Source organism: Lissotriton helveticus, chromosome 3_1 (assembly GCF_964261635.1).
Source record: "Lissotriton helveticus chromosome 3_1, aLisHel1.1, whole genome shotgun sequence".
In the NCBI taxonomy this organism is placed as follows: domain Eukaryota; kingdom Metazoa; phylum Chordata; class Amphibia; order Caudata; family Salamandridae; genus Lissotriton; species Lissotriton helveticus.
The window spans coordinates 635,461,456-636,614,888 of record NC_136061.1 but is presented as its reverse complement, the minus strand read 5'-3'; the positions used below and the strand labels follow the sequence as shown (position 1 = coordinate 636,614,888).

General features: G+C 45.7%; 1 protein-coding gene across 5 annotated transcripts; it reads left to right on the top strand.

The window, feature by feature from the left end:
- The first annotated feature begins 188,055 nt into the window (after nucleotides 1-188,055).
- COL16A1 (collagen type XVI alpha 1 chain) lies at nucleotides 188,056-1,138,887 on the top strand. 5 transcript variants are annotated; one of them, XM_078680643.1, is made up of 71 exons: nucleotides 188,056-188,375; nucleotides 243,522-243,639; nucleotides 361,943-362,008; nucleotides 399,272-399,389; nucleotides 491,609-491,732; nucleotides 493,936-494,211; nucleotides 495,425-495,505; nucleotides 507,399-507,497; nucleotides 607,513-607,557; nucleotides 671,511-671,546; nucleotides 675,514-675,540; nucleotides 696,489-696,551; nucleotides 709,077-709,118; nucleotides 711,679-711,723; nucleotides 712,085-712,129; nucleotides 728,247-728,309; nucleotides 729,198-729,242; nucleotides 730,721-730,816; nucleotides 731,150-731,188; nucleotides 732,765-732,809; nucleotides 732,931-732,966; nucleotides 745,635-745,757; nucleotides 749,900-749,935; nucleotides 751,025-751,060; nucleotides 751,902-752,009; nucleotides 753,231-753,275; nucleotides 754,483-754,518; nucleotides 765,377-765,430; nucleotides 766,186-766,308; nucleotides 770,039-770,074; nucleotides 772,235-772,342; nucleotides 802,709-802,831; nucleotides 803,683-803,736; nucleotides 803,828-803,869; nucleotides 831,655-831,690; nucleotides 833,007-833,060; nucleotides 833,667-833,744; nucleotides 841,117-841,170; nucleotides 841,585-841,611; nucleotides 841,932-841,985; nucleotides 842,146-842,193; nucleotides 845,944-845,997; nucleotides 883,792-883,845; nucleotides 884,170-884,208; nucleotides 887,802-887,903; nucleotides 888,557-888,598; nucleotides 936,802-936,888; nucleotides 943,163-943,207; nucleotides 943,435-943,479; nucleotides 949,924-949,968; nucleotides 950,955-951,008; nucleotides 953,382-953,435; nucleotides 954,483-954,527; nucleotides 956,093-956,146; nucleotides 958,079-958,114; nucleotides 961,755-961,817; nucleotides 986,072-986,143; nucleotides 988,276-988,329; nucleotides 988,441-988,485; nucleotides 988,787-988,831; nucleotides 998,783-998,836; nucleotides 998,928-998,981; nucleotides 1,000,122-1,000,172; nucleotides 1,016,332-1,016,421; nucleotides 1,049,421-1,049,456; nucleotides 1,050,099-1,050,143; nucleotides 1,050,817-1,051,005; nucleotides 1,087,250-1,087,316; nucleotides 1,087,455-1,087,628; nucleotides 1,091,565-1,091,642; nucleotides 1,135,143-1,138,887. In XM_078680643.1, exons 2-71 carry the CDS (start codon nucleotides 243,534-243,536, stop codon nucleotides 1,135,337-1,135,339), a joined length of 4,842 nt encoding a protein of 1,613 aa, XP_078536769.1. In that variant the 5' UTR covers nucleotides 188,056-188,375; nucleotides 243,522-243,533; the 3' UTR covers nucleotides 1,135,340-1,138,887. The 5 variants fall into 5 exon arrangements, with proteins under 5 accessions (XP_078536769.1, XP_078536771.1, XP_078536773.1 ...); XM_078680645.1 differs by lacking the exon at nucleotides 831,655-831,690; XM_078680647.1 differs by lacking the exon at nucleotides 883,792-883,845.
- Nucleotides 1,138,888-1,153,433: the final 14,546 nt, after the last annotated feature.

The following is a 1,153,433-nucleotide window of genomic DNA, read 5'->3' as shown; positions in this document are numbered from 1 at the left end:
TGTATGCTTGAAGAAGTGGGCCAGCATAGGAAGATGGGAATATTAAAAGACAATAGAGCGATCGGGAGCCGACTTTCCAAATTCTAGAATGGATTCAGTTATATGAGACAGCTGTGGAATCTGGAGCAGTCTGCTTTGAACTGTGAAATCATAAATAAGTTAAGGCCTCTCCTCCCCTGTTAGGGCTTTTGAAGTTAAACAGCAGATGCCTGTGGCTAGCAAGGAAAGGACAATGTAAAAGCCTGGATTAAAGTGATGAACTCAACTCTGCCCACATTGAAGACTTGTAAATTGGTTGAGCTCCTGGGATGGTGCCTGACAAGACAAAAAGCACAAGAAAGTGACCAGGGACACTAGGCTCCACCTTGAACATCTGGCTCATATCTGGTGTATTTTGTGGTAAGTGCCATTGCAGCAGTGAATGCAGAAAATTCTGCCATAGGATATTTTTTTTTAAAGAAAAGTAACAATAGCTGAATAGTGGGACTGGGTTAATAAACCATTCCCTACAGTCGTGTTTTTGCAAAGTTGATGTAATGATTCGCCCTTAGTGATGGTTGATTGCATGTTTGGGACCTATTTGGCTATCCACAGGTTTGCATGTGCTTCAGTCTCCTCATGGTACTGTATTGGGACTTCTGCTGTTTAGCTTCTGCCGGCAGTTCCAACATGGAAAGGTGGGAGTTTTGGGATTATGGCTGTTACTGCAATGGTGGCAATCAGGCAGCTCCAATTCATTCATTCTCAGACGATGTGTGCCCTTGCCTAATCCAAGAAGGCATGGGAAAATAATGGTGATTCTCCAGTTAATATGAAGAGAGAATATAGACTTCATTAGGCTTGAATAATTCATCAAGCCTTTTAATGCAACTCTTTGCAGCAATTTCAAAATGTCTCCAAAACTTCTCAAGGCATGCAAACCTGTTGCCAGTTCACAACTGTTTGTGTGTTGTTTCTTCTTCAATCCTAATCAACAACCCTGTATCACCTGAGGGCCCATGCGTGCAAGACAGCCATGCAGCCTGACATCTGTTTCCAAAACAAAATGTGGTGCACATCCAAGTATTTCTCAGCTGTTCCATGCCTCCAAATTCTCTAGTCACCAACTTAACTCTTCTATGACCTCCATTGACAAAACAATCTTTCACCATAACCCCTTTCACAAACCTGTCCTTTTCACTCTCTATAACACAGAATATTACAATGGACCTATAAAAATGGCTTGAATTGATTAAAACAAAATACCAAAATTCCTTGCCAAATCACTTAAAGATAAATTATCCTTCCCTAATAAGTGACATAGGACTATATGTATCAATTTTAGAAATAGTGATTTCTAATTGCGATTCTCTGTGAATCACAATTTGGAAATCGCTAGTCCTAATGTATGAAACTCAAAGGGATTCATTTAGCGATTCTTAGTGAGTAGCAAATTGACCTACCTCATGAATATTAATGAGGTAGGTAGCAATTTGCAACCCATTAGGAATTGCTAAAATCACAGGGATGTTGGCCTGCTGAGGTCAGCTGACCATCATGTCTGTGCTTGCGTTTAAATTAAGCAATCTTATTTTTTTTAATGCAGGTTTTTTTCCTTAAAGGAAAACCGGATGCATTTAAAAAGGAAAAATTAAATGTTTTTTTTTGTTTTTTAAGGATAAGCGAAGGGCTGTGGGACCTCTGCCTGTGCTTGAATTTTTTTTTGCAACCATTCACAAAGGAGAAAGGGTTTGGAGACCCGTTCCCATTTGCGAATGGGTTACCACCTACATGAAATAGGCGATAAAATGTGAATGTTTAGCAACCTCGTTTTGGTCTCTAAGCATTCTTACATACCACTCTGATTCCGTATTAGGAAGGGATGCCATAAACACTCCCTTTCCTAATACCGAATCGGTATGCATTCGTAATTTCACAATGCGATTCGGTAACATGTTACCGAATCACAATTTGGGAATGATACTTATCAAAATGCATTTTTCCAGTCGCAAATGGCCCGGTTCTGCAAATCAGACCATTTGCGACCGTAAAAATGCATGATACATCTAGCCCTTATTTCTTTCCTTGTTACCTTCACCTGTTTGTGCTAATAACAATTTCGCCTGCACTGGGTTTACTTGAAACCCCAAACATTTCACCTTCTTTGAAGTAGAAAAAAGAGATTTCTCTTTGTTAAAGATGAAACCCAAAAGCTCCAAAATATTCTTTATGATAATCAACTGATCCTTCAATTCTTTTTCACATCAAAGAATAGCACCTGAATTAATTAATAATCAAATTCCCCTTTCTCCTAAATATGCTACCACTAGTCTCAACACATAGAGTATTATATGGAGATTGAAGCACTAGTCTCAACACCTTAGTAAAACACCAACAGGCAGAGGAGAGGTCAAAAGATATACACAGAGACTCATATTGATGTTGCCACCACCTGAACAGGAGAAAGGACTGACTGTGAAACGAGTGCTCTTAAATCTAATTTTACCATCCAATTGTTCTCCAGTAGTGTGTCTCTTATCAGATTGCTTCATCCTGAGATGTTTGTGAAACACAAATGTGGTCAACTCTGTTCAGTTTATCACTGGTCTCCATCATTTGTCCTTTGTTTGGACCAGAAAACGGTTGCTTACAAATCCTTTGCTTTCACAATTGCACCTTTCACTAGCATTTGCATGATCTAACAATCCACTATTTCCATTTGCTCCTGATACCAAACAAACTGTCTTGGTTCGTGTGCCTATATCAGAGATTCCAATAGTTCCAGTTTGTATCCAAGAACACTCTCTATTACGCTTGAGGCCTGGATGCAGGCAAGATTCGAGGAGCTGGCCCCTTTGAGGGCTGCTAGAACAGCCCCTGACCTTAACTCTGCGCCTTGGTTCTCCTCCGCTCTACGCATAATGCGACAAGACTGCAAGAAGTTGGAAAGGCGCTGGCGGCGCAAGTATGATCTTGTGGAGAAAATGAAATACCGCGACGCGATAAAGGCATACTACAAACAGATTGTCGCAGCCAAAAAGAGTTATCTCGAACAGAGAATCGACAAAGCCGATAATACCAGCCGGGAACTCTTTAGAATTGTGAAGGAGTTTGTCAATCCAGTTGCAGGTACCCCTGTCCATTCACACACGGAGGAATGGATTAACCAGCTGGCCGACTTTTTCGTGGCAAAAATTCTAAAGATTCAGGACACCTTTCCATCTGTGGATTCCCGCTTGGCTGACGCCGCTTTAGGGGGTAAGCCGACCTATTTAGATCCCCCTCAGGCTAACTCAGGGCCCACACTATCTGTCTTCCCCCAGCTGTCCTGCGAAACTTCGCTGGAGCTGCTATCTCGGATGAAATCTGGCTCGCCACTGGATGCCTGTCCGGCGAAATGCCTGGGCAGGGTGGCTTCAGCGTTGAACAGCTTGCTGAACCCCCTGCTGAACCTATCATTGAGCTCGGGGGTGGTTCCACGACAGTGGAAACACGCACTCATTCTGCCGCTGATTAAGAAGCCTCTGCTTGACCCGCTGCAATGGGCTAACTACCGTCCGATCTCCCTCCTCCCTGCTCTGGCGAAGGTGTTGGAGAAACATGTTCAGCATACTCTATCCACCTTTATTGAGAACAACAATCTGCTGCATGACTCCCAGTCCGGCTTTCGTGCAAACTACAGCACGGAGACCGCTCTGGTTGAGGTTACCGACGCCATCAGGGAGACACTCGATCATGGGGGAAGGGCGATGTTGGTCTTGTTGGACCTATCGGCGGCGTTCGACACCGTCCCACACGCTGGCCTTCTCTCAAGACTTAGGGAGATTGGTCTGCGAGGGACGGTGCTGGACTGGTTTCAATCCTTTCTGGCCGACCGCCGACAGGTGATCTGGGCTCCGCCGTTCTCGGCCGAAATGCCTTCGCTGGAGGTGGGGGTGCCTCAAGGATCTATCTTGAGCCCCACCATTTTCAACATATATATGGCCCCTCTAGCGGAGGTAGCAGAGGCGTTTGGGGCCCGGGTCATCTCATACGCTGATGACACCCAGCTCTTGTTCACCTGCAGGAAGGGAGAGGTCTTCAACGGCGGCAGAATCAAGGACTGTCTAAGCGCAGTCTTTGCGTGGTTTCAGCGGCACAGCCTAAAGTGCAACTCAGACAAGTCTGAGCTGCTCTTCTTCGGCTGTGCCCCAGATCCGGGCTGGAAGACATGGTGGCCCCAGGACATGTTCCCCCCAGAGACACCCTCCGCTCAAGTAAAAAATCTCGGAGTGGTGTTTGATGATGACCTCTCTTTTCGTCCTCACATCCTGGGATTAGCAGGGAAATGTTTCAGCATCCTCAAGATGCTTAGGAAATTTCTGCCCCTGCTTTCACTGCAGTACCGTAGGAATGTAGTCCAGGCGTTGGTGGGATCACGCCTCGACTATGCAAATGCGCTCTTTGCGGGCCTACCAAAATATTTGTTATCTAGGCTGCAGATTGTACAGAATTCGGCAGCCAGAGCCATTTATGGCCTGCCCAGGAGAGCCAGTGCCTCAGCGCTCTTAGCCAGGCTGCACTGGCTGCCTATCGCCGGGAGAATTAGATTTAAACTCCTCACTTTGGCGTTTAAAGCTCTCCATGCGATTGGCCCTCAATATCTGAGGAAGCGCACTGCTTTCTATGTGCCACGGAGGTCTTTGCGGTCGGCGGAACTGGCCAAAATGGAGGTGCCTGTGGTCAAACGTGTTCGGATGGGAGGTCGCTCCTTCCAACACGTGACAGCTTGCCTGTGGAACGAACTCCCACTTTCCCTTCGGAAAGCAAGCAGCCTCTTGGCCTTCAGGAAGGAGCTGAAGACTTTGCTCTTCTCCAAGTAACCTGCGATAACTGTAGTGTGTCTGCCTTGGTTTTCTCTGTTTCTAGGGGCCTCTTTGCTAAAGCGCCGGGACACCTCTTGGGGTAGCCGTGCGCTCTAAAAGTTTGGCTTACATTAATCATATGCAAAATATATCACAGGACTTACATCGTTTTTGTGGACACATACTAAACAAATCTCTGTACTAACCTTGCAATGCTCCACTGTTTTATCCTCTTCCATTAATATTTTTGCTCTTTCCTGATCTTCCTCTCTGAGGAAGGAAAGAAGCTTTTGCTTTATAAAGCCTCTGCCTAATCCTCTTTTTTGATAATTATGTAGGAACCATGGCCAAACATGTCCTGCATGCAGTACCCTCCTGCTGGCCCTTCCGAAAACACGGCTTCTAAAAACTTTTTCATGTTGCTCTGGGCCTAATCCAGAGCCATGAACGTTGAGACATATTTCCTTAGAAAGTTGATAAGACCTTCTCCAAATTGTAATCATTCAGTGACCTCACTACCACATCCTTTAATTTTAGCATAACAGTTCTTGTGAGCACACTATAAAAAAAGTAACAGAAATCCAAAAGTGTCATTCAGTTTGAGGTTCTTCAATTACTTTTTTCTAATACCCTCCTCTGCCCAACACGTGGTTCATCATACCTCATAGCCTTGACTTCTTTAGGACTTAATATGTCCAAAATTATTTTGTATGTTGCAGTCTTGTAAATTCTTGTAATTGATGCCCCATAATTGAGTCTCTAGTTTCATAAAATAAGCTGAGAGAGTGCACTGTTAGCGATGGTTGTTCCGATCATTGGTCTCAGCTCAATTCCTAACACCAAATCACAATGTCTGTTTATCAAGGTTTGTATATGTATTCTTGACTGAGTACAAACATAGGTCAAAACTATCTATTTGGCTAGGGTGTAAACTGGTGAAAATGTTCCTACGAGTATATTCCAAGCAAAAAATGTCTGCATTACCGCAGCTACATGGTATGTTAATGCAGGGCCGGCTTTAGCTCTGGTGGTGCCCGGTGTGACAACACTTTTGGCGCCAGCCCATCACATGGCCGCCTCCTCTATTCTTTTCCTACCACGTGCAAAAGTGCTCCTCATCTCTCCTATAGTAAGATATTGCTAAACACAGCACCCCCCAGAGGTCACAGCGTCCCTGTCAACAGTTCAGCACCCAGTGCGGCCGCACCAGTCGCACTTCCCTAAAGCCGGTCCTGTGTTAATGTGGACACTTTTTCACTGGAAGAGGAGATTCACAGGAGAAATTAAAGAGTTTCAAACCTAACAAACTTTTTTTCATTTCTTTTACATTTTCACAGTGTGCTCAAGAGATCGGTATTGTTTTGATTTGGGGCTTTCCTCAGCTGAGGGAGCTAACTTTCTGTTTTTTGCTCAAGGGCTCCGTCTCTAAATATTTGACATTTCCTTGACCACACCTATGCTGGATTTTCTTTTCATTCCTGCAATGTTTTCCACACCTGCTTGCCTTGTTTTCCTTACCGCCCTTTGTGCTATGTCCTAACAAACTTTGCATTAATCATTCTCCTTGCTTCAAAACACTCGCTCATATAACAAAATAAAGAAAAATTCCTTCCTCACTGAACTATGTCTACTAGAAGTGGTTCAAAGTTAAACTATCAACACCTGGTCGTATATATATCTATTTGCTAAGTTGCAATAAATATCCAGTGCTTAATAAAAGGACATTTCATTTTTTTTTACACCTGATCCTTGGTCTTACGACTTAATGGTTATTCAGTGTCTGTTTTGATTCATTTATTGACTTCTACACACACCTTGCCTTATGCTGTCTCTATGTCTACTAACTCTATTGCCTCCAGTATTGGTATAATGCAATTCGATCCACCACAGGAATTTTTACAAAAAACGTAGTTTCCAGTACCACAGAAAGTGCTGGAAAGAAGAATTTCAAACATACTTAGGGACCATTGATGCCCATTAAATGTTTGGAGAAAGAAGAAAAGACATCCTCCTACATTATTTGATGTTGAAAATTGAGGATTGTTTGGTTGAGAGGGCTGGAAACCTCTCTCAAGCAACAACTAACACAATCTTAGTCACTAAATTAACTTGTGTTTAACCATCAGGGGCTATATTACACATTGTCACTGTTTGCGCCTGGCGCACCTTTCAAAAGGTGCGCCTGGCGCAAACAGTGATAATGCGCCCCATTATGGTATATGCGCTGCCCCCAGGGCAGCCGCAAACTCGTGCTGCCTCCAGGGCAGCGCATTTATGTGAAAACATGGTGCAGCTGCTCCATGTTTTTGCAGTGCAGGCCTTTTAAAGGAATTTAGAGATCCCCTTGCAGGCAGCAGGTCAGCTAGGCATATGCATGGAGGCCTCTGAAGCTTGCTATGTCCCTGTAGCTCCTAACAGGAGGTCAGTCAGCTGAGCCTTGGAGTCACATCAGCCGGGATGAAGAGTGCAGGTCCAGTTTTCCTTCCTAGCAAGTAGGGCAGCAGGGCAACAGAGTAACGGGGCAGCAGGGTAACAGAGTAACGGGGCAGCAGGGTAGCAGTCTTTCTGGCAGCAGAGCAGTATCCTTATTCTGTGGAATCCATAGGAACAGAGCTGTACTGAAGAGTTGGGTCTGAGGGTCCAATATTCATGCCTGGTACCCATTTTGATGAAGGAGAAGGTTTTGGAGGTTCCAGCCCTAGAGGTGTTTGGAATTTCCTGCCTACCTGCCCTAGCCACAACAGACTAGTGTAACACCCTTTGTGAGTGTGCTCAGGAAGAGACTTTGTGATTTGTAGTGTGGTAGGTAACAGTTCCACCCTCCTATCAAGTCAAAGATGGCCCATCCTGCTAACACCTATTTCCCCTTTGTTTTACTGGCTGGAAGCAATACAAACATAAAGACCAACTGCCTGCTACACCTAATCATGTGACCAAGTATATAGGCTACAACCGCCAAATGGTTAGTGAAAATCACATTTAGTAGTTTTTCACCACCAATACATGTAAAACTTAAATGTACATCTCTTATTTTCAAAATACACTTCACCCTACCCTTTGGGCTGTTTAGGGCCTACCCTAGGTGTGGGTATGTTTATTAAAATGGGAGGTTTACGCCCGGCAAAACGTTTATTTTGCCCGGTAAAAATGGCAGTTGAAAACTGCACAAACAGGCCGCAATGACAGGCCAGCGACATGTTTAAAAGGCCACTTAAGTGTGTGACAAAACGAGTGTTGTAGGCCCACTAGTACATTTAATTTATAGGCCCTGTGTACATGTAGTACCACTTCACTAGGGACTAATAAATAAATGAAATGTGCCATTTGGTGTAAGCCAGCGTTTCCATGTTTTAGGAAGTAAGTACGTCTACTTTAGCACAGGTTAGCAGTGGTAAAGTGCACAGAGTCTGAAGACCAAGAAAAGCAAAATCAGCAAAAATGGAGGAGTAAGGCAAAAGGTTTGAGGGGGAGATCACCTTATGACTGACATGTATAACACCCCTGAACAAAATTGAATTGATAACGGATCCATTGTTGGCATAGCGAAGATATCATCTAGGTTAAGAACTCTTTCATGAAGGATTCTTCAAGAATATTTTACTGTGTTTTTGAATGGAAAGGAAGTGTTACATTTTATGCACTTTTCCTTTTGCTTTTATGCGTCTTACACCCTGTTTCCGCTTTTATTCCCCTCTTCCTTCCCCATCACGCTGTCGCCAGTTATGGTGCCTTCCATTGAACATTGACGGTTCTGACTGTTGTTGTTTGTATTCGAGACACGCCCTCATCAGTTTTGGTTACAAATACAGATTCTGTTTCCTCACTGTTACCTGCGTCATTTCAACTCCTAGATATCGCATGCTAAGGCCGCGCCTTTCCACTAGGGTCCTGCTAGTGGTAAGTGTTCCTTCACGATGCTCCTCCTTTCCTGTTTGATTATCTCCTTCCTTTCCCTCTTATTTCTCCGCTTATGTCTTTAGCACAGGGTTCATTCGATGTTCTCTGTCTTAGTAAGACATAGAGAGACATTGGGGCTGGCTCATTTCGTATCACTTACTCCAAATATGATGACAGTGGAAGGGATGGGAGCTGGTTTGTGGTTAAATTGTGAACGCCATCAATAATACAACGAGAAGCTTGGAGTTGTATCTGAGGGTGTCAACGACTAGTTAATGGAAAAACCATGAAAAGAGAAGAGGGGCTTCCCCGAGCAGCCCAGATACAACTCATGTGTTTGATTGAATTATTGCATATTCATAAAGTGTTTCGCTCCTCCGATGGTGTCCTGGTGCTAAAATCAACTGCAGCGACCTCCAGGTTAAAGGAAAAGATTGGATTAGACCTCAACGAGATGGGGCTTAGGGAAAAAAAATAGTCTCTGTGGTGCTCCAAAGGCCACCGGCTTTAAAGGAAAACAAGCACTTACTCACCAGCACTGGTATGGCGGAAGCCAGGCGCATTTAGAAGGGTCAAAGGGGGAAGATCTTCGGGAACCCGGATAAGCCTATGCTAGCCAGTGACACAAGGTGAGGCATCAACAACTACAACTGGATTATGGACAACATTAACAGTGGAGGGTGGAAATCCCAATTTAATTTAAACGTTTTGGCAGCAATGTACGTCGCTAATGAAGGATTGCAGCTGTGAAAGTTAGCATCTGCGTTATTACCGATAAAACAGATCAGATGCGTTCGGTTTTGTACGCTCCCAACGCTAACGTGAAACATTAACAAGTACAAAGTTGAAAGACTGCCTCGGCCAGCGGAAGTGTAGCATAGGGATGTTGGCACCTTAGCACCGAGGATGGCTTTTAGAAACGACCAAGGAGCCAGGCAGGCGAAGGGAAAGTAGTGGCTTTTATTTGCTGAACAGCCAGACTTCATCTGCTACCCAGAAGGCTGTGTGGAGCATGTAATGTCCTGCGGGACACGTTCTAGTGTTCTGCAGGAAGCTGGACTTCCAGCCACTCCCTTGAGGGCTGGACACACTACACCCACACACCCATCCATCACAGGTGTCACGAGTGACGTTACCCCGCTAATAAAAGGGCCCGGGTGCACATGCTGGTGGCCAGTTACCGATCAACCTATACTGGGTGTCCGTGTCTGTTCATTCTGCAATGTGGGCCTGAGGCCCAACACTACGCTGGCGACGAGCGGGTCTGTCACCCCGTGTACACCGTTTGGCTCTCCATTGTGCCCTAAAGGAGAAATGTAGCCTGGGGCACCCCTGCACCAACACGCCTGTACGGTTTGCCACTGCGGCAGTCGATCTGCACACGCCTAGCCTGGGAAACACGTTGAAGGATCATGGAGTGACTCCCCGCAGCCACTGCGTGCACATCCATACGCCACAGAATCACCGATGCTGGGTGCGACCAAAGAGGACAGCAGTAGACGGGGCATGCATGACGAGCCCAACTTGCGACTACCGAAGCAAGGTAAACATCGTTTACAACGATGTTTTCACAACGCGGTACCTTTACACCGCGGCTGTGACAACGCAAGTCGTTACCACGACTTGCGCTGGAGGGCGCTCAAGGTCTAAAAATAGTTAATTTACTATCCTAACACCTTCCCTAGGGTCCACGGGGACTGGTGTTAGAATAGTAAATTAAACTATTCGAAATCCGCGCCCCCCCAACGCAAGTCGTGGTAACGACTTGCGTTGTCACGGCCGCGTTGTAAAGGTATGCGTTGTGACGGTACGCGTTGTACCGTCATATATCCCCGAAGCAAGCACTAGCTCAGTCCCACACCAGGTAGCGGTCTCAACCCTGGTAGGGGGGGAGAAGGAAAAGCATTGCTGCAGCAGCCAGCCCCTCCGGCGAACAGTCTGCTCCCACCCACCATCGCGGTTCAGCAAGTGCTGCGGCACCGGACTGGGAGCCAACGCTGACCGCATAGTGAGGTGGCAGGTACACAGCCGGAGAGGACGCTAAGGCGAAACGATAGTGCGTGCTCTGGTCTACGGCCCTTACCTGGTAACGTGTCAAGAGCCTGTTCTACCCACCGCAGCTCCCCCAGCACGGAGGTGCCCTAACGGAAGTACGACCCTCCAGGTCTTCAAGCCCGGCTCCAGCCTGAAAGTCTGCAAAAGTTCTACCACCCAGCGGGAGGCGCCCTTGGGAGTGCTCCCGATTTGTGCACCCGAATGCGGCCCATCAGTGAAGAGGCCTGCTGACATATTCGCCACCCGAAAGAAGACTACGGTGGCCAGAGCAGAGGGTGCAGTGCCACCTAGAGGTCACCAGAGAGCACAGCATTGTCCTCCGCAACCACACAGTCAGGGCATTGTAAAGCAGAGCCGCACCGCTGCCCAGAGAGAAAGTGGTTGGCCTTCATGAGAGAAAACAGCCCTGAGCTCACAGGAACACCCACCATCTAGGCAGAAGCGGGCAGTATGTTATGCGGTAGAGTGTAGTGATAGAAAGCCAACTCTTACCGGAGCCCCTCCATGCGGCTGCCCCAACCGGGGCTAAGGAAATGAGCTCCCCAGCACGTTGTCCCTCACCAGCATGGACAACCTACACGGAAGTACAGCCTCAGAGAAGAGAGCGCCAGCGCCACATGGCTGCCAGTGGCGGAAACGCAACTGCCACTAGACGCACGGAAGAGCTCCTCCTGAGACTGCTGTGGCCTTAGAAGAGCAGACTCAGGTACAGCGCCACGCAGCAGTCGCATGCAAGGCACATGCTGCACCTTCATCTCTGCTCAGCGAGAGTGCTGTTTGAAGCGACCCTGGTCCAGAACCCAGAAGTTCGACTGCCCCCAGCCCTTCCGGTGGCCATTCAGGGAAAACACTCAGCGCCACTGTGAAGAGAACGACCTAGTCCACCTGCTCTGCACTGCACAGAAGAGCGAGACGATGGAAGGCGACCCCACCCGCTCATGCCCTCACCTCCTCTAGGCCAAAGTTCCCCACAAGAGGGGTTGATGCCTGCGCTTGCAGGACGAACCCAGCACAGGAACGTATTCAGAAGCAAAGAACAGCGACTCCAAGCAAGACGGCAAGCCCCAAGGAAACACACGAAGGCGGGGTGAGTTGCACGCCACACCAGTAAGTTACTCTGACTTCCTAAGAAAAGACTGTTGCATAGCACGGAGAACCCCAGAAAAGCATGGTGATGGATCAAGCCCTGATCTGTTGACTGGGTAGGAGTGTTCTGATTAACTCAGATACTCTGTCCATCACCACCCCCTTTTGAAAATGTTTTGGCCACCATGAGTGTGGAAGGGTATGCTCAGACATGAGTCCCTTGCTCACTACACCATCAGGATTCAAGCAAGCCGGGCCGAAGACGGCTGTAATGCCAGAAACCGGTCCCCGGAAGCTTGTTTCCTTTCCAGTGAAGAATTGGCTTGGTAGTTTGGTCTGCCCTGTTCCCATGATGCACTGGGCCAGGGACAGACTAATTTGCATATAGCCAGGTTCTGAACTGGGATGGTGCAGTGAGCTAAAAAACGGTGATGGATCAAGCCCTGATCTGTTGACTGGGTAGGAGTGTTCTGATTAACTCAGATACTCTGTCCATCACCACCCCCTTTTGAAAATGTTTTGGCCACCATGAGTGTGGAAGGGTATGCTCAGACATGAGTCCCTTGCTCACTGCACCATCAGGATTCAAGCAAGCCGGGCCGAAGACGGCTGTAATGCCAGAAACCGGTCCCCGGAAGCTTGTTTCCTTTCCAGTGAAGAATTGGCTTGGTAGTTTGGTCTGCCCTGTTCCCATGATGCACTGGGCCAGGGACAGACTATTTGCATATAGCCAGGTTCTGAACTGGGATGGTGCAGTGAGCTAAAAAACGGTGATGGATCAAGCCCTGATCTGTTGACTGGGTAGGAGTGTTCTGATTAACTCAGATACTCTGTCCATCACCACCCCTTTTGAAAATGTTTTGGCCACCATGAGTGTGGAAGGGTATGCTCAGACATGAGTCCCTTGCTCACTGCACCATCAGGATTAAAGCAAGCCGGGCCGAAGACGGCTGTAATGCCAGAAACCGGTCCCCGGAAGCTTGTTTCCTTTCCAGTGAAGAATTGGCTTGGTAGTTTGGTCTGCCCTGTTCCCATGATGCACTGGGCCAGGGACAGACTAATTTGCATATAGCCAGGTTCTGAACTGGGATGGTGCAGTGAGCTAAAAAACGGTGATGGATCAAGCCCTGATCTGTTGACTGGGTAGGAGTGTTCTGATTAACTCAGATACTCTGTCCATCACCACCCCCTTTTGAAAATGTTTTGGCCACCATGAGTGTGGAAGGGTATGCTCAGACACGAGTCCCTTGCTCACTGCACCATCAGGATTCAAGCAAGCCGGGCCGAAGACGGCTGTAATGCCAGAAACCGGTCCCCGGAAGCTTGTTTCCTTTCCAGTGAAGAATTGGCTTGGTAGTTTGGTCTGCCCTGTTCCCATGATGCACTGGGCCAGGGACAGACTAATTTGCATATAGCCAGGTTCTGAACTGGGATGGTGCAGTGAGCTAAAAAACGGTGATGGATCAAGCCCTGATCTGTTGACTGGGTAGGAGTGTTCTGATTAACTCAGATACTCTGTCCATCACCACCCCCTTTTGAAAATGTTTTGGCCACCATGAGTGTGGAAGGGTATGCTCAGACATGAGTCCCTTGCTCACTACACCATCAGGATTCAAGCAAGCCGGGCCGAAGACGGCTGTAATGCCAGAAACCGGTCCCCGGAAGCTTGTTTCCTTTCCAGTGAAGAATTGGCTTGGTAGTTTGGTCTGCCCTGTTCCCATGATGCACTGGGCCAGGGACAGACTAATTTGCATATAGCCAGGTTCTGAACTGGGATGGTGCAGTGAGCTAAAAAACGGTGATGGATCAAGCCCTGATCTGTTGACTGGGTAGGAGTGTTCTGATTAACTCAGATACTCTGTCCATCACCACCCCCTTTTGAAAATGTTTTGGCCACCATGAGTGTGGAAGGGTATGCTCAGACACGAGTCCCTTGCTCACTGCACCATCAGGATTCAAGCAAGCCGGGCCGAAGACGGCTGTAATGCCAGAAACCGGTCCCCGGAAGCTTGTTTCCTTTCCAGTGAAGAATTGGCTTGGTAGTTTGGTCTGCCCTGTTCCCATGATGCACTGGGCCAGGGACAGACTAATTTGCATATAGCCAGGTTCTGAACTGGGATGGTGCAGTGAGCTAAAAAACGGTGATGGATCAAGCCCTGATCTGTTGACTGGGTAGGAGTGTTCTGATTAACTCAGATACTCTGTCCATCACCACCCCCTTTTGAAAATGTTTTGGCCACCATGAGTGTGGAAGGGTATGCTCAGACACGAGTCCCTTGCTCACTGCACCATCAGGATTCAAGCAAGCCGGGCCGAAGACGGCTGTAATGCCAGAAACCGGTCCCCGGAAGCTTGTTTCCTTTCCAGTGAAGAATTGGCTTGGTAGTTTGGTCTGCCCTGTTCCCATGATGCACTGGGCCAGGGACAGACTAATTTGCATATAGCCAGGTTCTGAACTGGGATGGTGCAGTGAGCTAAAAAACGGTGATGGATCAAGCCCTGATCTGTTGACTGGGTAGGAATGTTCTGATTAACTCAGATACTCTGTCCATCACCACCCCCTTTTGAAAATGTTTTGGCCACCATGAGTGTGGAAGGGTATGCTCAGACATGAGTCCCTTGCTCACTGCACCATCAGGATTCAAGCAAGCCGGGCCGAAGACGGCTGTAATGCCAGAAACCGGTCCCCGGAAGCTTGTTTCCTTTCCAGTGAAGAATTGGCTTGGTAGTTTGGTCTGCCCTGTTCCCATCATGCACTGGGCCAGGGACAGACTAATTTGCATATAGCCAGGTTCTGGACTGGGATGGTGCAGTGAGCTAAAAAACGGTGATGGATCAAGCCCTGATCTGTTGACTGGGTAGGAGTGTTCTGATTAACTCAGATACTCTGTCCATCACCACCCCCTTTTGAAAATGTTTTGGCCACCATGAGTGTGGAAGGGTATGCTCAGACATGAGTCCCTTGCTCACTGCACCATCAGGATTCAAGCAAGCCGGGCCGAAGACGGCTGTAATGCCAGAAACCGGTCCCCGGAAGCTTGTTTCCTTTCCAGTGAAGAATTGGCTTGGTAGTTTGGTCTGCCCTGTTCCCATGATGCACTGGGCCAGGGACAGACTAATTTGCATATAGCCAGGTTCTGAACTGGGATGGTGCAGTGAGCTAAAAAACGGTGATGGATCAAGCCCTGATCTGTTGACTGGGTAGGAGTGTTCTGATTAACTCAGATACTCTGTCCATCACCACCCCCTTTTGAAAATGTTTTGGCCACCATGAGTGTGGAAGGGTATGCTCAGACATGAGTCCCTTGCTCACTGCACCATCAGGATTCAAGCAAGCCGGGCCGAAGACGGCTGTAATGCCAGAAACCGGTCCCCGGAAGCTTGTTTCCTTTCCAGTGAAGAATTGGCTTGGTAGTTTGGTCTGCCCTGTTCCCATGATGCACTGGGCCAGGGACAGACTAATTTGCATATAGCCAGGTTCTGAACTGGGATGGTGCAGTGAGCTAAAAAACGGTGATGGATCAAGCCCTGATCTGTTGACTGGGTAGGAGTGTTCTGATTAACTCAGATACTCTGTCCATCACCACCCCCTTTTGAAAATGTTTTGGCCACCATGAGTGTGGAAGGGTATGCTCAGACATGAGTCCCTTGCTCACTGCACCATCAGGATTCAAGCAAGCCGGGCCGAAGACGGCTGTAATGCCAGAAACCGGTCCCCGGAAGCTTGTTTCCTTTCCAGTGAAGAATTGGCTTGGTAGTTTGGTCTGCCCTGTTCCCATGATGCACTGGGCCAGGGACAGACTAATTTGCATATAGCCAGGTTCTGAACTGGGATGGTGCAGTGAGCTAAAAAACAGTGATGGATCAAGCCCTGATCTGTTGACTGGGTAGGAGTGTTCTGATTAACTCAGATACTCTGTCCATCACCACCCCCTTTTGAAAATGTTTTGGCCACCATGAGTGTGGAAGGGTATGCTCAGACATGAGTCCCTTGCTCACTGCACCATCAGGATTCAAGCAAGCCGGGCCGAAGACGGCTGTAATGCCAGAAACCGGTCCCCGGAAGCTTGTTTCCTTTCCAGTGAAGAATTGGCTTGGTAGTTTGGTCTGCCCTGTTCCCATGATGCACTGGGCCAGGGACAGACTAATTTGCATATAGCCAGGTTCTGAACTGGGATGGTGCAGTGAGCTAAAAAACTGTGATGGATCAAGCCCTGATCTGTTGACTGGGTAGGAGTGTTCTGATTAACTCAGATACTCTGTCCATCACCACCCCCTTTTGAAAATGTTTTGGCCACCATGAGTGTGGAAGGGTATGCTCAGACATGAGTCCCTTGCTCACTGCACCATCAGGATTCAAGCAAGCCGGGCCGAAGACGGCTGTAATGCCAGAAACCGGTCCCCGGAAGCTTGTTTCCTTGCCAGTGAAGAATTGGCTTGGTAGTTTGGTCTGCCCTGTTCCCATGATGCACTGGGCCAGGGACAGACTAATTTGCATATAGCCAGGTTCTGAACTGGGATGGTGCAGTGAGCTAAAAAACGGTGATGGATCAAGCCCTGATCTGTTGACTGGGTAGGAGTGTTCTGATTAACTCAGATACTCTGTCCATCACCACCCCCTTTTGAAAATGTTTTGGCCACCATGAGTGTGGAAGGGTATGCTCAGACATGAGTCCCTTGCTCACTGCACCATCAGGATTCAAGCAAGCCGGGCCGAAGACGGCTGTAATGCCAGAAACCGGTCCCCGGAAGCTTGTTTCCTTTCCAGTGAAGAATTGGCTTGGTAGTTTGGTCTGCCCTGTTCCCATGATGCACTGGGCCAGGGACAGACTAATTTGCATATAGCCAGGTTCTGAACTGGGATGGTGCAGTGAGCTAAAAAACGGTGATGGATCAAGCCCTGATCTGTTGACTGGGTAGGAGTGTTCTGATTAACTCAGATACTCTGTCCATCACCACCCCCTTTTGAAAATGTTTTGGCCACCATGAGTGTGGAAGGGTATGCTCAGACATGAGTCCCTTGCTCACTGCACCATCAGGATTCAAGCAAGCCGGGCCGAAGACGGCTGTAATGCCAGAAACCGGTCCCCGGAAGCTTGTTTCCTTTCCAGTGAAGAATTGGCTTGGTAGTTTGGTCTGCCCTGTTCCCATGATGCACTGGGCCAGGGACAGACTAATTTGCATATAGCCAGGTTCTGAACTGGGATGGTGCAGTGAGCTAAAAAACGGTGATGGATCAAGCCCTGATCTGTTGACTGGGTAGGAGTGTTCTGATTAACTCAGATACTCTGTCCATCACCACCCCCTTTTGAAAATGTTTTGGCCACCATGAGTGTGGAAGGGTATGCTCAGACATGAGTCCCTTGCTCACTGCACCATCAGGATTCAAGCAAGCCGGGCCGAAGACGGCTGTAATGCCAGAAACCGGTCCCCGGAAGCTTGTTTCCTTTCCAGTGAAGAATTGGCTTGGTAGTTTGGTCTGCCCTGTTCCCATGATGCACTGGGCCAGGGACAGACTAATTTGCATATAGCCAGGTTCTGAACTGGGATGGTGCAGTGAGCTAAAAAACGGTGATGGATCAAGCCCTGATCTGTTGACTGGGTAGGAGTGTTCTGATTAACTCAGATACTCTGTCCATCACCACCCCCTTTTGAAAATGTTTTGGCCACCATGAGTGTGGAAGGGTATGCTCAGACACGAGTCCCTTGCTCACTGCACCATCAGGATTCAAGCAAGCCGGGCCGAAGACGGCTGTAATGCCAGAAACCGGTCCCCGGAAGCTTGTTTCCTTTCCAGTGAAGAATTGGCTTGGTAGTTTGGTCTGCCCTGTTCCCATGATGCACTGGGCCAGGGACAGACTAATTTGCATATAGCCAGGTTCTGAACTGGGATGGTGCAGTGAGCTAAAAAACGGTGATGGATCAAGCCCTGATCTGTTGACTGGGTAGGAATGTTCTGATTAACTCAGATACTCTGTCCATCACCACCCCCTTTTGAAAATGTTTTGGCCACCATGAGTGTGGAAGGGTATGCTCAGACATGAGTCCCTTGCTCACTGCACCATCAGGATTCAAGCAAGCCGGGCCGAAGACGGCTGTAATGCCAGAAACCGGTCCCCGGAAGCTTGTTTCCTTTCCAGTGAAGAATTGGCTTGGTAGTTTGGTCTGCCCTGTTCCCATCATGCACTGGGCCAGGGACAGACTAATTTGCATATAGCCAGGTTCTGGACTGGGATGGTGCAGTGAGCTAAAAAACGGTGATGGATCAAGCCCTGATCTGTTGACTGGGTAGGAGTGTTCTGATTAACTCAGATACTCTGTCCATCACCACCCCCTTTTGAAAATGTTTTGGCCACCATGAGTGTGGAAGGGTATGCTCAGACATGAGTCCCTTGCTCACTGCACCATCAGGATTCAAGCAAGCCGGGCCGAAGACGGCTGTAATGCCAGAAACCGGTCCCCGGAAGCTTGTTTCCTTTCCAGTGAAGAATTGGCTTGGTAGTTTGGTCTGCCCTGTTCCCATGATGCACTGGGCCAGGGACAGACTAATTTGCATATAGCCAGGTTCTGAACTGGGATGGTGCAGTGAGCTAAAAAACGGTGATGGATCAAGCCCTGATCTGTTGACTGGGTAGGAGTGTTCTGATTAACTCAGATACTCTGTCCATCACCACCCCCTTTTGAAAATGTTTTGGCCACCATGAGTGTGGAAGGGTATGCTCAGACATGAGTCCCTTGCTCACTGCACCATCAGGATTCAAGCAAGCCGGGCCGAAGACGGCTGTAATGCCAGAAACCGGTCCCCGGAAGCTTGTTTCCTTTCCAGTGAAGAATTGGCTTGGTAGTTTGGTCTGCCCTGTTCCCATGATGCACTGGGCCAGGGACAGACTAATTTGCATATAGCCAGGTTCTGAACTGGGATGGTGCAGTGAGCTAAAAAACAGTGATGGATCAAGCCCTGATCTGTTGACTGGGTAGGAGTGTTCTGATTAACTCAGATACTCTGTCCATCACCACCCCCTTTTGAAAATGTTTTGGCCACCATGAGTGTGGAAGGGTATGCTCAGACATGAGTCCCTTGCTCACTGCACCATCAGGATTCAAGCAAGCCGGGCCGAAGACGGCTGTAATGCCAGAAACCGGTCCCCGGAAGCTTGTTTCCTTTCCAGTGAAGAATTGGCTTGGTAGTTTGGTCTGCCCTGTTCCCATGATGCACTGGGCCAGGGACAGACTAATTTGCATATAGCCAGGTTCTGAACTGGGATGGTGCAGTGAGCTAAAAAACTGTGATGGATCAAGCCCTGATCTGTTGACTGGGTAGGAGTGTTCTGATTAACTCATATACTCTGTCCATCACCACCCCCTTTTGAAAATGTTTTGGCCACCATGAGTGTGGAAGGGTATGCTCAGACATGAGTCCCTTGCTCACTGCACCATCAGGATTCAAGCAAGCCGGGCCGAAGACGGCTGTAATGCCAGAAACCGGTCCCCGGAAGCTTGTTTCCTTTCCAGTGAAGAATTGGCTTGGTAGTTTGGTCTGCCCTGTTCCCATGATGCACTGGGCCAGGGACAGACTAATTTGCATATAGCCAGGTTCTGAACTGGGATGGTGCAGTGAGCTAAAAAACGGTGATGGATCAAGCCCTGATCTGTTGACTGGGTAGGAGTGTTCTGATTAACTCAGATACTCTGTCCATCACCACCCCCTTTTGAAAATGTTTTGGCCACCATGAGTGTGGAAGGGTATGCTCAGACATGAGTCCCTTGCTCACTGCACCATCAGGATTCAAGCAAGCCGGGCCGAAGACGGCTGTAATGCCAGAAACCGGTCCCCGGAAGCTTGTTTCCTTTCCAGTGAAGAATTGGCTTGGTAGTTTGGTCTGCCCTGTTCCCATGATGCACTGGGCCAGGGACAGACTAATTTGCATATAGCCAGGTTCTGAACTGGGATGGTGCAGTGAGCTAAAAAACGGTGATGGATCAAGCCCTGATCTGTTGACTGGGTAGGAGTGTTCTGATTAACTCAGATACTCTGTCCATCACCACCCCCTTTTGAAAATGTTTTGGCCACCATGAGTGTGGAAGGGTATGCTCAGACATGAGTCCCTTGCTCACTGCACCATCAGGATTCAAGCAAGCCGGGCCGAAGACGGCTGTAATGCCAGAAACCGGTCCCCGGAAGCTTGTTTCCTTTCCAGTGAAGAATTGGCTTGGTAGTTTGGTCTGCCCTGTTCCCATGATGCACTGGGCCAGGGACAGACTAATTTGCATATAGCCAGGTTCTGAACTGGGATGGTGCAGTGAGCTAAAAAACGGTGATGGATCAAGCCCTGATCTGTTGACTGGGTAGGAGTGTTCTGATTAACTCAGATACTCTGTCCATCACCACCCCCTTTTGAAAATGTTTTGGCCACCATGAGTGTGGAAGGGTATGCTCAGACATGAGTCCCTTGCTCACTGCACCATCAGGATTCAAGCAAGCCGGGCCGAAGACGGCTGTAATGCCAGAAACCGGTCCCCGGAAGCTTGTTTCCTTTCCAGTGAAGAATTGGCTTGGTAGTTTGGTCTGCCCTGTTCCCATGATGCACTGGGCCAGGGACAGACTAATTTGCATATAGCCAGGTTCTGAACTGGGATGGTGCAGTGAGCTAAAAAACGGTGATGGATCAAGCCCTGATCTGTTGACTGGGTAGGAGTGTTCTGATTAACTCAGATACTCTGTCCATCACCACCCCCTTTTGAAAATGTTTTGGCCACCATGAGTGTGGAAGGGTATGCTCAGACATGAGTCCCTTGCTCACTGCCCCATCAGGATTCAAGCAAGCCTGGCCGAAGACGGCTGTAATGCCAGAAACCGGTCCCCGGAAGCTTGTTTCCTTTCCAGTGAAGAATTGGCTTGGTAGTTTGGTCTGCCCTGTTCCCATCATGCACTGGGCCAGGGACAGACTAATTTGCATATAGCCAGGTTCTGAACTGGGATGGTGCAGTGAGCTAAAAAACGGTGATGGATCAAGCCCTGATCTGTTTACTGGGTAGGAGTGTTCTGATTAACTCAGATACTCTGTCCATCACCACCCCCTTTTGAAAATGTTTTGGCCACCATGAGTGTGGAAGGGTATGCTCAGACATGAGTCCCTTGCTCACTGCACCATCAGGATTCAAGCAAGCCGGGCCGAAGACGGCTGTAATGCCAGAAACCGGTCCCCGGAAGCTTGTTTCCTTTCCAGTGAAGAATTGGCTTGGTAGTTTGGTCTGCCCTGTTCCCATGATGCACTGGGCCAGGGACAGACTAATTTGCATATAGCCAGGTTCTGAACTGGGATGGTGCAGTGAGCTAAAAAACGGTGATGGATCAAGCCCTGATCTGTTGACTGGGTAGGAGTGTTCTGATTAACTCAGATACTCTGTCCATCACCACCCCCTTTTTAAAAATTCTCCAGCCCAAGCCACACCGACCAAGCTCAAGCACCAACACCAAGGGGGCTGCAACACAAGCCCTATCATCACAAGTAGAAGGCCAGCCATAAACGGCATCCCCTCAAAGGAACTGTCGCCATCGACAGCGCAAGAAAGACTGATGCAGAGCACGCACCACACACATGGCTGCCCAAAGCCACCGCCAGTGAAAAGGTCGCATCGCCCGCCCCTACTGGTGAACAGGCACAACCGCCAACCACATCACAGGCCCCCCAAGTGCCAGAAGAAAGCGTCCAACAACGAGACCGGGCACTCAAAGTCAGAAGCACGCAGAAAGCCGCGCCAGTGAACCTGACTGCACAGACAGCACCCAGGAGACCTCTCCACAAAGAAGCACTGCTGAAGGCAAGTAGGAGAGCACCCACATCTCCACCACCCCAGTGAAGCCTGCAGTAGGCTGAAGACCACACACGGTGTCCTCCCTCACACTGCCTAGAGACGGAGTCGCCCGTGACTCAAGATTGGCAAGAGAGGAGTCGCACACCCCACATGGCAGGCTACCACAGCACCATGTGCTCCAACAAACAGCGACACGAGACCAGACGTTAAATCGCCCAGCAAGCAAGGAGCACATCACAAAGTGACCAGTCCAGACAAGCACGCCAAAGCGAAGGCATAAGCCGGCGCCATGACAGCACCGCCTCAAGGTCCAAACACAACGCCCTCAAAGAAAGAAGAGAGTGACAGCCTGTTACCCCGAAAATCGGAGGAACACAGGTGGGCTAAATAGACCAACAAAGGGAGAAGACTGAGGACTCACAGCAAGCCAAGAGCACACTCTGACACACCACACAGCCATCAAGGCTGACCGATGTCCCTGGATACAGCTTCATGGGTGAACCAAACGTAAGACGCAGCAAGCGCCAACCGCGTTTCATCCTAACGCTTCCCCAGGTGACCGTCCGTCCCTGCGCATCAGCAGTCTAAGTCAAGCGGCATCCCTGCTCCTGTCCGCAAAAGCCACGGGTGAAGATCAGCACAGAGTGTCCGTCCTCACACTGCCTCAAGATGGAGTCAACAGTGGCCCCAAGCCAGGCAAGGGAGGATCCCCACAATCTAAGTTTCAAGTCGCCACAGACACTCCACCTCAGCAAGGCGGAGGCACGTGGCTGCCAAGTCCCTCCTGACATTCAACACTCCCAGCAAGTCACCACCACCTGCAATCCCGAGTCACCACATGGCTGGCAACCGCCATCACGCCATCACGCCAGCCATCAGCACCTGCGTCAAACAACAACACTCCCAGAGTATCAGCGGACTGGAGTCCTGCACCGTCGCCACACCAGCCGACAAAAGAAACCAGAGGCTACCTATTAACCTGTTAAACCAGAGCCGTGGCAGCAAGCACAAGTCTCGGTCAAGACTCATCTACCCGGGAGGGTTGTGCGACTAAGTAACGGCTCCTCAGTGGTCCTGCAGCTGGCCCCAGAAGGCACACAAGCGGCCCCCAGCGCAGCCCTCCTACATCGTGCAGCAACACCGACAACGGGCCTCTCCAGGCGGGAGAGCGAGAAGAGACTTTGCCCCACCAACAAGTTTCCGGTCACAGCCAAGCTGTTCAATCAGGACAGTCGGTCCATCTACACCTTTGTGAATTCTCACTTGGGAATCCATCCATGTTCATGACGCAAGGAACTGTTAGAACCCACCACAGACCATCACCGACGTCAGCAAGGTGGAAGCCAGGCAAGACCGCAAGACATGTCATCGTCAGCGAACTCACGGTCTGCAGCGGATGCCTCCAAGCCAGCAGTCGTGTCCTGATCCCCTCAGGTTAACCTACGGGTGCCCGCCGAGAAGGTTCTGCTGCAAGGAAATTCACCAGCCCAGGTCTAATGTCGTCCTGCCATCTGGCTCTAGAGACTTATGGACCCTGTGGTATTTAGTTAACTGTTTGTTTGGTCCCCACAGGTTGGACTAACACTTTGTTTGTTCCTCAATAAAGTTGGGGAGGAAGTTAATGTCCTGCGGGACACGTTCTAGTGTTCCTTAGGAAGCTGGACTTCCAGCCACTCCCTTGAGGGCTGGACACACTACACCCACACACCCATCCATCACGGGTGTCACGAGTGACGTGACCCCGCTTATAAAAGGGCCCGGGTGCACGTGCTCGTGGCCAGTTACCGATCAACCTGCACTGGGTGTCCGCGTCTGTTCATTTCGCCATGTGGGCCTGAGGCCCAACATTACAGAGCAGGAAGAGGAAATAGCTGAGCATGGCACCCATAAGAACTGTGGCCTGTACTGAAAAGGTCCATCCTCCATATCAAGGGGGTTATTTGCACATAATGGCGAAAGTGAGGCAAGGCAACACAAAGGTTTGAGACTTTTATTAAGTGATTACAGTTTTGACAACTTTAGTGAGTGACTCCACACAAAATGTTTCTTGTAAGTAGTGGTGATCAGAGGGCAGCCAGCGTTGCTAAGCCCTAAATAGCACAAAATGGCGCAGCCCCACACAAGCGCTCACTCAACCCTTGTAAACAAGCCCGCCACATTGCTTTGTTTAAATGCAGTTTTAGAAGTTGTTATGAGGTTCCACCGAATCAGTACTGTGAAAGTTAGATTAAAAAGACTTCTCCCCCTGGGATGACTTGCAGCATGTCTGAACAGAGCTGTCATATCTGTCACGGACAGTGCCAGCGTGTCACAGCAATGTTGCTATATTTCTATTGTTCACGGCCAGCAGCATTCGGTGTGCCTGCTCTGCATGGAGTGGACAGAACAGGCACAGGCCTGCTACACTTTTGATATTCCATGGACAAATCACACACTTTTCAGCATGACTATTTTATACATGATGTACAGTTCCTGTTGCGGTATAATCTTTATATTATTCAGTACCATCATGCGTCAGGAGGGCTGCTCAATGTTTAGTGATAAAGTACAAGCACTTCTCATCAGCAACAAAGGGGCAGATTTACAAGAAAGTGCCGCAGCGCCGCACCGCAAGCCTTTTGGCTCTGCCACGCGGCGGCACTTTCAGAGCACAGAAATGCGACATATTTACAATGATATGTCGTATTCCTGTGCTTTCCACTGCACTAGCACAAAAACAGCTGCAATGCACCGGCGCAGGCACCCTTGCACCATGGTGCATGGATGCCTACGTCATGGGGAGATTGTTTTTGTGCAGGAAGGGGCACCTTCCTGCACGAAAACAATTACTACAGGCATTCTCCTCTTTCAATGCCTGCTGTAAAATATAGCACACATTGAAAGAGGAAAAAACAGAGGAGAAATAAAAACATTTTTCCTCATTGCGCATCGCAACACCACCCAAAGGGTGGCGTAGCTTACTAACGCATTTACAGGTTTAAGATTCCTCGTAAATCCGGAAATGTGTCTGGTTCCATGGGTGTTGCGTGGGAACACCCATAGCAACATGCAAAGTGCTGCATATAAAGGGGCCATATTTACAAGGACAGGAAAAGACACACACGGTGGGTTTTCCTGTCCTTGTAAATATGGGGCAGAGAAATGTGCTGCCAGTGTGTCATAAAAAGTGACGTAATGGCAGTGCAAGGGGCTTGTAAATCTGGCAAAAAGTGTTTTGATTTCGACTATTGCAGCACTCATTCTTAGAGGATTGTTGTAGTTTGATGCAACATTATCAGAAACTACTTATGCAGGACTACCATGCATTTAATAAGACAGTTACAATCCTTCTCCACAGGACCACCATACTTTAAACAGGACAATACAAGCACTATTCTGCTTGACTAATGAATTTAGTGACTAGATAATTGCAATTTTCTGCCATTTTAAGATCTTGCCCACCAGGCAAATTTTAACTGTCGTTCTGAGAACGCCTCAAGAAGACCGTACCATAAACTTAAAGCAGGCTCAGAGCTCCCCCATTGCTTTCCATTGGTTGGCCTTATTGTCACTCTCAATTTCTTGCTTCTTATTCAATGGCTTGCCTTCATCTTCTTGCGTTTGTCCCTCCTCTGGAATATAGGGCCATATGTATGAAGGCCGAAATTTGCAAAATCGCTAAGTGGTATGTATGTAAGCAAAACAGCCTTGCAAAATAAGGAATCACAAATTTACGATTCCCTATTTTCAATTGTATTTAAGGAATCGCAAATTGCGATTCCTTAAATGCAATGTATGAGGCCCAGAAAAAGTGCAATTTGGCCATAAGGAATCGCAAATTACCTTTGCTTTTTCAAAGCGCCATGTGGCGCACATACATGCCCTTTGGGCATGTTTATGTGCCACATGGGCACACATGTACATTTCAGGGGTGCAACAGGGTGTCCTTTTGACACCCTGGCATGCTTGAAATTGCATTCTCAATTTGCGATTCTCTAATTGAGAATCGCAAATTGAGAATGTCTTCCCATTCATTCCTATGGGCCTCTAGGCCCATAGGAATGAATGGGGATGTATTCCTTAATTGCGAATTGCAATTTGCGATTCACAATTAAGGAATATGTAGGATTCCCAAAATTATTTGCAAATCCTACATACATACCATTTTGCTATTCTCAAATAGCGATTCTCTAAAAATCGCTATTTGAGAATCGCAAAATGTAAGTTTCATACCTATGGCCCATATCCTCTTAACCTTCTTTTTGATTGGTTGACTTGTATTCTTCCACTGCTCATATTTAGGGAACTACTTTTTCTTTTTCATTACGCACTGACCAAGAGTGCATGTATTTTGTTGTGTACTCCCTTGTGCACTGCTTACACCCTCCGAATAGCACCACCCTTCCTGTTTACCAGCCCTCCACATGCTCCTCCAATGCACCCTCCTCCTCTTGCGGTCATTTGAAATTGTTTTGCTTTTATTTTTAACTTTCAGGGAGGGCCTGGCAGTGGCTATTTGCCAATGGGCCACTCTGCATTAACAGTGCTTTTGGACACTACCATTTCCCCCTCATCCCCTGACCATTCTTCCCTCTTACCCTCAACCCACCCCCACACACCCCTCCTTTGGTCTCCCACCCCTTGTGGTCATTGTAATACTTTATTTTACTCATTCATTTTATTGGAGAGCCTGGCAGCAGCCATTTGCTGTTGGGCAGTTCTGCTTCCTCAAAAAATGTTTTTTTCTATTTACTAATCTAAGTGACATCTGCCATGCAAGACTGGAAAAAACAAGCATTGGCATAGCCAATGGGTCTCGCTTTTGGGACCTTATAAGTAATTAATTATGCAGCACAATATCCTTGGTGCACCAACATTAACTGTTGCATTGTTAAACACTTATAAGGTCCCAAAGGCAAAACCTATTGGGTATGCCAATGCTTGTTAAATATACTGCACTCTGCCCTCTGAGCTGCCCAGGGTCTACCCTAGGGGTGACTTACATGTATTAAAAAGGAAGATTTGAACATACCAACAGATGTATTTTGCCAAGTCGAAACAGCAGTTTAAAACTGCACAAACAAGCTGCAATGGCAGAACGGAGACATGTTTCAAGTGCTATTTAAGTGGGTGGCACAATCAGTGTTGCAGTCCCACTAGTCGCATTTCATTTACAGGCCCTGGGCACAGATAGTGCCACTTTACTAAGGACTTATAAGTAAATTAAATATGCCAATTGTTTATAAGCCAAATTCTAGCATGTTTTAAGACGAAAGCACAATCACTTTGGCACTGGTTAGCAGTGGATAAGTGTGCAGAGTGCTATAGCCAGCAAAAACTTATCCAGTAAACCATGAGGGTTGAAGACAAAATTTGATGGGGAAAACCGCACCAAAGATGCCAGGTCTAACACTCCTCATGCCATTTTATGACTTTGGTAGGGTTACAATAAAAATTAAGAACTTTTATTGAAGCAGAATATATTTTGATGCAGACGGTATTGAATGAAATTTGTTTAAGAAAACTGGCCTATTCTACAAAGTCAATTTTTCTGTCCAATTGAGAACATTACATCCATCGTACTGGTGAAATTGATTAACATGAAATATCGAACATACCTCTGAGTGATTAACTTATCGAATTAACAGGCGAATATGGGGAAACGCTACTGTCAGACCTGGCCTTAGCTAAAATAGACCCCTGGGCGGAGTAAAATGTTTCACCTGATTGTAGTGAATTAGATGAGGCAGCAGGGGTCCTTTTTGTGTTCACTGGTCAGTACCTGCATGAGAAGGGACTGGCCCCTGAACACAAAGATCACGGAACCTCCCCCATCTCACCTAAATCATCAAAAGTTTAGCTGCCTCACGCAGCTGATGGTTTTGTTGTTGTGTGCCAGCAGGGGTCAGAGGAAGAGTTCTGAAGGGCTGTTAAAAGCCGTATGATAATGAAGGATTAAAACCACTTCAAACTGGCAAATCAGAAAGACACAAACAAGCAGGGACAAGGACAAGGCTAGAGCAAGATAAGAAGGGTGCTGCTGCTGGCAAAACCTTAATGCCCACAGCCAGGGGCGGTGGGTGAGATTTTAAAGTGGAGGGGCGCAAACTAATTAGCATACAGCAACATAGCGAGCGAGCGCAGCGAGCGAGCCCGAACCCCAAAAGGGGAGTTTGGGGGGGGTTACCCCCCCCCAAGAAAATTTGGACAAAAAGAAGAAAAATCGTGCATTTTCAAGCAAATTTGAGAAAGTAGGAAGGTTAATAAAGCAATTGTGAAAGTGCAGTTATTACATTAATAGATGGCATAACATAGGTGGCTGCTTATTCAGTATTACCACAGAGCTTCATACATTCTGTCCTATTATGCTCAGGTGCTGAATTCAGACTATAAGACTTTCATGGAAATCTCAGCTCTAAGAGTAGAAGAAGTTACACAGCAGTGTAATGGTTGCCAGGTTCGTTCCGCAGGAGCGTCAGGAACTTGAAGAAAAGTCCACAGTCTTCCCCTACGGCCTTCCGACTCTATTAGACTCTAGAGTAACGAATGGCACGCAAGGGGAAAACAGGGAAACAAAACAAGGAAAGGCGGGGGAAGAAAACCAGTCTTACAATATACTGAATATTAGACTCTAGAGTAACGAATGGCAAGCAAGGGGAAAACAGGGAAACAAAACAAGGAAAGGCGGGGGAAGAAAAACAGTCTTACAATATACTGAATATAAAAGAGGCAGCAGAATGCGCTGTTACCGTGATTCTGGTTGAGCTGAGCTTTGTACACACTTCACATAGGTCCACGCAAGTACCCCAAACATAAATGGTATAAAGGTTTTCGCAATTTGCCAAGGGGAAAGGTTGGATAGGCAACACAAGCAACGAATCGTTCACCCTGCGGGAGACATGTCCGGCCAGTGAACAAAGGTGAGCAAATCTGTGTAGTCTCCAAATAGAACAAACACTACAAAACTTTTAAAAACAGAGATAACAATGCATTTCTTACCTCAATCAGAATTTTTTGTATTCAACCAACAAGTAGCAGCATTCACTTTTTGTAAAGGAAATCCGCACATCTGTCTTTCAGTGTAGCAAACTTGTCAATTACTTGCATATTGAAGTCCGGTATCTTTTGGACTAGCTTGCTCTCTACAGGCAGCATCGCCAAAGCATTTAGTCTTTCCTCTAGCATGGTGTTTCTGAGGAATGTCTTTATACGCTTTAAGGCTGAAAAATATCGTTCAGCTTCTTCTGTTGTCATTGGAGTCGTAATCACAATTTTGAGTAAAGTCACTGTCTCTGTAAGTGAGTTTTCCATATGCAGTTTATGAATTAACCTCAGCAAACTCAAGGCGCTTGTGGCCTTCCGGTACACAGGCATTCCATAGAGTACAGTTAACTCAGTTCTCAACTGCTCTTTTTTGAGCATAGGATATGCTTCCGCAGCCTGATTCAGAGCACGCTCAGGGAAGGATTCATCATATCGTGCAAACTCTTTACTTTGCAATAAAGTGGCAGTCACCAAATGTTTTGTGAATGAAAAAAGTTCTTTTGCCTGCACAATTACAATGTCACATATCTCCTTTCCAATTCGAACCAGAGAGGTGATGTTTTGTCTGCGGTTTGCAAAAATAGAATGCTCCGGCAGTTTGCTCTCCAAATCGTCAACCCCATCTCTCACTTCCATTATCTTTTGTACAAATGCAGATGTAACGGCTTTCACAGAGACAGTATCTATGTCTTTTCGTTGTAACTGATCGTATAACCCTTCAACATGAGACATGATGTCATGGAATAAAAACAGTAAGAACTGAAACTCTTTGTCTTGTAGTGTTCTAAGAAAGCCATGGGCTTCATTCTGACTTGTGCGATCAAAGTCTTCTCTGGATGATATGGCGACAAAACATTTCTCAAGGCCCTCCCTCTCTTCAAAGATTAAGTTGACTGTACGAATGTGAAAGTTCCAACGAGTTGAGGATCCCCTTTGTACGCTTTTGTCCACAATCTCATGAAGGGCTTCTGTTCTTTTGGGGGAACGTGTGAAGAATGCTGCTATGCCTCCGATATCCTAAAAGAAAACTTGTGTCTCTCTGATCTTTGATACCGCCTGTTGCATAATAAGATTGAGTTGGTGGGCGTAACAGTGCACAAAATGAGCATTAGGGTACACATCTCGAATTCGTTTCTGTACTCCACCAAGGTTTCCACTCATTACGGACGCACCATCATAGCTTTGTGCGATAAGTTGTTGTTTTTGAGGCAGGTCCGGGAAAAGTAAGTCCAGTTGACACAGTATAGCTTCAGTGATGGTTGCTGCACTAGAGTCTTTTAAATGTGTGAACCCATAAAACCTCTCCACAATGTTTCTGTCACTGTCAAGGTACCGAAACACTAACACGGACTGTGTTTTAGTGGCCATATCAGTGGTGTCATCAGCCTGAATAGCCACAAAGTCTGTGTTTCGCAACTCTTGCACAATATGGCTTTTTATAATTTCGATGAAGATGAGTTGGGGGGTGGGATGCACACCAAATTTCACAGTCATTACTCTTAATTAAACTCTCTGTTAACCGATATGCGTGCAAACTGGCTGTGTGTCATGCCTAAATGACACGATTCAGACTACAACAACAATTCAAGGAGGTAAGTATCCCTCCCAACCAGTGCAACAGCAAAGTTTTGCCATTTGGCGTATTCTCCTTTTTACTCATTGTTTATTTTTGTCTATTTATTCCATTTTCGTTTCACATAGTTTTAACTCCTTCTCTGTTTTATAAGTCCACACATGGGAATATCGCGCTAATTTTCCAAGTTTCTCTTGTCCCAAAAGTGCCCATCCGGACCTCAATGAAGAACACGACTGTTGCGCTATTCATTAAAAGCAGCGTTTATTCAGATAAAACCCAATGCATTTCAGGCATAACATTGCCCTTCGTCAGGGGCCACTGAAATATAAACAAAATTTGAACCACAATCAGTGCATGATGATATTAAAATGCTACATATACCACTTAAGTTTATCCACGTATTGTCAGCTCACACTTTTTACCAAATTGCATTGTCTATTAAAACTTGCACGTTCTTTGCTTACATGCCGATCGCTTATCTAGACAAAATCATGTATGCACGCCCTTAATTGTTACTATTATGGTCTCAACTTTCAATTTAACAAAACACAACCCGCCATTGTGTCACAGTTCAAAACCCAACTTTCAAAGTTTACTCGCTTATTTACGGCTTGTAATCCTTATGTGTTTCCTGCCCTGAACTGTTTCACGTGCCCTCATTCAGTATTATTTCGTACCTGGAACAAACGCTGCAAGTTTTCCTCCCTCCTCGGTGTTTGAAAAATGATTAACGGGCCCTCTCTCATGCATATATATGACCGGACTTCCTTTCTATTGCTCCTTCCCGATTAACCCGTGCTTGCTTAGTATCCCACGGCTTGCGTGCTATCTTTCAGAAAATAAGACTCACATACCCATAATCCACTTGAGCACAACTAAATTGTTAATCTGTGGTTCAGCTCTGTAATGTATCGCCGTGCTTTTCTGAAAGATAGCACGCAAGCCGTGGGATACTAAGCAAGCACGGGTTAATCGGGGAGGAGCAATAGAAAGGAAGTCCGGTCATATATATGCATGAGAGAGGGCCCGTTAATCATTTTTCAAACACCGAGGAGGGAGGAAAACTTGCAGCGTTTGTTCCAGGTACGAAATAATACTGAATGAGGGCACGTGAAACAGTTCAGGGCAGGAAACACATAAGGATTACAAGCCGTAAATAAGCGAGTAAACTTTGAAAGTTGGGTTTTGAACTGTGACACAATGGCGGGTTGTGTTTTGTTAAATTGAAAGTTGAGACCATAATAGTAACAATTAAGGGCGTGCATACATGATTTTGTCTAGATAAGCGATCGGCATGTAAGCAAAGCACGTGCAAGTTTTAATAGACAATGCAATTTGGTAAAAAGTGTGAGCTGACAATACGTGGATAAACTTAAGTGGTATATGTAGCATTTTAATATCATCATGCACTGATTGTGGTTCAAATTTTGTTTATATTTCAGTGGCCCCTGACGAAGGGCAATGTTATGCCTGAAATGCATTGGGTTTTATCTGAATAAACGCTGCTTTTAATGAATAGCGCAACAGTCGTGTTCTTCATTGAGGTCCGGATGGGCACTTTTGGGACAAGAGAAACTTGGAAAATTAGCGCGATATTCCCATGTGTGGACTTATAAAACAGAGAAGGAGTTAAAACTATGTGAAACGAAAATGGAATAAATAGACAAAAATAAACAATGAGTAAAAAGGAGAATACGCCAAATGGCAAAACTTTGCTGTTGCACTGGTTGGGAGGGATACTTACCTCCTTGAATTGTTTTTATAATTTTGAGCATACAGTCAAGGAGTTCATTTTGTATTGTATTAGAGGTGCCCTTAAAGACTGTAGCACGTGCTAAATGTGTTTCCAAATCCTTGTCTATGGTTGACATTAAATCCGATTCGTCATGGCCTCGCAATGCCAGTTCGAAAGCACCACAGAAACGAATGCAATCAATGATCCTGGATAGATTTTGTCTGTTCCTATCAACAGCTTCATTGTGTTTTTGAATGGATTTGCGATATGCATCATTTATCTGCTGCTCAATTGGTGCGTGTTCCCCCAACATTCTCAGTCTTGTCAGGTTTTCCAGATGATTTCTTGTGAGCGCATGCTTCTTTATTTTTTCAGCGATGTGCTTCAGGTCTACCATTTCTTGCCGTGTCCAGGAAAAGTCACCACCAAACAGCAAGCAGGGGAAGCAGAACAGAGAATTTTTTATAGGGCACCCTGTAAGCCAATCAGCTTTTTTGTACCCGGCATTTGAGAATGTACGTTTTGACATTTTTCCTCTGTCCTGGGTAGTTTGCTGTAGGTTTATTTCAGGCTGATGAGGTCCTAATTGCTTTATCTGTAGTTTTTGTTCAAGTGGCCGTGACTGGAATGACCTTGCAATCAGCTCTTGTACTGTATTCATGATGGTGTGTTGCTGGCCTTACCAATATATATATTAAAGAAACCTGTCAATGATCAAAATACAACGTATAAGGTGCAGTGCAATAATATGAAATTTCAGTACAAATACAAATACATCTCCAACAGCTCCCCTTCCCACAAAATGACTGCTAAAATACAGCCGTACTGCCTCCTGCCTCTCTGTGCCATAGTGGTTGCTGGAGGCACTGAAAGAGACACTGGAGAGTGACCACATACTACATAGCCCTTACTCCCATGTAAAAAAATATATAGCATCAGTTTGCTTACCTTTAACACTGGTCACTGGTGTTTGCTGGGTTGTAGCCGGGGTCGGGTGAGAGAGCAGCAAAGGAGGTTGGGGTCCTCTTGTTGTTTGCTGATAAACCTGTCAATAATCAAAATACAACGTATAAGGTGGAGTGCAATAATATGAAATTTCAGTACAAATACAAATACATCTCCAACAGCTCCCCTTCCCACAAAATGACTGCTAAAATGCAGCCGTACTGCCTCCTGCCTATCTGTGCCATAGTGGTTGCTGGAGGCACTGAAAGAGACAATGGAGAGTGACCACATACTACATAGCCCTAACTCCCATGTAAAAAAATATATAGCATCAGTTTGCTTACCTTTAACACTGGTCACTGGTGTTTGCTGGGTTGTAGCCGGGGTCGGATGAGAGAGCAGCAAAGGAGGTTGGGGTCCTCTTGTTGTTTGCTGATAAACCTGTCAATAATCAAAATACAACGTATAAGGTGGAGTGCAATAATATGAAATTTCAGTACAAATACAAATACATCTCCAACAGCTCCCCTTCCCACAAAATGATTGCTAAAATACAGCCGTACTGCCTCCTGCCTCTCTGTGCCATAGTGGTTGCTGGAGGCACTGAAAGGGACACTGGAGAGTGACCACATACTACATAGCCCTAACTCCCATGTAAAAAAATATATAGCATCAGTTTGCTTACCTTTAACACTGGTCACTGGTGTTTGCTGGGTTGTAGCCGGGGTCGGGTGAGAGAGCAGCAAAGGAGGTTGGGGTCCTCTTGTTTGCGAAAAATTGGCCCAAAATGCGCTAATGTCTCAGGTTGTCAGGCTTGACCAGGCGCTGGAAATGAAAAGATAACAATTTATTTTTCAAACACTAGGGTAACACTAACTTTAACGAGTACACATGCACTTTTACGGCCGAGGTAACTTAGAAATGGGTACATGTATTGCCATCCTCTGTGGCTCTGTGCATTAAGACAGTTGTGCCCATCACTACACCACCAGACAAAATCAATCACCCTGTGCGTAGCAAAATGAATGTGTTCTTGTGTAATGTACCTGGTGCTCATGAAAAGCGCTGCAATGCTTGCGGGTCGTGTTCGCGCTAAGTAAAACTGCTGAAAAACAGACACACACACACGGGTGTGAACCTGACATAGTGGGTTGCGAGCGAATCTATCATAAACCGTAGCTGTCAATTTGATAAGCGGGCGCTGTCTCACACTTAGCTTCGTCTATCCCTCCCACATGCACCCGTGTACCTCACATGAATCTATAGCGCTGCTTAATTTGTAAAATGAATTAGCATCTGTGCCTAAGGAAGCATGCCATCAACGCTTTTAGATGTTCCCCAAGACCAAGGACGGCTAAACTTAATTCAATCTTTTGCTGAGTTCATCCCCCGCCATACACACTTGCCCCTTTATCTCACCCCTGCAGGTTCTTTTTCACCCCTCCTTTCTCCCTCTTCTGTCACGCTCCCTCCCCCTTTCCTGCCTTTCTTTCTCTTGACGTGGGTCAATGATTGATGATAAAAAATAAGTCCCGGGAGTCTAAAAATGAGTGCTGGTGGGCCCCCACCTGCAAGCACCGGCTCACATTAAGCACTGATCTCCAGTAAACAGTGGGCTAAATATCTGTTACCTTGGACCGTGCATGTCACAAACTTACGAATGGATATATCAGTCGCACAGGGAGTGAAGTGTCAAACGCACCGACACTATGGGCTGCTTTTCAGCGAGCTGAACATTTGTCACATGGAGACCGTGTAACCCACTGACACACTTGTTAATTCATCACAAAACTGCGCTGTGTACCTGTCACACAACGGGCGGCTTAGCTCTCACAGTACACAATGTATACATCTTTAATATCGTGGGCACCCTGTTTCTCACAAGCTCGGCTGTGTATTAGTCATTAGTCACACATTATACTGCACCTCCCTGCTATATTTTAGTGGCTTAGAGTAAAATGACACCCCACACCAGTCATGGTGTGGACAGAAACACCTGCATCCCCGCCATTTGTGCACAACCGCCAATATACCTTCCACGTAGCACCTCGCGCCCCATAGTGCTATGCATCTGCTACACCTTATGTAATGTTGTTGTGTAACTGTAATGTGCTTGGTATCTTACACACTAGGTCATGTAACCATCTAGTTCTCAGGCACACACACGCACATACAATTTCTCCGACACTTAGAGGCGACTTCCAAGTGTGCCACTGCCAAGGTTTCATCATTGGGTCTGCAAACAGCAAAGCAACCAGGCCTTTAGTGGGCAGGGTCCTGCCGGTTCTCACACCGACAGTTCTAAAATAGTAGATGCTGAGTCCGGCCACTATACGGCTCTCCATTTTTGCTCTCACCCTCCAGGTATAAAGAAAAAACTCTGCAGCACCACCCTTTCCTGCCTTTGATGTAACTTCGAAGCACCTCGCCTTTCATAGTCTCATCATTTCAGAAGTGAAGTATTTTCAATATTATATACAACAAAACCATAGTTGTTGCTTATTTAGCTCATGCAACTAACAATTATTGACAAAGCCAATGGTCCTGGCTTTTTGTAGGTATAGTGTTACATGCTGAATTATATATCTGGATGCAATGACAGAATCAGCTTAATACCAGTCTATTACACTATTCTAAGCACAGGTTTTTAGCTTAGGTGTCTATAAGTCCACCATTAATTACACAGACCACGCCCCTTTGAAAGACCCCCTGTTTTTTCATTCCACTTAAAGCCATGGAAGCAACAATAACGCGCTAGAAACTGGGGTTCGTGTGCCTCATAAAAACACCATATTAATATAACATTTCAAACAAAGCTCTTCTGCATCTCTAGACCCAATACGATCCTTCCTGATGTTCTCACCTTATTCCCCATCATGACAGTGAAACAAGGAGTAGATCCATGAGAATATTGCCAAGTTATCCTGGGGAAAGAACACAAGGCACAGAAGATAGGAAACTAATTGGGCAGAAGAACTGATACAGACAGGGTGAAGATTAAATATGCCCTACAGATGGGATAAACACACAGGAGCAGACAATACTTTGAAATGCGTTGGGATAGAGACAACAAACCAAATTGACCCATACTCTCTCAAGCTTACTGACAAATCTTTTGGAGAAGGGATCACATTAGAACCATGCAGATTCAAGGAGTGACTTGTACAGAAGTTTTGAAGAAGAAAATTCCACCTTACACAACCTATTTCATAAACATTTGCTTAGGACTACTCACTTGACCATGCTCACGTGTTGAGTAAAGTGAGGCAGAACATCACAAGAAACAACCTCCTTTACAAAGCACTCTCCATTCCAAATGACAAACCCTCAAAATACAGCCAAATGCCTGCACCTCTGTAACGGGGTCAAGTATGTTGCACAACTTCCGATGCAAAAAAATGCTTGACATTACAACATACCTTACCAACAACATAATTGTATCACTATATTATCAATATACTTAGAAAAACAGGTATCTTCTAGAAGAGACAGATAGGGCTGCAATCACGTGAGCCATTACTGGAGCAAAACAAGATTACAGGAACTCTAATTGAAAGTGGCATCTAAAGCCAATAGAGACAATCTGCAAGTCCTGCAATATTCTGTAGTAAGAACAGTGCTTAACCTTTCAAGCCGGGCACATGTTTTTCTGGAGTTGGAGATGTACACTGGTTACAGAAAAACGAATAGCACACACATTGGACAGGCCATATTCACAAGCTGATACATAGACGTCTTTAACTTGCACAACTTTTGACCAATAACATTGGGTTTACCTCTAAGTAATGGTACATGCCCAGGTTCCTCATGACTAGGATGAGTGTCTCATTTCCTTGAATGCATATCTAGTACTGATCCCCTTCCAGCATCACCGATTCAATCCTTTACCCAGACCAACTATCAGTGTTCCGTCATCGTTATCATTATCATCATAATCACCATCATCAGCAACGAAATAATCAAATTGTATTTCTAAAACAATATATACCAAGAGCATTCATGGATCAAAGACATGGGGCATTAGTACAAGGGCATTATAGACTTTGGCATTTGTAATGCCACATATGCCCTGCTGCAAAGACATACCGGCTCCACGAGGGTGGCGGCCCTGTAACCCTGACTCTCCAAGTCCAGATCGCCTCACCGGGTTACTGCACAAACACGCGAACTAGCTCACCGACCACCTGGGTTTCCTACAAAGTCTGCTTCCCCGCCACACCCAAACCGCGCCACAGCACCCGCCTCCCCCCGCAACGACAAAGTGGCAAGATCAACTCTGAAGTGAGCCCCCTGCAATTCCAGACGCCCATCGAACGGCTACGCGTTCCCTCCTCCGTTAGGTGGGTGTCACTCCTTCGTCAGGATCACCCAGCATACATACAGTGGGCACAACACCGCGTACCACTCCTTCAGTCGCCGCAGCAATGGGGAAACCGAGAGAATCGCAGCACGCCGCGGTCCCCGAGACCGCCACAGAAAACATGCCAAAGACCCCGACATGGACCTTAACTACAGCACCTCCACCCGACCTGTCCATTTCGGACAAATTGGTCAAGGTCTTAAAGACCATGCATCCGGTCCTAAACATCGACCGCTACGTCACAGGAAGCCAATATAGCTGCTTCGTATGAATCGCCATGCGCCGGTAACTGTTTATAACCATGTAACTTTTACCAATCTACCTACCCCCTAACCCTCCCCGCTCTACTCCTCTCCACTTTCCTGCTACTGACCTCTGCCCTCACCTGTCCTGGCCCTAGTCCCCACCCTGTTTCCTGTGAATTTTCCCTCGTCATTTGAGATCTAGCTATTTTGTCTGATGCCCGAAGGAGCTACCTGGTTTAGCTATAGGGGAGACAGGTCGGGGATTCCCTCCTTGGATGTCACCTACCCAGTCGGTCTTTAGCCAGACTTCCTTTCATCTCTCCTGTTGTCTCTTCCCGCATCCTCACCCTATTTATGGCTCTCCTTCTCTCCTCTCTCAATGTATTGAGACTGAACTATTTTGTCTGATGCCCGATGGAGCTAACTGGTTTAGCTATAGGGGAGATCGGCCGTGGACTCCCTCCTTGGTCGTCACCTACCCAGTCGGCCTTTAGACAGACTTCATTTTGTCTCTCCTTGTTTGCTCTTCCCCTATCCTCCCTCTCACACCTTCCCTGTCCCTTCTACGCTCCATTTGCCTTGCCCTCCCTGTTCTTTAATTGTTTCCCATTGAGACCTAGCTACTTGGTCCAAACCCGATGGAGCTACCTGATAGCTATAGAGGAGATGGGTTTTTGGACTTCCCCCTTGACCGTCACCTACCCAGCCGGACTTTGGGCACACTTTCCTTAGTCTTTCTGACGTATCTCACTCCCACCCCTTTACCCTTCCCCCCCTTGCCCCTCTACTCTTCACTTCTCTCGTTTTCTGTGTTCTTGTAATTGTTTGTCTCGCAACTGATGTAAATTGGAACTGATGTAATCTTGTAATTTTGTGGAATCTCATGTAAAGCGCTCTGATACCTCCGGGTCTAGCCAGCGCTATATAAAACTCTTATAAATAAATAAATAAAATAAATAAATATGTATCCCGGCCGTCAAACTTTAAATGAGGCCTATAATGTTTTTGTAATCCTGCTACATTGGAGTAACTGATCATTGAGTTTTAGATGGTCTGGTAATAACTTCGACAAAGTGAAAGGCTAGGCAGGAAATTCTCACTCACTTGCAGAGGCCTTCTTTATACTGGGTGGAGCTAAGAAATCTGTACTGCTAAATCTTAGGAGCTCGAAGGATGATAAATGTATAAACTATTTTTCAGATAGTCAGCAGTTGCACTGTATATTATTTGATGGGCCAGGATTTTATTCTGTTTTTCAGATTTATATAGCACAAAATCAGACCAAAGACATTGGGGTGCTTTACATGAGCACCATATTACTTTACACAAGATCAGATTTTTTTTTTGAAAGGCACAGGGAGAGTAAGTGATTTGCCCAGAATCACAGGATGTTGAGCCGACCCTGGGACTCGAACCTGGTGACCCAGTTTCAAAGTTGGCCACTCTGGCACCTAGGCCACATCTCCTATCACAGTCTTGGTCGACCACAATATAGCAAACATAAATGCTGCGAAATCACTAGATTCTTACTGCAAAGAAAACTCAAACTCGTATAAGTGTGCTATCTAATAGGGCCTAATAACATTTGAAATGAGATTTTAAGCACCTCACTCAGGGCTGACCTCACTTCTACTAAAGACCTCAAACAGTGTCCAGACTCGTCACGTGTATAGATCATCTCAAACCTCCACTTCTGCACCACACACTAAAATGAATGCATATTGAAGCTGAAACTGAGTCATTTCACACTGCACTGCATCATACCAGAGCTCTCCATGGCGGCTCTCCAAACTACTTTTCCTTTAAACTAACCCGCTCTGCCGGTCAGCAGTGTTGGAGAAATTCCGACAGCCTCTTTCTATAAGTCCCAACACCCAAGAAATTAAAAACTCAACTATGGAGCGCAATCGTTTTTCAGGAAATGCGAAATGCATACAGGACCTGGAGCACCACCCTCCCAACGATCAAAACAATGATCTCCTACAAAACTTTAAAGAAGGAACTGACTGTCCGGAAAGGCTGCGCTAAACATTAGACGAAAGCAGGAGGCACAAGCAAAATAAAGAGGATCTGAAAATATGCGCCGGGCCCCAAAGTGCCACAGGTGCCCGAGAGGGGTCGGGCAGAGACAGAGAGCAGGGAGGAATTGAGAAAGGAAGCAGAAACGTCGAATGAGCGAAGGAAAAACAAGCATTGGCTGGTGGGAGAACCTGTGGCACTTTGGGGCCCGGCGCATATTTTCACATACTCGTCTGATCGTTCTCCCTAATTACAGACTGAGTTAAAAAAAAAAATGTTGTTTTTGCTTGTATTTTACCTGCGCGCAGCTGGTCTGAGGTGATTCGCTTTCTGCGCAGTTAGAGTAAATCCGTGGGGGTTGGGATCAGGGTGCCTGCCTTCTACATGGCCCGTGGTTTGGGTGAGGGGAATTCCACCTGTTGGCACAATACCCAGAGGTGGCAGAGCTCCAGATCCATTGGAGTGGAATGGTACTGTTTAATCCTCCAGCATGAATTGACGTGTTCCTGGCATCCCCAAATGACACCAATACCTTCTATAAATGAGTATGTAACATTTTAACTAGTACAAGTAAACTAAACCACTGCAGTGGAACTTGAGGGTTTATCATTCAGTAAATGTCGACAGAAACTTCCATTAATTAGTAGCTTTGAAGTTCTCTTATTGAATATATGCCATGTCAAACACTGCAGTGGACTGAAACATTCAAGTGCTAATGCGAGCGCGAGCACCTTAAACGCAAATTCCTAAAACTACGTACTGTGTTGCTGTGCTCTTCAATAATCCCAGTTTGCAATACATTTATACATTTATGTAAGCGAAGGAGACAACATTTCTAAGGCTAAGAGAATTTTGAGGATGAGGCGAAATATAATACAATTATTTTGACAAATCTTTAGAGACATTTTTTTCTTCGTTTTCTTACAAAGCATTTTTAACATTTTAACATTGAAAAAACAGCACTGTTGTTCAGTGTTCGCTCTAAAGACCACATTTTACCAAGAGCATTGCTAAAAGGCTTAGCCACTTCAGAAATGCCCTACACCCACCCTCCCCCACTCCCTTCATCTCGTCATGCTTGCGCCAGCTGGACATCTTTGTCCCTTGGCGCTGTTGTTTGACGTGAACTCATGGAATTCAGTTCCCTAAGGTAGAAGGTAAAACGTGCTGACCGGTCGAGTATTTATCCCAGAAACTACTGCTAACTTTGTAAAAATATATAAATAAATAATACTAAGTCCAGGGGTCCCAACGTTTTCTTAGGAGCAAGTCCCTGGCCTGCTGGTGCTGAACTCCAAGGTTGCCGAATACCGAACTGCCTAGTCGATTCCACGTCACACCCTTCTTCCTTAGGCTTTACCCTACACATAATGTCACTTTCCTGATTTCCCCCTGTGCCACCATTTGCCTATATTTCTCTTGAGCATCCTATTCGATTCTCCCTTTTCCGCCTTTCTCTCTGTTGGGCTTTGAAATCAGAGCCGGTGCCCACCACCTGCTGCCAAGGGGTCTAAGCAACAATGGGCAGAAGGTTCTTTATCCCTGGGGAGAACGGTGTGGTGGACCCAATGATGGTTCTCTTTTACTAACAAACATGGTACGGTGAATTGGGGGGGGGGGATTTCCATGCTGGCATTGGCGCCCATGGTACGCCACTTCTGCAACCACCTGCCCAAATTAAGCAGTGCCTGAAAGTGAGGTACGTGACAGACAGTTTTGCCCTACTGTGGCGCTCGCATCACTGAGGCGCTGGCGTCTCTGCATGCAATAAAGTCAACTTCATGAAAACAATTAGTGTCACTCACCATAGATCCTTGGTACGACGTACGATGGCAGCGCGAACAGAGGGAACTCTTCTTCCTTCAGAATCAGACGGCGAGGCGAGTGCGACTGGTCTCGTGTCTCACAGCAGAGGGATGATTCCAGAACAAGTGAACTTAAGTCTTACACTAACGGCGGCGCGCATGGCCAATCACTGAATGGCTTCATATGCTGAAGTCACAGTGATTGGCCAGCAGGATACAGTGCTGAGCGGCCTGCCTGAGCCACCCACGTGGCATCCAATGATGGATTGCCTGTCCTTGGCGCGGTTGACCAGCCAATCCTGGCGCTGCATAAGCGCCAGGATTGGCTAGGGGGGCACACACAGCACTCGCCCTCTCGCCTTCCAAACGACGGGGCCGGCTAAACGCGCCCCCCCCCGCGTCTGTCTCAGGCCAGCGTCTACATGATGCTGACGTGCATGCTCGGGTAAGTTTCTGCCCATAATGCGCAACTCGCCAACTCCGACTCTCAAACTCGTTACTTTATTTAAGTTTAAATGCTGCAGCCAGCAAGCCAGCCAACCCGGCCCCACCCCCTGCGCACTCCCTATTTCAGCGGGTGTGTCTCGGCCGGAACCCCCGCTGAAAGCGTTTTTATTATTGATATGGAGCTCGTCGTTGTGCCCGCAGCAGGTGCGTCCACCAGGCTTAGTGGGGCTACGCCCCTACGCCCCAATGGACACACCGCTGCTGCCCACAGCTCCGTATGAACCTCAGAAACTTGGCGCCCTGGGCCTGGGCCTGGGCCCAGCTGGAGACCGGCTCTGGCTGCTGTAATAGGATAGTGTACAACAAACTCTTGAAACTGAAACATAGTTTCAGCAAATTGGGGTAAACTAATTACAAACGGAATTCTAAAGTAAATTTCACGCCAGAGCATATCATTTCTAACTCCCGCGGTGGGTGTAACCAGAATAAAGATTTTTTTTTTAAAGAATATAAATGCTAGAACTAGAGAGAATGTGAAACACAAATGTAAAACTCGAAATAAGATATTTGATGCCCTGAAAAGACATTTATATTTTGCAATATTTGTTATATTCTAACATTTCTTACTTTAAACTTTGTTTTCCCATTCTATACAAGGCATCTCATTCCAGCTAGTGTTCACACGTGTTTCATCGTCCTTGTGTCCGTGTTAGTAGTCAGCTGGGACCGATTCTGACTACGTTTTTGTTTGCAACAGGAAGCCAGTGTCGATGTTGGGCGTTTACTCTGGCTCTATAAAATCTCAAGACCTATTTACTCGGAGTGAATTATTTCCTGGTACAGTTTTGATAATAGTGCTGCATGTGTATGAAGCAAGCACTTCGGCATTTGTTCGCTGGAGCTATGCAACATAAATGTTAAAACAAACATGCGGAATTTCCAATATCCACTGGGCACAACGACACGCCTTGTATACAGAGGTTAACAAACATTCCCTTCATGGTGGAAATTAAATTCCAAGCATTATGGTGACAGTTTTACTGATTGATTCATTGACCTCTGCTGGCAAGTAGCTCCTTAGTGAAACACAAGTTGCATTTTGGGACTTGTAGTTTAACTTTTAAAATTGTAAATGTGAGTTTAAGAATCACAAGATACAAACTGTTGTTGGCTAGCAAGACAGGACTGTCTGTCACACATGATATGTATGTTGAAGATACCTTACTTTATATGCCCTAACACTTCTATTGAGAATGCAAAGAAATGACATATATCAGCTGTGCCAAGGTCCCCAGCTCAGTGAGTGATGTGCTGCTCTGCTCTAGTCCCGTAGTTTTCTTTCATTTCTGGGGTTTGTAGTCTTGTTTATTCCACTCTAAAATGGGACTACAAATCCAGGAATTCAAAGGAAAAACTTGGCAACTATGCATATTATAAGTGCACCAGCATACTCATAACTGTATTTTGACTCCAGCTGCTTGCTGAGACTGCCACAAGACGCCTGACCAAAAATATTCGTAGACTGTACTCAGAATAGTGTGTGAATATTTTTGGGTGCCTGTGCATGCTTCTCTGACACCAAAAGCACAACTACTAAAGGTGGTATGGACTCGCGTGGCTCTGCAATGGTTAGGACACTGGGCTTGTGCTTTCAGAGTTCACGAGTCTGTACTAATCAATTTGACCTCGCCCTGAGATATGCTTTTAAAAACCATTATCTGCACTGTGTAAATCCAAATTGGCTCAGTTGAAATGAACCAGGACCGCAACTCCCAGAATGCATTAGATTGTCTGAATGAAATCACTGTCCATTGAGAGTCAAACGATTTCTGTTCTGGGAACCGTTTCCCATGGTTCAGCTGTGCTCAGCACAAGGTGCCCCAGCAATCCATGCCTACTGCATAGGCGCCACGACCTCCAATAAGAAGATACCTAAGGAACTCTTCCTTTCTTTATTCAGCTTTAATTGATCTTTTTACAGACGCTATGCTTTCAGCAGGTCAGTGGAATGACCATGTAACCTCGGTGAGCAAATACAAGCGGGAATGAATTAAAATGCCCCTTTCGTTCTGCTGGCCTTGCATTGTGTTGCCAAGCTGCAGGAGGTAAACAGAAGAGAACTCAATGTATTAAAGGGAAAAAAACGTAGGAGCCGGGCCTTAATGAAAAACAATCCCGGGAGTTGTGTGTGCGCACGTGCGCGAAACCAAAATTAAATAGGCAATGGCCAATGACTGGAAACTGCGTGAACTATTCTCCTGCAAAGGCAACCTTGCATAGCACCACCACTACCTTGGGGGAAATTAGCATTTAGTGCGGAGAGGCATTTCAGTTTGTGGCAAGCTCTGCATACACATGTTAATCGGAGAATGTTGCCTTGAGAAGACAGGACACAGGGATTCAGACAGCAACGTAGGACACAAAATGTTGCTAGTGGGATCTAGAGTTCCGGAAGTGTTTGATATTTTCCAGCACAGACCTCACCGCGGGTTGAGTAAAGCTCCGGAATGACAGGTAAAGCTGAGGAGAGTCAGGGCTGGGAGGAGAACAGCATCAAAAGGCAGAGGTGTCTGAACTGTAGGATTGGAAAGTCTGTTTGGAAAAGCACAAAAAAAAACAATGGCCGTATGAAGAGCTGATGAGGAGGGGGTGGGAGCGGGTAGGGGAGGGGGGCACAAAAGTGAAAGGAAAATGAAGAGCTGACGAGGAGGGAGTGGGAGGGGTTAGGGGATGGGAATCACGCGTGCGCTGTAAGGCTTATTGAGCCATTACAGAAAGCCACATGACAGCTGTGCAGGTCGCGTGCGCTTGTGTGCGTAACAGCTAGCTGGTGGCCGGCAATAGCCTGTGGGTAGCACTTTTAAACCCAGCTTCTAAATGTCTCACCAGAGCAACCCATGCGCTGGCTCAGGCGAGACCTAAAAATGAAAGAAAATGGAGCCTGTCTCACTCCATAGGCACATGAATGCGTTGTGATGCATGTACTTACTAAAATACATCATCACTCATGCAAGAGCCTACAAAATGGTGTTGCAGGCGTAGCCACATGCTGCTTTGCACTGTTTTTTGCTCTTTCTTTATGATGCTGCCCAGTAGGTCAACAAGGGAAGACCTTTTGTCTCTGCCATCACTTGTTTAGAACTTGCAATGATCAGATGTACAAAAGCACTACATTTAGCTGTTTAACAAATACTGCAATTCAAAGAATGAGAGTGGGTGGATGACATAACCTGCAGGTGGCCCTTTTTTGTAAATGTATAAATCATTTGTTCATACTTGGCATTGCTTGCATTGAACAGCAGAAACAAAAACTATTCCTCGAGACCCTCTTGCAAATTGACTGTAGATGCTTTGGTAAAATTAGCCTTAAAGAAGAAAATCCCTGTCAATGCTGTTCCACGACATCAGTCAACTCTGCAGTACTGGTAGCAACCACCATAGTGCAGACTCAGAAAAGGTTGCATTGCACACATGAGGGTGGAGGATTTTAAGTACACCATTAAGATAAGGAGAACTCCAGATCAGATGTGGGTAACTCAGGGTGGTGTAGATTTTGTGGTCTGCCTTGGCAGCATTACTGTCTGCAAGATTCACTCTTAGCATGTCTTTGAAATAAACATAGATGTGGGCTTTGTCATTGTCCAGAAGAGCACATCTGTCTAACCTCGTGCTATGTTTTATGTGCCTTGCCTTACAGCTCAAAGTGCACTTAATCACCATACAATACATTATTTATCTCATATGTGCAATGTACACAGAAAGCAATCTTTATGTTTTGATTATTCAGTGCTGCATGCATTGTAATTTTTTTTATCAGGTATTGCATGCAAGCTATGCATACATGTACACATATATGTTTAAACGAACATACACACATGCACTATCATAAGGGCACGCAGTCCAGTTGCGTATAACAAAACAAGCATTGCAAAGACCTTAGGTTTGGCTTTGATGTGGGGAAGCATGGAGACACAGGCGTTCACAAATACGTTTTGCTTGCATTAGCTCATTAAAACCAGACGTATTCCTTTTACCAATGCTGGTTACATTTCATTCTGCCACATGTGCTCCTCCGTTTGTCATGAAAAAAAAAACATATAAGGGAGAGAATGCCAAGAAAAAAGAGCATTATATAAACCCCTCATAGCTGACCTAGCACGAACTGGAGGTTTGCCAGGTACTCTGACATGAATCTTGAGTACAAGCAATGTACAAGATCCTGCATTTTTCATTGTGATAATAGGACTAGGGCAGCTGGTTGTGATGGAAAAAAAGGAGGCTAAACGAGTTGGAGAAGTAAAAAAGCATATTTCATTTAGGAGAGAGTGGTGAATGCTCGGAGATGCTCTCAAGGGGCAGTCCTGCAGCCAGGACTAAAATAGCACTGGAAGCGAGGAGGGGCTGTGTGTAAAGTGGAGACCATGGACCCTTCTTAGAGGTAAGTGGTAAAAAAACTCCCCTACTGACGTGCCATAGTCAGTGGTCACTTCCACCACAGTAGGGTTAACATGGTAGAGAAAATGCAGCCAATTGGATAGTATGTAGGTTCAGCTTTGCTAATTGTACCCCCGACTTGTGACCAGCTTGGTGCACTCTACACCGGCGGGGCCTCAGTCATTTTGCTTGCGGTCTTTATTAACTTGCATGCATGAGTGGTATTTATTCGATGTGTGTCAGGCTATGGGATATCAGCACTATGGTGCCACCAAGATGAAAGCCTTACCGAAGACGTCATCCAAATGTACGAACACACCAATAATTAAGAAATCAGAAACATCCTTATAACAGGAAACAACTCGCCAGAGTGTTTAAAACTGGAACCTCTTGAAGACTGTGCACCATGGTGCGAGGTGCCGTGAAAAGCCCGTAGACAGGGGCTCCTCGTGCACGCTTGCAGCTGCGAAGCACCGCGGGAAGCCTGTGGACGGACTCCTCTAGCCGCTTCCAGAGGAAAGACACGAGCGTGGTAAAAAAAATTGAACGCAGAGCCTCGAGATTATGACTGTCTCTTTCCATAGCGGCTGGAAAATCAATACCATGTGGTGCGGAGAGGGGGTGGGGGGTCTGTGTTTGTTTTAAGCACAATCCTAGAGATTTTGATAGATGGGCCGCTTTAAGCCCAGTCAGCACATCTGAAGAGGAAGGGTTTAGCAGCAGCGTCTGTCCCACATTCTTCTCAAGGCTCAAAGTGTGTTTTTCCGTCCCTCTCTGAGGACGTCTGAAACTTGGAGCAGTTTATCTCTAGGATGCTCGTGAAGTGCAACCTTTGTCGCGGTCCCGTATAGGATAGGGAAGCAGACTGCTGCCACTGCCCAGCAGAACTCTGTGCTCACGTATCAAGCACAGTCATCCCCGAGTGTCCAATGTGCGTCCAGCAGGGTAAGTTCCATACCATGGGGCAGATTTATGTCAGACTTGCACCACGTTTACGCCGCTGTTGCGTCACGCAACGGCGGCGTAAACGTGGCGCATCCCTGCGACCCATTTACAACGTGACGCATCTAGGCAGATGCATCACGTTGTAAAACCCTGCGCCACATGTGGGCGTTCCGGCGCAGGGTGGGCGTTCCGAGGCAGGTGCACCTCGCAAAAGTGCCTGCGTGAAATCTACAAGATTTCACGTAGGCACTTTTAGGCCAATGCTGCGTCAAAACCCTGCGCCTGCTTGTAGCAGGCGTAAGGCTTGACGCAGCATTGGACAGATAGGGCCCCCAAGAGCATTGCTGGAGCTGCGTCGCTCTTGCGACGCAACCCCAGCAATGTGCCGCCTTTACGGCACAGATGCGTCACGCATCTGTGCCGTTTTGCCCCATGGTGCGCCGCATTGTAAATGCGGCGCACCATGGGTGGCGGAGCTGCGGCGCACAATAACTGGCGCATCCCTGGGGATGCGCCAGTTATTGCAAATCTGCCCCCTAATGTTCAAGTTATCAACTTAGCTTAAATTTGCATACGATGAATCCAAATGTAACTTAGTGGCTAGCCTGAAGTCATGACATGAATTTGGGGTTAGGATACAACGGCATATCTCTAATGACCAAAAAAGAACAAAAAACAAAAAAACACTGAGAGAGAGAGATACCCCAAGTAAAGCACTGCCATAAACGAGAAAGAGAATGGATTATTTACATAAACCTTAAACAACACTGTACCGGTACCTAGTAAGAGTAACATTACCCAAAAGGGGCAGTGTTTTTACTCAAGTAAGAGAGACGATGAGCAAAACACTAACTTCAAGCAACACAAGCACAGAGTGTCACACATCAAGTGACATACTGCCATTACCAAGAAAGAGATAAAGCTATTATTTTATTGCTGACCAGATTTTCAAGGGGGAAATTGTGACAGGACACAGACACAGAAGTATATTGTCTTACTTGGTTAGTCCCCACACTTCTTTTCATAGGACTTGTTCCCTCTCACCTAGCATGAATGCTACAGCATGAGTACTCACAAAAATCTTCTCACCAGCCAAAAGTTCCATCCTGGGTTATGACCCGGCCGTATTTATTGGAAGTAAGAGGGGAGGTAAAACATTGTACACTGAAGCTGAGAGTCATGGGGCACATTTTTTGTCTGTCATTCCCTACCCTACTTCTTTTAATATTGCCACTAATCGCTTTAATTAATTTATATCAGTCCATAAATTGGGTCTTACGAGTGTTATTACTATTGTGAAGGCTCTTTTCCAGCTTCTGGGGTTACCCTTGGCTACTCACTTCTGTGAACTTTGCAGAGTCAAGTGTACCTTGATTATCCAAATGGAATAAATTAGTATTGGGTCATTAATGGTAAACAACAGTATCTACCACGGATATTGCCAAGTAACCATCTAGTGCAATGGGATCCATAGAAAATACCTCACAATATCCTACATGTATTTCCTTGTCTGCATTCAAGTTGAAGTCACTTTATTTGATTCATCATAATAAATCATAAAAGCACATACAATAAATAGTCATTAAAAAGAACACAGATCAAATGCATTCCAATCACCAGGAGGAGTGGAAGACTCCCACTAAAAACCATGAGTTATAAAAACAAACTATGTGACTTTTGACAAATTGCAGATAGAGTAGGACTGGCATTGTATGTGTAAAACCTAGTGATCGCAGTAAAGGACGATTATATTTAGAGCGGAGATTTTTAAAAATAGGGCAAATAAAAACGTGATTTAAAGTGTCAAATAAAGAAACATTATCACAAATACAAGTAACAGGTTCTGAGGGTCTGTGACATCTGATCAGCAGCTGGGGATAGAAATTTAGGTGAAAATACAATAAAAGGTGCCTGTGGAAAACCAGCATATTAAGTGTAAGATACTATTCACACTCTTGAAAGTTTGACTGTTCCATAGTTCCAACAGACTGTCTTATGCAGGGACCTTGATACCCGTCTTTCAAGCTGATATTGCTGATGTGTTTCTTTAACCAGCTCACATCCGATTTCAGAATTGTCTGCGAGCAAGAGAACAGTTCTAGCCTGCCTAGGACACTTAAAATATCTTTGACTTGCTGAATCCATGGAATTAAATGGCTGTGTTCCAACCCTAAACAGTCTTTCAAGATAGTTCTAATAATTTTCTGATTTTTTTAACCAAACAGACATCCATAATAGTGTTAAATATTAGATTACGGAGTGAACATTACCAGCGCCATCTTGTCCCATTTCGGGCCTTTGCGAAGCGCGTAAACGGCAGGCATTTTAGAACTACGATAAATAAACAAGAAGAATCCTACTTCCAGTGTGCACCACAAGGATGGGGAACACTCAGTGTTGTGTAAAATACCCCTCACACACCAACAGGCCCCTTGGTGTCATGCTTCATCATCGGGGTCTTCGCACCCCGCTAAAGGGATGTGGCACGCTACGACCTGCGACTACGCGGGAGCGTTGACAAGAATTGACTATGTGTGGTGTGTGTTGAGTGCATGTGAGGGGATTAATGTGAGTGAAGGGTGTAGTGAAAAATTAAAAAGTACCTGGCTAGTGGGTGGTGCGAAAAAACTTTATTCCGTACCCCTAGCTGGTGCTATTAAAAAGATGTGCAAAAAAAGCGAGGTTAGTTGTCTTAATTAGGGACAAAACCTCTGGTGTGCGTCGACATGTTTCGGAACTGGTGTTCCTTCTTCAGGACGGGGCACAACTTCCCAACCCTACTCACGTATTCCTATAAAAAAGTGTTATCTTAATTATCTTTTTACTAAAAAGTGATAACAATCTCACGAAGGCTAACAATTTGCCTACAGCGGTGTCTTTGGTTCATGCAATTGCATGCCCTGAAAAAAAGAAAAACTCACTTTAGTTTGGTTACCATATAGGACTGGCTCAGACAGGTGCAGTCACCTGGAGCCCCAAACAGTTAAATTAACCTGTAAAAAAGAGAGGGACATACATGACACACAACATACAAGAGACACTTAAGGTTTTTTATATTAGTTCTTTTTGGACATACTCATGGTCACTGTTGTATATTGCGTCATGAGCATATCCAGAACATCAAGGTAGGTAGGTGGATCCACAATCTGTGAGGGTAAAGAAGTGGTTTCAGTGTTGTTACTCCTTTTACTCACTGTTTGACTCCACGCTAGATCTGGATATCTGAGAGTTGCTTTTGTGTGTAATATACTCACGAAATCCGCCTAAATTGGCCTCCTTCTACCACCCTGTGCTGCTCCGCTGTAAATGCGTTAGCGAGCGACATTGCGGTATATATTGGGGATTTAGGTGTTGTCTCATTCGTTAATTGGCGGAAGTCGGAAGATGGCCATATAAGGGACATCCGTATCCCCGCCTATCGTATACATGTTCACGGTTTCAATGTAACATATATCCTTTTCTCATTCGTTAATTACCGGGTTTTTTGGCAGACCAAATAAGGAGTATCCGCTTCCCTGCCTATCGCGAGCCCGGACATGAGTTCCTGTTGACACGGGTCCTTCTGGGCATGCCTGGTTATTGAGCTTTTCGAAGAGCACGCGCATGCGCATATCGTATTCGCTGCGCCTTGGTTTACTAGTTACCGGCGCATGCGCGGACGTATGAATCGTCTCTCTGTGTGGCACTGATCTCGTGCGATGTATACCATCTTGGGCCATCGGAAGTACTGTTGCTTTTCCCGAATTTTGAATATTGCTTATTTCATTTCAGGGGCATCCCATAGGGCGATCCATAATTCTGTTTGTCAGCATGGGCAAAGGCATGAACAGAAAACGTTATTAACACTCTCCTAGTCCATTTATGTGCATGCTTTTTAAGGGCGTTCCGTAATTTCTTATATCATTCTCTGTGGGAAAAACACATCAGGTTGATTTTGGTCTTATAGGCCCTTCTTTTTCTGAAACCAAAAAATGAAAAAATGAATTTAATGATGTTGTAGTGTTTCAATTATAGTCCAGTAATTTGGCTCCATGGAATGTCGTCATTAAGACCTGTAATGTGGGTTCCCAAGCGAAATACCCATCGTTGTTCTTTCTGGAACAGGCCTGTTCCAGATGTTAGACGTTCGATAACCGTCCAACGTAAATCATTAATGCAATGCTGAAGTTCCAAAAAATGTGATGCCATCTTGGTGGTCGTTTTTTTACAACGTATGTTGCTTTTGTGTTCCCCTATCCTCACTTTGACAGGTCGGGTGGTCATGCCTATATATTCTAGACCACATGGGCACGTTATCATGTAGACCACGTTCTTCGTGTTACAATTGGAGAACTGGCGTTGTTCCCATGATGTGCCATTTCTAAAGGTTAGGGTTTTGCTTTTTTGGGTTTGATGACAGCAGCTGCAATCGCCACAGGGGAAGTGTCCTTGGACCCCAGTCACATTCTGTCTTCCAGTGGGGTTTTGTCGTGGTCTAGTATGTACCAGTATGTCTTTAATGTTTCTGCCCCTCCGGTGTGCATGCATTGGTTTCTCAAAATCCAGGTCTCCACAGTTCAGTATTCCCCAATGTTTGTTTATGACTTTCGATACCTGGTTCGATATGGATGTATATGTCGTAACACAAATTGGTCTTTTGTTTGCTCCTTTGTCTTGTGGATTGTTTTCTAGAAGTGCCTCCCTGTGGTTGTTCCTTGCGCGTTTCATCGCCTTATCAATGGTTTTGACAGGGTATTGTCTCTGTATTAGTTTGGTTTTTAGAACTACGGCCACTCTCGCAACATTGCCGATCGCTTGCACGTCTCCCCGGCCTTGCGATCATCCCCCGCGCACTCGCAACCCCCAAGCACCTGTTGGAGTCATAAACACAGCCTCAGCGCGACCCAGCCCCAGAGCCACTTCCCGTGCGGAACCCACATACCCTTTCATCTCTTTCACGCAGACGGACCCTTTGATAACCCCCTTCCCCTATGCCTGATTGTCCGAGCTGATCCCAGGCCATCACCTAGCCCTGCGGATGCAGTTTATTGCCCCCTACAGTAGAAACTCTCCTCTCTTCAAAGGAGCTGAGATTAATCAATGTCTTCGCACCACAAGACCCGACTGATCACACATACTCCTGTTCCCAGCGGAATGTCCAGCTGCGCAATAGCCATCATGCTGAGATAGGGGTGGGGACTTCTACTGTAGATATGTGTGGGAATGGGCCTGGAGCGGGGATTCCAGGGATGTCTTTCCGTACATCAAAGCATTGCCAAGAATGTGTTGTATGTAATAAAGCAATAACCCTGTGTATAAGAGGCCAGGCCTCAGAGATGTCGTTAGAGCACCTCAAGACGATACTCTGACTGTCCGATCTGACGTGTTCTGCTCCGGAGAGAATTAAACTCTGTTTCCCGCTTTCCAATTTCCAGCGCCTGCCTCTTTATTTGATAATTGTCGAAGTGGTTTAGAGGCGACTAACGCCAAAGCAGTGATCAGAAAGGTTACCCGGAGTAGCTGCTTTTCCACAAACGTGGGGCCCATCAGCGACACGTGGATCCGGTGGGAGAGGTCCTGGCGACAGTGTGAACAACTGCAACGATCGGGAAGAGCTCCCGCCCGATAGACCCTCGTCTGGCGGCCGATCATCCGAACTTCACTGGTTCCGAACAGACCTCTCTCGAGTGATCTACGGTCCTGACTGGGGACCCTCAGGAGTGCCACGGCAATAACGGAGAATAGAGGACGACCGGGCGCTGGAAGTGGAAGACGAGAAACTGTCCATACGGTCCGGGTAAGGTCGTGCAGCACAACTCTTTTTGTTTGATTGATTGTTTAAAAATACTAGTTAATATTTATTTGATTGAATCACTTAACTTCGTTTGTTAAGCGACATTGGTTCTTCTTGAGACATTCTCTGTCTACAAACGGTGAAGAATAGGAATATTCTTTCTCCCTTTGTGGATAGTGAAGGATAGGTAGCGCGGACTTTTTGTCCATCTCAGTAAGGGCTGGTAATACGCCGTGCCTATCTTCTCCCCACTGATTGTTTGGTTCTATTGGTTCTCTTGAGATATTCCCTGTTTGCAAATAACGGAGAATAGAAATATTCTGTCTAGTCTTTTCAAGTAGTGAAGGATAGGTAGTGCGGACCTTTGTCCACCATTGTTTGAAATACTTTTTATTCGTTATACGTCATGCCTATCTTCTCCCCACTGATTGGTAGTTGGTTCAGCCCGGACCGTTTATTAGAGGTAGATCATCCAGCTCCACTGGAGGGAACCCCTAATAAGGACATGTTCACGAAGTATGGATTAGTCGCCGTAGCCTACAGCAAGCTATGGCATAAAAATACCAAGAAAGATCGAGAAAGTCAGTGGCCACTGATGGGATCTTTTGATATAAATAAAATAGAAGCACTAGAAATAGCCCTTCTTAAACAGAAAACCACGCCAACCATGCTCGATAGCCTCGGCATGTGGCGAAAGGAAGCAATGCAACGTAAAAAGAGAGACGAAGCAAAGATAGAAAAAGAAATACGAAAAGCAGCCCACCTGGCTGGTCAAAAACTAGAAGAAGAGATTAAGGAGAGAGAGAGAATAAAGAAAGAGCGAGAATCCGAAACATCGGGCTAATGCCCTGTTAGAACACCCTCTGTACTCTACCCTGAACTACCATCGAAGCAAAAGGCGAACGATGATTTACTCCTAGGTCCCCCAATCATCTATATGCCCCCTCCATATGCCCCCTCCCATCCCATAGCTCAGCACCAACAGCCCCCAACCCATATTGAAGGTAGTGCCAGGGCCTCGGTACCCACGGCCTCCGCGCCGACCGAGCCTCTCGTACTACACACCGCATCAACTGAAGCTTTAAACCAGCATGAAGCTGTAGGAAAGGAGATTACGAGAGTAAGCCGTTTGAACTGCCATGAACGAGCAGGTATTGACAAAATTGTGAGAACATTAATAGAACGAAAAGAAACAGAGCAATATATTTCAGATATATGTGACACGTACGCTAGCAGCATAGGCGACACTTTATTGTTCGTTTTTGCTACCATACCCTTACAGCCTATGAGGAGAGATACCAGGATAAAAGGCCTGAACGCCTTGCGAACCTGTACCGAAAGGTGGACGTAGGAGATGAGAGCGAGTGTGATGTGACGGAACTCTTCTCGCGTACGCTGGAAGTCTTCCGCCACCTCACTGAAAAAGGACCAATAGCTAAAAACACGACTCCTGTAGCGTCCGAACCCCCAATAGAAAAGATCGATGCCATGATGCCGATAAAGGAGGCCGCTCCCTACTGGGTCCCCGCACGAGGTCAAGGAACTCATGACGACATTAACCATCAGGACGCAAAAGGAAGGGTAGTTTATAACTGGGTATACCAACCCTGGGATCGACAGGACATTCTGACATTCCGAAAAACCTTACCGGACTTACGAAAGAACCCCACAGCCTTTTATACAGAACTAGGTACGACCCTAGGTTCCACAATCATGACTTTAGCAGAGATCGACTTGTTTTTCGGGTTATGTCTACCAGCTGATGTGTGGAAGCAAATCCGGAAAGTCGACCACCTTGAGCTGTTTGGACATACCTAGAAACAACTCGATGACATAGACAAACAACGAGATCCCGGACAGAAACCCTTAAAAGCTATTTTAGAACTCCCAGACAAAATTGTTCAAAAGCTAAAGACACTGATCCCTGAGAAAAAGGTAGACTGGTCGATCGTAACGGCTTGCCGTCAGAAACCTCAAGAAGATGTCGCCGAATACTTTTCTCGATTCGAGACGGTGTTTTCTGACTATAGTGGACAGGACATGACCACTGCGACCGGACAACACCTGTTTGTCCAAAATTACGTTAAAGGTCTGTTACAGGAAGTCTCACAGAAACTGTAGACTAGCGAGAGTAGTTGGGCGGCCTCCAAGCCCGCGGCTATCCTTCAGATGGCCCAGTATTATGAGCATCAAAAGAATGAAAATGATAGAGCGTCAGAAAAGAAGAAGAGAGACCTAAAGTGAAGAGTTATGATTGCACAGTTGCAGGGAGTGACGATAGGAAGGGAACCCTACAAAGGCAACTACCAACCGAATGCCTCTAGAAACCCGCCTCCTAGAGATAACGCACCCACATCCTACGCTGGACGTAGAGATTTGACCGAGAACCAGTGTGCGTTTTGTAAAGGGCTCGGACATTGGAAATTCCAGTGCCCGATTCTGTTGGAAATGATCAGGAATAAGGAGACGAGGGACTCCACGAACGAACCGAGAAATAGAGGACGTGGGCGAGGGTACATGAATGACACTAGCAACGAAAGGCCTGGTAAAACGAACACCTTTGACCGTCCCCGTCAGAACCAGTGCCAACAGACTGATTACGACAACACGTACGACCTTGCATAGGACTGCCAAAGGCAAGGGAGGGATCCAGTCGAGCTCTATGTTGACCAGCAAGGCCCTTATATCACCGCTAAGGTCCTAGGCACGAAATCTCCATTTTTTGTAGACACAGGAGCAACACGTAGTGCTTTATCTAAACGACTGATTCCAAGGGCACCCATGTCTGGCTCACATGTAACATCGATAGGTTTCAATGGAACGCCCTCCACTAACCCCTTGTCTACACCAATCCCTTTCGCCTTGGAAAACAACACCACTGACACAACGTTTCTACTTTCCTCCTACACCCCTGATGCCATTATGGGTCTTGACCTGTTGAAACATTTCTGAGCCACCATCAGATGCTCCCCGGACGGAGTCCGAGTCATTTTAACCCCTTCCATGCTGATGACGTGCTCAGCTCGTCATCAGCATTACCAGCCGTGTGCTGATGACGAGCTGAGCTCGTCATGAATAGCGGTAATTTTAAAAATGCCGCACACAGCGGGAAAAACGGCCGCACGCATGCGGTTAAACGACAACCCCAATCTGCTCAGACTTTGTCCCACACGACATATGCTCTCTGTGACTGATGCCGACATATCATTGCTCGACACCTTACCCCCGTACTTATGGGCAAAAACCGACTCAGATGTAGGACGAATGATGATTGACCCAGTGCACATAACTGTACGACAAGACGCAACACTCCCAAAACTCCCACAATATAGGATATCACCCGAAGGTGAGAAGGCATTGGTAGAGATCATTCAATCCTTAGTAGATGCAGGAGTGGTAGAAGAGGTGGTCAGCAACGTTTGTAACAGCCCTATCTTACCGATCATCAAGAAGTAAGGAGAGGGAGATGAGAAAGCGTACCGCTTCATCATCGACCTATGAGAGGTTAATAAAGTAGTCGTGCCACAATATCCCGTGGTCTCCGACATCACCACCATTCTGACCCTGATCCCGTCCACTGCCACCACTTTCACTGTCATTGATCTCAAGAACGCCTTCTTCTCTATCTCTATCCACCCAGACAGCCGCTACGTTTTCGGATTTACCCTAAAATCTCGCTCGTGCAGATTTTGTCGAGCACCCCAAGGCTACACCGAAAGTCCCAGCATCTACAGCCAGGCCCTCAAGAGACAGCTAGACGCAGTCCAGTTGCCGGATGGAGTGGTGTTGATTCAGTATGTAGATGACAACCCCCTAGCAGCCGACACCACTCCACTTGCAGTCGCTGCCACCATCCAGCTCCTACATTTCCTTGCAGAGAATGGTCACAAGGTCTCCAAGAAGAAATTACAGTTCTGCTAGCCCCAAGTCACATACCTAGGCCACCTCCAAAGAAGGGAGGAAACTTACGCCCGATAGAATTCAGACCATTTTGGAAACTCCCGTCCCCAAAACTCAGAAGCAAGTCCGCTCTCTGGTAGGCCTCACCTCATTCTGTCGACAGTGGTTGCCAAACTTCAGCCTCATTGTTAAACTGTTACTTTCCCTCCTGGCCAAAGATACCCCCTTCCCGCTCCCTTGGACCCCCGAATGCCAATCTTCCTTCAAAGAATTACGAGATGCCCTTTGTTCAGCTCCCGTCCTAGGAACCCCAGATTATTCCAAGCCTTTTTCCCTTTTTACACACGAAAGAGAGGGATGCGCTTTATCTGTCCTATCGCAATCCATTGGCTCCAAGCAGGGCCCCTGTGCCTACTTCTCTGCCACTCTTGACCCTGTAGCCAGAGTTTCGCCTGCCTGCCTTCGAGCCGTAGCTGCCGCTGCGGTCTCCATATGGCAGAGTGAAGGAATTGTACTTTCTAACTCCCTCACCGTGCTAGTACCCCATTCTGTTGACACCCTTCTGAACCAAACCAGAACTCAACATCTGACTAGTGCACGACTGACTGGGTACGAACTGACTTTACTGGCACCCCACATAACATTGAAAAGGTGCACTACTCTGAATCCAGCGACCTTGCTACCCCTGCCCGAGAATTACCCCAACGACGCTCCCCTCCATGACTGTGTGACCCTCACTGACGAACAGACTAGGAGCAGAGTAGACCTCCGAGTTACTGCTTCCCCAGAACCTGACGGTGAACTTTGGGCAGATGCTTCGTGCATTAAACTCCCCGACGGCACCACTTCCGCCGCATACGCCGTTACCACGGCCCAAACTGTTGTTGAGACAGCTTGCATCACACAGCGGTCCGCACAAGCAGCAGAACTGATTGCCCTCACACGAGCATGCATCCTAGCAGCAGGGACGACCGCCAACATATACACGGTCAGCCAGTATGCCTTTGGGGTGGTTCATCACTTTGGGCTCCTTTGGAAGGAGAGGGGATTCCTGACCTCTCATGGCACATCGATCCAACATGGAGACCTAGTCTCTGCCCTGACCAAAGCAGTTCTCCTCCCCAAGCAACTAGTTGTAATCAAGTGCCAGGCACATAAGACAGTCACAGACATTGTAGGACAAGGAAACGCAGTAGCTGACATCACTGCCCGAACCACAGCTGAAAATAGGACGACAACTCGCATGTACGTAACCAGGTCCCAAGCAGAAAAATGGAAAGACGCTAGAGAGACTATAAAGGACATTCAAATGACTAGCACACCACAGGAACTGACTGAATGGGCACGGGTGGGACTGAAAGACGATGAAGGCTGCTGGCGGACAAAAGACACAAACAAATGGCTGTTACCCAATTCCTACCTGATCCCTGTACTGACCATGGCACATTCCCCTGCACACATGGGATCTGCCCCCATGACTGAGCTCGTTTCTAGAGTTTGGCACAATGACAAAATAGCCAATGCAGCAAAATGCCTGGTCCAACAATGCCAGATATGCCTGCAACACAACCCGGGGAAAGGGACTGTAGTACCCCGGGGAGGGTTTGGGGTCCCTGACCATCCCTTCGAAGTCCTCCAAATGGACTACATTCAGCTAGAAAGATGCCATGGTCTGAAATACGTGCTTGTCATTGTGTGTGCGTTCAGCAAATGGGTGGAAGCCTACCCCACTCGAGACAATACCGCCATCACTACTGCTAAGGTGTTGTTGAAAGAATTCTTCCCACGCTACGGCCTTTGTCGAATTTTGTGGAGCGACAACGGCCCCCACTTCGTAGCCGAAGTTATCCAACTCATATTGAAAGGGTTGGGTGTAAAACAAAAGTTCCACGCGGTCTTCCACCCCCAATCTGCAGGCCTAGTGGAACGACATAACGCCACACTGAAACTCAAACTAGCAAAAATAGTTGCAACCACAGGACTGAAATGGCCAGACGCCCTCCCACTGGCATTACTATCGATGCGCTCCACTCCTACCAAGCACCACCTAACCCCTTATGAAGTCGTTTTTGGCCGACCCATGAATATCTGGGCCGCGCCGAAGCCAGCATTCATCCATGATATCCCAGACATCCTAATGTCTGATTACCTGCATAACTTAACGAAAACACTAACTGTTATTCACCAACAGGTGCAGCAAGCCATTCCAGACGCATCCAGGGGCCCCGGACACAACATCCAACCCGGCGACTTCATCCTGACGAAAAATTTTCAAAGAACGAAGAGTCTGGAACCCAGGTGGACGGGCCCCTGGCAAGTCTTGATCACCACCCGAACCGCACTCCGAGTGGTAGGGAAGCGGAATTGGCTTCACGCACATCATTGTCGAAAAATCTCACCGACACTGACAACGAATGAAAACGTGGACACCCAAGAAGAACTCCTGAAGAAAGACAGACCAGGCCTGAGTTGCTACCCTGACCCAGAGACACTTGAATTGACAGAGTTTCCCGATCCCACGGTGCCATCCAGGGAAGGGTACAACTTACGACGAAAGGAGAGGGCTCCGGCAACTGAGTCAACAGTCTCAGAGCGCTAGCTAACACTACAAAGGCTACCAGGAGAGACACCAGACAAAGTGTGTGGTTCTGCCCGCTACCGGGCTCTCTTGAAGGTGCTGGAAGCTCCCGACATGAAGATGATGGAAGCAACCGGACGTCCGAAGATCCACTATCAAAATGCAGAGACTGAAAAGCTGCACAAAACAAAGACAATTGCCCTCTTCATTTCTTTTCTCTTCTGCCTCCTTCTCATGGCCACCTTCTGGATCGTGGAAGAAAGTGTGCCGGTCCATGAGACTTTGATACCCACTGTGCAACCCACCACCAAAAGAGAACACTATCTCATTTCACTTCCACCCCAGCTCCGAGAAAGACGCAAAGAGTTCTGGAACAATTCCTTTGTACAACTACTACACCAGCACAACCTCGCTGCCAACGCCACCAACTGCTGGATCTGTGGGCTGCTGCCACATGCAACTGAGCATTCAATCCCCTTCATCCCTTCGCCTTTCTCCGTTCATGGGTCCTGCCTTGCCTGGCTGATACCCTTGCAAGAGAGTTACAAGGACAATGCAACTTCTGGCGAAACCATTTCACACTTCTACGATGGGTTCTGGCTGGGCAAGACCGAAAGAACTTCCATTCCCTTTTGCCCTCAGGCCTCAAACGCAACACTTCAAATGAACATTCCGGAGAAAGAACGACTCGAGATGCAGGTTTTCAACAATCCAGCCAGACCCACCTTCTCATACCTGCGCAAACGGACTGCTGCAACTCTGACTGTGGCCCTATCTGTGGTGAATGTCTCCGGCCTTGTTTGCAACGAGGGCCATGGGACAAAAATCGTGGGCCACAGCTCCTGCTCCATAAAGAGAACTTTGAACACTGGTGACCCCCCTTCATTTGTAGCATCTCCCAACATGTACTTCGTCTGTGGCACCAAAGCCTACACCTGGGTCCCCAAAGGTTGGGGAGGCACTTGCTACATCCCCTTTGTCCTCCCTCCCACCTATGTGGCACCGGCAGCATACCACAGGCAGAGGCGTTCATTGGACACAGCACAAGCGGATTCCACCTCTTCGCAGTTCCTCGATGCTGCGAAGGGACTCATTCCTTTCTGGGGCCCGATGTCAAACAGTCGAGCCATCCGCCATCTGACCCAAGCAGTTGAAACAGCATTGAACATCACAGCCGGCATCCTTGCTAACAATACAGCTGAGCTGCAGGCGGTCCGCCTCGTGGCATTGCAGAACCACCTTGTGCTCAACGTAGTACTGGTGGACCGCGGAGGAGCATGCAGCATCATCGGTGCCAGCTAATGCACCTTTGTCCCGGACTACTCACCTTCTGTCTACAATGCAATAGAACTCCTCCACAGACTCTCGTTGGAAATCCACCAGGAACAAGACGGCTGGACACTCGGAAGCTGGTTTTGGACCACTTTGAAAGATTGGGGCTGGAAATTATTGATAATTGTGTTGGTGCCAGTTCTTGTTTTATGTGGGTGTTGTCTGGGGATACAATGCATACCACCCTTGTGTTCTCTATTTGCAAATTCGTTGTGCCCTAAGACTTTGGACAATAAATTTGAGTACATGAAAGTTTTGTACGAAACAGAGATCCACCACATTGACATAAATTAGCAAGATGTCGGGGTATGTTCAAAGGGTACACTGTTAAATATTAGATTACGGAGTGAACATTACCAGCGCCATCATGTCCCATTTCGGGCCTTTGCGAGCGCGTAAACGGCAGCCGTTTTAGAACTACGGCCACTCTCGCAACATTGCTGATAGCTTGCACATCTCCCCAGCCTTGCGATCATCCCCCGCGTACTGGCAACCCCCAAGCACCTGTTGGAGTCATAAACACAGCCTCAGCGCGACCCTGCCCCGGAGCCACTTCCCGTGCAGTACCCACATACCCTTTCATCTCTTTCACGCAGACGGACCCTTTGATAACCCCCTTCCCCTGTGCCCGATTGTCCGAGCTGATTTCAGGCCATCTCCTAGCCCTGCGGATACAGTTTATTGCCCCCTACAGTAGAAACTCTCCTCTCTTCAAAGGAGCTGAGATTAATCAATGTCTTCGCACCACAAGACCCGACTGATCACACATACTCCTGTTCCCAGCGGAATGTCCAGCTGCGCGATAGCCATCATGCTGAGAACGGGGTGGGGACTTCTACTGTAGCTATGTGTGGTAATGGGCCTGGAGCGGGGATTCCGGGGATGTCTTTCCATACATTAAAGCATTGCCAAGAATGTGTTGTATGTAATAAAGCAATAAACCTGTGTATAAGAGGCCAGGCCTCAGAGATGTCGTTAGAGCACCTCGAGACGATACCCTGACTGTCCGATCTGACGTGTTCTGATCCGGAGAGAATTAAACTCTGGTTCCCGCTTTCCAATTTCCAGCGCCTGCCTCTTTATTTGATAATCGTCGAAGTGGTTTAGAGGCGACTAACGCCAAAGCAGTGATCAGAAAGGTTACCCGGAGTAGCTGCTTTTCCACAATAGAGCAGGGCAGATTTGAATACAATCTAAAATAAAGCCCACACCCAGTTCTTCATGGATGACCTCTGTGGTAACCTCAGCAACCTCCTGAGAAATGTGTTCTCTGCCACCTGCACGGGGTGGCAAGGTTCATAGATCCAGATCTCTGCCAAAGGAAACTGTGGGAATGCTCTTGGCTCTATACAGAGCCAATATAGATTTGATATGTGAACGTCTCAGCCTTCTTGCAAAAGTGTGAATGCCATGTGCCACTCAATAGATTGCATCCGAGCCCTAATTAACATGTCCCATTTTAATTTTGCGTCTATCTGGATACCTAAGTAGCAAATAACATCCGTCCTACTAAACTTCTGGCCTCTGATCAAGTGGGTTCTGGATCTGACATTCTTTGGCCCTACCACTATGGTGTAAGATTTAGAAGAATTTATTTTCATCCTTAGGCGTTCCATAAAATCATAAACGCGCTCAATCAAAATCTGTAAACCCATTTGCTTTACGAGCTATAAGTACAGTGTCATCTGCATATAACGGGGCTGGCACGCTCCTGTTTCCCACCATAGGGACATCCTTGGATTGTGATACTAGATACTAGTTCAACTGAATAATATGTAAGATAAAAAGCATGGGCGCTAGGATGCAGCCCTGGCATACCACTCTCCCTAGCCAAAAGTGCTGAGTGCATTCACCTGTGGGCCCAAATTTTCCAGAAGCTTCCAACCCCTCAATCAAGTCGATCAGGAAATTAATGAGACCCTTCTCTACGCCCATTGACCCCAGCACGCCCACAACTTGGTTCTATCAGCTGTATTAAAGGCTGTTCTGAGGTCCATAAATGCCAGGTGTATTGGCAAGGGCAGCTAGGATAGAGTTGCCAGAAGAGGCAGTCAAATGGAAATCCAAAGATTTTGGAGTAGGCACATCATCCACTTAATAGTGGTATGCCTCTTCAGTGCCTATCCACACCCTGGTATGATAGTACAACCAGGGCAGACTCAACCAAAAGAAGATGGGCATTCTCATATAAATCTTAATTGGATGTGTGGCGGAATTCAAGAGGTAAGAGCTAAAAATGTATTAGGGTAAACCACGGGAAATGTCCTTTAATGAGTTAGTACTCTAGACATAATTAAAAACATAATTTGGGTCTCGTGGTTGAGTGGCAATGTCTCAAAAAACACCCTAATTAAGGCAACGTGTTTTGAACCACTTTAAAACTCCACATGGGTTTAGAGCCTTCGGTAGGGCTGAGTGTAAGGCAACACAGCACAAGTCACTGGGTTGCCTCACACTGCGTCAGGGAGGTATGCCATGGGTATTGCGGTGGGTGTTCCCACGCAACGGCCATGGATTTTGCCACATTCCCAGATTTGCAACATAGCGTAAATCTTTGGATGCGACAAAACCATGTGCCTCCCCAGGGATGGTGTAATGAGGAGAAATAACTTTATTTCTCCTCATATTTTCCTCTATGTGTGCTGTATTCTCCATGGTGCAAGGGTGCCTGAGTTGGTGCATGGCAGTCATTTGTGCAACAGTGCAGTGAAAGGGGACAGGAATGTGCCGTATCTCATAGATAGGGCGCATTCCAGCACTTTTCTTTTGACGCAGGACAGCGCTGCAAGAAGTCCTGCGGCGTTGCACTGCGCCAAAATGTTGTAAATGAGGCCCTACACATGGTCAAAATCTTGAAGGCTCTTGCTGTTTTTACCAGTAGCCCCAGGACTGGCATTTAACACAGTTTGACAAATGCAAAGGATTTCGAGCAGCACCAGGCTACCTCAGGGCAGGTTTACTGTAAGCATTTGCATTATTAATAATGTGTCTAAAGATGAATGTGTCCCTGAAGCTGCATTACAATTTCTTCATCCTATTTCCGATGTCACCTCTGCACAGCTCTTGTTGCTTTGTGCAGGGCTGTGGATGAGGCCACACAACCTGCATCTGTTTGTCTGTGACCTGGTCAGTTGTTTACGAGGGCCACGTGAAAAGGTCAGACGACGCAAGCGGCCTGGGGGCCCTACAATGAAAACCCTCGGACACATTTTATAGAAGAAAACTGCAAGGGAGAGTATTCTGGTAAGAGTGTCAAATCATGTGTGGGGCACTAGCACTACCATGCAAAGCTGACGACTATTCGTGCACCAAACCCACGCAAGGCTTAAAGCGTGTCCTGGGACAGGACGCCATATTGCAGGGGAGCAGAGCGCAGCCATTGCAGGGCAGGAGAGAGAACTCTGCTCACGGAACACTTTAATGGGAATCCTGGACAGACATAAATACTATCAGTCAGCACAGCAATCACCAAGAAAAGGCAAGGAGTGTGCTTCAAGACCACGCCCAAATACCAATATAAAAGGGCCTTGAAGCTGTGTGTGGGTCATACCTAGGCCGCCATTAAACAAACACTGAGGAGCCTGTGTGAGTTTGTAAAGAAGAAATAGACAGTGCCACAAAACAATAACTGAGGAGGTCATACTTGTATGTCAGGGCTTAGCAGACCACACAGATACACAATAACCTCTGAGATCATGTGATCACGCAAAGATTGAGGAGACCACAGAAGTGTGTGAGGACCATATAGGCCATGCCACTGTGCAAGGACTGAGGAGGCTTTACTTGTTTCCAAGGGCCAATGATACCACTCTCTTGCGTATCCTTGGGGACTTTACCTTTGGATACCACTTATTAGACTTATACCATAGCAGTGCAGTTTAATGAGAAGTTTTAATGCAGCTGTAGAGTGTCACATATCTGTGATGCCAAATTACTGATAAAAGAACAGACAGCAGGCTTTTAGCAGTGAATGGGAGAGGATTCAGCTGGCTAAATTCTATTTTGCCTGGAGCCCTGAAAATCCTCTAACAGTTCTTGCAGAATCCCACACATATAACAGCACTTGATAAGTACTAAGCACGGATTCATATGGAGGGTTTAGGAAACAATTTCCTTGAGTTCAATTTTTCTCATATCACTTTACAAAGCCCTGCATACAATTAACCCCAAATACCTTAAGCTAAACTATCGAGAGCAGGTAGAAGTCGGGGTCGGAGAACCACAAATTAACTTTTACTTACACCTCCAAAACTGAAGAAGAAATCATCTTAGGAAATGCTCCTAGGATTTGGAACTCACTACCCAAGGATCTCTGCAGAAACCCCTCCTTCTCTTGCTTCAAACGAGAACTCAAATCTCTACTACTTTAGGTCTACATCAACACATCATCAAACTGAATTATGTCTACCCCCAACGACAGGACACTCAATGCAGTTGTCTGCCTCGCTCAGCCTATAATCAGTCACTAACCCTGTTGCCTTAGTGCGGGACTGTTATATACCTCTGTGATTTGAATGCCTTAGTGCTGTATTGCTCTATAATCTTTGTTGACTGTTCCTCACTTGACGTGTAAAGGGCTCTGATTGCGCTATATACAATTCAAATATAAATACATAAATACATATCTCGATGGGTACCAGACAATCCATTTATAGCTGTAGCACCCATGATTCATCTTAGCATTTTGTAGACTGTTTTTTAATGCATTGTGTTGGAAACTTGGGAAGTACAGATATGAATATATTACATAAATTGGAATAAATTACAATATTTAATTGTGCATGCATGTTACCATTTTGGAGGATGAACTGCTTGATCAGTGTACACCCAGCACTCATTGCTTTGAAATCATGTACTCGATAGTAGTGCTTAATTTTTGAAAGTGCCAGGCTAGGACCACCTCAGCTTGCACTACCATTTGCCCCCTCTGCGGCTGCCAAATACAAGTGCCAATGATACCTAACAGCCATCGTACTCCAACGAATGTGACAATTTGGACAAGTCCATGTCACCCAAAGTTGTGTGAATGGCCTGGGTGAGCTTCTATTAATATTGTTTAATTTGCATTGAATTGTTACACACTGTTGGCGATGTGCTTTGTTAAAAAATGGATGGGCAGTGCCAATGTGTGGTGGACTGTCAGAACTAAATGCTGGTGTTAAGAAATAGGTGCAGGTGCTGAGCATCAGCAAACACCAACACAAATTAAGCACTGCTCTACAGATCACAGAGAGAGGCACATGCCCTAGAGTTCCTGGGTGTGTCAGAAAACAGTGCTACGCACTGACCTACGAGTGGTCCTGCGACATCAGAAACAGAGTCTGTAATGTGCAACTTTTCTCAATTCGTCACGTTGCGCCACGACATCTTAAGATCTGGGTTCACAGCCCTCCACTTCATTCACTAGTTTCTCATAAATATCATTTAACATATCTCAAGAAGCTCAAAAAAGATGATCTCATTCTAAAACTCTCACGGTCTGTGAGTAAAACCTGGAGGCATATTAGCAAGGAACCTCGTTAAAATTATCGCCGTTTTATCGGCAGGAATCTACCGATAAAACGACGATAATGGGCTTGCTAAAATGCGTTATAGAATTCCTATAGAATCCCAGGTTAGATGTCCTGCACATCTAACCTGGGATTCTATAGGAATTCTAGAGCGCATATTAGCAAGCCCATTATTGCAGTTTTAGCGGCACTTTCCTGCCGATAAAACAGCGATAATTTTAACGAGGTTCCTTGCTAATATGCCCCCAGTTTTTTAACTCCTGTAGCTGGGCTTCCCCAGGCCTCAGTTGTGCTAGCTTGGCTGAGGTTCATGAATGGGTCCATCAAAGCACTGCTAAGTCCTCCTCTCGGTGGATCATTCACAGACTCCCAGAGACCCATCCTTTCCTGACCTGCCTTGTGAACGTCTCCTCTACGTGGCTGAGGGCACCCTTTCCATGCAACGCTGTGGTGCGAAAAACTAGTTTCACCTACAAGGTTGTGGTGTCAAGGGGGCATATTACCAAGCAATAGCGATAATTATCGCTATTGCTTGGTTAGAGACAAAATTTTACCGCTGAGCTGCGGCGATTTTTATCGCAGGTAAACCTTGGTATTACCAAGGTTTATCGCAAATGCGATAAAAAACGGCCGCAATGCATGAATATCGCTGAAAAGTCAGCGATATTCATGCATTACCGAGCTAATGCTCTTAGCCATGTTATCAACCTCCCATTGGATAACATGGCTAAGAACTGCTCAGTTGTTGTAAATAATTGGGTTAAACCCATTTAGTCAGTGGGACCTGGGTAAGTAGGCGATATATGCATAAGGGTCCCAGACCAGACACAGAATTATTTATGAATAATTTTTACAATATTAATAGAAAATTGATCCAAAATGTGAACATGTACAGTGTTTTTATTTTCACTGCACACTCGTTAACAATCAATGATTAGTAGATATGTATCAAAGCAATTGTATATACAAAATTCAATACGCCCACATAGGGAAGGGAAAGGGGGGTGCAAGAAAGAATTTAAGATAGTTGTACATCACTAGTCATAAATGTACTCATATACACACAGATTCACGAATACAGTTGATAAGTACTGATTGGTCCCCACACGAGAGGCCAAACAAAGAATGAGCATAAATCAGAACAATTTCATAGCAAACAGACTCCTAATCAGCTGTATAAATCATGCTATTGTGAGGAGTTGATGGTGTAGATAGCAGTCTACGTTTCGACCCTGAAGGTGTAGGATAGTAGATCCTTACTGCACGGGTCTTCCTCAGGACGTGAAGAGGGGGGTGGGGCAGGGGCTGATTCCTAGATTTAATGAAACGAAAAAACTAGTTACTCAAAAAACGGTCTCACTAGAGTCCCGTAAAAACATAGCGGAAAACCGCCCGTTATATTAAATTAAATTTACTAAAAAATGACTAAAAAGGACTAAAAAGGACAGGAAGATTATACTGGTGGTGAGCCACATGGTGCTCGCAAAACATTACTGAGGTTTACCTGTTGAATAGGCGGGGCGAGTATTGTCGAGTGCGGCCAGAAAAAACGTGGTCCGTGGACAATCTGTATAGGTAAGGGAATATGATGTAATTCATAAACATATATATATATATATATATATATATGCAGGACCAGCACAGTTGTGGTTCAGTACGTGACCATAAAAAGATTACCTGTAGTATTGAATGGTTGGTTACAAGGTAGGTAATCACTCCGCTATCCGTATCTAAAGGACCGGGAAGAGACAATAATGAAGTGGCCCCGTCAGTTATTGGACTTGGAATTATAAAGAAAAGAAAAGTCGCTTTTATCGTATAGCATTTGCCGAGGCTTACCTCGTCATTCAGGATAGCGGGATTGAAAGGAGGGAACGTAACGATTGTCCTCCATTCCTCCGTCATGTGGGAATAGGTGTAAGTATTCAAGGCTCAACACTGGAGCGATCCGTAGTCATTATCTATATTTTAGGAAAGTGAAAATCGGTCAATTATGGAGAAACATGTACGGCGATATAAAGCACGCCCGCACATAGCCTGTAGGGAAACTTACCTGAGGGGATCAAGATTGCTTTTTTTCGAAGGGTTCAGGACGGCGTCTCTGCGCGTCTCCTGTAACCAGGAAGTGCTGCCACGAGTAACACGAGGAGTTTACAAACCTCGGTGGCTGTAAGCGAAGAAAGACTTCAGTTGCTGTGGTTGCTAAGTAACCCAATAACTCGCCGGGTAAAGATCAACCCGCAGGAAGAACTACAGGTGGTAGGAGGTAATACCTCCCCTGTGATAAACATCTCCAAATACACCTTGAAGGATGATGAAATCAAAATACTAAGCCGTGGTTTATCTTTTGTTCCCACATCCACACCCAATGCCTTCAACACTGTAGCCGAACTCCATTAGTTTTTCAGGAAAATACGACTCAGGTACTTCTTTAAGGATAAACCTTTCCAACAGCCTTCGTCAACCACAAATTTGAGGGTACCATCTACCTTTGTACCACCGACCTATGCCATGACTCAGCGCATCCTGGCTTATGAAAGTTTAGTCCTACGTGATGTGAAGAAAATCTTGGATGACAAGAAATTTGTCAAGTATAATACCAGTAGAGCTGAAAAACTTGCCCTAACATCAATAAGAAACCACACGGAAGTGGTAGTGAAACCCGCAGATAAGGGCGGTGCTATCGTCGTCCAGGACCTGGACAACTACACGAAGGAAATCATGAGGCCGTTGGATGATGGGATCAGCTACAGAAAACTGGGCGGTGACCCATCCAAAGACCTAGCAGCTGAGATCCTTAGAGTCACCAAGGAGGGCACGGAACAAGGCTTTCTATCTGAACAAGAGTTCCAGTACTTAAATCAAAAGAACCCACGGCTCCCTACTATTTACACTTTACCGAAAGTGCACAAGGATCTTCACAAGCCCCCAGGACGACCTATAGTATCTGGGTGTGGTTCACTTTTGGAGCCACTATGTAGATACATAGATTTTTTCCTGAAACCCTTGGCGGAAGAGACCTCGACATACCTACGGGATACTACACACACCATCAATATGATAGACGGACGTCCGTATGACTCACAACAAGAATTTCTGGCAACATGTGACATTGTGTCACTTTACACAAGCATACCTCAAGAGGAAGCATTGGTGGCAATGACAATTGCGCTGGATAAGCGTGAGGCACCTTCTCGGGTGCCCACTTCATTCATCATCTTACTACTTAAAATTGCCATGATGCGGAATTTTTTCATTTTCCAGAACTGTTTTTACCTCCAGACCAAGGGGGTCACGATGGGGGCGGCATTTGCCCCAGACCTGGCCATAATCTTTATGTCCATGTATGAAGAGATGTTTGTACTCAATGATGTCAACCCTTTCAGATCAAAGATAAACATGTGGATGAGGTATATTGATGACATCATTTTAATCTGGGCAGGAACTGAAGATGAAATTACCAATTTTTTCACTTGGCTTAATGGTAGGTCACCAGATATCCAATTCACCATCCAATTTGATAGAAAATCTATTGATTTTTTGGACCTTACTATTTTTGTAGAGGATGAGATCCTTCACACAACCCTCTTCAGGAAGCCGGCGGAGAGGAACTCCCTACTCTTGTATTCAAGTCATCACCCTAGAGGCCTTCGGGACAACTTGCCGTTCGGCCAATTTCTACGTATTCGCCGCAATTGTAGCAAAAAAGAGGACTATATGGAGCAATCAACAATACTCATGGATCGACTACTGGAACGTGGCTACCCGAGACGTCTGACCAAGAGAGCTAGAAAGAGAGCGTGGTTCAATCCCCGAGAAGTACTATTGCAACCAAGTGAACGACTCAATAGCAACGAACAACGCCTTATCCGCGTAACTACTTTTTCAACTAAAAGTAATGTGATAAAAAAAAACATTAACAAATATTGGAATTTGATCTCAGAGGACCTTGATACAAATTGCCTACCCCTTCACTCCTTCAAGAAGGCAAAGAATATCCGGGATCATGTGGTGTGTTCATTCCTTAACACCAAAAATGAACCATCTATCACTTCTATGTGGAATTTACCTCCCATCGTGGGTCACTACCGATGTGGTTCCTGCAAGGCCTGTCCAGCGACGATTCAAACCAAAGAATTTGCTTACAAGCAAAAACGTGTTCCGCTCAAATCACACACAAACTGCAATTCCACTAATGTGGTATACTGTGTAATATGTCCCTGTGATTTAATATATGTCGGACAAACACAGCAACGTGCGAAGGTGCGTTTTCTGCAACACTGTAGCCGTGTAAGGTGTAAGGTCCAAGGAGCTCCCCTTGTTGATCATTGTAATGAACAAAATCACTCTCCCGAAAGCCTTAAGTGGATTATAGTGGAACAGGTTAAACTAGGTCCCAGGGGTGGTATTATAGAATCCATCCTCAATATCAGGGAGACTAAATGGATCCAATTTTTTGATTCTGTGCGCATGGGTTTGAATGAATCTGAGAGCACTTTCGCCCAACTGGCAACCATTTGAATGTTTAATAGTCCGTGGCTATTGTGCGTCTAACCACCATGTCGTAGGTTCACGCAAACCTAGCCGGCATGATTATTTAAGGCAACGGTTATGCTCTCAAATCTGTGTGGTGTTTTTCCATGTAACCAATGAACCTTTACATTTTATGTTGTCATGCGCCTTGACCGCCCTGTCCGGCAGGTTCGCGCTTTGAAAACAACTACAGATGTGTGCCTCTGGCGAATGTATTCATTATATAATGCCAATCGATGTATCACGTCATGCGCCTTGACCGCCCTGTCCGGCAGGTTCGCGCTTTGAAAACAACCACTGACATGGGACTCTGGCGAATGTAATTATTTATTTATATATTGCCAACAGATGTATCACGTATTTTACAACATGCAGTTTGTACATGCCCCCCTTTTTAGAATTTTAGCAAAAATTCTACTACAAATTTACCCGGCAAGTTATTGGGTTACTTAGCAACCACAGCAACTGAAGTCTTTCTTCGCTTACAGCCACCGAGGTTTGTAAACTCCTCGTGTTACTCGTGGCAGCACTTCCTGGTTACAGGAGACGCGCAGAGACGCCGTCCTGAACCCTTCGAAAAATAGCAATCTTGATCCCCTCAGGTAAGTTTCCCTACAGGCTATGTGCGGGCGTGCTTTATATCGCCGTACATGTTTCTCCATAATTGACCGATTTTCACTTTCCTAAAATATAGATAATGACTACGGATCGCTCCAGTGTTGAGCCTTGAATACTTACACCTTTTCCCACATGACGGAGGAATGGAGGACGATCGTTACGTTCCCTCCTTTCAATCCCGCTATCCTGAATGACGAGGTAAGCCTCGGCAAATGCTATACGATAAAAGCGACTTTTCTTTTCTTTAAAATTCCAAGTCCAATAACTGACGGGGCCACTTCATTATTGTCTCTTCCCGGTCCTTTAGATACGGATAGCGGAGTGATTACCTACCTTGTAACCAACCATTCAATACTACAGGTAATCTTTTTATGGTCACGTACTGAACCACAACTGTGCTGGTCCTGCATATATATATATATATATATATATATATATATATATATGTTTATGAATTACATCATATTCCCTTACCTATACAGATTGTCCACGGACCACGTTTTTTCTGGCCGCACTCGACAATACTCGCCCCGCCTATTCAACAGGTAAACCTCAGTAATGTTTTGCAAGCACCATGTGGCTCACCACCAGTATAATCTTCCTGTCCTTTTTTAGTCCTTTTTAGTCATTTTTTAGTAAATTTAATTTAATATAACGGGCGGTTTTTCGCTATGTTTTTACGGGACTCTAGTGAGACCGTTTTTTGAGTAACTAGTTTTTTCGTTTCATTAAATCTAGGAATCAGCCCCTGCCCCACCCCCCTCTTCACGTCCTGACGAAGACCCGTGCAGTAAGGATCTACTATCCTACACCTTCAGGGTCGAAACGTAGACTGCTATCTACACCATCAACTCCTAACAATAGCATGATTTATACAGCTGATTAGGAGTCTGTTTGCTATGAAATTGTTCTGATTTATGCTCATTCTTTGTTTGGCCTCTCGTGTGGGGACCAATCAGTACTTATCAACTGTATTCGTGAATCTGTGTGTATATGAGTAAATTTATGACTAGTGATGTACAACTATCTTAAATTCTTTCTTGCACCCCCCTTTCCCTTCCCTATGTGGGCGTATTGAATTTTGTATATACAATTGCTTTGATACATATCTACTAATCATTGATTGTTAACGAGTGTGCAGTGAAAATAAAAACACTGTACATGTTCACATTTTGGATCAATTTTCTATTAATATTGTAAAAATTCTTCATAAATAATTCTGTGTCTGGTCTGGGACCCTTATGCATATATCGCCTACTTACCCAGGTCCCACTGACTAAATGGGTTTAACCCAATTATTTACAACAACTGAGCAGTTCTTAGCCATGTTATCCAATGGGAGGTGGATAACATGGCTAAGAGCATTAGCTCGGTAATGCATGAATATCGCTGACTTTTCAGCGATATTCATGCATTGCGGCCGTTTTTTATCGCATTTGCGATAAACCTTGGTAATACCAAGGTTTACCTGCGATAAAAATCGCCGCAGCTCAGCGGTAAAATTTTGTCTCTAACCAAGCAATAGCGATAATTATCGCTATTGCTTGGTAATATGCCCCCTTGACACCACAACCTTGTAGGTGAAACTAGTTTTTCGCACCACAGCGTTGCATGGAAAGGGTGCCCTCAGCCACGTAGAGGAGACGTTCACAAGGCAGGTCAGGAAAGGATGGGTCTCTGGGAGTCTGTGAATGATCCACCGAGAGGAGGACTTAGCAGTGCTTTGATGGACCCATTCATGAACCTCAGCCAAGCTAGCACAACTGAGGCCTGGGGAAGCCCAGCTACAGGAGTTAAAAAACTGGGGGCATATTAGCAAGGAACCTCGTTAAAATTATCGCTGTTTTATCGGCAGGAAAGTGCCGCTAAAACTGCAATAATGGGCTTGCTAATATGCGCTCTAGAATTCCTATAGAATCCCAGGTTAGATGTGCAGGACATCTAACCTGGGATTCTATAGGAATTCTATAACGCATTTTAGCAAGCCCATTATCGTCGTTTTATCGGTAGATTCCTGCCGATAAAACGGCGATAATTTTAACGAGGTTCCTTGCTAATATGCCTCCAGGTTTTACTCTTATGCATATATCGATTAAGAACTGCTCAGGGCAGGTGTTAGCTTTTGGAGATATTCGCGCTTAGCGCAAATATCTCCAAAAGTTGGTAATAGGAGATAGCGATGTTAGCGGCTGGAAACAGTCGCTAACATCTTGGCACGCCCACTTTGCATGTCATTAGTGATAAATATCACTGACATGCAAAGTGGGGCCCAACATGGTCGCTATCTCCTACTAGCTGTCGCTAACTGGTGTTAGCGACAGCTAGGTAATAGGGAGATAATTTTATCTCTGCTTTCTTGACTTTTAAAGCCAAAAAAGCGGAGATACACCCCCTTGATAATATGCCCCAAGGTTTTTCATTATTTCCTCTGCCTAGGTTTTTTCCGAATCCACTGTAATGTGAGATAAATGAGGAATGGTTCCCGTTACTGGCACATTTCCTTCATCATTCCATGCTGTCATGCTGGAAAATGTATGCACAGTTTTTGTCACAATTGTACCTGTTGCACAAATATTACTTGTACAATAGAATTAGGCAGACAAGAACCACGAGGCCCTCATTATGAGTGAATCCGAGTACTTCCGACCCCAGGCATTGTACTGGGAGGGGAGAGAGTGTAGATTTCAGGGAGGAGAAACAGCGGGGAGCACACATTTTTAGGAACAAAAAAACATGTACCAATAGAGACGTTTTATGACATCGTCAAAGTGGGTAACTGGCCAGGGCCCCTACCCTACAAGGAGGCCCCATGGAAAGGGGGTCTTTCTGTATCTTACGCTTGTAAATTGATCGCTCTCAACATCTCTTAATTTATCACCTGCCTCTACCTTTCACACTGTATTTCTCTCTTCCCAGCATCAGTGTTAGGAATTTTGGGGCTCCTTGAAAACTTTTGGGGGCTGTTTTTGTGTGACCCCCAACTCAAGCACTTAAAGTAGCAGAAATGGGTAATACAATTCAACCTTGCGCCTAACATTGACCCCCAAAATATGCCTAAAAAAAATCCTAAAAATGACGCTGTGCAGGAATCTGTATTTCTGCACCGACTCCCAAATGCAAGTCCCCCAGTGTTTCACACATATTTTTTTTCCATGTGAAACACCACCATATATAATATTGACTTGCCCTGCGACCGTGGCAACCAGGCCCGTTGGATTATCCACCACAGGTAATGAGTTCGTAAAACTCAGATTACAGGGGCATATTACCAATGATGTGCGACATTTATCGCTAACGATGCTTAGCAACTAATTTTTTAACGCTAAGCATCGCCGGAAATTATCGCAGAGATAACTTGCTATTAGCAAGGTTTATCTCAGAAGTGATAAAAATCCTTGCGCTAACTGCCAAATGAGAGATTATCGCTGGAAAACCAACCATAATCTCTCGAAGTTTGGAGTTAGCTTGATGATAGGGGCTCACAAACTTAGCCATGATATCAACCTTCCATGGGATATCATGGCTAAGTCAGGAAAATACCAGGTGTAAAAAAAGCAGTGCTAACCGCGGTTAGCGCTGCTTTTTTTTATCACTAACAGGGTTAGCGAAATCCTTGATAATAGGAGAAATGTCGCTTAACAACATTTCTCCTATTATTTTTCTCTGGAACGCCCCCTTTGCATCTCATTAGAGATGCAAGGGGAAGCGTAGAGAAAAAGGGTGCTAACATGCGAATTTACATGTTAGCACCCTGTTGCTGATAGAGAGATAATTTTATCTCCGCTTTCTTGGCTTTTAAAGCCAAAAAAGCGGAGATAAATCCCTTGATAATATGCCCCACAATTCCTACACAAACTTTGCGTGTAAATTGCCGACCACTAATTACTGCTAGTGTGAGGTGCGGTACTTAGCTTCTTGCTCAGTTTGCACCCGATTCAGCGTTGCACACCCTACAATGGGGAATTATGTGCAACTTGCGGATTTTGGCCCAATATTAGAGACCGCTCGCGCAAACTCACGCAATGGGCGAATGTAATCGCATTATTGGAACAGATTGAAAATTTTGCACCCGAGGAGGGATCATAGTCCGGGCTTGATGCCTGAAAAGTACATGTACTGTAGAACTGTTTTTTTATAGTGTAAAATAATATAGGTGATATAAACTGTCGCAACAATTCATGATTGTAACAGGAATATCGTGAAGTGGAAAACTTTGCAAACAATATTGAGTTGAAAGTTTACTTTAGACTTTTGCAGAAACAGCAACAAAAAGAAAATACCTTGCCTCTTCGTACCACCTCTTGGCACATGTACACACTCCTAAACAGCGGCCACGCCACCCCCGATGCCGCCTACACACAAATTATCTCCGCGCAGCTCCGGCTCTAATTTATTCATCAAACACTGAATGACCTTTAGTTGGATTCATTATCCGGAAGTCCCTTGTCTTCCCTGATTTATTTCTGTGCCATTTTATTCCCCGTTTCTGTATTTGCTTTATTGTGGTGGTGGCGTGTGTATAATATAGATGAGATTAATCTCAAGACATTTCATTTGGGGCCTGTGATTTCCTGCAGAGAAGGGCCGGCGCTGCCTCAGACGCTGCTTTGACCTTTGGTCTGGAGGTACTGAAGTGGGAGCGTGTCCTCCCTTAGTATTTGCATGCCCGGAGCGGCTGCGCTGCGCGTGCCTTTCCCTGGGGTGCAAATAATGGATAAAGGGCAGCCGGGCATGTTTGGAGAATGCTAAACTATCTTTTTCACTTCACTGAGGCAGGGTGGGACTGGCAGTGCCAGAGGGGCTGTTCTTACATGTGGAATGTTTCTTGGCTGTTTGTGAGACTTATTTATGGTCCGGGGGTCGGTGTTTACTGCTGATTTCCCTGATATTCCCAGATGTGGTCTGCAATAAGTACAGATGCGTGTAGTCTCCCATACCATTCAAACACGTGTACAGCATGTCTTTACAACTTTGAAACTGCCCCGATTTGCACATCTGGGCCACTTTCTTGAGGTGTCTTATTCACCCGGGGTGCGGGCACTTTTATTTTGGTGTCCATGCCTGTCCCAGGGTGACCCTGCACAGTACTGCTAGGAAATTGGAGGGTTTGCTGATAGAATGGTACTGATTACGCTAAATGTAGTCCTTGCCTTCCCTACAAAATTCAGCACTAATGGTCTTTTATTTGCCTGCTGAAAGTGGTTGAGGGGAGTAAACAATTACAATCTTTACATACAATTTAAACATGCTAAAGGACCACATTCTCTGAATTCCAGTTTATGGAGTTTATTATAAGGCCAAAAATAATTGAATATAAACACACCTTAATATTAGAGAACATAGGTACATGAAAATCAATACAGAGCCAAACCTACGAATATAATTAATTCGGCAGAAAAGGCGTAATGTGATGAATTCCAAAATCAAAATGCAACCCAGAGTTGAAGCTGAGTCTAAATCCTTTTTCATGAGGAAGAAAATCAAGGGTTATCTTTCCCTACACTGCTCTCTCTGAGGGTCCTGCCTATTTTCCCTATATCATACCACAAAGGTGTCAGCACGTGTTGACTTCCTAAGTAGTACTCACGTCAAATGGGTCAGATAGCTTAAGGCTATGGAGCTCGTTCTAAGATGCTCCTTCTCCTCTGAAAAATGCAGGTCTCTACCCTTCTGTTCCTGCGCATCATAAAAAAAGACAAAGTTCAGCCCCCCTCAAATGTATCATGTGATGAACTGTTCATTTGTAATACTCTGTAGTAGATTTCCATGGACGCTTTAATTAAGTTCTTGTCTTCTAGTGGCCTTGAGTTTCGGATAGACCAGGCACGGAAGGCATCCTTCCTTCTTGCCTTTCAAGCTTCTTTAACCCCTTCGACGCTCATGACGAGCTGGGCTCGTCATGAGGTAGCCTCCTCGCACGCTCATGACGAGCCCAGCTCGTCATGTAAAGTGCACTTTACAAATTCTCAGCGTGCGGGCGGAATTCCGCCCGCACGCATGCGGTTAAAGACATTCTGGGCATCTCCTTAAACTAAGAACAAAGAGGTCGAATTCGTGCACCTGCAGAATGATGAGAACATACTGTCCTGGCACACAAAAAGGATTCATTTAATTATTTCTTGAGCAACCAAGGATTCTAACCAGACAACAACCCTTAGTTCTGGGCCTTCAATGCATGCAACTTAAATGACACACAGTTACATTATATGATTATAATGTCATCCTGCACATTATGCATACAGGAATTATGATAGTCTCTTATACATGTAAAATCCTACTTGAATTTGTACACTACGTTTCAATACTTATATAGTCTGAATAAATGCATCTTAATAAGCATAACACACTACAAACGAAAAAAAATATGTGAGTGCTTTTAAAGCATGAATATAATGCACCTCTACAATTTAGAGTGCAGTAAATGCTCTATCAGCTCTCCCTCTTATCAATAGTGTCATAACACCAACAACTTACTCTCTTACAGTTTTCTCCTTGTTGAAGAGATCGACCTAAACAGAAGTTGTAGCCTGTTTGAGGTTCCGTGATTTCGAACCAGACTCCATTTTGTTTGAGTTGTTCAAGAGGCCATTTTTGTGTTGCCCTCACTTAGGCCGTGGAGGTAACCGAACGAACAAAGTTGCATGGGCCTCATTGTTCATGTATGCATTAACAGGCCCTTTTCTGACTTGTGAATGAATTGTAGAGAAACTGACCTCTTCACCTGAAACTGACCCTTCGCGAGGCCAATTTCCCTTGGTTTGATTCTTGTCTAAAATTGCCAATCAATGTTCAGGATATCGTTAACTTTTAGTTTCTTGCACATATCTTATCCTACTCAACATCTGAATTGTTTCTTTCCTTACGACTTTTCATTACATGGGTAGTGCTTTCAATTATGGGTTTGTCCGGCCTGTGGAAATTGAATTTGGGACAGTCCTAATAATTAACTTTTGGGTTGGGTTACTGTAAATTGGGGTTTTGTTGATGTGATACTCAGTTAGAAAATGTGCCCTATTGGTTAGAATTTTGCGCAGTGTGTATGCATTTGTAATGAGAATATTGTGTATAAAAAGAGACGTCTTGCTCTATGAAAATTGAGCAGTTTCCTGAGTTGTACACCGTGTTGTATTGCTTGGTTTACTGTTACTAGCTGCAGCTAATAAATTTGATCTCTGACGCCATCCAGAAGTATTCCGTGTCTCTGTATTCCAAGACAGGAGAATCCGAAGACTTCGGGTGTGTCCCTGGCACCGCTGGGTTCTAAGAAAACCCGGTTCTTCAGTTGGCGCCCAACGGTGGGGCGACTTCAGCGGTACCGGTCCAAGCCTGAGGATCGTGAGGAGCCACGTGAGGAAATTCTGGAGGAAGGCCGCCACTTCATTGACCCCTGCATGTCGACATGGACCAAAGGTCTTTTCTGCGAGGCGTCCCGCTTTCCGACGGCTACGAAGGACTGCTGCCCTGACTGTGGCCCTGTCTTGGACCCTTGATTGATCCTTTGTAAAGCGAGACGATAGACGGTCTTCTGGTGGCGTGACAGATGTTTTGGTTAAGTATAAGTGGGTCGCTCCACGACTTTGTTTTGGTTCTTGGTTTTGATTCGGTTGTTGCAATAATCAAAGCCGAGGGGCTTGTATATTTACGAGTGTATCGATAGTTGATAACCCCTTGAAGTTTGAAGCTAGATTAGTGAGCTATAAGATGCCTGGTCTTAGCAAAATCAGGAAATGGTTTAGTTGTGGTTGCAACAGGGATTCCCGATTGGAGGATTCGTGTCCGATACCTCCGGTTGGAACTCCGACTTATGAGCTCTATTCAAAACACGGAGTGGTTCCTATTACTTATAATGAAGTTTGGGTCCGTTATACAAAAAAAGATGGTGTTTTACGATGGCCCCAACATGGTAGTTTTGAATTAAATATTTTAGATAATCTGGAAGTTGCGCTATTTAAGAAGAAAGAATTATAGGATTTGGGCCTTCTTGATTGACTTGGTGGTCCTACCATCTATTGATAGTGACCACAACCCCCTAGCTCTGACCTTGTCTACCTCCTGGATGGGTGTGATTCCGGTTTCATCCCCACATATTTGAAAAGCATCACACGAAGTCCGCCCGTCCAATTGTGGCAGGCGCTTGAAATGGGATAAATTTACAGCCAATGAGGGAAAGATCCTGGAAGCCAATTCCATAATGTCTAACACTATGTTGCGCCTAGATTTTCCTGGTCTCAACCAGTCTGATGTTCCAATTTTGTTTTCCGAGACCACTAAAATGCTATGTGAATTGTTCGTGGTCCGATCTGTGGGTGCAAGGGGCAATGCAAGAGGGGGACCGATGGGTAACACCGGCTGGTTCTCCCCTGCCTGCCGTGCTGCCAAAAGGGAATTAATCCAAGCCGTGAAAACCAAGGAGGGCACTTTGATTAGTCTTGCCAGGAGGAACTACAGGAAGGTTCTATCTAAAGCAAGGGTCGAACATGAGAATCAGTTCTGGAACGACCTAAAGGTGGCTAGTTCCAGGAAGGATTCGAAGGCATTCTGGGACCTCTTAAGAGCTAGGGATAAACCCGTAGATTCTCTGATCACATGTAATATAGCTGGGGGAGTGTGGTTTGACCACTTCTCCAAGCTTTATACACTGTCTGTGGAGCCTGCCGCTACCCCATTGGAACAGCCCCCCATAGCATGCACAGAGCCCAATGTGGTAATACCTTTTTCATCTAAGGAAGTAGCGGGGATGGTCAAGTGCCTTGTTTTAAACAAGGCAGCGGGTCCTGACGGCCTTCCAGGGGACCTGCTTCGGGCTAACCCAGATGAATGGGGGTAATTGATTGCTTCCCTACTGAACTCGGGCATGGCTGGGGGGACTTTCCCGGACTCATGGAAGGGCGCAGAGGTCGTCCCGATTTTTAAGAAGGGAAGTCGGGATGACCCTGCTAATTACCGCCCTATAAGCCTCCTCGATTCCACGCAGAAGGTGGCAGGCAAAGTGATCCTAGGAAGAATCTTACAGTGGGTAGAGGAGAAGCAAATCCTCTCAGATTTCCAGGCCGGCTTTAGAACTGGTATGGGGACTATCGAACAATCTTTCCGACTTATGATGCTATTCTGGAAAGTGGTTGTACTGGGCAAAGGCAGTCTGTACCTTGCTTTTATAGATCTCCGGACTGCCTTTGACCTGGTCCCACGTAACCAACTCTGGAGTGTACTTGATGCACTGGGTATTCCCCCTTACCTCCTTAACTTGCTGATAAAACTGCACGAAGACAACTTTGCGCAGATCAGGTAGGGTAACCAGGGACAGAAAACCCAGCGTATCCCTGTAAATAGAGGTGTCTGCCAGGGTTGTGTATTAGCCCCCACTCTGTTCTCATTGTATGTTAACGGAGTGGTGGAGCATTTGCTACAACATCCAGCAGATGCACCTTCCCTGGCGGGCAGAAAAATTCCCACCCTCCTATTTGCAGATGATACCCTCCTGATCTCCAAAACCCCAGTAGGCCTGCAGAGTCTCCTAACGAGTTTTAAGACCTTTTGCGATTTAAGGGGGCTAGTCATTAATGCAGGGAAAACTAAGTTCCTGGTTCTAAATCCTCCAAAGAAGACTGTCCACCCCCCTATCCTGGAATCAGTTCCACTTGAAAGGGTTAGGGAATTTGATTACCTAGGTATTCGCCTTTGTGACTCTATGAGTTGGCAATGCCATCTACAGAAGATGCTGCTGACCCATAAGAGAGTGGTGGGGGCTCTTCTCAAGGAACAACGTGCTTCACCCCTCAAACCCATCGCACCAGTACTCGACATCTACAGGGCAAGAGGGGTTAGCGCAGCTTTGTATGGGGCTGAACTATGGGGTGTGCAGAATGTGGACCATTTGTCTCGCGCAGAAAATAAGTTCCACAAAGATCTTATGGGCCTCACTTATAGTACTCCAACTCTCCCACTTCTTCTGGATATGGGCATTTGGCCCATCAGTGACCAGGCAAGGCTGCGCCCTCTTCTCTTGTGGTCACGCATTTGGAGAGTGCCAGAACTGTCTGGTTTTGCAGAGGGCCTAAAGGAAGTTCTCTCACTACCTGGTTGGTCTAAGATCCGTTGGCTGAGGGAAGTTAAGCGCCTCCTCACTGACTTGGGCCTTGAAGATGCTTGGATCAGCAGATCTGCTCCGCCCAAGATTGCCTTGAAGAGGTTATATTGGGGTTGGGTCTCTGATGGCAGAAATAGCAGGGCCAACTTGTGTAAGTCCACAGTTGAATTCCTTATGGTGAAGGAAGTGCATTTTTGTGAGCCTTACTTGGATACTATCCTAAATTCCTGGGACAGGGCCCTTTACTTTAAGTTCAGGGTAGGCCTACTTCTAGTGGGTCAATTAACTGCTAACTGGAAGGTTCCGGCGCAGTCAACACCATTCTGCCCCTTTTGTACTAACAGAACAGAGTCAGTCTCCCATCTACTGTTTGAATGCTCGGCGTATGCAGCCCCTCGTCGCAGATGGCTGAAGCCACTTTGCAGAGAGCTCGGCACCAGATCACATAAGGAGGCCCTACGAATCTTAAAATCAGATTCTCGGCCCCTGTTTGCTTGTGGCCTGGCAAAGTATCTGGAATGGGCATGGCGCATTAGATCTAGGAGGTTTTTGTACATTGCTTAAAATCCATTTTTAAAGACTGTTTTTATGTATATGACATTATATCATGAACTGTATATTTATCTTCATGTACTATCTTTTTTAAATGTCTATGTGTTTGTATGCTTTTTAAGATATCAACTATATCGAAATAAAGCTTGTTACAACAACAAGAAGAAAGCCCGGCCGGCAATGTTTGACTCTTTCCGCCTCTGGTGTAAGGAAGCCAAACAGCGAGAAATTAAGCAAGCAAAGAGAGATAGGAAAGATAAGAATATGTCAGTACTACAAGCTGCTAGGCAGTTTAAGGAAGATGGAGGAGAGCGTGCAAGTGAAGTCTTAGATAGACAGCGTTGCATGGCTATCGATAAATGTTATCCGGCCGTGCCGCATTCCCTTCCAAAAGTGATTGAAGATCCTGAAAAAGATCCTTTGATCTCTCATTTACTGAGATTGCCACCCCCTTATGTGCAGGGTGCTACTGCGCTTCCATTACCCCCAGTTGTTCCACCCTTTGCTGTTCAACCTCCTGCTGTTGTTCAGCCACCCGGTGCTCCACAGATGGTTTTGCCTCCTACTGCGCAACCCACTCTAGGGTCGCCAGCTTTGCCTCAAACTCCTTTGCCTTCTACTTCTGTATCTTTGACTCCTACTGTTCTTGTTCCTACACCTCTTTTGCCTTCAAATACTTATTCTCCTGTTCTTATGTCTGCTTCTTCTCCTTCTGCTCGAAAACGAATGACTGAGACTGTTGTTAATCTGTTTTCTCCATTGTTTGGGTCACTGAATATGACCCCTGTTTCGGAACGTAAGCAGAGTCGTAGTCAGCTTCCTAGTTCCGAGGAACGGACAGTGTTGGATTTGTTGGCTCGTAGATGGATTTTAAATGCTTCCAGGTATAACTTGCCAGCGGTTATGGATGTTTTCTTTCAGTGGGAGCCGCCTAAGCAAAGGTAAGTTTTTGATCTAATGTGTACTTTTCTCCGTCAGGAATGGGAAGATAATGAGTTGGGTCCAATTCCGCAGGAAGTGCTTGATGTTCAGTCGAACTTGCTAAAGGGACGATAGTGGAATCTGATGTTACAGATGCCGTGGAGACGATACTTGTTTTTAGGTCTAGATTACCGCCTCAGACATTGTACGAACCTGATTCTTCTGTTAGGAGGAAAGTGAAGCAGTATCCTATGAGAGAGGTTCCCCCTGTATGGAGAGAGGAAGTTGTTGCTAATGTTAATCAGGGTATTCAGGGTGTACCGGCTCATTTTCAGCGAGTATGGGTACATGTCCCTTGGAAAAGAGCAGAGGTCTTTGCTCTTAAGCAGACCTTACCTGACCCCTATAAGAATCCTGCCGGTTATTACAAGGAGTTGTCTCAGACAGTTGAAGCGTGTATTATGAATTTAGCTGACATAGATATGTTAATGGGTAATGTAGTTCCTCAACCTTTGTGGGCGAAGATTCGTCATGAGAATCATGTGCAAGAATTAGGAGATACGTGGGCTAATATTGTTGCTGCAGATGGTCGGCAAGTAGGAGGTGCCAAACCTGAGCCCTTAGTTGCAGAATTACCAGGTAGGATTATTAATTTGATGAAAACTATGATGCCTCCTTTGCGAGTGAATTGGGACAAGTTAGCAGCATGCAAACAAAAGAAAGACGAGAGTGTGTCTGATTTCTTCACGAGGTTTGAAGAAACATTTATCGATCATAGTGGTCAGGACATGAGCACTGAAGGTGGTCAAAGGTTGTTTGTGGACAAATTTGTCTTTCATTTGCTTCCCGAACTTTCTAATAAGTTAAAGGACTCTGAGAGTTCATGGGCTGTTTCTTCGTCGGCCCAGATATTGGCTACTGCACAATATTATGAGAATAGGGATAAAGATGAGAAGGATAAAGCAGAGAAGAAAACTAAAGATCTAAAGACGAAGGTTCTTTTGCAGCAAGCTTATCCGCCTCAACAGAATCAGCCTCAGTTTCAGCAACCTCCACAGTTTCAGAGATTGTTACAGAAGCCTGAGCCTTATGCTCAGCGATTCTTTCCTGGTCCTAATCAGTGTGCTTATTGCAGAGAGGAAGGTAATTTCAAGAATAGTTGCCCGGCTTTGTTACAACGTGCGAATGGCGTATCTGGTCAGAGAGGTCGTGGTGGTTTCCAGCAAGCTCCTAGGGGTAGGGGACGTGGTGTGTTACCCCAGAATGAGCGTTCCTCTTCCCTTCAGAATTCTGCGAATTATTTTGACAGACAGAATGTTCCGAGTGTTCAGTCTGCACAGTACTATGTTGATGATTATTATGTCGAGAGTGAGAGTGCTGGTTATAATGATAGTTAGGACAGCCATGGGCAAAGAGAGGGAGTAGTGTCAGTTCCAGTAGACCAGAGTGGATCTTATGTTGAAGTCATTACATCAGGTGTGGCAGAACCTTTTCTTTTGGATACTGGTGCGACGAAGAGTTCTATTACGCACTCTAAACTTCCTGGCGCACCTTTGTCTGGCTTGACTAATGTTTCCGTAGGATTTTCAGGCGCCCCAGTTCGTAATCCGGTTTCTAGTCCTTTGTCCCTTTCTATTGGTCCTTGTGAATTGGAAGCTCCACTTATTCTAACGACTGGTTGTGGTGAGAATCTGTTGGGTTTGGACTTGCTGAAAAGATTGCATGCAACATTACATTGCTCGCCTGCGGGAGTACATCTTACCTTGGGTAAGAAAGTGATTTCCCCGATGTATTTGTCTAAAGATTGTCTTCCACTGGAATTGCGTTCTCTTCCTGATACACTTTGGGCTACAGGTCCGAATGATGTTGGTCTCTTGCAGATTCCACCCTATGTTGTTACCCTTAAGTCGAATGCTAGGCTACCTCGTATTCCCCAATATAAAATATCGAGCGATGGCGAGAGAGCTCTTTTGGCGATCATTTATGATTTGGTTGAGAAGGGTGTAATTGAGGAATTAGAGGTAATGTGTGTAACAGTCCTGTTCTGCCTGTCCTTAAGCGTACTGATGCTTCTCAGCCACCTGTGTACCGGTTTGTGATCGATCTTCGAGAAGTGAATAAGATTGTGGTGCCACAGTTTCCTGTTGTCCCTGATATCACTGCTTTGTTGACTCTGATTCCTGCTTCGGCAGCCTGGTTTTCTGTTATCGACTTGAAGAATGCTTTCTTCAGTATTCCGATTGCCGAGGAGAGTAGAGATATTTTCGGCTTCTCTTTAGGAGGCCGCAGCTTCCGGTTTAAGAGAGCTCCCCAAGGTTATTGTGAAAGTCCCTCCATCTATAGTCAGGCATTGAAAACTCAGCTCGATAGTTTTGTGTTGCCTACTGCTGCTACTCTTATCCAGTATGTTGATGATTTGCTGGTCACTGCTGATAACGAAGAGATTTGTAAAGAGGCTACTCTTTCTTTGTTACGACATTTGTCTGACCTTCATCATAAAGTGTCACCTTCCAAGTTACAGTATTGCCGACAAGAAGTAACCTACTTAGGTCATCTCTTGTCGAAGGAGGGAAGAAGGTTGTCCCCAGAACAAATTCAAGCGATTGAGCAAATGACTGTACCATCCACACAGAGAGAAGTACGTGCCTTTTTAGGTATCACCTCGTATTGTAGGCAATGGATCCCCAACTTTTCCCTGCTAGCGAAACCTTTGTTGGCGCTGACTCTTAAAGATCCTCCGTACCCTCTCCCTTGGTCTGATGATTGTCAGAAAAGTTTTTCTGAATTACGTGATGCATTGTGTTCTGCTCTGGTGTTGGGTACCCCGGAATACAGTAAACCTTTCACGTTGTATGTTCACGAGAGAGAAGGTTGTGCATTGTCAGTATTGACTCAACAGTTTGGAGACAAGCAACGCCCATGTGCGTATTTTTCAGCGACGTTAGATCCGGTAGCTAAAGTGTTGCCGAGCTGTTTGAGAGCTACAGCGGCAGCGGCTGTTTCTATCCGACAGTCTGCTGGTTTGGTATTGGATAATACGTTGATTGTGATGGTCCCACATGCAGTGGATACTTTATTGAACAGGACCAAGACTCAGCACCTTACTAGTGCACGTCTGTCAGGATATAAGTTGACTCTTTTGGCTAGCCATGTTCACATTTAGAGATGTAATGTGTTGAATCCAGCTACGTTGTTGCCGATTTCTGTAGAGACAGATGCTCAAGAACAGCATGATTGCTTTCTTCGGACTGAAACGAAGGCTAGAGTTGATTTGAAAGATACTCCTCTTACGAATGTTGATGGTACCCTATGGGTAGATGGTTTGTGTTTCAAGCTTCCGAATGGTGAGACGACTGCGGCATATGCTGTCACAACTTTACATACAGTTGTTGAGACAGCACGCATAGCACAGAATTCTGCGCAAGCAGCAGAGTTGATTGCATTGACTAGAGCGTGTGTGTTGTCAGAGGGAAAACGAGTGAATGTCTATACTGATAGCCAGTATGCGTTTGGTGTTGCCCATAGTTTTGGACGTTTGTGGAGAGAAAGAGGATTCCTTACTTCTCATGGTGCGAAAATTCAGCATGGGCAGTTAGTGAATAAACTTTTGGAATCACTTACTCTCCCAAAGTAGATTGCAATTGTGAAGTGTAGTGCGCATAAGAAGGTTGTGGATGATGTAGGTCGAGGAAATGCGTTTGCGGATGAAGTTGCGAAGGAAACGGCGAAAGATATGATGAGCCGTATGTATGTTGTAGGCCCTGCTAATTGGGTTATGGCTGGTGGAATGTGCGAAGACACAATAGAAAGTGTGAAGATGATTCAGGCTGAAGCTATAGAAAAGGAAGTGAGTACGTGGAGAGAAAGTACGGGTATGTTGGATTCGACAGGTTGTTGGGTTGAGTTGTCAGAACACCAGAGATGGTTGTTGCCTGATGCGTATGTGCTCCCAGTGGTTACTATGGCTCATGGAATGGCTCACATTAGCTCGAAAGGAATATGCAAGTTGTTGGCTCCAGTATGGCAGAATGCTGGAATTCCTAAATGTGCTGAGAATTTGGTGAAGCATTGTATGATTTGCTTGATGCATAATCCTGGCAAGGGAACCCCAACTCCAGCTGGTCATTTTGCTCCCCCAACTTATCCGTTTGAAGTGATACAGTTAGATTACATACACATGGAGAGATATAACAATCTGAAGTATGTCCTTGTAGTTGTTTGCACCTTTTCCAGATGGATAGAGGCCTACCCCCTAAAGGATAATACTGCCTTGTCTACAGCTAAGGTTTTGCTTAAAGAGTACTTCACTAGCTATGGTTTGCCGAGAATTGTATGGGGCGACAATGGGAGTGAATTTGTGGATCAAGTGATGAAGAAAGTGTGTACTGGTTTGGGAATAAAACAGAAATTCCATGCTGCGAATCACCCCCAGTCTGCTGGACTTGTCAAGTGCTATAATGGCACGTTGAAGCTGAAGCTGGCTAAGATACAAGCGAGCACTGGTCTTACATGGCCAGATGCCTTACCGTTGGCTCTTTTGTCAAGAAGGACGACAGTGCATTCTCATGTGGGACTTAGCCCATACGAAATAGCTGTTGGTCGTCCAGTGAATGTTTGGGGTGTGCCTCGTCCTAAGAAGTACAGCGAGATTGAGTACCCTATGTTGGTGGATTACTTACATGACTTGACTGCTAAATTATGTGTTCTCCACCAACAGGTCTATGACAGTTTGCCGACAGCTACTGCAGATCCAGGCCATACGATTCAACCTGGAGAATATATCCTAATCAAGAATTTTCAACGATCCAAGAATTTGGAGCCGAGATGAACTGGACCGCATTTGGTGTTATTGGTCACTAGAACTGCTGTTAGAGTAGCTGGTAAAAAAATTGGGTGCATGCCACCCATACTAAAAAAGTTTCTTTATCTTTACCGTATGATAAGTGGGTGAAGGATGGAATAGCTGATTCCGAATGTGAAAGGATTCCTAGATTTGTACCTTTTAGTGATGCACATTTGACATGGACTCAGTCAGAACGCGAGGATTATGATGTTCTGCAAGCTGCCGTGCCTTCACATTTGAAACTTGACACCACGAATCCAGAAATACTTTTTAAGGACCAAACTGTGCCTGGCAAAGAGCGCTACAATCTGAGATCGAAAAAGGACACGTAAATGGACAAATAAAGATTGAATTTTTTTTATGTAGTGAATTACACCTTGTCAGATCAAGAGACTTTTTTACTTTTTTCTTTTTCGAGTCACCATCCGGACTCAGCTGCAGGGTCGCGGTACAGCCTTAAGGGGTGAGCCGCGTATTGACATAAGGTCTGTGGTTCAGGGTCGTTAGTGCGATCTTGGCGCACACTTAAGTGAAGAAGGTAATAGCCGTGAGCAGCACGTTAGAGGATGGAGTGTTTTGAGTCTGGTAAGAGTGATAAGAGAGTTGATTTCAGAGCAAAAATGTGTACATTAATTCCTAACAAATGCTTTTTAATATTGTGTTTTCTAATGCTTTTGAATATTACGTTGGTTTGTGTGGGTCAGATCATCTATGTTTCGCAACAGACGCCTGCATCTACCTCCCAACCTACTCTTTCTTTTCCTACTGTCTCCCCACATGAGTTTCATACGTTGCCTGAACATGAACAGACACGAAGATCAGAATTTATGAACAATTCATTTATACAGATGTTGCATCAGCATCAGTTAGTTGTAAATACTACGAATTGCTGGGTTTGTGGTCTTATGCCACATACGACAGATAAGGGAATGCCATATTTGGTTTTGCCTTTTTCGTGTAATGGGTCAGTATGGGCACTCCAAGCAATGTTTATCTATGCGAATGAAGCATCTCCTGTACGTTCCGTCAAAGATAATGCGAGTAATAATGCCTTGATACAGGGAATAGTAGATATGATCAGAGATATTGATGCATATAATGCTATCCCTAAAGATGAGGTACGAGCATATGTTGGTTGGAACAAGACGAGATATAGTATTAGTCTGACAGAAAAGGAGAGACAGAAAAGGTCTCCTCCTATTTGGATTGTACCCCACCGAGGTCATTTTTGTCTGCAAGGTAGTGGTCAGAATCCGAGAGCTCAGCTTGGTAAGAGTGTGTGTGCTCACACCTATGTCTATACATCCCAGAAATCTCCACCGTTCGTGCCAGCTAAAGGCACGTATTTTGTTTGTCACGACAGAGCATATACATGGTTGCCTCCTCATTTTTCAGGCACATGTTATGTGGCATTTTTGCTTCCCCCATGTATACAGCTGCTTTCAATTACCATAAGATAAGATATGGTAGAGGTGTTATCGTTGCGAAAGATACTGTTGCACAAGAAGTTGGAGACTTCTTTAAGGGCTCACTGCCCTTTTGGGGTTCTATGGCTAATAGTAGAAATATTCGTCAGCTTACGAGAGTGGTCGAGGCCACTATAAATGAGACTGCAGGTGCCCTTAGCAATATTACAGCTGAGCTTCAAGCGGATCGCCTTATGACATTACAGAACCGCTTTGTTTTAGATATTATACTTGCAGATAGAGGTGGGGTATGTAAATTGATCGGGTCTTGTTGCTGTGTTTTCATACCAGATAACGCCCCGACAGTGCACCAAGCCATCTTGAGGTTACATAGGTCCGCTGAGTCTATACATCTAGACGAAGGGAACTGGTCATTGATAGAATGGTTTTGGGAACTGCTGTCCAAATGGGGATGGAAGATTCTGTTTCTTGGTATGGCTGTAGCAATCCTTTTCTCGTGTTGCTTATGCATCCAGTGTGGTCCCGCCATTTGTAGTCTTTGTGCTACGATCTGTATGAGAAGACCAGTCCAGAGAGAAGTGAAGGATAATAAGATGATGTTACAGCAACACCTTGACGACCTGATGAGAATAGATATAGACCTAGATTCAGATTGACGTGAGTTTAGGTCATTGCCTACGTAATGGCAAAAGGAAGGTCTGAGGTTCCGTGATTTCGATCCAGACTCCATTTTGTTTGAGTTGTTCAAGACGCCATTTTTGTATTGCCCTCACGTAGGCCGTGGAGGTAACCGAACAAACAAAGTTGCATGGGCCTCATTGTTCATGTATGCATTAACAGGCCCTTTTCTGACTTGTGAGTGAATTGCAGAGAAACTGACCTCTTCACCTGAAACTGACCCTTCACGAGGCCAATTTACCTTGGTTTGATTCTTGTCTAAAATTGCCAATCAATGTTCAGGATATCGTTAACTTTTAGTTTCTTGCACATATCTTATCCTACTCAACATCTGAATTGTTTCTTTCCTTACGACTTTTCATTACATGGGTAGTGCTTTCAATTATGGGTTTGTCCGGCCTGTGGAAATTGAATTTGGGACAGTCCGAATAATTAACTTTTGGGTTGGGTTACTGTAAATTGGGTTTTTGTTAATGTGATACTCAGTAAGAAAATGTGCCCTATTGGTTAGAATTTTGCGCAGTGGGTGTGCATTTGTAATGAGAATATTGTGTATAAAAAGAGATGTCTTGCTCTATGAAAATTGAGCAGTTTCCTGAGTTGTACACCGTGTTGTATTGCTTGGTTTACTGTTACTAGCTGCAGCTAATAAATTTGATCTCTGATGCCATCCAGAAGTATTCCGTGTCTCTGTATTCCAAGACAGGAGAATCCGAAGACTTCGTGTGTGTCCCTGGCACCGCTGGGTTCTAAGAAAACCCGGTTCTTCATGTTGTCCCTGTCTAAATCTTTCTAAAACATTAAGGTGCAGATAATGACGGTCCTGCAGTCGTTCTAATTGCTGTTCTCGTTTTTTCAAACCATTTTTGTTATGACGTGCCTTTTGCCATTTGTAAACTTTGAAGGCTCCCAATAACACACTGATACAAATGACTGTTATTATGATAGGTATCAAGATGTACCCCATTATTTCTTGTCCCAGACTTCCAAACCAGCTTTCAATCTCCCCAAATCCCTTACCAATTTGTTCCCAAATGCTATCTGCAGCCAAATCCAGCAAATCTTGATGTATCTCTGAAATATTACTGATATATTTTCTTATATCGTGACTATTGTCAGGAATATGCGTGCAACACTGTTGAACTTTAAATAATTTACAGGCTCCTCCGGATTTTGCTAATAGAACGTCTAAAGCAAGACGGTTTTGAAGAACCATTCCCCTTATTCAGATCATCTCCCCATCAACGAGTAATAAAATTTGAGCTGTATTTACGCAGTTTATCCACTATTGTTGCCAGCTTTCTAATTTTCACATCATACAAGATCACACCCACACTTGGTATAATGGCTCAAAATACATCTCCAACAATCTCTCCAGCACTTGCACCACGTTTTCCTCTGTGAATGCTTTTTCCTCCCAAGGGCCAAAAATTATCTACATGACAGATTTTGGGAAATACCACCTCTAAATAACAGGTACCATACCAATTCCCGGGCAATTTCACATAAGCACTTTTTCCACACACAAAATACACATTTGGAACTGTGGTTAATTTGTCCAATAACTCCTTTCTGATTGCCTCTTCAATCAAGAAAATGTGTTCGCAATCACTCTCACCTACATTTTTTGTCATAATAGGTTGATGGGTGTTTTTACTGATGCTGGCAATTGCATACACACATAACAATCTTTCGCTTCCATTGTATCAACATACTCATACAACAAACGAGCATATGCATTTAGTATGAAATCAACTTTTGACAAATCATAAGTGTAGCATCCGACTAGTTTCCCTAATCATATCTTTATCTTTGGCAGATGCACCCTCTCGTACGTCTGCAGTAGATGGGGTAGGTATCACTTCCTTCTTTTCAGCGTCGTAAGACCCAACCAAAGACGTAACAATCACCACAGTTATGACCATAAGCACTATGTGAGAATTTGGCCTGGCATATGCTGTCCACTAGTCATAGTGGGTACCTTGCACCAGTCCAAACAACCCCTTAGAGGTGATAGGTTAAAAACAACCTTCTTTGAAAGCTATTCTAGTGGTAGCTATGGAGAGAAGCCTTCAGGCTAAGTCTTGAAGGAATGTAAAGCAGCTTGTTTTACCAGTCTATAATCTCGTTGTAGTGTAGTTCCTATATTCCCAATAGGCTCTGTGCATTGAATAATATACCCTGCAGCTTAGACATAGGACTTATGTCGACTAGGTCTCTGTCGAATATATTAGACTTAATTGTGAGTGCCAGCTAGCTCAGAGGTCACTAGAAACTTTCTCGAGTAAACAAGAAGGGATTAGATTCTGACAACCATATAACATGACAACTTTGTTTCCCCAGAATAAAACGTATCTCTAGAGTCGCGGAAACAATAGACGGCTATTTCACTCAGTCAGATGTGCATGCTTCGTTTCACCAGAGTTGCTTAGAAATAGAGAGACGGGCGTTTTCAATAAAAGTATTTATTGAACAGTCTTATTTCTTAAGCATAAGAAATGCACTGCTACAATTGAAATGCTAGTTAAGAAGTACAATGCATATAATACGAATAGAATTATAAAATAGTACTGTAAGAGCATGATATGGTTTCTAAGCCATAAACATAGAATACATAAAATGCATAAAATACACACAATAATAAAAGACTGGCTAAAAGTACTCAACTGGTGCTTCTAAAATACGCCTACCCCGGTGTACCTAACCTAAGCCTAGTACAAGGGAAGAAGTAAGTGAGGAGTGGTTTAAGTTTTAGTATTTCTCTGCCAAGAATCTGTTGAAGAATTCTCTAGGTATCTAATCAGTTCCGTACCTTGGTTTTAGGATGATAGAGGACTGGTATCTCTCTCTCGGGACTCGATCTCCCAGCAACCCGCAAGGGCAGCTTAGAAACACCGGAGCTGGATTTCTCGGCAGGAGAAATGACAGAGTCTCTCAGTGCATCAGTTGGAGGGTCGGCTTCCTTCAGCACTTGCAGAAGCAGGGCGTTGGGCAAGTAGTTAGTTGATCTGCTCCTGAACCACCGTGTGTTTGACTGAGCAAATGTAGGCATATTTATACCCCTGAAGGTGCCGAGTTTGACGTAAGATTGGACATAATATCGTCACTAGTGCCTCAGTTCCTTGACAACTCCTGAATTTCTTGGATAAATTAGTATTCAAGCAGGGGGAAGTTCGTGACTGCTGAAGGCTGGTTTTACCACGAAATCAATGTGGATTCTCGGAGTTTAGTGAAAGTAGCCATGCCATCTTAGGGCTGCACAGGCTATAACTAAATAAGGCAATGATTCTTTATGCCTATATAAGGACTGGGTGAATTATACCTATATATGGCCAGGAATCGGGAAAAATTACACTAGGGTCCTAGATTCCCATATAACATCGTGAATGACCAAATGATAGGAGAGCCACATCAGGTATATATAAAATATATAAATATTCTAAACACACCATACTAGTCTCTTTATGAGGCTAGAGGTCAAAGCACATACGTTACACTTATTATATCACAGTGAATGAGCACAATATACGTTAGGCCCTAAGGGCAAACTAAACCATATATCAATAAAGTGGTATAAGAACCATGACTTGACTAGACACAAGGCCTAGAGCCTGTAGAATAGCTGGGACTACAAGGAATCACCCAAGGTAGTGACACAGGGGACCTACGGGGGACGCGTGCAGTGTGAGAACACAGCCGCAAATCGCCGTTAGCTTCTATGGGGAAAGTCGCGGTTGGAAATTTAAAGATAAAGGACACTTAGGAGAGGACTTTGAGCGAATCCCTTTAGACTTAAGGGGTTCTAGGGCCAACACCCACGGGAGCTCCGGAGTACTCGAGTTACCTCACCCAGGGAAGCCGGGTTCATAGGTGTCTTTTGGTGTCTGGAATCGTTGTTGATTTCAATGGCGATCTGCTGCAAAGTGCTGCTGCTGTCGAAGTGAAAAGTGTCCGGTGTGATCCAAGCCTGGATCAAAGATGAGAAGAACCTGAAAGCAGAGGGGACAGAGTCTGGGTCACTAGCCAGTAACCAGGGGCACGATAGATGAATGCCCACCGATGTCGGGTGTGTCAGGACCCTAGCATCAGCTGCTACCAGTAGCGTTGTTTTTTCACCTCCAGTCGTTCCTGATGTAAAAAGAACTAAGACCTGGTCAGCCTGGGTAGGTCTATGGAGAAGCAAGTTGGCCGCTGGTTCGCCCCAAGTAGCTGAGTAAGTGGGCGTTCTAGTTTGCCGGCTCATTGGAACGAAACTCAGGTGAAGCGCGCGCCCTCTCTCAACTGCGCACTTCACCACATTCGTTGGCCGAGTCAGTTAGAGAAAACTAAGTCGGAACAATTTAAGTTGTAATTCCGTTCAAGATTTAGAAAACGTTGATATAAATCCTAGTTTGTTTAAATACACAGCGCATATTTCCTGCGCGTGTATTTTCCTGACATTAGGGAGGTTACAAAGAAAAAATAAACAAGCGCTTATTGCGCTCGAGTTTATTTAGTCAGCGCTGGCCAGAGGAGGATAATTAAGCTGTCAGAATTCTTCGTGAGCTGAAGAAATATCTACACGAAAACAGTGGGAGAAGGCAATTCGACGAAGAGCAGAGTTCAAGACGTCAGAGGAACAAGAGAGGACTTGTCGAGCTAAGTGTGGCGTTTTAGTTTGCATTTTGAATTCCAGGAACAGTAAACGTTTTAAAACGCATGGTTAAGAAAATAATTACTGAACTGCCTATGACATAGTTAAAAGGTTTAGTGTTAAGGAGCAGAGTGAAGGACAATATTTCATTTGCTTAATAAGAGAATCCTTAAGAATAAATGTGCATACTTACCAGAAGCTGGAATAGTGGAAGCTGAAATTTCACCTGTAAATAAAAAGAAGAAATGTAAATAAGGAGTTTGGCAATCCACTAGAGAAGTATTTTTCAAGCAAGCTACAGAATCCAATTAAAGCAACACTCAACCAGTTAGTGATGTGAGTACACTTCCTAAAATTAAAACTTAAGGTTAGAAGTAGAGTAGAGTTAGTTATTAACTACTGTTGTTTTTCAAATGATAGTTACAACTAGCAGGAAGAGAAGATATCTTAAAAAACAACCATACAGAAGAGCAGCACAAGTCCAGTAAAGCGTAGGTGGGTGAGATATAAGTTCCTAGCAAATATAGAAACAGGGGTAAAGAATTTTATGAAATGTTATAGCTATATGAATATGTTAATTTCCAGGTTCCTGTAAGAAAGGGGCAGAGCACGTGTCCAAGAAGCAGACAGAAGGAACCAGAACTGGACCAGTCTCTTCTTTGTTTGTTATTTTATCCAATCCCCCGTCCCTTGAGGTAATGTTCTGAGGTTCTGTTTCAAAAGACCTTGGGTCATTGTCAAAAGGTATTAGGGAACTAGCATCTTGGTTCTGAGCATCTCTGTTCCCGTGCAAGATCTGGTAAGACTACTATAGATATAGATATTGTAAACCTGACAGAGTGAAGTGCCCAAGTTGCATTTGCACCTGAACAGAGATGGCGGAAGGAATAGATGTACAATCATTAGGAACAATCTTAGATGCTATACAAAAAGAGTTGGGAGCAGTCAGGGAAGAAAATCGAAATCTTAGACAAGAGGTAGTTTGCGCTAGGAAAGAAACTGCAGAGTTAGCGCAGAGACTAAGACAACCAAGTAGCTTAGAAAGAGAGGCAATGAATCCAACACTAGAAACCACCAATAGAACAACTACACAAGTGATACATTCCCTATCTCCTGTGATTCCATTAGCAGCCCCAGAAAGATTTAATGGAGATCCACAAAAGGCGCAGATATTTCTGTCCCAATGCTCCCTACACTTCATGTGCCGCCCTTCCATATTCCCTGACGCGCAGTCTAGAGTGGCATTCATACTCTCTTATCTAAGCGGTGATGCAGCTTCGTGGTCCATGCCTTTAGTCACCAGCGACGATCCAATATTGAGAAATTTTGAGGGATTCAAACAAGAATTTCTTCGGATTTTTGACAGACGCAAAATATCTCAAGTGGTTGATAACGAGCTACTGGATCTACGGCAAGGGAACCAAGACTTAATCGGCTATTTGGCTCAATTTAATAAGTTGGTAGTGGAAACGGACTGGCCAGAAAGTAAAAGGGCAGCAGTATTTTATCGTGGTCTCAGAGACGAATTAAAAGATGCTTTGGCTCAAATTCCAAATCGTCCCACGGAGATCTCAGCTCTGATAGACTTAGTCTTGGAAATAGATTTTCGTCAAGGAGAAAGAAGAGGAGAAAAGAAAAAAGATTATCGGACAGTAGCGCCCAGATTTGATAGAGCAAGGTTTGAGAGCACAAGAAATTCAGATGCTCAATCCGGAATAGAGCCTATGCAAATTGGAACGATAAGAGGGCCATTGTCTAAGGAGGAAAAAGACAAGAGAAGAGCCAGTAATTTATGTCTGTACTGTGGTTCAAGTGGGCATTTTGTCCGAAACTGTACCAAGAAACCGAAGAACACCTTCAAGCCGAAGGAAAACTAGCAGCACCACTTGTTGGAGGAGTTGAACAGGTGGATGCAATCACGAAAGAAACTCCAAAAGAACACCAAGTTGCGAACACTTTACAATCGGCTGCTCCGCATTTGAACTTGTCCATGGAAGTGAGATTCAAAGAAAAAACATTAACAGAAGTGTCGGTCATGATTGACTCTGGGGCTACGGGCAACTTCTGCGACTTAAGATTTGCAGCCAGAGTTGGTATTCAAGCTATTAAGAAAATAAAGAGCGAACCTGTTCGTGCGGTTGATGGAACAAATCTCTCATCAGGACCGATTGTGAGTCATACCGAAGTAATCCAACTGATCTCCAGAGATGGTCATAAGGAGAAGATTCAGTTCAACTTGATTGATGCTCCACAGTTTCAATTAATTCTTGGCCTGCCATGGCTTACAGAACATAACCCAACGATTGATTGGAGTTCAAGAACAATTGTGATGGACTCAAACTATTGTCATGAAAATTGTTTCGGAGCCAGAGAGAAAGAATTAGAGGGTAATCCAGCTCTCTCCTTGTGCACTACAGGGCATACCTTATGTGTGATAGATAACCAAGAAGTACCAGAAATATATCAAGAATTCAAGGAGGTGTTTAATGAAGTAGAAGCCGAACAGCTACCCCCACATCGAGCCTACGATTGTAAAATTGAGTTAGAGCCAGGATCAAATCTACCATGTAGCCGGGTCTATGCATTGACGGAAAAGGAGAATAGTCACTTGAAGGAGTATTTGGATAAATATCTTGCTAACGGCTTCATCCGGCCATCCCAGTCTCCCGTCTCGTCTCCGTTATTTTTCGTACCAAAGAAGGAAGGAGATCTGCGAACATGTATGGACTACAGAGCAATTAACAAAATTACCAAGAAAAACCGGTACCCCCTACCCTTGATTTCTGTGCTCCTAGATCAAGTAAAAGGAACCCAGGTTTATACCAAGTTGGATTTAAGGGGGGCCTATCATTTAGTTCGAATGCGCGAAGGCGATGAGTGGAAGACTGCCTTTCGGACTAGATTTGGCCTTTTCGAGTACCAGGTAATGCCCTATGGATTGTGTAATGCACCAGCTGCTTTCCAGCATTTCATAAATGACATCTTGAAAGATTTCATCGATCAGTGCGCGATAGTGTACATTGATGATATTTTAATTTACTCACCCGATGTCTCGAAACATCACCAGCAAGTGAAAGGAGTCTTGAAGAAACTACAAGAAAATAAGCTGTTTGTAAAACTGGAGAAATGCGCCTTTGATGTTTCACAGGTTGAATTCTTGGGGTTTGTCATTTCGCCTACGGGAATATTAATGGATCAATGAAAGGTAGAAGCTGTTACAACTTGGGAATCTCCAAAGAGTGTAAAGGAAGTTCAGAGTTTCATTGGATTTGCTAATTTTTATCGGAGGTTTATCCATGAGTTCTCAAGAAAAATTCTACCTCTCACCAAACTATTAAAAAAAGGAACCAAGTTTGAGTGGTTAAAACAGTCCGAGGAAGCATTTCAGTCCCTAAAAAAGGATTTTACAACAGCTCCAGTCTTGTTGCACGCTGATCCTACTGAACCCTTTTATGTCGAAACGGGTGCTTCAGACCAAGCGGTGGGAGGAGTGTTGTCTCAGCGACACAAGAGCACAGGACAATTACATCCAGTAGCTTATCGCTCCAGGAAGCTGACTCCAGCAGAAATTAACTACACCATCACAGAAAAGGAGTTACTGGCTATTAAGGATGCCTTTAAGGAATGGAGACATTATTTAATGGGAGCGCAGCATCAAGTAACGGTGTTCACTGATCACCGTAACCTCAAGTTTTTAAAGACTGCTAGAACGCTTACTCCAAGACAATTAAGATGGTCCTTATACTTTGCAGATTATGATTTTGTAATCACGTATCGTCCAGGAGCTCAAAATGGGAAGGCGGATGCCTTATCACGAATTGGCACAGAAGCTCAGAAAACCCTCATCGAAAATCAATCAATTATTCCTAGTTCTAAGATCATTGGGGCCACGACCTCTATAGGTTTGGAACGAAACATTTCTGAAGTTATGAGTTTGGAAGAAATGCACGCTTGGGTACAAGAGGATGCGGAACGGAGGATAATTGAACAGCTACCCTATTATCGAGAGGCCCTGTATGTTCCAACCCCAGAGTTACAGCTGCAAGTAATGCGTGAATGTCATGATGACAAACTAGCTGGACATAAAGGAGAAACCAAGACCGAAGATTTGATTAAGAGACATTACTGGTGGCCCGGAATGTCCTCAGATATAGAGAGGTATGTCAAGTCCTGTGAGATTTGCGCTCAGGGAAAGTCGGAACGGCAGGCCCCAAAGGGTCTATTACAGCCCTTACCTACCCCTCCTTATCCCTGGCACACCGTGACCCTTGATCTCATAACTGATTTACCCAACAGTCAGGGATTTGATACTGTCCTTGTAGTTGTAGATTCCTTTACTAAAATGGCTCATTTTAGAGCTTTAAAGGGATCCCTACAGCAAAACAGTTAGCCGCCCATTTCAGTTCTCAGATTGTTAAAATACATGGCATACCCAAGATTGTAATCTCAGACAGAGGGGTACAATTTGTGTCACACTTCTGGAAGGCCTTCATGAAAGGTTTAGGTACTGAGGTTAGATATTCCACTAGTTATCACCCAGAAACAGATGGGCAAACTGAGAGGGTCAACCAAGAATTAGAACAATATTTAAGGTTACTTTTGTTAAAGGAGGAGGGCGATTGGTCAGATTACTTGTGGTCAGCTGAATTCGCTCACAATAATGCCAAAAGTAGTTCTACAGGTTATTCTCCCTTCTATCTAAACTATGGCAGGCATCCGAATGCAACCATTCGTCAAACTGAGATATCTGTCCCAGCAGTTAAGGAGGTAGTTTCACATTTGCGTCAAATACAACTAAGAGCAGGTGAAAACCTTAAAACAGCTAAAGAAAAGTACAAGAATTATGCAGACCGTAAAAGGAGAGAAGGGCCATCCATAGCAATAGGAGATCGAGTTTGGTTAAGTACAAAAAACATAAGGCTAAAAGGAAACCGAAAATTTCAACCTCGGTTTATTGGTCCATATTTAGTGGAAGAAAAAATTAACCCAGTCAGCTATCGCTTAAAGTTACCCACTAAATTACAGATTCATCCCATCTTCCATGTCTCCTTATTAAAGAAGGCCTCTACAGAACTGAGAGTTCAAGCACCTCCAAAACCAATTCAGCTAAAGACAGGGCCTGAGTTTGAGGTAAAAGAAATTTTGGATTCCAAGAGATCTAGAGGCAAATTATACTACCTGGTAGAATGGAAGGGTTATGGTCCAGAGGAACGGTCTTGGGAGTTGAGTGAGGATGTCCATGCTCCTAGATTAGTTAAGTCATTCCACCAGAGATTTCCCACTAAGCCCAGAGAGGAGGAATCTGCCTTGTTGGGGGGTACAGTCAGGACCCTAGCATCAGCTGCTACCAGTAGCGTTGTTTTTTCACCTCCAGTCGTTCCTGATGTAAAAAGAACTAAGACCTGGTCAGCCTGGGTAGGTCTATGGAGAAGCAAGTTGGCCGCTGGTTCGCCCCAAGTAGCTGAGTAAGTGGGCGTTCTAGTTTGCCGGCTCATTGGAACGAAACTCAGGTGAAGCGCGCGCCCTCTCTCAACTGCGCACTTCACCAAGTTCGTTGGCCGAGTCAGTTAGAGAAAACTAAGTCGGAACAATTTAAGTTGTAATTCCGTTCAAGATTTAGAAAACCTTGATATAAATCCTAGTTTGTTTAAATACACGGCGCATATTTCCTGCGCGTGCATTTTCCTGACATTAGGGAGGTTACAAAGAAAAAATAAACAAGCGCTTATTGCGCTCGAGTTTATTTAGTCAGCGCTGGCCAGAGGAGGATAATTAAGCTGTCAGAATTCTTCGTGAGCTGAAGAAATATCTACACGAAAACAGTGGGAGAAGGCAATTCGAAGAAGAGCAGAGTTCAAGACGTCAGAGGAACAAGAGAGGACTTGTCGAGCTAAGTGTGGCGTTTTAGTTTGCATTTTGAATTCCAGGAACAGTAAACGTTTTAAAACGCATGGTTAAGAAAATAATTACTGAACTGCCTATGACATAGTTAAAAGGTTTAGTTTTAAGGAGCAGAGTGAAGGACAATATTTCATTTACTTAATAAGAGAATCCTTAAGAAAAATGTGCATACTTACCAGAAGCTGGAATAGTGGAAGCTGAAATTTCACCTGTAAATAAAAAGAAGAAATGTAAATAAGGAGTTTGGCAATCCACTAGAGAAGTATTTTTCAAGCAATCTACAGAATCCAATTAAAGCAACACTCAACCAGTTAGTGATGTGAGTACACTTCCTAAAATTAAAACTTAAGGTTAGAAGTAGAGTAGAGTTAGTTATTAACTACTGTTGTTTTTCAAATGATAGTTACAACTAGCAGGAAGAAAAGATATCTTAAAAAACAACCATACAGAAGAGCAGCACAAGTCCAGTAAAGCGTAGGTGGGTGAGATATAAGTTCCTAGCAAATATAGAAACAGGGGTAAAGAATTTTATGAAATGTTATAGCTATATGAATATGTTAATTTCCAGGTTCCTGTAAGAAAAGGGCAGAGCACGTGTCCAAGAAGCAGACAGAAGGAACCAGAACTGGACCAGTCTCTTCTTTGTTTGTTATTTTATCCAATCCCCCGTCCCTTGAGGTAATGTTCTGAGGTTCTGTTTCAAAAGACCTTGGGTCATTGTCAAAAGGGATTAGGGAACTAGCATCTTGGTTCTGAGCATCTCTGTTCCCGTGCAAGATCTGGTAAGACTACTATAGATATAGATATTGTAAACCTGACAGGGTGATTTCAGGTTGAAGAGGTGAAGCTTGACTCTGCAGCCACAAAGACCGGGAGGTGTTGACGACAACCAGGAGCTGCATTTGAGCTGTCCCTCGAAGGATGTCGAGTGCTGCAGCATTGGTGACTGGATTGGACCCAACAAGTCTTGACAACAGCAACCCATGCAGAAAGTGAAGAAATGCTTCGGTGCGGACCAGCAAGGTCCGAAGGACTCACCAAGTGGTGGAGAGTCAGTGCACGTCTGGAGCAACCAGAGAAACCAAATGGAAGTGAAAGTTGCCTTCTCAGGGACCTATCAGCCAACGGACCATGGATAGCGATGGTACCTTGAGCAAAAATACAAAGGGCCGCTAACAAAACACTAGTGGAGTGTAGGCCAGCAATCTTTGGTGGAAAAGGTGCTCAAGGTCTGGGCTACAAGTAACCCAATGCACAGCCTCAAGGAACGTCGAGAAGCTGATGCACTTGCAAGTATGCATGGTGTCCAGGAGTTCCAGTTCCACGTTACTCACGAGGGCTTGTAGTGAAAGAGCCACTTTTGTAGTCTGGCACCCTATGATGACCTCCAACTACCACCGTTTTAATTGATTTTAGTGTGTTTTTTTACCCTAGCCTTAATGCAGGATGGTCCTGCATTTGCCTGCTTCTCTTCTGTTCTGTAATCTTGCTGTCTTTCAGTGGGAGCTGTTACGGAGTGGAACAGTCTTGCCAAGAGCAGAGCGTGTGGGATGTGTATTTGAAGGTGTGCAGTTGTGCAGGAATGTCCATTGTATTGTGTATTGGTGAGAATTATGAGTTTTTACTATTGGTTTTGACCATTCTGTTTCTGACTTTACCTTGCTTTATGGCAGTGCTGACTATTGCCTTTGACGTGCTCTCATATCATCTTGCTTTTCAATTCCATCTTGCTTTAGGCCTTTCTGTCCTGCACGAAGCTGCAGAGCTTAAGAGGGCATGTTTTGATTTCCTCCTGCGTTTCTCACTAGAGAAAACCATTTCTTATCAGAGGAATGTACATGGTCCGTCTCGAAGCCATATCAAAGGCCTGATCAACTGATGCAGTGGCCTTGGAGAAGACTGGTACGGGCTCTCATGAGAACGAAAGGGTGAGGCTTGCTAGAAGCTTCGCTATGTTTGGATTTGTATTAAAAGGGGGAGCCTCCACTGGTCTGGTGGAAGTTTGGGAGTTTGGATTCCGAGTGAGGGCAGACATGTCTATCTCGGATTGAACCCTGATTGCTGAGCTCTGATCACCGGCTGTGTGAAGACTTCCCCCGGCCAGAAGTGGGTAGTGTATGCATCAGTTGATGTATTGGGTTTTGTGATTATTGCCATTGTGATGTGAGCCAGTGGCTGTGATCAATTGAGGTGTTTTCTTTGTGGTGTGGGAGGTGCACATCCAGAGTGATCCTCTACTCTGTATATATATCTTTCTGCTCTCTTGCAGGACATCCTGTGTATCTTACCTTATATCAGTTATTGCATGTTTATTAATAGGTATAATTATTGATTTGTGCCATTTAGATTATAAGTTTGCTCAGTTATTGATTCATGCCTTTAGATTATAGGTTTGCTACATATATTTGAATCTAATGCAATTGGTATCTGAGACAGCCTTTGTTTAGAGAGTATTATGTAATAAACCCCAAGCCTTATTCTAAAAGTGATAGTCTTTGCATTTTGTTCAATAAAACTCCATTTCAAAAGGTGCTGTTTGTTTTGTGTTGAAGTCTTGCTGTGCCATTGGTGGTACGACATGCTCAAAAGTGTATATTATTCAAAGGTACAGCAGTATATTTGCCTCCCAGGTGGGAGTGCAGTGATTGGGTGTGGCTTATTGGTGAGTAGCCACATTCAAAACAGGGCTGCGGCTCTCAGCTTTGCTGGGGACTCGGGTCGGCCTCTGAAAAGTTTGGAAATCGACCTCCTGGGCTGTAAATACTTCAAAGTCCGGTGGGAGCTTCTGAGATGTACACTGGCAAATGCTTTGTTGGTACCTGCCAAACAGGGGAGTAACTCCTGTACTCCAAGGGAGATTCTTCAGTAATCTAGTCATGTAGATCATCAAAGTTCCGGTATTTCTGTAGCTGAGTTTTGTCCAGGTATATAATCTAAAATCCTGTAGTCAGGGGTTCCTTTCTTATACCCAAGGAAGGTGTTGGACATACTCTGGGGACCCACCTATGGGATGGTCTGGAAAGAGGGGTGGCTACACCCATTTCCGTAGTCCAGTTTTGTGCCAGAGCTGGGGCTGATAGCCTCTGCAACCGGTTTGAACTGGGCTATGCACCGGGACACCAAATGTGCCCCCAGTGCAGACTTCAAAACACCCTCAGAGTACACCCACCCAGCCTCAATACACTAAAGCCTGTCTAGGAAGGGGTTACACCTCCCTGTGACAGGAAACCTATTGTCCAGGTCTCTCCTGCTGGAGTTTCATCCAGCAGAAGGAGGCCAGGCTCGTGTCCTGGCTGCAGCATCCATTTTGTGATGCAAGGGCTCTTTTAAACTGGTACCGGGTATACCGGTTTGTACATGTCTCTCCCTCTAGAAGGATGGAATTCTACCACCAGAACTGTCGTGGGATGGGGGGTAGAATTCCAAAGTGTTTGACACCAAACACGACATGTTTCTGTGCAGCCATTCCAAAGTTAGCATTTACCCCGAGGTTATAATGCACTTAAGATTATATGGTCGGGCTGCATCACAGAACAGCCCCAGAGAATAGGTTCCAAAGGCTGCAGAGGGCCCCTACTCATTCATGGGTACCCTCTGACACAAAACCCAGCACCCTGCCTTCAGGATTGATAAGACCTACCATAAGGGTGACAGATAGGTTTAGGTATGTAGTGATTTAATGTAGATATAGGTAACCTATATCTAAGTAAGGGGTGCATGCCCCACCTTACCCAGGCTGCAGTAGCAGTCCTGTGGTATCATTTTGGAAGTCTTCCCAGGGGTGGCATAATACATGTTGCAGCCTCTGGTAGGCCTCTGGGATACCTATGCCCTAGGTACCTAAGATACCATATACTAGGGACTCATAAGGGGACCCCAGTAACCAAACTGGAGTGTACCTAAAGTACTTGGTATCAATTTAGAGAGGAAAGCAGATAGGCTGGGCCCTGAATAGCAGGACCCCAGCCAAACTAAGTCAAAAACCATCAAAACAGCAGAAAAAAGGGGGGGCAACCATGTAGTCTGATTCCACCTTCCTACACACTACAACAATAAGGGTACCAATTATGCATTTCTACTTGCGTCCTAATTTTCCGGACTCCATTTTGAATCACTGTATAGTTTGAGACGTAAAAGAACCCCACAAAGTCTCTGTTCTTCTTTTCTTTGCTCAATTTGGTTATTTACAATGTCTTTTTATTGTTCTCTTCCATTCGATTAATTGCAAATTACAGGCTAATCATACTAAACCTATTGAAAGATGTAGGCATCCCTAATCCTCAATTCGTCTTCTATGGAACGCCCCTGATTTTAAATCTTCCCCCTCTCGCGGCTACGTTATATCTTCTTTCTAAGGCTAATAAGATTTTCTTTCACAGTTCAAGCTTCATCAGTTAAGATATTAGATCCAAGCATAGCAAGAACAAGCTGTAGTATTTCAGCACAAATCTCTCCCATTTCCTGTGCGGTTGGCTGTCGACCAAAAGTGGGGAAAGCAACCTGGTTGAGGATCAAAAAAAGCAACCCACTCAGCCTCAGTGGATCGGGAACTGTCAGAGACAGAATTCCGAAGGCATCAACTCCAGGTACTATTAACTGAATGTCAATTGTCAGAGTGCTCTCTCCGTGACTCAATGTGCCGGTCCCCAACCTCCTGGATTTCTCCGGTCTCTGCATTTGCAACCAGATATGTCCACTCGGTTGATGCGTACTTTTGAGATGGTATTCTCTCCCTTCTGGATCGTCTTAGACCATTCCGTCTTTCTTCAGCTTCGCTTTGATCGGATTCAGATGTTTCAGGAATCGGAGCGAGATTTCTCTCAGATGCAAGCCTTATGTTCAGCCTTTCTTTCTTTGTTGGCCACTTTGCTGTTGCAGCATCTTCTCTCCTCTTTTCCTCTTGATCTGATCCTTCTGCACCAGGCTGTTCACTCTGCTCTGGTTCAAAGTTCACCTCTACAATGTTGCCTATCTCTGAGTCTGAAATCATTTCGGGAGCTGTTTGGTTTATTCTTTCTTGCTCGGTTGATTGTTCCGCCTCATCAAGTGTTCCAGCGAACTGACCTGTTCTTTCTGTTTCTGTGCACTCTCGATTGCACTTCTCGGAACAAGGGGTGTTGTGTCCTCAACAGGTTCTGGGACTCTGCGAGTATGTGAAGCGTGGATCCAGTTTGGCAATCTAGGGACTCATAAGGGTACCCTCTGACACAAAACCCAGCACCCTGCCTTCAGGATTGATAAGACCTACCATACTTCACCGCTGTACTTGTGACCAAAAGTACTTGATACGGTCCTCGCCAGCGAGCATCAAGACAGCTCTTCCTCACGTGCTTTTGGACAAGTACCCAGTCACCAGGGTTAAGATCATGCAGCAGGTCTCTTGAGTTGGATGCAGTCGCAGCCTCGACACATCAGCCAGTCCCTTACAATAATCCATAACCAAATCATCTGTGATGTTTATCAATGCTGTAGCTTGCACCATAGGCAATCGCATACCTCTTACCATCAATATTTTGTGGGAAGAGAGCCCTGTCTTCCTATAAGGAGTACTACGGACACTCATTAATACCAATGGTAATTTATCAGGCCATTTCAATGAAGTTGATGAACACACCTTGGACTCCCTCAACTTGATTGGACCATTTATTTGTTCTACAAGATCAGAAGCCTCTGGCCTGTAGCTACAGTGCAATCGTTGATCAATTTTTAAGGCAGTACACAACAATTTCATGATTTCATTATGGAAGTGTGTTCCTCTATCTGTCTCCACCGAGGTCGGAAATCCAAACCGTGGTATCAGTTCCCTTAAGAGCAGTTTAGCCACTGTGAGACTGTCACGTCGTCTATTTGAATACACCTCAATCCAACGTGAAAAAATACACATCACCACCAAAACACATGTCAGCCTATTGTATCTTGGCATCTCGATAAAAATCCAACTGTATCCTATTAAAAGGACCTCCTGATCTTCCAATGTGGCTCATTGCAACCACAGTTCTTTTTCCCACATTCATTTGTTGACATGTAACGCTCCTGTGACAGACTGCTTCAGCATGCATGCAAAATCGGGGGTTAAACCACGTTTGCCTAAACACTCGCCCCATGGCATCTCTCCCAAAATGAACTGCTCCGTGAATCTGCCTTGCCATTGGGCTCAATAAACAGTTAGTTAGGACTGCCCTTTCATCTGTTGACACTCAAATGCCATCTTCTCTCCTTTCACAGCCTACTCGAACCCATGATGCATCTTCCTCCTCTGAGACCTCATCCTGCAGCCGCTTCACCTCATCCCATGTATCGACCACAGCTAATATCATGCTGAGCTCGGTCTCTTTTGTGCTCTCTCCAAAATATTCGCTATTGAAAACTCAAGCATATATACCACAAAAACGAGTTACTTCATCTGCATATTTATTACCCTTGGTAACAAAATCTTCTCCCTTCCAATGGGCTCCACATTTTACTACAGCTATTTCCTTAGGTGTCTGTAAAGCTTCCAATAATTGACGTACCCATTCTCCATTACAGTTAGGGGAACCTGAAAACATTACAAATCCCCTCTGAGACCATAACAGTCCAAAATCATGAACCACTCCAAACCCATATTGGCTGTCCATATAGATAGTCACTCGGACTCCATTCGCGATGGTACAGGCACGTATCAGGACAATAATTGCGGTCACCTGAGCAGAATATACTCTTTTCAAACAGGCAGCTTCAACCACCCCCAAGATGGTACACACAGCAAAAGCTGCTCTCAAACACCCTTCCTTGTCTCTTCAGCATGAACCTTCAACAAAAGGGATCAAATCAGATTCAGGCAAAGGTTCATCGACAATGTCAGGTCTGGGTTTGGTAGATAGTTCAGTAACAGCTAGACAGTCATGCTCTTCACAATCTTCTCCTTCTTCTTGCGGAAGAGGTAACAATGTTGCGGGATTCAAAGTAGTACATCATTTTAGAGTGACATGCAGAAGCCAATATAACTTGCTCGTACTTCCTAAGCCTGTTATTCGTTAAATGCTATGTCTTTGTTCTTGTCATTAACAGTTCTACTGAATGCGGCATGTAAACAGTTAGCAGATGACCTATCACTATGCTTTCACATCTCTCAATGCTGACACCTGTTTCAGCAACGGATTTGAGACATCCGGGCAAGGCAGAAGCTACAGGATATAACGTAGCAGAAAAATAAACCACTGGTCTATGGGCGCCTTCATCTGCTTGTACAGGGACCGCTAACACACATCCTTCTCTCTCATAGCAGAAGAGCGAAAATGCTTTATTGTAATCTGGCATTCCCAAAGCTGGAGCACAACAATGACTCTCTCTCAGCTCATGGAAGGCTCTCAAGCAGTCATCATCCCATGATACCGAATCACTAATGTCTTCTTTCGAGTCAATCTCAAAAGTGGCTTTGCTTGCAAGGAAAAATTTGGGATCCACTGTCGACAATACCCGACCATTCCCAAAAACATGCAGACTTCTTTCTGTGTTTTCGGAGTTCCCATTTGCAGAATCGTCTCTATGCCCTCTGGTGACAGCCTTTGTTTTCCATTTTCAATTTGGCGACCCAGATACTGCACTTCTGTTTGACAATACTGAAGCTTGTTTGGGGACACCTTGTGTCCATTCTCTGCCAAATGATTCAGCAAAGCCACTGTAACAATCCTGCAAGCATCCTCAGTCTCTGAAGCGACCAAAAGGTTGTCGATATACTGTACCAGGACTAAGCACTGGAGCATCACTAGCCCTTCAAGATTCTTTTTCAAACACTGGCTACAGATAGAGGGGCTTTCTGTATACTCTTGAGGGGTCGTACACCATGTTAACACACGGTCGTCCATGATATATGCAAAAATATACTGGCTATCCTCGTGGAGTGGTAAAGAGAAAAACGCCTGACACAAATTGATGACTGTAAACCATTGTGCCTCACATGGTATCTGAAATAATATAACAGCTGGATTCGGTATCACAGGACAACATGGGATCACGATTTCATTGACCCTGCACAAATCCTGCACTATTCTGTACTTGCTGCTAGGCTTCTGTAGTCCCATTATAGGCGAGTTACATGGACGTCCTCTTATCTCCTTCAGAATGCCTTGTACAATCAATGACTCTATTACAGGTCCTATTCCAGCCACAGTTTCTGGAGTTTAATTTATACTGCGGAGTTCGTGGAAATTCAGCATTTGGTTTGACCTGTATCTTAACAGGTTCGTCCCAAAAGGGTCCTATACTCACAGGTAACTCATTTGTTAACTGGTTCGTCTTTTTCAAATTAGTAACTCCCACCACTTGAATCAATTTTCCTGATAGGGATAAATGTAGGACCACTTCTGTTCTTACTGTGGAGCGCGCAGCTCCAGTGTCTAATAAAAAGGTAAAAGGATGTCCATTCACCTCTGCTTCTATCAATGGTCCACTTTGGTCCACTTCCAGGGCAGCACCCAAAGTGCACTCTTTCTGCACCCCCCTTTGACACTCATAAGGATCTTGTATTTGATCTAATCTGTCTTGTATCTCAAAGTAAGGCATCTGATGATATACCTGATTATTCATGGGTATTCTTGGAGGCTGAGGTACCTGCATTTGGGACTCACAACCTCCCACATAAATGGATCTGGATCCTGTCACAGTATGCACACCTTCTGACATCTGTCCCTCTCCCTCATATTGCATTTGATTTGCTGGATTCAATCGACACTCGCGCCTCCAATGCCCGATTTTATGATAATAGTGGCACGCTGTGACCTTTTTCTGACTTGCTATCCAATCACTTCCCATACCGACAGCTGTACTCCTTCCTCTTCCCCGACCTGGTTGTGATACCGTCTGTTGGTTCATTCCTCTACCACTTGCTCTTCCTCGACCCATCACTCCTTCAACCCCTTGCATCCAATCAGGCCTCTCGGCGTTCCTCAACTGTACTAACATTAATTTCTCCTTTGCTTTCTTTTGGGCAGCCTTCACTTGTTCACTGCAGTATTTTGTATAACGCAAAATCTCATCGACAGATTCATTCTACCAACATATCAAGTGGTGCTGTATCATCAAATTGATATCAGACCTCAGTCCTAACACAAACTTCGAAGCAAACTGTCCCATATATTTTGGCTCAACGGTGTCCAACTCACTATGTTGTTTAAATGCCACCAAAAGGCTCTCATAATAGTCATGTACCGATTCTATAGGCTGTAGAGTAGTACGATCAATTTTAAGCCAATCAACAGTCTGTGGTGCAACTTTAGACTGCAACCACATAATTACTTGTTCATATTTCTTCATTACCTCAGCTGAAGGACCATTAGTCACCGCATTTCTAGCTGGTTCCACAGCAGGCATATCAACGGCAACCTTACATGCCGTCCATAGATCACCCGGGACCACTATTTCAAACAAGGTGTTCAAATCAATCCATACCACCTTCGAAATCTTGACAAACCGATCAATTTGTTTAAACCAGTCAGCAGGTTTCTCCTTCAGCTGAGGAAAATGCTTAGTGAAAGCTGCTAAATCACCCCTGCTCCATGGCACATTTACATACCCCCCATTTTGTACTACTCTCAAAGAGTAATTTCCTGCTGCTCCCATCTCTCCACCCGGAGGCAGAGTATCTCCTATCACTTTCTTGGCATTTTTCTTTTTAGGACTATCTTCCTTCCCACTTGTCTAATTCTCTCCATGGTTGCATGACTATGATCAAATATCTACTTTGTGCCTTTTATTCCTGTTGTACGCTTTTCTTCCAAGTCTTGATCAGTATAATTTAATCTGCAACTTCCCTGCATCAATTTTGTCTTGGTCAAATCCACCTCATACCTTTGTGCTAACTGTACCAATGCTTCATGAGATCACTTTGCCTTTTTAGTTACATCCTTAGCTACAAATAGCAACTCGATTGGGACATATGTTTCAATCCTGTCCAATGGCAGATTCCCTTCTATCACTTCATGTATTTCAACCTTCAATCGTACCACATCTAACAATGGTGCTTTGATTGCCACTTGTATGATTCTCTGACCCCTCTCACTTCCTGTTTCGTCCCAGCCACAACTTTCTGCCCTTCTTAGACCTGTACTTTCTTCCATTCTCAACACTGGACAACTTTCCCTCCCGCAACTTCGACTTCTCCAATGGTTACCTTCACACAAACCCTGTGGTTCAAATAGTACTCTAGATGCTTCTTGCCTCATCTCGAGTTCCCCCCTTGGTATCATTGACTCCCTCACTGGCGGAACCCACATTCTATTGTCTGACCGAGAATTTGCCAGAGCTCCTGTTCATTTTCCTTCCGACCCACCGTCCATTCTGGATGGATCAGCTGTGGCTGGCAGTGGAGTACTAGCTTCCACTGGCATCAGAGCCATTCCTGTCCCACTCATTGTAAGACTTCCTCCAGACATAGTCTCTTCCCCACCTCTTGTCTGTTATTGACTTTTATTTGCTCTCTCATTTGGATTATAAATTGAAACTACAGGTCCAATTGTAACTGGTACCATAAGAGAGTCTGATAACTGCATGGTACATGCACCTCCGTCGCGCTCAGGGTCCTCATATCCTGGCCCTCCAGATCCCACTGGAATTCTGATTTCCACTGCCATTCACCCTCTTACTTCTGTTGTTTGCTCCTCTGAACCCGTTCAACCCACTCCTAAAACTTCCCCAGGTTGCTGCGTTTTGTCCATCTCCAACCTGGAGTCATAAGGTGGAGTACTTTAGCTAGTAGCCTTTCTAAAATGCTATCATCTGTATTACTGTCCTCCTCTGTCTTACTCTGTCCTTTGATCCTCCTTTTAGCAACCTGAATGGATATAAGCATTCTTCCTCTATGGGGTCTACGTTCCACCTCTTCAATTGTGCATTCTACCTAGCATCCTAATTTGCCTTCATTGCTTTCTTCATTCTTCCCTGTGAAGCAACTCTTCTTGTTGCCATTGCTGCTCTCATCCATGCATCTAATGCCTCAAATTGCGTTGGTCTAGGCAGAGGTATGAAAGAAGGCATCACTCCTCTCAGCTGATATAACACCTCCATCCAAAATGACCCATAATGAGGAAAAGCCTATTCTCCCTCTTTCTCTGAGATTTTACGCCAATTTTACATTGGTTGCCATGAAATGTGCTGGGGTATGCTCCGGGGGAGCTTCTTCTCCCACCTGAGTTACCACCCCTGTGTCCCCTCTACACAAATCATGCAACACCTTAAAACATATCATTGTGAAAATGAATTATTTGCAATCCAAAACCCAATATTCAACTTCGGACAAATTTCGACCAATCCCAGCACGGCGTTACACCAACCGACCAATCCCCGCATGGCTTGCACTGACGTCACTACTCCCTCCTTGCAGCAGCTCACCCTCCTTTAGAATTTCACTTTGTACACTCGCTCACACATTCGTGCACAAGTAACTGTATATTCAAAAGTTATTAAACCAAGTAACTGCTTCCTAACACAGCCAATATAACTTACAGTTAAATAAACACATAATTGTCCGTCCGCTAAAACAGAAAGAACACTCTTATAAGAACATCCGCTGTGACCACGACCTGCGTTGGTCACCCAATTGCTGTAGTCTACCCCAATACCTGAGGTTTTCCACAGCGACGTTATTCCTACATTCACACAAAGTTCTCTATCACAAGTGGATCGCCGAAAGCGCTTAACGACACCCAAAATTTTTGATCGGACAATCACATATACAAAACTATCCCCGTGTCTTGGATTTCTCTTGAGTCCGCTAACCAAACTTCCTGACCCGCACGTGTCCGGACCAGTAAACCGATTAACCCACAATCACTCGACTTGCATTCCAACTTCGCTAAACATCACATAATTAATTCATCACCGCAATCTAGCACACTACACAGTTTCATACTCACGCTACCACTGTTTCTGCCGCACCATCAGCATCTGCCAACCTCATCATTCTTCGTTTTCCGCTGTCGTCTACTCAAAGTCCAGAGCCCACTTTTCCTCAGTTTTTACTCTAAATCCCTCATTCTCCCCTCACTGTAGAGGCAAACCATCCTCTGCTACCATTTGATTATGCTAAATTTTGCCTTCCCTACTAAATTCAGCACTGATGGTCTTTTATTTGCCTGCTGAAAGTGGTTATGGGGAGTAAACAATTCAAATCTTTACTTACAATTTAATCATGATAAAGGACCACAGACTCCGAATTCCAGTTTATGGAGTTTATTATGAGGCCAAAAATAATTGAATATAAACACACCTTAATATCAGAGAATATAGCTACATACAAATCAATACAGAGCCAAACCTACGAATATAATATTTCGACATAAAAGGCATAATGTGATGAACTCCAAATTAAAATGCAACCCAGAATTGAAGCGGAGTCTATATCCTTTTTCATGATGAAGAAAAACAAGGGTTATCTTTCCCTACACTGCTCTCTCTGAGGGTCTTGCCTATTTCCCCTATATTTTACCCCAAAGGTGTCGTGGTGACTTCCTAAGAAGTACTCACGTCAAATGGGTCAGATAGCTTAAGGCTATGGAGCTCGTTCTAAGATGCTCCTTCTCCTCTGAAAAATGCAGAAGTCTCTACCTTTCTGTCCCTGTGCATCATAAAAAAAGACAAAGTTCAGCCCCCCTCAAATATATCACGTGATGAACTGTTCATTTGTAATACTCTAGTAGATTTCCATGGGCGCTTTAATTAAGTTCTTCTTGTCTTCTAGTGACCTTTAGGTTCAGATAGGCCCGGCACGGAAGGCATCCTCACTTCTCGCCTTTCAGGCGACCTTCAAAGACATTCCGGGTATCTCCTTAAACTAATAATAATGAGGTCGAATTCCTTCACCGGCAGAAGGATGAGAACATACTGTCCTGGCACACAAAAATTATTCATTTAATTATTTCTTGAGCAACCAAGGATTCTAACCCGACAACAACCCGTAGTTCTGGGCCTTCAATGTATGCAACTTAAATGACACAGTTACATTATATGGTTATAATGTCATCCTGCACATTATGCGTACAGGAATTATAATGGTCTCTAATACATGTAAAATCCTACTTGAATGCGTGCACTACATTTCAATACTTATATAGCATGAATAATTGCATCTTAATAAGCATAAAACACTACAAATGAAAAAAATATATGTGAGTGCATTTAAACCATGAATATAATGCATTTCTACAATTTAGAGTACAGTAAGAGCTCTATCAGTACCCATGGTAGGCTAGGAGGGCTGTCGCAGATTCAGTCGGATGTCAGTCGGATGTCAGGCGGATGTCTGGCAGATGTCAAGGCTCTGCTGTGCCTAAAAGGATACGTGCACGCTTGTATGCTGGTGGCTCAGAGTGACCCCAATCACACCCTGCCGACCTGTGACTCAACCGACCATCAACCGCACACACTGGTGCATATTAGCACGAAAGGCCCATATGTACTCGCAGATTTCCCCATGGACACAGAATGGGAAAATCTGACTCCAGACTCTGAATCCAAAGCTTTATATCCGTCAGAGAGGAGGAAATATTGGCCTTCAATGGTGATGAAAGTGTTATCAGAATAGAACCCTCCTGGAACTGACAAAAGTGCTTCTGAATCAGACCTGGGGCTGTTGGATGTAGAGACAGGCCCTGAGGTGGTACAGCCTGAAGACTGAAAGTGACTATACACCAAAGCAGTGTCCGGGGTCCCAGGGGCCGTGCTCCAACAGAGCTGGCGTTTCATCCTTCCATTAAAATAAAGTTATCTTGGCTGAAAACCAACATGTCGAAAGGGTTGTATGACAGAACCATGCATGCCTGACTCATGTGCGCCTCAATGGCTGCATTTTTACCACCCGTTCCTTTAGCATGCAAGTCATTACAACAATTTGCCTTGGGAAGCGCTGGACTTTGGAATTGCATAATTTACTATTCCATCCCCAGTCTGTGTATCAGTAGGGAAGGTGTTGGGCTTAAAATCCAGCAACGGTCCAATACCGCTTTCCTTAAAGCAAGTCTTTGTAACGACGTGCCAGCTAAAGAAACGTGTGGTAACATCGCAGTCTTTGTAGAGCCCGCATTGTAAATGCACTGCATGGTTCAGACTGGGTGGTAAATGATGTTTCCCTGTAGAAAGCCACTCTCTCACAGAGCTCCTACCTCTTACAACTGTGCCAATTGAATTCCACAGCTCTCCTAACACGAGGGTTTAGACTGTATTTCCAGACACAGACCACAAATAGAGATAGAATTTCTTTTTTTTACCAACTTCAAGTGTATTGAACTTTGCACGGTGATGGCTTCCACTGAAATACAGTTGTTAGCATGTTATCAAAATATGGAAACATAAAAGGACCACCTTGGGATGTTTTGACACACTGCGATCATACAGGCATGTATGTTGCATATATTGGCTTTGCTAAAAGATCCAATATGTTTGAATTCACAGAAGTCAGGGACTTGTAAACTGCTGTGCTTTGTTAATCCTTTAATCATGTTGCTAGGAAAAAGTGGACCCACGATGATGTGATATCAGATTATCATTGACTTTGGTCTGACATAAATATTGTGTTCTCAATGTCAGCTACAAAAATGTGTCCCCATTGGATTTATTAGTAGAAAATCTAAGCCCATTAGCCCTAAAAATATTTAGGGCACAGTATTTGTGCCTTGCAATATTTCTCTGTACAATATTCTGACATACAAAAATAATTTCTCAGATTGGCAGGTAGAAATTAATTTTAAAAAAATGCGTATCCTTTCACATAATTTCTGACTCTGTACTGTACACACAGCAGAATTTCTAATGGTCCATTGTATTTAGAGGAGAAAGAGATGAAGGAACTGATGCCGCCTCTCCATCGGAAGACCTGTCACAGACCAGAGCTGGAGGTGCCTTCCCGCTCCTGTTTTATTTTCGTCTTGTCATTCAACGAGTTCTGCCTAACTGTGGGTCACTGTGAGCAGAGTGTGTGCTTCACCCTTCTAAAATGAAGGTGCCTCTTGAATTTAGTCAAAAGATAGGTCCTTACGGTAGGACTGTCTTTACCTCCTTCAAGCTAATTCAAGATATCGGTGTCTGTAGCCCACAGTACCTCAAGGGCATATTTTCAGTGAGGTTTGGCTTCTGATGATGGTGGCTTGTGTTGGAAGCTGGCTCCCTGGACTGAAGCAAGTGAGCAGCTTCAGCTGAGTCAAAAATCAAATCAAATAAAACTTTATTCGGATAAGGGAACTTATCCATAAAAGTACAAACGAATCAAAGCAATTGTACAGAATAAAAAAACATTTTTAAAAGACAACAAATTCCTAAGATTAGTGTAGATAAAACAAAGTATAATAGGGACTAAATTAATACATTAAAAAAGAAATCTATCCTTGAAACACAACAGAGAAAGGATACTAAACACGATATGATTTCTGAAACTTAATACACAGTAATGTAAACAATACTTTAAATATAGAATTAATCATAATCTTTTCGGAATTTAATGCATGATTTTAAAAAACAGAGTATAGGGACAATTGAAAATTCTGTGTCCAAACATTGTAAGGCTTGGAGCGCCAGACGGCATTGGCGCAATCCCATGTATTTTACTAATGGTAAAATCCAAGTTCTCCGTGGGTGGTCATAGAGACTGCAGAAGAACATTACATGGAGAAGCGTTTGCTCTGACTGCCCATCACAAGGACAGGTGGAGAGATTAGCGGACCAATCGTTGGTCTTGGGGAAAGTCACTAAGCGGTAGAAAATACTGAAGCGAAACCGGGTCAGCAAGAATTTGTCGTAATATGTGATGGATGTTAGCAGTAAATAAGGCTGAGTCCCCCAAGAGCTTTGTACGGCTAAGAGATGAACATTAGTCGGCTTAGAAATCTCTCTTGCCAGTCGGAGCTCACGCAGGTGGGATAAACATAAGTTTTTCAGAGTGGCTCGTGATATGCCCACGATGGTTTCGGGATGGGTAAAATGGGACTCTAAATTTAGATCAGTGAAAAACTTTGAAACATAATCCAGCCATGTTATGCTCTACCATCTTTCTAGGGCAAGGCAGTCGATAATCAAAGAGCGAGTAAGCTTACATTCATCTGTGTGCCATATACGCTGCCACAGTAGGATCGGTTGGATGGCAATGATGTCAGATATATAGTCCATACCTAGTTCCACGTGGCAGCCATAGATCGGGGAGCTTTTGGGGACCGCTAAAAGATACCTTAGGAAACAGTTTTCCACCTTTTGAATACATGCGGTGGCAGTAATACCCCATATTCCTGCTCCATATAGAGCTACTGAGGAGCATTTAGCGTGATAAATCTGGAGCAGTTCACGTGCCGGACGCTGGCCTAGATTCCGGGCAAACGTTGACAGGGCCGTTGTTGTTCTAAGGAATGCCAATTTCCTGCTTTGAATAGCTGGTCGCCAGTCTTGTTTATTATCGATCAGAATTCCCAGATAGGGGTATGTTTTTGTGCAGTCTAACTTGGTGTTGTTTATATATATACCCTTTGTGTGACTAGTGGCTTTCCCAACATGCATGATAAAGGTTTTCTTGTTATTGACCTTTAGAGCTAGGCTTTCTATGAATTGGCAGTATCTGTTGACCAGCAATTGTAGTTGGCAGGGAGTCCGCGCCATTTTGACCGCGTCGTCTGCATAGAGCAGAGCTGGAATAGGACGACGGCCAATCATGGGGAGATCCTGACTAACCTCTAGCATTGCCACCTCCAGACCATTAGTGTACAGGTTAAAAAGGAAGGGAGCCAGCACGCAGCCCTGTCTGACTCCCTTCACCACGTCAAAAGACCTGTTTAACTCCCCCCCGTGCCATAGCGGACTTTGGCTGATGCCCCTGAGTAGAGGTCTTGCATGAAGCGGATTAAAGGGGGGTCTACGCCTATTTTAATGAGGATATTCCACAACTTGCAATGAGACACACAGTCGAACGCTGCCGACAGGTCGACGTATGCCAGATGGAGTTTACCCCTCTTCGCCCCCACATATTTACCCGCTAGTAGGGACAAATTTAGTGCTTGTTCTACCGTCCCCATACCCTCACGAAATCCGTACTGTAGGTCTGACAGTATTTGGTTTTCGGCTGCCCAGCTACGAAGTTTTTGGAGGACTAGCCGCCCTGCGACCTTACCCGTTGCGTCTAATAAAGAAATGCGTCGATAACCAGCTGGGTCATTTCGATCCCCTTTCTTGAAAATTGGGAGGAGGATTGAGGATTTCCATGAGGTGATTGGGCCTGTTTCGTTAACTGCATCAAAGACCCTAGTGAGGATAGGGGACCACAAGTCCATATTATGTCTAAATATGTCAAGAGGAACCCCATCAGGGCCAGGGGCTTTCCCACATTTCGATGACTTTCGCGCAGTAACTACCTCCTCGTGGGAGAAGCTAAGGTTGCTTCCATCTCGAGGTACAGCAGGTACCTGTGTGGGTGCAGCTGTTCTCCCAAAAATAGCTGAAAAGTGAGTGACCCAGGCGCACTCATCCACTGCCACCTCGATTCTCGGGTTCAAATTGGAAATTGTTAAGAAGGGAGTTTTAACTGTACGCCAAAATGTGGTTGAGTCCCTTGCAAGGCAGCTTTTGTGCAGTGTCTCCCATAAGGTTTTTTTGATCTCTAGCTTACACCGCTTTAGGGACTGATTATACTCCCTACTAAGACGGACTATTTCTGATTTGTTTCTAATGCTGCATCGGAGTGCCTTCTTCAGACACGAGTAGGCTCTCCTAGTGGCAGCGTTGAACCAGCCCTTTTTTGGTTTCTTAGTTCCCTTTGATTTACTTAATAGTTCGTCATTAATTGCTTTAGTAATGGTCTGGAAACTATCCATAATTTTGTCAGGGGAGAGTCAGCATTGAGGCATGTTTCTATTTGTGGTAGAGTGCGGCTAAGAACTCTACCTGTAAGTGCAACAGGATCCACGGTTTCCCACTTTATGGTGAAACCATTTAATTTGCCCATACTCAGTGCATCTTGGGTTAGTAGGGAGGGTGAGTTAGCCAGTTTACAGGAGTCAGGCACTATAATAGTCATAGAGTTTGGGAAATGATCACTGTTTGGGTTAGTGCCCTTCAAAAAACAACCAATTTGGTCTTTCAAAACTTGAGAAACTAGGATAAAGTCAATCAAGGAGGAATGGCCTCTTCCACTAAACGTTGGAGAAAATGCTACTGGGGGAACAACAAGCTCATTTGCAAAGCCGAGTTCTAAAGTGACTAGGATTTCCATTAAGCGGTGGCCTAAACTGGAATGCGGGAAATGAGTTAAATTTAGACCCCCCTCATCCACCCAACCACATTTTTTGGAGCCACTGTCCTTACAGAGACTAACATTAAAGTCCCCTCCCCAGATAAGATTAAATTGTTTATTCCTTATTTTTTTCCGTTCTACCAGTAGGAGTCGGAGAATTTCCTCCAGGACAGGGAGTATGTCTACGGTCCGTAGGTTGTTATAAAAATTGACTACATAGTAAACCGATTTATATTTAGTGTTAGTTTCAATATTTGGAAGTTTTGCGCACTCACTACAACCTGTATGCTACTGATAGAAAGATTGTTAGCGATATAAGTTGCTAAACCACCTTTTGATCTACCAGAAGTAGAGGGTTGGGCAGGACAAATAAAAGTTTTATACCCTTGAAGATGGAATTGGGTAGTGGACCAGGTTTCCTGAAAACACAGGATGTTGTGTTTCAGGATTTCAGAGAGCCAAGAGGGTGAATCTACCTTAGGTCTAAGGCCTGCCACATTCCAAAATATCATGGAGAAATGCGTGGAATTCTGCTTTACGGGACCCACGGCCTCACCAGTGCTAGCGAAACCCGCTGCTTCGACGGCTAGAACAATACCTGGGGATTTGTCCATCGTCTCACGCTGCAGGGGCACTAGAGAAGCCTCTAAAGTAGGCATGAGGACTAGATTAGGACTGACATTTTCATTTGGTGGTGATTTAAGGCAGGCCATTGCCCTAGAAGCGGACGTGGATTTTACGGGGACCAATTTTGCGCTTAAAGACTTGTTTTTAATAGGCCCCTCAGATGGGCGGGCGATGATTAGATCAGATGGAGCCAGTCATTCATTTTCATCGAGACCGGACAAGCAGTCAAAAGAATTGTACGTAGGAATGGTCCAGCCACCATATGAGCTGTGTTGATGGAGCCAGCCTAGAGGCGGTACATGCAACCAGCTAGGACGTTGGGGGTGGATAGAAAAGGGGGAGTTTACCAGACCGGGTCTTGATACAGGGAAATGCGGTTGAAGATTTGAGATTAAGGAAGAGTTGGGTCTATGCGCGGATAAACGGGGATTAGGAGCAGACATCAGAGACCTAGGGTAGAAATAACTCAAGTTTCGTGAAGAAATACTTCCCTCGCCATTCCCTGGAAACCAATCACTAATGTGAGTGATAACTCAATAGTCCCTAAAATTAATTACCACCAGTGGAAGAGGTGTGGCGCCGCGGCCAGGGCGACTGACGCTGGAATCTGGGGACCACGGTTCGATCCCCGGCTCCGGCGGCAGGTCAGCCCAGCACCATGTGACTCTGGGCAATAGCTCGCTTAATCTTCCCGACGGCCCCCCAGCGCCTAGAGACCCTTACGGGTGATTGTGCGCTTTACAAATGTGGACTTTACTGGACTTTACTTTATCCCCAGCTATATCTTTAGGTTGGGACCCACCCACTTACAACGTCTGACTGATATAATGTCGCCATTTAGATGTGGTGGGAGGGGTCTATTGATACGCAACCAGTGGATGACCTTGTTTCTAAGGCTAGCTTGAGATTCTATGGTTCCTTCTGTCAGAACTGGGACCCCTGTCAAGCTGATAACATAATTTGATGCCTCTGGGGGTAAGTCTATGGGATGTTGACTACTAAATTTTGGCGCCTGACAGGTAGGGGACTTTGGGAGGATGGTACTTGCTTTAGGGTTCTTAGGAGGCATTGAGTTAGTTTTAGCACTAAGTTTATGTTGAGTTGGCTTGGCACTAGATGATGGGAGCAGAGAAAACCCAGTAATAAGCGCAGAGCCCACCCCAAGGGACGTGGTTGACTTCTGGATAGGGGACTTTACTGGAGGGGGAATTTGAAGTGCCGCAGGTTGCTTTGGGACCGTCTCATTTGACTCAGAGATCTCCAGCAATCTAGTCATCTGAGCCCCCAATCTCTTTACTCCCTCTAGGAGTGGTAGCAAAAGGGTTTTAAGGAGATGCTCCAAGGTCTCCGTAAAACCTGCTGGAAGTAAGGATTCTGTCAATAGATTAACTACCTGCGCGGACGTTTCATTGGCCACTACAACTGTTTGAGATATGGGTATGATTGGGCTTTGTCCTGATTTGGTAGCCCCTCCTTTCTTCCTTCTTTTTTTTGGGGGAGCCCTTCGAGGTTCTCTTTGCCTTTTGGTGCCTTGGCTTTCTATGTGTGCCGTGACTGGTAACCGAGATGGAGCGGATGGAGCTGATGCTACTAACGGTTGAGAGACCAATACAAGAGCTTGAACCCTCTGGGTGGAGTCAGTATTAGTACACTCAATATGAGGCGAGAGAGGTCCATCTTGTAGAATTAATGGTATACCAATATTGCCATCTGGTTCACGATCCACACTTACCAAATGTGAGCTGGGATCCAGGGAAATTGTATGTACTTTTGATGCTAGGGGAGTGGACTTACACTTGAGGAGTTCGATAGATAACCGTCGTTCAGCACGATGCTCGGCCAGAGACAGTTCTCTATCAATCTCAGCAGTTGTCCTAGTAAAAAAGTTATCTAGGGGTCCAGTGATAGCCCCGCCTGATGTAGAGGGTTTAGCTTTCGGTGTGCATGTAGACATGGTGTAGATATGTAATATAGTGCCCAACCTTTGCTAATGTGAATGTTATATGCACTTAAGGGAGGACGTTTGTAAGTACAGTCGGGCAACAAGTACTCGACAGAGTTCGTAATGGATGTAAGAAACTAATCGAAAAGTCAAAGAGAGTGTCTTACCTGTGTCAAAATGTCCAAGGAAGTCCTGGTTGGAGATCAACAGAGGGTGAGCCCGGCCCGGCCTCCTACGGCCTCTGAGGGCCTAGAGGGCCCGCCCTTTGCCCGGGCTTAGCCCCGGCTGGTCCCGCAGCGCGTCCCGCGACGCGGAACTAGTGCGTTCGTTATAAGCGCCTCCAGGCGCGGAAAATGCAAGAGGCGGCTTCCTGCCGCAAAGCAGGCTAGAGGTCGTAGTCTCCCCCGCTCTGCGGTCGCTCCGAGATAGGTGCGGGGGGGGACTGATGGCAAACACCGGTAATAGCAAAGCTGTCCAGGCCAGGTCGCACAGGGGGCCCCAAATGGAGTTCACGCTGCTGTGAGGGTCCGTTCAAATGCACAAAAGTGCCCGCTCCTCCCAACTAGTGCGTCCGTTATAAGCGCCTCCAGGCGCGGAAAATGCAAAAGGCGGCTTCCTGCCGCAAAGCAGGCTGGAGGTCGTAGTCTCCCCCGCTCGGCGGTCGCTCCGAGATAGGTGCGGTGTCGGGGGGAGACTGATGGCAATCACCGGTAATAGCAAAGCTGAGTCTCCAAACAACTCATTTTAGAGACTGGAAATCTTTCTCTACACCCGGAGTCTTCAAACTAGAGGGCTCACCCCCATAGTGGGGCCTTAAGTGATCCCAGAGGGGAGCCAGGTTCTGGCCAAAAGAAGCATTATGCTGATCATTGTGTTTTTTTTTTTAAGTTTAAGTTTATTTAGAACAGCAATAAAACAGCAATTTAATAATTAACATAAGTTGTGATAACAAAAATAGAGCAGGAGTAGCAGGAGACGATGTAGCCTCACGGCTAGAGAAGTCGACCTCGAAGCTGGGGAGCCAGGTTCGAGTCTTGGCACCGACGCTCAACATCCTGTGATTCTGGGCAAATTACTTAATCTCTCCATGCCTGTCAAAAATGAATGTGTCCTTCTCTAACGAAACCGGTGCTCATGTAAAGCGCTCTGATACCCAATGTCTCACGTCTAGTTCACGCTATATAAAGCTCTAAGAAAAAAAGCGTGCAATACATGGAGGTAAAATTGTTAAAATAAATATAAGAAAATAAATATACATTCTACAGTGTAATAAACTGTGTAAATACATAAGGAATAAGGGGGAGCAGGGGAAAGGTACCCAATATGTAACAGTACAGTAAAAGTTAGAAACAATAATAATGAGAAAAAAGCTATAGACATTATGAAGAGGAGAAAAAAGTAATCATTACATATACATGTTTATGACCTTGTATAAATACTCTATTAATATAAAGAGGCAGTTGGGGGAATTTTAAGGTGGCTTTCTTACTTCATCAGATACAGAAAAAATGTTATTAACAAGTGAGGTGGAATGGGATAAGTATGTAGTTAGTAGAATCCCTTTTTTGTGGCTAAAGATTTAGGAGACACATAGTTGGTGTCTTGTCTATTGTGGAAGCAACTGTCATTCCACTAGGACAGAGGTCTTCAAACTTTTTGATACCGAGACCCCCTTGTCAAACCTTTTTAGGTGTAAGGACCCCCTTCTGACAAACGTTTCTAGAAACTAGTACTCCTCATCATCAATAACTATCGACAACCATAAATGCACCTGTTAGACCTGGCATCTTTTGGCACGTTTCCCATGTTTTTTTCCTTTCTGACATCCTAGTTTGACTCATTTTTTTTTCTGGTTTGGTGTCTCTGTGTACTTTCTCACTGCTGTTCAGTGTTAAAGTGCAAGTGCTCCTATTGTAAATTGTAATATGGAAGGGTGTTTCCACGATTGGCATGTTTGACTTACTAGTAAGTCCCTAGTAAAGTGCACTGAGGGTGCCGGGACCTGTAAATCAAATGCTGCTGGTGGGCCTGTAGCACTGATTGTGCCATTCACCAAAGCCACCCTGAAATGGGTTTTCAGACCTGCCACTGCAGTGTGTGTGCAGTTTGTAACTGCCATGTTGATCTGGCAAGTGCACCCACTTGCCAGGCCCTATTCTTCACTTTTCTTACATGTAAGTCACCCCTAAGTTAGGCCCAAGGTACCCCTGTGGGCACGATGCCATGTATATTAAAGATAGAACATGTACTGGTGTGTGTGACATGTCCTGGTAATGAATTACAGTGTGTTTCATTTTTCACACAGTCTGGACCGAACAACACCAGCTCCCCGCAACTGGCACTATCACCTGCACCGTGATCTGTCAGCACAGCAAAGAGCACCGTCTTCACTACGCACCTCAGCCCTCGTCTCACCGATGCAGCTGGATGACCGTCACCGAGCCGAACAAATCTTTGTCATCACAAAGAGCCAGACTGTTCCCAAGCAACCAAAACACTTACAGATTAACTAATAAGGCACGTTTGCCTTTCATTCAGGCAAGCAAAGCAGCTGATAATGATCTAAAATAGCCTTCCCAGGCCACGAGGGCTGTCCTTTTGCAGGGACAAGTGAAGGTGGGAAATCTGCGACCCCCTTCCCAGGACTCCATGACCCCCCTGGGGGTCGCACCATCCACTCTTTCATCCTTCAATCCATACATCCATCCTTCATCCATCCACCCTTTCATTCATACATCCATCCTTCATCCATCCACCCTTTCATCCATCCTTACACTCATCATTCATCCACCCACCTTTTCACACATCCATCCATCCATCATTCATCCATGCAACATTTTATCAATTCATACATCCATCCTTCATCCACCCTTTCATGCTTCCATCCATACATGATCCTTCATCCATCCACCCTTTCATCCATCCATCCATCATTAATCCACCCACCTTTTCACACATCCATCCATCCATCATTCATCTATGCAACATTGTATCCATCATACATACATCCTTCATCCATCCACCCTTTTATCCTTCCATCCATACATCCATCCTTCATCCATCCACCCTTTCATCCTCCCATCCATACATCCATCCTTCATCCATCCACCCATCATTCATCCACCCACCTTTTCACACATCCATCCATCCATCATTCATCCATGCAACATTTTATCAATCCATACATCCATCCTTCATCCACCCTTTCATGCTTCCATCCATACATGATCCTTCATCCATCCACCCTTTCATCCATCCATCCATCATTAATCCACCCACCTTTTCACACATCCATCCATCCATCATTCATCTATGCAACATTGTATCCATCATACATCCATCCTTCATCCATCCACCCTTTTATCCTTCCATCCATACATCCATCCTTCATCCATCCACCCTTTCATCCATCCATTCATCCATCATTCATCCACCCACCTTTTCAAACATCCATCCATCATTCATCCACCCACCTTTTCACACATCCATCCATCCATCATTCATCCATGCAACATTTTTCCATCCATACATTCATCCTTCATTCACCCTTTCATCCTTCCATCCATACATCATCCTTCACCCATCCACCCTTTCATCCATCCATTCATCCATCATTAATCCACCCACCTTTTCACACATCCATCCATCCATCATTCATCCATGCAACATGCTATCCATCCATCTTTCATCCACCCTTTCATCCTTCCATCCATACATCCATCCACCCTTTCATCCATCCATCCATCCATCCATCCATCATTAATCCACCCACCATTTCACACATCCACCCATCATCCATCCACACTTTCATCCTTCAATCCATCCTTCATCCATCCACCCTTTCATCCATATATCCATCCTTCATCCATCCACCCTTTCATCCATCCTTCCACCCATCATTCATCCACCCACCTTTTCACACATCCATCCATCCATCTTTCATCCATGCGACCTTTTATCCATCCATACATCCATCCTTCATCCATCCACCCTTTTATCCTCCCATCCATACATCCATCCATCATCCATCCACCCATCATTCATCCACCCACCTTTTCACACATCCATCCATCCATCATTCATTCATGCAACATGTTATCCATCCATACATCCATCCTTCATCCACCCTTTCATCCTTCCATCCATACATCATCCTTCATCCATCCACCCTTTCATCCATCCATCCATCATTAATCCACCCACCTTTTCAAACATCCATCCATCCACCATTCATCTATGCAACATTGTATCCATCCATACATCCATCCTTCATCCATCCATCCTTTTATCCTTCCATCCATACATCCATCCTTCATCCATCCACCCTTTCATCCATCCATCCACCCATCATTCATCCACCCACCTTTTCAAACATCCATTCATCATTCATCCACCCACCTTTTCACACATCCATCCATCCATCATTCATCCGTGCAACATTTTTCCATCCATACATCCATCCTTCATCCACCCTTTCATTCTTCCATCCATACATCATCCTTCATCCATCCACCCTTTCATCCATCCATCCATCATTAATCTCACCTTTTCACACATCCATCCATCCACCATTCATCCATGCAACATTTTATCCATCCATCCTTCATCCACCCTTTCATCCTTCATCCACCCTTTCATCCTTCCATCCATACATCATCCTTCATCCATCCAGCCTTTCATCCATCCATCCATAATTAATCCACCCACCTTTTCACACATCTATCCATCCATCATTCATCCATGCAACATTTTATCCATCCATCCTTTATCCACCCTTTCATCCTTCCATCCATACATACATCCTTCACCCATGCACCCTTCCATCCATCCACCCATCATTGATCATTCATTCACACATCCATCCATCCATCATTCATCCATGCAACCTTTTATCCATCCATACATACATACATCCACCATTTCATCCATACATCCATCCTTCATTTGCCCTTTCATCCATCCATCCATCCACCCATCATTCATCCACCCACCTTTTTACACATCCATCCATCCATCAGTCATACATGCAACCTTGTATCCATCCATACATCCATCCACCCGTTCATCCTTCCATCCATTCATCCTAAATCCGTTCACCCTTTCATCCTTCCATCCATACATCCATCCTTCGTCCATCCACCCTTTCCTCCATCCGTCCACCCATCATTCATCCACCCTCCTTTTCACACATCCTTCTATCCATCATTCATCCATGCAACCTTTTATCCATCCATACATCCATCCTTCATCTATCCACCCTTTCATCCTTCCATCCATACATCCATCCTTCTTCCATCGCCCTTTCATCCATCCATCCACCCATCATTCACCCACCTACCTTTTCTGTGCCTCTCTCATGGGGGGAGGGGTCAGTAACTCTCTGCGTCTTTTTCCTTCTTCTTCCTCTCTCATGGGAGGGCATCTCTGTGCCTCCCTGCTGGGGCGGGGGGGAGGCAGACAGGCTGTAACAACATCTCACAGTGAAGAACAAACTCTCAGGCACATTACCCCCACCCACCCGCACAGGTGCCAGGTATGAGGGCTCGTGGGACTTGACCCAATGATTTATGAGACGTGTCGGAGGGTGGGGGGGCAGAGGACCTTTCACGTGCTTTACTGGCGGGACCCACAGCTCCAGGCGCGCAACGCCCATTGAACTCGAAGGGCTACAGCCTCCTCCCCCAGCCAATACCTCCCACCCCCACTCACCCCTCCTTTGTATGTGAGCCCAGCTGAAACAGCTTCAAGGACACACATAAAGCAACACCTGAGTACTTCACAGGTATTTAAAAGACCTTTTGCTTGCTAATTAGGCTTTGATTTTTTCACCCCTCGGTGTGAATTAGGCCTCCGCCATGAGCACCCTCAAACCAGCCTGACACTAACTGCATGCACTGACAGAATCGGCCCTCTTCCCAGGACACCACGACCCCCTGGGGGTCGCGCCCCACAGATTGAAGACCTCTGCCCTAGGACCTTAAAATAACAATATGACCTTGTTTCCAATTGGACGTTATTAGGTGAAAAGCAACAGCCATCAATAAATCTATCCGCTTATAACTTGGGGTTATGTGGGGCCACTGAGGAGCCAAACTACCTAAGAAAACATTTGCTAAGGAGAAAGAAAGAGCAACTTTAAAAATCGTGTTGATTTGAAGCCATGCCAGTTTCCAAAACTGGAGAATAGAAGGACATTCGAATAACATATGTTTTATATCAGCAGTTGAGCATGAACATGACCAACAAGACGACGCTGCAGTTGGAGAAAAGGATTTTTGGGTCACGGGGTAAATAACAAATGGTGATATACAAAGTAAAGGGTTTGTGTAGTATTCACAAACCACATAGTTTTATGAAGCTTAAGCCACATCTTATCCCATAAGGCAGTAGGTCAACACTCCATTAAATCCTTCTCCCAATCTAACTCAGTCTTTGACTTGGTTCTATCTGAATTCACATGTAATGATATATAAATAGCAGATGCTGATGGATTGGTGCCTAATAATAGGAAAAGTGTAGCGGATATGGAGGGAGGGGAGAATGTAGATGGTAATGTGGAAATGTACTGATTGAGAGAGGTACGCAAAAGTTCATATTGTGAGCTGGTTGTAGATGGCAGGAAGAATTTAGGGGCATATTACCAAGCAATAGCGATAATTATCGCTATTGCTTGGTTAGAGAGAAAATTGTACCGCTAAGCTGCGGCGATTTTTACCGCAGATAAACCTTGGTATTACCTACACTATCCATTCTCTTCCTGGCCCCTCACTTGCACTTCACCCACAGGCCGTTGGAAAAAAGATCTCCGATAAAGAGCCCCTCCTAGAGGTGAGCCCGTAGGGCATTGCACCGCCTGCCCTACGAGGAGCAACCGCCAATGATGAAGCATGACACTCGCAAGAGTGTGTGAGGCCATTAATTCCAACAAATTGGATACCCAGGGTATCCCTCCACTGAGCACTCCCTCATTTTTTTCCCCCCTTTCTTGACCGTACCTTCCTTTCTCTCCAGGAACAGCCAAGTCCGTTTTTGTTAGTCACTGTTCCTTGGGGCTCTGACTCTGGCTGGACCTTCCATTCCTCTCTTTTTTTGGAGTGGTAATCTGAGCCCTAGGATCAACATCTGATCCGTCTCCACCCCTCCTTTGCTATATAAGTCTACATCTTTAACATATATAGTAGACCAAGCGCATCTAGTAGGGACTCGGAAGTCATTGGACACCTAGACCAAATTTTGGTGAACAACACTTACAACGCAACTTTTACATCGCAGAGCCTTTACAACGCAACCATTACAACGCAAACTATTACAACGCATTGCTCTGGGGGGCGCTCTAGGATAGGGAATAGGTTAATTTACTATCCAATAACCTTCCCTAGTGTCCACGGGGACTGGAGTTGGAATAGTAAATTAAACTATTCACTATCCAGCGCCCCAAAGCACTATGCGTTGTAATGGACTGCATTGTAATAATTGTGTTGTAAAGGCATGCGATGTAAATGCATGCGTTGTAATGTCATACATCCCCAAATTTTAACGACAGTCAACCAAATGCTTTGATAATCATGGGAGGAGTTATTTTATCGCAAATTTGAGCTTGTGGTCGGATTTGAAAATGTTTTTTCAGAGGAGGATACAGCCAACAATATTCCATTGCCGGATAGTAGACCAGAAGTACCGTGCACATGTGCTGTTGCACAGCTATTAAGGCTGGTTTCAGACCCTGGTCTACGTGCCTGTAATGGACGATTTCCTTCTGATAGCCCAAATTTACCGACATTTACCAGGGGTGGTTATAAAAGTTATATAGATTATATATTGGTATCTACTTCTTTGTGGCCCCTGGTGTGTGACTTAGTAATTGAGGATAGAACAGAGAGTGATCACTACCCCTATGTCTGACACTTGCAGCCTCCCTCTTTCAGCTAAGTTCCCTAAGGAAAAGTGATTCTAGTTGTAGCCCAATTGAGGCATTACTAACGAATAACCGTAGAGCACATAGATGGCCCTCGATTATGGGAAATGAAGTGACTATCAAGATTTATGATATGTATGTAAAAATTGTTTCCCCGTATATCAACCTACCTGTGTCTGAGATCCCAATCATGGAAATGCATGATAAAATGGTAGAGGAATTAGGACCAATGTTAAGTAAGGTTCCTCCAAAACAAAAAAAGGGGACATCAGAGGTAGCCACACAAGAGGATCCATGGTACAACAAAGAATGCCGTGATGCAAAAAAAGTCTTGATCCAGGCGACAAAAGTTAAAGATATAGTAACTCTAAGGGAAAAAAGGACCCACTATAAAAAGGTATTAACTAAGGCCAGAAAAAACTGGGAAGACAATATTTGGACTGAGTTAATTATTGCAGGTAAAACAAATGACCAAGCAACCTTTTGGCGTTTGATATCCAAGGGCAATAAAACGGGGAAATGTAACAAGAATCTTTTCCTAGATGTAAATACTTGGGTAACCCATTTTTTAACCAACTCTATTCATCTTCTACTAACGACATTGATTACATTTCAGAAGAGTACGTAATCCCTTTAAATAGTGCCCCATTAAGTTTCAGCATGGAAGAAACAATAGTAGCAATCAATGCAGTAGAGGTTGGGAAGGCGCCTGGACCGGATAAGATACAAGGTGACTTATGGAAACATGAAAAGAAGGTTTGGGCCCCCTACATTCATCTTTTATGTTATTCCGTTGCAACAGGTGCACCGATTCCAGAAACGTGGAAGGGCGCAGAGATGGCAACCATTTTTAAAAAGGGCAACAGCCATGACCAGTCGCATTATCGATCGATTATTTTAATTGATGTTTTACAAAAGATATATGCACATCAGATTTTAAATAAATTGAGTGGTTGGATTGGGGAGTACAGTATTCTATCTAAGTATCAGGCAGGTTTTAGAGCCAAAACTAGCACAATAGACCAGGTTTTTAGATTTCTTTGTATAATTTGGAAGTATATTACAGTTAAGAAAGCTCATTTGCATGTTGCCTTTGTGGACCTTAAGGCAGCCTTTGACCTCATCCCCAGAAATCTCTTGTGGAAGTCTTTAAAAGACCAGGGTGTTCCAAGAGAAATCCTCTCACAGATTATAAAACTACACGAGGATAACTTTGCAAGGGTAAGATGGGGTCCAAATAGAGAACTTACTGATCATATACAAGTAAAAAGGGGGTAAGGCAGGGATGCGTGCTAGCCCCTACCTTATTTTTGTTGTATGTCAATGACATCCCTGAATACCTCTTGGGCTGCGAACATGATTCTCCCAAGTTAGGGGAATGCCAGTACCGGCACTTTTATTTGCCGATTATACAATTTTAATATCACAAACCCCCAAGGGTCTGCAAAGTTTATTAAATACTTTCAAGATTTATTGTGAAAAGAATGGCCTGGAAGGAAATAAATTCTACCAAAACGAAATATATGGCAGTTAACCCGCACAAATCTTTTTTTAAAAACCTAACTGTCAAAAATTAGAAGATAGAACATGTGCTAAATTTTAATTATTTAGGTATTACATTGGATTCTAAAATTAATTAGAGACCACAGTTGAAAAAAGTAGGACTATATCACTCCAAAACTCAGTGCCAATAATAAGAAAGCATGAGAGTAGCTTGTCTAACGCTGTATCTCCTGCACTTGAGTTATATAAATTTAGGGTGCAGTCGGTATGCCTATAAGGGGCAGAATTGTGGGGTCACGTAATAAAGAATACTTTTATTGTGGTCGAGAATAAACTTTTTAGAAAGTTATTAAGTATACCTATGCGTACACCATTAATACCACTAGTGATGGATTTAAATATCCATCGCACTGACCAGCAGGCAAATCTGCGGCCATTATTGTTTTGGGTCCGCCTGTGGTCAACAGATGAACTTATTCGTTATAGAGAAGGCCTAGAGGAAATTCTTAGAATTAAAAATGATACCAGGCTGCCATGGTTAAACCATGTTCATGATTGGTTCTATAAATTAGGACTTAACCAGTTTTGGGACTATCCCCATTAATTGTCCACGGGTTAAAAAAAAGTGCTGAAACTAACATATTGTTGAAAAACATGATACTTCTGGGACCATAAATTCTTGAGTTATTCATTGCCGTGGGTCTAACTTTAAGAAGCAAGTTTTACTTTTTTTACATTTAAGGTAGGGATGCAACAACACAATTACTTTATCTTAAGCATTAATGAATAATACAACTCGACCATTTCTCTTCAAGAATTCTATATTTCATTTTACTTTGTTCAAAAAGAGATTATCCTTCAATTTCAAAACAACACAGTTTGATTGCTTTCTATAATCTATTTATACATACAGTCATCATGCATACATTTTCTGTAGTTGTTGTTTGAAACATATAAACAATATTCAAAATCAACACATATCAATATGTACAAAAAGTTTCCCATATAACATATTTAGTCGTAATCCTACTTTCTACCAGGATACATCCGACTAGTATTCCTCGATAAAATCTACTAAGTGGTCCTTCAAAAAACTAGGCTCAGAGAATCATTCTGGTAGTATTCAAAGTTTAGACCATCCGATTTACTAAACTTATTGAGTCCTTATTACTAATCCAATTTGATGCTGTTACTTCTGAGTCCTGTGAGAGTTAAAGGTAAGTTGTGTGAATGCCGACGCGTTTCGACCTTCGTGCTGGGGACCAAGAGGATTTCTAAGAAGGTCTTTCTCAGGGCTGGGACTGTGAGTGTAGGATTATTGTGATCTAATGTTCTTGAGATGTATGGGTTCAAGTTCCTCCGTCCGATCACTGCAGATTCTGGAGTCTGACATCTTCATACAGAGTCTTATATTCTTTTATTATTATTCTCGCCGTTTCAATGAGGGGAGAGCGGTTTTGGAATCCAGCTTCTCGGCTCCGTTGCTTCTTTCCGCGTCTCTCCTATTTTGTCAGTAACCATTAATGCTTAAGAAAAAGTAATTGTGTTGTTGCATGCCTACCTTAAATGTCAAAAAAGTAAAACTTGCTTCTTTCATTTATTGAAACTGCCGGGATAAATAGTTAGACCCACGGCATTCAATAACTCAGGAATTTATGGTCCCAGAGGTATCATGTTTTTCAAGGATATGGTTTTAGATTCCAACCTCTAGGGTCCTTAATTGAATCTATCCCCTGATTATAAGAAACTAACATATTGGGCATTCAAGCAAGACTCCATGTCCTATTGCTCAAAACTAGGCACTTTGTCTTCATGGCAGGGCTATAATGGCTATTAAAGTCCCGCTCCCTTGTTAAGGTCCCCCGCCTTTGGCTCGGGCCTTTAACGCAGGAGCGGGAATTTAATAGCCGGTATCGCCTGCTACGACGGGCTATAAGGATATAATAAAGCTCTGAGTGTGGAATTCCTTATTCTCTATTTGCATTAAGCTCCTAGCTCTCCAATCACCTGACTCATGAAACCTCACAATATAATATAGGACAGTGCTCCAAGGTGACAGCGTGAGTGCTACATAAGCTAAGTTCCTTCAGCTACACTTCAGGCAAGTCACAGTAATGTGTGCCTAGCTACTATCCTCCAGCTCCAAATAAGCTTCTCCACTCTCCAGCAAATCCAGCAACATCTACAAGAAACCCAGGGCCTTATTTATGAGGTTGTGCGTCACTTTTATGCCGCCGGTGCGGCACTTTTTGTGACGCACCAGTGGCGTAAAAAATTTGCCTTGTTGCACCATATCTACAAAGTGATGCATCTAGGTAGATGCGTACCTTTGTAAACACCTGCGCCACATTATACCTGTGCCAGGTATAATGTATGTAGGGGTGGCGTTCTGATGCAAGAAATGGTCATAGAAGTGACGCCATGAAATCTATAAGATTTCACTGCATCACTTCTAGGACGGAAATGCGTCAATATCTTACGCCTGCTTCACAGCAGGCGTAAGACTGATGCAGGCCCTTTCACATGGGGCTTGCCCCATGTGAAAGGACACATTGCTGGAGTTGCGTCACTTTTGTGACACACTCCAGCAATGCGTCACTTTTGCACCATACAAATACGTCAGAAATACTGACGTATCTGTGACACCTTGCTACATGATGAGCCATACAGTAAATATGACGCAGCAATCATGTCGCCAGGAGGGCACACCAAGAAGTGACACATCGCTGCTTTCACGCAGGGATGCGTCACTTCTCATAAATGAGGCCCCCAGTATTTCCAATGTCCTTGGCTCAATCCTCGCAGCTTCCAAGTCCTAGTCCGGGTCAAGTGTCTCTCCCAGTTGTTGAACAGATGCCTGCAAAGTCTCGACCAGTGTAGAATTCTGACTAAAGTCTAAAGGACCAGTATTTAATGTGAATGGGGTACACTAGTGAAAATGTGGGGTCAGTCTTGATGTGGGCCAGGTTCAAAATCTATATTTCCAGCCAAGTCATCCTCTGCAAAGCACTGGAGGAAGTGGCAGAACCAGATCTTCAAAGGGAATGTCCTTGAGAGTTTCATAGCGCAGGCTTCCTGGACGTAGTTTTAAAATATTCCAGACAACTCAATACATAGATCAAACGAGTAGGACAAACAAGAAGATTATCAGATGTATATCGTAGGGAGGACACGATGCAGTCATCTTTATCAGGTTTAAGCTACTGCTGGGCAGACCAGACAGCCACATCTTTGGTATTTGTTGGCACACAGAGCTCTGGCCTGGCATGGTGTGAACTTGGATTCCCCCAACTCTCCCAGAAGTGCTATAGGGCTTGCAGGAGGGGACGCTGCTAATAGGATGCCACATGTAAAAGGACAACCTCCATCTTCTGCTACAGTCTCTGTGTCCTCACACAACACTTTCCATACAACATAGGGACACTCAAACATGTAACACAAACTCAACACGCAGACTGCATGCCATTTTCCACACGTGCACCCAGAGGGCACATGTAAGAGTTGACTATGTGGATCTGAAACTAATTCCCACAGGGGTGTTGGTAGACCGTCTAGCAGAGGTGACACTAAAACTGCCAGAGCAGTAAATTAAGCCTCACCCACTTCCAGCCGCCAGTCTCCCCAATGGCTCGATGAGTACACAGCGGTAATCTTCCACCATGGATGGAGATACACTTAGGGTGTAAAGGGAGTGGCGATTTGATCACTGAATGAGCAGGACTGAAGAGGCCCAATGATAGGCGAGAGAATGTGAAAACAGAAGTTGTGTGACAGGAGTGGGAGTGTTTAGAAGAGGCAGCAAAATAACGGAGGCCTCCTGATAGGAGAGGAAGCATATCAAAAAGGTAGTGACTAGGTGAAGTAGTGATAGGAGAAGGAATGGTAAGAGTAGGGGTGTGAGAAATTCATGCAATTTGCTTTCACACAAGTATGCTAAATTCTAGCAAAATTTCGAATAATTATGCAAAATGAAAATCTGTCATTTAGTGCTATATTTTAGCTTGAAATGCATTCTCATGTCAATTGTTAATGCAAAGATGTATTTAAGACAAGCATAGGGCAAAAGTTGGCTTTTGCAGTAAATTTTTACCATCATTGGTGCATAATTGTGAAAAGATTCGTAATTACGTAATTTCAGGAATTTCATGCAACAAGCGCAATGTGAAATTTCGGAAATTACCCAAGTTATGATGGCTTAGTTTAAATTTGACCAAAGTGAAAGAGGCTATGTAATGGAAGGGACACAGTTATAGGAGGGTCTGTGTGATAGAAGAGGTGGTGTAATAGGAAAGGAAAAGACAGGGTGATAGGAGTGCTAGCAGGAGGATGCATAAGCAGTAGTAAAGGGAGGCGGGGTTATATGGTGGTGTGATAGAAAGCTATAGGTATAGGAGAGGCAGTAAGAGAGGAAGGCAGTGCAACAGAAGGGGGAGTGCACAGAAGAAGAAATGAGGTATAAAAGGTAGTGCAATAGGAGAGGTAGAGAGGCAGTGTGATAGTGGGTGTATAGTAGAGACCCTGAGATAAGAAAGGCAGTGTAATAAAAGAGGCACTGTGATAGAAGTCCCAGCCTGCTATGAGAAGGGGTATTTAAGAGGCAGGGAAATAGGATACTGTCTGTGGTGGGAGAAGGGGTAGAACCAAGAGGCAGTGAGATAGAAGGTGAACTCTATATGTGAACCTGGGAGATCGGAGAGGCAGTGTAATGAGCAATTGAGAATGGCAGCGGGAGCGCATACAGGGCTGGACTGACTACCGGACAGTTTCGAATGCTGCTGAGCTGGGGGCCGATTTCACTGGGGTGGGGGCTGATTTCGTTCCTGGAGACCTGCGTGTGCTTCGAAATAATTAATGCAAAACAAATTTCGTTTAGCACACGCAGGTCTCCATGAACGAAATCACCCCCCAGCTCAGCAGCATTCCAAACTGCCCGGTAGCCAGTCCGGCCCTGAGCGCATAGAAAAGGCAGTGAGATAGAAGAGTGAGTTTGTAGTAGACATATTAGAGGCAGTGTGATATAAGTGTGAGTTTATAGTAGATATACTAGATGGAGGTTGATTGAAGAGTGAGTTTGGAGTATAGTAGAGGCAATGAGATAGAAGAGAGTCCACCGCTACATCCATTTCACCTTCAAGAAACCAACCACACACCACCGCACCTAACAGCTGCCCCGTCGCTGCTGGAGCAAATTCACCAAAGATCAGCTGACCACCACCCTCGCCCAGAACCCACCAACCAACCCCACCTACCCAGACACCACCGCCCGCAACCTCCGACAGTGAATCACCGACTGCACCAACACCCTCGCACCGCTCAAGAAACGCTCCATCAACCATGCCAGCAAGTAAGCCACATGGTTCACTGACGAGCTCCAGACCTCCAAACACGCTTGCTGGAAACTAGAGAAGAAATGGCTCCACGAACGCACACCAGACAGCCACGCAGCCCACAAGGATGCCACCCGCAGACATCACCACCTCATCAGACTAGCCAAGAGATCTTCCTTCAAAGACCACCTGGATAACAACACACACGACAGCAAAGAGCTCTTCAGCATCGTGAAGGAACTCTCCAACCCCAGCGCCAACGACATCCCGCCCTCACAAGAACTGTGCGACTCTCTGGCCACCTTCTTCCACCAAAAGATCACTGACATCCATGACAGCTTCAGCCCCATGACCACCCCGACCACGCCAGACTCCACCCCTGCGAACACCACCCGCACCAACCGTTTGAAATCTTGGACCAATGTTTACGACGACGAGACACGCAAGGTCATGAACTCCATCCACTCAGGATCACCCTCAGACCCATGCCCACACCACGTGTTCAATAAAGCCGACGCAACCATTGCACCCCAACTACAGAAGGTCATCAACATCTCCTTCCAAACAGCGATATTCCCGGAAAGCTGGAAACATGCCGAAATGAACGCCCTCTAAAGAAGCCCAAGGCGGACCCCAAGGACCCATCTCCATGCTCCCGTTCCCGGCGAAGGTCATCGAGAAAACCATCAACACGCAACTAAACCCATTACCTCGAAGACAACAACATCCTGGACACAATTCAGACGAAACCACAGCACCGAGACAGCCCTCATCGCCGCCACAGACGACATCAGGTGCCAACTAGACAATGGCGAAACATCAGCCCTCATCCTACTGGACCTGTCAGCCGCCTTCGACACGGTCTGCCACCGCAATCTAAATACACGCCTCCAAGAAGCCGGAATCCAAGAGAAGGCCATCGACTGGACCACGTTCTTCCTCTCCGGCAGAACCCAAAGAGTCCGCCTCCCACCCTTCCGATCCAAAGCCACCAACATCATCTGCGGCGTCCCCCAAGACTCATCCCTCAGCCCGACGCTGTTCAACGTCTACATGGCCCCCCTCGCACAAGTGGCCCGCCAGCACGACCTCAACATCATATGATATATCCTACACCGACGACACCCAGCTCATCGTCTCCCTCACCAAGGACCCGCACACAGAAAAAAAACAACCTCCAAGAGGGAATGAAGGCCGTCGCCGACTGGATGAGGAGCAGCCATATGAAACTGAACTTGGACAAGACGGAGGTCCTCATCCTCGGACCCACCCCCTCTGCCTGGGACAACTCGTGGTGGCCGACCACGCTGGGAACAGCACCGACACCGACCAACCATGCACGCAACCTAGGATTCGTCCTCGACTCCTCCCTCTCCATGTCGAAGCAGGTCAACGCCGTCTCCTCCTCCTGCTACAACACCCTCCTCATGCTCCACAGGATCTGCAAGTGGATCCCGGACAAAACAAGAAGAACGGTGACACAGGCCCTCGTCAGCAGCAAACTAATCTACGGCAACGCACTCTACGCAGGATCCCCAGCCAAACACCTGCGTAGGCTGCAACGCATCCAGAACGCCTCCTCCCGACTGATCCTCGACGTCCCCCGCCACAGCCACATCACCCCCCACCTGAGAGACCTGCACTGGCTCTCCATCGACAAGAGGATCACCTTCAAGCTCCTCACCCACGCACACAAAGCACTCCACAAAGCCGGACCAGCCTACCTGAACAGCAGACTCAGCTTCCACACCCCCACCCACCAGCTCCGCTCCACAAACCTCGCCCTCACCGATGTCCCCCGCATCCATTGAAAGACCTCCGGGGTCAGATCCTTCGCCTACTTCGCCGCCAAGACCTGGAACACCCTCCCGCCCCACCTACGGCAGACCCAAGACCTACTCACATTCAGAAGACTCCTCAAGACCTGGCTCTTCGAGCAGTAGTGGCACCCCCCTCCCTCAGCGCCTTGATACCCTCATGGGTAAGTAGCACGCTCTACAAGTGCTCTGATTGACTGATTGAGTTTATAGTAGATATAGTAGAAGCAGGTTGATAGAAGAGTGAATTTGTAGTATAGTAGAGGCAATGAGATAGAAGCGTGAGTTGACAGTGTAGTAGAAGCAGTGAGATAGAAGAGTGAGTTTATAGTAGATATAGTAGAGTCAGTGTGATAGAAGAGTGAGTTTATAGTAGATAGAGTCGAAGCAGGTTGATACAAGAGTGAGTTTGTAGTATAGGAGAGGCAATGAGATAGAAGAGTGAGTTTATAGTAGATATAGTAGAAGCAAGTTGATAGAAGAGTGAGTTTGTAGTATAGTAGAGGCAATGAGATGGAAGCGTGAGTTTATAGTAGATATAGTAGAAGCAGTGAGATAGAATAGTGAGTTTATAGTAGATAAAATAGAGTCAGTTTGATAGAAGAGTGCGTTTATAGTAGATAGAGAAGAGGCAGTGTGATAGAAGAGTGAGTTTGTAGTATAGTAGAGGCAATGAGGTAGAAGAGTGAGTTTATAGTAGATAAAGTAGACACAGTGAGCTAAAGGAGCGAGTTTATAGTAGATATAGTAGAAGCAGTGAGATAGATAGAGTAGAGTCAGTGTGATAGAAGAGTGAGTTTATAGTAGATAGAGTAGAGGCAGCGTGATAGAAGAGTGAGTTTGTAGTATAGTAGAGGCAATGAGATAGAAGAGTGAGTTTATAGTAGATAAAGTAGACACAGTGAGCTAAAAGAGCGTGTTTATAGTAGATATAGTAGAAGCAGTGAGATAGATGAGTGAGTTTATAGTAGATATAGAAGAGGCAGTGTGATAGATAGAGAGGAGACAGTGAGACAGAAGAGTGAGTTTATAATAGATATAGTAGAGTCAGTGTGATAGAAGAGTGAGTTTATAGTAGAGTTTATAGTAGATATAGTAGAGGCAGCATGATAGAAGAGTGCTTTTATAGTAGATATAGTAGAGTCAGTGTGATAGAAGAGTAGGTTTATAGTAGATATAGAAGAGGCAGTGTGATAGATAGAGTAGAGGCAGTGAGACAGAAGAGTGAGTTTATAGTAGATATAGTAGAGGCAGCGTGATAGAAGAGTGTATTTGTAGTATAGTAGAGAGAATGAGATAGAGGAGTGAGTTTATAGTAGATATAGTAGAGTCAGTGTGATAGAAGAGTGACTTTATAGAAGATATAGTAGAGGCAGCGTAATAGAAGAGTGAGTTTGTAGTATAGTAGAGGCAAGGAAATAGAAGGGTGAGATTATAGTAGATATAGTAGAAGCAGTGAGATAGAGGAGTGAGTTTATAGTAGATATAGTAGAGTCAATGTGATAGAAGAGTGACTTTATAGAAGATATAGTAGAGGCAGCGTAATAGAAGAGTGAGTTTGTAGTATAGTAGAGGCAAGGAGATAGAAGAGTGAGATTATAGTAGATATAGTAGAAGCAGTGAGATAGAGGAGTGAGTTTATAGTAGATATAGTAGAGTCAGTGTGATAGAAGAGTGAGTTTATAGTGGATATATTAGAGTCAGTGGGATAGAAGAGTGAGTTTGTAGTATAGTAGAAGCAGTGAGATAGAGGAGTGAGTTTATAGTAGATATAGTAGAGGCAGCGTGATAGAAGAGAGAGTTTGTAGTATAGTAGAGGCAATGAGATAGAAGAGTGAGTTTATAGTAGATATAGTAGAGTCAGTGAGATAGAAGAGTGACTTTGTAGTATGATAGAGGCAATGAGATAGAAGAGTAAGATTATAGTAGATATAGTAGAAGCAGTGAGATAGAGGAGTGAGTTTATAGTAGACATAGTAGAGTCAGTGTGATAGAAGAGTGAGTTTATAGTAGATATAGTAGAGGCAGCGTGATAGAAGAGTGAGTTTATAGTAGATATAGTAGAGTCAGTGTGATAGAAGAGTGACTTTATAGAAGATATAGTAGAGGCAGCGTAATAGAAGAGTGAGTTTGTAGTATAGTAGAGGCAAGGAAATAGAAGAGTGAGATTATAGTAGATATAGTAGAAGCAGTGAGATAGAGGAGTGAGTTTATAGTAGATATAGTAGAGTCAGTGTGATAGAAGAGTGACTTTATAGAAGATATAGTAGAGGCAGCGTAATAGAAGAGTGAGTTTGTAGTATAGTAGAGGCAAGGAGATAGAAGAGTGAGATTATAGTAGATATAGTAGAAGCAGTGAGATAGAGGAGTGAGTTTATAGTAGATATAGTAGAGTCAGTGTGATAGAAGAGTGAGTTTGTAGTATAGTAGAGGCAATGAGATAGAAGAGTGAGATTATAGTAGATATAGTAGAAGCAGTGAGATTGAGGAGTGAGTTTATAGTAGATATGTAGAGTCAGTGTGATAGAAGAGTGAGTTTATAGTGGATATATTAGAGTCAGTGGGATAGAAGAGTGAGTTTGTAGTATAGTAGAAGCAGTGAGATAGAGGAGTGAGTTTATAGTAGATACAGTAGAGGCAGCGTGATAGAAGAGAGAGTGTGTAGTATAGTAGAGGCAATGAGATAGATGAGTGAGTTTATAGTAGACATAGTAGAGTCAGTGTGATAGAAGAGTGAGTTTATAGTAGATATAGTAGAGGCAGCGTGATAGAAGAGTGAGTTTATAGTAGATATAGTAGAGTCAGTATGATAGAAGAGTAGGTTTATAGTAGATATAGAAGAGGCAGTGTGATAGATAGAGTATAGGAAGTGAGACAGAAAAGTGAGTATATAGTACATATAGTAGAGTCAGTAAGATAGAAGAGTGAGTTTGTAGTATATTAGAGGCAATGAGATAGAAGAGTGAGATTATAGTAGATATAGTAGAAGCAGTGAGATAGAGGAGTGAGTTTATAGTAGACATAGTAGAGGCAGTGAGATAGAAGAGTGAGTTCATAGTAGAGGCAGTGTGATAGGTATGGTAGATACAGTGTGACAGGTATAGTAAAGGCAGTGTGATAGAAGCAGCCCCAGGAGAAACGCCATTTGATAGTAGAGGTGGTGTGTCGAGAGGGAGAGTTGTATAGAAGGGGGAGTGTGATAGGGGAGGCTCCTTGCAGAGAGAGCTAGTCTGATAGAAGAGGTTTTCTGATACCTGAGAGGAGTATGGGGGAAACAGTGCGATGCGACAAAGGGCGCAGTCTGATGGGGCCATGGGGCGGGTCTGCGTGAATCGGTGTTTCCGGTGGCTGACAGAGCCTTGAAAGTTGTGGTTTCAGTACATTCCAAAAGCTGCAACTCTGAATGAGTGACAGCCGAGCACGTCAGCTTGTGCTTGGTGATTACTAATTTCTTGCCTGGAGTGGATGTGGCTAGGCAGTGTTTGCTCAGTTTTGTCAGTTTATTTGTGTCTGTAAGGTAAATGCGTTAATGCGTTGCAGCGCAAAGGGACTTTTTGTGCGTTTTGTGAGGGTATTTAAATAATGAACCTTGGACTATAACTCTTCGCCCCTGCCTGGAGGAGAAGCAGCAAATGCCACGGATTGTTTACACATTTTTTATGCTTTGCTGCTGGCGAAATCCATTCCTCTCTTCTCTACTGGAGGAATGAGCAGTGTTAAGCGAGTATAGATACATAAAAAAGTTTAAAAAAAGAACTCGATATTTTCTGGAAAGTTTCATCTCTGTCTCTGTCTCTCTCTCTCTCTGACACACACACACGCACACACACACACCACATGTTTTCTCTCTCTCTGTCACACTTTCTTTATCTGTTTCTCTCCCTCGCGTAATCTTTACCCCACTGTTTCTCTTTCTTCCTGTCGCCCTCACTGCCTCTTTTTCTAATTTTTCTCTTTCTCTCGCAGTCCAACTTTCCCTCAAGGCCCCTGTCGCTGGCTCTACTCTTTTCCACTTCTTTAATGTCCCTTTCTTTCTTAGTCTTGCGCTGGCTTTACCTGCATGACTATCTTGCTCTCTCCCTGTTTGCCACCTTCTCTTTCTCTCTATTCCTCTCCCCACGGGAGACTCGTATTAACCATAATCACAATACGTCCCTTATACCTCAGACCCCCTGCTGTAATTAAGTGTGGCTTCCAGTTCTTGGCAATCTGTCCAGCACCGCTTGCTTCACAGAAAAGTTCCCAGAGTCTTGAGTTCCAGCAAACATTCAAAAACTGTAGCTGTCTTTAATTTTCCATAATATATCAATCTTCCCCATCCTCCAAGGTTTGGGTTTTTACCAGCTCCCCAATCAACAGACAGTCTGCCTTCAGGAGGGAATTCGAAGCTACACATTCCTACCAGGGGCGTGGTGCTCTTTCTGTTACTCAGTGTGATGCCTTTATTTGTATTGTTCCTAATATTAAACATGTCCTGGGAGAAAGCAGGATGGAGCATGGCAGATTTACGCAACAATTGCATCAAACTTGGATACAATAGTTACAGCATATTCCTTTAACAAATCGGCTATGGACAGTCTCCTGGCAGGCAATGCCTTCCTGAGTTCAGGTATGCTTTAGGGAGACTGCCCTTGGACCTTGGCATGCGGAGATGACGCAAGGAATGCGTCACTGGCTCCATGTGGACTGCAATGAGTTCTTGAGTGACTAACTCCATGTGGCCCATGCGTCACTGGCTCCATGTGGACTGCAATGAGTTCTTGAGTGACTAACTCCATGTGGCCCATACCGCTGAGGACTAGGCCCAGGTGGAGTTTGCAAAGATTTGTTAGCATTCCATTAAAAACACACGGAATTCAGGCAAAATCTCTGTTCCAAAGCAGAGCCAGCTACTAAACTGCACCCACAATGCTTTGATAAAGCAACTTCACATGCTAAAAGGCATATAACCAATTCACAAGAGTGAACTTTGGAAATGAAAAATATCAGGCAATAAAGAGGTGATTATTTTGGGGTTCCTCCTAACCTAGGGGGAGGACCAAGCAGATGCCTTGAACACAAAGAGCATATCATGCTGAACGATTCAGTGGAGGTCCCATCCTCTTAGGACTACCCCAAGCACAGTTATGGGCAAAAATGCAATCCCAGCCAAAGGCCCTGCAAAGCATTATGGGACAAGATTAGCAGTGGGCAGTGAATATTATAGTATCCAATATCAAAATAATTCTACAAAGAGCTGCAGTTCAACCAGTCGTCACTAGGTGTCCCTCACGAGTCAAATGCAAAAACAATGAAATTATTACATCAAGCTGCAGTTCAACTAGTTATTGCTAGGTGTCCCTCAAGTCAAATGCTTTTGACTCATGAGGGACAACTAGTGGAACTGCAGCTTCATGAAAGGGTTTCAATGCTTTTGCATTTGACTCATGAGGGCAACCTAGTAACGACTAGTGGAACTGCCGCTTGATGTAATAATTTCAATGCTTTTTGCAGTTGACTCAAGAGGGGCACCTAGTAACGACTAGTTGAACTGCAGCTCTTTGTAGAATTATTTTTATATTGGATTCTATATTAATATTCACTGCCCACTGCTAATCTCATCCCATAATACTTTTCCGGGCGCATCAAATGGCTCAAACAATTGAGGGATTGGGTCACCAAGCTTAGTATGAATTATCTATGGGATGATCCAGGGTGTATCCAGAAGACGACCATTCCGTTTTTTAAAAAAGGTTCTGGGCTTTTATGGACCATGAATTCTTAATAAACAATTCTAATGGCTCGCTTACAATACATTTTCTTAATTTTAAATGCGAACTTACCTTTGAACAGTTTTTAGATGACATTGAGCCCCTTCAGGCCAGAGCTATATATTTGCAGTTCAGATATGGGATTTTACCATTGCACACTAGAAGAAGTAACTGGGCCAATGCACTTGTTTCATCCATATGCCCTGTGTGTTTGGATAAACCAGAGACCATAGAACATTTTCTCTTTTTCTGTACTTCATATAATGATTATCGGAAAAAATGGATCAACCCTGTGTGTCGCATTTTATCTTGCATTCGCCCCTCTGATGCCATTAGGATATTTACGTCTGTTAATACCAGGTGGCTTGTATTTGCACCAACTAGGTATCTTCTGTATGCGTGGCGGAAACGTTTGACGTTTTTATCAATTTCATTTTAGTACATGTAAAACAGTATTCATTGAAATGAACTGTCATTACTTCTTAACTGTAATTGTTCCTATTGGAACATGATGTTCTTATCAAATTTTATTCAATTGTTTTTGATACTGTATTGTGATGGTTTTTATTCTTGTAAATTATCAATTTTTCTTTTGATCGAATAAATTACTTACTTACGTTTCAGGGCCTTTCGTTGGGATTGTGTTTTTCCCCATAACTGTGCTTGAGGTGGTCCTAGGAGGATGGGACCACCACCAAATCGTTTAGCAAGATGTGCTCTATGATTTCAAGGCATCTGCTTGCTTCTCTCTTACTCTTGTCCTCCCCACTTTTCTGCTGGGGACCCTTTCCCACCTTTGGCTGAGTCTCCCCCAAATGCTTTCTTGTGGACCCTGGTACTCACTCAGCCATCTGCCTCCATAGCAAGCTTCCTGGGGTCAGTCAGCTTACTATCGACTAGGTGCTGGCGCAGATCTGCAAAACATAGAATAGACAAGTGCTCCCATGCAGTCAAATTGTAATGCCCCTGAAACTCTGTCACATTACTGCCCTTCACCCAGCCATCCAGTGACACCTGCAAAACACATCTACACATTCCAACAAAGTGTTGGCATCAGACTTCTTACTGGACCTGAAGTGATCCCTGTACTTTCAGGAGTGAGACCATACTTAGTGAGAAGGGCCTCCTTCATGTCAACATAGGTGAAGTTATACCCCTTACCCAAAGCTAATAAAGTTTCCCTTGCTTCTTCTGGAAACAGAAGTTACTATCCTGCTCCCCAATTGTTCTCAGGGACTCCATTCATGTGTTTCGCTGCATCGTAACCCTGAAGCCACCTTTGTATGTCATCCCCCTTCTTGAATTCCTTGCCCACATTTTTAGGAATGTGCACAATCCTGTCTGTCTGTCCTGACGGATAGCTGCCACCATCTGACCGGGCTCTACTCCTCGGATCCAGCTCCTTTATCCAGATCTCATGATCTTACATCATCATTTTCTCCTCCATTGCTAACTTAGTTAGCTTCTCCAGTTCTACTGCAACTCTCATTGCTTCCTGTCTGTCCTCCAGCAAATCTGGGATCAGGCCACTGGGTTCCCCCCTCCCAAAAGCACATCCAACCTAGGAGCAGGCTCCTCTGCATCTCCACTGAGATCACCAGACTGCTCACTGGCATGTCTGTCTGCTACCTATGCCCTCAGCACCCTTTGTAGCTCCTCCTTTCTAGTGAGGCCTCTGATGTGGACTTTTAGGTTTTTGCAAATCGTTTTCAATTCCCTAGCACTGTAGGATTCCAACCTATCCTCCTCAAAGGCAACTTCCAGGGATGCAACAGATGATGCTCATGATTCCGGCATGATGAAGTAGCAAGTTCTAACAGGCAAGATCAAAAATAGGCCAAAAAGAAAAAGAACCAGTAAGTGGCACGTAATGGTGTGCGATACGGTAGTAGTGCACACCAATCACTGTAAGTCAAGTGAAAATGCAATTCCTGTCCTCACCGCTGACAACCAATGTTAGGAATGGGGATCTATAGTTGGCAAGGGCATGCACCTTTGTCCAAATAGGTACCCTTCTCCCTAGTCAGGATAAGGGAGTTACACTCCTAACATTACTCCTGCTCACCCCCTTAGTGGCTTGGCACAAGCAGTCAGGCTTATCTTAGAGTCGGTGTGTAAAGCATTTGCACATAACCAACAGTAATACAGTGTAAGCACTACAAAAGGACACCACACCAGTTTAGAAAAATATCCAATATTTTTATATACTTAAGACAAGACCAAAACGATAAAAATCCACAATATTGTACTTAGAAATCTTCAGTTATCAAAATATGCTTGAAAACAGTTCCTTGATGTCGATAGCTCCGTCCGGGGCTATCACGACGTCGTGAACAAACAAATCCAGACAGTTCTGGTTGACCATGGCGTCGGGGTCAGCTCCGGTGTCAGGAAGACCTACAAACAGTACCTTTAGAGATGCAGGGCATGGGCGACCTTTCGTGAGCTTCCGAAAGCACGACATTCACAGCTGTCGGTTCTGGTAGTCGGTGCAGGAGTCGTCGGGCCCTCGAAGTCACACACGTTGCAGATCGAAATCCTCTCTGTTGAAGTCAGGAGCACTGACGTCGGCATGTGTTGGGTGCTGCTGTGCGAAGTGCAGCGGTGTCCACAGGTCATGGTGCGAGCAGCGGCTTGGTGGCAGAATCAGATGGCATCATCAGTGAGACCAGGGTGACGGTGCGAGGTGAATTCGGTGCTCATCACGGTACTGGTAGGTCTCAGTGCAAGCAGCGGCATTGTCGGCGGCTGACAAACTGGAGTCGATGGGGCCGGCGTTAGTAGGCTAATGCTGCAGTGCGGGATGAGGGCGGTGGGTCGTGTAACTTTACAAGCAGTGCCCTCAAACCACAGTGCAAGCAGAGGCGTAGAATTCAGTGTGGAGCGGTATCGTTGGGGATACAAAGGCGTCGTATTGAAGCAAGGCGGTGAGAAGTGCAGTGCGCACAGATCACGGTGCAAGCAGCTGCTTGGTGGCAGCGTCAGCAGGTGTTATCAGTGAGATCAGGGTCGCATTGCGGTGGTGCCCTCTGCGTCTGCGGTGCCATTAGGACACAAAGTCGGCAGCGGCATCGTCAACGTCGTCGGGTTGCTATTTCTTCTGTTGCAGCACAAAACACATAGTTCCCAGCACTGAGGGCAGAAAAGCTTCAGGTTTTTGCAGTTCCTGAGACTTCTTGAAAAGGGGGGCAAGCTCTACCTCAAGCCCTTGGAGAATCTCACAAAAGTAGATTGCAGAAAGTTCAGTCCAGTCCTTTTACTGCCCAAGACAGAAGCAGCCACTGCAGGCCAACACGGCAAAGCACATAGCAAAGTGGCAGTTCCTCCTCACAGCTTCACCAGCTCTTCTTCTTGGCAGTCTTCTTGGTCCAAAAGAGTTCTAAACTTCAGGGATCTGGGCCCTAATATTTATATCCTAAAATCCCTTGATCTCTTAGGCAGAGAGTGTCTGTGCCCAGCCAAAACCAGTCCTGCCTTCTCTGGTGTGGTTTCCTGGCAGGAGATGGAGACAGCATTGTCCGAGGTAGACCTGGCCCATTTAGGTGCAAGGAAATCTCCTCCCCCTACTCTAAATGCAGCTCAGGTCTAGTCAGCCCTTTCCTGACACACTTAGACTATCCGGAGCCACTCCTGCTCCCAAGCCCTATCATCCAAAACCCAGACTGTCAATCCACAAATCCAGCAGAGGCACACTGGATGGTTAGGCAAGAAAATACCGACTTTCTAAAAGTGGTATTTTCAAACATAGAAAGTAAAAATCACCTTCACTAAAAGATGCATCTTTAGATTCTGAGTTCAGGCATACTAACCTTCATTTTCTTACGTCGTTCCTAGGGACAGTTATGTTTATAAGATGTTATAAACAAACTCCCCATTCTGTCCTATCGGGAACAGGTAACCTTGCAATAGTGAAAAACGAAATTGGCAGTAATTCACTATGAGGACATGCCACACACACCAGGGCATGTCCTACCTTTCACATACACTGCACCCTGCCCACAGGGGTACCTTGGGCCTACCTTAGGAGTGACTGACATGTAAGAAATGGGAAGGTTAGGGCCTGGTAAGTGAGTGCATTTGGCAAGTCGACATGGCAGTACCATACTGCACACAGGCTCTGGACACATGGAACAGTTGCCACACGGATGGTGGCCAGTCACTGCCGCCAGGTCCCATAGAGTACCTAAGGCCCGCCTCGGTGTTTCTTGAGGACGGGTATGGATCAGCCGATCACGAAGGTTGCTCGACCATTTGAAGGCAAACAAGGGTGGTTCTATTTTGTCATTAGTGCAATTGAGCACACGCCAATGATGTCTCACAATCCGTTGCACCTGATTAGATTTAGTGTTGAACGTGCTAACAAAATTGAGACGTTCCAGGGGAGCCTTTGGAGGAGCCACCTCCAGTAGGGCATCCCGATGATTATTGGCCGCCCTTTTCAATGAACGTTTAATCAGTTGTTGTGGATAATGCCTGGCTCTTAGTTGGTGAGAAAGAACCTTGGCATGTTTATTGAAACCTTCAAACGGTCGAGCAACCTTCGTGATCGGCTGATCCATACCCGTCCTCAAGAAACACCGAGGCGGGCCGTAGGTACTCTATGGGACCTGGCGGCAGTGACTGGCCACCATCCGTGTGGCAACTGTTCCATGTGTCCACAGACGTCTAAATCTACGCAGATAGACATTGGGACGAACCGGCCATGGATCCAAAAGAACTTTTCTAATTGTAACAGCTCAGTAGTTATTTACCTACTAACATGCCCGTGTGCTGAGATATATATAGGTATGACTACTAGAAAAGTCCGCACCAGAATGCTAGAGCACAAGAGTTCCTTTCGGTGCAAAAAGAGTGTTTCTAAACTAACCAAACACTTTTTAGAACAGAATCACAGTGAAACTGATTTCACCTGGACGGTACTAGAGAAACCCTTTGTACCCTCACATATCGGAGATGTCACAAGATATCTCTTCACTAAAGAGCAGAAATGGATTTATAAACTATCTACGGATAGTAGTGGTCTGAATGATAATATTCCATGGACTACGTTGTGAGAGTATATTTTACCTCCTTATAGGTCTCTAGTCCTCGATCAGACCAGCAACACCTTATGATACAGAATAGGTCGGTTGAGGGTCCAGAGCCCTAACCTTCGGCCAATAAAAATGAACATACACTTTCATGTTTACGGTGATACATCCGATGAGCACCTCCGTATATTATTGAGGCCAATGCGGGTGGCTGAGCTTTGGAGGCATGGTTTATTGTTACAGCTTAATAACCCCAAAAACCTGTACTAGCTTTTATGGGTTCATGTATTTCCACTTTACATACAACCACAGGCTAGATATACATATATATTTAGATATTTTCATGTATATATGTATATCATACAAGCATTGATAGCTGTTTACGGTATTTCATTAATTCAAAGTTGTCCAGTGACTATAGCCTCAGTATTGTTTGCTTGTTTGGCAGATATCCGAAGATTATACTTACACCATCTCGAGTTTAGAATTAAGATACTCATCACCAGTTTATATTTGCAACACTATGATAACCCCAACCAGGAGTAGTAAGACACACGTCTTGGTGCTGCATTTATTATTAGTATTAGCTCATGTGTTTACTGACTTTCTTCTGAATGTCACAAACGACCAAATATCTTTATTTGAGTAACAATGTCCTTCTTCGCTGGCGTGCTTTTATTGACGAAAACTTGTTCATCTGACTCGCAGTGTTTAGATTAGTTGGACGGGTGAAATAGTGAAAAAACTACTGCGCAGTCACGCATGACGTCACTTTGTAGTTTAATGAGAAGCCCCGTCGAAGTCCCGGTTTGTGCCGCGAGATCTCGCGATTACAGAGCACTTCAGCAGAATGAATGGGAGAATGTCTCCGGTGGACACACACATTCCCCGAGTAAGTTTTATGGCCAGATTTATTTACTTCTGATTCTGATTCGAAACTACTAAAATGGCGTTTTACACCAGGGCTACACCTTTACCAAATAAAGGGGTTTGTCCTTTTTTAAGCATAAATATCGGCCCTTCCCCTCCTCGTTGCCTCCCCCAGACTCGGGATCAGTCTGAGGCAACGACGGAGAGGTAGGGATCTCTATGCTTGTCTCCACCATTAGGCATGAAAGTAATGCATGGAGGAGCATAACTTACATTTTAATGACTGCCTGGCTTTGAGGGTTGTTTGAGTTTGGTGATAGTGAGCTTATAGGAGTTTTTAAGTAGTTCTAGTAAAGGTTTAGGTGGCCAGATCGGTGGCGAACTATGGAAGTCATTTTTCCAACTGCTAGATCAAGAACCATCTTATTTCCTTGCCTTGTAGCGCGTGGCCTCCTTTACCCTGAGCCTGGTCCAGGGGAGGTGAGGTCCTATCCCCTCTCATTATAGATGAGTTAAACAACATTTCATGCTTTCTTAGTTATTGCTAAACCCAATGCACTGATGTCACCATTTGCTTTTGTAGGTGAACTTCACACCAAGTGACATGGAGGAATAGTCACGCATATCCTTTATGGTTTTTCATTATTATTCTTTGGTGATGGATTTAATTGTACTATACATTTGCAGTCGCAAAGTTTATTTAGAACAGAGGCCCTGAAGAAAGCCTTAGGAGTTTGTTCCCGTTAGGCTGAAACATGTCGGCCCCTCAGCAGCTATTTGTGTGAACTGCTATATTTGCGCTGTTCTTGGTTTTAATGTGGAAGAGACTGATAGCTATTAAAGTTTTTTCGCTATCTTTTTCTATTCATTTTAAGCACACTAGTTCCTTTTTTGCACTGCACAGTTTCCCACCTTATGATCAAACGCGTGGTCTACAAGTAACTCAGGAGGTATATTCCTGTCTTTTTATGGAGGGCTTGGATTTTGTCTCAATGATCTAGAGACCCACCATCCCTACCGTTGGATGACCAAATTATAGAATTGATCAGTAACAAGACTTTGATGGGAATCCATCTTTGGACGTTGGGATGCACCTAGAGCTGCTGGTGGCTATGTGCGTTGATATATGCATTTCCTGTTAATCAATTGTAAGGATTTCTCCTCTGCACCTAAGCGCAGGGCATTGGTTTTTTCACTTAATAGGACACAACTTTGTTCCCTATAGACTCCCAGGTTTCTTTAGTATTTCAAGTCATCCAGAGACCCTGGTCTCCGACCTATGATTCAGCGCGGACAAGGGCACAGTCATTAATGACCTCATCTTCTACTCTAGGAAAACATACCTATGGCGCAAAGCCTTCTTGAACCTTCTTAAGGTACACAAAGTCAGGAACATTCCATATGGCTATAAACTCAGAACCGCACCCTCCACAAATCTGTGTGCCGACCTCACCATCACCCTGTACAAAAATGCCATCATCCTGATCCAAGCTCCACCCAAAGACCTCAATACATTTGTGGACCTCTTCAAAAACATATGTACATGACCCGCCTCTGTCCACGCTCCTCGCGCACCATCCCTCGCCCAATCCGCTAAGGGTGCCTAACCCATCACAAACCATCCTTCCTAGGGCTCATGACACTGGTCGACCTATGCCACCAACACATGCCAACCGATGCGTGCCTAAACCTCTGACCTCCTGCCTGCAGGCTCTCCCCCCTCTCATGATTTCTGAAACTCCACCTAGGACTCTTGACTCTAGCCGACCAAGCCCCTCTACCATTCTACCAGCTCTTGCCAACAGATGCGTTCCCAAACCTCTAACCTCCTGCCCGCAAAATCTTCCCTCTCATAAGGATATTGAAACTCCGGCAAGGGTTCATGACACTGGCCGACTCAGCCTCACTACTAGGCTACCAGCACATCCCATCAGAATCACTCCCACTCCTCTAACCCCCTGCCAACAAGGGCATCCCTCCTTTGGGATATGGATACTTTCCACCGCAGAGCTACCAAACTAACCCATAGCATCCATAACTCCATTCCGGATATAAAGAACCTCCTGCACCTCACAGAACTCTCTTTCTCAAACTTCAAGCTCTCGCAGAACTCTACTCCCCCCTTCCTCTAAGCCCCCAGTTCACCTTCCACCGCTATCTCTGAGACACCTGCGCCCTCACAAGCAGCCTTACCACCTCTCAGAGGAGGAAACTCTGCCCTTCCTCCATTCCTACAAACCACACCGTAACATCTAGCCCTCTAGATCTCACGGAGGAATAAGTTGTAGATCTCTTCATTAGCTACAATTTGGCCCCGATTAGCCCAGACCCCCAGACCTAAATAACAAACCATATCTGTATGGTTGCAACCAACCCCAATGATCAGCTACCCTCTGCGACAGAGGAGTAATCAACTGCAACCTAGCGCTGGTACCCATCTCTGCCCCTACTCACAACACACACTCCGACCCCCCACTATCCGGCCTCTTAATTAACTGCCGCTCAGCAGTACAGCATGCCTCTGCTGTCGCCGATCTTATCCTGAGCCAAAAATCAGACTTAACTGTCTTGACTGAATCTTGGCTCAATGAATCCTCATCGCCCTGCCTAGACCTCTTAGTTCTGCCCAATTACAACATTGTTAGGCTGGACAGGCAATCCCACAAAAAAGGGGGAGGTATTGCTTGCATCTACCGCTCTAACCTCCATGTTACTAAACTTCTGGCTGATCCTACAGACTCCTGTGAATACCTTACACTTTCCATATGCAACACCACCACCCAACTGTGCAGACTGCACATCTTTTACCAACCCCAGGCACGAATGACACGTTCACTGACATCCTCATGGAAATCATCACAGCCAAGGCCTCCCCTAACTCTAATGACATTGTCCTTGGTGACTTCAACTTGCACTAGAACAACCCCAAGGGCGCTCAGGTCAATGCCATCAGAGACTTCTTGGCCGACCCAGCCCTTACCCAAGCCTGCTCACTGCCAACTCACTCGAAAGGCGCCTCTCTGGACTGGATCATCGCCAATGATTCAGCGGTCGCACTTATCTCTATAGACCCATGTGATTGGTCTGACCACCACGCTACCTTCCTTCTGCCTGGCAGCCACAAGATTTGGAGACCACAACCCGTGATTTCCAAACGTTGGGTTAGAGACACCAAGAACCTTGACCACGGGAAATTAGCTGCCCGCTGTGAGTCTGACCTCCCCCCACCATCTCACTACGGTCAACAACCTTACTGATCATTATTCCATAGCTATATCCAACATTCTCGATGACCTTGCTCCTCTAAAATTAAAAAGAACCCAGATCAAAGACAGGAACCCCTGGTTCAACGGTTCCCACAACATGGAGAGGAGATCCCTCCGGCAGTCAGAACGTAACTGGAAACAGCACCCGTCAGCAGTTCATCTAAAACTTCTCCGTTAGTCCAGAAATGCCTACAATAGGAACATTTTCAACCCAAAAAAAGAATTCTTCAGAACAGAACCAGAGAACTCCAAGACCAGACCTCGTAAGCTCTTCGACCTGGTCAAACATCAATCTAACAAACTGGTTAAAACCTCCAAAGAAACCCCCAAATCTCTAATATCATGCAAGGAATTTTCCACCTTCTTCTGTGAAAAAATCACTGCCATAGGAAACAAACTTAATTCCGCAACTCCCTCCCAAACTATGCCTGCTTTACCTCTTCTCTCCGCACTGCCCTCCCACACTTCACCAAAAACCTAGCGCACTGGTCTACCTTTAAAGTCTATTACGAACACTCTCTCTCAAAAATTCTATCTTCCTTAAACCTGAACAATCATTACAATGATCCTCTCCCTTATGACTGCCTAGCCGCCTCTCAGGCGATCATCCCTTCTTGAACTGCAATAATCAATGCATCCCTACTACAAGTCGTCCCCATCTTGAAAAAACCTACGCTAGATCCTGCTTCCCCTGACAACTATAGACGTATATCGAACACCCCACTCCTAGCGAACATTCGGGAGAAACATGTGCAACAGCAGTTGAGCCAACACATTACCAACTTCCACCTACTTGATGACTTCCAATCCGGGTACAGACCTGGACACAGCACAGCAACCACCTTCCTCCACATCGTGGATGATGCCCTCCAAGCCCTTGACCAAGGAAAACCTGTCTCCTAATCCACCTAGACCTATCCTCTGCGTTCGATACGGTCAACCACGAAACTCTCCTGGAACGCCTCAAACTCTGGATGGGATTGGATGGCACCATTCTTGTATGGTTTAGGTCCTTCCTCCAGAATCGCTCTCAGAGAATCCTAATCAACGGTAACTTATCCGCTCCCTCTCTGATCACGGTTGGAGTCCCCCAAGGATCAACCTTGTCCCCTACCCTCTTCAATATTTACCTTGAACTGCTCACAGAGGTGCTTCGCACCGCCAACATCGCCTACTACATGTATGCCGACGACACACAGATCTACATTAAAATCTCTTCTCCTGAGGACATTCACTCCCTGAATGAGGCCTTGAAGCTGACAGTGCATTGGCTCACCTCTAACCAGCTCAAACTTAACGCAATTTTTTTTTTAATTTCTCCTTACCTCCCCACCCAAAACCAATTCAGACATTAGGAATGGATTAAGGCTATCACAGCGTTAAACTGCCCTCCTACCATTGTGGACTCTGCTAAATCTCTGGGAATAACCCTACACTGCAACTTGAATATGCCATATCAACTCAATAGCCAAAACAGCCAGATTTTAGCTGAGCTATCTAAGACACCTGAAACCTTTCCTTGACACCCCTACCTAAAAATGGCAACCAAGGCTCTAGTCATCTCCAGACTAGAATATGGATGCTCTACCCTCTTTGGTCCCATTGAAAGCCTGCCTCAACGCCACCGCCAGACTCCTAACAGGTTCAAAGAAATTCAACCATATCTCTCCCCACCTTAAAGCTCTAAATTGGCTTCCTCTTGAGGTCAGAATCCAAATTAAGCTGTCTTGCATTACTCACAAGACTCTATACTCCAATTCCCCAGCTTTTCTCACCAAGAAACTTGTGGTATCCGGAGGAGCCAGAAACCCACAATCCGCCAGAGAACTTTTGCTCCAACCAGCACGCTTGCTTAAAAAAAAAACATACAATCAGGCCTTCTCTGGGGCTGCCCCAAGAATATGGAACTCACTCCCGCCCACCATCAGAAGATTTCCAGCTTTGGCACATTTAAAAAAGGGTGATGGTGGGCCTCAGCAAGGCCTATCAGGGCTAGGGGATCGCCCTTCTCTGCACAAGTCCTCAGACCAATAGGATATAAGTTGGCACAGAAACTGGAATAGAAAATTCAAAGTTTATTAACCTCATGAGGTGGAACTACATTCACACAACACCCTTTGGCAATGTGTGAAGTAGCACACTGAATGGAAGGAGCTTGGTCCTTTTATACCCACACAGGGGCTCAAAAGAAGGCGGTACAAGTACAAGAAGTAGGTTTTAGGCACATATAAGGTCATACAGAAAATGCACAGTCAACAAGTGGGAGTAGCTAACTGTAGCTAATTCTGGTGAACACATACTGACATTTACAGACTAACAGCAGCTGCATGGACAACTGCAAGTTCAACAGTGCAAAGTGGAAGAGGCTAAATATAACCTGTCTCTAGGCAGATTTCAAGAGCAGACAAGAGCAAGGTAGGACAGAGCACATGGCACGCACGTGGTAGCACATGGCAAACAAAATGGCTGCCAGAAATACAAAATGGATTCCACAAAACGGACAAGATAGCCTCTAAATACAGGATGGCTTCTGCTAATGCTAACCCAATCGCTGCCAAATTACAACAAAAGGAGTCCAAAACTTTCCTTATGGGCAAATTCCTCTCCTAATGCTTGCATTACAATCACCTCAGCGATGTGTTTCTCCTTCTATTACAGCATTACCCATGGTTCTTCTGGATGATACCTACCCAGCACTTCTGGACATCCCACCCGGGAATTGAGACAGCTGTTTTCTCACATAATATATCTACCTGTTTTCATCCCAACTGTATCCGTAATATGTTACCGCCTATCATTTCTTTAATTGTATAATGCATCTACCTGTTCCTAAGACTGTTTTTCCCACCTGTCAATCCTGTAAAGCGCTCTGATACCCTCATGGGTCTGGTTCGCGCTCTATAAACCTAAGAAAATAAAATACAAATAAAAAAATAATCCAACTTGTAACACACTTGAATAGTTGCCAAGCTCACAGCAAATAATGTTATTGCACACAAAAGAGGACAATGTAGGAAACTGCTGCGTTGCTACATGTGCCGAACTGGCATATAACAGCCTACACTACAGTATTTTTTATCTGCCACTACAGCGGTCCAGCTGTAAACAGTCAAGATCATAATCAGGCCCTAATTGTAAAATACTCCACTAAATATTCCACTAACAGCCAATTCGCTTTCGTAATAAGAAGAAATTACAACACTTGTCCCTGTCACAGAGGTAGTCAACTTCTAACTTTGGGGCCCATTAGGATGGCAGGTGGAGGCACCACCGCGGTGCTGGAGGAAAATGCAATTTTCCGCACGCCAGCAGCGGTCCTCACACCTGCCGTATTAGTATGGTCAAACATAGCATATTTCCCATACGCTGCGGTGCGACACGAACCGCCATCAAAATGCGCCCGCCACGGTGGTGGGAGCCAACGGAGACTCACCGCCGTGTGGAATGATGTCCCGTCCACTGTACAAATCAGGATGCCCCAAACAGCCAGTTGCACCAGAGACAGCAGAAGCACGACTGCGGAGCGCAAAACCAGATTCCCGGTACCGTCCGCCCGGTCCCGCCCACAATGGATCCAGCTTGACACGTCTTCCAGGTGCTGTACCTCCCAACAACCAGCAACTTATGCACCATCGCAGACGCCGCCGCAGGTACCCAATAACACAACTCCGCACACAACAACACCACACAATTCCTGGGCAGATATAGGGTTCCTGTCCACACCAGACACCCAGGTGGGGACAGGAACACATCCACAAGTATACCCACCTGTTAGAAATGGAATTTATGCACCACCCATGTCCTACCTGTCAAAAAAATCCCCCCTATGCATCCAGGTCACCCACCAACCGCGATATTGATGCAATGTCCCGGTCACGTCACCGCAGCGGTGAAGACGCAGGAAAACATGCGCACAATGCAGAAGGCAGGGTCAGTGTCAGGCATGGGAAGTGCACAAAGATCATAGAGCCACACCTCTACCCTCCACACACTAGTCCCCCAACATGAAGGGGCATGCCATGTACCTCTCCTGTGCTCCCCCATGCACAATAACCAGCCAGGTGAACCCACACCCTGCACCACACACCAAACAAATAGGGAGACAGCCTCAGCAGGTAGGGCTGCAGAGAAACACACAGCACAGAAGCAAAGGGCCAGGACAACCCTCACACCACACCCACACTACACTTATGGCAAGAAAAATGAGTCCAAGCACAAAATGAACACCCATACAGATTCAGAACAATCACTCAACTGGACACACATCCTGCCAAGTCACACAGAGATAACCCACACTGACACATAGCCACATACTCAGACCAGATGTCAGCAGTAATGGAGGACAACAAATAGGAAAGCTAAAGTGAGGTGCGCACAAATGGAAGGCCAAGGAGCTAACCACCAATCAAGTGTACATCACATGCAAGAGAATGAACATATAACAACACCTGCAGCCCATCAAATCACACATGACTGGCACAGTGAGTGCAATTAAACCACAGTTACCTATGTGCAGCACCTCAGGGAGACAGCAAGGCAAACCATGTATAGGCACAGGGATGAAAGGAAGTTTCCGAAGTCAAACAGTGAACAGCCACACATCTGTATTCCACTACTTGACAGGTGTATGTCAACAGAATAGCACACAGGGCCCATTGTTACACTCCATGACTGTCAAACACAACTTGGATCCTTCACACATTCCCCCCCTACAACCTCATACCCGCAGCACACAACACCAGTGTCAAACCCACAGTAGGGTGCCAATAATGTACAGTCAATGCACTGACAAACAATCACACTCCCTGGGGGTATCCACAAACATCACAAACTTAGGGATGCCTGAACAGCCACGCCCCTGTGTAGGGCGTGCCACCGGGCGGGGACATGGGGCGGGGGAAGGGTAGGGTGAGGGGGTATAAAATGCAGGAAACAAAAGATTTCAGGTAAGTAACGAAATAAATAAATAAAATGAATTTTGTTGCGTGCGCTGCATCACATTTGGCGATGTAGTGTGCGCAACGAAATTAGTTTTTTTTCTTTTCATTATTTACCTGAAATTGTCTGTTTCCGCATATTACAACCCCCACCTTGCCCCTCCCCGCCCCACGTCACCGCCCGGTGGCACGCCCTACACGGCCGTGGCTATGCCTGAACCAATGCTGGCACAAAAACAACAGCCAAACACAAAACTCAATAACAACATACACAGAAGTACAACAAGAACAGACATGTGCAGCAAAACTGTGGAAAGGCAATGGAAGCCCAGACAGAACATGAGTACACAACCTTATCAGTCAAGAGCAATGCACAGACAACATACCCCAACACAGACAAGAAGTGTATCATCTCAAAACAATCATGGACACAAGCTGGGAGCAATGGGCCTACAATGAAACACAGATAAACATACCATACCACCCATCAAGTCAACATGGTGTCATTGTGTACCATATGCTTGCACATGGACAATCCTGACAAGTGACAGGTCACATATGAGAGGAGAAAACCCCAAACATGCACCCACAACAAGCCCAGGAACAAGAATAGCCCTAAGTGCATGTGACAGACACATAAGTAATGCACACTACACTGGCAACACACATCTGAATGAATCACAATACACTAACAAAACACACACATTGGCATGCAAATAGAACATCACACACAGCATCTGTCAGCTGCAATAGACCACACAGGCCAAACACTGCACACATCCACATCTAACACACAACAGATGCCGATGCCAATACATCACATTTCAAACACAGCAGGACATCAGGGGGTGCACACCAGGCAAGGTCAAGCCAGCATATACTCACAGCACTGCATGCACAACGAGCAGTGTGTGCACACCAAACATACCAGTTCCACACAGATGTGAGTGACACACCATAAACCCCAACAACACTAATCAGCACAGCACACAGACAACATCACACTCAGTAAGAGAAGAAGTATCTCAGCAAACATACAGCTAACCCAACACCCCCACAGATGCACAAGTCTGGGATCCCCAGGTGAAAACAACATGACCAGAGGACTGTGCATCACAAACAGTTGTGAGGCATATGAGCAACCATGGCTGCAACACAGTACAAGACAATCACAAATAACCAATTGGGAAACTGTCCTGTGCACAGATCAGCACCACAAAGCATATTGTAACAAATGAAGTGATGGGGAGGCACACACACTGGAAACCCAAGGGGACAGCTGACGTGAGACTGAAGTGGTGTGTACGTCAGTAGTAGACAGGTGAGGAGTGCCCCATACATAAATAAATGGAGTGCACACACAATGGGTAGGCATCAGAAGCATAGATAGGGGATGGTATGACTCCACACCCCACATGCCATTATGCACCCAAAAAGCCCCAAGTGATAGCAATGCATGAAAAAAACACCCACAATGTCAGTGTGGCAGAGCAGGTCTGCACAGTAAGTACAAACAGTATCAAGACACATGGCTGATCAACAAAACACAACACTGACTTGCCAGTCGCACACTCTCTATACTCACAATTGCCACCAACAACAAGTAGGTGTCCCCCAGAAGTACAAGGACACCCCAACAAACTGCATAGTATACAACCTACAACTCCCATATGTGCACACAATCACAAGCACAGGGCTGACCAAACCAACTAACAGGCACTCAAATCCTGTGTGACACATTTGTGTAGTTGACATTGCAGGGGCACACACACATCAACAGTACTGACACCCCCTTCACACTGCACACTTCTTGAACACCCAAGTTCACATATTGCAATTTATCCATGTGACTAGGATGCCTAGCCATCACAAGATGAGCATACACCAACACTGCTGTGCACGCATCAAGAAAGATCACACAGACATGATGACCCTGGCCACCCAGCCTGCAATGCTGTGGATAGAATCCCACGTTGAGCTGGCAGTGCATACAAACATGACGTGTACAATGTAGCTAACCTGACCAAAGAATGAGTATGATAACAGTAGTTCATCACAAACCACCATCATTGTACCCCCAAGCCTCAGAGTCAAGAAGAACTGAAGTGTTGTCACCTCTGTAACACCATGAACAAATGAAATAAGCATTTGGCAATGTTGAAGTGGCATACAGAGCATGTGTCACAGTAAACTTTATACCTACACAGAAAACCCTCTATTTAGCAAGAACAATGACAAAGCAGACAACAATAGTAACTGTCTTTATTCACATTTTACACAGATAGGCACCAAAAGTAGACATCAGCATGGCCAGTGGCCAGTACAAAGTGCAGATGAGGTACATGAGATCCTGCACAGGGAAGGGGCAAACAGCAGTTAACATCAAGGCCAGTGGCCAGTCCAAGGTGCAGAGTAAGTACATGAGATCCTGCACATGGAAGGGGCAAACAGCACTGAACATCAAGGCCAGTGACCAGTCCAAGGTACAGAGTAAGTACATGAGATCCTGCACAGGGAAGGGGCAAACATCAGTGAACATCAAGGCCAGTGGCCAGTCCAAGGTGCAGAGTAAGTACATGATATCCTGCACATGGAAGGGGCCAAACAGCACTGAACGTCAAGGCCAGTGACCAGTCCAAGGTGCAGAGTAAGTACATGAGATCCTGCACAGGGAAAGGGCAAACAGCAGGGAACATCAAGGCCAGTGTGCCAGTACAAATTGCAGATGCGGTACATAAGATCCTGCACAGGGAAGGGGCAAGCAGCAGTGAACATCAAGGCCAGTGGACAGTACAAAGTGCAGATGAGCTACATGAGATCCTGCATAGGGAAGGGGCAAACTGCAGTGAACATCAAGGCCAGTGGCCAGTCCAAGGTGCAGAGTAAGTACATGAGATCCTGCACAGGGAAGGGGCAACCAACAGTGTACATCAAAGCCAGTGGTCAGTGCAAAGTGCAGATGAGGCACATGAGATTCTGCACAGGGAAGGGACAAACAGCAGTGAACATCAAGGCCAGTGGCCAGTACAAAGTGCAGATGAGGTACATGAGATCCTGCACAGGGAATGGGTGACACTGTACCCTGCCATGGTCAGCAACACAGTCAGGGGTTTAACAATGGGCAGTCCAGGCAATGCTGTGGACTGCCCATGACAGGTGAGTGAGGGGGACGTCCACTCAGACTTGGCTGTCAGTCGGACTGGGATGTGGCTGAGTGTTGGGGACAGTTGGAGGACTGGACTGGGGAGAGAGAGGCCCAGCTGAGGTAGAGGCATCAGTGGCTTTAGAAGCTGGAGGACTGCTTGGACCAGGTGGTGTGGTGGCACGTGGAGGTGGAGTCATGCTGCTGTGAGACACAGTATTGGTGGGAGATTGTGGAGGGGTGCCTTTCCACTTTTTGGGGATTCTAAATGGCCTCACTGTCTTGGGAGTAGTGGTACGTGGGTCAGGCACAACAGGTACACTCTCCACCAAAGCAGCATCAGGTGCAGCCGGTGGCCCTCTCTCTGGGGACATGCTGGATCCAGCAGTACACTGGGCCTGACCTTTGCCTTTGCCCCTCCATCCCCTGTTTACCAGGTGTACTCGCTACAGTGCCATGCTTCACAGGGCTCTGGATGGGAGTTGAGGTTGTGTGTGAATCACCCTTGGAGCTCTTTTTATGTGTACTCTTAGCAGGCACCAGCTTCTCAGCGGGCACGGCAACTGTCTGCTTGTCTTTAAGAGACGCTTTTGGGACAGGAGAGTCTTTGGCTGGGGATGCCTCTGAGGCATGTGAGTCTGAGGCCTGCTTCTTGGCTTTATGGCCCTGGGTGTCGCCTGAAGGGCTTTTGCGCTCCGGGATGGCTTTAGTTTTCTGTGGGGATGGTGTCTGCTTCCTGGACCGCTTGGGCTGCTGTTGTGTGCTGCTTGTGCTGTATCTTGCCTTTGAGGTCTGTGGTGTGTGGTCACTATCATCAGATGTAGTCACTGGCAGGGGGATTTCCAAAGGGACATGAGCTGGACTCTGAGATTGTGCCAGTTGAATGGCTGCTGTCACTGCGGAGGACAAAGACTGGATAGTCCGGTGTGCCCACCCTCCTCTGAATGAATGCCCTCCATGAAAGCAACGACCTGTGCCAACTTTTTGTCATGGTATAGGAAGGCATAGATGAGAGTTGTCTGGCCCACACACAGCTGGCGCAAAAGGTCCACAGACCCAGCACTGATGGCAGCAGGGGGGACAGGGGCAGGGGCAGTGGTGCCTGGGGTGAAGGACACTCTTCCCTCCTTAATCGTGCGAACATGGGCAGTGGGCACTGGAAGCTGTGTGGTGGAAGAGGAGGCAGAGTTCCTGCTACCTGTACCCGCCAACATAGGTGCGTCACCGCTGGTGTCAGATGACGTTGAGGTTGGTGTCTCTGGTTGTTATTCCTCAAGCAGACTCCTGTCCCCCTCCTAGGCACTGGTCACATCAGTGTCACTGTGCTGTAGCCATCATGCTTGATGCCTCACCACTGTTGTCCGTCCCCTGTCCTTCCATGTCCACGGGAGATGCTGCAAGAAATAGAGACATAGGGTCCGTTCAGTGGCATCAACACAACCATCATATGCAAGCAAAGCACTAAACAAGATGATGATATCCTCATGTTGCACACCACTCTGTGCAGTAACATTGTGCAACCTCAATTCAAAACTCAAATTTTGCGTGTCATCATTCAAACGTGGCATAAGTGAGCCATGTGATGACCATACAGCCAAATAGCCTGCCGGTGGCTGCGTTTAACCAGACACACAAATCCCTCTGAGCACACCCAGGGCCCTGTGGGGGCAAAGATGTACCTCCAAACATGTTGCCGCTGTCACATCTGGAGGGAGCAGAAGGGGACAACATAGATACAGACTCCAACATAACAGTCCACAATGGCCATGAGCTCATGCTATCCACCATGTCGTTCTTTGGGACACAACTACAGTTGCACATTGGTGTCAGATGTCTAGTCCTCACAATTCTGACATCAGGCAATGCACACTTTGAGGAAATCACACTCAGATGATGCACACTGCCGTTCCCTTCCATGGAATATCCCTGACTATCCCAATGCAGATGATGTCAGAAGGCCACGACTCAGAATGCAAGTCAAGGGCCATTATTCCAATGACATGAGAAAGTACCGGTAGGGTAAATGCATGACAGCTGCACACAACACAGAGGCCACTTATAAGCCACTGCAGCACACTACCAACATCACAGAGCCCAGCGCTGGCCCAGGCTGTGAACACATGTAGCCACTCACAATCAAAGTCACCCTTCCTAGAATACTCACCCCCAGCTTGCTGCTGATGCTACTTCAAACGTGCATCCAGCTCAGGCTGTGTCACAGCTAAGATGCGGGCCATTAGTGGTGTCTTGCTCCTGCGCACTAACCTGCCAGTTCTAGGGAACAGCCCCAGCCTCATCTCTGCCACGTTTTTGCTCAGCAGGCAGATATCATCCCACCTCTTGTGACAGTGTGTGTGCCGTGGGTTGGAGACACCCAGAGCCCACACCTTGCGTGCAATGGCCCTCCACACAGCCTTACGCTGGTGGACTTTGAGCTGCAGGCATGGGAGACAAGAGGTGGAAAAAATCAGTGACACAGTGTTATGTACCACTATCTCTCAGTACAGGAGCATGATACTAACTCAGCCCAACTTCACAGATATGTCTAGTAGAGACATTACTGCATCTCACATGGCACATTAGCATAGGACAATCATACGAAAATGCATGCAAGGATGAGGGCAGACACAGTACCTGCCCATCTCATACACATGTAGGATGCCAGCACAGAAAGCTATGTGTAGGCTGCCCACATCTACTATCCAGTTTAAGGGTGAGCAAAACATACATTATATTTAAATATATGTTTAGGGGCAGACTCACTGTGTCCAACACTGCGCAGACAACAATATCCTTGCCCTGTGAATGGTTCACTGTGTCATAGAGGTCACATCGAGGGACATAATCTTACAATCCCACACCCTTCTCACAAGACCTGTCGTGTGCAATCCACAGGGCTGAGATGGCTCTTTGATGGAGAGTCCAGCAAACCACACACATGTTACACTCTGTACATTCAGTGATGTGTCCTTGTCAGATTGGGCAGTGACTGTGCAGGCCAGGTGGGATCAAATTGAGGTCCAACGTGGGCCATCAGAAATGTCACATGAAGGGACAATTTGAGAGCTAAAATACTGCCTACACATGCCAGTCAGTACACATGCTGGTGGAAATGGAAGGGGCTGTGCACAAACGTGCGACAATCTGCTGTGTCATAGATGAATGACCACCAAGAGTGTCACCCTCTGATATTAAAGTCCTGAGCATAGTGCTGAGCCATGGATGATGCAAATTTTGAGTCAGACACAATTCCATCACTGCGCTCTGGACGTAAACCCTTGCTAAGGCCACAGATGAGCCTGTGAAGGACGTCAGGGAACCACACATCCATTCATACAAGCAATTACTGTCCTGACTCCTGCATTACCAACTTGCTGCATCACTGTATGGCTGACAAGACAATACATGTCCCTCCAATCTTGATGTGTAGGCAGGGAAACATGTGAAATAGGCTACGCACCCATTTCTCCTGGAGACAGTATGCTAGGCATTGCATGACACAACCCCACACTCTCAGGCACATACTGCAGCAGATCAATGTCATGTGTGCACCCCCTGCACTCTCACTTCCACTCTGAAACATTTACAATGTCATCTGGAGCACCATATAACCTCCCATACTGTGTTAGCACCTCGTTCACTAGAACGTCCAGCTCCTCGGTGGTGAAGGGACTGGCCTGGATCTTCTCAGTCCTCGCCATCACTGGGTCCAAGAGACAGGCGCAGCAGCAGTTGTTGGGGAGGGGTGTCAGGCAGCAGACTCTAGAGACAGGAGCAGCAGCAGTTGTTGGTGAGGAGTGTCAGGCAACAGACTCTGGAGACAGCAGCAGCAGCAGTCAGTAGTGAGCGGTGTCAGGCAGAAGACTCTAGAGACAGCAGCAGCAGCAGTTGGTGGTGAGGGGTGTCAGGCAGCAGACTCTGGAGACAGCAGCAATTGTTGGTGAGGGGTGTCAGGCAGCTGACTCCGGAGACTGCAGCAGCAGCAGTTGGTGGGAGGGGTGTCAGGCAGCAGGCTGTGGGAGCTGAGGAAATGTGAGGCTTTCTACCACACATATATAGCACCCAGGGGTAGTTTCAGTGGTTCTAAGCTGCTGCAATTGGTGTTCCAGGTCAGCCTTTTTCAAATCATACAAAGACGGATCCGCAGTGGTGGAGCACGTCTACCGCGATTTTCAAAATTGCATTAGTCTACCGTGATTGCGGTTCCCTTTGGCTGTAAGGGCATGGGCCATGGCGGTGACACACCTCAGGAGCCAGGCAGTCGCTACCGCACTCGTGAATCTTTCAATTGCATCCAATGACCGGCCCCGCGCTGACGGAGCTCACCTACCATGATTTTCAAAATTGCATTAGTCTACCGCGATTGCTGTTTCCATTGGCTGTCAGGGCATGGGTGATGGTGGTAACACACCGCAGGGGCAAAGCGGTCGCTACCGCAATATGTGTGCCATACATTGCTAAGGATGACAGTGATTTGAGTGGCGGTGCATGCCAACGGCCATTTGACCATGTGTATATGCCTATCACTACTTCAAGTGTGGCTTTGGCATTGGCGGTGACACACCACAGAGGCCAGGCGGTAGCTACCACGATATGGCTGCCATGCATTGCTAAGGATGACCGTGATTTGGGTGGCGGAACATGCCAACCGCCATTTGACCATGTGGATATGCCTATCACTACCGCAAGTGTGACTTTGGCATTGGCGTTGACATACCGCAGGGGCCAGGTGGTAGCTATCGCGAAATGGCTGCCATACATTGCTAAGGATGACCATGATTTGGGTGGCAGAGTATGCCAACCACCATTTGACCATGTGTATATGCATATCACTACCGCAAGTGTGGCTTTGGCATTGAAGGTGACACACCGCAGGGGCCAGGTAGTAGCTACCGCAATATGGCTGCCATACATTGCTAAGGATGACCATGATTTGGGTGGTGGAGCATGCCAACTGCCATTTGACCATGTGTATATGCCTATCACTACCACGAGTGTGGCTATGGCATTGGCAGTGACACATCGCAGAGGACAGGCGGTAGCTAGCGCGATATGGCTGCCCTGCAATTGAGCCAGTGACCGTGACTTGGATCACCTTGACAGCACCTATGGACACGTCATGCTGTGTGAATGGCCAATGGCCATGTCTCAACAGTGTACAGTACACACATGAATCATGGCACAAGATTGTGCACTCAATGCCAATGTAACCTTTACCCCACAGCTGACTACACATGCCGTGTTGTTGTATATGATTAGAAACATTGGCATGTACTCCCTCACATGTCATCTGTGATTTTGCTGGGCATGTACACAGAACAGTGTTGTGATGGACTCTCCAATAGGTACACAAGTCAATGTGTGAAAGGGCTGAGCAACTCACAGTGATGAATGTCTGACTTCACAATGTGCAGATTTGACTGTCTACTTTTCTTGGCTCATGCACATACTTGTCAATAAACGCACAGTCTTGGGTCAGTGTGTGGTTGATGTGTGCCCTGTGTGACTTATGCAAGAATATGTGGCAGGTACAGCAGCTAGGTAGGAGACAGTAGTGTGGCAGTTTCACACATATGCTGTTGGTACTACTCTCAGGGCTGCCCATGCAAAATGTGGCCATAACCCTTTGTGCATTCACATATTCGAATAATGTTTGTGAGGTGCTAGCTGTGTGAAAAGTGGACAGATGTAGCTAGGGGTGTCCCTACATGTAAGTTGTGCCGTAAGCTGAACTGTGATGCTAGTCATTGTTTGCATTGTGTCTGTCAAAACGTAAGATGTTGGACACATATCCTGGTGGATTGCTTTGACATGTGTCTGCTTTCATCTCACCTAGGAGTAGACCAAATGTGCATCGTCCCGCAGTGCTGCCAGACATGGAGGATGAGGAGGTCAGACGTAAATTCCGTCTGAATCGAGACACCCTCTAAGACATATGTGCTATGTTGGAGCCTCACCTGAGCCTCGCAGGACATATCCGGGTGCTTTCACACCTACGTCTAAGGTGATGGCAGCCCTGCATTTTTTTTGCTTCTGGATCTTTCCAGTACACGGTGTCCAGCGCAGGTGGGATGTCACAACCTATGTTCAGCATGGTGCTACGTGATGTCCTGTCTGCTATGATGATCTACAAGGACAGATATATCCATATACCCAGGAGGCATGAGTTGGCTGCTGTGAAGGGAGATTTTTATGCACTTGGGCACATCCCCATTGTTGTTGGGGTCATTAACTGCACACATGTTGGCCTGATTTCACCACTGGCATGTGAGCACATCTACAGGAATAGGAAGCATTTCCATTCCATCAATGTGCAAGTGGTGTGCCATGCGGATATGATCATCTCACACGTCTGTGCCAAATTCCCAGGCTCGGCCCATGACTCGTACATCATGCATAACAGCATTGTGCCACAACTGATGGATAATCTGCTTCCGGAGCATGCATGGATTGTGGGTGAGTACGAAGAGTCCGGTATCATGCTGTGTGTGTGTGACATGCTGCCCTCTGCCACAGTTACATTACAGAGTTGCTCTGTGCATTTCACACCTAGGTGATTCAGCATATCCCAACCATCTTTGGTTGCTGAGCCCACTGGGGAATCCCAGGACACCAGCTGTGCAGATTGGACAACCTTGATGACAAGTGTTGTGTGATGGTTGTGATGCCAACACCTGACTAGTGGATATTGTTCTGTTGTATTTTCCTAGGTCCCTTAAGCCTCTCCTTGCCTACATATATTCCATACTCCAGGTACATTGTTATCATGGTGTAGACTGCACATCCTGGAATAAACATGAAGCAGACACAACGACATGTCTGTGTAAGGAGTGTTTATTTAAAATGCGGACATGTAACAGGGGGGTGAATATTTACAATAAGGTGATTAGTGAAGCAGTGAGTTGTTAGTGATGGTACATGAGACAATCGAGTAGTCACCACATTGATGTGACCCAGTTCAACAGTTGGATGCCATTCACAAGGCAGTGTGGGGAAGGACAGTCCAAAAATGCAATGCAGTAGTGAAGAGTGTTGCCATCATGGCTGGCTCAGTGAATGGCATTTGGCAGGTGCTTTGCCACGGGATCCACCCTGGGATTTCTTGGGATGGCCCCTTGATTGTTAGGCAGTGTGGGCCTCTGCTGTGGGGCAAGTGGGGTCTGAGGACTCCTCCCTCTCTGTGGCCACAGGGGAAGTTGGTGTACTGTCATCCTGCAGGCCAACAGAGGGAGGTAGAGGTTTGGTTGTTGCGCAGGCCTGTCCCTCAGTACCGCCACTAGCTAGCCCAAGAGGTCCACTATTTGGCCCATGCGGGTGTCCATGGACCTCAGCAGCAGACGGAGCTCACGTGAATCTTCCTCAGCACGTTCTGTTTGTCCCTGGGCCCGTGCATAGACCCCAAGGACCCTGGTGATGTTGTCCAGGGCTTCGGTCCAAGTGTCCGGTTGTCTTTGACTGACCCTTGCCCTCCCACCTGCCCTGCTGCCACGGACCTGTTGCCTCACCACTGTAGGCACCCGCCTCCTCTCCCTGCCCTCCACAGTTGGTGGTGTGTGGTGGTAATCTTCTGGGGAAGGGAAAGTGTTGCAGACACCACTAGTGGTGGTGGTGGAGGCTGCACAGGCTGTTACAGCAGGGGTCTGCGTAGATGTTGATGTTGCTGCAGATGTGGTGGGGGGACAGTGGGGTCCTGGGACCAGTTGCGCCCTGGCACACCAGATGGGCTGGCTTCGAGCTCCACGTCCGCAGAATCCCGGGAGTCCTCATCTGAGAGTACATGTTCCAGGGAGGAGAGACTTGCTTTGCAGGTTGCTGATGTCGTCCTCTGCATTCAGTTCTTGGTCACCTGAGGGACAGGGGGGAAATGGTCATTCAAGGGTACCCCCTCAAGCTTGGTGTTAGATGTATCTTATTCACAGGTTATACACCACAGTTTACTAGTTATCACATTGTTTGTCTGCACACTACTGTGCATCCTGACATGATGTTGCAGTACATGCATTACTTGTCCATGGTGTGACATGGCAATACATACCATGCGCCACGTGCATAATTTGTGATTACCAGGACATGTTGTCATCTAACGACTAGCCTCAAAGGTATAGGAGGTTCCCGTGTTCTATCTATCAGGGAAGGGGATCTTACATCAGAGAAAGATTTTTAGTCCCTGTCAGAGACGTAGCAGGCTAGGATCGCTGGAGAAACGATTATTGGGGAGGTCTTAGTACGATGATGGAATTATTACATAAACCCATCGTAGATTTAAGTACAAAAAAGAGCAGGCAACTAAAGTAAAACAACTAGTAGATACAAGGAAAAAATATCAGTAGAAAAATTTATTATTTTCCTCCCTATAGGGTTACAATCTAAAACACGATAAAAAAACAAATTTAAAAACCACCAACAGTGGTAATACAGTGAATATAGGTACAGTCAAAAAAACAGTCGACGCGGCGTTTCGGTGCTATTCAATCTTGACACCTTCTTCAGGACATTAAAAACATTCGTATCTACAAATTAAATACCAGTATTTTAGTATTTATTTTTGTACTTTGTTAGTGCTTATTTACACAAACCTTGCTCTTTTCTATGCTACCTAAACATTATCAATAGTATTTCGCCTCTTGAGTTAAACAAATTCTAAAGACATACTTTATTTGCGAACTCATTACGAAAACATTATTTTATTACAAACAACATTGTCAAGGATTACTCATTCCATCAAATCCCAGTTCTAAAATTTATCTGTAATCAATTAATTCTACCCAACATCTTTTCGGGTCAACTCACATTTTTATATGTGCTCTAGCTAAATGTACCTGTATTTTGCGTAGGAGAGCGTTTCAATTGCTTTCCAGATAGCTGTACACTTCTTTGGTCAGTACAGTATTTTTTGAGCTATATAAAAAACACAACGGAACATTTTTATTTAAGTCTTATGTTCTTATTGGCTCCCAGGTAGTGCTTATCATAGATAAAATCATTGTTTACCTTATGGATCGAATATATGATCCTCTAAGTGCACGGAGGGGCCACCGTTTGATAATGGAAGAGGCTTCTTTAAATAATATGACCTATATGTATAAAAATCACATACATCCGATCGTTAATCCGTGCTGTTTTGTTGAAACTCACGGTTTTGTAAGAGTTGCAGTCTTTACATAGTACTCACCCTATTTTTCGGGTTGGTCTCTAAATATGGTACATTGATGATGGGTAGTCATCCAGTTCTTTTCATGCTTAAGAACAGGATATTTATGGGTACAAATGAAAAAGCGGGGAGCTAAAATCACAGTATATCTTAGATGTAAATTAAAAAACACTAGTATACTCTCCTCTACATTCTCTATCTACAATGTTGTCACATAGATAAATATAAATTATATTTCTATCAGTTTCAACAATCGTTGAATTCAGATGATGGTTCCCTTATATATGTATCTATAACTGGCTAAGTGCCTTTAACAGTGTAATCAACTGCAATTTATAACAACGCCTAAGCCCACGGGATATCATGTTGCTATTCTCCCTGGGTAGTAGTCACTAGTTATTAAACATATTCCTACATGTTAGTTTCTTTCAGGGTAATCTGGGTTGAGGTGTCTTCCATCAACTCGATATATATAAAAGACCTTTTTATATTTTATATATAACGACTAGCGCCACAATTAATTTATGTGAAGCATCTTTGTTGATTACTCGGCCTGGCAGACGTTACATCTAAGCATGAACTAGCCATTGTTATCTCATGCATACCTTTGTCATGTCATGTGCAAATCTCAATTTGTACTACAGACCATGCTTGCTTTGTTTTCATATGGTTCTTGATTCTCTGCCCCCATGGCATTTACACATGGCATTCAGTTATTTGCACATACTATATTCAACATGTGAATTAGTGAGCCACACTTTGGTTGCTGTGACAGTTACATTCACTTAGCTGTCTGCACACTGTACGTGGCAATTGGATCTGTGTGCTTTTTGTGGAATGTGAGGGCTGGTATTGTCATGTGGCACCATGCTTTTTGGGAGGAATGGCTGGGTGCATGCACTATCTACTTACCTGTTCTGTTTTCACATTTGGGTGGGATTTGTGACACATCTCTCTCTGTGTTGTGGAGGGATATATCCTGCTCAGGGGTGGGACAAGAGAGCATAATATGGCTACCTACCAGTTAGTTTGAAGTGAACAATGCAATGGCTGACACATGCATCTGGGTGGGAGGGAATACTCCATTTTGATGAGCTGGGGAACGAACAAGGGGGCATGGTGGGAGTGGTAGTGCAGGCCTCCAACTCACAAACAGAACAACCTTGGTAAATGCTATCTACCTGTTAGTTTGAAGTAAACAATGCAATGGCTGGCACATGCATCTGGGTGGCGGGCGCTCTATCTTGCTGAGCTGAGCTGTGGAACAGGGGGCCTGGTGGGAGTTGTAGTGCAGGCCTCCCACCCCCAAACAGCCCTCCCTGGGAAGATGGCTACCTACCTTTAAGTTTGATTGTTGTAATACAGTGGCTGCCACAAATGCTTCAGCGGGGAGTGCTCCATCCTGCTCAGGGGTGGGACTGGAATACCTGTTGGGAGTTGTAGTGCAGGGCTCCCACTCCCAAACAGCCCTCCCTGGGAAGATGGCTACCTACTGGTACGTTTGATTGTTGTAATACAGTGGCTGCCAAATGCTTCTGGGGGTTGTGCTCCATCCTGTCAGGGGTGGGACTGTGGTGCCTGTTGGGAGTTGTACTGCAGGGCTCCCACCCCAAACAGCCCTCCCTGGAAAGATGGCTACCTACCTGTTAGGTGAGGTTGAACATTGCAATGGCTGCCACATGTTGCTGGGTGGGGGGGAATGCTACATCCTCCTCAGGGGTGGGACAGGGCTGCCTGGTTGTAGTTGTAGTGCTTGTTGCCTGTACACATTCAACCCTGGGAATGTTGCAGGCTACCTTTAGGGTGATTTAGATGGAGTGGATGTTACATCTGTGAGACCTGTGTTGGGTATTGTGGTGCAGATGACTGGACTTGGGCCTAGGAGGTGTAACTTTGGGGTTGTACAAGACCGTACATAGCAGTGTAATGGTATACATTTGTTTGTCCATACCAGTCTACACTCCCCCGGCTATTCCTGTGAGATTCTCTGGATGCAGTATGGCAAGCACCTTCTCCTCCCATGCAGTGAATTTTCTTGGTGGAATAGGAGGGCCACCGCCAGTCCTCTGAGCCAGCACATGGTTCTTGTTCCTCTTCTTCTTCACAACACCCTTCAGGTCATGCCACCGCTTCATGATTTCCTGTTTGTTGCGCTTGTTGGTCCCTACTGCATTGACCTTGTCAACTATCCTTACCCACACTTGATTTCTGGTGGCTAACGGTGTCTGTTGGACCAGGTTACCAAACACTTGTGGTTCTACTCTGATTATATCATCTACCATGACTGACAACTCACTCTCTGGGAATTTGGGCATTTTCTGTGATGCCATGGTGTGTGATGTGCTAATGTTTTGGGGTGCAGTTGTGAGGGTGGTGGAGGTGGTGGAGGTGGTGTGTGTGTGTGTGTGTGTGTGTGTCTGTTGTTGTGCTGGTGTGATGTGTGCAGGTTTGCCTCTCGTTGGGGCTCTGGTGTTGGGCCCTTCAGTTGTGGAGTTTTGCAAAGGATTCTGGTCAGGGATGTGGCTGGTTTTATGCTTAGCTATGTGGTTGTGTCAAGATGGAGTATTGCTGTCAGGTGTGTTGTGTGGGTTGTGCTGGGATTTGTATTTTTGAATTTGCCATGGGGGTGTGTCATTGGGATGTGTTAGGTGTTTTGGGGGGCAGGGCTAGTTTGCTGTTTGTACTTGGTGGCCTTGTTGTGGTTTTTTTTAGTCATTTTTTTTCACGGAGTGTCCGCAGCGATGGCTTTGCTACAGCCCTTCAGACGGATCTCCCAATTATCATTGTTTGCGACCGCGGCGGTCGGAAGCAGTGGAACGTACCGCAGTCACATCATGGACATCCTAATTTTCCGTGCGGTCTCTCTACTGTACTGGCAGTGGTTTGGTGTGTTTCCGCCATGAATCCAACCACCGCGGATCAATTTTCACCAGCTCTGCACGCTATGGGCGATCTTTTGTGGCTTCGTTCCCCCGCGGTCGGATTTTTGGGGCGGTTGATCCTAAACAGACCACCCATTTTGCAGCGGTACCGGCAGACGGTTGATTTCCACTACCATGGCGGTTGGGGTGGTTTACCGACTGTCATCCTAATAGACCCCTAAGTAATAGCTCTTTCTGCAAACAAAATGAAGAAAAAAGTAGTCCCCTAATGGACTATTTTGAAGATACATGGGTTGGCAGACTGCATCGGTCAGGATCTGGGTACAACAAACCAAAACAAACAATGCAGTGGACGGATGGCACAATGCTTTCCAATCCACACTAGGCGGAAGTCAACCTACACTATAAAAACTTATCAAAGTATTACAAAATAGCAAAGTTACCAAGAACAAAGAATAGAGCAATGTGTTACCCAAACTGACCGTAATATAAGCAAACAAACTAAAAGAATGTAAGACATGCTACATTTTAAAGTCACACTATTCGTGTATAAAAAAAGGACTACATTAGTTAGACCTGATAGCCAAAGAACATTATAAATTATATATTATTATAAACTACAACAAACTGTAATCCAAAATAACAAATCGGTTTTCTTTTTTAAATATTAACATAAATATGTTATTACATTAGTGAAACAATGATATAAAATCACCAAGTTATTAAACACTGATATAATAAAATATCTATAATAAATATTTTTTTTTTAAAACATATAACAATAACTCACCAACCAACCAATGTAAACAAGTTCAGTACATAACACCAAATAAATACAACACATTCAAAATAATTGCACATAATAATAACATATGCATAGCATAAACAATATAATATCACATTTCCCACTCATACAAAAAAGTAAGAAGCAACAGATTTTCTCCATCCCCATATAATGAAAAACAGGAATCCACAAAAAAGTTTTTTTTTTTTTAAAAAGAACCGCTCCAGGAAGCCCCTCACCCAAAAGGAAATCTAAGTAAAAACCATTGGTTTATAATAAACCAACACAGATTTCCTTTAAAAAAATTTAAACTTCAAAATTGCATGGACATTACTTGATTACAAAAACCTAGAAAACAAATACTAAAGAATCACCCACATAATAGATTTCAGTCCCAAATATACAAACACACAACACTTAGGACCCGATTATGACCCTGGTAGTCTTTGAAATGCCCAGTAGGGCCACCCTCTACCCTGGCAGTCCAACTGCTGAATCACCAGCAGGGTGGGCAGACCGCAATAAGACTGCTGCCACCGCCAAAATGTCGGCTACCACAGCGGCAGTGCCAGCGACAGCCCATAGAGGCGGTCCAGGCATTTCCACCGACGGCTGATCACGACCTGCCTTTCGGCTGAACTTTTCATGGCGTGACACCACCAATAAAAGGTCTGAAGAATGGCAGATTTTGGGGTGCCAGCATGTCTCTAGGGCGAGTGTGCCCTTGAGACTTGTTACTGGCCCAGCTGTCTTTGCTCCCATGCCATCGCCACTGTTGCACACACTGTTTGTCCTGCAGACCATGCTGCAGAGAAACAATGCACTGACCACCCGGGGGCATTGCATCAAGGCCAGCATTGGCTGTAGGATCTTTCCTAAAGCCACAGCATGAAGCCACCATGACGGTGCCAACAACACACCGCCAGCCCCGCTGTTATGTTATAATGCAGCGGTCTGGATCCTGCCAGTTTGGTGGAGTGTTCCCGAACGCACCTATGGCGTGCTTGTGGTGTTTCTACCAGGGTTGTAGATGGGCCCTCAGTCATTAAAATGTAAATAACATCACATAATTTATCATAAAATATTCATACATTTACGTCACATTTTAAACAGCACACAACATGACAAAACAGTGCAAAACACGATCAAAAACATATCTAAATATATTTTTTTTAAAACACTAAAACAACTCTATACTCAACGTTTAAACATAGATCTGAAATCCCCCCTACTTTCAAAATCCTTAAAAGAAAATCCTTAAAGAAGGATTTACCTGTTCGGACCAACAGCACCACCTAACTGCAACGTGGTTCTAAATATATTACGCAAAATACAACAAATAAACTGCAAAATAGAAGGTAGCAGTAAAATAAAATGGCTGTTAACTTAAACTAAAAAATAGACTATCTCCCCTTAAAAGCAATGGAAAATATAGTAAACATGTTTCATACATGTTAAATGTTAAAAGAAAATGTAATACATTTTTTAAAAAGTTAAACTTGTCAATCAATGTCGTAACAAATATTTTAGAAATTGCAAAATACAAATACAATAATTGTATCAAATATATACAGTTTTAATATATACTAATACAAATTGTGAAAATATATAATTAAAAAAAGTTAATCTATAAAAATGTAATGCATTTTTTTAAATATTACATTTGTCAAACAATATTATAAAAAATGTTTAAATAATTGTAAAGTATAAATTAAATGATAGTATAAAATAAATTCAATTATTTCATATATACTTTTTTTAAATATAGTGAAAAATGTAACCAAAAAAGTTCATAATTGTAAAAATATTACAAGCAATGACAAATAGCTATTTTAAATTAACATTATTCATATATTCATGCTTTTTACAGATAAAAATTAACAAAAAGTACTTTTACTTCACTTTGGCCCTGATTATGAGTTTGGTGGTCCAACCGTCGGACCGCCGCTGTGGTGGTTGGAAGAACACCGCCAAGTTGGGGACATCGCGATCACTGTATTAGGACACTACCACCGGGCTGGCGGTGTGTCCATGGCTTACAATAGCCGCGGCATGCTTCGCCTAATACTGAAAACCTGAAGCACATGCCGCAACAGTGCAGCGCCACTTGCAAGTCGGGCAAACTGTTGCCATGCACCATGTTGTGCATGGCACACAGTTTGTGCATGACAGCGCAGGCACAGCATGTGCCCCCAGCCACAATTCCAATGGCTAAAATGCTCTAGGGCCCTATTTGGGGCCCTTTCCCTGCCTTTCTGCCAACCTTTTCATGGCAAGGTCCCCACTGTGAAAAAGTTTGACAGAAAGGCAGGTTGTGATCAGCACTGGAATGCTGGCATCACCACCGTCTCCATGGCCCGCCACTTTCCCCACCACCATGGGATCCAAGAAGCTGGCGATGTCAGCGGTCTTGTGGCAGCCCAACCACCATGCTCGTAATTGGGTGGTTCGACTGCCAAGTATGGTACTTATAATCAGCCACTTTTTAATTACTTTTATTTTATTTTTTACTTGAAATATAAAATGTAAAACTGTATAATAAATTGAAGATTATTTTTTTATATATTTTATGTGTGACATCTTTATATATATACTACATTTAAAAAAATCTTATACACTAAAGAGATCAAATTTACTTTTCTAACTCCAATCTAATCCAACTTCGGAAAAGTGTTGCACACTAAAGGAGTGACATTTACTGTTCCTACTCAAATATAAACCAATTTGGTGAAAGTGGTGGACACCAAAAAATAATGTTTACTATTCCCTCCCCATTTTAAACCAACTTGAGAAAAGTGTTAGACACAAAGGGGTCAAATATATTATTCCTACTCCAATCTAAATCAACTTGAAGAAGGTGTTGGACACTAAAGGAGCAACATTTACTATTCCCTCTCCAATCTAAACCAACTTAAGAAAAGCATGGACTCTAAAGGTATGACATTTACTATTCCCACTCCAATTAAACCAACTTGAGGAAAGCATTGAAGAATAATGAAGTGATATTTACTATTCCCACACCAATCTAAACCAACCTGCAGAAAGTGTTGGACACTAAAGGGGTGATGTTTACTATTCCCACTCAATCTAAACCAACTTGAGGAAAGCGTTGAACACTATTGGCAATCAAATCAAAACCAACTCAAGGAAAGTGTTGAACACTAAAGGAATGATATTTACTATTCCCACTCCAATTTAAACCAACTTGCTAAAAGCTTTGGAGAATAATGGGGTGACATTTACTATTCCCACACCAATCTAAACCAACTTGTGATAAGCGTTGGACACTAAACAGTTGAAATTTACTATTCCCACTCCATCTAACCAACTCATGGAAAGTGTTTGACACTGAAGGGGTGACATTTACTATTGCCAATGCAATATAAACATACTCAAGGAAAGTATTGGACACTAAAGGGGTGATATTTAGTATTCCCACGACAATCTAAACCAATTTGAGAAAGGTGTTGCAGAAATAAGTGGGGACATTTACTATTCCCACTCCAAACTAAACCAACTTGGGAAAGGTGTAAAAGTAACATATACTATTCCCACTCCATCCATACTAATTTGAGAAAAGACATTGGACACTAAAATCTTAAAATATTGTAAATCTAATTCATATTAAAAATTATGTACCTAGAATTTTAAAAAATAAAAAATGTAAATACAAAATTACTACTAGACATTTTAACAGTTCAATAAATAACAAAGAAACATATTTAATCACAGTAAAGTACTAAACTTTATATAAAAAGTTTTAAAATAAAAATGTAAGCTGTATATTATAAATAAGGCTCCCTGTTATCAGATTTTACTGATTTTTAGAGATAAGCACAGACAAAAAAACATTTATTTTCCTGTCTGTATTTATTTTTATATGTGGATGAAAACGGAAATTGAGTTGTTTTTGAGTGATTATAAATGCTGTCAATAATGTCTGCCAGGCCAGTAGCTGTGCAGATTGACAGTAAAGGGGATTAAAGAATTGAAGGAATTTTAGTAAAGAGCCTTAAACAGTTGTAGGTTTGCAAACCTTCATTCTTAAATGGACATGTTTTATTATTAGTGTGTATTTTATCATCTGAGTGTTTATATGTTATTGAAACCTGCCAAATGTTCAAGCATGAGTGTACATTAATCGGTTAAATAAATGTAGAAATATACACATTTCACCTTCATTTTTTCACAAAACCTAAAATAAATATAGATAAATACAGGTAAAATGAGCAAAAAATAAATATGGATAAACACAGACGGAAATTACAAAAATATAAATACCATAAAACCGTGAGCCGTAATTATATGTCATAATTTGTTTAATTTCATACCATTCATACACTTTAAAAAATGCAATTACATGAATTAAAAAAAATTATCAATACAATTTTTTTAAATATATCTTTACATTTTAGAATTTATAAATATCTTTTTTACATATCAAAATATTTTCTACTTTTTTTTACAATTATTAAAATTTAACACATTTACTTTTCTATTTTTAATTTACAAATGCAAAAAAAGCAAATATACTATTTAATACAATTGTTTCTGATTCTATATTCAAAAAATGTAACTGAAAAGAAAATTCAATAATTCCACTTAAATATATATTATATAACATAATTTTTGTAAAGAAAAATATTACAAAATTAAATTAAATGCATTTTTACATTCTAAAAAAATAATTCACATATATTTAAAATAGTTAAAATTTAAAATTGAAATACATATTTTTTTAACTTCCTCACCTTTTTTCCCTAATAGCCCAACATCCCATTACTAAAAATATATTTCAATAATTATTTTAAAACATTAATGCATTTTTAAAAAGAGTACTTTTAAAATGTTTTAATCTAATCAAAATAAAAACAAATTAACAAAATCATAAACACATGATAAAGATAAATACAATATATTATATATTAATGTACACTAAAACATGATATTATAGATAACGATATTTCCTGCATCGATATTTTCAGCAACAATACTAAAAACAGTACTAAAAACTATGGGGCCGATTACGATGGCGGGTGGACTTGAGTCTGTCCGCCATCATTGGGGTGACTGGGACCGCCTGGTCTGTAAGGCGGCGGTCCTGCACTATGGATTACGATGCGACTGCCACCATAGCGGTCGCATCAAGGCTGTTTAAGGCTAAATAGCCATGTCGTGCATTTCCCTGCACTACGTGGCAGGCACCACACTGTGCCTGCCACATTGTGCAGGGAAATTTCCAGCGCACCACCATGCCCCCAACACAAGGGGGGCCCACAACAGGCCCCTGAAGGCAATCCCCGCCAGCCTTTCCACGGCAGTGTTACAGCCATGGAAAGGCTGGCTTGAGCCAGCATTGTAATTTGGCAGACGGTGACTGATAGACACCGCCACCATTTTCCACATGCAGACTGGTCCGCCAGGCAATAGGAATGATTGCCTGTGGTAGAACCGTGGCGGGCGGTCTGTGCGACCACCACGCTACCTGAAGGATTCCCACAGCATTGTAATTTGGTGGGGAAAATTGCTGTCCGATAGCTGAGGGCCTGCCACTGCACAGCTTGCGGTGGAGAACCCACCACCATCATAATCGGCCACTATGGGGGTCATTACAATGGTGGGCGGACTTGAGTCTGCCACCATCATTGCGGTGGTTGGGACCACCCGCCAGTCATGCAACTGTCCCGCCAATCAAACTACGATGCGTCCGCCAGGGCTTTAACATTGCGGACGGTGCTGCTGGCTGCAGCACCGTTTGCAAAGTTAAAATTGCATGCAGTGCATTTCTCTGCACTACATGTCAGGCACCACGCGTTGCCTGCCACTTCTTGCAGGGAAATGTTGGGAGGGGTACCCTGGGTACCCTTCCATTGCACCACCCCGCTAACACAGAGAGGGTCCACGAATCCAATCTCCGCCAGCCTTTCAAAGGCAGGCTGGCTGAATCCAGCATTGTAATCTAGTGGACGATGCCTGCTAGGCATCGCCAACATTTTACACTTCCTGTCTGCTCCAACAGGCAATCGTAACAATTGCCTGTGGCGGAAGAGTGGCTTGAAGTCTTTGTTCCTGCGACGCTTGCGGAACGATTCCCCCGCCATTGTAATGTGGCGGGGGAAATTGGCAGTCAGAGGGCCCGCCACCGCATTTTAATCGGGCCCTATGTTTCTACCTTAAATGTTCCTGTCCACAGTATATTTGAAGTACCGATATTCTTAACACAATATTTCTGTATGTCAATATTTTTCATCTGATATTTTGCCTAAACAAATTTCACATCACTACCTGTGTTACCACATACTTTGATACACATTTGGAACAATGGCATCTGAGAAATAGAATTCACACAAAAACATCTCTAAATGTTTAACTTATCTCCTATGAGGCATCAATACATTTCTTCTTGATAATAAAAAAATATTTCTGTAATCACACATTACATTAGAACACAGACAGGTTAATGTCTGAAGCTATTTGGGAGGAGAATATCAGTGACCACAACTGGGAATGGAGGTTCAGTTCCTGCTTCTTCAAAAGGGAGTACTTGAAAGGGCAGCCAAAGTTTTAAATCCATTTTTGGTGATTTTACAGAGTCGCAAGGAATTGTTGTGCAATAAGTTTTCATGAGATATATGAGGATGAGCCAGGCAGGTCCGGGTCCCAGTGTTTGGATTCAGTAAGCATGAGTCTTCATTCTGTAGGATAAGTAGACTTAGCTTTCGTAGAGAAGTGTAAGCTTCTGCTTTTTTCACTCCACTGAATTGGCACATTAGTCTAAAAAATGGCATCTAAAAGAAAGATGATTTTGAGAATGTTTGTGTCCTCTAAGGACTGCATGAGTTATAAAGATAGACTATCACAGTGGGGTTCTTATAATATTGTAAACCTTGATATCATTGGCCACTGGATTATTTTTTTCATGGCTTGAATGCAACCTAAACCATGGCCCCAAAACTCTGTCCAACCACAGTGGAAAGAGATTCTCCTTTCCAGTGTTGAAGGTCACCTTCGAGGCGTGAATACACACCTCTCCTCAACCATAGCTGAGGGCAGGCTCTCTCCGGCAGTGCTAAAGGTCACGTATAAAGCATGAACCTAAACACACTTGCCCAACCAGCAGAGACATACCCTACCTTTCAGTGTTGATTGTGATTTCTAAGTTACAGACATAAACCATTCTTCCGCCACAGGTGAAGATAGATCCCTTAAGTGTTGAAGGTCACCTCCAGGTCATGGATACAAACCTTTCTTTCACCACAGGTGAGAACAGAGTCACACTTTAAGAGTTGAAGGTCAATTCCAAGACATTAGCACAAACTTCTCCGCCAAAGCTGAAGGCAGACTCTCCCTTTAGGTCCTGAGAATCCCCCCCGAGGGACTGATACAAACCACTTTTCCACCGCAGTTGAGGATAAGCTCCCCTTTTCAGTCAGGTCCAAGTGGCTGACACCAACTATTCCCCCACGAGTGAGGACATATCCCCTTTCAGAGTTGACAATCAACTCCAGGGCATGAATACAACAGTCTGTTTCCCACATCTTAGGATGCGTCACTCCTTGCATTGTCGATGCTCACCATCAAGGCACAGACACAATATTCAACTCTCTTATGGCTTGGAAAATATGTATTTTTATTGCCTCACCTGCCTTGACTGAAGTTAGACTCTCCCGTTTTAGGGCACGTCTCATTCCGAGCCTTGATTCTCAGTCTCTGCCCCAACACGACCGGGGACATCTCTGTCAGGCCCCCTACGAGGTGCGCAGCGCGGTAGACGCTGCGCGTGATAAAGGGACCTGGGACACCAATCTTTTGTTCCGCGTGGTCCGGACTAAAACTCCGGGGCCACGCCTCCTTTATTTTATATCCAGCGCGGGGTGACGCATCACACCCACGCTAGCGCACGGCTACGTGCGCATCAACTAGACTGCGCTCCCGCAGTACTACAACATTACATTCCTTTTAACCTTTATTAAAACAAAACATAACAGTTATCAGAAAAGTCACTTTGCGCCATCTGGCAGGGTGAAAAATGAGAATGGCCAAAAGGCCGGTTACCAGTCCGATGATCAGTTGCTTCGATCTCAGCCTACTGCAAAGTCCGCCAGCTGCGAGGATGGGGCTGGGTTTCTTCTCAGTCCATAGCCCGCGGCCTCTCCATGAAACAGAACTCTCCGTGGAGCTTCCTATCGGATCAAGGTTGGTGACCGCCCGTCCCCGGACAGCGGGGGACTGGCAGCACTGGGCCCCTCAGGAGTCGGTGAGCTCACTGCAGACCTGTCCACTGGTGTTTCATGATCACCTTCCGATGGGCTGTTGCTGTGCTCCGCTGGGCTCGCCGGTGCTCGGCCTGTTTCCTGGCTGGAGTGGCTCTCGGATGGAACAGAGGCTCGCTTGAAGAATGATACATTGCGTGTTACGGTTTCTCCTTCGCGTTGGGCTGTCACCATGGTGCCGGATCGGCGTGTGACTGTCCATGGTCTGGGTTCGAATGGAAGTCGGAATTTGCTCCCTGGGTAGCGGTCTCTCACGTAGACTTGATCCCTTTCCCAGATGGGCGACTCTTTGGCTCGGCGCCTGAAACTGGCGTAGTCGTTTGAGCGCTTCCGATTGAGCAGGGTTTGCCGGGAGCATGCATCGTTTGGGGTCCAGGTGTGATGATGAGGTATTGTGTCTCTGACTATTCTTCCCATAGTCGACGGCCCCGGGGCAGCTGTGGTCGTGCGATGGGGCGTGAGCCGGTACTCCCTCAGGAACGTGTATATGGCTCTCTCTAATGGTGCCTCCTCAGCGTGGGCAATCCGGATAACTTTGTTAAGGGTCCTCATGAATCTCTCTACCTCTCCATTGGCTTGAGGCCACCTTGGGGTCACTTTCCGGTGCTGGATTCCCCACTCTTGGAGATAGTCAGCGAACTCCTGCCCTTGGAAGGGTGGTCCGTTGTCGGTCTTCACTTGCTCGAAGATTCCATGGGTGGCAATGACCTTTTCGAACTTTGCTACTACTTCTTTGGCAGCCAATGACGTGATTATTTCTACTTCCGGATATTTGGTAAAGTCGTCGATGATGACGAGCATGTAGCGGCCATCCGGAAGGTGTCCGAAATCTGCGCTCACCCGTTCCCACGGCTTCCTTGGGTTGTCCTCCGTGATGACCGGAGGTGGAGACTCAGGGGTTCCAGCCGCTTGACACCATCGGCATTCTTTGACCGTCTGTTCAACTCTGGCGTCCATGTCCGGGAACCACACCTTTGCCCTGAGTCTACTCTTCGTCTTCACTATGCCCTGGTGACCGCGGTGGGCTAAGTCGATTGCTTGTTGGGTCAGGCTCGTCGGCATTACGATTCGCGGGCCTCTTAGAAGGCATCCTTGACTGTCAACTGACAGTTCCTCCTTGACCTTGAGGATGGTTTCCAGAGCGCGCTTGGCTTCGGGTGTTCTCTTATTTAAGGATGCTTGAAGTGTCTTCCAGTCATTACTTCGCAGAGCATTTACTGCTAGTTGGGGAACCTCGTCGCTGCGAGTCGCCTCCACGATCATGTCAATTCCCATGGGCAGTGGTCGCGATCTCCCTAGGACGATTCTCACGTACTCCTCTGTTTCCTCGGCATCTTCTTTCTCTTGGTTGGTAGCTGCCCTGGGATGCCTGGAGAGGTAATCCGCTGGGTTTGTTGCGCCAGGTTTGAACTCCAGTTTGTAGTCGTATTCCTGAAGCTGGAGGATCCATTTCTCTATCCTTGGCGGAGGCTTGGACACGGACCCTCTGAAGAGTGGAATTAGAGGCTTATGATCGGTGTATACAGTAAAGGGATGTCCATACACGAACACGTGAAAGTGCCTGCAGGCCCAATGGATGGCGATTGCCTCCCTCTCAATCTGAGAGTACCTTTGCTCGGTTTCGGTCTGAGACCGGCTGGCATAGGCAATGGGGGCCCAGTCGTCACCGCCATGGCTCTGTGTCAGCACCGCTCCCAGTCCATACGGGCTGGCGTCCACTGCAATGTTGGTCGCTTTGGCAGGGTCGAAGTACGACAGAGTCTTGTCAGCCGACAGCGCGGCTTTGGTGTCTTGAAATGCTCGCTCCTGCTCTTGTCCCCACTGCCAGGGGGAGGCGGACTTGGTGAGCTCCCGTAGTGGTCTGGTGAGGTTGGAAAGGTCTGGGATGAATCGCCCACAGAAGTTTACCATCCCATGGAAGCTCCGCACTTCCGATATGTTGGTCGGCGCTGGGGCCGCTTGTACATCTCTCTCCTTGTCTGGGTCTGGAGCCACTCCTTTGTCGGAGAAGGTGTATCCGAAAAAACTTATTTTGTTCTGCAGGAACTGACACTTTTCACGATGTAATGTGAGACCTGATTCTTTGATCCTTTGCAAGACGCCTCTGAGCCTCTGGTGATGTTCCTCCACCGTGTTGGCGTAGATCAGCAGGTCGTCGCTGACGTTCAGGACTCCTGTGAGACCGTTCAGGACTCCTGTGAGACCGCTCAGGACTTCTCGAATTGTGTTTTGGAATACTTCAGCGGCGCTCGAGATCCCGAAGTTGAGTCGTGGGTAGCGCCGGAGGCCCACGTGGGTGGAGAAAGTGGTTATGTATCTGGAGTCCGGGTGTAAGGGTAGTTGATGGTACCCTGACCTCAGGTCCATTTTGGAGAACCATCTCGCTCCATTCAGCTCCCCCAGGTTATCATCTATAGTGGGGGTCAAGTGTCGTTCCCTCTTCACTGCTGCGTTGGGTAGGTGCATGTTGACGCAGATGCGGACCTGCCCTGGCTGTTTGGGCTTTAGCGCCACGACGATTGGTGATACCCACGGAGTAGGCCCACTGACTTTCTCGATTATGCCTTGTCTCTCGAGAGTCTCCAGTTCTTGCTCCACCTTCTTCCTTAGGTGGAATGCTATACGTCGATGTCGGAGTGCTACTGGCTGGATGGATGGGTCGATGTGAAGAGATACTTCTATTCCTCTTAGACATCCAATGCCCTGAAAGGTGTCTTCAAACTCTTCGAGGATCTTGTCCATTTCTTCTTCCAACACGGCCATCGCGAAGGATATCAGGCGGAGGTCTTCGGCTGCCTGGCCACTGAGTAGCATCCCACTGCCTTCCTTGGTGACGTAAATGGTTGACGGGGTCTTCTGGTCTTGGTGCTGTATCTCTGTCTGGAAACACCCAATCAACGGGATCAGTGTCTTTTGTCCATAGGCGAATACTCGGATTTTGGCCACCTTCAGCGCGGGTTTTTCCGCAACTGGTTGTAGAGATTTGCCGCCATGAGTTCGATCGAGGCTCCTGTGTCGATCGTTGCCCTCACTTCTTGGTGTTGTATTCTAATTCTGCACTTCGAGAGTCGCCGTTTCTTCTTCAGTGTGTGGTCTATGGCGAACACAAAGTGGACCGGATAGTTATTGGAATCGTCGTCCATGTCTTCACTGTCCGGGTCTTCTCTGACGGCATGGGCTGCTTCGGGCTTTGGCTTGGAGGATCTGCACACTGATGCAAAATGGTTCATCCTCCCACATGACCCACATTTTCTCCCGCGTGCTCGGCAGTCTTGTGCCCGATGTGGCGCGCCCCCACAGTATCCGCATTCCTTTCGACGTTCTGGAGGCCTTCCTCTCCCAAATGGGCGTTGCTTTGGGTGGACGACATTGACTTGCTCAGCCACGTTAACTTGCTCCGTCTTGATGGGTCTGTGGAGCGCCGCTTCCAGGTGTGACGCTCGCGCCTGTGACAGCTCTTTGGACCGGCCTAGCTTCAAGATGTCCGCCAATGGTTTACCATCCTCTTGAAGGATTTTCACCCTCAGATTGGAAGAGTAGCAGCCTTGGATGATTTGGCCACGAATTTCTTCTTGTTCGTCGCGGAAACCGCATGTGCTCGCCAGTTCCTTCAGCCGTCCGTGGAATGCGTCGAGGGATTCTTCAGCTTCCTGTCGCGCCTGCCTAAAGATGAAACGCTCGTAGTCTTTGCTTACCATTGGCTCGAAATGTGCATTGAGCGCATTGAGGAGCGTGACATAAGTGTGCGGGGTGGCTTCCACCAGGGTCTTATAAATGCGGTGAATGTCTTTCCCACCGAGGTGAAGAAGAAGCGCCCTGCGCCTTTCTCTCGCCGTACCGGCTCCCTCAAAGTAGAACTGGAGCCTCTCCGTCCAGTCTTTCCACCGCGGAGCTAGGGATGCTGGGGCTCCGTCGACCACAAATGGTTCAATGGGTGGGATGGTCGCCATGGTGGTATGTGGTGTCTAAACGCTGCACTGTGGGTGGGCAGGGGCTGGCGTCGCACTTCTGAGGCTCCTCCCCACCAGAATCGCCACACGGGCTGCTGATAGCTGCTGGGTTATGCTGCTGCTAATGGACACTCTGCTGTTGACCCCTGGGGTGTGCTCCACTATGCTGCGAGGGAGGTGCTGGGTAGGACTGTGCCGCTTGCGGGTTGGGCTGCGCAGGTACCTGGTGTGAGGTGGATGGGCATCGTCTCTCCCTTCTAAGCAGTGTTCTTGCCGCCGATGCGAGGGCCTTCCCGCGGAAGCGTCACTGGGCGCGCCACCACTCCCACTTGGGGCAGACAGCCTCGGTCCGGGCTGCCACGTGTGAGGCCTGCCGAGGTCAGGGTCGGGGCACGAGGGCACACAGCAATAGACCAGGCTATGTTCAACGTAGGGGCACAGTATGGGCTCGTCAGGCCCTCGTCGCCATTGTCAGGCCCCCTACGAGGTGCGCAGCGCGGTAGACGCTGCGCGTGATAAAGGGACCCGGGACACCAATCTTTTGTTCCGCGTGGTCCGGACTAAAACTCCGGTGCCACGCCTCCTTTATTTTATATCCAGCGCGGGTGACGCATCACGCCCACGCTAGCGCACGGCTACGTGCGCATCAACTAGACTGCGCTCCCGCAGTACAACATTACAATCTCCACTTCCCCAGAATGTGAGGTTTGAGTGCGGTGAAAGTTACCGCAGATTCTCCTGCTACAGTTGTCGATGGCTTCACCTCTTTCAGATCAATTTGACCCCGGGGCCTCCCTTGCCACAGCGGGGGATGGGCTCCCCTCTTCTGCAGCGGTGAGAGTATCACTGCTGCTTCCCCTGCCATGGCTACGGCAGCCTCGCCACCTTCAGTGTAGCGTGCCATGTGGGCCATGCTGTGCTCTTATGCCACAACTGAGTGCACTCTTCTTATCCGTCATTTGTAAGATCTGACTCCGCTTGAAGCGCTCTTGTCAACTCCAGCCTCGGCTGCTGTGACCTCACTGGCTTTATTTTGTGTGGTTCTGACCTTGATATTCAAGTGTGGACATCACCTTTTCCGCACCATGGCTTGAGGAAGAAATGCCTTTCCTATGGCTTAAGTCCCTTTCTGAAGCTTCTGGGTCCAAGCCAGTGCTGCCGCTCTTCACTGTACCATGGCCACGCTTTGGGGTTCGTCTCTAGTTCTGGCTGAAGTTCCGCTCTCCCTTCAGGATAAAGATGCACATTTTGTTTTCATTTTTTTTATGCTGAGCCAGGGCAAGTCCACTTGTAGTTTGTTTCTTTTTTTCGCTCCCACGGAAAAGCTGACCTCACTGTCCTCACAGCTGAGGTTTTCTGGCCTTTGTAGAAACTGGGAGATTCCGGAGGTCTCCGCGTCTCTAAAAAGCTCTTCTGGCTGATGCTGGGTCAGTCGCCTGCAAGGCAACCCTAACCGGTGACTGACTCCGCCCAGCCAGACCAACTTTTCAGGTGCAGCAGCCCCTCGGCGTTCTCCTAATTCCATTTTAGACCCTCCACTTGCACCGCATCCTGCGAACCCCACCCGCCCTGTCTCACTGCCCTTAGAGTTGTGAAATATGATGTCACCCCCCTCTCTCTGTAAAGCTGGCAGACAGACTGCAGCCTAGAAGAAGTTTGCAAACTTCAGGAATTATAAAGGCTGTTGTTCTTCAACTCTCTTCTCCAGGGACTCCGCTGCCTCCTTGTGGTCTGTTGCTACACTCCACGGCCTGCCTACCTGTGAGCTACAGAACAGGTTTCTCTCTTTCTCTTTTTTTGGAAATTGCAGAATATGGAACATTTTAACCAATCAACCTGGAGCATTGTCCCGTCAAGAAATACAAGCAATGCGTGACGTCAGCACATGGTCCTAGGCAGCACGGAGGGCCAGTCCGGCACATTAGGGACACGTGTCCAGCACTTTTGTGCTCTGAGTTCTAAGGGAGCCCCCAGTGCTGAGGAGGCAGACGCCGCATTCCCTGTTTGCAGCCCCAGGCGCTGCTTCCTGCCCCAGCTGAGTTTGATTAAATCTCTTGGCATTCCAGCAAGTTTAATGGGCTGCTGTCTCCCAGCCTGGGAGCCCTGGCAGACCGACAAGCCATCCTCCGAGCCTTGCATCCTGGCCTCTGCTCCAGCTCAGACAGGCCAGCACCGGCGGAGGGAGAGAGGGAAGGCGTGAAAACTTTGGGATTGTTCTGCCTGTGAGTGGAAAGTCGACCTCACTCCTGGATTTTCCAGCCACTTCAGCTTCGCGGCGTAGAAACCCTGTAATCACGAAAGGGGGACAGGGGGCCGCGGCTTGAAGAGCGGTGAACGGTGAGGGCTGAGTGGTGGAGAAGGGATCTCAGCACCACACATCGACACCTCTTGGAGGAGGCGCACCCCACTGACAGGGCCTCTGCCCATCCAGCATGATCCGGGCACCGCTGTGAGCCCACCGGTCCCGCGCAAAGGTAAGGCTCACTTCTACCACCCGCCAAAGCTCGCTGCAAGGGAAAGGTGCGGGTCAGGGCTCTCACGCTGGCCCAGGAAGACTGCAGGCTTTAGGCATGAGCGAGCTGGGCCCAGGGCGCCAAACTTCAGAGGGGCGCACGGAGCTGTATGCAGTTAATATGATGGGAAAAAAACAGCGACACTCTCATCTTGATCCAGCCATACGTGTGTCCCTGCGCTCTTCTTTCTCTGTCAGATTTTCCCATTTAAATCGGTTTAATTCCTTCATTGTCGTATCGGAGAAGATGCTTTAACACCCTATTAGCCCCTTCCATCTCCCTCCTTCTCACTCCTGCTGACACATATCAACAAACCCCTCATCTGCGTGACACAGGTGAGCTGTGGATGATTTAGGTGAGCTGTGGAGGTCTGGAGATGTTTGTGTTCATAGGCCACGGACTGCTCATGCGAGGATTGATGGTCAACACAAGAGGACCCCCCACCTCACACCCCACACCCCACCTCATTTTTTTGACTACCATCAGTATGGGTGCCACATTTCTGTCTGGCCAGAGCGCTATCCTAGCTAAGGCCAGCTCTGCCTAGAAATGAGCAGCTTTTAGGTTCTTGTGTTTTACTATGCATGCTGGTACCTGTAGTCCTAGATCTATGGCGATGAAAAAAGACCCGCATCAGTATAGTCCAAACATAACTACATATAGCTCAATACAAAGGAAAGCACAGTGCCGGCAACTTGAGGTCTTTTCAGGCGCCTTGTGTGCACATCTGGCACCGTTTTAGGTAACCTTCGCACACATCTGGCCCGGTTCACAGATAGCAGTTACTGCTATGCACATCTTGCAGAGATTCGGGTAACTACTGCGTAATGTGGCAGATTTCTCGAATTACAGATAATTCTGCAAAGGTTCCAGCCAAAATGTTTGAATGCAGGTAGAACGTGCGTACATGTGGCCTTTCAGCACTTATGCGCACATCTCTCTGAGGGATTGAGATACAGGGTGATTTCCGTGGCCATTTTTTGGAGATTCTGAGATATAAGTACCTTATGCAGAGTTTATAGGCCACACAAAACTCTGGCACACATCTCGGAGACGTGGGTTTACACGGAGCTTCTGTGCCCCCTCCTCCACTGCCCACCCCCCAGCCTCAGGAGTTCTTGGGGTGCCGGTTACTCCTTCCCGCACCTGGCAGTGGTCTTAGTCTGAAGGTAATTCCTCCCCACATTTGACACAGGCACACTCTGCACATAACGTCTGTGGACAGATGACAGCGACAGGTATCTTCCCCGCGTCTGTCAAGGGTTTTTAGCTGACAGGTCACTCTTCTTGTGACATGTTCCATAAGCTCTAGGTAGGTATTGCCCACATATATCAGAGTTTTTAAGCCAAGGGCTTCTCCTGTCCCTTTCTGTGACGGGTACCGTCTGCTGAGCCGCATACAACAGAGCTCGTAAGTTACAGGTCACTTCTGCACACATATAGTAGACACCACTAGTAGAGTAGGTTGGTTGACTCCTGTGCACAGCTCTAGCAGTGAGTGGCAAGACTGCAGGCATCGCCGGCACAGATCAGAGAGTCCTACGGGTACCAGCACCCCGTCTGCACCCTCGTACCAGGGGAGAGGTGCAGATAGCCCGTGCCCAGACCTGGCTGAGCTCTTTGCTGGCAGGTATCAGCCAATCGCTCTTAGCCGAGGTGGGAAATGTTGTAATCATGGCCCGAGTTATCGACTGAATGTCTGATACACACTGTCAGTTTAAAGTCACCAACAGGAGGAGTGAGATAATCATAGGTCAGCAGTGTCTTGTACCGCAGCACTGGACTGAACAAGACGGGCCCTGTGGGCTCGTGGCCCCTAGTCATACCTGTGGCCCCCACTGCTGGCGGAGGCATGTGATCTTGTCCCCTTGTATCCAGAAGGGGCAATAACCACATCTGATAGAAAGGCACATCTGTACTCTGGAAGTGTAGGGAAGTCTGCAGACTGACAGCAGGGGGTGGGGGGCTGTAATCTCAAACAACAGGGGTGTCTACTCTGTACGCTGGTGAGGACAGCGAAGCCAGGGGTGTGCACGCTGGTGAGGACAGCGAAGCCTGGGGTGTCTGCACGCTGGTGAGGACAGCGAAGTCTGCACCCTGAGACTGTGTGTAAACTTCCACTCTGGCACTTCAGAGAAGCCTGCACCCTGACACTGTGTAAACTTCCACTCTGGCACTTCAGAGAAGCCTGCACCCTGAGACTGTGTGTAAACTTCCACTCTGACACTTCAGAGAAGCCTGCAGCCTGAGACTGTGTGTAAACTTCCACACTGGCACTTCAGAGAAGCCTGCACCCTGACACTGTGTAAACTTCCACTCTGGCACTTCAGAGAAGCCTGCACCCTGAGACTGTGTGTAAACTTCCACACTGGCACTTCAGAGAAGCCTGCACCCTGACACTGTGTAAACTTCCACGCTGGCACTTCAGAGAAGCCTGCACCCTGAGACTGTGTGTAAAGTTGCACTCTGGCACCACAGAGAATCCTGCACCCTGAGGCTGTGTGTAAACTTCCACTCTGGCACCTCAGAGAAGCCTGCACCCTGAGACTGTGTGTAAAGTTGCACTCTGGCACCACAGAGAAGCCTGCACCCCGAGACTGTGTGTAAACTTCCACTCTGGCACTACAGAGAAGCCTGCACTCTGAGACTGTGTGTAAACTTCCACTCTGGCACCACAGAGACGCCTGCACCCTGAGACTGTGTGTAAACTTCCACTCTGGCACCACAGAGACGCATGCACCCTGAGACTGTGTGTAAACTTCCACTCTGGCACCACAGAGAAGCCTGCACCCTGAGACTGTGTGTAAACTTCCACTCTGGCACCACAGAGACGCCTGCACCCTGAGACTGTGTGTAAACTTCCACTCTGGCACCACAGAGACGCCTGCACCCTGAGACTGTGTGTAAACTTCCACGTTGGCACCACAGAGAAGTCTGCACCCTGAGACTCCAAGGGCTCACTCAGGGAAGCCGTTGCACTCACAGTGCAGTGAGGACACGTTTGCACTCCGCTGTGCGATGGAGCCGGCCCTCAGTACACGTGAGCCTGCTCTCTGGCACTCTGGGGAGCCCGCTCTCGGTCAGTTTGTCGAAGTCTTGGCGAACACAGTATAAGAACCTCCAATGAACCCTGGTATCTTCCGGCATAGGGAAAGACGCCCTCTGCCAGAAGGGATTCCTACACACGGATATTAAAAGGGACTCTGTCTGCATGTTTTGCTAGCACAGCACAGGGAAGTGTGTACGCTTTGCACAGAGTATTCATAGCTAACGCAATAGAGGTACGTCTGTACTTGAGTAGTACTGGATAGCAGCCTCTGTATTGACAGTGCTGGTGAGTCTGCAGAGTCCGTGTGCTGTTACTGTTCGGGCCTATGCACAGTGGCAGCATAAGAGAATTGTGGAAGGCTTACATTGCCATTCGAGGAGAGTCCACTCTCAGTACAGGGAAGCCTGTGCTCTGACAGTACAGATAAATCTGCAGTCTGGCAGCATAGAGAAGTCTGCATGCTGACGATATATGGAAGTCTACATACTGACAGTATATGGAAGTCTGCATACTGACAGTATATGTTAGTCTGAATACTGGCAGTACATGGAAGTCTGAATACTGACAGTATATGGAAGTCTGCATACAGTATATGGAAGTCTGCATATTGACAGTATATGGAAGTCTGCATACTGACAGTATATGTTAGTCTGAATACTGACAGTATATGGAAGACTGCATACTGACAGTATATGGAAGTCTGCATACTGACAGTATATGTTAGTCTGAATACTGGCAGTACATGGAAATCTGAATACTGACAGTATATGGACGTCTGCATACTGGCAGTACATGGAAGTCTGAATGCTGGCAGTACGTGGAAGTATGTCTACTGACAGGACACATAAGTCTGCATACTGACAGTATGTGGAAGTCTGAATACTGGCAGTACGTGGAAGTCTTCATACTGACAGGACACAGAAGTCTGCATACTGACAGTATATGGAAGTCTACATACTGACAGTACACAGAAGTCTGCATACTGACAGTATGTGGAAGTCTGAATACTGGCAGTACACAGAAGTCTGCATGCTGACAGTATATGGAAGTCTGCATGGTGACAGCACACAGAAGTATGGAAATCTATACACTGACAGCAAATGAAATGGAAGTTCACATACTGACAGTACATGGAAATCTGAATGCTGGCAGTGTCCGGAAGTCTGCATACTAACAATACATGGAAGTCTTCACATTGAATTTACATGGAAGTTTGCATGCTGATACTATATGGAAGTCTGCATGCTGACAGTACATGGATGCATGCATACTGACAGCGTATGGAAGTTTGCATGCCGACATGATAGGGAAGTTTGCATGCTGAGTAGTACGGAAGTTTGCCTACTGACATTACATGGAAGACTATATACTGACAGTATAAGGATTTCTGCATACCAACCAACAGTACATGGAAGCCTGCACACTAACAGTACATGAAAGTCTTCACACAGACGGTACATGAAAGAATGCATACCAACAGTATGTGGAATTCTGCAACCTGAAAGTAAATGAAAGTGTGAATACTGACAGTTAATCGAAATCTGCATAATGACAGTTTATGGAAATTTCCATACTGTCAGTATATCAAAATATTCAGATTGACAATATATGGAAGTCTCTATATAGATAGTCTATGGAAGTCTGCAAACTGAAAGTACAAGAGGAATGCGTCCGGACAGTATATGGAAGTCTGCGTACTGACAGTATATGAAGTCTGTATGCTGACAGTACATGGAAGTCTGTAAACTGATCAAAAGGACGTCTGTGTGCTAACAGTATAATGTAGTATAGGGGAGCCTACAGCCCGGTAGGACAGGGAAGCCTGAACTCTGCTCGTGGAGAAATACGTGCTGTTACAGTGTACAGAAGTCTCACCCTTAGTGACAGTAAAAGGAAGCCTGTGCTCGGTCTGCGTATCGATATCCCTGAGAGGATTGGTGCTGCGCTCTATTGTATTGTATTGTAATTGCATTTATATAGCGCTTACTACCCCTGATGAGGCGTTGAGGCACTTTTTCGGCGAGTAGCACGCTACTCCGGGACCCATAGAGGATTAGTGTTGAATTAGTATAGTGAAACATGCAAGTACATTTTAAGTGGTGGATAGGTTAGTCAGTTATTTGGATTTGGAATGATAGCAGAAGGATAAAGGAGGAAAACATTTTTGTATTTATATAGCACTTGTTACCCCTGATGGGTTGTTGACGCACGCTATTCAGGAAGCCCGAACGGATTAGTGGTGAATTAATATAGTGAAATATGAAAGAAATTTCAGTGGTGGATATTAGTCAGTTATTTGGAGTGAGAAGGATAGTGGAGGGATAAAAGGGGAAGAAAGGTTTGCATTCATATAGCACTTGTTACCCCTGATGGATGTTAAAGCGCTTTTCTGGCGAGTAGCACACCACTCCGGAACCCATAAAGGATTAGTGTTGAAAATGAGTACAGTAAAATATGAAGTAATTTGAGTAGTGGATATGTTATTCAGTCATTTAGGTAGAGAAGGGTAGGTGGTGGGATAGTGAAGGGAAAGAGGTTTGTATTTATATAGCGCTTGCTACCCCTGATGGGTTTTGAAGCGCAAGCAGCACGCTACTCTGGAACCCATGAGGATTAGTGTTGAATTAGTATGGTGAAACATGACAGTAATTTTAGTGGTGGATATGTTAGTCAATTATTTGGATTGAGAAGTGTTGGGGAGGGGTAGAAAAGAGGGAAGAGTTTAGAAAATTTTGTTTTGGGGATCGGTATAGTAAAAGAGGTGTCAGATGATGCACGGAGGGGTAGAGTAGGAGAGAGTCTAGAAAGGGTTATTTTGGGGATCATAATAGTGGTATGGGGTTTGGGATAAGTAAGAGTGGATGTAGAGGATATATTGATAGATGAGAGATAGGGTAGTGCATTTGAAAGAGTAGTAGAAAGAAGTTTGAGATGAGTCAGAAGGTTGGGCTAGAAGATATATTGAGCAAAGTATAGGCTGAGAAATAGGGAAGTGCATTGGAAATGCTAAATTAGAAGAAAGTGACATATATATAGATCCATAAGTACACTGAAAGTACATAGATGCATAAAGGAGGTATGTGTATTGAGCAGCATTCTCTGGCCCTGGCCCTGGTCAGTCTCGAACAGGTTCAAATAGGCAACTGCCCTTGTCCTCTTCGCCCTTAGCCTCGACGCCCGGGTTGAGATGCCCTAACCCTGACCTTTTATAGCCCTAGTAATCAGGTGACCCCTTCAGCCAATGGGAACCCTAGCCCTAACACTATCCAATCACAATACTAGCCCTAAAAATCTAGAACCAATAGGAGACCAGTCGCTTACAGCCAAATTTTAGCCCTAGTCCAAGCACCCAATCACTTCAAAAACCCTGATCTCTACGTCCAATAGAGGCCCTAGCCCTACCAGTAGTCCCAAACCAAGCCCAAACAACCATTGGCACAGGAAGCCCTAGTCCCTACTTCCAATAGAAAGCCTAACCCTACTCTTAGTCCCACAACTAGTCCAGCAACCAATCACACCGGAAGCCCTAATCACTACTTCCAACTAAAGGTCTAACCCTAGCCCTATTGGAGGAGTGTGGCTCACTGATTAGAGCGGCAGACTCTGATGCAGAGGTCTGGCCCGGGACCAGGGTTCAATTCCCGACGCGGCAGGGACCTGAGCCCAAAATGTCCACGGACTCGATAATTCTCGCCTCGGTGCCTATTTTAATCATGGGGTCCTACGCTGCAACTCTGGGCAATAGTTGCTTAATCTCCACTACGGCGGCCCACCCGCTGCGGGATGCCTGGCTTTCACCCTGGGGATACCCAGTAGGGGTTATCTCACAGGGAAAAGCCAGGACGGGTTCCCAAAGCAAGCGCCTTGATGCCTTCGGGTGATACGTGCGCTATATAAATCGCAATACATTTACATTTACATTTAGTCCCAACAACCAATAACACAGGAAACCCTAGTCCCTACTTCCAATAGAAAGCCTAACCCTAGCCCCAACCCTACGTTGATTGAATCACAGACCCAGCAACCAATCAGAACACTCAAATACCCAACCAATGAGGACACTTACCCTAATCCAATAGAAACACCAGATACAACCACCAATCAGTGTATACATGTACGAACCACTAGCAGACCACGTAAGGTCCGGGCGACCTCAGACAAGGTGTGCTGGCCAGGGAGTTGGAAGCTGCTTCTCCTGTTCAGAATCTCCTAGGAGACAGACAGGCTCAAACCACACTTTGGACTTCTGCAGGTAAAGACCTCACTAACTTGAAATCTAACAATACTGTTTGAATAAAACTTTACTCCCTCTCCTGGCCAAAAACGAAGTGCACAGTCCCTAGTAAACACAGTTTAAACAGCTCACAGAAGCACCCTCTGATGTAGAATGTCCCTGTTGCTGGGGGGAGGCAGGGGGCCTGGTTTTACTGGCTTGTGAACAGAAAATGGTGGCTGGGGGTGCACTGTTTTAACATACAGGTTTTAGCACAGAGCAAAGGAGAAATTTGGAGGGAAAACTGAACAGTCACCAGGAATGAGATGGAAAAACTACAGAGTTTGGACTGCAAATCCCACAATTCAACACGTTAAATGGAAGTAATCATGGGCAGGAAAACCACTAGTTTAAAACACAAAACAGGTGATAAAATATGCAATCACAGGCAGGTTAAAACTACAATTTTAATCTGTAACAACCACAGGCAAAGACAGTAATCACAGAAAGGGAAAATCTTTTTTTTTTTAAAGCGCCACATAGTGTAATTAAGAGCCCAGGCATAAGAAAGACAGTTTATTTAGTTAATGTCCCAAAGAACCAACTCAAATAGAGGACGAGTGCTCTCTAATTAACAAATGCATCCATTGGATAGGGAGAGTGAGAGGATGTCGGGTATCAATAATTTAAAGAAATATTACCAATATGGGACAGTGTGCATATTGTCAGTGAAGAGAATGCTGTGCTCTTATAGGTTAAATACTTCTTTAGAATGACAGTATAGAGCTGCCGTCCACACTTCTCAGGTAGGGGGAACGCCCCCACACTTCTCTGAGAGTATAGAAGGGCATGCACTGTGACAGTACAGGGAATCTGTCACCCAGTCTCAATGCAGAGAGTACAGGGTGTCTGCACTCTGATGGTATGTCAGTGCACTCTGATGGTATGTCAGTGCACTCTGAGAGTATGTCAATGCACTCTGAGGGTATGTCAGTGCACTCTGATGGTATGTCAGTGCAGGCAGATGGTATGTCAGTGCACGGTGATAGTATGTTAGTGCACTATGAGGGTATGTCACTGCACTATGAGGGTATGTCAGTGCATGCTGATAGTATGTCAGTGCACTCTGATAGTCAGTGCACTATGAGGGTATGTCAGTGCACTCAGATGGTATGTCAGTGCACTCAGATGGTATGTCAGTGCACTCTGAGGGTATGTCAGTGCACTCTGAGGGTATGTCAGTGCACTCTGAGGGTAGGTCAGTGCACTCAGATGGTATGTCAATGCACTCTGATAGTATGTCCGTGCACAATGATGGTATGTCAGTGCACGCTGATAGTATGTCAGTGCCCTATGAGGGTATGTCAGTGTACTATGAGAGTATGTCAGTGCACGCTGATAGTATGTCAGTGCACTCTGAGAGTATATGTCAGTGCACGCTGATAGTATGTCAGTGCACTCTGAGAGTATATGACAATGCACTCTGAGTGTATGTCAGTGCACTCTGAGTGTATGTCAGTGCACTCTGAGTGTATGTCAGTGCACACTGATAGTATGTCAGTGCACTATGAGGGTATGTCACTGCACTAGGAGGGTATGTCAGTGCACACTGATAGTATGTCCGTGCACTCTCAGAGTATATGTCAGTGCACTCTGATAGTATGTCAGTGCACTCTGAGGGTATGTCAGTGCACTCTGATAGTTTGTCAGTGTACTCTGAAGGTAGGTCAGTGCACTCAGATGGTATGTCAGTGCACTCTGATAGTATGTCAGTGCACTCTGATAGTCAGTGCACTATGAGGGTATGTCACTGCACTATGAGGGTATGTCAGTGCACTCAGAGAGTATGTGTCAGTGCACTCTGATAGTATGTCAGTGCACTCTGATAGTATGTCAGTGCACTCTGAGGGTATGTCAGTAAATAAATAAATGTAAATGTCGGAATTTGTAAAGCGCACAGCTACCTCCACCGGAGGTGTCCCGGCGCTGTCTGTATACCGCTTAGGAACCCTTCCTGGCTTTCCTAGGAAATGTCCACTCCTGGGCACCCCCCAGGTACAGCCAGGCATCCCAGCGCTTTTGGGGCCGTTGTGGAGACTAAGCAAGCTATTGCCCAGAGTTGCAGCGTGGGATCCATGATCAGAACAGGCACTGAGGCGAGAATATCCAGTCAGGAGAATTAATGAGCCAGAGACCCGCCGAGGCAGGAATCGAACCCTGGTCCCTGGCCAGAGCTCTGCATCAAGGTCTGCCTGCTCTAGCCATTGAGCCACACTTCTCCACTCAGTGCACTCTGATAGTATGATAGTATGTCAGTGCACTCTGAGGGTATGCCAGTGCACTCAGATGGCATGTCAATGCACTCTGATAGTATGTCAGTGCACTCTGAGAATATATGTCAGTGTACTCTGAGGGTATGTCAGTGCACTCTGAGAATATATGTCAGTGCACTCTGATAGTATGTCAGTGCACTATCATAGTTTGTCAGTGCACTCTCAGGATAGGTCAGTGCACTCAGATGGTATGTCAATGCACTCTGAGAGTATATGTCAGTGCACTCTAATAGTATGTCAGTGCACTCTGATAGTATGTCAGTGCACTCTGAGGGAAAACAGGACTCAACCAACATTATAGGAAAGCTTGCACTTGTGCAGTATAGAGAAGACATCACTCAACTGACAGAATTGGGAAGCTTATACTCTTGCAGTATAGATATGATGTCACTCAACTGACAGAATAGGGAAGCTTGCACTCACACTGTAGAAAATACAGAACTCAACTGACATTATAGGGAAGCTTGCATTCTTGCAGCAAGCACAAACCCCCAGTCAACTGATTTGAGTTTAATCCATCATCATTCTTTAGCTCACTCCGCCACCCCAGTTCAGACATGGCCATATGCAAATCAGTTTGACCCTGTGCCTCATGGGAACAGTCCAGCCCAACCTGCCAAGCCATGTCTTCCCAGGTCTGGAAACAAGCATCTTGGAACCGGTTTCTGGCTAATCAGCCATCATCAGCCAGGCTAGCTTGAATCCAGTGGCAAAGTGAGCAAGGGACCCACGTCTGGGCATGCCCTGCCAACTTAGGGCAAACAAAGCAAAACCAAAGGGGATGATGGACGGAGTGTTGAACATTGCAAGCACTCACCCCCAGTCAACCGATCTGGGTTTAATCCACCATCATTCTTTAGCTCACTCCGCCACCCCAGTTCAGACATGCCCATATGCAAATCATTCTGACCCTGTGCCTCATGGGAACAGTCCAGTCCGAACTGCCAAGCCATGTCTTCCCTGGACCGGAACTGGGATGGCGGAGTGAGCTAAAGAATGATGATGGATTAAACCCAGATCAGTTGACTGGGGGCGAGTGCTTGCAATGTTCAACACTCGTCCATCATCCCCTTTGGTTTTGCTTATATGGGAGACAGCACAGAGAAGCATTTACTCTGACAATATAGAGAAGCATGCACTCTGGCTATAAATGGAGTTTTGTATATAGGAGGTGAATCCAGGCACAGAATTTGGTACCAAAACCAAAATGTTGTAGCACGGCAAATAGAAAGGGCCCTTCCACTCGAACGAAGGCCATACTGGCATTCAACAAGAGGATGACTGCCTCCTCTTGGATAGTAGGTATGCAAGCCATCACGCTATGAAGCCTCCTCAGGTTCATCGCTGTGTTCCGGCCAGGCATAAAACCGGATTGGTCGGGGTGCACTAGGGTCGTATGGTAAGGCTGGAGCGTAGCTGCCAGCGGCTTCACTAGTATTTTTGCTTCTGCATTGAGGAGCGAAATTGGGCGGTAGGAGGCGAACTCCTGTGGGGGTTTACCTGGTTTCGGGATCGCTATAAGCGTCGCTACACGCTGGTCTCTAGGGAGTGTTCCCATCTCCAGACTGGCCTCATACATCCTCAGCAGATGTGCGCACTTCTTTTTTGTATTGCTCAACCAGAATACCATTGGGACCTAGGGATAGATGTAGGTAAATCTAATTTACCGATTCATAAATACCGAATTTTACCGATTCGGTATTTATGAATCGGTAAATTAGATGTAGATAAAAAATCGGTATCTTTTACCGATTCGGTAAGATTCGGTATTTACCGATTCGGTAAATACCGAATCAGTATTTGCCATTGATTCCTATGGGCCTTGAAGCCCATAGGAATCAATAGCAAATACCGATCCGGTAATTACCGAATTGACAGGGGGAAAAGGGTGTCACTTTGACACCCTGTTGCACCCCTGTTGCAGGCTTGTGTGCCATGTGGCACACAGACATGCCCTTAGGGCATGTCTGTGTGCCACATGGCACAGGTGTACATGCACAGATGTGCATGTACACAGGGATTCGTTATTTACCATGTAATAGTATTACACAGTAAATACCAAATCCTGAAAGCCCTGTAGCACTTGAAAATACATATTCGGTAATTTTACAGATTCGGTAAAATTACCGATTCTGTATGTTTTCAACACCCCTACATAACAATGCCCAAATACCGATCGGAAACGGCCGAAAATCGGTATTTTCGGCCGTTTTCGACCGGTATTTGGGCACCGACATCTGGCCCTTAGTGCCTTACCCGGTAGAAGCCATCTTGTGACGAGGAGGACCCGGACTCGGGCCCTCCTGGCCTACCTGTTAACGTCTCCCCTCTTTTCGCACAGCATACAGATGCCTGGAAGATGCCAGCATACGCGACCTATGACCCAGGGATGCAGACAACAGACCTATGTTTCTTTAATTGGGCGGAGCTGGAGACAGACACCGCCCACCCCCTGCCGGTAAAACACAGCCCGAACTCTGCACAGGTGTGTGATACACCCGGAGGTGGAGAAGGAGAGTGTTGGCGAGAAGACGGAGCGGAAGCAGCGGACTGGAGACCGAGGAGAGTGGAAGACTGTTGGACTGCGGAGGAGAGTCAGGAAGAGCAAAGATCAGAGGAGGCGCGTGGAGAGTCGAGAACGGAGGAGGGGCGAGGAGAGCCGAGGACGGAGTGGAGGACGGAGACATCCAGGGAAGGAGAGCGGAGCCCGGAAGGAGGAGGAGGCGGAGACCGAGACTCCAACGACAAGCCAGGAGGTCAACGGGACGGCGCAGCGCCCAGCCACACTTCCCGAGAAGTGTGGCTAGAACAGGTACGGGCTCGCTTCACGGGCTGGGCGGGACGGAGGTGGAGTAAACCACCCTAAGGAGCCTTCGGCACACCTAGAGTAAACAAACCCCCCCCTCACGCACCGGCACTGAGATAGGGTTGTTTAGTAAATAGCACGTGTGTGTCCCCACTACCCCTTCCCTTTACTACCCGCACGAGGGTACCGCCCTAACGCTGGTGTCTTTTTCTTCTTGGCGTCTGCTGTACCGGCGTTGACCACGACGGAAGTTCGGCCTACGACTCCCAGGAGACATCGGGAGCGGAGACTGGGAACAGCGAGAAGCACGTCAGAAGAGATCGACGACCCCCTCCCCTTTTACCGCCTACCAATACAGAAGAGGCGTCTGTATAAAATAATAAAACCCTCTTTGCCAAGCACCCCGGTGTCCGTGAGCCTATTTGAAATCCCAGGCGAAGTGCCACACCTCTAATGGCTGAAGTTAGTTCATCAACCGTGAGAGCTGCCTCCAGTGCGTGTACCTCATGTGGCGCAAGCCTGGACAGTCATGTATCCTTAAGGAAGGTTAAATTCTCCTCTACGGTTGTCGTTGCCTTGGGAGTGTATATTTTCTTGTTGTGTTGTGCGAATGCTGTGACTATGGCGTGTGGGTCAGTTATTCTCTCCCCAGTGGTCAAGTGCAGTTGTGCTACCCAGCTACTGGCCTGTTCCTTTTTGTCAAGCCAGGTGAGGAGTTTGCTGGCCTTGTCCCCCACTTCATAGATGGTGTGTTGTGTTTTTTTGACTCTTGCCTTGGCTTCCTCACCCGAGTGGTCTCTCTATGCTTGTTTTGCCTAATGTGGGGGCCGTTTGGACATTGGGCTCTGCGGCGTGTGCACTCTCTGCCCAACTCACCGCCAGTCCAAGCACCCGGTGCCTTGTCCCGCTTATGCAACGTGATCAAGGAGATAGCTTGTCTGTGCAGGCCCGTCTTGTATGCTTCCCATAGGGTGGCGGGAGAGGTCATGACTGTACATTTTCTTTGAAATTATGCCCTGAAGTTTTGTGCAGGCCCTTCCACATGGTAGGGTCCTTAAGGTACCCAGGATATATGGGATATGTACGTCTCCTCCCATGAAGTGGGATGTGTATGTCACTAAAACAGGGGAATGGTCTGATATGCCTCTTGGGAGTTGTGTGATCTCCAGTACTCTCTCCAGAACGGTTGATGAGATGAGGATGTAGTCTATCCTAGAAAGGCTGTTGTGTGCACCAGAGCGGTAAGTGTACTGACGTTCCTTGGGGTAGCGCATGTGCCAAATGTCAAGCAGACCAAGTGCATCCAGAAATTCCCAGAGGTGTGATAAAGTTGTCCCCTGGTCTCTCGGTGGGTGACTGTCCCATGTGGCATCTAGTGTGGCATTAAAGTCGCCACCTATTTACCAAGTGCCGGGAGTACTAGACTGTGAAGCGCAGGTGGAATACACATTGAGAGTAAGTTGCATACCCACCCTTCCCACTGACAGGAGAGTGCTGCGAAGTGCCCTTGATCATCCATCCATGTCCCGCTTATCACCAGTGGGGAAGGCTGTTGTGTGCACCAGAGCGGTAAGTGTACTGACATTCCTTGGGGTAGCGCATGTGCCAAATGTCAAGCAGACCAAGTGCATCCAGAAATTCCCAGAGGTGTGATAAAGTTGTCCCCTGGTCTCTCGGTGGGTGACTGTCCCATGTGGCATCTAGTGTGGCATTAAAGTCGCCACCTATTTACCAAGTGCCGGGAGTACTAGACTGTGAAGCGCAGGTGGAATAAACATGGAGAGTACGTTGCATACCCACCCTTCCCACTGACAGGAGAGTGCTGCGAAGCGCCCTTGATCATCCGTCCATGTCCCGTTTATCACCAGTGGGAAACTCTTCCGGATCAAAATCCCCACTCCCCTGGATCCAGATGTTAAGACTGTGCCGCCATTTTAAAGCCCCATCTATCCAATGCTTTAGTGGCCGCCCCCCCCCCAGATGCGATTCTTGTATAAGGGCCTCTGATGGAGCGTGTCTCTTAAGATGTTGTAGTACAGGTGCCCTCTTTATTTTGTCACAAAGGCCATTTACATTCCAGGATATTACAGTAAGGGGGAAACTCAGCGTGTGTGTACTCTCTGGCTGCGAGTGTGTAAGGTCAGGTGTTATGTCCCCTTGGGCATAAGAGCGATTGTTGGACATTGGAACACTAGCGGTATACCACTTCCATCATGCACTAACCCAATATCAAACGGTATCAGCTTTAGATGCTCTTGCATGAACGACTTGGACTTAACAAACTTAAACATGAACTGAACCCCTCCCTGCTCCCCCTGTTAGACGGACTTCCAACTACCTGCCACCCCAACTGTGCAGAGTGCTTTATTCCCATAAAGTGTACTTGCGTGCGGAGGGAGTGACGTCCGGGAAACACATCGATCATCCCCCTGCTCAAAGACATTTCTGTGGAGTTTAGTTTGTTGCAGTTTGTATGGCATTGGGTTCTAATTGTAGTGTCCCCATCTGTGACCCAGACGGGGCCAACATGGCCCGACTCCGCTTCCTGGCGCAGTCCATGCTCGGATGCCGAGTCTTGGTGTAGGCTTTATGTAGGCGCCCTTCCGTCCTCGAGTTTCTGCGGCTGGGTGCTGCCGGTCCTCATTTTCCTGTCACTGCCTGCGGTTGGTCGTCTTCAATACCTGCGTTTCTCGAGTCCTGCGGACAGCGTTGTTGTTGTCTGTCTGCTCGTCGTGGCCCCGCGGCCTGATGACAGCCCTCAAGCCAGTCATGGGCCTCCTCAGGTGGGTCGAAAAAACAGGTTTTCACATCTGCCACCACTCGTAGCTTTGCTGGAAACAGCATTGAGTAGGTGAATTCCCTGTGTCAGAGTTCCTTTTTTTACTTTGTGGAAGCTTCTTCTTTGCTTAGTGACCACCTCTGTATAGTCTGGGAAAATGAGACCACTGAGTTCTCTATACGCAGTGGCAGAGCCACTCTTGCTGTCTGTAGAATGGCGTCCTGATCGCGAAAGTTAAAAATACGAGCCAAAATTGATCTGGGGGGAGCCCCGGGCTTGGGCCTGCCTCCTGGCAGTCTGTGAGCTCTCTCCACCGAGAAAATACTGGAGAGTCACCTCGGCTGGAGCTGTGTCTTGATGAGCTCTTCTATGTAAAGATCCATTGCCGGCCCCACTTTGCTCTCTGGAACGCCCATGATTCTAAAATTGTTGCATCTAGATCTGCCTTCTTGGTCGTAGAGCTTCGCCACCATTAACTTGTTTTCCCCTTCAAACGGGCTGACTTTCCGTTGCAGGGTGGCAGTGTCTTTTGTGAGGGTCCCGTAACATTTTCGACCTCTGTTACTCTCATGGCCATTTTTTGAAAGTCTGCGCGGAGGAACGAGACGTCTGTTGAGATCGACCCTACTGTCGTTGGACGTTGGTGAGGGCAGACATAATATCCTGTAGCGTGACCTCAGACTGGTCTTCTGGCGTGAGTTTGGTTCTTTTAAAGCATTTTGTATAGCCATGTCCGACAGGTCCTAAGTGTACGCATATTTGTCGAGTTTGAGCTGCTGGCCTGTGCGCTGCCCCCGGCCCCCATCGTTATCTGACCACTAGGGCAGCGCAGTACCTAGTCCAGGTGCGGGCCGTACCCGCCGCTGCCTGCCTTGTGACTATGCATCACACACAGCCTCTCAGGTTTCCTGACGCGCGTTGAGAGTGGTAATGGGGGTCAGCGACCACGCAGGTCCCTGGCCCATTCCGGGAGCCTCCTCAGCGACAGTCACGTCAGGCAGTATAAAGGGTCCCAGCAACCCCACCAGAGCCCCAAATGGTTGCCGTAGTATATGGTAAGGAGGTGTTGCAATGTTCCGAGTAGGACCCTATCTCGGAGTGCCACTGGTTCTTAGCATCTTTGAATTGCTGCTTCAGATCTGTGACCGATACCGGTGTTTCGCCTGAGGCTCCTTGGCCGCCCCTCGCCCATGTGTGTGCCGGATCTGCTCACCAGGTTCTATGTGCGTCACTGTATCTCGCTGTTGAAGGTCCAGACGCTCGGAGCTGGGATGCTGCACCCCCCGCCCTGTCCCCCGTACCTCTGTGTTTGGATGATGTTGGTCGCCGAGTGGCAGGGGCGCGCCAATGCGGCTCCGCCTGTTCAGCAGCTCTAACTTTGATAATCATCGCCCCGTGTCTTCAAGCGGGCCCCACACGATCCTCTCAACTCAGTGCCGTTCAGAGCTGTTGAGCTGCTCCCTGACTTGTCAGCTTGTCGCAGTTCGCCGGCCGCCTCTGTCTATGAGGCTGCACCGACCCAGGCGCTCCCCAGCTGGGTTGTGGTGTTGCGCAAAGCCCCTGCTCATCCACGGGCTTAGGCCGCTCCTCATCTGCGCATCGTGGTGCCCTCAAGATCTGTGTCACGGGACCCCGATCCACAAATCTGGAGAGGCTCTCTGCGGACACGAGATGGCGCTGATGTGAGCTTTTTCCTTCCCGGCCGCCACACTGCCAGCCACTCGAAGGTGAACGGAGCGACCTGACTGCTCCGTCTCCACAATCAGCTAGCTGGCCTAGAAGATCGCAAAGGCATTTTCCCGGTTATGCTTGCAGCGGCCACGCTGTTAGTCGTTCCCGGTCTACGGACGCCCAGAATCTCGGCGTTTGGCCGGAACGGAGAAAGAGGAGCAAAATCACGGGATTGGATCCTGGTGGAGCTGTTCTTACAATGCAGTAGGGATTCCGCCGCCGGTAAAGGACGATTGGCTGCCGCTGCTCTGTTGGAGGGGGTTGGAGGTCACGTGGACCGGTCCGGCTGTGGTAGCAGCCTTTGCCTGAGTTGGAGACTGTCGAGGAGGAGCAGCAGAGAAATGACGACTCGTGGCCAGAAGACCCTTAAGTTAAAGGCCATACCTACCCCCGATGTAGCAGGGGACAAAGAAAAGGATGAAGCAGGAAAAAGAGACAGAACGGACCCTCCACCCAAAGGTAAAAGGGATGCTCGGGTGAACAAAAAAAACACAGGGAGGCTTGGAGGCGCAATGTGTTCTAAAGAAAGTACAATGGGAAGAACTGGGAGCTCACTGTCTATTGCCAGACATTTCACCACCCTGAAAAGCACACCCACTCCCACCTTAGTAGAAATAAGCAGTCCAGCTACTGCCCTCTCAGATCAAGGGTCAATACAGTCTCCCCCTACAATGCGCAATGAAGAAACCTGATGGAGAGGTTGCTAGGAGTGAGACATGCCTCGCTTCAGAACTCGATATATGCGGGCAAAACTCGCCCACTACCTCTGCTGGCGCTACCTCTTCCGATATCTTTGCTCCTGCTCCTTCTCCTTCCCCCACCACTACTCTTCCCACTGCCACTGCTAAGATCACTGATGCTTCTGACATTACTGCCCCTGATGGCAAGGCCGGGACTATGATTCATCCGACAAATAAAACAACTGAGGAGAATGGCCCCGAAAACTTGAACCCCAGGTCTATAGAACCTCAGACCCCGGACCTGACAAATGAAAATTTCTTCGCGGTTTCAGATGGATCCCCGTCTGGGACTGACAATGACCCTTTGAGCTCTACCAGTAAATCGGAAGGGGAGACAGACGACTCTGCCCCTGCAACCGTCAAGCAAAAGAAGCGCTGAAGCAAAAAGCACAGACATCTTCCACAGAGCACACCTCCGCAGCTAACAAGTGTAAATCTGCCTGAACCCTCTCTTGCATCTATTTTGGCATCCATTCAGCAGTTTCAGGAACAGGTTAGAGCAGACAGCCTAGCTGCGAAGGGCGCCTCCAGAAAGCTCCATGGGGGTATGAGGAAATTAAATAAAATCTGCACCGATATTGGCGATCGTGTTGCAATGGTTGAAGCGCGAACAGAGACCCTGGAAACCAAAGTCTCGCAAGTTAAATAACAAGGTGCAACCCACGAGGCCTGTCTCACTGACATGATGACGAAGCTGGAGGAGCAGGAAAACAGGCTTTGGGGAAATAACCCGAGACTTCTAGGGATACCTGAAGGCGTGGAGGGAGATGACCCCAGAAGGTACATTGTAAAATTGCTTCGGTCAGCCTTTCCATCACAAACAACCTGTAATTGGGGGTTCAGGAGATCCAAAGGGCGCACCGCTTTCCGTTCAACCTGAAGCAACAGCGAGACAGCAGCAACTTTGTAAACGATAAACCTAGAGCTTTTTTGGTTTATTTTGGGAATTTTCTCTTAAGACAATTAATGTATGACCAGGCCAGGCCTAATTCCCAAAAGGAGGCAGATGGAATCAAGTTTTTTGCCAAACCAGACTTTAGCCACGCAACAGTCGAACAACGATGGCGACTACGACAAATGATTACCCCCTTACAACGACAAGGTGCTCAAGCTTTCCTGATGAACCCTGCAAGACTGAAAGTGATTTTTGAAGGATCAACTCGGGTTTTCTTATCTGAGATCAAAGCAGGAGAGTACTTGAAAGAAATTGTGGAGAGTAAAAGAAAATGAAGCGGTAAGTTTACGACGCCGGGATGAACTCCCCCCCCCCCCCCCCCCCCCACCCAAAAAAAAATAACTTCTGTTTCAACTTGCTATGGGGGGTTTGACTGGTGCTCTTTATTATTTTAAAGGGGAAGAATCTAATTTTTCCGTTTACTTTTCTATTTCCCACACACGCAACTAATTGTATTTTTCTCCTATTTCATGGGGGTAGCTACGCTAGTTAGATGTCGTTGCTCTAAAGGGCTAACTAAGGAGCAGGATGGTGGCCGGGAGCCTCACATTAGGTTTTCATCATTCATGGTTTCCCTGACAGTCCGTTTTGGGGGCGGGGTGGGGGGTGGGGGGAGGGGAATTGGGTCCATGTTGAATTTTGTGGAATTAGAGATTGAGAGGCTGGCGCCTTCCTTCTTAAGTATTCCTTATGTTATATCTTAGGAAATATTTACATTTGCAATATAGGAGAGCGGGATGTGAGATCTTGTGGGGGGGGGATTGGGGAGAGGGCTGGGGTGGTTTGGGATGTGGGGCTGGTGGGGTACTGGGGAGATGCGTTTATCGAATGTGGAGGGGGGACCTGGTTATTTCGGTTTGCACATAGGCTACTATAAATAAAATGAATACACAACATAAACTTAGGATTGTTTCACTAAACATCTGTGGGCTAAACACTAAACATCTGTGGGCTGAATGACTCATTGAAGAGACAGAAGCTTGCGCAGACACTTTGAATGATGGAGGCAGATATAGTATGTCTACAGCAGACTCACATCGAAGGTGGTCAGAGATCTCTGCTAAATTTGTTGGGTTTCAAACTTATTGGGGCAACCTCGCAGGGTGCCCGGGTAAAGGGGATGGGGGATCCTGGTGCAGAAATCATTACCATTAGTAGTGAACCAGGTCAAATCAGATACACTGGGGAGGTGGGTTATGGCAAGGTGGTCCTTATCCTCTAATCTTATATTCACGATCTGTTCGATCTACGCTAGCAACATAGACGACCCATGGGTAAAAAATCATGTGAATGATAAATTAGCACACTGGCCACTACCAGTAATTCTATGTGGCGACCTAAACCTGCCTAGCACGTGGGACTTGGGTAATTCTTGGCGTTACAAAGGAAGAAAGCCTAAAGTTTATTGGGCCCTTCTTAATTTAATTATCACTCATGGCCTAAAAGACGTGTGGGCCTACTTCAAACCTGAGCAGAACGGCTTTTCTTTCCTCTCCGCTGCCCACTTATCTCTAGCTAGATTGGATTATTTTTTTGTCTCATCTGCTTTAATACATGATTGTTCTATTGATATCTCCCCCCGACTGCTATCGGACCACAGCCCTCTTACTCTTAACTTAGAAGGCTGGGCCAACCAGGGACAAAGGTTGAATTGGACATTTGAAAAGGCTTTGTTGTAAGATAGTAACTATCGAGAGCATATGGCTGGCTGGATACAGGAATTTTTGAATATTAATACTGGGACGGCATCTGTAATGGTGGTTTGGGACACCCTCAAAGCAGGCATAAGGGAGGAGACATTACGCTTCTCAATCAGAAAGAACAGGATGGATAAAGCACAAACTGACATGCTACAAAGACAGATGATAGAAGCGGAAAAAAAGCTAGTTCAAGCAGTTCAGGCAGGTACAGGAATAGAAGAGGCATGGTTAAAGGTGGCCGTTTCCAAATCTGAGATGGGGACTGTCTTAGCAGAGAAGATAGCTACTAAATGGGCATCATCAAGAGAGAAGTGCTATGAGTGGAGCGAATGTATTGGCCATCAGCTTGCCATTTCCACCAGACAACAACTAACTGCAAACACCATCACCTCAATTAACACAGACACGGAAGGGATAACAACTGACCCTAAAAAAATAGCACAATAGTTTAGGAAATGTTATGAGAAGCTTTACCTAGAAGAAGTCAGAGGCTCACCCGAAGATTTAGGCGTTAAGATCAGAGACTACTTAGTGGGGATACCAACACCCAAACTGAACAGGGACACGCACGACGATCTGGAAAAAAAAACAGATTGGGAAGAAATCGCGGCTGCATTGGCTAGCCTTCCTGATGGTAAAGGCCTTGGGCTCGACAGTATTCCTGTCGAACTCTATAAAAAAATTTCAGCTCAGATAAAAGATATTTTCTTGAATGTAGTAAGTTCCATCTTTGAAGGGACCTCTCCACCAAACTCTTGGTCATTGGCCAAATGTGTGGTTTTTCCCAAAAAAGACAAATCACCCATTGAGATGTCCTCATACAGACCTATAATACTAATTAATTCTGATTCTAAAAATGTTTCTAAAGTTATCGCTACTAGAATGTCTTCCAACATTGAGCCATTAGTGTCTAGGTGGCAGCACAGATTCATACCGAAAAAAGGCACCACCGAGCATGTCCGCCGATCCATTACACTTTTTGACGCCGCAGAAGTGACAGGAGACCCTATCTCACTGATTCTGTTAGACGCAGAAAAAGCACTTTCTCTGAGTTGTCATACGGCAGGCCGGTTTTGGTCCAAGAATGATCCAGGCCCTTCAAGCTTTGTATCAGAATCCAACAGCCAGAATAGTTATAAATGGTCAGATCTCTGAACAAATAAAGTTAGCAAGAGGTACGAGGCAGGGGTGTCCCTGCTCGCCCCTACTCTTCGCCCTTTATATCGATGCCCTGATTAGGAGAATTGAAGCTAATTCCTCAATTTTGCCAGCAAGTAGGTTTGGCGTAGATACAAATATCATGGCTTATGCCGATGACCGTGCTATAATAACCCCAGGACCCGAGTCAGCCATAAGCGCACTCGAGCAGGAAGCCCATAAATTCGGCCTGATTTCGGGATACGCCCTGAATAGTACAAAAACACAGATTGTTGTAAACTGGATAGATAACAGAATAACTAATAAAGCAAACTACTTAGGAGTCAATATTGTTTCGGACTTAGATATTTTGGTCACGGGAAATCTGTCCCCCCCTAGCCAATGACATGAAGAAATCACTTAGGAAAATTGACAACTTGCATTTAACCATTGTAGGAAGGTGTAATGTTTTTAAAATGACATACTTCCCCAAACTCCTCTACTTTTTTTGTGCAATTCCTCTTGTTTTTAACAGTCGTGTGCTCTTAGTGTTTGAACAAATCTTCTCTCAGTTCATCTGGGCTTTTGCACATCCAAGAAGGGCCTTTAATCTCCTCTCTCTACCTAGGGAGAGGGGAGGATGGGTACTCCCTAATCTAAAACTATATTATTGGGCTGCTGCCCTACAGCACTGTTGCAAACTAATGTTTGAGGACCATACTCTATGCCCGTTAGGCTTGCCCTCTCCCTATTTTTTACTTCTAGGAGTCAGACTCAAGACGTTGATTAGTGCACATCAGGTCTTCTGCAATATTCATAAAGTTTTTGGAATCGCCAAGCTGAACCATTATACCCCCATCAGGAATAATAATAACCTCCCAGAAATATTCAAAAATATATATCTTCGACAATGGTACCTTGCTGGCATTAGCAAGTTAGGAGACTTGTATAGTCCTGGCCGTAATCGGTCTTTTGAAGAGCTGAAAACTTGTTTTAATTTGAATAACAGCCAAATATTCCAGTATAATGCTATTACAAGCTTTTTGGCAAATAAAACTGGGGGACCCGCCGGGTTTGCCATGGTAGGTTTGATAGACAATCTACTTGGCACTAGGCTACCAAGGATTGGAGACATCTATTGTGCACTTAATGAACAGCGACCAGAAGATCTAAGTAAAGTAGACTCTAAATGGCAGTTGAAAATAAATATTCCACCTAATTCCTTTTGCTCTGCCTTGGGTCTAGCACAAACATATTTGTTATCCCCTAAATTGCAAACGCAATTTTATAAGACGGGGTATTTTATGTATAAAACCCCCAGTAGGATCACCAAATGGGCAACCGGCTCTGGAACTACCTGTCCGCACTGCACAGAATATAGTGCGGATGCTGTGCACGTTTGCTACCTGCCCTAACCTTGAGTCACTATTGAAAAAGGTACACGCGTGTTTAAGCAGAATACTCTCTTTAGATATACAACTCATGCCAGTCACTATCATGCTAGGGCTTTATGACGAAGTTGGATCCTAAGGCAGGAGGTGCACTGATGTTTGTAGCGATGACCATATTGCAGATTTGTATTGCTATGAATTGGAAAGATCTGAATCCCCGTCTTTTGGCCAAGCTAGACTGCTCGCCACTTATAGGATGGAGAGAGCTATTTATGCCAAAAAGGGAAGAAGGGCAAGGAAAAAGGGCCTGGAGGTCTGGAATCCTTTGACTAGATGGCTCGACAGTTTGAACACTTAAATTGTATAACGTACTGTTTATGTATTTTTGTTTCTTTCTGCCTTCCCCCGCCCCCTTCTTCTCCCCCCTGGCCCCCCTCTTTTCTCTTTTTTTTTCACGCTCACCCCCTTCTCTTCACACTCGCTGTTTACTTCCGCTCTTCTCTTATTTGCTTCTTCTATCTTCTTAGTTTGAATGATAACTACATTTTTTTATCTTTGCTAATTGTACATATATTACTGAAACTTGAATATATATTGAAGGACTTGTGCCTTAATTGCTTGTTAATATAATATGTTTTTTTCCCTACTTTTTGGACCCGGGGTGGGGGGAGGGATACAGCTACTAAAAGATGTATGAATTGATTTGTAATGTGATGGCAAAGCAAAAAATAAATTAAAAAACTAAAAAAAAGAGAAATAACCAAAAAACAAGAAAATAAATAAAAAAGGATCTGTGTCATGGGCCTCAAGTGGGGTCAGATGATGCCCCACCTGCTCCGATGCCGGATTTATGAATTTGGTTTCCGATTATTGCACAGAATATGTGGCGGATTAATGAGGATTTCTCGGTGTCGTAAGAGCTCCTCTAGGCTGCGGCCATCACGCTCGGCAGCTAGACACGCCCCCCTCGAGATACAAGTCTTAAGGATCTAGAAGAATGTTCTACAGCACGAAGGAAGCGAAGGCTTTAATACCATTATGTTCATTACGAGTGGGTTGAAGGAGACCGAATCTAGGTATTCTGTCATAGAACGGGGCTATCAAAAAACGTAAGAAGTTTCTGTGTGGCATAAGATTTGGGATTATTACTAATCACAAGCCTCTTTGTGAGACCTTCATGAAGAATGGCATTGATTTTCTGTCTGGTAGAAAATCTAAGTGAATGGTAGCATTACAAGAGTATGATTTCTGCATGAAGTACACACCTGGAGTTGACAATTGTGTTGCTGATACTCTTCCCTGGTTGGTGTCGGATGAGAATGGTCAACATGAGGAGGATGACAAATCTGATGATGAGTTTGAGTTTGTATGTGTTGTGGGGAACCAGTTGATCTCGGTTGAGCATTGGAGCGAAGAACTAGATCAGGCTGTTTTGTTGAGTGAGGTGATGTCTCTTATGAAGGATGGGAGGCATGCCAAGAGACAAGGGTCTGATAAGTGTGGTGAATTTTTGGGTGTGAAAGATGAGGTAAACACGTGTGGTGATTTGCTGTTCAGAGGAACTCGCTTAGTTCCCCCTTCCAAATTACGTGAGAAGTTGATTGATCTTGCACATGTCTCACATTAGGGGATGACTAAAACTAAGGAAAGATTGAGGTTGTCCTATTGGGGACCAGGGATGGATATTCAGGTGGAACGGCTGGTGCAAGGTTGTTTGCTGTGTTCTCTGAGTGATAAGAATAAATTGATGAGAGTCCAACCCATTGGGTCCGTGGAAAGAGATTGCTCTTGATTTGGGTCCTATTCACTGAGAAGGACAACAAGTCTAAGTGATGGTAGTGGTTGATATGTTTTCACGTTGGCCTTAAGTGTGCTGGTCTATGGGTATTGAAACCAAACATGTTATTATATTCTTGAAGTCTATGTTTGCAAGAGAGGGCATTCTTGAGTCAATATTGATTGATAATGGTGTCCAATTGGTTTCATGAGAAATGGAAGAGTTTCTGAGAAAGTGTGGTGTCAAACACAAGAAGTGCTCTCTTTACCATCCGGAGATGAATTGCTTGGTAGAAAAATTTAACAAGGTTCTGAAAGAAACCATTGTCATGATGAAATCTAGTGGACTGAATTGGAGGGAAGAGCTCAATCAAAAAGTGGAAATGAACAGGTTGACCCCACACAGTGTTACTGGTAAGACTCCTTTTGAGTTGTTCAGGGCAAGGCCTCATGTTACGTTGGTGGAGCGTGCTTAGGTGAGAAATGTAGTAGGTGCTGGGGTCGTTAAGCAAACTAATGAGTTGAGTTGGAGTGATAAGGAAGAAGAAAAGTACAGGCCAGAAAGTTACATTATGATTGTAGAAAAGCTGCTAAGAAAACGATTGTGGCGGTTGGTGATTTTGTGATGATCAAACACCCTGGTTTTGTGGGAAACCTTAAAAGTTTTCAAAACCCATCGGGGTTGTCAACGTTTTTGACAATGCTGTTAAAACTCAGGACCATTGAATATGGAACTGTGGCAGAGCCATGGTTTACAATGGTACTTCTGTGAACTATGATGAGGGGAGGATGGTTGGTGGAAAAGAGAAAACGTGGGATGATTGCAATACAAAAAGTTCTGTTGGTCCTACCAGTGATGGTGCAAGGGAAGCTGTGCCAAGGAAATCTCTGAGAGTTGGGAGCAAACTGTTGTATTTAAGGGCCTATGTTTAGTGATTGTGCTCTTTTGACTCTCATCTCTTGTTCTTAGGTACACCCTTGGACATTACTTTGTTCTACATGTCTATAGGTTAGTGTGTAATATTATAGGAACGAGGTGTGTGGCATCTTGGTTCCATGGGTTTGTTAGCTCCTGGGTAACAACAGAATGTGAGTTCTGACATGACAACCCCGTCATGACAGGGTTTAGAATGTAGAAGTTTGAAGGAAACTTCAGTTACCCAGGATTGTTGTTGGGTCTGGATGGGATCGTCCTTGTAGAAGAATAAACTACATTCCTTCCCTTGAAGAGTTTGCTGTAATACTTGTCTCCTGGCCTTGCGAGTACCCACCCCTCTACACTTACTATCTCAAGCTGATACTGTTTTATCGCTGGGCAGTCCCAAAGCAAGTAAAAAAAAGGATCCCTTGTCCGCAACCTCTCTGACATAATCTGTTCTCCTCTCAGCCCATTTGGTGCATCACTATCCTAGGTTAGTATGCCCGATACAGGAGTTTTATTTGGATCAATTGAAACCTGGAATGTATCGCTAACTCCCTCGGGCCCTGCATGGATTCAGTCCATTCCTCGTCTTCTAGGTGGCCTAGGTCGCCTTCCCATGATGCATAAGGGCACCCAGAGTATCAGCGGAGTGATTTAGTATTTTCTTGTATATTAATTAAATTGCCATTTCAGACTGGGGGGGTCCATCAACAGCCGGGCCTCTGGGGGGACGCATCCTCTAGGGTCACACCTTCCCGAATATAGTTTTAAAGGGCGTGTCCCAGTTGAAGATATTTCAACCAGTTCCTTTGACCCATTTCATACTCTGGTTGTAGGGTAGCAAATGTGATGTATGCCTGTCCTCTCACTACCTCTCCCAAACAATATAGGCCAAGCATTTTCCATTTATCGAAGTTGGCCAACAGTCCCACCTGTCGTAGCTGATCACTGTGTCATGGTGGGGTCATCCAGGTTAATTTCCCATCCCAGGAACTTCGTCGCAGCTCTCCAAGCTTTTACCACGGTTTCTGATGTGTGCCAGCAAGTCTCGGATCTTTCCTTTGTCATATAGTATAGGGAGATGCCCTCTTCATCCCATAGCCTTTCTGTCTGACTGTGCTCTGTTGCTGAAGACCCATTCATTCACATGGACTAAGTGGGCCGCCCAGTTGTAAGCTTTGATGTCAGCGTTTGCCAACCCACCTTCATATACTCCCTTTTTGAGGTTTACGCAGAGCTATTTGTGGGGCACTTCCTCCCCAGAGCAGTGATCTTAGTTTGGCTTCAACTTTTTGAAATAAGGCTTTGGGGATCCCATACGGTGTATTTTGTAGTGTGTATAGTAGGCTTGGGAGCGACATCATCTTGAATAAGGCTGCGTGTCCCATTAATGTGAGGGGAAGAGACCACCAGCGATTGGCGCCCCATATAAATCTGTTCAGCTGCGCGTCTGTACTCTGTATTCAGCTTCTTTGTAACGGTCTCTGTACTCACATTTTTAAAGTATTGTTATGTAGCCCATTTGGAAGCACTCACTATTTCCTGTTGCAATTGGTGAGCTGGAAGCAGATAACAAGACATCTGGCACTGCTGTCAGCAGCCCTTCCGCCATACCTTAACCTCTCACCATGTGAGGATGACCATGTGGAAAATAAATTATGTCTTCAGAAACTGTGCAGATTCCTGCAAAATGTGCCTCTTCCCCACACTCCCGAACGTCGGTGGAAAAGAACAGCAAACAGAATATATTCTGGAAACTCGTTCGGAATTGTTTGCAATAACTGTGGAAAGTGAGAGATGTCAGCCTTATATCCCCACTTCAAGTGTAACATGATGACGCGCTCTGGTCAATTTGCCGAGTCTGGCGCCTGTGATTCGTCAAGATTCTGCTGCGCCTCACCCCACATGGGTTTCATATAAGTCTGCGGATGTCTGTGTTATCCATTGCCAGTGATTGCAGGAAGGGGAATTCCGAGGGGTGGTGAGATGGCCCCTTGGAAAAGAAAAGGGGCGTAAAATGAAAGCAACTCTTAAGATTTATCAGGGGCACCATGTGGGAAAACATATGGGCTGAGTGAACGGTGCGCCACGTTGTTTCTTCGTCAGTCTTTTTCTTGACGGTCTAAGGCCCCCCTTGTCCTTTGTTTCTCTGTATAGATTCCCAGCTTTCACTTTTGTTTTACTCAAAAATCATGCAATACATTTTAAGCTCCCTTACTTTGGAGGCTGCTATGTTTACATACTTGGAATAAACACGCCTTCCCAGGACACAGATGAGAAAACTCGGGGCAGAGAAATCATTAATCAGTTTGTACATATTTATTTTCCAGAACGTTTTTCTAGGCGTGTAAAATCTAGATTGTTAACATAAAGGAGTTTCAAAATATATTTTTACGACCCTATTTACAGTGGTCTTCATTTCATCTACTTCAGAAGTGTATAAAGAGCTGAGTCAGCAAAATGCTTTGGTTAGAACATTCAACAATCGGGTTACACAGATGAGTAATGTGGTCTCTGCGAAATGAACTTTCGGGTAAGTATTAGTAAGGGGCAGGACAGTGAATCTAGGAGGATTGATTCAAGTCTCCTAGCTCTAAAGCAGATGACCTCTTCCCGTCCTCACATTCTGACATCTGTTTTCCTTTCATCTTTTTTCATGTAAACTCGTTTTTCCTCCTCATGTCCTCGAGCCTCTTACCACTATTCATTGGCATGGTGACCTCGCTTAATCTTTTTGTCTGGGATTTTATGCCAGCGACAGACATTTTGAGACCTTGCTTTTTAGTTACCAGAGAAGGGCTCTGTAAACTCCCATTTCAGAAGCTAAACCAAACCACACGATTGAACTAAAAAATAAAGCTGAAGGCACTGGGTGGATGCGTTCTTCAAGCTGAAAAGCCACCGTGCCTGCGTGGTAATGCCAGGGCATTGTTATGATGCCATCTCATTCTCAGCTTTGCTCTGTGGAAAGATTGTGGCACCATGCCCCCACTGTGAAGACACTTCTCTACATCCTTTGCCAAAAGGTGCTTATGTAGCAAATGACATATTGCTTCTCCAGAGTTGGGGGGTGCACCAGCCAGGTCTGCATGCGGTTCACTGGTAGATGTTACCCAGATTGCTATTCTACAGTTCAGGGAGCGGTATTGAGATATTTTAGTTAGTTTAAGAGTGTTGAGTCCAAGTGTCCAATAAAATGCACTGAGCACAGTGCTTTTTGAGAGGCAATCATTTTTGTAGCCTACAGTTGTGAGCATTACTCTCTGTAAGTGATTCTTGGCAGTTCTGAGAGGGTGGAGGTTCTCAGATTGCCAGAGAATAATATCTCTATTGCTTGAGGCCAAGAGCTCCTGCGGTGTCTTGTTTATGGAAGGTGGAGCACGCTAGACAACAGATGGCTACAGAAATGGGAATTCTAAGCTTTCAATCACATAATAATACAGTCATGCCAAGCTCGGGATCACATAGGGATACGCTTGGGCCAAGTATGAATCCAGCAGAGATAGTGTGATACCAACCAGCAACCACACAGGGAAGCAGTCAAGCACTCAATGGCCACTTAGAAATATAGTTGTTCCTCTCAGGAATCATTTAGGCATAAGTCATGCCAGCAAAGAATTATGTATCAGTACAGTGATGTGAAGCAGGAACCATCTCATGATATGGGTTTGAAAAATGAGGCTCACTTTAAGAATCAATGATGCCAGTCAGAGGGGTCAATTAAGGGTAGAATTGCATCAAGAGAGCATACGCTAGGGCTCAGGCACCACACGCATACGTAGAGCTGCATTCACACTAAGCAAAACGCTATGTGAATCAGAATTTGCCTAGGGGGTTATCACAGCAAGCAACAATTGACTAGAGATACATGCACAACAACGTGTCAGATACTGTCTTGGGCACATCAAGATTAACACCACTTAGGTATGCAGGAGTGCTAGTCAGGAATGATATAGGAAATAATGCCATTCTAAGAGGGAAAACAATCAGGGGAAACACTTACTGACTGAAGGTACAGCCTTGTCATGCAAGGATACATTATGGCTAAAGATAAGCCAGGTGTGGGGATTTAACTACAAACACAGCATACAAGGTGGGAATCAATTACCAGTTAACACAACTGAGGCATAACTTCACGTACAAATGACTAACAGGTAGGAACTCATATAAGCATATAAAGCAAGGATTCATTAAGGATACCGGTATGCCAGACAGTCATCCTCTCAGGGAGTTGTGCCAGGCGCCATTACCTATTTTCAGGAACAAAGGTCCCTACAGCCAATGAATAGATAACAATGCTCTGGAGACAAGAATAATGTCCAGGAGTAATCAATAATGGATATATAGTACACTGTTAATCAAACATATATATGTGTGGAAGATTAAACCCACTGGGGTAATCCTCAACGGATGTTAAAAATATGAAAACAAACAGGGATGAGTCATTAAATGACCATCAGTTGTATCCACAATGGTGGTTACCTATTTACATTAAGGAGAACACTGCTACAGCCAGAAGTGATATACGCATATTTGAAGGTATTATTACCTAGCAAAACTGATGTGTCCGTTATGGATCACCAGGAGCTATAGATAGGTCATGAATACATTAACTGGGTTGGAGGATTGATTACCTAGGGGTAAAGATGCACCAAATCACGACCGGCTAGAGTCCTGCTAGGACCAGCAGACCAGCTGCAGATTCCTGCAGAACCGTACAGGAATCTGTGCGAGAGAATATTTGTGGGAATGCAGCCTGGCTTGGTAGAACAGGTTTGGCTTGCTATCATCGCCAATAAGCATATTGCCTCAGAAAATTCTCGCACAATCTCACAGGCACACTGAACTAAGCTGTTTTATTTCTTGTTTTGATCAGTTTTAGATATGCTGTACACATGTTTAAATGATGTAGAACACAATAATTATATGTAATGTAAAGCAATTAGCAAGATTGAAGAGTGGGTGTAACTTAGGTTATTCAGTGTAGCATAATTACCTAAAAATTACGCAAGATTACGCGGAATTACGCGAGAAGACTTTTACATTTAGTACTATTTTCTTAATTAAAAAATGCTGGACGCGAGGATGCAATTAAATAATACAGTCTATTTCATAAATTATTTTTACTGAGCATTTTGCATGAGAACATACAAGCAACAATAAATAGGCATGTTCCAATTTACATTAGAAATCAACTGAAAGGAGATACATCATATTTTTCACCTTCCCACCTATTTTTTTCCTTCTACCTTTCAGGGCGAGGGACGAACAACCTGGTCATGCCTCACAGCAATTTCCTACATACTCTTAAGCATTCTCTTACACATCAATTCTTTCCTTAATATTATTTTCTAGATAGCTAGCTGGAAGGTCAGCTCTTCCATCATTCGCAAACCTTCGAGGTTGTCTGTCATTACTTCCCCTAGACATATGGTTCAAGATAACATGCCATTCACAATCCTTGGTCAAGAGTCTCAATGTAGTGTTAACCACTACCCATCTGCGCAGCTCCTGTTCCCATGCCATTAAAACGCTGTATTCTTACATCACATTGCTATGTGCCGCTTAACCAAGAGAATTGCTAGATCTGCTAAATGATATGCCAACTGCTGTGATCCTAGTCTAGTCTATTAATACCAATAGAGAGACCCAAGGACTTTGCCCAAGCGTAGGCCCGACATTCATTCTATGTATTCAAAAATCCCAGCCCAATAGGAAACCAGCGACGGGCAGCCCCAGAACATGTGCAGTAGGCCACCTTCTTCTGTTTTACATTTCGGACAACTATCAGTCACATTCAGAAACATTCTATGAAGCCTGCTAGGTGGCAGGTACGTTTGATGCAGAATATTAATCTGTAGCAAGTTAAAACTAGGTTTTTATGCCACCGTTCTTGGATATGCCACTACATTTTCCCAGTCCCTATCCAAGAAGACCCCCTATGTCATCTGCCTACATTTTACTAAGCCCCATCAGTGGCTTTCTTGTCATAGTCCCAAGTACCTGATCTATCTGTATAACTGCACTTCGGGAAGCACCCAGAGCCATTATCATCATTACCTTGTGATCGGCGGGGGGGGGGAGGGCGGTATACCAATGAGCCTCACTCAGCCTGTATTATGTGAGGAACCTTATCATAAGCCAGGAATTGCCCGGCACCTATAATGTGTGTATGTTGAACCCTCTGGAATGCGCATTACTCTTTTCCCTCAATCAAGTCCACAACAGTAAATACTTCCACTACATCTCATGCTCCAGTCTGTGGCTCACGTGTCGGCTTGGAAAATATGGTGGAGTCCATATCAACATGTTCAGCACAAAAGGTGTCTTAATCTTCGGGCCCCAACATTCTAATGGTGTAGTGTCTTCAGCCAGCATCAATTTGGTGTACTTGCTGTGCTTATCACAGAGTTCCATCAAACAACAAAGTGTCCTGTCCCTCCCACCCGACCATTACATACTCTAAGTCTGCTCTCATTGTATCCAACAATCCTCTGGCTACCCATTGTAGCGGGCCTCCAAGTAATAAGAGTTCCATCTCCAGAGCTCCCAGTCCTCCCTCCCTTATTGAGTGCTGCAGCTTTTTCGGTACTTATATATATTTCCCACTGCCTTACACAATATCTGCTAGCAGGCTGTTGATTCTCCCAAAAAGACTCACAGGTATTCTGATAGAATGTCTGATAAAATATCGAAAGACAAAAATATCGGAGCAAAAATATTGTTTTAAAAAATATATATATTTTTTAAAATTAAAAAAATATGTAAAATAAATTAAAGAATACTTAAAAATATAAAAAACAAAGTTAAAATATGTTATCATATATAAAATTAATTAGTAATATACATAATTGAATAAAAAATGTATTAAACATATACATATAATATATAATATATATACTCAATAATCCGTTTGCTTTAATAATATTTTAATAACTTATAAGTAAAAATATTATAAATTACAAACTCATCTGTACACATAAAATAATAACATAAAAAATTAAATAATTATGCAAAACAAATTAAAAAAGTTAAATTTACTTTTAATATTTTTACAATTAATTATATACTACATTAACTAAAACAATACAAAAAATATTAAGTAACAGAGGGAATAAAATACTATTCCAACTCCCCAAAAAACAACAGTAAGGAAAATGTTGGTTAACTTAGGGTTAAAAATTACTATTCCCATTCCAAAGAGTGCAACAGTAAGGAAAGTGTTGTATAGGGTAGGGATAAACATTACTATTCCCACTCCAGAGAGTGCAATAGTAGGGAAAGTGTTGGATAGCTTAGGGGTAAAAATTATTATTCCAACTCCAGAAAGTGCAACAGTAGGGAAAGTGTTGGATAGCGTAGGGGTAAAATTACTATTCCAAATCTAGAGAGTGCAACAGTAGGGAAAGTGTTGGATAGCGTAGGGGTAAAAATTACTATTCCAACTCCAGAGAGTACAACAGTAGGGAAAGTGTTGGATAGCGTAGGGGTAAAAGTTACTATTCCAACTCCAGAGAGTGCGACAATAGGGAAAGTGTTGGATAGCGTAGGGGTAAAAATTACTATTCCAACTCCAGAGAATGTAACAGTAGGGAAAGTGTTGGATAGCGAAGGAGTAAAAATTACTATTCCAACTCCAGAGAGTGCAACAGTAGGGAAAGTGTTGGAAAGCGTAGGGGTAAAAATTACTAATCGAACTCCAGAGATTGCACCAGTAGGGAACGTGTTGGATAGCGTATGGGTAAACATTACTATTCCCACTCCAGAGAGTACAACAGTAGGGAAAGTGTTGAATAAGGTAGGGGCAAAAATTACTATTCCAACTCCAGAGAGTGCAACAGTAGGGAAAGTGTTGGATAGCGTAGGGGTAGAAATTACTATTCCAACTCCAGAGAGTGCAACAGTAGGGAAAGTGTTGAATAGCGTAGGGGTGAAAATTACTATTCCCACTCCAGAGAGTGCAACAGTAGGGAAAGTGTTGGATAGCATAGAAGTTAAAAATAACAAACTTATAAATAAATTAATATTTTAAAATATTAAACAAATTAATTATTAAATAAATCTAAACTATTTACAAATACCAATAAATAGTTATTAAAAACAAAATTATCACTGAATAGTTAAGTAAAATAAATATCAATTAATAATAATTAATAAATATTAATTACCAATTAATAAACATTGAACAATAAAATATTCCTTATAACAAAAGCATATTAATTATTAAAAAGTAATTACCAATTAACTAATATTGAACAGCTAAATAATTTGTTAAACCAAAAATATTAATTACCAAACAGTAATTGTCAATTAATAATTACTTATTAATATATTAATTACAAATATCAATAAATATTATTAAGTAATATTTAATTACCAATTAATGATTAAACAACAATAAATTAATGTTCCTAACTAAAAAAATATACTTTTAAATAATTATCAATTCATAATTAATATCCAATACATTAATTATCAATACCCAACTATAAATTTAATAATACCCTCCCTTGTATGGACTATGGCAGATTCTTCCAAAATTTAACTGGACCCCTTATTTTCTCAAATGGCACCCCTAAGTATTTAAACCTGTGTTCTTCCTATATGAGACAGGTGGTCCCATCCTCACTCCAGTGAGGTTATTTTAAGGTCTAAATGGGTATGCACAGGACTTACTAACATTGACCTTCAAACCTGCCACTTTTTCAAATTTCTTCAGTTCTTTCAGAGCCAGGACTACAGTTTTTGTGCATTCTCTAACTAATTATCATCTGTGTTTAGTGAGATGACATGCACCTCCCATCCCACGTGTGTGTGTAATTTCCACACCAATCTCCAGGTCTTTCATATTTCATAGGGCTCCAGCCAGGCCCTCAGATCCTCTGATGCTCTCACCATCTCCCTAGCTGGCATGGGTGAGACAGTCCTGTCTAGTACCCTGCCAGGCACACAAATTCTCCCCATTCTGGTGGTGCATAGTGTTGCACCATCCTATTTGCAACGAGCGCAGGATGGCTCCTTGCTTTGAATTAGGTGCATGAAGGCAGATCAAATTCAGAGAGCTTCCGTCCAACTGCCTATTGACAAAAACATATCTGCCATCTGGGTCCACCTCCAGCTCATGCGTATTGTGCGGAATACCCTCTCTGACCCAAATCAGCACCTCTCATGTGAAAGAGGAGTACTTGGCTCAATACAGTTGTTCTTTCCATTGTCTGGACAATGGTACACTGTCCTGTTGTGCCAAGTGGGTTTCTTGGGGATACACCACATCCACGCCCTGCTAGCTCAGGGAGTAATGTATTGTGTTCCATTTATCTGGATGCTCCATTCTTGCACATTTCATCTCATAAATTAATATGTGCTTAGCATCACCATTTGAGATTATGCAAATAAAGCAGAGGCAACTGCAAGTGCTTCATCACCAGGGGTGTACAATAGCATCCCGACAACCCTTTGTCCCAAAATCTCAGCGGTTGGGAGTGGCGGTGAATCTCCTACTCTAAACTTCAGAGTCGTATCCAACAAGCTAATAACATTACTATCAAACAACACATTCAAGACCACTCTGAGGTCCGTGGATGCATTTGGAACATATGCAGGGTGAAGGACAGTGTGCTCCCTCTCAACAACAAAATAAAGATAGAGTGTTGGAGGTCTCCTGCACCTGTAGCCTCTCATATAGGCCTATGAGTCTAAAACATTCTAAACCCTCCCACTTAAGCCTTTTCGTCTGAAATTTGTAACCATCTTGGTTTTACCTCACTATCATTCCAAGCATGGCACAAATCACATCGCAGTTGCAGGGTAATGGCAGCTGCATGTACTGCAGCAGCTCAGTCATCATCCCAGGAATCACTCTGTGCATTCCCTCTACATCTGAGCCCACCGCCACATTGCCAGCCTTCGAGCCCCCTCCCACACTGTCTGAGTCCGTCAGAGTGTCTAGTGTTCCTAGTCTCTGGTCCCTCCATTTTGCCACCCCCATGATCACTTTGTGTTTTTCCGTCCTTGCTGGCTTTGTGTCAGGTTTATGTTCCAATGCAGGTTTTACGCTCAGCACCTCTTTCCCGGCAGTTCCAGGGTGATATTCCTGCCAGTTTATTAATCCATGCTGCTCCCCAGTTTATCAATCCTTGTTTTCTTGTAAAGCTTTATTTCGATCACCAGGATAATAAAAGCAAAGTACAATTAAAAAAGCACATATAGAAACATTAAAGTGTGCTTTACTTTTAAAACAAAAAACAAAAATACTTTTTTCCTCTTCATGCCTAAGATAAAAACAAACATACATAGCACTTTTGTTTCAAGTTGATTCAATCTACTATTGTAAAGTGCAAGTTCAAGCCTGGTCTTTGTCATGCTGTATGGGTCAGAAAGATACAGGTTTAAAAGTATAGACAAATGAAGACGTAACATACATATATCTGTTAAAAATACATTGAAAAAGCTAATTCAGTCCACTTTTGTAAAGTGCAAAGTACGAGCCCAGTCTTTATCATGCTTCAAAAATAGAGGTTTAAGAATACATAAAAGGAGGCGGGACATAAATATATCTATTAAATAGTTTTTTTAAAAAGCAGAGAGCCAGGCAAGTGCAAGTACATAATATACAAATATCCTATGTGTAGTAAATGGGACAGATTCCAGCAAAAAAATGTCATCTCTGATAGAAGACGAATGCACTACAACTCTTAACATGAAAATATAATCATTTAGCCAATAGCTTGGAAACACTCGGTGCACCATATCCATGCAGACATAAGTAATTTAGCAATGACAAACCCTGTTGCTCTATTCGTGTCTGTGCTAAGAATTCTGAAAGTTTCCAGGTGCTTTCTAGTTCCGGAAGACCAACAAATGGGAGCTATCCATTTGGCTCTTTGTGAGACATATGATGGACAAAAAAATAATATATGAGTGAGCGTCTCCTGTGTCCCACGCAGACTGGGCATAGGCCATCTTTAACTGCTACTTTCGTCCACTTGCTACAGAAAACCTTTGTAGGTAGCAACTTGTATCTAAACTTCATGTACAGTTTACATGCCAGAGACTGCACTATTTCATGAAATGAGGGATCATAACAAGGCAGGAGTATATAATCCCAAAATTCCCCAGTTAGAGTACTCGTCTGTCCAGTGACCCTTTAGACTGACATGACATCCCAATAGGTACTTTTCAGACCGGCTTTGGAGACTGAGCTTAGATCACCTGGAGATAGCCCAAATCTCTCCAAGAGATTTTTCACAAATTTCAGCCATGGTTTTTAGGTCTCGCCTGTCGATGCGCATGCGCATCGAGCAAGGCGAGAGTATTGGGACTTATCCGCTCTTTATCCACACTGCAAGGAATCGTGGCGATTCCTTGCAGTGCCCGTGACTTTTAAGCTCAATGCGCATGTGCATTGAGCTTAAAAGCGCGTGCACGTCCGTCTTTGTTTACCCGCTCCGCCCCCTCCCCGCCGTCTCGCATTTCCCCTGTCGCACTTCTCCTCCCCCCTCCCCTCTCTTCCCTCCGTCTTGTTTATCTTGTTTTCCTCTCCCCGCCTGTCTCTGCAGTCGCATGTATTCTTGTTTTCCTCTCCCCGCCGCCTCACTTTCTCCTCGCTCTCAACTCCGACACACACTCCCAGGATGATGCTGAATTTGAAAGTCCGGTTTTTATCTTGTTTTCCTCTCCCCGCCTGTCTCTGCAGTCGCATGTATTCTTGTTTTCCTCTCCCCGCCGCCTCACTTTCTCCTCGCTCTCAACTCCGACACACACTCCCAGGATGATGCTGAATTTGAAAGTCCGGTTTTTATCTTGTTTTCCTCTCCCCGCCTGTCTCTGCAGTCGCATGTATTCTTGTTTTCCTCTCCCCGCCGCCTCACTTTCTCCTCGCTCTCAACTCCGACACACACTCCCAGGATGATGCTGAATTTGAAAGACCGGTTTCTAGATGACACCCAGAAGATTGTTGCCTGCCTCGTTTAACCCATCACAATTTATTTGTGTTTAATACGTTTCTTCGGAACTTGGTTAGCTCATGCTTTATCAAAATGAATAGCGCTATCAGATTGTCTTTTTTTAACATGCTCCATTACATAGCGCTTTACAGTGATTCATATAGAGCTTCCTATTACTGGCGAGGCGCCGAAGCGCGTTCGGAGGGCGAAGCGCGAAGCGCGTTTGGAGGGCGAATAGCTTGATCAGATTGCCTTATTTGATCATCTTCAGTTACATAGCGCTTCGTAGTGCTTCATACAACTCTTCGCATCGAGGCACTGTAGCGTCTTCCATGGGCTGCTCCTCTTTTGAAATACACTATTGACTTTGCACATGCGAGGGATTACGTTGGGCGGCGGAAACATATTTAAGTGTGCCTTCATCACTCTTGCCCTAATGCACTGCAGATGATTATGAAACAGAAGTACTCCTTACAGCGAAGCCATTCTTAATGCTTCTTCACAACATCGAGCCTCGAGCCCTCACTTTTGTGTCTAAATGCGAAATATTCCAGAGCGCAGAGAGCCTAGAAGAGCTCAGATGCTCTTTTTAATTGAGAGTTACAACAAGGAGGTCCTCACCTCACTCTGCATTTGCTGCACTTTCTCGTAGTGCATTTACGGGATTGTAGCATGTTTAGACATATTTGATTGTGTGTGGTGAAAACACTGCTTTTCACCCATTAAAAGTTGCATGGAATGGCCCACGCATTCTTTTTGCAGCTATATAAGTTGGTCAAACACACTGTCCCGGCATTAGTGCTCTCTCCTCCCCCCCCCCCCTCTCTGTTGGTGTCTCCTTGAATCTGTGTGCCACACCATTTGTTGTCTGAGCCTCGGCATCAAAGGGTCCGCTCCCCCGCCCCATCAGGACCCACCCCCCTCCCTCGGTGTCACCTCTCATTTGCAATGCAATCGCGGGCCGCGGCACTCGTGCTTTAGCTGTAAACATCTCAAGTTACAGCTCGGTGCCGCGATTGCATTCAAATGCTTGTTTCATGTACTTCCTTTCATGTTCCTATTCTTTTTCCCCTTCAGGCAACTTTTCCCTTTCTTCTTTCTTCACCTCTCGTCATCATCTTCCTTCCCTCGTAGTTCATTCCTTTTCTCCCCTTTCCTTCCCTTCTGAGTTGTCGCTTCTTCTCCCATCCTTTCCCTCTGCTTATGAATATCTAAGCTCTTCTTTCCCTCTCTCTCATTTTCCTGTTCCCCTGTGACCTTTCTCTTCGTCCTTCTTCTTCAAGATCATTTCTCCTTTCTTTTCCCCTTAATTCTGCTGTCCTTCTGAACCCCTTCGTCTTTCCACTCGCTCTCTTCCTATTGTCTTTCCTTTAGCTCTTTTCTCTTTCCTGTCTCTCTCTCGCTCCTTTCATCGCTCTTTCTTTTCTATACTCAGCAGCATTCCACCGGGGGCTGCTGCATCCCCCACATCTCTGCTGAGAATGCCAAGCAGACAAAGCTCGCCGTGTCTCTAAATATTAAACCACAAAATGTTTACCACACATTTTGGACCAGAAACAAAATACCTCTTTCTAAATATCTCTAGTTTTTTTTTTCAGACCGGGCTCCCATCCCTGTAATGCCAGTCACGGATTGGCTCTGGGTTACCCCGACCCTACATGCCTTCGGCGCTGCCCTCTTTTAAGCCTTGTTTTTTTCATGGCGTGTGATTTATTTTACAACTTGGCAGGGAATGTTTGCATCTGTACACTGCTTAAATCACATGTAATACATTTTTGCTAACACGAGCAATTGAAATTCGCATGCGGTTATAGAGTGTTATTTTTGTTGCTAACATGAACAATTAAAATTTCCATGCGGTTATACAGTGTAATTTTTGTTTGAAAAGTAGGGTACATATTTTTGTTTAGTTGATTGTGTGTGGTGAAAACGCAGCTTTTCACCCATTAAAAGTTGCGTGGAATGGCCCACGCGTTCTTCTCGCAGCTATATAAGTCGGTCAAACACAAACCCTGAGCACACCAACAAGAAAACAATGTACTTTAACACTAGAATGTTTGTTGAGCGGATGATTTTCCTTCATAAATTGTCATATGCAAAACCATGAGTTAACACAACTGTATAACTTAATAGGAAAACTATAACTCGGATTTCAAACTCATTTGCTCCTTTTGCCAGGGGTGTAGCTTGGTCTGTAAAAATTGGGGAGAGTGGGAGGGGATCAGCTTCACATTTCCCAACAATCACATTGGCATGCCTTTCTCCTTATTGCCGTTGCGCGTCGTTATTTTCCTTGCACCTTGCTTCTTTCAATTTTTATGTTTTTTTTTTAAACAAGCACGGCACAATTTCATTTTAGCAGCCGCGCACCTTCAGTTTCTTTTTTTCCAGCATTGCAGCTTGCTCCTCATTGTGTCCCGTGTCATTCCGCTCCAGCATCCATGCTTGTGGTTCCCTGATCTTTTGTGTGTCTCACTGTTTCTTGGGTCACTTTATATCACTGTCACAGCATTAGTGCTCTCTCTTCCCCCCCCCCTCTCTCTGTTGGTGTCTACTTGAATCTGTGTGTCTGAGTCTTAGTGTATGTGTCTTCCTGTGCCAATGGCTCCCTGTCTCACTGTTGGTGTCTCAGTATTAATGTGTCCTACTCCATGTTGATATCGCCTACTCTGTGTCTCCCTATCTTCATATCAGTGTCTCCCTCTCCTATTACAGTTGGTGTCTTCCTATCTTAGTGTGTCCCTGTCTTCTTGTCTCAGTGTCCATATGTCCTTGTCTAGGTCTCCCTGCTCCAATGTCTGCTCTCGGTATCTCATCGTCTCAGAGTCTGTACCTTCCCTCTCTTTGCCAGTGTCTCCTTATCTCAATTTTTCCCTGTCTCAGCGTTGTTTTCTCCGTCTCAATGTTTTCTCCCTATCTCCATGTTGGTGTCTCCCTCTCTGTGCCGTTTTTCCCTGCCTCAGTGTCCGTGTCTCCCTGTCTTAATGTTGGTGTCTCCTTCTCTGTGTATTAGCGTCTCTCTGTCTCAATGTCAATGTCACCCTCAGTGTCTGTCTCCTTCGCTCTGTCAGTGTGTCTCTCTCTCTGTTTTCCCTTTGTGTTATTTTCTCCCTCTCTTTCTCAATGTCTCCCTGTTTCAGTGTTTGTGTCTCAGTGTCCGTGTCTCCCTGGCTCACTCAGCGCAACCACAGCATCACTCAGCGCAACCACAGCATCACTCAGCGCAACCACAGCATCACTCAGCGCAAGCACAGCATCACTCAGCGCAACCACTGCATCACTCAACGCAACCACAGCATCACTCAGCGCAACCACAGTATCACTCCGCACCACCACAGCATCACTGGTTCAAATATGTTCTTTCAATCTTTCAAGCTGTTTTCAAGCTTTCAAGCTTTATTACAAATCACAAAAAGATGTTAATATTTCACTTCTGTTCTTGGATTTTCGTCACAATAAAAAACACTGAACATAATCTTCACAAAAGTTATTTACAAAAGTTTAAGCTATTGACATTACAAATTAAATAAATTATTTAAGTATTAATTATGTAAAAAATTAAAAGCCATTGTATTTGTAATATCAATACATCTAAGTCACGTAAATACAAAACATGTAGCATTACAAATGCTATAGGTGTCACATTTGCGAAAGTTATAACTATTGGCATTGTAAATGATAAAGCTATTAATTTAGCTATTTTAAAAAACAACATAAAATAAAAAAAATTTTAATTTATAAGACCAATAGCTCAAACTTTCCTAATGCGAGACCTATTGCATTTCCAATGCTTGTTTGAAAGCCCACCCGGCACCAAAAGCTCTGTTAGACTCACCTGATAGGGTCAAGGCCTGGCGAACACCATAGCATGTACCAATAAATCAAGATTCTGCATTCAACCTTTTCTCTTATTCTCCTTTGGGCTAGATCAAGAAAATCTGGGACAAATGTGGTACTCATTGGAAGACCCAATAGCGTTCTTAAACATTTGTGTTTGGCTATTTCTAGTAATCGTGTGTTCACACAACCCCAAAATTCGGAGCCATACATAATAGCTCCCAATAACATCACATTATAAATTTCTATGGCCGGAGTGACCTTCTTTGTTAAGCTGTTCTTCTTTGGGATTTTTACAATATTAGCAATTTGTTAATACATGTGCTTTTTTGGAGTTGTAAATCCCAGTTAAAGTAAGGCGTTAGTCTTATACACAAGTAATCGAAACTAGACACCTGCTCTATCCGACTATTACCAACGTACACTTGTACTCTCCCCGAGTTGTTTTGGTGTGTTGGGCTACAAACCATACATTTCATGTTTAATCTATTTAACTCAAGCCTCCGCTACCCACAAAAGGCGGTAAAGTTATTCAACAACTTCAGTAGTCCATGGGGGATTTCCATATCAGAAGTGTATCTTCCGTTAATAATAAGGCAGGCACCCAGCGTCCACCCACTTTTGGTAAGTCGCACCCTGCCTAGATAATGGACTACCCTGTTAATGAACAGGGAAAACAAGGTCGGTGCAAGGACACAGCCTTGTCTAAATCCATGATCTATCTTAAAGGAGTCCCTCAGCTGGTCTTGTTCCACCTATCTAACTCTGGCACCGTTAGCCGAGTGCAAACGTATTAAAATATCCAATAAGCTAGCTGGTATGCCCATTCTTTCCAGCTCCCTCCACAGCTTACTTCTTGGTACTAAATCAAAGGCAGCACCCATGTCAACAAAGGCAACATAAACCTTGCCTCTTTCGATCACTGAAGTATTCCCAAAAATACAATTAAATCGAACCACCTGGTCTATTGTACTGATATTGCTTTGAAAACCAGCCTAGAAATCTGATAATACATTATTAGTTCGGATCCAAAATTGCAAATGGACCAATACCTATTTGCAAAAGATTTTTTGCAATACATCAATCAGACTAATTGGTCTGAAATTCATTTGTTTGTTACGTAACCCCTTTTTTTAAATATTGGGATAATCTCAGCCAACTTCCAGGAGGGAGAGATCTCCATTCCCTGCATGATAGCATTGAAAATTAGATTTATGTATGGGCCCCATACTTCTAGGTCAGCCCGATAAAGGTTGTAAGGTATCTTATCTGGGCCTGGGGCTTTGGAAGCATTGCAGAATTTTATGGCTGCCACTGTTTCGCTAAGATCAAATTTCAGACAACTAGATTTGTCTAATTCTGGTAACATGAGGGGAATTCTCACCTTCCCTTACTGGCTCATCTGTGCAAGAATATATGCTACCGAAATGTGTAACCCATTCCTGTGGTTGGATGTAAAATCCAATATCACTTTTGGAACCGGTAGCACAATCTGAGGAAGGTTTCCAAAAGGATCTTGTATCCTTAGTTGATATTGCCGAGTACATATTTTCACACGTACTGCTTTCCCACTCTCTCTTTGCTTTAGCGAGTTCACGTTTATATACAGCTCTATATCTCTCCAATCGGACTCACAATTCGATTTAACTGCCTGCAACAGATCCCCGTTAGCTACCCTACAGGCTCTGTTATACCAGGCCACCTCTCTAACAGTAGAGGTGCTAGCTGTTTTATCTTGAGCTAGGAGAAGTTTGAAATTGTCATAGAAACTTTCATGATTCTTTTGGAAATCTATTAACCTCTGCTCTGAAGGGAGGTCATAAAGTGTTTCTACTTCCATTGTAAAGGCTTTTTCTAAGACCTCAGCATGCTTGGCCACCCACTCTCACCAAATTGTTTTTCCATTATTTCATTGTAGGACATCCCCTACACACCTGCTACCATTGCTCAGTTGCTTCTCAGACATACCACCCTCTATGGATAGGGCATTAAGATCACTGTCTATTCTATCCAAAACAGCCATGTCCTTCAGGAATGGCCACAGACGTATCCCCCACTATGAAACAGTCAATGTGGCTAGTGTGATCTATTAAAAGTTGCTCTGCCAGTGGCGGCTCGCAAAGGTAACACTGTAGGGCGGTGAGGCGGGCGGGCTAGATGGGGGGGTAGTGGAGTCTGACATCCAACGGCAGATATTTATTTATTTACGTTTACCTTTGCCGTTGTATGTCAAACTCCCCAACACCTCTACCCAGCCCCTCCCCGCCTCACAGTGTTACCTCTGCGAGCCGCCACTGTGCTCTGCCCTCCCTGTTAGAGGGTGTCCTTCCATTCACTGCTCTTAGGCAGTAATTACAAGTTAGAGCTAATAGTTGTACTGCTCTTAGCGACCAACTCACATCAGGAAGGTCTAGTTGTGGGATCCTCCACTGGTTATCTTGTTCTGAGATCAGATCATGTGGAGATACTAAAAATGGTTCAAAGGTTGTATTAAAATCACCCCCTCCCTCCAGGAAGAGGAAACCATCACCAGGTAAACCCCTAAGTGCATCATCTACTACTTTTAGCACCAAGGTCTCAGCATTTCGGTCTCCCTCCCGATTGTAGACATTAATCCATGCAACCGCCTCATCTGCTTCCTTAAAAAAGCGTGTTTCTCCTTTGTGTACCACTCATAGTTTTGCCGCATACAATAGCTTGTACTTGATGCCCAGTGTTTTCAAGCTGCATTTGACGTACATAAATGTATTCCTCTGGCGCTACACTGCAACAGTTAGTCGAGGTACTCCCCCTTCTACTTCATACGGGTGATTCTTTCTTGCCAACTGTAAGTTGTCTCTGCAGTTTAACAGCTCAGCCACCACCAGTATGGGGGCAGCCCCAGTGTGAAAGAGCCATCAGCACCATGTGTGTCCTTTCCACTTTGAAAAAGTTGGACAGACCATTTGGAGCCACACATTATGAGAACCTTTGTTCCAAATGCAGTTCATAAAGGGGCCCTTAATCTGTTCTGCCAGACCTACGACTATACCATTATTTCTCTTGGTGCGCCACTCAGCGTCCACTCTCACCTCCGATAATTCCATTCTGGCCATAAGCTCCCTACCTTGAAGGTGCAGTTTCTTTACTGTTAGCCGTGTCACTGCTGTGCCACTCTATTGGATAGTTTGACTGATCCACTCTTAGCAAAATTAAGTCTATGGCTAAGCCATATATTTTGCTTTCTAGCACCTCCAAGGATGCCACGATTGCCTTTAGCTCCATGTCAAATATGTCTGCTTTGTCTTCTATCAACTCCAGGAGTTTCTTTTCCTGTGAGCACTCATCGAACCCCCGGCACCTTTGCTTCCATGTCTGTTTTCAGGCCCTCCTTGTTTTTGCGGTAGCTGCATTAATCCCCGCAGCTGCCCATGTTCATGTTGGCTCGCCTGATCCATGGTGACTCAATGTGTTGAGGATCCATTCACTTTTATCATCCTGACTGGGGGGGAAGGGGAGGGGGAGGTGGGAAGGGGGAGGTGAGGATTATGACCTGATTACGAGTATGGTGATCTTACGTCCGCCAAATTTGTGGTGGCGGTCCACCGTTTTGCCAATTATTACTTTGTAAATCGTATCGGCGGTGACATGCCAGCTGTGATATGGAACAATTCCCTGGCGGTGGCACAGAGGCGCCACAACACATTATGCTGAGTAGGGACTGGTTCAGTACTACTCAGCATATGGTGAGTTCCTGGACCGCCAGCTTTTCATGGCGGAGCCCGACCATGAAATGGCTGGTGGTGCAGGAACATAGCGGGCCCTACAGGCCTCCTTCCGCAATGGGGATACATTCAGGGGGGCACAACATGTGCCCCCTATCTGTATTCCCCCCCCCCCCCCCCAGTTCCAGCACGGCATGGACATTACCGTTCAGGCCATTCTGGAACTTTTTGGCCGTTCCCATTATGGTGCCAGTTTTCAATGGAAAGATGAAAGGACCGCCAACCGTATTGCGAGTTGTACTTTTACAACTGTAAAATGGCCATCGGTCCATGCATGGGTTTGGCTTCCCAGTGTAATGCCTCCAGATCTTTTAATGCCACTGTTGTAATGTTTCAGTCACACAGATGTGGAGGGTTCCTTTTAATTTCTCTCTCATCTTCTGCTTATGTCAGCCCCCAGGGGAAGTTAAGGCCCCAGACCAGTCTTTCCCCTGGGCACTTCCAGCAGGCTGGAAGGACAAGGTGGGGAGGGGGTCATGGGGGTGGGTTAGGGGGCGGGAGCAGGGTGGCCTATAAAAGTGTCAGGAGGGGAGGATCCGGCCTCTTCCTGACACTTAACACCACTGGGTAATGTAGGTTTAAGTTAGTCCACCCACCCACCCTACAGGTTATAGGAGAAGGGTGTGGGTGATGATTTAGCATGCCAGTTTAGGATAGGTTGCGGGGCACTATGCACAGAGGTACGTTGAAGGGGTGGTGAGTCACATACGGTCAGATGTACCCCTCGGGGTGGGGAAAGGGTATACAGGTGACTAATGGCTGGGTGCGGGATGCAATGAGCAACAGAAGAAATTTAAGAGAGGATGTTTGGGGCAAGTGAAGGTGAGAATGGGGATATGGAGGAGGTCACAGAGTAAAAGGGGAAGAGTGAAACAGGTGAGATGGTTTGAGGATGGCGGGGGAGAATATGCTGAATGGTTATGATAAAAGTTATATAATTGAATTTATGTTTGCTAATAAAGTTAACTGTTGCAACCATGTCCTAATAAAATGGCCTTTTAAGCTTCAAGTAACAGCGTGGAGTGTAGGTATTGTGCGATGCTGAGAGTGCATAATTATCCCCTTTTAATCCACCATTAGCACCGATCACTGTGCAGTGCGGGATAGTTGCCAGTATCACGAAGGTGCAAGCACAACTTCCTGCTCTCCTCTCATTCACTTGACTCCACTGTCGTCTTCATCAGGGCAGGTTTCATACTTTGCTCTATCACTAGACTCTGTCCCTCCTGTCGCCATCCGGGGCCAGCATCGCCTCTCCCCAGTCCTGACAGCCGCCGGCTGCAACTGCCAGGTTCCACTCACTCTGGCCGCTGAGAAACAGCAGCGGCTCCCCCCTCTTGCTTGTGCCTTCTTCAGGGAGGATCAGCACAGTCCCAGAAGGCCCGCGCTCCTAACAGTGGTCCTCATGATCACTAGAATGAATACCTCATAGTCGGTCAGCTGCCGCCTGCCGCACTCCGCCTCTCCTTAGCGTGTCATGGTCAGCAGTGAAAACCGTTCCCCAGAGCTGGTGAACATCACATTTTGTGTCAGATCAGTGCGGGATCCATGTTGCTCTGGCCACGCCCCAAAGGGATCCAGTCTAGTGCTCAAGTAGGGTTTGTTGGGACTGGTAAATGTGAGTTTTTACACTGGCTCCCCCATATGATTAACATTTGATATTTTTTGTCAAATACTTTTATCATTTTATACGTCAAATCACTTTTGTTCTGAAGTTGTGTATAACATACACGTTGTAGACCATCAGAAAACTGAACATAACACAGAAATATCTCTACACCATAAAATGATACATAACACACATGCAACCCTAAATTAGAGAATGATGAATAACACACATTCCTCCATTAGAGAGCTATGTAAAATACATATGTCTATAACACACACACACACATGCATAACAAAGGCACACGTCCTTCCAACACATGATCATCAGCAATACTTAAAGAAAGAAATCACAAGACAATCCTTTGAAATATCTTCTACTTTGGGAATACATTCCATTCCTCCTCAGCTCCGAGCAGTCCTGTCTACACAAGGGCACCTCTATTGGAAGAAGACATATGGAAATGCTCCTCGTTCTAGCAGCTTTATCTCTCGCTGTTTGCGTTATCTCGCTTTTAATGAATTTTCAGCAGGTCAAAGCACACATCATAGATTTAATTTCTTCTTTAGAAATAAGCCTGTCCCCTTCTGAGTTCTGCTGCTGTATAGATACAATTAAAGCAATACCAAATGCGCACATATCCAGCATAGAATACAATGCTTGCCAGTCTGAGGTATAATTAGATTAAATTTGGTTTTTTTTTCACAAGGTTCCCAGCACACAGCCTCACCTTCATTTTGTGTTTTTCTGGGTTCCCGAGGCACTGCTGCACCCACCTTCTGCATTCCGGGCCGCCCTCCATCTGGCAGCTCGTGCCATGGTGCTGATGTAATCAGATGAGAGGCATCAAAGAGAACCAACTCTTTCAGAAACTCCCATCAGAATCTAGCCCGACACCTGAGTGATGTTCAGAAATATAGAGCAAGGAAAGGCGTCGAGATGCTCTAAACTAAAGAGACGGGGAACTGCGAGCTGTGATTACAACTTTGGACTAGGGAGAGGGTGAAAACAGGGTGGGACAAGAGATGTCTTGGTTGTTGAAAAGATGAGCACTTATATGTTGTCTGCAGAGGGAGAGCCTTGGGTGACCTAATGGGGAGATTGGTGGACCTCGAAGCTGGGGAACCGGGTTCGAGTCTGGGCAGGACGCTTAAATCACTTAATCACAAATTCCCGTGCCTACCAAAATGGATGTGACGATTTGAAACACCTGGTGCTCATGTAAAGCCTCCAATACCTTCCGGTCGAGTTTGCCCTAAATTAGGGTATTCCCATGACAAATGCCTTAGCGTGAATAGATATAGAATATGTGTTGCGTGGGGAGCTGGCTCACAGTTAAATATTTGGCAATCCAAGTCACTCGAGACAGCTGAGAATTTGTGAGATGTAGTTTCGGTGTCACTTTGACCTTGTTGAGTGTTGGCTGCTCTTAACGCTGGACCAGATCTCACTTATTAAGATGATTATCCTACTTAAATATCTGTATCTGTTTGCAAACATTCAGTATGCTTCACCACATAATTTTTCTAACAGATATGACAACTGTTATTAAGACCTATCTGGGGCAATGAACAACAGCGCATACGGTGGTCTGTCCTTGTAAGACTGATATCGGAAGGTGGACTGGCAGTACCAGATCCGTATGTATATTACCTGATGGGGAAGGCTTACCACATCAAATATTGGTGGACAACATCACCGCCACCCAGGGCCGGCTTTAGCACTGGTGGCGCACTGTGCGACAATGTTTGTTGGCGACCCCCACAGACTTCCTTACTACTTCCCTTTAACAGTGCCCCCTCAAGTCTCCATAACCACTCTCTCTCTCTCGGATGTATTTAATTATTTATATAGCACCGCCTATACCAGTGTAGGGTGCCAAAGCACTTTATATCACACACACACATTACACAGAGCCAATCAATCATATGTGTCACGGTTTGCCAGGTTGCGCCTACAAACTACATCTCCCAGGATGCCGGGAAGTAGGAGGAGTCATGGGTATAAAGGCCTTTGGGAGACAGGCTTTGGTTGTGTGTGTGTGTGTATGTGTATGAAACTTATATAGCGCCGGACTTACCCTGGGGCATCTCCGCGCTTGCTTAGGGAACCCGTCCTGGTATTCCCCTGTGAGAAACCCCGGCAGGGTGTCCACAAGGTGAAAGCCAGGCATCCCGCTGCGAGGGGCCGTAGTGGAGATTAAGCAAGCTATTGCCCAGAGTTGCAGAGTGTGACCCCGTGATTCGAGTAGGCACCGGAGCGAGAATTGTCAAGTCTGTGGAATTTTGAGCCCGAGACCCGCCGAGGCGGGGAATCGAACCCTGGTCCACGGTCGATCTCAGATTCCGGGTCTGCCGCCTCTAACCACTGAGCCACACTTCTCCACGTGATTCTCCTTGTACGTGATTCCCATCTTGTTTTGGTTCCAGTGTATCAAGTTGTGACTTTGTCTCCTGGTTTGGCGTTCTCGGCTGAGGCGCTGGACATTTGATCACAGAGGGCGGCTGCTCTCTGTCGGGCCTGAGACTGATCCGGAGTTCTCTCCGTCTGCGGCTGCGGCGGATCTGGCCTGCGAGCGTTCTCGGCTGAGACGCTCGGTATTGGAGCTCGGAGGAGGGACGGCTGTCTCTCTTCATTTTGGCACAATCCTGTGTGCTAAGTCCGTCTGCGGCTGCGACGGTTCTGGCTTGCGAGCGTTCTCGGCTGAGACGCTCGGTATCGGAGCTCGGAGGAGGGACGGCTGTCTCTCTTCATTTCAGCACATTCCTGTGTTGCTGAGTCCGTCTGCGGCTGCGGCGGAGCCCATCGGAGAGCGTTCTCGGCTGAGACGCTCAGTACTCTTCCTTGATAGAAGGGCGGCTGCCTTTCTTCCAGTATTCTTTAAGACATCTCGTCTACGGATTTGGCGGCCTTGGCCGCATGAGGTGGCGGTTGAGTTGCTTGCTTCAGCCCTTCAGAAGTGGGTGGCTTTTGCTGTCATCAAAACCCCGTGGGGGAGATAAGTACCCTTGCTGCTTTGTTTTGCTACTCTAAACTTACATGCATTTGGAACTTGTGCTTGGAACATTGCTGTTCTGTTGCTGGAATACTAATTTCCTGCTGCGTTTTCCTTTGGAACTTCCTGTGTTGTTTCATATCCTTGGTTACTAATGACATTGGGTTTGCCTTTCACTGCTTCCTTCGATAACCGGTTACTGGAGAAGGAATTGTTTTCTGTTGTGCACAAAGAGAAGGGGATGGTTTCAAGATAGAGAAGTATCTATCGGTAACGGTCCAGAGAAGGGGTGGCATCCAGTGGAGTAACTGGGTGGTCCCTTCCGTTCCAGCCCCTTCCCTTACCTTTCCCTCGCCTGATTTCCTAGAGGCTCTGTGTACTTACTGTCAGAGTTTCGGGCAGTCAGGAGGTGGACCCCCTAGAGCATCGCCCTGATCCTGTGGAGACTGATCGTGACAATATGTGTGTAAATCAGTGTATAGGAAATGTTACATAAGCCATGAGACTACAAGGTGAGTCACATGTCATCCATACTGGTAGACATTACAGTTTTAGTGTGCTTGGTCTGGAGAAGCACAGACTCAAAATTTAAAATATAACCCCATAGTTGGGGGCTACATTTAAAAATAAGGATTTTTTTTAGCCAAAGTGAACCCTTTTTGAAACAGAATAACGAAAGATGGAGGAAAACATCTGAATGCTCTAATCTATACCTTACAGTTTGCATGCAGCTCTTTGATGACAGTTATTAGCTTGCTGATCCATGTTAGGATTTTAACATATACACTACTAGAACCGAAAGGATCTCTCTGACAAACGCACTGACCTATGTAAACTATATGTACTTTGTGATCTGCATGGCACACGTTCTTTGCAGCAGACACATTAACTCTCTGTGCTACCATAAAATGAGTTAAAACTTCCACTTGACAAAACTCCTTCTCTCTCCAGGAAGAACATTAATCACTGTGTTATCTTGACATTTTTATTTTTGTAGGAAAATTGCTGAGGCCAGCAAGGCAGCATCAGGTGCTTTTAAAGACATAAAATACTTCCAAACACGACACCCCCTCGAAGATTCAGCACCCAGTGCGGTGGCACCGGTCGCACAGCCCTGGAGCTGGCCCTGCCTCCACCTATGAGGGCATGAATAGAGTGCACTCAGACGCTTTTTGTCCTGCTTCTTGCTCCTTTATGCCAGAAACCGCAACTCTGCCAGATGACATGGATGTGATAGGCTGAACATGTAGCCAGGTGGGAATTAATACATCTCACTCACACAACACAACCCCCCATTGTTGCAGGCACACTGTAATGCACTGCTCCCCAACTCAGGTTCATGCCGCGAACACACTTCAGAAACTGGTCATAGTTGTATTGGATAGCTTTTTTTCCTGATGGCTCATTTATAACCCCCACAGGATATAAAAGAAAAGGGGTTGAAACCCCGTTAGATATTCTTTATTGTCATCCGCTGTGTAAGAAATTGGGGTCTCTAGTTGGAGGAGGTAGGTACCTTTGTCCAAATACGGAAGCTTGCTTCTAGTCAGGGTAAGAGGGTTACACTTCTAAAATTACCCCTGCTCACCCCCTTGGTAGCTTGGCACGAGCAGACAAGCTTATCTAAGAGGCAGTGTGTAAAGTATTTGTGAACACATACAGTAATACAGTGAAAACACTACAAAAGGACACCAAACAGGTTTAGAAAAATAAATAATCTTTATCTAAACCAAAACAAGACCAAACGACAAAAATCCACAATACAGTAATAAAAATATGACTTTCAGATGGTAGAAATAGTTCAGTTCAAAGCAAATTGCAGATGCAACACTTTTCTCACAAAGTACCTGAGATGTGTCACACAAACAAACAAAACGGGGCGCAGGGAAGGTGATGCGTCGGTTCCTTACACTCAGGGACGGTGATGCATTGGTTCCTTGCTCGGGGGGAGGTGATGCCTTGGATCCTTACTGCATCCCCCAATGATGCGACAAACTTGGCGCCTCAATGCAATGTGACGATCCGGAGAGGTGCGTGCATTCTTGCAGCCGCACAGCAGGCCTTTAGTCAAAGTCAGTGCGATGATCTCGGACTTCGGAGATCGGTGCACTCGATGAAGTGTGCAGGGATTTCTCGAGCCTCGGCAGGCGCTGCGACAATTTCTACGGCGATGCATCAGAAACAGGTGCGGATGCATCTCGCTTCTTCGAAGGTGCGTTACTTTTCCAGCTCCACCGGAAAACTTTCTCTAGAGGTCCAAAACAACAGCAGGCACATCTCTTTGCAGGTTAGAAATCCCAGCAAGAAAATTGAGGGGAGCTTTTTGTCTCCCTGAGACTTCAAAACAGCAGGCAAGCTCAGTTTCAAGCCCTTGGAGATATTTTCCTCAAGCAAGTGACAAAGCAAACAACAAAGTCCTTTTCTCCTTTCCTTGGCAGCAAGTAGCCTCTGTAGGCCAACCCAGACAGCAAACAGCACAGGGGCAGTATTCCTCCTCAGCTTCTCCAGCTCTTCTCCATGGCAAAGGTTCCTCTTGATTTCCCAGAAGTGATCTAAAAGTCTGGGGTCAGGGCCTCTCTTTTTATACACAAAAAGTCTTTGTTCTGAAGGCAGAGAGTGTCTGTACCCAGCCAAAACCAGTACTGTCCTCACTGGTGCAGCTTCCTGGCAGGAGGTGGAGACGGCATTGTGGAAGGCAGACCAGGCCCATTCAGTGAAAGAAAATCTCCTCCCCCACTCTAAATGCAGCCCAGGTCCATTCAGCCCAGCTCTGACTCATCAGGCTCTCCAGAGCCACTGCTCCTCCCCAGCCCAAGTCATTCAAAAGCCAGACATGCAATACACAAACCTAGCAGAGGCATACTTGATGGCTCAGCAAGAAAATACCTACTTTCTAAGAGTTGTATTTTCAAACACAGAATGTAAAAATCGCCCTCACTAAAAGATGCATTTTAACATTCTGAGTTCAGGCATACTAAACTTTATTTTCCTACCTTGTTCCCTGGGGTAGTTATGTTTATACGATGTTATAAACAAACTCCCATTCCTGTCCTATGGGAACAGGTAGCCTTGCTATAGTGAAAAATTAAATTGGAGTTAATTCACTATCAAGAAATGCTACACACACCTGGGCATGTTCTACCTTTAATATACTCTGCACCCTGCCCACAGGGGCACCTTGGACCTACCTTAAGGGTGTCTGGCTTGTAAGAAAAGGGAAGGTTAGGGCCTGGCAAGTTGGTGCATTTGTCGACATGGCAGCACCAGACAGCACACAGGTTTTGCAATGGCAGGCCAGAGTTACATTTATAAGCTGCTTATGTGGGTGGCAAAATCAGTGCTGCAAGCCCACTAGCAGTATTTGATTTACAGGCCCTGAGCACACCAGGTCGTCTGTACTAGGGACTGATTAGTAAATGAAATCAGCCAATCAATGAAACACCAATCCATAACAACAGTTTACTAAGGGAGCACTTGCCCTTTGGCTCTGAACAGAAGTGGCAAAGTGCCCACAGCATCTAGACCAGCAAAACAGAGTCCAACACCCAACAAAAACACAGGAGGAAAAGGCAAAAAATGCAGGGGAGACCCACGCCAATGTTGCTAGGTCTAACAGGTTGGGTTCTGCGGACAAAGTAGGCTTTCCACATTTCCCTATGGATAGGGATCTCCTGGTTGAGCAAAGCTGCACCCAAAGCAAGTTGTTGGTTATGAGACATAGGGCCAGATGTAGGAGCCATTTACCGACCGGTAAATGGGTTTTCGTTATGTAGGGGGCTTCATTTACCGAATCTGTAAATTTACCGAATCGGTAATATACCGAATCGGTAATTTTACCGATTCGGTAACTTCGGCATGTAGGTGGGACTCTTCAGAGTCCTTATGGCCTTACAGATTCGGTATTTTACCACCCAATCCAATTGGGTGGTAAAATACCGAATCCAGGTGTGCATGCACATGTGTGCATGCACACCTGTGCCATGTGACAGACAGACGTGCCCTTAGGGCATGTCTGTCTGCCACATGGCAAACATGCCCGTCAAAGTGACACCCCCTGCACCCTTGCTAAAATCGGTATTTACAGATTCTGTAATTACAGAATCGGTATTGCCCATTGATTCCTATGGGCTTCAAGGCCCATAGGAATCAATGGGCAATACCGATCCGGTATTTACAGAATCGGTAAATACCGAATCTTAAAGATTCGGTATTTACAGATTCTATAATACCTACATCTCCCCCCTTCATATTTACCGACTCTTAAATACCGAATCGGTAAAATTCGGTATTTAAGAGTCGGTAAATATGAATTACCTACATCTGGCCCATAACATTTTCTAATGTGCTATGGGAGTTACATAATGAAACCATATATCCTGCATTTCACCATTAAGTTTGTAGGGGCCCACTACCATCTTATATGTATCGCAAGAGACCCAGGGTTGAGTGATTGGCACTGCAGTGATTTCCAACGATCAGGAGAGGTCCGGACATTACTATGGAATGCATTTTAACTGATATGTACTAAAGTGGTACTGATGAAATTAATCTGCTTGTCTCAGTGGATACCATGTGCTTAGACCTCGGATGTCAATCTAATGTCGGTAATGTTGCATTTTTCGTTGTCAACAAAATGAACAAAAAAGAGGGGATCCTGTCAGATGGTTGGAAGATAGGATAAGAGATTGCTGGGTGGCTGAAGAATGGATTGAAGGATTATTGTACAATTAGAGAGAGGTGAGAGATTGCTGGATAGTGAAATAAGGCTGTTAATTGGTTGGAGACTGTTGTGCTGGATTGTTGAATGGGTGGTGTGCGGTGTAATTGATTGTTGAAGAGTAGGATTAGGGATTGTAATGGGTGTAGAGAGTATGGTGAAGGATTTATGTACGAGTGTAGAGTGTGGTAATGGGTTGCTTTCTCGTTAGAGAGATTGTCGATTTAGCAACAGAGGCAGTGAAATTAGAGAAGGAGCCACTACTGAGTGATAGGGATTATTTGGCTTTTGGTGAGAGAGAAAGACATGTTTTATGGAACATAGAATGGTGAAATGGGTGGTTGATAAGGCTGAAAATATAGAGGAGATTGGTGAGTAGAATTAGACTAGATGCATGTAGAAGGAAGATGGTGGTACAGGATGGTTAAATGCGTGGAAACTGGTTGGATGGCTATATGGATGTCTTGGTCCATCAAATTGTCACTTTGCTTATGAATGAGTTTGATTGTTTTTTACAATATTGGAGTTGACAAGTGAATTGTTTTTATCAACTATGACAACTAGGCTCAGTTTCATGGCATACAGATGCATGTACTTATTGCTGGCTGATGGTGTCCAAATATAAGTTATTGTGGATCTCTTTCACTAAGAGCCATGTTTGTGCTCATTGTGTATGTTGCCTTTACAAGTTTTGCTGCACTTCCTTTTCAGTTGGAGTGGCAGATGTTAGGGGCCGAGACCTCTCCAAACGCCATGTGGCTCTTTTGGTCTTTGCTGGTGTGTGTGCTTGGATCCAGTCATGGTGGCACGCTTCAGACACTGCGAACAGGTAGGACTCTTGTCAATCTCTGCTTTATTCTTTTTTCTTCACAACCTACAGCAGTGGTAGGAAATTCAATTCACATTCATGTTACCCCTGAGATATTGCAGACTAAAAATGTTTTAAGAGAATGCCACATCAGCACATGAAAAAAGTTACACATGGAAAAGCTCGGTGGAAATATTTAACTACATCTGACGGAGATTGAATTATCTCTGTTTAGTCTGTAATAACGATTATCCTAACCCCAGGTCTCTAGAGAGCAACTGGAAACTTTGTGGAGGCCAAACCTCCACAAGTCTTGCCTTCTCAAAGTCTGATTTTCATGACACACATTACTTTTGAGGAATACAGAAATATTGCACATCTAAAAGTAACACATTTTCTGTCGAGTGTAGAACTTTATAACTATGTACTCAAGAACTGCATTACCTGTTTGTGCCTGCCCGTGGTAGCTTCAGGGACTTACTCATTCTGGAATACTGGGATGGAGCATACCTACTACCGGCACATGTAAATTATGTCCAGACATATATGTTCTCTACATTGGGTAGTTTGATTTTTTCTTTATACTTCTTATTGCTGGAAAGAGAACTGGTTTTTCCCTCCACCGTAAGTTCCCATTAACCCTGAAGTATTTATCAGTTAGTCACATATAAAACGCTATGTAAATCGTGGACCATACTTCCCAGTTCACAAAATAATGATAGTAGTCCTCAGTGTACAAGCAGAGAATTTATATTACTTGATACACCAGTTTACATAACTATTCCAGCAACATAAACGCACTGCTACAGTGTTGAGGTTGGCATTCAGGGTTTGACAGAGCGGGAGTCCTGCCTGACTCAGTGGGCTGCCACACCAACAAACAGGAAGTTGCCCACATCATTTACAGGTCTGGGAACTTTTAGGTTTCCGAATGCTGAGCCTCAGCTGGTGCCCCCACTCCAAACTCTACGTTCAGACGCCACTGGCCTGGTGGCCTATATGGCGTAAGACCATTGAGTCACAGTAGTGGAAGCTATGACCTATCCTGGGTGGGGATTCTGCCACTGTTTTCTTTGTTCATGGGAACACCATGTGATAGATGGCACGTGACGTGATGCAGACCTCAGTTCGTCAAGTTAGTGGTCCTGTATTTCCATTGATTTCCAAGGTGTTTGGTTATCTTTATTTCTTTTAAATATAAGCAGAGTGGATTTTGGTCCTGATGAATGCATCGGTACTTCTATTGAGGGTCTTGTTCAGGCAGAAACATGTTCACCACATGATTTGGGTCCAAGTACAGCCAATTTCTAAACTCTACCTGCTGGGGACAAGAATAAAATACTACAGGTTCACCAGGAGGTAATTTTAACAGTCTTTTCCCTGTGTACTCATACTCCTTTTTGTTGACACGCTCACACATACCGCTATGGAGGACTCAACTCCTGTCTGACTAACACCTCAAGATCTCCCCTCAGTGGAGGCCTGTTTCCCACACCACCACCTCACTCAGTTGAGATGAAGCATGTCACCATAGAGGGAGAGGACCACCGTCCTTTTAACTGACAAGACTAACTCATAATACTCCTCAGAACGGATTCTGGTGTCCAATGAAAGCTGTTACTTTTTTGGCCTCCTAGTGCTGGCCCGTTTTTATCGACTCAAAGCTTTAAAACATACTATTATCTATATGTTTCATTTATAAGCAAGATCAGAAACATATGGAGTGACCCTGCTTGCTGTTTCATCAGCACTAGCAACTTGGGGTTAATCAGTGATGAAGCTGGCAGCTTTTGCTCCTGTCCAAGACCTTCCTTTGGAGAAATTAAAACCTTTAGTCTGGAAACACTGATGTCAGAGTTAATACACTTACAGTCATACCAGATATCTTTAATCCACTTTTCCACAAAACGGACTTTAGATGTTTGCTATACAGTGTAGGAAGCTCTGCAATCAGTCCTGGCATCACTAGCTTTGTTATTCCAATTATACCGCTTAGAGTTATGATTTAAAAAAAGGATGAACAAAGTATCTGGATACTTCTCAGATAAGTAAAGTACAGTAGGAAAGGTTTTTACACCCGAGGCACTGCTTCCTTTATCACTCTTTTTGGGTCAAATTCTGATAGCCCCAGACAAACATGAAGGCCTCAAAGGAATGCGTGTGAACTTTCTTGAATACAGTAAACATGGTAGACAGGTCAATGAGCTAGTCTTCAGAATGCATATGTGGATGTGCTCCACTGGGTTCTCAAGATGTATGCAGGCTTGGGGAGGCCTATCTTACAATAGGGCAGCACCAGCCGGGCTCGTGTTACTGTATATACTGAAGCAGATCAGTACAGCAGTCACTGTAATGCATTTTCTCTCCCTTTTTCTCTCATAGCCTCTCCCTTTCTCTCTTTCTCTCTCTTTGTCTCAATACTCTCGGCCCCTTTTAGGTTGGCCAAGCCTTCTAGCATGCTGTAATATGCACCACATGGCATACATTTTTCACAGAGCGAAACACCCAGGATCCACAATAAAAAGTCTTCAATCGCAGGTTTTGATTATGGCAACTTATCATTTTCATCCATGGCCAATTTGTTTCTCGGTTTAACCCTACTGATATGCACGCCCACTGTGATACGCATGCTTACATGATGAACATGGGTTTCCATGGTGGGTCTTTATTTGGTAAAAACAATGCTGAGGGGCTGTTAGAGGAATATGATCAAAGTATAGCTGCAAGGGTTTTACGACTGAAATCTTCTGCTAGTTCTACCTAAAATGGTGGAGTTTGTGCAGCTACTGTCAAGTTACCTACTACCGACCCTGCCAGTTTTCTCACCTTTCCCTGCAACACAGTTATTTCAGCCAAATAGATGTAGATGCTCAGCCAGAGGACACCATCAAGAGGTCACCATCTTCCTGTTCCACAATGACTGCATCAAAACTGCTAAAGCCCTACTTAAAAAGCACAATGGCGGCCAGTGAGACAGATATCAGAGTTTCTACCAAAGTGGAGTGAGATTACCCCAGACCAGTGACTATTGTGAATCATCTAATAGAGCTATTCCTGCCAGTTTGTCAAGAACCCTTTGCTTGCACAAACATACTTTTGGGAAAGAAACGTATGCCATATTATACAGGTGAACCTGAGAAACAGTCCATGCCTAAGAGAGGGGAGCAGATTTTATTGAAGATGTGCATCCTCACAGAAAACGTCTGTAGTAATCAGTATTTATACCCATGAGATCGGCTATTCTTTCTAAGAATCGTTGCTGCGGACACAATGGAAACATAAGATATGGATGCTCCAATCAGCTATAGATAATATAATTATTTACAATAATGACATGTGGACATATTTCTCATATCTAGGGTATTTATTAACCACCATTTCATAATTTTGGAAAACGCAATTGATATTGCCACAAAGAGTTTTGTCAAAGGTTTGATAAACACTTATTAAAACATGAGATTTGAACACTTGTGACTTTTAGGCCATCACTGTGCGATAGGGCTCCAAGAAGAAAATGAACATATTTAAAGAAATTGAATCTTAAATGTGGTCACTATATGTGGGACAAAAATCTATAATTCATTTCATACTGACTGTCTTAATCATGAGGATCAGATATGTTGACCCTTGTTTTTAAAAAGACCCAGAAATTATTAGGAGGAATTATTTTAATGAGGTCTTCATTAGGACTGGATCAAACCACATCAATTAACTTGATACACGCAATAAAAACACGAGGCAAAAACTCATGGTTTAAAAACAGCCTTTAAACAATAGTCTTGTATGCAGAAAAAAAATGTTTTAAATATTTTTTCATTTAGTCAATATACTCAAAAAAAGGAAGATAAAGCCAATCAACTTCTTAGTCATCTAAAAACTAATTAACAATGAGTATACAAATTATGCTTATTATATCTCACAAGTTGGGACAGTAGGGTTGGTTTGGTTCTCAAGGGAGGCACATATCTTTGCCCTACCTATCCACATAGCCATCAAAAATTGAATGAGCGCGTGAATCAGTGGCTAGCTCGAATCTGTTTTTAACATCCTAGGTGCAACATTATACTCTCTGATGCCCACGGTCTTACACAGTGGAAGTATCCAGTAGCGCCTGCCGATCTTGTAGGCCGGGAAAAAAACAATACATGTTCTAGGGTCGCTTCAGGGGCACAACAAGCCGGGCTCCACGACCGTCCTCTCTCTCGTTTTTAACCCACTTTGCTGTAAAAGAGGGAAGGGGTAGAGCCCTGTAGCGAAATAGCAAGTATAAATGTAAATGTACAGGAATTTATATAGCGCAAATCACCAAGCGGTTTCTAAGCGCTTGTTTAGGGAACCCGTCCTGGTATTCCCCTGTGAGATAACCCCGGCAGGGTATCCGCAAGGTGAAAGCCAAGCATCCCGCCGCGAGGGGCTGTTGTGGAGATTAAGCAAGCTATTGCCCAGAGTCGCAGAGTGTAAACCCGTGAATCGAGTAGGCACCGGAGCGAGAATTGTCGAGTCCATGGACATTTTTTTAGGACTCAAGACCCCGCCGAGCCGGGAATTGAACCCTGGTCCCGGGCTGACCTTTGCTTGCAGGTCTGCCTCCTCTAACCAGTGAGCCACACTTCTCCATAAACCCCTAGCTAAGGGGGGCTCTATGTCATCCAGAACATTTTCTCCAACATAGGAGTGTTTAATTATAAGAAAAGCATCAGTCAATGTACCTCCTCTTGCCGGGAGTATATTAGGGAATCTCAGGAACTGCAAATAGGCTGATTTAATGTTGGACTTGGGTATCGACTTTGCCAACCTGATCTGTCCCAGGGTGGCTTTCATATACTTGATCCAGGGTATGTTACAGGAGCCAACAAGACTAAGTATTTCTTGTAGGCTTTCACATTATGGTTGGAACTCTAGGGTAGTCCAGATCCTCCTACAGTAGAAAATTGGAATTAGACCTGTTTTAGTTGATAGAGCTCTCACTCCAAGATCAAGTCTAAGGGGGAGTATTGGAGTACTAAACTGGACTAACCAATGGATGCATGAATCAATTCTCCACTGATTCTAAGGTAGAAGCATCTATATGAGTCCACAGCTCTGCTCCATAGGTAGCTGACTCCAGGTCTTGGTGTTGGTTTGCCTGCAGGGAGAGCTGTGCAGGTCGAAACGGAGAGTTGTGTGTCAGCTTGATCATGCCTCCTAGAACTTGTTCAAATGTTAACCTGCTTTGCGTAATGTGTGCCTGCCACCCCAGATGTTTGGTTAATGTAATGCCCTGATAGGAAAAAGTATGGACTCTCTCAAGAGGAGTACATGCTAATGTCTGATTAGCCCTGGTTGAATGCCCCGAATTGAATATCATATACTTTTCCAAACCTCATTAACTTCTAGGCCCAATCTATACAGAATTTATTGGAGCAATCCAGGAGCTTTTGCAGGCTCATGGGAGACTTAGAGAGGAAAAGGGTGTCATTGGCAAACATGAGAGCCGGGATCCTCTTGTTCGCCAACGTTGGAGTGTCGTTATCACTCTGTTAGAAGAAATGAAATAGACCATTGATGTAGAGTGAGAATAAGATGTAGGCAAGTACGCACCCCTTCCTTTTCCCTTCCTTACAGGGACAGCTCTGTCAACTCACTAGCCTGACCGCACCTGGCCTGCGCATAGGTTTTATTATGTATTCTCACAATAATATCTCATAGGTAACTAGGAAACTCCATCACTTGAAAGACCCGCCAAAGGGTCGGCCTGGGTACTAAATTAAAAGCGGAATGGAGATCCACAAATCCAACATACAGGCGACTGCCCCCCCTAGAGTGAGCACTTGTCAGTATAATATCAGGAGCCAAAATACCTGTCCAATCGTGCTTGTGGTGTGCTGAAAGCCTGCTTGCGAAGGGGACATAGTATTATTTTCTGCCAGCCATTTATGTAGTCTATCAAGTATAACTCTACTAAATAGCTTGTGTGAGCTATCAAGCAGACGTATGGGTCTGTAGTTGGCTGGCATTTCACTGGAACGCTTTTTATATAAGGGAATCATTTCAGCCCTAGCCCATGTCGAAGACAATGGTGCCCCGTTCAATTAGGCGGTAAACAGAGTTGAAAAGTAGGCACTCCATATGTCAGTCTTACTCTTAAATAGATTCCCATGGATTGTATCCAATCCCTGTACTTTATAGGATATGATGGCCTTAATGGCTATAGATATTTCCTGGACTAAACGTTTGAGATCATTGTAGTCGGGACCAGGGGCAAGGATGTCAGTCGGGATCTCCTTAATACCTTCTTCTGCCTCTCGTGTACTCATTGATTGTCCTAGAGCCCCCTGTCTTGTAAGGTCACTAGAAGCAGCAGTCAGTACCTCTGGCTGCACATACAGTCTGGAAAAGTGGGATGCCCAGTCATTGGCTGAGATGTTGGTTTCGATGAACTGAACCCTTCCCTGCTGCCAGAGGACAATAGATTCCAAAAGACATGGTGATCTTTGTGCTTGGCACCTGCTCAGAGGCTCTCCAACCTTCCCATCTCCCAATCCCTTTTAGCAGTGTAGAGAGCCTTTTGTGAGCGCTCCTTGCTGCTTGGATCAGGTTCTATCTTGTGTTTTTATGACTGCAAACAGATTGCTATTGGCATCTCTGCAAAATGGATTTTACCCAGTCAATGGACGCTTCTTCTAGACCTTTGACCCGGCCTCAACACAGAAAGGGTTTATCAATTTATCATACATCCCTTTGGGTATCTTGGAAATTAGACTCAGCTGTCCTCCAGGAACCCCTGTCAAGGGCAGAGACACCATCCCCTCCATGCTATCAGCCACCAAGCCATAGATCTGGCTAATGGTCTTATGTGTGTTCTCCATGCTGCTCCATTTTACCCTGCGTCTATTGCTGGTAACTCTCAGTCTTCTTTATAGTGGCTCTCCTGTGTTATCAAAATGTCCTTTAATATTTAAGATAAGCTTAAGAGCCAAGGCATAATGGTCACTATCCTGGTGTGACATAACTATCATGTCCTCCAGGTGTGGCCATAACTTAAGGTCCAGCAAAATATAGTAATTTAGGCTAGTAACGTTAATACTGGTGAAATGGTGGGACCCTGCCCTTTCAGAGCTGGTTCTACCATTACAAGTTCATAGCCCTTAGTTTAGAATAAGTGCATCATTTTAATTGCAGTTGATGTCGATTTCTTGATGGGCAATCACCAGGGTTGGAACTAGCCATAAATCATCCATATCAGTCGAGAGAGAAAGAAGCTCTACACTCAATGGTTCAAATTGGCAAATAAAGTCACCCTGCATGGCTTTCCTCACATTAATTGGCATTGAGGCTTAAGGTTCATTGAGATGCTTTAAAACAGCTGGTTCCTTGTTGCTTCCAGCAGACCTGCAGTAAACATTGTAGAGATAGTAAGTTTCACCCTACAGACCTGTTAGGCAAACACAACATATGTCTGGGGGGTTGTATGATGGAACAACGACTCCTTAAACTACGCATGCCTTAACAACAAGATCTTAACAATGACCGCGTCTTTATCATGCATGCCTTTACCACGCATGCCTTCACAATAAATTGTGTTTTAAAGACATATTGGGAAAGGCATATGTGTATCACACCCCAGAAGCCCTAACACCTGGTGCACAGCCCAGCGATCTACCCACCCCAGCCCTAAAACTACCCCGACCATTCAACCTGAGCCCTAAAACCCGGTCCTGAGCCCAAAAACCTACCCCGACCCCAGCCCCCACTCTATGAATCCTAAAACTGGCCCCAGCCCCGGAAACTGGCCCTTTCTCCCAGCCTTAAATTTACACGGCCCCAGCCCCTCATCCTGAGCACTTAAAACCAGCCCCCAGCACTAAAAACAACCCCAACCCCATTCCACACCCGACAGCCCTACTTACCAAGCCGTGTCCCAGTCCTTCTTGTCCCGATCCTGTTCCTCTCCCAGCCTTTCCGCTCTGCATCTAGAGCGCTGACTGCCTTAACCACACATATGCGAGGGTAAGGTATATGCGTGCTTTTTTTTTTTACCAAAGTTTTATTTCGCTCGGACTTGACCCGAAAGTATTGGGTATCAGAGCGCTTTACACGAGCACCACGTACGTTACATGAGGACACATACATTTTTGTTAGGCATAAAGAGATTAAGTGATTTGCCCAGAATCGCAGAATGTTGATTGTCCTTGCTAAGACTCGAACCCGATTTCCCAGATTTTAGTTCGACCGCCCTAGCCGTTAGGCCAACTCCTCTCCAAGTTGGTGATTAAGGCAAGCGTTGCTCCTCTTGAGTTGAAATGGCACACATGGTTAAGCCAGCGTTGTAAATGCTATTTCCCTGTCTGCAAAATCCACTTGGCTCTCTCTCAACCCACCTAACATTGTTGTCCCAGATGGTTAGTCCCCCGAGGGCCTTCCCTTACCAGCTGGTACGACTTCCTTTGAGAAGTTAATGTAGCCTACATAGTGGTGGGGTTGCAGGGACCATGTCTCTTGAAATAAACAAAAGTAAAACTGGTCGATTGACTCTCACCACTCTGAGCAACCTTGTTTGGAAGCCAGACCTGCTAAATTCCATGCAATTAGCTTAGTCTTGAGCCCCAGAGCAGCACCGGTATCCCCACCCTCTGCGTTAACTCTTTAATTTTGTATGGACGGGAGCAACACCCACTCAATACCTGCATTATAAGTTGTGGTATCAATCACGATGGAGCCCTCCTTAGTTTTCGTACCATCTTGACTTACACTACAACCCACACTGGGTATATTGTGGCCCACATTTTTGTCAGGCTGCTGCTCTACCAATGTGAAATATGCTATTAGGTAATTATTTCCTCTGTTTTGGCACTGATCTTGGTTCGTGAGCTTTCCCATATCAAGGAAGGACCCACTCTCACCCTACCATTGTTGAACTTGGTCACCCCTATTATTAGTATGGTGAACAGTGACCCTACTGGATCCTCAGTCATCTTTAGAAAAGATGCAGCCACGCACTTCAGATCCCAAGCCGTTGGAGCCTGGGAGGCTCCACTGCCTGTCATCTGACAGTCAATCTACCCCTTCCAGACTGTCAAAACGGTTATATGTTGGTATTAAAAAGGTGTCATTATACCTCCTCTGGTAAGGGCGAAGCATAGGTGGTGTAGGTGCTGTGTACTCACCTTGTATGTGACAATGAGTTTTAGGGTGTTGGCCGCCGAGGAAGTGATAAAAATAGCCCAAGGGATGGGTCTCTATGCGGGTCCCTTCTGGTTTATTACTGGTGTCACCAAGTAAAACACGGTAAACCAAAGGTGGTGATCTGAAATTTATGATGACTCATTCACCATCTCGGTCCACCCTCTCTGGCCCAATCCACGCCACTCTTCTGGTATGCAAAAAGTAATTGGATTGGGCAAGGAAGAAACCTCTGAACCACACTAACCATCCCCAGGGCTTTGTTGTAAAGCACATGATATGTTTCACTTAGACCTCAGGCGGGGTGCTTTGGTTAGTACTACTATATATAGACTTGATGCCGGAGGGAAAATTATAGCTGGCTACTTAGGGGTCCCCCTGGGGTTGGTAGGATGGGGCCCTTTATCAGCAGCATGTTCTTCCTTGTTGCAACCTAGGCTGCTTGGATATACAGGGTGATTGGAATTATGGGCCTCTGGACCATGCCTCCCCTGTCATCAAGTAGGGGATTCGACAAGTACTCTTTTCTCAGAGCACAATGAATTGTGGGTGGGGGGGAGGGTGGGGGCAGGCCCTGGGCACACATTATGGGAAGCTCCTTAACCGTGGATCCCTGCATGATTCTAGGCTCCCTGGTTGCAACGTGGATGATTGAAGCTGGCTGTCCCATCGCCTTTCTACTATCAGCCAATTCCTTGTCACTGGCTAATAGATGGACGCAGAATAGAGTTAGGTGCTCTGCTATAAGCCCCTTAACCTTGCATAAGAAGTCTTCCATGAATTCCCTATAGCATTCGGACCCTTCCCCCCCTTTGCTGAACATTGTGGGTGATGTGTCAAGCAACTTTCTTCTTTGGTGTGCCTGGGTAAAGTCAGGGAAGAAAGAGCAACTTTGTTTCTGTAGCCTACGGGCTGTCTATTTTTCTTGGCTCTCCCTTTATGTTCGTCTGCATTAATCGGGCATGACTCACTGGTGTACATAGGTTCAGTTTCACTTGCTCCTGGGGGAGTATGTAATGGCATAGGTGCGGGATCAGATGTGGGCGGGGGAAATGTGTCTTGGTAGGACCTTAGCTCTGCTACAGTCTCTGACTGTAATGACAGTCGCCGTTCAGTGAGTGCAATCTCTGTACTGATGACCCCGATGGCTCTGTGCAACATTCTGTCAATGGAAGGGGCCTTGGCCGGGAGTGTACAAGCTGGGTGGCTATCCATTGCCTTCCTCTTTCCCATCTTAGCTTTTGGTTGCTTATTGTGAGGAGTACAGTTTGACTAATCAGTCCCCGCGACCCCAAGACATATAGAATAAACAAATATATGGAAGGGAATGGCAGTCCCCCGGTAGGCAACAAAGCCCGCTCTTAAATGTACTATAGGGGCTATACCTAATCCAATGTCCGAGTTTATAGTCCTAGAAGAAGAGGCCGCCTTTTGGTGGGAATCATGCCATGAGTGTTCCAAAAGTCCCTTCCAATAGCAGGATACAGAGACCCCAATGTGGTCACCCCGGTTATCACCTGCTGCATAAAGTGTAATAGTGTAACAGATACAGCAAGGGCAAAGGACGATTGCTCCTGGCCGGGGTCTGTACTTTAAAAAATAAAACAGTACCTTTGCACAGTGAGAGTCCTGTTACAGTTCAGCCGCAGGGCCAAGGGGAGTGGTCATGCCTCTTTCTGTCGCTGACTTGTGCACTCTTGGCCCAGGCATGACCCTTGCGCGTCCCGCCCTGTGGGAGTGCCAATCGCTTCTTAGCGTATGGAAGGAGGACCCGCCCCCTATCTTAGAGATCTGCACCTGCGCCACCTGGTGCTCTGAACGTTGGGGAATGAGTCCCCTAACATCTTTGGGGCTGGAAAGGTGCTTGAGGCCCAAAAGTGCTGCCTGAATGTCCTGTGCTATGGGAGTGCAGAGCGGTTCTTAGCCCAATGGAAGGAGGCCCGCCCCCATTGACAGAGGTCTGCATCTGCACCTCCAAGTGCCCTGAACATTGGGTGAATGAGTCCCTTTAAATCCTTGCAGGGCTGTAATGGTGCTGGAGCCCTAAAAGTGCTGGCTGACTGTCGCGTGTTACAATAGCATTTTATGTAGCTCAAGAACCCTTGATTGAATGAACCATCAACAAGATTAGGGATGGTGGGCGAGAGGGATTTCATCCTTGGAGAAGGACAGTGGCCTGGATATATACATTAGTGTGGAAGTGTGCCGCAGAAACAAATGAGGAGGACACATTTGTATACGGATATATATCCTAAGGTCGTGTCACAATCATGACTGAGGACTCTGATCCTTATTCAAACGCTTAGCGTCTTTATGAATGGACATGCCTATGGCAATGACCTAAATCTTCTGATCTAGACTTGTACCCCTGTCTTTAGAAGGAGCTCAGCCTGCTCAGCACCAGCAACCCCATCTGAGAATAATCACATGTCATTGAGCACAGTATCCCTCCATTAATGAGTAATGTTGTGACAAATGCAGGAGACTTGTGCCTTGGTGCCATACATTCTCCTCTGACTATACCCTGAACCCCAGAAGATACTCACTTTGAGGAACTTTCTCTGTATGACTGAGTCACAACGTGTTTTGAAGATTTATTCACTCCTACAGGATGATGTCCTTGTTTGTTTGAAAGGGGTGGGAGTATCTCCAATCGTAGATTCCGTTTACCAAGAAAGGTTATGTGACTTTGGATAATGACATAGGAAACTTTGGGTTTAGTGCTGGTGGGTCCTGGCAAATATGTTTTTTGTGGGGACCAGAGAAGGAGGTGTTTAGTGTTGTTCACCTGATTTCAAAACGGATCCTTCATCAATGTGCAATGTACCTCTGCATTGGAGATGGTCTCCCTCTCTCATCTGCTATCTGGGTGTGGTACCAGAAAATCACTGTTATAAAGTCATCTGCAATCAATTCTGAGCCCTAAACATCGTTTACAAAAATATTACCCCGTGGGAGTTAATAATTGAACTATTACACCTAGTGAGATAATATTTTTGTAAACAGTATTCAGGACACAATATTAAGTCTGAAGTTATTTGTGTATAAGCTATTCTGACATACAACCATCGATCTATCATCTCTTCTTTGGAAGGGTTCCCTTACTCCTGGTCATTTCTACCACAGTCATAGTGGGAAATATCCTTTTATGAGCTGGGTATTTTTGCACATGTTCTTCGTTGGGTTTTAGAATAAGGTTTTTTTTTTTTTAATAGCAGATACCAGAGAAGGTCATGTCACTTGACTAGTGTTGGTGTTTCAGGTTATGAAAAAACAGAGTTTATGTGTACCACTATGAATATGTCCTCTTTCTAGAGCCCTTACTTATCCTATCTGCTAACAGATTTGTATTCGACTCCGTGGCAATTCTAGGACAGTTTTGCGTGTGTGAATGCCTTCTTCAGGGATCAGTAGACTTGAATGAACAGCCTCTGCATATTATTTTGGTAGATTTTGGTACTGTTTGTCAAGGTAGGCAAGCATTTTAGACACACAATGAGGGCGAGCATGTCCCGACTGCTAAGGGCGCTTGCTAGAGTAGAATGTACAACTTGATCTCATTGCATGAACATCTTTAGTGACTGCAAAGAAGACCAATGCAGCATAATTACCAACTCTGGGTACAGAAGAAAGTGACATCCTCCATCCTGCAAATTAACACAGGAAGAACAGTTCTAACTGGTGAACTCAAGAATTGCCACCACATTTCCTCAGCGCTGACGTAAGTGCTTTTGCTGCCAACCAACCTATTGTAGCACTATCAACTTACGTTGCATCACCTATGTAGTTGTATGAATCTGTGCAACATTCGACCAGTTGAAAACTAACCATCTGAGGACTAACTATCTAATCTAAGGACTACCCATCAAATTCAAGGACCCCAGCCTTAAAATCAAGAAGTGCAACAAGGAAAAGAAGTCAAGAATTCTTCCTGTATACACAAATTTGAAACTACGTTTCCACAAATCAGAATGGGACCATCAATTCTGCAATTCCGACACCAATTCAAAATCAGCCTCTTCAAGGAGCAGCTCATTGACACTTTCTAAGGTACCCTAGATTGCTCAGGTATGGTCTAGTAGCTGGATTTCCTGGCCTTACCTTCCTCCGTTCACCCTTTCCTTTCTTTGAACATGGATCTGTATGGCACCCTTCTACAGGCACTCCTCTTACCCTTTGTGTGCTCAGCATCTCTGATTTATTTACGAATGAAAAATGTTCTAGTGGGAGATGTCATCACCAGTGTTAACATGGGTAAAGTGTATAAAGTTGGATTGTGAAACGTCGCTGTCTTAGAGATGTAGAGGATCACTGTTGATACAAATCCAAATCTTGCAAATGCTAGAGATCTAAAGCATCCCTGAAGTTAAAAGTCTAAAGCACCTGTGGTGTTGAAGGTGTAAAGCATATCTGGTTTCACATTTGTGACGTATAATTGGTGTTAGTTTTATTAAACATCTTTTATGTCAGAGTTGGAGAGAAGCCTTGGTGCTAGAGACGTAAAGTGCACCTGCTATCTGGTGTGTAAGGTACCAATGGTGGAAGCAGCTGAAGGCATCACTGTTAGGGGTTTGAATTATCACTGATTTGTAATTGTGTTCCTAGTAGTAAAGCGTACGCGATGTTCTACAGTATTACAGTTGTTCGATCATGTACAGCTTTGATTGTGTTAATTATTTAACAGCACCTCCGCTTGGAAACATAGAAGTGTGTGTACTCACTATCACAGAAAACCTGTTTCACAGAAGTGCCTGTACTCTACCATTAAAATGTTTTGCAACGTTGCTGCGAATGCACATCCTCTCCTGTATAAATTGCAGGTACTCCGTAACTGACAGGACCTGCCCATTTAAAGTACTGCTGATGTTAAGTCTAAAGCAGGATGGGGTGGAGATAGCTACGTAAAGCATTGCAAGTTTAGGCTGAGTTACATTAGCAAAACTTCCTTTGAGTTTGAGATGTGAAACCCACCAATGATAGTGGTGTGGAGCATCACAGGTATAAGGGATATAGAACATCAGGGCACGGCTTGGTAGAGCATCACAGCGGATGCGCTTGCCTAGAGCTCTTTGACTAAATCCCTATTAATCCTAAGAAACCGATGGCCCAAACCCGCAGACCAGCTAGAAATGAAGAGGATCACTCCAGGTCTTCTACTGTGCGCTGAAAGTGTGGGGTATTTTCAAAAGCTGCAGGTGGTGGTGAATTGGCTGTGGTGCTCCTCCTCCTTATGGAGCTTGGGGTTTGGATTGGAAGCCTGGGGACTTGTAAACACCATTGTTGGGGGTAAATAGTTGGCAAGAAAGTGGCAGCCAGCTCCTTTGCCATTGCCCGGCCTGAGTTGGGTTCAGACGTAGGCATTTGGGGGATGATGAGCACAGGCCTGGGCTTGTCCTGGAGCAGAGGACTGCGGCGGGGCCTGACGCTGTTCTTACCATAGAATGGAAAGATTGTGTGCATCTGGACGCAGTGGAAAGGCCCCTGGAAGAACAGAGGTGAGACCCGCTAAGGATCCTCCTGGAAGAGGTGAGAGGACAGCACCCTATGGGGAAGATTACTTGGGCCTGACCAGAGGGCCCTGGCAAGTGGGACACCAACTGCGTAAATTATTGGTATATCCACATGAATCATCACGTAACACATGGTTTAACACATTGGGTGCTCATGACGGCTCCCGGCCGTCATGAGTCACAGAAGGCGTGTGCTCATGACGGCTGGGAGCGGTCCGAACGTTCTGGTCTGCCCACGCGATATTAATTCCCCACCTGTTAAAGGGAATTAATCAGTGGGCGGTGTTCTGACGGCTCCCGGTTGTCATGAGCACACGCCCACCGTGATTTATGATGGCCAGGAGCCCTCCTCAGTACGGGAGTGCCACGCCCAGCCCTGCCCACCCCCCCATACACAATTTCAGCAGAATTTGCCCCCTACTGGGCTAAGGTTAATGAGATATTGACTCGCATGAACAGTCGCTCCTTGGACAACTCCATGGAATCTGTCTTGCTGGGTTTGTTTCCTCTACCCAAACTAGACAAATCCTCCACAAAGTACATTGAGCTTGGCTTGCTTATAGCTAAACGAAACATCACAATAAATTGGAAAAGAACGTCTCCCCTTCTGGTGGCACACCGTGGGTGGTTCTTCCCCTTAGGCTCCAGTCTGAAAGTTTACTCCTGAAGAGAAACTTGTGGGTTTGATTACATTTTCTATGGTGTAAATCTGGAATCTCCTGGTGAAAGAGTTTAACACTCTCCTGAATATTTCTATGGTGGTTGATTCTTAAGTTACTACTATGTTTACTTTTTACTGATTATGTATCATTTGCGCGGATATTCTCTGTTCTGTAGTGATTGTGGTCCTTTCTGCTGGGTTAATGTTGTCACAGATTCTACTGGACTGCGTGGACATTGATTTGGTGTTTGTTAGCTGCTGGGTGGGGTGTGAGAGAGTGAGAGTTGTGGGTTTATTGTTGTTCAAGCTGTAAAAATGGAGCACAAAGTTATACCCTGTATATACCACATTGTTGATATCCCTTGATGTACTATGTGGATCATAACTTCTACATGAGCTGTCAAATTTGGTCTTTCTATAGGAGTTCCAATAAAAAACATTTTTTTAAAGTTTAATAATTGAGGAGCACAACATTGAGAAAAGGACAGTGGCTGCCCATTGAGAAAATTGAGCGCTAAGATGGCTCCCCCGCGTAGGAAGTGATGAGGTGGGCGGGAACCGCTGACAAGGGCTGCCCAGCCTAAAGCGGAAGAAAGACACGCGGCCTGGAGTTGTAGGAGCCTGGCTGACAGCCCCAGCCTTGACAGTGATGGATTGAGACACTCACCAGGATTAATAGACTGTGTAGGTCAACAGCAGTGGGAGACAACAGGAGGGGTGGTCTCACTGACACCTGGCCAAGCTCCATCGACTTACCTACTTAGCAGTAATAGCGTGCTTACTGTCAAGGAAACACCAGCAACATTCATCAAAATGCTGGCCCTTGAAAAAATGAGGCATTGTGATCAGGAAGGGAAGCCAGATCTCTACACATGTAGCTGATCACTGCGAATCCACAGATGCGAGTGTAGGTCTTGTGCAATTGGTGGCCTCATCGAGGATTAAAAGTCTCCATTTGCAGAGTGTTGAAAGGTGGTGCAAATACCGATTGGGACACATCAGTCACCAGAACCACTGCACATCTCCAGTCTTGCTGGCCCCCACAGTTGTACTCTCTGAAAAAGCACACGCTACCTCACATTTGTTGCAGCTCTGTAGTACGCTTTAGTGGTCACATAAGATGAGACAAAAAGGCAATATCAATACAGCAAAATAAGATGGTACTATTTACAATGGTCAAAGGATCTGCAGCTATTGTGGCTAATCAACCACCTGAAAAGCACGCTAAAGCATTGAAGAACAGGGTCTTTATACTGAGGCTACGAATACCATGAGATGGTATCTGAGAATGATGTATGTCACTACAACGTGGGCTATTACCACACGTGCCATTACAATGCTGTTTTTACAACGCAAGTCGTTACAACGACTTGCGCTGTAAAGGCTGGATAGTGGAATAGTTACATTTTCTATTCCAACTCCAGCCCAAGTTGACAGTAGGGAAGGTGTTGGAATAGAAAATTAAACTATTCCTTTGCCAACAGCGCCCTCCAGCGCAAGTCGTTGAAACGACTTGCGTTGTAAAAGCAGCCTAGTAATGGCAGCGCGTGGTCATGCCCGCGTTGTAAAGGCTGTTCCCCATCTGAGAATGTGCATTAAACAGCTTGAGGGTGATCCGATATTACACTAGTCGGTATAGATTGCTGGACATAGAGAATGAGAATCAGTCATGATCATAGCAACTAGAAGATAGGGTAGAGGAGTGACAACTAAAAAAGCCAGTGCTTTGGTTAGGTTTATCAGAGCTAAGGCAATCTACTTTGGAATACATCAGTTTCTTTTGAGATAATAATATATGCTAGGTAGGCACAGCTGGACGGGTGTTAACTTGGGGTGCTGTGGCCTAACCCCACTCTACCCAAGTGGGTGTGGTGCATGGGAGATGCCCCTTAGGAATTGAGTAACTAATAGTTGAAATTCGAACATAGTACAGTCTTACTTGTTTGAAATGTTAAAAGTAAATAGAGTGGGATGTAGTGAGCACACTATGGGGCTTAGGCAACATGTTAGTGTTAGAAGGTGAATGGCAGGGTGGGTAGTAGTCAGAGGGAATTTTCAAAATGGATGTCATACATGCACAAGAAAATGGGTGAACCAGAAAAGACCAAGAGGAATGGAAACACACCTAACCACAACACCAGAGCATCAAGTGAGCCATGGACCTGGTTGAGCAATTAGAGGCCTCAGACTATGGCAGGCGCATCACACAATGGGAACAATTAAGTTCCTAATTTAAATGTAAAAGGTCTGATAGATTAGACAACGCTATACAGGGTCGTCTTGTACCTAAAAAGATACAGGATTCGTCTGGCCTTTCTCTAGAACGTACACTTTATATAAGCTGAGGGTATGAAAACCTGGAGGAGATTCATTTCTTCAGTCATTTACATGTATATCAGGGGAGTGACCAAATGGATAGCTCCATAAATTCTATTTAAAATGGATGACATAAAAGTTAATATGGAGGGGCAATCATATTTACTGCCCAGGGCATTACACAGAAGAGAAATTAGCATTGTAAATAGTTACACCACAAATATAGACGACAAACACTTCTTTGAGGAAGTCTTGGGAATGTGTAAGCCTTACATGGGGGCATCAGTAATATGGGCAGGAAATATGAATTGTGTCTTATGGGGTACATTGGATAGGCACCCCAACTTGAAAAGCAATTCAGGTATGTTGGTCACCCTGAAGGAGATCATGGAGAATGTGCACTACTAGACATTTGGAGAGAGTTTAATCTTGACAAGAAATAGTATTCATGCTATCCAATCATGCACAACATATAGAGTAGAGATATGATTTGATAAACACTTCTAAAATGCACCTTTTCCTGAAGTCGTCTTGGTACTGAGATAGCCAGTCCAAATGAAAAGGACACACTCATATATTTAGGGAAAAGAGCCAGGTTTTATTGATTTTCCTAAATTGAGAATGGTTTTCCATGGCTTTAATCTCACTGGGTAGTGAGTTCCACAATTCAGCTGCGAGGAAGGAAAACACTTTACCTCCTCATCTGTTCTGTCTAATTCTGGGAACTCCCACATCCCTCCTATTGAAGGATCTGAGAGGCCTTCTTGGTACTTACAGCCAGATCCGGCCTTGATGGAACGCTCTGTGGATCATACACTGGACCATATGCATACAGTTTTCGGATTGCCATCCAATGCAACCAACCTTTCATAAAGCCCTGTTTGAGGAGGGCCGCGTGATCTTCAGAAACTCTTCTCTTGGTATGTTCCTCGGCGGGATCTACGATCAACAAATGCATGGCTGGTTTGGGTTCCTAGGAACTAAAAGGTTAGGTGTGGTGGGAGAAGTCTTTCGTATCGGGCAGCGAAATTATGGAATACACTGCCAGTGGAACTAAGACAACAATCAAATAGATCCTCTTTTAGGAAGATGCTTAAGACCTGGCTCTTTCCTCCCATATAAGCTGCAATGCTTTCCCTTACCTTTTCAGATGATGCACATGCTATATCTAGCGCCAAGACGCCTCAGCATTCATTGCACTTTATAAATATTTCCTTACTTACTTATAGCCTCAGAAATGGAGAGGACCAAGCAGGCAGTTATATATTGAGCTATCTGAGGCACAACATCTAATTAATTCCCAAATGCAGGGAATTACAATAATCAAGACGCAATGCTGCAAGCAGCAGGATAACTGTTCTCCATGATGCAACTGGGATGAAATAGTTTCTTAATGAACATAAAATATAAAAACACATTGCCGACACCTGCTTAATATGGGCAGTGAAAGAGTTTAATCAAAAATGACTCCCAAATTGTTAGCAGAATCCTCAGCCATGAGGTGAGCTCTAAGTTCAGCTGACCACCACAGGCTAGACCACAGGTTAGCAGTATTACCACATATCAAAACCTCTGCGTTCCTTTCGTTTAATTTCAAGCAATTTGTTTTCACCTAGGTCTCTGCCTCTCTAACAACCTTCTGAACGTGCAGTATAGATTTGAAGTGCCTTAATATCTCTCTGGTGTTTCCCAATTGATAATAGCATTCAAAGGAGGTTTACACATTCCTGAATTGCTGCCTCGAGGCTGAGGCCCAAGGTGCTGCAGGATGCGGGATTTCATGAGAGCTAAAAAAGGTGATTATGTTTATGTTTGTTTATGTTTTCGTGATTTGTATAGCACGCAAATACCCTGGGGTGTCTCGGTGCTTATGGACTACGAATCAAGACAGGAGAGGCGCTAGAGGACAGGTTATTGGTTAAAAAGCCAGGTTTTTAATTGTTTCCTAAAAGCAATGAGAGTGGGGCTGGTTTTAATGGGGAGAGGAAGGGAGTTCCAGAGTCTGGCAGTGGCGACTAGGAAGCGCCTGTCTCCCCAGGAGGATTTTTAGGTCTCGTGACCTACAATGCGCGCAAGCGCATTGAGGGATCGAGAATTCAAGTGCTCAAAATCCTCATGAAACCACCAGCTTTTTGCTGGCGTTTTCATGAAGTTCACGTGGCCACAGGCACGCGCTTTTGGGCCATAAACTTGCATAGCCAGCTTCCCCCAGGCCGTAGCAGCACTCCTCCCACACAGCACCTCCCCTTGCAAACACAGCCTTTACTTCTCCTCCCCTAACTTTGCCGTCAGAACTCTGCTCTCCCCTCAGGCGCCGTGACATACTTCAAAGGCTTATCACTTCACACCGCCGCAGGCCGTGCAACCAGAGCACTTCAGTTGGTGTGCAGCCCCCCTCCCAGCACTGCCTTGTTTTCCCTTTCTTTTCTTTTTCTTTACATTTCCTTTTAACCGTTTTACTTGGTCGTTAGTCGTTTATTAGAAGATTCTTAAACTATCAACAACAATTACAATACAGCAGCTGAAACAACAGCACTTTGAAATCGAGCGTTTTGTGTTTTTTACAATATATTTAGTATTGTTAAGTTGTACTGTTTTCTTCTCCTTCCTGCTACCCAGGCTCCGCATTTCACCCATTGAAATAACTTTAGAGCAGCATAAAAGGGTATACAAACAAAGTAATGTAACTAAACAGAACATATATTCTTAACTAAATGTGGCATATACATGGATAATATATGGAACGTATGTAAGCATAACATACCATATGTAGAGTGCAGAGTGCAGATTCAGAGTGCAGTGTGCAGAGTGCAGATTGTGGGTGCAGATTGTGGGTGCAGATTGTGGGTGCAGATTGTGGGTGCAGATTGTGGGTGCTGATTCAGAGTGCAGATTGTGGGTGCAGATTGTGGGTGCAGATTGTGGGTGCAGATTGTGGGTGCAGATTCAGAGTGCAGATTCAGAGTGCAGATTCAGAGTGCAGATTCAGGGTGCAGATTCAGGGTGCAGATTCAGGGTGCAGATTCAGGGTGCAGATTGTGGGTGCAGATTGTGGGTGCAGATTGTGGGTGCAGATTGTGGGTGCAGATTGTGGGTGCAGATTGTGGGTGCAGATTCAGAGTGCAGATTGTGGGTGCAGATTGTGGGTGCAGATTCAGAGTGCAGATTGTGGGTGCAGATTGTGGGTGCAGATTGTGGGTGCAGATTGTGGGTGCAGATTGTGGGTGCAGATTCAGAGTGCAGATTGTGGGTGCAGATTGTTGGTGCAGATTGTGGGTGCAGATTGTGGGTGCAGATTCAGAGTGCAGATTCAGAGTGCAGATTCAGAGTGCAGATTCAGAGTGCAGATTCAGAGTGCAGATTGTGGGTGCAGATTGTGGGTGCAGATTGTGGGTGCAGATTGTGGGTGCAGATTGTGGGTGCAGATTCATTCAGGGTGCAGATTGTGGGTGCAGATTCAGGGTGCAGATTCAGAGAAAACTCAGCAGCACCACCACCACAGCATCTATCTGTGCAACCATTCAACAACAACTGGTTCAATTATGTTCTCTCAATGTTTCAAGCTTTATTACAAATGTCACAAAAAGATGTTATTTCACTTCTGTTCTTGGATTTTCATCACAATAAAATACACTGAACATAATCTTCACAAACGTTATTTACAAAAGTTTAAGCTATTGCCAATATAAATTACAATCACTTTTATTTAAGTATTAATTATTTAAAAAAATTAAAAGCCGTTGCTATTTGTAATATCAATACATCTAAGTCACGTAAAAACAAAACATGTTGCATTACAAATGCTATAGTCGTCACATGTGCGAAAGTTATAACTATTGGCATTGAAAATGACAACGCTATTAATTTAGCTATTTTCAAAATCAACACATAAATAAAAAAATTGTCATTTACAAGACCAATAGCTCAAACTTTCATAATGCGAGACCTATTGCATTGCAAATGCTTGTTTAGCCGTGTAATCAACACATGGGGGTCTGTAAACACTCGGGCACTCAAGTGGGAGGGAGTCCTCAGGGGGAAGTGTAGGGGTAAAATGTATGGTCTGAAGGTCGCTCTCGAGATGGACCCCTAGAAATTAGAACAGAAAACCTCAAGCTTGGAAAAAGCTGCAGTAGACATCACAGCAAGACAAATAGGATGAACAGAAACAGAGAGGGCAATAGGGTAGAAATAGGATACACCATGCAAGTTTACAGGTAAAACCAGCAGACAACGATTGTATAGGGAAGGGGATACATCTGGGAGACTGCTGACATGGTCACTGAAGAGGGACAACCCACAATCAGCGGTAACAAAGCTACAAAAGGAGGATGGGAGCTCAGCAGTCAACCAAACAGGCATCAATGGCATATCTAGAGAACACTTGAACAAGTTTATAATAAGTGAAGGTGGGATAGGAACAACTGCAGACATAGTTGGCTGAAGCCTCTCTACCATGATTGGCAGAAGAACAAAAGGAAGAACGGCAGGCCTCTATTATTTAAGGAGCTTAGATGAACGCTATGAAAGAAAAGCCTCGAGGGGATGTTACCTGGAAGTGATGGCATCCGGTGAGAGCTGTACCAGCGTCGCCCAGGCAGCATGCAGAGGTGTATGAGGAGGCCTGCGAGGGTGGGGCTCTGCCAGGCACAACAAGAGAGGCCTCGTCACCATGATTCTCACACCAGACAAGAATCCAAAGGAGTCTGGCTCACACAGACCCCTCGTCATGATGAACACAGACACCAAGCTGCTTAGTAAAATGCTGAGTTGTGTGTCATGCACCATGGCACATGCTTATCTGACAGAGCATTCCCAAAATCTAAGGAGAGTAGCACATGCATTACACTCAGTACAGCCGGAGAAGCAAATATATGCACTATGGACCCCAGACAAAGAAAATACATTGTATAACCTTGAGTGGCACTACAGGACCTAGGAACTGAAGGACAGGGGGTTTGTGCGGAACTTCCTCAGCTATGTCCATCTATGGGACATACGGCCCACTACTAGTGTCTGCACTGGGACACTGGTTTCTGAGGTAGGAACTGAAGAGGGGATATAAAGGAGGGATGACTGCTCTTGCCTTTGCTGTTTGCTCTTGCAGTTGAGCCTCTGGACGTAGGAGAGCGTTATACCCAGAAGTAAGACTCAACTAGAGCTAAATAAAGTCAGGAAAGCAGCATATAACCCTGAGAAACTGCTGACAGGGTGATGAGAGAATTGGAGGTGAGACTCTAGAATGCAATCCGACTCTCACTGGTGTCACAGACAGGCCTGTCAAGGATTGTTTCCTCCCCATGTGTCTGTATGTTAGAAAAATTCAATGCCCTTAATGCCACAGATGGTATTTGAAAAGCTAGATACATATGGGATAAAGTACCCCTGGCGCACATTATAAGGGTATTGCAAGTCACAAACCACTTAAAGCCTTGGTACATAGCTCTTTCAAATGAAAGAGTGGGCGCATATGCAAACACAAAGAATAAAAATAAAACCTCTAGTACAAAATGATCACATCAAAAACGTGTTCGTTATTTGTTGAAAACAGATATTAGAAACAGTTGAATGGACGCCAGGCTTTAAAATTAAATACAAATAAAGCTGCACTATCCCTTAGTGTTCAGAAATATACAGAAAGACTCTAGCTTATCTCTAACTAAGGAGTGCAAAAAATGAAGCTTTTCTGTCTGCTTGTCATTGTAAGCTAAACAAGCATTTGCAATGCAGTTGGTCTCGCATTTGTGAAAGTTAGAGCTATAGGCATGTTAAATGATATAGCCTTTTCCTAGTGGAGTCCAGAGGAATAAGAAAGAGGAATTATCCCTTAGGAAGAGAAACACAGCTGCTGCACTGCCTGGAAGGATTACAGTGAGGAATCATAACTAAGGCTACAGAACCACCTCCAGCTCTGTCTAGAGGACTTAGAACGAGGAATTACTGACAGGACCAAAGCAGCTGCTGTAGTACTGCCTAGAGTTCTTAAAATGTGGGAATTACTGACCGGATCAAAGAAGCAGCTTCAGAACTATCTAGGGTACTTAGAATGAGGAATTACCAATGAGACCAGAGAAGCAGCTGGCAGCACTGTCTAGAGTACTTAGAATGAGGAAATACCGATGGGACCAGAGAAGCAGCTAGCAGAACTGCCTAGAGCACTAAGAATGAGGAATTGTCGGCTGTGACAGGTCATAAGAAGGAGAAGAATAAACAGCAAAAGGATACAGAGAGGGAAGTGATGCATCTGAAAGCGTAGATAGTCGTCTCCGTGTCCTCGGAAGCCTCCTACACTTTGGCCGTAAAGCAGAAGGAATACCAGGATATCACAGAAGATGCCGCAAGGACTCATTACCGAGCCACTCAGCATCGCGTTTACGACATCGGAGATAAAGCTAGTAAATTGTTGGCTTGGCTGAATAGGAGGGAGTTGGCCAGGAGATGGGTGGCAGAGATTTTAGTTTTGCCGGGAACGCACCACCATGATAAGCTCGGCATTGCGAGGCCTTCGCTAGTCATTTCCAGGAGGTATACACCCCCTCGCCCACGTACACCTGTGATGCGGCAGCAGAGCTGCTCTCTACACTCCATTTGCCACAACTAGATCCACAGGAGACATTGGATCTGGACGCCGATCTGACTTCGGAGGAAGTTTCAAGGCCATTGGGGCGCTGCAGTCAGGGAAGGCCATGGGTCCAAGTGGCCTCCCGATTGAACTATACAAACTTACTGCATCCGTCATCGTGGCCTTTCTGGTGTGTATGTATGATGAGGGGGTATCCCTTGGAGTTTTACAAACGACGCAACAGTTGGCCAACATTGTAGTCATTCATAAACTGGGAAAACCCCCAGACCGATGCTCCTCATACAGACCTATTTTTCTCCTGGACCCTGAGGTTAAGATCTTGGCCAAACTCTTGGCCCTTCGCCTCTCGCCCTGTCTGCACAGGTTGATTTATCCGGAGCAGTCCGGCTTCATGCAGGCCAGAAATACTGCGCTTAATCTGTGCCGGTTGTTTGGGGTTTTGAGACGCTCCTCTACAGTTCAAGAGGACTCAGTGATAGTGTAACTGGACGCTAAGATGGCCTATGATATGATTGAGTGGCCCTTTCAGGTTTGGTGTGCTGGAGAGGTACGGGTTCGGCGCCCGATTTATATCTTGAGTGTGCCTGCTTTACGCCCTCCCTTTGGCCCAGGTCACGGTAAATGGTGGCCATTCTGCTGCATTTGAGCTGGGTAAGGGCACGAGACAGGGTTGCCCCTTGTCACTACCTTTCTTCGCCCTGGCCTTGGAACCCCTGCCCATATGGATTAGAGGGGACCCTCTAATTCGCGGTCTGAACCGGACTCCAGATTGGTCGGATAGAATTTCCCTCCATGCCGACGACATCCTTCTGTATCTAACCCGACCCCGGTCTTCAATTCATAGTGAGCTACACATTTTCGCCCTCTTCCAACAATACTCCGGTTACACAACCAACTGGGACAAATCTCTGGTCTATGTATTTGAGCGGGGCGACGCCGACTCTTCCGATGGGCTGCCAGGCTCAAATAGTCACCAAGGGGTTTCGGTATTTGGGGATATATATTACCAAAGGATGAAGGGGTGTTCCGCCATCAGAATTTGATCCCTCCGCTCCAAGGGTTTTGCACAGACATGCAGCACTGGAAAGCTTTACCTCTCATACTCGTTAGAGCATCTCTCTATAAAATGATGGCACTTCCTCGCTTCCTTTACGTATTGCAGAATACGCCTTTTCTGATCTCTTCCCATTACTTTCGTTCTATTGACTCCAAGGTTCGCTAATTGTTATGGAACAATGGGACACCCAGAATAGCCCTTGTCAAGCTTACTAAAAGCTGGTATGATGTGTGGACAACCGAATTGAAAAGCCCCCTCTAGTCCTGGATGGAGTCAAAATCTAAGTGACAGAGAGGAATCCTGAATTATCTCTCCGATATTGGGTAAGTCATCAAATTACAATAGTGGGCCAAACTTCCCAAATGAAAGGTCTAGGCTTTAATCAGCGCAAAACACTAGCTTACGCAATCATGATGAGTAAAATAAGGACAAAATTCCTCGTTTCGAGTTATAAGGTAATTAATCCCTGGTTTGCGAGTTAAAAGTCAAATCCACCATCCGGTTGGAATCTTCGCAACAGTCTGGCACTGAATGCCCAGTTCATCGGCGAGGCGGATACATTGTGGCATTCAGTGCTAGACTGTTGCAGAGGGGCCAGAGTAGCAGCTAGCAGCATTGTCTAGAGGACTTAGAATGAGGATTTACTACTGGGACCAGAGAAGCAACTAGTAGCACTTCCTAGAGGACTTAGAATGAAGAACTGCGAATGGTACCAAAGAAGTAGCTAGCAGCACTGTCTAGAGGAGTAAGAATGCGGAATTACCACTGGGGCGAAAAAAACAGCTAGCAGCACTGTCTAGTGGACAATGTCTGAGGAATTAGAACAAGGAACAGAGATGCAGCTGCAGCACTGCCTAAAAGATTAAGAATGGAGAATTATCACTGGGAATAGAGAAGCAGCTAGCAACACTGCTTAGAGGATTTAGAATGAGGAATTACCAACTGGACCAGGGAAACAGCTAGCAGCACTGTTTAGAGGACTTCGAATGTCCCGATCCATGTAGGGGACCATTCCCTACCCCAATAGGTGCAAATACAAGAGTTTTGTGACATTATTATACAGAAGCAATATAGAATGGAGCTAATTCTGGGTCCTAAGCAAAATTCGTCAAGCCTGCACATAAATAAGAGTGCACAAGCAGAAAGCAAAAAATATAAATTCACCCCCCTCCTAATTAATCTAAGTACAATGTTGAATCCCCAAACATAAAGGAAGATTACGAAAACAAAAATGGAGTCTGCAATGAAAATAAACATGGCAAAGACAACAATCACATTTACAAAATATGAATAGTTAACAAATAACATTTGTCATCGGCTAGTAGGCTTTGAAATAGCTCTTGAAAGTTTTTAAATAAAACAGATAAAAAGGACTTTTATCTACTAAAAGTGCACGCTTTACTATATGCTATTCTAAACGGTGGCATTAGCATACAATACATCGTGCATAGGGTTATGTAACTAAAGAGACCAAAAAAGAACATGCTTTATAAAATGCTGCAGCCTGCACAAACTTATAATAGTGTGCAAACACAAAGGTACAATTCTTTTAAAGAAGGGATACATGTAATAGGCCAATACTCCAGAGGAGGAGCGAGCCCTGAAAATGTGGGACAAATAAAGGCCATACACCAAACAACAGCAAGCTTTTACTAACAACACACTTTTGAACGAATCGCCAGTGAGGGGTGGATTTAACCCCACATACCAAAAACAGCATGCCTCGCAGAGCAGCGCATGCGCTGCCTAGGCTTGACCTAAAAATAGAGCAGAAGGAAGGAAAGAAACTTCAGTTTTCTTTGCTTTAAACAGCTGCTTCAATTATGCTCAGTGAATTGACATGCCTTTCACCTCAGTTGCTGGCTCTGACAGCAGGCATTGCAACCTCAGACCTCGACTGCAATAATTTATAATAGATACTGGTGTTCCTACAGGGATTATAGAAGCCCGTGTATTATATCATTATTATCTTTGTTCGTAGGATTGAAAATGGGAGTAGGTTTAAACTGGACACATTCAAATGCACCTGGGGTTCAGGAAGAATTGAACTTCCATACCTGCAATTAATATTCCAATTTCAATCTTTATTTCGATCTAGTTAGATCATAAAAGATATGTATACAATTTAAAATCAACATACAATCCATAACAAGTAAAACAAGATTACAGTAGATGTTTTTTAAAAGAAATAGCAATGCAGTCTAATAAAAATCATCTGTACATTTCATTTTTCATAAATCAATAGCTGACTTAATAAGACGAGTGCGGATGTGCCACATCGCTGTTAGGAATTTTGCCACCGCAAACACAACGGGGGGTGATAAATTCGTCTTTAAGATTCTGTACGCTGAAAGATGGTCACCAAATCCTAGGTTTTTTAAAAGTGGGATAAGCCAATACCTCCTAGCTCTGTGGTAGGTTTTACAGAAAAATATGACATGCAAGTCATTTTCCTGAGGATGTGTGCATGCCGGGCACTGTTCTGTGGGCGAAGGCTGCCCCCAATGTTTAGTAAAAGCCCTGAGGGGAAGTGTACCATAGCGCCACTGCAGAAACAGTTTCCTGGTCAGGACAGAACTAATGCCATCAAGGAAAAGCTCTAGGTAATATGAGTCTTTAAATTTAATGAATAAGTCAGTGAGGGACCCCTCCCGTATGCTTTCTACTGTTACATATAAATTTCGCTCATAGAAATACCTTGACAGGAGTTTACATGGGATCCTAGAGCATGCGTTTCCCGGGTCTTACCATAGTTCTGGTCTTCCTAGGCTCTCACAAGTTTGTCTAATGTATCTCAACCAGGGAATATGTAAGGCGTTTGGTAAGGATAGAATCTCTTGGAGGTCAGTCCTGTAGTTCGTAAGTTCAGGCGTGCTCCAAATTCGACGCCAAAAAGTGATTGGTTTCAGTCCCAGCTCCTCTGAAATTGGTCTTAAACCCAGATCTAATCTCAACGGGAGAAGCGGGGTACTAGAGGGTAAAGCTACCAGCTGTCTAATGAATTTATTTTCAGAGGACAGCAGGTTTTGGGCTGATGTATGACCCCACAGTTCCCCCCGTGGATAACTGCCCCCCTTGCCTGCATTTTATAGATTTGGAGCACAGGACCAAGGGGTTTATAGGTTGACCTATTTACCATCCTGCAAATGCCTCCAGTTAACTGTGCAAGTTTCATGATTGCCTAAGTCCGGTGCATATCCCAGGTCATGTTTTGATTGATAATCACCCCGAGATATTCGATACTGGATACCCTCTCGAGTCTCAGGGTACCTATGGTGGGATTGGGGCGTGTTGAGGAGGGGGGTTGAGAATCATGTATTTAGTTTTAAGGGCGTTGATCTCAAGCCCCCGCTCCACGCAGAAAGTCGTGAACCCATCCAAGACTCGTTGAATTCCCATAGGGGATTTGGACAGCAGCAGGGTATCGTCCGCAAACATAAAGGCGGGCACCCTGCTGCCGTTGAGCTTTGGGGCATCGATGTCACCTATCCTAATCAGATGGGCGATTACCCCATTGACAAAGAGGCAGAACAGGGTCGGTGCAAGCACACAACCCTGTCTCACCCCCCTGTCAAAGGGGAATCTTCCAGAAAGTGCCCCATTCCTACCACACCTGACGCGTGCAAAATTCCCCTGATGCAATCTTGTCAAGATCGAGAGGATATCAGCCGGGATACCCAGCTCTGCCAACACAGTCCATAATCTAGCTCTGGGCACTAAATCGAAGGCGGCATGTAAGTCCACAATTACTGTGTACAAACTGCCACCCTCGATTACCGCTGTCTTCCAAAACAGCAGATTTATACGAAAAATCTGATCCATGGTTGAGAACCCCTTTCTAAATCCTGCCTGGTAGGGACTCAAAATTGCAAAATCCTCTATCCAACTTTGGATACGGTCGAGTAGCAGCCTACCAAATATTTTCTGGGGTACGTCTATGAGGCTAATAGGCCTGTAGTTGGCTGGGAGCAGAGGTGACCCCTTCTTAAATATCGGCACAATCTCTGCGCCCAGCCAAGTACTCGGAACCTCCATACCCCTCAAGACGGCATTGAATAAGAGTACCAAATAAGGGGCCCACATGTCGGGTTCCTGCTTGAATAAGTCACCAGGTAGACCGTCTAATCCCGGCGCCTTACCTGGTGTCAACCCTGCAATGGCGGAAATTAATATTACCTAGCGACCCAACTACAACATCTGGTGAAATGGCTTGAAGAAGGTGAGAAGTGGGGAAAAAAATGCAGGAAGATGTACACGACGCTGAGCCGCTTAGAGAATTGTTATGATCAGGAGCAGATCTCCCCCTGACTACCTCGCCTCATTAGATAAGTGAACGTGTAAGAAAGTGCTATTAAAAAAGTAATGGGGACTCCACCAAATGCTACAGAGATAGACATATGAACCCTGAACCATTTAAATATCTCACCAGACACATCTCCATGCACTGGTGGAAGGGTGGGACTTCAGAGTGCTCAGAGGTCTTCACCTGGGTAACAGCATTATCACACAAGAAGACGCAAAATGAAGATTAAGGTTAGGAGCATGGCAATTTTTACAAAACGATAAACTGGCGAGAGTGTAGAGAGAAGTCTGGACAATTTCCTGGAAGCACCTGAGGAGATGAAACAATGGTGGCAGCGCCTGGGCAGGGAACACATGTAGTGTCCATCCTCTACAAAGCACTAAAGATACGAGGGGCCTTAAAAATAAGGCAGCTTTGGGACACCCACATCCACAGACCCCTGACTGATACAGAATGTGAAAAGACTTTTCATCACGTTAAAAAGTTTTGAGCAGTGATAGATTAAAATAAAAATACAATATATTAATTAGAACCTACGTGAAATCTACCATACCAAAACATGTAACTACCCTGGGTACTACCAGGCGAGCTCTGTTTTTTTTTTTTACATAAAATGTGGTCCTGTGGGACTATAGACAAATATTGGGAACAGATTAAGCTGCAGTACATAACGGGAAACACTCCACAATTAGTGATTAAGTTGTATCTGCTAGGATTAGTTCACATACCTAAAGCAGTAACATGAAATGTAGGTTTGTAACCCTCAGTACCAGGAGCGTATTTTCAAGGAGTTGTTTGGTTTGTTACATCCCCCATAATAAATGTATTTTCATATGAATAGTTGGGCATGGGTGCTGTTGGATCTCACTCTTGATTTTTGCATACACACAATGACAAATATACACACTCTCTTTGGGGCCCACCAGGAGGGGAGGGGGGGGAGCAACGACCAAAGACACAGACTTAAGGTGTGACAAAGGCCGCTTTATTGGAAGCAGGTGCATCTTACAAATTACCCAAACCTTGGCATGTGCCGCACAAAACTAAACCTCACTAAATACAACATACCTAACAACCCCCCACCCCCACCCCTAAATGGTTCCCCAAAAATAGCAACATAAACATAACATCCCCCTGCAACCTGCCTCACTACCTAACTAACCATAACTTGACATCTATATTCCCCACCTCCTGCCAAACAACCCAGGACTCCTACAGTTACCCCCTTTTACCTAGGAGAAGCGCCACTCGAAAGCCGCCTACCGACTTTCGACCCCCCATAGGAATACTGCCCCCTGGGATACCTGCGGACCCCCAGCACTACATCCAGTGCTTCCTTCAATTGGACAATGTACAGCTCCATCCCATACCGAGACAGGTGGACCAGGTCCTCCCTGAAAAAATACACTGCCCCGTACCGCAGCTCAGGATGCACCATCCTACCTACCCCTTCCCTGGTACAGAACTCCTTCATTTCCCTCCACCCCCGCCAGATCCTCCTGGGAATGAACTCAGACCAAATGACCTGACATCCCGCCCAGCTCCTCCTAATCTCCAACAAGTCCCTCTTCATTTGCTTAACCAGGGCCAACCCTTTGCACTGCACTAGATCATTCTCACCTAAATGTATGATCACCACATCCGGACAAACCCCCCCCCGTACCACATTATTCAAAACCGGCATCAACTCGTGCCAACGCATTCCCACCCTTTCCCCGCCAATGACATCTAAACAATCGTTCTTCCAGTTCCATATTAAGCTTCAGATGCTTGTCCCACCCAGCCCTTTCCTCTCGCTTGACAAAGGAGTGCCCCACAATGTAAATGTCCAACACCACCGAAGTCGGCCCGGCCACAGCACCTGCAAAGACACACATGTAAGAGGGCGAAAAAACTGCCATGTCAATGCGCCCCTTCTACCCCCCGCATCCTGACGTAAGTCCTGTAGCAATCCGCCGTCCACCTCCCCAACCGCTTGATCTTCTCCTACCCCCATCCCCTCCGTGCAGCCTCCATCGCCGCCCCGATTCAAAATGAATGCGTCCCGAATGCCTTCGGGTCCTCACCAATATACCGCAGGGCATGCCGCAGGACCCACAACACTTGCGCCGCCGTCACCCTACCTTCGTCCACCCGACCAAAAACTTCACCCACCAATGCACTCCGCCCTGCCGCCAACCGTCGCCCCCACTCCGCGGGACACACCTCTTCCGAGCTCCCCGGCCCCAGCACTACCCACGTCCCCTCCCCTCGCTGATCCGTCTTAGAACATCGCAAGCGCACAGCCACCTCCCGTGCCTGCACCTCCATGTCCCCCCACAGACCCCCGGTCCCCCTTTCAGGCCCACCAACTCCGAAACCCGGAAAGCTCCAAAATACAACCATGACATGAGAGTGGAAAACAAAACCGTCTCCCCTCCATTGCAACAAACTGACAGCAACGTCGTCAACAGGCACCCCAGCATGTCCTCTGAGATGGGCCTCCGCTGCCTCACCTTCGCCCCCTCTCTCTCGCCCAACCTTCTAACAGCCGCACCCCCAACTCCCCAGCCAACGGCGGATACCCCCACCACAGTTTCCCCATGAATGCCACCGCCGACAACTTCCCCGCGATCGTCACCCGCGACAATCCCTTGTCCATCAAGGCCAACATGAAATCACCACCTGATGCTCCTGCTGCCACCGGTCCCCCTGCCTTACCGCACCAGACCGTTAAAAGTCCTCGCACGCCTGCACGTACGCCTTCCAAGTGGACGCCGCCACCGACGCCCTCACCAGTTGAAAGACCCGGCACCTCCCACCGTCCAAAGCTCCCTCGGAACCGGCGTCTTGTTCTCCTCCGCCACCGTGGCTAGCCCATGGAACCTCTGCCACTGTGAATGAGACAAAGCATCTGCAATGTCATTGTCCACCCCAGGGATGTGCCGGGCATGAAACAAGATGTCATGCTCCAAGCAGCGCAGCACGAACACTCTCATCAGTTTCAACACCTGCGGGTCCCTGGCCGACTGTCTGTTGACCACCTGCAATATGGACATATTGTCCACCCTGAACAATACCCGCTTGTGAGCCAGCTCCCGCGCCCACGCCGACACCACCACCACCAAGGGAAACAATTCCAGGAATGCAATACTGCGGCCCCCCACCTGCCACTGCGGCGGCCACTTCTCTGCACACCACCGGCCCGCCCAATACAGCCCGAAACCACCGACTCCCGCCTCATCCGAGTACATCGTGACGTCCCATGCCCAGTCCTCCAGGGGCGCCATGGGCACTCCATTGAAACGGCCCAAAAAAGCCCGCCACATCCACAAGTCCTCCTTCGTGCCCGCCGACAAGCGCAGGTGATGATGAGGCAAAGTCAAACCCGACAGAGCTAAACCCAGTCGACGGCAGAACGTACGCCCCGCCCGCACCACTCTGCATGCAAAATTCAGGTGACCCAACAGTATCTGCACCTCCGGCACCATCACCTTCCACTTGTCTAGCATCTGGCTCACCAACGCCAACATCGCCGACCTCTTGTCCTCCGGTAGGCATGCTTCCATGGCTGCTGAGTCGAGCTCTATACCGAGAAAGGACAGCACCATACAGGGACCGTGCGTCTTCTCTGGTGCCAGGGGAACACGGAAGTAGCCCATTAGGTCCGTAAAACCGTCCAGCTGCCACTGGCAATCCGTCGAACCGGGCCGCCCTACCAGAAAGAAGTCATCCAGATAGTGAGTCACCGTCTCAGAGCCTGTGCGCCAGGAAAAAGCCCACTGCAGAAAGGAACTAAACCGCTCAAACAACGCACAGGAGATAGAGCACCCCATGGGTAGCGCTTTGTCAACAAAAATGCCCCCATCAAACTGGATCCCCAATAACTGGTGATCCTCCAGGTGTACCAGAAGCAGCCGGAACGCCGACTTAATGTCACACTTCGCCATCATGGCGCCCGTCCCGACCGTCGCCACGATCCTCCGCGCCACGTCCACCGACGAGTATAACACCGATGCCAGCTCCTCCGAAATGAAGTTGTTCACCGACGACCCCTCTGGCCACGACAAGTGCTGTATCAACCGAAACTGCCCCGGCTCCTTCTTGGGCACCACCCCAATCGGGGAGATAATCCGATTCGACAAAGGCGGCTTCGCGAAGGGGCCCACCATACGGCCCCTCTTTACCTCCTTGAACAATTTCTCTCGCACAATCCCCTTGTGAGCAAAACGGCCGCATCGTCCGCCCGCGGATAAGCCGCCAACAAGGGTTCCATCCGATCAAGCCTAACCGGTGTACGAGCCTTTTCCCTTTGCGCCTAATCCGCTTTTCCCTGCTCCCCGCCCCCTCTGAGATTCCCTGCCGTGACAGACTGTTGTCCTGGGGGTCCTCCGACTCCCCAGAATCGCACCACTGGGTGCCTGCTCCCGCACTTGGAGCACTCCAAGTGTGGGAGGAGGCACACCTGCCTGCCGCACGCGTCCTTATTGAAATCCCACCAGGCCCCCACCTGTGTCTGACCAGCACTGTCCCCTTGCCCGACCCCCCGGCGGGTGGGGCGGGAAGAAAAGGGGGCTGGCACGATCGGCAAACCGCTGGCCTTGTAGATGGTGCAGCTGAACTTTGCCCCGCCCATCGTCTGTTAATACAAATCGGAGTCCAGCTCGCCCCACTTCGTGTCCAGGTCCGACGCCATCCTTGCCTGGAACTCCTCGTCGTAGTGTGACCAGGCGAAAGCGCCATACGTCACCTGCGCCCTCCGGACCATGTCCATGTATTTGAACAAGGCAATGGCCCTGTCCGGATATTTCTCGCAGTATACGTTAGCGTATATTAGAAATGCCGTGGACCAATTATCAATCGTCAGCGGCACCTTGGGGCGCCTTGCTAGCTCCTGCACCTCCTCCTTGGACCCCTCCTTAGAAGTCAGCTCCCTATGAAGGAGCTTCAGAATCTCCACATACTCCCCCTTTCATATTTTTTCCTTCGTGGCAAACGACAAGTGCGCCCCTAACGGCTTAGTGACCCCCATGTAGGGTAGCTTACGCACTGGGACTACGCAACTCTCATTCGCCCCGGAGGCCATCTCGACCGTCTTCTCCTTTTCTGCCGCCGCATCTCCGCCTGCGTCCGCCCCATAGCTCCCCACCCCTACCCCCCTCCAGCGCTCCCGCCCCGTCAGGGCCCATCCCCGTGTCCTTCATGTAGCGTCCTATCACCAGCCGCACCAAGTCTCCCCCCCTGCATCCGTACCCACTGACACCTGCACGCAGCGCGGTTTGCCCGAACCACACCCCGCTCCATCACAAACCTTACCTGGCGTCAAGGTCAGCGTCCGGACTGGATCCCGCCGCCTAACCAGTGGAGCTGAGGGGCCGTCACTCTGGGCACGTCCTGCCGTGGGTGTACCTGCAATACACTTCCAACAACATTACTCCTTCCCCCCTCCCCCTCCCGAATCTGCCCCTCCTCCTCCGACTCCACTTTACTGCCCATTCGCACGTCTTGCATCCTGCCACCGCACTTCAGGGACTCCAGCCTGCTCAACCCCGCCCTCTCTTGACACACTCTCATCAATGCATTCAGATCCACACTTTCTCTCCGCCCTTCACCAGCAAATGACCCCGAAAACTGATCACCAGCGTCGAATCTCACTCCCCGACCCCCGGCGGCCGTCTCGACCCTTCGGGGTAGGGCTGGCGGTGACCCTGCGTCCTGCTGTCCAGCACACTCCCATGACTAGTCCCTCGGTGGAGCACGACCGCCCGTACCAGGCTGAGCCGACCCATCCCCTCGGTGGAGTGGAGCCGCATGCTGCTCACCCGAGCTCCTTGCCAACAGCTCCTGCCAATGAAAAAGTGTGGAGTACAGCATGCCAGGGAAAAAACGGCCCCCATCGCCCCCAAACTCGCCCCTCGCCCCCCATCCCCTCAGCGTGCCCCTCCCCCAGCCCGCAGAGTGTCCCCCCCCCTCCGAACCAGATGCTCATGCCACCCCCCCACCCCCAACCCCACCCCTCCCCTACTCCGACAGCCACTTCCCCCTCCCCCCACTTCTGCCCCACCGCGCTCCCCCACCACACGCCCCCACCCCCCAACCCTGCCCCATCCGCCCCCCACTCACTCCCCCACCAGGCCCCACCCATCCCCGTCCAACTCATCCCCCCGTCCCCCCATGCGCACACCCCCCTGCTCCCCCACCCCCTCTCCCCCCGCACCCCTCTCAGCGACGGGGACCTGCTCGGCCCCACCATACTCTCCCCCCCCGGACGACGATCCCCAGTCCAGTTCACTCTCCCCACCCCACCTGCCCCCTTCCCTCTGTCCCTCAATGTCTAACTCTTCAATCAACAATGGGGACCCCATCTCCCCTCCCACCTTGCTGTCCACCATCTGCCCCCCCTCCCCTATCTCTGGGCCGCCTCGCACCTCCTCCAACTGCTCCCCCTCCGGTGTTACCAGTCCATCCCCTTCACCATGCCAGGCCTCCCCCCACCTCCCCCTCGCACCCCTGCCCCACCCACAAACTCCAATATAGGCCGGCCCCCTACTCCATTCCTCCCCTGAGCCCTCCTCGCCCTCCTCGACATCCGCCTCTCCTGCTGTGCCTGGCCCCGCCGCCCGCCCTCCGCCGCCCTCCTGCCCCTCCCCCTTGCACCATGAGCCTTCCGCGGTCGAGACCGCGGGGGCTCACACGCCAGAAGAGCCGCCACGGCGCCTCTCGCAGTGCGCTGCGGCGGCTTTAATTGAACGTCGGGCCGCAATAGATCCATGCGGCCTGCCTCGCCCAGCAACCTCACGCTATCCAGCACCCTAGGATCGGACACTGCCGCCATGCCTCACGTAACCGCCGACCAGCACCGCCAATGCCACAGACATGCAAAAGATGCGCCGCAGCCCACAGGTATGCGCAAAGGCCAATAAGCGCCGTAGACGCCACCAAAGAACCCCGCAGGCCACAACAAAAGACTCCAAAAACTTGTGTCCACAACCTCCCGGCTGCTGTGTCACTGCCACCTAAATGGTGGACAGTGACACAAAATGGCCAGTCTTAAAGGCCCCCCAGCCCAACCAGCCCAACCCCAGCCCAAGGACAGCCTAAAAAAGGCTGCTGCCAGCCCAAAAGCCCAAAACCCCTATTGCTTGCAGTCCAGTTCTCCCCCCCCCCAACCCCTCCTTCCAGGCCCCAAAAACCCGCGGTGGAGGCAGGCCTCCCGCTGGTCGGCAGCCCCCTCGGCTCAAAGCCCCATTCATCTCTGTTTTGAAAGCCCTAAAAAATGTTTATTTTACAAAATATTGTGTTTCTCTGTCATTGAGTACTCCTTTTAATCCGTTTTCCTCTCCCTTTTTACTGCCTCGTAAGCCTCCCTCGTGTTCCCTTCTTCTCATACAATGTATGTAAAATTATATGCCAGCGTGATGGTCGGGAAATCTGATACTACCCTCACCACCCTTCCCAATCTTACTGACCAATCTATGCCCCTGCTCAGTACACTTCTTGCTAAGAGTCGCACTGGCTACACCACCAAGGCCAGAAGATGGAGGATTGGGAGGAGGACTTGTAGAGTGGGCACTGGTTAAGGAAACCCAGAATAGAGGCTCTGGAACCAATGAAAAGGCCGAAGAAGACTTAGAGAAGTGGATGGATATCATGAGAACACTGTAAGAGGTAGTAGACACCATGAGTGAAGGATAAAATGCTTAAAAACAATTGAACAGTAATCGGAGAAAAACAGGCAAGTACTAAAAAGGAAATCCGTGCTTGGTTTAGTCTAGAATGGTAACAGAAAATGAAAGTTAAGACTTAAGAAGGAGAGGAAGTAACATGGCACGACCAGAGAAATACACTGCAGACAAAAAGTGATGAATAACAAGCATTGAAAATGCAATAGGTCTCGCAATAGAAAAGTTTAAGATTTTGGTGTGGTAAATGTAAATATTTTTTAATTTTTGTTTATGTTTTACAAATTATAAAAGTATTAATTTTGTTATTTGAAATGCCAATAGCTATACATTTAGCAAATGTTACATCTATGGCATTAGTAAAGGTACATGTTTAGTTTTCCCCTGTCTTACATGTATTGATCTGACAAATCACAATCTTTTAAAAATGTTATAAATAATACGTTTGCAATGCAATAGGGCTCGCATTAGTAAAGTTAGGGGTATTAGTATTGTAAATGACAAATTTTTTATTTATGTTTTTGTTTTGAAAATAACGAAATTAATAACTTTGTCATTTACAATGCCAATAGTGTTAACTTTTGCAAACGTGACACCTATAGCATTTGTAATGCAATATGTGTTGTATTTACATGACTTAGATGTATTAATATTAAAAATAACAATGGGTTGTATTTTTTCCAATATTTAATACTTAAATAAAAGTTATTGTCATTTCTAATTGCAATAGCTTAAACTTTTGCAAATAACTTTTTGGAAGATTATGTTTAGTGTATTTTATTGTGATGAAAATACAAGAACAGAAGTGAAATATTAACATTTTTTTGTGACATTTGTAATAAAGTTTGAAACATTGAGAGAACATATTTGAATCAGTTGTTGTTGAATGGTTGCACAGATTGATGCTGTGGTGGCTCTGAATGATGTTGTGGCGGCGACGAGTGATGCTGTGGCGTTCAGTGATGCTGTGGTAGCGCATAGTGGGTGAGGGATGGAGTGTGGGCGAGGGATGCAGTGTGGGGCGGGGGAGGGAAGGAGTGTGGGGCAGGGGAGGGATGGAGTGTGGGGCGGGGGAGGGATGGAGTGTGGGGCGGGGGAGGGATGGAGTGTGGGGCGGAGGAGGGATGGGGTGTGGGGCGGGGGAGGGATGGAGTGTGGGGCGGGGGAGGGATGGAGTGTGGGGCGGGGAGGGATGGATGGAGTCGGGGGATGGATGGATGGAGTGGGGGGATGGATGGATGGAGTGGGGGTATGGATGGATGGAGTGGGGGGATGGATGGATGGATGGATGGAGTGGGGGGATGGATGGATGGATGGAGTGAGATGGATGGATGGAGTGGGGGGGATGGATGGATGGAGTGGGATGGATGGATGGATGGAGTGGGGTGGATGGATGGATGGGGTGGGATGGATGGATGGATGGATGGAGTGGGGGGATGGATGGATGGAGTGAGATGGATGGATGGAGTGGGGGGATGGATGGATGGAGTGGGGGGATGGATGGATGGATGGATTGGGGGGATGGATGGATGGATGGAGTGGGGTGGATAGATGGATGGATAGAGTGGGATGGATGGATGGGTGGAGTGGGATGGATGGATGGAGTGGGATGGATGGATGGATGGATGGATGGAGTGGGATGGATGATGGATGGTTGGAGTGGGGGGATGGATGGATGGATGGAGTGGGGGGGTGGATGGATGGATGGAGTGGGGGGGGTGGATGGATGGATGGAGTGGGGGATGGATGGATGGAGTGGGATGGATAGATGGAGTGGGGGGATGGATGGATGGAGTGGGGGGATGGATGGATGGATGGATGGATAGAGTGGGGGGATGGATGGATAGAGTGGATTGGGGGGATGGATGGATGGAGTGGGGGGATGGATGGATGGATGGATGGATAGAGTGGGGGGATGGATGGATAGAGTGGGGGGATGGATGGATGGATGGAGTGGGGGGATGGATGGATGATGGATGGAGTGGGGGGTGGATGGATGGAGTGGGATGGATGGGTGGAGTGGGATGGATGGAGTGGGGGGGTGGATGAAATGGGGGGGATGGATGGATGGAGTGGGGGGGATGGATGGATGGATGGATGGAGTGGGGGAGCCGAAGGCAAGAAAAAAACGAGTGCAATCAGGGGAGCAGAAGGCAAGAAAATGAGTGCCTTCAGAGGAGCAGAAGGCACGAAAAACGAGTACAATCAGAGGAGAAGAAGGCACAAAAAATAGAAGAAATGGAGAAGCATGGGGAGTGGGCAGGAAAGAGATGGGGGTGAGAGGATAAAGAGTTGGATAGAAGGACCAGGAGAAAAGGATGGAAGGTGGTGAAAGGAGGGTGGATGAGATAAGGGCGAGGATGTAGGTGGAAGAGACAGACTCAAAAGAGATGGGAGTGGAAAGAGACTATAGAGGAAAAGGAGGCTGGAGAGGAGAGGAGCAAGAAAGAGATCAGGGGGGAGGGGGCAGGGAGGCCAGAGGAGCTGTGAAGCATCCAGACTGTCCTGAAGAAAATAAGGTGCGAGGTCGAGGTGAGGCCAGAAAGAGATGAGAAGGGCGGATGGAGAGGGGAGAGAGGAGGTGAACATATGGCGGTGGGAACGGAAACATGCTAGAAATGACGAGCAGGGAGAGAATAAAACAGATGTGGGGAAGAGAAGGGGTTTACGCAGGAAGAGGGGAAGTAGGACGCTGCAAGGCGAGGAAAGAACATCGTAAGATGAGAAAGAGGGGTGGGGAGAACAGAAGGAGATGAGGACGGATAAGCATAGGGAGAGAAAATAAAGAAAATGAGGCAAGAGTGGAGAAGATAACGAGATACAGAAGAGACGATGGCGGAGGGGACGAAAACAATGAGATAAGGATGAGAGGATGGGAAGGAGGCTGGAGAAGTGAAGGGCATGGAGGGCGGGAGAAGGGTGAGGGAGCGAGCATAGGAAGGAGGAGGGAAAAAGATTCTGAGGGAATAGTGGAGGGGAGAAGAGAAAGGAGAAGCAGAGGGAAGAGAGACAAGAATGAAATGTGGATGCGTAAGAAGGGTAGGAAAGAAAGAGTGACGGGTGAGGACTCTAGGGTGGAATATTGTAAGAAATGGGAGGCAAAGAGAAGTGATGTGAAGAAAATGGATGAGAGAACATTATAAAAGAGAGTGCTGCTCTAGAGGGTACACGAGGAGAGTGAGGACAGGGCATGCAAAGAATGCACCTGAAGATGCTTACAGATGGTGAGAGGGAGCAAAGGGAGGGCTGGGGAAATAATGATGTGGAAGAAGTGAGGCGTAGCCAGAGATTGGGGGCGGGGGGGGGGGGGGTAGAGGAGTAGGTGCAATGGAATGGTGAGGGGAAGTGGCATAGCGGAAGGAGTGAAGGAGCACGAGAGACTGCGCAGAGAGGTCAAGAGAGTGACGTGTGTGGTGGTGTGCATCAGGAGGCACTGGGACAAAGGCAGTCAGAGAACAAGTGAAAAGAGACAGGCCACGTGGAGTAAGAGACAGCAAAGTGGAGAGGGTGGTCACAGGATTAGAAGCAGCCCAGGTAGAAATGTGGGGAAAGAAGTGAGCCGCGGAAGGACTGCACGGTGCACGCGGGAAGGAGGGGAGGAACAAGGGAGGGGAAGGACACCTTCGGGTAATGTTTGCGCTATATAAAAGCGCATTAAATAAATAAGTAAATGAAGTCCGCTTTAGGAATTGTAAAATTCCTGGAGTCCAGTTTGTTTTGCTCTCTGCCGTCAAGTATTTTCAGTAGAGCAAGGAGTACGATTACAAACATGAACATTACGAACCTCCTGGAAAGTAAAGATACTTGCTTTGGCTGCAATAAATGTGCTGGTTTGTAGAGAGGATTCCTGTAAACAACAAGCTCTTGGCATTGCTGTGATTAGGGGGGGGGCGGAGAAATGCGGCTCGGGAGCAAATGGGGGGAGGGGGCAGGGAGGCCAGAGGAGCTGTGAAGCATCCAGACTGTCCTGAAGAAAATAAGGTGCGAGGTGAGGCCAGAAAGAGATGAGAAGGGCGGATGGAGAGGGGGGAGAGGAGGTGAACATATGGCGGTGGGGACGGAAACATGCTAGAAATGACGAGCAGGGAGAGAATACAAGCCTTTCACCGTAACACGGCTGGCAGGGGAGGGGGCGGAGAGGGGAGAGGTGCGACACGGCAGTAGGAGGAGGAGGGGGGAGGAGAGTAGGGGAGGCACGGCCTAGCGGCAGGCGAGGAGAGGAGGAGGGGGGGAGGAGTAGGTGCAATGGAATGGTGAGGGGAAGTGGCATAGCGGAAGGAGTGAAGGAGCACGAGAGACTGCGCAGAGAGGTCAAGAGAGTGACGTGTGTGGTGGTGTGCATCAGGAGGCACTGGGACAAAGGCAGTCAGAGAACAAGTGAAAAGAGACAGGCCACGTGGAGTAAGAGACAGCAAAGTGGAGAGGGTGGTCACAGGATTAGAAGCAGCCCAGGTAGAAATGTGGGGAAAGAAGTGAGCCGCGGAAGGACTGCATGGTGCACGCGGGAAGGAGGGGAGGAACAAGGGAGGGGAAGGACACCTTCGGGTAATGTTTGCGCTATATAAAAGCGCATTAAATAAATAAGTAAATGAAGTCCGCTTTAGGAATTGTAAAATTCCTGGAGTCCAGTTTGTTTTGCTCTCTGCCGTCAAGTATTTTCAGTAGAGCAAGGAGTACGATTACAAACATGAACATTACGAACCTCCTGGAAAGTAAAGATACTTGCTTTGGCTGCAATAAATGTGCTGGTTTGTAGAGAGGATTCCTGTAAACAACAAGCTCTTGGCATTGCTGTGATTAGGGGGGGGCGGAGAAATGCGGCTCGGGAGCAAATGGGGGGAGGGGGCAGGGAGGCCAGAGGAGCTGTGAAGCATCCAGACTGTCCTGAAGAAAATAAGGTGCGAGGTGAGGCCAGAAAGAGATGAGAAGGGCGGATGGAGAGGGGGGAGAGGAGGTGAACATATGGCGGTGGGGACGGAAACATGCTAGAAATGACGAGCAGGGAGAGAATACAAGCCTTTCACCGTAACACGGCTGGCAGGGGAGGGGGCGGAGAGGGGAGAGGTGCGACACGGCAGTAGGAGGAGGAGGGGGGAGGAGAGTAGGGGAGGCACGGCCTAGCGGCAGGCAGGCAGGGGAGGAGAGGAGGAGGGGGGAGGAGAGTAGGGGAGGCACGGCCTAGCGGCCGTGCAATCAAGTAGTGAGGGGGCGGAGCTGGGGGAGGCTGTGAGAGAGAGTAGGCAAGGCAGGCGGCTGGGGGCATGTGCACGCGCTTTTAAGCTCAATGCACATGCGCATTGAGCTTAAAAGTCACAGGCACTGCAAGGAATCGCCACGATTCCTTGCAAGTTAGATAAAGTCTGGATGAGCCCCTATAGTCTCGCTTTCTCGATGCGCATGCGCATCGACAGGCGAGACCTAATAAAAACGAGGAAGGTAAACGTAGGAACAAGCCGACCTTTGTAAGAGATGGTGACCTCTAAACTTAGTGATTACCCATGTCTGATGGAAAATGTTAGCATTGATATGTGGACTTAGAGAATATATTTTTTTGTTCTGGTAACTATTTTGCATTGATTTGCCGGTGAGAAAATGACAAATAAGGAGTTTAAAAAATAAAGCGATAGTACAGTGACGATAAAGCATGTAAAGCATGCGTGATTTTAGAGGTGGAAGGCGTGGATAGTGCCAGAGGTGGGAAGCAGCACTGACTTTAACAGTGTTAGTTTGTTTGAGGTGTAAAGTGTCACGGGAGTGAGAGGCGTGGATGTTTTCGATACAAATGGTAGGCCTCTGCAGTGAAGGAGTTTTGAAGTGTTGTTGGCATTGGACAGCTAATGTTTGTTCTCCTGGCTGTAAATGATCTGCGGTTTGAGAAGCACAGTACGTTAGAGGTCATCGAGAGGCTGGAGTTGTGAAGATTTTGTTGTTGGAGGTGAAGATCAGTGCTGGTGGAGGTGCAAAGCGTCACGCTGTCTGTCAGTCAGCTAAAACATCCCTCCTGCTGAACGTCCAGGGCTGGAGGCGTGAAGCACGACAGGCTTTACCTCTGTAAAGAATTCTTGTTTTGGAAGTGTGACAAGAGATGATTGCAGGTGCTGGAAGTGTACATTTAGCAGGTGCTGTGCGGCTTACGTTTTTTTGTTTGAAAATATGTAATTTCTGGGTGATATAATTCTACAGAAATATCCTCTATGCTATGGTATTCCGTCGAGACAATTACATTTTTTTTAAAATTTTAATTATTTGATAGAATTATATACATTTTGGATCAATAATAGGGCCCATTTCTGAACATTCCATTACAAAATCATGGAAACATGCCCTACGTTCGGGTTAGGCTGCCAGCTTACACTAAGGAAGCTAGACCATGCCTATAAGGTGGGGTGTGAAGAGAGCCGCTCTGGAGATGTTTTGTCAGGGAAAAAGACCCTAGAATAGCGGTAGCATGATGAGGTTAATGCACTTGTAGGCAAGGTGGGTAGAAGATTATGGGATAGGTATCCAAATGGATGCTGTTCAAGGGGCATTGGAGAAGCACTGCCCAAGGTTGGCCCACCAGATTTTCAGTCCAGCCACATTATAATAATTTACATGATGATGCAGGTGATGTAAATAATAATCATTTACATAGTTATTATAATCCTGAAAATCTGTTATGGGTTAAATCATTGTGGCGTCTGAAACAGAGGCTGCTGCCTAGCCAGTGGGGAGAAAACCCAGGCTGAATTTCACGTAAAGGTGTCTTACATATAACTTCCAATCATCCCTTTCCAGAGCACCTTTATAATTTGTGTAGAATTACAGCGTAGCGCCTGTATTCATTATTTGATCTCATTACGCTTGATTCGCAAACGTTATTCAGTGGGAAGGTGTGGCTTACTCCTGACATATCCTGAATTTCCATAAGTAGATCAAATCTACTCACAAAGATTACTTAGATGGGCCTTTGCAAATTAATCCAAGACTATTATGGCACAATCGCAACTGTTATATTTGAGTATTTGAAAGACCTGAGCACCCCTGGAGCAAGCACCGACCAATTCAGGGAATACAAATTAATGGAACAGCAGGTTTGAAAGTATTGGGCAAGGGAGTGTGGATCCCACTGCACCGACGCTTACTACCGAACCGGTTAAGATAACTCATTTGCCTTGCATTTTACTTCACTGGAACCATTTTAGTTATAGATTTAACACATGTCGGGGTAGTAAAGTTATATCTCAAAATAAAGTACCCCTTTTGGAAGATAGTTTTCCTGGCCTATATGTAAAATTAATAACATACACACAGTTTTACCTTTTAAAAACATTAGCTTATCTTACTGGAACTTGGAAAATGACCATTATTAAATATCACTAATAAAATTAATGTATTTCCTGTGATCTTTTTAAACCACACCACAATAATCTCCAACCACATACTGTGAGATGCATCTAATCTTAGCAAATCTTTCTAACAATATCTCCAGCGTCTGACACAACAAATACTTGCGTCCCTAAGGAGGAGCATCCTTCTAAAGAGGAGTGAAACAGGGCGGAGCTAGTTTAAAAACTCTTCTTGGAGATATTCTCAGAATTGTTTAACTCTGAGAGGTTCTTTAAGTGCCCTTCTATTTCCGAGATGGTAGTTAATGGCCGCCACTAGGGCTTCAGCCTTCCACATCTGTATTGCGGCAAGTGTTTTGTACGCTCCAAAAATCACGCTAAATCTGCTGAAGATAAGTGCTTTCTGCATGTGAGTCAACAAACCTATGTTAGTGTGGGAGCTCCCAGGAATTATCGCACAATCATCATTTGCCCAGGTAGCCAAGACGGACCTCTGGACATTTTCAGGAAAAATGAGCCAACTGTTGTGTTTCAAAACTCTGATGTTTACAGTTTTTAAAAAAAATATATTGTATGCCCTTTTCGACCACCTTGTGCCTAGGGCTCTGCCAGGTACTTGGCAGGGCTGATTGTTGTGAGTGAGTCAAAAATCCTATGTCAAACCTCGCTCAAGATGCCACAGGGCCACTGGGCCACTGCCGTGGAGACTTAGTAATTTGCCTGTCATGTCCCAGGGTTCATCCTACCATCGCTCTGCACACTGGGCCAAGTACAAGCCCAGACTATTTTTTCTAAATGGATATACATGTGAGGGAAACTGATACACACAATGTCAAACAGTTTTTGGAACAGTTAATTCACATTGAAGGAGCACCCAATTTCATTGTAACAGACAATGGTAACCATTTTGTATCATCTGGTATGTTGCAGCTTTTAGTAAACATTGTATACAACATTATAAGGTGCCATTATACAGCCCTTCATCAAATGGCTTGGTGGAACAGGTTAATTATTTTTTGAAAGAAGGTGTTCAAACGGCAATTGCCAATAATTTTCATGTAACAATGCATTTAAAGGATAAGGTGTGGGGTTATATGACCATTCCACAAAGCACTACAGGAGTTTCACCATTTAATTTTTTTAGATGTAGGAGATCTGGTTCAGGTTTTAATCCTTATTGGTAGAAAGAATGGACTGGTAATGAGTATGACAAGTTAGATTTGTTGAAAATTCATAGAAATGTAGAAAGTAAACAAAGGTGTTACAAGGTCTTTGGTCACACTCACAATGTCAAAGAAATTGATATTATGATCAAAAACCCACCAGAATTGACAAACGAAATTCGAGATTTACTAAACCTTTTGGAGTTGTGAAAAGACATGTTATTAAATAATAAAGGGCAGTGGAATAAATGATCTGTGGTGTAGTTGAGTAGAGAACAAGTTCACATTATGACTGAGAAGAGAAATGGTATAGAAGATTTGGATGGTTATGTTTGGTTGTCAGTTGCCTTCTAGTGTTTCAAGAAAAGATGGAAGATGTGCAGAGACAACGAGGAGGAAAAATGCATGATTTATTTAATTTTCCCTCGTCGTCGTCTTCTGTCAAAATCCCCTCAACCTCCCACCCCCTCTGGGCCCCCGCTCTTACCTGCATGGGCCGTGATTGGGGTGTAGTCTTATTTATGTAATTTATTCATTGGTTGGGTTGCTCGGAATCTTGGGAATGTCACCAGCTGTGAATGTCTGAGAATGCACCAATCACAATCAACTGAGAGCAGTGGTGGGTTTTTCTTTGGAAATAAATTTGAGGATTACATTGTACATTGTTTCCTTCCTTATTAAAACGTTGTCAGTGCTCCCTGCACACCACAGGCACACTCAGTCAAGTCCGTAGCAGCAACCATAAGGTTGCCAGGTAGATCTACTCGGGCACATTTCAGCAGGACCATGAATCCTCCACTTCAGTGGTAGAGCATGGATCCAAGCTAGGAGCTCGCCTATCACACTCTTCATGAGTCTCTATTGGACAGATCCACAGTATTTGGGCGAACTGTTCTTGTCCACACAAGTATTCTGCTCTGCCTGCAGAAATGGCTCACTCCTTCCCCCTTCTTCCAGGCAGGGCTCTCCAGGTATTTCAAGACAGGGAAACCTCCAGCTCAGACCCCATGTGATGTCACCTCACCTCTGGGAAGCCGGCTGCCAGGCAGACACCGGTTCAGGTTGCACAGTAGTCATCTGTATACATTTTTAGATCCCACTCCTTATTCAAAGAGAATTGGAACTGGAACAACAATTGGGTCAAAAGCACCCCCTTTTATACAGGGATGTCAAACAGGCAATGTAAATACTGTCTGTACTTTCAGAACTGACTTGGGTCGGTTCTCCTTTCATATGCCCTTCTCAGACTGTCATCCTAACTCACCCTTTGTCTGGAGCAGTATTTCTCAAACTGTGGGTCCCGACCCACTTGTAATTTGTGGTGGGTCGCTAAAGTTCAAACAATAAATGAAGATGCATTAAAATTCTGTGTTTATCTTTTCACATTTCCTGCACTTCAAAGACAGATGTCAAATGTCAGGCAAAGTCTTGTGACAAATTGCTGCTTTTATTAACATGGGGAATGGTGTTTGCAAAGTCCTCTCACTTTTCACCCAGAGAAAGAAAACAAAGGTGAATTATGTGGCAATCTTGCTGGAGTACAGGTTTGTGAAGGGTAAGGTTGTAGGATGTCATTTTTTCGTAACACACAACACAATGTAAATACATGCAAATAAACGGTATACATTCAGCAGTTACGAAAGTGGTGCACAAATGATGAATATTTAATGAAACCTGATTTCCAGACATTATCATTTGAGTGCAATAAAGTTTTATGAGTAAGACTATATCCGTGTAAATTTAGTGGCCATTTCAATGGAAAATGTGCTGTCTGAAATTGACAGTGCTCTGCCACAGAATGCTTTCGTTATATTAAAAAAATCCCTTGCCTGATGACCATTAATTCTAGGCGGGTCACAAAAGCTTGTCGTTCTAAAAAGTGGGTCGTGGTTCTAAAAAGTTTGGGATCCATTGGTCTAGAGTGATTCTCCTCACAGCAGGGTTATGTCCAGGCTGGAGCACCCACAACACATGCACAAAGAAGTTTGAGCATTCTGCATCTGGCTGCCAACAGCCAAACTGACATTGATCAGTAAAGGAGGAAAAAGGCTGACCCCTTCTAGAGTACACTTCACATTCTAACAACAGGATCTGCAGTACCACCCATCACCCAGGCAATCCACCAAATGCACTTTCAGGAACACTGATCAGTAGTCCTCTGAGTCCTTGGATGAATTTAATTTGTAATGGGAATCCTGCCTCCTTTTTCACCGTTTCAGCATTTAGATTCCCTTGTTCCAGTCTGAGGAATGTCAGCAGTACACTTCCAACGCCTGGGAAAGAAATTTCGCTAGTATCTTGTGTACATGAATAGGCAAGGGCTTCCAAATTGGATCCTGCAGGCCTGTGTCACTCTGACTCACTCAGACACTGACATATGCGTTTAATACACAAACCAAACACAATATGCAGACCCTCATGCTCTTGGGATCTTAGCTCAAGGATCCAGGCTCATATCTAGCAGGAAGTTTATACAAGTGAACTAGAAGTCCCCCACTCCCATGACACATGTAAAAGGTGTGGTGACCCTAGTATTTCCTAAAACATGATATGCTGCCACCAGATTGCTGCACGCATGAACCCATCACAAGAACAGTAAATATTGGCAGCATGTAGTGCACAACTTGTCTGCCCCACCAGGTCCAGGACAGGCCCAGGACCAAAGGGCGGGTTTCATCCTTTATGCACACAAAAGATCAGTGTGAGACTGCAGCCACAGTCCCAAAAACAGAACACCAAATGCACACTGTTGGGCATTGAGGGAAGGGACAGGACTGTACACCTTGTAGGTGTACAGTCCTGTACAGTCTGTACACCACTGTATTTTTGCAAAAAGTTAAACTGACAATTTTGTGGCGTTAACCTCAAAGAGACTTGCCTGAATGCTCTGTAGAGAGAGGTCAGATTCACGAATGCACTTATTAAAGAGAGGAGATGCAAGCATGGACATGTGCTCTGCCCTGCCCCTGGTTTCCAGATTTCTGTCACATTACCTAAATAGGTTCCCCTGATGACAGAGACAAAATTGTGGTATACTGTGTGATCGGATGTTCTTTCACTATGAAAAGATGTCCAGATGTGGAAAAGGCCAAACTCTAGAAATGATTTATTCATGGCTACATATTTCATATTGACCCCAGGGAAACGTAAACAGTTCTCAGAGTTGCATATTACTTGGTGAAGGCCAGTCTGGCAGGGACAGGGAGTGTCAATCGATTCCAGCCAGTCCTGGATTTTGGAAAGCAATCATGTGGAATCTATCTTTTATTTGAGTATGTGCTTGTGTGTGTGTGTGTGTTTGTTTTCTGTTAAATTGTTTACTTGTGAATTATAATTCGTTACATGTGGGTGAATTGGTGTACTGTGCGTCTGCGTGAATTATTGAGATGGCCTGCAGATTGTATATCTGTCTTTCTCATTATTTCGGACGGTTGCTTCTGTTTCAACAGCAGGAAATGCTATTTCTCAACAGTGTTTTTCTCTCTCTCTCTGTCTCTCTCTCCCTTTCCTTCTAGTGTGAGTGGTGGGCTGGAACCCAAATCTATTTTTTTGGGTGGAGTTCACTCATACTGCGTTAGGGAGAAATCAGGAAGCATTCAGTACGACTATGCAGAGGGTGACCTCTGTAACCTCTTGGCCCTACCACACATAGTGGCTGGTGATGCACTGCATTCCTCTTTAATCCACACCAAGAACTACCTGCTCCTTTCATCTCACGTTTGCAGTGTTAGACTTGGCCCTTTCTACAGAGCCATCCTCAAACATTTTGCCTTCAGCTCACTGTTTTCTAAACCCATTTTTGTTGGCTTTTAAGACTCTACACACTTTACTAAATCTAACCAGTGCTAAAGTGCTTGTGCGCTCTCCTTAAAACATGGTAGAATTGGCTTACAACCAATTGGCCTATTTAATTTACTTGTAAGTCCTTAGTAAAGTGGTGCTAAATGAACCCAGGGCTTGTAAATTAAATGTTACTAATGTGCCTGCAGCACTGATTATTACCTCTAAAGTAGCCCTTTAAACATTTGTCAGGTATGCCATTGCAGCCTAATAGTGCACTTTTAAACTGCAATTTCGACCTGGCAATATAAACCTTTTGCAAGGCCGTAGCCTTCCTTTTTAACCCCTTCGGTGCTGATGACAAAGCCAGCTCGTCATCAACGTTACCTGCGGTGCGCGGATGACGAGCTGGCTTTGTCATGATCAAGCCATTTTTTAAATTCCCGCGTACAGCGGGGAAAACGCGGTAGCGCGGTAGCGGTTAATATATATAAGTCGCCCACAGTGTAGGCCCTAAAGAGCCCACAGGGCAGAGTGTAGTGTATTTAAAAAGTAGGACATTCACGTTTAGGTTTTTCATGCCCTGGTATTGAAAAACTCCAAAATTCTTTTTGTTCAGTACTGCAAAGGACTACCGCTCCGATAGGATAACATTGGAGTAACTTTATTACATTTAGTAAGTTGTAACTTACAATTGGAAGCAGGTAGGCAGGTTGTGTTTGGTGTCTAAAGAACTGTATGAAATAACCCTCTTTGATGACATCGGATTTTTAATCACAATTCTGAAAATGGTACTTTTATAAAGTTGGCATTTTCTTGTCCTAACCACAGGGTGCCTGCAGCCTAATCCTTGATCACATGACTAATAGCTGGCAGTTGATCGTTGTGTATTGCTACCAGACAAAAAGACAAAGGGAAGATAGGTGTTGTCAGGATGGGCCACTCTGATTTAATGAAGGAAAGAAGCTGTCACCTACTACATTGCACATCACAAAGACTCGGCCTGAGCACTCTTACAAAGGGATTGACACTGGTCTTTTGTGGCCCTAGACAAGCTGGGTTCAGGACAGGGAGGAAAGTGGCTTGAAAACCTCTAGAAGCTTATTCCACTTCAAAGTGGGCACCAGTTATAAATATTGGACCCTTAGACCCAAGTCTTCAGTACACTTTTGGACCTGTGCATGACTCTGCCAGGAATAAGGACTGCTGTGCTATTGAAAGGACTGCTACTCTACTGCACTGCTGTCCAGAAGGACATCTACTCTGCTGCTCTATTGCCTGAGTGAGAAAGACTGGACCTGTAACCTGTACCTAGGGACTCCAGAGTGACTCCAAGGAATAATCTCTTGTAACCAGCACCTGGACACTGCAACGGTGAGTCCTACTATGCCAAGTGGTGCCTCCCCAGTCCTGGACACTTGGAGTTGGGCCTGAAGGTGCTCTGCCAGCCCATCTGTGGACCCAGCAGAGCAGACGCATCTCCCCTGCGGCGTGGTGCAAACCCGAGCATAACCAACACATCAACTCTGAAGCTTGGACTTTCCCATCGCAAGGACTTTGCATCGCCACCATAGCCCACAGCTTCATCAGAACAGCCACTATGTAACGCATCCTGAGTGCAGGCCCTCACATCACAAGCCCCTCATCAACAGCATTTTCGATGACGCAGTACTCTGCATTTCAAACTCCGCCGCTTCTTGTATCCTCGCTGCAGAATTTTGCATTGCTAGCCCCCTTGTTGATGGCCGTTTCGGCAATGATGCTGCGCCTCAAATCGAAGCCTCACAGCTCCCCAGAACCAATGTTGAACAAATCATCTCCGACCCAGAGCTTGTATCGCTTTGGGAGGGTGACTCATCCTCAATGAGGGACCTTGCAACATTCTGCAACCAGGATTTAAGGGACTCTTGTTCAGCTTGCCTAAGTGGGTCCCTGTTGCCGGCCCACACTCTATCTAGGTCGGCCTCAACTTGTGACTTTTTCCCAATCTGGTGCAACCAGACATCCACAGTTGCCGCTTTGTCATTTTTTACACTATTTTCACTGAAATCTTTGAATTTGCATATTGCCGGTTCCTTCTGATTGGATTTTTGTCACTTTGCCTCTTATTTGATTTATTAAAGTGTGCTCTAATGTTCTAAATTGGTGTCAGATTTTTCTTGAGTTTTCACTTTGGTACTATTTGAAGTACTGGATAAATACTTTAAAACATCACAAAATAAAATGATGGACGGAGTGTTGAAACTTTATAAAACACTCACCACCAGTCACAGATCTGGGTTTAATCCATAGTTATTTTGCTCACCACACCACCCCAGTTTGGACCTAGCCATTTGCAAATCAGTCTTGACCCTGCTCCCCATGTGAACACACCAGCCCGAACTGCCAAGCCAGGTCCTCTGTGTACCGGACCGGTTTCGGGGTATCATCCCTTACCAGCCAGGTTAGCTTGAATGCAGCGGGGCAGCGAGTAACGAACCCACGTCTGGGCATACTCTTAGCCGCTTAGGGCATACATAGCAACATCACAAAATAAAAGGACCTGACCTGGCAGTTCAAGTTTGGACTGTTCCCAAGGGGAGCAGGGTCAAGGCTGATTTTCATATGGCTAAGTCCAAACTGGAATGGCGTGGTGAGCAAAATAATGATGGATTCAACCCAGATCTGTGACTGGGGGTGAATGTTTGACAATTTTCAGCGTTTTGTCCATCATGTTTTTGTGTTGCTTAAATACTTTAGACACTCCCTCTAAGTTAAGCCTAACTGCTCTGTGCTAAGCTACCAGGGGGTGAGTACAGGTTAGTTTCGGGTTTACTTGTGCCCTCACCCTGACAAGGATCATGGTTCCTGCTTGAGATGGGTTTCACTCTCCTCAACTAGTAACCTAATTTCTTACATGCAAATTCCTGCTTTCTCCCTTTGTCATATTTTTCCTATATTTCTCTTCCTTCTTGTCTCCACTAGCTTTTTCACTCTCTTGCCATGGGTGAAAGTCTAATTAAGAAAAATAAGTGCTAGTTCCCAAACATAAGTGTTGGTGAGCCCCACCAGCAACTATCAGCTCAAATTAAGCACCGCAAGCAGTGGCATAACGAAACTTGAGGGGGGGCCCTGCAAAGTACATGGAGTGGCCCTCCCCCGGACCTATTCAGGAGTGTGCAGGCCAGGATGCTGTGCTGAGGGTCCCCTTGGTGCTGGGGGTTCCCCCAAACTGTGGGAGTTGCAGGGGCCTTTGTTACGCCACTGACTGCAAATAGCACAAGTTTCCCATGGCTAGAGCTGCACAGAAAATGTGCTCTGTGGGCGAGCAGGTCAAGAGGTAATTTGTTTTTGGCTTCCTTCGCGCTCTCTTCTCTAAGACTCAGCTGGACCATTGCTCCACATGTCAGACTCACACAAAAGAACTATACAAGTACAGACTGGACTACAAACAGAAGACGAAAACAGAATGTTTGTAAACTCTGCCAAATATGCCTGTCTTTCTGGAATTCATATGCTTAGAATGTTAAAAGCTTCCCCTTTGTTATGAAGTGCAGGAAATTGAGAAATACAATCTCAAAGCATATGGCCACCATCTTGAGAGTCTTTGTCACATCAAAGAATGATGTCCATCTGAGTGGCAGGGGGAGAGCTAGAGTGAGGACAGAGAGATCACAGCATATTGACACCATATTAGTGGGAGGGACCTGTCCAGTTGTTCAATAGCATCCATCTGTACACAGTGTTCATCTGAACTCGGTGGTCATCAGTAATGCAAGGTACCAGAGTAAGGCTGGACTATGTGATCATCATACAGGGAAGCAGTTTCATTGGTTATGTGGCAGTCATCAGAGATGACGGATGTTATAGTAAAGCCAGAGACCACAGATCACATGACCAGACTGGGCATCTTTGACCGACAGTGCTTGTAATGACAGAAGTCTATGTGCTCCATGTCGTAGCTGTAGCACCCAGCAACTTCTTGACATTTCCCCTTCAAAATGACCTTGCATGTGCTCTTTTTTTACATCTATGGTCAGTCTCTAGACCAGATACCAAAAGTGGAAAATGTCACTGAACCAAAGACCACGCATGTACCACTTCTAAGGTGCCCCCAAGGCAACACACTCTCCATGGCATTACACGTGTTTCTACCTGGTTGATGTTAATACTGAGAGCAATTAATTGTGGTAGACATTCTTTTCTGCTATTCTACAAAGTAACATTCAATCCCATCTTGAGCAAATCCAATGTAGTCACCCCTCCATTGGGTGTGTGTGACTGAGGAAAAGGCCTTTTGCACATGTGCTGTTCCTCCACATCATACCTCTGCGGTTAGTATATGTGACTTAGTGCCTGGATCAACACACAGCTCTCCATAACATCAGTTAATTGGGATTAAACCAGTTCTTGTGAGTCAGCCTGCAAATGTAGCTTGTCATGCTGATGTTCTGCTGACAGATTTTCTAAACCTATCAGCGTCACTTTTTGAAGCTTGGATCCTACCCACCTAGGCCCAGCATCTCATCTTGCCATACTGAGGATATGTGTGGGTGCTTCTCTGGACAAAGAATAAACTCTATGGCATGTCTTCCAGTGGACTAAACTGGGGGCAAAGTTAGAGGAACAGACAGCCATAAATACAGCGTGCCGATGGTCGGGGCCCTACAGGGCGTTAACCTTTTGGGATGCATATGTCATTAAACTTGACATTCGACTAGATGACAGGCCACCTGGATCGCTTACTGCAGTGGACGGGAGGAGGGCATGGCAAGAGGCGACACACAGCATAATGCAAGGCAGTATCGCATGTCGTTATGGTGTCAATGGGTTTTGTTTGGTTACTCTTGGTTTACTGTTGTATACTTAAGTTATCAGGAGTCTACTCGGAGATTCCCTTTTTGCACCCCTTCCCCACCCTCCCCACAGGAGGCTGATGTGAACACAGAAAGAACACAATGACTCACCCTTACTTCATTTAGTGATTACCCACTCCATTATGTGGCATGGGGGCGGAGCTACTATGAACATTGTCCAACTGTCACTCGGTTGTGTGTTCTTTACCAATTGTACGTCTGATGTACGTTATTGTGAAACAAAAGTGCAAAAGCAAACAAAGATCAATTTACAGAAATAAAAGCCGGGGCAAAGTAGTGGTTTCTATGATTTCTCATGGATTGAGCAAGTGCACATGTCCCTAGTATCATTAAGTTGCATCCTGTCCTCAGCAAGAGGCTGTTGTGCAATACGTTGGGATCAGGGTTAGAGTCAACAACCTTACCAGCTGTGGCTGAAACGTAGTCTGGCATAGTAGTCTAGACAAGGCATGCAACATCCGGCTTTCTGCTCTTGTATGATGATGACAGATTTTTTCTTGAACCCGCCCTCAAGGTATGGTGAATTTGGGCTCCTGACACTGCACTGAGTATGTTCCGGACCTCTGGGTGCATACCCATTCTTCCTTCTGCACCTGAGTGCCGACGCGCTTCAGAACGTGGCATCAGCCAGTGGCATACCTCCCTTCTAGCTATTCTGGCAAAGCTCTGCATAAAGGAATTGCTGTTTGCCTGCAGAAAAGCTGCCTGGAAAGATGGACGAACACCCCAGCATGAGGAGCCAGCACAATCGAGAGACTATTTACTTTTCTAGCCCAAATCTTGGATGCTACTTAAGAAAGAGATAAACAACAGTTGAGGAACATATAAAGGAGCCTACGGAACACCAAAGACAACTACAACAAAAAGTGGGTGAACATCTTCAGAGCAGTCAGTCTGAACTCCCACTTGACTTTTTTATGTGATGGATACTCATTTGCATGTATGTTCTTTCATATATTCCGGCATGTGATTAGCAGCAATTCACAGTTTTTCTTCCCCATATTTGGTTTCTCAGTACTTTTTCTTAATGTTTCTTCCAACAGCTATCATTATGATATTACTCTTTTTCTCTCTAGCCTGCGTCATGACTCATTTGACACTTCTGATGCTCCTCCCCTTACTTGCCAAATCCTGCTTAGTCTTCAATATAGCTTCATTCCTAAACCTCACCAGTCCCCATCAAGCTCCCTACTTAAACCAGCTCTCACTTCCCTGCTCAATAAGTAACATCTACTTGCTCATAGATCACCACTTCTCCCTTCACCTTTTAGCAACTATAAGATCTGAATTGGCAAAAAAGACACTGCCACGCCCACTAGATATACCCCTCTCGTCCACGCCCCACATGCAGTTTCCTTCTTTGTACATTACTGTCAATGCTGTTGACGCATTCAAATCACATATTACACTACTTTATCCCCCATCCGTCAACACAGCTCCATAGGTTACTTCTTTGAGGAACTATATACAACCTTACTCTTTATTTGTCACTTTCTACATTATTGTGTTAACCTTGACTTCAAAACCACCACAAACAGATACTTTTCAAATAAATATTTGGTTGCTGTCTCAGGAACCTCATTGTCACCCCCAATTGACACCCATAGCATACCTCTTCACATCATTCTCACTTAAATACACCCCCCCCCCCGCCCAAACTGAACCTTTCTGCATTGGTCTACGTCCGTTTCCTGACAATCTAAATTCCCTATCCAAATGAAAAATATGTCCAGAGACTATTCACTTGCGTATATATCTATATGTGTTGAGATACTTGTATGTGACTAGTAGTGAAGCAGGCAGAATAACGTGACTTTGATTCTTTAGAAGAGGCTGGTAACTGGTAGTAACTGATAGGCAGTACTGGGTTTGTGATAGTGCACGTTTAAGAAACCGGTCTTCCATTTCTTCTGACTTGCAGCTGGGACCATCTTTGATGAGGGAAGCAATGTTGTTCCATATTCCTGGGGTTGTACCCCTTAAAGACCTGCTTTATGGTCTTCCCCTTCTTGCCTGAGTTAGTCCCCAGCCTTTCAATATCCTGGCTCAGGCAGTGGTGTTACTGACTGAGATGGTTACTTTCTTGACCAGCTCGGTAGGCGGGTCTTTTGTGACTACCTGGTCTTTAACCCCTTCAGTGCTAATGACAAGGGTAACTCGTCATGGAGTTTCCATTGATTTCAATGGAAAGTCAATGGACCTACATGCACACCCCTTAGCAGCCAAGTGGTTAAATTACCAGGCCAGAAGGGGTAGTGATTGTAGCTTCTTAAGCAGAGCGGTGATATGGTTAAACTTTTTCAAGTTCTTGATGTGGTGAACCATGTTATGTAAAACACCTTTTATTAGCCTGGGAGGTCACTGAGCAGAGAATGGCTACCATTGAGGTGGAAGAGGACTAGGGCATCAACTGTTGTTCTTAAATCAGTGTCGGAAGAAAGGGTTTCATTTTCTCTAGTATGGCGAGCTGGTAATATACAATTAAGCTTTTTCTTGCAGTTTGTTCTTTACAGTTGAGTCAGTGCCAAGGGTGAATCAGAGTGGGTTAGCACACTTTGTGAACTGAACCTTGAGAGAACTGGACGGTGAGACTGTTTGAGTTCATATTGGAGTACATGGCTTCAACCAGCTATTGGCTGGAAGTGCTGGCACACAAGAGAAATATGATATCTGTTGGGCAGAGGTCTAGTAATGAACTTGACATCCATGTCTGAATTAGCTTGATGCAGGATTTGATTTGCTGAATGTTGTTTGAAAAGAATATCTTGAAGGAGTGTTGAATGTTATCAGCCCATTGATAGATGTTATGTTATGTTGATTTGTATAGAGTACTAATCACCCGATAAGGTATCCATGAGCTTGAGCAGGTGTGTAGGTGTCAGATCCCCAAGGTGCTTATACAAAGAACCAGGTCTCTATTTTTCTGTGGAATTAAAGAACTGAGGAAGAGGCTCTGAATGCTTTCATCAGTGAGTTTTGCTCTGAAGCTTTCTGTGTAGAGGTTGAACATGATGGGAGAGAGGATGGAACACTGGAGTATTTCGTAGAAAAAAGGGATTTTCTGGGACCTTTTTGTTCCTTTCTTTACAAGTTCAGGTCAGTTAGCAAGGTAGAATATGAACCACTGCAGGACTGTGTGAGAAAAACATATGTGTTTTTATGTTACAAATCATATTAACTGGAATAAGAAATATGATGTGTTTTCATTAGTAAGAATACAGTTGTGTTCAGTAATATGGTGCATGCATCACTTTGCCACCTCACTGTCTTGGCCTGACACCTCAGGTGGGGCCAGCACTTACTGCACCTCGGACCACAAGAACTGCTTTGATAAGACGGAAGGGGGTGGATATGACAAAACCAAAGGTCGACCACACGGACTTTGGAAAAAATTCCAAGCGAACAATCAGGACTGACCTGGCCCCAGTGGCAATTGATGTCGACTCTCCTAAACCGGTTACTCCAAAATCTGGGGAGCAAGTACAACAACCAATTAGTGCAAATGGCACAAATGACATTCCTCCCGATCCCCCTCAAATCTCTGACCTAAAGCCTGCCTCTTTGGACAGCATGGAACATCTTATCAGGTCATTTATTCTACCGATTATAGAGAGGTTGAGGAGGGTTGAGAAAAAGCTTGAGGTGCTTGAAGCCCGGACCACAGGGGGTCTGTCAGGAGGTGCTCCTACACCATCACGTGGGGCAACCTCTTGTGAGCCGAGTACTTCTAAGGGCGCCCCCCAAGTTATACAAACTAAGAACCCTATACAACATAAAGTACCCACTACCAACGAGGCTCCTACTCCAGCTCCAAAGGTATCCAGCTCAACTCAGGCTGCTCTCACTAAAGCCCCCGTTGGGAATCCCCATCAGAATACAAGGGTTCCCTTCAGATCTACAAGACCGCCCCAGAGAGCCCAACAAACAGAACTGCCTCCGGAAGCGGCCCCATACGTGGTTGTCCTGACGGGAGTGCCCACCCTACCCAACAACAAGAGGGAGGGGTACTTCCAGCTCAAAAATAAAATCATGCACTGGCTAGCCCAGCACCGACCACTCACACACAACACCAATGGGGAGATTGTGTACGTAAGACGTCTGTCATGGTTGGGTAGCAGGGTTAAGGACATCGATGGTGATCTTGTTGTCATTAACTTTAGGGACCCCTGTGCAGTTAATTACATTCTAAACTGGTCTCAGGGTGGGGGTAGTAATACTGTCACTCCTCGTCCCCTGACCTACTTTTATCCAAGATCTCCGCTGTTCCCTCAAACATACACTGGTGGACAGTTACCTATTCACAGTGTACTCCAACCGCCCTATAACCCTGCTTACCTGCCTCAAATTCCACAACTTTACCATGTTACTGACCCATTGGGGTGGAACACAATACCGGCTCGGCCAAGGAGTGACCCCAATAGTAGAATGGACTATTTGAGACCATTTACACCTCTAGAGATTACCAACAGGTTTGACGTCTTTTCGGGATTGGACACCTGTGATTGAAGCTTACAGCATGATCAGTACACAGGTGCCCAAATAAAACCACTGTCTACTGATGTCCAAGGTGGGAGAATTAATCCCAAGGATCCACCCAATGATCTGTCACCCTCTACTGTGCCCCCTCCTTCTATTCTCCCTCCGGTTTTGACTAGGAGTATCCCAAGTCTGTCTATTCTCTCCTGGAACGTAGCTGGACTTCAAAACAAGCTAGATAACCAGGATTGGGTGTCCTTTATTGACAGCCAAGAGGTTTGCATGTTCCAGGAGACATGGGCTCGGGAGGATAAAAGGCGTCTGGGTTACGCGAGCTTTACCATTCCAGCTAAATGGGAGGGGAGAGGACGACCGTCTGGGGGGCTCTGTATTTGGGTGGCATCGCATCTGGGCTGCATGGCTAGAGCCCTCAATACCAAGTCATTGGATGTTCAGTGTGTATTATTAGAATGGCCAAACCACTCAAAACTTGCACTCATTAATGTCTATTCTAGACCGGTAGGACCTACAAAAACATCTCCCACATTTGAGGAGCTTTCTGCATTCCTCCCACACCTCCCAAAGGGTGTTATGTTCGTGGTAGGGGGTGACTTCAACTGCCAGTTTGAGCCGCTTACTCTGACAATGGAGGGAGCCCTTGGGGAAGAGGATGATCAGTGGGGTATTCCCCAACTGGTGGGCCCCCCAGCCAAATCATGGTCGCCGTTAGCGACTCAAATTTTGGCTTTTACCCTTAGCAATTCCTTGAGGGCCTGTAATGGTAGGAGTGGGAATGATATTCCCTCTAAACCGACCTTTAATAAGGTTGGTCATGAGTCACATCTGGATTACGTCTTAGTCCAGACCATGGACTGGAGCAGGGTCTTGACCTTTGACGTAGTGCCTAGAAGCGAGAGTGACCATAATGTTCTGATTCTATCTCTGGCTTTGCCATCCGAACTAAAGATTGATCAGTCGGATCAATCGATATTAAAGGATAATTTAATCCTAACAAATGATAGGCGCAGAGTCCGATGGTCTAAACTCTTAGACAATCCTGACCATATTCCGGAGCTCTACGAGAGACTACTCCCCACGCTAGAATCCGTGGAGACAATTATAAATCTTTCCCACTCCGAAGACCTTTTCAGGAAGCTGGGCAAACTCCATAAGGATTTGGTGGGAACCCTTGCGGATCTCCTGAATCCAGTGGTGAGGAAAGGGCCCAATAGGGTGCAAAGCCAGTCTTGGTACAATCCAGCTTGTAGGGAGGCAAAGGGCAAACTGATTGAGGCGCTGAAGCACCCAAGGGATCCTGGGATAATTAGGTCAAGGAGGGCCGGCCTAAAGCAAGCCATTCATAATGCAAAGGTGGCTTGGGACCACACAAATTGGGAATGTATGCTGTCCTCTCTTAAGACAAAAGACACCCGTAAATTTTGGCAAACTGTGAAAACAGGCTCATCAGTGCCGACCCAAGCAGTTGAGGCCAACATTGCGGCTGTGTTCTGGGAGGATCACTTTCGTTGCCTCTATGAAGAGGCGGTCCCGGGTCCGCCGGAGCACCATTTGTGCGTTTCGATGGAACATTCTATGCTGTTGGGTTTCCCAAATGTTTGTCACCCAAGTGTGGAAGAAGTTGACCCCTTGCAGTTCTCCTTGGGTGAGATTATTGCGGCAATAGCAAAACAACCATCCGGGAAAGCCCCGGGATTAGATAAAATTCCAGGTGACTTATTCAAACATCAACCCTCGATCTGGGCTCCATACTTGCTAATTATTTTTAATGCAATTCTTGCAGGCATGGCGGTCCCTAGTACTTGGCTGGGAGCAGAGATTGTCCCAATCTTCAAGAAGGGCTCTCCTCTGCTCCCAGCCAACTATAGGCCAATCAGCCTGATTGATGTCTCGCAAAAGCTTTTTGCGAGGCTGATTCTTGACCGCCTTCAGGACTGGATGACTGATCATTCAGTGTTGAGTACATTCCAGGCGGGTTTTAGGAGTAAGGTCTCGACCACGGATCAACTTTTTAGGCTGGCCCTTATTTTTTGGAAGACGGTGAGGCTGGAGGGGGGCACGCTATATACCGTCTTTGTCGACCTTAGAGCGGCATTCGATCTTGTTCCACGGCGCAAATTGTGGACGGTATTGGCCAAACTTGGGCTCCCCCAACCTCTTTTAGATATTATTATCCGTCTACATACTGAAAACTTTGCACAGGTAAGGTGTGGGAGAGCCGGCCGTCTCTCTAACAGATTCCCCGTTGACAGAGGGGTAAGGCAGGGCTGCGTCCTAGCGCCGACTCTGTTTTGCCTCTTTGTCAATGGGGTAATCAATTTTTTAAATAACATTAACAACACAGATGCTCCGCGGCTGGGTGGTACTAGGGTGCCCGCGATTATGTTCGCGGATGACACCTTATTGCTCTCAAAATCCCCTATGGGGATTCAACGAGTTTTGGTAGGGTTTGAGGCATTTTGTCAAGAACATGGACTTGAAATAAATGCCTCAAAAACTAAGTATATGATTTTTAACCCACCCAAAAAGACACGCCCTAATCCACTCATAGGTGCCAACCAACTAGAAAGAGTCTACACTTTTGAATATTTGGGTGTGACTATTAATGATAAATTCGATTGGGGTGACCATCAGGCCAAGTCACATCTTAGACTGGCTCAATTATCCGGGGGTATCATTAGGCTGGCAAATTCCAACTTATCAACCATTAGGCCGTTAGCCCCTCCACTGGAGATCTATAGACTCCAGGCTAGAGGAGCGATTCTCCATGGTAGCGAAATATGGGGATATGCTTGCAAAAAAGATCTAGTCACCCTAGAAAATAAATTTCTTAGGCAGCTATTAAAACTACCGACAAGCACTCCACTCCTGCCACTTAGGCTGGATCTGGGCCTAAAACCCCTGGACCAAGTGGTGGGTGTGAAACCTCTAACATTCTGGAGAAGGCTATGGACAACCCCGGAGCTAGCCAACTATAGGCAGGAACTCCAGGGAATTCTTGCACTACCGGACGCAGAAAACATCCCGTGGTTCAAATACATTAAAACTGAATTTGATCGGTTGGGCCTTTCGTCCCTGTGGAACGATCCTTTAATTGCCTGCCAGAGCATGCCCCGCAAACATCTTGTGGCTACGTTCTATGCATGCAACCTGGCATCCCACATCCAGGGTACTCGACCAGACTCACTGTCAGATAAATTTCTTGTGGTAAAGGATTCTTACAAGTTCGAGCCAGTTTTGGATGATATTTTCCCAAATCTGGCCCGGAAGCTGTTCCTCCAATGGCGTTATAGTACTCTGCCGTTAAGAGCATTTACCAGTAAATGGAAACAATCGAACCCGGAGAATTGCCCGGGCTGCAATTGTAGGCTCGAAGACGAACTCCATCTAGTCTTCTTTTGTCCCGCCTACTCTGCTGCTAGAAGATTCTGGGTAGTCCCCCTATGTAAGAATCTAGGGTTTCGAAGATGCTCCGAGGCTTTTCGAATCCTTAAAACCGATTTGTCTAAGGTAACTGTGTTTGTAATGGCGAAGTTTTTAGAGGCAGCCTGGCATACGAGACTACGCCTAATCGCTAGGACACCCTGATTCCTTGCCTGCTTGTGTCCCATTTGTTCTGTAAATCATGCAATTGTATGCAAGAGCTATTTTTACCATGTTGCCAACATTTTTTAGCTTAATTTCGCATTGACTGGTTGTATATTGTTAACATTTATTATGAGTATGATTATGTACTGCTTCTTTTATGTATTGGATCTTGTATTTTATCGTTCCCAGGGGGCTGGAGGTATGATGGGTTTTTGTATCAATTTTATTGTATCTTTTATGGCAGAATTGCCGAAATAAAGATTATTGAAACGGAAACGGCTTTGATAAAGATAAGACCATGCACAGTTCAAAGAAGAGTTAAACTACGTCAGGGTCAAGATCCCTGCTGGGGAGGAGACTGCACATGATCTCTTGCCCAACAACTCCGGGAAACCTATCTTGGTTGGACAAGTTGTCTTCCAGTATGCACAGCAGGATGGACCTGCATATCTCCAATGACCTTCTGTTGTGTCCGAGGCCCCTCCTGGACGTCATGACTCCTGAGAACACACCCCTGCGACAAGCATAAAATACGATGTCAGTGAACTTTCGGGGTAGCTCAGGATTTCGCACGTATTATTTTCCTGAGTGAATGTGTGCCTCCGCAGTATGGTGTCTGTATTCCTATACTATACACTGTTGTGGTTACCTGGCTCCAGTGTCATGTCCCTGCCTCCCAGAGTAGCTAATTAGCAGTTTCGACCACTTGGCCGTTGTGGCTTGCTCAGCCCACCTTGCCTTGCAGTGGAGGATGTAGTCTGAGTTAGGCTGCCCAGTAGGAACAGAGACTGTGTTCTTCAGAATAGTTTCAGGGGATGTGGATCAGTGTTTTCTAGTCGTCTGAAGAGATGTAGCATCTGCTCAAAAGGCAGGAGATGTTTTTGTTAATAAGAAGGATGTCATCAGCTAATTGAAGAAAGGCTAGTTCTGTGCAGAAGTTTGTTCTGAACCCAGCTGATAGTCCTATAGAAAGTTGTTCTTGCTAATCTGCGCCTGCAGTTAGGTCAAGATTGCTTTTTCGATTATTATTCCTATGACGAAAGAGTAAAGGGGAGCTGGTGTGGCATTTTGTGAGGTCTTATTAGGCCAGCTTTGATTTCCTTAACAGTAATATGAAATGTCCATTCTTGAGGGGAGAGGGTGCGGCATTACGGCTAAAGCTGCCGACTTTGGAAATGGGGACCAGGTTCAGGTCTTGGCTTCGGCTCAACACCCTGTGATTCTGGGCACACCACTTAATCTCCCCATGCCTAAAAAAATTAATATGAATCCTTATGTAATGCAACTGCTGATCATGTAAGGCTCTGGAATGCATCCCGGCCGAATTTGCGGTACATAAAAATACAATAAAACAGAGTGTTGTGTAGTTCCTATAAACGTATATAGGATCCGCGCGTTTAAACAACATATACTGTAGGATTGGAGTCAGACTGATTCTGATCACTCCTACAGGATATGTCAGCCTGTATACCAGCTAGCTCACAGTGCCACTACAAACTCCTCTTACCAAGGAGAGAATAGTTCTTGGCAACCATCGAACATGACAACCCTGATCCCTCAGAACCGTCAAAACAGTGTACTACTTTTCGCTTAATCACTCGTGCTCACTTCGTCTAAGAGAAATACACAGAATAAACAGTAGGGACATTTCTCAATAAGCATTTATTGAACCAGCATCATTTTAGTGTAAAATAGGTGTGCTGAAACAACCATTAATGACAGGTAAAGATGCCTACAAGGTACTTTGTTTTAGAAAAAGTTATGTAGTTATTTATATTGGAACTACTCTGAGGGTGAGTCTAATCAGAACAGACACCTAATTGTCATTCAACAAAATCAGTAAATGAATTTGTTCACAACACAACACACGGGGATATCTTTTGAAAATACAAAAATATTTATATGTATGTAGATTACGTTAAAATGGAGTACACATGAAAAATGAATTCAGCAATAAATCATGAAAAGGGTGAAATCGAAATTATTCTACAGTTCATGAAAAAAAATCTATTCCAATCAAAATATCAATAACATATCTCCTAATGAGAATAATAATCACTAGGATACAATCAATATTTTGGAAGTAGGTGATGGAGTCGACATTTCGGTCTTGGGTGGTGTCAGTCCGTCAGACCATCTTCAGGACAATGGTTATTGCATATGAGGAAAGACCCTATTCATAGTTGGACTCAACACAAATCCTTGTCGTGGAGTTATATTCAACCCAGCTCTTGTCACTATCAGAGCTTTGACTGATCCTTAAATCAAAGTCAATCCAAATGTAAGGTGGCAATATAAAGCTCAGTCCAGATGTATAGCGGTGGTTATAGAAAGGAATTCTGACTCCTCCAGTCTCAATTTAACAACTCTATCAGGAGAAGAGTAAACGCTGGTGTCAATCCAGAAAACCGCCTCGTGGTTTTCTCGACTGACTACAGCGTTTACTCGCCTGTCCATTTTAAGACAGACTGTTTTCTTTTTACAGATGATTGAATTAATTGGATACTTATACATATAATAATGGTGTTAAAGATGAATTTGTTTTTAAGCTAATATATTCTTAGGTCCAAAGTCGAACTAAGTATTTTCTTCTCATCTAACAAGTTCCTTTCTGTTTACTAAAAGATCACAATGGGTGAACTGTGACTATCATATCTTGTGTTCTTCTTGTTTTCTGACTGGATCTTGGATTAAGGTTTAATCAATGTAATAATGAAACAATTTGTGTAGAACTTTTTTATGTTATTTATTTTGGGTTGGAGCCCTGAGGAAGTATTGATGCATTAGGAATTGCATGACGAAACACGTGTTGGCTGCACTTCTACAGTTTACAGTATCACCGTGGATTTTTATTGTAACTCATATAAAGAAGATTTGTGTTGAAATTGGAGAAATTTTGGACTTGTGATTAAGAAATGAATTTATGACTAATGGATATGAATACGACTTGCAATTTGAATTGATAATTAAATACCTTGATATCTACTTTGGGACATTGAACCAATTATATTTCGATGACCTGCACATTGATCACTATTGTATTGTTAAACGTGTACACTTTTGATGTTTGACCTATTTTATTTTAGTGCTCAGGGAGGAATTGTCATATATAACATACATGACAGTGAAAATGTGTACTCCTACGATGCGTCCCTAACTAGATGCACCTGAATTTACCTAGCATGTAAGTAGGGTGTAAAAGCCATGAATTCCTCTAGGACAAAGTCAACCCCATTTCCTGAAGTGATAGACTGTGGGACCCCATCTTGGTCTCGAGATGGACTTCCCGTAAGGGATGCCAGACCACTGTGAGCTGGATTGCCTGCATGCAGGAGCCTCAGCGTCTCGCACCAGTGTCTCAGCATGGAAGTCCTTTCCTTCGCTTACTATCTCAGTAAGAGATGGTGTACATATACCCAAAGTGGTACACCCTGGGGATATACCTTTTTTTTTTCTTTTTTGTCCTCATTTAACAAAGAAAGCTCATAGGATTGGAGGATATAGCCGGCTTAATCAAAAAACTGCAAACCACTATTCAGGATGGAAACGAAGAAAAAATACCCAGTCACTTCTCAGAGAAGAGTCGGTTAGTTAGTTAGTCTAGCCCCTGGGTATTTCTCCACGAAAGCAGTTTTTAATAGAAAACGACCAGGCTCCCCCTATATGTAGGCAACTCCCGTCTAGCCTTGGCTAGTTTTAATATCCTTTCAGCCGACATGAGCCAATTTGTAATCATTGAACCATAGGGGAAAAGAAAGAAAAGGACACCTATTCTAAAACATGCACAGTATAAAGAAGGAGACATAGTCGGCCTAAAACAGTGTAGGGAAAAATGGAATAAAACAACTTAGAGAGAGGCAAATGAAATAAACCACTGATCCAAAATATCCCAAAAACGTGTTTATTTACTTCTTTTACTGGCTCGATCAAGAGTTGCAATATGTTGGACTGAGTTAATCCATTCTGACCTAGTGGGTGGGATTGATGTAACCCATTTAATACATAATTCCTGTCGTGCCAAGGCCCTGGGGATATACCTTGCTGTGTAATGTCGTACTGGGATGACGGAAAGAATGACCCTTATACATAGTTATTATGCAGGAGATGGTAGGCCTGTTGTCCTGCTGTGATACCAAGAATCCTCATGCATAATGAATGAGGCTTAACCCATTCTGTGCTCGAGTCGGCCAATGGCCGACGCGAGCACTACCTTCTGGGTGCTGCGCACGTCCGTTGGCCGACGCAGCCCCGCCCACTCCGTAGAGCGCCCGCACTGCGGCGGAATGCTTTTCAGAGGAAACCCCTTGTAATCTCTGAACATTACTGTAACTAGGTAAAAGGTCAGTACTAAGAACTGTTATGTAGTGTAATGGTAGGGAGAATATAGGTGAAGGGTTAGGTGACTACCTGAGCCTGTATTAGGGTACCAATATGGAACATAACAAGGGCATCGAGGAAGGTTCCCTGGCTTAGGTAGACATTGAGGAGGGTGCGTGAGGGCATCTTCTTGAAAGGATGTAATGATGACAGAAAGTAGAATATCATCATCATGGGAAGTGGTTGTGAGTTGAGGATGTTGGTGTGTTAGTCGTGGAACAGGAGGTTGAAGGCAGTCTACTTGACAGTCAAGCAATGAGGCATGTGAGGTGGAGGGAATATTTGTTTTTGTTGTGAATGATGAATCTGATGTTGTTGATCTTTGTGAAGAAGTTAGTGTTGGCATTGCGTTTTTCGATTGATGCTTGAAAAAAATCAAGAAGCGAGGCAGGTGTTTTTTGTAAAGCAGATTGTACTGTTGTTGTACAGTGGTCACATCCTAATGAGGCTGCATTGGCCAATGCCTATATTCAATGCAATGTAATCCAGAGGCTGAAGATATGGATTATATGTACATAGTTTGTTTGGAATTTGGGTAAAGTAGGTAAGGGCATATAAAATATATTAACCAGATGGTCCTCAAAGCATAGGCTGTTATGTGTTTTGTATTTCCAAAATCGTATGCAATCAATTAGATGAATTTCACAATAAGAGAAGGTGCTCTTTCGTGTGGAAGCCATTCCATACATTCACATTGCGGTGGTCTAATTATAGCATCAAACAAGGACTGTCCATTGCAGTTCATTTTCTGGGTGGGTTTTCTTGCAGGAAGTGCTTGATTAAAACAGCTATTAACATTTTGTAGCGGGTCGTTAAATGGTGTTGTTCAATTCTTTCTTATTTCTAAATTCATTTTTCCAATATAGAATTTATTGCAAGGGCAAAGAATTCCATAGATCAAATTCTTGGTCCTTCTTTTGGAGAAAGTTCGATGCACAGTACACTACTTTTTAGGTCTCGCGCTTAGCGTTGCTGCGCGCAGTGCTGCTCGCGCAGCAAGAGATTTATTGGGGTAGAGGGATTTTAGGAGAAGGACTTTTGCTCCCGCCCATGCCTGGTTTTGGGCAGCGTTGGCCTGAGGAGGGAGTTGCGGTGGGGCAGGCAGGTGGGGCGGGGGAGGGGCAGGGTGGGAGTCGATAAACACCGGAATATGAATGATAACAGGTACGTAAACAAATAAATTAATAAAACAAATTTAGTTACGTGTCCTGCATCGCAAAATGCAATGCAGGGCATGCTACGAAATTTGTTTTATTAATTAAATTGTTTACGTACCTGTTATCATCCATATTCCGGTGTTTATCGACTCCCACCCGCCTGCCTGCCCCACCGCAACTCCCTCCACGGGCCGCGGCTGGTTTTGGGCAATATCAAAAACCATGGCTTCTGATTGCTCTTCAGGGTTTTTGGCTACCACCCTGTGGCTTTTTTGTGCACGACCTTGAGACACCGAGTTTACGGCATCTCTCGGTTTATGCCTTTTTCTCTTGTCTAAGGGGGCGTGTCAAGGGAAGGTTCAGGGAAAATTCAGCAAGCTTTAGTTTTTGCATGAAGCACACGAGCCAGTCTCATTGGCCGTGTATTTCTGATCACGCTGCCTTCACGCCACATTCTGCCTCTTCTCCCTCGCCATTGGTATGCACAGCGCCCTCTCTCCTCCAGCCCCTCCCCGGCTGCCTCTTTGCCTCCCTCCCATGACGCGGAGGCGTCCCTCCCATGACACGGAGGAGCTCTCCAGCCTGCCGTAATAACCGCTGGGAGTCGCGGCTAGGAGACTGCAGGCTCTCGATGAAGAAGGTATTATATCTGTGATATACTCAGTGTCAGCCTGGTTGTTTATAGGGAAAACAGTTAACATAACCGGAGCTCGCGGCAAAATATACGGAAGTCCGGCTGCCTGTTTCATTGCAAATAAAAAGTTGGGCTGATGCCTTTTCAGGGTATATTTGTTAACAGTAAGGATTCGCCCCTCTTCAGATCACCCTGTAAGTAGCTGTTAAGGATGAAGTTTGATATGTGGATGTCATGGCTCCGAGAAGCATTGTAGCGCTGCACAGAAAACGTGAGTCATGTAGCAAAAGCATCTAACGCATGAGACCTGCAAACATAATTTCTTGGTGGAGCGACGAGGCAAAACCGCATGACAAGTTGGCGCAGTGGTTGAATTACATGACCTGTCCAGAATCATCATGGGTCAGTTGTCGAAGCGTTGGGGAAGAGGATGTGGCCTTAAGGCAAGAGCTGCCGACTTTGAAGCTGGGGAACCGGGTTCGAGCCTCGGTGTCAGCTCAGCATTCTGTTATTACCTAATCTCCCTGTGCCTACCAAGAAATAAATGTGTCCTTGGGTAACATAACAGGTGCTCGTTTAAAGCGCTCCGGGTTCACGCTATATACAACTGCAAAAAAAAAAGTGGGATTAGAACCCACGCTTTTAAATGACAAAGGTGCGTTGTCTTTATTAAAAAACGTAAACAGGAGACGCAACATCGCTCTTCAGTCTGTATGGATACGTATATTCTTTATTTTAATACACCCACGATGCAATGACAAAAAAAAACAACATGCAAACGGCTTGTACCTTCACACCGGGAGTCGAGGGGTGTTTACGAGGGAGGTGGATGCAGAAATCTAGAAAGCTGCCTGGCAGAAGCGGTAAGTTTGAAACACAAATGTGTGAATGAAAGGCATTGCCAAGATCTGGTGACAAGAGTGAGGGTGTGCGAGGTGCCGAGATAATAAATCGTTTACATCCCCCCTCCACCCAGGCCTCCTTTGGCCCTGGAAATTTTTCCCGGAGAAGTCCTCGCACAGGCTGCAGGGGCCAAAGCCCACCGTGCAATGAGTACGCCCTGCGCGGTGCCACGGATTCCTCTATAAAGAGGGAGGTGTGTGTCTGGAACAAAGATTCAATTCATGATTGTTTCAAACCCCGCCCCCAGGCCCGGACTGGCCATAGCGGGCATCGGGCAATAGCTGCAAAATCGGCCCTGTACCAAAATCGGCCGAAAACTGGTCCCAATAACCCCCACACCCCCACCCCAGTGAGGAGGGGGGGGGGGCGGCTGAGCACTTTGCCAGGGCCGGTTGTGGTTCCCAGTCCGGCCCTGCCTGCCCCTGCCCCCTCCATACATGCAGATTTCAGCTCCTTGGATTTTTTAGGGCTGCGCTGCCTTCAGGTTTTTTGCTCATTCAGGATGCTGCTGACAGCCTAGTTCCCCACTGCCCCTTCCAAAAGAAAAATATATGTGCCCGAAGACAGAGAGCGAGAATAGACAGCCCCCTGGGGTTTGTCTGTGCTATATAATACAGCACTTTATTTATTTATATCGTGCCCTCCCCCCCCACCCTAATAGCCTCATGGCACTTGACGAAGAATGTTACTATAAGACCTCGATAGATCTACAAGACTTGACAATCATTATTAATATTTGCATCCTGTACTGTTTCTAAGCGCTACAAATAGCACATGTCAGTGTAAACTAAGGCTTTGATTGCCGTCTGTGGAGTTCACCATGTATACGCCATCCAGGAGTTCGGGGTCACCTGCCCAAGGGCTCTTACAGATCTCCAAACCAATTAAAACCGGGAGGAGTTCGAAGGTTCAAGGAGTTCCTGGCACTCACTTCCGTTGAGGCTCAAAGGACACCATGTCTAACGCTCCAGCCCTAGAAGCCACTTGGCGCTTCATGGAGGACGGCTGGCTTCTCTTCCTCCCAGTAAAAGCCTCTAACAATGTCCTCTAGATTATCGGCTCCTATGTGATAATGTGCCTTGACGCCAACGAGATGACTTAGGGGCATATTATCAAGACAGGAGATAAAATTATCGCCGCTTTATCGGCAGAAAACTGCAGATAAAGCGGCGATAATGGGCTTGCTAATATGCTCTATGGAATTCCAATCGAAGCCCATGTTAGATGTGAAGACATCTAACATGGGCTTTGATAGGAATTCCATAGAGCATATTATCAAGCCCATTATCGCCGCTTTATTGGCAGTTTTCTGCCAATAAAGCGGCGATAATTGTATCTCCTGCCTTGATAATATGCCCTTTAGTTTGCTGTGTGATCGTTGTATGATACTAACCTGGAGCGCAACACCCATTGGGCTCACCGTGTCTATCAAAAGTCAGGACGCGCTGCAAAATTCTAAGCAAAAACACCTTATAATTTAGCAATTTATAATCACTGTCACTTTAACATAATTTGTTAGTCAAACACAGACTCTTCTCAAATAAATGCAACAATCACAAATGCATATAATCCAGTTTTTAGGGCTCGGGCCTACGCCACCACGAAGTGGGGGGCGGAGCTTCCGAGCTCTTATGCGTTAAAAAAAAAAAGAATTCAGAAAGGGGTCCGGCTGGCACATTCCTTAGTTTTTTATGGCATCTGCCTAGTGATTCGTCTTCGCTGTGCTGTCTATTTAGTAGCGTTGACGTGATAGGCTATATGTAATTTACGCGTGCCCGATTTGGCATATTTTCGGCGGTTTCGCGCACGGCATACTTATTAATCTTAATTAGGAGCTGTCAGAGTGCCCGTGTAATGCAATCCAGATGGTGCGTGCGTTTAACATTTACCTTTCGCGCACGGCAGTCCATTCATTTTAATTAGGAGCTGTCAGAGTGCCACGTTCACGGCGGAGATAATGGAAAGAAGTTTCCTGTAGCTTCAAGGGCAGTCACAGTATTTTTTAAGATACCTCGCATACAAGCACCCATTTGCCTCTTCTCTGCGAGGAGTGATTTCCGTAGCTGTTTTATCCTCCCTTCAATATTTTAGAGTTTAACAGAGATTTTCGCAATAAACAAAAACACCTATGTAGATTGCGGCGTGTTTTATTTGCCATCAGCACTGTCTGGATTAAGTGAGACCCTCGAGGCCCCGGTGTCACTGCACCTGCTGCACCCCTGGACATTTCTGTTAAACTCTAACATATTGAAGGGAGGAGAAAACAGCTACGGAAATCACTCCTCGCAGAGAAGAGGCAAATGTTCGTGCAACAACAGAAATATCTTTTCAGAAATCTTGAAAGACTGCGCACTTTTATTTTAGAAGACACGCGGATTGGCGAGGCAAGGGTGCTTGTATGCGAGGTATCTTAAAAAGTGAGTGCAGAGTAGTGAGTAGTGCAGAGTGGTAGTGCGTAGTGCAGAGTGCAGAGTGGTAGTGCGTAGTGCAGAGTGCAGAGTGGTAGTGCGTAGTGCAGAGTGCAGAGTGGTAGTGCGTAGTGCAGAGTGGTAGTTGGTAGTGCATAGTGCAGAGTGCAGAGTGCAGAGTGCAGAGTGGTAGTGCGTAGTGCAGAGTGGTAGTGCGTAGTGCAGAGTGCAGAGACACAGAGGAATTACTGCATCTGCGGTACCCTGTGCAGGGGCGGCTCCTCAATTTGACTGGAGGAGTGGCGCCCCACAGGCCCTGGAGCTGAAAAATAAAACAGTAATAAAAGTAATTTATTACCGCTTTATTTTTCAGCAACCCGTCCTGATCTAAGTGTTAGGACAGGGCGGGGACGGGGTGAGCGCTGCCGAGTGGCAGCAGCAGAGATCTATGTTCTTAAAAAATGCGCATGTCTCTTTGGCCGCTCTTAAGAGCGCTGGGAGAGCCCGCTCTATCCAATCCTGGCGCTGCTTTCATGATGTGAAAGCGCACCAGGATTGGTAGGTGCAGTTTCATGTGTCGAAGCGTCCTGTGAAGACCCCCAAGAGAGGAGGACATCACGCTGCAAATCAACAAGGCAAATCTATTTTAATGATTCATTTTTGTGCCTCCCCTTGCATCAACACCCTTGGTACAAGCCAGCAGCCAATAATTGGCTGAGGATTCCAAATCTGTCTAAAGCCTTTTTGATTTGCAGATTCTGGTTCTGTGTATACCATTACCAGTAGGTTTTTAAGACTGCAATTCTTTTCCAAAGAAATTAATGGCTTTTTCAAACTACACTTGATGTTTATGATTCTCTTGAACTTATTTTTGATTGGACAATCGGTACTGCGGATTAACGGTTGTTTCTTCTCCCTTCATCTTTCGTCCACAAGAGCTTCTTGCAGAGTAAGCCATACTGTTTTGCAAGAGTTTTTAGTGCACTTAGAGCTCTTCCTAATGTTCAAATTACTCTTAATTAGTGCCATGGTTACAGAAAATTCTCATGGAGACTTCTTGGGTATTTTTCGATAAGAGACCAAATGGTCTAACCAGATATTTGAATTCATCTGTCTTGAAATTATGTTAATTTTTTTTCTCTCATATGTCTTGATTGAAAAGAGACATCAAACAAGCATTTGCAATGCAATAGGTCTCGCAGTTGTGAGAGTTTGAGCTATTGGCATTGTAAATGGCAATGCCTTTTATTTACGTGTTGGGTTTCAAAACATAAATAAAAGGCATTGTCATTTACAATGTGTTAGAAACGGGGTAGCGTGGTGGGGAGCGGGTAGGCTAAACTCCAGGGCATTGTGTAAAGCATCTGCGCAGCACACGCTCACAGGCGACACACTGGGCACACTACCAAAGAGACTCCACAGCAGGTTGGCTGAAAAACAACATATGTATTATGTAGAACGTTATTAGGCAATCACAATTGGAAAAACACTGTGCCAACTGACACCAGGTAGCAATATACAAGGGGAATTATTTACAGGGCAGTGCCAATCTGGCCGCTGCCAGAACCATCACCAATGTAAAAAGAATAAATGAGAGTCCATTAGTAATAATAAACGTAATCAGTCCGTACCTGTTGGGTAAAAGAAATGACCGTAGCGTCATCACCTTATGTAGAACAGTAATTGTAAACTAACCAGTGCCTACTGGTGAATAAAGGACCTCAGCACCATCCCCTTAGCAAAAGAAAATCACGTTAGGGTTAGGCATAAATCACCTTTGCATGAGGCATAAACATAGGAACATAGCGGTGTCATTTTTAGCATAAATCAGAGTAGGCCTAACAGGTGCATGTGGCATCTCACATTAGGCAGGACACCAACCCTGTCCGCATTAGGGGGAAAGAAGCCATTAGGTATAACACATCAGCCTAAATGCATGAGCCCAGACATAGAATGAACGCATCCTTGGGATAACAAGAAAACATTATGCCTAACTATAGTAGCATCTTCTGGGCATCACCACCTCTTATGCATAACATTAGGCATGAAAACAGTAGGCATGTAACATATTACGCATTGTATCAGCATGCGTCACATTGAGCATAAACACATTTGCATAGCATTAGCCTGCAGCCACCTTATGCAGTAAAACAGATGAAGCATAAATGCAATATCATTAGTGTAAATACACGTTAGGCATACATCATGGCATTAGGTATCATCAAATACAATAGGCACCAATTCTTAGGCATGAATCTTTGCAGGTACATTAGGCATCATTAGGGCATTTCTCATTAGCATAAAAGCATGAACATCATGGCAGGATTACCCTGTGCATAGAAATGCTTTAGGCCTCAAGTAAGAAGGGTGAACCTCATACATAACCACCTGTTGCAAAGATTGCCACCACTCCCTGGGAGTAGCTGCCTTTCCGGTGGGCAGTATGGGGGCGCACAAAAACAGTTTTCAATGGTGCAAGGTTAGGCTCTGCAGGCAGAACAGTTCTTTACACACAGAATAAGCCATGGCAACATTAGGGGAAAGCTGTGTGCATTGTGAACGCCACCAACATTGCAGACGAGCCTTTGGCGCCACTGCACCGGGGGAGCACCACTCCTGGGACTCTCAAATCAACAATGCCCTCAGAACAGTGCAGCTGCTGCTGCCTCTGGAGCCCCACTCCGGGGCTACTACAGTCAAAACTGCCCCCAAAAAGAGTACTCTCCCCACTCCACACGTGGGGAGGCCCTGATCCCCAGATGAAGGCTCTCTATGCAATTGGGGCCCGGGGGAAATAGCGCTGGCACTTGGGCTCTCTAATTACACATTTGTCCCCAACGTTGGAGCGCTAAGTCTAGGAATGCAGGACTAAGAGTCCTGGGGGCTGGAAAACAGTTGCAGCACTTCACAAGGCGCTAGACAGCAAGCAGAGCACAGTCAATGCGAATATAGCACTCTGGCAGCACAGCGCTGCAGGACCCACGCACCTTCTTCTCCTGGGCAGGGGCTGGAGGCAGCGCTCATGAGGCGCTAGATGGCTCACAGTCACAGGGTCCCACCCGAGGGAGTAGCGCCCATGCTCCTCACCTCCTTGGTGTGCAGGCAACCAGAAGATAGCGCTCACGAGGCGCTAGGCGGCAGGAAAGTTCTTAGGGACTTGGACTTGGATAGCTCTGCAGCCCTCACAAGTCGCTAGGCAGCAGGAAGAGCCCAGTCCCTCTAAATATAGCGCCCACAAGGTGCTGGGGGAACATGCAGGGGGACTCCCTCACCAGACGTCAGCTGCAGGATCCACGCTCCTCCTCTCTTTGGGGATGGAGATGTAGCACTATGACAGCACCGCGCTGCAGGCGTCATCTCCACCTCTGGCAATCAGGAAAGTAGTGCCTCCCAGGTGCTAGGGAGCTGGCAAGGATCCAGAGTCCCACACAAGGAAGTAGTGCCCACCCTCCTCACCTCCTGGGAATACAGGCAGTCAAAGTATAGCGCTTACGAGGCGCTAGGACAGCAGAGCAGGCATGACAGGCTGGGCAAGATCAGCAGACAGAGGGCACTCAGTACAGGACAGCAGCTCCTAGAAGCAGTCATCTCCCATAAAGTGGCACTCCTCCTGACATAGCATGCTTCACTTCAGCAAAGGCTCTCACTCGCCCTGTGGACAGGAGAGGGGTACAGATGGGCTCAGGGGCCAGCACACACCTCCTGGCAGAGTGTCCCCTCTCAATCAAGTCGACGTTCAGTCTGAGCATATGGAGGCCTTCATATACACCCCTCACCCCACCTACCAGAAAGAGCCAGAAGCTTCTAGAAGGTCCCTGGCAGTTCCAGTCTCAACTGTCACTGTGGGGGAGGTGTAAAGCACCTTGTCACTTCAAACACTAGACCGCCAACCCAACATTTCCTTCACTGGTGAAAATAAACCTCTGCACACCATTGCACAGCATTCAATCATGCACATACAGCAAAAAGGCTAGTGGGAAAGGCGAAACAGTTCGGGATGACCCTGCAAGCAGGGCCAAGTCCAACACAATGGCAATAGCTTAAACTCTCGCCAATGCAAGACCTATTGCATTGCAAATGCTTGTTTGTTTTGGGAATCTGGTCACCCTACAATAGCGTGAAAAAGCTGTGCCAGAACGAACTCTGGGATCTCTTCCACTCTCTCAAAGGCTGCTATCTATGTCGTCCCGCCCAGTGTCATATGTTAAACAGTAGTGAACTGTCAAATTGATTGCTCAGCTTGAGAGGCATGAAGGTCTTCGTCATGTGCGCCCTCTTGAAGTAGAAAACTGCTCCGCAGAAGTATCCTCACTGACAAAGAGGGAGTTTCTTCACAAAGACAGCGAGCGCTAATGAGGAGAGGTAGTCGCGAAGCTCCGCAGACAGGAATTAGGATGTGTGGCACGCGCTTGGAAAGGAGGTGACGAAGGAAGAAAGACACAGAGGATTCCAGAATGCTTCTGATAAATACTTCAGGGACGAGAGGCGTGTTAAAGTAAACACGAACGGTACAGAAATCATTACTCAGTATAACGTTTAAAAAACCCAATGGGCCTATAGCTATCAGCGATGCATGCATGTGACGCGGGAATGAAAAGAAAGGATTTCACTAAAAGAGAAGCTATGGTTTTAGTTTCGCGTGCATACGGCTGTTCATCTGTTTAGCGCACCTGCTGCTACCAAAGCTGAACAGCTGTGCTGTGAAACGTAAGGATTAGGATTCAGTATACATTAGACGGCGAGGGGTCAATACGGCGCCCACACTTTCCACGTCCACTACTTGATACGGGAAAAACATAATGTTTACAAATCGGCAGAGTAGGTTTCCTGTGCTAAACCAGGATTAATGCGGTTTATGTTGTGCTATCATTTGGCTAATGGCAGCTTTAAGTGGCAAGGTTCCAAACAGGTGGATTTGCTTCATGGAAAACAACTTCTCAAAACAGAATGAATAGCCGGGGATATCCTCTTGGGCTGCCGCCTTTTAAGCCACTGTGCTGGGCTAATGCCTCCTGAGAAGAAAAAGTGAAAGTGTGCCGAAGCGCCGTGCCCGCACAGAAAATGCAAGGATACGGCAAAGAGGAGTCCAGGCGCGTGCACATGCCCTGCCCGGGCACGTATAGGCAAGGCAAAGAGGAGACGTCAAAGAGGAGTCCAGGCGCATGCACATGCGTGGCCGTACGTGTGTAGGCACGGCAAAAAGGAGTCACGCAAGAACAACACTCCACGCTGTTACTTGAAGTGTAAAAGGCCATTTTATTAGGACAAGGTTGCAATCCTTTAAACTTTATTACATAGTACATAAATGCAATAAATATACTTGCCCCATCTCATACCGACTCATTCTCCATTCCTCCTTCTCGAAACCATCTCACCTGTTTGACTCTTCCCCATTCACTCGGTGACCACCTTCCTCTCCCCATTCTCACCTTCACTTGCCCCCAAGCATCCTCTGTTGAATTTCCTTCATTGCCTCCCGCACCCCGCTATCAGTCACCTCCGAGGGGTGGATCCGCCCGTATGTGACTCACCACCCCTCCAAAGTACCGCAATGCCTCTGCTCTGCAACCTGCCCTAAACTGGCACGCTCAGACCAGAAAAACCCCAGGTCCATCGCTTACGACCTGTAGGGTGGGTGGGTGTACAAAGTTTTAGGTCCCCCCGGTGGTGCTCAGGAGTTGTGAAGAGGCAGTTTTTTCCTCTTTCAACTCCTTATGAATTCCCCCAAATCCCGCCCCTTCCTCTTGCCCCTCTAATCCCACCCCCCACCTTGTCCGTCTGGGAAGACTGGTCTGCGACCTTTACTTCCCCTGGGGGCCGCAAAGAGGAGTCCAGGCACGTGCACATGCCCTGTCCAGGCAGGCACGCCGTACGAAGATGGGGCGGAAGCGCTGCTCCAGGGCATCGGCGGCTGCCCTGTTGCACTGCCGGAGTACTTGGCTGCACACGCTGGACACAGTGGTGAGTGTGCGGCGGCCTGGGCAGGCTGCGGCGTGAGGGCAGACCGTGTTAGGAGACTGCCTGAAGGTCCTGTGTTGCACTGATGCCGTGCGCAAGCAGAATCACCAGTCGACACCAGCGTACAATTACTATATGTTTAACATCCATATGTTTCATATTTTAAAAAAAGACAGCTGCAGGCTAAGCTGTAAGCCTTGTCAAAACAGTAGTTTGAATATTTGGCATTTCTGAGAAACGAGACAACTTGTCACAACTGGCACCAGGCCACCTCCATTTCATGGTTAGATTACAGTGGTTCAGTTATGACTACATAATGCTTTTGTGTTTGTCTTGTCAGAAGTAAGCTAGCAGGCCACAAAATTTAGCAAGAAGCGCTCAGATCAGAAGCCACCAAAGTAATCTGTGGCGTTCCTCAAGGCTCCTCGCTCAGTCCAACCCTCTTCAACGTCTGCATGAGCCCCCTCGCAGACATCGCACGCCAGCACAACCTCAACATCATCTCCTACGCCGACGACACCCAGCTGATCCTCTCCCTCACCAACGACCCCGCCACCGCCAGAGCCAACCTACACGAAGGGATGAAAGAGGTAGCCGAATGGATGAAGAACAGCCGCCTGAAACTGAACTCGGACAAGACGGAATTTCTCATCCTGGGATCATCACCCTCCGCCTGGGACGACTCCTGGTGGCCCCCGCCCTAGGCAACGCACCCAAACCAACAGACCACGCACGCAACCTGGGCTTCATCCTGGACTCCTCCCTCTCCATGACCAGACAAATCAACGCCGTCTCCTCGTCGTGCTTCAACATCCTGCGCATGCTACGTAAGATCTTCCGTTGGATCCCCACCGAGACCAGGAAGACGGTCACCCAGGCCCTCGTCACCAGCCGTCTGGACTACGGCAACTCCCTCTACGCCGGAACCACCGCCAAACTCCAGAAGAGACTCCAGCGGATCCAGAACGCCTCAGCACGACTCATCCTGGACATCCCCCGCCGCAGCCACATCTCCGGACACCTGAGAGACCTGCACTGGCTCCCGGTCAACAAGAGAATCACCTTCCGTCTCCTCACCCACGCACACAAAGGCCTACACAACCATGGCCCAGGATACCTCAACAGCCGCCTCAACTTCTACGCTCCCACACGCCAGCTTCGATCAACCGGCCACGCCCTCGCCGCCGTCCCCCGCATCCGAAGAGCCACCATAGGGGGACGGTCCTTCTCCTACCTCGCCGCCAAGACTTGGAACTCCCTCCCGACCCACCTCCGCCTGACCCAGGACCATCTCGCCTTCAGGAAGCAACTCAAGACCTGGCTGTTCGAGCAGTAGCGGACCCCCCCCTGCCCTAGCGCCTTGAGACCCACTGGGTGAGTAGTGCGCTATATAAATGCTTTGATTGATTGATTGATTGATTGATTGATTGATTGACTGAAAGGAGTACTTTTTTTTTTAAACAGCTTTACTCTGAGGCTTGTCTGCAACTCTAAAAGCACCAGAGGTGTTCTAATACAACAGAGGCAATGCTAATATTCAAAGTTCCCTGAACCCACTGATGCCAATGCAAAGGATATTTATGTGGGTCAGCAGTAAATCTGGGAAGAGGAAATGGGATTGGAGAGAGAAAAACAGGGGACTCTGGATATCTTCACTCTGACCGTTCTTACTGCTTAGTTCAACCTGCAATTCATGAAGAGTTTATAGCTACAAGCAGTGGCGGCTCCGCCGCTAATGCGGAGGAGCATCGCCTCACTGCTCTCAGAACAGTGTAAAATACAAATAAAATTATAATAATAGAAGTTATCATTTTATTTTTTTTATCAGCCAGGTTAGGGCGGGGATGGGTTCTCATGACATTGAGGGAGGAGGAGTGATTTCTGCACTTTAAGTGCGCATGATGGTTTGGCTGGCCGTCTTGGACCAGCCAAACAGTCATGCACACCTGGCATGTTCTCCACCAGGCTGTAATGCACAGCCTGGGTGGAGAACATGCACAGGCTGTCAGTTCCAGTCTGAGTGCCAAACCACGGCGCTATGGCCTATTACGAGACTGCTGTCATGGTGACAACAGCACCGTCATGATTGGTATAGGGCAGCCTGGGTGCTTCTTGGATGAAGAGCGGAGGAGAGAGGATGTGGGAGAGACGGCGTGCTGAGGTAAGTGAATTTTTCTTTTTTTTTTGCCCCTCCGTTCTCGCCTCGCCACCCCCATTCTGTATCGGCCAACATTGGCTACAAGAAATCATTCTTTTAGCACTTTGTCATTTGTATTAGAATTCACAACAGGACATATAGTATACCGTGTCACAATCTATGTAAAACCGACTCTCGGTGAAAATTCTTTGACTTCCTTATGATGATCAAGATAATTTACACCCCTATACCAGATGCACAACATTTCTTGAACTATAATTGTTGAGGTGATGCACCCCCACCCGGCTAAGAACAGATGCAGCCTGGGATGGGTTTGAGTTGGTCACAGAAGTCAAGATCCCCATCAGTCGAAAGGTAGGTTATGCTTCCGCACTTATGTAGTTACAGCGCATGTCCAGGCTTATGGCCAACACATAATTGCAGCCCTTGTCTGGGCCTGAGCTTATGTCAATCATGCAGTTACAGCTCCTGTCAGGGCCTACAGCAGAGTACATAGTTACATCCCTTCTCTGGGCCAACATACAGCTGCACCCATCAGGGGGCCCACAGGCCATATAGGCCCTCCCTTGTTCACTCTTGTGCAATCAATTTCTAACTGAACAACTGTAACTGCCAGAGCCACGGTGGACCTATCTCTCCCCCTGGACAGTGTCTCCTCTTACAGGGCCAACCAGACTCCTTCCCTTTCTAAACAGGCAGACAGGCTTTTAGGTCCATCAGGGCAAATCCACAGCTGCTTCAGTAGAAAGTACACACTTCAAATGATGTCCCTTCACCACTGGGACACTGACTGATTCCAGCATTGGACGCACAACAGTTTTGGTTGCACAACAGTTTTGTAATAGTCTTAAGAGCACTCCTTTCCATGGTCATAAAGGACTCAGAACTGGAACAAAGTGGGATGGTTTGGATCCCAATTTTATACACAACTTCAAGACATGGAATGGGGATTTATTGCCTTAAACTTTCAAATAAGTTTGGTGGTATCCATTCAAGTGTCCTCCTGAGGCTACTCATCAGACACAGCTTTACTGTATGTAGAGTGATGCTTCTCAAAGTAGGTAGCACTGGGACTGTCTCCAACCCACAGCACCTGCAACAGTGGCACAAAGTGGTGTGAGGTTTCTGCACCTAGCTGTCATCAGCCTAACTGGAGGAGTAATCAGGGACAGACAAAGGGCAGGCCTCAACTAGAAACTTCCCCACCCTTCAGAATGTAGTCAGCAGTCCTATCCCTTACACCTACCATCCACCAAATGGCAGTCGCTTTGCTCATGAAGACTAATTAGCTGCTTTTTGCCAACAAATGGCTTCATTGAATTTCTGAAGTTAGCCTCCTTATTTCTGTTTTTGGGTCGCCTCTATCTAGGTACAGCAATGCAGGCAATACACTTACGATTTCTGGAAGCACAGTCCTCACCCTCCATCTTGTGCAACACTAGGCTGAACGCATCGAACATGGATCCCACTGGCCTCAATTACTCAGGCTTACTCATACACATATTACTTATGCATGTTTTACACACACTAAACATGTATATGCACTTGACACATATGGTGTGGAAGCTCAAGGAGATGGCATACATATGATAAGGGAACTTTCCCCAGGTAAGTCAGTAAGCATGTACCCCAAGTCACACCAGTAGAAAAGCATGGTCACACTTGATTTCCTCTAAAAACAATGTGCATAGCCACTGGAGCTTTATGTGCTATATTGAGGACAAGGGATAGCAATTCACTGCCCTAAATGAGGGCATGCTGGGAGCAATTCTGTGGTTCATAGGACAAGACCAGGAACTCACACAGTTTGGGGCAGGCCTAGGTCTCTACATACGCTTACATTAGAGTAATGCCAGGAATAAAATAAGTCAGGATACCAGATGTACATGCAAATGAGTACTCAGGGCAGGGAAACATGGCAGGGGAACATGGCTGTATGCCGTGCAGGGGCTATTCTTGTCTCAACAACTGGAAACAAAGTCTGTACAAGTTGAGGATTCCTCTTGCTCTTCTTTTTTAAAATAACAAGTACCAAACAATTTGTAATTCTTGGTAGACTGACCCCAGCACATATGTGCAAATACATTTTTAAATCTTTGAGCTTTAGTTTTATCCAGAATACTTGTTTGCATCCAGTAAGTCTATGTGTTGTAATTAAACAAATACAGAGCTTCATATAAATCTTCACGTTGTAGTTTAATAGTTAGAGAAAACCCCAAATGATCCCTGCCAGACGCAGCTGGGCAAACTGTGAAAGATCCCTACGAGATGACATCAATCATGGAACACTCCATACATCACAAAGAGGCGTCATCCCAGCCTGGCTGGAATAGCCATAATACAATATAACACATCTCCCCATCTTACATTTCACAAATCAAAATAGACACTGGTGGAACAAAACAGGGAAGAATAAGAAATGAGTCAAAAGATTAAAAAAAACAAAAGAAAAGTGAATGAAAAACAGATTGAAACAGAAATTACTCAAAAAGGTCTAATTGCAGACTAAAGCAACATAGTCGTTCAAATAAGCCGGAGCTCTTCTTTCCCCCGCCTCCCTCAAGACACGAGATGAGCCTGTCAACCCATCTCCTTCCCTTCCATCATTGACTTCCCCATCAAATGCTGAACTACCATCCATATGCAAATTACAATCAGATTCTCCCTTTGAAAATTCTGCATCAGTCATCAACATCCAGGGTGAAGATGCAGAGCAGTCAGCAACCTGTTCTGAAATCACTCTCGATTTTTCATTTTGCCTTTGATACAAAGCAACACGTCTCAAATTCCATGTTTGCCCATTCATCAACTTACCCCAATTTCCACCAACTGCCTTCATTTTGAACGGGCCTCTGAATTTATTCAAAAAATTAGTGTGAAAACCAGGCTTGACTTTGACCCAATCACCCACATTAATGAAACGTTTTTTAGCTTTTACCTTATTATCACATTCTCTTACAACATCTGAAATTGACTTTTCACGCATCCATGATGGGAGTAATTTTGTACCAGCTTCCCTTCCACGCATCATCGCAAATGGACTTTCCCCCAAACTAGTGTTTGAAGTTGTCCTATATGCCCACATCATCTCACTTACAGATCCAACTACTGACAACCCTGCACTATGTGCTAATTGGATAGTTCCCTTTACCATTCTATTTATGCGCTCAACCAATCCATTTCCCTGAGGATTGTACAATGAACAACAGGAGTGTTTAACCCCTACAGAATCCAAAAATTCTTTCATTTCACAAGACGTCAATTGCGTTCCATTATCAGTAAGAAGCACTGATGGAAATCCTTCCCTCTTGACACCTCACGCAAAACACCAATGGTGGCACTCGTGGTAATGGAACTCATAAAGGCCACTTCAATCCACTTAGACTTTGCATCAACCAAAACCAACGCATATTTCTCATTTTCAGGTAAACGTGTAAAAGGGCCTATAAAATCCAAACACACCTTCTTCCACACTCTTCCCGCCTGAGAAATATGCTGTGGCTCTTTAGAAACTCCTAAACCTACCCTAAATCTTTTTTCTGATTCTTTGCAAGCTTGGCACCTCACCACCCAATCTTTTACCTCTCTGTCCATATTTGGCCACCAATAATTCTCCCTCCACCTCTTTAAAGTCATAGTTTGCCCTAAATGTCCCTCATGTGCTAAACTAATTAGTCTAGAGTGCAAACCATAGGATGGAACAAATTTGTCACTACGCATGATGATTCCATCCTCAGTCAAAGACAATTCATCCACAATCTTAAGAAATGGTCTGACCCCCTCCGGTAAGTTACTCTCTCTCCGAATACTGCCTTTCATCTTACGCACCACACCATTCAAAACTCCATCCTCTTTCATATGCTTGTACCAAGTATTCCTTTGGACAGCATTAGTAAACACTTCCAAGGCATCATCCACATTCGCCACCACTTCTTCAGTAGGTAAGTCCACAACTAATCCTTGTTTGTCAGGCAAACGTGACAAACAGTCTGCTACCTTGTTTCTCCACCCTGGTACATATTTAAGTTTGCAGTCAAATTCCTGTAATCCCACAGCCAGCCTAGCTAGTCTACCAGAGCAATTCTTACTTCCCCCTGGATCCAGAACCTTTAATAAAGGTTTATGGTCCGTTCGCAATATGAATGGACTACCCCACAAAAATACTCTGAAATAGTTAGTAGCTTAAGCTCCCGCCAATGCCTCCCTCTCAATCACTGCGTAATTCCGTTCTATCTCAGTTAAAGATCGTGATGCAAAAGCGACAGTTTTCTCTTCCTTGCCATGCTTTTGTGCAAATACTGCTCCAATTCCCACAGCACTCGCATTTACGGTAACAACACTCTCAATTCCACTTTTAAATGGAGTTAACACCCCAGCATGTGTAATGTCATTTCTGATCATGTCAAAAGATTTTTGTTGTTGTTCTTCCCAAACAAACATCCTTCCACGTCTTAGTAATTCTCTCAATGGTTCTGTCTTTTGAGCAAAATCAAACACAAACTTAGAATAATATTCTACAAGACCCATATAGGATCTCAACGTGTCTCTGTCATGTGAAGTTTGAGCATTAACTATTGCGCTGTCTAGATTCTCTTTTGGTCTAACCCCCTCACTTGCAACCAAATGGCCTAAGTACTCTACCTCCTTTGTGAAAAATTTAAATTTCTCTCTGCGTAAAGTCAAACCTGCCTTGGCAATACATTTTAACACTTTTGCTAAAGACTGGTTGTGCTCCTCTTCATCCCCTCCAAACACCAGGACGTCGTCTTGGAACACAACCGCTTTCTCCACACCTGCAAGAACAGAGGACATCAAACGTTGAAACACACTTGCAGCTGAACATAATCCGAAAGGAAGCTGCAAAACTGAAAGGTGCCTTCACCAGTTATAATCCCATCCTCGTCGCCAAAAATGTTGTAATTAAACAAAGACAGAGCTTCATATAAATCTTCAAGTTGTAGTTTAATAGGGCATGCTGGAGCAATTCTGTGGTTCACAGGACAAGACCAGGAACTCACACAGTTTGGGGCAGGCCTAGGTCTCTACATACGCTTACATTAGAGTAATGCCAGGAATAAAATAAGTCAGGATACCAGATGTACATGCAAATGAGTACTCAGGGCAGGGGAACATGGCTGTATGCCGTGCAAGGGCTATTCTTGTCTCAACAACTGGAAACAAAGTCTGTGCAAGTTGAGAAATCCTCTTGCCCTTCTTTTAAAATAACAAGTACCAAACAATTTGTAATACTTGGTAGACTGACCCCAGCACATATGTGCAAATTCATTTTTAAATCTTTGATCTTTAGTTTTATCCAGAATACTTGTCTGCATCCAGTAAGTCTATGTGTTGTAATTAAACAAGACGCAGCTGGGCCAACTGTAAAAGATCCCTACAAGATGACATCAATCATGGAACACTCCATACATCACAAAGAGGCGTCATCCCAGCCTGGCTGAAAAAGCCCTAATACATTATAACACTATGTTAAGTTGTGATGAAAGTGTGATTAGTTCCAGTCGCCTGGTAAAAATGTTTTGGCGCAGCACCTAAGTATTACAACTGCCTAATAAGGAACAATCTTAAACATTACGAACTTACACTATGTGGATCTAAGTTGACTGTCACCATTACAAGACTAGTGAGAGGCCCCTGTTGGATCATGGGACATATAGTTCATCTTAACTCCACATGTGTGTTTCGCTTACTGTAAACATTGGAGCCTAAAAGCCTCACCAACTGCTACCCACACTCTGCGTGTATTACTGATCTCCTCTGTAGCAAAAGACTCAAGTGACTATGAAGTTTATCTCCATGCCTGCCTGTCATACTTGGGTGAGCGCTGACCATGGATCAGGATAGTTTCCTCAAACTCACTTAACCAGTAGACTAGTAAGATTGCAGTCAGCCTTCCGCTAATTAGCCCTATACTCTGGATTACTCTTCGCAAGCTGTGGCTATCTAATCCTGACATCAATTCTGCCTTTTATAATTTGTGCAGATGTATATATGCTAGGATCTTTTCATGTGAAGGCTTTTTGCCCAAATATGTAGCTATAGTTACATCCTTCCTTGTATCATCAGCAATGCTCTCTCCAATGTCCACCAATGCTTCCTAAGTGTAATGCAGTTATATACTGAAATGATTGTATGTTAATGGTTTCTGTAGACATGCTGTTTCTTTGGAACAACCTCCTCAGATAAGTATATAAAGCATGTGATTGCTGTGGTAGACAGTTGTTAAACATTGTGTGGTATCTGTAGAGTTAGAGAGCTCTAGCTGGAGAACAGAGGACACATGGCATGCAGCCACCAACCTGGGAGTCCTTTTTTTAGATATTCAGTAACTTTCACAAAGTTGGATAGAAGTGCACTATAGTAAGCACAGAGGGCATAGTATACACTGTCTTCATGCTCCTCGCCACTGCCAATGGTTCTGCAGTACCATTGAATTGTACAGTGCAAGAGTAAGTACCTTTGATCTCCTGCTGGATCTGTTGTTGGCCTGGTTAATGAATTGAACCTCTAGAAGATGGACAAAGAACAATGAGCATGTGCTCATCATTTTTTATGTGAATGTGTTAATCCCTAAGGCCAACTGTGTGGCTTTTGGGGAAAGCTTGTTATGTTTCCTAGGTCCATGTGTGATGTTCTGCTCCTGTTCCATTTTTTCTTTGGATTCTGGGACTTGTAGTCTTGTGCATGCCATTATAAAACAGGACTACAGTTCCCAGGACTCAGAGGGAAAAAACGTGGACTAGAGCAGCACATCACACATAGACTTGAGAAACTTGGCAGCTATGATCATTGTGAGCAGAGCTCAGGCGGTTTGTTGCCAGCAGGGATTGATAGTTACATTGTGATGTAAAGCATGACTTCGTGATTGGCTGCTAATGTAAGCAGGATTTAATTGCTCTAGTTTCTTTGTACGAACGTAATGCTTATTAAAGTCATTATATTGAAAGGTCTTGAATTGAGGTGGGTGAAGAATTTCACTCCGCCAGCGGAGTTCGCTGAGTTTTGCCCACTCCGCGCAGAGGTTTGAAAAACTCAGCGAAGTGAGCAGGAGCGGAGTTTTTTCTCTTGAACTGCTCGCCAATGTTAAGTTGGTGAGTGCCTGCGAGAAAAAAATCACACATTAGGCATCCTCCCGGCGAGATTTCCCAATGCTGGTGGTCGCGGCAGGTCACAATGGCTCGCGATGAGAAATCTGCTGCTCGCGTTGAGGAAGCTGCTGCTCAGGTAGAATGTCTACTCGAGCAGCAACCTCTGACGTGGTGCATAGTGCAGTTCGCGCTGATTTTACAGGTCGGGACAAACCTTCGGCACTAAAAATCAGGGAGAGCAGCGCGTCTTAACAGGCTTTGCCACTGGCGAAACTTTGCAGAGCACAGCTGAGTTTTTCCAGCACTTCACGGAGTTCTGCAGAGTAAAACTCTGCAAACTCCGCCCAGGCCTAGTCTTCAAATTAATGTCTTCCACAGCTGAATTAGTTGCAAAAGACCCTATGACCCTGCATCAAAACTATGAGTTACTTTGGTCCATATACAGACTTTTAGTCTATTTAGAGCAGGACACTCTATTCTGCTTACCCATCATTACACCACTTTTGTGGACATTTGGTTGGAGAAGAACACATCTGCCCTCTGTTATGTTTTAAAAATGTATGCCTTTCTTTATTAGGGGTATGCAAAGTGATTTGCTTTACCTCCATATGAATCAGAGAGCTGCACACTTTGTGAAGATGTGTGAAGTTCCCTGAGTATGCCATTCGGCAGTGTAGTTTCACTTTACACATCAGTATCTCAATGGCCATATGCCATGAACATGGATGGCACATCAGCCTACCTGGAACTGCCTCCCTCTGAAGTGATGAAGCTGTGCCACTTTGGTGTGCGAATGCGTTTACTCAAGATGGTACATCATTCAATGAGGTCCCAATATCTTATCTGCAACAAATGAGCAAATTAGACTGTTCCAAGACACCACTGTGGCACAACTGCCAACATTCTAAATATAACAGAAGACAGACTGTAGACATGGCCGGCTTTAGCGCTGGTGGTGCCCGGTGTAACAATGGTTGTTTGCACCCCCCAATGACTACGTCCGACACAGATTCCCTCACTACCACCCTTTAACAGTGCTCCTTAAGTCTCCATAACCACTCTCTCTCAGATGCATTTAATTAGTTTTGTAGCGCCATTCATACCAGTGTAGTGTGTCAGAGTACTTTACATCACACACACCTTGCACAGAGATAATCAATCATATGTGTGTAAATCAATGTATAGGAAATGTTACATAAGACAGAGGACTACCAGGTGTAGGAGTTACATGTCCAACTTAGTGATTAACATCTCCGACACCCATGTTTCTGAACACCAAATGAACCTCCTTGAGAAAGGCACTTCTTTTGTCCCAGTCACTCATACAAACTTACTCGAATTGGAAGTTAGTACCTTCAAGCTCACCAGGAAACTAAGGTTACGACACTTTTTCGAGAATATTGTACCTCCTACTATCGACATCAGAAGTGATCAACTTAGGGGCCTACGCCCATCTAGCAACTACTTAGCCCCTCAAAGTCACAAAAGCATTGATTTGTTTGAGAAGCTTGTCAAAAATGACCTCACTAAAATTAATTTTAACAAATTCAGGAAACGTCGGAACACCTCACAGAAAGACTTGGACACCTTAAAGATTTTAGCCAATAATCCTAACATCCGATGTGCAAAAGCCGACAAGGGCGGAGCACTCGTGATAATGAACTCAACCTTGTACGAACAACGCCTAAGCGAACATATCCAAGATCCAGACACCTACATGGAACTGCAGAATAATCCAACCAAAGAGTTCCAAGACTCATTATCAAACATCATCAACGTGGCACACCAATCAGGGATAATCGAAGATCGTACCAAGAAATATCTTATCACTGAATTCCCGTGATGTCCTAAAATCTTCATGAGTCCAAAAATTCACAAAAACCTCCATGACCCACCTTTCCGGCCAATCGTTTCTACCAAAGGATCCATTCATGAAACAACAGGAAAATACCTTGACAGATATTTGCAACCTCTAGTTATCAAAGCCCAAAGTTACATAAAGGACACAACAGAATTTTTGAATAAGCTTTCTCAAGTTGAAATCATGGACGATGAATCACTGATCTTATGTACTGCAGACGTCAGATCATTATACACCTCCATACCCCATCAGGGAGGTATTGAAGCTGTGGAACAAGCCTTGCTCAAAAGCGACATTAACCCTCAAATGCAAACTTTCTTAATGGAGCTGATGATCTACACACTCTACCACAGTTATTTTCAAGACAAAGACAAATGGTTCCTTCAACTCACAGGAATGGCCATGGGAAACTGCGCGGCTCCAACGTACGCGAACATCTATATGGAGAACTTTGAAAAAAACTACATATATGATAATCCTAAATTTCAAGGTAAACTGAGAATGTATGTAAGATACATAGACGACCTCTTTTTCATATGGTCAAGCTCTGAAGAAGAACTTACTGTAGCTCTTACGGATCTCAACACCAAGGATCCACGAATCTCCCTTTCATGAGCAACTAGTAGCACAGAAATTCCTTTCCTGGACGTTCAGGTTATAATCCTTAACCAATCTATCATCACTGACTTGCATCGTAAAATTACCGATCGCAACAATACACTCCATTTTCAAAGTTTCCACCAAGGGTCTCTTAAAAAACACCTGCCCTACTCACAAATGTTGCGTATCAAACGCATAGTCTCAGAACAAGACACCTACACCCATCGGATCAAGGAAATGCATCAACGTTTTCTTGAAAGAGGATATCCCCAAACAATTATCAATGAAGCTGAAACACGAGTTACCAACGTCACTAGACCGCAAAGTCTAGTAAAAAGCATCAAACCTCCTACTCAACGCATGGTTCTAGTTTCCAAATGTTCAACAGCTACCAACAGTTTCAAAAAAATCATTTTAAATCATTGGCCCATTCTTCAACTGGAACCGGATTTCCAGAATATTTTTGATAGCCTTCCACTGTTCGCCTACACACGAGGTAAGAATATCAAAGAAATCCTCTCCTCACCACCTACAGCTCCACAAAAATTCAAAGGAACTCAACCATGCCACAACTGTAACAATTGTAATTGTGTAATGAGAGGGAACCAAATAAAACATCCGATGAAAGGGACCTCTATCAGATTAAGAGTAAACGCAACTTGTGACTCCACAAATCTCATCTATGCCCTAAAATGCCCATGCGGTAAACTTTATGTTGGTAAAACTGAAAGAAAAGTCAAGGTTCGTATCAACGAACATAAGTCCAATATACGCACCAAACAGGGAAAATCTAATGTTGCTACACACTTTCAAGAATTCCACCATACCATCGCACAATTACAGTTTATTGTTCTTGAATGTGTCCCACGAAAAGAAGGTGTTGACAATCGTAAACTACTTTTGCAGAAAGAACTCGAATGGACTTTCCGTCTTCAGACTCTTAAGCTTCATGGTCTTAACGATCATGTAGAATACAGTTGTTACCTGTAATCCACTATCACTCACTGTTATGCCTTGCTCTCTATTCCATTGTGTAATTTTGTGTTATTATACCTCTTATGTTTTCCCACTTTTCATTACATCAACCCGTTTTTTAGTCTCTTTTTAATTTCTTCCGTTCTTTCCCCTCTCCAAGATGGCCACCACCTTTTTAATTTTTTAGTCCGTTTTTGTTGTTCACTCTTATGTATTCAGCCCGTGATGCATCTCACTGCATCTTCAGACCGTCGCGTTATCTGTATTGACCGCCACGGCGTCCACCACCAAGTAAGTAGTTAATTCACTTTGAAACTGTTAGGGGAGTTCACATCTCCATCACGACCTTGTTTTGATAGTTAATCTTCACACGCGCTCGTCGCGTATGCACAGGAAAATAATGCACATTTGGTATACACGTCTTTGGTCATTTTTTTCACGTTATTTTCGATCATCACGTCATTTCACCTTTTGATCGGCACTGATTAAATTGTAAACCAGCCCATGATGACTTTTTCGTTACATTCCCTCATCCTGATTCGGGCTTATTTTTTCCTTCTTTTTAGCCTCTCCTTGACAAAGGGCGTGCAGCCCGAAATGCATTGGAGAATTATGGTTGTTCATCGTACTGATATGATATGAATATCTGCTAACTAAGGCAATGGAGAAAATTCACTCCAGAGTATTTAAAATAAGTTTTGGAATAAACTTAAGTTTTTGAAAAACAACAGAGTCATTTCTATGGACATTTCGGAGTGCCTCCACGAGGGGATGTAAATGCAATCCTTTTGCTTACACTATCCTACTGGAGTTACATGTCAACCATACTGGTAGGCAGTATAGTTTAAGAGTTCTTGGTGTGGGGAAGCACAAACTCAGAATTTAAAAAGTAACACTATGGTTGGGGGTTCGCCTTAATAATAAAGATTGATTTCTACCCAAATGAACCTTTTTTGCAACATTAGGATAATAAAAAGACTGGGGAAAAAATCATAATCCAATCCATATGGATTTGTAGAGCACTGCTTATCACCAGTAAGCGTATCCAGGCACTGATAGATGCTATTGCCAGGACTCAACCGAATAACCAGGTATTGAGTCCTCTTCTGAATTCGAGCAGGGAGGATGAGCTCCATAGGTGAAGTGGGAGGTTGTTCCAAGATTTCGTGGACAGGTGGTGAAGGAGCGTCCTCCACTGTTACTGTGACGTCTGCGGGGTGTTTGGATGAGGAAGAAGGAGACGGAGCACAGGTGTCTGGATGGGAGGTGGAAACTATGTCAGTGGTTGATGTACTCTGACGATGTTGAAGAGTTCCTGTCTGTGGTTGGAGCTTGCTTCAATGCGTTCGGTCAGGGTATTTCTTTTCGTCCTTCTCAGGAGTTGTTGGTATTGGTTCAGGGTGGTTTTTAAAGTGGTTCGGTCTGCAGGTACTCTCTTGGTGCTTCGTCTCATTTCAACTTGTTTGTAGGTGCACTTTGAGGTTCTTAGCTCGGTTGTGTACCAGCTGGCTTGCTTGGAGGATCTTTTGATCTTGGTGGGCTTGTTGGGGCGACTATGTTGGTGCAGTCTGACGATACAGGCGGAGACGTTTGTCACTGCCTGCTCCAGGTTGGTTGCGGTGAGTGGATACGAGGTGCAAATGGCGTCAGGACATTTGATCTCTGAGAACTTGTTTCAGCTGCAATGTGACATGCTAGGTTTGGGGGTAGTGCCGGGTAGTCCTGCAATGGTGAAATGGACAATGGTGTGGTCTGTCTAGGTAAGCTTGGTGACATGGCTGTAACTGATTCTGTCACTGGCTAAGAAGATCGGGTTGAGTGTGTGTCCTGCGGTGTTCATGCTTTCGACGAGGTTGGTGGTGTTGGTATCGTTGGGGTCGTCGAGGTGAAAGTTGAGGTTACCAAGGAAGATGTTGTTTTGAGACTTTAAGGCAGTGGGGTGGTGAAGTTGGGAATCACGTCGCAGAAGTTAGGCCGAGGACCTATGGACCTGTAGGCTGTTCTCCTTGTTGTTGCTGTCTCAGTGAGCGATCTTGTATCCAGCAGGTGTGGCAGCAGCTATGTCGGGTGCAAAGGTGGGGTTGAGCCAGATCTCTAATCTATATCTTTCAATTTGCATGCAGCTCTTTAATGACAGTTAATAGCTCCCTGTTCTATATTAGGATGTTAACATATTGACTGCAAGTAATATAAGGATCTCTCTGACAAAATCAGTTAGCAACTGACTTATTTACATTATATGCACTTTGTGATTTGAATGGTACATATTCTTTGCAGCAGGCATATTAACCAACCCTCTGCACTACCTTGTGATGAGTCAAAACTTCCACCATAAAACTCCAGATATCTCTCCAGGAATAACATTAATCACAGAGTTGTCTTGACATTTTTATTGTTGTCTGAAAATTGCTGAAGGCCAGGAAAGCGGCACCAGGTGCTTTTAAAAGGATAGTACATTTGCAAACAGGGTGCTCCCACCTGTAGTCGGCGCCTGGTGCGGCGGCCCGGGGGGACACCGTCTGAGAGACGGCCTTGATTGTAGTGCTGCAGTTGAACATAATACTACATATCTCCTTTCCTAATGCAAGCAGTAAAAAACAAAACAACAAACTCAATAAACACTAGGCCACCCTAAATAGAGTGCCATACAATTATGTGGACTAAAGAGCTATAGACATGAATGGAAACATTGCTGGGGAAAAGATGACACCAGAAGGATGATGGTATAGGTTAATGCTAAACTCAGTCCTCCATTGTGTTCAGAACGTGACTCAACCTGGTCATCATTTATTGTCCTTGAAAGGCACCACCATCAACCACATTTACATACCCAGCATCCCTCTAACTGTATAAACCAGATTTAGAGGAAGGTGGCAATGCAGAATCTGTCAAACATGGTAAATTACCTGCTGCAAGTCCAGTAGTGTGGCGTCCCCATTTAACCTACCCATGGCAGAGGATGTGACACTGGCGGGGCTTACGCTACAGCTCCTAGAAGGTCTGAAGGCACCTCCATCAAATAAGGTGCTGAATCAGCTGCCAAATCTGGGATGATTTATCCATCATCATATCTAGAGAATTGGAATCTTTGAGGAATTGCTCTGGAAATGGCGGCGAACTTCAAGGGAATGGTGCAGTGTCCCACAACTGCTGCAAAACACCCCCAGCATGTTTGAGAGATTAGTGTGTGGACGGTGAAAGCATGATCTTACTTTGAAGCTACATTTCCAGTGCCCACATTCAAAAACTCAACCAGCTGTGAAAGTGAAATATTTTCCCCCAAAGTGATATTTCTCATAGTGAACACAGCCCATGCAGGAAAACAATCAAGATGTTATGTATTTTTCTCTGCCCCAGTGGCACAGGGCGAAGATCCACCATCATCACAGATGGATAATCCACCGCCCACACACTAATTTTTTAGGCAAGCCTATTTACAAATTTCAAAGCTTTATTCGACAGCAAGTCATAAAAGCAGTTTTTACATCCTACACTACACAATAAATACTACAACAATGTTAAAAACGTTATTTTTGAAAAACTCATTAAACATGGTGCTGTCATATTACAGTTTTAGAAACAAATTATACATACTGATTAAAATGGTGCAATAAAACCTATGTGATTAAAACTAATCTATGATAAACGGTGTCAGTTAATTCATTGATCGGTATCTAGCTGTTTTTTTTGCGGGTGCGTATGGTCCATGACCAACCTAGAAATTTTGCGACAGCAGTCGCCAAGCAAGGTGTACAGTCCGATTCCAGCAGTCTTAGCGCATCTATACATCTGCGTGTACCTAGATTTAAGCACACTGGTTTTAGCCATTTTTGTCGTGGACTAACATATAGGGGGCAAACAAACAGTATATGAGCAATATTCTCTATCAAATCTTTACAAAGGGGGCATTTATCATCCTGGATTACTGACCATTTACGGGTAAACGCCTTTGTAGGAAGCGTCCCGATTCTGAATTGGAAATACAATTTCCTATCAAATGGCCTTTCAATAATGTCCCAATATGGCTCACAAAATGGTACAGGTTTAATATCCAGAAAACGTCCTGTTAGATTTATGTTAGAACCAACGCTATAAGCGGACGACCATACCATTTCCCAATACATGCTTTTTAGTATAGCTTTTGGAGGAAAACTTTCAACATTGGTAGAATTCCACAGATGGTCTAATTCCAGCTTAGTGAGCAACCCTCTTATTTCCTTTAGCCACGGGATCGAATGAAAGCGATCTGCCCTAATGATATCCTTTAGGGCAGTGGCATAGAGCCCAAGTTCAGGAGTAGTCATGATGCGTCTCCAGTATAATAGGGGTCGCATCCGTGCCAAGTCCTCAATGTTTTTCCTGCCTAGGTCATAAGCCAGTGCTACGGTTGGAGTACTTTGGGGGACCCCAATCAGACGGCGAAAAAACCTATTTTCCGCCACTGTTAGTTTTTTCCGGTTGGAGAAACCCCAAAGTTCTGAACCGTATAAAGAGGCACTGATCACCTTCATATTATAAATTTCTAGGGCAGGGGAGATAGGCTTAGTCAATGAGGCTTTATGTTTAAGGGCCACTACTCCTGACAGCTGGTGGAATTTTAAGACAGCCATGTCAATGTGATTTTTCCAGCTCATATTGCACTGAAGGGTTATGCCTAAATACGTGAAAGCCTCAACCTGTTCTAAGGGAATACCGTTAAAATTAATTGAACCCTTGAAAGTATTCCGCTGGTCCAGACACATGAACTTGGTTTTGGATGTATTTATCTCAAGACCACGTGTTTGGCAGAACTCACCGACAGCGTTAACTGCCTTCTGGAGCCCACTCGGTGTGCGAGAAACTATGAGCGTATCGTCCGCAAACATGAGAACAGGCACGCGTGCACCCGCTAGGTGCGTCGGTGGGAGAACGGCTTAGATGGTCTACAATGCCATTGATGTAAATAGAAAACAGTGTCGGTGCCAAAACACACCCCTGCCGAACCCCACGTTCGACAGGGAACGTGTCAGTCACCTCACCTTGAGCCCCCCACCTGATTCTAGCGTAGTTGTTCTCATGCAAGCGTACGAGTAGCGTCAGTAGTTCCGGAGCCATCCCTGCTTCAGCAAGCACCCTCCAAAGCTTAGAACGAGGAACTAAATCAAAAGCTGATTTTAAATCTACAAAAACAGCGTAGAGAGTCCCATTGGTTAGCATCACGTTCCTCCAGTAGAGAGCTATGAAAAAGAAAACCTGGTCGACTGAACTTATGCAAGGATGAAACCCAGCTTGATGACGGGATAAAATATCTTTTTCTTCAGTCCAGGTTTGCAATTTATTTTGCACTAATCGACCAATTAGCTTTTGAGCAGAGTCTATAAGACTAATAGGTCTGTAATTGCTAGGTAATGATTTGTTTCCCTTTTTGAAAACTGGAATTATTTCTGCACCCTTCCATGAGGTCGGTATTGGTGCACCCCTGGCCACTGAGTTAGCTAGCCACTCAAAGTACTGACACCAAGATGGACGATTGCTTAAGAACACATTAGCAGGTATGGCATCCATTCCTGGGGCACGGCCCCCTATCACGCAATCTAGCGCTATACTGACATCTTTTAAGGTGAATAACTGGCATTGATAAAAAACTGTAAGAGGTAAGATATACTCTCCTTCAGCTAGATCACGGGCGTATTGTGGCTTAAAGAACTCGACCCATTGATTTTTTGCTACATTATTTTGCGGGGGTTGTGCCACCCCTCCTCGATCCCACTTGACCAAGGCCCAGAATTGACTTTGGTTCTTGGTATCACAGGCGGATTTGAGATCACGCCAGTGGGCCTCGTCTCACTTTTTCCTAGCCTCTTTTTGTACCTTCCTATATATATCCCTCGCTTTTCTCACACCTAAAATGTTCTTATTTCTAAGTTCAGTGCTGAGATTCTGGCGGGCCACTCTGCAGGACTTATCATACCATCCCATTTTGGGCGGTTGTTTATGGACGTTTTCTGGTTTCGTCGGCTTCCTGAAAAATGATGGTGAAGAAGTTCATATGTGCATCAAGCATGATTTCAGGGAAATTTTGGTTTGTAACATATGGGATTATCTTACCCACTTCTTCGACCACCACTTTTTTAAGCTCCTCCAACCTCTCTGTGTTCTCAGTTAATCTACCCCATTTTATATGGCGCTGATTGTTCGAGGCTACGATATCTAAGGTGATTTTACCACCCCCCTGATTTAGTTCTCTTAACCCCATATTTGCTTTAAAAACCATACATAGAGGGTTGTGATCACTCTCCATACGGTTTTCAACAGCCATATCAATCAGCCTATGCCATTCTCTAATATCCACTAGGAAGTAGTCTATTCGACTGGAGGACCTTCCATTGTCAAATGTTTTGTTCCCCTGTCGATCTGAAGGGGTACGTCCATTAGCTGCTCTGAGTCCTCTTGCTAAACATAAAGCCTTCAGTTGGATGGCCGCCGCTGTCCACCTTCTAACTACGGGTAGTTCCAGCTGGGTGACACCCCACTTGCTGTCCTCCTCTTCTGTTAAGGATTGGTCTTCGTAGCCAAGCGGTTCAAATGTGGTGTTAACATCACCCCCAACAAAAGAAGACAGCTGTGTTGGGAGAGCTTCAAGCTCAAGATCAAGAGCGGTGATTACTTCTGATGTTTGACCACCCGCTACTCCCCTGGCATAGATGTTAAATATGACCACCCCCTGTCCATTAGCCCATGTAAGGTTAACTGACAAGATGTCATCTAGTGGAGAACTCCTTTGCTGAATTCTACAGCATAATGTTTGGCGGACCCAAATTATCAGGCCCCCTGATGGACTACCCTTAGGATTTTTTTTTGCTGAGATTTGGAAATTAAGGTACCCAAGATGGTATATTGGGATCACTGACCATGTTTCCTGGAACAGTAGAATATCGAATTGGTCTATAAATTTGCACCATTCTGGTGACGACAGCTTATTAGTGATTCCAGCTATATACCAGGAAAGGAAAGACAACTCTGTCTCAACTGCTTCATCTTCTACTAAACCTAGCGGAGCCTGGGATCTAAATATACCTTGGGTTACATCCACCAACCCTGTTTCTGATTCTATATTAGTATGATGGTAGCCTAAGAGTTCGGGTGGAGATGCAACCAGACCGGGAGCAAGGCGTGGTACTAAGATAGAGGAGACAGACTGTGGCTCGGAGTGTTTATTCTCATTTCTATTACTTAGAATAGATACATCATCTACCCTTTTCCCTGAGATCGAGGAAATAACATTTGTGAGACCAATCCCCTTCTCTGTGAGGATGACTATATTCTTTGGCTCAACTGGATCATTAAACACTACGCTGTCTGCCATCTCGAGTCAATCACATTCATTCAAGTCTGACAGTGCCCCAAATCTGTTTTCAAGACTAATTCCCCATTCACTAGATTGGGGACCCCTGCCCCACTTGTTTGACACCGGGTTCCACTTTGTCTTTAATATACTCGAATTCCCTGTTTTACCTCTAGTGTAGAAAAAATCCAAAGTTAACGGGATGATGTCAGTGCTCCTGCGTTGTGGAGGAAATAAGTTTCTCAAAACATCAGGGAGTACTTCTGGGCTTTGGAAATGCAAAACTACACAATCACCTTTACATTTTTTTACACCATTCCCTATCCAGTCCACCCTTCTTGCCATAGTAATTTCCTCAGCTAGCTGCTGTTTACCCCATGGGGATATCATCATGTTATTGGATAGCCAGTGAAATGCTTTACTGATCAGAGAAGATGTAGATTCTACTTGGCCCGGCTTTATGGAAGGCACATTAGCCAAGACCAAAACTAGGGGGGAGGCCTCTACAATAAGTTGAACCGGGCCTTTCTCAATACCCATCCCAGTTGATTTTAGTGGGGGGGCATCGTTGGCTATTGCCTGAACATCGTTGGGTACTAGGTGCTGGGTCGACTGGGGATTTGATATCGCTTGATCCCTACACTCTGTCCCGGCCCCTGGGATGTTCACTATGGGTTCAGCTCTATTTGGAACTGGAATTGGTGTATTACCCCCCTCCTCCATGGACTTATTTATGAGTCCCCCTAACCTCTGTACCTCTGCTGTTAACTGGTCAATTTTGGCTACCAACAGTTTAACAATGCATTTGATCTTTGAATCTATCATACTCACTAGTTTTTTAATTTGATCATCCTCCAATGTCATCTTCCCATCGTGCTCCCCAATTGACTCTTTTGTGGCCATAATTTTAGGTGGAGAGGCAGGCCTTTTCCTACTAGAGCGTAACCCGCTACGTTTGCTCTGGCCCTTTCTACATGCTCTAGCTGCTCTCGTTACTGGCATGGACACAGGGGAGGGGGAATTATCTACAATCATGTTGGACTGATCTAAAGGGTCATTGTCTAAATTAACGCCAGAAGCAATGGTTTGGTCGAAGTTGTCATCAGGGGGAAACACAATATCTGGAGAATCACTACAATGAACCTGTATCGGGGCTTCTACCAAGTTAGATTCTGGCGAAGAGCTTTGTGTTGGGATATTGGGTGTAGAACTTAAGCCCAATGATATTCTTCTTGTGCTGTTGATTTTACTCACTACCTGCACTAGGTAGTTGTCCATAGTGTTAGAAACAGAAGAAGACTTTTGTTTGGACATATTGCACACAGTGGGATAGTTGCACACTTACACTAGTAACTCAAGGGCAAACAGGAAATAGCAATTGACGATTGCGGGCAGCACAAACAATCCTCAAAAATGTTGACAACAGTAGATCTTACGTTGAGGATACCACAGTAGGACCACGACGACGACGGGTATGGATCCTAACCCAGTCCAGTCACGGTCAGTCTCGGACTGTCTCAGACTGTCCGCCCTTGTCCCGGGCTTCTCCCGGGACACTCCCGCGTGCTCCCGCGCCGCGGAGAAGTGCGCACAATAAATATCGTCAGCAATGGGGGTAGTGCTTGAGCCTCGGTGCAGGTGTGGGCGTCAGGGTGGATCCTGGTAAGTTGAGTCCTGGAGATTAATTGCGCGACTCTCACTCGCGTCTGGCCCCACTCTCCTCCTTGATTTTAAACAAGTTCAGCTCCACTGCACGAAATGGCACCAGGAAAACAAAAAAGAACCTTAGCTACTAGCAGGCAACAAACACCTGGCACTGCGGCACCCGCGAAGCGGGTGCGGCGAGGTGGTTTAATGCGTCAGCAGCAGGGGGGCGGTGCTCGAGCCCCGGTGCAGGTGTGGGCGTCAGGGTGGATCCTGGTAAATTGAGTCCTGGAGATTAATTGCGCGACTCTCACTCGCGTCTGGCCCCACTCTCCACCTTGATTTTAAACAAGTTCAGCTCCGCTGCACGAAATGGCACCAGGAAAACAAAAAAGAACCTTAGCTACTAGCAGGCAACAAACACCTGGCGCTGCGGCAAGCCTATTTACAAGAATATGAGAAACACTACAAGTGTATTTTATTTTAATCACTATGGAACTGGTAAGTGGCGACTCTATCTCTCTCTCTCACGTTGTCTAGCTCTCTCTCTCTCTCTCACACTTTGTCTATCTCCTATGCCCTGGACTTACAGAGCTCCATTACATTTTTTTTTTGCACAGATTATATTTGATCATATTTGAGTCCCAAAGAAGCTTACCTTAGTTGTTAATGTTTCTGCTGCTGCTTGAAGATCACAGATAACTGATCACTCAATCTCCATTCTATCCTAGTTATTGTAAACGTTAATGTCACATTTGCAGGCGTGATAACCATTGCAGCCTCCTCTTTTCGTGTTGTCCTTTAGCTCCCCTTTCTCATTGTCTCATCTAGTTGTTTGCCTTGTTCTTCTCCTTTCATGCTGTCGCTTTACACTTATTTCACAATTTTGAATTCTCCTCTTTGCTAAATGTCAGTCTTTTTTCTCTGCTCTTCTTTTCCACATTTTCTATACTATCCACTCTGTCTCTCCTCTACTTTTTTTCTGTGTTCACAAACCGTTTGCCCCTTCTTTAAATTATTCTCCTTCATCTTCTGCTCTCACTCTCTATACGCTTCTCGTTATTCCTCTATTCTCTGCAATTCCGTCTCCTTATTTGCACTGCTTTCTCCCTCCCCCTTTTACTTTGCATATTGTTGTCACCAAAACTCTTCTAACTAGAACATCATTCCCAAGAAAGGGTTCGTACTCTTTGCACAAAGGTCATAAATTCATGGTGGGTTCCTTTCATGAAAGTTTGTTTTGAGACCTTTTCAAAGCTGCATGTGGCTGTTTCTTCATCTTGAAGTGGGAGTATGAAAGAACTGATTCCTGTTTGTGTTGGGACCTGAAGGTGGGTGGCAGGTGGTGGGCATATTGGTAGACAGTGCCTGCATCTATCTTGCAGGTAAGTTGGATTATGGGTAACTGCTTTTACTTGATTTTGTAGCCACTTAGGAGTGGCAATGAAAGCAAGATTGTCAGGCTACAACAGTAGCCTTCTGCCAATGTGTGCGGGAAAAACTTTGATGTCAACAGACGTAATTGGCTTCACATCCCTACTGAATGGTAGATTGTGCTGGAAGCCCTAAAGTGAGATTTCTGCAGCCTTATTAACAAACGAATAACCGAATATACGAAAAAATTATAGTTTCTGCTGGAGCAAATAGGAATCTTTCTCAAACACAGACCCATCTGCCATATATCTGCCTTACAGACAGACAGTGCATAACCAAATATATAGAATTACTACCTTGTCGAAAGGACTTCAGAAAAACATTCAACCCAATCTGGCCTCCAGGACTAAACATTAAATTGGTATGTGCCTCAAATACGGGATGGGTACAGTGCTTAATTTGAGCCGGTGGTTTCCGGTGCTAGGCAACACCGTCACTTATGACAGTCCACCACATGGTCGCACTCTCTGTCGCATTTTGAGATGATCAGAGCAACAGTTTGTTAATAATTCTATATAGATTAATATGAATAATACCTGCTCCTCACGCCATTTCCATAGCTTTGGGTGACCTGGAATAGTCTGAATTGTTACACTTGTAGGTGCGTGATGGTTATTAGTTGTGTTGGTATTGTAATTGGCAGCGCTGATAGGGGTTACGGGCGGTGCAAGCTACAGTGGTCTTCGAGAAGGGTCCCGGCACGTACTTTTTTTTTTTACTATGCACTGGCGCTATGTGGCCTAATGCATGCAAGGAGAACGGGTCTTTGTGGTCTCTACCTGGGTACAAAAAACAGCCATAAAATCAATGCTGTATGGTGATAGTGCACCTGTTGCACCATTGACAACCTCGCCATTTACTAGCGCCAAAAAGCTGGTGGCACCGAACTGAAGTCCACAAAAGACTTGAATTCCACTCAGGGCCGGCTATAGCGCTGGTGGCACCCGGTGTGACAATCATTTTTGCCGCCCCCACACCTCATGACCACCTCCTCGGATTCTCTCACTACCACTGGGAAAAAGTGTCCCTCATCTTTCCAATCAGAAGTTATTGCTAGACACAGTTCCTCCCGCCCCAGCCCCCCCCCCCCCCCCCCCTGCACAGGTCAGCACCCAGTGCAGCCGCACCAGTCGCACTGCTCTAAAACCGGCCTGGATTCCACTCCACTAATGCAAAGCAAGAAATGATAGAACCGTCCCTCTCTGCATCCTTCCGACAAAACATTTGGCCTTGGTCGGAATAGCCCATGCCCAGACAGTAGTGACATCCTTCACTGCATCTATTCTCTCTCACTCAGTCTTACTCTCTCTCTCTCTCTCTTGTGTCTGTCACCTATCTCTCTCTCTCTCTCTCTCTCTCTCTCTCTCACTTATTGTCGGTCTCCTCATTCTCTCTCTGTCCCTTCTTCTCGTTGTCCGTCCTTCTTCTCACTCGGTTGCTGGCTGTCATCTTCTCTTTCTACCTCGCTACTAGTCTCTGTCACAGCCTATATTCTCAGGATCGTGATCGTCCTCTCTTACGCAGTGATCTATGTTATCCTCTTCAGTTTAAGTACATCTTTTTATCTTCTGTCCCCTTCTTGCCCTCATCAGCTCTGTGTTCCAAAACTTTCCTTCTCGCTCCTTCTCAGTTTTCTGCACCCCCTCTTTCTCTTCCACTTCGCCTTACTCCACAGCCCGCTTACGTCATATGAGTTGCAACACATGATTCACGATCCCATCTGTTGTTGACAAGAGTTCTGTAGCGTTCCCGTGATTCTTCAAAGAACCGATGGCAGACATTACGGTAGCATTCCTGCGCCTCCAACGAGTCCCTGCTGGGCCCTTCGCTTGCAACTGCGTAGACATCAGCTACGCGGGGCAGCGGCAAGCTGTCGTAAGACCTGGCAGAGTGCAGACATTCAGCCTCTCTAAAAACAGCTTCATGACCCCACGCTCTTCTGTTTATCCTATAAGACGTGCCACCCTTTCCATCATAAAACTACGTAATGCTGGCCCTAAATCTCACACAAGTATTATCAGCCTTGACTTGTGTTGCCATGCATTATTTGAACACGGCATTGCCAAGACCACCCGGATCCTTCAGGACCTGACCCCAAGGTACCCAAAGCAAGTCCTTCTCCTGGTTTATCAAACCACATCCATGGGCCAGGCACCTCCTCCTCAAGGCTGCCCCAGGCCTGCTGCGTCACACACAAGACCCTCTTCAGGAGGCTACAAGAACCAACTCAAGTGGATGAGTGAGGCAGGCATCCCTCTGGATTAAATCCACCCTTCTTCACTCTACTAAGGCAAAACATACAGGGAGGATGAGTCTAGTGCTCCAGGGAGATGGGAGCCAGCAGGATCCCCCAGGCTTTCCTGGTCCAGTGCTCCAGGGAGATAGGAGCCAGCAGGATCCCCCAGATATTCCTGGTTCAGTGCTCCAGGGAGAAGGGAGCCAGCAGGATCCCCCAGGCTTTCCTGGTCCAGTGCTCCAGGGAGATAGGAGCCAGCAGGATCCCCCAGGGTTTCCTGGTCCAGTGCTTGTGGTAGATGGCAGCCAGCAGGATCCCCCTGTGTTTCCTGGTCCAGTGCTCCAGGGAGATGGGAGCCAGCAGGATCCCAAGGGTGTCCTGGTCCAGTGCTCCAGGGAGATTGGAGCCAGCAGGATCCTCCAGGGTTTCCTGGTCCAGTGCTCCAGGGAGATGGGAGCCAGCAGGATCCCCCAGGGTTTCCTGGTCCAGTGCTTGTGGTAGATGGCAGCCAGCAGGACCCCCCTGTGTTTCCTGGTTCAGTGCTCCAGGGAGAAGGGAGCCAGCAGGATCCCCCTGTGTTTCCTGGTCCAGTGCTCCAGGGAGATGGGAGCCAGCAGGATCCCAAGGGTGTCCTGGTCCAGTGCTCCAGGGAGATTGGAGCCAGCAGGATCCCCCAGGGTTTCCTGGTCCAGTGCTCCAGGGAGATGGGAGCCAGCAGGACCCCCCAGGGTTTCCTGGTCCAGTGCTTGTGGTAGATGGCAGCCAGCAGGACCCCCCTGTGTTTCATGGTCCAGTGCTCCAGGGAGATGGCAGCCAGCAGGATCCCCCAGGGTTTCCTGGTCCAGTGCTCCAGGGAGATGGGAGCCAGCAGGATTCCCCAGGGTTTCCTGGTCCAGTGCCCCAGGGAGATGACAGCCAGCAGGTTCCCCCAAGGTTTCCTGGTGCAGCGCTCCAGGGAGCTGGCAGCCAGCAGGATTCTAAGGGTTTCCTGGTCCAGTGCTCCAGGGAGATGGGAGCCAGCAGGATCGCCCAGGTGTTCCTGGTCCAGCGCTCCAGTGAGATGGCACCCAGAAAGATCCCCCAAGGTTCCCTGGTCCAGCGCTCCAGGGAGAGGGGAGCCAGCAGGATCCCCCAGGGTTTCCTGGTCCAACGCTCTAGGGAGATGGCAGCCAGCAGGATCCCCAGGTATTCCTGGTCCAGCCCCCAGGGAGATGGCACCCAGAAGGATCCCTCAAGGTTTCCAGGTCCAGCGCTCCAGGGAGAAGGGAGCCAGCAGGATCCCCCAGGGTTTCCTGGTCCAACGCTCTAGGGAGATGGGAGCCAGCAGGATCCCCCAGGGTTTCCTGGTCCAGTGCTTGTGGTAGATGGCAGCCAGCAGGATCCCCCTGTGTTTCCTCGTCTAGCGCTCCAGGGAGTTGAGAGTCAGCAGGATCCCCCTGTGTTTCCTGGTCCAGTGCTCCAGGGAGATGGGAGCCAGCAGGATCCCCCAGGGTTTCTTGGTCCAGTGCTTGTGGTAGATGGCAGCCAGCAGGATCCCCCAGGGTTTCCAGGTCCAATGCTCCAGGGAGCTGGCAGCCAACATGATCCCAGGGTCCTGGTTCAGTGCTCCAGGGAGATGGCAGCAAGTAGGATCCCCCTGGGTTTCCTGGTCCAGCGCTCCAAGGAGATGGCAGCCAGTGGGATCCACCAGGGTTTCCTGGTCCAGCACTCCAGGGAGATGGGAGCCAGCAGGATCCCCCAGGGATTCCTGTTCCAATGCTCCAGGGAGATGGCAGCCAGTGGGATCCCCTAGGGTTTACTGGTCCAGTCCTCCAGGGAGATGGCAGCCAGCAGGATCCCCAGCGTTTCGTGGTCCAGTGCTCCAGAGAGATGGCAGCCAGCAGGATCCCCCAGGGATTCCTGGTCAAGTGCTCCAGGGAGTTGGCAGCCAACATGATCCCCCAGGGGGTTCTGGTCCAGTGCTCCAGGGAGAAGGGAGCCAGCAGGATCCCCCATGGTTTCATGATCCAGTGCTCCAGGGAGATGGGAGTCAGCAGGATCCCACAGGGTTTCCTGGTCCAGTGCTCCAGGGAGATGGGAGGCAACGGGATCTCCCAGGGATTCCTGTTCCAGTGCTCCAGGGAGATGGCAGCCAGCAGGTTCCCCCAGGGTTTCCTGGTCCAGGGCTCCAGGGAGATAGGAGCCAGCAGGATCCCCCCAGGGTTTCCTGGTCCAGCAATCCAGGGAGATGGCAGCCAGCAGGATCCCCAGGGTTTCCTGGTCCAGTGCTCCAGGGAGAAGAGAGGCAGCAGGATTCCCCAGGGTTTCCTAGTCCAGTGCTCCAGGGAGATCGGAGCCAGCAGGATCCCCCAGGGATTCCTCATCCAGTTCTCCAGGGAGCTGGAAGCCAACAAGATCCCCAGGGGGTCCTGGTCCAGTGCTCCGGGGAGAAGGGTGCCAGCAGGATCCCCTAGGGTTTCCTGGTCAAGTGCTCCAGGGTGATGGGAGCCAGCAGGATCCCCCAGGGTTTCCTGAACCAGTGCTCCAGGGAGATGGGAGCCAGCAGGATCCCGCAGGGATTCCTGGTTCAGTGCTCCAGGGAGATGGCAGCCAGCGGGATTCCCCAGGGGTTCCTGGTCCAGTGCTCCAGGGAGATGGCAGCCAGCAGGATCCCCTTAGTTTCATGGTCCAGTGCTCCAGGGAGATGGCAGCCAGCAGGATCCCCCAAGGTTTCCTGAACCAGTGCTCCAGGGAAATGGGAGCCAGCAGGATCCCCCAGAGATTCCTGGTTCAGTGCTCCAGGGAGATGGGAGCCAGCAGGATCCCCCAGGGTTTCCTGGTCCAGTGCTCCAGAGAGATGGAAGCCAGCAGGTTCTCCCAGGGTATCCTGGTCCAGCGCTTCAGGGAGCTGGCAGCCAGCAGGATCCCCAGGGTTTCCTTGTCCAGTGATCCAGGGAGATGGCAGCCAGCAGAATCCCCCAGGGTTTCCTGGTCCAGTGCTTGTGGGAGATGGCACCCAGAAGGATCCCCCAAGGTTTCCGGTTCCAACGCTCCAGGGAGAAGGGACCCATATGGATCCCCCAGGGTTTCTTGGTCCAGTGCTTGTGGTACATGGCAGCCAGCAGGATCCCTCAGGGTTTCCTGGTCCAGCGCTCCAGGGAGATGGCAGCCAGCAAGATCCCCCAGGGTTTCTTGGTCCAGCGGTCCAGGGACCTGGCAGCCAGCAGGATCCCCCATGGTTTCCTAGTCCAGTGCTCCAGGGAGATGGCAGTCAACAGGATCCCCCAGGGTTTCCTGGTCCAGTGCTCCAGGGAGATGGGAGCCAGTAGGATCCCCAAGGTTCCCTGGTCCAGCGCTCCAGGGAGATGGCAGCCAACATGATTCCCCAGGGGGTCCTGGTTCAGCGCTCCAGGGAGATGGGAGCCAGCAGGATCCCTCAGGGTTTCCAGGTCCAGTGCTATTGGGAGATGGCAGCCAGCAGGATCCCCAGAGTTTCCTGATCCAGTTTTCCAGGGAGATGGCATCCAGTAGGATCCCCCAGGGTTTCATGGTCCAGCGCTCCTGGGAGATGAGAGCGAGCAGGATCCCCCAGGGTTTCCTGGTCCAGCGCTCCAGGGAGATGGTAGCCAGCAGGAACCCTCAGGGTTTCCTGGCCCTGCTCCAGGCAGATGGCATCCAACAGGATTATCCCAGGGTTTCACCCTATCACATCTACTACTCCTAAGTGTTTGCAAACCCTGGCTCAGATTATTGAAAGGTCCTGCATGTTACTTCAAATGTACACAACACTTAAAGCCATGATTAACTAATAGTCGGTCATGTTTTCCAAGGCATCGCTGGAAACATCCCAGAGTGCTACAACACATGTGGCCCACTGAGGTAAACTACTTATGCCTAAATAGATCGAAGGCGTAGGTGCCGGAGGCATAGGCGGTGAGCAGAAACAACATATCATTCACACAAACATGTACTCATGGTATCGCGCCTAACCTTGTGCAAAATGTTGTAAATTGTGGTACATATTCGAAATTAATTTATCACTGTGACACTGTTCAGGTAAAACATTTTTGATATACGTCTATAAAAAAGTTATCAGAATAAGCAGATCAAAATGATGAAATCCTGAAACACCCAGCACTTACAATTGCTGACATGACCCTAAACACAGACCTATTTTATCACGTGGGACAACATTTATGTTTCACATAGCCGCAGCTCCGGGTGCCATTTCCAATTGTAGAGGGTGCTGTTTGATAACGTGTGCCAGTGTGACTAGCAAAACAAGATGTCTAATGAGTGCCACCTGACATTCGATAGAAACGTTTGCAAACCCTATTCTGATCTGTTGGCTGTGGGTTTGGAGGAATCCACTCCAGAGACGTGTGTGGCATCCACATCGCCTCTCTCAGATGTCACAGTGCCAAAGGCTACAGAGACCTAGTCAGAAGACAGGCTGGGGAGTATTGATGACCACAGATGACCTTAGCACAGAGCAATGAGAGGACGCTCTCTGGTGTATGCTGGTGCAAATCTTTCCCTTCACACAGATCTGCACCCCGGTTGACAGGCGTGGAGAAGGCTGAGATGCTGAATTCTAAATATTTCCCTCATAGCCAGTTAATCATTTTCATTCGAACACTGTTCGTATAAATTTAAACAAACATCTAAGCACAACAGTGACACATAAGATCATATCATTGTTATTTTTATTTTATCAAAACGTCTCTTTTTTTATTTTCTGTCTCAAAATATATATATATATTCTTTATAAGAACATGTTATAAATAGTTCATAACAATTTTACATGATTATAAATACATTCCTATTGATCAATAATCATTCAGATAAAAAATTACATAAAAGAGCATAGTAAAAAACACACACTGCCCCTTGTGGGGCTAAATACCAACATCCAACAGGTGGCCTACGCCCCTACACTGTGAAACTTGCCATGTGGGTGGTAGCAGCATTTAGGGAGTGTTGGACTTGGCCCTTCTGGCAGGTTCACCCCTAATCTTTTTGCTTTTTATGGTGACCTGGTGATGGTGATTTTTGGGTTCTGCGCACTTTCACTGTGTCCCAGTGGAAAGTGCGTGCGCACTCTGAGTGCATGTGATGAGATAGGCCTGCCCTCCCATAGGAATGCATGGGGAATGTATGTGTCCCTGGTAGTTCCTGATGCGTGGGGTGTACAGGTTCGAGTCTGGTATGTGCGGACTCGTGTGATTGAATGCTTCGCAATGATGTATGTGACATGATTGTGTCGTGTGTGGAAGTGACACTTCTAGGAGTTGGCATATTAGTGTAAAATGTGTCTGGCGTGTGATTGGCTGGAGCTGGCTGGGATGCCAGGCTCCATGAGACATGATGGGTTTGCCCGGTGGTGAGTGTGTAGATTAGCATGCTGATGGCTGGGGAGGAGTGCACCTGTGTCTTGAATGGGGCTGGGCTTTCCCCCACACAATGCTGGCTCCACCCCCTGTGGTGCGTCTAACGACCCTAGCCTCCCCAGTGAATGAAAGGGGTGGTTGGGCCATCAAGGGTGCTCCAAAACCAGCTGCGACTGGTTTCTCCCCCACCCTACACCTACAGACAAAGGAATGTGGTGTATAAAAATGGGGCTGTGCCCCCACACAAACTGTTCTGCTTTTAGATCCTAACTGAGGGGGCTGCTGCTGTTGCTGGGGCCAGGAGGACCGCCACTTGGATTGTCTCCCTGCCTGGAGACCCAGTGAGCTGGCTCTGGGCCCAGCCTTGCCTCCCCTGCCTGCCTCCAGACCTTGCTGGAGCTTTTGCTTTTGCCTCTAACCGCTTGAAAGCGCTTCATTTTGTATTCCTAGCGCTGGGAGCGCTTGACTTTCCCCTCTAGCGCTGGGAGCTCTTGACGTGACCTTTGGAGCGCTTGGGAGCACTCTGGTTGCCCAGCCGGTGCCCACCCGGCATTTGCCGAATTTGCTGCACTCGTTATTTAATTTACGAGTGCCCACCTCGATTTATTGAGTGATTTAAACCAGCCGGTGCCCACCCGGCGTTGCCCCTCGAAAATCACCGCCGCAGCCCAGGGACATTGAAACCGTGGCCGGGCCACTGCCTAGTGCGACCCGGAAGTCCCGCCTCCATACCCCCAGGGCCGCGCTGCCATTGGCGGCCCCAGAGGAAGTCAGGTGGATTGCAGCGTGACGGGGCCAGGCCGGAGAAGCAGGAAGCAGCCTGCACGTCCTGCCGAGGCTCCCGAGTGAGAGGAGAGCCCCGGACCACTGCCAGCAGCCGGTGAAGAGGCCCGTCGAAGGGAGCCCGTAGCCAGAGCCGCCCGGGAAGCAGAGAGCCGGTGAGTGCGGGCGCCCTCGGGGTCACTTCTCTACCCCAGCGAGGCTCAAGGACCAGTTTGATATTTCCGAGTGCCCGGAGGGGGGACTCCAGCATCTGGGGCCACATTCTTGAGAGCCCACGAGGCTCTAGCATCACGGGGGCAATTTTCGTTATATAGAGCCCAGAGAGGCTCAAGGCAGGCACCAAATTTGTTTTTAGAGCCCCGAGAGGCTCAAGGCATGCACCGCATTCGTTTTCAGAGCCCGAGAGGCTCGTGGCGCCATTTCCTTGAATTAAGAGCCTAGGAGAGGCTCTGGGGGCCATCTCAGCGATCTCGAGCCCTAGAGGGGGGCTCCAGAGACTGCCGCATTTTGTGTTTGAGCCTGAAAGGCTCAAGGGGGCATTTTGATTTACTGAGAGCCCACTAGGGGCTCAGGCGCCACAAGTATCTTTGAGAGCCCAGAGAGGCTCAGGGGCCATTTATTTACTCAGAGCCCAGCGAGGCTCCAAAAAGGGGACAGTCATTTCTACAGAGCCTGTGAGGCTCCCACATCGTGTTTGCCCCACCATTGTTCTTGAGCCCACAAGGCTCCAACGTTGGCCCCCTCAGTATTTACAACTGCCCAGCACTTTGTGGGCAGTTGCCACGTTTAGGCCCCTGGACTGGGACACAGGGCATCCTAGCCCTAGAGAGGCCAGTTGGCCTAGGAACAGTCACAGGTGGTGACTAATGTGATCTTGGCGCAATTGTTCTTTTGCTGCACCTCTGAATGTGTTTTTATGCGTCATGTGCCTTGTTCTTACATCTCTGAATGTGTTGTTGATGCATCATGTGTTTTCCTTCCTTACACCGCTGAATGTATGTTTATGCATCATGTGTTATGTCCCTATGCTTATACTTCTACAGGTATTGTGATACTTAGGTGGTTGGTTTTCTCCTAGTGCAGGTGGTGCTAGGGAGGTCCTGGTTACCAGTGATTACTGGTTGTGTACTTTATGTTCTATTTTGTGCTACAGTGATTTTACATTCTATATTTTATATTCTAAGTGCTATTTCTAAAAGTGTTACGTCTAAAAGTGCTGATTTCTGACAGTGGTCCAGGTGGCCCTGTCTTGTACATATCCCCTGTAAATTCTGCCCGTGCCTGTTGGCACATTGTAAAGTGTGTGTTTTTATCTAATGTGTTTTGGTGTAATACAAAGGCTATTTTTTTATATAACCTTGTGTGGAGTTTCCTTTGTGGTGGGCCCTGGGTGTTGTTGCTGGGGGTGCATGCGCAAACACTTAACTCACATCGCCTCCGAGTTTAGCCTTGCTGCTCGCGCCACGTTACCTAGAGGGGGAGCAGGGGTTATCTTGGCGTGTAACTCCCTTGCCCTGATTTAGGAGTGGTGATCTCTGACTGACTTTGGCGCAAGCCCTGGCCAGCCAGGGATCCCATTTCTAACAGGGAGACTGTGACAATGTTCGATAGTCAACTGTGGACTCAAGCTGGTATTGCACAAGTGGGAGACATGAACGATCAGGGTTAGCTGTGCACGTTCCCCGCCATGACAGAGAGATTTGGCATAGGCCTGGGCCAGTTCATGGCACGCAGTGCAGTGACAGATGGGCTGCGATCCCTGTGGGGCCAGTTTGATCTGCCCACAAAAGCGGTGCTGCAGTGCCTACTGACCAATGGAAGTGGGCGAAAAGATATAATGATCTTTTACGCCACAGTACAATTGCAGCTGTCAAGGATGAAGTTGGGGATAAATGGACAAAATGCCTTAACTGTGAGATTTGGGACTAACAATGGGTTGCAAATAAGACAAACACCAAGCAGCTCTCCCGCAACTCCAGGTTCAAATCCCTACAGTTCAACTATCTGCACCAAACATACTTTCCCCAAAGCGCATCCGTCGAATGGAGACTTGCGTGATCTCCCAGTGCCCAAGCAAGGTATGGCGCCCCCGAGGCACATTGAGTCACATGGTGTGAATGCCCGGACTTGGCAAAGGCTTGGCGAACAGTGCTAGTGAAACTGGTGGGAAAGCAACTGTCCCTTGATCCTGGACTGTGCCTTTTGGGGTGGATGGCCGGGTCCATAAAGAAGCTAGAATGCAGCATGGTTGACCTGGTGCTGACGCTATGCGAACATCGCAGTGCGATGTCCTGGAAGGTGCCAAAGCCCCCCTCCTTAATGTCGCAATGGCTAAAGGACCTTCAAAAGTGGACGGTGGCGGAGCAGGCCGCCATCTATAATGTATGTCGCAAAAGCAGGCGTGCACCTGGGATAGAGGTCTGGGACGCATATATCCTCAAGTTAGAGGTGGGATCTGATGACCGACCACCTTCAAACGAGTGTGCAGGCAGTGCTGGGCCGTCCAGGCCTGCCCTCCACAGACAGATTAATAGAGTTAATACATGGAGGGGGCCAGTGGGGACGGACAGTCTAATAGCTAGTACCGAAAGGCCCACAGTTCCACCGCCACGGTGGGATCCCCAGAGGGGCCACCGACAGAGAACAGAAGGGGCCCACTGGGCTGGGAGTGGGGGCGAGCTGTCACTTTGCAGCGTGAACCCTTTCCGGTCGGGCTTAGCCGGGGATAGTCAACCAGAAGGGCAGAGGAGTCAGGGTTACATGTTACTATATTACATCGATTTCTATTTTAATGTAACTGTTTCTCTAAAGCAACAGTAATCTGCAGGTGTTGGCCCTTCCAATGAATTTGTAGCGTTTTTACCCGCACCTCGGGCCATGTTGATGTTATTTTTTGATGCAATTGGCGTTTGTGGTTGTAACCTGTAAAACCAATAACTAGCCTTAAAAAAATCGTATTAAGAAAAACATCGTAATACCTGACACGGTTTGCTGGCTGAAGCATATGGACAAGTTTTGCTGCTTTGTTAGCATCCATGCAATTAACGGTTGTTTAGCCTGGTTTCAGTTAAAAAATATATATATTTAGCTACGGCAAATGAGAGTTCGTCTATGTCGTGCTCTTCAGTTTGCACGAAGGGTGTTACCACCGTACCTAGATTGCTCAGATCATGTAAGATGCTCAATATTTCACCTAAATTAAAACTATTACTGTGCTTTTTCCTCCACATGACTGCCTTACAGTGGTTCATTTTGTGTTCTTTGCACTGAGTTTTGTTTATGCTGTAGTTCGAAGGGAGATAAAACATAAAAAGTTCCCCTGAGGGTATCACTCAAATATTTTAAAGTGTGCAGACATAATTGGCTTCTAAACTAATTTATATCAACTCAATCGCTTCTAAACTAATTTATAGCAAATCATAAATTAATACAGAATCCCTGTATTTGAATACCTAAAAAAGTGTATAAAAATTCAACAGAAAATATTATCGGCATAACAGGCTAATAATAACTAATTCCTTATTCAAGACAAAAATATTTTTATTCTGCATTTTTTACAAAAAACTGTAAGAAAAAGTTACAACAAACAACACCACACACATTTTATATATCTCACGTAGAAAGGTAACAACATCATGGATCCACCACAAAAGATGCCAAGTACATACATTCATTCATATGCTTTAGTCTGAGAGGTGGTGAAATGCCGATGTTTCAGTCCACACCTTCAATCGTCATGGACCAACATCAGGGCTGTAGTGCCAAAATGATTTATCTCATTGCCAAACAGGTCAGTCATTCATTTTCCATGACCAATTGTGAAACTGGCCAGCAGCAACTCTAATGTAACATATGGGCGTAACAAAGCGCTTTCCTCAATGGTTCAGCAAACACAATGTTAGTTGCTACTTCAATTGCTGGTCACCATAGGATATATTTTTATTTTCCTGAGATCGAAAGGGAATCACACAGAATTAAGCAAAAACTATTTTGGATTGCACCAGCAGGAGCTTCAAGGACAAATTCAGCAGGTCATTGGAACTCTAAATTTGTGACGGTCGATTTCATACTGAGAGGCTCTCAATTGTACAATTTAATCCTAGCTTCGATCTCTAGATAGGTATTTTGTTTTTTAATGTGGGTAACTCTGTCCAGGGTTTTGGTTACATTAGGGCGTAGGACTTCTAAAGATCATCATATCTTGTGGTTTATGTTGTAAGTGATCCGACATGTCTTGTATCATAGTCCATTCCACCTGGTGTACATTGATCCGTTGCTCAAAGGATCAGAACCCTAGCTCTAGTTTAAGAGCCCATTGGTTAACAGTACCACAAAGAGTTACAAGGGGTCTTAGGTGTACCGCAGTGCTTTGCTCTCAGGGCACAATGTAGTGATCTTGATCCAGGTATAAAACCCTAACTCCCCCTTTCAGTACGAAAGTTCTTCAGAATGGCTGACATCTAATTGGAAGGATTCTGCAAAGGCAGAACTCCACTCCAGATACAGCTGAGCAGCCCTCCAGTAATATACATTCCTTCCTCATGACCTGCAAGAAAGGGAATTTCTTTTAATGGGGTATTTTTTCATACTTTCTTGAATGTGTGCCCAGGCTGGAACAAACAGTAGATTCTTTTCTTGGACCTTTCATATTTTAGTATTTCACACTTTTTCTCAGAACTGTGTGACTGGAACGTCAATTGTAAACTGGATTGTTGACAAAATATTCACGATGTACTTTACTTATTAGCAACAAGAATAAACAATAAATAAGGGCCAGATGTATCAGTATTGGATTTTGCAATTCCATAATAGTGAATTTTACCGATCCGCTATTATGGAATCGCAAAATGCAATGTATGTAGGTTTCGCAATAATAATTGCAATTCCTATATATTCCTTATTTGCAACTCTTAAATTGCGAGTCGCAAATAAGGAATGGCTTCCCATTCATTCCTATAGGCCTAGAGGCCCACAGGAATGAATGGGAATTGCATGCGCAATTTACGAGTACCCAATAGGTACTTGCAAATTGCGCATGCAATTTCAAGGGCGCAAGCGTGCCAAATGGACACCCTGTTGCACCCCTGGAATATGCATGTGTGCACATGTACCGCACATACATATGCCCTAAGGCAGAGTTCTTCAATCTGTGGGGCACGCCCCCCAGGGGGGCGCAACACCATCTCAGGGGGGGCGCGCACTCCACACTAAGATCTTCCCTTTCAGCCTTTTATTGTCCTGAGGCATGCAGGTCTTCACCCCTTTCAAATGGGAATCTGTTTATTGAGCTCCGGTAACTGAGGGCTGGAGGAGGGTGGGGCGGGGAGTGGGGAATAGATAAGGCACCACTTGCGCTTTTGTCTTGTAAAGAGCTAAGTGTTAACCTTCCCAGGAGGGGGTTAATTGGTAGAGCTGAAACTTCAGCTGCAGTGGGAGGCAGGGTCTCCCTCTGCTAAAAAAATGAAAGCAAATGAACAGACAGTCCTGTTCCTTTGTGTTCAGTTTCATAGCAGAGGAGATTCCTTGCCATGAAATCACAGTCTGCTCCTTGGTTTCCATTTTAGCAAAGGAGACATCCTGCCTCCTAAAGCAACTGAAGCATTTCAGCTCTACCAGTTTAACCCCATCCTGGGAGGAAGCTCTTAGAAAGGAGACAAAGTTTCTGTTACATTTACACAGGCAGGCGCCACAACACTTTGAGTTATCAAAAGAAAAATGCCAGACAGCCATGTGTTTTTTTAAACAGCCTGCAAATTGCTTGTCTTGACACCAAATATGCTTATAAATAAATATAAATACATTTGTAATGTGACTTTTCTGTCTTTGTTCCATTTTATATTTTATTATCAGTCATGGACTATTCAGGCTGCCCTAAAACACAATTAAAAGTGCTACTATTTATATTTGCTGTTCAAAGTATGTGTAGACAAGTGCTGACAATACAGCTTTAGGTGACTGGTTATGTTTGTACCAACTGGGCCATCAAAATAATGAGCTGGCAACCCTAACCATAAAACTGGAAGTTTGTTGCAAGATCAGCACATTTATTTCCTGCACCTTGATCACTCGTTAATGCCATAACAGCAATAGTTTAACATATCTGAAACCCTACGCTGCCGTCAATAACTTGCTGAATTAGTTCAAGTGTCTGGGAATGCACCATGCATTCAGACAACTCACTCCTCATTCTCGCCCTTCACTTTCACGCTCACCCTGCACTCACACTGATCACCATGCACTCACACTGATCACCATGCACTCACACTGATCACCATGCACTCACACTGATCACCGTGCACTCACACCTATCACCCTCTCACCCTGCACTCAAAGTGATCACAATACACTCACACTGATCATATGCACTCTCACCATTCACCCGCTCACCCTGCACTCACAGTGATCACCATGCACTCACCTCGATCACCCTCTCAACCTGCACTCAAAGCAATCACAATACACTCACACTGATCACCATGCACTCTCACCATTCACCCACTCACCCTGCACTCACAGTGATCACCATGCGCTGACTCTGATCACCATGAGCTGACTCTGATCACCATGCACTGACTCTGATCACCATGCACTGACTCTGATCACCATGCACTGACTCTGATCACCATGCACTGACTCTGATCACCATGCACTGACTCTGATCACCATGCACTCATTCCGATCACCCGCTCACCCTGCACTCACAGTAATCACTCTGCACTCACAATGCACTTGTGCTGTTCACCCTGTACCTCACCCTGCAGTCACGCAAGCACACTACTCACCCTGCACTCATGAAACACGTCACTCACATGTCCCCCTTACTGCTCAATGTGCATACTCACTCAAATAAGACCATCACTAACCATACATTAATTTGTCCCACTCTGCACTTACATCCGCGCACAAATTCATATGGTCACCTCACTCACCCTGCAGTCACTCCTCTTACCCTACTCCCACACTCTCGCATCGCTCAACGTGCACTCACATGGGTATTCCTGACACCCACACAGCGCAGAGGTTTAACGTGCCTGCTACAAAGAACGTGTACCATGCAGATCAGAGTGTGGGTAAACTATGAGTAGCGCAACAAAAAATGGGCATTGTTGATGAGCGGTAGTGAGGAAATTCATGGAGAAGGAGGAAATGGGGGGGGCAAAACAGACTGTTGCACTATGTGCGACCAGTGCTAGGGCCAGCCCTGGATGGGAGTGTTAGCCCCCCCCTCGAAGTTCGGGTCTAGTTGCGCCCCTGTACACAAGTATGGGCATGTCGTGTCCCATCAAGGTTTTCGTCCTAAATTACAAAAGGGCATATTTACATGCACTGCAATCCAGCCTTTCAGGGGTTCCCTTGATAGAGGCAGCTCTGTTTTTGCCCTGATGGCCGGGAATAAATCCTAAACAGATTCTTGTAAATACTGTTTTGTTTCATTTCTTTTTAATGTGATTGATATGAGAGAGTCTATTACTATTTGCAGAGAAATGTTTTTGTTTCATGCAATTTTAGATAAAAACGGGTCCACACATTTACGTTGGTGGTGTTGTTATTAATCTAGGGCGTGTGTTAAACAAAGCATTCTAGTAAAAACAATTTGCGCACATTTTATCGTGGAAAATTGGGTTTTGAGATTTGTAATAAGCCTCTGTCATTTCATCACACCCATTCACAAACCTGCAGTTTACTAAACACTCTAATTATGTAAAACATTATTTGCCGAATATGTCCCGTTATATGCATGTGGCAGTTCTTTATGTAGTGTACCAGATTCCAGAAATGTCTGTCAGGTGGTGGGGGGGGGAGGGAGGGCAAACATTTAAAAAAATTCACCTGGGGGGCTCTACCTACAAATGTTTGAAGACCTCTGCCCTAAGGGCATGTATGTACGCCACATGGCACCTAGTAAAAATGCAAAAAAGTGCATTTTTCATGAAATTCGCATATTACCACCAACTTGAAGTTGGTGGTAATTTGCGATTCCTTAAAGGCAGGTCGCACATTTTTTTGGCTTCTTGCATTTAATTTAAGGAATCGTAATTTGCTATTCCTTAAATGCATTTGCAAAATAGGGAATCACAATTTTTACGATTCCCTATTTTGCGACCTAATAAAAAGGAGAAATACATAACACTCCAGGAACCGACGTTGGACGGATTTCTTTTCGATTTTGTTTACTGTCACATTGTTGTTTTTACTTTCTTTGAGTGCGCAGGACTTTGTGTTCGCCTTTTAGGATTATAAATCGCCAAACACTTTTTCCCGTTTGCAAACGGCCCGATTCTGCGAATCGCCCTGTTTGCGGACGGGAAAAACGCTTGATACATTGGCCCTAAATCTTTAGATGGTGCAAGCATTGATATTGTTAAGAACCTGCAAGCACCACTTGCCAGCTAACCTTTTCCCCATATCTCACAGATGGGCAAGTAGATTGGTGCAATAAGGCAGCAGGTGCAGCATCTTTCAGAAAGCACTATGTGGGATACACTTTTTTTCATAGATGGACTTCAGAGAGCTAGGATGAGGGTGCAACATATGTCCTCCCACCCCTCAGCGGGCTCCCACTTGGCTCAAGGCTGTTGTTTATTTATGTCGGGATGGACTCAGGTGACAAGTGAGTGGGGCGGGGCAAACTACCACAGTTTTGCTTTAAGCCACAGGGTATCCATACTATTGGTCAGTGCTTTGAATGGTGCCTGATATGGAGCAATTCCATGCATTTCATCAAAGTTTCCTATTCTCTGTAGACTCTTATCAAAGCTCTTTCCACCAAGAGCCGTATTATAAGCGATGATTAAAGAGACGTCTTGTGCCCATCTACTTTTTTAATGCTAGCTTCACCCTGCTGTGGAGCCCCAAGAACTGCTTCCTGTACTGAGGGAGTGAAAGAAATTAAGCATGGTGTTTGAGCAGAAGCTAATGATGCTTTCTCTTCTAGGGCCCCAATGTCCAAGTTTGCAGCAAGAAGGACTGAAGGTGGAAGATGGCATGGGCAATATATCAGGTAATTACATTTATTCCAGAACCATATCACATTTCACTAACTACTTGGAATTCCCACATTTGACACCAAAGAATGAAATAGAAATAAAAATGCCTAATATTAGAATAAATATTATGAGACAACACACAATGACATTCACACCGCCCTCCAGGAACACAGGTACATACAGATCATAACTGCTTCCATCAGAAGTACTTCATTCGGAATCTCTGTCCCAAATCTCACATGCACTTCATATCACTTTCATATTATTACCAGAGCTGCACCAGCTATATCAGTCCACGTCTTAGACACATGCCTCTGGGAACGTCCGCGACGTCATATGCATTGTGCTGGAAACCCCTGCTCAGGCATCACATGCACAGTATTGAGAATGCCTGTTATACCTGTGTAGGTATAAATAAAGAAATGTATCTTGAATACAGAAGTATATAATTCTCTCTTCTTTGTTGGTGTGTTGTATCTTTGTTTAGCGGTGTTGGTGGAACTGCTGCATTATTTATGCATTCCACATAGTAGTAGTTTAGACGTAGACTATAGTGACATGTTTGCTACATGCTCCATCTTCTAGAACTTCTTTGATGAAACGTTTTAGGATTTTCAATCATTTTATGTAAAAACAAACAATATCACATGCAGAATATTAAACTTGAATGGTGAAGATTGTGGGACATCAACAAAGGACCTCTTTACATCGCCCAGAAATGGAAGGAATCTTCTCCCATCTTTTCTCAGTGGAGAAATATGTTCCAGGATTGCTTGTAAATGAAAAAAAAAAAATTCTTCCGACTGTAAAACTGATATATTTCCCCCTAACTGGACAAAGGCCACAAAGCTCTCTGATTTGCAACAGGTTCCTTGGTGCTCTTTTGGAATGCATGTTTGATACAGGGTTGGATGTAGTTTGGCTTATTTGGAAAGTGTTGGTTGAGGTGCGAGGATTTCAAAGACATGTTTTGAACATGGTGAGTGTGATGACATTGCTAGTTGAGTTGAGACTACATGTGCCTGTGTATGGGTTAGTGGAGTCCAGGCAGGTGTATGCTCTTTGCAGTCTACTCTGAAGCAACAGGGGCTCAACACCTTTAATGGCACTGTAAAGCAACCAATGCATATATCACGTAGAGTCCACCCAGAAGTGACAGAGACCCAATTCCTCTGGGGACACTGTTAAGCCAACAAAGTATATGAATATAGTACAGTAGCTAGTGGAGCTAATTTTCCAGGAATCATCTCAACAGAAAGCCACGTCTGGATTTCCCAACATCCATCTCTAAATGAAGCAACACTGCTGCATTCCCTATGACCTATTTCAGCAGGAAGTGACCTCACTGAGTTTCCCAGCATCTATCTCTGTAAGAAGTGGAATTACTGGTGTGCCACCAAGCTCATCTTTAAAAGAAGAAGCCATGCAAGCAAACCTAATTTCCAGCATTCATCTTATCAGGAAGCCATCTCAAGATTTTGCAGCATCCATATCTACAGGAAGTGACCTCACAGCATTTTGCAGTATCCATCTATGCAGAAAAGGACATCACTGGTTTCCAACTGTCATTTTCATTCTCCTCTCCTTATTAAGTCAATACTTCAGGGCTGCCCACTGCCCAGTCATCCCCAACTAAGGGCGTACATGTTTTTCCTCACATGTTTTGGACCTGGCAGAAATTAGCGTCTGAATCCCTCTTTCAAGTAAACTAGCTTCACCATGTGCCTTACAAACATCACATTTCACACTTTTCTACACACACACACCCAGATGGCACAATCACATTCACCTATTCATACATGTAAAACCTCTAACCTCATCCACATTCAACTCACTAGAACCCCACCCTACAACACACTAATCGGATGTTCATCAATAAACACTTTTCAGTCATACGCATTTGAGATATCAAGCACATCAATACTCAAGACAACCTATATGCAGTCTACATCACTGCAATCTGTTTAACACCCTCCTCCAAACACATCCTGGACTTGGTCATCATCAAATGGTTATAGCCTCCAAAACGTAGACCACCCACTTAGAATCAAGAATAATCTTCACAGGCCAACTAATCTTCCTTCAGACCATGCTGCAGCACTCTAACAACCATAGTCCCAAGTCGTCAACGACATCCTCCAGAACAACAGGAATGTCTCTTGCCTTCTTGTTCAGTCATACCTCTCTGGAGTGTTCGACACAGTCAACCATCAGACTCTGAATGACACCCTAAAACATGCATGGGATTTTTAGGCACTCTCTTGAAATGGTTCACATCCTACTTCACCAACTGGTGCCAGCTCATGCAGATAGGTTCCTGTAGGAAAATGGAGTATTGTGTAGTGAGGCTGGTTATGCTTCACTTTGCAATCTACTCACAATACCCCAAAATATGTCCTTTGGTTTCACACTAATACAGCCATAGCGCAAGCATGGTAGTGTGGCACTGAGCAGCCAAACCTTACTAGAGGAACATGTGTTACACATTTCAGAGTACCAACATGGGCACTAGATAATTGACACTGATTTAAGACAAAGACAATCATATGAGTATATACGGAGAAATGTTTTTTAGAAGGAAAAGTGAATCAGTGCAAATCACTACTACTAAACGTTTATGTTGCAGTCAATGGAGGAACATACTAGTGACAATTGGTCATTTTCAGGTTGAGTCCAGTGGAAACCAATGGGAGATAAGGTGATGCAGGTCCCAGGACCAGGACGCATAAGTCAGTTGAATCATACCTGGCTCTTAGAGCCCAGGTGCAGAGTTGTCCTGTTGAGGGACGTTAGGGGTGTGGGTGCAAGTAGCCTAAGGTCTACTAGCACCAGTAGCTAATCTGCTCCTGAGGTGACCGCATTTGGGGGGTGGCTACCTTTTCTCCCTACAACCCTCTATTCTGCCACTTTTAAAAATGGCAGAAACCGTCCTTGGCTGTACAGACTAGGTAGCCCACCCTAGGTGTGTTTATAGCTTTCTGGGGTGTACACCTCCTGACTACCTAATTTTCCCGCCTGCCTAGGAGCAAATTTGCCTGTGGACAGTGGGTTGTCTGTTTCCTCCTCTGGGAGACAGCCTGGTTGCTATCAGATGCGTTGTAAGCTTTGAAACTCACCGCCTTGCTGTGCCACATCACTAGCCATCCTATTAAGTAGGTAGGGGTCACCTCCATCCCAGGCATGCCTTTGTTTCTAATTCCTGGGAGTGTTCACACCTCTTGATGGGGTATAAGAATACTGCCTTGGTGGCAGCAACTGCAGGCTGTCAGCCAGGGAACAGGAACAAACTGGGGCAACATCTAAGGTAGCCACCTGGGTGCATGTCACATTAAATTCCACTTTAAAACAAGCATTGAAAATGCAATAGGTCTCGCAATAGAAGAGTTTGACCTTTTTCGTTTTGCAAATGGATGAGTGGCGTTGCGTGGATGAGTGGCGTTGCGTGGATGAGTGGCCTTGCGTGGATGAGTGGCGTTGCGTGGATGAGTGGCGTTGCGTGGATGAGTGGCGTGTGTGAGTGGCGTTGCGTGGATGAGTGGCATTGCGTGGATGAGTGGCGTTGCGTGGATGAGTGGCGTTGCGTGGATGAGTGGCGTGTGTGAGTGGCGTTGCGTGTGTGAGTGGCGTTGCGTGTGTGAGTGCCGTTACGTGTGTGAGTGGCGTTGCGTGTGTGAGTGGCGTTGCGTGTGTGAGTGGTGCGTGTGTGAGTGGCGTTGCGTGTGTGAGTGGTGTTGCGTGTGTGAGTGGCGTTGCGTGTGTGAGTGGCGTTGCGTGTGTGAGTGGCGTTGCGTGTGTGAGTGGCGTTGCGTGTGTGAGTGGCGTTGCGTGTGTGAGTGGCGTTGCGTGTGTGAGTGGCGTTGCGTGGATGAGTGGCGTTGCGTGGATGAGTGAGGTTGCGTGGATGAGTGAGGTTGCGTGGATGAGTGGGGTTGGAATGCAATATGTCTCGCATTAGAAAAGTTGTAGTTATTGGTCTAGTAAATGACATATATTATTTATTTGTTGGTTGTTAAAATTGCTAAATTGATGGCTTTGTCATTTACAATGCCAATAGTTATAACTTTCGCGAATGTGACACCTATAGCATTTGGAATCCAACATGTTTTGTATTTACGTGACTTATATGGCAGCTCTGGTCGTTATGCCACATCTCTAGAGAGCAGGAGAGTGCAGCAGGGGAGAGAAGCACAGCAATGCAATAGGTCTCGCATTATGAAAGTTTGAGCTATTGGTATTGTAAAGGACACATTTTTTATGTATGTGCTTGTTTTGAAAATAGCGTAATTACTAGCTTTGTTTTTAACAATGCCAATAGTTTTATCTTCCGCAAATGTGACACCTATTGTAACACAATATGTGTTGTGAGGGTGAGTGAGGGTGAGGGTGAGGTGTTGAGGGTGAGTGAGGGTAAGGTGTTGAGGGTGAGTGAGGGTGAGGAGTTGAGGGTGAGTGTGAGGGTGAGTGAGGGTGAGGTGTTGAGTGTGAGGCGTTGAGGGTGAGTGAGGGTGAGGGTGAGTGAGGGTGAGGGGTTGAGGGTGAGTGAGGGTGAGTGAGAGTGAGTGAGAGTGAGGGTGAGTGAGGGTGAGGGTGAGGGGTTGAGGGTGAGTGAGGGTGAGGGGTTGAGGGTGAGTGAGGGTGAGGGTGAGGGTAAATGAGGGTGAGGGGTTGAGGGTGAGTGAGGGTGAGGGTGAGTTAGGGTGAGGGGTTGAGGGTGGGTGAGGGTGAGTGAGGGTGAGGGTGAGGGGTTGAGGGTGAGTGAGAGTGAGGATGAGTGAGAGTGAGGGTGAGTGAGGGGTTGAGGGTGAGGGGTTGAGGGTGAGGGGTTGAGGGTGAGTGAGGGTGAGGGTGAGGGGTTGAGGGTGAGTGAGGGTGAGGGGTTGAGGGTGAGTGAGGGTGAGTGAGGGTGAGGGTGAGTGAGGGTGAGTGAGGGTGAGTGAGGGTGAGGGGTTGAGGGTGAGTGAGGGTGAGGGTGAGTGAGGGTGAGGGTGAGTGAGGGTGAGTGAGGGTGAGTGAGGGTGAGGGTGAGGGGTTGAGGGTGAGTGAGGGTGAGGGTGAGTGAGGGTGAGTGAGGGTGAGTGAGGGTGAGTGAGGGGTTGAGGGTGAGTGAGGGTGAGGGGTTGAGGGTGAGTGAGGGTGAGGGTGAGGGTGAGTGAGGGTGAGGGGTTGAGGGTGAGGGGTTGAGGGTGAGTGAGGGTGAGGGTGAGGGTGAGGGGTTGAGGGTGAGTGAGGGTGAGGGGTTGAGGGTGAGTGAGGGTGAGGGGTTGAGGGTGAGTGAGGGTGAGGGTGAGTGAGGGTGAGGGGTTGAGGGTGAGTGAGGGTGAGGGTGGGTGAGGGTGAGTGAGGGTGAGTGAGGGTGAGGGGTTGAGGGTGAGTGAGGGTGAGTGAGAGTGTGGGTGAGTGAGGGGTTGAGGGTGAGTGAGGGTGAGGGTGAGGGGTTGAGGGTGAGTGAGGGTGAGGGGTTGAGGGTGAGTGAGGGTGAGGGTGGGTAAGGGTGAGTGAGGGGTTGAGGGTGAGTGAGGGTGAGTGAGGGTGAGGGGTTGAGGGTGAGTGAGGGTGAGGGTGAGTGAGGGTGAGTGAGGGTGAGTGAGGGTGAGGGAGGGTGAGGGTGAGTGAGGGTGAGTGAGGGTGAGTGAGGGTGAGGGGTTGAGGGTGAGTGAGGGTGAGGGGTTGAGGGTGAGTGAGGGTGAGGGGTTGAGGGTGAGTGAGGGTGAGGGGTTGAGGGTGAGTGAGGGTGATTGAGGGTGAGGGGTTGAGGGAGGGTGAGGGTGAGTGAGGGTGAGGGTGAGGGGTTGAGGGTGAGTGAGAGTGAGGGTGAGTGAGGGGTTGAGGGTGAGGGGTAGAGGGTGAGTGAGGGTGAGGGGTTGAGGGTGAGTGAGGGTGAGGGGTTGAGGGTGAGTGAGGGTGAGGGTGAGGGGTTGAGGGTGAGTGAGGGTGAGTGAGGGTGAGGGGTTGAGGCTGAGTGAGGGTGAGGGTGAGTGAGGGTGAGGGTGAGTGAGGGTGAGGGTGAGTGAGGGCGAGGGTGAGTGAGGGTGAGTGAGGGTGAGGGTGAGTGAGGGTGAGGGTGAGGGGTTGAGGGTGAGTGAGGGTGAGGGGTTGAGGGTGGGTGAGGGTGAGGGGTTGAGGGTGAGTGAGGGTGAGGGTGAGTGAGAGTGAGGGTGAGGGGTTGAGGGTGAGTGAGGGTGAGGGTGAGTGAGGGTGAGGGTGAGTGAGGGTGAGGGGTTGAGGGTGAGTGAGGGTGAGTGAGGGGTTGAGGGTGAGGGGTTGAGGGTGAGTGAGGGTGAGGGTGAGGGGTTGAGGGTGAGTGAGGGTGAGGGGTTGAGGGTGAGTGAGGGTGAGGGGTTGAGGGTGAGTGAGGGTGAGGGTGAGTGAGGGTGAGGGTGAGTAAGGGTGAGGGGTTGGGGTTGAGTGAGGGTGAGTGAGGGTGAGTGAGGGTGAGGGTGAGTGAGGGTGAGGGTGAATGAGGGTGAGGGTGAGTGAGGGTTGAGGGTGAGTGAGGGTGAGTGAGGGTTGAGGGTGAGTGAGGGTGAGGGTGAGGGGTTGAGGGTGAGTGAGGGTGAGGGGTTGAGGGTGAGTGAGGGTGAGGGTGAGTGAGTACGATGATGAATGAGTTCATGATCAAAAGTATGCTGATTGAGGGTGCGGGGCAGAGCAGGTGCTGCTCTCGAGTGCAAGAACTCCGTTGGATTAAATGCCATGTTCCATTGTGGGTAATGTTGTTACATGTTGTATGAAATACTTTGAATTTTTTCGTGACTGTTAACCAATTCATCTAGAGGGCAATACATGCGCACTCTAGTCTGTAACAATACCATGTAGCCGAACAAGAACATGATTCTTTCTACAAGGGAACGTGTTGACAAACCTCAGCTGGAGGGCGGCAGCTGCCACGCTGCTTTTGATGGGAAGAGGCGCCACTTACTTACTGACGTGCGACTCAGTAAAAGGTTTTGCTTTTTCACGAAATGTAAATTCCCGGTGTAGTTTCTCTTTCCAGGATGCATCCTGTGTTTCCGGTTAGTCTTCCTTGCATCAGTGCGCGTGGCCGGCCCTCTGTGACGCACTAATTGTGAAAGTACGTGACGTGCTAGGCTTTTCCTGGTGGTGACCAGTAGTGTACCACGTCCGTTATAAATAGAATGGTTAGTAATATTTCTCATAAGTCCGTATTGTCCTAGTGTAGTAGTCGTGGCGTGATGGCGGGGGGGGGGCGGTATTGGAAAGTATGATACGTGTGGATTACGCAATTAGGTCCACATGTGGAAGTGGATTTCCTTTATCCTGGAAAGATCTTTTGTTTTGTTTTAGGGGGAATTTCCAAGTAGTCTGTGTATGGGGAGTGAATAAATTCATCCGAGACAAGTGATAATCAGATTTGTAGTTTATTACAGGAAAATACAGGAGCCCACGGTGCTGCGTCCTCGTCCCAAGCACAAGAACACACGGCGAGTCAGCATCCGGCCACATGTCGAAGCTCATGTTTATAACGTGCATTGTAAATGCATTTAAACCGTAACACACGTAAATATGCACGTTAAATGAAAGCAGGGACACCAAGACAAATGTGCAAGTCATTATAGCTTATTTCCTCTTATAAAAACGAACCTTATCCTGAAAACACTAACAAAATAACACTCTTCAAATCTGAGGTACAACAACATTTCATGACTGTTTGCTTCGTGCATTTTACCATGCAAAACACCTGTGATCATTGCCGCATGCAATACTCGTCCTGTCTTGAAGTCCTCGATATACCTTCTTGAGCAGCTAACATACTAGTAGGAGACCAAAAGAGACAAGACGGAGGGAAGGCAGGGGAGGGGGGAGGAGAAATGCGACACGGCGGGCAGGGGAGGGGGCGGAGCGGGGAGAGGGTGTGAAAGCAGAAGCTCAATGCGCATGCGCATTGAGCTTGAATTTCACGGGCACTGCAAGGAATCGCCACGATTCCTTGCAAGTTGGTTAAAGACTGTTTAAGCCCCCATAGTCTTGCAAGCTCGATGCGCATGCGCATCGACAGGCGAGACCTAAAAAGGTCGGGTTTAATGAGACAAGTTGTTCGATACCAACCATTACATATTTCAGTGGGACCCTAATGGATCTGGTAATATTGGGGTGACCAGGTGCTAGTCCATGTTAGCCTATGGCTTCTTGAGCACTTAAGAGAAGCCCCTAATGGAAGGAAGCTACTATACGGATATATATAAGCTTGCACTTATATGTCCATACCTTTAATATAATGCACCTTGCCTCCTGGGCTCTGGAGGCCTACCCTTGAGGTGTCTGACATGATATTAACAAGCATTTGCAATGCAATAGGTCTCGCATTTGTGAAAGTTGGAGCTATTGGCTTTGTAAATGACAGGATACGTCTTCAGTTGTAAACACTGGAAAAGGACACTAAGATTAAGTTGAACAAGCCGCGCAGAAGACAGGCGTGGCCGTAATTGATGAAGTTGAAGCGCTGTGCTGCTGAAGTTAAAACATAAGATTATGCGCGGCTGAAACAAATACAATAAAGTGTGCTGCTTTTAAAAAAGGTGCAGCATCCCACGTTGCTTTAAGAAATATGTATTATGTTGTGTACAGTCTTAACATCAAGTTATGTGAGCCGCAAATACAGAAAGAGTGACATGCTTGGGTTTCCGTCAGATGCAGTCAACTGAAGTAGGCAATGTGAGCACTGCAGCTGGAAGCAGAAACGGAAGCCAAAGGCTCAAATAGCAGGGACGCTAATCACCCCAGCTGCAGTTAGAGGACACGTCCCCAGCTGTAAGCACTGAAAAAGGATACTTACATTAAGTTGGTCGAGCTATACAGAAGAAAGGTGTGGCCAGTATTGTTGAAGTTGAAGCACGGCACGCTACGCCGCTAAGAATAAAACATAAGATTATGCGCGGCTGGAGAAAAAAAATGGCACTGATTTAAAAAAAAAAAAACAAGGCGAGCCACGCTGCTTAAAAAAAAGTGTGGCATGTCCCGAGGCTTTAGAAAAAAATATTATGTCGTGTGCAGTTTCAACCTGAAGTTCTGCCAGTCGCACATAAGAAAAGAAAGGTTTTGTCGCCATTATTGCAGCTAAAACCCAAAGGTATAAGAGAAAGCGAGGCATGTATCACGCCTGAATAAAGAAAAAGCAGCTGCTGGAGAGCGTGTCCTGCCTACAACAGCAGGCAGGAGAAAATCATCTCAGAAAATAGTGCCCACAGATTGTTATTAAAACATACAAAGTAACAACAAAGGTAATGGGACAGTCCTCATGGGAGGTTACAAGAGGAGAAAAGGAGGTACTAAGGAGGGACTATTAAGCACATTAACAATCAAAAACCGCCATTTCCAAAGGACAGAAACAGAAGCCAATTGCAAAGATGGGTGGTAAAGGGGGCAGGGCTTAAAGTCCATACCTGCTCTCAGAGACAGTGCAAGCCCTGCCCAGGCAGACTTACAATTAGCCAATGGCTACCTTCCGTCAGCGGCAGACTTGAAGTTAGTTGGTCAGTGTTAGAAGAGCATCCAGACGCTGCTAATCCCACAGAGCGTTTGTTAACTGACCAAGTGATTTATGCCGTAATGCGACTGACACTCTAGTCTGTCCACCCGCAGGACCCGGACCGCCATCAGAGTGGTGGAGCCTACAGTCCGGCAGCACTGAGCTCAGCAGTCAGGATTCAGAATGGGAGATGCACCGAGGAGCAATCGTAGACATGACTCCTGGAGGTCCGTGCCTGCAGTCAGACCGGCACTGCAACTGTGCTCGCTAACAGTAAGTGTCACTACCGGTCCTTCAATTCTCAAATAACGTGTCTGCCCTGCTTCAGAAGAGGTCTGGAGTTGAAGTGACCAGGTATTGCTCACTTCCACATGATGGCGGCAAAGCACTATAATTCAAGCTAAAGGCAAGAAGTGTGTACTGTGGCATTGAAGATCCGAAGAAACCCCAGTTTTCCTGAAAACAACTCTCTTAGAATTTATAATATTCTTTTTTAAGCAAAGGTAACATGATTCTGGAGAAAAGTAAACCATATTTATTCAGGCTGTAACTCTCACGCTGCCCAAATCACTTGAAAATTTCTTGGCTGTGCTGTGTCTGGTATATTGATATATTTGACTCGAGAATCTTGTGACTGGATTCTAAATATTATGATGAAAGAGGAGGCTTGGTTTCTTTTTGAGTGTGTTTATTAGGTTCTGTTTTCGTTATGCTCTTGTTTCAACTGAACTGCCAGTGTATTTTGATTGTCAGGCACATTAAACTTAGTGATTAGAGCTCCCAACATTGAAACTGAAACACTCTCTGATTCCATCTGACAAGTCCAGTTCAGGTGGGCAGGGCCTAAGGGAGACAGGGTGGTCACCAACCCCACTTCCAAATGAAAACCGATGAAAATGGATCTCGCAAGCGAGCAGCGCATGTGCTGCGTCGCTAGGCGTGACCTAATAATAGTACTGTGACCTTACCACTAATGATGAGGGCATAGTGAATTGGTGCAATTTGCACTGTTCATGTAGTCTGCAATGGCAGACCTGCTGTCATCGGTATTTTGGGTCACTCAGGGTGGCACAATCCGTGCTTCGGGCCCTGGTGACCCCTTTAACTCCCATGCCCCCGGCCCCACTAGTACCAATTACCAGGGACTTAAAAGGGGGTTAAAGTTCTTGCTGACTGGGGTTAATAATTCACATACAGCAGTTTTGGAACAAGAGCCCTGACACTGGGGCCTGGTTAGCAGGGTCTAGTGCACTTTTCTAGTTATGTATGTATGTATGTATGTATAGGCATTCTTATATAGCGCATTTGCTGTCACCCGCCGGGCATCCTGGCGCTTAGACTGTTATGACACATACATGATGTTACCAGCATCCGATCCGTTTACAGTATCCTAGGGAACAGGTAAGTTTTCAATGCTTTCTTAAAAGAAGGGAGGTCTTCCAAGCCCCTCAGGCCCAGCGGAAGGGAGTTCCACAGTCTCGCTGCAGTGAACCTGAAGGACCGACCACCCATCCGGGACCTCAAAATCTTGGGTACTACTGCCAAATAGGCTGAGGCTGACCGGAGTGTTCTACACGGAGTATACCAAGAGAAAAGGTCCTGCAGAGGGGACGGACCTTGTCCGTGAAGAGCCCTGAATACCAAGCACAGAGCTTTAAAATCAATTCGTTGAGTAGTTGGCAACCAGTGAAGGTCCCTAAGTGCCTTAGCAGAAGAGTCCAGGCGTCGACGCGACAGTGCCAATTTGGCGGCGAAATTCTGTACTCGTTGCAATTTCCCCAGCAAAGTGGCAGGTGCCCCTAGAAGCAGTGCGTTGCAATAGTCAAGTCGACTTAAAATTATGCTCCGCACTACCTCTGGTCTAGCGTGTACAGGGAGCAAGGGTAAGATCTTTCGCAGCGAGCAGAGCAGTGCCATGCAAGTGGCTACCGTTCTGTTCACTGATACATCTAGTTGCAAACTGGAACTGAACATCACCCCCAGATTCCGAACAGATTCAGCAGGCAAACTAGTCCCTTGGAAATCAGGAGGCCAAAAATCCTGTGGGAGAGGCCTAGGGGTATGATCCATCGAGCAGTGCAGCACCTCGGTTTTCGAGCTGTTGAATTGCAGGGAGTTATTGCCCAGCCATTCTGCTGTGGTGCTCATGCAACAATGGAAGACCTCCTGTGACACCGCCTCCTTACCCTCAAATGAGAAGATAAGTTGGGTGTCGTCGGCGTAGTTGGTGACTGCTATGCCAAAAGATTTTATCAACAAGATCAGGCGGCGGAGGTAGAGATTGAATAGAATGGGGCTGATGGCCGACCCCTGTGGTACGCCCTGTCCAACCCTCCTGATGTCGGATTTAAAGGGAGGCAGGGCCACCACCTGGTGCCTATGATCGAGGTACGACACCAGCCACTCAAGGGCCAGGCCAGACACCCCAACCTCCGCCAGTCTCCTGATCAGGATTGCGTGGCTGACCGTATCGAACGCGGCCGACATATCGAGCAGCACTAAAAAGGCTGCTCGACCCTGGTCGGCACGCGTCCGAAGGTCGTTAAGAACAGTCACCAATGCCGACTCAGTCCCATGTGCTGGCCTAAACCCAAACTGGGCCACATCCAACTAATCGGTGGTCTCAAGAAAATTGGAAATATGTTTTGTGGCCAGTTTCTCAAGGATTTTGATTGGAAATGGCAGCAGGGAAATCGGCCTGTAGTTAGCTGGACAAGTAGGATCCAGATTTTCTTTCTTCAGCAATGGCGAGACCACAGCCAATTTCCAACAGACTGGGACCCGTGCTGATCCAAGGGACTGGCAGCAAATCGAAAAAAGTGGGGGAAAAAGCTCTTCCCGAAACAGTTTCCAAAATTTAGGTGGAAGAGGATCAGATGGAGAGCCGGAGGACACACCATAAGCCAAAGCGCAAAAGTCCTCAAAGGATGGTAGAGGAACATTTTCCAGTCCGGCTGGCTTGGCGCCCTCCTTCATGGTCTCAATCGAAGTAGAATTGTGCACCACATGGCCAGAAGACGAGGCGAGGTTATTTAAGATGGTAGCAATCTTGTCCTCGAAAGCTTGTGCTAGCAAGTCGCAAAGGGCTTGAGAGGCCGGGATGTCATTTATAGTACAAGCTGGATGGGCTAGGTCTTTAACGATCTTAAATAGAGCCTGGGACTTGTTCGCAGCTGCCTTCAATGATTCTTCTAGAAATCTGGCTTTAGCAAGCTTGATCTGGGCTTTATAGGTCGCTATGCCTGTTTAAAGAGGATTCTATGTGATTTCAGATACTGTTTCCTCCAGGCACGCTCAGCCTGTTTGCACTGAAGCTTAAGCTGCCGAAGTTCTTCTGAGTACCATGGCATTGCACGATTAGTCCTAGCTCTAATTGTACGCATCGGAGCCAAGGAGTCTAGAGAAGCCAAGATTCGCTGGCAGAGAGTCTCGTAGCTCACGTCCACACTAACTCCCAATGTAAAGCCGTCCGGAAGCAAAGTAGGCAGGGTAGATCGTTTAAGGAGTCCAGACCATTTTCTACCCATCCTAGTACCACCCACACTGCCTTTCTTTGCTATAGCGGCTCTACATGAGAGAGAGAAAAGGACGAGAGCGTGGTCCGTCCAACACTGAGGTAAGATGTCCCGCAGAGACGTTTGGTATACGTCGGCGAAAAGCAGATCCAGAATGTGGCCATTTGAGTGAGTTTGTGTGAGTACGAGCTGTTGTAACTCAATATTACGGCAGGCTTGGACTAGCTCTACAAAAGCTGAATTCGTCGGTCCCTCTGGCCAAAGGTTGAAATCCCCTAGCACCATCAGCTTTGTATGGGAGTGAGAGAGGTCATAGATTAAGTCTACGAGCTCTGACACAGCCGATAACGAGCTAGCCGGGGGTCTGTAGCATAACAGCCCAGTGTGTAGCACACCTCCCTGACCCTTAATAGAGAAGCCCAGCAGTTCACATCCAGGAATGGCCTTGATGTAAAGTTGAGAGAAATCTAGTGTCTCCCTAAAAATAAGGCCAACTCCACCCCCTCTGGCCCCCACCCTGGGATTATGTATGATTTTAAAACCAGGGGGCAGGCTATCCCCAGTTCCACCGAACTGGTTGCTGTGGTCCAGGTCTCTGTCATGAAGAGTACGTCTAGATCGTGAGACTCTATAAGTAGCGCAATTTCTTCACAGTGCTTGATAAGAGATCTTACGTTCAGCAAGCCACAGGACAAAGAGTCTGGGTGCCTACAGATGGAATTCTGCTTACAGCTAGGGAGTGTGCCAGAGTTCAGGCTTACAAGTTCGTCACAGGAGTAAGAAAGTATACCATAACCATACGCATTGAAGAACAAGCATTGGCATAGCCAATAGGTCTCGCCTTTGGGACCTTATAAGTGTTTAGACATGCAAAAGTTGATGTTGTTGCACCAAGGATATTGTACTGCATAACTAAATACTTATAAGGTTCCAAAGGCGAGACCTATTGGCAATGCCAATGCTTTTATTATTAAGAGTGTAGGGAAGCCAGAAAACCTAAGTTTAAGTCCAAGAGCACTCCATGCATACTTCGTGAATTGCGAAAAGCCGCACACCTGCAGGAAATTGTAGCAGTAATCCAACTGCAGATTTTTCTCAACGTTCTTCCTTTGAGCTTTTATTTGTGATTTGGCCCAGTTTGTGTATGTATGTGGGTATGTATATATGTGGTCCTACAGACCTCCTTGAACCTAGCTACAAAGGAATGGGTGCTGTGCAACTCCAAGTGATTCAAAATACGTCAGCAAGAATGGTTTTAAACCAACCCCCTGGAACCCCTTCTCTTCCCCTTCTTAGAGAACTGTACTGGCTTCCAGTGAAAAAGAGATCACTGTTCAAAATCTGCTGCCTCTCTTTTAAAGGTCTTAAAGGGGAAGGCCCCCGCTATTTGCAAAACAAACTATCCAAGCACCAGTCTGAATGCAATTTAAGATCCTATTCACGGGCTTTCCTGAAGGTCCCGCGCATCCGCTTAAGTCGCACAGGTGGTAGAGCTTTCTCCTATGTGGCTCCCAAATATTGGAACTCACTTCCTGAGACTTTGCGTAAATCTACATCTCTTATGGCCTTCAGGAAACAACTACAAACCTTTTTGTTGTAATTAGGTCCTTTTTCTCGAGCAAACACCATCTTGATCCGCCTTACGTTATCCCTTAGGTCAAGCGCTGAGATGGCCCTGGGTGAGTCACGCGCTATACAAAAAAAAAACTAACGTAACATAACAGTGGAGGGTGAGATGCAAGAGCATGTGTGAAGAACGGGTAGGTGTGAGGGAAGCAGTCGGATTTATAACTGTGAATTGAGCAAACATCTTCTCCAGGCTACAACCCTTCTTTGCCGGTCTAGTTTTTCACCTTGTTTTTCTCTTGCTTTTGTCTCCATGACCTTTTAACCCTGTGTGTGGTTGGCAGCCTTAGCCGCGTAGGCCAATGCTCTTGCCGTCACCTGATGCCACCGCAAGCCTGTCCAAACTTTCTCCAACATGCTTCTCTCCCAGAGCCAAGCCCGGCGGAGGGGCTGCCCCCGCATGCTGGTCTGGTGTTGGTACTAAGGTCACACATGGAAAGCTTTCTGTTCGCTCTGTTTGCATTACAGTTTTATGTTGCAAGTGCAACAGTACATTTTACTTAGTAGAGATGTACTTGTTGCTCAGGCAGCCTGTTATTATGTGTTTCGGTGTCCGTTTGCACCATGCCTTGTAGTATGCCAGGCAGCTGTTGTCACCTGCAGGTACCACACCGTAGAGATGTGGTACCGCACTATCACCGGACCGCAAGATATCTGCATGAGCAGGACTGTCAAAGGCATCGCGGGAGTTAGAATAGAGAGCGAGCTCTCCCCATGGTTGTGTACCGCGCTGAGATTGGGCAAACTTTGCGGACGATATTTTTATGTTTGATATTTCTGCATAGTTCTCAAGAGTGCCTAGACAGTCGCCTTCACAGCACTCCGTATTCACATTGTTTCACCCCTACTACGGCTGTGCTTTTAAGATTCTGCACCCCACCCCCCACTCCACCTTCTGTCCTATCACATCAGCCTACCTTTTAAACAAAAAACTAAAATCTCCTGTGTTCCAGTGCCGACTAAAGTATTGAAATCAATCCAGTTCATATTCTAAGGTATACATCAGATATTTTTTCTCCTCAACCTAGAATTCATTTTTTGCCTCATTGACCGTAAGTGTTTTTCTCTTCATCATGTTTCTCCGTCTTTTGCTTATGCACTGATTGTCTTTTCTGCTGCTTTTGTTCTGCATGTACTAAAGAGTAAGTAATGGCACCTTGTTTATTTTTGATACCATGTATTATGCTATTCTAGTTCTTTGTAAAGCGTTTCGACACCTGGTTTGACCATCATTTTTTTATTTAATAATTCAAGATAGTGAATGCCACTTGGACATGTAAATTGAAAAAATATATAATATTCAGAGCGAAAACGCCAATTAACAGAAACATTGGATTCTAGCGTTGAGGATAGTTGGCGGTAACAGAGGGGCGAATAGGGTCGAGGAAGAGGAAAATCAGAGCACAGAGGGTTGGGAGAAGCACAAAAGAGAAGTAGATACCACCACAGAAGAACACGAGCGAAAGCAACACAGAGTGCAGCAGCGAGAGAGAGAGCAGCTTGGGGGCGAGAGAAGCACATGGATTAGAACAACACGGAGGGAGTGGGTCTAGGGAAGCACACAAGGAAGTCAGCTCGAATAAATATGCACTTTGTAGTGTTTAAGCAAGAAGAAACGAGAGAGCAGTGCGAGGGGAGAAAAGCAGTCAGACAAGAGACCGACACGGAGCAGAAGAGCGGAAAGAAGCACATGAGGGAGATAACCGGAAAACACCGGCACTCATGGGGAGTTCTTAACCAAAATGAAACAAGATAACCAGCGCGACCAGCGCGAGCAGTGCGGCCAGCGCGACAAACGCGACCAGCGCTGGCTGCCGTTCATTTCCAATTAGATAATTGGACACAGATGGCGCTGCTGCTCGCTCCCGTGGATCCTAGGCCAGGGGACAGAGAAGGCGGGACATGCACTTGCCTTGGACCAATTGCTTGCTGTCTTTCTTAGAAAGACTCACGCAAAGGCCAATTGCGGGTGATAAAAAAAAAACACGCACGAGCCCGTGTTCAGGGTTTAAAAGCCCTTACTAAATGCCTTGCAGAGCAGCACTTGCGCGCTGGCTCACGCGAGACCTAAAAAAGTGTGGGAGTGACCATACAAAAAAGGCACTTTCCTACAGTTCCTCAAGTTCCCAAACACTCCTCTCTCCTTCAGAGTACCCTAGGGCTCCATTATCTTTAACACCTACACAAAACCCCTCAGATCCATTCGTGCAGAGAGCAGCATCAAGATTCATCAATACGCAGATGAAACCCAAACCTTTCTATAAACAGCCTAACCCGTAATATAAAAAAAGTTTCAAATCCTGCCTCAAATTCACACAGTTTTGGTTCTCAAAAGGCTGATTTCCTCTGTTCGCCAACAGCACCAAACAACCCCAGAATCGAGCCTGACTCTCCAACTTAAACCTAACAGGCTTCACTCACCCAACTGAACAAACCATGCAAAAGCTCTAGATCTCTAGATGCAGTCCTCTCACTCAAGGAAGACATCTTCGGGAAGACCAAGAAATTTTGTTCCAGCTGTCCTTTCAGAAGCAAATCAAGCCGTAAGACCACCTTAGATGGAGCATTAATCCTTTCCCTTTTAGACAGAGGCAGCACAATACTCAGCGGTCTCCCTGATACCACCCTTGCACTCATGAAAATTATCCTACAGAAAGTGACACAGCTCCTCAATAGAGAAAGAAGAAACTGGGCCTCATCAAGCCCTTCCAACTCCGATTACCTTGAAGGCCAGCTGCATTACTTAGAAATCCCTCAACAAGACTCCACCCTAGCTTACCTGGCACACAATGTCATATCTGGAGGACAATGCCAGACCAGGAGCTTGGATATGGCCAGACTAGAAATAAAATATTGCAAGAAGGAAAATAAACAGAATGCAAGCCTTCTATGTTCATTCTCCCAGGATATGGAACAGCATTCCTATTGACATTAGATCAGAGACAACTGTCCTACAATTTATAAAAAAAGACTATCACACAAACACTCTTCAAAGAGCACTGCCCCGACGTCAACGTCTATCCTTGAACTTCACCCAATGATTGTATTGTCGGGGGAGCTATGCGTTCTGTTCAGCTAGGCCTGGGCTGTACAAATACCAGCACGTACATACATATATGCTCTCCAAATGTCAACTTTTGCATTCATATACGCATGCATACATGTGTGCATATGAAAGTACATGTCTATGTAGGTACGTACATACATATACATACATATTTACATACATTGGTCAATGCGTCTACTGAGTTTACTAATAGCATAGCCCTAGGTAATCAACAGACACTACAGTATATGGGTCCATGGGCCCACCGTATGGTGGTGGCAATGCGACTCATAGCAGCTGATGTTGCTGGAGGAGGTGTGCCAATTGTCGAAGTGATCCAAGAATATTATTTTATTCCTTTTTAGGATCTGTGGAACAAGGATAATCATGCGCTATTCTGAATATTATGTGGTTAACATTTGGTATTTACCTACTGATTCTCCAATTGCCCACTCTTAACATATGTATTATTTTGAGTGTAGTAGATATGCTCTTTGGCACATAATAAAAAGGGGATTATAAACGGTGTTAATCGGTAACCAATTTTTAATCTTCTTGATTTATACGATTATCTAAAAAAAACTTGGTTGTTGTCATGGGCAAAAATATTTTGACATTTAGATCACTTTGGCAATTGTTCAGCCACAGGTGGAAGTCACTTTGTCGTGTTTTAATACCTCTGCACATTAGGAAAACCTTATATAAGAATATCTTCCATAGCTCGAAAGGCTCTGAAAGGGCTTTTAATTCTTTTAAATCCATGTACCTTCAAAATTCGTCAGGTACACGTCCGGCAGTCCCATTCTGTGGGCATCTTAAATTGCCCTGCTTTTTATTTGCAAATAAAAGTCCGTTTTGCAAAATAAATACTTTTTTTCAAAGTGGGATGTGAGGAATCTGCGATGTGTGGACTTCACGAGCTTTACAGTTTACAGTTTATTTTATTATGATTTGGAATTCCGAGGAATTCCACATAAAAATAAAAAAATAAAACAACATTTCATACAAGTCATTGTGCAAACGATCTAGAATTACAACATTAATATTGTTAAAATACATCCATTTAAAAATAGGAAATCTCTTTTCTTCAATAGTCTTGTCACTACAATAGTCGGCATAATTCAAGTGTGGTACACTTACGGTCAATAATCATCCATTTACAGTAAGAACACCGTATTGGCTATCACCCTGGGTTAACACATTAACTAAGGTTTCGAAGGCACACAGATGGAATAATATACGATTGTCATCCAATATACACATATCAATAAAACCAAAACAATTAAAAACTATCTTTTAGGGAGATGATCATGGAATAGTATTAGCAGCAAATATTTTTATAAAGTGCTTAATAAAAGTGCTAATGCAATCAGTAAAGTGCATAATGCATTAAATACCATCTTCCAGGACATCTATTGTCAATAACTGAATAGCAGCAATGTAACTAAAGAGATGCTCGAGGTAAATAGTATGTCATACAAAATTGCTAGTACTCAATAAAATTTTATCAAAGAGTAAAACTGCGGCGGATGATTTTTATAAAGTGCTTGAGAAAGTGCTAGTGCATGAGGTATTCTCCATAAATACCGAGCAGCGGTGGAACTCAAGAGCTGCATGTGGTCATTCATTTATCAAGAAAGAGGAAGAAGGTGCCAATGCTCTGTACAATTTTTAAAGGATGTTTTCCAACCACCCCTAACAGCAGTATGGATTGACAAACAAGAAAATATTAACTACTTAAGGCAACTATCATGTCATACACAGGTAAAGAGTACTCTTTAAAATTATTTTGCTGCTATACATGTAGGTTCTCATAATACTATTAACACCGAAGGGACGACTTAACCCATTATTTTTAAAAGACATTTAAAAATTCTTTAAAGAAACAATTTTTTTTAAAACATATCAATTCGGATGGAGGGAACAGAAGAAAATTTCGGGCCTGTTCTGCTGTTGAGATGTTATACTGTAAAAACCCATGCCTTAAGTATTTGCGTCGTATTGAGTAGAGTGCTGGGCACACAATCAAAACATGATTCAGGTCTTGTATACCACTAGCACATAGGTGACAATGTCTTTCATGTTTGGGAATGCCCTCCCAAGATCCTGTTCACAAAGGGAGTAAATTCATTCTTATTAACAAAATCACTCTACGTACACCATGATTCATGTTCCATAGAACGTACGGCTGAGGATTTTTAACAATTGAGCTCCCCGAAATACAATCCATCCTTCCATTCGAGTGGCATAATTTCAGATCTCTTTCACGTGAAATCACATATATAGTTTTTTTAATTATATGCTTTAATGCTGTTTTATTTAAAACTGCTGCCCCTTCGAACTCTAAACCGAAGATACTTAAAGCCTTTAAATAATTCCTAAAAATTGCACTTTTCCACATCATGTTTACAAAAATTTCAATTAGCAACGCTAACCTTAATAAGTTGTCATGACCATTTATCAGAGCATTACACCACCTCAAGCAAGCAGCCATTGATAACACATATGTTGACAGAAGGCCAAATTTGAGCCTAAGTGCTGCGATTGGCGCAGCATGACTCAAATTGCATATTTGGCGCCAGATCTTTCCTTCCACTTTCTCGAACTTTGCCCACTCACTCTCAACTATTGTTTTGCTTGCATAATTCAGAGTTGGTGGAATCTTTATTTTATAAACTGCAATAGCATGCGAAAAATTTCTTTTCCCGCATTGCAAGTACAAGCGATTAATTGCAGAGGCTTGTGAGATAGCTTTGCTTTTGCAGTGATCCAAATGTCTCTTAGCTGAGCACCTGTTTGTGAAGAATTTTCCTAAGTAAGGGTAAAATTATACTACTTCCATTTTTTCATCTCCCAAGAACCATTTCAAATTTGTTCTAACCTTGCAGTCATTGTAACGTAAAATCATCACTTTACTCTTTGAAATATTTATTTTAAAAAAATATTCCTCAGTGTACCTAACTAATTCCGTTAGTCTTCTGTGTAACCCAATTGGGGTTAAGTCCATTATTATTGCGTCGTCTGCATACAGCAAACAACTTATTTTTAAGTTACCCACTTGAGGAGGATCCCCTTTACTCTCCCCTATCCAACTTGGTAGGTCATTTATGTAGATTGAGAAGAGCAACGGGGCCAGAAGGCACCCCTGCTTCAGCCCATTGTGAGTGGATATTTTCTTTGAGAGGCCTTGTGTACCCCCTAACTAGACTTGGGTCCATGTCGAAGAGTGGAGAGCAATTATTAATCTCAAAAGGTTCCCTGGGATCCCCATAGTAACCAATTTCCTCCACAGCGTCCCCCGATCTACCCTGTCGAATGCTGTGGAGAAATCAATAAATGCTGTACACAACGGTATCCTCCGACCCACAGGATATTTATCAATTAGAGTTCGCAGAACAGAGATGTTATCTAAAGTACCACTGTTCTTACGGAACCCTGATTGTTTTAGGGGGATTAAATTATTTCCGAATACCCACTCTTGCAAGTGGCCAAGGATACTTTTTGCAAACAGTTTCCCCGTAGCGTCTAGAAGGGAGATTTGCCTGAAACTTGCCGGGGAGTTTTTTGGGCCCTTCTTATATAACGGGACTATTATACTTCCCTTCCAAGAGTAAGGGATGTCCCCGATGTTATAACAATGGACAAACAAAGGATGTAATAATTTTTCCCAATCACCACAGTCCTGTTTTATTACGGCTACAGGGACATCATCCGGCCCCATTGCCCCTGAGTATCTTGCCCCCTTCATGTATCCTTCAATTTCCCCCCCTGATGGAGCTTCCACATCACCCGCCAATGCTGAGGTATTAATAACTAAGCATGGGCGGCAAATCCGTTACGTCCGCGGATTTTTCGGATTTTTGGTGAATACGCAATCCGTGTATTTTACGTATTTTCCACAAAATCCGAAAAAATCCGCGGATGTAACCGGTTCAAAAGTTGAACCCCCACCCACTCATATAATGGCGCCAGCAAGCTGCCAGCGCCGTTGTAAAATAGTTACAAAGTTAGCTTGCACAGGAACCACTAGATAAAACGAAGCAGGTGCTGCTTTATTTTATCTAAGTGCTTCCTGTGCAAGCTAACTTTGTAACTATTTTACAACGGCGCTGGCAGCTTGCTGGCGTCATTGTAAACACACACATGGTCGCTGGAACTAGTTGAAGCTCAAATGCAGTGACTCATTCATCAGCCCAGAAACAATCGAGAGCGTCGTCGAGGCTGGGCAATGTGCCTTCTTTACCTCATCTACCGTCGAAAGTCAGCTGTGATGCTGGATAGAGGCCTTTGCATCCTTGACTTTCACGAGCACAATCCCTGTGCTGTTCCTGTGACCTGGAGTCTCTGTATCTTCATCTGCTGCTCTGATCGGCCTCTGACCTTTTATACACACAAGAGGCATGTGCAGCACAATCCCTGTGCTGTTCCTGTGACCAGGAGTCTCTGTATCTTCATCTGCTGCTCTGATCGGCCTCTGACCTTTTATACACACAAGAGGCATGTGCACTCGCATGGAAGCCCCGTCCGTTTGGCCATGAGTAGGCACATTGTGTTCGCACGGGTTTCTGCACGTTCGCGAGCGTTTTGTACAATAAAACCCTCGCGAACTTGCAGAAACCCGTGCGAACACGCAAAAAAAAATACGCTAGGATCCGCGGATTTTGCGTATTGTCGCAATCCGCAAATACGCAAATCCGCAGATCCGCGGATTGCCAATACGCAAAATCCGCTCATGCTTATTAATAACCCCCTCAAACTCTTCACCTAGTTGATTGGGGGCATACAATTGGGGTATGTACATAAACCATTCGGTTTCAGGGATCAGCATGGGTTGTGATTTTTCTCTACCGTCACAATATTTAGCTATCAAAGCCGAATACTTTCTCGTATCCCCCGATAGAGCCACTTCCCGAAGGATAATCCATTTTTCATCTTCGGCGACCCTACGATCAGCTCCTATTTTCCTTTTCGGAACCTGTTTTAATCTATAAATCTCTTTTTGCCTTAGTGAACTAAAATCTCTAAATTGGGATCTAATCAGCCAATTTATCTCCTTATTAAGTTTTTTTATTTCGCAGGAGATTGTTACTATGGGAGCGCCTCTTATACTTTGCTTCTTTTGTCCCAATTTTCTGATAGCAGTCAAAACTCTTTCATATCTCTCAACCGGGCTCTCTCGATTTACACTAAAAGTGATATTCTTAAATACCCACTGCAAGTTCGGAAGTGACTTATGTGACCAACATGTACGACCATTGTTTCGAGAATAAGTTACATTTTCATTCCTTTGGTTCCAGAGTTCAGGTTTCTTGATATTTTTAACTAAATTTACCACCAGAATATTATGATCACTCATCTTTGTGGGGAGCACTTTAAACTGTGAACACGCCCCAAACAATTGAAAAGATACTGCCATATAATCAAGTAGGGAGTGGCCATATGTCCAATGAAAGGTGAGGGCTGCAGGAGAGTCCTCTTGGAATCTGCCGTTTAATAATACAAGGTCAAGATTCCTAAGATTTTGCAAAAGGGAAAAGCCACGTTTGTCCGATTTCAAATTGGCCGGGAGTACTGCCTCTGGCATAGACCAAACCTCCTCCAAGTCCAGATTGGTGAAGGACAAGGCAGTGCTGTTACTTATCTTTGCGTTAAAATCCCCTACCATCAGTATGCATGCTCTTTCTTCATCATTACATATGCTTTGTACAAAAGTGCAAATGGAGTCAACCAGTGGGTTAGACGCCTTTCCTGGGGGTATGTACACATTTACCAAGAACATAGACGTTGCGTGTTCCAAATTATCTTTTCTTACTTTTAACGTTGCGCACATACAGCAATTTGAAGGGTGTATATATATGACGGGGTCCCATGCTATCTCGCAGCTTAGCAAGATGGTTAAACCTCCACTTGCATGTCCCTTTACAGATTTTTTTGCTACACAACAGTACACATAATATTTCTCTAACTGAAACTCTTCCTTTGCCCACGTCTCCTGAAGACAAATTATCTTGGGGGCTAGGTCTATTAAGGAATTAAGCTTGTGATTCGCTTTACCTAGCCCCGCCATATTCCACGACACAATATTTCCCAATTGGCTACCCCCGCTCTATAGGTTTAGTATTAGTTGTTTTTGCCCCATTCAAAGCACTTGCAATCCAGCTCCATTTTAACACCTCATCTCCTCTGTCTATTCTAAGGGCCTCCTGAGCCTCGGGAACTACAAGCTTAATTTCTCTTATGCCCGATTTCATTGCTATTGTTATTTCCATATCCTCAAATTTTGTATTTGTATATTCACCTTCATACCCAGTGGACCCCTTCCCTTGCCAATGATAAGGTGTTTCTAGACTTTTGGACAGCGCACCATGAGCAACTTCACTAATAAAAACATCTATACCTCTTTTCCTAAAGCCATCAACATTTGCCAAAATGAGAGATGACACTACCCCCGAAGTAAAAGTGGCTTTAGTTACATGTGGATTATTCCTCCAATCTACGTGTACCAGTTCAATGTCTGTGCTGGTGATTAACTTTAGATCATCTATTTCGGATATGATTCTAAGGAGGGCACTTCTATTCAATGTCAATGACTCTGCATGGAAGAGAGGAGTAAAAAGTAAAGACTTATTCACTTCCCCAACACATATACCAGAATACCTAGTTATATTAATATCTTGCAGGCTTCGAGAAGGATCATCATTTAGAATCCCCCCTTTATTATTATTAACAGTCATAGTCATTCTCCGACTATCTCCCCCACTGCTACTTAGATCAGGTTTCAATGATGACAACACAGGACCAGTTGATTCATGTGCAGCATCTCGTGGTTCTACATTGGGGGAAATTAGGGAGGTTTTTATTTTGGCCACTTTGACTCCTGTGCTACAATGCCTGTTTTGGTCCCTAATTATCCTGGCTTCTTCCTCCCCGGCTTTACGCCTTCTATCCATAGACATTAATAGTACCTCAACTGGTTATGTCCCGAAATGTTATAATGCAATGATTCCACATCCATAGGTACTAGGATGTGTCCTAAACGTTTGCAACATTACAAACAATTTTCTGAGAATATTACAGACAGACAGGTACACCCGCACTCTATGACATCTTTCTCGCTGTGAATACATGTGACATTAGGCACTACACAGGGAATGTCTGTGACAACACAATGTGCAGGGAAAACTTGTAACACTGAACTCACACACTATGGGGAAAATGCCAGGCTGTGACATGAAAATACACACATGTACAGCCCCTGTCTCACTCTCCCCCACCACATCTCTCTTTAGGTCGAGCTAGAATACACAAGCAAAGCTTGTGTCTAGCTCGACAACTATAGTTATCCGTCTCCTGGGAATCTGAGACAGGGGCCGGGCACAAGCGTCGGCTTCACCTCGTGGGCGCGCATGCCCAGCCGGCGCCGTGCCCGTCCCCTGCCTCAGATTCCCCGCAAACACACACGCAGGCACGCACACAGACACACACACGCAGGCAGGCATACACACACACAGGCAAGCCCGCACACGCGCACACACACACACACAAACGCACACGCACCCCCTCCCCCACCACCAGCACCACCACCACTCACAGGCTCACGCGCACACACACACGCGCACACACAGACACACATATCCCCCCTTCACTCACGTGCTCTTTTGTCGCGTCGCCTCGCTGCGCTCCTTTTCTCCGGCGCATCTCCACACGCGGGGCACTTCTCTGGATTTTCACGCTACCGCGGGGCTCTCCCTCCATAATAGGAGCCCTGCATCCACGAGCAACACCGGCCTCTGCACTTCACACCACCCTGGGTTAGACACTGGCTAAATGCAAATCAGCTCTGACCCTGTGCCTCATGGGAACAGTCCAGTCCGAACTACCAAGCCATGTCTTTCCCAGACCGGAATCAAGCATCCAAGGACCGGTTTCTGGCTATCAGCCTTCATCAGCCTGGATAGCTTGACTCCAGTGGTGTGGAGAGCCTGGGACTCACGTCTGAGCATCCCCTGCACACTCGGGGTGAAAATTGCAAAAAACACAGTTGATGGACAGAATGTAGAACAATGTCATACATTCACCCCAGTACAAGGATCTGGCCCTAAATCCATTGTTTTTTTGCACTCCACACCACCCTGGGTTAGACACTGGCTATATGTAAATCAGCTCTGACCCTGTGCCTCATGGGAACAGTTCAGTCCGAACTACCAAGCCATGTCTTTCCCAGACCGGAATCAAGCATCCAAGGACCGGTTTCTGGCTATCAGCCTTCATCAGCCTGGATAGCTTGACTCCAGTGGTGTGGAGAGCCTGGGACTCACGTCTGAGCATCCCCAGCACACTCGGGGTGAAAATTGCAAAAAACACAGTTGATGGACAGAATGTAGAACAATGTCATACATTCGCCCCAGTACAAGGATCTGGGCCTAAATCCATCGTTTTTTTGCACTCCATACCACCCTGGGTTAGACACTGGCTATATGCAAATCAGCTCTGACCCTGTGCCTCATGGGAACAGTCCAGTCCGAACTACCAAGCCATGTCTTTCCCAGACCGGAATCAAGCATCCAAGGACCGGTTTCTGGCTATCAGCCTGGATAGCTTGACTCCAGTGGTGTGGAGAGCCTGGGACTCACGTCTGAGCATCCCCAGCACACTCGGGGTGAAAATTGCAAAAAACACAGTTGATGGACAGAATGTAGAACAATGTCATACATTCACCCCAGTACAAGGATCTGGGCCTAAATCCATCGTTTTTTTGCACTCCACACCACCCTGGGTTAGACACTGGCTATATGCAAATCAGCTCTGACCCTGTGCCTCATGGGAACAGTCCAGTCCGAACTACCAAGCCATGTCTTTCCCAGACCGGAATCAAGCATCCAAGGACCGGTTTCTGGCTATCAGCCTTCATCAGCCTGGATAGCTTGACTCCAGTGGTGTTGAGAGCCTGGGACTCACGTCTGAGCATCCCCAGCACACTCGGGGTGAAAATTGCAAAAAACACAGTTGATGGACAGAATGTAGAACAATGTCATACATTCGCCCCAGTACAAGGATCTGGGCCTAAATCCTTCGTTTTTTGCACTCCACACCACCCTGGGTTAGACACTGGCTATATGCAAATCAGCTCTGACCCTGTGCCTCATGGGAACAGTCCAGTCCGAACTACCACGCCATGTCTTTCCCAGACCGGAATCAAGCATCCAAGGACCGGTTTCTGGCTATCAGCCTTCATCAGCCTGGATAGCTTGACTCCAGTGGTGTGGAGAGCCTGGGACTCACGTCTGAGCATCCCCAGCACACTCGGGGTGAAAATTGCAAAAAACACTGTTGATGGACAGAATGTAAAACAATGTCATACATTCACCCCAGTACAAGGATCTGGGCCTAAATCCGTTTATTTGCACTCCACAACACCCTGGGTTAGACACTGGCTATATGCAAATCAGCTCTGACCCTGTGCCTCATGGGAACAGTCCAGTCCGAACTACCAAGCCATGTCTTTCCCAGACCGGAATCAAGCATCCAAGGACCGGTTTCTGGCTATCAGCCTTCATCAGCCTGGATAGCTTGACTCCAGTGGTGTGGAGAGCCTGGGACTCACGTCTGAGCATCCCCAGCACACTCGGGGTGAAAATTGCAAAAAACACAGTTGATGGACAGAATGTAGAACAATGTCATACATTCACCCCAGTACAAGGATCTGGGCCTAAATCCATCGTTTTTTTGCACTCCACACCACCCTGGGTTAGACACTGGCTATATGCAAATCAGCTCTGACCCTGTGCCTCATGGGAACAGTCCAGTCCGAACTACCAAGCCATGTCTTTCCCAGACCGGAATCAAGCATCCAAGGACCGGTTTCTGGCTATCAGCCTTCATCAGCCTGGATAGCTTGACTCCAGTGGTGTGGAGAGCCTGGGACTCACGTCTGAGCATCCCCAGCACACTCGGGGTGAAAATTGCAAAAAACACAGTTGATGGACAGAATGTAGAACAATGTCATACATTCACCCCAGTACAAGGATCTGGGCCTAAATCCATCGTTTTTTTGCACTCCACACCACCCTGGGTTAGACACTGGCTATATGTAAATCAGCTCTGACCCTGTGCCTCATGGGAACAGTTCAGTCCGAACTACCAAGCCATGTCTTTCCCAGACCGGAATCAAGCATCCAAGGACCGGTTTCTGGCTATCAGCCTTCATCAGCCTGGATAGCTTGACTCCAGTGGTGTGGAGAGCCTGGGACTCACGTCTGAGCATCCCCAGCACACTCGGGGTGAAAATTGCAAAAAACACAGTTGATGGACAGAATGTAGAACAATGTCATACATTCGCCCCAGTACAAGGATCTGGGCCTAAATCCATCGTTTTTTTGCACTCCATACCACCCTGGGTTAGACACTGGCTATATGCAAATCAGCTCTGACCCTGTGCCTCATGGGAACAGTCCAGTCCGAACTACCAAGCCATGTCTTTCCCAGACCGGAATCAAGCATCCAAGGACCGGTTTCTGGCTATCAGCCTGGATAGCTTGACTCCAGTGGTGTGGAGAGCCTGGGACTCACGTCTGAGCATCCCCAGCACACTCGGGGTGAAAATTGCAAAAAACACAGTTGATGGACAGAATGTAGAACAATGTCATACATTCACCCCAGTACAAGGATCTGGGCCTAAATCCATCGTTTTTTTGCACTCCACACCACCCTGGGTTAGACACTGGCTATATGCAAATCAGCTCTGACCCTGTGCCTCATGGGAACAGTCCAGTCCGAACTACCAAGCCATGTCTTTCCCAGACCGGAATCAAGCATCCAAGGACCGGTTTCTGGCTATCAGCCTTCATCAGCCTGGATAGCTTGACTCCAGTGGTGTTGAGAGCCTGGGACTCACGTCTGAGCATCCCCAGCACACTCGGGGTGAAAATTGCAAAAAACACAGTTGATGGACAGAATGTAGAACAATGTCATACATTCGCCCCAGTACAAGGATCTGGGCCTAAATCCTTCGTTTTTTGCACTCCACACCACCCTGGGTTAGACACTGGCTATATGCAAATCAGCTCTGACCCTGTGCCTCATGGGAACAGTCCAGTCCGAACTACCACGCCATGTCTTTCCCAGACCGGAATCAAGCATCCAAGGACCGGTTTCTGGCTATCAGCCTTCATCAGCCTGGATAGCTTGACTCCAGTGGTGTGGAGAGCCTGGGACTCACGTCTGAGCATCCCCAGCACACTCGGGGTGAAAATTGCAAAAAACACTGTTGATGGACAGAATGTAGAACAATGTCATACATTCACCCCAGTACAAGGATCTGGGCCTAAATCCGTTTATTTGCACTCCACAACACCCTGGGTTAGACACTGGCTATATGCAAATCAGCTCTGACCCTGTGCCTCATGGGAACAGTCCAGTCCGAACTACCAAGCCATGTCTTTCCCAGACCGGAATCAAGCATCCAAGGACCGGTTTCTGGCTATCAGCCTTCATCAGCCTGGATAGCTTGACTCCAGTGGTGTGGAGAGCCTGGGACTCACGTCTGAGCATCCCCAGCACACTCGGGGTGAAAATTGCAAAAAACACAGTTGATGGACAGAATGTAGAACAATGTCATACATTCACCCCAGTACAAGGATCTGGGCCTAAATCCATCGTTTTTTTGCACTCCACACCACCCTGGGTTAGACACTGGCTATATGCAAATCAGCTCTGACCCTGTGCCTCATGGGAACAGTCCAGTCCGAACTACCAAGCCATGTCTTTCCCAGACCGGAATCAAGCATCCAAGGACCGGTTTCTGGCTATCAGCCTTCATCAGCCTGGATAGCTTGACTCCAGTGGTGTGGAGAGCCTGGGACTCACGTCTGAGCATCCCCAGCACACTCGGGGTGAAAATTGCAAAAAACACAGTTGATGGACAGAATGTAGAACAATGTCATACATTCACCCCAGTACAAGGATCTGGGCGTAAATCCATCGTTTTTTTGCACTCCACACCACCCTGGGTTAGACACTGGCTATACGCAAATCAGCTCTGACCCTGTGCCTCATGGGAACAGTCCAGTCCGAACTACCAAGCCATGTCTTTCCCAGACCGGAATCAAGCATCCAAGGACCGGTTTCTGGCTATCAGCCTTCATCAGCCTGGATAGCTTGACTTGAGTGGTGTGGAGAGCCTGGAACTCACGTCTGAGCATCCCCAGCACACTCGGGGTGAAAATTGCAAAAAACACAGTTGATGGACAGAATGTAGAACAATGTCATACATTCACCCCAGTACAAGGATCTGGGCCTAAATACAAGCCTGCAGAAATAACTTTCCAAAGGGTGAGAACCCTACTGCATGAACCAATGAGGGCTTTTTGTCATATAACTAATTTTTATTCTTATCGACAACATGGGTCTCTCATTCAATGAGGCAATTTTTGTTACTTTACATGTACCACAGGATGTATGACATTACAACGCATACTTTTACCACGCATGCCTTTACAACGCGGTATTTACAACGCATGCCTTTACAACGCATAGCGCTTTGGGGTGCTGGATAACGAATAGTTTAATTTACTATTCCAACTCCAGTCCCCGTGGATAGTAGGGAAGGTGTTGGATAGTAAATTAAATCTATTCCCTATCCTAGAGCGCCCCCCAGCGCAATGCGTTGTAATGGTTTGCGTTGTAAAAGTTGCGTCGTAAAGGCACTGCGTGGTAAAAGTTGCGTTGTAAAGGATGTTTCCCGTACCACATGTTTGGTTTGCTCTTTTTGTAACTGTGTTAGTTAACTTACTATATGTTTATTATGTACGGTTTTACCTACCAATCTTATCCGCTTCTTTGTACAGCGCTCTAATACCAGTACGGGCCATGTTCACGCTATATAAAACCTCTCAAATAAATAAGTATATATGTTCTCTGTGCCTGTCTTACCAGGAACTTCACTGTCAAGACAGCAAATACAAACCCACAATTTATAGACAAATAATGACAACCACACACACCATCGACTCAGAAAGCTCCATGTATGGAACTGTTAGCTGCTTAATCAAAATGCGACTAGAACCAATCTTTCCAAATGCCCCTTTCTGACTCCAACAGCAGTAATTCAAGGACTTCATTCGCTCGTCTCTGTTCAAGGCTCTACTAAAAGTAGCATTCGTCATTATCCTCTACATCTCCATTTTCAGACTGTCTCTACAATAGTAATTTACAACTTCCTCCATAGACCCCTGCTGAAGTGAGACAGACAGCCAGCTCAAATATCCCATTCCCTGCCAAACTGAGGGAACATTGCGTCCTCAGCCACTCCAGGATGTAGTCCAATAGAACGATCTATTCCACCAAGTCCAGGCCACATTCAGACATTTTAAAGGTTCTAATTCCATCCTAATCGCTGTGTGGTGCAACCTCAATAGATAGCTAGGTGAATAGTAAAGGTGTGACTACAGTCTTCCTCCTGGATCTTTCTGCAGATTTCAACATCATCAACTAGGCTGAACTCACCGGATTCCATAAACAAGTCAGGTTCCAAAGCACCAGTGTGGATTGATTTACTGTCCATCTTTTCGAAGTGTAAAAATGCTTATGCACCTACACGGGCATTGGCTGCTCTAGGAAACCTAAATGCAACAAAAATGAATAAACCTGCTTCTTCTAACGGATGTACGTTGTTACAGCCCATGATTTTACTACGCATGCCTTTACAACGCAGATTTTTCAACGCAAGCCGTTACAACGACTTGCGTTGGGGGGTGCTGGATAGTGAATAGTTTAATTTACTATTCCAACTCCAGTCCCCGTGGATAGTAAGGAAGGTGTTGGATAGTAAATTAAACTATTACCTATCCTAGAGCGCCCCCCAGCCCAATTCGTTTTAATGACTTGTGTTGAAAAACCTGCGTTGTAAAGGCACTGCGTGGTAAAAGTTGCGTCGTAAAGGATGTTTCCCCTTCTAATGGATACTCGTTCCAGCAGCATCCCAGAGGCTAGACTGGTTACGGAAATGTATCCATAGCTACATACGCCACTGATACTCAATGATGCCTCATGACAGCAGAGACGGAACCGCACAGTGAGGTACCACACATGTTGCTTAGTGACTCAGTTAATTTTTTCCATGATTTCATTGATTCTGGATCCAGACCTTCTGCGGTTTCTTTTCAAAGTGGCTCAATTTTTTTTACTGTTGTTTTTGAATCAGTGCCCCCTTCTCAATCTTCAAGCTTTAACCCTTTAGCAAGTGTGCTTACCCATTGTCGGTCATTGATCCATAGTCTGATTGGTTGTGTTGCTGTGTCTTCTTCTGTGTGTGCTAATGCAACTGAGAGCAGGAGAGAGAGGCCCAGCCTAGGATGGCCTCTATGACGAGCTGGATTTGTTATGTGAGGATCAGTGACTGTTCTTGATCTAGGAGCTGTTCTTCATCTAGAAAGCATGACAACACAGAGAGGCCACCATAGAATGTCTTCGAAGAGGAAGAGGTCTAAGGAAGAGACATCATTTTCCTCTGAAACTACTTTTGTGCTATAACCTTTCTTAAATCTAGCTTTCCCTCAAGATGATTCAATTGCAAAGCAGACTTCCACCTTCAAGTGAGCCTCGATGGAGGTTTGTGTCGAGGCCTCCTCCTACTCATCTGTTTCAAATGTTATTCTTGAAAGGAATCTGAGCTTACTGTGACACCAGTAGCTTTGCATATGGAAATGTTTCCATATCTAGTCTGGAGCCTCTGGAGGGGGGTTCAATCCAGGGAGTTGCGGGAACGGGAATCTTAGAAGAAGGAAATTTCAAATATGGTCTTGTATTCATCATAAAGAAAGTTACCAATGACCAGTAACTTGGCAAACATTTCTATTCCAGACTTCCCCTTAAATAATTCGAAAAATAATAGCCATTGACTTGTGCCAACTTCACTACAGTAACAGATCCAACCTCAACCTCAGGCCCTTCCTGCTGTCTGCACTTCAGCATATGCATGCCATGCTGCAAACAGTTTAACGGGATCTCAGCAACAGGCTATGCCTCCACAGCAGGCGGGAACTAAGTAGAGGCTGAATACAATCCTACCTCCATAGTGTTCACTGTAGAGTCAACAAAAACATACACATTTCTAATAGATTTGAATGGAAGATTGCAAGACCGCTTTGCCACCTCATGGAACTCAACTGTAGGGAGAACCCAACACCGACCTCAGACTCACTCTTCTGGCCCAGAGCTGTCTAAGACCATCCCAAATGGGCAAACCCACAATCCCAGAAATGCTCGGCGTCACAAAGTGCTAAGAAGCCAAGTAATTGGCAACTGCACATTGTATAAAAAATGTGTAACAGAACATACAAAAGTCAGAGGCTAGAGTCATGCGTTAAATTGACAAAAGGTAGCTTTACCGCTGCACTCCACAATAGCATCCCACTGGCTGCTGCTTTGTCTCTCAGGCACTCTGCATACGATACGACACAGTCCTAAAGCTCCCAAAATCCCCATGTCCATCATGAGTAGCTCATCCAGTCTAGGATTTTTGCTTTGCATTCGGGAACTTGTAACCCTGTTATATGATGATTTTATAATTGGAAATATAGGTTTACAAGTACAAGAATGCTAAACAAACACCAATACTACTTGCACATGGGAAACCTGACAGCTCTGCAATCCATAAACTGCAGTTTGAATTCCACCAATCAAATCTAGTCAAATACCACCAAGGGTGCCCTTTGCAATCATCATCTATTTATTTGTTCACCGACCCAACTTCTGCAAAAGGTATGCAGAAAAAAATATGACCTTGGCCCATGACGCGAGGCTTTACAATAGCTCTCATGTTCCCCAGATCCATGCGTGATGTGTTGCTCCTGTTCATTTTTTTTCATTGAATTCTGGGTCTTGTTTTTACAATGGAATAAACAAAACTACAAAGTCAAGTATACAAAGAGAAAAAACTGTACTAGAGCAGCACATCACGCATGGACCCGGGCATCTTGGTAGGGCTGTTTCCCTGGACACCTATCCTTCTGGAAGATGCACCAAACAGGCCCATTTCAGCAGCCTCTGTCGCAATCATTGTGTAGTAGCTCCAGATTATTCTATCCCAAAACACATATCTCATTTCTTAGTCAACCGAAAAATACCTGAAGCAGGCCTTTCTATGCCCCACTCAAACTGCCAGGGTGCAACTGGCAGAAGTGGCCAGCTGCTCTTACAGAATAGAACAACTACACTACTGCAGTATGACAGGGGATGATAGCAAGCTGCTCGAATGGAACCTGTCTCCAGCCTTTCACCAAGCCAAGCTCTAGGGTCATGGCACCGGGTGCTGACTTCAGGGGAAGCCAGTTTGCAAGTTTACTTTGGTTTTAAAATAATCTGCTGCCACTTTCCTTGCCTCCAGCAATTTCCAGACAACAATAAAAACGTCAAGAACACTCCGGTGATTAATTATTCTTCCTGGAGAGAGATGGAGTGTTGTCTAGTTGAGGTTTTGGCTGATCATAAAATAGCACAGAGGAATAATAGGCCTGCTGCAATGAACCCTGTGCCATGCATATCACAAAGTGCATATAAATAGGTCAGTGAGTTACTGCTTTTCTTAGAGACATCCTTTTGTTACTTGCATTTTATAAATTAAAATCTTAATACAGAACAGTGAATTATTAACTGTCATCAAAGAACTGCATGCACACTGCAATGTTTAGATTAGACCATAGATTAAAGTTGCAAAAAGGGTTAATTTGGGTAGAAATTGATTCTTATCATTAAAGAGAACCCCCAACTATTGTGTTCCATTTTCAATTCGGAGTTTGTGCTTCTCCAGACCAAGCACTCTTAAAATTATACTGCTTACCAGTATGGATGACTTGCCACTCCTACACCTTGTAGTCTCATGGCTTATGTAAAATTTCCTATACTCTGATTTACACACGTATGATTGATTGTCTCTGTATACTGTGTGTGTGATGCAAAGCGCTCTGACATCCTACTCTGGTATGAGTGATGCTATATAACTGTTAAAAGATGTTGGTGAGGGAATTAGTGGTGGTGGTGGTCACCACTTCTACCACGGATGGGGGGTTGGCAACAACCATTGTCACACCGGGCGCCAACAACGCTAAAGCCGGCCCTGCCTTTCATTAAAGCTCTAAAATAAATGAATATATGCAGTGTGCACCAGCCACTTAGCAAGCTGAAAATATACTTCCCACAGACTCTGCTGTAACATGTCTTTGTGGAATTATGGGCCCGATGTACGACAGTTTTTTGCGGTCGCAAAGGGGTTTTAGGCCAGTTTGCGACTGCAAAAAACATGTGGCCAGTGTGCCAACCCTATTTTGTGAGTCACTAATCATTTAGTGATTTGCAAAATAGGGTTAGCAACTCGCTATTAGATAGAGAGGTGCCAAGCGAGTCCAGAACCCATGTATGAATGTTTTGTGCCCGCAATTGCAGTCACAAACCACTCGCTGTTTACCAGCCTTCTCAGAAGAGTGGTAAGTCACTCGCAAATGGGAAAGAGTCCTTTGGGAATGCATGCACAAATATTTTTACGGGCAGGCAGTGGTCTTAGGGACCACTGCCTGCCCTTAAAAAATTCAACTGATAGTTTAATTTTCATTTTTTAAATGCATCCTGTTTTCCTTTAACACCTTAGGTGCTGCGCACGATCAACGGCCGACGGCACCACTACCTCCGTAGTGCTGCCGTCGGCCGTTGAACGTTCGAACTGCACCTGCGCAATGGAACGTCCAGCACTGGAGCTGGACGTTCCATAGCAGCTAAGGTGTTAGGGATAACGGGCTGCAATCAAAAAAATGCTTTATTGACAAAGCAGTCCCAAACATGGTAGTGTGCTGACCCTAGCCGGCCACCATCCTTGTGAGTGCTAGCCATTCCCAATAGGGTCGAAATTGCGACAGCCTCATGAATATTCATGAGGCCATGCAGTTTGCGACCCCATTGTGAATCGCAAACAGTGTCTCAGACCCTGTTGCACATAGCATTTTGCGAATCGCAAATTGTGACACTCAATTTGTTGCAATTTGCGAGTCGCAAAATGCTTTGGTCGTACATCTGGCACCACGACTCTTGGGAAACCTTCAACACATTCAACACTACACAAAACGGCTATCAAGTCACGCAGGCGGCTCTTAGTGCAAAACATCGATGTACACCGCCTCACCCAAATCTAAAAAATGAAACTATTCAACCTTAACGTACATCACAACACCACACTGAAAGGATATTTGAAACATTTTGAGGCTACATATCTGTGCACACAAGAATAGCTAAATAGTTTTTGCCCCTCAGAACAGCAAATTTCATACCTACACGAACAAACAAAAGAGAGCCCTCCAGATGTCACCCAACCTTATGATACAGTTCAATATTACCGACATAAGACTAACCCCCAATTTCAATCCCAAAGAAAAGTTAGGGGCCAGATGTATCAAAGGATTTTACCCATTCTGTATCTATGAGAAAATGTGTCCGTACAAATGGGCCTAGATATACTAACAGCACAATTTAACGCAACCAGTCAAACCAGCACCACAGGTCGTACTGATGGCAATATGTTGCTCCTCAGTAGCAGTAAAAGAAATAAAACACCTCTTCCACAATGAAACACCATCAAATACAAGTAACACAGCTTTAGACATATCAGCGGGCTTCTCAGTAGCAGGATCAAATCACTAACAGAATGTATAACCCGAGGTTTCGTCCTCACTAATTATGAAACTAAAGTGATCAGATGTCATAGTTGGTCATGCCATATCTAGCTCAATTAACATACCGCCTCAACCGAATGCCATACACTAATAAAAAATGCCCAATACCATTCTCTCTCCTATGATCAATGCTGTGCCAAAGACCACGGGGGAAAAGCATTTCATCCCCAAAGTAGTAATCCACAACCCACACATATCACCACTCTGATGGCAGAGTGCATATCAAATACTATAATTCCACAGAACATATAAAGCACAACATTACATATACACAGCATGATGGTTGCCTTGTCCGGCATATATCAAACACCACACAAAGGCCACATCCATCAAGCAATGTGTACCAGTGAACATGATACGAAAGTGATGCTCCAGCCGCCCCGTCTCACGCACACATGTTGGCTAGAACTTCACAAGGCAGCCAGCACATAATGGTACCTCTGCTTCCATCTCCAATAAACTACTAGCATAGTCAATCACACCACTAACCTACCAGAACGGAGAACTACACTCCGCTGTACTAGCTTTGCTCATTAAACAATTGCTCACAACACTTAAGCCAACTACAACCTCAAGAAGCCTGACTGCTGCCTGCATGGAAACACAAAGCCTTGTGGAAGCGCCTGTTTCAGGCATCCCACAGATGCATAACATATCCCATGATTCATTGTGCAGGGAACAACTTTGCCATCACATAGGTAGTGCCTTACCTTCACAAAAGCTCAAATGACTTCTTCGCTATAATGATCACATGTACCTGAAAGAGACTTTTTATCCTTTCAGGTCACACGGGACTGTGCACAGCTCATTACAGTCTTTTCCTTGCCTAGAAGAAAGATTCTATAATTCTGCTTTAAACTCAGTGCTGCTCTTTTTCTCATGCACAGGGTTTAACCTTATCCGGAGGTTTTCACTTTTGAAACTTCCCTCCATAAAGAAGATACGAAATCCAAAGGGACCCGTGATTTTACGATTAGGAGCTACCCCGCTGACAAAGCCCACAGGGTGAGTACATAACAGGGCATACTTTATTATTTTCTTTTTGAAAGAAAAAGGGATTGTTTCATAAAAGCATACTTGAATATGGTTCAGCAATTTTTATATCATAAAATGAGCGACTTTTGATAACTGAAGAATGTGGGATACACTAGAGTGTAATAAAATGTGGCAGTTGTAACCAAGATACGCAACACAGAGCACAGTATTGTAAGGCTGTGTCACACACTTTAGTGAAGTCACTGGTGAAGTAGAAAGGAAACAGAATTCAGAGTTGGGTGGTAACAGAAAATTCAGAAGAGAATCTTTCAACAGAATTCCCGGACTATAAATAAAAATTGGCCTCTGAATATAGCACTTTCCCAGAAAACAGGAAATTCTATTCACAGCATCTAAAATAGACCTGGTACTTGAGCCCTAATAATGTCCCAGGACGACATGGGACTTCTTGAGATGTGCACTGCTTTATTTTGGAGCACCTTGAAGTCTTAACCTCACCTAGGTGCTGGTCTGTGCAAGGAACACCATTCAAGATGCAATAAAGTGAAAATATAAAAATGCAGAAGTGGGCATCCTTATGTAGGTTTTGGTTAGGAATGAGGTCATTGATCTTGTTGCAAATCAACTTGGTCTTCCTGGAGAGAGTATTGACCCATTCTTTAATCCTTGGAGCTCAGCTGAGTCAAGAGGCATCAATTCTCTGCCTATCCAATGCCCCCTTTTGTACCACTTTATAGTTTTGGAGGCAGATAGTAAAGAAGCTAATTTGAAGTGATAGAAAATCTTCAGGAGGTGGAAGAGAGTACTCAAAGACAAAGCAGAATGCTCCTTTGATAGACTTAACTGTAAGTTCGGTGGGCTGTTATTCTTTAGATTAAACTATGGAGCAACGATTACTCAGAGGCGTTGCAAATAAATAATTCCTTAACCTTATATCGACTTTGACTGCTATTTTTCTTGAAAGACTAGAGCATTGGCGCTTTGAAGCTACTCCCATATCATTGTTTGTACATCAGAGAAAGTAAAGAACAAACAAACTTTATTTCATTAATTATTTATACATTTCATAGAGTTCTACATATCACCAAGGCTAGAGAATGCTGGAGCAGAAAAGAAAAACTTAATAATAAAAGTTCTATAAACAACACATTCTTCAATCGTGCCCATGATAGTATTAGACTTTTTTGATCGTCTGTTTGAAAAGTTATGTTTTTAGTTGTCAAATTTTGAAGAAACTATTCCAAGTTTGAAAAGGGGCTGCTGGAGTCAGAAAGATGGAACAAGGCTCTGGAATGATGCATTGGCCCACTGTAGGAAGTGCCCCTTTACATGGTTACCCCCCACCTTTTGCCTGATTTCTGATGCACTTTGACTGAATGTACACTAGGCCCCGGCGTTCATTCCCAAAACTGTACCTTTGTTTCCACAATTGGCACACCTCTGGCACACATATAAGTCTCTTGTAAAAGGTACCGCTGGCACAAAGGGCCTTGTGACCAGAGAGGGTCTCTAAGGGCTGCGGCATATATTGACACCCTCAGAGACCCCTCACCAAACACATACCCACTGCCATTGCAGACTGTGTGTTTTGTTGCAGCTAAAACTAAAGAGTCAACATGACCCAAATCCATGTATGCCATGCCTAAAAACGATTGTCTGTGGCATAGGTAAGTCACCCATCTAGTAGGCCTCACAGCCTCAAGGCAGGGTACACCATACCACAGGCTAGGGCATAGCTGCATGACCAATATGCCCCTAAAGCATCTAAGTCCATTTTTAGACATTGTAAGTGCAGTGAAGCCATAATGAGTACATGGGCTGGGAGTTTGTTATTAAGAACTTCACAGCTCCATGATGGCTTTACTGAATGTTAGGAAGTTTGATATCAAACTTCTCAGCATAATAAACTCACACTGATGCCAGTATATTGTAAAATGCACTCAGAGGGCATCTTAGAGATGCCCCCTGAAAAACGACCAACTCTCTGGTGTGCAGCTGACTGGTCTTCACCAGCATGCCGCTTTCAGAAATGTTTCTGACCCCCTGAGGTGGGAGCCTGGTGCTTTTGTGGGTCAAAAACAAACCCTGCTTGTGGTGGAGGTGTTTCTCACCTACCCCCAAGCAGGAACAGCATTCAGGGCAGTGAGTTTCAAATGCTTCCTGTCCTTTGTTATGCCAACTAGGGTCTCTCCAGCTAGTAGATATGCTCGCTGCCCTGACAAGGCCCAACTTTTGGTGGCAAGGTCGGCAGTAAAATTTATCAGCAGGAGAGGTGTGTACCCTCTCAGCCAGGACCACCCCTAAGGTTTCCCAAGCTCAAGTGATCCCCTCCTTAGAAAATCATCCATGTTGGATGCAAATAGTCAAGCCAATAGGATTAGGGGATGCCCCCTCCCCAAAGGGAGGAGATATAGAAAGGCTGTAGTCACCATAAAGGTAAGTAGCCAATTGGCTACTACCTGCCAGTATCTGCGATGGCCTAAATTGAGTACTCAGCGGCACCCCTGATCCTTGATCCCTAGATTCCAGGCGACCTAAAGAAGAATAAGGACTGATGAGTCATGCAGCAGTGAACCTTCAGACGACAACTGACTTGGCCCCAGCCCTACCAGCCTGTTTGCAGCCCACTAAAATATCTGCTTGAAGAAGCAAGTCATCCTGCAGGCCCAGTGACCTCCACATCCCTTGGAGAAGTGCCTGCCTTTCCTAAAGATCAATAACTCTTGACGACAGCGGCCCTGTCCACAAAGAAACCAACACCAAGGACTCCCTTGCCTTCTGGATCAGCGAGTCCTGCCCACTCTGCACCCAACGCCCATGCCCCAAGTCTCAGTGCCCCACTGGTCCAGCAAAGTCTACCCAGCGATCCTGAACTCAAAGCTATCTTTACCTGACCTCTTGTGGACACCATGAAGATGCCTGCAGCCTCTGCACGAGGGGTCCCCCTGACCACGACCAACTCCGGTAAAATTTTCGTCCCATCTTACCTGCCCAGTCATTGGCCACCTTCATTCAGCCTCCTGGTCTAAGCGTGCAGCCTCTTTGTGAACACAAATTCGTCCATCCGCTAGCATTGGAGGCCCAATGCTGTCTTTGCACTCTGCACCCGGCTGCCCCTAGGCCGCTGGTGGTGTATGATTGGTGCTGCCTTGTGGCTCGCCCCCTTGAGCTTGCTTAAACATTCAAGGTCTGTGCCCTGAAATTACGGGTACTTACCTGCAAACCGTGCATTTACAATCACCCCAGTCTCTATAGACTAACAATGGGCTCCGAGCATCACCTTTGACCTCTGTACCCGGTCACCCCTGCGCCGCTAGTGGTGCAAATTTGGTGCCGACTTGAACCTTGCGCTGTGTTGGTCCAAACCCTCGAAGACTGGGATTGTAAGTAATGTTCTTACCTGTTAATCTGCAAAACTGTTTTTCTCTCATAGGATTATATTGTATTTCTTGCTATTTGCACTAAGTGTCTATTTTCTTCATTGCCAAGTATTGTTACTGTTGATTGACATCACAAAGAATTTCTCATACTACTGTAAAGTATTCCAATTGCTATTTGCAACACATTCCTACTGTCCCTGAAAATATTGCTATTTCTAAACTGGTACTGACCTGCAACTGAGTTCTTCTTGGTTCTAAAATAAAAGTAACAAAGTAATATTTTTATACAAACATTGGATTTGTAGTTAGTCATTGAGTGAGTGAGTCATTTTAGGATTGGGGGTACAACAAATGCTTAACACAACCCTTTGATAAGCCTAACTGCTCAACCACACTACCACAAAAGAGAGTGAGGTATTATCTACTTTAGCCTCTGTAAAGGCTCCGGGGATCCACTGGACTCTGTGCACACCATACCCTACTTTGGTATATTATATACAGAGCCAGCTTCCTACACTGGCCCTGATCTGTTCTTTGCTGGGTGTCAAGACAGTCTTAGTTTGTAAATGTAGGATGTACACGACATCCATCAATCAATAGAAGAGGGGGGAGACTAGGAGCTAGATAAAGGTCCAGAACCCATGCTCCCATCGAGGTAATATAGCAATACAAAGAAGGGGGCTTCTGTTCTTATGGAGAAGAAACAAAGTCTAATGTGGAGTGTAGGTGGAATTTCTTCAGTTAGGGGGAAGGTCTTCCTAAATGGAAGATAGAGCCCTCAAACACCCATTTGTGTGTCATGCTTCATCTTAGGGCCAATCTCCTCGTGGGGCCAGCGTTGCCATGCCCCACAGGCCCAGCTAGAAGGCTCTTTGTCGGAGATTGTCTCTTTAAGTCATATGGGTGCGCAAGGGTCTGTGAATCTAGGGTAGAGTGTATGTGAAAAGAACTGTAGTTAAAACTACCTAAGGAGTCTCAAAAAAGGGTTTAATATATGATTTCCCAGGCAGGTTTAAAAATGAAAGAGTGAAAAGGCTGTCACTGGTATGTAATGGGCCGTGACAGTTTCTACACGTGAAGTGTTGTTAAAAGGCCAACACGTTTTTTCGCCATGTGATAGCATCCATCTCAATAGTTGCCTGCTGCCATGAAGTGCGCATGTTCGGTTTGCTGTTAGCTTCAATGCGGCTAACCTGACATGCGAACATCTGTCCTCTTTAAATCTATGCTGAATGGGAGCACTATGGGGACAGAGATCCAGTCCCCCTGTACTCGAAGGGAGCACCTTGGTTGACCCGCCCAGCCAGTCCCGATGCTGCTTTCAAGATATGTGTTGAAATACAGAGCATGAAAGCAGCATTGTGATTGGCTATGTTTCTGACGTGTCACACTTTGCTGGCACAACACAGTAGGAGACCAACACCCGGTAGAGCTGGCGTAGTGAGACTATGCGGAGGTCCACGGGGTTGGGGAAAAACTCTGCTCCGCTCGCCACCCGCCTCCACCCCCTCTAATAAAAAACAGTTAAACAACATTAATTTAAAATTAAATGAAAACACACTTACCTATACTGCGGCATCCCTGGGCTGCCCTCCTCCTCCTCGCCGTCTCTCTCCTACGTAGGGCACATCTTGAGATAACGGAGCACGTGCACCCCACATAGGAGAGAGATGGCGAGGAGGAGGAGGGCAGCCCAGGGACGTCGCAGTACAGGTAAGGGTGTTTTTTAAATTTAAATTTTCAATAGTTTCTAACTATTTTTCAGGGGGGGCGGGCTGGCTAACTCCGGAGTCAGAGTTTTGCCCTATATTTCACGTTCCACGCAGAGCGTAGAGTGGGCAAATCTCCGCACACTCCACTGGCGAAGCGGAGTTTATTCCCAGGGTTATAGGAGACACTAACTGCACTACCCACAAGCAGCACCAGTTGCAACTCCGGCTGCATCTCCCTCCTTACGCACCCCACGTGGACTTACCTCCCACAGTTCGAGGTAATTAGATCATTTTTAATTTTCTCTAAAGTTTTTTATTTCAGACTTTCTTGTTCATGTTGACACATGTTGAAACTTTGACTGGTGGGGTCGAGGTAGGAGGAGAAAAGGGATTTTAGTCAATGAAAAAACATAATGAGAATCACATCTGTTTAAGTGGCAGTTTTCTACTGCGGTGGCCGGTTAAATAGACACAGTTAAATATTTAAGCCTAATTGAAGGCGGAGAGATTTAATTAGAAGAGTCACTCTCAGACCCCCAGTCTAAGATATTTTTTGTCTACTGAATCTAGAGATAGGATAGCAGGGGAGGTGTGGTTTTGTGGTTAAATAATTGTCTTCTGAACTCAGCGACCAAGCTATAATTCCGGCGCCAGCCCTCGAACCTTAGCCATGTGTGATTCTGGTTAAGAAATTTGATCTTCCTGAGTACGCAGAGAAAAGGGAGATCGGTGTTTGCAAACTCCATCTAGTTACAGTGGTTAAGCTGCAGGAAAAGTACATTCATTTTGTAGGCTTATTGTTTCACCAATGTTTACGCCTCATCACTTTCATATTTTACCAGCCGCAAGTAGTCCTGTTACCATTTCAAATCTCCCGTGATATAAGTGTAGAGTGCACTCTGAAGACCAATGAAAATATAACTGCTAACTACGAGGTGTCACTTATTCCAATGAGTACACAGGAACAAAAAGTGGCCAATTGTGAAGTATGCCACCTTTGAATTTCTCTTGCCTCCCTAACAACTGAAAGGGCATCTTCCCAGCCTCTCTTCCACTGGAAACAAGTCACGACAAGAACACATTAATCAATCGATCTATGACGTGTACTCTACCTTCACAGCCCAGGCACATATTGTCTCATCTCTTATTCGCAGGCAGAACTTTCTGCCTCTGAATAAGGAGTCCAGTAAGTCCTGCTCTTTGAGTGATATGTATTGGGAGTCAAAAATCACATGAATTAATGAATGAACAAATGAAACAATGAATGAACGAACGAATGGACGAATTAATTAACACATTAATTAATTAATTAATTAATCAATTAATTAATTAATTATACAGTTGAAGAGCATACTGCTAACCAATCCCGGTAATAAGTTATCTCAGGATGCAGTAAGAAATGAAACAAGCATTGGAATAGCCAATAGGCCACGTCTTTGGGACCTATTATCCTGGGTTCTGTGCCGCCAAACATTAACGAGCTATACAAATCTCATGTTGCAAGGTAGAATAGAAATAATACCCCACTGAACGACTGTGCATACATTAAATTTGTATATTCCATTACTTCAGCAACTCTCCCTTCTAGTAAAGACAACAGACCTGGGCTATATGTTTCTATATGTTGTGCTGTCCGCACATGCTGCAGGACCAGAGCATAGCAGACTGTCACTAGAAGAAGAGCAAACCAATCCAAAAAAAGGTTGTGGTTCAGTCAGGTGGATTCACTACTGATCTTGTATCTCGTGAGATGTAGGTTTTAATCCAAATTGCGACCTTCCTATGGATCAATATGTGTTTCATTGTATAATGATTAAATAGGTGACTAGGTGGATAGAAACACCTCACACTCCTGGTTTTATCTTTACATTTCACATCTGGCCTTCCGTGCATTGAGTCTGTAACTAATTTACCTGTGACCCCAACTTACCTCTTTGTTTGCTCTTAAATTAGGAATGCTAGACTGTTGCCATGATTATTTATATGCAGGCAGTTAGACACCACACCTTTTCTGCTGTACGTCATTCATACACTTGTCAATTCTGGAATCACTATATAAACACAAATATCTGGATATCCTTGTCCACCATGTCATCAATGACGCAGGTCACTTTGGACCGGTCTGGAACACCTTCTCGGACAATAACAATTGACCTGTGCGACGTCATCATGGGAGGGTGATAAATGGACTACCACCAATTTAAATAAAGTAACATTTGTTATTTATAACAATGAAAACAGAACAGAATCTTAGTAAGCTACACAAAAATACATGCCAAGCCTAACATACAAACCTTAATGGCACATCTAGAAAGTTATTGATTGAAGTTAAAGTTTTCGATTTTGTGGATGAAATGGAGCCTAAGGTGGGGGCTGGTTAATTGGGATTTGGATTTAGGGTTCAACCAGCACATAAAACTATATAAATTGTGCAACTGTAAGGAGTAGCGAGTTGATTTAATCAGTCGAGCAGTGCTACCAGCCATAAGCAGTGGTTGAGTGAGAAACCCTCGGGTCACCCTGGTGCCGGAAAGGGGAAGGGCTCTTTCAAAGTCTGGGATGGGACTTGTGGGTCTGGATAATGCAGGCTTACCACACTTAACATCTTTGGATTATTCTCTCAACCTCCAGCTCCTCCTGGTACCACAAATGTTCTTGAATTGCTCCTAATCGCTATGTGGGTCTTACAAGGCTCAATAGGGTAAAGCAACCTCCATGCTGGTGTTAGTCAGGTGGGTGGAAAGCTCTTTATCCTGAATGGGCTGCGTCTCTTCACGCACCAAGAAGCAAAACTCCCCTTTATTCCAGTACAGTTTGCCTTCTCCAGAGTCCTTTGCTTCATCTGGAGTGAAATAACATTAGGCAGAGTCCAATACTTTACTAATGGCGTAATAAAGTACCCTAGTAGCTTGGCGTTCATACCCAAATTAGGGACAAACTCTGGTTAACATGTTTCGCGCACCTGGTGGTCAAAAGGATCCATGGCGCTTGGTCTGGACAAAATATTGGGTGAATCTTCCTACCTCCACATTTGTCTCAGTGTTGGCTGTCCACCTTAAGACTGTAAATTAAGGTGCCCCCTGGATGGAGGCCGAGGTGCTGCGCTCCGGCGTGCTCAAGGTCCCCGAGTGCAAGACACTCATCGACCACCAGGGGCGAAAATTATTTTGACCCAAATTTGGGTATGAACGACAAGCTACAAGTGTACTTCATTAGCCCATTAATAGCACTAATCTAGAGAGATTTTTTAATCTGATGGGGAATCAAGATATTAAAAGTTTCCGTGATATCCCTAATCAATTTTAATTCACATCACATCACAGCACACCCAACACCACCCCACACAGACTTTTCCTGCAATCATTATACAGCAATAAAAACAAAAGATCTCCACCAAAGTGACCCTTTGGGGGACCCGTAGGGCATGGCAGTGCCGGCCAGACGAGGAGCAACCGCCCTATGAGGAAGTATGATATGCCTTAGGACGTGTGAGGGCAACATGAAACAGTCTTGTTGACTGCTACTCTTAAATGTGTCTATCCTTGATACCTCTTTCGTTCTCCTTTCCTAACTAGGAACGGTGAGCTCATGTAGTTTCATTTATCTTAACCCCAGGAGCACGGGCACTGGACAGCCTTCCAGCTCCTAGTCCCCCCCCCCTCTTATCTTTTGACAGAGATAGCAGAACATGCTGACCTCAATGATACCTCCAGCATGTCAGTTTAGGATATACTGCCACACCTCAGCCCTCGGTCGCCATGGGTTTAATGTATATGAGATTGCCAGGACATTATCCACACACCTGGACCCCCTGCCATTACCAGTGATGTACATGTGCTTGCATAGGCACATGCCATTAGATAGCACAACTGAGCCACAGGTTTAAGGCATACGAGGTGGGCATGAAGATACGTATTAAATTCCTCATGTATTGCAGCACGCTCTCTAGTCCCTTCACCAGCCAGTGTCTGTTAAGGGGCAAGCCCGTGGTGCTCACTCACTCTAACATTGCCATTTGTGCGCTGTTTGTTTTTGACCCCCCGTCTTGGGTACCCCTCAAGGATTTGGAGTACAGGAAAATCCGCAACTTCTTCTGCTCATGCAATCAGTGCTCAATCAAAGAGACTCCTCTCTGGTGTGACGTTTCAGGAATGCTGCCGAAATACCAGTGAAACAGACACAGCTAATCGCCGGCCAAGAAACACGGGACATAGAAAGAGGACTTGACAGACCAGCGATCTCCAAAGGCTTGCTATACTTTGAGCTATATTTTCAGTCTACCTCACATACAGGTAGGCTGTGGGGTTTTAGGTTTAAAACTATATTAACGGATAAAACCCCAATGAAAGAGAAATAGCCCTCACCAGTGAAAACAAATAAACACTGAAAAAACACCTGCACAACCACAAACTAAATGCCATTCAAAGAAAGGAAAAAGAGAGTGAATGAGTCATTTTTTTTCTTCCTGAAGGGGCCAATACAATGTAACTTTGTTATACAAGCTAGCAGTAAGAAAGACTGGGCTAACGTTATTCTGCCTGAGTTTTGAGGTTTAGGGATGCCACTAAATTATTGTTTCTTGTTACTTTTGCTTGTTTCAGTTTTTGTGGTCTTTGGTCTAAAGATAAAGGGTTTAGAAGCATGTTTTACGTCTCGTTTAATTATTTTATAAACTGTTGAGCATCTGGAAATATCAAAATCATATTTCATATTTAGGCTGCATTTGATTCTTTCACTGATAGGTAAAATGGCTGGTTTCATAAGAATCTTTCCCAATATGTGTCATCACATTTACCCACAGAGAATGGGTAAAAACCCTTAATGCATCAGCCCACAGTTTCTAGTGGGTCAGTATTGATAGTAGGTGAATTGCCAACACCTCAGGCTTTAAACATTCAATGCAAGGTATAGTGACAAGTATATGTGAAAAGAGTGCTATCTCCAAGCATCTGGGATAGTGGTGAAAACATGACACTAGACTTTTGGAAAACATGGAACACCGTGTCAGTTGGAATGCTCTGCAAAAAAAGGTTCTTTCCAAGTTCAGCAAAGATTGGAGTGACATTGTTTGTATTTGCAGTGATTCGGCTACGTATATGGAAAGGCAAGAAATGGGAGGATCTCTGGTCGCATATTGATAGTGATGTAATAAAAATACACTCTACTGCATTATTAGATTTTTACAGGAAAACATAACTGCTGTAGTGTACATGATAAAAAGCTAAAGTCTATAAAAACCCTTGTCTGCCAAGTGTTCAGCATAATTGGTGTAGATGTGAAACATCTCCTAGAGAGTAGGCTGTGCGACACCTTTAGTGACTTTGACACTGCAACATGTTCCATGTTAGAGTGCTTGCCACTTGGTAAGCAAAGCAATGTTGAAGAGCAATTCAGGAAAGTTTATTTTACAATGTATGAGAAATGGCTTCCAATGATGCACAGAAATGTCCCTTCACACAAATGGCATTTGAAATCTCACTGTGGTAATCTGACAAGTTCTAGATCCCTTCAGTAAAGGTGAATTTCCTCCGTAGTTTCAAAAGTACTGCTTCATTTTTGACCGCTTCAATAACTCTGATGGCATAAGCGCCAGCTCAATGCAAATGTTGCAGAACCTGCCATGAGAATCGCAATGTTCAAGTGCACCAGTATTGGCATGGAAAGCTATGTCAGTGGCCAGAGTTGACAAATTGTGTACTGGCAGTTTTGGGGTTGCCCATCTCAATTGCCAATGTTGAGAGGGCTTTTTCACAGAAGTTTACATGGGAAGGAAAGAGCGAGCACCCATGACCAAAGACTCACTGAAGAAGTATTGTATGGTGTACTACAATAAGTTTAATTTGCACAAATCTATTTGGACCTCATAAACACTATACGTACATTGTCTATATACCATGTTCTATCAGTGCAGAAAGCAAGCAATAATAAAACCAAAATGTTGCATAAACACCGGAAAAACACTTTTTTGTTGTTTTTAGTGGCGCGCAAATGTGTAACCACTGATAACAACTGTTTTTTAAGGTACTGAATTCACTGAAAAAACCCCACCAGAATTGAACAAAAATAGAAACTGAAAACAGGAAAGCCTACATACAGGTGAACACTGATTTAAAGTTGCTGTTCTTCATATTTGGTAAGGGGATGCATGTCTGGTGTTTATGGAGCATTTAGTCTCTCATTAACATGACTTGAAGTAAAGGGCATTTTTCCTCCGTAAGACACATCTCCACATCATTATGGGGTGACTGCATTTTCAAAAACAAGAATCAAAGCCTTGTTTTGAAGTCAGAGTAACGCCTTTCGTTTATCAACAAGGCACACCTTCATGAGAAACATGAAGCACAGTGGCCGTGATGTGGGCTTCGTGCAGATAAAAGGTGCACGGCCACACACGCACACACAGAAGGGTCCATTGTAAATAAAAATGAAAAATAGTTCCAAAGACACATAATAAAATGGCACAAGTGAAAGTGGACCAGTCCTCCGACAATACTCCATGGGAGTTAACAAATGTGAAAAAGGTGTGCCATTAGTCAATCAGAAGCAAGGAATTTTGAATGATACTGACAAAAGCAAATCAAAAGCAGGGGGCAGGCTGTGAGCCCACAAACTGAATACAGCATGTCTAAAAGAAAGTGCATTTGTGCTGCCCAGGTTCAACCTAAAAAGAGATATAAATGGGACTGCTGTGTACTAAATCTGTTATAACCTCACTTTGTTTCTCTGTACATCCCCTCATGGAATGGCACTGTATTACTACCTTACTTTGTGGCTCTGTAAAGTTAATTCACTTGATGGAATTGAATAATGTCTCACTTCGTAGCTTTGTCATATCACTCATATTTAGTATTGTTGCTCACTTGATGGTTCTGCAATCCCACCTCTCATAGTGGCAGTGTCTTACCACACACTTTTTGACTCTATAATATTGCCTGTCTTTGTGGCTCTGCATTATAACCATACTTGGCCTCTATAGCAACGATTCTTGGCCACTTTGTAAAATTACCACACTTTTTTGGCTTCGTGCTCTATTGCATCTGGTGTATGGATGGGGAGAGGGAGGTTGCATGCATTTTTCCAGTCTGTTTTAATCAAGGCAGAAAGCATACTGAATTCTCTCATGAAATTGAGGTTTTTCCTGCTGGCTTGAGGACCACAGGCACTAGAAAGAATACCAAATGTTCTCCTTTATGTGTTTCTCTTATAAGTTTTCAGTGGCCTAACTACTCATTCCCATCAGCTTTGGTGGGTGGAACTTTTTTCTTTCGGTTAAGGCTGCATACTGGTTACTGTTTAAATGTTCTTATCTTTCCCTGGCTGCATGCATTTAGATTCAAATAAACAAAAGGGGAAGTGTAGAGGTAAAGGTGATAGAATCACCCTCCTTGACTATATATATAAACAATGGGATTCTATCAATGGGTAAAATAAAGAGATTTTTTATTTTCATTTTCAAAAATAGGGAGTGTGAAGGGCTGCTCTTTGCAGATGGCAAAGGCAAGCACTATGTGTTTTTAAAATACCCCTCACACACCATGAATCCCATAGTGTCATGCTTCATCATTGGGGTCTTCCCGTCCCTCTACGGGGCGGGGCGTGCTACGACCTACGAACTACGCGGGAGCACTTTCGTGCTCCCGTGTAGTTCGTAGGTCGTAGCACGCCTTAATTGTTTCCTGGTTTTCTGTGCCATCCATTCCAATTCTATGCCCCCCCTTCAATTCTGAGCTCTGCGGCACTGTTCTAAAGCCCACAAGACTCATAGTACTCAGCATCTGCTCTCAGGCGCCATTCCTTTCCCCCTTATTTTTGTAGCTGTTTTATATCAGAATTCCACCTGAATGTAGGAGGTAACATCCCTCGCTGGCAGTCAGCGAGGACTGCCCTAAAAGAGCTTCATTAGCTCCCAGTGGCTGCCAGAACACAATTCAAGGCCATGTGCATTCTGCACAAATCTTTTCATCGAACTGGCCTGGCAGTGCTGTACCCTTTAGTGGTGCCTTATGCACCATCTAGAACCCTTCGTTCGGCTTCACTGCATTTGGCAACTAAGTCAAAAATTAAGAAAGCCCAGTGGGGTGGCCGCTCTTTCACTCACACAGCGGCAAAGTTATGGAACTCCCTGCCTTTAACCCTCAGACAAAACAACAACCTAATGTCATTTAGGAGAGATTTAAAAACTTACCTGTTTTCAAAGGCGTACTAATCTACCCTGCAGCCGGACACAGTAATCAGTCTATAGCGCTGCGAGGCCTCCGGGTGGTTATGCGCTATATAAATGCAATTTTTCATTTCATTTCATTTCATTTCATGTATTATTGGAGCGTTTTCACTTGCTACAGAGACACGTTAATTACTGAAGTGCTTTCATTTACTTTACAGAACAGCACATTCATTTTTGTAGGCACAGGGTGATTACGTGATTTGTCTAGAATCACAGTATGTTGTACTGTGGTTACTGAGGCTTCCAGACTGGTGAGTACGTACTTAAAATACATAAAGCTTGGGCACTGTAAAAATGTGCTTGTGAGCTTTTATACAATGCCGTCCTTTAAGTGCTATCAGTTGTTGAAGCACAGTGTTAAAAAGTGACTGGTCGAATATGGCAGCACATCTGACGTAGACAAGCTGCATTTAGGTTTTCCTGGGCCCACCATACTTTGAGTTACACCTTATTACCACAATAAGCTAGTTTTTGGCCAGTGGCTAAGATCCTCTCAATGTGGTGCTATGGAATTCACAACTTCACCTTGCCATCCATTCCCCTTTACATTCCAGACTGTGGATAAATATTGCTTTCACAACATCACTCGAAGGTACAGGACCGCTTTATATAACCACCAGAAACAGCACAATGTACGGAGTTTCTTTAAGTTATATTTCACAAATATTCACCAACTTAAAACTTGCCCTCCCCGCCCAAAAAATACATTATTCATCACATAGGCGAAGCCTAATGCATTTACCAATGCTTTTTTTCAGTAATGAGTGCTGTAGGAAGGTGGATTATTATGTGGTGATGCTGGTTAGGCTTCACCATGCAAAATTACAATATCCCAAGGATGGTCCTTGGATTCACAATAATAAATCCTTAGTTCAGTCCTGCTTTTGTTTTCAAAGAGCTGTCAGGCTTTACTAGAGGAACATGTGGTAAGCATTTCAGAGTACCAACATGGACGATAAGGAATTGACATGACTCGAAAGAAATCAACATCAATTTTAAAAGTAAAGCATATTTTTATATAATTTTAGACACCAAAACTAAGAAAATTAGATAAGTATAACCAGAGTTATGGATTATAGAAGCACTATTAAATCAGTGCAAAACAGTACTGCAAACATTATCATTGCTGTCAATGGCAAAAAGCACTAGTGACAATCGGCCACTTGCAGGTCATGTTACATGGAACCCAAGGAGGGTAAAGGTGGTGCAGGTCCCAGGTCCAAGCAACTACAGTCAGTTCGATTTTACCTGGCTCGCGAAGCCCATGTGCAGAGTTGTCCTGGCTGTCCTTGGCACTGATGCGGGATCCGCGGAGGAGCTGGTTTTACCACTTACACTTGCTGGTGGTGCTCGTGAATAAACGTGGTGGTTCACAGACTGGTGACCAACAAGCCTTGGCAACAGTAAGAACAGAAGAAAGTTATTTTGATGTCCGGAGGTCCAGGGGAATACGGTAGTCACCTGAAACTTCGTGGAGGTCAATACTACGTTTTCCACAATGCACTGGACTATCTACTTCTGGGCAATCCCTCGCCGGGCCAGATGGCAAATGATTAATTGGTTCCGGTACATTGTTTTTACCTGCGGTGAGCGGAGGACTAGTGCCACTAGGCCAGGGGCATCTATTGATGTCTTTGGCTCTCAAAAGGGTCCCTTTGTCTGGGGGAAATGAGCTTTGGCCCAGGACCAGTTCCAGTCATTCAGTTCCAGGAAGGTTGCCACAGGTGCAGATTATCTTACCTTTGGTTTGTGCAACTCATGTTGTCTCTTCTTGTGTCCTTTGTTGCAAGTCAACTCAGAAATGAGGTTCTGGTGTCATGGGTAGTCCTTAATCCTAAATTTAGGAATGTTAGGGGTGCAGTTGCAAGTGGCCAATAGGCTACTAGCCCAAGTGGTTAATCTGCTCGTGAGATGACCACATATGGGGGCGTAGGTCACCTTTTCCATCTAGAACACTCTATTCTACGACTTCTAAAAATGGTAGAAGTCTTACATAGATGTACAGACCAGGTAGCACACATTAGAGGTGGGCTAGTCTTCTGGAGGTGTACACCTCCAGAATACCTAATTTTCCCACCTGCCTGGGTACAAATGTGACATGGGGAAGGGGGAGGGCTGTTTCCTCCTTTGGGAGGCAGCCTGGTTGCAGATCACAAGCAGTGCAGCCTTTATGTGCCACTTCACTAGCCATACTGTCAGAGAGGGAGGTGCGACCTCCTTCACGTCCAGCCTGTTTTTTCTGACTCCTGGTAGAGTGCACACCTCCTTACAGGGGGTCTGATTCCTGTCTTGGCTGCAGCAACCGTAGGCTGGCAGTCAGAGCACACGAATGGCTGGGGCAAACAGGTAGGCAACCTCTAAGGTAGCCACCTGGGTGCATGCATACCCCATAGTCCTTGACACTAGAATTGTGTCAGGTGTGATGGGGCAAGTTGTTTAATACAAAACATCACATATTTAGGTGGGACCAGAATGCAGCTGCCAACCTCAGGTTTGCCCGTGTGCCAGCAATATTATCCTATGGACCGTCTATCACTTATCGTAGCCTTTCATAGTAAAGGCCCCTATACAGACCTATAAGATTGCAATTACATGCCCATGCCTTTAATATAATGCACCCTGCCTCCTGGGCTCAGGAGGCAGTCCTTAGGGGTGACTGGCATATAATAAAAAGAGTGCATTGACTTTCTCACACATAGTAGCCGCAGAGTCGAGTTCGAACAGATTGCACAGATCCTGCAGTCTGCAATGTCAGTAGTTTACTTGGGTCACTCAGGGTGGCACAAACAGTGCTACATGCCTTGGTGAGTCCTTTAAAATCCATGGCCTGGGTACCACTGGTACCATATACTAAAGACTTATAAGGGGGTTAAAGTCCTTGCCAATTGGGTTATACATAAAAGTTGAAGAGAGTTTGAGAGCACTGGCACTGGGTTCTGGGCAGCAGGCTCCAGTGCACTTTTAGAGTCATAACTATCAGCATTGGAGCAAAAGGGGTGAGGGGTGACCATACAAAAAGGGCACTTCCTTACAAGTGCTGTATTAGATTTTCGGTGGGATAACAAGTAGTAACTGTGCTTAAATATTTAGCTAAGGAAATAACTCAATGTCATTTTCACTCCTGTTGTGTACACAGTTTATCTTGGAGTTTAGTTTTGCAGTTTGGGATTGGGAGTTGAGACTTGATCCAACCAGGATTAAAGTAAGTGTTTGGTGTCCATGGGTGCAGAATTTCATAACCTTGTGAAATCATGGACACCCTCCAAAACATGCAGAGGCTTAGGAGAGACTTTATTACAGAAGCCCACACATTGGTTCATGTGAGCCAACAGCACAGAACAACAGCTGTAGAACATGGAACAATATTCAAGTAGGACAGGACAAGGTCAGAATTCAGAATCCAAGTAAAACAAGCTTCCATAAGAAACAAGATGAATTACAATATTCTGCCACACACCTTCCCCCTTACAAGAAAGAAGTGTACAACCCAGACAAAACTTAAGTGCACTAAGACAAATTAGGGTAAAAACACAGTAACGTGTTTAAACTTTGCAGGAATCACCGTTTATTGAGTAGGACAACTAGAGATCAGCTCATCTTTTTTTTTTCTTTTTTCACATGATTTTATTAGAAGGTTAGTTTATATACATACAGTACAGTACCGGAACGTGAGGGTGATACAGGTAAGTTACATATGCCGTTGTGGTTACAGTTGGCGTGTCGGCAAGGGATTTCTGGTCGGGTGCGCTACTATACTGCGCTCAGACGTTTGGCGTGTCCCATTTCGGCTGTCCGATATGTCACCCTCTTGAAGAGAAGAGGTGAAAGTATGAAGCAGGAAGAAGAGTGGATGAGAAGAAAATAGAAGAGGGTGGGGGGGTAGTGCATATGTGGCGGTTGTTCTATGCCAGGCCTCCAGTGCCTGCGGTGGAATTGGACTCGGAGTTGGTAATCTATCTGTGAGGGCTAGCGTGCATCAGGTGACCATCAAGGGACTCCCACATCTCTCTCCTCGCCGTATGGTTAGGTGAGGCCCCCGCTGTGATGTTATCCGCCCCCCTGAGGAAGGTGACCCAGTTGACCCAGCTCTTGAAGGACGCCTTCCCCGTGTCCTTCCAGTTCGCTAGTACTGTTTTGACTGCTGCTGTAAGTAGGAGGTCAATCAGGTCGCCGTCCCCTCTGGGGTCGAGTTTAGGGTCCATGAATGGGGTGACCAACCCCACAAAGCCTGGCTGTATGTTTTGTCCCGCTATCTTATTAGTGAAGTCCCTCACTTTCCCCCAGAATGATCTGACCTTGGAACAATCAAAGATCAGATGTGCTAGGTCACCTCTTTCCTTGTGGCAGTTCCAGCAAAGACTTCATCAGCCCGCTCGCCCTCGCCTCCCCCGACTACATCCTCCTAGGAGACCTCAACTTCCACCTGGAGAACGACCAGGACAACAACACCACCGCCCTACTAGACAACCTCGACAACCTTGGATTCAAGCAACTGGTCAACACCCCCACCCATTACGCCGGCCACACGCTCGCCCCTGTCTTCTCCTCCAGCAACCACATCTCCTTCAGCCACACCACCGAGCTCCAGGAAAACAACGACCCACCACCGCCCTCAACAAACCCCCCGAAGATGCTGGAGCAAAATCACCACAGACCGACTCACCACCTCCTTGAGCCTAAACCCTCCCACCAACACCACGGACCCCAACAAAGGAGCCCGCAACCTCACGCAGTGGATCACCGACTGCGCCGACACCCTTGCTCCACTGAAAAACCCTCCCAGCAACCTCAACAGCAAGAAAGCCGGGTGGTTCACCAACAATCTCAAAGACTCCAAGAAATCCTGCCGTGACCTCGAGAAAGCCTGGCGCCACAACCAGTCAATTGATAACATGACAGCCCTCAAGAACGCCACCCGCAAACACCACCAGCTGATCCGCACCACCAAAAGGTCATCCTTCAGAGAACGACTGGACAACAACACCCACAACAGCAAGGAACTCTTCAACGTCGTGAAAGAGCTCTCCAACCCCAACGCCAGCAACAACGACATCACACCTTCTCAAGACCTCTGCAACTCTCTGGCCACCTTTTTTCACCGTAAGATCATCGACATACACAACAGCTTGGGTGCTCAGAACTCATACCACACCACCGAACCTACACCCCCCACCAACACCCTGTGCGCCTGGACTCAGGTCAGCACGGAAGATACCACCCACATGATGAACACCATCCACTCGGGCTCCCCAGCCGATCCCTGCCCACACCACATCTTCAACAAAGCCGACGCCATCATCGCACCCAAACTTCGGTACATCATCAACAACTCCTTCATATCCGCCACCTTCCTGGAGAGCTGGAAGCATGCAGAGATCAGCGCCCTCCTGAAGAAACCCACCGCAGACCCCTCAGACCTCAAGAACTTCCGCCCCATCTTGCTCCTCCCCTTCCCTGCAAAAGTCATCGAGAAAACCGTCAACAAACAGCTGACAGCCTTCCTGGAGACGAACGGCTCCCTCCACCCAACGCAGTCCGGATTCCGAGCGAACCACAGCACCGAGACCGCCCTCATCGTGGCCACCGACGACATCCGGACCCTACTGGACAACGGAGAAACCGCCGCCCTCATCCTGCTCGACCTTTCGGCTGCGTTCGACACGGTCTGCCACCGCACCCTGACAACCTGCCTCCGCCACGCCGGGATCCAAGGAAAGGCTCTGGAATGGATCACCTCCTTCCTCTCCGACAGAGCCCAAAGAGTCCGTCTCCCGCCCTTCCTCGCAGAAGCCACCAAGATCATCTGCGGCGTACCTCAAGGCTCCTCGCTCAGCCCCACTCTCTTCAACGTCTACATGAGCCCCCTCGCAGCCATCGCACGCAAGCACAACCTCAACATCATCTCCTATGCCGACGATACCCAACTGATCCTCTCCCTCACCAACGACCCCACCTCCGCCAGAGCCAGCTTCCAGGACGGAATGAAAGACATCGCAGACTGGATGAAGCTCAGCCGCTTGAAACTGAACTCAGACAAGTTGGAAGTCCTCATCCGCAGCCCATCCATCTCCGCCTGGGACGACTCGTGGTGGCCCCCTGCTCTGGGCCCCCCACCCAAGCCCACGGACCACGCACGCAAACTGGGCTTCATCCTTGACTCCTCCCTCACGATGGCCAGGCAAGTTAACGCCGTTACCTCCTCCTGCTTCAACACACTCCGCATGCTCCATAAGATCTTCTGCTGGATCCCCACTGGAACCAGAAAAACGGTCACCCAGGCCCTTGTCACCAGCCGTCTGGACTACGGGAACGCCCTCTACGCTGGGACCACCGCCAAACTACAGAAAAGACTCCAGCGCTTCCAGAACGCCTCAGCACGACTCGTCTTGGACATCCCCCGACACAGCCACATCTCCGGCCACCTGAGGGACCTGCACTGGCTCCCCGTCAGCAAGAGGATCACGTTCAGACTCCTCACCCACGCACACAAGGCTCTCCACGACTTGGGCCCCGAATACCTCAACAACCGCCTCACGTTCTACACGCCAACCTGCCAGCTCCGCTCCACCAGCCTCGCCCTCGCCACCGTGCCACGGATCCGCAGAACCACCACCGGAGGAAGATCCTTCACCTACCTGGCAGCCAAGATCTGGAACACCCTCCCCACCCACCTACGACTCACCCAGGACCATCTCTCCATCAGGAAGCAACTCAAGACCTGGCTTTTCGAGCAGTAGCAGCCCCCCCCTCAGCCTTGAGACCCTAGCGGGTGAGTAGCGCGCTTTACAAATACTCTTGATTGATTGATTGATTGATCAAGGTCCCTGATCTGACTCTCTAAATCCGTTATCTTTTTGTTCCTTTCTCTGTTCATCCTTGCTTTTACGCTTAGGAATTTACCTCTTATTGTGGCTTCCATGGCATCCCAGAGAATACCTTTGTCCATGTCCTCGCTGTCATTGAAGGTTAGATACTCTTTGATGGCCTCCTCTATTTCGGCTATATTGGTGGGGTGCTTCAGGATGGTGCTGTTTAGTCTCCATCTGAGGGAAGGGCGCTCGTTATGGCGCCCGCTAAATGAGAGGCTAATGTGTGCGTGGTCAGATATCATTATTGGGGCAATTTCGGTTTGGTCAATGAGGTGTGTGTGCGAGGCTGACATTAAAATGTAATCAATTCTACTGTACGAGTTATGTGGGTGTGAGTAGAAGGAGTACTCTCTTGCGTCTGGGTGTTGGAGTCTCCATGGGTCTTTGAGGTGGAGTTTGGTACATAGGTTTTTTAACATGTTATGCTCCTGAGAACCATGGCTTGCCCTGATTGGGTGTCTGTCTATTGCCTGGTCTAGCACCTGGTTCAGATCCCCGGCCACGAGCAGTAGGTCTTCCTGTCTAGTCTGGACTCCGCCCCTTCCCAAAACTCCTTGTCCTCTGAGTTGGGTCTTTGACGATCCCAACGACCTAAGAAAATACCTACAGGGACCAGACCCAGAGGACATGAAAGCACAAAGCCCGGGAACTGCGAAAAGGAGAGCTCCACCAGACAACGCAGAAGCATGCGCGGCACCGTAAGATGGAAGAGCCAGGGTCCTTGCCACACTTAGGATGTTACAAAAGACAATGACATTGCACATGCAACCGACCTACCTCAGTGTTCTCTATTCGCTCACGAGCAGGACAGAATGAGAGCGCAGAGCACATCAAACAACTCTACCTCAGGGCATGCTAGGGTCCCCCCGGACCCAAGAACTACCAAGACCCAACAAGGGGAACAAACATATCCTTTAAGTACAACTTAAACTTGCAACTTGCATGTATACACAGGGAGGGGAACTCAACCCTCCGGGAGGAATGTGGGGACCAAGCCCAGCCTTATATTCGGGGGGAGGGGAGGGTCCTTTCTGTCGCACGCCTACGGTGGAAAACACAGGGGGAGGAGAGAAGGGGGGGAGAGGAGGGGGCTCTTCTGGTACAGCCGCCTATGTCTCTTTTTCACTGTGTCTTTCTAATTTCCTCTCTATACTCTTCACACTTTCTCTACCTTGGGGACAGGGTCAAATTACCTTCACGCCATTTAAGGCCTCCTGGCCAATTCACAAGCGCGACAAGACCAATTGCTGACACAAAGGGGACTGCAGTGCTAGGACACCCTACTGTGACCACCACACTAATGGGCGAAGTTTACGACATGAGATGACACCCCCTAGACACAGCCAGCTAATCTCCGACTTAAAGGTGGTGTCCCTCAATGTAAAAGGGCTTAACCACCCAGTCAAAAGGAGGAAGATTCTAAGCTACTTAGCGAAGCTTAAGAGCGATGTATATGTTCTCCAAGAGACGAAACTCTCACTGGAGGACGCGAAGCGTCTCAAGGCAAACTGGATAGCTGACTCATTCTGCTCGCCAGCCATACATAAAAAGAGAGGGGTCATAACGTTGATAAATAAGAAAGCCAAAGTTACCTTACACGAGAACTATGCCGACCACGATGGGAGGCTACTAGTAACGAGTCTCAAGAGAGCCGGCGAGTCGATACACATTGCCGAGATCAGCTCATCTTTAACAAGAGCTCAACACATTGACTGAGAATGTGGACAAGTGTGCGAAAATAGCTCATGATCAATAGTTTCGTTAGAAACATTTTTTGCAGTTTGGGGGTGCTAGAGGGTGCACGGCAAGATGGCCACACCCTAGTGTCGCTCTGCCCGGCTGAGCCACTATCCACCTATAATCCGCCTCCAACTGCAGCATCAGAACCCTGAAGCCGCAAGATCAGCTTTGCAACATTCCCCTACACACATCGGGGTGCTGCGGAGCGCTGGGGGGGCGCCGCAGCGATCGGAATCCTGCCGTGCTTGGTTCGAGGGGCGAAATCATAAAATGGCAGCCACCGCAGAACCTTGTTGATGGAGCATACCCGCTGCCGATCCTACCAGCGGGTGAGAACTGAGTGACAAGCTTCGGGCGGCTGCGAGGGGACATCGGGCGCTAGTTGTGCAAACACGGAAGTCCTGGCCGAGCGAGGCAAGGTGCAGTGACCTGACCGGCTGCCCCTGGGCCCGCGCTGGATTTAGGAGTGCACGATGGAGACAGCTTCGCATCCCAGTGCTGGCTGCGGTATGTGGGGCGCGGACTTGCAGGGGCCTGTAGCTGCGGCGGTGAATGTGGGCCTTGGTGGGGGTCGCGGCCTGCGAGCTGTGACGAGCGCCTAGGGGCACTTTAGCTACTAGTGCAACATCCTTGAGATATTGGACAGCCGGGACATCGCCACAGCTAGTGTGACTGCCGGTGTGTAGCAGAGGCGTTTAACTGCTGCATATCCATAAATGGGCCGCTTCGTTCATAACATAACATAACATGTGTAATTGTAAATCGCATGCTCACCATTACGGGTATCTTGGTGCTGAATAACAGATGTTTGTTGTTACCCAACTCAATGGTACTCATTTTATCGACCTCAGATGGATGAAAGGCTGAGTGGACCCACCACGATTTGAACCTGTGACCATGAGGTTGAACACAGGCCCTTGCAGTAGACACATTAGTCCACTGAGCCCCCAGAACCGGCTTATCATAGGCTACATAGCTTTGAAATACCTGCATGAATTCTACAAGCGGCCTGCTCCTTTCTAGTGGCTGCGTGCTAAGTGCTTTCCACTAGATATCCTGAGGTGATAGTGTTGTAGCCCTAGCGTGAGAGACAGCATGAGGGTGCATTGGTGGCGCTGCTGCAGAGAACATTGGTGCCTTGGATCGCGTTGGCTCAATGGTGAACGGGCCGACATCTTAAGGCTGTCCTTGGTGAACTGTATGGTATGGGGCCCGCCTGGCGGCTGGATACCTTCATTCTGCACGATAGTGCGCGCTGCGGGTGGGGTGCCCTGTAGGGCCCCAGCGGTGCCTGTCCTGTGTTCCTGCGGGCCACTACATACCCCTGAGACTGAGAGGTGGCCTTGCCCCACCTGGTGATATTGGTGAGGTGTGGGGTGAGAGAAAGACCCTATGTTTACGCACTAGGGGGGCACATTGTGAGGATTGTTTCTCTCAGTCTAAGCAGGCCCACCCCCAGGTGCCGTGAGTGACTGGAGACGGCTATATTATATGTTTTGCCTGGGGATTAGGCCTGGCCTTACTTGCGGCAACCATGGGGAGGACTGATAAGTCCCAACCTCGCCTCACGTTCGAGGTGAGTAAATCCATTAAAACTCTGCAGAAGGCTGCCTCGGACTCAGAAGCTGATGCCCAAAGCGATGCTCCCCGACAATTGAGTCACCACTGTTGTTGATGCTGTGGAGCCTCCAGTCTATCGAGGGAACAATGGTGGCAGTGAATCACAGATTAAATCACATGTCAGCCCAGCTGGAAAAGCAAAATAATCGCATGGGGGAGGTCGAGCAGTGGCTGTCTGCGACAGAGGATGGTCAGAGTGAGGTCACTGGGAAGACACTCAACATGGAAAAAGTCCTGTCTCTCATCCAAGCTAAGAATTAAGACTTAGAGGCCCAGTCCCGGCGAAATAACATTAGAATTACGGGGCTACTAGAGTCAGCAAACGTGGGTAAAATGGAGACTTTCATTGAAAATCTCATTGAGCTGAGCCGCTGTCTTCCATGTTCATCATTGAGTGTGCCCATCGCTCTCTCACTGCAAGACTTGCCCCTGGCACACCTCCTGCCCATCATTGCGAAACTGTTAAATTACAGGAACCGCAACACCATGTTGTGGATGGCCAGGGATAAGGGCAATATTGTGCATCAAGGCAATTCACTTGCGTTCTTCCCTGACTTTACGTTCACTGTGCAGGCTGCAAAAAGGGAGTGTGGGGCGTTGGAAAGGTTCCTGCAGACAGAGCGGTTCCCCTATGCGATTTTATGTCCCGCTCAGTTGCGGATTGGTCCGGATTGGAACTCCAGGGTCTTCACCAACCCCAAGGCAGCCCTGGAACATGCCAAACAATTGAAGCAGAGTTGGTGTGAGTCCTATAATACGGCAGGACGAGGAGGAGTAGTGGGGGGTGGAGTGGACTTTTAAATGCATGCATCCTTGTTACTGCATACCGTTATGTTTTATATCTGCTCTTTTACAGGTTGGGCTTGTTGAGCTTCCCCCGCAGTTGTGTGCATACTTTGCATTATATGCATGTGTGGTTGTGATTTTGTATTTTGGGACAGGGGAGGTGGAGCGAACCATTGGTGTCAGGCCATCTCACACGTTTAAGTGCATGTATCACTGCATAATATTATGCTATATATGTGCTTTCTTACAGGTCGGATTTATTGAGCTTCCCCCACTGTTGGGAGCTTATTTGGTAATACATGCTAGTGCTGTTGTATGTTCATCTCTAGGCACAGGTAATAGACCTGCTCATCCACCTCCTACTTGTTAGGAGGCTAGTAGTACTCTGAGACCCCCATATGGGAGAACCCCATATGTATACTTCTGTTTATTTTCTTTGTTGGGTTAGGGTTAGACAGCGAGGGGATGTCTTTTGCAATTTGGGGTTGCTGAAGAGGCTGGGGGGTTGGGGGTAGGGATTGGGTAGGGACGAACAGCACTATTCTGCTTCAGTGTAACTGAATCTAACTTGTCTTACTGTACTATGGGCACAAATCTTTGGCTCCCTTTTATCTTTAATCACACTGTTAAACAGACCAAATAAGTGGCTCCTGACTTGGAATGTACAGGGTTTGAACACCCCCAAGAAAATTCGATCTGTTCTGACATATTTGGCTAGGATGGACGTTCAAATGGCATTTCTACAAGAGACGCACCACATTAAAGTCTCGAAAAAAGGAGGGTGCGCGTTGGGCGGGTGTCAGAATAGCATCCTCATACTCCACTTACTTACGGGGAGTGATGATCATTTTTTGGAGGGGGGTCCCATTTACTGTAGCACGTGCTGAAACAGATGAGCAAGGTCAAGTGGCACTGGCCAGGGCATGTTGGGTGGAGCGAATGTTCTAGTGGTTAATGTATAAGGACCAAATATCCATGAACTGTCCTTTTTTGTGGATGTATGGTGCCGCATCTCGGGGATTCCCTCCTGTAGAGATACTCTGGGGTGGCGACTTTAATGTGTGCTTGGATGCCACCATGGATCGTCTGGGAAGTGGGGCAGAGTGGCCCAAGCAGGCTTCAGAGGTCCTACTTGGATTAATAAATGCAGGAAACTTATGTGATTCCTTTGTATCCGCAGTGCATGGGACGTGGTCACGCCTGGATTACTGGCTTGTCACTGAGGCAGTTTGCGCATGGGCAGTTAGGGTTGGCCATGAGGTTTGAAAGCTCTCTGATCACTCCCTGGTGGTTCTTGAACTACAGGTACCCACATGTGAGAGGTCGCCTTTTGCATGGCGTCTGCAACAGACTTCCTTGACTGACCCAGTTTTTAAAAACACCATAGGGGAGGCAATCCGAAATTACTACAGGGAGTACGAGGGCACAGTTGAGAGCGCCGGGGTCTTGTGGGAAGCTTTTAATGTTACTATCAGGGAGGCCTGCATAGGGGCACAAGCCGGGGTATTAAGGGACCTCCGGCATAGAATCCGGAAATTAACCACGGAAATATCTACTCTAGAGTGGGAATATGAGAAGAACCCTTCCCCAGAGACGCTATCTGTGATGAGGGATCTTGTGACTGAGCACAATAATACAGTTGACCAAGAGCTAGTGCACAGATCCAGACGGAGCACGGCTCAATATTACGGGGAGGGGGGCAGACCAAGCCGCTCGTTAGTGTAAAAGTTAGCGGCTCCCAAAAGTCAGGATTATACCACGGAGATGTTTGATGACGGGGGCGGCACATTACACCACGTCTGAAATTAGTGAGGCGTGCTAAGCTTTTATAGTGAACTTTATGAAAACAGACCTACGGTGCAGATGGCGGAAATACACTCCTATCTCGACGATATTGCACTTGGGTGGTTGTCTTTGGGACAAAGGGAATACCATGACGAAGCCTTTTGATGTAGAGGACGTAAAACTTGCTGTAATGTCACTCCCCACGTGTAAGGCTGCAGGTCTGGACGGGCTCCCTAGTGAGTTTTGGAGGTATACGTGGAGGCGTATGACACATGGCGCCTTCCACCCTTTCTAAAGGAGGCCGTTTTGGTGATGCTTTTGAAACCTGAGAAGGCCGCTAATAGGTGCGGCTCCTACAGGCCTCTGTCGATTATAAACATCAATGCCAAGATCTTGGCAGAGATGATTGCTAATAGGCTCCAGCCGCTTGTTCACCTACTGGTCCTTCCAGACCAGTCAGGTTTTGTGCCTACCAGGTTAACCACGCACAACCTGCGCACGGTCTTTGCCACCCTACATTACTTCGACCCAGACTTCCAAGCTGTGGCGGTGCTGCTCAAAACAGCTAAGGCATTCGATTCCCTTCAATGGGATTATATGTTTACTGTGTTAACAAGAATGGTCTCTCCCCAGTTTTTCCTTCAGGGGATCAGGGTGCTTTATACTGAACCCGTGGCAAGAGTGCACGTCAACGGTCTTCGGAGTTTCTCATCAGAAGGGGCACGCGGCATTGGTGCCCCCTGTCGCCGATGCTCTTTGCACCGGCACTCGAGCCATTTGCATGTAAGTTGCGCCAGAGGCATGCATCGGCTGCATTGCGTTTCCGGGAGAGGCCACTCCTGGTCTCATTGTATACCCATGATATGCTGGTGTATGTTCGTGAACCTGCTACTTGTCTACCTGAATTGCTTCATGAGTATGTTAAATTTGAGGGATATTCCAGCCTGGGGATTAATTGGGCAAAGTTGATGGTGTTCCTGCTGATAGCCGGCACTCAGGAAGTAGAGCTGGACTTCCTGCTGACTTGGACTCAAGAACTGGTGAACTGGTGAGATACTTGGGAATATGGTTGCATAGGGATCCTGAGCAGGTCATCTCTATGAACTATGGCAGAGTTATTGCACAGATCACTGCCAGGCGTAGCAGCAGACCCAGTTGCCTCTATCGCTTGCTGATCGGGTTGTGGTGATGAAAATATCTATTTTGCCCAAACTCCTCTCTTTGTTTGTTAATATCCCCATTAGACTGAATACCTCACTGTTTAGGATGCTCCAGTCGGCCTTGTTGACATTTGGGGAGGTAAAAAGCCCAGATGTAGTTGGGATGTTCTTTTACAACCATGTGACCGAAGGGGTCTTAAGGCTCCTGACATGAGGCTATATTACCCGTGCGTGCAGTTGCAGTTTGCGCATTATTGGTTTTATCCGCAACGGTTTTTGCCCCACATAGTGATTGAGTCAGATGCGGGGCTCCCGATGCCGCTAGTTGCAGCAGCACTCTCGGGTGGTGGAGGAGGCCCCAGGACGGAAATTAATCCTGTCCAATGCACTGCATGGTCCTGGAAGGCACTCGCAAAAAGGGCACAGCTGGACTACTAATATGCCCCGTCGCTACCAATAGTTGCGCACCCAGACATTTCCACGGCACGTGGGCAACCTGCTCTGCGGGTGCTGAAAGCTATTGGATCACGCAGATGGGTGACCTGTACGCACAGGGTCAATTTCGCTCGCTGCAGGGGATTCGGAACCAAGACCTGTTGTTGGGATTTACATATGTGAGAGTGCGGCAAGCAGTTAGAGCCATCTACCCTGACTATCCAACTGAACCAACAACGTTGCTGGCACTGCAGGCGGTGCAGGCAGAGGAAGAGCGAAGTGGCTTGATTACTAAGCTATCTAACGCATCACTACGTGAGAAAGAGCCAGGGGAGCAACCCTCATATCTCAATTGGAATACTGCACTGGGGTTCACACTACCGCTTGAGCAATGGAAGTTTTGCTGAGAGTTAACGGGTCGCCTGATGGTGAATCGTAATCTCCACATAATCTTAGCAAAAAGAAGGGGGACTATAGTGGGGGGCTTATTAAAGAGGTCCAGGCTCCGTGCACGCCTGAGTCATGCTCTACCAAAAGAAGTTGGAGCTGATCCTCTGTGATCGATGCCTCCTACCATCTGGTTAGTGGTGGTGAGATAGGAGAGGGGTAAAGGATGGGGGGATCTGGGCTGGGCAGAACTAGGGTCCTCACACACCCAGCAAGCTACGTGTCATGCTTCATCATATGGACCTGCTCCTCATTGAGCCGGCGCTGCAATGCTCAACGGGCACCCGCGAAGGGGCTCTTTGTCGGAGATCTTTTGTTCCTTTGCCGTATGATGAAGTGTGGGTGTGTGGCCCATGTGTGTGTAGATCATTAGTGGTGCAGTGAGTGCGTATTATTTTAAAAAGGTTGGATATTCCAAGTAGATGCGTTTTTTCTGGTTGGTAATCCACCTTACTAAAAATATATATATATACTAGAGTGGCAACAGCCCTAATGAGGGATATTTATTCGATCTTGTGCTCTACTCTATGGGTCGACATGTTTCTTGCCCTGTTGGTCAATAAGTACCGTGGCAATTCTTCAGGACCTAAATACGTGGAATATGTGAAAAAAAGCGTGGTGTTGAGTATCTACACTAAATGGTGCTGCTATATAGTTGCTACCATTCAGGGTGGACTACATCTCCATGTTTGTGTAGTCAATAATGAAGGACCTCCCTCATTGGTGTGAGGTGCTTCAACGTGGGCGGGCTGATCGTCGGGGCCCCTCGATAGTAGGAGCCTTCTCTCCGGTGGAGTCCAGGAAAGTGACCTACCCTCGCCGCCATGTCCCACTGTCTCTGGTGAGGACCCTAGTTCCGCACAAGCGGGATCCCCCATCCCACTACCTCCTTCACCCCTCTCCTATCTCACCACCACTAACCAGCTGGTATGTGGCATCGATCACAGAGGAACAGCCCCAACTTCTTTTGGTAGAGCAATCTCCACATAATCCATTTTAAGTTCCTGCACCAGTTATATTATACGCTGATTTCCTGCACCTGGCGTGGCTCTGTGCAGGGATATGTGCATTTTGGTCCAGTGTGGTACGCGTGCTTACCAATGTAGTGTTGGAACCTGTGAGATGTGTGCCGGAGGTTTGCCTACTAGGTAGTGTGAAGAACCTTAAGCTATGCAATCGGCAAATCGTCGCAGTCTTGACTCTGTTGGCAAAAAGGGCTGTGGCTCAATGTTGTTGGGCAAAAACAGCTCCCACTGTTAAGAAATGGATACGCGATTTGGTCTATTGCAAAGAACAGCTGGGTACCTATGTGGTCCGGAGGTTGCAGCATAGGTGATTGTGCCACGATATCCTGAGATCCAAATTGGAAAGGATACGAGCAACACTCCGCATTCCATGGGACTAAGTTAGGTCCCGATAAATGTACTACGTGATCATTATTTTTACGTTTGTACTAATGCATGCCTTATCATTGCAGCATTTAATTTAAACTGTTCTTTATTAGTACCTCACTTGAGCACGTTTTAGGAGTGGTGAACACAGGGCTGGTCCCTGTGTAGTCCTGAAGTAGAGCTTGGGGAAGCTTGAAACATGTTGACAGAAGTGAATAGGCACACCTGACTCATTGACAGTAGGATCCCTAGTTCTCTACCCCGTTTTTAATGTACCCCCCGGGAGCAAGAATAAACCATTTGTAGCTCACTAGGAAGGTAGTTTTAACCGCTCCACTTCACAATACCACTGCATCACATAGTCCATCACTTAAAGTGCTCCTATGTAGTTCGCAAATCGCAGCACGCCTCAGTCCGTAGAGGGCTGGGATGGCCCCAATGATGGAGCATGTCACCGTGGGGAAAACCTGGTGAGTGAGGGGACACAAGAAAGAAAAATCTTTTTTCTTTCTTCAAATAAACAAAGTGATTCCAACTCCAGTGAGTGTTGTGAATACTAGTCACTGACAAGCCAGGCTCTTGACCTTTTGTCGCAAGGGTTTTATGTTTACTACCTATGCGGAGAAGCTTCCCGAGGCCTCGCGGCCCAATGACTTCTGGGCCCCATTTATGTACTTAGTAAACCATTCTGATTTGCAGCAACTTTGTTGTACTGCTATGTGCCTTACTGGGGATGTCGGAATTTGGGCACCCTTTCAGGGATATCACTAATGTGTGTCTAAGATGTTTATAAATAAACAACTGAGTGATGTAATTACGTCCAATGTGCCTTGAGGGGTCGGGGTGGGAGTGGGAGTTACTTCTGTAAGGGTTTGTTCTTGTTCTGTGTTTGTTGCAGGTTGCAATGATAGAAACAAAATTGCTTGTATCATTTTATGCTATGTTGATATCGCTGGTCCCGGATCTGGGGCTAAATGTAATGTGGTTGCAAGCTATTCAATAAAAACAAAAAAAAAACATTTTTTGCGGTAACCAAGATGCCTCATCTAGACTATATATCTCACATCCACCCTTAGTATTGGTCCTTTTCTTTAGCAAGGTGACCCACACTCCAGGTCCCATTATTTAACCACTTGCATGCTAATGACAAGGTGAACTCGTCATGAGGCACACTGAATCTGTGCTCATGACAAGGTCAACTCGTCATGTATAATGGGAAACATAAATCTGCAGCACGGGAGGGGAAACCCCCTTAGCAGCCAAGTGGTTAAAAGTGATGCAGACTTCCCTATCCCTACAATCAGAAATATCTTGAAAAATGTGGATTCACCCTTCCTGACCAATTCAGGCAAAACATTTTCACATAATTCCCTTACCATAATCTATGAGGCCGCTAATTTATCCTTGCTTTGTTGTGACTGAACTTTCCCTTTAGCTACACTGTACATTTAATCCAACACAATTGGCTATGGGGCTGTAAACCATTCAAGATTAAGAGTGGTGTGTGGCTTCCTCCCCTTGAGAAGTTCAAACAGGGTAAAACCAGTGGCACTGTGTGGAGTACAAAAACATAGAGCAGAGGGAAACACATGTGGAATTACCTCCCTGGAAGCCTTCTTCAGATAGTTATCTGACATGGAGCAAGATTTACATGCCGTCATAAATGTGATCATTTGTACATTCATATAGAGCCACCAGGAGATCAATCTTACCCTTTTCTTGTGCCTGTCTCTCCAACATGTCCACTATGGGTAAATAGAATTATCTGAGCATGGATGGTCATTGAATGAATAAAACAATCCCCTTTTTTAACAAAATCACCTCCCACAAAAATGTCTTGCCTAGCCTTTCACAAATTTAGAATACAGTTGTTTTTCTCTTGGCCATTGAGTAATAGCAAACTCTTGTAAATTCCTTAAGGTGGCATTTCCCTATGCCTTTTTTAACCAAATGTTTTCAGTATTGCTCATTTAACCACAAAAACAGCATCTTGGAGGGAATGAACTACACGCTTCTTCAATCATCTACTGTATTCTCGCATGTCTTTTCCAATAATCTTGTACATTACTAACTTTTAGGAGCAAAAGCCACTGAAACATTACACTAATACAATGTGGACAATACCCTAATCAGCCTACCTGCACACAGCTATGCAGAAGTCAAGAGGTAAATATCTTGCCAAATATATACGTGGAAAAATGCCAACTCCCATGGCACAAGCTATCATCTCCCTCTCGATTGTACACTATTTAGTTTCAGCTTGTGACAGCGCTCTAGAAGCAAAAGATTTTGTGATCCTTGAAGCTGCTTTAATACGAGTACGGACTGCCCCCAGCCCAAATACACTGACATTGTGCGTTTATGATTTTGGACAATTAAAAAAATGGACACAACTGAATGCATTCACGATTGCATTTTTGATACCTTGAAGAACTTGATTATGAATGTCCAACCACACACATATTACCCCTTTTTTAACAAAGACCTCAATGAGTAAACCAGAGTTGAAGTATGTTCTACAAACCATGAGTAAAACTCACAAAGGACGTATCTAAATTGTTTCTTGTCAATTTGTTTGACCACTTCCTTAATGATCCAAGGCAAATTATCTTTGGGTCCTCTCTCCTTTTGCAGAATTTTTATGATCTAGATATTTGAAACTCTTAGACAAGAGCTTGCTTTTGCACATTTGCAGTATTATAGCCCTCTCGTGCATCAGTGGAGACAAACTCATAAGGCACCCTAGTTTACCTAAATACCTCATCTGGGGTAATAAAGATAGTGATGTGTTGCAATATCTTTGATAACTCAATCTGCTAGGCAGAACTATTCCTCACACAGTGAAAACTTTAGCCCCGTCTATTTTTACCAACAGGTCTTGAAAAGGAAGGAAAGGTTGATAGTCGCCACAATCATGTTTACCGACTTGAAGCTGACAAGGAAACCCAATACATGAGGTTTTTTTTACTAAAATGGTCACAGATACCCATTCTGAAGCATCCCCCGGTTGATCCCACCTGAGACACATCTTGCTCAACATTTTGTAATACTCTTCTGCGAACTCATGGGCCCTCTCCGGAATTTGTGTTTCAAGGGCTCAGCACCTTCTTTAAGGACAGTCTTATGTGTAAAACCAACTACTCGTATCAATTTGTTTACAACCATTTTTGTACACCCATACACCCTTATATTATTTGGTTAACATTTTTTATCCTTCCAACATTAAACAAATTGCCAAATAAATGGTTAATGGAGACCCTGAAACTGCCATGACCACTACTTTAATATTATCAATTGCAACTATACAATTTGGCAGCTTAAAAAATCAATGTACAAGCACCTGTAACTCCACATTGACGTGTAATTTTAGGTTGAATGCCATAGCTATGTTTTGATCCTACATAGTAAAGAGTAACTTGTGGCATAGTAGTAAAGGTCTTAGACTCCCAATGTGAAGATTAAGAAAGAGTCAATTGTGGCCCAGCAGTATATTTAGACTTCCAATGTGACGGTTAAGTGTTTGAATCTTGGTGTCTCAATGGTCTGCTCTAAGGTCTTGTACATTACAAAGATTTCCAATATTCTATTAATAACTTAAAAAGTAATTTTCATTTGTATTCTTGGCCCTCTGAATATTTTTCTTAACATGTATATCATGCCTCAAAGCTGAAAAAAACTGTTTCCATCTCCAGCAATTACCAGAACTTTAATATCTGTATTTGGCTCTTCTCCGGTTGTGTTACACACCTCACTTTTTACTTTATTACTTGAGTATTCTTCATCAGCTACACACTGACCATTCTGAGAAGATTCCTTACTCTCTTTTTTGGTTACCTTAGCCTTCAACTGGCTCTAGAGATCTAGCCTTAAACCAAAAAACAAAACAGTCTTTGCTCACCACTGAGTCCATACTATGCTGCACCAAATACATTTTCTCTCTGTTATTTCTTGTCATCATATACTAGAAAAGTGTCCTTTTTTACCTAAACACTCCCGTAGCCAGGAAAATCGTGAGATATGTAACCTGTATATCAGGTATAAAACGTGCATTCGACCTTATTGTGTGAATGAGACCCAACATTGGACCTTCCAAAACCTTTCCACTTGCTTGTTTATATTTCTTTTAAATCCCCTTCCATCACTTTCACATGAATGATTCTAAGCTGTGAATGAAGAAATAAAATGTTCAACAGCTTTGGTTGTGTCAATAGTTTCTTTCAGAGTTGTATTCGAATGTCTGCGCAATGCTCTCTCATGTTCTTATTGGAACACCTAGTAATTATTTGGTTTCTAATATAAGATCCACATGGTCCCAAAAAGCATTGTTAGCTGCTAACTTTGATATGAGTCAACAGGTACATTGACAAGCTGGAAACTCTCCATCACAATATGGGTTTTTTCCAGAAAGCGAGATTTCAACCTATCCAACCTTCCCTAAACAGTCATAATCAACAAAATTCACAGGCACTAACCTTAATACGCTTGCTTTTGTTATTAGTGGCGTACCTGTCACCAACTTTCTAATGGAAAAGGTGAATTCCAAATGCCAGAAAAATGACAAGGTGTGCCTGTCACAACATTGTGAACCTTCGTGATGATGTGCAATGGTGTTAAAAATACAACCATTAACTAGTGAGGTGATAAGCATTACTCACCCATTCATGATGACAAGCAGTAGTCATCGCTGCAAAGTAAGATGAAACTCCAGTATGGCGTACATGTTGATGTGAAAACATGTTGTCTGATTTCTGAAGGAAGGTGGGCTAGTATGAAGACACTGGACCCAGTGCAAGAGGAAATAGGGCTTGCGCACCAATGCTGTGAGTGGATGCGGTGCCATGAAAACTGGACCTCGTCTCTAGAGAGATGAGTATTCTACATGTTACGGAAGCATCATCATGGGGATTAGAAGCACACTTGACCACTATGTGTTCCACATGAATGGCCATTAATCTGGATACTCCACCTAACTGACTGCTCCAAAATACCTTGGATTGACCTCAGTACATCACTTTTGGAAAGGTAATCAACAGCATCAACCCCCACAGGAGAACAGCTCCTGTAACTAGAAATTCTGGCCTTGTGTACTGATTCAGATAGTCGGCAGTGGGCTCCAAATAGCGGGCCTCACTGTGGCACAGCTGGGTCCTTCGGTACTCAGCGCCACATATGTGAAGCCATGGACACTATCCAAGAAAGACATAGGCTTAGAAGAGATTTTATTACAGGAACCCACACACACAAATGCATGCGGCTCAATATCACATTACAACGTCTGTAGATCTTATTCAAGTAAAGACATGGTAGGAACTGAATAGAGAAAGCAAGTAGAACAAGGTTCCATAGATCTTTATTGCTACACTTTCCCTAGGCCATGATTTCACCCCAGGACAGGAGTCATGCCTGACTGACCTTATCATATTTGTGACTCTCAGGATCTCGGAGCCAGGGACTATTTCCTCCGGGCATTTGCCTTTCTTATAATCTAAATAGTGATGTCAGAATGAAATTTGTCAGAATGATGTTGTTAAGAACTCTATTTGTGCTGTCATGTTCAAAACAAGTAATGGAGTTTTTAGAAGGTGTAGATGAACATTTTGGATAGATGAGTTGGCCCACTCCACCCTCCCCTTGAACATGGATTTATAGATTACACAAACACCCGGAGGCTTAGAGCTGACAGAGAAAGATGATTCATTATGGAAGAGCCATGTCCTAGTCTGCTTCCTGAACAGAGAATGATTGGTGGTGAGTTTGACATGCAGAGGGAGTGAGTTCCAGTCATTGGCAGCAAGAAAGGAAAAAAGACCTTCCTCCATGTTTGTAGAAAAGGATAGGCAATTAGATTAAAGAATGGGTGAGGGAAAGGGGGGGATAGGGAGATGCCAAGCAAATGTTGGCCTTAGCTAAGAGCTGCCAAGATTTTAAAGAGAACTTTGCATGATAAATAGAGTTTTACATTTAGAGCGTTTTGTGTAGGATACCAATGCAAGGAACGTGGGTATCCTTTGATAGAGAATTGTACGGATATTTTAAGAAGTAGCACAGCAGTGGCTTTGTGAATGATCTGCTGGCCTTTGAAAAGTTATTGGGAAAGCCCCCAAATAGAGGACAATAGCATAATCCAGGCGTGACAAAGTCTAAGCTTGGATAACAGTTTTCTGAAGGATTGTAGTGAACAGAGGAGGAATATTTTAAAGCACGTGTGACACTAAGAAGCACGAGCGACAACAAGAAGCACACTGCTGCTACTTTAGATATATGTACAGAAAGGTAAGTTTGTCATCAAACAGGGTGCTTAAGTTCCTGGATGTTCTAAGTGGTTCAGAAGGAGACCCTAGCTCATTGGGCCAGTAGTTAAGGGCCCATGTGGGAGAGGGTTTACCTAAGAAAAGAACCTTGCTCTTCTTTTTTTTTTTAAATATATTTTATTCACAATTTTAAAGTTAACAGTAAACAGTGTTGAGAAATCCATCATTGTGCAATAAGATTGTCCAATATGACCATGCCCACAGTAGTATCATAATCAAATGTGTAGGCAGTCGATGCCCCACTCAGGTACTCAGTGCGCCTTGAGGATCTTGTAGGCATTCTCCCTGTGTGATGTGCAAATGGGTTTATGGTTTACCTTGTTATAAAAAATGCTTCTAGGGGTGTTATTCTCGACCTACTTATATTTTGACTGTCCTGGTACCCGCCCAGCATAAAACCAGAATGAGTCTATAGGTATCAGATCTATGTAGCTGCAACTGAGCATTTATGGTCTTGGGTATTTGTTGGGGGGCATTGGTATAAAGCTTGCCTACAGTTGGGGGTTTACCGCCATTCCAATGTTTGAACCAAGAGTACTGAATGCCAGGAGGGAAATTTGGGTTGTTGACAATAGGGGACATTGGTAAGGATACGAGCTGGACCCAGCTTTGTGTGTTATTTGCTGGCAAGTGTCTAAAAGAATTTGCTTAGTCAAAAGCAGAGTTTTGCCCCCTGTATGGACTTTGTGAGAGAGCCAGAGGAGGTAAGGTAGGGCAACCATTGAGAAGTGTTGTTCTACATGGACCCATTCTTTCTTGCTTGGGTAATGGTTCTAGTCTAGGGCCGGTCTGATCTGTTCTGCTTGTAGGTAAGTGTGCATGTTGGGGAATCCCAGCCCACCCTCCGATGCACACTCTAGGAGGGTGGTTTTGCCAAACTAATTGGAGCAGTTTTATCTGGTGCTGGTCTATTCTAGTTTTCGGAAATCGGTGTGGGAGAGTTTAAGTATGAATGATAATCTGGGCAAGAAATTAATCTCTAACGCCATTAGACTACCGAAGCAGGTACATTCGAGTCTGCTCCAGCAAAACAAATCTTTGTAGAGGGCATTAAACACCGGTATACGTTGGTCGCAGAGGCGGGTAGTTGAATGTCAGTGAACTTAATGGGCGGCTTTAAACTAGTAAAGCCATTAATATTGAGAAGTGTATTTGCCTCGTCAAAGGATGAAGGGACCCGCATGCCTACGGATTTGGAGTAATTGACCTGGAAGCCCAAATCGCTAAGAGGGTTAGCTTCTGTTTTAGTGCAGGTAGAGGGGTCTCTGGGATTTTGAGGAAGTAAAGGACTTCAAATTCATGTAGGTCCAATGTATGCTCCTGTTCACCTTCCATGAGTCCCTTTCATAGTTGGATATCGTTGAACACGTCGGACAAAAGGTTGTGGATTTTTGATAGAAGGCTCAGAGCATTCATTTAATTCTAGGTACTAATGGGGTCTTATCTAATATCTTTGAGATGTAAGGCCAGCTGACTCTATCGAAGACCTTAAGCAAGAGAATGACTAACGATGTGCAAGTCTTTTCTGCCGTTCCATGAATGTGAATGCAAGCCCGTTATTGTATCTTGTGTGGCACTCCCGGACAAATTCAGCTTGCTGTGGAGCTATAAGAGGGGTCCATATTGTGTGTAGGCGTGCAACCAAAATCAAAGTGAGTACTTTGGACTTTTGTATTAGGCAAGGCGATCGGGGATATGATGAACATTGAGCCGGGTCCTTGCCAGGTTTTAGCAGAAGTGTGATTTGTGACTCTAACGCCATGGGTCAGCATATCATTGAAAACCCAGGTGAGTGGTTTTGCTAATAACTCATCAAACATTTTGTACTATGAGGTCTTGAATCCATTTGGCCCGGTGCCTTTCTGCTGAGTGAGCAACTAAGGCCTGGTCTGACCTCTCCCCTTGATATTACTCTCCATATGGAGGGCATCCTCCTCATCAAATGTCAGGCGATAGTTGTGGACATAGTCTTAGTGGGCCTCGGGGGGAGAGAACTTTGTTGGTTAGGAGAGTGGTATAATGGGAGGTGAAGTATGTCAGGATATCAGGGGTTGTGGTGCAGAGATTGTCATTAGCAACAATTATCTTGTGTATGTGATTAAGAGTATGGGTCTGGCGAAGCTTGTAAGCTAGTATAGGGTCTACCTCGTTCCATTTTTTGTAAAAAGTTTGCTGAATGTATAATTCCTTCATTGAGAGCTGCTGTCATTTCCCTTGAGATTTTTGAAGGCACACTGTATGACAAGCGAAGTATTTTGTTTGTGTTGGCTTTCTAATTTATGCCTCTCGTCCACTAAGTCCTGCTTTATTTGTCAATTTATTTGTCAATTTATTGTTCAAATGAGACTGTACAGGCGATACATCCCCCTTGCATCACCACTTTGGCAGCCTCCCAGAGTAGAGAGTCAGTCACCTCCACTGTGTCATTCTCCGCAAAATAGTGATCTAGGGCATCACGGATGTGTTCCCTCACCACAGTGTCTCTGAGCACTATCTTGCTCATGTACCAGAGTGGGCAGGTTGAACAGTATGGTACTACAATGTCGAGATGCAGCCATACTGATGCGTGATTGGATGATGTCTGTTTGAATTATTCATGAGTGTACGGTCCTTGATGTAATAAAGGTAATAAATAAATCTATATGGGTGTATGAACAAGGCACATTCGGATACTAGGTGTAGTCTTTGTACCCTGGATGTTGGACTCCTCACATACTCAAGATTAAGGTCCTTGAGGGCCTGGAGTAGTAAGGGGGTGCTCTTGGGCAAGCCTGGCAGATCAGGTCATCACCCAATATCATGTGGCATTTAGAGTGATGGGCTAGTCCCAGCAGAAGAATGGCAAAAACGGTTTCCCTGCCATCGTTGGTAGTGTAGATTAAATAAATTGCTATTGAGATCCCCCCGCTTGCCCTGGATGCCAGTCTAGGGCCACCACTTGTCAGCATATTTTGCAGCCAACTCGGACAACTACTACCATATTAGCATGGTTGTGCCCTTTGTCTTTGAAGTATTTGTGGCATGGAAAAACTGGGAGGCGTATAAATAAGAAAGTACTCTGGGGGTGTCTTGTGCAAGGAGATGACTCTGCTGCAAGGGTGCTATACCTATATTTTTGTGTTTTAGCCACCATAGGAGCGCCTTTCATTGTATCGGGGGGTTGAGGCCATAAACATTCAAGGTGGGAAATGGGAGTGAGAACTGGATTGTAGGAGGTGGTGAAGCAGGGGGGCTGTCATCACCTTGAGCTCTCTCTCATTCTTGAGACATATTGCGGGTCTGTGTTGATCATTGATGTCACATGGGAAACGAGAAAGTATGATGTGACAGCCTTTTTGTGAGAACTGTGGAAGTGTACAAAACAAAAAAGAGATACAGAATAAAATAAACCCAGCAGAACACAACACTATAAGAAATAAGACAGAAAAAAGTGAACCACCTCACTGTCCATGGTTGCCATCTGCTGTGGCACCATAGTCAGTGAGACTGAGATTGGCGAACTCCGATAGGATTCTTCAGAGCTACCACCCGCAGCTTGTGGATGCTCTGTACAGTCTTGGCGTCCATGTTATGATGCTGCACCCAATTGGTGAAGAGCTGGTCATGCTGCAATGATGATGGCTTCATGTGCCCAAGAGGAGGAAATGCAACCCAGCATCCCTTGGACAAGTGCAATGGGGCTAAAGCGGATGAGCACTGCCACACTGCAGTTGCTCGGGAGTGCTGCAAGGTTGTGAGTTAATTATCATCTGATGTGTCCAGGCGCTCAAGTTTATCTTTCAGTTTTTAAGGTGTTTTAAGGCATTGTTGATCCCTATGGGATTTGCTAGCACAAGGGGTGCACCAGTAATCCGTGTCATCTCTCTCCTGGGGGTGGAGGGGTGGCACCAGATCCTACACCATCATCTCGTGGCATAGAAGTATATCTGGCTCCTCCACTGTTTGTACGGCATGATCCCTTGTAAAGGAGCCCCCACTTGAATGGAACTTTTGCCTGCCAACGTTGTTGCATAATAGGAGCAAACTCCCTGCCTTGAGATATGGTGGCTGGGGAGATATCTTGGAAGAGTGACTGCTCCAATTTGCGATAACTGATGGGGTCTAGGTGATGTGTCACCAAGAATGTTGCCTTTTATCCTTTAAGAAGTGTACTCTGGTGAGAATATTGGAATGTGAGGTTCCGGCGCTGTTGAAATGCTAAAAACACCCTGTGGGTGTGGCTGAGGAATGTGTTGAAACGGGACTTGAACACAGTCCTCTATCTCCTTTTGAGGGATGTGTTTCGTTATGCCCCTATTTCGAATATTGTTGCGACGGGAAAGGTTTTCAAGCTCCTACAGTTTATCCATAAGGTCTTGATTGTGAGTTTCCATTGCAACAACATGCTGGGGCAGGTTCGACTGGTCGTGAGCCATGGTTGCCATGTCCGCTTCTATGTTGTCATTGTGGGCATTTATCTTGTGTAGTGACCGTTCGAAGTCGAAGATCACCCTGTTGATGTCTTGCGCCACTCTATCAAGTTTTTTTTCTAATTACTGGGGTAGCACTTGAATGTCAGCTCTCGTTGCCAGCACTTGCATGTGGTAGTCTTGTGAGGAGGCCAAAGTGGCTGAGAGGGGCATGTTGGTGGAATCGGGATTGGAAGTCCTATCAGTCCGTTGCCACTGGAGTAGGTCCTTGATCATGGACCCTCCATCTGTTTCAGACTTTGTGGCGGCCATTTCTGCATTGGAATGCTGTCTTTGAAAGATGTGCAGGGGACCTGTCGCAATATGCGTGGTGCTGATGTTACTGCTGCTAGCCGAGGTGATGTTCCCCCAGGGGCTGAGACCAAAGAAGGGACCCTGGAAATCCGTGAGTCCTAGGGCTCACTCGAGGGGCCGGCAGTTCGCCCCAAAGATGCAGTCATGGACAATATCCGCGAACCTGTTGAAAGAGTTTCTGACGCTGGCGATCAACCCCCACTGATATGGGGTGCTCAAGCTGCAGGGTGTACAGTCCAACAGGGATCCTCTGAGTCTGGAGTGCTCTGCCTTTAAAGGAAGTCATGGTTTGTGCAACTGATAACACTCCTCTAAGTCATGCATAGCAAGAGTGGGTCTAGGGAATGCAGGCTTATGGCTCTTGTCTGGGATATGGAGTACTTCCATCAACTGAGATGCACGACTCTCCGGGTAGTGGGTGATTCTCACCTCTAACAACCCTCGCAGTCACCTTCGTCTTTGGCGTTTGCTGTGACTCCCCAGGGGGGACCACCTACATGTTTATGATGGCTCCTTACCATTATCACCAAGCCCCGGTTCTTCCCCAGGGATTGAGGCCCAACAGGAGGTCCCATATAGCCCTACCCAGGGGGTGGGGAAGTGGGGAGGACAGCCGATGTTCGCCACGCCCTCTCTCCTCCCATGTCGTTGCGTCCGACTGCTAGGGCGAGGCTCTGCAGAATCTGGTGGCCAGGATACTCTGTGGCGCATGCAGGGAAGCTCCTTACTATCTCCATTGCATCAGGTCCCCCTCCATCATCAAGCGGGAGTCGTGGGCCCTAGGAATGCCTCAAACCGACCGGTGCTGAGACTAGACGAAAGCGCAGCTGCCATTTTGTCTGCTGCACTGCTTCTCTTCTCCATAGTAAAAGCATGGAGGTGGTCCCCTATCAATGCATTTGTGGTGGCTAAGGAATCAGTCTACAGCTAGCCACATGGGAACTACAGTACAGAGCTCAGGCAGGACACATCTTGTTGCGTCCGACACTTGGCCACACCCCACCCTGCTCTCCTTTCCAATTAGTTTTAAGTAGTACTGACGCATCCATTTTGCCACACTTGAGATGGCAGAAGTTGACTTGTGTGAGGGAGGAAAATTTTGAAGTTGAGATAATGATCTGGATATCGTCGTAATAAAACATGACAGTAAACCTTAATGATTTAACTAGCTCTGGAGGGGAAATATAGACATTGAAAAATGTGGGGATAAGTGAAGTTCCCTGAAGTACTCCACACTGTATTGTAAACTCTTACACTAGATAACGGGGCAAGTGACTCTTTGACTTCTGTTGGTTAAAAAGGATCCAATTTGTTTCAACACAATTTTTCCAACTCCAAAGTCAGTGAGTCATGAAAGAAGCATGGTATGACACACTGTGTCAAACGCAGAGGTGAGATCTAGAAGGACTAGCCTTCTTGGTCCAAGATACATCTGAATTTGAGTCACAGCCACAAGTGCAGTTAGTGTTGTCTGACGGCCTAAAACTGGGAGTCCATTTAGAAGATTACTTTCTTCGAGGTAGACTGAAAGTTATAGGCTAACTGGTTTCTCCATGATTTTTGTGCAAAGAGGAAGGAAAGAGATAGATGTAAAGCTGGTAAGCAGTGAAGGATTTCCAATGTGTGTGTTTTAAAGAGCAGAGTGATAATAGCTTTCTCACACTGGTCAGGCATGGTGACAGAAGTCAGAAAGTTGTCCATCGGAAGATCTTGCGGAGCGTGCAGAGGGTAAGGAAGCAGGAGAAGGAGACTGCGAGAATCTGTTGCTTCATTGTCAGTTGGGAGTCCAAGATGATTCCAAAGTTGAATACTTGGTGGGGGTGGCTGAGGGGACGAGTGCGGCGGGCCACCAAGTGTCGTCCCATTTGGAGGGCTTCTATCTGATTTGAGCTTGAGGTAGTTGGTCTTCATCCAGGTGGCAATGTTTGCCATGATGTGTTGGAACTTGGCCCTTATGGGGCCGGCGTCTTCTGTGAGGGATAGTACGAGCCAGCGTGGATGATGTTGAGTCCATGGGTGCGGGCGATGTCTGCCCGAGTTGTCAAGGTGTTGAAGAGGGTGGGGCTGAGGGAAGATCCTTAGGGCACACTGCATAGAAGGCCTTTGGTTGCGGAGAAGATGGGTGGTAAGTAGATCCTCTGGGTTCGGCCCGAGAGGAAGGAAGAGATCAGCTGAGTGCGTTGCCCTGGATGCAGATGTGGTAGAGTCTGGTGATCAGAGTGTGGTGAGAGAGGGTGTTGAAGGCTGCTGAAAGGTAGAGGACGATGAGGGCTGCTGTTCTGTCTTGGTTGAGAAGATGTTTGATGTCATCAGTTGCTACTGTAAGGGCGGTCTCTGCGCAGAGGTTTGGGCGGAAGCCGGATTGGGAAGGGTCGAGCAGGTTGTTCGTCTCAAGGTAGTCTGTGAGCTGGCGGTTGATGACTTTTTCCAAGACTTTGGAGGGGAAGGGGAAGAGCGAGAATAGGTGGTAGTCCTTGAGTTTATTGGGGTTGGCAGAGGGTTTCTTCAGGAGGGGCTTGACCTCAGAGTGCTTCCAGACATTTGGTACAAGGGCTGTGGTGATGGAGTTGTTGAGGAGTTCGGTGAAGGGGTATGCAATGACTTCTCTTCCTTATCTGTAGATGTGGTGCGGGCACGGGTTGGTGGGAGATCAGGTTTGTTACTGGTATGGTATAGTATGCTAATGCAGAACAAGCATAATATTGATAAATACATGTACTGTACCAGTGATGTGCATGTTTTCTGTAGAAAATATTAATGATAGTAAACCTAGAAAAGTTCAATGGCTCCACAGGTTTAGAAGTATGTATCCCATGTCATGGAAAGGAAGTTTGTTGACACAACTTGACCTGCATTAAATAGCACTGCTATCTACGTTCCAAGACTGACATTTAATTACATGGTGCTCTTAGTTTCTAAAACAAATGATAAAGTGAACTTGAACATTATAGGCCTATCAACCTTCCTCTTTTACAAGTTATTTGATTTTGATAATGATTGATTACCTTGAATAGCGTATTTTCCATTGTTGTACACTATTTGATAGGTTCTTTATCACTGCTACATCATCTTAATTGAATATCTGAACATCCTACATGAAACAATATATGTAGCTGCTTTTTCAATAGGATCCAAAGTATGTCTGTTTATAGGGTACTTCTTTTATATCTGTAGAGATTTTACAGCCTCTGTGTGTGATGTAACCAAAAGTTAGATGCATCACTTCCTGTGATAGCACCAAGCCAATGGTCATGCAATGTCGCTTCCTTTGAGTTCATGGGGTCCAAAGGTCAAGTGATGTCACCACCTGTGATGTCATCTGGTGAAATTCCTTGCGCTCAGTTCCTGTGACATCATCGTGGTGGGCCAAAGGGCAAGTGATGTGACTTCCTGTGATTTCAGCAGGTCAACGTTTCTGTGATGTCACTTTCTGTGACATCAGGCGGGGGGTTGTCACATGGCATGTGATGTTACTTTCACTACCCCTGGCATTTTGATGAAACAACTTATATGGAATGGGTTACCACCAGTTTCAAACTAGTGGTAAAGTATTACTGTTTTGCTCCCGGAATTTGGTTACAAAACCTTAATACATATCATTGTGATTCAGTATTTGGAAGGGAAGCCCTTCCCAAATACCAAATAGGTATTTGGAAGCAAACACAAATTGTGATTCGGTAGCAAGTTACCAAATCACAATTTGCATTCTGTATATTGTAAAAAGCTTTTTTGCTGTCACAAGCGGACTAATTCTGTGAATTGGGCTGCCTGCGACTGCAAAAAAGCTTTTGTGTATCTAGCCCTATGTCACATCCCCCTAATATTACCGATTAGGCTAAGTCTCTTTGAGCGTGGATGCCCTGAGATTGTAATGCTGCATAGAATGTTGGTGTCTGTGTGAAGTCTGGAAGTTGATTATAGATGGAGAGAAAATGGTGCCCTGCCCTGATAGGACCTATCAAACTGTGGCTTTAACCTAAGGGCCTAACATGAAATAAAGGATTTAACTCTTACTTAAGTGACCCCAGACTCTTGTGTGAAGAAGACGCTGCCCTCCCAACTACAACACAATGCAAATTACATTTCAATGTAAGAACAAAACACAAGCGGTCAAATATGTAATATGAGGTGAATTAAATGCCTCTCCTTCCTTTCCTCCACGCAGGAATCCTTTTCACGTAATTGGCTAAAGAAACAAAGCCATCCGTGACCTCCCGGGCGAGCGGGGAAGCGCAGGCCTGGACACAAGTGTTGCCTGTTCGTCTTCTCCTCCTCCAGTACTCTCTTAATCCCGAAGAGACGTGCAGTAATGCATCCCCTAGGAGCCCTGCAAGGGCGAGCGGACCTCGCTTGTTCCTCCTTCTTTAAACACTGGCGCCCGGCCGAGCCTGGAGAAATTAGAGCCCTAATTTATCACTTCTCGAAGTTTGGCTACATTTCGGTTTAGCAGACGAGTTTCAGTAATTCATGTCTGCGGCTCCCATTGTGCAGATGAGTCACAGAGAGCCCGGCGCGGACCCCCTCCCCCCCAGCAGCTGGCTGTCCACGATCATTGATAACATGCGAACGCTTTATCATAATACTACGTCTGCTGGAGCAGAAAGCTCTGGCATTGCACTCGGCCTCGCTATGGCCAAGATCTGTCCTTTCCGTGACCGCGGAAGTCCGAGGCGAGCTTTGAAAAGGCTTCTGGAGCTCCACCCGATCCCAGCCCTCCCAGAGCCCATGAGCACGCCCAGTTCTTGGGAGTCCACCCTCCGCTCTCGCCCCTCCCAGAGCTCGCGATCTCTTCAGCACTTCTGGCGTCTCTAGCAGGTCCAAGTTTTAGGCCTCAGGGGCGTGGCTTGGTTAGTAAGATTGGAGGTGTGCGTGCATAGCTGCCATGGTTTCAGATTGCTTATGTGTGACATTTTCATAATTTCAGTGTAATTATGAGTGACATTCAAGGACTATGAGTGACACTTTCTTGCGAGCATGCAATGAAGATGAGGGAAACATATAAATATCAGAATTTATACCAATTTGAGCAACGAGAAACCCTAAGAACATCTTAAAACTGCTGCAAAGCACCAGAAATGAGGTGCACTAGAATGTGAGAGAGGACCTAGCGTTGACCTGAGCCAGCCTGACTGATGCTGAATTCAACATTGTGCAGACTACAGACAGTGACTGCAATGCTGCATAGCTGCCAAGGTTTCAGATTGCCATGTGTGACATTTTAATATTTTAAGTGTCATTGTGAGTGACATTTCAATGAGCATGAGTGACACTTTCTAGAGAGCAAAATGAGGTAATGAAGACAAGAGAAACATATATATATATATCACAAATTACAACCATTTGTGAATTGAGAATCTCTACTACAACTCAATGCAGACAAACGGTAGAAAGGCACCGGGAACCCACACTAAAATGTAGAGACACCGAAATGGGGCATAAAGGTGAATTGGCACTTACAATTATAAACACAGAGCAGAAAGACAGAAACTGAAACTTAAAGAAACTAGAGACCGAAATATGGGTAGAATGCTTAAAAAGTTAATTTGACCTTGTGTAATGTAACTTGTGCTCATGTCAAGCACACAAAGGCTCAATTCAAATGCACTTGAGCTCTCACTCTTTTGCACACTCCACGCTCGGCCTGCAAGACACCGTTCAGTGCAGTGTTCACACGACACATTTCCTTCTAGTTTGTCACGTGTTCAGCCGACACATACCACATCAAGGCGCAAAAACAAAGAGCGCAAAAGTGAAGGCTTTCAGAGATACTTAGGATATTTATGCAACGAACATAGCGCATCAGGTGCTCTGCATTACTAAGACGTTTTAAGGGTGTGTAGAGTGCGTTCTATCTATGTAGGCAATACATTACTCCAAAATCGGTGTGTAACCATTCATAAAAATATTGAAACACGCCTGTCTCGGCCGAGCTCTATCTGTTGTGCATTTTTTTTTTTAATGCAGCTGTGGACGTTATCTTTTGCCCACGCTGAATAATTATTGCAATGACCTTTGACTTTCCTTGCAATCTGCCGGTGTGTGTGTGTTAGTCTGAAGTGAAGTCTGTGTGTTACTGGGAGGTAGTAGGGATGACGGGGGCCGTAATGTGTGCGTGGAATTTGAAGGAAGCCAGGCAAGCCAAAGCACATTTTGAACGTTATTCGCGATTTTAATTTATGCCCGTGACTTCAGAGCAAGGCTCACACTTACTTGAATTGAGTTGCAGAGATGGCCCGCCTGCGGCCAGCAAGAACAGCTCCTGATTTCCTTATACGTGCCGGATACCTGGTTTGCTTCTCTCTGTGCCAGCTGCCCACACCATGCGTGCTCGCGGGTGGCGGGGCCGGCTCTGCTGCAGTCAGGGGTCATGGTTCTCCCTCTGAGGCCTCAAATTAACTACCAGGCCGCCGTAGTGAGAGTCCGATGGCCGCACTGTTCATTGAGTCTGTCAGCCGCGAATCGGCGATGGGTCCGTCTAGGTTGTTGGTTCGGTGTAGATCACGACGCGGGCCGTGTGGGATGCGCAAGCTCATCAGCGGCAACCTGCCAACAGATAATTCTGAATCCTCTAACTTCTGTTCTTCCTCTGTCCCCATGCTTACTGGGCTGGCCCGGCGTGACTCTCTATACTGGTGAGGACCAGCCCTCTCACCGGACCTCGGTATTCGGACTGCAGGCATTGTAGGAGGGCCCTGTCCCTCACCCAGTGCCTTCGAGTTCGCAAGCCCCGCTTGCTCTGAAATAAAATTGTCGGCGGGTGGCATGATTGCCATTATTAGTTCCTGTCCTGTAGTCCCAGCGTGGGGGCCTGACTGCAGGAGGGCAGGGCAGAGGTGCGAACAGCACTGTGTGGTGTGAGCCAGCGCGGCCAGGACCGCAAAACAGTCAGGCTGTGCAAGATGACGACGAGCAAGTTAGCAGCAGAGGCCTCATCAAACAGAACTTCGCGCGACGTGTGACGTCACATCCTTGCGGCGCTACGGCCAGTCTGAGACTAATGCTCAGCCCCGTGGCGCCTGCGGAAATCAAATAGATACATTTGTAGCTGCACTGACTGACTGCCGCTGTGAGGCTAAGATAGCCTGCCAGGCTGCTGGAACTGCCCGAGGACTGTGGGAGCAGCCAGCGCAGGCACTGGGCGTGCAGCTACTACTGTTTGTAATGTGCGTTCTGTGAAGGCTGTGACTACGGCATTATGCGTGACAAAGCATTTCAGTGCGGTGATGCGGAGCACCACACTGAAATGCGTTAGCGTCACACCAGATGCGTGATACTTGGCAGTACTGATGCTGAGCTCAGCTCTGGTGCTGTAACTTTACTTACAGGGCAGGCTTCTGCCCCAGGAAGTTCGATAAAATATCTCTAGGACACACACTCACTCCCCCCACTATTACCTGCTGTCTCACCACAGACTCCATCAAAGGCAGCTTGTTCTACTCTGTCGCCAGCACCTCCCCTCAGATAGCAGAACTGTGGAGAAATACCCAGTGGTATAAAAGGCATGACCCGCCCTTACTACTACAAGATATATTTTGTATGTTCCCATTATCATCCTGTCCGGTGGGATACTGTCCTGTGGGGTGTACTGTTTCAACAATATACCCTACAAAATTTAAACATTACCAAAAAACACAAATACAAAAAGGCTTCTCAAGTAGCAACACAAAATCAGTAATTACAATACCAGTGAAACTAAAAGGGCGCCACAGCTATATAAGGGTGTTAATGGTAGCAGTGAGGCCCAATATTATATACAATCATGACTCCTGACTCTAAATGAGCAGCCATGTACGCTCTGTGCCCAGGTGAGCATTCTACACGTGTGTCTTTCACCAACTTTCAAAAACCAAAACAAACTGCCTGACGTGGCCTTCATTACTTTTCTAAATTAGTCCCTCAAGTATGAAACAAGCTAAGAGTGACAGAAACAGGGCTGTGGATTACCGTGTCTGGCTGCTTTTACTTCCTCATTACGAGCCATTACTTCCCGAAATATGCAGTGGAACAAACCTTGCTGTTACAGTAATCGCAATCACTTTAAGGAATTACATGTTTTTTGAAGCTTATATGTATATTTATGTTGCTTTACAGTAGCCTCTAAATAAAAGCAATAAAGTGAAGACTCAAAGTGATTCCCAAACTCACCTGGCATTGTGTTCAGAGGTACAGCGCTTTCTGTTGACCTGCCTTGAGACTGTCAGGGCTGGCAGAACACGAGGGCCCTTCTCCGTCATGTCAGTAGTGGTGAAGTGTGAACTGTCTTTGGTGAATTGGGCTCAGCTCGACCTGTGGCAGACAGAACAGGCGGGCTGGGACTGGAACGGTCTGCTGGAAACGTGATGTCCAGGGGTTTAGGCAGCAGCTTGTGGGCCGACAGAGTGTCAACGTGATTTATAGTGACTGTACCGGCAAATTATGCCCACTCTGACCACCAAGGGCGCGAGAAGAGCCACGTGTAAGGACGAGAAAATGTTGAATGCAAACTGGAGCGGGCATTTAGACCATTTAGCTGTGGAGTGCACCGTTTGCCTGGAATAATATTCCAAAATAACAGAGGGCGCAGCCGACTCCTCTTACGCTGGGCCTGGTGCGTACTTCTTGCTGTTGAAAGTTGCAGAGACACAGTCTGTCTCCGCCTCCAGATCCACGTGACCAGAGAGAGTCTGAGTCCGGTCCTAGCCATAGTAGAGGCTAATGCCCAACCCTGCATGTGTTCCTTGTTCTCAATAAATATGTTTGATATTTGTGATTCTTACCAATTGATTGATGTTTGGAGTAATTGTATATTCATTGAGCAGTGTGCTGTCATAGACCTATTTATAAGAAGGTAGCACAGTAGTTTGCTCTTCAGAGTAGCTTATAAACTGGAGGCCTACTCTGCAATTTATTCTTCAGAGATCAATAAAAAAGCACTATTACTACAACTGTAATTCCTTCTATGAGAATGGGTAGCAGGTGTGTGTGTGCGTTTTGGAGCTGGGGAGGAGTGGAGGAGAAGGAAAGTGACAAGTCCTTGCAATAGCTGTGAAACAGCCTCTGTCAGTCCACGTGCTGAGGTAATGGCAGAAACCTCTCTGAAAAGGCATGTTAAGCGAGGCTATCTCCTATCTCAGCCTCACTCTCCTGATGCCAATTAATGGATAAATGTAACATTTAGCGGCAATCTGGGATGTGTTGTTGATTCACACACAGCAGGCAGCAAGTGGGTTCAGTAAATACGGGAGACCAAGTGAGATGCTTGTCTAATATGCTTTTGTTTATTGTCAGCAAGCTATTCTTATCTGTATTGCATTTTATATTTTGAAACACAACACTGTTGTTTGTTTTGAAAATAGGCTGGGGCCTCCAGCAGGTCATAGCGCCATGCAAATGGGTACACTTTTGCTTTGTGCACTGGCAAAAGTAAGGCAAGATCCTCAAAGGAAATGGCTGCAATCCGGTGCACCGCCCTGATCAGACTGTGATGTGTCAGAGTGCGCTTGAAACAAACCGGGACTATGTGCCTGGCATAATTACTGGTGTGGTGTCACCACTGTTGAAGTTAAGATCATGCACCTGATGCACTTGAGGAATCTCACAAAAGAGGTTGTGCCAGGCATTTCATTGTGGCAGCAAAGAAAGTCTTTAGATGTGTTTCTGCATCTGTGAAAAGGTGTATGTTATCCGTGCTTGGGCCTCTCGCATCATGTTTGGTACAGTGGGTCCCACAGTGCCCTTCCATTTCTGGTGCTTCACAGCTGTTTTAAGATCTTCTTAGAGCTTCTTGTTGCTCAAATGGGTGTCATTTCTGATATCTATGTTTCCCTCTTCATTGTTTTATTTTGCTGTCGAGAAAGTGTCACTCATAGTCGTTGAATGTGACTGATAATTACAGTTAAATTATAAAAATGTCACACATAAACAATCTGAAACCTTGGCAGCTATACTAAAGTCCTGCAGAGCATCTCTTCCTCACACAGCTCGACTGGCTGCTTGACAGCTGACAATTTTTAGGGAGTCTGAAGCTCCCCTTTTTATAGTCCATTTCCAGGTTATGAGTCTGTGAAGTTTATGCGGGGCGTCTGCTTCCTTTTTTGAAATGCCCACTCCTCTGCCCTCTCTTCCTCCAGAAAGACAGACTGTCACAGCAGGAGCATCTCCAAAGCTTAGCCCAGGGCTTCAACTGTACTCTTTATGATTCTCTTAGCAGCCACATCTCTTTCCTGAGATGTGCCCAAGCCCCTTCCTTGTGATCTCTCTATGAATCAAAGAGCACCCTTTGAAGTGTTCTGGGGAAGCCTGGATCTCCCTTCTACAGTACATCCCGCCCAGCTTACAGGAATGACGCAATTCACACATCTGTCTAGGGGCATCCTGTACAATCTATGCATTATGCTTCCCTGATGTTACACTTCTAGAATATTAAGAGTGGCAGTTGGTGACAGACTTCAGATGCTGGTTAAGCAGCTATCTGCTTCTGTTCTGTACCAAATATACTTGCTTCTGATTGCTCTACTTCCTCATGTTTCATCAGGCAGCCTTGGGCCTCCGTAAATAGAAACCAGAGTCAGCCATGTACAGTACCATTCGCAGGCACACAATCACAAAGCACATGTATCCACATTGTTAGACGGGGACCCGGAGGGTCGGCCGAGTACAGGGGGGAGAGGCCTCCGGTGAGGGTCCTCCCCGGTAATCGTACAGACAGGTAACTCCCCCCCCCACAGATAGACACCACACAGGGACGCGTTCTTCACACTTTTATATTTCTTAAGAGCAAGGTAATTGACGGTACAGCAGGACCAGGATACGAGGACCCTGTCAATTCTAGTCTCTTTGGGGGGAAGGGTAGCGGGACAGTCTCAGTACCGGACCGGTACCGGGGTAGCAGGTGTGGAGCTCACAATCCTCGAGCTGATGGTTCGCAAGCAGGGGCCGCGGCAGTGCCAGCAGGCCTTCGGGATGGTTCACGAAAGGATGGGCCGCGGCAGCGCCAGCAGGCCCTCAAGATGGTTCACGAAAGGATGGGCCGCGGCAGCGCCAGCAGGCCTTCAAGATGGTTCGCGAAAGGATGAGCCGCGGCAGCGCCAGCAGGCCTTCAAGATGGTTCACGAAAGGATGGGCCGCGGCAGCGCCAGCAAGCCTTCAAGATGGTTCACGAAAGGATGGGCCGCGGCAGCGCCAGCAGGCCTTCAAGATGGTTCACGAAAGGATGGGCCGCGGCAGCGCCAGCAGGCCTTCAAGATGAGTTCGTCTCGGTGTCTCTCGACTCCAGGATCCAACTGCCTTCCTGCTCTCGAGCTGCCCCAGTTATAGGCCTGGCGCCCTTTGATGTCCGGACCCTCGCACTTGGAGGTCGGGGGGTCCGGGATGAGGGAGTCCAGACACCCAGCAGGGGGGTGGAGCCAGCGCCCAGGGAGGCTGGGGCGATCGACACCTGGCGGAGGGGAGCCGTTGACACTCCTTCTCCCATTGACCTGCCAAGTGGTCTCTTTACCCCCTGGGTGGATGGTGGTGCCTCGATGTCGGGGCCTGGCTGGGCCCGAGGCCGAGGTCGACCCGAGGCCACGAGGCCTGGTCGAGTAGTGTCCAAAATGGCGGCTGGGCCGGGGACAGGGGTTCTGGAAAGGACCCGGGCCAGCCGATACGGTGGTGTTCAGGAGCCAGGGTTCCGTCGGGGAAGGGCCGGAGGTTGCCCCGGCGGGCTGCGGGGGTGGTTCCTGTCCGGGGAGCAGGAGGAGCAGGGGTCCCCGACCCGCCATGCGGGGAGGGGACAGCCTGGCCACGAGGCCTGTCCAACATGCGTCCCCCCCAGCTGAAGGCAGGGAGAGTCAGCCATCCGCTTGGGTACTCTCCTCGCCGAGGCGGAAGAAGCGGGACAGACCGTCTGCGTTGGCGTGATCTTGGCCTGGGCGGTGCTCCACAGTGAAGTCCATTCCCTGCAGGGAGATGGACCAACGCAACAGTTTCGGGTTTTCTCCCCGCATCTGCATCAGCCATTGCAGGGGTCGGTGATCTGTTTGTACCCGGAAGTGAGTACCGAAGAGATAGGGCCGGAGCTTCTTGAGGGCCCATACTACGGCGAAGGCCTCCCGCTCGATGGTGCTCCAGCGCTGTTCTCGGGCCAGCAGGCGTCGGCTGATGAAGACCACTGGCTGATCGACCCCCTCGGTGTTGAGTTGGGAGAGGACGGCCCCTATGCCATGATCTGAGGCGTCCGTCTGCACTATGAATTCCCGGCTGTAGTCGGGGGCTTGGAGTACGGGGGCGGTGCACATGGCGGACTTCAGGTTCTCAAAGGCCGTCTGACATTCCGGCGTCCAGTTGACTTTCTGGGGGTTCTTTTTGGATGTGAGTTCTGTGAGGGGCCCTACAATGCTGCCATAGTCTTTTACGAAGCGCCGGTAGTACCCGGTGAGCCCCAGGAAGGCTCGGACCTCTGCTGGGTGACCGGGGGCTCCCAGGCTTGGATGGCGGCAATCTTGAGCTGGAGGGGGGCCACCCAGGCCACTTCCCACCTGGTGTCCCAGGTAGGTCACGGACCCTTGGCCGATCTGGCACTTGCTGGCCTTGATGGTTAGCCCGGCCTGCCGGAGGGCGTTCAGGACCTCCCGGAGGTGGTGGAGGTGTTCTGCCCAGTGGCGGCTGTTTACAGCAATATCGTCCAAATAGGCGGCGCTGAATTCCTCCAGACCCGCCAAGACTTTGTTCACGAGTCTCTGGAAGGTGGCGGGTGAGTTCTTCATTCCGAATGGCATCACCTTGAAGTGGTAGTGGCCGTCCGGGGTGGAGAAGGCGGATCGCTCCTGGGCACCTGGAGTGAGGCCGATCTGCCAATAGCCCGCTGTTAAATCGAAGATGCTCAGGTAGCGGGCGGCCCCCATGCGGTCGATCAGCTCATCTGCCCGGGGAAGGGGGTGAGCGTCGGTCCTGGTGACGGCGTTCAGACCCCGATAGTCTACACAGAACCTGAGCTCGGGGGCGACGGCCTTGGGGACCAACACGACGGGGCTGGCCCAGGGGCTGTCGGACGGCTCGATCGCTCCCAGAGCTAGCATCTTGGAGACTTCCGACTGGATGCAGGCGCGTACTCGATCAGGCACCCTGTACGCCCTGTGTCGGATAGGGCGGCTATCCCCGGTGTCAACGTCGTGGAGGCACCAGGGGGTGACCCCAGGGATGAGGGAGAACAGGTCGGCAAACTGTAGAAGCAGTTCTCTGCAGTCTTGGCGTTGTGCTGGGGACAGGGCCTCGGAGAGGTGGACTCCCTCCACGGAGCCGTCTTTCTCGAGCGTTTTCAGGAGGTCTGGGAGGGGCTCGGAGTCTTCTTCAGCCCCACTGTCGGTAGCCATCAGGAGGCTAAGTTCAGAGCGTACAAAGTGGGGCTTGAGTCTGTTGGCGTGGAGGACCCGCAGGGGGTTTCGGGGGGACTCCAGGTCCACCAGGTAGGTGACGGGGCCCTTGCGCTCCACCACTTTGAAGGGTCCTGTCCATTTGTCCTGGAGGGCGCAAGGTTCAACCGGGGACATCACCCAGACCTGTTGTCCCGGCTCGAACTCGATGGATGAGGCATTCTGATCATACCAGCGCTTCATGTCCTCTTGGCTGGCTTCGAGGTTGGCTTTGGCGAGTTCCCTGAACCGCCGGGTCTGGTTACGGAGAGTCAAGAGGTACTTGTATACATCAGGGGGAGTCTTCTGAGGGGCCACCTCCCATCCTTCTTTGACTAGACTGAGGGGGCCCCGGACGGGGTGCCCATACAAGAGTTCGAACGGGCTGAAGCCCAGGGATTTCTGGGGGAACTCCCGGTAAGCGAACAGGAGGCACGGGAGCAGCACGTCCCATTGGCGACGTAAGGGTTCTTCCAGGCCCATGATCATCCCTTTGAGGGTGCGGTTGAATCGTTCTACTAGTCCGTTCCCTTGCGGGTGATAGGGGGTCGTGAATTTGTAGGTGACCCCGCACTGTTGCCATAGGGACTTCATGTACTTGGAGATAAAGTTCGTGCCCCTGTCACTGACGACTTCTCGGGGGAAGCCCACCCGCGAGAAGATCCCCATCAGGGCTCGGCCCACCACGGGCGCCGTCACGGTCCGGAGAGGTATGGCCTCGGGATAGCGGGTGGCATGGTCCACCAGGACAAGGATGAACCGGTGTCCCTGTGCTGTCCGGGGCTCCAGGGGCCCCACAATGTCTATTCCCACCCGCTCAAAGGGGGTGGTGACGATGGGAAAGGGTTGCAGGGGGACCTTCAGTTTTCGACCGCTTTTCCCGCTGGCCTGGCAGGTGGGGCAGGCCCGGCAGTGGTTCGCTACATCGTTCCGCATCTTCGGCCAGTAGAAGTGGGTCACCAGGCGGCTGTACGTCTTGTCCTGCCCCAGGTGCCCGGCAAGAGGCACATCGTGTGCCAAGTTCAATAGGACGTCTCTGAATCGGAGGGGGACCACCAGCACCCGGCTGGCTCCAAGTTCGGCGATCTTTTGCTCACTGTAGAGCAGCTCGTTGTCCCAGTAGATCCAGTGGGCCCCCGATGTATCCCCTGCGCTCTGGGCTATGGCTTGTTGTCGGAGGCCCTCGAGGGAGGGACACGCTCTTTGTTCCTGGCGGAACTGTTCCTGAGTGGGGCCACCTTCTTGGCGCCACTGGGCCAGCTCCGGGAGGTCTGGGGGCTGATCCCGTTCTTCGTTGTCGGACCCCGGAGGACCAGGCTCAGGGGTGGTTTCTTCGGTGACAATCGGTGGGGGAGGCTCGGGCCACTCTGGTTCCTCTTGGCGGGGAATGGCGCGGGCGGCCATGGATCGGGTCGTTACGCAGACCCATTCAGGGAGACCAAGCATCCCCAGGTGCTCCCTCCGTTCAACGGCTGACCAGGGGGAGCTTTCGAGGTCGTTCCCCAGAAGGCAGTCCACCGGTGCATCGTCGCGGACAGTTACTTTTAGCATGCCGGACACCCCCCCCACTCGAAAGGGATGCGGGCCATCTGGCACAGGCTTTCGGAGTTGTCTGCCGACCGCACTGGACAAAGTACATTTGGTAGGATCTGGTCAGGGGTCACCAGGTGGCAGCGGACTGTGGTCACACTGGCCCCTGTGTCACGGAGGGCTTCCGCCCGGCGTCCATTGATTGTGACCCACTGGCTGTATTTCTGCGTGTTGGCGGGGATGGGCGCCCGCGGGACCATGTCCCTCTCTCCTAGACAGACCAGGGACATGGCAGCTGGTTCCCACTCGGGCTGGTACGGCTCGTACTCTTCGGCGTCTTCCTGGCCTAGCTCTTCTCCCAGAGCGGCGGCGGTGATCTGGCGGTTCATGGGATTTTTCGGGCAGTTGGGATCATTGGCGTAGTGGCCGGGTCGCTGGCACTTGTGGCAGGTAACGTTGGCGCGGAAACCTGGTCGCGTTGGAGGGCTACCTCTTCCGGCCGGGGGCGGGGGGTTGCTAGTGGAGGGCACGGTGACGGTGTCCCGGCCCCGACCCTGGCCTCCTCCTCCTCCCCGTGGCCGGTGGGGCCCTTGGGAGGTTCTGTTTTGCTCGCTGGGCCAGTTTCGAGGGACTCGGGTGCTTTCCCATCGGTCTGCTTCGATGGCGAGTTTCCGAGGTTCGGTCAGTTTACTATCAAGGAGGTGCTGTCTTAGTTCGACAAAGCAATTATTGGAGAGGTGCTCCCATACAATCAGGTTGAATAATTGCTCGTAGGTGGTGACCTGGCTGCCCTTGATCCATCCCTCAAAGGCTCGGCTAAAAAAGTTCACATACTCCACCCAAGTTGTACCAGGGATCCGTTTGCAGTCCCGAAATCTCTGCCGGTACATCTCAGGCGTGAGCCCATAGCGAGTGAGGAGGGCGGCCTTCATGTGGTCATAGGATGTCATCTGGTGGTCGGGGAGTTGCAGCAGGGCGTCTCTTCCTTCGTTAACGAATTTACCCCATAGCCCGGCTCCCCAGTCGCTCCGTGGAATTCGGTGGGAGGTCATTGCTACCTCGTAGGCTTTAAACCATTGCTGGATATCATCGTTCCGGTAGTATTCCCGGACGACGTCCTTGGGGATGTGGACCTTGGGGTCTGTCGGAGCAGTGGGGCTTGGGTGCCCGGAGACGCCGAGGTCTTTGTTCTGCCGTCGAATTTCTAGCTCCTTCAAGTTGCGCTCATGCTCGTATGCTAGTCTTTTTTCTTCCAGCTCCCTCTGGCTCTTTTTCTCTTCTCGTTCTTCCCTGAGCCGTAAGTGTTCGAGTGTTATTTTTTTCTCTGCCAATTTGAGTTCTCCATCTAAGCGGAGTCGAGCCAGCTCCAATTCGTGGAGCTGGCTTTTCTCCCGTTCTCGGGCCTCTCCGGACGAGAGGCCCTATCTTCTTTCGTCTGCAGGGGTGGTACTTGTTTCGGTGGTCTCGAGGCTTTGATTTTGGGGTGGGGATGTTTCCGTCTCCACCCAAGCTTCTAGGGCGTGCTTGAGGTCATCTTTCGTGCTCAGTCCCGTGGTAGCAATGCCCAGCTCTATGCAAAATTGCTTTAGTTCTTTGTGGCTGTATTCTTCCAGCTTTTCCATCTGAAATGTTTCTGTTGTTCCACTCTCCTTTGTCGTCATGGTTGCTGTGTGTCGTGGGGTGAGTTACTCTCTGTACGATTATGCGTCGGCTCGGATCCCGCCTCCGCCACCAATGTTAGAGGGGAATGTCCGCGACCCGCCATGCGGGGAGGGGACAGCCTGGCCACGAGGCCTGTCCAACACACATGTATACAGCATACATACACTTCACTTCATCCTTCATGTATTGTACCACTCACATGCGCACATATGCCCATCACATGCAGGCATCTCCAACATTTTCTGTAATAAGCACTACTTTTGATAAATAAAAAACATCCTGTACTCCTAATATCATTAGTGTTGTAATAGTGACCACATCAGACAAGATTACATTAGTGGTCACCCTGTGTAAAATGTACTTGCAGCGATCAACTCAATCATCAGGCAGGATTGCCAGAAGTAATGTAAAAAAGAAAAAAAGGCACTTTCAATTTGTAATGCCTTTACATAGGTAATACACCCATAACTTAAATGCTCCTGGCACCAAGGTAATAATATTAGTAATAAAGCCCCTGGCATCCTCAGTCAAGCAAACACTTCTAATTTAGTAGGCTGAACTTGACAAAGTAAAGCTACTTACAAGTAGCTGGATAACTACCAGTAGCTCACAAGCTACTCATCAGAGAGGCCTATCATACACAAACTGTACAGCAGTATATCCTTCATGTATTGTACGACTCACAGGCACACATACACCCAGCACATGCAGATAACCTACTCTCACTGCAAGTTATTGCCTTATTTCTGCATTGTACCACTAACAGGTACACATAATTCCAGCACATGTACATCACACATGCACTGCACAGCACTACACACCACAACAATGTAGACCAAGGGTGGGTTAAGCATAAAGCAGCAGATCAAACCAAGGACAATGGGAACCCCTGCGAGATGACTCTCATTGACCTCTGTTTGATCCATTCCTGTTGCGAGCACTAGGCCCAGCCACACAAGTGGTGCAGCGTTTTTATCGGCAGAAGTGGGATAACACTGGCTGGTGGGAATTTTGTAGATTCCTGTGGAATCTAGAAGTTTCCATCACAGAAATGTAAGGAAAAGGCGTGGTTTGAGGCAAAGTTTGAGGTTTGCATGGCATTGTTGGTAAGATATCCTCATAGGATCCATGCAAGTCACAACACCCTTGGAATTCCCTGGCTGTCGAGTCTTCAAAACTGTCTGTGGGTTGTAGGTTTGCATGGGTGGTGTCACAGCATGGCCCCAACTACTAGTACTTCAGGGCCTCTTGTCTTGTGGTCTCATGGCCCACCCACACAAGTGGGTTACCATTCTTATCAGGGGACATGTGGGAACTCAAGACTGGTAGGAAATTTGTAGCCCTGCGCAGATTCCAGAACTTTTCATCACAGAAATGTGAGGAAATTGTGTGCTTTTTTAACCAAAGTTTTATGTTAGCGAGAGCCATGCAAGTCATTCACCCCTGGACTCCCCTAGTTGTCTAGTTTTTAAAAATGTGCAGGTTTGCTAGGTTCCCTAGGTACAGCTGGGCTCAAGTCTAACCCATAGCTACCCATTTAAAAAAAAAAAAGAGTCAATTTTGAGTAGAAAAATGTGATGTATTCATGTTGCGTTTTAGGCCGTTTCCTGTCGTGGGCACTAGGCCTATCTACACAAGTCAGGTACCATTTTTATCAGGAGACTTTAAGAAATGCTGGTGAAAAGAAGTATGTGGCTCGCCACAGATTCCAGAACTTTCCATCACAGATATGTGAGGAAAATGTTTTTCTTTAGTCAAAGTTTGAGGGTTGCAAGGGATTCTGGGTAAAAACACCTGGTGAGGGCCACAAAAGCCACCCCGCCTGGATTCCCCCAGATGTTTAGTTTTCCAAAATGTGCAGGTTTGCTAGGGTTCTCTAGGTACCGGCTGAGCTGGGGCCCACAATCCACAACTACCCATTTTGCAAAATAAGGACTAATTTTTTGTGGAAAATATGTTGTATCCATGTTGTTTTTTGGGCACTAGGCCTACCCACACAACTGATGTACCATTTGTATTGGGAAACTTGGTGGAATGTTGGTGGGAAGGAACTTTGTGGCACCCCACAGATTCCAGAACATTCCATCACAGAAATGTAAGAAGAAAAAGTTGTGTTTTTTGCCAAACTTTGACATTTGCAAGGACTTCTGGGAAATATTACCTAGTGAGAATCATTTCAAGTCCTGCGCCCCTGGAATCCTCCTTGTGTCTAGTGTTAAAAAATGTGCATGTTTGCCAGGTTTCCTTAGGTACTGGCTGAGCTTGAGCCCAAAATACACAGCTATCTACTCTGCAGAAAAAGGGTCATATTTAAGTGGAAAAATATGATGTGGCCATGTTGCTTTTTGGTCAGTTTCCTGTTGCGGGCACTAGACCTATCCACACAAGTGTGGTACGATTTTTTTCAAGAGACTTGGGGGAATGGTTGGTAGAAAGAAGTTTGTGACTCTCCACAGATTCCTGAACTTTCTATCAGAGAAATATGAGGAAATGTGTTTTTTAGTAAAAGTTTGAGGTTTGCAAGGGATTCTGGGTAAAAAAGAATCCTAGGGAGAGCCACGCAAGTCATGAAATGAAATGAAAGGGCATTTGAATCTACTTTGCAGAAAAAGTGTAATTTTTAAGTGGAAAAATATGATGTAGCTATGTTTCGTTTTGGTCCATTTCCTATTGCGGGCACTAGGCCTTTCCACACAAGTGAAGGACCATTTTTATCAAGAGACTTGGGGGAATGGTAGGTAGAAAGAAGTTTGTGACTCCCCGCAGATTCCTGAACTTTCTATCAGCGAAATGTGAGGAACTGTGTTTTTTTAGTTAAAGTTTGAGGTTTGCAAGGGATTCTGGGTAAAAAAGAAACCTGGGGAGAGCCACACAAGTCATGAAATTAAATGAAAGGGCCTTTGTATATTGCACTGTCACTTTGGAGAGTGTCCTGGCACTCTGCACTTCTATAAATGCTACCCCGGGGAAAAAAGCAGATTTAAGCTATATTAAAAAGCCATGTCTTTAATTTCTTTCTGAACACGAAGGTAGCTGAGATGGCTCAAATTTCAGAAGGTAAATTATTCCAGGTAGATGGACCTAAAAAAGAGAAAGATTTTCCTCTGGCCCTAGATCTTCAGATTCTGGGAATTTTCGCCAGAGAAGCATTGGCGGAGCGAAGACATCTGGAAGGAACATGGAAGCTAATCTTTGCCCTAAAATAGCCAGCGCCGGCCTGGTTAAGGACCCTATGGACCAGAACAAGGGTCTTAAATAGAAGTCTCTTCCTTACAGGAAGCAAGTGCATAGCCCACAAGTGAACAGATACTGAGGATCTTAAAGGCAGTCCCAAAAGAGCACGCTGCATTCTAGACCACCTGTAGATTGTTAATTAGATAATCCAAAAGGCCCACATATAATGCATTGCAATAAGCAAGCATAGAAGTTAGAAGTGCCTGTATCAACTGTTTCCTGACAGTGAAAGAAATTGCAAAATCTTACTTAGAACGTGCTTGAGGTACAAAAGAGAGATGATCATCAAACTTGATGCCTAAATTCTTCACAGAGTTCACATGGCTCTCAGGAAGAGGAGCATCTGCAGGCCCGAAAGACTGCCAAGTTTCTAGGGTCTTTAATCCAAAAAACAGAAACTCAGTTTTTCCTTCATTGCATTTAAGCTGATGGTAGATAGCCATTGGATGACAGCTGATAGACAGGTTTCTATTTTTTCACAAGGAAAATTGACATCCTGCTCCCAGGAAAACAGAAGCTGGATGTCAGCAGCATAAGGGATTATTATAGCTTCCAGAGTCTCAGCAAGTAAGACAAGAGGAGTAAGGTATATATTAAATAAAGTCGGGTTTGAGGGAGAGCCAAGAGTTACTCTCACACGCAGTTCGTAAGACCCAGAAAAGAAAGGAGGAGTCCATACCTCTTGACCTCGAGCTACAAAAAAATAGAATAGCTAGTCGAGAGCTTTACTGCCAATTCCAATAGGTTGGAGAAGGGCTAGGAGATTGGCATGGGATATCGTATTGAAGGCAGCTGAAAGATCTAACTTTATCAGCAATGCCTTCCTACCAGCATTTATTGTACTCTTGATGTAATCAGCCACTTCCACTAGCTCCGTCTCGATGCTGAAACAGGGACGGAAGCCTGACTGGCTAGGATGTAAAAGGTTATTGCCTTCCAGTTACTGAGAGAGTTGAAAATTAACATGTTTCTCCAATACCTTAGAAAAGGCTGGAAGCAAAGAAATGAGTCTGTAGTTAGAGTGCTCTAATGTGTCTGCCTGATGCTTTTTCATCAAGGGTGCGATTTTGGCTTGATTCCATGCCAGTGGCACAATTGCTAAAGTCAAGGTCTCATTCAAGAGTATGTTGACTACGGGACTGATGGCACGTGCCCCAGGTGCCAACACATTAGTGGGAAATGTGTCTGCCGGGGAGCCGGACTTAAGGAACCAAATAGCAGTGAAAAAGTCATCCAGGGAGATGGACTCAAATCTGGCGAGGGTCACTGCAGAATTCTGCCCAAGGCCAAAAGATATATTGTCCAACACAGTGCCCTCAGTGCCGGAAGCGAAACTGCAGGATCTTATCATGAAAATAGAACCACTCAGTGGAGGTAGCTTGGCATCTGGAGATAGCCTCAGGGGACATACAATTATGCATAATGTTGAAAATCTCTCTCAATTTATTCCCAGCCTTTCCAGTTCTACCTCCAGGTAGTTTTTTTTGCTTCTTCAACCTATCTTTAATATTCTTTTAGGGCTACCCTGTAAAGATAATTAGAATTTGGATTGTAAGATTTCCTCCACTGTCTTTCAAGGACCTTGCACTGTTTCTTGCCCTCTTTGAGAGCATCTATATACCAGTGATAAACTGGCTTTGCTCTGTGCGAAATCTCAGGTACCAGTTCCTGGACGACGTCAGTAATCCAACTATCCAAGAGATCAGCATCAGTGGTTACATCACCCATAAAAGACGGCATTCTCTACTCAAGTGCTCTGAGGAGGTCTGCTGTTTGAATTTTATGAAAAGCTCTCCAAACACAAGAGGTTGCTAAAGCCCAAGGTTGATCTTGCTCTTCCAATGCCTAGTCAAATTTAATCAGGAAATGGTCGGACCAGACTTGTGGAAAGGGTGTGTTAACTTTCAGAGTTTTATTAGAAAAAATCTGGTTCAGCATATGTCCTGCTTCGATGCGTGGGGCTAAACACACATTGATCTAGTTTCGTAGACAAACAAATGTCATACAAGGAGATCACTTCATTATCTTCCTGTTGATTCATATGGAGATTAAAGGCTCCTAGTAATATGAAATGAGCGTAACACGAGTCCAAATGGGCCACAGAATTAAATAAAGAGACATCCCGCCATGGATTCCCCTACATGTCTAGTTTTCAAAAATGCACACGTTTGCTAGGTTTCTATAGTTGCTGGATAAACTAGGGCCCAAAACCCACAGCTACCCACCTTTGGAAAAAACAAAAGGGTAATTTTTCTGTGGAAAAATGTGATGTGTCCATTTTGTGTTTTAGGCCCTTTCCTCTCACAGGCACTAGGCCTACCCACAGAAGTGAGATATCATTATAATTGGGAGACATGGGGGAATGCTGGGTAGAAGGAAATTTGAGGATCCTTACAGATCATAGAACTTTCCATCACAGAAATGTGAGGAAAATGGGTTTGTATTTTTTAGTCTAAGTTTTAGGTTTCAATGGATTCTCGGAAAACAAATGCTGGTGAGAGCCACGCAAGTCACCCTATCCTCAGGTCCCCATGGAGGTTAGTTTTCGAAAATGTACAGGATTGCTAGGTTTCCTTAGGTGCCGGCTGACCTGGAGCCCAACATTCACAGCCACTCACATTGAGAAAGTGGGTCCGTTTTCAGTAGAAAAAATTTGATGCGTCCATGTAGTGTTTTGTTCCATTTCCTGTCACCTACACTATGTCTGCCCACACAAGTGAGGTACCATTTTTATTGGAAGATATATGGGAGCATATAATAGTATAACATTTGTTATTACCAAATGGATTTCACTGCATTTGTGCCTTCCAAATGTAAGCAAGTGTGTAAGAAAGAAGACATTGGGAAAAATACCCTCTACATCATATGCCAGTACAGGTGCCCACAAATTCAGAGATGTACAAATAACCACTGCTTCTAAACATCATACCTTATGCCCATTTCAAAATTAAATGGGTTTCCTCAATACCCATTTTTCACTTGCCGTATATGATCTTATGAATTGGTCTATACTTGCTACACAAAGAAAAACCATTGTACGATGCAGTTCAGTTGTTGGCTCTCAGTACCTTGGGCTCTTAGAGAACCTACAAACCGAATATATGTCCCGGCAACCAGAAGGGCCAAGTGGACATAATGGATTATCGCTTTTGTAAAATGGCCATCATGACAAAAAGTTACAGATGAAAACGTCACAAATATCCTGTTTTCCCTGCACACTTTCAATGTTTCATCATATTTACAGTTAGTTTCTTTGGGAAAACCTTGAGGGATCTACTCATTGGACCGTTATCTGAATTCAGAATTTTGTCTACTTTTCAGAAAAGCTTTCCTGGTTCACCCATGGGTTTCACAGTGGTTTCCCTCACAAACAGGCAGTAGGTTGAGAGCATAAAAAATAGGAAAATGGGCTCCCTCTTTGAAAATGCCAAAACTGTGGTAGATGTTTTTTTTTTATACAGCAGTACATGTTCCTGAAAGCTGGGAAGATGGTGACTTTAGCACAGCAAACCATTTATTGATGCCGTTTTTAGAACAAAAATCAGACACTTTTATACAGAGCACTTTTCTTCTACTTTTTCCCCCCAAAACTCAAAATGTAGCTATATTATGCCTATTTTCTCTGTCCCTTCCTGGGGAATCCACAAAGTCTAGGCACCATTAGAATTCCGAGGATGTTTAAAAAAAACGGACATAAATTTGGTGTGAGTGGCTTCTGTAGGAAAAAAAGTTATGGAGCCTTAAGCCCGAAGTACTCCACATAGTTAAAAAAGGGTTTAACACTGGGATGGTGGGATGGGGAAGGCCCAGCAGTTAAGAGGTTGAAGAAATACACTCTCTTGAATTTTGAAGAGATTGTATTATATGTTTACATTATGTTTGTTGCACAATATACAGGTGAAGCGTTTTTATGACTCAGCATATCCACAGACGTTTAGTGCCAATCCAAACCTGTGGCTCAGCATGGCCTAATAATTTGCTTGCATGGCCAACTACATTTGTGACTTGGGCTAAGTACATCAAGCTGTCAGTCACTTGATAAAATAATTTGTAAAAGGCTAGGACTAGAAACATGGAGCCCTACCCACATGCACCAATTTGACATTGCTACCATCAAAGCTTCTTGTAGCAATGAGGAAGAAGAGTAGGTGCAGTGAAAATACATTTAAAATAAGTAATCCCATGGCAGGGACTCCAAGCTTTTGTGTTGTACTTGAACATTGTTATGAGGTCTTGGCGAGAACTACCAGTCCCAAAAGGCATAGATTCAGCAGGAGTGTTTGATGTGTGACACCACTCAGAATGTATTCTTGCATTAGTAGTTGGGCCTGTATTTTTCTCGTCATTCTCATTTCACTAAGAGGTTTTAACTTGTTAATTTTTTGTATCAGGATCATTTATGTTAATAATGACCGGTTACCAAAAAGTTATTAAGTTGCACCCGTTGAAGTACTCCTTGAATGGGTGAAAATGTACTACTTTTTGGAATTCACAAACATTGTTAGAGAAAGTCTTAGAAAGCTGTACCAGTCTCAAGTTTCCAGACATACTACTGGCAATCAAATACCCAAAAGGTGAAGTGACTTTGGAGTGGGAATTGTACATTTTACCCCTCCAGTCTGTGCGCCAGTAGGGAAAGCATTGTATTTCGAAAGGGTGAAATTTACTATTCTCACTCTAAACAGTGCAAAAGAAAGGAAAGCATTGGATTTCGGAGGGGTAAGATTTAGTATTCCCCCTCCAAGCAGCACAGCAGTCGGGAAAGTGTTGGACTTTGGAGGGGTAAAATTTACTATTTCCACTACCGTCTATGCAACAATAGGGAAAGTGTTGGATCTCAAAGAGGTGAAATTTACTATTCTATCTCCAAGCAGGGCAACAGTAGGAAAATCATTGGGGTTTGGAGGGATAAAATGTACTATTCCCGCTCAAAACAGCACACAGTAGAGAAAGTGTTGAACTGACCAGAGGTTTATTTTACTATTCCTGCTGCAGTCCAATCAAGAGTAGGGAAAGTGCTTCACTTCAAAGATATTATATATATGAGTAACCTCATGAATGTAGAAAAAATATTAAACTCTTAATATAAAAATAACTGTTAGTCAATTATTAATTAACTAGCTTCCCACCCTTGACCCTTACAAATCTAGCAGACCACATCTAAAATATAACAAAGCGAATAACTGTTCCATAACTTACATATTTAAAATTAATTAAATAATTAATAAATAATTAATTGTTAACTAATTATTACTTAACTTCCCACCCTAGACCCCTACCACTGTAGCTTCCTGCGACTAAAATAAAATTTAAAAAATTCACAATTTACATATTTCACATTCAATTAAATAATTAATTCATAGTTAATAATATATAGTTTTTTAAAAATTATTACTAATTAACTTTCCACTCTACACCTCTGCAAACACAGCAGCCTGCAACTAAAATACCAGTAAAATAAATAAGTATTCCAAATATTACTTAGTTAAATATTAATTAAATAATTAATAAACAATTATTGAGTAATTGTTTATTATAACTTAATTAACTTCCCACTCTTTACCCCTACAAGCTTAAGAGCCCACACATAAAAAAGTAATGAAAATAAATCATAATTTACATAAATTACATAATAAATATCAATCATATAATTAAATAAAATGCATAAATAATTCTTAATTATTTACCTATTTAACTTCACACCCTATCCCCCTGCAAACCCAACAGTTCACTACACTATACATTACTGTTAAAATTAAAAATTAAATAAAGATTTCTAATTCAGATAAAATTGTAAGCTATATTTTAAAACATTTATTGACATTTACATAGACAATAGTAACACATTGAATGAATATGTCATCTAAAACGTTTTCAAATAATTAAAAATCACCATTTTTAACAACGATATTAGTGAAAAGAATATTAAAAACGTCATAATTATTTACAACGATATTACTTACATCAAAAAACGATATTCATGTTAATGATATTTGTGCATCACGATATTTGTCACAATATTTAATTTTAAATATTTCTGTCTCCCGATATTTTCAACTCAATGTTTTGCCCAAACACATTCAGTGCACATTGCAGCAGTACCCTGGGAGTCCCTTTCTCTATGGCAGAAGTTTCCAGATTTCAGACCCAAAGTAAACCTAATCTGGTCGCGAGTACTATCTTTATGTACGCACTCGAGCCAGATCTCTGCCTTGAGTGCCGACCTAAATATAGTACTCGTAAATTCCCTTTGTGAATTCCCAAAGTCATAAACTTCGAGGTTTGCTCTAAGTTTAGACCAAATGTCTCTGTTTACCATTGTGAATCGGCCCCTTGGTGTGCAATTCTAAAGCTAGAGGTGATTTATCTTTTACCACCATGAATCTCAGTTTTTGGTGCAGCAATCCAGATGCCATGCTTTCCCAGTCTAGAAACAGCAGTTTGTGATGCTATGGTTAATATCTAGTAATGCCAGCTGTGTCCTTTTAATTTGATACAAGAGTGTCCATGTGTCTCCTAATAGGCCTACTCTTGAGTTCTTAGAATCCACGGTAGTGTTAGCAGTGTTTAGTAAGCTCTCTGCACTCCCTGTGACTATCACTGCTAGTTCCCGAACTCTGTCTCCCACCAGTTATCAGCCTGTCATTCTCTTGTCTTTGGCCTTTCTATGTAGCGGAAGTTCGTTTCCTCCATCTCGTTTCCTCCATCTCGTCGTTACTGTTTCTTGTCATGTGGTGTCACATTCATCTTGATATGTTTGATATTTTTATTTCAACTCGTGAACCTGAAATAGTTGTCTCTATCAGTTACTGTTCCCGTTCTGTGCTGAGCTGAAAATGCTGAGGTTTTGGTCCCACGTCTCAGTAAGCATTTCCTATGTAGTAAAGTTTGTCTACAGCACACTGCTGCATTCTGTACTCTCTCCAGTACAGGGTCCGACTGGAGAACCAAAAGCAGCCCTGGAAAAATGCACTAACCAGCCCGCTCCCTTCATCTCCTAGGCAACATCTCTCTTTCCATCTTCCCATTCTCTCTCTCCTTCTCTCCTCTGCTTCTTCCCCCTCTCTGATCACTTTCTCGCTACTTTCCCCATCACTCCCTTTCTCTTCAAGCCTCTCCATGCGTGCTTCAATTCTCTGAAAGATGGAGAAAGTGATAGAGGCACCAGGAATGGCGGACGCTTTCAAAACTTGACTTCAAGAACTACATCCCTCTGGGGAAATGCCCGGTGGAATGAAAGGCCTATCCAGCCCAGGTTTCCTAGAACAAGTGTTGTTTGCCCTCTCCCCCCCCCCCCCGCCTCTGTATTATACCTCCCATAGAACAACCCCCGTTTATCCTTCTCTGCTGTAATTGGCTCTTGCTGGAGGTGCTTGGATAACACCAGTGTGAGCGTAGCTGACCCAGAGTGGCCTCTCGACTCGACTCACTAACAGTCAGGTTTGATTGAAATCAATGACGTGTGAGGCAGTGCTGAATGGTGTGGGGGTGGCAGATTGGTTATCCGGGGGTTTACTGTGTGGATGGTGTTTGTGCTGGAGGTTGTTGGAGTATTTCGCTCTCTTATGCCTCCCATTACTCTGGCTTCTGGGGATCTCCCAGACTGTGAAGACTGTCCCAGTCATACATACGGTCTTGATCGGTTCTCTGGGCTCGCCTGCGATCCTGCTACAGTTATTGACTGGGAGTTATTAAATATTTGGTCTCTGGAAGACAAGCATCTTCATTTTGGTATGTCTACCAGGTATTCTGGTGTCTATGGGAATATTGGGAGCAAAACTACCCAAATGGGAAGCGTAATTCCAGGATGCTGGACATGCTGCTACTCCCAGAACGGCACTCAGGGACTGGATTATCATAGGGGGACAGATTGCTAATCTTCCCTCTCATACAAGGCACGCTACAACAAACCACACTGGGACTTTCAGGACAGAAATGGCAGACATCTGCAAGACACCAATGTCTCAGAGTGACCCTCAGACCAATGGTGGTGCACAAAGGAGCCCACCATAGGTAACAGCCCAGTCAACTAGCCTCCAGGGGTCAGCGTCAATGGTTGGGTGAAATGGGTTAAACCCATATAGATAGGCTGACAGCATGAGAGATGCTCCGCCCTCCAACAGGGTAGCTTTTCCTACCAAAAGACTTCTGAAAAATGACAAAGATTGATGGAGCCGAGGAGCGTGATTTCACTTTAAAAAACTGTTGATTGCTGTTCACTGATGAGTCTGCCATGCTTTTCCCCAGAATACTCCCAACGCTCTCTCCTGCCTCCTTAACATCTCACATCTGCCTTCCGTGCTGGGCTTCTCCGCTGTGGTGGATCTCCTCTCGCGCAGATCACTCCGAGTGCCTGCATCCCTCAGCTCTCCCAGGCCTGGCTGCCTGCTGCCGCTGCTGCTGTTCTGGTCACAAAGCAGATGCCAGGCCACCTCCTCGGGTCACAGACACCAGGTGGGACCTTCCCAGGCATGCCACTGCACATATAAATTGCACATCCATTACTGCATCGTTGCTCTACCCCAGAGGATAGAAGCTGGCTCCACGCCTGCTTTCTGACATCACGCATGAATTCTGGACTCTCGAGTGCCCAGATTTATTCCTGGCACATTTTATCGAAGAAAAGCAACATCTGTGGTCTTGCATTTTTAGGAGATGAGTGTTTGGGAATGACATCTTTCAGATTAGAATACCTTAACCTCTGACTGGGGGGGAATGCCCATTAGAGAAGTGCAGTGGTCACCTCTTGCCCCCATTCGAGGGTGGCTGGAGGGGTACAGAGCACACCTGGGGCTTTGACAGAGCTGGGCTGCAATGCGCCTTGAGCTCCTTCTTCCTGCTGGTGGAACTCACAGGCTTTACCTAGGAGTACCCATGAGCAGCCAAGGGTGCTTCCCCTGACTTGGCCTTTACTACTCCCCCGTTCCATTTGCTGCCAGTGGACTCATGGGCCATGAAGACAGCAACAGACACAAAATGGAAACAGGAACTTAGAAGAATCCTCTCCATTCTCTGTCATTTTCTCTTTTTCCTCCTCCTCGTCAGCAGCAAATAGGTGGCACAGAGGGGTGTACAAGACATCAATGCAGTGGTGTTTTTGGGGTTGAAACGGTGCATGATGTCTCTTTCGCTGCAGTGGCATTTTTGGTAAAACGGCAAGCAAAGTAGTAGTCGTAGTAGTACTTGGTTTCTCCTGTGCGCTGCATGCCAAGGCTGCAGAGCTATTTTTGTGTACATGTTGTGCTGTGTAAGTTCAAATAACGAAAATGTGACGAGTGGAATGCTTGAATTAAACTCAGCCACTAATAAGCTTCAGCTCTCTGTCGTGGAAGACCTATTGTCTACAATATAATGAATACTTTGGGCTTAGAACAAGCCCATTGCTTATGACTGAATGTGTAAAAGGAAAACACAGCCCTCGGGATAACCTTTATAGTCTAACGCTTTTAGTGCAAAATAGCCAAAAAGAAAGCAAGATAACGTGATGCAATTGAAGTTTCAGCAGATCAGAGATTCCGCCCTAAATCAGTTGGAGCATTGCATGCTAAAATCCATACATTGGTTGCTCATTTTTATACAATTTCATCCCAATGCAAGTGAATGGGAGAGTGAGCACGTGACATAGACTGCAACTAATTGATGCTAGTTAATGAGCAGGTGCCAAGATCCTCTCGTGAAAATATGTGAAAAGACCTTACAGAAAAGATATTGAAGGCACAGACAGCCATTGACTCCACTATTTTCTAAAATTCTCGCTTCATAATGCTAATCCTCAGAACAAGGCTATTCTTAATACACAGTGCAGAAAATGTGCAATTGTATAACACAAAATAAAATGGCTGCTGCGCATTAGAAAACATTAGCAGTCATTCTAGAATGTTAGTGGTCTGCAGGTTGACAAAAAAAAAACTCAGCAACTCAGTAATAAAAAGTAAAAGTTGATTGTTATGACAAAAATTAGACTTAGCATTTTTGCAATACAGGTAAAGGTATTAAGACACAGATCTGTCTATCTCAAATATCTGCTTCTTACTTTATGGCTTTTCTCTCTATTCGTATGTTTGTCCCATAACTGGCAGATTACTGCTTTAGTTTGCTCTCATTGGACGAATTGTATCCTTAGAATCAGAATTTATGTTTCTCTTTTTAATCATTGCCTTTTTGCACATATTTTTGGCAGCTACTTGTTGTTTTGCACACTTAGAGGCCTATTACGATGGCGGGCAGACTTTGTCCACCCGCCACCACAACAGAGCATGGGACCGACCGCCAAAGTTGCGGCGGTCCCACCGGGCAAATTAGAATGCGCCCGCCACACTGGCAGGCGCATCCTCGACTTTAACATTGCGGCGGGAGGTGCTGTAAGCAGCACCCGCCGCAATGTTAAAGCCCATTTTGTGCATTGTCGTGAACAACGTGACAGGTACCGCGCAGTGTCTGCCACCTTGTGCATGGCAATGATGGGGGGTACCATGGGTACCCCTCAGTGCAGCCACCCACAGCCCTCACCCCCTGGGGGCCTACAATGGGCCCCCACGAAGATATCCTGCATGCCTTTCCATGACGGAGTCTCAGTCATGGAAATGCATGCATCCTAACATGGATGGCGGTGCCTGCAAGGCCCTGTGCCATTACCTGTGCCTTTTCCGCCCAGCTGGCAATCCGACCAGCGGAAAAGCAGCAGACGGTCTTTTAATGCAGGCGTGAAAATGGGTCATTTGGCGGGCGGATTACCACCACTGTCCCGGTGGCGGCGATCCTCCCGTGATCATAATGGGCCTTTTAATACTTTGAGGGAGGAACGCTTTTTAAATGCTTTTTTAGAGATAAATCTGATAAGGGGGTCTTTCTGTTTTTGCACTTGATTAGTGCTACTGGGCTTTTTCACCTGGGCGTGTTCAGTGCCAGTTATAATCCCTACAGCACACAAACAGACACCATCTTGGTTGGCAGTCTAGTTTTTCATCTTGCCCGGCCTCCCTATTTAAGGAAGCCCAGTGCACAGACACTCCACCGGCACGCTGGAGGTGCACCAAAGGCAGGCCCATCTGCACCCATCTGTGCCAGATGGGCCCAGGGGCCAGGGACTCTGCTTTTTTAGTTCCAAACCAGATTTCGTTCTCTGCAGAGCTATTAAGAGAACTCCAGCCCCTTTGTGCTGTGGGTTCTCGAGGTTCGCTTGACTTGGATGAGGAATTAAACTCATGCACGAACTGCATGTTTACTCCTAACCTGCATGGGAGTATGGAGCTGCCTTTGGGTGGCTTCACTGCTGCTGATTCGTGGTTTGATGAGGTTTTTTCCCCATTTACCAAGCAAGAGAATACGTTTCTTTTTTTTAACCTTAATATTCGCTCACTTCTACGTCATCAGCAACATCTCTTAAACTTTTTAGAGGGCCATCCTCTGGATGCCCTGTTTATCATGGAAACCTGACTTCATGAGGCTTCGGTGCCGGACGTGATTGAAGCTCTTCCTCAAAGTTACTCCATGGTGAGGAGAGATAAATTACATAGACTGGGAGGTGGGATAGCAATTGTATAGAAAAATAAATACCAATGTAAAATTCAAGTGTTGCGTGGGTTCTGCACCAACACAGAACTATGTACAGGAAAACAGGAACTCGATGTATAGGGGTTGTACATTCCTACCACCTTACTACCCAAAATCCCAAAACCGACTAGCTATAGTGTCACATTCATTTTCCGACAAAATAACGAAGCTCCAAATGATTAGACAACCCAGAACACAACACTCTCGACTCTCTCAGGAATCACGGTAGCAAGACATACCCTTTCGCTCACTCACTCGTACCTGTTCACAATAAGGATTGTCAGAGTTACAGTGTACTATTGTGCTCTATACTGCAGTATACAAGCCAATACCAGGAGCAAAATGCATAAACCTGGCACAGTTACCATTGTTACAATACCATAGAATATGAATAGGGATGTTATTATATAGACAGTGGAAAAAGGACTATAAGGCCTAACCACCCTCCCCTTGGTAAATTAAGGTGTATTATATAAAGGAAGAACTCTGGGCTTTGTCAGCAGACCCCATACGTTAGAGCCTAGATAGTAGATTTCCATCATAGAAACAGCAAAGCTCTTCTCCGAGAAAAGGTTTCCCTCCAAGTGTGTGTGAACAACTTGCAACTCCGTAATATCAAAGCACGAGCTCTCTAGCAGTGCAGCTGTGCATAGCATGTTTTGTCTAGGTAATAGGGACTGACCAGAACAGAATAACAAGGGGCATGTTTTTGACCTTGCACATCTTGTTCAGACTAAACTCAAAGAACAGCAGAGAATGCAGAAAGCAGACCGTTCTCATGTTAAAGACACAAACAGAGTCTTGCAAAATAAAGTCATGTACTAACGTGTGCAAAAGCAGCATCATGGCAGCAAAGTTCATGCTAACTTAGCAATGTCGAGAATGACCCTCAGGGCCATATAACACAAGAGTTGCCTATCCTACCCTGTGAAGCAGAATCTTTTGCTTTGGAACTGACACCTAAATTCACTCTTTCTGGCTCTTTCATCTATCGCCCGCCGAGTGAAAACTTGCACACCCTTCCTCTGATACTGCTTTTTTGGGTGGATCCCTTAGCTGTCCTATGTATTGTGCCTTACCATTGAGAGGCTGCTAGTGAGGGGAACAGACCTCCGGTCAAGACGAGGGCTTGGGCAAAATTAGACTTAGGGGCTTTCAATTGCCATGTGAGAAACTCGACTACTAATCCCCTGGATGAGGTCAGGTTAGATCAGCCTCATATTGATGTTTGGCTCCGCGCTTCGCTAGACCATATCCTGCCCTTAAAAATTAATCACTCCACTAGATTCCATTCCCCAGCCCTATGGTTTACTGAGGAACTACATGTAGCAAAAATGGGCTGTAAAAGTTTGGAGAGGGCTTGGAGGATCAACTACCATGACTCCACTGAGCTTGATTATAAAATAGCTTTCAAACAGTATCACCGCCTCTGCAGTCCAGCCAGCGCAACATTTTACTCAGATCAGATCACCTCGGCTCAGCATTGTCCTGAAATGCTCTTTAGAATAATAAATGAGCTGTCTGACCCCAGCAGGACTGCCCCCATGTCTGCTTTTTTCCCAAAGCCAACGTGAGGAATTAGCACTGCACTTTTTGAGCAAAGTAAAGAACATTCAACATTCCTACGAGGGAGACATCTGGGGAACCTTCTAAACTCTCCAATTACTCGCCACCTTCTGCCTACCATTAATAATGCTCACTAAGCATTAGACACTTGGGATGCTCAAGATATGCCTTCATTTGTAACCCTGGCTCAAGACATAAGATTGTGATCTCCTAAAGATCCCATTTCTCCAGACAAGTTCTGCCTCTTAGACTCTGACATCATGCTTCCTATGGTAAGGCTGCTCAACTGCTCATTGCAGGAGGGAGTCATTCCTCAGTCTTGAAAGCATGCTATGGTTCTCCCTCTTATGAAGAAACCTAATTTGGATCCTTCCATCGGGTCCAATTATAGACCTATCTCGCCTCTCCGCACTCTATCAAAAGTAATAGAAAAGCATGTTTGTAAACCACTCCACTTTGTGGAGGCACAAAGTTTTCTTCATAACTCCCACTCAGGTTCATGAGCTGGGCACAGTACCGAGTCCGCCCTCCTGAGGGTCACTGAATATCTTAGGCGACTCCTAGATGAGGGCGACATGACAGTGCTTTGATCTCAGCACTGCCTTCAACACTGCGTCCCTTGACATGCTCATTCGGAGACTGGCACAACTGGGGCTCCAGCGAACAATACTTGCCTGACTATCCTCTTTTCTAAAGGGCCGAATCTCTCATATTTCTCTAGTGGTTCTTCCAAGTGTCATGAATTGACTTCTGGGGTCCCACAGGAATCAGCCCTAAGCCCAGCACTTTTCAACATTTGTGCTTGCCCATTGACAGACCTGGTGGGAAGTTGTGGTCTAATGCTATTCTCCTATGCAGATGATACTCAAATCATCTTTTCTTTATCATCCGATCAGGACATAACCCTGTGTCACTAAATTCCTGTCTCATTCGAGTAGCATCTTGGATGCATATCAACTCTCTGAAATTGAACTGAGAAAAAACTGAGGTGCTGGTGCTTGGTATGAACCCATTACTTGGGGGACCATAGCACTGGCAAGATGTCTTAGGCGATATTCCTGTCCCTGCTGCTAAAGTTTAGAATCTTGGGCCCGATGTAGGTCGCCAAATACCGGTCGGTAACGGCCGATTTCGGCCGTTACCAACCGGTATTTGGTATTTGACATGTAGGGGGCTTCAATTCTACAGAATCGGTAAATTTACCGAATCGGTCAATTTATCGATTCGGTAAAATACCGATTCGGTAAATTTACCGTATCGGTAAATCAATATTTAGGTGGCACTGAAAACAGTGCCACAGGCCCCTAAGAATTCGTTATTTACCATGTTATACTATTGCATGGTAAATAACGAATTCCTGTGTACATGCACATCACCTGTGCCATGTGACACACATACATGCCCTTAGGGCATGTATGTGGCACACATACATGCCCTAAGGGCATGTATGTGTGTCACATGGCACACAAGCCAGAATCAAGGTTGCAACAGGGTGTCAAAGTGACACCCTGTCACCCTTGAAAATTCGGTAATTTTACCGAATCGGTATTTACCGATTCAGTAATTGCCATTGGTTCCTATGGACCTCAAGGCCCATAGGAATCAATGGCAATTACCGAATCGGTAAATACCGATTCGGTAATTACCGAATTTTGCCGATTCGTTAACGTATTCGGTAAATATACCTACACAGCATTTACCGATTTGTAAATACCGAATCGGTAAAATTCGGTATTTACCAATCGGTAAATTCTAATTACCTACATCTAGCCCCTTGTGTTCTTAGTGGACTCTAAGTTCTCTATGAAGCCTCAGGTGGCAATGGTGTCAGTGGCTTGATTCACCAATTAAAATGGCTTCGGAAATTCATCAGGATTCTTCTTATATCTGCTCAAAGAACGGTCTTCCAGGCACTCATTCTGTCCGGCCTTGATTATGGTAACATTCTGTATTTGGAGGTTGACCAGGCCTCCATAAGATGCATACAGGTGGTGCAGAATGCGGCAGCCAGACTGATTTATAGGCTGCCAAACCATGCTTCAGCCACTCCTCTTCTCTGTGAGCTTCACTGTCTAAAGGTGGAGAAACGCATTATCTTCTTTGTTATGTCTTTAAAGCAAGGGCTGAGGTTACCCCAGCCACATCATCGGCTTGATGAAATTGTGTCAACCTGCGTGTTTTCTGCGTTCTAGCAACCTCTCTCTGTACACAGTTCCAAGGATTAAACGATCCCATATGGTAAATTGCTCCTTTGCATATCTCGGCTGAAAACTCTGAAACGCCCTACCGGAACATATGAGATTCCACCCTTCATTGACTATCTTACTCAGATAATTAAAGACGCGGCTTTCTGAGCCAGAATCACCCTTGCCTGTTGTTGAAGCGCCATTAAACCCTGAGTGGGTAGCTTTCACACTATATAAGCTTCTTAATCTAATCTGATCTAATGTTTGACTGCTGCCTTGAGTGGACCTTTTGTTAGGTTTCGCCAGCAGACAGTTTTAGCTGTCTGGTGTATATATTTCTATTGCATACAATACCCTTATATTGAGTGGGATTTGGTTTAGCCCATTGCTTATCATTGGTTGGCTTTCTTGTCAATCTCGTTTCCTTGCTTCTTAATTGATGGCTTTCCTTCTTGTGTATGTGCTTAGCTGTTTTCAAGTCTTTCTCATTGGATTCATTGTATCTAGGGCTCCTGGCTTTATTTTTTTAACATTTCCATCTATATTTATTTTTGGACTTTCTTGTTTGTATTTATCCATATTTATTTTGGGTTTTGAGAATAAATGGAGTCGTAACATTTACCACATTTATTTAACTCTTAGACGTGCACTCGTACATGGATGCCCTGTCGCGCCTAAGCAAATCAAGCAGCCACATATAACAAAAAGCTACACTCATAAGTTCATATTAGTGTTATACTACAAATGCATGTTAACATAGGACTGTATTTAAGGAAATTCGATCCTGTTTTGTAAGTCTCCATTCGGTCTGTCTGCTCAGCTTTTGCCTGATATTCATGAAAGACAGCATGGTGAGTCACTCATAAGAAGCACAATTTTCAGTATTTTTCTGTTTAAAAAAAAAATACAGACAGGAAACACATTGTTTTCTGTCCGTAATTATCTTTAAAACTCGGTAAAAACTGAAAACTGGGTGCCTTAATTGCATCCTTCAAGTTCTTACAATCAGGGAACCATTTATTTTTCTTTTAGCACTCCATGAAAATGCATATGTTTCTCTCTCTCGCTCGCTCTCTCTCTCATATGCTTGTTTTGCTTACATATTTGCCTCTTTCCGTTGTGTTTTTTCACCTACTTACTTTCTCCATTGTCCTCCCATTCCTTCCTGCTCTTCCACTGTGTTTTGCCCCACCTTAGTATTTCTGTTGCTATGCTGCCCTTTGTCACGTTCACCCCTCGCAATAACGACACTGGAGTCGGAGGTACAGGTTACACGTCTTCCTTTATTCCCTGCCAGCTTCTCACTGACTTACAAACTACTTCCCTTTCCTGTTCCTGTTGCTGTCCCCGCCTTTTCCTGTTTGCCTGCCCTGTCCCAGGTAGGGTTAGGCGAGACGACACAACATCTCCCCCTTTTGTACAAAGTCTCATCTTCCTTTATATTTCCTCGACTAGTCGCCGCGGTTTTCTGATCAGGCGCTGTGGGCGTCTCTCTCGCTCTGATGTTTGGACGGGATGATTGCCGGCACCGGTGATCCGTGTGGGACTGTGGCAGTTGCGGTCACTGCTGTCACTTTGGCTCGCCGAGTCACTTGAGCCTTGACTCGAGGACATCTCGTGGTTGCTGCGTAGATCGCATCTCTTGAAGTGCGATATATTACTTGTTATCTGCTTGTGGTCAGCCTTTGCCGTGATCATAGTTCCTTTCCTTTTAGTGACTTGTAGGGGAATATCAAGATACCGACTGTTTGCCTTGGCTCGCCGGTCGCCTCGAACTATCACCCAATCCCCTTCCTGAATGTCAGCTTCTTTAGCGCGTCTGCGCCGGTCGGCATATGTTTTCATTTTGAGTTTCTTCTCGTGGTCCATATCGACCAATGAGTTGTGATCGACTGTGATGGTTCGAGGTTGGGGTGTAGTGTTTACCATGGGTAGGCGAGTGCGGGGCGCTTTTCCCAACATTACGGTGGCCGGGCACTGATTTGTAGTGCTGTGCGGCGTGGTCCGGTATGCCCTTAGTACTTCATTCAGTGATTGTTGGATGTCTCTGTGTGTTAACTCAGCCTGCTGAATTGCTTTTTTAAGTGTCCCCATAAATCGTTCCACCATGCCAATGGCCTGAGGCCATAGTGGAGTGATTTTCTGATGCTTGAAATTGAGATGGGTCGCAAATTCTGTGAACTCATGGCCGTTGAATGGGGGCCCATTGTCAGATTTCACCCGTAGGGGAATGCCCCATGCTGCGAAGATTTCATCTAGTACTGGGATGACCGTCGTTGCTCTGGTGGATGTTATTAGCTGTGCAAATGGGAATCGGGAGTATTCGTCCATGACGACTATGATGTATTGTCCTGACTGCAGTGGTCCGAAGAAGTCGACTGCAACTTGTTGCCATACCCCTTCTGGTAGCTCCGACATTTGGAGCGGTGCAGGTGGTTCCTCTCGGCTGACTAGCTGGCATGTCATGCAGTCTTTCAGGGTCGTTTCAACCATTTGATCTAATGTGGGGAACCATACGCGTTCTCTCAGGGACTTCTTTGTTGCGTTTATGCCTCTGTGGCCTTCGTGTGCCAAATTGATAACTCCTTGGCGTAGCTTGTGTGGAAATACGATCCTCCCCCCTCTCAAGAGGAGCCCATTGTCACTGATGGAAAGTTCATCATGTACATGCTGGAAAGGCATGAGGTCGTGAAGGAGCTGGTCCGAGTCCTGAGGCAAACATTTCACAGCCCTCCAGGAGTTTGTGCGAACGCGGGCCATGACCGCCTGCACAAGCGGGTCACTCGTTGAGGCGTCTCGAATTGCTTCCAGGGGGACCGTGGGTGGACATGCTGTGTCGACAACAAAGTGAACGTAGTCGTCAGCTGCAGATGGATCAGCTCGAGCACCGACTAGGGGGTGTCGTGACATAAAGTCAGCTGGATTTTCAGCTTTCCCTGGCTTATGGATGATGGTGAAAACGTAATCTTGTAGGCGTAGGCCCCACCGTTCAATGCGCGGCGGCATTTTGGCGTTGGGATTGCCAAAGATTGTGATGAGGGCTTGATGATCTGTGATGATCGTGAAATGTTTGCCGTAGACAAACAGGTGGAAATGTTCGCACGCCCATACCACGGCCAGGCTTTCTTTTTCTGGTTGGGAGTACGCTTTTTCAGTGTTTGTGAGACTGCGGCTTGCGTACGCGATGATGTGACGCTGGTCAGAGTTCTCATCTTATTGAGCCAGTATGGCTCCCAGACCTACCGGGCTGGCATCAACTGTGATTTCGGTTTTCTTTTTTGTGTCAAAATAGGCAAGATTTATGGCAGATCCGACGGCTCGTTTGATCACTGTGAATGCTTGTTTACATGCGTCGGTCCATTCGAAAGGTTGACCCTGTCGTGTGAGTTCTCGCAGGGGGTAGCTGATCGTGGCGTAGTCGCGGATGTAGCGCGTGCAATAGTTCGCCATTCCGAGGAAAGAGCGAAGATCACTCACGTGTCGGGGTGTCAGCGAGGGCAGCTACTTTTTCAGGGTCGGGCTTCATCCCCTCTTTGGAAAAGATGTGTCCGTAAAACTTCAGGGTGTCCTTGTGAAACTCGCATTTGCTGGCATTGAGAGTCAGGTTTGCAGTCAGCAGAGCGTGGCATACTCTGTCCAGAGCGGTGTCGTGCTCAGTTTGATCTTTGCCAAAGACGAGCAGGTCATCACTATAGTTGAAGGCGTTGGGGATGCCTTGAATGACTCGTCGGATGGTTTCCTGGAAGATCTCGGCGGCCGATGAAATACCAAAGTTCAACCGTCTGTACCGGAAGAGGCCCTGATGCGTGGTAAACGTCGTGATGTATCTCGATTTTTCATGAAGCTCCAGCTGATGGTAACCTTTGTTGAGGTCGAGCTTGGAGAACACGGTGGCGCCATTAAGTTTCGTGATCATATCACTGATGTGGGGTCCGTGTAGAAAAGTCAGCCCATAACGCACCGGATGCCCAGGCTGCTGGCGCAAGGCGCCTCTTAGTTCCCATCGTAAATAATTACCAAATAAAGAGACGGGCGCTGGAAGCAGGAAGACAAGGAAAAAGGTTTATTTCTCATGAGGAGAGCCTGTCATTTGGGACACTCGCATAGTGTCTTCGGGAGGTGCTCTAACAAGTTTCTCTGAGGCTTCGTCTTTTATACACAGGTTTATGGCACACAGACATCCTTCATTACAATCAAGACATTGTGAAGTACGAAGATATTCCAACACGTGGCTACAGTAGGGGCCCTTATCCTCCATACAATAGGAGGGGGCTGTCATGCAGCTGAGTGTTCTGCTGATTCCTTTGGAATGTGTGCTCCTGATCGAATCTCAGGGGGTGGGGAGGTCATGATCAATAGTGGCTCCTTTTAGGAGAGGCGAGTGCATACAGTAGTGGGCAATAGACTGTATCCTCAGGCTAAGGGGGTGACCAGCGGTCCATGTAGACAATTAGGTTCAGAGGAAGAGGTCATCAAAGGAGGGGTATTCATGGAGGGAAAGGAGGTGTTGGTCAGGCGCAGGGTGTGAATCTCAGAGACAGAGTCATGCGGGAGGGGAGGGCTCATGACTTGTGCATGTGAGAGCGGGGGCAGTCAGGGTGCATGGGGGAGGCTTGCAGGGTCAGGGAAGGGGCGCTGGTGATCGATCGCAAACTGAGAGACCATGGTACCTAAAATGGCTGTCGTGTACGTGTGTGCATGGGTCTATGCTAGCGGGATAACACAGTCAGTGTTTTAGCGATATCTGTTCTGCTTACAACAAGGGGTACTGTGAGCACAAATGAACGCCGCTTATGTACATACACATTGCTATTTTCAACAGTCGCCGTTTTTTTTACATAAGCAAGTTCAATTTCTACATAGACGATGTGATAGGCAGAATGCAATACATGTCAATTTACATTTGTTGGGTTCTTCATACAAGCCTAGAGATCGGCATAATATTTAGTCGGTGTAGAATCAAGGAAAAATGTTCCGACACATTATAAAATCAAGTTCACATTTTCTCTCTGGTGACATCAACATACAGGAAAAATGCTCTGATAACTTCGGGTCTTGTAAGTACTATAAGAGACTTTTGAAAAACTAACTACATGAGTGACCGATGAAACATTCTAAAAGGCAATACAAAAAATGGTTTGAGGGAGGGATTCAATTCGATACAAGCAATTAGTCAAGGGGTGAGTAGAAAGTTCTGGAAGGGGGGAGGGTCTTTGTCGCAATGTCTTTTAACAGAGTCCGTCTTCTTTTGTTGGCGCTGCTGAGCACCGGCGGTGGAGCTATAGGTCCAGCTCGGATTCATCCTTACACGTTGCAGGGTGCGATCAGTCCTCTGCTGTTAGATCACAGTCCTGTTTTCCAACTTATTTTCTTAGGGGTGCCTCAAGCTGGGCACCTGCGTGTCTTTTCTTTTTCCGTGGTAAAACCTCATTCTATAGTCAAAAGTTTATGCGAAAAGGGTGAGTTTGTTGGATAATCGAGGGAAGAGAGGGCGGAGTGGGGCCAGATCTTTGAACACACCAAGGGACCAAGGGAGCAAAGGACAACGAGCAGGCAAGCCCAACAGTCGGACTCAAAAGGGGACGGGGGACTTCAGGCACGAGTGGGTCAGCGAGTCGAGGGCTTCAAGGCAGCCCTTCATTCCTCCATCTGCTGAGTTTGAAAGTTATGCCTCGTCCCGCGTCTCGTTGCTCTGCAGTTCCACCTTTGGTCGTCACACGTGCTCCATGATCTGTGGCCAGGCTGTGCGTTACGTCCAGCTCCTCTCCTCCGGTGATTGTATCTTTGAATGGGTAGAAAACAAATTTTAGAAAAACTGGCAGGAGAAGACATTTATACATCTCAATTCCGTCCCCAATCCTATGTAGGTGGGGAATAAGTTCATCGGTCACAGTCAGAAGTCGTCACTTATGGAGTCTGTAGAAGGGCATTGCTTATTGAATTCATAGACCTGCTTAGCGTTCATTCGCGACATATGATGAGAGAAGTTGGACTTTTATACACAGTGTATTACGTCAAATTCAAAATCGAGTCCTTATGTAGAGACTCGTCCTTCCCTTTAACCCAAGTATCGACAATCTTACATCTCCCTTCGGGGTCGGCTAATTCTTACAAGCAGGGGCGTTATCGTCATGAAGAAGGGGGAAGGGGGCAGATGTTAAACATGGCTTTCCTGGGAAATGACCGTTAATCAAGGTCATCAATTACGTTTCGTGGGTAGCTGACATGAGGCTAGGGTTAATCGGGGGTGCGTGGGTGCTTTGGACAGGGAGCTGGGGTCGATCGGGAGAAGTGGGGTACTCTGGATATCCGCACTTAGGCGCAGGGGGGTGGGGCAATCGGGGCATTGGGGATCGCATTTCTAACGAACTGAGAAACAGAAGACCATTGACGTTATAGTTCCCTTATAAAAGGCCAGATTAGGGGACGTCCGTCGTGTTACCTGTCCTTTCCTTCATTACCAACTCGGGTTCTATCGTTTTGCAGAAAGGAGAGGTAGTACTATGGCAAGCCACAATCGTTTTTGATTTTTGGTCAATTTTGCTGAACACCTTTGCGTTCGAGGAAACCCAATTATGTTTTGTGCCGGAGGGGCACAACGTCACCATACAAGAAAAGAGGAAACAGGGGGCTTTTTGGAGAGAGAAAGAGAGAGAGAGAGAGAGAGAGGAAGAGAGAGAGAGAGAGGGAGAGAGAGAGAGAGAGAGAGAGAGAGAGAGAGAGAGAGATAGAGAGAGAGAGAGAGAGAGAGAGACCGCACCTTAAATGGTCCATTCGGTACACGTATGACATGGAGAGAGAAAGAGAGAGAGAGAGAGATGTGTACAATAATGGGCCATTCAGTGCGCGCACAACACAGAACAACAGGGGTTAAGTAACACGGAAACACAGGCAGAGGGATGACGTAGATTCATGCATCACGTACACACAAACTCAGACGGGGGAGACAGTACATGTATTATATACAGAAATCCAAGACAAAACATAGAACAGTTATTGGCCAAAAATGATCTCCTCCTGTACGCTGCGCATTCTCAGTATCTTAAGCTCTCTTTACTGTTTCTTCTCTTTTTATTGTCGGCTGCCTTTACTGGAGGTTGTGGTTGCGCACACTTACGTCTCTGCCACTTGGTCATGAACTAACCTGGTCGGGCTAATGCCCACGGTGGTATTTTCGAGTCATTTTAGCAACGGTGTTTCCAGGCTGAGACAATAGTCGGTGTCAGTTGGAGAACAATGGGGCAGCTTTGAGTTACATGTCTATGAGGATGCGAAAAAGGAGGTAGTAGGTTTTTAAATATTGGCAATATCCCTAGTCCTCTCGGCGGAGGATGCTTGGGTAAACCTTACCTCGAAATACCCTAAACTTTTCCCTACTTAGTTAACCGTAGGAATGTATTTATTATTGTACGTCATTTTTGGTTGCATTATTCGGGGTTTGTCGTGGTTAGGTACCATAATCAAACGCCTTTTTCCCGTCTCTTCGTTCGTTAGATCACCATTTTCCTTTTCGTATCTTTAATCGATGTTCCAAAGTGACCTGCAGAAAGAGGGAAAAAGAAGGGGGCGGGGGCAACATTTAAAAACACATCAGCGCGCATAAACCCGAAAAAGGCTTTTACTTACTACATACTCGGTCTATCTCCACGGAGCGCAGTTCTTGCCAACTCGGCATTTAAGCCCAGATGAACCTTTTAGTGTGTGAGAGATGATTATCGGAAGCCAGTGTGTGGTATTATGGACCATATGTAGGGAGGCCAGGTAGCACTCCTTCGGGGCGACTTAGGGACATTTTAGCACAATTTTCCTGATACAGGTAGCATATAAAATATAGGCTAAGTTCCAGGGTTTTTTTTAGCGGTTGCTTTGGGCTGTACAAAAATGTGCAAAATACATACAACAAAAACCTGGACCATTCATATTTGCCGTATTTCTGCATTATACCCTTATCTAATCGAGTTGAGTCATTTCACCTATATTTTAGTTATATCGAAAATAGTGATCATTCATTTGAAACTTATCAACTTACGCGTGACAACTACGTTTGCCTTTTCCAAAAATCTTTAATAAGAATGTCAGTGTACAAATACGGGCCTACAACCCCGTGGGCCGGCCACGGAGCAGGCTGGAACTGTAGATGTGGGGATACTTTATTAGGGGGAAACTTAATGGAGTCGGTGGTTGTTAATTTCATAAAAAGTGCGCCAAGTGCAATAAAAATCATATTGAATCTTTAGTGTGAGCGAGTATCATAAGCATCGAAATTTCGAACTTTCAATAATCATGATGCGCCAAACTCAACGACAATTCATTGTCCGAATGCTCAATCGGTACCCATCTCATGTCAATTCATTGTCCTTCTTTGTCCGAACACACAATCAGTACCCATCTCATATCAACTCATTGTCCGAGCTGACAGTATACATCTATATCAATCCATTGTCTGAACTCATAATCAGTACACATCCTATATCAATCTATATGTTTTTTCTTTTTAAAAAAAACTTCATACATATCCTATGACACCAAGGCTGAGCAATCGGGGTACAATAAGGAGTTGAGAGTTTCATTTGCATCGGCGCCATTTTGGGTGCCGTCAGGCAGAACCAGGCATAGTCTAAATCTCTACTAACTCGTGGTTGGCCCAGAGCTTCCTTTGGCAGTCCAAAAGTTCAGTTAAAGGGCAAAAGAAAGGATTGGTGGTCTGAACCATCAGTCAAAAAGGGGAGGGAGGCAACAATTTTCCTACCGGGTCATACTGTGTTTTCACCGGAACTGATCCGAACTGTAGTCTGCAGGATTCTAGTCATTCAAACTGAGGCTGGCGACAGCATGGGAGCGCCGACGTCCTGCGGCTACATTTCCATCGTTCCGTGGGCAATCATGGCAGTCATTCCCCATCGGGGGTATCTGCGGGAGTCGGGGACTCCCGCGGCTCCTCTAGAATCTTCATGGACGAGGAGAACTTTTATGATGGTGGCATCCACAAGCAACCGGGCCATTCCTTCATGTTGGGCCCGCTCTTGCAAGGTCGACCACCATTTTGAGAGTTCGGCAGCTACCGGTGATCGCGGGGTCAAATGAGCAGACGGGCTCCAACCTGCCGGGCGAGGTGTTGCAGCATCGCCACAGTGGATGAACCCTTTTCCGGGTGCGTGGAGCGTTGCTGCACCGCAAGAGTGGACGAACCCTTTGCCAGGTGCGAGGAGCGTTGAGGGCGCAGCTGGGGAGCCTCCACCTGAGGAGGTGGGAGAGGCTCGTTCGCGCCGCCTCTCCCTCCCGGTGCACCCTACGGCGTCTCGCTTGACATTTGTTATGGCCGGACCAGGCGATGAGGACGGGGGGGGTCGGAGGCATGTGCAAGACATCCCCCCCAGGGTTGTTGCAGCCATTATAAAAGAAAGAAGTGGCGCCTGGCATGTTTTTCGGGCCGGGCCTCCGGTGGATGGCGGCCGGACGCTCTTTGCCCTGGCCCCAGGAACGGGTTCCTTGGTTCATCCGGTGGGGTAAGCCTTGGCGTGTGGTGCCTCTCCTGGGCCTTTCGTGCAGTGGCCTCTCCACTCCCAGGCCCTCCATGGATGCTGGTCCAGACTGGGAGAGAGAGGGGGGGGGGTCGAGGACACGGACATTCCCCCCCTGCAACTCTCCAGGGTTGTCGTAGCAGTCCCCTTGGCCGGGTCCCGTCGGCCTCGGCCTCTCCTCCGGCTACACCCTATGTGATGATCTCCGGCCGACGGTTGGCAGCAGGACCCGCCCTATATGTGTTGCTTCCGGCTGGGCGTAGCCGCAAACCTGTTGCACTTTGGGAGTTTCCAGAAAGGGGGCGGATGTCTGCTGACTTGTATCTTTCCCAGGTTGCCGTTATTTGGGCGTGGCAGGCGGTGGGACAGACATGTTTGGAACAATGAGGGGCGATGAAGCCTCGTTGCCTCGTGGCCGTCGCAATGTCAAGCTTGGCTTCTCTTATTATTTTCAGGTTTTTTATTAAGGACTTATTTCTAACGTTTCTTGTTTCTAGGACAATAATAGGTTTTATCATTAAGTATTGTTATCGTTTCCTTGTTCGTTATTTAATAAAAAGTTCATCAGTGGCCTACTGATTTCGTTTTCCTATTCCTTTCTTTCCAGGTTGTTTCATGCTAAAGTTTCTGTTAACAGGATACAGTGATCACTTCGTTGTTATTGCATATGTCCTTTTTACTAGGGGTGCTCTCCGGTCGGGCCAGATGACCTACCTCTAGTGAATGGTCCGGGTGAGACTGGTGCTTCAATCAGTGGGGAGTAGATAGGCATGACAGATTACAACGGGGGACAAAGGTCCGCATTACCTACCCTTCCTTACTTGCAAAGACTAGACAGAACGTTTCTATTCCACGTTATTTGCAAACAGAGAATACCTCCAAAAAGAACAATTCCAAACAGTCAATGTTCGGACAATCAATCAATCAATGAGGAACGGAATAGGCACGACTGGTTAAAAGTTTGCGTTACCTACCCTTCACTATCTGCAAAGGGAGAGAGAATATTCCTATTCTTCCCCGTTTGCAGGCAGAGAAGATCCTTAAGAGAACCAACTTCGAACAATTCAATGCTCGATTCAAACAATCAATCAATGGGGAGAAAAATAGGTATGACGGATTACAATGGGGACAAAAGTCTGCATTACCTATCCTTCACTATCTGCAAAGACTAAACAGAGTATGGCGACTCTGTGCTTGTTTGCAAATAGAGAATCTCTCAGAGACAATAAAGTGAGTAATACTAATATTTTCAAACAATCAATCAATCAATTTCACAATTTGTCGTGTGTCACGACCTTACCCGGACCGGACCATGTGGGCAGTTCTTCGCCTTCCTTTTTCCAGCGCCCGATCGTTCTCTTTCTCCATGTTTTTACCGCAGCATTCCTGTGGGATTCCAGTCAGGACAATAGGTCACTTGAGAGAGGTCCGTTCGGAATCGGTGAAGTTCATTCAATCGGCAGCCGGACGAGGGCCCTCTCAAGGCAGGTATACTCCAATCATTTAGATGTTCACCTCATCGTCTGGACCTCTCTTACCGGACCTTATGTCGCTGATGGGCCCCGCGTTGGGACGCCAATTGTAGAAAAGTCAGCCCATAACGCACCGGATGCCCAGGCTGCTGGCGCAAGGCGCCTCTTAGTTCCCATCGTAAATAATTACCAAATAAAGAGACGGGCGCTGGAAGCAGGAAGACAAGGAAAAAGGTTTATTTCTCATGAGGAGAGCCTGTCATTTGGGACACTCGCATAGTGTCTTCGGGAGGTGCTCTAACAAGTTTCTCTGAGGCTTCGTCTTTTATACACAGGTTTATGGCACACAGACATCCTTCATTACAATCAAGACATTGTGAAGTACGAAGATATTCTAACACGTATTTACAGTAGGGGCCCTTATCCTCCATACAATAGGAGGGGGCTGTCATGCAGCTGAGTGTTCTGCTGATTCCTTTGGAATGTGTGCTCCTGATCGAATCTCAAGGGGTGGGGAGGTCATGATCAATAGTGGCTCCTTTTAGGAGAGGCGAGTGCATACAGTAGTGGGCAATAGACTGTATCCTCAGGCTAAGGGGGTGACCAGCGGTCCATGTAGACAATTAGGTTCAGAGGAAGAGGTCATCAAAGGAGGGGTATTCATGGAGGGAAAGGAGGTGTTGGTCAGGCGCGGGGTGTGATTCTCAGAGACAGAGTCATGCGGGAGGGGAGGGCTCATGACTTGTGCATGTGAGAGCGGGGGCAGTCAGGGTGCATGGGGGAGGCTTGCAGGGTCAGGGAAGGGGCGCTGGTGATCGATCGCAAACTGAGAGACCATGGTACCTAAAATGGCTGTCGTGTACGTGTGTGCATGGGTCTATGCTAGCGGGATAACACAGTCAGTGTTTTAGCGATATCTGTTCTGCTTACAACAAGGGGTACTGTGAGCACAAATGAACGCCGCTTATGTACATACACATTGCTATTTTCAACATCCGGGGTGGCGCTCTCGCTCAATAGCAGTGTTGGGTGCCCGCATATCCACGCACAGCCTGACCTTGTTATCCTGGCCATTCTTAGGGACCACCACGACCAGTGACACCCACGGGGTAGGTCCTGATGTGCGCTCAATAATGTCTGTTTGTAGAAGATCCTGGAGCTCTTCGTCTACGGCTTGTTGTAGGTGGAAAGGCACCTTCCTATGGTGTTGAGCGATGGGTGTCACGCTTTCATCAATGTGCAGCTTCACCTTGAAATGGTTCAGTTTCCCCAGGCCTTTGAAGAGGTTCGGGAATTTCGCCACGATGTCGGGGGCGTCTTCGGTCATGTAGAGGAGCTCTACCAGTTTCAGCCTTTCTGCTGTGGGTAAGCTGAGCAAACAGTCCGCCACATCTGGTCCTTCTACCACGTGGATGTAGGCTGAGATTTTCCGGTCTTTGAATGTGAGGGTAGTGTGGAAACGGCCTAAGCACGGTAGAGGTTTGCGTGACATCCATGTGAATATGCGAACAGCTGCTGGCTCCAATTTAGGTCGTTGTTTCATGTTGTGATATTCTAGAGCGCAGATGTAATTTAGCGACGCTCCCGAGTCCAGGACAAACTTCGCTGGGTGGTCTCCTATCATGATGTCCAGTTTTGGGTATCGTTTCAGACGGTCTGGGTCTGCTATCATGCAGATATATTCATCACTGACCTGTGATGTGGACGTGTGTGACGAGGAATCACTGGACGAAGTTCTGCGTGTCCGGTAGGACTCTGTCATGTGATGCCTGGATCGGTGAGAGCTTGTGGATCGACCTCGTGATCTGTAGGAGTGAGCTGATTGGAGGCTGGAGTTGGAGGAGCTGGAAGAGCGTCCTTCCCTCCCTTTTATGGCACGTGCGTGATGTCGCGTGTTGCGACCTTTGTCGGACGACCTGTGGGTTGACTGCTTGGCCTGACACACTATTTCGAAATGATTATCTCTCCCGCAGCGATGGCATCGCTGACCAATTGCGGGACATTGCCCTGAGTGTGGGTAGTCTTGTCCACACCGGTAGCAAGTAGGCGCTGATTTGTTATGCGTGGTGTGTCGCGAGTTTCGTCTGGATGATGATCTCCGAGGAGTGTAGGATTGCTTGCTTGACTTGTGGGAATGTGTCGTGGGCCTGGTAGTTCTGTGTGACTGGACCCGGAGAGCGTGATCTTTCCGGTCCGGCTTGTGGGTTTCCATTCGTTTGGCATGGCTTTCTGCCTGGTCATTAATTCTTGTTAGTTCTTCAATCTGTTCCAGGGTGTATTGCTTCTTTAGAAGTCTCCGGCGGAGAGATTCCGATTGGCATCCATCGATAATGCGAAGTCGCAAAGCGTCCTCCGTTTTGAAATTGTCAAAATCACAGTATCGTGCCATCCGTTTGATGCGCATGATGAAGTCGCTCATGCATTCTTCTTTTTCTTGAGTGGCTAAACTGAACGTGTATCGCTCGTAATCTACATTGCGCTTGTGAAGGAATCGTCCGTCGAGGGCACCTTTTACCTCCTCGTACGTGGCAGTCGTTGCGTTTGGCAATTCTTTGATAATTTGCGCTATGTCTTGGCCTATCAAGTTTCTTAAGGCTACTAGCTTTTGTTTAGGGTCTTGTACCAAGGACCCAGTCATGTAGTCCTCAAAGTCTTCACTCCAGCTCTTCCACGCCGGCCCCATGCTGTTGCCTGTTGTCAACACTAGAGGCTGCGGTTGACGCATGAAGGGGGCTCCCATGGGTGCGTGAGGCACCATGGCTGCGTTAGCCTGTGGGGCTGGACCTGCTGTGGTGTTCCCTCCAGATGTACTATCAGGTCCAGTATTGGACATTTTGGAGATTGTTCCTGCCTTTTTGTAATTATTGGCTGTATTTCATGAGTCTGTGAGGCGCTTATTGATGTAGGGTATCTATTTGCATCTAACTGAGAGCCTTCCCGCTCTTTGCATAGAGTTTGAATCCTGCAGTAAATGGCGCCTGACCTTAAGATGGCCGCCGTTATTGGATCGTGGGTTGCTTAATGGCTGGCGCCTGACCTAAAGATGGCCGCCGTATGGGACGCTGTGTCTTTTGAGCCTTGCCGGTATACTACCCACGTGCATGCTCACATTCTCGACGGCGCGTCGATGGCGCTGCACTCACGCTCACTTGCTACGATTTGTGACACTCGACTCACCCCTGCCTCTCGCTGAGAACCGCGTTTCATCGCGGGCGGATGGGATGTTCGTGTCCTCGAGGGCACAGCTCTCGGTCCGAGATGTTTCGTGTGGCCGCCTGCGCGGCAAGATGAGCTCTCCATCTCCACACCACCGTTTCTGGGTGAGCGCGACGTCCCCTGGTGAGCTGACACTGGTCTTGGCAGTTTCGGCGTCCATTCTTGGTTTTCGCGTTTTTTTTTTTCTTTATCGGTTTTGCCGATGTGTTAGACTGCAAACTCGCCTGTCGGGCCACTTAAGTGGCTGGGTTGTGACTTCACTCGTGGGGTTTGTACTCATCCCACCCTCGTCGCCATTGTCACGTTCACCCCTCGCAATAACGACACTGGAGTCGGAGGTACAGGTTACACGTCTTCCTTTATTCCCTGCCAGCTTCTCACTGACTTACAAACTACTTCCCTTTCCTGTTCCTGTTGCTGTCCCCGCCTTTTCCTGTTTGCCTGCCCTGTCCCAGGTAGGGTCAGGCGAGACGACACAACACCCTTCCCGCCTCTTCGATTGCTTTTCACCACATCACCAGTTCTGCTATGCCTTTCTGCTCCTGTTCTCAGGCTTCTCGCCAGTCCTCCCTATCCATTCCCTTCTTGCTTATTATTGTTTGTCTTGTAAAAAAACACAGCTGCACACAGTGACCTGAGTATGTGCTCCTTGATTTTCATGCTCCTATGCTTACTTTTTTGCCTGCCATCATGGAATAGTACATACAACTTACAAAAGAGCCAAATTGGCTATTTGTGCATTACAACATGTTCAAATGTGTAGTGACATCACAATGCCTCTGCCAATGTCGCTCTTGGAATGATTTTCTTCCACAAAATCTATTTCAAAATGGCCAGCCAGGCATGCACAGGTGTCCTGACACACCAGTGGCCATCTTGGAATGGGACTTTTTCCAAGATGCTTGCCAGTGCATCTGTATGCGATTCAGATGCTAGCCACTTGAAGTTTTTTTATGTATACGTTTTTCACTGTGCTTTACCGATAAGCATTGACAGATCCATTTGCTTAACTCGCTCTTTTTAAAGGTTACATCTATTGGCTTTTCCAGTGCCTGGCCATGGGAGCACCTCTTCTTTCCTTTCTCTCCCTCATCCGTTTGTTCTCTTTTACATTTCTCACAATTGAAGTGTACGCCTTGTGTTCCCCTGTCCCGCTTCCGTTTTTAAAAATCATTAAAAAAAAAATACTTTTTCGGACTCACTTATCTGACCTCCCCACAATATAACTATTGATTGTCATTTTCTTCCAGTAGGTCTCCTGTCGCTCCCTGTCCCTTCGCTGTTTTAAATTTTTCCAATGTTTCTGTTATTTCTCAAGGACCCTGCTGCTTCAAAGTTCTACTGGGCTGCTTCCTTCTCTTTCTGCGCCCTGGCATACTTTATTTTTATTTTTACATATCTAAAATGGCCGTCATACACTATTATTTCATCTGGAATGCACTTAGGCCTTTTGCTTTTGCTCATTATGTCACTATGGCCTGCTACCAACTTTATGCAAATAACCATTGGTCATGACATTTTATGTGCACCTGATATTTATTTAGCCCTTGAGCATAAAAAATGGTCTCATGTTTCTAGAGGTGAGGCCTTAAAACATACTCAGTAATAGCAAGAGTTTGAGCACAGGCAGGTCTACAAAGGATTTTGAAGAGCAACATTAGAAGGAATAGTACAGATGCTAAGAAGAAAATTAAAAAGAGAGGGAAGTATCACTGGGTCCAGAGACACTGTCTTTTCTCCATCCATAAATGTTAAGCAGTAATGATATAAACTTGGACGAATGGCTGATCACAATACTGAACAGATGGTCGAAAGGTGGGGGAACCGTGGGTGGTGTGGTAGAGGGGGGTGGTCGAACAGACCTGTCTATTGGGATGATGTAACTACACCCAACACTGTGCTGTCCCAGGGTTACTACATTTTGTTGACTCAATCCCTGATAAGTGTTTTGTGAAGCTTTCTCCAAATCAAATCAAGCTATGTGGGGCAGGTATTCACTTATGTTATGTTATCTGATTCTTAGAATAGCTCATGGCTCATCCCCGAAGGGACATCTCAGCACTGTTGGGTAGGTAGGTGAGGGAAATAACTTATCCTCAAATATAGATTTATTCAGCTGAATATGCATAGGGATTTTCATGGTGTTCGCAGTCACTTAAAGATATCAGCCCAATTCAGAATAATTTGGGTCAACGCCAGACAGATGCCCCACCCCCTTCAAGTATTCAAATGCTAAAGTAGGTGGTCATTTTTCTACAAGGTTCTGCTAGTCACACTCTCTTTCTGTCTTTTCAGACAAGTTTTCCCTCAGGGTTTGCCAGAGGAGTTTACAATGGTGTTTACGCTACTACTGAAGAAACAGACAAGCAAAGAAAACTGGTACATCTTCCAGATCAGTGACCAGGAGGGCTACCCGCAGGTAAGGCTGATCCAGGGCAGGTCAACTGAACGTGTCATGTTGCCTGCTGCTCCTATACAAGATGGCACTGCCTGCAAGGCCGTAATTTGTAGATGTACGGGCCTATATCTTCACCTTTTTGGGCTGTGTCACCAGTCATTCCACTCAGTGATCCTATTCAGGACCAATGGAAAGAATATTTGGCAATTTTATGACTTTGCTTCTTTATTCATATGCTGTCCTTCTTTTGACTTTGTAGGTGTATATTTCTGTAAGAGTGGAGGTGGTATGAGGCTGTCTGGCTGCAACTCAATCTGTTTAATACCACATATGCAGGTCACGCCAGTAAAAGTTTATTATACTGCTAATGTATTAAGGCTGTACAAGCTATTACTAATTTTGCACTTGTGAAATTGGTGTATTGTGTGGAGTGTTAACGCCCTGCTTGGAAGAGGTGCTCTCCCACTGGAATTTTCAAAGAGCAGGCCCTCTCCCATACGATGATACATCATATTTCCATATGAAATGCATTATTCTAAGAAAAATACCTTCAACATATATTAGAATATCCTTCTCCTCACTCTTGAAGAAGTCTGTAGCTTTTTGGCCTTCCTTTTGTCTCAGAAAATAGTCAAAGACGATGATTTCCTGTCTTTCCTGTGAATGTCCTATAAATTCTTCACTTTTTTACGTCTCTCAGAAAATACTGTTGGGATTATTTAAATCCTGGGAATGGATTGCTGTAGAGGCCATGGCCTCTGGTTCTCTGGTAGATCACTGCAGTCTCAATTTACAGTTCCTTGCCTGGTAGGAGGGGATAGCCACAGCTTCAATTTAGCCAGCAGGTGAATGCACTGAACTTTTGTCCGGTGAATGCAGTTGAACTTTGTATTTTTGCAATGTTTGGTGCACCTGCTCAGACTAGCTTTCTAGAATCAAATTCCGAAGTTGAGAGTTTGTTTCTTGAAAACCAAAAAGTAGTGAAATTACCTGCAGGGGCTTTATCTCTGTGCACAGTGAGCCATTGTGCATGTTCCTTACCCAGGGCCGCCATGCCTTGCATGATGCTCCCGAGTAGGTATGATTACAGATGTTCGTACAGCAGAACAACCATCCCTTTAATCTGACGGCCCTTTGGCAGATGGTTCATCAGGCCAAAGGTTTATGCCAGTTGATGGAGCCATGCTTTTGCCAGTGTAGACTAAGCACATCCCCTGATTCTACGAACCGTAAAGTTGGTAGTGTATCAGCACTACAGACTTTCGGCAGTGCTACTTGTTTGCCAAACTCTAAATTACACATTTTCACTTTTTGATTTTACGTAATCTTCACCAATCAAAATTGTTACGTCGTTCTTCATGTAGAGGGCAGCGAAGAAGAACGAAGAAGAGCATGGTGCTGAGATCCCTCCCAGGTCATTATACAAATATCTACATGATGCTCTCTCAAGATGCCAGACCCTCTACCATTTATTGTCCATAACTTAAGATAATCAAATATCACTAGTAAGATGTAGTGCCATTTTGTTTATGTATAGTACTGTTACCAAGTATCTTTCAGTCACCATTGCTTTACTGCAATGAAAGTGTTTGAGAGACTTAATTTGCTTCCAACCTCTCCTGCTGTTCTAAATAATCTAGTCTTTTAGGAATTCATAACCACCAGCCTTGGACTTTACAGCCCTCCTCTCCAAGATTTGAGGAGGAAAATTGTAACACTTCCTCTACAGTAGGCGGTGTAGTAATGAACGATTACCTGCAAGCCACACAGATCCACACTGATTTGAGGATGCATATTGATTTTAAGGTTTCTAGTAGAGTGTCACATCTAACTGATTTTATATGTATATTTTAATGAACGTAAAATTACGAAACTCCTGCTTTTGTCTTGAGGCCAGGAGGGGCATTGTCAATAGTTGCCAAGTATATTATATTCTGGAAGGAGATATTGAATCCCTGGGTTTGGTTGACCTTAATCAAGTTTCCAAAGCAGTGTCATGGGACACAATCTGAGTCAGATCAAATGCAAATCTGTTGCAATTCAATATACACTCCATCATAAAGTTTCAGAGGTTATAAACCTAACCTATAAACTTATTTTGTGTATGTGTGCTTTATCTGTTCATGGAGTGGGACAGCAGGCTATACTTAAAATGTTGATTTAAATTTCTTGTGCATTCATATTGTTTGTTTACATCTAATCAAGAGTTGTTGTCTGTACTCAGATGTCTCTGGGACTCAACGGAGAAGACAGGAGCTTGGAATTCCAAGCCAAAGGACAGGACCAAGAAGTCGTAGGATGCATCTTCAGTGGGGAAGGTGTCTCCTCTTTATTTGACTTGAAATGGCATAAGATTGTTCTCAGTGTGCAGAACCGGGCGATATCCATCCATATTGACTGCAGTTACATCTCCACCAAGCCCATTGAGAGCAAACAGCGTGCTGTAGCAGAGGGACACACCATAATCGGTCTGGATTCTACACAGGGCACACCAATTCATGTAAGTGATGCCTTGGATATTGGCTCCTTTTATTACCAGGTTCACATGCTTGCTTAGAGGCAATTCTGATAGAAGGGCAGTAAGAGTTGCCATCTTAGAGAGCTGTAAACTGATCAGATCTCACCAAGCACTAGGCTTGCCATATCTACCTTTAATCAAACTGGTGAAGATTCAATGCCCATCTCTCATCCAGGAGCAGACAGGTTCTGCTCATCTTCAACAGTAAAAGGCAAATTCTGTCAACCTCTATCTAGCAGTAGGGGAAATCTGTCTACCTCTCTCCAGGAGGGGTCTACCTGTAAATGCATATTAAGTATTTAATACTCTTCTATTGCCAGGAATAGGCACATTCAGTTGACTTCCCTACTAGGAGTAGACATGGCCACCTCTACCCACCGTGTCTTCAAAAGTAAAGAAGGCCTTCCCACCTCTCATTGGGACCAGGCAGGTGGCGCCCACCACTTGCTAAGAGTTAACTAACTGTACCCACCTATTACAAGGAGTGAGTTGGGTCTGTCTACCTATAACCAGTACTTAATAGGTGTTGCCCCCTGCTCAAAGGTATAAGGTAAGTTATGTTAATATGAGCAAGTATAGGCAGAATGTGACCATCTTTCAAATTGCATATTATCACATAGGAAGTGTTGAGGTTCCATCCCCCACTGAAACTGTAGAAGTCAGTTTCTGTTCATCTGTCACCAGCAGTAAGCATATTCTATAACTATTTACCAAGCAGTACTGGACCTTTGTAAATTTCTCACCAGGAATAAGCTGATTCTGTAATTTGTCACCAAACAGTTTGTAGTTTTTGTTAAGCAGGGGGAAATGGACATTGACCTCAACTCATCCTTGTGTCGGAGCGGTGAGGTTCTACCCACCTCTTACCTAAAGTAATTACATTCTGTGCACCTCTCACCAGGGTTAGGAAGATTCATCCATCTCTTGATAGGAACAACAGATGTGCCCATATCTCACTGGTACAAGATAGTTTTGTCTATCTTTCACCAGAAGTAGATGGATACTGTATCGTTGTCATCAACAATTGGACAGGCCATTTTTCCGTTTTCTTAATGAAACGGAGCAGCTCATGACCATTTCTCACTAGTATGTGACAGATCCTGACCAGTACTTACAAAATAGCAAGTATGTGTTTATGTCATTCCAACTCTTTTAACAGTGTATTCTTACTACCTTCTCTGTCCTTCCTCCCCAGTTTGATGTTCAGCAAATTCACATCTATTGTGACCCAATGGTGGCCATGCAAGAAGCCTGCTGTGAAATTTCTATTGGTGGGGTGAGTATGTTGACACTGAAACAACATGTGCTCATTCTTTGTAATTGCTAGATTCCTTATAGGGGTCAGGCTGGGTTTTGGTTTGTTGAAAAGGTTGTCTGGTTTTGGTGGAAAGTTCTAACATGTTTTAGGTAAATGATTGTGCACAGTATGGCGTCTAGCTAGTCTGCTGTTTATGAGTCATAGGGTTTAGTAAATTGGATTCCAATTTCTAATGGAAAGTTATTTCTGGACATTTCCCTTCATCTGAAGCCCTCGTTTTTTCCTCACTCTTTGTGACCGCTGTCGCTGTCTGACCTACTGTCAAAACAATGGGAAAGATGAGCAAAGACACAATGTGGCCATTTAACATCCACTCAGGTTTTATCCCTGCCATCCTATACCTACGGGTTAAAAGGGGCGATGATACTGGGATGCCGGAGCCAACCATTGTGAGTCTCCTTTGTGGATAATGTTTCTTTTCCAACATACCAGTTGTGCTGAAGGTTCTTTGAATACACTTGGAGAGTGGAAATGGTTTCCACCTTTTATCTATTGATGCACATGACTTTCAGAATGAACAACGACAACACAAATACTTCTTGGATAAATCGAAATAGACCTATCAAATATCCAGTTTTATTATTTTTTTGTTTTACTACATTTAAAGTCTTTTTCAGTTGTTCCACGCTATAAATGAATGTATTGAATGTACAATATATTGAAGCTCCCAGCGATCTTTATCGTACTTTGAAAAAATAAAATTAAAAATATTTAATGTGAAAAAAACAAATCCGCAGAAATCCAGGACATATTTATCATACTTATGAGCTGCAGTTGCTATCAGAGTGAGTCTAATCAAAATGATTAACAATCCTTACTCAATCAATCAATCAATTAGGATTTGTAAAGTGTGGCAAATCACCAGTGGGGGTCTCTAGGCACTGGAGTTGCTAGCTGCTTCAAGGTTTTCTGTTCATTCGAACAGCCAGGTCTTGAGTCCTTAATAGAATTCCCAGAGCGATGAGGCGGTCCTAAGGTGGAAGGGAAGGTCATTCAGACTTTGCCCGGTAGGTGAGAGAAGGAGCGTTCTCCGCTGTTGGCTCAGTGGATCCGGGGGATGTCTGCGAGGAAGAAGAAAAGGGAGGCGGTTGGTTGGTGGAAGGTCATTCGTTTGTTGATGTATGCTGGTCCTTCGTTGTGTAGGACTTTGTTTGGTGGATCATCATCTTGAACTGGCATCTCTTCTGGATCGGGAGCCAGTGTAGTTTCTTGAGGTGCAGGGTGATTTGAGTCCACCTGGGGAGGTCGAGGATGAGTCTTGCCACTGTGTTCTGTATTGTTTGTAGTCTCTTCAGGAGGCATGCAATGTGATGTGACAACAAGGCTCAATGAAGGCAGTGCCTTTTAGCAACATTTCAGAAACACTAAGAACAAGGCCTTCTCCCATTTAAGTGGTCTTATTTTCCATTTCCTTTAAATGTTTGCCTCTTTTTACTAGAGGCATATTGCTGCCTATTCTGACTCTGCAGTGGATGAAATGCATCAACTGGGTGACAAGGATCAATCTCCATGATATATGTAAGGGATGTCAACGCTCACTCAGAAGGTCTGTTCTGTTCTAAATGCCACCATATGATTTTAAGAAAATACAAAACTGTTGGCCACAAAGTTCTAGAATCTTGGTTTCTAGTCTTGATCAAAATTGAAGTGCAGCTGAATTATGATTTTTCCTCCTATGTGTATAGACACAAGAAGAATAAAAAAAATCCTAACTTTTCTTATTCTTCCTCTGCCTTGAAAGAAGAAGAGGAACTGTCACTGGGACGGGTACCTGGTGCAGCATATTCTTTCTTCAGAGAAAATACCACGATTAATGCAGAAACCTTTTCCCACAAAGATGGATATTTAATGTAGGTATTGTTAGTGTTCTCTGAATCAGTCCAGGAGGTCTGTGACATTATTAAAAAGGCAGAAAGAACACAAAATCACAAAAAGCTTCCAAGTCTAGCAGCGAATTCTACTAAGCTCTCCAGGGAAGAGTGCTAAGATCTCTATTGATGTCTAGGAGAGTGCACAGAAGGGATGATGTACATTCTGAAAGTCAACACCTTTTACCCTCTGCAATTCCAATTCTTTCTTTTTGGCAAATCTAGTACATGTCAGCAAGCTGAATATGTTCTGAGTGGAAAATTGCACCTCTCTTATTTGGCCATATTTTAGAATTCTTCCCTTTTTTCAGTGGTTGAGGCTAAGGAAGAAGAAGCATTGGGCATTTGTCCTGATATAGCAGAGTTAAGAACACAAGTCATTACCTAATCTTCGGTCAACTATCTAAAAATCAGAGCCTTTCTCCCTTTCAGTGATGCTCTGGGAGAGCTGATATTGTGAATGTGGTAGAAACCTTTCACATCCCTGGCCATCGACAAATGGGCTTCCAAAAACACCAAGTGGCTGTAGATGGACACAGCTGTCTTTAGTTCTAACCTTTCAATGGAGAGCATGGTAGTTCAGATCTGTTCTCACGTTGCTTCGTTGGTCTCTCCCAATACATCTCCTCAAGAGATTGATGATTGAGGAGGAAATATGTTCTATCAGAGTTTGGCCCTGCACATGAGAAACTCTGCTTTGCTGTTGAACAGAATCTCACGTTATAGGGAATAGCGGAAATGGCCACCCCTCCAACCCTTGCTTGCCTTAACATATGCAAAGGTCTGTTGAACAACTTTAATCTAATTATAAGGAGGTTTATAAACATGCACGCATAAGACACGCACACCACACACACACACACACACACACACACATTTTGACTGAAAAAAACCCAAAGGTTAAAACAGAGTTATACGTAGGTCTTCTAATAAAAAAAGCTTCTGTTTTAAAACTAAGCAAAACACTGAATTTGACCAATTACACATAATTGCCCTATGTATAACTTGCACTGCCTTAGATTTCATATGTCATTATTGATGTAATATCTGAGTTCACAAACAGAGCATCATAATGGTGCAAGTTATAATTAGGTCAGTTACATATAACTGGTGAATTTCAGTGTTTTTGGTTTTAAGCTGTATTCATTTTATTATTAGAAGATCCATGTATAACTCCACTTTAATCTTTGGTTTTTCAGTGAAGTTCTAAGTTTTATTTTAATCAAGTTAAAATCTTACTACCTTACCTATGTATAACTCCAGTTTAACCTTTGGTTTTCTCAGTGAATTTCTATATTGTTTTAATGGAAACGAATATCTTAGTACGATATGTCTGCAGCCAATCCCCCACCGTGCTTTGGCCATGCATGACAGGGGGTTGGATGCAGGCCTGAATCCAATCCCTGACAGCTGGCCAATCCTCACCACTCATGGCTTTGTGTGTGTGTCGCATGGAGTTGGCCTGCGGCCAGGCCCTGCACCCAAACCTTTATGGGCAGCCAATCTCCCCTCACTGCCCACGGACCTCCACCTCACATTATCCTTTAAAAAAAAAAGAGTTCTTCATGCCTCTTCTTGAAGCCAAAGGGGCTGTGCTGGCCCCCATGAAAGTCCAACAGGATCTCGCTGAGAAAAAAAACATTTGTGTTTTAATTTTTGCTCATTAGGTAGTCCCTGTGGCACACAAGGATTAGGGTTCAGGATACCCCTTCCCTGCCTCCTACTATGTGTTTTTTATTTATTTCTCAAAACTCAGGGACTGAACATTTCTCCTCATGTTGTTGCCAGCCAGTCTCATCACTTGGTCCCATGGCAGTAAACCGAGAGCAACAAATCATAGCATTTAGTTTTCCTGTAGGCTTCCCACTGTACTAGATATCGCTATTTTTTAACCTTAATTTCCCAAAAAACGGCTAAACAAATTTACACTAAATCACAAAAAGTTCACTTCCTGAGTAAGGATCTAACTTTCTGCCAAATTTGGTGTAATTCTGCTCACCCGTTTTCTGTTCAGGTTATATCTTCACAGAGCATTGCTGTATCACAGATGCATGTGCTGTCCTGAAGCTGTGATCACTATGCCGTCACTCAGGGCACGACTGATGTCACAGGTTTCTGTACCCTGTCTGATGCCTGGAGACATTTCAGAGGTTAGCAAATTTGTAGGAAGATAGGGTACTGAAACCAGGCTTTATGTGGGGCGTTTCCCTCCGGGTCACAGACTTGATGTGAAGTAAGTCACGTCAAGGTGTTGTATAATGGGCAATGACTGAGATTCCTGAGCTGAGGCTGAAGGCAGCGTCAGTTTTACCACTGCCAAGGTTTTCAAAAAACCTGCTTATCCGATTCTTGACTCCACTGCAGATAGGCCAGGAGTGCTGACTGTAATTGTGATTCTATGTGACAGTGTGTGAAGGAGGCACACACCTGTCGAAATATTGACTAGGTGAAAGTAAAAGAAAATGCAGTCTTTACAGGTGAGTCGGTCCGTTGCGTGCATGTGAGATGGTGAACTGAACGAGGTGCAAGAGAGTACATGCAGGACTAAGAAAAGAGGGTGCTGAAAATGAAAAAAATGAGTTGTAAGATATGCAAATGGAGCTTTTTAAAAAGATGTAGGTAGAAAAAATACATAAGTGTCTAAGAAAGTTAGAGACTTCAGAGGAAAGTGTTGTGAAGGAAAGAACATGAGTGACTGAAACACTCTAAAGACAATTACCCCTTCCACAGACCTTAGTAATGTTTAATTCACAGTCTCATGTTTTCAGAATTGTAACATTTTCAATTCTAATTACTCACAAGAAGTCATTGTTACTTATTTATCTAATACTGTTGACAAGCATTGGCAAAGCAAATAGATTTGGTCAGAGACGTTTAAGGAATGGGCAAAGTGGGCTCTGGCCCAGGGCCCCACTCCCCACTTTTTTCATCTAGCTTAAAACTCTGTACTGAAGGTAGGTAAGTCGTTCCTTTGTTGCTGAGTGAAGCAGTGACGTTCACAGCCCCTGACTGCCTGGGCTGTTCGCCCGGGTGAGGTTAATAGTTTCCCCTCACACCCCAATCTTACTCTTGCCTGGTACCCCAGCAGGATCAGGCCGCTTCCAGCCGGCTCCAGCTGCTCGCACTCCTCCATACACATTCAATCATGTTTCCTCACAAGATTCTTATTGTCAGCATCCAGTGCATCCTCGGGAAAGCCTTGTGCGCGGAGATGAATCCGCAGATCTTAATTGGCCGCTATGGGAGCTGCATAACACTTACCCTTTGATCACTGTATGAAAACCTCCGATGTCACAGCGGGTGACGTTGTTTCTCCAGTGATAAAAGTGTTTTGGAGGAAGTTTTTGTCCTTTGGCTACAGAAACAGAAGCATCACACCTTTGCGGTGAAGAAAGGACTCGTTATTTCAAAATCCCAAAATACTGTTCTATGTTTTGTCTTTTTATCCTTGGCTCTTTACATAGAAAAGTGTTAGATGGAACTAATATTAACCAATCTAATATGCTACTTATTTCACTATTCTAATAAGGATGACTTCACCAGTTTGGGAGCTAAATCTGTGATGTAACAGATAAATCCATCTCTGCACTAAATGCTCAAATCAGTTCGCTTTATTCAAGTATACAGGCTCGGATTTAAGGATCCCTAGTTGAGCACAGAATATTTAACTATCATAGACTGGATAACACACGTATTGGTTTTAAAATCTGAGGTATACCAGGGTTGTAATGTCACTTCCAATGTTTTCATTTCCTGTGGCAGTAGAGGGCATTATGTATGCAGAGTATTCAGCTCTGTGTACCCTGGTCATAAAGTGACTGCTTGTGGGGAAGAGGGGGCGGGTGGGTTGTGTGACACAGATTGGCACTGTGTGGCCAATTCGATGTCTGCCTTTGGGGGTCGTATGGCTGGTGGTGGTGGGGGATAGGGAGGAGCCTTAGTACTAGGCTCCCAAACGTCCATTTTGCTTTATCCAGATAGTGGTTCTCATTCTGAAGACAAGGCACGTGTTGGCACTGGTCGTGTGAGAACAAACCTTCAATAAGTCTCAATAAACCATGAAAAAAACCTTGGAGTTTTCCTAACATCCACGTGCAGGGAAAAAAATACAGAAACCTTTCCTAGAAGGAAATCACCTTAGTGGCATGTGAGATACAGATATTTAAAAACCACAAGTACACAAGAACAAAGTTCGCAAACCTCGCACTCTTCATTTTTAAAGTTTCCTTATTACAATCCACTAACATGAGAGTCATTTAATCAAGGAACTTCACTGGAATGATAAAACAGTACCAGCAACACATCAAGATAATTACAACCCAAGTACTTAACAACTTAATAACTTAGGGGCTGAAGGCGATGTTGGGCGATCTCGGTCATGGGACAACAGACACCAAGTGGGCAGTCCCGACCGGCCCATTAGTATGCGACCGAACACTGTACTGTCGCATTCTTACATTTTACAATCGGAGCATGCATTTACAATATACAATAAATGACAAGGTCACATCGGTAAATAAATAAAATGGTTCATGTTACAGTCATTACGCTGTTTTAGTTTGATTTGGGTTCCTTTGTGTTGATGGAACAATATCGGGCCAGTGATAATATTGTGGCAGTGTATACAGTTGAAGCAGGGAGAAGTTCCATGTTTTTGCTCAATTTCAGCTTCTTTTTTTTTGTTGGGACCATTTTTTAAGGTTTTTTGTTGGTTCATATGCAAATATTGGTGGCCTTACGCACAAAATATGGCACCTGATCAGCAAAACTACAGTACCTTCAGGGGCCTTGCCTAGGTGAGAGCTTCCTTCATAGTGGAGAGATCCTTGCCATGGAGTTATGTAGGGGAGAGGAGTTGGCCTAACAGCGGTCGACCTCGAATCTGGGGAACTGGGTTCAAGTCTAGGCAATCCTGTGATTCTGGGCAAATCACTTAATCTCCTCTTGCGTAACAAAAATTAATGTGTCCACATGTACTGCAACTAGTGCTAGGTAATGCGCTCTTGATACCTGATTTGGGTCAAGTTCACGATATATAAAACTCTGTAAAAAAAAAAAAAGCAGAGTGGGCGGTCGTCGCCTCCCACCCAGGAGGACTGGGAGCCCTCCACCAGGGTCTATATGGCAAACTGAGTTATGATTCAGATTCATGATTTAGTCACATTTCTAACTTCACTCCCAGCACTAGAAAAGAAACTCACCTTAGTGGGCTTCCGAAAATTTGCCTTTCTGGTACAATTATATTTCATGTTTCTTCAGAATCAATAATAAAAAACCTTATATAAAGCACCTGAAATACAAAAATCGCAGAGGTTATGTTATGTGTTTTGTTGAGCGCGACAGCTGCCCCAGCAACGGGGCGTCCCGGCGCTAAGAACCACAACACAACCTACTGAGGAGGGGGGGAGGGAAAAGAGACTACAGAAGTGGAAAGAGGTGCGTTTTTAGTGCTTTACGGAAAGCAGACAGATTGTTGAGGCAGCGAATGTGGAGGGGCAGGGAGTTCCATAATTTCGCCCCCATTAGTCTGAAGGAGCGACCTCTGATACGGCAAAGCTTCGTGCGAGGGACCACAACTAAGTGTTGACCCACGGAGCGAAGATTTCGTTGGGGGGTGTACGGTGTTAGCAATGATCGAAGAAGTTCGGGGCCATCAGTTTTAAGAATTTTAAAAGCGATGGTGAGAGCCTTAAACTGGATGCGAGCTTCCATAGGCAGCCAGTGGAGCCTCTGTATGGTGTCTCTAGCCGAGCATCTTCTGGGTAGGCCTACAATTGCCCTGGCCGCCGAGTTCTGAATACGCTGGAATCTGGTTATCTCGGCTTTGTTAGCGCCTAATAAAAGAACGTTCGCATAGTCCAGCCGGGCAAGGATGGTGGATTGGACAATGAGCTGCCGTGTTTTGGGGTCGAAGAAGCCCAAGATGGAATTAAGGCTTCTCAGCAACCCAATACACGTGGCTGCAACTTTTTTGGTATGCGATTGGTAATTCAGTGCGGAGTCCAACCATACTCCTAAGTTTTTTACCAGGGATTTGGGAGGGGGGTGGGGCCCAGCAAGGGGGGCCACCAATGGTCATTCCAACCACTGGTGTTCTTGCCCAGGAGTAACACCTCGGTTTTTCCTGCATTTAGTTGTAGACAGTTTGCAGTCATCCAGTTGGCGACTGCGGCTACCCCCATTCCTAAATCTTGTGGCAGTGGCAGAGGGCACTTCCGTGAGAGTGATTACCAGCTGGGTGTCGTCAGCGTACGACACCAGCGTGAGGTCCCATTCTTTAGCCACTGCCGCAAGAGGTTGCATATACACATTAAAAAGGGATGGGCTAAGGGCAGAGCCCTGCGGGACTCCTTGGCCGATCGCGTGAGATTGGGAGATAAAAGGGGGGGCTGACACGCGAAAGGATCTGCTTGTGAGGAATGACCGAAACCATTCCAGTGCCAGTTCACTGATCCCAATGCTTTCCAGGCGGTTCAGTAGGATATCATGAGAGACCGTGTCGAATGCTGTGCTGAGGTCAAGCAATATCAGCGCAGCACTCTGACCGGTGTCCATAATCCTCCGGAGGTGTTCCGTAGTGGAAAGAAGGGCGGACTCCGTACTATGTCCAGGCCTAAACCCATGTTGGGAAGGGTCCAGGATGTTATTTTTGGCCAGATGGTCAGTGAGTATGGTGTTCGCATGGGCTTCAGCTAATTTAGACACCAAAGGGAGCAGTGAAACGGGCCTGTAGTTTTCCGGCTTTGCAGGGTCTAGAGTAGGTTTTTTAATTATGGGAGTAACCCATGCCTGTTTCCAACATATGGGTACTGTGGCTGATGAGAAGGAAAGATTAAGGAGTGTGGCCAGAGAAGGAAGGAAGAAGTCCAGCGCCTTTAAAAAGTTGGCTGGTCTCATGGGGTCTGAGGGGGATCCAGATTTCACCTTTCTGCAGATAATAGCTAGGTCTCCAAGAGAGATCGCTTGGAGCCTTTAAGAGGGAGATTCGAAGAACCGGTGCAGTCAGAAGGGGTATGTGAGAAGGTATTGTAAATCTTTCTCACCTTTTCTGTGAAGAAGGTGGCAAGATCCTAACACTGTTGAGTGGAAGAAATGCACGAGGCAGAGTTGCCCCCATTTTGTCATTTTTGCACCAATTTAAAAATAGTTTTCGTGGGGTTGGGGCTGGAATCAATTTCTTTGGCATAAAAGGAAGCACAAGCCATGCGTATAGATTTATGGTATAACTTGAGTGTGGCCAAATAACATGCTTTATCCTTGTCCGTATAATCTTTCCTCCAATGGCGTTCCGCTCTTTTGCATTTCTTTCTAAGAGTTTTCAAGCTTTCGTCATACAATGGGTTAGAGGGGGTACTCCTTCCTCTAGTCCACTTGGCTGGTATGATAGTGTCGAGTCCTTTGATGATCCACTCCTGAAAAGCGGCATAAGACATATTAATGTCACTTGTGATTTCCAAATTGGGTTCACCTAAACTGGCGGGGAAGTCCATATTATGAAGTTTATGCCAGGGCCGTTTAAGACGGGAGGCGGGCAACACCTTTTTGGATTGGATGGCGGCCGTGATCACAAATGTGACAAGAAAGTGGTCAGTCCATCCCATAGGTTTAGGAGGGTCTGCTTTGACATCCAGAATATTAGTAAAAACCGGGTCGAGTAGGTGGCCAGCGGAGTGAGTAGGGGATAGTATAAGAGGGGTCAGCTGCAAGGCTGTGAGATCTGCTAGGAGATTACTAATAGTCGGATCCGAGAGGGAGTCAAAATGGAGGTTTAAGTCCCCCAAGATCGTGAAGTTGGGGGAACTAGCAACTAGGGCATGGGCAGTCTCTAGGAATTCCTCTATAAATTTGGAGGTGGGCCCCGGAGGTCTATAAATGAAAAGGCCAGATAAGCAGAAGTGAGGGCTAGTGGTGATTTTAAAGCGAGCACACTCACATCCCGTAATGTCTTCCTTAACAAAGGTACAATTATATGATGTTCTATAGATGGCTGCAATACCGCCTCCTCTAGCGTCTCTATTGATAGACGTCATAGAGAAACCAGCCGGTAGCGTAAGATTAGGGATGCTGGTTAGTTCGTCTTTGAGCCATGTTTCACTCAGGAACAGTATGTCTGGGTTGTCATCTGTCAAGAGCGTATGAACCTCAGGATGGTGTTTAACCAGGGACCTGACATTAAGGTGAGAGATTGTGAGCGAGGAAAGATTCCTACTGGTGGCCCTGTGTCTGGGTAGATTTGGTTCAGGTATACATAAATTACAGGACTTACAATGGAGAGCAGTCAGTCCCAAGCAGCCCTCTAGCTTATCGCATCGTGGGCCGGGGTTAAGTGCCAAGAGATGATTTTTACCATAACAGTGTGCCGTCTGCGTTTTTTGAGCAGGGGGACTGGCGAGAGGCGATGACTTGGCGAGGACGGGCGAAGACGGGCTTGCCTTCGGCGCGCCCGCTGCGCCCGTCCGCTGCGCGTACGGTAAAGACACATACTTTTATGTGGAGGGAGGGAGAGGCGTGGCCTCCAAGGGGGCGTGGCCTATTCGTACGCCGACAATGGCGCAGTGGTTGTTAGTGCTCCTGCTGACAGCGCTGGGGCAGCTGTGCGGTGAGTTTCCAGGACCGAGTCCTGTGGAGCCAGGTGAGTAAAGTGCTCTAAAATCAGCAGAGTTTATTCCAAGTGACACACAAATATTTAAAACAATTAGCATCTATCTCCCGGCTTTTCGCCTCAGGAGGTTCAAGGGTTCTGGCAGGCGACGCTCTCATTCAGCGTTTAAATACCTGCTCGGAGGGGGCGTGGCCTCCAAGGGGGCGTGGCCTATTCGCACGCCGACAATGGCGCTGTGGTTGTTAGTGCTCCCGCTGACAGCGCTGGGGCAGCTGTGCGGTGAGTTTCCAGGACCGAGTCCTGTGGAGCCAGGTGAGTAAAGTGCTCTAAAATCAGCAGAGTTTATGTCCCTTTGTAGTTATTCTGACTTCCTCACTTGGCCAATGTTTGTGATCCTATGCACATAACCTTATAATTTTACCTCAGTTCCCATATGTGGCACGTCATAAGGGTGGCTAGACGCAATTTCGGTTTCAGTGTTCATTACACAAATTATATTAGTAATTCACTGCATAATGTGCTTATAGGCACCTCCGGACATGCCCTGTTTACAAGGATGTCTATCTAGCTTCCTCACAATGACCCCCTTAGCTTTCAGATTACAGACCTGCGACCAAGACCTCCGACCCAAACCAGAAAAACACTAATATCTCCAGTCGTCAGGACCCACTGTATATGCAGCTTTTAATGACAACAGTTTTTGTCATTTTATCTGCTGCACCCGCACTTTTTCAGGTTCGCTATTTACAAATTATCTGCACTAGCTATGTGAACTAGCAATGCTTTGGGTCAGGAGGAGTTCACCAAGAAATCTGGCACCACTGCTTAATGTTTGCACCCCATCCCCGGGTGAGACCAATGGTATTAACAACCTTGGGGCAGTTTCACCTTAACGACAGGGTAGAAGGTGATTCTCTTTCTGGGGTTCTGTATTTTAAAAGCCAACTGCAATTGGACCATGTGTCTGTTTTGCATTTTTGTGTGTTTGTAATTTTTTAATATATGTTTATGTATTTACTGTACATTGTATTGCAATGGTTTTAACAATCAAGCAATAAAGATTTCACTATTCAACAAGAAAAACACGACATTGCAGTGGCCAGGCTCCCTCACTGCGCACAATGTAAGCGCTCATATGACGTAATGTGCGAGGGCTGCTTTGGTTTCCAGTCAGGGCGCAGGAGTTTGAGCTGATGAGGATTGACTTCAGCTGCAACTTTCCTGCGGCCACTTGGGGTGACATGGCGCCGCAATTTAGCCAGCTGTTTTTTGGCAGGATTGTACTGCGGATTAAATTTCATATTATATCTTTAATTATGTGTGTCATCCCCTTATTGTAGATATGCTGACGTCTCATTTTATTTCTTTCCAATCTTTTCAGTGTCAACCGGATGCCTCCAAAACAAGACGAGAAGCAGAGGATAGCGACCCAGTTCCAAGCAGCAACTTGATAGAGTTCAACCTACAAACGGATGGAAAGGTAATCCTTTATGGCTTTGGCCTAGAGGGGAGGGTAGTGGCTATGGGTCGTCCAGATAGTGGATGGGTGACATGGCTGGAGAAGGATGCACAGCTGAAGCCGAACCCACAAATGTGACACAGACCACCTGGTGGGGAACACAACAAGCAGCAGTCAAAAACAAGTGGCAGTTTCTTTACATTTAGGCAGCCCCAGGTAAATTGATGTTTGCTGTTTGGGTTCTGTCTTTCCTCTAGCAAGAAGGTCCTTTTTCAAGTTATTTGTGGTAATCTGGCTCCCTAATGTGGCTCTTTGTGGTACAGCACAAAGGCAGCTACCTACCATGGCCCTAATGTAGTACTAACCCTGCTGAGATCAGTCAATCGCAGCAGACATCTTGAATAACAAGCATTTGCAATGCAATAGGTCTCGCATTATTAACGTTTGAGCTATTGGAATTGCTAAATAATACATCACCAATCAAACTTTAATAAAGCGAGACCTATTGCATTGCAAATTCTTGTTGATAGGTGTAGGGGAGCAAGACGTGGCCCTTACCTCTTTGGACCACGGGCTAACGGATCAGTCACACAAATCACTGAGACCACACATATGCACTGCTGGTACGGACCGGAAGCCACGAGCGACCACCGTCCCTTTATTTAAAGCCTTCTGGCCACGCCTGGCCAGAAGGTGCTACAATGTTTGTGTGTGTTTCCGGGTCTCGGCCGAGACCCGTGAAACACTAGACCGCTACATCCCTTTCCAACTTGGTATTTTGTTTTCTTCTGAAACAATTATAACAGAGTCAACATGCAAAATCAGCCAGCCTTGAGTTTGGCCGAGGGTTGGGTCTTAGATGGTGGCCCCCACTTCCTCTGGTTGCTCGTAGCTCAGGTTCTGGCCTCCTCGGGGATTCAGGTGTGTCGACAGTGTCTTCTGTACGGATGCTGGTCTCTAAATGTTCCTCCGCGTCGAAGTTCTGTCTTTCGCCAATTGGATGGTTTTCTGGCCTTGCTGGAATACGCTTAAACCATGACACATTTCTGGTTACTTCTTCTTCATCCTTCTGTGCCGTTACTGCTGTGCCTTTGGTTGTTTTGATGATCCACGGCTCGGCCTCATATGGCGTTCGGAACTTCCCTCCTGGTCTTCGTGTTCTCAGCAGGACCGTGTCTCCTGGGCTTAGTTCTTTGTCTTGAGCCCTCCTTTTCTGGCTCGCACGTTCATTATTCTTCCTCCTTCTTTCTTGAGTGTCTGCGGGCACATACGGCGCCGGCTTCCAGTTCTCTGCCATGGGCAATCGATCTCTCCTAGGTCCGGCAAACATAAGTGACCACGGAGACCTCTGGGTGGTGCTATGGGGGGTACTTCGATACTCTCTCAAGAACAGTTGAAGTGCGGTTTCTGGGTCTTTTCCTTCCACCATCGCAATCCTCAGAGTTTTATTAACGGTTCTCATGAAACGTTCTGCTTCGCCATTGGCTTGGGGCCACTGAGGAGTGACTCGATGATGTTTCACTCCCAGATCCCTTGGAAATTCCTTAAATTCGCTACCTTGAAACGGCGGTCCATTGTCAGTTTTAATCCGCTGGGGGATGCCAAACATTGCAAATGTCTTACTGAGTAATGGTTGTATATTTGCAAAACTGGTTGACGCAGCTATCTCTACCACCGGATACTTGGTGTAGCTATCCACCATTACCACTGTCACTCGCCCGTCGGGAAAACTACCAAAGTCCAAACTAATCCAGCTCCATGGTGCTGGGGAAGGTTCCTCTGTGATTACCGGTGCTGGGGTGTCTGGGGCACTGGTCAATTGGCACGCCCGGCAGTTCCTCACTACGTCATCTACTTTGTCGTCCATGTGGGGAAACCATACCTTTTCCCGCATTCTCGCCTTCATCCTTCTTGTTCCTTGGTGTCCTTCGTGGGCTAATATGGTAGCTTGGTCTTGAAGAGACACCGGGATGACTACCCGTGATCCTCTCAGTATGAGCCCATTACTTGCCTTACTTAACTCATTGTGCACCCTCCAGACCTGAGACAGCCGATTGCGGTCTGTTTCGCTCCAGTCACTCACATTACGTAGAAAGCTCTCCCAGGATCAATCCTCGAGGGCTGCTTTAACTCTGATCATCACAGCATCATGTTCATATTGACGCGCAATGTCCTCCGCTGATAGTGCCCGTGGACACGCCAGCTATGATACCATGTCCACAAATTCCTCCGTCTGCAATTCTTGATCACGCGTAGCTTCTACCTCCTCCGTGGGATGTCGTGACAGGAAGTCAGCTGGGTTCTTTGCTCCAGGCCTGTATACTAGCTCCATTTGGTAGTGTTGAATTTGAATGGCCCATCTCTCGATCCGGGGTGGGGGGTGCGGAGCTGTCCCTCTGAATAATGGTAAGAGTGGCTGGTGGTCTGTGACCATCCTGAAGGGCTGTCCTGCGATATATAGGTGGAAATGATTGCAAGCCCACTTCACTGCCAACGCCTCTCTCTCTATCTGAGAGTATCTTGCCTCAGTTGCCGTGAGAGCCTTGCTTGCAAAGGCCAGGGGAACCCACACACCGGGCTCCGATTCTTGAGTGAGAAGCGCACCCAGCCCTACTGGGCTAGCATCTACGAGTATTTCCGTTGACCTTGCCGTGTCAAAATATGCCATTGTTGTGCTGTCCAGCAATGCCGCTTTTATTTTGTCAAACGCCTCAGCTTTGGACCATCTCCACCCGTTTTCTTTCTTCGTCAGGTTTCTTAAGGGCTCAGCGATCGTCGCTAGTTGTGGAATAAACCGGGCACAGTACTGCGCCATTCCCATGAAGCTCCGCACCTCGGACGCAGTCGTCGGAGCTGGGGCACTTTTTATCGCCGATGACTTCCGGGGATCTACCTTGACACCCAACGAGTCAAAGACATACCCAAAAAATTCAATCGATTGTTTGAAGAATTGACATTTCTCCTTGTGTTGTGTGATCCCGAACTCAGCTAGCCTCCGGAGTGTTGCTTTCAATCTTCTGTGGTGCTCCTCACTTGTTTTTGCATGGATGAGAATGTCATCACTGACATTTAGTACTCCGCTCAGTCCAGACAGGATCTCTTTGATCGTATTTTGAAAGATCTCAGCTGCCGAGGTGATGCCGAAATTAAGTCTTTTGTACCGTCTCAGCCCTAAGTGTGTCGAAAACGTCGTAATGTAACGACTCTCTTCTGCTAGTCTGAGCTGATGATATCCCGCGTTGAGGTCTAGCTTGGAGAACCACTGTGCTCCATTTAAGTCTGTCAAAATGTCATCAACAGTGGGCGTAAGATGTCTCTCCCTCTTGATCGCCCTATTTGGCATCCGCATATCAATGCAAATTCGGATTTTTCCGGGTTGTCGGGGCTTCTCCGCAATCACCATTGGGGACACCCACGGAGTTGGCCCGGTCACCTTCTCGATTACCCCTTGTTCCTCTAGGTTCTTCAACTCCTGTTCCACTGCCGACCGGAGATGAAACGGGATTCTCCGGTGTCATAAGGCCACTGGTTGTATTGCCTTGTCGATATGTAGTCTAACTGGTGGTCTTTTGATGGTGCCTAGCCCTTGGAATAGTGACGGGAACATTTGCAGAATTTCTTCTGTGTGTAGCGCCTTCACCACATTTGCAAACGCTATTAGCTTGAGGTCCTCTGCCGTGTGACTCCCTATCAGCAGATCCGCCTCTCGATCAATTACATGAAAGGTTGTCGTTAGTTCTTGCCCTTCCGCTTTCACTTGCACAGTCATTTTTCCTTTCAGGGGTAGTGGCTTGGTGCTGCCATACATTAAGATGCGTGTTTTTGACGGCACTAATTGTGGTCTCGGCCTTAATGCTTTATAGTGTTGACAGCCCATTACGTTAATTGTGGCTCCCGTATCTATTACTCCTGTTACTGTCGACCCGTCGAATTGGATTTGACATTTCGGCTGGGGCCTTCGTCTCCTCTTCAGTTCACTCACAAATGATACGTAATAGCATTCTTCCTCCTCATCTGTTGACGAGTCGTCAAGTCTCTGTGGATATTGGGGCTGCGATCTGTTTCCTCTCACGGACGCCGTTTCTCGGGTGTCGTCCAGCGTGAGTTGTCTGACTGCTTTGTGCGGTGCCCTTTTTCCTGCCGTCTCTTGACTTCTGAAATTCCCTCTAGCACCGCTCTTGCAGACACTGGCGAAATGGTTCAGCCCGCCGCATTTGGCGCACGCCTTGCCATGTGCAGGGCAGCCACTTTGGCTGTGTTCTTCATAGCCGCAGGCACCGCATGGTGTGCGGCGTTGTGTCCGGGTCGGCCATCTTCCTCTGCCACCGCGGTTACTGCTACGCAGGGCGTCCACTCTTTCCGTCTTCACGGTCACTTCCGCGCTGGTAGCTGGGTTCATCGCTGCTTCCATCGCCGTGGCACGTGCATCTGACAACTCATGTGACCGAGCAAGCATTAATATTTCATCCAGGGTGATGCGAGGTTGTCGTAGGATCAGTGTTCTCAGATGCTTGTTTTTGCACCCTTGAATCAGTTGGGCTGTTACCTCCTTTGTCTGATCGTCGTCCGGACACGTGCTTATCAGTTCTCTTAGCCTTGCGTGGAACGCGTCCATGGTTTCCCCTTCTCTTTGCTTGGACTGTCTAAATTTGAATCTTTCATAGTGGGGGTTCAATTGGGGATCAAAGTGTGCATTTAGTGCTTGCACCGCCGCATCATAGTCCGTTGCCACTCCAGTGTTTGGTAAGTGCGCAAACAGTTTATGGAGTTCCTCTCCTCCAAAATGCAATAGTAGAGACCTTTTTACCTCATTGTCTTTCTCACGTGTCGCAGTGAAATAATTATTCAGCCGGCTCAGCCATGTCATCCATCTTGGCGCTGCTGTGCTGGGGTCAATCAGCGCACGAAATGGTGGAATTGGGTTGATCTGTGAATGCGGCGATGGTTGAATTACCGTTCTTACTGCCTGCTGTCCTGCTGGCCCTGCCACTTGCGCTGGGGGTGCGACCTGTTGGGCCCCTCCTGCATCTGCCGCATCCTGTCCTGACATCTTTGCAATGATTCTTTGCCAATTCTAGCGCTCGTGTCCTTGTCTGCTTGGCTATTCACTTTTCTTCCCTTGTTGTGAGTGTGCACACCACTCCCATGCAGGTTGCTTTAATAATTGCCCAGACTCTGCCTTCCCCCGTGTGTCAGTGTCTTTACAATCTGGTTTGTCTTTGCCAAGCCTTTATCACTTCTCCACACGCCCAGTCATGCACTTCGGGCACTTCCCGCTCACTCCGGCACTTTGGCTGCCTTTTCGGGGGCTCACACCGCTCCCACTGTAAGCGGGGACTTTTCGCGCGTTGTAGGCGCTTGTGGAAGACGCCGTCTCACCTCCTGCGCATGCGCGCGCACCACGAGGATTCCGTCGGGCCTCCTCCACCACACAGCCAGCCGCTGGTTCCGCACACCGCTCCTGCCTGGCACTCGACTCGCCGGTCCCTGACGCAGCTCCACTCACGCTGCTTACCGGCACTTCTCTTCGCGGCGGTTCAACTGCACCGGCACAGCGGCGCCTCCGACGTCGCACTTCACGCGAACGCCGCCAGCAACCAGGTATGAACAGCTTGCTCCGTCGCTGGGTTCTTCAGACCTGCCTCCGCCCTCGTCGCCAGTGTAGGGGAGCAAGACGTGGCCCTTACCTCTTTGGACCACGGGCTAACGGATCAGTCACACAAATCACTGAGACCACACACATGCACTGCTGGTACGGACCAGAAGCCACGAGCGACCACCGTCCCTTTATTTAAAGCCTTCTGGCCACGCCTGGCCAGAAGGTGCTACAATGTTTGTGTGTGTTTCCGGGTCTCGGCCGAGACCCGTGAAACACTAGACCGCTACAATAGGTTCCCGTGCTGTCTCACCGCCTTCCATGCTGCAGTTAAGCAAAGTGACAGCTCTGAATGTTTAAAATAAACCAGATGATGAAGCCCTCGTATGAAGCTTGGCGCTGCAGTCATTCCAAGCACGTCGCACTCAGTGTTTACTCTTCCATCCAATTACACACCCCGTCTGTTTTCGTGCATGAAATGGGAACATATAAGTGAAAGTATTCACTATACCCGAGTACCTGTTTCCCAATGAGAAGTGCCGGTAGTTTCCCATGCGAAGTATAGAGCCTACTACTGAGACGTGCAGGAACTCTCACAGTTAAAATGAAGTTGCGCAGGTACTTAGTACTAGTTAGTACCTAACCCACCCAAAGCACTGCTCCCTTTACGTCGGTGTAAATGAAGGTGGATTGTAAGAGATTTTGTTCAACATAAAACACGGACTCTTGATTTTACCTGCTTGTCCTTCTGTCGGGGACTGGGTGGATCAGTGGTTTATAGGATCACGATCCCTAAACTCTTTAATCTCATGACCAAGTTCTCTCTGTGTTTGTGGCTTAATGACGACCAGGGCCAGTATACAAACGCCTGCATTGTTGCGAATAGCATCGCTTCCAGTGTTGTGTATACAGCAACTTTCGCACGACTACCAGCATTTGCGGAGCTTGGAGACATTTGGCTTGAAGTGCAAAAGAAGTGCAAGAAACCTAACTAAACATGCATACAATCTAACCTAACAAGCAACCAACCACGATCATGCATTTTTGGAAAACTTCCCGTTGCGGCTAATTTTTATAGACACAAACCTAAGTGGAAAAACGCCTACAAAATAAGAAAAAGGAAGTTATAAGTAAGGTCGTTAATGTTTAAAACATGTAATTAAACTCAAATCTTTGTGTAAAACAACTGGGAACAGTGAGCGCGACACAGACAACCCTGCTTGCATTAGCAAAGATTGTAATACACTGAAGGACACCGCGAATGCAATGCCCATTACACCATCACTCATTCAGAAAAGGGGGTGGTGATGAACAGAGTGTCTGAATTAAGCAGACCACTCTTACCCAGTCCAAAGATCAGGGCTTGATCCATCACTGTTATTTAGCTCACTGCCCCATCCCAGCTCAGAACCTGGCTATATGCAAATTAGTCTGTGCCTGGCCCAGTGCATCATGGGAACAGGGCAGACCAAACTACCAAGCCAATTCTTCACCAGAAAGGAGACAAGCTTCCGGGGACCGGTTTCTGGCATTTCAGCCGTCGTCGGCCCGGCTTGCTTGAATCCTGATGGAGCAGTGAGCAAGGGACTCATGTCTGAGTATACCCTGCCACACCTATAGTGGCCAAAAACGATTCAGAAAAGGGGGTGGTGATGAACAGAGTGTCTGAATTAAGTGGACCACTCTTACCCAGTCCAAAGATCAGGGCTTGATCCATCACCGTTATTTAGCTCACTGCCCCATCCCAGCTCAGAACCTGGCTATATGCAAATTAGTCTGTCCCTGGCCCAGTGCATCATGGGAACAGGGCAGACCAAACTACCAAGCCAATTCTTCACCAGAAAGGAGACAAGCTTCCGGGGACCGGTTTCTGGCCTTTCAGCCGTCGTCGGCCCGGCTTGCTTGAATCCTGATGGAGCAGTGAGCAAGGGACTCATGTCTGAGTATACCCTGCCACACCTATAGTGGCCAAAAACGATTCAGAAAAGGGGGTGGTGATGAACAGAGTGTCTGAATTAAGCAGACCACTCTTACCCAGTCCAAAGATCAGGGCTTGATCCATCACCGTTATTTAGCTCACTGCCCCATCCCAGATCAGAACCTGGCTATATGCAAATTAGTCTGTCCCTGGCCCAGTGCATCATGGGAACAGGGCAGACCAAACTACCAAGCCAATTCTTCACCAGAAAGGAGACAAGCTTCCGGGGACCGGTTTCTGGCATTTCAGCCGTCGTCGGCCCGGCTTGCTTGAATCCTGATGGAGCAGTGAGCAAGGGACTCATGTCTGAGTATACCCTGCCACACCTATAGTGGCCAAAAACGATTCAGAAAAGGGGGTGGTGATGAACAGAGTGTCTGAATTAAGCAGACCACTCTAACCCAGTCCAAAGATCAGGGCTTGATCCATCACCGTTATTTAGCTCACTGCCCAATCCCAGCTCAGAACCTGGCTATATGCAAATTAGTCTGTCCCTGGCCCAGTGCATCATGGGAACAGGGCAGACCAAACTACCAAGCCAATTCTTCACCAGAAAGGAGACAAGCTTCCGGGGACCGGTTTCTGGCATTTCAGCCGTCGTCGGCCCGGCTTGCTTGAATCCTGATGGAGCAGTGAGCAAGGGACTCATGTCTGAGTATACCCTGCCACACCTATAGTGGCCAAAAACGATTCAGAAAAGGGGGTGGTGATGAACAGAGTGTCTGAATTAAGCAGACCACTCTTACCCAGTCCAAAGATCAGGGCTTGATCCATCACCGTTATTTAGCTCATTGCCCCATCCCAGCTCAGAACCTGGCTATATGCAAATTAGTCTGTCCCTGGCCCAGTGCATCATGGGAACAGGGCAGACCAAACTACCAAGCCAATTCTTCACCAGAAAGGAGACAAGCTTCCGGGGACCGGTTTCTGGCCTTTCAGCCGTCGTCAGCCCGGCTTGCTTGAATCCTGATGGAGCAGTGAGCAAGGGACTCATGTCTGAGTATACCCTGCCACACCTATAGTGGCCAAAAACGATTCAGAAAAGGGGATGGTGATGAACAGAGTGTCTGAATTAAGCAGACCACTCTTACCCAGTCCAAAGATCAGGGCTTGATCCATCACCGTTATTTAGCTCACTGCCCCATCCCAGCTCAGAACCTGGCTATATGCAAATTAGTCTGTCCCTGGCCCAGTGCATCATGGGAACAGGGCAGACCAAACTACCAAGCCAATTCTTCACCAGAAAGGAGACAAGCTTCCGGGGACCGGTTTCTGGCATTTCAGCCGTCGTCGGCCCGGCTTGCTTGAATCCTGATGGAGCAGTGAGCAAGGGACTCATGTCTGAGTATACCCTGCCACACCTATAGTGGCCAAAAACGATTCATTAAAGGGGGTGGTGATGAACAGAGTGTCTGAATTAAGCAGACCACTCTTACCCAGTCCAAAGATCAGGGCTTGATCCATCACCGTTATTTAGCTCACTGCCCCATCCCAGCTCAGAACCTGGCTATATGCAAATTAGTCTGTCCCTGGCCCAGTGCATCATGGGAACAGGGCAGACCAAACTACCAAGCCAATTCTTCACCAGAAAGGAGACAAGCTTCCGGGGACCGGTTTCTGGCATTTCAGCCGTCGTCGGCCCGGCTTGCTTGAATCCTGATGGAGCAGTGAGCAAGGGACTCATGTCTGAGTATACCCTGCCACACCTATAGTGGCCAAAAACGATTCAGAAAAGGGGGTGGTGATGAACAGAGTGTCTGAATTAAGCAGACCACTCTTACCCAGTCCAAATATCAGGGCTTGATCCATCACCGTTATTTAGCTCACTGCCCCATCCCAGCTCAGAACCTGGCTATATGCAAATTAGCCTGTCCCTGGCCCAGTGCATCATGGGAACAGGGCAGACCAAACTACCAAGCCAATTCTTCACCAGAAAGGAGACAAGCTTCCGGGGAACCGGTTTCTGGCATTTCAGCCGTCGTCGGCCCGGCTTGCTTGAATCCTGATGGAGCAGTGAGCAAGGGACTCATGTCCGAGTATACCCTGCCACACCTATAGTGGCCAAAAACGATTCAGAAAAGGGGGTGGTGATGAACAGAGTGTCTGAATTAAGCAGACCACTCTTACCCAGTCCAAAGATCAGGGCTTGATCCATCACCGTTATTTAGCTCACTGCCCCATCCCAGCTCAGAACCTGGCTATATGCAAATTAGTCTGTCCCTGGCCCAGTGCATCATGGGAACAGGGCAGACCAATCTACCAAGCCAATTCTTCACCAGAAAGGAGACAAGCTTCCGGGGACCGGTTTCTGGCATTTCAGCCGTCGTCAGCCCGGCTTGCTTGAATCCTGATGGAGCAGTGAGCAAGGGACTCATGTCTGAGTATACCCTGCCACACCTATAGTGGCCAAAAACGATTCAGAAAAGGGGGTGGTGATGAACAGAGTGTCTGAATTAAGCAGACCACTCTTACCCAGTCCAAAGATCAGGGCTTGATCCATCACCGTTATTTAGCTCACTGCCCCATCCCAGCTCAGAACCTGGCTATATGCAAATTAGTCTGTCCCTGGCCCAGTGCATCATGGGAACAGGGCAGACCAAACTACCAAGCCAATTCTTCACCAGAAAGGAGACAAGCTTCCGGGGACCGGTTTCTGGCATTTCAGCCGTCGTCGGTCCGGCTTGCTTGAATCCTGATGGAGCAGTGAGCAAGGGACTCATGTCTGAGTATACCCTGCCACACCTATAGTGGCCAAAAACGATTCAGAAAAGGGGGTGGTGATGAACAGAGTGTCTGAATTAAGCAGACCACTCTTACCCAGTCCAAAGATCAGGGCTTGATCCATCACCGTTATTTAGCTCACTGCCCCATCCCAGCTCAGAACCTGGCTATATGCAAATTAGTCTGTCCCTGGCCCAGTGCATCATGGGAATAGGGCAGACCAAACTACCAAGCCAATTCTTCACCAGAAAGGAGACAAGCTTCCGGGGACCGGTTTCTGGCATTTCAGCCGTTGTCGGCCCGGATTGCTTAAATCCTGATGGAGCAGTGAGCAAGGGACTCATGTCTGAGTATACCCTGCCACACCTATAGTGGCCAAAAACGATTCAGAAAAGGGGGTGGTGATGAACAGAGTGTCTGAATTAAGCAGACCACTCTTACCCAGTCCAAAGATCAGGGCTTGATCCATCACCGTTATTTAGCTCACTGCCCCATCCCAGCTCAGAACCTTGCTATATGCAAATTAGTCTGTCCCTGGCCCAGTGCATCATGGGAACAGGGCAGACCAAACTACCAAGCCAATTCTTCACCAGAAAGGAGACAATCTTCCGGGGACCGGTTTCTAGCATTTCAGCCGTCGTCGGCCCGGCTTGCTTGAATCCTGATGCAGCAGTGAGCAAGGGACTCATGTCTGAGTATACCCTGCCACACCTATAGTGGCCAAAAACGATTCAGAAAAGGGGGTGGTGATGAACAGAGTGTCTGAATTAAGCAGACCACTCTTACCCAGTCCAAAGATCAGGGCTTGATCCATCACCGTTATTTAGCTCACTGCCCCATCCCAGCTCAGAACCTGGCTATATGCAAATTAGTCTGTCCCTGGCCCAGTGCATCATGGGAACAGGGCAGACCAAACTACCAAGCCAATTCTTCACCAGAAAGGAGACAAGCTTCCGGGGACCGGTTTCTGGCATTTCAGCCGTCGTCGGCCGAGCTTGCTTGAATCCTGATGGAGCTGTGAGCAAGGGACTCATGTCTGAGTATACCCTGCCACACCTATAGTGGCCAAAAACGATTCAGAAAAGGGGGTGGTGATGAACAGAGTGTCTGAATTAAGCAGACCACTCTTACCCAGTCCAAAGATCAGGGCTTGATCCATCACCGTTATTTAGCTCACTGCCCCATCCCAGCTCAGAACCTGGCTATATGCAAATTAGTCTGTCCCTGGCCCAGTGCATCATGGGAACAGGGCAGACCAAACTACTAAGCCAATTCTTCACCAGAAAGGAGACAAGCTTCCGGGGACCGGTTTCTGGCATTTCAGCCGTCGTCGGCCCGGCTTGCTTGAATCCTGATGGAGCAGTGAGCAAGGGACTCATGTCTGAGTATACCCTGCCACACCTATAGTGGCCAAAAACGATTCAGAAAAGGGAGTGGTGATGAACAGAGTGTCTGAATTAAGCAGACCACTCTTACCCAGTCCAAAGATCAGGGCTTGATCCATCACCGTTATTTAGCTCACTGCCCCATCCCAGCTCAGAACCTGGCTATATGCAAATTAGTCTGTCCCTGGCCCAGTGCATCATGGGAACAGGGCAGACCAAACTACCAAGCCAATTCTTCACCAGAAAGGAGACAAGCTTCCGGGGACCGGTTTCTGGCATTTCAGCCGTCGTCGGCCCGGCTTGCTTGAATCCTGATGGAGCAGTGAGCAAGGGACTCATGTCTGAGTATACCCTGCCACACCTATAGTGGCCAAAAACGATTCATTGCACCATCAGGATTCAAGCAAGCCGGGCCGACGAAGGCTGAAATGCCAGAAACCGGTCTCCGGAAGCTTGTTTCCTTCCCAGTGTAAGAATTGGCTTGGTAGTTTGGTTTGCCCTGTTCCCATCATGCACTGGGACAGGAACAGACTAATTTGCATATAGCCGGGTTCTGAACTGGGATGGTGCAGTGAGCTAAAAAATGGTGTTGGATCTAGCCCTGATCTCTTGACTGGGTGAGAGTATTCTGCTTAATTCAGAAACTCTGTCCATCACCACCCCTTGTTGTTAAATATTTTGTCCACCCTAAGCGTGGAAGGGTATACTCAGATGTGAGTCCCTTGCTCATTGCACCATCAGGATTCAAGCAAGCCGGGCCGACGAAGGCTGAAATGCCAGAAACCGGTCCCCGGAAGCTTGTTTCCTTCCCAGTGTAAGAATTGGCTTGGTAGTTTGGTTTGCCCTGTTCCCATCATGCACTGGGACAGTAACAGACTAATTTGCATATAGCCGGGTTCTGAACTGGGATGGTGCAGTGAGCTAAAAAACGGTGTTGGATCTAGCCCTGATCTCTTGACTGGGTGAGAGTATTCTGCTTAATTCAGAAACTCTGTCCATCACCACCCCTTGTTGTTAAATATTTTGTCCACCCTAAGCGTGGAAGGGTATACTCAGATGTGAGTCCCTTGCTCATTGCACCATCAGGATTCAAGCAAGACGGGCCGACGAAGGCTGAAATGCCAGAAACCGGTCCCCGTAAGCTTGTTTCCTTCCCAGTGTAAGAATTGGCTTGGTAGTTTGGTTTGCCCTGTTCCCATCATGCACTGGGACAGGAACAGACTAATTTGCATATAGCCAGGTTCTGAACTGGGATGGTGCAGTGAGCTAAAAAACGGTGTTGGATCTAGCCCTGATCTCTTGACTGGGTGAGAGTATTCTGCTTAATTCAGAAACTCTGTCCATCACCACCCCTTGTTGTTAAATATTTTGTCCACCCTAAGCGTGGAAGGGTATACTCAGATGTGAGTCCCTTGCTCATTGCACCATCAGGATTTAAGCAAGCCGGGCCGACGAAGGCTGAAATGCCAGAAACCGGTCCCCGGAAGCTTGTTTCCTTCCCAGTGTAAGAATTGGCTTGGTAGTTTGGTTTGCCCTGTTCCCATCATGTACTGGGACAGGAACAGACTAATTTGCATATAGCCAGGTTCTGAACTGGGATGGTGCAGTGAGCTAAAAAACGGTGTTGGATCTAGCCCTGATCTCTTGACTGGGTGAGAGTATTCTGCTTAATTCAGAAACTCTGTCCATCACCACCCCTTGTTGTTAAATATTTTGTCCACCCTAAGCTTGGAAGGGTATACTCAGATGTGAGTCCCTTGCTCATTGCACTATCAGGATTTAAGCAAGCCGGGCCGACGAAGGCTGAAATGCCAGAAACTGGTCCCCGGAAGCTTGTTTCCTTCCCAGTGTAAGAATTGGCTTGGTAGTTTGGTTTGCCCTGTTCCCATCATGCATTGGGACAGGAACAGACTAATTTGCATATAGCCAGGTTCTGAACTGGGATGGTGCAGTGAGCTAAAAAACGGTGTTGGATCTAGCCCTGATCTCTTGACTGGGTGAGAGTATTCTGCTTAATTCAGAAACTCTGTCCATCACCACCCCTTGTTGTTAAATATTTTGTCCACCCTAAGCGTGGAAGGGTATACTCAGATGTGAGTCCCTTGCTCATTGCACCATCAGGATTCAAGCAAGCCGGGCCGACGAAGGCTGAAATGCCAGAAACCGGTCCCCGGAAGCTTGTTTCCTTCCCAGTGTAAGAATTGGCTTGGTAGTTTGGTTTGCCCTGTTCCCATCATGCACTGGGACAGGAACAGACTAATTTGCATATAGCCAGGTTTTGAACTGGGATGGTGCAGTGAGCTAAAAAACGGTGATGGATCTAGCCCTGATCTCTTGACTGGGTGAGAGTATTCTGCTTAATTCAGAAACTCTGTCCATCACCACCCCTTGTTGTTAAATATTTTGTCCACCCTAAGCGTGGAAGGGTATACTCAGATGTGAGTCCCTTGCTCATTGCACCATCAGGATTCAAGCAAGCCGGGCCGACGAAGGCTGAAATGCCAGAAACCGGTCCCCGGAAGCTTGTTTCCTTCCCAGTGTAAGAATTGGCTTGGTAGTTTGGTTTGCCCTGTTCCCATCATGCACTGGGACAGGAACAGACTAATTTGCATATAGCCAGGTGGATTGGTGTCACTACAACGCGGTTTTTTACAACGCATTCCGTTACATCGGAATTTTTACAACGCAGGATCCATTACATCGGATGCCATTACAACGCATGGCATTACATAGCAGATGCTATTACAACGCATGGCATTACATCGTAAGTATAGGTAAGTATACCTTTTTAAAAAAAATGTAATTAAGTTAATTTAATTAATTTAATTTAATTAATTTAATTAAAATACATTTTAAAATAGTAATTAATTTAATTTAATAAATTTAAATCTATTTATTTAATTTAATTTTAATAAAAATTGTAATTAATTTTAATTAATTAATATAATGAAATTAATTTAATTTAAATATTTTTAAAATTGTAATTAAATTAAATTAATTAAAATAATTTATTTAATTTAATTAATTTAATTAAAAAATGTAATTAATATAATATAATTAATTTAATGTAATAAATATATTTTAATTAATTTATAAATGGTAAATATAATTTAATTAGCCCTAAGCACAAACCCAACCCTGAACCCTAAAAATACCCCTGTACCCCAAAACCCAAACCCAACCCTAAAACCTAAAAATACCCCTGTACCCCAAAACCCAAACCCTGCCCTGAAACCTAAAAACACCCCTGTACCCCAAAACCCAAACCCTGCCCTAAAACCTAAAAACACCCATGTACCCCAAAACCCAAACCCTGCCCTGAAACCTAAAAACACTCCTGTACCCCAAAACCCAAACCCTGCCCTAAAACCTAAAAACACCCCTGTACCCCAAAACCCAAACCCTGCCCTGAAACCTAAAAACACCCCTGTACCCCAAAACCCAAACCCTGCCCTGAAACCTAAAAACACCCCTGTACCCCAAAACCCAAACCCTGCCTTGAAACCTAAAAACACCCCTGTACCCCAAAACCCAAACCCTGCCCTGAAACCTAAAAACACCCCTGTACCCCAAAACCCAAACCCTGCCCTAAAACCTAAAAACACCCCTGTACCCCAAAACACAAACCCTGCCCTAAAACCTAAAAACACCCCTGTACCCCAAAACCCAAACCCTGCCCTGAAACCTAAAAACACCCCTGTACCCCAAAACCCAAACCCTTTAATTATAATTAATATTAATTAAATTTATTAAATAAAAATTAAATACTTACCTATACTTACGATGTAATGCCATGCGTTGTAATAGCATCTGCTATGTAATGCCATGCGTTGTAATGGCATCCGATGTAATGGATCCTGCGTTGTAAAAGTTCCGTTGTAATAGACTCCCGTTGTAAAAGTTGCGATGTAACGGTGCATCACCAGCCAGGTTCTGAACTGGGATGGTGCAGTGAGCTAAAAAACGGTGTTGGATCTAGCCCTGATCTCTTGACTGGGTGAGAGTATTCTGCTTAATTCAGAAACTCTGTCCATGACCACCCCTTGTTGTTAAATATTTTGTCCACCCTAAGCGTGGAAGGGTATACTCAGATGTGAGTCCCTTGCTCATTGCACCATCAGGATTCAAGCAAGCCGGGCCGACGAAGGCTGAAATGCCAGAAACCGGTCCCCGGAAGCTTGTTTCCTTCCCAGTGTAAGAATTGGCTTGGTAGTTTGGTTTGCCCTGTTCCCATCATGCACTGGGACAGGAACAGACTAATTTGCATATAGCCAGGTTCTGAACTGGGATGGTGCAGTGAGCTAAAAAACGGTGTTGGATCTAGCCCTGATCTCTTGACTGGGTGAGAGTATTCTGCTTAATTCAGAAACTCTGTCCATCACCACCCCTTGTTGTTAAATATTTTGTCCACCCTAAGCGTGGAAGGGTATACTCAGATGTGAGTCCCTTGCTCATTGCACCATCAGGATTCAAGCAAGCCGGGCCGACGAAGGCTGAAATGCCAGAAACCGGTCCCCGGAAGCTTGTTTCCTTCCCAGTGTAAGAATTGGCTTGGTAGTTTGGTTTGCCCTGTTCCCATCATGCACTGGGACAGGAACAGACTAATTTGCATATAGCCAGGTTCTGAACTGGGATGGTGCAGTGAGCTAAAAAATGGTGTTGGATCTAGCCCTGATCTCTTGACTGGGTGAGAGTATTCTGCTTAATTCAGAAACTCTGTCCATCACCACCCCTTGTTGTTAAACATTACACCATCACTAGCAGCAATAGACTTCATGTTTCTGTGAAATGGCGTGTGTGCATACACTGGGCTAGGCAGATAGAAGCACATGGTGTCTGTGTCAGCCCCCACCCACCCTTTAATCTGATAACATCTTCAGTTTCTATATTTAAACAAGCTTCGTACATGTAGAGACGTCTTTGTCTGAAAAGCGGGACTGAAAGCGATCACGAAAGTGATCACTATTGAAAAAGAATCAGTGGTGCGCGCGCACCATAGAGGAGCAGGGGCCGGGGAGCCTGTCGTTTGTGACGCGCGCTGATGCGAGTGCTGGCCATAGACGGGAATGGGCAGAGCAAAGGCGGGGCATGCGCCCGCCTTTGCCCAATTGCGTGCTGTTTTTTTTAAAAATAGGCACGCGCAAGCCAATGTCGGAGGGGGAAAGCAAAACCACACACACGAGCGTGGGGGTAGCTTTCTAAACCCCTTTCAAGAAGTCTTGCGTTGCACAAGCAGTACTACGCACTGCAATGCTGGACGCGAGACCCTAAAAAGTGTGCCATGTCGGGTGATCATCCTGAGAAAAGTAGAACCATTAGGAGGCTTGTAAATGTTAATTCCGCCCGAAAACTCTTTATGACTTTAAAAAATCAATAGGTTATTTACAGAAACGTGGGAGAGAACAAAAGAGATCGGGAAAGAAGGAAAGTGAAAGGGGGTGGACAAGGAGGAGAAGGGAGAGACATGAATCGAAATAAAAAAGTTTATCAGACTCATTGTTTCCAGAAGTACCTCTCACTTGTTTAAGTCCTTTGAATACAATTGTAAATGATTAATTTTACATTTTTCAAAACATTTGTTGCTTAGTCATGTGGCCCTTTCTTCACCAGGCAAGCATTTATTTAAAGCTGATGTTAGCCTCATCCTCATTGTAATGTCTCCAGTCAGTTAATGATTGTTCATCTCTTGTCATCTGTACACCTATGGGCAGATCCAAACATTTTGTCTATAGTGCACATGAGTTTATGCCTCTCGCTTGAATCACCGCTGGTTATGCTGGACCTATTCGCAGCATTTGGCCCTCGCCCGCCTCCATGAACCAGATTACAACTCAGAACCAATGACGGGAGCATGGGTTTATTTCTATCGTCATTACTTGTATCGACCATAGGTTTTCCCATCACCTGCATTAGTGACCATCTGCTTGAGCCCTTTATTTAACACCCCCAAAGCCCACGTGGTAGATTGTCGGTCATATGCTGGCATCACACATCCTATGTAAGAGTGGATGGGTCAGGCCAGGACTCTTGGGAAGATTTTATTGCATCCCTCGCTATTAGCCACCTGGGTCTATAAACTATAAATCTGCTAGTAACCTGGTCATCCCAACTTCAGTGTACATGGTAAATGGTCCACCTACTTCATTTATAAAGTAAAGCACCACCCTCAGAAGAGTCCTGGAGTAAAATCTGTTTCCATCTACTCCATGGTAAACTCATTCCTTCGCTATTACAGACAAACTTTTTCACCTGCACTCTCTTTACTGGACCCTGAATAAACCACTAAAATAAAACTGAAGGATACTGACACTTGCTGGTCATGCAAAACAGCACCAGGTGACCCGGAACACATGTTCTTTTTGTGACCGCTACTTACCTCTTACTAGAACGAAATAGCAGTTCAATTAGGTAAAATCTTTCTTACAACTATTTCATTGGACTTTCCGACTATTGTTCTTGGCCCTCATGCGACTATGACACCCAGTGCTTAATTTGTAAATAAATACATGCCAAGGCCCTCATTAGCAGGCCAATGCAGCTTGCACCACCCATTGCCCTGCCGGCGCTGCCATTGAAGGTACCAACATAACTACTATCACAGCCCTACAAATTTGACTAATCAGAATATTCTAGGCCCCCATAGGTAAAACAATGGCTTGGGCAGCAGGTATTAGTCATTTTTATGTATATTAAATAAATAAACAAAAGTTGTTGCACTTATTTGTAAATTAGACAAGCAGTGCCACCACGTGGTTGACTGTTATTAAGTGCCAGTGTTGACAATTAACTTCCAGTGCTTAGCACCGGACACCACCCACTCAAATTAGACACTGATGACACCACTCCCGCTTGCAGACCGAGATCTTATTCTCTTTGACCTACTCGCCACCATTGCACTCAGCATCATCATTTAACTTTATTCCTATCTTTTTTCGATTCATAAAAGTACAAACAATTAAGATCTTATTTTCGATATTATATATTACATGATATTACATTTAAAACTTCATAATATTACATTTAAATCTTCATCTGTACGCATCATCTTGTTGTCCCAATTAATAATATTACTTTTTGGCCAGGGGTCATCCTTTATTCAGTTTCATAAACGAATTGATCTAAAAGTCTACGGGATTTTCTTCTCTGAATGGCCCAGCTTATAAAACCAACAAAACACAACATTATCAAGAAGGGTACAGATGAATTTCATAGCTTCTTTAAAAAAAAAAAATTCTGTTCAATAAAATGTGACCCTAAAAACTTTTTCTAATAGCTTGATATAACCTACAAAACAACATAAAATGCATCGTGGTCTAGTTAGCTTTCCCATCACATGAGCATTTATGTGCATTTTTCTGCCATTTTTCAAGTTTTGGGAAAGCCACCAGTTCATGAGCTGTACTCACATGCAGTCTTGTCAGATAAAATCTATCTTGGGTATTCGTAACTTTTACTAGGTAATGTGGTAGACCAGTCAACTCAGAACTAGCCATATATCTTAATACATTGCACTCAAAGTTATCCTACGAGGTTGGACAGACTCTAAGCTAGTCTCCGATCGCACTTGGTTTGCATGGGCCACATACTTTAGAAGCACACACGTTGCCCAGTCTCACTCCCTAGGCACCCCCTTTCCATCTAAGCGAATTTGGGAAACTTTGGACTGCATTATACACAAAATGCAATAAGGGTCCATTAGCCTCTCCCTGGCCCTTAGGTGGGCTCTTTAGAGCAGACGCAGACCTAGACCACGGTCCCATTGATCATCCACTTGGCTCCCTTGCCTGCTCACTCATGCTTCCTACCTGCTCTCCCTTTAAAAATTCTCTCCCTCTCTTTCCTCTTTCCTCTTCATACCTAACCCCCGGGGCCATTTCCCCGTCCTCGAGCCCTGTTGGTCCTTTTGTTTTATTTCCAAATCGGGATGGGGTCTTAAGAAAATTAACAAGGTCCTTCAGCCTCAATAGTCTGAAATAAGATTCATCTCCCCCCTCCCCACCCACCCCCTCCACCCCCCAACCCGCATGTCAACATAACCTGTCAGTCAGGTTGTATTTTATTCAATTTAACGCATAGTCTTCATAAGCATTAATCACGCTCTCCTAATATATGCAATATGTGAGACCTATCTGTACGCATTCTCAAGCACCACTCAATAGCTTGTCTTGTCAGTAGTCGATTGATTTGGAATGCACCTCCTTTTTATATTATTTTAAAATTCAATAAAACTTTTGTGACAAAAAGAAAACAAAAGTAAAACTAAATTGGCCACATCTTTGACTCTAATGACTACAGAAGCAAAAGTCATTCAGTAATTCATGCCTTTTCCTGCTTTATGTGCTAAAATATACTCCCTTTTCTTTCTCACCCCCAAAACACATTAGTGGTAGGGGCAGAGGTAAACTCCCAGCTTGATTATGTCGAGAAAGGAGCACCTACATGCCTATTCACATCTCCAGGGTACCCAAGATGGTGCAGTCCAGTGGCCTTCACAAATATGTCTCTAAAGCCAGGAAGTCCCTACACTAAATTTTATAGAGGACGACACTTCTGAAATAATACGCTATTTGATTTGGTCCCAATTTAATTTATAAAATAGACACTACACTATCCCTCAGGCCCTCCGAAGCGCTAATGGTCATTACATTTACACCCCTGCTTGTAAACTAACAACAAAAGGCAAACCCAGAATTTCTGTGCAAACCTCTTGTACCTGCAATATCCTTCAGGCTCCAATTGGCTCTTGTTCTTGTCAAGCTCTAAGTGCCTGCTCAAGGCACACATATTCTTATGGCAGCGATCAGCCTATAGCACCTTGAGGCCCTCCCAGGTATGAATACCCTCTCTTGGTGTGTACTGGACTAAAGATAAATCAACTGTGCCAGTGTGTTTTTTCTCGGCACTCCCTCATTGGCCATTTGTTATGATCCGTATACATCAGAACATTGACACATGGCCAGTAGGATCCCTTAACACTTGTAAAAAAATAATACCTGTAACAACAATATGTTTTAAAAGTTAAAAACAAAATAATGACGCTCTTTTCTTCCTCTATGTTTAAAGCAAAACACACATGCAGAGTGCGCACATGAGGTTTGATCCTTCTTTTTACTGCTGCGAGCCCTTGACCCCATAAAGTCTGCACTAGCCCAGTTTTTCTATTACATTTTCCAGGAATGAAGTAGCTCAGAACTAAACCCTTAGTGCGCCGTTTCTTTGCTGTAAATTGCTTCTTTTATGCTCTGGCTTACTTTTGTGTAGTTATCACCATCTTCTTTTCAAAGGAGCTTATTTCATTTTTTTCAGGAGGAATGTCCCCCTGTTCTAAAATTGTATGAAATATAATAGATATGCCGGCCTTGATGATGTATACTCGGGGTGCGGTTTCTATTTTTCGCAAAACCTTAACGTGATCAATTGTATATGCACCGCAGGGGAAAAGATTTAAAATCTTACAGGAAAGAAAAGACATGCTCCTTCAGGCAAAACTCGGCCTTCTCTTTCAAGGCACATCTGCTTTTTCAGATAGTGCTTTAGATGAGCCCTTGTGGGCGCTTTCAGAAGGAGGAGAGAAGAGTCAAGAACCGAGACTACTGCCAAGACCCTGATAAACACCTCATGCCTACCCTTGACGCCTGCTGGGACACCATCACGCCCCATAATGAGTCCATCTGAGCTGGCTTTTAAGTGTCCCTCTCTTCCTTAAGTGACAGCCCTTCATCCCTGAGACCACCTCTGGTGGTGAGACCTCCTATGGAGTTGAGACCATTAGCAACATCTCCTTTGATTCTGAGCTGCTACTTGCCACCAGGATCATCTTCTGCTTAGAAATCTTCATCGCCAAATGATCCTATGTCGATTCATTCTGTAATGTATAGGAGCCGATCAACATCGAGAGAACACTTGATGAGTAGAAAAGTTCCACGACCTGCCATTTCAACGCTGGCTGCTATTCCCCCTCAAAAAATTCGAAGGCTACAGAATGAAGAACCATACAACCAGACAGGAGGGCCTCTGAATTCAAGCCACCTGTAGGAGCTCTAGGACAGCACTCTTTCTTCCTCTATCAGAGCCCCCTTGGCACCATCCATTTACAGGGCTTCCATTTGAGTCTAGTTCTGGTTGGGTTGAGTGAACTCTTGCCTGCTCCGGATCGGTAGCAGCTCAGATCACGAAAGCTTCCGTTCCACCTCTTTATGAAGGCCATTCATTTGTTGCCTTTACTAGGAAGATGCAGGATATTTATCTTGCTTCTACACTTCTGTAATCTCTGTTCTATGGCTTTTCATCAGTTGAAAATCATAGTGCAATGCGAACAGCACTGTGCAAACATTTATAACCTATTGTCCAGCTTTGTGTCCAGCCCATAGTACCTTCACAGCATTAAAGAAAAATCTGTGGCATATCTGCCGATCTAGATCAGAACACGGGTTCCAAATATAATGACTACGCATGCTAGGATTCTTTCAGCACTCCATGTAAGTATTCCTGACACAATCTTGTGTGAAAACTCTTTTAACCTAGATATCCTTCTGCTATGCCTGGGCCAACAAACAGTGTGGGATCCAGCAACTCAGGTTCATGGTTCTCTCTCCTCTGCTGCAAAAGCCTGCTCCCAGAAGCTGTGCATTTGGCGATGAAGGCTTCAGTGTAAATCACATAAGACATTGATGGTTGAGAGCTGGCACTGTCATTGGCCAACTCTGTTAAATGCACACACTCATCTACGGGTGTGGAGCCTATCTCGTTCCCATGTGCAATCCAGTTTGGAAATCATGAACCAACACAATATGTGGACACAATATGGGGAAAGATTGGATGTTGCTGTGCATGTAATTCACCAATCAGAATGGGAGAATTATTCTGTTCCAGCTACCTTTTTGAATGGACAGAGGCCGTGTGGGGGGGCGGGGGGGAGAGTCATTGTCGTGGAGTCAGAAGTACATGTATAGTTGTATCCTGAGCATTTAAGGCACTACAGTCATGGATGCTACATTTCTTGGGGGTGGTGGGGTGCGGTCAGCAAACTATGCTGGCTTGCACCCACTCTCGTATTTCAAAAGGGCTGTGTTTCCCATGGTACACTTAAGGACAATCTTTGAAAGGTGTATCACTAAAAGTGTGCACATTTTCAAAGTACTGTGACTCACCGTTTCAAATCACCAGATACACACATTGTGAAGCCCGTGAGGTTTCAAAAAAGTCAAGGAAAGTTTCAATGGCCCCTTTCAACAATGCAAAGCTATTTCTGCTGCTGCAAAGGTCTGTGCTGGTTAGTCAGTGGAAAGGTGCTGGTTGGCAGCCATCTTCTGTACCCTGCATTGAGCATTCTGCCACACCTAGCGCAAAGGCATGAGTCCCAGCTCTCCCCAGCGAGTATTTTCAGACGCACAGGTGACCTTAACTATCCCACCTTGCTGGTGCACCCCACATGCCGATTCAGCCACAATGTCACCCATCCACAATGCAATACTCTCCTCTGCAGCCCACCACAGCACCTCTTACCTCGCTACCTTGGGGGCTTCAAACTTTGCTGACCTTCAGCAGTCTCATGCTTAAGGATGTCCCACCCAAGGAACATCCAGAAGCAGGAAATCATCAGGGGCAATCAAGGCAGTAGCTCTTTACTACGGGGTTATAATTAGAGTTGACATATATCATAAATAAACGTCAAAGCACAGTACAGGTAGAGCTGACTGTGTTTAGCTACTAGCTGAACATTTTTAAGAAAGACTTCATGGACCTGAGAACCAAGGATAGACACTAAGTAAAGTATAAGGACAATAATAGAGAATATCTTGAAGGCCCTGCGTACACTTTGCACACTGGATCAGGGCACAAGCCTGTTCCTCGACTGGTCACTCATAGTTTGCATGGAGCTCCTATCCTCACATTAGATATCTTCCTTTCAAATTCACAAAGGTTCTTGCAGAGTGATTGCCTCATTGTATTATTAGCAAAAAGACGTCCGGCCTTTCTAACATCTAGACACAGATGGCCACAATCTCCATCAGCACTGCAAACCCTAACCTTTACTGAAATCTGGCTCAGTGGCTTTTAATGCTACCTTGGCCTTGGACCAAATTACTGGCACTCTATATCAATTAGCAGCTATGTTTGAAAACAAAAATTAATAGAATCTAAAATGGACTATTGCAAAGTCTCCTTGTAAGTTCACCCCCTACTTACCAGATAGACTCTGTTGTCCAGGCATGTTATCTAATCCTTTTTAGGTCTCGCAGACCTGCGTTGCAGCGCGCATGCGCTGCTCGCTCTGCGAGGCTTCTTGTAATCAAGCAGATTTCAGAAGTGGAGTGTAGGCTCCGCCCCTTCTTTCTATTGGCCTGTGTCATTGTGCATGCTGAACGCTGGCTTTCCATTGTAAGGGATGCTTTTAGTCACTCCTTATTACAGCCCTGTCTCCTTTTGGCCACGCCCACCCTGACTGGATCGTTTGCTTGCGGCGTTAGACTGCCTCCTTTATTAGCCCGTAAGCACTATTTTGTTGTTTATTCGGCTTTTGCAATGGCGGCCAGCAGACATGAATCCACATGCACAGACAGGCAGGAAACTGAGCACAAGAGCAGTAGCATTGCGTCAGTGTACAAATGTGGATTCAAACCAATACTAGTTTCAGTTTATCTTGAAGTGTCATTCCCCACATAGCTGGATCGCACATCCTGACACCAGCGAGGCGCTAGATCAGCCTTTGAAATTTGCCCGAGTGAAGATGGGAGTATGTGAGAGCTCCCCTTAAGCTATTTGGCTGCTGGAAACCAACGGTCCTCAACTCACACCAGCACGTCCACTTCCACCACGGCCCTTAGTGTGCATTGTGTGCCGCAGAACGAGGCAGGCTTTCATAGCCTGGCTTAGCTTGTTTATTTTTAGTCAGACCCCCCAGGATATAGCTGCATGGATTAGCAAATTTAGCGGCACAAATATGGAAATTTAGCGGCATTTTTGCGGCACTTTGTTTTACTCCTAATCATTCATTTTCAGCCTTTTATCAATGGAAACTGTTTTAGCAGAGTATTCCGCTTTGAAATAGGTAACTTGGGATATGGAACAGAGGAAACAGCCCACAGGCGGAGGCTGTTATCCCTTGGAAGTGCAATCCTCCATTTGCTTTAGTATAGGTTCTGAGAAGCCCATCAAAGATGGCCTGGAAGCATCCCATAGAAAATGGCATTGTGTTGCAGAGTTTAAATGTAAGCAAGATAATGGTATAATGCATCACCAACTCATTTTCCATATATGAAACCTGCCACTAGTTCACAACATTATTCACCATATTTGCAAAATAATCTTTCATCTTTAAAATATACCTGATATGTGCCATTCTTTTGTGCATGTTGTATAACAAATTAAAACATATATTCTCTTAAAGTGAAAATGGAGTCCCTTCGTGCAATTTCATTAATAATTCTAACCTCTGTGTGGTAAAGATGCTTAAATATTTATAGTACATGGGTTCACAATTTTTGGTGGAGACAATGATAAAAGTACTAATATAATATATTAAAATTAAAAGGAAATGTTTCTTATGTATGAGTATTATTTAAGAGACTATGCTCAGCCAGTCTACCCATATGCACTTATATTCCCTCAAGGCAATGAGTGCCATTTCTTGCTGCTGCAAACGGCTGCTAAAATTGCCTTTCCTTTTTCTAACTCTGCTAACTTTGAACTTCGTGCAACTCACAAACTTTAAAAATGTTGATGAAGTTGCAAGTCGGCCAACATTGCACATCCCTAATATTAAAGAGTACTGCACTTTGGGTAAAAGAGTTGGGTTTTGGGGGGTTTCCAATTTCATATTTGGTTTAATAAAGTGAATGAGAAGAAATCTGTTTACTCTGGACTTCCTTATCCTTACAAACGAACAGCCAACGTGTGTAAGTGTGCACACAGTATTAAGGAACTATGTGTTCATAATGGATTGGGTGAAAGTTCTTTTGGTATGGGTGCTTATATTCTGATGGAAATATGACAATTACCACGGCAAGGTTTTTGTACTCAGGTTTTCAGCAGAACCTTGCATATTTCAAAATATTTCAACAATCATGACTATTAGCTGTAAAAGCTTTAGGAAACATTGACCCTGATCTTTCGGCAAAATTGTCACCAATATTGAATTTCAACAAAATATTGTAGCATTTTCTACATCCTCATTCATCTCCACTTCAGCGCATTACTACCTATTTTCAACAATCACTGACCTCAACTTCAGCAGCTTTCTGAAAACATTTACTTTCAGCAACTATCAGAAATATACTCAGCAATAACAGCCCTCAGCAACCACCAGCACTTTTGTAAAAATCGCAGACTTTTTACAAAAGTGCCGATTTCGTGGGCACTTTTGTAAAAATCGCGGCATTTTTACAAAAGTGCCAATTTCGCGGTTTGGCACGAAATCGCGAAATCCTGGAGGGTCTGTTTAGTATTCAGCTTGCACTGAGAGACTGCATACCTCTGCAGTGCCTCATCATATCACCCCATCCCCTCCTGCTCTGCTTTGGAACACCCGTCCTCGCACACTTTGTCAGTGACTTGTTATATATACCACAACGGAAAGATAAGAAGCATAAATGGCAACCACCTAAACTACCCTGCCCGTCTTGTCCCGTATCAGAGTCGGATCTCAACATCCTGTGATTATGGGCAAATCACTTGAGGTAAAAAGAAAAAAATGAAGGCCGTACCTGGTGTTTATGTAAAGCGCGCCGAACACCTTCGGGGTGATTTCGCGCTATATACAACGTAAAAAAAAAATAGTGGACATCTGTAAATTATGTAAACCACTTCTTCACAAAAACTCCAGTTTAAGGCAGTAGACCGCCTATCTAATTGTTTGATATTTTTTAGAGACATTGCACGCGAAGAAATCATTAGCCTCACAACTAAATGCGTCACATGGCAGAGTATATATTTTTATGTCCGTGCAGCAGGAGCAAAGATGAGCTTCTGCAGTAACAATGTGATCTATATGAACCCTAGTGGTGGGAAGTCGTTTCAACAAATAAATGCTCTCCCTGCTCGGCACAGATTACCTGCTTTCATCTCCGGGGAATACAACAGAAAAACACTGTCTGCACAGAGGGATGGGTCAGCGGTACAAAAGGGGGTGGTGATGGACGGAGCATCCGAACCAATCAAACACTCACACCCAGTCAAAAGATCCGGGTTTGATCCATCACCGTTCTTTAGCCCACTCTGCCACCCCAGTTCAGACATGGCTATATGCAATCAGTCTGACCTTGTGCCTCATGGGAACAGTCCAGCCCGGGTCTGGGGTGGCAGAGTGGGCTAAAGAACGGTGATGGATCAAACCCAGATCTCTTGACTGGGTGGGAGTGTTTGATTGGTTCAGATGCTCCGTCCATCATCACCCCCTTTAGCACCGAGGGATGGGTCTGCGCCATTGCCTCACAAGTAACCGGTATTCCCGACTGCATGAAAGCGGCCTTTAATACCTCATAGAGGTCCCGTCTTTCCGAAGTTACACACTCCTTAACCACGAGAGTCAATCAAACCTTGTACCTCAGTTTGGCCCCCCGGGCTCACCTTTCCCTCCTCCACACTTTCAGAGCACACATGTTTTTCTTAGAAAGGCACATCTAATCTGAAGCGGTCTACGTGTCCCCTCTTTATCACCCAGCATACCCAATGTCAGACAACTAACTACCCCAGAAACAATGCCAGCTAAAATATTAATTTGGGGGCAGGACACACTCTCTCCTATCGCTTTTTTTTAATAACAATTTATAGGAAAGGGGTTTGAGCGCATTTGCGAGAGTTTAAGCTATTGGCATTGTAAATGACAATGCCTTTTATTAATCTGTTTTAAAACAACACATAAATAAAAGGCATTGTCATTTACAATGCCAATAGCTTCATCTTTTATAAACGCGAGACCTATTGCGTTGCAAATGCTTTTTTGTATTCAGATGTAAAGCCCTCACTCAACCACATCAACCTACACTCTCTTCTCCCAATACTACCCTGTTTCTTAGTATGCAACGCTTTCAAGAAACTAGTGTTACCACATAGAGCCGGCTTTGGGGCAGTGCGACTGGTGCGGCCACACTGGGTGCTGACTTGCTGAGGGGGCGCTGACCTCGGGGGGGCGGAGTGGAGGAGCTGTATTTAGTAATAACTTATGATTGGAGAGATGAGGGCCACTTTTGCCCTGTGTGAGTGAGAGAATCAGAGAAGGGAGTCATGGGGGGTGGGGCTCCAAAAATTGTTGTCACACCGGGCGCCACCAGCGCTAAAGCCGGCCCTGGGACCACACCAAACGCCTCACCATCTGGAAAATGAGTTGCATAATCTGCAGCCCAGATCACGTTCAACAGGAACTAGTAACATTTGGGAGAAAATAGTCTTGTTGAGATGGAAGTATTCTCAACCAATGCCATAGAACTCTTAAACTGGGTGCCAGCATTATTTGCTGTGCACTAACCAAGCTGCTCCACGTAGGAAGTCACATGGGCATTATCTTAGTCAGTCTGGAGGTTAACAAAATACAGGCTTGAATGTTTTCTAATCCTCAGTGTAGATGCAAACGTGGTTACAGATCATTCTAATGTGTGTGTGTTTTTGGTATAAATTCCCACCAGATAGCATTGCTCATATTACTCATTCTGGATCTGTTTATTGAGCTCCAGTCCCCATCACAGCGTATGTACAAAATACACCAAGAAAGATGCATATCCTGCTGGCTAGGTGCCATACTTAGGTCTTTATTACCATATACAGCGGTTCCCTAATACAGATGGGTTTATAAGCAATCTTGCTGGCTTCAGGGTGAATTAATGCAAACTAAAAGAGACACACCATACTACTTGGAAAGCCATAACAAACAGAAACAAGCATTCGCAATGCAATAGGTCTTGCATTTGCGAGAGTTTGAGCTATTGGCATTGTAAATGACAATGCCTTTTATTTAACTGTTGGTATTTAAAACATAAATAAAAGGCATTGTCATTTACAATGCCAATAGCTTAAACTCTCGCAAATGCGAGACCTGCTGCATTGCAAATGCTTGTTCTTATAGCCCCTTCTAACTCCTGCAGCCTCTGAATAATGGAAGTGCCTGCATTTAGTGCCGATGTACTCAACATTCTTCCCATCTCTCCCTGTTTTAAACCAGCCACGTAACGTGTTTGAAAGTTCTTGCAGTGTTTGTTTTATAAGGCATCTGACACACACGTAACTAATAAGGAATGAACATAGGCACCTAGACCCCAAATCAAAACTACAAACAGCAGGAGGATACAATACTGGTGCGCCTGCAATGAAAGTAAGTCTGGGACATTTCACTCCTCAGTTATTAACAGCACAAGAAGGTCAAGGTGTCAAGGTCAAGGTGTCATTTTCACAAATGAACAGAAAGGGTTTAAAAACAATGCACGTCATGTACTTGTGTTTTAAGCTGACCTCCTCCAGGGTTGCAGCTTTCACGTGATCATTGCAGAAGGGGCAACATGGGCAGCTCCTTCACCTCACATCAGAGCAGCGCCTGAGCAGGATGGACAGAGGGGGACAGATAAAAAGTAAACAAGCCGGGCCCAGACAGAGATGAGTGGTATCTTTGGAAAGCAGGTACCTCTCCCCACCCTGGTCTGTTGCTCACACTGCCGCCTGGGAGCACAGCAGAGAAGAAGTCTCTCTGGCTGTGCAACTAAGAGCAAGCTGAAGTGCCCGGAGCAATTCCGTCAGAGGGGAGCTTCAAGAAGCGTGACTTTACATTTTAATACAGTTATGCGAGAACCAACACTAAAATGAGCTACCCTAACGCGTGATGCGTGGCACTTGGCAGGGCTGGGCAGCATATGGATTGCCTTACACCAAACACTATTTAGAAGAGGGTGGGGCATTTGCTTATCATGACAGGAAATCGATAGATCACTGGAAGCCTCGCGCACAGGAAGAGGTGTTGTGCTGCATAACACGGCAAAGTCTTGCTGGGTGGATGAGGCGGCGGGGTAGGTCAAACTTTACATGGCCTCTGTTAATTAAACCCCATTTCGAGCCCATCAGCCGCATCTATGAAATCAAATGTATGCAGGACAACGCAAACCAACTAATTGTTATCTTTTTTGTAAATCGCAGGCAGCAGCAGCACTCATGGATTCCTAACGCTCGGCCCTGGTGGGGGAAAGCATACTGCCTTTTTGTCATACAGGCAGTTTTAGAAAGAAAGCAGAACTGCTTGCAGGTCGGCCGCGGTGACATCAGGCATGTTTATGGACTCTTTAACTGTCACACCAGCAGAAGGCAGGATTGGCCAGCCGGCACGAATAGCGTGTTACAGTAAACCAGTGCAGCCCTACATTCCTTCGTAGGGCAAGGGGTGCGGTACACCAGTAAGCCAGACATGGTATAGTTGGAATTAAAGGAAATCCCAAACCGACCGCATTTGCAGCCCGTTACAGCTTCCTTGACGAATGTGCAGGTATAGCATGATTTAAACACAACTGCCACACCGCCGCCTCTAGTCTCCCTGTTGAGGGTGATAATGTTATAGCCCGGGGGCAGTGCCAACCCTGGTTCTGCCACCGTGTCAGTAGACAACCTTGTCTCTGTCAGGAAAAGAGCATCGGAGATTCATCACGCAGCAGGTCATACACATCTAGATAGTGTTTGACTAATGACCGGCAGTTGAGACTAAGCAGTTTAATGTCCAGGCCATGGTCAGATGGATAAGTGGGAGGAGATGATGTGAGTGCCCATGAGTTGAAGCCACAACTCCTACACAAAAATGGACCAACGGGGAGACTTCAGCGGGGAGAACAGCAGGTGTTACTAGCTGGCTTGATGGACATAAGTTCATCCCGAGAATAGGAAAGCATTTTTTCCCTGAAACTGGCAGCATAACTGGCGTCTGGCGACGTCCAGGGATGGACGGGCTTGCCTTTGGCGCGCCACCGGCGCTCCCGCTGCGCACTTTTGCTGCATGTCCATGGTCTGCTCATGCCTAAATGCCGGCAAAGTGAGCAGTTCCGCCCCCTCTACCCCCAGAAATGCATCACCAGGCAGGTGACAGTGCTCAATCAAGTGACTGCCCTCCACAACAATCGGCAAAATGCTACGGTGGACCGGAGTGGGGAAAGTGAAGGACAGTCAGGTAGGGAAAGCGGAAAGAATTAAGGGTAAAAACCAAATCTAAAATGATGCCCCACGTATACAATGCAGTTTAAAATAGCGAAATTTAAAATAGCGCTGCAGCTCACCCTTGTATGATGGGAGAGGGAAGGGGAACAATGGTGGCACGTGGAGGAAGCACCCATGACGGTGCCCACTTCAGGAACATGAAGCGCGGCATCCGTGCACCTGAGGGTGGTGGTGGGGGGTGGGGTTAGGTGGGGAGCATATTTAAAAGTTATAGCATGACACTCATAAAGTGGGTGCTGAGCTGAGCTACTAAAAAGCATTGTGGGAAACCACAAAGCGGTTTAAGAAAATAGTGCTGACAGGTTAAAAATAAAACCTATGGGGTAACAACACAAGTAAGAGGGCCAGTCCTCATGGGGGTTACAAAAGCAGACAAAGCGGTACTAAGGAGGGACTAAGAAGCCTATTCACGAATCAGAAGTCAGCACTTACGAAGGACAATGACACAGGTCAGTGACATATATGGGCGGAAAGTGGGTGGGATTTCATGTCCATGCTCTAATACAGCAAGCCTCGCAGAGCAGCACATGGCTTCCCAGGTTCGACCTATAAAGTTCTCATTCATCAGGAGGAAATATGTCATACGAAATAGGACACTGCGCTCAAAGTTAGCATATTACAATAGGAAATCGAAAGGAGGCTCCACTTTCTCAGACTCACTGCCAAATTCTGGATCTCCTTGCTAGCGAAGATTCGTAAGATATGAAGTTCAAAAAACGAAATGAAAACATGGCTGTTCCCAAGATAATTGCTTCAACAGCTGAGCCTGGGCTAGAATCTAGAACTGAAAACCCTTCTACAAGAATTAGCACGGTCCAGAGCTATGAAACAGTCCTCAATACAGGTGAACTATAATACATATACCCAACCATAAGATATACCTCTTCACTCAATATGAGAAGAACTCGCTGCCACTCTGCACCCGAAGACCCGCATCCTGCCTAAAGACAAATAGAAATCTGGCCATAGCCCCACCCCCACACTTCACAGATAAAGTAAATTATGTCTTCCACACTGTTGCCTCCAACTACAAGATGGAGGATAATTGCTCATGTCTTAATGGCATTCTTCCAGGTACAATATTGATATGTTCCAGGTCATCATATATTATCAAATGCAAATGTATTACCTGATATCTCATCAGCAACAAGGCAGGCATATAATGTATGAAATGACCCATGAACCTTGATAGCAGTAGTATGGCACCAATAAAGGGTTTACCAGCCCATTTTCAGAACAACTCAGTACTACCCAGACAGGCCTGCCAAAACCAAAGAGAGCTACCACAAATTGCTGGTGACTGGAGGACTCTAACTTAGTCCACTCTGCAGTTCCTAAATAGTTTCATCCTCTTAAAACTGGCATCTCATAATGGCAAAAAGGACGACGCTATCACAGTCCAACTGTTCAAATGTCTTAAATCTTCCACACTTCATGCAAATTCACTCATACAGGAAGTGGTCTGTTGTAAATGTTTTTCATCATGTTTGCTTTAGCGTTTCCTTTGTGTCCTTTACCTGTAATATTCTAGAGTTTATTTATGTTCTTAGCGTGTTGCTTTAGAGAGTGGGATTCCTTGTGAATAAACGAATCTCTATACTTGAGAAGACACCACTGTTTTTCCGATTTGTTTTACATCATGGTCCCAATAGAATTTCCTGATATGGAAGCATGTCTGTATTTGTGTTAGTGTCTAAATGACTGTGCGAATGTCTGTACCTCTTTAGGAGTTTGTACACTTTAGTGAGAGCATCTGGACTTGCGCAGGGGTAAGTTTGAGACAATGGCTGTACATCTGCTACCCGCATACGGGGTGCACATGAACAGGTCTGTGCGAAACAGTACAACTGTCACTCCACTACCTTTTCTGTGCACATAATCATGACCTAACACGCAGCTAGGAGAAGAATCCAACTATGACTTTTGCAGTGTAGACAGGTGTGCAGAAGTGACAAGGCCTGTGACTGGTTGAAATGAGATCCTGTGCGGAGGGGTCAGGGGCAGAGAAGGAGGCACTACAATGGGGCCCAGTAATCATTGCTACAGCCTCGGGGGCTCAATACTGACCATGGGCCCTGAAAAGGCAAAGCCCAAATGTGCAGTTTTTTGTAGTATTTTGTGCACAGAATTGGTCAACAGTTGCAAAATTAAGGACAAATGTAAATGTAAATGTTTTTGAGCTTGTAAAGCGCACTGCTACCCATCCATAGGTTTCCTGGCGCTGTATAACTCTGGGGAACCCGTCCTGGCTTTCCCTGTGGGATGGTCCCTTGCTGGGAGTCCCAAAGGTGGAGCCAGGCATCCCTGGAATTGGTGGGGCCGTTGTGGAGATTAGGCAAGCTAATGCCCAGAGTTGCCGAGTGGAACCCCTGATTAGAATAAGCACCGAAGCGAGAATTATCGAGTCCGCTGACCAAAGTCCACGACCCTGCCGCGTCGGGAATTGAACCCTGGTCCCGGGCCGACTTCTGCTCTCAGGCCTGCCGCCTCTCACCAGTGAGCCACACTACCCCACTATGACTTTTGCAGTGTAGACAGGTGTGCAGAAGTGACAAGGCCTGTGACTGGTTGAAATGAGATCCTGTGCGGAGGGGTCAGGGGCAGAGAAGGAGGCACTACAATGGGGCCCAGTAATCATTGCTACAGCCTCGGGGGCTCAATACTGACCATGGGCCCTGAAAAGGCAAAGCCCAAATGTGCAGTTTTTTGTAGTATTTTGTGCACAGAATTGGTCAACAGTTGCAAAATTAAGGACAAAGGGAGTGGTTATACGATACGCATTAAACATATGAAATGCAGTGACAGCCTCTTGAACGAGATAGATTGAGAGAGAAAGGAGAGGCATAGTTGAACACCTCACCACACAGAGAAATAATATTCACATGCTATCCTTTTAACCCAGCTACTCCTTAGCCGCAATGTCTCTTCACTTATTCTGAACTACCTCTGCTCAGCATCGCATGAAGGGAAACTTTGCTAGAAATCAGGAGAAAAGCGGGATGGGATAGATCTGTCTCCTCAACCCCAAGTATAGCTGTGCATGACAAATTCATTGTAGGTTTCTTGACTCTTTGAGGAGAAGCTCCTCTTCACCTGCTGAGATGAGGTGTCTTACCAGGACAAAGTAGTTGCTCCCCCAAGACTGGGGCCAAGCCAAGAACTTTGGGAAGATACAAAGCTCCCACAACTTACCAAGAAGATGAGGAGTTGGACTGCATGGTGAGGAGAGAAGATGCCCTAGAGTGAGGTTCACAAATCACAGGTTAGCTGAAACATAAGCAGTGCGAAGCACTAACTGAAGAAGAGAAACAACCTACAAGCCATGAAGTCCGATAGCTCAGAATTAAGACCAGCAGTGACTTTGCTTTGCACGCATGCTCAGCTATGTTCTCTTTCTGTTCTACTTGAGGCTGGTAGAGAGTGCTTGGTTGATATCACAAAGTATGCTGGACATTGTGCGCCCATGGCATCAAGTGAGCCCTTTTAGAATTCTTTGGTTATCCATGTCTATATCTCTGTTAACACTTTAACTGTTCGAGAGTCATTGCACTTTGAAGATTTTGGTGCGACTCTAACCCTAAACCGCATACCTCTGGTCCTGGTGGGTGATATCTTATCCCTGGATCCCTTTATAGCACCATATCTCCTAAAGTATCTAAGGAAGTAAGAAACCTTGGAATTACTATGGACTCCAAGTTATCAATGAATGCCCTAGTGGATAAATAAGAAAGATGAAGCTTCATTACTATGAAAACTCTGTGATGCATCTTCCCTCACCTGGGATTTCCCCAAAAGGTCCAGGCTATTGTCTCTCTTGTACTGTCTAAACTTGATTACACCAATGGCCTATACCACGGATCATCTTTGTCAACTATGAAAAGGCGACAACAGTTTCAGATCCACCTTCAGGTGCTTTGTATCACCCACAAAGCATTACATGGAGCAGGACCGCTCTTCATCAGGAGTAAAATCACCAAATACATTCAATAAAGGAATCTCCACTCTAGATTGGCACCTTGCCTCAAAATGCCACTATACATGAAAAACAATATAGGTGGCACATCCTTATTTGTTCAAGCAGCCACACTATGGAACTCATTACCTCCAAACTTAAGATCCACGGATAACTATCTTATCTTCAGAAGAATACTCAAGAATTGGCTCTTCCCTACATAACCCCCATACTCATACATAAATGTATTTACATAAGCATTTCATGTGATTATATGTATCTATCTAGATATGTGCATTACGTTGTATAAATGGGTATCATTATTATGTTTATAATATATAAATACTCTTTAGGTCTACTTAACAAATGTACATATTACTTAGGATTATATTATTTTATTCACAATATGTACATTTTATCATAACTGTTTCTCCATAATTGCTTTACTATTGAAATATTGAAAGAAAAGAAGAAGACAATGAACACAAACATAAATTAGAATAAAATACAGCAACACTTGAATGTTTGATTTTATTAAATATAACTTAAATCTTGATATATCACCTTCTTTATATATATATATAAACTCGCAACTTGCCTCGTCGCAGGGGGAGCACTCACCGGCTGGTGCCACCAACGGGACCAACGATACAGAAAAGGGGGTGGTGATGAACAGAGTGTCTGAATTAAGCAGACCACTCTTACCCAGTCCAAAGATCAGGGCTTGATCCATCACCGTTATTTATCTCACTGCCCCATCCCAGCTCAGAACCTGGCTATATGCAAATTAGTCTGTCCCTGGCCCAGTGCATCATGGGAACAGGGCAGACCAAACTACCAAGCCAATACTTCACCAGAAAGGAGACAAGCTACCGGGGACCGGTTTCTGGCGTTTCAGCCTCTTCGGCCCGGCTTGCTTGAATCCTGATGGAGCAGTGAGAAAGGGACTCATGTCTGAGTATACCCTGCCACACCTATAGTGGCCAAAAACGATACAGAAAAAGGGGGTGGTGATGAACAGAGTGTCTGAATTAAGCAGACCACTCTTACCCAGTCCAAAGATCAGGGCTTGATCCATCACCGTTATTTATCTCACTGCCCCATCCCAGCTCAGAACCTGGCTATATGCAAATTAGTCTGTCCCTGGCCCAGTGCATCATGGGAACAGGGCAGACCAAACTACCAAGCCAATACTTCACCAGAAAGGAGACAAGCTACCGGGGACCGGTTTCTGGCGTTTCAGCCTCTTCGGCCCGGCTTGCTTGAATCCTGATGGAGCAGTGAGAAAGGGACTCATGTTTATTCAGGCACTCTGTTCATCACCACCCCCTTTTCTGAATCATTTTGTCCACCATAAGCGTGGAAGGGTATACTCAGATGTGAGTCCCTTGCTCATTGCACCATCAGGATTCAAGCAAGCCGGGCCGACGACGCCTGAAATGGCAGAAACCGGTCCCCGGAAGCTTGTTTCCTTCCCAGTACAAGAATTGGCTTGGTAGTTTGGTTTGCCCTGTTCCCATCATGCACTGGGACAGGAACAGACTAATTTGCATATAGCCAAGTTCTGAGCTGGGATGGTGCAGTGAGCTAAAAAACGGTGATGGATCAAGCCCTGATCTTTGGACTGGGTAAGAGTGGTCTGCTTTATTCAGGCACTCTGTTCATCACCACCCCCTTTTCTGAATCATTTTGTCCACCATAAGCGTGGAAGGGTATACTCAGATGTGAGTCCCTTGCTCATTGCACCATCAGGATTCAAGCAAGCCGGGCCGACGACGCCTGAAATGGCAGAAACCGGTCCCCGGAAGCTTGTTTCCTTCCCAGTACAAGAATTGGCTTGGTAGTTTGGTTTGCCCTGTTCCCATCATGCACTGGGACAGGAACAGACTAATTTGCATATAGCCAAGTTCTGAGCTGGGATGGTGCAGTGAGCTAAAAAACGGTGATGGATCAAGCCCTGATCTTTGGACTGGGTAAGAGTGGTCTGCTTTATTCAGGCACTCTGTTCATCACCACCCCCTTTTCTGAATCACCAACGGGACCAAGGCAGTGTCCCGTTTTCTATCCACACAAAGTTCAGAAATGATGGCACTCCACTCGGGGGACTTTTCAACAGCATTTATTCAACTAGCTGTGATGACCTACGCGTTTCGAACTTTCCGTTCTTGATCACGGTAGCCTTACATCATTTAACTCGTGTACAATTCTCAAAAAAAAGTTGTGAATTGCACACGAGTTAAATGATGTTAATTTAACTACAAGACCCACAATGCATTGTTTGTGAAATGTGTATATAATGCAAAAGTGAAAAGGGACTCTGTTTGTAATGCTACCGTGATCAAGAACGAAAAGTTCGAAACGCGTAGGTCATCACAGCTAGTTGAATAAACGCTGTTGAAAAGTCCCCGGAGTGGAGTGCCATCATTTCTGAACTTTGTGTGGATATATATATATATATATATATATATATATATATATGCGGTATGTAGCGCCAACAGCCAATATCTGTAAAAGACGAGACGAGACCCAATGGTTGGTGTTTCCTCAGAGATTTATTTTGCCCAACACCAGTTTGCCACGACGCGTTTCGGCTCTCGTGGAGCCTTGATCACATGACGCGGTACACAGGCCAAATCACCATTTTTAAAGTGCACGAGTGCATAATGAACATAGAAGACATACTATATGCGTGAATGCACAACTGATATTAACACAATTCAAAGCATTTAGCAGCACTGTAACAAGAAAATAAATAACATTCAATTCAGTACTCTTGTTGTTAAAATGTAGTGAACTTTGTGATTACTGTATAAATACATAACGTAAACCTCATTTCTTGCTATAGAGGGACCATTAGCGAGGGTGCAGGACACAAAAACGACTAGTCTGCATGTAGGGGGTCACCATATACACAACCATGCTACTACCCCAGTTTTTGTTCATGCAATTGTATCAATGACCAACTTAGACTCATTTTGCATAGAAGGGTATAACTTTTGCCCACTGTGGGCACACCTCACATTATTATCAACCGTTTGTTTAATATAAAATAACAATAAGATAAGATTTTAAAACACGTATAAAAATATATATATATATTAAATATACTGTATATAAATAAGTTGGTTCAATGATTAAAAGCAATATATAAATATATGGTTTTGGTTTATAATGCCCATGTGGGCAAGACCGTCCTCTGTGCAAAGTAGCTAATGGTTTCAGTGCAAATTGGTTGATTGTGCATCTACACGCATTAAAGTGCAAATAACATGGATTAGCAAAAACAATTGTGCCAAAGAAAAAAAAGTGATTAAAAATGTGATCATAATGATCTGCCTGATGGAAAATGTGGAGGATAAGGGAATTAAGTTAATCTAATGGTAAAATAGATGGTAAGTATTTGTTCAGTATAGGACTAAGAGACAAGAACCCCATAAAGTGACACAGTTAGAGGTACGTATGGCAGTCTTCACTCTTGTTGAGCCCATTAGGCATCTTACTGTCCAGTAAGATGATGTAGCGGGTCTCAAGTTTACGAAGCAGGCCTTCCCTATCGCCTCCCCTGCGTTGTGGTGGCACCCAATCAATAACAAAATAAGTAAGGCCCTGTGGGTTCTTATCGTGGACCAATTCGAAATGTCTGGCCACAGGATATGTGGGGTCAGCATTGGTAATGGCCCTCAGATGTTGCAATATTCTTTTGTGAACCTGGGGCCTAGTGCTGCCCACATACCTGAGCCCACATGGACATTGCAAGACATAGACAGCAAATTCTGTTTTGCAGTTGAGCTTCTCTCTGATCTTAAGTGGGACTGGAGAGAAAGGTATTGTGTACTCAGTTCTGCTGCTGCCATTTTTACAGGCCTTGCAAGTTGCACATTTTAAAAACCCTTTGCTTCCTGCAAGCCATGTGCCAGTGGGTACCTCGGGGCTGCTGGAGACCAAACTCGTCTCCATGGACCTAGCTTTTCTATAGGTAATGTTAGGCCTGATTGTCACCAAATTACCAATCACAGGGTCACTTCTAATGAGAAACCAATTGTTTTTTACTATATTGCGAATGGTTTTGTGTTGGTTACTGAAAGTCATTATCAGTCTTGTTTCATTGTTAGCCTCAGTATGACTGATTTTGCCTTTGGCTTCCGTTGTAGGCAGCAAAAGCTCTCTCTCAACAGAGTTGGCCCTCTTTTGAGCAGAGTTGATGGTAAGCAGATCATAGCCTCTGGCCAGAAATCTAGATCTGCAATCCTCTTGTGCTTTGAGACAGTCAAATTCATTGCTACATATCCGTCTGATGCGGAGCATCTCCCCATAGGGGATGCTCTTTATCAGGTGGAGAGGGTGGTGGCTGTGGGCATGTAGTAAGGTATTACCTGCTGTAGGCTTCCTATGTAATCTGGTGTGCATTATGTCATGATCAATATAGACCTCCACATCCAGAAATACAATCAATTTAGAACTTATTGTGCTAGTGAAATGCAAATTCAAGTTGTTTACATTCAACTGATCAATAAATGCCTCAGCATCTGCCTCAGAACCATCCCAGATCATAAACAGATCATCAATGTAACGCCACCAACCTTTAACCTTGAGTTCCATGGTGGCTGAAAAATCCGCCATGAGGACCTGCTCCTCCCAATAGCCCATATGCAAGCAGGCATAGCTCGGAGAGAAGCAGGCCCCCATTGCCACACCTCTAGTTTGCAAAAAATGTTGGTTGGAAAACAAGAACACATTATTTTCTAAACAAGATGAAATCATTTCTATCAACATATTGGAGTGTTCTGTACAATTACTCATTCTCTTAGCAAGGTAGTGTTTGACTGCTCTAATCCCATCCCTATGATGAATACTGGTATAGAGGGATGTGACGTCTAATGAAATCAGGAGGTAATTAGGTTGCCATACAAAGTTGGAAAGTTTGTTTATCAGGTCCCCTGTATCAAGAATGAAAGATGGAAGTGACTTAACATACTCTTGTAAAAAGAAGTCAATATATTTGCTGGTATTCTCCAGGAGGCTATTCTTAGCCGAAATAATCGGCCTCCCTGGGGGTTGCTGTTGATTCTTGTGAATCTTGGGAATGAAATAGATCACAGGTGTGACAGGATGTTCATTTTAAGGAATTTAAATTCATCCCAAGAGAGGAGACCCTTGCTCCTCCAGGCCATCAATTTAGTATAGTAGTCATTCCTTGCTGCCTGTATTTCCTGTGCATTAGTTCTCCTGTAGCACTCCCTATCATTCAGTTGTTTTAAAGCCTCTTCCATGTACATTGTTCTGGGCCAGAGGACAACGTTTCCGCCTTTGTCGGATTGTCTGATAATAAGTTGTTTTTGTCCTCGCAGTTTCTTAATCAGTCTGTGATATTGAATGTCACGATTATTGTACTTTTTCTTTTTTGTTGCTTTTGTATTTTTTATTCGTAATTCTTTCAATTCACTGGAGACTCTGTCGTGAAAAATATCTAGATTGTCTTTCAGTAATAAAGGGCAAAATTTGGATTTCGGTTTAAATGCAGTCAGGAAGGAGGAATGCGCCACTTCGGGTTCACCTCCCAGAGATTGCTGAGAGATATCATCTTCCTCTTGTTGGATATCGAGGAACTCCTGAGTTAGAGAAACCCCAAATTGCGGTTGACTGGCAGACGGAGTTTGCTGAATGGTTAGAGAGGTGACTGCGTTTGTTCTGCGGGCGCTGTATATATATATATACCTTTGATGTACTTATGTATTTATATATGTATGACTTTACTCCTACTGTAAAAATAAAATTGACCCTCTACAATGCACCTCCCTGTATCTCACCCTATACCTCTCTCAATATATTCTATACCTCCACTCTCTGACTCATCCCAAACCTCATTCTACTACTATGGTCTCCAAAATAACCCTTTCTAGACTCTTCCCTCCTCTATCCCTCCTTGCATCACCTCAAACCTCATTTTACTATTCAGATCTCACAAACAATCCTTTCTAAGCCTTTCTATCATACATCCCTACTTAGACTCATCCAAGACCTAATTTTTCTCCCTAATCCACTAGTAGAGACTCTTCCCCCTCTATCTCTCCTTTACTCATCCCAAACTGCGCCTTGAACAATGGTGCATCCACAAGACACTTCCTCAGGGAGGAGTACACACTGGAATCTTGTTCATTCCGACCTCTCAGCTATTCCGCGCATCCTAATCTCTTCTCCATCATGCCCTCCCTCGCTCAATGCAGAATGGACTACAGACTAGAAAAGTGTGGCTCTAATAGCTACGCAATTACCTATCTGACCAACCTCTCCAAAAACGCGATTAAATCTTTGAAACATACACTACTCAAAGCTAAACCAGAAACCCTTATCTCTGACCCCTACTTCTGTCCAAAAAAAGGTGCTATTACTAGTTACCTGATTTTCTATACTAAAAGAAGAGCTCAGTGGAGATCGGAGTTGCACTCTTTACTTAGAATCGCCTCTACTAAAAAGTTTCCTCATGGTCTTAGACTCTTGGCTACGATGTCTCCCACATTTAGAGCAAATGCTACTATATTCATCTACAACAATGAGACTATACTAATTCAGGCCACCTATCACAACCTGGGCATATTTGATGGCAGATTTCCCTTCTTTAAAAGAGCGTTGGACATTAGCGACACCCCTATTCACTGTAGAAAAGTGTCTCCCTTAACCCTGTCCCAGGACAACCCTGATCCCTCTCCACTGGGCCACAAACACCTGAGAATTGCCCCACACACCTCTATCAACACACACAGGACCCCAGCTCCACCAAACCAAGGCCCCTCTAACTCACCCACCGTGCCCCAACCTATCCAACCACATGCCCCTAACTCTGGAGCAGTTTTCATCCCTTGACCCGATCACCTCTCCGGCACCTCCCCCATTCTTTCTCCCACTATCCCTATCCTACTTAATTCCCTCACTCGTCAGCTGGCTCGCCCACTCTCCACCAGGCAGTCAGCTAACCTCCCTTCCCCTAACCTGCCCCCCAGCGCCCACTCTCCTTGCTCTCCTGTACATCAGAGAGGGAACTCTCCCTCAGCGAATGTCCCTTCTCCCCTTCGTCCCCCTGCCCTATGACGCCCCCTATTCATCGACCTCCCTCCTCCACTCCACAAGAACCATAATACATAAACGGATCCTGCTGCTAAGCTCAAGGAAATAAACCAGGAACTTATAATTCTCAAAACTGTTATTCAAAATCTCATTAACTTCACCGAGGAGCTGGCCCTTGATCTCTCTTCCAACAAGACCTTGCAGGAGATCCTACATATGATCCAGCTGAAACCCCCAGTCCTGAATTGGAATACCACTTCCTACCCTAACGCCCCATCTAGACCCGCCAGATCCAAAAATCGATTATCAGACCCAGATATTCTCTCCCTCCTCAGAGCTTACAACGCCCCACATTCGTCCATCTCAGTCCCTGGTAGAACCTCACATACAGCCCCTTTAAATGCCCCTAGCTCGACCTCTCCCAATCAAGGCAACACAGAAGCCATACAAAGCATCACATCCTACCCTCATAGAGCGCTCAGACGCAACACCAATGCCTTAAACACTAATAACCTCATGCAAATCCCAACTACATAGCCCTCACTCACTGCCCACAAATCACACCTGAAATGCATGTTACTTTACTGTAGATCAGCGGTGAAACATGCCACGGACCTTGCAGATCTCATCCTTGCCCAGGATCTTGACCTCCTTACCCTCACCGAAACTTGTTTCACTGACTCCTCACGCCCCATCCTTGACATTCTTGTCCATCCTAGCCACTACATTACCAGACTCGACCAAGTTAAGAAAATGGGAGGTGGCATATCCTGTATATACCGCAACTCTCTCTAAGCAAAACAGTCCCATTCAGCTAATCTCTCAGCCTGTGAATTCTTATGTATAGACATCACTAGCACACACAGACCCCGATGCAGCCTGCACATCTTATACCACCCCCCAGCAGATAACCACCCTCTAATTGAACAAACTATGGAAACCATCTCCTCCAACATGGGCCGACACTGCCCCCAGATATTCCTTTGTGACTTCAATCTCCATTGGAATGACCCACATGATCAGGCGGTTAAAGCTCTCAAAAACTTCCTAACTGACCTCTCCCTGACCCATTTCTGTGACAGTCCCACACATAACTTAGGCTCGACCCTAGATCTCATCATCTCCATCCCCAACTCCATTCATCTATAATCCATTCTCCCCTGTGACTGGTCAGACCATCACTATATCAACTTCCTTATCCTTGAAAGCTGGAATTATAAAAGTTCACAACCACTAAAACTAAAACAATGGAAAAGGTCGCTGCATAATACAAACGTACATGAGCTCTTATCTCACTGCAATGTCTCCCTACCGCCGCCTGCAAACAGACCGATGTTCACGACCTCACTGAGCACTATAACAACGCCATGTTGTCTGTCCTGAATGCAACAGCCTCCCTTCAACTAAAAAGAATACCCATCAAAGAATCCAAACCATGGTTCAAAGACCGCCTAAATGCTGACAGACGCAACCTAAGACTAGCTGAGCGCACTTTGAGAGCCACTCCATCCACTGACCTGCTAAAAACTCTAAGACTAAAAAGAAGTATATACAACAAACTCCTTAGAACGGCTAAAGTTACCTTCTTCAAAGCCAAAAATTGCCCGAAACGGCTATTTGAGCTGATTAAAACACAATCCAACAACACCTCGATCCAATCTCAGCTCATCTCTCGCTCTCAGCCAAACTGTGATGCTGTCGCTGACTTCTTTCTCGAAAAGGCGAATAAGATTGATTCAGATCTAAAGTTTGCTTTACTCGAACTCCCACCCTCTCCTGATGCCTCTTTTTCCACGCCTCTTCCCACGCCTCCCTGTCTCTCCCCCAAAAACAATGCCTCTCGTAGTCAATTCACACCTCTCAATGACACTGACATCCTCAACATACTCTCGACCTTGAAAACTTCAAATCACTTCAATGACCCACTTCCCCCCAACTTCTTTAAAGAAATGAAAGGATCACTAGTACCGCTCTGGTCCAAGATCATCAACGCCTCTCTTCTTCAATGTGAGATCCCGGACTACCTGAAGGCTGGCCTAGTGCTCCCTATTCTCAAGAATCCGTCAGCGGACCTGGAAGACTTGAATAACTACCGACCAATCACAGGCATCCCTACCCTTGTAAAACTACTGGAGAAATGTGTACACGAACAACTGCGCAAACACATTGAGAAATTACAACTTCTTGCCCAATTCTAATCGGGCTTCCGCACTGGGCACAGCACCGAAATGGCCATTACTCATTTAGTGGACGATGCTCTCACTTTGCTTGACCAGAATGAAGCTTGCCTATTAATTCTACTCGATCTCTCATCTGCTTTCGGCACTCTCAATCATGACAATCTACTCAACCTCTTGGAATGCAGGATGGGGCTCTCAGGCACGGTGCTTAAATGTTTTACCTCTTTCCTCAACAACAGAACGCAAAGCGTCAAATCCAATCAGGCTCTATCTAACCCTAGTCCCTGCACGCTGAGTGTCTCCTAAGGGTTCTCACTCTCCCCACGCTCTTTAACCTTTTCATTGAACCACTGACTGTAATACTCAAAACATCCAACATCCAATATCACATGTATGCGGACGACACCCAACAGTACGTAAATATTTCCACCCCTGAAGACATCAAGTCACTTAACGCAACCCTGCTCAAAACCCTAAACTGGCTAACGTCCAACCATCCCAAACTAAAGACCCCTAAAATGTAATTCCTCCTCATCTCACCCACTAAGCTAATCCCCACTGTTGTGAAATATCTATGTAACCTCGCCACTCTCAACTGCAAACCACACATCATTGATTCCACAAAATCATTGGTAATTGTGCTAGATAAGAACCTAAACATACAAGATCACATCAGAGCATCTAACAAAGGAGCGAACTTCCAACTGAACATCCTAAGAAAACTCAAACCCTACCTCCCCAAGAAGATTTCAAATCAGTGGTCCGAGCACTAGTCATCTCTAGAGTAGAATACGACAGTGCTACTCTATGTGGACTGCTAAAACTTTTTTAGCCCCCATCAGAGCATCTCTAAATGCTGCGACTAGACCCATCACAGGCTCCAGGAAGTCCAACCACATCTCGCCGGACCTGAAATCGCTCAACTGGCTTCCTTTTGAGGCAAGCATCCAGCTAAAAATTGTGTGTATGACCCACAGAGCACTACACTTCAATACCCCGCTCTACCTGTCAAATAAGCTGGAACTCTCTAGTGGCTCCCGTCCCTCAAGGAGCACCAGCACTGTGCTGCTTAAGCCAAAGAAATTTTAAAAACTTAAAACCTACAATCGTACATTCTCTGGTATTGTCCCGAGAATCTGGAACTACTTACCCGTGGAAACAAGACTGATTCCCTCAACACTTGCCTTCAAAAGGGAAGATAAAGCTCTACTAATGAACACTGCGCGGAACTAGAAGCTTTCTCCTCTTGCCTCGATCCTATTTAGCTATTTTACCTAAATCTCATTTGTTGCGGCCCATTGTCGCTCGCCATAATGTCCTTATCTGTTCCTGTTGTTTTTTGCCTAACATGTTTACTTTTCTCCCTCAGCTATCTTACTATGTCTTCCACAACCGTATGTTAACCGCTCTGATACCCGCTTGGGTCATGTTGTGCTATACAAACCTTTAAATAAATATATAAACCTCCTACTACTGCTATTTTTTCCAAATAAACACATTCTATGCCCTTCCCTTTTCTCTTCTCCTTTTCAATCCAACTAACAGACTCACATGCCCACCGCTCAATTAATTCATATGTCTCAATACTAATTCACCACTAATACTTTTTGCATTCCGGAGTAGCGTACTACTCGCCGAAAAGCTCTTCAACATCTCGTATGGGGTAGTAGGTGCTATATAAATACATTTACAATACCTTGACCAAAACAAGTTGTTTTCTAGCAGCACACCGTGGCATTTCTAGACAACCTTGTTTGGTCTCTATTTCATGCTTCGGTGGTAGGTGTTTGGTTACTAATGCTAAACAAAGCAGTGACACTACCTGCTGACCTTTGCACTGCAATTCCCTTTAAGCTCAGCGTTGACCTTATAATTACTGCGACAACCTTTATCTGAATTCCAAACATCAACTGCATCCTTCATTAAGCCTTGACTGCTACCTAAGGAGAGCACATAATACAGAGAGGGCCTTGGCTACCTATTTGCATCAGTACCCAAGGCCCTCCAACACCAGTGTTAAACAACAGAGCACACCCTTGTATTCTAGTGTACTCACTGACTACCTGAGCCCCTCACCTCCTCACCATTTCCTCTCTATTTACCTCTCAACTTGAACAAGTTCCTGTTTCACCATACAATGCTTTTTCTATGTCTTTCCTTCTTTATCTGCCTGCCTCTTGCACTCTGCCGTTCACCCATAGTTGTCTCTATTTCTGAATCCTCCTGTTTTGTCTTCTCCTCCCCATCTTTTTAATCCCTTCTCTTTCATTCATTCTCTATTTCTCTTTTTCCTTTGTTCCTCCTTTATCCAATAATCCTCTTTATTTCTATTGTATTAATCACTACGCCATTCTTACTTATCCTGTTCTTTTTTTGCCTCTACTTCTCATTTTTTTCCTTCTATTTTTAATTCATCTGCCTTTCCTCTTTGTCCTCCTCCCCCCCACCCCTGCACCTAGTGGAATTTTAACATCATGCAAGTTATTTATGGTCGTTATGACAGTATGCCTGCTGGGTTGAGGTCAAACGGAGCCGCTGAGGTGGTTTGTTCCAGGGCCCCTGGCTCTCGACGCTCATGTCCGCACATGCCAGCTATTATTCTTTCCCTCATACGTACCTGACACAGCCTGTCGGTGCTGGTATTGTGTTCTGAGCTCTGTTTTACCCGTTGCATCGCGCGTTTTTCGATTAAAAAAAACGAGAGCAGCCTGCATGTGGTATTTTTCGTTTTGCTTTCCGCTTTTATATGTGAATGTCTAATTTTAAACGTTTCACACCACTCCGTAGTTAAGTTTTTAGCCGTGTTATTTCAGTGAATTTCATTGTTTTTTTAATAAAATGTACTTAATCTCCAACCCCTGCTGCATACAGCCAGTGAGGTTGGCTGCAGGGTCTGCTGGCCTTCTGTTTTTGTTTTGGGATTACAGCAATTCAGCGGCTATGGTATCTGCTCCTTGCACGTGGAAGAATCATACTTTGGGGTTGTCTCCTGTTCTAAATACACAATTTAACATTTTCATTCTAAGCAAATGGCCACCGCATTTTGAAGGCACCATGTTTACTTTTCTTCATTTTAGTTTTTGGACCTATATTTGTAATACATTTTTTCCCCTTAAATTAAGCATCACATCAGCTTGCAAAGGCTAAATATACTGGATTTGTCATTGCTTGTTTGGTTTAGGTGTGAGTGAGAAGTTTATTTCCTGTGTAAGTCTGATTAGGCCATGCCTGCATATAGCTCGTAGCTGTCTGTTTTTGAGGATCTATTGTGGTTGAGGTTTTTTGCCTCTGATGTCCCAGGGTTCATCTTACTATGGCTCTACAAAGTGGGCCAAGTACAGCCCTTCATTCTTACAATGGTGAGCTGTCACAGGCTTCTCAGGGAGGTATTGTGAGGGCACTCAAGCTCAGAGCTCAACAGTTACACAATACATGCACACTTCAGGGTCTTGTCTAGCCAGGGCTATATAAAACTCTTTAAATAAATAAATACTACTAAACACTACAGTGACAAGATTCACTTCAATGTCCTTAGTGCTATCAGGCAGTGTTGCCCCTCTATCTGCAATCCACTCAACCATCTCTAGGTGTCCCACCACGTTGTAAGAGTTATAAGATAGTGGCGTGATTGGGGCTTAGGTGCAATAATATCACTCCTGAAATTAGTGTACTTAGTTGACAGTTCTGTATTGTATTCTATTGTATTGTATTAACATTTGTATAGCGCATGGCTACCCGGAGGCATTGCAGCGATGTGATAAGTTGCTGTGGGCGCATATCTTTAAGGGAAAAGCCAGGTCTTAAGTTGTTTCCGGAATTTTAAATGGATCGGTTCACTCCGTAGGTGTAACGGGAGGTCATTCCAGAGTTTGGCGGTATTTAGCGAGAAAAGCCTTCCGCCACTTCTCGCCTGCTTGATCTTAGGAACCAATGCAAGATGGAGCTCATTAGAGCGGAGTTTCCTATTAGCCCTATAAGGGCGGATCATGGTGTTTGTAATTATAAGCTTTTCTTCATCCAGTGCCTTATGAGCTATACAAAGAGCTTTAAAATGTATTCTCTCCTTTACTGGAAGCCAGTGGAGAGCATGTAAAGTTGGTCTGGCTAAACATCGATTAGGGGTGTCATTAAGCATCCTCGCCCCGCAATTCTGCACTACTTGCAGTTTTGAGATCACCTGCTTTGGGGCAGCTAGATACAGAGCATTTCCTTAATCAAGTCTGGAGAAAATTAGAGCCTGGATCACTACTCTTTTAGCAATCGGAGGTAGAAGTGGAAGAATTTTGTAGACGATATGCAGTAGACCGTAGCAAAGGGCGGCCGTTTTCCTTGCCTGTGCTTTCAAGATAAGATTCTGGTCCAGCCAGATTTCAAGACTTTTGATCTCAGTTTTGGGAATTAGGACTGGGCCCATGGTGGATGGCCAGAGATTTTTTGAGAGTGTGTTTACAGAGCTACCAAGAATCATAAGCTCTGTTTTCTCTCCATTACGTTTCAGATGCGATAGACTCATCCATTTTACCACTTATTGCAGACAGAAAGGAAGATTGGTTTGTTGGCTAGACTGGTTAAAAGACAGAACCAACTGGGTATCATCGGCGTAGGTCACCATATGGATCCCAAAAGGGGCCACCACCTCAGCCAGCGGAGCCATATAGGCATTAAAAAGAGTTGGGCTCAACGAAGAGCCCTGTGGGACTCCGCACTGTAAAGGCATGGGTTTTGAATTGGTACTGCCCTCAAAAACCTGAAAGGATCTCCCTTCAAGAAAAGACTGCAGCCATAACAGTGCTGTTCCCGTCACTCCAGCTTTCCTGAGGCGGTGAATCAAGACAGGGTGATTAACCGTGTCGAAGGCCGCACTCAGGTCGAGGAGGATTATTGCTGTCACTCCACTCCTCCTGCGTCCAATATTTTCCAGGTTTCTTCCACAACAGAGAGTATTGCGGTCTCCGTTCCCTGACCGGGGAAGAAACCAGTCTGAGAAGGGTGGAGAACACCATTGGACACCAGAAAGGCAGAGAGAGAGTGATTTACATGTTTCTCTGCAATCTTGCTAATTCCTGGCAGGAGCGAGATAGGATGATAGTTGCCCAGCTCCGCAGGGTCCAGGTTGTTTTTTTTAACAATGCCCGCACCATTGCCCTTTTCCAATCTGCAGGGAGCACACCCTTATCCAACGAGGAATTAATCAGGCCAGTAGCAGTGTAGGCAACGGTGGGTCCAACCAAGGACAGAATATTAGGAGGGGCTGGGTCTAAAGGTATCCACTTTTTACCAATGCTAAGATTGCTAGGAAGCGTTCCTGGGTTAGCGTAGGGAAGAGTGTTCATTCCTGGCTTTCTGACTGCCCCCGGCCCTTCGTTTCCAGGCCAGTCATATGGGAGATCTTTCATTCCTGAGGTCTTATATGCTCACTATCGCTAGTGTCTGTGCTAGAAGCAGTCCTAGCCGCTTGTGGAAGGTGCTAGGCGGTTTCATTAGCTTCGAGGCGATATTAAAGATTTCTCTCACGGATTTGCGTGCTTTTAGAATCTTTTCCTCATAATAAGAGGATTGGGATGTTTTTATTTCCATTTTGTACCTACGAATGACTGACCTATATTCCCTTTTTTTATCAGCAGAAAAGTCTTTACTCCACTCTCTTTCTGCTTTTTTACTCTGCTGGCGAAAAATACGTAGTTCGGGAGTGTACCACTGGGCCTTGTTTAGGTCGATTTTCTTCTGAGTTATAACTTTAGGGAGCACCAGGCCAAGGGAACCCACAAACCAATTATCAACATTTTTATTAGCTATTCTTGGATCATTGTCAGGGATTGGTATAGTTTTTCCAGCTCTGATCTCCAAGGGGAGTTTAGACCATGGGCGAGTTAGGGTACGTGGCGGAGCAACGCCTGGACTTGCATTGAGATGTACCCACTGAAAGGGAATCACGGAATGGTCTGACCATGGGAGAGTGAATGGTTTTTTACCTTCTAAATTCTCCAAATTTGAGACGATAGGATCCAGATGGTGGCCTTTTTCATGTGTTTCTGATGGGACCTTCTGGACCAACTGATAGGTCAAAAGGTCCAGGGTCAATTTAGTAGCTGATGAAACTGACGGGTCATCAAAGTGTAAATTAAAATCTCCGAGGAGTGTGAAATTAGAGGCACAACTCGCAAGGTTGCCAACTATTTCTAGCAGAGTTTTGCTGAATTGGACTAGAGCCCCAGGACGTCGGTAAATAAGAATGCCCGGAGGGAGTGAGGGTAGGTGTAAATCCCAGCATACAATGGATGTTTTCGCAATCTGACAAAGTGCTGCCTAGTATACGGCAAGTCCTGTACTCCTTGTATACAATTGCAATCCCTCCGCCTTTACCTTTTCCTCTATCCATTCTTTGTATCAGATAACCTAGCTTGAACCATATCTGGCTCTGAACTGGGGTTAAGCCATGTTTGTGTAAGGAATAAAGCCTCAGGGGCTTCTTCCTTTAGAAGAATTGATATTTCACCGGTGTGCTTTGGCAGGGATCTGCAGTTGAGTAGGAGAAGATTGTATGTTTGCCCTTGAAATGGGGGAGAGTTTGTATGGAGAGTCCAGATGGAATGTGCACATTTTGGGACTAAGGTGGAATTCAATACTTTTAGCTGGGCTCTGGAGTAATGAAGCTGACTGGTAGAAAGTGAACCAGGGGTTCTGGCCCCTGGTCCCGTTCGGGCTCGGACGGGCGCAGACGGGCTTGCCTTTGGCGCGCCCGCTGCGCGCGTCCGCTGCACGTCAGCGCCATCTGCTCTATTAGTAGTGTTCTCCATGTGATCCTGTGAGGAGACTCGACCGTCTCCATCACAAGATGGAGCCCGTCAGTGACACCCCGGACGTGGATGGAAATGTGGCATCAATACTCCCTCCACACAATCAGCCCTTAGCTGTGGTGGACCGGGGAGCGGACGCTAACAAAGAATCAAGGTAACTACAAAATTAATTCCTCCCCGCCTTCCCTGCCCCTCTGGATGCTCTTAGCCGTTAGTGAAGTACAACAAGTTCACACAGCAGTGTTAGGATTAATTAAAAACTCGGCGCAGTTCTCTGCAATACAAGTGACAGTCTAAAACAAATTAACAGTTTAAAACCGGCAAAGCATTTACCAGCAGCTTTATCAAATGCGCGTCAGCGCCATCTGCTCTATGAGTAGTGTTCACCGGGTGATCCTGTGAGGAGACTAGACCGTCTCCCTCACAAGATGGAGCCCGTCAGTGACACATTGGAAGTGGGTGAAAATGTGGCATCAATAGTCCCTCCACACAATCAGCCCTGAGCTGTGGTGGACCGCGGAGCGGACATTAACAGTCCCTGTTAAGATCAGTGTATTCATAGCTGTGCAGCATGCACACACTCTCTCTTCTGAGAGGTTGCGCACCAGTCTGCAATGTTGTCTAATTCCCGCTCCATCCATTGGGCCCGCACAAGTGTAGGGCGCCAGTGAGGTGATAGTCCTTGATCAATGAGATCCCGATCCGACCTCCGGCGAGTGTCACATCATTTGGAATCTTGGGTGATGTCCTCCGGTGCAGCTTCTTCTGGCTGATTACAATGTTGGCAGATGTAGCACTGTGCAGGGTGATCACTCTAGGCAGCTTCTATCCTAAACAAAGAAATCACTGTGAACATTTGCAGCCCCATGAAGGTCCATCACTCTGGGCAGTTGTGTCATGCGAAGGCTGATCACACTGGGCATTTGCAGGCATGCACTTGTCAATTGCTCTAAAACGCAAATACAGCCACCACTGAACTTCAGCAATTATGGTTGTGATATTCACAGTTCCTGCCAGGAACCTGCTTAACGAGACTGCAGGCTCACGTATTTTGGGTCCTCCCATCACTCTCCTTAGTCTCTCTCTTCTAGGCACTCTACGGATACTGGGTGCATACTGCAGCTCTCCCCTCTTGGACAGAGAGTTCACCTGCAGGGTTAGTAGGCTTCTTCCCACTCTCAGCAGGCAGACAGGCTTTTAGGCACTTCAGGACAGATACTCTGCACTTCCAGAAAGATAACCAGACTTGGGTGATGCCCATCCCCCTGGGAAGCTACCTGTCAGACATACACCATCTCTGGGTGTGCAGCAGTCTTATGAGTCCTCTGTGGAACATTCTGTTCCTTGGCCATAGAAGATTTGGAACTCAAAGAAAAGTGGGTAGGGTGTTCTAGATTTATATACCAAACTCAGACAGAAGATGTGTCTCACTGTCTGCACAGGTTTGACGTGGTTGTCATTTCAAATATACTTTCCAAGCTGCTCACCAGACACAACCTTATGTAGCGTGATGCTTTCCACTGCATAGTAGCCTTCAGTCTGGAGCATCCACAACAGAGTCACAAGGAACTGTGAGATTTTTGCACCTAGCTGTAAGCCACCAGCTGATGGAGTACCCATGAAAAGACATAAGAGCAATCCTCACCAAAGATTTTCTCACCTCTGCACAGCATAGTCTGGAGTTTCACCCCTCTTTCCTACTATCTCCAAAATGGCGGCGTTCAGGAAGACTAATTATCAGCCTTTTTTAGTGCTCCAATCAATTATTGTCTAAATCTCCTCCCTCCAGAATTAGGAATGTCAATAATACACTTCCATTGTCTGGGAAATCAACCTCACCTCCATCTTGTGCAAAGGCCAGACCTGGATTACTCAAAGTGGACCCTCCAAGCCTCCATTACTGTGTCTCTCTGACACACACCAGGGAGGTAGCACATAGGCTACATACACAAATATGCAGAATATACACGTAAGCGATCAGTGCTAGGTATTTGGAAATTGTATAGAAACTTTACTTTACATGAGTGAGCCTATAGGCCCCCACTTAAGTGACACAGACAAAAAGGTCTGGTCACAACTATGGATTCGCAAAACACTTTACACTGCCACCACTTCTTTATGTGCTAAGCACAAGAGTGACAATAGTCTTCTGTCAGTCAATGAAGGCACACTTGGTGTGTTCCTCCAAGTCACAGGACACACCCAAGACCAATTCAGATCACAGGTCTAGGCTTCTGCGCACTCTCTGGATCGGCATGATTCCAGGGCCAAAAGTCTAAAACGAGGATACCAGATACATGCATTCAGGAACTCAGGGCAAGGGAACCCATTATACATCACGCAAAGGACATACGGGTATTGTCCCGAAATGGACAATACACAGTAATTACAGTAGACTTTGGGTAAGGCCACTGCTTACCATTGGTTGGCTTTCTCGTTGACCTCATTTGCTTGCATCTTTTGATGGCACTTCTTCCGCATCTTGTATTTGAACCTCCACTGGAGCACAACTTTGTTTATCTTCCGTTTGATTGGTAGATGCATTTCTTTCCACTGCTTACATTCTCAGTATTTTCTTTTGTTTTTCATAAGCACTCCATTTGATTGCATATGTTTTCCTGCTCTCGCCTTACCTGCGCCCCCACTCTCTCTCTATTTCTTCCCCCTCACGCTTTCAGCTCGTCTGTTGCTTCCCCGCAATTCCAGCTTTGCCTTTTTGTAAAAAAGTGTTTATACCCTCTGCATCTGGCTCCTCAGTTTCCCAACCCCTCGTCCCTGCTGATTATGAGCGCTTACAAACAACCACCCCGTCCCCAGCTCCGCTGTAGCTCACCCTTTTACCGGTCTAGTTCTTTTAATGAATGCATGAGGTTTCTAGCCATAGCCCTCCACACACCAGCCCACGCCACTGTAGCTCCTCCCTTGTTCTGTCTCTTTCTCTTTTTGTGAAGGCACATGGTTTCTTACTCTCTCCCTCATCCTCCATCCTGCACTCTCTATGTTGCTCATCCTCGGGTCTCCAGCTCGCCTATTGATTCGCCACCACTTCAGAGTGGTCTTTTTTTATTTGATTGTTTACATACTCCCCAACAAGATCCTTTGCTGCTCCCCCCATTTGCATTACATGCCGTCACTTATAAATGATCCAGCCACTCCATCATTGTCCCTCTTCTCCTATCTCATGTTTTAAAAGTAAATGTGGAGGGCCTGGCAGCTGGAATGGAATGGAAAGAAAATTTATATAGCGCGATGGCTACCCAGAGGCGTCCCAGCGCTGCAGAGGAAGAGGTTTTAGCTGGTAGGTGTTTTATTGAAGAGCCAAGTTTTAAGAAGCTTTCGGAAGGTAAGTAGGTTGGATTCTGATCTGATTGAGGGAGGGAGGGAGTTCCAGTTCTTGGCTAGATTATAGGAGAGCGACCGACCTCCACATCTGGCTCTTCTGATACGTGGCACTGAGGTGAGGTGAGAGGTTGCAGATCTGAGAGGGCGATTGGGAAGATAGGCCTTTACCAAAGGGCGGTTGATGGTGGGACCGGTTCCCCAATAGGAGCGGTGAGCGATACACATGCTCTTGAATTCGATTCTTGCTCTCACAGGGAGCCAGTGGAGATCCTTCAATCGGGCTTTGACTGAGACGCGGCAAGGGATGTCAAGAAGGATTCTTGCCGCACAGTTTTGGATGATTTGAAGTCTGTTGAGTGTGGACTGAGGGGCCCCAAGATATAGGGCGTTTCCGCAGTCGAGGCGGGATAGAATAAGTCCTTGGACCATGATCCGTCTTGAGTGAAACGGCAGGAGAGGGAGGATTTTGCGAAGTAGTCTCATGAGCCCGAAACATGTGGCGGAAAGCTTGGTTGCTTGGTGGTTGAAAGTAAGAGTTCGGTCTAGCCAGATGCCTAGACTCTTGATTTGTTCTTTAGGTTGCGGGGGGCTGCCTAAACAGAGGGGCCAGATGGAATCAATGGGTTTAGTGATGTTGTTTCCCAGGAGCATTACCTCTGTTTTATCTCTGTAGGAAACCGGCTATTTCGGGTAGGCTAAGGCTGACGCCAAAGCCAGGCCGAAACCACCATTCCAGTCAGGGCAAGGAAGTCACACGCCAAGATAACCCCTGCTCACCCTCTAGGTAGCTTGGCACGAGCAGTCTAGGCTAAACTCGGAGGCGATGTGTAAAACATTTGCGTCAGCGCACAACAGCAACAACATCCTAGGTACACCACAAAAGAGACTCCACACAAGGTTATATTAAAATAACTTTTGTATTGTCAAAACATATCAGATAGAAATTACACATGTACATTGTGCCAACTGGCACGGCAATATTCACAAGGGATTATTTACAAGACAGGGCCACATGGGCCACTGTCTGAATCAACACTTTGCAGATATAGAAATACTTGTCAGTAATTAGAATAAAAGTATATAAACTTCACTGTAACACAAAGTAACAGTTATAGATCACACCCAGTAACTACTGGGAACAGGTAAGTACCACCTATGCAACCCTAAACCCCTTAGGAGACTGTCACGCAGGGGACCAGGACCTCACTAGGACCACCTGTACTAAAAAGAACAACCCCCTAAGTATCACACAGCATTTAGGGGTCTAAGAAAGAACACATTACCCATGATGTATGAAACACATTCAGAGGAGTAGTAAAGGAAAACCACCTAAGTAGCACACAGCGTTTTAGGGGTCTAAGAAAGGACACATTACCCATGATGCATAAATATACATTCAGAGGAGTAGTAAAGAGAAACACATAATGCATAAACCTACACATTCAGCGGTGTTAAGAATAAAGCACATGATGCAATAAAATACATTCAGAGGTACCAGAATAATACAGTAGCACAATAGTCACATGATGTCTAAAAACATTCAGAGGTGCAGGAATAAGACATGATGCAAGAAATCACATTCAGAGGTACAAGAACCATACAATTGCGCAAAACCTACACAAGCCACCACCTGTGGCAGTCCCTAGGCCAACTGGCCTTGTTGGGGCTAGAACGCCCTGAGTCTCAATGTCAGGGGCCTAAACGATGCAGGGGCCCACTACTTGCTGGGCCCCTGGGAACACTCACAAGGGCCTAAACGTTGCAGCTGGCACTAAGTGCTGCGCAGCTGAGACTGGCCGGGCACCTCTGTGCCATCTCTATCCCTCTCAGGGACTCCCTCTCCATCTTACGCCTAAACGGTGCAGCTGCCCACTAATTGCTGGGCAGCTGGAGATTCAAAACTGCGCCGGGGCCCTCATGGCCCTAGAACAACACTGAGCAAAAGGTTGGAGCCACACAGGCTCTGAACAAATATGCCCCCTGAGCCTAGCAGGCTCTTAGGACAACTGTGGGGGTCGTTGGAGCCAAACAGGCTCCTAACCAGAACATGGCCCCTCTGAGCTTCTCAGGGCTCACGCACGTTGGGGCGACCCACTGCCAACTGGGGCCGCCCTAGATGCACCAAAGTCCATTATGCCCCTACGAGCCTCGGGGCTCGCCCAACAAGATGAGGCCCCTTGAGCCTCTCTGGGCTCGCAAAACGCTGGGGCGACCCACTGCCAACTGGGTCCGCCCTTGAAGCCCTCGTGGCTTCACACTGGCAACAGGCGCGAGCTTGCGCCACTGGGGGGGGCGGACACCGTCACTGTGCCCCGGCGCCCCTCCCCTCTTCTGCCCCACTCGGCCCAGACTTACCGGCAGCCCATCGCGGGCGGGGCGACAGCCGGTCTCTGCTCCCTCGAGGCTCTCCCTCCATGCGGGGAGCCTCGCGCCGGCCTTCTCTCTTCCTCGCCGGGGCTCCCTCCGCACCCGGGAGCCCCGAGCAGCCGACCACGAGTCTTCTCCCCTCTGCAGGGCTCCCTTGGCACACGGGAGCCCTGCCAACCGGCCGCCTCGTCTCCCTGGGGCTCCCTCAGCCGAGAGGAGCCCCGTCCACCGCGCGCCATCTCCCGCGCCTTCCTTTCTCCTCCTCGCCGACTGCGGGGGGCGGGACTTCCGGCCGGCCGCGACAGGATTGGCCGGCCGGTCAATCACTTCCGGGTCGCCGCGGGCAGCGTGGCAGCCCGATCCAGACAGGCAGGCGGGCGGCGATCAAAGTAAATGATAAAGCGAGGTGGGCTCTCGTACCTCAGCGCGTCCAGCGCTATAAGCGGACATCAAGCGCTCCGAAGCGCTAGGAAAAGTCCAGATAAAGCGCTCTCAAGCGCTTGGGGAAAATGAAGCGCTCCCAAGCGCTAGACAACAGGCAGAGCGCTCCCAGGCGCTCAGGGGGAAGCACAGCGCCTCCAGGCGCTAGGAATACAGCTCCAGCGCTCTTCCCCAGGGAAATGCAGCTTCTCCATGCTGCCAAGGCCCCAGAGTTTCCCAGGGGGCAAAGCCAAGTCCCCCCATCCGCCCAGGCAGGGCAGAGGGGTCCCCCAGGAATCCAGGCAAGTCCATCAGGAGTCCAGGGGCTGGGCAGGACTCAGGGAGTCCCCTGAGCCCAAGCAGCAGCACGCCCCTGGCAGATTCAAGTCAGAAAAACAAGAACAACTTGGAAGGGAACACAGCCCCTTCTTATACACAGAAAAGGCTTTGAAGTCTTTTGAAGTCTTTGTGTAAGCGAGCCGCTAAACCCTGGGTGTATCTGGTTTCCTTCTCCTGTCAGCCTCAGGTCAGAGGTGACAGTGGGCCATCAGAAGGGAGAGCCAGCAGGGTGGGCCGACAGGCACAGCCTGGTTCCACCAGACGCTCTTTCCTCCCATCCCTGACAGCAGATGGGGGCCTTTCATCTACGGCTGACTCAGACCCCCTCCTCCAGGGCCCCGCAGACCCCGTCCTACTCACCAGACAGTCCATCTACCAGCAGGCCCAGGCACATCAGCCAATCACGTGCCAGCAGACTCACTACACAATTATGCCAACTTCTAAAACTGGCGCTTCTAGACTAGACACAGCCATGCCGCATATACCATTCTGCAGCATTCCTTACCACGAGTTCACACATATCAAACTCGACCCTGCACTCCCCATGCATCAGGAATCTACCATGGGCATACATATTCCCCATTCATTCCTATGGGAGGGCAGGTCACTCACCATCCATACACAGAGAGCACACGCACTTTACACTGTACCACAGTGAAAAAGTGCGCAGAGGCCTAAAATCACCAATCCAGGTTCCAAAAACAGGCTAGGAAAAAGCAAAAAGTCACGGGGTGAACCTGCCCAAAGGACCGGGTCCAACACATCCCCCTTCCAGCCAAAACGCAGGGTAGACCAATCACTACACTGATGGTCTTCCATGCTTTGGGCGACAAAACCACGGAGACGGGCCTGCAGGGCAGGGCCACCTTACAGTTTTTCGCCACTCTGAACCCACAGGGATTTCCCTCAACAAAAGCTCTCTGACACAACTAGGATACCCCACTGGTACACACTAGTCATCCACAGCCAGGACCAGGCCCTAGGCCATCCAAAGATCACAGGTCCTAACCAATCCACAGAGTGGGGGCAGAAGCCCCTGGCACACAACAGCCAATCTCCACTCTCTATCTCAGTGTAGCTACACTACCACTGATCCTACAACCTAGGGACCACACCCTCAGGCTGACTAGAGGTCACGGGCAAGCATGCCCCACCCTACCTCTACTCCATCACTGTTAGAACTGGGGGTCTCTAGTTGGCAGAGGTAAGTACCTTAGACCAAGTAGGGACCCTTGCTTCTAGTCACGATGAAGGAATAACCCTCACAGGGAAGCACTCACCAGAACACAACTCTCCTACCAGATCAGGACCTACCTGGAAACTATTTCACTTCTGAGGTACAAAGCACACAGCACAGTCCCTATTCAAGCAGGTGGGGGGGACACAGCACACAGCAAAGCCCCCTTTCCTCTACCTTAGTGGAAACAACAAACTGCAGGTGGGCCCCAGAACACACAGCAAGGGCAGCCCCCTCAGTCTCTTCAGCTGATCTACTTGGGTAGAGATTCCTCTTGACCTGGAAGCTTCCTAATCTCCCAACCTAGGATTTAAACCCTCAAGTTGCACCGGGGTCAGAAGTACACCGTCCTTCTGCACCCCCTTCCAGTTCTGTGATCACCGGCACAGTATGTCTCAGGCTAGACAGAGCACACGCCAGCGGCGTATCAGCGACACCCTTTCCTCCCACCGGGGTCAGAAGTAAGGACACCGTCCCTCTGTACCCCCTTCCAGAGTTCTGCACCCTCCCACCTGGGAGCGGTACCCCTGGGAGCCAACAACCGGTCAGGACACTGACTACAGATGCCCTTTCCTCCAGGTCAGGCTGAACCTGAACCTGGCCTCCCCCCTCCTCGGGGAACGACCTCCAGAGGCCCCACAAATGGTCAAGCACTCTAGACGGACAAATGCCCAGCGAACCAGGACTTCTGCACCCTCCACTTAGAAGCGGTACTGCCCAACACCAGGACCGCCGGAGTTCTGATTACCGACACTCCCCGTCCTCTAATCACAGGAAGATTTCCCTCAAATGACTTATAAGTACAGCCTAGGCCTCAGACCTGGCGCTCCCTTAGGGAACCCTCCAGGCCCTGAGACAGGGTTTCGGGCCAACGTGGGACACACCGTCCCACACTCACTCCACCTCCACTGAGACAGGACGCGAGCCCCTACACCCCTACCATACTAATGGGACCTAGCTGGGCTACACATGAACCTCTTCACCTACACAGGATCATCAGATACACAAGCCACTACTATTAGAATAACTCCCTAATGTCTCTGTAAGACATCTAGCACACCGCCAGACATCCACCTTCTTGTCCAATGCCTCTGCAAGACGTCCTGCACACCACCAGAGGTACACCTCACGTGCAAGCTCCTAAAAAAAACCTCACACGAACTCCTCCAGTTCAAGACACCACTCATCCACACACTCCCCCTCCAGACTGGTGAGACAGTTCCTCACTGCCTCTGACTCTCAACCTGTCACCCTCTTACTGAGCACCAGGCACCATACTCTGGGGACTGGGAATGGGACTACACGCACTGGACACATTTAAGCTGCCACCACTGGATCCTACCATACTGGGGAATCCAGACACACACACTACACTCAGGGAATAACCACCCTCCTGAGCAAGCAATTTCTCCTCCACCCTCCCTCTCTTCCATCTACCCACACAGGGACAGGAATAGGAGTTGGACACTGGACCCAGCAAGCGATTCCTAATCTATGGGAACCTCCCCTCTCTACTGGCGTCCCGCCCTGTCATTTTCTCTCACCTGCCACTAAACATAAAGCGCAGGAACACCATCTGAAAATGACACTCTTGAGGACAAACAAAATCAAAAACAATAATCCCAAATATGTGTCTATCTGAAAAACGCAGAGTTTTTGTAATGTAGCCAGTTGTTGCTATGGCACTGTGCAAATACAAGTCCAAATCCGCACCGCTGACCAACAATGTAGGAAACCGGCTATTTCGGGTAGGCTAAGGCTGACGCCAAAGCCAGGCCGAAAACACCATTCCAGTCAGGGCAAGGAAGTCACACGCCAAGATAACCCCTGCTCACCCTCTAGGTAGCTTGGCACGAGCAGTCTAGGCTAAACTCGGAGGCGATGTGTAAAGCATTTGCGTCAGCGCACAACAGCAACAACATCCTAGGTACACCACAAAAGAGACTCCACACAAGGTTATATTAAAATAACTTTTGTATTGTCAAAACATATCAGATAGAAATTACACATGTACATTGTGCCAACTGGCACGGCAATATTCACAAGGGATTATATACAAGACAGGGCCACATGGGCCACTGTCTGAATCAACACTTTGCAGATATAGAAATACTTGTCAGTAATTAGAATAAAAGTATATAAACTTCACTGTAACACAAAGTAACAGTTATAGATCACACCCAGTAACTACTGGGAACAGGTAAGTACCACCTACGCAACCCTAAACCCCTTAGGAGACTGTCACGCAGGGGACCAGGACCTCACTAGGACCACCTGTACTAAAAAGAACAACCCCCTAAGTATCACACAGCATTTAGGGGTCTAAGAAAGAACACATTACCCATGATGTATGAAACACATTCAGAGGAGTAGTAAAGGAAAACCACCTAAGTAGCACACAGCGTTTTAGGGGTCTAAGAAAGGACACATTACCCATGATGCATAAATATACATTCAGAGGAGTAGTAAAGAGAAACACATAATGCATAAACCTACACATTCAGCGGTGTTAAGAATAAAGCACATGATGCAATAAAATACATTCAGAGGTACCAGAATAATACAGTAGCACAATAGTCACATGATGTCTAAAAACATTCAGAGGTGCAGGAATAAGACATGATGCAAGAAATCACATTCAGAGGTACAAGAACCATACAATTGCGCAAAACCTACACAAGCCACCACCTGTGGCAGTCCCTAGGCCAACTGGCCTTGTTGGGGCTAGAACGCCCTGAGTCTCAATGTCAGGGGCCTAAACGATGCAGGGGCCCACTACTTGCTGGGCCCCTGGGAACACTCACAAGGGCCTAAACGTTGCAGCTGGCACTAAGTGCTGCGCAGCTGAGACTGGCCGGGCACCTCTGTGCCATCTCTAGCCCTCTCAGGGACTCCCTCTCCATATAGGTGCCTAAACGGTGCAGCTGCCCACTAATTGCTGGGCAGCTGGAGATTCAAAACTGCGCCGGGGCCCTCATGGCCCTAGAACAACACTGAGCAAAAGGTTGGAGCCACACAGGCTCTGAACAAATATGCCCCCTGAGCCTAGCAGGCTCTTAGGACAACTGTGGGGGTCGTTGGAGCCAAACAGGCTCTTAACCAGAACATGGCCCCTCTGAGCTTCTCAGGGCTCACGCACGTTGGGGCGACCCACTGCCAACTGGGGCCGCCCTAGATGCACCAAAGTCCATTATGCCCCTACGAGCCTCGGGGCTCGCCCAACAAGATGAGGCCCCTTGAGCCTCTCTGGGCTCGCAAAACGCTGGGGCGACCCACTGCCAACTGGGGCCGCCCTTGAAGCCCTCGTGGCTTCACTCTTGCAACAGGCGCGAGCTCGCGCCACTGGGGGGGGCGGACACCGTCACCGTGCCCCGGCGCCCCTCCCCTCTTCTGCCCCACTCGGCCCAGACTTACCGGCAGCCCATCGCGGGCGGGGCGACAGCCGGTCTCTGCTCCCTCGATGCTCTCCCTCCATGCGGGGAGCCTCGCGCCGGCCTTCTCTCTTCCTCGCCGGGGCTCCCTCCGCACCCGGGAGCCCCGAGCAGCCGACCACGAGTCTTCTCCCCTCTGCAGGGCTCCCTTGGCACACGGGAGCCCTGCCAACCGGCCGCCTCGTCTCCCTGGGGCTCCCTCAGCCGAGAGGAGCCCCATCCACCGTGCGCCATCTCCCGCGCCTTCCTTTCTCCTCCTCGCCGACTGCGGGGGGCGGGACTTCCGGCCGGCCGCGACAGGATTGGCCGGCCGGTCAATCACTTCCGGGTCGCCGCGGGCAGCGCGGCGGCCCGATCCAGACAGGCAGGCGGGCGGCGATCAAAGTAAATGATAAAGCGAGGTGGGCTCTCGTACCTCAGCGCGTCCAGCGCTATAAGCGGACATCAAGCGCTAGGAAAAGTCCAGATAAAGCGCTCTCAAGCGCTTGGGGAAAATGAAGCGCTCCCAAGCGCTAGACAACAGGCAGAGCGCTCCCAGGCGCTCAGGGGGAAGCACAGCGCCTCCAGGCGCTAGGAATACAGCTCCAGCGCTCTTCCCCAGGGAAATACAGCTTCGCCATGCTGCCAAGGCCCCAGAGTTTCCCAGGGGGCAAAGCCAAGTCCCCCCATCCACCCAGGCAGGGCAGAGGGGTCCCCCAGGAATCCAGGCAAGTCCATCAGGAGTCCAGGGGCTGGGCAGGACTCAGGGAGTCCCCTGAGCCCAAGCAGCAGCACGCCCCTGGCAGATTCAAGTCAGAAAAACAAGAACAACTTGGAAGGGAACACAGCCCCTTCTTATACACAGAAAAGGCTTTGAAGTCTTTTGAAGTCTTTGTGTAAGCGAGCCCCTAAACCCTGGGTGTATCTGGTTTCCTTCTCCTGTCAGCCTCAGGTCAGAGGTGACAGTGGGCCATCAGAAGGGAGAGCCAGCAGGGTGGGCCGACAGGCACAGCCTGGTTCCACCAGACGCTCTTTCCTCCCATCCCTGACAGCAGATGGGGGCCTTTCATCTACGGCTGACTCAGACCCCCTCCTCCAGGGCCCTGCAGACCCCGTCCTACTCACCAGACAGTCCATCTACCAGCAGGCCCAGGCACATCAGCCAATCACGTGCCAGCAGACTCACTACACAATTATGCCAACTTCTAAAAGTGGCGCTTCTAGACTAGACACAGCCATGCCGCATATACCATTCTGCAGCATTCCTTACCACGAGTTCACACATATCAAACTCGACCCTGCACTCCCCATGCATCAGGAATCTACCATGGGCATACATATTCCCCATTCATTCCTTTGGGAGGGCAGGTCACTCACCATCCATACACAGAGAGCACACGCACTTTACACTGTACCACAGTGAAAAAGTGTGCAGAGGCCTAAAATCACCAATCCAGGTTCCAAAAACAGGCTAGGAAAAAGCAAAAAGTCACGGGGTGAACCTGCCCAAAGGACCGGGTCCAACAATCTCCGTTTAGTTTTAGACAGGAGCTCGACATCCAAGCAGCAACTGCTTCCAAGCAATTATGTAAGCTGTGGTGGAAATTGAGCGGCGGTCCAGCGCTACCACCAGCTGTGTGTCGTCCGAATTGGTAACAATTTTCACACCAAAGGGGCGGACGACATCAGCCAGAGGGCTGAGATAAACATTAAAAAGGGTGGGGCTCAGGGAGGAGCCCTGAGGCACTCCGCAATTAAGAGGTTTACTGGAGGAGGTGAAATCCTTCTCAAATACCTGGAAAGATCTGTCTGTAAGAAAGGATCTCATCCAGGTGAGTGCTGTTCCTGAGATTCCTATCTGGCCAAGGCGGTGGAGTAGAATCTCGTGATTTACAGTGTCGAAGGCGGCACTAAGGTCGAGTAGGACGATGGCCGCTGACCCGCCACCGTCCAGGATCCTTCTTGCCTCCTCCGTCACTGCTATCAGAGCAGTCTCCGTTCCGTGACGAGACCTAAAACCCGTCTGGGTGGGGTCCAGTATATTGTTAGATTCCAGGAAATGAGTCAAAACAGAATGGACATGCTTCTCAAGAAGTTTGCTGAGCCAGGGTAGAAGGGATATAGGTCGGTAGTTAGAGGGATTAGCTGCAAAAGTGCTCCCTTCTTTTAACTGTTTAATTTGCTGCTTCAAAAGGGCATCTACAACCTTGGAACAGTAAAGGAAATCAAAAGCAAAATATCCGTCCACGTCATAACACATGCATGCGTGGTGATGCATTTGCATGGATTCGGGGTGATGCTGTGGTAGTCTTGGTGGTGGTACAATTATGGTGTTGATGGGTTTCATATTGGTAGTATTGGTGATGTAGCTTTGGTGCTGGTGATAATGGTCATGGTATTGATGGTGTTGGTTTTGGTGGTGGTATATTTGATGGCATTGGTGGTGATGCTGGTCTTGGTGGTACTGCTGGCTATATTGACAATAGTGGTATTTGTGGTAATATTTTTGGAGGTGGTATGACTGGTGGCGGTATTGGCCTTATTGTTGGTGGCATTAACAGTGGTATGTTTTGATAATAGCTTTGGTGGTTGTGGTGTTATTTGTAGTTGTGGTGTTATTGGTTGTTGTGATATTGGTAATATTGATACAGGTGTAGGTGATATTGGTGGAGGTGTTGTTGGTGTGGTATAGGTGGCAGAGACATTGGTGGTAGTATTAGTGGTATTTATAGAGACAGTACTGGTGGTGGTGTTATTAGTGATGGCATTGGTAGTTGTGGTGTGGTATTGGTGGTGGTGGTGTTATTGGTGTTGTGGTGCTTGTATTGGTAGTGCATGCTGCAATAAAGAAAATATTGTTTTCTATTTACAATACATGTTCAATATAGAAAACACTTAATGTGACAAAAGTGTGATGGTTAGTACACTTTTTAGAACTAAAAAAAACATCTCATGCACTACAGTGCAAGCACGCCATAGGAGGTGGAATGATTAATCTAACATCCAATGGCATTAAATCAGAGCGAAATACTCCTCTAAGTTGATATTGGTGGCAGTGTTGATTTATTTGAAGTTTTGTAGAGTTTGCCATTACCCCCAAAAAGATATCCTGGTGTTAAGTGGAATGAGTGAAGGGGAAACTGGAAAAGATACCCTAAGTAAACATGTTTATTTAATTTTTTCCCAACAAGTTTAAAAACAATATTACTTTGCCGAGGTTAGGGGGGAGCCCATTCTAAAGCTTAGGTCGTGTGTGGGAGAACCTCATCCTCCTACTTTCAGTAGCGTCCGGTTTCAGGGAAATGTGATGGGGCAGCTGGGGTGTGCAGCGTAGGGGGGGCAGCACGGGGAAGCCTGTAACAAACAAAACATTTGTTTAAAAACATACCTGCTGGTCTTCTGATTGATGCTCTGCTCGCCGGTATTCTGCTCCTCTAGGAACAGGCTGAAGCCCCCAGCCTCCCCTGCGGCCAATCCAGACACTGCTCTCATGCCTATGAGAGCGGTGGCAAGATTGGACGGAGCAGGCTTGTTTTGCGATCCATTGGGAGCTGGGAGCTTGTGCCTGCCGGTCTCTCCACCCAGTAACACTGCTTAGTTGGGGAGATGTCAGAGCGCATGACGCAATGCCCAACACTCCTTCTTCCCCTGGTGTAGTACTGTGTCCCCGCCCCCCAAGACTCAGCAGGATGAAAAAATAAAATAATCTTGATTTTATTTTTCGTTTGCCCCTGTGGGCAGTGAGACGACACACCTCCACCATAGCGGAGGAGGCACCGCTTCCTACTTTCAACTTGGAGATCTTAGGGACCACAAGATGCAGTATGGAAGAACTCTAACAGTATGCCAGTGTGTAGCTCCTCAGTTTGTATTAAAATAAGGGAGGCAAGTGCCTGTAAAAAGCTGATGGCATTGTGCTGATGTTAATGATAGTATTGGTGGTAGTGGTGGTGGTATTGCTAGTTATGTACTAGCGATGGTAATATTGGTGCTGAAATTGGTATTTCTGGTGTTATTGTTGGCGGTATTAATAATGGTATTGGTTGTGTTGGTCGGGGTATGTTTAATGATTGTAGTGCCAGTGGTGGTATTGGTGGTAATTTGAGGTGGTATTGGTGGTGATATTAGTGGTGTTATTAGTGGTGGTATTCGTGGTGGGGGTGTGGTGGGAGTAATGCTGATGAAATTACTGTTGGGTTTGTGTGGGTTGTATTGGTGGGATTAGTAGTCCCTGCTGCAGTCACAAATGGATTGCTTTCAAAACGATATGCATGTATGGGATACAAAAATTACATATAAAAAAGTTTAATACTTTGGTGAACTGAAAACAGCCTGGCAAAAATGCAAAAACACCCCCTCTCCCTTTGTCTCATCAGGGAATTTTGCTTTTTCCATCCATCCATTCTCTATCTCTCCCATGATCATATTTTCCCTAAACCTTCCATCTCTCTCCCCCTTTGTCTCTCTCTGGAACTCACCCCCTTGTGTCTGCTGCAGTTAACCTAAGGGAACAGGGGAATATGTTCCAAACCAGCCTCCACAGTCTCCAGCCTACGGGGGAAATCCCTGGTGGAATAAAACACCAGTCTGGCCCTGGAAATAGTCCTTTGTGCATTGCATTGCAAATGCACCATTGGAGGTGGAATGATACATCAAATAGCCAATAGCATGAGGTGAGAAAGATTTTCTGCTATGGGTTGATCTAAGATATGATCCACCCTGCCTCAAGCCAGTGGCTAAAAGAAGCTGATATAAATAAGTCAATGATGAAAACTGGCTGACCAAAAGCACACTCTATCTATATTGTAAGCAATAGATCTGCAGATGTGGTGCTGTCAATCCAGATTTAAAAAGAGACAAAAGGAGGACTGGCTGAAAGCCACCCTCAGACATGGGGCAAGTTAATTGCTATGTGTTGGTTTCGGTTGGCTGTTCTGTGAATTTCCACTTCCCTCACACGCCGAGTGTCCGGGTGGTGTGTACACTTGTAAAGCACCAGTGTGAACCCCATTGCCTCCAGCAGGTCACTTCTCCTCCATAGAAGCTGAAAGAGCATGCCTGAGTGAAAATGTGCTTCCTGTTTCTTTCATATTAAACGAGGCTGATGGCTCTTCCCTCTAGCACCATGGAACCAGGCTACCCTAATGCCAAGGTCTTCATTATCTTACACCTGTGGGCAGAATTGCTAAAGAATGTCCTAGTTCTAATTTGCACTTCTACTAGAGCATCAATGATAGTACAATTATCCCCTCTGCTTTTTTAAATAAATTAGATAGAACTGTTTCTAGGTTCTTATGGGGCTTCCGAAGAGTTAGAAGATCTTTAAGATGGTGTGTAATGCCAAAAACTAGAGGAGGGTTAGGGTTTCCGAATTTTCGCTTATATTACTGGGCAATTTTTCTAAAAACTATGGGTATCTTAATTTTTCCGGATTTTAAGTTGGATGAAGCTTTGGCACCCTCAATTTACGAAATGCTACTTGGAGCTGAAGCTTGATTATGTTTGCACAGGTTTATAGAACCGAGTTACTATAAAAAAACAAAGTTCAAAGTATTGATCTCGGCGTGGGAAATTTGGAAACAATTTAATAAAAGGTTTTGTTTTTGTATAAAATGGAATTATTACACGCCTTTTTTAGGGAACCCCCGACTTCCTGAAATCTTTAGGGACTCTGGTATGCAGAGGTGGAACGATTTTAAAATGTGTTCATTCGGTGATTTATATCTGAATGGGCAATTGGTATCATATTCTTATTTACAAGATAGATGTAGTCTCACAAGAGGAGACTTCTTTAAATACCTTCAAATCCGTAGCTTCCTAGAGTAAAATAATCTGCAAAATTCCAGTTTTATGAGCAAATTGGAGGTGTTGGAAAGCTGCAGGAGAAAAAGCAGAATTGGCACGATATATCAACTGATGCTAAACAGAATTAAAGACGATTTAGAGGTCTATACAGATAAATGGCGAAGATATCTTGGAATAGAGAAAGTGGATATACCCAGATCTCTAAAAATGGCTAGTACTGTATTGTTTAATGGGTCATTTAAAAGCCAGCACTTTATGTCTGTTTTTGATTTGTATTATACACCATCTAAACTGGCGAAATGGAAAGCATTAAAAGGTACTAATTGTAGTCGTTGTGGATATAAGGCTGCCAATTTAGCCCACATGCTTTTTCACTGTCCGAAATTAGCTCAGTTTATATTAGAAGTGCAAGGTTTTTTAAATAACATCATGGAGTCATCACCTGTATTATCATCAGAATTAGTGATATTAGGAGTTCAATCTGAGCACACGGATATTATAACGATGGAAGAGGAAGGCTTTTTATTTATAGCCATGTCCGTATACAGATATTGTATAACATCTCGCTGGTTAGAAGCTGATCCTCCGGCTTTCTCTCACTGGCAGTCTAAATTATTAAATGTTTACCAGCCCGAAATTGCGGTGTATAGACTTAAGTGTCGGAGAAAGAAGATTTTTGGACAAAAATGATGGGCACCTATAAGTAACTGGATATAATTGTTTAGCTTGGATTTAAATTTTATCTTAAAATAATGTATACCTGTTTGTTTTTGTTGTACTACTTTGCACATACTGTAACGGTGATAATGCTGATTATCTCTTTTTCTGTGATGAATCATTCAATGGTGTTTTATTTGTGATTCTTTTTCTTTTATGTGTACCCAGTAATCATCCACTGCCATAAAATTCAATACATTTTTGTTTTTTAAATGATAGTAAAATTGTCTCTTTATGGGTGATATGTAAAAATTCACAAAATGTAGCTATGCCTGAATTGTGTACTTCAAACTATCAGGACTCGGGCCGGGCTGCATTTCGCTCCTCTTATGCAAATACAGCCTGTGCCGATATCATACTAAGCAGGTGTATTTCTTTTCCCTAGATTTCGAATGTGCACACATCGCACCCATTTCTAGATGATGGCAGCATTGTGAGAGTTTTTTATTACAACAGTACAATTTCCTGTGCAATGTTCTCAGGAGACACCAATATTGGTATAAAGGAAAAGAAGGGGATCTTTGTAAACATCATGGGTGTCTGCTTCTGATGTGCAAGGCTAAACGTAAAGGAGGTTTTCCATCTACCATGGGCAGAGAATACTCAAAATCGAAAAGTGGTATACTGTAGGGATGAATTCATGTAAGAAACATTCAAGCCACAATTAAATAATTGATTTCCATCAGGAATATGACTTAATCAACCATGATTACTTTATCATAGATTTTATGAGCCTATCTGTGCATCTATATACATTCCAGATATTTAGTAAAAGGGTAGAAATCGCCACAAATTAAATTACACAAGACTTGAACATTCAACTCTTTCCAAGTGTCTGCAAAGAACGGGAAAGCCCAAATTCCATTGTCATCCTTGCTTCCTTGTTATTCGAGACAAAAATGTGGTTGAATAATAAGTCCAATTCCCAATCTATCCGGAGGTAGTCACCAAGGCAAGGGAGTCCTGGGGCCCGGGCCCCTTACTTTCCCCTTATGACTGCATAAATTAACTATCAATATATTTTGTTTGAGTCTTCCTACTGAAATGTTGACACGTGTTGGCTCGTATTCATTAAGGGCCTCCTCAGGACAAGAGAACCCGAGCCTAAAAATGAAACCACCAATATTCCATATTTCATAAGGTTGTGGAAACATGTATAAATACTTGACAACTGACCAGTTTGTGCTGATTTTGATATCATCTCTTATGCCGGAGACAGAATTGTCATAAAAGATAGTCATAAAACTTGCACCCAGACTAAAGAAAATATTGATTGCTTGGAAAACTGTGTGTCATGTGCCAAGGCCACACTATTCATGCTAATGGCACATGCTTGGGAAGATCACCATGCAGGCATAGACTACCAATCAGCATTTGAATATCTTTTGCGAATCAGCGAATTAGGAAAATAATATATGGCCAAGACTGAACAAAACATCAAATTGCATGGAAGACTCTGTTGCATGTCAGGACCACACTATTCATGCCGGGACATACATGCTTGTAGAAATCGCCTTGCCAATGAGGACTCATGAACATAGAAAACTTTAGCCAAACTGGCGAAATAGGTAAACCGTATTTGAGGAGATTGTGAAACAACATAAATTGGTGAACACTACTGTGCAGATTGCACTCAGTGTTCAACACATACCATACGTGTATTGTCATGCATGTAGACTCAGCACACGTAGACTCAGAACAAATTTTAATGTAAAGTTTTGCACCTTTATAGGGACATTTTATCTTAACAGGACCTAGTTAATTCATTTTTGGACAATTTCAGTCACCTGAGTTCCTTGAAAAATATGAATAGTAAAACTTTCGTAGATTGTTCAAACTGTTAGTTAACATCTTATGTGCACCACTAATGTTGTTCGGATTTTAAATATAGTAAATCTCGTTGCTATTAAGTGGCATTTAGTTGGAGATTTATGTCTAATATATATTAAATTGTAACGATTTTAAGTAATCTTATACATTAAACTATTTGACTTGACTTGACTCAGCACATGAGCAAAAGGGCTATTATTACCTGTGAGATGGTCGCTTATACAATTAATGTCCCGCAGACCACCACTTATACAAGCTTCCACTCCGAGGATGGAAATAAACAACTTATTTGCTAAAATCAGTGCCAACAACTGTGCCCTTGAAATGGAGAATAATTACCAGATAGAGGACTGAGTCCTAGTCGCGTATGTCGACTACCCTAGACAAAACCCTTGTGAAAGACGTCCTTCTAAAGCCTGCCCTCCAATGTATAAGCCTTTCAGTCTGAGTTATACAATCTTTTGTTAATGCTTGGGGACGGTTGCAGGAAAGTGATGACTATGGGCTTGATTTAGAACTCGGCGGATGGGTTTACTCCATCACAACGGTGACAGACATCCCTTCCGCCGAACTCTAAAGCCATAGGATATAATGGAATTTAGATTTTCGCAGACGGGATATCTGACACCGTTGTGATGGAATGACTCGTCCTCCGAGTTCTAAATCAGGCCCTGTACTTAACTTGAGCCGGTGGTTTCTGGTGCTCTGCACCGGCACTTAATTGTCAACACCAGTACTTATCAAAGTCTGCCACATGGTGGTGCTGTTTTTTTAATTCAGAGATAAGCACAACAGCTGCTGTGTATTAATTCAATATGCATTAAGAATTACTAATACCTGCTGCCAAAGCCATTCTTTTACCTTTGAGGTCCTGAAATTGTCAGTATTGTCACACTTGTAGTTGTGTGACATTAGTTACACTACTACTGTATTTGACAGCGGCAATGAGCAGTTATGTTATGTTATGTTATCGGGAGTTTTATTGAGCGCTCAGCTACTCAAGCAGAGTGTCCCGGCGCTAACAGACCTAACACAGCATAACCCCAGCGGCGTAGGAGAAATTAGAGACAGAACAGCCACGTTTTACGCTCTTTCCTGAAAGATGCTAAATTCTCGCTCTTTCTCAGAGCGAGAGGCAGAGCATTCCAGGCCCGCGGCACCAGATATTTAAAGGACCGGCCCCCAGTCCGCGCATGCCTGATTGCCGGGACCGTGGCCAGTGACAAGGCAGCTGATCGTAAGGCTCTGGATGGATGGTGAAAGACAACTCTCTTCCGCAAATAGAAAGCCCCAGTGCCATGAAGGGCTTTAAACGCAGTGGTAAGGGCATTTAACTTAATGCGTTTCCGAATTGGCAGCCAGTGAAGGGACTTCAAAAGAGCGGTGGCTTGAGAACTGCGGCCAAGGCCGAAAATTGCCTGTGCCGCCCAGTTCTGCACTACCTGTAGGCGAAACAAAAGATGTTCCGGCAGGCCGAGGTAGAATACATTTGCGTAATCCAACTTCGATCCGACCAGGGCTTGCACCGTTGTTTTCCTATGGGCAGTGGAAAGGAGAGGGAGGAATTTCCTTACCATTTTTAGTATCCCAAAACACTGCCCGACCAGACCAAGAATCTGTGGTTTCAGTGAGAGACAGTTGTCCATCTTGATTCCAAGATTCTTAGCTACCGTGGAGTCTGTGGAAGGAGGATACATCCCTACGGGCCACCAGGCCTTCCATCCGGGGTCAGGGGGGCACCCAAAGAAAAGGAGCTCAGACTTGTCGGAGTTGCATTTCAGCTGATTAAGTTGAAACCAGGTAAATACCGCACCGATGCAGTTCTTAATGCACTCGCCATCAAAGTCCGTGTTCCTACCGCAAGTGAAGAGAAGCTGGGTGTCATCGGCGTACGAGACAATCTGGGTGCCGAAAGACTCTGCCCGTGCCGTGAGAGGGGACATGTAGATATTAAAGAGAGTGGAGCTCAAAATCGACCCCTGAGGGACTCCCACCTCCAAAGGCGGCACTGCAGCAGAGAACGGGGGGCCCAGACTGTCTGTTGTCGGTTGGATAAAAACGACTCAAACCATCTGAACACCGTTCCCCGAACACCAATCTCCAAGAGTCTTGTCAGGAGGCGGTCATGGGGAACGGTGTCAAACGCCGCCGAGAGATCTAATAACATTAACAGTGCTTTCACTCCATTATCTAGGACTTCCTTGATGGCCTCTGACACCTCCAACAGTGCCGATTCAGTGCTCAAGTTTGGCCTGAAACCGGACTGGGTGTAGTGCAAGATCTCATGTGACTCTACAAAGTCGACCAGGACAGAATGCACGTGTTTTTCAGCCACCTTGGCCAGGACCTGAAGCAACGATATCGGCCGATAATTGGCATGGATACTGGGGTCCAGGGACGGCTTTTTTAAGAGGGGGAGAACCATCGCCTGTTTCCATGCTAGCGGCACGTTTCCCGTTTTCAACGACCGATTTAAAATCGGATTGACAATCGGGTTAACGACATGTGCCATTTTGGCTAAAAACTTAGCGGGCATGGATCAAGTGGGGAGCCGGATCTCATTTTAGACAGAACTTCCAGAGAGGATTGAAGCTCAATGGGGGGAAAAGTCAACAGAATGGGCTGTCCATCGGCCACACTGGAATACAAGGTCCTGGGTTAAGCATACCCCCTACCGCAGCAGCTGGGAAAGTTTCCTGGATGCTTGTGATCTTATTCGCAAAGAAGCTTGCCAGTTGAGACACCCAAGGTTCCGAAAAGGAGCACTTAGGCGTATTGGCGGCCGGAGAAGTAAATTCCTTCACCACCAAGAAGATTCCTTTGCTGGTGTTAATGGCCTCCTCAATTCTTCTGGCAAAGTAGGCTTTTTTCCCCAGATAGATTTACCTATGGTAGGCCTTGATACTGTGCTTATACGCCTCCTTCAGAGGTTCCAGATAACTTACTCTCCATGCTCTTTCGGCTTTCTTACATAGCATACGGCTGGAATTAAGCGCTGGGGTAAACCATGGAGCAGATGAGCGGGACGAGATCTTGAAGGACCGCTCGGGCGGCGCCAGCTCCTTCAAACAGCGCGCAAGCCACATTTGAAAGAGATTAATATCTGCCTCTATGTCACCCGACAACAGGCAGGGGTGATTCATCAGATACTGTTCAATCATGTCCGGTGACACTCTATGGAAAGCACAAGCTATCTGTGATGAGCGCCCTTTATCCCTAATGGTGGAGCCAGATTTGTGCAGAAAATCAAAGGTCACCAGCATATGGTCAAGTAGAAGCAGTGCAATTAGAAGTGGCGTTCTGACGAGAGCCCTGGCACTTATGTTTTTTTAACAAATTAAGTACTGTCAGGCCCAATGCATTTGAAATAATTTGAGGATGGCATATATGGCGCGGTGCCCTCAATGACATTCTCATGGCGGGAAGGACCAATCACAATGCCCACACCCTATTTTCTATTGATGTACTTGTTGCAGTGTTTCTTATACTAGCAACGGTAAGAAGGGACTACATCTTTGGCAGTGTATTTACTGCATTGACCATGTGCTACCGATTATTCGGCCAGACTGCACTTGAGGTGTGCTGTGTGCCAGCAGTTCACTCATCCCACCAGCAAGCTGTATGAGCATTGGTTGATTCCTTGCCAGGCCCACTCACTGGGGAAGCCACAGAAGGAACCAGGGAGTGCCAGGTTCACCTCAGAAGATGCTGCCCATCAACCTGTTCATGCACTTCTGTCCTGGTGGAAACAAAACAGAATTCCCTTTGTCCACTGCCCCTCTGTGCAAGAGAGACGTATCCACAGTATAATGAATGCCACAACCCACACTCCATATTTAGCTAACTGCGGGATGTTGGGGGACTGAAAATAAATACTTATATCCAGCAGCTTCAGTCATGTGTACATGAGCACCAGTAGTTTCATGCTGAGGGCAGCCATCAGCCCAGTGTTTTGCACACAGGTCTGTTGAATGAAGCCCACGGTTTTGTTCTTGTTGACGTTGACAGACTGCCAATTAGATGCCATATAGGGGTTTAGCTGAGTGAAATTCCACGCTGGAAATGCGCATTATGCAGCTAAGGCGATTGGTCCCCATTGGATAATACTTCTTAAGAGGATTTGAGAAGAGCCTGAATGTGAAACAATTACTTTCCTGTGAAAATGCAGAGTTTTAAATTAAAAATATGTGGATTTCACATTCTAACTTGTAGTGGGGCGTTCATCAGTGCACAGTCGGTCTGCCAAACGTCTGAAGTAAAGGTTGCGGGCTAACCATTGTTAATGATTTCCAGGGGTGTTTCTTAGGGTTTACAGGCTTTCCTTTATTCCTGGTGCCAAATGGCACTGTAGACCAGGTGCCCTATTATGTATAGGGTGCACTATCCGTGTTTGAACCTTGGTGCACCTTCGAACACAAAAGGTGCACCCTATTAGGTTGAGTGCGGGTTAGCACTCAAGTGAAATACGGAAAGTCTGCTTCAAACCTGCTCTGTGTTTCACTGTGCAGGCGGCACCTATCTGCAGGCACTTTAAAGAGGGGCGAGAGATCCCCTTGTAGGCGGGTCCAGTGACTGACTGCACCTGCCTACAAGGGCATGTCTGGGGGTCCATAGGCCGCCCTTGACCCGCTCCACAGGGCTGCCATCAGGGGGCAGACTGACAGTGCACCACCTTCTGTGATAGCACTGGCGCCAAATATGTGCCTGTGCTATCTGTATTACAGAAGGGGGCGCACAAGTACCTGTGGCCGATTCTGTAATACCAAATGCCCCAGGGGCACAAAAAGTGGGTGAAAATGCTTTCCAGTTCATCTGCTATACCATAATTACATCCAGCCTCTGCCTTGATAGCTCAGACTGCCCAATGTTTTGATAACTGCATTGTTTCATTTGGTAACACAATTCCTCAAATTTTGCCAAGATGCAAATCCTGACACGTTTCACTTGATTTTAAGCTCATCCGTGAAGCGTAGCTTTGCCAATTCAAAAGCAGTTAGCCAGGTATTTTGTGCATGTTCACACGTCTTACCTCCCCATCAGTTCATTTATGTCAATAGCAAGTGGTGAAGGGCGATGAATAAACAAAGCCAACCGCATCGAGCTGATTGGGAGGAAAATTGTTAAACTGACAGCTACAGGTAAGCAGTCACTTCCTGTAATGAAGGCCAGCCTCGTACATTTGTAAAACAGTAAGTGCTGGTGCTCAAAGTTTGTCTCAGGAGCCCGCAGTCAGCAATGATTAATTTCAGGACTGACCAATACCCAGGCAGCTCAGCCTTGTTCCACTTCCAGCCTCTGTAATCCACCACCCGAAACTGCCTACTCCTTTACCTCACTCTTGCAGGGCCTTTTTCATCCCTTCTTTCTTTCTTTGTTACTGCTTTTGCTTCTTTCTCTTCCTTCTTTCCCCTTCTGTATTATTCTCTCTTTTTCCGTGTCAAAGACTGATGAGGAAAAATTTGTTCTGGGACCCAAAATCAGGGCCAGTGGACCCCATCTGCAACCACTGGCCCAAATTAAGCACTACCCATTGGTTCTGTACGGACCCATGACACACTAGGTAGACATTATGACTGAAACAGTGACCCTTCATGTGGTGATCACTGTTTTTCCATAGATGCCTGGCCATCAATCCACATACTTCCATTCATGACGTGTGAAGATTGATCTAAAATCAATAATCAATCATTGCCAGCTATTCTGAAATCACATGAGCTGCTCTACGTAGTATACTTATCAGAGATTTGAGAAAAGTCATGCTTCACACAGCAACAACTCCTCGTAACTGCTCCCCTCAGCAGTGAGTTCACGTCTCCTCTGCACCAACCACTTCAGTAAGACGTCTGCTTGCAAATGGAAACTTAATATGGTTTTAACTGATTTTAGACAGGCTCTAACTGAAACAACAAACATTGGCAAAGTCAATAGATCTGGCTTTTTGTTTTGAGCAATAGTTGGGTAGCGTTGTGTGTGTTGACCTCCCAGTTATCCTAGAAACAATTCCTATATCAAGACAGCAGCTCAGGCTACAATAATATGGAGATTCTGGGTATGGCCCTTTTGCTGAAATGACTAAATTTTGAGTGTTAAGCTGTTCACTCAAAGAAGAGTAGCATGAAAAAAGTTAAAGATGGAATTTGCTTTGTAAGCAGTGAACATAAAAGGCATACACAGCAAAATATTGCAATCAATATGCATTCCACAAAGAGACAGTAATGTTGCTGGATATTTTAGGAAGCTTATGTGCACTCACAACTTTGTGAACCAAAAAGCAGCAAATTCAATAACATGTTGTAACAGCAAAATAAAACAAATTGACACTCCGAGATGATTCGTGAATAATACTCTGTCTTTATGAAATGAAAGGGCATCCAAGTAGCAATCTCTTACTAAACGAAAAATGAATTAGCAATTAAAATGCCATTACCTCTGCAAAGTAAATACATCAATACACACACAGACAATGGCTTTTAATTACACACTACACATCATGTTGTATTTGAAGTCTAATGGGACAACATGATGCTCCATCACCAAAATCTAATGAGAACACAATTGGGACAATGTAGCCCTCCTTGAAGTGCCATGACATTGCTGGACATACCATCCTAGCAATAGTAAACCATTAAAAACACATGAAATGCCAATAGCTGAGGGGGGGCGTGGGTGACACAGTGCCCACTCTCTATCTTCTTGTACTTTTTTTATGAACTGATGACATGAAGAATTCCAGACAGATGAAACTGCCCATAGCCAGATTTAACAATTGGTTTGCAGTGGGCAAAAGGGCCTAAAGACTTTTGACTCACAATTTAAGCTGGAATATCATACTTAACACTTGTATCATTTGGGCTAATTAAGCAATTTCATTACCACTACTAACACCCAACTCGGCATAAAAATTAATTACGTTTTGAAAATACTGACAATGATAAGAGGATCTGTGGGCAGGCAGTCTTTCGGTGTGTCCCTAGGTTTTTGTGGTTTGTGGACCTGCGAGGAATTATGCGTGTGTGTGTGTGTATTTATTTCTCTATATTTTTATATATATATAGAGATATATATACACAATTCTATCCATTATATTTATGCTAACCCATTGCATAAAACGCCATATTTTGAAAAGTAATTTCATGAGCATTACTTTTTAAACAAACAGTGCACTAAAAATGATTAGATTGCAATTTTTGCTAGAAGTTTTTACACAAGTTCATAAATTTTACAAATCGAGCGCTCAAACAATTATTAGTGACTTGCATTGCAGCCACTACTGTATGTCGGCATGACCGAAGCCTCAACTGAATTGACCAAGGTTTTAGCTCGACACATCTCGCTGCTGCCACTGTGAGACAGATACACAAGATGTGCTCTACATATTCCTTGGGGTAGCCGAAGAGTCTACAACGTTGCAAGGTGGTGAATTTGCACCACTAGGAGATCAAGTCCAACGTTGGCAATTCTCCCAAGTGATATTGCAAATATTTTTCTTTGTGACCTTTCTAACAAGGGTTCCTCAATAAGATTGACACAACAGGGCTTGGTAACTATTAATCACAGACAAGGGACGTGAAGATTCACATTCTGCTGTAGCAGAAGATCCAGCAACTGACTTGGTGCCAACCCTACCGACCTGCCTGCTGCCTTCACCAATTGCACCAAAAGTCGACTGTCCTGCAGCTGATGAGTCCCCAAAGACCGGGAGATCTGCCAGCTCTTCACCCAGGAACCAAGACTTCCTGAAAAGTAGCAAACCTGCTTTCTTGCATTCTGCATTCAAAGACCCCTTAACGGACTCTGTGACTGCAGAAAACCTTCGCCTAAAGACACCAATGCACCCGTCTCTCCAAGCCCAAGTTAAAGTAGGCCAGCAGTGTCAGTGTGGTCCCCCAGCCCTCCAGAGACCAAGTCCAGTGTGGTGACACTCTTGTGCACTCCCCAACATTACCTGCAGCCTCTGCACAAAGGCCCCCTGTACTGCAACTGCTCCCGACTGGCAACCCACTCTGAGCCTGCAGTCTCTTTACACAAAGATCTAACCCCATAGAGTAACATTGGCCACCCAACGCTGTTTTGAACCTCTGAACCCAGCCACCCTAGTGTGCTGCTGGTGCTGCCTTGGACCTTGCTCACCAGTCACCTTACCTCCTGAGATTGGTCCTGTAAGTCGCTGTACTCTACCTGAATTCCGCATTGACTTTTCCTCCCATAGGATAACATTGCAGCTTCCAGAAATTACACTGTATTGACTTGTTGAACTCTAAAATATTTCTACCAAAAAATGTACTACATGAAATACTTGATTCTGATGCCAAAGCATATTTAAAGATACTGGTTATTTATGGTTGTGTTCAGTTTCTTGTCCTTGAAGTTAAAAATTGGAAAGATTTTTTTCATTGACGGCTTACATTTGAAAAGATACTGTCTGACAGATCCTTTTTCTGGCTTTCCTCTGCCTTTTTCTTTCACTTTTTGAAAGGAGTTTTGGACTGCTGGGGCAGGTGATCCATGGTGTTGGGGGATTCCAAGGCCACTAGTCCAAGACTTGGTGAATTCAGATTGTATGCCACCAGAACGTTCAAAAGATCCACCCGAACATCAAGTTTCTTTGAGTGGCAATTGACTGCATTTCGAGTGCTGAAGAGGATATCCAAGAGATCACCCATCAACAACTGAATGGACAAAATCTTAGTTGTCATACAAGCCAAAAATGAGGACTTGGAGACGGGATCGCTGTGCAATAATCTATGAATAATTAGTATCTCAGAGTCTACAATACAGGCCGCCTAGAAAAACACATGGAATAAATGCTGAAAGACATATTTGGTAGGGAGGAGTTGTCAGCGGTACCAATAATGGGTGGAACGGGCTTGCAGATCCCTGCAGCTTGCCCGCCTCCCGGGGCCCCTCCCAGACCCATTATTACCAAACTCCTGAATTACAGGGATCGGGATGCGGTGCTATGCCTTTCACATGAAAAAGGAGTCATGCAATATCAGGGAAATGAAGTGTCCTACCCTGATTTCACTGTCGCAGTGCAGGCAGAGAGAAGGGAGTTTGCCCCGTGAAGAAGAAATTACAAACCCTGGGCCTCAAATATGCAATGTTGTAGCCAGCTCGCTTGAGACTATAACAGGATGGTCACCACACTATACTGTCCTCCTGCAAGGCAGCTATGGACTTCATCAAGAACAAGGGGGCCCCGCCATACACACCAAGATGGTGGCCCGGATGCAGCTGGTGTGGATATTAATGTCTGGAAAAGCCCGCACAGATAAGCCTCTCACTCGGAGCTGGGGGGCTCTAATATCAAACGTTAGCTGGGCAAGCGAAGAGAAATAGCTGCAAACTGTAATCACTTAGTGCGGCTAAATGTTGGGTCGGTGGATGGGCACATATTAGGATCCACTGTATGAAGTTGGCTCACACAGCTCCATAGTAACAGTGGGCAGGAGATGATAACTAGGCCCCCTCCAATCTATCATTTCTACTGGCCTGGTACCAATTACTGTTTTCCTGGCCCCCTCTGTTTGTTACGGAGGGCAGATGGCTTTTCGCGCCCCTGCAAGGGAACAAATGAATTATGTATTATGTTATGGTCCTCCTGGACTCAGATGTTTTGTATGTTTGAAGCATATATGGGTTTCACACCGAGCATGGCTTCGGCAAGTTCACAACGCTGAAGTGGGTGGAGGAGGGAATGTTATTGTTTTGTTGTTGAGATTTCGGCCACATGCCGCCTAACACACAAGCATATCGGATTGGCCGTGCGCCACACTGCCTTGCGCAAAGCGACACAGTACAGCTATGTTAGGGTAATGAATGCAGTAATGGCTAACCTTAATCTACTCACGTGGAACTTGCATGGGCTGAATAACCCTAGAAAGGTCAAACAGGTATTTGCATACATGGACCGTCACCAGGTGCACATTGCCCACATACAGAAAACGCACCTCACTGCACAGGTGGCAATTAGTATTGGGGCTCGTTGGGCACACACGAAGGTACCCTCCTCCTACTCCTCCTATTCCAGAGGGGTCCGCATCTTGATACAAAGAGGTACCCCTTTTACCACTTTGCATTCCGAAACAGATGACCAGGGGAGGTATGAGGCACCACCCTGAACAATGTATGCGGCCCTAACACTGACGACTCCGAATTTTACAGCACTCTTTATGCCTGTATAAATAAGCTTCAGCCCTCTACTATTATCTGAGGGGGGTGATTTTAACACTACATTAGATCCAAACATTGATAGATCTTCAGGCCCGTCTGGACTGATCAAACAGGCAAGAAGGGTACTCCAGGAGGGTCTGGAAGACTTTGAACAACTCACAGACATGTGGCGGATTCAGCATCCAGAGAACCGATTGGGCATGTTTGTCTTGACTGCACATATTATGTAGGCACACATCGATTACTGGCTGGTGACCAGGGAAGCCACCGCATGGTTGCAGGATGTGCGTCACCTGCCCAGGATGCAGTCGGTTCACTTACGAGTGTTGCTGTCTCTGGCACTGCCGACAGGGACCCCCGACGCTTCCAATGGAGACTTCAGGCTTCTGCTCTACTGCACACAGTTGTTAGGGACAGCATTAGGACAGCCATTGTACAATATTTCATTGAAAATAAGGGCTCGGTCGACAAAGCTGGGATGCTATGGGAGGCGTTTAACGTCGCAATCCATGGGACATGTATGGGGATCCGGGCGGGAGAGCTACAATGCCTGCGTTCCCATTTGAAACACCTTGAAACCACACTCCAGATATCCCACAAATACTGAGCGTCACGACTCAGGACGAGACACGCCATTTTGATTCCAGAGCAATCCTGAATTTTTCGTGGACTTCTACGTTGAACTCTATGGTGAGCGCCAGTCAGCGTCTCCGGGTGAGACAGACACATATCTAAATGACATTGCACTGGTGTGGTTATCACTAGTCCAGAGGGATTATCTAGTCCAGCCGATAACGGAAGAGGAGGTGTGCGAGGCCATTCGTTTGTTCTCAAATGGGCAGTCTGGGGGTGATGGCCTCCCGAGCGAGTTCTATAAGACGTTTACAGACCTGCTAGCACCTCACCTCCTTGAAATGTAAATGTAAATTGATACTTGTATAGCGCACTACTCACCCACAAGGGTCTCAAGGCGCTTGTACGAATACCGCTGTGGAACCCATCCTGGATTTCCCTGTGAGGTGTCCACTCCTGGGCACCCCCAAGGTGGAGGCCAGGCATCCTTAGCGTTGTGGGGGCCGTTAAGCAAGCTATTGCCCAGAGTTGCAGAGTGGGACTCCATGATTGGAATAGGCACCGAGGCGAGAATTATCAGGTCCATGGAATTTTGAGGCCAAGACCCGCCGAGGCGGGGAATTGAACCCTGGTCCCGGGCTAGACCTCTGCATCAGGGTCTGCCGCTCTAACCATTGAGCCACACTTCTCCACTTCTCCAATGTATCAAAACGCATATGATAGTCCGTTGCTACCCCCACGTTATGCGAATCATTGCTAATCATATTACTGAAAACAGGGAAAACGCCCGATAAGACTCATACCATCCGCTGTCCCTAATTAACACTGATGTAAAATTACTCCGTGCTGCCCGCTCTCCCTGATTTTAGTCGCCTTGGCGTTGAACCCCCTTGCATGCATTATTAGACAAAATCACTCATCTGTGGCTTTGCGCTTCTGCCAGCGCCCTTTGGCCATATCATTTTATACCCAAGGATATGGTGGTGTATGTGAGAAAACCTGGCGTAAACCTAGACCCAATGGTGCGGGAGTATGTTAAGTTTTATTGGTTTTCGGGTTTAAGTATCAACTGGGGAAAATCAGTTGTTTTTCCGCTGACCCCGGCCACGATTCCACATGTGCTGGAATACTGCATCGAATGGTGTATGGAACCTCTAAAATACCTGGGGGTCTGGGTACCAGTTGTAAAACGCCCAAATCTACGGAATAGCTGTAACGCAGCTGCGTGATCAAATGAATTGCTGGATTTGTCTACCCCTCTCACTAGCGGACAGGCTAGCAATCATAAAGATGCTTGTGCTGCCTACATTTTTATACCGGTTTATCAACATCACAATCCCAATAACACAGGCCTTTTTTAAAACACTACAACTCTACTTGACAGCACTCATTTGGTCTGAGAAACAGCCTGGGATTGGATGGCAGATGCTCACACGTCCCTATCTCCAAGGGGGATTCGCTGTTCCAGATTGCTATCTATACTACTTGTGCACTCAGACTCATTTTGCTCACTACTGGTTTCATCCCTGATGATACATGGCACACACTGCTGTGGAATATGAGGAGGCCCACCGATCCCCCTTCGCCAGGCGCGGTGCGTCCATTGGGGCGTATGGGCGTAGCCCCCCCGCCCGCAGCTCCCTCGGCATCTGACTGAACCTCAGTAAACTGAATCAGTTTACTTATGTTCAAAGACGCCGAGGGAGAACTGACGATCATGTCATTCAGCATGACGTCAGGCCGCCCACCCCCTTCAGAGTCTGAAGGGGGTGGGCGTTCTGGCGTCATGTTGACTGACATGATTGTCAGACCGGGACAACAGGCAGCAGCACAAGTGCGCATGAGTGGGGACGGAGGGCGAATTTTTAGCCTGTGCCCAGGCATGCACACTTGTGTTTGAACTGGCTTGCGCATGCCCATCAGGGGCCCCTTGGTCTCCTAATGGGCGTGCAGCGGGCAAAGTGTAGCCATGCCCTAAGCCAATCCTGGCACTGCTGGCAGCGCCAGGATTGGATGAGATGGGCTGCCAGTCCACTCCAGGCCGTTCGTGAAGGGGCCAAGGGGAGCAGAGGTGGCGCGGACCAGCTGTAAGCTAAGTTGTTTCATATTTACCCCCACCCGCGTGACCCCCCCATGACTACCCCCCTCGCGAGCCGCAACTGACAGTGTATCCCTGTTCATATTGCTTTTTCGCGCATTATTAAACCTTTCACATAAAAAAAGAGCTCAGTACTGAAATTGGGGGTCGGAGGTCTGCAGGTCAGATCTGAAGTAATAGCAAAGTCGCTGCTAATGCCCATTGGCGGATCTGTGTATTTTTGCCAGCTTCCAGTGGAAAGTGCTACAGCTCCGGAAAGATGTGCGTGGGTTCAATTCCTGGAATGGGAGCGAGACTCCATTAGGCGGAATGAGGCGCGTCGTTAGAGTTGAGTAGATTGAAGTACTGAAATGGTTGACCTGCCACACTTCAGGATTGAGGTGCACTGACATCTGAGAGTGCGTCCCAGAACTGTAACAGAGGGGTGTGTGTGTCTTAAACCTGGGACAGGCTGCTGGTTCCGCACTCTCAATGCTCTCATTGCTCGCCCAAGCCGGAGAGGGCCAGCCGGCCCCTAGGCTCCTCCGGTTCTGGGACATATGGGCTTGAGGGGCTTGTGCCTAGGGACCCTGCCCCTGAGTCCTGGCCGTGACCCTGGTCCAGCAGCGGCGGCCTCAGTGGTGGCAGTCTCACTCTCTCGCACTCATTTGAGTATAATAACAATCTTGAGGAGTGCTGCAATCACAAGAGTGTGATTCTGGTTGTGCTTAGATGTATATGACTGCATGTGCCCGTGTATGTATGCGTATCCTGACGTGTGGTTGTGTATATGTGAGTCTGAGGCTTTGTGTGTGTGTGTTTGGCTCTATAAGTCTGGGTGTTTGTGGGTGGATGCGGCTCCCTATATATGTGTGCATGTGTGTGTGTGTGTGGGCATGTTTGTGTTTCCCTGCCTTTCTGTGTGAATGTGTCTACATTTAAGCTGTTGTGTGGAACACACATTTAAAAGGTAAATTTCAGATAGTGTCTCTGCCCGTGGTTCACTTGATCGACTGACGTCATTGGCGTTTTCCCAGTTCTCGTCATATGATCTACTACTCAGAGAGCCCCACAAATGTTAGGAGTTATTTGATTGGCCTGCATAACATTGTTCTTAACGGATACCAATGCAGTGGGAATATAAGATTATAAATAGCACTTACAAGGAAGCAGTCCCTGTCCTTTGCACTGTGCTTTCGAACAGTCTTGTGGCCCAGGTAATTTTCAATTCCTCTCTCGGCTTCCTCAATAGCAAACACCGACCTGGCCTCTTGAAATGAAGTAAGCTTTGCACCAAGCTATTCTGAGTGGTTTGGGAAATAGGCCTGTTGCTGGAGAACGCCAGCCCCATTCACATCAAAGAAAAGAACCCTTCAAGGCTACTTCAAGTGTGGGAGCAGGTGCAGCTAACTGAAGTCCTGGATCAGGGAGCTGGGAGCGAATAGATGGAACCAGAACAACAGAAAACCTTGCTGTGTAGTGGGATCGTTTTATATGGCCCACACCTCACATCACCTTGGTGTTTGGCAAGTAAGGCTGTATATCGATACAACGCATTCCGTTGCAATGCGTGCCGAATACCATTACAGCACGAATGCCATTACCACGCAAAACCTTTACCACACACTTTTACAACGAATATGCCTTTACAACACATTTTGTTGTAAAAGCATGAATGTTAAAGACATATGCGTGGTAAAGGTTGTTCTGGACCCCTGCCCTAAACCTTCAAACTGGTCCCCGTTGTACCCCTCAGCCCTTTTTAAAAATACCCAACCCCTGCCCTGAGCCCTAAAAGCAGACCACAGCGTGACCCCCACAGCCCCCAGCCCTTGTAAATAAAACCCGTCCCCTGAGCCCTGAAAGCAGACCCCTGCGCAAATACACCAGCCCTGACCCATGTAAAAAATACCCCTACCCTGAACCCTATAAGCGGACCCCAGTGGGACCCCATTCCCCTTCCCCCCACCGCCCCTGACCATTAGCCTTTTTATAAAATACCCGGCCCCTGCCCCAACCTCGCTGTGGCCCTCAGTCCTTAAAAAGAAAAAACACCTCAAGCCAAAAGCCCTAAAACCATAGCCCCCCGCCCCAGGCCCAATCCTCCTTTCCTCTCCACGACGACAAGGCAGCTCTTCTGAGGCACGCAGCCGGTCGTAAAGAAGCGGAAGGGTCTCTCTGTTTCCTCTAACGATGCTGATAGCCTTCATCACTGTTACCACACATACTCCCTTACCACTATTACCACATATATACCTTTACCATATTTACCTTTGTGGCATGCGAGGTAAAGGCATATGCGTTGTAAAAATGTGTGGTAAAGGCTATGCGAGGTATCGGTGCATGATTTGTAACACATGCATAGTAAAGGCTATGTGTGGTAACAGCAGCATTGTAATGGCTTTCTCCCGGTACGTAAAGATTTATTTACACAGAAGGCTTAGCCCATCATTATGAGTTCAGCAGATTTTTGTGCAGGGATACTGGATGGCCAGTGTTCCACCAACAAGACCTCTTGATTTCAAGTTTTCTCCCTATAATGGGGAATAGCCACACAGACCCAGATAACTGGGTCCTTTTCCATGTGGTTTTCTTCAGTTCCAGGAAGAAATATCACATATATTTTTCTTCCTGCTCAAAGCTTTTGGGGATATGCGTGACAGAAAGCAGATGTCCAGGGGTAGCTTGGTCCTTCCTAGGGTGGGGCGTTTTGTGCTCCCTCATACTGCTGCAGTGATTGGGCGAGCCTGACTATTCTGCTGCCTGCAGCATTTGCAGCTCCTGCATCTTGGAAGATGGTCTTGTGCCTCCAAACCTGGAATTTTTCAGATTCAATACACCCAGGCACAGAGACACTTGGAATTATAGGTGGCTGAGTTATCCCTCTAGTTGACGTTCTACTACTGATAATGAATGCCTTAGTTGGCACCACGACCTATGAAAAATGAGAATGAATTACATGCTTGCCGACCTCTTCAGGAGATCTATTTGCTCGAAAGTGAAATGAGCTATTTAGATGCTGAAGTCAAGAATAGGATATATGGTAAAGAATCCTGGAGGAATTATCTCTCTGGAAAAGATATCCCTTGGAGGAAGCCTATGGAGGAGGTGCATATAAGAAACATTAGTCACTCCACCTAGCTCCTGAGAGTGGAGGGACTGAACAGAGGATTGTGTCAGGGTTTCCTAGAGAACATGGAATTGCAAACGACAGTTGGTAGTGAGGGACGATATAAAAGACTTGAATACTGAGCCATACTCAAAATGCCAGAAGGGGTGGACGTCGTCCACGTACTCTCAGAAGCCTGTAACCGGGCCGATATTTCCGGTAACAAATTATACACAAATCTGTTCACAAAAAGCCGCACCCCGCCATCCTGCGACAAATCCTGACCACTGAAATCCAGGAATGCCTCCTCAAAACGAGTAAAGAAATCAGACACACCCTCCTCTTTCTTCTGGTGACATGCAGTCAACTTGTCCCAATCCACTTTCTTCGGTGGGAGAAGGGAATGCATTTACTTAATGATACGTCCAGGCAGGGCTACAATCCCCTGTCTCGGTTTATCCCCCGGCTTCCTTTCTTTATCCCAATCCTTAAACTCCTGCCATGTGCCTCCCAGCTCGGCTGCATGATCAGTACCACTCACTTGCCTCCATACATCCACTGGAACCAATAACCCAAAGAATAATTCTATATCTGCAAATGTCATGTAGCCGCCTCAGTCAATTCCTTATAATAGGCAGTCGGATTCTTTCTGGAATCAGGTAACTGTCCCTTCAGTGCCAACACCTCACTCCCTTTCCAGGGGACATAAACCCATTGCTCTTGGAAGCGAGCCTCTACCCGCGCCCTTGTCACTGCATTTGTCACTGGATCCACCAATTCAGGTATTTCAGGGTGAAAGACAGGGTGAACCTCACGCATGGGGTGTGCCCCAGACGTAGAGGGACCTGTAGACTGTAATTTATCTCTGTAGCCAACCAATGTATGCATATTTCCATAACCCTCTTCCAAACTAGTATTGGCCCTGTAAGCTCTGTCTCTAATATCATAGATAATCTGGGGCGCCAGGTCCCCGTGGCACTGCTCCCACAACACTATCAACGTCGCTGACATATGCCACAAAGCATGCTGCTGCATCAAAGGTTCATAATCTTTGATCGTAGACCAAATATCCTCCATTGTATAAACGGCATTCCGAGCCCACTGACATGCTTGATTGGCCACAACCTGTTTCTTTTCCATACCCACATTAGAACGCGTAAGTAATTTACGTACATGGTCAAATATCATACGCCCATCCGACCCCTCTCGACCCCGAGTCTGAGTCTGAGGTATAGTCTGAGGGGTAGCACTCGCCAAAGCCGTAGGTAACGCAGATGCATATGTCAGTGTAACCACAAGGGGGGCAGACGGGGCTGAAGTTCCCACCGGCAATAGAGAAACAAGGGGCGAGGTCACAGAAGTCATTGCAGCTTGAACACCTTTCAAAACACTAGTAGTAGAGGCTAATATAGAGGAAGGGTCAGAGGAAGAGGTTGCCTGTGAAGGGTCAGAAACAGACGGAACAGTCGGAGAGGTAGATAGCGCGGGATATATCGGTTGCAGTGCATAAGAGGGCGGGGGTCGGGCATCCAAAAGGTCCTCTATCTCATCCTTCTCCTCCATTCTTACCACATAACTCCTATCTGTTTGCAATCTATGAAGCCTATCTGCGCGCTCAATCCCAGCCTCCGTCTCCGCTTTATTATAGGCTCTCCCTTTCTGTACCATCCACTGGGTAGCTTTCTTCTGAGCCATCTTCTCCTCTCTCATCTGTCTCTGCAGAACCTCTTTTTGCCACATCCTTAGAGAATCGAACATGCTCTGGCGACTACGCCTAGCAAACAATCTATCCTGCAGGTAATCTAACTTAGCTGTATCGAATGAGCCGGTCAACGGCCATTACAAATCCACATTACCCTTGGTGTACCGATGCCACAAAGTATTAAACAAAATCGGGGTAAGTCCATATTTCACATACATCTCAAAGTTGAGGGAGCCTTCTAAAGGAGCAGGCTGACTCTCGGCCAACCTGGCATCAGTCGAACGAAAACAAAACCCAAAACATCGCAGCTTACTAAAACGCGGCATCTTGCTCACACAATCAGACACCGCCACAGAACTCACATGCCCCCAAACACAAAAGAGCAAAACAGCTATCCTCACAAACAACCACCCATGTCCTTACACACACATATTCCCTATGGGCATACAGCAAGTCAACATACCAAATACGTGTTACCACAATGGGACAAGGCCCGTCGACCGAGTCCTGGGGTACCGGACCCTACCGCAGACTTAATAAACACTGGACAGCGCAGTAGCTGTTCCGGAGGCCAGAGGACAGATCAGTCACACGGGCGGTACTACGGACCACTGCACGGATTCACCCCGGGAGTCCTGGGACCCTTCCAGCAAACCCCCCTTCCGGGTTAGGCTTAGGTCCTTTCCCAGCGTTCCACTAAGAGCAACTGCAACTCCGTCCGAGTACCGTCCGGTCAGACGCTCCACAACATAGGAGCATCAGGCGTTCCCCCGAACCTCCACCAAACCACAAACAGTCTGTCAGAGCACCTCATGCACTCTGAGTTCCCCGCGGCACCCTAGCCCCTCGGAGCACCCTAGCTCCTTCAATCATCAGTCGGACCACTCACCTCCTGTTCGCGGAACCCGACATCCACTGTTCCTCACCGCCGCCTGCTTAGACCAACACGGTTAGCTCCCAAAGGTCCGCCTTCTGGACCCCGGCGCAGGATCATAAGCCGGGAACTCTCCCGATCAGCAGGGTGGGGCAGCACTGCGAGAACCAAGCCCGGCATCAAATGGGTACCCAGACCCACCGTGTCGACCAGACGGTCCCCGGCCTTCTACAATCCAACTACCGGCGATCCTTATCGCGGGGCCCTATGGCGACGCCATCTGATAAGCGTGGCTCAAAACCACCTGAGCAAACTTACCTCACTCAGATATCATTCCCATAAAATAAGCCAGCCGGACAGTGGAGAAGAATTAGCAAATATTTATTAGGCCATTAGTTTCTCTATAGAGAGGACTGCACTCCAAGAAGTGCACCGAGAGGACTGACGATTCTCCAAACGACAATACATTATAACACGTTACAGCAACATTAGTCACGCCCCTAATGGAAAAGTACAGGACTGGAGAAATGGTGAACAATGAACGCACACATGAAGCCGCTGCACCTGCGGGAGGATGGCTCGGTTATCATTCCCAAGGCCACGGAGGCAAGACTCCGCTCCTCCCGGGCATGGGAACATTACTGACAGCAAAGAAACACATTTTCGTTGTTAGTTTTCTGCAAATGCTAGCTCAAGACGAGAAATGCTGAGACCAGTGAATTTCCGCTCATAAGGGAGGGGGAATTGCAGTCGGGTCGCAAAGGCATGTTTCCAAAATGGCGGCACAGCAGCTAAGCTAAGAAATTACTAACTGGAACACGAGAATACCCAATTAGTCCTAAATACACGTGCAACACATCTTTCAGTTAGATACACTATGCTAACTTATACATCATCATGTTTTGTGAACTGACGGGCGGGAAATACAAAACCTATCAAGACTCCTAGAAGAAGAGCGATTCTATACTTGTATTACCGTGGACGATGGCTCGCTGGGAGAGTTTGCCGAAGGATGCAGAGGTGCTGAGGAACTTCCACAGCAAGTGCATATTTGGGTTTTGAGAAAAATTCCACATAAGTAACATTCCCAGAAAAAGGGAGGTGTGTTCCTGTTGCTTTACTATGTAATCATTGTTCAGAGAGACTTCCAGAAAGAGAAGAGAGTTGTATTATTGTGTTCTTGTGCATGAGCACTGTCCGGGATAGACAATGAAGAGAATGAGGTATTTACCTTGTTCTTCAGTGTGAGTGAAGACCCCATGCTTGCGTACATTGGATGGATGAGTGAGGTGCCTTTTGTCGAACAAAAATTCATATCCCTCTCTAGCAATCCAGACTAGAAGGGCTATTGTAATGTGATCAGTATCCTTACCCAGGTTGCATTCATTGTTCTACCCCTTAACTTGTTCTTCTGCATGAGACAGCCTGTGAGAGGCTCCAAGATCATGCTTGGAGTTCACTGCAAAAGGAGTGCCCTGGCAGCTTTCTTGGGGAGCACCTGGGTCGAGTACATTATAAGGTTCTTCTGGAAGACTGGATCAATGGATTCTTAGAGGAGAGTGAAGTCAACTCTTTGGATATTTCGTAGAATGCCTGAGTGACAGCAGGCATTGCACTCCAATTGTAGGGCAAACAATACTGATCATGTTAAGTAGCCCAGAAGCATCATGTCTTAAGGTGAAGGCCCGGGGCAGGAGCTCATTCTGTGCTACTGAGCCACATTCCCTAACTACCATCATTATCACAGACTGTTAGACTATAAGCATGTTTTACCCATGACATACCTAACGTATGTAGTGCTTAGTTAGCACCTATTGTCTTCATGCCCTATGGTGTACTCATTCTGGTGCTCCCATTGTGATGTTTCTGTATTGCTACCTCACCTGCTGGTGTAGTCCTGTTAAAATCTGCAGCAGATAGGTGGGGGGGGTTCATATCTACTGCTTGTATCCAGTGACTGATACTTCCATTTTATGGCCAAATAAGTCAGTAAAAGTGCATACATTGCACCAAACATATAGCATTCCTGTGAATAGCTGCACCATATTCCTTCTAGCTAAGTAGAGAAACATGTCATTAAACCTCCCAGGAATATCACATCTGTAGAGTCCAGGGTCACTGAAAAATCGAAATGGGAGGAATTAACTTAAAGACTTGTATTTCTAGACACCGCATCGAGAATTTTTGTAATTCTTATAAATTTCAGTGGATAAGAAAACACCAGAAACAGAAAATAATGTGATTTGCCCAAGATCACTCAACTTGGTCAAGTGGTAAAGCCAGGTTCACTTTCTTGTTTCCCAAGTCATCCACTTAGTAACCAGCCAACATCTGTCCTGTTCTATTTTTATCAAAGTTCAGGTTTTGTTGTGAAATCAACAGGACATCATGTGGCATATGTGAGGGCTGGCCTTCCTGTTGAAAGTCAGTGTAATGTTGTACAAATAATTCTGAATAAGAATAGAGAGTTCACCCTAGTGCAGTCGAATGTTGTTGTCTGTATGAAGGACTTAGCCTTATGGATGTAAAAGAACTGCTTGAAGCTCAACTCTGAAACAACAGAGATTCTTGTTCTAGGAGGTTCCCATACCTTCTAGACCTAATCATGATGGCCTTCTGAGTTGGGGAACCACTCTACTCCAATTGGCTCAGTTCACAATTTAGGATTCATATTTGACAGCAAACTCAAATGTTCAACTCCGATTGGAAAGCGTATATCGTCTTACTCTTTACATCTGCATGGTTTAAGAAAGATATTGCCTCTTCTGCTGCGCTGGAAGAGTAAGAATTTACAGAAATTCAAGCAATTATAAGATCATGCCTAGATTACTTTCAATTAAACAACTCCAGACTATGCAAAACATGGCAGTCAGGGTTATATTAAATGTACCTAATGTATTTTGGTGTCTCACTCATTGGCGGCTGCTGCCAAATAAAGTGGGGGGTGTTTAATAAAAATTAAAAAGACTTACCTGACTCTGCCGGCTGCCTCAGTGCTCCTCTGCCGGCTGTGGTGCTCCCCTGTTAGCCGCCTCGGTACTCCTCTGCGACGCAGCATACAGAACAGGCTCCAAGTCTCCCCCACCCAATCACAACACTGTTCTCATGCTATACCAAGCATGAGAGAAGTGCTGGGATTGGTCTGAGCAGGCTGGTCTGATACTCGCTCAGGTCGTTTCTCCACCGGGCTGTAGAATACAGCTGGGATGAAGAAACGTAAGTGCTCATATCTGTTTGGCCAATATATCAAAAACAATGGTTCATGTGGCACATTAGTTGTATAATTAATCAATATAACAACCGTTAATCAATAACATATAAGGAGGGTTTTAAAAGGATGTCCAAAAGTGAAAGAGAACTCTAAACAATAAGATGTTCAATCATCATTTATATTTCATTTTTCATTTTTTTCTTTTTTTCTTTTTTTCAAACCATCATTTGAAATTTTTCGATCAAATTTACATTTATACACATATAGCGTTTTAAATACAAAAGTGCATAAGTGACCCAAAGTGTATTAGAAGAACCAAAAAAACAACATAAAATAACATTTACAAAGTGAATTATATAAGGTTTCTAAAGTGATAATTATACAAGGAAAAATAGAAAACGACCAGTTATTTGATGAAAATGACAAGAATATATGTCTCAGTGACTATCATGAATCATAGCCGCTGTTTGTAGGGTTCGTTTTCTAGGGGCGTCGACGGCGTTTCGACCCAATTAGTATAGTGGGTCTCGTCAGGACTGGAGAAGTGTAGGGGACTTCTGATTTTATCAAGACACGTTGGCAAAACTGATATTAGTGTAGGGGTAAAACACCATATGTGATGAAAAAATAATTACACTCACAGTTAACCCAGCCGGGTACACTGTAGTGGTGTAATTACACAGTCTCTAGTTGGATGAAGACTGGATAGGTCATTGTGGCAATCAAGGTGGCACCCGATAATACAGGTATGCTCTTCTCTATATTTTTAGTCCACTGCCAAGTTGAATAAAGGATCATTTCAAATGAAGGAAAGTTTCGTGGTTGCACAATGGCACCAACCAGGCGGGATGATACCCGATAGCGTGAAGCACAATCGCCTGTTCGCTCTTCCTAGGGTGGGAATCGATTTTTTCCTTGTATAATAATCCCTTTAGAAACCTTATATAATTCACTTTGTAAATGTTATTTTATGTTGTTTTTTTGGTTCTTCTAATACACTTTGGGTCACTTCTGCACTTTTGTATTTAAAACGCTATATGTGTATAAATGTAAATTTGATCGAAAAATTTCAAATGATGGTTTGAAAAAAAGAAAAAAATGAAAAATGAAATATAAATGATGATTGAACATCTTATTGTGTAGAGTTCTCTTTCACTTTTGGACATCCTTTTAAAACCCTCCTTATATGTTATTGATTAACGGTTGTTATATTGATTAATTATACAACTAATGTGCCACATGAACCATTGTTTTTGATATATTGTGTATACCCTGGTTCACTTGTGAGTAGGGTCTCCTTGTCTCTGTTGTGACATATCTGTTTGGCCGGCATAACACTGACAGCCAAACCAACATGTGCACTTATAAGTGCCCACCACTCCTCCTCCCTAACATGCCCGGGCCTGTCCCACCCTAGACTGGCATCGGCTCAGTCAGCAAAACAAAATGATAATAAAATATTATCATTTTATGTCTAGCAGTGGGGCGAAGCTCCTCCGCCATTACGGAGGAGCTGCCGCTGGTCTCACTACCTAAGTGACTTACATGGCTCCCAGTTGAAAAAAGGATCATGTTTAATGTGCTCAGTATTTGTCACAAAGCTATTTATGGAATGGCACCTTAATTTATCAAGGACCCAGAAACTTTTAATGTGCCCTCACAGAAATATGCACTCAGCTACAACCTATTTGTAGATTCCCCCTCCCCCCACGAACCAAGGATTTGTAATTAAGATTTGGAGGATGATGCTTTTCATATGCAGACTCTTTGATGTGAAACCCTTCGCCTCTTATTTATACTTCACTGGCAATCACATAGGGCCTGATTATGAGTTTGGCGATCCATCGGACCACCAAACCTGTGGTAAAGGTGTGGTGGCGGACAGGTACCACCGCACCAGTGGCCGGGTACCTCCGCACCAATGGCCCGACCACTGTATTCAGAGTACAGCAGTTGGACTGTTTTGGGACCGCCATTACCACCAGGGGTCCACAATCCCTGGTGGTGGTGCAGCAATGTAAGGCTGCAATATGATTGGTGGTGCTGCTGCGACACCACCAGGCATATTACGAGTTTCCTCATTGCAACACTATCCACAGCAGTGAGCCCGCCATGGAAAGGATGGTGGTGCGGTAACTCTGGGAGCCCTTGCAGGGCCACCATGTGCCTCTGTGCAGGGGGGTGCATGTTGTGCCCCCCTGTATGTGTGCACCCCTAGTTCATACATGGAACAAAATGCTTAACATTGTGCATTTCGGACCATGCTGGAACGAGCTTTGGTGCGCCTATTGCGGTGCCTTTTTAAAAGGCACCATTGTGGGAACACCAAAGGACCTCCCACCAGACCACGGCGGAGCTCATAATCTGGGGGCGGCCAATGTCCCTCTTTGGCAGTGTGGAAGCAGAGCGGTGACTTGGTGGCCCGCTCTCACACCTCCATACTCATAATGGGGCCCTCAATCGTAGAGAAAATACTCAAAACCTACCTGTTTACATGCCAATTCACATAAACAAATACTAAATCTCTGGATTGGTAGTCTTAGCACTGGGATGCCTAGGTGGTAATTGCGCAATAGGTAACATAACATAACAAAACTAAACAAAACAGCTAGTAGTTTCACTGTTTAATAAGGCTGTAGCTTGACAGTGCAGTCGGTCATGGTTAGGCTTTTCAAGTCCTGGTTGTGGCATTGCAATCTGCTTACGGCACCAACCGGAATCTAAGCATGATGTAAACTATGGCACGTTCAAACTGACTAGAAGCCATCAACTTAAACATAGACTTAGAAAACGATTCTTTCTACAGAGGCTGCAGTCCTGTGTCTTTCCCATAGGGTCACAAGAGGTCATCTCGGAAGCAAAGGGTTGGTAGAAAGGTAAGATGGAGTAACCTAGAGACTTGCTCACCTTTGGCAACATTTCACTCTGAGTGTGCCTGGCTGTTTGGCAACAAGGGTTTAACCCTAAACTTTGCTGGCTAAAGTTTAAAAACAGCTTTAATGGCCGAGATTTTACTTCATGCTTTCTTGTCTAATCTCGAGCTGTGGTGTCTAAAATGTATCCATAAATATATGTGACCGGATTTAACCTCAAGCTTCTTCTGCAAGAGTGTAATTTCGAGAATTGGTTGCAAGTATATAACTTTGAACAGTATCAAAAATAAGTTAACCTCAATTTTTGATGCCATAAATATACCTTCAAGTGTTGGTAGCAGGATTTTAACTTTGAATTTTTAGCATGGATTTGATTTCAAGCTTTGGTAGCAGGAGTCTAACCTTGACCTTTGGTAGCCAGAGTCTTACCTTGAATCTTGATGCTATGAGTCTGAATTAAGGCTCTAGTTTCTTATGGTAAACTTTGAGATTTTGTATTAGGCAACTAAATTGAAAGTTTGATAACAGGAATGCACTCTCAAGCGTTAGTGGCAGGAGTCTAACCTCAAGCATTGATCAGAGTAGTCATACATCAGGCTTTTATGGTACGAAGAGCGCTTAACTTGAGCTGGTGGTTGCCGGTGCGGCCCACTGGTACTCATTTATTGGTGCCAGCATTTGTTTTTCCACCCGAGTGCAAGAGAGAGAAAACACACAAACAGGAAAGATGGAAGAATAAAAAGACGGAAAACCTGAGACAAAGGCAGAAAGCAGGAAACAGCAGAAGTGAGATAAAGGGGAGGGACTGTCTGGCAGTGCATTAAAGATGCCTGGGGTGGATTCAGGACTGCACAGCCTTGGGATTCTGCACGTTGGCATTCAATGGTGCTGATCGGGTTTCTGACCAGCAATTTGAGCACCGGCACTCATTATCTTACAAATTAAGAAAAGGGTAAGAGTGCAACCAGAGGATTTATTAGCACGTGTTTATTCTTATGCTTTACTGTTAGGAGTCAAAGTATGATATTTGATGGCAGGATTTTTACCGATTTTGTCTCTAGTGGACTAATAATGGTATTGTTTGGGTAAGGTTAAACCTGGTGCTTTAGTGGCATTAGTTTGTCCTTGAGATTTGGAGGCAAGAGCTTCAATGGTAGGTGTGAGTATTTGGGTGTATTATATGATATGGCTATGTGGTCTTACCGTGTAATACACTCGCAAAAACTGTCTGAGGTCCAGTCAGGCTTGTTTGTATAACCTTAAGCTCAACCCTGGATAGCAATGGCTTTGAGTAGCAAAGCTTAAACATAGGAACTAGTGTAAAGCATTTAACAGTAACAAGCAACAAAATAAGGAAGCCACAAAACATGAAAGAAATCTGACACTAATTTATAAAAATAGATGATATTTATATGAATTTTTAGAGTCCAAGATGAGTAAAATCACCAGAGGGTTCCAGAGATACAGAATTTTAAAGAAAACTTAAATCGTAGGTTAGCTGCAAATAAGCATTGGTAACCGTAATATTTGTAAATATTTGTAAAATTTGTAAGAGTTGAGTTTTATTACTTCAGTCTGGTCTAGGTGATCAAATCCAACAGGGAGAAGGTCTGGGGGGCCAATAATGGGGTATATGGATGGATACCTACTCACCAAAGCATTTTCTAATACAGTTCCGAACTTTACTGCATGGCTGCAATAGACTTCAATGGAGTGGTCCTCATGCTGCAGATGCAGGAAATAGAAGATGCTCAAAGATGCTCCGGGTGTTGCAGGGTCAGTTGGGTTGGCTTTGCTGTCCAGGGGTCAGGTGGGGCAACTGTGTCCACAGATTATTTCAGGGTCCCTCGAAGTCCTGTTTGAGACCATAGAAGGCCAGGTGTAACTGGGCTACCGCTCTCCGTCCACAGTGGTCCCAGCGATATCCCTTGGTGGAGGCTGGTGTCACTCTTGGGCAACCAATCTAGACTCACATGGCACTCCCAGGTCCGGTTGACTCTACTTTAACTTTTGACTCTCAAGGATCGGTCTCTGAGGGCACCCAACAGCAGTCAGCAGAGGTTCTTCTGGAGTGGTTACTGACTTGTTGAGTTGGGCTACTTCAGACTTTTGGGCCCTTGTGCTGATTACAGGGGGTCATCTGACTGACTCTTGGAGTCACTTATTTGGTCTGGAGAGCCACATTTTGTCAAGCTTGGAGAACGAAGGACATTCTTCTCTTCACCAACCCAAGCTGCGGCAGGTGCAGTCCAGCAGACGGTGCAGCCTCTCTTTGCCAAGTCTAGGGGTCAACAGGGCAGTCCTTCTTCGGTTCTCTTTCCAGTTCCAAGGTGATTTGAGGGTCAGGGTGCCAGGGGTGCCATATGTATCCCTAGAAAGTGCCTTAGGGGCATGATGTGGTCACTAGCCAATGGGCTACTAGGTCTCCTCCCTCTGGGTGCCAACGTTCCGGCTGTGTATAGCATCTAGAAATCGCAGAGTGCATTCGTATGCCCACACTCAAGATGTCTGAACCCTTCCTCAGATGTTAGCAGAATTGCAGCCGACCTTAGAGGTGTGGCTACCTGTGGGCTACAAGCCCATGGATAAACCAGTTTGGGCACTGGTGTGCCCTCTCTGTTCCCGCCACCAGCCTGTCTACTTGAACAAAGAGCAGACTCTCAAGAGTGTGATCAGCATTTGCCCACCAAAGGCAGCTTCGCCTTTGAAGTTCGCCTTTTGGGCCAACATCCCGAGTGGCTTCCTGCAAAATGGAGATGCTCTGTAGCTTGCTGCTATTGTTCCTTAGCCCAGGAGTCATTCACATGACTCCCTAGGAGGGCAGAAAGCTGTCTGGTGGCCAGTGACCATGTGAGGCCACTGCACAAACTCAATCACAAAGTGGCAACTTTCAAAAAGTTACATTTCTTTAATAGTGACATTAAATTTGACTTGGGCACCGTGTCAAGTTTAATGCCACAATTGATTTAATACCTTACAGTACCCATCTAAATAGTCCTATTCAGAGGTTAGCCAGGCTGCGTGGTCAGCCGGTAACCTTTTGTTAGCCAAAGGGACTACTACCTCTCCCACAGCAAAATAACACTTTTGAATTGTTGCTGTCAGGGCTTATATATATAAAATACATGTCCTACTTAATAATATTCAGCTCTTTGCCTTAGGGCTCAATAGGCCTTCCTTAGGAGAGACTTACATATATTGTTAAGGGAAATGGGGGGTTTCCATTGGTTTGAATGGCAAAGTCGAACTAGCAGTGTTACCACTGGCCTTCCAGTCTGCAGTGGCAGGCTGGGAGCCATTTTGTACTTTGTCACACACGGGGTGGCATAATCAGTGCTGCTGCCCTGGGTGGAAACTCTGCCTTAAATGCCTTGACTACCATATACTAGGGACTTATATGTAAGTCAGTCTCTGCCAAGTGGGGGTAGACAATTCGACAGACAGTTTGTAAGGGATTAGAACCCTGGCAATGAGGCCTGGTTAGCAGGCCTTAGTGTAATCTCAGAGTTAAAAAACAAGCAGCATCACTCCATAAATGTGGGAATGAACATACAAAAAGAGGCATTTCCTTACAGTGGGTCTTTAACAACCTTCTTTGTGAGTGGATGTTCAGTTTTCAGCTTTGGCAGCAGAAGCATAATCTCAAAATGTGTTCACAGGAGTCTAATAACACATTTTTAGCAGTAAGACCTCACGCATTCGTGGCAGGAATCTATCCTTGGGCTTTTTGCCATCCTTCTATGCTCAAGCTATGGTGGTAATGAATTATCTCCAGATGTTATTTAGGAGAGTCTAACTTGAAGTTTAGCCTCCAGTATTGGTAGCAGGGCTTAAACCTAAAGCATTGGTGAAAGAGTTACCTTCGTGCTTTGAAGGTAAGACCCTTAACATCTAGCTTTATTATCAGGATTTGAATTTTGGTTTGGTGGCAGAAGTTTCACATTGAAAAGGAATGGCTGTGTTTAACCTGTGACTTTGTAGCAGAAGTTGCTTTGCTTGCAGGCATTTAACTTTGATCTTTGGTGACAGGTGTTCGGCCTTGAAGTTTGACAGCCGAAGTCTAGCCTGAAACTTTATTGGCAGACATTTAACTTTTCACTTTGGTCAAAGGAACTAACTTCCAGGTTTGGTCACAACAATATAAACTCTAGCTTTGATAACGACTATATGTTGATCTTTGGTTTAAGGAGTGTACCCTCGATCTGTGGAGGTAGGAGGTTAACTTCCAGCTTTGGGGGCTTTTGCTCAAGCTTTGCTACAAGGAGTTTAACCTCAAACCTTGATAGGAGACGTTTAAACTCAAGATTGGGTGACTTGCGTTTATGCTCAATGTTTCCATTCCAGCTTTGGCGGGAGTCTTTTAATTTCTAAATCAACAGTAGTTCAACCGCAAACTTTGATCGCAAAAGTTTGACTGTGGGCTTTTGCAGGTTGTTTCTGCTTCTCGTTAATTTGCTTTGTATGGTTTTGTTGCTGTGGTGTAAATATTGCAGTAGCAGTGGCATCTTTGGAAGTGAAATTTAGTGGACGCACGTATTAAGCCACAGATAAAACTGATGGGGCTTATGCACTCACTTTTTACGATTTACCTCTATAGGCGGCCCCATCGGTTTTATCTGTGGCTTAATACGTGCCTCCACTAAATTTCACTTCTAAATGTGCTACTGCATCTATATATATATATATATATATATATATATATATATATGAAAAAATATGTATATATATATATATATACATGTTAGAACGTATTATGATATCTTATGATGTTAAATATACGTTTGCTTAATCTTTAAATGTGACTTTGTATGTATGTGTGTATATTTCTATATAGTTAGATACAAAGTCAGTTTTAAACATTTTAAGCAAAACAACTCCGCTTTGCAGAGAAATGTATTTGGACACATGCATGGGTGTGGCAAGGTGCTGTGTCTATTTTATTTTCTGTGTTGCCTCCTGGCACAATCAACAGCTGTGGTGGTGGAGTAGCCAGGGTGGGGGCCAGGACAAACAGAGTTGGGGTATGGGCCCAGATTGCACCACCCTCTTGAGACGTCAGTATGTAGCAGTTAATTAGCTTCACCTCTCCATCCCTAACCACTGAACATTCTCTCTATTTTCTTACAGAGGTCCGCTATATCCACTGAACAACAGGGCTCATCTGTTAATGAGGTAAGTTTGACATTCGATGACCTTTAACTGTTTCAGTCAGAGGGGTGCAGCCATGGTGCATGGGAAACGGATTCAGCACATATCTGACTTGCACAATCACATGTGAGGCACTCCTATAGCTACATCAGCCACACATAGGGCATTCCACAGATGAGTATATCTCTCCTAAAGACAGAATCTTTCTTTCCCAAACGTTCGCAAAGGCGTCTCACTTAAACAATAACTCCCCTAGCCCTGATGGGTGATGCATACAAGCACGGGCACGCAAACCCCCAAGCCCACAGACTCAGAGACGCACAGGTTATAGAGAGACATACACACAGAATCAAACACGGGCATGCGCACCTGTGAACCTGTGAACATTAAAAACATGCCGACCTGGACGGGCATACATGAATGCTTTTACATACTCATACTCACATACAGAAAAACACACACAAAGGTACACACTTGCTTACAGACATACACATACATACAAATGCACACAAAAGTAAAGGCACTCAGACACAAATGCATGTATACGTGCAAGTGTTGATAGATACACACACGTGTACACACACACACTTTGACATACACACATTTGCATGCACGCTCGCGCAGCATGTGCCTGGATATGTAGTGCTGGAGAATACCCTTAACCGGGACGGTATATGTATATATATATATACATATATAGTAGAGCAAATTGCGCAAGCGCTTCGGGAGGGCTCACCGCTTCATCCGACCCTCCGGTCTGTATTTGGCTCCTCTGCAATGTTCACAGGTTCCCTTGAGTTAAAATTGGGTCCGACGCGTTTCGGGGCACAAACGCCCCTTCCTCATGGACTATGCGCAGTTCAACACCATGTTCTCTTCACGCTGTTCAAACGCGTTTTAGTTTGAACAGCTGGCGTCGTCCTCCCTGAGTGGGTGGAGTCTGGCAACACCGGGACTCTTGGTCAACGTAGTCCTGTGAAGTGAAATAAAATACAAACCTTAAGTAGGCTGGCGTGTCTGCACTTGTTATTACTGTCATTATATATATATATATATATGTTTGCTCCACAGCACCAGTAACATGGTGCACTCGCAGGTGGGTGCTCCTAAATGCGGGGGTGCTCCCGCATAACAATTACTGCTCAACTCTCCTTCCAACAAAGACCTCTGTCTGGAAAAGAAAGCACTCACAGGGGCTGGTCACTGTTATTTTATTCACAGCGAGCTTTGCACAAACGAAAACAGACGCATTATATATATATCTTTAAACAGCTCACCTTCTGTCTCTGGTGTGAAGCGAGGTCGGAGGAAGGAGCCTGCACCACTCTGTGATTAATATGCGCTCTCATCCGACTCTCTCTCCAATACCAGAACATGTCTTTGCCGGGATAGTCCTTGAAAAAACGGTACTGTCCGGGCAAATCCGGGATGTCTGGTCATCCTACTGTTAATGTGTTGCATCTCCAAGTACCAGCGCTGTAGGCAGGGCCAGCCTTTGGGCATGGACGAGCTGGGCCCAGGCCCAGGGCGCCAGCCTTCAAAGGGGTAAAAAGAAATGTCTGCATGAAGGCCCTGCAAACAGCAATGCCTCTCTACTATGGCTCCGGTGATTCCGGTTAAAGTGTATGTAATTGTTTTTAACATGCTTCAGTTGATGCATTTAGCACTCTATCAGCCCATTACCTTGGCCTCCCATCTATCTCCCACCCCTGCTACCAAATATCAACAGCCCCTCCCCTCTCAGCAAAGAGCTTGGAGCCTTTCTGAGGCAGCTAATTTGTGAGTCATTCAGATGAGCAAGGGGAGGTGTGCAAGTGTGTGTTCAAAGGCATATTTGTGCCTTTATGTAGCCAGGCAGGGAGTGACCTGTGAAAAGTGGCTGCTGGCTCATTTTATTCACCAGCACTAGCAAGGGTGGCACATTGTTTTCCTTCTAGGGCGCCAATGGAGCAAGGGCCTGCTCTGGCTATGAGAGAGCTCATCAGATTCTCCCAAATAACTTCTGGGCGCACTGAACTTCCCCGTGGCACAAGCCATCATGATTATTGTTTGAAATGGTCACTTGTGATGACAAACATGACCATGACTCTAAATGTTTAATTTTTTGTCACCAGGCTTTACATTCTGGAATGTTATTCAGATGGCACGTTAATCAGCGGGGGGAGGGGGGTTGGAAAAAGCCTCTGCCCCACCCCGATCGAACTCTCAAGTCCTGACCTACAATTGTATTAGTAAAACGACTTACCTTGTACTCATATTTTCAACATGCTGTAGTGAGTTGCATCGTTAATATTACTGTCAAAATAAAAAAAATATGTGAATAATTTTTCTTGTTTACCTAGTTCTATATCACGTGACAAAGGTGTGCTTTATATTCAAGTGCAGAACTCGTGTATGCCCTCCGCTAGCAAAGAATTACAGGTCTTGTTTCACTGTGAAAGGTGATAGCAAAACAAAACGACATCCCACTGCAAGCATGGGCTTCATTAGTTATTGATGTACACACTCTGACAACATTCCCCAGAAACATGCCAGGCCACATCCTACCCAGCCTGAGGACATACATAAAACCTTCTATGGTGCACCATTAAGGAACAAACACATATGTGCACATTAGCAACACTTAGAAAGGCGACACTTCTCCTTTCTTATACACCAATGAAACACTACAAACATGCAGGAAAGGCGCAAAATCACAGTGCTAAAAAGCTCTGCCTAACAATAAGTTGAAAAGAAACAATCTGCGGAACACTAGAACCTAAAGTTACATATATGCACACAGAAGTACCTCTTCCTTTCATTTCATTTGGAATTGACCCGACCATCCTACAGTCCATCCATAACACACCTACCTCTGACCAAGCCATGATAACAGGCCTCTCTCCTAATGCCCTCACTGCACTTCCGAGGCACACCATCACTTTTCAGTTGCAACCATTTTTTAACTTCACCAGGCAGTTTGATAAATGTCCAGCAGCTAACCTCTTACATGAACATTTTTAGCGCTCAAGTGTTCATAGCACCTCTTTTGTTTTGCTCAGATCTGGGCAGCTGCAAATTTGTTTCTTATAATCCATTGAAACCACTTCTGTACCTCCTCACTTCTTTGGGCAAAATCACAAATTAAGTTTGTATCTCCTGGAAACCTCAAAAAGTACTGTCACAGTCATTAAACCATAGTTGTTTACAATACCCTTCATCAAGTCTATTAAATAATTTCACACATTTCTGACTAGGTCCTTATGTTCTATTATGGCTCTCGTATACCGTTCCACCATGCCATTCATCTCAGGGTGATACAAATAAGGAAGTTGTTGCTTCAGTCCACTAACCTAAAGGAATGGCCACTGGAATTTTGTTTCCGGGGAGCACCAAATTATTCAGGAGGGTTGACTAAATTATGCAGCAAGAAATGGCAAATTATTTGGTGCAATACAGCACATTTTGTCATTATATTACTTCATAATTTTGTCATTTTTATACATGTTAACTGTAGGCAAAAGAATCACCTCACTAGTACCATTAGAAGATACAAAATACAACAAAAGCAACTGAGAGGTGACCAGTCAAGCTTTGCGAAGGGCCTTCCAAAGTGTGGCAACACATTGCTATGTATTAGTAACTTTTTGGTCCAGTTGACCTTTGGAACATTTAAAATCTGCAATTTGTACAGTAGATAGTGAATAATGTAGCAAATCCATAGTTAGGAGGAAAGTGCTGGTGCTGCATAAGGGCATAATTCCAGTGGCCCTCCACAAAGGTGGTGAAAGAAGGTGGCTCATTGTTAAATTTGAATCTGTGATTGCAGGTGGGGAACACTTTTTTTTTTAAACCGACACTTATTTTCCCTCATCCGACTTGAACCAGAGCAAGAGGGAGAAAAACAGAAAAGATGCAAAGAAAGACTGAAAACAGAGACAAATAAAAAAATGAGGGATGACAATGAACATGAAAAGTGGGATAAGGGGGAAGGGATCGTTCGTAGTTGATAAAAGAGGCATTGAGTGGAATTAAGACTATGAAGCCCGGGTATTAGGCAGCTCAACTTCCAATATCACTGTCAGTGGGCTTCAGCACCTCCACATTCCATAGCCCTGTCCGTGGGCTTCTGAGCAAAACTTTGATCTTGGGATCTTGGGACTTATACTAATATAATAAAGAGAGAGCCCAAACCTTTGAGGCGGGTAATCTCAGGAACCACAGCACCAATCACAACACCCAATACAGCGTTGGAAAGGGCAGTTGCAGCAGAAGGACATAGGCTATGCAGATGCCCACCATATACATTTAAAAGGTAAAATAACCGTGCCAGCAAAGTAGTCCCTTGTGGGCGTGTCTGCGTTGTGCTGTGGGCGTGTGCTGGGGGCGTGACAAACGCTGGGGGCATGTGGTACGTTCCACCCTTCATGCCATGTCTCATATCGTGTGCTAATCCCACCCTGCTCCCTTTAAATACCCCTGCACCCCATAATCATAACCCACCCTTACTCCTTAAAATACCCCAACACCCTCAAACACTAACCCATCTTAACCCTATAAATATACCCTGTACCTCAAAACCCAAACTTACCCCATGAACCCTAAAAAAAACCCTATACCTCAAAAGCCAAACCTAGCCCTGAACCCTAAAAATACCACTGTATCCCAAAACCACCCCTGAACCCTAAAATACCCCTGTACCCCAAAACCCAAACCTAGCCCTGAACCCTTAAAATACCCCTGTACCCCAAAACCCAAACCTACCCCTGAACCCTAAAAATACCCCTCTACTGCAAAACCCAAACCTAGCCCTGAACCCTAAAAATAATCCTGTACCCCAAAACCCAAACCTACCCCTGAACCCTAAAAATACCCCTGTACCCCAAAACCCAAACCTAGCCCCAAACCCTTAAAATACCCCTGTACCCCAAATCCCAAACCTACCCCTGAACCCTAAAAATACCCCTATACCCCAAAACCCAAACCTAGCCCTGAACCCTAAAAATACACCTGTACCCCAAAACCCATACCTATCACTAAACCGTAAAACTACCCCTGTACCCCATAACCCAAAACTATATCTGAACCCTTAAAATACCCAAACACCCCAAAACATATATTTCAGTACCCCAAAACATATAGCCCTATACCCATACTTACCTTATCCAAACATTAAAAAAAACATGCTTTTACCATTCATGCATTTACAACGAATTACGTTGTAAATGTATGCGTGGTAAAAGCATTTAAAATGTAATGCCATGCGTTATAATGGCATTGCGGAGTCATGGTACTTTAGTAATGAAAGTATGCGGAGTGATGGTATGCGGAAAGAAAGTTGCAGAATAATGGGTGTTTACCCTCCCCGGTAAGTACATTGGTGGCATGGTGGCCCACATCTCCAGCAATATACTCATATTTTTTCACCACCCTTTTGAAAAATGCACAGGTCTCTCTCATTGATGGCCAGCACCGACATACACTTTTAGAAACACCTCCCGCCACAAGTTCTAGAATTGCGAACTTTAGAGCTGGGGAGCTACGTTTGAATCTCGGCATCAGCTCAACATCCTGTGATTCCAGGCAAATCGCTTTGTCTTCCCGTGCCTACCACAAATGAATGTGTTCTTCTGTAATGTAAATTGTGCTCATGCCATGTTGTCGAGTTTGCGCTATATAATATTGCAAGGAAAAATAAAGTAGGGAAACTCGAGTTCACACACTACTGAACGCGCACTCTTAAGCGCATCAGCAGTGCACTGTGAATCAGAGCGTTTCACAGCACTGTCACAGATAAGAAATGCTATCAAAACTAAATCCTACAAAACAATATACTACTGGCCAGCAGCAATTCATACCCGGACAACGTCGGGACGGGCTGCTAGTTCTTAATAAAAATGAAGAACTGGCTGGACTTCAACATCAGTCAACAGTCCTTTAGTGAGTAGAAGACTCTCTCTGCTAAATCTCATGCATGAATTTGGATACAGCTTGCAATAAATATGAATTTTTCTCAGGAAGGCATGTTTAGGAGATCTATAGGAAAATCTCTCAAAACTATCATTGCAGTTCTACAGAGTTATGTCTAATAATCATGAGTGATTATCTTATAAAAGAGTCCTATATTACCATGGACGTTCGCTTTTGATTTAACATCAGTGTAGACCGGTGGCTGTTTGAAGGCGTAGTAAACATGCTCCCTTACTTTTTCCATCCTCGCTTAGCATTGGCTGTAACTCTGAGGGTGTACCTGAGTTGGGCTTGTCTGTAACAGCAAGCATGCTCACACTTTTTTCTGTGTTCATTGAGACATTCTCTCTGGAAGTTCAAACATTCACATTGTGTGTGTATTCCGGAAGCAGGGCCGGCTTTAGCGCAGGTGGTCCTCGGTGTGACAATCTTTTTTAGCCCCCTTCTTAAATCAGGGTTGGATTGGGATTAAAAATCGGCCCGGGCACGATAAAAAAAAAAGTGGCCCACATTTGCATAGTGCCTTTGCAAAACACTGCTTTGGTGAAGTTTAAAATAAAAAAAGGGGGGGGTGTAAAAAAATGCACGGATTAGCTTGCACTGGTGAAACGCACCTGAATACAAGTGAGGCCACTTTTGCTCCAGCACCCTGCGCTCTGCCCCTGCTCAATAAGCATATGTTAATGGGCCGGCCCCAGCGAGAGAAAAGGAGTGACACCTCTGCCCTTTGATAAAAGGGAAGTAATTGAGGCCCATCTACCTCCAGAAAGGCCACTCAGGCACCCACTGGGCCGCTGGCAGCATCCGAATAACGTAGAAACTGCCAAATCGCCCCTCAGACTGCTCAAAAAAGCAGCCCAGAGCTGGAACTGGACACAGGCCCCTCGGGCATTGCCCGAGTGCCCGTGTTACCAATCCGACACTGCCTCTTATGACCTCCTCCTTAGATTCCCTCACTACCACTCAGAAAAAGGGCTCCTCATCTCTACATAGCCCCTCTCGCGCATACATTTCATTTGTTTTAAAGTGCTGGTAAAGGCTGACTTTTTTAATGAACTCAGCTATCCACTTTAAATACACAGATGTTTTTTGCAGCAGGCATATTAACCCACTGCACTACTTCATGGCGAGTCAAAACTTCCACCAGACAAAACTCTAATCTCTCCGTCTAGCAGGAACATTAACCAGAAGAGTTATCTTGACATTTGTATTCCTGCCTGAAAGCTAAACGCACAAGGCACTCTGCAGAAGGTGCTTTTAAATCACAAGTTATTGCTAAATACAACGCCCCCATCTGAGGACTGCACCCCCATTCCAGGTCAGTACCCAGTGCAGCTGCACCTGTCGCACTGCCGCTGTCCGGAAGCATTCATAACTGGTTTCTATCTCTTCCGGGTCCTTTATTGGGCAAGGAATACAACTTCTCTAGGGGAACAAGCTTTGAAAAGGGCCACTGCCGGACAGCTTCAATAGCCCACGGTCAGTGGCTTAGCTGGCTATCTGCCTGGAAGTAATGTCACTGTTGTGAAGGTGGTTGCGGGGGCACGACCGTAGTGGAAATGCATGTGTGTCTGGCGCGTGTGCACAGAAAGATTTCCAGTGGTCCGACAGGGTCGCTCTTTCTCAGTTCCGTTCCGCCGGGCTCCGCTCCTGTTGGCACACCTGCGATCTGCTGCGGTTGGACCGTTCTGAGGCGAAGTGCAAGTCCAGGAGCTGTTTTTCCAGTCCCTTATGTACCCGGACGTCCAGCGAAAGAATCCATCTGCGCAACGCGGCCAGCTCTTTACCTCACCGCTTCTCGGAGGTCCTCCCGCGCTTTTACCAGTCTTTGCGTAATTATCGTGCGGCATTGTGCCAGCTGCTGCATGGACAGAGTGTGATGCGTGGGCCTGGGAAGGAAGGAAGGAAGGAAGGAAGGAAGGAAGGAACAAAATAGAGAGAGGCAGGAGGACGGGGGCTGGGGGACCGAGAGTGGGGGGAACGAAGGGAACAAACAGGCGGATGCTGACAGCGGGAAACTGGAAGATGTGAGCAAAGGGGAAAAGGAGAGAAACAGGCAGCAGAATGCAGGGAGAGCAGGGAAAGCAAGAGAAATACGACAATAAGGAGAGAGGCAGCCAGGTAGGGAAATGCCTTGGGGGCAGTCAGGACAATAAGAACGGAGTGACCGAGGACAGAGACATTGAGAGGAAATGAGGGACAGAAACAGGAAGACATAGAGGGGGAGAAGTGTTGAAATAATACAGACAAAACAAAAGGACAGGTGGGGGCCCCGGAAGAGAGGCTCCGGGCGGGGCGGAGAGCGGAAGCTAGTGAAGAGGGGGGTCAGGGTGTTTGGAAGTGGAACAGAGCCGGAGGCCGCCAACTCCCTGCCAGGGGCCGCCATGCAAATATGTATCCATCCTCAGAGGATTAATATATAAGGATATATATTGGCGTGGCGGTCCCTGGGGTTTGGCGGCCCTGTGCAGGTGCACAGCTTGCACATGCCTAAGGCCGGCCCTGCTCTGACTCAGCTCAATGTCCTCTTGGACACTCGAGTCCAAAATGAGCCAAGCTTTAATGTGGCTTCTACCTGCCACACACACTCCCTTCATGTACCTAGATTTAACAATAAAGCATAAACCTGTGGTGTTAAAAAGGAGAGAACGTGGTAGCCATCTAGTCAGGGAATTGAATAATTTAAAAACAGAAAACATGGGATGAATCCTGGCTTCCCTGCTTGACCAAAAGGTGGGATCTAGGCATATATTTTATTTTACAGAGCCCCCTTTTTCCTCATTATCACATATGAAAGCACCTTCCAATAAGTGAGTTCAGGATGCGCGCTGTACAAAAATCAGATGTATTAAGATGAAACACCTTTTTAGGGCTCGGACTCCTCCCCACTGTAAGTGGGGGAGGAGTTTCGAGATCCTAATGTTATTAGAAAAAAAAGAAGAAGTATCCTTAGGGCCTTGGCGAGAGGAATTCCACACATTCCTTAGCGTGTTCTGTCATCTGGCCAGTGATTCGTCTTTGTTGTGTTGTCGTTTTAATAGGCTTGAAGTGATAGGGTAAATGTAGTTTTGTTCCGCCATTTTGGGCATATTTCGTTCGTGCTCGCGCAAAGAAGTACATTAATTATAATTAGGAGCTGTCAGGGTGCCTCCGTAAGTGAATCCAGATGGCCGGGCGCGTTCACCATTCAGCAGCGCTCAGCGCGCAGCTGCTCCATGCCAGGCCGTGAAAGGGCTTCATTAGTTCAAGAACAAGAGTCTGACGTTCTGTCATGGGCTGTTCTTTTAATCTCAGTTTCATCCACAGATTTATTCGCGTGTGTTTTAAAGAGGCTGAAGGGAAATCCGCCCAGCAGACCGGGAATTCGGCTCCAGTGTTTTACTTCTCTGCAGTGGCTGCTGCAGCCCCTCTGCCTGGTTTATAGCACTGCATTCCGAATATGCAAATGCGCTATTCAGCAGAAAGTTTTTATGGCTGAATTTCTGTAGCAACACAGGGGATGCGCGTTTACTGGGCCAGGTTAGCAGTGCATTCCGCAGATAAAATCCGGGTTTCCAACAGCCTGAAGGATCTGCCTTGCAATACTTTTCGTCAAGCGGGCTTAGTTTTTGCACGGGAAGTGACTTGTTCCATCATCCCAATGCTTCCATCAATGCAGAGACCCTTGCACTGTGGTTCAAGGCTATCTGAGGAGGCGCATGGCAGCCAAACGGTACAACGCCACATCTTAGTAGCTATGGTGCTGTTCCGCTCTTACCCGTTCAAGCACAGCAGCTGCAACTTGATGTCCGGTGTTGCGTAACTTCTTTGTAAATCTAGGCTACACTGTATAAAGATTAAAGAACTGTTCTATGTGCGGCGTGCGGCCGACGGATGACGTAAGACTGAGACCGCTGTTTGCTGATCATAGGTTAGCGTGCATGGTGAAGACGACTTCGGATTTCAACGGTCGGAGTTGTAAGAGCTGGGGCCAAACATGGCTCGGAGATGGGAGAGTGCACAGCTTGTTTGCAGAGCGCTTTTGGACCCGTGACAAGAATGTGCCGAGCTCTGCGACTGCAGCATTGCAGCGATGTGTGTATATCTCCACAGTCGGCGTTGCCGCCTCCTCCAGCTGTTCTGCATCTCCACAGCTGGGAGTGTTCGGAGTTTCTCTGAATACTTTCTGCAGTGCGTCTTGGCTCAGGGAACCAGAAATAGAAGGGCACACGGCAGCTCAGTTCCGGAATGCATAACAGTGCTCACGGTACGGGTATGCCCTGTCCTTTCTTCAACCCTGCCAAAGATGTGCCTGGAGGGCAGGCATCGGGTAACAATGAACTGTGTGGAACGCTTCGGCACGTGGGCGGTGAAAACGGGCAGGACCGCTTCGGCCACACAGTCTCGATATTATAGCAGATCATTAGCTGAGCTCGTGCTTTCAGAGGAGATTAGAAGTCGGAAAAACTGACATTTATCACACTGTGCTCCTATTATTCATGAATATTCGATAACATTCTGACATTCATGACACGTGCCAACACACTCACCACCACACTCACTCCCCAGGCTCACCCCCACAGACTCACCACCACACACTCACCAGCACACAGAAAACAACACACACAACAACACACCCCCAGCCGTCAATGAATGCTTTCACCATGCACAAACACCAACAACCATCATCCATCTGTGCACGCTTTTACCAAGCACACACCCACCAGCCGTCAGTGCACCCTTCCACCAGGCACACACACCTCCAGCCGGCAGTGCACTTTTCCACCAAGCAATCGCAGTATGGTACACTTTACTTTTAAACATATTCATATAAAGCACAGCATGCCACCATTGGTAAAATTACAATTCAACCAAGATACTTCCACTACACACCACATGCACACACTCCATAACACATGGCAAAAAGACATTGGCATTTACAATGCCATTAGCTCAAACTCAAATAAATCCGAGCCCGATTGCATTTCTAATGCTTGTTTTAAATGTTTTCAGCTCTTGGCTCATGCACTGGCTCTTAGAGCCCAGCCAGACTCTTGCATCGGCTCTGGTTTGGCTCTCCCTCCCAATTTGTTGCCCTTTGGAACCCAGTTACACCCGACTGAAGAGCCTCAATCAGGGCAAACCCGGTCTTGGGTTACTTGTGTTCTTGTTCAGTTAGGACCTGGGTTGGCAGTTTGGGTTGAGCTGTCTATATTAGTGCAAGGTCAATACTGGTTTGCATATGGCTGTGTCTAACCTGAGGTGGCTTGGTGGGCAAAAGAACTATGGGTTGGAATGCTATCCTGAACGATTGCCAGCGGCTCGGCTTACTGCAAGCATTCCTTCCATCACCTTTTGGTTGTTTGACTGTCCTTACTATGTCATAAAGGCACCAGCTGGGACAAGTATTGGCAAACTCAATAGGTCTGGCTTTTTGTTAGGGGAAGTGCCTGCTAATTGTTGGGCCGCTTTTTGTATGTTGCCCCAGCTACTATGAAGCAAAAAAAACATAACGAAGCAATATCTTGGGCTACAGCGGTATGGACCATGGGAGAAGACCACCTTTGCTGAACAGACCACAGTAGCTGAGTTAAACTGGACCCCAGAAAAGACTGTTATGAAAAGGAGACAGAAGCTAAAGTTTGTGTTGCGTGGTAGACATTTTTGTTGAAGGAGCAAATTTAGATGCATTTTTAAGGAGGCTTTTGTGTGCACCCATCTTTACTTTGTGAAAAAATAAAGCTGTAAACCCAAGAACATGGTTTCTTAGTCAAGTAAAACAAATGAATGCCCCAGGGCAATTATTGAGTAGTGCTGTTTCTATATGACTAGGGAAAGAATACAAAGAAAAGGCACTTCCTAAACAAAAAGCCCTAAAACTTCAATTGCAATGTTGACGTTTAAACAAGGTGCATACATTAAATAATTCACTTTTGTTCTCAATTATAAGATGTATATCTTGTGGCATCTACATTGTTACAATAGGACTTTTTGATGCCCATCACTGAGACTAATGGGAACACGGATGGGACGAAGTTGCCATCAACGATATGTTCTAGCCTTGGTGGAAAGCAGTGGTTAATTCGTTAAAAAAAAGAAAAAAAAGTGCCAGGGCTCTCGTCAGAAGCAGCGTGTACCAGCCCATTTCCCTGTTAGCGAAGCCTAAAAGAGAACCAACTCCTTACCATGAAAGTAGGGGGGGGGTTGGGGGAGGAGTGGCGTAATGGCCAGCACACTCTACTTCGGAGCTGGAGAACCAGGTTCGAGTCTCAGCTTAACAACCTTTGATTCTGGGGGCGTGGCTTGGCGCGCGGCAAGATGGCAGCGCTGTAGTGCTGCTCTGCCGGCCACCGTGAATAATCCTTCAGTATCCTGCCCAACCCGAGATGCCTGCCTAAATTCTTGGTAGGGAGCGACTGCTGACACTATCCCCCTCGAGCCGCGGTGTGTCTTTGAGCGGAGCTGGGTCCGTCTGCTGCGGGGGGGCCGCCTGACTGATCCGGCCCTGGACGGGTCGGGCTCCGGTGTGGAGACGACGAGTGCTGCTGGCTTCAGAGGGGCCCCCTCGGATCCTGTGCTGCCTGAGGTGAGCTGCTTGTCTGCATGGTGCGAGGGAGAGGCTCCTCGGCTGGTGCGGAGCGCTGAGATCTGCAGAGCGGAGGCTTATCGGCAACGGGGGTCAAGTCTCGCGCTGCGGGACGGAGGCTGCTGGTGCTGGGCAGCTGAAACACGCGAACGGCCGGCTCCGACGTCTGCGCTGGGCCCCAAGCAGGCCGCGACTGTGGCCTAGGCTGCGGCGATCGCCGGAGACATACTAGCGGGGGAGGAAGCTCGCTACTGTGCCTCGTAGTTCTCCAGGGCCCACGAGGAGGCGGACGCCACGACGAAGCACACTGCCTGACTGATAGTGGCTGAGGTGGTGCGTGTGGCCAATGATTTCGGGGGATTGGGGTTCTGCGCCGCGACGGCTGGACTGTGTATAGAAGGTGAGGAGCTGCTGTGTGCCCCCCCGGCTATCGTATTGCTGGGAATAATCATCGTGGTGCTAATTTGGATCATAGAGACCGCACATGGACATGCTTGCTGGGGCCACTGGGTAGGACAACCACCGTGGTAGGAAAGCGGCAGGGCCTGGGATCACACTGCTGGGCCCAGTGGCTAGTGTACTAGGGCCGCGCTGGTCGTGCTGTGCGGAATCGTGCGCAGAGCTTGTGAATTAGAGGGCGCACTGCCTAACTCTGCATTGGGGATTGGAGAGTGGTTCCCCGGACTCCACCAAGATCAGTGCCGACGACTAGCTTGATTGCACCATCGGGGCCGTCACCCCTGCTGTGGCAACATGGGCAAGCCAGACAAATCCCAACCGAAATTGACATTCGAGCTACGGAAGGGAAACAAGCCGGCCCAGGGGGAGATCTCTGACTCTGAAACGGACGCTGCGTCTCAGGGCCCCACTAACTTGGAGAAAGCGCTGGCTGCTATTCAATCTAGCCTCCATGCGATAGATGGGAATATCGAAGCACTAAATGGCCGCATGGACCAGTTCTCTGCCAAGCTGGACAGACAAGCGGCACGTATAGGGAAGGCTGAGCAGAGGATTACTGACAATGAGGATGGACTCCGGCAAGTGGCAGAAAAAACGTCGGACATTACTAGACTACTGGCGGTCATTCAAGCCAAAAACGAGGATATTGAAGCACGCTCGAGGCGTAATAATATTCACATACTAGGACTGCCGGAGTCAACAAATGTTGGTAGACTGGAGGATTACGTCGAGACCATGCTCTGAGACATCTGTGGCAAGGACGAGCTTTCCCCCATGTTCGCGGTGGAAAATGTGCACCGGTCGCTGGCCGCTCGCCCACCTCCTGGCACTCCACCACGACCTATCATCATCAGACTGCTCAATTACAGGGATAGGGACACTGTGCTCCGCATCACTAGACAAAAGGGTAAAATCCCCTACCAGAATAATCCACTTGCGCTTTACCCGGACTTTACGGCGCAGGTACAGACCGCGAGGAAAGAATTCCAAAACGTGAAGCGGCTGCTCCAGCAGGAAAAGATCCCATAGGCCATGTTGTACCCGGTGCCACTGCGCATCGGGGAGTTCGAGGTAGGAAAAATATTTGCTACACTGAAACAGGCGATGGCTTATGCTAAGACTCTGCAGAAACGACGCAAATCACCTGGATCCACATCAGACGTCGAAGACTGAGTATTTTAATGTACTAACTGTCTGGCTTTCTGTTATGATTATCTGCATGAGGGGGGTGTTCCTGACTCCTGGGGTCTCCTACGGTGGTGGGATAGTGGGGAGGCCCCCATGTGTTTGCTTTATTATGCTCAGCTTATGTTGCCGGGTCTGACTCCAACTTGCTGGATGGATTTCTGACTTGGCGTGGGGGCTCCCTAGGAGACATCTGCATTACTCCTTCTTTACTAAAAGTGTTTCGGGAGGGTTACCATGTGTTAGCTGCGTTGGCCCGCTCCCGCCTTATGCCGGGAGTGACTGCTGCCGTCACGATCCCCAGTGGGTATGACCCAAAAGGTGTTATGGTTGCTAGAGTTGTTGATGTAGGGGGAGGAGGGGGGGGGTTGATACATGTCTTTGGCGGGTTGGGGTTGCCAAAGTGGGAGGGGGTAGGGGACCGGGGCTCACTCTCTGCATGCAAACTTGGATCTGTAGAGCTGCCATCTTTGTGGCGGATGGAGTACATGTGCTGTTGTTCTTGTTGTTACAGGACGATGCTGGCTCTAACCTTCCGGATGACGTATTGAATGGTGGGGGAGCAGTATAAATGTATCACCTGGAGTGTACGCGGGTTAAACACTCCCAGAAAAACTAGGCAGGTGCTTGCACATCTAGATAGGCATGGTGTACATGTGACCTTGCTGCAGGAGACCCACCTGACCAGACAGATCGAGGTCTCGATAGCACGGCATTGGGCTACCTTTCGTTTGGCCTCATCGTACTCTAACTATGCACGGGGGTATTGATCTTGATCAAGAGGGGGGTTCCATTTCAACCACTTGACACCTGTGTGGATGGCTAGAGCCAATGGGCGATGGTTCGTGGCAATCTGGGAAGGGCAACGGTAAGTATTGTCAATGTCTATGGGCCGGTGGTTGACGAGCCAGCATCCTTCCTGACTTTATTTCAGATTTTGCGAAAATGGCCGGAGACGGCACTGCTACTTGGAGGGGATTTGAACACTCATATCGATCCGCAGCTGGATAGGTCCACCTCCACTGGCACTAGAATGGTTAAATTTGCTCAATGCATACGTGACCATATGGTGGAAATGGGACTGGTAGATGCGTGGCGTCTACGTCACGCCGGGGTCCGGGAGGGCACACATATTACACCGGCTTACAATACGTGGTCACGGCTTAATTACTGGCTGTTAGATGGGGTAGCTAATGGATGGACGACAGAGGTTAGCATATTGCCGAGAACTCTCTCTGATCACAACCCAGTCCTGCTTCAGATACTGGTGCCACAGAATGTGCGGCGTCCTTTCACTTGGCGATTCAGGGCAGACTCGCTCCTAGATCGTGTATATGAGGACACAATCCGGAAGGCTATAGTGCAATATTTTGAGATTAATGAGGGTACGGTTGACACTGAAGCTACCCTCTGGGAAGCATTTAAAGTCACAATAAGGGGGGTATGCATAGGGACGTCGGCAGGCATACTACGTGATCTGCGGGGACAACTGAAGCGGACAGAGGATAAACTGCGTGAGTTGGAAGCTTCCTATGATGCGTCGCCCACATCCGATACACTAGCACAAATTAGAGAATACGTGGAAGAATATAACTCGTTAGCAACTTCTGAGATAAAATACCTTTCGAAGAGACATGTAGCTAGGGCATATGGGGAAGGGGGTAGGCCCGGCAGGGTGCTGGCCAATCGACTGCTGGAGCGCACAGAGGCTCCATTGATAGATCATGTTGTGGATGATTTGGGTGTCGACCACTTTACCTCTGAAGATATTCTAGACCAATTTCGCTTATTCTATGAGACTCTGTATGCCTCCCGGGGTGACATGTCTGAATCTGATCTCGGAGAGTACCTGTCTGACACAGCATGCGCCTGGCTGTCGGATGCGCAAAGACAATTTCTTGACCTCCCTATAACTGAAGAAGATGTAAAGGCGGCCATTCTATCATTGCCTAACAAGAAAGCTCCGGGGCTTGATGGGCTGACGGCAGAATTTTACAAACGGTACGCTGATCTGCTTACGCCCCATATTTTGGCAATGTACGTGGAGGCGCACGAGGTGGGACAGCTCCCCCCATCGCTGCGACAAGCGTTGATCATCACGCTACTGAAGAAAGACAAAGCCCCTACTAGATGTGAGTCCTATCGCCCCTTGTCGTTGATCAATATCGACGCTAGGATCCTCGCCAAGGTGTTAGCTTCCAGACTGCATCCCCTAATGCCTTTACTGGTCTTGCCGGATCAATCTGGGTTTATCCCAGACCGCTCCACGTCCTGGAACCTCCGTACGATCTTCGCTATGTTTAATGTCATAGATCCTGAATTGCCTGCCGTGGCTGTGTTATTAGATGCAGCCAAGGCGTTTGACTCGATAGAATGGAAGTACATGTTCTCTATCCTGTATAGAATGGGTTTCACCCCCCGTGTTTGTCCGATGGATTCAAATCCTGTACACGGAGGCTTCGGCAAGAGTGCGAGTGGGGGGACTCACCTCGACTCCTCTGGCCATCCAGCGTGGCACTAGACAGGGGTGCCCACTGTCCCCCTTTCTTTTTGCCATCGTTTTGGATCCCCTAATGTGTAGAATTCGCCAACAACACAAGGTTACTGCCCTGTCTTTTGCTCACAGACCAGTAGGGATATCTGCCTACGCAGATGATATAGTGTTATACATTCGGGAGCCACAGATATATCTATCTCGTGTCATTCGGGAATACATCAGATTTGATCTGTTTTTAGGGACTGCACATTAACTGGGAAAAGTCTGTCGTTGTTCCTCTCACACCAGCCACCAAGTCCCCACAGATGGATTACCCTCTGTTGTGGACGGAGGATCCAGTGAAATATCTGGGCATATGGATCCACCGTGATCCGACGATTGTGGTGCGGGAAAATTACGGGAGGGCCTACACTGAGCTGGTACAACAGATTGATCGCCGGGTGGGGTTACCCCTGTCACTAGCAGATCACATTGCGGTAATCAAGATGGTGGTGCTGCCCAAGTTCCTGTACTTGTTTTGTAATATCCCCATCAAGTTGAACAGACAGTTCTTTAAAACCGTGCAGACTCAGCTGCTACGTATGGTATGGGGAGCGAAACCCCCAAGGATTAGTTGGGCCCTACTGACATTACCATTTGACAAGGGGCGATTCTGTGCACCGGATTTCTTTCAATACTACCTGTGTGGATTGGCTCAATTTGCGTTTTTCTGGTTTCGTCCGCATGGCTTTATTCCGCACGTGGCGGTGGAGGGTGGGGATGCAGGGGGTGTTCCTTTACACGGCACACACCCAAAACCGAGATTAATACCATTGATGCCACGGTTTCGGCCTGGCAGGACATTGGGAGGAGGACAGGGAGGCTTCCTTTGTATGCGCCGGAGTTGCCTATTGAGGGGCATAGTGCTATCTCGGTTGCGAGTGAGCAGGGCTCGGTCCGGGCGCTTCGGGAGGCGGGCATTTCTGTTTTGGGTGACCTATTCCGGAATGGCACATATCTCACAGGGGATGATTGGAGCTATGTCTCTAACCCGACACCACTCTTTACATACACATGCTATAGATTGCGTGGCGCTATTAGGGCTCACTACCCCAGCTTCCCAGAGGAACCACAGGTATCTAAGGCCTTGCAGTTGACCATCACATCGGCTACTAAAAGACACTTACTGACTAGACTATATAGGGCAGTGCAGGAGGAGACGGTGCTCCCAGAGGATAATAGTCTGGGGCGGTGGAACATGAGTATAGATACACAGATCACGACAAATATGTGGGAACAGATATGTATGGTGACATGGAAACTATCAGCTAATAGTAACTTACGGATCATACACCTGAAGTTCTTGCACCAGGCATACCACACCCCTAAAAAACTTCATAGAGTAGGACTTAGGGACACAGATTGTTGTAGACGGTGTGGGTTGGAGGGGGCGGACTTCGTGCATCTGTCATGGGGCTGCCGGAGGGTACATGAATACTGGTTGAAGGTGGTGGAGATGTTACATGCTATGACTGGGCATTTGTTGGAATGCACACCACTAGAATGCTTGCTAGGATATGTGCCTGCAATAAGGGGGGCTCTGGGTCGCTTTGTGAAGGTGGCCCTGTTGCTGGCAAAGAAGAGAGTATTATTCACATGGGACGGGAAACAGAGCCCGAAATCTGCCAAGTGGCTTAACAACATGGTGTACTGTCAGGAGCAACTGGCCCTGTATGGGGAGGAGTTACCGACGATGTCTCGGCCTAAAGACATATGGGCCCCACTGAGGGAATACTTGTTGGTTCGAAGTGAACAAGATGGGGACGATGAGGACACTGGAATTGGTTGACCCGGACACTGTCTTATGTTGCGATCACCGCAAGCCCCGTGGGCTTTATATGTGATGTTCTACTCACCTGTTCAGGAATTAGCACTGCTCGGATGGACATTAGACTATACTGTCAATGTATGTTAGGGAGAGGGCTCGGGCGGGGGGTATGGTGTGGGATGTTGTTTTGAGCTGTACGAGATATTATGATATGTCGTTTGTGTATTTCTTTGAAACTAATAAAAAAAAAACATCCTTTGATTCTGGACAAATTACTTAATCTCCGCATGCCTACCATACATGAATGTGCCCTTAACTGGTGCTCAGGAAAGTGCTGGTGTTGATGATTATGTGCCGGTTCTGAATACTGGAAACCACTTGCTCAAATTAAGCACTGGGGTATTCCTACAGACATTCGTTTTCCCCTATTGTGTACTGCCTTAAAGAAGGGGGCATTTTGGGTATTTGTGTTCCACAGGGTGGAACAACCAGGGCTTTAAGTGGGCCGGGTCTGAGCACGGACGTTTTTTAAAGGGGGCCCTCGAAACAGATCTCTACCGGCTCTGTTTTGTGCCCTGGCACAGGTGGTCTGTTTTTTTCCCGACTGCAGGGACAGCTGGCACATCGATGTGCTTTGCTGGAAGTTTGACGAGGGGCGTTGAAGAGTTGGACCTACAGGCTAGGCTGCCTGTTTGCACCAGCCCTTAACTAACAAATTGGTCCACCTCGTGGCCTTGTTGTGTCGTCGGGGGCGTCTGCTTGGAGTTAGGCCCGTATATTCCGAAGGCGGTGGTTGTCTTGAGGTATGTGTTCAGACCAGTTGCCTTCAATTCACTCACTGACAGATAAAATATATATCTGGAAGAGCGTAGCTATGGCAACAATTAACACAACAGAGAGGAGCCGAAGAAGCGAGAGAGGGGTCAAAACAATTAGCTCTACGCAGCCTTATCAAACTGATGCCTTTTATCCGACTAACACAGAGATGGATTTCTTTCTTACTTCCCTGTTTCTGAGAGTGTGCACGACGGAGAAGGCTCTGGTACACGAATGCGTCCAAGGCTTGTGTACTTCGGTCACTTCGTGTCGAGTGAAGGAAGACCCCGGGATCGAGTAATTCAATGGCAGAGATGAGGCGGACTTGTGTGTGTGTGGGCACTGATTGCTAAATTTCAGTAGCAGATGTGGCCTACAATGGCATGATCTGATCTCTGTCATGTTAACAGTTATACAACTGCTACGTTGTCAATGTTAACATTACACTCAACCAGATTGCGCCCCTTTGACATTATGTTTACATGCGTCAGACACGTGAGACTTGTATACCCCTTCTTCCCCGTTCGAAGTTTCTTTCCCTCGTCCCCGTCTCTTTTCTCCGGCTCTATTTTAGGTCTATCTCAGGCCGTCTCCGCGCTATTCATTGCAGCCCCGGATTCAAGGCAGAGAGGATGGCGCGCTCCTCCCGACGCCCACGTGCGAGCTAAAGTGACAGTTATCTTATCCTAAAATCATATCATTGTGAGCGCCTCAGACAGCACAACATGGAGGCATCCAAGGTGATTCTACGTGTTACAAAGGACTGAGCGTCCCACTTCCATCTGGCTAGTGTTTATCTCGAAAACCCGGCATCGATTTTACCTTTCCTACTCCAGGCCTGATACAGTTCTCCCTGATATTAAATTCAATATTAAACACATTTGGCCCAGATTGAAGCCAGGGATAATAATATGAAGCAAGAAGCGGTCAGTGTGGGAAAGGAGGAGGGGATACCATGCACCATGGGTCAGCACGTGACCACAGGCTGCATATTCTGCTGGTTAATGACACAACCACGCATGCCCAAATTACGCATGCCTTAACCATGCCGTCTTTTCAACAACTGTGTCTTAACCACGAATGCCTTTACCACATTGCTGTAGCAAGATGGGGTGGGAGGGAAGTCCGCCCAGGTGGGCACGGGTTTTGAGGGCAGCAGCCTCCCCCTGTTCTTACTTGCTGTTCTTGAGGTGGCATTCGTGCCCCCCACCCGTTCCTCAATCGGCCGCAAATTGGCAAATAGAGAAAATACCGCCAGCACCCCGCTCTTTTATGCGGCTGCAGTGGGGCGGCAAACTCAGGGACCGCCATGGGCGGCCAAAGTGCTTGCTACACAACTGCTTTACCATGCATGCCTTTACAACAAATTCCGTTGTAAAGGCATGATTGGTAAAGGCTATATGTGTTATAAAGATCTCACCCCAGTCTCCCACCTCCCAGTGCCCTAAATCGGCCCTCCAGCATTGTAATCTGCACGCCCCAGCCCTATAAACTACTGCGACCCCCTGCCCTGAGCCCTAAAATTCGTCCGCCTGCCCTAAAAATTTCCCCAGCCCCCGCCCTGATCCCTAAAACTAGCCCCCACCCCTAAAACCTATCCCCGCCTCCCCGCGGCCCAAGCCCATCTTATTAAGCCACGTCCCGGTCCTTCCTGCCACGATCCTTCCGGTTCCTCTCCCTGCATATCCGCTCAGACAGCTAGAACACCGAATGCCTTAACCACGAATATGCCTGGTTAAGGCATATGCCTGGTTGAGACAAGCGTTGTTGAGCTTGCGACGAAACAGCACATATGCTTAGCCCACATTGTAAAGGCTGTTTCTCTGTTCTGCTGGGTAGCAGAGAACCCCTGGAAGGCCACACATCTGGCACTACACTGATCCTTTGTTTTCCCTGAAGGAAGAATTAAACAGGATTGAAAATAAATGCTTTCACAAAGGCAAGATCTTTGATTTACTGTGGGCTGTGCCAAAAACAAATGCAGGCCCTGCCACCCTTTCCAGTGCTAGAGGAGGTACAGCAGAGCCAGAGAGAGTCAGTGAGAAGAGCAAAGCAGTGTAGGTGCCCATGACCTCCGGGCAACACCTTACAACTCAGGTCTGCTAATATTGTGGCCTGGAGCTCATGCAGCGTGAGGTACTGGCACCAATGAGCTCTACTAGCCTCTGAGCCATGTTGGCCACTGATAGTGCACAGCGGCATCTGTCTCTGACCTTATTCAACAGACTAAAGAATACTTACCTTGCTCACGATCTTATGTCTTGAAGGGTGATAATGGTGGTCGTGGACCTTTTGCAATGCTCCACAGCTGGCGCGCTTCCTTACCCCACTGGTGTCTATGGTTGACTGTTGCTGGATCTTCTTTATATGGATGTTTCCTTTTGCGTTCTTTTTTTTCTAGAACTGTCACCTCCATGAAGATTATTTAAAATTATTCGGAGCCCTCAGATCAGCTTTATCTAAAAAGTCACCTCACAGCTGCACAAAGTGGCAAGTTCCATAAATGGTTATCTTTTCTTGTGTCCTGGTTCCTTCTTAGACGCATTGAAAAGCAAAACAAAGTAAAGACCTGAGGTTTGTTTTTGCCCCCTTCTGAACCATAGGGCATGGAACTGATTACGCTCTTGATTGTTAGAGCATTGGTACTCTGTGTTTGTGTATGGTATTTCTTTTGTGCGAACCTAGCCAAAAGGCAGTGGAGTGCTGGATATTGACAAGCATGAAGTCAACAGTAAATAGGAGAGCGCTGGGTTGTGGATGATTAACGTATTATGGCATAGTTTTTAAAAAAAAAAGGTTTCTGACCACAAAAAGGAGAACAGATGGAAAGGCCTGCTGTCTTGTGTGTTTTTTATACTGCTTAGCCTGGAATCTGATGGTGTCCTGGCTGTGTGTGTGTGTTGGAAACCACCTGAGGTGGTGAGCATGTCTGCAAGATAAGTGAGAGGCACTGGTCATGATGGCTATGTAACTGATGCATCTGGAATTTAGGGTGGTGCAGGCTGGCAAGGGACATGAACGGAGTTCCATCAGGATGGGGGTGATGTGATCATATTCCTTCAGGCCCTGATTGAGACTGCTGTGGTGTGTAGGATGCCCCCACACGTGTCAGTGCGGAGTCTGGAAGGCCATGGAGTACGGCATTATCAGCATCCAGATGTGGCAACAGGAGTGCTTGAACAGCAGTTTCAAAGCCGCTGTCTGGAAAAACACCTTGACTTTTTTTAGAAGAGAGAGCCAGTACATGGCTGTCTTTGTGTTTTTGGGCAATGTGTTCTTTGAGGATGAGGTCTGTGCACAAACCTGCCTTTAAGCTCATTAAAAACAGGCCTGCAGTCATTGAGAACTCGGGCGTCTGTTCTCAGAAACCCGGAAACGAACTGACGGCGATACACGCTAAAGAAATATACTACACCAAGACCACGAATGATCTTCCTATCCATCAGAACCCGTACTAGGCCTGAATTACCCTGATTTCACCATGAAAGGAATCTCAAATAAAAAAAAAAAACAGGCCCCCCGAAGAAGGGACACCGGTCCCGAAATGCATCGGGCCAATTATTTCAACAATCGCCGTAATAATGTTAATCACACTTGTATGAAGTACAATACAAATGTATGATCAAATGTATTGAATGTAAAGATTTATGACTTGAAGAGTAATCGAAAAATAAGATGGAATTACTTGAATAAATATGAAAAATTCATGAAATTTTTTTCAATAAGAGCAGAGTAAAATCCTTTTAAACTTGAAGATGAGTTAAAATAATAGCACTGCTGTGCGATCGGTAGGGTTGTGATATTCTATCACTATCTAATGATGATTGGATAGATGCACAGCTCTAGGGTTAATCAAATATTTAAGCAGATTATTGGAGTTTCTGGTGCACCGGAAGGTGACGTCGAGGGTCCCACGACGTCTATACAATGGTAAGATAGTGAGACTAGACAAAGTCTGGAATCATCCCTAACGGGCACACAATTCGTGGTCTTCAGAATGAAGAAGACTTCCATTAAGGTCTTTACTAAATGTTCATATTTATTTCATGTTGTCAATAAATTTGAAAACTTTGCATTAGAACCAGTTGTCTTGGTAATTTTTTCACATTCAGTTATATATCATCAGGCAATGTCCATTTCGAAATTACCAATGCATTTCGGGCATTTGATTCATGCCCTTCATCAGGGAGACGACACTGGTCAACTGGTGTCCGGGTATCGGTGATAAGATGTAGCGTTTTAGTGTTTGCGGCACGAAAACAGTCCAAACACTAAAACGCTACATCTTATCACCGATACCCGGACACCAGTTGACCAGTGTCGTCTCCCTGATGAAGGGCATGAATCAAATGCCCGAAATGCATTGGTAATTTCGAAATGGACATTGCCTGATGATATATAACTGAATGTGAAAAAATTACCAAGACAACTGGTTCTAATGCAAAGTTTTCAAATTTATTGACAACATGAAATAAATATGAACATTTAGTAAAGACCTTAATGGAAGTCTTCTTCATTCTGAAGACCACGAATTGTGTGCCCGTTAGGGATGATTCCAGACTTTGTCTAGTCTCACTATCTTACCAATATTCTATCACTAACCATTTGCTTTCATAACTGCAGTCATTTGCTGCCTGTGGTCGGCATGAGGTGGCAGAACCTCATGTTGATGAGAGCTGGTGACCGCTACAGTGTCCATGCGTGACCCTAGATGCACAGATTGGCTGGTGATAGGGATGGTCTTCTGAAGCTGGTGTGACCTCTGAGAGCTTATGGATCAGTATATTTGGGCGTATAATACCGTATGCCACACTGAGGCCTTAAAATATCACAACACCTTGCTTTCCTGGATCCCTTGCAAAGACCGATGCTCCCAGATTTTAACAAGAAATATTTCCGTGCCCAGCTTCGTGTAGAAATCGGACAGTTGAGAAATCATTGGGCGAGGTTGGCTTTGGGAAACATTTTTAGGTCTCGCCTGTCGATGCGCATGCGCATCGAGCAAGGCGAGAGTATTGCGAGTTATCCACTCTTTATCCACACTGCAAGGAATCGTGGCGATTCCTTGCAGTGCCCGTGACTTTTAAGGTCAATGCGCATGCGCATTAAGCTTATGCGCATGCGCATTGACCTTAAAAGTCACGGGCGCGTGCATGTCCGTCTTTGTTTACCCGCTCCGCCCCCTCCCGCCGTGTCGCCTTGCCTACTCTCTTCCACAGCCTCCCCCAGCTCCGCCCCCTCACTACTTGATTGCACGGCCGCTAGGCCGTGCCTCCCCTACTCTCCTCCCCCCTCCTCCCCTGCCTGCCTGCCGCTAGCTGAGTCCTAGCGTTGGCTGAACATCCCGTGATTTTGGACAAATCCCTTAATCTTGCTGTGACCTTGTTTCTACTTTCAGCGCGGAGGCTTATTTCTAAACATGTTCACACTCTCGACGTCTGAAACGGGTGAAACAGGACTATGAGATTGCAAGATTTCTGCGAAAATTGGTAGTCTTAAAGAGCTCTGCCGCCCACTTTAAAACACATTCAAGACCTCACTAAGTGAGAGGAGACCCCACTGTTCCTCTACCACGAGGCATCAGACCTTTAAGACCGCAGCGTTCTTTCTGTTCGAGTGAACGCAGACCCTGTACAATACCACTCGTACGAGTCACAACCCAGCCTACTATAATCGCGCATCTTTGTGTGACACGTTCCGTGAATTCCATTCCCCGAATCTGTTGCGAAATACTACAGCCCACACTTTACCCGTGTTGTGACTGACTAGTTTTAATTTATTGCGGTGCCCATTTCATTTACACTATTTTTGTTCTGAAGTGTCTGCCATTTATTGCAGTATTGTACCTCTACCTGCACTTTGTACGCTTCTGAAACCTGCACACATATCACTTTTCCTCCTATAATGTACCGATTGCTACTTCATGTATTTTTGCTGCTCACCATTGTCACTATTCATTCACGCAACTCAACGTTGCCTTCCTTCACCTATAATTTTCTCCTCACGCATCCTTAATGCTCCCATCGAGACGCGCCCCGCCAACCCACTGCAAAGTCCGCGCTACCAAAACCAACAAACAAACTATCACCCCCGCATCGCTCTCCGTACTCTGGCCTCAGCAACCCCCTTCTCCACCCCCACCAGTCCCCTCGGCTAACTTGGTAGAGATGCGGCCCCGCCCGGGCTCCCCCCTCCCAGGACTTCCTCCTCGCATCCCTGCCCCCTCGCGCTGCTTCAACCCCTCCCCTGGCCACGGCACTTTATTAGGGGCCTAACCCGACCATTTGACTGTCATTGTAAGTCTCTTGCTGGAGCTACAGTCCCAACAAAAAATAAGCCTTTCGGCAGTCCGATGTCCCAGCTGCGTCTAGCTTGCTTTCTGTGACCAGACACACGTTTTTTGGCTTTTATTGAGTTATCCCCTCTGCTCTTGAACATTGTAAATCGCACCCTCTCTTCTATGGGTGCTAAGTGCTATATCCTGTATTTTTCTTCTTCATATATGACTTTGTTTCTATCACTGTGCTGCTCTCTGCAAATTTATAAAGCGCTCTGATACCCGTCAAGTTTGCGCTATAAAAAACGATCAAATAAATAAATACTTGCATGAAGTCCGTGTTTTAAATCTAGCGACTGAGATGTATTTTCTATTTTGTTTAGTTCATTTCGTGACAAAAACGTTACGAGTCATTGCCTGTGCGACTTCTTTTATTCTTGCAGAAGCAAGGCTGCACCACGCCACATCTTGTTCCTCTTTTACCCACTCTGACACTGTCCCGGGACCGTCAAAACCAGTTTGCCCAGTTTGGAAAGCTTCACTTCAGTGCTTCTCTCCTCTACCTGCATATCAACACGGTGGTGTGAGGGGGTGTGGTGTCGGGAGAGGTAGGCTGGGGGGAGGAGAGGTGTGTTTGTGACAACTCCCAGGGCTGTGCACAAACGCCTTTCATTTGCTCGGTTACCAACAATCTCATAGCCAGCTACTTAAGTGTCCAGGGAAGGCAACACGCAGGGCCGAAAGCTGCCGTTATTATCCGTAACGACCTCAGAGGGGACCTCTCAACATTACTCACAGAAAACAACTCAGAAGGTGGAGTCATTATACTAAAAGGAAACCGCACAGGCTTTCTGTATACTGTGACTGTGGGAGAATTAGTTAATGTTCCTGCGTTTGAGTTAGAGCTTTTAGATTTGTTTATGGCTTTTTTTCTTTGTAATTCTTTAGCATTGCCTACAGGAAACAAAAATGCTAAAGATTTACAAAAAAAAACCCATAAACAATTCTAAAAGCACTAACTCTAATGCTGCGAGACCTATTGCATTTCCAATGCTTGTTTTTAGAGAATCTTTTAGGTCTTACGTAGAAAAGCCATGACCCTTCACATCGCTGACATTCCGATAGTTGCTATGGGGATTCTCTACATTTCAGTGCCCACATATGGGTTGTCATTTCTCCAATGCCTGCATTACTACTGTCAGGGATTTCTTCGGCTTCTGGAAACAGGAGACTTGATCTACACTTAACGTTAACAAGCAGTAGGCAGACCTCTGCCAAATCCGCCTGAAAAGATTGCTTCACAAACAGGGAATATTTGGCCCAAAAGGGCCCTTACTCTCCTTGAAGTAGCTCGCAGGCATAGTGCTTCTTCTGGAAAATGTGTGGGCGGCACAATTGGACACAGTAAAGGGCAATAAAAGATATCCCAGCTTGCCTAAGATGAAAAACAAATTAAAGTTTCAATGTACAAATATTTCTAAAGAGAAAAAACATACACTGAATTATTTAAAGCTTACTATCCCTAGAATGAACCTCTCTCTCTTTTGAATTTTAAAGATGTAAGCACTTTAATTCATACACATCACTTGTACAAAGGCTTACACCTGCATTTGTCGCCACAAGCAGATACACTGAAAGCATACGCAAAACCAGAAACATGGTACATGCACATACATCCTACACGAACACATTAAAGTACCTCACACCTTAATACATTTCAATAAATTCCTGCAAAGTACACTTATATACAAACCCCCACACAATACACTCATAACACATTCCTATACAAATGTACCAAATGTGTATACGCTCCAAGAAAAACCACAGACTTCACACACCACATGACCCCAGTATGCACACACATATACATACACCCAGAGAATGAGCACATTGCACATCTGCAAACACATAAGTGCTTGTGCAACACATAGTTACTTGCTCATCCACACATTGCAAACACTTGCAGAAACACAAACGCCCAAACACATTGTGAACCCATTGTAGGAAGCTGGCTCTTTATATGATCACGAAAATGAGGTATATAGGGCCCTTATGAGTGGACTGGGGCTTGCTTTAGCTATACCAAAGTGCTTTTCCAGGGAGTAATGTGGTCGAGCAGACTTAGGCTTATCAGAGAGGAGAGTTAGACATCTGCAAATACACACATTAGTCAATAAATGATGCACACAACTCAATAAGGAGATTCACACCAATTTCGAAAAATAACATGCATCTTTATATATGTTTATGGACCAGATTGGTATACGATCAGGTAAGTAAATTTTACAAGATAAATACTTTGCGTTTTAAAAAGTCGACACAATGCATCTTTCAGATGCTGCAATGTTATCCTATGGGACGAAAAGCAAGTAAGGCATTCCGGTACAGTACAGCAACTTACAGGACCAATCTCTGGCACTTAAGGTGAGTATCAAGCAAGGTCCAAGGCGGTACCGCAGGTTACCTCCAGCAAGACTGGGGCCGCCTGGTGCAGGGGTGCAAAACAGCATTGGGTGCCCAAGGTTGGTCACTGGGAATCGGTCTTCATGTAAAGAGGCTGCTGGTTTTGATTGTGAGAACAGTCGGGTTGAGCCAACAAGAGGGTTCAAGTCTTGCGTTGCTAGAAGACGTGAAGACACTAGTGGTCCTTTTCTCCTTGGGCCGGGTGCAGAGGGTCTTTGGGGTGTTTGATTACTTCGTCCGGGAACACTTGTGGTTTAGAGGGGCCTTCAAACAGAGGCTGCAGGCGATGTCGGGAAGTTCACAAGGAATGACCCCAAAGTGGATTTGGTCTCTTGAGGTCTTGGGGACCACGTTGACTCAGTTGGCCCACTTCAGCATGGGCTTAGAGGGTCAGTGCAGAGATGCTTGGAGGTGTCAGGTTTAGGCGGTTCCGGAGTCCTCACGGTTCTTCTTGGGGTGTCTGCAGGATACAGGCGAGCAGCTCCGCTACTATACGGGAGTTCTTGAGTCTTTATTCAAGTCACACCGTCCTCCCAGGCTTTGGAGGCATGATAGCTGCAGGGTGAGACATCTTTGGGACTGGTTTGACGGGGAGCAGCAGACAGGCCGGCAGGCCCGATGCCAAGTCAGTTGGTCTACTTCAATCTTCTGCTTTCATGGCTCTTCAGTGCCTTTCTTTTTCGTAGGTCATCAGGATCTGATTTTCTTGTGCCAGGGGTTACCCTAAATACTGAATTTAGGAGGGTGTAGGGTAGTAGTCAGTGGGTTACCTTTCACTGGGATCACTACGCCCCCTATGCAACCACTTCCTGGGGGAACTGGGTATAAAACTGTCCCAGGGAACCTAAATGTGCCATCACCATGATGGCTAACTCTGAAAAGTCCCCTCTACTTCAGGTAGCCCACCTTAGGGGTGGTACTGGCTTGAGGGTGGACACACCTATCTGACTAGCTAATGTTCCCACCTGTCCAGGTGCCAAAGGTCCCTGGACAAAGAGGGTCAGCTTCTTCTCTTATGAGAGAAGCCAGATTTGCATAACAGCGGTGGTGGACTCTGAAGCTTCCCTGCCTTGGAATGCTAATGTTATGTTATTTTAATTTATTACACGCTCGGATCTGTACCGAAAGGCTATCTCGGCACGAGACAAGGGCAGAGGACAGGATAGCATTGAACAAAAATAGGTGTGTCTAAAGTGCCGTCCTAAAAAGAAAATGGTTTTCACAGGGACAAAGTAGTGTGGGCAGATTATTGCAAAGATGGGGGGGCAAGGAACGAGATAGATCTGCAGCCTACCCTGGCCTTCTTAAACCTGGGTACTTTAAGCAGAGCTTTAACACAGGATCTGACGAGTCTCACTGGAGTGTAGGGCAGAATCTTAGCAACTAGAAAAGAAGGCACTTGGCCGTGAAAGGCACGGTGGGTTTGGCAGTATAATCTGCAGGTCATCCTGCGGGTGGGGGTATATGCGCCCTCTGCCCATGCAGGCTTGATTTCAGGCCTCCTGAGAGCAAACGGCCTCCCCATTGGGGGTCAGAACATTGTCTCTGGTGGCACGGTGGTGAAAATCAGTCAGTCATCCAGCACACCAGCAGCTAGTAGGTGTTCAGGGGGCACCTCTAAGACGCCCTCTGTGTGCATGTATCAATAATGCTTACACAGGCATCAGTATGGGTTTATTAATATGAGATGTTTAATACCAACTATTCCTATTTTCTTTTTTCTTTATTGTATTTATTTATTAGCAAAAAAGAAGCATATTATGAATTAATTCAAGCAGTACATTTCATTAGAACTAAAAACATCAAATCAAATTCACCCCTGACGGGCTGCCTTATACCCATGTATCCAGACATTACAGAACTATTTGGGCTAGAATGCTGGGAGTACACCATCCATCCATGCCCTCAAGAGGAACCAGATCTTTTTTCCCTGCATTCTCGCACCCCTCCAATCATACAGAGCGCTCTCTAGATTACACATACTGAACAGTCGATAAAACCACTGTTGTACTGTGGGTGGTTCTCTATCTTTTCACACCGTCTTTATCAAAAGGCAGGCTACTGACGTGGATAAGAACATAAAATAAAGCTGACTTACAGTCCCTGAGAGGGAAGGATCCATCCCAAAGATCATTAATATTGGACTAATTTGCAAACTTACTCCCATGAACGTATCCCACAGATCTTCAATACCATTCTTGATAGCCTGGAACTTTGGGCAACTGTAAAGCAAATCAGCAGAGATACCCCCGCATCGGAGGCATTTATCATCTAACCTTTTCCCCCTGCACAAAAGTACAGAGTGAAATGCAAGTTGAGTATAGTTTTAAAATGTGGCAGTTAGTAGTACTTTTTTCCCACCTCGATTGGTGTCCGGATGTCCACATCCGATGTCGCCAGTCATGCCCCCCCAACTTCACTTCCAGCGAGTCAACACCATCCACTGCCATATCACTAAGCTCTGCATATAGCTGCCCAATCCAACCACCCTGATACATAATTAAATCCAAGAGGGGTATTTGCTCACCTGAGGAAGTCCTCTAGTTTACCCAAGCTATCTCTTATCTGTAAATATTTTAAATAAGATGTTCCAGGTAATTTAAAGTCCTGCTGTAATTCCAAAAATGAACACAGTTTGTCTTGGCTATATAAATTCTTTAAATGGGTTATCCATGCACTTTTCCACTGCTTCCAAATCCCATCATGAAATACCAACAGGAACAGAAGGAGTGCCATAGCGGAACTAGCAAGAATGCTTCTTAATTCCCATAACTTTTTTAACCCTACTCCAGCTCTTCCAGGCTGCCTCCAGAATTTTAAATCTAACTCTTTTATTACAGAGCTGGGTTCGATATGTCTCAGAGAGCGCCCCCTAACTATGCTACTCATCGCTAACTCATAAATTCCAAGGGGTCTGCTATCAGGGAACTTGAAATCTGACTTCATCCCCTAGCTTAAAAGAGATCACCCATATACTGAAGCAATCCAGCCCAGTAAGACAATTCCAATAGGAAAGAGGCACATACATATTGTGGGCCAGTAGGCAGATTTTTGGCATTACGTACATGTCATCAAGAGATCGAGAGGGGGGTCGAAGCAGTCTTGGGGTCCGATGGGAGAGTGGCAACTACACCGAAGGTCATAGTCAAAGTGTTTGAGGATTACAATAGGAGACTATAACTTAAAGACAGATGTCCATCCCCAGAACAGCTATTGGAGTATGTAGAGACAGTTCATAATAGCAGATTAGGCCCTAGCAATATGGAAAAATCGGATTCAGATATAACTCGCGAAGAGGTAAACAAGGCTTAAAAATCCCTGGCCTCAGGCAAAGAGGCAGAACCGTATCAAATTCCTCTGAAGTTTTATCAAATATTTTCTCAGGAATTAGCTACGTATTTGTTAGAAGTGTTTCTTGGGGTTCAGAAGGATGGGATTGCACCAACGTCCTGGGGGGCACAAATATTTTTAAAAAAGTGAAAACCTCCAAATAAACCCTGGTTATATTGACCGATATCCTTGATAAATTTGTATGCCAAATTATATTAGAAGATTTTGGCCTTGCGTGTGAACATAATCATAGACAAGGTAGTATCACCTTGGCAGCACAGGTTTATCCCTGGACGTGGAACTTCAGATCATATATGAAGAACTATTACACGATTTGATTTTACTAAAACTATCTGTGGCACTTTGTCTATGATCCTTCTCGATGCCTAGAAGGCTTTCGATCGAATGTCTTGGGTATCTCTGGGAGGTACTCAGGTCCAAGGGGTTTGGCCCAGGTTTATTGAAGGCTATCAATGCATGTATTTCTGCCCCATGCCCAATTGCAAATTATGGGCATGGAATTAGACAGAATTCAGATTATGTCTGGTACGAAACAGAGCTGTCCTTAATCCCTATCTTGTTTGCTCTCTATATTGATCCCTTTTTACATCAGCTGTTAAATAACTCTTCGATCACACCAATGACAGTCAATGGTTTTGATACCAAGGTTTTAACATATGCAAATGATGTAGCATTGCTCACACCTAATCCTCAGATGGCTTTGAAGGAAGTGGAAAGAATGGCTGAATGATTTGGCTTAGTCTCAGGGTATCACTCAAATAAAGAGAAAACTTGGGTGGTTTGTACTAATAAATTTGCTCTGATAGAAACTTGCAGGGTGGATAATGCTACTTACTTAGGGGTCAGGATTTCATCGAAAGTAGGCTCTATCTGTAGTCTAAATCTTGACCCAATTTTAGGGAAAGCTAGTCAGAACTGAGGTGGATCAATTGTCTACACCTTAGTTTGGCTGGTCGCTGCAATGTACTAAAGACATTTTTATCAAAATGTTATATCTGTTTAGAACTATACCTTCAGAGCTTGAGATGCAATGGTTTCAAAAATTGGATGCATTGAGCTCCAATTTCATTTGGCAATATGCAAGGACGTGGCAGGCTTTAAAATATATGTGTCTCCCAAGATCATGAGGTGGGTGGGCAGTGCTTAACTTCAGATTGCATTACTGGGCAGCATTGCTTCAGCATAACGGTAAACATCCCTATTTTTAGTGAAGCCATCATGTAGCTGGGGAACTTGTTTTCACCAGTGTCCAGCACATGTACTTAAAATGGCACCCCTGTTCACTTGTACTGGCAGAAAAAGAGCTGACCAGCACAAGGGCATATCCGCTCATGCGATATGTCCCCACATGTAGTAGAATGCGCCCTGTCTTAGGGCCGTAAGGTCTGCTGTAGTGGTGACTTACCTATACTGCATGCAGTGTTTGTGGAAGTGGCGCATAGGGATACTTTTGTCTGCATCAAGACGCACAGCCTGCAGTGGCAGTCTGAATGTGTTTGATGAGGGATCCTTTAGGGTGGCACAATATGTGCTGCAGCCCTTAAGCACCCTCTTTATCCTCCCTTCCCTAGGTACTAGAGATACCAATTACTAGGAACTTAAAGGAAATGCTAAAGATAATTGCCAATTGGGGTACAATCGCACAGTTTTTGGTAAAGAGATCTGGCACAAGGGACCTGGTTTGCTGGAACCCAGTGGACTTCACATCAAATACCAGGCAAAAAGTGGGGGGTGGCCATGTCGAATAGAGCACTTTCCTACACACAAATTCACATTACCCATCTGCACCCACACAAATGTGCTTCTTTCAAAAGTAAGATCCCTTTGGGCTCTTTCTAAGCATCCACAGACACAATACTATCCTTCATGCACATCACTATCAAGCATAAACTATTCAGCTAGCCAACACCAAAAAGAGACCAAGAAACAATATAAAAAAATATGATATACAATATATTTTATTATTCATGACCCTAATAGGATTCAATTACTAAAAACATTTTCTTAAAAAAACATGTAAAAAACATACAATTCAATTATATCAATTCAAATGTTCACGTAAATTGAAAATATTCCATAAAATTAATCTGGGAGCAAATATCATACCAATAGAGACATTAGAAACTTGTTCAATCAAAACCGGCGACCCAGGTACATATCCTTGACAGTTGATAGCCAAGGTTGATCATTCAGTCATGTTACTGTTCTTGAGCAAAACCCGGCGAAACTTGGGTACTCAATCAACACAAAGCGACGCGTTTCGTTGGTCTAGTATGGTTCACCACCTTCTTCAGGCTTTAATTTTATGGTTCAGTGTCTCCCAACACAATCCGAGATAATGGCGCGATGATATAGGTAAGAGGGAAACTTTCTTCTCCTCTGCTAGCTGTGGCAGCGTATTCTCTCAAAACCACGCAATTGAAGGGGAGTGGACGCCAATACTGCTCCCCACTATGTCTTTGGAAGTTCTTTTCTAGATAACGACTGTGGTAGAAAAGGCGATAACAAATGGGTCAAACGTAACTCGTACCCTTCGTTAAAATCCAAATGTCTATGGCCACTGGAGCTACGGCCCACAACACTGGTTGTTCCTAATTTCAATAAATCTTCTCCGTAATTATAACACAAATAATTATGCACAAAATGCCAGGGCTAAACGAGTCTCCTGACATGCTCCTGCTTCCTTCAATTTAGTAAAATGGCCACACAAATGTGCACATACTTCTCTCTCAGACACACTTGCAGACACGTGTGCGAGCACAATGGGCAGCTCACGAAGGCTGAAGGCACAGTTTGCTTTTGGAACCAGGTGCTGAAAGGAAAGAAATACCGCAGAGCGCAGGCATGGCTGACTGCAAACACCTGGACACGTGCAGGGAGTGCCTTAGACAGCAGGATTTCACAGTATTTCAAACAAGAGGCATTCACAAATCTGACAAGTGGGCACAGACCCTCCGGCGAGAGCAGGGCTTGAGAAATGAGACAACATAGAGAAAATGATGGGAGAAGTCATGTACAGACGTATGCTCACAAACTCAAAGAAACATACAAAAACTCTAAGAGAAGACCTTAAGGACTCATGCACTGAAGCATCCTTACAAACACACATACACTTAACATGCATACAGACACATGCATGCACATTGAAACATACCTACACACTTCATATAGACCTAAACACACACTTTCAACGTAGATACAAACTTCCATTCACTGAAACACATGCACATCGAAACAGACACACACTAAACACACATACAAGCACCTTCACCCATAGACAAACACACATATGCATTTGCAGTAAACATCCCGACAGGCTAAACATACATGCGTGCATGCGCACACACGTTACTGACACAAATGTACAGGCATTTTCACATCCACCAATGGAAACATACAGAGACAAACTGAAACATAGAAAGACACTCGTGCACACTGACAGATAAATATACATGCTTATTGAAAAATGGACACTTAATAATACATACATATACATACCCTGAGTATACAAATGCATCGTAATTTTAAGGATTTTGGGGGCCCTGGGTCACAAACATTTTGGTGCCCCGCATTTCGAACAACTTTGAATTTGACTACCCATTTTCTGCGTATTCATGCCCGATGTTTCCTAACAATATCGAATTACACCCTGAAGTTTGAAATCCAGAAATAGGCAGAAGTGTGCTGGACAAAAAATGCACATCACCAGGGGAGGCCCTTAGAAGATAAAGGGCCCTAGCAATTTCTCGCTTTGCATATCCCTTAAAATGTCTCTGTGTAAACGTGCACACTGGTGTGCACACACCAAAACGTACAAACGTATGGAAACACATGCATTGAAACGTGTATATACAGCCAAATATATTCAACATACTCACTCGCACATAGGGACACGGACATATAGCCCCACATATACTAGCTAAACAATTTCCCGGCATATTCGGGACCCATCACCCTGCATACATTCCAAAAGGCAGCTGATGGATTTGCACTATCTCTTGCTTCGCACACATAGGTATACTCTTTGGTATCAGTTAAGAGGCGTTAGGGGTGACCATGTATCTGCTGGCTCTGGAACCTGAAACAGTTTCATAAACGCTAAATGGGGAAATAAACGACCAGGTACCCAACGACCTCTTCTGACCTTGAACTACTACAGCACAAACAGAACTCCCCCAATATGTGAGGCATCCTATGAAAGAAACAACTAGCCTCACCCTCCAGGTGCGGGTCTCCCAGTGACCCCCTGGTCCCTTCACACAGGTCTGGATAGGATACCTTCCTTCAAGGTGTCCTAGAAAATAGATTTGATTATTAGTGGCACAAAATGTTACTGCCACCCCTAGTGTCTAAGTAATGCACTTCACCAGCTTCCCACGCACACATCCCTGTAGACAAAGTCTCACACAGTAAGGTAGACATGCAAAGAATGCACGCAAGAACACTAGGGGCCTCATTTATGGGTAATGAGCATAGGGCAGTGCTGCACGTCTAGCCCCCTAAATCTAGCCCCCTAGGGGCTTCTTAATGAGAGCGTTCCGCTGCCGGTGCATCCATTTTTATAATGCTCCGGCAGTGTAAATCTCTCAAGCGCTATGAGGCCACATAAAGCCCCTTTGCATAGCTTTGCATGAGCTCGTAGATATGGACCAAGGCAGCACGGGCTGCTGCGTTGCCTTAGTCTGCATCAGTACGGCGTTCCATGGGCATTGCGGTGGGTTTTCCCAACCAGCACCCATGGATTTTGATGCTGCCCCACATTTATATAATCCCGTACACCTGGGGCAGCACCAAAATCTTACGCTTCCCCAGAGCAGGCGTAACCAGCAGAACTATATATATTTTTCTCATATTTTTATTTCTCCTCGTTTTGTTCCTCTTTGCACGTGAGCCTCATTCTGCAGCACACTTTAGAAAGAGGAAAACACATCTCTGGATTGATTTTATGCAGGAAGGTGCTCTTTCCTGCACAAAAACAGTTCTGCGTGCAACGAAGATGCCCTTGTGCCTTGGTACAGGGGTTCCTGCGTTGATGCTAGGCAGCAAACCGTGCCGCAGCGCAGTGGGACAGGACGTTCATAAATACGGTGCACTCCTGCCGTTTCACATTGGCGCAGGGCAGGACTGCAAGACGACATGCGGCGCTGCCCCACTCCAATTCCCCATAAATTAGGCCCTAACAGTGCAGTGCTTCGTGTGCTCAGTACGTGTAGCGACAATCTTGCCAGTGAGGCAATTTAAACTCCACACATGCTCATAGGCACGCTAGCATTGTAAACATGATCAGAACAATGAGCACACGCAGACCAGCAATCACCTAACCTGTAAAGGGATTTCCAGAGGCACGCAAGCAGTTATTTGAGGACGAGTAGGAAAACGCAAGCACATCACCGAAGCGTATACTTCAAGCACCCAACAGGAGCAGCAGGGCACGACCACACAAACACAATGGCACACTGTTGCAGAGATGCTCAAACGTGCCCCCTCCACGGAGGTTCAGGCTCACGGGTAAACACACGGAGGAGCCCTCACGCGCACACACGTAGTGCTGACGCATGTTGACATGCCCCCAGCGTGACGAGCTGTTTCTTGCTGGTATCAGCGGGCGCTGCCTCCGGGCTGTGTCTCCGAGACTCCCATAGACGGGGCTGGCGGGAGACGCAGTGTAATAGTGCCAATATCGGCCCAAACCCAGACATTTCTTCATACAACACACCCCTCCACCAATAAAAGACACAACACAATTTGATGGAGAAAGTTGTTGCAGTTTTATTAGCATAAACATTATGCCAACATGTTGGGTTATCTTACGGGAGATCCAGAGCAGGCCGCCTCTCGCGACCCGCCCACCTGATGAGCCATAACCCCCGCGGTGTTAACCGTCGGGGCGTTGTCAGTTTTGGGGGGAAGGTCTAACCCCTCCCCCGGCGAACCTCTTGTCCGCCCATTACTCATGCCCCTCCCCCCTTGGGGGGGCGGAGCGTTGGCAACCCCCGGTTGCTCAGGTACACAACCGCCCGAAGGACTAACGGGGCGCCGTCGGTCCTCCAGGATCCATCGTGGATCTCCCTGGGGGATAATTCGCTCACGCACCCTTCCGGTGCTCATGTAGAGGGTACCCTTCTGTACCTTCCTGTATTGGATCGCCCTGTAACTCCGCCTGCAACACAAAGACAAGTCATTAGTAGCAACAAACAACCCCCCGATCTGCCCAAGAGCAGGGTAAGCGGATGGGAGGGAAAACGCAGGGCAGTCTCTAGTCCAGCGAAGCCGGATCAGCCTGGGGGAGGGGGCGAGGGTCAACCCGCCGCTGCATCAGGAACAAAGAGGGCGCTTGACCCTCGCCCCCTAGGCTATATAGCCCTTCATCCCCTCCCCCAGGAACAGGAAGTGACCTCACGGGGGGACCACTGGTCCCCCAAACCACTAGACCGCTCAGGGTCTGTGCCATCCTATGGCACTAAGGGTGGCCGCCCTCGTAGGTGGCCACCTTTGGTGTCCCGGGGCAGCCTATCATAGTGCCAATATCGGCCCAAACCCAGACATTTCTTCATACAACACACCCCTCCACCAATAACAGACACAACACAATTTGATGGAGAAAGTTGTTGCAGTTTTATTAGCATAAACATTATGCCAACATGTTGGGTTATCTTACGGGAGATCCAGAGCAGGCCGCCTCTCGCGACCCGCCCACCTGATGAGCCATAACTCCCGCGGTGTTAACCGTCGGGGCGTTGTCAGTTTTGGGGGGAAGGTCTAACCCCTCCCCCGGCGAACCTCTCGTCTGCCCATTACTCACGCCCCTCCCCCCTCGGGGGGGCGGAGCGTTGGCAACCCCCGGTTGCTCAGGTACACAACCGCCCGAAGGACTAACGGGGCGCCGTCGGTCCTCCAGGATCCATCGTGGATCTCCCTGGGGGATAATTCGCTCACGCACCCTTCCGGTGCTCATGTAGAGGGTACCCTTCTGTACCTTCCTGTATTGGATCGCCCTGTAACTCCGCCAAGACTCTGGGTGCGGCAGCCGCCGTCCCAGAGTCCCCCCACGTACTAGCTTCCTATTCGTACTACCTGCTGCTCCTAGTGCTTTCCGCTATATCAACCAAAGATCGCCTATCACTTCGGGTAAAAGAACCCCGTCTACAACAAAGCACCCAGTACATTTGGCGAGTAGCAACCCAAGCCTGATGAAACAAGATTTCCTATGCTTCATGCTACTTCCTGTTTGTCGGGCGACCCTATCCACCTCTCGTTGGCGCCATGTTCCTATTGCACTACAATTGCAATCGCCGGCCTCCCTCGGCTCAGGCAAGGACAAGTCTGCCGTCTTCCTCAGCACCGCCAAGCTGGCACGCAACCAAACTTCCTTCTCACTTCTGCCGCCCTCCGGACAGGGAACGTGACAGTGATGTCCATAGACTTCACAACTAACTGCCAACTGTGCTTTGCAGGTGTCCCTCTGGTGTGCCATCTCTAGTCTATTCCTATTCTGTACAGCCGGCTGACCAGCAACCAACAAGCCCCTATCAGCTAAACAACAACACTGCCATTGGCATGGTGTCCCCTGTCTAGCATTGGCCTCACACCCTTACTAGACCTACTGGGGGAATATTCACCCTCAAGGTCACGCCAGGTGGCTCACACCCATGAAGCCGACCCTACTGTAGGCTAACAAACTCCTCGCATGTTTAGCCTCACTGGAAAGACACGTAACTTTCAAACCCCTGGGAATCTAATTGTAAGTCCATCACCTCTCAACTATGCCTGCCAACTGCGCTCTGGTGCTGTTTGGAAAGGAACGCTATCCCCTCTATTTCTGCACTTAAGTCAAATTGCCCACTCCTGGAGATAACTTACACACACCCACTTGATCCAAAGGCAGATATTATGGAAACACATAACTGCGTAACACCTCACCTAATCCGTGTTCTGCAGAAAATATAGCATGCTAGACTGCTGAGTGTGCATAGAACCTACACGGTTCTGACATTCCTCCACACCGTGTCCGGCCGCCAGTTGCTGACCAAACCCTGGGCAAACTAAATGGAACCACACCGTTACCCAAGTGCCCATCCGCCACTACTAATGAAGATCCCTACCGAAACAGGGAAATAACTGCTGTACTAAGCCGTTACACATGGTGCAGCGCCCCATATGCCAATATATAACTTGACAAGCTCTGGAATAAGCCTGTTCTGGTTAACCCAGGTCCCTGCTGCGCCCGCCTTGACCCTAAATAGCTCTCTAATACGTCTCAAACAAACAGAAATGACCCAGCCCAGAGAGACGCCGTGAGACAAAAGAAGCAACTCTCTAATGTGAAAATGTTGCCCTGGGCAGAGGGCCGATGTCCGCCATCCTCTGGACCTTGTGCGACCCTGGTTGTGCCTACCCAAAGACCCATGGCCCCTGAAGATACTAATCTAGTCTTTACCAAGCCAGTCTACAGCACACTGCCCCTGAGGATCCCTACGCGCTGAGGCCAGTATCTGCATAGAATTGAGCACAACAGGGGCTGAGGTATAAGGGTTGTCCTGGAATTTGCGCAACCGCTGTATTTAACACTGCTTCTACTCTCCCCTACCAGAAGTCAGAAACTCATTGTCGCCTTGCCCCCCAGAGCACTTAACCAGGAACAGCATTCAAGTTCCGAGCCCGGGGCACGCCATGGACCTCCTGCTCCATTCCCACCTGTCCTACTCAGAGTGGTGCCTGTGTATTTGACCAGTCCTGTCCAGAAATCCGAGAATTGTTACACTCCCCTCCTGGACATTTTGACTCAGGCTCCCAGACACCGGCCCCAGTGCGTTCTTCCCTATACCAGCTCAAAAGGCCTAACAAGCTAAACAGCTAGGCGCAATTTGACCATAAAGGCGCAAAACTGTGCATTACTGAAAGAAAACAATTCCATGGAACAGTCCCCAACCAACGATGACAAGTAAGTGATTGCTCATTCAATCGCCAGGATCAGCGCCCTTCGTTGTGCCCCCGTTGTTGAACTAACAAACATGTTTCCTATAGCGCACGGGATGCAAGATATGCCAAAATTGAGTAATAAGATGAGAACACTTCCAATTCCCTATCGGATGAAATGCATGAGTAGCCCCAGTTCTGCCACTGCATCCAGCTTGAACACCCCAATTATTGCACTGTAAAACACATTGTCCAGACTCAACAGCAGAGAGAACAAATACCAACTACTGCACAGGGCTACCCAATATGTCCCGGCTCCCAGTTGATTATCAATGTATAACCTTCATGAATGAAACCTGCATGCGTCCCACACCACGGATAGTAATGACAATGCGGGGGAACATGTGAATCCCAGAACCTAACACACTGCCCACAGTGTGCTAAGACCCTATACCTGTTGATAATTCATGTGTTCTCCCGTGAGGGAAGGGCCGTTCTCCTGCGCGGTCCCTGCATTCGAGACAGAAAAGAGTCATAAAGCTGTCCCCCTGATCCGACACTCTGCTTTGAGACAAGGCCCTCAATGCCCCAAACGCTACCCCGGCCAGTGGGATTTGCGAGCACTAATTAGTCCCCATTACCTGCGCACTTCCAAATGAAAGTTGTCCACTCTATTACTTAATGGAAGACCTTTCCTAAAGAACTACTCCTCTCCCTGACTCCGGAGGTGACTTCTCAGGACCGGTGCCTAGTGAGTCTGCCCATAAATGCCGTAATGGCCCTCTAATTGAGTCTGGTCCTCTTTAGTCGGATGCACCCTGCACGAATCTCTGTTAACACACAGCTTGCTACCTCTTACAGTCTGTTATGTACCGTTGTTTGCACAAATGCACCAAAGCCTTCATAACGTATGTTCTTACATGAGACTGTCTCCCAAGAAGTACTAATGACCTCATTAGTACTATATAGGCTAAAGTAATAGCAGACATAACCCATTCTCCTCCTGTAATACCCAGTAGGAACTTCTTCCACTGTCTGCTCATGAGTCACTTTGGATCGCGTAACTTCACGTTTGCTTAATTACTGAAGTCACCATTGAAGTATCTGCTCTGCCCCCCCATAGAAGCGTCCTGACCCCCTGGGCAGAGTTCCAGCTATCCAACGCCCCGAGCATTGAGCTGCAGAGACTTGCAAACCAAGTTCCTATCACCTCTGCATAATAAACTAAGGAGTCTAGTCATTGGCGGGCCACTATGCTTGCCGAATAGTTCAGTCATTCATCTCTTAACTGATTTAGAAATCTATGCTCGCTCCCCAGAATTCGCCCTTAATGTAAGAGTTTGTGGGCTAATATCCTTATGCAAAGCCAAATACATCCTAGTGAGCCCGTCCTGTTCCGGATCAAATTATGATGCCATGCTAGCATGGTTACCCCCGCCCCAATACATCGGCCGTAATGATGAATGAGGGCACTGATAACAACAACACCACTAATGCGCTCTTAACTGATCATAGATGATAATAACCATCAGTTAATAACAGATCTAAATAATGGGTTATGCTATATATACACACCATCTACATCTGTGTGTAGCCTACACGTCATAGGGAACCTCGAAGATAAATGAATTGTAATAACAAGGCACGCACCATTTTCATTTACTATTTTGCTCACATGCCTGACCACAGCCCCGGTTACTTCGGTGGCCTGTCATGAAGTGAACGACGACGTCTTCAACTTAGACGGATACCAGCATGTACATGGAATGACATCGAAGCCCAGACCCCTCCCCCTCAACACAGCAGGCCCTGGGGAGGCTGGGCGGGCTCGAGAACATGCCTAGGAATAATGTCGTATGGTGTTGGGAAGCCCTAGGCATGTAAGCGTATAGTTGACACGACATCTTCCCATCTGTATTGCTTCCTAAGACATGTCTAGTGCCTATTCATGTAAGTACACCAACTAGAAAAGATTAAGCAATTCATGTTATACTCAAGAGTGCAATACTAATCACAATGAGCAACAATAACCACTGGAATACAGTAACAATGGGTACAGCAGCAGTGTGTAGCCGGGTGTAAAGAGCTCAACCTAGTGGCAGTAAACGCTATGTCCATTTAATACACCACACTAGAGGCTCCGACGTCCTACAAGTGTTGTGGTATACACATGGAGAAAGAAACGATAGCCCTCTCTCCTTCATAGCCAATAAAGAATGATTATATATTGTACATTGTCTGTACACAACGTTGTTTCCCATGTATAATTTGGCCAGACATATCGCAGATTAAATTCCATCCGTAGAAGCTGGGGGGGGAGGGATGATGGCTTAACCCTGGTCGTTAATGTAGTATAACTGCCACTAAATGTTATTTTTCCCACATACAAAAGCTGGAAGAAAGCTTCCTGTAAAAGTGTTGACTTTGGTTTGAAAATGAACTAAACCTGCGTAACTATGGAAAAACATTACAAATACGACAGTAGCATGTATGTTACATCAACTCAACCTTTAGTTATGGTCCCTAATTCACTCCAGTCCTACAACACGACTCTCTTACCTCCCTCTGGAAAGCTAGAAAAGAGCTCCTTGGGAAATTGATGACCCTGGGTTGAAAATTAGCTCAACATGCGTAACTATGGAAGTAAGTTACAAACTCAACAGGAGCGTGGATGTATACATCAACTCAACCATTAGTTATGCTCCCTAATTACTCCAGACCTAAAACCCAACTCTCTCACCTCCATCTAGCCACGTCGCAGTGGATGAATAGAGTGAGATCAATTCAACCATCAGTACCTCATCCTTGGGTAGCCACCTAGGCTCCCTGATCTAAGCCGTGGGTGTACCGCCTTAGCTATCCATAAGACCGCCACTACATATGCACTACTTATTGAGGTAGTCCCAAAGATATTCCAGATTTCGATATTGTTAAATTTTAATTAGAGTCCTTTCGTCGAACACGAATATCTTAAAGTGTCAGGGCACTGCACTATCTAACCAGATACGTTACCCGAGATAACTGTTACAGGAAAAGAACAAGCAAAATTATCAGGCCATAGAGGTGAAGCAACACAGGCAGAAGGCACACAATCTCAAGCGCAGCATGTACAGACTGTACAAGCCAAAGTAAGAATCAACATTACAACATTTTAATGACAAAGAACTTCCTGGCGAGCAATCCTGCCACTTGTATCCATAAAAGCCGGCCCACTGGCCAGTGGGATTAACCAAATACCCTGCGCTTTCCGTCGTGATGTGTGATCCTACAGACTCATCTTGATGAAGTCCTGCAGTAATAGAAATTAAAAGCAATCAATACCTTATAGACGCCCCCCCCACCCCGTTCACTCCATGTTTGTCGATCTACCTTTGCTGCTCCGGACTGAACAATGCGTGGTGACTGACCTGCAGAAAGATAAGTCAACACATCAGTCTCCCCCTCCCTTTCCCCCCATTCAAAAGGCCCACCAGCTGCTCACCTCCCATATAAAACCAAATGTCTTAGATATGCACAGGATATTTTTATTTATTTATTTATCCATCCATCCGTGCGCTTCTATACAGCGCAGACCCCACCCGAAGGCGCCAGAGCGCCCCACAAAAGGAACACAACTAGCACACGAGAACATCACAAATGAGCAAAATACAAAAGCAAGCATCACGTCAAAATGAAGCAAAAGGACAACCGCGAACCAACAAAATACAAGAGGCAGCAAACGGTGCATTACAAAAGTGGCAGTCGTGAACAGTATGGAGGGCACTCAAGCACAGGAGGAACGTTACGTGGCCATGGTAGCACTTGTGCAAGTATAGAAATTAAACAAATGTACGAGATGGAAAACAGTGTGGTAATCGAGGAAGTGACGGGCGCAAGTAGCACACGAGTACCAAACAAGTAAATCAAGCAAGAGTGCTCGATAAAGACGAATAAATCATTCACCGTTTGCTACCCCATCCACTCCGTGGCTCGCTACTCTTATCATCGCCTCACCTAATGCAACGTCCGCCCATGCACTTCGCCCACCCGCACTGCCCCCACGCATCAGCCCCGCTCCCAAGCGAAGCGCTCTCACACCCTGGTGCCAACTACGCGTTATACAAAACCCACCAATGAATCAAACAATCAGCGATCCCCCCAGAGAAAGCGCGTGCAGCGACAACACCCGGCTCGAGGAGTGCGAGGCGCAGGGGAGAGGGGAGGGGGGAGGGGGGGTTGCGAAGAGCACATGGCCCCGCGACTCGCCAACCCTGGACACGCCTGACCCCGCGGCCCAGCAGGGGCACGGACGGCGGGCGGACCTGCCGGGGGCGCGAATAGATAAACAGCCCCCACTGGATCCTGGAGCACTGCCTGCAAAGCCCGCCTGTGACCCGGTAAGGAGGGAAAGGGGTGAGAGTCCAAGGATGTGTCCCCCGCAAGGAACCACTGCGAGAGGGGGGTGGGGGGGAAGGGGGAGTGCAAGGCGGCCGGGCGCCCCCGGAGTGGAGGCAAGGCGGCGGGCTGGGGCTGGCACAACAGCCGATGAAAGCCAGGCAGGGCCCCGAGGGGGGCGGGCCACGGCAGGACCGCCGCTGCCCATCAGACCCCCGCAAAGCGACGAGTAAAAAGAGAGCCACACAACGAGGCGACCCAGGCCAGGAGACCCCGCGAGAGCCACGCAGAGGGCAGGAACCCCCCTCCCGACGACGCATCATCCTCCCCTGCCCCGCAACCCTATCTGCAAATAACCCTACACACCCCACCCTAGCACCCGAGAATAGCGCGCCAGACCCACAGAAAGCAGTGCAAACGCATCAGCTGCCGACCTAGTGAGAGCGCCCCCGACCCCCACCCAAGGGCTCTAAGTCAGCCTTGCGAGCCCCTTGCGCACCGCCCTCCACCGTACTCCAGAAATACCAATCCTCACCAGAACCAAGGAAAACGCAGGGCAGTCTCTAGTCCAGCGAAGCCGGATCAGCCTGGGGGAGGGGGGCGAGGGTCAACCCGCCGCTGCATCAGAAACAAAGAGGGCGCTTGACCCTCGCCCCCTAGGCTATATAGCCCTTCATCCCCTCCCCCAGGAACAGGAAGTGACCTCACGGGGGGACCACTGGTCCCCCAAACCACTAGACCGCTCAGGGTCTGTGCCATCCTTTGGCACTAAGGGTGGCCGCCCTCGTAGGTGGCCACCTTTGGTGTCCCGGGGCAGCCTATCAATACCACGGGCTCCTGCTGCAGGAGCCCCTGCAGGCAGAGCTCTGCCACTGACGTCTTCTTTCTATGATGGCACAGTGCTTAACCCCTTCAGTGCTGCGAACGTCCAACGGTCGTCACGAGCACTACCTCCCCAGTGCTGCGTGCGACCGCTGGACGTCCAGTTCAGCACTGGATAATGGACAGCGCAGCACTGGGGAGGTTTGTTTACGAAGCTCCTAAGGTGTTAACTAGGACAAAATAATAACAATAATAATAATAATAATACATGTCGGGTCCGGGGTATTTTACTGGAAGCCAAAGCAGACTACATCACCTACTGCCCCTGCCAGCACTTGCAAAGGGCATCACACTCGACAAACTATTTGTACTATTCAAGCTCACATACATATGTAACAATGTCCTGCACGCACAGGTGCCATAGCTGCCAAGGTTTCAGATTGGCATGTGTGACAACTTCATAGTTGCAGTGAATTTATGAGTGACATTTCAACGACTATGAGTGACAGGTTCTCGCAAGCAAAATTGATCCATGAAGACGAGGCAAACATATAAATATCAGAAATTACACCCATTTCAGCAATGAGAAACTCTAAGAAGATCTTCAAAATGCAGCAATGCATTTGTAGATACTTAGAAATAGAAGGGCACTAACGTAGTGCCCTTGTAAACTGATCGTACTGCAGACAGTGACTCACTACAAACTGTAGTCTACAATGCAGAGCTATCAGCTGTACTAACTTTTATGCAGCTGTCCTCAACTTTGTGCAGATGTGGAGCTCCACGGTAAAGGCTATTGGAGTTATTCTATGGCTCAATGAAGTGTATGTTTGGTATTCAGTGCTTGACTATTGGTTGCAGGAGCTCTAATGCTCCCTAGTGCCTAAGGGCAGTCTCACAGCACACCAGACTTGAGTCAGAGAACATCTCTTCATCACGAGCAAGTTACAGATTATATACTGTGGAACGGTTGACTCCATCCAGAGCACAATTCAATAAGTGTCATAGTGTTGCAGGGGAGAAAGCTCGCCAGGTAGGCAGTGTTCTAGGCTAGTTAGCCTGCACAAACCTTCATTATAGCCTCCCATATCCACTACGTCGTATCCCCAAATTCCGTTTGCCCTCATACAACAGGTTTCATGGCTTCTGATAGGCTATTCCGGATTCGGGCTTTACTTTTAACCTTCCAGCAGTTACTGCCAGCCAGCCTGGGCTATCTTCTGAGCCAGACAAGGCGCGTTTACATCCTTACAGCAGAAATGCCCATTTTTACCTTCCGCACTATCTCTCAACAAATCCATTACAGTGCTGAATGGTAGCCAATCATGGTGAGTTGGGAGTAAATACATTTGTGCAACAAAAGGGGAGGGACTCAGGTCCAGGCATGCAAAAAATGATAACAACTATGCAATACGTCTATGGAGGGGATCAAGAGCAGAACTACAGTGTCGGGAATCAAGCGGGGTTTCCATTGTTTCAGAAATAACTTTCAAAATAAGTGGGAATTATAGACATAGTGGGCATGATAACTCAGTTGGTTACAGTGGCTGCTGTAAAGAGTTGCATGATGTAGTCTGGCAACCCCTCATCCTGCCCCTAACACCCTCAGTCTTTCGCTCTTCTGGATCAAGAAAATGTGCTCGTTCAGAGGTTTGGTGCTATGTAAGCAAAAGATTTGTATTATTAAATGTCCTTAACCTCTTCCGCGCTGATGACGGAACCGCTCCGTCATCAGCCGCGGTGGCGCTGTGCTGATGACGAAGTGGTTCCGTCATGGCCCGCTCCACACGCCTGCGTGGCGCTGATTTCGTGCCTGCGCGGCGCGTTCTATTGAACGGACGGGGACATGACGGAACCGCTCTGTCATCAGCACAGCTCAACCGAGGCTGGTGACAGAGCGGTTCCGTCACCAGCATGGGCGCGCCGCGCACCCCCCCCTTTGCGCTGCGGCAGAATAGCCGCCGCAGCGAAGGTGTTAACTGAAAGCGAATTTCGCAACAGACTTATGAGTGCAGGCTAAAGAAGGAGGAGACTTTGGAGCTACTTTCTTGAGCTAATGAAAGCAGCGCAATGGCGAGCAGGGTACTAAAAGTTGTGATGACAGAGATACCATTACTGTGAAAAAACATGATGTGAAAGCAGCTGACAATGCCTTCTGTGCACAGGAACATAATGGGGCCCCTGCACAGATCATGATTTCAGCTGCACTATAGCTAAGGTTTGAGGCCTCTGCAACTGTAACATTAAATATCAAGATCATTAGGTGTCACCTTCAAGCACTCTCCAAACTAAAGTAAATTAAGTGATAGAATATTGCAGAAGGGAGTGACACTTAAAAGTATCGAGCAGAACTTTCACGTTACGGCCAGCCAGCATGCTGCAAGAACTCCCCTGGGCACCGCAGGCGGTAGCTGCGCCGGCCCAGGACTCCAGTCTATGAGTCCTGGTGCTGCTGCTGCATTCTCATGACTGCTCAGACAGTGCTAGACCGTATTGTAAGGCAGGCTGTCAGAGTGCACCAGCCCTGCGGTGGTGGCTGGGTCACTGTTGACGGTCGGGGTAGTCACTGTCCATTAGGGCAGGTACCAACAAGGCACGGTTACTTGTGAGAGCAGTGGCATGCTGCGCGCTAACAAAACCGAAACTGTGTTCTGAGGGCAGCTGGGCCCGCCAATATGCTTTTGTGACAGTCTCAAAAGTGTCTGTGGGCTATCTCGGTTGTAGCCGCTGAGGTGCTTATGTATTTTGTTCAACAATAGTAAGACAGTACCAATATGTGGGGACTGTCATAAGCAAGTGTCGGTGTTAAGAACTAAGGGGCAGATTTACAAGCCCCTAGCACTGCCAGTACCTCACTTTTTGTGACGCACCGGAAGTGCATTTCTTTGCCCCATATTTACAAGGACAGGAAAGCCACCATGCATGGCTTTTCCTGTCCTTATAAATATGACCCCTTTACACGCAACACTTTGCGTGAAAGGGGCGTTCCATGGGTGTTGCTGTGGGTGTTCTCACGCAACACCCATGGAACTAGACACATTTGTAGATTTACGAGAAATCGTAAACCTGGAAATGAGTCCATTTTCTACGCCACCCCAGGCTCAACGAGGAGAAATGTTTTCATTTCTCCTCGTTGTTTCCTCTGTCAATGCGTGCTGCATTGTACAGCACGCATTGAAAGAGGAAAATGCCTGTATTGATTGTTTTTGTGCAGGAAGGGGCACCTTCCTGCACAAAAACATTCTCCCCATGGCGCAGGCATCCTTGCACCATGGTGCAAGGGTGCCCGCGCATGGCAGATGTTTGTGCGCCAGGGCAGGGGAGAGCACAAGAATGCAATATATCATTGTAGATCTGTCGCACTGCTGTGCTCTGAAAGTGGTGCAGCCAAAGGGCTTACGTTGCCGTGCTGCAGCACTTTCTTGTGGATCTGCCCGTAACTGTTGGTGCCGAACACTGGCAAACACTGGCACAAATTAAGCACTTCTCTAACTCCAGGCGTGTCATGGTCTGTCTCTTTGTTCCTGGGCCAGCTCTCATCCCTTTGAAGGGATATGTCCAGCAGTCCAGATATGTCTCAGACATCCTGGTGACATTCATTTATATGTAAAAGAGCGGAAATCCATGAAGTAAGCATGTGGTTGCTTGATTGTATGGTCTTTTTGTTTATAGTAGGTGTGGGATGCGAAAGATGGCGCTAAGGTTTTGACGCAGTCACGTCCCCATTGGAATTTGTTTGCAAGATATACCTTACTTACTGATTCACCCAACTGCCTTTGGGTTCCGTGCCGCAACATAATTCAGGCTGTGTGTGAACATGGAGAAAAACATGCACGAAGGGAATGTCTTCTGGAGAATGTTGCTCCATGAACTGGGCTGATTGCATAAATCTTTCAAAAGAAATGGCAGTCGTTGAATGTCGAATCTCTGAGACAATGGAAGACTTCAAAAACCACTGGATGAGTCAAACGTGATCTGTGTTCCTCAGTGTTGGAGTTGGCTTACTGTGGTTATGCCATGTCTGTACCATGTGTGCATGTCTAATGTTCTGTTCCTGTACTTGATTCTGGGGTTGTGCCATATGGACACCAGTTGGGTGTTTTTAACGCTTATGTCCATTGACTTGTCTATCTCGAGAAGGGCCTTTCTCGTGTTCCTTAGGATGGGGTTGTGTTTGATTGCTGGGTGTTTGGTTGCAGTAAGTAGGGCTATAGGTTCCATGCCCCCTAGCAGTTTTCTTTCTAGTGAGAGCCAGGCCGGGGTGTAGTCATTTCTGGGGGGAGCTCAGCGAGGACGAAAAGACCGACCTCTGGTCTTCCGCGTCAAGAAGGAAGGTATCCACTACCTAAACCAAAGAAAATTTTGGTTGATACACAAGGCATACTGGACCTCCGCCCGCCTCGCCTCCATGGGTATCCGAGAAAACGACTCCTGCTGGAACTGTAACAAACAAAAAGGAGACCTTGCACACCTCCTCTTCCACTGCACCAAGGTCAAAAAATTCTGGAACACGATAAACATACTAATCAACGATATAACAGGAGATACATTACTACTTGACTTCCACTACCTAGCCCTAGGGTATATGGATCCATCAATCAAATCCAGAGAGGACAGGGACCTGATTGACCTCCTGCTGACAGCGGCGGTGAAGACGGTACTGAACAACTGGAAGGACACCGTGAAAGCCACCTTTAAAGCCTGGTTCAACTGGGTTAGCTTCCTAAGGGGTGCAGACACCATAACTACCAACCACACATCGAAGGCACAGAAAAAGTGCGAAATGTGGCTCTCACTAGACAACTACCTGTCCTCGCACAAGCCACCGTAATCACAGCAGTGGACCATAAGCGAAACCACTGAGCCAGAGACCACTACACAGCACACACCGACCCCTGCCTATTCCGACCTACCCTGTGCTTCTTCACTCTCTATCCTCTCTTTCTAAGCCACCAGGGGAGTGGGGCCACGCGAGAGACAATCGAACAGGTGGGGCAAAGCCGAGAGAAGCCACAAGAGGAAAAGCAGTCGACTGGCCAATCACCCCCCGCCCCCGGGGGCGTTTTTGTTTCTCTTCTTTCTTCTCAGTTACTCCCCATGTATATCCTTTGCACCATGTAAATATAATTTTCAATAAAAAATTACTGAAATAAAAATAAAAACACTGGATGAGGCGCTAGGTCAATGGATGACCGCTTAAAGTCAGTAAATAATCTGTTGTGCCACTGAATGAGTTGAAGAGATTGTATGACCCCCTGAGTCTGTGGGTGATCTGCTGAGTTGCTGAATCCCATGTTCCTGGATATAATGAATAGAAGGGTCTACTAAGTAATGCTAGACATTGCTGACTCAAATGTTTGCCTTACCATAGGATGAGATGCTAAGTCACAAAAATGCTTCTTGAGCACCTGGATGCATTGTGGATCACTAAACAACGAATGGCGCATCCGCCAGATTATGTATCAAGCCACTTGATGGGTAGCTTGTCCACTATATCGTGCTGTGACAGTGAATTAAAATGTCATACATATCCTTATGTGGCACCAGTGAAATTTCAATTCCATAATAGACAGATGAAGCCTCAGATTTCCTGCAGCTCATCTCTTGCGACCCGACACTTGAGCAAAGTCTTGAACGATCATTGTTTGGGGCGCCAGCAATTAAGGTGGTCTTTTAACATGAGAAGATCATCAGAATATGTGATGATTTTAGATGTACGAACCCAAAGATTATTCAAATATTATTATTATTGTTTTCATAATTTATTTGAGAATAGCTAGTGGTTTCATCCCTATACTAAAAGGAAGGGGAGGATGGGGCATCCTTTTCTAATTTTCTGTAGTAGATGAAGATGGAGACCATTCATAATCATGTTAGCCATGGACAGGTTACATAGTACTTCGACAGTTCACACAAAAACCGACCAAAAACCATGCATCGTATTCTCATTTGGATCACTCCACTCAATATAGTTGAAACCTTCATTAGCATTCAAAGAGACTGCTAAATAGCAGAGATTCTTCTTTTTGGCCTGCGGCTGGCGACATGATGAGCTTCTGTCTATTATTAGCATCTTCTCTTCCTATGACGAAGATAGTCTACCTGTCATGAATGATATCGGGGAAGATCTTTTGCCTTGTTGCCAAAGCATTTGCCTTATTGCCAAGACATTTCCATCAATCCTGCAATCCATTTTGATTAGGGAGGCTGGCCGGAGTGCCACACTGAATGAGTAGTCGCGGATAAGCCTGTCGCTCTGGGGCAACGTGAATCCCATCAAAATGAACAATGGTCAAAAGATAAATGGCTTTCTCCACTGCCAATCCAGCTCTCTTCTAGTAGGTAGATAAAGCAAAATATAAATTCCTCAATAGGATAGGATAGGATTCATATTTATAAAGCGCACGAATGCACAATGGCGTCTTGGCACTAATGTAAGAGAGGAAAAGTTGTGTAGATGGTGAACTATGCCTGAGGAAACAGCAGAGTCTTTAAGATCTTCCTGAAAATTTGATGACTAGGCTGCAGTCGCAGAGTAGATGGCAGCTTGTTCCATAATTTAGCTGCCCGGTGGGAGAATGCTTTTCCACCCCATCTTGCTCTCCGAATTTTATTCAGTTGCATAAGGCAGGCATTGCTAGACCTAAGCATCCTTGCTGGAATACAAAGCCTGAAAAGTCTCTGCATATCCTTGGCTCCTCCCCCGTAGAGTGCTTTATGCACAGTGCATAAAGCCTTGAACTCTACTCGTTGCTGTATAGGAAGCCAATGGAGAGCTCTTATTCCCTTTGACATGGTGCTGCCTTTAGGAATGTTCAACAGCAGCCTAGCAGCTGCATTCTGTAAAGACTGTCATTTGTTGCTCTGGGCTTTATCAATTCCCAGAAGCAACGCATTGCAATAGTCAATAGGTGCAAATCAATCATATTTGCTCTTTGTGAGATACTATTACTGACTTTGTAGGGAGAATTTCCTTTTCTGAATTTTAGGTCGTATTATCTGCCTTGTTCTGCTCAACATATCTTCAGACATTTGTCAAATACACTCATGAAGGTTTAATTTTCTCGATGAACTCTTGAGCCTTAGACCAGGCGTTCCATATTTGCCCGGACAGTCCCGGGGTTTCACCAGCTGTCCTGGCAGATTTCGGGAAATTTAGCTCATGTCCCGGTTTTTTAGAGAGGGTTGACTGAAAATGGTGGCAGGTGCCTTTTTACATTCAACAAAACACAACGGTAGGGGAGGACCTAGGGGAAGTTTAAAGACCAAGCTCTGGATACTATCCCCAGAAGAACTAATAAACAACAAAGGTACCAGAGGGTCTCGAAATGAAAATGCCCATAAGTAAAGAAAGACTAACCAAGGAACCACAATTTCACACAGGTAGTGTCACAGAGAGCTCTCCAAGGATGAAGAAAATACCCATCAGTCACCATTCGGATCCGCCCTTCATCATTTGGGATTTTATCCGTACCACCCGTCAGAGGTTGTTAATGCTCTACTGGGAGGTCAACCCGGTGGTAGGGGGTGCCTTCCAACAGTGTTAGAGACGACAGTGTGGAGTACCACTAGATGTTAGTAAGTGGCCAAAAAAGTGGGACTGGGGTGTGCAGTGCCAAAAAGGTGTGGGAAAAAAAGAAACCAAGAAAAAGTGTGTTTAAAATTGGTTTTGAAAAAGCACTTAACAACAGTTTATTCCAAGTGTGCTTGCCATACCAATGTTAAAAACAATGTAACCTAAGCTGACTATTTATGAAGACAGCCTATGGTAAGTGTGGTCATGTGGTCGACTAGTTTCAGCAATGAAGGGACTATTACGTCCTTGCTTTCATCAGGACCAATTTACAATAAAACTACTGCACCAACATAAGAATGTGAGACAAAACATAGAACTAACACCCATGAAAACATAAACAAGTGTACACAGTCACCTGAATGCTTTGGGTGCCCTTACAGTCTGTGCACGTCACTGTAGAGAGAGAAAAAAGTGGGGAGGTATAGCTATCAGTAACAAATGGGCCAAACAGTAAGACCATTAATTATGGTTCAAACTAAATGTGGTTTTTTGACAAAGGCACTTACTAGGCAAAACTCAATAGAAATACATGTGGAAAGAAATTTCTCATGCCACATGTCATAATGCTCTTACCTAAATCTGTAAGGCAGGCTGGCCTCACCCCACCTGGCAGAGGCTCAGGGAAAAATGAAGCACCGCTCTAAAAAACATGTAAAACACATGTCAAAACATAAAATGCACAAGACAGAGACAGACTTCTCCCTCAAATTACAACCGAGAAACCACGGTCTTGTTTATCCATCAAAGATGGTATTCTTTACTGAATGGAGGCTCCGTCTGTATAAGACCTCAGCAAAAGAAAACGAAAACAAAGAGATGTAGCAAAGTGCAAGGGCTCCTCTCACCTAACCGTCGGTACTCCTGGCCGGCGTCCTGGCCGTCTGGGGAGGTACCGACGGTTGGCATTGGACCGTGTTATAAACCCTGCTCTAATTGGTTAAATCTCCACATGAGGCAAGCACTAGCGCCTCTGGATAAGTATCACTGCAGTCGGGGCTATACGCCCACTCGTTAGAAAGCCAAACAACGCTCGCGCGTACTCAATGTAAACACCAAAAGGCAGGCGGAGGGATGTTTAAAAGCCGCGCTGCTATTGGGTGCGCGGTCGCGTTGAGCGTCTGAACGCGTCTCCTGGTTGGACGCGTAGTCACGTGGGGCCCCGAGCCGTGTCCCGTGATAGGAAAAAAAGCTGCAATAAGATTGCTGGGTCTGATGTAGGTTGTCAGGGAGATGGGGGTAAACAAATAGCGGTAACAGGCCCTGTTAGTATACGGGCCGAAGAAAAAGGTGATAAAAAACTGCGTTTTGGAGTACATAGCACTGGCAAGCTATAGGGAAGCGCAAAAAACTCTAAACTCAAGGAGTGAAGTTTGCACTCATAGATTAAGGCCACGGAAGTGTAATACACCATGAGGGGAGTAGAACTCCCTGAGTGTCTGTCTGTAGGTACAGCAATTGAAAGCAGGGATTCCCTATTCAAGTATAGTACGTAGCTAGCCTGAAGATCTTAATACAAAGAAGGATACACAAATCTCGGGAAAACCTGGATAACTGTATCCCTCTTACTAGGGAAAAGCTAACTGCCCACTGCTGGAGATGTAGCTACAGGGATGAAACTGGAAACTTGAATAAGGCGATAGTATTGCCAATGGGACCAATCACAATGAGGACCACGGAATTTCATCGTTCAAACCCTCTTTGTGGGTTTTCAATCTGAGTACCCATCTTTGTTCCTTTTTCAATAAGAAGCTGGCCACATCTGTAGTATGGGTTGGTATAAACGGTTGCTCAAGGACAGTCCACTGAAATTCGGTGGCTAGATGTTTGGCCTCCAGAAAGTGAGAAGTAAGTTTTGTTGCTTGTCTTGCGCACCGGATCGTGCTCTTGTGCTCAGATATCCGTATGCGGACCTTGCGTGTAGTCATGCCCACATACTTGTAACCACAAGGGCAAGTGATCAGATAGATGACGTGGTCACTATTGCAATTAGTGAATTTGAATTGCTTCCATGGTCTGGTGGTCCCTATGTCTATTTCCAGTGTCTTCTTTGTCTGGGCACAGACCTGGCAGTTGCCACAGGGGTGATGTCCTTGGACAGGTGGAAGATCCCATAATGTACCTACAGCTCTGGGCATCTCGTCGCGTGGCCTGGTGTGCACAAGTCTGTCCCTCAGATTCGGGCCCCTCTTGAAGGAGATCATGGAGCGGGGAAGGTTAAGATGCCCGGAGTTCAGGATCGGCCAGTGTTTCTTGACCGCACTCTGAATGCGGTTTGAGAGGCTGCCAAAAGTGTGGACAAAGGTGAGTCGGTCTAGCTCCGGCTTGGGAGGTTTCGGTTCTAATAAGGCTTCCCGATTATTGTTCATAGCCCTTTTCATGGACTTTTTAACAAGTTTGGGAGGATATTTCCTGGCCACTAGTTGTCTACTCAGATCGGTAGAGTGTTTGTTGAAAGTTGTCCTAGTAGAACAGTTCCTCTGTACCCGAAGAAATTGGCTAAAAGGGAGGCTCTCCCTCAGAGCTCGTGGATGATTGCTGTCGAAAAGTAACAGAGAGTTCCTTGCGATGGACTTCCTGTAAAGTTCTGACTGTAGGCCCTCAGGTCCTGCTGTTATTAAGAGATCAAGGAAGGCTAGTTGTAGTTGACCGATCTCAATGGTGAATTTAAGATGGTTGTTCCTGTTATTCAGCCACCCTAGGAATTCTAGGCAACTATCGCTCGACCCTCGCCACACAACAAAAACGTCGTCGATGTACCTTTTCCAGGTTTTTATTCTATCGATGAAAGGATTAGTCTGGTTCAGTACAAGATTTTGTTCGAACGAGTGAACATACAGATTCGCCAGGCTGGGGGCATAAACGCTCCCCATGCTGGTACCTGATGTCTGAAGGTAAATCTGGTCCTCGAATTGAAAAAAGTTTTGTTTCATGGCCAAGGTGGCACAGGCCATTATAAATTGGACGGGAGTAATGCTGTTCAGTTCTCTTGACTCCAGTAGTTGTTGTACCACGTCCAATGTCTCATCCTGCGGGATGGAGGTATAGAGTACCTCAACATCGAATGAAACTAGGAGATCAGTATCTCTATCAAATTCGATGTTTGGTATCAATCTGAGGAGGTCAGTGGTATCTTTGAGATAGGTGGGCATTTCCTGCACCATTGGTCTCAGAAAATAGTCCACAAAGGTGGAGAGGGGTTCCAGGGCTGATCCTATCCCGGAAATTATCGGGCGTCCAGGGGGCGGTCGTTGCTCCTTATGAACTTTAGGTAGGGTGTAAAAGTAGGGCATTTTAGGGTGCTCAGTGCACAGGTACCTAGCTTCAGCAGGAGTGATCCATCCCTCAGAGGAGGCTTCTTCAACCATTACTTTGATATTTGATTTAAGCTCTTCTGTCGGGTCATGATTTACAGGAGCGTAAGATTGTCTCAAGTTAAGTTGTCTGAGACATTCTGTTCTATAAACTTGAGTGTCCATTACAACAATCGATCCGCCCTTGTCGGCTGGCTTTATGGTTAAGTCCTTGTTGTCAGTCAGAGACTTAAGCGCTAAGTGATGAGCTTTGGGCAAGTTCTGAAAAACTCTATGATGAGTACTGAAGAGATCATCCATCTCTTTATCGAGGGCTTGCTCATAGGCCAATACTTGTGGAGGCATAAGGTGAGTGGGAGGGGTGAAAGTGGACTTACACTTCAAACCGGTGTTGACATCTTCTTCACTCTGAGTATTTTCTTTTTTGGCCCGCGAAGAAGAAGTGTAATCTTATCTTCCTCTGAAACCTGGCTACTTCTAGCCGGGTTTCAAACTCATCATTATAATGAGTTGGCACAAAGCCCAGACCCTTATTCAGGGCCTCCTCTTCTTGCTGGGTCAACACGTGACTGCTCAGGTTGATGACTATACTGGAGCTGCACTGCTCTGTCCGGTCTCCTTGTTCTTGGATGAGTTGCTCCTCAGAGTCCTCCCCTCTGTTGATGTCGATGGAGGGCTGAAGTGAACTTGAGTGTTCCCTCTCTTCCTGACTCGGGATCTGCCCCGGCCAAACCCTAAAAAAGGCTGTCCGTTGAAGTTATTCGCTTGGAAATTGCCGGGGAGGTTTGGCATATTTGGACCCATCGGCTGTTGGAATGGGCCTGGTAGTTGTGGTGGGAAGAAGGGTTGCATTCCTCCAAACTGCCAAGGATGGGGTGACCACCACTGTTGTTGTTGGTTGCCCCTCCAATTATGTCTAAAATTCCTTTTACCTTGGCCTCGACCTCGTGAGTAGGAGTTATCACTGCCAGTGTCACTGCCCGACGAGTTATCACCAGAGCTAGATGTACTGTAGGATGATCCTTTTCTACGGGTATTAGTACCAAAGTCTGGGGGAGTGTATGTGTCGCTAGAGTAAGGATAAATCTTCTCGAACTTAAACTTATCAAGATCTTTCTTGAATTTATCCATCTTAACCGACAGAGTGTGCTCTCTAAAATCCCTGTTGTTTTTGTTTGTATCATCTAGATTTTTGCTAAAGACTTTAGTAGCTATTGTGGTTTTTATTTTGGACTCTAGGATTTGAATTTCTATAAGCATAGTATCAGCTATGCGTTTAGAAGTTTGGATAATCAGTATCAGCCAGTCTCTGGTGCACCTCCAGGCGATCAATGCCCAGTTTTTTAGAAACTCTCTATCATTAAGAAATAGTCTAGGTGTGTTGGTTACTATGAGACCGGTGGGTGCACAGTCATTACGTAGATATTGTGCCATGATTGTGCCATGTGTAGCTGTCCTAGTTTGTGACTTCTTTAGAACTAATAGTTTACCCCATTCATCCTCCCCCGTAGTGACAGCAGACACTGAGGAGTCTGTCAAGTCAGGATGATCTGCCAGTGCTGCTAGGAGATCAGCATCGGAGAAAGATAAGCCGTGGTTCTCGGCCATGGTAGGGAAAAGTGTCCTGTCAAGCGTGCAAAATATGATCCAGAGTGGCAATAAAAGGTTCGAATCACAATTACGTGATGAACCACTACTACGATATAATTAATTTGTAGGGAATATTAGGTCCGCAGCCAAAAGACTGCACTGAGACAACAAAACACAACTGTCATTTGTTGCTCTGGGCTTTATCAATTCCCAGAAGCAACGCATTGCAATAGTCAATAGGTGCAAATCAATCATATTTGCTCTTTGTGAGATACTATTACTGACTTTGTAGGGAGAATTTCCTTTTCTGAATTTTAGGTCGTATTATCTGCCTTGTTCTGCTCAACATATCTTCAGACATTTGTCAAATACACTCATGAAGGTTTAATTTTCTCGATGAACTCTTGAGCCTTAGACCAGGCGTTCCATATTTGCCCGGACAGTCCCGGGGTTTCACCAGCTGTCCTGGCAGATTTCGGGAAATTTAGCTCATGTCCCGGTTTTTTAGAGAGGGTTGACTGAAAATGGTGGCAGGTGCCTTTTTACATTCAACAAAACACAACGGTAGGGGAGGACCTAGGGGAAGTTTAAAGACCAAGCTCTGGATACTATCCCCAGAAGAACTAATAAACAACAAAGGTACCAGAGGGTCTCGAAATGAAAATGCCCATAAGTAAAGAAAGACTAACCAAGGAACCACAATTTCACACAGGTAGTGTCACAGAGAGCTCTCCAAGGATGAAGAAAATACCCATCAGTCACCATTCGGATCCGCCCTTCATCATTTGGGATTTTATCCGTACCACCCGTCAGAGGTTGTTAATGCTCTACTGGGAGGTCAACCCGGTGGTAGGGGGTGCCTTCCAACAGTGTTAGAGACGACAGTGTGGAGTACCACTAGATGTTAGTAAGTGGCCAAAAAAGTGGGACTGGGGTGTGCAGTGCCAAAAAGGTGTGGGAAAAAAAGAAACCAAGAAAAAGTGTGTTTAAAATTGGTTTTGAAAAAGCACTTAACAACAGTTTATTCCAAGTGTGCTTGCCATACCAATGTTAAAAACAATGTAACCTAAGCTGACTATTTATGAAGACAGCCTATGGTAAGTGTGGTCATGTGGTCGACTAGTTTCAGCAATGAAGGGACTATTACGTCCTTGCTTTCATCAGGACCAATTTACAATAAAACTACTGCACCAACATAAGAATGTGAGACAAAACATAGAACTAACACCCATGAAAACATAAACAAGTGTACACAGTCACCTGAATGCTTTGGGTGCCCTTACAGTCTGTGCACGTCACTGTAGAGAGAGAAAAAAGTGGGGAGGTATAGCTATCAGTAACAAATGGGCCAAACAGTAAGACCATTAATTATGGTTCAAACTAAATGTGGTTTTTTGACAAAGGCACTTACTAGGCAAAACTCAATAGAAATACATGTGGAAAGAAATTTCTCATGCCACATGTCATAATGCTCTTACCTAAATCTGTAAGGCAGGCTGGCCTCACCCCACCTGGCAGAGGCTCAGGGAAAAATGAAGCACCGCTCTAAAAAACATGTAAAACACATGTCAAAACATAAAATGCACAAGACAGAGACAGACTTCTCCCTCAAATTACAACCGAGAAACCACGGTCTTGTTTATCCATCAAAGATGGTATTCTTTACTGAATGGAGGCTCCGTCTGTATAAGACCTCAGCAAAAGAAAACGAAAACAAAGAGATGTAGCAAAGTGCAAGGGCTCCTCTCACCTAACCGTCGGTACTCCTGGCCGGCGTCCTGGCCGTCTGGGGAGGTACCGACGGTTGGCATTGGACCGTGTTATAAACCCTGCTCTAATTGGTTAAATCTCCACATGAGGCAAGCACTAGCGCCTCTGGATAAGTATCACTGCAGTCGGGGCTATACGCCCACTCGTTAGAAAGCCAAACAACGCTCGCGCGTACTCAATGTAAACACCAAAAGGCAGGCGGAGGGATGTTTAAAAGCCGCGCTGCTATTGGGTGCGCGGTCGCGTTGAGCGTCTGAACGCGTCTCCTGGTTGGACGCGTAGTCACGTGGGGCCCCGAGCCGTGTCCCGTGATAGGAAAAAAAGCTGCAATAAGATTGCTGGGTCTGATGTAGGTTGTCAGGGAGATGGGGGTAAACAAATAGCGGTAACAGGTCCTGTTAGTATACGGGCCGAAGAAAAAGGTGATAAAAAAACTGCGTTTTGGAGTACATAGCACTGGCAAGCTATAGGGAAGCGCAAAAAACTCTAAACTCAAGGAGTGAAGTTTGCACTCATAGATTAAGGCCACGGAAGTGTAATACACCATGAGGGGAGTAGAACTCCCTGAGTGTCTGTCTGTAGGTACAGCAATTGAAAGCAGGGATTCCCTATTCAAGTATAGTACGTAGCTAGCCTGAAGATCTTAATACAAAGAAGGATACACAAATCTCGGGAAAACCTGGATAACTGTATCCCTCTTACTAGGGAAAAGCTAACTGCCCACTGCTGGAGATGTAGCTACAGGGATGAAACTGGAAACTTGAATAAGGCGATAGTATTGCCAATGGGACCAATCACAATGAGGACCACGGAATTTCATCGTTCAAACCCTCTTTGTGGGTTTTCAATCTGAGTACCCATCTTTGTTCCTTTTTCAATAAGAAGCTGGCCACATCTGTAGTATGGGTTGGTATAAACGGTTGCTCAAGGACAGTCCACTGAAATTCGGTGGCTAGATGTTTGGCCTCCAGAAAGTGAGAAGTAAGTTTTGTTGCTTGTCTTGCGCACCGGATCGTGCTCTTGTGCTCAGATATCCGTATGCGGACCTTGCGTGTAGTCATGCCCACATACTTGTAACCACAAGGGCAAGTGATCAGATAGATGACGTGGTCACTATTGCAATTAGTGAATTTGAATTGCTTCCATGGTCTGGTGGTCCCTATGTCTACATAGGGGATAGTTAGCAGTTGTTAGAAGAAAGCAATTGAATTAACATGCATGGCACTGGCTATAACAATGGGATTTTATTTATGTTCTTACTGCCTCTTCTGTAATTCTATGCTGATGAGCGCTGTCATTCTGTGGGCTCAGGTAAAGTAAAATCGTAGTCCTTCTTCTATTTTTGTGAAATGTCCCGGTTGTTGTCTTTAAAATTCTGGTCACCCTATGTCAGGCGTGCAACACCCATTAGACTCACCGGGCTTCAGCTCCCCCCCCCCAGTCCTGTGTGGCAGCCCGGGATGAAACAGATCCTAGGCACACACACAGCCACACCCGAACGTTTCACAGGTCTATAAAAGACCATTTGAATGTTAATTGGGCCTTGCTGTTGTTTCACCCCTTGTTGGAGGCCCTGCAGCTCCACTCTGCCTACTGATTAAAGGTTCAGCCCCCCCGAATTTTTTTCTTATCCCCCCCCCCCCCCCCCGAAATTTTGCTCTAGTTGCGCCTCTACCCTATGTCCACTGGAGCATTTTTCTGGGGCTGAGACTTGGTCTCCTGTGCATCAGCAGGAGCTACTGAGTGTCAACGCTTAAACTTATCTAAGGGGCCAAGACACTGTGTAAAGTGGTGTCCATGTATGACCCACATTATCCGTGTATACGTGCATAATTTCATTTTGCGAGCTCGCAGCAACATTTTGGGAGAATTGCGCCAAATGCAAATCTATTGCTACTCCTTAGTGCGAAATGTGTCCTCAGTTCAAATTTTCAAGTCAATTGTTGACTAGAGGATGCATTTCGCTGCAAAAATATAGCACGTCTAGATTGGGTGCTATCCACAGAACTACATTCGTTTTTTTTTAATTTGCGAACTACAATATATAAAGTTTTGTGAGAGCAAAAGCCGAGAGAAGGCTAGCCACTTGGGGAATGCCCGACCTCCGAAGATGGAAGTACGTACAGCCTGCTGCCCTTCTACTGATTATGGAACATCAACCCTGCAGGATGTTCGGGGTCACTGAAAGTACCTGCTGAACACCGGTGCCCTGGGGCTGACGGGCACCACTCACCCTACATTCTCTGCTTGCGGTCCTGAGCTAAATTAGCAAGCACATGTCGGATCTTATTTCACACACTTTTGTTTTCATTTTGACTCCGTCTTTTGTGAAAGCAGGTGCATCACAGAGCAACAGTGCCACCTGCTGGGAGCTATCTGCTACTTTTTGAGGATATATTTAACTGGGGCTCTACGCTCTTCAAAGAGCATCCATCCATTCCTTCCTATATAGAGGATTTTGTGGTTTTTCTTGGGTTTAGACGGAGGATTGAGGTGAGTGACACATGAGAGAAAAGTGTTGAGAGTCAGCAAGAAGGCTTGAGTATATACATCACTGCTTATTTTGTGCCGGTTGTTGCAGGTGAGCCCCACCGGCACATATTTTAGGGGCAGCACTTCTTTTTCTTCAACTGACTTCAATCCAGAGCAAAAGAGAGAGAAACACAAAATAAGGAAATAAGTCGTATAGAAGGGCTGTGGTAACGCAGGGATTCAGCGTCCCGTGGTTGTATAAAAGTACAGTAAAAGTATCGAGGTGAAGTGGAGGGCCGATCGATGGGCGCGTGATATCAACGATAAAATATATATGCACTCAAATAATTTAAAAACCCCATACATAGTATCAGGGCTGTACATGACACGCACTGCCCCCTCTGGCGCCCACTGCCGCTGAGCTCACTGCTGTTACCCTAAACACCCACCCTGCGCACTGTACATTGTCACCCGACACACTGACCGCGCTCACAGCCCATTGTGTACAGGGCACAATTCCTAAAAAAGAAGTGGGGGGACTTACCTAATTAATCAGTATGCAAGTGGCATCACAGCGCGTGACATCGCGGCGTGTGAGGCGCATGACGTCACAGGAAGTGGCATCACAAGAAGTGACTTCAGATCTTAAGTCCTCACATATATGTTTAGCAGGTCTATCATGAGTACATTTGAGCACATTTCGAGTATACTTGCAAACCCTCCTGAATTAGGCAGAAGATTCACACTTTTGTAAGCTTCACATAAACCAATGTTGCCTTTTATCAGCGTAAAGCTTCCTCTACCCATAGTGCTTTAAAAGAAAAAATAGTGATATTTAAATTATTACAACGCCTCCTCAGCGATTGTAAGCGCTATATAAATGCTATTTATTGTGTGGAAATACTGGGAAAGATCAACATATCTGACTTCTTACAATGCATGCATATCTCCTAAACAGAGCCTGAACAAAGTGAAAAGCTGCCTCTCCTAAGTATGTGTGAAGTGCTAACAAGGTGTTAGCCTTTGTTTCCCTCTGCTGCATTTGCTTCTAGGTGTGAGGTTCCTGACTGCTGCCAGCCAGGAGATTGGAAGAAAGGAGGCCTGATCTCCCCTTAAATTCAGCCTTTGTCATGGGCGCAGCAGAAGTCAGAAATTAGAGAGCCCCATCCCCTCCCCGTCTGAACATTGTTGCAAATGGAAAGCAGATAACATTCTGGCACTGCTCAAAGTGTCCCAGTGTTTGGAATTTACACCGGGACGAATTCAGCACATTATTCAGTGGGGCCCAACTTCTTGGTAGGGTGACGTCCACCCTGTGAAAAAAGTGGGTGGATGCCGTCCACCCACGTGTACCACTGACTGGTGCTCTGATTGTGTACCGTACACCACTACACACTAGTGGCGTAACACAGACCTGCAAGTTCCAGGGGCTTCCCTCAGCACAGCACTCTGGCCGGAGAGCTCCCGATTGAGTCCTGAGGGGGCCCCTATACGTACCTTGCAGGGGGGACCTCAAGTTTTGTGACGCCAGTGCCACACACTGACCATGTACAGCATTTTATGTGTCACCCTACTCACCGACTCTGTCCAATGTGTCACCCTTCATGCTGACCCTGCACACCGTCATACGTGCCGCCCTATACACTGTCGTATGTTCACCACACCCACTGGCCTTTCCATTCTGTCCCCTCCACACAGTTCGCTCAATCCCCTCCTGTCGCCGTAGACATCCCAGGGTTGCATTCTTGTATTTTAACATTGTGGCTTCTTCTTTCAGTGTCCTTCCTGTGAAAACCGACTGCCCGAGGCGAATGTAAGTGCCACTCTTTCACTTTCCAAGCACAGTCATATGTCAGGGGGGCAGGGAGGGAGGGAGTGTATGTCTATCCTGGGTTCTCCACTCATATCGCGCCCTGTGTGCTCCCTATCGGTGTCACCTCTCACTTATGAGAATTACAAAACAGTACAGACGGTGATCCCTGTAGCATCTCCATAGTATCACATCAGGGGTGGCTTGCCCAGCCTTCCAGGGTACCTCCTCTAAGCCGGAGCATCCTTGTTGTGTAGCCCTCCAGTGCCACCCTTCCTCCAGGTACTGCTTCCTTATCTTCCACAACTCCTGCCACTGCTACACCTCCCCAGGTACCACCTCCCTCGTCTTCCACCCTTCCTGTGGTGCCATCGCCCTGATGTTGCCACATCTCACACCTCCTGTAGTAGCATCTCCCTGCTGATGTCATGCGTGCTCCAGGCACCAATTCCCTGGCCTTGAACACCTCCTGTGGTACAATTAGCTTGCCGCTCCCACGCCTGGTCTCCAGGTACCACCCAGTGGTCTGTCACACTTCCTGTGACACAACCTCCTGGCCACTTCCACACTGCCAGTGACTCCACCTCTCTGCAGGTTCCCTCCTCCTCTTGGACTCATCTTCCTGTTGTTCCACACCTGTGTGGGACCACTGTCTGCATCTTCCATCCTCTTCTGCTATCACCTGCTGCTTTTACCCTCTCCCAGCTTCCACCTCACCATCCTGTGTACCAACAGCCTGGTACTTCGGCAGTCCCCCCGCACCCACTTGCTATCGGGCCTTCTTGCTTCCACCCTTTCTCAGACATCACTTTCCTGCTGCTTCTACCCGCCCTAGTGGTACTTCCACCCTTACCCAGATGTCACCTCCTTTGCTGCTCCCACCTTCTCCCGGGTACTCTTCCGGGTTTAGCCCCTCCTTGCAAGGAGACGGAGACTGAGACTCCTTTTTCCGTGTCCTTCCATGAAGCCAGCACTTGCTGTGTTGTGTGAGTGTGGCCATCGGAAAAACCCAGAGCTCGGTGAGTGGAAACCTTCGCCAGGTGAGGCACACCTGCCCTGCCCCTCACCCCTCGGTGTTGCGGTGCCGTCCGGACCTGCACATGAGCTAGCGTGGAAGGAATGCCGCGCTGGGCAGGTGAGATCTTTCCATTCCCTTCTCCGACAGTCTCGCTGGCTGCCTCCAGGTGTCAGTTAAAGTGCAGCCCTCTGGGGCAAGCGTCATTTCAGCGCAAATAACACAATGACGTCTTCCAGAATCCTGTTCTTGGACAGTACATGTTCGTGTAGTTGAGTTCCTCTTTCCTCTGTTCTGTTGTGACCCCCCGTACTTCTGACACGGCTCTCTGTTTCTTCTAAGTTCCGATTCCTCCCGTGTTCTGAGTTTTCTCACTCAGCTCGCCCTCATGCCCGCTGCGAAATATCCCACCTGAGGCAGTGAACTAACCCCAGATATGCAATGTTTCCTTTTCATTGCTCATTTTCATCGGTACATGCAACAGTGTACCAGCAATGAACAATAGAACCATATCAGCTCAGAGTTCTGTCCTTTGCCAGACCAATAGACAGGACTGGGTCAGAGCCCCCTAACAGCCCCCCCCCCACCCCCGCTGATGTGCTACAATCTTCATGGTTTCCCTGTGCAGTGTTTTCTTTATTTTCATTTTTGGTTTCTCCCAACCTCCAAACCCCCTTCCTCCAGCCCCTCAGGATTGAAAATCTTGATCACCCACCCTTCCTATCTGTAGAACATTCACACTTTTCTCTGTGGTTCTCTTCTCTGTCCAGTCACAGCCCTTTCTTTGTGATCTATTTACCCCATCCGCCCCCAGTCTCCAAGCATGGCACTGCCTGACCCCCGTCTCTGCCCCCTTCCATTCTCTTCTCTAACAAAACCCAGAGTCCTTGAAGCGCCTTGTGTCGTTTATTTCTTCCCAAATAAGAGAATTGAAACCCCAAATCCATTCAATTTATAAACGTAAACCTATGACTAATAATTCATAATTGCCCAAATCCGAAAAATGTTTCTAGGGACACCCAACAGCGTCCAATTGGCTAAACATAAGGCTGACTCCAGGTGTGCCAGACATCCACCGTGACCCTACACACCTTCTGTTGGACCATTTGAAGGAGGTCTCAGGTATCCACTAATGACCATGGAGAACGTACAGTATAGTAAACCCCAAACCCATCCTTGGTGAGCTCGCCCACCCTCCAATGACTCTTCACATGTTCCACCAAGATACCGCATGAGCCACATGGTCAGCGACTAGCTGCCGCCTCCCCCCCAATCCGGCACCCAATACCCAGGAACGTGGACACGAGACGTCTTTACTTTTTGGAAGGCGGGCGCTAGTCGCCCGGCCGTATTTATTAAAGTATGAAATTAAAAAAGGTTTTAATTGCATAATCAACAATTTATACAAAAATTCAGCAGGACATTTAGGTACATACTCTTAGCAACAAGTTTGAGAGCCTGACTTTAACAAAACTCTAATACATGTTATTCCTAACTTATACTAAACATCCTCATCTAGAATTTTTGTACATTTCTGGCCATATGGCAGGGTCACTACCGGTGTCAGGTCCTACAAGCTGCGCCTCCCCTCTGGATGTGCGCATGCGCAGTGTTACCCCGGGAATTGCCCGGTCTACGCCCTGAACTCCATTTACCCACTAAAGGAGGGCCCTTACTCTGCGCCGGTGGCGTCATGAGTCCACGCGCGCGGGGTGGCTACCAGCCTAAGGAAAGCGTGAACTACTCCTACCCGCGCTCCTTTGCTTTGCAGCATCTATTACCTTGCCCCTGGAGTTGTGGGAGTGGCCCGCAGGCTCCTCCCCCTGGGCGGGAACCTCCATAGGATGATGCCCGCCCCCTCAGACCTCAAAATATGTGCTCACCGATAATGACCTTACCGCATGCCCCATACCTAATAAATACGACGACCTATGGGAAAAAATTCTAAAGGACAGCTACACTGGCTAATAAAACAGTATCAACGTATAGCTACAAAGGGAAAAAAGGCCTAAAGACATATAGCAATAAATACAGTACACTTCAAATAGTACCAACGTATAGCTACAAAGGGAAAAAAGGCCTAAAGACACATAGCATTAAATACAGTTCACTTCAAACAGTATCAACGTATAGCTACAAAGGGAAAAAAGGCCTAAAGACACATAGCATTAAATACAGTTCATTTCAAACAGTATCAACGTATAGCTACAAAGGGAAAAAAGGCCTAAAGACACATAGCATTAAATACAGTTCACTTCACACATGACTTGCTAAAAGGGGGAAAAATTCCTAGACAAAAGCATCAACAAAATACACCAACCGTTCATCTCTATTACCCTGTGAGACCCGTGGACCGTACATCCAGAACTTACCCTTCAACCAGAGATAAGAACTGCTACCAAACTTTTTGTTCCAAGGGATGGTGGGTGGGAAAACAAAGAAGCCCCGAGCGCGGGGCACACCGTTTCGGTGAGGGAGCGTCCAGGGACAAGGGGGTCTCCTGGGCGCTCCCTATCTCTTTATTCCTGAGGGGCCAGGTGGCCCCTCCTCTAGCCCGCCCCCCCTGACCCGGACCCATTTCCCAGGATCCGGGTCAAGGGGGCCGCCAGCCAATCGGCGGTGGGCCGCGCCCCCCAGGGCACGCCCCCACCGCCGAGTGGCAACCAAGGAGACAGTGGGGGCGACGGTCGCCGCGCCGCCATGCGTGCGGGGGGGCCGAGGGCCCCCCCTTTTCATATTAGATGGGCTCTACCACCTGCCACTAACGCTTCCACCTGCCAATGGCGCGTCCCGTCCTGCCATCCTTCATACGACTTTGGTCCTCAGAGAGCTCTAAGGGCAGGTTAGCTCTTGCACTCCAGAAGCTGCACACATCCACCCCACACAACATGCTAACCTCCTACGCCGGACTTGTGTTTGTGTCACTGATTCTGTGGTCTTTCCTTCTCTTTGCAGGTCACACTGGGGCGTCCAGGACCGAGGGTAAGTTTCTGATGCTCCAGATCTTCTAACAGACATTTTACGGAACATTATCCCTCTTCAGCCTCTGTTCTTTCTAGTCCTCCATGTAATGGACGTCTCATGAAGTGACCAATGAAATACGTTTGTGTGACTTCGAAGCGCTGTCACACTTTGCTTGGTTTGTATATTAGGTGAAGTAATGGAAAGATGGTGGTTTGTTACAGGTGTCTGATGACATGAAGCTGCATGTATGTTATTCTACCACTATATGTATAGTACACTGCATTTTGCCCATGTGTGTGACAGAGTTCAGGACGTTCTATCTATCTGCGAGGCGTAATATTATCTGTGAGTGTCACACGGGATGAGTTATGTCCTATATTTACTATTTCATTTGTACATTATGTGCGCAATGTGTTTGCACACAATTTAGTGAATTGCACTGTAGATGGGAAATAATGTATTAAGAGAGAATTCCCTGTTTTCCAACCATGGAAGTACAATGATAATACAACCCTTAGTAAATGCTCAAGCCCATTGTTAACAAAACCACATTGGTGTTAAACATCAACAATAAAGTAAACTAATCAAAGACAGTATACAGTAATAAAAAAGTATTTGTACAATTTATTCAGTATAAAACCATACATTCATACGTAATTTTAGTGCCATAAAATACAATTTAAAAATGTGTCAAATTCACATGAAGAACAATCAAAAATATTTTTAATTGTTCTTCATGTGAATTTGACACATTTTTTAATTGTATTTTATGGCACTAAAATTACGTATGAATGTATGGTTTTATACTGAATAAATTGTACAAATACTTTTTTATTACTGTATACTGTCTTTGATTAGTTTACTTTATTGTGGATGTTTAACTCCAATGTGGTTTTGTTAACAATGGGCTTGAGCATTTACTAAGGGTTGTATTATCATTGTACTTCCTTGGTTGGAAAACAGGGACTTCTCTCTTAATACTTTATTGCTCCTTGTCCCGGATTGGACTTATAAGGAGACCTCCCTTATTTCTTTTAATTGTATGCACGGTTGGTTAACCGGGGAGGTGTTTCACATACCTCTGAGCATTACCGATGGGAAATAATGTACACACATGATTTTGCACTGATTTTGCATGCCCCATTTTACATGCTTTAGGGTTCGAAGCCTTTGGAAGTACAAAAGGATGAGCAGGGCACAAGTCCTAAAAAAAGAAGTGGGGGGACGTCATCCCCTCCGGTAAAATAAGTGGGGGGGACGCCATCCACCCACGTGGTACCACGACTCGAGCCCTGAGGATGAGTGAACCCAGTTTGCATTCCCACTTATGACCAATGCATCGTTAGATGCCGCCTACAAACATTAAGCTAAGGGAGCCACCATCTATGTCAAATACTGCTTGCAGATAAATGCGGTGTAATTCTGCAGTTCATCAATTGCTGCTTCGCGGCCCTTCGTCTAAGGTGCTGGATGAGTCTGTTCATGCGTCTGGCCTGAACTCTTACCCTGGTCCGGAGTGTAATCATTCCATACACAGATGCCATCGGCATCTTCATTTACTTTATGATAATTCAACTTTTATGTTTCATTCAAAGAGCTTAATTCCAAAGCCCATTTGACTAACTTTTGATGCATTTCTCTCATGCTCGTATTAATGCCGTTTTAACTCAATGAATTTCAGGCTTTTGTAGCTCTCGTTCGGGAAAACAATAAACATTAATTTACATTTCGTAAACCAAATAAACATATGCTGTTCCTGTGAATCATTTAAGGAAACATAATACTGGTAATAACATGTCAATTGTTTTCTATTTCAAACTAATTAAAAATTTGCTTAACTCTTTAAAACACCTTTTGTCTTATATTTGATGGGCAATGTAATTTATTTTAGAAGTTCTTGTGGAGAAATATCTGATGCAGTATGCTGTAGGCTCTCACTACTTGCCAGAGGCTGTCACAGTGGATACAGTCATAGGCTTTCTCAGAATCAATGAAGTTGATGTATAGTTGTCCCTGCCACTCAATAAACTAATCTATGATGTTGCTTGGAGTATAAATCTGGTCAATACACCCTCTGCTCATGCGGAACCCAGTCTATTCTCAACTACTTCTCCATTGCATCAGAAATGTGATGCATAATAATTTTCACCATTTTACCCGGGATTGACAGAAGGGTAATTCCACACTAGTATTACAGCTGATGAATGCTCCTTTCTTTGGAACCTTGACGATTAGGCCTTGGTTCCAGTCATCTGGTATTTTCTTTCCCTCTCAAATGGATATAAACAGTGGTTGGAGGATCTTGGCTGATGTTTCAGGGTCTGCCCTGAACATTTCTGTTAGGCTGCCTTGGCCAGGAGCTTTTCTGTTCTTGAGATTGGATGACATTGATGATTTCTTCTTTTTGTGGTGGAGTGGTGTTCACATCCAGTCTGCCTCTGCTTCTTGGATGTCTGCTACATTTGTTGGTCCTGGTGTGTTCAAGAATTCTTTGAAGTGCCCAGGTCAGCATGCTTCCTGCTCATCAGGAGCTTCTGCGATAATTTTACCTGCAAGGTGGAAGATAGTGGGGCATATTCTCAAGGAGCCATCGCCGAGTTAGCGGCACTTTATCGCAGCCAAAGTCGCGATACATTTGTTTCCCCATTCACAAGCAGGTGCTAACAGCCCATATCACCAGTTTACCTGTGATAGCAGCTGCAAAAAACATCGCCACAGATGACCCCAGCAACTATCTCTAATAGATGCAGAATAGGCGTTCCCGTGCAAAAAAACGCGACAACACCACTCCGCAACATTCTCAATTACCAGCCCAATCGGCGATAAGAACTCAAAACAGGTGATAAAGCGCGTTAGCAGCAGGAAATTAATACCTGCTCTGACTGGTGTAAAGTTGGACAACAGCCTGCACCAGGAAAGGGAGCCCAGCCCAGAGCCACACATGAAGAAAAACAGATGTCATGGAACCACTGATCATGCAGCTCGGAGCACCAACAGGGTCCCAACACCAACCGCCACCACCCCCAGAACCCCTCCTGGCAAAGACATGGCACATCAACTGCACGAAATCATGTACCAAATAATCCGCTTGATGTCGCACACTCACATTTGGTAACATTGATGTGTTGTCACAAAAATGAGCATCACACGTTCACCTTCGAATTACCAAACACATTTTTTTCAAATAAACACAGAACATAAATGAAGACACATGGCGGCTCTCCTCTGGACAATCTGTAGGTCATAGCCTGCAAGACAAAAAATCCGAATAGAAGGTGTGTCATGTGCTCATCAAAGGACAGACTGAGAGCGTAGGAGAGAGAGAGAAATATAGAGAGAGAGAAAGAGAGGGAGAAAGAGAGAAAGATGGAAAGAGAGGGAGGGAGAGAGGAAGACGGAAAGTGAGGGGAGAGAGAGAAAGATGGAAAGAGGGGGAGGTAGAGAGGAAGACGGAAAGAGAGGGGGAGAGAGAGAAAGACGGAAAGAGAGGGAAGGAGAGAGGAAGACGGTAAGAGAGGGGAAGAGAGAGAAAGACGGAAAGAGAGGGGGGAGAGGGACACAGAGAAAAGAAGAGAGGGACAGGAAGAGAGAGTGCCGACACTACGCACACAGGCCTCACTGTTCACCTGCTGCCACTGGTGTGTCGCCAGCCACGTGCCGGTATGTAGTGCAGTTCACCAGGTCCCACATCTGAAACAGATCCCTCATCTGAAACAGAGTCCAGATACATGAATGGCAAAGTACATGCAATTTCACAAGCCATCATCGCCTGTCCGTGCCTGCGCACCCAGGCAGCTGCACCCCAGCCCGTCCTGCCGCCCAGCGGTGCATTCCGGCCCCTGCACACCCAGGCAGCTTAACCCCAACCTCGCCGCCACCTAGCGGTGCATGCCTGCCCCTGCGCACCCAGGCAGATGCACCCCAGCCCCTCCCGCCATCCAGCGGTGCATGCCCGCCCCTGCGTACCTAGGTAGATGTACCCCAGCCCATCCAATGACCAGCAGTGCATGCCCACACCTGTGCACCCAGGCACTGCATCCCAGTCCCTCCCACCGCCCATGGGTGCATGCCCACCCCTGCACACCCAGGCCTCACTGCTCACCATCCACCACTGGGGGCCCTCCACGTGCCGGTGCAAGCCCCAAGCCCGAGGCCCTCAAACATGGCACCCTCCACATCTTACAGCCCCGCTCCGCGGGCCACCAGGTCTCACATTTGAATCTGGGTCTTGATTTCACTATGTCAGAGGACATTCCAATGCACAGGGCATCATCGCAGGTTGCACACCCGCTCAGCCCTTGAGGTGCCACTAACTCTGTGACCTCCGAGGCCACGTCACGTGGCGGTAAGCACGCACTGCCCGCTAGCTCAGGCCTACACTTCAGCCTAGCAGGGCTCACAACGATCGTCCGACCGCCAGGACGGGGCATCATCGCAGGCTGCACATCTGCTCGGGCCTTAAGGTGCCCCTACTTCTAACGACATGAGCAACATGGACGTAAGGGGGAATCACTGAGCCTACATTCATCGATACTTTCACACTTGAAAGATCAGAGACATGACACATCTGTGTGATTATGAATGTTTAATGCACATTCAGTGGAGTGTTGCAGCTGGAGCAGTACAGGGCCATGCAAACCCCACTTTACAATGTTGGGCCGTGGAGGGCCAGCCAGAGTCCTACAGGGAATGACAAGTCCAAAGGAAGCCGAAGAGTTCAGATCGCAGTCTGATTGCTGTATCATTGGTAACCAAACATAATATGGCAGTCCATGTCAAGGTTCGAGGTGAGTGTCGCAGAGTGTATCTGGGGACAGTGGAAGGCAATGATACAGAGGAAGAACTAAGCAGAAACATGCCCTATGGCGGAGATGCATGCTACTGCATCCTTCTTACCACAATGACAGATTCATCCACATCTTCATCCACTGCTGTTTCATGTGCCTCACTTGTGGTTGGTGGTGGCCTGTCTCCTGCACTGTGTGGCAGTGACGCCTCATGGGCCGGAGGTGGAAAGTCTGCCGCTTTGTCTGGCACTGACACTTCAGGGGGCAGAGATGTGGATGCAGTGGTAGCAGCAGCATGCATCAGCGGCAGGCCTTGTGGCAGCAATGCCATGAGGATGGTCTTGAGGTCATTGAGGTACCCAGCTACCTCTCGCTGGTGTGCAACCGTGGCAGCCGCTCTTTCCACCTGCATCTGCTCCATGGTCTCCATTGAACTCCGCATGTGCTCCAACACCCGTGTGACATCGCTAGTGCCACTCTGACTGGACAGTTGCTCTAGTCTCTGAGACAGGGCTCCAGGAATGTCGGCCATGGTCCGTTGGAGTGCATGGAGCGGACTGTGGGTGTCCGTTAGGAACCGTGAGTGTTCCCTGATGGGAATTAGACACCCACGTATGGCATCTAGTTTGGCTGCAATGCGGTCGAAGCCCACCCGCATCTGTTCAGCCAGATTCTCCTGGCACCACAGCACATGGCGTTGGAAGGCATGTGTTCTTCGTGGGGGTCCTGGGTGGCAGCCGTGGTGGTGGGTGCTGCCTGCTGTGTGTTCTGTGCAGGGGGTGGGGTCTCCTCGTAGCAGCTGGCTGCCCTACTCCCTGAGGTGGAGTGTGGATGCTCTCCACGAACTGTTGGAGGGCATTGGATTCAAAGCTGTGGTGGTCCTCTTGGTCATCAGAGAAGAGAGGTTCGGGCTGCTCTGCTGGAGGTGTTGATTGTCCCTCTGCAATGTGAAGGGGAGATGCAGTTTAACAATGTGTTCACATGTATGTTGTTACATTGTAATTTTTTTAATTCAGACTGCATGACTGTGTACATTGTAGCTGTTTGGGAAAAGCTGCCTATTTGATGGGGACAGTGGACATTTCGGCAACATAACAGATGTGTGTTTGTACTTGTTCATTATCAACTCACATTTCCCTGCAATGCCAGATGTGTTTGGCCGGTTCCTATGCACAAGCGGTACCTGTTGTGTCCTGTGTTCTGTTGTGGACGTGTTGCGGTTTGTACCACATTGTTGTCAATGTTGATGTGCACTGCATGTTATGTGTGTGTGTGCTGCATTTCAGGGGAGTCGCCCCTGCCATTCTCAATTTGCTGCCCCTTATCCCTTTCAAGCAGTATGCCTTTGACTTCTGTGCTTATACAGTGCTGAGATGTTGCATACTTGGGTACATTGGTCTCTTGGTGGGAGTTGGGGGTCTGGGGCATGGTTTGTCTGCAGATGTGCTCTACTTAATTGTGCATGTGTGCCATTGTGCCCATCTCCCCCCAGTGCCCCCAGTCCCTGATCGTTACTGACCCTGGTGCTGTTGTGTCCAGTCATGTTGAGCAGTGTCCGGTCCCCTAAATCCTGCCACCGTCTCTCCACTGATGACTGTGGACACCATTTCCTCCATCTCATCCAGGTCCTCCTGTTGCGCTGGACTCCCACCTCCAGTCTGCATTGCTGCCTTCCGGTTGTACACGAGTGTCAGCTTGGTTTTGCACTTGACATCATTCCAGCGCCTCTTGACCTCTTCCATTATACTCTTCAGCACTCCGACTGCATTCACCTTGCCACGATGGACTGCCACAGTCCATTTTTGGTTGCCAATGACACAGTGGAGGTGACGAACAGTTGTTGATGGTGTTCTACCACCTCCGTTAACAGGATCCTGTTTTCCTGCGCTTCCCTGGTTGTCCTCCATACTTGCTCCGGCAACATCCATTGTGCTTCACTGTTGTTTGGCATTTGTCTGTTTTAAAAAAATGTATTTTATGGTGATTTTTGCCACCTGACGTGTGTGTATTGCAAGCCTGTCACGTTTTTTCGCAGATTTTTGTATCGCTATTTGCCTCATCGCAACTTTTTTTGCGTTCATTTTTCGCATTTTTTGTGGCGTCACATTGACTTTATCGCAGACATTTGACGCGTTGTCGGGGCATATCGCATGATACTGTTGCAGGGATTCTGCTCATTCACAGAACTATGTGCAGGAAATTCTGCTCATGCACAGTACTATGCGCAGGAAACCAGGACCTCGGTGTATTGTGGTGTACCAAAAAACCCACCTCAGTGCCCTGAACCCCGATCCGACTAGCATTAGTGTCTCATTCATAATTCATACTACAGCGAAGCTACCAATGATTATACAACCTAGAACATGCAACTTAGTAAACTCTCAGGAATAGTGGGGATCAAGAACACTCTTTTGTTCTAGCTCTCATACCAGTCCACAACGTGAGTAATCAGAGACACGGTATAGTTTAAAATGTTTATTTTAACTAACGTGCTCTAAGATGCAGTACTTTCGCCAATACTAACAAACAGATGCATAAGAATAATACAATCAGCATTGTTACAATTCCATAAAACACAAAAGGGGAAATCATATTATAAATGACAGTGGAAACAGGTTTAAAGTGCAGTTACCACCCTCCCTGTGCTAGGAGCTAGTTTTAATTAATAATAGAAGAAGACCTCTAGGCTTCGACGGGGGACCCCATACCTCCAAGATCAGTTGGAATTAATCACATCCCACAACAAGAACAGCTCCTTGATGTTGGAAAGGTTGTCTCCAATGCCTCCTTTTAAAGGCACCCGAGTTTGAGTTCGAGCAGCTGCGTTTTCTGTTATGTCTATGTGCGTGGGACTGATCATCATGAATTAACAGCATACATCGTTATTTGAACTTGGACGCGATGTGCAGCCTGAGGGTACAGAGCGCGCCTAGGTTTGTGAAAAACAGACAGTTCTCATGTGAAAGAGCACAAGCAGGTTATTTACGACAGCCATATAGTGTTATGTCCATAAGCAGCAAAATGGCGTTTAAGCATATCCCTCACTTATGCTAACATAGCAATTTCTGCAGTTGATCCCTTATCCTCACTACATCCTCCCCTTGATCGGTCAAATGGACAAAAGACTCAATAGAACACAGAGTTCAAGTTCGAGTGAGCAAGAAATAAGTTTATGAAGTCACAAGGTCGAAGCCCACAAGTTTAAAAAAATGGGCCAAACCTGTTGTAGTACAGGCATTGAAAATGGTGTGGATCAAGGCACCGAAATGTTGTGGGAGTTTAGTATTTATAAGCGCCTGCACCTTTGTGCGGGTGTTAGCCACATGAAGGACAAATGTTTCACGGGAAGATGTGAGCGCAACTTCTTTTTGGGACAATAGTGATAATTCTGCTCAACTTGTTGAACTCTGCTTTCAAGGTCGGAATGGAAGGCCAAATTGAGATGTCGAGCCTCTCATGTGGGGGCGGGAAAAGCTCATTTTTACTGCAAACTACATGCTGTGAGACAGTTACAATGTAAGGGATGCCAGCAGCATGACACAGCAAGCTTCATTATTTAAAAGCAAATAGCTGCCGTTAGCAAGCAGGGTGAACATAGGTGTGATGGCTGGCACTGGATTACTCTTTAAAATACAAGCTAAATTTAGTGCCTGTATGTTACAAGCACCGTGCAATTGTATATTCTTACACACAAGGGAGTGATCAGGTGCGGAATCATATGATTCCCCAGTCAAGTACACTTCTTTGCCATCCCGAAGGCATCTGTATGTGAAAGGCAAAGACCACACTTCATGGAGAAATGCACCACCCAGGGGCTCATAGCATCCTAGTGCATACTGCTTCATTCATGAACTAAATTTAAACAGGGAAAATGGTAAAGTTATCAGCCTATGGATAAGCCAGACAGCAGAATCAGTTTCAGCCACTGAAATGGGTAAAGGTTCTAACTTTTCAATGTGTAACAGACTGAATGATGCATCCTTCTTGGACATGAACTGTTGTTTATCTGTGAGGTTAAAAGGCAAAAATAAAGATAATGTGTTCATATAGTACCAAGAAACCTTCCCCATCTTAAGTGTCTCTACAGTCCAAGCAAACTGCATCATGGAATGCAATTGATTCTGACCATAATACAATACAGAAACTTCATCATGAACAATATCGACAACAGATAAAACGATATTGTCTAGTGTATAAATGCCGGAGGAAAGCGTGTTAATGCTTTTATCAACATCTGGAAATTTTCGAGGGGGTACTTGATGTTGTGGGGTTAGTGTCAAAAGAAAAACATGACTGGTTCGCTGCATCTGATTACAAACCACGCAATGACACATCAGTGGGATATGCATCCTCAGTATCTTCATGTGGACTGCTAGCCGGAGGATTCAACAATGGATTAATAACAGTGGTCATCTCCATGGCAATGTCAGGCCTGATGTTGTTTGTTGAGTCCAAGACAGAATTCTTTAACATTGCTTGGCAGGAAACAGCTGGAGTCATACTAAGAAGAATCTGCCATTCACTGTAATTTGGCATTGTCCACTGAGATGTATCTTTTATCCTTGCGACCAGGTAGTGGAGGTAAAATGACTGTACAAGTACCCTTTACGCTAAGCACCGGGACTGGTGCACGATAAGAGGGACCAAACTCTTTCTTGTTCTCCAGCTTCTCACAGACCAGGTCTCTAACTCCAGGTAGCCAGCAGCTACCGAAATCTGTAGTGTAGCTTCAGTGGCGAAGGGCAATTGTTCCTTTGCAAGACTGTCACAAGTCTCTTGTAGGTTCTGTAATACAGCAGAATGATAATCTACGTCAAAGGCTGCGGCTGACGCCGCCATATCTAGACCATCAAGGTCCGGGACATATATTTTTATGGCAAAAGGCAATTCGTATGCGGTCCGCCCACCCATAGTTCTTCTTGGGAGATAATTAAGTGCACGTTGCACACTACATAAATGAGCAAACCAGTTCCTGCCAGTGCCTAAAACTCTAGCTGTCAAGGATTGCTTTAAGTCATGATTCATTTGCTCCACAACTGAATTGCCCTCAGGCCTGTATGGAGATCAACATTTGACTTGCACCCCCAATGACCTCATGGCATCCTTGTATGCCTTAGAGGTGAATGCTGGACCCTGGTCAGAATGGAAGGTGGCACATGCAAAATTTCCCACAACGACACGCAAATCCCTGATGACAGTTTGTGCATCAGCACTATGTTGTGGCCATACCCATAGAAAGCGTGTGCACAAATCAACTGCAACTAAGATAAACTTATACGCAGTACCTGAAGAAAATGAACCGCATTGATCTAAATAAACACAACCGAATGGTTTATTAGAAATGTACAGCTGAGTTTGTGGTAGCCGCACAGCAGTAGAAGGTTTAATCTGCTGGCAGATGTCAAAAGAAAGCACATGATCCCGGGTTTGTTTATACAACCCACGCCACCAGTAACGTTGCTGTAAGATAAAAACAGTCACTGAAACGTCTTCATGAGCCGAGGCCATGCCTTTATGTGCAACTGTTATCAATGAATGTCTGCGGTCCGCGTTGGGAATCCACCTGTCACCAACATCATTAATTCTCATATAGAGAACTTTATTAGGACTTAACTGATAACAGTATTTAGAAGGGAAACCTTTAGGGTAATTACCTCCCTTCTCTGCAGCTGCTATCGCTGCTAAAATGTCATCATCAATCTTACTCCTGGATCTTGTAACTGCTGCAACTGTGTATGTAGCTACTGCTATTTTAGCCTCTTCGTCAGCCAAACTGTTGCTAACAGCGTGCACTCCTATGCGCTGGTGACCGAGAGTATGAATTACATGTGTGAGAGGCAGACGTTCTTTAAGTTCTGCCACTCGAACTCAAAGCATTTTATGCTTGATTGTGCTACCTTTGGAATCACAATATACATTCTGAGTCCAAAAAAATAAGTTGTTGTTGAAAGACTGAACACAGTAATAAGAGTCACTTATAATCAAAGTTGTCACATGTGTATCAGCAAACTCCAGTGCAAGCACCAGAGCACGCAGCTCCGTCAACTGGGCGGTACAGTCCCCTAATGCCTGCGTGTGCACAACATTGGACTTGAATTCTCCATTTACCATGGTACCGGCCACTATAGCGCAGGCTTCTGAATAAGAGTGTTTAGATTCCGTCGCCGGTTGCGCCGAAACGTCTGTGTAAATGACACAATGGTAATCCTCAAGCAGGCTCATAGACAGAGGAGCAGGATGCACAAATTCATACTGTAAGAACTCCTGAGTTTGTAAAGAGGAGTCAAAGATAAAATTGACATCAGGTGATGTCAACGATGTAGCCCATTGTATCCAACGAGGATGTAAAGCTTTTGAGTTTAGTACACTGGCTTTTGTTACTGCCTCAAGCGCAGAATACGGTGTAACAACCATCATGTGTTTTCCTTGCGCCAGTGCATGTTCCTTCAGGTTATCCATTTGGACCACATTCAAGACTTTTTCAACTGTTGAAAATCACATTTCAGTCGAAGTGTACAAATGTGACTTGTAAGCTATAGGTACTGTGTCACTTTCATTAAATGTCAAGTATGTACAACCAACTGCGCTTGGCACACAGGTTTGTGTGGTTGTCACATGTTAACAAGCATTTAGATTCAAGAAGATCAGTCTGCAAAGATTGCAGAATAGCTGAGCGTTCCGGAAGCCAGCAGGCTTTTGTTAAGGTCGGTTATACCAAGGCATATAGCAGCTTGATAGGCTGGGCATATTCAGGAATGTGAGTTCGACTGAAGTTCGAAAATCCCAGCAAAGATTGAAATGTTTTCAGGGTTGTTGGAGAATGCAAAGGTGCGCATTTCTTTAAGGAGTGATGCGCCAAGATTATACCTTCATTGTTGAGCTCGTAGCCCAGAAATAACACTGTGTACTCTGCAATGTGTGATTTCGCAAAGTTAATTTTGTAACCGTAGTCCGCAAACAAAACTATGATGTGGTCCACGCGACAGAGATGCGGCTATAACTCGTCGTCCGTGTGATAAATATCATCAACGTAGAAGTACGCATCGGGGTCTATGCCGTCTAACAAAGAGACGACATGTGCGGCAAAAACTCCTGGGCTGTTTTTGTAGCCCATGGCTAATCTTTTGAATTGTTTTTGTTTGCCGCCGGATGCAAAGGCTGCCCATTGACTACTGATAGAGGACAGGTTATGACTAAAAAGCCATTGGAATTAATGAGTGTGGTTTTAAACCTTTTTCTCACAAGACTGTCTACAAGGGCAGAACTATGGGTATTCTGCACTGCACATGTTCGACAATGAGAGTTCAAATGTCGATAATCCAAAATTATGCGGTACGACCCATCAGGTTTGGTCACAGTAAAATGAGGATTATTCATCGGTGACACACACGTCTTAATTACTCCTTGATACTCTAATTGTTCTAGAATTTCAGAAATGGGAGCCTTTGCCTCCCACCGGAGGGGATATTGGGGTTGCGGCTGTGGCATAGACCGCAATGGTATCTCATGGGTGATGAAAGTTTATCCCACCCAACCTGAGTACGGTACAAAGCTGGTGCAAGCACCAGAGCCCTCTCTTCCTTGAAATTATTTGCTTGATCCTTGGGCACATTGTGTGAAAAACTAGGGAGGATCACTTCCTCCTCCCTCGGAGCAGCTAAAACAAAAGGCAGGGGCCAATCTGCCTCTGCTAACAGGATGTCATATGAGAAAGTCAGATTTTCCCAATGAATCCCTTTAACAACTCGTTGTATATCACTTTAAATTAAAAATACTATGTCATATAGTCTGTCAGGTGGTGCCACTCGGGTGTCAGCAGTTTCAACTGTGATGAAAGTGTCAGTTGCTGTCGCCTTCAGAAATGGATGCAGTGCTTGCCGCACTATCGTAACCTCCGCGTTACTGCCCATGTTAGGTTCTGTCCTTGCTGTTAATGCAGCAACTTTATTTTTCTGAAACAAAGGGCGTTGATTAGGAAAATCGTCCTGCTTGCCTTTACCGTCAGTCTGACGAGGTTGCTCTCAACTTCGACCTCTGCCGCTATCCTGGCGATCTCCTCAACCGGCTTGTGAGCCTGATGTATCCTGTGAAGAACGAGGAGAACGCTGATGAGGGACCTGAAATCTATCAGGAGATCTAATTCTCGCGCGGTCACGCAAATCATAAGTGCCCTCAGTAGTTTTGGGAATTGGTTACGCAGCATGTAACCCTTGTTTCTGTTGTTGCTTCCTCTGTTTTTTATTTTTCCTATTCTTTTTTGGAAAGAATAGGACGGTTGCCTTTATTGGACTGTGCCGTCTGAGTTTGCTGTTGTGCTGCTGTTTTAGCAAAAAAGCTTAAAACCCAAACTATTGCGGCCAATGGTTTTATATGTGTCTGCAAACATTTTCGGTAACTCACTGGGTTTTTTAGCATCCCGGACGAGGCGCAAAGCATTAGACCCCTGAAAGTTAACCGCATCTCCCTTTACATTTGCAAGGATGAGATCAGCAACTACGTCAAACCCTACGACAAGCCTCATTCCCAACTCAACTGCCGCCTTCGGACCATGCTCATCCTGAACACGCTTGATCACGGAGGGCAGGACAGTCATAGAACTTGTGCTGAAGCACTTCGCATACACTGCTGCGAATACCTTACTCCAGTTCTCACAATCGGTTACCTCTGGTATCAAGTCTTTCTGCAAACTAATAGTGAGTATCTTGTGTTTTTCCACAGGCGGGGTATTAGGAAATACTGCTTCCAGCTGGTCAACTTTTCTCGGCAAGCCAATAAGGTAAATCATCCTTATTCGCGGGACGCTTGCCCATAACCGAATTAACCATGACGGGACTAATTAACATCCGACCTGTCCAGCTGGTTACGCCGTAACCCCAGGTGCTCCCACCTGGAGATTGAGGGAAACGTATTGGACTAAGGCCCGATGCACCCCTATTAAGGAAGTGTGCAAAATACGTAATTCATCCACTGCTACATTCATGTTGCAGGGATTCTGCTCATGCACAGAACTATGCGCAGGAAACCAGGACCTAGGTGTATTGTGGTTTACCAAAAAAACAACCTCAGAAGCCCAGAACCGCAATCCGACTAGAATTAGTCTCATTCGATCTTCGTACTACAGCGAAGCTACCAATAATTAGACAACCTAGAACATGCGACTTAGTAAACTCTCAGGAATAGTGGGAATCTAAAACCCTCTTTCATTCTAGCTCTCATTCCAGTCTACAACATGAGTAATAAGACACACGGTATAGTTTAAAATGTTTATTTTAACTAACGTGCTCTAAGATGCAGTACTTTCGCCAATACTAACAAACAGATGCATAAGAATAATACGATCAGCATTGTTACAATTACATAAAACACAAAAGGGGAAATCATATTATAAATGACAGTGGAAACCAGGGCCGGACTGGCTACCGGCAGTTTGGAATGCTGCCGAGCTGCTGGAAGATTTTACTGCAGTGGGGGCTGATTTCGTACATGGAGACCTGCGTGTACTTCGAAATAATAAAAACAAAACGAATTTCGTTTAGTACATGCAGGTCCCCATCAACGAAATTAACCCCCAGCTCAGCAGCATTCAAAACTGCCCGATAGCCAGTCCGGCCCTGTTGGAAACAGGATTATAGTGCAGTTACCACCCTCCCCATGTTAGGAGCTAGTTTTAATTCATAATAGAAGAGGACCTCTAGGCTTTCACAGGGAACCCCATACCTCCAAGATCAGTTGGAATGAATCACATCCCACAACAAGAACAGTTCCTTGATGTTGGAAAGGTTGTCTCCAAGTGCCTCCTCATGCATGCAATGCAATATTAAAAGCACCCGAGTTTGAGTTCGAGCAGCTGCGTTTTCTCTTATGTCTACGTGCGTTGGGACTGATCAACATGATTTAACAGCATACATTGGTATTCGACCTTGGACGCGATGTGCAGACTGAGGGTACAGGGCGCACCTAGGTTTCTGAAAAACAGACATTTCTAATGTGAAAGAGCACAAGCAGGTTATTTATGAGAGCCATTTAGTGTTGTGTGAAAAAGCAGAAAAATGGTGTTAAAGTATATACCTCACTTATGCTAACATAGCAATGTCTGCAGTTGATCCCTTATCCTCACTACAGTACCTCAGTGTTGTGAATACTTAGTTAACACAGCTTTATTTTCCCGCGATAGACTGCGATATGAGGAGTTGCATTAAGCTCAATTTGCGGTAAGTATCACACATTCTTGAGAATATCCCCCAGTGAGTGTAGCTTCAAAGTCAAGACCGATGTGAGAGAGGGATGCATAATGTCAGCGTTGCTCTTCAACTTAGTCATTACCTTGGTGGTGTGACGCAGAACTCAAGACCAAGCTAGAGGCATCAAATGGACCTTATTCTTTACACTGGAGGACCTTGACTATGCACATGACCTTGCCTAGCTCTCTCATATACACCAGCATATACAAGAGAAGGCATCTGACCGCAACATCTATGTACAAGCGGGCCTGAAGATCAACACGCAGAAATCAGAAGTTAAGCCACTCAACATCCCAGACCCTTTACCAATCAAGGTAAGTGGATAGGACCTAGCCATGATGGAAGAGTTCTCCCGCCTAGTCAGCACTAACAGACATGATGAAGGGGCAGGTAATGCTCAACAATGTGAGGAGGTCATCTCAGTACAGCATTAACACCAAGCTGAGGCTTCATTTATTTATTTGCAAAGTTTTATATAGCGCTGGCTAGACCCAGAGGTATCAGAGCGCTTAACATGAGAGAGCATGGACACTGTCATTATGAGAAAATGATGGAGACGGATAGGACACACCTTCAGAGGAGAACAAGACTCCATCACAAGAGCACCTCCCCACTGGACCCCAGAAGGTAAATGGAAAAGAGGCTACCCAAAGACACCTGGAGGCAAACTGTGGCAACAGAAAAGAAGATCCTGAACCACAGCTGAGGAACCATACAGAAACTTGCTCAAGCCAGACAAAAGTGGACATCCTACATGGTGCTGTAAATGCCAGTTGGCATAATGGGCATCAAGTAAGTAAGTCCTTTATTTTGCTCATTGAGGGCTACAGTTAGAAGGCATCCTTCAACAGTGTTGAAACCCACTTCCTGTGAAAAATTGGACACTGGGATGCTCTCCGACTTCTGCTTCTTATGCTGAACACTCTTGCTTTCTCGTAGCCTGGTAGTTCCATTGTAGTTCATCGTAGTCAAACCACATGCGATAAAAAAATGACGATGTTCTAACCCAATCAGTAAACAAAGAAATAAAGAAATGCAATATGAAGGGCCACACAAATTTCAAATATATTTGGTCATTTAAACTCATTGGGGCACAATTTGAAAATAATTTACCCAAATGTACCCCATCATGTTAATAATGAGTCTCTTTTGCCTCTTTTCTATGGTTTACTGTTCTTCTAATCTCCTAAAATTTTCTATGGTTAAAATTCAATTGCAGATCTTTTTCCTTACCTTCGGGAGTTCATTCAGTACTTTTGATGCCAGTAGTTAGAAAGCTGTTCTGCAAACCTGTTTATTAAACTATTTATTGATGACATCATTTGGCTATTTTGCGGAATGGAAACCCCAGGCTAATTACTAAACCAGAAAGAAGAAGGGCCTTCCTTGTATAGTGCATGCTGCGCCCAGCCTACTGTCGTAACTTTAACTTTCACAGTTGAGGGTGTAAAATGCTGGTAAGATGTGATCCGGTTTCTTCAAGTCCAGCAGAATTCTGCTCGGGCATTTTGTAAATGTTGTAATTTGTGACATGCATAACGAGACTAAAAAAGGTAAAGAAACAGTATATTCACTCAAAATCCCAACAGATGTTGAACAAAATAACAATGCTCTCAATGGACCCAAAGAACCATTTAATGTTGTCAACAAAAGGTACTAGAGAACTTAAAATTAAAAGTCTCTCTCCCTCAGTTTGCAAATGTAATCATTTCATAACTCACTTCACTTCTAAAATAACTTATTTCAGAAAAACCATCCACGTGTTGTCTGATCACAGTGCCTCTTCCAGGGTCTCTAGACTACAGGTTCAAAGACAATCAGAAATCTGGATGGATTTTGAACCAATAAATAAAGTCTACTTGTCCAAAGTTGTCAAGATCCTGAGACCAATTCGATGTTTTGATGATATACTCTCATCTAATAACAAAACTAACTTTTAGTTGTTCGATAAACTATGACAAACCCTCAATGATATCTCACTCCAAAATGTCACCTGATTAGAGATCCAAAACAAATTACTCCTATCTTAAAGAAACACAAGTCTGACCTTGATGTGCTTTAAAACAACGTCAGCCCAGTCATTAGCTTGCAATGAATGCAGGAATGTGTTGCAGACACTTATCCACCGTCCTCAAAAAGCAGAACATACCTGCCCCTTACCAATCAGGTATCCATAAACATGAAGTATGGAAACAAGCACTTCGAAAATTTTGGATGACAGATTCTCTATGATTGATAAATATCTCATATGCCGCATCATCTTCCTTGATCTGCTGTGGCACTCGTTACCATTGACCTCTGGAAATTAATCAACACTCTTGGATAGTGCATAGAAAGCACTTGATAAGATTAGGCATTATCATCTGATCCCACCTCCATTACCTGTAATGTCCCCCAAGGTTCACTTTTAGTTCCAACTATTGCACTTTAAAAACCTGCCTGTCCACACCTTAAAAATAGATGTCCCACAGTTTCCTGTGTCTGAACCCTGAAAAAATAAAATGTATTTTCCTGCACACACCAAATCGCATCATCGATAGAACACCTGGCTTTTGGACTTGCAATTTATTAGTTTATCCCCAAAAGCAGCACAAGAGGTAAAATCTTTGAGATACATGTTGGACAACTACCTTAAAAAGTCTCTTCAGGGCATATTCACAAGGCAAGTGGCGGATTGAGGCGTTAGCCTTCCAGGCTTAACGCCTCAATCCGCCACTTCAGGAACTCAGGGCTGCTCTATGTTTACAAGAACATGGTGCAGCACTGCATTTCCCACTGCGCTGGCACTACACTTAGCAGCCTAGCGCAAACACAGGCCCCCTTACACCATAGTACAAGGGTTGCTGAATGCAGGGGAAGATTGTTTATGTGCAGGAAGGTCGCCCTTCCTGCACATAAACTATCTTTAAATTCCGTTTTGTAACATCTGTGTGTGCTGCTTAATGCAAGGGGACCTTCCTGTAGATAAACAATCATTGGCCTTTTGCTTTTTTAATGTGTGCTGCACAACGCAGCACACATAACAACAGCAAAAACTAGGAGAAATGATCCATTTCTCCTACTTGCACCAGGATAAACCTGGTGTTCCTTGCTCTTAATTCTGGCGCTGCCTCCTATTTACGCCCAGCTTGTAAATATGGAACAGCGCCAGAATCAATTGGTGTTGCAGTTAACCGGCCACAGCAACACCCATTACCCTCACCTTTCCCGCCAAGTATAGCGTGAAAGCGGGCCTTATTTGCAAGGCAGCGTTAAGCCATGTTAAGTGGCTTAACACTGCCTTGTAAAGAAGGCAGAGCCCCAATCAGGTAAAAAGTGATGTTCCCATGGCATTAGGGCTTGTAAATATGCCCCTTTGCTTTTTGCATCAATTACAGAAACTCCACCATGATCAAAGTGCCTAAAATTAACTTTGAGCCCATAAAAGCAGCTCTTTGAATCTGCAGCCATGCTGGATTCTTGCACAAAACAATTCAACCACTTTACACCAGTCCCCAGAGACCCATATCGGCTCCCTTTGGAGGCCAGGGTCAAGTTTAAAACCACCTGCATTTTCTTCGATTCACTTAATGAAAACAATTGGCATGGTACCTCCACAATTTACTAAAAAATCTTCGGCGGTCTGAAAGACCTAAGGAGCAAAGACTTTTTCATGTTAAAGTAAAAAAAACACATCTGTCATCACTGGGCAGCTAGTGAATAATCTTTCACAACAAGCACTGGAATGCACCGAAGAGGACATCAGATGTAGCCAAGATTTGCTACCATTTTGAAAATAAAACTAAAAACGCATCTCGTCGATGGCATCTGAATGCTTAAAGCATTTTTTTTTACAATGTTTATTCATCTTCTCACTGATTTCACCCACATGATACTACCCAATTAACGTGTTTTATTAATATTTATTCACCTCCCCTCGGACGTCAAACTTTTTCCTGCTTTTTTGCTACGCTGAATTTTTCCTGTTCCTCAAAAGGTCTCACTTTGACCGCATCCTGTACCTTCCAGCCACACCCAAATTTTCCCTTCCTCTCACACTTTTTACCTTACCTTTACTCCAGGGGCGGCCTTAGGCATGTTTTATTAATCTTTATTCACCTCCTCTCGGACGTCAAACTTTTTCCTGCTTTTTTGCTACGCTGAATTTTTCCTGTTCCTCAAAAGGTCTCACTTTGACCGCATCCTGTACCTTCCAGCCACACCCACATTTTCCCTTCCTCTCACACTTTTTACCTTACCTTTACTCCAGGGGCGGCCTTAGGCATGTGCAAGCTGTGCACCTGCACAGGACCACCAAACCCCAGGGGCCTCCACACCAATAGATATCCTTAATATAATAATCCTGTGAGGATGGATACATATTTGCGTTGCGGCCCCTAGCAGGGATTTGGTCGCCTCCTGCTCTGTTCCACTTCCTAACACCCTGATCCCCCCCCCTCCTGAGCTCCGGGGGGCTCTGTCCCGCCCAGACCCCCTCTTAAGGGGCCCCCTACCTACGCTCCCTGCCCAGGGCCGCCATGAGCCTAGAACCGCCCCTGTTTACTGTCAGTTTGCCATACGTTTGTATTCTCTTTAGCCTTCCCTTCCTCTCTGTTCTCGTAATTTCTAAAAAGGATAACATTCTTTAAGTTCTCAGAGTTTTCCCTCACCTGCTTTGTTACTCTCGGTAATTTCTCTTCATGAACTTCCCGTTTCCAGGGCAGCACTCATGACTCCCCATTTCGTTGTTTATCCTTTCCTTCAATATTATTTACTGGCCCCAGTTTCACCTTACTAATTCAGTACTGGTGTTCAGGTTAAGAATGGTTATCTTTTCTTAATGTTTACTGTAAGTGGCATGGCTTTCTACTTAGGGGTATTTGTTAAGTGAACTGATACCACTTTAGTAATGCTGTTGATAAAAACCACTTTAGCTTCGAATCCTTGCCACTATGATTGGTCCCATCGCTAGCATTGCAGACCTGCCATTCTGAGGCCAAACTACACTGGAGGCGCTCACCGCCATTTCACTCATGTTGTCGTTGTGTACATGGTCTTCCTGATCCTGTATGAAATGACGTCACTGTCTCCACTATTCAATGCACTATAGCACCATGTCCCTCTGTGCGCTATATCAAGAATAAATAAATAATTACAAAGTTTTGGTCTATTCGAGCATTCATCAATAGACCTTGTGTGAGGATTTGTCTGTACTTTTCCAAGCCAGAGGCGCATTTCAACAGGCACTGAGTTCCTCGGCAGACTTGTAGAACCTGACACCCGAAGAATGACACAGCTGCCCATTGACACTAATTAAAAAGTATAACATCGGGAGACAACAATGAGCAATGAAGAACTTTTGCAAGAGACTGAAGTTTTTTGTCTGACTGCATAGGTGACATTCATGAAGTTTTTATTTTTTATTTTTCCTGATTTAAAAACTTCCCGCCCTGGTGACTTTAAAAAAAAACAAGTGGGTAAAAAGCTAAAAGATGAGTAGAATAAAAACACAAACCCAAATTTATGTTCTAGAATTATTCCACAAAAAATGCTTTTGCAGGAAAATAGCTTCAGTCACAGAAAATTTCACTTGCAAGCAAAGTTCTGCAGGGGTGGGATAAACTTTGTAATTTCCTAACCTTTGTCAACCATGCACCTGGGGAATTAGAATTTCAGCCCAGCCTGCATAGCTGATTGTGTAAGCATAATGATGTACATGTGTGAATACGATAGTGTGCACGAGGTACTGTTAAAGTGTTCGAGTTCAGGCTAATAGAGGGCATGTGTGTTATATGTATGTACATGTGTCAAATGGTCCTTATTCCATAGTTACCCTCTGCATGATCCTACGGAGATTTGATCTGCAGAAGGTTGACTGTTATATCTATGAGTACCACGCACCTGACCTGTGTAGTGCTGGATGCATTATCCTTATCCATGTCTTTTTCCAATTGTATAGGGCTTAAAGGGAGAGAGAGGGTTATCTGGAGGCCTTGGACTGAAGGGGGAGAAAGGAAACCGGGTGAGTAGTGTTAATCACACCCACATCTTGTTCTCTCAATGACACTGCATGCATTGTCACTAATTGGAACACATGACTTCATTTGCATGCACTATATATGACATTTAAGAACATGGACTTTCTTCTTCACAGTACTGTTCACCCAAAGGTACTTTATGAGAAGAGTCACCAAACATTTTGTGGCCACCACCCTTACCCACACACACCCTACCTTCTTGTGTTTCTGGCATGAAGTTACAGACCCCACCCAATCTTTTGCAAGACAAACACTGCCCCTTGACTATCCATTATTCTGAGGCAGAATGCCAAAGATTCCTCTTAATCTTCTGCATGACCCCTCCTGAATATAGTGCCCCCTGGCTCCATTTTAATATGGAGGCGGGATGGGACAGACCCTCCTACAAAGATGTGTCACTTGTCTTTGAGGTGCAATGTGGGGAACCATTTCTAACCTTTACCAAACTACCTCTTGCAATCATTGCCTCCTTGGACCTTTTGAGGTAGGTGGTAACAGACCCTTCAACCACTTCTTAGGATTTGGAATTTGTGCAGGGATAGTTAAATATATTTTAATTACTGTTTTGAAGCCTGCAGTTTCGCCTCAGTTTTCATGTTGCTTTCCTGTAACAGCAGTTCTCCTGCGAAGGCATCTACCCTGGATTCACGAATTTAGATTAATTCCTGTCATTGGACAGGAACCTGGAAAAACATGTTCAGAAATAATTCTTCCTTCAAAACGTTTTCTACTTTTTAATTGTTAATCAAAACTTACCCTTCAAATTGTTGGATTCTGTTGGAAAGTGGATTATTGGTAGGGGCAAATGTAGGTCTGCCACTGGCAATAAGGCCACTAACACAGTGAAGGGCTCATAGTACGTCTTAGAAAATGATTCCCATGCTCAACCCTTGGTAATGTGGCTGCGAGCAGACAGGTTTAAGTTCAAAGACAGGTATGTAAAACATTTAAAAGCACCAATTCAGTAAATAATTAAGACACAACACAAAATAAAGATCCAACACCAATTTATAAAAAAAGGTAATATTTTTTATCTTTTAAATGACACCAAAACGAAACAAAATTCACTGTAGGGAACCAGAGATATGCATTTTTAAAGATTAGTCACTTTCTAGTGCTTAGAAACCAACAGTGCCCCTTTTAGTCATTTCGTTTTCTCTGACAGGGACACAGCTTTAGAATTTATCAACACACTTGTGCAGCCTTCTCCAGCAGGCTCGGTTCAGTTAGAACTCCTTCCTGAAGTTTTGCTTGCGGGTCTCAAAGTATCCAACACACAACTCAAGGTTCTGGAATCTCCAAGAGGTCCTCGGAAGTGTGAAACTTCAATTCCACAATCCACTTGAACAAAACCCTTACAAATCCACTGGAACTCTTTGGGGGGATATCCAGGTGAACTCTTTTAACCTATAGCTTGCAGGGAGTTCACTCTTTTCTTTTGAAGCAGGTTTGATCCACGGGGCTGTAGTTTCAAATGGTGCAAAAAAGGCGCAATATTAGAGTGCTGGCCTTTGGAAATGCACATCAGAAATCTTTCAGCGCAGACCCTTCTGATTCTCTTAAGTTTCAAGCAGCAGATCTGAGAGGCTCTGCCCCTCTCAGATACTTATTCCCAGTTCTGTGGGTCAAGCAGGAGGTCACTGCTGACCAATAGGAGCAGGGACACTCCTCAAGAATATGACCACATCCTGTAGAGTGAGGCATTATTTTGTCCTAGTGTGTACCAAGTCCTCCACATTAATAATGGCTGATTTTCTAGCAGGGAGGTGAGAGCTGGCTAAACACACCCCTAGGCAGGCTACCTTTCATAAACTCTCCCCCTTGCATCTGTGCATTGCTTCCATAATCCTAGCTCTGGCTGAGGTGAAAAGTTTAGAGTTGTAAATGACACTAAGGCCTCCTCTTTGAACACCATGGTTTATGACTCCTCCCCCTGCTCTGGCATTCCTCTGTAGCAGCGCACTGCCCTCCCAGCAGAGCTGGTTAACCCCAGGGGCTCTTATCACCTTTTCAAGGCAGCCTGGCTAATCCAGTTAACCATGACCAATCAGGACAGACCACTGGAAGCCTGAATCTGGACTTACAAAGCCTTATAACTTCTTGTATGAATACTTTAGGAGAAATTCAACCATATCATATTCTTGAGTTTATTAATACCATTCGGGGGAGTCTTTGAATGGTTCTTCTAGCCCTCTCCTATCAAGAGTTATTAGTTATTAGTTAAGAACTTCCTGCTATGTTAACCTATGTGGCAGGGGATTTGCAATGGGAAAAATGACTTGGGCCATTTTTCCAGCACCAAGTCTGGAACAACTAGGGAAAGCTTTAGGGGTTCTGAATCTGTATAAATATTCCAGATCCTCCCTCCACAGTGCTCCAAGCATTAAAAACGACTTTGGGCAGCACTTTAACACAATGTGGGGAGTGAGATGTGAAATTTCCCTTAACCCAGGGCATATAAGACTCATTTTATAAGGGTCTACCTTATAAATACCTGACTTCCCATCCATGGGACACCTAGGGGAGACCCTGGGGGTTCCTAATATGCCAAAACATTGGAGGTTATCCATTTTACATGCCCCAAACCCCAAAGTCGAGTTTGAGCTAAATGTACTTTTTAAAAGCAGTCCTGCCACCAAAGGCTACTTTTAAAACTGACCTCAGGCTTCAGCAGTGCACTCATGCAGGTGTAAAAGAGCTGCTGGCCTATAAGCTGCTGGCCTATAAGCTGCCATGCCCTATCTATACTAGGGGATGATAGATAGTTTCAATCCCCCTTCCCTAATATGCACTAGGGCCCTAGGAGGTAGGTCGTGCCAATCACAGGGATACCCCATACCATAGTGTACCCTAGTGTATGTGGGTGTTTTCACTGTCTTCTAAATGTGTCTCTTTGGACATTGCACTGGCCCTGGGCCTTGTTAGGCAGAGCCCAGGGTCAGTCAGAATCAGTTACCACCAGTACCAGTCAGCAATAGGTTGAGGGGTGCCCAAGGCACAGGATGACTTTGCAACAGATTTAGAAATGACTGTCACATTAAAATCTAGGTACTGCTGGCTCTAAACATTATTGGAATCTTTATATCAAGAAAGTTGTGCATGTATTTGTGCTTATTGAGCCTAACCAATACATCTACTAAGCCATACTGTAGGCAGGTCACGACTGATACCAGGGACATATCCTGAAACTAACTGATTCATTGAGGCGTGTTGATTATTGTCCTCTCAAAAAAAACTCTCTGTGCTTTGCGGACTAGCCAATTTCATCTAATTCGTCAGAACAACATATTGTGGAATAGTTTCTTTGTATTTTTAAGGGTGTTTATAGCTCCTACTGTGAAAAGCCCTTACATCAACCAGATGCCCAATGAATGTTAGACATGAAACCGATAGGATCCCAATATGCTGCTACAATTGCAGGCGCCTGGGGAAATCAGCAATGAAGCTTTGAAAATGGAACACAGACCTTGGAATTCATCATCTCACCTACTCACTGCCAGTCATAGGAAGCACCTCGGCTTATCATGAATAGGTGCAGTTTTCAACACTACCATTTTGAATCTTTCTTTTACATGGGCACTGTTGTCCCAAAGATTCCTCGTCTTTAGAAATAGCTCCCAGATGCATGGAGACTGGATGTGGACACCTGTGCACAGCCTGTGTGAGCCAGTACTGCATGCTTCTCGCAAGCAGGTCAAATGCACCAGAGAAAGCACTGGCACCATCAGCTGCAGAGTAACCAATCTACAGCATTGCAAAAGTAGAATAAACCTTTCTTTAAAGAGGACAGGAACAATACAAAGAGATGGGATAAAGCATCTCTTAGAAACTGGGCAAGTGTAGCAGAGGCAGCGGAGATGAAAGCTTCTCTCACAAGCAAGACTGGCATAGTTTATATGGAGAGGTGCCCGAGCCTCACACTTCAGAGCTGGAGAGAACACACTAATGGCTGGCAGTGAAGTACTCATTCACGACTCCGATTCGCTGCTTGCACCTTATTTCTACCCCTCATTCACTAAGCACCAACCATGCTCACTACTGTCTCTGTAACCTTACTGGCAAGCTCTCCTATGACCTCCATGCACGCTAGACCCTGCAGTAAGCACATTACAAGGAGGCAACTAAAGAGTGGCATTGACTGAGTGTAGCCCACTCATCTTCATTGACATCACACCTCTGAAAGATGTTTTTCCTACTTTCCCAAGGCTTTCTATGGAGGATAGCCATTTACGATTCAATTGATCATTATAAGGAATGAACTACTTACCTGCATTCGAGAAATTGAGGACCGACACTTATTCTTGAGGGCTATTAAAACTTCACTATTTACTTCCTAAAACACGATTCTAGCAGCTCCCTGCTACTGATTTATCTCCTGCCTGATGTCCAAGCGACTTTGGTCCAGTCTTTGCTCCCAAATCTACTCACAATCGTTACAACCACATTGATGAACATCTTTTCATCCACCACTGCTCCTTGAGAGTCCAACTGTCTTAGGTGCAGCAACAAGTTTAGCTCTGCAGGATAAATGTACCTCTTTAGATCTCATGTATGGCATTAAACTCTTCCCATGTAGGATAGTGTAGCCATGTACTTTTCCACCTATACCAAAAGCCCACAAAAACCATGCATCCTGGTTTGTAATGGGAACCATAACTCACAAAGCGCTGAGCTACCTTGAACACTAGTCTATACTGAAAAGTGTTCAGTTGGAGGACAATTTTGTCGAGTTACAAAAGTAAACTGGTATTTTTGACCAAATGTCAGGGCAAAATGAGGGTTGGACCTCCAAATGAGAGTCACTATAGAAATTTAGGGAAAAGAGAGAGGACATCAGAATTGTGGTGGACAGTAGTGCGGAAATATTTGAGAAAAATTTGACAAATAATATAAAACTGTAATAATAGAATCCTATAAGAACAATACTATTTGTGAACGAGTTGTGGTGAGCCGTGGTACAGAGCGGTCATGTGGAAGAGCACTTTCTGGCAACATTCATGAAGAGCAGCTCTGTGGAATAGTTCACAGCGAGCAGCACCACGGGTACGATCATTCATGGGCGACGCCAAGACCACTGGGAAGTGAGACTAGTCTGCAAGGATCTAGTGTGTGCTAATGCCTCATGGGGAGCTGTAGCAGGGGGTAACTGCAGAGGGAGCTTAAGGGCAGATAGATATGGACACTGGTCATGTTGTCCATCAGTAGCTGTAGCACTCTAGGATAAGCCTGAGAAGAGACCTCTAAGAAGTCATGTGCTCTGTGTGAAACCTGATGGACCCATGCTTGGATCCTGGTCTGTTCACACAACCGCTCATCGAAGCGAGGCTGCGAGCGTGAGTACCATCGAGATGCGGATTGGTAACACCTGGTTCACAGTTCCTTAAGGCTTATGTGAGAAAGTGCATTATGAGAATCATTCTTATATCAATGTAAAGTGGGGGGATTATTCATGAAGAACAGCTCCATGGGGTAAATATTGAAGGAAAAGAGAATTCCGAGGTAATAGAGAGCAGTCTTCTGAGGTAATTATGAATGGAGAGCAGCACTCTGAAATAATTATTGCTGTAGAGCATCACTGCGAGGAATTATTGACAAACAGCAATGCAGAGGTAATTCTGTATGGAGAGCAGCACTGTGAAGTAATCATCAATGGAGAGTTACACCATGAGGTCATTATTAATGGAGAGCATCACTTTGAGGTGATTATTAATGGTGAGTAGCACTATGAAGTAATTAAAAAGGAAGTTACTAGGTTGTCCTGAACCACTTAACTTTAAGAACACTTTCATTTTCAAAGCCGTCTTGTAGCAAAAGTGTAAATATATGATAAGGTCTCTTCAAAATTAAAAAAGTGTAGTTCATTAACACGCACAACCATTTCACCTTAGTAAATAAGATTATATCAGTGCAATCAGAAGTATTTTATTAAGTTAAAGTTTTCAAATATGAATTTGAAACATTCATTTGTCCCCCCACACTGACAACAATGTGAATAGTGAACCTAGAGGCATGTCAATTGTTATGTGCACTCTTTTGGTGACCTTGGTTCCTATTATACATGAACAACATTATTGTTGAAGGTTTTGTACTGCACACATCCTGATGTCATGTATTTCAAGATCCTCTTATATGTGATAACAAAAGAAAAAGGAGGGAAAGTGAAATTAAACAATTGCTTAGGATCACACAATTTGGTAAAGGGGGGAAGTCGGGATTAATCCTAGGTTTTCTGGTTTCACATTGTGTAATTCAGCCACAAGATGTATGTGCTTTGCTTTCACTACACCCACCTCACCGCTTACCTTTCATGCCTCCGGATCGCCAGCATCGATGCAGCCCTTAGTCACATCACAGACCAAACTATGCGGCCCTTGGTAAAATGTTTGCAAGTACCATGAGCTACACGCTGAAGTGATAACGGAGAGCAGCAATCTGAGCTAATTATTGATAGGGAACAACAATGATGTTCTGTTTACATGTTTTTTTTAGGCAAACAGTTGTCCCCCACGCGACTCCTCGTGCCAGAATTTAGCAGTCTCCGGCTCTTACATCATAATCATGCACAGTATGGCATGGAAATACATCTCTGGCATTATTTTCCAGCATAGGTTGCAATCTACTAGACACACCTGACGAAAACGAGGTCAAGCGGTGGGACGGCTTCTTCAGAAAAGAAGCGGCTTTCAAAAACAAAGAATGAAGATATGTTTAAAAAAAGGCACACACACAAACGAACAGAAGGCTGTTTGTTCACGTAGAAGAACCTTGTGGAAACATGAACCACTGCCCCGAGATCCTGCTCCGCTGTGCGGAAAAATAAACAGGTCTTTCTGGGCCTCCGAGCTTCCAGCGAGAGCTAGTAGGCAGCAGAGCTCAAACTCTAAAACCTAAAAAATTCTGTTTAAATGTGAGGCCCCTTGCGATATATTCCCTTTGTCTGGGTGTATTAATGCAGAGAGAAATAGAAATAAGTACTCTTAATTGTCTAAAACAGTGCACTGGAGTCTACATGGGGTCTAGAAATTATTCTTTGAATGTATTCATCTGGGCACCCCGGGTGCCTGTTTGGATAAACGTCATTCCCCTGGCTTCTTGGGGCAATAGGGCATAGGAGAGTTGAAGGTCACACATGACTCTGGTTCTCTGTTGTCCTCAACCCAGCTACATTCAGCGAACCAGTGTGCATATCCGGGATACTGACCTGCCCAATTTTCAGCAGCAACACAACAATGCATCTACGGACATGAAAGCTCCCCTGAACCCTCCCCAAGTTCCCCCGCACACATGTGAGGATGTTTGCCCCCCCCACGTCAGAGTATGCTGCTTCGGCCACTTGTGCACCCCTCAATTTAGTTGGGGTGCCCATAGTAAACCATTGAACTTCCGCTGCTACAATGACATCACCTGGAGGGCACGTGTGCAGGCTTCAGTCCAATCACAGACCAACAATACACCTCTGGGCAGCAGGGCCGGTCCTAGAACTTCTGGGGCCCCTCTAATTGGCATGTAAAATCCAGTCGCGGCCAGCATGACTCACGGGTGGGATGTCTTGCGGGGGTGCGTGTGGAGGGGTAGGTAATATAAAAATAAAATAAACTTACCTTCCCAGGTCTCGCGTCATCTCTGCTCCTGACCTGCTCTCCTTCTTTCCTGCCTCTGGCAGGAACAGGAAGCAGGCAGCCTCCCTCCCCTATGCCAATCACAATGCTTCAATGGCAGCATTGTGATTGGTTGGGACGCCGACCAGCCAGGCGCCTATGGGAAGGCCATTTTCTCCATGTAGGGTGCAATGGTGCCTACATGGAGAAAGGCCAGAGTGTGCATGATTGGTTTGGTCGGCCCCGGAGGGCCGACCAAACAGACAGGGCCCTTAGCAGTAGGCAAGGCACTCCTCCCCTGCCCTAAAGCAGACTCGCCCGCCCCCAACCAAACACTTCTGCTTTCTCGCAGTGCAAGTAGCAGAAACATAAAATGGTAGTTTTAGCATTTTGTGTTTCTGCTTCCCGCACTGCGAGAAAGCAGTGGGGCAACGCTCCTCCGCCCTAGTGGAGGAGCGTTTAAAGTGATATCGTAGGACTATTGATCTTATTTGGCATCCCTGAAGAGACCAAGCATGGATATCAGTAACATGGACAAAAAGATAAATATACAAATGAAATAAGTCCACATATTTTAAAACTGTATTAAATGGATTACATTTGTCACATTGGATGGAAAAGCTAGGCGCAGGTCTCACAAAGATGTATATTATTTACTCCTCGGTAACTGATTGTTTCCAGATGAGTGCATGATATAATTTCCAGTTCTGCCGCATAAAGGAGGGAGAGAATGTGAGGTAATGAGGGGTGGGATCATTCAAAATATAAAATGACACAAGAGAAAACCTCTCACACCAAGGATATAATTGCAAATTTCAAAAGGCTCCCTTATCTTTCTGTGCCATTATTGTGCTACCTTAGGATGACGTTAATGCTTCGTAATTTGTTTCAATATAAATCCTCTCACCAGTATCCTACACGCACATGCTAAGAGATGTAGGACAATCTTTTTTGTGTGTAGGCTCTTTACTCGCCAGAATTATGTTAAGTGTAAACCACAACACATATAGTAAAAAACATAAGGCCCAAGCGAGAGTGACATTTGGACATCACAGAACAGGATCGTGGCTGCAAGGTGTAGGAGAGCAGGCCAGCCGTTGTGCAAGCAAGTCAAATTGTGACTCCCCACTACCCTCTGGTCACTGACTGAGCAGTAAAATACAGCCATAATTTGGGTGCATTGGACACATAACCCCACAAAACCATGGCCCCATTGCACTCTCTACACTATTGATAGCTATGCCCTTCAGATGTTGCCTCTTGCCCTAAGCATGGAATTCATGAATCTGTGCTGCCTCTCAGCATTGGACGATGACAGTGAGGCCTAGGGGAGGGTGGGCATTGTGTGAGCTGCACAGCAGTTCTGGATCATGGCTGTGCGGTGCTTGGGAGAAGGAACCAGTGACAAAGTAATGTTGCCATGGACTGTGATGCAAGAAAGAGCCCTGGTGTCACTGCACCTGCTGCACTATTGTTAACTACACCCCCTGAGAGAGGACCCATGGGCCTCATAGCCATGTTCCAGTGCTGCTTATCTCATAGGAGGGTGCCTCCTCTAGTGAGTGTCCAACCATGGCTGTGATGACAGGGGAGGGAGGGCCTCTCCCAGGCCTCACAGCTCTGTAAAATGTCTGTGAAGCCTATGAAAGAGAGGGCTGTAGCACACCAGCGGTGCCATGGTGCAAAGTGAAAGCATCTCTCACCCTCGTCCACAGTACAGTAAAGCATAATATGGGAACATTGAGCTCTTAATATGCCTGAGCCTGGTGCCACGCCACCTGCTGCACTACCGATTGCTATTCCTCTGTTAGAGACACATGCACAGGGCCAGGGTCCAGCACTGTGAGAAAAACGTAATTGGACCCAGGGGTGGGGGCCCACACAATGCGCGCCCCTGTCCTGTGCCTATCAGCCATGGTGTAGCATTGAGAGGATTAGGATAGACCCTTAGGCCTATCAGCACTGAACCATGGCTATGAGGCCCAAGGGAGAGGGGCCCTCTGCAAGGCCTTTCAGTGCTACACCATGGCCTCAAGATGTGGACCCCCCCAACCATGAGCCCGAGCTGTTAGGCCAAGGGGAGGGTGGTTCCATCCTCTTGGCCTTTAAGCTATTGTCTAGTGCTGCAATGGGATGGGATTTGGTCTACGGCTCCTGAAATCCAATCTATGGTTTGGTTCTGCAAGGCCCAGAAGAGGAGAGTCCCTTTCCCGGGGCCTCACAATCTTAGTCCCAAGCCATCATTGTGAGGGCCAAGTAAGGTGATCAATTTTTCATTCTCACTTCACAGGTTAGTTTTTTTCTTTTGGAGACACTTTGTAGGTATGGAGGCATATTGCGCGTGTAGAGGCATCAGACGATGTGCATTGGAAAATAGGGGCACTATGAGTCACATAGTGTTTATTTTTTTTAATTCTAAATCCCTCCCTTTAAAGCAGACCCTGTTAAAAGATAACACAGCTGGAGATTGAGTTTATCAAGCTTATTTATTTTCATACTATACTTGTGATTGTATCCCTTTACCATCTCTTGGAATGAGACTTGACAACTCGCTGTTGCAAATTTTGAGTTTAGAAAATAAACTCTGGAATCCTAATAGAATAAAATAGTCTATAGGTTTGAAACACCAGTGATAAGTAGCTACCACGAAGTCCAGTAAGTACCCTCTGCCACATGACCTGGTCCGGTGGTTACACTTGACTAGGATATTAGACTTGGATATTTGACAACTAATCTCAGCTTTATGATAGAAATAAACACTGTGTTCTAAAGCTGGGCAGGGCCCACAACAAAGTAACAATTTCCTGGGAGGGGCAGCCCTTTTTTCTTGCCTTCAGAATCACTGACACCCCAGTTGTGGCCTGGTTGACTAGTTTTAAATGTGGAACCAGCAGGAGAAGTTTTTAATCACGGCCCCAATTTGCATGCTCTTGGGCAATCACTTTTCTCAATTTATTGCTCTGCTGCTCCCTTTATGGGAAGATTGGGAGTATTTTGAGTCTGTGTAAAAACTACAAGTGAGTGTGATTTAATAATTGGACTGAATATTACCTTGGTTGGAGAAGTGAGGTTCCCGGTCACATGGTATAGTCTCCTAAATGCAGTACAGTGGAAAACATATAGGCTTTGCTCCAAGTAGGAGTGCATTGCAGTCCTGGCTCTACTGATTTAACCAACTGTTTGATTCTGGGAAAATAATTTTCTCTCAGTGCCCTGTCCACTGATTTGACAGCAGGGCAGCACTTTGAAACGGCTTTCATGTGAGAAATAGACATTAAAAGATTACTCCCCGGAGAGGTAGAGGTGGGGAGAAGATGTGGCGTTACTTCAGAGCTGCCGACTTTGGAACTGAGGAATCAGGCTCGAGTTTTGACCGTGTCTCATCCTGTGATTCTCACAAATCACTTAATCACACTGTGCCTAAAAAAAGGAATATGTCCATGTTTAACGTAACTGGTGCTCACGTAAAGCACTCCAATACCTTTTGGTCAAGTTTGCGCTATATAAAAAGAGCAGAAGAAAACGGGTTTCATTTACACATTGAAAGCTATTTGCATCTAAATTACAGAAGGTGATCCTGACCCTGCATGGGGCATGCCCCCCTTGTGTGCTACAACACCTTCCTTTCTGCCACTGATCAGCATCTCTTTCACAGCTCATCAGCATCTGAAAGAGTAAGAGTTGCTTGTCTTTGTAAATCGTTAAAACTGTCAGGCCCTAAAATGCGTGCTAATTGGCACTGGAGTGGGAAGTGGACGGCATCCCCAGTCACAGGTCAAACCTGGCAAATGCAGACGGGCCTCGTGCGACAAGTGGGGCTGCAAGGCCCAGGAGGAAAGGGGCTCCCTCCCTGGGGGTTAACAGCCATTGCCAAGTGCTGTGAGGCACAGGGGAGGGGGGCCTCTTTCCCTATTCCTACACATGATTGCACATGCTTGCGAAGCCCAGGGGAGAGGCAGCCTTTCCCTGGGCCATGCAGTGCTCACCACAGGCACGAGGCCTAAGATCTATGGGGAAACACGTTTGCGAGGGCCCCTGCTGATGGGCTGAGCGCTGGGCCCTGGGCAGCCGCCCATGCTGCCCATGCCTAGTGCTGGCCCTGCTGGGCAGGCAGGTAACTCTCAGTACCGCAATTCATCTGGGCATACACGTGCTCTCCTCAGACAATTCGGAGCGCCATTTCCATCTTTGAGGATATGGGCCCCACGCTCAGTCCAAACACAGCATCTCCAAGGATTCCGCAGTTTATGGCATGTCAGTACGCCTGAGTGAGCTTGTGCTCTCCCGTGCACACTCACAGTATCCCGGCGCACTTCTAGGCACGAGTACACCCCAAGCCAGCCATAGAACACTAATTCTGTAAACACTACAGCCCCTAAATTCAGTGGCAAGTCCCTCACAACATAATTGTGTACTTGTGATCCCCTGTACCTGTTAGAGCGGACATCCCTTCTGTGAGTGCCCGGGCTCCGCTCAATCCAAGCAGTGGCCCAGGTGCACCTGTAGGTGCTTGTGGTCGGAGCATTATCATCCATCTAAGGTCAGTGATTTCAGTGGAATAGGTGTGGCGCAGCGGCCAGGGTGCCTGCGTCAGGACTACAGAGTTCAGGGTTCTATCACCGGCTCCGGCAGCAGGTTAGCCAGCACCATGTGACTCTGGGCAATAGCTTGCTTAATCTTCCTGACGGCCCCCAGTGCCGGGATACCTCAGTTGGAGGTAGCTGTGTGCTTAACAAATGCTGGTATTTACATTTCACGATAGTACGTCACATGAGTGCACCAGAGTACCCCAGGTTTAGTGCTCTCCATAAGGCAGTCACACTGTGGGAAGCTTAATAATTGGACTCACTGACAAACATGTAGTGAAATGACTCAGATGGTTTTAACGTTTCGTTCTTATTTTTTTCCCAGGGCTTGGACTGTGTCCGCATATCTGAAGAGGAGCCACTTCAGGTGAGCCACACCCACTGCTGTCTTGCACGCATGCTCAGTTGGCTATGGTTGTAGGGTGTGTCTGAAGGACTGTCAAACAAGACTGAACAAAGCCTCTCTGGACCTGTCAACCAGGGCCCGACTGGGAACACAAACCAGCCCTGGCAATTCTGTGGGACCGACCCTGGGTGGGTGGGTGGGGGGCATGCTAGCGAGAAGCAGGTCTTCGTCCGCTTTAGCACTGCTTTTTGTACTGTGGCCCCCACCACTTGAAAACCGGCTCCCACCCTTCCGGCCCACCCGGTAAACACCTGTTACCCGCTATGGCCAGTCCGGCCCTGCTGTCAACTGTGCACTTTGCATGGGTACCTGCAGCGCTTTGTTTGTAAAAGAAGTGTACGGCCCGAAGTTTTGTTCAGATGTTTTTGGCCAGCAGTATCCAACGACAGAGTGCCAAATGCCATGGTTGTGCGGTCTTGATTCTACCTCATGCCTCTTTTTTCCACCACCAGGCATTCCGGCCTCCTCATCTTACTCTTGCAGGTTCGTTTCCATCCCAACTTTCTCCCTGTGTCTCTGTTTTAATGTCCACCTACAATCACTGGCTCAATTAAGTACTGAACAAGCCTGGATGCGAGTTTTTCACTGAGGAAGATTCAGTGCGGTTGGCCCAGGCTGCTAAGTGCTCAGTTAGCTATGCGTTCTGACCCGGCTGAGGATTGGTTCCATTTTGTTAATTAAAGTGGGAGCCAAATCAGAACTTAATTTGTAAAATAGTAAGTGCTGGGGCCCACAGTTTTGTTGGAAGCCGTCGGAAGGTGCTACTGAACACCAAGGCTGTCTAGTTTCAATTCCATATCATGCCTCTTTCATCCACCACCAGACACTCCCTGCCACCGTATCTCACGCTTGCAGGTTCCTCCCTGCTTTTATCCTTCATTACGGGTTTTAATTATTTTTCTCCCCCCCCTCCCGTGCCTTTATCTCGCTGGCTCTGGGCCAAAGGTTTAGGAGTACATGATAAATCTCGGTCCACAAAAATGACTGCTGATGGGCCCCATCTGCATTGCATCCACAAATTCCAAATAAGCACCAAGCTAAGCCCACATGCCTGTGTGTTCCTTCTTACCAGTACAGTACAGAAGGTACTGAGCTCAGGTGTGAATTGTACACTGTATGAGTCCTGACCTCAGGTATGATTATTTTGTTAGTTTTGTGTGGTTGAGATCTCAGCTCGGACCCTCTGAGTTGGTTCTGTATTTTATTGCACACTGGGTGCTGAGCTCAGACGCGGTTGTGTATGTTCTTTCTGTACCCTGTACTGCAGTATGTACTGAGCTCACGAATTGTGGTGTGCTGGGCCTGTCTTGTCTATCAAGTGATGACCTCAGATCTAGCTCTGTGTTGATTCTACATTGCTTAATGTGTATAGCGGGCCAAATTCACATCTGGTTGTGTGTTGTAGGTCATTCTGGATTAAGATCAAAATGTGTATTGCTCTGTGCTTTAACCCAGGTGTGTGATGTGGCTGTGTGTCGGTTCTGTATTGTACGGTCCAGAATGTTTAAAATCGGATATATGTCTGCATTGACTCTGTATTGTGCATTCCGGTGTGTGCTAAGGTCAGATCTGCTCACATCTGCCTGTCTGTCGGTTCAGTATTGGGCAGTCTAGTGCATGCATTGGTTTGTAACCCTTTGACTTCTGTATTCCCGCCCCCTCAACATTTCTGGAGTCCAAGGATGCCCACTGACTCAGTATTGGAAGCTGATAACACCTGCCCTAAGCATTTTATATGATTTGATCCTCAAAACATACACAAAACTACAAAAAGAAGTATTCGTCAAACAAATCCTCAAATATTCAAATGTTTTGTTTACTTCACAAATATTTTGTGTTATTATTTGTATAGAAGGTATTGAGTCTAATATATTATTTTTAATACTATTTAATTTAATAAAAGAGACGTGGAGCCCCTCAGTATGTCTCGCGGACCACAAGGGTTAAGAACCCTGTGGTACAGTGTGTATAAAATCAGATAGGTCTCTAGAGTGGCTCTGTATTGTGCATTCCTGTGGGTACTGAGGCGAGATCTGGCTGGGTTGGACCTGGATCTACCCTCCTGCAAGTAGGGGAGGGGCGTCATTAGTCGAGCCACCATGCAGGGTGGATGTCCATTTCATCTGGCAAGGGCTGGCCTACTGCCCCTCCCATGTGGGGATTCCCAGCATCTGTTGCTTCCCTCGAGTGTAGAAGCTCAGACATGTCTCTCCGTTGGCTGAATTTTGCACATTTCAGTGTGGAGTGAGGACAGAGCACTGGCTGTGTCGGTCCTTTATTAGCCGGCTGTGTGATGAGCTGAGATCAGGTTGTGTGTTGATTCTGTATTGTACTTTCTAGTATGCACTGACTTCAAATCGGCTTAGATCTGTCTTTGTTTGATCTCTGTTTTTAATCTTCATTGGGGGGCCTGGCTATTTCAGATAAGGATGTCCACTGCTGCCACCTCATTTTAGAGGAGGAGGAGGAGGTTAATGATGGCGTTAGAAGTCAGCCCTTTCAATTTCTTTCTTTTCCATAGTGCGCTGCTGGCGACCCGGGTGAAAAAGGAGAGCGAGGTGATCCTGTAAGTTACAAAATGCCTGTGTTCTGCAATGATTTTTTCCACTCTTCTCAACACCATGTGACCTGAGCATAGCGCTGGGCCTGTGTGTATGCTCCCCCAATCAATTTATTCTCATTGCTAACTCAACCAATACAATTAAAATGTATCAACTGGGGACACACTCTCTCCAGCATGTACTTGGCGGGGGAAAAGGATGCTAGCTGGGTCATGTGCTCAATGATCAGATCTTTTCACTTGTGAATTATTTGTAATCTACTGTGGGGTCAATAATGATTATCTGCCCCTCAAATTCGTGGATATGAAACACACTCATCAATCTCATTCTCAACAAATCTAAATAATGTTTCTTTGGTTCCATCAGGGGAAGGATGGAGTGGCCGGACCTGCAGGAGCATCAGGACATAAGGTAAGCGAGTCTGAACCGCTTTTCAGGTATAGTCTGTGCAGAGCTTGGTGTCTCTCAGGGTGAAACCAACAATGGGTGTGGGTGGAATGGGGAGAAAGCCCTCTCCGGGGTATGAGGGAGGAGCTTTTGGTGGAAAAGGTTTGGAGTGCCCACCCTTGAAGCAGTAAAAAAGTATTATGGTTCCATAAAGAAACCAGACTGCCAGATCCTAGGTAAAGAATCAACTCTTGTAGACGCAACCCCTTTGACAAAATGTATCTCCAAACTAAGAGGTGAATCGTATATGTACTTGGTAGAGCATGCTTATGCCTCAAAGGCGATTATCTTTCAGTAGTATCTCAGCTCCTCTATGGACCACTGATGATCCCAAATCTGTACAACAGACTTAACAAAGAATATTCTGTTGTATTGAAGAACCATGTGCCCATTAACACTCTTCATATAAATATGCCATACAGCCGCTGTGCTCAATATCATGGGGGTGTGTCAGCAAGTAAATGGAGACGGCTTCTCTGTATTTTAAACACACAAATTGCGGCAATAATAAGCAGGTGCTGACCCTTGAAGGCTTTAACTCAATCATTGAGACCTGCCACAAGGCGTTTCAGCCGCGTTAATGGCCTTGTTCACGCGAAACGAACACCATTTTCTTACGGGTTTATATTCTTACACGTGATTGACCAAATCACTGACATATAACGTGAAAACATATAACTGGAAAAGAGAAACATTTCCTGGGCGTACCACCATTCGCTCTGTACAATACATGTGAAACAATTTTTTCATAAAGAATTGAAAAAGGTATTGTTTTTAAGTTCACAATTCATGCGTTTTAAATCGTGATGTAAAAGTTAAAATTATTGCTTAATATATAGCGATACAACAGAAACGCCCTCCTCTGATTCTTTCAAAAGCACTATTCACTTTTTCAATATAAAATACCTACATACATTATTGGACACACTACAAGTGAATCGTTTTTATTAAGATAATGCTACATACTTTATCATATAATTTTTGCTAAGCGATGTATACAATTGCGTACCAATTCCAAGTCGATCAACATTATTCAATCAATGCTATATATTTCATTACATTCCTTGCTTTACCCAGCAAGACACCTCAAGGCAAACGCCTGGCACCCATCAGCAGAGTGCACCAGATCAAACACGCTGTTCAGACTTGACTTCCAGGAGGGTCCCAAATTGGCTGCAAATACGAATAGCATGGGACTTCAAATGCCCTCCTAAAGTTCTATCACATTCTTGTTGCGGCCTGAAGAGTTCTCACTTTCTCAAAATAATGCTGTTAGTATAATTAAAAGTAAACCATTTACCCCTATGTGGATCTGACATGACTGCTCAGTGGTTAAAGTTCTTTGCTACTTGATTACTGAATTCATTACCTGATACTTTAAATGAATGGCCCTAGTACGTATTTGTAAATCTAGAAATCTTAGCCTGCCTTTCCTTAAAGATCTTTCTAACTTTTCCCACGAAACTTACACCCCTTTGACGCCCAGCTGAAGTTATTAATCTTATCCTGAATCTTTGTAATGTTTCCTTAGTAAAGTCGAGGGGGATTAAAAGTTTAGATGTGGAAAAATTGACATTTTCATTACGTCAACCCTCCTAAAGACGATGAGAGGAATATGTATCCTGGAGTTCAACAACTTCATGTTCTGTTCATGTTAACAGAGACCAAGGAATTTATAAACCATTAGTGATTTGGATCCATAGAAGCCTCTAAATCAAATCTGAGGTGCTTTTGCTTGGTTCCCAGTGAAAAGGTCCACATATACCCCATGTACCTAAATAGACTAATTTAAACATAGAGGTCCTGATTACAAGTGCAGGGTTAAATTCTGATACCTGTGCGATTGGAATTGTGGGTTGTGATAATTATCACACCCTCTGAGTTTTCAAACATGCTAAAATTTATCAGGGCAAAAGGCTCTTTAAAAAGGCAAACAATGGCGGATTTGATTTGCTAAATACCGATTTTGCATGCTGTGCCTCGTTTTTAAGGGCACAACTGTTATAGGTGATAATTATTCCACCTTTTATGTTCAGATTCCCGTAGTATAGGATTTTAAAGGCTGCGATAGTGGTCACCTTCCCAGCCAGGCAATAGAAATGGGGGCCTTAGACTTATTTACTTTGCTAGCAGTTCAATGCATTTTGAAAACGTTTTGGGGATAGCAGCCATCTCTGAGATGTGCCTCTTATAGTAGGTAACCCAATCATCAGATGTCCATCAACTCTCATGGGGTACTATCTGCATGCACTTAATCTTTTTTTTTTTTTAACCCAAAGCATCTACAGTTTGCCCACTGAAAATTCTTTTTGCCCTTCTTGAAATGCCTTGTGGCAGCAATTGCCAAAGAAATGGAGTTAGACTCTTCTGTAGCTACAAGAACAATCTTTCTATGCATACTGTCTTCCTAGGTGAATGAACCCCTTCTGATTGTCGTGTATCAATGATCCTGTGTGTTTACTTTATCTCTCTGCTATTATTCCTGAATATCATTTGTAATGAATAGCACTCGTTACAACAAATGTGTTTACAATGCATGCCATTACAACACAAGTCATTACAATGACGCGTTGTGTCATCGCATGCTGTTACAACGCAAGTCGTTACAACGACTTTTTGTACGGGGGCGCTGGAGTTTGGAATAGTATAATTTACTATTCCAATTCCAGTGTGTGCAACAGAATGAAAGGTGTTGGATAAAAAATCAAACACCTTCTGCCCCTACAGCAAGTCGTTGTAACAACTTGCGTTGTAATGGCATGCGACGTAACAACGCTTTGTTGTAACAACTTGCGTTGTAAAGGAATTACGATGTAATGCCTGCACTGTAATGGATGTTTTCCTTTGTAATGATTATATAGTAACAATATGGGATCATAGCCTTCAAAGTTTGTTCGGTCTTTATCTGGTTGTAATACTTAACTGATAATTGCTTGTGACCAAGTGTCCGGCAATGTACAGCTGGACAAAATAATATTAAACTATTTCATCATTATGAAAAGAGCTCACTCAGTAACCATTTTGAGGGCTTCTGGCAGAATGCTCTGTCTGGGCCCACTGCTATACCTTTCTTGAGATTGCTCATGATTTCCTAAATATCCACATTCAATACATAACTTTACGTCTAGCTGATGTTCACAATGCAATCTGGCTAATTTTAAAGTATATAATCATACCCTGATCCTATAGACTTATGGATGTAATTGTTTTTGGTATACACTCTGTATGAGAAAATATAGGTTATATTTCCTTACTTCAGTTTTCACTGCTACCAACATCAGCTTTAGTCTTCCATATAAATAGCGCCACACATGTTTCCACATACTCCACATGCTATAGTCTACTGGTCTTCCACTTTTTCAATTTTCTTCATCCAGCATCATGTCTTTCAATGAATCTCTGATTATTTGTTTCACAGTATTGGTCGGGCTCTCACCAGGTTCTGTCTCTCGCCTTGTTATTCTCTTATGTTCATCTCTTGGGATTTCACTTTTCTGCTAGCCTCAGTATCACTGGGGCCCGGCTCTTTTTCTCCCCCAAAATCTTGATCTCTTTTCTTCTGTCCATTCTTCTTTTCCTCTTCCCCTAAGACTTCATATGCTGATTTGAAATTTGAATGCTGTGTTTATTTAGAGTACCAGGCCTAGGTGCCTGCACCCTTGGTTTGGTCACTGTCATTACTTGATGGACTCATTACTCATGGACTGTGCTTGTATCTATTCTCTTTAATGTATTTCATTCAATAGAGAGGATGTAGGAAGAGGCATTTTTTCCATAGCTGTTCCTGCCATACACTGGTTGAAGGAAAGGCATATGGATATATAAGTGGTGACGCCCGCTAAAGAAGCCCCGACTCGCAGGGCTGGGCATTCTAACAGCGTAAAATCTTCTGGAATCTATACAAATAGACGCCCGCCAGCAGTATATCGTTTGGCGAATGAGGCATTTTGAGGAAGGGCCTCTGGGGAAAGGGAGGCCCGCCCTGTACTTCACGAGACACTTAAGTCTGCCAGAGTTTGCTGGGGTACTCACCTCAGCACGTCTTGTTGGAGGATTGGTTTTAAAATGCTAGCAATGTCCTGGTAAGAAATGTGACAATTGTTTTTAACTGTGGATTGGCCCTTGTCATCACGTCGCACAAACATGCAATTTTGCTCAAAATGGAATTGATTTCTCTGAACCTTGATGTTATTTGTAAATTATGTGATGAACAGGGGGAGATATATTTCATTGATAAGTGACTTGGAAGTACCTAGTGGACATGTATATAACAGATGCATTATGGGCATTGTGGTCCCGGAAAATAAACAAGTGAGAATACCACAGGGAGTCCTTCCTCACTGTCAATGAATTGTGATTTATAAATTAAATGGGCCATTACTGATTTTCATATGATTAAGACCCGGATTGGTGTCAAACCGCGTCATGTTTTAATAGAGGTCTTGCCAAATAAAACCTTAAAACTTACAACTGGATGGTGGGCTTGTTTTCACACTGCACAGGAGTGTGTTGTTTGTATGTATGTATGTATAGATGTACGTATGTATGTATATAAAGGATATTTCTATAGTGTGGAACACACCCAAAAGGCATCAGAGTGCTGATCATTGTCAATGGAAATCTTAAAGTTGGCGAGTAATAGGGGAGGAAGCTGAGTTGTGGCTGATTAATGTTGTGTGATTTAGTGTTCTTTAGAGAGGCGAATCTTAAACACTTTGCTAAATTGGAGCCACGTTGGGGTTGCCCTGATGGATACAGGGATGTTGTTCGACATCCTGGGTCCATAGATGAACACGCATTTACAATGCAATGGTCTCGGCATTATTAAAGGTAGAGCTATTGGCATTGCTCATGACATTATTTTTTTTTAAATCATAAATAAATGGCATTGTCATTTACATTGCCAATAGCTTAATCGTTAAATAAATGGCAATGTCATTTACAATGCCAATAGCTTAATCGCTCTCCCGCAAGCACAGCCAGGGGGCAGGGGAGCAAGCACAGCCAGGGGGCAGGGTTCTCTTTGTTTGTAAGTGTAAACAGAGAGATGTTACACCTTCTCCCACATTCAGCACTTGACTCTCCCCTCTGCCCCTCTGCCCCCCACACCACCCTCGCCCCTTTATGGATCAGAGCCCGCCCGCCCAGGGGACCCCAGTCTATCATGATGTAGGAAGAGTAGCACCGCCTAGGATTCAGCGCATGTGCGTCAGATATAAATTGAATGCACACTGGAGCCTACAGTTCATGCTGAGGTCACAGCCTAGGGCCCCGCGGGAGCCTGGCAGGGACAAGCACGGGCTGCAGAGACACGCTGCGGGCTGCTTTACCGCAAGAGAGCCGGTTAGAACCGTGATCGAACCCAACATCTCTAACCCTGGCGGGGTCTCCATGGCAACGCTTCCTGTTTTATGCTCTAGTCCTGAAACAAAGTTTGTAACAAGAAGACGCATGCAATAGTTTCCGCGTCCCTTTCCGCCCCCTTGGAAGTCGTTCTGCAGAAGAAGAAAAAAGCATAAAAGCGTGTTTCTAAAGAACAAAGGAAGGGTGGAAGGTGCAGGTTACACAGCGAAATACGGAGTCCCACCCGAGTTGAATCTGCACCTGTAGACATGCGTGTGATCTTAGGCAACTCAGTGTACCTCCGTGCAGCAGGTCTACAGTATCTGAAAATATTAGGAGCGATTTGAAACGGGCAACACACCTTGTAAGACACTATAAACCCGAAGCGAAACATCGCATCGGATAAAAGCATGCAGTGTCTGAGGGAGCCCTCTGTCCTGAAGGAGCTCACACAGATGTACACGGAGAGTCAAGGCGCTGTAACAAAGCCCGGAACGCAGCACAGAATTGCTTGAAAAGTTTAGAATCTGGATTTGTGGCAGGTGAGAGGAGGCAGACATAGAGTACTTTGAATGAAGATTCTGAAAATTTCATTTTGTCACACATAGTAGTATTGTACCTCAAAACAGCTCAGATAAGAGAGACACATCAGTTTAGATGTTATGCCCATTTATTTGTTGGCCCCTCTCTAGAGCTTGCCGAGAATTATGTCGTTTTGATGGAAACCAACTGGTCAAAATAGCCATATTCCTTTTAATAAAATATACAATGTTTTGCTCAAACAAATTACTTTACAACCAAGGAAGATGTACGCATTCACCTCAACATATGTATCAGTGTGTTCTCTCGGAGCTGCCACGTCCAGAAAGTGCTTTAACGCATCTTCCATCCCCGTTTAGCTCCATGCAAAATAAACAACGTAAATCATTTACTTTACTCCTGTAGCAGCTAAAAGCCGCAAAGTGTACATCGGTCTCTAAAAATCACCAAAACAATCCTTTGCAGCCCGCAAGTAGGTCAAAGCAAACTGCCTAACTGTCGATGTAGAACCAGATTACATGGGCTGTAATCCAGGCGATGCCCTGTGTGATCCTGGGCAAATAGCTTTATCACTGTGAGCTTTAGCTCCAACGTACGCAAAACAGATAGTCGAAGCAGGTTGCATCACTAGTATTTCGCGCTTTCTATACCTCAGGTGCATTGCCCAGGTTACGTTACCTTTCGGGACGGAGCCGGTGCCCGGTAGCTGGAGGCAGGCGAGCAGCAGCAGGGCCCACACCACCCGGTCCATGCTGCCAGCACAGGGGTGAGTCAAGCACAGGTAGCGGCAAGCCTTCCTCGCTCAATGCCAGGCCGAGTGGGGCTCAGATTTCAGACATCAGTCAGACCTCATCCCTCCGGAAGCGGTTCAGCCTGACTATATGCAATCGGCTCTAAAAATCTTCAAACACTCGTGAGGAATCTCCCAATCCGCCGGTTAGGGTCGAGTTAACCCTTTGTAGTTCCCATCAGTCGGAGCTGGGCAGACGATGGGGGTTCCGGACACACTGAACCCTAAACAATCACCCGCGAGGCGCCGAGAGGACGTGCCCTCGAGGCACCGCGCGCTAAGTGTAAGCCGGGCTCTTTAAGTGTGAGCGCACATTCCAGGCAGATGTGGCTGCAGGTAGCCGGTGGCCTCCGTGGGCGCGGTGACCCCGATGCACGCGTGTCCCTTCAAGCAGCGCGAGGCGAACAGACGAGGAAGAGACAAAAGAGACATCCAGCATTTCTGAAACTAAGAGCAACATTCCTTCCACCCCGATCGCTGACCTGGCAAGAAATCTGGAACAATCAGAGAGGGGGCTGGGGGACTGTGGGGCAGCATAAGAGATAGAGAGCATCAAACAGGGGTGCAGGAGCACTAAAAACGGCATAAACGGGGGCAGAGGCAGAGGCTCGATGCTCACCTTCACTGCGGTGAAAAAAAATGGCGGGCGCAAGCTTTCGGATTTTTCGGAATCGGGGGCGTGGTTTTGTGGTTCTGAGTGACAGACAACGTCACTGTCTAAAGAACAGCAAAACTTACGCCCCAAAATCCGAAAAAGACAGGGCTAAATCGGAGTGACGGCTCTCTCCTCCAACGGCTGGCCTCCGTTTAGGAAGCCAGCCAATGGAGGAGAGACAAAAAGAGAGGCGGGATAAAGCAGCCACTCTAAGAATCAATAATTCTCCGGCCAAGCCTACGGTCCCTCGACCTAAAAAGGCTTGTTGCCCTGTTTTTGTCTTTTTTACTCTTTTTAGTCAGCAGTCAGATGGTGTCCTGGCTGTAAGTGTGCTGAGAACCACCAGAGATGGTGATCTTGTCTGCAAGAAAAGTGGGGGTGCTGGCAGTGATGGCTTTGTAAGTGATGCAGATGGTTTTGAAGATGAGGCGGGCCGGCAAGGGAAGTGGAGTTCCGTCAGGGTGGGATTGATGTTGATCATATTTTCGACATGAGACATGAGACGTGCTGGATGCCAGGTTGGAGTCTGGTTGGCCATGGAGTAGGGCATTGCCACTACCCTATGCGAGGGTAAAACATCTTGAACACAAATTCGGATGTCGCTTTTTGAAAAACAATTGTTTAACTTTCTTTAGCAGAGAGAGCTGGTAAAAGGCCGTCTTTGCTTGTTTGGCGATGTGTTGCTCCTTTTCTAAATTGTCGGTTGCCATCTTCACTCCAAATGTAAATCTGCCAACATAAATAGGATTTACTCCCAGTTCCTCAATAACTCCAAGCACCCAGTGGATGGCATGCCAATTGAGGAACACCTGGTACTAATTTTACCTCCACCTATCCTGAACTAGTCAGGTGATCTCTTCCTTTATCCCAAAGAGCCCTTTTCTCTCATAATAAGATGGAACTTTTTTTCCTTACCAATACTAAGTCTTCTCTTCCCACTGTGCCACTCCCTCTGACTCGACTCTTTACACAAAAAAGTTAGCCTCTGAAAGTTGCTTTTTGTGTGCCCATTATGGTTTGCATGACCGGTGTGAAAGCTCTGATTTGTGGAAATAGCAATAATCTGGAATTTCAGGGGGCTTTATGTTGTATTTCATAATCGTAAATGCACTTTAACTGTGAACTTCAGAAGCTTCTAAAGCATATAATAAGATGTTATGAACAAAACTATCCATGACTTCATTATAACTGTAAATTTTGTCAAGGACTTTCTGTTATTTTTAATATACATCACATCAACATTTTATGAAAGCAACTCACTACACAGGCAGGCCAATATATGGTTTAGATGAAGTATCTGGACTGCAGCCAGGCCCTGTGCCCAACCCTCCAGAGGTGGCCAATCTCCGTTGTACATAGTCTTTGGCTTGCACATCAGGGTTGCTGCACGCCATGCTTACAACCCTCCATGTACAAGGTTTGGCCGAATTCTCTGCAAGAGTTCAACTCCAGTTTTGCATGGCTGAAGCAGTGCACAGTGAAGGTTGCAATTGGCCAGGCCCTGTGTGCAACCCTCATAAGCACTCAATCCCTTGTGTACACAGCTCATTCACAGATCTTGAGACTCCATGAAGCTCCCCTTTGCCCAGAGAGGGTCCATGATCCACAAATCCTGCAACACAGTGCAGGTTTCGAAAATTAATACTCAAAGGATTTGCAAATCCAATAAAAAATAAAGGAACACCAATGGATGAGGGAAGTTTTTTTCAAAATCGTGCAATGCTGACTAGCGAATCCAGCTACTTTAGTTGTAATTCTGCCATGCTCTGATTGGCTAACCCTTGCAGAAAAAAATCTATTGCTCCCCATAATCCAATGTGGTGCACTAATCACCACATTTGGGAAAAGTAAAAGAAAAATAGAGCATCATGGGCAAGGTGAGTATACCTTGACCCCTAAGACTAGGAGGGGCGCTTGGAGGGAACCTCCAGCATTTAAAATACATTTAAAAAGTGATTTATTTTGTGGGATTCAAGGACCAAGACCGAACTTGCAGATCCTGACCCTTCCAGGACACCGCAGAGCCTTCTATGAGAAAAAGTAAAAAGAAAACAGTGTAGCACTCCTGTGCTTACACAACAAATGACTGTGCACAGCAGACCTTTGGAAAGAGTGGAGGCCCTGCAGCACCCCTGCTGTGCACACTCAAAATCCATGTGCAGCAGGGGTTGACCACCATTGGGACCTTTGCCAAGCCCTGTGGCAAGCCTTACACATGACAAAAGGCTATATGCAATAGGGGCTGAGAGCACACGGGGGGTTGGTGCAGGGCCAGCAGTGCTAAGTGGGCTGTGGCTCCTGTGGCTTTTTTCGGGTAGAGCCTAGCGAAGGCAAAGCCTTACTCAAACCCCCACCATGCTATGCTGATGACATCACTGATAACATCTCAGATGACACCATTGATGACAACAGAGGATCTGGTTGTGGCACAACTTTTAGTTCGCTGAGCAAACTAGGAGGAATTTCAGTGTTTTTTCAGTTTAAAAAGTTATATTTTAACTGACATTTTCACCTAATTATAATGTCACTTTAACTTTTGTTTTTTCAGAGAATTTCTGAGGCTTTTTTAAATGTAAAGTAAGATATTATTAGAATACCTAACTATTATGTCACCATAACCTTTGTTTTTTCAGGGAATATATATATATATATATATATATATATATATATATATATATATATATATATATTTCATCTTCACTAATAGTGACTGTAGTCATGGTATGAGAGGGAGCAAAAAGAGAGTGAGTGGGTAATCAAAGTAATTTCTAAAGCTTATTTAAGCTGTTCTTGGAAATGTTGTTTATCATGCAGTACCTGGAATCCCTCAAGTTTCCAGCCTTGCAAGATGACATGTAAATTAAATGGTTTTTATGTTTCAATTGGATCCTTATTCATACAGTTTGAATGGTTTTTAAATCAGTGCACTCAAACAACCATGACAGAATGCAGCACACTACAAAATCTATGCACATAGCATCTGCAGCACTTGTCACACTGTCAGCCCATCCTTCAGATCATGGCGTAATCGTCAACACACTGTGACTAATGAATCTTTAACACATGCCGTTGACTGGCACACATAACTAGTGTTTTCAAATAGCATGCCCTATTTGGATCTTAGCTGAATTTTAACTGGCCTTTACCCAGGCCATATTGTCAGGCTCCGTTTCCTATACTCCTCGGGCCGTGAAGAAAGTCCTATACCCTCACCCACACGACGACCCTGAATTCTGGGAAGAAAACACAGACCACAGAAAAGTCCCGTGAGCACGGGAAAGGAAGGGAACAGCGGGGAAGGAGATCCGAAATGACAAAGACAGATGTTTAGAACAACCCCCCCCTTTGTCTTTTACACAGATAGACCTAGCTCTATTCCTTTATTCTCACATGAGTGTAGTTCTATCCCCCTACCTGAAAGGAAAAGTATAAGGTCTTTAAATACAGGAGCACAGGCACAGGGGAATACCAGGGGCTGCCACCAGCTAGAAGAAAACAAGGAACAACACACTATGAACCTGTATTTCGTTTTTTGAGAGAGATGTATGCACTAATAAACATGGCTTACATACCACAATATTTCTGTGTGCTAATCTTGGTCACAAGCTCCCTCTGATCAAGTACCCCCTGTTGAGTCTCTCCTAAACTGAAGGAAATAATGTAATAACTTTGTGCAAGCAAATCATATGAGAATACGTGAGGTTAATTCACCATACCACAGCTCCTTCCATAAACAAAAGAAAATAGTTCACATATGGAAACATGTATTAGTCTTTGTACTTCTTGATGCAACCTGCGAGAAACTCGCCCGACGATTTGAGCCCAAACCGCCAATGGAATCCAAAAGGCAAAAGAAGTAAGACTAAGTAATCGGACCAATCAATAGTCCATATCCCAATGTTGTTTGGCCTGGAATTTGCGTTTTCCTCCTGCAATGAGAAAACGAGTCTTTCTCTTCCAACAGGGGAAAACGAACGTTAACGTTGCAGAGCAGGGAATCCAAACAAACCGAAGTACTACACGCAGCCGCGTGTACTCAGAAAGCAAGCAGTTTGACACACCCTCGGTCCACTCCGAGAGAGCGCGCCAACAAGAAAACAGTGTTTGTACTCACGATTTAGCCTGCTAAGCCTTGTTTTACCGACCATACCAAAGAACACAGCAAGAATTATCGGCACCGTCTTTCCTAAGCCGCCGGTATTTAGTTCCTGCATTAGCGTAGCTCACGTCACTACGCTGCGTTACCGCTAAGGATCTTGGTAACGTAGTCTTTGGGTTTTGTGGGCTGTTATATACCACGCATCTCGCGTACAGCGGCACCACCTTGCGCTGATCCTGACACATAATACCTTCCCATAATCTGTCTATACCGCATAATCTATCTTCCCATCCTTCAGTAGGCATGTACACCTCATCCACACACCCTCACATAGGAGCCCGGAACAAACTCCTGAACAGAATAATTCATCAGTGTCAGGCTCTTCTTGTTCATCGAAGCTGTAAGGACCACTAAACAGTATGAAAGTTGAAACTGCTTGCGGTCCCTACTAACTAGAAGCTGGGTCCTGAGTTTGTGATGAAAAGTAAGCCTACCAAAGTCTCCTTGACTCTCCTGGGTTACTTGGTTGAAATGTCAAGGTAAAGTTCATGTTCATGAGCGTTGGTGTAAAAGTTGAGTCAGATACAGTATAACACAAAGACTACAATAACAGCATAGAGGAATGTCCTCTTCACAACACAAGGGGTTACAACGACATGCGTTAAGTAAAATGGCTTTGGACTTTAAAGTCCAATTCTTTACCTACTGTTGCGGGGACTGGATTTGGAAGAGTAAATTATTCTATTCCAAAGTCCAGCACCCCCCTAAGGCAAGTCATTGTAATGACTTGTGTTGTAAATGGAATGCGCGGTACAGACGCATTTGTTGTTCTGCCTGCGTTGTTAATAAACGCATTGGAAAGGAAAGCATAGTTGTGTCGTACAACTACCTTGCACTGATCAAACAAAAACATATGAACATGTAGAGAAAACGGGCTGATAAGTGGCACAGCAATTAAGACAGAAGGAAGTAAATGCTACATACCAATAATCTGAGACGAAAAAAAGCTGATCACTGACAAATCCTTAAACGGATACCAATACTTTTGCCTCATTTTTTAGAAGTCTATACCGCTACAACCACACTGAATTGCACAAACAAAAACAAAACAAAAAATGACCCCAACCCCGTGGGCATTGGGGTAATTCGTTTATTGTTTTTCAGTAACAAAATCCCATTTTGGGAGTTTGTTTTGAAAAACTAAAAGTTTGTAAAAGTTAGGTGTATGGCTGGGAAAACTGATGACAGGCATCCATCAACATTTTTACATCTTGACAGGAACTGCCGTGACAGTGGTGCCTGTCAAGGTACAGGGATCACCGCTGGGGCAGACGTGAGCTCTAAATTTGGCTGATGGTAGGTTATCCGGGTGGTGGACGTAATGTACTCCCCCATCCTAAAGGGCAGATTACCACCTGCCAAACTCTAGTTCTGGCACTTAGTTACTATGGCCATATACAGTATGATAACGGAAAAGACTGCTGCTGATGATGTATTTCCCATGGAATTTTATAAACATAATGAAGTCTTAATCTTATGTAAAATGTTCGATGATGCAGGGTAACAGGGGGCTTCCCGTTGCAGTTTAAGAAAGACAAAATCTCCCAAATTCTCAAACCAAACAAAAATCCCATATAATGTGCTAGCTTTCATCCCATCTCTTTACTTAACGTTGATATGAAATTTCTAACTAAAATGTTAGCTGATCATCTGAAGAATGCTATACATTGCATAATACACACCACACAAGTGGTGTTTATCCTTCACAGATCGTCTACCACTCACTTGAAGATCCTATGCATTATTTTTTGGCATGACGGAGACGATGCAAGCGAAAAAATGCCCATAACACTTGATGAAGAGAAGGCTTTCAATAGAGTGGAATGGACTTCCTTTTTCCATGTAATGAAAAAGATGGGAATAGGGACGAGTTTAACAGGTGAAATGGCTACATCTAGACCCCAAAGCAATGGTCAATTGGAATGGCTTCTTGTCAGCACCATACCATACACTCGCGACACAAAGTAGGGATACCTCCATTTCCCCACTGCTATTTTTTTCCGCAAAGAGCCCTTAGCCAAAGTAGCCCATAAAAAGAGATATTAAATACATGAATATATATGCCAGATGGTGAACAAAGAATACTCTTAAATGCAAATAGCTGTCTAGTTGCACTGTTGCAACGTCATACCTCCATTAGAGCTCTAACCTCCTTGATTTCAAAATTCTCGAGTTTCTCTGGACATGAGATAAAGTAGGAAAAATGTAACACCCTATCATTAACAGGAGGCACTGCAAAGGCATCGTAAGGTGACTCCCCATTCCAATGTATGGCAACAAACCTTAGCTACCTGGGTAGCCGGATTAATAGAGGACTGAAAAACATGATGATGGACAACCTATCTACAGCTTGGATGAATTGTCAACCGATAGCCAGAGATGGTCCGGCTTGCACTTCCCCCAGTCTGGAAGAGTGGAAATAGCAAAACTGATTTTTGCTCCAAATTGTAACTATGTCTTTGCAATGATCTTCCTAGCAATAGTTCCAGACATGCTGCATCGGTTCAATGCAGCTATTAAAAACGTTATCTGGAACGTATCTAAGCCAACTCTTAATGTCACTAAACTACATGTATCAATGGAATGTGTCGAACCCAGTCTCTCTTGCATCGAAACGTACTGTGTGATTTACCCGGCGGATTAAGTAAAATATATGCTTCCTACTCACACAGGTTCCCATATGGATATGTGTGGAAAAAGCACATCTGCAATTTGATAAAAATCTTGTGCCACTGTACGCTGCTAAATAAACTCCATGTCCTCGCCAAATCGAAGCCCATTGTTAATTCTTTGATACATGTACAGAGAAGGGCTCATTTCTACTTCGGGATGAACAGTAAGTTACACGGCCATGCACCACTCTGCTATAATGGGTAAATGACTATAGCTTAATTCAAGTGTAGAAGCGATTGATGACGTAAGGCCTGATAAAGAGCTTGGTGGGTGACTGTTATCCCGTCTGCTGATATATAAATCCCAACATATCCTATGGGATTTATATTTTGACGGATGGGATATCCGTTACGGTTGTGACAGAGTAGCAAGTCCGCCAATATCTAAATCAGGCCCTTTCTATCAGAAAAAACTTACAAAATGTTTGCAGATTTCTGAATCTACTACCAATTAGGGCACTGTTTAGGGATCAAACTGGACTTTACCAATATACAAATCAACAACTCCCCGATTTTTGCATTTCCAGACCCTAAATGTATGGATATTCAAGAGCTGATATCTGGCCTGTGTAGGCTTCCAATTGAGCATAAGTTTCATGACCACATTTTGCATCATTATTGGAGACACAGGCTACAACTAGAGATCCCCCAAGAGGATCGGGATGATATATTTATTTATCACGACAAAGGGCTTAGGGAGGCTAGGCTGAGGCTGGGGCACTTTAAGATGCCATTGGTCTCCTCAACAGATATTTTCAGCAAAAATATCAACATCATATCTTTGTTGGAGTTGTTCATCCCCTGAAAGCAGCATAGTGAAGATTCACTGGGAATACCCGGTACAAGCCCTTTATTGGGAACAAATCTGGGACAAGATAAGGACAGAAACATGCACAGATGGAGGGATTGATGCAAGAATAGACTTACTCCACAACACAACCACACTCCCTGCAGTCACTTCTCAATGCTGTAAATGGTTATCCACTTCCTTTACCATGGCCAATCTGGGAATTGTACTACAGTTTGACACATGGTTAACAGACATGAATAAAATGGCAATGTATGAAAAGATGTTTTATACACTCAATGATCAACTTGAGAGATATGAAGCTATCTGGTGTGTTCTTCTACATATCTGACTCACTAAGGTGTAGTTGTGAGCAAACAGTGAGACAAAAGGTAACACTTTGTTCTAATGACGGTGGCAATGAACTGTATTATTTAGAATTGATACGAATACTTCAGTCATAGCAACAGGCTAAAATTCATATTTGCCTGTGATTATTGGATGTGTAAAAGAACACTGTCCAGTGGATGTATGACAGTACAACGCATGCTTTTACTACGCATGCTGTTACAACACAGGTGCTGGATAGTGAATAGTTTAATTTACTATTCCAACTCCAGTCCCCGTGGATAGTAGGGAAGGTGTTGGATAGTAAATTAAATCTATTCCCTATCCTAGAGCGCCCCCCAGCGCAATGCGTTGTAATGACATGCGTTGTAATAGTTGCGTCGTAAAGGCACTGCGTAGTAAAAGTTGCGTTGTAAAGGATGTTTCCCCTGTCCAGTCAATGTTGGAAGGAAGTGTATGGCTTTCCTGCTGTTCAATGGTCATGTTATTGATTGACCCACTGCATAATACATATACAATATCGGCAATGTGCACGGCTTGCTGGGTTAATGTAACCTTTAGTTTTTGGAAAGTCAAATATGGCGTGTAACAAAGACAGACTCAGGGATGAGGTAATAAGCCAATCCCTTTTACGTATAAATCTTGCACAGTGGGGGATGAGAAACATATATCAGTAGTTCATGTGACAATTTCTTTTTGTTATTTCCTGTGTACATTGGCCGAAGGGTGAGGATCAGCCTGCATTATTGCATTCCCAATATTTACTCGTTATTTTCTTTTTTCATAGGGGCAGAAAGGCGAAAAGGGTGATTGGGGTCTGAAAGGAGAATCTGGTTACCCAGGACGAGATGTAAGGACCACCATCATCAGAGCAGTGATAAACCATTAGAGCTTTGAGAATGCAGTCTCCTTCCTTTGAATGCTTCTATACCAGAGACCGGCAGCCTTTTGTCTGTTTCTTTAAGGATCCAAGAACAACAACGGCCAAATGGTCTTGGCACCAGGGAGATGTACTGGCTCTGTTTCTCTTGCTTTCTCAGTCTTATGGGCAGGTAGATGTCTCCCCTGGGCCCGACTTAGAGTGGTATTACATATCTTAGGCTAAATCTATAGTCATATTTGCGTGTTGTGTTCTGGAATGATAACTTATGTGGGAGCAGCATTATTGATGCCTGTGTGGAGGGCATTAACACAACCTCTTTTACTGATTAAACTACCATACTCTTGCAATAATGTTGGATGTAAACAGTGATGCAGACGTCTATCAAGGTAGTATTTTGAGTTATAGAGGACAATTAAACCTTCTTCACTCTGCCTCCTTTCCAAATATACTTATTCCCACTGTCCCTCTTTCGTAAGTATGCTCTCACATTCACTCCCTCCTTTCATTTTCTCTCATCACTTTGTTGTTCTTTCTAAGTAGAGAGGACATCTTTCTTCCTTTTTTTCTGTTCTCTCTCCAGACTTTTTCCAATCTTTCTTCTTCTCCACTCTCAGCTGGTCCCAGAGATAGTTTGAGTCATCCTGGCTGTCTGACAGACATGAATGTCATGTTTGGTGTGAAAAGAGGTCGTCCTTGAAACATAGCTGCCTTTCTCTGCCCCCCAGGGAAGCTGCCCTCTTATTTCCAGAACCTGCTCTATTCTAAAGCAAGCTTGCCAGTTTCAGTGAACTGACTCAGCAATGAACGAATTTCAGTGACACCTCTTTCCTTCGGTCTCTTTCTTTCTCTCACCAGGGAAGACCAGGAGAGATCTGCATCGTGGGTCCAAAAGGACAGAAGGCAAGTACCGTGTGGGTGGGTGGGAGTCTGTAACCAGGGTGATTCTCCAGGGTTAATTGAAGCAACTGTCGGCTTCTGCATGGTACATTTACATTCAGTGCTGTGGGGTTGGATATCTCGTCTGCAGGCGATAGATAGTACATGTTTGTGTGGTAGGCGCCTATCATCACAGTGTGATAATGCAAATATTCATGCGTTGTGTTTGAAAACGAACTGGCCAAGTGGCCATCTTGCACTGTACATCTTTTTATTGTATTGTGCCTTTTAATTTTGTGAGACAACAGCAAATAGAATCCGATCAGTAACCTATTGATTCAAGGAGTAATGAAGCAGCATTATCTGTAATATAAACACACGATGATGTCAAAAGGGGAGGCAGAGCCATATCGAAATCAGCTAATTTAACAAGCAAGCAAGCTATTTTAAGTTTCAATACAATTAAGAAGACAATAGCAAATCAATCTGAATCATAAAGATACCTATAATTTAAACAGATGAAGATGTCAAAAGAGAACACCAAGCTGCTGATAATGACCTATTTTACCTTCCATTCTAATTAACTAGTGATAATAACATTTGAGACACAAAGAAACGATGGAAAGCAGGAAATGAGGGGAAATTACAAAAAATACCTGTACAGAAAGGAAAATAGAAATGGAACAAGAATAGAATAAGGAAAATATAAATCAACCAAGGAACAGAAATAAAGAGTAAAGAAAGAGTAAGCTCCGAAGGAAGAAAGAACGTAAGGAAGATAAAGAATGGAAGTGGGGTATCACATAATTCAAGAAAGCAAGAAAAAAGAAAGAAGGGAAAAAGAGAACTAATAAAGAAAATAAAAATGTTAAATCATTAAAGAGAAGAAAATATATGAAAAGGGTGAGGAAAATGAAACAAAACCAATAGAAAATTAAAAAAAGAAGGAAGAGCGCAGAGTAAGAGAAGCAGAAGAAAGTTACATGTACTGCAACCATGCATGCTGGTCGTTGACACCCTAACGTTGTATGCATAAAAAGCTAGAGATGTTTACTCGGTCAGTTGTTTTTTACCAATGTGATAGAGAAATGCGGTTTCTTCCCATTCACTGGATTGGGTGCGGTTACAACTTTAATTGCTTTTCAAGTGTTTTCTTGGCTTGAGTTAGGGGCCTGCATAGAAGTACCGAACAGGGAAGTCCGAGGCAGTGCTGGAAGCTCAGCATACTTTCCTAGGTATGTACACTAGGTACTTTGTAGAGCTATAGGTGACCGAAGCACACTCGCCCATCCTTGGCGCTCACCTTTGAGCCATTGCTGTATCCTGCAGACTGCAAGTAGTCAGTGGCACAGGTTTCCTTGCCTTTAGTGCTGAATAGAGCTCGAAACAGGGCATGTCATCACATGAACATCGATAGCAATGTAAAAGGCACTAAAACTGGAAGCGGACTTTTCCGCATGCTATGGCACAGCAACTTTAATGCCACAATTTGTCTCTTTCAGGGAGACCCCGGCCACGTTGGACCTGAGGGGCTTGCGGGAGAACCTGGCAAACCTGGAATCCCTGGATTACCTGGTGTTGGATTTCCTGGAAAACCGGTGAGTTCATGTGTTCCAAGGTTAACTCAAGAGGAAGCCCATGCACCCTGTCATTAGCCAGACTACACTGGCCTGTCATGTCTATCATAAACGCCTATTAGAGGCAGCTTTCTTCTAAAGCCGCAAATTCATTTCCTCCATAAAACACCACTGTTGCCTGTTTTTGGGGACAGCACGCATGCTCCATTTTTCAGATGCTTAGCTAGTACTATATATAGTGCATGCCTTTGTGAAGGCCATGCCCAAGTACTTCTGAATATCATTGTTCTTTTATTGTGTCTATTCTAAAAGAGGGCTTGTTACAAAACTGAACTTTTTGAATTTCCTTTTCAGGGCAGCCCAGGCGGGCCACCTGGCCCTCCAGGAGAAGATGTAAGTGGCCACCTGTGAAGAAAGTTCTCTCCCATTCTAGAGAGGAGACCATGGTTCCGTGTGATACTTTTACTGTCCCGGTAGCCTTTAGTCTATCTGCTGGGAAGAAGTGAGCAAGGCTTGGCTAGTCATTTTCCTAGAGAGCCTTTGTCTTTGTGCAGTGCCAGCAAATACAGTGCTGGCATGGAGGTTTGGGCAATAAGGGATCAATGCACTCCAGTCTTTGTTCCAAGACCCTTTTGCTTCTGTGTGGCTGTAGACTGGGTGGGTTCTTCTGTGGATTTGTTGCGTCCATTCATTGAATCATGGATTCATATGATTACATGGGATTGTGAGAAACGGGGATGTGAGTTAGGTAGGCCTTGGGTCAGTAAACACTATTTGGGTTTCTCTGTGGTGGTTCTGTGTGCAGAGGGCTTCAGCCAAGGTGGTCTATTCTTTGCTCCGGAGATCCTTTGAGCTCTGTGCAGTGGCCACAGTATCGCTGGAGTCAGTGTCCATTGGTTCTTCAAGGTACCCTTTGGCAGCTGTGCGGTGGGGAAGGGTTTGGGGCTGCTAGCCTTGGTGGTCGCTTCCCTGTTTCAAAGATCGTTCGGATTCTCTGGTTTAAACCTCAGATTATGCATTGTAAAGACAATTGCAGAAAGTAAGGAAGATTTCATCCAGAGCAAGGAGGAACATACAGTTCTTGGTGTCAGTAATGTAGGGGATTTCTCATGTTATTTAATTATAACAAAGAAATTAACTTCATTGTAACAAATGGTTTAAATCCTTTGAGCTCTTTGCTCCCGACCTGCCATATTTAGAGAATGCTACCCAACACATGGGCTATTTCGCCTGAAGCTGTACCCACCTTCATGGTGACACAGTGGGCCTGATGGACCGTTTGTGAGATGGGCCCTTAAAGAGGATGTCCACCTTTAAGATTCATAGAATTAATATACTCCAAAATGCTGGGAGCATACTCCTACTACATGAGGTAGCTTGCAGGATTTATTTTACAGGGCCTCCATGATTTACATTATGCTCCCAGACACGAAAGATGCCACTGTACATGGCATCAGATATGCTGGTCCAAGTTGGGTGGCTCCTCGATTTCCATTGGCTACTGATGACAAGTTTTTCCAAAGACAATACCAATGAGAAAACTGTATACGCTCAACAATGCAATACAACAGAGAGGTAGGTGGATCGCACATTTGTCAATTTTGGTGGCTGTCTTGTTGCCACCCACTTTGTAGGTGGCTCTGCAACAGGATGCGCCAGTGTCTGTGACATGCTGCAGTAGTCTTGAGTGCAAAGAGAATCAGGATCTCTTCACTCTCTCACGATATGCAGAATGGCGAGTGTGATATGGGGACATATTCCCTCCTCTGTCTAGGCATTCGCAGTGCTATCCCATCAATGAAAGAATCTGCCAAGTTCTCTTTGAGCAAGAGTTTGCAAAATTTGGTTTTGAGCACAGTATAGATAACAAAAACAGTAGTGCATACTGCTGCTTCACTATCCCAAGCACATTTATTTTTCTCGCTGTTCTCTTTTTATTTTTTTACTTGAATATGTGCTTCCTTCCTAGGGTGTTCCAGGGCCACCTGGACAAGAGGGTCCCACTGGGAAACCTGTAAGTACTTAATCGAATAATATTAAAATTCCTTCTCAGCATCTGATCAATTTATACTCCAGGTGTTCTGTTTTTTAACTTGTAACAATGACCCGTGGTGATTTATTTTAAATTTTTTTAGGGAAAACCAGGATTTTCTGGCTCAAAGGGAGAAAAGGTAAGATGTTCTTTTACATTTTATTTTTGTTGGTTTAGTCGAAGAAAACAGGCATATGCAGTGCAAAAAAATAGGACATTCCATGTCTACGGAGGTGTAGTACATTCAAGCTTAATTATTACTAATACCCTTGGCCATTTTTCCAACTGGTGTTCAAGGAGTACTGACATCTATACATTCCTTTCCATCTATCAAAGATAAGTCACTTCATAGTATGTGGTATGTCATATTTGGTTTAATGCTCCCAAATGTCACAGTCAGTTTGATTTCCTTCACTTCCTCAGTCCCATTTCTGCTCATCATCAGCCTATAAGACTTTTCTATTCTTAGTGCCTCTCATTCTACTTCTGAGATACCAGCACTGACCTCAACAGGGCCTCTACCTTTGCAAGATTACATAAAAATATTTTTCTTTAATAATGTAATAACTGAGGTTCTTGTATATCATCTCTGGTGCCAAGTTTGGTAACAACAGGATCTTTTGTCCTCTCTTCCTTTTGACGCATTCCTTCTGACACATTCTAAGATCCTCTCATTGTTTCTGTCTTTCTTGAAGCCTAAAATGATGTAATCTCTTTGATGTTCTTTCTCCTGGAGATTGTTATCTGGAGGCACCTGAGTGACCAATGGGTCATCTTCCAGGTCACTCTCTCTGAGGTCATACGCAGCGGGAGCATAAAAACATTCACTTATTTTGGCTTATCGCTAGCAAGCCCCCATTTGATCAAGTTTTAGGGGCATGGTTTCTCCTCTTTATTTTCCTATCTCATTGACTCTCCCTCTCATATTACTCAGGTTTCCTGACTCTGATTGACTCCTCTTCCTCACAGTGGCTTTTTGACACTTTGACACATTCTTCCTTCTGTTGCTTTCGCTTTACTCTGTAGTTCCCCTTTGTTGCCCATCCTCTTAATTGCTGGCTGCTCTTGTAAGATTCTTGAAACCTCTTATCTTCTGCTGGATCCTCCTCTGCAGGCACTTCAGCCCTTTCTCCCCTCTTTTAGTTTTGCTAATCTATTTATGTTTCAACTCATGTATGGCGGTGGTGAAAAATGTTGTTGCATCTTGTACCCTTGCTCTCCCAGCTATTGAGTCCTGTTTTATGCTTGATGATGTCTTACTAACTTCTCCTCTCAGCTGCTGCAACTTACTGCTTCCTGTTAACTTGGGCTAGCACTTATTTCTGATTCTAAGTCTTGCTTCCCACTGACAACCTCTCTCTCTTTAGGCATGTGAATGTCTGTTTTCCCAGTGTTGCATTAGGAGATATGCTTTGTACCTCATTTAAAAGGTACCTTCTTCTCAATCCACCACTGTATTTTAAAGGTTATTAAGGCTTACTGCTGGGTACAAATGTCCTTCATAGATTTTGGAGATCATTGATCAGTGCTGATGATCTCTGGATCTCATTTCTGGTGGCAGTGTACCTTAACACATTGCTGACACTCACTGAAAGATATTTCTAGAGAGTCTCCTTCTTTCTAACCAGCACACAGAGGGCCTGGTTCACAAAGGTAAACTTAGACGTTTGGTCTAAACTTAGACCAGACATCTAAGTTTACAACTTTGGGAATTCACAAAGGGCATTTACGAGTGCTATCTTTATGTCCGCACTCGGACAGGGGGTCATTTTGAGTTTGTTGGACTGGTCTCCTAAAAACTTGGTTAACAGGGCTCACTTTTGCCTGTCCCTCAGCAGCCCACATATAGTATTTTTACTTCATTGCCACAACAGCAGTGTATTTTGTTAAAGAAACTGATGCACTTTCGTTGACAAGGAAGTATGTACAGCAAGCAAAAATGTAATGCTGGGCCACTTTGTCATAGCAGCCTGCTTGACCAGCCTCAAAGGCTGCCGAGGCTCCGCTACTGTAAATCAAATTGTTACCACATGTTTAAATGAGATGTAGGAACTGCAGGTTAGGCTGACAGAAGAGGTGCTGATTTACATAATTCTTTCACTTTTCTAAACTCTAACTGATCTCCTGCCAAATGCAGAAATTGATAAAGTGTGAAAATCGGATTTTGAGATCAGGTTACTTGTTTCCAAAGTCACAAACTAGAGCAATAAACCACATTGTTCGTGGGTAAATCTCCATGCTTGCCTTACTGGAAGATGGTAGATAAGTACCAATGCAGCTGTACATCCAGATGCATATCCTATGTCTAGAGTGACACAAGATAGTTGCTATATATTTCTTTGGGTGTTTTGTGAGGCACCATCTGTATGCTCCTCCTCATACTCAGACATACAAAACACTAGGACCAAGAAACACTTCTTGGACAAGTCCAGCACATTGAAGAAGGAGCCAGAAAACCATTGGCGGGCCTCAATGTAGTGATTTCAATACTTTGGATTAGATGTTTTGAAATTCATTTTGATCATCAGCGTAGAAATATGCTCTAATCCTTGTACAAAGCAAACCCTATTTCAGAAGGCACTTAGAGGAAAGTTCCAGAGTCCTCTCTGTGAGTGAGCCAGGTGGATCCTAAACCCTCTTTAAGCAAGCCTTGAGGCAAAATTGTGTTTGAGCGCCATGTTAACATTAATATAGAATTGCTATTCGGTCAAAAATGTAGAATCAGCAAAAGCCAATTGCGTTCCAGCAGAAAAATCCTAATACGGTTGCCTGCCCCGTAGAAATGCAGAATATACATCTCATTATGTATATACAAAATTTGGCTGATTTGAGGAATTACGAGCAGAAATCATTTTGGTTCCTTTTTTCATTCATAAATCTAGCCAAATTCCATTTCTAACTATTGATTATTAGGCTATTTAATGAGTTTATAAGCAAGAAACATGAATGGCTGCTGCAGAAGCTCAGATATCAGACGTCGAGGGCTCGGCTTGATAAATAATAGATCCTTTGCCCAAACTATGCCAAGAAATTGAAATTATAACGTTAAATACTGGGGAGGGCAGTCATGCTGAAACAATGTGCACATCTCTGGAGATAAAAACACACACGGTGCAAGCAACGTGGAACAATTGTTGAAATCTCTGTTCAGCCTAAAGGTGTTCTCTCATTGTTCGGAAAGCTCATAGATCATTGGCTCCCACGCCATGCCTGTGGCAAATCCTCAACCTGTACTTTTGTGCAAGTTTAATTATAGGGACAGAGATGTGATGCTGCATCTTAATAGAATCAATGCAGATAATGGTTCATTCACATCAGCAGTTCAAGAAGCTAGGAATCCTTTCTGGAGGGCAAAAAACAATTGAGGTAAGAAAGCAATTAAATATTCCAATTTGTGTATGGCCATGCTAAGAATTGAACATAATGGAGAGGCGCATTTATTTACACATCCGGATGTGGCACTTCAATACATCAAAAGGCCTCTGTGTTCTAAAGATAGAAATAGACCCAGCCCTGGTGACCGAATGTCCCTTCAAGACAGAAAATGAATACTTCTAGCATGAATGTTATGACTGATATTTGATCATTTATTATTCTATTATATTTGTGTTTGGATTCAGAAACTCTTAGTTTGATATGCAACATAAATTGCAGTTCATGTTCAGTGTTTCTAGTGGTTTATTCATATGTGGTACAATTACTAAATAATTGATTAATTTGATATTTTTTTTTTATATATTATTTTATTTCTTTCTTTTGGAGTCAGTCTTGATTTTCCATGCGAGGAGTTTCCCACTCCCTTCCCCATATCCATAATTAGACAGACTACTGGCTTCCCACCTTCTTCTTATTCTTCCCTCCAAATAATTGGACAAGTCACACTTCTTTTTGGCTATTTTTTCTCTTGCTCTTTCTTGTTCTGCATTAGAAGCCGTTTCTTCATAAATCTTATATTGTTCCGAGATGTCTAACTCAAATTGACTTATTGTCTGTCTAATCTCCTTATTTCTTGTTACTGCTAGGCTAATCAGAGCGTCTCTAATAACCGCCTTATATGCGTCCGATACTACTTGGGTAGATATCTCTCCATTGGAGTTAATTTGGAAGTATTCTTCCGTTATAATTTTCAAATTATCAATAACCTGTTCATCCAAAAGAAGTGTACGGTCTACGGTCCATTTTACTACGCCCTGAAAGTGGTCCTGGCTTATTTCTATGTATACTAGTGAATGGTCGGATAAATGTGCGGGGACATGTTGTACTTTTAATACCTTTTTGCTTAGCATTTTGTCTATCAAGAAAAAATCAATTCTTGATGTGTGACCGTATTTATGAATTTTATATGTAAATCTGTTATTTTAGTTACATTTGCTTTTCCAAATGTCAACCAAACCCAAATCTTCTTTAAAGCTATTTAACCTTTCCCTCATCTTAGGTAGATTCAAAGCTCTCCATGGGGGTTGTCTATCCTTTTTGGGATCTAATAACAAGTTCTCCCAGGATAATTGGGATGGATACATTGATTAGTTGGGCATAAAAAGATTGAAGCGGAGCTGGGTCATCAGTATTTGGGCCTTAGTATCCAACAACCAGATAAAGATTACCCTCTAGTTTCAGTTTAGCAGGTGCCCATCTGCCCTTTGGGTCTACAAACTCCTCTACAATAAATATTTGTGATGGTTTTTTAACTAGTATTGCCACTCCCTTAATACAACAAGCCTGATTTGTACAAACGTAGTTTTCCACCCATTTTTGATGTTTCCAACCCACTCAGATTTTAAAAGGTGGGTTTATTGTAAAATTATAACATCACTTTTTATTATTTTTAGATATTCAAATAATTGTTGCGTCTTCTCTTCTTCACTCTGAGCCCGTTTACATTCTGCGTTATGATCTTTATTTTATTTTTGCCCTGAGGTTCAATCATCTTATTTATTTATTTATAAAGTTTTATATAGCGCAAACTTGGCCTGTTTCTTTCTCCATCGCCCTTCTTAATAATTACAGCGGTATTGTGCGTTTTGTCAGGATCTTGGCTGACCTTATATTTTGCATATTGGACAATTGTTTTTATTTTTTATTTTTTCCCTAAGGCTCCCTACCCAAAAAAAACAAAACTGTGCTCTTAAAAAGTAAACTTATATTCCTCACCCTCCCACTGGAGAACCCTCCCTTACCCTTACTAACATTTGCACAATACTAATTGCCCTATTTTGAGCTCTGTTACGTGAGGCTCTATTTTGCACTGTAAATGGCACTTATTTTTGTGTATTAATTTGTTCTAGTAATTTATCCACTTCTTTTGGTTCCCTAAAGTTGTGTATTTTGTTATTCCACATAATCCTCAATGAGGCTGGGAAGTTCTTGTGAACTGTTGCTCCTAATGACCTCAATTCTTGCATACAGTTGCCAAGCACTCACTGTCTGTCTTGTGTGGTTCTAGATATGTCAGAACGGATTTTAAAGTTATAGTCACTTTTGGAAAAGGTTCCTCAGTTTATTTAGTCTAAAAGGGTCTCTATGCACCCTTTGAATATCTATGTCCAAGATTTTCTCTTCTATTTCTGGGAGAGATTCTTTCAATAAATTCACTACAAATTTTCGTATGTTCTGTCCTTCTAAACCTTCCGGGATATTTAGTATTTGTAGGTTGTTTCTTCTTGAATTGTTTTTCAAGATTTCAATTTTTTCTTTAAGCTAATTTTCGCTTATTCTTAAGTTGTCAATTTCTCCCTGGCAGGTTTTCACCTCTTCCTTGGTTTGTTCCACTGTATTCTCCATCGCTGACTCTCGGTCCATTAAGGCATTAACCTTAGATTCCAAAGCCTCACAAGTTGCCTGGATCTTTCCTTGATTTGTTTCTGATTTAGTGAAATTCAGCTTCATTTCTTTCATTAATGACCCTAGCAAGTCCTCCGTGCCACCCTGCGAGGGTGACTCTGAACCTCTTCCTTGTCATTTTCAGGCGTAATTTGATGAGAATTAATTTCTGTCTCCAGGCTTCCCTGAACATCTAGAACCCTACTCTTCTAATACAAATATTACGCCTTTCTCTAACTAAAGAGGAGTATGATAATGCACCTGCAAAAGGAAAGAAAGAATGTACTGGCAAGGATAAACACATTTCAGTTGAGGCTTGTAGTCAGGTTATGTTAGCCAGAGGTTATCATGAATTTGAATACGTGATTATACATACACAAGTATAACTTTAGGAATACATGCAAAACGTGAATAGGAGAGGAGATGGTTACTTGTTTGAAGTGAACATTAGTTTACTCGTATATAAACCACTAATACCTATGGTGATTACATTTCATTAATACATTTAAATGCTTCACACATGTTAAGGAAGTTAAGACATACAATGAAGATAATGCCAGTTATGAGTATATAATTGAATAACTGTGACAAATCAGGGTAGAGCCTATTTACACTACTCCATACCTGAGTACTTTGTTGATATTATGCTTAAATGTCATAAATATGCAGAACTCCCAATGTTGTGGGGGAGGACTTTCACTTATATGTTTGACAAAGTATTTAGGTTTGGGATCAAATCGGACATTCTGGAATATTTTACATTGAATGAGGGGTCAGTATCCGTAGTGGAAATGGAAAGTAATTAACTTGTACATATTAGGGGTATGTATTCAGTGGCGTCACTAGGGGGTTGTGGGGGTGCGGACCGCACAGGTGAAACACCCTCACATAGGGTGACACCATCTGGTTACGCTGTGTATGTAGCACAGCTCTGCAGCCTCGCCTCTGCTCAAAGGTGAGGGAGAGTGTGTCTTCTGTGTCTATTTAAACTTATCCTCAGTGTCCCGCGCATGAATTCAAAGCACATTTCATGAGTTTATTTCAGTCACTTTGAGGAAAGCCGAGAACTGTGAGGGAGAAACCATGGGGGTGGTGGAGAAGGTGACGAGGAAAGGGTTAAAAGAGCAGCAGGAGGGGGGTGTGGGTGCAGGCGGAAGGGGAGGGATGGTGCAGGCAGAGAGGGAGATGGTGCAGGCAGAGGGTGAGATGGTGCAGGCAGAGGGTGAGATGGTGCAGGCAGAGGGTGAGATGGTGCAGGCAGAGGGGTAGATGGTGCAGGCGGAGGGGAGATGGTGCAGGCGGAGGGAGAGATGGTGCAGGCAGAGGGGAGATGGTGCAGGCAGAGGGAGAGATGGTGCAGGCAGAGGGAGAGATGGTGCAGGCAGAGGGAGAGATGGTGCAGGCGGAGGGGAGATGGTGTGGACAAAGGGAGAGATAGTGCAGGCAGAGGGGAGGTGGTGCAGGCACAGTGTGAGATGGTGCAGGCTGAGGGAGAAATGGTGCAGGCAGGGGTGAGATGGTGCAGGCAGGGGGTGAGATGGTGCAGGCAGAGGGAGAGATGGTGCAGGCAGAGGGAGGGATGGTGCAGGCGGAGGGGAGATGGTGCAGGCAGAGGGAGAGATGGTGCAGGTGGAGGGGAGATGGTGCAGGCAGAGGGAGAGATGTGCAGGCAGAGGAAGAGATGGTGCAGGCGGAGGGGAGATGGTGCAGGCGGAGGGGAGATGGTGCATGCAGAGGGAGAGATGGTGCAGGCAGAGTGGAGATGGTGCAGGCAGAGGGAGAGATGGTGCAGGCAGAGGGAGAGATGGTGCAGGCGGAGGGGAGATGGTGTGGACAAAGGGAGAGATGGTGCAGGCAGAGGGGAGATGGTGCAGGCAGAGGGAGAGATGGTGCAGGTGGAGGGGAGATGGTCTGGACAAAGGGAGAGATGGTGCAGGCAGAGGGGAGGTGGTGCAGGCTGAGGGAGAAATGGTGCAGGCAGGGGGTGAGATGGTGCAGGCAGGGGGTGAGATTGTGCAGGCAGGGGGGAGATGGTGCAGACAGAGGGAGAGATGGTGCAGGGAGATGGTGCAGGCAGAGGGAGAGATGTGCAGGCAGAGGGAGAGATGGTGCAGGCGAAGGGGAGATGGTGCAGGCAGAGGGGGAGATGGTGCAGGCGGAGGGGAGATGGTGCGGTGGAGGGGAGATGGTGCAGGCAGAGGGAGAGATGGTGCAGGCAGAGGGAGAGATGGTGCAGGCAGAGGGAGAGATGGTGCAGGCGGAGGGGAGATGGTGTGGACAAAGGGAGAGATGGTGCAGGCAGAGTGTGAGATGGTGCAGACTGAGGGAGAAATGGTGCAGGCAGGGGATGAGATGGTGCAGGCAGGGGTTGAGATGGTGCAGGCGGAGGGGAGATGGTGCAGACAGAGGGAGAGAGGGTGCAGGCAGCAGGGAGATGGTGCAGGCAGGGGGAGAGATGGTGCTGACAGAGGGAGAGATGGTGCAGGCGGAGGGGAGATGGTCCAGGCAGAGGGAGAGATGGTGCAGGCGGAAGGGAGATGGTGCAGGCAGAAGGAGAGATGTGCAGGCAGAGGGAGAGATGGTGCAGGCGGAGGGGAGATGGTGCAGACAGAGGGGGAGATGGTGCAGGCAGAGGGAGAGATGGTGCAGGCGGAGGGGAGATGGTGCAGGCAGAGGGAGAGATGGTGCGGGCAGAGGGAGAGATGGTGCAGGCGGAGGGGAGATGGTGTGGACAAAAGGAGAGATGGTGCAGGCAGACGGGAGATGGTGCAGGCAGAGGGTGAGATGGTGCAGGCTGAGGAAGAGATGGTGTAGGCAGGGGGTGAGATGGTGCAGGTGGAGGGGAGATGGTGTGGACAGAGGGAGAGATGGTGCAGGCAGAGGGTGAGTTGGTCCATCCGGTAAGTTGTGACGGGGTGATACCATGAGTTACCCACACCGGGTGACGCCAACCCTAGTGACGCCACTGTATGTATTTCTAATTGACCAGGCATTCTCAGATTGCTGCATACACAGTTGAAAACATTGGAAATTGAGCTGAAGGGGTTGAAGATGTCTTATGAAATACTTTCCTACTTATGCCTAGTACCCCTTCTAGAGTACAGGCCACCAACCAAGTCTCTCCAGTCATCTCTGTCTTGGGCTTTTCTTTCAATCTGACTCCAGGTGTAACCCATCTCCTTGCAGTCAGCCACAATTCATCGATGCCAGGAGTTTCGTGGCCTTCCTTTTTTCCTTTTCCTTTCAGGGTTTCAGGTGAAGGCTTGCTTGCTGATGTTCGATGTGGTCTTGCGGAGGGTGTGACCTATTCAGCCGCAGAATTTGTTCATGATTTCTTGATGAGCTGTGAGTTAGAAAGTCTGCTGCCTTAGGTTGTTATTGCTTACAGTGTTTTGGCAGTGGATTTGGAGGGTGTTTCTCAGACAGGTGTAGATGAAGGTCTAGACTTTGTTGGTGGTAGTCACTGTTGCCCTCCAAGTTGCTCTTTATACAGAATGACCGTTTATACATTGGTGTTAAAAAGACTATTCTTGGTTTGTAGTATTAAGTCCTTGGGGCTTTACATCTTCTTTAGCTAAATGGAAGCAGCCCTTGCTTTGCCGAGTCTTGCCTTGAAGTCGGCATCTGTGGCGCCCCACTTGTCTGCTTGTCCATGACAATGTCTTATGAGATAACTAAAGATAAAGACATTCTGATCAAAACCTGAGACACAGTAAAAAGGATTCAAGAGGCCGCATTAAGTGAGATGTTATCTGGGCAAGCAGGCCCCGGCTAGAGCATTTGGGGAGGGGACTGCCTAGGTAGGACATGCATGAATCACCAGAGCTCAGAACACTGACTTTGCAGATCTCAAGTATCATCACTGATGCAGCTCAGAATGTGATATCCTCATCAGATATTTTATAAGTATTTAAATATTACTGTGAGAAGTTATATTCTATTCGCATTCATTTTGATTGCAGTGAGGTTGCTCGTTTAGGGATAATGTTGTTCTGGCCTCGGTAGAAGATGAGATGTGTGAACTTCTCAACTCTCCCATTAGAGGTGAGGAGATTTAGGGGGCTGGAGGTGGTTTGGCTTGTGGCAGGGCCTGTAAGGTGATGGCCTCTAGGTGAAGTTTATAAAGAATAAACTGACATTCTGGCACCCAAGTTACTGGATGTATTTAACACAGCTATAGTTAAGGGGAGACCAAGTCCATCAGTCATGTTAGCACTAATTACTGTTCTTAAGAAGCCAGGATGAGACTCCTATTACTGCTCCTCATAAAGGGCGCTCTCGCATGCTGACCATAAGAGGTTGCAGCCTTTAATGGAGCTATTGGTACTTCCAGACCGAGAATGATTTATACCACAATGATCCACAGCTTTTAATTTATGAACCCTAACGACTATTTCACATAGGGTAGAACATGATCTTCCTGCAGCAGCTGAAAAACCATTTGATGAATTAGAGTGGCCGTTTATGAAGGAGGTAATGTGACGTATGGGACTTGGCATGAATTTCCTAGACAATAAATTTACCACATATGGGACCTGTGGTTCGTATGAAGATTGATATCCTTTCTCAAATGTTATTAGCATTAGTAGAGGTACTCATCTGGAGTATCCATTGTCACTGTCGATATTTGCAGAAGCTATTGCATGGTGTGCCTGCTGTATGATAGCCACTCGCATCGTGTTATCTATGTAATGGGCAGATTGTTCTTGACATGTCTATATGCCGATGATATAATACTTTGTATTCAGAAGCTGGCTGGAAATCAAGATGACCCCCATTATTACAGAGATAATTACACTTTGCAGTTAATCCGTTTTTTTATTAATTGATATAAATTGGAGTTATTCCCACTTACAGACAGTATGGATATATTGGGGTAAATATCTCTTCTATTGGTGAGCGGATGAAGTGAAAAATTAGGGGGTATGTACCTAGAGCTGCAGTAGAAATGCTCAGAAAGAACTTTAGGAGAGCCATATATCACTTATAGACGTTGTCGAGCTTTTGATAGTTTTACCAATCTCTCTACTGTAGAGAATATCTTTAACAAAATTATTCTGATGTTGAGGTTTTCACATTTGTTCGCAAATATCCCTATCCATATACCTGCTAACTGTTTTTGACACCTTAAACAGATATTGTAAAGGTAAACAGCCATGAGTGCGGTGGTAGATGCTAACACAGCTGTTGCTGAAAGGAGTGTTGCAATGCCCGGCTTTGTTTTATATTACTACATAGCCCAGGCACATTATGCTAAATACTGGTTTGACTAGAAGTCCTCTGTTATGTATGTAAAATGTGAGCATAGGATCGCTGAGTCACACTCATTTGTATCGGTGATGTGTAGGACACCTCCTTTGTAGACATGGTGGGGATGACTAGATGGCCATAGTGGGAATTGGCTAAAAGAATTGGTGCCACGATATCATATTCTTTTTGTTGACCATAACCAGCAATCCGCTTTTGCCACTCATCCTTGAAAGACCCTCCAGAAATATATTGAGAGACTTGGACATAAGGTGGTGGATAATTTTCTCAACGTTATGTTTATGAAGGTACAGGATTATAAGACTAAGGGAGGTGAGTCACCTTTGGCAGTCATGCTTTATTGTAGTGTCCGTTTGGTGGCTAAAACAATATGTTCTGACTTTACCCTTCCACCTGTGGAGGTGCCTCTGATCACTACGGTTGTTCAACGGCTCAGACCATGTCTTTTATGTATGCTGAGATGTTGACCTGTGGACCAACGCAAGAAGCTAAGCAAGCTTGGGAGAGTGTATTTGGACAATCACTGTCTGTTGGTTGCTGGAAATATTTTGCTCAGGTTAACGAAATACCATTTAATTATAGGCATAAACTGAATCACTTTAGGTTCATCCATTGTATATATTACACACCATAAGATATGGTAAAATATTCTCCTGAGGGGGTTGTATGTGTAAAAAGTAGTGCAAATAATATGAGTTTTCTGCGTATCTCTTAGTTATGTCCGAATGTGTTTGAGTTCTGGAATAAAGTGTTTTGAAACAATAAGTGGAATAATTGAAAATACTTTTGATCCAACACCATTTTTTGCACTTCTTGGACATACAGATAAAGGTGCCTAGGAAAATTCTGAAATTTATATCTTTGATATTATTGTTAGCCAAGAGGGTGGTTGTCATTTATGGGATGAGCATAATACCAGCTAAGAATGAATAATGCTTCAAAGACTTACTGTATTGTAATGAATAGGTAAGTATGCTGATTTTACTTATCTCATTGTTCGCTCCAATGACTTCTGGGAACATCTGCGTTCCTTTATATTGCATCGTGAAGAAGACTCTGACCTCTAATAGTGTATATTTGTCTTACCTGGATTGTTGATATTTGTCATTTGTATCTTTGTGGTGGTGCCAACATGTAATGTACATTTTTGGTCAGCAACTGCCAGAATCACTGTTGATTATGTTTCTATACAGGACATTTTAACTAAAATATTGGCTAATTTACTATACTAAGTCCAGTCTTAGCATATTTAGTGACTAGTTCTTGATAGTAGGTTTAGGTTCAATAGTAATCTTTGTATGGAGATATTTATGTATGGTAAATGTACTGGTAATAAATGTACTCTTGCGAATCTATATTTTTTGAATATACATTTACTCTATATATTGTTTTACATGGAACACAAACTTTAGAAATGGCCAATATTATTTTTAATAAAATGAATACATTTTGTTTTAAACATTTCAACTTAAATGAGGTATTGCTAAAACTGGTTTAATCTTATCCGGATGTAATTGTTGTCTCTCCCTCTCATGTCTGCATAATCTAAATTCATTTACCTCTCATGTGTAACACTTTTTATCATCCGGTGTCTGTGTTTTTGACTTTGCATTGGTCTTTGCTCTACACTAGCTGACATTGTTTGAGCATGCATTGACTCTGCTCAGAATTCAATGCTTCATATTAATTTCAGCCTTTTTATTCATTCTCTTTTCATAGGGAGATCCCTGTGAAGTTTGTCCAACCCTGCCCACAGGCATTGCAAATGCAATTGGACTTCCAGGAAAAACTGGACCCAAAGGGGAGCCTGGACCTCCAGGCATCGGGGAGCCAGGCAAGCTGGTAGGTTTGAATAATATGAAGACACAGTCCTGTGGAGAAAAGACGGGGTCCTATTGCAGTTTTATACTACTTGTGAGGGACTCCTTGGACAGGCTTGGACTAAAGGATACAGCCTCTTCCAGGCATGGATCCCACTTAAACCGGGGGACTTTTGGGAGAAACAACTTTCTCTCCTTGTAGGGCAAGGAATTGGGTAGGATACGCATGTGTAGCAAAGAAAGACACAGGAAGAAGGAGGACTATAAAAGGTGTATTTGGGAGTTAAAAGAAAGGAGAACTACAATTGAGGTGAGGAAGAAGCAGTTGAACCTAATTAGGTAACAGAGAACGCTTTGTGATGGAAGAGAAGGATGGGGGTAGACAAGAGCCAGAGGGAAACAATAGGAGCAGGGTAAGAACTGAAAAAAGATGTTGAGGAGAGGCAAGGTCCAAGCACTAGAAAGATAGGAGTTTGGTATTGTGGAAACAACGATGAACGTACAAGGGTAAGGAGAAGGAAAAAGAGATAAGTTGGATGGCTCTGTTGTTGGTATTACAGAGGGAGCTGCTGTGCTGGTTTTGCCTCCAAACTCGCGGGCTGTGTTTTGCGATGGTAATTGGAAGTTGTGTGGTGAGCATTATTTTGATATTTTGTGAGTGTGTTTCTTTGGAAAGGGATAGCACAGAAACATGAGCTTACATCTAAAATGACAAATGTATCTTACCTTCATGCCTATACAATAATTGTTTTGTAAAGGCCCATTGCAGTAACTGGTTTAATTGTATTCCCGCACAACACCGATTTTACACTTCTCATATTAGTTATCAACAGTTGTACCTTACAAATCAGAGAAGAGGAAATTGAACTGTAATGGTGGATACCTGTACCTTCACCTCATAACACCACAGGTACAAAGACACGTGCACACCCCATGTGGTTGTTCTGGGCATGTAAACATGTTATACCATATAGAGTGGCTCGTGAAAAAACTGGTATATTTTGTGCAGCTATTAGTTGCGGTATGGGCATCTACAGCGGGGAATTAGTGTTTTTCAGAAGCCAGATGTACATTTGGTCCGCAGTTGCTATGCCATGTAGAATTATTATATTAGATGAGCATAGTTCTCTTTTTTCTGCAACTAATTCTTGTGTGTACGTGTGTGTGTGTGTGTGCGTGTGCCTCCCATGCAGGTGTGAATGCAACGTCCTCATCAGGCATTTTATCAGTATTTAAACAATACTGTGAGAAGTTATATTTCACCCACACTAATTTTGATTCCGGCGAAATTGCCGAGTTTTTGGATAATGTTTGTCTAGCCTGGGTAGAAGATGAGATGCATGAACTTCTCAACTCTCCCATTACAGTTGAGGATATTAAGGGTGCTGTATAGTGTGCTTTGGCTAGTGGCAGGGAGTTATATAAAGCATACATTGACATTCTGAGTGTTAATCAAGCAAGTGAGGCTGTGATGTCGCAGGAGGTGGAGGAATATGCTGTTTTGTGTAAGAGAATTGTCTAGCAAGTGTTCATGATGTTGTAGAAGGAGCAGAAGTAAGTTGGTTTATTTACGTGCATTGCATGGAATGAGCACATGGAGATGTAGCAAAAATTGGGTGTTCAATAAATTTTGCACCAGGCTGGACAAGGATTTCTTTTTAATCAGACGTTGCAGCCTTTAATGGAGCTACTGGTGCTTCCTGATCAAGCAGGATTTATATAACAACAATCCACGGGTTATAATCTACGAGCCCTAATGGCTAGTTTGCATGAGGTCTATAGAGCTTGATCTTCCTGCAGCCACTGTTTTATTCAATGATGAAAAAACGTTGATGCATTAGAGTGGCCATTCACTGCTGGGGGTAATGTGTTGTATGGGACTTGGTAGAAATGTCCTAGACTATACATTTACTATGGTGTGTGTGTGTGTGTCTCCTACATGCAGATATAAATGTGGCATCCTCATCAGGCATTTTATCAGCATTTAAACAATACTGTGAGAAGTTATATTCCACCCACACTGATTTTGATTCTGGTGAAATTGCTGAGTTTTTGGATAATGTTTGTCTAGCCTGGGTAGAAGATGAGATGCATGAACTTCTCAACTCTCCCATTACATTTGAGGATATATGGGGTGCTGTAGGGTGTGGTTTGGCTTATGGCAGGGAGTTGTATAAAGAATATATTCACATTCTGGGTGTTGAGTGTTAGTCGTCAGGCAAGTGAGGCGGTGATGTAGCAGGAGGTGGAGGAAGATGCTGTTTTGTGTAAGGGAATTGTATAGCAAGGGTTCATGATGTTGTAGAAGGAGCAGACGGAACATTGTTTATTCAGGCGAATTGCAGGGCAGGAGCACATGGAGATGTAGCAGGAATTGGGTGCTTGGTAAATTTTGCACTGAGCTGGACTAAGGTTTTTTTAAGAGAGTTTGCAGCCTTTAATGGAGCTACTGGTGCTTCCTGAGCAAGCTGGATTGATATGACAACGGTTCACTGCTTTTAATCTATGAACCTTGATGGCTATTTTACATGTGGTAGAGCATGATCTTCCTGCATGAGCTGCTTTAGTCAACGCTAAAAAAGCATTCGATATATTAGAGTGGCCGCTCATGCTGAAGGTAATGCAATGTATAGGACTTGGTAGGAATTTCTTTGGCAATAAATTTACCGTGTGTGTGTGTTTGTCTCCTCCGTGCGAATTGCATGGCCGGAGCACATGGAGATGTGGCAAGAATTGGGTGTTTGGTACATTTTGCCCCGGGCTGGACTAGGGTTTTTATTTTATCAAGTGCTGGTGCAAGGATTTTGGAGTTTATCATTAACCTTGCCACCTCAAGTGTAGTGCATTGTATTAGAGTCTCACTGTTTAAAATGCAGTCTCACTCATTGCTGTTCTTTAATTCCCTTTACATGCCAGTTTAGTCTGACATTTAGCAGCCATAATTTTTTTCTGTTAAATTATTTGCATTTCCATCAGACCCATCAGACTGACTCCCTTAACCTTGACATTTTGACCATGATTTATTCTAGTGTGGATGACCCACCGTTCCATCATGGGGATGGAGTAAATTAGTCCATCCCCATGACAGAGGGGCAGCCCACCGAATTTATAAAGTACCACCAACCAGGCAGTGTGTTGTGATGATCTTGAGATATGTAGTAGAAATATAGGGGAATGTTCATGTGAAGAGCGATTATGACAAATGCACGTTCTATGGGTTTGAATAAGGTAGCTTGGTTGGTGGCTGTGCCTGTTGCTGGCTGTATCCTGGGTTACCTCTGGTGAACTAAAAGTCTCATCAGGAATGCATGTGAGCAATCATTATTTAGATTACAACACAGTCATTTATAAAAAGCATTGCTAGGAGTCACCGTGACAGCGGTGCCTCTCAATTCATTTTACTCTGTGCTACGGTTCTGCATCAATAAAAAAATGGCTTGATCTAAATTGGGTGGGTGGACATGTAGCCATTTCTCTGGTGGCCCTTACACCTCAGGGGAGTCAGAGACTACTGCATTTATGCCGTGGCCAAACTGAAGGTTCACCCACATATAGAGTGGTCGATAGACCACGATATCACCATGACAGAGTCCCCTTTCCGCCAACGTATAAATCGGACCCTAAGTATTCTTTACAATGGTTGGCAGAATCATTTTGTACCACTTGATCTACCTATTCACTAGGTTATCCAAGCAGAGTAGTCATTCCCTGAAGATGGGTTTCCTCTCCCACATTTTCTGTCCTTACCATTTCTTCCTTTGAGTTACAGAATTCCTTGACTGATGTCATATGGATAATGGAAGCAACATTCCACCACATTGGACACCAATGATGCACCACTGCATGTTTTAAAATTCCTTTTTTTACTCCAGACTCGAGATTGCAGCTTGAGAATAACCTGTGTTTGATATCAAGCAAGAACATGCAGTTATAAAACCATTGAAAGCTGAAGGAGCTAATACGCTTAAATTCTTATTTTCCAGTCCGAATAAATCATTGGTGTTACATTACGCAATCTACCAACATTTTGGAGACACCTCTAAATTATAATTAGCCTTTGAGACCAATTTGAATCTGTCCTTGAACCCTTGTTGAATTTCACCTCTATGATGCATTGAAATTCACTTTGTTCTCTCACCTTTCCCTCTTTTTTTTCCATCTTAGGGTGCAGGAGGCCTCCCTGGGCCAAAGGGTGACCCGGTGAGTAGATCCTGATTTATCTGTGTCTTGTTGGGGATCTTTTCTTGAAGTCTGTCTTTCGCCATGTTGCAGTCAGATGCTCTTGGAATCATTACTTCTCCACATTGCCAATGTAAGCATTTCTGGGGAAGCAATTGTGAAGGAAGCCAGTAGTGCCAACGATGGGCCTTTATATGCGATTTGAATACCAGCTTAAAAAACATCGCAACAAAGCTTTTTTACAAGCCGAAATGCGTAGATGTATCACTTTGGAGTGAAGAATAAATAAATGAATTAGAAATTGCTTCCTTAACGCTAGCTCTCCTTGTGATGAGTGTGCGAGGATTTTGTGAAACCTAAAAAAAAAAATACATTACTGTTCTCGTCTGTCAGCCCACAAGAAACCCTCGATGGAAGATCTATTCTGCATGTTGCCAACACAATAATTCAGTATGCAGTGTTTGTTCAGCTGCAGCTTGAGATAGAAGTCCTGTCCTTTTATGTTTAACTATCTTTATTTCTTTCATGGTCGACACACACCATCACCTACAACCCACAAGCCGGTGAGGAACAAATGCAAAAATCAAAACTGTAGAAAGTCCAAACCCCAAGAAACTCCAATCCCTCTTACTGCTCTCCTTTACTCTTCCTGTGCTCCACACAGGCGCCATGTGTAACCGCTCCACACAGGCGCCATGTGTAACCACTCAAGAGAAGTACTACAAATACACAGGCAGCTGGTATTGTGTTTACCTCACTTAGGGATCACTTCACATGCACTTTCATAAACTCTGACCCAGTCATTGTCACTAATGCCTTCCCTGGTTCTATCCTCTTGTTCTTTGACCGGGACGTCTCTCAGTCAGTGTCGCCCACATTAATAGTTGCACAACATCGATGTAATGTGATTATCAGGACTTCCATTTTTCAACCACTTCTCACGTGCGCTTTAGTTCTTGGTCTGACTGAGGGTTGAAGGGTCACTCTCCCTTTGACGGGTCAAAGGCGGTTGTAAGATTAGGCAAGGGCATGCGTTAAAACTCTGCAGTGCTCTGACAACCCGTAAAACTGGATTTTTCTAATTCTCTCACATTTTTATTTTATTTGCAGGGAACCCCAGGTTTAGATGGAGTTAAAGGCGAGAAGGTAAGGCGGCTTCTGTAAACAACCTCTCAATAGCACACAGGATTGAGTCCATATATCAGGATCAACTCCCTGAAAACGATTGTGTCATGTGGCGTGGAAGCCATCTAAAAATAACTTCATCTGATGGTGTCCTCTGTGGAGCAATTCTTAGTGGTAATGACTCCTGGTAGGCTAACAAAGACTTATTATAGGCTCACATATAAGATGACTTCACAAAAGTGACTACTGATGGACCCACACATGGAGTGACTGCAGCAGTGACACCTAATAGGCTCACAGAATGATTGACTCAACAATAGTGACACTTAATACACCACAGATGGGGTGACTGTACAATTTCCTTCTCTTCAGGCACACACCTGGAGTGACTCTACACCAATGATGCCTGGTAAGCTCACACATAGAGGGACTCTACAAGGATGGCACCTAATTGACCTGCAGATGGAGAGGTTGCAGTTGTGATGCCTTGGACTGATCCAGGCTCACACCTGGACTGATCCACAGTAGCGACCCTAATAGGCCCACGCAGTCTAACTCTCGTACGCTCTATTCAAATGACTCACTTGCTAGTAATTGACCTTGGCAAAACTGCTAGTGAATGACCTTGACAAAAAAATGTCATCAAATTGAAAGGGTGCCTCCTCTGGTAATACAATACAATGCAAATAATGTGTCCTGCTTCCTGTGTGTGACTCATTTGTGGTGTGACCTCGATGAGGTCAAATCGACCCAAAATTTGGCATTCCAGCTAGTTAAGTATAACATTAGTGCAAGCTCTTTGTATTCAGTTCACTTACACATCAGAGGTGCATATAAAAGTCATTATTGTGGTTTCTTTCAGGGTGAATCTTGCACTTCCTGTTCATCGCTGTCCCCGGGGGTTGCAAGTCAACAACTACTGCCATCCGGCCCCAAGGGGGAGCCTGGTCTCGGCCTGCCCGGTCTCCCGGTAAGTCCTTGTTTAGAAATGTATAAAACCATCCTTCAAACCCCGGGACCTTGGATTGCGCCTGGCTTCTCCTTGTTGCAGTTTTCCGATTTGTGGTTTAATTATCAAGCCTTTCGAGTTGATGCTTGTCCTTCATCTTCAGCGTTTTCTAGATTAAATATCGAAATTTCATTTTGACCCTTAGCACATCAGAGAGGGCAGACGCCACAAAACGCGGCCGCGCCAGTCAGAGCTGTCCCGCTGCGAGGCTGGTGTGGAAATAATCTTATCTGCAGAACATGCCAATTACCGGAGAGTCCTTGAAGCCAGAGGCCCGTTGCAAATCTGTTAATATGTATTTATAATATTTCTTAGGGTCATGGAAATATGTGGTTTGAGCCTCTCCCCGGTTTCTCCTCGCTAGCCCCCAGCCCTGCTTTGTTCGTGCTCAGACACGGATTTCCAGCAAGGATGGACGCTTCCTGGCACTTGTTATGGATTTCAGCGCAGAATTGTAGCCCAAGGGACAAGCGATGCTTGTCCCAACGTGCTTGTCGCTGACAAAACAAGCCTAGCCGAGGGAGCATCACCGTGAGAGTGCGAGACGCAGACCCTTTGCGACTCAAAGTTAATCCTATTATGTGCCCTGTCTCGCATTATTATCGAGAATGGTGACCATGGGCAGTGGGTTGTTTATCTCTCTTTCTAGGCGCTCACAGGAGGGATCCGGACAGGCCTGGCAGCCCTGCCCGGGAAGAACTGGAGTGAGCTGCCTGTGGACACAGAGAGAGTTATTTGCCATGTGACACTGGAATGAATGTCTGCTCTTTGAGTACGATAGTTGTAAAGTACGGAATATTTTTGTTTGTGTGTTGATGTTGTGCTGGAACTGGTCTATGTGAATATTCTATCGACGATGTGTTTGATTCTGCTTGTACTTGTTCTATGTGATTGTGAAAGTGTGTTATTTTTACAGCAGATGAAATCAATCGTTATTTTGCAAATATTGCCTAACAGAGTTATGTTGGTCATAGGACGTGTGGAAACAAAGTGATGCTTTTGTGTGTGCACTTCTGTGAATGCCCAGATGTCTGTGCTTTGTGCACACGTGTGTATGTATGTGCACATGCCTGTTTGTGCATGTAGGCCTGTGCTTTATGTGTGTTGTGCCTGGGTACACGTGTTTAGTGCCTCTCTGGTATCTGTTTGTGAATTGTAACCACTTTCCTTTCCTTTCCGCAGGGTCGGGCTGGTACTCCAGGTCTTGCTGGTACAAAGGGAGACAAGGTGAGTACCAAACTCGGTAACCTTCAGCTCGTCATGCTCGCAATGCGGCCTCTGATTGGCCGTCAATATCATTACGTGTTTGCCTTGCATACTGGGGTACTTTCGGGAGATTCGCAGAAATTCGGCATCACATTTCTTAGGGGGGAAAGTACTCACAGCAAATATGTAGATACCTGATTTTGTCCACTGGTTCTGATCAACATCTGTGCTTGTAGGGAAGGGTGGAACAGAGCCTAAGTGCCGAAGCTGCATTGATTGTATTTGGCATGTGAAATGTGCATGGGCCCCCATGAGCCACACTCGTGTTGGACGGCATCAACCAATGTGAGTAGGCACTTGCGCCCACACTAACGCGTGGATGCATTGACAAGCCAGGGCCTCTGCCTGCCGGTGCATGGAATACCTTTCCTTACCCTACGTTAGGTGTGTAAATAAAATGTAATGCGGTGCTTGCTCATGCCTTTAATGAATGGCAGAGTGAAGGGTCTGCATAAGACGTAGAACATTTCTCACCTGCCTGAAATGCACCTTCACCTGACGCAGCCATATGCTCTGTCGCAACAGACGCATAGTAATGGGTTTGGTGCTGTGTGTATCTGTGATTACATCTCTATGCAAACAAAGGATGCACTTAGATCTGCAGCTGGCGTGACTGCGGGCTCTCCCTGTGGCTCAGCATTTGCACTGAGGAAGATCCTTGTGTGCAACGTAATATAAGCACACAATGTACATTTTGCAGATGTGCAGATCTGCTTCGTGAATTGCCCATGCACCTATGTTATCTCTCCAGTGTGTGCAAGAGCAGATCAGGAAAAGATTTTGTGAATTGGCCCCACCTGTATAACATTATCATCAGACATCTGCTGGATGCCTATGAGTGTACTTAAGATTTGCCCTTACTACGTTGCTTTAGTGATTTTGTTTCACCCCTTCAAGTGTCCTCCATTATTATAGTAATTGTGAGAAGTACAGACCCCCGGTGTGCTCTGGGATGCCCTGTAATGTTGCAGACACCAAGTAGGAATACATACGGTGGACTGCGCTGGTCGCGGGGATTGAGTTGTCAAGCTTCTGGAAGTACAGCCTGTGTATTTGTGCATGGTCTTTTATTGTTAAGAGTTTGAGATAATGCAGTGACGTCCACTGCTTCAGCTTTCTTATTGGATCAAGTGGAGGATTTCAGCTTTGTCTATTCTTTCATTTCCAGGGAGACTTGGGAGAGGTCGGACCTGCTGGTGTCCCTGTAAGTAGCATGCCTGCATTGGTGGGTTCAATGAATTCTCTGAAGATGGGTCTGTATTTAGAGTTCATAATACTGTCCGAGCAATAAGAGGGTGGCCTAAGTAGTGCCTTTATAGAATCAGTGTTATAGGGCTTTCAGAAACAAAACAAAATGAAGAGTTCTTGTTAATTTCTTTGAGAAATGTCAAGCAGATATTTAGTAAATTAGTGCCTCTTAATATACTGACTAAATGAATCATGTATTAAGCATGAACATATGCCTGGAGGTGTTTTGGTGCTGAACAACAGGACAAGGAAGCACAGTTCTGGTCTTCCAATTCTGTTGACAAAGCCAGGTTTTCAGCGACTTTCTAAAAGCAGGTAGGGAATGAGCTGTTTTAAGTTCAGGGGGCATACCATTCCATAGCTGTGGACCTGAAGAAGCTTCCAGTCGCGGCCAGCATGACTTGCGGGTGGGGGGCGGGGGCAGGGAGTTGCGCAGAGAGGGGATCGCGTGGGGGATTCATTTAATAAAATAAAAAACTTACCTTTGCCTCTGGTCCTGAATCACGTCTCCTTCTCGCTCTCTTCTCACAGGAAGCAGGAGCCTCCCTCTCCTCCCCTTAGCCAATCACAACGTTGCAATGGCAGCATTGTGGTTGGATAGGACGTCGTTCATACAGACGTCTATGGGCAGGCCATTTTTTCCATTCAGCCTACATGGAGAAAATGGGAGAGTGCTCCTGACTGGTTTAGTCGGCCTTGGGCCCGACCAAACAGTCAGCGCCCATAACATTGGGCTGGCCACTCCTCCATGACCCGCCCACTCACCTGCCCCTTCTTCGGCTTTCTCACAGTGCGAGAAGTAGAAACATAAAATGGTATTTATACCATTTTACATTTCTGTTTCTCGCAGTGCGAGAAAGCAGTAGGGCTACGCTCCTCTGCCCACGTGAGGAGCCGCCTCTGGAAGGTTCTGCATTCCATTCCAGAGTAGAGCTGTGGACCTGAAGAAGCTTCAGGTCACCTAAGATCCCTCCACAGGGCCCAGAATCATGCCTGTTTTTCGAGCTAGCCACTATCTAAAAAATCCTGTTTAAATTAATAGTAAGTGGCAATAAGAGCCCATATCTTTTTTTCCTTGATGTGCTACCAGTTCGTCTCTACTGAGTAATTTATTTTTATCCAAAGCAGTTCATGCAGATATGATATGGGTAATCAACCACTTATGTTTAATCCATTTGTAAATGCATTTAACTTCATTTATAGTCCATTTATCGTATTCATAATGTAGTGGTTCACACTCCTTTCAAGAAATATTTGTATATACATTGGCCAAATTATCTTACGCATTTAGGAAAATGGTTTCCTAGTACAGGGATAACACTAGTTCCAAGGTATTATCCTTTTACATCTAAAATTAAAATTCAAAGAGTAAGAATATTCTTCATATTCCACAACAGAAGTACTGTGTCCATTAGGTTCAGCAAAATATATCAACAAAGCCCCCATGTATTCAATAAGGCAGGTTTCTTAAACTTTTATCTGTCTCGTACACCTCCTAAAAAAATAAAGAACACACTTCTCTGCAAAGAGTCTCCTGTTTTTGAGAATACTATAATATAATGCTGTACATTCATGCGGATCGCTATTACTATAAGGCGTCTTTCTCCATTGTGCCATATTCACCAGTATTTATTCCGAGCTTCCTCCCTTGATTTGAGTGTTCCTCCCACAAAGCATCTGTAATTCATGCCCACTGTTCTCATTTAACGTGTTGTCAAAATTAATTTCCAAAATGCTTTTCCACTCTATAGCCAATTGTAGGAAAGTGGGTTTCTGTAGTACCCCCTCCCACACTTTTTGCCAGATTTCTGATGCACTTTGACTTGATGTGCCAATCAGGTTCCCAGAGGCCTGTGTTCTTTCCTAAATTTTACCTCTATACCCACAATTGGCAAATCTTTGACCACAGATAAGCCCCTTGCAAAAGGTACCATGAGTACCAAGGCCGTTGTGACCATGGAAGGTATCTAAGGGCTTTAGCACCTATTGTGCCACCCTAGAAGCCCTGCATCCTTAAACACCCACACACTGCCATTGCAGGCTGCATGATTTGGTGCAGAGAAAAGTGTTGACATGACATACATCCCTGTGTGACATGCCTGCCATCCACTGCCCGTGGCCTAGGCGTCATTCCTCCTGCAGGGTGCACTAGACCACAGGTGAGGGTACAGTTGCATGAGCACCCTACCCCTGCAGTGTCTAAGTCCATTCTTAGACATTGTAAGTGCGTGGACGCCATAAAGAGTATATGGTTTGGGAGTTGGCCCAGGCCCTGGGAGTTGATCATTACGAACTCCACATCCACAGCTCCATAATGGCTTCACTGAAACCTGTGAAGTTTGGTAGCAAAGTTCTCAGCATATTAAACCCACACTGATGCCAGTAAAATATATAATGTAAAATGCACTCAGAGATGCCCCTCTGAAAAAACGACCAGCCCTTGTGTGGTTCCTGAATGGCTACTCGCCATCTGCCACCACCAAACATTTTTCCGGAGCCCTGCATAGAGAGGCTCTGCTCTCTGGGTCCAGAAACAACGCCCATCCTGGGCAGAGGTGTCATGCCTCCTCCACCAGGATGGGTAGGGTCCCTGAGGAGGGAGCTTCAAACGCCTGCCACTTTTGTTAGCTACCCCGATCCTTTTGCTGCTAACAGCAACTGGCTCCCACCAGTTCTGACCCCCATTTTGGGCACGAGATCTGGAGGGAAAACCAAGCTAGGAAGGGAAGTGTGCCCGCTTTGCCACCTCCACCCCTCCCAGGTGGGAGAGGCGAAGTGGGGACATATCTCAGTCACCGTAATCTTGAAGATGCGGGGACCCATCCAATCAGGGTTAGGGACTGTGCCTACTCCTCCATGTGGGGTGAGCACAGCAAAAGTGTAGTCACCCTAATGTCAGTAGCCCATTGGCTACTGACCTCGAGACCCCAAAAACATCCCCTAAATACAGTATTTAGTGAGCAGCTCTGAACCCAGAAGGCAGAGTTCTGCAACCTATGAAGAAGAAGGATGAAAGAAGTCGGACAGCAGAGGAGACTACATAGAACAACTGTCTTTGCCCCAGTCCTACTCTCCCGTCTGCAGTTCCGGCGAACATGCGCCAAAAAGCAACTTGCCCTGCAGCCAGTGACCTCCCGAACCCGTGGGAGGACTGACTGCCTTCAACAAAGACTGTATCTCCTGCGAACAGCAGCTCTCTTTAAAAGAAACTACAAAGAAAAGCCCTGCGCATGCTGAGAACGAAGAAACACGATGCCTGTAACCACCACTGGAACCGTCGCCTTTGCCCGAGTCTAAGTGGCTCACCAGTCCCTGCGAGATCCCCCAGCACTCCAGAGACCGAATTCACCGTGGGTTGGCTCCTCCAGGACGCCCCGACATGGCCTGCAGCCTCTGCACGGAGAACCCCCTCAACAGTGAGAAGCTTGGTAAGGTGAAATCCGACCTTAAACACCACCCCTGCATCCGGCTGCCCTGGTCCCTGGAGGAGAGGACCTGAGGTGCACCTACATCCCGAAGCCCTCCAACTTACCTGCCCAGCTGTTGGTTACTCACAGAAGACTTCCTGGACCATGTCTGCTGCCAAAATTGGCAAACTCCATAGGATTACAATAGGCTCCAGACCTCTCCTAAGCACCCTGCCGCCCCTGCGCCACTGGTGGTGTGGACTTGGTGCAAACCCCAGACCTCCTTTCCCATACCATAACCCTAGGATCTCTTGGCTCCCGAGACCGAGTGGCCTACCAATGAGCAGCCCCCAACTGAGGTGCCCTCTAGCCCAATTGGATAACATTGGCATCCTGCACTCTGCACCCGACCGCCCTAGTGTCGCAGGTTGTGCAATTTGAGTGCCTTCCTGAGACTTGGGGAACCACAGAACCCTGATTCTAACTATCAAAAACTATTCTTGCAAATCGTCTACTTACCTGCAAACCGATAATCTTCTTTTTCCCATAGGAACCAATGTTACACGTTTTGATCCTAAAAATGTTGTGTTGAACTGTTGTTTTGTATGAAAGAAAAGTAAGTGTGCTTTAACCTAAGAATTGTCATACTTACCTGTAATTGGCAAACCCCAGTTAACGATATCTCAGCATATCACATCAAATGCTCAAAGTATCTGAAAAAGAATCTAAATGTAATCCAAAGTAATTTTACAGTATTTTGAACTGTTTTTAAAGGAAATACAAACCTGTAACGATTTCAAAACAATCCACAATTGCATTCCCGTGTACAGCCTTGCATTTGAAAGTATGTATTACTTGCCTGTGCCAAGTCCTGCTTGGTTCTACAAAATAAACTTAAGTATACCTTTTTATACTTACCTAATTGTTCTGGATTCAGTCTCTGATTCAGTCTCTGAGTGTATGCCATCAGCCTTGAGTGAGTGAATACAATAAATGCTTAACACACTCTCTGGATAAGCCTAACTGCTTGCCCACACTACCACAAAGAGAGCTGTTAGTACTTACCTAATTTAGCCTCTGCTACACCTGCTGCTGCCTTTTCTTATTTTAATTTGAAAATCTATGAAAATTACATTATTTCTTGAATGAACACGTTATGGGGTAATCTTTCTAAAAAGTTGTTATCCTTAGTACTAACAACATTGTCTATCTTTTATTACATGTAGATTATTGTGTCTCATATGGTGTGCCTCTAAGAATATACATACTAAATGCATCTTATTTTTATTTGTTTTTCAAGACTAGGTCGATTGTTTTAGCTCAATGCTTGTCAAGGGCATGTTTGATAATTTTTTATATTGTATTGTATTGTATTGTATATTGGATTTGTAGAGCGCCTTATCACCCAGGGGTCTCTAAGCGCTTAGCGGAGAGTGGACACAGTGTTGTTAGAGGAGCGAGCTAGATGGTACCCCATGCCTCCTGGAACAGCACGGTTTTTAGCTTTTTCCTGAAGGGCAGCAGACTTGTTTCTTTGCGCAAGCTCTCTGGCAGTTTATTCCATGCACTGGGAATTGTGTAGGAGAAAGTGCGCCCTCCTAGAGAGGACAGTTTGAACCGTGGGCAGACCAACAGTGCAGCATCTACTGATTGTAAATTCCTGCTAGGGGCGTACGAAACAAGACGTTCCTTAATGTATTTAGGGGCTTGTCCGTACAAGGCTTTATGCGAAATGCATAGGCCCGCTGTTTCACTGGCAGCCAATGGAGTTTGCGAAGAAGGGGGGTTGCATGAGTCCTTCTTGGTTTATTGAAGATGAGTCTGGCAGCGACGTTCATGACTATCTGGAGTCTGTTCATCAGTTTTTGTGGAGTACCGACATACAGAACATTACCGTAGTCCAGACGTGCCAGGATTAATGCTGATACTGCTCTCCTGAGTGTGTCCGCCGTCAAAATGGGGGACAATTTACACAGTTGTCTCATTAGGCCCACACAAGTGCCCACTACAGCTGAGGCCTGGGCTGACATAGTGAGATTGACATCTAAAACTATGCCTAGGCTTTTAACTGTTTCTGCAGGTACTGGGGAATTTCCTAATTCAGTGGGCCATAAGAGGTCACTCCAAGGGCTAGATGTTGTCGTGATTGCAAGCACCTCAGTCTTGTCAGGATTAATCTTTAATGAGTTTGCCGTCATCCAATTGACGGTAAATTTTAGGATGTTTTGCAATTTCTGATAAGCTGTTGGAGAGTTGCCGATTTGAATGATGATCTGTGTGTCATCAGCGTAGTTGTATATACTGCAGTCCATCTGATTTAGTGATGAGATAAGGGGTTGCAAATATGCATTAAACATTAAGGGTGACAGGGCCGAGCCCTGTGGGACTCCACATGTGATTCTTGCTGCCTCTGATACCAGATCATCCAGCTGTACTCTCTGGACCCGTTCACCAAGGAACGAGGTCAGCCAGGCATGGGCCGTGCCCTGGATACCGAAATCCCACATCCGCGACAGTAGTAGGTCATGTTTGACCGTATCAAATGCCGCGGAGAGGTCAAGCAGCACCAGGGCACAAGGATCTTTTTTATCTGCTTTAAGTCGCAGGTCGTCCAGCACAGAAAGCATGACCAATTCCGTGCTATTATGGGCCCTGAATCCGGCCTGGTTCGGTTCCAACAAGGAATTGTTCTCAAGATGATGTGAGAGGCTGGGCAGCACATGCTGCTCCATTATTTTGGCTAAGAAAGGAAGTTGTGAAATGGGCCTGTAGTTTTTCAGGATCTTGGTACCTGCCCCTGCCTTTTTTAAGAGAGGAATCAGCCGGGCTTCCTTGAGGTTGGAAGGGACCTGTCCGGATGTGAGTGAGCTGTTTAGGAGCGATAGTATGTCATCCTCCAGTCCTGACCAGGCTTGTTTGTAAATCCTCGGAGGGCATGGGTCTGCCGGTGAGCCTGATTTGACTTGACCCATCACTATTTTCAGAGTTTCTTTAGTGAGTAAGGGTAGTGAAGTTAGGGGCTGGGTGACTGTAGGGGTAGGCTTTTGAGTGATTCCCGGGCAGTCCAGTCTAGGGGTGGTCTCGATTTCTGTCAGGAGGTCAGATATCTTGGTGGTGAAGAAGGACTGAAATTTATGGCAGTCTTCTTGCGTGAAGGAGGGGGCTGTTCCTTCTTTTTCCTCAGTTCTGTAAGTACTTTGAAAATTTCTTTCTGGGGATTGGGCGCTGTCGCAATTCTGCTTTCATAAAACTCACCTTTCCTGGCCCTAATAGCTTGTTTGTAGGTGGTGAGCTCTTTAACATACGAGGCTTGGGTATTGGGATCATACCCCTTTCGCCATGCTCTCTCGCTCCGGCGCAGGGAGCGTTTCAGGAGCCTCAGAGCGTCATTGAACCAGGGGGCCCCTTTCCCTTTGTCCCCAATTTTTACCCTTCGTGCAGGTGCCACTGCCTCAATGGCATTTTCCAATTTTTGTGACAGTTTGAGGCTGGCCATCTCAACGTCATCCTCTGGTAGTCTGTTAAGGTGAGAGGGTTTCTCTAATGTGGATAATAGAGTATCAGTGTTGATTGAATTCCACCTTCTCACAACCTGCCACTCGGCGGTGGGGTTTACTCTTTGCCCCGGGAATGCTAATCTACCCTGCAACAGGTGATGATCCGACCATATGCAGGGCGAGATAGTGATAGGGCTCAGCACCGGGACTGATGTCCAAATCAGATCCAATGTGTGACCTTTCTTGTGTGTTGAACCTGTCACTATCTGGGTTAGTTCTAGCGCGGTCATAGCCTCTTCTAACTGTTTGGACGTTGCCTCTTTAGTGGACTGCTCCCAGTGGAGATTGAAATCTCCCATTACCACAAGACCCTCATACCTTTTTCGAAGGTTGTGGACCAGTCCCAAAAAAGGCTCGATAAAGGCTGGGGGAGTTCTAGGGGGACGGTAGACGATGAGTATCGCCAGGCAATTGGTGGCAGAACAAAGCTTGACTCCCAGGATGTCCGCACCCTCTATACTTTCTGTACAAATGGTTTCTGATTTAAAGGAGTTATTATAAAAAACTGCAACTCCCCCCCTTTCCTATCATCTTTCCTATTGTGGATGGTGGCGCTGAAGTTGGGTGGCAGTGCTGCCACCAAATCCGGCATGGACGAATCCTCTAGCCACGTCTCCGTGACCCCTAATACATCTAGGTTGCCTTCTTGGAGCAAAGAGAACACCTCCAAATTGTGTTTTTGGAGGGAGCATGTGTTGAGCAGGGCAACGCTCTGTGATGTTACTTTTCTTCTTTCCCTCCTAGTGTTAGTCTTGCTAATAAATGGCTTGGCTATGGGTTTCAGCAGCTCCTCCCGCCTCAGTGCCTCCACTGTTTGCGGACTAATAAGGCCGGTTTTATTATTTAGTGCAAGCAAGGCTTCCCTGGAGTACCACGGCACCGGACCAGGGGTCGTGGCCCCTGGTCCCGGCCAGGCGCGGACGGGCGCAGACGGGCTTGCCTTTGGCGCGCCTTCGGCGCCCCGCCGGCGCCCCCGCTGCGCTTCCTGTATGAGGGTGCCATTTTATACACTCGAGGGCGGGAGTGCGGGCGGGGCTAAGCGCTCGAATGCTAGCCCACCAACCTTCTCCTCACCCAAGATGGCAGCCCCGCGTAGCCCTAACTCGGCTACAATCGAGGTGAGTGACACAGAGCAAAATGCCTAAAACCCTAATATCGGTTTTGGATTTGTCTCCTAGCGTTAAGAGCAGGTCCCGGCTTTCCGCCTCAGGACGCTGTGAATTAATGGGTATTATTATTATTATATTACGTTTATCAAACTACTATTGGTATTGTTCTTTAGGGTATTCCAAGGTCTTTATTTTTTTAAAGAAAGTTCAATTTTTTAATTTATTTTTTCTCAGTAACACATGGGATAAATGGACTTGGTGTTTTTTACAATATGAGTTTGAAGCAACTGAATGGTGAATGTTAGTGAATGATAAATTTCTTCTTGCATTTTTGAAGATTTATGCAAGCATTCCCTCCTACCATTGTTGTCTATCTACAAGAATTCATATAATACATTTCCAATGTAGAACGTGGACATGAATCATCGTTTAAATGGATTGCTGTATGTCCATCCTGGCTTTAGAGAGCCAGCTTCCGATGAGATCTAAATCTTATCTTAGCCTTTCTTATGCAAAAACCCTTTGACCTTATGGCTTTTTCTGACATTTTCAGCATTTTTGGTTGCAAATACCTCTGTCACAAAAATCACTAAACATCCGGCTCGAGTTTCTAAAGTGCATTATCGAGGCATCTTCAAAAGCATAGTGGGTCTGAAGCCATACACTCTTTTCATCCCAAAAGTACTCCTGGAGTTTCATATGCATCAGACAAAAACGTTTAACTTATTCCAGCTTCAACTTCATACTTCCCCAGTAAAGAAATTATTACATAATCTTTGTTTCCTAAGAATCGCTTTTTATATGGAAAGAGGAAACCTTTCAATTTCAAGCAATGCATTCTTTATTGAGGCCACAATATGGCTGAACAAAGTATTCCCCAGTGAATGATCATCTGCATTTCAAAATTGTTTGGAATCGACAGAGTTCTGCCTCCTCAGAAACGTAATTTAGTGGCCTTCCAAAGCGAAGCATCCACTGTAGACATTTGTTGGCCAGAACTAAGGGCCACTCCAAATCCCTCTTCAAAGCCTTATGCACTTGCTACATTTTTCAGCAAAAAGTAGGACATTTTTGCAATCTGTTTACTTGCAGCCTTGTTGGCCATATGTTTTCATCATGCCCCATTATTTTTCAGCTGGAACATAAAGTTCAGTCCAAGAGCATGAAAAATATGCATTCATGACTTTTTGGTACTTTTAGAGCATGCTCTTTTTCCTTCCCCGCATCCGTTGGCCATTCACTGTTATGTTTATAAAGTACTCCACCCGTGTAGGTTTGAAAAACATGTCCTTAGGAACTCCACTTGCAGTGTGACTGCCATTTAAAGCTGTTGAAGAGACAGCATACTTTTAGAGAAGGTCTATGCTGTCTTATCTGCATCACAGGAAAAAAAATCTTAACAGTTTGAGAGCACACAGTGCTCTCAATTAGTGATTAGACTCATAATTAGTTATTTTATGCTTTAATCATGTGCTAGAATATGTTATTTTCCTCTGCATTTATCCCTTGCAAAACAAGCTTTGACACGGCAAATAGTTGTGATTTGTGCATACTTAAAGGATATGTACTGGGACAAGATGCACTCTTGGAATGTGGGGGGATGTTATCATACTTTACAACTTGCTCCATGCCCCCCCCATAAACAACTTATGAATTAATCAATTAGTTTGACCGTAGAAGCAGTACAAGACCATTGTGATAGAAGAAAAAGTATGAGTTTGGACATGGCAGAATCAGAACTCTCTGTGGTAAAATAAGAGAGTGAGGGCCTGTTTTAGACTTTGGGGGATAGGACAGGGTACTTCGTTCCATGTGTAACAGATTGCCCTGTGTGGTAAGCTCTCAGTCCTTCTGCTTCATTTAGAGATAGACAGACATCATATACAGAGTAGAGATGTGGGAGGAAGGAGATTACACTGCCCACTCTATTTAGTTTGGATGGTGTAATATCCTTTATTCTGTCAGACACAGCCAAGAAAAACCTGGGGGATTAAGGGACTGAAAAGAAACAATAATACAACCCCTCCACACAAACACACAGGGAGAAAACTCTCAGGGGTGTGTGTCATTAGTTTTTTTTTTTTAAACAGACCCCTACTTTGGGAGTTTGTTGTTGAAAAACAAACATTTTTTAACGTTTGGTGGACGGCCATCAAAACTTTCAGTGGCCATCCACCAAACATTTTGTACCTTGAAGGGAATGGCTACAACTCTGGTTCCTTCAAGTTACAGCGATGACCGCTAGGCTGTCAGTCATCTCACAATTGACAGTAGTTTGTCAGAATGGTGGAGGTACCATCTGTCAAACTTAAAATCAGGCCCTATGTTATTGCACCCAATTAAAAAAAGGGATTCTCATGTAGTGATGCCACAATTTTGCATTCCAAACGATGTTTTTCCTGTTCCTCTGCTTTTTATGAACTTCATCATGCCCCATTCTCTTCAGTCCCACAAAGTTACCCATATGTGTGCAAATAACAATAACAATCATTCTATCACCTATTGTCCACCACTCACTGTCCTTCTACATTCAGGCACTTTAATGCCAGCTCATGAGAAAGTCAACACATCTCCGTCAGCAGCCTGCAGGATTCCCATCTCTTCTTTATTGAACCACTTGACAAGTTCCATGAACTGGCGGAAAGACAACAAGTGCCTCTAAACAAAACACCTTAGTAAAAGGACTGCATTTACATATCTACCCATTAATGGCTCATCAATGTTGTTTGTGATCTTTTCAGGGCAGTACAGGAGAAACTGGGCGCCCAGGACCTCAGGGTACCAAAGGAGAAAAGGTGAGTGTGCAGGACCAGGCAAGACTTACTGTTTCCAATTGTTTCCGTTTCTCAGAATTTCACAGTTTATATTGCTTTGTGGTCAATATTTCTGCCTCTCCCACATTTTGTGTGCCACAGCAATTAGCATGTTACTCGATCTCGCGCATTTCCACTCCACTGTATATTTCTGTTATGTACCATTGGGTGGCTACGCTCTGTATGCACTACTTATACAATTTGCTAAACCTTAGGATAACATATTTGAGTCACAGTAGGTTAAATCAATATTTCATGCTTTGAGATATAATATAATCTTACATTTCCATATTACGATTTAAGGTTTTTGAATATGTATTTACAAACATAAGTGCGTATGTATATATGTTTGTGTATTATGTCAATTTCGCTTTGCAGTGGTAAAAAACTGAAATTGACATTTATCCTGTAGTAATAAACGTGTGAATGTGAGTTTATTAGCACAGGTGCTGTAGATAACATGATATTGTGGCAGCTTTATTTTTACTGCCATAACATGGCTTAACTTGCTATATATAAAAATGCTGTGATGGTGAAAATAAATGACGCACAATAACGTTATTTGGGTCAACGGTACTAATATGTATAAAAAAAGAGTAATGCATTTTGGCTGCAAGTATTATAAAGGTTATTACAATAAAAATCTCTCTGCCACGTGTTCTCTGTTTTATCATTCTTATCGGCATTTCTGTATTTTGGGCCATTCCTTGTAATGAGCGCAATCCTGTTTCCTTTAGGGCGATTCCTGTGGACTATGTTCTGCCCTTATGGCTAATGCCAGTCGTGCAGACAGGGAGGTCCTCGTGGCTGTGCCGGGCCTTCCAGGCGAAAAGGGTGAACCTGGAGTGGCCGGAAATCCAGTAAGTAACCCCCACTCTGATAAATTTGTAAACAAATGTAACCAATGAATAACGAAATACTGAGCACGTGATAGCCTGAAACAGTGATGGGCAGACAGGAAAGAGAAAGGAAGTAGTAAATAAAGGAAGCGACAGTCTACAGCCGATAGAATCAATAGAGAAGATTTGCAGATGAGGGGATAAAACACAAGGATTACAGAAGCTCTAATGTCAAGTTTACAAACGCACAACATCAGTGGGATGCATCTGTCCAATAAACTGAATTCTTGTATAAAGCGCCCATTGCAGGTTTAGGGCGAAATTCCAGTCCCTGATCAAACAGGACTTCGCCCACCTACGTGTTGTTTGATAATTATCACAAATTCTCAGTTTTCTCTTGATATATTTCGGTAGCTCAAAATTTTTACTGTTTGTTGGAGACCAAAGCCCCGAAAACAAGCAAAACGTGGAATTCAGCATGTTGAAATCAGGGTTAGCAAGTTATGCCTCATTTTCATATTGAAAACTCGGAAACGGAGGTATTTTCCACATAACTTGTGGTTCGGTCCTTGGTATATTGATGGTAGGAGGTACAAGTACAGAAACAAGGAGACACTGCACAAGCTGCAGATATCTGCACAGATGGGGGACACTTGTGTCTCTGGCAGTGAAGGCGAAGCCAAGGCCTGTTTTTGGCCAAGTCTAGATGAAAGGTGCTGCAGTTTTAGAGTAAGCCAATAAAGATTTGAACTCTAGATAGACTAATGGCAAGTTTAGGTATATGCAAGTAGGAAAAAAAGGAATTGTTTTAGGTCAGGGGCCATGGGGTTCTGACAAAAAAAGAAGTGACATGGATTGGAATTTGGTGGTGAACAGAAAGGGCTTGCGTGCTGGGGATGTATGAGGGGTGGAATTCACAGCCACTTCTATGCGCTGATACATGGTTTGAGGCATGGTTTTTATACCTAAACCTGTTTGGTGTGGTATGAGTTTTGGTAGGTATAACCCTTTGTGTAGTAATGTATGCTGAGTGGTGGTTACAACACTCTGTGTGGTGGTATAAGAGAGGCAGTGGTCATTATTGTTTGTGTAGTGATGTATGATGAGTGATTATAACACTCTGTGTGGTGGTATAAGAGAGGCAGTGGTCATTATTGTTTGTGTAGTGATGTATGATGAGTGTTTATAACACTCTGTGTGGTGGTATATGAGGGGCAGTGGTCATTATTGTTTTTGTAGTGATGTATGATGAGTGTTTATAACACTCTGTGTGGTGGTATAAGAGAGGCAGTGGTCATTATTGTTTGTGTAGTGATGTATGATGAGTGTTTATAACACTCTGTGTGGTGGTATATGAGGGGCAGTGGTCATTATTGTTTTTGTAGTGATGTATGCTGAGTGTTGTTTATAGCACGCTGTGTGGTTGTATATGAGAGGCAGTGGTCATTATTGTTTTTGTAGTGATGTATGATAAGTGTTGTTTATAACACGCTGTGTGGTTGTATATGAGAGGCAGTGGTCATTATTGTTTTTGTAGTGATGTATGATGAGTGTTGTTTATAACACGCTGTGTGGTTGTATATGAGAGGCAGTGGTCATTATTGTTTTTGCAGTGATGTATGATGAGTGTTGTTTATAACACGCTGTGTGGTTGTATATGAGAGGCAGTGGTCATTATTGTTTTTGTAGTGATGTATGATGAGTGTTGTTTATAACACGCTGTGTGGTTGTATATGAGAGGCAGTGGTCATTATTGTTTTTGTAGTGATGTATGATGAGTGTTGTTTATAACACGCTGTGTGGTTGTATATGAGAGGCAGTGGTCATTATTGTTTTTGCAGTGATGTATGATGAGTGTTGTTTATAACACGCTGTGTGGTTGTATATGAGAGGCAGTGGTCATTATTGTTTTTGTAGTGATGTATGATGAGTGTTGTTTATAACACGCTGTGTGGTTGTATGTAAGAGGCAGTGGTCATTATGGTTTTGTGCGGGGATGTATAAGGAGGGAAGTTTATATGCCAGTAGTGAGTTATAAGTCGAGGTGTGTATCATTTAATCTGTGTGGTGATGTTTAGAGATGGGGTTTAGGCATGGTTTGACAGTGCAGCGGTCTCCTGTAATAACTGCTGTTACCAATTCTTTAAAATATACACAGAGGGCGCTATGACTCTTACCTCATGCTGCGGGACTATTTTACATCTCAAAAGTACACGTACTCATCATACAGCTTCATCTCATACATACATTGTACACAGATAGCAATGTTTTTGTTTTGCTTTTTTCTGCAGTAGACTTTCTAATAAGCATGAGCGGAAAATCCGTTACGTCCGCGGATTTTTCGGATTTTTGGGGAATCCGCAATCCGCGTATTTTGCGGATTTCCCACAAAATCCGAAAAAAAAAATCCGCGGACGTAACGGGTTCAAAAGTTGAACCCCCACTCATGTAACTATTTTACAATGGCGCCAGCAAGCTGCCAGCCCCGTTGTAAAATAGTTACAAAGTTAGCTTGCACAGGAACCACTAGATAAAACGAAGCAGGTGCTGCTTTATTTTATCTAAGTGCTTCCTGTGCAAGCTAACTTTGTAACTATTTTACAACGGCGCTGGCAGCTTGCTGGCGCCATTGTAAAATACTACAGCAGCTCACTCAAGGGACCCCTGCGCCCTTCGGGGCGATTGCATAGTAACACACACATGGTCGCTCGAACTAGTTGATGCTCAAATTCAGTGACTCATTCATTAGCCCAAAAACAATCGTGAGCGTCGTCGAGGCTGGACAGGTGTGCCTTCTTCCCAAATCTACCGTGGAAAATCAACTGTGATGCTGGATAGACTTTGCATCCTTGACTTTCACGAGCGCAATACCCATGAGTAGGCACATTGTGTTCGCACGGGTTTCTGCACGTTCGCGAGCGTTTTGTACAATAAAACCCTCGCGAACTTGCAGAAACCCGTGCGAACACAAAAACAAAAAAAATACGCTAGGATCCGCGGATTTTACGTATTTTCGAAATACGCAAATACGCAAATCCGCGGATTGCCAATACGCAAAATCCGCTCATGCTTACTTTCTAATGTTTTAGTCAGAACTCAAAATGAAAGCCTAAACTATTGATTTTGCAACGCCTGTCATAACTCCCTATGTGTAGGAATGTATGAGTGTTAATGTTTATTTCCCTCTTTATGCGGTGATGTATGGTGTGTGGGGGTTGCACACTCTGTGGAGTGATTTATGAAAGTTGGTATTTATAGACTTCTGTGTAGCGCTGTTCGAAGAGTGATGTTTATACCCCTCTCTGTGCACTGATGAAGGATGAGCATTGCTTTAACCCTCTCTCTTTGTAGTGATAGAGAAGGGATGACATTTACACCCTGTGTGTAGTGATGCATGAGGGTTAGTGTGTTGGGATGTATGGCGCTGATGTTTATAATCCTTTGTGAAGTCACATGGGGTTATGTTTATCACCCTCTTTGTGTGGTAAGAATTGTGGACTGGCATTTATAACTCTCCCCTATTTGTTGGTCTATAAGGGGTGGTATTTATATACTTTCCTTGTGGTTATGTTGCTTGTGTCATTTATAAGTGTCTAGTGAATTATGAGGGCAACATTTCAACCCTCTCTGCTCCCGAGTCATGTGTGCAGGATTCCCAACCATCCCTGTGCATTGCTGTGTGAAAGTGAAGATTTTAGAACTGGAAGCTTATTTCTTTCCGTTATTTATTCTAATTCATTTCTGTGTGTAGGGCAAACCTGGACTGTCGGGATCAAAAGGACAGAAGGTGAGGGCTTTTTTATACCGCGCATTGAAAAATGGCAGATGTGTAAGGGACCCCATGTGGCCCGAGACAAACGCGACCTTTAACCCCTTGGCCGCTGCGGTAATTCCGCCCCAGCGCTGGGGGGCCACGCGGCGCTGCCATGCTGGTGATGGAACCACTCCATCACCAGTCACGGGCGCGCTGTGCTTGTGACAGAGTGGTTCCGTCACGGCACCGTGACGGAACCACTCCGTCATTAGCACAGCGCGCCCATGGCTGGTGACGGAGTGGTTCCGTCACCAGCACACAAGGGGTTAATAGGCAGATACTGTTTGTAAAGTCTCTAGGTTTTTAGTGTCCTAAGAGACCCCAACTGTGCAGTGATCTCAGAGACCGGGGGTTAATATACTATCTTGGTCTAGCCTGTCTGTCTAGTCTCGTGTACAACTGAGTTTCATGACAATATTGACTAAGGCTCTCAGAAGGTTGCCTCTAGTTGTGTTTCAAGGCTCCTGTCTAAATATATAATTGAAATTAAATATACTTTGACCAAATGCTTTTTGTAAATTAGGTTTTAGGACCACTGTATTTTGTATCGTATAGTGCCCAGGTCCAGGACTAACCTTGGGTATACCCCATTTTTTAAAATGGCCTTCTTGCTCAGTGACCTTGGACACCCGCAGTGTGCAGTAGCTTTCGAGACCTTTTTCCTTGGAGGGGCCAAAGAAATCCTAAGTGTCCACTACAGTAGCACACTCCGGCAAACAGTGGCATGAGAAATCATTAAAAAATATATAATACCCTATGTTTTTAGTGACTGGGATACCATACATTTTCAGTGCAGTATGATGGTGAGTGTTTACTGCAATGTAAGATACCATGAGCATGAAATGACCCTAGAGTTGTTGTGAGTTCATTGATTGTGAGTTCATTGATTTAGAAACCCCTCCGTGTTCAGTGGAATAAGAGATTCAGAGCTGACCTGATTCTCTGAGTCTGCTTTGACATAGTAGACCTTATCCCTGAAGTGTCATGAAAGACACTAAGCAGGCAGTGACTCAAGAAACCGAAAGGGGTGAGTCTAGAATCTGCACTGAACTCTGATATCTTGAGTTTGTACGATGTGTTGAATGCCAAGTGGGGATCAGTCACTCGAGATGCATAAGTATGTAGTGACATAAATGCCTTACTAGTGAAGTGGTTTTATGCATCCTATGAGTAAAGTAGCCGAGCCAAACTTCAGTTTTCAGTGTACTTTGAGACTCTGACTTTGAAATGACCCTAAAGACACCTGCTTAAGCAGAGCTAACATATCTCTTGGTATGCTATGCTGAGCTTGCAGTGACCTCATAATGGCAGTAAAGTGTCCTATGATACACTCAGGCCCTCATGAGTGGCCTCTAATTATCGCTTTGAGTTAAATCTAGTGTTTTTGCCTCAAGCAGAATTACAAGTCCTATTGTATTACATTTGGTAATACCATTGGTGGTAACACAGCATTGATTTCGGGGGACAAATCCTCCAGGACAAAGGTCTGAAATTACAGGGTTAAATGTGTAAATCAAGTCAGTAGCACTCATTTTGGCATGTAATTGCCGAGTTCATAGGGCCATAAGGCATCATCTGTAATAATGCAACTTGGAAATACCACTACCACCACTATCTGTAATACCACTTACAATATTACTTCCCTGCAACTATCATGAGACTTTAAGTGGTGGCAGTGACATTTGAGACATTAGATAAATAAAGGCTTAAAAGCCAAAGTGCACTATGGCTGTAATTATGCTGTGGACCTTTGACGCCATGCATTTGCAGTGAACTATTATACCTTAAGCTTCAAGTGACCGCATACTTTCCTAGAGTTGATGCACAATCACAGAATTTTTAATTGACCTACAATTACTCAATTTTTCTGTAACGTGCTGTACCCTAAATATGTAGTGAGCCTTAATGACCACCCCCTACAACAAGCTTTGTGCTGCATGTTACCTTATTGAAAGAAAGGGCTTTACCCAAAGTTGCGTAGGGAATCTGTGAATACAACCGTTCTTATGCCTCAACATCTTCTGAGTTCTGCATTAGACTGCAACACCTTCTCCAGGCCATGCCACTGCAGACCTAATTGTCTACCTATATGGAAGTGCTTTCTCACTTGTGCCAAAATCATCTTGTTTGCAGGGCAGTGTGGGAGATCCTGGTGACCCGGGTGCTCGGGGGACCCCAGGCCTGCCAGGACTTTCAGGTGTACCAGGCTTAAGTGGTCCGAGTGGAGCCAAAGGAGAGAAGGTAAGGCGATCGATGAGACTTGAGGAACCCTGACCTGGATAACCTTTTTTTTCCATCAACCTGTTTCCTTGAATTGTTCTAAATGAATGGCATTTCCAGAAGGTAAAATCAACCCTGGTGAATGCCCTTATATTGAAGTATTTCCCTACAGTGGTTTTCTCTTGTTAGGAGCGAACCTCCTTTTGTGCCTTTTTTGTCTCCTCTGTATCTACCATCTTATTGTCTTTTTTGTGCGGTACCCACACTACACCCACATTTCTTTTCTTGTTTTTTGCAGTCTTTACATAAGCACGAGATTACATTATACAAGATTATATCCATTTACTTTAAACACAGGATGATTAAGTGTTTGCTCAGAGTCATAGGATGTTTAGCAGATGCCGGGACTCGAACCTGTACCAAAGTCAGCAGTTCCTGCCATTAAGCCTTGTCTCCTCCATGTCTTCATTCCAATTCCTATTGATTTTTTCTTTAGTCCTGTTAATACCCTTTCCCCTCTACAGCTTTCTCTACCCTAGACCTTGTACCAATACCCCTTCTTATACCCAGGGCCTCCACCCATATCAATATCCTACCACCTTTAATCCTACCTCACTACCTTTAATCTTACACAAACGATCTACCCTGCGGTACATCGATCCCTACATATAAACTAGTAGATCTACTTATACTTTAGTACAATTCCTATACCCTAGTACTTCTTTTGCTCCCCTCATAGTAGTACCTTTATCCCAGCCGATGCCCTAGTATCTCATAACCTCCATATACTCTAGTGCTACTTCTCCATACTTGCGCCCTACTGCCACCACCACTGCCTACAGCGATCAATGAGCTGTGGATTTAAGCTTTAGTTTAGGTAGGAGCAACAGGCAGACTTGGGATAACTTCATCAAAGGAATAAGGCAGTAGACTTTGACGTCCCCCACCTGTCATAAGCATGGTGGTAGACTCTTTCCATGATGACAGACTGTGAGCAGGTAGTTCTGACCATCTGAGCCGCCTGAATATATTGCTTTTTGAACACTTGATTTTTGAGCTTTAACTGTGGGAGAGCCTCATAATCTGGGACTTATCCGCTGTAAACTCATGATAAAATGGACTGTATGTGGGTTCCACTGGTGTCCGCCTTGTGAGATAGGGCAGTGTGCTACAGCCAGGGTAAGGGGCACTGGACTGGTTACATGTGGACATGTGTGCACACCCTGTGTAAGGTCTGTGTGGGGGAGATTCTTGTTGTGCGCAGCCCAGGAGCTGGGTACAGATACATGGTTGTGGAAGGGACCATGCAGAGTTGGGTGGTGAGATGGAATAGACCTTATGATGTGGAGAGACACATGTGAGGGACAGTTAGTGTGCTGTACTGTTTCACTCTAGGAGCACTCCATTATTCTCCTATGGAGAAGGAGAACACATAGGGTAGATTCAATTCCCTAGGGCCTTCAAAACTCCAGGCACGCACCAAAGTACAATGTAAGTTGTGTGAAAAGAACCATTCTGCTAGGTCCAAATCCATATCAGTACTGCTTATGGGTCATCCAGAAATGTCATATTCCTCTGACTCAGCTCAGAACCAGAGCCGGACCTGGTGTGGCCCTGCCAGGCTGAATTAATTACCTTCCTCCCCAAGCTGTAGCATGAGAGCTCTAGCCCTTCACTGCAACCTTTCCCCATGGTGGAGGTCTTTTATCCAAGAGGGAGAGATGAGGTGAAGCTGTAGGGCATCAATCAGCAGTTGTCACCTGGTGCCAGGCACCAGCCCTGCTCCTGGCCAGGGCTGTGATGTCAGTAATTGGGGGAAGGAGGCTTTTCAGAGAACATGTGGCATGGGACCCCTGGATGATGCCATCTTGAAGTATCCCATAGGCCTGTGCAGGAAAGAGGGATCAGCAGCAGAGAGGTGATGTGTCACTTCCGGATAGGACAGAGGTACCTTCCTGCCAACCCCAACCACTTTGTCTTAAAAGGTCTTGCACATGAAGAGGAGCTCTCTCTGGTGTGTGGTTTTGCTGAGGAAGACTGGTGCTAGAGACTGGTGCCATGGGCATTTGGAAGGAGTAACCTCCTGACTTACCTAGGACTCCCGACTGTGCCTCAGAGGGAGTCCAGGACCAATGAGAGGACGCCTGGGCTTCTGTACAAGGAGAGGAGAGGCCAAGAAGGACAGTCAGGTGAAAGTCTGGTGCAGGAAGCCAGTGAAGACAGCTCCTTGCTGAGTTTGCCCTCTTGAGGTCCAGGAGGGTGGTGACAAGTTCTCCAGATGGCTTGGACTGGCCACCAGGAGCAAAAGGAGACCAAGATCAGTGAAATCGGTTCACCAGGGGCCAAGACAGGCCCACCAGAAGATAGGCAACCTTTGACCCTTTGACTGGACAGACAACGAAGCACGTTGGGCTCCGCCGCCGGTCTCTTATGTGCCCCAGGGGTGGGTCAGGTCCCAGGGGCTGCCCCCAAAAGATTGTGACTATGGGTAGCGCTGTCACACCCTGTGAAGGTGCCTATGGGGCCCAGGAGCCCATCCCTAGGCCCCAGCGAAGTAAAGTCGGAGAGCACCATCGCTCTCCCCTTGAAAATGCCAAAGGGGGCTCAGGAGCCCATCCCTGGACCCCAACTAAAATGAAACCGGGGAGTGCTGTCGTGCACCCCGTGAAGAGGTCTCTAGGTGCCCAGAACCTCATCCCTGGGCCTCGACAAAGAGAAAGTCTGGGAGCGCCATTGCACTCCTGGTGAAAGGGTCTCAGTGGCCCGGGACCCCATCCCTGGACCCACCTAAGAGGAAGTGGGGGAGCACCATTGCACTACCCTTGAAGCTGAGTGGGGGTCCAGGACCCCATCCCAAGGCTCCCGGGTGCTGGGAGAAAGGAGGGGGGAGTGCCATCGCATTCCCCCGGAGCAGGTGAAAGGAGGGGGGAGTGCCGTTACAACGCTGGCTGCAACTCCCATGACTGCCCCCAGGAGCAAGCGGACCAGAATGAAGGGCCTGGTCCCGTGGCAGCACGCAAGGGCATTGGCCAGGCGGGGAGCTGTCGAGAGCAGCAGGGGGTGGGCTCCCGGAGCTGCTCTCCAACTTACCTGCACTAGTAGCGCCCGTTTGGGACCGGGCCCCAGAGGAAGAGCGCAATGTGGTGCGAGGCCACTAGTCCAGCAGCTTGCCTCTCACCGGAGCAGCGGGAAACACGCTACTCGCATATACTCGCTGTCAAGGGAGCGCCCCATAATGCCCTGCGGGGCATGGCGCAGTTGAAAAGAAAACCTGCTTGTTTTCGGCGTGTGGTGACCCCAGGAAGACGAGGTCACCACTATTGGGATGCAAAGGTGCAGGGGGAGCTGCAGGAGCAGTGCAGACTTCCCCAGCACAGAATGGGGAAGTTCCCAGCCTAAGTCGCTGGTGACTTAAAGGAGATATTCCCTCAAGGGTTTTTGGATGTTTTCAAGCCTACCTAATGCTGGAACTTTCGTTCTTCAGCTGAGAGCTGATGGCTAGGACTACACTGAGGTGTGAGTGGCTGAATATGAATGTTCATAGTGTTGACATCCCCTATGGGATGGAAGCTTGTAGTTGCACAGGAGGGGCATTTATATAAATGTGGTACTTTTGGGGACTGGAGGTCACATGCCGTATGTGATGTTATAAGTGAATTGGAAATATGTTGCCAGCATCCTTGCCAGGGTGCCTAGCTGTAATTGCATAGCCATGTGATTATTGAAGTGATGCCTTTTAGGGGCTGTGATTGAATTGCATTGTTCATGTTACTAGATATGATAAGTACCCCTCATTCCAAGTTATTCTTGGACGTGTATTCTTGCCAATGCATTAGTTGAACAACCAGACTGTCAGCCACTGGGATGTAAGTGTGTAAACTGTATGGTCAGTATTAGGTGCTCTCAGTCAGGGTTATATGTCCCCGTGGCAGGTGTTCCCATTATAAATGCTTGTTGAAATAATAGGGGGGGCAGCCACTGGGTTGGTACCAGTGGGAAGGACCTCTTTCCAGGTTATGTTCAAGCCGTCGCATTTGGGGGCAAGACAATGTTCATACAAGTGAGTGGTGGAACTAGACCCCTCTCCTGCGGGAGGGGTGGGAATGTTTATGCAATGTGAAGAAGTATTTCCATCAGCTTATGTATATTTGTAAATTGGTGCATAGTATTGAGTAGTGTGCGTGTATTAAATGTACTCTTCCTTTTTATAAATAAAAGCACAGACTGGGCAATCAATTATTGTTATTTCTGCGTAGCTGTCAATGGTGATTACTAGCCCACACCATCTCCTTTGAGTAAGCCCTAGGCTGCTTTGCAACACTACCCTCTGAGAGTCAAGTGCTACAATGGGGTGTTTGGTTCCTAGTGAAGGACAAATGTAGACCCATTATTTGTGCAGGCCTCACAATTAATGCCTTGTTTTCCAACATAGACACTTTCCAAGGCAGCAATCTAATGTCCATACATGCCACTCAGTCAGGTTGTTTCACTTCACTTTGTTTCTAAAGGTTGAGCCAAGTGTGCAAGACTAAGACTGAGGAAGATTCAACATTGTTTACAACCAGAGGTAGAGGGCACCATAAACTAAAATTGAAGGAAATCCAACAAATCTGACAGATCAGTGTGTCTGAACGGGCAGTAAATCTGATTGAAAGTTGGTCATATCAAATGCATGGCATGCTGAAACCACTTGTCTGGACGTATCACTCACTCAGTACCCAGAGGAAGTATGGTAATAGAGAGGCTGCCCATGGTGATGGTTTGGCCCAAGCACTGTAAGCACCAGAGGCAGCCGAACGCTTACATTGCAGCACTGTTGTGGGAGGGGAAGGCCATGGTTAGTAGAGAAAACAATTCTAAATACAGATGAAATAGCTCCTATGAAGAAAAAACAGACTCCATGTATCCAGAAATCCCAACCGTGGATAGGGATCTCCTTACCAGAACTGGTTATTTAGCCATCATGAAACACGACCCTCTTCTGCTACACATTTGACATCAAGAAAAGTGTCATAGCAGAAAAGGCAGAAAGTTCAGTCTGATGCCACATTCCTATTCTTCAAAACGTATATCCACCACAGGTAAGTTTTTCTCTTTCGGGAGCAACTTCTGAAGAAATATTGCCCTTCATATATGAAATCATGTCATTTTTAGGTTTTGCCTAGCGAAAGCTGCGCTCTGCGCAGCTTTTCGCGCAGGCGAAATCCTGTTGAGAACTGTAGGGTGCTTTGGGTCGGCCCTCGTCATTGATTGGCTGGCTCCGTAAACGGAGCCTTGCCATTGGACGAGGGGCCTGTCCGTCAATGCCGGACCAGACACGGGGGCGTTCCTGACATTCTTTCCCTTTTGCCGACGTCACGCGACGCCGGGAACGCCCCCGAGTCTGTTCCGGCATTGCCGGCACCTCCCTTGCTCTACTGTCATCACCACAACACTGCGCCCATTTTATCCCAAGCTAAACACTCGGAGAGGCGCAGTGACCGGGTCTTTGAAGGCCGCTCTCCCAATGAAAACAAGTTTTCTCTCCGAGTCAGCACGAGCAGGAAGACGAGCAGCGCGCCTCCCAGCTGGCCTCTCGCATCAGCATCCAGAGCTGCCCTGCGCGGTGTGTAGCTTCAGTGGAGCTTCAGAGTGCAGAGTGGAGCTTCAGAGTGGAGCTTCAGAGTGGAGCTTCAGAGTGGAGCTTCAGAGTGGAGCTTCAGAGTGGAGCTTCAGAGTGGAGCTTCAGAGTGCAGCTTCAGAGTGGAGCTTCAGAGTGGAGCTTCAGAGTGCAGAGTGGAGCTTCAGAGTGCAGATTCAGAGTGGAGCTTCAGAGTGCAGAGTGGAGCTTCAGAGTGCAGATTCAGAGTGGAGCTTCAGAGTGCAGAGTGGAGCTTCAGAGTGGAGCTTCAGAGTGCAGAGTGGAGCTTCAGAGTGCAGAGTGGAGCTTCAGAGTGCAGAGTGGAGCTTCAGAGTGCAGAGTGGAGCTTCAGAGTGGAGCTTCAGAGTGCAGAGTGGAGCTTCAGAGTGCAGAGTGGAGCTTCAGAGTGGAGCTTCAGAGTGCAGAGTGGAGCTTCAGAGTGGAGCTTCAGAGTGCAGAGTGGAGCTTCAGAGTGGAGCTTCAGAGTGCAGAGTGGAGCTTCAGAGTGGAGCTTCAGAGTGGAGCTTCAGAGTGCAGAGTGGAGCTTCAGAGTGCAGATTCAGAGTGGAGCTTCAGAGTGGAGCTTCAGAGTGGAGCTTCAGAGTGGAGCTTCAGAGTGCAGAGTGGAGCTTCAGAGTGGAGCTTCAGAGTGGAGCTTCAGAGTGGAGCTTCAGAGTGGAGCTTCAGAGTGGAGCTTCAGAGTGCAGAGTGGAGCTTCAGAGTGCAGAGTGGAGCTTCAGAGTGGAGCTTCAGAGTGCAGAGTGGAGCTTCAGAGTGGAGCTTCAGAGTGCAGAGTGGAGCTTCAGAGTGCAGAGTGGAGCTTCAGAGTGGAGCTTCAGAGTGGAGCTTCAGAGTGGAGCTTCAGAGTGGAGCTTCAGAGTGGAGCTTCAGAGTGCAGAGTGGAGCTTCAGAGTGCAGAGTGGAGCTTCAGAGTGCAGATTCAGAGTGGAGCTTCAGAGTGCAGAGTGGAGCTTCAGAGTGCAGATTCAGAGTGGAGCTTCAGAGTGCAGAGTGGAGCTTCAGAGTGGAGCTTCAGAGTGCAGAGTGGAGCTTCAGAGTGGAGCTTCAGAGTGCAGAGTGGAGCTTCAGAGTGGAGCTTCAGAGTGGAGCTTCAGAGTGGAGCTTCAGAGTGGAGCTTCAGAGTGGAGCTTCAGAGTGGAGCTTCAGAGTGCAGAGTGGAGCTTCAGAGTGGAGCTTCAGAGTGCAGAGTGGAGCTTCAGAGTGGAGCTTCAGAGTGGAGCTTCAGAGTGGAGCTTCAGAGTGGAGCTTCAGAGTGCAGAGTGGAGCTTCAGAGTGCAGAGTGGAGCTTCAGAGTGGAGCTTCAGAGTGCAGAGTGGAGCTTCAGAGTGCAGAGTGGAGCTTCAGAGTGCAGATTCAGAGTGGAGCTTCAGAGTGCAGAGTGGAGCTTCAGAGTGGAGCTTCAGAGTGGAGCTTCAGAGTGGAGCTTCAGAGTGGAGCTTCAGAGTGGAGCTTCAGAGTGGAGCTTCAGAGTGGAGCTTCAGAGTGGAGCTTCAGAGTGGAGCTTCAGAGTGGAGCTTCAGAGTGCAGATTCAGAGTGGAGCTTCAGAGTGCAGAGTGGAGCTTCAGAGTGCAGATTCAGAGTGGAGCTTCAGAGTGCAGAGTGGAGCTTCAGAGTGGAGCTTCAGAGTGCAGAGTGGAGCTTCAGAGTGCAGAGTGGAGCTTCAGAGTGGAGCTTCAGAGTGCAGAGTGGAGCTTCAGAGTGGAGCTTCAGAGTGCAGAGTGGAGCTTCAGAGTGGAGCTTCAGAGTGGAGCTTCAGAGTGGAGCTTCAGAGTGGAGCTTCAGAGTGGAGCTTCAGAGTGCAGAGTGGAGCTTCAGAGTGGAGCTTCAGAGTGGAGCTTCAGAGTGGAGCTTCAGAGTGGAGCTTCAGAGTGGAGCTGCAGAGTGCAGAGTGGAGCTTCAGAGTGCAGATTCAGAGTGGAGCTTCAGAGTGCAGAGTGGAGCTTCAGAGTGGAGCTTCAGAGTGCAGAGTGGAGCTTCAGAGTGCAGAGTGGAGCTTCAGAGTGGAGCTTCAGAGTGCAGAGTGGAGCTTCAGAGTGGAGCTTCAGAGTGCAGAGTGGAGCTTCAGAGTGGAGCTTCAGAGTGCAGAGTGGAGCTTCAGAGTGGAGCTTCAGAGTGCAGAGTGGAGCTTCAGAGTGGAGCTTCAGAGTGGAGCTTCAGAGTGCAGAGTGGAGCTTCAGAGTGCAGATTCAGAGTGGAGCTTCAGAGTGCAGAGTGGAGCTTCAGAGTGGAGCTTCAGAGTGCAGAGTGGAGCTTCAGAGTGGAGCTTCAGAGTGGAGCTTCAGAGTGGAGCTTCAGAGTGGAGCTTCAGAGTGGAGCTTCAGAGTGGAGCTTCAGAGTGGAGCTTCAGAGTGCAGCTTCAGAGTGGAGCTTCAGAGTGCAGAGTGGAGCTTCAGAGTGCAGAGTGGAGCTTCAGAGTGGAGCTTCAGAGTGCAGAGTGGAGCTTCAGAGTGGAGCTTCAGAGTGCAGAGTGGAGCTTCAGAGTGGAGCTTCAGAGTGCAGAGTGGAGCTTCAGAGTGGAGCTTCAGAGTGGAGCTTCAGAGTGGAGCTTCAGAGTGGAGCTTCAGAGTGGAGCTTCAGAGTGGAGCTTCAGAGTGGAGCTTCAGAGTGGAGCTTCAGAGTGGAGCTTCAGAGTGCAGAGTGGAGCTTCAGAGTGCAGAGTGGAGCTTCAGAGTGGAGCTTCAGAGTGGAGCTTCAGAGTGGAGCTTCAGAGTGGAGCTTCAGAGTGGAGCTTCAGAGTGGAGCTTCAGAGTGGAGATTCAGAGTGGAGCTTCAGAGTGGAGATTCAGAGTGGAGCTTCAGAGTGCAGAGTGGAGCTGCAGATTCAGAGTGGAGCTGCAGAGTGCAGATTCAGAGTGCAGAGTGGAGCTTCAGAGTGCAGATTCAGAGTGGAGCATCAGAGTGCAGATTCAGAGTGGAGCTTCAGAGTGCAGAGTGGAGCTTCAGAGTGCAGATTCAGAGTGGAGCTTCAGAGTGCAGAGTGGAGCTTCAGAGTGCAGATTCAGAGTGGAGCTTCAGAGTGCAGAGTGGAGCTTCAGAGTGGAGCTTCAGAGTGCAGAGTGGAGCTTCAGAGTGCAGAGTGGAGCTTCAGAGTGGAGCTTCAGAGTGCAGAGTGGAGCTTCAGAGTGCAGAGTGGAGCTTCAGAGTGCAGAGTGGAGCTTCAGAGTGGAGCTTCAGAGTGGAGCTTCAGAGTGGAGCTTCAGAGTGGAGCTTCAGAGTGGAGCATCAGAGTGGAGCATCAGAGTGGAGCTTCAGAGTGGAGCTTCAGAGTGGAGCTTCAGAGTGGAGCTTCAGAGTGGAGCTTCAGAGTGGAGCTTCAGAGTGGAGCTTCAGAGTGGAGCTTCAGAGTGGAGCTTCAGAGTGGAGCATCAGAGTGCAGAGTGGAGCTTCAGAGTGCAGAGTGGAGCTTCAGAGTGCAGATTCAGAGTGGAGCTTCAGAGTGCAGAGTGGAGCTTCAGAGTGCAGAGTGGAGCTTCAGAGTGCAGATTCAGAGTGGAGCTTCAGAGTGCAGAGTGGAGCTTCAGAGTGCAGAGTGGAGCTTCAGAGTGCAGATTCAGAGTGCAGAGTGGAGCTTCAGAGTGGAGCTTCAGAGTGGAGCTTCAGAGTGGAGCTTCAGAGTGGAGCTTCAGAGTGGAGCTTCAGAGTGCAGATTCAGAGTGGAGCTTCAGAGTGCAGAGTGGAGCTTCAGAGTGCAGATTCAGAGTGGAGCTTCAGAGTGCAGATTCAGAGTGGAGCTTCAGAGTGCAGATTCAGAGTGGAGCTTCAGAGTGCAGATTCAGAGTGGAGCTTCAGAGTGGAGCTTCAGAGTGGAGCTTCAGAGTGGAGCTTCAGAGTGGAGCTTCAGAGTGGAGCTTCAGAGTGGAGCTTCAGAGTGGAGCTTCAGAGTGGAGCTTCAGAGTGGAGCTTCAGAGTGGAGCTTCAGAGTGCAGAGTGGAGCTTCAGAGTGCAGATTCAGAGTGGAGCTTCAGAGTGCAGATTCAGAGTGGAGCTTCAGAGTGCAGATTCAGAGTGGAGCTTCAGAGTGCAGATTCAGAGTGGAGCTTCAGAGTGCAGATTCAGAGTGGAGCTTCAGAGTGCAGATTCAGAGTGGAGATTCAGAGTGCAGCTTCAGAGTGCAGAGTGGAGCTGCAGATTCAGAGTGGAGCTGCAGAGTGCAGATTCAGAGTGCAGAGTGGAGCTTCAGAGTGCAGATTCAGAGTGCAGAGTGGAGCTTCAGAGTGCAGATTCAGAGTGGAGCATCAGAGTGCAGATTCAGAGTGGAGCTTCAGAGTGCAGAGTGGAGCTTCAGAGTGCAGATTCAGAGTGGAGCTTCAGAGTGCAGAGTGGAGCTTCAGAGTGCAGATTCAGAGTGGAGCTTCAGAGTGCAGAGTGGAGCTTCAGAGTGCAGATTCAGAGTGGAGCTTCAGAGTGCAGAGTGGAGCTTCAGAGTGCAGATTCAGAGTGGAGCTTCAGAGTGCAGAGTGGAGCTTCAGAGTGCAGATTCAGAGTGGAGCTTCAGAGTGCAGAGTGGAGCTTCAGAGTGGAGCTTCAGAGTGCAGAGTGGAGCTTCAGAGTGCAGAGTGGAGCTTCAGAGTGGAGCTTCAGAGTGCAGAGTGGAGCTTCAGAGTGGAGCTTCAGAGTGGAGCTTCAGAGTGGAGCTTCAGAGTGGAGCTTCAGAGTGGAGCTTCAGAGTGGAGCTTCAGAGTGGAGCTTCAGAGTGGAGCTTCAGAGTGGAGCATCAGAGTGGAGCATCAGAGTGGAGCTTCAGAGTGGAGCTTCAGAGTGGAGCTTCAGAGTGGAGCTTCAGAGTGGAGCTTCAGAGTGCAGAGTGGAGCTTCAGAGTGCAGAGTGGAGCTTCAGAGTGCAGATTCAGAGTGGAGCTTCAGAGTGCAGAGTGGAGCTTCAGAGTGCAGATTCAGAGTGGAGCTTCAGAGTGCAGAGTGGAGCTTCAGAGTGCAGAGTGGAGCTTCAGAGTGCAGAGTGGAGCTTCAGAGTGCAGATTCAGAGTGGAGCTTCAGAGTGCAGAGTGGAGCTTCAGAGTGCAGAGTGGAGCTTCAGAGTGCAGAGTGGAGCTTCAGAGTGCAGAGTGGAGCTTCAGAGTGCAGAGTGGAGCTTCAGAGTGCAGAGTGGAGCTTCAGAGTGCAGAGTGGAGCTTCAGAGTGCAGAGTGGAGCTTCAGAGTGGAGCTTCAGAGTGGAGCTTCAGAGTGGAGCTTCAGAGTGGAGCTTCAGAGTGGAGCTTCAGAGTGGAGCTTCAGAGTGGAGCTTCAGAGTGGAGCTTCAGAGTGCAGCTTCAGAGTGCAGAGTGGAGCTTCAGAGTGGAGCTTCAGAGTGCAGAGTGGAGCTTCAGAGTGCAGAGTGGAGCTTCAGAGTGCAGAGTGGAGCTTCAGAGTGCAGAGTGGAGCTTCAGAGTGCAGCTTCAGAGTGCAGAGTGGAGCTTCAGAGTGGAGCTTCAGAGTGCAGAGTGGAGCTTCAGAGTGGAGCTTCAGAGTGCAGAGTGGAGCTTCAGAGTGGAGCTTCAGAGTGCAGAGTGGAGCTTCAGAGTGGAGCTTCAGAGTGCAGAGTGGAGCTTCAGAGTGCAGAGTGGAGCTTCAGAGTGGAGCTTCAGAGTGCAGAGTGGAGCTTCAGAGTGCAGAGTGGAGCTTCAGAGTGCAGAGTGGAGCTTCAGAGTGGAGCTTCAGAGTGGAGCTTCAGAGTGGAGCTTCAGAGTGGAGCTTCAGAGTGGAGCTTCAGAGTGGAGCTTCAGAGTGGAGCTTCAGAGTGGAGCTTCAGAGTGGAGCTTCAGAGTGGAGCTTCAGAGTGCAGAGTGGAGCTTCAGAGTGGAGCTTCAGAGTGCAGAGTGGAGCTTCAGAGTGGAGCTTCAGAGTGCAGAGTGGAGCTTCAGAGTGGAGCTTCAGAGTGCAGAGTGGAGCTTCAGAGTGGAGCTGCAGAGTGGAGCTGCAGAGTGGAGCTGCAGATTCAGAGTGGAGCTGCAGATTCAGAGTGGAGCTGCAGAGTGGAGCTGCAGAGTGGAGCTGCAGAGTGGAGCTGCAGAGTGGAGCTGCAGAGTGGAGCTTCAGAGTGGAGCTTCAGAGTGGAGCTTCAGAGTGGAGCTTCAGAGTGGAGCTTCAGAGTGGAGCTTCAGAGTGCAGAGTGGAGCTTCAGAGTGGAGCTTCAGAGTGCAGAGTGGAGCTTCAGAGTGCAGAGTGGAGCTTCAGAGTGGAGCTTCAGAGTGCAGAGTGGAGCTTCAGAGTGGAGCTTCAGAGTGCAGAGTGGAGCTTCAGAGTGGAGCTTCAGAGTGCAGAGTGGAGCTTCAGAGTGCAGAGTGGAGCTTCAGAGTGCAGAGTGGAGCTTCAGAGTGCAGCTTCAGAGTGCAGAGTGGAGCTTCAGAGTGGAGCTTCAGAGTGCAGAGTGGAGCTTCAGAGTGGAGCTTCAGAGTGCAGAGTGGAGCTTCAGAGTGGAGCTTCAGAGTGCAGAGTGGAGCTTCAGAGTGGAGCTTCAGAGTGCAGAGTGGAGCTTCAGAGTGGAGCTTCAGAGTGCAGAGTGGAGCTTCAGAGTGGAGCTTCAGAGTGCAGAGTGGAGCTTCAGAGTGGAGCTTCAGAGTGCAGAGTGGAGCTTCAGAGTGCAGAGTGGAGCTTCAGAGTGCAGAGTGGAGCTTCAGAGTGCAGAGTGGAGCTTCAGAGTGCAGAGTGGAGCTTCAGAGTGGAGCTTCAGAGTGGAGCTTCAGAGTGGAGCTTCAGAGTGGAGCTTCAGAGTGGAGCTTCAGAGTGGAGCTTCAGAGTGGAGCTTCAGAGTGGAGCTGCAGATTCAGAGTGGAGCTGCAGAGTGGAGCTGCAGAGTGGAGCTGCAGAGTGGAGCTGCAGAGTGGAGCTGCAGAGTGGAGCTGCAGAGTGGAGCTGCAGAGTGGAGCTTCAGAGTGGAGCTTCAGAGTGGAGCTTCAGAGTGGAGCTTCAGAGTGCAGAGTGGAGCTTCAGAGTGGAGCTTCAGAGTGCAGAGTGGAGCTTCAGAGTGGAGCTTCAGAGTGCAGAGTGGAGCTTCAGAGTGGAGCTTCAGAGTGCAGAGTGGAGCTTCAGAGTGGAGCTTCAGAGTGCAGAGTGGAGCTTCAGAGTGGAGCTTCAGAGTGCAGAGTGGAGCTTCAGAGTGGAGCTTCAGAGTGCAGAGTGGAGCTTCAGAGTGCAGAGTGGAGCTTCAGAGTGCAGAGTGGAGCTTCAGAGTGCAGAGTGGAGCTTCAGAGTGCAGAGTGGAGCTTCAGAGTGGAGCTTCAGAGTGGAGCTTCAGAGTGGAGCTTCAGAGTGGAGCTTCAGAGTGGAGCTTCAGAGTGCAGAGTGGAGCTTCAGAGTGGAGCTTCAGAGTGGAGCTTCAGAGTGCAGAGTGGAGCTTCAGAGTGCAGCTTCAGAGTGCAGAGTGGAGCTTCAGAGTGGAGCTTCAGAGTGGAGCTTCAGAGTGGAGCTTCAGAGTGTCAAGAGCAATGCCAATAGCTCTAACTTTAACAAAGGCAAAACCATTGCATTGTAAATGCTTGTTTACCTTGCACCTGAAGTCGTGAACCATCAGCATTCCCTCTGCTACTGCTCTCTTTCCATCAGACTAAACAGAGTCTTGCCACTCTCAGGTGAGAGCCTTTCCACTCCCAGATCTCAGCCTCAGCTTTGTCAACAAATGAGCTAGACCTTTTGTCTGGAAAGTGGATCAGTGTGGTTTAGAAAGTCTTCATAGGTAGATAAGCACCAGACATTAGTGGACCCTCCTACACCTCTCAGAAGCTGAATTCTTAAATAAGCTATAAAAAAGTTGGCCTGTGTGTAGGTGTTCATGTTTAGATGGGGTTGGTTGCTTCTGAACTGCAAGCCCTTCAGGTTGTAGCTTCTTGGCATTCTCAATAAAGCTGCAGCTCACCTCTGATCCCAGTGGTCCCTTGCAGAAATATCCTGATAAAGAAGTCCTATCTATATTCATGAAAATGGGAAAGGATGTAATTCTAGGGAAAGGGTGTTATTCTAGGTACTTCTATGTCTGCAAGAAGAGAGGCAGAAGGCTATATATGCCATATGTTAAACCCATGGTTCCTTAACAAGTTTCTGAAAAAAATGACAGTGGTCATATGCAATAGATTCAGCAAACCTTTGCCGAGTCACGACTGGATGCTGCGTTTCTACATACAGATGTATTCTTCTGTTCTTTAATGCACCAGAAAATACCTAATGTGTTGTGTGAAGGGAATATTTCCATATTGCAGTTCTTCCCTTCAGCCTCACCTCCGCCCTTGTGGTCTTTAAAGAAGTGATACCAGAACACACATTGATCTCTTTCCTTACTTTGCTGACGAGTTGATCAAAGTGAAGAGTTCCAAATAGCACAGATCATCGTTTACACACCCAAAGTTTGTTACACATGCTAGATTTCTCTGAATTATTTCAAATCATTACTTATTCCATCTCAGTGTATCCTGTTTGTGTGGGTGTTTCTGGACACGGGGTAAGATGTTCCCTCATCCAGCCCCCATTTCGAATACAGCCTTCAGTTTTAAGAATTCTATACCCTTCCCTACCCAGCAGCCTCTCTGGCTCCTTCCCTCCCTCTTGGAAAGCCTGCTGTTTGTCTCTCACTTCCCTCCTCCCTTCAAACTGCACGTTTCCCACTTGCCATCCCCATTTACTTCTCTTTACTTATCCCTTGCAATACCCCTTAGAGCCTTCCACCTCAACTTTGAAAGCACCAGAACAGACAAGCCACTTCCCATGCTCATACACTCATGCGCATGTGCGTGCACACACACTCTTTCCCTCTGGCTTAACTGGAGATCTAAAACTCACTCTGCCCTTCCACCTCTGGCTGACCTCCAGTATTACCCTTGTTAGTCCCATTCACCTCCATCTTTCCGCTATCCCCTCTTTCTCCAGCACCTGCTGTTTCAAACCCCCACCCCCGATGATACCTCTACCAGACTCTTACTGAGGGTGTATGTGTTCCTTCCGGGTATAGGACCCAAACAACAATGGCTGCCACTTATGGACTGGAAATAGAGGGTAGATGTACCCAAATAATGGTTCGGCGCAAATGACAATAGACTGCCAGTCAGCTCTCTTGTGCAAGGACCATACAGTCAAAATTACAAAGTCAGTTTTAGGAATGTTCTTAAGGACAGGAAAGTATCTGTGCAGGATTGCTGCAGAGTGCAACATGTGACATGCTTTATGACATCATCTGCGTGAGTTCATCTTCCTGGAAGCACGCAACGCCAACGCGCCAATGACGTAGGCGACATTTTAAATGGTGGCTTCTCTGGCGGTGTGGACGGCCTTGCTCTTGTACCACATAACGGATTTTTTCGGGAAGCCCGTAGGAGGCCCTCGCTGGCCTGTGAGCCTTTCCTTCCTGCATTGAGCCGCTCTGGATCAAACGCCCTTCTGCCCTCAGAGCCGGCCTGGGCTATGCAAGCCACAGTATACAAAATTCTCCCTGTACTCAAACTGACCCGTACACTACTGGGCCCGTAATCATAAGAATTGTGTTATTTCGATCGCTCTTAGGAGGTTGACTTTTGCAGCGACTTTCTGACGCATGTCACGACAGTGCTTGTTGTTTTACAGTATGCAAGAGAGAGGCTGTGTGATACTTTGCTTTGACATGCACATTGAGGTACACTCAGAGCTGAACCATGAAAGGTCATCTGTGTTGCTGTGTGGCACTCTGCGATGCTGGTGTGTGAGTCTGTGATATTGCATGTTTGCTACTGCCTGTAGGTGGACGGCACCCAGGGACTGCACTTCTGTGCTGGTAGAGTGATTGATCGGTGCTGTTGTGTTCTGTGTGTGCAGCACGCCGTCCATGTTCTGCTTGTATGACATATAGCTGCTTGGGAGAACAGTGACATTGATCTATGTAATTACGCACAGTGACTGCAAAATCAATTCTCAGTTACTACACTCTGGGGTGCGGTGTAGAAAATATGTGCTCCTGGACTCTGAGAGTACAATGCACTTTGTCTATGTTACTGTACTCTGGTGCATGTTATATATGATTTACGTAATTGTTTTCCCTTCAAGTTATGATGAGGGAGCGTGACAACTGAGAGTACCTGAGTGAACATGAAGTGCATTTCATGGTCCGACTGAGTTATGCTTGTTGCTGTGCTCTTTGTAGGGCCAGATGTACTAAGATTCAATTTGCGGTAAGCAGTTGCAAACTGCACAGTAATTTTTACGAATCAAATCAGATTTTGTGATCCGACCGATATACTTATAGATCAGTTCGCACAATAGGAAACCGCCGGGGGTCACAGAATGACCTGCCCAATTAATATTTTGTAGGCAGGTCACCATTTTACTATCCCCTGTAATTGGCTGTAATCCCTGGTATGGTGGCCTCCAAGGAACACCAGATCATCATCTCTGTGACTGCATTCCAAAACAGGATTTTTTTTTTAAGCAGCCCTTGTTTCCTAAATGAAACAGGGCATTTTAAGCTGGCTACCTACCCTCCCAAGGACGCCACCACAAATCATAAATGAAAAGGGCCCCAAAGGGGTTCCCCTCCCCCTTGCAAATCAGTTATCAACCTAACTTGGAAATTGGTAACTGATCAAAGATTGACATGGATACTTCTCACCACAGATTCCTCCCCTGTAGTGTACCCCCAAGGCGCCAGGCTGGATCTGGAAGTTTTCACAGTAGTGCGACTACACGCCGCTATGTGGTGCTGTGCTGTTCTGCATTGGTCTCGTTCTGTCCCGGAAATAACGGAGTAGAGCCACATATACGCTCCACACCGGCACGCCATCAGTTTGTTTCTTTCTGTGTCTACAAACACATGTCAGGATCTCCTTTCTCTTTTTTCATTGTTTGACAAGTTTTTCAAACTAATTCCAGGGGAAAGGGAATTATGCCCCCCACCCAAGGGTTGAAACCATTCAATGACTGTTGTAAACAAATGTCTGTGATGGACCCTGCAAGGTGTGCCTCTGGTGTTTGTGCTTGGGGTACAACTCTAACTCCTGTGAGGAATGTGCCCTCATGTACCCAAAGGCGATCCGGGACTGTAAAGGGAAGCAGTATGTCGCTGAACATCAAAAGAAGCAACTCCAGCTTTGAGTTGAGGGCTCAGACCTGTTTACGTTCCTGAGTAAGATCAAGTGACTCCAGTGTTGACTTCTATTCCAGTTCCAAGGCCTGTGCTGGTCCCTGCCCATCGACACTGGTCCGGATGGCACCAGAGGTGGATCCTATTCTGACCTGAGCCAAACCTTCCGTGAACCCAACCGAGGTCGTGCTCTGACTCCACTTTAGTGTGACTGGTTCTAGTACAATATGATTCATACAAAACCCTCCCTCTACCACTGAGATGTCAATGTTTTTTCAGTTCCAACTCTGACCAGAGTTTTTTGCTACTTGGAGCTGACATTGGAGATGATGGGGATGTGTCACCCTCACATTATGATGGGGATGTTTTACCCTCACATTATGATGATGAAAGTTTGTATATGTATTTACAAGAGACCACTGGGCGTGATACTTACCCTGAAAGAGGCCTACTATGAGAGAGTGTGGTAGTCATTAGGTGTGATGCTAAGCTCCTATATTTACATCTCTCTTGAGGTTAACACAACTGTGTTTATTGAAGTTCTTCAGCCTAGGCCTACCTGTTCTGAGTCCTCACTGCCATTCAATGAAGGCCTAACTTACACTCTTCTTAGCACTTGGACTAAACCTTATTCTTGCCCACCTGTGACCAGGCAGGTTGCCAGGTGTCAGAGACATCCACATGGAAATCTTGATTTTCTTACTCAACATCGTATTCCCAAAAGTTTGGTGGTCCAGGCTTCCAAAAGCAAGGGGAATTCTAATCCTGCCCCACAACCGCCTTACCCCAATAGGGAGTAGAAAAGGATAGAGGTATTTGGGAAACATTTGTTATCTTTGTCCAGTCTAGCCTTGAGGTTGGTCAGTGACAGTTAGCTACTGAGCCATAACACACTCACCCTCTGGGACAAGGTCAGCGAGTTCATGCCAGTGCTTCCAGAAGAGCTTTGGGCCTCCTTGGCACAAACTATTCAAGATGATCAGGATCCACCTAAATGTGTGATTCATGCTGATCTGATCACTACTGGCACTTACTTGGTCGTCCGTTGCCATGCTGGGATGAGATCCATAGGCTCCTCTGGAGATGTATAGGCATTTGATTGATCCCTCCTGATTCTGCTCTCATTCTTCTGTGGAACACTTCAAAGAAAGCTGGGTGACGACACACTTCTTGGGCCTTTCGACCCCTGCTAGAGAGTAACCTTATCAGTTTCGACCCTTCCAAAGCTACTCCAGAGGTTTGATGTATAGACAACTCCCAGCTCCACCACCCTGCTGCAGTCACCTCAGCCGTTTCGTGGCCAAAGTGGGGAATCAGGCCAACAATGTTCCGGTCTCCAGGGTCACTGATGTTCCCAGTCCCCCCTCCCTTTTGGCATCAGCCTCCAAGTCACTTTAGTTTGCCCTTAGCGGTGCACAACAACCATGTGGGAGGCAAGATATGGCATTTTCTGCATGACTGGTGGACTATCACATGTAACAGATGGGTCCACTAGATCGTTCAACAGGGCTATCCCATTTTGTTTCATTGCAACCCTTTGCTGAATCCAGCTACAGTAAAGCAGCTCTCAGAGGAGCACCTATCCATCCTACTGCAAGAGGTGTGAGCCCTATTGTTCAAGGGGTCTATCGAGAGTGTGCCGGCCTTGGAAATAGGTAGGAATTATTGCTCCCTCTATTTCTTCATACCAAAGTAGGACCCTGGCCTTCATCTTATTTTAAATCTTCACCCTCTGAAGGCTTTATTGCGAAAGGAAAATTTCAAAATGCTCCAACTGGCCCAGGCTCTGTCTGTCATGGATCCCGGCGACTGGAGGCTAGCCTTGGATCTGCAGAACGTGCACTTTCATGCGCCCATCCTGCAGTACAGCAGATGTTACCTGTGGTTCAAGGTCAGCCAAGAACATTTTCAGTTTGCTGTACTCTATTTTGGCCTTACCAGTGCCCCTTGGTGTTCACAAAATTGATGGCAGTGGTCACTACCCATCTTCAAAGATTGGGGATACCAGTTTTTCATTACCTTAAAGACGGGTTGTTAAAGGCAGGCTTGCTACAGTCATTGTTAATGAATGAGTCGCATCCACACCTGACACCTCCGTAAAGACTTCCTTTTATATAAGATTTTGTGGGAAAAGTGCAGTTCAGGGCCTTTCCCCGCCTCAACCAGCCTGGGGCATTCAGGGTATTATCCCAGTGTTTCAGCCTTGGTTCTGATCCCCAATGAGAGCACCTCTGAGACTTCTTGGCTTGTTGACCTCGAGCATCCTGCTTGGCCCATAGCATATGCTGGCTCTGCAGTGGGCCCAGCAGCACAGGAACCTGACAGACATCATCCAGTTTTTGGAGGAGATCGCACAAGATCTGCATAGTCTGACGAGCTCTAGCTCTGCTCTAGCGTAGTCTGACCAGCAGTAGACACCTCTCCCTTTCCCATCCGGAGCTGGCTGTAGGGGCGGATTCTTCACTGCTGTACTGAGGAGGCTATCAGGGAGAGCTAGAGATCAGAGAGATCTGGTCTCTGCCAGAAACCCAACGCCACATAAATCTGTTGGATCTATCCCCCACTGTCAAGAATATGCAGTATCAAGACTTCTGCTCATTGGAGGGCCAAAGAACACTTTCTCTAGGAAGCACATCCAGGCTAGAGAGAAGCATGGGACTCTGCTACACCTTTCCCTCTTGTACACCTTTCCATCTCTGCCTCTAATGCCCCACGTTATGAAGAAGATCAGAAATGACTGATCCTAAGTCATCTTGGTGGCTCCATATTGGGCCAGGAGAGTGTGGTACCCAGTACAATTAGTCTACCTCTTTGGGAGGATCTTCTGTTGTAACAGCAGAGCAAGGCTCTGCAACCAAACTTACACAATCTACACCTCCCTGTATGGAAATTGAATGACGTAAACCAGCTGCATTCGATCTACCACTGGAGGCAGTGGATGTCATCCTATCTGCCAGTTGCCTGTGAAAGAAGACTATTTAAGTCCGGTGTTAGGACACATTTGTAGCATTGTGTGAATTTCTCAAGACAGACTCTTTACAAGCCAGATTGCTGCTTGTTTTATTGTTTGTTCTTTGACCGAGCAAGGCCTTGCAGTGGGCACTGTTAAAGGTAATTTGTCAGCCGCTTTGGCTTTTTTTCTTTTGCCCAACCAGGTGTCCTTGTTTAAGTCAACTTTTGGGATGATGTTTATCAAATGATTGACACATATGTTTTCTTCCAAATCGTTTGTGATGCCGTGGTGGGATCTTATTTTGCTCCTCACATTCCTCAAGGGCCTCCTCTTTGAGCCATGCACAGCTGCTCATTGTTTTTCTGGTTCTCAAAACTGTCTTCCTTCCTGTGGTCGCTTCACCTTTTCATGTGAGCGAGCACCAGGATCTTCAGTTCAACCAACCTCCACCACCTTTTCCCTAGACAAACTGGTCTTGAGGACCAGGTTGTCCTTTTTGACAAAAGTCATAACTCCCTTTCATGCTGGCAATCCATCACCCTCACAACATTCTTTGTCCTGTCTCTCTAATCGAAAGAGGAGTAGAGAGACTCCATTGACTGGAAGACAAAAGTTCCTTAAGCTTTTAGATCAATTGCATCAATGACCTTTGGATGGACGATCAGCTTTTTGTGGGGTTTTGGGGGCACAGAAAGGTAAGGTGGTGCAGACACAGACTTTGTCAAGGTGGATAGTCCTTTGCATTAAGATTTAGTATGCACTGGCCACGAAGCAGCCTCTGGAAGGACTGCAGGTTTATTTCACCAGGGCGGCCAAGGTTGCCCTTACTGGGCTGGTATTTGCAGTGCCTTTTATTGACATTTAAAAGGCTGTGACATGAGGGTCAGTGTGAGAAAGTGCCATCTTTCTTGCCTTGGTATGCCCTCACTTTTTTTAACTGCTGGTGTACTTTGACTGAGTGTGTCCTGGGTCCCTGCCAATCAGGTACCTAGGGCCTGTGTTCCTTCCCTTCAAAGAAAAGCTATGCTGAAACAAAATACCCAATTGGCATCTCTGGCCCCTGTCAGCCCCTAGTAAATAGTACCCTAGGTACCCAGGGCCTGGGGACCAGAGAAGACCCCTGAGGGCTGCAGCACTTATTGTGCCACCCTCAGGGGCCCTGTACCCTGGCTCCCACGCACTGCCTTTGCGGGCTGAGTACCTAAGTACAGAACTAAAGCAAGAGTCGACATGGCACACATCCCTGTGTGCCATGCCCACAGAACCCACTGCCGTGGCATACTTCACTCACCCCTCTAGCTGGGTGCCCTATGCCAGAGGTGAGGGCCCAGGTGCGTGAGCCCTGTGCCCCTACAGTACCCAGGGCCATTCCTGGGCACTGTAAGTGCAGTGTTGCCATTTAAGAGTATACGGTGCTGGGAGGTTGTCATTCACGAACTCCACAGCACCGTCATGGCTTCACTGTAGACTGACAAGCTTGGTACCAAACTTCTCAGCACATTAAACCCGCACTGATGCCAGTGTGGGATTTAATGAAACATGCACGAGAGGGAATCTTAGAGATGCCCTCCAAAAACCCGAACCTACAATCCACGTCTGGGGTGAGTGGCTGCAGAGGCTGCCACCCAGCAGACATGTTGCTGGACCCCTGGGCGGAGAGCCCCCGCTCTCCTGGGTCTGCAACAAAGCACATCCTGGGCGAGGTGCTATGTCTCCTCCCCCAGGATGGACAGGGGGAAGCTTCAAAGGCATACAACCTCTGAGAGCTTCCCCAGATCATTTGCTGTACCCAGCAACCAGCTCCCCACCAGTCCTACCCCCACTCTGGCGGGAAGACTGGCGGGAAAAACCACGTCAGGAATGGGGTGTGCCAACCTGTGCCAACTCCACCCCTCAGGTGGAGGAGGCGAGATGAAGCACGACCCCGGGCTCCGGCCATCTTGCAGATGGGGAGTCCTGCCCAATCCCAGCTAGGCTCCTGCCCCCCTCCGACAGGAGAAGAGCAGGCTAGGGGGTGTACTCACGCCAGGACAGGGACCCATTGGTCCCTGCCCTTGCCCTACCTGTAACGCCCCTAAATTTAGTAATTAGGGGCTCCCTGAACCTTCCTTCCTCAGATTCCAATATCAAAAAAGAAGAAAGAAGATCAAGAAGAAGAAGACGACCCGCCGCGCAGCTGCTAACAACAACTGACTTGGCCCCAGCCCTACCGGCTTGTTGATCCTGGAACCTGCTCCTGCATAAACCGGGCGACCTCCGCGGACAGCAACCTTGGGACACCCAGAGGACCTGCCTGCCTTGACCCTGTCGACGATTGGGACTCCCATCAGCAGAGGCTCTGCTGCAACAACCCACCTGGTGCCCACCAAGAAGCTCCGGACCAGCTCACTCTGCATCAGCCGAGCCCGGGCCGGGCCAACCCGAACCAAGACCACGAGGACGTCCCCCCGGTGACTGGGACCCGAAGTCCAGTGCCCAAAGACCCTCCGCGATGAACCAGCCGACGCCTGCAACTCAGAACCAGGGGCCACCCCAACCGCGACCAGCCGAGGGTAAGCTTTTCCGACACTCAAAGACACCACTGCACCCGGCCCCCTACAGCCCCCTGTGCCTCCCTTTGGGGTACCTACCTGTCCTCCGCCTGCAGCCTTTGTTCCTTTTTCAAGATCCTCATTGGATAACATTGAGCGCCCGACAGCTCAAAAGCACCCTGCATCCAGCCGTCCGAGTGACGCTGGCTATGACCTCTTTGCCCTATCCTACTTCCCCCCTTGCCCAGAGCAAGTGACCAGGAGCCCAGCTCCCAGAGCCGCGTGGCCTGCTCACCAGCAGCCACCAACCAAAGGTCCCCTTTCCCTCATTGAATAACATTGGACCTACCTACCTCTGCACCCGGCCGCCCCTGCGCGCTGGGACTAAACCAACTGTACTCACCTGACCCTGGGGGACCCCTGAGTCTATGCCCAGAACCCTAACTTCACCAACCAATTACTCACCTGGAAACCGGTAATCCACTTACCTGCCATTGGATAACATTGACCCATTTTTGACTCGAAAATGTTCTGTGTGAAGTTTTGAAAACTGAAAATATTCCTATAAAATCAGCCAAAGTCCGAATTCTAAAATACTCACCTGTGATCAGGAGAGAAGCCAGTACTGTACCTTTCAGCCCAGTACTGAACCACAACAGTAATCCTTAGCGGGTTAACTAGTAACCTGCATTTTCTCCATAGGAACCCATTGTCTACTTTTGAAAACTGTAAATATTCTTTAAAAATCGTACAAAATACTGAAACGCAATTACCTGCCTGTTTTGAGTTAAGCCCCCAGTGCTGGCCCTAGGAGACTAGTTCTGGGTTACAAAAGTAACACAATCGTACTTTACCTGTAACCTGCATTTCCTCCCATTAAATAACATTGTGAACTTTTAAAACAGTTTTATATTCAGGAAAAATCATCACTGTGACTAAAACGTTTTTGCTAATCTGGTTTCAGCTTAGACCCCAGGACTGAATCCAAGATCTAGCCCTGGGACTACCAAAGTAATCCCTAAAGTAATCAACTGTACTTTCCTATGAAAACCCATTGAGCTCAATGCTAGAGTGTGTTTTAGAACTGTATTGCTTATTAGCTAACCTGTGATTAATGTGTATACAAACTTATTGCTCCTCTGCAAAGTATTTACATGAGAATACTCGTAATGTGAAAAGTATATTTTTGTAACTGTTGGTTCTAAAAATAAAACAACCATATCTCTGGATATACAAACAATTGGCCTGGAGGTCAGTCCTTGAGTGTGTGAAACCTTTTTCTGACTGAGTGTGTACATCAAATGCTTTACACTGTCCTCTGGTACTGCCTTACTGCTCAACCAAGCTACTACTTTGGAGAGTAAGGTCAGTTCTGACTTTAACTTCTGTTATACCTCTGGGGTTGGTGGACTCTATACACACTGTACTTCCTGCTAGTCCAGTATATATAGAGCCACTTTCTCACATTGGTGGATCAGCGGTGGGATACAAACTTGCATTTGTTGGACTACTTGGTTACCATCTGATCACACGACAGAACTCAAATTACCTTTAGAATTCTGAAATTGGTCTTTTCCAAAAATACTAAACCTCTGGTAGGGCCTTGCTTAAGTCCCATTAGAAGTTCTGAAAAATAAAAGTCACTACAAGCTAGGGTAGAGGGTTAGAACTATCAGGTTATAATGACTCAAAGGGCCCCAGCTGTTAGTGAAGATAACACAGACCTGGTGGAGGAGCTCGACCTCACACCTTACTTGCACTTGGACTTCAAGGAATTGAGGGCCCCATGCAAAGCTAAACAAATAACTGTAGGTCTGCATCCAACCAAACAAGGGATCCAGGAGCTCCTGGCTGAGTATGCAAAAGACCACCCCTCTGAGCAGGATGACACACACACAGAGGAAGAAGTGAGGGAAGAGGGGGAGGATAATGGCCCCCCTCCTTAGGGAAGAAGGGGTCCCTGTACCCTTGATTCCAATAGTCAACCTTTGGGAGCCTAGGAACCACACAGGTGGACTGGGCCCCAGATTACCCATTGGGTGAAACCTCAGTGCAGAGGACGACTTTATAGCAAAGTTGGCCAAGAGATTAGACCTAGAGACCAGGCTCCTGGCTCTAGAAAAAGAAAGAAAAGAGATGGGCCTAACCCCCATCTCCGGTGGCAGCAATACCAATAACAAGGACAGAGAGCAATCTTATGATCCTAAAATCCCCAAAGGGATTGTCCCTAAATTTGAGGAATGTGAGCAAGACGCATGGTCCTATGACCTCACGAAGAAGACTCTGATTGAGAGATTTGGACTCACTACTGAGGAGTACAGAATTAGGTTCAGGGGGGCTCACAAAACCCAGACCCAATCCTGGATAGATTTTGTAGACTACTCAGTAAAGACCCTGGATGGTTGGTTAACTGGACACAATGTGCATGACTTTACTGGATTGTATAATTTGTTTATGAAGGAACACATTTTGAGTAATTGCACAAATGAAAAGTTCCATCAGCATTTGGTAGACCTAGGTCTAATTTCTCCCCAGGAATTGGGAAAGAAGGCAGACCACTGGGTCAAGACTAGAGTGACAAGGACAGCCAGTGGGGGTGACCAAAAGAAAGTGGTCACAAACCCCCCCTCCCAGGGGAAAGGTGGTGAGAATCCCCCAGATAAATAGTCTGAGTCTTCCAAAGGGCCCCAAAAACCTGTTCAGGGGTGTGGGTCCCAATCTACTCCCTATGTTCCTCAGCCCTATAGGGGAAGAAAATTTGATCCTAACAAGGCCTATTGTAACAACTGTAAGAAGTTGGGACATTTAACTGTAGACAAGAACTTCCCCTACAACAAAGCCCCTAAGGCACCCATTCCAGCTACTCCAGGGACAGTAAATCTACAGATGGGATCAGAGGAGTACCCAGAGCAAATCTGGGAATACACTCAAGCTAGTCTAGTCTGCTTGGGGAATATGGAGGTTGCCAGTGTGGCTAGGTGGCCAACCAACTGTAACAAATATATGCAATACTCCTCCATACATGGAACAAGAGAAGATGCCCTGAGGGATACAGGTGCCAGCATCACTATGGTAAGGGAAAAGCTGGTTTCCCCAGAGCAATACCTGGTTGGGAAAACTTACCCAGTCACCAATGCTGACAGCATTACCACCCAACGCCCCCTAGCTATGGTAACATTAGGATGGGGGAGGTTACTGGCCTGAAACTTGTAGTGGTGTAACCACAATTGCCAGCTGACTGTCTGCTTGGAAATGACCTGGAGACCTCAGCCTGGGCTGAAGTTGAGCAAGTAACCCATGCAGCCACGCTGGGTATCCCTAGACTGGTGTGTGTCCAAACCAGAGCACAGAGCAAAAAGAAGGGTGAACAAGTGGGTTTGGAGCCTGAAAGTATGGCCCAACCAACCAAGAGAAAAAGTAAGGAGACTGGGGAACCAGCTTCTACACAGCCAGCCTCCCAGGACCCCTCTCCTCAGGGAGAGGACTTGGAAACCCTAGAGGGAACTGAGCCTATGGAGCTTGAGCCTTACCAGGCTGGTCTCCTGGGCCCAGGGGGACCCACTAGGGAAGAGCTCTGCCAGGGCCCGCGAAACTACCCCACTCTTGAAAGCCTGAGGCAGCAAGCAGCTGCAGAAGCAAAGGGAGATGCCAGTGGTACCAACAGAACTTATTGGGAAGAGGGATTACTGTATGCTGAGGCAAGAAACCCCAATCCTGGAGCTACCAGGAGAGTGGTAGTACCACAGAAGTACAGGGAGTTCCTCCTAACTTTGGCTCATGACATCCCCCTAGCTGGACACCTGGGGCAAACCAAATCTTGGGAAAGGTTGGTTAGCCACTTTTACTGGCCCCCGATTAACCAAAAAGTGAAGGAGTTTGTGAGCTCCTGTGCTACCTGTCAGGCCAGTGAAAAGACAGGTGGCAAGCCAAAGGCCTCCCTGATACCACTGCCAGTGGTGGGGGTGCCCTTTGAAAGGGTAGGTGTGGACATTGTGGGTCCACTAGAACCTCCCACAGCCTCAGGGAACAAATTCATTCTAGTAGTAGTGGATCATGCCATGCTATTAGGTACCCTGAGGCAATTCCCCGTAGGGTGACTACAGCTCCTGCAGTAGCCAAGGCCCTCCTTGGTGTCTTCACCAGCGTAGGGTTTCCTAAGGAGGTGGTTTCAGACAGAGGTACCAACTTCATATCTGCTTACCTGAAACACATGTGGAAGGAGTGTGGGGTGCAGTACAAGTTCAATACCCCATACCACCCACAAACCAATGGTCTTGTAGAAAGGTTCAACAAGACATTGAAAGGTATGATCATGGGGCTCCCTGAAAAACTCAAAAGGAGATGGGATGTCCTGTCGCCATGCCTGCTTTTGGCTTATAGGGAAGTGCCACCGAAGGGAGTGGGGTTTTCACCCTTTGAACTTCTGTTTGGTCATCCTGTAATGGGACCACTTTGTCTTGTGAAGGAGGGTTGGGAGAGGCCTCTCCAAGAACCCAAACAGGACATTGTGGACTATGTGCTTGGCCTAAGGTCCAGAATGGCCGAGTACATGGATAAGGCATCCAAAAATCTTGAGGCCAGCCAGGAGCTGCAGAAGCACTGGTATGACCAAAAAGCTGCCATGGTTGAATTTCAACCTGGGCAACAGGTGTGGGTTTTGGAGCCAGTGGCACCAAGGGCTCTCCAAGACAGATGGAGTGGCCCTTACCCTATCCTGGAGAAAAAGATCGAGGTCACTCACTTAGTGGATCTGGGCACCAGCAGGACTCCCAAAAGGGTTATCCATGTGAACCGCCTCAAGCTCTACCATGACAGGGCTGACCTCACCATGCTGATGGTGACTGATGAGGAACAGGAAGCAGAGAGTTAACCTCTCCCTGATCTCCTCTCTACCAGCCCAAAAGATGGGTCAGTGGATGGAGTCGTCTTTTCAGACATCCTCGCCCCCCCCAACAGCGGGCTGACTGCAAGCAGGTCTTGCAGCAGTTTGCTAGCATCTTTTCCTTGACCCCTGGTCTGACCAGCTAGTGTACCTATGACGTGGACACTGGTGACAGTAACCATGTCAAAAACAAAATCTATCGACATTCAGACCAAGTCAAGGAAAGCTTTAAATCTGAAGTCAGCAAGATGCTGGAGCTAGGGGTGATTGAACCCTCTGAGAGCCCCTGGGCCAGCCCAGTGGTTCTAGTCCCCAAACCTCATCAACAGGGTGGAAAGAGAGAGATGAGGTTCTGTGTGGACTATAGAGGGCTCAACTCTGTCACCAAGACAGATGCTCACCCCATTCAAAGAGCAGATGAGTTGATAGACAAACTAGGGGCAGCCGACCAGGAATCTCCGGACCAGCCCACTCTGCACCAGCCGAGCCCGGGCCTGGCCAACCAGAATCAAGACCAAGACCACGAGGACGTCCCCCCGGTGACTGGGACCCGAAATCCAGTGCCCAAAGACCCTCCTCGACGAACCAGCCCACGCCTGCAAACTCAGAACCAGGGGCCACCCCAACCGCGACCAGCCGAGGGTAAGCTTTTCCGACACCCAAAGACACCCCTGCACCCGGCGCCCTACAGACCCCTGTGCCTCCCTTTGGGGTATCTACCTGTGCTCCAACATCCCAACTTACCTCTTGAAGTGCTGGTTGCCCCTGGAGAGTCACCATCACCGAGCCTGCAGCCTTTGTTCCTTTTTCAAGATCCTTATTGGATACCATTGAGCGCCCGACGGCTCAAAAGCACCCTGCATCCAGCTGCCAGAGTGCCGCTGGCTATGACCTCTTTGCCCTATCCTACTTCCCCCCTTGCCCAGAGCAAGTGACCAGGAGCCCAGCTCCCAGAGCCGTGTGGCCTGCTCGCCAGCAGCCACCAACCAAAGGCCCCCTTTCCCTCATTGAATAACATTGGGCCTACCTACCTCTGCACCCGGCCGCCCCTGCACCGCTGGGACTGAACCAACTGTACTCACCTGACCCTGGGGGACCCCTGAGTCTCTGCCCAGAACCCTAACTTCACCAACCAAGTACTCACATGGAAACCGGTAATCCACTTACCTGTCATTGGATAACATTGACCCATTTTTGACTCGAAAATTTTCTAAGTGTGAAGTTTTGAAAACTGAAAATATTCCTATAAAAACAGCCAAAGTACAAATTCGAAAATACTCACCTGTGATCAGGAGAGAAGCCAGTACTGTACCTTTGAGCCCAGTACTGAACCACAACAGTAATCACTAGCGGGTTTACTAGTAACCTGCATTTTCTCCATAGGAACCCATTGTCTGCTTTTCTATGAAAATTCTTTTAAGTGTCTACTTTTGAAAACTGTAAATATTCTTTAAAAATCGTACGAAATACTGAAGCGCAATTACCTGCCTGTTTTTAGTTAAGCCCCCAGTGCTGGCCCTAGGAGACTAGTTCTGGGTTACAAAAGTAACGCGATCGTACTTTACCTGTAACCTGAATTTCCTCCCATTGAATAACATTGTTAGAATCACTTCGAAAAGTTTCTAAGTGTGAACTTTTAAAACCGCTTTATATTCAGGAAAAATCATCACTGTGACTTAAACGTTTTTGCTAATCTGGTTTCAGCTTAGACCCCAGGACTGAATCCAAGATCTAGTCCTGGGACTACCAAAGTAATCCCTAAAATAATCAACTGTACTTTCCTATGAAACCCCATTAAGCTCAATGCTAGAGTGTGTTTTAGAACTGTATTGCTTATTAGCTAACCTGTGATTAATGTGTATACAAACTTATTGCTCCTCTGCAAAGTATTTACATGAGAGTACTCGTAATGTGAAAAGTAAATTTTTATAACTGTTGGTTCTAAAAATAAAACAACCATATCTCTGGATATACAAACAATTGGCCTGGAGTTCAGTCCTTGAGTGTGTGAAACCTTTTGCTGACTGAGTGTGTACATCAAATACTTTACACTGTCCTCTGGTACTGCCTTACTGCTCGACCAAGCTACTACTTTGGAGAGCAATGTCAGTTCCTCTGTTATACCTCTGGGGTTGGTGGACTCTATACACACTGTACTTCCTTCTAGTCCAGTATATTATAGAGCCACTTTCTCACAGTCAGTGTATATGTTAATGAAACACTATTAGCTTGGTCCAACTGAAAAGGTATTTCACTGATTCGGTCCTGCGGGACTTTTTGGTCTGAACCCACTCGAGAGACCCTTCGTCTTGGGGAAGTACTGCTTTGGTAGATATTTGACAGGTGAGGAATCTGCAGTTTGAAGTAACCATTAGAAGAACAAGTTACTTAATGTGCAGGGCTGCTGCGTATATGCGGCACTACTCTGTCAATTCCGGGGCAGAACATGACGAACATGGAGCTGCACTGTGCCACCTAGCGCCGTGCAGGAGACTGCAATAAAATGTCTGGATCCAGTCTGACACTGGGCAAATATTCTACCTGTGAGAAATCTGAAGTTAGGTAGAGTATCCACCAGAAAGAGTAATACTGAACGTAAGTAACTTGTTTTTTGTGACCAGAGTTGTGTTTGCAAACTGTTGATACGTATCATAACGAATCGCAGTTTGAAAGGAATGCCCCTTTCATGCCCCTTCCACATTGTTATTCCTTAGGGGTCGCTAACAGTATGTTGCAATTCTGAAAAACATTTCCAAATCACTAAATAGGGTATTACATAGGAAAAAGGGATTTTTAAAATCAAAGAGTTTGCAAAACCTCTTAGTGCATTTGACCCCACAGGTTGTATATATAGGCTGCTTTTCTCCATTCCACGGGTATGGTGAGTAATCTATAGTATTCTGTTTGTATACTGTGTTAAATGTGTTGTTACTCTTGTCTTAGTACAACACAAATAGCCAGTGTTGTACAGGGTGAAGGAATCCCTTTTACCAATTTTTTTGTCAGCTCAAAGACTTAGTCATATATCCTGTATGCATCAATAGTTTCTTTCCATCCAGCATTCTTATGCTCCACTCTGGCTCATCCAGACTTCATTCACTTTCTCAAAGAGTTCCTTTCTTCTATTACCGCTGACAGTATTATTGGCTACATGCAGTTCTGCTAATTGACATCAGAACAACAGTGTAACCCGCACTGTGTTTCTCTTATTTTGCTGTTTTATTTTCACAACCTTATTTCTTTTAAGAAATACTGAACATGATGTTTATATGAAGTTGAGCGTCTCGCATTCTATGATTCTGACGCCATTTCAATTCAGTGACACAGCTCTTCTCTCATTACAACAGGGTGATTCTTGTGATGTTTGCCCAACTACACTGGAGGGCATAACAGATGTCATCGGGATACCAGGGAAACCTGGAGCTAAAGGCGACCAGGGCCTTCCTGGCATTGGACAACCCGGAAAGCCAGTAGGTTTTGCATGTTTTATTATTACAAAACCTTTACTTATTGGCACCCTGGGTAATATAGGACTGTGCCACTCCCAGGCCTTTGGGGTCTCACTGGTAGATTCTTTATCATCTCATAAATAGATGTCTGCTGTACTTTGGACATTGCCTAAACTTGACACTCCCATTCCAATTGAGATCCACCTCCAGTTTGAAGCCTCGAGACAGCCCTGCACCTTGGGATATCCTTGATAATGCCAGACCGTGGGTCCTAGTGAGCAGTGCTTACCTTTGTGTCTCAAAACGTTTAGGGGCATATTTACAAGCCCCTATTGCCACAGGAACGTCACTTTGAACGGCGTTACTGTGGCAATAGGGGCTTCTCCTTATTCACTTAACGTGGCTTTATGCCGCCTTATAATTAAGTCTCCCTTTCACACTATACTTAGCATTAATGGGTGTTGCGGTGGGCATTCTGCCACAACACCCATTGATTTTGCCGCTGCCCACTATTTACAAGTGTAGAGTAAACATGGGGCAGCGCCAAAATTAACCCCAGTAAAAGCCTGGACTTAAACTGGCGAAACAAGGAAAAATGCTTTATATTTCCTCGTTTTTGCTGTTTCTGTGTGTGCTGCACTGACCCTATGACTCACGGAACAACACAGATATGTTCCAGAATGAAGTGATGGTACCAGAGTACCCTGGACAGGTACTGTGTGTAGTACTCTACAGTCACTGGGATGCACGGGGTAGTGAGCGAAAGTAAGGCTCACAAGCTACTATGTAAGACTCACAAGGCACTATGTCACCCCTCAGAGCAACTGGGGCCCCCAGAACATTGATCATTCTAACTCCTTTGACTTTTTCAGGGTCAGCCAGGTCTTCCCGGTAGCCAAGGGCCCCCAGGAATCAAGGGGACACAAGTGAGTATTTCATTTTCAATGTGCTCAGTATTTCACATAGTGTACTGTTGTTGATATCAATTGTTTTTTGGTAATATTTCTCTGTTTTTAGGGAGATCCAGGCCCACAGGGATTAGGAGTCGAAGGACAAAAGGTTAGTGGGAAGTATTCGTTTTCCATGATGTTATAGCTCACCACTCTCAGAAGAATTCAACCTTGGGATAACAGGTGAGAACTGCAATGAGGTCCTTATGAAATTACCAGTTTTCTTTCTCGAAGATCTCACAGGCTCCTGTCAAAAGCAAACTAAAAATCAAACTAACTATTTTAACACCACCATTCAATGCCTACTGCTTACCAGGTTAGACCACTGTAAGCCTTAACTTTAGAGCTAAAGGCAACACGATCTGTGATTACAGTAAGCTTTAAGTCCTACCTGTGGCCCATCTCTTTCTGCAACACAGATTTCTGACAATCTAGATGTCATTCCCAGGAGGCAGAGCCTTTTTGTTTGTGGCTGTCAGGCTCTGAACCCCCCCCCCCCTCCTCCATTTGACCTGCATGCAGCTGCATACTCCTTTTAGGAAGACCATAAAAACCTGTCTCGTCTCTCTGTAAGAAGATGAAATACTTTGTTCTAGGCTCTCTACATAGGCCGAGTCTACTCTTAGGATTAGTGATTAGCACCTTGACGCCTTTGGGCGTTTGTTGCGCTATATAAATCTACATCATTTCTTTTCACTGCTACTTACTTAAGGACTACCACGTACTGAAAGATTAACTCTGCCATATGGCCTACAATTAGTTTACACTTACTGAATGACCATAGCATTTTTTGTATATCCATCAGGGCCTCTGACCTAAGACCTCTGAGCGTTCTCCTTGACAAAGGCTGTAATTATTCCTTGAGGTGGGTACTCACCCACTTCAAATAATAATCCAATTTCTTACACAGTAGTTCACCTTGATTTGTTATTCTATTAGCCACTCCTTAATCACAGTTATGAAACAAAGAGATTCAATAATATAGTGTAACATTTTGTGACTTATCAGCAATTTTAAGACAATTTGATTTTAAATATGGTAATACTTTTTTCAGATTGTTTTATTCGTTTCATCCTGTTTATATAGTTATCGGTAACTGAAATAAATTATGGTGGATATGATGCCACATTCCTATTCTTCAAAACTCCTGCTGTGCTCTGTACTTGAGACACTTTAAATCAGGCGTCTCTGAAAACTGACATATACAAGTTGTGCATAAAAATCTGTAGGACCCACCAGTGACCTTAATGATACTTATTTATTTATTTTTATTTTCAAAGTTTTATATAGCACGAACAAGATCTTCGCAGATATCAGAGCGCTTTACAAAGAGGGGTACATGAGGGAACATATTCAAACAAATAAATCAGTAGATCACACAGTACAAATATGTGGCTGCCCAGCCCATTACGTGAGTAATAAGACAACTCATACAAATAAGTAAATGGGTCAAACAAGTAGTACAGATCGGTGCAGGGTGTTAACAGAGTTCGAGATAAAAGTTCAAGTGTATTTAGCCATGAGGATAGCTTTTACTTCTTTTTTAAAGAGTGTAGTGGAAGATATAAGCCTTGTTTCGGGAGGGAGTGAGTTCCAAATCCTAGGCGCCATTCCTGAGAAGGAGCGCTTGTATGTTTTTTCCTTCCGGAATCTTCGAGGTTTCAGCAGAAGATTGTTTGTGCCTCTCGTGTTTCTAATTCCCCCAGAGATTGTCAGTTTCTGAGCGAGGTAGCCGGGTGAGTTTAGGTGTACCGCCTTGTGTGTCATGCAGGCGATTTTCAGATGTATTCTGGCTTCAAAAGGCAGCCAGTTCAGGGATTTCAAGTCAGGGGTAATATGGGAGTGTTTTTTTGACCCGGTGATGAGTCTCGCTGCAGCATTCAGAGAAGCTCTTAGTGGTGCGGTTGTAGTTAGGGGGAGTCCGCAGAGGGCGGTGCTGCCGTATTCAATTTGTGGGATGACTAGCGCTTGTACCGCGATTTGGAAGTCTTTGGCTGGGAGGTAGGGTTTAAGTTTCCTCAAAGTATTGATCTGGAAGTTCGCTCCCTTTGTTGCCTTGCTGATATGTTGCTGCATGTTGAGATTGGAGTCGAGAGTTATGCCTAGGGATTTTGCTGAGTCCACGATGGTGGGTAGGACATTGAGTGCAGTTAGCTGTTTAAGCCAGGTTTGAGTGGTAGAGATCTTAGTGGGAGGTGAGATCAGAAGGAACTCAGTTTTCAGGGCATTGAGTTTGAGGTGATTATCGGCAAGCCAGGATTGGGTGCATCTGATCGTTGAGTTCAGGAGCTGGATGTCATTGGGGGATTGTAATTTGAGGTAAAGTTGAGTGTCATCGGCGTACATGTGAAAGTGTATATTGGATGCTTGTAGCAAGGTGGTGAGAGGTTCCATGACTAGGTTGAACAAAGTTGGGGATAGAGAGGATCCTTGGGGGACGCCTAGCGTTACCGGTATTGGCGAGGACATTAAGTTGTTACTCTTGAATTTCTGCGTCCTGTTGTGGAGAAAGGAAGTGAACCACTTGAGAACAGTTCCAGATAGACCCATTCTTGTGTTTAGTAGTTCTAGTAGATTCTCATGTTTAACGGTGTCGAAGGCTGAAGAGAGATCAAGAAGGATGAGGAGGCAGGTGTCGTTTTGGTCTAGCATTTGAAGTGCGTCGTCAATTATGTGAGTCATAGCAGTTTCTGTGCTGTGTCCTGCTAGGAAGCCTGACTGGTGAGGGTTGAGGAGATCAAATTGCTCAATGTGTTTAGTCAATTGTAGTTGTGCGCATTTTTCCAGCAGTTTGGCGAGAGTCGGAATATTGGTGATGGGACGGTAATTGTTGAGATCAGAGGGGTCGGCTGTAGGTTTCTTTAGTAGAGGTGTGACCTGACCAACTTTGAGGGAGTCAGGTATGCTTCCTTGTTGGAGAGAGCTGTTGATAATTTTAGTCCAGAGAGGGAGAAGCAAAGGGGTAAAGTCTTTTACTGCGGAGGCAGGGAGGGGGTCCGTGAGGTGATTGGATGGTTTCAGGGTGCTGAGCAGTTTGCCAATTTCTTCTTCCGAGTATGTGCCGAAGGTTGACCAAGTAGCATTGTTTTTTGGTTCAGTGGGTGCTAGGCATTGGGGTTTGGAGTAGAGGCTTGCGTCAATGAGGAGATCGCTTTTTATCTTGTCAGTTTTTTGGATAAAGAAAGAAGCGAAGTCCTCACAGGAGGGTGCCTCACGCCTAGTGCTGAGTGGTTGGGGTTGCTCCTTGGATTGTGAATTGATTAGCTCAAACAGTTTTCTCAGGCGGTTTTTTGCTTGGTAGAGTTGGAGGCTGAAGAAGTCTGATTTTGAGCGTTTTATTTTCCTAAAGTAGGTGTTTCTCTTTTTCTTCAGATCTTTTAGGTGCTTTGCAGAGGGAGCTGATCTCCAGGTACGCTCTGCCATTCGCATGTCTCGGGAATGCTGGGAAAGTGCAGGATTTGCTCATGTAATATAGGACACCATGTCGAGGCTGTGCAGTGCTTTAGAAATCATTCCTAAGGGTATTTATGGGTTGTTAGGTCTCGCTAACTCCTCACATATGACAAGAGAGAATACAAAATGCAAAAACACCACCAACTATGCATCAAATCCCAGATCCAGTTTAAAAACAGGAAGAGTAAAAAAAGTGCACAAAAACTTACAACATTTCAGAAAGGGGTAAAACAGAACGGTTGCCAAAGAGTTTCCGAATAATAAAATCTGTTTTCTTATTGTACTCCAACCCTCAAGTGCAGGCGCAGCCAGTACAGATAAGAGAGGTGGGGCGGGGGGAGGGGTTTGGTGGTGAATCAACATATAACGGGATAGGAAAACTAAAATAAATAAATAAAACCACTTACCTTTCCGAGTCGGCGGTGCGGCATGCGCAAGGTAAGTGTTTTTATTGATTGATTTATTCCATTTTTCCTATCCCATTGTACCTCGACATCCCCTGCCTCACCCCGTCCCTCCGCTATTACCTGAACCAGCCGTGCCAGCTCAAGTGGTACCAAAGACCAGGAAGACTAAAGAAGGATTGGCAAGCGGCAGTATAGGAAAAGAAGGATGTAGGAGAAATTGGGAAAGGACAGGCGAGGGAAGAATAGAATGGAGGGTGAACAAAAAGTGAAAAAGCAATGCAAAGTGGGGAAGGAGGAAGGTGTTGGGTGGGAAGAAGTAATGCAGATAAGATGGGCAAGGGTAAGGAGCGCAGAGCATGCATGGGTTGGACCGACCACCTTCTTCCCACTTAAACAAATTGCCAAAATAAATATACTTAAGAGAGACAGGGAGGAATAATCAGTTAGGCCTTCTCATGGAAGTGCGACTGGACCTTAAGTAAGGGGTACTTGGCGTCTCAATAATATCAAGTAAGGGGGACTTGGCAACCCAATAATATCCAACGTCCCCATTAAAGAACTGCCAGAGTTGTTTCCAGGTGCATGGTGGCTGCACCTCATGCTGTGTGCAAGCATTATCCATTTCATGTCAGTTCGGTTCTGTTTGGCCCTGCAGGAAAACGTTCTTGGCTAAGCCTTTGCTCGGCGTTACCATTCTCACTACCGTTTGTTAAAGCTTTAAATGTTCCCTTTGGTGGAACCGGGATATTGTTTTCCAGCTTGTGGCTTTTTCTGGATTCACATGTTTCACTAAGATTTCCACGACCTCCGACTAAGAATCCTCTGTTAAAATTAGTTAATGTGTAAATAATATCACTAATGTCTAGTGCTTGTTAGCAGGGTCTGTAACAGAAACACAAAGCACAGTTGCATTATATTTGCCCAGAAGGCAACTTGTTCCTGGGTGCTGTAGCGCTTTCTGCGAGGGATCTTCCTGGCCTGAAAATCAAATATAAAATAATTCTGTGCAGGTTAGCTTTACTCACAAACAGATATTGATTTGTTTACCTTGATATCTCAGGACATCGGTCACAAGTACACATCGACTGCGTGATAGAAGCGAGGACAAATGAAGGTTTACTCCAGCAGTGGGTAGTGGGCTTGGTGGGCAGGTACTCTACATAGCAGAGCCTTCTTGATTTATTGCACCACATGTCCACTTTGTCTAATTATAAAAGTAGGCTTTTAAAGCATCAACTGAAGATGTCTACTCTGCGGTATTTTGCAGAGCTGTTATATTATTATTGGTTATTTACACTGCCTGTGTGTTGCAAAGTCATCGTGTGCCCTGGGCACCCCCCAACTTTTTGCTGACTGATACTGGTGGTAACTGATGTTGACTGACTCTGGGCTCTGCCTAACCAGGCTCAGGGCCTATCCTATGCTGAAAGAGTTACATTAGAATACAGTTAAAACACCTAACATACACTAGGGTACACTATGGTATGATGGGGTACCCTTGTAATTAGCATGACCTCCCCATAATACCTAATATCTACTAGGGCAGGGGATTAAAAATTACTTAAAGTCTCCAGTACCCTGGGGCATGGCAGTTTAGAGGCCAGCAGCTTTTTCTGCACTTGCATGTGTGCACTGCTGAAGCCTGAGGTCAGTTTAAAAACAGCCTTGGGTGCCAGGACTGCTTTTAAAAAGTAAATTGTGCCCAAAATCTACTTTGGTGGTAGGGGCACTTAAAAATGGAGAACCTACAATGTTTTGGCATATTAGGGACCCCCAGGGTCTCCCCTATGTATTCCAGTGCTGGGGGGTCAGTTATCTATAAGGAACACCCTTATAAAATGAGTTTTTATATGCTAGGGTAAAGTGAAATTTCTAATTTCACTCCCCACATTGTGGTAAAGTGCTGCTAAAATTCGACTTTGATGCTAGGATCACAGTGAAGGGAGAATCTGCAATATTTCTACAGATTCATAACCCCTATAGTTGCACATGGGGTGGGGTTCCTATAGATATAAGGCAAGTACTTATAAAATAGGTTTTTGTAAGTCCTGGTGCTGGAAAAATGGCTCAAGTCATTTTTCCCATTGCAAATCCCTTGTTACATAGGTTAACATGGTAGGAAGTTATTCATTAATAACTATTGATAAGAGAGAATTAGAATGGCCATTCAAATACTTCCCAGAATTATAGTTATAAATCCAACAATATCATATTGTTGAATTTCTCCTAAAGTGTACCTACAAGAAGTTATAAGACTTTCTTGTTTGTAAGTCCAAATTCGAACTTCCAGTGGTCTGCCCTGATTGGTCAGAGTTAAGTGGATTAGCCAGCCTGCCTTGAAGAGGTGATAAAGAGCCCCTGCGGTTAAACAGCTCTGCTGGGAGGGCAGTGTGCTGTTCCATAGGAATGCCAGGCTGAGGGAGGAGTCGTAAACCATGGTCTTCAAAGGCAGAGGGATGGCCACAGTGTCAGTTTCCACTTTACACTTTTGACCCCCACTAGACCTAGGATTAGGGAAGGTATGTGCAGATGGTAGGAGGAGAGTCTATGCAAACAAGCCATCCTAGGAGGTGTGTTCAGCCAGCTCTTACCTCCTTAGTAGAAAATCAGCCATTATGGATTTGAAAGATTTGATGCACTCTGGGACAAAATAGATCCGCACTCTACAGGATGTGGTCATAACTTTGAGGAGTTACCCTGCTCCCACTGGTCAGAAGTGACCTCCTGCATGACCCAGAGAACTTGGAATAAGTATCTGAGAGGGGCAGAGCCCTCCAGATCTGCTGCTTGAAACTGAAGAGAATCAGAAGGGTCTGTCTGCGCTGAAGATTTTGAAGTGCATTTCCAAAAACCAGGACTCTGAGATTGCGCCTTTTTTTGCACCATTAGAAACTACAGCCCTGTGGATCAAACCTGCTTCAAAAGGACTAAAGAGTGGACTCACTGCAAGCTACAGGTTAACAGAGCTCTGGACATCCCCACAAAGAATTCCCAGCCTGGAGTACCAGTGGATTAGTAAGAGTTTTTTTCAGGTAGTTTGCGGAATTGAAGTTTCACACTTTCAAGGACCCTCTTGGAGATTCCAGAACCTTGGATTGTGTGTTGGATACTTTGGGCCCGCAAGCAGAACTTCAGGAAGGAATTCTAACTGGACCCCGCCAGCTGGAGAAGGCTGCACAACACAGTGGTGAGAAAATTCTCCAGAACAATTTCTAAAGGTGTGTCCCTGTCAGAGAAAACAAAATGACTTAAAGGGGCACTGTTGGTTTCCAAGCACTGGAAAGTGACTAATCTTTAAAAATTCAGATCTCTGGTTCCATGGATTTTTTTCGTTTTGGGGTCATTTAAAAGATGAAAATATTACCTATTTTTATATATTGGTGTTGGATTTTTATTTTGTGTTGTGTCTTGATTATTTACTGAAGTGGTGTTTTTAAATGCTTAACATACCTGTCTTTGAAGTTAAGCCTGTCTGCTCGCAGCTAAGCTACCATGGGTTGAGTATAGGAATAATTTTCTAAGACCTATGCTGAGTCCTACCATGTGTTAGCGGCCTTATTGCCAGTGGCAGACCTACATTTGCCCCTACCAATAACCCACTTTCCAACATTTGGTGCTCAGCGGTGAGGATGAGGACTTGTGTTTAAAAGTACACCTTTCATTAAAGTGAATTAAGATGATGAAAATCCTCTAAATTGCCTTAGAACAAAACTTTAGTTTAGTTTGATTTTTGGAATTTGGACTAAACTGTTTTTAATCCATTTTGATTTTCCAAATTGTTCTAAGTCTGTTGTGCCTAGTTATTATGACCCAAAAATAGGGAACCATGGAGCTGGACGTGGCTAAACTGTCCCAGTTCAAGATGACTGATCGTAGGGTACAGTGTAGGCTTTGGGGGCTGCCTGCTTCCAAGAAGCTTAGGAAAGCAGGGTTGATTGAGTCCATAAAGCCCTGGGCCAGGGCAGCTAAGGAGAATCCACAGGGCTGGGAAGATGTTCACCCAACCTCACCGAGAGAGGGGTGAGGATGAGACCTTTTCCATTGTGACTAATGTTAGCCAGGTGAATCAAGGTGTTGGTGGGAGTGGGGAAGGGTCCCTTACTCAGGTACCACTTCTGTCCCTTGCTGAGAGACAGCTTCAGGCTCAATTAGAGTTGATTGCCTTGGAGAAGGAGAACTTTGAATTGGCTAAGAGAAAATGGGAGAGGGAGAAGGAGAATAGGATTGGTGGTAGCGAAAGTGAAGTAGATGTTAAGATGTTGAGATGTCCATGGGTGGTAGATTTGAACCTAAACTTCCCAAGGGCATAGTGCCCAAGGACACAGAGGGGGGTAACATTGACCGGTGGCTAGCAGCTTTTGAGAGGGCCGTTAACATGAGTAGGGTCCACTCTAGGTATTGGGGTGCACCCCTGTGGGAGTTGATTCCAGTAGCTGGGAGGGATAGGCTCCTGACCCTGAGAGGATGCAGAATCATATCAGCAGATGAAGGCATGCTTAGTCAAGAGATTTAGTCTGACACCAGAGCAGTACAGGGTGAAGTTTAGAGGCACCCAGAAATTGAGTTCAAAGTCTTGGGTAGACTTTGTGGACGTTTCCGTGAAGGCACTGGAAGACTGGATTGTTGGTAACAAAGTTGACACATATGAGGGATTGTTTAATTTGGTTTTGAAGGAACATATTTTTACTCACTGTGCAGAAGAGAAGTTACGCCAGTATATAGTGGACTATAAGCTGACAGACACCAGAGAGTTGGGGGAATTAGCTGATGAGAGGGTGAGAACCCGGGTTTCCATTCAGCACCAGGGGGGGTGACCAGAAGAAAGGAGGACAGGTCCCTCCCCAAGGGAAAGCCCAGGGAAAGGAAGGTCAAAAACCTAAGGAGTCCTCCAAAGACCCACAAAAATCTGCACAAGGAGTGGGGGGGCAAGCTAACCAAATTCAAAGGGAGGGGGTTTCAGGGATCCCTCAAAGGTGGGTAGGTGCTTTGACTGTAACCAGCGTGGGTCTGCACCAAGAAGCTCCCACGAAGGGTCCATCCACAGGGATTGCCAGTGTCAGTGTAGGGGTGGAGAGTGGTGCCCCAGAGAGGGGTAGTCAGATGGCGGAAGCAACCTAAGTGTCCCTGGGTCGGGTGAACGTTGCAACCCTTGCTGCCTTACCTCCAAACATTGATGAGTACAGGCAGAGGCCTAAAGTGAATGGGACTGAGGTTGAGGCTATCAGAGACACTGGGGCTAGTGTAACTATGGTCCTGGGTGTACTGGTGCCTCCAGAGAGGTTGTTACCTGGTGAGTTTCACCAGGAGACATATGTAGACAGCACTACCAAACTCCATCCTAGACACATGGACCCCGAAATAAAGGGCCAAGCATCCAAGGACAAGTGCCCTGGGCCTGGTGAGCCAGCCCACGGAACTCCAGAGGTGCAGAAATAATCTAACCCTGATGGGTAGGATCTGGCCTCTGAGGCAGGGACTCCATCCCTGCCAGAGATGTCAGATTTGGCAGAACTGACTGGAGCAGGTGGACCCTCCATAGAGGAGTTCAGTCAGGGACAGAGTGACTGTCCCACCCTTGAGAGCTTGAGGCAGATTGCTTCTAAGCAAGAGTAGGGGGATGACAGTGGGTTTCAAAAACTGTATTGGGAAGATGGACTGCTTTATACTGAGGCCAGAAACCTCAAGGAGGGGGCCACCAGGAGGTTACTGGTGCCCCAGAAGTACAGAGAGTTCATCCTGACTTTGGGCTATGATATCCCCTTGGCAGGACATTTGGGACAGACAAAGGCATGGAACCGATTGGTGAACCATTTCTACTGGCCCCATATGTCTGAAAAGGTAAAGCAGTTTTGCAGCTCCTGTGTCACCTGTCAGGCCAGGGGCAAGGCAGGGGGCAAGACCAAGGCTCCCCTAATACCACTGCCAGTGGTGGGGGTTCCTTCTGAAAGGGTGGGGAAGGACATTGTTGGTCTCCTGGACCCACTTACTGCATCAGGGAATAGGAATATCTTAGTGGTAGTTGACCATGCTACTAGGTACCTTGAAGCCACACCTCTTAGAACCATTGATGCTCCTGCGATGGCTAGAGCACTGCTTGGCATTTTCACCAGAGTGGGTTTTCCAAAAGAGGTGGTGTCAGATAGGGGCACAAACTTCCTGTCCAGCTATCTGACTGCTATGTGGGATGAGTGTGGTGTTAACTACAAGTTCACTGCCCCTATCACCCACAAGCCAATGGTCTTGTTGAGAGATTCAACAAAACCCTGAAGGGCATGATAAATGGGTTGTCAGAGAAACTCAGGAGGAGATGGGATGTTCTCCTCCCATGCTTACTGTTTGCCTACAGGGAGGTGCCACAGAAAGGGGTTGGTTTCAGTCCATTTGAGTTGGTGTTTGGACACCCTGTGAGGGGGCCATTGAGCCTGCTGAGAGAGTCTTCAGAAAAGCCTCTTAGTCAAGCACATTGTCCTTTGCTTCTATATGTGCTAGGCCTAAAATCTAGAATGGCAGAGTACATGTACAAGGCAAACAGGAAACGGTGTGGGTGTTGGAGCCTATGGCTCCCAGGGACCTCCATGAGAAGTGGAGTGGGCCCTATTCAATCTTGGAAAAAAAGTGTGAGGTTACCTATTTGGTTGACCTTGGTACCCCAGGAACCCTCATAGGGTCCTGTATGTGAATAGATTGAAACCCCACCATGACAGGGCAGGCATGACCATGTTACTGCTCACTGACGAGGGTGTGGAGGAGGAAACTGAGCCTGTGCCTGACCTTCTCTCCACTAATGTGCAAGATGGATCAGTGGAGAGAGTTGTGCTCTCTCCCAAATTGACAGACCAGCAGCACAGAGACTGTAAGCAAGTGCTGGAGCAGTTTGCTGGCCTGTTCTCCTTGACCCCAGGCATCACTAAGTGGTGTGTTCACATTAACATTGGTGACAGCCTACCTGTCAAAAATAAAGTGTACATGTTGTCTGACCACGTCAGAGCCAGCATTAAAGCTGAGGTTGCTAAGATGCTAGAGCTGAGGGTAATTGAACCATCTGAGAGTCCATGGGCCAGTCCGGTGGTGCTGTTACCTAAACCTAATCCTCAAGAGGGACCCAAGGAGTTAAGGCTCTGTGTGGACTATAGAGGTTTGAATGCAGTCACAAAGACTGACGCTCACCCTATACCTATAGCTGATGAGCTCATTGATATGCTAGGGGCTGCTAAGTACTTTTGATTTTACTTCAGGTTACTGGCAGATTTCCCCCACTGAAAGAGCGAAGGAGCAAAGGAGAGGTTAGCATTCTCCACAACAGAGGGACATTATCAGTTCAAGATAATGCCCTTTGGTTAATAGAATGCACCTGCCACCTTCCAAAGGTTGGTGAACAGGGTCTTGTCTGGGTTGGAATAGTTCAGTGCAGCTTCCCTGGATGATATAGCTTTATACAGTTCTACCTGGGGGGATCACTTAAGCCACCTAAGGGAAGTGCGTCAGGCCATGCAGCAGGTGGGCCTGATTATTAAGGCAAGCAAGCGCCAAATAGGGCAGAGTTCTCTGGTGTACCTGGGCCACCTGGTAGGTGGGGATCATGTACAGCCTCTCCAAGCTAAAATTCGAATTATTTTGGATTGGACAGCTCCTGTTACCCAGCCTCAAGTCAGGGCATTCCTTGGACTGACAGGGTACTATAGAAGGTGTGTTCCAAAATTTGGGACCATTGTGGGGCCCCTAACAGAACTCACTTCTACAAAGAGGCCCAGGAAAGTGATTTGGACCCCAGAGTGTCAGAAGGCTTTTGACACTCTGAAAACTGCTATGTGTTCAGCACCATTGCTCTGGCCCCTGACTACACAAAATAATTTGTGGTTCAGACATGCTTCAGAGCAAGGGATTGGGGCAGTATTGTCACAGCTAAATGAAGGGGGTGTTGATCAGCCAGTTGCCTTTATTAGCAGGAGGCTTCTTCCCAGAGAGCAGAGGTGGAGTGCCATTGAGAGAGAGGCTTTTGCTGTGGTCCCTGAAAACGTTGAGACCATATTTGTTTGGGACTCACTTTCGTGTTCAAACTGACCACAGATCTCTAAGATGGCTCATGCAGATGAGAGGGGTCCCAAGCTGTCTGTTAAGGTGGTCCCTTTCCCTTCAGGGGATGGACTTTACAGTGGAACACTGACCTGGGGTTGCCCATGCAAATGCAGATGGACTTTCCAGGTTTTCCACTTAGCTGATGAGGACTACCAGGGTAGGTTAGTAACCCATCACCTTTTGTTTGGGAGGGGGCTATGTTGCAAAGTCATCCTATACCCTGGGCACTTTTTGCTGACTGATACTGGTAGTAACTGATTTTGACTGACTCTGAGCTCTGCCTAACCAGGCCCAGGGACAGTGCTATGCTGAAAAAGACACATTAGAAGACAGGTAAAACACCTAACATACACTAGGGTACACTATGGTATGGTGGGGTACCCCCTGTAATTGGCATGACCTACCCCATAAGCCCCTGGTATCTAATAGGACAGGGGATTGAAACTACCTAGAAGTCCCCAGTACCCTGGAGCATGGCAGTTTAGAGGCCAGCAGCTATTTCTGCACTTGCATGTGTGCACTGCTGAAGCCTGAGGTCAGTCTAAAAACAGCCCTGTGTGCCAGGACTGCTTTTAAAAAGTAAATTGTGCCGAAACTCTACTTTGGTGGTAGGGGCACTTAAAAATGGATATCCTACAATGTTTCAGCATATTAGGGACCGCTAGGGTCTCCCCTAGGTTTCACAGGGGCGGGGGGTCAGTTATCTATTAGGTACACCCTTATAAAATACGTTTTTTTATGCTTGGGTCTCCCCTAGGTATCGCATGGGCGTGGGTCAGTTATCTATAAGGTACACCCTTATAAAATGAGTTTTTATATGCCAGGAGCACAGTTGAGGGAGAATCTGCAATATTTCTACAGATTCATAACCCCTAAAGTCTCCCCTAGTAGCACATGCGGTGGGGTTCCTTTAGATATAAGGCAAGTAAAATAGGTTTTTGTTAGTCCTGGTGCTGGAAAAATGCCCCTAGTCATTTTTCCCATTGCAAATCTCTTGTTACATAGGTTAACACGGTAGGAAGTTATTTTTTAATAACTACTGATAGGAGAGGACTAGAATGGCCATTCAAATACTTCCCAGAATGGTAGTAATAAATCCAACAATATCATATTGATGAATTTCTCCTGAAGTGTACCTACAAGAAGTTATAAGACTTTCTTGTTTGTAAGTCCAAATTCAAACTTCCAGTGGTCTGCCCTGATTGGTCAGAGTTAAGTGGATTTGCCAGGCTGCCTTGAAGAGGTGATATAGAGCCCTTGGGGTTAATCAGCTCTGCTGGGAGGGCAGTGTGCTGTTCCATAGGAATGCCAGGCCAGGGGGAGGAGTCGTAAACATAGTCTTCAACGGCAGAGGGATGGCCACTGTGTCAGTTTCCACTTTCCACTTTTGACCCCACCAGACCTAGGATTAGAGAAAGTATGCGCAGATGGTAGGGGGAGAGTCTATGGAACCAAGCCATTCTAGGGGGTGTGTTTAGCCAGCTCTTACCTCCTTGCTGGAAAATCAGCCATTATGGATTTGGAAGATTTGATGCACACTGGGACAAAATAATGCCACACTCTACAGGATGTGGTCATACCTTTTAGGAGTTATCCTGCTCCTATTGGTCAGAAGTGACCTCCTGAATGACCCAGAGAACTTGTAATAAGTATCTGAGAGGGGCAGAGCCCTCCAGATCTACTGCTTGAAACTGAAGAGAATCAGAAGGGTCTATCTACGCTGAAGATTTTGAAGTGCATTTGCAAAGGCAAGGACTCTGAGTTTGCACCTTTTTTTGCACCATTGGAAACTACAGCCCCGTGGATCAAACCTGCTTCAAAAGGACTAAAGAGTAGACTCCCTGCAAGCTACAGGTTAACAGAGCTCACCTGGACATCCCCACAAAGAATTCCCAGCCTGGAGTACCAGTGGATTTGTTAGGGTTTGGTTCAAATGGATTACGGAATTGAAGTTTCACACTTTCAAGGACCCTTTGGAGATTCAAGAACCTTGGATTGTGTTTTGGATACTTTGGGACCCACAAGCAGAACTTCACGAAGGAGTTCTAACTGGATCCTGCCTGCTGGAGAAGGCGGCACTACACAGTGATGAGAAAATTCTCCAGAACAATTTCTAAAGGTGTGTCCTTGTCACAGAAAACAAAATGACTAGAAGGGGCACTGTTGGTTTCTAAGCACTAGAAAGTGACTAATCTCTAAAAATTCATATCTCTCGTTCTGTGTTTTTTTTTTGTTTTGGTGTCATTTAAAAGATAAAAATATAACCTATTTTTATAAATTGGTGTTGGTTTTTAGGTCTCGCCTGTCGATGCGCATGCGCATCGAGCTTGCGAGCCTATTGCGGCTTAAACAACTTTTAACTAAGAAGCAAGGAATCGTGGCGATTCCTTGCAGTGCCCGTGACTTTTAAGCTCAATGCGCATGTGCATTGAGCTTAAAAGCGCGTGCACAGCCGCAATCGCCGTCAGCCGCATTCCTCCGACACCTTTTGAAGTGAAGCTTAGCTTCACTTCAAAGGCCCGGCTTCTTAACACCCACATGCCGCTCTCACCGCTCCGCCCCCTCCCCTGCCCGCCTTGTGCATTTCTCCCGACTGACTGTCTGCTCTCTGTGCTATCTTGGCCCGGCTTCTTAACACCCACATGCCGCTCTCCCCGCTCCGCCCCCTCCCCTGCCCGCCTTGTTTCTTTTCCTTTTTATTCCACCCCTCTCTCCTTCCTTTTCCATCTGCCTTACCCTGCTAGCGGCCCCTCATCCGTCACATGCTGCCCTGTCACCCCTCTCCCCTGCCTCTGCTCCGTGCAGATTTTACCCCTGCGTTCCGTCTCTCATGGCCCGTGATGCTGTGATGCGTCCCTGACTCACTCTCAGACTTCACAGAGACTGTTGGGTTTCTTTGATTGTAAAGGGGATTGTTGGGGGGCGGGGTGTTTGCAGATGACAGAGGCGCTTACACTGCCGTCTAGTGAAATAGATGGCTTCCACGCCATGTCAAATCTCCCATTCGGCTCCGCGGTCCCTTTATAATCTTACATTTCCGATATGTGGCAGTCTTCTCTCATTCTGCCTGCATTGCTCTTAGGTCTCTTGGAGTGGCGCTACTGCTACAGCAAGAGGTTTGCTTGGGGGCAGGAACGTGGCGGGACTGGGAGATGATGCTGGTTTTACTCCTGACTACCGAGGTTCAACAAAAATCTTTACATTTTTGGCAGATCGCCTCATTTGCTCGTGCATGTAAACGTGAATGTAACATGCATGTTTGCTAATTGCACGTTCACCTCTGGAGCTTCTTGGCGCTGAATAACCGAGGTTTACTGTTACCCGCCGCAGTGATACTCATTTTATGTTTCATGTAAATATGTCATTTAAAAGCACTTGTATTTTTTACTGTCCCAATCACGCGTACACCCCTCCGTTTTGTGTACTCTAATTCACAGCACTGCGCTGCGCCAGATATACAGGGACGTGTCTGTAGAGCTCTGTTTGTCACTGCAACAAGATCTACGCTGTGTCGGTCAGGGGGTTTGCTGCAGAGGCAGTCTTCTGAGGAACTTCTCAGTTGTGTGATCCTGGGCAACTCGCTCTGTATCACTGCGTTCAGATCGGCATTCATCAAAGTGAAGCAAACCAAAGCCAGTGCCTACCATTGTGTGAAAATAGGACAGTGTGTAATCTTATTTCAAGCAAAAGTCATACATCTCAGGATGCGCTCACAATCCCTAAGTTATCACAAATTCAACACCCTGCAAGTGGAATGTGTTAATTTGTGTGCGTGTGAATTCGAGATCCTACATTTTTTAATTAAATAGTGGAAAGTATGAGGTCCTAGAACAATGCCCTCGAGGGACCCCTCTGCCACACCCTGAAAACGCCCATTATTATATGTGCACACATGTTGGTTCTATGAGAGCAGTTACTTCACAGCCTTAAGGCCACACTCCATGTGACATCCCTTTTATGCACCATATGAACATGACCTGCACTTGCTTAATTCTTAGATGTTTGTATTTAGCCCCTATGCAGAGGGTTGAGGCGATGAGGAAGGTCACGTGCCCAGTAGATGTCCCAAGATCGTGAAGACAGGTTGTCTTTTATTCTGAACCCTCTCAGATGTATGCATGACCTTAACATATGCATGTTCTTTCATATGCCTGGCCCTAAGATGTCCTCAGACATGCCTGACCATAACATACTGTGAACAGAATATGAATGTACTTACATATTTTCTCAGAGATGTCAGATGCTCTTGGGTGGTGTGCCTGCATGTACGCAAGAGCGTGTGTTGCTTTGACTAAAAAAAAACAAGCACTGGTATTGCCAATAGGTCTCGCAGTAGGAAAGTTGGAGCTATTGGTTTTGTACATGACAAAGCCCTTTATGTTTTTAAAATTAAAACAAAAATAAAAGGCATTGCTATTTGCAATTGTAATAGCTCCAACTTTCCTACTGCGAGACCTATTGGCAACCCTTCACCCTCAACCTCTCACTCACCCTCACTCACCCTCACTCACCCTCAACACCTCAGCCTCACCCTCACTCACCCTCACCCTCACTCACCCTCAACCCCTCACACTCACTCACCCTCACCCTCACTCACCCTCAACTCCTCACCCTCAACTCCTCACCCTCACTCACCCTCACTCACCCTCACCCTCACCCTCACCCTCACTCACCCTCACCCACACTCACCCTCACCCTCCCTCAACCCCTCACCCTCACTCACCCTCAACCCCTCACCCTCACCCTCAAACCTTCACCCTCAACCCCTCACTCACCCTCACTCTCACTCACCCTCACTCAGCCTCAACTACTCTCACTCACCCTCAACCCCTCACCCTAACTCACCCTCACCCTCACTCACCCTCAACACCTCACTCACCCTCACCCTCACTCACCCTCAACACCTCACCCTCAACCTCAACCTCAACCCCTCACCCTCACTCACCCTCACCCTCACTCACCCTCACTCTCACTCACCCTCAACCCCTCACCCTCACTCACCCTCACTCACCCTCAACCCCTCACCCTCACTCACCCTCACCCACCCTCACCCTCACTCACCCTCAACCCCTCACCCTCACACAGTGCAATAGGTCTCAGACCATTTCAGTTAGAGCTTTAAGAAATGTTTATGGCTTTTTTATTTGTAATTCTTTAGCATTGGCTACAGGAAACAAAAATGCTAAACATTTACAAAAAAACCCCATAAACAATTCTAAAAGCACTAACTCTAATGGTGCGAGACCTATTGCATTTCCAATGCTTGTTTATGTTGTTGTGTCTTCAATATTTACTGAAATGGTGTTTTTAAATGCTTTACATACCTATCTTTGAAGTTAAGCCCGTCTACTCGCAGCCAAGTTACCAAGGGCTGAGCATAGGAATAATTTTCTAAGACCTTTGCTGAGTCCTTCCATGTGTTAGTGGCCTTATTGCCAGTGGCAGACCTACAATTGCCCCTACCAATAAGCCACTATTACTATTATCGCAGTGCTTACTTATGGTATCCTGTACATTTCATGTAGTAGTTTGATGTTTAGCTTGTTAAAACCAGATGGCTGGATGGATTTGTGCACCCTATAAAATAAATCAATAAATTAAGTTGCAGAGAAAACAAGAAGGTGCTGTTACGGGCTCATCGGGCCTATAAGGAATTTAATACAGTTTTTTTTTTTGTAAAATTGATCAACAAACAAAAAAGCTCAGAGATGCATTTAGATAAAATACATAAAAATGCATGAAGCAAGAAGCTATACAATCATACTGACGTTTCATGTCAAACCAGAAGTTGTGAATAATCCTCATACTGTACTGTGAGCAATGCGATTAGATATGTGAAGAAGACAAATCATAATTCGGGCTACATTACTATTATTACTTTTAAGGCAAAAAAGATCGAATTAAATCAAGTTGAATCCCAAATAAACCTGCACCATATTTGTTCCAATTTTTTAAAAGAGTGTAATATCCCTAGTCCTAGCTAAAGCAAATTCCCTCGTATAAATCCCTCTAAAGGGTTACCCAACACTCAGCTACTCTTGTGGGGGTATTGTCGAGCTATGTACAGCCTAGCTGTAACAATTATGAGAGAGACAAGGCTTTTTAGCCCTACATCTGCTACCCCGCTACACCCCTACATAATCACTTTATTAGTTAATTGCAGCTCTGAGCCAAGACAGCTCCTAATATAGTTGCTCACTTCTTTCCAAAATATCCCAAATTTTGGGCAAGTGACAAACATATGCAACAAATTAGCAGCCTTCAATCCACATTTGGGACATTTGTTCTTCTCCCCTCTATCAGTCATGACAGAGGGACTACTAGTCATGGGCGATTTTAACTGCACTATGGATTACACCATTGATTCGACTAAACAGCATGCTCCTTCAAGAATAAGGAAGGTTAGGGCCTCCATTCTTGAACTAGCACGTATACATTGCTTTAGGGACGCATGGAGATTTCTAAATCCAACAGTGCCAGGGTATACGTATTACTCTGCTCCACACAAACAATATTCTGGGATAGATTTGGCTAAGTTTAAGATAGGATACTACAGTCTCCGGCTATGGAACTGTGTCCTAGAGTGACATCGGACCATAATCCTATTTTGTTGTTTTTTCAGTCTGTAGGATGCAAGTTGTCAAAGGCACACTTTTTTCTCGCCACTTACTCATGAAGAAGGAGTACATATTGATGGTTCAAAAAGAATGATCAGAGTTCATAGAAAACAATGTTGGGTCTGCATCCCCTCAGACTGTGTGGGATACTATAAAAAAAGCCTTCATAAGGGGTATTACTCAGAAGTATATTTACCAGCAAAATAACAACAAAGAACTTTGCATGAGGGCAACACGGCGTGTAGTTACACAGTTAGAAGTATTGCTCGCTGATGGTATTAGGCGGGGGGGCAAGAGCAACAGAAAATATATTTTTCTCTGATTGAGAAGCTCTCATGCCTGGGAAGTAGATAAAGGGAGATGGTAGCTGCTGCTGGTTATGTTAAGGGGCATTTTTAAAGCGCTCTGTCACCGTGGGTTTCCTGGCGCTAGTCTGACACTGAGAGGGAAAAAGGATTTAACCAGAGTGTGGGAAAAGCCAGGTTTTTAGGGATTTACGAAATTGGGTTAGTGAATTTGAGAATTTGAGTGAGGGGGGAAGAGAGTTCCAGAGTGTGGGGGCAAGGAGAGCAAATCTCCGGCCACCCATTCTGCAAAGTTTAAAAGAGGGAACAACCAAGAGGCGAAGGGTAGAAGATCTGAGATTCCGAGAGGGGCAATAGGGACTGATGAGGGATTTCAGAAAGGCAGGGCAAGTGCCAGTGAGGGATTTGAAAGTGAGGCAGCCGATTTTTAAGGCCTGGAGGAAATAGGAAGCCAGTGGAGTTTAGCAAGAAAGGGTTTGGCTGATTGCCATTTCGGAATCCCGCAGGCTAGTCTCGCCGCTTGGTTCTGGACGATCTGGAGTCTAGCGAGAAGGCCTGTAGGCAGCCCATGATAAAGGGAGTTGGAGAAATCCAAACGGGAGAGGACAAGGGCCATGATGACTAAAATCAGGGCTTCGGGCGTCAGAAGGTACGCCACCTTTCTGATCCTGCGCAGCTGGTACATGCAGGTGGAGACCACCGACCCTATTTGGGGTTTGAGAGATAATTCGGAGTCAATGATGACCCCGAGACTCTTTACTGAAGCCACGGGGGAAGGAGGAGCACCGAGGTCTCCCGGCCAGAAATGCGGGCCCCAGTGAATAGAGCTCTTGCCGGGAAGAAGGAGTTCCGTCTTCCCGGGATTGAGTTTGAGCTGGTTCTGGCTCATCCACTGGAGGATATGAGTCATGGCCGCCTGGAAATTAGAAACAGCAGAAGAAGAGTCAAGAGGAAAGATGAGTTGCAGGTCGTCAGCGTAGTTGAATACGGTGACGTCCCACTGCCTCAGAGAAAAGAGAAGAGGTTGAAGATATAGATTAAAGAGAAGAGGGGATAAGGAAGAGCCCTGGGGAACCCCGCAGAGTGAACACTCCCTGGAAGACCTGAAAGTACCCAGGCTAAGAGTCTGAGACCTCCCGGACAGGAAGGATTTGACCCACGTCAACGCCAGGCCCTGGATGCCGGCCTGTTCGACACGGTGGAGTAAGATGTTATGATCCACCGTGTCGAAGGCGGCCGACAGATCTAAAAGAACCAGGGCCTGGGAGGTGCCCCTGTCCACGCCAGCTCGGAGAGCGTCCAGTACGGCCAAGATGACTACCTCCGTGGAGTGGCCGGGTCTAAAACCGGCCTGGTTGCCCTCGAGGAAGCTGGAGCTCTCAATGAACTGCGAGAGACAAGTGGTGACATGGGCTTCCAGGATTTTGGCGAAGAAGGGCAGAAGAGAAATAGGCCGATAATTCGCCAGGACCGTGGGGTCCGCTCCCGGTTTCTTCAGTAAAGGCACTAGAACAGCTGCCTTGAAGGAGTTAGGTACGGAGCCAGAAGAAAGAGAAGAGTTTAGCAGAGAGAGAACATTATCAGGGAGATGGAGACAGATGTCCCGTAGTATGGAAGGTGGACAACAGTCATCCGGAGAACCAGATTTAATCCGAGTGGCCAGGGTGGCCAAAGATTTAGAATCTAGAGGGGGAAAGTGAGTGAAAGTGAGAGCGTTAGGAGGGGGGCAGGTGAGATTTGCACCAGGAACGGTAACCGGAATAGTGTCCTTGATCAGGACAATTTTTTCCAGAAAAAAAGTGCTGAGGGCATTACAGGATTCCTGAGTCGGAGCCTGGGTAGGGAGCGTCCTGGGATCGGAAGAGAATTCTTCAAGCACCTTGAAGATCTCCTTTGATTTACAGGGGGCGGAGAGGATCCTGTTAGAGACATAGGTAGCTTTGGCCACAGCAATGGCTTTTTTGTATTTATTGCGGGCAGTAACGTAAATGTCTCTGCTCAAAGAACAGTAGGTTCTTCTCCATTTACGCTCCAGCTGGCGTAACTCCAAATGTTGGGTTTTAAGTTGATGGTCAAACCATTTGTGGGAGTTGCTATGCCGTGAACGGTTACAATAAACACCATCTCCTCCAGTATGAGTATGGCAAGCAGGTAGGGAGAGTGCTGGTGCACCAATTGGCAGATACAAAAGCTAGGAGTTGCATTAAGGCTTTAAGGGTGAGGATGGAGCTTTATATACACTGAATCAATTAATATTGGAACGATTTGTTGGGTTCTGTCTGAAATTATATGGTCAAATCCATGTGTTTGATGAAATGGGGTTTAGTCAATTTTTACAGGGTTGTACCCTCCCAAGGCTCAGCGCTGAACAAGTCAAGACTCTTCAAGGGGAAACCACTTGTGAAAAAACTTTGGAGGCCTTGCCTACATTGACCACTGGTAAGGCAGCCGGTGATGTTTCAATTCCCATGGAATTTTATAAAGTGTTTAAGGACTATATTGTGGCCCCTCCTAAGAGATGTTGTTCAATCTATAGGGGATAGTGGGGATTTGCCTAGTTCATGGAATAAGAGGAATATCGTCTTTTAAAAAATAAAGAAAAAGGGGAAGCCTTCAGAGAAGTGTGGTTCATACCGACCTAGTTCTCTTATAAATGCAGATACCAAGATCTTTGCTAAGATCTTAGTCGTCCGATTATATCCTCTTATGCCAGGACTGGTATCAAGCCAGCATCATGGTTTTATATTAGGTAGGGGCATTGCAGCTCATGTCAACACGGAAATTGTGGCTTTTGATGTTGCAAAGAAACTAGGCATTATTATGGGGATGATATTGTTAGATGCCGAAAATGCATTTGACCGAGTTATTTGGGATTGTCTCTTTTCCACACTCTCGGCTTATGGATTGAATGGTCGCTACTGCAAATGGGTACAGGTCCTATATAATAATTCTTGGGCTCAGCTGGTAAATGGTGGGTTGGTATATACACCCTTCCGGAGGAAATGGAGGAGCCATTGAGATAGGGAGGGGGGTGAGACAGGGGTGCGTTTTAGCACCCCTGCTGTTTATTATTTATATTAATGGCTTGTCCAATTGTCTAAAGGAAGCTACCCCTGATGTCCCAACAATTCTAGGCAACCCACTACCCGTGCTTTTATATGCAGACAATGCTGTCCTCATGGCACGCACACCCAATGCTTTACGTCTGCTTGTACATAGTTTTGTAAATTTTATGGAGGGACTGGATTTGAAAGTAAATTTTAAAAAGTCTTTTATTATGTCCTGTGGGCCGGGCAAAAGGAAACTCAGCACAATTCGAATCGGAACAGATAAATTAGAATCTGTCCATAAGTTTCCTTATCTGGGGTTGGTTTTCGCTGCGAACAGCTCGTGGAGTGGGCATGTGGCCCACGCCACGAGCAAGTTCTCGAAAGCCAACAATTCTGTCCTGAGTCTCCCCCGCCCAAAGAAAATCGGCGCCACAAAGGCCATTGTTAAAATTTTTAAATTACAATGTTCTCCGGTTGCCACGTATGGAGCCGAAGTTTGGGGATCGGTTAGCAGTATCAGTGTCCAAAGAGAGGAAAACCGTTTCTGCAGAAAATTACTGGGTGTACCGATCTCCTCTTCTAATTTTATCTGCCATAATGAACTTAACCTCCCCTTCATAAGTGATTTTATCAAAGCAAGACCAGTTCTCTTCTGGATCAGAATCTGGAGGAACGACGCTGCTGTCCTTACACAAAACATCATTAAGGATTGCTTAAATTGTGAAAATGGCATGAAGATCAACTGGTTTAAAGAAGTTTTTAAAACACTAAATGAAATTGGTAGAGGTATTTTGTTCACTGACCCAACGGCTATCGAACTAAAGGATAAATTCGAGGTCCAAAAGGCACTTTATGCTTTTTATCGTAATGAACGGCTTGGAAGAGAATCTCAGAAATCCAGGGTCAAGAAATACATAGGAAATGGTCTCTGTATGCAAATTATGCCGCCTTACCTCTCCCTTCCCATGTCAAACTGGGAGCGATCTTTATTATTTCGTCTAAGGGCAGGAACTGTGAAATTTTTGCTGTCTTTTCCTTTGGGGTACCAACATTGTATAGATCTTACCCCCTGCCCTTGTGATGGTATAAGTACTCAAGATGATTTGCATTTTCTGTTTTTCTGCAAATTTTACATGAGATATATTAAATGGTTTTTAACCCCATATTTTAGAAAAGTCAGACCTCTCACACTTCAGGAATCCTATATGTTGCTGCTTACCCTGGACACTGATGAACTGACCTTTCGTACCAGTTCTTTTTTAAGATTAGCCATACGTGCTCTCAAGTCAATGGAAAGTCCCTGAAATCAGAATCAGTCATAATGATACTACTGCAAAAACTTTATTAGATAATGAAATTTACTGCTTAATTACTGTATGAACTATCTTGTTAGTATGGAATGTTATTTATATAATTGTTTTGTATTATAAGTACATGTGTGTTTTGCTGTGTTCGGTACTTTTATGAATTTTATCAAATTCGAATAAAGGTCTTTTTGAACTTTTGAACTTGAACACCCTTCCGGATATATCATTATCATTATATAGCATTATATTTTAAGCAGTTTATACATTGTTTGTATTTTAACAATATTCAGCCAGTTAGGTCAGGAGTGTGCGAGGTGAAAGTTACTGCGTACGCTGGTAATGTAGCAGTTTACTCTTCTGACCCAGCATCTGCACTGAATCATTTTAGAGAGAAAGCCCACAAATTTGGTATCTTCTCGGGATATAAATTGAATGTTAGTTAGACACAAGTTCTTCTTAATTTTCAATTTGTTAGATGGGTCCCTGGTGCTTGTTTGACTGCCTTATATTTGGGGGTGCATATATCACCCCAGATAGAGCAAATTGTTGTATTAAACTATGAGCCTCTGCTACAACGCATGGCCAAAAGCTTTAAAAATGTACATAAGCTGCTCATCAGTATAATAGGAAGGAGCAATATCATAACAAAATGAATATATTACCAAAATGATTATGTTTGTTTCGTCAATACCCTCACTGCTTCCAAATGACCTTTTTTTAAAACTCGAGGGGGCTCTGGGCAGCGTCGTTTGGGGGTATAAGACGGCACGGCGTGCAATACGGTACATTAAATGTCCTTATAACCAGGGTGGGTTACAGCTCCCGGATTTCAAGATGTATTATTGGGCTGGATTTGCTGGACGCCTTCGCAATTTGCTAGTTGTGGGCAACCCTGACTTTTGTTAAAGGTTACCGCTCGGCTCAGATAGCAGACTGTTTTTATACCGAATTAATGATCCCAATTATCTCAAAAGAGTTAAATTTAAGGCTACAAGGGATATAGTCTATATTTAGTGTGAAATATCAGCTAAATACTCCTTACCTCTCATTCATGCATATCTCCCCTTGTGGGAAAACCCGAATCTTCCAGAACTATATCACAACCCAATTGGTAAGATTTGGGCTAGCTATGGTGTTGAGCGCTTAGGACATCTATATAATACAAATGAGTTTCACACATTTGACTGTTTGCAAAGCTCCTTCACTCTTCCTCGCTGGCTTTTCTTTAAATATCAGCAAATTAGGGATTATTTCTTGCTGTGTAGGGGGCTAAAAATATTGGAGAGCTCGAATCTGTTGAGAGATCTTTACCAGTCACCCTAAAAGTCGTCAATTAGCACTATTGAACAGATCTTTTGAAGAGTTAATGATAGTTCGAATCTTGCGCAGAAATGGAGCATTTTTCTGTCAGACGATAAAACTTCCACAGGAGTATTTGCAGCATTAGAAACTGTAGGGGGGTCAGTAAATTCCGTAAACTTAAAAGTACAGCAATTCAGAACAGTCTGTATGTTATATTACACACCCAATAGAATAGGAGGGTGGTCAGGCAATTAATATGGGTTTTTCCCACAGGTTTTCCAGCACAGGTCCTCTGCCACTCCTCAAGACTAGTCGCCAGTGTTACAAAGATGGGACCTGGCTGAGTTCATGAATGAGAACATTTATTCAAGATATGTCATCAATTCATAAGGAGTGGCTGCAATAGTAAATTTAACTCTCTACATATCACAACTGCCGATCCCCTCAACCCACATTCCATAATCTACGTCCATCATCCGCATTCCATTCCAACACAAAGGACCTGCGTCTGCACACTTAGGGCCAGATGTAGGTCGCCAAATACCGGTCGGTAACGGCCCATTTCGGCCGTTACCATCCGGTATTTGGAGTTTGAGATGTAGGGGGCCTGAATTTACAGAATCTGTAAAGTTACAGATTCGGTATATTTACCGATTTGGTAAAACACCGAATCGGTAAATTTACCTATTCTGTAAATCCAGATGTAGGTGGCTCTGAAAACAGAGCCACAGGCCCTTAGGAATTCGTTATTTACCACCAAATAATACTTGGTGGTAAATAATGAATTCCTGTGTAAATGCACATCTGTGCATGGACATCGGTGCCATGTGGCACACATACATGCCCTAAGGGCCTGTATGTGTGTCACATTGCACACAAGCCAGAATCAGGGGTGCAACAGGGTGTCAAAGTGACACCCTGTCCCCCTTGTAAATTCGGTAATTTTACCGAATCGGTATTTACCGATTCGGTAATTGACATTGATTCCTATGGGCCTCAAGGCCCATAGGAATCAATGGCAATTTCCGAATCGGTAAATACCGATTCGGTAATTACCAAATCGTACCGATTCGGTAATTGAATTGGTAAAAATACCTACATCCCGATTGCCAGTTCTTAAATACTGAATCAGTATCATTCGGTATTTAAGAATTGGTAATCTGGGATTACCTACATCTGGCCCTAAGTGCCTTATTTCGCCACTGACAGGCCATCGGTGGTGGATCCACCGACATCTGCAGAAGCGGTCCGACTGCCGGATTATGATCCGACGGTCAGAGGCATAGGGCTGATTGACCGACTTCTGTTTTTCCATTAGGCTCAAAGAGCCCGTCAGAGCAGTAGTGGGACCGGAATCCCTACAATAGGAGCGGTGCCTGCTCAGGCCCCGCTGTAGGGATTACAATGTCTATTTCTCTCTGTCTTTTCATGTCGGTCCAACCACCATGAAAAGGCAGACGGAAAGGGACTTTGGGGGCCCCGAGCAGTGCCCCTGCCCCCCTCACCTACCCCCCATTCCTCTGGGCTTCCACTATGGGACCTGGAGGGCACACACTGTGTCCCCCCAATACCTAGGCACCACATGTGGTGCCTGGCCACGGTGCAAGTATGTTTGTAAACATGCCTTTTTCAAGTGTGGCTTGTGCAGCGGCCCTTTCCCGAGCTGCAGCACAAGCCACAATTGAAAAATGCATGCTTCCGACCACCTTCTCAGTATTCAGATCATAATAAAGCGGGTGAAGCCGCCTACTATATGTTGGGTAGACTCCATCCTGATACGATATTGGTCGGATGCTCGTCCGACCGACATCGTAATGTGGGCCTAGCTTTCTAAAATTCTACATCATATAACTCACCACAGCATGCACTCATCAAGGAGCTTGCATCTGCACTATCAATCCTTCTAATATATGATAAAATCACAAAGCATCAGAGGAAGGCCAAATATCCCTTTGCTAAGGCTCCTGGTGGCCATCAACTCAGCCAAGAGAGAAGGTGCATTTTCAGCTGACAAGTCCTAATTCATCAACTAAATAACCATCTGGACTCATTTAAGATTCACCTCAAAAATGTTTTTTTATTGCATTGAAACTCTATTATTGACAGCTACCATAAATAATCTTACAAATATAGCTGAAATGGTCTACCGTAAATATACCTCAAACAAGCCCTAAACACTATATGGAAAAGACAAAAGATTTCTGAATAACACCTCTAATATTTATGCATCTCAAAGAAATAAAAATGAACGTACAGTGGCAAAGGCTACAATAGCCAGATGGCAGCTAGATTACATAAAATGTGCCCAAAGCAAGACAAACAGACAACAGTCTGAAATAGTCACACAACACTCCAGTTGAGGAACGCTTTCAAAAACAATTTCCAATCCGAAGTCTGCAGAACAGCTACATGGAGACTTCATAAAGTATTCTGCGGAAATGTCTCTCTTGCCTGCGATGCCAGGGTGGATACTGAAATAGGCCAGGAGATCCTTAAAATGGAGAGGCTTTTGGTTTGTCTCTGAGGTATATTTTGATTGCAATTCAATTAAAAAAAGATAATCTATAAAGTAGTGTTAGGGGTAGAGGTACTCGGTCAGCACTGTAAGTGCAGTTAGAATAAAACAAGCCTGCCTGGCCTTGGAAAAGCCTCAAGACAGGTGTTTGAAAAATGTTGTGGCAGTTTGTAAATATTACTTCATTAAAACAATGATTTCCTTTCTGAAACTGCAGAATCCTCGGAAAGCATTGAATCTATGAAAGATACCAATGCCTTGAAACGAGATCTACAGGGAAGCAAGTCTTACACTCCATAGTAATTCCTGTGTCGGTATTCCTTCAGTCCCTTCAGACATGCAACCCATCTACAATCCCTTTTGGTTTTTCCTGATCCATAAAAAGTACCATTGTTGGCAGACAACACGTGGGGGACGGGAGGTGGAACAACACAACTCACAACCTGCTTTCAGAATCCTAACAGCTTATTCTAAGCTCTAGGAATGCTAAGGAACCAGCTTTTCAGCACCCTTCATTCAAGCACCTGCAGGACTATGAAAACGAGTTACCACGGTGTGTAAATATACCTATTTACTAAGGCAAAAATGCATTTTTCAGGTAATCAGCGTGATATTAAATGTACATTTTTAGTTATTTCTGTGAAAATCATTTCAAAGGATTCCCATACATTACCCTACCTTTAAACGTAATATATATTTGCCGGGTGAGGGTGGCGTGCCAGATCTGGCTTGGATAAATTGACCACTACCCAGTCCAAAGGGGCAATTGCAACAGACACCATTGTGTGGTTGAAAACAGAGTTGCATCACTGATGGAAAATGTAAGTATCTTCACTTTCTTCTGTTTCTTCTTGGTTTTCAGGGTGAAAGTGGTGCACGAGGTTTGGTTGGAAGTCCAGTAAGTGTTTCAAGCTACCGTCAAATGGGGAGTCAAATGGGGAGGGAGTGACACTCTGGGGGGGAGGAGGGAGTGGTGGAAAACTTTAATAAGTGCAGAAAGAGTAGAGCTGTCTTTGGTTGTATGTATCTGCTGCTATCTATTGAGGTTTGGAAGTCTAGGCACAGACTGTATTTCCAGTCTGAAGGCGAAAAGTCGGGCTTAAAAGAAGCGGAGGCAATGGTTTTATATTATCATAGCGCCAGCACCCGATGCTTTAAGTAGCAGAGTTGGGTTTCTCAAAATAAAATGGTGACAGAAATGTGGAAAGGAAGAAACAGCAGCACCAGGGGGTGGAGCATGACTCTCTGGAGCTGACAGGCATGAGTTTTCGAGCTCAGCACAAGAAAGCCCAACACGGATAGATGCCGTCAAGAGAGCTAGATCTGTGGGCTGTGGGCTGAGTGCATCTAGAGCGAGAATGGTGAAAACTCAAAAGAGCGCAAGAAGAAAGGGAAATGGGTAGGAATGAGTTGTGGGAGAATACAATATTGAGGGATTAGGATTACAGTACTAGGCGATAAGAATGGTTGAGTCTTAAGGTGTGTGAGAAGTGGAGTCTGGGATAACGATGTGATGGAAGTGACATCAGAGAGGTTGGTGCAAGGAATATGCTAGTCAGGGACTGGGTAAGTGATTAGCAGGAGGCTCTAGCCAAAGATAATAACTAGTGTCTCTGACACTGTGATGCACCCCAGACCCTCAAAGACCTGGCTGTTCCACAGATAAGCAATTACAAAGAAAATAAAGGAGATTAGGAAAGAGTAAGGTGGAAAATGCATACTTAAATGTAAATGTAAATGTAAATGTAGGTGTACTTATATAGCGCAAACCTGTCACCCAAAGGGCATCCTGGCGCTTGCTTAGGGAACCCGTCCTGGTATTCCCATGTGAGAAACCCCGGCAGGGTGTCCACAAGGTGAAAGTCAGGCATCCCGCCGCGAGGGGCCGTTGTGGAGATTAAGCAAGCTATTGCCCAGAGTCACAGAGTGTGAACCCGTGAGTCGAGGAGGCACCGGGGCGAGAATTATCGAGTCCGTGGAATTTTTTAGCCCAAGACCCGCCGAGGCGGGGAATTGAACCCTGGTCCAGGACCGATCTCAGCTTCCGGGTCTGCCGCCTCTAACCCCTGAGCCACACTTAACCATGCAGAGGTGCAGGACTAAGAAGTGAGCTAAAATGTCCAGGGACTATCATGGAGGGTTGTGCTGAATGTAGATACAATGACATCTATGCCCAGGAAAAGATTCTACTTACCATGTTCTTTCCCTCTGAAGGGACCCCCTGGACCAAGTGGGCCTCCAGGATACACGGGAGGGAAAGGAGAAAAGGTGAGTGTGTGTGGCACTTTGTACCCTTCCTTGGTGAGTCAATGATATGTTCATGTTAATGTGATATATTTATGTCACTTCTAGGCGGTAGCAAAGATTCCTAGCTCTTCCCAAATCCCTAGATGTAGGGGGAAGTTTTCTGTTGAAAAGCCAACATGCACGGGAAACCTGCAAGAACTTATTTTGTGTCATCCTATGTAAAGGAAAGCTATTTTCTTATATGTCATATCATGGCTCATTACTGAATATGACTTTTTCACATGCATTAATATGTGATAATACTGCATGCTTTCTTCACATGTGTTAATATATATTACTGTGTGCGAAAAACCCACACGATGCGCTAATTTTGTGCACTGCTTGGAGATTGCAGTAATTCAGCATTCTTCTATCACCCACTTGTCTCGTAATGAGAGCCTCAGCACTCAATGTTTGTTATTTTTTAAGGACCCCTTATTTGGCAAGATGCTTTAAAGGAGTTGGACTGTGTAGGACACGCAGCCACAAAGGAACAAAGCCAGCGGTTGACCTACAGTTGCTACGGATTAACTCTCACCTTACCCGCTCTCGCTCTCTCTCTCTCTCTCTCATGCGCTCTGTTTCTAGGGCACCAATGGGCAGAGAGGTGTTCAAGGTCCCCCAGGGCCACCTGGGCCTCGAGGCCCCAGCATCCCCGGGAACCCAGTAAGTTTGTTGTTTTCTCATGCATTTGGGAGGTTAAGAATGTGACTGATTGATAATGTTTGAATGTTTATTAATTAGTATATTATAATAGCAAAGTATGGGAATTGACAGAATTTTGTACATAACACTACAGGACACAATATTATTACAACCAGGTTAGAAGCTTACATATGCTATGGGGCTTTTCAAACTGCAACCCCTGCCATGCATTGCATGTAGAGCAATGCACCCTGGGAAGCATCCCACAGATGCGGAGGAAGAGTTGCACAAAGTTCCCATTCAGACGTGATCACCTGTTCTCTGCTGAAGGCCTTGGTTAGGGGCTGGGTTGCATGCTGTGGACATCGGAAAACCTGGGCTCTTATTCCATTTGACCAATTCACACTCGACTGTCACTTCATATTTCCTGTGGCTTGGTTCCTTATTGGCCAAGACTGAGAGCTTTAGAAATGGATTAACTACACATAAATGTGACTCAGCTCAATGGACTGGGCCATTCTGTCAACATTGCTCATTTACCTAGCGCTCACCACAAATTAAATGGTCTATTGACACATATAGTAGTTGTTGTTGTTGCTCAACTCAATGATACTTATTGTATCAGAGGGATTATAGAGTGGACTGACCCTGCCAAGGTTCAGGGCACTGGATTGTATATAGTATATGTATGGGCACTCAGCTCATTGAGCTCTCTTTCAGACCAGAGCCAGTTGAGCAATGCAGGGTAAGGCAAGCACACCACTGGGGAGAGTACATTGGGTACAGAAGGCCTAGTTAGTTGGGATTGTCTGTAGTCGTTCTTTTTGGGGTTCAGAGAGCCAAGTGTTGTAGTGTTAAGGGGAGTACTACTGGGATTATACCTGTGTCTGCTCCTTCCGCTTGCTGCTCTGCTGGGAACTTTCACTACACAAACATGCAACAGCAAGAGGGATGTGACCTATGTTAGATAGGATAAGTACAATGCACTTGTCAGATAACCTGTGCTCACCCTTGGGTAGCTTAGTACAGAGCAGGCAGGCCTAACCTCAGGGTTAAAGTGTAAAGTATTGGCACAACACCATCCTCACAACACATTGTGAACACTACAAAAAACTTAACACCTTATATGTAAACCACTGGTCTTTGTATTACTCACGCATTGAAATCAACACAACATACACATTGGATATATATTTTACAGTTATATGTAATTGTAGAACTCTCCTATTAGCAGCAGAATGACATGAACATATAAGCACTATTTGTAGGTATTCATTAACCACGACATTCCCAACATATCATACTCCATACAGTTGCAATGGTCAAGAAATCACAACTTTCAACTACACCTTGTGACCCATACCGTCAGACACTCAAAAGGCACCAACCAACAATACACATTGCCCCTGCTGGCGGCCCTTTGATTAGATTATCCGGACACCTAAAGCAATAGAAAACAGTTACTGGGTTTTGTCCATCCAGATTATGCCTTCAGGCACCCAGCGGCACCTTCATACATGTGCAATCACTATCCCCCCTACACCTCCCCCCTGGAGGCAATAGACTGTGACACCGGAAGCTGGTGTGCTTCCCAGTTGGAGAAATGTTTCTCCTCGAACGGAGGTGCAAGCAACAGTTGCTGCAGGCAGCCAGCCTTGGGCACCCAGCCACGATATTCTCCACAACAGAGTCCCTTGTGGCGCGAGTCTAGGGACAGGGAGCCAGCGGCCTCGGATGGAGGTTGTGATGTCAGGCACTTTTGTCCTCCCAATCTGGAGGTTGGGCACAGTCTAGGCTTCCAGCTCAGGTCCCGCAGGCTCGGCAAATGTCCCCCAACACTCCTCGTGCTCCACACGCTACTGAGTGCAAGCTAGACCAGGTTTCCAATTGCAAGCACTGGTCCCTCGGACTCGGCAAACTTCCGTTCACTCCTCAAACTCCTTACATTCCAACACCTCAGGTGGGCCGCTGATCTTTGCGAGCACACTCTTCTGCACAGTGTTATTATGATGCATGTCAGGATGGTCTTTGTCCAAACCAATGATCACTTTCACCCGTTTCTGCCGCACCCTGTGCGTTCCTTATGACCTCGATGAAAAGGGGAGATCCTTTCTGTCCCTAGGATCTCGTGGACAGGAGGCCTACCAACTGGCACTTGGAGAGTGCTTAGGGACCCAGGCCATGACAGTTGCTGCAGGCCAGTAACTTCCAGACAAAATCCACCAAGTGATGGTCCCCTTCCCTGGAGCACAATAAGCCCCAGGCCACAACAAGTCTGCAGATAATCCAGTTGTAGTCTCACCCACCCCAATAGCTCATCTTGTCAATGTCCCAGCGTCAAACCAGCGTAGTATGGTTCCAATCCCAAAAACGTCTCTAGCTTCTGAGGGCAGAGCACCAGTAGTTATACCCACAAGGGCTTTTGAAGAGGAGATAATTTCAAAAGCCAGCTTTTAAATACATGGACCCTCTCTAAATGTTGTCCTGTCTGCTATTCTACCCTGAGAGGCTTGATCTATATCTTTAGGGGAGCCAAGACCCTACCCCTTGGAATGCTGGTGCCAATTTCACTCTCACATATCCGTCCTAGAAAGGCTCCTCAGAGTCACATGTCTGCAGTTTCCCTTGAGCTCCTCGATTATGGCAGTTTTATCTGGAATGTACAGATGTAGCTGTCCCCCAAGCACCCTCATCTGGATTGGAGACAGGCAGATTGGCACACAGAACCACAAGCACAGAAATGCCCACTTTCCCAAAGTGGTATTTTCATGTTAGTAATGTCAAATCCACTTGCACCACAGGAGAGTATTTGCCATTAATAACTTATCGATATAAACACTATACTGCCACTCTTCTGTCATGTGTCCCACTTAGGGCTAGCTGGAAACACTGCCGTTTTTACATATACACAGGTTTCTTCCTAAAGATGCCTTTACTCTCACACAATGACTTTTGCCACACATTTGCAAACGTGACAGTGCAGATTAGTTTTTAGGAAACTATACTTGCTTACAAACAAACTTCGCAAGAACTCTATCATGATACCTTGACACATTATGTAAACGGTTAATACATACATTGTGCAAATGCGATTGTTTTGTGCATGTTGCGACAGACCTAACTATAACACATAAACAATGGCAACCTGACCAAGATCTCTGCAAGAATGCTTCTGGTTATAAATAAATATCAATTTTCGGGTGTTGGTGGAGGAGCGCTCTGCTGTCATTGACGATGTTTCTACATGCTGATGCTTCAGCCCTGCTGATATCTCTACGAGGGGTGTCCAGCTCGAAACCACGACACATACACATGCCCTTGACACTTCGGTTAGGGAACACATAGTAGAAGTATGCCAGAGTTCTATATTGTTTTATATGCTAGCATAGATATACAAAGTTTCAGCACAATGGTGGAACTTTTCATTATGTTCACTGTCCGAAGACTTCTAATAACTTTCATTTGCATCCAACTATTGAGTATTGCGGCAAATTCATATTATATAAGAATCACGTTGGTTCAATAAATATTGAAAACGTCCCACTGTGTATTTCTTGTATATTTCTCTGAGAGAAGGAGAGCACAAGTGACTGAGTAAAAGGGTTCTAAATCTGTTACCACGATTCCTGGAGAATCAAGGTTGTCATGTTCAGTGGTTGCCAGAAGCATTTGCAACCTGCCAGGCCTTATGGTGGCACTGTGAGCTAGCTGGCCTATAGGAAGATATATCCTGAGGGGGTGCATGGAGTTAGTCTGGCATCATCTCAACAGTTATGCTGTCCACAAACGCTCAGTTCCTACCGTAGGGTGAAAACTACATGACATGGCATCGCTAACGTTGGTTGGGTTCTTATTTTTTTGGATCACCTGAGTAGTTCAATCCTACCTCCTCAGAGTCCCCTACTTATCTCCTAACCAGAGACGTCCATATTGGTAGGGAAAATCCTCTTCAGCTGAGTAGGTAACTCCTATGTATTGGCTGTAGGTTGTTCAGGCTTGAACTCTTAAAGGATCCAATTCCCACTGAGTTACCCACTCTTTAATTCATTTTTAGTTATGTCTGGAGACGTAGATGATCAGGCATTAAACCTTGCAGAACACTGCAGACATGCAGTTACTTTGAAACTACGCCATGGAGTGGGTGTTAGTACTGCGTTATACCAAAACCATGTAGGGTGGGTTGATGGTTCCCCTTATCATGAGGTCCCAATGAGGATGACCCCATTACCTCAATGGCAATACCCAATTAATCATCAAGCTAAAAAAACAGTTAGGGAAATCCTAGAACAACTTGAACACACCAGGTGTAATAGAAAGGTGCACCTCATCTTTGAATAATCCTTTGTTTCCAATAATGAAACTGGACCATTCAATGTATCTAATATTAGACACTTAAACACAGCTACTCGCACATTTGCAGTACAGAATTTACACAGTGCCGCACTAATCAACAACATTGTGTCGAAGAAATACAAAGCAACACTTGATATCTCAAATTGATTTTTCTGACAGAATATATCACCTGAAAGCAGATATCTAACTGGATTCTTAGCACTAGGCTCTCAGAGGCAATTCTGTTGATTGCCCCAGGAGTATAAGAATAGCCCGGGGCTGTTTTCAGCCAGAGAAACAGAGCAACTTCAAAATGTTGGTGATCAGGTGTTGTCCTATGCCAATGACATGTATCTGATAAATGATGATCTCATGAAACACTTGACAAGATTAGATCACATAGTTCTAGGATATGCTCACATGGGCTACAAATTCAATTAAACTTTTTTATAAATTGCCAACCTTAATGTCCGTTTTCTAAGTATGAGCTGTTAAGTGCAGGTAAAAGCCTTGCAACGCACTTCTTAAAGAAATGTGCGCTGCTTTAACCTCCAATGACATTGAAAGGACTACAATCCATATTGGGATTCCTAAACTCTGGTAGAATATATTCCAGACTACGCAGAATGGGTTAAACCATTCTACAACATGATACTTCCTGACTTCTGAAGCACACATTGAGCACACATTGGGCGCAGGAACACACAAATATTTTATGTTCCGTACAAGCTGACATGTCATTTACACAAGCCTGTGAACTCAACAAACATGGTGATCTGCATCATCGAGGGGGCATCCGGATATACTTACGTCACGTGCAATGAAGGTGACACAGTACCAGATGCATATAAATTGCATTTATACTCTCATGCTAAAATGCGTTTTTCACCTACTAAAAAAATCCTGACAGCAGTGCAGACTGCTGTGATGAGAGAGCGAACCCTGGCTCAGGATAAACGAATAATTGTCATGACCCCGGTGCTGACCTTAGAAGCCATCACCAACCAGATTTGATTCTACACCACTAATACAAGTTTTTCAGCAGTACGAACAAGAACATCCTCTGCCTAATGAAATAATGCCTCTAGATAAATATTATTACATCATATATACTGACAGTTCTGCCCAGCCTACCCTAGGGACTAAGCACCAATACTCAGCAGTATGCGCAATTGCAAAAGGGCGCATGCAGAATGGAGAATTTCAGCCTTAGAAAACCTACACACAGTTACTTGGTGACTGCACATCGCAGCTGGCAGAACTAAAGGCTCTAATCCTGGCACTAGGAAATACGGATCCAGGATTTCCCACACTTATTGTGTGTGAATCATATTACTTTGTCCAGTCCTCTAATAAATATCTACACTATTAGAGCCAGAATGGATTCAGAGATTTAAAGGTTTGCACAATAAAGCACTAGATGCTTTGGGAACAGGTGGCAAAGCTGAAAAACTGCTTGCCATGGACTCAAGTAATCCGCACATTGAGTCACCAAATGTGTTGACGACGTTCACATTGCAGAGAATTCCATAATTGAAGAAGCAGCAATAGCAAGAGTTCATACTGCTGCAGTTGCTACACATACACGTTCTAGCACGAGTGACAGAGACATCATGGTGGGTGTCAATGCTGCTTGCGACGACACCCACCTGCCCAACTACTCCTTCAAGTTAGATGCACAGACCATTCCATGTGCTCACATTCCTGGATCGGGGGCTAGAGTAATACCAAACACTGATAGCAGATTGGGGTTAATACATGCTGCACACAAGGGTCTGGCCTCTGCACGTGTGGGGGTGAGAATTTCATTATTGCAGCAGTGCTATTGGTGGACAGGTCTCTACAAACAGACCAAGGACTTTGTCCTTAAAAGCGACATCTACCAGCCGATGAAGGGTTCCACCATAGTTAATCCACCCCAGACACCTCTATTGATTTCAATCAAGCCTCTGGCTTGTGTCTACTCGGACCATTGCGACCCTCTGTCATCAGATGGGGCTTACAAGTACATCTTGGTAGCAGTGGATTCCTGATCTCGATTCTTGTAGGTATGGCCACAGCGGTCGGCTAACACCAAAACTTTTATAAAGGATCCTTGAGTCTTTATCAGGACTTATGCAGATAGCACATTTCATTCGGACCAGGGTCCAGCGTTTAGCGCTAGGGCTTAAAAAGAGGCAATGGGAAGTTTGGGTGTGACCCTGCATTTCATATCTCCATACCATCCCTGGGTAAATACAATTGTGAAGAAGAAACACTGCGAATTAAAGCAGTCTTTAACAGCAAGGGTACTAGGCTCAGATCGCAGTTGGGCCCATCACCTATATGGGGTCCAGCAGGAACTCAATAACATGCTGAGAAAATCCCTGGGTGGTCTGACTCCTCACGAAGTCCTCTTTGAGGAAAAATGATGTGGGTCCCAGACCTTGACAATCCCAGCACAATTGCGGCAGAAACACCATTTGACATGAGCGTTTGGCTGTTTTACAGGAACTGAACAAGATAGGAAAATCCAGCTCAATAGACGTTTCACAAATCCCTTATGTCAATCCAAAGTGAGTAGCAGGCCCTACTGTACCAAACACACCATTTGATGCCATTCATTACCAGTGCATTGTGCACACCCGCATGCATGCCCTACCTCTTCCTGACACCGCACCCTGCCGCCAGGGAGCACTCCAATGTAGCGAGAGACATTCAGAATCTTGGCAAGTAGCTTTTTAAATGCCAAGCCAAGTAATAGTAATCGGTACATACATAGGTATATGTTTTATCCCTATACATGGGTTGTACAGCTAACTCAAACCAGACAATTATGTATACACCAATCATCAGAATGTATATGACAAGCACAGTGATTCGGCACTGAGGGGCAGTGTCAAAAGTGCTCAAAGTCCTAAGGCTAGCCCATAGATCCAAGGAAAACCAGGAGGGAGAAAAGCAAAAAGTCGAGGGAAAGCACCCTAAAAAAGAGTCATTTCCAACAACACTCATGTTCAGGTGCTCGCTCTGCTTCTTTGCGAACCAGCAGTAACATCTCTTCTACTGAACCTCTCCACAGGGCCGTGATGGACAGCAAGGGCAACCTGGCATCCCCGGAGTGAATGGAGTATCGGTATGTAATTCGGTCACCTTACCTCTCTCCACCATGTCGGCCATCGGTGCCTCAACAATAGAAGTTTCCTTTCATCATGTTCTCCATTGCTTTGAATCTTGTACTTTCTCTTCATCTATAGCCTGACCACATGCCATAATACTCCCACTTATTTCCTTCTTCCTTTCTTTTTCCTTCATATGGCCTCTCTTTCTTACTTCTACACCCGGTCTTCATTCCTTGCTCCTTTTCCTTCTTGTAATGCATTCTATTTTCGTTCTTATTTTCTTTTTATTTACATTTCTCTCTTCTTTACATCTTCTATTCATTTCTCCTTATTCCTATTGTTCACTCCTTTTGCTATAGGTCCTTTCTTCTAGGTTTTCCCTCTCTTTGATTTTCTCATTAACATTTAATGTGTTTTGATCCCCACAGGGTGACAAAGGAGCACGAGGAGAAAAAGTAAGCTTTGTGCTATTTACCTGCTTTGTACATTACCGTTATATTGAGCTGCTTGATAAGCCGCTGATGTTCGCGTCGAATCAAGAGATGTGCCTCTCTACTAAGTGTGTCAGGGATATCAATGCCTGCATAGACTAACACAGATTTTTGCGCATGGGTTATATGGTTATTGAGGATTTCCTTTTAAGGATCTTCACTGTCCATCACTGTCCATCAAGTAACAGATAAGAAAAACTCCTTTGATTACCGTGTGACATCACAGTCCTGGACCTTTTATCCAATAGCCAAAGGTGGACTAATCTTCTTGCACTTTTTTACAGGGTGATCGTGGGGAGTGCTCTTGCCAGCCTACCCCAAGCTTCTCTGGAATGCCTGTAAGTACTTGGTCTTCTTTAGGATGCTGCCTGCCTTGCTATTGGACTAAGGATGCATGGCCCTTGGCCCAGACCTTTGTGGTGCTGTTTGTTCTAGATCCTATGCACTCTGGGGACGCAGTTGCATTACTAAACTAAGCTACTTCTTTTGGCTCCGCAGGGTGCGCCAGGAATGGGGAGTGAAAACACATGGCAGCTGGGTCTGCAGGTTCGTCTTCGTCTGCCTTTTCTTCTCCCATCTCTATCGTTATATTCTTCTCTGCTCTACGTTTCCAGACCCTTTCCCCTCTCTCATTTAAACTTTCACCTTGTTACCTCTTCTCCTGTTTATTCCTCACCTACTCATCCCTTCTTCCTCTGTATCACTCATTCTCTCCTTCATTCCCCTTCCATGTAATTCCTGAAATTCTCACACCATATCCCTTTAACTTCCCTTTAACTTCCCTATTCGTTCCTTCACCCTTGCCCCATTTTTCCCCTACTATTCACTTTCTATTCCTCATTGTTTTTACCCAACTGATCTGAATTCCCTTGTATCTCCTCTGTTCTGTATTTAGTTTTCTTACACTTTACCCTTACCCCTGTGCATTAATCCAGCTTTCTTTACTTTCTTTTCTTGACATTATTTTTCCTTCTCTAGCCAAGAAAAAGTATTCCCTTGATGGCTCAGATATGCCATTTTGCATTTCTTGGGCTGCCCAAATTACATCTTAATAAAGGAAAGGGAATTTTGTTTCTGTCTCCTAGTCCAAATTTCACCAAAGAACAGGGAATGGTTTTAATCGTAAGCAGGTTATTTTTGGCTGTTTACGGTTAAGTCTATCTAATCAGTTTAGTCTGTTTTAGATAACAGGCGAAGGGTTTAAAATCCGATAGGTGGACAAGGATGTTGCTGAAACTCTCTTGCCCTGAAAGTAAAGGTAATCTTCCACCATAGCCCTGGACAAAGAGATGTGCATAGACTGGAGTTGTAAGAGAAGCCTGTTTTAGCATCTGTCTAAGTGTCCTTCTTCTCATAGACCCCTGATGGCAGACAGAATTACAAATACCATGTGAGTTACCAATACCCCACCAGCCAATGTCAGCAGGAAACTGAGGAATTGGGGTTAGGTAACAATTAGAAAGTGGCAAACCTATAGGACTCACCAACTTTCACATGATTTAGACTCTATAATTTAGTGTGCAGGCATAGATGAAGAGAAATTTGACGTGAGAAGTTCATATTTGTGTGCCTGGCATTCATCGCCTTTCTTCTTCACTTTAGCTAGCCTTCATCCAAAGTCATGAAAGAGAGGAACCAATCAAAGCTTCCAGAAATATCTGTTTGGTGTGGAGTGTCTTCATGTGACTGAAAAAAGAGCAGGCCAGAAAAACAAAAAGAAAACCGAAAAAAGTTGCATATCTGATGGAATTCTTACACTCTTGTTATATTCCCTTCTCTTTTCTCTGTACATTCTTTAAGCCTTTTCTCTAGCCTCCTCTTGATTTATTCTTCTCCTTATCATTTTATCAATAATATTACTTACAAATTTCGACCCTTAGATTATAGTTCACCTATTCACTTCTTTCTCCTCTTGCCTTCATACTCCAAGATTGATCCCCATGTGTTCACCTCTCTTTCTTTTGATTTCCTGTCCTGCGCAATTGTTTTTTATTTCCTTCTACTGGTCCAACTCATCTAATTTTCTCTACCCCCACTTCTCCCTTATTACCTGAATTCCTACTTCTCCTAAGTGTTAAGTAATAAAGGATTCCTTCTGATCTTGCCTGTCTGTTTGTCCCTTTCACCCTCTCTCGGAGCTTCTTATCTTTCTCACCCTTGCCTCTCATTTGCCCCAGTCATTCCTTCTTATGCTGTCACGCAACCGTCTTTCTTTCTTAGCTGCTTTAAGGTTTTCAAGGCTTTGTTGGTGCTACATGCAATCAAAAGGCAGCTTTGGGGTTCTGTGCACCATCTCAAGTGGGAGATGGAAGGAACAACAGTCATGGTGTGGTATGGGAGCCTTAGGGTGGGAGATGGGAAATGAAGGTTGTTAATTATTTCAATCTCCCAAAGACAGGACTCTGCAATACAAGCCAATGCTAAGCAAATATACTTTTAGTAGGGTTTCTACGACCAGTGTGTCTTAGGCCTGAAGAAGACAGTGTTAACAGGAAGCCTGTCTATTCCATATCCTTTACAACATTGAATTGCCAGTTCCATAGCCTTGACAGACTGATTTGTGTGGAGGATACAGGACACCATTGGTTCATCTCACTGCAGTCTCAGCCCTCCCACCCCCCCCCCACCCCAACCCTCCTGAATCCTCTGTGTTTCAGGCAGGTAACTTTATAATCTTATCACTATTTTATACTACTCAGCAATGTTGGAACAAAATGTTCCAGATGCTTAAATCGTACAGTGGATGAGGCATCTGCACCAAATGAAGATATCTGTTTGGTCTGTTGGGAGGCCAAGTGTTAGGGCATATGAAGGACAGGATGCAAGGCCCATTCCATTTGCTCTTTGTTGGAGACCATCAGAAATAGTAAACCTGTCGTAGAAATCACATGGCTGACCATGAAAGAATGCCTTTGGAAAATGAAGTTAACAGATGGAAGAAAAAGCCATAGGAATAAAAACTCCAGTCAGTAATTGACACATGAGCTGGATAGTCTATCTCAGAACTTGAGCAAGATGTAGGCTGAAGAGGAAAACATCAATCTGAGAGAAGACAAATAGCAAGAACAGGATCATATTCCTAATGAAAAGATAAGGAAAGCAGTTCTGGAAAAAGGTGTTGACTTTGCAGACCAAACGAAAGTGGAAGTATTCTGGCATACCATGTTGCAGAACCCAGGTATTTATTTACAGAAGGAAAAGATCAAGAAACAGAAAGAAAAGTGACCATGACTCTTTGGAAAAATGAGCTTCAGTTGCATTTAGGTGGCCATCTTGACATGTTTTAAGGAAATGGGAAGCTGTCATTTTGAAATGCTGATTTCTACCTGTACCAGAGGGTGCCCATACCTGGAACCACCTTGGAGTTGCCACCTCTTACCTGAAACCAAATATTGAACTTCAACTACGTACCCCTGTGGGTATACTACAGTACCTGCATAAACAGAGAAAATGGAGATGCCTTGATGCAATGATTTGCCACGAGATACAATGGAATACTATAGTCACTAGGAAGATGAGCAGGCTAGACCATTACACTAGTCAGGACAGTTTAAAATAGATGTTCCAATAAGTGAATGTGTCACACTGGTACAATGGAATACTATGATGTTCATGGCAAGCTTTAAGATGTATCTAATTGCATTCACTACAATGTTGATTGGCTCCCAAAGGTAAATTATGGTAAAAACGACACCCTTGTTTTCTGACATTGATGACCTGGATGGCAGCCATTTCTGATGGTAAAAAGCATTTATTGTCACTTCCTGAACCAACCATCAAGGGTCCTGTTTTGTTTCTGTACAAAGTAATTAATTTAGTAGGAGCCTCTTCAGTAGGTTGGTCTTTCCAATAATCTCATTCCTTTAGCTGCTTTAGACTTTAGAAATACGCCTTGTCATTGAAATTGTGGTGATACAGACATCCATGCAGCCAGGTGATATCCCCTTAGAAAATGTATACATACACCCTAGCACCCTCGCACCTACCACGTTGTGCAGTTCATAAGGCCAATAAAATTATATGTTTCAACTCAACCAATGACAAATCAAAAAGGACTGAGTTGGTCTGTAATTTTGAAGGCCCTCGGTTCTCTGCCTTCTCCCTGTTTCTCATCTTCCTCCCCTCAATCCTACCAAGTTTGTTCTTTAGGAATAAGATTACCTTTCTGATTAGATTATTTTTCCCATTCCTGAATTCCTTCCTCTACAGGCTGGGCTGCTTTTGCCTTTATTTTTCCAGCTGCTGGAGCTCACCTTGCCTCTTCCTCATTTGTTTTGATTTGTGTCTCTTCTTTAGGGTCCGCCTGGTCCACCTGGCCCCCCAGGTCCTCCTGGGCTACCTGGCCATCAGGTAAGCACGTCAATCGATTGCTTTAGACAGTGATATTTGGGAGCCCAAGATGCAATATTTAATTTCTGCATTATACGTGTGCGTGTTTCCATGGTGACTTTGTAATAGAGCGATTCTGTCATCCACAGGCACACACGTCATACATACTTCAAAACAACTAGTCACAATATATATAGTGTGCATATTGCCAGCATGCAAAAGAAGGCATCTTTAGTACTGGAACAAAGAAGCAATGCAAGACCCTTTTAGGAATATGCAGCTTATCTTTCAAACCCACACATGTGTTACCATCATATGTCTAGAACTAGACTACAGTATATAATCAAGCTGCCACACACAAGATTCCCTCAATATTTAGTCCCAAACTATTTTCAAACTGTTCACACCAACCAGTAAAATAATACACCATCCCTCACTTTGTAGGCTTTGAACACTGTTGTGAAACTTCATCCAGGCATGCTAAAAATAGAGGAGCTCATGGCAGTCCCTCCTACGTGGAGCATAGCCATCTACTCAGCATCCTACATTGGGCATGAGATTGCGCCATGCACTTCCCACCAAACTACATGCCGCGTGCGGGCATGTACGACTTCAGCAAGAAACATTGCTACCAAACACTACCCCTCTTACTGCAACCCTTGATAGCACACAATCAAAGCTGATGCTCATCTGCCATGTATCTGAAGAATATACACAGCATCTGCACTTGACACTCATTACTTATCATGGTATCTCCTAATGGTTCACAGCCTTAAATATTCTTAACCTGTCATCCAAAAGAAAGGTCATAAAAATGTATTCCACAGCAAAACTTTTGTTTCCATTTGTTCAACAATGAAATAAGGTTCGACGCTTGGCCGATATTTAGGCTTTTGAGTTATAGTCGCATTTAGTATTCTTTGAATTTTTTCATCAATTTAAATATTGAGCCTGATTATGAAAATGATTGTGGCGCATCTGACAAAAAGTGGCAGATTTATCATGTGCTCCTTCAGGCCATTATTGGACCTGCTGGTGGACGAGACACTTCTGCTTCTACTAAGACCTGAGGTTCACTCAACAAGGCACAGCGACAGAACTGCCACCCGCTTTAGAACAAGTGAACCCCTCCCTTTTCTTGCGGAATTAACTTCACAAAAGATCACCATGGAAATGGTGTAGGAGCTTAGGAAACCCTAGGTTTAGTGTCCCACCATGGATCTTATGAGAACTATGTGGACACTGACTGCAGCCCTGCGTGGAGCCTCATTTTCAGTGGTCTCATGTAGTTGCAAATGTCTGGCAGCACCTGGAACAAATGGGCCCCTTACCTAGAAGCTGCCACCACTTTGGTGTAGAAATGTAACGCAGCCTGTGGGACGTATGATATATTGCTAACTGTAATGAAGAAGAATGGTGAACCCTGAAATCACTAGGGACCTGGGTGTACAAATGTATAGTTTACACAACAGTGACCTCTAATCTGAAATTAGTAAAGACAAATAAAGTTGAATAGCAGTCAATGCTTGTGTACAGAATAATTGGAGAACAAGAATCAATACTCAACAATGTGGGATGTGAAAAGACGTTCTTGTTGCTCATACCTCACACACAAGGGATGCAAAACACACAGTGAAAAATGACCCTAACAAGATAGCAATAGTAATGAGGTTTGTTTTTTAGGGTCATTTCTCACCTTGTGTGATGCACAAAGTTGGCATATTTTCTCACCTCGCACACACTGTTCAATAATGTTTGCTGATCTCTAATTATTCAGTAAACAAAGCATTGACTGCTGTTTTACTTCATTTGTTTGACTAATTTCAGATGAGGAGTCACTATTGATTAAAATATAGTTTCAACCGTGGCCTTGTCATAAGTTGGAAGTCTGCTGACATACTGGACACCGGTGTGCTCAGCAAACTCAAATTCAGTCTAGTAGACTCGTGCTCAAGTTTTCCTTGGACTGCGATTATTGTTTATCATTGGTTTTTTTTCTCGGATTAGGTTTTGTTTTGCACAGCCATAGCCTTTCTTTTCTTTTAGAATATTATATGTTTCTGGAGACAAATATCCCAGTTCGAGAAAAACAAGTTGTATAGTTGCAATGGTGAGGTGAACTACTGTACCACTCTCATCGAATCCTCAAGAGAGTGAAGCATATGCTGTCTCTCTCGGTTGCACCTCAATCCAAACCTCAAACCTCAATCCAGTTTGATTAACAATCATTCATTAAATGTTCTGGTGAGGCCATTTGTCACATGCAGTGTTGTCTCGTTTTGGTCAACCAATCTGTTGCTCGTGAAAATGAAAAACAAACATGAATAAAAAGAAAATAGTAAGTCTTACCATTTGTTTACACATTTATATTTCAGTCTATAGTGGTTTATTTCAGGTTTTCTCCAACGTACAAAATGTACATTTTAGATACATTTATATGTATGGCTTCAATTTATAGCCCCATAACGTTTTCCATTAACTAGGATTATTGTATCACAAAGGCTTTTTACTTCGAGACAGTCTGAACGCGCAAGGGCGGTGCACTCAAACGATCTTTCTCTATGATAGAATTTTATTTTTTTAACAGAGAACCAGCGGGTTCCCATAACCTTTCCTTTGGTTATGGTTTGATGAAAAAATCAATACACTTGAAATCTTTTGACACCCCTTTAATTAAATAAATATGTATGTTTATGAATACAATTAAGAAACCTAAACAACGAATCACAGTTCAGGAAAAGGCTAAAAGCATGACTATATCCACTTAATAGCCCCTGTGTTTCTCCATTTGTCCCGAAGCAAAGCTATGTCTTAGCCAGCACTGGGAAACCTACAGGTATCCATGCACTTTGGAAATCTGCATAGCATAGTATAGAGCATGGGTACTCACAAACTTTCTCTTGAGGGCCAAATTTACAGTGTGGTTTGTGTCCGAGGGCCGCACCAGTGGCGGCGGGATCAGTGGGGGAGGGGACGGGCTAGATCAACAAAAAAAAAACTACGACCATGAGGTTGATCACAGGTCCCTGCAGCAGATGCCTTCATCCACTGAGCCACCAGACCCTGCATACACACATCTCTCTCCCTCCCTCGCTCCCTCTCTCACTCTCTCTCCCTCATTCCCTCTCTCCCTCTCTCCCTCTCTCCCTCCCCCCTCCCTCCCTCTCCCTCACTCCCTCCCTTGTTACCTCGCTCCTTCCCTCCCTCGCTCCTTCCCTCGCTCCTTCCCTCTCTCGCTCCTTCCCTCTCCCTCCCTCCCTCTGTCTGTCTCTCTCACTTCCTCTCTCTCACTCCTTCTCTCACTCCCTCCCTCTCTCACTCCCTCCCTCTCTCCCTCCCTCTCTCTCTCCCTCGCTCCCTCTCTCCCTCCCTCTCTCGCTCCCTCTCTCGCTCCCTCTCTTGCTCCCTCTCCCGCTCTCCCGCTCCCTCTTGCTCCCTCTCCCGCTCTCCCTCTCCCGCTTGCTCCCTCTCCCTCTCTCCCTCCCTCTCTCGCTCCCACTCCCTCTCTCGCTCCCTCTCCCTCTTTCCCTCCCTCGCTCGCTCCTCTCCCTCTCTCCCTCCCTCCCTCGCTCCCTCTCTCCATCCCTCCCTCTGTCTGTCTCTCTCTGTCTCCTTCCCTCTGTCTGTCTCTCTCTCACTCCCTCCCTTACTCACTCCCTCCCTCGCTCACTCACTCCCTTCCTCTCTCGCTCCCTCCCTCTCTCGCTCCCTCTCCCGCTCCCTCTCTCGCTCCCTCCCTCTCTCCTTCCCTCTCTCGCTCTCGCTCCCTCTCCCTCTGTCCCCCTCCCTCACTCCCTCTCCATCCCTCCCTCTCGGTCTGTCTCTCCGTCTCCTTCCCTCTGTCTGTCTCTCTCTCACTCCCTCCCTCTCTCACTCCCCCTCTCTCACTTCCCCCTCTCTTAACCCCCCCTCTGACTCCCCCTCTCTCACTCCCCCTCCCTGTCTCCCTCTCTTCCTCGCTCTCCCCTCCCTCACTCCCTCACTCCCTCACGCTCCCCCTCCCTTTCTCCCTCTCTCCCTCCCACCCTCTTTCTATCTCCCTCTGTCATCACACCCTTCCTGCGTGTCAGCCAGGGCTGAGACAGCTTCCAGGTGCACACACACACACACACAGCCGCACCCAAGCACTTCACAGGTTGTTAAAGGCCATTTACATGCTAATGAGGCTTTGTTGTATTTCACCTCATCTTAGGCCCCTCCAGCTCCACTTGGCTATGTGAGAATCGCCCGGCCCCCACAGAGCAGCAGACACTCTCTGAGTCGCGCTGCAGCAGACACTCTTTAAAAAAAATAATAATAATAATACATGGGTACTGATGTTTGCAAGGTCCACGGGCCGCCGAGGAAGGCTTGCCGGGTCGCCCCTGGCTCGCGGGCCGTACTATGAGTACCCATGGTATAGAGTATGTCTAGAAGCGCGCTGTTTACACAGTGAGGCATCCTGGCATTGACGTGTTAGAGCTATACTTATATAACACGGGGCTAATCGAATTGGTACACAGACAAAATATCGATTTTTAAATATCGATATGCAAAAATATCGAAGTTTAAATATCGATATACAAAAATATCGAAGGTAAGTAATATCGAAAGTCTAAATATCGATATTGGCATGATATCAGTAATATCGAAGTTGTAAATATCGATGTTAATAATATCGAAATTAATAACTTTGATGTTACTAATATCAATTTTTAAATAAATTTAGTGTATATTATATTGTATTTATTATGTTTTATTATTTATTTTTAATGTTATTTTATTAAATATTGTCTTTTACTACTGTAGCGGGTTGTGGGTTTATAGGGGAATAGGGTGGGAAGTAATTTAATTATGTTAAATTAATTATTAATTAGTAGGAATTATTAATTAATTAATTGAGAATTAATTTTTAATTATTTTTAATTAATTTATTAATAGATAAATATGTTCTGTAGCGGGTTATGGGTTTATAGGGGAATAGGGTGGGAAGTAATTTAATAATAATTAATTAATTGATATATGTTTGTACATATTTTAATTAATAATTAATTGGTAATTAATTTCTATTCATTAGTTAATTAAATATTATAATTTTTTACATATTTATAATTATTAATTAGTTGGTAATTAATTATTATTAATTATTTAATTACATCAATTATAGTAATTTTTTTATATATAATTTATTGTTATTCTTAATTAATTAATTGTGCAAAATAATATTAATTATTAAATTAAATTAATTACAGCAAATGTGCTAATATATTTACTTTATTGTTATTGTTAATTAATAATTAATTGGTAATTAAATAATATTAATTAATTTTGGGTACAGGGGTATTTTTAGGGTTCAGGGTCAGTTTTCAGTTCATGGGTACAGGGGTATTTTTAGGGTTCAGGGTCAGTTTTCAGTTCATGGGTAAAGGGGTATTTTTGGGGTTCAGGGTCAGTTTTCAGTTTTTGGGTAAAGGGGTATTTTTAGGGTTCAGGGTCAGTTTTCAGTTTTTGGGTAAAGGGGTATTTTTAGGGTTCTGGGTCAGTTTTCAGTTCATGGGTAAAGGGGTATTTTTAGGGTTCAGGGTCAGTTTTCAGTTTTTGGGTAAAGGTGTATTTTTAGGGTCAGTTTTCAGTTTTTGGGTAAAGGGGTATTTTTAGGGTTCAGGGTCAGTTTTCAGTTTTTGGGTAAAGGGGTATTTTTAGGGTTATGGGTCAGTTTTCAGTTCATGGGTAAAGGGGTATTTTTAGGATTCAGGGTCAGTTTTCAGTTTTTGGGTAAAGGGGTATTTTTAGGGTTCAGGGTCAGTTTTCAGTTCATGGGTGAAGGGGTATTTTTAGGGTTCAGGGTCAGTTTTGGGTTTTTGGGTAAAGGGGTATTTTTAGGGTTCAGGGTCAGTTTTGGGGTTTTGGGGTACAGTTGTACAGGGTAAAAATAAAATAAATTTAAATTAAATCAATTAAATGAAATTAAAAAATATAAAATTACATTAAATTATTAAGTTTTTAATTTATTTTAAATGTATATGTATTAGTTTTAATTTTTTAATTATGTTTTAATATTTTTATTTAATATTTGTAACATTATATGTATTTTATAATTATTTTTACATTATTATTAATACATTTAAAAAAACGATATTTTTAATTTCGATATTTTTGTACTACGATATTATTTTTTCGATATTTTTGTACTTACCTTGTATGGGATAGGATTCCTATATTTTTGACTTCGATATTTTTGTTCCGATATTTTTGTATTTCGATATTTTTGATTTCGATATTTTGTCAGACATTCAATCGAATTATTGAGTGATAAGCCAGGTTTTCAATTTATTTTAATGTTTTCCGACACTTAACTTCGTATGGCCAGTGGAAGTGTATTCCATAGAGAGGGACAATGAAAGATAAAGGTTCACCTTGTCTAGCTTTGTTGATCCAAGGGATAATTCGATTTTTTTTATTAGCACACGGATATTATGAGTAGGGATGCAGAGTGAGTCTAGATTGCAAAGATCCTTGGGCCTCGAATGTGGACGGTGCTGCACTTTAGAAATAGGGCTTCGATTTGTGAATGCTTCACATTAGACAACAAATGGAGAGCTGCCGAGGGCTGATATGCAGTGGCGACACAGAGTGTTGAGGAGAAGCTTGGCAGTGGCATTTTGAGTTAATTAAAAAAAAAGGAGGTTATGGAGTCTTTCGGGCAGATTCTGACATAAGATGTAAGGCTTTTCTGAGTGACTCAAGCAAAGCAGATCAATCGATCAATCAACTTAGAGAAACTATCCAGGCGCTGGTTCTTGCTGAGATCAGTCAAATATTAGAAGGACAAAACAAGGAAAAAGCTATGAACACGAGGGAAAAGCAAGGAGAAAGCACTCAAAAAATAGGGGAAAAGCAAGGAGAAAGTAGTAAAAACGAGGGAAAGCAAGGAGAAGGCACTCAAAAAAGGTGGGAAAACCAAGAAGAAAGCACTGAACACTAGGATAAAGCAAGGAGAAGGCACTCAGAAATGGGGGAAAAAGCACAGAGAATGCAGTGCAAACGAGGTAAAAGCAAGGAGAAGACACAAAAAATGAGGGAAAAAGCAAGGAGAAAGCAGTGAAAACGTGGGAAAAGCTAGGAGAAAGCAGTGAAATCAGGGGCGGCTCCTCTACTACGGCAGAGGAGCGTCACCCCACTGCTCTGGGTCAAACAGGAAAAAATAAAAAACACATTGTCATTATCACTTTATTTTTCCTTTGTTGCTCAGGTGGTTAAGGAAAGGGCTAGACTTTTACAGAGGAGCAGAGGGAGGAGTGGTGGCACTCTCTAAGGGGCTGATTAGGATGGTGGTTAATCCGCATCCCCCGGACCGGCGGAAGCCACCGCCGGCCTGGAGGATGCGGATTAACCGCCGCGGCCACCGCGGGTTGTGGAGGGCTATTTGGTGACGGTGTCTGCAAGACACCGTCAGCCAAATTACGATGTGCACGGACACATGCTTTTCCGCAGCGGCTTTTCCGCCGTGGAAAAGCATGTGGACATTGGTGTTTGGGGGCCCGTTGTGGGCCCCCAGGGTGTCGGGGGTGGGGGGTGCACATGGGGGGTACCTACCCCCCAGCATTTACATGCACAAAGCGGCAGGCACCGCGCGTTGCCTGCCGCTTTGTGCATGTAAATGTAAAACATGCAGTTTTAACATTGCGGCGGGTGCTGCTTCAAGCAGCACCCGCCGCAATGTTAAACATACAGGATGTGACCGCCAGGGTGGCGGTCACATCCTAATTTGCACGGAGGGACCGCCGCTGCCCCTGCGGACGGTCCCTCCACCTCTGGGGTGGCTGAGTGAACTAAAGAATGGTGATGGATCAAACCCAATCAGTTGACTGGGGGTGAGTGTTTGATTTGTTCAAACGCTCCGTCCATCATCCCCTTTTGTATCGCTTTGTTCGCCCTAAGTGTGGCAGGGTATGCTCAGACGTGAGTCCCTTGTTCACTTGGCCACTGGATTCAAGATAGCCTGGCTGATGAGGATTATGAATCCGAAACCGGTCCCAGGATGCTTGTTTCCGGTCCAGGGAAGACATGGCTTGGCAGTTCGGGCTGGACAGTTCCCACGAGGCACAGGGTCAGACTGATTTGCATATAGCCATGTCTGAACTGGGGTGGCTGAGTGAACTAAAGAATGGTGATGGATTAAACCCAGATCAGTTGACTGGGGGTGAGTGTTTGATTTGTTCAAACGCTCCGTCCATCATCCCCTTTTGTATCGCTTTGTTCGCCCTAAGTGTGGCAGGGTATGCTCAGACGTGAGTCCCTTGTTCACTTGGCCACTGGATTCAAGATAGCCTGGCTGATGAGGATTATGAATCCGAAACCGGTCCCAGGATGCTTGTTTCCGGTCCAGGGAAGACATGGCTTGGCAGTTCGGGCTGGACTGTTCCCATGAGGCACAGGGTCGGACTGATTTGCACAATAGCCATGTCTGAACTGGGGTGGCTGAGTGAACTAAAGAATGGTGATGGATTAAACCCAGATCAGTTGACTGGGGGTGAGTGTTTGATTTGTTCAAACGCTCCGTCCATCATCCCCTTTTGTATCGCTTTGTTCGCCCTAAGTGTGGCAGGGTATGCTCAGACGTGAGTCCTTTGTTCACTTGGCCACTGGATTCAAGATAGCCTGGCTGATGAGGATTATGAATCCGAAACCGGTCCCAGGATGCTTGTTTCCGGTCCAGGGAAGACATGGCTTGGCAGTTCGGGCTGGACAGTTCCCACGAGGCACAGGGTCAGACTGATTTGCATATAGCCATGTCTGAACTGGGGTGGCTGAGTGAACTAAAGAATGGTGATGGATTAAACCCAGATCAGTTGACCTGGGGTGAGTGTTTGATTTGTTCAAACGCTCCGTCCATCATCCCCTTTTGTATCGCTTTGTTCGCCCTAAGTGTGGCAGGGTATGCTCAGACGTGAGTCCCTTGTTCACTTGGCCACTGGATTCAAGATAGCCTGGCTGATGAGTATTATGAATCCGAAACCGGTCCCAGGATGCTTGTTTCCGGTCCAGGGAAGACATGGCTTGGCAGTTCGGGCTGGACTGTTCCCACGAGGCACAGGGTCGGACTGATTTGCACAATAGCCATGTCTGAACTGGGGTGGCTGAGTGAACTAAAGAATGGTGATGGATTAAACCCAGATCAGTTGACTGGGGGTGAGTGTTTGATTTGTTCAAACGCTCCGTCCATCATCCCCTTTTGTATCGCTTTGATCGCCCTAAGTGTGGCAGGGTATGCTCAGACGTGAGTCCCTTGTTCACTTGGCCACTGGATTCAAGATAGCCTGGCTGATGGGTGATGAGGATTATGAATCCGAAACCGGTCCCAGGATGCTTGTTTCCGGTCCAGGGAAGACATGGCTTGGCAGTTCGGGCTGGACTGTTCCCACGAGGCACAGGGTCAGACTGATTTGCATATAGCCATGTCTGCACTGGGGTGGCTGAGTGAACTAAAGAATGGTGATGGATTAAACCCAGATCAGTTGACTGGGGGTGAGTGTTTGATTAGTTCAAACGCTCCGTCCATCATCCCCTTTTGTATCGCTTTGTTCGCCCTAAGTGTGGCAGGGTATGCTCAGACGTGAGTCCCTTGTTCACTTGGCCACTGGATTCAAGATAGCCTGGCTGATGAGGATTATGAATCCGAAACCGGTCCCAGGATGCTTGTTTCCGGTCCAGGGAAGACATGGCTTGGCAGTTCGGGCTGGACTGTTCCCACGAGGCACAGGGTCAGACTGATTTGCATATAGCCATGTCTGAACTGGGGTGGCTGAGTGAACTAAAGAATGGTGATGGATTAAACCCAGATCAGTTGACTGGGGGTGAGTGTTTGATTTGTTCAAACGCTCCGTCCATCATCCCCTTTTGTATCGCTATATTAGAGACACAGGCAAAGAGGCAAAGAAGCTCTCAGGGGGCGCAATCACTGTAAGTACACCCCCTGAGAGCAGTGCTCTGGAGGGGGAAAAGGGGGTCCTAGTTTTACATGGTAACATCTCTGCACAGATTTTATGGATTCTTGGTGTTGAAGGCTGTGCAACTTGTATGTGACCTTTTTGGAAGGCTAATTCACATTACAGCAGTCTAATCACCCTTGAACTTGGAGAGTTGTATGTTCATCCTCTTGACAAAAGTATTGATTTGAGGAATAACTGTGAGATTTGTGTCAAAATGATTCCTCTGTTCCTGTCTTTCAGTGGGGACAGACCAGGTCAGGAGAATGTGTGAGGAGCAGTCTGATTCATAGTACTATATTTTGAGATGTGGTTCTGTTCAGGGGCAGCAATCAGATTATGGAAAAATAACGCACCCAGGCAAAAACAGCTATACTGGCAGAGTTCAAGTGACGACAAATTAGTAAAAAATAATCAGGCACAAAGTTTGCATTTGGGGATTTAATTGGATAAAATTGATAAAAAGGTCATGAGGATAATCAATGACATAGAAACAAATAACAAATAACAATAAAAAATTCTTTCATTAGAGAATCAGTGGATGTGAATTATTATGTATACAGATATTCCCAATGATCTGAAGGGGAGATGGTTTTCGTCTACGCGTTTCAACACATGAGAAGTGTCTTCCTCAGGATGCTACCATCTTGTAGCAAACATAAGCGCTTTAGAATGTTGGAAGAAAAACCGTGTAGAGATAGATCCAATCGGAGTCTTTGCATTAGGTCTTTTTATCTGTAAGGTAGCTGATATCACTTTGTAGATCAAATGATCATGGCAGCATATGTTGCACCAGATAGAGTTAAAAGCTGGCGAAAGCTCAGCAACTTAGTGGAGGAGGTCTTGCATCCCCAAACGTCAGGCGCTGCACTGTGCAGATGAATAAGGCCAGGTAAACGCTGGTAGTAAGCTAAGCAGTGGCTTCAAGAGTCTTCAGTTGCTGACGTAGCGTATATAATGGCTCATATATTGATGGAGCATTGAGCTGATGAAAACGTGAAAACACAGGTTAAGTGCCTGTCAGGTGCTTAGCGTAATGATTATCCCAACGCAGTGGCGTCTGTTGTCTCGTGAGAAGCGGCGTGTCTTAAATGGCACACGGAGAAAACGAGCTGATAGAAGCATTAAAATATGAACCGGATACCTGATAAAAAGCTAGGCGTGCTAATAACCGCAACTGCGTGGCGTCTACTGCCTCGTGGAGAAAATCGAATCGCAGAGGCAGCAATCATACAGTCATGAAGTGATGAGCATGTTCTAGGCAACTGGTGGTATTTGCCTGGCTCTCAGGGTGAATTTTAGTGGTGTACACGTACATCTCGAAATTCACCCACTATTGTTTAAGCACCTACACAGGAGGGTACAGGCAGGTGTTGAGGAGCAGGAGGATTCTTGGGAATTATGCCTGACACACCACACATGCACGATTCAGAGCAACTGATTCAGATTTGTTGGATGGGTTTGAGGATAAATACATTCTCAACTTTCATTCAGAAAGGCAAAGAAATACCATTTGTGATGGAGACAATGCAGTCGTTGTTTGACAAAATACCAAAGTGAAAAATATCATGTGGACAGAATATTGTGTAAAAAATATTGAGAACTAAAATACCAAGAAAGTAAGTGGAAATAGGTGAGAACAGATGTGCTATTCTCAACTCCACATCTACGTAGATTGAATCATCAAGGTACATATATGTGGAGTTAAGCATAGTAATATATTTCCATCTCTGAGAAACTTACCTTCGCAATATGATAGTTGTGTCCTCAATATTCTTGACACAATATTTTATCTACACTAGGGGCCAGATGTAGGTGGCCATTTACCGGCCGGTAACGGCCGATTTCGGCCGTTACCGACCGGTAAATGGGTTATTGGGATGTAGGGGGCCAATTTTACCGAATCGGTATTTTACCGATTTGGTAACTTCTAGATGTAGGTGGGACTCTTCTGAGTCCCAAAGGCCTTTCAGATTTGGTATTTTACCACCCAATCCAATTGGGTGGTAAAATACCGAATCCAGGTGTGCATGCACACCTATGCCATGTGACAGACAGACATGCCCTTAGGGCATGTCTGTGAGCCACATGGCAAACATGCCTGTATTTGGGGTGCTAGAGGGTGTCAAAGTGACACCCCCTGCACCCTTGCTGGAATCGGTATTTACAGAATCGGTAAATACCGATTCGGTAATGCCCATTGATTCCTATGGGCTTCAATGCCCATAGGAATCAATGGGCATTACCGAATCGGAATTTACAGAATCGGTAAATACCGAATCTTAACGATTCGGTATTTACCGATTCTGTAATACCTACACCCCCCCCCCCCACCCCCCCTCTATTTTACCACTTCTGAAACACCGATTCGGTAAAATTCGGTATTTAAGAAGTGGTCAAATGAAATTACCTACATCTAGGCCTAGATGTTTTCTTCGATATTTTGTCCAAACCCCCTATCACTAGTTTGGAAGCTGGTGGCCATATTTTAAAGCATTTTTCTGGTTGTTCTTCAGCCGCACTGCTTTATACCACTGAATATAGCATCCTGGCATTTGAGTTCCTGGAGTCCCATTTTGGAGTGCGTGAATGGTTTATAGAGGATCTCCCATCTTTTTAAGCGGGAAGCCCTCACTCAGGATCCCAATACTAGCTGCACACATAGGGGAATCTTTTTCAAACCATGCGTTAAGTGTCATCTGAAAAGTGTTTTGCAAGTAGCTTTCATATTTGCTATAGCATCTAATAACGGAACAGTTAATTAAATTAATATTTAGCTTGTAATGGGCTGCCACCTCATAAAAGAAGGTATTTATTTTCCAGTTTTTTTACAGTCACCTTCAGTAGAGTTTCCATACCTGTAATGCTAAAATGGTTTATTATTAAGATTTGGAATGGACCACCTCAGGTTGAGAGACAAAAGAACATCTTTATTGACATTTCGAACCAAAAAGGAGCATTCAGGAAGAAGCAGGTTGAACCGATACAGAAGCATGGGTTGTTATATTTTAGAGTAGTAACGTTTGCAGGTACAAGGCAAAGGAAATAAATTACAGGACAACCAGGCAGGGCTTAGCAGAACAGCAATAACATTCATAAATTAGCAATACTCTGAGTGCATAAAACGTTAAATGAGCATGCAACATTAAGAAAACCAGCCTGCTTATTTACGGTAGAGGGAAACTGGCTATAAAATGTAAGAAATATTCCTCACTTTACCTTCAGCCTTGAATTATTCTACCAGTGCCAGTGATGCATACTCCAAGGGAGGCTGGCTAGAAGGAAATCTGCATCTAGCAATTTGCAGATGTAACAGATAATCAATGAAATTCAAAAATATGTTCACACAGGACAAGAGATAATCACTGCATATAAAACATTGACTGGAGGCGAGAGGACCTTGGACACAATTTAAGAACTCACAAGTCGTTAAAATAATGAACACGTGAACACAAATAACATGGCGGAAGCAGAGATGTTGACAATAAATATAGTAGCAATAGGTTGACCACATTCATAGTTTGAGAAGAAAAGGAGGAAGATAAAAGGATATTACATCTGCCTGTACAGGAAATCTAAATGTGGGAAGTATTAAAGAACACTTCTCCTAGTTGCTCCTTAGAAAGAAGAAAAATCATGAAAACCCTGTATCATGATGAAAAAACAGACATGGCAAAAAGCAAATTGAGGCAAATTGAGGCTTTATATGCTTGCTCAGAATTCAGAATTCCAAGCATATCTTGATAAGCAAATTGAGGTTAAAATGTAGCACGTTTAAAGCGCATGTGCACTAAATTTAATTGTGATATTTTCAGAGGGCCAATACTCAACCCACTTAAGACTTTTCAAGAGGGCCAAGTAAACTGCAGGTGTTGCACCACACAGCTAGTGTTTGCGGTGCTGGGAATACAAATCGAGTTTTACACTAGAATTAGATGATAGCGGAGGCTGGCATTTAACAGCGGTAGGGGGGGCGGGTTGTGGGGGAGAGGGAGGGAGGAGGGAATGAAAAAAACATTTATAACACGTACCTGTTGCCGCCACCTCTCGTTCCCCTTTGCCCGCTTCCAGGGCAGGAAGCACCTGGCTCCCAGGCTTTCTATAGCCAATCACAAACCTGCAATGCAACGTTGTGGTTCAGTGCTCAGCAAGGGAATGGGAGGCTGGGCATTTTCTGCACCCAGGCTGTAGTGCAGCCTGAGGCAGAAAATCCAAAGTGCACATGAAGCTTTGGCCAGCCCGAGCGGCCAACCAAAGCGTCTTGCACAATTGGAGTGGGCAAACCACTCCTGCCTTGAGAGCCGAGCAGCCCGCCCCTACCCAGCTGATCAAGGACGGAAATAAAATGATAATAACAATGAGTTATTATCATTTTATTTTTTTCCTTGTTGGCCTGCTCAGTGGGCGTCTCTCATCCACATTAGCGGAGGAGCCCCCACTGCTAGATGAGGATAAAGGGTTGCATTAAACCTGAAGTGTGTTTGGCATGACAGAAGGTCCCAAATGGATAGACTCCAGTCCAAAAATGTAAACAGCACGACTTGCAAAATCTTTTAACTTAGTCTGTGGAAGGGCCATAAACTAAATGTAAATTTGGACAAAATGCCTTTGGTAACTTCATTTATCGCACAGCTCTTCTGCACTTGCACACCAAATTAATTCTTCATCCAGCTACCTCACCTTATGTTGCCTTTGACAGAGTAGCAGGGAACCCTTGCTGCAGCACTCCACTCTTGAAGGCAGCAGGCAATACAACTCTCCTCAGACCCCACAGTACCCTACGTCCTATAGCATGCAGCTACGTGCACATTGTTTCTCGCATCTGATTGCATGTGATAACTTGCAACCAATCCCTTCCTGCACGCAGCAGACTGCACTGTGAAGTTTCTGTAATCCTGCATGAAGCACACAAAGTTATGCTACATTTACATGCAGATTGTTCAGATTCCCCACCCGTGCATGTACAGGTCAGACTTGAAAAAGGGATGAACCCAGTGCTTAATTTGATCCACTGGTTTACGGTGCTCAATATCAGCGCTTAATCATGAACACCGACGCCTTTCATGAGCACCAGTTAAGGTCACATTCATTTAAGGGGAGATTAAATGACTTGCCCAGACTCAAAGAATGTTGAGCCAACGCCAAGAATTGAACCTAGATCCCCAGCTCCGAAGTTGGTAGGGGGATACTCCCTGAATCCATGAAGGAAACACTCATAGTCATACTCCCCAAGCCTGACAGAGAGTCCTAACACCTCTTATCAATGCTCAATGTAGATGTAAAAATACTTAGTAAAGTATTGACTACGAGCCTACTGGAGTACATTCCCCAACTGATCGCCGAAGATCAATGCGGGTTCATCCCTCACAGGAACACCGTTTGTAATTTGAGGAGACTGTCCCTGATGATGCATTCCCCAGTTCTGGAGGATGTCCAGAACACACTGGTACTGCTAAACATGGAACAAGCATTTGATTCCCTGTTATGTGAGTTTCTGTGGGAGGTGCTGTGCAAGGTTGGTTTTGCGGGAACCTATATAAAATGGGTGCAATGCCTATACTTTGCCCCCTTGATGCAAGTGAGGTTGGTGGGCACGGTGTTGAGATGCTGCACTCTGAGTCTAGGGACACTACAGGGGTGCCCATTCTCACCTCTGCTCTTCGCCCTGGCAATGAAGCCTCTCTCTTGCCAGTTGCAGAAGGTGTTCCACGGGTGGGTGATAAAGATTGGGAGTACGGCACACGTGGTCTCTTCATACTCCGATAATGCTTTGCTGTGCTTTCACAGCCCAACATACTCGGTCCTTATTATGTTAGAGGACCTGGCCCAGTTTGGCAAAATAATGGGACTACATGTAAATCGCACTAAGTTGAAACTATTTCCACCGGGGATGCTGGCAGATGTACCAGCGCAGGATTTACTTCAACTAGAACTTCAGTGGGAGATGCAGGTAGTGGGATATCTGGGTCACGCCCAGGGCCAGGGAGTTCAAAACTGTCAACATGGGAAAAGTGATAGATGGATTGAAACCTTCAATCAAATTCTGGATCCTGCTTTACCTTTCCTTAAAGGGAAAGTTGGCACTAGTGAAGATGATAATACTACCTCGTTGTCTGTATATTTTCCAAGAGACCCTCTCCAAAACCCCCCGAAGGTTCTTTGCAGACCTAGGCAGGTTGATAGTGGAGTTACTATGGACTAATGGGAGAAAGAGGGTTAGCTTGACCAGTTTGAAGTGCCCTTGGAGTAGGGGTAGTCTTGAGTTACCCTGCCTGGAACTTAACTATCTCACTGTGCAATTGCAGCATGCACTCCACTTGTTGGACGACCAGGAAATTGGCAATACAGATTACAGGAAGGTACCTGCAACGGAGTTCCAGTGCCCAAGTTATTGATGATGGGGGCGAGAGCCCCAGTCACTGTGCCCGATGTAGTCAGACAGGTGTGTGGGGCGTGGGAGGGAGCAGTCAGGATAGTGCTGAGGAGGGCTCTGTTCGTGCCCGATATTAACATCTGGGCAGTATGCCCATTTAAGCTTATTGAACGAACTATGTCCATAGATAAATGGAGGGCGGGAGGTTGTACTACTCAGCAGGATCTCAACACAGATGATAGGTTTATAACCCTAGGGGATGACATAGATACATTTACAGTTCGCTAAAATCACAGCAATTGTACGTGGAATATAGCCGTCCTTTCCAGAATTCCCACCGATTCCCACACACTGGATACACTGTTGGCTATGTTGGGTGGAAGGAGGCTGATTTCCCATATCTACTGAGCTCTGAAGGAGGATGGTCCCTGATAGATCCCACAATACAGCACACATGGCAGGAAATTTTAGAGACACCCCTCTCCCCGAAAGACTGGGAGGGTCCACGTCAAATAATGCAGGATTTAAACTACTGCATTATAATATGATGAATGTATGACTTTACAATGCGTGCATTTACCACGCGGTAGGTAACAACTTGGTCGTTACAACAACCGCCTTGTTACCACGCGTGGCATTACATCGCAAGTCATTTCAACAACTCCACTAGGTGCCGAGCTGGATTTAGGAATTGTATCAATTACTATTCCTACTCCAGTTAGTGCAACAGCAGGGAAGGTGTTGGATTTAAAATCCAACACATTCCCTGGTGTTGTACGTCACCTAGCGCAAGTCGTTGACACGTCTTGCGATGTAAAGGCACGCATGGCAACAACGTGGTCGTTGTAACAACCGCGTAGTTATGAACCTGCGTGGTATTGCCAGCGTTGTAAACGCTGTCTCCCTAATATGATAAATCAAGTTTATCTCACGCCTAAGAGGATCCATTCAATATAGCCGGACCGCTCCCCTAGGTGCCCCCGTTGCAAGGGAGGGGCTGCAGACTTCATGCATATGTTTTGGGGGTGTTTGGCCTTAGATGAATATTGGAGGGTGGTTCTCGCTGTACTGGGAAATGCCATGGGATGGAAGAACCCCAGGGAGGTGGGTTACTATTTACTGGGGTATATACCCGCTAAGAAAATGAAAAAATAAGCGAACATTTCTCATCCTTCGACTAGTGCTGGCAAAGTGCAGGTTCGCTATAGGATGGCTCTCACCGATTGCACCTAAATTAAGAGACTAGCTGAGAGACATTAATGAGTGGGCGAATGCAGAGACAAGACACTTGCGCAAAACACGCAGAGGCAATAAACTGGCTGATGATTTGCAGGCTTGGGTGGCAATGCTCTATGAACTGTTGGACCCCCCACCCCCACACCCCGGATGAATTGCCACCATAGGTACACGAGAGGCTGAGCATGCTGAAATGGTAGGGTCACAAGAGAGATGGTGCAACGATTTATAGCCTATGTTAAGTAAAAACTAACAGCGAATCATTTTTATTGCACCTGACCTGGATAACAACATAAAAGCTCTGTACTTGTCAAATGTGTTGAGATTATGTTGAAGCCAGAGGGGAGGGGGGTATTTACGGGTTTTTTCTCCTTGAAGTACTGTGACTTTCATAGCTATGTCAGTATTGTTACTGTGATTATGAAAATGTAAATAAAAACTATACATAAGAAAGAAGAGTGTGACAGAGAAGAACAACTGGGAGTCTAGAGGGGATGTATGACATTACAACGCATGCTTTTACCACGCATGCTGTTACAACGCAGTTTTGACAACGCATGCTGTTACAACGCATAGCGCTTTGGGGTGCTGGATAGTGAATAGTTTAATTTACTATTCCAACTCCAGTCCCCATGGATAGTAGGGAAGGTGTTGGATAGTAAATTAAATCTATTCCTTATCCTAGAGCGCCCCTCAGTGCAATGCGTTGTAATGGTTTTCGTTGTAAAACCTGCGTTGTAATAGTACCGCGTTGTAAAAGTTTTGTTGTAAAGGATGTTTACCGTCTAGAGGGTGTATAGCTGTGTTTTCAGTGCTTTCCTAAAGAAGAAGAATTCGCTTATGGAAAGAAGAGAGGAGGGCAGGAGATTCCACAAATGAGTGGTTTTTGAAGAGAGGGCAAAAGCACATACTGGTACCTTTTAAAACTTAGGGATGGTAAGCAGATTGGCATTAGCCGAACACAGAGTTCTCTGAGGACAGAAATATGCAAACTTGTGCTGTAAAAAACAGGTTCAACCTGGTGGAAGGTTCTGTGGGCCATACAAAGAGATTTTAGCATGGTCAGAGGTAGCCAGTGCAAAGAGCTTACCTCGCGTCTGCAGCTTGTATGCAGTAGAGACACTTTATAAGATAGTGTGGAGCACCAGGAGAAACTAGTTACAGTAGTCCAGAGTGCTCAATATATCAATTTCACCACAAGAGAGCGAGGGTGATTTGGAGGGAAAGGTAGGAGGTTTTGGATGATCAACACTAAAGAGAAGCAAGAGGAAGACATCCTGTTCACATGAATCTTTAAAATAGATTACTGATAGATTGCAAGCTATGACGGATGAAGCCGAGCTGTATTCTTGAGGCCAGACGTCAGCTGGCAGAGAGCACATGGGTTTGCCTACAGACCAGCCCAAATCTTCTTTCTTGTCACCGTTCAATTTTAGAGAGTTTGAACCCAGCCAGACGGAAATGCTGTACAGACAGTTATGGAAAACCTCAAGTGGAGATGGAATTGAGTGAACAGTTAAAATGAGCTGAGTACTGTCATCAAAATAAGTAAATTAATGCTATGAGATCTGCCTTTGATCTGGTGCCCTGTAAAATCTTGTGGGATGTTTTGGAGGACATGGGGGTACCTATTGATCTCCTTAACATCATTAGGAGACTCCATTCAGATAACTTTGCCCAAGTCAGGAGTGGTAAATGGGGCAGTCTTACATCTAAAATCCCAGTCAATAGAGGAGTCAGACAAGGGTGCGTACTGGCACCTAATTTATTTTGTCTCTTCATTAATGCTTTGATTGCCCACCTTAAAGGTGTAAAAGACATTGACACCCCAAAAATGAGAGGAGAACAGGTGGTGGCATTAATGTTTGCAGACAAAACTCTTCTGTTGTCAAAATCTCCCATGGGAATTCAACGTGCCCTGGATAGCTTTGCGAACTTTTGTCATATAAGGGGGTTGGAGATCAATACACAGAAAACCAAATTCATGGTCTGCAATCCAACTAAGACCCGCTGTCCCAATCCCTCTTTGAATGGCGTATCTTTGGACAGGGTCACTGTTTTTGACTACCTGGGTATCACTCTTATGGACAAAATGGACTGGTCCACTCAATTGTCAAAGACTAAACTGAGACTAGCACAGATTACGGGTGTTTTTTTAAAATTACACCGAGAGTCCTCTTCTAAGCCAGTAGCATCGATTATTGAAATCCATAAAGCTCAAGCCAGGGGAGTAATCCTATATGGAGCTGAATTGTGGGGCCATTGCCAGGTGGGTGGTATTAGTAAGACCGAAAACCAATTCCTAAGATCTTTGTTAGCCCTCCCATCTAGTACTCCCCTCACCCCGTTGAGAATGGACCTGGGTATTAGACCTTTAGAAGAGGAAGTTGCTTTACGCCCTATTGTTTATTGGCGTAGGTTGTGGATGACCCCTGAACTATTTCATTTTAGAACAGCTTTGGAAGAGTTATTAATTCTTTCTGGGTCAGAGAGAATACCTTGGCTTGTTTTTATAAAAAAGGAATGTCTGAGATTAGACTTGCCTGGCCTCTAGTATAATCCTCTTGTTGTCTGCGCCCATCTGTCTCGTCTTGAATTGATCAAGTTGGACCGCAATAAAAGACTAGAGGCCATCCTTGGTAATTCATCTCTGGGCCCACTTACAGTTCAGTTTCTTAATCTTAAAGAGGCTTATATAGTGGAACCATTCTTAGATGAAATCTTCCCTCCTACAGCGAGGAAATATTATCTTCAATTTAGATATGGAACACTTCCAGTAAGGACCTTCACCAACAAATGGTCGACTACCAAAACGATAGAATGTCCAGCGTGTGGGGCAAATGAAGAATCTGAGGCCCATGTTTTCTTTTTTTGCCCGACTTACAAATCCATACGGCAACGTTGGCTTATCCAACTCTGTAAAAACTTGGGATTCAAACATTATAAAGAGGCCCTCAGAACACTTAAGAGTAATACTTCTACCCCAGTCGTATTCTCAGTTTCACGCTTTATTGACGCCATGTGGCGAAGGAGTAGATCTTATCTGTAGAAGGAAAGGATTTATGTACAGTACTTAACTCTTTTTATTGTTGTACAGTTTTTTAAATTTGTATATTTGTATTTATTATTAGTGCTCCTTGTACAGTGTTCTTAACAAATGTTTAGGATGGTTACTATGTATCTTTTGTCATGTATTCCTATAGGTTCTGAATCGATCCCCCTATTCCTGACCCTATTCTGGTTAAACTAACTATCAAGTTAACTAACAGTCAGCCCATGAGGCAAGAAAAGCCCCCATGATGCAGATACCGTTATCTGACGCAGTCACACTACGGCACAGGAACGTGTTATCTGATTAGGTCATAACGCTTGAGATCTAATTAGACAAGCGACATTCCTCCAGCCCCTGATAAGGCATACGACGTTCTCATAACAAATCAAACCTATGACAACCTGGAAAATCCGTGCGGCCATTGTTTTGATTTCACAGAGAACTTCAGTAAAAGAATGTGCTAATGAGCAAGTCGTATGACATCTTTATTGACGTATCTATGTCCATCCTTACGTCAATCTCGGCACCTTTAAGGTATAAATATTGCCGATCTTGCCATATGCAAACACACGCGTGGTGACGAGACGGAGCAGCCATACTTGCCGAAGCCAAGAGCAGAGCAGACCCCGCTGGCAGCAGCCCCGCCTTCCTGACGCGCTGAGAGACGCGCTGCTATCTCCTGCCGAGAGACCCAGCACCGGCGCTTTCGGGCAGCCCTCGCAGGCGGCCTGGAATATCGAGAGCAGAGAAAGAGATACCATTCCTTATTTCATCCTAACTTCCAGGTACAGAACTGAATAGCCCCTCACAGAGAATTCTTTAGTTATTCACTTGGCAAAAACAAACTTAACTTAAACTGTAACTTTCTATTCCCGCCCACGCATTAGACTTAGGTCAGGTACACGGGGTAGGCGTATTTAGAAACACCAGTTGAGTACGTTTAGTCAAATGTATATGTGTATGTAATATATTTTAATCATTTTAAACATCATATGGCTCAGAAACCATATCAATGTTTTTACAGTATTATTTTATACTATTGCTTTTAATGTATGCACTTTACTTAACTATAAGTATCGCAATAATATCGATCCATTTCTCTTGTATGAGAAAAGAGACTGATCAATAAATAACACCTTTTTATTGAACACGCCCGTCTCTTCCTTTTCTCTACAATCTGATGAGACTAAGAATGCACGTACTGACTGAGTAAAATAATTGCCTTGTGCTCACACGACTCTGGAGATACACTCTTGATTAGGGGAGAGCAAAGTTGTCATGTTCTATGGTTGTCAGAAACTAAATCCCTTCTTGTCTAATCAGGGGAGTTAATTCTTTCCTGAACATTCGAGAAAGTTTCTAGCGAACTCTGAGCTACGCTGGCAAACCCAAAACTTAAGTCTAGTATCGACAGTAGTAGACCTAGTTAACGTCTGGCCTAGGCCTTTACTCCTGTAGGTATTATTCCAATGCGCAGAGCCTATTGGGAAGATAGGAACTACACTACATGGCACCCAACGCGTTTGGAAAGGGCGATAAAACTAACGTAAGACATTTAGAGTAACTCAGTCGTGCTTTCTCACTCAGACCCCTTTTCCCACAATACTCCAAAGACGTCTGGAGTGGGTGAAAGGTAATATCCTCCAAGACCTCGCAGGAGGGAACTCCTATGTATGGTTCTTGGTATAGTCAACGTTGAAGGATAAACAGTTCCAAAATATTGTGCATCTAATCTCTGTTTCCATAAGAAACCTGATCTGCAAACAAACATAATACCATCCTGTCGGTAAAATGGGAGACAGTGATGACGAAAGAGAGGCAGTTAGATTAGCAGCTGAAATAGCAGCAGCAGATACTGCACTACAGGATGCAGACGCGGATATAATACTCATTCCGGTCAGCAAAAGGAAATCTATAACCTTAAAACTTATAGAGAATGGACTGACACCTAGAGGTGGCACAGTCATATTCGTAATTGAGGCACACGAATATCGGCAGACAGAGGTATACTATTCTTGGATACATTTTCCAGCAGCAAATGCTGTAACAAAGTACTTCCACTATTACAAAATAGAGGTACCACCTGACATTTACACTCCTTTCGAGGAGGTGGAAGTACCACTCAAATTCCAAGAGCATTTGCTCTTATTTGATGGCGCCCTAATACATAACAATCACATTACAAGGCTCGGTCCTTTAGGTAGACCAGGAGCAACGTGGCCGGTCTTAGCCGGATACACACCACACCCAGACATCGAAGGGATGTCTACAGGAGAGCTGTTAATACAGCTAAAACAATTACTAAAAATTCATAGACAATTAGTCCAGTATGTAATGCGGACTTCAACAATTCAGCCAGCGATTAAACTTCCACAGCTGACCCCTCACCAGGGGAACACAAATAAAATCACGCCACAGAACATCCAATCCTGCCTAGGTAAAGTTCCGGCTAAACGGGAACAAGTACCATTCTGGTTGGCACAGAAAATCACCCAAATAGAGGCGGTGTTTCCTGACACCACCCCGCTAGAAAAACACAGGATTCTGACTATATGTCTCCCAATGGGAATCGCACCACACATAGAGGACTGTGACACTTGGGGTACAGTCTTTGCTTCAATCTACACAAAAACGCACGGTGTTCCATCCATTTCGGTAATACCAGATGTGCTAAAACAAATTCAAGATGAATACGGTCCAGAACCAGCTTTAACTCTTGGTATGAAATTACTGAAAGACTTCAAGCAGGTCTCGGCTATATTATTAGCCAATATAAAAGGTGAAGCAGCAAACGTGGCGATCCGCCAAAGGTTAAAAGAGACAGATATAGCAGACCAACCAGCTGAAATTGCCAGAATCATAGAAAAATCCTATGAGGAACTAGGTAGAGATAGTTTAGGTGGAATACCAGTAAAACCGCAACTGACTGAAAGTCCAGAAAAAATATTTTTTAATAATTCACCAAAAAAGAACTGGGATGGAAACAAACAATCCAATCCAAAAGAAAAGAAATTCCAGTCCCGAGGAAGGTCTCCTAGGCGAAGGGAGAAATCTCCGAACCAGAGACACAGGTCACCCCAGAGTGACCCCTCTGGGAAAAGATATAACCTTAGAAATAGGGATAATATTAAAAAACCTGATAGATATCAAGACATTGATACACGTCCCTCTCAATCTTTTCAGAATTCCTCGCAGAAATCGGAAAGAAGAGGACGATCAGAACAAAGAGAAGAGCACGCCAAGTCCAAAGACAAGGAACCTGCTCAGCTAAAAAAGAAATTATAATTTCCAAAAAAGAAGGTAGCCAGTATCAAGGTAGTTAACAATGCCGAGAATACTGAGGACACAACTGAAAAACGGAGAGTGGGCTCAGACAATGCTAGACAGCGCAGCAGAAGTGAGCATAGCTCGCAAAGTCCTTATGAATCATCTGGAGACAGTGGACACGAATGAATATCTTCAAGTGGAAACTGCAGACACCAGAGTTAGCAAACCCCACAAGATATACGAGATAACATTACGTATAGAGGGAGATAAGACTAGGAAAATAAGGGGAATATTTTGGGATAATCTCTCCAAGGGCTATGATATCCTTCTAGCTGAAAAAGACTGGCCACCAGAGTTTGTTAGGGAGTGCCCTCATGGCGAAGAAATAATTATGCCTGCCTTCTCGAATCAAATCCCGATTCATAAAAAATATACACTTGCCAGAAAGTGGGCAGTGGCTCTAGCACCTGCTTTATATAAAAATCATGTAGGATGGGATGAGGATTCTCCTCCTCACAAAATCCAGTTAAAATCACAACCTACTGCACAAAGGCAGTACCCAATTAAGCAAGAAGCTAAAAAACAGGTAAATGAAATACTAGATCAGCTAGAATACCAGGGGGTGATTGAAACTTGCACCTCACAAATGAACAATCCTTTGTTTCCGGTCTCCAAACCAGACAATTCATATCGTCTAGTTTTGGATTACCGACACCTTAACACATGTTGCAAAACCTTTGCAGTGCAAAACTCACACAGTGCTGCACTAATGAATAACATAGTGCGCAAAAAATACAAAACAACCTTGGACATCTCCAATGGATTCTTTTGTCAAAACATAGCACCAGAGAGCAGATATTTAACTGCATTCTCGGTAAATGGCACTCAAAAACAATTCTGTCGGTTAGCCCAGGGGTACAAGAACAGCCCGGGGGTATTCTCAGCGAGAGTAACAGAATTACTTCAACTATATGATAATGAAGCATTATCTTATGTCGATGACATTTACTTAACAGATGATGACTTGGAGACTCACTTGAAAAGAGTGAACACCATAATACTTGGGTTCGCAGCAGAGGGTTACAAATTCAATTTTAAAAAATCCAGAATTACCAATCTAACATTCTTATTCTTAGGATATGAATTATCAAGTGAAGGCAAAAGCCTGGCTGACAATTTCCTAGAGAAATGTGCCGTAATCCAAGCTCCTAAAACACTAAAAAACTTACAGTCAATTCTAGGCTTCCTAAATTTCGGAAGAACATACATTGCAAATTACGCAGAAAGGGTCAAACCCCTTTATGATCTAATTAAACCAGACTTTAAAAGATCCAATTGGACTCAAACACACACAGAAATTTTGAGATCCTTACAAACAGACATGCTAATTAAAACAAAATTAGAAACACGTGATAACACACGCAATCTTGTGATTCGAGTCATCCCAGGGAGATGCGGATTCACATACCTGACCTCTAATGAGGGAGAAAAGGTACCAATTGCATTCAAATCACACTTGTACACTAAGGCTGAAATGAAATTTAGCCCAACGGAAAAAATTCTTACAGCAACACAGACAGCTATAGCAAAAGAACGAGCCCTGGCACAAGGTAAACGAATAGTAATCGTGACACCAATACCAGCCTTAGAGGCGGTAACAAAGGCAAGCATTCCAAATGCTAAAGCACTCCATCCGAGATGGATACAATGGGCTAACTCTCTTGCTGCTGTACGAATTTGATCCTTACTTAAAAACACAAGAATTTCTCCAATATGAATTTGAATGTCCTCCGCCAACCGAAATTCTGCCTCTAGATCACTACGGCTGTATAATATATACAGACGGATCAGCACAACCCGCAGTAGGGGGTAAACAAGCTTACAGTGCTGCGTGCGCGATTGTTAAAGGTCGTTGGCACGAAGGGAAATTTAAACCAACCCTCACTAAAACACAATCCCTAGGAGATTGTACAGCTCAGCGAGCTGAACTACTAGCATTCAAGATGGCGCTTGAAAATACCGATCGAGAATTCCCCACACTCATTGTGTGCGAATCGTATTATTGCGTTCAGTCTTATAATGAATACTTGCAGATCTGGCTTCAGAATGGTTTCAAGGATGCGAAAGGTGGCACAATCAAGCATAAAATGCTCTGGGAACAAGTAGTTCTTTTACAGAAAGAACTACCAAAGACTCACGTGATACACACGCTGAGTCATCAACGTGATGGCGTTCACGTTGCAGGGAATTCATTGGCTGATGAGGCCGCGAAGGCAGCTGTGCAAACGGCTTCCGTAGCTGCCGTCACCCGGTCAAAAACTAAAATAGACAGCGAAATATTACAAGCTGTCAGCGCTTCAGAAAAGGATTCGATAGAACCACTCCCTAAAGGCTTTCCAGTAAAATACTCATACATAACTGATGCAAACAATGTTCCTTTTGCTCGAATCCCTGGAGTGGGGTATAGGGCAATTCCAAACATGGAACATAGGTTAGGACTAATAATAGCGGCACACGAAGGGCTTGCTTCTATCCATGCTGGCGTCTCAGCCACAGTATCATTATTAAAACAGAGATACTGGTGGCCACAAATGAGAAGACAAACGAGGAACTATGTTCTAGAATGTGAAATATGTCAAAAAATTAAAGTATCAACGGTGAGACGTCCAGCGCAGACGCCCCTTCTAATCTCGGATAAACCATTAGCCTGTGTTTATCTAGACCACTGTGGTCCCTTACAAAGGGATGGTAACTATAAATATATCTTGGTCGCAGTGGATTCATGCACGAGATTCATATGGATGTGGCCCCAGCGAACGGCTGACGCCAGAACTGTTATAAAAGATTTGCGAGTCTTTATCGGCACATACGCAATTGGCATGCTGCATTCGGACAATGGTACTGCTTTTAGCTCTCGGGCTTATAAGGAGGCCATGGTCAGCATGGGCGTGCAATTGCGGTACTCTTGTCCATTTCACCCTGAGGGGAACGGAATTGTTGAAAGAAAAAACCGTGACATAAAGCAATCTATAACGGCAAAGGTATTAGGTTCAGGAGCTGGGTGGGTCAAACATCTAATAAGTGTCCAACGTAGTCTAAATAACTTGCCAAGAAATTCTCTGAAGGGATTCAGTCCGTACGAATTATTATTTGGAACTAGAATGATTATCTCTGACCTCGACAGTCAGACTTCAGTGGTTAAAGAAAAAAGCTTTGATGTCAAAGACCGTTTGGCTATTTTGCAGGACTTAAACAAAACAAGAAAAGACCTGAGCAACATACAGTTGAAACAACAGCCAACAACCACTGAAGAATCACCACCTGTCCCAGCAAGACCTGTCTGGATTCCAAAAGTCGGGGATCTAGTCAGGGAGAAGATCGCGGTAAAGAAGGAATTTGGGCCTTCTTACAGAAAAGCAGTTCCTGTCTTGTCTGTCAACGGGACAAGATCAGTTGTACTACCGCCACTTGCTGGTAAAAAGGAGAACAGAGTTGTATCCATCGACCTGGTAAAACCACAACATGTGGCCGATAACAAACAGTAGGCCAAGTGGACTCCCAATAAGTAGCAGAACACCAAGGTTTGCTACCAGTACAGAGGTCCTAACGAAGAGGCTCATCACATTCGAGACGCCTACAGAAGAACAACAAGGACTATGCAACAATGCAATAGAACTCAGACCTCTGAAAACCCAAATAAAAACATTTAGCAGAGACACACCAATCTATAATGAAGTACCAAGTGAAAATGCAAGAAACAAAAATCCTGAAGCAATTGGAACAATTGACAGAACTGCATCCGGCTACTTCATAAACTTCGCTGATTCCTCTGAAAGCCTCAGTGAATCAAAGACACAGCCATCATCAAAAACCTTTAAAGAAAAAGCTAATGAACTTTTGAACCAACTGAAAGAAACATATCTGATTTCTCCATGGATTGAATTTTGGGTGGGTTTTGGTGCATTTATCCTCATACTTTGGCTCATCATGGTACTTACTTTGGGACGCTTCATTGAGGGAAAATATGCTAAAATGGACACAGCAAGTCAGAACATCAACTTGATCCTCAAACCACACACATCTTCACACGTCGAGAAAAGAGAACTTTCTTCAGCCAACTTCACAGCCAATCCGATACCTGGTGGGGTAGCCTGGGACAACACTGACTATGAAATTTATGGTCCGGTCGAGATCCTGAAATATCCACACCAAATTAAGATCTCATTGAGTGACTTTGTAAAACCAAACCATACTTGCCGAAGCCAAGAGCAGAGCAGACCCCGCTGGCAGCAGCCCCGCCTTCCTGACGCGCTGAGAGACGCGCTGCTATCTCCTGCCGAGAGACCCAGCACCGGCGCTTTCGGGCAGCCCTCGCAGGCGGCCTGGAATATCGAGAGCAGAGAAAGAGATACCATTCCTCATTTCATCCTAACTTCCAGGTACAGAACTGAATAGCCCCTCACAGAGAATTCTTTAGTTATTCACTTGGCAAAAACAAACTTAACTTAAACTGTAACTTTCTATTCCCGCCCACGCATTAGACTTAGGTCAGGTACACGGGGTAGGCATATTTAGAAACACCAGTTGAGTACGTTTAGTCAAATGTATATGTGTATGTAATATATTTTAATCATTTTAAACATCATATGGCTCAGAAACCATATCAATGTTTTTACAGTATTATTTTATACTATTGCTTTTAATGTATGCACTTTACTTAACTATAAGTATCGCAATAATATCGATCCATTTCTCTTGTATGAGAAAAGAGACTGATCAATAAATAACACCTTTTTATTGAACACGCCCGTCTCTTCCTTTTCTCTACAATCTGATGAGACTAAGAATGCACGTACTGACTGAGTAAAATATTTGCCTTGTGCTCACACGACTCTGGAGATACACTCTTGATTAGGGGAGAGCAAAGTTGTCATGTTCTATGGTTGTCAGAAACTAAATCCCTTCTTGTCTAATCAGGGGAGTTAATTCTTTCCTGAACATTCGAGAAAGTTTCTAGCGAACTCTGAGCTACGCTGGCTAACCCAAAACTTAAGTCTAGTATCTACAGTAGTAGACCTAGTTAACGTCTGGCCTAGGCCTTTACTGCTGTAGGTATTATTCCAATGCGCAGAGCCTATTGGGAAGATAGGAACTACACTACACTTTCATGATCTTTTGATCGAAATAAAGATTAATTGACTGACTGGCTATGAGATCTGATCAGTCAAGCCAAAGTTCTCAAGTAGAGTTTAAGCAATGCCACACTGAAAGAGTATCCCTGCATTACCCCCTGTCTAACTGCATTTACATTGAACAGAAAGGCGGGAGAGGGATGGCCAGATTAAATGTACGCTAATTCAAAGCCAGGCCTCTGACACTGACCTCTGTTAGCATAGTCACCATGATATTTTGGCTTACTTTATCAAAGGCAGCAGACAGCTCAAGTAGTACTTGGACCACTAAATGGCCTTTGTCTACTGTGAATCTAAGATAATCCAGCGCAGAGACCAGCTCCTATTCGGTTCCGATGGCGGGACAAAAGCACTATTGAGCTTTGTCCAAATGAGAGTGGTGCTCCAAGAATTCAGAAAGAAGTTTGTTGACATGTTTTTTAAAGATCGTGCCTGGAAAGTGCAGGATGGTGATTGGTCGAAAATGACTGATATATATAATGAATGATATAGAGATCTGCTGTGGGTTTCTTTAAGAGTGGGACCACCTTAGCATTTTTCCATTCATGAGGTATGACACCCGTGGCTAGCGAATGGTTACATATGGCCCATAATGGAGAGGCAAGTCAGTCTGATAATTCCACCCAGACCTTAGGGGGGCACACGGTCCAGGAGGGAGACAGAGGGGATGGAATTGGCAATATTCACAAAGACCTCGTCTGACATCTGCCTGAAGTTATCCAGAGATGGCATAGGTACCCAAAGCAGGTATGCGTAGGTTGTCACTAAGAGCATTTAGTCAACTGGTGGTCGACAGCTGAGATGATATTCAGAACTTTATTCTCAAAAAAATCAGCTTAATTGTCATACAACATTTGTGAAGGAGCATCAGATTGTGAAGTGGAATCAAGTGAGGTTTGTAAGAGTCCATTTTTCTACAGCGTCCTCCTTTTCAGATATCTTAGTACTCCCTTCTGTATACTGTGTCCTTTGGTTTCCATATGGAGCGTATATCTTCTGGCATTTCTGAAATCATTCAGATGTCGAGTTTAAAAGTTCCTCTCCAAAGGCTTTTATAAATTAGAGGTTTACCTTTCATGTTTGGAAGGGCAGTATGATTGCTGCACATTAAATGATATTTCAGACTTGTAACAGTGATGAATCCACGAATGCAACCAGCTGACCACTAAAACAAAAGAATTGTCCCGCAATACCCATAAAAAGCGTTTGTTATTTACAGCCAAGTTAGCATATGTAGTATCTCTCGCACACATCTCTATCTGAGAAATCAAACGGGCTTGCATAATCATGCCTGACAACACATATCTTACTCAGCATTCCTCACTCACCATACTGTACATCTCACGAAAACGACTTCATGCTTGTACCTTATTTTTAGGGCTCGGGCCTCCGCCTCCACGAAGTGGGGAGGCGGAGCTTCCCGAGATCTTATGCTATCAAAAGAAGAAGGAATTCAGAAAGGGCTCTTTCCAGGCACATTCCTTAGATTTTTATGGCATCTGCCTAGTGATTCGTCTTCGCTGTTCTGTTTTTTTTGTAGCGTTGACCTGATAGGCTATAAGTAATTTACGCGTGGCCGATGTGGCATATTGTGTGCGCGAACGAGCACGGCTGAGTGATTAATCTTAATTAGGAGCTGTCAGAGTGGCAGTGTAATGCAATCCAGATGGTGCCGCTTTTAACATTTAAGTTCCCGTGTATGTTCGTTTCCCAGAGCCGCTCCTGACAGACAGTGGACTGCGCGCGCCCTCACTACATTAGCATAAAAAAGCACAAGTGTTCCTTCAACAGCAGAACACACTAAGCAATCCAGCACATATAAGAGAACGGATGTAAACATACAATTCAGGTCAGATTTATTCGCATGGAGTGATGTTTTCAGTATGACATACATGCAGTGCATAGAAGACCCTAAGATGCTGCAAAGACTAATCAATCGGGTGCCGTAGACCAGTGTTACATTTTCTCAAAGTCACATTTTAAAATCGATTTTCTAAGTTACATTGCAAGCCTGAATAGCAATATAAACGCCTTCAAGAGAGCACATAGATCATAAGGCATGCCCCGCGCTTTAAATCACACTTGATGGCACCAAGTTCCTCAACTACTTGGTCATCTGTCAATTGGAGATTCCATGGACAACTTTATGATCATATGCAGTATTACAGAAAGCAATTTTACAGCAAAGATAATCGCTCTAATATTTTGTTTTGAATGCAACAGTGGAAACCAGGTACAAAAGGATTCGATGTGTGAGACGAGAATAGTAGGACCTTGCAGGAAACTGTCACATGTAAGCTGGCAATGGGGAAAAGTTTGCGCATTTCAAACTCCCACAGTACTGGTTTGAAAACAAAACAAAAACAACAAAAAAAAGAGCCAGAAGGGAAAAAAATTATAGATTTCTGACCAAAGGTGAAACAAGCAATATCCGATACCATCTAGTGCATAGTGGCGGTGCAGAGTGCAGAGTGGTGGTGCAGAGTGGTGGTGCAGAGTGGTGGTGCAGAGTGGCGGTGCAGAGTGGCGGTGCAGAGTGACAGTGCGGTGGTGCAGAGTGGCAGTGAGGTGGTGCAGAGTGGCGGTGCAGTGTGCAGAGTGGCGGTGCAGAGTGGCGGTGCAGAGTGGCGGTGCAGTGCAGAGTGGCGGTGCAGTGGTGCAGAGTGGCGGTGCAGAGTGGCGGTGCAGAGTGGCGGTGCAGAGTGGCGGTGCAGAGTGGGGGTGCAGAGTGGGGGTGCAGAGTGGCAGTGCAGAGTGCAGAGTGGCGGTGCAGAGTGGCGGTGCAGAGTGGCGGTGCAGAGTGGCGGTGCAGAGTGGCGGTGCAGAGTGGCGGTGCAGAGTGCAGAGTGGCGGTGCATAGTGGCGGTGCAGAGTGCAGAGTGGCGGTGCAGAGTGGCGGTGCAGAGTGCAGAGTGGCGGTGCAGAGTGGTGGTGCAGAGTGGCGGTGCAGAGTGGTGGTGCAGAGTGGCGGTGCAGAGTGGCGGTGCAGAGTGGCGGTGCGGTGGTGCAGAGTGGCAGTGCAGGGTGGCGGTGCAGAGTGGCGGTGCAGAGTGGCGGTGCGGTGGTGCAGAGTGGCGGTGCAGGGTGGCGGTGCAGAGTGGCGGTGCAGAGTGGTGGTGCAGGGTGGCGGTGCAGGGTGGCGGTGCAGGGTGGCGGTGCAGAGTGGCGGTGCAGAGTGGCGGTGCAGAGTGGTGGTGCAGGGTGGCGGTGCAGGGTGGCGGTGCAGAGTGGCGGTGCAGAGTGGCGGTGCAGAGTGGCGGTGCAGAGTGGCGGTGCAGAGTGGCGGTGCAGAGGTGCAGAGTGGCGGTGCAGAGGTGCAGAGTGGCGGTGCAGAGGTGCAGAGTGGCGGTGCAGAGGTGCAGAGTGGCGGTGCAGAGTGGCAGTGCGGTGGTGCAGAGTGGCGGTGCAGAGTGGCAGTGTGGTGGTGCAGAGTGGTGGTGCAGAGTGGCGGTGCAAAATGGCGGTGCAGAGTGGCGGTGCAGAGTGGCGGTGCACAGTGGCGGTGCACAGTGGCGGTGCAGAGTGCAGAGTGGCGGTGCAGAGTGGCAGTGCAGAGTGCAGAGTGGTGGTGCAGAGTGGCAGTGCAGAGTGGCAGTGCAGAGTGGCGGTGCAGTGGTGCAGAGTGGCGGTGCAGAGTGGCGGTGCAGAGTGGTGGTGCAGAGTGGTGGTGCAGAGTGCAGAGTGGCGGTGCAGAGTGGCGGTGCAGAGTGCAGAGTGGCGGTGCAGAGTGGCGGTGTGGCGGTGCAGAGTGGCGGTGCAGAGTGGCGGTGCAGAGTGGCAGTGCAGAGTGGCGGTGCAGAGTGGCGGTGCAGGGTGGCGGTGCAGAGTGGTGGTGCAGAGTGGCGGTGCAGGGTGGCGGTGCAGGGTGGCGGTACAGGGTGGCGGTGCAGAGTGGCGGTGCAGAGTGGCGGTGCAGAGTGGCGGTGCAGAGTGGCGGTGCAGAGGTGCAGAGTGGCGGTGCAGAGGTGCAGAGTGGCGGTGCAGAGGTGCAGAGTGGCGGTGCAGAGGTGCAGAGTGGCGGTGCAGAGTGGCAGTGCGGTGGTGCAGAGTGGCGGTGCAGAGTGGCAGTGTGGTGGTGCAGAGTGGTGGTGCAGAGTGGCGGTGCAGAGTGGCGGTGCAGAGTGGCGGTGCAGAGTGCAGAGTGGCGGTGCAGAGTGGCGGTGCAGAGTGCAGAGTGGTGGTGCAGAGTGGCGGTGCAGAGTGGCGGTGCAGAGTGGCAGTGCAGAGTGGCGGTGCAGTGGTGCAGAGTGGCGGTGCAGAGTGGCGGTGCAGAGTGGCGGTGCAGAGTGCAGAGTGGCGGTGCAGAGTGGCGGTGCAGAGTGCAGAGTGGCGGTGCAGAGTGGCGGTGTGGCGGTGCAGAGTGGCGGTGCAGAGTGGCGGTGCAGAGTGGCGGTGCAGAGTGGCGGTGCAGTGCAGAGTGGCGGTGCAGTGGTGCAGAGTGGCGGTGCAGAGTGGCGGTGCAGAGTGGCGGTGCAGAGTGGCGGTGCAGAGTGGTGGTGCAGAGTGGCAGTGCGGTGGTGCAGAGTGGTGGTGCAGGGTGGCGGTGCAGAGTGGCGGTGCAGAGTGGCGGTGCAGAGTGGCGGTGCTGAGTGGCGGTGCAGAGTGGCGGTGCAGAGTGGCGGTGCAGAGTGGTGGTGCAGAGTGGTGGTGCAGAGTGGCGGTGCAGAGTGGCGGTGCAGAGTGGCGGTGCAGAGTGGCAGTGCAGAGTGGCAGTGCAGAGTGGCGGTGCGGTGGTGCAGAGTGGCGGTGCAGTGCAGAGTGGCGGTGCAGAGCGGCGGTGCAGAGTGGCGGTGCAGGGTGGCGGTGCAGAGTGGCGGTGCAGAGTGGCGGTGCAGAGTGGCGGTGCAGGGTGGCGGTGCAGAGTGGCGGTGCAGAGTGGCGGTGCAGAGTGGCGGTGCAGAGGTGCAGAGTGGCGGTGCAGAGTGGCAGTGCGGTGGTGCAGAGTGGCGGTGCAGAGTGGCAGTGCGGTGGTGCAGAGTGGTGGTGCAGAGTGGCGGTGCAGAGTGGCGGTGCAGAGTGGCGGTGCAGAGTGGCGGTGCAGAGTGGCGGTGCAGAGTGGCGGTGCAGAGTGGCGGTGCAAAGTGGCGGTGCAGAGTGCAGAGTGGCGGTGCAGAGTGGCGGTGCAGAGTGCAGAGTGGTGGTGCAGAGTGGCAGTGCAGAGTGGCAGTGCAGAGTGGCGGTGCAGTGGTGCAGAGTGGCGGTGCAGAGTGGCGGTGCAGAGTGGCGGTGCAGAGTGGCGGTGCAGAGTGCAGAGTGGCGGTGCAGAGTGCAGAGTGGCGGTGCAGAGTGGCGGTGCAGAGTGCAGAGTGGCGGTGCAGAGTGGCGGTGCAGAGTGCAGAGTGGCGGTGCAGAATGGCGGTGTGGCGGTGCAGAGTGGCGGTGCAGAGTGGCGGTGCAGAGTGCAGAGTGGCGGTGCAGAGTGGCGGTGCAGAGTGGCAGTGCAGAGTGCAGAGTGGCGGTGCAGAGTGGCGGTGCAGAGTGGCGGTGCAGAGTGGCAGTGCAGAATGGCGGTGCAGAGTGGCGGTGCAGAGTGGCGGTGCAGAGTGGTGGTGCAGTGCAGAGTGGCGGTGCAGTGGTGCAGAGTGGCGGTGCAGAGTGGCGGTGCAGAGTGGCGGTGCAGAGTGGCGGTGCAGAGTGGCAGTGCGGTGGTGCAGAGTGGCGGTGCAGAGTGGCAGTGCGGTGGTGCAGAGTGGCGGTGCAGAGTGGCAGTGCGGTGGTGCAGAGTGGCAGTGCAGAGTGGCAGTGCAGAGTGGCAGTGCAGAGTGGCGGTGCAGAGTGGCGGTGCAGAGTGGCGGTGCAGAGTGGCGGTGCAGAGTGGCGGTGCAGAGTGGCGGTGCATAGTGCCGGTGCAGAGTGCAGATGACAGTGCATATCTACAGGCTAGTGAAGCCAATGCATATCTACAGGCTAGCAACGACAGTGCATATCTACAGGCTAGCGATGACAGAGCATATCTACAGGCTAGCGATGACAGAGCATAACTACAGCCTAGTGATGCCAATGCATATCTACAGGTTAGCGATGACAGTGCATATCTACAGGCTAGCGATGACGGTGCATATCTACAGGCTAGTGAAGCCAATGCATATCTACAGGCTAGTGATGACAGTGCATATCTACAGGCTAGCGATGACAAAGCATATCTACAGGCTAGCGATGACAGTGCATACCTACAAGCTAGCGATGATAATGCATATCTACAGGCTAGCTACGACAGCGCATATCTACAGGATAGCAATGACAGCGCATATCTACAGGCTAGCGATGACAGTGCATATCTACAGGCTAGCGATGACAGTGCATATCTACAGGCTAGCGATGACAGAGCATATCTACAGGCTAGCGATGACAGAGCATAACTACAGCCTAGTGAAGCCAATGCATATCTACAGGTTAGCGATGACAGTGCATATCTACAGGCTAGCGATGACGGTGCATATCTACAGGCTAGTGAAGCCAATGCATATCTACAGGCTAGTGATGACAGTGCATATCTACAGGCTAGCGATGACAAAGCATATCTACAGGCTAGCGATGACAGTGCATACCTACAAGCTAGCGATGATAATGCATATCTACAGGCTAGCTACGACAGCGCATATCTACAGGATAGCAATGACAGCGCATATCTACAGGCTAGCGATGACAGTGCATATCTACAGGCTAGCGATGACGGTGCATACCTACAGGCTAGTGAAGCCAATGCATATCTACAGGCTAGCGATGATAGTGCATATCTACAGGCTAGCAATGACAGTGCATACACTCACAAGGAGACCACAGCCAGCTGAGGTGCAATCTTCACCCACTCACAAGAACGACATCACAGGCAGCAGCAGTGCAAGCTTCTTACACTCACAAGGAGACCACAGGCAGCAGAGGTGCAAGCTTCTCACACATAAGACGGACATCACAGGCAAGTGGTGCAATATTGGCACATTCACAAGGAGATCCCTAGCAGTACACACCACATGAACACACTCCATAACACATAGCAACAATACATTGGCATTTACAATGCCATTAGCTCAAACTCAAATAAATCCGAGCCCGATTGCATTTCTAATGCTTGTTTCTGCATGTTTTCACTTTTTGCACCTTCCCCAAACCACTGTATTTATTCAAGGACTTTTGTATGGTGCGAAATATGTTGCCCTGCAGCTGCTTCGGAGCATTAGATGGTGCTAGGTGTACATCTTAGATTCAGACCAACCAAAGAAACTTGAGGAGGAATAAAAATGGCTGATGATTCCTGAAAGAGAACAGGGAGACCTTTAGTTTTAAAATATTTTATTTGCATGTTTCACAACAGAAAACAGGATGTCAACTACCAGAAAATGATATAGCGTGTTGCAAACATGCTGCAATCTAACACACCTCCCACTCAGGTTAAATAGGAATTGAGCACGCACCGAGCTCTCCCACCATAAGCAGTACATACGACAGCATGGCACCACTGAGTCTGTAATCAGGAAGGGCCTCAGTGTGTTTCCCTCTGGACCCGGTCCGAGTATATAGAGGCAACCTCTGGCTTTATTCCTGTCCTCCTCTGCCAAGGGGCATCAGAACCGAGAGGCGTGAGTCCATCGTGTTGAGAGATCTCCAGGGTATCAGGTTCTTGGGAAGATATTTTTGGTAGCAGGTTCCAGTCCCACGATAGGGAGGTGTTGGCCCGTACAAGCATCGAGGTGCCAAAAGCATCTTTGAAAGGAGTGGTTTAGAAGTCTTTACTAAACTTGGGGTAGGTAGATTGACCTCTCGAAGACGCTTCCGATCTTTGAGAGGTTCTCTCCATGCCTTATTCCTCTATGCCTTATTCTTCCTTTCTTCCTCATCATTCCTAACACCACGGCTTACTACCAATGCATTACTCTCCGTGTTTTACTCCACATGCCAAATTCCTACAACTTGCTTCCTATGCCTTATCCCTCAACTTACTTCCTATGCTTAGCTCCTAATCAATCCTTAAGAAGAATCTTGGAATGGTGGTTCCAGTTTGAAAATCTGTTTTGTTTAAACTTCTGTTTCATAGTATCTGCCATTTAATTAGGAGCATGTGGTAACCCCCGATATTTTGTTTTTCTTATTTCTGTTCTCTTCTGGTTCATGAATATCCTCCCACTGTTTCTGAACCAGTTACCCTTTCATGTAAAAGTTGCACTTGAGCTAGAACCTTTGTGAAGATTTGTAAGCGGGTATTTCAGCGAAACGCTTTTTCGAAGGCTCCTTACACGTCACAGCACTCATGCTTCTTATTAAGAAAGGTTTAGTTGGATCTTTTGTGGATCAAATATAATCTCTATTGGGTGCCACTCTGAGCTAGTCTTCAGATACAGGCAGACTGCTTAGCTCGGGTGGTTAGTTTGTTTCTACTCACTTTGGAACATGTGCAATTCAAAATCCTTTGCAAGTCCACCCATCAGCATGCAATAAACACGACTGCATTGCTCCCCACCTTCAATACGCTCCAGCTACAATCTTTATTACATGCACTATACACTGTCATGCACCTACCTTCCTTATGCATGAAAGTTATGATAACATGCTGCTCTCCACTTATTGCATGTTGCTACAAATAATATGTACTTTTTAGAGCATTGATGTAGAATAGGAGACCAGAGTAAGATGGAGAATTGGAGCTATGTAGAGAAAGAATGTCAGGGAAAGATGGCAGACAAGAGCTGTGTAGAAGAATTTATATCTTCCAGATCTTTTTATTGGCTTTAGGGAATTCCCGGACACAATGGCATGCCAGGACAACCTGGGGTACCTGGAGATTTGGTAGGTATAAGACAGGTTTGATTTATGTGTGTCAGCCCGACTTTCTACCTGTTGCTCCAGTGTCTGTGCTTGCTTTCATTCCTGCCCTCACCTGTGAGTAGTGAGCTCTCGTGAAGGTAGTATATAGGAACTGGTAATAAAAAAATCCAAGTGGAAAAAGGTCTTACGCTTTATAGAATTGTGGTCTGCTCCCCTCCCCCGCCACTCGCCATGCTTCCGACTGCTTGTCAAGGGTGTTTGTTCCACAAACAGTTTTCAACTCACACTCTGAAAGTTCTTTTTTGATTATCACCTGGGTTTCTTCTTTCCTGTTTTCTGTTTTAGGGTCCGCAGTCAGCAGAGAGGACCATTGACATCCTGAAGGTAAGCTCTCACCTCTTGTGATGGGTAAGATTGGGATCGAGTGGAGAGGAGTTGCTGGAACAGATGAGAGTGCTAGGTGGTTGGCATGCTGGGAGGGAGAACAAAACACGGGCTTGGCATATATATTTTTATTCAGTTCATAATAATTCATAACTTGTGCCTCCACATTATCAGATGCTCTTGATGTTTCTTGTGCCTCAGGATTAAGCTACTCATTTAGAAGTTGTCAGGTGTGAGGTGACAGACAGAAATTGGCAGATCTGTCCACCAAGCTTGCAGTTCCCACAGTCTTAAAATGTGACATAAGCACAGGATTTCTGACAACAGAGCCTCAGTGGTCTCAACTCATTTGTTCGACATGGTGGCCTACACGCCACTGTGGTGTGGTAAATATCACCATTTCCCCTACATAGCTCACCATGCAAGGCATAGCTAATCTAGACAGGTACAACTTGCCCCTTGCACAGATAGAAATCTCCCTGTGAATCATGGTCTTAGATTTCATAAACAACTCCTTCTTTGGGTGTTTGTTTCTATAACAGACAAACGTGTTAAAAACATGGTGCCCACAACAGCAGTTATCTGCGCCGTCACCTACATCACTTTCATCGCAAGATGCCTGAGAGGTATAGTAATCCCTCTCTGTCATCTCTGAATATTGCAGACAATCCTCTATTAGGGTAGTGAATGCCTGGGTCTCAGCCCTCTGTCGGGCTGTTGGTTTGCCTTCTAATGTCCACAGACCTGCCCCATAGTACCTGTTATGGAAATTTGAACCACTACCACCTCACATAAAAAGCATGAATCATATTTTGTTGTATGAGAAGAGCCAGCAAAAACGTTCAGTGCTCCCTATACAGCAGAATATCTCATTCCCCTACTTCCTCATACAGCAGTATGCCTGATATGTCTCAGAGTTCTAGATGCAGTTATTCCCTATGCTACACTTCCATTGACAATGACATGCTCTGTACGTCCACATAGAGCAGAGTAATTATGGCTTGTATCATTATCATTATTCCACATGGGACATCACGTCCTGTGCCCAGACAGCGGAACATATCACATGTTTTTGGTGCACCATTAATGAGAGGACATCATGCTCTGCAGGGCCTCATCTAACATCGTCTTCATGCTCTCTGATGTCTACACGAGGAGGCAGTCTCATGTCCTATACAATAGAAGATAAGGTTGAGGGTCTGAACCCATCTGCTTCACAACACAATGACAAAAGGTTCAGGCTCGGAATTGCCCACCATAGCGAGCTGGGGCTCACACACTCCATCGGGGCATATCAGCAAGTGCCGGCGATAATTATCGCTAAGCGCGCTTAGCGCAAGGATAATTATCGTCGGCTAGTGCAGGATTTTATCGCTGAAATAGCGTGCTATCAGCAACGCTTATCTCCAAAGTGATAAAATTCCATGAGCAAGCTGCCAAATGTGCGATTATCACTGGGAATCCAGCGATAATCGCACAACGTTTGGCGATAGCTTGATGATAGGGCAGGGCAGACTTAGCCATTATATCCACCTTCTATTGGATATAATGGCTAAGTCAGACTGAACAGTACAAAAGGAGGTGGTGATGGACGGAGCATCTGAACCAATCAAACACTCACACCCAGTCAAAAGATCTGGGTTTAATCCATTACCGTTCTTTAGCCCACTCTGCCACCCCAGTTCTGTGCCTCATGGCAACAGTCCAGCCCGAACCGCCGGAAGCTTGTTTCCGGTCCAGGGAAGGCATGGCTTGGCAGTTCGGACTGGACTGTTCCCATGAGGCACAGGGTCAGACTGATTTGCATATGGCCATGTCTGAACTGGGGTGGCAGAGTGGGTTAAAGAACGGTGATGGATTAAACCCAGATCTGTTGACTGGATGTGAGTGTTTGATTGGTTCAGATGCTCCGTCCATCACCACCCCCTTTTGTACCGCTTTGTTCGCCATAAGTTGGCAGGGTATACTCAGACGTGAGTCCCTTGCTCACTTTGCCACTGGATTCAAGCAAGCCTGGCTGAAGACGGCCGAAATGCCAGAAACCGGTCCTAGGAAGCTTGTTTCCGGTTCAGGGAAGGCATGGCTTGGCAGTTCGGGCTGGACTGTTCCCATGAGGCACAGGGTCAGACTGATTTGCATATGGCCATGTCTGAACTGGGGTGGCAGAGTGGGCTAAAGAACGGTGCTGGATTAACCCCAGATCTGTTGACTGGGTATGAGTGTTTGATTGGTTCAGATGCTCCGTCCATCACCACCCCCTTTTGTACCGCTTTGTTTGCCATAAGTTGGCAGGGTATGCTCAGACGTGAGTCCCTTGCTCACTTTGCCGCTGGATTCAAGCAAGCCTGGCTGAAGACGGCTGAAATGCCAGAAACCGGCCCTAGGAAGCTTATTTCCGGTCCAGGGAAGGCATTGCTTGGCAGTTTGGGCTGGACTGTTCCCATGAGGCACAGGGTCAGACTGATTTGCATATGGCCATGTCTGAACTGGGGTGGCAGAGAGGGCTAAAGAACGGTGCTGGATTAAACCCAGATCTGTTGACTGGGTGTGGGTGTTTGATTGGTTCAGATGCTCTGTCCATCACCACCCCCTTTTGTACCGCTTTGTTGGCCATAAGTTGGCAGGGTATGCTCAGACGTGAGTCCCTTGCTCACTTTGCCACTGGATTCAAGCAAGCCTGGCTGAAGACGGCTGAAATGCCAGAAACCGGTCCTAGGAAGCTTGTTTCCGGTCCAGGGAAGGCATGGCTTGGCAGTTCTGGCTAGACTGTTCCCATGAGGCACAGGGTCAGACTGATTTGCATACAGCCATGTCTGAATTGAGGTGGCAGAGTGGGCTAAAGAACGGTGCAGGATTAAACCCAGATCTGTTGACTGGGTGTGAGTGTTTGATTGGTTCAGATGCTCCGTCCTTCACCACCCCCTTTTGTACCGCTAAGTCAGACTGAAAGCAGGCGTAAGGAAAGTAGCGATAACCGTGGTTAGCGCTACTTTTCTTATCGCTACGCAGGTTAGCGAGCAGCTTGCTGATAGGAGAAATGTTGGTTAGCGATATTTCTCATGTTATTTGGGGGAGGAACTCCCACTTTGCATCTCATTAGAGATGCACAACTGGGCGTTCAGGGAAATGGCGAAATGGCATGGAAACACGCACTAACGTACCCATGCTGATAGGGCGATAAAATGATCGCCGCTTTAGCGGCAAAAAGTGACGCTAAATCAGCGATTCTGCCCTTGATGATATGCCCCCATCATTCCTAACGCAGTGAAAGGGGTCATTCTCTGGAATGCTCAATAGAGTGAAAGAAGGACTCATGCTTTGTCATATCGCTACATCTCAGCATTGAAGACAGTGAACAACACTGCGATTCAGAAATGTCACAGCGTTGAAGGTAGATGGTCCAGGTGATATAGGTTAAGTATCCCCTTCAGATCACCATTTCAAATACTGCTGATAAAGTTATTTCTCTGTGTAATACACTTTTGTCACATTGCTAGGGTTTTGTTTGACAATGTATTTCACATTTATAGATGATGTTAATGCACAGGTATTGGTGCCATGATAACTGAGTATTACCTTTCCACTTTTACTAGAACATCTGTGGTGACTGTGTTCACACACCAAATGGCAATGTGAAAGGAGAAAAAGGGGACAGAGGTCGACCTGGAGTCCCTGGCTTGGAGAATTGTGAGAAGGTATGTATCTGCCAACCATTCAGCTCTTTCATTAGAGGAAACACCAGGAGTGTAAAGCCCAGTTTTATCAGTGACTGCGCCTGACTCAGATGTTGATAGGACTGATGGTGGTGTTAGGGATCCTAGTGGTCTCCACAGTAGCGTTAATGATAGAGGTGTGTACTATGAGGGTATGTTCAGCAATGTCGTTATTGTTTATGATGGTGCGGGTGATGTTCGGGATAGTCTCCGCATTTCCAGATGGAGTTTTGGGAAAGATGTATGTCCCCTGTTGGTGTTAGAGGTGGTGATGATATCGGTCTAGTGATAGCAGAGCACGTTGTTTAGAGGTGGTTGTGGGAGTGAAGGCTGTATTGTGAGTGGTGACCTTAGTAGGAAAAGGTGTTCCTGAATGGGTGATATTAGTAAGACTTTTCTGGTGGTGATGTTAGTGGTTCCAGTAGTGTTGTTTTTCAAGTGATGCTGGTGGCATTAATGATGTTTGTAGTGGTTGCAGTGATGGTGATAGCAGTGGGGATGTTGATAGTGGCAATTGTTTATGATGTTGTTTGTACTAGTAGTTATCACATTTATATTGCTCATAATAGTGATTGTGACTGCAGGTTCTCTGTATTAAGTGCATACACACTGACTGAGCTCTCCCTTTCTTGCAGTGTCTCACTGAGTTCCCCAATTCTAACCTACAAGAGGCTCAAGTGAGTATTTTGCATTGAATTGAGGACTCCTTTCTTAAAACTGTCATGTTGACTCAGTACAAGACATATACAGATTTTTTTTTCTGAACCTAAGGGCCAACTTACATGCATAGCCTCTGTACTCTGGTAGACTAAGCCTTCTAAAGATTTAGTGACATAATAACACCCTGCACACCACTTCGCCATCTTTTCATTGTGTATTTGGAACTGGTACTTGTTCGAACTGCGACAGACAATCAGATGGCGAACTGCTACTCCTGAGGGGTAGAACCTGCAACCGGTGTGAGTAAGAGGTCCTACAGCTAAATGGTAACTGTCTGTGATGTGCACCCTTTGTGTTCATCATCAGTCTTGTGCAGAAGTTTAACTCCAAAATAAATGCATTATTCAATGCCATGAGGGTTATGTCCCCGAAGGGTCATAATGGGAGCTGTTGACTACCAGAAAACCTCTCCCAACCCACAGTTTCTGTGTTTCTCCAATGCTAACAACATGTTTTTATGTTACATCTGGCCATGATTTCAGTTCCTTACCAATCCCATCCAATTTACTGAAACCCAACTGGCAGATCTGTCCAAGTAACAGCTTTGAAATCTATGTATTCCTTATTTACTCTGAGCCTATATCAGACTTATGATGTCTAGGGCTTCTTTCTCTGCAATTTCTGATGCTTTCTTCTACCCACAACTAGAAGTTTCCATCTCTGGTGATGCTTTAACCTGTACCAAAAGAGTGGTCTCTACACATGCCCTTTTCAGTGTTTCTATGCATTGTACAGGTCTCCATGAACACCTTCTCTGTTGTTACCTTGCCCTGCACTCAATTAGCAAGGTACATGTCTGCCTTCTAAGGTTGTTTTACGTCACCTTTGCTTCTGTCTGTCATCACTTCTTCTCTGTTTAATATGAATTTTATTTACCTCCATTCAAGTGCATCCTTAATGGAACTGCTTTCCTCTGAAAGCACTACTTCCCTTTTTGCTTCCGTTGCACACTGAACTTGGGCTCTTCGACAAGTTGGTCTTGGCTGTACCTGTGTTCCTTAATTGATTTTTTTTTCTTGAATCTGTTTTTATTGATTTTGAAAAAAAAATTCTGTGTTGTAATACCACACTGTATACAATAATTTTACATACATTATAAAGTACATTAAGACAGTTTCAGTGTATACAGTAGTTGAGATATCCTTGAATCTAGGATCACAGAAATTTGAGAACACAGCAACATCTTCAAACTACCGGCTGGATGGGGAGGGAGAGGTGGGGGGGAGATTATTGCCCATGTTGGGCATTTTAGGGAATTTTTTTTAGTTTTGTTGTCGGCATTAGTATGATTACATATCAAATAAAACATCTCCTCAGCATTACGCCTGCCGTTGGGGCACCTGTGTTTCTTAATTGATGACAATTCAGACAATGAATTACTGTAGTTTTGGTAGTATCCATGCTTTATTCCTAATCATTTAAATCATGTCTTGCAAGTATTTTTTAGGGGGTGTAAGACTGAGATTTCCCAACAAACAATGTGGTGTACCCTACCAAAAAAGATAGGGGGAGAGAGGGCTGATGCCATTGGATGATGGTAATTCACAGGATTAGGTGAATTAGTTTTTAGGGAAAGTAATGCAATCCAGTGAAGGACCTCTGTAGGATAGTATGGATTATGTTCAGTGGTGGCTGTTGACATTTGAGAGTGGTGAGACGTAAAAAGTTGGGTGTGACTTTTAAGTAGCAAACAATGCGAGCAAGCTTAACAGACAAAAATTCCTGAGAAAAAAATGAAAAAAGATTGACAGATGGTGCATTTTAAAGCAAATGATTTTAGTGACAAAACAAGGCTTGTAAAGCAGTGGGAACGTATAGTCATGAAATATTAAACACATTAAAAACTGCTCCTTATCTATACATATATTCAACTGTTAATGCAATGTGCAATGCAAGTTATGTCACAATCTAAGAACAGGAGGAAGCAAAACCAACTCACCCCACACTGAAGGGGTTTGGAGTATACGTACCATGCAATATAATCAGATTTGACATTAGAATACCCAATACTGTATGACATTGCCACATTTATTAATGCATTTCTAAACTGGCCATACAAGAGGCAGAGTGTATTTGCTTCAGCTGAATATTAAACCAAATAGCCGTGTGTCACATCAATCACAGCAGTGCAATTGTGCATCAGCCTTTCCAGATTAGACACATTCCCCTCATGTCATGGCTATTTTGCGCTGACATTGCCAGATTATGTAAACTGCGCCATGCTGGGGCAACTTTATACCTGGATTAGCCTACCTGGCAAGTTGAGGATACAAAAGCAATATTTGCACTGGTAGGCCTGTTCTAATGTCAGTGAGAATTTACCCGAGCTTGCACCAGTGAAATATATGTATTCTTGCCCAACTCTGACAAAACAGACACTTCACAAGAAAGTATTTTATGCCCGAAAGCAGAGGACAGCCAGTTAAGCAGCGGTCCTCTTTGGTCGCATTTTACCAAAAAAAAAAAACACACCTCACTGTACTTCCTCTACCAGAAACCCACTTAAAGAGTAGGTCTGGGGAAACGAATGTGACCTCGGGTCCACCCTGCATCCCTCTGTAGGAAATGGATGAGAGGATGTGAATGATTCTTGTAGAAGCCCAGCAGCGTTCTAGGATAGCTCAGTGAGTTATAAGCGTAGCGCTGTAATAGCATGTCTCTAGTTCAACTCACAAGAAGCCATGGCCAACTCAGTGGTTCATGCTGCTGCGGCGGATAGTACTGCTAACTTGGCTGAGAGTTGCACTCATATACCGTACAATTACAAACATGTAAAACTGAGGTTGCAGGTGGTATATAGAAAACGCATTTTATAATCAGATGGGCTCGGTCTCTTCTCCATGAGCATCCTACAGTGACGTCATGAAACTGAAGATCTATAAAGATATGCAGCTGTCTGCCATGGGTTATAGTCCCATTCAAAACTGCTCAACTTTTTACTTGCTATTATTACATTAATTCCTGATTTAGGATCACGTTGGGGGAAGGATGTGAACTGGTGCATGAGCCTTGCTTGCTTTTATTTGGGTTGCAGCCATTTCCCCACTGCAAATACACGAGTGGAAGCAGGTGTTATAAACAGATTTGTGTTAAAGCACTTACAGGTGTGCACTTACCCATCATATATGCTATTATTTAGTGAATCTCAAGCCTTATTAGTAGGCCATTCAGAACATCCATATGGAAGTTAAGCCACTGAACAAAAAGATCTGCTCTAAAGAAAGGTGTATCTGCTTTAAGCTCTTCCTGACAGGACAGTAGCCTGACTCTGGTGCCCTCCTCAGCTTCCTGTGAAGACTTCTGGCTGAAGGCAGGGACCTATTTACAAACACAGTAAAGAATGCATGCCATTCAAACATAAACTGTCAAGTATCTAGTCAACTCCTGCGCTCCCCTTCCCTGTTAGCCCATCCTTTTTTTTTAAGTTTGATTTTATTGAAGAAAAAAGAAAGGGAGGGAGGGGAGGAAAAGGGGAAAGTAGTAGTTACAATGAATATATAAATGAAATAGGCAATACAATAAAATTCTCATGAAATACAAACATAACAAGCATGAGGATTTATGAACATATCATATAAATACAAATTCAAGATAGAGTACAGTATAATATAATGAATACCAAAATTATAATCACAAAAGTAAGGCAAAGCAAAATCATGGGGGTTTGCGAACTTCAACTGTGCTAGAATATGGAGAGGGAGGCACAGGAGCAGAGGAAGAAAAATATGTCACTAAAGGAAGCCAAACCAGGTCGCGTTTAAGTGCTAGGGAGATGGGGGATACATAGTTGGTATCTAAACGATGGTGAAAGCAGACTGCATTCCACCAAGATTGGTAGGAGATATTGGCTGCTTGCTTCCAGTTGGAAGTAATGGTATGGAAAGCTACAGCTATGAAAATGTCAAGTAATAGATAGTGGCGAGGAGACTGAGGTAGGTCCGGTGAAAGAGAGCCAAGAAAAACCTGTGAGGGTGAGAAGGGAACTTGAAAACGGAAAATCTTTTGTATTTGCTTCCAAACTAGGTGCCAGAACTGGGAAATAGGAGGACAATCAAATAACATATGTTTGAGATCTGCCAATAAACATGAGCATGACCAACAAGTAGAGGGGGATTCTGATGAATAGCGGGATAAAGCGAGTGGGGTAAATAAGGTTCTGTTATAAATGAAATATAACGTTTGGGTAGTGTTAGCAGCTCTAGAGGTTTTATGATGTTTAGTCCATAATTTATCCCAAAGAGATACCGGCCACTCCTGAGAAAGATCCAATTCCCAGGCAGTCTCGGTTTTAGACTTTAGTCTAACAGTGATGGAACGGAAAGAATTGTACAGAGCTGAAGCAGAGGGTGAGGCGTCCAACAAGAGGGAAGTGGGTTTACGGTCAAAGGGAACATCATTGGAGGATGATAAGGAGCGAAGGTACAAGATCAGGACTGGATAGAGGGCCGCATATTGGTCTCGAGCAGAAGCTGGTAATGAGAAAGAGGTTTGAAGAGCTTGAAAGGAGAGTGGAGTACCATGAGAAATTAATTGAGAGATCCAGCATAATCCTCGAGAATGCCATGTTTTCCAGAAGATGGTGCGATTACGGATTTTGAGAAGCGAGTTGTTCCAGATCGGTTGCTCGTGAATAGATAGAAGGGAAGGGTAAGATGAAGATAAGTAGGGAAGAAGGAGAGAGCGGGAGTGAGAAATAACAGGTGTACGAAGACGGGCTAAAGGTGATGTAAAGGCCATGAATTCGCGAAAGGTGAAGGGGGAAATAAAGGAAGACTCCATACTGAGCCAAACAGGAGGATAGTGAGGAAGATCAGAAGAGAACCAACAAATTGATTGTTTCAGAGAGAAGGCTCGATGGTATTCCTTAAAGTCAGGAAAGCGTACTCCAGAGTGGGCTTTGTCCTTGCGTAAGGAGGTAAGGGCTATCGGGGACGCTTACCGTTCCACAAGAATTTAAGCAATAAAGAATCGATCTTTTTGTAGAAAGAAATTGGGATGTGTAAGGGAAGCATAGAAATAGTATAAAGAAGAAGGGGGGATAGCATGATCTTGATGGAGTTGAGCCGACCCCACCAGGACAAAAAGAGTGGATTCCATCGAGTAATAGCCGCCTCTATTTTCTTGTAAATATAGTCAAAGATTAGTTTGAGAGTATCAGACAAGAGAGGAGCAAACCAAACACCCAGATATTTGATTTTAGATGGCTGCCAAGAGAAACTGGTTTGAGAAAAGAAATGTTTCTGGCAGAGAGGATTTAAGGGTAACATTTCACACTTATCAGCGTTTAAGCGATAGCCAGAAACCGCAGAAAAAGAAGAGACCTGCTGAAGAAAGGAGGGAATAGAGGAGAGAGGATCCGAGCAATAAAAAAGAATGTAATCAGTATAAACCGAGAGTTTAACCTGATGAGATCCAAATTGGAAACCAGAAATGGTATCGTCCAAACGAATCTTAGTAAGGAAAGGTTCCAGAGCTAAAACAAAAAGTAAAGGGGACAAAGGGCAGCCCTGTCGAACTCCCCTATGTAAAGAGAAATAGTCCGATGACATGCCGTTAACGAAAATGGAAGCCTGAGGGTCGGAATAAAGTAAAGAAACAATAGAGATGAAGTTGGAAGGGATGCCGATCCAGAGCAAAGCCTGAAACATAAAGTCCCACTCAATTCTATCAAAGGCTTTCTCCGCATCTAGAGAGATAGCTGCAAAAGGGAGATTCATAGAGGAAGCCTTGTTAAGTATGTTAAGGAAAACACGAGAATTGTCTGAAGAGAGGTGGCCCTTGACAAACCCAGATTGTTCGGGCCCAATCAAATCTGGTAAAAGAGGATCTAATCGTAGCGCTAATATCTTAACTAGGATCTTATAATCAGTATTGACCAGAGATATTGGTCTGTAGTTCTTGCATAAGGAATGATCTTTATCTTCCTTGGGAATCAAACAGATCAAAGCCTGTTGAAAAGAACCGCTTGAAGAGCCCAATCCAAGAAAGGATTGAAATAAGAGTAAAAGCTTAGGAAGAAGGAGAGAAGCGAAGTGACTATAAAATTCGATAATGAAGCTGTCAGGGCCCGGAGATTTCCCGTGACGTAGTTTGGACACAGCGTGAGAGATTTCAGATAATGAAACATCTCGTTCCAGAGGAAGAAAATCAACATGAGAAACCGGAGGAGAGGGGAGCGATCCAAAGTAAGAAAGAAGATCAGCAGAATCCGGGACCTGTTCGGGGGTATATAGATAGGCGTAAAACTTGACAAATTCAGCAAGAATGTCCTTATCCTTAAATGTAGATTCTCCAGAAGAAGTCTTAATGGAGGTAATCTTAGTACGCTCCGTCCTTATCTTTAGGTAATTGGCTAGGAGTTTCCCCATCTTATTCTTGCCTCCTTAGTAACGAGAGTTACATTTTAGTAAGAGATTAGAGGCGGCGTCTGTTGTAAATTTGTTAAAAGAGATTTTTGCTTCAATAAGTGCCTTAAGGGAAGAGTCAGATTTAGAAGCGTAATAAGCAAGTTCTAAAGTTTTAATGTCAGCTAAGATTTTCTCAGACTTGAGCTCACGAAGTTTCTTCCGTCGAGTAACAAAGTTGATAATAAAACCTCTAGAGGCTGTTTTAAAGGAATCCCAAACCATGACAAAAGGGGAGTTAGGGGTATGGTTTAGCAGAAAAAATTCAGAGGCAAAGGCGCTAAATTCAGAAGAAAAAGTTTGTTCCAAAAGCAAATCATTATTGAAGCACCATCTGCCGGGGTGGGGAGAAAAAGGGAGTAAATCAATGTCCACAAAAACCGGAGCATGGTCAGAGAGTACAATGGAACCAATTTCAGAGCGAATAGCATGTTGGGACAGGGATTTACTAAGGAAAATATGATCAATGCGGGACTGGGATTGGTGGGGCGGGGGGAGAAAAAACTGTATTCTCTAAGGTCAGGGTTACACAATCTCCAAATATCTACCAAAGCATTGTTTTGAAAAGCATTCACAAACTGAGTATGCATTATAGAGGGAACAAATTTGACATTGGAATGATGATCTAGGAAGGGATCAACAACCTGGTTACAATCACCTCCGAGAAGTATGTAATCGCCAGGGAGAGAGGACAGCTTAGCAGAAATAGAGGGCCAGAAGGATCTATCAATCCCAGTAGGAGCGTACACATTAAAAAGGGTGAGAGGAATATTATCTATGTGCAATGTAACAATAACCCAACGACCGTCTACATCACGTTCATGAGAGATTGAAGAGACATTTAACTTTTTATGTAACAAAATTACAACACCATTTTTCCTGGAAACTGGGGGAGAGCAGACAATATGACCCACCCAACAACGCTTGAGCTTTAGAGCCTCTGCTTCAGAGAGATGAGTCTCCTGAAGGAGGGCAATATCAGTCTTTAGTCTTGCTAAATGTGATAGAACCCTTTGCCTTTTAATGGGATTATTCAATCCCTTAACGTTCCATGTCGTTACACGGAATGAAACAGTAAAGAAAAACAACTATCAGCAACATGCTTATTAATACATAAGAATGAACTGAAAGAATTTGAGAAAAATGCAAACATAATGATGAGGAGAAAGGGAAAAAGGAAGGGAGAGATGAGGAGGAAGAGAGTAATGAGTGGGCTAAAAAGGAGAAAAATGGAAAGAGAAAAACCATTGCTACAGAGAAAATAATGAGTTCGAGAAAAAGAAAGAGGAAGTAAAGGGAGGAGAGAGGGGGAGGAAAAGGAAAGAACAGAGAAAAGAAAATCTGTCGGGAGAACAGGTGCAGAAGAATAGGATTAAAGGACAGAAATAAGAACGAACAAGAAGACAGTACATGTCCAAAAAGAACGACTGAGGTACATACTTACAAAAACGAAGAAAAAAAAGCAAACACGAGGATGGGAAGGTGGCGTCGGGAGACGACAGCGACAACATCCAGAGCAGACATCAAACCTCCAATACCATGAATCCAAATGCTGCAGTGCACAAAAAAGGTGTGGGGTCCTACTACTGGTCAGCCTGGACCTCAATAGTTGCAAAACAGAACAAAGTGGCTGATCAGGATTATTAATGACAAAATTTGGAACCACACAGCCAAAGCATGCCGTGTAGCCACGGGATTAAATATTACCCAACAAATTTAGTACATTTTCAAAAATGATTTTGTATTATTACATAGAAAACACATGACATCAAATAGACACTCCATCATAACAGTTAGTGCAAAAACATGGAAGAATATATACAGGTATATACAACTATATGGCAATGAAGTAACCATACACTTAAGGAAAACATATAATCAAAATCTTGTGGTGACACCAACTGTAGTCTGTACACTAGGTTCAATAACACATAAATTGCAATTTGAACACATTCTTAGCAATTCATGAAAGAAATAAACCAGTCCTTTAGTAACAAAACCTGTGAGCAAGGCGGAACTGGGATGGAATAGCCTGCCTGTCACATGACACCTGTGAGTAATGATTTTAAAGAAATTGCAGATAGGGCCCACGTAAGTGGTCTGAGTATATCCCTAGCTGCACCCTTTGATTCTTAACACAGGCTGGGGGTCAGCGCGTTTCGAACCTTATTGAGTCTAGGTTCTCCTCAGGACGAGGACTGGGTAAGGATGTACCTTCTCAGCCTACACAGGGGCTGCGTGGAGAGAAGTTGAAAGGGCCACTCAGTTGTTCTGAATGCAGTGTCAGGGATGCCGGGATCCGGGGCGCCCTAGGCGATCTGTATTATCCGATTCAGACTCACATTGTCTTCATCGTGCTTTTATTGTATATTTATGTTGAAGGCTGCACTTAAATATGCGCGGTAGAACGGAGACGAGCCGCGGGACGTTCCAAGCGGCTGGGCGGGAATCAATCTCTCGCTGTGAATTGCAGCCCTCAGTTATTCTAGTCCATAGTTGTGCTTGCCTGCCGGTCCGGTCAGCTAAGTGACCGGACCGGCAGGCAAGCACAACTATGGACTAGAATAACTGAGGGCTGCAATTCACCGCGAGAGATTGATTCCCGCCCAGCCGCTTGGAACGTCCCGCGGCTCGTCTCCGTTCTACCCCGCATATTTAAGTGCAGCCTTCAACATAAATATACAATAAAAGCACCATGAAGACAATGTGAGTCTGAATCGGATAATACAGATTGCCTAGGGCGCCCCGGATCCCGGCATCCCTGACACTGCATTCAGAACAACTGAGTGGCCCTTCAACTTCTCTCCACGCAGCCCCTGTGTAGGCTGAGAAGGTACATCCTTACCCAGTCCTCGTCCTGAGGAGAACCTAGACTCAATAAGGTTCGAAACGCGTTGACCCCCAGCCTGTGTTAAGAATCAAAGGGTGCAGCTAGGGATATACTCAGACCACTTACGTGGGCCCTATCTGCAATTTCTTTAAAATCATTACTCACAGGTGTCATGTGACAGGCAGGCTATTCCATCCCAGTTCCGCCTTGCTCACAGGTTTTGTTACTAAAGGACTGGTTTATTTCTTTCATGAATTGCTAAGAATGTGTTCAAATTGCAATTTATGTGTTATTGAACCTAGTGTACAGACTACAGTTGGTGTCACCACAAGATTTTGATTATATGTTTTCCTTAAGTGTATGGTTACTTCATTGCCATATAGTTGTATATACCTGTATATATTCTTCCATGTTTTTGCACTAACTGTTATGATGGAGTGTCTATTTGATGTCATGTGTTTTCTATGTAATAATACAAAATCATTTTTGAAAATGTACTAAATTTGTTGGGTAATATTTAATCCCGTGGCTACACGGCATGCTTTGGCTGTGTGGTTCCAAATTTTGTCATTAATAATCCTGATCATGAATCCAAATGCAGCATATAGAACAATGTGATACGGCAGGGTAAAAAGAGAAAGGGAAAGGGGAACATCTGTAAAAAACAAGAGAAAACAGACTAGTGAATAGAGGAGTGCATCAGAGAAAACAGGAAAAGTAACTACATCTGAACAATAGAGACACAAAAGAATAAAATAACTTTTGTAATGGGAAACATTAGGAAATCACAACGACAGCATCAATAAAGAGGCATCAGGACCATAGCCCAACAAGGACAAATAGACAGTGGATTCCGTCAACCAGGATTAGAGACATCCATAACATCTGGACCATGTCGTCGGAGAAACTCTTGCAAGGCTGCAGGATCATCGTAGGTGGTTGTTCTGTCCTTGTATGTGGCCTTGAAGAGGCAAGGATGAAGGAGACCATATCTAGCATTGAGTGCCCTAAGTTGAGGTCTCAAGTCCAAAAACTTCTTCCTCCGATCCGCGGTAATTCTGGAGACATCTTGCGATAGAAACAGGCGGTGACCTTCCCACATGATTTGCTTCTTGAGCTTCGCAGCTGAAAGGACCTGTAAAAGGTCAGTGTATTGCAGGAATAACATGATGACACCTCTAGGTTTGCAACCGCCCTTGGGACCAAAGCGATGAGCCCGTTGGATATTGACGGAGACTAAGGCCGGAGCGTCCAATATCTTGTCGAGAAAGGATTGGAAGAAAGTGGTAGGATTAGATCTCTCTGTAAGTTCTGGAAGTCCATATAAGCGTAGATTGTTCCTACGATTCCTGTTTTCCAAATCCTCTGTCTGGCGTTTAAGGAGGAGGATCTCCGCCTCCTGAGACGGGATGTGAGAACAAGAAGATTGCAGAGAGTCTGTCGTGAGTTCCATAGTCTGAACACGTGAGTCCAAAGAAGACCATTTTTCTTGCATAGCCTGCATGTTTTTGGTGGTGGCTTCCATAAAAGGTTTAAATGCACAAAGCTCTTCCAAAATGAGATCCATAGAGGAGGGTGACGAGTTGCTCCCTGGGGATGGAGGATCTTTCTTGGGACGTTTAGAAGAATTTAAGGAAGACGGCGTCTTGCCTTTGCTACGTTCTTTCGGGATGGCTCCGCGTGTCGAAGCAGCTTTTGATGACGCGTCGTCCTCCATGTCTTGGTGAGGAGAATCCGAATCTGAGCCAGCCAGCAAAGCAGAGGATTTAGCCAGTTTTAAAGTACTAAGTTTCCCCATGAAAAACTGGAAAGTCAGGTGGAGGTCAGCAAGCCGCCACTGATGAGGAAAGCAGTATTATTAACATAGAGTAATGCAAGAACAAATTAGACTGAATTGTAGTCATTTGAATGCCAAGCAGGGGGAACTGATGCAGGTCAGACAGGGTTACGCAGAAGAAAAATGGTTAGAGGATATGTGTAGAAGCATACGTTGAAAGCCTGCGAAGGCAAACCCTAAAGCAACAAGATCCATCGACGATGAGGCCATGAGAGAAACAAACAACATCTGTGCCAGGTTACCAACAGTCTTCAATGTAAAATAGTATATGTGAAAGATTTGCAGACATCTTATAATTCACAGTCTCTCAGGAATACACAGCCAGTTCATGAAAAGTATAATAAGGGGTAAAAACAGGACCCTTTCGCATAGTATAGAAGAAGCGCAGCGTAGGCAGTAAACAATGATGAAGGATTCAAGAATGCGCTAAAGGAGCAAGCTGAGATAAGCCGAGAGATCTTGTGGATAGCTGAGGGATTTCACAAAATGGCGGGCGGAGCCATAAATGCCAGGTCGTATCAAATGTAAAGGTAGAGAAAACGTCAGAAGCAACACCAGGCTGGATGTAGGGCTCACCTTTTATGCAGAGCCATATTCAGTAAGCTTGGTTATTGTTGCGGCGTATCATGAACTTCTCAGCCGGCCGCCATGAGGAGAACGCGGCCGGCGCACAAAATGGCGGCCGCAATCGCCAGAATCGGCACCTCCGTGCGAGTGGTGAAGTTGGTAGCGGAACCGGGAAACAAAGAGGGCAGACAGCACAGCTCACGTTCCGGTCCACATAACTTCCTCAGGACAGCGTGAAAACCCCGTCCGCGCTGCAGAGAAAAGGTGTTGCGCCGAGGCTTGTACCGGAGCTCCGGAGTTACGCCGCCATCTTGGCCGGCGCTCAAGCCACGCCCCCCTGTTAGCCCATCCTAACATCAGTGCTAGCTGTGACTGTGGTGTGGACATGGAATATGTGACAATATCCAGCTCTCCCCTCCCCCCACCGTCTAATGACCTTCATATCTGGAGCAGAATGCAAGTGGTGTCACTCTTGGTTCTTTGCAAGCTCCTGTCTGTGTATGTGTTTATCCCTTGTGTTGTGTACACATAGAAAGTGAAAGTCATGAGGAATCAGCGGGGGTCAGGGTGCCCAACGTATGCATAGCACAGCTTGTTTACGATGTTTTTGAAGGTGTACGGATATTTTCAAAACTGTAAGTTATGGGGCTTTTCCGTTTTGCACATTTTCTTATATAAAGCTAGCAAAATGATGGAGTAGAAAATATAATTCGCAAAAATTTGTTATTTTCCTGCACGCTCCACTTTAAGTGGTTCTAGAAAACGGCGGGCATGTAGACAATTGTCTACTCTAGACAGTTTCTTCACATATCGTATTACGGAGATTAATCCAGAGTCTGCCCTTTTAACACTTTGGAAATTCACCCCTAGATTAGGGTATATAAAGAAGGGATACACTCCACACAGTACTTGCACGTGAAACAAGTTATTCTACTGGCAGCGAAAACACTCCAGGATTTAGAGATCCCACACAGAGCAAAGGACGTGGTCCCTGAAGAAAGTTGAAGAAAGAATAACACGTAATGACGAAGAAATTAAGATAATGAGTTAATAAAGAAATCGAGGCAATGAATCCAGTGAAACATTGGTGCATGCTGTGTTTCGTAACAACTCATTCAGAAGCGTATAGAAATCAGTAAGGGCAATAGCATGCAGACTAGAAACCGAAGCCTACTCGATCAGAATTTACTTACTCCCCTGTGTATTAGAGGCGTGGGAACCTAGGTCCTGTTTCATACACAAATATTAATAACAGTAATAATAACGTGAATAGTTACTATTACCATTATAGCTCATTGTTTGATTAATTAAAACCAAAGTACATTTTAGCAGTATTTCAGAATAAAATCTAACTCAAATTTTGTGATCGTATTTTGGCCTCCTATTTTAGACGCTAAAAGGCAATTGTCATTCAAACCCACCTCACATACATCAGAACTTTCATTAAAAAAAAATGTAAGCTTACATGAAATCTTTAACCCTTGAAATATGAAACATTGATTGGTAATTTAGTGGTTAATTCTTCTCTATTGCACTGAAGCTGGTGTAGACACACAGTATCTTTTAGTTTTCAGCAAGATATATCCAAGATTTTAATAAAGTAGCCTACAAATTGCCATCGTGTACTATAATGCAATAAGCAAGAAATTGTTTTACTATTCTGAGAATCGAGTGTTATTAACCATGACTTTAAAAGTCTTTTATGCTCGCTCAACTTTAACATACGCCCATATGTAGTTACAAGCATGTCCTTTGTTGGTCATCGATTTGAGGTTTTTTTAAATGTATTTTTTTTGTTGGTCTAATTGACAAATGCATATGTTTTTTATTGTGGTACTCATTTATTGGACTCAATGTCTGTCGAAGGCCAGTTTTTGTGTGGTGAACAATATTACGTTCTGAAGAAGGCCAACATGTCGACTCCCGATTTAGGCGGAAAGCTCTTTGCCCCCTTCACGCTGCTACCCATGCCTGTTGTGAAGAGAGTAATGAGTCGGGGGCAAACACACAGCCGTGCTTCGGCCCTCAGATTGTTATAATCGTTTTATTTGTTCTTGTGACAGCCCCGATATAGATACAGACCCAGCGGTTCCAATACAAAAGCTCTCTGGCTCTTAGTCGTGTATAGCCCCAACCAGAAAGCTTTTTCCAAAGAAGGGATCTGTTTGCCTAGTCACAGGCTGCTGGACTGACCAGGAAGCATGCAAATATTGTCAACCAGCTGCTCTTTGTCCAAGGATGTTGAGCACCATTGTGTTGCCAAGGGTTTCACAACCAAATTCTGAACCCTACTTGATGGAATGGTATTATATTTTCTTCCTCCATCCAGCTTTCCTGCTCTTCCAGCAGAATCTTGGCATACATTGTGCCTCTCTTTCAAGGAGGGCTATAAAACGATACACCTAAGGATGCTTACTATCATCTTTTTAACATAAGGGATGTACAACTAAGCATTGCTAAAACTCATGAATAGAGCAACGTTCCAAGCAGGCGGAGTACAAGGTTGCGAAAGTGGGCAGCAAAAACTCAGAATCTTTAATGAATAATCTATTTGGCACTCCAGCTGGATAAGAGGCCCTAAAATTACGCACCAAACATACATTTGTTTGGAATTTGTCCACAGAGACCAATGATTTGTGGATCAAACCCTCTGTTGGCACCCATGCAACTCATAGCACACATATCGATTTAATTATCTGCTTGATTAGAATTGTTTACAAGTTTGACATGATTACCGTCTAGTTCATTTATTTTTTCCCACAAGCGATTTGTCTCCTTGCCTGTGGTAGACTGTAATATACTATGCCTTCTCCTACAATAGACATATCGCTTAGAGTCTCATATGTCTTTTTAGTAATTCGTTTAAAGGTGCTGAGACCCGGTTGCTTTTTAATCTTCATTAGGAGGAGCTATTAGCCTTTTGACTTGTTCCTGGTATGAGGAAAACAAAGTAGTTACTTCTCACCAATGCATCAAAATATTATTATTTTTTTTTTATTTTTTATTGGGAAAGATGGTACGTATGAGGACAAATCCATAAGTTAATACAAACATGATAAAAAACATAAGTCAAACAATTCATATATTTACAGACATTTCTTTTTTTTTGTTTTCCCCCTCCAATGAGGCCTAAAAGCAGGAGGAAAATAATTTACAAGAGAAAAAACAATTTTGAGTACTTAAAAGAACGTGTAATTATCCAATTCTGTCAGCTCTCCAGTTTGTTACCGGAGCCCATAAGCGCACACCCTTCTTGCGCTCCCTTTTGCCTTTAAATTCATAGAGGCATGATTCTATATTATGGATTCCCAACAATCTGGAGAGCCACATCTGGAAGGATGGAGGATTAAAATCCTTCCATGCGGCGGAAATTAAAATTCAAAGTACCGCAACAGATAAAAACACTAGATCTCTTTCATCTTCCCCCAGACCCAACTTGGAATCTATACCAAAGATCATTAAGGTAGGGGATAGGTCGATGGAATGACCTAGCAGCCCCTCCAAAAATTTCGTAATCTCATTTTTAACAGTATCTAACCGTTTACAAGAAGAGAACATATGTATGATGTCGGCCTGGTTTTCGTTACATCTGGGACAGTTATCATTTTCACTTATACCCCAGGCATATATCTTCGCTGGTGTGTGATATAAATTAAAAATGGTCTTATAGTGTTGTGCGCGAAGATTTGATGCCCGGAATATCTTTTTATTCAATGAAAGAGCAAGATCTAAATCAACATCGGGATCACCCAGTTTTAAAGCACAATTTGACTCAACCTTCTCCATATCATCCTGAATTCGCTCCAATATACAGTTGTATATAATCTTGATCTTCTTACAACCTCTATTTAATATCTCAATCATAGGGAAGTCTGTTGTTACTGAAATCCGTGGCCTTACTGACCTAATCATGTGGGTGACTTGGCCGTAAACCAGCCAGTGATTGGCTGGAATATCGAATCTTTCCTGCAATATTTCAAACCCCAGGATTTCACCTCCTTCCAATATATCTCCCAAAGATCTGATTCCCATCATTTTCCAAATCAACAAGTTTCTATCATTTTTTAGATGGGGAAAGAGAGACGAATTATACAACTGTACATAGGAGTTGACTTTCGGGATATTAAAAATTTTCATGATAGCTTTCCATGCCTGCCATGCCCCATACAGTGTCTTCAATCTCGTTTTTTTATAAACACTTCGTTCTAATTCACACTGAAATAGGTCTAAAGCCTTGTCACCCAATAACATCCTGTAAATCTGAGGAGGATGCTGCTCATCTGCAGACCCAGATACTATTTCAGGTAAAAAATCGGATTGAAATAGAGTGGTCATTTGAGCTAAGAGACAGGCCCAGTGGTATACTCTTAAGTTCGGAAGTGCCATCCCGCCCCTTTCTCTAGGTAGCGACATTAAGTTTGTGGAGCGCCTTACCCTTCCGTATTGCCAGACAAATCTAATGAGGATAGATTCAAGATGTTTCATAACGTTGTCCTCTATTAATAGTGGAATGGCGCGGAATAGGTACAGTACTCTAGGGAACATGGACATTTTAACTGCATTCACCCCACCTACTAGCGAGAGGTGTAATACATCAATCCTTTTTAATTCCATCTCGATGTTCTTAATAAGCGGCAGATAATTCTCATTAACAATTTTACCCACATTGGCATAATTTTGACCCCTAAATACATGGCGGAATCGACAAATCTATAATCGGTTTTAATAATATTTTTTGTGCAAATAACTTGTGTTTTTGATTCATTTAGTAGGTATCCTGACTCCTCCCCAAACAATTTAGCCATCTGAATCAAGACTGGGAGGGTTTGTTGTGGATTGTTTGTTATAACTGCAAGGTCGTCAGCATAAGCCAGTATTTTATTTGAAAAACCATTGCAAATTACTGGAGTTATCTCTAGGCTGTCAAGGATACCCTGGATGAGGGGGTCAATATACAGAGCAAAGAGAATAGGGGAACAGGGACACCCCTGTCGGGTCCCCCTCTTTATATGGATCACCCCTGATTTCTCGCCCATGGCAGTCACCCTAGCTACCGGCTCTACATACATAGCTTTAAGGGCTCCTATTATATTGGGGCCAAATCCCCTAGTCGCTAAAATGGCCCAGAGAAAGCTCCAATCCACACGATCAAAAGCTTTCTCTGCGTCAAGCAGGATCATGGCCATCTCTCCTCCCACAGCAGCCTGAGCATCAAACAGTGATATTGCCCTACATGTGTGGTCAGTTGTACCCTGGCCGGGGACAAACCCATGCTGCCACGGGGATACGAGACTACCAATGACCCTGCCCAACCTCTTTGCCAGAATTTTTGAGTAGAGCTTTGTATCGGAGTTTATCAAAGATATGGGGCGATAGGATCCTGCCATTTCCACTGGTTTCCCCTTTTTATGAAAAATTGCAATGTTTGTCTCTTTCCAAGAAACAGGTGTTAATCCCGTACACATAACACCGTTAAACAGATCCACCAAAAGCGGGGTAATTTCAGCTTCTATAGTTTTGTATACTTCAAGAGGAATCCCATCGGGACCTGATGCCTTCCCTGAAGCTAGTTCCCTCAATGCTGATGTTACCTCCGCTAGTGTAATTTCCTCCTCGAGTTTTTTTTTAGCTGACTCCTCTAGTATTTTTTTTTTCATTTAAGAATCTTTATTCGGTGATTAAAAAACACCATACAAGCACATATATATATACATAGATAAAAGGTCATTAAACATTCATCAAGATCCTTATACAAGGTTAATACAAATAGAAATACCGACATACAGGTCAATAAATTTAAAATAGAGAATCCAAAATCTTTCATTCCTATCCCCTAGTCATCCTTAATTGGACCGCAACCTTAATAAAATTCATAATACAACACAAGGTTAGGGGATCAGAGGCTTTTTGCAAAAAGACTAATGCATCCCTGGCATGTTCCTGTTGGGCTTTTTTTAAAATATTTACAAGAAATCTGCGCCTGGGCATAGAAAAATAGGGACAAAGCAAAACAAAATGGAGGGAATCCTGCGGAGACCTGTTGTCGCAGCCGCAGGGTCCCTTCTGCTCAATTGACGTGGTGAAACCTGCTGGTGAAGCCAACATAAAAGGAAGTAAATTCAGTCTAAAACGGCACATAAGAAATCTATCCTGTGCATTATGCACGAGGTACAGATAAGGCTCCATACCCTCCACACTCTTCACCAGATTATGAGCCCTCACAGTCTTTTTAACTCCTTCAGCCTCAGCTCTGCATTGGATTTTCCGCTCTAGGAAAATTTACCCTACTTGTTTCTTGTGCTGGGCTGAAATTGTTTTAGGGTTCGTGAAGAGGTTTCCAAAACCTAAATCCTCTAGGGTGTTTTTCACGTATTTAAGCCAGGGGATGCGCATACAATTAGTCCTATCTAAGCAGTCCAATAAAATTTCTCTGCTTAGATGCGCATCTGGATTAACCCATATTTTTAGCCAGGCCACAATTGGCCTAAGTTTTAACAGGTCATCCAAGTATGGCCTCCCTAGCTCCCTATGAGGTATGATTCCAGCGGTACTGGGTGGAACCCTCAGGATAGATTTCAGATATTTGTTTCTTCCTGTTGGATCCTAGTGGTGTTCACAAATCCCCATACTTCTGCCCCATAGATTACTTTAGAGCATGATACGGAGCGATACAAATTCATCACCTGTTCCAGGCTCCATCTACCTAGCCTCCTGCCATATCCAGCTATTGCCCCATTAGAGGCAATCAATTTGCTACAACGTTCCGCCACCAAGGAGTTAAACTGCAGAGCGCCATCAAAGGTTACTCCAAGATAAGCGAACGTTTTGACCTCCTCTAAAATATGGGTGCCTATTGTATAAATAAATTTAGAGGAAGGTTTTTTGCCAGCCAGGACCACATAAGATTTACCCAGGTTGACAGATAGATCCAGGGTACTCATGAACTTAACAAACCCATCTATCAGGATTTGTAAGCTTCGGGGTGTACGTGCAAGCAAGACCGCGTCATCTGCGTAAAGCAGAACAGGAATATGCCGCGGCCCGACCCTAGGGGAATCTGCCTTTAAACCCAAAAGAAACTGCTCCAACTTGTTAATATAAAGGGAAAACAAAAAAGGGGCAAGAATGCAACCTTGTCTGACTCCGCTCTTACATGGAAAAGAGTCAGACAATCCTCCCTCCCTATTAAATCGAACCTTGGCCGTGGTGTCTCTGTGCAATTCCCTTAATATGGTAATTAAACCACTCTCAATCCCCATGCTTGACATCATGTCCCACAGCTTTCCTCTATTGACGTGATCAAATGCTGCTGCCAAATCCATGAATCCCATATAAATGGGTTCATCACTGGCCAGAGTATATTTGGCAGTCAGCATATAAAGGTTCAGGCATTGGTCACTAGTGGACCTCCCTGTCCTGAACCCGTATTGAGTGTCCGAGAAGGTGTTATTCTCTTCGGTCCACTCGGACAGTCTGTTAAGGATTGCCCTACCCAAAAGTTTGGCCGATACGTCAATCAGGGAAATAGGCCGATAGCACTTGGGGTCGTCCCTATTGCCCTTTTTGAAAATTGGCACAATAATCGCTTTAGACCAGGATGGTGGCAGGCCACAGGAGGTAGCAGTATTTATGACCCTGGTCATCAGAGGGGCCCATAGTTCTATATTGCTAAGAAACAGGTCAGGGGGAATCCCATCCGGACCCGGGGCTTTATTTTTAGTCAGACCCTCCATCCCTGCGGTAATCTCCTTAAGAGTGAATACTACCGGGGAAACCTGACTTGGGGTTACCGGTGGCTCTACAGGGATACCGGACTCATGGTTATATAAACCCCTAAAGTGTGTGACCCACTGCTCCGGGAGGATGTTAGCCCCTATGTCCGGGGAATCATTTTCTTGAAAGGTCGGTTTATTAATGATTCTCCAAAAACCCGCAAGATCCTTTCTTTCCCCTGCCTCTCTTAAATCTGCCCATGCTTCTGCCTGCAGGGCAAGTTTCCTCCTTTTGGTCTCTTTTTTATATTTTTCTCTGCACACCTTGATTTTTTGGGGGTCCCTTGGTTTTAGCTTAAGGCAGCATTTCAACTCCCTCAGTGCCTTAGAGCTGTCTTTATCAAATCACCGGGGATTTACCAGGTTACGTGTGGGCGCACTGGTCTTAAGTAGGCCATCGATCAGGTTAGCGATCTGGTCGAATGCTTCCAGTAACATTGATCCCTGGACTTCTAAGTCTAGACAGTCATTAATGGCCAGTAGGCCCTTGTCACCCAAAGTTTTATAAAACTTTACCCCGTCTATTTTGGACCATTTCAGTCTCCTGCCTTGGTCTGTGACCCTCTCCTCAATTGTGCGATGGACTCTGGTTCCAGCACCCACCCTATACGAGAGCACCAAAACAAGAGGGTTGTGGTCGCTGAAGCTGCTCCATTCTATCCCTACACTGATTATTTTATTTATCAGGGATCTCGAAGCCAGAATATAATCTATAGTAGATGAGCAACCCCTGCCCTTAAAAGTTGGTGGAAGTGTGCCATCCGACTGTGGGTCTATCATATTAATGGTATGCTCTAAGTCGTACTTAAGCCGAAGCAAACTGAGGGCCGACCCAGTAGGCGTATGAGAAAAATGCGGCCCCTTCTCCATTGGGCATTGTGACCAATCTGTGTTTACCTTGACCAGTGCCTCCTCTAGTAAGGGGCCGCGATCTCGTAGTCCTTCCCCAGGTTTTTTACTAGGTTCTTCCTGCTCGTAGAGCTGCTGATAGAATTTTTCGAATACTCTTAAAATATCCTTACTTTCTGTAAAACTGACCTCATCCTCTTCAATACAAACTATGGTATTCCTTGCTTTTTCCTGCCTTAATCTGAGAGCGAGCGCTCTCCCTGCCTGCTCCCCAGTCTCATATCTTTTAACCCTATTCGACTGGTATTCTCCTATGGCTTTTATAGTCACCTCTTTCTGGAGTGCAGCTTTAATTACCAGTAGTGCTTCCTGACTTACAGCTACATTTGCCCCTATTGCTATATCTTTCACATGTTGCTCTTCTGCTTTTACTAATTCCGTCATTAAAACCTCGATCTTACTCCTATCTTCCCTCCTCAATCTTGCTGAACAACTGATGGTTTCGCCCCTCAGCGCCGCCTTAAAGGCCTCCCAAACCATATTTCTAGAGGTGCTATACCTGTTAGCTGCAAAAAATTGTGCCACCCATTTTTTCAGATGATCTGTGAATCTATTGTCGCTGAGTAGCTTTTTCTCGAAAGACCAGGAATTAATTTTTCTTTTCCTCTGACCTAAATTATACGTTAAAATTAAGGGATTGTGGTCAGAGACCACTTTAGGAAGTTTAGTGATGTCTACTTTGGGTAATTCAGAGGATGAGATAAGGAAATAATCAAGCTTCGTATATCTTTGTACAGGGTAAGAAAAATATGTAAATCCATAATCCAAAGGATATTTTGACCCCCAAACATCCTGCATCCCATGGGATCCTATTAATGATCGAATAGATTGAAAAACCTTAGGTTTACGGCCGACATAAGGTGCAGAGCTGGCCCAATCCGCCGAGATATTGAGATCCCCAGCTATTATCAACGGGGTAGACCACCCCACAAGTTCGTTTTCTAAAAAATCAAATATTTCGGGCTCATCCTGATTTGAACCATACGTTACACATAGCGTAAAGCCCAGTTCTAATTCAGCAACTGCCCATCTTCCATTGCTATCTGCTTTCACTTTTTTTGCTTTACCTAGGGAGCCACGAATTAATATAGCTACACCCCGAATTGTGGACGTCTGTGTAGAACAAACAACCAATTCGAAGCCACTCAGACAAAGTTGGTTACGTTTGGACCATGGGAGATGGGTCTCTTGTATACAAACGATATCTATTCTTTCATGCTTTACTAAAAATGCCAGTCTCTGCCTCTTCCTCCAATCGTTCAAGCCTCCCGCATTAATAGTACATAATCTAATGCTCGCCATTTAATTGTATTAGTATCTCAACACTTAAATCCTTTACCATGTACTTGCCCTTCTGATCATAACTTTGTCCTGAATTGTACCACCTCCCTTTTTCTCCCTTTTTCCATCCATTCACCCCCCGGACCCAACCCTCATCCCACCCTCCTCCCCTTCTACCTACTACCCCCTCCCACCCACCCTCCCACGCCCCCCTACTCTCCCCTCTTCGTGAGGCACACAGACCTTTTCTGTGTTGGTGATGGAATGCAGTGATTACAGTGAGGACGCTTATCGTCCAGTATAATTATCTACAAAAAATTGTGGAGCCCAAAACAACTCTACTCAACTCCTAAACCGTTGAACAATTGAAAGATCCGAAATGTAAGAAAAAAAAAAAAAAAAACAAGGAAATATCCAGCATTCCTCAGACCTATGCTGCATCCGCTTAATTCAACTAGCACCTGCCATATATATCAAACATTAGTAATCAATAATCACAATGAATCCAAATACTCTTGCACCTTAATCTCTGAGGAAAAAAATAGAGTCTTGCCCTTGTTTATAATCTTTAGCTGTGCAGGGTTTAGCAGAAAGGCCTGCAAGTTCTTATCCTGACAGGGCTTGATCATCCCTCTCAGCCGCCATCGCCTCTCTACCGTAGTGTGGCAGAAATCTGGCCTAACAAAGAAAGATATTCCTTCGGCATTTCTTTTCGCAGTTGGTTTTGCCAGGTCTGATATAGCTTGCCGTAGGATAAAGTTTCCAATATAGATCAATACCGCTCTTGGGTAAGCCCCCTCCGTAGTATTCTTTTTCAAGGTAAAAGGGATACGATGAACTCTTTGAACTTCAGTGGACCAATTCCATCCATTAAGCTCGGGGAATGCCTGTGTAAATAGCTTAATTATATAAGCTTTAATGTCAGACCCTTCATTTCCCTCCGGAATTCCCAACACACGCAGGTTGTTCCTACGAAGTCTGTTTTCCATCTCTTCCAGTTTCCAATGGATATCAGTCATCTGAACATCATATGAGCTGACTTTAGAGACAGCAGCTGCTACCTCAGTCTCCGTAGACACAATCCTGTCTTCCAAGTTTGGCACTCTATCGCCTGTAGTTGCACACACTTTAGATAGTTTTCTAACTACCCCCTGCATTTTTTTCATTGCGGTATGGGCTTTCTGATTATCCCTACGAGTTGCTCTAATTCTGGATCACTTTCAGAGTCTATATAGGAAGAGCCAACTTCTTCATCCTCAGACCACTCTTGGCCATCGGACTCAGAGTAAAAAGCCTCGCTTGGGGCACTCTCCTTCACAGCCCCATTTTGACCTCCACCTGACAAAACGTTAACATCACATAATACATCTATAGCAGAAGTTACCAGGTTTGCTGGTTCATTTGTAGCACCCAGGTTTTTCTCTGAGTTTTTTTCTGAGTCAGATAAGGTTAATGACTTACTTTGGAGTTGCTCTATAACCGCCTGATTTGCCTCTATTATACTTAAACCCATGTTATCAACCCCATTCGTATTTACATTATCAGCAGCTTTTTGCATCTCTCCCTCCTTTGCTTTAATTGCTTTAATTTCAAGTTCTGGGAGGTTTTTAGTGGGGGTAATATCCTCATTAGAGACAATACAATCCTGTGAGCACACTGTCACATCCTCACTGACATTTTTTTCCATTTCGATATCCGTAGGCTTTTCATCCTTCCCAGGCTCTGCATCCCCCCTTACAGCCTTAGCAGCCTCCGCCGCTCCCTTCTCCTTACCAGCTTTGCAAACAGTTCTACAATTGATGTTGTTGCTAGCCGTGTTCGTACCCCAGCTGGCTGCTGCTGTGTTTGTGGCTGCTTCCTCTTACTACGTTCTTCCACATGGGGGGTATGAGCCTCTGCAAAGTCAGCAAACTCCTCATCCCTCGGTATTTTATCTTTATCTTTTTGCTTCTTTCTGGCGCCGAGGGACTTTTCCACGGGATTCAATTTGGGGGCCATATCACTGTGAGAGTTATGCTTCCTCCCCAGTGCTTGTGAGACGCCGTCTCTCCTCGCCTGTCTCAGGTTACCGCTGCAACCAATGTCAGCAGCGTTCGAAGCGTTGGTAACGCTCGTAGCGGTGCCGGCCCCCCTCAGCTGAGAGCGCTTACGACTCTTCCCCTTACTCCGCCTCCCGGCGGTGTCGAGCCGCTTCCAACCCGGGTTTGCAGTGCAGAAAATATTTAGCAGGTTCCATAGGTCCCGCAAAATCTGTTTTGCGGACCCACGGCAGGCACGGCAGGCGAGCACAGACTGCATCGGCTTCAATCCTCCCTCCATAGCGAGCACTTTAACTCAGGGTGTGATGAATAAGCCGCCAACATTACCGGCAGTGAAAACGATTTCCGCGTTTAACTTCGCCTCCTTCATTCAGGGTACAGAAGTAAGCGGCAGCTTAAACGGCGAGTCCCGCAACATCTCGGATCTTTCAGACCTCCGCTCCGTTCAAGAGCGTCCTCACTGCAACGCAGCTCCGGCCACTAGTGAGCGGCCGCCATCTTCCTCTCCTGCAACTATCAAATGATTTGAGATCAAACCCTCTGTTGGCACCCATGCAACTCATAGCACACATATCGATTTAATTCACCCGCTTGATTAGAATTGTTTACAAGTTTGACATGATTACCGTCTAGTTCATTTATTATTTCCCACAAGCGATTTGTCTCCTTGCCTGTGGTAGACTGTAATATACTATGCCTTCTCCTACAATAGAGTAAACAAACAAAGTGGCCGGACAGCCTATGTGGAAATATTGATACACAACCTGGTACCATGAATTACCAAGGGGGACAGACTTGTGTCTGGAATTACTTATTTATTTTATGAAAAGGTTTTTGAAAAAGATTTTTTGAGCGTCAAAAGACACAACAAAACATTCAACAGATTACATCAACAATACATTACATAAATGCACACAAAATAAATGAGATTATCAATCAATGAGATCCAAAAAAACATTTCTTGGACGGACAACTGTAATATGCCTGCAAATGAGTAGTCTATGAGGCACCAATCCTAGATATAATACAAACAAGTGGTCTAGCAATATGGTACACTGGCCTACTTGTTTAACATCTGCAAGGAAACACCAAGTACATTTATACATCAAGTGCTAGAGCAATAGGAATAACATGGAAGCCAATTCAAGATTAAACATGCATGATTTCATTCCTATTACGCCTTCCAACATTGGTATCTTGCAGGAAAAAACGTCGACGCGTTTCAAACCCAAGTGTGTTAAAGGGTTCTCCTCAGGACATGGATTGGGGGGTCGTTGTCCCTACAAAATAATTCCAAACATTGTATCAGAGATAGACTAATCAGAAAATACTTCTCGCAGAGACTCAAACATATAAAAAATTGAGATACCTTAGTGACTGGGCGGTTGGAGCAATTCCCTGCAATCAAAATAAGGTATAAATCTGCATTAAAAACATGCCTCAACAGTGTCTCTATGTTAAGCGGGTGGACTGCTGCATCCACAACATACCTTAGTGAAGCGCCTAAAGAGGTCACTGGGAAGGGTGCCGGCACACGTGTTTGCTACACGATTCCGTGGTCAGAAAGAGCTGAAAAAAGCGGCGATCATGTCAGTAAACGGCTTGATTTGCGGTATGGTAAAGAAGGTTCACATTACATAAAACCATACCTTCAAGAAACGGGCATGAGTCCCACCAAAGGTGATCGAGAAAGCGGCAGCCGCCGCCTGCACTCGTGCGCTGTTAAAATGAAGAGCGAGCGTTTTAGTAAAACGTTCCGGTTCCCTTTCTCTCTAATCTAAGGGAATACGGAGACCATTGTATATAAACTTACTTCTCTCTTCTGGTTCAGGAGCATAGAGAACAGGCACCCATCCCCGAATACAGCAACCGTTAGTGGCTGAAGGGGGCGTGACCAAGAGTGTTTATCCTCGCGCACAGCGCGGTGCATCCTGGGAGATGTAGTTCCCGCAGCATTAGCAAGGACATTTAAAGAGATAAGGGAGGCATGATTGGAAAAATTAACGTGTTTATCCAGCGGCTAAGAAGATCTTTTTTCTGATCCACATAGCGATGTGGTCTTCCATCGCTACACGATCAGTAACGGGTATCAGCACAACCGGGTGGCAAACAAAATTACAGGTTACTGAATTCGTTCAAGTCATTTAATCCCTCCATAGCAGTATTGAAGTTCAGGATAAGATATGCCTCCTTTTGTGACAGCCGTACATCAGGGTCGCCACCTGCTCCTGGGGTATTTTTTATGCTTGCAAGGATAGTCCATTTCAGGTCGTTGACCGAGTGTGCCTTCTTCAGGAAATGGGACACCAGTGGGGCTGTCATTACTTTGTTATTTATTCGCGACCTATGTTGAATTATGCGCTGATGCACTTCTTGGGTGGTTTTGCCAATGTAGACCTTGGCGCAGGGGCATGTGATGGCATAGACTGCATACTTGGTCTTACAATTCGTAAAGTCTTCGTGTCGCCAATGCTTTTTTCCATCCGTGAAGTGGCTGCCTTCGATCGTGAGGCTACATACTGAACATGTCCCACACTTATGGTGTCCTTTCACTGGTCCCATGTTAAAGAGTGTGCTCTGTGTTTCCTTTTTCGGAATGCTTCGAGTAGGAGCAATTTGTTGACCAATACTCCTGTTTTTCTTCAACGCAAACAGCGGTTTGCCAATCTCAGGGATGCTATCCTCGACGGCAGTACCTTAGGGTGAGAAGGAACTGTTCTTCTACAGAAGACTTTATGATACACGGTGAGGCCTTGACGACCAAGCTGAAGGAAAGAGGATACCCAGCCAAATTGCTCAAACACTCGATGAAAAGAGCTAGATGGACTCCTCGAGAACAGCTGCTGCAGAAGAGGGCTAAATCAAACCTGGACAGGATGGTTTGCGTGTCCACATTCGGACCACACACCAATCCGGTACAAAAGATCATACGGAGCAATTGGCACCTCGTCGAGGATAGCATCCCTGAGATTGGCAAACCGCTGTTTGCGTTGAAGAAAAACAGGAGTATTGGTCAACAAATTGCTCCTACTCGAAGCATTCCGAAAAAGGAAACACAGAGCACACTCTTTAACATGGGACCAGTGAAAGGACACCATAAGTGTGGGACATGTTCAGTATGTAGCCTCACGATCGAAGGCAGCCACTTCACGGATGGAAAAAAGCATTGGCGACACGAAGACTTTACGAATTGTAAGACCAAGTATGCAGTCTATGCCATCACATGCCCCTGCGCCAAGGTCTACATTGGCAAAACCACCCAAGAAGTGCGTCAGCGCATAATTCAACATAGGTCGCGAATAAATAACAAAGTAATGACAGCCCCACTGGTGTCCCATTTCCTGAAGAAGGCACACTCGGTCAACGACCTGAAATGGACTATCCTTGCAAGCATAAAAAATACCCCAGGAGCAGGTGGCGACCCTGATGTACGGCTGTCACAAAAGGAGGCATATCTTATCCTGAAGTTCAATACTGCTATGGAGGGATTAAATGACTTGAACGAATTCAGTAACCTGTAATTTTGTTTGCCACCCGGTTGTGCTGATACCCGTTACTGATCGTGTAGCGATGGAAGACCACATCGCTATGTGGATCAGAAAAAAGATCTTCTTAGCCGCTGGATAAACACGTTAATTTTTCCAATCATGCCTCCCTTATCTCTTTAAATGTCCTTGCTAATGCTGCGGGAACTACATCTCCCAGGATGCACCGCGCTGTGCGCGAGGATAAACACTCTTGGTCACGCCCCCTTCAGCCACTAACGGTTGCTGTATTCGGGGATGGGTGCCTGTTCTCTATGCTCCTGAACCAGAAGAGAGAAGTAAGTTTATATACAATGGTCTCCGTATTCCCTTAGATTAGAGAGAAAGGGAACCGGAACGTTTTACTAAAACGCTCGCTCTTCATTTTAACAGCGCACGAGTGCAGGCGGCGGCTGCCGCTTTCTCGATCACCTTTGGTGGGACTCATGCCCGTTTCTTGAAGGTATGGTTTTATGTAATGTGAACCTTCTTTACCATACCGCAAATCAAGCCGTTTACTGACATGATCGCCGCTTTTTTCAGCTCTTTCTGACCACGGAATCGTGTAGCAAACACGTGTGCCGGCACCCTTCCCAGTGACCTCTTTAGGCGCTTCACTAAGGTATGTTGTGGATGCAGCAGTCCACCCGCTTAACATAGAGACACTGTTGAGGCATGTTTTTAATGCAGATTTATACCTTATTTTGATTGCAGGGAATTGCTCCAACCGCCCAGTCACTAAGGTATCTCAATTTTTTATATGTTTGAGTCTCTGCGAGAAGTATTTTCTGATTAGTCTATCTCTGATACAATGTTTGGAATTATTTTGTAGGGACAACGACCCCCCAATCCATGTCCTGATGAGAACCCTTTAACACACTTGGGTTCGAAACGCGTCGACGTTTTTTCCTGCAAGATACCAATGTTGGAAGGCGTAATAGGAATGAAATCATGCATGTTTAATCTTGAATTGGCTTCCATGTTATTCCTATTGCTCTAGCACTTGATGTATAAATGTACTTGGTGTTTCCTTGTAGATGTTAAACAAGTAGGCCAGTGTACCATATTGCTAGACCACTTGTTTGTATTATATCTAGGATTGGTGCCTCATAGACTACTCATTTGCAGGCATATTACAGTTGTCCGTCCAAGAAATGTTTTTTTGGATCTCATTGATTGATAATCTCATTTATTTTGTGTGCATTTATGTAATGTATTGTTGATGTAATCTGTTGAATGTTTTGTTGTGTCTTTTGACGCTCAAAAAATCTTTTTCAAAAACCTTTTCATAAAATAAATAAGTAATTCCAGACACAAGTCTGTCCCCCTTGGTAATTCATGGTACCAGGTTGTGTATCAATATTTCCACATAGGCTGTCCGGCCACTTTGTTTGTTTACTCAATTGATAGCGGTCCAGGCCGGATGGTGACAGGACCCAAGCCTCCTCAGTCCCTTCTCCTACAATAGACATATCGCTTAGAGTCTCATATGTCTTTTTAGTAATTCGTTTAAAGGTGCTGAGACCCGGTTGCTTTTTAATCTTCATTAGGAGGAGCTATTAGCCTTTTGACCTGTTCCTGGTATGAGGAAAACAAAGTAGTTACTTCTCACCAATGCATCAAAATATTATTCAAATGGCCGGTATTACTTGCTCCTTTTTACACGACACATTGGTGACTATGCTGTTAAGAAACTCTTGCTATTAAATCTATGTGGAATTGTCTTCTTTTTGGTTATCATAAATAGTGATAAAGTCTGATGGCTTCTTTCAGGTTTTAGTTGTTATAGGTGTCTCTAGGGAACAGCGACCATTCAAGCCGTTGATGTGCAACTTTATCAACTACATATGCCAATTTTTCAAAACCTCACTGTTTACCCACTTTAGATCTTAAGCAGGCTTTCTTTACTCTCAATTCTGGCTATTGTTTTGAATGAGCACTTGTGTTTAAAGATATTGGGACTCATAAATGTGCAATCTAGCCAGTTCCATTTATAGGAAGCAAAAGCAGTATGGCGGGCAGGAATGGCAGGTTGTTTTCGGACGTAAAGAGTTCTAAGTGATGCAGCTTCTAGAACATTCCATAAATGGCTATGGTCCGTACACAATTTTTTTATGCGAATGACATGCAGGGATTCCACAGAGAACATCAATCATCATTTTCCTCAGTGTTGGTGAAAGAGAGATCACATATATAATGAAAATCACCCATAAAAATGAAATTAACATCAAGGTCCGAAGAGTTTCGCTTTTGTACCTTATCGAGCAGAATCCTGTGCAACCTATTTCCTCTATGGTGGATATAAATATTGGCCAGGATAATTTTGTGCTTGAGAAAATCTAGGAAGTTTTTCAGATTCAGTTCAAGAACTGGGATGTTATCTGAAAGAACTAACGACTCGAAAACCATCGGGTCTTTTAATAACCCATGTACAAATTACCCTACTTCTTAACTCTTTAGGCAGCAATGATTCATTATAAGTAACCAACCAACAAAGGCTATTCACTTATTGCTCCAAATTTCCTGTGTAAATATTATGTCAAAAGACTTCAAAGAGCTAATCACCTTTAACAGATGCAATGTATGTGGAATACGAGCCACATTTCATTCAATAAATGAGACTTCAACGGTACAATTATGAATATGCTCCCTCGGTCAGTAATCAGCTCTCACCCCGCAGCTACGCTCGAACGCGCTCTGCCTTGCGGTCCCTCACAGGGAGGCTTCAAGATCTCTCACTGCTGGGTCCCGCACTCGTATTTTTATTTTATTTGTCTTGCCTTTATTTTATTCCTGGAATTGCTTCTTGACTTGCCTGCCTATTGCCCTTCTGAGCTTGCTTTCCCCGCAGCCCACATTCGCTGCTAGTGCGCTTTTTCCCACCATAACCCACCCGCTCCCGCCTCCCAGCCCTTCCCTCTCCCCTACTTAAATGGCGACCGCTAGCACGCCGCAGGCACACCTAAACCAAGTCCGTCTGTGGCTATCCGCGCCTGGACCGCGCCCAGCGCCAGAGCCCCTATCCCCCACAAGAGCCACAACAACCAACAACGCTACGACGTCGACTTCCTTAACGGTCTCAACACCAAACGATCATCTAACTGCTTCCAGGCCAGCCCAATAATCACCCACTGACCCTTCTCCTGCCGACACTGCAGCTTCTCAAGCTGCCGAATGCCAGCACGCCCTGTCCCACCTGTCAGGAGAGGACGCAACCACCTCAGATGCTTTCTACTCAACACCCGCTCCGTCCACAAGCCCGCCATCGAACTCTGGCACCTACTCGACTCAGCCTCCCCAGACGTCGCTTTCCTAACAGAGACCTGGTTGAACTCCTCCTTGGCACCTGCCATTGCCATCCCAGATGGCTACAAGATCACCAGAAGGGACCGCAACTACAGACCTGGAGGAGGAATTGACATTGTCTACAGGAATACCCTCAGAATCTCGACCAGCACAGCAGACACCTCCAACACCGCCCAACATCTTCACTTCCAGATCCACATCGACCCCAACACCACCCTCAGAGGAACACTCATCTACAGACTCCCAGAGCCCTGAATTTCACCCTCGAGAAAACCGACGACAGCAACTCCATCGCCCTGCTCGACAACTTTGCCAACCTCCGACTCAAACAGCTCGTCACGGTCTCCACCCACACCGCCAGACACACGCTAGACCCAGCCGCAGTCTGTGATGGGAGTACCTGCCGGACGGTGATGTGGGGAGGTGGAGGGGGAGGGGCAGGGTGGGGGGTAGTAAAGTATGGATTACAGAGGATTACAGTAAGTAAACATATAAATAAATAAAACACATTTTGTTGCGTGCGCGCAACGAAATTCGTTTTATTTATTTATATGTTTACTTACCTGTAAACCTCCGTAATCCATAGTTTACTACTCCCCACCCTGCTCCTCCCTCTACCCACGTCACCGCCCGGCAGGTACTCCCACTACCGACCGCGGCTGGCTAGACCCCATCCTATCCACCAGCAAACACATCACCTTCAGCCACACCTCCGAGGTCAACTGGACCGACCACCACTGCATCCACTTCACCTTCGAGAAACCCACCACGCAGCACCACCTGCAAAGAATCCCCCACTGCAGCTGTAACAGGATCAAAGAAGACCAGCTCATCACCACCCTCGCCTGCAACCCACCTACCGACACCGCCGACACAGCCGCCTGCAAATGGCGATGGATCAACGACTGCGCCAACACCCTCGCCTGATCAAAAAACCCTCAAACAGACGTACAGACACAAAGACCAGCTAGTTCATCACCGACCTCCAGGAGTCCAAACAGAATTGCTGAGAACTTGAGAAGAAGTGGCGCCATAAGCAGACACCGGACAACCACGCTGCCCTCAAGAACGCCAGCCGCAAGCACCACCAACTTATTTGGGCAACCAAAAGGACCTCCTTCCAGGAACGTATCACAACAACAGCAAAGAGCTCTACATGAAGGAACTCTCCAACCCCAGTTTCAGCGCCAATGACATCCCATTGTCGCAAGACCTCTGCGACCCACTAGCCTCCTTCTTAGCAGAGTGGTCGCTCCCCTGAGGCCGTGGTATCGTTATTGCAGCGCTTTGCCCATAACTACTGCCAGCTCTGTGTTCTGACCGCCGCTTTGCATTTCTTTCACGTTTATTTGCCAGCGTTATCTGCATAGTCTATTATTTGTGTGTTCTGACCGCCGCTTTGCATTTCTTTCACGTTTATTTGCCAGCGTTATCTGCATAGTCTATTATTTGTGTGTTCTGACCGCCGCTTTGCATTTCTTTCACGTTTATTTGCCAGCGTTATCTGCATAGTTTATTATTTGCCTAATTCATCCCAGCATTTGCGTTCTCCCCAAGCGCTATCGGCGCTCAGACCCCTCCGCCTCCATTTTGGTGATTGTTGTCCTCCGTAGCTAGCCCGCCCCGCCTCCCAGCTGAGACGCCCTCCCACAGTCAACAAACAGCGCTCCAGCACCTGGAAGCGCCGTGACTAGATCTCCGCTTCCCAGCAGAGTGGTCGCTCCCCTGAGGCCGTGGTATCGTTATTGCAGCGCTTTGCCCATAACTACTGCCAGCTCTGTGTTCTGACCGCCGCTTTGCATTTCTTTCACGTTTATTTGCCAGCGTTATCTGCATAGTCTATTATTTGTGTGTTCTGACCGCCGCTTTGCATTTCTTTCACGTTTATTTGCCAGCGTTATCTGCATAGTTTATTATTTGCCTAATTCATCCCAGCATTTGCGTTCTCCCCAAGCGCTATCGGCGCTCAGACCCCTCCGCCTCCATTTTGGTGATTGTTGTCCTCCGTAGCTAGCCCGCCCCGCCTCCCAGCTGAGACGCCCTCGCCCCTCCCCCTCCACTATCCATATATGACAGTTCTTCCCGCGTGCAGCGTTCACGCGCAGCGACCGCGCCCAACCCGCGCCGAAGGTGCGCCAAAGGTAAGCCCGTCTACGCCCGTCCGCGCCTGGACCGCGCCCAGCGCCAGACCCCCTGCCCCTCGCGCTGCCCAGCCCTCCCGCATTACCTACGATGCCGCCACCCTCCTAGCCCTTAACCCCGGTCGCGCCCCCAACTGCGTCCAAGCCGCACCTGGACGCACCCATGGACCGTTCTCCTGCTTCTCCTGCAAATTTAGCGGCACCGACAACATCTCCGCTACGACCACACCACAGATTCCCGACCCCAACCACCTACAATGCATCCTTCTCAACACCCGCTCGGTCCACAGGCACGCCATTGACCTTTGGAACCTACTAGACACCATCTCTCCTGACGTCGCCTTCCTAACGGAAACATGGATGAACGCTTCCTCCGCCCCTGACATCGCCATCGCTATCCCTGATGACTATAAGATCACACGCAAGGACCGCACCGACCATACAGGAGGAGGTATCGCCATCGTCCATAAGAAATCCATCCGCATCTCTACCAGCTCCGACGCCAACCTCGCTAACTCCGAACACCTTCACTTCCAGATCCACATCGACCCCAAGACAACTCTTAGAGGCACCCTCCTCTACAGACCACCAGGACCCCGCGCAAAATTCAGTGAAGACATCACGGACTTCATCACCCCACACGCGCTCCCCTCCAAAGACTACATCCTGCTGGGAGACCTCAACTTCCACCTTGAAAAGATCAACGACCGCAACACCGCCACCCTCTTAGACAACCTCGCCAACCTCGGACTTAAACAACTGGTCACTTCCCCCACCCACATCGCAGGTCACACACTCGACCCCATCTTCACCTCCAGCAACCATGTCTCCTTCAGCCACACTACGGATCTCCTCTGGACTGACCACAGCTGCGTTCACTTCACCTACAACAAGCCGAAACCCATCATCCACTTCCAACCAACTCTACAAAGAAACTGGAACAAAATCACCACGGATCAGATCTCCACATCGCTCCTTCGAACCTCCCCAGCCCTCTCTTCTAACGCCAACGAAGCCGCCTCCAACCTCACCCTTTGGTTATCCAACACCGCCGACACCTTAGCACCACTGAAAAAACGTCAAAACAAACCTGGCAGCAAGAAGGCCTCATGGTTCAACGATGATCTTAAGAAATCCAAGAAACTCTGCCGCTCCCTTGAAAAGGCCTGGAAAAAAGACCCAACCACCAGCACCAAGGACGCCTTCAAAAGCGCCACCCGCACTCACCACCAACTGATCCGAAAAGCCAAGAAAACAGCATTCAAGGATCGACTTGACAACAACGCCCACAACAGCAAGGAACTTTTCAACATCGTCAAGGAATTTTCCAACCCCTCGGCCAACTCCAACGACATCACCCCCTCTCAAACCCTCTGCGACTCCCTAGCCTCTTTTTTCCACAACAAGATTGCTGACATCCACAACAGCTTCGACAACCAACCCGGAAGCCAACCCACCCTACCATCTGCTGACCATCTTCCCCCCGTAAACACCCTCAACGCCTGGAACCCAATCTCCACTGAGGACACCATCCGCCTGATGAATTCCATCCACTCTGGATCCCCCACAGACCCATGCCCTCACCACATCTTCAACAAAGCAGACTCCGTCATAGCTCCGCACCTCCGAGACGTCATCAACTGCTCCTTCAACTCCGCTACCTTCCCAGAAGACTGGAAACACGCTGAACTCACCGCCCTTCTGAAAAAACCAACAGCAGACCCCACCGAACTCAAAAACTACCGCCCCATCTCGCTTCTTCCATTCCCGGCCAAAGTCATCGAGAAAGCTGTCAACAACCAGCTCGCCGCCTTCCTCGAAGCCAACAAATCACTCGACCCCTCACAATCTGGCTTCCGAGCCAAACACAGCACTGAGACCGCCCTCATCGCAGCAACAGACGACATTCGAACTCTACTGGACAATGGAGACACAGTCGCCCTCATCCTCCTCGACCTCTCTGCAGCCTTCGACACAGTCTGCCACAGCACCCTTTTACAACGCCTCAGAAACATCGGAATCCAAGGAAAAGCACTGGAATGGATCACCTCGTTCCTCACCGGAAGAACCCAGAGAGTCCGCCTCCCACCATTCAAGTCCGAGGCCTCTGAAATCATCTGCGGAGTACCTCAAGGATCCTCACTCAGTCCCACCCTCTTCAACGTATACATGAGCCCCCTCGCGGCCATCGCCCGCCAACACAACCTCAACATCATCTCTTACGCGGATGACACTCAACTGATCCTTTCTCTCACCAAGGACCCCAGCACCTCCAAAACTAACCTACACGAAGGAATGAAAGAAGTCGCCGAATGGATGAAACAAAGCCGTCTGAAACTGAACTCAGACAAAACAGAAGTCCTCATCTTAGGTACTTCCCCCTCTGCATGGGACGACTCCTGGTGGCCGGAAGCCCTCGGAAAAGCACCCATCCCGACAGACCACGCACGGAACCTTGGCGTCATCCTAGATTCCTCACTCTCAATGAACAGACAAGTCAACTCCGTATCCTCTTCCTGCTTTAACATCCTTCGCATGCTCAGAAAAACATTTCGCTGGATCCCCTCCGAAACAAGGAAAACAGTCACCCACGCTCTAGTCACGAGCCGACTGGACTACGGAAACACCCTCTACGCAGGTACCACCGCTAAACTCCAGAAGAAACTACAACGAATCCAAAACGCCTCAGCCAGGCTCATATTAGACATCCCACGCAACGAACACATCTCTGGTCACCTTAAAGACCTCCACTGGCTACCCGTCAATAAGAGGATCACTTTCCGACTGCTTACCCACGCACACAAATCACTCTACGACATCGGACCAGATTGCCTCAACTCTCGACTGTCCTTCTACACCCCCTCCCGCCAACTTCGCTCTTCCAGCCAAGCCTTCGCCACTGTACCTCGCATCAACAAAACCACCATGGGAGGCAGATCCTTTTCATACCTGGCTGCCAAAACATGGAACTCACTCCCCGTTTACCTTCGCCTCACCCAGAATCACCTAGCGTTCAGAAAGCAGCTTAAAACGTGGATATTTGACAAATAATCCTCCTCCCCTTCCTAAGCGCCTTGAAACCCTCTGGGTATGTAGTGCGCTATACAAATTTTATGACTTGACTTGACTTGACTGCAAGATCGCAGACATCCACAACAGCTTCAACACCCAGATCCTACCAACAGCCACTAACACCACTGATTCACCACCCCCCAGCCTCACCAACCTCCTGGTCTCCTGGATCCACGCCAACGACGACCATACCATCAAGACCATGAACACCATCCACTTCGGCTCACCATCCGACCCTTGCCCTCACCACATCTCCAACAAAGCCAACTGCATCATCACTCCCCAACTCCAGAAGATCATCAACAGCTCCTTTGAGACTGCCACATTCCCGGAAAGTTGGAAGGACGCCACGGTCAACACACTACTCAAGAAACCCACAGCGGACCCAAAGAACCTTAAGAACTTCCGGCCCATCTCCCTGCTCCAGTTCCTGGCGAAAGTCATCAAAAAGATCGTCAACAAGCAACTGTCCCACTTCCTCCAGGAGAACAACATCCTGGACCCATCCCAATCAGGATTCCGCAGCAAGCACTGCACCGAAACTGCCCTCATCGCTGTCACCGATGACATCAGGACCATGATGGACAACGCCGATACCACGGCCCTCATACTCCTGGACCTCTTGGCTGCCTTCGACACCATCTGCCACCACACCCTTCGCACACGTCTCCACAACGCGGGAATCAGCGACAAGACCCTGGGCTGGATCACCTCCTTCCTCACCGACAGAACCCAGAGGGTCTGCCTCTCCCTGTTCCGCTCGGAAACCACCAAGATCATCTGCTACGTGCCCCAAAGATCATCCCTCAGCCCTTCCCTTTTCGTTTACATCTACATGGCTCCACTCACCAAAATCGTCTGCTCGCACAACCTCAACATCGTCTCCTACGCTGACAACACCCAGCTGATCCTCTCACTCACCAAGTACACCACCAAAACGAGCCCCCACGAAGGACTGAAGCCCGTCGCCGACTGGATGGAAAACAGTCGCCTGAAACGGAACTCAGACAAGACGGAGGTCCTCATCCTCAGTTCCTCCCCTCCACTTGGGACAACTCCTGGTGGCCAGCCGCGCTGGGAGCCGCACCAATGCACACCAATCATGCACGCAACTTTGGATTAATCCTGGACTCTTCACTCTCAATGACCCAACAAGTCATGCTGCCTCCTCCTCCTGCTTCAAAACTCTCCGCATGCTTCGCAAGATCTACAGATGGATCCCCACTGGAACCAGAAAGACGGTCACCCATGCCCTCATCAGCAGCAGACTGTACTACGGCCACGCCCTCTATGCTGGAACCACGGCCAAACTCAAGAAAAGACTGCAACGTACACAGAACACCTCCGCATGTCTCGTCCTCGGCATCCCCCAACACTCCCACATCGCTGCCCACCTGAAGGACCTGCATTGGCTCCCCGTCAACAAGAGGATCACCTTCAAGTTCCTCACCCACGCTCACAAAGCACTTCACAACACCGGATCAGCATACCTCAACAAGCGTCTCACCTTCTACACCCCAAATTGCCAGCTTCGCTCCGCCGACCTCGCCCTCGCCACCGTCCCACGCATACACAGAACCACCACTGGCGGCAGATCCTTCTCACACCTCTCTGCCAAGACATGGAACACCCTCCCCACCCAACTGGGTCAGACCCAGGACCTGCTGACCTTCAGGAAACACCTCAAGACCTGGCTGTTCGAGCTGTAGCTGCAACCCCCCCCCCCCCCCAGCACCTTGAGACCCTCTTGGGTGAGTAGTGCGCTATACAAATGGATGGATTGATTGATAAATTAATTTAACCAAACTACACTCCTTGTGCTATTGCGATAGGTGGAACTTTGATTCCCTGTTTGCTTTGAAGTTCTTGTAAGCCAGCACTATTCTCTATCTACTATAGGCCTTGTACCTATTTCTAATCCCTCTATCTGAGGTGCAGTAGTATCTCCTATTACTGGGAACTATTTGTATAATAATACTCTTGTACCATTCTCCCAACGGAGCATTCCCACATCATGCATTTTCCATAGGTATAGTTTTACCTTAAATGTTTACTCTTCTGGGGGGTTTTGCTATGCTTTACAGGTTCTGTCTTAATCACCGGATATAGTGATCTTGCAAAACAGGATAGGCCCATTTCGCACCTGTGAAAAATGCATGTGCTTGCCGATATCATTTCAACTGTTTACATATTTTTCCCTGTAATGTCTGTAACATTCTTGCTAAGATGTTTTTTTAGGATGATAGTGTAAAAAAATGCCCTATTTGCATGATCACCCCATTTCTACAGGCTAGCCTGCAAGAGCGTGTGTTAGTGCATGTGTCTTGCTTGCGAGACACTGTTGTTAACAAAAAGGGCTTGGAGCGCGCCCATTGCTTACCATTTGTTGGCTTGCATGTTATTCTTCTTTACAGCCTCGTAATCGTCACGGCAGGCCTAAATCGCATCCGTTCCTCTCTGTGGAGCAGGTACCAAGCACTGATTGATTTAACTTAATCAGTGCCTGTCCACTGCTCGACGTGACTGAGGTACTATTTTGTTCTGGTAAACATTTAGTGCCCTACAACCAGAAGGCTTGTGAAAGGCAAAAAACGTGCCTATCCAGGACAAACAAAATAGCAAAGATGTATTTTCTATAGTTAACTTTCTTTTACTTTGCCATGTCTTCTTTTTTCACTTTGCACCTACGTTTTCTTTTGTTTTTGCTTGTGGGCTCTGTTCTCAAAACACAAGGATTATTTTATTGCAAAGCAACATTATTTCTTCCGTAAGTTTAATTTCTGAAATGATTCTTTAACACATATTTGTGCAGCACACCCTAATCCACCTCCTCTAATCTGCCCCACTCTAATCCATGCCAATCCACCCCACCTCACCCCACACCAATCCGCCCCACTCAATCCAATCCACCCAAGATAAAGACAATCCACTCCAGACTAATCCACTCCAACCTCCCACACCCCACCTCTCCCAACTCACCCCACTCCGATTCGCCCCATTCCAATCCAAAACAACTACTCCACTCCGTTTCAAAGCAATCTGCCCCACACTGATCAATCTTCTGCACTCCAATCTGCACCACTCCAATCAAAATTATTCTGCCCCACTCCAAAACAATCTACCCCACTCCAATCTGCTCACTCCAAACCAAAACAATCTGCCCCACTCAAATCTGAAAACAATCTGCCCCACTTCAATCAGTGCACTCCAATACACAATAGTCTGCCCCGCCCTAATCTGCCCTACTACAATCGAAAACAATCTGCCCCCTCCAATTTTCCCCACTCCTGTCCAAAACAGTCTACTCCACTCAATCCAAAACAATCAGCCCCACTCCCAATCCACCCTACTCCAATCCAAAACAACCTGCTCCACTGAAATCAGCCCCACTCTAATCCTCCCCATCCAATATGCCCACTCCAATCCACCTCAATCCAATCAGCCCCACTCCAATCCATCCCACTCCAATCTGCCCTATGCCAGACAGCCCCACTTTAATTCACCCCACTCCAATTCAAGATAATTTACCCACTACAACCTTCCCCCATCCGAACTAAAACAATCAGCCCCACTCCAGTCCAAAACAATTGCACCCCTCCAATCCATCCCACTCCAATCTTCCCCACTCCCAACCAAAACAATCAGCCCCACTCTGATCCATTCCACTCCAATCCATCCCACTCCAATCTGCCCCACTCCAACCCAAAACAATCTGCTCCACTCCAATCTGCCCCACTCCAGACTGCTCCACTCGAATCCACCTCACTCTAAACCAAAACAATCTGCCCCACTATAATTTGCCCCACACCAATCTGACCACTACAGTTTACCCTGCTCCAATCCAAAACAATCAGTCTCACTCCAATCCACCACACTCCAATAAGCCCTACTCCAATCCAATCCACCTCTTCCAGTCCACCCACTTCATCCCTATTCACCCCACTACAATCTCCCACAATCCACCCCACTCCAATCCAATCCACCCCAAACCAGCCTAATCCAATCTACCCCACTCCAATCCAAAAACAATCTTCCCACTCCAATCCAACACAATCCGTCCCACTCTAGTCTGTCCCCCTCCAATCCGAAACAATCTACCCCACTCCAATCCTAAACAACCTGCCCCACTCCAATCCAAAACAATCTTCCCGCACCAATTCAAAACAATGAGCCTCACTACAATCTAACAATCTACCCCACTCCAATCTGCCCCACTCCAATCAGCCCCACTCAAATCCAAAACAATCAACCCCACTCCAATCCAAAGCAATCTGCACCACTCCATTCTGCCCCACTCCAATTCAAAACAACCCACCCCACTCCAATCCACCCTTCTCTAATCCAGTCCACCCCACCCCACTCCGTCCCAATTCAATCCACACCAAGCTTGGTAAATGCAATCTACACCACTCCAATCCACACCAGCCAACCCCAGTCTAATCACCTCACCCCAATCCACCCTACACCAATCCAGTTCACCCTACCCCAATCCAATCCACCTCAATACAACACACCCAATCCAATTCCCACTCAGTCCAATCCAATCCACCTCATTACAATCCAATCAATTCTAATTCACCCCACTTCAGTCGACCCATGCCTGTCCACCCCACTCCTGTCCAGTCCACCAGACCCACTCCAGTCTAATCCACCCAACTCCAATCCACCCCACCCAATCCAACCCACCACACCCCATATCAATCCCCCAATCCAGTCCACTGCACTCCAATCCACCTCAATCTAATGTAGTTCAATTCACTCCACTCTACTCCAATCCACCCCTCTACCCTAATCCAATCCAACCCACCCCAGTTCAGGCTACCCCACTTAATCAAATCCATCCAGCACACCCTACTCCAGTCCAATCCACCTTACCCCAATCCACCCACTCCATCCTTATTCACCCCATTCGAATCCACCACAATCCACCCCACTCCAATCCAATTCAACCCACTCAATCCAATCCATTCCAAACTAGCTCAACCCAATCTACCCCACTCTAATCCATTCAGCCTCACCCCAATCCAATTCACCCCACCCACCCCACCCCAATCCACTCCAATCCGCCCCACTCCAATCCAAAGCATCTGCCCTATTTCAATCTGCCTCACACCAATCTGTCCCACTCCAATACAAAACAATCTGCCCCATTCAATCCAAAACAATCTACCCACTCCAATCCAAAACAACATTCCCCACTCCAATCCAAAGCAATCTGCCCTACTCCAATCTGTCCCACTCCAATCCAGAACAATTTCCATCACTCCAATCTGCCCACACAACCTGCCTACTCCAATCAACCCCACTCCAGTGCAATCCATTTCACCCCAATCCAAAGCACAGCATCCCAATCCCGCCCCGCCAATCCACCCCAGCCCACCCCCATGCAATACTCCCCAATGTAGCTAAATCCAATTTACGCCACTCCAATCCACCCCAGCCCACCCCACTCCAATCCACTCCACCCCACCCCAATCCAATCCACCTCAATCAATCCAGCTAAATCCAATCTACTCCACTCCAACCCACCCCAGCCCACCTCAATCCAATCCAAATCCAATCCAAGCCAAAATATTTTATTCGGATAAACACTGTATCCATAAAATCAGAGCACATACAAGAATAAAATCACTATAAACAATTAAAATAGCACAATCAGAATTCATAATATGTAAGGCAAGTAACATGAGGGATTGGTGTCACTACAACGCGGTTTTTTACATCGCATTCCGTTACATCGGAATTTTTACAACGCAGGATCCATTACATCGGATGCCATTACAACGCATGGCATTACATAGCAGATGCTATTACAACGCATGGCATTACATCGTAAGTATAGGTAAGTATACCTTTTTAAAAAAAATGTAATTAAGTTAATTTAATTAATTTAATTTAATTAATTCAATTAAAATACATTTTAAAATAGTAATTAATTTTATTTAATAAATTTAAATCTATTTATTTAAATTAATTTTAATAAAAATTGTAATTAATTTTATTTAATTAATATAATGAAATTAATTTAATTTAAATATTTTTTTAATTGTAATTAAATTAAATTAATTAAAATAATTTATTTAATTTAATTATTTTAATTAAGAAATGTAATTAATATAATATAATTAATTTAATTTAACCTAAAAACACCCCTGTACCCCAAAACCCAAACCCTGCCCAAACCCTGCCCTGAAACCTAAAAACACCCCTGTACCCCAAAACCCAAACCCTGCCCTGAAACCTAAAAACACCCCTGTACCCCAAAACCCAAACCCTGCCCTGAAACCTAAAAACACCCCTGTACCCCAAAACCCAAACCCTGCCCTGAAACCTAAAAACACCCCTGTACCCCAAAACCCAAACCCTACCCTGAAACCTAAAAACACCCCTGTACCCCAAAACCCAAACCCTACCCTGAAACCTAAAAACACCCCTGTACACCTGTACTTATTTTAAAAATTATTTTAATTAATATAATAAATAATAAATTAATAATATTAAAAAACATAAATAAATATATTTAATTATAATTAATATTAATAAAATTAAAAAAAATTAAATACTTACCTATACTTACGATGTAATGCCATGCGTTGTAATAGCATCTGCTATGTAATGCCATGCGTTGTAATGGCATCCGATGTAATGGATCCTGCGTTGTTAAAGTTCCGTTGTAAAAGACTCCCGTTGTAGAAGTTGCGATGTAACGGTGCATAAAAACATTACAGAGACAGGATCGAGGGTTTGTAATATTAGGACCAGAGTGGAAATATGCTTCATGGTTTGCGAGCCCCTATGGCTATTCGTTGGAAAGTACCAACACGTGTAATCAGTTCATCATTTTCCAATTTAAGTATACTGCTAACTGCATCAGCCAATTGAATGGGTAAAGATTTCTTTAAAAATGGGATTACCAGCCATTGTGCATATTTAGTGTAGTACTTACAGACAAATAAAAAGTGTACGAGTGTTTGACCACTCCAGCAGTCACATGGAGATGATAGGGAATCAAGTTTAGCATTGTACCCAAGGGGAAAACAGAGCAAATATTTTACAGTCCCAGCCCGTAAGCGAAAAAAAAGTCCTCTCTCCCAATGTAACAACAATAGTGTGATATAGCTGGGCAAGCAAGGCTCAGTACGCTCTATGGGTACACAATCTAATCCACCTCAATCAATGTACCCCTCCCCAATCCAGTTCACCCCAATCCAATCAAATCCAACTCAATCCAATCCAATCACCCCACTCAATCAAATCCACCTCACTTCTGTTCAATCCACCTCACTGCAATCCAATCTACTCCACTCCAATTCACCCCACTCCATCCCACCCTACTCTAGTACACCCCACATCAGTCCACCCCACTGCTTCCCAATCTACCCACTCCAGTCTAATCCTCCCCACTCTAATCCACCCCACCCCACCCCACCTCACCCCAATAAATACAACCCACAGCACCCCACTGCATATCAGTCCATCCCACCCAGTCCGTCCCATTCCAATCAACCCCATTCTACTCCAATCCATTGCAGTTCAATCCACCCCATTCTACTCCAATCCATTCCTCTACCCCAATCCAATCCAACCGACCCAAGTCCAGTCCATCCTACTTAATCCAATCCATCCAGCCGACCACACTCTAATCCACCCCACTCCAATCCAATCCAATCCAGTCCAATTCAAGTCACTCCAGTCCAATCCACCACAATCCAATCCAATCTACCCCAATCCAATCCAATCCACCCCACCCCACCCCACCCAACCCCATTTCAATCCAGTCCACCTCACTAAAATCCACCCCGTCTAGTCCAGTCCATTCCACCCCTCTAATTCACCCCACTCCAACCCACACTACTCTAATCTAATCCCCCCACCCCAATCCAATCCCCCACCCCAAACCAATCTTATCCACTCCACTCCACTCCAATCCATTCCAATCCAATCCACTCCATCCAGTCGACCCAGTCCAATCCACCTCGCTCCACTCAATCCAGCCCACTCGGCCCAAATCCACCCCATTCTACTCCAATACAAACCACCCCACTATCTCAATCCACTCCAACCCCCGCCACCCTATTCCACCCCACTACACTCTACTCCACCCTTCTCCATTCTACAACACTGTACTCTGTGATACTGTACTCTACACCACTCTCTGCCACTTAAACACAGAAATCTACAACACTCTACTCCCAGTACTCCACTACACAATTCTCTACTCCAACAAATCCAGTCTATGACACTCTTTTCCCCCACTCCACTCTATGACACTCCACGCCATTAACTTTTAGCTATGCTGAAAGAAAGAACTGTGAGGGGGCAAAAAGAAAAATGTACTCATTAAAAATGTATTGTCTCAGCACAAATCAGCCAACACATGTTTCACAAAAAAATCGCTTCATCAAAGACTATTTGGCTGTTCCAGTAGTCCAGTAAATCCCTCAATTTGTACTGTTAGCCCATCACACTTGTCAGAGTAGGCATACTCTGACACCCTTCCAAGTATTTCTAAGATGAAGCTTTAAGAGGATGTTATTGCTTCATTTCAGACCGCTAGTTTGACTAATATAAACTCTGCCCTCCAAGCAGTAAAAACATTTAATGTGCTGGTTGATTATGTGATTAATGAGATGAATCCAGAGTGTCTGTTATTTAGTACTATCTCAGAAATTCTCCCACGAGCCCCAGAAGAAAGTCACTTAGCAGGTCAGAAAATATATATGTAGGGGCTTAATATTCAGAGCAGTTGGGCAGTCTTTGCTTTAACAACTATAGTCCAGTATTAAATAAAGCTTTAAATCTTCTTGAAATACGGAAGACTCTTCCACTGTCAATTAATTATCGACCATTTAGCCTTAATTAAAATGTAGATTTTACCCCAATGTTTATTTAGTATTTTTGCCTATCTCTTGCAGCATAGATTCCTCTTGTTTCTTAAATTCTAGTGGAATCTGGTCTTATTTGTTTGAGGTCAGAAAACACCCACATGTAAAGTTACAAGTTTTCCAAATGTATAAGAATGAGGGTGGTCCATGGTTTTCTGATATTCAGCTATACTAAATGGCATCCTTTATATTACAAGTGCTCCATGAGGAACTCATTTTGATAACTCAGTTCTAACGCTCACGCCCAGCAATTATGATATACGAGATCTGGCTTGGTATATTAAAACTCTTAAAGTTAGATATAAGTCATTGAACTATATCTGTATTATGAGATTAAATGTTTTAACCAAATATGAAATCCCTAAATTACATGCAGAAAACACCGCTACACTATCACTGCCATCTATCACCAGGTTTTACAGAAGGGGCAATACTAAATGGTCTGATTTAGCAAGAACCAAACTAGTTTTTTTTTACTGCTCTAGAATTAACCCTGTTTTAAATCTTTTTCCTGTGAATTTAATCCACAGCCATTACCAACATTTCTTGTATGCTCAAATAAACTAAATATTCCATAATTTAGCCTATGAGTGTATCTGATGTCCTAGAAATTTGTAAAGGAAAATGTTCACTCAGCAACAAATTAACTTATCTCTTAGGTTTTGATAGAAAGAACTTTGCCCAAAATCTGATCGAATATCTGGGAAAACAAGATTAAAATGGGAGCTGCGCACGAGGAGACGAATAGAGAAATTGCACTGGGAAAGTAATTTTGGACTCAGCTATACGAGCCCAAGGGAGAACGAATTTTAATTGCATTACGTTTTTCAATGGATGGATGCTGTATCTCTCGCTGCATGTTCTGAATAAAATAGTCACCTCCGAAGTCTGCAAATGCCTTAAAACGTGGATCAAGAAGAGAGTGATTGTACATGTTGTGGGTGTGCAGCACCTTAACAACATTTTGGACCTCTATATTCCGGGTGGTGAGTTTAATAATAAAGAAGGTTATTCAAGCTTCTATGGAAGGAGCCCTCCTGGGTCAGACAGATGCATCTAGTTTAGAAGATCAATTTGCTAAACATTTAATTTTTGGAGCTATGCTGTGAGCCCGCTCACTAATCACCACTCACTGGAAACCTCCACTTTGCCTAGGTATGTTGATGGGACAGCTAACAAGCACTGGCGTTGCCAATAGGTCTCGTAGAATGCAGTGCATCCTTCTTGCTCTAGTAGGGCGATTAGGTGGCTGTTGGTAATTAGAGAGTGGCCGGAGGGAAGCCGGATGGGGGCAGGAGAGCTGAGATAGCGTGTTAGGGGAGGAGAAGCCGCAGAGCGCACGCTGGGCGAAGCCCTTTGATGTGCTGTGCGGCCGTGAATGCCAGCGTGTTAGGGGAGGAGAAGCCGCAGAGCGCACGCTGGGCTATTCCCTTTGATGTGCTGTGCGGCCGTGAATGCGCGTGCTTGTTTGCCTACGTGATTCACGTGAACTTAAAGAAAACCGCACGAACGAAACCCTTGGTTTCACGATTTTTTTGAGCACTTGAATTCTCGCTCCCTCAATGCGCTTGCACGCATTGATAGGTCACGAGACCTAAAAAGCGAAGGGTCAGTCAGCCTGAATCCTGCTGTCATGCCAGGATGAATCGATGTTATATATATTTCTGAACAATGGAAAAAATGGGCATATCATAGTGGAATATGATTTGGTTTAATTTGTGGAGCTTTGTTTTCCCTTTTGCTTCTGGAGCACAGAAATGTGTGTTTTTATAGAGCAATTAAAATACGGTGTTGATGGGCTTCGATGCAGCTTATGAACATTAAATTGTCAGGGGTTTGTATTAAGGAGCGCAGTTGTTTATCAATAGAAGAGGTTTGATTATACTTTGTGAAACATGGTTACTATTTTTATGTAGATGTAATCCTTCTAGATCTGGTATACTGGGGAGGTTATGTGAAGTACTAACAATGTAAGGGATATTGCTTGTTAATCAGGCGCGCAACACCCATTGGGCTCACGGGGCTTCAGCCCCCCCCCCCCCCCCCCCCCTCGTGCCTTTCAGCCCGGGCTGACACAGCTTCGCGGGCTGGCGAGCATGTAATTGCAGCCGCACCCTTGTACTTAACAGGTCTTTAAAAGACCATTTAGTTGTAAATGAGGCGTTTGTTGTGTGTTCACCCCTTCTCCCAGCCACTTTGTCCGTGGTTGGAAGAATTAGCCCCCCCCCCCGAAATATTTTCAGCCCACCCCCGAAATTTGGCTCTAGTTGCCCGCCTGTTGTTAATGTGCAAGCACTGTCACTTTATGGTTCTGGTACATTTGATGAAACGTGTAAGTATTGTAAAAGCAATGACACGTTTGGTGTGGGAGATTGAATGTAAGCGAAGCACTGTCACTTTGTAGTTCGGTAGCACATTGTCCGCTGTGCATGCTGTCGCTTTATCTTGTATCGAAGATGTGTGTTTAGCCTGAGACAAGCTTGAGACAATAGAGTCAAATCCATTTGCAGAAGTATCTGCGAGAGATGGGGGACTTAATGAGAACACCGGTCCCATAAGGATATGCCAATGTGATATTTGCTTTATACAGTGGAATTTGTGCCGGTGCGGTAGATACAATGTCACTTTATTAGTATAAGAGAGATGAACTATATATAAGCTAATCACTGTCACTTCTTAGCTATGTAGGACATTACCTGTCCGTTGTGCAAGTAAAGTTTATTTATTTTGAACCGGAGATGTGTTTTTATAGTTATAAACAAGCTAGATATTATAGTAATTAACTCAGTCGTATAAGCCGCAGTCTCTGTCAGGAATGGTGGAAAGGAGTTGTCGTATTAATATGAACATTGATCTGACAAGAATATGCCGCTAGCGATATTTTGCCATGTTGACTGTAACACTGTTAATTTCCAACGTGAAAGTACCTTGCTACAAAAAGACCCAAAGGATGTAAACTGGGTCCTACCATAGTCTGGTGCCCTGAACAGGGCTGAGATGTCACCAGGCCTATCTGACAGCAGATCTGCCCAGGCTTAGATCAGTCACATATGTTCAAGCACAGATCTGGGCTGAATGTATATTCTAGTCAGACCTGGCAAGGTTAAAGAAACAAAAAAAAGTTAGAAAGTTGAACATCTGGGAGGAATGGTACAGCTGTCTGCACTATATGATGACATCCCTCAATGATGCACACACATACAATACACAACACTCCCAGAGATGAAAATGATATATTCTCTGTATTCTCAGCTCTCAATAAATATTCCATGCCCAAGGTCTCAGTTCACTTGAATGGGACTGGAAAGATTTCTAGTCTGCAGAACACAATGTTTACTTTGTAATTTATTGATAGGCGCTGCGAGTGAGGTGTCTGTGTGTTAGAGTGGAGCAGCGCCACATGCTGCTGCTTACCAATAAGACACATTTCCCATCATGCCTTGCCTTCCACCCCTTTGATTGTTGAGTAGTGGAATGTCACTGTATATTTATAGTCCAAGCCTTGCAGAAAAAAATACAAATTAATTTTTTTCGAGTAGGTTCGACTCTTCTAAAACTATTATTCATTTTACCTTGCCATCTTTGATTTCTAGGGGGACAGCATTGAGACCGAACCTGGCTGTGCAGGGGTAACTGGACATCCGGGAAATCCAGGTTTCCCTGGGGAGAAAGGAGAAATTGTGAGTAAATCCAAGCGATTGTCATTGTAAGGCCTAGCCCACCGTATCAGTAGCATAAATATAAAGCCAAACACTACACAGAGAGAAAGAGAGCTAGAAAGAGAAAGTGAAAGACAAAGAAAAAGAAAAAGAAGCAAGGCATGCACCAGCGAGCATCTTATTCCCTTTCCTTCTTTTCCCACTTCAAATTTCCCATCTTCCCATCTTTTCCCTCTTCAAATTTCTCAAGACCAGTGCCCCTATTCTTGGCCTAAGTGGGTCATTCCAACAAGTGATATGTACACTACAGCAGGCCAAGCCCTATACATAGTCTCAAGACATGGCTGTGATCCCACTTGTAAACTCAGAACATGAGAAGCCAAGTTTGGTACCCAGAGAGGTTCACAGATGGACCAGCAATGAGAAAGGGAAACACAAGAACTTACTTGGGATTTAAAGCAGCCATTCGGTGAATGTTCTCACAATGCATCTCAAACCGTCAGCTGGCATCATAGAAGACTGGGGCATTCTTGAATACTTATTGTTGGAGATTGTTAGATATGCAGGAAATAAGAAAAGACATTTGTGCTTTTTTCTCGACACTGTAGTGGCCCTTAGGTTTCTCTTAATTGACATCCAGCTCTTCTCTGCAACCATAAATTACAGTTAAGATTGTTTCCTCCCTTCCAATCCGCCTTTTCTACCATTTCGCATGGCGTCCCTCAAGGCTCGGCAGTTAGCCCAATACTTTTTAACATCTATTTGAAGCCCTTAATTGCGGTCATCAAACATTTTAAGATCGAACTTGTCAACTACCCTGATGACACGCAGCTGATTCTGTCCTTGGAGGGAAATGATTCTACCTCCCTGGAGGAATTTCACAACTGCATGCGAGCCACTGCGGAATGGCTGAAAGCCAATTCGCTGCAATTTAACACAGGGAAGACCAAGGTGTTATACTGCCCTCGGCCCAGGATACAATCTTCTCTACCTAGTAATTTCTGGCCAAGGGACTTTTCTACACTGGTCCAGCCTGTGAAGGTTGTCCGGAACCTGGGTGTGATGTTCAGCAGCGATCTCTCCCTGGAGGCGCAGGTCTCAAAGGTGGCAGCTAGCTGTATGACCATCATCCGCCTCCTGAGAAAAATCTTGCCCCTGTTACCGCCCACTGCTCGGATAGAGGTGGTGCGCTGCACCGTGCTTAGTAGGTTAGACTACTGCAACGCCTTGCTGCTAGAGTCCCCAAGTTTATTTATTTCTTTCTTTCTTTTTTATTTTGAAAGTTTTATATAGCGCGAACAAGATCTTTGCAGATATCAGAGCGCTTTACAAAGCCGGTAATACCAACAAGAGAGTGAAATTAAACATAATAAGTGGGAAGGGTAGGTACGTGAGGGAGCAAAGTAGTACATCGCATCAATAATATAAATATTACAGTTAAATGTGTGCATAGATAGTCAGTAGCGTCAATAATACATGTGAAATACATAGACAAAGAGTTCGAACAGAATAATACAGATCGGTGTAGAGTCTTTCCAGTTCCAAGCTAATAGGTCAAGTGTATTTGGCCATAAAAATAGCTTTTACTTCTTTCTTAAAAAGTGTGATGGAGGAGATGAGCCTGATTTCAGGAGGGAGTGAGTTCCAGATCCTGGGTGCCATTCCTGAGAAAGAGCGTTTATAAGTTTTTCCTTCCGGAATCTTCGAGGTTTTAGCAGAAGATTGTTTGTTCCTCTAGTGTTTCTAGAGCCGCCAGAGATTGACAGCTTCTGAGTGAGGTATCCGGGAGAGCTCAGGTGTAGAGCCTTGTGTGTCATGCAGGCGATTTTCAAATGTATTCTGGCTTCAAAAGGCAGCCAGTCCAGTGATTTCAAGTCAGGGGAGATATGCGAGTGTTTTTTTGATCCAGTGATGAGTCTCGCTGCAGCGTTTAGAGAGGCTCTTAGGGGTGCAGTAGTGGTTAACGGGAGACCGCAGAGGGCGGTGCTGCCGTATTCAATTCGCGGGATTACTAGTGCTTGTACTGCAGTTTGGTAATCTTTGGCTGGTAGGAAGGGTTTAAGTTTCCTCAGGGTATTGATTTGGAAGTTCGCTCCCTTAGTAGCCTTGCTGATATGATGCTGCATGTTGAGATTGGAGTCGAGAGTTATGCCTAGGGATTTCGCTGAATCCACTATGGTGGGTTGGACATTGAGTGCAGTTAACTGTTTAAGCCAGGTTTGAGTGATAGAGATCTTCGCGGGAGGTGAGATCAGCAGGAATTATGTTTTCAGAGCATTGAGTTTGAGATGATTATCAGCAAGCCAGGATTGGGTGCTTCTGATCGTTGAGTTCAGGAGTAAGATGTCATTGGGGGATTGTAATTTGAGATATAGTTGGGTGTCATCTGCGTACATGTGAAAAAGTACATTGGATGCTTGTAGCAAGGTGGTGAGAGGTTCCATAGCTAGGTTGAACAAAGTTGGTGATAGGGAGGATCCTTGGGGGACGCCTAACGAAACAGGTATTGGAGAGGACATCAGGTTGTTACTCTTGAATTTCTGAGACCTGTTGTGTAGAAAGGAGGTGAACCACTTGAGAACAGTCCCAGAAAGACCCATTCTTGTGTTCAGAAGATCGAGTAACTTCTCATGTTTAACAGTGTCGAATGCTGAGGAGAGATCAAGAAGGATGAGGAGGCAGGTATCACCTTGATCTAGGATTTGAAGGGCGTCGTCAATTATGTGAATCATAGCATTTTCAGTGCTGTGTCCTGCTCGGAAGCCTGATTGATGTGGGTTGAGGAGATCAAACAGATCAATGTGTTTAGTCAGTTGTAGTTGTGCGCATTTTTCCAATAATTTGGCGAGAGTGGGAATATTGGTAATGGGACGGTAGTTGTTTAGGTCGGATGGGTCGGCAGTAGGTTTCTTTAGCAAGGGTGTGACTTGTCCAACTTTGAGGGAGTCAGGGATGGTTCCTTCTTGGAGCGAGCTGTTGATAATTTTAGTCCAGAGTGGAAGGAGCAGTGGGGTGAAATCTTTGACAGCGTTAGCAGGGAGGGGATCCGTGAGGTGATTGGAAGGTTTCAAGGTGCTGAGCAGTTTGCCTATTTCTTCTTCGGAGTAGGTTTTAAAGGTTGACCATGTTGCATTGTTTTTAGGTTCGGTGGGTGTTATGCAGTTGAGTGTGGTGTGGAGTCTTGCGTCAGTGCGGAGATCATTCTTTATGTTGTCAGTTTTTTGGGTAAAGAAAGCGGCAAAGTCTTCACAGGAGGGTGCTTCGTGCAAGGTTGGGGTTGTTCCTTGGCTTGTGTTCTGATTAACTCAAACAGTTTTCTTGGGCGTTTTTTTGCTTGGTCGAGCTGGAGGCTGAAGAAGTTTGCTTTTGAGCGCTTTATTTTCCTGAAGTAGGCGTTTCTCTTTTTCTTCAGGGTTTTCAGGTGCAGTGCAGAGGGAGCTGCCCTCCAGGTGCGGTCTGCCATTCGCATGGCTCGTCTATCTTCATTGAGACTCCCGTCGTACCATGGATTGGAGATTTTAGCGGAGACTCTTTTTAGCTTCATGGGAGCAGCCTCATTAATTATTGAGGTCATGGCGCTGAGATAGTGGTCAGTCAGGGATTGGACATCTGTAGCGCCCGTTGGCGGGAGTAGGAGGTCGCGGCTGTTCGGGGGTATGGAGAATGGGTTGAGTTTTTTCAGGTCTCTTTTCCAGATTTTAGGTCTGGAGGGTTGAACCGAGTTGAGTTTGAATTTTTCATTGATGTGGAATGTGACAATATGATGGTCTGACCAGTCAGAGGGTTGGATAGACTCAAGTTGAGTAGCGTCCTCTTTGGCGATGATAAGGTCGAGGATAGAAAATTTCTCGTGGGTCGGGCTGTTGCATAATTGTGTGAGGTCCAGGGCGCTGAGGAAGCTTTTAAGACTATTTACCACCGCATCATTGAGATCATTCCAATGGAGGTTGAAGTCACCAAGGTATATTTGGGTGAGCTGTCGTCCAGCGTTAGTTGAAATCAAGTCCATGATTTGTTGGGCGAAGATGAGGTTGTCTCTGGGTGGGTGGTAAATGCCATGAACAGCGCATATCGGTTTGCCATCGCTGATGATATCGAGGCAGATGTATTCGTAGGAAGTTGGAGAGGGTAGGGAAGGCGCGGAGACTTTCAGAACAGAAAGGCTGTTCCTGTATATGCATGCGATTCCGCCACCTATCTTGCCAGACCTGTCAAGCCTAATGATGTGGTAGTTGGGGGGAACCAGAATGTCCATTATAGGTGTAGAAGAATCGGTTAGCCAGGTTTCAGTCAGGATGATTAGGTCAAGGTCCAGTATTAGGATGAGATCAGCGATGGCGGAGGAGTGTCTAGAAGCCGATCTGCAGTTTAGGAGAGTGCATTTGAGACGGGGTGTGTCAGGGGAGGAAGAGGGTACTAGAGAGAGGGGGACTTTTCTAAGGTTATGCGGGACGGAGATTCTGTTGTTTAGAGTGGAGGGTCTACGGGGATTTGAGTGTATCGTGGGAATGGGGCGGTGCGAGGCGGTTGTGATGTTTAGGGGAGCTGGGTCGTAGGTGCGGAGGAGGGAGAGAGTGTCGAGATCCGAAAGAGGGTTGCATGTGCGACGGGGGCAGTTGTTGCGATTGTGGGCAGGGATCGCGGTCCAGTGAGAGCGGCGGGTGCGGTTGTTGCGATTGTGGGCATGGATCGCGGTCCTGTGTGAGGGACGTAGCTTAGGAGTGTCGTCAGGACGGGAGGAGAGCGAGTTGAGAGGGGGGGTGGTGGTGAGTGAGGTGAGTCTAGGGGGTGTGGTGAGTAGCTCTTTGATGGTGTGCATGTCTTCTTTGATGGTGTGAATTTCTTCTGTGAGTTGTAGGAGGGAGGACATAATCTTGTCCAACGTGGGATAAGTGTTAGTGCTGGGGGTGGAAGTCATGGGTGAGTGGCTGACCTGGGGCTTATCGTGCGGGTGGGGGGGGAGGGTTGGTGTTAATGCAGGGCTCCGTGATGTTGTCGTACGGGTTGGTGTTAGGGAGGAGAGAGGGTAAGGGGGCGAAGGGAGTGAATGAAGTACGGAGGACGTTGGTGGCGTAGAGGAGGGAATTCGTGGCAGGCGGAGAGAGCGGGGTGGAAGTGGAGTGTATGATGGTGGTGATGGGGGAGCCTGAAGGGTAGTGAGGGCTGAGAGTGGGGGGGGAGCTGGGGTTGGAGATGGTCCTGTCGTGGGGAGGGGGAGTTAAGATAGTAGATGTGGTGTGCTCTGCATGGTTAGTTAGCGTGTGGGAGTGGGGGCTGAAAGAGGGGGGGACAGAGTGTGGGATTTGTCGCTATGTGTGTCGTTCTGGTGCTGAACTAGGTTAGAGGGGTTGTGTGCGGGGTCTGTGAAGTCAGGGGGGAGAGGAGGAGTGGAAGTGTTATGAGTGGGGGTCCCAGGGATGGAGGTGTGGGGGCGGCTGGTGTATGATGGGGAGATATTTGTGTCTGTGATTGCGGAGTGTGGGGTGGTTACAGCAGGTGGGTGAGTGACTGGTGTGGTGGGGGAAGTGGTGAGGTGCATGTCGCTCTGGTGCTGAGCTAGGTTAGAAGGGTTGTCGGTGGGGGCTGTGAAGTCAGTTACCTTATGGATAGGCTTCGGAGATTCCAGTCTGCAGCTGCTAAACTAGCCTTAGGGTGGTCTACGAGATCCTCCTCCTCAGGGGCTTTGGCTCAGCTGCACTGGCTCCCAGTGAGGCAGAGGGTGATTTTTAAGTCTTTATGTCTGACCTTTAAAGCTCTTCACGGTTTCGGCCCGGCATATCTACAAAGGAAGTTCTCTTGGCATGTGCCAGCCCGTAACCTACGCTCCTCCTCGGCCAGGGTGGTGACCGTACCGAGGTTTAGGAGATCCAGAGCAGGAGGAAGATCGTTCAGTGTGGCTGCAGCCAAGCTCTGGAACTCTTTGCCCATTGAACTTAGGCAGGTCAACAGCCTTCTTGCTTTTAGAAGTCAGTTAAAAACCTGGCTTTTTCCCCTCCCTCCCTAATCCTCAGCCTGTTAATAGCTGTTCTCCTTTCTTCCTCGAGTCTGCTAGCGCCAGGATGCCTCTCGAGGTGATAGTGCGCTTTATAAGTGAAATAAATAAATAATAAATAAATAAATTCCTTGGTACCAACAGGTATGTTTGGGTGAAAATGTTCTTAATCTGCACTACAACTTTAACATTATGTGACTTCACATGGCCTTGTTCTACCAGTATCGTGGCAAAGGGCATTGAAAAAAAATGCTTACTTCATTCAGAAGCGAATACTGAATTCTTTTCTGGCTTCTGTTTCAGGGTCCTCCTGGCATTCGTGGATTCCCCGGCCCTTCAGGACAGGCTGTAAGTACCTGATCAACAGAGGCAATATGATTTCATCTTTTCACACCGCCTTTCCTTTCTTGTCCTTCCACTTTTTCACATAGACTTTACTTAACCACAAACCTTCTTTCACTGTTGCTGGTTAACCAATCTGAAACTACAGTAACATTCTCCCCAACTCTTCTGTCCACAAGCCAGCCGCAGGATTGGCAAATGTGTATGATATGACTTCATGTTTCTTCCCTCAGGGTCCCCCAGGTTTTCCGGGTCCACCTGGCTCCACTGGATTACCTGTAAGAACCCCATACCTCACATATTTTGTGGGCTTTTGTCAGTGTTGCTTAAATCACGCTTCTTTTGTCCTCTTCCTCACTTCCGGTGCTGTTCCACGTATTCAGTTGCAGCCTAACCATGATAAATATAAAAGAAACGTCGCTCCACCTCACCAATTTGTCCTGTATTTACCTTCACCCCAAATTTCAATGATATCTTTAATATTTTTTATGATAAGTCATGTCATTGGTACCTGTGTGCCCTGAGACATTACCCCTTGTGGCATATAAAAAGCAGCGATCCTTGTATTAGAAAGTATGTTGAACATAGTAAAATCAGTTTAACTCTTGAGCAGGATATCTATAATGTGCCACTAGATGAAAAAAGGCAGTAGCTACAGGAGACAACCTTTTAAATGTGGCTCATAATGGCGTGCCCACAGTTAAGATCAGTATCCATTAAGACAAGGGTAGATAACATAGCAGCATCATTTTGTCTTCATTTTGATATTAACTTTTCATTCATGGAATGAAGAGTAACATTCGTAAACGTTAGAATATCTCTTGATTCCAGTAGTATCCTGAAATACCTTTTAGAATCAAAAGATTTTCTTGTGCATACAAAATACAACATACATAAACATGTATGGGTAAAGGGGTTTTAGGAAGGTCAGCATAGAATTAAACTTTATTATAAAAATGCAATACTACCGTTTTAAGACTCTAAAAATGTCCTCATTTTAGAAGGATAAACAGATGGCCAGAAGACATTTTTCAATGCAGTGGAATTTACTACCATAAGGCGTTGACATTCAGAAACGACTCCACAGTGCCCCCAACAGTTGCCCCAGAGTTAATTTGCCCGTTCTGGGATCAAAGATACCCGAACTGTGACCCTATTGGACTATATTTTGTTTCATCACATTTGGAAAAAAACAAAATTTACTTTTGTGCTTCACTCAAAATTCTTTAGTGTTCACATTACCTCAGAACCAGCCTACTAGAAAATTGAACATGCAACCAACAATATCCCAGCTTCAAAGATTAGTTTTCTTTGAGACTCCCCTTATGAAGAGCTTCCATTCCCCTGGTTCTGAGCTTCATGGAACCTGTGGTGGAAACCTTTTTGAAGGCATTGGCAGCTGAACTTTAGAAATACACCAAGCAAAACGAATATTGAGTTGCAGAGCAAGATCCATATTGCTTTAGAAGCAACCAACAGCCTGCCCCAGTAGCTGTTTCATCATGCACAGGAAGGTTTCATATCCCTCTTCATCATCTGCTGTTTTATTGGATTAAAACAATTCATCCTCAATGTGCTGGGCATGTAGGTTTGTTTCTGGTAGCTGGAAAATAAGAGCTGTTAGAGCTTCCACTTTGCTAGGCAGGTGTGTGAGGAACCAATAGGGCATCTGCAGGAGCTACTTTCCAAAGATATGAAACAAGATTCGTTTGATGGCATGAAGAAATGACTGCTGTTCTATATGTATGCCATTCGCACAGCTGCAGATGTGGAATATATTCTTGAGTTCCATTCAAAAGTCACAGGATGTCCTACTGTAGGGCACCCTGGCTGTGCAGTTCCAGTCTGAAATTGGATGCACAAATGAAGATTTTTCCACTTTGAATGTGGGAGAGTCATCCTTCGATGACTGCTGGGATGCTGCCAATAAGTGCAAATAATTCCTTCTCCTTTCATCCTCCACCAAATGTACCCTGGCAGGGGAAGCACTAGGAATGATTTCCAAGCTTGGCAAGGCATTACATGCAACTGGGGGCTCAATATTATGGATAGAAGAGGTTAGTCCAGGAAGCTGTGCGATCTTTTCAAGTGACATAGCTGATTCAGGACTTTCTGGTGCTTCTAAAGAAAAGAGCGGCAGAGAAGCTCATTAGATTGCAAAGTGGGAAGTGGATTTACTTCTATTTTCTTAAACGGAAACGAATACCTTCAGAGCACATTCTAGAACTCATAATTGAAATAAATGGCTGACGAACGAAAACATCAGGGCATTGGAGCTGCACTAGATTTAGCAACTTCTTTATCATGTCCTCAAGCTGTTTATTATAACAAACTCAATATGAAGTGCCACAACTGTTAATTAAAGTTTGTGATCATCAAGCAATATTATCAGCACTGAGCCCTGCACTTTGGCCTAATGTCAACTTTGCACGTCTTTGCCAAATGTACAGTATTGATAGCATCTCAATTTCCGGAGAAGAAAATCTTCATATGCCAATATTAAGTAGAGTGGCTTTTAAAGACAACAACTTTTTTTAAATGTAATATATTAATTGGATTTTATATTATTTATAAGGTTCTCCTATGGTTTCCACTCACACACCAAAGTATTTCAATATCTTGAGATACTGTGAGGCACACCAACCATCCTTCCAGGGCAGAGTATTCAATACTGACGAGCGGTTTTAGACACAAATCTCACAAAGGCATTTCTATTGGAGGAGAGACTGTTTTCTTTCTTTTCTCTTTTTGGCCATAAACGATTCCTTTTTTTATAAATCATTTAATCAATATTTCGAAAATCAAAACCTACATAAAACTCGTACAGTTTATATGTAACTTCCTACAAACTAGCCGTTAAGCTAGAAAAATATATGCTTTTCAAAATTAGACAGCCTTCAGAGACTCAATTTGATGAAATATCGAACACAACATTGCAGAACAGCCTCGTTTCACGAAGCAATTAATGGTACAGATTAGAACAAGCAGTGACTTCTCATCAGCAAGGTTAGGTACATACACTATTTAGGCACTGTATTTTAACCATGTTACACTCATAAAACCTTCATCGCTTCTTCATATGAAGCGGGAGTTCATCCATCTTTCATGTACTTATCTCTCCTTACATTGGGAAAAGGAAAACAGAACTACTCTACCATGAAATAAATGACAGAATCCTTAATATTAATGATACCGTACTGCTTGAATTCGGAAATGAGGCTTTGTGGCTCGGCAGGATTGAAAAGCAAAAGAGAGGGAAGAGGAATAACCCACTGTGGTCTAAATTAAAACAAAGAGATCACATCTTTCTTAAATGTTGCTAAGGATTTTGCCACAATCCCAAATAGCTTATGCTGATAAATTAGGGAGAAAAAAGAAAGAAACCCAAAACTATAGCTGGGCAAGCTCTTTCACATGGAACGGTGCACTAAGAAATGGTTTTCTAGATGAGGAACGTGAAGTAAGAAACTTGTTTTAAGAGGATAAATAATGGCGTAAATGTCTATGCTTTGCTGAGGTACCCGAGAGTTCCTAAGTAGGCAGACTCTATGGTGGATCATACATAACAGGGACACCTACTTATGAAGGACCCACATTAGCTGTGCATTGTTAGCTTTGACTTGCCAAAGGTTGTTCCATAAAGTTTTTCCTCAGACAAAAAGGGGATGAAATAAATGTACACTGTTATTTCTTATGAAATTTGAGTATATACATCGAACAAACTTCCTCTAAAACTATTTATGACAAACAGTGTTATGAATATGACTGTTTTATATCACTCCATATCATACTGCTAGAAACAGCTTATTTTTGCACTTTGTCGTTTAGTTAGACATCTTCTCTGAGGAGGCTGTTCACGGTCTCTTGTGAGCAAACCATATAAATCATAAACAAGAACACACAGGCGAATCCATCTAGGTAGCTAAGCAATGCATTCCATGCTTGCGGAAGTTCACTGAGCTACCTACCTTCTAAGGAAGGTAAGGTCCAGATTTCAGATTTGTGCTCAAAGACACTGAACCTTACTGCCCCATGCCTGTTCACTGTGCATAAGTTAATAAACTCTGAGAGTGGAATGAGATTTTAAAGGGCTGCTTTTAAGAACTGGTCAATACTCTTCTCTTCTGTTTTGTTTTTCTATTTATAGGGACTAGTGAGCTTCCTTAAAATTTCATTTTTAGGTAGTTTTAATCTTCTGCAGTTCTATCTACAGAAGGATATGGTTTATTCCCATTTCTCACACTTTACAAGCAATCATATCCATAAATATATGTGGTCACTTCCTGATTTCCTTTCTTATAAAATGTAAGTTATCTGTGATGTCAGGTGATATAATGATGAGGAGTTACAGGACAAATGAAATCAATATTAAAAGCCCCTTACTTTATCTTAATAAGTCACTTCCATTGTCTCAAGAATCAACGTCCACCATGTCCCATCCCTGGAACAGGCACCAATTTGTGTTGCGCCATCTTTCACCGCTGACTAGCTTTGCTACACACTAGTAAGAATTGGTTTTACCAAACTGTTGCTTCAAACGTAGCTGTTGTTTTCCTCATACTAAAGCTAATTGTCTGTATTGGTGTTCAGGTCACCTAAGTCTGTCTGCTTACTCCCACCCTTTGTCGGTTTGCTTTAGTGAAAGGTAAGTGTGCCCGAGCTGCTGTGCCTTCTGCTGCCAGAGTAATGATGGTGTTGTTCCTTTTGATCACCAGACCCAGCATTTCATTGTTTTTACTCACAAAATCCCAGAAAAACTCAGGGTTAGTTATTTCCTTTTAAAAATCTTGAATTCCAGAATTTATTGATAAAAAATCTTGAATTCCAGAATTTATTCATTGATATTTAATGCAATACATTTTTTTTAAGCAAGAGTTCTTTGCTAACCTCAATTTCCTTTCACTCAGCAATCTTGAGAAAACGAAAAATACATCTTTTTACGTATCTTTTCACACATGGAGTCACATTAGGCATTTGCAGTTATAATTTGAATTATTGTTTGCTGATCCTTTTTCCTCAGCACTTTATCCATATTTCAGTTTATTTCAATGATTGTGTATGATGATGGTTTTGATTTGGGTTCAGTTGAAAATATTTATTAATTGGGAAGGAAAAAAGCAGCTGTTTTCTCAGTGTCTGAAAAGCTGTGATGTGCTATATCTGATCCCTCATCAAACGGGGTTCTGTTTATTTCTAAGTTTTTGGTTTTTAAGGATTTTTTGTTTTATTTTGCTGTTGCAACAGTGATATTGCAACTATAAATAATCCTAGGGACTGGGGAGATGTTTGAAAATGATTCTCATGATCTATTTTCTGAATGAAAATATTTGAAAAGTAGAATTAAAGAGTAAAGAGACCAACGCTGTAAGGTCCTCCTTTCATCAGTCGGACAATACAAACGTTTGAGTTGACAATGCCTTGCATCGTTGAAAGGCAACAGATAAAGTTCAGGCACAGCAGTAGAAAGTTATGTATCATGATAAGAGAATCAAATAAACACATACTACATATAATCACATAGTGAGTCTTTGCAACAGGTTTATCATTGTATTTCAACAATGAGTATCACCGTCCTTGCATATTTTGCACCTACATAGTAGGAGGTAGTGCACCTTGTTCCCAGCCCATTTGCACTGATTTGCAAATGGCAATTATAATGGACATATTTCGTCAATTTGCTATTTGCTCCTTCTTAGCTATAAGCTATATTTCAATGGCTTTTTTGCAGTTCAATAAAACCCTTTGGTAGCCCTAAGTTGGCATACTGAAAATACTAGAATAACCTTCAGAAATAGCTTTAAACATGCTTAAGATTGACTAAGTCTTGGTACCGCTGGGGTTTCTTTGCAGGGTCGACCACACTTTAGCACCCTTCACTGCCCACAGTTTTTCCCATCCCCATAAGCCACCTCACTACCTATTTTGGATCTAGTCTCCTTGAAGGTTCTCGCTAGAGAACCATGGACGTCAATTCAACACAATGCCATGGGTAGTGGAAGTGACATCACACTCCTTTGACCGTCCCTTTCACACACACACACACACACCCACACACATACACACATTCATACACTTACACACACCCTCTCTGTCACGCAGACACTCTCTTCCGCAAGCACACACATAATAGGCATTTAAAAGCATTTTTTACTTTCCTCAGCTGTCATATTCCAGATTATTGTACTCCATGTTTTATTACTCTAATAGTGAATAATTATTATGAACCACCTCATATGAACTTTTTTACAGTAAACAAAGAGAGTGGAGCCCCTTTGTGTTTCTGGCACCGATTTTGCCACTTCTGAGGCCAGTGCTTGCTAAGGCAGTGCCAGGGGTTGCCAGGGGAAAACAGGGGATGCAACTGCCATCCCTGACTACCCCCAGATGATGTCCATGTAGAGAATGTGCATCGTACAAATGAAACCCAACATGTGAGATCTAGCATTTTGTTTGGTGCGCGTTTTAAAGCACACAAGAATAAAGGGAAGCTCTTGGTTGGACTGCCTGCACATTGACCTTGTCCCAATCAAGCAAGAGCATGTCGTATTTTACGGTACATATTTTACAGAATTTTCCTTTGTGCAAAGTCCGACTAGATAGATTTTGGCTTGAGAGTAAAAATAGAGAGATCCATAGAACATGGGGAGAAGAATGAGAGGCCCGATCAGGTGAGTTAGGTTTACTACTAGATTATGGTGGGTAACTTCTGTTTCTCTTCCAAGGGTCTTCAAGGAGAGCGTGGACTGCCAGGAGAGAAGGGGTCACTGGTAAGTTGAGCGCTACATGCCGCTTGCAGGGATGGATGATTCAGGTGAGTAAGGGAGAGCGAGTTGTCCAGCCCTGAACTAAATCCCCTCTTGGTATTTGTGATGTGGATTTTCAGTTAAGTGCCGAATTGAGAGAACTTGAATAGTGATGTGCTTTGGTGTAGCTTGTTACAGTTTAGCTCACTGAGACTCTCCCTGATCAATAGAACTATCTTTGAATAATGTTCTTAGGTTAATTCCCTTCTGTGCACATGAGCGATTAAAACACTAGTGAATACATCAGAGAGCACGGATCTCTCTGCCTTTAGGATAGCCTCTGTTGTGGTCGCTCTGATGCAGGCCCTTACAATTTGTGTGGTGGGTGCAATGTTTCATTCACCCGCTCCAATAATAGTTTTTATTTTTCTGAAACCAACTCTTGAAGGAGGAATTTATGACAAAAAGAAATATCCCTGACATGTTGTGAGTTTTCTCTCAGCTCTCAGCTCATGGGAGTCATTTCTTTGGTTTCCTGATCAAGACTGTCAGGCTTTCCCTAACAATCCCAAACTAGAAACGGGTACATTGGAATGTCCGTCATAAATAGAGCAGATGGTCTGAGGCACTTTGACAGATGGCCCAATGTCCAAGAGGCGGTCAGTCAAATGATTCCATTGGGCTCCACTGTCAGAAATATGACTCTCCCCCAACTTTAAACAGAACGGGGAACCATGGGGTTGGCAGTCAGGACATCCACCACGCTTTTAACGGAGTACAACATTCTTCCAGAATGTAAATTAGGCTCTCAATTGGTTTCTTTCACAGTAGAATTTTCTTTATTGTTTTCAAGTAAGTGACACAATTTATCTGGTTGTGCAGACAAGATGACGACATCCACTGTCTTCATGCAGCATATGACCATTTTAGTGAATAATCACTACATATTTGTACCTGTTGAGCTGTATTTGATATCAGGATTTTCACAACTCAAATTCTTTTTCTTTGAGGGTCCACCCGGCCTTCCTGGATACCCAGGAGAGATGGGACCACCGGGACTACCGGTAAGAATCACTCAAGAACCATTAATGTAATGAGCCGTTTACAAGCTGGGGGAACATTAATTACATTTACTCAGACATTCACCTGCTGGAGTGGCCACCCAGATGTCTGCACATTCCTGTAGCCATTCCAAAATTTAGCACAAGAAAGGGTAAGGTCAAGGTAACAACCATCAGATAAGGATCAAGGCACAAATTGTCTCAAGTATTGAGCTAGTATTTGCAGGTGGGGGCCACTGGCCCTCATATTTAGGGACTGGCACTTATTTTTCCTCATCAGACTTTGACCCAGAGCAAGACGGACAAAAACACAAAAGGGGGAAAGAAGAAGGAAGTGAAAGACAGAAAAACTGTGTCAATGAAAGAAAGCAGCGATGCAAGAGAACCTGAAAGCATGGGATAGAGGGCAGGAAATGCCTGGTGGTAGATAAAAGAGAGATGAGGTGGAATCAAGACTGCGCAGTTGTAGGATTTGGCACCTGACATTTTATTGCACTGGCCATCTGCTTCTGAGCAAAACTTAAGGCCCCTTCCCTTACTCTTTTACAAATTACACTCTACTCCGAAGAGATAGTGCTTTTCTGATGGATACATTTGTTCAGTGCTTAATATGTAAAAAAAAAAAAGAAATGCCAGGCCTCTCCCAGATGACTATGGAAATCATCTGGGAGAGGTGGAGATCAGATGACTCAGGTCTCTGTCAGAAATCTGGCTCCACATCAAATTGTTGGAGAAGAAGGCCATTTGTCTGGCTTTGTCTTGTCCTGTGGCTCATCAAATGGACGCTGCTGTAGGTTGTCAGGGAAAATGCCACTGCTATGTGGTACAGCAGCAAGCAAGACAGAGTGTGGTCCTGTGTCCTGTGCCAGTATACTCTGTGCCTTTGGGGGTAGTTGGTATGTCAAGGCATCTCCCTGATCGTGGACCACCTTGCAAATCCTTGAACACTCATGCAGGTAAGCTCAACCAGTGGTGCCTAGCACATCACAAATGAGTAAGCACAAGACTTCCCCTGTACAATTTGGCACTTGGCTCTCTGTGTGCAATTGCACAAACTTTGTTTCTGGACAAATTGGTGCTGCATTCTTGGCTACAGTTGTGACACCTTTTCACATTGGGCAATCATTACTCTCCCATCTTTCTTTGCCCTGCTCCATTCTTCAAAAGAGGAGGAGATACTGCATTGGCTGGAACCAAAAGAGCTTTAAGCTTTTGCAGTGATCATAACAAAGCCCATCAGGTGGGCAATCAGCATTTTTGGGGGTTCCTTTGGTCAAAGAAAGGAAAAGACTATGTTGAGGGGGATAGTCCTCTGCATTAAAATATGCCATACACTAGCCAATAACTATTCTAAGGGCCCAATCCCCCATGGCTGAGACTGCCACCACTATGACGGAATGCAGAATAGCTGTCGGTGACATATGTGAGGTCACGTTGTGGGCATCAGTGGACATGTTTACGAAGCACTACTGCCTTAAATATCAGGTACAGCAAATAGGAATTCTGCCTGTTCGGTCCTTCAAGACTTCTTGGTCTGAGCCCCCTCCACAGATTTCTTACTGTCCTTCTAACTCCTGGTTCTGAGTAGAGGCCTCTAAAAGAGGTCCCATATTAGAGTACTGCACACTGGTACTTCTTCCAGGGCACGGAAAAACTCAAGCAAGAAACTGACTAAGGCGCACAGGGTTGGCGCTTACATGCTGCTCCAGTCAGTAATTTCCAGTGATATGAAGGCAACGCAGAGCCACGTGGTGCTTGTGAGCACCATTATGAAAATACTTTGGATGCATTCTGGCACTAGGGGAATATTCTAAAGGTGAGGAATGCAGATGCAGTCCACCAGAAAGAGTGTTACCAATTGTAAGTAACTTGTTCTTCATGAATTGGTACAATGAGACCAAAAGATTATAGTTTAAAGTTGTAATTTAAGTTAACATGAAAAAACATTTCTTGAAATATTGTAGGTGACTGAAATGAGTATTGTTGAGACCTGAGAATCAAAAAGTGAAGGCAATGCTTGAACCAACACATTTAAACTTGCAGGCAATTTACTTGGGTAGCATAATTCATAACTTTTGCCAGTCTATGTCATGCAGAAAGTGCTATGCCTAGGGAAAACAGTATTATCCTGTCTCAGATGTAGAAGTCTGGCCCAGAATTCTAATTCATGCCCCTGCTAGTTGGCATGACACTCAACTCCTGATTCATTGCCGCCTCATTGATTGAGTGGACCCCAATCGCAACACAATTAAATAATAGATTAGCTATTAAGAAAATGGTCACATGACAGGTAAAAGATTGTATGATGTAGCCAATGAGAGTGGTGTTCCTAATATATAGTATAGCAATGTAACTATTTTCTTTCTGCTGCTATAGGGGACTAAAGGAGAGCGTGGATACACTGGGCCTGCAGGAGAGAAAGGGGAATCGGTGAGTGTCCTTCCATGCCAGAAAAACTACAGTTCCATGATTGGTTTAACTATTTGTAGGAAAAGATGGAGATGTGGATCATTACAGTTTTGATATAAAAGCTGCTATGAAAGTAGAGGCTTTGATTGATATTAAACACGCTTTTGAATCAAATTTTAGGTTCTGGAGGAGCCTACAATCTTTGACGATACTAATCATTCATTTGGATTATGAGAAAATGTGGGATTTAACGGCACAACTTCTGGATCATGGGACTCATAAATTGATTCCAGCCCTGTGGGTGAAGGAATTGAGCAAGCAGATTGTGCTTTATTTTATGTAGCTTGGAAAGTCTCTGAGGCACATTTAGATCCAGGAGGATGAAGGACTGTTCACCCTATTTCAAGATCCCCACCCGCCTCACAGCGATCTTTGTGCTGTGAAGAGCGCTGCTATGTGTTTTAAGAGCTTGCTCAGCAAACTGTTTTGTATTGAGGAAACAAACTCCCAAAAATATGACCATTTCCCCCCCTTCCAACCCACCCATGCGCAGGGAGCCTTCTCTCCTAGTGTGGAAGCCATTGTGCATTTTCCATGCAATGCGGGCAGAACAAATGAGTGAACATAGCTCTCAAAAGGACTGGCTACCCATCCCTATGACCTGACAGGCCACCAGATCAGAGTTTACAGTGGTGGAGCCAGCAGAGTTTCCACCGGTATAAACCTGGTGCTTCACCCAGTTCTAAATAGAGCAGAGGGCCCATGTGTTTTGAGGCCTGGGTTGCCACCTTCTAGATTGCATCGCAGGATCTGACCACTGTCCCACACTTGCCCTTCATCAGCTTCCTTTTTTCTTATGGGGAACATTGTAGAATAAACTAAACTCCAGGAGGTCTATTATTTTTCTTCTTGCTGCTGTTGTGTTCATGAACCCTGAAACAAGGGCTTACAAGATCAGTGACAGGTGAACCAGACGCCGGTATGTTAGGGGCGGCGGATGCAAACTCAGGTTGACATTCATGTTATCATATTTTTTGTTTCTAAAGGTGATTGGTTTCTCTTTTTCAGGGACCCCCTGGTTCTCCGGGCTTTCCAGGTGCCATGGGACCAGCAGTGAGTTCATGTTTTGCCCATGTTCTTGTCGATTCCAGTGTGTGAGTGTATGTGTGGGCGCACTCGGGTGGCTGAGTGTGTGTGGGTGGGTGAGTGTGTGCGCGTACTCTTGGGTGGGTGAGGGTGTGTGTGTCTGTGTGTGTGTGTTTCTTGATTGTGCCCTGTTGGTATCTGCGGCCTGCTAGCCCAGCACATTGCTTCGGACCTCTGCCAGGTTATGCGAGAGCAGTCATGGAAAGAGCTGAAATTACCAAATCCCCGCTGATTCAGCAGTCCTGCGTGGAAAACCGCACTTGACTGATGGAGCCCAGCGGCCGGTCTCTAAGCAACCGGTTAAACTTTACTTCCAACCCTTGTCAATACAAGCACCAGTCCATGAGTTCCAAGACCTGGGCCTGTCTCCTACAGTCGCTCCAGTGCTGTGACTGTGGAAACAAACCGCACAAAACCTGGATGAGCTCCAGCACTGAGCAAAACTGGCCCACACACAGTGTGCACTGTGCAGTGCTTCACATGGAAGTGCACAGTGCAGCTGCCTGCTCATGGGAAGCGTTGGTGCTCCTCTATTAAAATTATTGAACCCCTGCCGAGAAGTGGTACTACTCGGCCTTTAAAACGAAGGAAGACCATTTACTTAATGCCTGCCTGTTTAAAGCACTGACTGTGTAGATGCCCTTTAAGTCAAGCCTTTTCACAAGGCTATCATCGCACAGACAAGGTGCCATGCACGTAGGTAAAATCCGTGCCCTCCCACTGCCTCACTTCTAGCAGTGAGATATTCACAGAGCACCTTTCTTTATTATTCATGCACAAAAACAATTGAAAACTATTCCCAAGGTCTGAAAAAGACTGTTTTGAATAAAGTAGAAAATAAAACCTTTGAATTACCTCATTTTATTTATCCCTGTGTTTACCATGTGTTCTCTGTCCACTGTTTTATTTTCTAAATCTCATTAGTTTCGTTCGTTTGCACTTTTAAAGGATCATCGCTTCTACAATCTACCCACACACCAAGGCTTCACACACCATTTCTTCTAATATTATTATTCTTAAATGTTCTTTGCATTAATGTATGTACATCTTACCTGGGAAGCAAAGGCGCCCTGTACAAAGATTTGGGGAGACAGTTTAAAAGCGTTTTACATCTTGAATATACCGCAGGGGTGTGTGAGAGGACCATGGGACAACAAGAGGAACCTAGAAGGTACTTCTAACAGGGTTTGCGAAGGTCCATGAAACCCTGCGGGTTCAGCTCCATGGTGCAGAGGAGGAGGGAAGGAACAAGACCCATCAGTGGGGTTATTCTACAGCTCCCGGGTGCAGGGCTTGAGAAGGATTACCTTTTTTTTTTCACCTTTTTGACTTCTAATCCGCCTATATCATGGCTTCTTGAGTACAGGGACCAAAATTATTAAATGCTTAATACTCCTCAACAGTCCTATGCACCACAAGTTAGCCTGGTTGGAGAGACTGTTGAAGATGGACTGCTAATATTCCTGGGTATCGGGGAAGCAATATTACTCTAACAACCCTAACTGACCCCCTTTTCCTTGTATCTGTGACAGGGACCCCGTGGAGAACGAGGAACAACAGGGAATTCAGGCGAGAAAGGTGACCAGGTAAGAAGTGAATGTTCACAACCTGTGACTTGCCAAGACAGCCAAGTAGAATCCTTCCTGTTCAAGGGAAGTCAGAATGTCTGTGTGGTGCAGAGGTCTGCAGAGTGCTGCTCTGTTATGAGTTGAAAGTCGCATTGTTTGTGGAGCACCATGAAGAAACCGGTAAACAAACCTAACATGTTAAAACGGGTTACGGCGTAGCAGAAGAATGATGATGGCTACTTCAAGCACTGATAAACGGCACAGCTTGATCGTCACCATTGGGTAAACTACATCTCTGGACTTTCAATGGCCTTTGTTTAGACAGAGGGCTGGAGGTTACTACATTGACTGTCTCATGGGGAGACCGCCGGTTCATGGTCACGGCGCCAAGATTGTGGAATACCCTTCCTCAGTCGATCAGGACCAGTCACTCTCTCTGGTCATTTCGTAAAAAGCTAAAAACCTGGCTGTTTAATCAGTAAACCCTCTTATACTAGCTGTGGAGAATTTTGCAAAAGTTGCAGCGCCGAGGCGCCTAAGGGCAATTGTTCGCGCTTAATCAAATGTCATAAATAAATAAATAAATAAATACATTGGCCAACACTGCTTGGGTTGTAGGTAATCATTTATTTAAAGGCCACAACACGTTTTAACTGGCCATTTTTCCTTGGTATGCTGGTATAGTGTGAATAATATAGCAGGGATGTGTATTCACGTAAGGGCATGTATACTCAATTTGCTTTGGTATTTTAAACGTATGTGGTTAGTGGTTTCACCAGTCAATGTGGCAGGGTATAAGAGGGGCTGTCATTTCAGCAGGTTGTATTTGTTGTAATGCACATGTGAGATTCTCCAGTTAGGTAGTTTGGCTGTGTGTAGGTGGGTATTTTGGAAGTATGTAGTTTGGTATTTTTACAACATAGAGTTGGGTGTTTGGACATTTTTGTAGTTGGTTATTTTGGCAGGTATAGAGATGTAGTTTGGTGTTTGGGAATTAGGTAGTCTAAATTGATTTATTATGTTATCATGAAGTGTGAAACTGAGTAATGTCTGCATAATGATTTACAATATTTTGGTCAGATAAGAGTTGTGTAGCAGTTGCTGGTGCTTGAGTGTTTCCATGCATAGATAAGTCAGTTTGTGGCCTCCTTCAGTAGGATACTACATGCTGTGTTTAGGTATTCGGGCAAGATGGAATGCATTATTTCTGAACAGTGTTGTTGGCTTTCATTGTCAGATGTAGTTGTGTAGCTGGGTGGCATTAGAATTTGCCAACATTCAAATAGGTATGTGAAGAGGCAAGAATTAAGAGTTGTTGAAGTCCAATTGACTGATCAATGCCCATATCTTATGTTCTTAGGATGGAACCCTTGGTAAGTGAGCAGTTCTGTTAGAAAGGTGTCTTGACCAGTGGTTCTTAACCTGTGGTCCGAGAACCCCTAGTGGCCCACGAGGCCTACTCAGGGGGTCTGCAATGGTTTACAAAATTAATTCATATTAATATTAATAAAAGACATATAAATAAAGAAGCAACATTAAAGATTTCAATTTTTTTCTATATTTGATAGTGAAATAAACAAAATATTTAAATATTTGGACATTTGTTTGATGTATACTTGTTTCTGTTTTTTGAGGTATTGTTTGAGGTTCAAATCATAGTCCGTAGCCCTGGCTTCCAAAGATGATGCAGTGGAAGTCCATGGATTCCACTAATGATTCAGTGGGTTCCACAGACATCGAAAGGATAAGATCCGCTGGTCTAGATAGTTCAGTAGTTAAACAAGTACATGTACCTTATTCTTTCAATGACACTACGTTTACCCAATAGAATGTCCTTAAAGAGAAACAGCCTTTTGTTTTATCACCTCTTCACTTTAGCCTTTATCTTAATAGAGCATTGCTCATACCCTGCTCTTGATGCTATAATTAACAGATTGCTTCTTTTTTCAGGGATTCCAAGGAGAGCCTGGATTCCTAGGACCACCTGTAAGTACCGTTGGGCAGCAAGTCCTCTCTTTGCACATGGACGAGTTACTGTAGGTGGATGCTGATCAGTACGACGAAGATGTCAAGAGACACCATATTCTCTTCATCACTCTTATTATCAAAGTAGCTCAACAGGCTAAGAGACTTAAGTGTCACTCCAAAGCATCATGGTATAGGGATGCCGGAGATGTCACACCATGCAAAGACCTGGCAGCCTCTAAGCAGGCCAAAAGCTACTGCGGTCTTTGGTGGCTTTCCCTACTGAGTCAACACATAGGAGGAATACAGTAAATAATCTCGCAGCATATAGGAACGAACTTTCATGCCCATCTAGTCTGCCCCTTATTCTTAATTTCTGATGGTTTACAGCCCACATATGGACACCGTGACCAGCACACTTTGCAGACGCATAACTGTCAGTAAATTTATAGTTGGGGAAGGAGGGAACAAGAGCATTGTTGGAATGTCAACCCTTAGCATCTTCTTATAAATAAGGCCCCTGTTTCTGTAACGGATATAGCTCTCACTGAGCCTTGAATATATTGAGTGTGATTGCAATGCAATACTCTAGCTGAGCTGTGGTCGCCTACTGCAATTAGCCTTGAATACTCACTGTTGCAAACCTTAGAAAGTTAGGTGTACAAAGCGAGTAGTTTGGGTATTCAATTGGGACCCTGGGAGTGGGACATGAATGGAAAAAAACATTATTCTGCAAGGATACTACCCAGTAACCACCTACTGTCCTACTGATTTGGCACCACACTCTCATCACAGGTTCCTTCTGCCTTCATTACCCCATGTGCAGATATTGGGAGCACTTAAAAATAGATTACATTTGGCCATATAAAAAAAGTCTGACAATGCGCCAAGAATGTGGGCAAATCTCTGTGGTGAGCATAGAGACTGTGCAACCACCACTGTTAGATCTGGCCTAGTGAGTAAGATGTAGTCATGGAACTATGAGACCTGACATCTAATCCTTACTTTACTATTTTACCACAATATGCTGACTTTAACAGTTACATAAAAAATATGGACAGGGTTCCCAACAAAGTGGTATTTCATGGGGAGGGCAGTCCCTAGTTCTTGCCATCTGAGCCGCCTGCAGCACCAACTTAAGAATCAGGAGACGTATTTTTAATCGAGGCCTCCAAATGTGAACAAATTGTGTGCTCTTGAGCAATTTTCATAGTACTCCTGATGTTCTCAAAGACTGAACTTACTTGGTGTCAGGCCAAACAGGTCAGAAGTCAATCCACAATATTACCTAGTGAAGAGAGCTCCCATTCTCAGGGTCTGCTCACTGAAATCATGGGAATGTTACAGCCCTGAAATGTGTAGGTGTGCATTGCAATCTTGCTTCTCACGCAAAGGAAAATTGTTTGACCTTGGGCACATCATGTTCTCCCTTTACCTTTGTGCCCATGTGTGCAATTATGTGAGAACTTCAAACCAAACTAAATACAGAAAATGAACACTTAGGCACGTACCTGTACAGGCACAGTTTTCATTTAAACATGATTTTGATTTCATCATATTGTCATTGTTCAGTGGAGGTAGTTGACAGGTAAAAAGCACCTGGATCACCAAAATGTGGCAAGTATATCCTTCTGTTAAGGTCATAGTTACCGGAATTATGTAACAATGGATAGCCAAATTATCCAACAGAGCAGCGGTGGCTGGCAGCACTAGAGTTTGGGGGTGGGCAAATGGGTGGTGGGTGGATGACGTCACGCGTATATATTTATTAAATAAAATATACTTAATAAATAAAGATTAAATACATACTTATTAAATAAAGAATAGAAATAGGCTCTTACCTTCCTGCACGAGTGTCCCTGCCACAGTTCTCTTCTTCTCGGCTCTGCCTCCAGCACGGGACCCTCAACAACTCCCTAACTAATCCTGGTGCTGCTCTCATGCTGGTTGCTGTTGAGGAGCGCTGTCATTCTGTGCGCTCGCTTGACATAAAGTTATAGTCCTTCTTCTATTTTTGGGAAAAGTCCAGTTTTTTTGCTTTAAAATTCTGGTCACCCTACCGTTACTAGACAGCCGGCCAAACAGACATGCGCACTTTAAACTATGTACAGGCAGCCCACCACTCCTCCCTGCTGCAACTCAGCAGGCTCCGCCAATCCTGAAATTCGGTTCGGGACAGGTTGACGAAAAATAAAATGGTAATGAATTAGCTTCATTACCATTATATTTTTCGTCTCCGAGGCTTTTCTGGGGTTATTTTTGTGGGTTGACGCTCCTCCGCTACTATGTAGGAGTCACTCCTACAACACAGATCACTAAATTATGTGTCAAGGAAAGGCAAATTATGCGACAATCGTGCAGCAATTCTTTCCTTCAGCTCTGCAGAGCAGTATAGTCCATATTATAATTATTATATACATGCCTCACTAAGAAGTACTTCTGGTTTCTAGACAAGGGACCTTAAAAAGAGATGCAGCGTTATTTGTGAATCTTAAAAAGTTTCAGTGTCCTGGTCAAATAAAGGCAGCTTTGAGAACAGTCTCCAAAGAATGGATCATTCCGCCACCCAGTTTGAATTACAGTTAAAAAATCAAGATTTGTGATTCCTGCTGCATACAAAAGTCGTTCCCCCTTTACGTCAGTCAGGGACATTTTCATTATCGGCCAACATAGTCATCTCTTTAATTGGCTGATTAGAGCAATCTGCAGACAAAGACAACCCGTTAATGTTTGTAATGTGCCTCATTCAACATTGCGCCTGGTGTGCCACAATTTTAATATTTCTTCATCTGATTGGGATATCATTTTCTTATTGTTAAAATATGGAAATTATGCGGGCGCTATTTCATTGTGCAGTAAGTGAGGTAAAATTCATATTTTTTTTGTTTTTTCCAGTTTCTCTGATTATGGTTAGATTAAATATGTATGGAAACAGCTACTTTCCAGTGCATTCCAAAAGTAATGGAAAATAGAATAAAAAATACCTGAAGTATTTATTAAGTTTATCTTATAACTCTTTGCTTCATAAAGAGTCCTCTAATGTGTAGTCTAGAGGCAATGATTTGCCATAAACTCAGGCTGGTAGATATAAAGGCTTAGGATTTCAGGCCTTGTCCCTGCTGGCCCAGGCCACATCACTGCAGGTGCTCACTGTCCTCCTCATTATCACTTTGAAAGTAAACATGTTCCTGAAGCAAGACCTGTGAAGGACACCTTCTATACTTTGGGCCCTACCCTCCAGACACCATGTCAGCACATGGTAGCTCTCACAAGCACCTCTGCAGAGCTCTTGTTCAATCTGTCAGTGGTGAGGCATCCCACTGGGCCTCCCTGAGCAGAGCAATCTATCTTCTCAAGTAGTTGTGCAAGTTGATTAGCCTTTGTCATCTTGTGATGAACAAACTGCAGTCCATCTAGGTGTGATACACCTCCAATGTAGAAGAATTCTGCAGACATCAGGATTGTTTGCAACCTCAAGTAGAGTCTTCCATTACCTCCCGCATGCTATTGCTTGAAGGCAAAATGGTACGGTTCTGTAATGTGGAGGAACTGTGGAAAGAGGTGTGAGAAATGTAGAATCAAGATTTACAACCACATGTTGATGTATGTGTTTAAAATATGTTGTGTTGTACTCACACTTCCAATTTTCTTTTTTTTCCAGGGTCCCCCTGGCTTTCCAGGAAAAGCTGGAGTTTCAGGCAGTCCTGGTTCTCCTGGTGAGAAGGTGAGTACTGAAGTTGCGGTCCAAATTGACTGAAGGAGGAAGTGCGATGGAACAGTTTGTAACTAAACACGCTTTTTCTGTAAGGCACATTCCAAGTTCTGATTTTCTGTTGAGGTATATTCTAGTCTGTGGAATCAATGTTCATAAATATTCTTAAACTAGCCCCCCCCTTGTAACTCCAATACACTGACTAAATGATCAAGTGATTGATAGCTGGGGGAAGGCCCTTTCTCGGATGGGCTCACTGCAGAGTTTTCTTTTTTCAAAAATTATAAGGCGATTTTGGCCCATAACTTACTGCAAACTGGTAGGCTACCTCCCTCCACTAGAGAGGCAGTGGTCCGTGTACTCCTTAAACTGGGTAAAGAAGATGCACAGTGCCAGGCCAACCAAGCTTTATCAATTCAATAAAATCCTAACTAAAATTACGGGCACTAGACCTGTTCATACATTATTGGTTGTCCCTAAACAATATAGGTTCATCCCCAGCATAGCACCATCACATATCTACGTACATTATTTGCAATAATGCAACAGATATATCCAGAGGTGGAGGCCGTATTGACCTTTTTTGGAAACAAGAAGACCTTAGACTCGCTGGAGTGGGCATTCCTCAACACAGCATTAGAATATATGGGTCTAGGTGGGTATATTGCAGGTCTAGTCCACCATTATACAAGGATCCCATTGGTAGGATATGCGTGAATAATTCTATATCACACAGTTTCCCAATTAGTAGGGGCACCAATTAAGGATGCCCACTCTCACCTTTCCAGTTTGTCCATCCGATTGAGCTTGGGCCTATAGACTCAGGCTTTATCACTGACAGACAGGATTATCATTCCCTACCAGAAGAATGTGTTTTTTTTTATGCTGACAAAATTCCGCTATTTGTTAAAAATTCCTCTGTCAATTTGCCCCCCTTGATACTGGAGATCATTACGTTTGGTGAATTATCCGGGCTTAGAATACATTGGAAAAAATCTGATTTATTTCCTCTTACCCACAATACAGCTAGACCTAAGCTGGAGTACCCCCTGAAATGGTGCCCTAAGTCGATCAAATAGACATAGTGATCTGCAACAATTATGTACCAGGACTTGAAAAGCTATGTAATCAAGGGGAGAGATTGTTTTAGTTGTCATAGTCCATGGCAGGATTAACCGCAATTTTTAAAATGGTGGTTCTTCCAAAATATCTTTGTTTAAAAACATTCCCATTTCACTGAACTCTCTCTATTTTTAGCTTCCTCTGACTCTTTTGGCCGCAGTGATATGGGCTGGGAAGCAATCCAGAACCAAGTAGGACTTACCAATACTTACAAGACCAATGGCAAAGGGGGGCCTCTGCTGTCTGGCTTTCAAAGAGCTGCTAAATATTGGGGGTTCTCATTTTCCCCATTTAGTAATAGAGAAGGATCAGGTAGAACTAGGCACCCTGATCACCATCTTAAGTAGATCACAGCTGAGGCCATCTTTTGAGATTCATATAATCTCTTGTACCCACTTGGCATTGTGGTCATTGGCTTGAAAAGCAGGGCATGCTGTGCATTACGCACCTGCCATGGTAATGGAAAATAACTCATTGTTCTAGCTCCCTTTCAAATCCATTGTGATGGCAACCCTTGTCCTATATTCCTTACGGGTGAGTGCTCTTTGAAGGCCATGCACAGCAGGAGAGTGCCCTCTAAGGGGTTTAATATTGTAATACGATCTTAATTTATGTTAATAAAAGTACTGAAAGTCACTGGAAAAAACAAAGGTTAAAGTGAAGTTATATTTAGGTATGGTAATAAGATTGTACATTACTTTTAAAAAACTGAAATACACTGAACAAAGCAAACATTAAAGTGACATTATAGTTAATTGTGGTAATAATATCTAACTTTGTACTAAAAAAAAACCCTCAATGAAGAAAACTAAATATTAAAGTGATGTAAGATCAGTCATAACTTTACGTTTTGAACAAAAAAAACACTGAAATTCACGTTATAGTTAGCAGCGCAAACTATAACGTGTTCCCTTTCCATTCCCTGCTTATCATCTCACATATCACGTCACTCATGACATGTTCAAGTCTATCATTGATGACATCAGCTAAGACATGTCATTTGATATTATTGATGACTTAGCTGAAAATATCACTGTTGACCACTCTAGTCACGATAAGCTAGATGCACACTAAAATATTGGCCCAACGCCTGTTTTTCATTGAAAACACTTTATAAAAGTGCCATTTCTAAAATAGTAATGTTAAGTGCAACTTTACTATAAAGAGGATTTATCATTACCATTCCAATAATATAAAACACAATGCAACTCCTCCTTTCTAATCCGGAATCATAGCTTTAAAATGTATTAAGGAATTCCCAATGTTAAACAATGAGAGGAGTAGGTCTCGCAGTAGTGAAAAATAAACATGTATGTTAGTCACTACCACAATATGCGAAACTTAAAAAAAATGTCCTACCTTTTACTTTCACAGCACCCTGCTCCATGGGCTACCGAGGGCCTGCCTTAAGAATGACTTATGTGTAATAAAAGGGTAGTTCAAGGCTTGGCAAAGGGCTTTAAATGCCAAGTCAAAGTGGCAGTAAACTGAGCATGAGGGTCCTGCAGTGGCAAGTCTGAGAGGGGTTTTAAAGGCTACTTGGGTGGGTGGCACAATCAGTGCTGAGGCCCACTGGTCGGATTTAATTTACAGGCCCTAGGTATATGGTATATCTGTTTTCAAGGAACTTATAAGTAAACTAAATATGCCAATTGTGTATACACCAATGTTACCATGTTCAGGGGAGAAGCACATGCACTTTACCACTGGTCAGCAGTTGTAAAGTGCTCAGAGTCCTAAGGCCAAAACAAAGAATCAGTAAAAAGAGGAGGTAAGCAAGCTAAACATTTGGGAAACAACCACAGAAAGGATGACCGGTCTAACACGCCAATACAGAATTTAAGACATGAAATTAAGTACTAAATAGTGCAGAATTATGTAAACCCAAATTACTCCCACTCCCTCTACATACCCAGGAGGTTTTAGGTGGTGAAGGCCTTCACCCTGAACTGAACACTTTGCGGATAGCCGACCTCTTATGGGCAATCGAGCACACATGGATTAACAACTACTTACTGCGTACAGTGTTCACTCCTGTGCACAACTTCTTCTGCAGAGGCTACTCCCTCCAGTCAGGGCCCCTTAAGAGAGTAAGCACCTACTACATACAACCATCGCCCTGTAGTAGCAACGCTTATACAGAACTTGTGGGCAATCAACAAGACACAACTCTCAAATTGGAATGTCATCGGTGATGAATTTCAGCATTAGTTTAGTTTTAAATGTGAAGTTATGACTCACATTTTCACCTAACTGTAATGTAACATTACCCTTTGGTTTTTTTCAGTGAATATCTAGAATATTTTTCACATAAAGTTAGACATTATTAGCATACCTAATCTATAATATCACTTTTACCTTTTTTTCAGTGAAAAAATATATATTTTCTGCATAAACCTGGATATTCACTCATTTGTAAATTGGGCCGGCAGATCGAGATTTCGACAGACAGGGAACTGCATCAATGTTGCGACTGTGTACCCTGTTAAATAAATTCTAAATCAGACCCTTATTTTCCTTTCTTCTGGAGAACAGATGAAATAGGTAGTGTGCTGACTTTTACCAAGTTCACCAGAGTTCTTAGACAGAAATAAATCTTCAAGGGGCATAGTTACAAGGGCTTTATCTCTGCTTTTTTGGCTTAAAAAGCCAAAAAAGCGGAGATCAAAATATAGCCCTTTTTAGAAGAGGGTGCTAACATGCATAATCGCATGTTAGCACCCTTTTGCACCACGCTTACCTTTGCATCTCTAATGAGATGCAAAATGGGCGTTCCTGACATACACTACATGTCAGGACATCAATAGCGCAGCTTCGCGCTATCAGAAAGGATGCCCTAGCATTTTAGCAGACATTAGTATTTGGAGAAAACTGCTGTTTTCTCCAAAAACTAACATCTGCTAAATTCTTGACTCAGCCACCCCTAACATAGGGGTTGGATTGTGCTGATACTACCCTTTAGGTCGTATCAGCACGATTATCACCCTTTTGCAGGGAACATCGCTGGAAAACCAGGGATGTTCCCTGCAAAAGGGAGATAACCTCGCTATCTCTGGAATTTTTATCGCCCTGGAGTAATGCGTTGTTAATTACGCACTACCAGGGCGATAAAAAGCAGAGATAGCTTGCGATAATCTAATTATTGCTAAGCACGGCCAGCGATAATTATTGCTGGCCGTTACTAATATGCCCGCAAGTTTCTCCAACCTTGCAGCTTCTTGGAACCACAGGTTAGGGTAAAATTGGGTAGACTATGAAAATGATTGCCTAACAGTCATGAGATTGTGAAGATCATTTCAATAGTTACATGGTGCTATATTTTTCTTTTTCTGATGCCCATAGCAAATGATCAGGCTGTGGAACTTTGGTGCCCTGGCCTTCATGCCACCCCCTCCTTAAGGACTTCATCACTCACTGTTGCCTTGCTTGAGCTTCAGGACATTGCCCTATTTGCTGTGGCACTGTGCACCATGCTATTGTGTGCCAGTACAAGATGTGAATGAGTCTGGTGATTTGCTGCTTTCTTTAAAGCTACAGTGTAATTCCATCTCCCTGTACATGTTTTTATGTCAAGTATTCTAGAGAATCTCTGTTGGTCTTTGCCAACCTATACCTGTTTGTATGCCCTTTTCTGTGTGGTTACCCCATTTTTTCAAACTTTTGCAGGAACCTATATTGTTTTCTGGCAGTAGACCTCTGAGCACTTTACCCTTGCTAACGAGTGGTAAAGTGCCTGTGCTTCTGTTTTAAACATGGTCGAATTGGCATATTCCTAAGTGGTATATTTACTTACCTACAAGAGCCCAGTATATGGTAGAAAATGTATTCTGGGCCTGTAAAAACACATCACCCAACACCTATGAGACCTCCACTGGCTCCTCATCGAGAAGAGAGTAACCTTCAAGAGCCGGTAGAAGAGCCTACTCCTACATCACGGCAAATACCTGGAACGAGCTCTGCTCAACATCAGACATTCCCCCACTTTGCACATTAATAGGAACAGCCTCAAGACCTGGCTCTTTGGCTGATTCGGAGCTGCAAGCCACCCCTCTTCCCCCCCCCCTCCACCCCCCCAGCGTCTTGAGACCCTCACAGGTGAGTGGTGCGGTTTACAAATTCCTGATTGATTGATTGATTGATTAAGTTGTGTCATTAGAGAACTTCAGCAAATATTGTGTCATCTACTACAGTGATAACGTAAACCGCGTCTGCAAGCCTACCTTTGTAGCCTGACTATGGCAATTACAAAACTGCAAAATGACCAATCAAAAGACTGGAGTAAACGAGGAAGGTGTCAAGAGAACCTGACCCTAAGAAGCAGCATGAAGTAACAACCCAGTCAGAGATCTCGGACTCAAAGTACAACAAGAGGCCCTTGGCATCAATGCACTCAACAAGTAAAGGACAACAGAGGCAGACACAGCAAAATGGGTCCAAACTCAGGGACACTGATAGAAGCAAGATTTTGAGATCCTCGTCGACCCTCATTAACACCAGGAGGCGATTGGGAAACGGTAAAGAAGAAGAACAAGAAGCCACTGATTCCTAAGAGAAAAACTCCATTGATGCCTGAAACCGAGCAGCAAGCATTTGAGGTCAAATGCAAGGAGCAATGGATCAAACCCTAAATGGAAGCACTTTGTCGGGGGAAGGAAGTTTTAGAGGATGTGCTTCAATGGTTTCAGATCCTAGTTTGGCTATCAGATTCAAAATCACTCAAAGAAGAACAGGGAGACATTGTGCTTCCCAACACCATAGCCCCATGAAGAAGAACAGGAGAGGTTATATGATTATAAGAATCAGGGGACACTACAATCCTCAAGGACCGAGAGACACAGGAGGAAGACTGGCAAGCCCTTAATTCTGATTCCTGAGAGGAAGACTTGTGACCTGGCAGTGTACAATACTCATGAGGAGAGCTGTGGACACCTATGGGGTGTACCGCAAAGATCCTTGAAGCACTCTTGTCATCACAGAAGAAGCACCGTTAGCTGCGGATTCTCCCAAGAATTGACCAAACGATGGAAGCTTTTTGAGAACCATCCTCCCCAAAGGCAATGACTACTCGAGTTGAGAAAAAATGCAGACACTCCTCCAAGGATCCTGTCTTTTCAAGAGGAACATGATTGCAGACTCAGTCATAGCCACCAGAGCCAGAAGGAGAGGAAATGCCTCCACATAAACAGGCCACCACCAGACATGCACAACAAGTGGATAGAGGTGGTGGGCAGGAAGACAGACGAGAGCTGTGGTCACCCAAGTGAGACCCACCAATTTCAATGTGCTCCTCAATTGCTGTGGTCCTCGGCAGTGGGAGGAAATCAAGCAGATCATGCAGTACTCTCACGAGCAGTACAAGGGCAAACAAATTGTGCAGGATGGGAAGACCATTGCCAACACCTGCAACAAGTCGGCCCTCGGTGCAGCAGATCTGGCCAGCAGACAAATGTGCAATGCACAACCCTGAGAAGCCCCGCCTGGTTGTGAGTCTCTAGGGTGAAGCCCAAAGTGCAAGCCTCATGCATCTAAATGCCTTTCAGAGGTGATGCCCTCTTTGGGCCAGTGGTGGATAAGGCCCTACAGCAAATAAAGAAAGACAATAGAACAGCACAGGCAATGGGGGCGCTTCAGTTTCAAGGGTTTTATCAAAAGAAGGACCATAACATCAAAGAGGTCACCGGGCAGAAGAAGTTTCAGCACAGAAAGTTACACCCATCCTTAGGCCAGCAATCATGCCAGCATGGCACACCACTGAAATGACAATAGTGTCCACATTAGCTCTTTAGTGGCAAAGGCAGTGGAAGAGGACAAGCCCCAAATGCCTTGTCCTGCAGTCGAGTGGCTTTCACCATGCACACCTGCAGCACAAAAAAACAGTAGTGGGCAGAATAGGGGGACTCCTTCATGAATGGAGATCAATCACCTAGGGCAATTGGACAGGGAAGGCTCCACCGTTTGAGCAGAAGAGCATCGCCCCACAAAGAAAAGTGCCAGTCCAGAGCTGAAAAATGAAATGGTGATAACATTTATTTATTGCCACTTTAGTTTTTAACAACCGACCCGTCCAAAACTGAGTGACAGGACAGGGCGGTGTCAGTGCTGCCGAGTGGCAGCAGGGAGCTCTGTGCTTTAAAATGCACATGTCTTTTGGCTGGCCGACCGTCATGCGATGGCCAGCTAGACATGCACATTTTAAAGCCTCTAGTGCTCTTGGGAGTGCTGAGTGAGGTCGCTCACTCCAATCCTGGCTCTGCTTTCATGCTGGTGAAAGCAGCACCAGTATTGGTTAGTGGAGTTGGCTGGGACCCGCGGTGGAAGCCTGACTTCAGAGAACGCCGAAGGAGGAGGAAGGAAAGGGTATTTCTTTTAGTGTGTGTGTCCCCACCCCACCACTCTCGGTACATGCCAGTCACCAATGCAAATGGAAACTGAAAATAATACAGCTCAGGTATTGAATTGAGTAGCTCAAAAAGCTGTCCACTATACCACAACGAGCAAAGATTTACTGCAGAGACAATGTATTCCCTTTACCGCAGGAAATAAAGGAACTCGTACTAAAGCGAGCAATAGAAAAGGTCCCCAAAAATTAAACAAACTAGGGGCCTATTCAGGTTACTTCCTCATACCAAAGCCAGATCAGTCCTTAAGGGCAACATTGGACCTCAGACAACTAAACAACTGCATAAGAACTCAACGTGTACAGGAGGTTATTATATTCCTGAAAAGACTACATGGTCATAGTAGGCTGAAGGAGGCTTACCTGCACATTCCAATGTATCACAGCCACAATAAGTACTATAAGTTCTTTGTGGACAAGGTGCATTATCAATTCGAAGTGTTGCTTTTTGTTTGGCATGAAGTCTGTAGCGAGGATTTCCACGTAGTGCCTGTCTGCAGTAGCCTCAGACATACGAAGACAAGAGATACATGTTTACCCCTTTCTAGATGATTGGTTGGTAAAAATAAGATCACAAGACCAAGAGAACATCCACATAGTAATGCTAACACAAATCAAGCAGGGGTTCATGGCAAACACGGACAATTACTGCCCGGTCCCAGAGCAGGAGGAAGTACTCTTGAGGGCTACACTAAATTCAAAGAGAGCAAGGGCATACCCAATTCTCAGGAGAATCATGGCATAGAATGTGCAAACTTTCCTGTAGCAGAAGCAGCAGTCTATAGTGAGAATGTTAAAGAAACTGTGAAGGGAACAACGGCATCTTTCATACCACTCATTCCACATGCCAGACTGCACATGCACCCAATTTAGAAATGGTTACAAAGCAAATGATCACAGACCACAGGGAGTTGGGTATACCTAGTGGCTGTCACGGAGAGGTTTCAGAAAGAGATAAAATGTTGGAACACATTACCATGGAAGACCCTTCAAAGTGCGTACTCCAAAAGTGACTATTATCACAGAAGCATCCCACATGGGATGTGGGTGCACATGGGAAACCTCATCATCAGTTGCATGTAGAGCCCGACGAAGGTGGTCAAGCACAAGCACATCTCAAGACCTTCTTGGTCTACTACCCTCCTGCATCCTTCTCGTTGGTCATGCCAGGTGGCACATGGGGGCTGTGTAGTGGGGTCTTAGTAGGCCCAGCACTAGGGGAACCTGTCAGACTCCGTTCAGGTTTCAGAGGAAAGTGCAAAAGATCTGCAGTTGTGGCTTCTTGATAGCAGTTGGACCATCGGCAGACCCCTCGTTATACCCCACCTAGAGCAGACAGCCGTGATGGATGCATCACTGCTGGGCTGGGGAAGTCACCTGGGAGAGGTGGAGATCAGGGCACTCTGGTCTCCAGAAGAGACCCGCCTTCATGTACATTTGCGGGAATTGCTGTTGTTGTTGAAGCGTTCCTACCATTCATCAAGGAAAGGCTGGTTGTCCTCACGGACAACACTACCTCCCTGTGGTATTGCAACTGTAGGAGTGAGAGAGTGAGGTGGGGTCCCGGGCTCTGGCCAGGAGGCCTCTCTGCCGCCGATACTGGTTGAATTATCCGTACACCTGGTGGGATCTTTAAACTTCAGGATGTACGAACTTAGGCGGGCAACACATAACTAATCAGCTACATGCAGAGATGGCCAACACTAGAGAAAGCCCTAGCTTCATTTTTTCATGACTGCTGAGAATACGTAATGTCAACCATTTGAGAGAGATGAGGCTGTCTCTCAGAGACGCATTCCATTTCCAGTGCAGCATGGGGCACCTGTATGTCTTCCAGCCATGACCTTTTCTGCCTCAAATTCTGAAGAAGATCGGGAATGGCTGGGCCCAACCCATCCTCTTGGATCCAGATTGGGTTAGGAGAGTGTAGTACCCAGAACATCTGGGCATGAGCATCTGTCCTCCAATGAGGCTGCTGCTTAGGTAGGAACTTCTGTCACAGCAGCAAGGCAGGGTTTTACAACCGGGCCTGCGCAATCTACGACTCAATATATGGAGATTGAGCAGTGGCAGTAGACTGCATTTAGTCTACCTCCCAAAGTAGTGGATGTCATTCTGGCTGCCAGGCACCATTCTACAAAACCTGTTTATGTAGGCTGATGGGACAAGTTTGAGGCTTGGTGTGGCCCCTTGACAGGGACCCACTGCAGGCCAAACTATTGGAGATATTACTGTTTGATTTGTTGTTGGCCCAGCAAGGACTTGTGGTGGGTACAGTTAAAGATTACTTGTCAGACCTTTTGGCTTTTCTGTGGTTACCGGATCAGCCACCTTTGTTCAAATAAGTTCTTGTGGCCACGTTGCCTCAAAGGTTTGCTCCATATGTTTACACCGCCGCCTTTCGTGATGCCTAGGTGGGACGTTAACCTGGCCCTTACTTTCATTATGTATCCGATGTTTGAACCATTGCACAGCTATTTTCTGACCATGAAGAGAGCCTTCCTCATCGCAATCGCTTCAGCTCATCATGTGAGTGAGCTGCAGGCCCTTTTAATAAAGATGCCCTACACCAACTTCTTTCAAGACAAACTGGTGCTATGGACTACAGCGGCCTTTCTACCAAAGGTAGTGATTTCCTTTCACACCGGCCAGTCTATATCAATCTCCCAACATTCTGTGCTCCACCTCACACCGCAAGAGAGGAGGAAAGACACGATTGTTTGTACACCAAAAGAGCACTGAGCTCTTACATCGATCTCACCAAAGTCCGTTGGGCTGACAGTCAGCTCTTTGTGGGGTTCTCTTAGCGCTAGGATGCCTGAGGGTAACTACTGCGCTTTATAAATCCTCTTTCTATTCTAAATAAAGGCAAAGCAGTGCAGAAGAGGAAGCTATCCAGGTGTATAGACTTCTGCATCAAGATCTGCTCTGTGTCAGCCAAGAAGCAGCCCTTTGAGGGATTTAGGGTTTACTCCACCAGAGCTGTTGGAGCACCATTGGGGCAGTCCTAATAGGTACAAGATATTGTTCTATGTCCTTACTGTATAGATGGGGAAGGCATGCTGCCTTGTTTTTTTGTTTTTTACGCTTCTTAGTCTGCAGTCTGATGGTATCCTGGCTGTGGGTGTGCCCAGGACCACCAGAGATTACTAGCTTGTGTCCAAGATAAGCAGGGTGATGGACATGATGCAGCTGGTTTTGAAGATGGTGTGTGCCATCAAATGGAGACAAAGGGGTTCCAATACGAAGGGGTTGATGCTATGTTAATTTTTTTTCTAAAGCACAAGTATACCCGGAGGTGTTTTGGTGCTAGCAATACTGAACCTACTGCAAAAGAAGCTCACTGGAGACTAAATAACCATGTTTTTAAAGCTTTCCGGGAAGTAGCATGTTATTGGTGGATTTGATGTGCAGGGGCAAGGTATTCCAGGTTTTGGATGAGCAAATCACAGCTTCCTCCACCCAAGAGGAGCGTTTGAACTTCAGAACTATTACATTTTTGGTTACGGAGGACTGTAACATCCTTAATGGTAGATATCATTTGAAGTTATTTTTTAGATAATCTGGTCCTGTCTCATGCAGGGCTATGTAGGTAATGCAGAGGGCCTTTGAAACAATTCTCAGTCTGACTGGTAGCCAGCGCAATTGGTTTAGTGCATTGGAGTTGGATTAAAATTTGTGAATCCCTAACAACATACCTTGCCGCTACATTTTGCAGGGTTTGCAGTGTGGGCAAGTATTGCTGTTCGATATTTGTGTAAAGGCCATCGCAGTAGTTAATTTTCTCGTGAACCAAGGATGTGACTACTGTTTTCTGTAGAACTGGCAGAATATAGGGAAAGATCTTTTTTATTGTCCTGTATGTAAAAAGACGAGGACATTACCGGATTAACCTGTGCACCGAAAGAGAGTTTGGCATCTCCTAACACTCCAAGGTTACAGGCTTTCCTGACAAGAGTTGGAAAGATGCTCAGCTCTTAAGGCAGGAGAGAAGGGGGACCAAAAAGAAACTTGACACATTACTAACGCCATCTATCGCCGGATTCCAACCCCGGTTGGCGCACTATTACCAACGTGCATCGCAGAGGCGATAGAAATCCCGGCAATAGCGGCGGAAAGAGGCAATATCGCAGGAAATTCAGCGATATAAAACTGCATTAGGGAAATAATTGTAGATGTGGACTCAGCATGACAATCCACCTCCCATGATAGATATGGCAAAGTAGGAAAAATAGCAGGCGGAATAAACCGGCGATATACCCGGTTAGCGCTACTTTTTATGTCGCTAGGCAGCTTAGCGATTTACTTGTTAATAAGGGGTAGCTGTGTTAGCGATTATTTTCGCTGACTTACAGACTGGAACGTTTACCTCGCATCTCATTAGCGATGCAAGGCGAGGCGCAAAGGAAATGGGCGGTAAGGCATGGATTCACACGTTAGCGTGTCCATGCTGATAGGGCGTTACAATTATCGCCACTTTTCGCCTGAAAACGGACGCAAAAGCAGCGATAATTGTTTTACGCCGCCTTGATGATATGCACCTCTGTTACCAAACAAAATGACCTCTGTTTTTCCAGAGCATACTTTGTGATTACATTTTTTCAGGCCCGGGATAAGACGTACTGCGGGGGAGCCAGTGTAAAGTCTGGGAGGCCCTGGACCAATGCATTACCACCATCAAGATGCGAGAGTACAAGGGCTTGAACAGTAGTTCTGAAGTTACTTTCTGGAAAAAACGGTTTCACTTTCTCTAGAAAAACATTGAATATAAACATAGGACAATACAGTCGTTTTTAAGACGACAGATGTCCTTCCTTTAGCTGTCATCATTTCTGACGAGAAGTTACTACGATGAGAAGTGTTTTTAAATTTGTTCTACACTGAAGTAAGATGGGGTCACTCTGGCGCACAGGCAGCTATGTCACACAGATAAATGCAGTTTGCAAACAGGAGGCTGGTTACTTGGACTGAGGGAGAGAAGTGAGCTTAGACAGAAGTGTTCGCACGCCACGGAGCACTAGAATTCAGACTTGATTGGCTGTGGTTTAAAGAATGGCAGTGGTGCGCGTTTTAAAGCTGCTCAAATTGAATTATGAGTAGGGTGACCAGACGTCCCCGTTTTCCCAGGATGGTCCCCGTTTTTGGAGAAGTGTCCCCGTGTCCCGACACTTGTCTCAAAGTGACTCAAATGTCCCTGTTTTCAAACAGTGTCCCAGTTAAACACAGAAATGTCCCTGTTTTTCATTGCCTACCATTTGGCAATTTAGCATTACGCAGTTTACTTCCCATGCTTTTCTGTCATGAGCAACTAAGCAATATTAGTGAGTTGTACTTTACATGGTGCTGACGCGCAGCTATAGAAACGAGCATTGATAAAGCTAGTAAATATATGCTATAGTCCTTAAAAGTGTAAATGTAATAAAAAGTACTAATGCTGCTGCTTAAAGGAGAGGGGTGCCAATAAAAGACCTCGGATTTGTTGTCTGTAATGCTTCATCTCGGTCTGCGGAGGGAGCTGTCAATATAGTCCTTTTTGTATGTCTACGACAGCTGTCAAATAGCCCTACTTTTATGTCGATAGTTACTGCAAACCGTAGTCCTACTTCTATGTCAATGACCTGTCCCCGTTTTTTGTTTTGAGAATCTGGTCACCCTAATTATGAGTTTTAAATCACGATTTAACCCAAGTCCTTAGAGAGCTCTAACTTTGCGCTCCTAAATAAATATCAGCCGTGTCGCTCATCCAAGCTCTGGCTGAGACGGGGTGGTTCTGTGACACAGCCCTGCATGGCTCAGGTTCATATTCATAAACCCGCCACGGCCTGGCGCCATGTTCTAATTTATTACCTACAGATTACTAAACTCCCGGGAGAACTGCTTCGCCGCATGTATTAAAATGCCATTTCAATGCTGTAACAAAGAGGGTGTCGCGTGAGGTCTCTGGCACGCGCGTCTGGGTCGGGAAAGGTGTCACTGTGAATGAATCCCGGCGTGCCATGCCAGGGAAAGTTCGTCATATATTATTGAAATGAGAGGCATTTCTTGCATGGTATGGGGTAGTGAATACGACCTTGGCTGATTTGCATTCGTGTGACCTTCAATACGCGTTTGCTGTGCGGTGCCTGGGTGGCAGATGCGCGTGCATGTGCTGGCGGACCCTGGAAGGCTCTCATTGCGAGGGGTTTCTTGCAGTTAGTGTTTGCTCCTGTAGCACTGAAGATTTCTGTCTAATTAGCACCCCTGCCAGATATGGTGTCTGACTGCATGTAATTATGAGTGGTTGTGTGCGCATGTCCTTTAGCTCTTCACCTCCGCTGAGCAATGCCTTTAGATGTTTAATGATGCTGCTGAGGTGTGCCGGGTGGCGTGGGATAACCAGGGGCATTCGCTCCGTTGCTTTATTTTGTTTGCAATTCAAAAGCTCAGGGTGAGAGCAGAGCACGTTCCAATCCTCTGTCAATTAGTCTGGCAGTGTCCTTGCTGTTAAAGTGCTCAGTGATTCTATTATATTAAAATTCTTCTCCATTCTTGGGGATATCCTGCCACCTACTGGACAGAAGCACAATTTTGTCTTAGAATGGATCCGATCCTATGTATTTATTTATTTATAAAGTTTTGTATATATAGTACAAGGAAACAAAGGGGGTAACAGAGAATAACTTATTTAACAAATACCATAAAGTACCAAGATGAAAGCAAACAGTACTTAATAGGGTACAACGGACAACCCTGAGCTTTACCGATGATAGACCCAAAAGAATGGAGTCACAGGGTCATTGAGAAAGCAGACGAGCCATGACCAATTAAGGCAAGAACTTATTCATTAGGATTATTTTTACTTCATGTTGGATGGCAGCCGTGTATGGGATTCTGCAGACGTCCGGTAGGAGAGAGTTCCAGATCTTCGATGCCGAACCAGAGAAGGCTCTGGACCTCGTTCTCTTTTTGCGAAAGGTCTGAGGTTTCAATAGGAGAGAATTTGCACTTCTTGATGGTCTACCCCTTCCAGATAATTCTGGCTATTGAGCCAGGTACACAGGGGTATTGAAATGGAGGGCTTTGTGCGTCATACAGGCATTCTTTAGCTGTAATCTTGCATTCTAGGGTAACCAGTTTAGAGAATTTAGGGCTGGGTATATGTGAGCATTTCACTTTGTGCCCGTAATAAATCTAGCAGCGGTATTCAAGGAGGCCCTGAGAGGGGTGAAGGTATATTTGGGGAGGCCACAGTGCGTAACGCTACCATAATCTAGCCTCAACAGAACAAGTGCTTAAACCACCTGCTTGAAGTCTTCTTGTGGAAGGAATGGTTTTAGATTTCTAAGAATCCTCATTTGGTAGTTAGCACCCTTGCACCAGGGCCGGACTGGGAACCACAACCGGCCCTGGCAAAGTGCTCGGCCCCCCCCTCCCCCCCCCCACTCAAGGGGGGTTGGAGGTGTCGCCGAGCTCTTTGCCGGGGCCGGTTTTCGGCCGATTTTGGTACAGGGCCGATTTTGCAGCTAAATCGGCCCTGTAGCAAAATCGGCCCCCAGGGGCCCAAAACCGGGCCCAATCCCATACAGCGCACCGGGGAATTGCCCGGTGCCCGCTATGGCCAGTCCGGGCCTGCCTTGCACATCTTCCTAAAATGTTTCTTCATGTTCAAGTGCATGTCCAGGGTGATTCCAAGAGATTTAGCTGAATCAATGATAAGAGGGGCACAGTTGAAGGCAGTGAGGTGTTTCATCCAGAGGTCTAACTTGGGGGTGCGATTAGGAGGAGATATAAGAAGGAATTCTGTTTTGGCGGTATTGAGCAGGAGGTGGTTCTCAGTTAGCCAGTTTGAGGTATTCGTCAGGGTAGAGTTGAGTGATGTGAAGGCATCAGAAGAGCTGCTTTTTAGAAAAAGTTGTGTGACGTCCGCATACACATGAAAAAGAATATTCATGGAGTTAAGTGTATTCAATAAAGGTTCCAGGAAATATTAAAGAGTATGGGAGAAAGGGCACACCCTTGAGGGACCCCCATGAAGACTGTAGAACGCCTGGAAGGGATTGATTCACCTTGACTCTTTAGGATCTGTTGGGAAGAAAGGACAAGAACCATTGCAATACCAGGCCGAAAATGCCCATCCTGCGTTCCAGAATGGCTAAAAGTTTGTCATGATTAACCGTGTCGAATGCGGAAGAAAGGTCAAGGAGGATAAGGAGGCAAGATTTGTTTTGGTCAAGCATTTTTAATGGTAGTTCCATCGGTACGCCTCTGCCCACAACCTCCCCAAACCAAATGACACACAGACAAGCATATTGGGATGAAGAAGTTGCAGGTTTATTTGTAGTACAAATAACAGAATGGGTTAACTGACAGGCGACCCCCTACACCCCGCAACCCCTTGTTGCAGGGCGCCTGAAGTTGAGCCAAAGAAGCGGACACCAGCGGCCATAGCCCGGTGTGGTACCTGGGAGGAAATCCTCCCACCGGCGGACCTATCGTCCACCCACCCCACCCTCCGGACAAGGGAGAATTAACTCACACCTTCTCCATCCAGGCGGGGCGTTATCGGCAAACCCCCGGTTGCTCAGGCTTACAACCGCCCTAAGGACTAACGGGGCGCCGTCGAAACCAAGTCCACAAGAAGGGCCCCTTGGATTATGTATGACTCAGCATGGTGTGTTTCGCACTGGGGCTTCAGGGCCTGTTCCTGCGCCTGTCCTGTATGGGGATCGCCTTGTAACTCCTCCTGCAACCTAGAAAACATAAATACAACATTGTTAATAACCCCCCTTCCCCACTTCCCCCCTTTTCAGCGGGTGAGCGGCAGGGAGGGGAGCTGAAGAGCGCGGGCCTCGCGTCCGTCGGGGGGATGGGAGGGGGCTGGGAGGCCTAAGGACCCTATGGCTGGCGAGGAGCAGCCTAAGGAGCGACCGACTAGTGAGGGGGGCAGCAGCAAAGAGGGCGCGAGGTGGGAGGGGCTACCACTATATACTGTCCCAAGGGTGACGCCCCTTCCCTCAGTTGTTAACGCCCCCACCACCTCCACCCACCGGAATGGGCGGTCGGCTCCCCACGACCCTACTACGGGGTCTGCCCTCCTATGGGGTCCCCTGCAGGGACCTCGGGCATTCTGCAAATGTCATCCATAATGTGGGTGAGCACCAATTCAGTGCTGTGGCCTCTCCGAAAACCGGATTGGTGATGATCCAGGAGTTTGAAATTCTCAATATGCGTGCACAGTTGCAATTGCATGCACACGTTTGAGGCTTGTTGTGGCCACCTTGACACAGACCCACTGCAGGCCAAATTATTGGAGATATTGCTGTTTGGTTTGTTGTTGGCCCAGCAAGGACTTGTGGTGGGCACAGTTAAAGATTACTTGTCAGTCCCTTTGGCTTTTCTGTGGTTACTGGACCAGCCACCTTTGCTCAAATCAGTTCTTGTGGCCACGTTGCCTCAAAAGTTTGGTCCCTATGTTTATAAAATGTCATCCATAATGTGGGTGAGCGCCAATTCAGTGCTGTGGCCGCTCCGAAAACCGGATTGATGATAATCCAGGAGTTTGGTTGTCGTTGAACCATGGATAGTGGAGTAACAGAAGTCAGTGAGGTCATGTACACCAGACATGTCATCTTTAGGAGACAAGGCATATTTACAGTCAATTGCTAGACCTTCCGTGTTAATGTTCCTGAGGTCCCTTTTCCATTATTCGATTTTTTTCGGTTGATCCCTTTTCAGTATCACCTCCCTGTTAACAGAGAAGAAGATGCTGTTGTTGTCGGACCAATCACAAGGGGTAATGTCCTCCAGTGTGATGGTATTACCTTTTGAGATGATGAGGTCCAGAATTTCTCCATTGTTGTGAGTCGGACGGTCACAGAATTGGGTAAGTTCCAGATCCATTCGGAATAAATTTAGGCAGATTACCACTTGGTCCTTCGGGTTAGACCTGTGAAGGTTGAAATCGCCGAGGTAGATTTGGAACACTGGGGGGTCACCATTGGAAGAGATGATTTCCATTAGTTGTTCAATGAAGAGGATGTTATCACCAGGAGGGTGGTAGAAAGTATGAAGTTAGATGCTACCCTAGAAGAATAAAAGGCAGGTAGGTGCAAACACAACAGAGACAGAGATTTGCTAATTGTTTATATATAAAAATGACCATCCAGTGAATGACGTCCCGGTAGATCTCAAAACCCCGGCAGACGTAATCAAGCAAAGCAGTATCCTAGAAGGTCCAGTGTTGTTGATAGAGGCATGGTACTGGGTAAAGAGATCCTTTTTGCCTATACTGAATGGCCCCCTTTAAAGGTTTTCACACAGTGGAGACCAATGAAGACACGAAACAAAATAGTAGATGTGATTATTTTGTTCAAACATGAACCAGCGGCCCTCAGCCCCTGCAGCGTCAACAAACTATTTATACCTGCTTTTAAATCAATCCCAGTACGTTTGCCAGTGCCTTCCCCTCCCCTCAGCACATAAAAGTATCTCAGCCACTCAAACAAACTTTGATTTTTGTTCTGATGAAGAAGCCTAGTCTGGACCTAGATTCTTGTGTCAATTATAGACCTATATCCTGGCCTCTGCTTAGCCAGCATTTTCAGCTTGTTATAAGTATGCTCCTCTCAGCTAACTTGGAACAGAAGAACTGCCTGAGTGACTCCCAGGCTGGGTCTCACCCTTGTCGAGGAACTGAGATGGGAGAATACGTACTCACTCTGGCAAGCAAGTGCTCTCTCCTCCTCGACCACTGTATGGCTTTTGACACAGGCAGTCGTACAATACTGGTGGGCAGCCATTTTCGATTGGCCCTCCAATCACTGGCCTTTTTGCTAACCAGCAGGTTTCAACAGTTTAAAATTGGCCTCTTACCTGTCCATCTCAGTGGATATCACCTACACTGTCATACAAGGGCTAACAGTATCGCCAGCCCGTTTAATCCTGGTGGCTTAGTGGACTAATGCCTCTACTGTAGGGGCTTGTGTGCGACCTCATGGTCACAGGTTCAAATCCCAGTGGGTCCACTCAGCCTTTCATCCTTCTGAAGTCTATAAAACATCTGTTATTCAGCGCCAAGATAACCTTGGATAAACATGTGTTTTACAAATACATATGTTATGTTATGGTACCCCTAGCATTTATTTTCGCAGCTGTTGACAGCAGCCAAGTATATGTTAAAGTTTCTAACAATCCTTGGGCTACTTTGCATTGATTTGGTACTGTGATGTGATGTGTGATGTGAGACAGCACTTGTATAGCGTGCTACCACTCCAAGGAGTATCTTGGCACTTGGATTCCTAAAGGCAGAAAGGCAGTAAGAGAGGTAGAAGGCTACCTGACTACGCAGCATATCCTAGGAGCCTCATGCATTCGGAGTTGGGCAGGTACTAGGACCTAAAGTAAATAACAATTGCTGGTCCCGCTGGTGGTGTGAGGTTGGACCTGCTCGGTGGACTGCGCAGCATTGAAAGATGGATTGCATGAACAATGACCCCATGCAGCTGTAACAACACCCCTATGTCATCGTATAGGCCCACAATGTGCGTCTGCACAATTTGCATTACAGTGGGGCGGTGGGTCATGATCAACTTTGCAGCCCCTACTCTACTACAAAAGCACTAAAGGCGACCAAAATATATACACAAACTCCCATCACATAATCTGTTAATATTCCTACCCCAATGCATCTTCAGCAAGTCTTGAATGTCTAATACTGAAAGCACTACAACTGTCTCTGCCTTAATGCACGACAATCAAGATCCTGTTCTTACATCCATGTAATCCCTTCATGCTTTAGTTGGTTTGGATATTCATCATGGGCTAGTCACTGTCACCATCTTAGAATGTTTTCAACAAAGGTGTTATCCTGCATGTCAATTTGTCAATATTTTTACTGTGATCAATGTTTCTGATGGATATTTATAACTGTAGATTCCTTACCTTTAGACCCTTTTTTCAGTTTCTTTGTATGCAGATCTGGAGCAAGCTACTACTCTTTTCTCATAAATTTGTGTTGCATTTTTTTCCAAATGTATTTCCGGTGTTTAAGGGAATATGTCCTCTCCTAAAACTACAGATTTTAAGCATTGTAGAGATTGTTGCAAACAACTGTCAGTGAGAAGTGTGGCTCAATGGTTAGAGCGGCAGACCCTGATGCAGAGGTCTAGCCCGGGACCAGGGTTCAATTCCCCGCCTCGGCGTGTCTTGAGCTCAAAAAAATTCCACGGACCTGATCATTCTCGCCTCGGTGTCTAATCCAATCATGGAGTCCCACTCTGCAACTCTGGGCAATATCTTGCTTAATCTCCACAACTGCCCCCACAACGCTAAGGATGCCTGGCCTCCACCTCGGGGGTGTCCAGGAGTGGACACCTCACAGGGAAAGCCAGGATGGGTTCCACAGCAGTATCCGTACAAGCGCCTTGAGACCCTTGCGGGTGAGTAGTGTGCTATACAAGTATCAATTCACATTTATATATTTAATTTACATTTACAGATCCTAATGTGGTATGCCTTTTGTTTTTGGGCCACGATTCCAAGTCATAAAGGGCCTGTGCCCTCATGAGCCCCAAGATGATCCGTGGCCACAAAGCCAACCTGCACGCTCCCGAGCAAAACAGGAAGTCCAATAAGAACTAAAAGACTCATTACAATTCAAGTGTAGGACTCATTCCCCTTCTCCTGGCTGATCCAGCATCAGGCCATCATCACAATCCATTACAAACCAAGTTCCTGGGTAAGACCAACACAAAAAATAAGCACAAGAAGGACCTAGTCCCAGCCTTGCCCCATTTCCTCTGAAAAGTCTTCAGGACGTCAAGGTGTCCTTGGTCTCATTCCAGATCCCATAGAAAACAGCTGATTCCATAGCTGGCAATGTATCAATGGCAATGTAAATCAATGCATAAGGTGATGAGGGGCATCGTGAGTAACATTAGTGCCCGCCAGGTCTGCAGCACAAAACGGCTGCAAAACGCTGGCTGTCCCCTACGAGAAAATTGATTAATTCACAGGTGCGACCGCTTTCCTGTTCGATCCCTGGAGTGCAATACCAGTGCTTCTGTGAACGTGAGAACTCGAGGGAACGCGGCAGGGACCACGATCTACATCAAAAGGCACACGAGTGGGGACTTCCATTGTGGCAAGAAAGGTAGGAGCAACAACGGGCCAGCCTGGAGAGAGTGTGGAGCAGCAGGACCCCAGGGGACTTGATCCGGTGGGCACTCGAGCTGGATTTCAGTGCCCAACGAATGCCTGATCTTAAGATGGCGGCTTGCATCTCGTCAAACAGTTAACTGATGGCTGTCCTGTTTCCATGCTTACCATCCAGGACACTTACTACCAGCTAGCGCCCTCAAAGCAAGGAGGCAAGTAAAATCCTGCGCCTTTGTGCTTTGTGGTATGTGCAAGCCCACTGACACGGCCCAGCAGCACCCATATCCCTCCTACCGGTGGCCTCCCCTCCTGTGCCTAAAACGCTGCGCTGCCAAGGGGAAGGTGACAAAAGTGAAGAACTTTGTTGTTGCTAGCCTCCATTGACGGTGCTACATTAGAGGAGTAATGATGCTCCTGCCTTCCGCGACTGGCAACACCATCTGCCACGTATGCCGCCAAAAAAGGCGACAACTAAGGTCACCAATTTTTTTTCCCCCACAGACAAAAGACAGCCACCTGAACACGGTGATCCCGCGACTGCCATGGCTCTCACCAAAGAATGGCCCCGAGTCTTACCTGACTCTAAAATGGTGCCTGCCAGGGAAATACCATTGCGGAGGGAGGATCCCAAGGTTTTCACTAGTCAAAAAGCATTAGGGAATAAAGAATCTCAGTACAAGAGACAAGACAAACTACTGAGTCACGGGGTCAAACAGTTCCCCCTTAAGCATCACTCCTTACCTGGGACTTGCCTCACTCTAAAATGGCGACCAGACTTCAATTTATGACTGAGACCCCATCTAAGCGTTGGGCCCGTTTACTCTACCTTCTTGGGCCCCCACAAGGTTTTTCACTGCCACTGCTGATCTGCCAGATCTGACCCTCTTCCCAGCACCCTTTCCCCTCTCCCCCCCTTCCCTCTACTGGGCACTTGTTTCTTCTGTATTGGACTTTTGCATCTGTAACTATTGTAACCATGTGTCCTTCACCAAAGCACTCCTTCTCCCTTTGTTGGGGTGGGATCCAGCATTTATACCCTGGAGTCTCAGAGACCCCTCTGAGAGAGTCCACAGTGTCGATGGAGCCACACACATCGGAGGTGTGGGAATGGCGCCCCTTGCCAAAGCACTGCATCTCCTCTTGTTGGGGAGGGATCCAGTTTGTATGCCCTGGAGTCTCAGAGACTCCTCGGAGAGAGTCCACAGCGTAAAGGGAGCCACACACAGGGGAGGTGTGGGAATGACAACATTTCCACTGGGATCACAGCACACCAGATGTTGGACACTGTTTTTTCTTGTCTCCTGGTTGTGTTTCTTTCACCCTCCCCCACCTCTTTCCTTCTTTCATTCTTTGTCTATCACCCCAGCTCCTATCCCCTCTCCCTCTATCACCCCAGCTCCTATCCCCTCTCCCCTGAATCTCACCCCTTGCCTGTTTTTTCCCTTACATATGTTTTTAACGCATGCAACTACGCTCCAGCAACTTGTAACTGTGCTCTGAATCTGTGTAACTTGTAACTATGTAACTTGTAACTATGCTCTGAAACAATGCTCGTCCACATGTAAAGCGGTCTGATACCTCCGGGTCTAGCCAGCGCTATATAAAACTTTTCAAATAAATAGCTGGTCCCAATGCACCCCGAATTTTCAGGATCCTCGTGTTACTACACCAGATTGAGGCATTTAAGGATGCCTTTCTTCACATCTTTAGCACCCTACGGACTACCTCTGGCATGTCTTCAGGCCCATTGATCTGTGGAGGCTTCCTGTTGGGTAGTCGGCTTACCTATGGTGGGTCCACCATTGGCCCCATCTGTGCCTCACGAAACTAGTTTTGAGTTCAGCTTCGACTTCAAAGCAGACTCCACCCCCAGCACCATGATCCTTGTTGGTTCCTACCACACAGACAGTGGCATCAACGCTGTCGATGCCAGAGATCATTGATCCGATTGTCCTGTCCAACTCTGAACTGAATCAGCTTTGACCTCGGTCAAAGCCACATTCTGACACAGTTACCTCGCGCCCTGAACTAATGCAATATGACTCTGACAAAACTGCTTGCAGAGGAGTCACACTCCAGTGCTCTACAAGCTTTTGGGATTTGACTCTGAGAAGAGCCAACCACTGTTTGATGATGACAGTGATATTGATGGGGATGGAGATGAATTTGTTCCTTTGTTTGATGATGACAATTTTTATATGGGCCTACAAGACGCCAGTGGACTGGATAATTCCCCTAACACGGGGTTGTTATCACTCTCGGCCATTCCATAGATGAATCTGCTTCATTCACCATGGTCATTAGATGGGTGGCAGAAGCTTTAGATTTTCAGTTACTTTCCACTGAGGAGAAATAGGACCAGCCCCAAGAGTGGGAATACGTCCATGTCATTTACATTGAGCAGAAATGGGTCTTTTAGGACTCCCTGTGGTGGTCACTGATGTACAGCTTGTCTTCATGGTTGCAGATCACCTTCGGGGTCATCAGGGCATACTCCCACATGATTTGGAGTCGTGGCCCAAATCCAAATAACTGAGGCACACCTCATGGGGATCTCTCACAGACATTTGTTTGAAACAGTCCGTATGAGGCTTATCCCTGTGGTTTTAGAAGGGGACATATTTCCCTGCAAACTGGATATAAATTTGGAAATAGGGCTTTTCAACTGATGAGTAGAAAGTAGGAGCTAGTTCTGGATCTGTGCATGAAGGTGGGAAAAGAAAGGAACAAAAGGGCAAGGAATCTAGTGTAAGCAAAGATAAGTAACTTATTCAACAGGAATCTGATTTACCATCAATACATCTTTTAACCCCTTAGCTGCGGCGGCAATTCCGCCGCAGCGCTAGGGGGCTGGGGGGGCCGCGCGGCACTCACATGCTCGTGACGGAACCGCTCCGTCACGAGCCTCGGGTGGGCTGTGCTTTTGATGGAGCGGTTCCGTCATGGCCCCGCCCGCTCAATAGAAGCGCCACGCAGGCGCGTAATCAGCGCCGCGCAGGCGCGCCGAGCGGGCCATGACGGAACCGCTCCGTCACCAGCACAGCCCACCCAAGGCTCGTGACGAAGCGGTTCCGTCACGAGCATGGGAGGGGTTAAAGAAGCATATGCCTGCAGTTCTTCCTTAGTGGCAAGATCATATGCTGGTTATGTTTACCTCCCGAATCGATTGTTGCGACAGAATAAATACTGATCTGCCTGTCCAGATCAAGGCCCAACTAATCTGTGTCCTGAGGCACTCTCAACACATCTACCCAACACTCGTAACTTTCCTCTTGTTTCTGTCAAACCGAAGCCCTAAGTCAAGGCCATGCACATGGTGCACAAGTCCCCTCGGTATCCTCATTACAGTAGCACACATGAGACTTTAGGTTTGTGCTGAATTGTTTCTGCGTAAAATTAACATCTGTGACACTCCTTCGAAATAAATATTCGGTTGTGGTATACAATGTTGGATATGTACCAGAATGGGATTTGCATCTCTATCTTTGTTTGAGGGTTGTCCATTTCTCTTCATGATTGCTCTTTGTATTGGAATGTTGGCCTTCAGAACTGGATGTGTATAGTGCAGACATTTCTTTCATAATACAAGTTATTTCTCTTCCCTTGACTCCAGGGCGGCGAGGGAATGAGGGGTTCTCCTGGGCAGACTGGACCGCCTGGATCGCCAGGACAACCTGGCATACAGGTAGGCTTTCTTGATGGTATCTGTTGTGAATTCTGATTGGGTTTTTTCAATCTTTTCCAAAGTTTAAAAAAAACAGTGGTTATCAGTGTTTTTTCTTTTTCTTTTAATTCGTACATAATCCTGGGGATGGTGTTGTTCCAGGATGTATTAAGAAATTTGCTTTAATGTACTTTCCTCATTCATTCCTGTTATCAATAGTTCTTTCATTCTTTCCTTCTCCCAACTCCGTTCATTGTACCGTTTCATTGAATATGCTTTTTTCAAGTAAATTGTTACATTTCTCTCAACCCCCTGCCCGTCTAATTTCTCAGTACTCAATTTCTTCTTTCGAGAATGTCATGGATGTGAATAAACGGAGATATCTAGTAAGGCTTGACTGTAACAGAAACAAGGATAATGGTGGGCATTTAACACACCTTCCTGCTCCTCTGACCTTCAGACAAATGTCTTAGATATGCTGAATGAAGGACATGAAATATATATAGTGGGTGTTCTGTGCTCCTCCATTGCAAGCCAGTGTTACTCTGTCTTGTGCATTGGCTTGAGACACCAAAAAAGACCTGGGCTGATTAATCTATTTTTACTGTCGGATTGGGGGTTATTTCAGCTCTGTCTGGTCATAGGGGAGAGGCCTGCCAAGAAATTATTATATGCATACTGTTTGCTATAGGGACCTTGGTGACAGCAACATGTTAAGCTGTAGGAAGAAGCAGCTAAGATAGTAAAGAAACTTCATCACCTGCAGGATGCCTTGGGTTCACAATGGGAACTGAGTTTATTTTACATTGTTGGTCCGTGTCTGTGGGTGTTTGTATTAAACTGAGGACCTCTACACATTGATTTGTACCACGCATGTGGGTAGGTCTTTGTGTTTTTAATGTAGTGGGGGGACAGGTTACTGCCAGGCATTTGTGACAGTGGCAGAAGGCACTGCACTTTTTTATTCTGTGCTGTGTGCACTGTTTTGCTGCATTTTCCAAAGTGGGGCAAATAACAAGCACACGCCAATATGTTTTCATTAAATGTGGTCCCAGTGTTTTGTACAGGTGATGTTGCTGAGTGCCACGCATTGTTTTGCCACCATATGTTCCACGCTGCGTTTTGACATGGAGGCAGTAGGAATTAAAGTGTTACTTGATGATTCTGGGTCTGCTTCAATGTCAAAGTGCGTGCTCAGAATGGGTCCATGCACCTTTTTTGGTGAAACGGTATCGTCTGCAGCACATATTTGGGAACTGCTAGTTGTGCTATCTACAGCTTATACAATAACTCCTACTTTGTGTGTATTAATGTTGGCTCTGAAAGCAGTACAGATTCACCCAAACCAGCTCATGGACCTCTGTGTATGTTGCATGGGCAGAGAGCACAGTCATGACATGGCCTCTATCCTTCTGTATGAAGGGATTCAGCTCCTATATGCGGGCATTTTAGACAATCACATTCTAAACCTAAGAAAAAGAGTGTTGGGCGCAGTGTTCTTTGGGAGGACATTGATTGTGGATGCATTCATAGGCACTGTGATCTTTGTTGCCATAATCCTGATTGAGGTTTCGGAAAGCAAAGGTCTGTCCCGCTCTCAGTGAAGAACAATGGGGATGCTCCCTGCCCTAGGCCGAGGCACTGTTTAGAGTTCTGCTGTGAACCTGCTGGCCACTACCCAGCAACAGGAGGTGAAAAGTGAGCTGTATCCTTAGAATGGGAGCCATGCACGCAAAACAGGAGCGGAAGTAGGTTCTAAGAAGGGTCCAGGGACCTTGCAGATGTCCACAAAGGTATATTATGTAGATGCGCATGGCCGACGTGGATCAGAGCCGGAGCATCCTTCCCAGAAAAGAAAGTGCTTGAGGTAGGGACTGTATTTATACTGTTTGACACCAGAGGGCTCAAAGCAGTAAAAGAGCAGCAAAATCCGGTGTGGTTTCTACTGAAAAACAGATTTTCCCTTCGGTGATGTTTTTCGGTTATACTCGGGTTTTAAATGAAACTCAGAAACCCTACATACAGGTAAACCTCCATGTTTTTAAGGAAACCAACTTGTGCCTTCTGTCAGCTCAAGGCCATCACTTTTCTACAATCTAGAATCCTGTGTGTGCGTAAATACTTCATGTGTCTGTTCTTCTGTGTTTTTTCAGGGCCCCCCTGGTATAGAAGGCCCAGATGGAAAGGATGGAAAACCAGGACAACGGGTGCGTAGAGTGAAAAAATATCATCTATTATCACAGCTGTTGGAACACTATTGTTTTCTTTCCTGCACTTTGCCTGACACTCTCTTAATTAAATGTTGTCATCTTTTCTAGGGACCACCAGGTCCCCCTGGAAGCCCAGGTCTCAAGGGACATACGGTAAGGCAGAGGTGTTGTTTTTTACTTTGTAGGTGGGAGGTGGGGTAGAGATGTATAGATGAAAACACCCCTTTCAAGGTAAAGATGTAAAGCACACAAGAGGTAACAAGCAATTTGAGAATTACTTCCCTCTGTACCCTGCTGCTAGGGCCATCTCCCAAACACTGAATGCCCTTTTCTGAAATCCTCACATAGGTTTTGAGGGACTAGGATAGGAACCAATAGGAAAAAGTGGGATTTACAGCTGCAGATTTTCAAAATGAATTCTGACTCATGTGGTGATGTCTGCTTCTCCTTGTAGGGCTTTAAAGGAAAACCAGGACATCCCGGACTTCCAGGAATGAAGGTAAGCAATGCTTTTTATGATGCCAATGAACCTTCCCTGTCAGCCAAGGACTATGAACAGAGTCGTATGATGCTGATCATGATGGAAGAGCTTTTAACATGTCAACCAATCATTCCATCAAGAAGTTTCATTTGATTATTTCAAGACAATCATAAAAGCGCGGACAAAAAAAGAGTGCATGATCTATAAAAGAAAAAATAAAAAACACAAATATCAGATCTTAAAAATTCAGCAAGTTTAAGCCAATAGAACTCTTCAAAAAGTTCTCAACTGCAAACAATACCAAGGGGGCAGACAGCATGCATATAAAATAAAGTATAGGATTGTGCTGATAAAAATCATGTAATTAAACATTATCAATAAAAACGTATGTTTTAAAGGCACATAATATTTATCAAAAAAATAACATGCATCAAAGTCTGGACAGAAGCCTCATCACAGGGGCAGATTGAAATGGACGATTAATTATATTGACCTAGAGGAAAGCACAGTTTGCACCTAATAGTGCTTACCCAAAATTTTGGCGACAAAGACCTTTCCTACATGTTGTTTACAAAATGAAATTAAGGTTCAATCTCACTGCAAGTTTGAATCATAACATAGTTCCTTACTATGGGCTTTTTTAGTTCGCCCGCTTCTCAGTTCACCCTAGAGAGTGACATAATTATTTTTTAAGCTTTGGTCTGTCCCCATTAATAAATTCAGAGAAGTAAACAGGTCAGGCGTCACCAGAGGTTCCATGATTTTCTTAATGTATCTGCACCATTGAATTCAAGGCCCTGGTTGCATACCAGGCAGTTGGTAATGGCCGTGCGATTCAGATGAGCCTGCTTATTTCCCAATAATGAAATCCAAAGGAGAAGCGAAGTAATTTTCATGTGGTCCTCAATGTAATTAAGCGCAGCGCCTCATGTGTGCAAATATGCAGGCTCAATGGCGGGAGCCCCGTCAGTCGCCTCCAAAGGCGATTCTCTTCTTGCCGTAGAATTGAGCAGTTTCGATATCCTCAAATGGAGGCCCTGGAGGTCATGACAGGGATGCACCTATGTTTATAGATTTCTAGACCAGGTGATAGAGGTTTATTCCAGACCTTTCTGTCTAACTCAAAGATGGCCCCACGGACTGATTATAACGGAGACTTCTTTGTGAGATGCAAGGTAACGGGAACTCCATGGTTCAAAAGTCACTCCAAATACATAAATTCAATTACTCACATGGTGGGCGTTCCCTTAATGGTGAGGGGTCCAACCTTGGATTGCTGGTGACCACATACCATATATTGCGAATTAGAAATGTTGGTCTCAAGATCCAAATTGTCCATAAACTTAAGAAAGCTATCAATTTGCATAAAGCAGTGCTAGGAAGGGAAAACAACCCATCTGAGGTTGGTCTTTACCATTTAAAATCAGTAAACCATTCAAACCATTGTTATACAAAACAAAAAAAACAGAGCAAGGACACAGCCTTCACAACCCCCTCTGGCTTAGCTGAAGGGTGCATTGGGTTCCCTCTCTGAACCATACCTCATAGAGGCGGCTACACCAATTTGTAGGGCACATAGACAATGTACACATGAATCAGGTAGACCAATCTGCAGCAAAATGTCTCACAGCTTTGATTGGTTACCTGATCAATGCACTGCTAAGGTCCTTTAAGGAAAGACAAATGGGGCCCCTTTTTGCAGCTGTGTACTTTTCAATTATTAGATGTAAGTTGAAACACTGTTCTTGGGTTCCCATAACACCATGATAATCATATTTTCTCTTTGGCCCAATCCTCAATCCTGGGAAAAAAGATACATCAAACAACTTTAGCCACTGAGTCTATTAGGAGGATTGTCCGGTAGCACTTTAATCAGCTTTTTACAAGTTTCATCCTTAATGGCGGCCTTCCTTTCACTAATGCCCATCCTGGGTTGTATGTTGAAACAACGAGTTTCTCTATCCCGCCTACCTTTACAAAGTGATCTCTACAACAACTGAATCTTAACCATAAATTGCTTTACCATGCATTCCTTTACCATGAATTTTCGTTGTAAAGGCATGCATGCTAAACGGCTATCCGTGGCTTTGGTTACCACCCTTCTCCCTCTCCCCCAAAGCCCTAATTACACCCCCAAACCTCCTAAAAACTACCATAACCCCCAACACCTAAAAACTACCCTGATTCCACCCCCTAAAAACTACCCTGAACCCCCCACCAACTAAAACCTACCCCGAACCCCCACCCACTAAAAAATACCCAAACTACCCCCACCCTCTAAAAACTACTCCAAACCCTCCCACCCCTAAAAACTACTATGAACCCCTCCACTCCCTATAAACTACCCTAAACCCCTTCCACCCCCTAGAAACTACTCCAATCCCCCACCCCCTGAAAACTACCCTGAAATCCCTCTTACCTGTCCTGTTCGCTTTCCTACGCTCCTCTCTCCCTGCCCATCCCAAATAATAGATCGACATTGCCTTAACCATGCACATGCACGGTTAAGACAAAGTCGCTGTTTGGGCTAGTCGTTGGTCGGCTTGCAGGCTTCTGGAACTCGTGGCTCTGGCCTCATTGTTCCCGACGTTTCCCCCATCTTGTACATGCCTCTGGCACTGGCTAAACTGGCTTAATCTCGGGGATGCATTTCAAGGCACAGCATAATCTGTTGTTGGCTAAAATACAAATCGACAGACCTTGTTAAACATACCAGGTAGAGGGCTGTTCTGAACAGAAACTGGACTTAAAAGGGTTGAAATATGGGTCGGGAAATGAACACCACTCCATCTCAACCCACATTGGGCTGCATACCCCCTGTAGCAGCGCTCTATAAGTTCTTGATCCCTTTTACAGAAGACAACCCTAAACCTGATGGTAAATAAAGTGCAAGATCATTTGGGTTATGGTCATTATTGCAATTTTAAAGAGTCCCTCTGGAATGGGCTAACTCATTCATGAGCTTAAATAGAAAACTATAATCTATAACTGTGTCTTGTCCCCAGCCCTCTGGTCCGATTCATCCCCCAGGGTTTCAGCCATATTCAGGATACTAAACTCTATCAAATATCTAAATAGCTTAATCCCCCTACTGTCTGCACTAGAATATTTGCCATCTTGTTCTAACTTAGGAAAGGGTCACAACTAGGGCGGACGATAGTATCGATTTTAGCGTTAAAGTCCTCCCAAAATAACATTAAAATCATTAGAGAATGAGAGGGACCTTTTCTGTAGAACAGTTAAAACTTGAAAAAGGATATCAATCTCTCTCCTTATTTAGTACATTAACTGAATTATAGAAGTTGATATCGTAAAATTAAATAACTTTAAGAGTACAATCCTGAGAATTTGAATTATTGGATGTGTAAATGCATTCGGAATGCCCTCGAACATCCGTGTGTAAACAAATCCCTCCCCCACCCCTTCAGCCCAGCCACATAAAGAATTAATTGCAGGAATGTAAAAGCTTTTATATCCATTTTTGTATATCCATTTCAAACAACGTTGTCAATAAATCAGGTTTCTTGGAACATAACAATATCATATATTTCGACAAATGATTAACAAACCATTATTGGATACCTTGGAGTTAATGTCCAAGATATTCCAGCAAACCAAGTTAATAAGTAGCTTACCCGAGCAAGAGGTTGGGCTAAATTGAACTGTATTAGCATCTGAATTAAATTAAACTAAATTAAGTCTCCCTTCGCCAATGGAATTGTATTACAATCAATCTAGTTCATTCAGGTTGGCGAGTAGGGGAAATCAGTTTGAGAGCGTAACATGCAGATTCCGACATGCCAGGCCTTTGTGCTATAGAAACAAGTGAGGGGGAGGGTTTTGTAACAGGTAAGAGGTGTCTGTAAAAAAAAAAAGGGAAGCAAATTGATACTGGTATGGTCATTAGTGGTTGTTTTGACCTATCACCCGTAGGATGGACATCCCCTGAACGTTTGCCTTCCTCCTCTATTTTGCTGATCTTGTTTTGCTGGCCTTAGGACTCTGAGCACTTTACCAATGCTAACCTGTGCTAAAGTGCATATGTTCTCTCCTCTAAACATCTTAATATTGTCTTATACCTAATTGGCTTATTTATTTTACTTATAGCCTCCAAGTAAAGTGACACTACATGGGTGTAAATTAAATGGTGCTATTGGGTCTACAGCAGTGATCATGCCACCCACTTAAGTAGCTCTTTAAACATGTCTCAGGCATGCCATTGCTGAGCCTGTGTGTGAGCCTGTGTGTGCAGTTTAAACTGCTTTTGCGGCCTGGCAAAATAAACCTTTTTCCAGGCCCAAACCTTCCTTGTTAATACATATAAGTCATCGCTGGGGTGGGCCCTGGACATCCAAGAGGGCATGGTGCAATGCATTTAAAAAGCAGGACACCTACTTTTAAGTTTTACATGTCCTGCTAGTACTTTTATTTTTTGCTTCTGCAAGACCTGTATCTCCCATAGTATAAGATTGAGATTACGTTATTACCTTTTATAACTGTAATTTCCAAATGGGAAGATATCACTGGTTCAAGTTTGGTGTCATCGAATCCTAATTTAAAATACTAACTTTTGGTGGAGTTGGAAAAAAAATAACAATTCTGAAAATGCCACTTTTTGAAAATTAACGGGTAAGCGAGCCAACAAGGGATTTGTTTGTCTGACTGATTAAGAGGAGAGGAGTGAACGTGTGCCTTGGCAATTTTGCTGAATATTATTAGCTCACTGTTACAACATCATTCAGATCCCCATTTGATGCATTGAGTGCCAGGATCAATTGAATATTTTGGGAACGACACTACGCAGTCGATTTGAGACTTTCGCTCATATCGTCACAAATTTATTCAGATCCGGATTGAATACCTTTGACAAGAAAGCTATTACAGATTAAAACACTTACTTGTCCATCGACACAATATCCCTAAAGTGATCTTTTGATGGGCTATTATAGCAATTCCTACAGTCCTGAAGATGGTCGAATAGACGACAGCCCATCGACCGAAACGTCTACAACTACACTTATTTTCTGTCTTACATTTGTATAGGAAATACTTGTTTGGTTTATTCTCTTGTTTTGCTTTATCCATATTTCAGAAAAAAAGTGTACACAATTGCCACTGAGAGGCATAATGAATAATTGTTTAAGCATGCAACTTCCTGTTACATTGTGCGCTTGATAAACTTCAGTACCCCTTGATTTTTTTCAATACGATAACATTTATTTTTTCATTATACACCCGTGTTTTGAAACGTTGTTGCTTGACACATTTTTTAATATATTTTTCTGACAAATGCTGATGTTTTCACATTTACAGGAAACCAAAAACTATATGAGATGTTGTACTGAAAAATAATGCAAAAGTAATTAATTTGCACGCATATTATGAAAGCTTGCTTGAAATAAAACTGCATTAATAACTAAAATTAATCATACAAACAAATCCCTTTTTGGCACACTTACCCATTTACTTTATATTACCCAAGTCGTCAAGGGTTGATTGGGTTACCCATTGCAGTTTTCACTTTTTGCAAGTTGGCATTGTCTTGCCTTATCCATTTGTGACTGCAGCCTGTCTGTAGGCAGTTGGGCTGTGTGCATTCCTCCTAGACAGCCACACACATTTTGAGCTTAGGTGTGACTAAATGGGCCATCACTGGCAGGATGGGAGGGAGAAAGGGAGGACTAGGCCCCAGCCTCACTTACACCTGAATAAGCTGTGTCCTGTCTCTACACAAAGAGCTACATACCCCCTGTAGCTAGTCTAGAGTCAGGGCAGGGAAGGCAGGACGTCTGTGCACCCTAAATGAATGTCTTTAGAAGCTTCTTCCTACTTCACCGGCTCAACTGTGTATGAAAGAAGTACTTCAGATACCACCACTTCAGTACACTTATGGACCTAGGAGTACTCTGTCAGAAAGAAGGAATGGACATGCACCTCTTGAACCGTGAACCCAGAGTGACTCCAATGGCTAATTGCCTGGCTTCCTGATCTGAAGCCTCAGGGACATAACAGGCTTTCAGCCAAGTTGCACATGGACTCTGCCATGTGTGAGTCTACCCTGCCAAGTGGGGCCTCTCCAGTCCTGGACCATTGGAAGTGGGCATAAGGAGCTTGCCAGCAGAACCAACTCCTCTTATCTGCTGAGTGACGCATCACCGAGTAGAGCTGACACATCTCCTCAGCTGAGTGGTGCATCTCTGAGTTGGTCTAACGCCTCGGCACTGCAGCGTGGATTGGATGCGCCGCAACGACCCACATCACCATGACTGCATGGTGCATCCACAGCCCAGGCCCTTGCATCTCTCAACGACGATACCGGACTCTACATTGCAGCCTCATAGCTCCTTGGAACCAACTCATCACATGCTGCACGCAGCATCCCCGATGCCAGACTTTGCATCGCAAGCCCTGTCGATGGGATCCACGATGCTGATGCAACCGAACCTTGTACTACAGCCTCGCCACATCTTGTAACCGACGCATCGCTTCAACTGTGCGATGCATCTTTGACACAGGTCCATGCAACTCTCTGCAACCAGGATTTAGGATACTCTATTCAGCAGGCCGAACTGAGTTGTTAAAGCTGGCTCGTGCTCCAGTGCGGTCGGCCCGAACATGTGACTTTGACCTGGCTGGTGCGACTGGATAGTCAGAGTTGGCACTTTGTGCTTTTTGGTGCTATTTACCCTACAAACTTTCAAATGTAATATCTCCAGTTCCATTAGTTGATTTCTTGTTGTTTTGGTCTTGATTTATTTTTTTAAATTGACTCTATTTTACTAAATCTGTTGTGGGCTACTTTTGTGGCATGTTGTCACTGTTTTACTGTTTGAAGTGTAGCACAAATACATTACACATTGCCTCTTAGTTAAGCCTGACATCTCAGTACCAAGCTACCAAGGGGGTGAGCACAGGTTAATTTGGGATTTACTTGTGCCTTACCCTGACCCAGATTGTGGTTGCTGATTGACTAGGACTTACAGCCCAGTCAACAAACAACCCCATTTCTTACAGTGGTGATTGGGTTGTGTAAGATTAGACGGCGAGGCAAATAAAGGTATTTACATGTGATAACCACACAATTCCCCCTGAATTATTTCTCACTAGGGCCGATTCAGTCCATTCTTCGAACAAGTAGTATATTGCTGTAATCGCTGAGATGGAAATGAGTATTTCTGGTCAACCAGTGACACACTTTAGTTTTAAGTTGGGCTGTAGATTTTCCCATGGTTAATGATAAAGGAGCAAAATTTGAAATAGCCACCACGTAGAAGCAGCAGACTTAGGGGAAATTTAATTGATGGCACAGGTGTGAATTGCCTCTTCCCCATGGATTTTAACCGTTCCCTTGGTTATCTCATTTGCCCCACTGTGTTACAAGTTGGGCAGGTGGTCCGCAATGATAACGTTTGGAGTTGTGGCTGTTGACTAACCCCAGAGGTTCTCAACTGGATGAAGGGCTATGTTCTGTGTTATATATAGGGCTGTCTCGGGTGGAGACTACAGATATGCAGCCGATGATTGCAAATCAAAACAGGAATGCTTATAGGTAATTTTATCCATAGATAATTCGAACCTGTATAACTTCTCCAACACAGAGGCTAAACAGAAATCAACAACCTCCTTTGCTTTCCCCACCATCTCATCCCAGATATGACTAATGGAGTCATTCTCTGAACATTGGTTTGACACATTGTGCTGACTCTTCCTGTATGTCCTGGGGGAGGGGTGCTACTATTAAGACAGTTAATTTGTCCACCCACGCATTTAGACCTTTTTTTCCTTTTAACCGAGGGGCCGCAGTCACGGTGGTTGTTATTCTTCAGAGGGCTGATTCCCTCCTGAAGATTCCCTCTTGTGTCCTACTACACTCTGCATTGGTAGTTAATCGCTCGCTTGGCTCTAGCAATAAACATCTTTCAGACAAGTCGGTCTCCTTCCTCTCCGATGACCACCACCAGTTTAGCCAAAAGGGAGTCTAAAGTGGTATTAGTAGGGCCATTAGTGGTATTTTCGCTTGGGAGTTTTCTCTTCTCTGCAGCTAATTGAAAGTAAAACCAGGGGAATAGCAGAAAATTCTCTGATAAAACAGTTCAGATCAAATTAGTTACATTTACATTTCAATCACTCAAAAGTCACAACTGACAGTATCTTCCGTCTGTTGGAGCCCCGTAGGACAAATGACGCCTCAAAGTTTAAGGCCAAGAGGGATGGCCCAGTTGGCCTCTTTCAGTGACGGGTAAAGACTGGCCCAGTCTTGGACTGGGCAGAGCCCGCGCATTTCCCGCGCGGTGGGGAATAGCGTCACCCCATATAGTGCTTAGGTCCCCACCTCCTGGCAGTAGCAAGGGAGTCTGTGCCTTGGAGACCTGGTGGCCCTCTCCCTGCATCTCCCTTGGCATCCAACGCTGCGGGCATGGCATTGCACTATATAGCATTTAGGTCCCGCCTCCTGGCAGCAGCATAGGAGTTTGGGCATTGAAGTCCTGGAGGCCTTCTCCCCGCATCTATCCTGGCACCCTGGGCTGCTTCGAATGGCGTCACCCTATATAGCATTTAGGTCCCCACCTACTAGCAGCAGCAAGGGAGTCTGGGGCTTGGAGTCCTGGTGGACCTCTCCCCGCATTTCTCCTGGTCTGCTGTGCAGCAAGGAATGGCATCAAACTATATAACACTTAGGTCCCTGCTTCCTGGCAGCAATATGGAAGTCTGGGCCTTGGAGTCCTCCTGGGGCCCTATTATAGATAGGGTGCACTTTTCCTGTTTGCGCCACGGTGCACCTTTAAGCAGATGTGCCTGGTGCAAACAGGAAAAGTACGCCCTCTCATGTAGTATGCGCTGCCCTCAGGGCAGCAGTAAAGTCACGCTGTGCCCAGGGCAGTGCATTCAAGAGAAATGCACAGCAGCTGTTTAAAAGATGCTCCGTGTTTCTCTGTGCAGGCGGCAGCCCAATTTCTCTTCAAAGAGGGTTTTGAGATCCCCTTGCAGGTGGGTGCAGTGAGTGACTGAACCGGCTTGCAAGGGGATGTGTGGGAGGTCCATAGGAACTCCTTGCCCCCCTCCAGAGGGCTGTCATCATGGGGTGCACTGACAGAGCACCACCTGATAGCTTCTTTGCCTATGTGCCAGTGACTATAAAACGGTGCGGGTGCAGAGGCAAACGGATTCCCTCGTTTGCATTGCACAGGGCGCCAGCACTTTTAGTACTCAAGAAGGGGCCGCACAAGTGTATGCTGCTCCTTCTGTAATATCAATGTGCCTCTGGGGCCCGCATAGCAGGGGCTCATGCCCATTGCGTCCCTGGGCCCTATTATAGATAGGGCACACGTTTCCTGTGTGCGCTACAGCGCATCTTTAGCAGGTGCACCCGCTGCAAACAGGAAAAGCGGATTCTATCATCTAGGATGCGCTGTTAGTTTCCTGAGTACCTCAGAGGGGATCCTTCTGTGGTGCACATTAAGGGATGATCTAGTATGCATTCATTAGTTCCTGAAACCCAGTTCAGTATTATCCATCATCAGAGGCCTTTATCCAGACAGTGGTGTATCACACTGAGTGCCTGAGTGACTTCTGGGATCGTATTCCCATGTAATATTCCTGTGGGGAGGCTGTGTCAGCAGCACAAAATGGGGTTAGATCATCGATGCTTAAGGTATCCATCAAAGAAGGGCTTGTGTCTGCAGAGAAGGCGCATAAGCACGCAAAGTAGATGTTGGTGTCTGAGGAATGTTTCCATGGTTTACCTGGAGTAGTCATTCTGAGGAAGGAGATCATTCTTGGATGCTACATCTGAAGTATTCTCCCACAGAAAGCACCTAGGGGATCTACTGAGCAGAATAAGACCACCCTGAGGCCCCAACATCTTGTGAGCAGGATAGGGAATAGTCCCTTTCCCAAGTCCATCCTGCACTGTATATCGCGTCATACTTTGTGAATTGCCTGAAAGTTAACTGCCTTCTATCTTTACAGGGAGACTGCGGTCCAGCAGGCCCACCTGGAATTACTGGCAGACAAGGACCTGAGGTGAGCAACTCTAAGATATGTACAAATTCTTTAAAAAATGCAAGCTGTGGAAGAAATCACTGACCTGTGGCTTTGTTTGTCAATCCTGTAGGGCGACACCGGTCCCATGGGCCCCCAAGGACGGCTTGGACCTCCTGGTCCTGCAGTAAGTAATCTTTTTTCTGTCTGTCTCTGCAAGAAACACATTTAAACTGTCAGTCTTAAATATCTCTATGTATGTAGCAGATTATAGTTGAAGTTGTTTCCATTAGGAGGTCCAGGGCTACCACGAGCCACGTAAAGAGGCCATGGCTCCTACACACACTCACAGTTTACGAGCCATTTACACTGCATGGAGTGGTAAATGGGCACGAGCGGTGGTGATAGTCACTACTAAATCTGCATGGTTAGACTAAGTAAGATCAAGAGCAAGCACTGTGGAATGCAGTGAAGCACATCAGGGTAGGGAAGCTTCCTGTTCCTACAGAGGGTGTAGGTGCTATAGAAAGTGTTGAAGGAACGCTGGTGGTGGAGGAAGGGAGTAAAGGAAGATCACCGACCTGGAAGATCATCTTGTCCCAGGAGGCAGTTGTGGAGTTCAGGAAGTTCTGGAAAGTGCAGGAGCAGGCTGGGGAGCACAGGTATTGCACAGCTCCGGCAGTGCTTGCTTCTCGCAGTCGGATGTGCTAAAGCAACCTGTGTCAGAGGGCAGTCTGGGTAGCACACAAGGTGCACAGCTCCTCCACAGCTCAGTCTTCAGAGCTTGCACATTCTCTATAAACTTTTGGGCGAGGCCATCTGTGTCCTTTGAGAGCTCACAGAGTGCACATATCATGCCCTTCCACTTTCCAAGCAGGACGCACTGCGAGCAGGTAAGGGTGTTGTGCTGAGTTTGGTGTATTCAGGACTGACTTTAGCGCTGTTGGCGCCCAGTGCGACAATCATTTTTGGCGCCCCCACTCCCCATGACCGCCTCCTCGGATTCTCTCACTACCGCGGCAAAAGTGCCCCTCATCTCTCTAATCATAAGTTATTGCTAAACATAGCGCCCCCCCCCCCTTGGAGTCAGTGCCTCCTCCACAGGTCAGCCCCCAGTGCGGCCGCACTTGTTGTACTGCCCTAAAGCCGGCCCTGGGTGTATTTTCCCCAGACAAGTTCCTGGTTATCCCTCCTCCACCCGCCTGTTCTCCTCAAGTAGGGTCAGAGATCTTTGAGAAGAAAGACGAACACTAACATTGCACTAGCACTTGTACTCTTAATGGTGATGATCTTCCTTCTGTAATTTTTAACATATCATCTCTTCTAGGGTCCTCCAGGAAGTCTGGGGCAACCAGGACCGATGGGACCTCCCGGGCTGGTAAGTGCATGGATTAATCTTAGGTGATCTGCTGCAGGGATTATCGCAGCCATCTGCAAAATTAAGTTTTGTCATTCGAATGCTGCCTTTCCTCTAGCAACAAGCCCCTTTGAAGCCATTTGTTGCAATCTGGACATCCCCTGTGTCCATTTATGGTGGTGTGGTAAAGCCAGCAGTGAGCTGTGACTTGTAGTGGCACTGGTCCCTATATCTATTGTGTATGGACATGCCATATTTTATGTATTTTTCACTGCACAGAGGGTACATGCATGTTCAACTGATAGAGCGCGCGAGGCCACCCGACCAATAGTTTTCGCCGTTTCCGGCTTCAGGGCCCATATACTTTCAAATCACCATATACATCGATCAGGTGACTTCACGAGCTCTACCAATTTGTGTGTGTGTGTTCCCTGCTAATATTTCTCAGTGCACCCGACTTACCATCCACCGATGCGGGTACCTAATGACCACAATGAATCAGGGAGCTAGCTGTAAAGAAAAGGTAGCAAAATACAAACCCAACCAATAACATTCAAAATACTGTTGAAATGACCACGGACAACTGGAAGTTTTAAAATGTTTATCTAAAGTTCATTATTTTCTTGCATGAGGTACAGTAAAATAAGGCAATCAATAACCAAGGTAACGTAAATTATATAGCTATAAAGAAATAATGACAGAGTAATCATTGAAGTACTGATAAAATGTAACGGGAAGATACTATGCTATTCAATAATATTTAAGCATGGACAGTTTTTATGCATAGATAACTATAGGAGGGCCTATAAAGAGTAACACGCTTCACTTAAGGTGAATGGGCCTTTGAACAATCTAGGCAATGAAGTTCTAGACCATATCAGAAAATGACAAACTGCAATGCAAAATATAATTTCTAACAAGTGTGAAGACATAGGAACAAACTTATGTGAAAAATGCAAATGACTTTCAATATTTGCGGAAAGACATGGAAAAAATTAACATATGCAATGGTGAACTTTATTAAAGCAAAAGTTAGAAATTCAGAAGGTGCAAGATTTTAAGAGTTTCAGAGCAATATTTACCTAGAAAGGTGTGGAAACCAAACCCTGGCCACGGGTTAGTTAAGGACAGGAAACCCTCAAGGAAGGATACCCTTCAAAGGACAGCAGGTGCAGAATGGACACCCAGGACAGGACAGGATACCCTCGTAATAGGAATCAGGACAGGACCCTCAGGACAGGACAGCAAACCCTCAGGACAGGACAGCAAACCCTCAAGACAGGACCGCTCAGGACAGGACCGGAACCCACAGTTTGGAAGCAACGCCTGCGCTCCACCCGCTCTGCAGTTATCGATCAAGACCCCGATTGGGTCAGCGAACTCCCAGCAAAGTGCTTCGCCAGCACTTTAAGGTTCAGTAGAACCTTAGTCTATGGTCAAATTCGGACAGAGTGCTCCGCAGCTCTCTGTATCTTCAGTCACCTATTGAGTGCGTTGGGTCAGTGACAGGTCAGCTAAACCAGACAAGTCGGACGGTTCACTAGGTGAACCCAGGGTAAATATACAGTTTGGGGACAGTGTACCACCCCCCAATGTTGCAAAGTGTCAGAATCCCTCAATTTCGATTGGTCCTAAGGTAGGATTTGGGTAACACACCAATCACGACATAGAGTTTCAAGCCTACATTTGCATAATAGGGTACCGCCTAACTAGATTGGGGTTCTCATGAGAACTGGTGCAGAAATACAATGGCAACTTTAACAATGTTGCACTGCGAGAACATGTGATTGGTTCAGCCGAGTTTTCAGGTCGTTTCTCAGGAGCATCTTGCTCATCACTGCCAACTGGCTGTGTTCCATCAGTCAAGGTCTGCTGTGCCTCGGCAAGTCGCGCAGGCGCAGAAGGGACCTCCAAGATGGTTCTCGGTACAAACAGAACCCCATTCCCCGCGGTACATGAAAAGTAAGCGAAAACAAATTAATACATAGTAATGTCATTATGAAAACACATCACAGGGTTTGTACTTTTAACTCATCATCAAGAAATAAACTTATGCGTTTAAATGTTAGCTACACTGATACGGGTACAAGAGCAGTGGCACGAGCAGTACCACATGATAAGCACAGCTATGAATTACGCATGCGCATAAATTTCCCTCCACTTCTGCAGACGCGTCAGGACACGTGAGTGTGGCTGACGCATGCGCAGTAACTAAATACAAGCGGCGGCCATTTTATAAACACGGATTAAAATAGTTAGGAATACACATAGGCAAGCGTCATAAACTTTACTTAAACTAAATATAAACGTTAGTAAGACGTACATTGATTACCTTGTTATACATAAACGAGGTTCTTGACTTCGGCAAGCCGCAAAATATGCGAAGCTTTGCTTCATCAATCCCCTCTTTGATGATATTTACTATCATCACAAAATGGACCCAGATGCCAACTTTCTTTCACACTTTATAAAGTTCTATTTCTTCCAGCAATCGTTCTAACTTTTCTCTCTCAGTTTTAGTAGGGTGAGAAGTCTTCACCTTTTTGTATATCTGATCATTCACTTCCTCCAACTCAATCTCATCCACACTCCGTTTCAACCCTCTTGCATTTACCTCGTGCTTCTTGGTGCGCTTGCGGCATTTACAACAGATAAAAATGAGAAATATAATAAGACCTATAATACCAATTGGCATCAGTATCTTGAACAACAAGCTTTTACCTACACTAGCAAGCCAATGACCTACATTTGAGAGACCATCTACCAGTCTCTTCCAGGCACTATCAACCTCGAGTGGTTTGAGTTCCTTTGTCAAATTAGTAATGTTTTTCACATATCTTTTGATCTGTACACTTTTATCCGGAATATAAGTGCAACAATGTTGCGCCTTCAACATCCGGCAGACTCCGCCCTCTTTCGCTAATAAGGTGTCAAGAGCAAGTCGATTCTGTAAAACCATTGATCTGATCGCAACCATTTCGGTATTGACCAGCAGAAATCCATGAGCTGTTTCAGTAGACAGCACATCTACTATAGTAGACAATTTGCAAATTCTGTGAGTGTTCAGAACCACTCCCACTCCAGGTATCAGTGCACTGAAAATACTACCCATAATTTCACCTATACTTTCTCTTTTACTACGCACTAAGCCATTAGTATCTTCATTGCTTCCAGCTTTTCCATTCACATGGTATATTTTCGGGAAAACAATGCCAAAATAGCAGCTTCCATACCAGTGATCCGGCAATTTGAAATAAGCCTTGTCCCCACAAATATAATAAATTCCAGGAAACACAGGCTCTGACCCATTTTTGAAACCCCAACCTCCAATTACCTTGTAATTATGTTCGCATTCACTGGAACCAATGAAAACATTATTATAATAGCTAGTCTTCTCGCGGTGAAGACATAGCTTGCCTTTCTTTTCAAAATCCAGCAACAGAGCAGGTCCCGCCCCACCATTTGAGGTGCCTTCCATGTTCTCTGCCCACTTTGGCTTTTTCTGACTTTCGTCATTAGCCTTCTTTTGTATTTTAATTCTTCTTTTCTCTGCCATGTTCAGGAACATCTTTTCCTGTTCACGCAAAGAACAAGTCAAGTTATCTCTGTGTGCATCTGCTATGTCAATGTTACCTATGGTCAAGAAGTAGTCTCCCATATATCTTATGGTGTCGCTTTTGGTATGTACAGGATTCAAGTTCCCACGTATAGGAAGTTCAGAAAAAATTACGTCATTATTAGAGTAATAGTATTGTAACGGTCCTCTTTTGTAAAATAAACTAGCCAGAATGCTACAGGAAATTCCATATGTCAATGGCAAGTGATGGTATGTCACGCCTTCAGCCACAGAAGTAGGTAGCTTCATGCAGACATAGCAATCTTCAATTTCCATAGTCTCTACATAGTGTATTAACAAGTTGGCGAAAACATTTAAGTGTGTCCTGTTCTTAATTCCATGATAATGTAGTCCTCCCTCATCTGATGCTTCTAAGTCTCGTTTTGTTTGTCTCAGTGCTCTCTCATGTCTTGCTACACTCTGTGTTGTCAACTCCTCACTGTCGGTATTTACAATTTCAGTAGGGACAATGTTAGTATCTTTACTTACAGTGAAGGGTATAAAGATTGTTAGTCCTATCCAAATTACTATCAGTACTACTATACTACATATACACACCTTGCAGCACGTCTTGCAACGACTGCAACTCGGTCTACCATTCACAGTTGAATCAGACATTTCGGCTCAGAAGAAGTTTCTCGACCCCTCTTTGTGTCTTTACACAGCTAGCTTACTTTGTGCAAATTCACGGTGGTTCGTCTTCTTCTTCAGCAGAGTACTCAGGGACGGGCTCTCCGTCGCTTACGTCAGTTATATCAAGATCTTCAAGTTCTTCCAAAACGAGTGTCCATTCAGGAGACTTGTATTTCTTGTTTTGTCTTTTTAATCGTTCACTCCTTCTTTTGGAAGAGTTTTCTTCTTGCTCTGCTATCCGTGCACTTCTCCTTGCTTCTGCACGTTTTTCTTCCACCGTCTTTATCCTTAGCCTTAGTCTCTTTATGAACCTAGGCTCAAGGTTGTTTCTTTTCTTTAGCCTCTTAGTCGGTACTTGGACTTCACTTTCTTCTCTTATTCTCTTGTTCTCTTTATCTTGTGGCAATTCTTCTCCACTTTCTTCTTCTACTTCCCCTATCTGGCTAGTTCCCGGGCTAGCATCAAAGTCTTCTGCCTGGTTGCTAATCTGGCCTTGTTCAGGAATATTTTGTTTTTGGCTTTCGATTGTCTCTGTTTCTGTTTCTGTTTCCTGAACCCGTTCTTCTAACCCTCTCTGATCCTGTTCAAGCACTTCGATCTCTTGATTTTCTTCTGCTCGAACTATCACTCTATTTCTAGTCTCTCCCTTATCTGCATCAGGTGTTAGCGGTGGTGTATCGAACACCTGTTCTGTCCCTGTCTGACCTTCTCCTTCCTCAGTTTTGATGTGAATCTCAAGCGGCTGAGGTTCTTCGCCTGTGCCTTGCTTTTCCTGGCTAATCCACTCTCTACCTTCACAAAGTCGTTCTCTTGTTCTGATGGGATCTTCGGTCAGATCAATCATCGGTATCCATTCTTCTGGCCATATGCTTGGCAGCTCGTCTTCAGCTACTCCTGGCTCAGTTTCCTGGACCTCTTCAGCAGGCTGGATTCTTGGCAGTTCGTAGTCAACTACTCCTGGGCCAACGTCTGCTGTTCCTGCAACCTGACTGGTGCTGGGCTGCTCGTTGTCAGCTGCTTCTGGACTGGCTCCTGCAGGGTCCTCTGCTGGTTGCCCTTCTTCTGCAAATTCTTTGTCTGGTAATACCTTCTGGGTGTGTCCAGCGTGGATCCACTGGGGAACACCTGCGACCTTCACTGCAGTGGTTGTTACCAGGATTACTTGGCGTTTCTTTCCCCACCTTGGTGCCAGACAATTTGATCGAGTGTGCTTCTTTATTTTGACCCAGTCTCCTGGAACCAAGCTGTGGAGAGGAGTCGTTGGATTGAGGATGCCGTCGTCTCCAATCTGGCGAGAGATAGAACGCACTTGGTCACCCAATCTTCTGCAGTATTCAAGCACCAAATCATCAGTAATACTCAACAGTTTGCTTCCTGGCACCCATGCTTGTCTCATCACTCTTCCCATAATGATTTCATGGGGACTTAGGCCTGTCTTGCGGTCAGGAACACTTCTCAGTCCCATCAGGACCAGGGGCAGGGCCTTCACCCAGGTCATGCCAGTAGCATCTGTCAGCTTTGCTAGTCTGTTTTTGATAGTTCCATTTATTTGTTCCACTATTCCAGAAGCCTCTGGGTGGTATGCACAATGGAGTTTTTGCCTTATTCCAAAGGCCTTACAGAGTTCAGCCAGTATTTCATTCTGGAAATGTCCACCCTTATCTGATTCAATAATGAATGGCACCCCGAATCTAGGTATCAGTTCTTTTAGTAAACACTTCGCTACTGTCAGTGCGTCACTTTGGGGAGTAGGGTAAGCTTCCACCCATTTTGAAAATACGCAAACAATGACAAGGACATATCGCTTCCCTTCACAACGGGGCATGGTGATGAAATCAATCTGTATCCTTACAAAGGGACCCCCTGATCTCCCAATTTTGCTCAGTTCAACCATTGTCCTCTTGCCTGGGTTCATCTGTTGACATGACAGGCACCTCTGGCAGAGGGACTCTGCTACTTTCCTGAACTTCTTACTATACCAAGTCTGTTGAAATACCAGAATCATGGCATCCCTACCAATGTGTGATCCTTCATGTATTAATCTTGCCATTGTGCCAAGCAAGTGTCGGGGTAATACAGGCATACCAGTTGGGCCCAAGATGACACCATCCACACGTCTCGGTCTACACCCATCCTCCTTCCATTTCTCTCTTTCTTGCCAAGGAGCCGACTCCTGCCACTCTCTCACTTCCTCCCAAGTAGGCACTTCCTCAAACACCTGAAGTTGGCAGCTGGTTCCTGGCCCCCCTCGTTTTGGATTTACAATATACCGATCTTTGGCGCACCATTGGGCCACTCGATCAGCATAATCGTTTCCCAGTGATACTTTGTCCATGCTCTTTTTATGAGCAGCACATTTTACCACTGCCAGTTCTTTGGGCAACTGGATGGCCTCTAAAAGGTCATGAACAACCTTTGCATTCCGAATGGGTGTACCTGAGGAAGTCATGAATTCCCTCTGTAGCCACAATTGGCCAAAGTCATGCACAACTCCATAACAGTACTGACTGTCAGTATACACTGTTATGCGTAAGTTCTTCCCAATTTTGCAAGCTTTTATCATAGCAATCAATTCGGCTACTTGTGCAGACTTGATGTTATATAGGTAACCTGCTTCTTCGATTTTTGTTAAAGAGACTACTGCATAAGCAGCACTCAGGCCTCCTAGTTCATGTCTTAGACAGGAACCATCTACAAACAGCTCTTTATCATGTTCAGGCAATGGCGCTTCTTTTATGTCTGGGCGTGGTTTAGTACTGAACTCTGTCAGGTCAATGCAATCATGTTCATCATCATCCCCACCTTCCATTTCCAGGGAGTCGGGGAGTAAAGTGGCAGGGTTCAGAATACCGCACCTAACAATGCTTACATTTGCTGCACCCACAAGAATTCTCTCGTATTTAGTCAGCCGACTAGGGGTGAGATACTGCGTTTTAGTTCTGGTCAATAGAATTACCACTCCATGTGAAACATACACAGTCACAGGATGTCCCATGACTATGGACTCACTTTGTTCCAAACTTGCACAGGTAGCAGCTACTGCTTTCAGACAGCCTGGCAACCCAGCAGCTACTGGGTCCAAGGTGGCAGAGAAATAGGCCACAGGCCTTCTGGTCGTGCCATGTTCTTGAGTCAGGACTGACAATGCGCAGTTATCGCGAGTGTCACAGAATAGGGCAAACTCTTTGGAATAATCTGGCATTCCCAGCGCAGGGGCTGTACACAGACAGTTTTTCAGTCTTGTGAAGGCCATTAGGCTTTCATCGTCCCATTCTACAATGTCTGGCATTCCTCTCGTGGTCATTTTTATCAAAGGCCTGGCTAAGGCTGCAAATCCCAGAATCCACTGCCTGCAGTATCCTAGTACTCCCAGGAACATTCTGACGTCTTTTTGAGTACGGGGCAACTGCATCTTTTGAATTATTCTCACTCTTTCTGATGTGACTTTTCTGACACCCTTTTCTATCTGGTGTCCTAGATATTTCACGGATTTTGCACAGAACTGTAGTTTGTCAGGGGCCACTTTATGCCCTTTCTCACACAGATGATTTAGGAGGGCAATGGTGTCAATTACACAGTCCCTATGACTTTTAGACGCCAGTAGAAGGTCGTCTATGTACTGCACTAAGACAGAGTTCCCAGGTAAGGTCAAAGTCTCTAGACATTTCTTCAAGATCTGATTAAAGATAGAAGGGCTCTCTGTATACCCCTGAGGGACCCTGTTCCAGCAATACACGTGACCTTCGAAGGCAAATGAGAAAAGAAATTTGCTGTCGGGGTGCAGGGGTATCGAAAAGAATGCATGACACAAATCAATCACAGTGAACCACTCAGCATCCCAAGGAATCTGGTACAGAATCACTGCAGGGTTCGGGACAATAGGGCAGCAAGGAACTACAATTTTGTTAACCTTTCTCAGGTCTTGCACTACCCTATACTTGCCACTAGGCTTCTTGATGCCCATAATCGGTGAGTTGCATGAGCTGCTCATCACTTCCTGTATGATGTCTCCTTCTAATAATTTTTGTATTTCCAGAGTGACACCTGCTTTCACTTCAGCATTCATTCGGTAGGGCTTAGTGTTAGGATATAATGCATTGTCCTTGATGGCTATCTGTATGGGGTCCACATCTTTCATTAATCCCACATCCTTTCCAGTAAAATCCCACACCTCTGGCTTTACCGCTTCCTGGAGTTCTTGGGGCAAATCCTGCAGGGTCAATCTTTTAATTTCTGAGTCAGGTCTAAGTAACAATAATTTATAAATGCCATCTTCATCCGGGGTCTGTATTTCAACACCTTTTGGTGTGCAAAAGATGGTACAGTTCATTTTGCACAGCAAATCACGACCCAGTAGATTCACTGGACTGGTGTCACAGACGACAAATCTATGCATTTGTTTAAAATTTCCAATTGAAATCTCCATTGGTTCGGTAACAGGAGTACTAATCAATTGATTAGATACACCCACTACTTGGATATTTTCTCCCGAGAGGGGTAGGTTTGGAACGTCCACTGTTCTTACAGTAGAACGGGTAGCACCAGTGTCCAACAGAAAGGTGACATCATTTCCGTCAACCTTTCCTTCAATGTATGGTCCAGACTGGTCTACCGGCAAGGAAGCGCCAAGTACGCACTCCTCGTCCTCCCCTCTCAGGCCCCGTCAGTCCTGATCATTACAAAGGAAGGTATCATTTAGCAGATACTGCGAAGTTGCTGTATTTCTGTTCTCACCGCTTTCCCAAACTTCTATCTCCTCACCCTCTGCTTGCTTTCCCCTGTATACCTGCTTGGGTGCTCGAGGCACCTGAACTGTTTTTACCTGGGGTTGAGTCTTTCTTGGCCTTTCTTTCTGCGTCTGTGGATTTAAATCAGGAGTATTTGCATTATCATCTATTAATTGAGGACACTCGTTACGCCAGTGTCCAATTTCGCCGCACTGATGGCAGGGAAATTTCTTCATAGCCTCTTCCCTGCTAAATTTTGGCCGGGGCTTTCCTCCACCCCCTCCCCCAGGACTTTTGTTCTCAGCATTTTTAACCATGTTACTCAATTGTTTTTCCTGCTGTTCTGCGAGCTTCACCTGAGCCCACATCACCTTTTCCTTAAGGGCCTTTTTCTTTTCTGCCATCTCGTCCTCGCAGTACTTAGCGTACCGCAGGACCTCATCCATTTTCTTTGTATGCCAGCAGATTTTATTATCTTTTATCCACTGACAAATTTCAGGTCTTAAACCATTTACAAACCTGTAAATAAAATGCGTCATGTCCTTCAAATCGATGTTATCAATACCACTGTATGTTTTAAATACCTGCAATAACCTCTCATAGAAGGAGTGCACTGTCTCGTCCCTTTCCTGTGTTGTTCTATCTATTTTTGTCCAATCAGTTTCCTTTGCGGGCACCTTTTCTTTCAAATGCTGAATTACCTGCTCATACTTTCGCATGACATCCTTTGATGGCTCCCCTGTTTCCTTATTTCTTGGGTACTCCTCACTGGGCCAGTCTATGGCTATTTTACACTGGGTCCATAAATCTACCGGAACCACAATGTCGAAAAACCCATCCAGGTCTTTCCACAGACATTTCTGTACCTTCACGAACCTTTCCACCTGTCTGTACCAGTCTACTGGTTTCTCACGTAATTTTGGAAAATCGTTCGTAAAGGACACAATATCCTGTCTAGACCAGGGGACATGCACATATTTCCCTCCAGGTACTTCGCGCATGGGGCATAACTGTTCAGGTTTCTCCACCTCCCTTAAAGCAAATTCAGGAGTCACTTGTCGGGAGCGAGCCTCTTCCCTCTTTTTCGCCCACCTGCTTCTCCATCTTTCCACATCTCCCCATTTCTGCAGTACTCCCAATAATTCTTTAATCTGCAGCTTTTTCCCTGCCACATTCAAGTGCTCTATATCTTTGTCTGAGAAGTCTGCTCTGTACGGTTTCTGTAAGGGCTTGGATTTTGAGATATCTACCCCCATACTAACTGCTGTTTCGGTCAGTTTTTCGTGGAGCACTCTGGTGTTCCTTGTAAAGCTTTTACATATAAACGACAATTCTTCTTCAGAGTAGGTATTCAATCGATCCAACCCCACATTTCCTGCCATTAATTCTTCTATTTCTACCCTCAGCTTATAGAGGTCTAAAGGTTTCGTTTGCGGAGTCTGTTTCTCTAATTCACGACTCCAACTCTCAATTTCATCCGGAGTTACCAGAGAGACATTCCTAGTGCCTGTTGCGGATTCTAATTTAATCTCTTTCGCATTAAAAGGGTTATGCCTCTGCTGCATTCCCTTTCCGGTCGGTTTGTTTGGCAAGTCCAAGAATGCGACTTCAGACTCGCACTCACTGGACTGATCATCTATGATTATCGGTTCCTGTCTCGGGGGTGCCATGACTGGGGTCATAACTGGAGTAATCTGATTTCCCTGACCATTTCCGTATAACGGGACCACTGGTCCAATAGTTACTGGAATAGTCAATGCCTCAGGGCTGGTATTTAACTGGGAGATTTTCTGAATTATTTCTGTCCTTTGTCTAGCTAGAGCCTCTTGCTCCTTTTCCACTAGTATCCTTCTTAAAGTCGTGTCATGTAATATCTGTGGGGTCAAGGGAGGAGTAAAACTCGGGGCAGTGGGATGCGTTTCACTTGGTCCTCCACCATAATTGGGTTTCGGAAATAAAGTTCCAGTGTTAAAGGACCTGCGCTCTTCCCCATATGGAGGTTGAACAAAAGGCAGTCCTGAATTCGATGGTTTCTCTTCGCTTTCATACAAGGGTCTGGGGAAAAAAACTTTCGTACGTGAATATGTTTCTTCCTGGCTTGCGGGCACTTTGGGATATATATCCCTTGTTTCCGCCGGTTCGGGTTTCTCAGGATAGGGCAATACTTGACCACCCCCTCCCAGTCCTAGGAATCTGTCTTCTTCCTTGAGGAAGTGGCGTCGGGGAGCATCTCCTACACTGGAAGGGCGGGTTCCCTCATTATAAGGTGGCGGACTTCTGGTACAGATGTCATCTATCAGTTCATCATCTGACTCCCCCGGGGCCCCCCAATGCTTACACTTTTCGGTACTTTTCTCACCCGCTGTAGGGTTATGACATGCCGGCATCATGGGAAACAAACCCTCAACAATCATGCTCTGCCTCCACTGTTTCATCCTTTTATCCCTGGACTCCTGTTTCAGCCTGGGGTACCACTTGGTCAAACCCTTGTCCATTCGGGGTCTTTCTCTTTCAAAAGCCTCAATTTCCCATTCCTCTAATGCCTCATACTGCGTTAGTCTCGGTCTGGGATGCAATTCGTTCATCCGAGTCCTTAAATTAAATAGGATCCTACCATTGAAAGTCCCATCTAATGGAAATGCCAATACTCCATCATCTTTTGTGTACTTCACCCAATTCTCCAACCACACACAGGTATTGTACCCTCGGTCAAACATCATAAATGAGGCAGGAGTATTAGGTGGTGGGACAAGAACACCTTCCCTAGATTTAATTGGTTTGTCCGTTTTAAAATAATTTTTCACCTTACTTACAAGGGACAATTTTCTCTTTGTTCCGTACATAATATCGTATCTATTAGTTTTCCACTGATCCCTTTCAAACCCTAGGTGCCTTGGATCAGGTCGAGTTCCTGTAGTCTGCGAGTGCCACATACGACTTCTACGCTAAACTTTGTTTACAAACTACCTCCAATCAGAACGCGCTTCAGAAATCCGTGCGACCAATGGGTGCGCGACTCTGAATAATCTCCGCCAATGGGTGCGCGGCCCCTTCGTGAGACAGTTCCCACGCTCTGGCTCTCACCCCTCCTTTTCAATACCAGCTCCGCTACCCGCCCGCTGCTTCTACCAATCCCAGCGCGGCACAGAGTGACGTCAGAGGCGCTTCGCGGCTGACTCCCTCCCTTCACAAGGTAACGGAAACTTTCTTTCTTTTAAAGTGCTCAGTGCTTGGTTATTTTACAACAAATACACATTCGCCACAGTGCTCAAGTGTCTAGATAGAGAAAGAATTATTTTACTGCAAGTAAACTACTTCCATTTACTTTTCACTCGCTGCGAGTAGATCTCTTCCGCCTACCCTTCACTTTAGCATCGGTGAACCTGTTATTCCCCTAAACTCATCCACTTCTTTCCGGGATATGTTCCGAGTCTAAGGTTTCTCAGCGGACCCCTTTGCTTTCACCCAAGCTTCGAGGAACCTGCTACTTTTCCGATGTGACCCTTACTAGGTTACGCCACTATGGGAATTTTGCCAATGAACCCCGTTACTGACATTTATTCACACATGTATTCAGAAAACCCTAGTTAGTGCTTCCCGGTTATCTTAACCTGCACCTAACTTTCCTCGAGCCTGTGACCTCAGGACAATGGATTCTATTCACCACTTGCCCTTTCAATTCCCCGGGGAGTTCGGACAACAAGAAACTAAACGATTGACAAATGCATGGATTAGTACATATAACAATATAAGAACAAGAATAATAACAATACAAAAATTCATGAGTTTCAGCAGCGTATTCACAAGAGAATGATCAGGTCTCTTAGAACAGCCGCTCTTCTAGCAGCATCAATATACTAGCAGCTTCCGACTCAACTAGTCTAGCTAATCCCTGCCCTACTCTCAACTAGTCCCTAACCATCCTCTAGCTACCAGTAAAACTGATAGAGCGCGCGAGGCCACCCGACCAATAGTTTTCGCCGTTTCCGGCTTCAGGGCCCATATACTTTCAAATCACCATATACATCGATCAGGTGACTTCACGAGCTCTACCAATTTGTGTGTGTGTGTTCCCTGCTAATATTTCTCAGTGCACCCGACTTACCATCCACCGATGCGGGTACCTAATGACCACAATGAATCAGGGAGCTAGCTGTAAAGAAAAGGTAGCAAAATACAAACCCAACCAATAACATTCAAAATACTGTTGAAATGACCACGGACAACTGGAAGTTTTAAAATGTTTATCTAAAGTTCATTATTTTCTTGCATGAGGTACAGTAAAATAAGGCAATCAATAACCAAGATAACGTAAATTATATAGCTATAAAGAAATAATGACAGAGTAATCATTGAAGTACTGATAAAATGTAACGGGAAGATACTATGCTATTCAATAATATTTAAGCATGGACAGTTTTTATGCATAGATAACTATAGGAGGGCCTATAAAGAGTAACACGCTTCACTTAAGGTGAATGGGCCTTTGAACAATCTAGGCAATGAAGTTCTAGACCATATCAGAAAATGACAAACTGCAATGCAAAATATAATTTCTAACAAGTGTGAAGACATAGGAACAAACTTATGTGAAAAATGCAAATGACTTTCAATATTTGCGGAAAGACATGGAAAAAATTAACATATGCAATGGTGAACTTTATTAAAGCAAAAGTTAGAAATTCAGAAGGTGCAAGATTTTAAGAGTTTCAGAGCAATATTTACCTAGAAAGGTGTGGAAACCAAACCCTGGCCACGGGTTAGTTAAGGACAGGAAACCCTCAAGGAAGGATACCCTTCAAAGGACAGCAGGTGCAGAATGGACACCCAGGACAGGACAGGATACCCTCGTAATAGGAATCAGGACAGGACCCTCAGGACAGGACAGCAAACCCTCAGGACAGGACAGCAAACCCTCAAGACAGGACCGCTCAGGACAGGACCGGAACCCACAGTTTGGAAGCAACGCCTGCGCTCCACCCGCTCTGCAGTTATCGATCAAGACCCCGATTGGGTCAGCGAACTCCCAGCAAAGTGCTTCGCCAGCACTTTAAGGTTCAGTAGAACCTTAGTCTATGGTCAAATTCGGACAGAGTGCTCCGCAGCTCTCTGTATCTTCAGTCACCTATTGAGTGCGTTGGGTCAGTGACAGGTCAGCTAAACCAGACAAGTCGGACGGTTCACTAGGTGAACCCAGGGTAAATATACAGTTTGGGGACAGTGTACCACCCCCCAATGTTGCAAAGTGTCAGAATCCCTCAATTTCGATTGGTCCTAAGGTAGGATTTGGGTAACACACCAATCACGACATAGAGTTTCAAGCCTACATTTGCATAATAGGGTACCGCCTAACTAGATTGGGGTTCTCATGAGAACTGGTGCAGAAATACAATGGCAACTTTAACAATGTTGCACTGCGAGAACATGTGATTGGTTCAGCCGAGTTTTCAGGTCGTTTCTCAGGAGCATCTTGCTCATCACTGCCAACTGGCTGTGTTCCATCAGTCAAGGTCTGCTGTGCCTCGGCAAGTCGCGCAGGCGCAGAAGGGACCTCCAAGATGGTTCTCGGTACAAACAGAACCCCATTCCCCGCGGTACATGAAAAGTAAGCGAAAACAAATTAATACATAGTAATGTCATTATGAAAACACATCACAGGGTTTGTACTTTTAACTCATCATCAAGAAATAAACTTATGCGTTTAAATGTTAGCTACACTGATACGGGTACAAGAGCAGTGGCACGAGCAGTACCACATGATAAGCACAGCTATGAATTACGCATGCGCATAAATTTCCCTCCACTTCTGCAGACGCGTCAGGACACGTGAGTGTGGCTGACGCATGCGCAGTAACTAAATACAAGCGGCGGCCATTTTATAAACACGGATTAAAATAGTTAGGAATACACATAGGCAAGCGTCATAAACTTTACTTAAACTAAATATAAACGTTAGTAAGACGTACATTGATTACCTTGTTATACATAAACGAGGTTCTTGACTTCGGCAAGCCGCAAAATATGCGAAGCTTTGCTTCATCACAACCACATGCTGCAAGACCTCCAGCAAAGTGCTGGGATTTTCCCTTTCCAAGTATGGCCTTGCTATTTTTTTGTCATCCAACATTTGCTCCTAGTGTCGCCTTTTCCTGTGTGACATTAGTGTATTCACACCTTTCATTCCTCATTAAGCTTACGTACCTCTTTACGATACTGCAATCCTCTTGTGATACCCCAGGGTTGTAACCACTGGATGGACTTTTCCTTCAGCCTCAGTCACTGGCTGACAACAAATATTTTCACTAATGAGTTACATTTGCTATGTGTAAACACGTTGATGTGACGCCATTACACTTTATCAAGATGGGCATCTATTCTCCCTTATCTGAGTGTGTCGTTTCCTCTCCCCTTGCATGAGTCAGCAGGTAAATACGTGTTCACCGTGCTCAGTCCATGTGTCTGTTGCTCTGGCGCCCTGCTCGGATCTGCTCATTGGAAACTTTCTTCATCCTGCTCGGATCCACCTGCCATATTTTTTCTTAGCTCTGTTGTGTTGCACCCATCCGAAGCTGCTCTGTGGCTGTGCAGGCATCCCACTTAGATGTTCTTTGGCCTGTGTGTATTCATCTGTCAGATGCTGTCTGGCCCTGCAGATATCCACATCTCTAAGTCTGCCTTTTTATGTGTTTTCATGAGCTGGTAAGCACCCACTGATGGAGGCTTTCATTGCTTTATTGTATCTGTCTATCAATGGCGATATTGTATCCAACCATTAAATGCTTTAATTAAGTCACTTAGGGATTTTCACTACTTAATGTTATCAATTATCAGGGGCTTTTTTGTCTTTATTCTATCCACCTGCTCGATGCTTGCATTGCTTAACCAAGGCCGCCAAAGTCTTGCAAACCTTTATTGCATTTGTCTGTTTATATTGCTTTATAGTATCCATCTGTTGGAGGATTTCAGTATTTTATTGTATCTACCCCATGGGAGCTTTCATTGCCTTCCTTTTAGATGTTTTCAAAGCCCTAGTGTGTTGTTGAGTACTTTCACGGCCTTTGTGTCCCACACATTTTTTCTTAGCCGTGCATGTATTCATCAGCTGTGCTTTGTTGATCATGTATCTAACCAGCTTTTGGGTCTTTTATCGTACAATGTCCATGGCAGTCAATCCTAGCTTTAGGACCTTCATTTTCTGTTTCAGGCAACAAGTGGTGAAAAGGGGCCTCCAGGAGACAGAGGCCTCCCAGGGCTACCAGGAGTATCTGGAGGGCCCGGACACCCAGGACCACCTGTAAGTAAAATGGGCAGGGATGGTTGGTTGCTGGTGTTTCGTTTTCCTGATGAGAAAAGCATGAATATGTCCTTACATATGGATATATTATAGGAGATTCTACTAAGTAAAAAAGGAACCAGTAGAGTTGCTTTAGCAACATGTTTTTCAGTCAGTTTACATCTGTACTGCGGCCAGTATATGCCAGTGTGTATGCATAGCATCTGTGCTGTGGCCTACCTGTGTTTAAAATGGTAGATTTTTTCCATGCAATAAACTGTACCCTACTATTTGCACATTGTATCTGTGCTGTGACTTACATATGTACGTGTTAGCACAAATAAATATTATTGTGTGTCTTAGTCTGTTTAACATGCCTTTCCGAGGTGACCTGTGTGTGAACACTGGATTGGGCTACAGTGGCACATGCAAGGTTTGTGGTAAATAGCTATATGAGGGTACATATTAAAAATGTATTTACATGCTCAGGATTTGGGTTTGATGACTGATTAAGCAGAGTGTGTTTGAAGGGTATCCTTGAGGTATGGCTGTGTGAGTAGGATGTGTGTTTGAGATTTGCCTACATAAACAGGGCTGTATGAACAGTGCATATTTCCTATATCTTTGTTTAAACATGATGTGTGTTTGAGTTAGTGCTCGTACAAAGAAAGATCCCTTCATGGCTCTGGAGAGAACGCACCCCTAGCTCAAGTTCTTTATGCGAACTCTGTAGATTGTCAATCCCCCGCCTCAGCACCAATGACAATCATGAGTGTGCTTTGGAGATATTTGTGTGAGATGGGTTGGGACTCAGAGAGGCGCCCTGTAGCCAGGAGGAGCACACCATCTGAACCCTCCTTACCAGACCAATAAGGCTGCAAAGTGCTAGTTGGGTCAGTCCTTTGTGGTTTAACTTGGACAGCAGCTGGATCATGGAAGGCTCTCCCCTTTGGAGGAACAAGTACAAGTAGTGCTAGATTGGGAGGTTCTCACAACTCAGACCCAGGAGAAAACATTTCTAGGCCCAAATCGGTATTACAAAAAAGCTGTACTAACTATGGCACCATGGTTGCCCTCTTGACACTCCAGATCTCCTGTAAGCAGCCCAGATGTGTCAGAAGTCATTCGATGACTTGAATGCCACACTTTACAGTGTACCAGTCTTGATAACCCTCAATTACAGTCAATCCCTTTTTGTGCAGACTGATGCTTGCAACAAGGAAATTGGGGCAGTAATTGCCTTTCGCAACAAGATGGGCAGGTAGCATCCGGTAGCCTTTATCAGCCTCAGACTTCCATTTAGAGAACAGAACTGGCTGCCATTGAAAAATAAGTCTTTGACATAGTATGGTTCGATAAGCCCAGGCATTACTTGTTGCATACCATGTTTGTGGTCCAGATAAATCACACACCGCTGGTGGTCAGTCTCTCTACAGGGATTGGGACTATACTGTGGAACACAAGGCAGGGTTATAGCACAGGAATCCAGATACACTTCTCCAGTGGTTTTTGTAATCCACTAACTGGGCTTCTTCAACTGTGAAATAAGTCCCAGGGCATTGTAATCTTAGGGGATGCGTCTGTTGGGATTGAGAAAAGTCCTCTACTTGGCTCCAGAGAGCATGTACCCCTTCTTGGAGTTCGTCATAGTAAGCTTTGTAGATTTTTTACTCTCACCTCAGCATATACAGTCGTGTGCAGTGAAGATATTTTTGTGGCACAGATTAAAACAAAGAGCAGGGCTCTGTAGTCTGGAGGGGTACACTGTCTACTTACCGTGGCTGTAAATGTGGCCATGACCGAGCGTGACAGTCAGCTCATCCGTGTATCAGTGGTGGCAGCAATCAAGATTCAAGGGGCAAAGGAGGCCCTTTACCTACCCTTGCCAGGGAGAGTCATTTACTGGTCTACCCCACCTTTGTAAAATCACCTTCCGGTGCTTAACAACTAAGTCCTCTGCCCATCCATGTACGCTACGACATGGATGTTGTATGTGTATCTCTTACGCCTATTCAAAGAGCAAGTGTGCGGAGTGTGTGGGATGCATGTGGCCATAGTCACAATGTTATCCATTTTGTGTTTTCAATACCCAAGTGCAACCAAAGATAGGGTGCTAGAGAGGGCTCAGACAGCAAATGGGAGTTGAAGGGCTCATCCAGGACATTTTAGGGATTCTTTGTTGGTGGGGCTGTGGAGAATAGAGGGCAGGTGACAGACAGCCCCTTGAAGCCTAGGGAGTTACCCTGGCCCTTCTCTTCCTCTCCCTCCACTCCCCACTTGTTAAGTGATAGCTAAATGGGACTCTCAGACAGAAGACTTTCATCTCCATCCTACCTTCATGCTATCACCAGCAACAAAGACCTTGGCTGGTGAAAAAAGCAAGAGGCAGGACTACCTAGAACTGGTATCAGAACTGAATGTTGGAATACCCCTTTACTGTATGAAAAATTGGTATAAACAGGAAACAGCAAGTGTGCCAAGGTTGCAATGCCAGAAACAGTTGTCTCCACATCATTGGCAACTAAGAAACTCTCTTTTTACTAAGGTTGAGGTATGTACCATCAACTCCCCTTTCTAGGTTCGAGCCCATTAACCTGGGGATGATTGTCCAAGACCGTGAGGAGAGGCTGCCTAGCCCCTGCTTTGAGGGAGAACACTGTCTGACTGGTCAGCAGGGGCACTAGAGTTCCTGGTTGAAGGAAGATGTGTCCTAGAAGGAGAGAGGACATGAAGAAAAGCATGCGGGACAAGCCAAACATGTCCCCTGCAGCACCCAAAAAGGAACTGCACCTGTCTGCGAGGGTGTGGTCCAGGGATTCTCAAAACGTGCCCACAGCATGAACTGAACTATCTGCCCCCACAATCCGAAAGTACACTTTTATATTGCAAAACCAAGTGCCAAGAAGTATCAAGGCACTACGAGAAGCCGGACCACATTCCACAGTCCCCTTGAAAAAAGCACTGAAGTTCTAGAGGAAACCTGCATCCCCAAAGAGGCCTTCTTCAAGAGTAGAGTGATCATGGCTTTGAAAACGTTCTGACTCGAGTTGGGCACCTAGTTTGTTTGAGTGATGGGTTTTATTATTGGACCCGAGGAAGAGCACAAGCTGCAAGGTCTGCCCAGCTGTGATCACACCAACCCCACCAAACATCCTGGATTGGTGCTGGTGATGCCTCTGCTTATCTCATTCACTGTACCACAGACGCCGTTTGTAAATAGGTCGGCTGGGCCAGGGTGAAGACACTGCCTTCCGTTCTCCGTGACCTGTTTGATGCAGTGGTGTGGCGCTCCCCGACGACCACAAAAAAAATGAGGCACTGTGCAAATCGAGAAGACATCCAACGGGTGGGAGGCGAGAGGGCAGTCAGGGGAGCAGGACGAAACCCATATGTATTGAAAGGGAGTAATTGCTTCCTGTGCCCCCCGCCCCCCACTCCAACCTCCACCACCCTCTCCCCAAGAAGAACTATAGGATCTGTTCAGGGTCTTTGGCACAATGGCTTTGTTATAGATGTTTCCCACCAGGAACAACCTCGACTATGACCAGTGGAATTATGCGATTGTGCAGCTGCGGCATTGTTTGCATAATTAAAGATTTGCCACATTTGCCACATGATCCTTCACACATAATCCATCATCTGCTGCATAATCTAAACTTTAACAACAACAAAAAAATAGTTTTTAGCTCAAACGGTTCAAAAGTTACTAATAACGCAGCAGCAAGTTTTGTTGCGCAGTGGAAGACCACTTTCAAAGGTTGACTGCTCACCTCTCTGTTGCTTATTCCTATATTTGGGTGTTAAACTTTTACTAAAGAGGTTCAACCAATGCCCAGACAGTGTTAACCAGTGTGCCATTTACAAAATATTGAAGTAGTACTATCACAAAATGTGCAGCAGTAGCTGTATAATTTGACATTTCTTGCTGCACATTTTATTCAACCGTGCCACATACATTTGCCCTCCCCTGTTGCACAATTCTAGTGGCCTTGGTTATGACCTCAGTGAATGCTGAACGTTTATGAAGAACTTATTTTTTACCATCTGACATACTATGTACCATATTACTTTGTGTGTGATGTAGTAGAGTGCTACTTTTACAAAGACTAAGCACTGGCTCGACAATGAATTATTAACTTGTATTGATTGGTTTGTTGCATTCTGAGTCTCTCACCCCACACCACCTCCCTGAGCAAGAGTTCGTTAACCTTAGGGTGAAATACTAAAGCAGGGTATTTAGTGCTCATTTTTTGGCTTAGTAGTAAGGTTAAGTTCTAGGACATCAGTATTAAAAGGTTGTGATTAGTATAATCAGAGTCCTGTAACCCCTGATCACCCTGGGCCTACTAAAAAACGATGTTTGAGAGATGGTGGTATTAACAGGTGTGCACATGGGTGTATGAGCTTGGTGTGTTTAGCTTTAGCTGTATGAGCTGGGGCTGTGCTTGATATATGGTTGTCTGGGCAGGGAGTGTGTGTTAGATATGACTTTTTGAACAGGGTCTGAATTTGAGATATGGCAGTATGATTAGTTTTGATAGATGCTTCTTCATCTTTACATTTTCTTCTTGGCCTTCAGACCATATCTGGATTGTGTTCCCAAGCAATGTGTCCTTAACACTGCTAATTCACGCCTGTGAAGCTCTAGCCATGGATCCTTCTAACTTCTATACACATGACAACATGCCACCCTGTCCCTTATTTTTACGTCTCCCACAGATGTACGGTCTGGAGCACCTGCCACAATTTGAATATGGTTCTTAATATCGTAGTTCAACTTTCCTTCCTTTAATTCCTTTTCGACCCACCCCACCAAACATTTAGATTTTTTAACAGAACTGTGCCTGTAAAATGCAAACGCTAAGTTCAGACCCTCATGTCAGTAGCATGTGGCGTCTTGCATCTAAACGGGACACCTCCTCACGAGTGTGTGCAGATGCCCACCAAGGACATCGGATAGAGGAGTCAAGCTAGGAGGAGTCAGAATCCCTGTCTACGTCATGAAGAAGTGAAGAATGATTTGTTTCAAGTGGAGGCTTTAATGAAGGTTATACTGGAGATCAAATCCCTCGAATTCCAATATGCTTTTGAAAGCTGATGGGCCAAAGCCAATGACACCAGTTTTACAGTCATTAGTGGCTGTGGTCTTAGTGCATGAACCAGCGCACCTATTTGGTGCTGCTTTCCGCACCAATGGTCAGCAAATCCAAAAAGGCGGCCGAGAACAGAGCTATTGAGCTAGTATCTTTGAGCATTTGATGCCAATGATGCAATCAGCCTTGACATCGCTGCTGGCTCGGGAATAGGCAGGGTCCATTGCATATAAAACCCCCATCATGTAATAGGCAATTTTGAGACCTATTTATTTTTTATTTATTTTATTTAAAGAGTTTTATATAGCGCTGGCTAGACCCGAAGGTATCAGAGCGCTTTACATGAGAATCAACAGTGTAACAGAGAAAGTTCAACAATTACACAATACTTCCCAAAAAATAGGCAATATAATTAGGAGAGGAGTGAAAGGAGAGAGAAAAGTAGTGGAGGGGGCAGGGGGAGGTGAGAAAGGGAGGATAAGGGAAGAGACAGTAAGGAGAGACGAAAATAAATCTGTCTAAAGACCGACTGAGTAGGTGACGACCAAGGAGGGAATACATGGCCCATCTCCCCTATAGCTAAAGCAAGTAGCTCCATCGAGCATCAGACAAAATAGTTCAGTCTCAATACATAGAGGGAGGAGAGAAAGAGAGACATAAATAGGGGGAGGATGCGGGAGGAGACGACAAGAGACGAAAGGAAGTGCAACAATGTGGTTCAACAATATACCAGAAAAAGATCAACAAGTAAACATTATAACAAACAATCAGCAATACATTAGGGGAGGAGAGAAAGGAGTGGGGGGTAGGGGAGGAGAGAAAGTGAGGGTAAGGGAAGAGACAACCGTACAGATGAAAGGAAGTCTGTCTAAAGACCGACTGGGTAGGTGACGACCAAGGAGTGAATCCACGGTCCATCTCCCCTACTGCTACACCAGGTAGCTCCATCGGGCATCAGACAAAATAGTTCGGTCTCAATATATTGAGAGAGGAGGGAAGGAGAGACATAAATAGAGGGAGGATGTGGGAGGAGACGACAGGAGAGACGAAAAGAAGTGCAACAATGTGGTTCAACAATATACCAGTAAAAGATCCACAAGTAAACATTATATCAAACAATCAGCAATACATTAGGGGAGGAGAGAAAGGAGAGAGAAAGTAGTGGGGGGTAGGGGAGGAGAGAAAGTGATGATAAGGGAAGAGACAACCGTAGAGACGAAAAGAAGTTTGTCTAAAGACCGGCTGGGTAGGTGACGACCAAGGATGGAATTCTCAGCCCATCTCCCCTATAGCTAAACCAGGTAGCTCCATCGGGCATCAGACAAAATGTTCGGTCTCAAGTGGCGAGAGAAGAGGTTCACAGAAAAACAGGGTGAGGACAAAGGGCAAGGGCATGTGAGGGCAGAGGACAGAAGCTGGAAAGAGTAAGAGCGGAGAGGGGAGGGTTGGGGGAAGGGAGAGGGGGAAGATAAGGTGTAGTGTAGCTCCTATTTTCCCAATAGGCTCTGCGCATTGGAATAATACCTACAGCAGTAAAGGCCTAGGCCAGACGTTAACTAGGTCTACTACTGTCGATACTAGACTTAATTTTTGGGTTTGCCAGCGTAGCTCAGAGTTCGCTAGAAACTTTCTCGAATGTTCAAGGAGGAATTAACTTCCCTGATTAGACAAGAAGGGATTTAGTTTCTGACAACCATAGAACATGACAACTTTGCTCTCCCCTAATCAAGAGTCAATCTCAAGAGTCGTGTGAGCACAAGGCAATTATTTTACTCAGTCAGTACGTGCATTCTTAGTCTCATCAGATTGTAGAGAAAAGGAAGAGACGGGCGTGTTCAATAAAAAGGTGTTATTTATTGATCAGTCTCTTTTTCTCGTACAAGAGAAATGGATCGATATTATTGCAATACTTATAGTTAAGTAAAGTGCATACATTAAAAGCAATAGTATAAAATAATACTGTAAAAACATTGATATGGTTTCTGAGCCATATGATGTTTACAATGATTAAAATATATTTACATACACATATACATTTGACTAAACGTACTCAACTGGTGTTTCTAAATACGCCTACCCCGTGTACCTGACCTAAGTCTAATGCGTGGGCGGGAATAGAAAGTTACAGTTTAAGTTAAGTTTGTTTTTGCCAAGTGAATAACTAAAGAATTCTCTGTGAGGGGTTATTCAGTTCTGTACCTGGAATTTAGGATGAATGAGGAATGGTATCTCTTTCTCTGCTCTCGATATTCCAGGCTGCCTGCGAGGGCTGCCCAGAAGCGCCGGTGCTGGGTCTCTCGGCTTGAGATAGCAGCGCGTCTCTCAGCGCGTCAGGAAGGTGGGGCTGCTGCCAGCGGGGTCTGCTTCTGCTCTCGGCTTCGGCAAGTGTGGCTGCTCCGTCTTGTCACCACGCGTGTGTTTGCATAGGGCAAGATCGGCAATATTTATACCTTAAAGGTGCCGAGATTGACGTAAGGATGGACATAGATACGTCAATAAAGATGTCATACGACTTGCTCGTTAGCACATTCTTTTACTAAAGTTCTCTGTGAAATCAAAACAATGGCCGCACGGATTGTCCAGGTTGTCATAGGTTTGATTTGTTATGAGAACGTCGTATGCCTTATCAGGGGCTGGAGGAATGTCGCTTGTCTAATTAGATCTCAAGCGTTATGACCTAATCAGATAACACGTTTCTGTGCCGTAGTGTGACTGCGTCAGATAACGGTATCTGCATCATGTGGGCTGTTCTTGCCTCATGGGCTGACTGTTAGTTAACTTGATAGTTAGTTTAACCAGAATAGGGTCAGGAATAGGGGGATCGATTCAGAACCTATAGGAATACATGACACCCACTCCACGCTAACTATGGTCATATTTACTAATCTATGCATAGTATAACATAGTACAACATACTATAGAGTATAGTGTATACCTTACCACCACAAAATACATAAATGCATTTCGAAATTTTCAAATATACTGAAAAATTGCAGTCATATATATTGTATGCACTTAAGCTATGAATTAAATGCAAAAGTAAACACGCATTTTTATGCATTATTGCTTATTGGTATATGAGAAATACACATGAAATGGCTCTTAATATGGCTATACAGAAAGGAAGTTCGAGACCATTTCATCACATAATAAAATATTTGTGAACATCCCAGCGGGCAACTAAAGTTTATAAAGTATCTAAAAATAGAAATCTTAGTTCTCTAGGAATAGTTTCTTACTTTAAGCAGAAGATAAGTGTCCCGAAAATTTTGTAAAAAAAGTTATTTGGGGCTGCTAAAAAATTGCTGTCCGTGAACTGGTGGGAAAAATTGTTCATGTGACTTTATTTTTAAAGTTGAAGGCCGAATTCAGGGAACGCCGTGTACGAGCTTGCTCAAAAGTCTCTATTTCTGTTCTGGAGAGAACATCATATCATTAAGGCTTTTGAAAAAACTGTCAACAGCTTCATGGGAAGGTTCCACTAAGTCGGAAATAGGTGTAACCATGCATTCATGCGCATGATTGTCTCCATCGACATTCTGATTTGCATCACTGACAGAAGGTCGTACCTGTTCGATGCTGCTTTCATCTTGAACTTCACTACTCTTCAATCGTAGTGGTGAAGATTCCAGGAATGCCGTCATCAGGATTGGCAGCCTTTGAGGGCAGCACAAAGCGTGAACCTTGGTAGGAACCAACAGTGTATCTGCATCCACTGGCGCATCCGATTGTAGCGTCAGACAGGTGTCTAACACGCATTCTTCTCCGCATAGCAGACACCTTAGTACAGGTAAAACACACCTTTGCCACATTGGTCGAAATGATAGAAACCAAGTCATGTTCAGGTCTCTAAGCCGGGAGAGTCCCAGGATCTTTGATATCCGGTCCCGGTATCCAATGGCTAGGATCGTCTCTTCCATTGTCGCGAGAGTTTGATCTGTGACATGGGTTGCCATAACGAAAAATAAGGACTAAGAATAGGATTCATTGGTATCAGAAATATTTAAGATTTCGCTCAGGATTTCCGCGAAATGTACGGGGGAATTAGTTGATAATAATGTATGTATCTCTGCAGTCGTCCTTGCGACTTGTAGATCATACGTTTCTTTTGATGACGTGAGCCTTGTAGGCGTCTGAAGAAGCACTGTTTTCATTCTGCTTAAAGTATCTATTCGAATAGAAGTAATTTTCAAATTGGGCCATGCCCTTGCCTCCCTGTCTGGGAAGGAGCTGGGGAACAAAGAACGTCCACAGCACTTGACCTTCGCCGTCGTAGTGACTAGATAAGGAGTCCCGGGCATAAGACTACAACATCTGCGGTCTACAATAAGAATGTAACTCCCATTATAGAGTCTTTGAAAGAATGGTTCTATTTCAGTTGCAGGTGCGCCTTGCTGGTGACATGAAAGGTTGTATGAATTCCCTTCACAGGCTCCGTGCAAACTAATACCGTTACACAGAAGCGTGCCGCTCAGTGACATAGCACAATTGTTGCCACTAAGAAACACTTTCTGTCCTTTATTACTGACACATGCATGTGAATAGGGCAGGTTCCAAGTTGTTTTAAGGTACCCCTTTCCCAATTTCTCGTACATGCCAGCCTGTATATATTTTTGGCAGTATTGAAACCTGAAGGTTGAGATTGGAATATTTATGATTCCGTGTATTATCCATTCACTGACAGGTCGTTCTGACATTGTCATTGGTAATCTTTCTAGTTTTTCAATGCTCAAGATTGTATAATCAGCACCCTTTTGCGCCATACCGATTTGTCTATCAGTAAGGTTAAAGATTTGGAATAGTGACGTTGTGTTGATTAAACGCCAAGGCACATAGCCTGAACGCAGATTTTGTAACGTCCAGCCAAGCTGTACAATAGAACGCAATTGTGACTGTCCATGTTGTAATAACAGTAAGTCTTGCGATAATATATCGATTGCTGAAGACACAATGCTGTCCAATGAAAAAATTCTGGAGGACAGAGTCATTAACCCATTGTCCACTACAGAAAGTGATTTTTCCAAATTAATACGGTCAATTTCCCGTATTCTTTCTGCTGTTTCAATTTGAGTAACCTTCCAGGCCTCATTGTATGCTGCATATACAGAGGCTGCTATGAAACGCTTTTGACGCTGTTTGCGTGGTCCCAGAATGAAATCACGCAAGTCAGCACCATCAGTAAGTACAGTTAGGTGTTGCTTAATTTCAGGCAGTGTGGAAGTTTGAAGCCATTGAAGGCATAATTTGCCCACACTGTAGGTTGTTATTATCCCTGGGTGATGTCTTTGGGGATATCTAGGGTCTGGCCTGGTCATTTTGAAACCCTGTGTTTTATTCAGGAATCTATCTTGACAGTTATTTGTATCTGTGGGCCAGATCAACCATTGTTTCCAATCAGGATGTGTTCTGTTTTGGTTTAATATATGGTTTACGTCTATCTCTTCATCTTTAGAAGTGTTGCTAAACCTTGTTGGCTTTGGAATAGACGGGTTATTTAAATCTTTGATTTTGGCTAGGCCAAGACAGGTGGTTTGTTGAACAGTGTCATTTAAAAATATCATTTGTTCTGGGATCATGCAGGCTCTAAACAAAGCTTCTAAACCCTGTACTTGCCAATCTTTTGTACCCCAAACACTTTTCAAATCAACATTTTTGTCCCAATAATCAAATCCAAAAGTATTCATTTTTTCAAAGAATGAATCTGAATATATCAATTTTGTGTTGGTTATCATGGTTTTCATCCCTGTCTTGTTTGCCAATTTAAAATAAAATGTTTCAGCATTACTTGTGTTAAAACCTGAAAAATATGAATATTTGTCATAAACAGTTCTAGAGCTCCCTTTTGGAGTTGTTGCACAATGTTCCCATTGATTATAATTTAAAACATTTCTAGGTTGTGCAGATTTATGTAAAAAATGGTTACCATAATGGTTATAGCAATACATACTATCATAATTTGTAGAACCTTGCAAATAATCATGTTTTGTAAATTTAGCAGACATTACTAAGTCAGACATCATGTTGTTAATGCTTTCGAAGTCCCAATCATCAGCAAATGAGTTTGGTTTTGCAAAGTCACTCAAGGAGATCTTGATTTGGTGTGGATATTTCAGGATCTCGACCGGACCATAAATTTCATAGTCAGTGTTGTCCCAGGCTACCCCACCAGGTATAGGATTGGCTGTGAAGTTGGCTGAAGAAAGTTCTCTTTTCTCGACGTGTGAAGATGTGTGTGGTTTGAGGACCAAGTTGATGTTCTGACTTGCTGTGTCCATTTTAGCATATTTTCCCTCAATGAAGCGTCCCAAAGTAAATACCATGATGAGCCAAAGTATGAGGATAAATGCACCAAAACCCACCCAAAATTCAATCCATGGAGAAATCAGATATGTTTCTTTCAGTTGTTTCAAAAGTTCCTTAGCTTTGTCTTTAAAGGATTTTGATGATGGCTGTGTCTTTGATTCACTGAAGCCTTCAGAGGAATCATCGAAGTTGATGAAGTACCCGGATGCAGTTCTGTCAATTGTTCCAATTGCTTCAGGATTTTTGTTTCTTGCATTGTCACTCGGTACTTCATTGTAGATTGGTGTTTCTCTGCTAAATGTTTTTATTTGGGTTTTCAGAGGTCTTAGTTCTATTGCATTGTTGCATAGTCCTTGTTGTTCTTCTGTAGGCGTTTCGAATGTGATGAGCCTCTTTGTTAGGACCTCTGTACTGGTAGCAAACCTTGGTGTTCTGCTACTTATTGGGAGTCCACTTGGCCTACTGTTTGTTATCGGCCACATGTTGTGGTTTTACCAGGTCGATGGATACAACTCGGTTCTCCTTTTTTCTAGCAAGTGGCGGTAGTACAACTGATCTTGTCCCGTTGACAGACAAGACAGGAACTGCTTTTCTGTAAGAAGGCCCAAATTCCTTCTTTACCGCGATCTTCTCCCTGACTAGATCCCCGACTTTTGGAATCCAGACAGGTCTTGCTGGGACAGGTGGTGATTCTTCAGTGGTTGTTGGCTGTTGTTTCAACTGTATGTTGCTCAGGTCTTTTCTTGTTTTGTTTAAGTCCTGCAAAATAGCCAAACGGTCTTTGACATCAAAGGTTTTTTCTTTCACCACTGAAGTCTGACTATCAAGGTCAGAGATAATCATTCTAGTTCCAAATAATAATTCGTACAAACTGAATCCCTTCAGAGAATTTCTTGGCAAGTTATTTAGACTACGTTGGACACTTATTAGATGTTTGACCCACCCAGCTCCCGAACCTAATACCTTTGCCGTTATAGATTGCTTTATGTCACGGTTTTTTCTTTCAACAATTCCGTTCCCCTCAGGGTGAAATGGACAAGAGTACCGCAATTGCACGCCCATGCTGACCATGGCCTCCTTATAAGCCCGAGAGCTAAAAGCAGGACCATTGTCCGAATGCAGCATGCCAATTGCGTATGTGCCGATAAAGACTCGCAAATCTTTTATAACAGTTCTGGCGTCAGCCGTTCGCTGGGGCCACATCCATATGAATCTCGTGCATGAATCCACTGCGACCAAGATATATTTATAGTTACCATCCCTTTGTAAGGGACCGCAGTGGTCTAGATAAACACAGGCTAATGGTTTATCCGAGATTAGAAGGGGCGTCTGTGCTGGACGTCTCACCGTTGATACTTTCATTTTTTGACATATTTCACATGCTAGAACATAGTTCCTTGTTTGTCTTCTCATTTGTGGCCACCAGTATCTCTGTTTTAATAATGATACTGTGGCTGAGACGCCAGTATGGATAGAAGCAAGCCCTTCGTGTGCCGCTATTATTAGTCCTAACCTATGTTCCATGTTTGGAATTGCCCTCTCCCCCACTCCAGGGATTTGAGCAAAAGGAACATTGTTTGCATCAGTTATGTATGAGTATTTTACTGGAAAGCCTTTAGGGAGTGGTTCTATCGAATCCTTTTCTGAAGCGCTGACAGCTTGTAAAATTTCGCTGTCTATTCTTGTTTTTGACCGGGTGACGGCAGCTACGGAAGCCGTTTGCACAGCTGCCTTCGCGGCCTCATCAGCCAATGAATTCCCTGCAACGTGAACGCCATCACGTTGATGACTCAGTGTATGTATCACGTGAGTCTTTGGTAGTTCTTTTTGTAAAAGAGCTACTTGTTCCCAGAGCATTTTATGCTTGATTGTGCCACCTTTCGCATCCTTGAAACCGTTCTGAAGCCAGATCTGCAAGTATTCATTATAAGATTGAACGCAATAATACGAATCGCACACTATGAGTGTGGGGAATTCTCGATCGGTATTTTCAAGCGCCATCTTGAATGCTAGTAGTTCAGCTCGCTGAGCTGTACAATCTCCTAGGGATTGTGTTTTAGTGAGGGTTGGTTTAAATTTCCCTTCGTGCCAACGACCTTTAACAATCGCGCACGCAGCACTGTAAGCTTGTTTACCCCCTACTGCGGGTTGTGCTGATCCGTCTGTATATATTATACAGCCGTATTGATCTAGAGGCAGAATTTCGGTTGGCGGAGGACATTCAAATTCATATTGGAGAAATTCTTGTGTTTTTAAGTAAGGATTAAATTCGTACACCACGTCTGTTGCAGCAAGAGAGTTAGCCCATTGTATCCATCTCGGATGGAGTGCTTTAGCATTTGGAATGCTTGCCTTTGTTACCGCCTCTAGGGCTGGTATCGGTGTCACGATTATTATTCGTTTACCTTGTGCCAGGGCTCGTTCTTTTGCTATAGCTGTCTGTGTCGCTGTAAGAATTTTTTCCGTTGGGCTAAATTTCATTTCAGCCTTAGTGTACAAGTGTGATTTGAATGCAATTGGTACCTTTTCTCCCTCATTAGAGGTCAGGTATGTGAATCCGCATCTCCCTGGGATGACTCGAATCACAAGATTGCGTGTGTTATCACGTGTTTCTAATTTTGTTTTAATTAGCATGTCTGTTTGTAAGGATCTCAAAATTTCTGTGTGTGTTTGAGTCCAATTGGATCTTTTAAAGTCTGGTTTAATTAGATCATAAAGGGGTTTGACCCTTTCTGCGTAATTTGCAATGTATGTTCTTCCGAAATTTAGGAAACCTAGAATTGACTGTAGGTTTTTTAGTGTTTTAGGAGCTTGGATTACGGCACATTTCTCTAGGAAATTGTCAGCCAGGCTTTTGCCTTCACTTGATAACTCATATCCTAAGAATAGGACCGTCAGATGGGCAATTCTGGATTTTTTGAAGTTGAATTTGTAACCCTCTGCAGCGAAACCAAGTATTATGGTGTTCACCCTTTTCAAGTGAGTCTCCAAGTCATCATCTGTTAAGTAAATGTCATCGACATAAGATAATGCTTCATCATCATATAGTTGTAGTAATTCTGTTACTCTCGCTGAGAATACCCCCGGGCTGTTCTTGTACCCCTGGGCTAACCGACAGAATTGCTTTTGAGTGCCATTTACTGAGAATGCAGTTAAATATCTGCTCTCTGGTGCTATGTTTTGACAAAAGAATCCATTGGAGATGTCCAAGGTTGTTTTGTATTTTTTGCGCACTATGTTATTCATTAGTGCAGCACTGTGTGAGTTTTGCACTGCAAAGGTTTTGCAACATGTGTTAAGGTGTCGGTAATCCAAAACTAGACGATATGAATTGTCTGGTTTGGAGACCGGAAACAAAGGATTGTTCATTTGTGAGGTGCAAGTTTCAATCACCCCCTGGTATTCTAGCTGATCTAGTATTTCATTTACTTGTTTTTTAGCTTCTTGCTTAATTGGGTACTGCCTTTGTGCAGTAGGTTGTGATTTTAACTGGATTTTGTGAGGAGGAGAATCCTCATCCCATCCTACATGATTTTTATATAAAGCAGGTGCTAAGGCCACTGCCCACTTTCTAGCAAGTGTGTATTTTTTATGAATCGGTATTTGATTCGAGAAGGCAGGCATAATTACTTCTTCGCCATGAGGGCACTCCCTGACAAACTCTGGTGGCCAGTCTTTTTCAGCTAGAAGGATATCATAGCCCTTGGAGAGATTATCCCAAAATAGTCCCCTTATTTTCCTAGTCTTATCTCCCTCTATACGTAATGTTATCTCGTATATCTTGTGGGGTTTGCTAACTCTGGTGGTTGCAGTTTCCACTTGAAGATATTCATTCGTGTCCACTGTCTCCAGATGATTCATAAGGACTTTGCGAGCTATGCTCACCTCTGCTGCGCTGTCTAGCATTGTCTGAGCCCACTCTCCGTTTTTCAGTTGTGTCCTCAGTATTCTCGGCATTGTTAACTACCTTGATACTGGCTACCTTCTTTTTTGGAAATTGTAATTTCTTTTTTAGCTGAGCAGGTTCCTTGTCTTTGGACTTGGCGTGCTCTTCTGATCGTCCTCTTCTTTCCGATTTCTGCGAGGAAGTCTGAAAAGATTGAGAGGGACGTGTATCAATGTCTTGATATCTATCAGGTTTTTTAATATTATCCCTATTTCTAAGGTTATATCTATTCCCAGAGGGGTCACTCTGCGGTGACCTCTGTCTTTGGTTTGGAGATTTCTCTCTTCGCCTGGGAGACCTCCCTCGGGACTGGAATTTCTTTTCTTTAGGATTGGATTGTTTGTTTCCATCCCAGTTCTTTTTTGGTGAATTATTATTAAAAAATATTTTTTCTGGACTTGTAGTCAGTTGCGGTTTTACTGGTATTCCACCTAGACTATCTCTGCCTAGTTCTTCATAGGATTTTTCTATGATTCTGGCAATTTCAGCTGGTTGGTCTGCTATATCTGTCTCTTTTAACCTCTGGCGGATCGCCACGTTTGCTGCTTCACCTTTTATGTTGGCTAATAATATAGCCGAGACCTGCTTGAAGTCTTTTAGTAATTTCATACCAAGAGTTAAAGCAGGTTCTGGACCGTATTCATCTTGAATTTGTTTTAGCACATCTGGTATTACCGAAATGGATGGAACACCGTGCGTTTTTGTGTAGATGGAAGCAAAGACTGTACCCCAAGTGTCGCAGTCCTCAATGTGTGGTGCGATTCCCATTGGGAGACATATAGTCAGAATCCTGTGTTTTTCTAATGGGGTGGTGTCAGGAAACACCGCCTCTATTTGGGTAATTTTCTGTGCCAACCAGAATGGTATTTGTTCCCGTTTAGCTGGAACTTTACCTAGGCAGGATTGGATGTTCTGTGGTGTAATTTTATTTGTGTTCCCCTGGTGAGGGGTCAGCTGTGGAAGTTTAATCGCTGGCTGAATTGTTGAAGTCCGCATTACATACTGAACTAATTGTCTATGAATTTTTAGTAGTTGTTTTAGCTGTATTAACAGCTCTGCTGCAGGCATTCTTTCGATGTCTGGATGTGGTGTGTATCCGGCTAAGACCGGCCACGTTGCTCCTGGTCTACCTAAAGGACCGAGCCTTGTAATGTGATTGTTATGTATTAGGGCGCCATCAAATAAGAGCAAATGCTCTTGGAATTTGAGTGGTACTTCCACCTCCTCGAAAGGAGTGTACTCATTAGGAGGTTCCTCTACTTTGTAATAGTGGAAGTACTTTGTTACAGCATTAGCTGCTGGAAAATGTATCCATGAATAGTATACCTCTGTCTGCCGATATTCGTGTGCCTCGATTACGAATATGACTGTGCCACCTCTAGGTGTCAGTCCATTTTCTATAAGTTTTAAGGTTATAGATCTCCTTTTAATGACCGGAATGAGTGTTATATTCGGGTCTGCTGCTTGCATGGTAGCATCAGCATCTGCGAGTTCAGTTGCTAATCTAACTGTTTCTCTTTCATCATCACTTTCAGTCATTTTACTGACCGGATGGTATTATAGCTGTTTGCAGATCAGGTTTGTTTATGAAAACAGAGATTAGATGCACAATATTTTGGAACAGTGTATCCTTCAACGTTGACTATACCAAGAACCATACATAGGAGTTCCCTCCTGCGAGGTTTTGGAGGATATAACCTTTCACCCACTCCAGACGTCTTTGGAGTATAATGGGAAAAGGGGTCTGAGTGAGAAAGCACGACTGAGTTACTCTAAATGTCTTACGTTAGTTTTATCGCCCTTTCCAAACGTGTTGGGCGCCATGTAGTGTAGCTCCTATTTTCCCAATAGGCTCTGCGCATTGGAATAATACCTACAGCAGTAAAGGCCTAGGCCAGACGTTAACTAGGTCTACTACTGTCGATACTAGACTTAATTTTTGGGTTTGCCAGCGTAGCTCAGAGTTCGCTAGAAACTTTCTCGAATGTTCAAGGAGGAATTAACTTCCCTGATTAGACAAGAAGGGATTTAGTTTCTGACAACCATAGAACATGACAACTTTGCTCTCCCCTAATCAAGAGTCAATCTCAAGAGTCGTGTGAGCACAAGGCAATTATTTTACTCAGTCAGTACGTGCATTCTTAGTCTCATCAGATTGTAGAGAAAAGGAAGAGACGGGCGTGTTCAATAAAAAGGTGTTATTTATTGATCAGTCTCTTTTTCTCGTACAAGAGAAATGGATCGATATTATTGCAATACTTATAGTTAAGTAAAGTGCATACATTAAAAGCAATAGTATAAAATAATACTGTAAAAACATTGATATGGTTTCTGAGCCATATGATGTTTACAATGATTAAAATATATTTACATACACATATACATTTGACTAAACGTACTCAACTGGTGTTTCTAAATACGCCTACCCCGTGTACCTGACCTAAGTCTAATGCGTGGGCGGGAATAGAAAGTTACAGTTTAAGTTAAGTTTGTTTTTGCCAAGTAAATAACTAAAGAATTCTCTGTGAGGGGTTATTCAGTTCTGTACCTGGAATTTAGTATGAATGAGGAATGGTATCTCTTTCTCTGCTCTCGATATTCCAGGCTGCCTGCGAGGGCTGCCCAGAAGCGCCGGTGCTGGGTCTCTCGGCTTGAGATAGCAGCGCGTCTCTCAGCGCGTCAGGAAGGTGGGGCTGCTGCCAGCGGGGTCTGCTTCTGCTCTCGGCTTCGGCAAGTGTGGCTGCTCCGTCTTATCACCACGCGTGTGTTTGCATAGGGCAAGATCGGCAATATTTATACCTTAAAGGTGCCGAGATTGACGTAAGGATGGACATAGATACGTCAATAAAGATGTCATACGACTTGCTCGTTAGCACATTCTTTTACTAAAGTTCTCTGTGAAATCAAAACAATGGCCGCACGGATTTTCCAGGTTGTCATAGGTTTGATTTGTTATGAGAACGTCGTATGCCTTATCAGGGGCTGGAGGAATGTCGCTTGTCTAATTAGATCTCAAGCGTTATGACCTAATCAGATAACACGTTCCTGTGCCGTAGTGTGACTGCGTCAGATAACGGTATCTGCATCATGGGGGCTGTTCTTGCCTCATGGGCTGACTGTTAGTTAACTTGATAGTTAGTTTAACCAGAATAGGGTCAGGAATAGGGGGATCGATTCAGAACCTATAGGAATACATGACAAAGGTCAGGAGAGACGTGGGAGCGTTAGCCCGAAGTCCGGCTGGGTAGGTGATAGTCAAAGGAGGGAGCCCAAAGTCAATCTCCCCCATAGCAAGCGAGTTAGCTCCACCGGGCATCATACAAAAGTAGCTAGGTCTCAGCTTTTCTCCCCGGGGCTGTCGTAGTCGCCATCATGGGATGTTTCAGCCTAGATGAGTTTGCAGCATTGGATCTCCCAGCAGGGGTGGTGTACACGCAGGGACACATCAAAGCTAGTACAAGCCAGTACAAGCCAGTACAACCTTAAAGTACAGGCAGGAACGTTAGCTTTTAAAATCCGGGTGCAAGCAGTCTGAGGTAGCTCGAGTCCATTAAAATCCAAGTGCTCGTATCTTGACGATATTTATCTGACGGGCGACGAATTATGGCTGCATCTATGCCGTGTTGACCGCTTCATTCTTATGTTTGCGGACTATGGTTACAAATTTAATTTTGCTAAATCTCACATTGCCTGCTATGCGGTGCTCTTTTTCGGCTATGAGCTCAATAATGAAGGTAGAGGCTTGGCACCCCACATTCTGGAGAAATGCGAAAGTTTGCGGTCTCCAACTACCCCGAAAAAACTTTGCTGATGAGCCCCAGGCAGAATACCTGGTTGCCCCACAGAAGTTTGCTCATTTCAAACCACATTTTGGATAATACTCAGATGTTCTTGATATAATGGTTACACGACCGATGATTGACATCACTATGACAGTGCGGAAGAAAATAGGCTTTCTCAAATGAATTCTAAAAGAGGTTTATATTGAGACACTCACAATTCCATACAACAAAAACCATCCCTGGATGGTGACTTTCACTATCCTGCTGTCTTTTCATCAGAAGAATTCGACTCCATTGTTCTGGTTACTAGGAGGGCTAGATAGACTGTGGCACAGCTGTTGACAACTGTAAAAGTGAAAGTACCGCAGCCCTCTGCTTGAGCATTGGCGTGTCTGTTAACTTTCAGAAAAATCCTTTTTTGACACTATTCTGGTGGCATGGGGAAAAGCTCTGTTCTGCTTTCACCTCATATGGGCTGCTATCACATTGCCATTACCAGCTCCTTCTGACACAAAACTTCTGACAGCTCATCCTACGGGAAAGCTTAGTGGTGCAGGCAGTATCTATAGATTTAAATAAAATTATCTTTCCGACTGCGCTCCAGACAGGGAGCCTCAGAGGCTCAATGTTATGGAGTGCTAGGTGGTCACTTCAAGGAGCCTAGTGTTTTTGCACATCAGATACCTCTTACCTATAAGCTACATATACACATTATTTATGGGAGGTGACAGCATTGCTGTCGAATGGCATGCGATGGTCCTTTGGCTCACAATTCAATTTAAATCCCTTTGCATTGCTTTCAAAGCACTTAATCAAATGTGCCCAACTCAACTAGCAAGTTTTCTAAAACTGTATGTCTCCACTAGGCCTTTAAGAGCAGCAGAACTCAGGAATCTGATTGTTCCCAGGATAATAAAGACTAAGTGGGGAGGAAAGAGTTTTGTCTGCACCACAGAAAAACTCTGGAACATCCTTCCGACCTCTCTAAAGAGAGAGACAAACTTCTAAAAAATTCAGAAAGAACCTAAAAACACGGCTTTTCAGAACATAACAGTACTCCATTTATCTTCATTCCAACTGTACGTGTTCTCAGGCTATTGTTATTTTTATTGTTAGGGTTGTTTTTATATGGCTCTCGAATCACCCAGGGGCATCTTGGCGCTTCGCCTAGCATAATACACTGAAGACAGAAGGGGGAACTAAAAGAGAGGGTGGGGTTAAAACAGGAATGCTTTCAAGTGCTTCCTGAAGATCAAGTAGGAAGTACAGTTCTGCAGAGGTAAAGGAAGCTGGCTCCAGTATTTCGGGGCGACATAGGAAAATGCTCTTCCAACGGTACGAGAAAGGCGAATACATGGAATCTTCAACAGAGCTAGGGAGTTGGACCTAAGGTTGCGACCCGAGATCTGTTGAACAAGCAGCCTTTGCAGATACTTGGGACCCCTGCCTTCCCGAGCTTTAAATGTCAGACAGCAGATCTTGAAGAAGCCGTGTTCTGAATAACTTGTAATCTGGCCAATAATGTCTCACCCACTTCAGCCAGTAGGGCATTGCCGTAGTCAAGACGACTGATTACCAGCGCCTGGACTACGGTTCTGCGATGACTCTCTGGCAGGAAAGGTATTATTCTGCGCAGCAGACGCAGGCTGTAATAACAGGAGCTCACTGTGGCTGAAATGTGGTCCTTCATCGTAAGAGCTCGGTCTAATTTTAGGCCCAAGTTTTTTACTGATGAAGCAGGGGCAGGGGATCGTCCCAGCCCGACCGGCCACCACGTCTCTGTCCAGAAGGAGGCTGCTTTGCCCATGAGCTTCAGCTCCATTTTTCAGGATTCAGTTGAAGGCGATTTTCGGTCATCAAAAGCTCCATTTTTTCAGGATTCAGTTGAAGGCGATTTTCGGTCATCAATTTAGAGATGGCCAACATGCCCTCAAAGAAACGCAGTTTCTCTTCTTCAGGATTTGAACCAATTGGGAATAATAGCTGAGTGTCGTTAGCATATGAAATAATTTCAAACCCAAAAGGCTCAACCATAGAGGCCAATGGGGTCATGTAAATATTAAAAAGCAAAGGGCACAGGCATGAGCCCTGGGGTACCCCTTTGTCTAACGGATAATTTTTTGACAGGTAGGGTCCAAGCATAATAGTTTGTGATCGATCTGTCAGGAAATCATTAAGCCATTTTAAGGCCAATCCTCTGATGTCGCAGGCATGTAATCTCTACGCAAGCATTCCATGAGAGATAGTATTGAATGCTGCGGAGAGATCAAGAAGGATAAGAACCATTGACCCGCCCTCATCTAGTGTCCGTCTCATAGAGTCGGTTACAGCGAGAATAGCTGTCTCGGTGCTATACCCTGGGCAAAATCCCGATTGCGATGGATGAAGGATATTATTCGCTTCCGGGTAAGAACTAAGCTGTCTATTCACTGATGTTTCTAATAGCTTACCGAGCAGGGGCAGCAACAATATCGGTCTATAGTTACTGAGCACCAGGGGGTCTGCGGTAGCTTTCTTTAGGATCGGGCGAGCATAGGCTTCCTTCCATGCTGCGGGGATACTGCCCGATTGAATCGAACAGTTGAATATTTCTGTGATATCTCGTGCACAGCTGGAGGAAAGGAGAGCCATGATTTTAGGAGGGCAAAAGTCACCTGGCGAGCCCGATTTTGCCGAGAGCAGAAGCTTCTCTACCTCGTCCACCGAGATGGTGTTAAACTGGGCAAGACACCCAGCAGATGAAGTAACCCTCTCCTCCTCTGACCTCATCATAAAATCTATGTTATCTGCTGTTATTGAGGGAAAGTTAGCATAAATCACTGAGATTTTATTCTGAAAAATTTCCACAATAAAGTCACAGAGTATCTGCGATTCCACTGGTGACAGGTAGCGCCTAGACACCTCAGGGTATTGACGTGCTTTATAAATTACTCATTCATACATTTATTCAATGTCAAGGGCAGTGCATAGTTATCCAGACACAGTTTTTAGACTAGCCTGGACTCAACAAAGTAGCTTGTTCTATGAACATCACAGTAGTCATCTGCTGTTGCTTGAATGTGTTCCATGGGGTTTTCAGTATATATACAAGTTAACATAAAGAATAGGCTGTTTGATGGCAAAATACTGTTGATACAAATGCAGATTTCTCCTTGGTGAGCATCGAATAGCACTGCAATGGCATGGTTGTTAGAGCTAGCCTACCTGAGACAACAGTTACATCAATACGATAGAAAGTTGTGGGGCTACTGCACACTCTGTATTCCAGGCAAAAGCAACTATCCCAGGCTCCCCCTTCCAACCTCCCGTGATTTCAGCAACACAAAGGGTGTGAAGGCTTCAGGCGAATACATCAGATCCAGTAGCCATCCTCTTCCTCTTCTTCCACCACATTCCAATACCATCTCTTTAAGTCAGTGTGGATGGTCCATAACTTTAGAGGAGGTGGGTGAGAGGTGGCTTCCGGCATCATTGTAAAAGTATAACTTCAGATCCATTTGCTTGAAAGGTGGCATGCGTCATGCCGACTCTTTCTCATCATGCAAACGTCTTGAATTAGACACATTCCTATCTGGTGAATAGAGTAACTGAAATATATTTTTATTGCAGAATCAGGAATAACCAAGATCAACAGGCCAACCTATACATTGATGGCCCTCAACATTCAGACCGATATTAACATCATACACAGCCGATTAGCCCACATCCCGGAGGCAGGGCGGCGTATCAATGAGTCAGTTCACTGGAGGCACCTCAGTGTGCGCCCTGGTCGGGCCATAGGTCGAATGCAACATATCGTGACTGCTTTTACCCCATAACAACCTATTCACCCCACTCCAGCCCGCGCTAGGTCAGTCCACCAGTATTTCTCCCAACCGTGATGAGTACTTCCCAGGGCCCCCCGGTTCCGGGAGGCTGCCGCGGAGCCGGCTAATCTCCCCTCCCATGATCCTCTCCCAATGTCCCCCCCTCCCCACCAACTGCTGCTAATGCGGGCTCCAATCTTCCTCTCCTGCTCTAGGGTGCCAACTACCAGGAAGTTCTGACATTCAAACAGTTCCATGGAATCCCGTCCAATATCTAATCAGATTCCTCGCCTTCTGTTAAGTAGTCCCGTAAAGCTTGCACCACCAGCTCCCAGGACCGGGCCAGTTCTAAACATTTCTCGTTGCCAGTTCTAGTTGCCTGACGCATCCTTAACACACTCTCACAGCCCGACCATTTCAGCAACTCATTCCTCCATCGCCGCACAGACGGCCCCTCTTTAGACCTCCAGTGCCAAGTGATTTCCCGCTGTGCCAGTATTAAACCCAACCCAATGAATTTGCTCGTCACCTTGGTCTTTTTGGTGTGCGGGAACCAAAGAAGCAGGCATGCAGCCATGTCAAAGTCCACCTCCCGATCCGTAACCGCCTGCAGGATGTCTCCTATCTCAGACCAGTAATTCCCTAATCTTGGGCACCCCCACAGCATGTGGTCCAGATCTACCGCAGGCACTAGACATCTGGGGCATACGGCGTCAAGCACCTGAAAGTGTCGACGCAACCTCTCCGGAGTCAAATACGCTCGATGAATAACAAAAAAATGCACCTGTTGGAACCTCGCGTTCCTTGTACCTTTCCAGGTCCTGTGCAGCACCTGGGCCCATACGGCGTCTGGGATTTGTTTACCTATGCTGGCCTCCCATCGTGACTTCAACTCAACCAAAGGCACCAGTCCCTCGTTCAACATTCTGTTGTGGAGGCAGGTCACCGCCTTGACGGTGCCCGCGGCCATCACCACGTATTGGCACGCCATCGTCAGCTCCGGTTCTACCAGTCCAGTTCCCCAATGCCGCTGCATCGCAGCGGTAACCGCCGCATGCAACAGGAAGGTACCATTCGGCAGGCCAAATTGCTCTTGTAAAGTCTGGAATGGGGCTAGCGTCCCGTCCACATAGAGGTCTCCCACCATTTGCAAACCCAGGTCTTCCCACGTTAGCAGTTGGGACCAATCACCGCCATGCGGCAAGGCAGTCAGCATGCCCAGTGGAATCTCCGGAGCATACGGCCGGCGCTTCCCAGCCCTCTTCAGGTGCCGAATCCAACACAATCTAAGCGTCCTCTCCTCCATCGTAAGACCCCTATCAGCCAGTCTCTGTTGCATCACGATAGCCGACAAGACATGCCTCTGAACGCCAATCCCCCGGCCGCTATCAGGCCCCCTAAATTCCCTGGCCACATTTTGAGTCAGGATCTGGAGCTGCGCCGCCAAATAGTATAACTCAAAGTCGGGGACTGCCATCCCCCCTTCACATTTGGGTCTCATCAAGGTGGTCAGCGCCACTCTCCGGCGACCCTGGCCCCAGAGAAAGCCAGTCACCAACGTCCTCAGTTCCCTAAAGATCCTCTGCGGGATCCATATCGGCAATGTTCTAAAATAATAGAGCAACCGCGGGAGAGCCACCATTTTCAGCAGCGCAACACGACCCAGCACTGACAGCGGAAGGGACGCCCAGAATTCCATACTACCCCTCAACGCCCGGATGCAGCGCCCCACATTCCCCTCAAGGAGGTCCACTGTGTCATGGTAGATGCGCACTCCGAGATAAACAAAGCAAGAGGGTTCCCACACTACCGGCCTCGTAAGCGGTGGGCAGTGCGCGGTCTTCCGCAACGGAAACACACAGGTCTTAGTCCAGTTCACCCTGAGGCCCGAGAGCTTCCCGAACCTGCTCAACATGTCCACTGCGCCTTCCAACGCCCTCCCAGAGTCCGCTAAGTACAATAACAGGTCGTCGGCATATAGCGAGATATAGTGCGAGTCAGGACCCTGTGCTATTCCCTCGTAAAGAATGCCTGATCTAGCCTGCGCCGCTAGCGGTTCCATAGCCAGGGCAAAGAGCAGTGGGGAAAGCGAGCAACCCTGCCTCGTGCCCCTGCCAACCGGATAAACCTGAGAAACCAAGGTCCCCAGCCGTACCCGCGCCTTAGCCGAGGAGTAAAGTACTCTTGTCCAACGCCGGAACCCCTCTCCAACTCCGAACTTCAACAGCACGCCATCCAGAAAATCCCACTCCAAGCTGTCAAACGCCTTCTCTATATCAACCGTCAACACCACTGGGCCCAGTTCCGCCTCAGCTGCACTATCTATAACCCCGATCAGCCGACGAACATTCATCGAAGTGTTCCTAGATGGGATAAAGCCCGCCTGGTCCCCATGCACCAGGGAGGTCATCAGCGGTAGGAGCCTGGTAGCTAGGATACGACTCAAGATCTTGTAATCTACGGTCAGCATAGACAACGGACGATAAGAAGAGACATCCAATGCATCCCTGCCCGGCTTCAGCAGCGGCACCACCAGCGCCTCCCTCATCGAGTCGGGCAGCCGCCCCAATCGTCTCGCTTCCTCAAATACAATCTGCAGCCTGGGTGCTAATACCTCTATAAATTTAGCGTAGAACTCGACCGGCAGTCCATCTACCCCAGGGGTTTTGTTCCGTGCCATATGGGCAATTGCCCCTTTGATTTCCGCCAGGGTGATGGGCCCCCCTAGATCCCGGGCTTCCTCCCCATCCAGTAACGGTAAAGGAATCTGTTCCAGGTAATCCCCTATTTCCGTGACCGTCGCCTCGAGGTGGCTGGCATACAGTCCTGAATAGTAAGATTGGAAGCGCCCCAGGACCGCTGACTGCGAGTAGACCACCTCCCCGTCCTCCTGTCGCACACTCAGGACCGGGCACCCCCTAGGGTTCGGATCAGCCAGCTTCGCCAGGAGCGTGCCCACCTTATCCCGCTCCTCATGCACTTTCACAGCATATAATTTGTAATCATAGCACCGCAACCTCTCCGTCTCAGTCGCCACATTCTCCTTGGCTCGCAACAATCGGTCTTGAATCTCCGGCCTCTCGGGCCTCTGCTGTTCCACCCCTCTCAACACTTCTTCCGCTTTCGCAAGGTCATTCAGCACCGCCCCTCTCACGGTCAGAAACCTCCCCATACACACCCCTCTCACCACCACTTTCATTGCGTCCCATTCAATCGCTCTAGCCGCTGTCGATCCAGCATTTTCCTCAAAATAACCGTCTATGCCCTGGCGGACCGTGTCGCAAAACACCGGGTCCTCCAGCGTCTCCGGACGCAGTCGCCACGTAGGGACTGCCGATCTCGCCAGCTGCCATTGCATAGAGATCAACAGGGGGTTATGGCCTGAGATGGTCCTGGACAAATACTCAGAGCCAGTTACCACCCTTGCCAATGCATCGCTACACAGCACTGAATCCAGTCTAACATGGAGGTCATGCAGCGTTGAAAAGTAGGAGTAATCTCGAGTTTCGGGGTGTTGCGCCCTCCACACATCCACCAGACCCCACTTATCCTGCCAGTCCCGCCTATGGGACGCTAGACGGCGCACAGGGGAGTCAACTAAGGGCGGGTGCGATCTGTCCATCAGCACATCAGTAATGGAGTTAAAATCCCCTGCCAACAGTACGGGGCCTGCCAAATAATACGCCAGTGATCGCGATAAACCCTCGAAGAAACGAGCCTGATCAGCATTGGGGGCATAGATGTTACACAGCACCACCTCCCTTCCATGTAGCCGCCCCTCCACTACCACATAGCGACCCTCTGGATCTATCTTCTGACTAGTGACTTGGAAAGGCGTGCCCGCCCTAATCCAGATCAATACCCCTCTGGCGAATGCCGAATAAGTCGTGCCAAACACCTGACCCCTCCACCTCTTCTGCAACCACATTCCTGCTGCGTCAAGTGCGTCTCCTGAAGCATCGCTATTTGAACACCCCGCCTCACCAGGTAGGCGTGCACCTTGTGGCGCTTCACCATAGTTCGAAGACCCCGGACATTCCATGTGATACATTTCAGGTTAGGTAACGTCCCCATAGAGCATCAATCCCAACAGTAGCGCATGACAATATGTGTGACCCGCATTGCAGCAATGGTGCATCCCCTTCAAAACATGTACCCCAACTCCCTCCAACCCCCTCCCCAGGACAGGGCCTAGTAACCCAGCTTCAGCCCCGTTCCAAACCGTAAACACCCAACACATCACACTAACCTGTGGTCGACACCACAGAAGACCTTAAGGGTCTATTGAGGGCTATGGAGCCCCTAACCAGGACGACAGAGCAACCACCCCGCGCCCACAGCCCCATATTGCTAGTGCAGCCCCATACCTGGTAGGCAAATAAAGGTCAGGATCAATCGCCCCTTCAGGCCACCCAGAAGTGTTCAGCAGCCATTAGCATCATCCATTAAAGATACCATCTGATGTCTGTGGGGTGACCTCCGGTCCCAGCCCTCCACCCGCTTCTGAGTCCTCGTCACCGGATTTCACTCCTTCCTCCTCCGATGCCGAGCCTCTGGAAGCGTCTTCTTGCTGTGACCCCGTAATGCTAGCCGTGGCCTCCAACGCACTCTGTCTATCGGCCAGCATTTGTGCTTCCCGCTCAGCTCGTTGGCGCCTGTTCCTGGAGCGGATACGCTGGGACTGCCTGACCCTGACCGGCTGCTGTCGATCCCTGGTAGGCCTGTGTGCACGATCAGTCCCCGCACGATACAGTTCCAGCCAGGACCATGCTTCATCGGGCGTTTGGAAAAAATGAGTCCGGTCATCAACTATGACCCGTAGCTTGGCCGGAAAAAGCAAGGAGTATTGGATTCCTTTTTCTCTTAGCTCCTTCTTCACCGACAGGAAGGAAGCCCTGCCCCTCTGCACTTCCTGCGTGTAATCCGGAAAAATCGTCACCTTACTGTTATCCACCTGGAAGGGCCCCAGGGATCTCGCCCGCTGGATCAGCAGATCCCGATCTTTATAGTGCAGCAGTTTGACCACCATCGGTCGGGGTGGTCTGCCCTCCAGGGGTGGCTTGGCGGGCACCCGGTGCGCCCGTTCCAGCGAGAAGAAGGGGGACAGGCCTTCCGGTGCCACCACTGTTCGAAACCAGTCCTCCATGTAGGACACTGCGTCACCTTTCTCAATCTTCTCCGGAAGCCCCACCACCCGCACGTTGTTCCGTCGATTACGTCCTTCCGCGTCTTCCGCTCGCCGCTCCAGGATCGCCACTCTATGAAGAACGTCCTCAAGTTTATGTTCCGCGGTAACCACTGCCGGTTTCAGCTCCTGGAGCAGTTGCTCATTGATTTTCACTCTGTCCGAGAGCTTGGCGTGGTCCGCCCTCAGTAGGCCAAGCCCCGTCGCCACCTGTGCTATGTCCTGGCGTAGTTCATCCTTTGTGGCAGTGATCGCGGCCAAGATAGCATCAAGGCGGAGATTTGGTGAATAGAGTAACTGGAAGGTGTTCTTGTTGTAGAAAAAGGAAAGGGGTGTTATTCCCTTCACTTGCTGTCTCCTAAACAGCATTTGAGTCTGATAATTGTCTCAAATCTTAAACACTTCAATACATGTTTGAGGAAAGAAAATTGAAGATGGTCACTCTAGCAGAGATTTTCTGATTGGGGACCATTCAGAACAGGTTGGTATCCATGATCGTGCAGGATACATGTTCCCCCATTCCAATGCTGACCTTTTATATGCTTCACTATTATACATGTACAATCCTCCCATTTTGCTTACCTTTAACACTAAGGATATTTACAAATGTTGTGGCTTTGACAGCTCATCTTCACAGAGTTGGCATAGGAGCTGGCATACTGGTAGTGGAGGACCTTGTGGAGAGCCATGGACCCTGGCCGTTAGTGGTGAGGCTTCTTTACTCCGCCGGTGGTAGAAGCGCTCTTGCGGGCAGCCTTGGTAGCCAGCTGTTTGCGAGATGCTTTCCCTCCGATTGACTTGCGGCCGCTCTGCTTACTATGGGCCATAGAGAGAGCGTGAACTGTTTCTGTACGATATACGAGATACTAGTTTTTCCATTTCAGGATGACTGGCCGATAAAGTCATCACTAACAGATATACTGAGTTGACATATTAAAAAACGTGTGCCAATGTATTCAAACCAGTGTTCTACTTACATCTTCCAAAATCAAATCTGACACCCCAGGCTTTTTGAAGTCCATTAGTGTGGTGTTGGATACGTCGGTTGGAAAAGTTTTTCCAGCAGTGCCAAGATTCTAGGACCTTCAGGATATGATTTAGATGTTTACTTCCTCTGTGAGTTTTCCCATTCTTTATGGTCTGTGCTTGCTGGGGCTCATGATACATACAATGTTCTCGTTTACAAAGCATGGCTGAGACTAGTGTGCCTGAAATGGCCTCTCAAAAGCTGGTGGAACCAGTATTAAAGAAGACTTTACACATCATTCTGATGTTTCAATCACTGCTTGTCACCATTCAGTGGTGTGTCGATACAAACAATTTGATGACTGGCCAGATGTTTCAGCCTTAGAAGAGGTCAAGATCATATCATAACAGATGCAATGCTAACAAGATGGGATGGTCACAAGAACTAGATCAGATAAGAACTGCCTCCTTATAAACATGTTGGAGCTATCGAGATTCATTGGAATTGATTGCTTTTGATCCTTTCCTGTGGAAAATATGTACAAATCGCACTACAGCTGCTTTCTTCTCGAAGAAAGCAGGCGCTGTAGCGTTGAGTCATCATTTTATGTAAGCTCTGCAAATGTAGCACTGTACCTCAAGCACCCAGATATGCCTGAGGCCCCATCATTTGGTGGTTGCTCACAACACACAACTGGATCCTTTTAGCGGGTTGAAGAGGGATCATGAGTGGGAGCTGAAAACGGAAATGCTTACATCCATTTTGGAGTCCTGGGGTTGAGCCAAGGTTTCTCTGTTTACGACTTGATGCTTATCTCTCAAAATAAGAAGCAAAAAAACAACATGGACAGTGAAAAATTGATTTTACACACTTGTTATCCTGTGTACTCTTTCTATACTTGCCTTGGTGCAATGTAGAGATATGTGCAGGTATGGTTCTGTGCCATCATATCTGAAGAGGCTGGGTGGAGCCACGTCTGAGGTCAGGCTGGCATCACCTAGGACCGTGACGGGGTAGAAATGGGGAAAATGTTTGGATTGTGTCCGACACCTGTGAAGAGCATCAAAGTTGAATCTTCTGGAAGGTAGAGTGTCGAACACAAAGCGGTTTAAAGGGGTAGGAACATATTCTTTGAGCACTGACTGTGAGAGATTAGTGTTTAAAAAATTGATATGTACAGGTTGTGTGATTGTGATGTGATGTGGCTGTATGAACAGTGTGCGTTTGTATGGGAGAGAAAGAGAGAGAGCTAGAGCTGTATGAGAAGTCTGTGTCTTTGATATGTGATTATGTGAGCTTGGAGCGTGCTTGAGGAATAGCCGTGGAGCTGGGAGTGTGCTTGACCTATGGCTCTCAATAGCTGTGTGAGCAGGTTTCTTTGAGAAATAGTTGTATGGGTTGGGAGTGTGCTTGAGCTATAGCTGTGTGTGCAGTGTCCTTGCTTGAGCTACAGCTGCATGAGCTGGGAGTGTGCTTGAGCTATGGCTGTGAACAGCATGTGTGCTTGAGTTATGCTTCGTGAGCTTGAAGTGTGCTTGAGCTATGGCAGCAAATGGCTGGTTGATCCTCATGTGTGCTTGAGGTATAGCTGTGTGAGCTGGGAGTGTCATTGACCTATATTTCTGTGAGGATGGGAATGTCCCTGAACTATAGTTGTACGAGCAGCATGTGTGCTTAACATATAGTTGTGTGAGCTGGGAGTGTGCTTGAGAGGGTTGTGAGCAGCATGTGTGCTAGAGCTATAGCTGTGTGAGCTGGGGGTGTGCTTGAGCAGTGGCTGTGAATAGTTTTGTGAGCAGAATGTGTGCTAGAGCTATAGCAGTGTGAGCTGGGAGTGTGCTTGAGTAGTGATTGTGAGCAGCATGTGTGCTAGAGCTAGAGCTGTGTGAGCTGGGAGTGTGCTTGAGCAGTGACTGTGAATAGTTTTGTGAGCAGCATGTGTGCTAGAGCTAGAGCTGTGTGAGCTGGGAGTGTGCTTGAGCAGTGACTGTGAATAGTTTTGTGAGCAGCATGTGTGCTAGAGCTATAGCTGTGTGAGCTCGAAGTGTGCTTGAGCAGTGGTTGTGAGCAGCATGTGTGCTAGAGCTATAGCTGAGTGAGCTGGGAGTGTGCTTGAGCAGTGGCTGTGAACAGGTTTGTGAGCAGCATTTGTGCTAGAGCTAGAGCTGTGTGAGCTGGGAGTGTGCTTGAGCAGTGGCTGTGAATAGGTTTGTGAGCAGCATTTGTGCTAGAGCTATAGCTGTGTGAGCTGGGGGTGTCATTGACCTATATTTGTGTGAGGTGGGAATGTCCCTGAACTATAGTTGTACGAGCAGCATGTGTGCTTAACATATAGTTGTGTGAGCTGGGAGTGTGCTTGAGCAGTGGTTGTGAGCAGCATGTGTGCTAGAGCTATAGCTGTGTGAGCTGGGGGTGTGCTTGAGCAGTGGCTGTGAATAGTTTTGTGAGCAGCATGTGTGCTAGAGCTAGAGCTGTGTGAGCTGGGAGTGTGCTTGAGCAGTGACTGTGAATAGTTTTGTGAGCAGCATGTGTGCTAGAGCTATAGCTGTGTGAGCTCGAAGTGTGCTTGAGCAGTGGTTGTGAGCAGCATGTGCGCTAGAGCTATAGCTGAGTGAGCTGGGAGTGTGCTTGAGCAGTGGCTGTGAACAGGTTTGTGAGCAGCATTTGTGCTAGAGCTAGAGCTGTGTGAGCTGGGAGTGTGCTTGAGCAGTGGCTGTGAATAGGTTTGTGAGCAGCATTTGTGCTAGAGCTATAGCTGTGTGAGCGGGGGGTGTCATTGACCTATATTTGTGTGAGGTGGGAATGTCCCTGAACTATAGTTGTACGAGCAGCATGTGTGCTTAACATATAGTTGTGTGAGCTGGGAGTGTGCTTGAGCAGTGATTGTGAGCAGCATGTGTGCTAGAGCTAGAGCTGTGTGAGCTGGGAGTGTGCTTGAGCAGTGACTGTGAATAGTTTTGTGAGCAGCATGTGTGCTAGAGCTGTGTGAGCTGGGAGTGTGCTTGAGCAGTGACTGTGAATAGTTTTGTGAGCAGCATGTGTGCTAGAGCTATAGCTGTGTGAGCTGGGAGTGTGCTTGAGCAGTGGCTGTGAATAGGTTTGTGAGCAGCATTTGTGCTAGAGCTAGAGCTGTGTGAGTTGGGCGTGTGCTTGAGCAGTGGCTGTGAATAGGTTTGTGAGCAGCATTTGTGCTAGAGCTATAGCTGTGTGAGCTGGAAGTGTGCTTGAGCAGTGGTTGTGAGCAGCATGTGTGCTAGAGCTATAACTGAGTGAGCTGGGAGTGTGCTTGAGCAGTGGCTGTGAATAGGTTTGTGAGCAGCATTTGTGCTAGAGCTAGAGCTGTGTGAGCTGGGAGTGTGCTTGAGCAGTGGCTGTGAATAGGTTTGTGAGCAGCATTTGTGCTAGAGCTAGAGCTGTGTGAGCTGGGAGTGTGCTTGAGCAGTGGCTGTGAATAGTTTTGTTAGCAGCATTTGTGCTAGAGCTAGAGCTGTGTGAGCTGGGAGTGTGCTTGAGCAGTGGCTGTGAATAGGTTTGTGAGCAGCATTTGTGCTACAGCTAGAGCTGTGTGAGCTGGGAGTGTGCTTGAGCAGTGGCTGTGAATAGGTTTGTGAGCAGCATTTGTGCTAGAGCTAGAGCTGTGTGAGCTGGGAGTGTGCTTGAGCAGTGGCTGTGAATAGTTTTGTTAGCAGCATTTGTGCTAGAGCTAGAGCTGTGTGAGCTGGGAGTGTGCTTGAGCAGTGGCTGTGAATAGGTTTGTGAGCAGCATTTGTGCTAGAGCTAGAGCTGAGTGAGCTGGGAGTGTGCTTGAGCAGTGGCTGTGAATAGTTTTGTTAGCAGCATTTGTGCTAGAGCTAGAGCTGTGCGCACACATCCCACATGGGACCATGTGATTACACGAGGGGTTTCGGTCTTCATGTTTGCTCTGCTTCTTTTGACAGGGAGAGATGGGGCCAGAAGGAGCAGTTGGAAAAGAGGTTGGTGCCTATTGCAGGTTTCAATCCGATTTTTTGATTGTCTTTCCATTCTCTCCGTCTCACATGCTCAAAATAGGATGTATTTTTTATCTTCAAAGACGGCTTCTTATATTTTATTTCAGTTATGTATTGCTCTTTCTTTCACCTCTCTTTTTCTCATAGCTCCACATTTGTACTGCAATATCTAGATTATTTTTTATATTGTATCTTGTGTCTTATGTTCTTTCATTTGGTGCTCTATATCCCCACTGTTTCGTTCTTCCTCTTGTTCTGTCACTTTACCCTTTACCCCCACCATCTTGCTGTCTCTTTTTTTCTATCACTTTCTTTTCTCTGTCACTCACTTATCATAACTTCAAACTTTACTCAAAATACTCGTTCTTTGCTCCCCACTTCGTTCCCATCTGCCCTTTTATCTTACTTTTTCACATACTTTGTTATTGTGCCCACTCATTCCTATCCCATATTGTTGTTTTCTTTCCTTACATTCCTTTGTGCATTCCTCTTTTATGTATTCCTCCAATTCCACTTTTCTCTCCTTCTCTCCTCTTTCACTCTCTCTCACTCTTCTCTTTTACCCCCTGACCGTTTTATGGGCATGAACCTTCTCTGTTTTTCTTTTCTTTCCCTGCTCTGCTACAGGGTGCACCGGGGAAACCAGGAGTGCCAGGAGGAGAAGGGGCGAAGGTGAGTAGCCATCAGTGATATGCCAGTCAGGCGCAGATATTCTCCTGCCTTTGTGAAAGAGATTGATGTTGGAAACGGTGCAAAACTCAAGGATGCGGTGCGACCGGAACACTCCACAAGACAAGACCCTGCTTCCCGCCAGTTCTCAAAAGGAGAACGTGCTGGTGCCTCGACATCCAATTAACTCCGGAACTTTGCACTTTGTACGCATTTATCCTGGATTTTGTCACACTCTATTGCAATAATACCAATCTAGAATGATGTCATTGTGTGAGGCTATTAGCAGAGTATGTGCGGTTAGGGAGAGGTCTCGGTTTAATTAGTGTTGTTTAATGAAAACCTGTCGTTAGGCCAATCCTAAAGAATCTACAGTTTCTCGATTGTGAGAGGGGAAATTTGGAGGGCTGGTTTGGAGGGAGTAGACTGCTGCAAAGTATGGCCGTTTGTACTCTAAATGCTCCTGGTTTTTGCAAGCACCTGAACAATAGGTGACAACTAGTAGCACATTCATGCTGTGGCCTCCAGGGCGTGGCATGTCGTTGACCGGAGAATCTGCATACCCAACTGTTGTTTTCTGTAGAGGTGCTTTAGGTTCCTTTGTATTTGCTCATTGGTCAACTGAACATTTTATATCCTCAGTTCGTTCAGATTTTTACCTTTTTTTGTTTTTCAGGGTGATGCTGGACTTCCAGGAGGAAAGGGCGAGCCAGGCGAAAGAGGCCGCAGTGGCACACCTGGAGGCTCTGGAAAGCCTGGGTCTATGGGAGCCCCTGGCACACCAGGCCCTTCAGGGGAGAGGGGACCTGTTGGTTCACAAGGACCACCAGGGAATCCCGGTATGCCAGGAGTTCCTGGGACAATGGTAAGGGCATTTGTTCTACAACACATAATGACTGGGAAAGTTGATGTGAATGAATATGTACAAAACAATCGCAATGTAGATATAGCTAGGGACAGATGCCTTTCAATCAGAGATGCTTTGCTAACAGACATCACACACATAGTTGAATAAAACATCACAGAGAATATTCAAAGTCACACAGATCTGACAGGTTCTAATTTTGAACAGAAGTGAGTCCATACTTGTTGCTCAATACTTATTTGTTAATGCCTCAGACAGCAGAGCTCTCTCTTTTAAAGTGTTACTTACACAGGTCTCTCCCACGCAGTTGCCTGACAGCCAAGCTATACAACATAACAAATCAAATTGACTCAAAACTGCCCCTCTGATGACCGAGATTCTACATGTTGAGTCTTTCTGACAACTTTGCTATCCCTTATCACAATGTAATAGGTTTTACTAGCTCATATATTAGATACTTTAGCTGTACCTGTACAGTCCAATATCTGTGCCATCTTTAGGGTTTACCAAACATTTAATTATCTTACCCATATACAGGATATACCTCTTCAGGATTCAGTCAGCAGGCTTGGTGTATGGTCAATTGGTCCAAATGGCTATGTTTTAAGAGCAAAAACATCCCTCAATATTCAGTTGTTGATATACATTTTTTTTTCCTCATTCACCTCCGACTACAATGTCCACTTCACTCTCCCACACCGGGGATCCACAAATCTAAGGTGGGGGAAACCCACCTACAGGTACGCTTGAGCGCAGAAGAGCACTGTCCCAAATGGGTAAGTCTCTCTTAGCGTTATCCGGAAACCGGCAGATGCATGACGAGGAAGGGCCATCGCAGCATGGAGAGATTTTTATAAGTGTAATCATAGTGCAATCTGTTGTAAACTTTATGCTACCTCATGATTAGCCCCCCCATCCCTTCACTTAATAGGACACTCCCAAATGTCTTCTTCTGTTTGGTGTTCTCCCCCTTAGATCCATCTTAGATGTATGAAGTAGAGATTCTAACCACTCTGAGTGTTGAGGAGAGGTTTCCCATACCCAATTTACGGCTTATTTCTCTTCTTGCTAGTACCATGGCATAAAACAAAAGATGTCTGGCTGGGCCTGTAATACCATCCATTACTCCAAAAATAATCAGTGAGAGGCTTACCTTAACTTGAAACCTCAGTATGCTTGAGATGGTCTTACCCACTTCCTCCCAAAATTCCAAAATAGCCTGACGTTGAAACACATGTACATCTGATGCTTTCTCTAATCCACATTCCATACATTTTGCGGATCTTCCTTTTGCCATCTTTGTCAACCTTTCCAGAGTTATATAGGCCCTGTGGAGTGAAAATAGATGATTTCTCCTTAAAAGGCAGGCTGAACAATTATGAAAAATGAGTCTAATGACAACCAAAGACTGCATGTAGCACAGCTGTTAGGCTAAAGAAACCTTTTAGAAACTTGACTAATGTTATCAAATGTCTTCATCAATTAGTGAAAAAAACTGTTCAACCAGTGAGTTTCAAAACTTCATTTAGAAAAACTAAACATAAAACACAAGTTTTAAATTTCCAATATGCAATTTGAACAGTTATTCACAAAAAATCAAATGCATATATCTTTTATCATCTCTTCAAATACACGTCTTGTAAATTTAATGTGTCATCCAAAAGTTAACAATTCCCAATGCATTTCGGGTTCATCATGCACCCTTCTTCAGGGGAGGTGTTTGAAAACAATAATTAGAACGATAAAAAGTAGATGATAGGTTCTTCTTTGTTCTCAGTCCAGATCTACAACACAGAACAATGTGGATATGAGAACACAACAACGTCTAATGAACATCATTGTACCAAATGTGGATTGAGATACTCGAAATCTGCACTCAAGAAAATGAAAGATAACCATCACCAAAAATAATTCTTCCACAAAGTGCTGATAAGGGACGGTGCATGTGCCTATATGCATGTATATGTTATCCCAAGTGTACTGCCTCATGCTGTCAAAAATATATAGTAAACCAAAAGTCAAAGACTGTTGCTGCTTACCCCAATTCAGGGTCCGGAGTCTAAGAAGAAGCGCACTCTCACAACTATGTAAATAGCAGACACTCAATATGAAACAACCAAAAACCATGTGGTGTAACCATGCGATATCTACATAGGAATCGTAGCTCTCTTACCGAGAGGAGCAGGATATTACTGTATACCCCAGTTACGAGTCGGGGGTATAAGAACAGACGTACTCTCACCACTCTGTAATAGCAAAAACTAAGTGTAAAATACCCAAAAAGGCTGTGTCTAATGCACACACGCTGTCTATATAAAGAAAGGCGGTTTGCTTACCGACAGAGACAGGGTGTGTCGTGCCGAGAGCGTTCAGTCGAAGCAGAATTCGAAGTGGGACTCTGCAATGTAAGCCGAGACAAATTCAGTAAAAGTCCATGAACACACCTAGTGAAAAATAGCGAATCAAATATCCTGGAAGTCTACACTCACGAGCTATTCAGTCTTTCGTGACGAATACTACGATCCAGTCTGCGGCGACGTAACCAACGTGTCACGTGTGTAGAAGGGCACCAATACAAGCCTTTTTCAATGATACAAGGCTATGAAAATGGATGACGGACTCTGCTGAAAAGAGTAGTAGATATGTTCCTCAGGGCCAATGAAATGCTCACAAAGAGCGAACTCTATCCGAAGGCGAAAAAAGTCCAAAAGAACTTTATCGACCAAAATACGACTAGAAACTAACAATGACGCTAAAAGATCTATCGATCCATTATTTTTATGCGTCTGCCAAAGGCGGAGTCAAACCACTGTGTCTGAAGCCATAGTGAACCGTAACTGCTCTAAATAAAACTGTTGCCTAAATGTAAGGTGAAAGTACAACCTGAGAGTATAAATACGATGAGAACAGAAAAGAGTGCTATGTGAATAATCTCACCGAAATAGTGTGTAAAATAAGAAAAAAGAGGACAAAAGTGCAGATCCCTTACAGTCTTACACCATTAACCATTAACCATATATCAAAGCACTTTCACAACAAACATAAGAGTTCGTAATGGTCATTGAGACCACCAGGAATTATGGTACCAAGATATTTGATCCAATGTGTTTCTCTACGTGCAAGAGCTGTGTTAATCTCAATTCCTTTAGTTATGTTAATGCGTTCAAGTATGGTAAAGCGCAATTGAAGAATAGTATGTGATGCAGTTACCCAGTGTGCTGCCAGGGAGGAATTCATGTTTTTGTTGCGAATCCTACTCTTATGTTCCACTATACATGTTTTTATTTTCCGACTTGTTCTTCCAACATATACAAGCCCGCAAGGGCATTTGATTGCATGAATCACTCCTTCTGTCGTGCAGTCTGACGTGTGGTTGAGAGTGATTGCTTGGCCTGTGTGTTGATGGGTAAACTTGTTTCCTATGATGACATTCCCGCATTGGCCACAGTTGTGACATTTTCTCATACCTCTATGAATCACATTACAATCTATCTTTGAAGGTTTTAAAAGTTCCCTTAAGTTGTGCGACCGGGTATGAGCAAAAAGTGGTGTACCATGAAAGATTTCCTTAAAGTCTGGTTCATTCTCAATAAGTTCCCAGCGTTGCCGTATGATTGCCTTAATCTTGGGTGCTTGCACTGAAAGTTTCAGAACGAACACTTCCCACTTCATAGATGTTCTGTTTTTTTGCCTAAGGAGGTCTTCTAGTTTTTTGAGTGAAACAATTTGTTCAGCTTCTTCTAACGTGGTCTTTGGATAACCTCTCTCCCTGTATCTGATTATTTGATTTTTAATCTGATCATGACATGTGGATTCATCTGAAGTGATTCTCTTAATTCTCATAATTTGAGAAATCGGTAGATGTTTCTTGAGGGAGTGTGGGTGTGCACTAGAAAAGTGCAGTGCAGTATTCACATCTGTTGGTTGTTTGTACACTGCCGTTTCTAAACCCAAACTGGCTTTCTTAATTTCAATATCCAGAAAGTGAATCCTGACTGTTTTCATTTCATGAGTGAATTGTATCCTAGGGTTGCAATTATTCAGCTCTGAAATGCATTTCTCTAACAATGTCCTGGGTCCCTTCCAAATGACTAGTATATTATCTATATAACGTAAAAACAATGCTGCATTAGTTCGCCAGTGTGGGTTGTTCAGTATAAACTGGTCTTCGAAGTGCGCCATGAATGTGTTGGCGTATGAGGAGGCCCCAGAAAAACCCATAATGTTCTAGTTCTTTGTACATAAAATTCTTCTTGCCAGGTAAAATAGCTGTGATACAGCGCAAAATGTCGAAGCTCTAAGAGAAAGATGCTCTTTTCTTGGGCTATGTTGGAATGTAAAAGTCTCCATTCTACAGCCTCCAGGCCTTCGCCGATAAACTATTAAAGTATATAAAGCTACCACATCAATGGTGCATAAAATAATGTCCTCTTGAAAAAGATGTTTAACTGATGCCAGCTTAAGTAGACAGTCTGTAGAGTCTTTAACATAGGTCTCCCATGATTTACCCAGTGGTTGTAGATGAAAACCCAAAAAGTAACCTAATGATTCATGAATTGATCCACATCCTGCCACGATGGGACGAAATGGAGGGTGTAATCTGTCTTTGTGCATTTTCGGTAACATGTATATCTCCGGCACCCTGGGTGTGAGGTTCATCAAGAATTTTCTAGTTTTTCCATGCCCTTCTGCAATATCTTGCCACGTGTGGCTAGGAATTCCTTAGTCGGATCATGCTCCATGAGAATATAGGTGTCTTCATTGTGTACATGTTCGTTGACACTATTGTTGTAAAATTCAGTATTATCGTGGCAGGATGTGGATCAATTCATGAATCATTAGGTTACTTTTTGGATTTTCATCTACAACCACTGGTTCAATCATGGGAGACCTATGTTTAAGACTCTACAGACTGTCTACTTAAGCTGGCATCAGTTAAACATATTTTTCAAGGGGACATTATTTTATGCACCATTGATGTGGTAGCTTTATATACTTCAATAGCCCACAACGAAGGCCTGGAGGTTATAGAATGGAGACTTTTACATTCCAACATAGCCCAAGAAAAGAACATCTTTCTCTTAGAGCTTCTACATTTTGCGCTGTACCACAGCTATTTCACCTGCCAATAAGAATTTTATGTACAAAGAACTGCAACATCTATGGGTTTTCCTGGGGCCCCCTCATATGCCAACACATTCATGGCGCACTTCGAAGACCAATTTATACTGAACAACCCACACTGGCGAACTAATGCAGCATTGTTCTTATGTTATATAGATGATATACTAGTCATTTGGAAGGGACCCAGGACACTGTTAGAGGAATGCATTTCAGAGCTGAATAATTGCAACCCTAGGATACAATTCACTCATGAAATGAAAACAGACAGGATTCACTTTCTGGATATTGAAATTAAGAAAACCAGTTTGGGTTTTGAAACAGCAGTGTACAAAAAACCAACAGATGTGAATAATGCACTGCAATTTTCTAGTGCACACCCACTTTCCCTCAAGAAACAGCTACCGATTTCTCAAATTAAGAGAATCACTTCAGATGAATCCACATGTCATGATCAGATTAAAAATCAAATAATCAGATACAAGGAGAGAGATTATCCAAAGACCACGTTAGAAGAAGCTGAACGAATTGTTTAACTCAAAAAACGAGAAGACCTCCTTAGGCAAAAAAACAGAACATATATGAAGCGGGAAGTGTTCGTTCTGAAACATTCGGTGCAAGTACCCAAGATTAAAGCAATCATACGGCAACGTTGGGAACTTATTGAGAATGAACCAGACTTTAAGGAAATCTTTCATGGTACACCACTTTTTGCTCATACCCGGTCTCACAACTTAAGGGAACTTTTAAAACCTTCAAAGATAAATCGTAATGTGTTTCATAGAGGTATGAGAAAATGTCACAACTGTGGCCAATGCTGAATGTCATCATAGGAAACAAGTTTACACATCCCCACACAGGCCAAGCAATCACTCTCAACCACACGTCAGACTGCACGACAGAAGAAGTGATTCATTAAATCAAATGCCCTTGCGGGCTTGTATATGTTGGAGGAACAAGTCGGAAAATAAAAACATGTATAGTGGAACATAAGAGTAGGATTCGCAACAAAAACACGAATTCCTCCCTGGCAGCACACTGGGTAACAGCATCACATACTATTCCTCAATTGCGCTTTACCATACTTGAATGCATTAACATAACTACAGGAATTGAGATTAACACAGCTCTTGCACGTAGAGAAACACATTGGATCAAATGTCTTGGGTCCATAATTCCTGGTGGTCTCAATGACCATTACGAACTCTTATGTTTCTTGTGAAAGTGCTTTGATATATGGTTAATAGTCTTGATGTTCAGTGTAAGACTGTAAGGGATCTGCACTTTTGACCTCTTTTTCCTTATTTTACACACTATTTAGTTGAGATTATTCGCATAGCACTCTTTTCTGTTCTCATCGTATTTATACTCTCACGTTGTATTTTCACCTTACATTTTGTCAACAGTTGTATTTAGAGCAGTTATAGTTCACTATGGCTTCCGACACAGTGGTTTGACTGCGCCTGTGGCAGATGCTTTAAAATAATGGATCGATAGATCTTTTAGCGTTATAGAATGATTCAGGTACCGCTGTTCATTGTTAGTTTCTTGTCGTATTTTGGTCGATAAAGTTCTTTTGCAATTTTTTCGCCTTTGGATAGAGTTCGCTCTTTGTGAGCATTTCATTGGCCCTGAGGAACATATCTACTATTCTTTTCAGCAGAGTACATCATCAATTTTCATAGCCTTGTATCATTGAAAGAGGCCCTTCTACACACGTGACACGTTGGTTACGTCGCCGCAGACTGGATCGTAGTATTCGTCACGAAAGACTGAATAGCTGGTGAGTGTAGACTTCCAGGATATTTGATTCGCTATTTTTCACTAGGTGTGTTCATGGGCTTTTACTGAGTCTGTCTCGGCTTACATTGCTGAGTCCCACTTCGAATTCTGCTTCGACTGAACGCTCTCTGCTCGACACACCCTGTCTCTGTCAGTAAGCAAACCGCCTTCCTTTATATAGACAGCGTCTGTGCATTAGACACAGCCTTTTTGGGTATCTTACACTTTGTTTTTGCTATTACTGAGTGGCGAGAGTACGTCTCTTCTTATACCCCCGACTCGTCACTGGGGTATAGAGTAATATCCTGCTCCTCTCGGTAAGAGAACTACGATTCCTATGTATATAGCGTATGTTTACACCACATGGTTTTTGGTTGTTTCATATTGAGTGTCTTCTATTTACAGAGTTGCGATAGTGCGCTTCATCTTAGACTCCTGACCCTGAATTGGGGTAAGCAGCAACAGTCTTTGACTTTTGGTTTACTATATATTTTTGACAGCATGAGGCAGTACACTTGGGAAAGCATATAAATGCATATAGGCACATGCACCTTTCCTTATCAGCACTTTGCTTAAGAGTTCTTTTTGGTGATGGTTATCTTTCATTTTCTTGAGTGCAGATTTCGAGTATCTCAATCCACATTTGGTACAATGATGTTCATTAGACGTTGTTTTGTTCTGATAACCACATTGTTCTGTGTTGTAGATCTGGAGTGAGAACAAAGAAGAACCTATCATTTACTTTTTATCATTATAATTATTGTTTTCAAACACCTCCCCTGAAGAAGGGTTCATGATGAACCCGAAATGCATTGGGAACTGTTAACTTTTGGATGACACATTATATTTATAAGACGTGTATTTGAAGAGATGATAAAAGATACATGCATTTGATTTTTTATGAATAACTGTTCAAATTGCATATTGGAAATTTAAAACTTGTGTTTTATGTTTGGTTTTTCTAAATGAAGTTTTGAAACTCACTGGTTAAACAGTTTTTTTCACTAATTGTTGAAGACATTTGATAACATTAGTCAAGTTTCTAAAAGGCTTCTTTAGCCTAACAGCTGTGCTACATGCAGTCTTTGATTGTCCTTAGACTGAATTTTCATTATTCTTACCCTTGAGGGACACAGGGCACTACCCCCTCGCCACATGTAGGCACGCTAAAAATCTGTCACAACCCCTACTTTTTGTAAAATGCAATTTTAAGACAGTATACATTTCACTGTGTGCAGACCCGCCTTTCAATAATTGATAGTATAGGCTTAACAATTAAGCATAATGTGCACATCGATACTTGCCAGATATATTGCAGCTGCTCCCTCAGCAAGCAATCTCCCCATAGATCTTCTACCAGAGTGAAAAACACCATCTGTAGCCTCTTGTAGTGCCCAGTACCACATAGATACTTCCTTACTTCCAGGAGGTTTCACCACCAGTCAATCTTCCAAATAGTTTACAATACTCAAAGAGGACCTCCGACTTTGCTCCCAGCTTCTCAGTTGATTATATTTAAATATTGAGATTTTCCCCTCCAACTTTATTCTTAACTCTGCCCATGGGATAAGATTCCCATTCTGGGCTAATTCTCCCCAACAGCATATTCATCTTCTCCTATTGGTACGGCTAATTTGTCTTTTAGAGGCTCTGGCATTCCTGGAGAATCCCATACAGGAGCCAAGTTTGAATAATACCCTAAACTTTTCAGCCGTCTAATGCTAGCCCGTATTCTAGCCATATGTTGTAGCACTTTGAGTTTAATCTTTTTGAAATCTTTTGGGTTACCAAACTAGAATGAGAAACAATCTGTATCTAAGTTAATTCCCTTCAGCATAACGTTGAATATGAATCCCAGGTCGGAGGAGTCTGGGATTTTAGCAACATTCTGGATGGTGTCAGCTGGAAAGTCCATGAAAAGTATTGGAAATCTGGGAGGGATAGCCCCCACTTCTCTCTTTTGTGCCATAACTTCTTCCATGAGATTCTTATGCCCCTAAAGGCCCAGATAAATGCATTAATGCCCTGCTGAAATTTATCAGAGACTTTTCAAAGTGCAATGGGGGTGTTAGACAAGAAAATGATTTTGGGCAATATTACCATTTTCACCAGATTCACTCTCCCAAAGTTTGTCAAAGGGATGTGTTCCCAGGCCTTCATTATCCATGTACATTCTCTTACAGCGGTATTCAGGTTTACTTCTGAAATATTATTAATATCCTGTACGATCTTCAATCCCAAATATCTAATTTCCTTTATAATCAATGAATTTTCCTCTTCGAGATTCTATGCCATTACCTCTGTTTTCTCTGCGTTAACTTCATATCCTGACACTTTGCCAAACTCCGAAGCAATCTGAAATATAACTGGCAGGGTAGCTGAGAGGTCTGAGGTGTAAACCATTAAATCATTGGCGCAAGGTGCTATCTTTTTCTCCCACCCCTCATATCCGAAGCTTGTAATATTGGCAGCAGCTCTGACTTTTTGGGCTAAGGGCTCTATATAAAGATTAAAAAGGAGAGGAGATGAAGGGCAGCCTTGTCTAGGACCTCTAGATATATTAAAATGCTCTGTCAGGTTTCCATTTACTAATATTTTTGTTGATGGATCCTAATATATTAGCTGGATAACCTTACGGAAATTCTTCCCCAGTTTGTGGTTTTCCCAAAAAAAAACACCAAAAATGACCAGTTTACTCTCTCAAAAGCTTTGATGACACCTAAGGTCACTACTGCTAAGGAGAGTGAAAGGGTGGAGGCAAAGTCAATCATGCCTATAAGGCTATATGTAAGTTCATGCAAGTATCCAGGTTCGAAGAACTCTTTACGGAACTAGTCCACGACTTCCGCTCACGGTACCAATGTATGGTGGTGATGGGAGACTTCAACTTCCACTGGGAGCAAACGCCCAAAGACAGCCGGGCCAAACAGCTGGAAGAGGCGAAGATCTCTTTAGAACTCCGCCAACTAGTGGATGGGCCCACTCATGAAAAGGGCCATACTCTCGATCTGGTTTGGTCATCCCATCCGTTCACCAGCACTATATTTATTAGTCCCTGCTCTTGGTCTGACCATTATGTAATTTATGGCCGGCTCCCACTCACTAAACAAACAGCCAGTCCACCTCCGGAGTGGAAAGTGCTGCTGAGTTGGAATAAGATCAGAGCTGGCGACCTGGTCACTATTCTACATAAATCAGCCACTCCAATGACAATACAGGGAGACCATGATGAAGAAAGCAACGCCCTGTCGACAAGGCTTAAGAATGCCATTGACATGGTAGCTCCAGCCCGCAGGGAAAGACTAAGGGGCAAAGGTAAAGGGGCCCCCTGATTCAATGATGCTTTAAGAAATATGAAACAAACACTTTACCAGTGCGAGAGAGCCTGGCGGTAAGCCTACGACCCATGTGCCCGGTCAGATTACCACTCGAAGTTCGCAGTCTATAAAAAGGCAATTTGGACAAGGAAAGCAGAATTCTAAGAAGCAAAGATTGCGACGGCTGACAACCCACAAAATGAGACCTTCCGGATCCTTGAAAGAGCTAAGACAACATAAGGAACAGAAGCCCTCCTTTTGTCGGGAAGACTGCAATAAATTCCAGTCCTTTTTCACAATAAAAGTAAAGGACCGACCTCTTGATGGAAATTCATCTCACCCCCATGTTCCCTTGCTCTGCAGTGCCAACATTCCCACCCCCAAGTTTGATAAACCACTGACCGCTTTCCCCTTGCTCACTAATGACTCCTTGCCTCGCCTAATAGGACGGGGTGAAATCAGGATCACCGGCAGACCCCTGTCCGCAAGGATTTTCAAGGTGGCTTTTCCCGGGATTGAATGTGAAGTTCTCTTGCACCTTAATCAATCCCTGGAAGCAGGGCATGTCCCTGCTAACTTTAAGGAGGTCTGTGTCATACCGCTCCTAAAAAAAACCTGGGGCTGACACGAAGAATCTAAAAAACTTCAGACCAATTTCCCGGATGCACTTCCTTGCTAAAGTACTAGAACAGCAAGTACTATACTTCCTTTCACACCATCCAGAGGATAACCACCTCTTACAATTTAATCAGGCAGGGTTCAGTTCTCACCACAGCACGGGACTGGTCATGTTGTCTGTACTGGATGAACCAAGACTGAGGGCAGACAAGAAAAAGCCATGTGCCCTGGTTTTGCAGGACCTATCCGCGGCATTTGACACGGTCAGTCATGACCAACTATTGTTGCGGATCTCAGAGTTGAGAATCCAGGGCATGGCCCTTGTGTGGCTTACATCTTTTCTTAGGGGCCATTCCCAGAGAGTTCAGCTATCTGATCATGTGTCCGACCCAGGCATACTTTTGTGCGGGGTACCACAGGGCTCAGCGCTGTCACTCCTCCTTTTTAACGCCTACCTCCAGCCCCTGATAGCTGTACTGAACCATACGGAGTGCCGGATCTTTAAGTATGCCGATGACACTCAAATTATCATCCAGATAGACAGCTCCCCGACTGCCCACTCAAGTATTCAAAACATTCTAAAATTTACTGTCAACTGGATGACGGACAATTCCCTTAAAATTATTCCAGATAAGACTGAGGTACTGGGCGTCACTACAGACTCCAATCCCACAAGAGCTGGGCACCTATCCAGAGCCGGCCTTGGCGGTAAAAAGCTTGGGTATCAAAATTGATGCCAAGCTTTCCATGATCCAACAGGTGTGGGCAGTAGTGGGAACATGTGTCGGCTTGCTGAGACAGCTGTAAAAACTTACCCCTCTACTCACCTTCGCTACACTCAGACTGGCGGTATCAGCAATGATACTGTCCTGATGGGATTATGGCAACTCCCTGTATATCGGCCTCCCGCGACAACTGTTGGCCAGATTACAGGTTGTTATGAATGATGCCGCCAGATTAATCTTCAGAGTGCCCAGGCGAGCCCCCGCCACCCCTCTGCTACGTCAACTGCACTGGCTTCCAGTCAGGCAGAGAACTAAGTTTAAAGGCCTCTGCACACAAACCCATCTATGGCCAAGCTCCGAGGTATATCAAAGACTGCTTAGCCAACTACATTCCGAGTAGGGTGCTTCGGTCTGCGGAGGCCAGCTTACTGGTCTGCCCCTGCTTCAGCTTGTCTTCCATTGGAGGAAGAGCCTTCTCAACATTCATTCCCCAAATCAGGAACAACCTGCTCGAGAATGTACGTAAGGAACAGGCCCTCCTCCCATTTAGAGAGAAGTTGAAGACAGTTCTTTTTTCGGAAGCCTGGGCCATCATCTAACAGCTAACACCTCCCCACTTGCTTGGATAGGTACTCTCTGTCAAAGCGCTTGAAGACCTGTAGGTGATAATGCGCTCTACAAATAACAATTACAATTCTAATCTCCATATATAATTTCTCCTGCTACTTTACTTAGTCTATCTGCTAAGATTTTTGCAAAAAATGTATAATCTGTGTTGAGCAGAAATATCGGCCTATACGACTCACATCTGGTGGATTTTTTCCCTGATTTTAATATCGGTGTGATTGTCGCCTCGGTCCAGGATGTGGGCAACTGTAAAACTTTTTTTTTTTTTTTTTTTGAAAACCTTTATTGTACAGAAGGCGCTCACAGATACGGGCCTACAACCCATCGGGCCAGCCACCACAATAAAGCGACATACGAGGCAATACAGGAGAGACAACAGGATTTCTAAATAGCTCATATGAAAGGCAAAGGTAACAAGTCTTCGAGCCGCCATCACGGACAGGATAAGAGTAGGTTAATTTTATAATAGAAAAAAAAAAAGTGGCGCAGGATAATGACAATCTGTAAAGTCCAGAGGGCCGTGGTGGGCCGTGAGCAAGCAGAAGTCTCAAATACAGGAAAAAAACAAAAGAACAGTCACATTTTGGCAAAGGCAGAACGTGAGTCCCACATCAATAACAATCACAATCGCTGCTCCACGCCCTCCCACCACTACCAGGGCACATAATAATACAACAGCGAAAAGTACGCTTTCAAACTAATAGCCCTCCGTTACATCAACCCAGGGGAGGGAAAAGAAAAAATTGGGGGGGGATAGGGAAAATAAGGAAGGAAGAGGACACCGGAAAAAAGGAGGGGGAAAGTGAGGGCGCAGCGTCAGTGCACGTCCCCCACGGCTAACAAAGCACCCAATACTAGTTCGGCACATGAAACTAGTGGCAACAGGAGAAATGAATGCGTAGTAAACCATGACAGGAGACATACCAAAAGGGCCACGCCAGCACAAACACCCCGGGGGGCGACGTGCCGACACCGCGCCACGAAATTAGGGGATACATAAGAGCCATAGAACCAAAAAGAGGAACAAAAGAAGATACAATAAAACAGACCCCCCCCCTCCACCCCGCACAGCCCACCCTGCACCCCTGCAGAAGGCTATGGCCTACCCCCCAGCAGCGTGCCTGTTGCCCTAATTAGAACCCGAAATATAGAAGAAATAAAGAAAGAAAGAATCACTTAGATAAAAAGGGGGGGAAGGGGAAACAGGGAAAAACAGCGGGAGAGGAGCCACATAATCAAAACCCCTTCGGCTCCCACCCCCCCGCCCGAAAATACTCAGAGCCCACGGGAAGATAGTAAACACACGGATAAGCTCCAGGAACGTAAAGAAGTATCAAACATAATCATACAATTATAAACGGATCACCAAACCATACCACAAAATAACAGTCCACAGAGGCAAAATCAGCTCAACCCTGTCCTCGTTTTTCACAAACTGTAGTCGTCCAACGCACCAGGAACCAGATCACATGAAACCGGAGGTGAATAACAGGGAGTCGAATCAAAAATACACTCAAGTCATAGTGATCGCGACCCGGATGATCCAGAAAGTACAGTAACCACCTCAGGCAAAGTAGGCACAGTTCCGAAGAGAATACGGAGAAAGCCGGTCCAGCGGCGCAGTCACAGGATCTTCGTTCGGCCATGTGAGGCAAAAGAGGAAAAGGAGACCCATCGAGGTCGGTCCAGACGGGATCCGGCTGGCGGACCGCCTGAGCAGAAGGAGGCACAGGATGAAGAAGGGCAGCGGACTTCCGTATATCCACACCAACAGCAGCCTCCAGGTCCACGACCCCCAGGAAAGTTCCAGCAGCACACAACAGAGATGAAGCCGCACAGACCGGGGGGGGTCCGGCAGGCCCAGCCAAGGGACCTCTCTCCAGGATAGCGATAGGTGCGGTCATGGGTGCCCCCCAGGAGCGCAGGGCGGCGAGGATGTCGCCAAGTGTAGGCTCACCTTTACAGTATTCAGCAAACGTGCCGTGCGGCGGACCCGCATCGCCAGACCCAGCAAGGCCGAGAGTCATGGGGCCGGCCGCCATCTTAGAAGCCCGGCGGGGCCGCTGCGAACACTGACCCCCGCTCAGATACCAGCGGGGCAAAACAGGATACCGGCAACCACCAGCGGAGGTGCCACCAGGGCAGAAAGGGGGGTCACCAGAAGAAGGCGATGCGCTGGCTCCCCATACGCCGCCGGCACCGTTCTCCGAGTCCGGGCGGAGGAACTCAAAATGGCCGGGCCGGAGAACAAAGGGGAGACGAGCCAGATGTACGGTCAACCCCGTCCATGGAAGGCAGCGCCCCAACACCAGGCCGCAGGACCGCCGGGCCAGGCCCGGGAGGCCGCAATCGGTCCATCAGCACATCGGCCCTTCCGACCGACTCCACACCACCACCAAGGGCCGGCCACCGCGTCCCGTCCAGCTCGGGCGCCGCCAAGGAGCGCCAGGCCCGGCCGCTCCGGAGGCCCCGAAGCAGACAGGGGCGTAACTCAGGATCCGGGACACCCAGGAACCACCAGAGCAAACGGTAAGTGCCTGTGAGTTATCGTCGTTCCACTGCACATCGTAGAATACTTCCCGGGGCAGGATAAAGTACAGGATAGTTGTTGCAGACAGGAGAGTGAACGGAGCCGAGCTAAAACGCGGCCATCTCGGACGCGAGCTTGGCTCCTCCCCCAACTGTAAAACTTTATCCAAGATTTGTTAAACATCAGAGTCATGAAAGGGGTTAATACCTCTCCCAAAATTCTATACAGCTCTATTGGTATCCCGTCTGGCCCTGCAGCTTTTCCCTCTTGCTTGACAGCATAACTTTCTTAACTTCGTCCTGGGTAATTTCCTGATCTAGATGGTTCTGCTGATTTGTGTCTAGAGATTTGATTTCATTTGAACCCAAACAGTGGTCCAACTGATCCTCTGTAACTACATGCTCTTCAGATCGGATCACTTCGTCATTCAGTTCACGCTAGAAATACGAGGGAATGTCAAGGCCAGACCATGCATGGGCAAAGAATTCCGTAAATGGAAATCTATGGATCTTTCTGGATTCATTGACGTTTTAAGTAAATCTATACCTCTGCCGTATGATGACCTGGACTCTGGCGAGAGATCTCTGTCAAACTGGCTACGCCACGCAGCAGACCTTTCAGCCCCCCTTGTACTGGTCTCCAGTATTAGAGGGAACGACGCCCATAAATGGTTTACCCAAGAATTGAAAAATCTTAAATTAGGGGTACGACAAAAGGAACGGAAGTGGAGAGTAAATTACTCCCCACAAGATAGAGAAGTGTATTGCGCTGCTAGGAAGGAGTTCCAAAAAATTCTGCACCAACACAAAACCAATTACTTCTCCCAAAAAATTGTAACCTCTTCCAATAAAACTAAAGATATATTTAATATAGTTAATGAGCTCTGCGACGATGATAGGACAGCCCCCTCAATAGTTCCCACTCAGAAGTTGTGCGACTCTCTGAATGAATACTTCAGAGAGAAAATTGCAATAATAAAACGCAACATTGCAAGCTCTCCTACATCATCTCCTTTGGATGATATTTTTAATAATCCCGGCACGTTAGATGCCTTCCCTGCCATAGACTCTAAAACCTTTTCTGCTCTCCTGGCACGTGTCAAGTCTGGTTCACCCGACGACATCTGCCCACCCCACATTTTTACAGAAATAGGGCAATCTATCCCTCAGGGGATCCTTCCTCTGCTAAATGATTCACTTGATCAGGGAAAGGTACCCGTAGGGTTTAAACATGCTCTACTCATTCCCTTGATGAAAAAACCTGGCCAGGACCCCCACGATCCATCAAACTACCGTCCGATATCCTTGCTACCATTCCTTTCAAAAATTCTGGAGGCACATGCTGCTAGCTGTCTCTCTAGCTTTGTTGAATCCACTGGATATCTGGAACCTAATCAAGCTGGGTTCCGACCGGGGCACTCCACCGAGATGGTGACACTGGCGGTCCAGAATGTACTTAGATGCAACGCGGACAAGGATATTCATCAAGCACTAGTACTTCTTGACCTGTCGGCCGCATTCGACACGGTCGACCACACCATCTTGGTCGACCGTGTCGAGCAGGCGGGCCTTAGAGGCTCGGCCTTGAGATGGCTGAAGTCATTTCACTCGGATCGTACCCAGGCAGTGAGACTAGGAACCTTTACAGCCCCTAAAATTAAAAATGAATGCGGAGTCCCTCAGGGATCGTCCTTGTCGCCACTTTTATTTAATTTGTATCTACGACCCTTGTTGTTTTCACTAAGAAAGTGTAAAGCTTTAATTTTTAACTATGCGGATGACTTGCAACTGATCTTCCGTCTGGACTCCCCTGGCACTGCCACCAAATTTCGGGAGGCCATGGTCCACATCCAGAGATGGATGAGTCTAAATCACCTGAAACTCAACCCAGGCAAAACTGAATTGATTTTGCCTGGGAAGAGTGAACTGTACTGGGGGCCACATTTTTAGCCTCCAGAAATGGGAAATCCTCCAGCCAAGTCCCAAACGGTAAAAAGCCTAGGGGTTACTTTTAATGAAGACCTCTCTCTTAAAAGTCAGGTAGGGACGGTGGTATCCTCAAGTTTTTTTCAACTCCGTAAGATCAGGAAGATTGCCCACCTGTTAACTTACTCTGCTCTGATCCAAGTTATCATCGCTCTCGTGCTGTCCAGCCTGGACTACTCCAACAGTCTGTATTTGGGTCTTCCAGCCGGGCAGCTCAAGAGACTACAACTGGTTCAGAACCAAGCGGCCAGGTTGATTTGCAAGATACCCAAGTGGCAGTCCATTAGGCCGGGTCTGGCCGGTCTCCACTGGTTGCCAGTAGCGCAGAGAGCAACCTTTAAAGCTGGATGCATTATCTTTAGGGCTCTACAAGGTAAGGGCCCTGGATTTATTAGCAGCCTGCTTGTTAGGTACATCCCCTCATGTGCTCTTCGCTCAGGTCACAAGAACTTGCTAGTTGTGCCTCGTATTAGGAAACAACGCCAGGGAGGCGGTTCTTTTCACTATCTAGCCTCCTCCCTTTGGAATTCTCTGCCACTGACACTGAGACTTCATGATGACCTTTTGGCTTTCAGACAAGCTTTCAAAACTTGGCTTTTTAGGCAAGCCTACCCATAGTTAATTTCTGCCTCTTTCTGTTGTTGTGTTATGTCTCTGCAAATCTTCCAATAGCGCCATGAAGCCTACGGGCGTACGTGCGCTCAATACATTTTATTTAACATAACATAACATAACAGCATACAGCTTCCAAAAGTGCTCATAGAAGTCTTCCTCTATTTCCAATTCACTAGTTAGTTTAACCTCATTCTGTATGCTCTCTATTTCTTTTATCATATTTCTATTTTTATCTGCTTTTGTCATCCAAGCCAGCAGTTTCCCAGCTCCCTCCCCGTATTCAAAATGGGCCAGTCTGCTGGCCTCCCATCGCTTTATGATCTGAGTCTGCAGATCGTGTCTAGTTGTTCTTTCAGATTATACAACTTTTTCTCTTCTATAAACCTAAACTCCTCGTCCCAGCTCCTTATTACATCTGTCTCTAGAGCTTACTTTTCAGTTTCTAATCAACTGACCTCATCTCTATAGCTCCTATTTCTAGAGCAGAGCCTACTCATGATTTTACCCCTTAAATAGGTGTTGAGTGTATCCCAGACTACTTTATTGGAGGCGGTCCCAATATTGTATTTTAGAAACTTTTCTATCCCTCTACTCAAGAGGTTAATTTCTTCCATATCAGAGAGTATGGTACGATCTAACTTCCATTCCTTCCTTGAAGATCTGCTTTTTAATTCCATTTTCAATATAACCCAAGAATGATCAGACAGGTGAGCAGTCAAATAGAAAATATCCCGGATATCTCCTATCCTTCTTCGACATACCACAAAATATTAGATTCTAGAACTATGTTCATACTTTTTATTATAATAAGAGGAGCCTTGCGAACAGCCCGATCTATCCCTCTGAAAATCAGAGTTCACTTTGCTTAATATTGTCTGAAGATATGTGAACGATTTGGGGGTGGCTATTGCTCTAATATTTTTTGATTTATCCAATGTTGAGTCCAGTACTACATTGAAATCGCTAGCCATAATTATTGAATCCGGGAAGTCTAGCATCCTAGTAAAGACTGTTTTTAATGGCTCTAAATCATCACAGTTCGGGCCGTAATATCCTACCAAAGTTATTCGATTCTCCTGTAGTTTAGTTTTAGTAATAATACACCTGCTACTGTTGTCGACCACAGAATCTAACATAAGTGCCTTCACCTGTTTTTAATTATTATTGCGACTTCTCTTATACTTGCACTCTGGTCTGTACATACCACCTGCTGAACCCAGGTTATTTTTTTTAAAGATCTCTATGCACTCGCTCTTTACCAAGTGGGTCTCTTGCAGGATTATTATTTGCGCCGGGGAGTCCCTTAGATATTGAAAGATTATTTCTCTTCTCCCTTTCCTGCGTAAGCCGTTAACATTCCAAGTTAGGATCTGAATGTCCTTCTCATCTATCCTGTCTCAGGGCTCTCTGCCTGGACCCCTACCTCCTTAGCTACTATAACCTGCCTTGTTGAGGTATATGATGTACTTTTATGCCTTTTTCCCTTATGCTCTCTGTTGTAAATTGCATTCTCTATGCTCTTAAGATTGTTGTGTTTTCTATAACTAGTAATTCTCTATGGTACTCATTCAGTTCTGGAATTGCTGTATGTTCTGGACTCCAAGTTCTGGAATGTCAGTTGGTTGACTGGTCAGCAGGCGTTGGGTCCTTTCTGCTGTGCTAATCAATAAAACTTCATCTACACACCTAATTCTTTGTGGTATCTACTTACAACATTTTGGCGACTTGAGCCTCCTGTCCTTGACGTCCAGGAGAGGTTTCAGGAGAAGAAATTCAAGCCTCGATCATCGCCAGCAAAAAGGATTCAACAATTCGAACCCAGTGATGTCATAGATCCATAGCGATTGAAGAAATTGACATCGGAAACCGGAGGACATCAGAAGCATTCACCAAATCGGTAATTTTAAATAATTATCTTAAATGGCTTCTGCTCCGATCTAGGAGAACTGTGGTCTCCTAGCAACGCGTCAGCGCGAGTGCACTCTACCGCGAGCACAAGAAGACTACGCAACCACGCTAAAACGTGAGTGTCAAGCCTCTCTTTCACTAGCGGCCATTTTGTTTAGAAGTTGTTTCTATAGGAAATACTTCAATTGTCCGGAGACAAAATCCCTGCAATCCAAGCCTCGTTTCCACTAAAACCAAGCCTCGTTTTCATGTGGCGGACATTTTAACCATCAAATTACTCGAACTTAGTAGAAATTTACCGTTTTTGACATTTCTTCGGTGCACACTCAGCACAACGTTTGTCAAGAAAGAAAATCAAAGACAGGTACTTATAAATTTCATTTACAAAGTCATAAATGGCTACAGCACAGAATATCAATATTACACTTCCTCCTCCATTTCTTAATGAACCTGGCAATCCTCCAGTACAATGGGAGGATTGGTATGTAATGTTTGATAATTATTTAGAGGCAATAGATGGGCAGGAGTTCTCCTCCAAGAGAAAGAAAGCAATATTATTAAGTACACTTGGCAAGGAGGGACAAAGAGTTTTTAGATTCTTACCAATTGCTCTACAAGCAAATGGAGAAGCAATACCAGATCTTTACAAAGAGGCAATATCACGTTTAGAGGTGAAATTCGCAAAAGAAGAAATTTTAGTGATGCATCGATACAAATTTTATACTCAAAAGCAGAGATCAGAAGAAAATATTGATGATTTTGTCACTCGGTTAAGAGAATTGTCAATAAAATGCAAGTTTGGTAATATGGCTGAAGAACTAATACGGGATCAACTCATAGTCCAATGTAGTAGCCGAAAGATCCAAGAGAGACTATGGGCTGCCAAGAATCCTACTCTCAAAGTAGCCATCGAACTTGCGCAAGTAATAGAAGAATCAGAAAAATGCATCAGAGTTATAGAGAACTCAAAGAGAAAACAGTCAGAAGAAGTATCAGTTGTCTCAGACAAAGAAACAGAAAATGATACTCAAAATTATTCTGATGATGCAGTTGCTATTGTCAAAAGCAAATTCAGAACATTTCCGAAGAAAGCTCCAACGTCAAACAGATTTTACAGTAGATGTGGCAGTAATTCACATTCTTCGGAAGCACGATTCTGTTTTGCAGCCAACAAAGAATGTCTCAAATGTGGGAAATTTGGACATTTCTCTAAGATGTGCAAAACAAAGAACAAACAGAAAATTGCTGTAGTGGAAGATTACCCCAGTGACAGGTCGTCCACTAGTGAAAGAATGTTAGTGATATGTGAGTCCGACATAATCGCTAACTTAGATGATCGAAGATTGAACAGACCCAAAGCTATGTTCATTATTGATGGAAGAGAAGTCCAATTAATGGTTGATACGGGCTCACGACATACAATCATTCCTAAGTGTACATTCAAAGAACTTTGGTCTAGTATGCCACTACAGAAAAGTGACATTTCACCTAAAGGCTTTCAAGGGGAAGTAATAGACATTCTAGGATATTTTGAATCTAATATTACTTTTAAACAGAGGTCTATAATTGGAAAAGTATATGTGTCTGTTGATGGACCACCGATTTTAGGATGGTTTCATCAATATGATTTATATATCATCATAAACCCAAGGGCCCCTGACCAAGTTATGGTGTTAGAGGATGATTCAATAGACACTATTTTGAATGAATTTAACTCTGTCTTTAGGAGCGAATTGGGTGAACTTAAAGGCTATGCACACATGATAAAATTGAAAGAAGGATGTATACCTGTCCAACACAAACTACGAAGAATTCCTTTAGCAATTAGGAATGATGTGAAACAATTAATAGAGGAAATGCTCCAAAATGGAGTTATAGAACCTGTTGAGGGGTCTGAATGGGTTTCACCAGTTGTAATTTCAAAGAAACCTGACAATAAGTTGCGTTTTTGTGTTGACCGTAGGTCTGTAAATAAGAATGTGGTTGCTGATACTTTTCCCCTCCCAAACATCAATGAATTAGTATCCACACTTGAGGGAGCGAAGTTTTTCTCAAAACTTGATCTAAAAAACGCTTACCATCAGGTTAAATTACATGATTCATGTAAACATATCACCTCATTCATAACCATGGAAGGAATCTTCCAGTTCACACGCTTGCCATTTGGTTTAATATCAGCGGCAAGCGTGTTCCAACGCATGGTACATGAATTATTTAGAGGTTTAAAAAAGGTGGTCTATTTTCAGGACGATATACTAGTATTTGGCAGTTCTGTTCCTGAACATAATTTACTACTCAGACAAGTGTTGCATAGAATTAATGATGCTGGTCTCACCTTGCGCAGAGAAAAATGTTCTTTCCTTGTCCAAAAAATTGAATATCTCGGACATGAAATATCTGAAGAAGGCATCAAACCCAAAAGAGACCTGTTATTAGCAATAAAGTCAGCTCCTTCCCCAAGTGACAAAGACCAGCTCAGATCCTTTATGGGTCTTATAGAATATTATTCCAAGTTCGTGAGAAATTTCTCAGAAAAAACCATTAATCTAAGAATCTTACTAAAAAAAGGTACAAAATTTCTTTGGGGTCCTGAACAAGACTCAGCGTTCAATCTAGTCAAGAATGAAATTTGTGAAGCGGGTGTTCTAGCTCCTTTTGACACTAAACTTCCTACAATTCTTTTGGTTGATGCAAGTGCATATGGTCTGGGGGCGGTTTTGGTTCAGAAGCATGATCATGGAGAGCGTCCAGTTGCTTTTGCTTCCAAAACCTTGTCTGTGGCTGAAAGAAATTATAGTGTCATAGAAAAGGAGGCTTTAGCTGCAGTTTGGGGCACTTATTATTTCCGCACATACCTTTGGGGGATACATTATGTCATTAAGACTGATCACAAACCTTTACTTAGAATTCTTGCACCTGGAGGTGCTGTCAGAGGTTCTCCTAGGTTGGCAAGATTGGCAGCAAAGTTACAAGACTTTCACTTTCAGGTTGAGCACATTCAAGGGTGGAGAAATCTCCAAGCTGATTGCTTTTCGAGATTACCACAAAAGTCATTGGAGTCTGACGTTTCATTGGATTTACTGGATGAGAGTATTGCTTGGGTACAGGATCTTGTTTCTTTTGGAGTTGGTTCTTTCTCTCACCAGGATTGGGTTGATGCCGTGAAAACTGATGAAGTTCTAAAAGATGTCATAAAACTGCTTAAGGAAGGTTCTAGGAGGGAAAGTTGTCTACAAGTTTCTGTTCGTCCTTTTGTTAAAATTTTAGACGAACTGTCTACTTGTGGGGATGACATTCTCCTAAGAAATGACAAATTTGTTCCACCCAGCAGTCTACGGAAAAAGTTGTTCGACATAGCTCATGAAGGACATCTTGGACAAACTCTGACTCAACAAAGACTTAGGAAAAACTTTTGGTGGCCTGCTATGGATGCGCAGGTTGCCTTGTGGTTTGAGCAGTGTAATTTGTGTAAAGAGGGTGAAAAACGTCTGAAGATTGCTACCAATAGTACTATGGGACGGATTACTTGTCCTGATATACCATGGCATACCATATGCTTAGATTTTATAGGACCTATGTCAGAGTTAAATGTCAATCAGAGATTTGCAATTGTGTGTGTTGATGTGTTTTCAAAGTGGATTGTGGTTAAATTTGTTAGAGACATCACTACTGAGACCACTATTCAATTGTCTACTTACAACACTCTCCACCCAGTGCACCCCCCTCACCAGCGAACTCCTCCCTCTCTCGCGGAGAACCCATCCCATCTTTCCTGTGGACTTGATGTCAGTCCGATATATTTATGCTTCGGGTAACTCACCACCACTCACTAAATTAAAACTAGATACCTAATGCCACCTGAATTTCACACATGACTTCACAGCTCACCCCTTCTCCCCATCTAACACGTTGTGCGAAATTAAGTTGACCCCCTTTTTATTGTTTTTACTCAAATTCTTCACCAACTAGTAGTGGGATAACAGCTCTTTTTTATGCTGTCCATTAGGTTGTCTGCCTCCCTCTGACTCCTTAGATTATGCATTTTATTGTTATGCATAACTCTTAAAGAAGCTGGAAATTTGAGCTGTGCTGCGGCCCCTAACTTTTTGAATTCCTCTAGGTGCTTCCCCAACTCTCATTGCCTGTGACCCGAGATAGATCCGATCTGATTTCGAACTAAAAGTCTTAATTTTCAGAGCTTTCGTAAGGGTTTGTTCCTTTAACACGTAGGTGGGAAAGTTTAAAAGGATCTTACATGGCTTGAGCCCATTTTGGTTTCTTCTGATGGGGTCTCTATTCACCCTTTGGATATCCTTGATTAACTCTTCCTCACTTTCCTCAATCTGCACTCCTTCCTTTATGAAAACAACCATGAAGGCCCTTAAATCTTCCCCCTCTTTTCCTTCCGGGACATTCAAGATCCATAGATTATTCTTCCTTGAATTGTTTTCCAGCTGTTCCAGTTTCTCCCACATTTCTTTCTCCCGTCGTCTTAAGGCCAGGATATCTACTTTCGCATTGCTCAACTCATCCTTTATCTCCTCTACCGAGTTCTCCAAAGTCTGTGTTCTTACATATAAGAGGTCAACTTTTTTTTCAAGGGCTTCACAAAAGCTCCTTATCTCACCCTGGTTTGCTTCCGAGACTGCAAACCCTTTCGTAAAGTCCCCTGACAAAGATGAAAACACACCCTTTAAGGACCTAAGTGAAATTTCAGGGTTAACATCCTTTTCTTTTGTACTTGTCTGAGCCAAGGACATCTTAGGATTAACCTGGTTTGAGTTCTGATTAGTGTCACCACTGGATATTGTTACTCTTTCCCCTAGCGTATTCTGCTCAGCATTCGGACTTTTTTGGGCCCCTCATGATCGATCCCAAACCTCACTTTGGTTATTTCCCCCTCAAAACCCCTTTTTGTAAGTACAGTCTGACCAATTGACAGCCTTGTCAACTCTGCTGCAAGTTGTCTAATATCCACCATAGGGGGCTGCACCTTGAAAAAGGACCTCAGTGAGGGGGTCATTTTTAACTTACGGTCCTCAGGTTTCTTTTTACTTTTACCAGACCTTAAAAGGCAATTTTTCAATTTACACACTAAAGGACAAGGAGGTTCACCGCCCTCAATTTCATTAAGAATCCTTAGTGGTAGAGGGGAAGCAGAAGCAGCCTCACAGGAAACACTATTGGTCTTTTCAGTCTTGTTAGATTGATACCTCCCCATCCAGATAGCTTGTTTAGGCCCTGCTTTCCTTTACTCTCTCCTGCACTACCCCCCTACCATCACTTATCTCCAGAGGCTCCAGGTTCTTTTCACCGGCTCCTTCCTTTAATTCGTCCTGCACTTGCCACTCCTGGAGCTCCTCCGCTCTCCACCCCGTCGGAACACTCCCAGCACAGCAGGAGCAGAGCTTATGCTGCTGCTTCCTCCCACTCCCCGGAGGAGACATCGTGTTGCTGTCCTGTGGCTCCTCCTGAACTCCAGGGCGGCAGTTCCCCAGCAGTTGCTCACGCTTTGGGCTGCCTCAGACCTCAATATGATCCCTGAGTCACATCTCCTGGTCAGCAGCAGTCAGTCGGTAAGAGGAGCGTGGGTGCTCTCCTTCTTTTGGCAACTGCGCTGCTTTTTCGGTGGCGGGCACCATCGGCACACTAGCGACCTGTTGTGTTGCACCGCCATGTAGACATTGATATCATAGTTATACACCATGTTACAAAGATGTTACAGAATAGAACAGTAACTGTCACTGAGCGAAATTATGAAGTCATAGAGAGGGAGAGACTGGCTACATCCTTGCAATTGAATGCTTTTGAACGTACTTTTGGGGTAGAAAAATTGATAAGATAGCAGCTGTTTAAAAAGTTGCAATCAGGGGAACAATGAAATTATCAGCTGAGCTTGCCAGGTTGGCGGCTAAACTACATGATTATAATATACTGTTGAAAATATACCAAGCTGGAAGAACAAACAGGACGATTGTCTGTCAAGGCTTTCTATGGATGGTTAGGAAGAGGTTGACCGGTTGGATTGTGAAGAAGTGGAGGCAAGCATTTAGCATGGAATGAGTGAGTGTCAAGGAACTATCACCAAGATGGAATAGATATCGGATGATGAGGCCAGTCAGGCCCTGAATGAGGTCAGGAAACTGATTATAAGGGGAAAGATGAGAAAGAGTTGTGTAGAAATGGGAGTAACACCATTCCTTAATATCAAAGAGAACATGATTGAGAGGAAGTTGTTGTGATGATGGTTGAAAAATGTGTTCCTTCAATGTACCTGAGGCAAAGGATAATTGACTTGGCACAAGAGGGGCAGTTAGGTCAGTCTCTTACCCTGAAGAGTGAAAGAGAACTTTTGATGTTAAAAATGTATGGCGAGTGTGTACAAAGAGTTATGTCCTGTAGTGTGTGTAGAGAGAGTTAGAAGAGAATGCAATAGGGTGTGTGCTCTGTGCTGCGTTTAAAATGTCCAGGAGCTCCCTGGATTGATGTGCATTGAAGTTCATCAGAGCCGTGTGGGGTTTTCCTTAATCTAAACATTTTTGCAGTTCCACGAATGACTTTCAGCACTATCATGGTATTGAAGAAGATCTTTGCTAGACAGGGTGCACCCATGAATTTGTTCACGTACAATGGTGGGTAACTAATTTCATAGGAAAATACAGAATTGACACATGACATATAACATCATAGAACCTTAGTATAATCCTCAATCTAATGGGATGGTAGAGAGAGCAAACAGATTGGTCATTTGTACTTTAGAAATGGAAGACATGAGTAGGATTGATGTAAAAAGTCCCATTGATGATTTATTCTGGTTTTCCTGTATCTCCCTTCTCTGTTATGAGTTTTAGGGTGCCAAGAATGAACTTTGCCTCATATTGGTTGTGATGTACTGTTACAGGTAAAGGGACAGAAAGATGTGTAGGGCTGTGAGGCAAAATGATGGAGGATTTTTGATAAAAAAGTAAAATTGGTTAAACGTCAAGCCTAAAAGAGAGGGACAATGTTGTTCCAAGTTCAAGGATTCCTTCAGAGTAGTTGCGAATGATAAAAACTATGTGGAGCTGAAAGACTGAAAAAAAATTAAACAGGGTGACTCCTTATCAGAGGAATGATGAGCATGGGTGTGTAAGAAGTGAAGGAGACTATGGTCAGAGGGTGTAGGGGGTGATGATGATGGATAGTGAGTGTACACAAAGAATGAGAACGGATTTGAGTTTGGCAAGTGAAAGTGGATATGGAGGTGGGGTAGTGGTAGAGAAGGGTGAGATTTCCACTTCATTGGGTAGCACTAGCTCCTGCTCGGTCAGCAGACTGAGGAGGACACTTGTGAGATTACAAGACTACGTGTTCTGAGTGCTCTATATTCTGTATTTTAATTATAATGGATATCTTCATGGTTTTCTTATGTTCTCTTTTTAGTACTTTTTTTTGTATTTTACTGTTAATATGTAAGGAAAGGAGATGTGTTGTAATTCTCATACAGTGGAATATTTCCTGCATTGTATTTAATGTCATTTGGAATTCCCTGGGGGAGATTCCATGTGAAGTCAGTTGCTGCTCCAATAAGCCCATCCTTTCTATGTCATGTAGACGCACCCAATAACATTATCCCTTTCTACCTGGAACTTTAAAGGCCGGTATTAAAAACCTTGTAATTAAGTCATTCAAATTCCTGTAAGCCTTCAACGGTTACTATCATTTTATTTTTACCTGTTGCGGGCGTAGCAGCTGCTGCCAGAGCAGGGGAGGGGAGGAGTGGTTTTCACTCATTAAGTGCGCATGAATGTTTGGCCTGCCAAACATTCATGCACACTAAGCATGTTCTCCACCAATGCTGCATAACAGCCTGGATGGGGATCACATCTGAGCCCAGAACAACGGCGCTCAGACCAATTACCACGCTGCATTGCAGCTTTGTGTTTGGTCCAGGGGAGCCTGAGTGCTTTCTGCTCCGGCCAGAGGGATGAGGAGGAGAGACATGACAAGGAGAAACCGGTGATGAGGTAAGTTTAATGAAATTTTTTTATTTACCACCTTTCACTCCCACGCCTCCCGACTCACCACGCCCAATTTGTGCTGCCCGCCACTGTCTACATTCCATTTCTCCCTTCACTGCAAGCGTGTTTCCATCTGTTTCCATTGTTGTGGGAAGTTTTAAAAATGATTTGGCAATTTCTACTTTGAGGGCACAATGATTTTTCGGGAACCTTAGGCCAATTTGGTACATGAGGATATTTTGGTAGTCTGGTTACTAAAAATGTTTTACTTTGGCTCAGCTTATGTTTTGCCCTCTTGTCTTTCCTTAGCATCGTCTGCAACTTTTAAGAGCATTGCAGGTTCATCCTTTTGAGCCATTAGATTGTGTGGATCTGACATTTATTGTAATCAAAGTTTATTCTTTAGTAATGATTATATTACCTTGCAGAGTGGAAGACCTGGCTGCTCTTCTCTGCAGTGCTACATTTCTTGTTTTGAATTGTTTTGTAGCTGTTGTATATCGCTTGCTAGCCCTATGTGGGGCGCTGAAACACTTACTCACACATATTGCAAGTTACACTGTGTAGGCTTTGTGGTTGAGTGGGTGTTCGTTTTTTTTTAGCCTATATGGGAAGTCTTATCGTGTCATGCGTGATGACCGAGGTGGGGCGGTTTTCGTGTTATGGGACACAACAACTGGTGGACTGATGGGTGAGGGTATGTGAGAGATAGATGCACAAATTATACTTCTAATAAGGGCAAACCAGTTTAGCCACTGGGGCAGTGGGATGCTGTGCCCATGCAATAACAAGCATTAGAAATGCAATCGGGCTCGGATTTATTTGAGTTTGAGCTAATGGCATTGTAAATGCCAATGTCTTTTTGCCATGTGTTATGGAGTGTGTGCATGTGGTGTGTAGTGGAAGTATCTTGGTTGAATTGTAATTTTACCAATGGTGGCATGCTGTGCTTTATATGAATATGTTTAAAAGTAAAGTGTACCATACTGCGATTGCTTGGTGGAAAAGTGCACTGCCGGCTGGAGGTGTGTGTGCCTGGTGGAAGGGTGCACTGACGGCTGGTGGGTGTGTGCTTGGTAAAAGCGTGCACAGATGGATGATGGTTGTTGGTGTTTGTGCATGGTGAAAGCCTTCATTGACGGCTGGGGGTGTGTTGTTGTGTGTGTTGTTTTCTGTGTGCTGGTGAGTGTGTGGTGGTGAGTCTGTGGGGGTGAGCCTGGGGAGTGAGTGTGGTGGTGAGTGTGTTGTGTTGAGTGGTGACAAGTGTGTGGTGTTGAGAGACTGAGGTGTGTGGTTTGTGTGTGCGTTATGTGTGTGTGGTGTATGTGTGTGTGGTGTTTTCTGCACACTCACACACTGCCCCTACACATTCACACACTGCTCACCCGCACACTCCCAATGTCACCCTGCATAGTCACACACTGTTTACCCTGCACACTCATTCTGCACACTCACACAATGTGCACCCTGACACACTGTCTCTGCAGTCACTCTGCACTCACTGTCACTCTGCACTCACTGTCACTCTGCACTCACTGTCACTCACTGTCACTCTGCACTCACTGTCACTCTGCTGTCACTCTGCACTCACTGTCACTCTGCACTCACTGTCACTCTGCACTCACTGTCACTCTGCACTCACTCTGCACTCACTCTACAGTCACTCTGCACTCACTGTCACTCTGCACTCACTCTGCACTCACTGTCACTCTGCACTCACTGTCACTCTGCACTCACTGTCACTCTGCACTCACTGTCACTCTGCATTCACTGTCACTCTGCACTCGCTGTCACTCTGCACTCGCTGTCACTCTGCACTCGCTGTCACTCTGCACTCACTGTCACTCTGCACTCACTCTGCACTCACTGCACTCACTGTCACTCTGCACTCACTGTCACTCTGCACTCACTGTCACTCTGCACTCAGTCTGCACTCACTGTCACTCTGCACTCAGTCTGCACTCACTGTCACTCTGCACTCAGTCTGCACTCACTGCCACTCTGCACTCTCAATCTGCACTCTCAAACTGCACTCTCAATCTGCACTCTCAAACTGCACTCTCAATCTGCACTCTCAAACTGCACTCTCCACTCTCAATCTGCACTCTGCACTCTCAAACTGCACTCTCAAACTGCAATCTGCACTCTGATTCTGCACTCTCAATCTGCACTATCAATCTGCACTCTCAATCTGCACTCTCAAGTCTCATACTGCACTCTCAAACTGCACTCTCAAACTGCACTCTCAAACTGCACTCTCAACTCTCATACTGCACTCTCAAACTACACTCTCAATCTGCACTCTCAATCTGCACTCTCAAACTGCACTCTCCACTCTCAATCTGCACTCTGCACTCTCAAACTGCAATCTGCACTCTGATTCTGCACTCTCAATCTGCACTATCAATCTGCACTCTCAATCTGCACTCTCAAGTCTCATACTGCACTCTCAAACTGCACTCTCAAACTGCACTCTCAATCTGCACTCTCAAACTGCACTCTCAAACTGCACTCTCAAACTGCACTCTCAATCTGCACTCTCCACTCTCAAACTGCACTCTGCACTCTCAATCTGCACTCTCAAACTGCACTCTCAATCTGCACTCTCAATCTGCACTCTCAACTCTCATACTGCACTCTCAAACTACACTCTCAAACTGCACTCTCAAACTGCACTCTCAATCTGCACTCTCAAACTGCACTCTCCACTCTCAATCTGCACTCTGCACTCTCAAACTGCACTCTGATTCTGCACTCTGATTCTGCACTCTGCACTGCCCGTAGTCCCATCACACGCAGGCGGCTATGGAAGCCCGAAAACAAATGGAAGCGCACTAGCTGGTAAAACAGTCCTGAGGGTTAATGCTCCTGCTGCTTAGGTATGGGTGTAGCCTGCAGGTCTCAGGGAAGAATCCAATGGACAAACCTAGGTGAGCGACTGTACATTCTCTAAGCTCCGTGTTTAATTTGCAGATCACACCCTCGTATCCGGGTAAGATAGCTCAGTTGGTTAATGTTGCTGCAATCTTTGTATATTCACGAGGCAACAGGGTTGAACGCTGGTCGAGTACATCAGTGAGTTAATGGTTCTTCAGCCAGTGTCTCCTTCTGCCCATGGTTACGAGGAGCCAAAGCAGGGGCCAGGCCCACCCAAATGTGAACTTTGGCCCACCCAATCACGGCAGAAGAGGCCACGGAGAAGGCACCTGTTAAGTGCTCCATCAATCTCAACGTCAGCATGTCGAAATGTTGTTTTCACCGTCTTTAAAATTGAAAATGGGTTTTGGGGTTAGAGGTGAGAGAGGAAACAAGTTAACAGGGAGAGCCGAGCTCAGGCTCTGGCTTGGCTCTTAGAGCCATGCACAATCCGAGCCCTGAAAATGTTTGCTATGTAAAACATATAACAAACATCATGTAAAATATGATACACTTTTTAAAATATTGATGAGACTGTATTTCTTTAACACAAGGAAGCTTTGACATAAATATGTGACAATACAGTGCTGCACTAACACACTTGTTATAAGTGATAATTTTTAAACATGAGCTTACAGTCATGCCTGCCACTGGCCTCACACTAGTGGCAGTGCTATTAGTGAATCAACAGGCAAAACAGTTGTCACGTGGGCCCTGATAATTAAAGAGCAACATTAGTCTATTGAATGAAGCGCAATAGGTTTTGTATAGTTGGTTTTCTAATTCATGTATCTGAATGTGAAAATATGAAGAACATCGAGTTTTGGTGAAATGAAATATTTGCCCAAGCTCACACAATTTCAGTGGAAATGCTGCTTGGGGTTACAGAATTGACAAAAATTGGACCCACAGTGGCCCACCCAAACAAACCCGTGGCCCATCCACATCAACACTCCTGGAGCCGGTCCTGAGCCGAAGGCTGGCAGGTCCCCTGGGTCTGGCAACCGGGCCTTTCCCTGCAAAGGCTGCAGACAGCGTTTATGCGACGGCCGGACTTCATTGTGCAAACCACTTTTGTATAAGAACTACAGGGAGCCCCCAGAATACTCTGGTCAGACCACAAACCCCAAACACATTTTATTGAGTCCAGCAGAAAACACCGCCACTCTGCAAGCTCTGGGCAGAAGGAGGGACGAAACCAACGCATTCATTCCTTTTGTATTTTCATGTTAAGGTCCGAGCAAGTGGCTCAGAGGGAGGAAGGGCGTCAGGCTGGCTGCTCAGGGCACCAGGCCTTGCTCCTTGGTGGCCAATCATCTGTGAAACTCGGAGGCCTCTGCCATCACTTTGCGCTACACCACTGCCATGAAGCCTGCCGTGCAGGGCTGAGGTGGTGTGAATAACGCGGGATGTGCCTGAGTGCAGAAGGGTTGTAGATGTCAGCTTTCACAGCTTCGGCAGAGACTTCCTCTGGCTGAATGATTCAGCAGACAATTAGCACTCTTTACTCACTGCCCTCTTCGAAGCGCTCGCTATTTCACCCAGAATGACTCGAAGCACCCCGTAAAGTACACACACGCCCGCTTGTAAGTATGTTAAGTTGCATGTGGCTGCTTTGAAACGGGCATCTTTTACCCAATTCGAAGCGCTCCATGGTGCATCTAGCCAGCTCCTAGGCACTCTTTATTGCATCTGTCCTGTTTCGCCGTTACAGATGAGGGAGGGGGCCGTGGGCCCCCGTGTCTTGCTGTCTCAGCGCCGGATGAGTGAGGCTAATGAAGCCCTTTCCCGGCCTGGCATGCAGCAGCTGCGCGCTGAGCGCTGCTGAATGGTGAACGCGCCCGGCCATCTGGATTCACTTACGGAGGCACCCTGACAGCTCCTAATTATAATTAATGTACTTCTGTGCGCGCACACGAACGAAAAATGCCCAACATGGCCGACTAAAATGACATTTACCCTATCACTTCAAGGCTATTAAAAAGACACCACAGCGAAGACGAATCACTGGCCAGATGACATAACACACTAAGGAATGTGTGGAATGTGTCTCGCCAAAGCCCTAGGAGATACTTTTTTTTTTCTTTAACATTAGGATCTCGAAACTCCTCCCACTTTCGTGGGCGGAGGCCGAGCCCTAAAAAGGGGAGTAATCATGAAATGCCCATAAATCCATAGGGTGACATGCGACAGGCAGAGATGCTGGTGAATGAGTAAAAGAATACCAAAAGGGATACCAAAGGGAAAGAACAGGACTTAGTGATAAAAGCTGGAGTAATGCACTATTTAATTTTATGTAATTATTTATTTTATACTCTCCTCCGCTGAACAAATACATGTATGAGAAAGAGCAATCAAGGTTCGCAAACTATGAAGAAAGTATACAAACTTTAAAAGACCCAGATTCCACCTACTCCTAAGCCAGAGCAAACCAAAATTTGAGCAGAGATTCACTCCCGACCCCATTCAGGTTCTCAAAGTTGGACAATGACCTGCTGTGGTGAGTCCTAGTCATGTCGTAGCATAGACCAGTTATTGAAGGGGACGCTGCGCATGCAAGAATGAGAGACAAAACACTTGGTAGGTTGCAGCTCTGACAGTGCAAGAGTCAACCGGCTTGCCTTGTGTTACTCTGCTGCCCTCATCCTTCCATGAATGCTCAGTACTTTTTATGGATCCTAGAGACCCTTGTTTTTTCTAGTTTCATCAGGAGACATTCTCCTGATCTTCTAGAATTTCCTCCTAGAACAACTTTCACTTTAATTCTTAGTAGTGAATGCCATTTCAAGGGAAACAAACCCTGTTTCCTTTTTTTCAGCAAGAATAGCAGCATGACACCGATTTGGCAATTCTGAATTTGCTCAATCTTAGCCCAGCTCTTCTCTGACCTGGGAGCCTTGTGAAAAAACACATTTTATATATGTCAGAACAAGTTAACTTCCCATCCAAACTCCCAGGGCCAGAAGCCTTTGAGCTAAAACAATACTAGCCAATAGACATGTCCTAGACATCTCCTAATTCAACCTCTCCGAATGCTGGCTCCAGCCATCATAGTGTGTTCATTGAGTCTATTGAATACTGCAGCTTTGCTTTGTTCTAGGAGAACAGGGCCTTCTTTGGTCTTGCGCCATAGAGGCACATTGCAGGCAAAAATAGATTAGTCCTTAATACTTTAAGGCGGTCGTTAAGTTTGGTTAACCTTGCTGATTCCTGAGCACTAAGTCCCATCTTGCTGACCCTTCACATTGGTGAGATATAACTCACAATGAACAATTCCCAGCATTAGACTATGCAAGTACTCACAGTCCTGCCAGCATGCCCACCACATTAAGGCTGGTCTCGGTGTCTAGGATTAGCCTAATCCTAGGCAAGTGGTCATGTCCTGCTGACTCTTGACCAAACATCTGCCTTTGGCAGCATTAGAAGAGGAACGTATGCTGAGCACTGCCATTAAGGAAAATCAACCTACCCACTACTTCAATAATGCTGGGCGGCATGTCTGAGGCTAGCCTTGTTGAACCATAGGCAACTTGTCCAATCTTGCTAAATCTTCATATTGCAAGTATATAACCCACAATCTGCTTTCCCGAAGATGAAAGTATGCTGAGCCCGGCCAGACAGAAGAATCAAAACATATCCTACCCCTTTAAGAGTGGTTGCAGTGTCTCTTTCTGTTTGAGATAATGGGGTAATTATAAAAACAGATCCAGCTTTTGTGACAAATTCTAGGCAGGTAGTTAATCTTCCGGCTTTCTTTACATCTACCAAAGAAAAATTAGGCCCTTTGCAGGATGTTGAGAATCATTTGATTTATTTGGAAAGGACAAACAACGTTTGTTTAGCAAATCATTTGCTTGTGACCGGTGGTGCAGCAAATCAAGAACATACAGAATTTTCTTTTACTATCAATAGAAGTAATGGATCCATGCAGTCTTACCCTTCTCTTTAGTGAAATATCATCTCCCTGTAGGGACACAAGGAAGGTCCACTATGAGGAGTCTTGCCTCAACATGGAGTAAAGCTCAGGATGTTCCTATTTTTCCTATTAAGAGAGATTTGTAGACTGGCAAGTTGACCTTATGTGAACACTTGTCTACATTATTGCAGAGCAAATGTATTGGAGCAGTGATTTCTAACCTGTGGTCTGGGGACCCCATGCTTGAAGACTACTCAGGGAGTCCACAACTGCGTAGAAAATTACCTAATTTTAACATACTAATAGTGTATGTAAATGAAGAGGCAACATTTAAAGTTGAAAAATCTTTAAAATTCTGTAAATGTGAAAGAATTTGAATTGGAAACTAAAATGTAAGCTAGCATACTCAGATAGATTCGTGGGAGCAGGCAAGTGCATCAAACAGATTATATATAGTATGGACGATGAGTGGCCTAATCTAAATTTAGAAAAGCTTTAACCTTCCCATTAAAATGTTTTATATTTCTTTGTGAAATATATAAAACATTTCAGTATTTATGTTTTTTGTTTGATGAATGCTTGTTTCTGTATTTGTTGTGTTTTGTTTTGCGTTTCAAATAATCGACAATGCTTATGCTTGTGTACTCGGCTTGCAGCAATGACACATTGGGGGTTCTCGGATTGCATAATGATTCAGAGGGAAGTTCCTGTGTTCCAGTAATGATTAAGTGGGGGGCCAAAGAAGTCAAAAGGTTAAGAACAATTAGTTTAGCGATGGATGGAAAAAACTTTTGGGTGTGGTTCTTAGTTCTGCTCTTTCATGAACAAAATCCAATATTTCATTTCAATAAATCCATGTTTTTGCATGGAGTGATTTTATTTGTATGCTCTTATTTTCTTAAGATTAAAAGCTGTTGTTCAGCTTGGGTATGCCTCATAGGTAATAACTGGGACAAGGACAAGGGACACAGAGATACATTTCTGATTACTTACTGGTAATCTTCAATGCTCTTAGTTCTACTTGTCTTCGTGCCAAAACTGCACTGCCATCCTTCGATGGTCCAGCCTTCAATGTAAGAGTGGGTATCCCAGGAAGCCTTCATGGGTCCCGGTTGGTCAGGGTTAGGCCAAAATTCAGCAGTGGATCCTCCGCTATGGCGGAGGAGCGTCATCCCCCTGCAGAAAAAACAGGAAAAATTAGATGATAATAAAAACCAATTTACTATCATTTTATTTTTATTTTCCCCGCTAGAGCCAGTCAAGTCCTGGTGGGGTCATGATGACAGCAGGGGAGGAGTAGTGCAACACTGTAAGTGTGCATGAAGGTTTGGCCGGCCGTCTAAGGCCAACGAAAGCATCATGCGTACTTAGGTTTCTCCAACCCAACTGTGTTGCACAGCCGGGTTGTAGAAACAGCACAGACTACCAGGCACTGTCTGAGTGGCAAACCGAGCTTCTCAGCAAAATCCTGGCACTGCTCTCATGTTATTGAGAGAAGCGGCAGGATTGGGTAAAGACCCTCTGCTGGTGTCCCAGGGACTGCTGGGGCATCATCAGGAGAGATGATGAGCACCGAGGCAAGTGGCAGCGTGGGTGGCAGAACAGGTAAGTTTTTTTATTTTGTTATTCTTACTTTTTCACTAATCTCCAACCCGACCCCGGCCTCCCCCACCCCCCACTTGAGTTTTGCGGCGGCCACCACTTCCAACATTTCAGAATACTCTCCTATATTTTTTCTGAGCGGTGGGGTACACCTCATTGGTAACAACTGGTAAAGGAGAAATATGATCAAGAGTTATGAGAGATAAGTAATCGGGACATTATCTAGGTATCAGCAGCTGTGATAAAAGACTCCTGATGGATCTGATTCATTATGCAGAGCTAGGAGCAGGATTTCAGTTTAATTCCAGAAAAAGAGGATTCCTGAGCAAATTGTAAAATCGTCCATGATTTTCAATTCCAGGAAGCACACCTTTTTAAAAAATTCTGACAAATGCTTTGCAGTCATTAACAACATAACATGCATGATCGGGTTCCTAGAAAATGGACTACTGAATAATTGCACATTTTCTATAAAATGATTATAAAGTGTCACATTAAACTTCAAAAAGCTGAACGTGGATGATTGTGAAGTCTAAATTGATCAAAACCAACATCTTATGTCTCTATGTCTTACTTCTATAGGCAGATGCAGTGAACTATGATGAAATAAAGAGATTTATACGACAGGAGCTGATCAAGGTCTTGGATGGTAAGAAAGTGCGGTGGATTTGGCTCCTTCAGCTGTCTTTCGGAATTAAATACTTGAAACTGGCTTAAATGAGTAATGGCTGTATTGGCTTGGTTGAATCCACAGGTGCCTTCTCATCTTTCTCTCTGCTTTCCTTAGAGCGCATGGCTTATTACACCAGGATGCAATCACCAATGGAAGTGGTATCATCTCCAGGAAGGCCAGGAACTCCAGGCAAGGATGGAGCTCCAGGCCGGCCAGGGCCACCAGGAAACCCAGGGCTGCCTGGCCAGATCGGCAGAGAAGGACGGCAAGGAGTTCCAGGGATGAGAGGTTAATTTCGTCATTATTCAAATAATTCAGTATCTGATGCATCTGACATTAAAAACTGTCATATAACAAGTAAACTCCTAGAGCAGTCAACTAGGTTTGCTGCTTCCCTAAGCAAAGGAAATGACCAAGCTCCTCGGCCTACTTCTCTCTTGATTTACAAATCTAATGCTAAGGGATTGTTTACTACTAATGCAGAAAAAGTTATGTATTGGAATCTTAAGATTTGAGGAAATCGTCACAATTGCAGAATTTCTTCCATCTAAAATGGCAAAGGAATTTCCTTTTGATTTTTACTTGCAATTGTAATTATTTCAAGTAATGACAAATGTGAAATATTTGGTCAGGCCTGAGGTGTACAATAAAGCGAATGTTAATATTTTGGAACATTGTGGAAATGTTTTCTAACTTAATGAAAAGAACATAGATAGCTAACAATTTCATACTAAATGTTTTTCATTCATTGTTTCAAAGTAAATTTATTTTGAACTACAGTTTCCAAACCACTCGCATAGATTTGTTTATCTCAGATACTCATTTACGTCAAAAGCATCAGATTGAGTATCGATCTACATAATTTGAAACAGTTCTTTTTGAGGCTTCCTTCCATATGGTGGCATTGTCATAGATCTTAGAGATGTTCTCTTTGAATCTACCCCAGGGAAAAAAGCATTGTCAGTTCCTGGGGTTTGCCATTGGAGGCCTGTACTACTACCATAGTTTTCTTCCATTCAGCTACTATGTGCTGTGAGAGAATTTACAAAGGTACTTTTTGTTGTATTTATCCATATTCACATATAAAGAGTTCACCCCTGTCCCTCATAGGTGATCAGCTAATCAAAGTCAGATCACTGGCTCACTCTCTGGAGAATCTTCATCCAGTGCTGAAACTGAGGATTTCGCTCCATCAAAGGAAATCCCATTTGATTCCTCACTAAATGCTGGGATTGCCAAAATCTGGGCTTATGTACTGGGGTCTCAGTCATAGAAAATCACCAGCCTTGCAATGGTGCACTCAAGAGCCGAAACATCTGAGCACCTGTTTTTTTTTCCCACCACTTTCCCACATAGAAAAATAATAACAGATTTGTCTTAGCCTGATTTTGGATTGCGTATCTCTTGAGAAACTATGTTTGGATTGACCCTTGCCAGGAAGAATACGTTATATCCAGAATCTGGAGCACAGTGCCATTTTTATAAACCTCTGTTCTTTTTGCTCTTCTATGTGAAAAAGATGTCTTGATGTCCTATACTGCTGCTAGGTTTTACTTGAACTATCAGGGCCAGACTCAGTCTCATCATCTTTGTAGTTTTGTAATGCAGATTTGGTACAGGTCACTCCAAAACATAATTCTCCTGTTGTATCACATCTAGAGAAGAAATAAGTGAAATATGGTGCCTAAAGCAGACTCCTTCATTCTCACCATTGAGCTCAAATCAGTCAGTTTCTGAAACATGGGCAACCTCTGCATCATTTTCTTTTGCCAGAACTGATAGCGCTCAGTGGCCATCGGGGTCACCCAAATGACAGCTGCTGGAAAACTATCTCCTGTTAGATGGGGTGAAATTTTGTCTGTATTCCATCTTTCAATTTCACCCTTTTCAACAAATCCTTTAGAAATTGACGAGGTCCAACAAATGCTAATGGACCCCAAAGAGGAATTTGGAAGTTCCAAAAGTCTTTTTAATTAATGTTGTGTCTTTTACAGCTTACTTGGCTAATGCAAGAATCCTAGTAGACTCGTACAGGCAATACATGGTGCTTTTGGCACTTCTAAGCAAGTCAAATGATACCTTTTGTCATTTCTTTGGATTGTTTTATCTGCAACCTCCCATTAGAAATCTTCATTCCCAACAAGATATAAAAGTCTCTCCGTTCCAGAAACTATTTAAGCAATGAGCATCTCACTTACGTCCAGGGTAAAGAGGCCAGATGATATTTTCAGGATAATGACTAACTAAATGTACCTATAGAAAGTTGCTTTTAGAGCTATCCTTTGTATATTTATCAATCAACCGCTAATGTCACTCAATAAACTTTGGTTATAAATTAATTTGTAACCTTGAAAAAACTATGAACAAAAATAAAAATACTTAATTCTCATACGTATTGTAAAGCCATTGATAAAGCACAACAAAGGTAAGACAGTAGGGGAAAAGAAGCCAGCACGCACAAGAGAACAAACAATTGTGGGACATAAAAGGCCTGTTATCTAAACATACGTATCCTACTCCATTTAAGTAATAATTCCAGTGGGAGGGGTGCAATCTTTTCTGAAAATCCATGGTTCAACCTGCGTCAATGTTTTGTTCTCAATTTGATAAACATAAAGAATAACCTCATCATGGTATTATGTAGTCTTACAGAACTTAGGGCATGGCTTAGTTTGTTTGATACAAATGCTACAGATATTCCTTCCACCTTATCGCAAGTGCTATATAATTGAACGCATAATAAGAGCGACAGCATCTCCTCCATATTTGTGATGGAGTAACCTGTCTGTCAAACTCATCAGGCCCTTGGTTCCCTAAGATTGCCAAAATAGAATGAACAGCCTTTCATCAATCTGATTCTAGCATGAAAACAATCAAGTGTATAAGGCAAGGCCTCAACTATTGTTTATTCTTTTCTCAAATTATACAGCAGTATAGAGCAGCACTGATGTAGCCAGTTATGTCGGATTGTCTTGTAATTGCCAAAGAATTTGTTTTAAGGTGTCAGAGAAATTGACACAGCATTCTGGTCCACCAACCGTCCTAAAAATGAGGTTGTCTTACAATTTGCACATGGTAATGTCAAAACGACACACATAATTGTCGCAAGCGTCACAGTCCACCAGTCCATGAAGAAGTAAACATAACATGACTGTGCAAGGGACCTTCCTTTAAATCACTTTTATGAAAATGCATTTTATGTGGATATTCTGAACATCTGACTTGAATCTAGCTCTCCTGGACCCACCTTATCAAACTACTTGAACGCATTTTAATTTACTTCGGAACATTATCCTTCTTTGCTATTTTCCAGGATAGATCATACTATTTCCCAGCTTTAGGAAACAGTACTGAATCTGGATGTTTCCAGAGCAATGAAATTCTACTTGCACTAAATTTATTCTTTTAGAATTTCTGATACTTTATTAATTGACATGGGGCATTTTCTCTACATTTGGAAAACACCTCTATTGTCAGATGGATAGATATAGTTCTATGGGGTAATTCATTTTTGGAATCTATTGTTTTATTATTTTTTCAGAAATCTCAAATAATGTATTTTGAGTGTTCCAAATGTGATACCCAATAAGAAAACGACACAGAGCACTGGAGAGGTAAATAGTTTGGCAGTGGGAGCAGAGGGCGGAGAAGCCCATGAGAGAGTGATTTCCATTCAAGGGAGACAGCAACATGGAGCATAAAGGAGAAAGCACATGAGGGACAAAGCTAGAAAATGCATGCACATGCACTCTCATGGAGTACATTAGCAAAGACAAAAGTAGATTCCTAAAAGTGAGCAGTGGAAGATGATTGAAAGCCAGCTAATAAAAGCCATGGTATAGAAGCCATGCTTTAGGTGAGGGAAAGACACAAAATGGACAAGGAAAGCCATCGACAAAGAACAGTACAAAAGAGTGACAATAAAATCAATCAATAGTAAGCAATAGGTAGACTATAAAACCCAGTAAATTCATAGTAAACCCACAATAGGTCTTTTGCAGAGAGACAGCTTGCTCTGTCTGGTAAGCATGACCGTAAAAAACTTTTTGCTTAATGGAGTTTTTGGTGTAAAAACTTCAGTGTGCTGCATTCATGGACCAAAGTATTCTTTTATTTTACTTTCAATATCTGCTGAAATTATTGGTGAGGATACTTGGTAATGTTTCAGGTATATTGTGGTATAAATCTTAACTGCTGCCTCACTCTCTCTCTCGATTGTGCCAGGTGATCCAGGAGCCAAAGGTGAAAAGGGAACCAATGGTATTGGCATTACGGGTGACCCAGGCTCTCCTGGCTCTCCAGGTAAGAATCACTTAATTGCTACCATCTAGACATGAATACCTTCTGTAAGGGCAGACTATTTTATTATTTACTTTATCACCCTACTCCAATTCCCACACTCTGGCTGCTCTACACCACTCTGTGTTTTTGGTCATTTCCTTAATCTTTTACATGCGGGCTCGTTTGTGTGGATGATGTGCTCCCTTTCCCAAGAGTGTGGGATTGAAGAATCTGACAAAAACTGTGTTTGCCGCAGACCACAAATTTTTCCCTCATCCCCGCATGTTTCCAACAGAAATCACAAACCACCACAATTTAATGATTAAAATAATCATCACCTCTCCAGGGCTTCTTTGCTGTGAGTGGACTACACTAAAGAACCTCTGTCTTGCGTGGTTTCTCCTTCATATATAATATCATACACTGGTATTATAATTTTACCTAAATACTAAGTGTTGAGAACAGACTCCAAGTCTTTTGGGCGAGCCATCTTAATGAGTAAACCAAGTCTTTCCAAGAGATCTTTCAGAAGTGAGGGCTTGTGCCCACCAATATCTCTGCAAAAAGAGCTAAAAGTCATGTATTTAACCCAAACATACTGGCTAAAAAGTGCCCAAGAACGGGTGGAAGAAAAAATGAATGATAAAATTCCAGGCCATAAAACCTATTATGTAAGTAAGAGTATTATGTGTATAGAGTTAGTAAAATCGAAAGACCATGGCTAATGCCATACTTAAAAAGGACAGTGACAGTGGGCCTTTCAGAGAATTAAGTAAAAGAGTATTTGGTAGAGGAAATTCTTCCTCTTCCTGTCAGTGAGTACTTTGATTTCAGATAGATTATTGTTTTTCTGCAAGATTACTAAGTAGCATATGATTGAATTCCCAAAGCTGACTCCTGTTTTAAATATATTCACTCTGATTTTAGATAGTTGGTTATCTGCTACAAGGGCTTTGATGTACAGCATCATTTCCAGGAGGCCTCTGATTCTTACATGGCCTCAAAGGATTCTGCCCAACTAATCTGGATTTATACTGGACCATTTGACCTTTAGCAATAGGTGGCGATCATTTCTACTCTTCATCCAGTAAAAACCAGAAACTGAAGCAATTTCCACTACGGTGGATGCTGATAAGACATTTGCTTCTGTAGAATAGCCTTCCATTGTTGTGTTCACTAGAGCCACTAGCATGGTATTGTGTGAGAGCACATAGGCAGAGGTGTCAGGTTTCACGGGTACATCCCCTTACTGAAAGTACACTGATGACATGCTATAGGATGTCTAATAGCCAAGAGTCAGCTTGAGATCATTAGTCGAGGCAAAAGAAATTGGCAGGCACACAGGCATACATACAAACCGGGGCAAGTCTGAGCTGCTACCACTGACAGACAGCACTTCAGAGATGTGCCAAGACTTGGAATATCAGTGCACATACAAACAATATTAGATCCCAAGGGGTTTATATCATCAGAGGTAGGAGCACATTATTTAAAAGTAGCTGTGTCATAGGTGAGGTAATATCTGGGGATTCTGTGGAAAGGTGGAGCAGGCGCCAGGTTTGCCGTGTTTCACCCAGGTTATACTTGTCTGTGACAAACACCAATTTCTCCATTGGCCATTACTGCTCACCACACATATCCTGATAACCATTTTTATCTGTTTAAACCAGATTTAAAAGTCCAAGTTTCTCATTTATCCTTTCAAATTGTAAAACCTAAAATCAACAGCCTTTTGTATTGATTCAATGTCCCACAAAACAAGCTCCAGACATTTGTTTAACACTATATCCAGTGTATTACCTATGCATTTCTTTGTCAAACTTTGGTTAACTGATATAAAAACAATCTGGGTGAGGCAAAACCCCAGAGAGAAACAACTATACTATGGGGAGAACTGGTAACCCCTGACTTGGGAGCCTCCCACTGGTAGTGCAGGTCTATAATCTGGTGGTGCAGGCACATCAATCCTTGATTTGTTTCTTGGACATAGAGACCTAGCATATATATATATATATGTAGGACCAAGTATGCTCACCATCTCAAGATGAATGCATATGGGAAAGGGTCCAGCACCTAATAAAGAGATCAATGTAGGGGTATGGACATGAACATGTTTGGCAGCCAAATTCATAATGTGATGGCATAAACTGTCCCTCAACTGTACAGATATCCAAGGCTTTGCCTTTTTGTCTGAGAGAGGATATAAGACAATGATTCATATGATGAGCGTAGAGATGTTAGGGAACTTCTTTGTGATACTAGTCACTCAAGTGTCAATCACTTCATGGGCCATGGAAACTTACAATTGTTATTTGTGTTTACATATTACAGAATAGGGCATACTATGTCCATTTTGAGTTTCCTGGCCCAGCTCCAACCTTTTGCAGTATTACCTATGGCTTTACACATTGAGCATTTTGGGCAGATTAGCTGATAGACAATGTGCAAAATGGCTCTGGAGAGCAAGCTGAGACTAACACTAATAGAAAGTCTAAGTGAGACAGAGTTACTATGAATTATATACTATACGAAGGCTGGTAGTTGCTATGTTGTCAGACTAAGTTAATTTCGTAGAATTATAGACATAAATCACTTCAATTCACATTTTTATATCAGGTTATCCATACGCTGGAACATTGCAGCTAGTCAACCCAAATACTTCAGGATTGTGCGTTATGTGAGACCGGGCAGTCCAAGAACTCCTTGCTTGGGGTTGGCCTCAAATGAAATAGGCCTGGGCAAAATTTCAATTACTCAGGAATAATTCATGTAAATTGCTTGTTACGCAAACTTCCTGAAATTAAGACACTTCAAGTAATTAAGCAGCATTTACTGTAAAAATGTACTGCAAATTAATGTAAATGCAGAATGCGAGCAGCAGTTGTTTGCTGCATTTTGAATAATTATACATCATTTTGTAGAAATTTCATGTGAGTTTGCAAAAGCAAATTACGTGAATTTTGCACATTCTTATAATGGAATGGACCAATTTGGCCGTAGGTCCTTTGGCCTGTCTAAGAAGAGGAGGGATTTACTCCACTGCCCTTACAGAAGACCAGTCTCCATATTTAGTGATCTTCACCAAATAGGCAGAAACCTTTATGCTTTCAAAGGAGTTGCAACCATGGCTGCTCCTCTGAAGGCCCTTTATCTTTGCTTGTTTAATGCCGCAGCTCAGCCAAGTAAAAAAATTTGACAAAGAAACAAATGGTGCATTTAATTTGAGAAACAAAAAATAAATGTCCCTGATTGTGTGGTTTCCTCTCCTCATCGGGACCACCAGGAATTTCCTGACAGGCTTGAACAGGAAAAAAGTACTTCTGATGGGTACTTCTAACCATAGATTCCTCACTTTGTGACTATACAAGGTCCCATGCTCGATCCAGAAATTGTTCATAACATTGCTCCTGCATGCCAGCAGGTTGCATCATGTAGCTCCCCATCAGCTTTATCCACCCCGTTAATTACATAAGAGCAGCATATAAGTGCCAGCCCTCTGCACTGACGTTAGTTCCTTTCTTCCACTGCCTTCAAACACAGATCTGGAGCTCACCCACTCTCTACCTCTGACCTCTTTTGGTGAAGTTTTTCCACCAAAATTCTTTCTCTAGTGTGTCAGGGACATGTCCCCATCGAAACCTATAAAGTTTAAACCTTGTAGGAAATTTCACCAACAAATGTCTGTGACAGATTCCCACAAGGGATCTCTTTAATGTCAAGCGTCAATGCACGATTCCAAGCCCTGTAGCGATTTCACCCAGATGAAACCCTAAGTGGACCAGGACCTCAAATTCAAACTCTACTCACTGAACAAAGAAACATAAGGATTGCTCCATGTAAAAGTTGAGGCCGCAGACCCGCTTCTGCTCTCGAGTCCGCACCTGTGAAAGATCCTTCTCACATTCAAAATGATCAGGGATGTCGAAGTCTAAAAATAAGACAAAGCAGGATTCTTTTACATCACTCCACTCTCAATCTGGGAAGTTGCAGGGACATCTAGGTGCCTCTGGGTATTGGTCCAGCTCTCCTACTGAGGAGACAATTTCACAACTGGTCCCAATCCTCCCTGAATTTCTGGGTCCGTCAGTAATGTCACAACACATAGCAATTTTCAGAAAAGACATGTTGTGGATCTTCGGCACTGTTCCAGCTCCCTCTTGCACATATTCAGGCCCCATAGATCTGAGGAGGCATCCAATCAGAATAGCTTTGGGAGGTAAGTTCTCAACGCCATCTGTGCCTTTTGACTCCACTGTCGGGTCAAACTTGAACCTTGGGTTGACTTAGAACTAAGTGCAAAAATCCACAGTTGTTCCTGCCAAGTTGGTGCTGGCTTTGACCACCCCGACCCTAGGCAGAGGATTCAACTGTTTTGTCTATTTGAAACTGAACTTGACCTAAGGCTTCTCACCCACTTAAGTCCCAAAGCAGCCGGTCCAACCTCATTCTGACTCAGACAGAATGTTACCACCACTTAGGAGAGGCAATCAACCACTATAAAATCTATCTGGTTCTGATTAGGAACTTAGTCATCATGGTCTGGGTGATGACAATGGAGATGACTGGGATGATGCAGCCCACTGCGACAATGATGACAATCTTCTCTTTTTAGTGTATCTGGTGCATAAAAAGGTACATTCATCACAAAAAATAGCGTTAAAATATTCCATATAATTACAATACAGTACATTTGAGCTTAAGCCATAATAAATTCCTCGGAAGTACATTAGAATGTTAAAACACAGGAATATACAGTAAAATTCCTACAAAAATGTCATTATCCATGTCCCACTAGAAAACATTATAAATAGGAATTTTAAAATCTTGCTTCCCTCCAAATGTTAAGGGGGGCCCAGATGTTCAGACCTCGCTCCCGCATCTTCCTACCCCTTCGGGAATATAAAGCTGCCTCCATATTGTGGATCCAGAGTAATCTATGCGAATGGCAGAGCGCACCTGGAGATCGGACCCTTCAGCACTGCACCTCAAAAGGATTAAGAACAAGAGAAATGCCTACTTCAGGAAAATAAAGCGCACAAAGTTGGACTTCTTCAGCCGCCAGTTGGACCAAGCAAAAAACAGGCCAAGAAAACTGTTCGAACTAATCAAGACCCAAACAAAGACACAACCCTTACAATCAAACAGCACAACAAGCGACACCCCACACTGTGAAGCCTTCTCTGCTTTCTTTAAGCTAAAGACTGACAACATAAGAAATGACCTCATCATGGATGTAAGCCGATTCCCCAACCACGCCAGAATGGCTAACACTCAACCTAAAAACAAGGCATCTTGGCTGTACTTCGATACCTACTCGGAAGAAGCAATACACAAACTGCTCTGCACCTTGAAGCCCTCTAATCACCTCACAGACCCTCTACCTGCTAATGCTGTAAAAGACTTCATCCCCTTGCTCCTCCCTCTCTGGACCAAAATCATCAACTGCTCCCTGCAACAAGGCCTCATTCCAGACTCCCTCAAGGTGGGGCAAGTCACGCCTATACTCAAGAAACCTACAGCTGATCCGTCTGACCTAAACAATTACCGGCCCATCACCAATATCCCCACCCTGGCCAAACTGCTGGAGAAATGTGTCCAACTCCAACTAACAAAACACATTGACCTATTTGACCTCCTCAACTCTCATCAATCAGGCTTCCGAGCGAAACATAGCACGGAAACAGCTATGACACACATAATTGATGACGCCCTCCAAATTCTTGATCGCAATGAGTCCTGCCTCCTCATCCTTCTTGACCTCTCGTCAGCATTTGACACGGTCAAACATGAGAACTTGCTGGAGCTGCTAGGCACTAGAATGGGTCTATCGGGAACTGTTCTCAAATGGTTTTCGTCCTTCCTTCACAACCGGTCTCAGAAGTTCAAGATCGACAATGTGCTATCTTCACCTGTGCCTGTAGATCTAGGTGTTCCACAAGGATCCTCCCTCTCCCCCACATTGTTCAACCTCGTCATGGACCGCTCGCCACCTTGCTCCAAGCTTCCAATGTCCAATTCCATATGTACGCCGACGACACACAACTTTACCTAAAGCTTCAATCCCCGGAAGATATCAAACATCTGAATTCCACGCTTATTAACACTCAATCCTGGCTGGCCGATAATCACCTCAAACTAAATGCTCTGAAAACTGAGTTCCTACTCATCTCACCCCCGGCGAAAATTTCCACCACCCAAACATGGCTCAATAACTTAACAGCACTCAATGTCCAACCTACCATCGTGGACTCAGCAAAATCCCTAGGCATCACACTCGACGCCAAGCTCAACATGCAGCAGCACGTCAGCAAAGCCACAAAAGCAGCTAATTTCCAAATCAACACACTGAGGAAAATTAAACCCTTCCTCCCTGCTGAAGACTTCCAAACTGCTGTACAAGCGTTAGTCATCCCTCGAATAGACTACGGAATTGTGGCCCTCAGCGGACTCCCACTATCCACAACAGCACCCTTAAGAGCCTCCCTGAACGCTGCCGCGAGACTCATTACTGGCTCAAGAAAACATTTGCATATATCCCCAGACTTAAAGTCCCTAAAATGGCTGCCTTTTGAAGCCAGAATACAGCTAAAAATTGCAGTTATGACACATGCGGCCGTGCACCACAATGCACCCAACTACCTCGCTCAAAAGTTGTCTATAGCAGGAGGTTCGAGATCCAATAGAAGTTCAAAAAATCTACTCCTGAAACCTCGTAGATTCCGGAAAGAGAAAACATACAAGCGCTCCTTCTCAGGAATGGCACCCAGGATCTGGAATGCGCTCCCTCCTGAAACCAGGCGTATCTCCTCCACTGCACTCTTCAAGAAAGAGGTGAAAACCATCCTTCTGGCCAAGATCTCCTGAACCTTATAGGTGCTGGATCAGAGACCCTGCATTGCTTTGTATCACTGCTCACCTTGTCCTTTGGCACTATACTTCTACTTGATGGGGTCACTACTACGCTACTTTCGTACTACCGACCAATATAGGATACACGTTGGTTCACTGATTCACTCTCCCGATGCCCCCACTCAGTGCTCTCTCTATACTAAAACATCGGTATAAGCCTTCCACACACCCAAGGTTTACCTGAACACCTCTGTAGTGGGATCAATGACTTGTGCCGTCTTATATTACTTGTTTACCTGATTTTATATTGATATGTTTTATGTATGTTATTATTATCCTATAATGTTAGTGACTACTATACTGCTCCCATTACCTCTGTTCATTCCTACTGCCCCTACCCTGTCTTTGTGAAGCGCTCTGATATCTGTAAGGATCTTGTTTGCGCTATATAAAACTTTGAATAAATAAATAAATAAATCTTGACGGCGACATCTGAAATGAGGGAGCCATAGAGTCTTTCCAGCCCGCAGCCAATATTATTTTGAAAACAGCCACACAAATAAATACAAAAGCTTCCTCCTCTGATTTCAGTTTCAAACTAGAATCAATGCCCAGAATCACAAGGGGAGGGGATAGGGTAACTCTAGTCCCTAGCAGCCCCTCCCAGAATCTTTCGATCTTTGTACCTATATTCCTAAGTGCACTACATTGATAAAACATGTGTATCAGGTCTGCCGGACCCTGGGAACATCTTGGCCATTTGTCATCATCTTTTTCCCCCCACTCAAGTAGCTTGGCTGGAGTGTAATATAAATTGTATAGTGTCAAATAGGGTTGAGCCCTGAGATTTGAAGAACGGAATAAATTGCCTGCCATCAGTAAAGCTCTATCCAAATCAATGTCAGGGTCATCTAATTTCAAAGCCCAGTAGGCCTCCACCTTCTCCATATCATCCTGTAACTTAGGAATCAGGCCGGAGTATATTGTACCGATCTTCGTACCTCCTGCCAGAATATATTCTAAAATATCCTTTTTCCCTGCTGGTATAATCCGGGGTCTAATATTGATTAGAGTTTGAGAGACCTGTAAATATTTAAAACCTTGATTCGGTGTTATTCCAAATTTCCGCTGAACATCTAAAAAGGCAATCGGGGCTGTTCCCTCCCAGATGTGCCCAATGCTCCTAATCCCCTTGGCCTCCCACATTGCCCAAAAACCATCGCTATCTAAGTTAGGAAACAGATTTGATTTCCACAAGGGTGTATAATAATTAAACTTAGGGATTCCTAACATTTTCTGGATCTCCTTCCATATCCTCCAAACACTATCCAGAACCTTATACCTTTTCTTATTGTAATATCGTCGTTCTGTTTTACGTAATAGGAGCCCAAAAGCTTCCTTTCCCACTAATAGTTCAAAAATAGAAGGCGGGTATAAATTCCCAGGTATACTATACGTTACATCTGTAATAGTATCCAAAAGTATCGCCATCTGGCTGAACAGGCAGGCCACCAAATAAAACCGGATATTTGGAACCCCTAGTCCACCTCTTTCTTGCGGTAAACACAAATATTTGAGGGATCTTCTTGTTTTCCCGTAATGCCAAATAAATGTTATGAAGACTGACTCGATGGACTTAAGCACACTCTCGCCTACCATAAACGGGATTGCACGAAAGAGGTATAGTACTTTCGGAAGCATTGCCATTTTTAGCACATTAGCTCTCCCAATTATGGACAAATGAATGGAGTCTATTCTTTTTAACTCAGTTGACATTGAGTCAATCAATGGGTCGAAGTTTTCTTTAATTATAGACTCCATGGAGTGGCTTATCATAACCCCAAGATACACTGCTGAGTCAGTATATCTACCATCCAATCTTCTTATGGATCTGGAAGGGGCTAGTGGCTTGAAAAGCTCACCTTTCATTGGGTTGAGGTCCATTGGCCCCTTCGTGGAAGAATCAGCCTGTGGTTATCTGAAGTGTGACCGAAGTTCTTCACTTACAGCTACCATCTATTGCGGTTTACAACCTGAGCAAACCTCCATGGATCTGCTCCTCCCTTTCAATGAGGCTCACAAATAGGCAAGTGGCTAGAAGACACAGGTCTGTTGGAGAGAAAGGAGTCTCAGCACTGGAGCTCTTCAAAGAAAGCAGGTCCACTGAGTGCTCCCTTCGCCTTTCTGCACCAGTGTGACAGCGCACCCAACAATTTCACCACTATCAAAGCCTGAGAAAGGGTTTGCCTCAAAGCAAATAACAAGTTTCTACACCCCAGCAACCAATGTCCACATTTTCTTGAGACTGGGCATCCCGCTCTCAAAATCCAGGCTCTCAGGGGCAGGGTACTTCCCAGGTGAGGTGTGGTGCAGCGGCCAGGGCAGCTGACTTCGGAGTACAGGGTTCACAGTTCGACCCCCTGCTCCGGCGGCAGCTCAGCTCAGCACCATGTGACTTTAGGCAATAGCTCACTTAATTTCCTTGATGGCCCCCAGCGTCTTGAGGCATGTAAGGAAGAGTAGTTCTTGCTTTACAAATAAGGAATTAAATTTTACATTTACAGTCCCCCAGGTTACATTTATAGGCTGCAATGCCTGATTGAGGAGTAGATATGTCATGTTTCATTTAACAGGAATAGTCATGATAAATCCTTTTTACTGGTAAAGTTGAATTTATCATTACCCTTTTAAAAATGCCACTTTTAGAAAGATTACCTTTTTCTGTTCTTAATCCTATGTGTCTGCAGCCTGTCTCCAATACTTGTCCGGGGTAGGTGACAGCTGTAATCTGTGCATTCTCTCTAAACAGCCACACACAAAGGGAACTTAGGTGTGACTGAGTGGCCATCCATATCCTGATGGGTCATCCTGGGAAGGATGGAGGGAGGAGCTGGCACTCACACCTGAAAAGGCAGTGTCCTGTCCCTACACAAAGGGCTACATATCCACCTGTAGTGAGTCTGGATCCAGAGCTGGGAAGGGAGGACTTCTGTGTACTTAAAAGCCACCCTCTTTGAAGTCACACCTACTTCAATGGCACAACTGGGTACATGTAATGGGTCTCTGACCCTACCACTCCAGTACACTACTGAACCTCTGAAGTACTCTGCCAGGAGGAAGGACTGCTATACTGCTACAAGGACTGCCACTCTGCTGGACTGCCGCTCTGGAAGAGCTTCTTTTCTGCTTTGTTATCCTGCTGCCTGCAGTCCTCTCACCTGACTGAGGAAGGACTGGACCCAACTCACTTGAACCCAGAGTGACTCCAAGGGCCTCTTGGCTTGCCCCCTGTTCTAAGTCTCAGGTCCTAGGCTCTTGGAAGTGAGTATAAAGTGCTGCTACTGCCAGAATCCACACATCAACGACGTTGTGCTGATCAGAACCGGTGCATCTCCCTTGATGCCAATGAATCGCCACTGCTGCATGGACCGCCGACTTTGCATCGCTGACTGCGCGGTTCGGCGCCAACACATCATGTTCAAACCTTTGCTTAGACGACGACGCATCTCCTTCTGCTTCCCGCAACTCGGCTACGTCGAAGAAACATCTAAGGTACTTTGAAGCGGGTCAAGACTGATCCCTGTAACCGACCGATGCTCCTTCGCGGTCAGTCTGAATTTTTAGATTTACCCCTGTCTAGCACGGCGCCTTAGCTTTTATGCACTTTAATTTCATGTATTCTTTAAACATTCATAACTCCAGTTATACTTATTGGATTTTTATCATTTGGCCATGTTTTGTTAATAAAAAATATATGCTAGGAGGAGGAGCTTGGCGGGCATCCGAGATGGCCGCGTGAGCACAGCGCTCTCCGGACCCTCGCCGCTCCCGGCATTTTATCCTGGCTGAATCCTGATTTCTTGCAAGAATTCGTGTGGGGGACGTTTGGCTGATTACCCTGGCACTTTTCGGAAATTGATTTGGATCTCGTATTCCTGAGATATGGTGCTCTGAACTTTTGGGCTCCGCCCTTGAGGTGCGCCCGGGACGGGGTGCGGTTCTGTAGCCGTCCTGCAATTGAACAACAACGGCAGGAGATCTGGCCTTGTGGGTCCCCCCTTCCTAAGTTTCGGTTTCGATTCTGTTCCGACTTGGGCCACGGGTGTGGATACCGTGTTGCGGCTGAGACTTGGAGGCAGATCGGCTGTTGGACTCTCATGTGACCCATTTGCTGGCTTGGCGACCTCTACCCGAGTTGTGCCCCCTTTTTAGTGTACTTTTGATCCTGTACTTTGGGTGTCGGGCCCGTCGAACCTGGTGGCTTGTCCTGTGACGCATCTTCAAAATGGCGGGCAGAGGGGACAGAGAGACGCGCAAGACAAAAACACCTCTGCGCGGAGCTCCAGTTCAATCAAATGTCATGGACCGTTATACCCATTCTAAGGGGTCCCCCGGAGCTGCCCTGCCTGGTTCCAGTATAGCGTCCGAACGAGTTTTGGAAGAGTCGGCGGAGCCCTCCCTACAGGATATCATGGGCGCCATCTCGGGTGTGAGGGAATCCATCGGCCTACAGTTCGAGGCCTTGGCCCATAAACTTGACACCGTGGCTATTGAGGTGAATCTGATTCGTGCTGATCTCGGCAAGACGAATGAGAGGGTACAATCATTGGATATTAAATCGTCTAGCCTCACGACGGACGTCTCAGAGCTCCAGACAGAGATCGGAAATCTCCGTCGGGGGAACGACTTCATGACCCGTCGCCTGGAGGATTTTGAAAATAGGGCGCGTCGCTGCAATGTTCGCCTGGTTGGTGTACCGGAGAACCCTGAACCCCACTCGGTGGATCTCCTGGTTGAGGATCTGGTCTTGAACCATCTGGCCCCTTCTGGTCTTACAAAATTTTTCACGGTGGAACGCGCACATCGTGTTCCAGGGGGCAAAGTCAAGCCGGGAGCCCCGCCGAGACCCATTGTAGCGAAGCTTTTTCATTATAGAGACCGGGACGCTATCCTGCAGGCCTCGCGGGTGAAGGGCCCGGTGGCCTTTGAGAATGCTACGGTGAACTTTTACCCGGACTTTTCTCAACAGGTTCAGAGACAACGTATGGAGTTTCGTGGTGCCAAGAAACGTCTTCGGGATCGGGGCCTACGTTACGCCATGCTCTTTCCCACCAGACTTCGGGTCGAATACAATGAGCGTACCCTTTTCTTTGATCGGCCAGATGCTGTTAATGACTGGCTGGACTCATTGCCGGATCGTCCTCCTGAGACTGACTCCGCCGCTCACCCGGGTGGTGCCGAAGGTGGTGTGGAGATCTAACTGTTCGGCTCTTATGTCTTATTTTGTATACACTATCAGGAGTGTTGGCCGGCGTCCCTCTACATTGTGATAATTCTGTCTTTCGTTTGTTATTTTTGTTCTTGCTGAGGTCGGGGGGAGGGTGGAACGGAGACCTTTCCTCCTCCCGGGTCTTTGTGTAGAATAGGGGTTCTTGGGCGACAGGCACACTGCAGGTTGGGGTGGCTCTTTAGCTTTTTGCAGGGGTGCAGGGTGGGGGGTGTTTCTCTTCAGTTTGGGGGAGGGGGGTTGGGAAGTTTTTTCTTTTCTGTGTGTTGTTTTCAAGGCGAGTTGCTCCTGTGTTTGCTGCTGTTTCTGATGTCTAGCTCATGGACGAGGGGTTTTGGCTCTGGCGGCTGGGATGGGGGGTAGAGGGTTGAAATTTCTTTCCTGGAACGTTAATGGCCTGGGAGATCGTATTAAGCGCAGTGTTGTCTTAAAATGTATACGACGTTTGTCACCGGACATTGTTTTCATGCAAGAAACCCATTTGATTGGTAATGTTTGTTATGCAATGAATAGATGGGGCTACCGCCTTGTGGCGCACTCGGGGTTTACCTCCGGATCTAGGGGTGTGGGTATTCTTATTCGAACCTCCCTCCCCCTGGCGATCGATGAGGTGATTCACGATGATCGTGGGAGATATACTGTCTTGGTGGGTAGATATGAAGGCCGCACCCTATCTCTCTTCAATGTTTATGTTCCCCCGGGTTTGCAGGCTTCTACTTTTACTGATTTGGGCCGTGTTTTGTTAGATCTCCCTGATAGTACTCTCTTTCTGGCCGGTGATTTTAACTCGGTGCTCTCCGGCCTTCACGATCGCCATCCCCCTAGAGATACCCCGCAGGCTCAGCAGTGGTTGGGTGGGTTTCTAGATACCTTTGGCCTTGTGGACTGCTGGCGACTGTTGCATCCTACTCAGCTCCAATACACCTTCCATTCTGGGGCTCATGGCAGTCTGTCTCGGCTGGATTATTTCCTTATGCCCGCGGCCCAATCATCGGCGGTTCGTGAGATTTTACATTTGCCAAGGGGTATTTCTGATCACTCGCCGCTCTGGCTTCGTTTCGAGGTTGGAGTAGAGGCGGCGGGCCGAGTGGCTCCCATTAACCCTTGGTATCTTTCCTCCCCTGAGACTCGTACCCTCTTACTCAAGTCCATGGATGCATATTTCCTGGAAAACGAGGGGTCGGTCTCTTCGGCTGTGTCCCTGTGGGAAGCCTTTAAAACTGTGATTCGTGGACAGGCCCTTTCCTTGATTGTTGAAGCTAAGAAGGCTGGGAGGAGGGAGGTGGTGGACCTCGAGGGGGAGATCTCTGCTTTGGAGGACGAGTTAGAGTCTGGTGTCACGCCTGAGAAACTCCATGCCCTGGGTCTAAAACAGTTTGCATATAAATCCTTGGTCACTGACGCTGCGAAGGTGATGTTTCGTGAGCAACAGGGCAGATTGTATGATGTGGGTGACAAGGCGGGCAAACTCCTGGCGTGGTTGGACAAGAAAGAAAGAGTTAATCGTGTGGTGCCCGTGATTCAGTCTGCGAGTGGTGAGAATGTGATTGATCCGACTGCCATTGTTGATCGTTTTGCGGAATATTTCCGTGTGGTATATGCTCCTGTGTCTGTAAGGGATGTTGCCGACTCCCGCCTTCTTCTGCGTGATATCACTTTGCCCTGTGTCACCGACTTGGACCGTATTGCTTTGGACTCCCCTTTTACGAATGATGAGATAGCCACTGCAGTTCGTTCGCTCCGTTCGGGCAAAGCATTGGGCCCGAACGGTTTGCCTATTGAGCTGTACAAGTTGCGCCCCGATAAGGTGGCGCCGTATCTTCGCGCCATGTTTCTAGAATCTCGTGAGCGGAACATACTTCCTTATGATCAGCGTCTGGCGACAATAGTCGTCATCCCCAAAGAGGGTAAACCGCGTGACCTCTGTTCCTCGTATAGGCCCATATCCCTATTAAATGTTGAACCTAAGGTATTGGCTAAACTTTTGGCGACCCGTCTCCTTTCGGTTCTCGGGGATTTGGTCCATCCGGACCAGTCTGGCTTTATCCCGCATCGAAACACTGCTCTGAATTTACGTCGCCTCCACGGCGTGCTGGCGAGGGCGGGGCTTTTGACTGAACCGGCCATTTTGGCGTCCCTGGATGCCTCCATGGCCTTTGACACTGTGGAATGGCCCTATTTATGGGCGACTCTTGAGAAATTCGGATTCGGGTGCGAGTTTATTAGCTGGGTTAGACTATTGTACGCGGAACCTCTGGCACAAGTTGTAGTGAACGGTAGAGTCTCGGCTCCCTTCTCCTTGGGCAGGGGTACCCGTCAGGGTTGCCCCTTGTCCCCTCTGTTGTTTGCGCTCGCTCTTGAACCGTTGGCGGCCTGGCTCCGTTGGGAACCATCCCTTAAGGGGATTCGTTGGGCCCCGGACTTCGAAGACCGCGTCTCGCTTTATGCGGACGACATCCTCTTGTATCTTACTTCCCCTCGCAAGTCTTTATCTGTTTTATTTGACGTTCTGGCGTCCTTTGGCGCTAACTCAGGCCTCGTCATCAACTGGTCTAAGTCCTGTGTATACGTTTTATCTGGTATCTTGCCTCCGTTGCCGAGTAGACTTCCTCTTCAGGTGGTCCGGGATGGCTTCAAATACTTGGGGGTTTTTGTTACCTTGGACCCGTCCCTTCGTTTTGATCGTAATCTCCTTCCCCCGTTGCTTAGGCTCCGTTTGGACGTTGCCCGTTGGCGCAAACTTCCCTTGTCTCCCCTGGGTCGGGCGGCCCTGTTTAAGATGATGTCACTACCGCGGTTTCTCTACGCTCTCCAGAATTATTACGATCCTATCCCTAAGGCCTATTTTCGGGAGATTGAGAGCCTTCAGAGGCAACTTATCTGGGATGGGCGACCGCGCATTGCTCTCGCGAAACTTTCCATCCCGTGGTATGATGGGGGCATGGCGCTCCCCGATGTTAAGAGATACTACTGGGCTTCCCATCTGTCCGCTATTAATCATGCTATGTTCTCGCCAGGTCGTAATCCGGCGTTTGAGATGGATAAACTTCAGCTTCCGGGAGGTGACTTTAACAGAGTGCTCTATTCTCGCTCCGCTGGGCGCCATCTTGTGGGACCTACTTTGATTGCTTTGTCGGTGTGGCGTGCCGCGAATGTGAGCCTGGGCTGGGAGGATCGCTTGACGTTGGCGACGCCGCTTTATGCTTCAGAACGTCTGGGCGGTCTTTGGTCTTCCAAGGGTTTTGACCGTTGGGACTTGATTGGGATCTCTAAGGTGGGGGATGTGTACTCTAAGGGTTCTGTGCGCCCGTTTCAGGCCCTCCAGGCTGACTACGGCCTGAGTAGTCGGGAATTCTTTCGTTATTTACAGGTCAGGCACGCTTTGGTTTCGGTATTTGCTCCTGGTGAGATTCCGCCTGACTCTTCCCCCCTTGAAGACCGTATCCTTGACGAACATCTTCCTGATAGCACTATCTCCCTGATCTATAAAAAGTTGATTAACAATCGGACTGACTTATTGGCCCGACTTCGGGAACAGTGGGTGGGAGATGGGTTGGAACTTGATGATGAGGATTGGAAGTCTGCCCTCTCCTCCCCGAAGGAGGTGGCTATCCCGGCTCGACTCCGTCTGGTCCAATTGAAGATCCTTCATCGGGTGTACGTGACGGGACCGCGACTGTTGGTGATGGGCTTTTCCTCCGATGGATTGTGTAAGCGTGGATGTGGTTTGCGTGCTACTTTCCTGCATATTCTTTGGGAGTGCCCGATGGTGGCTGCTTATTGGATGGCTGTGCTTGATCTTATGACTGTGGTGACAGGGATGTCCTTGCGTCCGGAACCTCGTCGCTGTCTTTTGAATGTTTGGGAGCCCACTGACTATTCGGTGGCACAGACTAGATGGGCCACCCTGGGCTATATGATTGCGAAGCGAGATATTGCGCAACTCTGGGGGGCCTCCAGGCCCCCTGCCCTCTCGCAATGGGAGGATAACATGGATTGGTCCATGTTCCGTGAGAAAACTGTCTATGTGGCCAGGGGCAGACCCAGGGCATGGGTGAAGATGTGGGGTAAATGGAATGAATACCGTGGCGACATTTGTACTCCTCCCCTTGTGGACACTATCGAGATTACCCTGTCTCCTTAGGCTAGCGTTCTCGGAATCTTCGTATAGGGACTGAGCTGGTGTTTCAGGCTCCCCCCCCCCTTCTTCCTGATCTCTGCGCCCCTCCCCCCCCCCCCCCCCCTTCGAACTCCTTAGTGCTTAGAATTTTGCTACTGCATTTCCGTTGCTGTCCCCCCCTTGCGTCCCTTGGGCTGACCTTCAGTGATACACTCTCGCCTTTTTGTATGTTTGTTCTTTATATACATAAAACCTGTTTTTTGCTCTGTATATAATGTGGAGTATTGCATTGTTGATTGACTGTTACCTCTGCGGGCATATATGATATGTGTCTACTCCTTTTTAGCGGCTGGCCCGTGTGGTTGTAGGCCCATCCTTGTACCTTCTTGCTTGCTCAAATAAAGGTTTTTAAAAAATATATATATATATATGCTATTGTTTTAAAGTGGTGTGGAGTCTTTTTGTGGTAGTTTCACTGTGCTACTGTTTGAAGTGTTGCACAAATACTTTACACATTGCCTCTTAAATTAAGCCTGACTGCTCTGTGCCAAGCTACCAGAGGGTAAGCACAGGTTAAATTATAGTGTGTATTTGACTTACAATGACTAGGATTGTGGTTTCTGCTTGGACAGGGTGCATACCTCTGCCAAGCAGAAACCCAATTTCCAACAAGCAGGTTTAAAAAAAAAATTATTTAGGAATCCTGCTGGTGTCTTTTTTTTTTTTTTAATTTCTTTTTCCCTCATTTGCCGTCTCGCCACCCATTTCTTCTATCTGGGTTCACCACTGGGCATTCATCTCTTATGCTGGTTAGAGTGTTGAGGGGAGGCTACACCTATTTTGAGTCTGGTCATGTATCGAACTACCTTTCTTGACCAGCTGACTCACCAGGCATAGCAACCTTCCACTCTGTTGTCGACCTGGAGCACCATGATTTATTGTACCAGCGAGATAGGCGCGGGCTTAATCATCGGAAAATCATAACCAATAGTAAAGAATCAACCAAAAGTTTCAAGAAAAGGTACCCAAAACCCTCGATTTCTCTTAGAGTGATCTAGAGTATCAAGCTTAGCCACAACCCTCATGGCTAGAATCCAATCCATTAATTTAGGGGAGGATGAAGAGACCCACAATTTACAAATCTCTCTGCGAGCTAGCAATACAGCATAAAAAATAAGTCTTACATTGTCATTCAAACATTTGTTTTCTAAATTATATCTCCCTGTTATTATAAATTCAGGGCTTACCTCCATTCGCAGGTTCAAGATTCTAGATAGACAGTTACTTACGTCCAGCCAGAATTGTCTTATATTTGGGCAGTAGACAAACATGTGTAGATCGTCGGCATTTAAAGTGTTACATTTCGGACATCCCACTACTCCGCCTGTTTTAAATTTGGATAGTCTTCGAGGGGACCAATATGCCCTATGGATAGTAAAAAGAAGGTTTCTCCTTAAATTTGCAGGTTTAACAATACTATAGAGCATAGACATAGTTACTTGCCATTGACTCTCCGCCGCGATCTTCGGCAAGCTTTCCAGCCACAGGGCCTCCGGAAGCACAAATGGTCCGTCTTCCATTTCTAGTATCGTCCAGTACCATGTAGCCACTTCCTTCTTAAAAGCCCCTACACCCAACTTGGTCTCGAAATCGTTCTGAGTCCCAATCACAGTTTCTAGATCAGTTGCCCAGCTCTGTATCTGTATATATTTATACCTGGAAAAAACTTGACCCATTGTTGTTGACAAAGACTCCAAGAAATTAATTTATCTTCCTGAAACAAATCTTTCCATCTTTGTAGCCCAACCTCTTTCTTTAACTGAGAAGCCAAAGCATCCTTTGTCCATAGTGGAGCTCCAGGAGAATCCCATATTGGGGCCATAAAACTGAAATAAGGCAGTTTCAATGTTTTCCTTATTTTGTACCATACTTCAGCCAAGTCTCGCAAAACCTTTAGTCTCACCTTTTAAAAAAATTTAGGGTCTGCAAACTTATATAAAAAACCAAAATCATCGAGCCCGTTACATTTTAACAGCGCACCAAATAACTCTCCAATCGTAGATTTGATTAGGGTACCAAACAACATCCTGCAATTCTTTAAACAAAAAGCCCACGCATAAATTTGTAGATCTGGTGCAGCCAAGCCGCCTTTGTTAGTTCTCCTCCTCAGTTTTTTCCATGATATTCGTGCACCTTTTGATGCCCATATAAATGAAGCTAACTCGCTCTGGACCTTAGCCAACCATTCTTTTCTGAATCCCAACGGTATAGTCTCAAACAGAAAGGTAATTTTCGGTACAATAACCATCTTCACAAGATTGGTCCATCCATAAAGTGATAGAGGGAGATTCATCCATCCTTTTAAAGTAGCCGTAATTTCTTTCTTAATCTTAAAGAAATTTACTTTAGCAAGATCTTCAATCTTATGAGTTATCCTGATCCCCAAATATCTCATTTCAGACTTACTAGTTACCCCTTCTGTGCTTAAATTCCAGGCCATTATCTCAGTCTTATCCTGATTTATTTGGTAGCCTGAAACTTTTCCAAACTGTTTCGTTATTCTCAGCAAGTTATCAAACGAGTGATGTAAATTAGAAGAATAAATAATAATATCATCCGCGTATAGGCCCAGTTTTTTTTACCAATCTCCAGCTACAAAGGGGGGTATCTCTTCTGAAGCCCTTATCTTACAAGCCAATGGCTCTATATATAGGTTAAAGAGTAAAGGCGACAGAGGGCATCCTTGTCTGGTGCCTCGCATTACTTTTATGGGGGGAGTGAGTTTTCCGTTAACTAAAACACGTGATAACGGGGAACAATATAGAGAAAAAAGAGATTGAGTAAAATTCTTCCCTAAATTAAGATATTGTAGAAGATCTTTCAGATATGCAAAATTTACTCGGTCAAATGCCTTAGCAGCGTCTAAAGCAAACACTGCTAAGGGAGACTTTTGACTGGAAGCCATATCAATTATTCCAGCCAAGGTAAAAGTGAGTTCTTTCAAGTATCTCCCCTTGATAAAACCTTTTTGATCTTCGTGAATCAGTTTCTGAATGACCTTAGATATGCCTATCAGCTAAAATTTTTGCGAAGGACTTATAATCGCAATTCAAGAGCGATATTGGTCTATAAGAATCTAAATTGCTGGGAGATTTCCCTGGTTTAAGAATCAAGGAGATAGTTGCCTCATTCCATGAGCTAGGTATAGTTAGCTCTCCTCTAAACACTTGGTTGAATAATTGACAAAGTGTAGGAGAAATTACGTCAACTAGGGTTCTGTATACTTCCGCCGGAAGACCATCTGGGCCAGGTGCTTTCCCCCTTTTCCTCTCCTTAATGACTTTAGCCACTTCCTCTAGGGTAATTTCTTTATTTAGTATTCCCATTAAGTCATCGGAAAGAGGTTTCAAAAGTTTTAGCCACTCTTCTATTTCAGACTTTCTTGGATGAAGGTCTTCTGCGTAAACATTTACAAAATAGTTATGAAAGGCATCAACTATTCCTTTGCTGTCTGTTATACTTTCTCCTGTGTCAGCCTTGATTTCTTTTATATGATTGCGCATTAGATCTTTCTTAACTTTCCACGCTAGCAGTTTACCACAACCCTCACCATATGAAAAGTGAGCCAGCTGACTAGCTTCCCAGCGCTCTTTGACTCTTTGTGAAAGTATTGATGTAAGCTCTATTTTTAGATTCTGGAGCTTATTTTTAACTTCCTCCTCAGTACACTTACTCCCTAAGCAACTTCCTCTACCCTCCCAAAATCGTATTTCTTTTTCCAAGTCTAAAATTTTGCTATAGTATGACCTTCTCTTTTTAGCACCCTGAGTTCCCAATCTCCCTCTCAGAAACGCCTTACATGTGTCCCAGACTATGTGTCCTTTAGCTGATCCTTCATTTACATCTAGGAACTCTTGTAGTTCTATTCTTAGAGTTTGTAAATAATCCTCATGCAATAAAATAGTGCGGTCCAATCTCCAAATGGAACTCAGCCCTTCTATTTCTAGCTCTAAGTCTAAACTGACCGCTGAGTGATCTGAGATGTGTGCTCCCAGGTGTATCACTTTCGTGACCCTATCCTTCAGCCTAGTATCCAATAGAAAGAAATCTATTCTTGAGCTGTGGTTATATTTTTTATTGCGAAAAGTAAACCCTAGCTGCTGGCCTACTTTCAATCTCCAAATATCGCATAAACCTTGCTGTGCCATAGTTAGCCTTAACATATCTGACATTTTACCATTCACCACAGCCCGACTATTACCTGTCCTATCTAACTTGGCATCTAACACTGTGTTGAAATCACCGGCCAGAATTAATTTTCCTGAGAAATCCAATAATTCTGTTGTTAAGTTATTTAAGATCGAAGGATCATCAACATTAGGTCCATAGTACCCCGCTACTACCAGAGCTTCCCCAGCCACTCTTATCTTAACAATCACCCATCTTCCTCTTTTGTCTGCTAGCTTCTCTTCCAAAACAATGTCAGCCCCTTTCCTAAACAAAATTGCCACTCCTTTAGTTACTAAGTCTTGAGGAGTAAAAACAGCATTAACAATCCATTTCTGTGCAGAGAAGATCTCATTGCTTTCTTTTTCAGTCAGATGGGTTTCCTGCAAAATAATCACCTGGGCATGGGAATCCTCCAAGTATTTCAGTATCAACTGCCTTCTAGTTTTTCCTCGTAGACCATTAACGTTCCATGTGAGGAACTTTAGCTCCTTTATTTTAGCCCCAGTCATATGAGCTATCCCATAGTTCTCTTACTTTTTGGTGGCGAAGATGCTCCTGAGGGTTTTTTCGTCTTTTCCTACTTCCCCTCCCTCCCAAACCCCCCCTTACCACCCCGCTACCCCTACCCCTTCCCCTACCCCCTAACAACCCTACCCCTACCTCATCTCCTCCCTCTCCTTTCCCCCTGGAAAACCCAACCAAAATTCCCAAGGCCTAACCCTAGGCCAGTGGATGCTACAGTGGCGGTGCATAAGAAAAAACTTGTGATTTATTTTTGTGAGTGTTTTAGCGGCAATCTATGCTATCTAACTATTATACTTCTCGACACTGATCCAGGAAGGCGTCCACTTCTTCAACTGCACGGAACGTATGCATTTTATTACGCCACATTACTTTTAAGAATGCAGGGAATTTCAGTTGGACAGTGTTAGACCTGTCTGCATCTGGGGATACTCTAACCAACATTATTTATTTTTGTCCCCCTTAGCCTCCCAGAGTTTCGGTTTTTATTTTTTATATATGTCCACCAGGATTTTTCAGTGCTGTCAGGGGCTAGGTGTTCCTTGGTTATGACGCCATTTTCCCCTCATAACCTGTGAGGCCTAGTTATGCCCCTTGAAAATCTAGGGACACCCAGAAACCTAAAATGGTGTCCATCAACTGCCATAACGGACACTACTGGAGAACAGGCCTATAGGCTAACATGAGGAACTTTCTAGAAGCATCCAGTGACTTCTGCAGGTCTCAGGCCACCCTATAAAAGGCCAGTGACCAGCAGCCATTTTGTAGTAGTCTCAGGAGTGACCAGTGAGGAGAGAGGCGACTTGCGGAGGAGGATTGCGCACCAGTGGTGACCAGATCGACCTGTGGGACGGCTGTCGCGTGTTGGGAAGTGCCCCCTTTCAGGCTGACCGAACCCCACTGTCACACCAGCCCTAAAGTGTGACTAGAGACTTTGTAATTAATTTGGAGAGCCCGGGTCGTGTTGAAAGGAGACCTTGATAATCTACAACCCAAATCGACCCTTGTAAGCGTCCTGCTCACTTGCCCTGAAGGCTGTGGGCATCCTAAATGAGCATCGGAACTGAGCTGTGCTGCACGGCTGAGGGGCGTCTGTCAGCTTCATTAACCTGGTGACTGGCTCCCTACCCGTGAAATAAGGCAGTGACACCGGCAGAGACTCCTACCTGCGTGAAGCGCCGTCTGCCCGACTGACCCACACGAGTGCAGAGTGTCCAGCTGACCCGACTGTTGTGGAAAGGAGAGGCGGTATCTGAAGCTGTGTGGGAGGACTCGGCGCGTCGGAAGAGGTGTGCCCAGAGGCGGTGTCTGAGGCTGTGTGGGAGGACTCGGCGCATCGGAAGAGGTGTGCCCAGAGGCGGTATCCGGAGCTGTGAGGAAGAACCCGACCGCGTCACAGGAGGTGCGCCCGAGGCGGAGCTCCCATCTGAAGCGACGCGGGAAGAAGGAAAGCGCCACCATGGTTCCGCCAGCGGAGCGTCCAGTCAGCAAGTAAGCTCTTCCGATTCCCCATCCCGAAGTCGACACTGCTGAGGCTTCGTCGTCGGCGCGGAGTGAGGAGAACTGAGCGAAGGGGTGGCTACAGAAGGATCGCTGCCCCGCACAAGTAAGCAGGGATAAGGGGAAGTGGGAGGCGGCAGTGCCAGCTCGCCAGGAGCCCAGAAGCGGCCTCTATACACCGAATAACTGGATAATTGAGTTGCTGCTGGGGATTAAGACACAAGAACTTGGCCTCTGACTCACATAGTAAACTGGCATTGAAATTACCAAGTCCGACCAGAAAAGGGGGAAAACAGCAAACAAGGGGAATAAAGTGTTAAACTCCTATACCTGACAGAATAATAGCGCAAGATTGGGCAAAAGGGTGTCAGTAACTAACAGGGCCAGTCGCATCTAACCGACTAGTTAGACTTATGCCTAGCAACAGTTCCCTTCAGGAAGGTGTAGTTATAGTTGGTATATAGGGCAACACTATTAACGTGCCTTATCTTTTCTAGCCAATTAGCTGGCTGCCTGAATTGAGAGAAGCGCGGCTGGGGGTGAAAACCTATTGAGCTGCTCTGAAGTCTGAGAGGAGAGGGTAATGTACCTGCCAAGTGGCGCATTGAAACTGTAATGTGAATTTTCCCTTCTGTAACCAGTGAACTTGTGGAATTAACAGTAACTAAACTCAAATGTAATGTACCTTTGATTCTTATGTACTGACTAGGAAAAGTATTGGATGTGATTTGAGATCTATAAGAACTGTGTAAATTATTTGTGTACTGCTGTATTTAAAACAAGAACAAGAGAGAATATTATTTTTATAAAAGGTACTGGTATTTTCCTAAGACTGGTGTAGTGTCTTTTATTTTAGTGGTCAATCATTGGGTTACTGTGAGTGAGTTTTGTAAGCACTTAACCAACGCCTGAGAGTTTAGCTATATCCACTACTGTGCCAGGCTACCCTATGTAGTCTAGGATCCCCTAGGTCTAACAGACAGTCACCCCATTTCTCTCAAAGGCGCCATACGCTTCCCATATGCTTCCCTAATTCCCATTGCCTGCTTGCTGTAGTTGGCGATAAATCTGACCTGATGTCTACTGAAGTTCCATCAACGATTATATTCTTTTTCTTGAGGGCTGCCGTTAAGATCTTCTCTTTTAGATTATACGTAAGGATTGATTAATATTTTCCTTGGTTTGGAACGGTTTGGATTCAACCGGAAGGGATCCCGGTGAACTCTCTGAATGTCTCGTAACAGCATTTCTTCCGATTCCTCTAACTGTAATTCAACCTTTAGCAATTGTACTACAAAGTTTTTTAAATCTGACCCCTCCTTTCCTTCCGGTGATTTTAGAATCTTCAGGTTATTGCGCCTTTGCATATTCTCCAATCTTTCGACTCTCTCATCCGTCTCTCGTTCTTTAAATTTCAAAGCCTCAATTTCCTTACGATTGTCCACAATTCTACCCTGCATCAGCTTTATCTCTGATTCAATCACTTCTGTGCGAGTGCTTAATTTATCTAACTTATCTTCTAAGAGGCTACATGAAGCACTTATGCGCTCCTGATTTTTTTTTGAGGCTTCAAAACCCATATGAATATCTCTATCCAGCTTTCTTAATAATGTCAATACCGATTTATCTGGTGTATCTAAGCCATCCTGGAGAGAATCAGCCTGACTAATGTCCAGCACGCCCTGAGAGGTTAGAAGTCCGTCCAAACCCCCCACCTCCGACTCCCCTTCTATCGCATCTTTAGCTATTCCTCCTACTGCTCCTGCTACAATTTCACCCTCCACTTCTGATATCATATTAAGCTGTTGAGACTGTGGGGGGTTCTCTGCATCCGGTAGCTCTATAGTAGGTGGCAGTGCTTCTTCTTTCTCGGACTCCATCTCATCTGCCAGAGCCTGAAAAGGGTTTGGAGTCAAATGTGTAGTCCAGTCTAAATCCTCAGTCCCCCCGTCTGTGGACCCCACCACCTTTCCACCCTCAGTTGCGATTAAAGTGGGGTTCTGAGCTGTTGGCGAGCTGTGAGCTGTTAATACAGGTTTCAGAAGTAATACTTTAGGAACTGGCTTGAAGTAAGAGTTTAACGATGGGGTTGTGACTAACTTATGTTCAGGCCCCTTTTGTTTCTCTTTTCTCGTGGTTTTCTTCTGAAGACAGTCTCCTAGCTTACTGGTTTTATTCACTTTAGTTTAGCCCTTTTTAATACTTCTTTGCAGGGGTTTAGAATTAGCCAAAACCAGTGTATTATCTTCTGACTGCAAGCTTCTTAGTAAGTATCTGTGACGCCCAGCTGCCACTTCTGAGCCTCCTCTCAGCTTCACCAGGTCAGTATCCGCTAGAGACGCTATCTGTGAATCCAGCCCACTCCCTGCACCTTTTACCTCCAGAATCCCAGGGGCAGCCTTCGCCAGAGACTCTTCTCCTCTCCCCCGACCTCTGCTGGGTTGGATACCGACTCTAGCAATCATCCGGCGTCCTCTGCTGAGCTCCTGAGCCGCCCTTCCCCAGCTCCCGCTGCACAGCCCCACTGAAGGACGTAACTCCGCCTCCTCACTCTCTACCGTAGACTGCACAGAGATCTCCGCCATCCGCTCCGTAGAGACGGGGGGAGATAGATTTTCAAAGTTCCGCTAGACGATAAACGCCAAAAACAACTTACAACGTCCAGTAAGCGGTAAGCGCCTCCCAATAACAAGCACTAGCCTAGCTGCCGCCAAACATCCCCGCCCGACACCGCCGCTGCCACTAGCATCCGCGACCTGCTACCTAGCCGGCTGCCATGTTTGCTGGTGTCTTATCTTAATATGTCAACCGGACAGGGAAGGAAGCACAGGATGATAACTACACCAACCGTGATAACAGAGTCACCTGACTAAAAATACATTATAATCAAGGGATTGAATGTACGAGTAGTTGAAAATCCTGAATTAAGGGAGTCTTTCTCTTTTAATTAATAAATGGTAATAAGAACACAACCTTTTTCACAGTTATGCACATTAATAATGAACTTTTTTGGCATATAATGCATAGTATTAATAGCGTGGTGCTGATCAATAATGCTAGTTATTCGGGTATGGGGCAAGTGGAACGCATTCCGAGGCAATATTTGCTCCCCTCCAGCTGAGGAATCTGACTCAGACCTAAGCGATTGTTGCAAAGTCATCCTGTGCCCTGGGCAGCCCCCAACTTTTTGCTGACTGGAACTGGTGGTAACTGACTCTGACTGACCCTGGGCTCTGTTTAACCAGGCCCAGGGCCAGTGCCAAGCCAAAAGGAACACATTAGAATACAGTTAAGACCCCCAACATACACTAGGGTACACTTTGGTATGGTGGGGTACCCCTGTAATTGGCATGACCTACCCCATAAGCCCCTAGTATGTAATAGGGCAGGGGATTGAAGCTACCTAGAAGTCTCCAGTATCCTGAGGCATGGCAGTTTAGAGGCCAGCAGATTTCCTGCACTTGCATGTGTGCACTGCTGAAGCCTGAGGTCAGTTTAAAAGCAGAACTGGTGGTCAGGACAGCTTTTAAACCTCCAATTGTGCCCAAACTCGACTTTGGGGGTAGGGGCACTTAAAAATGAAAAACCTACCATGTTTTTGCATATTAGGGACCCCCAGGGTCACACCTAGGTATCCCAGGGGTGGGGGGTCATTTATCTATAAGGAGCGCCCTTATAAAATGAAGTTTTATGTGCCTGGGTAACGTGAAATTTTACATTTCACTCCCCACATTGTATTAAAGAGCTGCTCAAATTCGACTTTGATGCTAGAAGTATTGGGATCTGCAATATTTCTGCAGATTCAGAACCCCTGAAGTCTCCCTTAGTTGCACAGGGGGTGGGGGTCCTGTAGAAATTAGGGAAATACTTATTAAATATGGTTTTATAAGCCCTGGTTCTTGAAAAGTGGCCCAGGTCATTTTCCCTATTGCAAACCCCATGGCCCATAGGTTAACATGGTAGGAAGTGATTGATTAATAAATATTGATAGGAGAGGAGTAGCCGGACCATTCAAAGTCTTCCCAGAATGGTAGTAGTAAATCCAACAATATTATATTGTTAAATTTCTCCTAAAGTGTACATACAATAAGTTAGGAGACTTTCTTGTTTGTAAGTCCAAATTCACCCTTTCAGTGGTCTGCCCTGATTGGTCAGAGTTAAGTGGATTAGCCAGGTTGCTGGGAGGCCAGTGTGCAGTTCTATAGGAATGCCAGGCCAGGAGGTGGCGTCGTAAACTACGCTCTTCAAAGGCAAGAGGGGAGGCCTGGGTTTCAGTCCACTATGATAGTCGTGAGTCAGGGCTAGGCTTAAGAAAGGTATGTGCAGATGGTACGGGTAAGGTCCATGGAAATGAGATATCCCAGGGGGTGTGTTTACCCAGCTCTTACCTCCTTGCTGGAAAATCAGCCATTATGGATTTGGACGGATTATGCACTCTGGGACAAACTAATGCCACACTCCACAGGATGTGGTCATAACTATGAGGAGTTGTCCTGCTCTCATTGGTCAGCAGTGACCTGGTGCTTGACCCAGATATGTTTGAATACGTATCTGAGAGGGGCAGAGCCCTCCAGATCTGCTGCTTGAAACTGAATGAAGCAGGAAGTGGCCTGCTGAAGATTTTGCTGTGTGCAAGGAACTCTAAGGCCTGACCTATGAAGACTGCACCATCTGAAACTACAGCCCTGTGGATTACCTTGCTGCCAAAAGACTCAAGAGTGGAAACTCCCTGCAAGCTACAGGTTAACAGAGCTCAACTGGACAGCCCCACAAAGAATTAAAAGCCTGGAGTACCAGTGGATTTGTAAGGGTTTTGTTCAAGTGGATTGCGGGATTGAAGTTTCCACACTTTCAAGGACCCTCTTGGAGATTCCAGAACCTTGGATTGTGTGTTGGATACTTTGGGACCCGCAAGCAGAATGCCAGGAAGGTGTTCTAACTGGACCCCGCTTGCTGAAGAAGGCGGCTGTTAGAAGGGGCGATCCCAGAGGGCCAGGCTATGCTCTCCCGACCACTCCGTGACCCTCCCGTCCCACAAATAATGCTGAGTCTTAACGTCAGGTCCTCACCGGGGAGGACTTCGAGTCTAGGATCGTACACACTGAGCTCACACCACACTTACAAACAGACACCACACCGTAGGTTTTCACTAAACAAGTTCTTTGTCAGCAGTAGAAAGGAATCAGCACTCTTATTTACAAGCGATCGAGGAATCGTAAAGTCTCAGGAATTCGGGAAGAGGGAAGCGGGACAGTCTCAGTCTTTCGGCCAGTACGAAGCGTACCCTGCGCACAGCTCTCAATCCTCGAGCCGGGGGATACGGGAGATGATGGTCGTACTGGCTGCTTCACTCACTTCGAGTCGACTCAGGTCGTGTTGGTAGCGTCGATGGTCCAGCCGGACCGGAGTACTCCTCGAGCCGCGACGAGGTCAGCAGGGCTCGATCCGTAGGTCAGTTCTTGAGGAGCCGCGACCACGTCAGCAGGGCTCAGGATGTTCCGTGAAGATCTCTTTAAGGTTCAAGCTCGAGCCGCGACGAGGTCAGCAGGGCTCGGAGGTTCTAGCTCCGTCTTTACGAGGACGAGCCGCGACAGCGTCAGCAGGGCTCCGATGTTCCAGTTCCGTGTTACGAGAAGGAGCCGCGACAGCGTCAGCAGGGCTCGAAGAGTTCGAAGGTTCAGTTTTCCCCAAGGGTCAGCCGCGATCAGATCAGCAGGGCTTTCTTGTCCAGGAAACAACTGCCCGCTAGTTCTCGGGCGGGCCTTGATATAGTCCAGTGGCACTTTGATGTCCGGACCCTCGCAGGCGGAGGTCTCATGCCTTGGGGGCTGGTCGTTGGAGAGGTCCGGCTGTTGGCTCTTTGATCCTTTTGAAGATGCGTCCGAGAGTTCCCAGACGCCCAGCAGGGTCTGGAGACAGCACTCGGGGAGGCCAGAGGTGCGATCGAAACCGGCCCACAGGGGAGGGCCAGAGGTGTGATAGAAACCAGTCTCTCGGGGGAGGCCGGAGTTGCAATCGAAACTCCCTGTCTTATCTCACTCGGGGAGCCCTTTACCCCCCAGCCGGGACTGGCGCGCCTTGGAGCCTAAGTTTTGCTGGGGCCGGGGTCATGCAAGGCCCAGGGAGTCAGGGACCTCGGGAAGGGAAAATGGCTACCGGGGGCCCTGTGGGGTGATGCAGGTACTGGGCGCTCGGAGCCGGGAAGGAGGACGGGGGCATGCGGGACTGGTCGTCGGCTGCTGGGTCGTGAAGGGAGTTTGGGCGTACAGGGAACAGGACGACCAGGGGCTTCTGGGTGCAGGGCTAGGCTAACGGGGTGCTGAGGAACGGGGGGAACCAGGCCACGAGGCCAGGTCCAACACGCGTCCCCCCAGCTGAAAGGCAGAGAGAACTACCCATCTCTTGGGGGTTCTCTTCACTGAAGCGGAAGAATCGGGACAGGCCGTCTGCGTTGGCGTGGTCAACACCAGGCCGGTGCTCAACAGTGAAATCCATCCCCTGGAGGGAGATGGACCATCGCAACAGTTTGGGGTTCTCCCCTCTCATTTGCATTAGCCACCGGAGGGGTCGGTGGTCGGTTTGGACCCGGAAGTGAGTACCGAACAGGTAGGGCCTCAACTTCTTCAGGGCCCAAACCACCGCGAAGGCCTACCGCTCGATGGTGCTCCACCTTTGCTCTCGAGGGAGTAGCCTCCGGCTAATGAATGCTACTGGCTGGTCTAGGCCACTTTCGTTCACCTGAGATAGGACCGCTCCGATGCCATGCTCGGACACGTCCGTTTGGACCACGAACTCTCGGGAGTAGTCGAGGGCTTGTAGTACAGGGGCAGTACTCATGGCGTCTTTCAGCGCTTCGAACGCCTCTTGGCAGGCGGTGGTCCAGCTAACTTTCTTCGGCTGGTTTTTGGAGGTCAACTCCGTGAGGGGGACTAAGATGCAGCCATACCCTTTTATGAATCTTCAGTAGTACCCCGTGAGCCCTAGGAACGCCCGCACTTCCGTCTGGGTTGTGGGTGCCTCCCAGGCCACGATCGCATCGATCTTGGGCTGAAGGGGTGCCACTAGGCCGCTCCCAACCTGGTGCCCCAGGTAGACCACGGACCCTTGTCTGATTTGACATTTGCTGGCCTTAATGGTGAGACCCACCCTCTGCAGGGCTCTCAACACCTCCCAGAGGTGCTGGAGGTGCTCGGTCCAGTGGGAGCTGAACATCGTGATATCGTCTAGATATGCGGCGCTGAACTCCTCCAACCCAGCCAGTACCTGGTTAACCAGCCTCTGGAAGGTGGCGGGGGCATTTTTCATTCCGAAGGGCATCACCCGGAAATGGTAGTGACCATCCGGGGTGGAGAAGGCAGATCTCTCTCTGGCCCCCTCTGTGAGGGCGATCTGCCAGTATCCGCTGGTCAAGTCGAACGTGCTGAGATAGCGAGCAGACCCTAGGCGGTCAATGAGCTCGTCTGCTCGGGGAATGGGGTGGGCATCGGTTCTGGTGACTGCGTTGAGCCCGCGGTAGTCTACGCAGAACCTCAGCTCGGGAACAGCGCCGGGGGCGGCCGCCTTCGGAACCAGGACCATGGGGCTGGCCCATGGGCTGTCAGAGGCTTCGACCACTCCCAGGGCTAGCATCTTGGAAACTTCGGCCTTGATGCAGGCCCGGACTCTGTCAGGGACGCGGTAGGCTCGGCGCCGTACCGGAGGGCTATCCCCGGTGTCCACATCATGGACGCACCAACTGGTGACACCGGGGACGAGGGAGAAAAGGTCCGAGAATTGTCCCAGTAAATGGCGACAGTCCTCGCACTGCTCGGGGGTGAGGTAGGAGGAGAGGCTCACTCCCTCTACGGAGCCATCTTTTTCCTTCGCACACAGGAGATCGGGGAGAGGCTCCGTGTCCTCTTCCGCTCCATCGTCAGTAGCGAGGAGCAGGCTCAACTCGGACCGCACGAAGTGGGGTTTGAGGCGGTTCACATGGAGGACCCGTAAAGGGTTCCTGGGGGACTGCACATCGATGAGATAGGTCACCTGGCTCTTGCTTTCTACCACCTTGAAGGGCCCGGTCCACTTGTCCTGAAGGGCAGAAGGTTCCACTGGGGCCATCACCCAGACCTGCTGTCGGGCTGAAACTCGACCAGAGTGGCATTCTGATCATACCAACGTTTCATCTCTTTTTGACTGGCCTCGAGGTTTGCCTCGGCCAGCTCTCGGAACTTCCGAGTCTGGTTTCGGAGGGCCAGGATGTATCGAAACACATCTGGAGGGGGAGCCGGGTCCACCGTTTCCCAACCTTCCTTGACTAGGCTGAGGGGCCCCCGGACGGGGTGTCCGTAGAGCAGCTCAAAGGGGCTAAACCCCAAGGATTTCTGGGGGACTTCTCGGTACGCGAACAGGAGACAGTGAAGGAGAACGTCCCACTTACGCCTCAGGGGGTCTTCGAGACCCATGATCATTCCTTTGAGGGTCCGGTTGAATCGCTCAACCAGGTCGTTACCTTGGGGGTGGTATGGGGTGGTGAACTTGTACGTCACCCCACACTGCTGCCAGAGGGACTTCATGTACTTGGAGATGAAGTTCGTCCCTCTGTCGCTTACCACTTCTCGCGGGAAACCCACCCGGGAGAAGATCCCCATGAGGGCCCGTCCCACTACGGGAGCCGTCACCGTTCGGAGGGGAATGGCCTCGGGGTACCGGGTGACGTGGTCCACCAGGACGAGGATGAACCGGTGGCCTAAGGAGGTCCGGGGGTCTAGGGGCCCCACGATATCTATTCCCACCCGTTCAAAGGGGGTACTGACCACGGGGAAGGGTTGGAGAGGAGCCTTGCGCCTCCCTCCGCTCTTCCCACTGGCCTGACACGTGGGGCAGGACTTGCAGTGGGCCTCCACATCGGAGCGCATGCCGGGCCAGCAAAAGTGAGTGACCAGGCGGTGGTAGGTTTTGTCTTGTCCCAGGTGTCCCCCCAGGGGCACACCATGGGCCAGGTTCAGGAGGAAGCCGCGGAAGCGTAGGGGTACCACCAGCACTGTACAAGAGGCCGTTTTCCCAGTAGACAAGGTGGGAGCCGGACTGGTCACCGGCGGCCTGGGCGGTGGCCTGCTGCCACGGCCCAACCAGGGAAGGACATGAGGTCTGTTCCAGGCAGAATTCTTCTCTGGAAGGTCCTCCTTCCTGGCGCCACTTGGCTAACTCAGGAAGGTCGTCCAAGTTTGTGGTCTGTTCGACGACAGGGCCTAGGGGACCTGCGTTGGGGTCAATGCTCTTACTGGGGGGAAGGTCAGGGACTTCGGATTGCCCGCTGTCCTTTGGGTCATCAGAGACCGGGCGAGGGTTCTCGGGTCCAGGCGGGCGGTCATGGATCGGGTGTTCACGCAGGCCCACTCGGGCAGGCCCACCATCTCCAGGTGAGTTCTTCGCTCTACCTGCTTCCACTGGGAGCTCCCCAGGTCGTTACCCAGTAGGCAGTCCACGGGCATGTCGGTGCGGACTGCTACTCGTAACTCCCCGGAGACGCCCTCCCACTCGAACGGAACCTGAGCTATTCGGCAGGTGCAGACGGGTTTTATCAGCTGGGATCACCCTGCAGGAGGCGTGGGGAATAATTTGGTCTTCTGTGACTAGGTGACACCTTACTGCAGTAATGCTGGCCCCTGTGTCTCAGAGCGCCCCTATGCGGTGCCCGTTGACGGTCACCTGCTGTCGGTACTTTTCAGTGTTGTCTGGCAAGGGGGCTCGGGGACCATTTCCCTTTCACCGAGGGAGACTAACGTCATGGCTGCTGGTTCCCACCCCTCTGGGTCCTCTATCTCTTCTTCTTCTAAGGCTACTGTTGCTAGCTGGCGCGCTGGGGGACTTGCAGCAGTGAGTTTCTTGAGCAGGGGGCACTGGGGGGTCATTGGCATAATGTCCGGTTTGCTGACACCTGTAACAGGCTGTGCTGATTCTGGGTCCTTGTCTAGCTGGGGGGAACCCTGCTCTCGCTGCGGGAGGAGAGGTTCCGGACTGGTTTCTGGGGGGGCTTCGTTGGGGCCCTGCCTGGGACCCCCTCTGTCTACCCTGACCTCCCCCTCCCCTCTGACGGGAATATCCTTGCTTGTTTCGGCCATAGTCTCCCACGGGCCCCCGTGGGACTCTGGTGCTCACCCAGCGATCTGCTTCGACCGCCTGCTTCCGGGGGTCTGCCAACTTGCTGTCCAGAAGGTGCTGTCTCAGTTCTACAAAGCAGTTGGTGGATAAGTGTTCATAGGCGATGAGATCAATGAGTCCTTCAAAAGTGGTCACCTTGCTGCCCTTGATCCACCCTTCCAAGGCCCGGCTGTAGAAATTCACATATTCTACCCATGTGGTGCCGGGGATCTTCTTGCAGTCTCTAAACCATTGTCGATACATCTCTGGGGTGAGCCCGTATCTCGTGAGGAGGGCCTCTATCATGTGGCTGTAGGAGGTCTGTATTGAGGACGGCAGATCGAGTAGGGTGTCTCTCCCCTAGCTCAGGAATCGACCCCACAACCCGACTCCCCAATCCTTCTGCGGAACACGGTGGGAGGTCATGGCGACTTCATAGGCCTTGAACCATTGCTGGATATCGTCGTTCTTGTAGTACTCTTTCACCACATCCTTGGGGATGTGGACTTTTGGTTCCGCCGGGGGAATGGCTTCTCGGTTCTCCGAGGTTCGGTTGTATTCGCTCCGGGCCTTTAGTTCGATCTCTTTCAGGCCGCGATCGTGCTCCAGCTGGAGCCTCTTGCCTTCATGTTCCCTCTGGAGCTACTTCTCCTCCAGTTATCCTTGCAGCCGTAACTGCTTGACGGCCAGTTTCTTTTCAGCCAACTTGAGCTCTCCTTCCATTTTCAGGCGTGCCAGCTTCGATTGCGTTCTCGGTCTGTCATCTCCTCCGGTGACAGACCTCTCTCCGTGCTGGGACTCCGCGTCATGGAGTCGGTTCTCCCACCGTCTTGGTCGCGGGTTTCGGTCTGTGGCCCTCCCTCTCCACCGTCTCCTTCTGGCGGGGGAAGATGGGCTCTGGCCTCTACCCAGGCTGTCAGGGCTTTTTGGAAGTCTTCTTTGGTACTTAAACCAGTGGTAGCGATATGGAAGTCTTTGCAGAATTGCTTCAGTTCTCGGTGGGTATACTCTTCCAGAAGGTCCTTCTGGAATGTGGTCTTTTCGCTTGTTACAGTGAGACTCATGGTTGTTCTTCGTTCGGGTAGTGTGTCAGTCGTTTTACTGTACGATCCCTAGACGTAGGCTCTTATCCCGTCGCTTGCCACCAATGTTAGAAGGGGCGAACCCAGAGGGCCAGGCTATGCTCTCCCGACCACTCCGTGACCCTCCTCTCCCACAAATAATGCAGAGTCTTAACGTGAGGTCCTCACCGGGGAGGACTTCGAGTCTAGGATCGTACACACTGAGCTCACACCACACTTACGAACGGACACCACACCGTAGGTTTTCAGTACACAAGTTCTTTATCAACAGTAGAAAGGAATCAGCACTCTTATTTACAAGCGATCGAGGGATCGTAAAGTCTCAGGAATTCGGGAAGAGGGAAGCGGGACAGTCTCAGTCTTTCGGACACGAAGCGTACCCTGCGCACAGCTCTCAATCCTCAAGCCGGGGGATACGGGAGATGATGGTCGTACTGGCTGCTTCACTCACTTCGAGTCGACTCAGGTGGTGTTGGTAGCGTCATTGGTCCAGCCGGACCGGAGTACTCCTTGAGCCGCGACGAGGTCAGCAGGCTAGATCGGAGGTCAGTTCTTGAGGAGCCGCGACCACGTCAGCAGGGCTCAGGATGTTCCGTGAAGCTCTCTTTAAGGTTCAAGCTCGAGCCGCAACGAGGTCAGCAGGGCTCCGAGGTTCTAGTTCCGTCTTTACAAGGACAAGCCTCGACAGCGTCAGCAGGGCTCCGATGTTCCAGTTCTGTGTTACGAGAAGGAGCCGCGACAGCGTCAGCAGGGCTTGAAGAGTTCGAAGGTTCGATTTTCCCCAAGGGTCAGCCGCGATCAGATCAGCAGGGATTTCTTGTCCAGGATACAACTGCCCGCTAGTTCTCGGGCGGGCCTTGATATAGTCCAGTGGCCCTTTGATGTCCGGACCCTCGCAGGCGGAGGTCTCATGCCTTGGGGTCTGGTCGTTGGAGAGGTCCGGCAGTTGGTTCTTTGATCCTTTTGAAGATGGGTCTGGAGACAGCACTCGGGGAGGCCAGAGGTGCGATCGAAACCGGCCCACAGGGGAGGGCCAGAGGTGTGATAGAAACCAGTCTCTCGGGGGAGGCCGGAGGTGCAATCGAAACTCCCTGTCTTATCTCACTCGGGGAGCCCTTTACCCCCCAGCCGGGACTGGCGCGCCTTGGAGCCTAAGTTTCGCTGGGGCTGGGGTCATGCAAGGCCCAGGGAGTCAGGGACCTCGGGAAGGGAAAATGGCTGCCGGGGGCCCTGTGGGGTGATGCAGGTTCTGGGCGCTCGGAGCCGGGAAGGAGGACGGGGGCATGCGGGACTGGTCGTCGGCTGCGGGTTCGTGCAGGGAGTTTGGGCGTACAGGGAACAGGATGACCAGGGGCTTCTGGGTGCAGGGCTAGGCTAACGGGGTGCTGAGGAACGGGGGGGAACCACGCCACGAGGCCAGGTCCAACAGCGGCCCACTACAGTGGTGAGAATTCTTCAGAACAATTTATAAAGGTGTGTCCCTGACAGAGAAAACGAAATGACTTAAGGGGCACTGTTGGTTTCTAAGCACTAGAAAGTGACTAATCTTTAAAAATTCATATCTCTGGTTCCTTACAGTGGATTATTTTTGTTTTGGTGTCATTTAAAAGATAAAAATATTACCTATTGTTATAAATTGGTGTTGGATTTTTATTTTGTGTTGTGTCTTAATTATTTACTGAAATGGTGTTTTTAAATGCTTTACATACCTGTCTTTGAAGTTAAGCCTGTCTGCTCGCAGCCACGTTACCAAGGGTTGAGCAAAGGAATACTTTTCTAAGACCTATGCTGAGTCCTATCATGTGTTAGTGGCCTTATTGCCAGTGGCAGACCTACATTTGCCCCTACCAATATCCCACTTTCCAACATTTGGTGTTCAGCGGTGTGGATGAGGACTTGTGTTTGAAAAGTACACCTTTCAGTGAATAATGTAAGATTATAAAAATCCTCTAAATTGCCTTAGAACAAAACTTTTGAGTTTGATTTTTCGAATTTGGACTAAACTGTTTTTAATCCATTGTTTTGATTTTTCCAAATTGTTCTAAGTCTATTGTGCCTAGTTTTTGTGACCCAAAATTAGGGAACCATGGAGCTGGACCTGGCTAAACTGTCCCAGTTTAAGATGGCGGATCTTAGGGAACAGTGTAGGCTTAGGAGGCTGCGTCCTGCAAAGAAGATGAGGAAGGCAGGGTTGCTTGAGACCCTAAAGGCCTGGGCCAGGGCAGCAGAGGAGATCCCAAGGGGGTGGGAAGATGTTCCCCCCAACCTCACCCGAGAGGGGGGTGAGGATGAGACCTTTCCCATTGTGACTAGTGTTAGCCAGGTGAATCAAGGTGGTGGTGGGAGTGGGGAAGGGTCCCTTACTCAGGTACCACTACTGCCCCTTGCCGAGAGACAGCTTCAGGCTCAATTACAGTTGATTGCCTTGGAGAAAGAGAAATTCAAATTGGCTAAGAGAAAATGGGAGAGGGAGGAGGAGAAGAGGAATGGTGGCAGCAAAAGTGAAGAAGATGCTGAGATGTCCAGGGGTGGTAGATTTGAACCTAAACTTCCCAAGGGCATAGTACCTAAGTACACTGAGGGGGATACCATTGACAAGTGGCTAGCAGCTTTTGAGAGGGCCCTTAAAATGAGTAGGGTCCACTCTAGATATTGGGGTGCACTCCTGTGGGAGTTGATTCCAGTAGCTGGGAGGGATAGGCTCCTGACCCTGAAGGGAGAGGATGCAGAGTCATACCAGTAGATGAAGGCATACTTAGTCAAGAGATTTGGTCTGACTCCAGAACAGTACAGGGTGAAGTTTAGAGGCACCCAGAAATTGAGTTCAAAGTCTTGGGTAGACTTTGTGGACGTGTCAGTAAAGGCACTGGAAGGCTGGATTGTTGGTAACAAAGGTGACACATATGAGGGATTGTATAATTTGTTTTTGAAGGAACACATTTTGACTCATTGTGCAGAAGAGAAGTTACGCCAGTATCTAGTGGACTATAAGCTGACGCCAGAGAGCTGGGGGAATCAGCTGATGAGTGGGTGAGAACCCAGGTTTCCATTCAGCACCAGGGGGGTGACCAGAAGAAAGGAGGACAGGTCCCTCCCTAGGGGAAAGCCCAGGTAAATGAAGGTCAAAAACCTAAGGAGCCCTCCAAAGACCCACAAAAACCTGCACAAGGAGGGGGGTTCCCGAGCCAACCCAATTTCAAAGGGAGGGGGTTTCAGGGAAAGCCTGGTAGGTTCTTTGATCCCTCAAAGGTGGGTAAGTGCTTTGACTGTAACCAGCCAGGGCATAAGCAGGGAGATGCTGTCTGCACCAAGAAGCTCCCCCCTATGAGGCCATCCACAGGGATTGCCAGTGTCAATGTAGGGGTGGAGGGTGGTGTACAGAACAGGCAGGTGGTGGAAGCATCCTTAGTGTCCCTGGGTGGAGTGAGTATTGCCACCCTTGCTGCCTTACCTCCAAACATGGACAAGTACAGGCAGAGGCCTAAAGTGAATGGGACTGAGATTGAGGCTTTCAGAGACACTGGGGCTAGTGTAACTATGGTCTTTGATGAACTGGTGCCCCCAGAGAGGTTGTTACCTGGTGAGTTTCACCAGGTGACATATGCAGACAGCACTACCAAACTCCATCCCATGGCTGTGGTGGATTTGGAATGGGGAGGTGTGACAGGCCCTATGAAGGAAGCTGTGTCAAAGGTGCTTCCAGTCCAGTGTTTACTGGGCAATGATCTTGAAGCCTCTGCGTGGTCAGAGGTGGCGAGAGGACTCCATATGAAAATATTGGAGCTCCCTGAGTGGGTATGTGCTGTGACTAGGTCACAGACTAGCCAGAAGGGAGGGGCTGGACACTTGGACCCTGGAACAAAGGGCCAAGCATCCAAGGACAAGGGCACTGGGTCTGGTGAGCCAGCCCAGGGAACTACAGAGGCGCAGGAAGAATCTAACCCTGATGGGGAGGATTTGGCCTCTGAGGGAGGGACTCCATCCCTGCCAGAGCTGTCAGATTTGGCAGAACTGACAGGAGCAGGTGGACCCTCCAGAGAGGAGTTCAGTCAGGGACAGCGTGACTGTCCCACCCTTGAGAGCTTAAGGCTGATTGCTTCTAAGCAAGAGGAGGGGGATGAAAGTGGGTTTCACAAACTCTACTGGGAAGATGGACTGCTTTATACTGAGGCCAGAAACCTCAAGGAGGGGGCCACCAGGAGATTGGTGGCGCCCCAGAAGTACAGAGAGTTCATCCTGACTTTGGGTCACGATATCCCCTTGGCAGGACATTTGGGACGGACAAAGGCATGGAACCGGTTGGTGAACCATTTCTAGTGGCCCAATATGTCTGAAAAGGTAAATGAGTTTTGCAGCTCCTGTGTCACCTGTCAGGCCAGTGGCAAGGCAGGGGGCAAGACAAAGGCTCCCCTAATACCACTGCCAGTGGTTGGGGTTCCTTTTGTAAGGGTGGGGATGGACATTGTAGGTCCCCTGGACCCACCTACTGCATCAGGGAATAGGTATATCTTAGTGGTAGTTGACCATGCTACTAGATACCCATATGCCATACCTCTTAGAACCATTGATGCAGCTGCAGTGGCTAGAGCACTGCTTGGTGTGTTCACCAGAGTGGGTTTTCCAAAAGAGGTGATGTCAGATAGGGGCACAAACTTCCTGTCCAGCTATCTGACTGCTATGTGGGATGAGTGTGGTGTCAACTACAAGTTCACCACCCCCTATCACCCACAAGGAAATGGTCTTGTTGAGAGATTCAACAAAACCCTGAAAGGGCATGATAAATTGTCAGAGAAACTCAGGAGGAGATGGGATGTTCTCCTCCCATGCTTACTGTTTGCATACACGGAGGTGCCACAGAAAGGGGTTGGTTTCAGTCCTTTTGAGTTGGTGTTTGGACACCCTATGATGGGGCCATTGAGCCTGCTAAGAGAGTCTTTAGAGAAGCCTCTTCAAGAAGCTAAGGACAATGTGCTGTATTATGTGCTAGGCCTCAGATCTAGAATGGCAGAGTGCATGTACAAGGCAAACCGGAAACTGGAGGCCAGCCAGGAGCTAATGAAGCACTGGTATGATCAAAAGGCTACTATGCCTGAGTATACTCCAGGACAGTTGGTGTGGGTGTTGGAGCCTGTGGCTCCCAGGGCCCTCCATGACAAGTGGAGTGGGCCCTAGCCAATCTTAGAAAAGAAGGGTGAGGTTACCTATTTGGTTGATCTTAGCACCCCAGGAACCCTCACAGGGTCCTGCATGTGAATAGATTGAAACCCCACCATGACAGGGCAGACATGACCATGTTACTGGCCACTGATGAGGGTGTGGAGGAGGAAACTGAGCCTGTGCCCGACCTCCGCTCCCCTAATGCGCAAGATGGGTCAGTGGAGGGAGTTGTGCTCTCTCCCAAGTTGACAGACCAGCAGCCCAGAGACTGTAAGCAGGTGCTGGAGCAGTTTGCTGGCCTGTTCTCTCTGACCCCAGGCATCACTGAGTGGTGTGTGCACCACATTGACACTGGTGACAGCCGGCCTGTCAAAAATAAACTGTACAGGTCGTCTGACCATGTCAGAGCCAGCATTAAAGCTGAGGTTGCTAAGATGCTGGAGCTGGGGGTAATTGAACCGTCTGAGAGTCCATGGGCCAGTCCCGTGGTACTGGTACCTAAACCTAACCCTCAGGGGGGACCCAAGGAGTTAAGGTTCTGTGTGGACTACAAATGTCAAATGTCAAAGGTTCTTATATAGCACCTTATCACCGCAAGGTCTCAAGGCGCCTACTTTGGGAACCCGTCCTGGCTTTTTCCCTGTGAGGTAACCCGTACTGGGCATCCCCAAGGTGAAAGCCAGGCATCCTGCCACGGGGGGCCGTAGTGGAGATTAAGCAAGCTATTGCCCAGAGTTGCAGAGTGTGAACCCGTGATTCGAGTAGGCACCGAAGCGAGAATTATCGAGTCCGTGGACATTTGGGCTCAAGACCCTGCCGCGTCAGGAATTGAACCCTGGTCCGGGGTCTGACCTCTGCTTCAGGGTCTGCCTCCTCTAACCAGTGAGCCACACTTCTCCACATACAGAGGTTTGAATGCAGTCACAAAGACGGACGCTCACCCTATACCTAGAGCTGATGAGCTCATTGATAGGTTAGGGGCTGCTAAGTACCTGAGTACTTTTGATTTGACTTCAGGTTACTGGCAGATTGCACTCACTGATGGAGCAAAGGATAGGTCAGCATTCTCCACACCAGAGGGGCATTATCAGTTCAAGGTAATGCCCTTTGGTTTAAAGAATGCACCTGCCACCTTTCAAGGGTTGGTGAACAGGGTCTTGTCTGGGTTGGAACAGTTCAGTGCAGTTTACCTGGATGATATAGCTGTATACAGTTCTACCTGGGGGGATCACTTAAACCACCTAAGGGAAGTGCTTCAGACCATGCAGCAGGCAGGCCTGACTATTAAGGCAAGCAAGTGCCAAATAGGGCAGAGTTCCTTTGGGTTTTCAGAGTTCTGTGGTATACCTGGGCCACCTGGTAGGTGGGGGCCATGTGCAGCCTCTCCAAGCTAAAATACAAACTATTTTGGATTGGACAGCTCTTGTTACCCAGACTCAGGTCAGGGCATTCCTTGGACTGACAGGGTACTATAGAAGGTTTGTTCAAAATTATGGGACCATTGTGGGGCCCCTAACAGAACTGACTTCTAAAAAGAGGCCCAAAAAGGTGATTTGGACCCCAGAGTGTCAGAAGGCTTTTGACACTCTGAAAGCTGCTGTGTGTTCAGCACCAGTGTTACTGGCCCCTGACTACACAAAAGAATTTGAAGTTCAGACTGATGCTTCAGAGCAAGGGATTGGTGCAGTTTTGTCACAGCTGAATGAAGGGAGCCTTGACCAGCCAGTTGCCTTTATTAGCAGGAGGCTTCTTCCCAGAGAGCAGAGGTGGAGTGTCATTGACAGACAGGCTTTTGCTGTGGTGTGGTGTGGTCACTGAAAAAGTTGAGGCCATATTTGTTTGGGACTCACTTTCGTGTTCAAACTGACCACAGGCCTCTCAGGTGGCTCATGCAGATGAGAGGGGAGAATCCCAAGCTGTTAAGGTGGTCCATTTCCCTACATGGAATGGACTTTACAGTGGAACACAGACCTGGGGTTGCCCATGCCAATGCAGATGGACATTCCAGGTTTTTCCACTTAGCCGATGAGGACTACCAGGGTGTAGGTTAGTAACCCATCACCTTTCATTTGGGGGGGGGGGGGGCTATGTTGCAAAGTCATCCTGTGCCCTGGGCACCACTTAACTTTTTGCTGACTGGAACTGGCGGTAACTGACTCTGACTGACCCTGGGCTCTGTTTAACCAGGCCCAGGGCCAGCGCCAAGCCAAAAGGAACACATTAGAATACAGCTAAGACACCCAACATACACTAGGGTACACTTTGGTATGGTGGGGTACCCCTGTAATTGGCATGACCTACCCCATAAGCCCCTAGTATGTAATAGGGCAGGGGATTAAAACTACCTAGAAGTCTCCAGTATCCTGAGGCATGGCAGTTTAGAGGCCAGCAGATTTCCTGCACGTGCATGTGTGCACTGCTGAAGCCTGAGGTCAGTTTAAAAGCAGAACTGGTGGTCAGGACAGCTTTTAAACCTCCAATTGTGCCCAAACTCGACTTTGGGGGTAGGGCACTTAAAAATGAAAAACCTACCATGTTTCTGCATATTAGGGACCCCCAGGGTCACCCCTAGGTATCCCAGGGGTTGGGGGTCAGTTATCTATAAGGAGCGCCCTTATAAAATGAAGTTTTATGTGCCTGGGTAAAGTGAAATTTTACATTTCACTCCCCACATTGTATTAAAGAGCTGCTCAAATTCGTTTTTTATTCTTCAAGGATTGGGTAAGGATGATCTGCAATATTTCTGCAGATTCAGAACCCCTGAAGTCTCCCCTAGTTGCACAGGTGGGGGTCCTGTAGAAATTAGGCAAATACTTATTAAATATGGTTTTATAAGCCCTGGTTCTTGAAAAGTGGCCCAGGTCATTTTCCCTATTGCAAACCCATAGGTTAACATCGTAGGAAGTGATTGATTAATAAATATTGATAGGAGAGGACTAGCCGGACCATTCAAAGACTTCCCAGAATGGTAGTAGTAAATCCAACAATATTATATTGTTACATTTCTCTTAAAGTGTACATACAATATGTTAGGAGACTTTCTTGTTTGTAAGTCCAAATTCACCCTTTCAGTGGTCTGCCCTGATTGGTCAGAGTTAAGTGGATTAGCCAGGTTGCTGGGAGGCCAGTGTGCTCTTCTATAGGAATGCCAGGCCAGGAGGTGGCGTCGTAAACTACGCTCTTCAAAGGCAAGAGGGGAGGCCTGGGTTTCAGTCCACTATGACAGTCGTGACCCAGAGTCAGGGCTAGGCTTAAGAAAGGTATGTGCAGATGGTACGGGGATGGTCCATGGAAATGAGATATCCCAGGGGGTGTGTTTAGCCAGCTCTTACCTCCTTGCTGGAAAATCAGCCATTATGGATTTGGACGGATGATGCACTCTGCGACAAACTAATGCCACACTCCACAGGATGTGGTCATAACTATGAGGAGTTGTCCTGCTCTCATTGGTCAGCAGTGACCTGGTGCTTGACCCAGAGAATTTTGAATAAGTATCTGAGAGGGGCAGAGACCTCCAGATCTGCTGCTTGAAACTGAATGAAGCAAGAAGTGTCCTGCTGAAGATTTTGCTGTGTGTAAGGAACTCTAAGGCCTGACCTATGAAGACGTCACCATCTGAAACTACAGCCCTGTGGATTATATTGCTGCCAAAAGACTCAAGAGTGGAAACTCCCTGCAAGCTACAGGTTAACAGAGCTCACCTGGACAGCCCCACAAAGAACTCAAAGCCTGGAGTACCAGTGGATTTGTAAGGGTTTTGTTCAAGTGCATTGCGGAATGAAGTTTCACACTTTCAAGGACCCTCTTGGAGATTCCAGAGCCTTGGATTGTGTGTTGGATACTTTGGGACCCGCAAGCAGAACGCCAGGAAGGTGTTCTAACTGGACCCCGCTTGCGGAAGAAGGCGCCCCACTACAGTGGTGAGAATTCATCAGAACAATTTATAAAGGTGTGTCCCTGACAGAGAAAATGAAATGACTTAAAGGGGCGCTGTTGGTTTCTAAGCACTAGAAAGTGACTAATCTCTAAAAATTCATATCGCTGGTTCCCTACAGTGGATTATTTTCGTTTTGGTGTCATTTAAAAGATAAAAATATTACCTATTTTTATAAATTGGTGTTGGATTTTTATCTTCTGTCGTGTCTTAATTATTTACTGAAATTTGTTTTTAAATGCTTTAAATACCTGTCTTTGAAGTTAAGCCTGTCTGCTCGCAGCCACGTTACCAAGGGTTGAGCAAAGGAATACTTTTCTAAGACCTATGCTGAGTCGTATCATCTGTTAGTGGCCTTATTGCCAGTAGCAGACCTACATTTGCCCCTACCAATAACCCACTTTCCAACAGAGACTAACTCACGAAAATTATCACAGAGCCATATGAGCAGTCTTGGATCGGAGATTGTGAATCTTGTGTCTGGGGAGTTGAAGGATAAACCACATCTGTACCCAGTGCCACCCAACAAGCTACCTTGTAAAATGTACACTATGAGATTTGTAAATGTCATATGTTATCAGCAATGTTGTCAACATATTTCAATACATTTTTTTTAAATAATGCTAGTTATTGTCTACATGTGGATGATGGGTTTAAAACACCCTGTATGGACCATCTCTTCACTTCTCCTAATTTTGTTTCAACTTTGTCTCCTCAGGACCACAGGGGCCTCCTGGATATGGCAAGACCGGATCCCCTGGGCCAATGGGCCAACAAGGTATCCCAGGGGTCCCTGGACCACCGGGATCTACGGGACAGCCTGGCAAGAATGGACGATGCGACCCAGCTGATTGTTTTAGCATGATGCCAATGCAAGAATACTCACCAAAAAACATGAAGGGGCCTGGAAGATGAAAGGGGCCACAAAAGGACATTGTCTGCAAGGGACCTCTGGGAGACTCCAACACACCACAGCCACTGGACTGAATAGGATGGTCCCTGTTGTACTATTCTTTTTTGTACATTCTCAGTGGAGCAGTCATTTTCCCATCCCATGAAATGACATTGTATGTTTGTCTATATTGTCCCTTCAGTCAGAACCAATGTGTTGTCAGCTGTGGTCTTCAAACAACATTTCATATTTCAACATGGTGCTTTTACTTTACATGTGATGGTGGGCTATCCTGAGGGTCACACCTCTCTGCACCTTTGCAGACAGACCCAGACACACCTTGCATGGTGTCAGCCAAGTACCCAATCTGTGCATGAATTATCAGACTCTGAGAGTTTGCCTTTACAAACAGAATTGCCATAAGCAGATTTCTTCTTCTAAAAATGAGCTCATGCTCCTGTACTCTCTTGAGAGGGCGATGACAAACCAAGTAGGATGAAATGTAACTTCAAAAGCTTATCAAATGCAAGAGGTGTTGGTGTTTAAAAGATCAAGTAAGCTGCCCACTCCCAGGTATATTCCCCATCGGTTCAGCCTTAGTCAGGCCATAAAATGTCCCTTTTGAAGTTTGGAACACACATACGCACAATATATATGCTTACAGGGTGATTGTACAGGCAGCGATGTCTACATATATGAAGATACTGAGGTACACAGATATTCTCTGCCAAATTCATAGTTTCAAATTGTAAAAATTTGAATGCAAAAAAAGAGTAGGTACATCAAATTATTTGCAGGAACAAATACGAAAAGAATGTGTAAACAATTGTATGTTCCGGTATTGGTTAATGATTCCATCTGTGGAGGCCTGAGGTGTTTCAAGAAGGTAACATGGACCCTCATAGATATTAGATACAGTGAAATGAAAGGAGTGCTTGACAAATCATTGGGACTGTAAGAGATTCCAGGGAGAAGGAAAATCATAATCAATAGCTAAGCAGGACGCAACCTCAAATGCAGTATTCAGGTACTATTTGATAAGACAAGACAATCTACTGGTCTGGAATAAGCCCAATAACTCTTTTCAAGAAAGAATCTGCCTAGAAGCTTTCAACTATTGCATTTAGTGTGGTGAACGTTTTGCAAGTTTCTCTTTATCAGGACCTCTGGGCTCGTATATTCTCCTATATAGGTTCCTGTTCTGGTTTTCTCTAACCTATAGACACCCCATGTCCCTTTTTGGGGACACAGCTTGTGCGCTCAAATGGCTGCATCCACAAACTACAGACAGCTGTCCTTTCAGGTTAAGACCTCATTAAGAGACAGACTTCGTTCTGGTGGGACTGCTGTTGGCCTCTGGAACTCAAAACACTAACAGCACCCGCTGGGTAAATATGTATCACTTCATTTGTGAGACCAATAAGTGTCCGTCGTTGAAGTATAACATTGACTCAAGAAACTTGAAGGTGCATGCATCCACCCAAAGAGACAAAAATAATCTTGTGAATGACAAAAATGTCCTTCTTCAAAAGTGTTTTTTAAACTCTATGAAATCCAGATGGTACAGCAAAACAAAGTACACATTAAACCTGAGGAGTGAGAAAACAACTTGAGTTGGCTACTATCTGTGGCACTGGGGGTGGGGGGCATATTTATAAGTGATTTGCGTCACCCTTGATACATGGAAGGGGGAAGTAAGAGGGCTGCAACACTAAAATAAGCTTTATCAAGCCACGCAAGTCCACCTTTCGCAGCTCTGTATGGCTTGATAAATCTGGAGTAACGCAGCTCAAATCGATGGGTTGTATTACTCTGCCCCAGGGACGCATCCACCCATGGATTTTGGTGCATTCCCAGATTTACCAATAGTGATAATCCTGGGAATGTGTCAAAATGCTAAGCCTCCCCAGGGGAGGCACAAAGAGAACTACCTTTCTTTATCCTCATTGTTTCCTTTTTCTAAATACCTCTGAGGATTGTTTTTCTGCAGGAAAGTGCCCCTTTCTGCACAAAAACATTCTTCCCTACAATGCAGGCGCCCTCGCACCACTGTGCCAAGGTTCCTGCACTGGCCGTAGGCAGCTAAAAGGGTGCCAGCACAAGGAAGGGACAGGAATGCGCTGTATAATTTTGATTATGGCGGATTCCTGCACTTTCCCCTTCATGCAGCGCAGCAAGTTGGCTTGCTGCACTGCATGAAAGTTTGATACTAGGTATGCATCCAATTTTCACACAAGCTATGAAATGTTATTCCGTACCCAGAGACGAAACGAGAAGTTCACACATGCATTTGTGTTTACTAGAAGTTAAATAAAAAAAGATGGAAGGGTAGCAGGCCATTCATTTCTCTGTGTGCAATATATTAAAAGGCATATTCTCATGTTGTATTTTTTAAATGCTACTAAAGCATTAATTAAAAACAACACGAGAGTATTGACTGATGGGCCAGGGATGCAGCGGGCAATAAATGCATGGACCAAAGCAAGTGCACAGTATGGCAACCACAATTGACTATGTGTAAGTCTTGGATAAACATGATTTGTCCATGGATCTAAAAACGAGGTAAGGCTCAGCCTAACATACAACAAACTCTGCTGTGGTTCATCCGGCCTTTCAAATGCTTTGGACATTTGATTAACTTTCCAGATTCCCTTAAGGGTGGTCTTCTTGCCTGCTCTTAGTCATTATGAATAGCCATGTCTTGAAAGCACAATATTCATGCTGGCTGCTTCTGAAGGTTTGGCCTTTTAGGAATCAGTACTCAAAGCTATAATGAAACCCAGCAAAATATAGAAAAAGAATATGGAAATAACATACAATGCTCAGCATGATAGTTTATCACAAGAACAACCTGCTTAGAAGACATGAGCTGGTACATGTGCTGGTACCAAAATCAGTGTTGAGGATGCTGAAGGTGCCTTGTGAGACTCAATAGGATTTATCACTGAGGAAGTTTGACAACTTCCTTTCAAAACATATATTTGGAACCAAATGTTAACTGTCCAGATTCTTGGTGGTCAGCTGGATGAGGAGTCAAAGAGAGTTCTGTGTACAATTATTCTGCATCCTCCAAGGTCACGTGCTGGATTGTCTAGATTGGAAAGACCATTAATTGCCATGTTTTAAAGTCTGTATTGTTCTTTCCCTTTTAATAATGTTTTGCAGTTATTTCTTATTGATGGTGAGTGTCAGCTCGAACCAAACGCTACCTGAAATGTGATTTGTTTACGTTTTAGCAGGTTTGGGTATTGTAGTGGAAGGACCCTTATGGTGTCCTCTCACACCCCAAATTATTTATAAAATAGAGCATTTTTTGGCACCTTTTCCCCTCCACCCCTCACCAGTGTTGCAACAGATGACAGAAAGTGCCTGAGTATCGCTTGCACTGTGCAGGCTGAGTCTACCTGTGATCTAGTGAAGTTTTCTCTCCCAACCTTTGCAATCCGTTGTTCCTAACAGACGTAGCGCAGAACTTCATTCATTGAGAATATTAATGCAGCAGACAATTTGTATTTCAAAGTAATTTCACTGTTTTTTCATTCTAAAATAAAGATTCACATTACATTTTTAATTTCTAGTATCGAAGCTTTATTTTTGTTCAGGTGCACAGTGGAAAAGTATGCTCCCAGCATACTGCAGCACATCACATTTGGCCGATTCCACCTTTTGTAGAAACCCAGACGCAGATTTACAAAGAGTTGATGCAGCGCAGCGCAGCAAGAAAAGTTGCTGCGTCTCATTAACTGGAGAGAAAACTACTGCACTATGTCTACAAAGACGTGGTGCAGTTCTGCTCTCTCCCTGCGCTGGTGCACTGTCAGCAGTCATGCGCCAAAGCAGGCACCATTGCGGCCATACGGCATCGGTGTCTGTATTGTGGTCAGCGTTGTTTTTATACAGGAAGGGGTCCCTTTCTGCACAAAAACAATGCTTCAAGTCAATTTCGTCTTTGTATGTTTGCTGCAAAATCAGCACACATTTAAAGAGAAAAAAACAAGTGGAAATAAAAATATTCCTCCTTGTTATGCCAATCTCCCGGAGGCACATATTTTTGGCACAAATTCCTAACTGCAATACTGTGCAGATATAGATTTACATCAAAATCCATGGGTGGAAGCACAGGAATGCCTATGCACCACCAATGCAACACTTCCTTGACACAAAGTAATGGGGAACAGCGTTTACTACGCAACTTTTACCATGCAGTACCTTTACCACGCAACTTTTACAACGCAAGCATTACAACGACTTGCGCTGGGGGGCGCTGTAGGATAGGGAATAGTTTAATTTACTATCCAACTCCTTCCCTACTATCCAAGGGGACTGGAGTTGGAATAGTAAATTAAACTATTCACTATCCAGCGCCCCCCAAAGCAAGTCGTTGTAACGACTTGCGTTGTAAAACTTGCGTGGTAAAGGCATGCGTTGTAAAAGCATGCGTAGTAACGACATACATCCCAAAGTAACACAACATTCATTTGATTACAAACCAACATTAATCACCATTTGAATTCGTTTGTAAATACCAACCTGGATTTGCATCAGGTTTTTGTCAAAACATAAACCTAATTCAAATGTAAATCTAGGCCCTAGTGTCAAGGTACATTGGTAGGAAAAGCATATGATAGGGATTTGAAAATGTTATGCTATCACATGCTTTTCTTTATAGGTGGTTCTTTCGCGAGTTTGTCGATGAGCAGTAAATCAAAAGAATAAGATATTTATCCAATACTGGAGCGAAAACACAAAAGAAGAGCTTGAGATAATGGAAATGCAAATTTTTCCATCAACCCTAATAATTACATGTTAGGGAGGTTTCATATTTCGACATCTTGACTGACTGAGATTGAGAACTATGCAACGATCTTTACATGAGTAGGAGAAGAATAACCCTTAACTGTGTTATTTATTTAAGACATTTGTATAGCGCAGCTATCACCTTACAGGCATCCTGGCGCTGTAGCTTCACGAAGTGGCAACACGAAGGTAGCAGAGAGAGGTGTCCGGCAGGTTAAGCCTTCGGAAACAGCCAAGTTTTGACCCGTATCCTAAAAGGGAGAAGTTCCTCCGTTTGACGGATATCCACGGGCAGACTGTTCCAGAGTTAAGCAGCAGCAACTCCGAAAGATCTGCCCCCGGCCCTGACCTTCTTAAATCTAGGCACTCTCACCAAACAGGCAGTTGCTGAGCGAAGTGCTCTGGTTGGGGTGTACCAGGCAAATCTGGCTTGCAGGGAGCTGGGCCCAAGTCCATGCAAGGCTTTGAAGACGAGACAGAGGGATTTAAAGGACACTCACTGCCTAAGCGGGAGCCAGTGGAGTTCAGCCAGTGCCGCTGTGGCCGAGGACCTTCTGGGCCAGCCAAGAGCCAATCTGGCGGCAGCGGACTGAACTCTTTGAAGTCTGTCTAACAGCAGGCCTGGTGACTCAAGCAACAGCGCGTTGCAATAGTCAAGGCGGCTTAAGATGGTACACCTGACCACCAAAGCCCGGGCCTGTAAGGGAAGTAGCGGTAAGATCTTACGTAGGGACCTGATAAGGGCAGAGCAAGTGGACACCGTTTTCGCAACCTGCGCTTCCATGCTTAATTTATTATCCATCATAATGCCCAGATTGCGAACAATGGTGACCGGCTGAGTTTTTGTCACTGAGCTTTTTTGTGGCTTCATCTAGTTAGTTTTTGAGGATTAATTTTGTAATCCAAATTTTGTTTTGAATGCTTTATGTCTGGGAGAAGGAGAGGCCTTATTCCTCCAGGCTAGTTAGCAAAAAAGGGAATTTTGAAGACTTTGGGCATATGTATCAAGCCCTTTTCCCATTCACAAACAGGCCGCTTCTCAGAACCGGCCCATTTGCGAACGGGAAAAGGCCTTTTGGAATGTATCATCCCAAAAGGGCATTGCAAATCAGAGAATCGCATTTACGGAATTGCAAAGAGCGATTCCATAAATGCGATGTAGAAAGCACCTAACTTGTGCGAATTTGGCATTTTAAATTGCAAATTACCACCAACTTACAGTTGATGGTAATTTGCGAATTCTCTGAAAAAAACACTTTTTTGCTTTTTTCATAGTGCCATGTGGCACCCATACATACCCTTAGGGCATGTATGTGCGCCACATGTGCACACATTAACATTTCAGGGGTGCAACAGGGTGTCCTTTTGGAACCCTTGCACCCTTGAAATTGAGTGCGCAATTACAACCTACAACCTCCATCACACCTCATGGTAAAACTTTTTTAGTCCTCACATGCCAGGTATTTTTTAACACTCACTAAACCATTTACTCAAATATTGAGGTCTAAGAACACCAATTGGTCACGAGATGAAGTGCTCGAGAATTTTAGGTAGGGGTTCTGTTGGTTGATCCATGACATACATTGTTCAATGGATTGGGTGTCCCCCTCCCAGATAACCAGCACATCATCAATGTAGCGCTTCCAGGTAATGATGTTACACCTGAAAGGGTTATCTTGATGGAGATTCTTCCTGTGCTCCAGATGATGGACATAGAGACTAGCCAGGCTGGGAGCAAAAGTGCTTCCCATGCTGGTCCCATGTTTCTGCAAGTAGAGAGTTGTCTCATAGAGAAAACATTTTTTTGTAAGTGCTAGGGTAATACATTTCATTACAAGGTTCCTGGGTGTTTGGTACTCCCATGCGTGGGAGAAGAGGACTTCCTCAATTCTCTCCAGGGTTTCATCATGAGGGAGGCTGGTATACAAGCTCTCTACGTCTAGACCCATGAGTATCTGTGTTTCTGGGTTGAAGGTCAGGTCTTGTAGTAATTGTAAGACAACTTTCATATCCTTTAAGTAGGTATCTACTGCACATGGTGGACAAGGAGAACATCTTAGCAGGCCCTCTTAGCAGGTTGTATCACAGGAGTGGAAACTTCATAAGGAAGGGGCTCAGGTGAGGATTTACTTAAATTAATATTTTTACCACTCAGCAGTACTGAAAGTGCACGGAGCTCTGCTTCAGAGTGCTCCATGAGATCGATAGAAGGTGCCTACCCTATCCATCGCTCTGGGTCCGAGTAGAGTGGGAGACACCTGATTCTGAGGAACCTGGAAGTATTCAGGTCTACCATGATTCTCACATAGCTCTGTTTTCAGCCCTCAATCCCATTCATTTACATCAACAGTTGGGCCCATTTCTCATCGTAGTGAAAGGCGGTGAACACCTTCTGGTGGTTGTTTTTTCAGGAATGTTGTCTCAGAATTCTTGTCATCTTTGGCTTGGGAATACCTGAACATTGGGACTCTTGCTTACAATCTGGCTGCTTCTAGATGTATAATAAAAATTGGTATGCCTTTGAATACCCACTACTTAGCGGCTTATTGAACAGCTTGACAAATTAGGGGCAGATTTACAAGTCCCTTACGATACTTTTGCGCCGCCGTTGCATCACTTTTTCTGACGCAGCGGCGGCGTAAACAATGCACCACATTACGCCCCATTTACTATGCGACACATCTAAGGAGGTGTGTCACCTTGTAAAGCCCTGCGTAACATTATACCTGCATCAGGTATAATGCATGCAGAGCGGGCGTTCCCCCGCATAATAGCCTAGTAGAAGTGGCGCAGTGAAATCTACAAAGATCCATTGAGGGAGGAAAATATTCTCTAATATTCGGCAGAAAGGAGTGCTGAGGTGACAGGACATGATGGAGGAACCAGGGTGGGACTTAGGAGTAGACAGCACATGCACTCTCGTTCTTTCAACGAGGTCGCATTCTGTGCTCTCTTACTTATAGTGGACATGAAGGGTTTTTTTTTTAATTTTATTTATTGAGTTTTGCATTAACCGAATAGAGAAAACTTCAGTGCAATATGCATAACGGACTCAGATGCATTGTGAAATCGGTACATCAATAATGGCCACATCACAGGAATGCACTAATAAAGTGTAAGGGGAGGTGGGGGGGAGGAAGGAATGGCGATGAAGGTGGCGCAGGAAGAAAAGGGAAAGAGGAGGAACCAACAAACTAGCCACTCAGAGAGATCAATACTCTACATAGTTGTTATCGTCTGGAAGGAACACTTTAGCCAAGATAAGACATCAGGACATCAGCCCACAGTGGCAGGGCAATCAGGCAAGGTGCCACCCAAGGATAAACAATCGGACACGTCTACAGTTGGGAGAACACAGCAGGGACGTGCTACATCCTCAGTGGTATCACCATGAAGTCTGAGGTAAGTCACCAGAGGGGCCCAAATGTCCTTTGGACGAGAGTGGGCAGTCATCAATTCCCAGTGTACAGGTAGCAGCTCCTGGCATATGGCGGCATCCTGAAGCAACTTTTTCCTACTGGGTACCAGCCACCTACCCCGATGCCTCACCATTCTAATCTTCACCAGCAATAGCAGAATAGCCATCAGCTGGCAGACCTCTGAAGGAACCTCCTTGATGTGGCTCAATAGCGTGACAATGGTCAGACAGTTCAGAAGAATGAACCGTGATGCTAAGCACATCACTAAGCTCCCTCTCCCAGAAGTCCCTGATCTTGGGTCATTTCCACGCTAGGTGTAGAAAATGAGCATGCAGCGCCACGTCGCATGCCCAGGGAGTATCGTCAACAAGACCTATTCACAGCAGATGCGCAGAGGTGTGAAAGACTCTGTATGGGAATTGAAAGTGAATCAAGCGTGATCTGTAATTTGGTGATAGAGCTTTAGACTGAGTGAGGAGTACATCCATTTTGCCTCACTTATCTCCATTCCACTGTAATCCGACCAAATCTGACATGAAGAAGTCGTTTGGACTGATGCAGTTCTCTTCAAATTGGCATAGATGTGCATGATCAATTCTAGGGGGTGGGGGTGGGCGGGGGAGGGTTGGTAAGCATCTCCTCTAGAAATATGAAGATGAGGGGTGGCGCTGGAAACTTATCAGGGAGGTCACGCAGTAATGCCCCGAGCTGGTAAAAAGTCATGATGTCCAGGAAAGAGGCAATGGAGTCCCAAAACACCTGCTGGTGGACCACAAAACTGCCATCAGGGTATACCACTCCAAAGGCAGTGAGCTGCATCCGGCGCAAAAGCGCTCGAATCCCTGCATAAACAGTTGTCAAGAAGTAGCCGGTGTCCTGAAATAGGAACTGATGGGACAAATATATGATCAAGGCGAGCTCTTTTCAGCAGCCCATTCCATTCCCATATTGTACATACCACAGTATCCACCTTATGTTGCACCCAACGGGTGGGACCATATAGAGCCGTCTGAAGCGGGCACAGGGCCACATGGTCTGCCTCTATTGCAGTATGCAGCTGATATTGTATAGGATGTAGCAAGTAGTGTGCAAAATGTGCCTGGGCACAAACGGAATACAAGTTCATATCAGGTGCTCCCAGTCCAACCCTGGGCAAAGGGGAGCATCAGCACCTTCCACGCCACCCATGGTTGTATGCCGGCCCATGGCAATGAGACCAGGAGACCAGGAGGGAGGGGAGCGGAGTTTCCTTCAAAAGCAGGCAGGTAGAATGGATAGATAAATAAGTATAAAATTGTAGGGAGTATGACCATTTTCGCTATGGCCAATCTCCTGATAAGGGGCAGGGGTAGTTTCGACCATACGTTCGCCGGTCCTTGAGCCACATCATCAGTCTGTCATAGTTCTACCGCAACAGTTCCTCTAGATCTCGGCTGAGCCAGACTCCCAAATATTGAACAAGGTCTGTAGCCCATGTCAGTGGGAAGTCCGAAGTAAGCTCCACACGGCCTCCTTAAACGGGAAAAGGATGTTTTTTGCCCAGTTAATCAAGATATCCATCATACAGCCAAAGCAAATGAACTCCAGGAGAAGAGGGTCTAGGTTACCCGCCAGATTCCTGACGTATAGAGTGATGTCATCCGTGTACATGGATACAAGTATCTGCCTGTGGTGGAACACAAGACCATGGTGTGAATGATGCTGCAAAAACAAGGCCATGAACAGGTCCTTCGCAAAGGCGAATAAAATAGGCAAAAGCGGGCACCCTTGACATGTGCCACAAGCTATCACAAAAGGATCTGAAATTGTACCATTTATCCGCAGGCATGAGACTGGCAGGGTGCGGTAAGGCCATCGAGGACAGGGGCTTTATCACCAGGCAGGCCTGCAATAACATGAGCAATTTCTTCTACATTGAAGGGTTCGTTGATGAGGAGGAGATTGCCCTCCTCCAGCCATAGGAGCTGCACTGAGTCCAGATAAGGAGTCAAGTTCGGGGGGTGGTGGGGTGAAGTGTTGAAAGGAGGAGATTAGCAGATTAGTATATAAATTCACCATGGTACACTTTATGGCCGCGTTATCAGCCTATATATTTTAGTGGTCGTCCAGCAGTTCGACCACAAGTCGCTTGCCCAGGTTTTACACAGAAAGCCCAGCCAAAGGTCTGCCGGCTCTATCACCTCCACCGTCTCACCAGGTGTGGCCTTCCTTCCCCGGATAATGCGTCTTGTGCAGTGGCGCCTCCTCCTATTCCGCGAGTTTCCTATGGATAGATGCAAACAGAGCACCCTCACCGGATTTGAAAGAGCGGTGTTCTAGAGGGTGAATTTATGCCTCCAGATGGGATGGGTCCACTTGGAGTGCCTTAAGTAACACCACCTGTTTGGTAATACAACCCCTGGGATAACATCTTAAAGGCCTCCCACAGGATGGATGGGGAGTCCACAGACTGCGAATTAGGTTTGAAGTATTCTATAATGTGCTCCCAGGCCTTTCTCCGGAAGACCAGTTCTAGCAGCACACCAGAAGGGGGCCAAGTGAATGAATGCTGGACCGTGTCGGGCAGATGGAGCTCCAGGTGCACTGGGGCGTGATTGTAAGCATTCATAGGAGATGTTGAAGATCAGTGCTCCAGAAGACTATCCCCCAGATGCATCAACAACCCATTTTGCGATTCCTTAATAGCGAAAAATACTGATTCACTATTCAGGAATAGCAAAATGGAATGCATCAAGAAATCACTAATAAAATAGCGATTTCTTAGAATTCCTTAATTGCGACTCGTAAATTGCGAGTCGGAATTAAGGAATACCTCTCCATTCATTCCTATGGGCCTAGAGGCCCATAGGAATAAATGGGAAGACAATCTCAATTTGCGAATTGCAATTAGCGAATCGCAAATTGAGAATGTGATTTCAAGGTTGGAGGGGTGTCCAAAGGACACCATGTTGCACCCCTGAAATTGATCTGTGCACATATATTGCGCACACACATGCCCTTAAGGCATGTGTGTGCGCAACATGAAACTTTGAAAACATGAAACATGAAACTTTGAAAAATGCACTTTAGTGCATTTTTCAAAGTTTTTGCAAATTACCATGGTAATTTGCGTGCCCTATTAGCGAATTCACTATTTTTAAAACTTTCATGCATTGCATTTAAGGAATCTCAATTTGAGATTCCTTAAATGCAAATAATCGCAATTTAGCGATATCTCAATTTGCGATTTTGCCTATGGGATGATGCATCCCAAATGCAACAAGCATTTGCAATGCAATAGGTCTCGCATTTACGCGAGTTTGAGCTATTGACATTGCAAATGACAATGCCTTTTATTTTTGTTTTGATTTTCAAAACATAAATAAAAGGGAACATTCATTTGTAATGTCAATAGCTCAAGCTCGCATAAATGCGAGACCTATTGCATTGCAAATGCTTGTTTTTGTTTGTTTACTTGTGGCTGTATCATGTCATTGGAGGTAACCCTCCTCCGTGTCCATCTTGTGGGCGGGCCACAGGCAGGTTACATTGGGTCATGTGGCTGCCACCAGCAGGAATAATGCGGTTCACTGCGCCCGTCCGATGACCAGACAGAGGCAGTGTGTATTTTGTGATTATTACTACATAAACATAGGTCTGTAAAGAACACGTTCACTCCCAGTGCAACAGCTTGGCGCTGATAAGAGGTCTGTTATTACCCAACTCGGTGGCGCGCATTTTCTCAACCTTAGAAGGATGAATGGCTGAGTGGACCTCTTTGAGTTTGCAATCTGTGACCACTCGGCAAACAGCTGCGCCCAGAAGGGAAGCATTATTCGTCTGTGATCTACACAGCGTCGAATGCAATATAAGTGGACGCTGAGAACGTGTGTGACCTTAAAGGCCGCGAGGCTTAGCAATTGGCAAGGTTTATTAACGTGAATAAATTACAACCAATACACTTGAAGACGTAGGTCAAGGAAGGTAGGACGAGGGGGCAAACAAAGGCAAGAGCGAGGGAGAGGAAATAAGAAACCCCACCCCTCTGAAATAGAACAATATACAATTGCATGAAATAAATAAATAAATACCCGATTGTTTCTAAGAAGTGCCGGTACTGTCCAAGTAAAAGTATCAGAAGGAGAGCTTCTTACATAACCGAGGGCAGGACAAGAGAGGTGGTGGTGGTGGGGGAGACGGACAGAAGAAGAGAGACCGACATACGAGGAGAGAAGGGGGTATCTTGAGGGAGAGAAAAAAGAAGGGACAGAGTGGGGGAAGAATCAGAGGAGCAAGCAAGTTGTATAAATATGAGAGCGAGAAAGAACGAGGGTGAACTATAGAAAGAAAGAGGGCTGAAAGACAGATATAGACGGAAAACGAGAGTACGAGTGAAAGGGAGAGAGAGATAATGAGTGAATGGGAGAGAAGGGAAAATATATTGAAAAAGAAAAGAAGACACGGCCGGCCGGCTGTGAAACTGAAAGCACGGCCGGCCGGCCGTGAAAAAGCCTTTGATGCAGCAGGGGGTAATTAGGGGAGGAGAATGGCTGGGCTGAGGCAGAGTGCAAAGCCTTTGATGCAGCAGGGGGCGGAGCGGGAAGAGCTGCTGGCGGCACCAAGCTGACGATTTGATGCTGTGCACGCGCATTTTAACTAATTGCGCTTGCGCATTGAGTTAAAAGTACACATGCACTGCATCAAATCGCCAGTCTAGGTAAGCTCTGTTTAAGCCCCCATAGTCTCGCTCTTCTCAATGCGCATGCGCATTGACAGGCGAGACCTAAAAATACCGCTTGCAAAGGAGCAGATTCTGAGAATCTGCCCCTTTGCGAGCGAATTTTTGTTTGGTGCATCTAGCTGTATATCTCTAGTGGCAAGCTAGAAGTCGATTCCGGACTAGATGTTGTGAGTGGAAGTTATGCATGTTCCCTTGGCGCTGGGTATGTGATGGGCACGATAAATGTCAGCAAGGCTATTGTCAGTGATAACAGTGCGTAATTACACTGTCCTCCTTGGTATGGGATTTGCTTTTTGAAAAAAGCGGTCATTTCATAATTTTATAAAATAATCCTTTGATTAAATAAGAAAAAATCTTGGAAAGAGTGATATATAGTTTGAAGTAATCAGTTGGCATGCCCGACAGAACCACTGTGTATACTAAACGTAATTACGCAGCAGCAGGGTCGGATTGGGATTGAAAATCGCCCGGGCACACCAAAAAAAAGCGGCCCCATTTGCATAATGCCTTTTCTCAAATCACTGCTTCGGCGTAATTGCATTGAAAAGAAGGAGGGGGGCCTTAAAAAAATGCACGCATTAGTTTACACTAGTGAAATGCACCTGAAAACAAGTGAGGCCATTTCTACTCAGGCCTCCTGCCCCCGCTCAGTATGTGCATACATTAATGCGCTGGCCAGCGAGACAAAGGGAGAGATACCTCTGCCTGTTGCTAAACCGGGGGTGGGAAATGATCGCCCATTTGCCTGCAGAAAGACCACTCAGCCACCCACTGGGCCGCTGGCTGTATTCCGAAAATAGAGACAGCGCCCAAATCGGCCCCAGACTGCTCAAAAAAGCAGCCCACAGCAGGACATCGGGCACCGGCCCCTCGGGCATTGCCCGCATTACCAATCCGAGGCTGCGCGGCAGCTTGTGGGTGTCGGCAGCGCATCTCAATAGATCTATCTGTCCCCACAGTAATGCTCCCGGGCCCAGCCTTGCCCACTGGTCACCAGACCTCAACAAAGAAAAGGGGACCATCCATGTTAGGGCCATACACTGACACCAATCTCAGCAGGCAAAACACAGTAGCGCTCCTGCCAGGATGGCATACCGTCCCTGCTGATTGCAAAGTGTGGAACACGGGCAACAGTGCAGTCCCCCGTGGAACACCACCTCATCTCCCCTCGCATAGTTTGAACAGGAAGCTACATGTTTCTCACCAACCCAGCTCGCCCTCAGGCGCATCAGGAAAGTGGGGGCCGCTCGGCCCCCACGCACACATGGCTGTGCCCGGCCCCTCCCATTGCCCAGTCCTGATTGGGCGCGCGTCCCGCCTTGCCCCGGAAGCAGTTTTGCGCTTCCGGAGCAAGGGGGCGGGACCGTGCCAGCTGTGGGGTTCAAGAGCCTGGGGAGCGCGGGAAGCGGCCTCTTTGTGCCCGCGCTCCCCAGGCTCGCTCCTTGCCCCGCGGTGGGCACGCTACAGGCACGGCAATGTACGTTTTAAAATGATGTAAGCCAAATACAGATATATGATACAACAACAAGTAGACATCATACCTAAAAGGTTTTCAACGGTGCCAGTGGTATATGATAAATAACCAGCAACCACGACGATTTCAAAAGAGAAGGGTCAGGTGTTTATTTTCTTTCTTCACCTAATAGATGGGAGGGACCCAGAGCTCAGGATGGCTCTTGTTTAGATATTGGAATGATTGCGTACCCCTATGTTGGGTGCGTCACATGGTTATATCATAAACATCCAACTGTCTCTTCCCTTCTGAACTTTATGCATTGCGGAATGCAACGAATTTTAGGTGGCAAGAATTTCCAGCCCTTGGCCGTTTTGACCAAGAGAGTCAATCCTCCAGTGGTCTAATTATTAAAATGATTTGAGAATCCGACGTGCTACCCCTGAGCGGGGAGCCCTCTTTTGTCGGCATTGCTTACATTAGGTGTGTAGTGGTACTCCTTTTCATCGTGATGCTATGTAGACGGTGCAGGATGCCTTAAACATTGATCATCTAGCCAGATGATGCAGCCTTGAAGGACTTAGGGAAAGGATGTCATATCTGGGGGGGAATTATGTGAGCATAGAGTGAGAAAGTGGCCTAGCATATGCTGCCCATTATTCTAGTGGGCACATTGCACCAGTCCAACGACCCATATCGATGGTAGGTTACAGACAACATTACGAGAAAGCTATCCTAGTGGTAGCTGTGGAGAGCAGCCGTCAGGCTAAGGCTTGGAGGAAGGTAGAGCAGGTTGTTTTACCTCAGGTTGGCTTGGGGGGTATTTTACCGAAAGCCAAAGCAAAATGTCGTACCGTGAGTGATAACGGGATTGATAGTTATAAACAATATTGGAAACTTCTCTATGCTAACGACTTTCTGTGCAACTCAAAGCAGAAAACCAAACTAAGGACTGGAGTATTCTTTAATTAGAAGACTAATAGTACCGTGTGGGGGGGCCTAGTAATGTATTAAATTCGGGAAAGCAGGGGTACGAAAAATATTCTTGTCTCATTGATTATTAGGGGGAGTCCGAAACGCAGTGTGATACTGTTGCTGAGAGTACTATGTACGGGAGCTGCTTTCCAATCAAACTTGAGAACTATCCAGAGTCTTCTGCTTTGGTGTTCTGGTGTATTGATGTAGCACTGTCTCTCTGAACAGTTATAGCTCTCTGAGGAGGGTAAAAAACATGTCAGGGGATGCTTGTGTTCATGTCAGGTTGGCTGGGATGGTATTTACCAGAAGCCAAAGTGGGGGAGCTAAAAAGGCTCTTGTGCCATTTTACAGCCTGGTATAGTTAGGGCTGTACTAATCCTTTGTGTAAAGACTTTGATGCTGCACTGGCAAACAGACTGTCCTTTTCACACTTATATCCTATGCATAAAGACGTGGGTAGAAAACCAGTAATAGGAGATGATGTCCTTGTCTGCAGCACAATTTGTCCGTTAGTGACAATGAATGTGAAAATAGGAAGCCATTGTTACAGCCTAGCCTGGTTAGAGCGGTGCTAATCCTATGCTTAAAGACTTTGATGCTGCACTGGCAAACAGACTGTCCCTTTCAAACTTAGATCCTATTGCCTGAAGACGTGGATAGAAAACCAGGAATAGGAGGTGATGTCCTGGTCTGCAGCAGGATTTTAGTAACAATGAATGTGCCGTGGCACTGCACTCCACACTGTATCGTCCTTAAGGAGTCGTGAGGGCGCTATTGTATTCACGGTGGACCCCATGCTCTGGGTCACTATACTGCACACTGGGTGCTATTCTTTAATGAACGTCATTCTACAGGGCACTGTCTCCATAACACTAATCCAAACACACTACATGGGACGCAAACTGAGGCTATGCTTAACACTTACAGTTGGAAGTGTTAATGAGTATGGATCTGGCGCTAATCTTATCTGAAACTTAGCATGTGATGGCAATGTAAGACAAGCACGTGTACTGCACTTATCGCCAGAAACACTAATGGTTTGTGTTTATCTTTTCCATTTATATGTGGCCGGGTCCATGGTGGATACCTGTGAAGTGCTCCACACCACACCACAACAGCTGCAACAGGTGGACATCCCAAGGGACGCGTTCGTCAGGTAGAGGATGGCAAGCAACAACGTAAAGTGTGATGGGCGAGCGATCAAGGACGCAGGAGGTGCCAGCACTGGGTGGATTGTTTTTGGTGTGTTAACCCTAGATTGGGCTGGCCGCAGTAATGGAGCGGGATGTGGCTTCACAAAAATGGCAGTATTTTCCTTAACAGGAAATTGTATTTCTACAGTAACGGCGCCTGTGCTCGCAGGGCCACCAGTGTCAGCATGGTATATTCATAGGTTACCAATTAGTAGGGCCAACGATAGGGATGGGGCAGTGCACAAGGGTGTGCATTGCTAGCCGTGGCAACCCCAGGAAGAATGGGCCTATGCAACACCTCATCACCCCTTGTCGGGAAGCGGGGACTTCCATAGTAAAGTAGTAGACATACACTTAACATTTCCCAGAGCGTAGTGGCCAGGTGTGGGTGGTTAGCGGACTTTACGATACGCCAGTGGGAGGTGTACACGTATAATACCAGAATACCCCCGGTCACAGCAACTACAGGGACCCCAAGGATGGGGTCTGTCCGTCCAGAGTTGGGAATGAGGGGTACTCGATAGGCACGCCCCCACCCTCAGTCATTATCTGACATGCGGGTAACAACGATTGGTTTGAAATGGGCAAGGGTGTTCTGGGGGAAGGGATAATGGCACTAGCAAGCAGGATAGAAAAATATAAAACCCAGACTGCACCATAGGGGGTCTCAGTCGTGTCCCAGGCTGCAGGAAAAGGGGGGGTGGACTCGGTGAGTGCGCAGAATCACTCGGTGAAGAATCACTCGGTAAAGAGGATCAACACTTGGATTGAGAAATTAGTTCAAACACCTCAATTGCAGTATATCCCACAGGGGTGCATTTGTGAGGAACAATTTAGATTAGCAGTCGGCTGATAAAGAGTTGGCAATTGTTGGAGGGGTTGTCCCTACTCGCAGGTTAGGGGTCCATTTGACAGAGTCAGGGAATGCCCTATGGATAGGGAACAAACTAGCAGGGGTAGAGGGTTCTGATTAGGAAGATATGACCTTTCTGTGTAGGCGGTTGGGGGGGGCCAGATAGTCGGTCAACTATGCTGGCCTGTGGTGGTGAGGTCATAATCGGTGAGCAGCAATTTAAGGTCCTTAGGTGGGGGCGGCCCCATTCACTGAAGGGGTCGCCCAGGGGGAGGGGCCATTGGTCTCTCCCAGAACTTCAGGGGCAGGATATCCGCTTGCTTGGGTGCGGGGGAGGGGAGTCAACGCTCTCCTCAGGCTGGTAGCCACCCCACACATACACTATGCACTATGACGCTAAGGGCGCAAGTGTAAGGGCCCTCCTGTTATGGTTAAATGGAGTTCACGGAGCGCACGAGGGTAAACGGGCCCTTGTCGCGCATGCGCATCTCGGACGTGAGAGCGTAGCTGGGTAAAAGGATCTGACTCCGGTTAGCGACCTTGCCGTAGGACATAAATTATTAGTAAATGCAAATTTAATATCAGGATGTTAGATTTGGTTAGGAACATGCTGTATTAGAGATTTGTTAAGGTTAGCCCATCATACCTGTCAAAATGGATGTAAATCTAATGTTCTGAAGTTTGCATTTTTAATAATTATGTAA

Excerpts from the sequence above, each read along its gene's own strand:
- COL16A1 (XM_078680643.1), top strand. The coding sequence starts at position 243,534 with ATGTTAGGGGCCGAGACCTCTCCAAACGCCATGTGGCTCTTTTGGTCT. Across the intron at positions 749,936-751,024 it reads CTGGGCCAAAGGGTGACCCG|GGAACCCCAGGTTTAGATGG; the intron begins GTGAGTAGATCC and ends TTTTATTTGCAG. Across the intron at positions 998,982-1,000,121 it reads TTGGACCTCCTGGTCCTGCA|GGTCCTCCAGGAAGTCTGGG; the intron begins GTAAGTAATCTT and ends CATCTCTTCTAG.